General features: G+C 36.7%; 3 protein-coding genes, 3 long non-coding RNA genes and 2 pseudogenes across 18 annotated transcripts; 4 read left to right on the forward strand and 4 right to left on the reverse strand.

The window, feature by feature from the left end:
• Positions 1-53,448: 53,448 nt before the first annotated feature.
• LOC309661455 (heterogeneous nuclear ribonucleoprotein A3 pseudogene) lies at positions 53,449-54,270 on the forward strand (annotated as a pseudogene). The gene has a single exon. The product of its transcript is annotated as a heterogeneous nuclear ribonucleoprotein A3 pseudogene (transcript).
• A 23,964-nt stretch (positions 54,271-78,234) lies between these two features.
• Positions 78,235-229,850, forward strand: DCLK2 (doublecortin like kinase 2; the record flags this gene model as incomplete). Of its 8 annotated transcripts, XR_014264079.1 has the most annotated exons (18): positions 78,246-79,353; positions 97,267-97,601; positions 169,206-169,308; positions 172,620-172,721; positions 173,616-173,666; positions 177,845-177,939; positions 194,107-194,182; positions 195,283-195,391; positions 197,022-197,079; positions 207,511-207,630; positions 208,104-208,250; positions 214,620-214,753; positions 215,164-215,241; positions 221,709-221,805; positions 222,441-222,521; positions 223,661-223,777; positions 226,505-226,586; positions 228,673-228,810. XR_014264079.1 is itself a non-coding variant. In XM_082463360.1 (17 exons), the coding sequence occupies 17 exons, from the start codon at positions 78,933-78,935 to the stop codon at positions 228,862-228,864; spliced, it is 2,316 nt and encodes a 771-aa protein (XP_082319486.1). In that variant the 3' UTR covers positions 228,865-229,850. The 8 variants fall into 8 exon arrangements, 6 of the variants coding, with proteins under 6 accessions (XP_082319491.1, XP_082319486.1, XP_082319487.1 ...); XR_014264078.1 differs by having other exon boundaries at positions 78,235-79,353; positions 223,661-226,586; positions 228,673-228,740; XM_082463360.1 differs by lacking the exon at positions 226,505-226,586 and having other exon boundaries at positions 78,244-79,353; positions 228,673-229,850.
• A 6,298-nt stretch (positions 229,851-236,148) lies between these two features.
• Positions 236,149-973,026, reverse strand: LRBA (LPS responsive beige-like anchor protein). Of its 4 annotated transcripts, none has more exons than XM_082463287.1 (57): positions 972,762-973,026; positions 971,721-972,155; positions 894,130-894,361; positions 893,812-893,912; positions 888,738-888,833; positions 877,101-877,222; positions 876,887-877,013; positions 876,075-876,194; positions 874,115-874,261; positions 854,181-854,378; positions 853,407-853,540; positions 851,308-851,416; positions 850,848-851,000; positions 846,748-846,916; positions 844,278-844,357; positions 842,921-842,983; positions 840,969-841,066; positions 832,398-832,490; positions 831,064-831,172; positions 830,185-830,266; positions 827,489-827,612; positions 826,995-827,187; positions 805,928-806,989; positions 804,782-804,957; positions 803,776-803,929; positions 803,188-803,368; positions 799,960-800,087; positions 799,375-799,482; positions 795,245-795,404; positions 791,755-792,202; positions 783,378-783,508; positions 770,456-770,534; positions 768,348-768,481; positions 761,294-761,355; positions 735,469-735,533; positions 696,259-696,367; positions 625,962-626,128; positions 546,327-546,451; positions 538,272-538,418; positions 535,633-535,769; positions 462,433-462,550; positions 460,207-460,309; positions 448,972-449,087; positions 438,449-438,561; positions 409,536-409,676; positions 408,371-408,490; positions 387,904-388,056; positions 311,111-311,278; positions 285,506-285,595; positions 280,539-280,731; positions 276,026-276,088; positions 270,862-271,017; positions 264,988-265,155; positions 249,442-249,543; positions 246,244-246,440; positions 241,671-241,822; positions 236,149-237,320 (listed from the first exon to the last, which is right to left on the reverse strand). In XM_082463287.1, exons 2-57 carry the CDS (start codon positions 971,934-971,936, stop codon positions 237,230-237,232), a joined length of 8,583 nt encoding a protein of 2,860 aa, XP_082319413.1. In that variant the 5' UTR covers positions 971,937-972,155; positions 972,762-973,026; the 3' UTR covers positions 236,149-237,229. The 4 variants fall into 4 exon arrangements, with proteins under 4 accessions (XP_082319413.1, XP_082319414.1, XP_082319412.1 ...); XM_082463288.1 differs by having other exon boundaries at positions 246,244-246,437; positions 972,504-973,026; XM_082463286.1 differs by having other exon boundaries at positions 972,504-973,026.
• On the reverse strand, positions 417,130-429,938 carry LOC309661638. Its single transcript, XR_014264126.1, has 2 exons — positions 424,990-429,938; positions 417,130-424,954 (listed from the first exon to the last, which is right to left on the reverse strand). It is a non-coding gene; the product is annotated as an uncharacterized lncRNA (long non-coding RNA).
• On the forward strand, positions 530,322-535,625 carry MAB21L2 (mab-21 like 2). Its single transcript, XM_082463436.1, has one exon. It carries the CDS (start codon positions 530,528-530,530, stop codon positions 531,605-531,607), a length of 1,080 nt encoding a protein of 359 aa, XP_082319562.1. The 5' UTR covers positions 530,322-530,527; the 3' UTR covers positions 531,608-535,625.
• LOC309661647 lies at positions 948,295-961,189 on the reverse strand. The gene is made up of 2 exons (XR_014264135.1): positions 949,575-961,189; positions 948,295-949,271 (listed from the first exon to the last, which is right to left on the reverse strand). It is a non-coding gene; the product is annotated as an uncharacterized lncRNA (long non-coding RNA).
• Positions 972,639-974,327, forward strand: LOC309661643. Its single transcript, XR_014264131.1, has 2 exons — positions 972,639-972,751; positions 973,375-974,327. It is a non-coding gene; the product is annotated as an uncharacterized lncRNA (long non-coding RNA).
• A 24,429-nt stretch (positions 974,328-998,756) lies between these two features.
• On the reverse strand, positions 998,757-1,001,529 carry LOC309661456 (zinc finger protein 706 pseudogene; annotated as a pseudogene). Its single transcript has 2 exons — positions 1,001,505-1,001,529; positions 998,757-1,000,804 (listed from the first exon to the last, which is right to left on the reverse strand). The product of its transcript is annotated as a zinc finger protein 706 pseudogene (transcript).
• Positions 1,001,530-1,002,965: the final 1,436 nt, after the last annotated feature.

The raw sequence follows: 1,002,965 nt of genomic DNA on the forward strand, positions 1-1,002,965 counted from the left end.
CAATCCGTGGAACCAGTATACAGCCCAGGCCATCTGCTTCACAAGCCGGTGCTCCCCACCACTGCATGAGTTTCCTACTGTCCCAGCAGATGAGGTGAAGCATCAGAAGGACTCCAGCCTGCCTGACTTCAGACTCCGTGCTCTCCCTGCCAGACTCACTTCCTCTAGCTCTTGTCCATGTCTGGTGACCACGGAGGAGCTGCTCTCCAGGGCTTTTTGAACCCTTAATGAAATGAGATCCAAAAGGAACTACATGGATGGAACAGAATGGAACAGTTTGAGGCAGGCCAATGCTCCTGCCAAGAACAACCAGAAAAGTCAGATAAAATACACAACTCATCTTTTCAAAAAGGATCCAAGAGCTTCAGAAGGAAGAGGACCTCAAGGACTGAAATTCTGGAGAAGGGAGAGCCTCTCAGAGGTGAGCTGAGGGTCTGAGCCTTTTTTTCTTCCTGAGGGCATTTACTAATTCTTGGTGGACTAGAGACTGAGATTTGGGGTTTGGCCCATGTGAAGGTGATGCCGTGGGCAGAGAAAATGGCAAACTGTAGGCGGTTGCTTGAGGGTTGGAATGACAAAATTTGGGAACTTCGGGAGCCTCAAATACACAGAGTTCAATGATCCAAGACTTTACTAATTCTGAAGTTACATGTGGCAAGAAATTAAAAATCTCTATCTAAAATCTGCTATAAGCAGAGCTGACTTTCCCATTGTCTCTCTTGGTGCTGAGGAAACAAAAACTTGCCCAACTCTGAATTAAAGCCCTGGAGGGCCATTCCCCAGGAAAAGGGACAATCAGAGGGAGACTGAATCTTACTGTCTTAATCAGCTAGGGCTGCCATAACAAAATACCATAGACTGGGTGAGTTAAACAACAGAAATTTTTGTCTCACAGTTCAGGAGGCTGGGAAGTCCAAGATCAAAGGTGCTGGCTGAATCATTTTTAGGTGAGGGCTCTCTCTTCCTTGTTTATAGACAGCCACCTTCTAACATGTTCTCACATGAAGGACAGAGAGAAAAATCTCTTTCTCTTCTTATAAGGCCACAGTCCTATGGGATTAGGGCCCTACCCTTAAGACCTTATTTAACCTTAATTACCTGTTGAAGACCCTATCCATATATAGTCACACTAGGGGTTAAGGCTTCAACATATGAATTTTGTGGTGACAATTCAGTTCATAGCACTTATCAAAATGCATCCCAGCCTCAACATACCTAAATGTGGTAAAGTAAAATAAACAAGGTTTCCTAACAATGTTAAGCTAAAGGTCGTAGCCTTTAGTTATATAAATTTAGACTCTATGTGTGAAGTATCTACAAAAAATAGTTGAATGCATTTTCTCCTCTTTGCTGAACCTACTACCTCAAGCTATAGATCTCTGAAAATAAAACATAAGCAATGAGAAATGAGTGATAAACTTTCATGACAACTGATTCTATTTTATTGCATTCTTTTCAATGCCCACACATTATGCAGGGTGGTTAGTTCTTCCTGCAGAACTAGGTGTTTGCTCAATTTGAGATTTCTGGAATTGTCATTTGTGATATCATTTAATGACTTACTGAAAATACTTATTCAGAGTATGAGACCCTTTCATCAGACACCTCTTTGGGGTCTTATTCCCTCCTTTGTTCTTAGAAAATGTGTCAGTGCCTTAATATTGTGAGCAAAAGCATAAACATTATAGCTAACAAGGACTCTTAGCTGATTCTCAAGTTGTGTTAGAGTCAAGGGTGTTTCTTCCTAATTTGGAGTCAGCCAAGTTCAGACTCCAGACGCAGGGAAAATGCAGAACAGGACTATCAGTCTTCTTTGTTCAAAACAGATGACTCTAAGTATTCGCCTAGTTAAAAATAACAGCATTCTTTCCCCAAGTCATCAGCTGGACAGTCTAGCCTGCTCATATTTTTTTAACCCAGTCAGGGGAATTAAGGTCAAAAGGCTACGTACTCAGAATTAAATTTTTTTTCACCATAGATTACACTAAAAAATTTGTCTACCTTTGGTATTTTTCTTTAATGATTTTCCTACTTCTCATTGTGAAAAATGTAACGAATTTACCTTCAATTGCCATTGAATTGATTCTTTTTCACCAATTTTTCACATTGTTAACAGAAAAGCCAATTAGTTTTTACCAAATTGCTATTTAATTTTCTTTATGAAAATTTCTAGTAATTCCAATAACAACAGTCTTGCTTGAATAATTCCATCTCTTGATGGCTATTTGCAACACTGTGTATCAATTGAACAGTGCTGATATTTTCATTGTATTGTTTCATTTGTATAATTTCCATCCCCAAATGGATATATCCTTTTATTTGATTCAGATAGAAACTTGTCACATTCTCCCTCACTTTTCTTTTTTTACTTTCTCATACCTACTTTTTATTTCATCTCAAGAATTTTATGCAAGAGTAAATAAATATATTTGGCATTTTAGGATAAGATTTCAGTGGAATGTCCCAGACTCTTCTATCTCCTCCCCATTAATCTATGCTCTGCCCTATCCCCAGCACAGAGAAAAGAAAGAAACCATCCAGAGCAAAATAAAGTTATATGAACTTGTAAAATAAATGTCAAAGCTCTTTCTTTTAAAATTCAAGTATAATTTATTGCTATTATAAAAGAGTGACAGTGAAAGAGTAGTTGATAGCATGATTTTGGCGATTAAAGCATTGTGAGCATTGAGGAATATTTATATTCCAGCTGAGAAGATTTCAGAGCCTCAGGGAGCCTGCACATGGTATTTTTTATTTTAATAATTCGTTAGATATTCTGAGTTAATCAAATGTTGAGCTATCCAACACTGCTTTTCAGATTTGGAAAGGAAATACTATGTTGTTGTAAAATCCACGCCCCTTATGGGGTTCCTATCACTTCCCATCTTAATGCCCAGGAGATGTGGTGCAAAACACAGCATGGGATGATATATGTCAATGTGGTTCCTGATCCCACAGATAAAGATCATGCAGTTGGTACTGCATATATATAATCAGCACTGTTGATTGTGATCTCAGCAATCCTGCACAGTATGGGTCCTGGCTACCTGAGATCATCTTTCTCCCCTGGGGGCTTCACAGTAACCGCAAAAGGCAATGGAAGGCTGTAAACGTGGTCAAAGACACATGGAGCCACAGGGTGCTTTGAGGGTCACTGAAGGGCAAGTATGCTTTGTGCTCCATTTGTAACCCCTCCTCTGTGATCACTGGTGGTGAACTGGGGCATGCTTCCTCTAATGATTCCCCAAAGGAGGGTTTTTTTCATCAAGTTCATACCCTTGACCTTCAGATCAGGCAATGAAATTAGAATGTTCAAGAGCAGCAAGGCTAGGGAAGTTTATGCTTCTCTAAATAGCCACAACGTAGCATCCAGTGTATGATTTCTAAGCTAATATTGCTAATATAGAATTTTTAAATTCACGTATTCACTCCATGAATTTTTAATTAGGACCTAGAGGTGCGATGACCATCCAGGCAAGAACACAGTCAGCCTTTTCAACTTCCAGTAGACTGTGAAGCTTGCCTTGGGCATTCTGATATCTAAGTCACGTGCATCTTCCTTCAAACAATAATGCCTGATATTTGCACTCTGGGATTTTTGCCAGAATTTAACATGAACAGGCTGTTCCACAGCTTCTGTCAAAAGGCAACAGAGAGAAGCAATATTTGAGCAAGATAGTTTACCCAGCCATCTCTTTAGGTACTCTAAACTGTCTTCTTTATCCAAATAATCCCTAGAAACCTATTTGCTTCATAGACTTAGACCCTTGAAGAATTATCTTCACTGAATTTTCAACATATTGTTATGCACTTGGTATTTGTTAAAGGTTGGCTTAAGAAATACCTACCTGAAAAACATTTTCAGTGACCTCAAATGGAAAAAAGAAGAATTAGAAGGTATTAGAAGTTATAAGTTAGGGGACCCTGCTTTGGGGCTTGCTGATGCCCCCATACTAGCTGGGTGACATCGCAAAAGCTCGGTTTTCTCAGGTTAATAAGGGACCAAATACTTACATTAAGTAATGATTAAAGTAAATGAGGTACCATAGAGGTCTCTGACACAAGAGTAGATGCTTAAATATGAATTGAATCTCTATCTTGTATGAAATGTGTTGCTATTGTGTTGTTCATAGTCCTTCAAATAATGCACCACTACCACTAAGAAAATGTTCATCCTTTTAGGGAATCATTATAAGTCACTTTAAAAGATAAAGTATCCAATCTGTGTCTAAAGATGTAGCTAACAGGAAGGGTACAACTAAATTTAATGCTTAAAAATGATATTTACCTAAGTGTTTTTCATTGTTTCACATGGTCATCTTTATTTTCTAATTCTTAATCGCACTATCATAGCTTTGAAGGCTCAGGAAATATTCAGCTAGCTTTTCGCTAGATTTTATCAGCTCCCTTTGTCTTTCCTCACAGTGACTCTTCTATACCTGCCTCACTGTCCTGAAGCCAACACTAACTCCACCACCATTCTCAAGAAATGATCATAAGTCTGTACTGGATTCCTGGGGCCAGAACAAGGTACCATACACCAGGTGGCCTAAAACAACGGAAATGAATTCTCTCACAGTTCTGGAAGCTAGACATCCGAGATCAAGGGGCCAGCAGGGCCGTGCTCCTCCCTCTGGGACTTTGGGTAGAGTCCCTCCCCGCCCTCTCCCAGTTTCTGGTGGTGGCCAGCAATCCTTGGCATCCCACGGCTGGCAGCTGCATCACTCCATCCTCTGCCTCTGTTGTCACATGGCACTTTTACTCTTCTTATAAGGCCATTAGTCATATCGGATTAGGGCCCACTTTACTGACCTCATCTTAACCTGAATACATCTATAAAGACCCTATTTCCAAATTAGGTCACATTAACAGGTATCAAGGGTTCAGATTTCAATAAATCTTTTGGTGGGGACACAATTCAACCCAGAGCAACTTCCTGCTTCTCAGAAAAAAAGCTGATATATTGTTTCTAAAATATATGCACAATTATCCATTGTGACTCCAACCCTTCTGTACTTCCCTGCAGTATCAGAAGTTCTCTCCTCCTTTCTGTAGCTAGAGCTTTCACCTGATCTCTGAATCCCTTCTCCTCCCCTGCTTCACCAATTACCCCCTCTCTCAATCTCTGTCTCAGAAATTTACTTCTCCTCCTCCAGAATTCCTTTGCTTTATTCTGAAAATATACTCAAGCCTTCCCCATCGATTAAAAAAAAATATTTATTTTGAATCTATTTGCTATCTTGAATCTGCTTTCACCATGACTGTTATTCTCCTTCTCTTTGGGATCCAGGTTTATGGAAAACTTATCAAACCTAAAACTTATAAAACCCACCATCTCTGCATTCCTACCCCCTGTGTTCGTTTCACAAGGAATCACTGAGTGAAAAGGCACTGTCTATCCCTGGCACTGGGGTTGCAGCAGTGAGCCAGATAGATGGGGCCCCTGATTTCAAGAAGAGAAAACAGACACCAGATAATACCTACTATTCTCCATAGAGAAGATCCAGAGCTGTGAGAGAATGATAAGGAGGCTAGTCTAGACTGAGGAAGTGAGGTTTTCCCTGAAGAAGTAGCATAACCTAATAACGAAAGAATTCAGAGGAATTCACTACATGAAGTGGGGAAGGGGCTGGCTTGGGGGTGGGGGCAGTGGAGATTCCAGGCTAAGGGATGAGTGGGTGTGAAGACTGTAAGGTAGAAAGAAATGTGGTGTTTTCAAGAAACTAGAAGAGGGCCAGTGTGACTTTACTGTGGGGTCTCAGGGGGAAATTGTACAAAATTATGTTGATGGGACACACAATGGACGAATCATGAGGGTCTTTGGGCCATGCTGAGGATTTGAACTTTACTTTCAAGGAAACAGTGGGGAAACTTTAAATAAGGATGTGATCTGATCAGATTTGCTTTTCAAAGGATCACTCTGGCTGTAGGAGCAGCATAAATTGGAGAAAAGAGGACAGATAGGAAAGAACAGTTCAAATGCTATTATAGGAGTTCAGCAGAGAGACTATAACTGCATTATAGTGATGACAGTGGGAAATAGAGCCCTAGAAATATTGAAGAAATTTAAGGAGATAGACTCAACAGGACTTGGCAATTGATTGGCTGTCTGAGATGGAGAACCAAGACACATCCTGCCTGACCCCTAGGTTTCTGGCTAGACAGCTAGAGAGATGGTGGTGTCATCACTGAAAGAGAGAACACTGATTTCCTCAGGAAAAAGATGAGTTCCAATTAGAATATGTTGACTTTGAGGTACCCACAAGACTTCCAAGTGGAAATATTGATAATAAGTAGGCAATCCTCAACTTTAGTAAAACTGCCAATAACAAGCCAATTGCTGAGTGTAATAAGTCCATGTCAATATTCAGCTCATTGGAACTATCTGAAGCATTTGAAGCTGTAGGTCATTCCTTCCTTGAAGCAAGAAAACTTCATCCTTGATTTCTACTTAGAACACTGTCCTCTGATTCTTTTCCTTCTCTGGCTCATCTCCCTCTGTCTAACCTTAAAATGTTTGAAATTTTCGGAGTGATTGCCTCTGCCCTTATCTCTTCTGACTTGCATTTTCTCTATGCCAACTCACTATCTTTCAGTTCTGCCCTTGCAAGTGTTTCAAAGAGGATCTTAAATTAATAAATCCCAAATCTGTATCTCCAGCCCCAGCTTCTCTCAAGACATATATCTGAGATTCCTCTACCTGTATTTTCCACAGGTAGCTCAGATTCAATAAGCCTAACTCAAATTATTGTCTACCTTTCTGTCTCACCAGATCATTTCTTCTCCCGAATACTCTTCCTCATTTAATAGCATCGAAAGGTGAGTGAGAAGGATGAGGAGTCATCAGCAAAATTCAATCCATTTCTAAGTCCTTATAATTCCACCCAGGGAGCATCTCTCCCACTCCTGCACCACCACACCTGTTATCTCTTACATGGACTATGGCAACCATGGTCGAACTTGAGGGCCAGCAAACGTTTTCTTTTTCTTTTTTTTTTAATTGAAGTATAGTTGATTTACAATGTTTCAGATGTACAGCAAAGTGATTCAGTTATATATATATATTCTTTTTCAGATTTTTTCCATTATAGGTTATTACAAGATATTAAATATAGTTCCCTGTGCTATACAGTGGGTCCTTGTTATTTATCTATTTCATATATAGTAGTGTGTATCTGTTAATCCCAAATTCCTAATTTATCCCTCTCCCCACCTTTCCCCTTTGGTAACCATAAGCTTGTTTTCTCTGTCTGTGAGTATATTTCTGTTTTGTAAATAAGTTCATTTGTATCTTTTTTTTTAGATTCTACATATAAATGATATCATATATTTGTCTTTATCTTAGTATGATAATCTCTAGGTCCATCCATGTCACTGCAAATGGCATTATTTCATTCTTTTTTATGGCTGAATAATATTTCATTGTGTGTATATATATATATATATACCGCATCTTTATCCATTCATCTGTCGATGGACACTTAGGTTGCTTCCATGTCTTGGCTACTGTAAATAGTGTTGCTATGAACATTGGGGTTCATGTATCTTTTCAAATTAGAGTTTTCATCTTTTCTGGATATATGGCCAAGAGTGGGATCACTGGCTCATAACGGTAACTCTATTTTAGTTTTTTAAGGAACCCAGCAAACATTTTCTGTAAAGGGCCAGAGAGCAAACGTTTTAGGCTTTGCAAGCTATGTGGCTCCTGTGACTACCACTCAACTCCAATGTTACAGTCCAGAAGCAGCAATGGACAATATGTAAATGAATGGACATGGCCATGAGCCAGTAAGACTTTAGTTATGGACTCTAGAATTTGAATTCCTTTTTTTTTTCTGAGAAAAAAGATATCTTCAGAATCATTTTGACTGATAATAATATCACAAATGGCCCCTGTCATTGTCCCTAAAAAATTACTTAAAAGATAGAATGTGTATCACTAATCATCAGGGAAATTCAAATAGAAACCACAATGAGATATCACCTCATTCCTGTCAGAGTGGCTATCACCAAAAAGACAAGAAATAATAAGTGTTGGAGAAGACATGGTGAAAAAGGAACCATCTCATCATGCGCTATTGGTGGGAATGTAAATTGGTGCAGCCACTATGGAAAACAGTATGAAGGTTCCTCAAAACTTAAAAATGGAACTACCACACAATCCAGCAATTCCACTCTTGGGTATTTGTCCAAAGAAAATGCAAACACTAATTAGAAAAGATATGTTCACTTCTATATTCATTGCTGAATTATTTACAATATCCAAGATATGGAAGCAACCTAAGTCTGTCAACAAATGAATGGATAAAGAGGATGTGGCATACGTACATAGACGTGTGTGTGGGGGTGTGTGTGTGTGGGTGTGTGTGTGTGACTGAATATTACTCAGCCATAAAAATGAATGAAATCTTACCCTTTACAACAATATGGATGGACCTAGAGGGTATTATGCTAAGTCAGACAGAGAAAGACAAATGGTGTATGATTTCACTTATATGTGGAATCTAAAAAACAAAACACATGAATAAACATAGAGTCAAAGATACAGAGAATAAACAGGTGGTTGCCAGAGGGGAGGGGGCTGGGAGAGAGGAGAGAAACAGGTGAGAGAGGTTAAAAGATACAAACTCCAGTTGCAAAATAAATGAGTCACAGGTGTGAAAGGTACAGTGTGGGGAATACAGTCAGTAATTCTGTAATATCTTTGTATGGTGACAGATGGTAACTAGACTTATCATGATGATCTTTTTGAAATATATGGAAATATCGGATCACTATGCTGTGTAACAGGAACCAACATAGTGTTGTAGGTCAATTATACTTTGAAAACAAACAGACAGACTCATAGAAAAAGAGACCAGATTTGTGGTCACCAGAGGTGGGGGGATGGGAGGCTTGGAAGAAGGCAGTCAACAGGTACAAACTTCCTGTTATAAGATAAATAAGTACTAGGGATGTAATATACAACATGATAAATATAATTAACCCTGCTGTACGTTTTACATATATATATATGTATATATATGTAAAATCCTAAGAGTTCTCATCACAAGAAAAAATTTTTATTCTATATCTTTAATTTTGTATCAATATGAGATAATGGATATTCCCTAAACTTATTGTGAAAATAATTTCATGATGTGTGTGAAGTCGAATCATTATGCTGTACATTTTAACCTTATACAGTGCTGTATGTCAATTATATCTCAATAAAACTGGACGAAAAATAGACTGTATAGAAAGGGAAAAGGCCCAGGGCTATTATTTTCAATTTTCTATTATTTGTAGTAAAAGCTTTATTCTTTTTTTTTTCATAAGAAGAGCCTTCCCTTGATGTGCATATGCAGTTCCTACTGGCCTTTGGTAGGAGACATGTGCCTGTACTGAAGGTGATTTTTTTCCCATCTAATTTTATGCATCACGGAGTGCTCTTCTTTTCTTCCCCCACATAATAAGGTATAAGCCAATGTTAGTTCTCAGGCTGTGCCAAAACAGGTGGCAGGCAAGGTTTGGCCCGTGGGTCCTGGTTTGCAAACCCCTAGTCTAAATAGCCTCTCTGCCCTCACAAGGCAGCCAGAGATGACTCAAAACACAAGTCTTGAACATATGTACGTCCCCTTCTTCAAAACCTCGGATGGCGCCTTTGCGCTTGCTGGACTGAAATACAAGGCTTTTCCACCAGGTGGCCCCAAACTTATTTTCTAAACTCATGTCTTACTACCATTCTCCCCTCACAGAATGTCCCCATGCTCCAGACAGACTAAGCCTCTGGCTGTTCCCAAGCCTCTGATGCTCTCACGCCTCTGTTCCCTTATGTCAGCTCCAAGTTAACCTAAGCCAGTTTGGTCGTGCTCAAGACTTAGGTGCTTCTTGGTAGACAATGATAGCCCCAGAAATCATTAGAAGTAAGTGCACTACTCTCCCACAACTCGGCTAGTTAGCTATAATGAAAGCAAGTCTCAGATCAAATTCTTCCATAACAGACACTTATCAGGCATAAAACCGTGAAATCACGTGCTTAACGTGAACGTCACTGAAGTTTGAAATCTTTGTCTACATTATCTCACTTGAAAGTTTCCCCGAGGCAAACGACATAACCCTGGTAGCCAGATTCAGCTAACTATCCACTCAGATTCTGGCCACCAAGAATCAGGGAATAAGCCATTAGACCCAGGACCGATTGGGAATCAAACCTGGGGTGCAATTCTTAAAAGTAAAAAGGATCTTGCTAAATTTCTATATATCAGTCATGCAAAGTAGGAATGTCTTCAAAACATCAATCCACATACACTGAATCCATCATCAATCCACATACACTGAATACCACTAATTTGACCACTGAAGGACAATTTCTAATATCATTTATGCTAAATAAGTAGCCACTAATTTTAATATATATATATCTCCTGTAGTAATGATCAGGGATAAAAAATATCTGAAGCCCTTGCAGTAGCCCCCTCAGAGTACAGCCTCATGATTAAATGGCAATGTACACACCCTGGGGGTGTGCCTAATCCAAACTACATCAACTGAGGAGCCCTTGAAGTGTAGTTGTAACTAATAAATATTATACTTATGCACATAAAAACAAGTGACATTTCCTCTACCTGAAATATTCTTTTTTCTTTGCCTAGAGAACGCTTATTCATCCTTTACAACTCAGTTAAAAGATTGCCTATCATTGTAAAGAATTCCCACCAACGTACAGGCATTCCCGGTGGTGCTATTAGTTTAACCATTTGGCAGATGAGGAAACTGAGACTTAAGGAGTTAAGTGGTTAGCCCAGGTTAGGAAACAAAGCTAGAATTCAAGCCCAGGACAATGGTGCAGAATCCTGTGAGTAAACTTGTGGGAACGTGCTGGAAAAAAAGACCTAGTAAGTTCAATTCAACCCTACCTTAAGAATCTGTGCTGTCTTGTGTGTGACCATGTGCTTGAAGATGACTGAACTGGGATAAAATATAGAGAATTATGAGGAAGAAAAAAAGCATCTGACATACCTAGCTCAGAGATGTGATTTTATTGCACAGGTTTGAGATGAACTAGCAGTGTTTTATGTCTTTTTAATCATGTGTATACCAAAGCCCAATAAAGTCCTTTCCCTGCAATAATCAAGATGCCTAGGTCTCTCACCACCTAAAATAAATACATTGATGAGGTATACTGGCCCAAGTAGCCTGGCATATAATGGGTGCCCAATAAATACGGAATAAATGAGCTACATGGCTTACCATTCATTTTACTGTCTGACTCAATTCCAGGCTACCAGACATAGGTTCTACCTAATACTCTCATGAAAACAATTTCTTTGATATACATCTTATCACACAGCTAAGGTAATGTGAAAGTGCCCTTTTAGAATTCACTTTGTCTATTACTGAACCCTCAAAGGCACTGAGAAACAATGTAATTTTCCCACACAAGGCATCTTTTAGGAGCAGATAACTCATGCTCATGGTTATTTAAATTCCTCAGGCACACCCACTGTAAGACAGAGACAGTGTGAAAAACTCACAATCATCTATTTAGTCATCTGGGAAAGATGAGTCAGGGCAGTTATAAAATGTTAGACTTTCCAGCCAGTATAGTAAAGCACAATCCGTCTTCCTCTATGGCAGAAGAATCAGGGCACTGGTATCTAAAGTCAGTCTCCCCAGCTCACAGACAAGTCTGAGAACATATGAACTCAACAAAAGACTCCAGAGCTCCTTACACAGTGGCCTAATTAAGGGTATGGGATTATCCTTGTAAAAGGGTCACCATAGAGGCATTTGATCAATACTACCTAAAAGGCATGACTGTAGAGGTGGTTGTAGAACTTCTTGACCCTGCTGGTAACAGCAGTGATTTCCTTGTTGGCCTTATGGTCTACAGATGACTCAGGTTTTAATCTGTAAGCAATTGAGAACTCAGTGTCCTCTCACACTTTGTGTCTTAGCATTGATCTAACTCATCATGAGAGCAGAGTAATAAAAAACAGGTTTATGTTCATCATAATGTACCATCTTTGACTCAGAAACCAATAATAACTTGAGATGATGGATGAAGCCCTTCTACCAGAAGCCCAACACCACAGAGGGTCTTTGCAGAGTATGTGACAAAATGCCACCTTTTGGAGGGGAAGGAAAAAATGTTAGAAACTAAATAATCCTAGGTGTTTGGACGCTTTTATTTTTTGAGAAAGAGTCTTACGGGTTTTACACGTCCTTTCTTGTGTAGGGAGAAGTCATTTTTACAATTGCCTGAGAAGCGTATTTCCTTTCATCACTTTACTGAAATGAAAGCTTTCTGTCAGTTCTTCTTCAGCTGATACCCATCCTTGTTTATATCACAAACAAACTTAGAATTAATTATTAGAATTCTGGAATCCATAATCTGATTTTAAAACACACACGGAATATCCCAGGTACAACAGAAATTTCTGGTATTTGACTCCAAAAACACCTTGTTTAATAATTTGTTTAGCTTTGGTGGCCTTGTTGATAAGCTATAAAGGTTAGGTTTTGCAAAGGCCTCCACCTCAGGGGGCAAAAATGTCAAAATTTATTGAGAACAGCCTCTACGTAGGGGTACTTCTTAAATGCCTTATTCAAACACAGTTCTTAGCACATGTGACTTTGGTACTAGCATAATTGATATAGCTCCCCAGGCTTGTGAAACTGGATGGGAAACATATGCCCATATGCTGAGGATCTTATCTTCACATGATACTGAAATTTCTGTACTTCAGTTTCTTCCTCCATAAAAGTGGAGGTAATAATAACACTACCATCCCTGCAAAATGCTTAGAACAATTCCTGGTGCATAGAAATGCTCAATTAATGATGACTATTAAATTTTTTCTGACCTTCAAGTAAAGTGAGGGAATAGTTCACCAAAAGTGATCTTACTGGGTTGCTCTACTTCCTTTTTAAGCTTCTCATTCTTGTGAAATATGCTGACATCTTCATGTCATTTAAGAAATTCTCAAAACTAGGATACACTAGAAGATAATGCAGTTTTACAAAATGAAACAGTGATACCCTAACCAATTTGATGATTTTTTTTTAATATTTATTTATTTATTTAGGCTGTGCCAAGTCTTAGTTGTGGCATGCAGGATCTTAGTTGTGGCATCTGGGAGCTAGTTCCCTGACCAGGGATCAAACCCGGGCCCCCTGCATTGGGAGCACGGGGTCGTACCCACTGGACCACCAAGGAAGTTCCCCAGTTTGATGATTTTATTTGTGAAATTTGAATCTTTCAAGACTGACTAATGGTGTTGAAAGAGCCATACTCCAATTATCTCAGGAGGCTATTTTTTAAATTTATTTTATTATTTATTATTTTTGGCTGCGTTGGGTCTTCATTGCGGCACGCTGGCTTTCTCTAGTTGTGGCGAGAGGGGGCTACTCTTTGTTGCGGTGCAAGGGCTTCTCATTGCGGTGGCTTCTCTTGTTGTGGAGCACAGGCTCTAGGAGCATGGGCTTCAGTAGTTGCGGCACACAGACTCAGTAGTTGTGGCTCGCGAGCTCTAGAGCGCAGGCTCAGTAGTTGTGGTGCACAGGCTTAGTTGCTTCGCGGCATGTGGGATCTTCCCAGACCAGGGATCGAACCCGTGCCCCCTGCATTGGCAGGCAGATGCTTAACCACTGCGCCACCAGGGAAGTCCCTGTTCTACATATTGTAAGTGAAGCAGGAGTGTAGTGTACCTTGCTTCACTTAAAGCAAGGACTTAAAGGGGATGGACTGTAGTGTACCTTGAAATTTGCAAAGGCAGGTTGCCAAGGGCACAGAATATTTCTGTTCTTGGTTCTCTATTTGGTTTACTTCTGGAAAAAAAAATGGAAATTTCTAGGCTATCAAACACAGAAAATAAGCCAATAAACATCAAAATCTTCAATATGCTCCCAAGACAGTCCTTCACATTTTTCACAAAAGTAATGCATATTTAGTATGGAATTTAAAACATTTTTTCTATATCAAAAGGAAAGTAAATTATCTTGATTCAACCACCCAGAGATAATCACTGTTAATATATTGATATGTTTAATTCCAGGCTTCATACCCGGGCATGTGTACACACACACGCATGTATATACACACATAAGTAAAATTTGGATTTTACATGACATCCCGTTTGATAATATACTCTTTTCAGTTAATATGTCATGAATCTTTTCCCATTCAAAGTGAGTGTCACAAACAGAAAACTCTTCAGGGAAAGAAATAGGTGGAGATCCTGGCAAACAAGCCACAGGTTATGGGGATCTTCTCACAGGACTAGAAGGAATGGTCAGTGGAAGGCAGGACACTGTCCAGGATGAGCAGAGATATGAACTAGGATTGCAAGATAGAGTCAGACATCAGGAAACAAGACAGGAACCCAATAGCTGAAACTGGAATACAAGGTAGAGACTTGGCAAATTGGAGCAAAGACAAAACACACAGAGTACAGATATTAGACTTAGGACTGGTGACTTGATTGCCCTGATGCTTAGAGACTACTGTGGTGGGCAAGCAGGTCAGACTGACAGAGTCCACACTGCAGCTCCAGGTCAGCTTTGGGGTGTAGGCAGTTATGGCCGTGGCAGCAGCATCCTCCCGACCTCTAGGCTACAGTTACAGTGGTGAGAACCTGAAACCAAAAGCTCAAAGGCAGTTCCCAACTTCCACTCACTCAGCCTTTCCTGAGATCCTATGTGCATCTAATCCCTTGTATTAAATCACTTTCTGGGAGACTTCTGGTCTCCAGTTTGGCATGTAAAGAGCTTGAAAGCTGTCACTCTGTCCTCACAAGAAAAAGGCCTGAACAAACTGAAAATCAACAGTTCTTCTTAGATCCATCAGAGAATAAAATTACAGGGCAAATTGCTGCCCCCAAAACTAGAGAAACAGGCAATACAGAGAATTAGAGCTTATTAGGACCAGAAGCCCACAGCAGGGGTCAATATGAAGCCCACACCTGGAGCTCATATTATTAGTAGGAAAGCTTCAAACTGTAATTGAGGAATTGCTGGAGGCTCAAGATAGACTAGCTTGAGAGTTAAAAAGCTGAAGGAAGTCCAGTCTTGGGGGGGAGTGGCTCCCACACTTTCGTAAGTTTTACCTCCAGGAGCCCCACAAGATTTCTCATCGTGAAAATCAGAGAAATATCTGCTAGTTCTTCCCACGGAAGGAAAAGTAACCATTTTGAAATATGCCTAGAGATCTCTGTTATCCTTCACAAAGCCTGCCGTCAAAGGAAACTGTTTTAGGGACTTCCCTGGTTGTCCAGTGGTTAAGACTCTGCACTTCTACTGCAGGGGGCATGGGTTCGAGCCCTGGTTGGGGAACTAAGACCCCATATGCCACATGCCAGAAAAAAAAGGAAACTGTTTTACAAGAGCATAATGGACTGGGGTTTTCCCAAACCCTAACCTGCTACCCTTCCTGTCTCACTTAAGGCAGGGGAGGAGGAACTGAGAAGCACATGTGAAGGTCATAGCCCAAGGACACAGGCTCACTCAAAGGCAGAACTAATCACAGGACTAGAATGCTTCCCTCCCCCAACACCTCACCAACACCAGTGGGGCTCCTGTGAAAATTACAGGAAATGACAGCTGAAAGGACTGCAAGCCTCAGACCCTATTTAAGGAGTCTGTAGGAAAACCTAAAGACAGCAGGGCAGAAAAAAGCAAGGACTAGAGGAAATTTTAGCCTCTGACACTATAAAACTACAGCAAGCAGTAAACCCAGCTTAACTTCTAGACAAATTAACAAAAATTCACACTAAAGGCCTATTTATGTGTATGTATATCAAATCACCATGATATGCACTTTAAATGTCTTACAATTTTACTTGTCAATTATACCTCAATAAAGCTGAAAAATATTTCGAGGTCCTATTTAACTCAGTTCCTTTTACCCAATGCATCATGATGTTCAGCTTTCACACACACACACAAAAATTACAAGCCGTGACAGAATGCAAAAAACACAGCCTAAAGAGACAAAACAAACATTAGAACCAGACTCAGATATGGCAGAGATTTTGGAATTATCAGGCCAGAAATTTTAAATAGCCATAGACTAAGGATTTTAATGAAAAAAGTAGACAACATGCAAAAACAAGTGGGTAATATAAACAGAGAGATGGAAACTCTAGGAAAGAAACTAAAGGAAATGCTAGAAATAAAAAGTACCATAACAGAAATGAAGAATGCCTTAATGGGCTCATCAATAGACTGGTCACAGCCAGGAAAGAATCAGCAAGCTTTAAGAAATGTCAATAGAAACTTCTAAAACTGAATGAAAAGAGAAAAAAGAGTGAAAAAAGACAAAATAGACTAAGAACTGTGGAACAATTACAAAAGATATACATAATGGGAATACCAAAAGGAGAAGAAAGAAAGGAACAGAAGAAATCGTTGAAGTTAATGGCTGAGACTTTTCCAAAATTAATGACAGACGCAACACCACAGATCCAGGAACCTCATTAAAAATGAGCAGGATAAATAATAAAAAATCTTCACCTAGGTATCTCATAGTTAAAATGCAGAAAAATCAAATCACTTTCTATTTGAAACCACCAAAGTCATTTGTTTCCTTTACTGAACACCAGCTATGTGACATTCTAACTTAACCTCCTAAGCCTCAGTCTCTTATATAAAATGAGGTAGTAATATCTAAGAGATGTTGTGAGAATTAAATTAGATATTGCAGCTAAAGTACTCAGCATATTGATAGATAGACCTATCTATCTATCTATCTATACCTATCTATCTAGCCTCAGTATGTGCTAGTTATAATCAATTATTACAGATGATGAGGCACTGGCCCAGGAATTCTTCATTTTTTTGTTGGCAAAAACCTGGTCCTGGCCTGAGCCAAGCCTCATGAGGAGCTACATGACTCCAGGTGTGAGGGTGAACAGTTGCCTGGGCAGAAAGCCAGACAGAGCATTTTCTTAACCTCCTTAATTCTCAGGAACATGCTCTTCTGCTTACCTCTCCAGGGTACTTGCTACTTCTTTGCCAACTTCCTGCACCACGTGGCCCAATCCTAAGCCACATGGCTTCCATTCTTCCTAATTTGTAATATCACAAGTTCCTTTAACTCTATTCAAGGGCCTTTCTGAAATGGTCCTTACACTCTTGGACTCTTTACTATTTTCTAACTCCAGATTTTCAACATGTTTGCTATTCTTATATTTTCAATACATAGGAGCTGATACAATTATAATGTCAACATTTTCCCACATATAGAGCATAGTATTTAGAACATAGGAAATTTTATCCACCACAGAGACATTCTCATGCCTGTGATTAGATACTTAGAGCTGATGTTGTACACTGTAAGGGCACAGTGATACCCTGAATCATTCCTGGCACCCGACATATGCTGGAAGTTACATACAAAGATACAGTTTAATTGCCAAGAGAAATGAAAGAGGATTCCATTCTTCATTTGTGCTCGTGTAAAGCGTCTGGAAAGGTTGGGACTCAGAATGCACACTGACATTCCCACATCTTCTCTGCTCCCCAGTTTTCTCACGTGCCACAGTTATTCCCAAGCTTCTCAGTCAAAAACACCCTCCAGAGAACTTCTCCCAGATTATCAAGTTTCAATTATCCCTCCCTTTTTTTTCTATTTCCTATCGTAAGTCTCTTCATTATGTGGATTGAATTAACCTCTCACCTCAGCATGGTTCCCTGCCCCCAACCCATTTCTCCTGATCCTACGTTACAAAACATTCTAAGACCCAGTTGAAAATCTGAATTGCTCTTGGATTGCAAAAAAGAAAGAACCTAAACAGGCTGAGACAAAAGCACACTCACCTGTAACTCAATCTCAGCCCCGCCACAGACAAGTTATTGGCGTCCCTTCCTGCAGCTGCAGATTGAGTGCCCTGTCCTCCATCTCCTACCTTTGCTGCTGAGGGGCTTCTGCCCTGGCTCTCTGCCAGCTTGTAAGGCAGCGCAGCAGGGCCCAGCAGGAGAAGGTCACCACTGCCTCCACACCCCCGCAGCCCAGGGCCCATCCAGCTCTATCCCCGCTTGCTTTCCTCTGGGGCCTGCCCTGACCCTCTGTGGCTTCAGAAAAATAAAAGTACCTTCAAAACAGGAAAAATGAGGCCACTAAAAGTACCTCTTCAGAGTCCCTAAAAATGGAGAGAGTATTAATTACTTCTTCCTTCCTCCCCCCCACCCCGAAAGTGTTAAGTAACTCTCCCGGGGAAGGGAAGAGGAAGAAGTTAGATGGCTTTGATATCATTCTCCTCCAACCCTTCTTATCTCTCCTTCTAGAGTCTGCCTTGATGAATCAGCCAAGCCCCTCTTCCCTGAAGAGACTGGGTGATCTTCTATCTCCCCAATGGATAGATTATTTTGTACAAAGCTCATTTGCTAATACAGTGTTTGTCCTGTGAGTCCATGGAAGGTGGCAGTAGGGAAATAGAAGAAAGGAACTTTTAATTTCAATAATTACCTCAAGCATTTAGAAGATCTAGAGTATAATGTAAAGAGCAACCTTATACCAACTACTCAGGATTCACAAATCTTAATATTTTGCTCTCTTTGCTTCAAAGCTCTTTTTCTGTTCACCCTTATAGGTACAGTTGAAGCCTCCCCATGATTCCATTTCCCTTGTTACTTCCCAAAGGTAAGCATGATCCTCTCATTTATTTCCTGACTTTGCCCAGAGGGCAGGCTGAATTGGGGAACAACTTAGTGGGTGCGGATGGCAAAAACTCCAAGAAATGCTCAACTTTCTGGCCAGAAGACCAAAGAAAAGGGTCCCCAAGAGCCAGAGAAACACACACAGCTTCCCTGGCATTGGTCACTTCCTGCAAAATTGGCCACATCTTCCAGCTGACACCTGCCAGTTGGGAACATCAAGTCAAGTTCCTCTAAGTATCACACTCTTTGCCGATGCTACTGTTGCCACAATCATGCTTACCTTTGGGGTTCCATCCTCCTTACCTCTCAGCGACTAATAACAGGGGGTGTGAGGACAGATGGCAGTCCCCTGGGGACCCATCCGTAGTGCTCTCCCTACCAGTTTCTCTCTTCCGCAGTTCCAGTACCACAGGAACAGGTCAAGAAGTCTGCCTCTAAGAAGTTGATCAATGGTGGGACAAGGTACTAGTCTTCCCTCCTTTCACACATCCCCACATCTTTGTAAGTGGTTCTCTGGAGACTTTCCTTGGTTTCGGATAAGGGGAAGCATCTCTACCTCTCCTCCATGAGGGTTGGGGTGGCATCCATTGCACATTGCACTCTGCCTTATAAGAACTACTTCCTCTCTTCTATTGATTAAGGGTGTGGGAGCTAGAGTGGTAGATAAGCCAGTCTTGGAGCATCTCGGAAAACTTGTGGAGAGGAGGCTAATAATAGCAACATTCATGATATGCTATTTGTGAATGTAGAATATGGCATCCTAGATACCTTTTGTCCTCAATTTTTGATCTTTGTCACAATTTGGGGACAACACGAAAATCATACCAGACATATTCATGCAAAACCAATTATTAGATTGGAAAAGAACTAATCCCAGTGTACAATAAAAAAATAAGAGCAAATTTTTCAAATTGTTCTACATCCATCTCATGTTGACTTTCTCTAATCCAGTGTTAGATTCTAATCAAGTGTTTTTGAAACGGGCTTGGGACCCATAGGTGAGGCATAAAATCAGCTTAGTCAAACAAGTGTACGTTGATCAGCATCAATTAAATAGAATAGAATAGATCAGCATATCTATATTTTTTTGCGAAATTTTGGTTTGGAAAGCCACTGTACTAACTGGCAGAGAAGAAAAAGGAGATGGTAAACTATACACATGTGGCAGGAAATCTGTCATGCTGAGAGTTCCACAGAAGAGTCCTACAGGAAAAAGGCAGGTTTTCTCTCACCTAATGAATGATGGGTCCAGAGAACCACAGAGATTATGTAAAATACAAAATGTCAGGTTTTGGCATTTGAAATTTTCTTAAAGATGGAATATACAATTTCCTCAAATCCACCTATATCCCACCCAAATCTGTACACTTCCTGGATTTTTATTAGAAATCACAAATATAACAGCAATAGTTTTCATGTATCCCTACTTCCACTAATACGTACTTCCAGTTCGCAACAAACTCTCAGTTGTTTAAACTGCTCAACTCGATTCTGAAACAGAAAGCTGTTTAGCTTTTCAAAGTTAAAAACCAAAATCAAGAAAGGCCATTTTGGAGACTGTTTCCATGTGTAGAACTGTGCCCAGTTTAACAAATATTTATTGAGAGCCAACTCTGCAAGTCACTGTGGAGGACAAAGATAAAGTGAATATGAGAAATGTTCCATTGAAAAGAATGTACCTAAATTTCCCTGGGGAAAAAAAAGGATTATGCATGATTTCAATTCAAGCCAATTAAGAAAGACTTAGTTTGACTTAAAATTTTTTTATGTTTACATATAGATGAAGCTCAATGCGAAATTCAAGTGGGGAGAACCCCTCAAACTAAGTAGAATAATCCCATTCAATAAACATGTATACAAAAACCGAAACACTCACTCAGTGCTACATCTAGAATTTTATTAATCAAAACATGCAGTGTTTTGTACCTGGTGATGTACCCAGTAGATTCATTTTTTCTCACTTCAGATAGCCCAGGGCTTCAAGTAGGAAAGCACCTAGAGACTGAGCTACCTCTGGCATCTCACTTTTCCATGAAGTGTAGGAGCTCACGGAGGTCACGCTGGCTTGTATCTTCAGAGGAGCCACGTGAGAGACCTGAACCGCCACCTTTTGGCTTGAAAAATGGAACAATTACCATAAGTGACCAAAACGATATAAGACAAAATCATATCATTAAATATCCCTGAGTAGTGACTAAGCTAAAAGTGAAAAGAAGAAAAGCCCAACTCACTGCTTTAAGAGCAATAGGCTTTAGTTAAATGCTTGTTGAATTATAGGAATTTGATGATATTTCTACCTCAGGCTGTTTGAATTTAATTCCAGCCCCTCTGGTTACTAGTTTTATTACTCTTTGGTACCACTTTCTTAACTCCTTTGTGTCTTAATTCCACATTCATGAGATCTTGTTATGAAGAGTAACTAAGATAACTCACGTAAAGCCCTTAGCACAGGGCTTAACATACTTTAAGTGTTTATGAAGGTTATCCTTCGGTATAATTAGTGGTAATACTATTCCATTTCCTGAAAGTTCTTGCTAGCTAGATCTGATTTCCTGAGGTAATACCACACTGTCAAAATATCTACCTATATAGTGTGGGCGAGGGGGAAACAGCCTACATTTTAAACTTTTTTTTTTTAATGTTGGTTTTGGCATTTCTTTTGCTTAAAGCCAGTGTTCAGGGTGACCTAATTTTAGAAGCAAATGAACTTAACAATTTTTTTCATCACAATTAGAATGAATTGTTCTGCCCTTCCTGTAGGCAGAAACTTAAATCCAAATGAGATTCTGAAGTGGAAAATAACATTCACAAGTAAGTACTGTCAAGGCTTGTGCCAGATGCTACTCTGTTAGTTTTTAGTGCATTAATTTCAGCATCATTGTATCCTAATATTAGCTGACACCACAAAGACTCAAGCGGATCAAGACTCTTGTTACTTCTCACTCCTGGTCCCTTTGTTCAGGTCCAGGACCCATTCCCTGTTACCACCAGGTTTATAAATTTATCGGCCTGCCTGTCTGCACCCAAGAGTAAATTCTCTTCTTAGACAGAAAGTGGTTGGGTAGCCTTCTGTTCAGTATCAGACCTCAATTTCCTCACCAGAAAAGTGGACATAGTAATAATGTCTTCTTAGCACGGAGCCTAGCACATAAGAAAAAGTTTAATAGTAATTATTATTAGCTATCATGACATTTGTTATTATTATTTTTAACCAGCTCCATCTTGATATGTATGCTTTTTCTAAAAGACCATATTTAGACTCTGGCTTCTTATTTTCCCTTCTGGGGTTTCCAAAATCACCAACTAGGCAGCTGTCCACTAAGCCAATGCCTACAGCTTGGCCCAAATTAGTCCTTAAAGGACTGGGACAAAGTCTTCTTTTCTTTTTTATCCACTACAGAAGCTAGCACAAATGTTAACAAAGATTTTAAAATAATTTTCTTTTATTTAACTGCATCCAAAGTCACAGAGTAATTTTTCAGAAGTTGCTTTTCCCTTTTCTTGTGTATATTTTTTAAAATCTTGATAGAATAATGTAGATTCTCCACTGGGAAAAAAAGAGAGAGAGTGAGAGAATGAAAATCAGAGTCAGTTAAGGAAGAAATGTAGACGTTTTTGGCCCTAGATTAAGGACATACGCAAGGAGAAAAAACCCTCAAACCAGGAAGCTTCCCAAGGTAATAATTTTCTTTGGGCTAGTGATTCTGAAAGCACTGTAATTGTTATTTGGAAATGATTCAGGACTTTAAAGTTTGTTTTGAAAGTGTATAAAAAACACAAATCAACAATTGATGTTTCTAAGTTCAAATGAAATAAATTTGAATCCATGACAATATTTACTCAAAATCTATGACACCGAGAAAATATTTGCTTTAATAATACAGCTGTCAATTTACAGTGTGTAAGGAGGCCAAAACGTTTTTAAGATAAGGGGGTCCTTCTGTCAAAACCACTTAGAATTACGAACCTAGACTAATAGAGTTTGAGGCCAGATCCTACTATTATATGGCCCCAAACGCTTGGAACCCATGTCACCACAAGGGAAAAACAGAAGACCCACCACAGTAAAGTTCAGCTCTTCTTGTTTCCTACCATAGCTTCCTGCTGGCAGCCCCTGTGTTATTCGGCCTCCACAGGGAGCTCCAGCAGGTCCGCAAAGTCAAACAAACCAGTCGTTTCCTTGCCAAGCATAGTGGTTAAGACATCAGGCCTCAGTGTATATCCTGGCTCAGGTATTTACTAGACCCGCGGCTTTAGGTAAATCACCTGTCAGCCCATTTCACATATTCATTCATTCATTCATTCGTTCATTCAGTAACTGCTTTTGAGCACCTACGATGTGCTGTCATGGAGGATGTAATCAACAGTGTGTACAAATGAGCATAGTCCTTGAGGAAGACCCCATAGGTGGGCTAACCAATAGCCACTGTCTGCCCTCTCCACTGCTTCTGTGCCACAGTGGGCTGCATGGCCCGACTTAACCTCCTTGAGCCATTTTTTCTCATCTGTAAAATGGCTGAGTTGATCTATATTTCCACTATGATCTGATCCAGCTCCGTGATTATATCTGCCTGAATTCTGGGTGTTATTAGTCAAGTTTCTACCTTGTGCAAGCACTAAATAAAGCTGGGCTAGAGAGGGAAGATAAAACATGATAGCAGGCAAGGGCCACCAAAGCTGTGGAAGGAGTCAGCCATCGTCTTCATAGCATGTCCATGGCAGAACCACAAGTTGTCTCCGCCCCCAAATGTCTCCCCTACCAAAGCATCCATCAGCGGTGGGGCACAGAACCTGGGAAATCACAGCATGTTCTTCTCAGCATCCAACAGTCATGTAACAGTAAAACTAGGTTAAAACAAATATCAAGGGCAGAAAGAGATCACAAAAGAGTGAGGATGTCATCTGTCCTGAGGAAGGAAGAAAGGCAGGTCCATATGATTTGCCTGGTGATGAACTACATATAATACTAACAGCATGTTTGTGATAAAGAAAATTTGTTACTAAAGGAGTAGATTTTGTTATTTGACTGTGGTCATTTTGTATAGCTTTGGTTATCCTCTTGTATTCTCTAAACTTGGGTCGCAACTGGGTGGTGGACCAGTTCCCTCTTGAAGGGTGCTGGAACTCCTGATGTCTTGCAGGGTAGAAGGTAGACCCCGAAGAGGACTTAGGGACAGGGGAGCAGGCCTTAAGAGGCAGGAAGGAGGATTCAAGCTTGCTCTCTTGTCTTCCTTCTCTTGACCTATACTTTGATGAGTAAATGTAGCTAATAACAGTCCTCCCGGTAGAAGGGAATAAAGAAAGTCTTTGAAGTGGGATTTAGGAAGGAGGTTGGGCAGGGAGAATTGGAGCTAGGGGGAAAGGATCCATAATTTACTCACATTATCCAGATTCTGATTTTAGTTTCCTTTGTATTATTCCCCAGCTTTGGGGTAAAATTTTGTTTAACTGTTTAGCCTCTTCTCTACTATAGGATATGAAGAGAAGGCTATAGGGTGTGAAAAGAAGGCTCATTTGTCAGTTAAGGTTTGATCAGAGGAAAAAAACAACTAGAAGTTATATAATCATAAGGGATTTGTTGTAGAGATTCGACCATAGGTAATTACAGGATCTGGTTAAACTGTCTGTGTGAAGCTGTTGGCTTTGCATCTGGTGATGGATCCTAAAGGAAACAGGGAAGGAAGGATGTGTAGGGAAGATGGATGTGAAGTCAAAGAGAACAAAGACAAACCAGAATCCACAGAGACGAACCAGAACCCGTATTTCTCTCCCTGCCTCCAAACCTGCCATGTTGATGATGCAGTGTCCTACAGGAGAAGCTGGTGCCCTGAATCATAACACTAAATATGCACATGGTCCAAGAGTCAGAGAAACTGCAGGAGGACCCAGAGGGGACTGAAGAGGCTGCAGGCTAGGCTGCACACCCAGCCAACAAAATGAGCCAGAAGATAAAAGGTCACGTGCACGAGTGACAACAACACCTGGTGCCTCTAGATTGACTTTCCAGACATAAAGAGAATATGGCTGCTTCTTCACCTTCCAAATCTCATGCAAATTGTCTTTTGTAGCCTCTTAACTCAAAAATATGCAAGGAAAAAGAGGGACTTCCCTGGTGGCCTAGTGGTTAAGAATCTGCCTGCCAATGCAGGGGACCACGGGTTTGAGCTCTGGTCTGGGAAGATCCCACATGCCACAGAGCAACTAAGCCCATGCGCCACAACTACTGAGCCTGTGGGCCACAACTACTGAAGCCCGCACGCCTAGAGCCTGTGCTCCACAACAAGAGAAGCCACCACAATGAGAAGCCCGCACACCGCAACGAAGAGTAGCCCCCGCTCGCCGCAACAAGAAAGCCCATGCGCAGCAACAAAGACCCAACACAGCCAAAAATAAATAAATAAAATTAAATTTTAAAAAAATGCAAGGAAGGGATTTCTGGGAAAAGTAATTCCAGTATAGCTAGCCTGACAAATACAAATCCACCACAATTCATTTTTCCACACTTGTACCAGGTTATTAAATGAGGGAGCGGTGCTCTAAGGCTCCCATGGTGGAAAAAGTAATCAGCTAGTGTTTCAAAGAGGACAGTCTGAAAGCTAGGGCAGCATGATCTAGCTGTCCCTCCTGTCCTAGAAATTACACTTACAGTGCCAACTCATTAACTTGTAATATGGAAAGAAGTCTTTTCTTATACAAGTGCATGAACCATGGGTATTCTTCAGTATGAGCTAGTAGAACCATCTCTTTAACTTTTCTTCTTCTCCCTCTCCCACATCCCTTCTTCATTGCCCATATGCCTGTGAACTCCTGGGTCTGGGACTTTCTTCCCAATTCACTACACCCAAAGGATGGCTCTTACACCACCAGTCTAACCATGTACACATTTAACATTCCTACCAATTGAGGTAAACTGCCTTTGAAAATATTTCCACTGCCCTTTATGATAAAAGATATGTTTTCAATAAATAAGAATGCTAAAATTAAGGATTAAGGGACTTTTCCTTCTAGTTAAAATGTAGAAAATCTCAACTCACTATCCCCCACCAAACAAGAGCAAGCTAAAAAAATGAAAGTAAACTATAGTAAAAACTATGAAAAGATAGTATATGACTTGATATTATATCAAAGTATCAAATCATACTTGAAACTATCAAAAAGCTGAGGAATGAACCTAAAAGAACTAAAAGAAACTTAAATGAATTAAATTCCAAAAAGGAACAACTCATTTTTTTTTCTTTTTTTTTAAAAATTTTTCTTGTGATTCTTTTTTTTTTTTTTTAATTTATTTATGGCTGTGTTGGGTCTTCGTTTCTGTGTGAGGGCTTTCTCTAGTTGCGGCAAGTGGGGGCCACTCTTCATCCCAGTGCGCGGGCCTCTCACTATCGCGGCCTCTCTTGTTGCGGAGCACAGGCTCCAGACGCGCAGGCTCAGTAATTGTGGCTCACGGGTGCAGTTGCTCCGCGGCATGTGGAATCTTCCCAGACCAGGGCTTGAACCCGTGTCCCCTGCATTGGCAGGCAGACTCTCAACCACTGCGCCACCAATGAAGCCCCAGAACAACTCTTTTTAAGAGAGGAAATACACATGCCTGCTTTTATCCCTGGCAGAAAAATGACAGGAGTAAACCTGCCATTGACAAGGGTGCAGAAAAAACAGCCTGACCTTGAACAAATGTGGGATGGTTGTCTGTGGCTGGGCCATATAGCAGAGAAAGATCACAAGATTCTCACTGATTCACATATCCCAAGACATACTAACAAGAAAATACTGATTCTTTGCTCTAAACATTTGAAACCAAAGGCTAATTGAATATAATGAAAGCTCCTACAAGTCTAGAAATGTATCAATTACAGATTAGATTGACTTTCTATTTCTACACACCCCCTTCCCCAACCTAGCAGCTCAAGAGAAGAAAGAACATACCCTTTGCTAGGGATAAAATATTACTTACTTCCACCTGTACTATTTTTTACACATGTTGGTCATGAGTAAAAAAATTACAAGCTATGTGAAGGAGTAAAGTGTGACCTAAATTCAAGATAAAAAACAAACACTAGAAGTCACTCAGAGATGACATGATTTTGGAATTAACACAAAATACTTTAAAATAACTATGACAAATGTGTTAAGGAATATATGGAAAAGGTTAAAATAAGATAAACGTGGAATTTCAGTAAAGAAATGAAAACTACAAAAGAGAACAAAATGATAAGTCTAGAAATGAAAATTACAATATCAGAAATGAAGAACTCATTCCATGGAGTTCATAGTAGACTAGAAAGTACACAAGAAAGAAAAACTGAAGATAAATCAATAGAAATTACTAAAACTGAAGCAAAAAGAGGGGAAAAAGAGCAAAAAAGAACAGAGCATCTAAACCCTGTAGGACAACATTAAATGGTCTAACACAGATGAAATTTGAGTTTTAGAAGGAGAGGAGATGAGAAGATGAGGTAAAGGAAATACTTGAAGAGAAAATATTTACTAATTTTCCAAAGTTGATGAGAGGTATTAAACCATGGATACAAGAAGTTCAGCAAACTCCAAGCAGAATACAAAGAAAATGAAATCTAGACATATCAGAGTCAAAATGCTGAATACTGAAGATGTAGAATCATATAAGCAAACAGATCAAAGAGATGTAACACATTCAGGGGAACAATATTAAAAATGAATCTGACATCTGATCAGAAACAGTAAAGGCTACAAGACAATAAAATATGTCAACCTTGAATTCTATACCCAGTAAAAAGATCCTTCACATTAAAGATAAAGATGTTTTTGGACAGACAAAGCTGAGATAATTCATCTCCAGCACACGTGACATATAACTATGTCCACAAAAAGAAAAAAAAAAACTTTTACTAGAGAGTACATAGAAGCCTTATTCTTAGTCATCAAAAACTTGAAATAATTTAAATGTGCATCAACAGGGACTGGAATACTATTCAGCAATAGAAAGGAACAAACTACTGATAAATCATCAATATGGATGCATCTCACAAACATAATATTCAGTGAAGGAAGCCAGACACAAAAGAATATATATTCTATGCTTCAGTTACAAGAAGTCCAAGATCCACGGTAACTACCCCATCTATGGTGATAGAAATCAGACCATGGTTGCCTGGAGCAAAAAGGATTGACTGGAAAGGACAAGAGATAATATCTGGGGTGATAGAAACATATTTTAGATCTCAATTTGGGTAGTGTTATATGGGTGTATACAGTTTTCAAAACTCATCAAACTGCACACTTAGTATCTGTGCATTTTATTGCATGTAAGTTATCTCAACAAAAAATGTAAAATTAAAAAATATATATTGAAACTATATGGGGTAGTTGCAATAATTTTACCACTTACTATTCTAACCCACTTGTACAATAGTAAGCAAGCATTCAGTTCTGAGCTTCCTGGAAACTAAGGTCAAGGGAGTGTCTGTATTTTACCTGAGAGAAGAGGTCTTTGACATATAAAGGCTTGTTAATGCATGAATAAACTTAAATATATCAGATTTGCTAGCTGTCACCTTGAAGCTAGCTCAGGGCCATCATCTTTACCACCAATCTTTAGCTTCATTGATTGCAATGTTCTCCCAAACGTGCACTCTGCCTCTACTCTTTTCTCCCTCCAGTCTATTCCTCAATTTACAGAGATATGGCAATATTGCCAATTTGGCAACCAAATATGGCAATGACTTCCTATCGACTACAAATAAACTACAAACTTTGTTGTAGTGTGACATATAAGATATTATATAACCTCACCCCTATTTTGTACCTTAAAGTCTTGTAAAACGCAATTGTTAAAATGTCCTTGCACATTCTGTGTTGTTTACAATCCCCATGCCTTGTTCATACTCTTCCCTGTGCCCAGAGTTGCCTTTTCAGCCTATCTTATCCTCAGTAACTTATTCACCCTTTTCAGGCTTAGCTCAGGTGTCATCGTTTTTTCAAGATATATTCCTTGAACCATCACGTTCCCACAGTACCTGGTGTAGATCTCTAGCTTAGCACTTAGGCTATTTAAGCTTGTTAACAAATACGGGAGGACCTTCAAGATGTCGGAGAAGTGAGATGTGGTGATCACCTTCCTCCCCATAAATACATCAGAAATACATCTACATGTGGAACAATGCCTACAGAACACCTACTGAATGCTGGCAGAAGACCTCAGACCTCCCAAAAGGCAAGAAACTCCCCACATACCTGGGTAGGGCAAAAGAAAAAAGAAAAAAGAGAGACAAAAGAATAGGGATGGAACCTGCACCAGTGGGAGGGAGCTGTGAAGGAGAAAAGTTTCCACACACTAGGAAGACCCTTCACTGGCGGAGACGGGGGTGGGGGGGTGGGCGGGGGGGAACTTGGGAGCCACAGAGGAGAGCGCAGCAACAGGGGTGCAGAGGACAAAGCGGAGAGATTCCTGCACAGAGGCTCGGTGCCGACCAGCACTCACCAGCCTGAGAGGCTTGTCTGCTCACCAGCCGGGATGGGTGGGGGCTGGGAGCTGAGGCTCGGGCTTCGGTCGGATCGCAGGGAGAGGACTGGGGTTGGCGGCGTGAACGCAGCCTGAAGGGGGCTAGTGTGCCACAGCTAGCCGGGAGGGAGTCTGGGAAAAGGTCTGGAGCTGCCAAAGAGGCAAGAGACCATTGTTTCCTGGTGCGCGAGGAGAGGGGATTCAGAGCACGGCCTAAATGAGCTCCAGAGACGGGCGCGAGCCGCGGCTATCAGCTCTGACACCAGAGATGGGCATGAAACGCTAAGGCTGCTGCTGCAGCTACCAAGAAGCCTGTGTGCGAGCACAGGTCACTCTCCACACCTCCCCTCCCGGGAGCCTGTGCAGCTCGCCACTGCCAGGGTCCCGTGATCCAGGAACAACTTCCTGGGGAGAACGCACGGCGCGCCTCAGGCTGGTGCAACGTCAGGGCAGCCTCTGCCACAGCAGGCTCGTCCCACATAACGTACCCCTCCCTCCCCACCACCCCCCCAGGCCTGAGTGAGCCAGAGCCCCCTAGTCAGTCGCTCCTTTAACCCCCTCCTGTCTGGGCAAAGAACAGGTGCCAGAGAGGGATGTACATGCAGAGGCAGGGCCAAATCCAAAGCTGAACCCCAGGAGCTGTGCAAACAAAGAAGAGAAAGGGAAATCTCTCCCAGCAGCCTCAGGAGCAGCGGATGAAATCTGTACAGTCAACTTGATGTACCCTGCATCTGTGGAATAGCTGAATAGACAACAAATAATCCCAAAATTGAGGCAGTGAACTTTGGAAGCAACTGTAGACTTGGGGTTTGCTGTATGCAACTGAGTAGTTTCTGATTTACATGGTTATCTTAGTTTAGTTTTCAGCACTTGTTATCATTTGTGGACTTGTTTATTGGTTTTGTTGTTCTCTCTTTTTTTAATATGATTTAAATTTTTTTTATTTTAATAAGTTTATTTTATTTCTTTCTTTTTTTTCTCCCTTTTTTTCTGAGCCATGTGGCTGACAGGGTCTTGGTGTTCTGGCTGGGTGTCACGCCTGAGCCTCTGAGGTGGGAGAGACGAGTTGAGGACATTGGACCACCAGAGAACTCCCAGCCCCATGTAATATCACTCGGCAACAGCTCTCCCAGAGATCTCCATCTCAACACTAAGACCCAGCTTCACTCAATGACCAGCAAGCTCCAGTGCTGGACACCCCATGCCAAACAACTAGCAAGACAGGAACACAACCCCACGCAATAGCAGACACGCTGCCTAAAATCATACTAAGTCCACAGACACCCAAAAACATACCACCGGACGCAGTCCTGCCCAGCAGAAAGACAAGATCCAGCGTCATCCACCAGAACACAGGCACATGTCCCCCTTAATAACCAAGAGATCACTGAAGAAATCAAAGAGGAAATCAAAAAATACGTAGAAACAAATGACAATGACAACACAATGACCCAAAACCTATGGGATGCAGCAAAAGCAGTTCTAAGAGGGAAGTTTATAGCAATACAACCCTACCTTAAGAAACAAGAAACATCTCAAATAAACAACCTAACCTTACACTAAAGCAATTAGAGAAAGAAGAACAAAAAACCCCCAAAGTTAGCAGAAGGAAAGAAATCAAAATCTTTTTTTCAGACTCATCAAGAAAAAAAAGGAGAAGACTCAAATCAACAGAATTAGAAATGAAAAAGGAGAAGTAACAACTGACCCTGCAGAAATACAAAAGATCATGAGAGATTACTACAAGCAACTATATGCCAATAAAATGGACAACCTGGAAGAAATGGACAAATTCTTAGAAAAGCACAACCTTCTGAGACTGAACCAGGAAGAAATAGAAAATATAAACAGACCAATCACAAGCACTGAAATTGAAACTGATTAAAAATCTTCCAACAAACAAAAGCCCAGGACCAGATAGCTTCACAGGTGAATTCTAGCAAACATTTAGAGAAGAGCTAACACCTATCCTTCTCAAACTCTTTCAAAGTCTAGCAGAGGGAGGAACATTCACAAACTCATTCTATGAGGCCACCATCACCCTGATACCAAAACCAGACAAATATGTCACAAAGAAAGACAACTACAGGCCAATATCACTGATGAACATAGATGCAAAGCTCCTCAACAGAATACTAGCAAACCGAATCCAGCAGCACATTAAAAGGATCATACACCATGATCAAGTGGGGTTTATCCCAAGAATATAAGGATTCTTCAATATACACAAATCATTCAATGTGATACACCATATTAACAAATTGAAGGATAAAAACCATATGATAATCTCAATAGATGCAGAAAAAGTTTTCGACAAAATTCAACACCCATTTATGATAAAAAACTCTCCAGAAAGTAGGCATAGAGGGAACTTACCCCTACATAATAAAGGCCATATATGACAAACCCCCAGCCAACATCCTTCTCAATGGTGAAAAATTGAAACCATTTCCACGAAGATCAGGAACTAGACAAGGTTGCCCACTCTCACCACTATTCTTCAACATAGTTTTGGAAGTTTTAGCCACAGCAATCGGAGAAGAAAAAGAAATAAAAGGAATCTAAATCGGAAAAGAAGAAGTAAGACTGTCACTGTTTGCAGATGACATGATACTATACATAGAGAATCCTAAAGATGCTACCAGGAAACTACTAGAGCTAATCAATGAATTTGGTAAAGTGGCAGGATACAAAATTAATGCACAGGAATCTCTTGCGTTCCTATACACTAATGATGAAACATGTGAAAGAGAAATTAAGGAAACATTCCCATTTACCATTGCAACAAAAAGAATAAAATGCCTAGGAATAAACCTACCTAAGGAGACAAATGACCTGTATGCAGAAAACTATAACACACTGATGAAAGAAATTAAAGATGATGCAAACAGATGGAGAGATATACCATGTTCTTGGACTGGAAGAATCAACATTGTGAAAATGACTCTACTACCCAAAGCAATCTACAGATTCAATGCAATCCCTATCAAACTACCAATGGCATTTTTCACATAACTAGAACAAAAAATTTCACAATTTGTTTGGAGACACAAAAGACCCCGAATAGCCAAAGCAATCTTGAGAAAGAAAAACGGAGCTGGAGGAATCAGCCTTCCTGACTTCAGACTATACTTCAAAGGTTCAGTAATCAAGACATTATGGTACGGGCACAAAAACAGAAATATAGATCAATGGAACAGGACAGAAAGCCCAGAGATAAACCCACACACATATGGTCACCTTTTTTTTTTTGATAAAGGAGGCAAGAATATACAATGGAGAAAAGACAGCCTCTTCAATAAGTGGTGCTGGGGAAACTGGACAGCTATATGTAAAAGAATGAAATTAGAACACTCCCTAACACCATACAGAAAAATAAACTCAAAATAGATTAAAGACCTAAATGTAAAGCCAGATACTATGAAACTCTTAGAGGAAAACATAGGCAGAACACTCTGACCTAAATCACTGCAAGATCCTTTTTGACCCACATCCTAAGGAAATGGAAATAAAAACAAAAATAAACAAATGGGGCCTAATGAAAGCTTTTGCACAGCAAAGGAAACCATAAACAAGACAAAAAGCCAACCCTCCAAATGGGAGAAAATATTTGCAAATGAAGCAACTGACAAAGGTTTAATCTCCAAAATACACAAGCAGCTCGTGCAGCTCAATATCAAGAAAACAAAAAACCCAACCCTAAAATGGGCAGAAGACATAAATAGACATTTCTCCAAAGAAGATATACAGATGGCCAACAAACACATGAAAGGATGCACAACATCACTAATCATTAGAGAAATGCAAATCAAAACTCCAATGAGATACCACCTCATTCTGGTCAGAGTGGCCTCCATCAAAAAATCTACAGACAATAAATGCTGCAGAGGGTGTGGAGAAAAGGGAACCCTCTTGCACTGTTGATGGGAATGTAAATTGGTACAGCTACTATGGAGAACTGTATGGAGGTTCCTTAAAAAACTAAAAGTAGAACTACCGTACGACCCAGCAATCCCACTGCTGGGCATATACCCCGAGAAAACCATAATTCAAAAAGAGTCATGTACCACAATGTTAATTGCAGCTCTATTGACAATAGCCAAGACATGGAAGCAACCTAAGTGTCCATCAACAGAGGAGTGGATAAAGAAGATGTGGCACATATATACAATGGAATATTAGCCTTAAAAAGAAATGAAATTGAGTTATTTGTAGTGAGGTGGATGGACCTAGAGTCTGTCATACAGAGTGAAGTAAGTCAGAAAGAGAAAAATACTGTATGCTATTACATATATATGGAATCTAAAAAAAAAAAAAAAGGTTCTGAAGAACCTAGGGGCAGTACAGGAATAAAGACGCAGACTTTGAGAATGGACTTGAGGGCACAGGGAGGGGGAAGGGTAAGCTGGGACGAAGTGAGAGAGTGGCATGGACATATATACACTACCAAATGTAAAATAGATAGCTAGTGGGAAGCAGTCGCATAGCACAGGGAGATCAGCTCGGTGCTTTGTGACCACCTAGAGAGGTGGGATAGGGAGGGTGGGAGGGAGACGCAAGAGGGAGGGGATATGGGGATATATATATACTTATAGTTGATGCACTTTGTTATACAGCAGCAACTAACACAACTAGCAGCAACTAACACTCCAATAAGGATGTTTTCAAAAATACGTATTGAGCATCTACTATGCACCAAGCACCATCTCAACCCTGAGAATACATCAGTTAACTTAACAAACCATCTTAACATCAGGTAATTAAATTTGTTAATTTACATTGTCCACCTAAATCACCAATTCCATGAAGCCAAGCCATGGTTTTCAAAGTTTGTACCTGCAGCACCAAGCACTGTGCCTGGCACGTAATAGCTGCTCACCACAAATTCCTGTGAATTTAAATGAACCAAATAATGAAACAGGACATAAGATGGCTACATGTTGATTAGCAGGAATGATAAAGATTGATTCAGAGCTGCCTGTGAAACACAAGCCACAGGAGAGGACTCTCAGCTGCAGGGAACAGCAGTACAGCTCTGGGGGCCACAGGGGAAGAAGTGCTGAAACCAGACTTCACGGACTACACAATTTTGCCTAGATCTGCCCCTACATGAAGCAGCCAGTTATAATTTCAAGACCACATAAGTGCTGAGTTTTGAGTTGTGGCAGATTCCTGCTGACATCCCACTGAGGACGTTTGATTGCCCCCCTATATTCCAAACCAGATGTCTTTGGATGGCAATCTCCTTTCTCTCACCCTGGGGTGGCCAGAGGGGAATTTCGATTAGAGGTATGTGGGCAATAGGGTAAAGGTTTAAAAAATTATATTCCATGACTGATTACCTAAGATTATGTATGAGGAGTGATCATAAAGTAGTGAGAGCTATTTTCATGTGTGACTTGTCTTATGTTTTAATCACACCTCATATATGGAATGTGTGTCATTTTATACAACGTTTGAAAATTACCACAACCTAGAGTATTTGGCAGGAACAGTTAAACTGTTACTGAGTGCTGTTTTGCCAGGTAGGTGCACCCTGGTTTCTCCTCAGAGCATGTGTGTAATTATGACTATGAAGAGTCTTTTCTTTTGAGAATATGTAATTCCAGGCATGTTACCCAAGAGAAGAAGAAAGAAACATTATATTTATAAAGTTGTGATCATCTAAACACTTCACAGCCTTTTGACAATTGTTATAAACTACTTGACAATAATGATAAAAATGAAACTTTGTGAATATATAATGGACATACATGTGGAATTAAAGAGAAAAGTCAATTAAAATTATGAAAATGATAATAATAAAGGATTTCTATACTAAACAATTATCATACTTCTTGCAAGCATTTACCATTATTATCCAAAGATTTTCTAAGGGAATCTAGGTGGGGATTTGACAGACATGAAAACAGTAACGTTGAAACATAGACTTTTATTTATTTATTTATTTGAAATATAGTTTATTTACAATGTTGTGTTAGTTTCAAGTGCACAGCAAAGTGATTCAGATATATATATATATGTATGTATGTATATATATTCTTTTTCAGATTCTTTTCCATTATAGGTTATTAACAAGATATTGAATATAGACTTTTTAAAAAACCAGTTCTTGCTGTAGCTAAAAGAATACAACTGACTAAACAAGAGAATAACCATATTTTTTTAAATTTATTTATTTATTTATTTATTTTTGGCTGCGTTGGATATTCGTTGCTGCACACAGGCTTTCCCTAGTTGCGGCGAGCAGGGGTTACTCTTTGTTGTGGTGCACAGGCTTATTGCAGTGGCTTCTCTTTGTTGTGGAGCACAGACTCTAGGCACGTGGGCTTCAGTAGCTGTGGCATGTGGGCTCAGTAGTTGTGGCTCACAGGCTCTAGAGTGCAGGTTCAGTAGTTGTGGCGCATGGGCTTAGTTGCTCTGCGGCATGTGGGATCTTCCTGGACCAGGGCTTGAACCCTTGTCCCCTGCATTGGCAGGCAGATTCTTAACCACTGCACCACCAGGGAAGTCCAAGAATAACCATATTTTAAGAACCTAAGATTTGAAGTTAAAGATGTCAAATGCCAAAAAAAAAAAGAAAGAATGAAAGAAAAAGAAAAAGAACCAATTATGAGGTTGATAATAATGGGATTCTGTCTTTGGTCACATGGAGCTAAATCCCTGACTGTCAATATTAGATCTTGAGGGACAAATGTGGCCAACTCAGCATGAGAAGTAGAAATGTCATCAGAAGCTAAAGTTGCACCCAGCAGAGTATGAAAAGGGAAATTTAAAGAGCCGTTTTATCTAGAGTGTGTAATTTTCAAAATGATTTAGAGCTGTAGTTCTCAAACTTTATGGTTCATAGAAATCACCGGGGGTGCAAATTCCTCATTAACAGTGGGACAGGAATCTGCATTTTACTCTGATGTAGGGGTCTCCTGATCATGTTTTTAAAGTAGCATATAGAAAGAACGAATTCTTATATAATTGAGATTTTTCATTATGACTTTACTACATAATTTAACAGTGATAAGACTAGATTTTAAAAATTCAGCAAAACTTTTACTTGGGAAATAAATTCATTTAAAAATATTTCCCCGGAGGAGACCTTCAAGATGGCAGAGGAGTAAGACGTGGAGGTCACCTTCCTCCCCACAAATACATCAGAAATACATCTACATGTGGAACAACTCCTACAGAACACCTACTGAACGCTGGCAGAAGACCTCACACTTCCCAAAAGGCAAGAAACTCCCCACGTACCTGGGTAGGGCAAAAGAAAAAAAAAAAACAGAGACAAGAGAATAGGGACAGGACCTGCACCAGCAGGAGGGAGCTGTAAAGGAGGAAAGGTTTCCACACACTAGGAGCCCCTTCGCGGGCGGAGACTGCGGGTGGCAGAGGGGGGAAGCTTCGGAGCCACGGAGGAAAGCACAGCCACAGGGGTGCGGAGGGCAAAGCGGAGAGACTCCCGCACAGAGGATCAGTGCCGACCAGCACTCACCAGCCCGAGAGGCTTGTCTGCTCACCCGCCGGGGCGGGTGGGGGCTGGGAGCTGAGGGTCGGGCTTCGGAGGTCAGACCCCAGGAAGAGGACTGGGGTTGGCTGTCTGAACACAGCCTGAAGGGGCTGGTGCGCCACAGCTAGCCGGGAGGGAGTCCGGGGAAAAGTCTGGAACTGCCTAAGAGGCAAGAGACCATTGTTTCCTGGTGCACGAGGAGAGGGGATTCAGAGCACCGCCCAAATGAGCTCCAGAGACGGGCGCGAGCCGCGGTTACAGCGCGGACCCCAGAGACGGGCATGAGACGCTAAGGCTGCTACTGCCGCCACCAAGAAGCCTGTGAGCAAGCACAGGTCACTATCCACACCGCCCCTCCCGGGAGCCTGTGCAGCCCGCCACTGCCAGGGTCCCGTGATCCAGGGACAACTTCCCCGGGGGAGCACACGGCATGCCTTAGGCTGTTGTAACATCACGGCAGCCTCTGCCACAGCAGGCTCGTCCCACATATTGTACCCCTCCCTCCACCCCCGGCCTGAGTGAGCCAGTGCCCCCTAATAAGTCGCTCCTTTAACCCCCTCCTGTCTGGGCAAAGAACAGGTGCCAGAGGGCGGCGTACATGCAGAGGCAGGGCCAAATCCAAAGCTGAACCCCGGGAGCTGTGCAAACAAAGAACAGAAAGGGAAATCTCTCCCAGCAGCCTCAGGAGCAGCGGATGAAATCTCCACAATCAACTTGATGTACCCTGCATCTGTGGAATACCTGAATAGACAACGAATCATCCCAAAATTGAGGCAGTGGACTTTGGGAGCAACAATATATATTTTTTTCCTTTTTCTCTTTTTGTGAGTGTGTATGTGTATGCTTCTGTGTGTGATTTTGTCTGTATAGCTTTTCTTTTACCATTTGTCCTATGGTTCTGTCTGTCCGGTTTTTTTTTTAGTATAGTTTTAAGCACTTGTTATCATTGGTGGATTTGTTTTAGGTTTGGTTGCTCTCTTCTATCTTTCTTTCTTTTTTTATTACTTTTTAATTTTTTAAATTTTTAATAATTATTAATTTTTAATTTTAATAACTTTATTTTATTTTATTTTTCTTTCTTTCTGTCTTTTTTTCTCCCTTTTGTTCTGAGCCGTGTGGCTGACAGGCTGTTCGTGCTCCAGCCAGGTGTCAGGCCTGAGCCTCTGAGGTGGGAGAGCCGAGTTCAGGACATTGGTCCACCAGAGCACTCCCGGCTCCATGTAATATCAAACGGCAAAAGCTCTCCGAGAGATCTCCAACTCGACGCAAAGACCCAGCTCCACTCAATGACCAACAAGCTCCAGTGCTGGACACCCTATACCAAACAACTAGCAAGACAGGAACACAACCCCACGCAATAGCAGACACGCTGCCTAAAATCATACTAAGTCCGCAGACACCCCAAAACACACCACCGGACGCAGTCCTGCCCAACAGAAAGACAAGATCCAGCGTCAACCACCAGAACACAGGCACTAGTCCCCTCCACAAGGAACCCTACACAACCCACTGAACCAACCTTAGCCACTGGGAGCAGACACCAAAAACAACAGGAACTACGAACCCACCAGCTGCGAAAAGGAGACCACAAATACAGTAAGTTAAGCCAAATGAGAAGACAGAGAAATATGCAGCAGATGAAGAAGCAAGGTAAAAACCCACCAGACCAAACAAATGAAGAGGAAATAGGCAGTCTACCTGAAAAAGAATTCACAGTAATGGTACTAAAGATGATCCAAAATCCTGGAAACAGAATGGAGAAAATACAGGAAACATTTAACAAGGACCTAGAAGAACTAAAGAGCAAACAAACAATGATGAACAAACAAACAACACAATAAATGAAATTAAAAATTCTCTAGAAGGAACCAATAACAGAATAACTGAGGCATAAGAATGGATAAGTGACCTAGAAGATCAAATAGTGCAAATAACTACTGCAGAGCAGAAGAAAGAATGAAAAGAATTGAAGACAGTCTCAGAGACCTCGGGGACAACATTAAATGCACCAACATTCAAATTATAGGGGTCCCAGAAGAAGAAGAGAAAAAGCAGGGGACTGATAAAATATTTGAAGAGATTATAGTTGAAAACTTCCCTAATATGGGAAAGGAAATAGTTAATCAAGTCCAGGAAACACAGAGAGTCCCATACAGGATAAATCCAAGGAGAAACATGCCAAGACACATATTAATCAAACTATCAAAAATTAAATACAAGGAAAAAATATTAAAAGCAGCAAAGGAAAAACAAGTACCATACAAGGGAATCCTCATAAGGTTAACAGCTGATCTTTCAGCAGAAAATCTGCAAGTCAGAAGGGAGTGGCCAGACATATTTACAGTGATGAAAGGGAAAAACCTACAACCAAGATTACTCTATCCAGCAAGGATCTCATTCAGATTTGATGGAGAAATCAAAACCTTTACAGACAAGTAAAAGCTAAGAGAATTCAGCACCACCAAACCAGCTTTACAACAAATGCTAAAGGAACTTCTCTAGGCAGGAAGCACAAGAGAAGGAAATGACCTACAATAACAAACCCAAATCAATTAAGAAAATGGTAATAGGAACATACATATCGATAATTACCTTAAATCTAAATGGATTAAGTGCTCCAACCAAAAGACATGGACTGGTTGAATGGATACAAAAACAAGACCCATATATATGCTGTCTACAAGAGACCCACTTCAGACCTAGGGACACATACAGACTGAAAGTGAGGGGATGGAAAAGACATTCCATGCAAATGGAAATCAAAAGAAAGCTGGAGTAGCAATTCTCACATCAGACAAAATAGACTTTAAAATGAAGACTATTACAAGAGACAAAGAAGGACACTACATAATGATCAAGGGATCTATCCAAGAAGAAGATATAACAATTGTAAATATTTATGCAGCCAACATAGGAGCACCTCAATACATAAGGTAAATGCTAACAGCCATAAAGGGGGAAATCAAAAGTAACACAATCATAGTAGGGGACTTTAATACCACACTTTCACCAATGGACAGATCAATCAAAATGAAAATAAATAAGGAAACACAAGCTTTAAATGACACAATAGACCAGATAGATTTAATTGATATTTATAGGACATTCCATCCAAAAACAGCAGAATACACTTTCTTCTCAAATGCTCATAGAAGATTCTCCAGGATAGATCATATCTTGGGTCACAAATCAAGCCTTGGTAAATTTAAGAAAATTGAAATCATATCAAGGATCTATTCTGACCAAAATGCTATGAGACTAGATATCAATTACAGGAAAAAATCTGTAAAAATTACAAACACATGGAAGCTAAACAATACACTACTTAATAACCAAGAGATCACTGAAGAAATCAAAGAGGAAATCAAAAAATACCTAGAAACAAATGATAATGAAAACACGATGACCCAAAACCTTTGGGATGCAGCAAAAGCAGTTCTAAGAGGGAAGTTTATAGCAATACAATCCTACCTTAAGAAACAAGAAACATCTCAAATAAACAACCTAACCTTACACCTAAAGCAATTAGAGAAAGAAGAACAAAAAAAACCCCAAAGTTAGCAGAAGGAAAGAAATCAAAATCTTTTTTTCAGACTCATCAAGAAAAAAAGGGAGAAGACTCAAATCAACAGAATTAGAAATGAAAAAGAAGTAACAACTGACCCTGCAGAAATACAAAAGATCATGAGAGATTACTACAAGCAACTATATGCCAATAAAATGGACAACCTGGAAGAAATGGACAAATTCTTAGAAAAGCACAACCTTCTGAGACTGAACCAGGAAGAAATAGAAAATATAAACAGACCAATCACAAGCACTGAAATTGAAACTGTGATTAAAAATCTTCCAACAAACAAAAGCCCAGGACCAGATGGCTTCACAGGCGAATTCTATCACACATTTAGAGAAGAGCTAACACCTATCCTTCTCAAACTCTTCCAAAATATAGCAGAGGGAAGAGCACTCCCAAACTCATTCTACGAGGCCACCATCACCCTGATACCAAAACCAGACAAAGATGTCACAAAGAAAGAAAACTACAGACCAATATCTCTGATGAACATAGATGCAAAAATCCTCAACAAAATACTAGCAAACAGAATCCAACAGCACATTAAATGATCATACACCATGATCAAGTGGGGTTTATCCCAGGAATGCAAGGATTCTTCAATATACACAAATCATTCAACGTGATACACCACATTAACAAACTGAAGGAAAAAACCATATGATAATCTCAATAGATGCAGAAAAAGCTTTCGACAAAATTCAACACTCATTGCTGATAAAAACCCTCCAGAAAGTAGGCATAGAGGGAACTTACCTCAACATAATAAAGGCCATATATGACAAACCAACAGCCAACATCGTACTCAATGGTGAAAAACTGAAACCATTTCCACTAAGATCAGGAACAAGACAAGGTTGCCCACTCTCACCACTATTATTCAACATAGTTTTGGAAGTTTTAGCCAGAGCAATCAGAGAAGAAAAAGAAATAAAAGGAATCCAAATCAGAAAAGAAGAAGTAAAGCTGTCACTGTTTGCAGATGACATGATACTATACAAAGAGAATCCTAAAGATGCTACCAGAAAACTACTAGAACTAATCAATGAATTTGGTAAAGTAGCAGGATACAAAATTAATGCACAGAAATCTCTTGCATTCCTATACACTAATGATGAAACATCTGAAAGAGAAATTAAGGAAACACTCCCATTTATCATTGCAACAAAAGAATAAAATGCCTAGGAATAAACCTACGTAAAGAGACAAAAGACCAGTATGCAGAAAACTATAAGACACTGATGAAAGAAATTAAAGATGATACAAACAGATGGAGAGATATACCATGTTCTTGGATTGGAAGAATCAACATTGTGAAAATGACTCTACTACCCAAAGCAATCTACAGATTCAATGCAATCCCTTTCAAACTACCAATGGCATTTTTCACAGAACTAAAACAAAAAATTTCACAATTTGTATGGAAACACAAAAGACCCTGAATAGCCAAAGCAATCTTGAGAAAGAAAAACGAAGCTGGAGGAATCAGGTTTCCTGACTTCAGACTATACTTCAAAGGTACAGTAATCAAGACATTATGGTATGGGCACAAAAACAAATACAGATCAATGGAACAGGATAGAAAGCCCAGAGATAAACCCACACACATATGGTCACCTTATCTTTGACAAAGGAGGCAAGGATATACAGTGGAGAAAAGACAGCCTCTTCAATAAGTGGTGCTGGGAAAACTGGACAGCTACATGTAAAAGAATGAAATTAGAACACTCCCTAACACCGTACACAAAAATAAACTCAAAATGGATTAAAGACCTAAATGTAAGGCCAGACACTATAAAACTCTTAGAGGAAAACATAGGCAGACCACTCTATGACATATATCACAGCAAGATCCTTTTTGACCCACATCCTACAGAAATGGAAATTAAAACAAAAATGGACACACCATTGTAAAGCAATTATACTCCAATAAAGATATTTTAAAAAATAAAATAAAAAATAAACAAATGGGACCTAATGAAACTTAAAAGCTTTTGCACAGCAAAGGAAACCATAAACAAGATGAAAAGACAACCCTCGGAATGGGAGTAAATATTTGCAAATGAAGCAACTAACAGAGGATTAATCTCCAAAATTTATAAGCATCTCATGCAGCTCAATATCAAAAAAACAAACAACCCAATCCAAAAATGGGCAGAAGACCTAAATAGACATTTCTCCAGAGAAAATATACAGATTGCCAACAAACACATGAAAGAATGCTCAACATCACTAATCATTAGAGAAATGCAAATCAAAAGTACAATGAGGTATTACCTCACACCAGTCAGAATGGCCATCCTCAAAAATTCTACAAACAATAAATGCTGGAGAGGGTGTGGAGAAAAGGGAACCTTCTTGTACTGTTGGTGGGAATGTAAATTGATACAGCCACTATGGAGAACAGTATGGAGGTTCCTTAAAAAACTAAAAATAGAACTACCATATGACCCAGCAATCCCACTACTGGGCATATACCCTGAGAAAACCATAATTCAAAAAGAATCATGTACCACAATGTTCATTGCAGCACTATTTACATTAACCAGGACATGGAAACAACCTAAGTGTCCATCATCGGATGAATGGATAAAGAAGATGTGGCACATATATATAATGGAATATTACTCAGCCATAAAAAAATGAAATTGAGTTATTTGTAGTGAGGTGGATGGACGTAGAGTCTGTTATACAAAGTGAAGTAAGTCAGAAAGAGAAAAACAAATACCCTATGCTAACACATATATATGGAATCTAAAAAAAAAAAAAGGATTCTGAAGGACCTAGGGGCAGGACAGGAATAAAAACGCAGACATAGAGAATGGACTTGAGGACACAGCGATGGGGAAGGGTAAGCTGGGACGAAGTGAGAGAGTCGCATGGACTTATATATACTACCAAATGTAAAATAGATAGCTAGTGGGAAGCAGCCGCATAGCATAGGGAGATCACCTCGGTGCTTTGTGAGGGGTGGGATAGGGAGGGTGGGAGGCAGATGCAAGAGGGAGGGGACATGGGGATATATGTATACGTATAGTTGACTCACTTTGTTATACAGCAGAAACTAACACATCATTGTAAAGCAATTTTACTCCAATAAAGATGTTAAAAAAAATAAAAGGAATAAAAATAAAAATAGTTCCCCTAAGTTTAATTATTTGAGGGGTCTGTATCCTTAAGGGTATGTAAGAGAATACAGTGAGAACTTGATTTTCTCCAGACTGTGATTAATGACTTGCAAATCACGGAGAAATAGGAGAAATAACATAAAATTTAAGGTTCAATTTTCAAGTTAGAGGTTATTATTCAAGATAGATCAGTGTTGCCAGAGGGTGTTGATTTGACATGGAAACCGGTTTGGAGGCATTCATGTTTGTATGGATCTAATTTGAGTATGCAAATATAGACTTCTTCCTGAGAAGCCATTTTGCATATTTTGCCCAGAATTGCAAATGCAAGCTCAGAATGTACTACTCCCACAGCCTCCATAGGGTCCAAAGCTGGGCCAGTCCCGTCTGCCAGGGGATTCTACCACTTGTAAAAGCAGCAGCTGCCGCTTTTCTGATTTATGTTGATGCGAAACTCCCAAGGAAAATAAAAGATTTGGCATCTGGGCTTAATTTTACTTTGATAGAAACTTTATCATGCCATGTTTGTAATGATTCCAAGGGGGATTTTAAAATAATGAGAGGGATACATTTCTCAAAATTCCCAATTGAGTTCTCATGCATGTTTTATTATATATATGTCTGTCACAGAAAAACAGGATCTTATTACTTACACTAATACAAAAGGGGGTTGATAAATAAGGTACTATCGAAGCAAATATAGAAAAAAGCTAAATTTTATTCCAGCTTAAGTGTGATATCTCTATATAGTAGTAGCTGTGCAAGCAAGGTTTTAAAATCATTGGAAATATGTTTGTGAAAATGACACGAGGGAGATGGCTTCCTTTCCAATGCCGTTGGTAGTGAGGGGAAGAGAGGAACACATGCAAAATTATATCGTTGCTATGATACAAGGACATACAGATCAGAGAAGGGGCAAAAAGGAGAGAGTGGACCATTTTACCTGGAGAAGACTGAAAATTCTCCCTAGGAAAGGTGAGCTGAGACTTTTAAAAAATGTCTAGACCAGGAGGAAAAGTGTATCGCAAGTAGGACATCATGGGAATTTGAGGAACACCAGCAGTTTGATAGGGTATAAGGTGGAGCAGATAAATGTCAAAACTAGAGAGGTAAACAGAAACAGGGATGGCAGTTCAGGAGCTCTGTTTGCTTGGGAGTTACATCAGAACCGTGGGAGGGAGGCTCCTGCATTAGGACCTTTTAATAGCTCTGTAGGTGATTATTATATGTGTTGACAAGATTGATAACTACTGCTCCAGTGCGTCCTCTTCAGTTTTAACATACATGTTGTATATGAATAATTCCCATTTTAATGTGGGGCTTACGTCGTATATATAATACTAAAACTTGAACATTTCTTTAACATCTGCTGCAAACAAATAATCTATTATTGTCATTGCAGTTAGGATAACCTGTGTGGAAGGGATTTGAGAAAGAAGATGGAGGTCCAGGTAGTAGGCTATTCCAGTAGTTCTGGTAATAAGCCTGAAGCCAGGCAATAACCCAGGGGATAAATAGGAGGAATGGGTGTAAGAGATAGGATGGAGACCTAAGTGACAAGACTTGATCACAGATGCAGGGATGAGGAGAAAGAGAAATCAAGGGTGGCTCTGAGGTCTGTGGTCTGGATGGCCTATGGATGAACTTAGCATGAATATTCCCACTTGTAATATTCAGATTTTACCCATCCCACCCACTAGCAGGAGTACCAATTCTTCCATGTGTTCCCTGCTATTTCTGATAATGACTTTTCTTCTGACCATCCTTAGAACTTTACCTGTATTTCTCTGTGGTACTTATCATTTCTAACCATCTGCTGAAGTAATGCATACATGAGTCTGTACAGTAAGTGTTCCATTCTAAGTCCTTTCCAGCCATATCCAAGATCTTACAATTCTGTGCAGTGAATAAATGAAACTACGCCTATTATGCCTCCTGGAAGTTTCTACCTTGAGATGAAGCTCCAAAGCCAGTGTTCTGTGTGTTTTTTGTTTTGTTTTGTTTTAAATTAAGCTATTTATTAGAATCCTGTGGACTCTGCTTAGGAAAAAGGCCAGGGAATCTTGATGGTCCGTGATTGTGGGCCTCGACAAGGAATCCCATTTTTTCACTCAGAAATTGTCAAGCCATAGACAACAGGAACTGACGCTGTTTTTTTTTTTTTTTTTTTTGGCTTGCTGGATCTTAATTCCCCGACCAGGGATCGAACCCGTACCCTCGGCAGTGAAAGCGCCACGTCCTAACCAGTGAACCGTCAGGGAATTCCCCAAAGCCAAAGTTCTTAACCTTTTATGTGTGTCATGGACCCTGTTGGCAATATAGAGACAATTTGGTCAAGCCAGGGATCCCTTTCAGAAAAATGTTTTTTAACGCAAAAAATAAAATACACAGAATTACAAGAGAAACCAATTACACTGAAACATGGCTGTCAAAATAGCTTTGAAAGACAAATGTGTAATACAATACTATGTGTTTTTTATTATTGTATTAAATTTAAAAATACATTAAAATATAAACAAATAAAAAATAAATTTACCTTCAAAGACTTATCAGTGGGAAGTCTGCTGTTGCTAGATTGAACAAGAACATTAAACTCTGGAGAGCTCTTTGAAAAAGCTATAGGCGTGTCATGTTGGATAAACAACTGATGTCAATTTTTTTGGTTATTATTTGTTACAGGTGTTGAAAATGCTGATTTGTAAATGTAAATCCTTGTAAATGGATTAAAGCTTTTTAAGCTACTTTACAAGATAAGAATAGTTTCTGTCAAGGAACCCCTGAATTCTCCAAGGTTTTTTGAATTAAACTCGAACTGGAGTTTGTTTTTTTGTTTGTTTTGTTTTGTGTTTTTGTTTTTGTTTGTTTGTTTAATAAATTTTTTTATTTTTTTATTTATGGCTGTGCTGGGTCTTTGTTTCTGTGCGAGGGCTTTCTCCAGTTGCAGCAAGTGGGGGCCACTCTTCATCGCGGTGCGCAGGCCTCTCACTATCGCGGCCTCTCTTGTTGTGGAGCACAGGCTCCAGACGCGCAGGCTCAGTAATTGTGGCTCACGGGCCTAGTTGCTCTGCGGCATGTGGGATCTTCCCAGACCAGGGCTCAAACCCGTGTCCCCTGCATTGGCAGGCAGATTCTCAACCACTGCGCCACCAGGGAAGCCCTGTTTTGTGTTTTTTTAACCTAAAACTAATGAATTCCCCTTTGGCTAGCTCATCCTCTCAATATACTTTATATCAAAAAGAAAAAAGAATAATAGTCCATGGTTCAACTTTGATGCCATCAAGATAAAATAACTGGTAAAACTTTCTGAAATGTTTCCAGATGTTTGCAAATTTCTCTTTTCAAAGAAATTGACAGAGAATTTTGTATCTCAGCTTCATGGGGTAAAGCATCCACTCCAGCACTGACTGACAGTTAGCAAGGAGATTTCCAAGAGTATCCATTAAGGTGACAATAGAACTTATGTGCTCTATTCAAAAGGCTTTGCTGCCTTGCAGAGAGTTAAGAATTCTTATTTAAACTGTCTAGTTTTGCAAAAATTTAAGAACTAATTCCTCATATTGATCAACAAACAATCGTAGATGAGTAATCCTATAAAGCAGCATAAATGTCTGGGATATCACTGTGGAACTACATGATTTGATGTTTGGTGAAAGTATAGAGTTGACCAGTAGCTGGCCAGCAACATTGCACAATATGTGTAAACATGAAGATTATGATCTCATGTGATCTTTCTAATTCAGAAGTAACAATGAATATGAGTGATATTTTGTAAATTTGTAATAGCTATAATGTGATATGAAAATAGCTGTGGTTTTTCTTGGTAACAAAGTCACAGGAGTACCTAGCACTGCTGTAGTTTGTCACCTGCATTCATAATTGAAGGGCAATTAGAGTTAGATGTAATAGAAGCATATTTTTTTCTATCCAAGTTCACAGACCCCTCAAATTCTGATTTCTATCCATAGAACTCCTGTTCTAAAGGTAAAACTGAAATTTCAAGTTTACTTCTGAAATTCCAAAGGAAAAATATCAAATGTAATTCTCCAAGGTTAGCGTACTCATAAAATCACATTGTTCAAACCACCTTTGGTGTGTGTTGGGGGGAGAGGGGAGTATATTAATAATTAAACCACAACAAAAGTCTCCAGACAAGATTGTCCTGGGCAAACCGAGATGTTTGGCCATGCTACCCAAGGTAGAAAGGAGATTAACTTGGAAAATATATATTGCAGAACTCAAAAGTCAATTCTCCCCTTTTATAAAGAATTATGGCATCTGAGGGAATTAGTGACTCCATTCCATTAAGAGGTTAAACTTTTTGCTTATATCTTAGCAGGTATAATAAGCCATAGCCATCAATAATATAATTTACTTGTGTGTGAAAATGATCTAAATGAAGTTTTTTGGCATGATGTAAAATTTGCCTTGCTCTAATACCCATTTTCTATTAAAAATTTATCCCAGTTTGGGAAAATTATCTTAACATGCAAGTCTAAATTATTATTAAATATTTAAAAGATGACCTTTTCACTCAATCATCACCTGTTGTAATCCATGATCCTATGCTACTTTATCAGCTCCTTATACAAGAAAAGTAGAATAGGCATCAACGTGGCTGACGATTTGCCTGTAACTTGGTACTCAAGGGCTTGAGTGAGCAAGGTCATTGGAGAGTTCTGAACATGATGTTTTCCCTGCAAGCTCACCAGGCTGTAGAGTCCCAGTGCCCCAGAGACACAGATGCAGGGGAGAGGTGAGCCTTTGCAGTCTCTGCAAGTCTTCCCAAGAGTCAAAGGAAGGTATCTTTTCAGAGAAAAACCTCAAAAGGCTTAGTGAAAGTCACAGGCTTTTCTTCATGGAGGCACAAAATTGACTGAAGGAGAGTTATTGGGGAGGAAAAGGAGAAAGCACTCCTTTTTGGAGGTCTACATGTACCAGGTATTTAACGTATCACCTCATTTAGTAATAAACCTGTAAAGGTATCGTTACTCCTGTTTTACAGCTGAGGAAATTTATTATCAGAAAAAGTAATTTACTTGCTGGAGATCACAAAGCTAGGAAGTGCCAGAGGTAAGTTTTGAACCTGATCTTTCAGTCCAGACCACTCTCTGCTCCATACTGACAACTCAACCCTGTCTGAGAGATCAAGAAGGACACCATGCTTACCTTCATGCCCCTGGAATATTATGTCTACCTCCTTCTGAATCCAAGATCTAAAGAATGGTAGGGAGAGAGGCAGGAAGTCCTGAGTTCCTGGGAGAAGAAATTCAGTTCCTTTGGGGGTATGGGTCAGAAAGGTATTTCTTAGATGAATAAAGTAGATATTAAGGTTAAGTTGCTTCTGCTACAAATGTTTTTAGGCTATAAGAGCAAGAAGTCAAGGATTTTTCAAATCTCAAGGAAGATTTTTCACAGCCCAATGCAATTGTCACTATGACACAACACACTTATTGGGCTTTCAACCAAGTCTATTATGATTTGTATTCATCATAATGCCAATACAGATTCATTGCAACATGTGTAGAAAACATAGCTTGAAATATTGTTTCATCAATCTTTTTCCCTGTCTATTGTCCATCCCATAATTTTGGGCCTGAGCTATGTAACTATAGCTGTTTCTGATTAGCAAAATTAGCTTCCACTCCCCTTCGTGTTAACATGTAACCAGAAGTCTTAACTTGAAGATAAGACTGACTGCCCTCTTTGAGTAAAGAGCTTTCAACAGAAATCACAGTTAATTAGAAAAGTTTCCCTTGAGATATAAACCACAAGGGGGAAAAAAAGAGAAACAATAATGAAGAATTATCAGAAATTTAACATTTTATCCTGAAAGGCAGCTTTAATAGCAATTGTATTTATACAGTTCATATTCATCTACTACATTTTTCTGTCAAGATACTCCACAAATGTAAATAAGATTACAATTAAAAAAAAATAATAAAGATGGAGGCTTCATTCATTCTTTCATTCATTTAATAATTTTTTGAGCACCAACAATTTTTCACACATCAACAATGTGTTAGGCATTGAAAATACAGAAGTGAACAAGACAGACACAATACCTACCCTCATGGAGTTCACAGACTAACAAGAAATCCAAAACTGTTTTAAAAGTACTCAGGGGATTAAGGAATCCTCAATTTTCTGGCAGTAGAAGACTATGCAGACAGACCCATGGTGTGCAAAAAGAACAAGAAATTTTGAATCAAAAGACCCAAGTTCTCGCCTCAATTCTGCCACTATCTCCATGAATATATTACTTAGAACTCTTCGTTAGAAATAATAGAAACCAGCTCATATCAGTTTAGGCAAAAACCAGAAGTTTATTATAAACATATGTAGCATAAGCGATATCTCTTAACATGTAAATATTACCAGTTTCTCTCAAAACTTCTATTTCCTCCCTACACCTCCCAAGTTTCCAAGTTTTTGTGATGGGTAATAAAGATAAGGAGAGGAAAGAACAAGAGGGGGTGGGGGGAGTGAAAACAATGAGACATAAATCCACACATGTTGAAGTGTAAGTGGGAGTTTTTAATTTGTCATGTGAGTAGTTTCAAAATAGGCCTGAGGTGCTAGGAATCAGGTTGAAAGTGGCTTTTTAAAAGATGTTCTTATGGGTTGTAAATTGTCCCCAAGAGACCCAAGATTGTGATTCCTTTCAAATTATTTTTTGCTTGCTATATCATGATTCTTGCAAACACATGATTCTTGCAAAGCCCGACTTCTACCAGAGTTATGTTCAATGAGTTCTTTACTTCATTTTCAAGCATTATTTTCCAATAAAAATGACAAGTGTCTTCTCTAGTCTATCCAGCTTCTGCTCCAGACTCTATCACAGATGCAAGTCTGTCTCAGGGATCTGGGGCAGATAAAGAGCCTGAATCTGGACTCTAAAACATTTCTCCCATCTCCCCTGCCCCTTCTCCCTTCACCCCTAGCCCTCCTCCTCCTGCTTAGCTATTTATGATAGGCAGAAGACCAACACCCCAGAGCCCTGCTGGGCAAACAATTTGATTTTTGGTCACCCTTCCAACCTCTCTTAGAAGGACTTCTGACTGACCCAGTTTGAGTCAGATACCCACTTCTGATCCAAACACTGTGGGAAGGGCGCTCACCTCTGTGAGTCTTCCAATCTCTAGAACAAGTCATTGGTTTTGTTCCCTCTGTATTTTTATTTGCTCGGCTGTGAAATGAAGATAATTTTAATTATCTAGCCTTAGCACAGGATTACTGTGGTTTTTAATTGAGTAAATATAGATAAAAGTGATCTAATAACTGTAGAGTTCTCTTTAAATGCATTATTTGTATTAAAATGCTTGAAAACAATGTGTTTATTATTTATGATCACAAGTAATACCATACTGATGCCATTTCTGCACCTACTCTCAAACGACCCTTTTGACTTAGAGCAAAAGTGTCTGCTTTGGTGTTCAGGCAACAGGATCCCCACTCAACAGCAGTGTTGGTTACCCTTTTGGGGCCACACCCCTCTCTGAGTCAGTGGTGGAAATTGAGGGAGGTTCCTCAGAGGGAGGAACCTCTTCCCACAAAAACACTCACACATTCCTAAATTCAACATTTTGTATACGATTTCAGCGGCTCCATAAACCCACTAAAGCCCTGTCTCCAGCTCAAGATGCAGGGAGCATCCTCAGAGGCTTAGAAACCTGCACCTCCTCTCCACTGACAAGAAAGGGAAAAGTCACTTTCAATAGATTTCACTGTCACAATTGAATAAGAGCATTAAATCAGAGGCAGAGAGGGAAAAAAAAAAAACTACATCCTCTTAAAAGGTTACAAATTCCATTTTTATCTCTCCAAAGACCATTTCCTTTTCAATTTCTCCAACAGTAAGCCTTCCTTCTTGTGTCATTATGGAACAGGAATTAATGTGTTTCTGTCCTCTTTATTTCCTTTAGTAGAATTTTTTTTTAATTTAATTCATGAAGGTAACGCTATCCAGTACGATGATTCATATTATCAGGTTCTACTATGACAATAAAATTCTGAAAATAAATCTTATATAATATTTATAATCAGAGATATATATGCAAAATGAGAGGTCAACATGTCCACTCAATATGCATTTAAATATGATGAATTTCTGGTCAATTTCTCCCTCAATATGTTTGGACAGTATTCTAATTAAACTAGAAACTTGATTATTTATTCTACTAATTGTTCGACCCACTAACAAGGTAAGTGGGTAAATCTAATGAGCATAAACATGCATCTAGATAATTTGGGCCAAATCCACTTTTTATAAATCTCCAGCTTGAGGTACATGGAAATTGTCACATCTACCAACATAGAGCTGAAGATATTTCAATAGATAAGGACAAACTGTCAAGTCTTATTTGCTGCTGATCATCATATGCCATCTAACACACTAAATCATATGGACGTTTACCTAAATCACGTGGAACTCTAGCTAGCATCCAGAGACTCCTAATTAATGTATAAACTGGGATGATTCTTGAAGTGAATTAACCTGGATAAGGCTTTGGAGCTCCTTAAGTGCCCTACTGCACTCCTTCGTTAAATTGTACCCACGTTTCATTCATTAAACCTGAATTAAAATCCTATTTATGTCATTCACCAGCTGCATGACCTTTAGCAAGTGACTTGGCTTCTCTGCACCTAAATTTTTGTAGCCATAGAGGGGGGATGACTTGAAGGGTTGTCGTGAGAATAAGAAAATGTGTGTACCTCACACAATGCCAAACACAGAGTAAGTACTAAATAAATGGTAAATGGCTAATACTAGAAAATTTACAAAAATAATGGATGAATTTGCCAATTGTCCTACCATGCTGTAGACATTACCCTGTACTCAAAAGACATGCACAGGTATACTCTACTTTTACAAAATATTTTTATTTGACATTTACATTTACATTTTCCTACCTTATCTTAACAATAAGCCTATGACACAGAAGCTGATTTTACCATTCAAATGTACCTTTGATTTTTTTTCTGTATATTTTAGTAATTTATTGCAGTTTTAAATACTTATCTTTCTGGATACCCCCTTCTGCCCACACCACTATATAATCCAAATAGACCTAAAAATCCATATTGAAATTACCATGGTATGTGTCGCTTACCTGTCAACTCTTTAAATGAATACTAAATATTATTTATTATAACACTTAAGAAACTAAATGTAGTAGATATTTGCTGGTATTTTTAATTATTACTTTGTTCACCTGGCATCTGAACCCCTATATGATTTTTTGTGGGAGGCACCTCTCACTCTAGAAGTCTAAAAAAGCCAGAATGTTTCTTTCCCAGCCTCCCTGGCAGCTAGAAGGGTACATAAGTTAGGTCAATCAGTTACTCCATCACAGATTTTGAATAAGGCACTTATGACACAAAGAAGGAGGGGATGGTGGCAGAGAATCTATTTGGCAATAGCATTCAGCCTCCAGGAGTGGTGTGGGCAGAAGGGGCATCCGGAGTTCATCAGCAATGGCTATGGTGTCCCTGAAAGACCAATTCCATGACATGACTGTATCTGTGGTCCTGTGTCCTGCCTGCCTCTTTCTACCTATTGTCCAAGCCTGACTTCCCAGCCGTCCACAATTCAGTTAGGCACTGATTGCCTTCGGGCATTTCCTTTTCTGCTTAAACCAGCCAGAGTCAGTTTCTATAGCTTGGACACAAGAACCCTGACTAATACACTAAATCTAAATCCAGAAACAAAAACTTTTATAACAGGTATCTTGAATAACTGTGGAATTTTCCCAAAGAATAGATCAGAGTATCTGATTCCTACTCAGTGAATCATTTGACTTAAAAACAAGCAAACAAACCATCTATTGACCTCATGCCTATCTCTAACCCACAACCCATTTCTTTGCTTTGATTCTGTATTAATTAGGAATAGATTTGGTTAACATAAGAGGGGAAGACATGCAAGTGTTTCTCCTCTCACACTAAAGATGTGCAAAAACAGGCAATCCATTGAGTCATCAGAGATCAGACTCCTTCTACCACTTTTTCCACTGCATTGGATTTGGATGTTGTGCTCTAAATTACCTCATGGCTCAGGATGGCTGCTCTTGAGGTAAAGTCATCACACCCCACATTCCAGGCAGCAGGAGAAGGGTGAAAATGGTGTTCCTCCCAGCTGAATTGCTTCCTTTTAAGAAGCTTGCCTAGGCGAGTCCAGTCTCAAAATGGAGGTAAAACCACCGCCCGGTCGCCCCCAGCCCGACTCTGGCCGCCGCCGCCGGGGGAGGAGGGCCATGATCCAGAAGAACCAGAACAGTTGAGAAAACTGTTCATTGGTGGTCTGAGCTTTGAAACTACAGATGATAGCTTAAGAGAACATTTTGAGAAATGGGGCACACTTACAGATTGTGTGGTGATGAGAGACCCCCAAACAAAACGTTCCAGAGGCTTTGGTTTTGTGACTTACTATTGTGTTGAAAAGGGGGATGCAGCAATGTGTGCTCGACCACACAAGGTTGATGGGTATGTAGTGGAACCAAAGAGAGCTGTTTCTAGAGAGGATTCTGTAAAGCCTGGTGCCCATCTAACAGTGAAGAAAATTTTTGTTGGTGGTATTAAAGAAGATACAGAAGAATATAATTTGAGAGACTATTTTGAAAAGTATGGCAAGGTTGAAACCATAGAAGTTATGGAATACAGGCAGAGTGGAAAAAAGAGAGGATTTGCTTTTGTAACTTTTGATGATCATGATACAGTTGATAATATTGTTCAGAAATACCACACTCTTAATGGGCATTATTGTGAAGTGAAAAAGGCCCTTTCTAAACAAGAAATGCAATATGCTGGATCACAAGGAGGTCATGGAGGTGGATCTGGCAGCTTTGTGGGTCATGGAGGAAACTTTGGAGGCGGTGGAGGTAACTGGCCATGGTGGAAACTTTGGTGGAAGAGGAGGCTATGGTGGTGGAGGTGGTGGCAGCAGAGGTAGTCGTGGAGGAGGTGATGGTGGATATGATGGATTTGGAAGCGACGGTGGTAACTATGGCGGTGGTCCTGGTTACAGTAGTAGAGGAGGCTATGGTGGTGGTGGGCCAGGATACGGAAACCAAGGTGGAGGATATGGTGGCAGTCGGGGGGGGATATGATGGTTACAGTGAAGGAGGAAATTTTGGAGGTAACTATGGTGGCGGTGGGAGCTATAATGATTTTGGAAATTATAGTGGACAACAGCAGTCAAATTATGGACCCATGAAGGGGGGGCAGTTTTGGTGGAAGAAGCTCGGGAAGTCCCTACGGTGGTGGCTATGGATCTGGTGGTGGAAGTGGTGGATAGGGTAGCAGAAGGTTCTAAAAACTCAGAAGAAAAGGGCTACAGTTCTTAGCAGGAGACAGAGCGAGGAGTTGTCAGGAAAACTGCAGGTTACTTTGAGACAGTCGTCCCAAATGCATTAGAGGAACTGCAAAAATCTGCCACAGAAGGAACGATGATCCTTAGTCAGAAAAGTTACTGCAGCTTAAACAGGAAACCCTTCTTGTTCAGGACTGTCATAGCCACAGTTTGCAAAAAGTGCAGTTATTGATTAATGCAGTGTAGTGTCGATTAGATGTACATTCCTGAGGTCTTTTATCTGTTGTAGCTTTGCCTTTTTCTTTTTCTTTTCATTATATCAGGTGTATTGCCCTGTAAATTGTGGTAGCAGTACCAGGAATAAAACATTAAGGAATTTTTAACTTTTCAAAAAAAAAAAAGAAGCTTGCCTAGAAATACTATGTCAAGAACCTAGTCCTAGGACCACATTTCAGTCTTCAACTACAAGGGAGGCTGGAGAATGAAGCCTTTGTTCCAGGCAGCAAAGACAAGGTAAAGAGGCTTTGCTTCTAAAGTAAAAGGGGAAGATAGGTGTGAAGAAGGCAAATAGTGTCTCTGCCACACCTCCACAGCAGAATTTGTCCCCCCAGATAAAAGTAGTTTATATTCATGCTCCTCTCACTGTCCTCCCATCAGCATTCTCCCACCTCCACCCCCCTGAAACTCTTCTTGTCAAAGTCCCCAACTTCCAAATTGCCACAGCTCATGAAACGTTCCCAACTTGACATTCTTTTACTTCTAAACAGCACGTGACACTATTTACCACTTTCTCCTCTTGCTGTCCACCACCCACTAACTCCTCCTGGTGTCCCCACTCCCTCAATGGCTAGTTCTTCTCAATCTTCTTTGCTGGTTCCTTCTCCCCTGCCCTCTTCTTTGATGACACACTCCCTCCAAGGCAGTGTATACAATCCCCGGCTTTAAATATCATCTCTATTCTGATGGCTCCTAAAATTATATCCTCAGCCCTGCCCTCTCCTCTGAGTTCCATACTTACGCTGATCTGTGTCTACTCCACATCAACACTTTGCATCTCATATTCGGCATCTCCAGCATGACACTCCTGATTTCTAAATCAACAAACAAACAAACAACAAACAAAACGACTGCTACTCAGATTTCCCCCACTGTGTAAATGAATAACCATCTACACAGAGTTGCTCAAACCCAAATACTGCTATTCCTTGATTCCGTGCCTTCTTTTGCACCCACACATTCAGTTGGTAAGTAGAGGGTTGTTAGCGCCACTTCTAAACATATTCCAAGCCTGTCCACTTCCCTCCAGCTCCACAGCTGCTCCCACAGTGCAAAGTTCAGAACCAGCATCATTTCTCACCTGGACTGCAGAACTAGCCACAGAACTGACTTACCTGCTTCCAAACTCCCTCATCCCACTTTAAAATATAAGCCAACCCAAAACCCTTAAATAGCTTCCACTTCTTTTACTAAGAATCAAATCAAATGGCCTATAAGGCTCTCTGTGGTGTGGACTCTGCCTACGTCTATGACCCCAGTTCATACTACCCTCTCCCTCTCTAGCTACACTTTAGCCGCTCTGGGCCTCTTTCTCCTCCTTCAACACATCAGGTTCCTTTTTGTTTTAGATCTTTTGCATTTGCTGTTCCCTCCATCTGTAGTATTATTCCGTCCAAGCGTCATCTGGTTGGCCCCCTTAGCCATTCAGGCATTCAAGTGCCACCGCCTCAGAGACCCCTTACCAACTCATCTGATACTGTGCTCCACCCACCCACCTGGTCCTCTTTTGCTCTACATGCTTTTTCTTTTTTCTAATAGTCATGACCCTATCTGAAAGTTTTGGGTATTTATGCATTTGCTTGTTAGTTGTTTTTCTCCACATTGGAATGTTACCTCCATTACAGCATCAAGCTTGTCTATCTTATTTTCACACTATCCCAGCTGCACCTGAGATAAATATTTGTTAGCTGAACACATGCATGTTTGCACCGTAAGAAAGAGCAGGAGGAGGAAGAGAGACTCTGCAATGGAGAGTCCTAACACTCCATCAGTCAGAAGTGGTTTTTATGCAAGTTCCTCCAGTGTGGTGTAAGTACAAGAGAAACCAAACTGGGTCTGGTATGCCCTATGATCTGAACCAGCAAGACATTTCCAGGCATCAGGAAAGGCTGAAAGTGAGGAAAAGTTCGATTCAGCCAGAAGGCAAGCAGGGGGACGAGGACAGAGTGTATTCTGAGGGTAGGGTGGTGGCAAGTGGTTCAAAGCCAAGCCAACAACAGCCTGAGTATATTGAAGTTGCCCTATTATGTGAAGTCTGCAGTGTGGGGCAGGATTGGGGCTAGTTTCTTATAGGAACTAGAGAAGAGTTATAACCCAGAAGAATCAATCCCAGGGAAGAGAAGACATTTATACTTTGGATAGGTGGTGCCATTTAGCCAATGTAGGTCATGTGACAATGACTGCAGTGAAACTGGTCATGATCCCCATTGCTGCAAGTGTGTGAAAGGCCTTCTCCACACCCCCCAAAAATATTAATGCACTGTCTCTTTCCCTAAAACAAATAAAAACATTAGCACTTGTTTACCAGTATAACCATTATTACTTAGGCTAAGTTTGATGTCAATGATCAATGTGGCCCTACAATGCTACTGGATTATAAATTTCCCTCTAAACCCTGGGGCCATGGGAACATTTCTGTAAGTGGAAATACAAACTAAATAAAATGTGGATCTTTCTAGATAATTACAAGAGCAAAAGTCATAAAAATATTTTTATCCATACTCCCATTCCTCAAAGTGTTTTCAGGTAAATATTTCTACAGAAGAAAAAATTACAATGTACCCATATATTTAATATAGATTATAATTTAAAACCACAGATCAACTAAGTTCCTAACAAAAGAGGTATGTTTAAATATATTTCTGGTATACCAATGAGTGGACTACTAAATTTAATAATGGAAAAGTGAAATAAAGCTAAATGGAAAAAGTAGAACACAAATTGTATCTACAGTAAAATTATATGCACACACCGTGTATGTACATGTGTGGATGGATACACAGTGATGTGCTGGAGCTGACTTGTATTGCAGGTTTTTGAGAACCAATTGCTACATTTTCAGGGATTTTGCAAGCCAGTTGTTAAACACGGTCATTATGAAAAATTAAACAGATATCTGTATAGTGGAAATACTATGTGCTGGCCACTACTGCACATGTCTTATTTGGTACCTCATGGATGGTTTGAAATTGGCCATGATGGCAGCATTTACACCATGGAGACTGGCAAATGCTACAAATCAGGGTTGATTATTTTTGTTATGTTGATTGTCTAGACTTAAGAAAGTGGTAGAGAATATGTTAATAATGCTATTAAACTTGAAATGTGTCCAATCTGTTGTCCTTACATTGTAAGTGGAATTAAAAACTGAGGCAATATTTTGCCAGTATTTGAAAACTTAGCAAAAAATGTGCTCTTCTCACTGACAAATGAGGGAAGATCTTACATTATCAGTCTTTTGTATTAAGCATTAATGTAAATGAAAATATTAATCAATGTTCATGTTAGACCCACACCTAAAGTGCCAGTTGCTAAACATTTACCAGCACAATACTTTGTGTGCCTGTAAAACTAGAGTTCATGATTGTAAAGAAAGCAACAGATAAACTAAAATTATGGGTGAAATACTAATTTTATTTTATTTATTTTTAAATTTTATTGGAGTATAGTTGATTTACAATGTTGTGTTAGTTTCAGGTGTACAGCAAAGTGATTCAGTTATACATATACATATATTTATTCTTTTTCAGATTCTTTTCCCATATAAGTTATTACAGAATATTGAGTAGAGTTCCCTTTGCTACACAGTACGTCCCTGTTGGTTATCTATTTCATATATAGTAGTATGTGTATGTTTATACCAAGCTCCTAATTTATCCCTCCCCACCACATTTCCTCTTTGGTAATCCTAAATTCGAAATCTGTGAGTCTGTTTCTGTTTCGTAAATAAGTTCATTTATATCATTTAAAAAAATTAAATTTCACATATGAATGATATCATATCATATTTGTCTTTCCCTTTCTGACTTACTTCACTTAGTATGATAATCTCTAGGTCCATTCATATTGCTGCAAATGGCATTATTTCATTCTTTTTTATGGCCAAGTGATATTCCATTGTACATATGTACCACGTACTAATTTTAAATATTTCCATTTGTAATGATTTTAATATAGAGTAATAATTATTTTAAAGTGAAATAATATAACAAACAAACCTTCCTAGAAATTTTAACATTTTCCAGAAGAAGTAACATTATGGCACAAACACAATGAATTATTTATCTCTTGACTTTCTTTCCTTCCACAAGTATCGAGCCCCTACCATTAGCAAGGCACTGTTTTATCCCTGATCTTATAAAGCTTATAAATCTTGTGTGGAGTCAGAAATAAAACAAATAATTGTAAAAACAAATATTTAAATGTCAATTTTGTTAAATATGTAAAAGGAGAAGACTAGGAAACCTAGACTAGGAGGATAGGGAGGGCATCTTTTAGGAAACGAACTTTAAGCTGATATTACAAGTAAGAATAGGAGTTAGCTCAACAAAGAGGGTAGAGAAGAGCATCCCAAGCAGAGGGAACAGCATAAGCAAAGGCCCTGAGGGAGGACAAAGCTTAACCTAAGGACACGTCAGTGTAGTGTGGAGTGGCCAAGGCATATAGGGCTGGGTCTGAGTGCCAAGGCTGGAACCACATTGTACAGGGCTTTACAGACTATGGTAAGGGCTCTGACTGTTCTTCTATGAGTAATGAGAAGCCATCACTGAATCTTAAAATTGTTTGGTGAGTAGATGCAATGAAAATTAAGATTCAAGGTAGCTCCACTGGGTTCCAAGTGAGAATTATCTGCAACATAGAAAGTGGTATAATCAAATCCTTTTTTCTTTTGCTTTACATCATACTTCATGATAATTGGGATAACATAGAGGAAGATCCAAAGGTCTTGGTCCCATCAGATCTGGGAAATCTAAGGGAAATAATATCATTAGAATGTTTTAATTTGGCCTCCCTATATTTAGTTCAGACTGGAACCTGGTCTTCTGAGATTCAGATATAAGTATTTCAAGCCACCCAACCCACACGGTCCAATCCCTTTCCAAGATTATTGCAGATTCTCAGGGACTTCAGTTTGCCTGGTTCCTGGGGCACAGAAGTTATTCCAGACACATTTGAAATCTTGTTCTTTTCCTACTCAATCCTAGAATCAGCCTTACCTAGCTTCCTTCCTTCCTTCGTTCCTCCTACCTCCCTCCCTTCTCCCCCTTTCCTCTCCTCCTCTGCCTCCTCCTCCTCCTTTTCTTTTTCTAACTGTTTTCCTCTCTCTCTCTCTTTTGCTCTCTCGTTCTCACTCTTGCTCTCCTAAAATGAATTCATCCTGATACCTCCAATACTAACCCAACATTTCAGGGTTCCTTCTTGTTTCTCCCTTTTCCTGTTTGTAACCCCCTTTTCTTACAATGAAAAACTTGACTCCCCTTATCCTCAACATACTGACCTACTTGCTCATGCCAAGAATACACAACTTTTTTTCAGAATTGCTAAACCATACCACTGAGAAAACACATCATCTGTATTTTGTTAAATAAAGACACTGCAGTTCAGAATGCTTAAGTGATTTGCTTGAGAGACTAGGAAATGGCAGAGCCAAGATTTTCCTTCTATTCTGACTCCTTCTTCCGCGTCCTTCCCACTATTTCTGTTTTTTCAAGACATGAAACAAAATAATGACTCTAAATATTTTATCTCTACTTATAATTCATTAGCCCCACATGTTCAAATAGTACTCAAGGTGTCAGAAACATTAGGGAGTGAGGATGTTGACAGTTTCGACTGGAGTTTTTTTAGTAAGTTCTATACTTTTCATGAGGCAAACATTAAATTCAGAAGCCACTTTAAAATTGACATGATTTTTGCCATGTATTTTTTGGAAAATTAGCCAATGAGATCAGTGAATTAATTCTAATTAGATGGAAATAGATTATCGTGAGCTAATTTTGACTCCTGTGAGTTTTTTCTCCACCCTCACACCCTAGAGAAGTGAGCTAAGCAGAAAGGTAAAAATTAGCCCACATCCTTAGATGGGTGGGGTATTTGTTTGCTAGAGAATCACAGGGTTAAGATTCTAACATTTGATGAAATACTGCCATTTACAGCAACATGGATGGACTTAGAGATTATCATACTAAGTGAAGTAAGTCAGACAGAGAAAGATAAATATCATATGTTATCACTTATTTGTGGAATCTAAAATATGATACAAATGAACTTATTTACAAAACAGAAACAGACTCACAGACACAGAGAACAGACTTGTGGTTACCAAAGGGGAAAAGGGGGATAAATGAGGAGGTTGGGATTAGCAGATACAGTCCACTATATATAAAACAGATAAACAACAAAGACTTACTATATTGCACAGGGAACTATATTCAATATGCTGTATAAGCTATACATAATACCTTTCATAAGCTATAATGAAAAAGAATATATATATGTATAACTGAATCACTTTGCTGTACACCAGAATCTAACACAATTGTTGTAAATTAAATATACTTCAGTTTAAAAAAAAGATTCTAACATTTGAGATCATGCATAAAATTTTTTATATAATTTAAGGCAATCACATTGTGTTGCCAGTTTGCACACTCAAGTCACCTTTGTAGGGCTACTAGAAAGGACATCGATGCCAGAGTCCATGTTTCACTAGGCAGGTTTAGGCCTCAGAGTATAAATAGGTTAACTGAAAATAGAAGCAGTTTTTTTTTTCCCTTGAGCAAGAATACCTAGGTAAGAAGCATTGTAATTAGAATGTATACAGTAATTACAGATGTACTCCTGTACATCAAATGTGTTATATGCCTCAAAATCTATTATTTCATGGTCTTTGAAGCAACCATTATGATATCATGATGGTGAAGCTGTAATTAGAAGCTAAGTCGTACCAACACATTTTTGCAAAACAAAGTGAAAAATATTACCCTTTTCTTCTTCAGGGGAAACAATAAGAAGATTTTACCCATAGCGCTATAAAATTAAGAATTGTTAGGAGTAAATAGGAAAGGCAACTCTATCTCACTCTGTGGGCCCCTGGAGGGCAGTTCTGCAGACTTTCTCTTCCTGGGACGGCCTGAAGCCACCAGGGAAAAGATGCAACAGAGTATGAGATAAACTGGAGGAGTTAATGAGCCACCACTGATTACTACTTTGAAAGAAGGCCACTATCCTTGAGGCCTTATTTGTAAAAAGGATTTTTAAGTGGATTCTCAAGGAATACAGCTTTTGCCCAAAAAACCTGTAGAAAAAACCAAAATACTATGGTCTGCTGTGGGTGGTGGGATGTGATGAGGCTGGTGGAATATTATCTCCTCCAAGGACATTGGGGCATGGGCTGGGGCTCCAAGTGTCAACCCCTCGCTGGCTCCACCCGCCTTTGGGTACCACTTAGCCTCCACTGCAACATCTTGCCATAGTAGGTGCTCAGTGAATCATGCACAAATATCTCACATGAATGACACACTGCACAAAGCAATGAGATGAGGGTTAGGGAGTGACTCAAGAGTCTGGTGGGGCGGAGAGAGCACAGATTACTGGGTTCATTCTTAAGTTGGAGAAGTCAGGGTAGGACCTGTGTTTTGTATACAAAAACGTAATCTTCACAACTACCTGGTGACCATCCTTTTCCCCATTCGGCACATAGGGAATTGAAGCTTAGAGAAGTCTGATATTGCCCAAGCCATGTGGCTAGGATGGGATCCATTTACTCATTATACTCCAAATGCTTACTCTACATCATGCTGGGAAGCTATGTTAGTTGAAGAAAAAATATTTTGTGTCTTTGGAATAATATTTGTGTCTGGCCAGGGGCAATCAGGTGATCATCAGCAGGTACAGAAACACTCCTCTCACCAAAGAATGAAAACGTTGTATTTTTCCTGGACTGGGCTAGCAGAAGAACTGTATAGCTGATGATTCATGCCCTGTATGTGAATGCAAATGGGCGTGTTAGGCCCAGGATATGCACACCCCCAGGTTTGCTCGGCTCTGCCTGCTTGCTCCATGAAGAGCCCCAGCCACTGTCACTCATTTCCAAACTCCCAGAGCTCTTCCAGAACCCCCTTGAGGGCGGGCCGGGCGTGGACACAATCTCCATTACACCCATGATGGCAGGACCTATGGCAGCCCTGGTACCCAGGCCTAATCTGCCTGGCTCCACAGAAGTTCTGCCCCTGGCAAAGTACGGTACCCCCAGCTGTGTAATCTGCCTTCCCAGTGGGGCCGTGTAATTCGGCTAGTATGGGTTACAGAAGTCAAACTAACCTATGCAAAGGAAATGTATTATAAGGGTCTGCTTTTTGCCAGGCACTGTTTTAGAACCTGGGGAATCCATGGTGAACCAGTTCTCAAGAAGCTCATATTCTCTTGGGGAACCTCAGGTTATCTGGCTTGGAGCCGGTGCTTTTAACCTCAACGGCACATTGCCAATTCCAGTGACCCACCTGATACATGTATGTTCTTTTTTTAAAATTATTTTTATTTTATATTGAGTCGAGTTGATTTACAATGTTGTGTTAGTTTCAGGTGTACAGCAAAGTGATTCAGTTATACATACACATATAGCTATTCTCTTCCAAATTCTCTTCCCTCTTAGGTTATTACAGAATACTGAGCAGAGTTCCCTGTGTTATACAGTAGGTCCTTGTTGGTTATCTATTTCATTTTATTTTTTATTTTTATTTTTTTGGCCACACCATGCGGCACGGGGGATCTTAGTTCCCCAACCAGGGATCGAACCTGCATCCCCTGCGTTGGAAGTGCGGAGTCTTAACCACTGGACCGCCAGGGAAGTCCCAATTACCTATTTTAAATATAGCAATGTATATATATATATATATATATATATATATATATATATATATGTCAGTCCCAGACTCCCAATTTATCCCTTCCCCCACCTTCTCCCTTTGGTAACCATAAGTTTGTTTTCTAAGTCTGTGAGTCTGTTTCTGTTTTGAAAATAAGTTCATTTGTTTCATTTTTTTTTTTTAGATTCCACATGTAAGCGATATCATATGATATTTGTCTCTGTCTGACTTACTTCTGTATGTTCTAATTCTCACTGCAATATTTGGTAAGAAATGAGAAACTAAATATATAGGGATCCGTTATAACAAAAACATCCCCAAATGCTGAATGTCCAAGAGTCCTACTATTATCCCTAAATAACATTGGAGGATGTGTTGGGCGTGACTCAACACAGGAAACAGAAACCACTCTTCACATTTTAAACAGAAAAGGATTTAACACATGGAATTAGGTGCTAATAAAATGCTTGGCAGAGCTTGGTCTCTAGAAATGAAATGTAGAACCACTCCTTAGAACCAACTCACTGGGAAGCTATTCCTCTGAGGCTACTATTTGAACAATTGGGCTCAAGAACATATGGTCATAACTGTAGTGGAGAAATGAGGAAGTGGGAATGAAGACGCTGAACGTGGCATTCAGCTTCCTCTCCGCAGCAACACCTGTGAATACATAGAGACCTGGATAATGGACACGGTAACACCACTAGCAGAAAACTTCACATTTCATGACCTTGTTTGCCCATGGAATAAGGCAAAAGTCGAGAAAATGGCCTCTACTTCACTTCTGCCTCCCAAATCTCATGCAAGTGCACCAAATTGGAAGAAACTACCACGGGAAATGAAATTTTCAGCATGCCAAACTCTGCAGTATAGAAAAACATACTAGAAGAATGATCAAATAAAAGTTGAATTAGCAAGTCCACAATGCCCAACACACAAAAGGAAAGACTGAGTTTACCATGTTGAATGATCACTATGGAATTACCAGTTAAGTCACATCTCCAACCTACTGCCTAGTATAACATCCTATACATATTAGATGCTCAATGAAAAATTTAATAAATAAAAGAATGAATCAATGAATAAATGCATTGTGGATGTCACAAAAATAAACTGTAATGGCCTTTTTCTTTTACTCTTTTTTAAAAAATTATTCCTAAATGATGTAGTGATGGTTGTTTTGTTCAAATACAAACTGAAATATTCTTAACTGTCTCATTTCCCTTTTGTGTCTATCTAAGCAGCTTTTAGAAAGCTCAGGAAGTAAAATAAATTTTTAAAAATAGAAGAAATCTAGATTTTTTTTCTCCTTCCTTTTGTTGGACAATGAATATCCCTTTCAAACTTTTGTGGTTATTATTGCTAAATGTTTCCTCCAAGGAGAAGTCTTCCTATTTTGTTTATTTTTAGAAACTTAAGGTTGCATACAGAGAAGTCTTTTGAAAACTGGAATCTCAAAAGGGAACTTCTAGGCAATGGCTCTTTATCTAGACCAGGATAGCAGCAACTTTGAGTAGATTATAAGAATATAGCCCTGCAGTGCGTCAACCTCTGATCCTCTTTGTTCCACATTAAACAGCATTTTTCAAGACTACTTTTCATTCTCTTTCCCTGTAGCATATAGACAACCAAATCCACTTAACCTTAACAAAAAGTCATCCAGATGTTTCCTTGCTTAAATTGGAACTAATTAGGATTGGCACTAAGTTGTACAAAGTATTATCATAGAATGTTGGAACCAAAAGGAATTTTAAGTCATACAGTGCTACTCTCTTGTTTGTAGGTGAACCTCTTGTTTGTAGGTGAGCAAACTGACATACAGTGAGGTTGAATATTATTCTGTATATTCAGCCGCTACTCCTTACTTTGGAAACATTCTCTCACATATATTTGTTCATCCAGTAAATATTTAGTGTATATGGCACACAGAGCACTGTGCGAGGACTTGTATGGAGATGCTGGGATGATTCCAGGCACGTACCCCAAGACTACATCCAATAAGCCACACACAGATCCAGCCACACAGGACTGAATGCATGAAAAGAATATGCATTTTCATGACTGTTCATTCCTTACCTGGGTTTCCCCCACAAGACCCAATCTCTCCCTCTCTTCATGTCAAAATCCTGTGCATTCTTCAAAGCCCAATTCAGTTGTTAGTTACTGCTATGGTCTGAATGTTTGTGTTCTCTCCAAATTCATATGTTGAAATCCTAATGCCCAATGTGATAGTATTAGGAGGTGGGACCTTTAGGCGGTGCTTAGGTCATGAGGGTGGAGCCCTCATGAATAGGATTAATGCCCTTAAAAAGAGACCCTACAGAGCTCCCTAGCCCTTTCTGACATGTGAGGATACAACGAGAAGTCTGCATCCTGGAAGAGAGGCCTCCCCTGACCATGCTGGCACCCTGATCTCAGACTTCCAGTCTCCAGAACTGTGAGCAATACCTTTCTGTTGTTTATAAGCTACCCAGTCTGTGGTTTTCTGTTAAAGCAGCCAAAACAGACTAAGACAGTTACCAAATGAAGACTTTCTCAAACCGTGCAATCACAATTGATTACTACCTTTTAAGAATTTCCAAAAGATTTCTTTTGTTTTTCTGTTATGGCATGTATCAGGTTGTCGTCTGGTGGGGTAGATATTTTGTAGATGGATACATATCTGTTTTTGATGTGGTTCCAGCACCGTGGTAGACTAAAATAACAAGGAATTCCAGTAGCTATAAACCCTTAGGAACACTGGATAAAAAATAACAACAACAACAAAAAGTTTTTACAGTAAATTTTTATCTGAAAGAAATGGAGTCCTCAAGTATATACATAGGGAATTGAAAGCCAGAGTGATAAATATAAGAATTGAGACTGTGGCAACTTGGGGAAGCTGATGGAAACAGTGGCATTGATTTGGTAAGACCAGGGTTTTAATGCCCATCAGGAACAAAAGCCGTCTTTGGCCCACCTGAAGGGGAGCAGGAACAGAGATGCCTACATAAGGCCAGGACTCTCCAAAGCTACAATCCCAGCCAAAGAGGACCAAAAATCTCAGCCAACAATATCAAGAAATGACAGTTAACTCTGTGTAGGAAAAAACACGACTTCTGTGAAAAATAAAAATTCCAAACCTATTGCTTTCATTGGTGTGTAATCTGAATTTACTTTACCTGATCCTGCAGGAAACCTCAAGCCTAGAAATTATCATGGTCCTCGGCCAGTGTTGCCTCCAGTACACCAGGAGGATGTTAATATTAAACTCTGCTACCCATGCAGCATGGAATGAGCACAGACAAAAATGAGCCTCACTGTAGGGGAGCTCATAATAAAAATTCACATAGAATGCAAAAGAAAGAATCACGGATATAAACAGAAGAGTTTTTTAATCTCAAAATTTGGTATATAGAAAAACAATCTGAAAGAGACCATAACCTAAGTATGTGTTTTAAATTTTGAACATCTAAAAGGCATCAAAAAAACAAACAAATGGCAATTCACTATAAAAGAAAAGCCAAAAATTTTGAACAAATTCGAACATCTGAAGCCAAGTCCCTTTAAAACCGAGTTCCCTTACAGAGTTAATGATTTATCTCTCTATCCAAATCTTTATTGCCTTTTTGTCCCCTCTGACCTCAATCCTGTGCTAACTGAACACTAATCCACCAGAATCAGATGACTGAGATTGTTGTTGTCGATAATATTGTTAATGTACTAAAATTGTTGATGTCACCATTAAACATACAAGCTCGGGTTGTTTCTCCAGGGCAAGATGAGCTAACAGATGTCCGAGCCACAGACCACCTGGCCAAAAAAAATCGTAAACCAGAGACATCCTGACTCCCAAAACTATGATTAAGATATGTCACAAGATGATGATTAACCCCAGCTTCTTTGTTCTTCCCCTTTAAAAATACCCCCCAACTCAAGGACCAAGTTGGAGTGGATCTGAGGCTTGTCTCCCACTCCCTTGCCTGGCGCCCCGCAATAAATCCTTTCTTTGTTGCAAACTCCCACTGTCAGAGTCTGGCTTTCTGAGCTGCAGGCACATGAATCTTTGCTTGTTACACATCTAGAAATGAATGGTCGTTTAAATTTACCACTGGACAAATGGGTTAAGCAGCAGATTAGAGCCAGCTGAAGAAGGAATTAGTAAACTTGAAGATACATTTGAACAAATTTTCCTCACTGTAGGACAGTTAAAGAAATAGAAAATATGAAAAGGCATGGAGAAAAAATTTGAAGGTCCAACTTACATCTAACAGGAATTCTAGAATGAGAGAATAGACAGGATATGGGAGATAAAATATTTGGAGAGATAATGGCTGGTTGATCAAAATCAGTTGATAAAATATATATTTTCCTCTTTTGCTAGATAACTGACTGCTTTGGGGCATAAACTAATTATTCATATTTATATTCTTAGAGCATTGTAAGAATTCATTAAATATAGATTGAATTAGTATAATGGAAGTGTACAAATATCAATAAAGGACAAATATTAAAAATAAGACGTGAGGGACTTCCCTGGTGGTGCAGTGGTTAAGAATCCGCCTGCCAATGCAGGGGACATGGGTTCGAGCCCTGGTCTGGGAAGATCTCACATGCCACGGAGCAACTAAGCCCGTGCGCCACAACTACTGAAGCCTGCACACTTAGAGCCCGTGCTCTGCAACAGGAGAAGCCCCCACTCACCGCAACTAGAGAAAAGCCCGTGCGCAGCGATGAAGACCCAATGCAGCCAAAAGTAAATAAATAAATAAATTTATTTAAAAAAGAAAAAGATGTGAGAAGTATTACTAGAGAAATACAAAGAACGTGCTACTGATGAAGACTTTATAGCAAGAAATTGCTTACAGCTGGGATTATTGGAGAAGAATTCATGGAAGAGGGAAAGGAGTACAATTTGGCAGGCAGGAGGGAGGGGTTGGACATTCCAAACAAACAGGACGATCTAACAAAGGCAGAGAGTGGGAAAAGGCAAAAAGCATTCAAGAAAAAGCAAGTGGTCCATTTTGGTTAAATTATATATCTAAGGACTAGTTGTGGGAGATCAAAGAAACAGAGCCAGATGATGTAGGCCTTGAATGTCAGACTAAATATTTTGCACTAGTCGAGAAAGAAAAAGCACCTCAAGTAAGTCATTGCTGGAGGTGTTTCAACAGTGGGGTGACAAGATCAGGACTGTTGTTTAAGAAGATTGATCCAACCAACGATTACACCCAATATGAACTAAAGGGAAGACATAGGAGTCAGGAAAACCAATTGATTTGCGTGTCACAAAGGACTCTTGATAGTGACAGAAAATGCAACTCAACCTGGCTTGAGCAAATAAGAGTTTTATTAGATCATGTAACCAAAATGTCCAGGGTAGATCTGGTCAGGTATGTCTCTACCCAGTGTTCTATAATAAAGAATTTGACTAGGCTTTGTCCTTGGCTCCTGGGAAGTAACCTCTAAATCCTTGGAACTTCCTGAGTAATAGGAGTATTTTTATCATTCATGGTTAACCCTGATAGTTTACACTAATGAGGTGACTCATGTTGGGCCCCTTAGTTTATGCTAAGAAGATGACTCATAGGGGGACTGGCCACACCAAAAATCAAGGGTTGGGGAACTGAGCCATGTGATATCAGCCCGCTCTCCACAGAGGGGAGGGGGACTGGAGACTGAGTTTAATCATATGGCTAATGATTCAATCAATCATACCTACATCGTGAAATCTCAGTAAACATGCAAGATAACGAAGCTTGAGTAAGCATCCCTGGTTAACAATATTCTGTGCATATTGTTACACGTTGATGCATCCTGACTCTGCGGGGAGAGGATACAGGAGATTTGCATTTGAGACACTCCCAGACCTCGCCCTCTCTTCTTTTGGCTGGACCCAATTTGTATCCTTTCTGCTGTAATAAAACTGTCACCATATGTATAGTGTTTTCCTGAGTTCTATGACTCGTTCTAGTGAATTATGAAAACTGAGGAGGTAGTGTGTCCCCAGTAGCCAGTTAATCAGAAGAGTAGGTGGCCTGGGAACCCCTGACCTTGCTGCTGCTGATGGAATTGAGGGCAGCTTTATGGAGGACTATGCTCTTAACCTGTGAAGTTTGACTGAATTCTGGGCAGTTAGCGTCAGAAGTCGTGGTCTCCAGCAATGCAAAGACCTTGAGGTGGGATCATGCTTGCTATGCTCCAGGAACAGCAGGGGGGCCCAGGGGGCTAAAGCAAGTGGTGGTTAGAGGGATACATACGAGCCTGACTGACAGCCAGGGCCAGATGGTTCTCAGCTCTTAGAATCACTGGGGACCTTTTAAAAGAAACCAATGTCCAGGGTATACCCCAAGTCGATTAAATCAGCTTCACTTGGGGGTGGGCACAGGCATCTGTAGTTTTATAACTTCTTCAGGTGATGTAGGTCCTGATGATGGCCATAATGTAAGGACATTAGATATTGTTCTGAGTGTAAGGGGAAGCTATGATGTCTACTGAGCAGAGTGACATAATCTCTCTTAAAGTCTTAAAAGACTCACTCTGGCTGCTGTGTGAAGAATACTCTATAGTGGGACAGACAGGTCAGGTGAGAGATGAAGATGGCTTAGAATAGGATACTTCTGTATGTGGCAGAGAGAAATGATTCTATCTGGGATATATTTTGAAGGAAAGTAATTTGCTTCCGAATTAGATGTGGGGTATGAGAGAAAGAAAGAAGTCATGGATGAGTGCATGATTTGTTTTTTGTTTTTGTCTTGTTTTTGGTCTAAGCAACAGAGTAAAAGGTAATGCTAATCACTAAGGCCAAGAGAATGTGGTCAACTGGCCAGGACTGAATCACATGCCCATCCCTGGAGCAAGGGTGAAGTCAGTCTTGCCTAAAACACATATACTGAGAGTATTAAGAGAATATTTCACCAGAGTAAAAAACAGGGCATGACACTGGAGGCAGGCGGAAGAGACGATGGGTGAGCCAAGAACAATAGCTCATTAGAGGTCTGTTGATTGTATTCTAGAGGACACACGGAGAGTAAAATAAACTTCAAGAAAAAAAAAATTAGCTCTTCCTCTTTCCCTTCCCAAACAATTCAGTCCTAAAGCCATTAGCTGGGGCCAAGGGGGTAGTCATGGTGGACCAGAGCAGGATGTTTGACCCCAAGCAGGGCCAGGAAGGCATTTAGGTAAGGAGGGAGCAGTGGCAGCCAGGCATCGTATGTTGGAATCTAGGTGGGGTGAGAAAGTCAACACATAGGAGGACTGGCCTGTGGGGAGTATCAGAGCCTAAGCAGGGTGAGGAGGGTCTGCACAGGAGGACCACCCAGCGTGTAGCATCCAAGTCCAAGTAGGATAAGGAAAGCACCCATGCAGGAGGTGGTCCAGCCCAGGGCACCGGGGTCTCAGTGGGGTGAGGAGGACTTCCGCGTGGGGAAGTGGGCTGTGGTGTGACTGATGGTTTTCAAGATACACCTATGTGTATACATACATTTCCTAGCTCTGTCCACTGAGAAGCCCAGAAGGAGCTGAAACTCAGTGGCAATGAGCACACCTATTACCCAGTCTTGGCTCCTAAATATCATTATTTATCAAAAGGAAGGAAAATGACTGATTCCAGGGCTAGGGCAGAGAAAGCACCACATGAGTCCAGAACATATAACCAAAGGTAAGGAAGTGCTAGAAAATTATGGGGACAGCAAAAGGGCATAGAAGTCAGCTTGAATGCATTGGCCAAACTGGGGATAATTGAAGCATTAAAATAAATAATGATAGTAATTGACTAAAATAGGACACCGTGAGTCGAAAATGATAAAATAAATGAATAGGTTGAAAGTTTGAGGAATAATAAGATAGTTACATAAGTTACAAGGTGCCTTTTGACAAAACACTTATTAATTACAAAGGAAAAAAGAGTAAACTTAAGCCTGGCAGGTACCACTTAAAGCAGGTAATCAAAGGGAACATCATCAGTGATGAGACAAATTGAAATTGACCCCCCCGTATGATACAATAAGAGCACAGCATCACTTCTCTGATATTCATGCCAAAGATGCATAACTTAAATCTAATCCTGAGGAAGAATCAGACAAACCCAACTGAAGGACTCTTCAAAATAACTGGCTGGGGGACTTCCCTGGCGGTCCACTGGTTAAGACTGTGCGCTCCGAATGCAGGGGGCACGGGTTCGATCTCTGGTAGGGGAACTAAGATCCCGCATGCCACATGGCACGGCCAAAAAAACTGGCTGGTAATCTTCAAAAGTGTCAAGGTCATGGAGGCCTAGGAAAGACTAAGGAACTGTTCTAGGCGAAGGAGACTAAAGAGACAACATAGAGAAGCACATGGTGTGGTTCTGAACTGGATCCTTTTGCTTAAAAGGACATTATTAGGGCATGCGAAAAATTTGAATGGGTTCCTAAGATTAGGTGGTAGCAATTTACCAGTGTTAACTTCCTGACTTTGATACCTGCATCGTGCTGTGTAGGAGAATGTTTTTATTTGTAAAAAATATGCAGTAAATTATCTAGGGATGATGAGACATCATGTTGGCAACTTGTTCTCAAATAATTCAGAAAAAAATTGCTTTGTACTGAACTTGCATTTTTTTCTGTCAGTTTGAGGTTGTTAAAAAATTTTTTTTAAAAACAGAAAATTTGGGGTAAAGATTGTTTAGATCTATCAGATAGAATTATAACTAAGAGAGGAAAAAATAATTTCAGAGCTGGCTAAGACCATTTAGTCTGTGATCCAATACAGACCTTTTAAAATCATTCATTTGCTCCAAATAATTATTAGTAACTCTTTAAGGCTTTCTCCAATTATTATAACAGATTTGTCTGATATTGAATGTGGATAAATTTCTTTAAAAGTATTTTTTAGTTAATATATGTACATTTTTTAGACATAATGTTATTGCACACTTAACAGACTACAATATAGTGTAAACATAAATTTTATATGCACTGGGAAACCAAAAAATTTGTGTGACTCACTTTATTGTGATATTCGCTTTATTGCAGTGGTCTGGAATTGAACTGGAAATACCTCTGAGGTATGCCTGTATTATTGTAGTAATAGTAATAAATAGTAATTAATTGTAATACTGAAAGAAATGTAATTTTATATTGTTACCAAGCTATTAAAAATGAACATATCAGTTACATTAAGATATACTCTATCAGGTAATCACATGCATATACCTCTTCACCTTAAATGTTTTATATGTACATTATATATATGCATATATAAAACATACATATATACACACACAAACAAGTGCACAAACACAGACACACATGCATATATAACAAATCTTTTGTATGAACAGTAAATTATGATCAATAGCAGTTATTTCAGATAGGACTCTGGGAAGTATCAAGGAAAAGCTAATTTTTTTTTAATTAAATGCATAGCCAAATGAGTACAGATTTACTAAAAGGGACTGACCAAGTCTGCATAGTATCATTATTCCTGTATATAAGATAAATAAATTGTTTCAACATTTGAATATTTCAAATATGTGTATGAGGTATAAAACATTTGTCCTAAAATAACCAGCTACTTTGCATTATAAACCTACTGTAGGTATAAAGATCATTAATTTTTAACTATAAATTCCTAAAGAGACCTCCCTGTGATTAATGAATTTTGAAAGCTTGATAAGAACATCTTCTAGAGTTAGCATACCCTGGAGTCAATTTCTATCTCTGCTGCTTAATCTTTCCTATTTCCTCGTCTATAATCTGTTTCTTTAACTAGGTCATAACTACTTATCAATCATTATAAAAGCTTTATTATCCTTTAAGTACTCATGACCATCATTATTTTAAGCTAATATATAGAATGACAGGAACACAGTTTGCCATATTCAGTATTTATATAAACATGAAAGATGCTACGGAGAGGAGGAAACCACTAAAATCATGATTGATTTTAAGATAAATATAATAATTCTTTTTGAATTTTAAATGAATCAAAAAAGTCTACATTCAAAGAGTAAGTTTTATATTGGGTTTGAGAAATCTGATTTTACACAAACAAAATGAGAGTACTATAGTAATTTTCCATGGTTTTCCACTTTTGATATTATTAAATATCAAATAATTAAATAACTGTTGAAAATCACTGGCTCTGTCTCCATTCCCTTATCTGGAAAGTAGGGATACTACTACCTGCCTAGATTTTCTTCTCAAGGAGATTTAAAGGGAAAAAAGTGCAAATTTCTAAAAAGAAATTTACTTCATAAATTTAATGCTTCTATTATTTTCATTTTAACAGTTATTGCAGCTGAACTAGTAAATGACAAAATAACTGAATATCATTTTGAATACATAGAATTAACATGAAAAGTGGAAATCTTTGACTACAGACTTTGTGGAAGTGAAATGGACCAACAGAACTATTAAACCATAGTTTTCTCATAGAAAAAAAGCATTTGTGTGCTATATACATTTAAAGCATGAATATCTGAATTTTTCTTCCATTCATCTGATATTTTCATTAAAAAATTAAACTTGAAATTTTTGAAAGACTTAATCAATTTTCTGAACCTGAAAATGTAGTTTTAATCATTCCCTCATATACATTTGCAAAGTCATTATATTTGTAAAGTGCTTCAAGAATCATGGCTGTAAAGGACAGCAAAGCTCCCAAGGTGAAACAAAAAATGAGAGAACAGTTCGTCTGAATCTTTTTCCAGTCTGGGTGCAGATTAGGGGTAGGTAGGGGTAGAGAGTCTCTTTCTGAACCTCCTGGCTTTATACTCTTTCCCGTTAAAGTGCGACAGAAAACACTAGAATTTATAACCATTAAAGATTATGAAATAAAAAATAATGCTAAGTTTCAAAAATTCAAGTTCATAGTCACTGGGCCCTTTCACTGAAAATAGTTGTTTCATCACTTTTGCTTCTGGGAGAAACGCTTGGCACGCAGTGAACAGAAATGAAAACATGAGACAGCAGAAAGTCTCAGCACGGTGCAGTCTAAAATGTTTGTAAGCACCCTTTATGTAATAAGTAATGGAGTAGCTGGAAAACTGCCTCTAAAGGCAGAAGGTTCTGGCCAAAAGTGAAGACTAGCCAATGCATTTGAGAAGTGAAGTAGCGTGAAGCAAAACCAGGAGATGTTCAAGGCAAGTTTCTTAAGTAAAACTCCATAAGGAAGTATGGAATAAATAAATCTCATTTAAACAAATTATGCCAAATAAAAATTGTTATTGTATTTCTTAATCAAGGTGGAGATGGGGGAGTGAGAGGGCTAGGGGAGGGAGTTACCACTTGGCTAAAGGCAGCCGTAAAATTCTAAAATTGTATTGCTAATCTGTGAAATCTGAAGAGAAGCCTAGAGAACAAAGAACAATTAATTACCTTTCCTTCAAGCCTGGTTGAATTTTTCTGCCCCAGGTGGTTTTTAGAAGATCCCTCTTGGATAGCATCAAGAAAGTTTTCACCTGCACTAGATACTTTGTGATTTAAAATTATTATATATCAAGAGCAGAAAGGAGTCCTTTCTAATCCTGAAAAAAAAAAATGGAGAAGAGATTTTGGATTGAAATTCTTGGATTCTCTGTAGCATAGAGATGAAGCCATTTTTAAAGTTCTCTGCACAACAGGTTTTATTCAGATAATTGTTAGACTAAGAGGGGTTAGGAAAGGGTATAGAGAATTCACAACCAACAGGAGCAACGGTCAAGGCAGGCTTCCAGATGGTAAAGCGGTAGAGCCAGCCCCTCCTAATAAAGCCCCTAAAATCATGACCTGGCAGACAGAGTAGGCAACCACCAAGGAGAAATAGATCATCTCTGGAAGGATGAATGATTAGCAAATCAGATAGTGTTTTTTCTTTTTTTGGCCGCCCCGTGCAATGCGGCACGTGGGATCTTAGTACCCCGGCCAGGAATCGAACCCGTGCCCCTTGCAGTGGAAATACAGAGTCTTAACCACTGGAGCACCAGGGAAGTCCCAGGTAGTGTTTCTTGGTTAGAAAAGAAAGGGGGCATCTCAGCAAAGCACATGCCAGTTGAAATATCTTACTCTGCACATTCTGCAACCCTGTGAAAGGGGAGCATTTGTTTTGGCTCTATAAACTTTAAATCATGAAGTAACAACCCAAATTAATAGCTGCCTACCTAGAACCCTCAAATTTTGTTGGCATTAGAATTGTAATGCTGAAACTAATTTTTTTCTGCCCCAATAAATCTTCAAATTTTGGCGAGCTGGGTCTTGATATATACCATATTCACTAAGCAACCATCTTATGAAAGGTGATTGCATCTTAATTCTTCTATGAAGGTCAGAGATAAAGTTCTTCAAACAAATTAATGCAAAAAGCAGGAACAAAACGGTTTTTAAAATTAGGTAACAGCTTTGGAAATACTTTCTCTTCTCCCCCAGCCCCTCTTGAAAAACAGTAATCTTTGTTAACTTTAGGATATAATGTTTGGGAAGCATGTTAAAATACTGGCATATTATATCATTGTATTCACTATTTAAGAAGGGTGAAATCTTTTATCAGGAATCTTTGAGTGAGAAAATGTGTTTATGTCCTAAAGCTTGTTTGATTGAACCTGTGCTACCAGCCTACAAGGTGACCTCAATGAGCTCCTGGTAGTCATCCTTGTATAGTCTTCTCCCACATTAAACAGGGCCCACCTGTGTAAGGTTACACAGGCTATTGCAGGAATGACAGTGTATGACTTCCAAGCCTACATCATAAAAGACATTTGGTTTCCACCCTGTTCTCTCTGGGAGCTTGCTCTGGAGGAAGCCAGCTGACATGTTGTGATAACACTCAAGAGACCCTACAGAGAGGTGCTCATGGCCAGGAACCTAGGCCTCCCACCAACCATCTTAGATCTTCCAGCACCAGTCAAACGTTCAGATGACTGCAGCCCTAATCAATGTCTTGATTACAGTCTCATGAGACATCAAGGGAAGCTGTTCCTAGCTTCCTGACCCACAGAAACTGCTGAGATAATACATGTTTATTGTCCTGAATCACTAGGTGTGGGATAATTTGTTACTACAGCAATAGATTACAAAGTGGGCTTTTTTTCAAGAAAGAGTAAGAGCAAAACAAATGAACACACCCATTTTAAGCCATTTGCAAAGTTGAAAGGCTCTGCAGTCACTAGTACTTAATGAGGCCTTATCTCAAGAAATTTGCCATTTAGTTCCTTGTTTCTCAAAGTGTTGTACCAAGACCAGCTGTATTGGCATTACCTGGGAGCTTATTAGAAATACAGAATCTCAAATTCCACCCCAGACCTACTGAATCAGAATCTACATTTTATGAGATTTCCCCTACTACACGTAAGTATACATCAGAGTTTGAGAAGCAGCACTGATCTGTTTGAATACTAATGTTACAGCCTATAGTTGGAAACGCTGGCTGTGCTTGGAAGCAGTTCCAAAAACTACTGTTGGAGAAGTCCATCCCCAGGAGTTCTGATTTAATTGATCTGTGTTAAGGTCTATTATGGCCATGGACCTAATTATATTTCACAGTTTTTCCCCTGGAAAACTATGTTGAAGCCTCAGATCAGCCCTGAATTCCCAGCATGTTCCAGTCCTGGTTCTAGAAGTCAGGTATGCCCAGGTGTCCCTGAGACTGCCCTGGGGGAACTATGGTGCACTAAGCAGGAATCTTCTGGGGCACTGCATGCCAGGGCAGCTTCACAGCTGCTGAAGAACTACTGCATATATCTCTGCCTTCTCTTATTCATACTCTTCCAGAACTTCGTTCATTCCAAGAAAAGCATCCATGTTCTTACCTTACAGGTCAGTTTGGATTTGCTGTCTAGGGCCACTCAGAGAACAGGTGGTGAATAACCTAAGGTTTCAGGGTAACTTACCCACCTGTCAGATTAGGACCAAACTTTTTAGTTTCATCTTTCCGTAAAGGTAAAATGGAAGTAACTAATATTTCTCACAAGCCTTTGGGAAATATGCTTTTACTGTTGACCAGGCACTACTAAATTAAGACTTCGAGTATGATGGGTGCTTACCAATGTTAGACCTATTACTTAATGAGAAGCTCAAACTGACAACAATAAACATCACTTGAATGTAAGGGGGGTGGGGTGCAGGGATTTTCTGTTTACCAATGCATCCCCAGCGACGGAGACAATGCCTGGCACATTGCATGCTTTAATAAATATTTGTTAATTAAGTAAATTCCTCAAAAAACAATAACTTCTGATCATTCACGCATTCAAAGTTACTGAACGTACCATGTTAGCGAATCTGCAACGGAAATTGTTTTATCAAAGGATTTTTAAATAAAGCTCCAGATTTCCTTTTAAAAAATAAATAGTGTGCCCCAATTCAATGCCATGTTTCAGGTTCCTGCCCTAGTTTAGCCTCGGCTCCTCATTTGGAGGCTGGCTAAGGGATGTGATCCCTGCCCTTGAATCTCCTTCCTTTGTAGTTTTTTTGACCTGCGCGGTTCCGTTTCCCAGGCGGAGGAGCGCGCGCCGCGGCTGCGCCCATCAGCGCGCGGAGCGGGGCTGGGGCTGTCAGGCGGGCGGGGCCGCCTAGGACCCTGGAGGGGCTGATCGTCTCGCCCTGCAGAGCCTCCTCTCCCACCTCTCTCCCTCCGGGGTTTGGCATCCCTCGGGGAGCAAGAAGCCCCCTCCAGCCCTGACAGCGCGCCGGGCAGGCGGTGCGGTCGGGCCCGGGGGCGGATGCTCGCGGGTGGGCCGGGCCGGCCGGCTGCGGGGGAGGCGGGCTGCGTTATTTCCCGCTAGGGCCAGACTCCGGGAGGGACTGGCCTGCACGGTGCTGTCGGCCCCAGCCAGCGCGCGCCGCCCCTCGGGCAGGGCCTGGGGGCGAGCGAGGCGGCGGCGCGGCATTCCGGGCCTCGGGCCGGGCGCGTGAGCGGGCCGGGGCCGGAGCCGGGCCGACGCCCCGGCGGCGCCTCTCCCACGCTCGCGGCCCCTCCCCCTCCCTTCCTTCCTTCCCCTCGGATCTCCCGGGAGCGGCGGGTGGACGCGAGCCGCGGCAGGCGCCCGAGCTTTGTGTGCGCCCGCGGGCCCGGGGCGAGCTTCGGGCGGCCCAACTTGGCGGCGGCCGGCGGGCTCCCGGGAGGGAGTTGTGAGGCGTGGCCGGGTGGAGGAGGCGCCTGGGGGGGCGTGGGGCTCCCCGGCGAGCTGGAGGGACAGAGCGAGGCGCGCCGGACAATGAGCTGGGCAGCTCGGCGCTGCGGCCACTTTTAGGGGGGCGCGGGCCGGCCGGCGCCTCCGCGGCTCCACCTGCGAGGAGAGGGCGGGATGCCAGAGCTGGTTGTCCCGGCGCTCTGAGGCTCCTCGCAGCTAGACGTCCCTGAGCCGGTGCTCGCCTTGACCCTGGGCTACCTGGAGGCTTTGGCTGGGGCGTGTTTCGTGGGGGCGCCCCTGGAGCAGCCGCGATGGCCAGCACCAGGAGTATCGAGCTGGAGCACTTTGAGGAACGGGACAAAAGGCCGCGGCCAGGGTCGCGGAGAGGGGCGCCCAGCTCCTCCGGGGGCAGCAGCAGCTCCGGCCCCAAGGGGAACGGGCTCATCCCCAGCCCGGCGCACAGTGCCCACTGCAGCTTCTACCGTACGCGGACCCTGCAGGCCCTGAGCTCGGAGAAGAAGGCCAAGAAGGCGCGCTTCTACCGGAATGGGGACCGCTACTTCAAGGGCCTGGTGTTTGCCATCTCCGGCGACCGCTTCCGGTCCTTCGATGCGCTGCTTATGGAGCTCACCCGCTCCCTGTCGGACAACGTGAACCTGCCCCAGGGTGTCCGCACCATCTACACCATCGACGGCAGCCGGAAGGTCACCAGCCTGGACGAGCTGCTGGAAGGTAGGAGGGAAGGGCCCGGCGCGGCAGGTGCGGCCCCGCGTGCCGACAGGTGCACGCGCTCGCCCGGCGCTGGGGGAGCCTGCGGGGGGTTTTCTAGGCGGCCGCAGGAATTGTGCGGTTCTGTCTTCTTTTCCGCAGGCTTTATGGGTGGGGCGCGCTTCCACATATACTCTGACTGTCCCTCCCAGAAGATTTGCCTTAAAAAAGAAAGAAAGAAATCCTAACGGGATTTGGTGACATCTCTTAAGATTGGCGGACTTGTTTTTTGCTTTTTTGAAGTGCAAAGTCTCACGTGAGGATCTGGGTAACCCTCTAGCTCATAAGCTGTCTGTTCAGCCCTCTGTGTGGAGCTCAGTGCCGGCACCTGTATTTCAGCGTTCAGGACCCTGTTGCACCTGCTCTACTCAGAAGCCATGGTTGTGAAACACTCTAGGTTGGCTTTCCTGGTTTGCCTTGCAGCAGAAGTTCCATGAGGTCAGGAGGGGCGTCCAAGACAGTGGTTCTCAACCCTGGTTGCCTCTTGGATCACTGGGGACTTTAAGAAATATGGGTGTCTGGGTCCCATCCCCGGATACTTGGATGTAATTGGTTTGGCGTGTGGTCTGGGCATCTGGAGTTTTCAAAGCTCCTCAGGTGATCTGAATGTGCTGCAGAGATTGAGAACCGTTGTGCTAAAGGGTTTTCCACGTTTGGTTGGTAATGAGGTGAATCAGGGTCAATCTCTCTTGCATCCTCCCCTACTGAAAGTAGCTAGTTAGGGTGATAAAGGCCACTGGAATCAGCAGTTGGGGCCCATTATAAATTAGGCCTAGGGTGTCAACCATGCTTGCCTCAAAGGGACTGCTTGGCTGTATGTTGTCATCCTTGAATTCCTGCAGTATTTACTCTTCTTTCACTTCAGGGAGAGAAAGCATTACTAGTAGTTAAGAACCTATATCCAGAACTAAACACCACCCATAAAGATCAGACAGAACTCAAGTATGTGCCGACTGTGTGTTTATATACAGTCTGCTCTCATGCATCTTTCTTAACGCAAATGGCACATATTGCTATGGTAGTCATAGCAATGTTGGCTTGTCAGGGGAAGGAAACTGAACTTGAAGCCAACTATTTTTCTTATATTAGCGCATCATGTTCTTATGTTCTGAAGACATTGTCCATTTTACACATGAGGAAACTTAAGCAACATGCCTTGTCATACAGGACAAGGGCAGTCTACGTTCACTTTTAATAAATTGGTGTAGCCACACTGCGGAGTCCTGAAAGTGGTTGAGATTCTGTTTAGTCACTGTTACCGAAAGTTTTCCCTGCCCTGGCTAGATGAGGACCCAGCCAAAACAAAGTTGTCTTTTCAGTGTGTGTGTGTGTGTGTGTGTGTGTGTGTGTGTGTGTGTGTGTGTAGTGTGTGTGTGTGTGTGTGTGTGTGTGACTTCACAAATTCTCCTGCTCACTTGAGTGTTTTGGTTTTAAAGGCTTCCTGAGGAGGTGGTGACAACCAGAGGAGTATAAATAAAATGAAGATACATTGTTAAAAGGGCCTTATTGCTTTATCGTGTTACATACTTAAAAGCCACATTTGCCTAGATATTTCAAAACTGAGTAACGAATTTTCTGATTGACCCAAAGCTAGATTAGTAGCCCTGTGGAAGGATCAAGGCAATGCCTTTTTTACTTAAACACTCACTACTCACATGCCCTTGGGATACTGTGCCTGGTGTGGTCTGAGGAGGGACAGTAGTTTTAATATCCTTCTCAGAAGTAATTTTCCTTCTCAGAAGTAATTTTAACAGTGTATTTGCTACATGAAATGAATGTACTCCAGAGGTGAACATGATCCTAGGGAAGATGGTCAAGGTGTCCATTATGCATATTAATTGAGAGCACATATTGTACATTGAGTTTGTTATTGCCCAAGTGGTACATGGTCCACTGAGTCTAATTCTCAAACTGTAGGTTCAACTATAAATTGAAGGTTGATAAATATCCTTTGAATCACTCATTCACTGATTTGTGGAGGAGGGGGAACCATAAGCATATGTAGAGTCCAAATTACACCACAGTATGAAAAATAATGATAGAACACAAATATTTGCACCATGGAAATGTTTCCCTAGTATAGCCAATTGCCCACTTGTTTCAAATATAATAAAATTACATTTTATTAAATATAATACAATTACTGCAAAAGAAGAAAATTTGAGCACTTCTTTTGTCATAGTGGCATTCTCTCTGACAATAGATCTTTGTCTAAGTCTTGAATTTCCCACAAAATGAGTGGAATACCCTGTTTCTAGGCAGTTTTTAAGAAAAGAACCATCAATGTTTAATATCAACTATTCAAGAATTTAAATAGTTTCAACTTTTAGTTAAAATTGTGTACTCGAATGTTCAGATTTATCATGCAGAAGAACTAACCAGCTACCTGTGAAGTTATTATTTGCATCAGTAAAAATAGGTCTGTGATATTTCCCACGTTGTCAAAATTGACTATTTCATCTTAGTTCATCATTTTTAATAAAGATTCTCTGATAGTATTTTTTACACCATTATGTTCAGCTGATCTCTCATTTGCCTCTTTCATTCCATGAAATTTGTAGTTTAGGAGATACTGTTTTTCCCAAAACGAATTTTTCTAAAATGTTTTCAGTGAAGAATAGAAAGTGATGACTCAAGATAACTAGGCATGAACACTCACTCAGAGTCTCAGTCCCACTGAACTCAGATGACAAAAGAAATTTGCATGGCCCAGATTTTTTTCTTCTGCCCTTGAGAGTCTCTGGAGACCAAAAACTGTTCAGGTGTAGGCTGGTACTCCTGCACTACACTAAACCAGCAGGCATTTGGAGCCTATTGTTTTAGCTCCCCTTGCTGCATTAATTTCAATGTGTTAGTGCTGTGCATCCCTGTAATCCTGTTTAGTCTTTACAACTGGATGGGGACCTTCTCTCAAAGGAAGACTGTGAGTCATAACAGTCAGTACTGGGAAAATCAGGTTGAGCTGTCTGAAGCCATGAGCCAGCCAACCGTGTCACATCTCTGATAGACAACTGAAGATGTCTGGATGGCACGTTCCTAAGTTCTCAGTCAGAACTCTTGGTCTTAGTTTTTTTTTTTTTCCATGAGTGTTCTCTTCTTCAGAACATTTAAGCTATAATTATTTTGATGTCCCAAAGAGAGATGCCCAAGGACAGTAGAAACAATGCGTGACCAAGTTGGGGTCCCTAGGTTCTGTGGATTTGAGAAAAATTCACCTCTGTTCTCAGCCTTAGTGACCTTTTCTGTTGAAAGAGAGGTTGGCAGATCACCTAAGTTAGATCCTTTCTGGTCTAAAAGTATATACCCTTCCCCTGCCTAAGTGGTTATTTATTGAGTGTCTGATGGCCTGGGCTGCCTTTCCCTACTCAGAACCTATCTTCTGGAAAATTGACAAAGCTGCAAATGTCCTACACAGCAGGGAGTGGGTATATGGCTCTGATGAAGTGTTTGACAGGAGCCAAAAAATTACGAGCTACCGGTCTCTGCCTCTTTCATTCCAAAGTAATATGTCATTTTATGTTGTTTATACCTTTTACTCCTCAGTCAACAATAAATAAACTGATTGGATTTTTTGGCATGTGAGAGAATTTTGATTATTTTGACAGGTGATACTTCCATTCTTCCATTAAGTTAACTTGAAAATTAGCTTGAATTAACTTGAATTTAAGAAAAATAAAGTTCTAAGAAAATCAAGCATTTGAAGTTTTTGAGGTTCTCCTACTAAGCCTAGTTTATTGAATCTCTTTGGTTATTCAGTCTCTTTGAAGGTGTTAAACCAAAATATGGTGACAGTTATATTTAAGTAAAAATGAGTTTACATTTAAGTAAAAATTAAGTTACATTTTTAAGTTACATTTAAGTAAAAATGCATAAGAACTCAGATTATAGGTTTTATCCCCTTGAATGATAGATTTTTAGAGTAATAATAGAAACTGAGCTCTTGGAACTTGTTATAGTGAGGAAGGCAACATAAACCCATGAGATGTAAGGTATTTGCACATAGTAGTCAAAAGCAGTACACATTTATATAAGGCAAGCATGATGATTGGACATAGCAGTTTAACATTGAATCTTCAGTCTGCAAAACCTTCTCTACCTGGCAGACTCCTAGATCCTCCTAGATCCAAGACCCTCTTCAAATATCATCTTTCTATGAAATCTCTTCCCAGACCTCGGGGGCATTGGTCTCAAACTGTTGTTGATTGAGAGCATAGTTGTTGTTGTTTCAGGTGCTGGGGGTACGGTTCTAGAATGCTCACATTCTAGAGGGAGAGAGAGAGTGAACACACACACACACACACACACACACACACACACACACACACGCACGATGGTTCCAGCTGCAGGGCTATAAGTGAAGTGGTAATGAGGTGGGGCAGGAGGCCCACACTGGCCAGGACAATGGAAAAGGATTCCCAGAGGAACAGATGTTGGAGCCAAGGCCTGAGGTCAAGCTTAGAACTCTGCCATTTGCTTACTCACAGCATTTTTCCTTTCCTCTATTGTAACCCTTACCTTTACAATTAGAGGTATATTGGGTCTGTTTTTTGCACTAGACTAAGCATGTCGTGAGGTTAGGGATCTTGGACACAATAAGTTCATTAAATAAATAGCCCAGGAAATGACTTTACCTCTAAGTCTCTTGATTGTCAAGGGAAGTTTTGTATGAATTAAGTTTGAATAGGGTTGTTCCTATGTATTTGTGAAAATATGTATTTTGAAAAATTGGATTATGTTCCAGATAAATCAGAAATGCTCTGCTGACTCATCTCTGTGGAGAGAATGACTCTTCCTCAGTACTTGCTTCTATAAATCTGATTGTTTTCTTCTTCTCATTTCCTCAAAACAGGGGAACTCAGGTCTGCTATAACGCAGCTGCATAATAAGCTCTTTCCGGAGGTAATGGGAAGAGAAATTTTCATTTGCAGAATAAAGAATTCTAAAGGGTTGGGGGAAGAAAGGAAATACTTGGGAGAGCATTTATGAGATGAGGGTCAGACAGAATGATACACTGGTAGTTATAAGAAAAGATCACTATTTCATGAGGTTTTAAACTATGGAAATGGACATTTTATGGCCCTGTCATATGAAATAAGGGAAACTAGATATTCCCTTGACCAGTGATTGTCGAACTGCTTTCTTCATTGTAGAGAGGGCCAGGGGAGTTTCTCTGGGTCTGTACTGCCTGGCTAGGTCTCTTCTCATCCCTACCCGCCCGCCCATGCTCCTACCACTTCTGTTTTTGTCTCTTCTATTGATAAAGTAAACTATTACCCTATGGATTAGGGATCCTATTCTTCTCAACATTGCTACCATTTTTTAGATGTTTTATATGCAATCATTGTGTGAGATACTTTGTGTTTTATCTCACCCTTGTTATCCCTTGTGGAATATGGCTGCATTGTCTTCCCCATTTTGCAGCTGGGGAGACTGAGACTCAGAGGATTAAGAAATTGTCCCCTTGTACCAGTCAGAAGAGGTGGGGCTGGAACCTGAGGCCTTTCTCCTTGGCCTTTCAACTTCTGTTTTCTTAACTGCTATGTTCTGCCGCCTGTGAGATGGGGTCCATCCTGACCCCTGAAGGTTGCATAGGTCATGTATCAGCAATCTAGAGCTGCATCACCGCTGCAGCCAAACCTGTTGTTATTTATATTTGGAAAATGAAGATGGTGGTAGTTCATCAGTCACTGCAGATGTAAAGACAGTTTTAGGATGTTTTGTATATAGTTCCTGAAATGAACCATACATTATCCTATGCACCGGCATAGTAGGGTCTGCGCATTCAAATTCTGCAGAGTTGTCTTGCTTGACTTTGGTTTCCTTATCTTCAAAATGAGGAAGGTTAGGTAATTGCTAAGGCTGCTTCCCCTTTAAAGTTCAGTGATCTTGGGAAATGCTTCTGGAAGTGGGAAAGAGAAATGATCTGTCTGGCTCCATGTCTCTCTTTAAAAATTGGCCAGGTTTTGTGATTGAATGTGGTTACCTGGGTTTAGATGGAGTTCTTAAACCCTCAATAACCTATAGGAGGCTCTTCCCCATAGAATCTTCTCAGGAAAGGGAAAATTATGTACAGGCCCATTGAGGGCTGGGACCATGGTCATTTTGTTAATTCATTTATCCTATCAATAAATACTTCTGGCACTTGATGTTTGATGATTAATTTTACTTTTGTGCCATATATAAGATATTTTGATAGGTGGGAATAGGTGGATATTGGTTTTTAAAAAAATCTTTCTTAGTTAAGACAGCCAGCTGGACAGTTGGCTAGATTTGCAGAGGTCAAATAAGGTCATGCAAAAGGCAAACATTCCTTGCCCCTTCATATTTCAGTTTTGAAATAAGTTTTTATTCAAGAAAAAAGGGATGCAGTATATTTGTATGTTAACAATTTATCAGTTTCACTAGTGTCTGAGATGCCTGACTTGATTTTTCTCTTTGGACATCTTTCATAATCAAATTCTTGTACCTTTATTTTGAATGTATGTTTAAATCCCAGGACTATTCTAAGCCCCCTAATATTTTCAGCGTCTGCTTTGAGTTTGTTCTCTGCCGTAGCTAAGACTTAGTTTCGTTCATCTTTTAGCATTCTTATTTTAAGCATTGTCTTTAGAAAATTTATTTCACATATAGTTTAAATACAATCTGCATTGTACAATACTTTTTTTTTTTTTTGGCTGCATTGGGTCTTCGTTGCTGCACGCAGGCTTTCTCTAGTTGCGGCGAGTGGTGGCTACTCTTCGTTGCAGTGTACGGGCTTCTCATTGCGATGGCTTCTCTTGTTGGAAAGCACAGGCTCTAAGCACGTGGGCTTCAGTAGTTGTGGTGTGTGGGCTCAGTAGTTGTGGCTCGTGGGCTCCAGAGCACAGGCTCAGTAGTTGTGGCGCACGGGCTTAGTTGCTCTGCAGCACGTGGGATCTTCCCGGACCAGGGCTTGAACCCGTGTCCCCTGCATTGGCAGGTGGATTCTTAACCACTGTGCAACCAGGGAAGTCCCTCTGCAGTACTTTTTAAATTCTATGAGTTGGAAATATAATTTAAGGCTAGAATTTAGATACTCTTTCATTCATTGACATGCTATAATTTTTGCTCTAATCCAGGCTATTTTACCCTGTTTGCCATATCTCCTGCAGCCTGAAGCAGTAGACTAGCCATATTGTAATTTGTTAGAAGCTACTACCTTCAAGTCAAGGAATGGGAAAATACTGATTTGTGAGATCAACTTTAGTACTTTTGATTACACTATAACATTTACTAACATCTCAACATAACTAAAATAATCTATAATTATGACCTACTATGTTACCATTTGTTTATATGTTGGTTAAATTATAATCACTTGCAACCAAAATGTATCACAATAGAAGTTTTTAAATTGTCATTGATTTATTTCTTCCTTCACTGTGTATGTTTTACAAACTTCAGATTACTTTGTTAATTTTTATATAATAACAATGTCATTATTTCTGAAAGGCAGTGATTGATGCTGTCTTCCACAATATCCTTGTCCATTATCTTGGTCTTTTAACAGTATTCTATCTCATCTGTTAAGGAAGCAGGAAAAGAAAAAGGAGTTATGGAAACTTACTACTGGTTATACTCTTCATCAAGCCTCTGCAAAAGAACGAACTTGAGAAATAGCCTGATATAAACTCATCTCTACTTAGTTTAGTGATCAAGGCCAATAGCTGGAAGGTTCCACATGAACCTTGTAACACTTAGCAGAGTCCTAGCGTGCAGTGTCTCTTTGATAAATGGGAGTGGTCCTCAGCATCTCAAACCAAAATGTGTGTCCTTGTAACTTCCCTCCCTGTAATTCTAGAGCCACCGTTTGGAGCTACGTAAGACTCCAGATGGAGCTACATGGCAGCCCTTCAGACATTTTATGACAGTGGTCATGCTTTACTATTTCCCCCTTCTGCCCATCTCCTAAACATCACTACTCTTTTTTGACAAACATCTGGTTTCTGAATCCTTCATCACTTGCACTGAATCTTTTTGAGCTATTCTCACTATCATCACTTGCTTCAAACTGGAGCCAAGTCTTCCTCTTAGACTCAAAATGAGATTTAAGGGGTTGGGGTGGGGAGCGGTGAGGGAGGAAGGTCTTAAGCAAAGATCTCCAGAAACTGGGGAAACTCTGTTGAGGGAGGTTTTTACCTCAGATGATGAGCCAACTGAAGGACTGACCCTATATCCATTATGCCTCAGTTTACTTACAAATAAGTGTAAGATGGGCACATTTTGGTTTGAAGATCTCTTTCTCAATATCCTTAAAATTGCAGTGTTTCTCAAACTTTTGCAATGTTTGGGATAATTAAAATTGAAAAACAATGTAAAAATCTAACAACCAAGTTGCAGAAGCCCAGCATTGCCTTAATTGCTTTAAATACATTGTCACTTAAATATTTATAAAGGTAGATGTACTTATGCATATAGCTCTTACACACCAGTACAACCCAAAGGAGACAACCTAAAAACCAACAAAACTGTATAACCAATAAAAATGCAAAATAGCAACATAAAGCTCCAGATACTATTTGCTCAAACGAAACTGTTCCCAGTGTGACCATGGTGCTGAACGCTGAGTTTGGTGTGCTGAATGCTGTGTGATGAGTCAATTTTGCACTGCTAACAAGCCTTCATTCCCGCAGAGTAAAATTATGTCCTCTGGCCTTAACTCTCTGTGCATGTCTTGTACATATAGTAAGTCCACTTCTTCCTCATTAACTCCCAGCAAAGTTACACCACTTGATGCCAAAGGAGTTGAGGCTGTGGGCACAGAGTGTCCTGGCTGCACTTGATTTAGAAATAGACATTCAGATGTTCCAGAATAAGACGATATAAACATTTTAAGTCTTATCATCAAATTAAGTACAGAATTGGGAGTTCCCTGGTGGCCTAGTGGTTAGGATTGTGGGCTTTCACTGCCATGGCCCTGGGTTCTATCTCTGACTGGGAAACAGATCCTGCAAGCCACGCAGCACAGCCAAAAAAAAAAAAAAGTACAGAATTAAAATTGCCAAGGTGAATGCTTGTAGATTGTGGGATACAGTTGTCTCAGGTTTGAGCAGCAAGAAGACAAATAACGGATCTGATCTGTAGGTTCCATCCTACCAGGAGATTAGATAGAATTTTTTTTTTCCAGTGGGTAAGCTTTAAGGCTTTTTGGTTAGTGAGTAGCATTTTTGTTTTTACTTTTACATAATTTCTTTGGTCTTAAGTTAACTCCTCCCAAATTTCAATGCGGAAGCATGGATTTGTGGACATACTTCTTCCTACATATTCAGATGTTCAGTGTAACGTCTCCACACCTTTCTCCGTGGAAGGTATCACAGACTGTACCACTGGATGTGACTTTAGGAGGTGAGTCGTTTTCAGCCCCTTGCCTTCAGATGTGTTGAAGGGGCACTGGTCTTAGGAGTGAAAGATCTCAGCTTGTGTCCGCAGCCCCGCCCTGTAGGAAAGGCTGTTATATTCATTTTGTGAATGCGGCAGCAGTGGTCCAGAGATAAGCCAAATGAGTGCAGAAGGGAACAGCATCCAGGTGAGAGCAGTGTACTTTATGTTACTCTGCTGGTTCCCATAAGGTTAAGTTCTGCGCACTGTACAGTTCGGGTAGAAAACCCAATAAGCTGTTTGCCACAACAGAATAGTAATCAATCTGTCTTTTCTTTACCCTGTATTCTTCTGAACCAGCTGGGTGTGGGAACGTGTCCTTGATGTGCTTTAGATGGAGATACGCACATTATTGTCTACCCGATAGGACAGTCTCACAGATGCTGTACTTGATTAAGGACATCAAACCATCTTGTAGATGCAACATACCCAAATTTATTTTCCTTGGTTACATTCCTTTGGAAGTAATTTCTTTCTCAATTTTGGAAGTTGGGAAGGAATTTAGGTTTCTAAGATTTTTGCAGATATTAGACCTTAAGTGCCATACTTTCTTTTCTTTCCTCTTTGTCTTTTCTCTGTTACCATATTTAAATGTGTGTGTGTGTGTGTGTGTGTGTGTGTGTGTGTGTGTGTGTGTAGGGAGGCTTTCCTTAAGCTTGATGAGTCCTTACACTTTATTATTATTTTTTTATTGGAGTATAGTTGCTTTACAGTATTGTTACTTTATACTATACAGCAAAGTGAATCAGCTATATGTATACATATATCCCCTCTGTTTTGGATTTCCTTCTTATTTAGGTCACCACAGAGCATTGAGTAGAGTTCCCTGTGCTATATGGTAGGTTCTCATTAGTTATCCATTTTATATATAGTGTCAATATCATATATATGTCAATCCCAGTCTCCCAATTCATCCCACCCCCCCCTTTCCCCCTTGGTATCCATACGTTTGTTCTCTATGTCTGTGTCTCTATTTCTGCTTTGGAAAAAGACAGTCTATACCAATTTTTTCAGATTCCACATATATGTGTTAATATACATATTTGTTTTTCTCTTTCTGACTTACTTCACTCTATATGACAGTCTTTAGGTCCATCCATGTCTCTACAAATAGTCCTTGCACTTTAGACTTGTAAACAAGTTTTCTTTTTCACCATAAAGTTCAGTGCTTGCTTCTGCTCCAAGAGTTAGGTATAGTCTCAATGTCCAAATTTTGTATAACTGATTTTCTGCCGTAAATGTCAAAAATAGTTTGTAATTACAAGCTAATTAGTGGTTTTAGGCAGTTAATGTAAGTATTTTAACAGAGGTGGATAAGAGACTTTCATAGTAACTGATAGAAAAGTAGGCTAAAACATTCTGTTGTGGAACTTCCAACTGTGTAAATATGCATTTAGCTATTTGTGATTTCTAACAGTAAATTGACATTTTAAATGTTAAGGGATTATTTTGATTTAGCTATTAAAATATATTTTGTATATAATACTCACACAAACCCATACACACCCACACACATGTTCCATTGATTGAAAGACACAATGCATTTATTGGACTAAAATGTGCCATGGACTCTTGGTGCTTTGATGGTATGAAGTGAAAAAAAAAAACTTGGTAGGTCCTAGGCAGCCCTCACAGCCTGCTTGTTTTCCTCTGTGCCTTAGTTTGCCCTTTGATGGGGTAGAATGACCTAAGAGTGTCTCAGACCACACATGATGTCCTTCAGGAGCCTGACCTGAGCCTCTCACGGTCATTCGGTGTCAACACCTACACTGTGCAAATGTTTTACCTAGAAGTAATGCAAATCCAAACCGTGAGACGTAGAAGTTTGTTTTAGAAATATGCATTTTTGTCATGACTTTGACAAACATGTTTTGGGTGCCTGCTGTATACCAGGTGCTGGGCTCAGTGTGGGTAACATGAAGAAGGGACAGTCAGTGTTTTCAAGGAGCTTGCAGTCCAGGCAGTAGTTTGTAACCAGAGATTGTGTTAAGAGTCACCTGTGAAGTTAGGAAGCCTTACTCACAGGTTCTGGTGCCGCCTTCCAGTGATTCTGGTTCAGTTGAACTGTGGTGAGGCTTGGGCATCTGTGCTTCTACAACAAAATCACCTGACGAAAAAAAAATTCTTCTCTAAGAACCACCAGAAGAGACAGATAAAGAATAAAGAATTATGAGAAGTTAACATATTATAGGCTCAGGATACAATAAGTGAACCGAAGAGTGACATAATTTTTTAAATTATGAAACACATATCTATAGAAAATTCATAAAACATACATGTACAGCCCAGTAAGTTATTATGAAGTGAACACCTTTGTGACTATTATCAAGAAATAGAGTATTGGGAATTCCCTGGCTGTCTCGTGGTTAGGACTTGGCGCTTTCACTGCCAGGGCCTGGGCTCAATCCCTGGTCAGGGAACTAAGATCCCACAAGCCACATGGCATGCCCCCCACCCCAAAAAAAAAGAAAGAAAGAGAGTATTGCCAGCATCCGAGAAGGTCTCCCTGTGTCCCTTCCTAGTTACAACCCTTCCCAAGTTACGGTAGCCTGACTCTTGCTTTTCTTTATATTTTTACCACTGATGAAGGCATCCCTAATCAGTATAGTTTTACTTTTGTCAGTTTTGAACTTAAAGATATTAAATCCTACTGCATTCTATTCTTTTATTATCTTTTGATCACCGTTATTTGTAAAATTCATCCAAGTTGTTGTTTATAGCTGGCTTGTTCATTTCCATTACTGCACAGTAGTAGTACATTATATGAATATACCACAATCTGTGTGTCTGTTCTATTGCTGATGGATATGTGGATTGATTATCATCTTTGGCTACTGAGCCTATTCTATGAGTGTGAGTGTGTATGTGTGTGTGTGTGTGTGTGAGTGAGTGTGTGTGTGTGTGTGTGTACGTACTCTGGTGCCCATATACAGCAGTTTCTCCAGGGTATTTTTCTGGGGTGGAAACATATGATGTATATGTTGTCAACTTATCTATCACTAGATAATGCCCACCTGTTTTTCCTAAGTGATTGAACCAATTTAAAGTACATGGAAGTTCCAGCAATATATCAAAGTTCCTGTTGCTTTACCTCCTTAGCTGGGGTGATTAATCTTGACTGGTCAGTAAAAAAAAAAAAAGAGGTAAGGAGAGAGGAGGAGGAAGGGTATTTCAAGCATATAAGAAGGAATGAGAATAAGAGGGTGTCTGTATAGGATCCCCTGAGGAAAGGCTGCTTAAGGTGGAATAGTTTAGCCAGAAGTGGGGTGTGGGTGGGACATGTTCAAAGCATGGAAGAACATGGCCAGAAGCTGTTTTAGCGTAAGGCACTTTGCAAGAGAAGCCGGTCTGTCTAGGCAGTTTTAGCTGCGGTTATGATATCTGGTAGTTATACCAAGATTGTGATAAACTACTTTCTTCCAGACATTTCTTTCTTAAGGAAAAAAAAATTCAAAAAAATTTTTGGTATATATATCAGAATGTGGTGGAAAATGTATGCAGGATGAATTTATTCCAATTTTATATTAAACATATAAGTTTTTAGTACTTGAGTATATGTAAATATATATTTTATATGCATATATATTTTTAAAGTTTTATAAGTAATGGAATACTTTGAAAATGTTTCATGTATTATATATTAGCCGTGCACCATATGTAGCCTAAATCTTAATCCTCTATCTTAAAAATAAAATTATTGTTCAAATAATGTCTTTTGATTCTGTACTGTCTTCCTAATGAATTCTTTGTGCTATCTGAAGCGTGTCTATAAGTTTAGGAAGAAACTTACATCTTCTAAATTAAAAAACAAAATGTTTTCCTAATTTTTTATATCTTATGTGGCTTGGACCTAAATCTAGTTGACAAGTACTTAAGATGTGGATTTGCTTCTTTTAATAAAGTGCTTATTTAGAAAAAAAAAAAAAGAATAAGAGGGTGTGACGAGTTTGGAAGGAAAGTGCAAGTATATTGGTGCGACACTAACTTAGGAGCCTGTGGGAAAGTGGCGAGAGGTGAGATGGAAGTATGTGATACGTTGGGGAGTTTGGTCTTTATTCTAAAGGCAGCGACGCAGGCAAAAGACATCAGATTTACATTTTTAAAAACTTGCCATGACAGCTCTGTGGAGGATGAGGGGACCTCGTTAACTACTCTAATCTGGGGAGAAAAGAGAGGGAGCAGGGTTGAAGGGGATGGGTTCCAGAGATGCTTAGACCAAGTCAACAGTTTTGCTAAATCTGCTGAATATGGGGCAAAAAGAAGAGAGACAGGAGTTTTGGGTTTTGCCTGGGTGACTGTGTAGGTGGTGATTTCATTAAGTTGGGGAATTCCAGAAGAGAAGTGTTTGAGGTCGGGTGGCAATCATGGGGAGTGAAGTTAGTTTTAGACTTGTGGCACGCGAGACAGCTGTAGATGATCTTGCAGAGATGCTCTTTAAGTGGTTTGAACTCAAGAAAGGACTGGGCTGGAGATGTCCCAGAGGCCGGGTGGTGATTGAAGCCGTGGGATGCGGCTGCCCACAGAGAGTCTAAGGAGGATGAGGTGGATGCAGGGGAGAAGGGGGTCCTGAAAAGCAGACCGAGAAGGGGCTACCAAAGGAGTAAGAGGTAAGCCAAAAGAAATTAGATCCTGGAAGCTGGGGAGGAAAAGGATCTGCAGGACGAGAATCGTGACTGGTGTCCAATGCCCTCAGAAGACGCCAAGTGAAATGACAAGAAGTGCTTGGCATTTGGCAGTTAGGAGAGAAGTGCTTGGGATCAGGGTGTTTCAGCCCGGGGAGCATAGGGAGCAAAGGTGATGCTGCAGTCGCTTAAGAGCAGATTGTGGGTGAGGAAGTGGGAGAAACCAGTTGAGGAGCTGGGCCGTGAACGGAAGCCAAAGCACATTCGGTGGAGTGGGGCGAGGAATGAAGGGTAAGATGTGTGTGTGCTACAGTGGGAGATACTATATAAAGTCCTGTGTAGTTAAAGGGAGGAGAGAAGGAGAATGTGCCTGAAACCTCAGCACGAGGAGCAGGAAGGACCCAAATGTTGCGAGAGACTTAACATTGAACAGGAGGAGGGTACCCTTGTCACTGAAAAGGGAGAAGAGGTGGGAAAATTGGCACAGACTGAAATACATCTGTAGGGATGACGGTTTTCAGAGAACAAGAAATTGGAGAGTTCCTAGCTTTTAATAGCGTCTTGCCTCTTAAATAGGAGGCAGTTCATTTGGTTGAGTAAGGATGAAAGTTAATGGTTAACAGGTACCCAGGTTGTATTACACAACTGTTGACAATTGGTTTGTCAACCTGCTAAATATGAAGTAATGCAGAGTGTCTCTGAACAGATGTCAGTGGTAGGAAGCCATAGGCATGCCACTGGAGAGAGTCAAAGGAGGTGGAACGACTTTCTGTTCCGCACTGTGCTTGAAAACAGTAAAGGTGTATAACCACTTCCTGCTTCTATCCATCCTCTTTCTATACAGAAAACAGATCCTCTTTTTTTAAAAAAAAAAAGTTCATTGAAGTATAGTTGACTAACAATATTAGTTTCAGGCATATAACATAGTGATTTGATATTTTTATAGATTGCACACCATACAAAGTTATTATAAAATATTGGCTATATTCCCTTTGTTGTACCTTACATTCCTGTGACTTATTTATTTTCTAACTAGTAGTTTGTAACTCAATCCTCTTCACCTATTTTGCCCCTCTTCCGACTCCTCTCCCCTCTGGTAACCACTGGTTTGTTCTCTGTAACACAAATCCTCTTCTACGTAGTATTCATGTGATCATAATTTACAAAATGATTTCCCACCAATGCCTTATGGTCAAAGAACTGCTTTTAGAGAAACAGAGAGGGAGAATATGAATATGTCTGAGTGTGTGTGTATGTATCTCAGTTCTCTTCAGCTAAAGACCACCAAGAGCGTACCTGGAGGTGAACAAGTTGAGTTTGCTACTCATTGTAGTAAGGAAGAATGGACATTATGGGATACCTCAGGGCAGCTCAGTAAGAGCTGCAAGAGCTGTCATAGAAATTGGGCTTTGGTTCCAAGGAAGCAGGGACTCATTCTGTATTGGGTGTTGTCAGAGGAAGGACAATTCTGTGATTGAATATCTCATTAAATCCTATTTATAGTGAGAGCAGACTAGATTGAGGAAAAAGCTATAGTTGGTAACGAAGTGGCAATCACTCATTGAGTGACCTTTTTTGTGTGTCACTTTATCATAGTCCCAGAATGGCTTCATTTGATATAGATATTCTGTGAGACGATATCCCACAGAAGATCACAGATCAGATCAGGTTATAGTAATATTGAGGTCTAGCTGTGAATGTTAGATCAATTCTGGACCTCAGGGACTGCTTTATTTTTCATATATCCATGTATGATATTTATGTATATATATAGACATAACACATTTATATCTTTAAGTCTAATTTTAAAATGAGATGTTTATCCTTTCCTTGTTTTGGTGAGTGCAGTTTTAATATGTACTGGTAAGAGTTTAAAAAATTCTCTCACAATGTGGTATTTTATCCATGAATCAAGGTTCATTACTTTAGGATATACTTTTCCAGCTGTATCAGTAACATAAAATGCACTATCATTTGGAAAACTTGTTCTCTCTCTGGGGAATGAGTAGAAAGCAGAAGATTCTTGCATGGATCCAGGTGGGAAGTGGGTGGTGATGAGGGCAGAGGGGAGGGGCATTTTTAGAAATATTTAGAAGGTAGAGTGGACAGAACTTGATGTCAAAATGCAGTGTGTAGGGAAGCCAGAAGGGTGAGGGATGATGCCTAGGTTTCTAGCTGAGGAGTCTGAGTAGGAAGTGATGTTCCTCAACAGGATGGATGGAATGGAGAAGTGACAGGTTGGCGGGGGGGTGGGTAACAAATCTTAAACAAGAATCCCTACAGTAGGGCTTCCCTGGTGGCGCAGTGGTTGAGAATCTGCCTGCCAATGCAGGGGACACGGGTTCGAGCCCTGGTCTGGGAAGATCCCACATGCCGCAGAGCAACTAGGCCCGTGAGCCACAACTACTGAGCCTGCGCGTCTGGAGCCTGTGCTCCACAACAAGAGAGGCCGCGATGAGAGGCCCGCGCACCGCGATGAAGAGTGGCCCCCGCTTGCCGCAACTAGAGAAAGCCCTCGCACAGAAACGAAGACCCAACACAGCCAAAAATAAATAAATAAATTAATTAATTAATTAAATTTAAAAAAAAATCCCTATAGTAGCATGACTCTGGTTGGGGGAAGACTGATTGCTTCTAATCAATCTTGTAGGTGCCTAGTGTCTAACAAAGAATAAGAATTTATTGTTTGATTAACAGCAAGAGGTATAACTGCCTAAGGAACCAAAATCTTAAATGCTTTTGTCTGCATATTCTCTCCCTGTAGACAAATCTATATATTAAAAATGGGGCCATTAAACTGCATGTGTGAAAAAATAATGAATTCTTTTTGAGTTAGAAGATAACTTGGAGAAAATCTTAGAGTGTAATCCTTTTATCTTGCATGCCACAAAGTTGAGACTAAAAAAAAGTGGGTGACTTCTGAGTTTCCTGAGAGAAAACTTGTGATTTTTCAACATAAAGTTTTGGAACTTAATGAACATTGAATCAATTGACCAATTGACAAATACTATAGTTTTTATGTTTTACTTAGTGAAAATTAAGCAGAAGTCTACATGAATAAAGAACACATCATTTTAACTACTAAATATCCTTCCTCATTTAAGTAGACGATGAAAAGGTTGTCTATTTAAACTATTTTAAATTCATATTCTTCCATTAAGGAAAAAATGCTTGCGGTATGTTTCTTTGAGCTGTCAAAACTCTTCCTTCATTTTTGCAGTGCTTCATTAACTGAGTAAATGATCATATAACTAAATATGTGAATTTAGTCAGCTATGTGAATTTTGTAGTAACTTTTCTTTGATTAGGGCTGAAATATATAATTGGAAAGAGGAGGAAGACAGTTTTATTTCTTTATGAGAATGTATTATTTTGTGATACAGTTATTTCTTCCAGAATGAGACATTAAAAATTAAATTAGTTAATGGACTTTTGGACGTAGAGAGTACCTTAGAATTCACCTGGTTCAACAACTTCCCTTTACAGATACTGATGTTGGGAAGCAAAGTGCAGGGACTTCCCTGGTGGTCCAGTGGTGAGGACACTGTGCTTTCACTGTTGAGGGCGCGGGTTCTATCCCTGGTTGGGAAACTAAGATCCCGTAAGCTGCGCTATCCAGGGTGACATTTGACCAGAATAAAACCCAGATCTCTAGTTTCTTCGTCCAGTGCATTTCACTCTAATATATGCTATTCTCTCAAAACCAACCTAGATGCTATTGAAAAGAAAGAGGTGTGGGTAGAATGCCAAACCTGTTAAGTTGAGGATTCACTTAATGGGATTCTAGCATTTTTGCTTCATACAAAATGCTCCTGTGGTGGGGATAACCACGTTGATAAAACTGATTTTTGCTTTTTAGGTGAGAGTTACGTGTGTGCGTCGAATGAACCGTTTCGTAAAGTTGATTACACCAAAAACATTAATCCAAACTGGTCTGTGAACATCAAGGGTGGGACCACCCGCGCCTTGGCTGCTCCCTCTTCAGTGAAGAGTGAAGTGAAGGAAAGTAAAGATTTCATCAAACCCAAATTAGTGACTGTGATTCGAAGTGGAGTGAAGCCTAGAAAAGCTGTGCGGATCCTTCTGAATAAGAAGACTGCTCATTCCTTCGAACAGGTCTTAACAGATATCACTGAAGCCATTAAACTGGACTCAGGAGTGGTGAAGAGGCTCTGCACGCTGGACGGGAAGCAGGTAGGATGTTTCCAGCCCCACGCTCTCTGTCTTACTTTTAAACTCTCCCAGTACCACGGTGGTTACATAGTTAATATGAATTTCATAGTTCCCTAGAAGTTATTCTAGCAGTCCTACTTGTGAGGGGCCTGTGTGTGTTGGCGTTTATCATGAAAAATGTAAGTGGCTTACCTGTCTCTTTACCCAAATTATCTCAAAAGTAAATGTAGAGAAATCTATCATATACTTCTTATGGCTATTGGAAGGGAAATGTAAACTTCTTCTTTTTTTTTTTTAATTGAAGTATAGTTGATTTGCAATGTTGTGTTAATTACTGCTGTGCAACAGAGTGATTCAGTTATACATATATATACTTTTTAAAATATTCTTTTCCATTATGGTTTATCATAGGATTTTTTTTAAATTATTATTTATTTTATTTATTTATGGCTGTGTTGGGTCTCTGTTTCTGTGCGAGGGCTTTCTCTAGTTGCGGCAAGCAGGGACCACTCTTCATCACAGTGCGCGGGCCTCCCACTACCGCGGCCTCTCTTGTTGCGGAGCACAGGCTCAGTAATTGTGGCTCACGGGCCTAGTTGCTCCGCGGCATGTGGGATCTTCCCAGACCAGGGCTCGAACCCGTGTCCCCTGCACTGGCAGGCAGACTCTCAACCACTGCGCCACCAGGGAAGCCCGATAGGATATTGAATATAGTTCTCTGTGCTATACAGTAGGACCTTGTTGTTTATCCATTCTATATATAAAAGCTTACATCTGCTAACCCCATATTCACACTCCATCCCTCCCCCAACCTTCTCCCCCTTGGCAGCCACAGTCTGTTCTCTACGTCCATGATTCTGTTTCTGTTTCAGAGATAGGTTCATTGTGTCATATTTTAGGTTTTACATATAAGTGATATCATATGGTATTTGTCTTTCTCTTTCTGACTTCACTTAGTATGATAATCTCTAGTTGCATCCATGTTGCTGCAAATGGCATTATTTTGTTCTTTTTTTATGGCTGAGTAGTATTCCATTGTATATATATACCACATCTTCTTTATCCATTCATCTGTCAGTGGACATTTAGGTTGTTTCCATGTCTTGGCTATTATGAATAGTGCTGCTATGAACACAGGGGTGCATGTATCTTTTTTTTTAATTTTTTTTTTTATTTTATTTTGTTTATTTATTTTTGGCTGCGTTGGGTCTTCGTTGCTGCGTGTGGGCTTTCTCCAGTTGCGGCGAGCGGGGGCCTCTCTCCGTTGCGGTGCGCAGGCCTCTCACTGTGGCGGCCTCTCCCGTTGCGGAGCACGGGCTCTAGGGTGGATGGGCTTCAGCGATTGTGGCTCACGGGCTTAGCCGCTCCATGGCATGTGGGATCCTCCCAGACCAGGGCTCGAACCCGCGTCTCCTGCACCGGCAGGCAGACTCTCAACCACTGCGCCACCAGGGAAGCCCCGCATGTATCTTTTTGAATTACAGTTTTGTCCGGGTATATACCCAGGAGTGCGATTGCTGGATCATATGGTAATTCTATTTTTAGTTTTCTGAGGAACCTCCATATTGTTTTCCACAGTGGTTGCACCAGAAGGGAAATGTAAACTTCTGAGGAAAGAGTGTATGTTGAAGAGGCTTCCTACATTAAATGGGATATTCTCTAGTTAAGAATAAGAACATCTGTTGACCAGTAGAGTCAATATGGGTTTCGGTAAATCACAGAAGTAAAAATAAAAGATATTTAATGCTTTCAGAAAAGCCTTTCCTCCCTACTTATGTATAATATAGAAAATGCATTTCAAAGAATGTTCTTTTATAGGAATGTCCATTTGAGTTTCATAGGAAACAATAGAGGTAATTAAGCAGCATTTCTGAAAAATGTACACAAATTACACAGGAAGATGCAAGCCAAATTATGGTAACAGTATACCAGGGAATCTAATAGACTAAAAAAAATTGAACAAATTGCAGGAATGCATGAATAGCAGTTATACAAATATTGAGTTTCATAACAATCAGATTATCATTCCTAAAAAGAAACATGAGGCTTCTAAAATGTATTTTTTCAACTTAATTTCAATAAAGTTAAGTTGTTTAGATTTACATTGTATTAAACATTATACTTTGTATTAAACATTATAGTTTCCAGCATTCAATTTGTTTCTTCATTCCATTTTGTTTCTTCCCTCTAACATAATTTATTTTGAAGTGTTTGGCTTGTGTAGTGCTGAGAATGAACAATATAAAACACTGGAGTGGTGTCTTCTGGAAAAGCATAATTAGTTTCTAATTTTCTAAGACCAAATCTAGTTACTGGGTTGTTTTCATAAACATAAACAAAATTTTAAAAAATACGTTCTGAGAATTCCAGTAGATTATAGTGAGTTTACAATGACTTTTCTAATTAATTAAATTAATAGTTAGAAGGCATAACGTTTCATAGCGGCCTGCCTCAAGATAGGTTCATAGTATGAATGGAAATAGACACTTTACAAATTGAGTTAACAGCACATCACAACACAAAGCACCTTAAGATTCATCCTGCAAATAAGTGAAAAAAAAATTAGACCACAAGACAGAAAGGAGATTTGGTAAATCAAATAGCTGATTCTTGGTGGACACAGTGAAGACAGGAAATGGGGAAGACAAATATTTAAGATACCTGATGAAAGGAAAAATGAAAATCAAAGCTGAAGCAAATTAGAAAACATAAATGGCATATGAACAGGAAATTCAATAAAGATTTTAAAAACTGAAACAGATTTGGAAATCTACAAATAAATGTTGTTCAGGAAAAATGTAAGTAAAATATAGACGTTGAACAGCTAATTGAAATAGAAATCACTGAACTTTTAATAGGTATTCAAAAAAATTATCTTTGAAAAGGCTCCAGACTAGAAATATTTATATGTAAAATTGTTAACTAAAGCACAAGCAACCCAAATCACCAACATATTAAAGAATAATACTGTTATGCGTAGACTTATGACAGAAATTAAAGGATGACTTACTATTAAGAAACCTGTTTATACATGAGATCTAGAGGAAAAAGCATGATAGTATACACAGTCCCCCAAAAATGTCACAGAGGCATTTGACAAAATACAAAATCTATATTCAGTTAAAGATTTAGTAATAAAAATGGGAGGTGAATTCTGTAATACAATAAAAAAAGAAAAATTCCTATCTGAAACAAAAAGTCCATGTATTGGTAAACAAATGAGTTACAGGAAGCATTTCTATGACAGTCAGGTACAAGATAAGGACGCCTGATAGCACCTAGTACTCAACATTCTTCTATACATTCTTCCTGATTTTTATTTATAGTTTAATTGCAATTTCCATAAGAATGTAAATGAGATTGTTTTGGAGTGAGGGGAGCGATACCTGACAAAGTGATTTTAAAAGTTAATCTGGAAAAATAAGCAGGAAAATGTTGGAAATAATGATTAATGGGCTCTCATGCTACCACATATTAAATCAGCATCCTCATAACCATACCAAAAAGAAATTCCAGGTGTTTTAAAAATATAGGTGTCAAAATGAGACACAAGAACAAAAGGAAAATATGTCAATAGTTATGTTGAAATGGGAAAGGATTTTCTAAGTAGTAAAGAAGTGGAAAAATCAGAGGGAAAAGTTGATTGGTTGGACATAAAAATTAAACATTTCTAAATGTCCATGCACCCCAGTGTTCATTACAGCACTATTTACAATAGCCAGGTCATGGAAGCAACCTAAATGTCCATCAACAGACAAATGGATAAAGAAGATGTGGTACATATATACAATGGAATATTACTCAGCCATAAAAAGGAACAAAATTGGGTCATTTGTAGAGATGTGGATGGACTTAGAGACTGTCATACAGAGTGAAGTAAGTCAGAAAGAGAGAAACAGATATCATGTATTAACGCATATATGTGGAATCTAGAAAAATAGTACAGATGAGCTGGTTTGCAAGGCAGAAATAGAGACACAGATGTAGAGAACAAACGTATGGACACCAAGGGGGGAAAGCGGGGGCAGGGGTGGTGGTGGGATGAATTGGGAGATTGGGATTGACATATATACACTAATAGGTATAAAATAGATAACTAATAAGAACCTGCTATATAAAAATAAAATAAAATTCAAAAAATAACAAAAGAGAAAAAAAATTTTAAAAAAGACTTAAAGAAAATTTCTAGATGTCAAGCAAGGGTTATATGCGTTTATATTGAGTCATACTAGTTTAATATGAAAAAAACCCACTACAATGGAAAAGTGGATAAAGGGCCAAACAGACAATTTGAGAAGATAGGATTATAAATCGTAAGCATAAAAAAAGTTCAGTCTCACTAATAAAAATGTGAATGAAGGCAATAAGATATTCATATTTAAAATTGACAGGTTATTTTAAAACAGAAAATGTCTGTTATTTTTTAATGTGCAGTGAATTGGCATTCTCAGTGATGGAAGTGCAAATTTCATAATCTCTATGGAAAGCAATTTATTATGTACAACTCAAAAATATTTTTACTATTTGAACTAGTAAATTAACTTCTAGGAATTTATCCTAAATAATCAAAGATGCAAACATAATTATGCATAAAAATGTTCATCCCATCAATAAGAGCAAAAGATTGGAAACAATTTAAAATCTCTAAAGTAAAAAACAGTTAAATGATTTCACCATAGAATTTATATGTAGTGGGCACTGAAAATTGTGTTGGGGGAATAATTAAAGACACGGGAAAATGTTAAGTGGAAGAAGCAAGAAAAAAACTCTGTAGTATGTTTTCAATCTATGTTAAGAAAGAAGAGTGAGGAATAATTTTTTTAATGAATTCAGAAGGAAAAAAGATTATAGTTGCCGTCAGAAATCCAGTATTTGCTGTTCTGATTTCCACTGCTTCTTTCTCACGTCTGCTTAGAAGCAGAAACTCAAGCACTGAGAAAGAAAACAAGACTGATTTCAATCAGATGGAAGAAATTAAAACATTGAGTTAATCGTTGAAATTTTGGCACGTGGTGATAAAACGTTAGTATCACTTTTGTCACTTTTTATGTCTTATAAAAATTAAAATATTATTTCCCACATGCAAAGAAAAGAGATATTTTTAAACTTCGAAATAAAATGTTTATTTGGAAAAATTAGAGATTTCATTTTGATAGACATAGCTTTGGATATTATATTTTCAGATTGCCAGGTATCCTTAAAAGCTGTAATTTTCTAGGCACTGATTCAACATTTGTACTATAAGTGGACTTATATTTAAACTTCAAGTCTGTCTTTTGGTTGGTTTATGTTATAAGTATAAAGAGAGATGAAATCTTGCTTTGAAATAGCCTAAGAGATTTTTCTTGTTCTTAAGATTAATGCAAACCTTTAAATGGACAATGTTCATTTTGAATTTTTTCCATAAAATGATTTTTTAAAAATTATCTGCTCTCTGAAAATTCTCAAGGACAGCTTTGCTTAGCTGAAGAGAAAGGAACTAAGATGTGTTAATGAGTTGTCCCTGTACAAAATTGTAGACTGTCTGCCTTGACTTTAATGTTCTTTTTCCTGGTTACTTCCTACTCAGATTTGTTGTTTTCATTTTAATTAGTCTGATCTTTGACACAGGATAGCGATTAAACAATTTATAGGCAATTCATCGTGAACAGTCAATGAGCCCATTCTGATACTTGTGCTAGAGTTTCAAGGGGCCCTGCTTATCTTTTATGGGCTTGAAAACTTTCTTGATTGAAGAAGCAATGGGGTGTCATGTGCCAGTTAGCATTCATGTTGTGAAAACGATGTCCCTGAAATCTTTTCTTCCCTCACAATGGATGATCACATCTTCCTAGTAGTATTGTCTCCATTTACAAGGTCTGACTTAGTTAGTACAACTAATTAATGTATTTTCTGTCTTTTTATGAAATCACTTCAAATAAAATCACATTTTAGGATTTTATCCATGTTAACTCTTGGGTTTTCTTTAGTGTCAAGACATGGTTCTCAGCTGGGCACACTTTTACCCCTAGGGAACATTTGGTAATGTCTGGAGTCATTCTTTGATTGTCTTGACTGGAGGTGGGGATTCTACTGGCATCTAGTGGGTAGAGGCCAGGGAAACTGCCCAACCATCCTGCAGTGCACAGGACAGCCACAGCATAATTCCCTGGGTCCAAAATGTCAGTAATGCTGAGACTCAGAAATCTTGGTGTAAAGTAAGTGAAATGATTCAAAGGGAAATGATACTTATTAAAATAGTAACTTTGTTATCAGCTAGGCCACATGATATAAGTTCTGTTTATCTCAGACCTTAGAGACGTTCTCATAACCTTTCTGTCCACTTTTTTTTTTTTTTTTTTTAAATTTAATTATTTATTTATTTATGGCTGTGTTGGGTCTTCGTTTCTGTGCGAGGGCTCTCTCTAGTTGCGGCAAGCGGGGGCCACTCTTCATCGCGGTGCGCGGGCCTCTCACTATCGCGGCCTCTCTTGTTGTGGAGCACAGGCTCCAGACGCGCAGGCTCAGTAGTTGTGGCTCACGGGCCTAGTTGCTCCACGGCATGTGGGATCTTCCCAGACCGGGGCTCGAACCCGTGTCCTCTGCATTGGCAGGCAGATTCTCAACCACTGCGCCACCAGGGAAGCCCCTCTGTCCACTTTTTATGTAATTGAGGCAGGTGTGTTAGAATGTCATGGTTTGTACTCTTTCTTGTCCAGGATTTCAAACTATTTGTCTTCGTTGTGTGAGGCTGACATACAGTTGGGTAGTATAGCTTCACAGGGGATTAAATAAAGATGTCCCAAATCATTTCACCTGTATTTAAAGAGAAGCCTAAGAAATCAGGATTTAGTCTCGTGAAGTTTTAGGTATTTAATACTTAAAAGTGATAGCATGATTATCAATTTTTAAAAAATATACAACCTAGGTATTTATAGATGGGATGACTAGAAAAAAACATTCGTAAATAGAAGTCATCACTATGCCCCTAAGTAGTTTTCTTTGAACTAGCAATTAATTTAGATTAAATGCTTGACTTTTGTTTTTCTTCTTAAAAACAAAATCTTCTTGAACTTTTAAGTTAAATTGTATAGAAAAACAAGGTTTACTTTTTAAAATTTTTGAAAAACAGAGTGACTTTCTCAGAATAAACTGCAGCAGGGTGGTAGTTATTTAAAAAAAAAAAATCTTTATTCTGTTAAGGAACTGAAAGGTCCAAATATAGCTTTAGTCCACATGTGTAAAAAATTCTAGCTTTTAGCTTTCCCAGAAACAGCAGAGTTTTAACATAAAAGAAACATACTTCGTGGAATTTTGGAACAAGTTGATTCTTGTCATGGGCAGAGACAAAACAGACTCAAAAATTGCTAGCAGTTGATGCTTTGGGGGTAAAATACTTCCAGACTTTGGGACCGCTGCCAGCCTCAGGATGCCCACATGCCGTGGGTCCTTCTTGGGGAACATCGTAACCCCTTGGAGTGCATTCATCTTATCAGCCGCATTAGAGCTTATGAAGGTTTCCATCCTCACATTTTTAAAAGTTTATTTCACGGATACTATACTATTAATAATATTTTATATCTTTTATTTTTCCAGCATCACATTTTCTAGTGAAGATTCATTTCTTTGTAATGACCCAACCGTACTTACTTAAAACAATCTCTTCTCAAATTGCTGCAGAAAAATCACATGGTTGAATTTTTCCTTGATGTAGATGAGAACAGTTCGGTTTTAATTCTCACACTGCTGCCAATGCATGCATATCCTTTTGTAGAAAGTAGAAATCCAGACAACAGTGTTTTGTCCTCTTAGATAAATTCACACCTCTGAAGTGTGGGTAGCTGATCTATCTCAAGTAATGGAAGATTTATCCCAATCAGGAATTAACAGACTGTGAGTAACTAGTGGGACTTTTCAGTACAGCTGGAGTCCAGGTATAGAAAGGTATTTTCATTTGTTCTTCGATTCCTCATCTAAGCAGATATATCTCTGCCTTTAAAAAGGGGGGAGAAGCTTAATCTTTGTTTTTTATTTAATGAACCCTTTTTTTCAAAGAGTGATCTGAAAAGCGGGAAGAAAGAAGAAAGCATTTAGATATCCCTCTTCAAGTAAAGTTTGTGTTTTGCCATTTTGATATCCATGGTGTAGGCAGTTTCCCCTGACCTTAAATAATACCTTTTCCTTTTTAATGGGAAACTGAAGGAAAACACTAAAATCCTGTTAGTAATGACTGCAGTTGAAAATTAGGAGAAGAGATGCTTAAGAAAGACAATTTTAGCTCTCAGTGAATTATGCAAGGTAAAGTGTAGGTGAGATAAAAATGACATTACCGCGAACTCTTTTGTTTCCTTATTCTTTTGATGTCTAAGTTGGAGTAATGCATAGAACATAAAGATTGTATTGAATTAGTTTCATTTTGTTATAAATGAATTTTCCACTGATTATAATAATTATTAAAATATATATTTTGTCACATATGTATTGTGCAGTGCTTAGAATAATAGCTTAATTAGCTAATAGATAATAGCTAATCGCTTACTGTGTCAGACATTACGTTGTGCTTTACATTAGTCTTCTTCACTAATCCTTATAGCAGCCTTGAGAGTTAGGTAGTGTATTTTCCACTTAGCAGTGGGCAAGTTGAAGTAAAGAGAAATCAAGAATCATGCAGCTGGTGGCGGAGCTGGGGTACATATCCAGAGAGTGTGATCCTAGATCCCGCACTTTCCACAGCTACGGTATAAGCCACCTGTGGTCAGGCTTTGGGAAAGGCTTCAGTGATAATGAAGGACAGGACAAATAACTAATAAGAGAAACAGGTTATGTCAAAAAAAAATCTTTCTTAAGTTTTAGAGTGATGCAATTTTACCTGGGTTTTCTCTAAAATCTGTGTAATAATAGGTCGTGTGGTAAAATTATACTTGGAGTAGGATCTGAAAAATGAAGTAATAGGTTAAGGAGTGATTATATGCTTGACAAAAAGATGACTCAGTGTTGTTTTATAGATTTTTTAAAAAATTATATGACATTGCAGAAAGTTTAGAAAATATAGGAAAAACTAAATGCACAGTCCTTCCATTTTAGCCCTTTGTTTTCGTTATTGAGTATTCCTATCAGTATTTTCATATACACATGTTTTGTCTCTCTTTTAAGAGAAAACTACCCAGGTAAAATCAGTATAATTTCTATTGGAAAAATGCAAAAAGTTCAGGGAAATGCAAAGAATGAAAGTTTTTTTCACATCTGCCCTGCTTCCCCAACCTCACTCTACTTCTTAAAAGGAACCACCTAATAAGTTTTGTTAATGCAATTTAAATACATATATACACATAGTTTTTACATAACATGGTTTTTATGTGTAATAGTGTATCCTGCTTTTTTCATTTGTTAATCATACTCTTCCGTGTTATATAATCTGCACATTTCATACTTAAATGACTGAATAATGGTCAATTGGCTAGATAGACTGTAATTTCTCTAACGTATTGCTGGACACTTGGCTTGTTTCCAGCTTTTCATTCTTTTATCCTCTGATGATCTTGCTACATGTAGACTTTAACATCATTGGATCAGTTCCTTTCTTTAGGATGGATTCCTAGAGGCAGATTACTAGAAGAGACTCTTACGGATTTTGGGGTTTCAGAGATACAATCAAAGCTGTAGACACAAAGTTGTCCTAGTTGGCAACGCTCTTGGAATGTGCCCCAGTATTTCTGAAGCTAGGAGAGGCTTAGGAGTGGATTAGACGTGACAGCCGGGTATAAAATGGTCATAATTTGATTTTTTGCATGGAAAAATGTACATTCTGCGCAATTCCTGTTGTGTAAATTGAAGCCTACACGCATTCCTCTTACCACCTTTGCTACTTTCTGTTCTAGAGAGTAGTTTAAGGAGAAAAGCCAGTTGACCTGTGTATCAGTTTTATATTCAAGGCAAGTGACGACCAACTAGTCTTGAAAATGTTAAGCTTAGTAGGGAGAAACCTTTTTTTTTTTTTTTTAAGCAAATAGCCCATATTATGGTACTATGTCACCTTAATCTTGAACTGAAGGACCCATCATTTCATTCAGTTTTTTTTTTGTTGTTTTCTTTGTTTTTTTTTTTAATAACCTTTGCCTAGATGCCAAAAATCCCCCGAGTATATTTCTGGTATTTAGTGAAGTCAGGTAACTTTTTGCTTTGTGGTATTTTGACTCAGAATTGAGTCAAGGATATTACTTGCGGTAGTCACTTTGTAAACTTCGTTGCTTTTGGTCATAGCTAACTTTTGGATTTGTTTTGTTGTTTTTGTATGTATCATGAGTATCTGCTGATCACAATTTCTACCAATACGTGTAATATATAGTATTACTTTACAAATTTTACTAGATTTTATGAAAGGGTCATTTATTCATCATGCCTTATGGTAAAAACAAGGACAGGTGCAAAGTCAGCATGGTGTTTTAGAATGTATAATTGAGATAGGAAATTATTTAGTCCAGCTTGCTAATTTTATAGGTGAGAAATCTTTCGGGGCTTATAATAGCTTTTGAGAACCTGATGAAATCTGTGGCTCTTCTCTTCCAAGTAAAGCCTGACTCAAATTTTGTGTATGATCAGCTTGTTTGCAGTTTAAGAAACTCTTCTTTGGCCTGTTTTACTCTCTTCCCTTTAGTAGGGGGAAGTGTTTTATTTTCAGCCTTAAAGTCACTGATTTTTCTAGAGAGCAAAAGTTAAGCTTGACCGTGGTCATCCACGTTCTTAGGGTGCTGCCTCAGAGAAGAGGAATTAATTGAATCTAAACTAAAAATTGCTTCATGGAGAAAAATAGTGCTAGAGTCTGTATTTGCGTTTTCAGTAACCCTGTGCAATTTTCTGGATTTAAAAATTAACCTCTTGCATTTTTCTTAAGTAAGGAAGAGCACCGCATTTCAAAGCTAGTAAGACTAGCTTTCATGAATATTCTGTGTGTGTGTATTTTTAGAACGTTTTAACTGTACTCCGATGAGCTGCCAGACTCCCAGCAGTGTTGGAAAGCTTGTAGTCATTAGAGGCTCGCCTCCACAAAAGTTTAATTCTCTGGGCCTGAGGAGTGTTAGAAATGAAGCAACACTTACCCAGAAGGAGCAGTCTGGTTTTCCTTATGCATTTCAGGCTCGTTTAAGACTTGAAACAGTAAAGTTTTATTTTAAATTTTCTTTTTTTGTTTTATAATGGTTTATGGTAAACTTCTCTAAATGTGAGCGTAAAGACATTTGATTATATTTTTAAATATTGCTCTTTGTTTGCCCACATGATAAGTCATTAAATGCCATTTTAAGTATGAGTTGTGGAAGATATTTAAATATCTGTGTATTGGTACTTATTAAAACTGACATTAGTTAACATGGTTGTGTTTCTGAAGGATTAAGTCTGTTAAACACCTAGTCTTTGGTATCATTTATGCTATGTGTTTTTAGTGGTAAAATATTATGGCTACACATGCCATTGTGAAAATGCAAATTAAAAAGACAGTCTTTCTTTTTATAAAATGCAAAAGTTGTGTAAGTGGAAACTTGTAAAAGCCCAGTTAGGTAACTTAATGCACATTTTAAATGTCTTTTCACTTAATACAGTAGTCCAGACTTTTACATGTAGATAAAAGGTTTAACTTTTCTAGAAGTTTTAAAAGTGATTTTTGCTTCCAGAGCATTCCTGCCTAGGCAGCACTAGTCAATCAATGTCTTAATCACTTCTTGAATTTCTAGGAGTTAGGGGAGTTGAGGTCAGTGTGATTTGTGCTCTAAGGAGCTGATTATATGCATTGGAGTCAAAAAATACAAACTGAAGTTTGATTTAAATATATTTATTTCCTATGACGCACAATTGCATTTTAATGTTGAATAAGGCAAGGCTCATACTTTTTTTTTTTTTTTAAAGGTTTTTTTTTTTTTTTTTAACTTTCGGTTTATTTATTTATTTACTTATTTATTTATGGCTGTGTTGGGTCTTCGTTTCTGTGCGAGGGCTTCCTCTAGTTGTGGCAAGCGGGGGCCACTCTTCATCGCGGTGCGCGGGCCTCTCACTCTCGCGGCCCCTCTTGTCGCGGAGCACAGGCTCCAGACGCGCAGGCTCAGTAGTTGTGGCTCACGGGCCCAGCTGCTCCGCGGCATGTGGGATCTTCCCAGACCAGGGCTCGAACCCGTGTCCCCTGCATTGGCAGGCAGACTCTCAACCACTGCGCCACCAGGGAAGCCCAAGGCTCATACTTTTGCGATGAGGGAGGTCATTAACGATTTTTAGTAATGGGAAAGAAAAGACAGCAACATTTAACGCCAGCTCTTGTGGCAGACTGTTTACACGCGTTGTCGTTTAAGTCTCAGGAGCACCCTGAGATGGTATATGGTGATATCTCTATGCAAGGAATGTTACAGATCATGTTTACAGAACTTTGGCCCTTTGGTTTCAGTTAGACATGTTGACGTGACAGTGCACTTACCCTACAAGGTTGCCTTTGCTCCAGACATCTTTTATTTACTTTCAGAGCTAGTTTTCAAGATCCAAAGGAATATTTATCTCACTACATTCTAATTATTCCTGATTGTTTTCCAAAATCTATTATGTAACATGATTATTTTCTTTAGTCTTTAGACTTGACTCAGAATGTCTTGCTAGACTTTTCCCAAAACTTACATTCACCTTCAAATGGTGAACAGTTTATTAATTTTGTTCTATGGATCATAATTCCTTACTATCATTTATTTTGTGGCTCAAGTTGTCCTAGGTTTTTCCAAGTTGGATCCTATGCCTGTTTGAGATATTTAAGCATACATGGAGAGTAAGGACCATAGAGAACCTTGTCAGGTTCATAATTAGACCTTGCGGAGAAGAAAAGTGTAACAGCAATTCTGTATCCCAGAGACAGCTCTAGACCCACTGTTCTTGGGTGTCTTCTCTCCATGTGTGTCTAAGACATGTGATTTCTGTTCATTGCACATGACTCCTAGTTTCTCTGCAACTCTGTCTTTGTCTGTCTTAGTATGTTTGCCATTAAACCCCTAGAAACTGGGGGCCTAGAGTAAGTCTGATTGAGTTGATTGGTATTGTCCAGTGTAAGAACATCGTCGTAGACCATTAGCCTCCCTGTTCTTGACCTAGAAATGGCTGCTTTTAAGGAAATGCTCACGGTTTGTTGTGAACAGAACTGCTATGGTTTGAGTCGTATGACCCTGCAGCCTATGTGCAATGAACTTGGCTCTTAAGGGACTTGTGAGTATTCAGGGCATCTAGGGGATTCAGTGACTTTCTGATTCAGTGGTTCTTGGCTAGGAGTGATTTTGCCCCAGAGGGGACATTTGGAAATTTCTGCAGACATTTTTGGATGTTTTAACTGGAGAGGGGTGGGGGAGAGTGTGCTCCTGGCGTGTAACGGGTACAGGCCAGGGATGCTGCTGTATGTCTCACAGTGCACAGGACAGGCCTTCACAACAAAGAATTATCTGGTCCAGAACATCAGTAGTGCTGAGATTGAGAAACCATGGCCTAATTTAATGGATGTAAAGAGGAAAGGGATGGCGTATTGAGGCAAATGCAAGTGGTTTTGGAATGGCCAGTGTAGAGGATATAAGTAGATATGTACGGTTGAGTGTAGGTGTTGAAATTAAAAAGTTAGGCAAGGGACTTCCCTGGTGGTGCAGTGCTTAAGGATCCGCCTGCCAATGCAGGGGACACGGGTTCGATCCCTGGTCTGGGAAGATGCCACATGCCACGGAGCAACTAAGCCTGCACGCCACAGCTACTGAGCCCACGCGCTGCAAGTACAGAAGCCCGCGCACCGCAACAAAGAGTAGCCCCCGCTCGCCGCAACTAGAGAAAGCCCGCGGACAGCAACGAAGACCCAACGCAGCCAAAACTTAATTAATTAATGAATTTTAAAAGTTAGGCAAGGGAAGGTTATGCACAGGATACACTGCATTTCCAGGGATGTGAACCTCATCCATTAGGCTGTGGGTTGCCATTGAAGAATTGTAAGAGGATCAGGCTTGCATTTTAGAATGTTTACTCTAGAGAGTGTAAAATGAGTTCACAAAGATGATCAGTCCTAAAGGATTGAATGTCCCAGAAGCTGTCTCAGATAGTATTATTTCAAAGTTGTGATATGTTTTACAGTTTCCTAAATGCTTATGGGAGTTGGGTCTTAAACTCTATTCCATATAGGAAGCAGACATTCCTAAAGAAATTTACATAGTTTCGGAGGATAAAGATTTGATTTTAGCAGGAAATGAGAAAGAGGATGGGTCAGAGTTATGGAGTCTCTTAAGTCAACGGACAGAAAGTGTCATTTGGTTGGAGATTATACAAAATCCTCATAGTGACTGGAAAGAAGTATTTTATTTTCAATATTAGTGTTTTAAAAAGAGCATTAATTTTCCTTGTGCTTTTTTTTAAAAAAAGATAAATTTATTTATTTATTTATTTTTGGCTGCATTGGGTCTTTGTTGCTGCACACGGACTTTCTCTAGTTGTGGTGAGCGGGGGCTACTCTTCGTTGTGGTGCGCGGGCTTCTCATTGCAGTGGCTTCTCTTGTTGTGGAGCACGGACTCTAGGCGCATGGGCTTCAGTAGTTGTGGCACGTGGGCTCAGTAGTTGTGGCTCACGGACTCTGGAGCGCAGGCTCAGTAGCTGTGGCACACGGGCTTAGTTGCTCCGCGGCATGTGGGATCTTCCCGGACCAGGGCTCGAACCCGTGTCCCCTGCATTGGCAGACGGATTCTCAACCACTGCGCCACCAGGGAAGCCCTTTCTTGTGCTTTTTATATTGTCACTTTGAAATGTTTGTGGCAGGATGGATATTGGGATTGTTACTTGGAAGTTATGCTGGAGTGTAGGTAGACACTGCCTTTCCTTATGTGCTGCTGGCCTTGTGGATGCTTTCTCTCCTTCTTTCACATCATGTACCTAACAAGATCAGGTGACCTGTGACTGTGAGGCAAATTTATATTTGGGAGAACCTGTGACTGCAGTATGGAAAGTACTGCAATATTCTGTCCCCAGTAACACGTTTATGAATGACTTAAAAGATAGTCACTATGACAGCTAGGAAAGTTGAATACAAAAGTGCTTCTTGGTAGCAAAAGAAAAGGTACTTTTCCTTAAAATTATTAGCATGGCATAAAAGTACATGGTTCATTCTTCATGAGCAAGGTCACGATATATCTATTGGAATACTTCAGAACGTTTGATAGCTTTAAAAAGTGTAAACACTCTTATGCTTTGACTAATAAGTTGTGTCCTCAGAAGTATATTGATAAAAGTCAGTTACTGAAGAACTATCACTGCTTTGTTTTAAACATCAACAGTGTTTCTTCCTAAAATCAGAATTTTCTTCTTTACTCATGGAAGTAGAAATTGCTTTGAGGAAGAGCCGAATCTCCATTAAATGATTTGGATTTTTCATGCAGTTGTACTTTCAGTTTTCATGCTGATCTATTTAGGCTAATTTGATGACATGCAATTTTGAACCGTTTATACTGTACGGTGATTCCTGGTTAATGGCCTACTCAAAGGATGTTTAGAACAATTTAGGCAACGATGTGGAGGAATGAGAGAGCAGGATTAAGTCAACGGACTTTTTGCCTGGAAGGTTTTTTTTTTTTTACAAATATATAGACAGATATATAGATATCTGTAAATTTTATATACATTTTAAAATCTGTGTAAAGTTTCCTCGTTTAGCAAACATCCAGTCTACCAGTCGACTTAATGCATCTGCAATACTGAGGCTCAGAAGGACTGAATATGTGTTCAGGGCGAGCTTCTGAATGCTCAGCTCATTCAGATGAGGTGAGGTCTGTGTGCTTGAGGTGCTTCTACACTATTTGGTGAGGAAATATAAAACACATGACATAATTAGGGACTTCCCTGGCGGTCCAGTGGTTAGGACTCCGCGCTTCCACCACAGGGAGCATGGGTTCAATCCCTGGTCGGGGACCTAGGATCCCACATGCTGCGTGGTGGGGCCAAAAAACAAAAAGAAAAAAGGCCTAATAGATATTGCTGTGCAGCTAAAGAACAGAAATGTGAACCTGAGGAGCTGGGAAGAGCTCCTGGAGAAACAGGACGTGAATTGGATTACAGTTGGGGAGGGTGATTTAGAAAGACTGTTCCCACCTACCACACCCCCCGATAAACACACACACACACACACACACACACACACAGCAGCAGCAGTAAGGGAAAAGAAAGTGTGAAAAACAATGGCAGTACTGAGGGGATAATAATGTCTGGTCATAGTAGGAAATGAGTTTGGAGAAATTGGAGGGAGGCGTGGACTTTTGTTCAAAGAAAGGGCAGTGAGTGCAGAGAGGGACTGTCAGCTTGTGATGAAACAGTGATGTAATAAAACTCTGCTCTAGGTCAGTCTGCCACTGGACTGATTTTGGAATAGAAGGAGGAGGACCACACAGCCCATCAGGAGACCCTCTCAGCAATCAGGGTTTGGTCCAAAGTAGCATGGCAGAAGTGGGACGGCAGCAAACGATGTGAAGCAGAGAATCCAGACTGAGTGGATTTGCAAAGAGCTGGCCCAGTGTCCTTTATGCAATTGCCAAGCCGCAGAGCTGGCTACAGGCTCTACCACAGAAACCCTTCAAAGTCCTGGTTTCCTAAGGGGCCACTAAAGGTTGAACAAGCAGAAATATCACGGACCCAAAGTATGGCTTCTGCAGTAAGTTGATCATTTTATTTTGGGGGCATGGCAGCTCGTTATTATGTTTGAGGTAGAAAAAAGCCAAGTACATTTTCATCCGGGAATAAATTAAACTATTTTATTTTTAAAAATACCCACTTCATTTTATGTTAGCCTAATGAGGTGGAGATAACGTTTTTGTTGAATTCCATATCACAAATTGCTTCTATGGGAGTTTTTTTTTGAAGTAGATGTTCTTTGTGTGAAGAAAACAAACTATTGTTTTTACCCAAGTAAAATTTAAACCTAGTTTATGTAGCAAATATCCTTATTTTGCTCTTAGCCTGAAAACATGAAAAAGAGCTACTTTGTGACTGGAGCAAACTTTGCAGAATATGTGTAAGAACCCATGAGATTGGCCTGTGAGAAAACAGCTGAGGTCCCCTTTTAATGTTTATCTGAGCCTACGACCATCTTAGGTTACCAGAGGGACTGGGTCCTGTAGTCACTATTCCTTGTTAAAAACCTTTTTACTAGAAGTAGAAATGCTATAAGAATCCTAGGGAGACATCCCCAGGCACTGGTCACCAGCTTGTTGCATCTTTTTTTTTTCCCAAATATAATTTTTTTGGAATTTATTTTTTTAACCCTTTTAAAAAAAATTGAAGTATAGCTCATTTACCATGTAGTGTTAGTTTCAGGTGCACAGCAAAGTTATTCAGATATATATATATATATATTCTTTTTCAGATTCTTTTCCATTATAGGTTATTACAAAATATTGAATATAGTTCCCTGCACTATATATACACAGTAGGACCTTGTTGTTTATTTTATATGTAGTATTATATGTCTGTTCATCCCAAATTCCTAATTTATCTCCCTCTACCCCCACTTTCCCCTTTGGTAACCATAAATTTCTTTTCTATGTCTGTGAATCTATTTCTGTTTTGTAAATAAGCTCACTTGTATCATGTTTTTAAATTCCACATATAAGTAATATCTTATGATGTTTGTTTTTCTCTGTCTGACTTACTTAATATGATCTCTAGATCCATCCATGTTGCTGCAAATTTCATTATTTTTTATGGCTGAGTAGTATTCCATTGCATATATATACCACATCTTCTTTTTCCATTCATCTGTCAGTGGATATTTAGGTTGCTTCTATGTCTTGGCTATTGTAAATAGTGCTGCAATAAACGTTGGGGTGCATATATCTTTTCGAATTAGAGTTTTCATCTTTTCCAGCTCTATGCCCAGGAGTGGGATTGGTAGATCATATGGTAACTCTATTTTTAGTTTTTTAAGGACTCTCCATACTGTTTTCCATAGTGGCTACACCAATTTACATTCCCACCAACAGTGTAGCAGGGTTCCTTTTTCTCCATACGCTCTCCAGCATTTATTATTTGTAGACTTTTTAATGACGGCCGTTCTGAATTACCTCATTGTAGTTTTGATTTGCATTTCTCTAATAATAGTGATATTGAAAATCTTTTCATGTGCCTGTTGGCTCTCTGCATGTCTTCTTTTGAGAAATGTCTGTTTAGGTCTTCTGCCCATTTTTTGATTGGCTTGGTTTTTTTTTTTTTTTTCATATTAAGCTGTATGAGCTATTTGTATATTTTGGAAATTAAGCCTTTGTCATTTGCATTGTTTGCAAACATTTTTTCCCATTCTGTAGGTTGTCTTTTAATTTTGTTTATGGTTTCCTTTGCTGTGCAAAAGCTTAATTAGGTCTCATTTGTTTATTTTTATTTTTATTTCCATTACTCTAGGAGGTGGATCAAAAAAAATATTGTGGCGATTTATGTCAAAGAGTGTTCTGCCTATGTTTTCCTTGAGGAATTGTATAGTATTTGGTCTTAAATTTAGGTCTTTAATCCATTTTGAGTTTATTTTTGTATATGGTATTAGAAAATGTTGTAATTTCATTTTTATACATGTACTGTGTAGTTTTCCCAGCACCACTTATTGAAGAGATTGTCTTTTCTCAATTGTATATTCTTGCCTCCTTTGTTGTTGATTAATTGACCATGAGTGCATGGGTTTATTTCTGGGCTTTCTATGCTGTCCAATTGATCTAGGTGTCTGTTTTTGTACCAGTATCATACTGTTTTGATTACTGTAGCTTTGTAGTATAGTCTGAAGTCAAGGCTTCCTGGTTGGAGGGACTGGTGCCTGCCCACTGGTGAGTGGAGCTGGGTCTTGGCCCCCTGGTGGGCAGGGCCATGTCTAGGGGTGTGTTTAGAGGCACGTTTGGGCTCAGGAAATCTTTAGGTGGCCTATCTGCTGCTGGGTGGGGCTGTGTCCCCACTCAGTTTGTTGTTTGGCCTGAGGTGTCCCTGCACAGGAGCCTACAGGCTGTTGGGTGGGACCAGGTCTTGGTACCAAGATGGCAGCCTCCAGGACAGCTCATGCAGATGAATGCTTCCTGATATGTCCGCCACCAGTGTCCCTGTCCCCAAGGTGAGCCACAGCCAACTCCCCTCATCCCCTGCCTCCCCAGTAGACCCTCCAATTCTAGCAGGTAGGTCTGGCCCAAGCTCCTATCAGATTACTGCTTTTGCCCTTGGTCCCGGTGTGCGTGTGATTTTGTGTGCACCCTTTAAGAGTGAAGTCTCTATTTCCCCCAGTCCTTTGGAGCTCCTGTAATCAAGCCCTGCTGGCCTTCAAAGCCAAATGCTTTGGGGGCTTCTCTTCCCAGTGCCAGACCACTGGGCTGGGGGGCCTGATGTGGTGCTTAGAACTCATTCCTGTGGGAGAACCTCTATAATATAATTATTCTCCAGTTTGTGGGTTGCCCACCCAGGGGTTATGGGATTTGATTATACTGCAAGCCCACTCCTCCTACCCATCTTGTTTTGGTTCCTTCTTTATGTTACTTGTAGAAGATCTTTTCTGGTAGGCTCCAGTCTTTTTCATCAGTGGTTGTTCTGCGGTTAGCTGTGATTTTGGTGTGCTCATGAGAGGAGGTGAGCTTAGGGTCTTTCTACTCTGCCATCTTGGTCCCTCTCCCCATCCTTGTTGCTTCTTGACAGGACCTTTCGTTCCTTCTCTGGGTGACGTGTGCTGCCCCTCCCTCCTGTGCAGAGGCGAGCTTCCCTTTTGTGGGACTAACCTGCTGAGTAGCAGTGTAGGAATCCTGTGGGCAAAACCAGCTACATAATTTGTGGTGCCTAGTGCAAGATGAAAATGCAGGACTCCTTGTTCAAAAATTATTAAGAATTTTAAGCCAGCAACATCAGAATATTAAACCCAGAAGGGGCCCTGTGTGTCTGTGCAGATCACACGCCCACAGAGCCAACCCTGAGTGTGGGGATAAACTGTGGCATCCTTGCCCTCTCTCAGGGTCTTGTGAGGCTTAGAAGGACTGCCTTGCCTTCCACCAAATGGGAGAGGGAGAACTCAAGACTGGCTGCTGCTTCACCCCCTCACACGGCCCGCCCGTGCTCCAGTGTCAGGGAGAGCAGGAGCTCCCTCCATCCCCTCCACACTCAGGTCGATTTTGTTAACAGGGGCATTGTTCTGAGAGTATTGGTTGACTTCTCCAGACATTCAGGTGCTAGATGGTAGGTTACAAAATGCAAGACAGTCTCACTGTTTGTGGTAGTTATGTTCTGCACAGTTGCAGTAGACACTGAATTAGCAAATACTGATCTGTTGCTCTTGGGGAACAAAGTTAGGTTCCCGTGAGCCCATGGTCACAACTTGGTATCAACCAGTCAATACATAATCTTGTTTTAAGTGTTTTTCTGTTGAAAGACACTTTATTTAATATATATTATTCATTATAATATAATATATTATTCATTCATTTACATTGCACTCAGAACCAACAGTGCTGTAACTCATGCCCACACGAACTGTATCTAACACGTGTATTTTCTCCGTGAGGCACGTCACAACCTTCTTGAGCCTAGGAACACTAGGTAGCACTCCAGCTGTACATTTGGGGACCATTTTAAGAGAGAAACAACAGAAAGCCCCCAAATACAAAAACAGTGGCACTAAATAGACCATGAGAAGTACGTGAGCAGGAACCAGACAGCAGTGTCACTTTGTTCGACCTCAGCTGGGAATTGTTGGGTGACTCAAATTTTTTGGCACTGTGCTCATGTCAGCGAATGACCGCAAAAGTGCCATGAGTATTGATTTGGGGACTAAAAATATATTTTAGAAAGTAGGCAAATTTGCAAATGTAGAATCTGCAGTTAATGAGGATCAAATGCGCTTTGAATTTCAGCTGTTCTGTCATAGCGAGCTGGTCTGTAATACACAACCATATATCAACATGGCGGAAGGAGGTTACTGTTTATTTTTTTTGAAGGCTGATATAATAGGATGTAAACCAAGGAGGCAGTGTTTTCTAAAATTTGGAAGAGCTGATTCAGAGGATAGAAAAAGTTGTTCTGTGTCAGACATTTTCAAATTAAACCTGAAATGCATATACTTCTCTCTGTTAAGAGAATATGAAGGTGTTGTGGGTTTGATAACGACTGTGCTAATAACAATCATTGAGCGTCGGCTAATTACAATGTGTAGAAATAAAATGTCCAACTAATAGTAGGTTAATTAGTTTCAGTTCAGGAGTCATCTTGTGTAAACAAAGGTTGTAACAAAATGGAGAGATGAAAAGAGTTCAGATAGGAAAAGAGTTTAAGGGCTTTACCCCCTTAAAGAAACTGGCAGGCTCCAAAATATTGTCCAGTCTCTAATTATTTCACGATTAAAGGAATTCCTTCGGAAAACAGACTTCAGTGAGTGTTTGTGATACAATGTTAAAATTCAGGAAATGAGATTACACATTTTGAAAACATTCTCTTCTGAATGACACGTTCGTGTGCAAAATATTTTGAGACATTCCTATGGTAGGGACTATTGTGTGAAATAAACAGATTAGATAAGGCAGTGCTTCATGTGTTGACAAGATAACTGAAAATGTCTTAAATTGCAGTCACTCATAAGATGCAGTTTATGTCTATTTGTGTTTATGTGTAGGTAGCAAGGGCTCATGGCATGTGTCAATGTTTTCTGTTGTTTGATCTCCTTAAGTCGTCTTATCACGGGCTCATGGCATGTGTCAATGTTTTTTGTTTTTTGATCTCCTTAAGTCGTCTTATCACCTCGACGACAATTCTATACAGTGATGGCATAGTACCTAAGTGCCTGGGTAGCATCAATAATTGCTTTCTTGTTGCAAATGTTTTGAAATATCAGAACATTTTCATTTTTCTGTCTTTTCAAAATCCATCTGTTTTTTTGAAGCCTGGTGTGCTGTGGGATTACGGTTTGGGTTTGTGGCTGTTCTTCACAGTAGTTCCCTAAATCATGTGTTCTTTCTCCTTGCAGCCTTCCATTTCACTCAAGAGACTCAGCTAGCGACTGCCCCAGTGTCCCTTTTAATACCGTTTTGCTCTTTAAATGAGTTCATCTTCTAAATAACTGTTTACCGACTTGCCTGAGCCAGATGATAATGTTAGACTGTTGACTATGAGGAAATCCCAATTCTTTTCATTTTATAATGAAATGGTTACCTAGAATGCTTTTAAACAATTTATGAACTAAATTTTAGAAGACTCGTTTTCTAAATTATTATTTTTCCCTATTTTCTGGAGCAGTGGTTCCAAAAAAATCAAAATCCATTGCACCTCATCCCCTCCCACCCCGTCGCAAACATACACACATACTATATCTGCATATCTATATCTGTACCTATCTATCTATCTAGCCATGTATCAGAGTTTCAGGTTATATTTGAGAAAAGCTTCATTCTTGGAGACTCAAAGTGCATATTAGCATGTTGAAAGCTTTGAAAAATCCTGCAGTGAAGAAACCTGTTAGAACATTTCCCAGATTATTCTGTCATGGAACCCTTTCATCGCAGAATACCCTCTTCATATCCCCTTGGACTGGTGTTCTGTAAAATGCTGCCCTGAAGACAAACAAGCATTTAAATGTTATTACTTACTCAGATACAGTGAGTATTTACTACCGGCCGGGCACTGAACTAAGGAAAAGGCATACAGTTGGTGACTAGGAGTCTTCACTGCCCCTAAGGGGAGAGCAGTGAGGGATAACAGAACACACTGTGATAGGTGCCTGATAGAATAAGTACAGGGTGCTGCTATGAAAGAATGTGTAGGCTGGGGAACCTAACCCATACTCAGCAGGGAAAACCACCTAAAGTAAGTGTTCTTTCATTCATTTTGCAAAAATGAGTGTCTTCTATAATGGGGGAATACAACCGTGAACAAGACAGAGCCTCTGCCCGCATGAAGGTTAAATTCCATTGGGGAAGGCAGAAAATAAGCAAGTAAATCATTTAGCATTTTTGATAGTAAAAAGTTCTATGAAGAAAATGAGGAAGGTTTGAAACAGCTGCTGTATAAATGGAGGAGAGCTCGAAGGGAGGAAGCAGCTAAGAGGGTTCTGGTGAAGTAGAAACCGTGGATTTAATAATGGCATCATGAATGTACAGAGCCTTGTGGATTTTCTCCAGCTGCATCCATTGCCCAGGTGAGGTACAAAGAATGTGAAGAGTCGGGTTGACAGGAATTTGGGTTTCCTCAGTCGTGGGCACTGAGAGGAAGATCAGGTCATGGAGTTTTGACTCCATCAGATAGTCAAAGATCATGGAGGCTGAGCTGGCTGGGGAAGGAAACCCGAAGAGGGAAGAAGGAGGGTGGTGAAGGGGCCAAGATTCCAGAGATTGATGTCTAGGTGTAGTAGGGGTGAGAGAGCAAGAAGATCAGGAAGTTTGTGGTCAGGCGGAGGTATTTTATTTTAAGGATTCAGAAGTGGGGGTTCCCTCTGAATGATGAAGTCCAGAATGCGGCAATGGGCTACGATGGCTGAGGACCTGTGGTGGTACTGGCCCCACTGGAGCTGAGGAGGTTGTCCTGACCATCAGCATGGGCTGTGATACCACTCAAGAAAATGGAAGGGATAATTGAAGGGATACTTGGGATGGAGAGGCTGTGAACCAAGTTCTAAAGCCTTAAGGAAAAAGGGGGAATGTCAGAACTGGAAAGTACAAAGTGGTATAATTAGATGGTGTGAGACTCCAAGGAATAGGGAATTTCTTTTAAATAAGCGTGGAGAAGTGATTAGAAAAGTCACTGTGAGCATGTAGCGGGTTCTCCTTATCCTAGGATGTGGGGGAAGGAGCAGCCTCCAGGTGCCTGGAATGCGGTTTCACCGATCAACCTGGGTTCTGAAGAGGCTGTGACTTTTCCAGTGTAGGTGGTAACTGGCAGACAGTAAAGTTCAAACCATGTCTTCTGGCTCTTTGTCCAGAGCACTTCACCCTTATTGCAGAGATGTAGAGGCTTCAAGATGAAAAATAATCATAAATTCATAAGCAGCCAAACACATACTTCTTTGCTGAATGCTGTCGGTACTATATTTACTGTGTGAAGTTGTGTACATAATGGACCAAGCTTCTAGATTTTCATGAGATGGTTTTTGAGTTGTGGACATCCAATACTTGAAAAATTACCTTATTCACGAAATGATGGCTCCCAGATCTCCATCAGTGACTGAGTTTCTCTCCCCACCCCAGGTCCCTTACCCCTGCCATGTTCCTCCTTTCCCTTCCATCCTGCCTTGGCCCTGACTGGCTAAAATTTTTGTTGGAAACCCAATCAAGCCTGCATCTCATCCCTAGAGACCTTTGAGAGGTCATTGCTTCAAATGCATTTTCCTTGGAGCCTTAGTGAGAGCTACTGGTGCTAAAATGGTTTGTTTTAGAGATTAAGAAGGAGAGTTTTGGGGAATTCCCTGGCAGTCCAGTGGTTAGGACTCGGTGCTTTCACTGCCAAGGGTGCAGGTTCAATCCCTGGTCAGGGGACTAAGATCCCACAAGCCGAGCAGAGGGGCCAAAAACAAAAGAAAAAAAAAGATTGAGAGTTTTTCATTTGCACAGACCTGAAATTGATTTCTGGGTCCACCATTTATTAATGGTATAAGCTTCATCAAAGTACTTATTAACCTCATTGCTCTCTTTTTTAATGTGAATGAAGTAAGATTTATGCTAAAGCGCTTAGCACAGTGCCTAACCCATGGTACTTGACTGATGAATTATAGTGGCTCTCAGCATCTCCAGAGGGCCCTGGGAGCCATCCTTGCAAAACCTGGAGTCGATGGCAGGGGGTGGGAGGTAGCAAGGAGGAGACTTTGGAATCTGTTGTCCCAACAGGGACATCCTTACTCTTGACGTGCTTCACTGTGAACATGACATAAATCCCAGTCTCCCATGGACTTTGAAGCCCTGCCTAAAAGTGAAAGGCCAAATCTGGACCGTGAATAGGCTGGCCCTTCATCTTTTGGGACTGTCAATTAGGGTCCTTAATCATGACTACACATCAGAATCACCTGTAGAACTTAAAAAAAATAGGTATGTAGACCCCATGCCCCAGGAGATTCTCATTTATAGACCTGGAGTAGGGCCTGCACAAATGATTTTTAAATGTGTATCAACAGGTACATGAACTGATAGAGTTAGAAGGTAGGACTAATAATAAAAACTTCCCAAAGTCATCAGGATTAAGTAAAATTGCCTAGTCCATAACTGCAATTCAAGAAGTTGTATCAGTTATCTCTTGTTGCATGACAAATCACCCTAAATACAGTGGCATTCAGAAATAGGCAAAATAAGCATTTATTTCTCACCCTTTAAATGTTGGCTGCAGCAGCTCTGCTGATGCCAGCTGAGCTGCAGCACAGAGTGGGGTGGGGCTGGCTGACGCAGCTTTCCTCCCCAAGTTTCCCATGCTCCTGCACCAGTGGGTCAGCCCAGGGTCTGTCAGAAGCACAAGGGAGCAAGTGGAAATACGTGTGGCCTCTTGAAGCCTAGACTCAAAACATTACTTCTTCCTCATTCTGTTGGCCAAAGTGGATCACATGCGGCAAGCCCTCGTGTCAAGGGGTGGTGAAATATACGCAAAGGACGTGGGTACAGGGAGGGGTGAGGAATGAGGTTCAGTAGTGCAGTCTGTCACAGAAGCCTGAAACATAGGTCTTTACTAGCGAAAGTTAAATGACTGCAGATGAAAAAAAAATGTTGGTGAAGCATCTACTCTACGTCAGGCTCAATGGTAAAATGCCAAGAAAAAGTGACCAGGAACTGCCCATAATAAAGGATTAGTAACATATATCAGTTACTCTCAGAGTTAAACAGGCTTGTGGGGGGGGGTGTGTGCAGGATTTTGGAAATTTATCTCCCTTTGTAACTTTTTCCTTGCCACAGGAAAATTCATACAGGATTTAAATGAGTTTTGGAAAATTATTCATAAAATGTGACCACCTGTATTTTCTGTATTTCCATTCTATAACAAAATGTGTTGTAAAATGTAATTGAACTCCCAAACCACATCCTTTTCAGCTACCATCTAATTACAAGGTTGCATATCGAGGAGAACTTGTGGGAAGCATTACACATTGGATTTTAAGACAGAGGAAATCGGTACTCTATCTGATGCTTTCATTATGGTTAGGTGCGTGAAATTTTTTGTCCCTGTCTGTTCTACATTTGTAATGATATCTACCCTTCACAAGTTACTTATTGAGATTAGATGTAACAAAGTATGTGAAAGTAGCTTCAAAGTTTAATATCATAAACCAGTAATAAATGGTAGTCGTTTCTCCAAGAACAGAGAGGGTAAGCTCTTGTGTTCCACAACCAAATTGCCTGGGTGTGATTTCTGCCTTTGTCACACTGGCTGTGAAATGTTGGGCAAGGTGGGTTAACTCCCTGGCCTCAGTTCCTCCTTGTTTAAAAGAGAGTAAGAGGCCTATCTACCCTCTGAGGTGGTGTGAGGTGTAATCTTGTAAACCTTGTGGTGGGCACAGTGCCTGGCCTGCTGTAACTATCAATAAGGGTTACATTTTATTTATTTACTTTTGCCACAATAAATGAAATACAGACAAAGTTGCTATTTGGCGAATTATGCTCAATGATAGCTAGAACAAGTCTAAGATATGTGGTAAGTTTTGTGAATTTAGGAATCTGAGTGGAATAGTTTGAAGGGTTGTATCTGCTTTTGGATGTTTCAGATCTCAGTTATTTAAAGGTGAGAATTATTTTGCAAAAAGAAACATTGTGGACCTGCCACGTGTACAATAATGTTATACCTAGCAAAAAAACTTCAGATATGGTCTCCACCTTCAAGAAACTAGCAGGCCATTGGGAAAAGCACAATTATCACATCTGAAGTGATGCCAGTGCAAAGTGATACAGTGCAGACTAGGTGCGTAAAAGGAGTGTGTATCCAAGCTGCTGGAAGGGTGCCAGTGAAATTCTGTCCGTGGGTTCAGGTGGCAGTTCAGTGGTTAGCCGCAGCATAGGGTGGTTATGTACTTACTTATGCAGAGACGCAGAATTAAATTGTGGTCTTACCAGGTGTCTGCAATTGAAATGAGAATACACAGAGGGAGAAGGGGAGTTTCGTAGTTGATGTTACGGTGCTGCTGAGCACAGAAAAAAGCTAAGTCAGCACATGTTGTGCCTCTGCCTTACAGAGCAATGGGTTATGTATCATTAACAACGAAGCGGTGTTGGCCATTGCCAGGAGAGACAGAAACTGGCCTATTCAGGGTACAGTGGCTATGCAGTGCCAAAGCTAATGCCGTTTTGAGCCAAGAGTATAGTTCGGTATATTTGAGCATTACTGTCTTTGCAATCTGTCTTTTTAAAAGTATAATTTCAAAGTTTATATGAAATTCTTCTTGTTGATCTATTTCTTATCCAACTGATGTGGTTTGTTGTACATTTTGGCAAATGTAACAAGCAAAATATACCTCTGGAATGCCAATGCTTAGTTCCCGCTTAGCCTTATATAGTCTGTAAAGGTGGGTGTTGGTCTTTATCTTAATGTGGCATAAAAGTAAAGCTTTAATGAACCACTGTATGTAACAGAATCAAAGACTCTGGTAGTAAGTCAAGGAGGGGAATGTAGAATATAATTTTACCTTTGTAAAAACCATAAACAACAGATTTATTTCATAAAGTACATTAAAGTAACTCAGAACAAATTCTAAAATGGAATAGAAAGGTGATGATTTGTTAGTTTACCTTCTCTATTTGTTATTTTGCAGTGCTTTCTTTCTTAGAATTTAAGCTCTGGTAGAAGAAATTAGCTATCTTTGTTCTCTCCAGGTGAGTGGGGCCGTAGAGGAAATAGATATATAATAGGTTTCCCCCAGCAAGAATGTAGGTCCTCCTAGACTCCATGGGTCTCCAGGACTCGGGGGAGCTGTGACAGTGCCAGCAAAAGGGTCTGTATGTTGAAGTCCTCAGTGGTGATGCTGTGTGGCAGGCAGGAGAAAGTGCCAGAGTCATGAAGACAGTTCTTAGGAGAAACGGACTTTTTCACAAAAGGCTTTGCAGTATCCATGAAGTAAGTACTGTCCTATGCTCAAAGATTGCAGATAAGTCAGTGTGCTAATGAGAAATTTAATATATTCTGCTTATTCTTCCTATTCTTTCCTGGTGTGCTTTTCACAGGAATCCATGAAGGTGCTACTGTTTTATTTTTATTTTTTAAAAACGTTTTTTGTGATAGTCCATGTATACTTTTAGATCTTAAGACGACGAGTACTGTAAAGTGGTTAAAATAATTTGTTGATAACAACAGTGAAGTGTTTGGAACTAGTAAATAAAATAAGTGTACTAGATTATAACTAGCATTATCATATTTGTGTATCTAATAGTTTTCAAAGCTTTTGCAGAATGTGTAGAGAAGTTGGATGGGAAACTTCTTTATTGTTCAGATTTCTTAAAAAGTTTACCAACAAAGCTGTCTACCTAGTCAGGGGAATGAATAATGCCACTTCATTCTAACTCATTCTCTTCCTTCAAACATGCAGATTCAGCTAGTCAGGTGTTTAATTTATGATTTTGAAACCATACTACCAACTGTGTGTGGCTTTGAATGTTCTGTTTTTTGGGTGGCAGAAGTCCTCATGGCATTTCCTTAGCCTGTGAGTTTTAATTCCATAATATTTCTTAGTTCTTAAGACTAGACCAGATTTCATTACATTCTCTGAAATTTAATCTTATAAAAGTTCTAGGATGATTCACGCTAGCCTTCACTCCCCAGATCATGACTCATTTTCAAAGTTGTATTTGAAAAGCTATGTAAGTTAAGGTGAAATATTTAGAGTTTGGCACTTGGTTATTTCCCCGATTACTCACTTGGTCTCTGCCAGCAGTGAGTGTGATGACAGGGTTAGGTTTTATTTCTCAGGTGTTCGTGTTGGTGTTTCATTTTGCAGATCTAAACAAGGGGTTAGAAGGGAGTGCTGAAACAGAAGAATAAGCCCTTAAGGTTTTGGTTCCTACGAGATGGAAACCATTCAAGGACATCTGGTGCATAGAGCATTGTTAGTTTCTCAGTATTTGGCTCTTACCATTTTATCAGCGTCTTTACAAGACTAGTCTTCCAGGAATATTCATTGTCTCTTTTCATCACAGAGTTCTCATTGGAAATATACAAACAAGTCATGGCACAAAAGAGAATTTTAAAGATATTAGGGATTAGAGAGTGATAAACTTGAGGTACACATCTATTTCTTGGCAGAAAGATGTGAAGGAAAATGTGACTTTACAAAGACTTTACAAAGTTTTGAAAGATGACTTTGAAACATTTTTTGTGTGTGTGGTTTGTTAACTCTGTTTTCCAAGACAGGGACTCTTTCCTCATGAGAGTAGCATGATTTCATGCTCTGGAGTAGGGTCATTGTGGTGAACCGTACAGCTGTAATTAGAACACACTAAATTGGCCCAAACTCTAGTTTGAGGTGTAATGCTTGACATGTTAAATGCATCAGTTCTCTATTAGGAAAAATTTCTGTAACAATGAAATCATACTGTGTTAAGTTAAATTATGTTAGTATCTTTCTTTTAGACAGAGGAGCATGAAATGTCTGAATTCTTTTTCCCCCATTAGTCATGAAAAAGGTTTATGAACCTGTTACGAATAAAATAATTATTTAGTGTAGTGTCCGCTTAATTCCCTGCATTGCCAAATATTCTTCTATGAATCTTTCCTTCATCACTCCCTTCTGACTCCCTCTTTAGATCTGCAGTTTTCAGTAGCACATCAGTCATCATCTTGTATATAATTAGCACAGTGTCTTAGGTGGTGTCATCTGAATTACTCAACAGGGGGTAACGATTGGGTAATTTGAAATGTCATCATTGACCCCAGATCTTCCTTCTCTGAATGGTAGTAGTAGATAATGGTTTCTAAGCCATTGCACCCTTTCAGTTTAATAGACTGTAGGGTTAAAAAAAAGAAAGAAAGAAGAGAGAGAGGGAAAGGAAGGAAGGAAAGAAAGGAAGACAGGGAAAAAGAATGAAATGGAAGAAAATAAAGGAAAGGAAGAGAAGAAAGGAAAGAGAAAGGAAAGGAAGAAAGGAAAGAAAGAAAAGAAAGAAAGGAAAGGAAGAAAGGAAAGAAAGAAAGAAAAAAAAGAAAAGAAAGTGTCTTCCTGGATGTTTTTATTAGTTTCTTTTGTTTCCTTTATTATTTAGCATGCTAACCTTTTACAGCATTTGTTTCCCTCACTTATGTTTCAAATTAGAGTCAGTTTCCTCTGGTATTTGTTGACCTCAGAATTGACTTCAGGCATTTTATTTATGAAATCTGTGCTGGAGTTAACAATGAGCCATGCTCCAGGGGAAATCGTGTATTAAATCAAATATTTGAGCGCCCTGAATTCAAGAATCTATTCTTAACAGACACAAAGGTCCCTAAGATATGGCTCATAACTTTAGTGAACTTATGGATGAATTGTCAAAATAAGTATAAAGAAGCAGATTCAATAAGAAAAGCAAAACCCCTCAATTCTGTGTAAGGTTTCTCTTAAGAGCCTTGGGAGGAATGTTCCAGACAGTGAGATAAGATGTCTCAAGGGATGCTGACTCTGATTCTCCTTCTTTCCTTGGGGTTGCCTTTGATTTTCTCTGCACCACCAAGTACCACCCCCACCCCCAGGGAGGCAGGTGGTTAGAGGTTATGGGAGCAAACCATGGAGTCTCAGTGCTGGGTTGGGATCTTGGGCCGGTTACTTGATCTTTTGGAACCTGTGTCTTTACTTGTAAAAGGGGATGATAATACAGACGTCCCTGGAGAGTGACTGGTACCTTAATAGATGTTGAGTAAATGTTAGCTCTTATTACTTTTACACTGTTTTCCCTTTAAAAGCCCAAGCGTTGGCAAAAATATCTTCTTGTTGTCATTCACTTTTGCCAATTGAAACAGACTGGCATTGTAGGAAATAAATTTTCTTGATAAAACAAATACTTATCGAATACCTACCATGTGGCAGAAACTGTCCTAGTAGGTTTAGGTATATTATTTCACCTAATTGTCATGAAAGATGTAAGGAGGTGTAGGTAGCCTTAGCTCAGTTTTATTGATAGCAAAGTAATAGCCTCTTTGGACATCAGTTTCCCTAAGGACACTCAACTAATACGAAGTTGGAGCTGGAATGCCAACTCCTGATCTTTTTGACTCCAAAAGCTCATGTTTCTTCTACAGTACCTCACAGAAACAGTTATGAAAGGACTCAAAAATGAGGAGTACCAAAACGTACTATCGAAAGGGGATTTTCTATTGAATATTCATAGAGTATCAAATTTTCTCAGGCTCTGAAACTAAAGAGTTTGTACAACATCACAAACAAAATGAATTTATTCAAATAATAACTGGAGATAAAATTTTGAGCAAAACAGATTCCTACTTCTTAGCCTCTGGTTCTTCTTCAAATGGTGGCCGTCAGTGACATCAAGGACCTGAGACCCATTCTAAGATTAAAAACAGTAAAATACCTAGCCCAATAAAGTCATTTGCTTATGACAAGATTTACAGTAGAAAAGTAGCTTGTGTTTTTTGAGTCTTATCACTCCAGGTGTGGTCCAAGGACTAACATCAACATCACTTGGAAGTTTTCACAAATACAGAACCTCAGGTTCGACCTCAGCTCTCTTGCATCAGACTCTGCATTTTCAGTCTCCAACTGATTTGTATGCACAAGTTTCAGACTCACTGTTTTAGAAAGCAATACAAGAGAAAACTACACATCACCTGGACAATTGTACTAACTTTTAATGTTCAGAAGAGAAGAATACAAAAACATAGTGTATTTCCTGGGTGAATTTACAAACTAGTTAGCCAGCATTATAGTGTAGTAGTTGAAAGCTAGTTCATTCAGTTGAGAGCTGGGTTATTGGAGTCAGACTGCCTGGGTCACGTCCCAGCTCTCTCACTGAGTCGATGTGTGAGCTTGGGTAAGTCCGTAGCAGAGGGCTGTAATGTGTTCAGATGCCATCCTGCATGGTCAGTGCTTAGCATAGTGCCTGCCACACAGTGAGCTGGTTATTTACTATTAAAGAAGCCTTAGATATATGCAAGAGTTCTATAAGTTGATTAAAGTTCAGGTGGTTGGAATATGGCATGATTTGATGAAGGAAGGCTAGTTGTACAGTGAAAATAGGGTTTTAAGGCTTGGGTTCTAGGTCTGGCTGTACCACCAACCAGCTGCTTGGCTTTGGGCAAGTTACTTAAGGCTCAGCTACCCCATCTGTAAAATGGCTTGCCTACCTGATAGAGTTTTCTGAGGGTCAATTGAAATAATAAAAGTGCATTGTATGGGCACTTGTAAGGCAGCAAGTAAGAATTGATATTCCAAAGGCCCTTTTTGAATAGAGAGCTTGAGCTAAATTACCTACTTAAGCTGGGTATGTCAGAGACCAGACCCAAAGCAATTACTTTTATACTGCTGCAATGATAAACAAATTGGAATAAAATGGTAAGAAAGCTTAAGCGTCAACAATAAATTGTACAACAGCTTTGTCCCATGTCCTTGGTGTTCACTGGTTCCTGACCCTCACCTGGTCATAATGCAAATTTTATACCCTGTTGTTCAACCCCATTATGTACAGTTGTGTTGTAAAAACTGGCTGCAGAGGAAACACCTGTACTTCACGTAGAAAGCTGCCTTCCTCTGGAGCCAGTGCTGGCAGTACACAGGGTCAGATGCACAATCCACTGTGTATGCAGTGGCATGTCCAGTTTGGGGAGAGCATTGCCAGTGCATTATCCTTCTTTCTGCCATGATATTTTTAATTTTGTGGTGAGTTATAATATATAGATTAAGTGACATACCAGTCTGGGCAATGTTTACTGGTAAAGTGTGGAAGAAATATTTTGTTATGATGAATAGAGTAGATGTTGAAATAAGGGTTGCTTTGGAAAGTGAACAGTGAGAGTGTTAAAAAGTTGTTCACAATACAAACTGCAATAGAAATCTTATTTTAATGTAATTGATCTAGTAGTATTTGGTGGATCAAAAGTCTTACCTGAAAGGATCATAAGAACTACATGTACTTTTTATAGTAGATTTTAACTTGAAACAATAAGTACACTCTGATTCACCAAACATTTGATGTCAAGGCCTTTGCTTGGAGTGTGACCACCTGAAGAAAGGTCTACCTTATCTCTCTTGTATAAACCATATCTACACTGTAGAGTCTATAATTGTTAGTTTCAGTTCTTAAAAATGGAGTGAGACATTAGATACCTGTGAATCAATCTGAGGGCAGAATCCATTTAAATTTTTGTCAGATCTCATCCCGCAAATCTAAGATGTCTTGAGAACATTTAATTCAGTAGCAATTTATTTGAGTAACCTATCTTTATGGAGCATTTTCAAATCATTCAAATTAATTTCCATTGAAAACCTTTGTTTTCATACTTGTATTTCTACTGTTTGTAGAAATACACGTTATAGTTTTAACAAGCACAACTGGCATAAACAGGTTGGGGAGGAAATAGAACTGATTTCTAGTATATATTAAAATGCACCTGGTAGAAGCTGATGTGTTTGGGGTGTCAGAAAGTAGCCTGTGAGTACTGAGGTTCAGTGTGTCATTCAGCAGAATGCTTCACAGAAGAAATGGAGAACATGGTGGAGAGAGAGCAAATTTTTATTGTAGTATACATTTTGACCACTGGCTATAAGATGCCTGGCATGAAGTGAAGTGTTTTATTTTTTGGTTTTTGGAAGGTTTTTTTTTTTTTTTTTTGCTTAACATTTTGTGAAGACTATTTTAAGGTCATTTGGCAAACATGTGCTGTTTCACAATATAATAGCTTCTTTTCTCATGGGGCAAGAAGCAAGAAAACATTTTTCTTTTTTCTTTGCTACTGTGAATGTCCCTTACTCCAGGCTTTGGAATTGTGTTTAATACATAAAATCTGTACTGATCCTGGACTTGAGTGGAAGAAATCTTGGCAGGTTGGTTGGGGATAGAAATGAGGTAGTCCAGTGACTTTTAAAATGCTACTGAATTGTGCATCCAGTTCTTGCTAAAACCAAAAGGACCCAATCTTAGTCCAAGCAAAACTTTACATGTTTAAATTGCTTGTGTTTTTAAATGAATGTTTTTGCTGTTTTTACAAAAGGTATTTTGACAGAGAGCATAGTTGAAGTACACGTGAATGTTTACATAATATGCTGACTTCTCGAAAACGGAAAGAGGTTTTTTTGTTTTCTGAGAGATCCAGTTTTTTTTTTAACCTATACATTTAAAAACAGTATTTACTTAACTTATGTATTTGGTTGCACTGGGTCTTAGTTGTGGCATGCATGTAGGATCTAGTTCCTTGACCAGGGATCAAACCCAGGTCCCCTGCATTGGGAGTGCGGAGTCTTAACCACTGCACCACCAGGGAAGTCCTTAGTTCCACTGTTTAATGGGAAGTTTAAATTTAGTGTTTGAGATAAATTTTTTTTTTAAAGTGAGAACAATGTATATCTTTGTATACAATGTAACAATGTATATCATGTAAGTCACGCATAGTCTCACTGTTTCCCATTTCAGAAAGATTGGTACTCTTTCATTCTCTTTATAATGAAAACAGTGTGCTGTGCCTTGACAGAAAGCACAATGGAACTGGAGACAGAAGCCTAGATTTCAAGCCCTAACCTGGGTGATGTCTAGAGTGGCATCTAATCACTCTGAACCTTAGTTTCTTCATCTGTAAAATGATGCAATAAGACCTTTTTCATCCATAAAATAGGAATGACTGTACCAACTCACAGGGCTGTTGTCAGGATTAAGTGAGACTATAACATATGAAAAATGTTTAGCAGTTTGTTTGGCACAGAGTAAGTGCTTGATAAAATGGCATTTATCATTTTAAAAATACCAAGGCGATTGCTCCAGGCTTTTACCCTTGATGCTTCTGTTATGTAGACTTAATGCCCTCTTGCTGAGAAAGAGCACTTCTGCACACATTGTTCAGGCCTGTTCCCTCCCATCTCCTGCCTTTTACCCTCAAATAGGGTGAAATTAGCTAACGGACTAATAGCCAATTGCCTGCATCTAGGCCTGTGTTGTCTGGTGAGCTGCCAGCTAACCATTAATGAGCTGCGAGTTTCTCTCAGCCTGTCTTACAAGCCCCCTGTGGAAACTTTCCCGGCTGAAATAAAGGAGGGCAAAGCTGAAAGGGTTGGCCAGGGCTTCCCCCTCCCTTTTCTCTCTTCTGTCCTCGGCAGGGAGTCGGTGGCTTTAGTAGCTGCACCTGCCCTGCCAGGGAAGGCTCTCCAGGTAGGCAGTGTCTCAGCATCCCCTGCCCTGCTGGTTTCCAGCACTCTTGCTGCTCCCCAGGTGGTTTTTATTTTGTTTCTGTTCTGGTTTTAGTGCGGCTAACTGTATCATGAAGAAACTGTTCCCAGGGGAGTTGTTGAGGGATGCTTTCTTATCCCTCCCACATCCCACCCCAGCCAGCTATGTAAGAAGGAGGGAAAACGTTGACAACATTTATGCCCTCGTGGAAGACTTGAGATCTTCAAGTTGGATATTGGGACAGTCACATGTAACTGCAGGCCCCGGAAAGGAATAAACTAGAGTGAAGACAGGCTAGTTCCTTGCCTGAGGCCACTTCCTTTCCTCTGCCCCTGGCATGTTTCTGCAGATAAGGACCACTGAATTAATTACTTTGGAAGTCTAGGAAAATAGCAATTTGAATGTTTTATTCCTCAACAAGCTCTAAATGGAAAATATGTCTCTAGATAAGACCTAAGAAGCTCCAGTGATGTTTTCCCCATAATTATTGATAAGATTTTTTTAAATGTGGCTCTGGTTAAAATTTTAGATAATCAAATGAGGTGCTAATGCATAATATTAATGTTGTTATTATAATACCAGTTCACTCAACTGACATATTTTAGGTCAATTTGAATCATGTACCAAATTGTTCACTGAAGTGTAAGAAAGCATTTTTAAGATATATAAATAATATATAAATATTTAATGTATACATAGATTACATATATATTTATGAAACTTTTACATATATATATATGTAAAAGAATAGGAGAAAAAAACCTGAGAAAACAGCCACCGTAGCAACAAGATTTGGATCCCATGAGTCTTTCAGGATCTCAGACTTTGGTAAATAACAACCGAGTGGGAAATGCATATGTAATTTGAAAGCAGTTGTGTGACATAAATGGTTTTTGGTTTTGCTTTATTTTACTCTATATGCACATCAGCGAAAGTGAAAGCCCAATAACTGGTCCAAAACAATGAATTCCCCATACACCGCCTTCAGAGTAGCCGCACGGTGACTTAGATTTAACTTTTGAAAACAACCATAATTAATGATGAAGGTAAAACCAAAAATGTGCATCATCACTGCTTAAAGATTAATTTTTTAAAAAACCCAACTCTTTTATTTAAAAAGAAGGAAAAAGACTCCTGTCTTGCTGGTGTTTGTATATTTTAAACAGTGCTTTCAATGGAACAGTCTTACAGAGCAACTTCAAGGCCAGTATTATCATTTTGGCAGTGAGAAGAGCCCTGTAAAGCTCGGTAAATGCTTTAAGTAAGATATTAAACAACATGCTGTGAGAACAAAGGAATGACTCATTCTAACTGAGAGGATCTTCCCTCCTCTCAAAGGCTGGAATAGTTCAAAAGGGCTTTGATGAATGAGTAAGACTTCAGCTGGTGAAGGAATAAAGGAGAATTGTAGGTGGTCTGAGCAAAGGCATCAAGGTATTAAAGTCCACGGACCACTTGGCAACTGTGGAAGAGCCCAGCATCACTGTGTGTGCTGCTTTCCTCCAGGTGGCCCCTAGCAGCTTCGGGGCTCTTCTGACAGTCCAGGTTCCCCTCCATCCTTCCAGCAAGCATCTCTGAAGGAACTCTGACACCACAGCATAATTTCAGAATCAAACTGTAATTGGAGACTCAGTGCTCTGATTGCGCTGGCAAAGGCTGTCCTGGATTGAGTGGAGAGAGAGAGTTCCCCAAGGAAAAAGTGTGTTCTGTTATAAGCAGAGCAAGGGGATGGGTGCTGGGCAACAAAACCCAATTTGCTGCAGAAGCTCGGTTCAAAGGTCTCCTTGTCTTCAGTGTGCTCAGTCATCCACTGTTACTCTTTCTCTCCATTCACTAATGGACACTGATCAGAGTCTTTTTTTTTTTAATTTTTATTTATTTATTTATTTATTTATTTTTGGCCGTGTGTTGGGTCTTCGTTTCTGTGCGAGGGCTTTCTCTAGTTGCGGCAAGCGGGGGCCACTCTTCATAGCGGTGCACGGGCCTCTCACTATCACAGCCTCTCTTGTTGCGGAGCACAGGCTCCAGAGGTGCAGGCTCAGTAGTTGTGGCTCACGGGCCCAGTTGCTCCGCAGCATGTGGGATCTTCCCAGACCAGGGCTCGAACCCGTGTGCCCTGCATTGGCAGGCAGATTCTCAACCACTGCGCCACCAGGGAAGCCCCTGATCAGAGTCTTTTAATTACATTTTCTCCCCACTAGAGTAGAAGCTCCTTGAACTCAAGGATTCATTTATTCATTTCATAGTGTTAACACCCACTTGGTACCAAGAATCTTGCTATGTGTTAGGGATGCAAAGAGAAGCAAGTTTGGACCCTATTCTTCTCTTAGGGTACTTACTGTGGAGGAGGGACTCAGGTCAGAAAGGCAATTTAAATACTCAGGCTTCACATCAGGACACTTCATTTCTGCAAAAAGATTTAAATTTCAGATTCAACTTAAATTTTTATGTGGAAAGATGATGTGTACTTTATTTCCTTGCTTTGACTTTTTTAGAAACAAGCTTTCATGTTATTACCAAGTGCATTGTAAACATATAGCGGTAGCTAATCAACTGACTATGAAAGCCTCTGCTAGAGAAGGGTGCAGAAACAGGAGTGGGTGATGGGTTTTTATTTTTGATTTTTGTCTTTGTCATATTAGAAAGCTTATTTTTATAAGCAATTAAAAATGTATGTGAATGCACATTCTCATTTAAGTAACAGTAGCTCTGTTACTGAAACAAACTTGGGTCTGCTTGCCTGTGAGCAGTAAAGCCAATCAACTGACACCAGGTTGTGGTGAAGGAAAGTACAGCATTTATTGCAGGGTATCAAGCAAGGAGTCCAGAGCAGCTAGTGCTTAAAAGACCCAAACTCCCTCAAGGCTTGCAGGGAAAGGTTTTTAAAGACAGGGTGAGGGAGGGGGGTTGTGGGGTATGTGATCAGCTCGGGGACGTTCTGATTGGTTGGTGGGGAGGTAAGTGGGAGTCAGCATCCTCAGCCTTCTGGTTCCAACTGGTCTGGGGTCCATGTGCTTTTAGGCAGCACACAGTTAACTGCTCCCACCTGGTGGGGGTTTCAGTACCTGTGAAACAGCTCCAAGGACATGGCTCAGACTATTATCTACAGCCCTTGAAGAGAAACTGAAGGTCCTTGACTTTGTTTAATGGCTGAACTATAATTATTTTGTCTTGCTTGACTGTTTTCCTTTCTTTCTGCATTTTCTCACTTCTCTGATTAAATTTACTCTTTGGAACTCAAGGAAGGCCTAGGAGGCTGACGTTTTTCTACAGATAAGAGGCAGGTGGAGGACATGGGGCAGGGGGAGGGGTATCTGTTCTGGGAAGGCCCCATAAGGTCCTACTTGGTTACATTGCATGAAAATGACTCAAGAGAAAGTTAATTCAGAAGGTTGAACCACCAGCATTGTGAATATACAGATAAGTATAGGCTGCATAACTTTCCTATGGATCAAGACCTTTATTTTCCTTCTCTATACCAACTAAAGCATATAATTCGTATCAATTGTAGGGTTAGAATGTATTTTTCAAGAGACAGTCTTTGTATACAGCAGAGCACTACTTTATGAGAGATAGGCAATGGCTGTACTGACATTTGAGAAATGAATAAACTACAGCGTGTCTGAAAATACGTTGGATGGTGACCATTGTGACGTGGGCCATGGGGATGTCCCTCTGGAGGGTCAGGAATGGTGGTGGGGGGGGTGGAGTAGAGAGGCTGAATGGTTACTGATAGTAGGTACAGAGAAAGGCTTCCAGGCATCAGGGGAAGAATCTTGAGAGATCCATGGGAGTAGGTTATGCTGGGCATTGAACATCGGTTTTTGCCCTAGGGATAATGGGAAGAGAGCAGAGTTAAGACTGTGCAGATGGGTAGGTAGAGGTGCATTCAGGAAAACAGACAGTACTGAGGGAAAGTTAGACATGGTCATTGAAGTCATGAACAAAGTCATTTGCATGGAGTATAGAACAGGAAGGAAGAAGGGGGCCTAGGACTGAGCCTTGAAGAATTCCAGCTGTAAGGGACAGAGGGAGGAGGGTAGATGGAGGAGTGGCCTGGGAGGTTGAGGACAACAGGTGAGTGTGGAGTAAAAAGCCAAGGTGTAAAAGGGTCTTTCAGGAAGGAGGTGAATGGACAGATGCCGGCAAGAGGTCTTTGTGAGGTGAGAGCTGAAACCTGCCCTTTGGATCTGGCTGCGTGGAGGTTGCTGGTGATCTAGAGCCGTCTGTGAGATGCAAGGGAGAAGCCACGTTAGAGTGCCTTCAGATAGCGAGGATGTGAAGACGGTCTTCCAAGAATGTTGGCAGGGAAGGGGAGGGAAAATGGGGAAGATTAAGTGGGGCTTGTAGAGACTTTTTGTTTTTGAGGTGGGAGAGACTTGAAATTTTGCTTACTGGACTGAGTGATGGGGACGTAAAGCTACATTCCTCTGTTGAGCACCTAATATATGTCGGCACCATGCCAATCTCTAGGAATTCTCAGACGCACAAACTAAAATACTATAATGTGATATATTCCTAGGTGTTGAATGAATATTTGTTGAATGAATAATTGAAGTGTTAGAGTGACTACTTCTGCTGAAAGAAGAAGGTTAGGAAAAACTTGATAAGACAGGTGACATAAGGAGGGGTATCTTGAATGATGAATTGGAGTTTTGAAAATAGAAAAAGGCATCCCAAGCAAAAAAAAATAGCTGAATCAATGGCATGAAGGAGTGAAAGTTCATGGCTTATTGAAAGACTCATGAATATTGTGGTGTATGGAAACCTTAGGGAATACGAGAGAAAAGAAATGGTAGCCAGATTCTGAAGGATATTGAACAAGAATTTTGCTAAGGGATTTGAATTTTGTTCTTTGAGCAGTGAGGAGTTAACAAAGCAAGCAGGAGAGAGGCCATGTATCATGCTCAGATTGTGCCCTCCAGAAGGTACCACACCAAAGGAGAAACCATTCATATCTGAAACCGAGCAGGACCCTGTGGGGCCCTCCCAGGTACAGAAGCGTTTCTGTGTCTCCTGTTTTTTTTGGTTTGTAGGCCTTCCCTGAGTTCCAAAGGTGGAGGATGGTAACTTCGGGAGAAGCACACAGTTCCTGGAACTCCACCCTGTTATCTCACCACTAACCAATCAGAAGAAAGTCATACACCCTGCAGCCCTCCCCTCCAAATTTGCCTTTAAAAACTCTTCCCTGAAAACCATCTGTGGGATTCGGGTCTTTGAGCATGAACTGCCTGTTCTCCTTGCTTGGCCCCTGCAATAAACCTTTCTCTGCTCCAAACTCTGATGTTTTAGTTTGGCCCCGCTGTGCATTGGACACGTGAACTTGGGTTCAGCAGTACATCCTAGATATGGACTAACATGAGAGGGGCTGGTGTGGCGATTCCAGGCTGCTCAGGTGAGTTCTGGGGCTGTGGAGGAGAGGCCCTCTGGCGTAAATCCCACCAGCTCACCTGTCTATGCACATGCATGATCTCCGAGTTAATTTACTGGTGCTTCATCTGCCTCTGAATGTCCTCTAAGGTGGCTTCTCTTGCCCACCTGCCACTCTTAGGGACCTAGTACTCACCTTTCGTCAACTTGGAACCTCACAAATTCACCTGGAAGGCGTGGGCCAGTGGATTGAGCGCACTTCTGGCATGCGTGCTCTGCTTGGCATTTGAGGGAGGGGGTGTTGTGGACAGGTGAGAATGTTGGGCTTCTGTCTGTGCAGACAAAGCCATGACCCCGATAGCTCCCCTTAACAGGGCTTTCATGGTATGCAGTTTTAAGGGAGCAAGATTTGTCATCCCCAAATACGTCTCTTTGGCCTATTGATTGTTCTAAACTGGCTGTTTTCTAAGAAATAGCAGACTTTGGAAAAACTCGGAGGACCAAGTAGGAGTTACCCTTTTAAAGAAACATTTGCATTTGTAAGAGAAATCTCCATTTGTAAGGGTGTCTCCCTCACTTCAGTGTACCAGGAAGAGGAGGATGACCAAATCTCAAGAAACTCCTATAAGCAGAGAAGGTGATGACTTAAATCTACATACCAGATTTGTTTACTGGTGCTTTCCCTGGTAACCTTCCGTAACCGACTCTGCCCATCCTCAACATCCTCTTTTCGTCTTTAGCTGAGGATGGTATTTAAGGTGAAGGCTTCAGCCATTTTGGTGAGTTGCTCAGTTTTTCTGGGTCCCTCCCATATATACAAATGTTATTAAACATTTGTTTGATTTTCTCCTCTTCATCTGTCTCATGTCAATTTTTTTTAAAATTATTTATTTATTTATTTATGGCTGTGTTGGGTCTTCATTTCTGTGCGCAGGCTTTCTCTAGTTGTGGCAAGCGGGGGCCACTCTTCATCGCGGTGCGCGGGCCTCTCACTATTGCGGCCTCTCTTGTTGTGGAGCACAGGCTCCAGACGCGTAGGCTCAGCAATTGTGGCTCACGGGCCTAGTTGCTCTGCGGCATGTGGGATCTTCCCAGACCAGGGCTCGAACCCGTGTTCCCTGCGTTGGCAGGCAGATTCTCAACCGCTGCGCCACCGGGGAAGCCCCAATGTCTCATGTTAATTTAATTCTTATACTAGCCCAAAGAACCTAGAAGGGTAAAGGAAAAAGTTTTTCCTCTCTGACACTTTAGTATACTAACTTGAAATATTTATTGAAGAAAGGGAACCTTTTTATCATTTGCACACAGGTAAATTGAGTAATGACAGTGAAAGTGGTATAATTAGGAAGGTGTTTTAGAAGGATAATCTTGGAGGCAAAAAGAAATTTGGATTAAATAGGGATTGGGACATAAGGAAGGGAGGTGGCTAAGAGATAGGAACATCTTTCTTTGTTTCCTCACGAGAAAGCTCAGGAATCCCTGCGCATGGGACTTAAGAAAAGAGAGACGCATGTAAAAGATTTCCTTTTTCTTGTTTGCAGACCCTCCCTGATGACTTTCATTGTAGGGGAAGGGGTGCTTTAAGAGTAGTATTTTTTTCCCTGATAATCATATGTTTGTTGTTTTGCAGCTTTTGAGATTTTATTTACATTCAGTATTCTAGCACCTTGTTGATGTGGAGGTCCTGAGGATGACTGAACTTTATCCAGGATTATCTTAGGATTCTTGATGACCCTGGGCACTTAAAAACCCAAACCTCAAGGAGGTTAAATAGCTTACTCCTGCTTCTACAGGGGTATTGTTAAGGCTGAGGAAATGGCAGTATTAAAGAGCTAATGGACCAGTTTTGTTTCACAGTGGATTGGGATAGAGCCAAGACTGGTGTTCCTTAGTGTGTTCAAAGACTCCAAAGTTAGACAAGGCGCTGATTAGGCAGACTGTCCCATCCAACCAGAAAGTTTGCTCCCCCTGGACTCTGTTCTGAGAGTAGGAAACGGAAGGGAAACTTTTGTGTTATTTGGTTATAGGTAGGAGGAAACCTATAAATCCTCTACTGCAGGCTCTTTGTTTTATTGGTGAGATAATTAAGCTCCAGAGAGGCTGTGACTTGACTGAAATAACAGAGCTATTTGGTGGCAAGACTCCTGACTCCAAATCCATTGTTTTTTTCAATCATACACACTCCTTTAAGTTTAAAAAACAAACATACAAAAACTCACTGAGCTAGTTAAAACCATTTGCATTAAAAGGAAATGAGAAAAAAAGAGGGAAGCAATATTTAGGTAAAACATCTGATTGCTTTGTAGGAACTTTAAATTATATAGATTGTGAACAGGGGCTGTAAAAATCAGTCACTGAGGATGTAGAGAACTTAGTTTAAGAGCAGTTGGGGAAGCTTTCCTTTTGTGATGTAAATCAGTATAGAATTGCGTAGGTGTAGGCTATCTTTTAACTCATATGGGTCTTGTAAAACAGTAATAAATGTGCTTTCTATTTGCAGTTTCAGCTAACCTCTATAAATTAGAAAAATTAATGGATACTGGTGAATCTGAAGCCTAGAGAGCCACTTGATAGGTCTTCCCTCAAGAAATAGATATCAGTCTGTTTGTGTGTTCACAGGGTAATATATCTAGGATGTGCATTACAAAGAAACAAAATACAAATTTTTCAGTTCCCAACGGTCTAAGATCTTTTCCACTTCTTTAGATTATATCAGATAATTTATAAGATGTGGAACTGATAAAAGACAACGTAACGCCCCATAATTCAGTACAGTAACTCACTAAAGATCTCTGGAATCAGTTTGGTTTTCTAATATATTAACAGTTTGTGAGGAAAGGAAGGAATCCAGATCACATCCATTTAAAAGGATGCACAGATGCACCTGGAATCCACAGAGAGGGGCTGCCATTTGTAAGTATTTTATTCCATTGGCAAATTACAAAGTGCCGGGAAAATGGGAGATGAGTGATCACAATTTGTGAAATTGTTATTTTAGGGCTGAATTGTCCAGGGGACTTAAATGAAAAAGAAAATAATAAGATATTATGTCTGCTTCCTTACCACTGTAGTGGGGTAATCCCTCAAGTTTTGAGTCCTGTGTATTATAGGGGCTGATGGTTGGTGATTCTTCCCAGGCAGAGTCGTAAACATTTTTCCTACTGTGACTTCCTTCATGTCACCACCTTCTGTTTATGGATTTTGATATATTTTTAATACATTAAAAGTAGAATTATTAGGAACAGAGGAGCAAATCTAGACTCCGCATTTTTTTTAAGAGAGGGTTTTAGGGCTAACCTGAATCTATTAAATAGTATTATCCTCCATATACATTTGTATGGCCTTCCTCATAAAATCTCAGATCCGTATTATGAAAGATCAGAATGTTATTTTCAGTTAACATGATAAATATTTAGCTATTTTAAGGTATTTTAGTGAATATAATTTCAAATCAAATGTACAGATAATTTTAATAATGTTTTCTGAGCTTTTTTCCCCCTGAGGTTGTTATTTCACAGGCTTTCCTTGCTTGATTCCTACTGGAAGTCGTTGCAATGTAGAAGGCAATAACTCAGACTCAGGTTTGGAAAAATCTTTTCAGTCCTTTATTCTGTCTCCTGGTCCCATCATTCAGCTTAATATTTATTATGACCACAGAATTGTCTAGTGGGTAGTGGTACTGAGAATGAACTATGGCGTGACACATCTTCCTTTCTTCCAAAATTGGTAAAATAACCATTTTTTAATCATTCTGCAGGACAGTCACCTCATCAGATCGAGGTGATGAAACCAGCCATTTAAATCATTATTCATTCCCTCTTTTATTCAACAACAGATAGATCATATACTAGTTCAGAGCACAGGGTCCTAGGCCACCTCCTACCCCCTTGCTCCATAACTTAATCTCTGAGCCCCTTTCCTTACCTATACAATGAGGATATGGTGCCCACCTTGCAAGGTGGTTGTGAGGATTAAATAAGAGAACATTCAGGAAGTGTTCTCTCTGGCTTCAGTACATAATAAGAGTTCAGTAAATGTTAGTTATTACTGAGTACTTACTGTGCGGAGAAAAAATGGTGTAGGCAAGCTCAAGAAGATTATATGTGTGAGGCACACACTTAAATAACTTATTTAATTTGTATGAGATTTTTCCATTTCTAAAATACCCTGGCTTGCATTCCCATTCAAACCTCATAATAATAAAGAAAATGCCCGTGATTAAGATGAATGCCCCTAATTAAGTGCTCATCAATCTCAGGAAGTTGGTTATTTTATTTTTAATTTTTTTCAACTTTCCATGGTTAAGGACAGCACCACACCATTAAGGCACTTTTCCAACCCTTTGTCGTACAAGTTTTATTCCTGATATTACTGTACGGTTTTTATGCCAGCAATGGAAAGGTAAACCTCAGTTTTGCTTTGGAAATTAGGGTATAATGTCTATCCTCTAAGATAATAGATCTTAACCCCTGGATGCATATTAGGATCACCTGGTGGAGATTTTGAATTCTACTGATGAAATGCTGACCCCTTGCCCTAGAGAGCCTGATTAAATGGTCCAGAGCTGGAGCCCGGGACATCAACATTTAAAAAATAGGCAGCTCCAGTGGAAACCTCTGCTCTAAGGAATATGTTCTCTCTTTAGTGCACATACCTTCCCCACCTCCTACTCCTCCCCTAAATTTAAAGGCTATAATTCGTCAGCAAATTGCAGTAATTCTAGATACTCTGTAGATTTACAGCTATTAAAGACACATTAATAAGTGTGTATACTATTTTAAAGTGTTTGAAATCGGATTGTATCAAGTGTAGATTAATCATATGTGTCTCTCTGGGTAACTTTGAGTTGTAATAACATTATACAGAGGAGACAGTCCCCTTGGTTCTTGTCACTCTTTAAGACCCTCCTGTTCTTTTGATCACACTGATTTATGAAAACACTTGTTCTGGTTTACAGGAGTAATTTCTGATTTTGTAGACATGAAATGTGTTCAGTCATCCAAGACAAGTTTATTCATAACCTTTAGGGAAGGTTCCTTGAGGGCATGAATATTCCTTCTGTCTTTAATGGTGGAACATACCTTTAGGGAAGGAACTTCCTTGTTTAAAGACCCTTAACAACTGTGGACTATTAGGGTTTTGTAGTTAAAGGACAGTGGTCATCAAACTGGGAGCGTTTAATTCTGTGGTTTCTTCTGATCTTTGTCTACCTTTGGGTGCATTAGCACTATTTCTATTCTGTAGGTCTAGCAGCTGTTAGAAATACCAGGGATGTTTGCTGAAATTAGGTGGTAATTTTATATACAGTGCCGCTGATTAGATTGCTCAGGGTTGAGGTTTGTTTTTGTTTTTTTTAATTTGTCTTCCCACATAAAGTTGGTTAGGTTGGGGAATTTACTCCAATTGCTAACAATTGCTTTTTAAATGTGGAGCATGTTACCACAGTTGTTGCCATAAGCAGCTGCACGCAGTGTATTAGCTTGAACACATGGTAAACATTTTATGGTTGGAATAGTGAGTGTTGCTTGGAGGAGAGAATTTATTTCAGAGAGAACATAAATTGACCTGGAAAAAAACGAGTGGAAACCTTGAACCTTGACATGCTATATTCCTGTTTAGAATCAACAGAGGGCTACCCTGAATCCTTCAGTTATATTTACAGTGTTATCTACATTCATTTTAATTGAGCCACTCAGTGTCTGGGTCTGGATTCTAATCATTGCAGAGAGTTTAGGTGCTAATGACAACACAGTCTTTGTTTAAAAATCTCACCAAAGTTCCACTTGTTCCTAGTGTTGACTGTTGATGAAAAATGAATCAGGGCTTCCCTGGTGGCGCAGTGGTTGAGAATCTGCCTGCCAGTGCAGGGCACATGGGTTCGAGCCCTGGTATGGGAGGATCCCACATGCCGCGGAGCAACTGGGCCCGTGAGCCACAACTGCTGAGCCTGCGCGTCTGGAGCCTGTGCTCCGCAACAAGAGAGGCCGCGATAGTGAGAGGCCCGCGCACCGCAATGAAGAGTGGCCCCCACTTGCCACAACTGGAGAAAGCCCTCGCACAGAAACGAAGACCCAACACAGCCATAAATAAATAAATAAATAAATAAAAATGAATCAGTCCATCTAGGAAAGAAATGGAAAAATTTTATTCGAGCCAAATTTTGAGGATGATAATCCAGGAAGAGCATCTCAGAAAGCTCTGAGAACTGTTCTGCCTATTAGAGGTCAAGGCACAGTTATAAAAAGTTTTTGAGACAGAGGGCTGTACATTAAATGACGTATTATTATCGACAGTTTACATAATCCAGACCTAAGCATCATCGTGGTGGGTCATGTGACCCTTACAAGATCAAGATGGAGTGTTATCTTTTAAGGAGTCCTCTTGTCGATGCGCGTCCTCTTGTTGCTCTTTATAGTTGAGCAGGTATTTCCACTGATGAGGCAAGTTTGGTCGATGCATAATGCAGATATCCAATCCACAGTAGGGGAAGAGGGGACGCCAAAGGGCAGAAAAGAATTTTTTACATTTAAATTTTTCTTGTCTTACCATGAAGTACGAATTTTATTTCACACGACTGAAAGAAAAACGCACGTTGTAAGAGCTGTGCATTTCGGTTATATCTGAGGACCTTCTGGAGTACTACAGCCCAGGAAACAATCTCTCAGTAGCTCTGAGAGGCCTGCTCCAAAGAGGTAGAGGGAGAAGCCAGTATATGAATGATTTGGGCTAAGGAATACGTGTAGTCAGGTATATATATCAGGAAAACGTTACTGCTATTCACAAGGATCAGATATCTCAGTTAATGATGTTATGCTTTTCTATGTATGGGAAGATGCAAGAATCTGGGTTCACTAAATTTTTGTTTTCCTGAGATATCTCTATCTAAGAGAGCTGTTTTTCCAAAGCACAGAGTGCCTTATCTCGTTTTTCATCCTCAGTTCCTTACATGGTGTACTGTCAGTCAGCGACTGCAGTGGCTAATAGCTTGATCCTTGTAGAACTGGATGGTGGGCAACATTCTTTGTTTTACACGAGCATTTTCGGTTGCTTGTGAAATGGAGGAGGGTATTCCCCTGTGTTTTATCTCTGAAGGGGTGAAGTTCTGGGCGCTGACTTCTGTGAAGAGTAAACATTTTCCTGTTTTCTTTGTGTGACAAATGACTACCTAAAATGCAAATATTAATGCATATTTTATCTGAGTTTGTAATTAGAGCACAGCTCCAAGCAGTGATTAAAAGTCCCCTCTGCTCATGCAATCTTTGTGCACCGTTAGGAAGAGGTGGGCTCTCGCCGGGCTGATCGCTGGTCCTTTTCTGGTTAGGAGACAACCCTTAAAAAGCAGCGCTTTTGGCTTTTTTCAGATCCCTCTGAATGGCAGGGAGCCTTGCCTCCTTTTCAGAGTTCTTCCTCGCCACAGGGATAAATGGTGGGCGTGACACTGCCTAATGATGACTGTGATCATGTAAAATAGCCTCTGATTAAAGCCTCTCATCCGGCCTGCCTGGGTGCATTATTCTCTTGGGAGACACAGAACTAGGGTGGGGTTGAGGGAATTCTCTTTCATATTCAGGAGATAAATTGCTCTCATCAGAGGACCATCAGTTAGTTAAAGGCAATTTAAAATGCGCTTTTCTCATTTCAGGGAAAAATGCCCCCCAAAATTACCTATTTCAACTGGAAGGGGGGAAGGGAAAGGAACATCTCAGGAGCCTGGCCTCAGGCCTGCAGATGGCAGCTCTTCGGGCCTTTGCAGTAGTTACATCCTTGGCTTAGGAAGGGCAGACTCTCTTTGTGGCTACACAAGTGACTCTTAAAGAGACTCTTTTCATGTATTGAATATTCATGGACAGTTTCCCATAAAGTTACAGAAGAAAATAGTTTGTATCTGCCTTCTGACCTTGCACCAATCTGCTAGTTATCTGTCAGCCAAATGATACTACAGACCTCAGTTAAGACCCAACAGAATTTAACTTTTGAGACCTAAATCTAATAATTGTGTGGAAAAGCTAGAAAGACATTGCATCTTGTGGTTTTCCCACCCCTCCCCTAAAATGGAGGGGACTGTACTTCTGTGTAGAGCTACCATTAGATTATTAGTCGACCAGGACAGGAACCAAGATCTCTACTTCTGTGTGTGTGGCAGCTATTGCAGTCCTAACACTGTAACAGCCTTCCATTAATGCTCATAGGTGAATAACTTTGCAATGGCTTGGCAGTGAAACTTAGCATAGTATATGCCCTTCACGTAATCAGTCAATGCTCTTGAAATGGCTAATCCACATTTCTCACTGATCAACTCTAGATTTTAGCTTGAGCTGACTATTGAGCTGCTTACCAAGCTGAGCTATCTCCGTTTCCTCAAGGTGATGTTGCTTTGGAAGGTCAAAGATAGATGATCTGGTGTGATCTGGAGATGTGTTGTTTAATCGATGTTGTGAGAAGTAAGGTCCCATGAGCATTCCAGGGCTCCGTAAGAGCCTGTTCTGCCATCACTCCACATAGGAAGCAAGAGGGTCCACCTCAGAGAGTCACTGTGTTTGTGCTTGTCAGATTTCACACTTGATCTTTGCTCTTCTTGGCTTAGGCAGGCAAAGACTCCTGGCCCCTCCCAGGCTGCCCTCTTACCCAGGCCCCTCCCCCAGCTGTTCTAAGTGAAGAGAGTGTCATTCACATCCAGGAGTGCTATCTGATTAGAGAAACTTCTCATCTGACACAAGTAGGACCTTTCCTCTGGAAAATTATTAGAATATTTCCAACATAAAAATTAATTTCTAACAATCCTTACAAGGACTGTACTGGTAGAGTTGTCAGATTCAGAAAGAGAAAAATGTATGGGATGTACTTATACTAAAAAATGATTCGTTGCTTATCTGAAATTTAAATTTAACTAGGTGTCCTGAACTTTATCAGGCAATCATAGATGCAGGTAATGTTAAAAGAAAGAGAAAAAGAAGATTAAAGGAAAAGGAATATCCCTGCTGATATTTGGAGTGGGGAAGAGGAGAAATCAGTAAAAGTGTTTCCTCACTACTGCGACTGTGAGAAACGTCGACCTCAGTCCAGCTTACAAGAAACTAGAATTTTTCAAAATTAGGCTAGAAACAATGAGAAGAGGGAAGTGGATGCAAAATACATAGACAGTAGGAGTAGCATGGATCATAGAAGATGGAGGTGTCCCCTGTAATATGGGAAATGAACCATAGTATATTATAGTGGAAAGGTTCTTTATAGATTACTTGGTCTGATTTCTTCATTTCCCCTAGAAGGAAATTGGAAGTGAAATATTTAGAGGCTAAGTTACCTGACCACATTTTCATCGTCATTTAGAGGCAGAACCAAGAACAGAACCTAGGTCTCTGAACCTTCCTTCCTGAAAACCTGTACCTGAAGACTTTGACATACCGTTAAGTTTAGTCAATCCACATAAAATCAAGTACTTTTGATGGTGGAGACCTCTGAAGAGAGCTTTCATGTGTAAAAGTGATTAGTACAGAAATTGAAGCAGCAATTACCAAAAAAACCTCAGTTTCAGTAACTGCACTCTCTCCTACAGTGGTCAGATTCACAATGTCCTCAACATATACTCCTGACTTATCTGGACTCCTGAAGGGAGTATCCCAGTTTACTGACCTATAAACTAAGGGAGTTTGGGTTAAATGATCTCATTGGTAACTTCTAACTCTGTGACTCAAAAATCTGTATTATCTGAATCTCTCTTAAGGAATTTACAGTCTTGTTGATAGAAGACATACCCTTATAAAAGAGATCATTATAAAATTGGTCAAAAATTCATTTTAGTTAATTAAATTAACTAAAATTCAGTGTGTTTGATGTAGAAAGTAAATGTTGCTAGGCATAAGGAAAGAGATAGCAGTATGAACTGGAATGAATCTTCCAGAAGAATAGGAGTTGAACTTAACCTTGAAAGGGCAGAAGAGCTTGCAGACTAGGGTTGGGAGCGGGGCACAGAGGTAGGAAAAGCATGAACAAGATATAGAAATAAAAATGATCATGGAATATTCTAGAAATTCAAACGTTGGCTATAGCCTAAAATGTGTGCTTGGACATCATGTCAGATAGTACTGCCACAACCTCCACTGTCCTGTACCTTCTCTCTCTCCTAGTTCTTTACAATCATAACTGAGCCACTCTGGCCAGTCTGGCCTATTCATTCCACCTCCTCTCTAAGGAGGCTTTTCCAGAGTCCTCCAGGCCACTCCCTCATTTGACTGGATAGAAGATAAATCAGCACATGAGTCCCTCTTGTGACATGTCCAGAATGTGGCTCAGTAATGTTGTTAAATTATTTTGCTTCTCACATGCACGTATCTTATCTCCTGCTTACGGAGATTGTCATTCATTTCTTGCTCTTAGTTGCTGCTCCTCCAACACCAGGCATTGTGCCTTGTATGCAGTAAGCGTTCAGTAACGAAATTTGTTCCGAGTTGTTTGTTGTTCTGCATGTTTGACTTAACAGGTAATAGGAAAGAAGTGTAAATGCTCTTTGATGAAAGGGACCTTCCTTCCCTTTGTGCCTAATGCAGTGCCAGGACCACATAGCTAATCTCAGTGGAAGGAATGTGTGGAAATATGCATGTGTGTGACAGGAAGGAATCTACAGATCATATACCCCAAACCCCTAGCTTTATGGATGAGAGAACAGAGAGCTGGAACAGTTAGTAACTTTCTCAAGGTTACCAAACAAATTTTGGGCATTAGAATCCAGGTCTCCTCACTCTAGCGAGTGCTTTTTAAAAAAAATTTTTTTATTTAAGGGATGCCTTGCTTTTCTTATCTTTGCCTGGCAGTACAAGAACAATTAGCTGGATTCAAAGTATTCAATTGTCCGTCTCTCTGTGGCGTGCCTCTCTCCTTTTCCTGTATTAGGAGTAAAGTAGAAAGAGCCCCTAGGAGTCAGGGGACCTGACTTCTTTCTAACCCCGCCACTGCATTTGTGCCTTCGGGGATTCACTTATCTTCTCTAAGCTTCCGTTTCCACATCTGTAAAATGGGGTGGGCGTGGATTTGGCATCACATACACGCTCGGTCCCTTCCAGTTACATTCAGTAATTCAGCAATAGTTCTGAATTTTATTCTTTTGGGGGGTTCAAGAATGTTCCGTTCACTCCAATAAAGATGTTAAAAAAGAATGTTCCATTCTTCTTGGACTTCCCTGGTGGCGCAGTGGTTAAGAATCCGATTGGCAGGGGACACGGGTTCGAGCCCTCGTCCGGGAAGATCCCACATGCCGCGGAGCAACTAAGCCCATGCACCACAACTACTGAGCCTGCGCTCTAGAGCCCGTGAGCCACAACTACTGAAGCCCGCATGCTGCAACTACTGAAGCCCACACACTCTAGGGCCTGCGCACTGCCACTACTGAACCCGTGCGCCACAACTACTGAAGCCCGCATACCACAACTACTGAAGCCCGCGCACCTAGAGGCCAAACTCCGCAACGAGAGAAACCATGAGAAGCCCGTGCAGCGCAACGAAGAGTAGCCCCCGCTCACCACAACTAGAGAAAGCCCACGCACAGCAACGAAGACCCAACACAGCCAAAAATAAATAAATTAATTAAAAAAAAAAAAAGAATGTTCCGTTCCGTTCTTCTCTTCCTTCCCTCTCATAAAGTGTTTCCACAGCATTTGCCAAAAGTAGAAAAGTGTAAGCATGTGCGGGGTGAGGGGGCAGGGAAAGGTGGGTCAGGGAGACGCATCTGAGCTTCAGTGTGAGACAGGCCTGGTGGTTCCCGCTCTTCTGCCCTTCATTCTCCAGGTGGCTCAGGATGAAAAAACCAACTCAGCAGAATGACTGTGGAGTTCAGGACGTGACGAATCTTTTCAGTGTGGGATGCCCTATCTTTAGTTCTCATGTGGTCAGTTTGTTTGGTATCTATGTCTGTGAAACAGAACAACACAGAGAGCAAAAAGACAGGCTCTTCCAGGGTGTCACCAGTGATGGAACAAAGGTTCCTGAGGCATTGTGTGAGGAAACCACAGCAGGGCCCCTTGCGGAGGGAAAGAAGCATGCCCCCTTCACCTCTTTTTAAGTGCTGAGCCTACCCAGACGGATGTGTGTTTTCTAGAAGGAAAAACCTGCCCTTTTGGCAGCAGAACTAAAACAGAGAAATTGAGCTTGACCTATTTCCTTAGCAGTGCAAGCCTCGCATTGTCCTCTCAGGCGGTAAGAAAATCCTTGAACTGGGAAACTGACAGCTGCAATCAGACACTTGCATTGAGGGAAACATCATGCATTTTAATAGGAGTGCTGCTGCTGGATGAGGTTGGGAGAGGAGAGAGAGCCAAGCCAATTCAAACAAAGGGAGCAGAAGGGGGTTTATTACACCTGCAGCTCATGGCAGTGATGAGAGTAAAATTCAAATGATTTATCCCACAGCGGATGTTGATTTAAGAGGGGAGGATTGCAGAACTCTTGTCAAGTGGAAAGGGTTATGAATCTCCCATGATTATTAACCCCCCAGTACTGAAGACAAAGAAGGCGGGGACAACAAAACGTGACTTGTTTAGCAGGAGTGGTCCTTCGACACCGCGCATCAGCAGTGCCCAGGAAATGAGCCTGGGAATCCCATCACCACCCCGCAGATGAGAGAGCTTCCTGTTCGGACATACCACGGGCGGGCACAGGCACATGCGCACGTCCACCGAGTGGGTTTCAGGACGTCCTTCCGGCAGCCCTCTCTGCTGAGCATAGCACTTCCCCTCCTGAGTCGCCACGGGCATCCTGTTTGTCCTGGGGTGGAAGTGTTGGAATCTGTTCCCATCATCAGGTCGCTTCACGATGTGGTTGCTTCTTGCTGTTCATATTCCCAAGGTGGTCTCCTAAGGCGTGTCCACTGCAGAGAATATGTAAAAAGAATGCTTCTCTTTTTAGAACATGGTCCTGTCCACCTCTTTACCACTGCGCCTGCCGAGCCACACCCAGACCAGTTGCGTTTGTCAGAAGCTCGGACTGCTTCTGGGAGTGAATGCATCCGTGAGCCACTTTATTCTTATTTGTTACATGGTTGTGCTTCATTTTAGAAGGAGGACCTGAGTCTTTATTAAAATAGGAACGTGATCATTTCAGAACCCCATTTTTCTGAGTAGATCTTGAAATAGTTTTTTAAAATGAAGATGGCACTTAAAAAAAATACAATACAAGCTTTGTTCATCAGGTTCCTCTGTTGGTGAGATTATTTAACCTGGGAATATTTCAGCCAAAGACGGTTCCCTGAGAGCGTGCTGGCTGCCATTCTGAGTACTGTATTCAGGAAAGAATGAAGAAAACCACCACATACTGTGCAGAAGCAGCAACTGCTATTTCAAAATGGGATATTAAAGATGGAACTAATGTCTTGGTCTGTGAGCAGGTTCTTCTGCTGTAGTAGGAGGGGAATGAGAAGAGTAAGGTCATCCCTCAGTACCCGAGGGGAGACTGGCTCCAGGACCCGCTGTGGATATCAAAGTCCACCGATGCTCAAGTCCCACAGTCAGCCCTGCGCATCCACAGCTCCACATCCGAGGTTCAACCAACCACGGATCATGTAGTAGTTCTGTAGTATTTATTGAAAAAAATCCACGTATAAGTGGACCTGCGCCATTCATGCCCCTGTTCTTCAGACGTCAACTGTATCACTATGATGAGGAATTGGGACTCAAGCCAGACCAAGGCAGAACACATGAGAAATGGAGATGAGGAACAGGGCTGCCCTTTACCAACCAGACTGCGAAGAAGGAATCGTCCTCGGTCCCCTGCCAGGACTTGTCACCAACCAGTAGAGGTGCTGGTGCAGACTTTGTGGGCTATTTGGCCCAGACCTCACATCTGTGAAGGTTTCATATTTAGTCTTTAAAAATATCGCCGAATGAATTTAATATATAGTTTGTCTATATTTAAATCATTTGCTGCCCTACGTGTAGAATGATTACCTTAACCCGTTCTCACATTTCTTCTTGTTTTAGTAAGTGGAAGTATTCCTGCCTCTTCCCTCCTCACCTCTTTCCCTGTTCTCTGAGCATATGCTTCCTGTCTGTAGGGCTCCTGATACTGGTGTCTACATGGGGTCCCAGTTATCTTTGTCCTGACTGTAAGCTGGGAATGTTCCATTCAAGTCTTTTACGTTGCTAGAGCCAAACAGCTATGGTGGTAGGGGATAGGTGGGTGGGGTTTATTGTGGTGATAACATTTACTAACATTTGGGATCCTGCTGGTGTTCAAATCATTACTACTGTGCAGTCATGCCACCCTGTCGCCTTCTGGTCATGTCTGTTTTCTAAGCCCCCTGGTGGTCCATGGCCATCACCATGATGTAGTAGTAAAAGCTGCCCCCCGTGAGTCTAATGCTATGAGCTGCTGAACCTGGAGCCCCTGCCTCTGTGCTGCTCATCCTCTCATTCACTGGATAAATATTCCCTGTGTGTCTACACTCAGGCATGGCGCTGGTGCTCTGGCTATACGATATGGAGAAAGATAGACACAGTCTCCAGGTGCCAGATGTTTTCCCCTTCCTCCTCGCTGCTCCAAGCTCATGCCGACCTACCGAAGCCCCCATCTTGATATTCCATCTGGCCTCAGCCACCTGCTTAGGTTTCCAAGGTACCTTGCCACACCACAAGAATTTAAGGGTAACTTCTGTTGATACTGATGGAGAAATAACGTACCAAAACGTCTTCCTGGAGAGAGGCTGAGCGGCCTTAAAGCCGTGGTGAGGCAGGGTATTCTTTAAGTCATTCAGGTGCCACGATGGATTGGAAAATGGCCCAGAAGGAAGGAGGCTCTTCTTTTCAGGCTAAAGAACAGCCTCCTTGTTGGGAAGGGAATAATCAATCCCAGATGGAGAAAAGAGACCACGTTCCCTTTGCTTTTCCATTCAAATCTAATCTCATGACATGAGTTTCTGACATGAGTAGCATTCTTGCCCAGACTTGTGGCCCCAGGGAGGGGATGGTTATTTAAGACAGCTGGCTCCCCATGCAAGCCATATAATTTGATGATAAATGCTTACAGACAACTTCCCTTACTCGCTGGTCCCGGTCCCAGTTTAATTGACACCCCCGGAGATTTGCAAAAAAATACAAAGATGTTTCTTTGAAAGAGTATCATCTCTCTGGATGCAAGAAAAAGATAAGAAATTCTACATGCATACAGTTCATCAGTATTTCCCAGCTTATGGAACTCTTCAGGGAGGGATTCCTTTTATGCATTCCCTGTGAAACAGAAGTTTCCTGTGCCTTTAAAACCTGTCTTGTGTTATAGTGTACAATAAATCTGACATATGATTTTGTTTTTTTCTTCCTTTGCTTTGTCTTTTGGAAGGATCTATTCCTATGAATTAGTAGTTTTAAGTCATCTTGCAGACTTTTCTTTTCTGAAAGCTTAGATATAGCCCTGTCATGAATAATTTTAAGTTTTAGTAATTTAAAAATTCTTTTTTCCAGAGTTTATACTCCTTTGGTGTCAAGAAACCCTGTTCTTGGAATAACAGTTACGCCTAAGTCTCTAGACCTAAATGTCAAGCATTTGCTGCACATTCCTTTCTCATAGTTGGAGATGAAGTCTGTGGGCAAAGAAGGAATTGACTCACACATCTGTTATTCTATCTGGGAACTTACTTGGTCACCCTAATGGTTATAATATATAAACTGAAATGAATAGTCTGAGAAAATAGGCATTTATCTGAAAGATTCTGAAAGTTTTGAGGGTATGTACAATTTATCTTTGCAATCAAAAATAGTAATGTTAAATGGTACAATGATAATCTTTTAAAAACAAAAACTTTAGGAAAGGATTAATGAGCTAAAAAAAAAAAAAGAGTAAGAAAAACTAAGGCCTGGCTAGATTTTAAAATCAATACCGAGTGAAAAAAGCAAATTGCAGGGTGATGTATTTAGTATGCTATAACTTATATAAAGTTTTTACAGCATACTGAACAATATTGCTGGTTGTCTCTAACACAAAGTCTAAAAACATGGCTTGGAAGGACCCAGGCTAAATACGTCATAATATTTTCCTGGAGTGGTGGAGAAGAAAGGCACGCAAGAGGGAGGGGGATGAGGCTTGGGACCAGGAACAAAAGAGATTTTAACTTATTGTTTATTTCTATATATTAAAGGGATCTGAGGCCAACATGACCAAATAACATTTGTTAACTCTAGGGGCTGGACATTACTCTTTGGTCCTAAATATATTCAATTACCTTAAAATGAAAAAGCAACAAAAAGATTTTTCTACCTTCATTCTAAAGTTTCACACAAATGGGAGTAGTGGTGCACAGTCAATGGATACAACTCTTCTGTGTGTGTTTGTATCTTTGATAAACTGATGACTCTGACTGCTGCGTATCTTGCCGTAAGTCCTCCTAAACTAAGGACTTGTTCTAACAACTTGCAAATCAGTTATGTATACGTTAGTGTAACAAGTCTTGGCTGTGTTTCAGGAACAGGTGCCTTTTAAACAGGAAAATCTAATTGTGGTATTTGCCTCTGCCAATAGCGCTTTTCGTTTTAAAAGTGTTGCCCTAAATGATTCAAACGGATGGCATGCTTTCCATTTCTAAATAGCCCCAGGCATATAACTTACTCAGAGGATTTCTCGGCTGTAAAAGTGAGACTTCCCCCTGCTAAGAAGACTGTGTTGGAAAAAATTTTCTCATTGCTTTTCATGTAGGATTGATGTTGGTTCGAAAATGAAAATTTTGATTCCTTGTCATGGTGAAAATAGACGTAGCTATAGAAAGCAACATCTTAAGGTTTCTGCAGCACAGAACTGCCCACTTATTTTGGACTCAAATCTAGCCTACTCACCAGGCTGGACCATAGCTTAAAACTAGGAAATATACAAAGGGAACTTTGTCATTAGATGGTGTAAAATTTGGGCACTAAAGTTTCTTTCCTTCCAATCAAAGCCTCTAATTCTCGCCCAGTTTACTCTTCCTTTACACTGGTTCACAAAACCTAAGATAGCTCTCCCGAACGTTAAATACAGCGAATTAGAAGTGGGCAGAGGGGCTGCTAAAAGAGTAGTTGGGGGGTGGTCCTTTTGATACAAGAAGTGAAGGTTCAGAGCATGATGGCAAGGGAGGAGGAAAATAACTTTGTTAAGATGAAAGAAACAGGACTTCCCTGGTGGCGCAGTGGTTAAGAATCCGCCTGCCAATGCAGGGGACACAGGTTCGAGCCCTGGTCCTGGAAGATCCCACATGCCGCGGAGCAATTAAGCCCGTGCGCCACAACTATTGAGCCTGCGCTCTAGAGCCCACGAACCACAACTACTGAAGCCTACACTCTTAGAGTCCGTGCTCTGCAACAAGAGAAGCCACCGCAATGAGAAGCTCGCGCTCGGCAATGAAGAGTAGCCCCCACTTGCCTCAACTAGAGGAAGCCCATGCACAGCAACGAAGACCCAACACAGCCAAAAATAAAAACAAATAAATTAATTTAAAAAAAAAGATGAAAGAAGCATAAAAAACAGATATGTTTCTTTTTTTAAAGATAAGGGGAATTCCTCGGCAGTCCAGTGATTAGGACTCTGTGCTTTCACTGCCAACGGTCTGGATTCTATCCCTTGTTGGGGAACTAAGATCCCACAAGCCGCAGGGCACAGCCAAAAAAAAAAAAACTATTAAAAAAATAAAGATAGGGATGATTTTCCTACAAACCTAAATAGCCCTACTACATTAGAGCATGTAATGGTGTTCTGATAGTGCTGAGTGGTTGGTTGGTGCTTTCCAGAATAAGTATGGAATTAACTGACAAGTTTTTCCATACCCCTTTCACTAATGGTTCTCTTAGTCTTGATTCCAAGGGTCTTTATTACCTGAATGTGCTTACCATATGCTAAACTGTATGCAGAGGATGAATTTCTGGAAAGTGTTGCAGGTTTTGCCTTTATGTTAAAATCTTAAAGGTCACAATATTTCTTACTGCATATTATACTCTAAGAATCTCCAGTCTGGCAGCAAATGGAGTCCTATTCTAAAAACCATATGATTCCAACCTGTGCTTGTAATTTGTTTTTAGTAAGAGTTAGCCAGTTTGTTTGAAGATATCAATTTCAGAATATATTCAGTATTCCCTAAAGTATAGGAGGTTGGCCCGAACTTGTACTGACCTTATGGCATTACTTAGAAGTTGATCCTTAAAAAAAAAAAAAAAAAAAAAACCTAGATATACACTTACATACTTGCCATTCATTTACTTCATAAAAGTATGACATAGAAAAATGGTCTGGTTATTTGGGTTTTAGACAAGTATAAAAACTTCTCTGACTTATCTCAATAAACTCTCTTATGCCATTTTCATAGATTGTAAATCACACTGTTTTCTTCTTTAGGGAGACAGTGTGTGGTCAAGTACAAAGGATACATTCCACGTCAGACAGGCAGAGTTCAAATCTCAGCTCCCCTCTCACTGGCTGTGTGACCTCGATCAAGTTACTCAACCTCTTTGAGCCTTTGTTTCTTTTTTTGTAAAATTGGAAAAATCACGCCCACTTCATAGGGTTGTTCTGGGGGTTCAATGAAATTGATGTGTAAATGAGAGATTCGTGGTGTACAGTGTGTAGGTAAGTGTGCTGTGCGTGCTTGTTCCCTTTCACTTTCTGTTGGAAACAGAAAAATTTGGATTAGAAAATTGCCACCTTCAGTTTGGTTCTCAGTTGCCTCTTCTGTAACACTTATGATTTCATTGTTTGTTTATTGTTGGAAGATGCCCGAGTCCTAGGGAACATTGACTCAAAGTTCTAGTCACATCTGCTTGAAAACATTTGGCTCCCACTTCAAAATTAGAGGAAAACTCATGATGGTTGGTTTAATAAATTTCTTCTGACTTCTTCACCTGAATTCTTCTAAAATTTTGCTCCAGCCTCTTTCCCTTGGTGGAAAGCTCTGGAGTAGATTTGAAACTTTTTTTTTCCTGTAGGAATTAAGACTGGGGCCCTCAGTGGGGGGCAGTCAGAGGGTCAGTTTAGAAATCATTTCCTTTATGGGAAGAGTGATCATTGTCTCTCCTCCCAGAATAACGTTTGGTAGCTAACTATCTCTGAATTTTTCAAGGTCTTTTCAAGGTTTCTTCCTGAAACAAATCTTTGGCCTCAAGATTCTATGATTAGTCTTGATTGGAGAATCATCATTATTATGGTGAGGCCACAGTGGGAAAAGGAAGGTTAGGTCCAGTATTTTTAAATGAAAGCAAACTAAATGTAGAGAGTTGTCTGCAGATGCCACTGAGAAGCCCTTTACTGTAAGTACCGTCATCTTTTAGCTTCAGTTCTGTTTCCATGGCAGCCACATGGTTGGTGGGTGCCTGGCTGAATGGTTTTACGGGAAGCTGAAAAACATTGCTATTCTAAGTAGCTTTCTTTTTTGTTGTAGAAAGGAGTCCTTCCCTGACTGCAGGCTAGCCAGCATTTACTGGGAACAAAGCAGGCTATTTATGCTGATTGTATTCTCGGTAGAGGGTAAAGAAATGCGGAGAATCCCAGCCCCTGCTGACTGACCTGTGCATTTATTTTTCTGGTTGTTGTTTCTAGCATTTTGGAAGAACCAAGTGACTTATTTTATTTCTTTATTTCAGGTATGATTTCCCTGTTCATTTTAAACAGAACTTATATTCCAGAGATAGAACTGGTTAAAAAAATAAATAAAAAAATAAGAGTGGTGGTAGCAGTGGTAGTGGTGTGTGTCTGGGATAATGCTAGTTATGGTGAAGTCAATCTGCTGAATTTATAGCTTTCAAGTATCTATAAGGGCAGTGTATGAAAAAAAAAAGTGTCCCCTGCTAACAATAGAAACAGGAAGGTAATGGCTCAGGCAGTTATAATATTAGGCTTATCCTTTATTGTATATTAAAATTGTTCTTTGGATTTTTAAAATATTAAAAAAAGTTATGTTTCTGTTTGTTTATATGATAGAAAAATTATGGTACAATAGTCTATGGGGGGTTCAAAATGCAGTTCTCTTTTGGCAGTTTATGACTTGTAATGTGACCATTTCTTAGGAAAAAACAAAAGCAAGGGTATCGATGCAATTCCATTAAAAGCCTATATAATAATTTTAGTTTCAAATATAAGCCACTTACTGAACTTTCTTTCTGGAACTCCTTCAAATCCTCTTTAGAAGTAAGCTAGAAAAAAATGTTGCTGCCTAACTACTCTTCTGTAGAGGCCACCTTTCAAAGCTGAACTCTGATAGTGAAAGCATTTGATTTCAAAAGGAACTGTGGACGTTTGTTCTCTCTCTCTCTCTCTCTCTCCCTCTTTCTTTCCTATACACACACAGTTAAAATGAAAGAAAACCCATAAATTCCAACATGTAATTTTTTACTTCTGATATCCATCATGCCATTATTCCTTTGATAAAGTGCGATCCTTGCTCCAAAAGGTAGACATTACAAAGGTGCTAAGATTTTGACCCTGACTCTATTTAGGTAAGTTCTTGTTAGTTTAAACTAGTCTCTCACTGAGATCCAATGATGTTTGTTTTGCATTTTTATCAGGTCTTGGAGATTTTCAATAAAATAGGCTTCGAAAGTATCTCAAGAGATCCTTATTTGATAGAACCCCAAGTATTTGAATGGCACCAAATGGCAAGTTTAATTGCAAATGCTTTCCTCTACCAAGTGGTTGTAGTAGTAGAGTTCATAAGCAGTTTTTCTCAGATCACTCTAAAATCATGATGAGATTTAATTCCTGAAAGGGCTTACGTGATCTAAGATGAGTATTTTAAAGTATCCGGAGCCAAAATTTGATTACCAAGTATTTGCTGAATACCTCCTATAAGGAGCTAAGGGTTTGACTGGTGTGGTCAAAGAGTTTATAGATTATGTTGGCATAGAAAACTAACATCATAAATCTGGGAACAAAGACTACCTTGTATGATAACGGGTTGATAAGAATTCATAGAAAGAGTGTGAGATGGAGCCTCTAGGGAGGGCTACCTGGAAGAAAAGGGACTCAGGGCATTTCATTAATTCCACAGAAATTTACTGAACAGCTCCTACGTGCTAGGTGCTATGTATTGATACTATGCTAGAATTCTAGTGATGCCCAAGACAACGATCCTACATGTGTGGAACTCGCACTCTGGTAAGAGGTCCAGGCGCAAAAACCAGGCAATTGCCTCAATGATAGTATCTATGTTGGGCAAATTACAGAGTAAGTGTTAAGGCAACACCTGGATTTGGAGCGCATGAAGATTGCGTTGATGACGATTTCTTTGAGGAAATGTGAAGCTGAAACGAACAGAAAGAAATCCCAAATGGACATTGCTGTTTACCCACTTATAATAGTGTTCCTTTTTTTCTCTCGCAGAAAAATGCACTCAACTTTTCTGAAAGCATTGTCCTAAAATATAAATAAGCTTTTCTTAGAAACTAAAATATTTAGACTATACAACTTTGTAGTAGGAAGTGATCTTAGAGAAATCCATCCTGCTTTACCAACAACTAACTCCTTTGTAACTCTGGAAAGGGTAAGAAACACAAGATTTCCAGAGTGCTAGGGGGTCAGGAAATGGAGACCTTCTGTAGTTCAGAAAGCAAGTGTCCAAGGAGGATGACATCTCTGTGTTCTCCACCTTTTTTCTTTGGAGGAAAAGGTTTATTATGCTCCTAATACATGCATAGTGTTTTTATCAGACCTCAAGCCCTTTGTTTCTGTATCCTTTGGCAGAGACCAAACAGAGAAAGAAAAAAAAAAGTGGTTGGGGCAATCTCTTAAGAACTAGCACTGGAATTATGGCTGCCACCTTTTTACCCTGATCTAATTAATCTGTCGACTGAAGGATAGAAAAATTACTGTTTTTAAATGGCCCACATTCATTTGGAAAACTCAGATATGCTCCTGTAGATACATTATTTCTCAGTCTGACGTTTCCCCCTTAGAGCCTGCTGATGGCTTTAATTTTGTACCTTAGCAGAATTATTACTTTCTCCTCGTGTGTGTAGCTTGCTTTCATAAGCCACAGAACATCCATTATTCGTGAGGAGCTTCTTGCATGGAAAAAAGAATTTAGAAGCAAACCGTAAGAGGTCTTCTAAACTGATAACGCTTTTCCTCACCCTGACTTTGAGACATTATTCAAGGTATTGATACGTTTTTTTCTGAGTCAGGTTTAGTGACATGGCCCATAACTCAATGTTAAATGCCAGTTTTAAAAATGTATGATAAAAGGAGCAAACAGACCACCAGAGTTGAAGAGCAAGAAATATGTTTTAAAAAACTATAAAAGAGGGCTTCCCTGCTGGCGCAGTGGTTGAGAATCTGCCTGCCAATGCAGGGGACACGGGTTCGAGCCCTGATCTGGGAAGATCCCACATGCCGCGGTGCAACTAGGCCCGTGAGCCACAGTTGCTGAGCCTGCGCGTCTGGAGCCTGTGCTCCGCAACAAGAGAGGCCGCGGTAGTGAGAGGCCCGCGCACCGCGATGAAGAGTGGCCCCCGCTTGCCACAACTAGAGAGAGCCCTCGCGCAGAAACGAAGACCCAACACAGCCATAAATAAATAAATAAATAAATAAATAATTTAAAAAAAAAACTATAAAGGGTAGATTTATCTAAGTGTCCAAACATATGAAATATTCTAAAGGTATTAAATATTTTACGGGATCCTGTTTTTCATCAAGTTATTTCTTTTGGGTGTTCTTCTATTCCAGCATTCTCTTATTGGAACGTTTTGATGGTACTTACTACTATTCTTGTTCATCTCCACCACTAGCCTGTGCTTCTTGTCTTTTGTTTATGCCTGGCATATAGTAGGGACATGATTCATGTTAGATTGAATGTACAGTAGTAAACTAATGTGGCTTCCATTGGTGAGAGAGAGTTATTTTAGCTTACATCAGACGCTGAGCATTTTATCAGATTTTTTAAAAATTATTTATTTATTTATTTAGGCTGCACCGGGTCTTAGCTGCAGCTTGTGGGATCTTTAGTTGCGGCATGGGAGCGTGGAGTCTTACCCACTGGACCACCAGGGAGGTCCCTCAGATGTTTTACTTTGAAAAGTATCAACTGAGTTAGGGGCACTATGAAGAACAATTAAATATGTGGTCCCATATGCTCGTGAAATTTAAGCATGGGCAAGTAATGACTGCATTACATGTAGGCCTAGTATTACACAAATATAATTTTGCCATAAAATTAGACGTATATGCTTACAGCTCTGTCTTTATATTATCTAAAAATGTTGACATTTATAGGTATAGCTTACATACATAGATAATAAGCCAATGCTTTGCTTTGATATATTACATTTAAGTTAATTCTTTTTCTCGTTTGTAATTATTCTAGGGAGCTGTTGGTAGAAACATTTTTTAATATATGCATATAAACATATATATTTTACATGTCATATGTATACCTATATGTGTTTATCGTATATTACATGAATCACATTTTTGTGTAGAATATCTGGGAGCTTAAGATATCTTAATTTGGGAGGCAGTGATTTTTCCACAAGTGAAGACTATCAGTGGCAGCTTTCCAAGTTGTCAGTGATTTTTTTTCTCGGAAAATATCTAATTTATTGAACCTGTAGGAAAGCACGTATTATTTTTTTGTGTATACTTAAAGAAAAGATTATCCATTAAGTTAAATTTTTAAAAAAACATTTGAGGCTGTGAATTAATGAAAATGAAGAAATAACGTGTACCAGCTCCTTTCACGTACTATCACATTTTTCCCTTAAAGACGAAATGAAACTGGTCTGCTGCCCGTTTTGTGGACAGAGAAATGAGCCTCCAAGAGGTTAAGTATCTCCCCAAGGTCCCACCTGTATGAAAGGGAGGAGGTGCAGCACAGTGGTCCTCTGCTCCCAGCAAAGCTTGTGCTGAGCCTGTGCTTCCTGCACGGACATCTGTAGTTTAAACAATACCATAAATGAGTTATCCTGTACAATGAAGGTAGGAACAGAACTGAAATCTGCTCGTTCTTCTGTGCCTGTTAGTTTTTTAGCTCACCTTTAATCATGCTCATCAACTTGCACCTCTGCCTGCTGGCGTTCTGTTTCTAGCGTGTTTTAGGTTTACGGTTTAGTTAAACATGGTAATGACAGTGCATAGCAGTCCATGTTTACATTGTGAAAATATGAACAGAGACTTGTATTTTAAATCAGCAGCAGCAGCGGGAGAGAAGTTCCCATTCATTCCTTATTTACTCATTATCGGTGGAATCTAGGTTTTTGCATCATGTGTGTTCCTATCGATTTTCTTCTATTGACCGGTCAGGTGCAACCCCATGAAACGGTAACAATTCCAGCTTAAAAGGGTTTGATTTTTCTAAAACACTGTCTCGGCTGGGTAGCTGCTTTCTAGTTTTAGAACCAAGAATGTCTATTATGCCGGTTGTGGGACCCTGAATGCGCCCCTATTGCTGCCTGCAGGCATGTCATATTTCCCTCCCCATTCATTCTCCCCACAATCACAGGCTGCAATTCCACACCTTTTTTTTCTCCACGAGTCTGCTGTACTTCCTCCTTCCCCCACCCCTGGCCCCTGCCTCACTTTGAGCTGATGACTTTGCTTCAAGCTTTCTCAGTGAAGCAGGAAGCAATCCACCAGCTCTCCCACCCCCACCACATGTCCCCACCTAGCAGCTTCCACCTGGTCCTCTTTATTGCCGAAGACTGACCGTAGTCTCATGCAAGTCGAGCCCTTCCACCTGCACACTGATCCCACGCCCTCTCACAAAGGGATGCAGCTCTAGCAGTTCCCTGTCTTGCCTCACCATTTTTGTCTTACTAGATCATTGCAACAGCATAGTAACTTGTGTTATCTCTCTCATCTTGAAAACAAGCTCTCTTGACCATGGATGGACTCCCTGCTTCCTTCTGCCACCTCCCCACTCCTCTGCTCCACTCTTCAGTCGCAACTCCCTGAAAAAGTTGTCTGCATTCACTGTCTTTAGTTCTTCTCCTGTCCTCTGTTAAAGGTGCTGCAAGTAGACTTTCTTTTCAACCACTGCACCAAAACTACTTCTGATCTTCAAGACCAGCGATCTCCTTGTTGCTCAATTCAGTGGTCACTTCTCAGTCTTCATCTTACATGGCCTGTCAGTAACATTGACTCAGCTGATTGCTCCTCCTCCTTGAAACACTTTCTTAGCTTGGTTTCCAGCAAACTACAAGTGCTCGCTTTTCTTCCTCCCTCATTGACTGTTCCCTTTCAGTCTTCTTCGCTGTTTTTGCTTCTTCGCCCTGACCTTGTAAAGTTGCTGGGTTTCGGAGCTCGGGGCTTAGACCGCTTCCCTATGTGCATTAATTGCTGTAATTGAGCTCAAGATTTTAAATACCGTTGATATGCTGGTGAGTCCCAAATTTATATCTCCAGGCTAGATCTCTCTCATGAAATTCAGATTTGTTTATATCCAACTTTCCACCCAACACCTCCACCTGGATGTTTAATAGGCATTTCGCAGTTCACATGCCAAATCTAAATTCGTGGGCATCCTCTCCACCACCAGCCTTGCCCCGTCACCTTGTACTGTTCCATGAGAGTTAATGGCAAGCCCATCCTTTTAGTGGCTCAAGCCAAAAACCCTGAGCCATCACATTCTTCTCTCTTCTCTCAGGTCCCCATAGCCTTCTCATTCCATCCACTCCTGGCACAGGGCGCTCTCGTTGCCTGAGTAGCAATAGCCTCCAACTACGCTGCCATCTGTCCTTGCCCTTTTAGAGTTTAGTCTGAGCACCGTGTATCCTGTTCAAAGTAAGTCATGTTGTGCGGTCCTCTGCTCCACAGCCTCTAGTGGTTTCCCATCTCACCCAGAGGAAAGCCAAAGAAAGTCCTGACCAGCAGCTGACAAAGCCCTACCCCCTCTGCTTGCCTCCGTCCCCTTGCTGACCTGCTCTCCTGCAATGACTGTTCCCCCTCTAACTGTGCTCCAGGACTGTTTCCCGTGACCATGCCAAGGCTTTTGAATATTCTCTTCTGTTTCCTGGAACACTGCCCTCCCACCTCCCTCCCTAGACATTCATGCAGCTTCTCCCTTACCTCTCTTAATATTTTGTTCAGATGTCACCTTTGCAGTGAAGCTGTTTAGTATTGCAGCACCCATGCCCTGCATTCACTATTCCCCATCCTTGTTTTCTTTCTCTGTAGCACTTATCACCTTTTGACATTGCATACATTTACTTATGCATTTTTATCCTGTGTCAACTCACACTGGCTTCATGAGGGCAAGGATTTCTTTCTCACTCTGTTTTTTGTTGTTGTTGTTGTTTGTTTTGTTTTGTTTTACTGATGTTTCTGTAGCACCTAGCGTGGTGACTGGCACATAAGTCCTCAATACAAATTTGTTGAATGAATGAAAACGGGAGTTGTTTAACATCTTATGAGGTATGTTGGTATCCTGAGTACACGTTAATAAAATAAAATTAGCCAAAATACATGTTTGCTTATCTCAGTTTATCATTTATTTATATGACACCTATCATTGCTTGAGAGTAGTGATGACTTATTTGAGGTAAATCTGAACCAATTGCTAATTATATAATTTGGTTAACTGTTTAACCAGATATGTACTTAATGGCTAGAATCTGAATTAAAGGGATGCAGACATCTTATGCAAACCATGTTTGGAAAGCCAAACTTATACTGACAGGTGAAATCATTAAACAGTTGGTTAGGAGGAACTATCAATAAACAGAACTGCTGGGGGAGAGGGAATAAACCACCTTTTGATCTGTTATATTCCTTAGACTTGATAAGTACCTTTATTCCACATAATAGGCAACTTAATTATTTACTTTGGCATTTATTCTACTCAAATACCGACTAATTTAGTACCAGATGAAATGTTTTCTTGTAATAAAATCAATTAAAAATTGACTTTTCAAACAGACATTCATACAGGTATATTTTAGAAAATTCAGTTGTAATTTTTTCATGCTAAATTGATTACGAAAACAAATGAAATGTTGATTTTTTAAAAAATGGATTAAACTTTGGTAGATGTCTGTTTTATTTGGCCAAGAAAGTAAAACTGGATTCAGTTCCATTTAAGAACCATTTATTAAATGTATGTGTGTAAAAAACAAAATAGTGGGAGATATGAGAGACATAAATGACTATAAAACAAGGTGGAATGCGGTAAGAACTATAAAAGTAGAAAGGGACTTCCCTGGTGGTCCAGTGGTTAAGACTCTGCACTCCCACTGCAGGGGGCATGGGGTTCGATCCCTGGTTGGGGTTAGATCCTGCATGCTGTGCAGCTCGGCAAAAAAAAAAAAAAAAAAAAAGATAAAAGTAGAACGATGAACTCTGGGATTCCACATAAGGGGAGGCACCATGGTGTTAAGTTTATTTATTTATTTATTTTAACTTTTTATCTTATATTGGACTATAGTTGATTAACAATGTTGTGATAGTTTCAGGTGTACAGCAAAGTGGTTGTTATACATGTATCTATTCTTTTTCAAATTATTTTCTCATTTAGTTGCATAATATTGAGCAGAGTTCCCTGTGCTATACAGTAGGTCCTTTTTGGTTATCCATTTTAAATATAGCAGTGTGTACATGTCACCATGGTGTTAAGTTTAAAGCAGAGATATAGATGTGGAGGACCTGTGTCTAAATTCCTGTGCTCATGTTCATTACCTGTGTGGGGGGCAAGTTGCTCACTCTAGATCCGTTTTCTGGTTTGTAAATGAGGAGTGATAATAGTATCAACCTCAGGGATATTGTAGGGATTAATGAGGTAACACATATACAACACAGAGAGACAATTCTGAGAGGTTAAGTGATGCCTAAATTCTGTAAGTCTTACATGTAAGTGATGGTGGTGGAGATGGCAGTGGAGATTGCATCTGTGACACCACTCACCCCAGAGAAGTTACTGGTATGGAGCTGCTCCTATTGGAATTGAGTGTCTGAGAACTCAATTCCAATAGGAGCAGCTCCATACCAAGCCACAGTTCATTCAACAGATATGCATTAAGCATCCACCAAAGCCAGAATTCTCCTAGACGCTAGGGAATGATGAATCAGAAATATCATTGCCTACCTGGAGGTCATGGCACCAAAGAGTGGTCAGAAAGACCACTTCAGGCTGAGAAACAGCATGGGGAAACATATAGTAGTAAGAACCAGCACTGAAGCGGAAATTACTCAAATGTCCATTAACTGATGAATGAATAAACAAAATGTGGTATATCCATACAACCGAATATTACTCAGCCGCAGAAAGGAATGAAGTACTAATATGTGCTACAACACGTATGAACCTTAAAAACATGCTAAGGGAAAGAAGCCAGTTGCAGAATGCTACATACTGTATGATTTGATTTATATAAAATGTCCAGAATAGGCAAATCCATAGAATCAGAAAGTAGATTACGGGTGCTTAGGAATGAGGAGATGGGGGCATGAGGAGTGAATGGTAATGGGCCCGGGGGTTTCTTTTTAGATGATGAAAATGTTGTCAAATAGATTGTAGTGATGGTTGCAGAACTCTGAATATACTTAAAAACCATTGAATTCTGTGCTTTAAATGAGTAAATTGTATGGTTTGTGAATTATGTTTCAATAACGCTGTTTAACAAAAAAGAAGCACCAGCACCATACAGGTAGGGAACCCAGAGAAGTCATGATGTGGCTGAGGAGCAGGTGTGCAGAAGAAATGGCAAAGACAAGGTTGGAGGCTCAGGCAGGGTCAGTCTTGTGTGCCCTGTGAAGGAGCATTATCTTGTCAAGGAAGGAGGTCGGTGAGCGCTGTGCATGGTGCGGGCACCCTGGCACCTTAAGAGACTGCATGTGCCCACATGGTCTTCATTTATTTCCACACCTGTGAGAACAGTGATGACTGGAACGAGGGGAGCAGTAAAGACTGGAGTTAGAAAGCCTGTTATTAGGCAGCGGCAGGCGCCCAGGCAAGAGAAAGTGAGAGCTGAACCAAAGAGTAGGGATAGAAATATTTGGGAGCCGTGTAGGAAGGAAAAATGATGTGAGGGATTGGTGAAGAAGGGAGGAAAGGGTGACTCCCAGGATCCTAGCAAGGATGAAGGGATGTGTGTGATCGCCACCTGAGATGGAGAGAAACAGTTTTCACAGGAATGGTGAAAAATGTTATTCTTCTATTATGAACTGCATGTTTGTGTCTCCCCAAAATTCATATCTTGGAACCCTAATCCCCAGTGTTGATGCCGAAAGCTCGGCCTCTGTACACCGGCACCGAATCAAATCTCAGAGACAGAGTTTTGGGTGAAGTAGAAAAGAATAGCTTTATTGCTTTGCCAGGCAAAGGGGGACACAGTAGGCTCCTGCCCCGAAAAACTGTGTGTCCCCACCTGGGAGGATTTGATGCGGAGTTTTATAGCAGTAGTTCAAGGGTGGGGTTGCTGATAAGATCAGGGTGAGTGCAGGGCCTGCTCTCCTTTACTCTGACCTCGGGTAATTTCTTGATGCGCTTCTCTGGTCCCTTTAATCTGGCCTCTGGTGGTTTTTTGGCTGCTCCTCCCTTGATTAGCATCTGTTCAGATCTGCCCTTTGGAACTCAGGGAAGGTCATGGAGGCTGGAGTCTGTTCCCTACAAACAAGAAAATGGGGGACAGAAAGGCTTCTGTGCCCAGGAGCCCCACAGGGTCCTGCTTGGTTTCAATGTGATGCTATTAAGAGGTGGGGCCTTTGGGAGGTAAGTAGGGTTGCATGAGGTTGTGAGGATGGAGCCCCCATGACGGGATTAGTGCCCTTATAAGAAGAGACAGGAGAGAGCTGGCTTCCTCCTGTGTTGTCCCCCAACTTCCATGTGACTAAATCAGGAAGAGGGTTCTCACCAGAACCCAACCATGCCGGCACCCTGATCTCAGACTTCCAGCCTCCAGAACTGTGAGAAATAAGTTTCTGTCATTTAAGCCACCCCGTCTATGGTAATTTGTTATAGCAGCCCAACCTGACGAAAACACACCTTAAAAACATTGTGACCTGAGCTGAGTTTCAGTGAAGTACAGAAGCCACATCTTGCTTGATGAGGGACTGGAGCAGTTTCCATGCCTGTTCCACTTTTGTGTACAGTTCACTATCTTCTCTCTAGAGCATTTTTTTCTAACTCTAGAGTGAGATTTTTTTTTTTCAATAAAAAGCTAAATAGTGATCAGGAAGACTTAAGGAATTATTGAGGTTCTCAATCCTTTCAAGTACTAGAGCACTGATTTTTTTTTTTAACTGCATTATTATTGGGAGAGGAGTACTTTTTTAAAAAGAAATCTTATCATACATCCCATTAAAAAACCAGGTAAAATTGGAGCCTGTTTATATCCAAAGTCCTGGAAGATGGTTCTTCTTGTCACCACCGGGATGAAGGGATGAATGTGCTCCCTGGGGTGGGTCCAGGTTCTGTGGGATCTGACAGTGATACAGTATTGGGGAGGGCGGGGTGAAAAAAGAATATGAAATTAAGACTACGTTTAGGTACAGGGGCTTGGAAGGGCCATCATTAGCTTCATGGCACGTCTTCCTCTGATCTTAATGATGGTGGTGGTGGTGAAGGTGAGTATTAGCACGTTGAGTATCTATATGCCTGGCACCCATTCCAAGCGGTTTTCATATATTAATCCTCAGGACAACCTAAGGCGCAATGTACCAAAGGTACAGAGAGGTCATGCCCAAGGTGACACGGCTGGGACATGGAGTTGCTAGGAGAGAAGAAGGTAGACCAGTAAACTGGAAGCAGAGACCTCCATCAGCCCCAGCTTTGCCACCTGTTAATGGGAAACCTGGAATACATCACTGAGCCTCCTGTGGATGCCCTTGACTTCACTTGTAAACAGGAACATGATGCCAGCTAGGAGCCCCTCGTTTTGTTGTTCTGAGGTCGGTCAGGAGACATTGTGTGGAAGTGCTCTGTGGAGGGTGAAATGCTTGGAAATGTATGCTATTAAATAGTTTTTCATTCTGACTCAGTGTTATAGGTGAGGCTAGAAAATATATTTAATTTTGCTGACTTTTGTTTCACTTCTAATGTTTCTAATTTATTTCTTGGACATAATTTTTTTTTTTTAGGTTACTTGTCTGCAAGACTTTTTTGGTGACGATGATGTTTTTATTGCATGTGGACCTGAAAAATTCCGTTATGCCCAAGATGACTTTGTCCTGGATCACAGTGGTAAGGCAATTCATTGACCATCTTTGTAACCCTGAATTGGAGGCTTGGGATTCTCACTTGGTGCGTGTGTTGAAGAAAGATGGCATTAGCAGTACTCTTTTTGAATTAATGAAAGTAGAAAATAAAATGAAGGTATTTACCTAGTTGCAAAAAACAAAAAACCCTAATTCAAGTGAAATAGTTTTCATTTTTTAGCAAGTTGGTTCCATCTCTTTTTATTGCATTGTTTAGCCTCTGAAATGGATTTCCTACCTTCTTCCAGAATGGTTCCTGGCTATGCCACCTTAAATGTATGGATAGTGTTGAACCTGAAACAGTTCATTATACATTTTCCATGTCCATAAAGAGATACATAAAAGGATAGTAAGTTGTTAATAGTGATTATCTCAGGTTTCTTTTTATCTCATTGCTCTGTTCGCAACTTAAAAAAATAAAAAAGCATGCATTGTTTATATATGCAGGAAAAATAAAGCTATTTTCATTGATGGGATAAGAAAATCCCTTTCTCTTAATTTTAGCTAAAAAATGGAGTTTTCCATAGCATGAGTGTGTTTCGTGTTTGGTAATTGCAATCATTGTTGCTTTTGTTGTGGTCATTCATTTACAATGCTTGGTGTCAGTCTGTTTATCTCTTGTAAAAATAAAATACAGTGTGTGTGTGTGAAAAAAAAAATGGAGTTTTCAACTATTTAGCAATAACCTCAGTGATTTCAGATGATTTTGATCCTGGGAATATTGTTCTAATCTGTTGTCTGGAATTAATTTAAACCTATTGCAGTATTAGTGATTATCTTAGCTGATAGTAAAGTCAACTTCATCTTTAAATGAGATAAAATCATAACATGAGATAAGACATAACATTTCACAGATAAGAGGGATGTTGGAGATTCAGTCCCACTCTTTAATTTCATGAATGAGGAAAGTTGGCTTTTCAAAAATTAAACTGGTGGTAAACCCTTTCCAGTTGTAGTGATTCTGACAGTCCAAAATTACAGAAACATATTACCAAATAAATATGGTGACCCATAGACTTTTTAAAATTCAAGATGATACATTCTGTGGTATCAAACTTCCTTGTGTAATTCTTCCCTGTTACACTATGTCACTTATCTTGGGGCGATTTATCTACTTTGTGCTTGGGGCTCATTTATCTACTCTTACTGTTTTTTTCCACTGCTGCCAAATTTCTTGGGGGTTTCTGTACTGTCTTATACTCTGTTGTACTGGCCCTGCTTTAGATTAGTAATGCCACCAGAAAGTCCATAAAGAATTGCCAATACTATCTATGCTAATGCTCTCCCCTATTCTCATGGGTTGACTGAAAAACGTGCATTTACATATCATCTGTATTTTACATCTTTTTTGACTGTAGCTTAATTTCATTTCATAATATTTCTTCAATGTCAATATAAGTCATTTTGAAAGCTGAGACACTGAAACTCAATAATATTATACTCCAGGTTGTAAAGTTAATTTGGGTGGCAACAACAGCAATAAAACATTTATTGAGCACTTAACTATATATGTACTGGGCATTGTACTCAGGGCTTTACATGTATGTTGTAAATTTACCTAAGGGATATTGTTACGTGTATCCCTTGAGGGGGAACCAGAACCCTGCCCCAAGGCTGCACTATTGCTTCTTGACTGCTCCTCCCTTGTCTCTGCGTCCCCTCCCATCCCTGATTAGCAACGGTTTGAACCTGCCCTGTTGGAACTCAGGGGAAGTCATGGAAGCTGGAATCTATTCCCTACAAGAAACGGAGAAACATATCTCTGGATATATGTATATGTATGGTTGATTCGCTTTGTTATAAAGCAGAAGCTAACACACCATTGTGGGGCAATTATACTCCAATAAAGATGTTAAAAAGAAAGAAAGAAGGAAGGAAGGAAGGAAGGCGAGAGAGAGAGAGGGAGGGAGGGAGGGAGGGAAAGAAAAGAAAGAAAAGAAAGAAACGGGGAACACAGAAAGGCTTCTGTGCCCAGGAGCCCCACAGGGTCCTGGTAGTGTTCAGGAGGCAAAGACTTTTTTAAAAACTCAGTTATTTAACTTGTGTTGTAATCTTGATGAGTCCCAACTCTGTCCTTTTACACTGCTGACAACATCTTACATTAAAAATCCGTTCAAAATCCATAGAATTCAGCTAACCTAGTCTTAGTCAAGGAACAAAACCCTCCGTTAATGAGCTGGGTGCAGGACTGGCTCAGATTCCTAAACCTAGGGGCAGTTCTGAAGTTCTGGTTATGGGCTTTCTAGATTTACCCATCCTGCTCATAAAGGAGTGGCAGTGCCTTTAGGAAGTTTCTAACTAACCCACACACCACTCCTTCCAGCAGTGGAGTACTTTCTAACATCCATACTGCTAATTAACTAAGCTGCTATTGCTGCAGCCCCCTCTGAGTAAGGTTCTGATTAGAGTCTTTCAAATGCTAACTCACCTGCCTGGTGTGTATTTTCCTGATTAGTGTACTTCACTTGTTAATTTATTACCCCTGGGGTATAGATTAAAACCAACCCACATTTTAATCTGTCTGCGAAAATTGAAGTATTTTAATGTGAATTACAGACAATATGTTATCTAATTGAATCCTTATAAGAAGCCTATGAAGCAGATTTATTTTCATCCCAGTTTCATAGGGGAAAAAACTGAGACTTAGACCTAACCAAGGTCCACCAGTTAGCAAAGTCAAATCCATGATTCATCCCAAATCTGCATGACTCCAAAAACCAGGTTCTTAATTGTTCAAATTAGAAGTGATTATTTAAGCTGTTTAATTAGTTCTGGTCCTCTACATGCTAATTTATTTGGCAATTTATGGAAAGACCGAAGTTATTGTTTAAAGCTAGTTTCCTCATTTTTGATGCTTTGGGCAGATGGAAAATAAGACAGTAAGGGGTTCATAAATTAGAGTCCTATACCCTTTCAAACTAAGGTTATCAGAAACTTGGAGAGAACTCTTTGTTTTAGCCTTTGCCTATCAATGCTACTGACCAAAATAATAATAATAAGTTGCACATGTGTAGATTAGGCTGTGGGTATGTGTGAATCAAGTTAGGACATCAGGATTTCTGTATTAAGAACTCCATCTGGAACAATGAGGTGAGTCACAAGGTTTGAAGGCTAATTTAAGGTAACCTCAGGTGTGCTTTTGGGACAGTTGCTCTGTATATTAAAGTTGTTTAACATTAATAGGAAAGATGATCAGGTAATGGTTCTAGTCAGTAAACTACTGTAACATGTGATCTGTGATCTTCCCTTGGTTAGAATTAAAACCAGATCTACATAAGCACTTTCTTTCCTTTCTAGAATGCCGTGTCTTGAAGTCATCTTATTCTCGCACCTCAGCTGTTAGGTATTCTGGATCCAAGAGCCCTGGGCCTTCTCGACGCAGCAAATCACCAGCTTCAGGTAGTTAAAGGGAAAGGAAATGGATAGTCACAAAAGGAGCAGATCATTCTTCAGTTTTCTTTAACATGAATTAGTAGTCTTTCCCATCCTTGTATGCAGCCAGGTTCCAGAATGACATATACATGACATGATTTTTAAATCCAGAAGTTTAAGTCTGTTTCTCAAAGTTATAATAAGTGTCCTAACACTTGGTTTTGTTCTGACACATTTTCTCAAGAACAGTCTTATCTAGATTCTTCTGGTATTTATGTAGAAGTGTTTCACATTTTGACCACTGTGTGCTGCATTTTTAATTTTGTGTTATAAGATTGTGGATATTTTCTTATCTTATTGGTTTAAAACATAAACATACACGCCTAACAGCAATGTATTTACTTGACAAGTTTCCACAGGCTTTTCCACCATTGAGCAATTTAATAGGGGCAACGATTATTGTTAGAAAGTAGCACTGCTTATTTCGGAGTCAGACTTACCTCTAAGTTTCTTTCAGATCTTAAGCCTATAGATTTGTCATAATTTTGACAGCTTTTGACATTTTAAAGAATTAAAATATCCCCCAAATCTTGATATATTGATTCTGTAAGGCTCGCTTATAGTAGTTATAATTTTGCTGATATCATTTCCTATTAAGGAAAAGATTGTGAAAAAACTGTGATTTTACATGTGGTAAATCTAGAACATGTGAAAGTAGTATCAATAAAAACTGTCTGAAGCATCAACCTTTCTATAAAATACTGAGTTTGGGGGGTGTTCTACTTTCTACTGCTGCTTCTTCAGCACCTACCCCACTTTCTCTAGGTCGGGTTGTTTTGCCCTTCTTTTTGTGTACACGTTTAGACCTGCTGAATAACCACTCTCCTTACTGTCTCCTTTGTTTATACTGAATGTGTCCAGTAAAGAGGGGTGGCCACTACTCCAGGGCCTACTCTACAGCCAAATCCCCAGGTGAGCCATGATTATTATGGCTTTGTCGCTCTGCTGGGTTTTTGTTTTCGTCTTTCGCCATATTTCTGTTTCCTTTTGCTCCATTTCCATGAATGCATCCGGCTTTTACCAGTGGACATCTGTGCAGTTATCAAGCGCTTCACAATGCTTCAGCCTCCCTTACTTGTTAGAGAGCCAGTCATCCCCAGAAGGTTGCCAGGTGCCTGTCCGTGTGTAGTCACGGTACACAGTGATGGAGGAGACACAGCGCTTCAAGGGGTGTGTCTTCTAGTTAATTTGGGAGAATAGCCTGTTACTGAAAAAGGCTAAGGGTTGTTGGTAATATGAAAATGGCCATAGAAGCAATTATACTCTCCTCTCCTTCCTCCCCACCCTGGGGTTAATAGGCCCAACATCCTCTCTCTAAAATATCAGCGCTATGAATATTTTTAACTGAATGCATCTCTCTGATGTTAAGCTTATTTCAAATCATATTGTGCTTTCTGTAAAGTATCTCACATGCAGGGAAAGCTAATATAACATGAAATTTGTGTAAATACACTTCACTGAGTTTACCACGTGGTAAATTAGACTTTTGTCAGGTTCTTAGCTTTTGTTTTGGTGATAGGTTTACAGATGCTTATCACATAAGTAATATAAATAAAAGTGGGGAGAGTGGTTCAAGGATCAGGTATTAAAATTAATCTAATTTTGTCTGCCTGAGGTCTAAAGAGGGAAATTAACATATTGAACTAAAAACATGTTTCATAGCCATACTTGTCTTGCAGACCAACTGCTTCATAATATAGTCTAATAAGTGTATAAATCTTTTAAACTAGAATTTGGAATGCTTAGAAATTGATTTGAGAAAATCTTAGGATTCCAGTACTCCAGATTTTCAACTGAGTCCATATTTGGGTTTGGGTTAATAAAGTTTATCTTAACTTATAAGTAAAAGTTGTGAGATGTAAATCGCATTTCAGAGAGCACATGGCTTCTTTATAAGAGATTAACTCAAAAGCATGTTCAGCACACACTGTAGATACAGAAAATGGAGAGAGAGTTTTGTATTATTAAATGTCACAGTACACAGAAGTATAACTCGCTTTTACAGACTGCTTTAGCTGTAGTATGCCTGTTACCATTTAGAACATTCCATGGGACTCACTGGAATTTCAAACAGAGCAAGTAATTTTGTAAATGTCATATTGTACTTTTTCACTCTTGGGACAGAAGTGCTCCCATCAATGAAGTCTTCTGACTGACAAAATTCCTCAACAAAACTCTACATTTATCTAAATAGCTAAATGATATGTAATAAACACATAGAAATTAATCTGGGTGATACAAGTGGGTAAATAGTTACCACCATTTGCATCTTAAAAATTCTCACTTCGGATTTCTAGCTTGTGAATCTGTCATCATCCACCAGGATAAACAATGTTCAGAGCAAGCAAACAAGAAAGCCCCCAAGTTTATTTCTTACCTTACCGTTGAGGGGAAGGGTGGATAAGAGCCTTATTTGGGGAGAGAAAATCCAGGGTGTAGTGAAGGAGGGGGAGCACCGCAGAGACGCTGGGCGTTTTCGACCTGCCTGTTGGTAGCAGCAGCGTCGGGGGAGACAGCACAGTGTGGCTCTGCCCCAGGCCCCACTTACCCTCCCAGAGCCTGGAGAAATGTGCAGATAAATGGAATTAAGAACTTCTCTCAGCCATAAAAAGAAATGAAATGGAGGTATTTGTAATGAGGTGGATGGAGTTAGAGTCTGTCATACAGAGTGAAGTAAGTCAGAAAGAGAAAAACAAATACAGTATGCTAACACATATATACGGAATCTAAGGGAAAAAAAAAAAAAAAAAAAAAAAAGGCCATGAAGAACCTAGTGGCAAGACGGGAATAAAGACACAGACCTACTAGAGAATGGACTTGAGGATATGTGGAGGGGGTGGGGTGAGATGTGACAGGGTAAGAGAGTGTCATGGACATATATACACTACCAAATGTAAAATAGATAACTAGTGGGAAGCAGCCGCATAGCACAGGGAGATCAGCTCGGTGCTTTGTGACCATCTAGAGGGGTGGGATAGGGAGGGTGGGAGGGAGGGAGATGCAAGAGGGAAGAGAAATGGGAACATATTGTATATGTATAACTGATTCACTTTGTTATAAAGCAGAAGCTAACACACCATTGTAAGGCAATTATACTTCAATAAAGATGTTAAAAAAAAAAAAAAAAACTTCTCGCTAGACAACATTTTTTTTAGAACCTTTCAAATGCTATCAGAAACTTAGAGGGCTGTATATGGCTTAGCATCTCTTTAGGATGGGAGTTATTTGAGGGTAACTATGGACATGTAGTTACTGATACCAGTTCAATTCCTGGCGGTGAGTTTTGTTAAGAAATTTATGTTTAGGCAGGAGGTGTGTTTTTAGGGAAATTGGTCTGCCACAGGGCTGACCATTTGCAGGAACCAATTTTTCTTCTTTAGTCCCTTTTCTGTCACTGTTCCAAGGAAATCTTTGATATCAAAGTGGTTTCTGAATATCAGTGAAAGGTAACAGCCCTTGGCGAGTAGGAACTGGTGACCTGAACCGGTTGCTGTGTGGAATGAAGGAGAAAAGGAGCCAAACTCAGTATCAGCTCACAGCAAGCTTACTAAGTTCACTGCTCATAGTAATCTCTATTTTACGTGAATTCCTACCGCCAGTTCCCTTTAAAGAGAATTTTTAAAAGAAAGAGCATTAATTGAAGTGTAACTTTATGGAAAAATAATCAGGGCTGTTGAATACTCTTAAAAGTTTCTAATTGTACAGTTACTTGTGTTGTACTTGTGCTCTAAATACCCACATACATTTGTTAAGGAAATCTAGATAACTGATAATGATTTATGAATGAGTGGTTTTAAACTAGAAAAATTCAAGTTTGGTAATTTAAAAATAACTGGAAAACTTTTTCATCGTTGCTGAATTTTTACAAGGAGCAATAAAATAAACATACATGACTGATTCATCTCATCACACACACTTACAGATCCAGAATTCTGCCTCCGTTCAAGGACTGGTGCTTACTTTTTTGAGTCACCTATGCAGGACCTTTATCTCTGCATTTTGATTTTTGTATTTATTAGCATCGTTTAAAATAACAGTTGTCTCCTCCCTTGTATTAAAAAGATTATTTAAAAAGGAAATGGACTTTGCTTTTCTTTCCATAGAGATGAGTGTCAGTTTTCATCTGCTTGGGGCAAAAGCATCGAAGATTAATGATAAAAGGGGTTAAAGCACTCCTTAGAAGAGAAAAAAAAAAAAATATATATATATATACCAATACCAGATGTTAACTAATAGTTTTGTGAAATTACAGCCGAAGTGGATCCCATTGGTATAATTAGGAATAAGCCTGAGTTATACTGAGATGTGTGACTAGCATTGTATAGTATAAAATCTGCAAACTAACCCTCCCCTTGAAACAGCCGTGCTCATACTCTGCCCTACCGGGTCTCTAAATTGAGCTTTCAACGTAAGAAGTGTATGGAAGTTTGGAGGAGGGTGTACAAAAAACCACCAAGACTTGCTGAATAATGGGGAAATTAAGTTGAGAAGACAAGAAAATGGAAGGAATTAGAAATAACTAGTCTAGATAATAAGAAATTGGCTTTCAAACAAATAAGTAGGTATTACAAGGAAAATGACCAGTAATTTTCTTTTTCTATTAAGAATATACTTAGAAAATGTGTTATAATCATGGTGGAATTGATTTGGGAGAGCCACAAGAACATCTTGGTTATTCAGCTTGGTGTGTACTAAGACGCTGGATATTGGAGTAGTTATAGGACAACCTTCAGAGTAGACCATTACAAATATAACAGCCATACATTTCTCTACCCGTGATGGCAGGCAGGATATATGGACAAGTTGTTGCTCACATCTCTAACTCCATAACGTTTTATATATTTGTTTATGTCACTGTTGGAAAACTATTATTGAAAATAATTCTAGTTTCACTGCTTATTTGTCTGATACTTTGTCTGTAATGCAGTAAGACACATTATTTTTGCTTTTTGCTGATTTACCGTCTGCTTTGAGCTTTGAATGAATTGAAGCTCCATTGGAGCTATACTGGGCATATGCTTAGTGTTTTTACACAATCTGGTGGTTCTGAGTTTTAATGATCTCTGTCTCCTTTGTTGTCTCATGATCAGTTAATGGAACTCCCAGCAGCCAACTTTCCACTCCTAAATCTACGAAATCCTCCAGTTCCTCTCCAACTAGCCCAGGAAGTTTCAGAGGATTAAAGGTATGAAATAGGAAATGTGGCTTATTTGTGTGATTTTGTTATTTTGAGTTGCATAGTTTAGTTAACTTGTTCAGGGGCTTGGGTGCAGTAACAAATCATAAAGGAAAGAGTTTAGGATTTGGAGCCTGGAAGACCTGGCTTTGAATCTTGTGTCCTTTTTCATCTTGTAATTTGGGCCAGTTCACTTAACTCTTCTGAGCTAAAGTGTTCCCATCTCTTAAATGGGAATATAAAGTTGTGGTTAGGGTTGAACATAATGTGGTTTTATATAAATAAATAGCAGTTTTCCTATTATTATCAAAATGATTTACAATGGCAAAACCTTGGAGAACACCATGATTCTTTTTTAAAATGTCATTTAAAATCATGATTTTAATATTGTTAACGTAATTTGACTGTGTGAAAGTCTAAAACAGAGTGAAATTCTGGCATAATACTTATATCCACAAGTTAGTAACACAAGAAGAATATGTTCATTTTGGTGAAGAACTTAGGAATAAATCTTAGGTTTTGACTGTGATGTCCTAAAAATATAAACAGTAACTTAACATGATTAAGCAGTTGTTTTAATAGGCATTTTATCTAATAGAGAAGGAGAAGAATGAATGATGAGCAAAATCAAATTTTGCAGGATTTCCACAAGTTTAATTTGATTTAGTAGCCCTCAATAATTTAAGTTTATACGAGGAAATTTGCCCGGTAAAATAGCAGTACATGATTTTTCTTAAAGATTGAAAGTGTTCTTTTGTAGAAACAATCAAATTGTCTGTATGGTAATGTACTTTAGGAAGATGGAAGTGTACACAGTGCCATGATGTACACGCGTATTAACTTTCATTCTCTTGGAGTGTTTAACATCGGAAGCACCTTCGTTAGGAATACATTCTTGAAAGTTGGTTGCCCCAACACTTCAGATATCGTCCGAGTGGTTTTCTTTACTTTAAGGATGCTGAAAAACATTTTTCACTGATAAAGTGAAAGGTAAAAGCCCCAGCACGCCTGGTGAACGTGGGATGGGAACCTGCTGGGCCGGCAGGGCGGTGGGCCTGCGGGTCCTCACTGCCTGCAGGGCTCTGTTCTCCACCTGACACTCAGGTGTGCTTGTCCTGTCCTGAGAATGTTGTATCTACCTCAGAGTGAACTGCATGGTCCTTGTCTGAGTGCCTGACTTCAAAAAGAGAAGTTTCTTCTGGAAAAGGACAGATCGGATTGTCTGTTTTTGTGCCTGCTTGCTTATGTATGTTGGCAGAATTTGGACTGAGACCAATAGTCAGTTTGGGATTGGGAGCACATAGCTCTCAGTAACCTCTACGTACTGGAAGTTCCTTATATTTATCAAAAGAACCGGCCATTTTCTGAAGTGCTAAATTGGCTTAGGTCAGTGTATAATATGATTTCAGTGGAATTTTTTTTTTAAGATTTATTTATTATTTACTTATTTTTATTTATTTTTGGCTGTGTTGGGTCTTAGTTGTGGCACACGGGGTGCACGGGCTCTCTTTTCTAGTTGTGGCGCACAGGCTCCAGGGCGCATGGGCTGTGTAGTTGTGACACGTGGGCTTAGTTGCCCCGTGGCATGTGGGATCTTAGTTCCCTGACCAGGGATCGAACCCACGTCCCCTGCATTGTAAGGCAGATTCTTTACCGCTGGGACCACCAGGGAAGTCCCTCAATGGAATTCTTAAATGTTAATCCCAAAAGAAAAGTTATATCCATTAAAAATCACTCATGTAATTATTTTCAGCTTTTCTTTCCCAACTTATTTTCCCCAGAATAGATTGGAGATGCTCTCTTTTTAATCCGGGTAACTTTCAAGAGAACTAGAGTAAAGATCAAGTTGATTCACCTCTTTTCCAGTTTCAATTGTTTCATCCTTTGTTAAAACTAAAGCAAGTTGTTCCTAGTGCTGGTAATTGTCAACCTAGGGCAAACCTAACCTAAGCTTTGCAGTGATCCACCTGCAAAAGGTCACTTGTATTTCTCCCTCAGGCTGTTGCCGTAGGCAGGGCTGCTCTGATCCTTGACCTAGGACTGCGTGTGGCCATCCCAGAAGGTACCTTACCCAGGGTCTTGGTCATTTCCCCTTTTTTTTGTTATCCATTGGTAACCTGGTCTCCCATCTTTCTTCCCAGTCCATCTTCAGCTCTCGGCCCAAGATTGTCCTTTTTTGTTGTTGCCACTGGGTCAATTGGTGCTGCTTAAATGCTCTTGAGTACAGACCCATTCCTTCACGTATGCGCACAGACTTGCAGGAGATCGCTCACAGATGCGGAAGTCTGGAGTGAAGAGGCATGGGATTTTTAAAACATGCTAATAAGTTGTATTATTGCAGAGACATTAGATAAAATTGTTCTCACTACACTAGGTGTATCTTAATTATTAGAGTAACCCCAGCATTTAGCACACACAGTTCCATGGCACATGGTAAGTGCTCAAGGATCACTTATTGATGCAGAAATAAATGAAGAAGTTTAGGGAAATGCTGATTCCTGGTCAAGAGTGAAGATGAGATTACCAGTAAGATAAAGAGTAGTGGTTCTTCCATGACCTCCCACCCCTTCCTTTCTCCTCTACCATACCTGGGGCTTGGCTAACAGCTGTGAGACCTCCTCTTGAGTTTTATTTTGATCATCTGTAAAATAAGGATGTTTGACCTTTGATAACTTCTAGAGTGCTAAGATTAGAGTTCTTTTAAGTTGCCCAAAAATCTGTCTAGGAAGCTGGGAAGTCTATTGCTCTTCCTCTCACTTTAAAGCTGATGCAGAATCACTGAATCTTACATTAAATATTCTCAGCTAAACAAGTCTCTGCCACACCCATCAGCTGTTTGGACACAAAGCTAAACACCTCTAACCCCTGCCTGTTCCCAGGGGTCGTACTTTGTGGACATTTCATCTCATCACAGTTCCCCACAGTCCATGGTGTGTATTGTCCTTGGAGTGGAAACCTGCCTTTGAAATACTGCAGCTTAGTTGTTCTCTTTACTGTACAAAATACCGTAATTTCGATGTCATTATAGAGCTCTAGTCAGCATCTGTCCACGTTTGCATTATTTTCTCTATTCAGTGACATTACAAATGGAGAATTACAGATAATTACCATGTGTTAGTGCTATGCTTTTTCTTTCCCCTTCATTTAAAATAGCTTATTAAGATCAATTAAGAGGAGATGTCTGACAATGGAGAGCTGTTTTTCATGGGCAGGAACTCTTTACCACTATTTATCCTACTTAGATGCTTTCATGGCTTTGGGGATAGTCTTTTTCCAGAGAATCAGGGAATTGACAAAAGCAAGCAAACCAAGCCAGGACAGCGTATGCAGGGGTTGGCACTCACATCACTCTGTATCCCAGGACACAGTTTTTGGCAGATGGCTTTTTTTCCCTCTACTCTCTGGGTTTTACTTACTAGGGAATAAAGCAAAATCAAGTCAAAGGTCAGCAGAATTTGATATCCTGTCACAGTTTTTCCCCCCTTTGTGCCAGTTTCTGGGAACCATTTTGTGTTTGGGTGGAGACACTGAAAGAACTGAAAATGGAAATAGTGACATTGTGATGTTTAATCTCTGACCCAGAGCATCGTTTCTGTTTGGTCCTTGAAGAAGACGGGAATTCAGAAGCAGCTCCCCCTCCTCCACAAAAAGCCCTCATTGTTTTCTCGATAGTGCTCTTGTGAGGAAGACAGCTCTGCTCCATTCATACGTGTTCATAGAAGGTCGAGCTCTCTAAGGGGCTGGACCAAAGGCAGGAGAAGAAGCAAAGTTTTCCTCAAATTGGGAATGTTTTTTTGCAAGGTGGGGTGTTAAGAAATAGCGTGGCAGGGCAGAAATAGAGACACAGATGTAGAGAACAAACGTATGGACACCGAGGGGGGAAAGCAGAGGCGGGTGGAGGTGGTGGTGTGATGAATTGGGAGATTGGGATTGACATGTATACACTGATGGGTATAAAATGGGTGACTAATAAGAACCTGCTGTATAAAAAAAGAAATAAAAGAAAATTCAAAAAAAAAAAAAAAAAGAAATAGTGTGACGACCAAGTAATTAAGGTTCTTTAAACCTACAACCAAAAGATGTTAGGACAACTGAGAGTTAGTTGTCCCTCAATTATAACTCGTTGGTTTTGCTAGACAGTTACCTAAAACCATAGAATGTGGAAACTGGAAGTGGCCTCAGATCTTTCAGTTTGTTTTCATTGTATAGATGGAGAATCTGAGGTGCACTCAAATCTGTCTCTCTGTTACAGTTTCTCATCTTGGACTTTTTTTTATTATTATTATTATAATTTTTTTTTTTTTTTTGCTTTAAAACGAGTGTGATGCCATATCAAGCCAATGTTATTCTCTCACCATGTACTCTGTAAGAGGTGGGTGTGGGTGTTTATTTGGCCAGCATTTGAGTATGTACTAAATAAAGTAGCATGATCAGTATTCACAGCAGCTTTTTAGGAAGTATGAAAAAAACATTGTACTGGTCATGACGGTGACATGGTATAGTCAGCTGCCTTTTAAGAGGTCCTATCTGTTCAGTGTTAAGTGATTTTTAAAAATAATAACCTGTTTTTCTGACTAGCTTAAAGATGAATTTGAAATGGTTTTGGATGCAATTACGTTATGCTATTTGGACGATAAACTCACCTTGACCTAAAAGAAAAAAAGATTCTGAGGTGCAGAGATGTGAAGTGAGTTGCTCTAGGTCCCAGTGGCCAGTTGGGATCTCTGACCCTTTCACGGTCTCCGTCTCTAACTTTTGACCTTCCCCCATCCCTGGTGGGCCTGCTTCAGTGACCCCAACACAGGCACCCCTTGGAAAAGCTGTGCTGTGTAGGTCTTTTAGGAGGGTGAGTGCCTGGGTTTAGATACACACAAATGCTCTGAATAAAAACGGGTTGTGAGACGGGAAAAGGAACAAGGAGAGGGGAGGGTTGGGAAAAGGGGGAGGTGATCCTGGGGTGGGGGAGGGGGGAGAGGCCAGAGGGAGGGCGAGGAAGACAGAGAAGAACTCCTGTTGACAGCTCTTCCTGGGAGGCTTGGTGTAAGAGATTGTTCATCGTATCTAATGGGGATTCTTTTCAAGAGAAATGGTTACACTGTGTGACCAGCAGTTTTACTTTAGGGGGTCCGCTTTAGTAAAATGACAAAGTTCACAGTGGGTTAGGGTTATTGGGTTTCTTTGTTTGTTTCTTTGGGTTTTTTTGGAAGCCAGCAATGGAGCTGAGTGTGGTCAAGACTGGCACAGGTTGGAAACACACTGTGTAGTCCTGCCCCAGCAGGTGCATGGGTACCTCGACCTGGGATAAAGCTCCACAGCGGGCCTGCGATGGAGGCCACATCGTGAGCACACTGGCATGACGGGAATTTGCATGCAGAGTGCACGCTCATAACCACTACTAGCCCCCAAAGACACAGTGCGAAAGCAGGGCAAGTCTGTTATACAGCTGACTGGAACTACGTAGTCAGACCACAAATTAGTAAAATGAGTTGCTAGGGCTACCCACTGGGCTTCTTCCCGAGAACCTAGTGCCTAGGTATGAGAAGTTGGCTTTGCTTTTGTACAAGTTTTGGGAATCCGGCTTTTCTAAAAGGCAGGACCACTCATGGTGATAGTCACGTGGGGAGGGGGTGTCTTGGCAGCTGTTTCCACCACTGTGGCACCAGGCCACCCACCAAGCCAGGCAGACGGGGAGCCAAAGGCCGTGAGGTAAGGCCAGCTCATGCCAGGTTGTACTAGGCCTGTGTCAGGAAGAACTTTTATTCTCCTTACTTATTAAAATTTTCTGTGAATGTTCCAATCTGTCCCAGTTAAGATAAGGGACCCATTTAGGCCAGAGGACGAAGGCAGAGATGGCACCCGCTAGTGTGCAGTTACATAGAAGGAGAGGCTCAGAGAAGGAAGCAGCCCAGAGGCCCCTGCTCTGAGATGGACGCAAGATGGTGCAGCGGTTCAGGGTGTGAGCTCGGGAACCGGAGTGTCTGGGTTTCATCTTGGCTTGGCTACTCACTAGCTGTGTGGCCTTGGGCAACTCACATCACCCTTATCTGTAAAATAAGGGGATTCCTAGGACCTACTGCACAGGGTTGAGATTAACTGATTAAATATAAAGAAAGGACTTAGAATAGCCTTGTTACTCTATTATTCTATTGTTATTCTTTTATATTCTATTTGTATTACAGTAAGCATTGGGGTTTCTAGGTTCAGTTTTCACATGAGGGAAGTTTCACTTAGAAAAAAAAATGATATGCAGTAGTATAGGAGAAGGAAAGAGAAAGTGAGAGAAGTCAGACTCCAGATATTATTACCTTCTCTGCTTTTCTGTTATGACTTTCCCTCCCAGCTCTACCCTTCGTCTTTGTTTTCCTGCCCTCTCTACATGTTCCAACCCTATTAGCAATCTATAGGTAATTCTGTTAGTAACAAGCTATCCCCAAATTTAGCAGCTTAAAACAACCATAAAAAATTATTTTCTCCCACAGTTCTTGTGGGTCAGGAATTCAGGAGCAGCTAAAGATCTTTGAAGAGGTTGTAGTGAATATGTATACCAGGGCTTCAGTCGCCTGAAGCTTGACTGGGAATGGACGATCCCCTCCCAAGGTGACTCACTCACTTGGTGGCAAGTTGTGCCGGCTCTAGGCAGGAGGCCTCAGTTCCTCACCGTGTGGACCCCTCCATAAATTGGCTTCAGGATCCTCAGAATGTGGTGACTGCATTTCCCCAGAGTGAGTGGTCTGAAAGAGAGTGCCGTGCAGAAGTTCCCCTTTCTATGACCTAGCCTCGCAAGTCAGACACCATCATTTCCATCATAGCTCAGTAGTCACAGATGTCAGCCCAGTTAAGCGTGGGAAGAGACTACACAAGGGCATGAACATCAGGAGACGAGGCTCACGGGGACCATCTTGGAGGCTGGCTCCCACTCCCCTTCTCTCTGCTTTCATCTCACCCAGAGTTTCTTTCCCAGGCTGCCTCTGCTCCCTCAGTAGCTTTCTGTCCATTCTCCCTTCTGAGCACCACAGAAGTCTCTCTCCCCATCAATTTCATTGCTTTTTTCTCCTTCCAGTCCTTTTGTTCTCCAGACCGATCACTCCCTGTGCATTCTTTTCTCTCCTCTGCAAACCCTAGAATCCTACCACCACTGTTGTTTTCTTCTCTTAATCCCCATCTTCCTGATCCTCCATTTTCTCCTTGACCTCAGCCCGTGATCTCCTGTTTCCTCTGCCCAAGCTCCTCTGAGTCCCTTCGATCTAGCTGATAACCTCCCCTTCAGGAATATTTACTGTGAGTAAATCACAGCATTTTCTTTGGGACAGATAGGCAATAAAGAGTACTAAATGTGTCATCAGCTGCCAGATGGATGAAGAAAGCATTTCCCTGAAATTTAATTCATCATCCATGTCCCAGTTTAAGACTTTCAAGGCTGTAGTAACTCAAGCCTTCAGAGTCAGGGGCACATCTGTGGACACTGGGGGATGAAATGTCTCATGTTTTGATGCTGAAGTGTATGCCCAGGGGCTGTCTACTGTGAGCATTCTTGTTGGTTGAAAGAAGAAAGAAAAAAGTACATTTGGAACATTATCCAACATCTTGAGATTATAAACTGTCTGATGTGCTGATATTTTGTCTGATGAATGTCTCCTGGGTCTGCTGTGGTGAAAGATTTTCCAGATTTGTGAAGTGTGATGAAAGGGCTGGTAGTATCTCATACTGATTGGCAGAGCTAAAATGTAACTCTTTGACCTTCTGAACTCAAAACTTCTTTTCGAAGCTGTGAAATGTAAATCCACAGTAGCTTCTGACCTTCAACATTTTCGCTTTTCCCTGGAGCTTTGGCTTTTCTTTGGTATTTAAAACTAGTTAATGGTCTTCAGTACGAACAGACAGACGACTTACATATCTCCTTTATTACCTCAGAAATGTTGGGTGGTGACTTCATCTCTGAACATAATTGATTTTGTTGACAGAAACAAAAGCAAAAGAGGGACTAAGCAGTTTTGAAGACTTCAGTGCCCTAACAAAATAAATCATCACAATGACTCTCAGATTCTGTTTGAGGACAGTGATTTGTACATTGTAGTTGTTAAGTAAAAAAAAAAAAAAAGCATTTGGTGGGTAAATGGCTCACCTGGGTGGAAGCCCTTTTTTATGGGGGTGGAGGGAGAGTTTGCCAAGCAAATCAGTGTATAAATTGGATCAATTGTAAAAACTTTATTTGAATATAAGCAGCATATGTGTTTATCTTAAACACCCCCTTATTCGTGAAAGTGGGTAATTAGACCTTCTTCTCGGTCACGCATTAGAAAACTGGATGGCGATAATACTTAGAGGTTGTGGTAGTGAGCTGGCCTGTGCCAGTGACAGACAGTGATAGCCTCCATTGTTGGCACTGAAGAGACAGGCACCTCTCCCACCATGCAGGCATCCTAGAAATTGGTGGTACCTCACACTGAAAGCATGTAGACATGTTTAGCAGGTAGGTGTGGCCATACCACCTTTTGCTGAAAAATCCAGTAATCCAATAAGCAAAATCCAATGCTTGAAAGGCTCACTTATAGGGATGTGATGAGATTCTGTGCTGGTTTTGGCAGGCCGTGTAGTCAACTGAGGTGGCAGGGATACTCAGAGGAACAGAAAGCCAAAGTCAGCAGGTTCCATGCAGCTCCTTTTGTTACTGGGTCCAACCTCGTACTGCTCACCACATGACAGGCTAATAAATTGAGAGAGGAGTTGTTGAGGCAAGGAATAGAGACTTTATTCGGAAAGCCAGCAGACCGAGAAGATGGAGGACTGGTGTCCCAAAGAACCATCTTACCTGAGTTAGAATTCAGGCTTCTTTTATACTACTAGGGGAGGGGCTGTGGTTGGTTGGTAAAAACTTCTTGGTGCCAGAATCCTTTGTTCTTGCAGCTGACCATGTAGTTCAGGTCACAGTGTTCCTCTCAACCTCCAACAAGACAAATGTTATTCTCTGTTCTGCAACTTTTTATCTCTATATGAATGGGAAAATGTTATATCTTTAAAGGTCAGAGCCTTGAGAATGGGCTGTCCTGTATATTTCAGGCTATAAGCAACATTCTTTTAGTTATTAACTTGTAGCAAAAGCAATAAAATATAAAGGTTAAAGTAAAAGAAACATCCATTATGGAGTCAGGTTTGTTCTTCCCTATTAAACTTTCATGGACTTGAGCTGGCTACTGTCTCGAACCATGTACATGCACAGACAGTGGGTTCTGTTTACTGCTCTTCACCACTATGAACCAGTCACAAGTCTCAAGCACCACTGATTTTACCAAATGAAACCAAGTGTAAGGTATGGCTACAGATAAGAATACTTTGTATGTTACTAACCCTTAGGTGCTGATTCAGATTAATTGTTCTCATGTCTCATTACTAATACTGAAGTATTTCAAAGTAAATTATCACAAATCCAATATTAAAGCGTTAAAGCTTCTCTTTTTAAATGGATGCCTAATTTATACTGGTTTTCCTACTAATTAATGGAACTGATATTTCTGATATTTTTTTTAAAAAACACCACAAAAATGATCATGAGGCAAATCTATTTACAAGTAATATCTAGAATACTGATTTTTTAAAAAATCTTCAATACGTTTCAGAGGTCATCTTGTTAAAGAAAAATTTTTCTTAAGATTGCTTTATGTGAAGAGAGGCTGTGTATTTATTTATTGACTTGTATATTATTTGACTAAATTATAAGAATGTGATTATAGTTATGTACTCTGAAAGCATGTTCTAAATATACCCCAGTGAATATTTTGATCAGTGAGTCTGTTATAGGGTACAAGACTTCTTGAGGAGGTCATAGTGTGAGACTAGCCAAATAGCCTGGGCTCTGCAGTCAGACCCGGGCTTAAATTCTGAATCCACATTTGCTGTGGCATTTGGGCAAGTTATATAACCTCTCTGAGCTTTGGTTTCTTCACAGATCGATAGAGATGATGATAATACCTAATTCATAAGATATAAAAGTACTCATTTTAGGACTTGGCACAAAGTAGGCATTCAGTAAACTGTAATGAGTTGCTTCTTTCCTTTTCTTACAAAGAGAACATTGTTCTTGGGCTATTGATGACTCACAATGGCTAGATTACTGGATGAGTGACAGAGAGAACTTAAATTAAGATAGCTGGACAATTAATTATGATTACTGCCAGAAACTTCCTCCACAGAGGTTCTCAACCTTAGCTACACGTTAGACCTTCTGTGGAGCTTAAAAAAATATTGATGCCTGGGCCCTACATGCAAGAATTCTTTAATCTGTGGTGCAGCCTGGCAATAGAATTTTTCAGATCTTCCCTGGTAATTCTAATGTACAGCCAAGGACAGAGAACCACCGCTTTATAACAACCATACCCTGGGGTTTATTCTGTTCTAAGCATTTAAAAGTGTAAGAATTATATTGGAGGAAAAGCTTTCCTAAGAAAGTTCTTGTAGACCAGGGATTTATTTGCCTGTGGCCGCATTTGGCCCAACGCCTGTTTTTCTCAATAAAGTTTTATTGGAACACAGCCATGCTCATTTGTTTCCATTTGGTCTATGGCTGTTTTCATGCTGCACCAGCAGAGTTGAGTAGTTGTGACAAAGACCATATGACCCACAAAGGCTAAAATTACTCTCTGGCCCTTTACAGAAAATGTTTCTGACCCCTGCAGTAGGCCACTTAAAAATTGAATCGTAGTGCTGTTTTCCAAGATGCATTCGAGAAAGTCAACTCACTATACAAGTGTATCTGCTAGATTCTGTTCAAATGCTTCCTTTTATGAAAAACCAAAATGAAGTTGGGACTATTAAGTAGTTCTATTAAGTAGCATTAATAGAACTATTTTTGCTACTTTTTTTTGAGAATTGCCTATTTCTGAACAAAACTTCACAATTTTAGTATAGCACTTAACATTCTCTTTAAATTCTAAGTTTTGTAGAAATAGTAATAATCCACTTATCAAAGAAATTTAATGTAGGACACTTTGACTTAACTTCCTTACTAAAAATTTGGAAAGCTGGCATGTTAATGATTATCAAATGTACTTTACTCAGCCCTGAATGCCCTTTTAAATGAAGCTAGTTGAGAATACTGTATAGCTTTTTCTGCTTGTTTTCAAGTCTTTTTTAAAAAGTTCTGAGCAGAAGTGGATTCTTGTGCATTTTCCTTCCTTGCATACTCATAAAAATGGAGCTGCTGCTGCCAGAGAGTAGGTAGGTGGTGGCGCAGTGGAGCAGGTCCCTGAGAATATGCTCGGCAATGTCTTCGGTCTTTTCAATCACTTTCCTTTCTTCACTCACCAGGAAATATGTCCCCTCCGCTCCCCACCCCTAAACATCATGACATCTTTTTGAATCAGTTAGTAATTATGGAAGATATCTTGAAAGAACCCAGTTGCTGCCACCCGTTTATGCTTTATGGAGGAGCAGCTCACCCAAATGCAGCATCTAGGCACAGTCTCCGTGCTGTCTCAGCATCCTGGTTACTGATGGAAGCATGAAAGCTCATTAGCATTTTAAGAGATTAAAAAAAAAAAATGTGTAGTTGGACAGTAGAAATGGGACCAGTTTAATCAGGAATGCCATAGTTTAGTCTCTCCTTGCTTCAGTAAGAGAATAGTTCTCTTACAAGGGACAGGGAAATCCATAAATTCTGCCTGGTAAATGGTGGGAATTTTGTAGTCATAGCTTTCGCTTTTCCTTCCTCTTTTGTCTGCATGTCTCTCAGGGCACCGGGAATGCTTTTCTTTATATGTAACAATAGACACTTCACGTTTGCCAGGGATCTGTCCAGAGATCTTGGTGAATACCCAGCTTTTCTTGGATTCTCAGAGCACCAGGCTTCGTTGCCAGGAGGTCACGTGAGCTTAATTGCTAGCGGTGTGATTCCAGCACGCCAAGCGCAGATTCGTGCTGTAGCGAAGTGCTTCCCGCGCACGGATCCTCACGGGCGTTTGAAACCATCAGGAGGAACCTTCAGATGGTTAGGTGAGGTTTCTGGGAAGGGTTTTAAGGGTGCACACATGCCTCTTCCTGAGACTGCAAGCTTCCGGCAGTAATGACCTTGGCCCTACATCTTTGCATCCTTTGCAGCCAGCACAGGTTGTAGCTGAGGGAGGAAAGGAAAACTGTCCGTGGGTCTAATCATGTCCTGTCTGTTGAGCTGTGTTATAATAAGATGATTCCCACATTTCTTTATGTTTTCATTTTCTTCATGAAAGCTTTATTTTCAAGTAAAGGAACATATTGGGACAGGTAATCAGTTATGTCACTTCTGTTAACTCTCTAGTTTTTAAATGCTTGAGGTTTAGCACTTTGAAAAAAAATCATTCTGTTTGAGAGTTTTGAAAAATAATCTTCTTGCCATCATTCCTTACTAAGAAAGCTGCATTTCCTGGTGATTTAGTGAAACTTTTGTCAGGTACACATGAAAGTAGCCTCTCACGTGGGCCTGTGCCCTCACTCTGCCCATGAGGCCACCTCCGAGGCCGGGCTTCAGCCCAGTTGCTGGAGGACCAGCTTCCACCACCTGCTCTGGCTCCTTGCCACCTCTGAATCCCAACACAAACCAGGTTTGTAATTGCTGGACTGTACAGGGAATCAGGATAGGTGGGAATGGGGGTTTAATCAAAAGAAGCATTGAGAAAGTTACAGAGGTTGACAGAAGCTCAGTAAACACTCCAGGGAGTCACACATCCATATGAAAATGTACAAAGAGGTAAAAATGCCTGCATTTTAGCCCCTTCCAAGACTTCCTTCTTAGCCCTTGAGTCAGAACGTATCAGCTTGCGATGAACTAACTTACTCAAATTAGCTCAAGAAAGAGACCTGTGAGAAGAACGTTACCTGCTTCCAGGAGAGCCGAGCAAGCAGGCCTGGGGGAAGGCAGGTCTTCGGACCTCTGCAGTGGGCGTGGGGTCTGCACGCGCTGCACACTCCCTCCGGCTCTGAGTGTTGGGAAGGGAGATGGTTCCTTCAGTGCCCAGGCTGGACCCAGCCAGCTGTGCCCCGAGGGTGTGAGGCTGCCCCGTTCTGGGCTGTGAGGTAAGCTGGCCACTGTCCACTGCTGCTCCCGGACATTGACGGTCCACCTCCCCCATCCCTGTAACCTAAAGGCAAGCCCGTGATCAAAGGGGATCTTTCCATTTATCTTTTGAGATCTAAAACTTTCCCCAAAATGACATTGTTCTTATCTTTATTCCATTGAGAATGTGGCTGGTATGAGTTTAATTTGGATCTCTTATTCCCATGACTGACAGTTTTCAATCTAGTAAGGGTTGGATTAGAAGTGGAACAGACTTCGAATGAATTATTTAGCAAAAGATCTCTTATAGCCATTGTACATTCAATAATTCAAAAGCATTTCTCAGACACTCAGTTCAAGGCCCTATGCTGGATGTTTTGAGGAAAAATACTAATAACTAATATTGAGTTATTGTTACATGTCAGTGACTGTGCTAAATGATTTTACATGCATGAGCTAATTTTAATTCTTTAACACATCTTTGCGCTAGCTGCTGCTACTATCCCTATATTCAGAGCAGAAAATTAAGACTTAGAAAGTTTTAGCAACGTTTCAAAAAAAAAAAAAAAAAAAAGATTATTGGAGACTTCCCTGGTGGCGCAGTGGTTAAGAATCCGCTTGCCAATGCAGGGGACACGTGTTCAAGCCCTGGTCCGGAGAGTTCTCACATGCCGCAGAGCAACTAAGCCTGTGTGCCACAACTACTGAGCCTGTGTGCCACAACAACTACTAGCCCGTGGTCTAGAGCCCACGTGCCACAACTGCTGAGCCCGCGTGTCACAACTACTGAAGCCCACACACCTAGAGCCTGTGCTCCACAACAAGAGAAGCCACCGCAGTGAGAAGCCTGCGCACCGCAATGAAGCGTAGCCCCCGCTCACCGCAACTAGAGAAAGCCCGCGCACAGCAATGAAGACCCAACACAGCCAAAAATAAATAAATAAATAAATAAAGCTACTCAAAAAAATTAAAAAAAAAAAAGATTATTGGAGTTAATGTAAGTACGAAATACATGAAAAAAAGTGATGGGAAACAAGTTGGACAGGTAAGGGGATAAATCATGGCCTGAATGCCATGCTGAAGACGTGTGGGTTAGTCTTTTGGTAACGAAGACCCAATGAGTTTCTGGGATCCTAGGGGCGATGTCAGAACTATCCTTCGGAAAAGCTTCTCTGGCTATAATCGTGGAGTGGGAGAGACTGATGGTAACTGAGGAGGCCTTTGGTAGAGGTGCCGAGAGAAGCCGAGCACGACCAGGACTGGGGTAGTTGCTGTGGCCATGAATGGACCAGAGAATGCTGTGGTTTTCTTTTCAGCTTCCTTTTATGTTCCCTCTCTGGGGCTTGATTTTAAAAGTCTAGCTTTTAAACATTCTAGCATAGACTCCTGCTGAATTTGGAGTTGCCTTCAATTTCAGCAGAAAAAAAAAAGAATAAAACAAACGAAAAAACTCAATTTTGAAAAACTTTGTACACCAAATTACCTGTACTGTGAGGAAACAGTGATTGAACTCTGAGGAGCCAGGTGTTCATCCGGCTGCAGCGTTTTCATCAGGTTAAGGGTGGCCAGAAAGCGACCCACACGCACACCCACATTCCTGCACGACTACTCCCCTGTCAGAGTGTAGGGCACAGACACTTATGAGAGGTGTGTTTGTGCCTCAGGAGGGGGCTCATTTGGTGGCTGTCACCACTGCTTTTCCGTGGCTCTGGGTTTCCTAGCAGGACACGCCGCTCCTGCTTTTACTGTCCACACAGGTGTGGTTACGTGGGACCTGAGAAAACAGCCTAATTTTTACGTGCCTCTCATCCTTGAGGCTCATATTTTATCCCCAAAGAACTTCTGGATGATCCTGTTTGAAGGAATGTTGTAAGTATTGGGTTTTCCTGGATTGAACCAAACTCAGCTTCTGTGAGGTTCTCCACTTCACCCAGAGGAAGAGAGTGGACTCAGTGTCTCCAGCTTGTGGGCACTGTGGGAAGGGTAGGTCCCTGCCCTAGACCTGTGCTATCTGTGCTTTCATTTAGCAAGTGTGAATTAAGTAGTGTGTGCACCAGGCCCCGTGCTGCACATGGAGGACGCAGGGATGGAGAAGGCACAGCTGCCATGGGGCAGAAGCTGCCAGGATAGTTTGGGCGTAGAGGCAAGCATGTAAACACACCAGCACAAAAAATGCCAAAGATGCTTCTCGGTATTTGGTAAGTCCTTTGATGTTTAAACTCCTGAAAGGAATACTTTTTTTTTTTTTTTTTGAAAGAGAAGAAAGAAAATTAAAGATGAAAGAGAAAAGATTGAGTTTGAAAGTGTAATAGCCCTTGGAAATTAAGAAAAAATTCCATAAGCCTACAGAATAATAAAGAAAATAAATAATAAAACAAAATAGTAATAAATAAATATATGAATAATAGTCATAATATGAGTTTTTCAGTTTACCTAAGAAGTAGAGATATTTCTGTGTTAGACAGGGAACTTCAGCTTTTTGTGAAGTTGGAACCTACCTAAAAGCTTTATCTTTTATTCCCCTCTGGTTCCTAGTTAAAAAAACTCCTTATGATGCTTCAGAGGAATTCCTGCTGTCTTAGGGTGGCAAAGGAGTTGATTGGGCCAGGGCTGTTCTCTGGGTCCTGAAGCTACAGGAGGGTGCGGAAGGTGATGCACTCCCGGACATGGGGCTGGACTTCTGAGAAGAGCTCGACCCCAGCAGGGACTCTGGTGGTCAGCCAGGGTGTGGGGAAGGGTGGGGAATGTGGGATCTGGGGACTCTGTGCTGGCGTTCTTGTAATTATCTATAGTTCTAAGCCTTCTTGTGCCGCTAGTAACTACCTTGTTCGTGGGTGATGCCATGAAAGTCTCCTTACTTTACTTCGTTGAGATCCAAAGTAACACAGTATCAAAGAAGAGTAACATACGTCAATTTTCCTGATACTAATATGAATTGAAAATACTGTATCTAAGGAAGAACTGTATTAATGGGATTGTATATAGGGAGAAAGGTGAGATGAGAAGCAAGGGGATGCTTCCTCTGTTTCTGTACCATTTTATTTTATTTTTTTTTTTGCATTCTATTATATAAGCATTTTCTCTTCTCTTAAGGATGAGCTAGCTAAAGATTCGGAAACTTATCCTGATAAATAATGGGCACTCTCTTCTTTCAGCAGAATTCTGCACATGGCCGATCTTCTTCCAATGTAAATGGCGGGCCTGAACTTGATCGTTGCATGAGTCCTGAAGGTAGTTCTCAGTCTATGATTACTTTTTTTTTTTAAATTATTTATTTATTTATTTTTGGCTGTGTTGGGTCTTCGTTTCTGTGCGAGGGCTTTCTCTAGTTGTGGCAAGCGGGGGCCACTCTTCATCGCGGTGCGCGGGCCTTTCACTATCGTGGCCTCTCTTGTTACGGAGCACAGGCTCCAGACGCGCAGACTCAGTAGTTGTGGCTCACGGGCCTAGTTGCTCCGCGGCATGTGGGATCTTCCCAGACCAGGGCTCAAACCCGTGTCCCCTGCATCGGCAGGCAGATTCTCAACCACTGCGCCACCAGGGAAGCCCCTATGATTACTTTTATAAGGGAAGCCATCCGTGTGAACTTGGTCACCCCCCAAACCCACTTGTGCTAAATTATCTCCCTAAACAGCAGGGGTCACATCAATATGTATAGAATCTCGTTGTTAATTAAGCTACCCAATTTCAAATTTTAGTCTTGGGTTTCCTTTATTTTTCCTTAGTGGCAATCTGCTCATAATTCCTAAATGTAGGCTTTCCTTTTTCTTAGATAACATTAAGTGGGTTTCTTTGTTTGATGTCAGCTATGTACAGGGCACTGAGGATACATTGTGAAAAGTGGTCGATCTTAACCACTTCCTTCTCCTGCCCCTCCCCCCTCTCCTTTTTGAGGACACTTTGAGCCAGATATTAGCCTTAACAAGGTATCCTAAGTGGCCAGAATTTTCTTTACCAGAAAATCTTGAAGAGAAAATTTCTAAGATTAAGTCCCCATCATCAATCCCCTCCCCCTTTCTCCAGAGTTGACAAAAAGTTTCCAAAGTTTTGGTTAGACTTCCCTTTTACCCAAAGCTAATCACTTATTTTCAGCTGATATTTCAGGGATTTGTTAGGTTTATTGATTTTGTTGGTTTCTGATTCCAACCAACAAGGCCAAAAGGAAATTGGTGATTCAGGTGTTCTATTCAGAGAATATGCTCAGAGGATTTTCTTTAGTTTTACCACAGATTTAGAAATAACTCCATTGTGATTTATTATTTTACCAATCTGTAGGAATCAAGGTGAAATGTGATGTGTTCATTAGACTTCGTGTTTATCCTTTTTTGCAGGTGTGAATGGAAACAGGTGCTCTGAATCGTCAACTCTTCTTGAGAAGTACAAAATTGGGAAGGTTATTGGTGATGGCAATTTTGCAGTAGTCAAAGAGTGCATGGACAGGTGAGTGGATAGTGAGAATAATCGTTTGTTCAACGACACATACATTTTTCCTTTGGAGTTTATTCTTATCTGAATGAACGAAAGGCCTTCTTAAAGAGTTTACTCTTAGGACTAGTGTTTTGCATGCCCACAGGCAAAACAGGGGAAAATATATGTATACATGTAGAATATAAACCTGCTTTTTACTTTGGGAGATATATCAAGTCTCATCCATGAGCCAGAGAAAAATGGGAAAGAGTACGATTCATTAAAAAAAAGAAAAAAAATCTCCTATAGCACTTATCTGTGCCAGGCTCTATTATCAGTGCTGTACTTATATTAAGTCATTAACCCTCTCAGCTAATAATTAATTGCATATTATCAGTAGTTCAGGATACATGAGCTCTGACTTTATTCAGGATCAGAATCAGCCAACTTTTGCCCATATTAAAATTATATTTTTGCTTGTCCAGCTTTATTTTGTTTAAGGTCCTAATTTCTCAGATGGTAACAAATCCATTCTTTTACATTCCAGGCCTTTTGTAAACAATATTAAAACTGGAAAAGACTCAGATTAGAATCTTTGTGTTTATAGCCTGTTATTCTAGCTGTTCTAAGTGGTAATTTTTGTTGTGGTGGTGGGAGATGGGTGAGGGGGAGTTTTCCAGAAAGTTCTGGTGACTACAGTTTTCCTGTTCTGCTACATCTCCAGTGAAGCATTACTGCTCCTTATATGGTACACAAAGTAGCTCCCTGTCTTCTAAGCCCCTCTGCTTAGCTCTGGTACACAGATTGCTGCTCAAGCAACAAGCATCTAAAATATGACTTCTAAAGACTCATTAGAAATCTGAGGCAGTGTTTGGTTTCTATTATGGAGAAGCAATTTAAATAAAAGTTATTTTTCCAAGGTAGGTCTCATCAGTGTGTACTGTGACCACCTGGCAAAAGCAGCTTGTGCTTGAGAGAACTAACCTATTCCAAGAATACCACAGTGTTCTTTCTTGAACTGCTTTCCTATTCTAAAAGATGTATTTTTGACATGTTCAGATTAAATTATACTAAAGGTGATTAAAAGTTAAATAACAACATCAGGATTCTTGTGTCAAATGAATGATGTCTCTAGTACCAGATATGGAGGTTTAAAGGTGTGGATAAGGTGGCACCAGATCCTAAGTGGAGTTTTGGCTGAGAAATAGAGACTGAAAGTCTAGGGACTTTTCAGTTTTGATTTATGGGCTAATTAGTGACTAATGGACTCATGTAAAGACATTGATAAAAGAAAATTTTCTGTTACTTTGATTCATTTTTCTTAATTTTATTCTGTCTCCTAAGAGAACTATTTTTGAGATTTAAGTATGGAAGAACAGCTTCTTATCCAAGTCTGATACAACAGAATTTAGATACTTTAAATATGTGAGTTACTTAATATTGTAATGATTAATAGTTATAAAAGGAGATTGACAGTGTGGCTTTGTGGGTTTTAAAAAAATCTTTTGTGGGTATTTTTCTCCCTGACCCCACTCAGCATCCTCTCTGGTGTATAGAGAAGGAAGCCACTCTTTTTTCCCTGGATCTGTGCTGTAGAGGAAATCAGGATGGATGGTGTCTTTGATTTATGTCTTTAAATGTCCTTCCTCTGATTATTCCATAGGTCCACAGGAAAGGAGTTTGCCCTAAAGATTATAGACAAAGCCAAATGTTGTGGAAAGGTACAGTATGCATAACTGTTTTGTAAAAGAAACTGAAAAAACTTAGAGATGTCTTCTGCGGTGAAGGAATTTAAGTGGTGATTTGACAAAATCATAATAGGAATAGTCTGCTGATAGTAGCAGGGGAAACCTTGTCAAGTTTTTTTTTTCCCTGCCATTTTTCAGAAACCTTAATCCTAAAACAGTAAATTGATTTGATCTTTGTCCTAACCATTGAAAAATACAAGTTCTCCTCTCTTGGAGATGTCTATATCAAAACCCAGCAACACACAAAAGGTGCCTCAAGAACTGTGAGGGTTCTGAGACTTTTCAAACTAAGAAATTAGCCTTCCAGCTTTGTAGATGTGGCAGAAGACACAAGATTCCTAGGTCAGAGACAAAAACTATTACTGGTGCCATAGCAGAAAGCAGGAGCTCCATGCTTGCACTGGTTCCCCTTAACTCCCAAAGCCCACAGAAGTGATGCAGAGGGGCCCAGCTGGATGCTGTCCACACAGTGGGTTTGTGTCACAGTGGAGGACCCCCAAGCTTAGGAACCCCCCAATCTTATGAGGGGGCCACTAGCATCCTACCCAGCCTCTGCCCCAGTGGAGAGCATTATTTTTATTATCATGGTAAGGAAACAAATTGGCCCTCCACCCCTGGGGGAGACCCTGTCTCTGTGTTCCAAGGGTGTTTGCTATACAGACATACTTGGAAAGATAGTTTGTAACTAAAGCTGATGTGGGATGTGCAGAAACACCATGGATTGTCTCCCCAAATGGATGAACTGTTTTCTCTGTCCTACTCTGAAGATGGGACTGGGAAAAAAATCAAATGATGGAATGTTGCTAGATTACTGCCATTTCAACTATGTTTGAAAGGATAAATATTCTACAATAGTGATGACAGAGACCTTTTTAGATTCCTTTCTGGTAAGTAGCATAGCAGTTAAGAGAGCAGGCTCTAGGGCCTTCCCTAGAAGGTGGCGCAGTGGTTAAGAGTCCACCTGCCAATGCAGGGGACACGTGTTCGAGCCCTGGTCTGGGAAAATCTCACATGCCGTGGAGCAGCTAAGCCCGTGCGCCACAACTACTGAGCCAGCGCTCTAGAGCCCGCAAGCCACAACTAATGAAGCCTGCGTGCCTAGATCTCATGCTCGGCAACAAGAGAAGCCACTGCAATGAGAAGCCCGCGCACCGCAATGAAGAGTAGCCCCCGCTCGCCGCAACTAAAGAAAGCCCACGCACAGCAACGAAGCCCCAACACAGCCAAAAATAAATAAATAAATAAATAAATACATTGAAAAAAAGAGAGAGAAGGCTCTAGAACTCATGGTCCAACTCTGAGCCCCTCACACTTGTGGTGCTGAGCAGCTGAAGTATGGCCAGTCTGAACTGAAATGTACTCTTAGTGTAAAACACAACAGAATTTGAAGACTTAATGCTAAAAGAAGAATGTAAGATACTTCATTAATATCTTTTGTATTTGATTACATGTTGAAATGATAATATCTTAGATATATTGGGTTAAATAAGTTATACATTTTACCTGCTTTTTATATTTTTTAACATGGCTACTAGAAAACTTAAATTTACATATGTGGATCACATTTCTGTTGAACAGTACTACTCTAGAGCCAGATTGTATAAAGTTTAATCCTGGGTCTGCCTCTTTTTGCTGTATGACCTTGGAGAAATTAGTTAACCCCTCTGTGCCTCTGTTTCTTCCTATAAAATGCAGTTGTTAATAATATCGAAGGCATAGGTTATTGTGAATTTATTGAATTAAGGCATAGGAAACATGTAGAAAAGTATCAGTATATAACAAGAATTTAACACATGTTAACTGTTAATATTATTAATATGCCAGAGGAATTCAGAAGCTATAGCTAGGCGGATTTGATGTGATAGTGGTGGTTTTATATTTATGGAACTCCTAAAACTATTCTTCATCAGACATTTACAAAATTGTGTATTTTTAACAGGAAACTTAAAATATTATGATACAGGGCTTCCCTGGTGGCGCAGTGGTTGAGAATCTGCCTGCCAATGCAGGGGACACGGGTTCGAGCCCTGGTCTGGGAAGATCCCACATGCCACGGAGCAACTAGGCCCGTGAGCCACAACTACTGAGCCTGCGCGTCTGGAGCCTGTGCTCTGCAATAAGAGAGGCTGTGACAGTGAGAGGCCCGTGCACCGCAATGAAGAGTGGCCCCCGCTCGCCGCAACTAGAGAAAGCCCTCGCACAGAAACGAAGACCCAACACAGCCAAAAATAAATAAATAAATTAATTAATTAATTAAAAAAATACATATATATTATGATACAGTGTTAGAAGAGTCTTCTCAGAGACCCAGAATGGAAAATCCAATAGACAAATTTGTCATACACTTTTTTTTTTTTTTTAACACTACATTGTGACAGCCAATGAAGCAGAGTCTGTGCAAAATGCCCCCCTTTTCTTTGAATAAGATTTTTCTAAATGTAATTTTCTTTAAATAATTCTATGTGTTTTCAGTTATTGTGTTAACAATTTTATTACATTTTCAGCTGCAAAGCCTGTCTCCATATGTAAGTAGGTGTTGCTCTTTGTATCTGATATTGTGTGATTTAAGCAGAATGTGTCATAATTTGGGGAGCCAAGTTCTAAACAACTGTATTAAAGTATGTTTTCAAAAAAGTTTAAAACGTTTCAAAAAAGTTAAAAATTAAAAAATAATTGCTCTGGTAAGGATATTGTTTACATGATTAAAATTTAAGCAGCTGTCTCAGTAGTTGAAAAAAAATATGCAAAAAAATTCAGTCTGGTACACTAAGTGTTGAGGCAAATGAAGAGGTCACTTCAAACATTTGGATCTTATTTTTCCTTGTTATTGAATGTCATTTTATTTTTATAATTCATGATCGTATACTTATTTCCATCCTTATATTTTGCTTATTTGAACAATTATTTCCACATTGACTATATAAAATTATAAGGTTAAAACTTAAAAAAAAAAATTGAAGCATAGTTGACTTACAATATTGTGTTAGTTTCAGGTGTACAGCAAAGTGGTTCACTAATTTTTTCAGATTATATTTCATTATAGGTTATTATAGGATATTGAATATAATTCCCTGTGCTATACAGTAAATCCTTGTTACTTATCTATTTTATGTAAAGTAGTTTGTATCTGTTAATCCCATACTTGTTTTGTTCTAAATAGGTAGATTTTTTCCACTAAATTTTATATTTAGGAAAAAAATGGGTATAGAGAATTTGCTTTTTTAAAACAAAATCTAAGGGGAGGTATTCAGCCACTCTTCAGGGGCATCGTTCGTTACCTCTGCCTTGTGGGTCATATACAGAAAAGTAATAATGCTGAAAATAATATCTGCCATTTATCAAAATGTATTAACTATCCAAAATGTATTATCTATCCATTTATCAAAATGTATTATCTATCCAGGCTTGGACATGTAGGAATTTTGCACATTATCTTTAATGACTTGCAAAACAGATGTACTGGTTTTAGAGATAAAGAAATAGAAATTCAAATTAAATAGCTTCCCAAAAGTCACACAGGATCAGAGCAGTGATTGGACCTTTGGGCTAGTTGGTTGCACAGACAGTCTACACTGGCCAATCTACCATGATCCCTCTCCAAGTTCAATTTATGCATTTGTTCCTATAATAAGAACCTGGGAAAAATTCTTAACCTCTGGTTTTCTGTTTGCTTTTCTGTAATGTACAAGATTGATTCACTTGTTTACCTAACATTTGATGTTTGTGCAAGATACTGTGCTAGGAATAAGGTAATTTAACATTAATACCAGTTCCGTAAAAGTGTTATGGGAGTTCAGGGTAGCACATGAGAGAGAAGTAGGTGCTCAGTGGAGATGCCTTAGAGCAAGAAGCATTCGAGCTGGATTTGAGCAGTAGGTACGGCTTGAGTAGGCAGTAATGACAGAAAAGCTTTTGAGGCGGCCAGCGCAGCCTGAGTAGAGGCCCAGAAGATGGAAAGCATGTTGGGTTCTTCCAAGTAGGAGGTTTTCTTTTTCTTTTTAAAAAATATTTATTTATTTATTGTTTATTTATTTTGGCTGTGCTGGGTCTTCGTTGCGGCACGTGGGATCTTCATTGCAGCATGCGGACTCTTAGTTGCAGCATACAAACTCTTAGTTGCGGCATGCATGCAGGATCTAGTTCCCTGACCAGGGATCGAACCCGGGCCCCCTGCGCTGGGAGTGCGGGCCAGTGGACCACCAGGAAAGTCCCTCAATAGGAGATTTTCTTAAATTGATTTATAATGTTGTGTTAGTTTCTGGTTTACAGCAAAGAGATTCAGTTATACATATATATTTTTTTTCATATTCTTTTTCATTATAGGTTATTACAAGATATTGAATATACAGTAGTTCCCTGTGCTATATAGTAGGACCTGGTTGTTTATCTACTGGGTTGGCCAAAAAGTTCATTCAGTTACTGAATATGTTGTTCAATAAAGTTCTTCGTGAAAATGAAAAATGTGTCTTTTATTTTTACTTTAAACCAAGCAAACTTTCTGGCCAACCCAGTATTTTATATGTAGTAGCTTGTATCTGTTAATCCCAAACTCCTAATTTATCCCTCCGCCACCCCCTTTCCCCTTTGGTAACCATAAGTTTGTTTTCTATATCTGCGAGTCTGTTTCTGTTTTGTAGATAAGTTCATTTGTGTCATAGTTTAGATTCCACATATAAGTGATATCATATGATATTTGTCTTTTTCTGTCTGACTTACTTCACTTAGTATGATAATCTCTAGGTCCATCCATGTTGCTGCAAATGGCATTATTTCATTCTTTTTATGGCTGAGTAATATTCCATTGTATATATGTACCACATTTTCTTTATCCATTCATTTTTTGATGGACATTTAGGTTCCTTCCATGTCTTGGCTATTGTATATAGTGCTGCTATGAACACTGGGCTGCATTATCTTTTCAAATTAGAGTTTTCTCTGGATATATGCCCAGGAGTAGGATTGCTGGATCATATGGTAACTCTATTTTTAGTTTTTTAAGGAACCTCCATACTGTTCTCCGTAGTAGCTGCACCAATTTAAATTCCCACCAACAGTGTATGACGGTTCCCTTTTCTTGACACTCTCTCTAGCATTTATTATTTGTAGACTTTTTAATGATGGCCATTCTGACTGGTGTGAAGTGATACCTGAATGTAGTTTTGATTTGCATTTCTCTGATAATTAGTGATGTTGAGCATCTCCTCATGTACCTATTGGCCATCTGTGTGTCTTCTTTGGAGAAATGTCTGTTAAGGTCTTCTGCCCATGTTTTGATTGGGTTGTTTGTTATTTTGTTATTGAGTTGTATGAGCTGTTTATATATTTTGGAAATTAAACCCTCATTGGTTGCATCGTTTTTGCAGATATTTTCTCCCAGTCCGTAGGTTGTCTTTTTGTTTAGTTTATGGTTTCCTTTGCTGTGCAAAAGCTTATAAGTTTAATCAGGCCCAATTTGTTTATTTTTGCTTTTATCTCTATTGCCTTGGGAGACTGACCTAAGAAAACATCACTATTATTAATGTCAGAGAATGTTTTGCCTGTGTTCTCTTCTGGGAGTTTTATGGTGTCCTGTCTTATATTTAAGTCTTTAAGCCATTTTGAGTTTATTTTTGTGTATGGTGTGAAGGAGTGTTGTAACTGTATTGATTTACATGCCACGTAGGAGATTTTTGCAAGATCTACCTTGGGGCCAAATTTAAGGAGGCTTTTGAGAAGGCTATGGTGTTTGTAAATTTAAGAATTCTTCCAAGTTTGATATTCTAAATAATATTCATTCTAAATATTTATTGAATTCCCATAGTGTATGAAGCCCTGAGCTTTCTGTTGTGGTGCTTAGAAGTGGTCCTTCCTTCTCTTCCCAGAGTTCTGCATTCATTATCTACATGCTATGGGTCCAGGCAGGACATAAATCCAAATGTATATTGTATTAGTTTCCTGAGACTGTTGGAATAAATTACCACAAACTTAGTGGCTTACAACGGAAATTTATTTTCTCACAGTTCTGGCAGCTAAAAGTCTGAAATGCACACTCCCTCTGGAAGCTTTAGGGGAGAATCTGTACCTTGATTCTAAGTAGCTTCTGGTGGCTGACAGTATTCCTTGGCTTGTGGCCACATCACTCCAAACCCTGCCTCCGTCTTCACCTCCCTCTTTTCTGTGTGTCTGTTTTTCCTCTTTTGTCTGTGAAGTCTCCCTCTGCCTCTGTCTCATAAAGACACTTGTGATGGCACCCAGATAATCCACTGTTATCTCTTCGTTGCCGTATCTTTAATCACATCTCCAAAGACATTTTTTCAAATACAGTAATATTAACAAGTTCCAGGCATTAAGACTTGGTAACTTTGTGTGGCCGTTATTCAACCAACCACACTCATCTACCGCAGAAATTACATGTAGCGATCTGAGCATCTCGTCTCTCTCACTGCATGATCCTCAGCAGTACTCACCCCACAATATAGATACCAGCTGTAAAGCCACTGTTGACCCGAGAGCAGCGCATGATGTGTTTATGTCTTCCGCTTTCTTGAGCACTTCAGAATGAACTGTGCTAGTTGCTGGAGGCCGAGGTAAACAGAAAGCTCTGGGACAGCAGGGTGAGGGCTGTGGTTGGAGCAGAGCACAGGGGCACTGAGAACAAATTCGAGGGGCTCCTAACCCAGTCACAGTTGAGCAGGGGAGGCCACCTGGAGGAGGTGAGGTCTCATGTGGTGCTGAGGGGTAAATAGGAGTTCACCAAGAAGTGGGGAAAGAGAGCTCCAGACAAAACCGCCTGTGCAAGTGCCTGGAGGTCTAGATAAGAGATTGGCAAAAGGGATGAAATGGGAATGGATTTATCCCGAGGCTATTGAGAAGGCAGACCTGGCAGGGATCGGTGATTGATTAGCTGTTCAGGAGGATGCAGGAAGGAGGGTCCTGGTGGAATTCCTGTCTGCTCTGGGCAGCCAGGTTCATTCAGTGAGACAAAGGACACAGGAGGGAAGGATCGGAGACAAGATGATTCGTTTGGTTTGAGAGAGCTGTTTATTCCGCGTATCTGTTTCTCCCTGGCTGTCTCTCTCTCTCTCTTTTGTCAGTTAAAAACCACCCTGGCCAAGGATAGGGCGGTATCCTTTGCCAAGTGAGCAGTTTTCTTTGTCATTTACTCTCACATACAAAACCGTGGAACACCGCCATGAAATGATTCATGTGTAAATTATTTGGAGTTAGAATCATGAATCACTTAACATAAATAATGGTAGATGACTGAATAATGCAAGTTCAGTGCAGTTCAAGACAAAAGTGATGTTCACGTTGTATTTAGAAATATTTCCCTGGAAAATGTAACCTAGAGAGCATTTTTATATATTAGAAACAAAGATTACATATGGGTTGCATAAGAAATAGGAAGATAACGTTTGTAAAGATTTTTGTGCACTGTTTTGTTTTGCTTCTGAGGATGGTTTACGTTAAAAAGTGGATTGTTCCTTCAAAGACATATTTACATGCATCGTCAGAGGTTGGGAAACAAAGGCTAACGGCTCCCACATCCCAACAAAAACCTTCACTATGTGCATAGAATACTAGCCATTGTTGAGTAGCATACAGTAAGCCGAGATAATAAATAATGGTGGAGAAAATGTTGCAATATTCACTTAATGTTTGAAATGTAACACTGCCCAGAGGCCCTGGGAGAAGTTCCACAATGCGTCTCAGAAGACTCTCTGTTGTGCCTTTTAATGAAAAAGATAACTTTGGGGAGGTGTAGTCTCCGTATGTGGTAGACTCCTTATTTTAGCTCCAATTTGAGAGAATTCTTGGGGTACTGGTGATGGGGATTATTTTACAGATGTCACTCAAAATTAGCATCACAGACAGAGTCCCTGAAGAGAGGTAAATTTATAGACTCTCCCAACCTGGGGGAAATGGGGAGGAGGGAGGAGAACTGACATGATAGTTCCACTTAGCTTAAAAATCAAACACCTATTTTACTACCACGTCGTCCCGGCTTCACACAGAGTGAAATAAACTCGTTTGGTTGCCTTTACATGTTCACAAAGGTACATCCACCTCTGCTTGTTACTGTGATTAAGGACATGGTTGGCACAGATGAGCCAAAGGCTTCTAAACAAGTGTACAAATGTGGAGGGTTTGCTGCATCTTTCCTTTGTCTCTGTGGCCGCGAGGAGTTGGCTGCACAGCTGCTTCCCTTGGGAGGGACCAGGGCTCTGTGGCCGCCTAGTGCTGCTGCCCTGTGGGACGGGAACCAGGTGGGGGGCCCTGTGGCCGGCTAGGTGCTGAGAACCACTGTTCTTCCCTGTCTGCTGACTCCAAAGCCAGTCTCAGTCTTCCCAGCCCTGCTCATTAATGGGCATAGATTCTCTTCCTGTACAAAACCTGGTGTGGTTCTGCCTTGACTCCCAACTTGGTGTGAAATGACCTCTAGATCCTATCTTTTCAAGGAATTAAATAGTTTCAGCTTTGCAGCTATCATTTTGAAAAATTCCAACTTTGACTAAAGCCTCCCCCTTTGAAAGGTGATATTGTGCAGTACAAAAAATGTGGGCTGGGATGTCAGGGCCCTAGGTGTGCATCCCCCCTCCAAGGACTGTTCTAAGGATAAGCGTTAAGACATTACACAAGTACCTTGCACAGCGACTGACAGATAGTGACTAGATTCCTAGATCATGTTGATTCTTTTCTTTCCCCCCACTTCCATTCAGCATTTGCACTGTCATTTTCCAGCATTTACCGAGTGACTACTTGGACAAACACAGTGCATTCAATGCTCGAGAAACACCGCCCACCACGAGCAGGAGCCAGCAACAGATTTTCTCTGAATGTTAGTTATTCATCTGTTATAATTCATGCTTCCACCTATTGTCAAAAAGTATTTGAGATGGCTTTGAGTAAAAATACATGTATACATGGATGCATGAAGATGAGAGGAACCATAAATTGTATCCTGAACTAGAGATAAGATAATTATCTTACTACTGCAGCAGAACACTAAATTTAGTTGAAATTCATGAGACCAAAGGAGGCAAAAGGGGCGGTAAGAGGGAAGCACGCACACACACACACGAACATATAATATGAATATATGCATATATGTGTATTGAATATTTAGGTAGCAAATGATAGCTCTCATAAGGTACATTTTATAAAAGCTATATTTGAAAACCTAGAGTGTGTAATAGGGCAATTAGCAATTTTTACAGAGCATTTCCTAAATTCTAAACAATTCATTATTACAGTTAATGAGGATTAACAAATATGACATTGTTGAGAGATTTTAATGTCTCATAATAAAATAGACCAATTGTTGTTCATGATTCACGGGTTGGTGTATTGAAAATAATAATGCCGTGAGTAAACGTTTTGCTACAGTGCTGATCCCAACTGCATTACTCACCAAGACTGATAATCAGGTGGTATTTTCAGAGAAGTGATTAGAGTTAAAAGGAGAATAGTGGTCCCCATGGTACTATATGTTTCCTGATTTCTGAAATACAAGATGATAAGGAACATCCATCTGGTGAATGATTTCACACCCAATCATAGAAGAAGAAAGTTTCTTTTTCATGAATTTCAACATGAAATTCAAATTCATATTGGTAATAGTTTAAAAACTAAAAATGTTTGTAATGCTATAAGTTGTATCCCATAAGCATGCCAAATTTCCTTATATGCCTAGTCTTTATTTCTGAGTGTATACTGAAAGGGAAAAGTGATTCCAGCTGAACTGCAAAGCACAGTGTGGTATACACAAGCTTTCGTAGCATCACAACCTCTTAAGGTGTTAGAAATAAAGAAGAGACAGGAAAGAGTGTGTTTTATGTGCCAGGTAGCATGCCGAGCCTTTTGAGGGATGTATTTTTTTTTTAATAAATTTATTTATTTTATTTTTGGCTGTGTTGGGTCTTTGTTGCTGCGTGCGGGCTTTCTCTAGTTGCGGTGAGCGGGAGCTACTCTTCTTTGCAGTGTGCGGGCTTCTCATTGCGGTGGCTTCTCTTGTTGCAGAGCACGGGCTCTAGGTGCGCGAGCTTCAGTAGTTGTGGCACGCAGTCTCAGTAGTTGTGGCACGTGGGCTCAGTAGTTGTGGTGCATGGGCTTAGTTGCTCCGTGGCATGTGGGATCTTCCCGGACCAGGGCTCAAACCCGTGTCCCCTGCGTTGGCAGGCGGATTCCTAACCCCTGCGCCACCAGGGAAGTCCTCAAGGGATGTATTGAAGGATGTCTTTCTGTTAGTTACAATGAGGTGTCACGCTGACTTGTCCTGTCCCTAGGGACACCAGCTGGGCCAGGGTGTGGTTTGTCTCTGTTCCTTCAGTGTCAAATCTACAGCGTGTGTTGTCCTCCAGAACACAGGGATAGAGCAGAGGGTTCTGTAATTTCTGATCTACCTCTCTAAACCCTTTTTGACAGGAGCATCTGATTGAGAACGAAGTGTCGATACTGCGCAGAGTGAAACATCCAAATATCATCATGCTGGTTGAGGAGATGGAAACAGCTACTGAGCTTTTTCTGGTGATGGAATTGGTCAAAGTAAGAGGATGGAGAGATTTCAAGAGAATTCATTGATGACAAATCCCAAGACTTACAATATTCTTGAAGGACCTAATTGGAGAAGTGTTTTGCTACCTTGAAACTTTCATTATTTATAATCATCAGTTTTAGTGGCACTTGTGTCATTTTTTTCATCTACTCCAGGCTGATGAGCTTTCTTTGTTACCTTCATAGGACTGCCACTGTTGATGTTTTGTTTTGTTTTTTAAAAATATTTATTTATTTGGTTGCATTGGGTCTTAGTTATGGCAGATGGGCTCCTTAGTTGCGACATGCAGGCGCCTTAGTTGTGGCATGCAAACTGTTAGTTGCGGCATGCATGTGGGATCTAGTTCCCGGACCAGGGATCGAACCTGGGCCTCCTGCATTGAGAGCGCAGAGTCTTAACCACTGTGCCACCAGGGAAGTCCCCACTGTCGATGTTTTGATATGTTCTTTTATGTGTCCTTTAGGGTGGAGATCTCTTTGATGCAATTACTTCTTCAACCAAGTACACTGAGAGAGATGGCAGTGCCATGGTGTACAACCTGGCCAATGCCCTCAGGTACCTCCACGCCCTCAGCATTGTGCACAGAGACATCAAGCCAGAGAACCTCTTGGTACGTCATCTCTGCCTTTTCTGTTCCAACTCAGGCCTCTCTCCCTTTAAAGTGACAGTAACTGCATGCAAACAATCATATGCAGACTATGACATTTTAAAGTCTATACCAACCCTGCAAGTACGGGGCTGAGAGAATTTAAATCTAGAAAATCAGCCTGACTCAAGTCAATGACCATAAAATGTTAATGGATTTCTTGAATTGATCTGCACTTCTGCATTTACTGTTTGCCAGACATTAGAAAACATATTTTCATTTACGATTTGATGGATGGTGCTAACTGAAGGAAGATGAGCAGGAAAATTATTTTATGAGGCAAAAGTTCTGAAGAATAAATTGGAGACAGAAACAGAATTAGAGCCTTGTAGGAACCAACAGTAGAACACGAGGGTTCGTTTCTATGCAGGACGGAACTTTGGAAATAATCTAGTCCATTCATTTCAGCTCTACAGATAGGGAAATTGAGACCCAGAGATGCTAACTTTTCTTGTTTAAAAGTCTCATTTGTCCCGTTGTTCTACAGATGAAAGTCTTATTCTAATATGCACTCAGCTTCATAATCTGGTTCCAGTTTACCTTTCCAGCCTCTTCTCCTGTTACTCTCTTCCCTACCCATCTGACCAGCATGGCACTCACCTTCAAGCCATATTTAACTCACCACATGGTGGCCTTCAAACCAAACACTGCTAATGGGGACAGTCCTCGTGTCTACCTTGTAGAGAAATTTTAGAGAAGGCGATCTGGGGGTTCTGCACACACACATCCCCCAAACACACACACACAGGGCTCTTGGCTTCTCTGTTTCCACCTTTCAGGGCTGAGCATCACCATCATCATCGTTACTGCTTGGCAGGTGAGCCTGTCTGAGTCTCCCATATCGTGTGCATCCAGACACAGGCTTCCCCGGGTGCAGGAGTTGGTGAAGACTTGACTTCCTCAGCAGCATTACACCTCATTGTTGGTGTCCACACTGGTCTCTGTTTGCAGCATCCTCTCCCCCAGCAACGTGGCAAACACGTTCATCTTGTAAGATACTGAGCAAGGCATGTCTGCTTGATATCACCCTAGGCTCCCTGGGCAGAGTCAGTCATGGCCACCTCTGGTTTTTGCTGCACTTGCCGTGGTGCAGTGATTGTATTGTTTACTTGTCTGTTGTCTTCTCTAGGTGGTAAGCACTAATGGGGCAAGGTCTGTCTTTCGGTTACTTTATATCCCCAGGGCCGAGGAAGCACACGGTGGACGTGGGGTAGACGGCTGGTGACTGACCGCCGTGGTCACCTAGGTCGCTAGCAGCTGGCCCTCAAACACACGTCTCCACAGCCTGCCTCATACGCCCAACACGCAAATAACAACTGAATGGGCTAGGCTTTGGGGCCGTCCTGGGGCTTTCTGCTAATCCGGGGTATCCGGTTCCCCTTTTGGTTAATACCATTTGATAATTTCCGAGCGTCCACTTAAAAGTATGTGAGGTTTTTTTTCTTACTGTCCCCTGCCTTGAGGGAATATGTTTCATTTCTGTTTGTTCCTATTAGGAAAGTAAACACCCGTGCTCTGTAAAACAAGGTGTGCTATGTGAACTCTAAGGAGGAATGGAGGCCGTGGTAAGCCAGGCCCCCGGGTGGGCGTGGGGTTCCCTCCTCTCGACGGGCTGCTCCTCCCCCGCGAGGCTGCGGTCTGGGCTGGCCCCGCCCCCACTGACGGAGCTTGGCCGGGGGCTCCACATGCAGAGGGGACGAGGCTTCCCCCAGCCGAGTCAGACACAGTGCCGAGGTGTTCACGAGGACGCCCCTGCTCTCCGCAGCCCACGTCACCGCAGTGGCCGCTGTGACTGACGTTCTCTGAGAGCACGGGGCCACAGGGCCCGAGGACCAGTGGTTACCGCAGTGCCCGCGCCGCCTGGCTCTGACTGCGGGGGCCCAGCCAGCGAGGAGGGTGGCGGAGGGTGCCCGTTTCCCAGCTCACTGATTCCGTTCTCACCCCGTTTCCCCTCTTTTCCACTCACAGTTCCCTTACTGTGTGCAAAATCTCAGAATCCCACCCCTCACCCTCTTCTGCTGTTACGCATCAAGGGAAGATAGCAGCTGGAGACATCAGTCCCCGTTAGGATCAGTCTCAGACGGTAGGCAGGAGATTGGAATCGAGTGCCTCGTCTGCCTCACCTGCCCCACCTGGATGAGTGTCCGCCCCGCTCCGAGACCTGCTCCAACCCCTCTGTGCTGCCCAAAGGGGAGAGAAGGGAGATGATAAAACTGATGTCGGGATGAGGCTGATGTGTGACATGAAAGGGCCGTGGGGTCAGGCTTTGGAGACCCTGAGCTGCGCATATCTAAGTAGAATATGTGCCTGCCGTTGGAAACCTAACTGGACCCCTCAGCTGATCCTAGATAGAGTCAGCAGGTTGGTGTGAAAAAGTGCCATCGAGGCACTAAAAGGAAATACGCAGAGGGACTGCCAACCTCTTGCTACTCTAAAAGAGAATTGGGTCTTTAAACTCCAGAGCATTCAGACATCTGATTTGCATCCCCTCCTCTGGCAGCAGTGTCATAATTTAAACCCCTGCCAGCAGAGATGTATGGGTCACCGTGTCAGGGAGCACAGGGGTGGCCATTAATGCCGTGAGTTACAGCCTGGCGGTGCCCTGTCAGAGTTAACTATGAGAGACCAGTGATAAATGCCGCGTTTCCAGGAGTTCTGGGGGCAGGGGAGAGAAGAGGGTTGGTTTCTCATATTTGAAGTCCTTCTAAATCATGATGCTGACATTTTATTTAGAGAGCTTGTGGCATTCACTTTGTGGGATCTGCATTTCTCACATGTTTCAGTTTTGCATTCTGAGAGCAACTTGTGACAGCGTCTCTCAGCTTGTGGTGGGCCCTTTGAGTAGCGCAGGGCTGGAGTTCTCACAGTGGTGGTGGTTCAGATCTCACCGAGAGTCCGCAGGCCGTGCAGGCTTTTAGACACAGGAGGGTGCGGTGGACGGCACTGGTCTTGTTTGGAGCCCCGCTTGGCTGCCTGCTCGTAACTTGAGTTTTCTGAGCCTCAGTTTCCTCATCTGTAAATTGGAGCAAAAGTCCTCTTCCTAATTGTCCAGCGGGGTTACTATAGAAGTGCAGTGAGACAGCGTTTAGGAAAATATTGGAATCACCCAAGTCCTGCGAGGATGCGTGTTACTGGGGAGAACTGAACTCTCTGCCAGAACAGAAGGCCTTTGGAGTCCCTGTGCATTTAGCCACCTCTTTCTTAAAACCAGTCTCTTAAAGCCATGTGTGTGTGTCCGTGTCAGTTTCTTAAAGCAATGTCATAAATTAAAAAAAAAAAATTTTTGGCTGCATTGGGTCTTCGTTGCTGCACGTGGGCTTTCTCTAGTTGCGGCGAGCGGGGCTACTCTTCGTTGCGGTGCACAGGCTTCTCATTGCAGTGGCTTCTCTTGCTGCGGAGCACGGGCTCCAGGCACGCGGGCTTCAGTAGTTGTGCTCGTGGGCTCTAGAGCACAGGGTCAGTAGTTGTGGCGCATGGGCTTAGTTGCTCTGCAGCATGTGGGATCTTCCCGGACCAGGGATTGAACCCGTGTCCCCTCCGCTGGCAGGCGGATTCTTAACCACTGCACCACCAGGGAAGTCCCAGCAATGTCATAAATGTGTGTGTGTATGTGTAGATTTATAGATGTATATATATATATATATATATTTTTCCTGCTTTGAAGAGAATCTCCAGCTAAGATTTGAAATTTACTTACATTCTCTTCCACATATTTGCCTTTGTGTCTAGCATTGGGGAGAGATGAATCATATAAAATATTATTATTTCAGGCTTGTCTGCCCCTTATGACACTTCCCTTTTGATGTTTAGCCAAGGAGTACCACTTGCCCAAACATAATTCAACGATTATAGACTGTTCAGTCCCTTTCTATTTATACTCCTGCATCTGACTCTGAATTCCTTATAGGGGATGTGAAAAACGGGACTTCTGGGACTTCTGAGTATCTGACAACACTTAAATACCCCTAGGCATCCCTAAATTGAATGTCTAAAGTAAACACTATTTTAAAAAAATGTACCTAATGAGTGTATTTTAAAGTTGTAAAAACAAAATGACATTAACAAAACTTTTTTTTTTACTCTCATGATAGAGACATTTAGAATTATAATGTTGGTTATAATGTTCTTATCACTGCAATTACTCAGGGAATTTCTAAAGTCTGGGTTTCAGTAAATGCATCATAAATTCTAACTGTAATTCAGATTGTTCTTGTTAATGTTTATATTAAACATAATGGATGGAAAGTCGTCCTAAGACTAAGCATAACTAAGAACCTGGTTTCTGTTGCTTTAGGCTGAATCATTAGTAGCTTTGAATATGTTTCTGCTGAGTTGTGGGCTGACTCAGAATGATAAATATCTGTGAGGGACTCCAAATCCTCACCATTAGTGCTGTGAAACTTGTAAGTCATAAAGATGCATGCTGGGCATGGGTATTTAGTACATCAACATGGAAGCAGTTATTAAAATACTAAGGTGAAAAATACTCCTCTTAAACTGCTGAGAACATCACAGGCGAGGAAGGTATTTCAGTGTCATCCTTAAAAAATGCCTATTAAGATGGTGGGGTCATTGGCATGAGGAAGGCCGGAGGTTCTTGATGTCTTTTTATTGAGGAGTTTATAAATCACCCCCCTCATTAAGTATCAGACTAATGGATGATGTTGTAAACATGCTTATCTTGAAAAAACATAATTTGCTAAATTTTTCACTTCCTTTAGTAAGTAGTGGTTTAGGTGAAAATCTGATTCAGTTCATGGTAGAATACAAGGAAACACAAACAAAATATGTTTAAAATGTAAAAGTAGAGGAAAGATACGACATGAGTACAGGTTAGGTTTTTGTAGTTATCCTCTGAAATTTGAGTGTTTTCAGAATGGACGTCCAAGAGGCAAATGGACAGCTTGTTAAAGATCCCACAGTCAAATCTCAGTTATGTTCTCACACACACTCATTTGCTTCTAAAACCATCCATTTAAAATGTAACTTCTGGACTTTTATCCCATAAGGAAAGTTTGCTTATATATAAAATTAATTTTTTCTGAATTATGGAACCAGCACATGTTCATTGTAAACATTTTGGAAACTACTGAAAAGTATAAAGAAGAAAATTAAAGTAACCTGTAATGCTACCACCTAGAGATAAACTTAACATTTTGGGGTGTTACAGTATATATATAATTTTGAATATTTTAAAAATTTTATGTAATATAGTAAATATTTCCCATGATTAATATTTACTTGAAATGTGCTTATCAGTGACTGTATAATATTTCATTGTAGGGATTTACCATGATTTATTAAGTCATTACCCTGTTGGCCATTTATGTTGCTTCCAGTTTTTAAAAACAGATGAATTCTGAGATTGGCATTCTTGTGCGTAACCTTTCGGTCCATCTCTGTTGCCTTAGAGCAGGTTCTTAGAAGTAGATTTACAGGATCAAAGGTTATAAAGGATATTAAGAAATTTACGTGTGGTTGCAGTGCTTTCTAGAAAAGTTGTTACATGTTCACCAGCTTTGTTAAACCTTTTCCAAGATGATGATTTACCTGATCTAATCAGCCAGTCCTTCTAGGAAAGGAAGGAACATTCATTAAGTCCTGATCTGTACTTCGTCTCATTTCATCCTCACACCAACCCCGTAAGCCAAGGACCCGTGTCCTCCCATTTCACAGATGAAGGATCCTGCCCAGGGCGAGTGAGAGACCTTCAAAGGTCACATCACCAGAAAATGGGTAGAGTGGTTGGTTATGTAAGCTCAGGCTGTCTGATCCCCAAAGTCATTTTCTTTCTAAATTTCCAGGGTTCTCCCCTATGTAATATTTATATTCATCATTGTCTAGAGAACAAGTCCTAATTTTATGTTCTAAACTAAACATGCAAGTTGGAGAGCACCTAGCGCTTCAGTGGACACTTCATAAACATTTCTGAGGCTCTCACATCCCCCCTCCCCCCCCAGCGCTCGGGAAACACACAACAGAAGTCTTAGAGGGCTCTTGAGCCAACCAGGTAAGCAACCACCTACACCCCTCAGCAGGCAAGCGTGTTCATTATACTCCTAGGTAAGGAACTTTTGCAAAGGTAGAAATACTGTCTTTTTCCTATTTCGCACAATCAAAATCACATGCAAAATCTCTAAAAAGAAAAATTAAAGCTTTAAAAAGCAACAAAGATAAACCATGGCGTTAATATCACAAGGAGAGATTTCTTTTGATTTGTTAGTAAATGTATCTGTGTCCTTTCTGCCTAATTCCAAAGGCCCCCCCCTTGCAATCACTGAGAAAAAAAAACAAAATAAAAACCTTCTGATTATTGGCTGGTTTCTGTTCCAGGTGTGTGAATATCCTGATGGGACCAAGTCTTTGAAACTAGGAGACTTCGGGCTGGCCACTGTGGTAGAAGGCCCTTTATACACAGTCTGTGGCACCCCAACTTACGTGGCCCCAGAAATCATTGCTGAAACCGGGTATGCCTCCTGGGGGTTTGGGTTAGTGTTTTAACTTTGGGAAAGGGTATATTTTGCTGCTACTCTGCTGTGTATTCACATGCCTCTTGGGAATGTGGAGGGCAGGAGAGACTGTTACCTGCACCATGATTTTGATCCCAGGAGCTTGAGTTTGTGCTTCTAGTTCCAAGAGCCCTAGGCCTGGACTTCTGTCCCAAGGCCAGTCTTGGAGTCCCCAAGATGGTGGTGAGGTTGGGAGAAGAGCAGACACCTTTTGTCCAAAGGGTAATTCATTCCCCTACATGAAATGAGCAGTTTGGTACCGAAAGGCCTTTTTTCCCTAACAAACAAAGGCAAGTACTCCAGTAATGTGCAGGGTTCCTGGGAGTAGTATCACTGTTTCTGTCCTCCCACCCACTTTGTTTCCCCAGCTATGGCCTGAAGGTGGACATTTGGGCGGCTGGCGTGATCACGTACATACTGCTCTGTGGATTCCCACCCTTCCGAAGGTCAGTGGCTCTTTGAATGACAATATTTGAATTGTAAACCCTCTCCCTTTGATCAGGAAGCAGACATTCTACTCCTGGCAATCAGGACCAGAAACTGCTCAATAAAAATGTCAGCTAAAAATTATACAAACATACCTTTCACTTTTTTATCTTAATTTACAACCTATTAATGTATATTCCTTGTCCACACTTTTGATGTGAGGCCAAGGCCTTTGCTTTGTGTTTGGTCCCCTGAGTTTCCTGCGGTCATTCTTCCATAAAACACACCCATAGTCCAATGTCTATGATTTCCATTCTCAGTCTTTTTCAAGAGGAATAGATTTAATAAAGATCCTTGCAAAGCAATCTGATCCTTCCAGGTAAGCCTTTTTCTAGTTCTTAAGAGTTTTCTCTTCTACTTAATTCGACAGCAATTTTTGGTTTTTTTAAAAATAAATTTATTTATTTATTTATTTTTGGCTGCGTTGGGTCTTTGTTGCTGTGCACATGCTTTCTCTAGTTGTTGAGAGCGGGGGCTACTCTTTGTTGCCGTGAGCGGGTTTCTCATTGCGGTGGCTTCTCTTGTTGCAGAGCACGGGCTCTAGGAGCACTGGCTCAGTAGTTGTGGCTCATGGCCTCTAGAGCGCAGGCTCAGTAGTTGTGGCGCAAGGACTTAGTTGCTCCGCGGCATGTGTGATCTTCCCGGACCAGGGCTCGAACCCGTGTCCCCTGCATTGGCAGGTGGATTCTTAACCACTGTGCCACCAGGGAAGCCCCCTCAACAGCAGTTTTTTTGTTTGTTTGTTTTATTTTTTATTTTTTTTTTATTTTAAAGAACTGCATTTATCGTGTGTTTGCATTAGTTTCAGATATAATATTTCTGCAAATAACAAAGCCTTTTCTCCTTAACATAGTACATTATTATAAATCACACTAGAGCATGGTTTACCTTTTATCCAGACAAGCAAAATTAAAGGCCATGATATACTCCTATGAGAAATAGTGGTTCATAACAGTGTTATAGCGCAATCTGAGGAATAGACACCACCCCCATCACACTGAGAATCATTTTCATAGGGCATGTTAGTGATGACAGTCATTTATTCTCCTCCATACAGGCTTCTTGGAGATTTGACCCTCCATAACATGGGAAGGGACAGACCTTTATATCACATATTCCCCCAGCAAGTGTGCATTCGATGCTTGGACAAGGAAATTGACCCAGAGACTGTTAATGGCCACAGGAGCTAGATGTATAAGGTCATATAGCCACTGATGCCACCACTTAGGGGCATTCATTGTAGGCTATGTGTGTTTGATAAACAGGCAGGGAGCACTGAGAGAGAGATCATGTGGTTTTGGAAAGAGGGAGAGCTGGAGAAAGCGGCCACGGGCTCTGAGAGCTTCCGAGTTCTTAGTCCATTCCAGCTATGAAACTCAGTGATTTCTCCTGTCCTTGGATTCTGCAGTTTCCTTGGATTCGGTCTTCACTTAAACTTCCTCCATTGTGCCTTCAACAGCAGTTTTTAAACAACTCACTTTGCAAAGCATTTGACCTAGTTCTTGTAGAAACAGGGAATTCTTTCTTTTTAAATTTATTTTGTCCATTCACATAATATTTAATTAAGTAGAATTACAAATACTTTTGGCATAAACAGAGCTGGGAACAGCAGATTGACCCTTGGTGACCCTGCACGTCACCTGGTGGCCACACATGGTGTTGGGGTGACCCAGCAGTCCATGACCAGGGGGCGTGTGGGGCTTCGACACAGCATCTCTTTTGATCAGTTCTGTCTCCCTCTTTGGAGCAAATGAACACTTTGAAGCAGAAGTTCATTTAATGGTGCATGTTTGATTTTCCTCTGAGTTTTCTTGAATGCTCTTTTCCTTTTAATCCCTTCTTTGTTCATTTTACAATTATTTGTAGAGTAGCTCCTGTGGGCCAGGTTCTATTCTAAGTGCTGGGAATCGAGTGGTGAACAAAACATATTCTCTGAGGCCATAGTGTTTACAGTGTAGTATTCGGTCAGGAAGTGAAAAATAAGTTTATTCCATCCCCCCCCACCCCGTATTTTATTGTGAAAGCTTTCAAACATACAGAAAAGTTGAAAGGTTTATCTTTTTAAAATGATCAATTTTTAATTGAGTTGAACAGGTTTTTTTTTTTTGCTGACATTAAACACAAGAATGACAGAGATGTCAGTCTCTACTTTTGAGAGCCTTATGGTGTAGATACATCACAAGAATATTGATCAAGCAGAATAACTGAGCATGAGGTCATGCTAAGTTGGGGGCATGCTTAGTTGAGGGCTAGAAATCACAAAAGGTTTCGTGAAAGATATGACATTTGAGTGGGACCTTGTCCTTGTGGCATGGGTTAGGTTTCTGTAGGTGGAAAGTTCTTTCCATCTGGCCATCAGCATCATGGTTTTCCATCAAGATCATTGCTCAGGTGGGTTATACAGACTGTAGGATTACTGGACGTATCAGTTTTTGCTGAATAACAAACTTCCCCTAAAGGCAGGGGTATAAATCATTCTGTGGGTCCATTGAGCAGTTCTGCTCTGGGCTGGCTCAGTGGGGGCATGAGGTCCAGTGTAGCCTCACTCATATGCCTGGTAGTTGGCTCAGTGTCAGCTGGGAAACAGATATGACTTGGCCATGTGCCTTTCAGCATCCTGTGGGCTAGCATGGGCTTCACATGATGGTGGATACAGGATATCCCAAAGCAGCCAGAGCACTTTCCAGGTCTCTGCTTGCCTCACATTTCTTGATTGATGTCCCGGTGACCAAACGAAATCAAATAGCTAAGCCTGGGGTAAATGTGGGAGAAGGTTAAGTGTATACATAGAGGGAGGGGGATCATTTGTGGCTATTTTTACAGTCACACTGTGCCCTGGCTGGTTTCAGTGATGACTTGTTTTGGGAACTAGTCAAGTGCAGAGGGTAGTGGGTTTTGATAGCAAGTAATTCTAGGACCATTTACAGTAGAGTTTCCCTCCTTGGTTAACCCAAGTTGAGAGCCGTTGGAAAAGGGTATCAGGGATCAGTTGTAGAGGAATGTGTGCTCACAACACCCTCTAGTGTTGCCACTTGCCAGCGCAGCCTGGGAGTTTTTTCTTCGACTTTGCTTTTTACTTTTTAACAAAAGTGAGACTCAGATTGCACAATGTGTATCTATTGTGACTTGTTACCCAATGGACAGCAGCTTCTTTGCGGGATCTTGAGATAAGTCTGGCTAATCAAAAGCAGTAAAACTACATTCTGAAAGCTGCTGCCTCAGATGTTGTATTCAGAAGCTGGTCCTACAACTCTAGATAGCTTACTTCTGAAAATGTTTTCCCTCTTTCATACCATGTTGTGATGAAAGAGAATCTATTATGTTAAATACTAGTTACAGAAACATCTTCACAGCATACAGAGACATTCTGGATAGATTTTATAACCTTCTATAATATAAAATATATTTACTTTTATATATTGTATATATCATATACATATATAGCAAATTATGGAAATGGTCCTTTAAAGAATGATAAATGACTATGGTATAAGACAGATTATCTACTTAAATTTGTACCTAAAATAAAGTCCTTCAAACAGATATCTCAAAATATTTGTTTTCTACAAAAGATGATTTTCACCCAAAGCTTTTTAATTAAAATTGTTCCTTGGAATTGACAGTTTCAGCTTCTTTCACTGTAGCATCTCTCATTCTTCTTTTAGGGTTTTTGGACTTTAGTCTTGGGCTGACATATATTTTCCCTCCAGTCTTTTCAACACCAGATTCATTGTTACTGAGAAGGATGTTGGTTTTTCAGAGGCAACTAGAAGTTTAGTTATTGCCTAAGCAAGTCTGTTCTTAGGACCACTGACAACAATACTTGCCTGACTGTGCTGAGGTATTTGATGTTTCTTTTAAAGACACACACATACCCCCCTTGAAGTGAAATGTTTGCATATCATTTGTGAAATAGCTTACAACATTTTTTCAGGTTACCTCGTCCAACCTTTAATGACTTGGCATTGGAAAGAGTGTACACAGACTCTTTTGCTGTTTTCAAAGTTTTTCTTAATGGGCATTTTCATACTTACAGCACTGTACTATTTGAGAATTTAAAAGTGCCCGAACCATCTCAGCCAGATTGTAGAGTATAAATGTGGTAATAAATCCAGGGAAGATTTAATCATAGAGGCTTTTATTATGTGACAACTAAGGATAAATTCTCTTCAGCTCTGCTCTGGTGAGGGCAGCCCGAAACTCCCAAAGCTCTAGCAGTTCACAGCACGGGTCCTGAGGGTGCCATTCTAATTGCCAGGATCCTGGGGTTTTGTTGTTGACTTAGGCTGTTTTGCCAAGGACCTAAATCCTGCAGACACACCCCCAATGTTTTAGCTGTTTGTTAACAAAATAAAAGCCATAGATATTAACAGAACATAAGCTAGTCGAGATTCCAGAAAAATACCAAAAAGGAGATGAGTGCGGCCATAGAGAGGAATGGCTAAAAAGAACAAATTCTGGAAATGGGTGATTTTTTGATTTTTTTCTATCTTCTTCTAACATTGTCTCCTGGGGTCCTCCAGTTTTCTAAAGGTTTCTGTAAAATCCCATTGTGTTCTTAGATGCATCCTTTACTCATTTTGAAGGAGAGTTGAGCTGAATTAAATCAGTAGAGAAGTAACAGTGAAAAGAAAAGAAAATATTTAGACACCTAGAAGGAGTCTGTGCTCACCCAAAGAATATCACTTTTTAGGAGAGCGAGGTGGGTGGGGGCATCTTTTGCCTTGTCTGGTGATCTGGCCCGACTTGTGCTGCTCCGTGACTTTTGCTGCGTGACCCAGACGTCATGGACCCGTGGTGTCGATGCCGCTGGGCTTGGTTAGAGGTCATGAATGTTCACCGGCTCACAAACTCTGCTCTTTTTTCCTAGAACAGGAACGAGGCAGCCACCTCATCACACAGCCCCCAAATTTGTCGCTGGACACTGCCCGGAACGATCTATTTCTAGGGACACCGCACTTGCCCTTGCAGACCCTGGAGGGCTGGTAGCATGAGCAGCCTGCTGTCCAGAAGGCTGGGCAGGGTCCCACATGAGCACCCTGAGCAGTAAGGAGGCTGCAGGGAGCCTGTCGGGAGCTCCAGGAGGTCGGTCGCACCCTTGCCAAGTGAGACTGAACTTCGCTCCTGGATTTTGATCTTGACTCCAGCAGTGCATCCTGAGTTTTCTCCTAGGGCTTTGTGATGGCCTAGAAAGCCAATGACTGTGTTCTCACTCTGGCCATTGACGTGCCCACCGGGGGAAGGGGCTCTGTGGCTGTGGAGATGCAGTTTTCTGGGAGGTAGGGGACGCCCAGCTTCCTGAATTTTTCCCAGCAGTGTTTCCATGGCGCCATCCATAAAAAGTCAAGTCATCATTTATCCTGTAGGCACCAGCTGTGTGTGCAGGTGCACCTTTGGGGGGGGGCAGGTAGGCACAGGGTGGGGAGGTACGTTCACCCAGGGGTGGCGAGGTGGGTTTGCCTCAACCGTGCAGTTCTAGTTGATGTTCTTGGATGGGCTCTTTGTCTCAGACTGAGCTTCAATGAAAGGCAAGTTCCAAAGGGGAGCACATTGTGTCATGAATGTTTATCCAGATTCTGAACTCCTTATGATGTTTTCATATGTTGGCTGCTTCACTGATCTTTGGCTGTTTTCTTGGAAGAGTAGAAAGAGGAAGGACAAGGAGATCTGACTCAAATGTGCTGCTTCTCCCCTCTTACTACCACGAGAGATTGAGGGCAGGTGCTGAGCTTGGTTTTTGCTGAAATGAGGATTTACATCATTTGTGGATGCCATTTTTTTCTTGAGTCTTTTTTATCGTGGAAAAATATATGTAACATAAAATTTATCATTTAAACCATTTTTAAGTGTATAGTTTTAAGGGTTAGGTGGTATTAAGTACATTTACAATGTTGTGCAACCATCACTACCATCCATCTCCGGAACATCTTCATCTTTCCACGTTGAAACCCTGTACCCACTAAACAAAGTTCTTGCATCTTTGTCTCTTCTCTCTTCCCGCCCCTGCTCCTCCCTCTCTCTCTCCCCCCTCCCCCCTCCCTTTCTCCCCTTCTCTCTCCCCCTCCCTCTCTTCCCCCTTTCCCTCCCCCCTCTCCCCCTCTCCCTCTCTCCCTCACCCTCTCTCTCCCTCCCCATCTCTCCCCCTCCCTCTCTCCTCCTCTCTTTCCCTCCCCCCTCCCTCCGTCCCCCATCTCTCCCCCACACACACACCTCCCTCTTTCTCTGTGATTCCCAGGCCCATGGAAATGTTCTTCGGTTCTTTGTCTAAAAGGGAGCGTGTCATCCCAAATGCAGTTGAGATCCACAGCTGAGCTATGAAATGCCCAAGCCAGAGAGACTGGACTCCTCCCCCCTCTTCCCATGAGCATTTTGTTAAAAACTGTATGGTGACTCTGACTCTTTCTCTGTTTCTCCATCACTGACTTAGTGAGAACAATCTCCAGGAAGATCTCTTCGACCAGATCTTGGCTGGGAAGCTAGAGTTTCCGGCCCCCTACTGGGACAACATCACGGACTCAGCCAAGGTACCCATCCAGGCCCGTTTCTAGGGGTTGCGTCGTGTTGAGGGTCCCCTCACTCACTGTGTGGGGCTGTAGCAGCTCTTGGTGTTGAGCTCCGCGTCTGTCTTGACTTTTAATGTGTGGTTCTTCATTAAGTTCCTTGCTCAGTGTGGTCTCTGAAATGCTTAACCGAATTCTGGAAGCTGGACTGGCTGTCTTCCCAGTTTGCCGCTACCGCCCTCCTGTGCTCCTCTAAGCCCTAAGCGTTTGTTCTTTCATTTATTCAAGAAATGTGTTACGGGCACCCGTCAGGCTATGGGGTGGATCTGTGAGACCTGCTGGATTGCCGGAAGGGGCAGCACTGCGGTTTCGTGCTGTGGTGTGATAATGACCGGAACTCTTAGGAGAGAACATCTTGGGTTTCATGTAGATTCGGGAGAGACCTCTTCCTCTCTCAGTGCCGCTGACACGAGGCAGCTGTGTCTGCGTAATTGCCTCCTAGGCACGGGCAGTGGAGGTGATAATAGCTTTTGCATTCAAACGGCTGAGCAGCTGTGTTGGCTGCTCTTTGAAGTACGTGGTGCAAACTCAAGATTTCTGTGTTGATGCTGGAATTACCCCCTTTCGCCTGCTCTATCACCTTCTTTATTTCTTTCCAGGAATTAATCAGTCAAATGCTTCAGGTAAACGTTGAAGCGCGGTGCACTGCGGGACAGATCCTGAGTCACCCCTGGGTATCAGTAAGTACCCACGTCCCCGGGGAACCAACACCTCTGTGTCCTGTGGCCAACAGCGTGCTTTCCTCGCCAGGGCTTTTGCACAGGCAAAGTTCTGCATCCAAATTCCATGGCGGATTAAATGTCTGTTTTCTCTAATGAGCAAGTAGCATGAAGGCAGTTCTCTGGGAGAAAGCGGTTGGCACCAGGATCCCACTCTGTGAGTGACCTGGCACGCCACTGTCCCTTCCTGGGCCTCAGTTTCCTCGTCTGTGAGATGAAGGGTTTGGCCAGGATGCTCTCTAAGGAGCTTTCTCTGTCATCCTGGGGTTTGAGAGTTTTTAGGATTTGCCCAGAGATGAGCCTGTGTCAGACCCTGGTCTCTGTCTTCATGGCATGTGGTCCCAGGAGCGCTGCTGCTGCAGGCGGCGTGGCCGGGATGCGGTCCTGCCAGAGTCAGGCACAGGATGTGTGACGTTGCCTGGAATTTCTCTGAGCTTGGGCGGTGCCTCTGGGCCTCATGGTAAACACGATCCACGAAATGGCAACAGCAGGAGAGGCTGCGTCCCCCTCAGTCCCGGAGGCTCTGGGACAGTGACGTTAATTCAGGGGCTTTTGCTGACTTTGGCTCCCCAGGTGCCTCTGCCACCCCCCGTCCCACACGTCCCGACCTTTGCGTTCAAACTCTCTGGGTCCTGCTAAGTGACCTGGCTCTTGGGCCAAGTAGCTGAGATGCCACGTTTGTTTAATGAGCGATCAGGACCAACAGCTACCTGCATTCTGGATTAAAATGATAAACTGTTCATTAGTTTTGATGTTTCTGTGGGAGGGTTCGATACTAAATTAGGTGGCATTTGTGCTGCGGGGGGAGGGTCTCAGAACCCTGTAGAATGTCCTTGTGCCACTGGGACCTCTGCCCTCTCCTCGGCCCCCTTCAGACCTAAGGAGGGAGGTGAATGGCAGAGGGTCTTTCCGAGGGCAGGGGACTGGTGAATAATGGTAATCATTTCTAATTACTTCACTTAGATTGTTCCCCCGACCTTGTGGCTCAGATGGGCCCATTTAGGAGGAGATGGTGGTGGTGACGGCTGGTGTGTGACTGCTGAGGAAGAGACAACATAGACGTGAGAATCAAAGGCAGTGTATTTGATTCTTTCCTGTAGGACGATGCCTCCCAGGAGAATAATATGCAGGCTGAAGTAACAGGTAAACTCAAACAGCACTTTAATAACGCGCTCCCCAAACAGAACAGCACCACCACCGGAGTCTCCGTTATCATGGTAAGTAGAACGCACGGTTCTGCCCTTGGGCAGCTGCAGCGTCTGGCTGACTGCTCAGCCGATGTCGAATCTTATCAAGTCAGCCGCCAAGTGCTTCCCCTCACGCGGCTGTGGGCGCCGTCGCGTTCCTCTACACTTCAGGAATGGCTTGGCACGTGAAGGGCACCCTTTGGGCCGGCTCCCAGGCCTTGGGTCCTGGGATCAGAGGTTGCGCAGGTCCCAGCAAGGCCAGGCTGATGGGCCCCTGGCCGGGGCGCCCCGGCCTCTTCTCCTGGGCCTGGTGGCCTCCAGGCAGCTGCTTCTGTCTCATCTCTACTTTCCCGTCTAGAGAGCAGTTCCCAAGCCCAGGTGGGACTTACAGCAAAAGGAAGTGACTCCCTGACTACTCAAGGCCTCAGACATAGATTATTTGAGCTATGAATGATTCTTTGGGACTTGGGATAAGAAACAGCCAGAGTTAAGCAAATTCCATTTTAAAAAGTCAGTGTTTTGTGGTTTTTAAAAGTTCAGAAGAATGAAAAAAAAATATTAGTTTTTTCAGGGTTGGTAAAATTTTATGACAAGTCAGTAACAGTGATCCCCATATTTTTTCAAATCTTCCTTCTTCCAAAATGTTTTTAAAAAGGCAGCTTACCTAAATCCACACACACGGCAAATGGAAAGTGGCATTAAAGTAAGTGAAGTAGCATGAAAGTAAGTTCAGCAAACGGGAGAAGAAGGTAGAAAAAATAAAACTGAGCCAGAAGTGTGGCGTGCACCGTCCCACCAGCTGTCCAGACCCAAGTCCTCGCCCAGGTGGGGCCGTGAAACTGGCCCCCGGTGTGTCCGCACCTGCTCCGGTGCCGTGTGTAGAGCACGGGTCCCCGGTGTGATCTCCGTCCCGCCTACAGGATCAGGGAGCCGCGGCCGGGAGCCAGGCTTTCTCAGGAGGCGGGGGCCTGAGCTGGGTCTCGGCCACCCCAGGACTGCGGGGATCTGCGGAGCCGGACAGCTCCGTCACCCTGACCTCAGGACAGGCCCTCACCCTCTGGAAAGGCTCGGTGTCCTACCCGACTGGGAGGAAAACAGTTGCTTATTCTCAGGGCGCACCATAGCCTCGGAAGCTTCCCTGCGAGGACGCGGGTCCAGACAGAGGCAGAGAGAAGCCCGCCCCCTCGTGAGTGCGGGAGGCGGGCTGCTCCTGGAGCCTCCACCACCGTCCTGGCACCGCCGCGCCGTCCTCCTCCCCCGGGGTGGGCGGCTGCGCTCCCCCCTCCAGCCCTCAGGCCAGGCTTGCAGGCTGATGTGCTGCCGGACTCGCGAGTGGGGGTGATGATGGACTCTGGGCCGAAAGAGCGGGAAGGCCTCTTGAGCTGTGGTTTTCCTGGCATCTCAGCAGTGTTCTGCCGAGAGCCTGAGAAAGTCAGAGTTGTCACAGAGCGGCAGCTTAAACCCTTTGCAAAGAACCATCTTGACTGAGCCCACAGCATGAGAAAGTTCTCAAGCGGTTCACCCTTGAGAGCAGGGCTGCCGGCTGGGGTAAGGGGTCACGGCCCTGCCTCCGGCTGCGTTGTTAGGCAGCTTCTGGGGAAATTTACAAAAATTTAAAAACATTGAAAACTGGCACACGCAACATGGAACAAAAAACTTGAGTCAGCAGCACAATTTAACAACCACACGTTAATTCAGCTTCATAGTGTGCTAGAGGAAGAACCTTTATAGGAGGCGCCCAGGGCTTATGGCAGCTCCCCCCTCATTCCCTGGGTCACCCGTTAACTCAGATGGGAATGGATGGCCCAAGGCGTGTGGCCCGCCAAGGTTCTGGAATGATCAGCCCTTCTGCCTTTTGGCCCAGTATAGGATAAGGACGTTTAGGTTGCCCTAGAACCTACATCTCACGGTTTACAAATGGCATTTTTCCATTTGCTGATGGATTTCAACTGTTAAATTTCAAACTCCTGAGCTTTAACGGGATGTTTGTGTGAATGAACAACGCTTTATTGTGATTCCAGCGGTGATTGTGAAAGTTGTGTGTTCCCATGTGTGTTCAGTGTCATCTTGGGCATGTTGGCAGGGCTCCGTCTAACCCCGCATTCCGTACACAACTCCACAGCTCGTTAGCTCTGGGGAGGTGCTGACGACGTCATCACGCTCACTGCCTACAGGGGAATCAGTAGAGCCTGCCTCGGGGGGTACCAGTTCTCCATGGCCACAAAGCTGGCCTGTGAGTTCTGGCTTGTCCCCCAGAGCAGCGGTGAGCAGGCCTCCGCAGGGATGTCGTACTCATCCTCGCCCGACCGAGGACCTGGCGTGGTTGTGTCCGGGCAGCTTGCAAGGCTTCCATGTCGTCTGCCTCGCTCTCTTCACCAGTACTGTGCGTCTTTGTGTCCTGCCCTTGGGAACAGTTTCAGATGTTTTCTTAAAAATCATTATTCACAAATGACTCTCCCTGGTATTTATATGTTCTCATAACTGGGGTATGTGAGGCTCATGTGGTTTCCTACAGATACAAATAGCAGTGGAAACAGGGTATAAATGTTCCGAGGCGGAACCCTCAGGAACGGCTGTGTCGCTCCCAGACAGAACCTTGATCTCCGCTGCCACCCCTAGTGTTCTCTCTGCCTTGGCCCGCCACGCCCCCCAAAGGATTGGAGCCTGAGGCTCCGGTGAGAAAATGATAGGGTAGGAATGATAAATAACGGTGCAAGAAAGTCAAGTTGATGCTGTTGTCTGCATTTTGTTTGACAGTTTGATTTGACAGTTTGAGAGACACTTCAGAGTTTCACTCTGTACCCCGTTGAGACTCTGGGGACCCCGGAGCAGAATTCTGGTATTCAACGTGCTATGCTTCATCCGAGCCGCCTCTAATTGTCACCCCTCTTAAATCTGCATGCTTCTCTTGGACTTTGACACCAGCATCCAGCTCTCAGCTCCTCATGGGTGCAGGTCTCCTGTACCTAGTGACACCCGTTTCAGCCAAACGCACCCTTGGAGACTTTACTTAAAACTTCTCGCCTTGCCACGTTGCCTTCCTTCCCAGACCAAAAGCTGGCGAGTGCACAGGAGGAGAACTCCAGTCATTCTCCTGCTAAAGGCTATCTTTCACTTAGGTGAAAAAGCATCTTTTTGTGAATGAGAGCATAAGATGGGAACCTTTGTGAAGGCTTTTGTTCTCTTTCTCCAAATACATTTCCAAAGATGCATTTTGATCAGTAAGACAGTGTAGAGTCAGCAAGGCTTTGGGATAGGAGAACACGATTGGATAGGATTTTGGTTTAAGATGGGGCCTGTGGTTTCAGAATGCACTCGCATTTGCTCTGGCTTATCCTTAGACGCTTAAGAAAGGACCGTGCACCTGCAGAGAGGGCTCACCACCTCGCCCAGAAGAGGCCATCTCGTGGTGGGAAAGGGAATTATAAGAAACCCCTTCTCGCTGCATTTTTGTAGCCTTGTAGCTGACTGGAGAAAGGATGGATTCAAAAAGAGTGCTTCCCCACTCGGGGATTATGCTTCTTTCAGGGGGGAAGTTGGGAAGGATTTGGGCTTAAGATAGACAAAACTGTTTCGACTGTGTTGCTTCTGTTGAAAGTAAGTCTAGTTTCTGTCCCTGCTTCTCTCCTCGCTCCTCTTGCCTCTCACGCCGCCTGCATTGCTTTCCTCTGACTAGGTCCCAGGCGATGGTATGTACTAACTGCACGGCAGTGCTTCCTTCCGCTGCACACATGCGTCTTCTTGACGGGAAGGGAAGAGGAGAAATAACTGCAGCACTGTTGCTTTCTTCTACCCAGGGGAAGTTTTATGGTAGAAAAAAGTGAATGCCGCCTCTCCCCGCTTTCAGTGTTTTCACTGAGGGGTGGCCTGGCCTCTGCTCATACTGGGAGCTTGGAAGCTTGTTAAAGAGCGATGCCGAGTTTCTGATTTGGCTTGTCCACAGTTACCTCTTCTCCAGGTAACGGAAATTGTCCTTGGCAATCCCTGAGCGTTCAGCCTGAGCTGGGAAGGGCCTGTGGAGAGCACCTGTTTTCCAGTTGACACCAAGTGCCCCGAAGGCAGCCGCCCAAGTCTGTCCTAGGAAGCCCCATTGTTCATATTTTCTCCAGACTTTTTTTTCCTTCCAGTCAGAGTACTGGAAGAATCAGTGGTGCATTTCCCCCTCAAGGTGGTTAGACCACAGAAGGACTTCTGGTCCATGTGCCTCGTAACTAAAGGTGCCTGAGAACCGAAAGCTCCCCACGTTTGGAAAACCCAGTGAGAGGCCCGCTGGCCGGGCCTGCCTGGCCGAGCAGAAGTCCTCAAGTCCACTCAGGAGGAGGAAGGCAGGTCAGGGCCAGCCTCCCAGGCTAGGGTCAGGAGGTAAGACGTCTTCTGTGCCCCTGGAGCAGATTAAAACCCTTGGGGGTGTGACAGGATAAGACACCCGCACAAAGAAGAGAAGAGCAGGGAGGAGATGGTGGAGGATGGAAGGATGGGTAATGCAGCACCATCGATTCCCAGGGCTTTCATAGGTTTCGGGGCACCGGTGTGATGGTGGGGTGGGAGGTACTTACTATAGACGACCCGTGAGTACTGTTCGAATCCCCGACGGGGAACCTTCTTTAGAAGAGTTAGCTGTCAGGGACCTCGCATTCTTGTGGGGTTTGCTTCTTGTCCAGGACTCTTCTGGGCTCAGGGGCGCGGGGAGAAGCGCCCCGAACCCAGGCATCTGGGAGCCGGAGCCGGGGAGGATCTGCCCAGGCCGCGTCCAGGGCAGTAGGAGCAGAGGCCGCGGCGCCGGAGACGGGCTGGCCCGTGGGCCGCCGTCGGGGGCAGCCGGGCGTTACTTCTCCTCTCCTGTTCCCGCCGTGCATGCTCTGCGCGCCCTGCTCGCGGTGCCGGGACGGAGGCGGCGGGCTAACTGTCTCCTGCTCTCTCCTCAGAACACGGCTCTAGATAAGGAGGGCCAGATCTTCGGCAGTAAGCTCGGCGCGGACGGCAGCCGGCCCGGCCTGGAGCCCGCTGCCCCGGATCCCCCTGCGTCCCCGGAGTCGCCCCCGCGCTCTCCTGCCGCCGCCGCCGCCGCCGCCGCGGAGTGCGAGCGGGCGGGGACCTGGCGCCGCCACCGCGACTGACCGGCCGCCCCCGCCGCCCGCATCGCTGCCCGCACCGCGCATCGCATCGCCGGGGTGGAGAGCGCGCTTCCAGGGCCACCGCTTCCCGCGCGTTCCGCCCGGGTCCTGGAGGGGCCTGTGTGCGTCGGCTTCCGGGACAGGTCCTCGGAGCGGCTTCGTTTAAATTCTCTGTCTTCTCAGTTCAGTAGACATTTGACGGCGTCACCAGGAGAATGTGCAACTTTTATCTGACACTGAGCGCATTTTTATAGAAACACTTTGGATGCACCGAGATCTCTCTCTTATTTAAGTAAACTCAGGAGGGCTCCCTTTTTCTTACAAGCAACTCAGAACTGCGTCTGTCCCTTTGTGGGCGCCCTTCCTCTGCAGACGGGAGTCGGGGGCTGGCTTCCCGCGCAAGGCTTGGAGCCCGAGCGGACCCCCTGGTCCCGGCACTCCGCCCAGCCTCGGGGGCTCGTCTAGGACGACACTGGCTCTGGACTTGTGCGCAGGCCGCAGGGAATTCTTCCCTCGCAGTTGTGTTTCCCTGACTCTTCCCACGACCGTATTAGAAAATGCTGACGACCTTGTCCTTGGGGCTTTTTAACGAGAGGCGTGGTGCATGCCGCGTTGCCGGGCGCTTCCTTCTCCAGGTCCGGCTGCGGGCAGAGCAGGAGCAACCAGCGGCCCCAGGAGCCGCGGGAGCCTCCCTTCTCCATCTGCTTTTCATCTGCAGCGGCGGCAACAACCCCCAGGAAGCGCGGGGCACAGTCGGGACTGGGCGGGAAGGTGCCTGCAGACATCCTCTGTTACTAACCTTCTGGAAGGCTGCTGGCAGTTTTTCCTTTTTTCCACCACCCTGCTCTTTTTAATGATTGTATATAATCAGTGTATTTGTTTTACCTGCTCATCTTCTAAACGGGTGGGCCTGTAGTTCATTCTCATTGTTAATTAAGACTTTTGCCGCCTACAAGTGTATCCAATAAACTTTTCCTTCTTGAGAAATAGCGGTCAGGGTGGGTAGAGGTTCCTGCGTGGTGGTTTTGCAAAGAGTGTGTAGTCAAAGCAACACCTCCCCGGCCCAGGTTCTGGCTGGTGCCAGTGTTGATTTTTGTCTCGGGGTCACAACGGGGAAGAGAGGTGCTTGGGAAGAACGCATGGAGCTGCACCTGGATGGAACTGTGTTTGATTACAGGTGCAGAAACTCACACAACAAAAGCTCAAAAAGGAATAGAGATTATTAGTGTACAACAGAGAACTCTGATGGAACCAGAGACAGGAAGGTCAGGCTTTATAGGAAATGGGGAGCTGGGGCAGCTGTTCTCGTCTGTCCGTGTCTGTCTCAGAGGTTGTGCCGTCTCCTGTCTGCTTCTTTCATTGCGTTTCGGCTCTTGGTTTCTGTTCCCTCATAACGTCTTCTTGCCTGGTCTCTGGCTTAGCCTGTAACTGCTTCTGTCCCCAGCTTTGCAAGGCTGTACAACTCCATGGCTTGAAACCATATTTTTCAGCTCTGGTTCTCTTCGTTCACACTGCTGTGTGACGATTTCTCTCTGGGCTGGTGCTGACCTGTGATCCAGTCCAGAGGCAGGTGACAGAATGCAGATGGACTTCCTGGGCGCACAGCTCCAGTGGGTGCAGGCTTCAAGAGAGGGTAGTGATGGGCAGGTCCAGAACATTCTGCCTGTCGCTCCTCTCACTGGTTAAAGAGCGAGCTTTTTCATAGCTTCCAATAGAAAAATGTTTGTTAATGGAAGCGAAGAGCTAATGTAAAAGAGGAGAAAAATGAGGATAAAGAAAATGAAAATGGAAGAATGATGGAGCGAGGCCTTTAGTGTACTGATCAGAGCCTGAAACTCGACCCCATCTCTCAAACTGCGAGGTTCAAAGACATTTGCTAAAGACTTAAGAAAATAAATGGCCAGGGCAGTGCCAGTCACTGGTGGCAGAAGGAGGAGCGCCTTCTGTCCCGCACGTGCTCCCACGTTCTATGGCACCCTGGATGGCCTGGAGACAGGAGTAGCCTGAGCTGGGTGTGGCAACGTGGCCTGGCAGTGGCCAAGCAGTTCTTTAGTAATTAAATCCCACAAACACCTAGAGCGTTAAGTGGTGGTAAAGGAATAAGCCCAGAAGTTAGGTGACATAACCCAGGTCATAGAACTGGCAGCAGACAGAGCCATGATGTGGTTTCAGATTCCACAGACATCAAACCTGTGCTCTTTTGAAGGCAGCCTGTTGTCCAGGGTCAATCGAGGCCTGGACGTGAGTGGCCATCTAGATGATGATCCTAAATAAAGGCTCCGACACCACAAGCAAATTGTTCATTCACCCACACATGTAGCAAACGTTATTGAGCTCTTATTCTGGTCTCAGGATCCAAATTAAATAGAGGTCCTTTATTGCTGGGTTCCTCCGCTCCCGCACTGAGAGAGAGGCCTGCGCTTGGTTTATGTTCATCCCCTTATTCCAGCAGGGGAGCCATGTCTACAGAAGTTGACCTTTGAAGAGAGCAAGGGAAGCAGTGACCTGCCGAAGCCATCGTGGGCCGCCTGCTGGGCCCAGCCAGGAGTCAGCGGGAGTCTGTCTCTCTTTCTTCAGAAAGGTTGCCGTGACGTGAAAGTACATGGAATATACAGGTGGAAGCATTTGGCGTAACTCCCCCAGAATATCTGCGTGAATAAGATTGTGAAACGTGAATCAGGAGATGGGGGACAGTTCAGAACAGATAAACCATATTGAAAGAGCGCTGGGTAGTGATGCTGTCTTGGAGGAGGACTTTCAGGGCAGTTTGCCGTCCCATGGAAATACAGTGTAAGCCACATAATTTAACATTTCCTGGTACCATATTAAAAAAAATGTAAAAAGGAACAGGTGAAATTATAGTATAGTTTATTTAACCCAGTATATCTAAATACATCCCTTTAAAGTATTATTTCAACATGTGATCAATGTAAAAAAACAATCATTGGGATACTTTACCTTACTTCTTTGTCCTAAGTCTTTGAAACCTGGTGTGTATTGACATGTATGGCACATCTCAGGCTGGACCAGGCACATTTCAAGCATTTAATAGCCCCGTGTTGCTCCACCTGCCAAGCTGGACAGTGCAGCTCTAAAGAAAGGCCGCAGCACTCAGTGTCCTTGTTTTGTTTAGTTTTGCATATGATGTGTATGACAACGCAGAAAGAATCCTTATCCACTGTTTTAAATGGGATGGACTGATTTAAGACGATCTCAGCAGGTTAGAGCACTGATCCAAACCTGAGATGTGACATCAAAGCGTGAAGTCCTGTGATTCAGTGGCCAAGGCCCTGGAGTTCACTGCTTCACAGGAAAGATCTGGGAGGGGAGAAGTGCAACGAGCACCATGTCATTAGGCGCCAACAGAACTGCTTAAACGTTAGCATAACCTTAAGCTGCATCCTGAAAAGTCTGTGCAGGTCGTGGGCAGCGTGAGTCGAGCCTCCCAGGTACGGCTCTGCGCTGGGGCCTCGGGGTGTGTGGTGCAGATGAAGCAACCATTGCCCGAAAGAAGGCAGCCAGGGTGGCGAGGGGTTTAAAGCCCTGGGAGCCAAGGACTGGTGGAGAAGCGGTCCGGTGTTGCTTAGGAAAACCCAGAGGCACCTCCGCCTGATGTGTGGCTTCACAGGGAACTGCTCTGTGGCAGGGGGTGCAGACTTCTTTTGGGTGCTCTGGGTGGTGGCCCGAGGTCAGTGGGTAGGAGACTTGAGGGTCAGGCGTGAACGCAGCGTCGCAGGAGCAGGCCGGTGACAGAATTCGCTGCTTTCTAAAGGAGCGATTGTCTAGTTCTGGGAAATGCCTAGGTGCTAAATAATAACAAAAGTTCATAGTTTACAGAGTTATCTCACACTGTCTTGTTTGAGCCACACCACAGCCCTGAGAGAACAGCTAACATTCCTGTTCAACAAACGAGGAAACTCAGATGGGTCTCGAGCTGACGGAGCCTGGACATGCCTCTCCCGGCCCCGGGGCAGGTGTCCTGGGAGCTGCTGTGCCCCTCCAGGCGGTCAGGGATGCTTTAGGGGTAGCATCTGTGTCCTAAGGTGGAGGTGGGATGGGCTGGGGAAGACACCTGACAAAGTGGTAGAAAATCGAGGCGGCTAAGAAGTTCCCAGGGCAGGGGCGTGTGAGTTCCGTGAGATGAAGGAAGACAGTAGTCTCTCTGAGGGAGGCGGATGTGTGCAACTTTGGTTAGTCTTGGCCAATGGATTTTAAGGGGCTATTTTATGATAAACCGTGCAGCCTTGAACTCAGTGGGGGTGTGTTACCAGCATCGAGCAGCTGAGCGGAAGAAAAAGGTATTTGGTACAGAGACTGACCTGCTCCTGCCATGCTCCTTCTCAAACAGAAGCCTCCTTCATTTGGGGCAGAGCTGGCAGCACGGCCTTTGGCGGTCAGGAGGGTTTCAGCCCGAGTTTGATGGTGTGAGGCTGGGCACCTGCCCGTGCTGGCACTAAGGTCAAGCCTGGGGAGTGTCTCTCAGCTGATCCAAGTCTGAAGCTGCAGCACAGCCAGCTGCTTCTGCCGGGCTCCCCCAGAATCTTGGTTTTGGCAAGGAAAAATATTCCTGAACTTGAGACAGGAAAATAATTCACTGCATGTTTCTGGCACGTGACTGCCGTGGAATTCAGAGGAACGTTTGTAGGTCACCTGCTTCCCTTGCCTGCAGGTCAGACCACCCTGTTCTCTAGAAAGAAGGATGTGAGGCCCTCTGGTTTGAGCAATCTGCATTTCTGGCTCAGGCAGGGCAGGGAGTGATGTGTCAGGGTCATTCATCGTAGCCTTGGGCTTTTATATGGTGATCATGTGATTTGGGGGACCCAGGAAATGCGTCATGGACTCTTTGAGATCTATTGAAAAGAAAGATCCAAAAGACGTTTCTCCCACTCATCTGAGAGAAAATAGAAGAGGTAGAATTAAAATTTTTTTAATTTTAATTTTTGATTTGCTACTTTATGGTCTTTGCCTTCCCAGCTTCCTTGCTTTTTCCCTGCAGTGATAACTTGCGATGCCTATAGAATTAACATCATTACACTTTATGCTACAAAAAAGGGAGGTAGCAAGGCTGGTTGCTCTCCTAGTTGAAGTAGAAAACACTTTCCTCCGTCTGTGGTGGGGCAGAAATAGCCAAGTGGAGGCTCGGGCGTATTTGTGGATACGCATGGTTTATGCAGATTTTCAGTTTCACGTCCTCCTCCTCTCTGTGTTTGTGAACATGCTCTGGCCTAATGTGATGTCGCGTGATGACGTGAGGCTGTGGGGCTGGCTGGTCCTCCGTCATCCAACGCACGCCGGAGAGTGGCAAAGCCGCTCCATCAAGCTCAGTGGGATCCTTCCAACTGTTTAAAGACGTTTCTGCTTCCCGATGTGGAAGGAATCTGTCCCGGGGCTGCTGGGCTCTTCAGCAGTTATGGAGAGGGGGTGGGGCTGCTGCAGGAAGGAGAACCAAACCAGGCCAGAGCTCTTGAAATCGTGTCTGGTAAAAACGTATCAAAGATCCCTAGTGAAAATCTCTCCCGTGGAAGTCCTATCTTGCTGGATCTAAACTGTCATGTACCATTTAAATTCAGTTACATTTGCAGAAAAAGGTGCAACGCGGATGTGCGGTCTGGCTGCGTCCAGATTCCCTGGCTGTCTGCCAACTTGACCCACGTGACCTCTGCCATCTCTCTGCCCCTCCGACAGCGAGGTGGGAGGACACGCGGCCCCAGATGTGCGGCCAGGCCCCTGGCTGGGCTCTGCTCTCGGAGCTGAATGGGAACGGGCAGCCTGGTGGTAAGCTACCGACCTCATGTGCTACCCCCCGGCTTCCGTGGGTCCCAGGCAGGGGACCGTCCCGCATGCTGACAAGCAGAAGTGAAGTGTGGGGTTATCATCTCAAGGCAGAATTGTTCCTTTTCATTGGATTAATTTATTGGAACATTTATTTGTGGATGTTTGGTCCACTTTGGGAACAAGCTTCTCCTGAGTGGATTGTCCACCAGTTTCCATCTGTGTGCCTGTCAGGTTTTCGTGTTCTCTCTGCTCTAAGCCCTCATACGCTTTCTCCTAGAGATCCAGTGGTATTTCTTAAATTAGAGCCTCACGGACTTGACTGATGATGTTTCCGTCAGAATCCACACTACCGGTGAGGAAAACCTTCCTTTCCCGAGGCAGCGCATGTTAACACACCGCCTCTCAGCCGCGTCACCTACTGAATGTGCCGCCGTGGTTCCTGGCTGTTGTAGGTTATCCCGTTTCATCCCAAGCCACGTCAGTTTTGACTTTTTTCCCTAATTAATTGGTTTATATTTAATTCGAAGTAATTTTTTTTTAAGGAGTGAAAATTGGATAAAATAAGTGAATGTTGAGTAAACCCTAACATATACAGTACTAAACAGAGCCTACCCCTAAGAAGCCCTGTGTTGATGCCAGCGGGATTCGTTTTATGAGTAGATAAGTCAGCCCTCAGTAGCCGCAGGTTCTACGTCCGTGGTTGGTGGAAGCCACAGATGTGGGCGGCTGGCTGTAGTTGTGTGTTGATGCCAGTTGTAAGGTATTAAGTTTCAGTGGATTTTCCACAGTTGTAAGTAAGTTTTAAACAATAAAGGCGGTAGAGGCACCGATTTTCTTCTTAGGCTCCAAGAGGAAGCTGCTTCATGAACTTTGCTTCAGGCTTGTTAAAATAGGTAGTTGAAGAAGAAGTATCATATGGTGGCGTATGACTTAGATATTCCTAATTTTCTTCTACCACTTTCCCCAAAGTTACCAAAGTGTGATATCACAGGTTAGTACCAGTGAGGATATTCATTTACCAGTAACTTGGGTATGTCTTTGACTCTAAGATGTACTTCCCTTCTCCCACATTTTACCATCTATTGTTTTGTTAATGGTTTATAAAACAACGGTGGATTTTAGACGGACCAGTGTATAAAGTTCCTTTGGTCGTTTGTTAGATAAAGGTCTTGTGTTCTCGTTTCCGTAATGCCCACTTTCCTGTTTTCATTCAAGAGAATTGCTCACCTATTGGTTATTGTTCAAAAACTATGACTGAACCAGGGTTTGACATTTTCCTTGCAAATAACTGTATTATCATCATTGTTTCAAAAGTAGGAGTGAAAAAGATTATTACCAACAAAACAAACAAATACCATTTTATTTAATTTTTCTGGCAAACAACTGAGTTGTTCCACTCCTAAAATCTTTGCTTTTAGAGAAGAACTGAATGTGTAGGAAAAAGGAGGCGACCCCTTTTAGGTAAGTAAGTTGCAAGAGAAATAGAGATGGAATGTCAGTTTCAACGCAGAGTTCACAACTTACAAAGAATTTATTTATGCAATACAGACCTTTTCTCAAATATTTTTCACAGAATTCCACACAGCAATCTGCTAGAAAAGTAGAATTCTACAACACCAAAATGACATTTTCGTAGTACAAATTGCTAATCAAAAGGAAGATGAAGATTGTTTGTTTAACAACAACAAACAGAAGGTAAAACGAGGGTTGCTTCACACAGCACCCAGTAGCCTCTGTTCCTCGGCCTGGGGTGGGGACGGGGGTGGGGGGAGCGCCGACAACGGCTCTGCCTCAGCGCGTGAGCACAGTCAGCCCTCGGGGAGTGAGCTCTGGTACTTGCATTTACTTTAAAAGAAAAACAGAGGTTGTGAGCCCAAGAGCATTTCCATCATTTCATTTTGGTGTGCTAAGAAGAGGACAGATCAGGAAAACATTGTAAATATTTCACACTTGTGATAACATTAGATCCTTTATGATAACCACACAATAAAATAAAATACCCTCCCCCAAACCATAATTTTCTAGGCCTAAAACATGCTCGAAGAATAATATTGATAGAAATAATTCATTGAGATGTTTTAAATTACATTTACCGTAATTTAAACATTGCTATTTAAATCCCCAAAATTTCAGTGCTGAAGAAGCACAGTTGTTTGGAAAAATACAGGACCCAAAGTACAGCGTAAAATTCCCTCATCCCAGTATTATAACCCATTCCTTATTGTTAAAATCAGACATTTCTCAAGATTACAGATAAACGGGAAGTGTTTTTCCATAATATAACTAGCGTAAGTGGGTTTACTTGCTCCACTGTATATTTAGTTCCATAATTGGTGAAAATAGACTTCTCATTATGACTAAAAATATAGATTTTTTTAAAACTACAGAACCCAGCAGCCAGTTTTCTGCTTTGCTATTCCCCCCAAAAAAGTCAAGCAAAGTCTACAAAAATAGCAATTTAAAAAATATTTTGCTTCTTAGAGCAAATTTAAGTTACATTCAGATGTGATTGATTGCTATTTCTAAGAGAAAGATGCTGAGGGCGCTTCCTGTGCCCAGGCTGGGGGGCAAGGCTGAAGCCCAGCTGTCACTATCAGTAGCGGGTTTGGTATTCATGATGCCACCGGTTAAAGTCATTGTAGAACAGAACAATGCTTCCTGAGGCCATGCCAGAAATGATGCACCTGGGAGAAGCAGAGAGAGAAGGAGGGGTTTACAAACCTATTTATTTATGTCCTCAGGCTTTGTTACTAAAGAAAGAACTGCCCTCCCCAAATCCACAAGGTAAATACAGAAGATGGCAGCCAGACCTACAATTTGTGAGGTTTACGGTATGTTTTTTGGTGACTAAAATGCAGTCCTGAGTAAGCTCAGAGTTCCACCTCTGACGCTCCACAAGGATCCAATTCACAGCTTGCCTTTATATTGAAAGTACAGCTAGTTTGTGCAAGGTGGGTCACAAAAACCTGAACAGACTAGATAATTTCTAGGGCGGAGAGGCTGGGCAGGTGAATTTTTTATATTAGGTATTGGAAGCAAAATAAAGAATCATAATCTCAAAGTAATTGCTGGTGGAGGAAGCAGCACACAATCAAGTGACTGACAGAGGTATCTGGCACATACAGAATGAATGAAGAGTAAGAAATCAGAGTGTTGACCACCCTGCGGAAGAATATTCTGTGTCCCATCGTGTTGTTGAGGGTAGAGGGGCCTTGTCCTCCCAACACAGCGACTCACTGACATGATCACTATAGACAGGAGTTGCTGTTTGCTTCCCCTGTCCCTGAGCTGGTGGTGCAGGGAAAGAGATGAAGCAGTAAGACAGGCGGTTCAGAGGAGCCTCTCCAGGAGGCAGAAACCTATTTACTACCTTAGACCTCTCTCTGTATGGTTTGGTTAGGAGAGTCCTTAGATGTCATACTTAGTATCCTTAGTAGTACCTCATATCAAAATTAGGAACTAAAATGTGTCACAACAAGAAAATCAGCTAAACACAAAAGAAGGCAGTAATGAGGATATGAGGGACAAAAAAGCACTGAGACGTGTAGAAAGCAAACAGTAAAATGGCAAAAGCAAGTCTTTCCCTATCAATAATTACTTTACGTGTAAGGTGATTAAACTCTCCAATCAAAAGGCAGAGAGACTGGCAAAATGAATTAAAAACATGATCAAACTATGTGCTGTCTACCAGAGACTCACTGTGATCTAAACAGGTTGAAAGTGAAAGGATGGAAAAATATATTCCATGCAAATAATAATGAAAAGAAAGCTGGGGTGGCTATACTAATATCATCAGATAAAATAGGTTTTAAGTCAAAATGTTACAAGAGACAAAGAAGAACACTATATAGCAATGATAAAAGGGTCAATTCATCAAGAGTATATAGCAGTTACAAACATATATGAACCAATCAGCACCCCCAAGATATATGGAACCAATGCTGACAGAATTGAAGGGAAGAAAAAACAGTTCTACAATAATGGTTGGAGACTTCAATACCCCACTTTCAATAATGGGTAGAACAACCAGAAAGAAGATATGGAAATGGAGGATCTGAACAATACTACAAACCAATTGGACCTAACACATACATAAACATTCACCCAACAACAGCGGAATGCACATTTTTCTCAAATGCACATGGAACATTCTCCAAGATAAACCATACATTAGGCCACAAGTCCTAATACACTTTAAAAAGATTGAAATCATACAAAGTATTTTTTCTAATCACAACGGAATTAAACTAGACATCAATAACAGAAGGAAAACTGGAAAATTCATCAGTTTGTGGAAACTGACCAATGGGTCAAAGAAAAAAATCTCAGGGAAATTAGAAAATACCAAGACAAATGAAAACAAAACAACAAGCCAAAACTTACAGGATGCAGCAAAACCAGTGCTAAAAGGAAAATTCAGAGCTGTAAACACACATACTTAAAATCTCAATCAGTAACCTAATTCTACACATTAAAGAAAGAACAAGAAAAAGCTGCAAACTAAACCCAAAGGTAACAGAAGGAATGAAACAATAAAGATTAGAATGGAAATAGGGGATAGAAAAACAGAAAAATCAACAAAGTCAAAAGTTGCTTCTTTGAAAAGGGCAACAAAATTGACAAACTTTTACTTAGAAAAAAAGACTCAAATTACTAAAATCATAAAGTGGAGACATTGCTACCAATTGTATAGAAATAAAAAGAGGATTATCAGAGAATACTAGGAACATCTGTATGCCAACAAATGGGATAACCTAGATGAAATGGAAAAATTCTTAGAAACACACATTATTCCAAAATTTCATCATGGAGAAATAGAAAATCTGAATAGACTTATAACTAGTAATGAGACTGAATCAGTAATCAAAAACCTCTCTATAAGAAAAGCCCTGGACCAGAGAGCTTCACTGGTGAATTCTATCAAACATTTAAAGAAGGATTAACACCACCTCAAATGCGTCTAAAAAACTAAAGAGAACATTTCTTAAGTCGTTCCATGAGGCCAACACACCCTGACACCAAAGTGAAACAGACATTACAAGAAAAGAAATCAAAGGCCATATCCCTTATGATTACTGATACAAAAATCTTTAACAAATACTAGCAAACCAAATTCAGTAGCATATTAAGAAGATTATACACCATGACCAAGTGGGATTTATTCTTGGAATATAAGGATGGTTTAACATTCAAAAATCAATTGTAATATATCACATCAATAGAATTAACAATAACAAAAAAAAACCCACATGAGAGAAGACATTTGACTAAATTCATCATCCTTTCATGATAAAAACACTGAAACTATGAATAGACGGAAAGTACCTCAACACGATATAAAGGGCATTTATGAAAAATTCCCAGCTAACATCACATTCAATGGTGAATACTGAAAGCTTTCCCCCTCTTACTGGGAACAAGATGAGGATACCTGCTTTCACCACTTCTAGTCAATATAGTATGAAAAGTCCTAGCCAGAGCAGTTAGGCAAGGAAAAGAAATAAAAGGCATCTAAATTGGAAAGGAAGAAGTAAAATTACCTCTATTACAAGTGACATGATCTTTATGTAGCAAATCCTAAAGATTCCACACACAAAAAAACTGTTAGAACTGATGAACTTATTAGCAAAGTTGCAGGATACAAAATCAATACAAAAAATAAGTTGTGTTTCTACATACAAGCAGTGAACAATTCCATCATAGCAACAACAATGACAACAAAAAAATAAAATGCTCAGGTATAAATTTAACCAAGGGGGCAAAAGGCTTGTATATTGAAAACCAGAAAATACTGCTGAAAGAAATTAAAGACAACATAAATAAATGGAAAGATATCCTGTGTTCATGGATTGGAACACTTAATATTTTTAAGATGACAATATTAGCCAAAGCCATCTACAGAGTCAACCTAATTCTTATCAGAATCTCAATGCTTTTTGCAAAAATAGGAAAAAAAAAATCTTAAAATTCACGTGGAAGCTCAAGGGAGCCTGAGTAGCCAAAACAATCTCAAAAAAGAACAACAAAATTGGATGTCTCATACTTCCTGATTTCTAAACTTACTGTAAAGCTACAGTAATCAAAACAGTGTGGTACTGGCTTAGAGACATATAGACCAATAGAATAAAATAGACAGTCCAGAAATAATCTCTCATATATAGGAACAGTCTTTTCAACAAATAGTGCTGAGAAAACTGATACCCACATGCAAAAGAATGAAGTTGGACCCTTACGACCATCATATATAAACAAACATTAATTCAAAATGGATAAAAAACTAAATATGAGTTAAAACTATAAAATTCTTAGGAGAAAATATAGAGGAAGCACTTCATGACACTGAATTTTGCAATGATTTCTTGGATATACACTGAAAGCACAGGCAACAACAGAAAAAAATAGATAAATGAGACTTCGTCAAAATTAAAGTCTTCTGCACATCAAAGGACACTATGAGATGGAATGATGAAAAAGTTCTGGAAATGAATAGCGGTGATAGTTGTATAACAATGTGAATATACTTAATGCCCCTGAATTATGCACCCCCCCAAAAAGGTTTAAATGGTAAATTTTATGTATATGTTATCACAGTAAAAGAAGTTAAGAGCTAAAATGAGAGACTGTATATTAAAAAGAAATAAGATGCCAGATAAAGATTATCTCCCCAAAATGAAGGTTTTAGGAAATAAGCCAGATTTCTCAATGAAATCATTATGGACAGACATACAGGCATTTCACATGAAATTTTGTTTAAGAAAAAAGGTACTTTAATATAAAAAGCTTTACAGCAATATAATTGGAGCCTTTGTTACTTAAATCCTGTCTATTCCTAGAGAATTCAGCCTTTGTCCAAGATTGGCAATGCCATCAAACAAAATCATGCTTTTTAAAAAGTATCTTGGAAAACCCAATATTCATCAGCTTTTTTGATTGCACAGGTGACCCTCACAACCCAGCCCATCCATCAGCCCATTTACATACATTCCCTCGCCAGGTTTTCATGCCACCAGTATAGACCACGATTCCAGTGTTACCTCTGGTCGTAAGACAGTGCCATGGCCCGGATCCCGGCGTCGCAGCCTGGATAGGCGAAGAGCTGCTTGAGGTCAGACACCTGCCAGACCATGACCACACCGTTGTCTCCTCCGGTGAGCAGGTACTGCCCGTCCCGGCTCAGCTGGATAGCCTGTGAGACACAGCAACATTCAGTAGAGACACGGCTCTCGGAAAACTTGGGCCCTCCCTGCATCTCTGATTAATTCGACATGATGCCAGCCGGCTACTGGAGCGCGCAAAGGGACAGAGTGTGTATGTGTTCCTGAAGAGTTTTCAGGAAATCATGAGTCATAGAAGACTTTTGCTATTTTTCAAAAGTCAAATGGGCAAACTTAGGCAATGCTTGAGGTTTTTTTTTGTTTTTAATTTTTGCTTTTTAAGGATGAGGTGGCAAACTCTTCCAATTCTATGACTACTAATTAAATGGTCCGTGTTGTGGACGGGGACCAGCACTCTAAAATGAAGCGCTTCCTGGCATCTCTCCATCGCACTGTGGTCATGCTAAGCCTGTTTTGTACCGAGGCTGGGCAGACACTGCTAGCTGACCTCATATCACTGATAAAACACTGCTGCCTGTGGGGCTCAGCCCCACAGGAGACCACCTACAGCTTGAGCACCTTCACTAGGCCTGCTGGAAGTTTACAGCAGGTGGGAAGACAACTTGGTAGGGAACCGCGACTCCCAGGGTGATTAAACCCAGTTTAAGCATTTTCTTCTTGCCCCAGAACTGCTTCCTGCCAGGGCTGAACTCAACGTACAGACACGTAATTTGCTCTTCAGTCCTGTCAAACCTACCAAATGCAGGCCACTGCCTGTTTTTGTATGACTTTTTACATTTTTTTCATGGTTGAAAAAAAAAATCAAAAGAATATTTCATGACATGTGAAAATTATATGAATTCCAAATTTCAGTGCCCATAAATAAGCGTTATTAGAACAAAGGCACATCCATTCATTTCTGGCTACTTTTTTTTTTTTTTTAACAGAGAAAGTGTGCCAGCTCCTGATATAAAAGGTCCCTCCCTACCTGAGGAGCAGATCCTACTGCCCCTTCCTCTCCTCCTGCCCCCTTCCCTCCAAACCTTCTTTTCCCGGTTTATTAACATACACATTTCCTTTCTTTAGCTGGGTGACATTGGGAGTTCTAAAAGTTACTGCAAATACCTGTAATCTTATGTCCGCCTGGACACAGTGAATGTGGGAATCCAGATGGTACTAGTAGGCCAGAAAGAAACTATCTACCTTCTGAAAAATATATTTATACTGTTCTGTACTCAGAGTTTTAGTATAGTTGCCTTAAGTCTTTACACTTTGACAAAATTTTTTTTTTAATTATAGAAATGTTTCATAGCCATTCAATTCACATTCAAGTAAATGCCAACTTTCAGAGGTCTCTTAAGTACAGCTTATTCTCCAGAACACAAAAATACATCTAAGAAATCAAAACCTGTGGGTGGAAGACACTTTCATGTAAGAAGCATTCTCTAAATTTTAACCAAATACCCATAGTAAGATTTTTCAATATAAGTAAAAACCAATATCCTTTTCCCCCATTCATTTCACAAACGTCAATCTCTAGGGGCTTATCTGGGAAATGCAATGAAGACTACAACAAATAATTATTTGCTACACTTATAAAATTCAGCTGATGAAAATCCATTAACCTTACGGTTGTGGTTCACTTGAGTTTTATACTTGAGGCTTTTTACTGGATAAGTGCTATATTAAAACATAAATTAAAACCATTAATCTTTAACTCCTTGTCCTAAAGAATCCCTACTCCTAGTCCTGTGTTGAAATAAATAAAACCTGGACTTTTAGGACTACACATGTATCAGCACCTAAAACATTTTATTAAACCAGGTGCCTGCCAAGGTTAAAAAATATTTTGTTGGCCTTTCTCATGAGGGACTTGTCAAATTTCCCTGATAATAACAGCCAGGGTAGCATTTCCTGAATAGCACCCTATCTCCCACCCAAACCAGCATTCACGTAGTTCTCAATTCTCATACGCCTCCTCCAGTCTCAATCCAGGTTGGGTTGAGACTAGAGATTTTAGGAGGGCCCTGGGGACGTGTGAATCTCAGCCCCTGGACTCCTGAGTGCTCGGACAACAGCGTAGTTGCACCAGTTTCCAGGAGGTACCAGCAGGCCACAGCAGTCTGCTGGCGACAATCATATCCTAAGACACAGCTTCCCCAGGAAAACAAAATAAATGAGTTCCTATGGGTGAAATGGGGGTGATCCTTTGTTTAGGATAACATAACTTTGCTGCTCTGTACAGGCTGCCCACTTAAATTTAAGTTATTCATTAAGACATCTAAACATTGCCTAGTTGGTGTGCTCTGATATGTTAACCAAATGCCACTGCACAATCTGGCATCTAAATAAAAACAGGTGGGAGGCCTTGATTAGTGCAGAGGTTCCCCAGGCCACCTGCCTGCAGGGTTCTTGCTGTTTCAAAGAAACTTCATTTCTGGTCTGAGCTAATGACTAATTTGTTTCCATGGTCTCCTTTCCTTATACAGGCTCAGACTGCAGGACGGAGGTGGAGATTTTTGTTCTGTGATGTCTCTTAGTCCAAGCCTGTGATTTCCTTCCACCCTTCCCAAGGCAGTTAGCTGTGAAAGTGTGGGTCTCTGGAGCCGGGCACGGGCAGTGCTCATTTTAGGCAAGCTCACTTTAATCACACAGTTGCCACTTACAAGTTAGTATGATAAAGTGCAGGCGTGCTGGGGAAAAGGCGATGGATTGTTTAAGCCTAAAATCCAGTGGGAAATATTACAGAGGGAAAAAAACAACGGCCATAGGGCAGAGAGGAAAAGCATGTGTGTACGAACAGTCTGCAGAAAGCCTCCGACTGCTGCCTGGAGGAACTTCCCAGAGCCTTTGGTACTAACTGAAATGCCACAGAAATTGTTTTAGCCAGCAAGGGATTTCAAATTACTTTACAGATTTATTAGTGTAGCTGACAATATAATCGCAACTCAAAGTTATCAACATTATTATCGTAAAGAAAAGAGGAAAGGAAAATCCTCTAATGTGTACTTGGTTTAAATGAAGGGAGGGAAAAATAAAAGCAGAGTGTGAGCATCTCTGTATGCAGCCTTCGTGGCAGAGGCGGTCAAAATGCACAGGAGAAAACTCACAGAGAGAATGGGAGAGAGAAGAAAGCCATTTACTGAATTAAGAAATCATCCTAGGATCCAGAAGCAGCAAGTGCCCTTAGTCTGATCAGTGTAATCTATATTCAGGGCCTCTGTTCCTTAATACTTCTTGACCCCAATATTTATTTGAGAGAAGGGGGTGATCAGACTAGATCCGGGAAACTGGGAGAATTTATGTCACCTAAGTCGCCCCAGGTCAGGGGTAACAATAAGCATAGTGGCCAGAACTAGCTTAAACCACACTCAGAGGCTGAGGCCTCTGCAACCTTCTTTCCACCCCCAATACATCCTGGGTCCCTTCACTGTACTCAGTTCACATGCCCCTCCAACCCCATCACAGGAAATGACAGGAACACCAGTTTCATTTTACTTTAAACTGCACCAAGGAGTTCGGAGGTGAGAAAAGAAGGACCTTGAAAAAATAGCCTTAGGGACTTCCCTGCTGGTCCAGTGGTAAAGAATCCATCTTCCAATGCAGGGGACGCGGGTTCAACCCCTGGTCGGGGAACTAGGATCCCACATACCGCGAGGCAACTAAGCCCGCACGCCTCAACGAGAGAGAAAAAAAACCTTCACACCACAACTAGAGAAAGTAAGCCCGTGCGCCGCAATGAAGATCCTGTGTGCTGCAACTAAGACCCGATGCAGCCCCAAAAATAAAGGAAATAAGTGAATAAAATAAATATTAAAAAAAAAAGAAAAAAATAACCTCTCTGAGAGCAGTCCTTACTCTTTTCTTCAACCTCTAATACTTATGGAGCCCTGTCCTGAAAATGAAAGAAGACCCTGGAAGGTCCACCAGCACTACCACCTCTTGTACACCAAAAATGAAAAACGTTTGCCTGATTCACATCATAATTTGAAGCACAACTTCCTTAACTTGGTGAGTTTGGGTCTTGTTATCCACAAAGAAGTAAAATCTGCAATTAGATGCTAATCCTAAATCATCATCATCCCTACCCCTCCCGCCATCAGCCTGTTCGAGTGTAAAGAGAGCCGGTTTTAGGGGTACTCTATTGCACTATTTTAGCTTAGATACCCAGAAAACAACACTATGCAGTTAACTTTCTTAGATAAACAAACCAAAAACAACAAAAAAACGAGCAGTGCCACTGAAAGCCACCCAGGATGGCTGGAGGAACATCCCCGGCTCCACTTAGTGACCTCGGGCTGAGCGGTACAGTTGGCAGGGCTGGGACGGGCTGTGCTCTGGGGAGGAGATGAGCCCTGTCCAAGTGCTACCTGATGATCTTCTTTTGGGGTGGAAAAGAGGCCCTTGGTGACGAAACACAGAGGTTTCTTTGGCGAACCCTCTCCCTCCTCACTCGCCTTTACACTTTGAGGTAAAAACATAGAATGTTGAAAAGTCTGTAAGGTACACTTACCCTTATGTTATCATCTGTTTCCATGGTGGCCTGGAGTTTTCCATTCACACTGAATGTACAGAAGAAGCCATTTTCATAGAATATGACACAGTGACCCTCTCTGGACGCCTGAATGAGTTTTGGTTTCAGGCAGTTTTCAGGACCCTCCAAAGTCCTTAACAAGTCTCCATTCATGGAATGTATGAGACATGGTCCTTCTGAGAAAACAGGAGAAACAGAAGGCAAAATGAAGTTTTTGAATAAGAACAGACAAATGTGACCTGAATCTTGAGCACCATTGAAACAGGATACCAGTACCATGTCACAGTTGTAGAAAGCCTTAAAAAATTATATCTTAGATATCAGTTATTTCGTAAAATCTGCATGCTGGCTAAATCTCACCTTCCACTTGGGAAAGAAGAAAGCCGAGTCATACATGTTCAAGTTCACTTCTCAAGAGACGGGAAGTTACTTTATGAAATTCATTATGCCAAGGGATGATAAAAACCGGAGGAATTCAGAAAGGAACAGGACAAATGACAAATCCTAGAAGAGCTTCCAGGAAGGCTGGGCCTCAGTTAAACACCGGCTGCTGTAAGGCACACAGGGTCCCGATGGTAGCAGCATTGGGGTCTGTGTGGCGAGAACTCATTAAGGCAACTTCGGAAGGCCTAAAACAGCTTCCCTCCCACTGCTTGCTACTTTGCGATGAAAGAAGGTCCCTGGTAGTCCACCGCCTCACCCCCCAGCCCCCAGGGAAATTCATACAGAGATCCTTCTGCCACTTCTCCTTGGCAAACAAGTCTGCTCCCCTGCTGTCCCCTAAACCAAGCAGCTTGCATCCACCACTCCCCACTCTCCGGGCTGACCTCCAGGCTGAGATGCTTGAGGAGGATGGAGAAACTGCATCTTGACTGAGTGCCTGCTACATGAAAAGCAAAAGAGGAGCAGGTAACCAAAACTGATTGTGTGGTGAGTAGGACAAAAGGGGTAATTAGACTATATGCCCTGCTCCTCTCCGGGCTAAAGTTCTCGTGGCTACATGGAATCATCATGTGTTCCCCACATGACCATTAAAACGTGTCTCTTGGCTTCTTCTTGACCACTCAGGGAGTTGATAGGTTTTTAGTGTTCTCGACATAAATACATAAGGCGGTCTTTGCTCTGCACAGTTCCAGCATGCATGAATTTCAGTTGTCACTCTAAATGACCCCAGTCCCTCAATGCCACAGTTCAGATTTCAGTTATCACAGGAACCGCGTAAGGTACACACTTCATGGTCAGCTTGTCAGTCCACAAATCACTATAAATAACAGGTGTGCATCATGATGGGTGACCAACCCCATTACTTCTTTCAAAGTCTGTTAGTGAATGGTCACTGCATGTCTGTGACTCAGCTCATGCACAGACAGCAAACTCTGTAGTTGTGTTGCCTCCTTGTCTCCCAGGGATGGAACTGTATGACATTCTACAAAAATAGATAATCAAAAGAGGGTAGTGGCCAACAAAGATGGATCTGAAGTAAGGAAATGAGAAGTGACAAAGCTGAAAGTAAAATTGGAAGCCAACATAAATGGAGTTATAGAAGGTAGACCTGACCGTGGGAGTGTTGACATCGCTACAGATGCAGCCAGAGGAAGTGAGTGAAGGTGATCTTACTGACATAAGTTCTGTAAAACTTATGGAAAGTGCTGTAACAAACATGAGGATGTCCCAGAAGTGATGTCAGCAAAAATCTCCACATTAAAGGAAACCTAGGAGATATTTCATGACACTGAAAGCACAGAAGATAAAATGTTGGAAGCTGATCCAAACTTAGGAAGGAGTTTGACAACTGGTCAAGGCACAGAGACGATTCTCACTCCTTACCTTAAGTTACACGGAGAGAAGGGGGCAAGCACTTTCCAAGTACTCTTGATGTATTTTTTCCGCAAAGAAATAAAATACTTTCGTTCTTAATGTTTCTAATGTTTTAAATTAGTGTACTACATGTGAGTTTTACTATTTTTTTCATGTCCATACATATGTGTATGTATGCATATGTGTATAAGAGTGAACAAGAGAATTTTTAATGTTTTGATAAAAATTTTTAAAGGCCATGGAGCAATCATAAATTTTCCCATTATTTTTCATAATATTTCCCATTGAAATTATTGATTTTTAATATCTTTGCATGGTTTCATCTTGCATGGTCATTTTTATGGTGCTGTACCACCGTGCAAAGTGAGGACAGCCTGTAATACGATAGGTTCATTTTACATGTCCAGTTTGGGTCACATACAGTCCCGGAACTCACGTTAGCTCAGGATAAATGAAATCATTGGGTATAAGGGGAAAAAAATCCAGTAGTTATAGAATTCTTGCCATCATTGTTACTATGTCATTGTTTTGACCAACTAAATTTTTAAACACCAACATTTGACTCTTTAATAAGTCTCGTTAGCTAGACAAAGTATTATAGTTCAAGACACAGATAAGGGGACTCAAAAACTCTACGCTTCTCCCTCAGATAAGCCTAAGAGATATGTGATTACAGTACTTTTTTTTGTGTTCAGAGCTCAGTTCAGGGCAGAGAGACAGAGAGATGAATAGACTATTACAGCTGAATAAGCAGTGAATTGGAAACAGCTCTGCTCCTGGTCAGATCCTGATTTGTTGTGTGCGCTCTTAGAAAGCTTGCTGAATATCTTTGGCCTAAATATGTGACGATGCTATGGGACAGACCTCCAGGCCAAGCAGCTGAAGAATCTTGCCACCCCATTCTCAGTGCCATCCTGGCCCCTGCCTAGTTCAGAGATTTGGAAAGTAAAGCAGACCCAGTCAGGAGTTTCCATTCAGGTATGAGGTGGAACCCAGCCCAGAGTCCAGAAGGATAAACAAATACACTGAGACTGTCCTTGTTCTCGCCTCACTCTTCAGAGCAATGCTGTGAAACAGGACTTCCCGCAGTGATGGAAATGTTCCCTTTCTGGGCTGTCCAATACGGTAGCCACTAGTCGTAGGTGCATACTGAGCCCCTGCAATGTGGCTAGTGCCACCAGGGAACTGAATTTTAAATTTTATTTCGTTTCAGTTCATGTGAACAGTCCCATGGAGCTAACAGTCACTGTCACAGCACAGCTTTAGAGAAAAAGGCACCAAATTCACCTTTGGTAATTTGCTATTAGAAGACACCAAAAAAAAAAATGCATCCATTTTTTGAAGGCCCCACAGATTTACCTTTAGAACCACTTAACACGAGGCCGAGCTCAGCGCAGACGGCAGCACAGGTGATCTCAGAGTCATGGCCTGTCAAGATGGCCCGAGGAGTGGTGGTCTCACCTTAAGGAAAGAAAGATTAAACGAACAAATCAATTCAAGTTCACGCAGGGGATGACCTCCCTCTACTCAGATTAAATCATCAATCATTTGTTCCTGATTCCCATAATGCTTAAATCTTTAATTTATAGTTTGGGAATTTGTCCCCAAATCCTATTTTAGGAATAGATGCAAACTATCTGCTATAGTTTGAGGAACACATGGTGCTGAATTTCTAAGCCTTCCGTGATTATCAAGCAACAATAGTTTAAAACAGAACAAAAATAAGACAAAATCTGTATTATAAACTGCCTCAGATACTTTGCAAATACAAATATGAGTCCTTTGATTAAATGATTTTTGGATGGATGATTATAAGGGTAGGGACTGTGGCTTAATTCACATTTCAAAGAAAGGTGGCCTCCTCCTCTCCCCCCTCACCCAGCCCTCCTCTGGGCCAGTGAGACCCCTGTCAGGATGAAGATGGTCTGAACTAGGATTCATGATACTCAAGGCAGCCCCTCTCTTAAATACCTATTGTCTTTCCCAAGCTTATGTGTTATCCTGATGTAAAATCTTACAGAGTGTATTTCTCCATGGTTCATTCAAAGAACAGAGGGGGAGTAAAACTATTAATATTAAATGTAATTCTACTGACAGTGACTGAACATTAGGGGAGGAGGGTGAAGGTGGGACAGAAAAGGACTGTGCAAATCATGGAAGATGTTTCAAAACGTCTTCACAGGTAGAAGAAGTCATCCTGTGCCTCAGTCCCAAACTAAAAGGAAAACTGTGGTTGGCTGTGGGGGCACCCCACCAGGGGCCGGCGCCACGGGCTCCATCTGCACCGTGCTTCGTGCCAAGCCACAGGGGAAACTGAATTCCATATTTAGCCTGCAGAATACTATTTCCAGACAAACTAGTGCTCTACTTTTATAGTCTCTGGGGACAAGGATACAAAACGCCTTCATGAAGTGGACCAGTGAGCAGGACCCTGTCAGCACCCTGAGATTCCCTTGATGAGGACTGCTTTTATAGTAAGACTGACAAATGACACTGTGTGATCCACAGGGGCAACTGTGCCCAGAAAACAGGTCACTACTACCAGCTGTGGAACTCTGTGGGAAAGAAGAACTTGTCATCCTAACCCCATACCCTTGGCTATCCTTGGAACAGTCACCTACCCTGAGGAGAGAGATCTGGCAGATCAGGGAAAATGCAGCAGAAACCTACTGTCCTTGGAAAGGCAAATGCTGCTGGTCACAAAAATTAACCAGTGGTTTTTATGATGGTCAATGTGTTCTTTGAAATGTCATGCAAATTTCTGTACATGCCTATGTTTTCCTGGGGGGTGGGGAGGGGAAGAAGGAAAGTAGGGTTTATTGAATGCGCAGACCAGGAGGGGGCCTCTACTGTGAAGACAGGGCCTGGTTTCTGTGCTTCTGGCCCCGCTGCCTCCAGAGCCTGCAGTTACTTCGTGTCTGGTCGTCTCACGTAATTATTACGATGCGTTTATTGGACTGCGTGATGCACAGCGGTGTCCCCACAGCGTCCTTCCTCACTCTTGGTGACTCTAGGTACTTCTGAGTGAGACGTGGGTGAAAAGGCATCACATCAAACTCTGTTCCACGTTGGCCGTGCTATGTGCAGTCAGACTCGGAAACTGGCTTGCATGCTTGGTGACCAAGGGAGACCTCAAATGGCACAGTAAAAGGCCAGGGGATGAGTAGAACAAGGGGCTTGGTTTCATTTGATTCACTTTTAAAACTTCTTTGGGGAGAGAAACCCACCTTAAATACAAAGTTTACTTGATATTTTCCAAACCAGAAAGCATTTGTTACAATAGCAGCTATTTTTTTCCCTTAAAAAGCATACAAATTTGGTAAATTTGTTAAGAAAAGAAGCAAATATTACAAACCTATCTGAACTACTTAACTTTCTGCTGGAGATAAGTCTTGCCACAAAAAATAGAAATATTTTTAAAAGTTACCAATACTTCAGTCCCGATTCATGGTCCTCTCCATCCCCCATCCCAAGATGCTCTATATTCCACGAAAATACCATACAATGTTATTTTTGAAATGTCTAGTTATACCTGCTGGCAACTTTTTTAAAATCAAGAATTAAAATCATTAAGATCTAAGGAATATATTTTCAGTGTGATTGTTCCTTTTTTGTTTTCATAAGGTACCATTTTATGGGGGACAAGATTTGTGTTTTAACTTGAATTGTCTTGGAATTCCTCAGTGGAAAATGAGGGTCTGAAGGAAAACTGATGACAACTGAAAGCAATCTAAGTGTAAGCCAAAGTAAACGAAGGACAGATGGTAGTGGGGACACAGAGCACGTTGTCACTTAAGCATGCCAATGCTAATTTTTTGTTTTCTAGATCTAAGAATATTTTCTCAGGGACATGGGGAGGAAGTGAGAAGATTGCTGTCAACTGGATTTCTTTCTTTAATGTAAAACAGTGAAATACTGAGAATTTTCTATGACAATAAAGTTAGAGTTTAGGAAGCCTCACAATTTACCCCATAAAGTGAATTAAGATATAAGCATTCTTTTTTGTAAACTCATAATTAAGATTTTTATAAGTATGCTTTACTTACAAAATAATATTTTCCAATAATCTACACTGTGCCAATCATTTGCCCCTCCACCAATCAGAAGACACATGTGCATGCTGTTTAATTTCAAAACTGAAAAGAGATTTTCCTTTTCCTAGGACCTGATCTCTAAATAAAGCCCTGTTCAATGCTAGGACTCTGGCTTCAAAGTTTGGCAAAATGTTTTCTAAACCAGGAAGCAGGTTAGACAATTCAGGAAATATGGGGGGAAAAAAGGAGAAAGCAGAAAGGAAAGGGAAGGAAAGGAAAGAGAAGAAAACAAATTGAAAGCATAAGGGTAAACTTATGATCATTGGGTTCTACTCAGGTAACTGGTTCCACAAACACTCACTAGATGTCTAGTAAAAGAAAGACCCTGCTACTGAACTTTCCTCCCCTTTAGGAAATGCACATTAATGGCCTCTAAAAATCCACATACAACAATATGAGAAGAGATATCATTTCCTCTAAGAAAAGCCATTTCCAGTCTTGTTTAAAGACTAAAGTTTGTATTCCCTTTATTATATGCAGTGCAGGTTGGGTGTTCTTTACATTTTCTCATTAAAAAATCTGTTCAAAATAAATACTTGGATTTTTATAAGTTTCAATAAACGAAATGTTTTATGTATTAAAAGTTCACTACAGAAAATAGAATTCTATGATATGGGATTTAAATCCAACAGGTCCAAACTAATAAGTTCAACAGATATTTTGGGAACCCCTTTGGAATGAAATTATGAAGGGTAGAAGGGTTGATGGGAGGCGGAACACAGGCTTCATATGTGGCTCACAGAATCTATTTATTTCTCCATAGTTACATCCTTATACATCATCCTGCAACACAGCAATAACATCCCACATACCAATAACGATATACATATGTGTCTGTGTATATTTGTTTGCAAAGCCTAGAAACAAAATCTGGGGACCATATAACATTCTGACTGAAGCACCCATCTAAATCTGCCCCTCCCAACTACCTGTCAACCCACAGAGTTAATACCTAGAGGGGAAATCAGCTCAAATAAGACAATAGTGTCCATGTATTACTTTTTCAAAGACCCCAAAAGCTATGGGCATCTCTCATTGAAGTCTCTAAACTGAATAAGGAGCAGGGGAAAAAGTCTTCTGAAAAATATCAGGTTAATTCTTTGATAAAAATGTGCAGTAGTTAATGGATACAAAAAGTCTTTACTTTTGCTTTCTGAGATAGTAGGATCTACCAAAAGCTAGATCATAAAGCAGAACACATTCCCTTAAGAACCTTTTAAAGTCTTACTGCTTGAAAAATCGTCATGGCTTTCAATAAAGCTGAGGAGAAAAATTTATCTTGCTGCTAGTTTAAGGGGCTACACTTCAAACTCTTCTTAAAGAAAAATAAAAAGAGAAAGAGGATAGACTTCTTGGACTGCTTTGAAAAGCTTGAGCAATTACTTCAAAGGAAAGGGTGTCTTTGTCCGGAGAGCAGGTTTATGACTACTGATGCAAATCCTAACCAAAGGCTGAAAAGGATACTCAGTGCATCTTTATGGATGGCCTTAAAGGAAGATGAACAAGTCAAAGGAGATTAAAGACAGTCCAAATCCTGCCACGAATACCAGGACACACTAGTTTTTACAGATGTGCTTTTCTCAGTACGTAATACCAAATATCAGTTACTAACTTACAGACACCATTATAACAACCCAACTTGCATTTAAGCAGCACAAGATCTCCCTAATACCCACTTAGCATTTATATTGGACTTATGTTTTAAAATATTATGTGAAATGTTTTACACCATTAGGCAGAAAAACAAACGCTGCTATTAAACGTGTTTCTTTGGTGGCCTCGTAACACTAAGTGTATTTCTCCATCAAATGGACCTGAAAGAAGAGAAGGAGGAAACAGTAATTTCTCTAGTATCTGTTCATAAATATCCAATGAGAAAAATATTTCAAAAGATCTGTCTCCGTTAAGGCAAAGGGGATTAAAAGCTAGGTAAAAATAGACCTGACACGTATTTCTGGCAAACTCTGAGTTACATTTTTAAAAATGAATAAAGTTCTTGGTATTTTTGGCACCGTCTCCTCAGTCTTAATGAAAATTAAATTGCTTTAAAAAGGCACTGCAAAGTTCTCATTAGCAGTTTAAATATGTTGTTATTAGCAGAGAGAGAATCCCCTTCATTCCTTTACCTTTTTCATATCATCTATAATGAAATGAAGGGCAGTTCAACACTTCCCTAGTCTTAGTTTTCTAGAAATAAAATTAGCTCTTCCAATTAATAGTTTAGATGACTCTTGGGACAGAAGTTAACATTTCCCATTTGTCTACTCATTCATTCCTTCACTCCTTCACTTAATAACATTTACTGGGTATGTATTATGTGCAATGCACTGTGGAAACAAGGAGGGGAATAAAATATGACCTTGTATTTGTAAATGGTTTGATTTTTTTTTAAAATTAATTAATTAATTTATTTATTTTTGGCTGTGTTGGGTCTTCATTTCTGTGCGAGGGCTTTCTCTAGTTGTGGCAAGCGGGGGCCACTCTTCATCGCGGTGCGCGGGCCCCTCACTATCGTGGCCTCTCTTGTTGCGGAGCACAGGCTCCAGACGCGCAGGCTCAGTAGTTGTGGCTCACGGGCTTAGTTGCCCCGCGGCATGTGGGATCTTCCCAGACCAGGGCTCGAACCCTTGTCCCCTGCATTGGCAGGCAGATTCTCAACCACTGCGCCATCAGGGAAGCCCAAATGGTTTGATTTTAAATTGTCATTGGATCAGGTTTTGTTGACCTTACTATAAGCCTGCTAATTATAAATACCTATTATTGGAAAGGTCAAAAAGCTGTACTGAAGTCCAAACTATTTATTACAACTTAATTTTTATATAAAATGAATATTTACCATCAATTAATGAAGTCCTAAAATAAAAACAACCAATATAATTTTCCAGGTTAGTAAAATCTAATACCATCTGACCTCTTAGAGACATAAAACAAAAAAGAAAATCATTTCAATAGAGTACTCATTTTGAAAGAAAATGTAAGTTTAAGGACCTAAATATATAATTAAGTTAGTAAGTATATATAGATTTAAGAAAATCTAGGTGTTATACATGCCAGCCATTTCCTAAAGCTGGATACTTTTGTTTTGCACATGCCTTCTGTTCCACTTTAATTACATTTGATTACTGTAAACATTCATCAACAAAAAAATTCATATGAAAATTGAATACTAAAGTTTCTCACGTGGCTCACACCATAATGGTAAATCGAGAGAGGAAATGGCTTTTCTGAAGCGGAAATGAGGTTAGTTGTTAAATGTTTCTTAAATCTTTCCACTAACTTCCTAATTTTTCAATGAGAATTATAACACTACATTTTAATTATACAAAGAGAAATTATTTGAGTTTGTTCTATTTATTCCATCTCTACCAACTCTTCCCTCTCCTCTCCTTTCATTATGGCCTTTTTGGTGAAAAAATGTTGATCTGGTTAAACATATACACTGCAGAAAATAAGACATAGCTGCATTTAGGATGTGACAACCAACAGTAAAATTTGGTAGCTTCCTTTTGTAAATACTGTTAGAATTATTAATGCAAGACAATACAATATTGGTACAAAAAACAATAATACTAAGTTCTTGATTTATAACCTTTCTCCTCTTCTATGATATATATATCAATATATCTCATATAAACTTATATATATAAACTTAAAAACATATATACATAAGTTTATGACAATGGAATCATCTTCTAAGACTACATTGGAAAATGGGTTTGTGTGAGTATATACCAACAATTGTATACTTAAAGTATAACCCTAACTTGTGTAATAATATTTAAAAAGTACAAAATCCTATCATGACATATACTGTCTTAAGAACTCAGTACTTACAAAATTATCTCTATATTGTCCTTTGCAAATCCTAAGATGGCTTTAGTGACAAGGTTGTATCAAATTCTCTACAGATGACGATCCAATGAAATCAAATTAAAAATGCTGTACAGTTTAGTGGTTAAGAATGGTGTCTCTGGCCTAGAGTGCCTGGGTTTGAATCCGGGCTACAGCACTGCTAGCTATGCCACCTCCCTTGGGCAAGTTCTCATAGTTCTAGTAAGATCTAGGAACTTCAAGACCCAGGGCAGAAAGTAGAGGCATACTAATACTCTGTCTGTGCCTCATCTATAAAGCAAGGATAATACCAGGACTACAATGAGGATTAATGAGTTACTACGTGAAGTGTTTAGGATGGTGCCTGGTGTGTAGTGAGCGCTCAGTAAGTATCATCTAGTAGCACAAGCAGTAGCAGTATTTTCACCCTCTATTGCAGACCCTCTCTCCAGCAAAAGTATAATATCTGATCCTGTGCCACATAAATGCCAATTAGAGATTGTTCTCATTACTATTGTTTCCAGTCAGGGAGAAAATATACCTTCATTTCTAGAAATTATACTTTGATTTCTCCCATTCCTCCTTTTTTTAGACTTTCCAACCTTCCCTGACAATCCATTTAATTCTGATACAACTAGGGCATGAAGCCTAGAGCAGAAAGGGAAGGTACTTTACAATAATTAGGTATTTTCCTCCCAAATAAAATATCTTTATTGTCTCTTATTATCAAAATAATACATGCTCATTATAAAACATTCATATAATTCAGTAAATTATGAAGAAGAAAATGAAAAACTGCCTCTAAATTCCACTACCTAAAAACAACCATTGCTAACATTTACTGGTTACCGTTCCAGATTTTTTTCTATACGTAAATATACATAGTAATATTAAATAAACATATGTATATAGTAAATATACATACATACATACAAGGTATACACACACAGGCACAGACACTTAAAATATATCATATTATACATGTAGTTTGGTGATCTTTTACACTTAACGATACAGAGAGCATATCCTTCCACGTCAATATCACAATGCATAATATGTTAATGGCTGTACAGTCTTTCATCGTGTGGGCATATCAAACTTTACTTAACTAATGTACTTCTTTTATCCTACTTTCTTGAGACTTTTTCACTTGCTAATTCCCCACAGACGGGCTTATTTTTGGCTCTAATTCACTGATAGCTCCTGTAGCTGCATATGAGTGTCTAGTAAACATAAACATTATAAAACTCTGCCTCCAAAAAAGAATGCAGATACTTAGAAAAGTTGTTGAAAGGAAATCTTGTTCATATTTTTTGAAAAGTAACATTACCATTCTTATGAATATGAAAACATAACTATTTTTATCTATCCTAAATACTCAAGTCACATAAAATTCTTTGTAATTTGTCCTCCTTAACATTTTTAAGGTTCCTTTGTTAAAGATACATAAGTAAGCCACTTTTGTGAAAAGTGAAAAGTATAGAGGGTTTTCACATCTTTAGCTATTAGAAACATCCTGGATTTGACACCAAAAGCAAAGGCAACAAAACTAAAAAATAAACAAGTGGGATTACATCAAGCTAAAAAGCTTCTGCACAGCAAAGGAAACCATCAACTAAATGAAAAGGCAACCTATGGAATGGGAGAAAATATTTACAGATCATATCCCTGATAAGGGATTAATATCCAAAACACATAAAAATTCATGTAACTCAATATCAAAAGAACAGTCTAATTTAAAAATGGGCAGAGGCTCTGAACAGACATTTTTTACAATGAAGACATATGGACGGCTAACAAGTACAGGAAAAGGTACTCAACATCACTTATCACCAGGGAAATGCTTACCACAATGAGATACATCTCATACCTGTTAGAATGGCTTTTATCAAAAGGACAAGAAATACCAAGTGTTGATAAAAAAGTGGAGAAAAGGGAACCCCTGTGAACTGTTGGTGGGAATGTAAATTGGTGCAAACACTACGGAAAACAGTATGGAGGTTCCTCAAAAAATTAAAAATATAACTACCACATGATCCAGTAACTCCACTTCTAGGTATTTATCTGAGGGAAATGAAGACACTAATTCAAGAAGATATTTGCACCCCCATGTTCACTGCAACATTATTCACAATTGTGAATGAACATTATTCACAATGGACAATGGACATGGAAACAACCTAAGTGTCCACTGATAGATGAATGGATAAACAAAATGCTACACACACACACACACACACACACACGATGGAATATTATTCATCCACAAGAAAGAAGGAAATCCTGCCATTTGTGACAACATGGATACACCTTAAGGGCATTATGCTACGTGAAATAAGTCAGACAGAGAAAGACAAATACTCTATGATCTCACTTACATGTAGAATTAAAAAAAAAAAAACAAACCCACCAAACTCATAGATACAGAGAACAGACTGCCAGAGGTGTTTGCCAGAGGTAGGGAGTGGGCGAAATGGGCAAAGATGGTCAAAAGGTACAAACTCCCACTTATAAAGTGAATAAGTCCTGGGGATGTAATGTACAGCATGGTGATTATAGTTAATAATACTGTATTGTATATTTGAAAGTTGCTGAGAGAGTAGATCCTAAAAGTTCTCAGCATTGGAAAAAAGTGTGTAACTGTGTGGTGATCGTTTTGTAATACATACAAATATCAAATCATGATGTTGTACCCCTGAAACTCAAATAATGTTATGTGTCAATTATATCTCAATTAAAAAAAAAAAAAAAGAAACATCCTGACCCTGCTCACCCTAAGGAAATAAAGCAATCTCTCAGTTGTAGAAAGTTACAAGCTATGAGAAGAAAAGCTAAAAAGCTCAACGGTCATGAAGACCTCAGCTAGGAGAGGCAGAAAGAATTCTAAGGATTTTTTTTCCTACCTAAAAACACTTCAAATCCAAAATATGAAGTCTGACCAAACCTCTTTGAATGTGAAAAAAATTACTTTTAAAAACAGGGCAACTGTAAAAGAAATCATCAGAGGCATTTAATACTTAGTTTCATATAAAAATGGGTCTCTTTTCATGAATTCTCAGGACTATCTGAAGTACAACACGAGGTACACATGCACAAAGTTGTCATATAATTTCTCCAAAGAAGCAAACTCTTTGGAAGGTGGTAAAGTCAGTCTAACATGCTGTTCCAGGAGGTCTTCAGTAAACGAATCCTTAGTAGTTCTACAGTAATCTCCCTCTCACTCTTTCTCTCTCTCACATGCAACATTCCAAAAGCAGAAGGCTCCCGATTTTAGGCTTAAAAAAGGAAGGGAGGTGAGGAAGCAGCTTGCAATTTCAGAGTATATTCAGTCTCAATTAAATGAAAGAAGACACATTTACCATTTTCTTCGAGAGACTATACTTAGTTGACTAGAGAGAATCTGTACCTTCTAACTAATGGTTAATTCCGGCCATTGTTTGAAATTAAATTTCCTATCTGAGCATAAAGTATTAGACAATTTTCTTTGATGTTGCACTATTAAAGCCTACATATGAAGATACTCAGTTCCAATTTGAGGGCATAAATCATCAGTTCTTCTGTTCCCATATTTATATGGTCAGAGCCTATGGGCTGAATGGTATAGTCATTTTTTTCTGCAACTAAACAAGGTAAATAAATGTGATATATTGGCACATCACCCCACCACTCTGCATATGGTGCACATTAAGGTTGTATTCATTTGCCATATGAATATAATTCCTTTTACCACATCTACTATTAGTTACAAGCAGTAAATACAGAGTTGTTTTGCTGAAACGGGAGGGCCTGCATTACATCATGGAGCACTAAACATCCTGGACCTTCTGGAGAATTTCATAGACATAGTTTTAATGTCACCTGAACTTGAACACTGCCAACATATTGCTTCAAACACTGCTTGATGAATTCTTCAAGGAAAAAAGAAAAATACAGGGCAATCTTAGTGTTAGTGCAATAGTGCAAACCAAAAGTAGGGCCACGAGGAAAGTTCTTGATGAGTTACATATAAGAACTCATGTTCTTGACAAAGAATCGGATGGAGTCATATCCCAGATATAAAAAAGCTATTTGTTTCAAATGTTGCTTTCATATTCAGAATCTAGTGAACATAAGGAAACTAAAGTTAAAATATCATCTAAACAAGTTTCTCCAACTGTAGCTTACTGAAGACCTGCAATTAATGAGTTTATTTCATGACAAACTGTGATGCTTTGTTTCATTAGGTATATATTGTGTCTACTTTTTCCTTAAACAAAATATTTATTATAACATTCCAAATCCAGATTAGTGCAGGGCAAAAGAAGAAAGTTATTTCTTTTACAAACTCATATGGTTCAACACAGATGTACATATCTTGACATTTGTGAACCATAAATAATACATCACAGGCAATTAAAAACAAAGTACACCTGTTTTAACAAGTACTGATTTTCAATTTTACCAACATTAAGTCCCCAAATGCATCCAGCAGATGGTGCTCTAGGACACCTACTTACGGGGAGTCATACTGCTTGTGTTACATCCACCTATATTTTTGGCAAGACAAAGAATAAGGATTTATCGGTAGCTTAGTAAAGCGTATTAGGCTTTACGATAAAAAGAACATAATTCCTAAATATGTGCACAAAAATATACATATGCATAAGCACATGTGCACAGAGGCAACCAGTAAATAAGTCACACCTGGACATATTGTGATACCACTTTTCTTATAGACTTGATGAGTAGGTTATGTATATCAGTGGTATTTATGGTCATATGGCAAGATCATTCTAAATTCATTAAAAAAAATTTAGAATGCCTTAAAGTTAGAATTCATTTTTAATTATAGCAGGAATGTCTCATTAGGGTGATACTAGTAAAATTAACAACAGTAGGATTTACGGTAATGACTTAAGTGATTGATGAGAGTATAACAAAATGAAGTTTTAGACAGAGAAAAAGCAGGGCAGCTATGGCATACAGTACTTTAAAAAACAGCTCTGTGGTCTGTTTGTGCTAGCCTTATGGTTAATAAAACCTTCCTTCTAATTGACGGTGCTGAAATATTCTTAAAGAACAGAATCTGGTTATGAAAAAAACTTTTTTTTTTTTTTTTTCAGTAGACGCCATTCCCATAAAGGAGAAAGCTGACATAGATTAGCATGTCTGATTGCAAAGAGGAAAAAAAAATGCCACCTTTCAATCAAATCAAAAACAGAATGCGAGGATGGAAAACTACTTTGCTGAAATACTACACAGCATCTATGCAACACCTCATAGTCAGCGACCATTTTCTTCTAAAGCTAATCAACTGTGGCTTTTAAAAAATTACTCAGATACCTAAAAATGCTTAATAAGCATTTACTTTTAGATGCTTAATAAGTATTTGATTTTATGTTTATGATCTATTAATACAATATAAAAATAGTGGATAAATAACTCTTGTAAATTTTCACCTTGATTATAAGATCATTTTAAAGTTTAAAGTATTTAAATGTCAACTGAATGCATCAGGGAACATTTTCTTCAAAATCTGGAAATGTACAGTCTGGATAGAAAAATGAGTATTCCAGGAAAAGCATTTTGGTGGACAAGATTCAGTTCTAAAACACACAGAGTACTAGGGCAAAGAGAGAGATGCTTCCATGTAGAAAACGTCTTTCTTTGAAATGTTCTTGGTTAATTTTATTTAAAAAATCTACAACTAAATGGAATCCTATCTTAATTTTTCTCCTCATTAAGAAAACTGCATCCCACAGGAGATAACTATCACAAGACAATAGAGTCAAAAATGAAACACTATCTGTCATATAGGAAAATAAGGCTTTTGCTACATAATCTAGGCAGATTTCATAAAACATGTGCATCCTTTTAAAAGCCTCAAATTATACTATATATAGGTTTCATCCAGTTTGAATTAGCCTGAATTTACCTGAACAATGTGCTTATTAACAGTGGATAACATGATTTTTTAAAAAATAGTACTAAAGCTAACAACTTTACATACAGCATTAATATTAGATTTGGAGAAAATGGCATAGGCTTATGACACTAGCAAGTAAAATTACTAGCTTATTCTCATGATTTTTAAAATAAAAAAGCTAAATACTTGAATGAGACCTATAAAATGCAGGAAAAGCAATAGCCTAGTTTTTAAAAAATTTACCCATTTTCCTTCCAAGCAAGAAAAAAGTCTAAATTCAAAAATTTAAGTTGAGGCATTGTATGCATTTAGAGACCACACTGCCGTTATGTATATAAAAGCCTGATTATTTCTTAAAGGTCAATTATATTTCATCCAAGAGATACAACACAGAAATAAGCATAACCTAAAATTCCTCATCTGAAAAGCTGTGACTTCAGCGGCTGCGTCATGGAGCCATCAATGAGCCACAGGCTTATAAAATCCGAACCAGCTCTCATGAATGTTTAAAACAGTTCACATGCGGTAAAAATGTCTTTGTTTTTGTTTGTTTGTCATTTTCGTTTGAAAAGCTTAGACTGGCTTGTTCATTTTTCTATTCTAATGTGTGGAAATTCTCATTATATGAAAAAGTGCCTATTTGTCTTTTTCCCAGATTCATCCTTCAAAGCTAAAGCAAAATTAAATTGGGACATCAGACGTTACAAAAGGGCCAAAAAGGCCGAGGTTCACTTTGAGAAAGGTAATTTAATTTAGTCAAGATGCATTCTAATTTTCTAAAATTCTTATTAGATGTGCTGTTACGTTATTCTTTTTTTTTTTTTTCCCTTTTCATTACCAGCATTACTAAGACTTATTGTCCACCATACTGCAGACAATGAGGGTATAGATGAAGTGCTTTATGAAAAAAAGAACATTATAATATATACTCTAATGCCAGCAAGATGGTGTTTGTGTGGTGATTTATTTGTTCTAAGCATTCTGTGTTTCTGATAACACCTTAAGTCAGTTACTATTGTTGCTTTCATTTCATAGACAAGACAGCACAGCAAAGCTTAGAACTTAGCTTTGTTTTACTCTAAACTCCACGATTTGGTCAGTCCTACTTGATTCATTTCTTAAAATGTCATACATGTAAAAACCATCTCTAGGGTGATTTACAAGGTATTTAAACATATATATATATATTTCTCCCTTCTGGAAAAGCTGAATATTTCTAGTTTTAAAATATACTTAAATTTTTGAAATGTAACAACAATTACATACAAGTGTAGCTAGGTTTACAGAAGTAGCCTTTAGCTACTTCTCAACATACCCATTGGTAATGACATATAGAACGTGGTTAGGTCAAAGAAGTAAAAAAAACAAAACAAAAAAAAATCTTTTTTTCATTTAGATTGCTATATGTGCATGAAACATCTCACACGATTTTAAAGCAAAAGAAAGCTCTTCCTAAATACTTTCACGTAAATAACAAAATGGTATACTTATTACCTATGTCAAATCTAGGTTTGTCTGAGATAATTTAGTGAATCTCAATAACTGAATTTATAGAAACAGAAAAAAAAGAAATTGAAAGTAGTCACTCATCCTAAAAGGCCAGAAAGAAGGAGAATGTAAGACTCCATAATGAAAAGAACACGAAGTATTTCTCAAAAGAATGTGAAAAAAAAAAATCCCTGAAATTTACATATTTAAAATTATTGTAATTACATATAAAATGGGATGTTGTGTAAATATGAGAGATACACACTACTTCCCCATATAGACACACATACTAAAGTTTGATCTGACTATAAAGACTGTATTACCCATAGCATCACAGCCTTGAAGTTACTTTTCATATTCTATTAGTATAGGGAATTACCCCTGTTCTGATTAAGATAAGAAATACATATTAGAGGTTCATAAAGTAAAAACTTTGATTCACCACCACACCAAACAAAATACATACAAAGCAGACACAATGTTGATAAAAATACTTTGCATACACTTCTTTTAAAACTGTACTGGCTCTTGAGTAAATTTTTTTAGAAGGTTTCACTTTCATACAAATAATATACATTTAATAAGCATAACTTTAAGAAGTCAATTCAAAATATGATGGACTTAAACATATTCAGACTGTTTTATAATTTGGGACTGAGGGACAGAAGTAAGTACCACAGTATTCAGGTAAAGTAATCAGGAACAACATGATCCTTTCTTAACAAAATACATTGCAACTTGCTTTAAATTAAGAAACTGTAAATATTTAAGAGCAGTTAAAATGCTCTACCTTATGAAGTAAAAATCTAAAGCTATTCTTGCAGGAACTCTTCAGTGTTGTCATAATCATTTTAATTAAATTCTCATTTTTCAGGTGGTCCCTTTAATTGTTTTTTCCTACTTCTTAATGTGTTTTTCTAAAGCCATTTCTTTTCTGCAGCTGTGTGCGACTGGTTTTAATGGTAGCTGCTTCCTTTTTTGCCTTCTGTGAATTACAATTTTAAATGGTTACACATTTTTTGTTTTACTGCCTTCAGCATAGTTTCATAAAGATGTTTAAGGCTGTTGGTGAACATTTTCATTTCCCATCTGAAAAACCAAGAGCCAATTTGAATATTCCATATTGGCCTTTTATGCCCTGTTTTATCTTTTAATACGTAAATGAAAGCATATTTTTTCTAAAGACTGGTTTGTTTCCATGAAATTATAATGTTTTTGCTCTTTTAAAACATGAATTCAATAAACAAGATAATATGTGATTGCTCTTTTATGTTATATCTTATTGTTTGTGAATGAAACACCTCTATTTTATTTGGTGACACCCATTATCAATGCAGAACTAGCATTTTCAGATCATAAGAATAACCGATAACATGAAAAATGAGATTTCATGCTTGAATTTGAATTATCAATGGTCACAAAATGTTAATAACAAGGCTATCCAGACCTTTCTTAAATTATAACTAAGAAATTAAAACTACTTGATACTTCAGTTTCACTTTCACCATGATGAAATAGGTAACTTCACTGCAAAATGTTATTATACTTCACTTGTAAAAGTTTACTTATAAAATAAATTGTACTTACTGCCTGGGTTATCGCCAACCCCACTGCTTTTTCCATTCCAGTACCAGAGCAGAAGGGTTGCATCACGTGACCCTGAGAGAATGTAGCAATTTCCCCCAATATATGACTCCGAACGAGTGAGGCAAGTGACGACGTCCCAATGGCCAAACACCACTTGGATCAATTTTCCTGAAATACAAAACAATTTTCTTTAAAACTGCTATTTAAAAAATTGAAAAAATTTCCAGGGATCATTTCACTTAAGAAGATAATGAAGTTGTATTCATCAGATTCTGATAATTCAGATTTTATAATAAAATTTGACCTGGTCCAACCTAAAAGTTTTCTTCGAATAGTTAACAACAACCACAAAATCAATTGAAGAGTGATAGTCACATTTAAGACATATGTTAAAACTATTTCAACTAATAATGTTATTATACATAGCTCCTATAAATTACAAATGAATCATGTCTACTGATTAAAGCAGGCCCAGGAGAACCCTTATTTGGAACCGTTTCAACAATTTAAGTTACTCTGTATGATTCAAAACAAAGCAAAACTTAGTTGCCTTTCTGTAAATACTCTATCATTCAGACTTCACTAATACAAACCCATCTCTGAATTAGTAAAGACAATTTATTTCTTCTTCTATTCTTCAAAGTGATCTATATACAAGGACAGTATTAGCCACTTTGGACAGCTTCTGTTTTTTTTGTTTTTTTTTAACATCTTTATTGGAGTATAATTGCTTTACAATGGTGTCTTAGTTTCTGCTGTATAACAAAGTGAGTCAGCTATACATATAATATATATCCCCATAACCCCTCCCTCTTGCGCCTCCCTCCCACCCTCCCTATCCCACCCCTCTAGGTGGTCACAAATCACTGAGCTGATCTCCCCGTGCTATGCGGCTGCTTCCCACTAGCTATCTATTTTGTACATTTGGTAGTGTATATATGTCCATGCCACTCTCTCACTTCGTCCCAGCCTACCCTTCCCCAGCTTCTGCTTTTCAAATCAGGCTTACATGAACTAAATTTTGATAAAAGAACTAACATATTGTCACCACAATTTGAGCCAGGTCATTCTTCCTTTGTTTTAATTGCCTGAAGGATGAAAGTTCCTGGGGAGGCGGAAGGATGATGAAGTTAAGATTATGACGGTTTAACAGTAATGATTAGGGGCAGGGTGAGGACGGGGGTATCCAGTAAACTTACTGTGTATCTAGGACATTAAACACAGGATGAACTGTCCACATAACAGTGTGAGAAAATAACCTTTTAGATTTTTTTTGCTTAATCAGATATGGGTTTATAATTCACACAAACTTGTCTAAAGAATTAAATATCTATAGCAGCCCTTCCACTCTCTCCCTATAGTTTCTAGCTAACGTTTCTCTTTGAAATTTCTAGAGAATCTACAAATGAATGTCATAGAATGTCTACCCTTAATATTCAGCATGAGTGTTTCTTCTTTTTTCAAATAAGCGTTCAGTGGGGTCATAAAAAATACAATTCAGATGTGCAAGATAAAAACCATTAAGCTGGAAAAAAATCAGTATGCCTAAAAAGTTTATATGTTTAACTTGGAACACATCATAACCTATTCTAAAGCTTAAGGTCTCAATTAAGTATTGGTATCTACACGTATCTACATGTATAAACTTTTCAAGATAACAATACATAGAACTAAAAGAGTATTTCCACTAAATTTTTTAAATTATTGGTTTTAATAAACCCAAAGCTTATTATAAAGTCTGCAAATTTATAAGTAAAATACTGAGATGTACTTTATCCAAATCAGATGGAAAGTCAAATACAGTGTTTTCTCTTGTACACAGTCTACTAAGAGTAACTTAAGATCAGATTCTTATCAATCTCAAATTGCAAAATTAATAAAGGACTTTTTTTTCTCCTATGGATAAAGACTTTAGTCAAAGCAGGTATTTTAACTGCTAAATGTTAAAAATGTTCACTTCTGAATTTCTTCAACCTTTTAAATTAACACCAAAACATTCGTTTTAAAAATTAGCTTTTATCAATAAAGAATATGGTAAGAAGAAGTCAAGACTTTCTAGAATAAAAAAATGGAAAAGAAGAAAGCAAATTAAATATTAAAAATCTAATAATTTTTGCATCATTTCCAATTTATATGAAGGACAAAGTGGAGAGGTTTAGGGGTAAAATGGGTGGGGTTATATTAGAGGCAGGCCTCACTAAGGATGAGACAAAAGTTAGGGAGCTGAATGCACTCTCATTCGAAAACTGAAGGTTAAATCAGTGAGTTTTAACTACTGAAAAACTGAACACCCCGTAATGTGATTATGTTTTTGACTTCTGTATGTACAGTGACTTCTGCCTCAGCCTATACTAAATGCTGAGAGCATGTCAACTACAGGAGTGATTTAAATGGGTTATTTTAGAGTAGGCCTATTTAAGATGTGATACCCATCATTTGAGTGGGTTGTAGAAGTGAGGATGAGTAAAGCAACTACAATTAGGTACTTGAGGTCACGGCATACAGGAAACCCAAATGTTCCACATACACCAGGAGGCTTGCAAAAGAGCAGCTATTTGCTTGGAAGATGGAGATGAGGGAGTGACATTTAAGTATTTACACCTAAGGAGTTTCATATTTTAATACAAATTAACTTCATTCTCTACAATTTATCCTTTGGGCTCAACTTTGGAAAACATTATTTTTTTCAGTTTGCTTTTTCCTCTTCTGGCAGCCTTCCTTAGCAATATTTGTTATTGCTATGAGGTTGAGGTTCACTCCTCCTAAATAAATCACAGCATATAAATACCTGCTGCTCTTTTTGGTAAATTATTTTCTGATAATCTCATAAGTGTTCCTCAACCTTTATTTTTTGTTTCCTTTAATACCGGTCCACCTCTGCACACACAAATATCAAATATTACCACAAGCACTAGAATATCTTCTTTTTGACAGAACAGATTTTCTAGTTAATGTTTTATTTGACAGCTGTGCTACAAATAAAAAAAATTCAAGTTCAGGACTCTGCACCATTGAATCTAAAATGTGGCCTGAAAATAATTCCCACTGCCGAGGGAAGGTTTTATTGTTGCCTCTGCTATTCTGGTTGTGTCCCGAAAACATGATTTATGTTTAAAGAATTTCCTGTTACAACCGTGTTTCTCTCTACCCCCGCTTCCCTGCCCCGCCAAATCTAATAAGAGAAGGATTTTTTTTTTTGGCTTATGTGCCAAAATATAATTGAATTCAACACTTGTGATAGCTATGCCATTATATATTATTGATCATACAATTTTTCCCTGTGTCTCTGCCAAACTTAGGAGAAAATATTTAATATTCCTATTATCATAAAAACACACATTTAAAATTTAAATAATTTAAAATAAAACTAGCATCAGAGTTTGTATACAAGATACTAAGAAAGATATTAGAACTATCACTTGAGATTTTTTTCACAACTTTCCTAGCAAGTATAAATATTTTTAGTGTACATGGTAAGTCAGTCCCACTGAAATGAAGTTTAAAATGAGGCTACTTCTTAGAAAATGTTTTATACATACACACGCATATGCATGTTTTAAAAAGTAATAAAGTAGAAGGCTTTTGGAAAGAGGGGAAGGAACATCATCTAGTTTATTAAGTAAAGTAACATGGCAGACGCTCTAGGAACCTAGTTTTTGAACAGGTAACACTTATATGAGATTACATGGCATAGTCACAAAGATGCCACACCTGAAGTCCGAGGAGTTGTCTCCAATGCCCAGTTCTAGCACCATTATCTACGCAGATATCAACAAGTTACTTATCCTTTCTAAACCTCGGTTTCATAACCTGAAGAATGGAGCGAAGGACACCTGTTCTATCTCATAGGATTATTGTGAGGCTGACACAATATCATGTATGAGAAAGAAGGAATTCTGTAAATTCTAGAGAACTGTGTGACTATAAGAATTATTTTAATTATTAGTATTATATAAAAGGGAGGTTAGCTTTACTTTACAAATATTAATATTCAACGTCTTTTTAAAATGATATGGAATGTCAACAAACTCAAAAAGCCTCAAATGTCAAAACCAAAGGTTGACATATATATGATCCCATTTTCTGACATTCTGGTAAAGGCAAAATTATAGGGATGAAGGCTACATCAGCGGTTCTGAGGGGGCTGAGCTGAGGGAAGGGACTGACAGCAAAGGGGCAGCACAGGGGGTCCTGGGGGACCTCAGCTGCTCTGCATCTTAACTGTGGTGGTGGTGGCAGCTGCATAACTGTATACAATGCCCAGACGAACAGAACTATAACCAAAAAAATCAATTTTACTGTATGTGAGTTAAAAAATAATTTTTAATGTATAAAAAACAACATGCAATCTAAAAGAATGTTTAAGGAAAACTTGTGAGAGGATGTAACAATTTTAATCTGAAAGTTTGTGTGAGAAGGGACCACAGTTTGAGGTCAATTAATGCCAAGGTTGTCATTACCATAATAGTGAAAGTAAAGGTTAAAATTTAAATTTGATAATAAAATCAGAGAAAATTCATTATAATAATAAATATATTTTAGGAAAGCTTATCAATCCCTATTGCATTTTTAAAGAATTCTAGAGGAGTTTTAGATTCACTAGTAATCAACCTCACAGACCTAAACATCTAGTAAAAACCCAAGTAATCAGAAAGACCTGAATGACGACATTTTCTTTCTTTCTTTATTCTACAGAATAAAGATGGAAATTACAAGAAAATTAGATCATCAATTCCATAAAACAAAAATTAAACAGGACCATGCCTGAAAACAACTACTAGGGTTTATTCTATGCACAGTACATATTTAACTATTTTCCCCTACTCTCTCATTGCTATGTTACAATGCTATCATCAAAATATACCTAGGACAAACTCCCTGGATAACCAAGAATTAATTTTTTAATATGCTATACTTACTAAGGCAGGAGCATGGACTCATAAATTTTATAGAGATTATTAACATAACTGAAAGATGATTTGCTGTAAAACATTTAATTAACTAGAAATTTCCGTTTTTAAAAATTTCTTATCCCACATTTAATCAAGATATTTATTTGTAGATCCTTGTTTTAGTTGAACTATCTACTTCCACAGTATCTATCAAGTTCTAATGCTTAATATCTAATTTTAATTATTTTAAATATACAACTACATATTTACTATAAGTTTACTTCATCCTCTAACAGTTTCTAAAATACTTTAAAGAGACTCCATTAAATTTGTCAATGTTCTCAATTTCCTATATGCAAAAATATATAACCATTTACTGGACTGGATATCGTGTAATAATACTGATTTGAGTTTGATTTGTCCCTTGGGAAGATGCATGCAGATGAATATATAGACTTAAACTTTTATATTTTTAACAAGACCTCCTGTTACACATAAAATCAGTAGTCAGCTACTTTCCTTCACGATGGTGTAGTTTTCAGCAAGATTCTGTGCGGAATTGGGTGGAGGCAAGATATCTGCTCCCAAGAAATACCCTTAATGAGAATTCCCAGTAGGGAAAAAATAACCTTTATATAACACTAAAGTGGGGAAATACACCTATAAGTATGTGCACTTGCCATAAGATTATGCACATACATGTGCATACAGTATTTACATACCAGGATATGCTTTCGAAATGAATCGTTCATTCTGCAAGTTTGAAGCTTGGGAGACAAGCCTACCAAAAACTGCCTCTTAAAAGCATTCTGAAGTTAACTTAATAATGGACTATAGAGTAGATTATTACTTGAAAGGAGAAAACTGCCTTTATTTCACAAATTTTAGAATTCTGTAATTTTTAGAGGGAAGAAGATGAGAAAGCCTCTGAACATCACTTGTCATAAACTTTAGTTCACTGATGAAGAAATGATGAAGTTACCTGTGTCTGCAGAGTAGACTCGAAAACTCTTATCCCAGAAGCCACAGAGGAGAACGTAGCGGTTGTCCGAAGTGATGACAAAGCACTGGGAATGCACTTGAATACTTTGGTCTAAAAGGTCAGTGATTTGCCTCCTGTGCATTCCTGTATTGCTGGCTATGAGAACAGAGGAAGAAAAAAAAGCCTCCTAAACCCACACGCGCAAAGAAATCCCATAGTTTGTCATACTGGGGGTTGGGGCTGAGGGAGGAGAGACAATACATTCCAGGATAAGAATATCTGATCTTTAATATTCAATATAGTAATATTTGAAAAACCAAGTAGGAAAACACAATCTGATTGCTGGAAGAATACGGGTAACCAAATTCAACAGCTCAGTATGAAATTCTGCCTAGAGGAAAGAAACAATAATACACTACAATTTTAAAATACGTAGTATACAATTGTCAGAACATGCTATCTAGCTCTTGGGCAGGACCAAACTAGATTAGAATCTCCAGATCGCATCACAGTTAGGTTTGTGTTTCTGACAATCTCATTACATCTACTGTCATGAGAATGGATTTATGTTGTGACAATCTATTACCTTTAACTTTTTGTCGCAAGGAAGAGATACTAGAATATAAATGGCATATATTTGAAATATTGTAGCATCTTGTACTACTTTGGCTTTAACAGGTCTTTAATTTGACTACATGTGAACTCCCATTTCCCCTGTTTACAGCTGCACTTGCATGTAAGGAAAGGGTAAAATGACTATTTATTAAAGATACTTGTAATTGAAGAAGTCAAAGCATAGCACACTGCCACTTTGTTACTCCTGTAAGCAATAAAACAAGCCAGTCTGGCAGTGTGTTTTCAAAGCGCTATAGAGCACCTGAGATGGGCTTTGTCACAAGGCACAAGGTCAGACACAGAGCAACATCATGCACATGTGAAGAGTAATAATCCTCCAGAAATACACTATCAAGTGTGTCATTATCAGCAAAGGAATTCTCACTGAGATGCCTTTTTTGGCATTATGAAGCCAACCAGATAGAAAGCTTTGTTGCTAGTGATCTAAGAGTTATTTAATCACCAACTTTCCAATACAAATTATGGTTCTTACACTGCTAAAGAAACTTGATCATACCAGACATGAGAACAAACAAAATAAATTTCTGCCTCTGATTATTATGTTCTTTGTACCATAGTTTGCAGTTTTTTGGGGGAAAAAATACCATAGATGCACTATTGATAAAAATTTAAAAAAGAAATATATCTATGTTATATTCATTGTATGTAGTAACTAAGTTAATATGGCCAATTCAATAGAAGGCTCAGAAAGTAATATGGAAGAAAAAAGTGTTCAAAATGTTCTCCAGTCCTGTGCTGGAATACAGAGGAATAAAATATCCCTTGCCCTCATGGCATAAGCAACACAGCAAACATATTCATATACATGTGAAATACTGCAAAATTCTGCTAGTGTCTGACTATACAACTTAACCATGTAGGATTATTAGATAACTATTTGATAATAGGCTTCATATACTTTGGGGAGATTAATGGGCTAGAAAGTGATGTGGTAGTAAAAAGGGCCAATTCTAGCCGAGAATCATTCCCCACCTCCTTCCACACAAAGGGAAGTTGCTGGCAGATGAAAAAAGCTTTTATGTATCATAGTGTATCATGGAGAGACATTAGCATCTCATTGCAGTGAAGCTGTGTGATACAATTTAGTTTTTTAATTCCAAGAAACCTAGCAATTAAAGACAAGATATGTAGTATTTTCTATACTGGTTACTTCAGTTCTTCATTCCACATGAAAATTATAACAATGTTTATTTTTGCCAATGTTTATATGACTTTCGCTCCTATGATACAAGCTTTCACTGGTCTTTTTGGCATGATTTCCTGGGAGGACCTAATTTGACAGATCTGGGCATGTGCATAATTTTGAATTGAATGACCACAAAGTACCCATGGGTAAAGGCTGATGCCCCTTCAGCATTCAGATGATCTATTTTCCAAATAAGTGCTTACTTATAATTTAACATTGCAACCCATCCATCCATCCATCCATCCATCCATCCATCCATCCATCCATCCATCCAATCGATATAATCTCCCAACTGCCTTTCCTTTATCTCTCTTTATTTTCTCTAGTAAACTTCCTGAGATTCCATACTGAAAGTATTTTTATTTGATGAAAATTAGGTATATTTGTCTAGATAAGCAGTCTTCAAACTGGGACATGCATATCCCTTGGGGGGTATAAGATTTCCCAAGGGACACACAGGCACAGATGGTTTTAAGGGAATCAATTTCTAGTTCCTCAACTTTCATATGTTCTCTTGCCTGAAACAGATTTGCCTGAGAACTCTCCTGTGAGTTTTCCTTTCTTACCTCCCTTTTTGCATGCTCTTGTTCCACTAGATAGAATTTTACTATGGTGCTTTACCCCAGGGTAAAAAAATCTCTTGAGAGACAAAAAGAGGGACAATTCAAAATACTGATGTCATGCTGGAAGGTGAACGCCTAGGTATCAAATCATTCTGCAAGGCAGGTGGTTTCCAATTCATTGTTTTCTATAAAATGGAAGGAGGATCTAATCATGCTGTCAATTGATAGATCATTAAAAATAAGTTTCAGTGATAGATTGTTAAAATGGTTATTTAATGATAGACTGTAAAAGTAATCCTTAATAATACATCACTCTGTGAATTTTGTCACATAACTCAGAAAGAGTTCAAAGATTTGAATGACCTTGTTAAAATAAGACTCTTTGCTTTCCCATCTATTTTCTTATGTGAGTAACATTCCTCAAAGCTTCCATCTACAAAAAAACCCCAAAAGATTAGAACTGTTGACAAATTCTGTCTCATTCAGCAACAAATAATGTTTATCCATGAATACATGAACAGAAAAGCCCTATTCATTTCATTAAAGCTGTATTTCCTATTTCCAATAAATATGTGTTTTATGTTCAATAATATTTATTAAAATTTAAAATTGTAATAAGTGTGTATTAATAATATTTGTAACAACTCAATGCAGATTAACTTTTTGAGCTGAGCCTTATGGTCACAGGAAATTTCAATGTTTAAATTTACATACATATTTTTATTGCTGAAAACAGTATAATAGGGTAATCAATTTTCTAAAGTTAAAATAAAATTGTGCAAGGAAAGTACAATGAAAATATAAATTCAAGATGAGAAAGGAATACGTAAGATTTTCAAATGTTAAAAGCTTTTTCATGCACTTTTTAAAACAGAAAATGCTGACTCTCAAGTGACTTTGATATTTAGATTCTACTGGATGTATTTAAAATTTTATACACTATGTCAAAAACTATAACCATTGTAACTATTTAAATTTGTGATGATGTCACATTTAAACTTTCAGATGTCAACTTAAAAATGTGTGAGAAGGTACGTGGTTTTAAACAATTATTTTAGGGGATACAGGAGCAAACAGTCTGAGGACCAAGGATCTAGATCAGGGAAGAAAACTATGGCCTGCAGGCTGAATCTGGCTTGTGCCTGGTTTTGTATATAAAATTTTATTGGAGCACAGCAATGCTCAGTTGTTTATATATTGTCTGTGGCTGCTTTTGTGCTATGACAGCAGACTTAAGTAGTTGTGTCTGAGACCTCATGGCCCACAAAGCCTAAAATATTGACTATCTGGCCCTTTACCAAAGAAGTTCACCATGCCTTGTCTAAAGGGTCACAATTTCTTAATTAATTTAGACTTTATGCTATATGATATTCATTGTCAAGGTTTAAGACAAACAATGATTCTATACTTGAGAAATCAGGCTTTGAGTAGCATAGCAAATGGGTTTTATTATTTTCCTGACTCTTAAAACTTTACCCAAGTGAGCATTTAAGTTTTTAAAAAATATATGGCAAATCATATCTACTCAAAGCAAAATAAGATTTAGGAACCAGGGTAGTAATTATCCTTCATATAGATAGTTACTTCTTAGATTTCTGCTTATATTTGGGGAAATGATGAAAGACTTAGTTTTGAGCTTAAGGTTACATTAGTTCATCTTGATAATTAATCTGCAAATGGTGGTCATTTAGCTCTCCACTGAAACAATGGTGTTAAAGACAAAAGAAGGTGACATACACATAGGGAACACCTTGAATTTTAAAATAATCAATGAGCTTATTCATATGCTTTATCTAAAAACTTAAAAATACTATCAAATTTACTTGTGCCAGGGCAATTTGACAAAATTGCAGGCCAAACATCCATGCTAGTAGCATACCCCTGCAGCTAGGTAATTAAGTTTTTTATTCTAAAAGTTATTGACTAAAATCTTCAATATCAAGGCTTAACACTCTTAGTGGGGCCACATTTGAAATCCCCACTATAGGCTGAAAAATGCTAAGCTGGAGATTTCAACTAACCTACTCAAAAAGCACAACAGCAATTAAATATTCTAAATCATCTGCTGCAGACAGTCATTTCATCCCAATGGCTCTTTCTGGTCTCCTCCTTTTTTCTTTTTTTTTTCACCCTGAACAAATTTAACCTCCAATGGCAATTTATTGGGCTGTAGGACCCCAGGAAAATGAATACAAATACCTTAACACTGCCATTGGCTGGGCCATATATTTCAACTTTGAAACTGCTCTGCAATTGCACATTAATCCCCTCAGATTGAATGGAGGGTCCAAGAAGAAAGGACTGATCTCCTTTAATGATGAAACCCTGGCACTACAGTTTTATTTTTCTCAACACAGTGCTGCTAAGAACCCCACTGTTATTATGAAAATTTCCCTAGCAAAGAAGCTCCGTCACATTACTGGTCCACCAATTCATCATAACGTGCCTCGCTCCTGCTCATCAACAAGTCTGAGTGATGAAAAGATCCAATATTATCCTGACAGAACTTCATGCGCATTCTCAATCACACATTATTACAGCATCCATATTAATTTTCAGTGACACGCGTCCTAGGCCTGTTCAAATTAGGCAAACCAACGAGGGGGAGTTGATGAAATACCAGCATAGCCACAGCTCATTGCATTCCAATTTGCATGCAAATGGTTTATCAGGAAAATTCCATTCCCAGCAACCAGCAAGTGAAAAACAACTGTAATCTACACTTCAGGGCCACCATACAGAGCTTAATGAATCGCAAAGAGAGAAGGAAGTGACAGACCTATGAGGGGATCGATTTCCACTGGCAGCTGGCATGGCTGGTCTTGTACAGCACCTTGATGAGCTGGAATTCACAAACGATAAAAAAAAGCATTATTTTTCATATACTAAACTACATTAAAATGCGTAAGTCAAATCTCATGTAGAATTGTTTCTAACCTCCAAATCTCTCATACGGTTTTATAAAATTTAAACAAAAAAAATTCCAGGTGCTTCTATGGCTAGCTTATTAAACATTTATTTTAGATTAGTGCTGTTCTGAACATGTGCCATCAGCAGTGGCTCCAGTCCTAGGCCATAAGCTATAGCAGATGCTTGACTGGCAACCTCTGATTCTGCAACAAAACAAAATTAAGTGGTAAGGCGCACTGAAAACAAAATGTGACAACCATCTGCTGACTGTAGCAAATACTATTTTTTTGTTACTTCTTAAAAAGGCAGTTTTGAATGCTGCAGCACAAAGGAGTCACAAAAATGTCAATTTATGATGGTGAAAGGGAAAGCTCTAAGTCAAGGACATTTAATGTTTCATCCATCACGTAAAATCAATCAATTGAAAGTTTGAATAAAAATAAAGCTATCTGCAGATAAATGTTTTAGTTAAATGCATTTGGCTGAAATGTTTTCCTAAAGATCTGATTGCAGTTTTAAAAAAACTTTTATTACTATTTAATATTTCCATAGTTTCAATTGAAAAATACTCTGAGAAGCAAGTGAGTAACAAAAATCAATCCATACTAAGAACAGTTTGTTTAATTCTCAAAATAGTTCTAAAGGTTCAGATGTACTTATTTTGTGATTGAAAAGAGATTCTGTAGGCTGTTTCCCTGTGAAAGGTAGAAGGACCTGAGGTGGAGAGGAAGTGCTGTGAGAAGCAGGAGTGACCACTGGCCAGCTGTGCAACCTTAAGCAAATCAGAAGCCCCAGAATGAAGGGTTTAGAATAGATGATCTTTTTCAGCTTTGTAAATCTGAGAGTTAAATTCTCGGTCCTTTTCCAAATGATTTTCCTCCAATAACTCAGCCATTCAATCTGGTCCGCATCTGCCTTTTATAGACTCATAAGCATTTAAACTACTGCTTGGTTGGTATCAGAGCTCTGCTTAATATCATCAGATACTAAGATTAAGATGATATTACTATCATCAGATTTTAAGAAGTCTTTCTGACTGTCCTTGAGGGGCTGAAAATAAAAATGGATACATTCCAATGTGTTCATTAGATTAATTCTACATTTCTGATGTTAGCACTTCCCCTGTTAGTAAATGCCAACTTTTCAAGGATTTTTCAATGATCTTTTGGAAGATCATTAATACTGATAAAATAACCTGAGTAAGTACAATATTAGCACTAAAAATTAGAGTTGAGTATATATAAGACATTAAAGTAGATGAAAAAAGGAAGGCATATGACTCCCTCTTTTACTGAAGGTATTGTCTTTGCTGATTACTAGCTCTGCCAGTAAAGAAATCACAGGGCACATATAGGGAATCATCAGGGAAAATGCACCACAGCCTCTGATTTACCCAACAGGGCCATTTACTTCCAGTAATACCAGTGCCAATCAACACTAATACCTTGAGAAGTTTCCTCTACAACTTTGAGAATCTGGGATCATAGAAACATTAAAACCAAACTGTCAGTGAAAGAGATTTAGGAGGTTAACTATCTTTGGTCATGCCTCAAATCCCAGTTCTGCCACTAACTGCCTGTGTGACCTTGGGCAAGTTATGTCGTCTCGGTGATTCAGATTCCTGCTCTGTAAAATAGGTTAGATGGGTTAGGTTGAACCACATGAAATCACCAATACCTGGCTTTCTGACCTACAGAAATGGCAATTTCAACCTAAATACAGAACCTACATCCTAAGGTTGTTGAGGGGATTCAGTGAGTTAATACGTGTGAAGTGATTAAAACAGTATTCAGAACCTACAAAATGCTCTATAAACATTAGGTGCCATTATTTTATTGTTTCAGACGCTCTGCAAGGTCCTTTGAGTGAGATGGAAGGATAAAGATGATTTTTCCCCTAAATCAGGACTCAGACACTGCATTGACAGGAGCTAACTGTCTAATGAACAAGCTATGGAAATCATAGAATCTCAGAAAAGAACCAGAATCTAAACTAAAAAAAACTGCAACATGAATTTGATATTCATTGAAAAAAAAGCTGTTAGGAAGTTTTGACATTTGTTTTAAATCAAGGCATACTGACAGGTGAAGGCAGCACAACATAGGATGAAAGACCAGATTTATGTAAATAAACATACCTGAAATGAGGCACAGATTTAATAAAATGGATGCTTAATATTTTTAGGTGTAGGTGTACTGAGAATTGGAGATCACAGTGTAGAAAGAGAATCACCTGTGTATTTCCATATGTTACCATTCTTTGTAATTTATCTGGTGAAGAGTTGTCGTACTATAAAGCCAGAGGATGGGGACAAAAACCACCAGTGACACGAGGTACAGACCCTAAGAAAGCCCACTAGGGAGAATTCTAGGCAAAGAACTGGCAAAACATATGCAGTCTCCCAAGCTCTTATCTTACAGAAAAGTGAGCTTGGGCTCAGAGCAGGTGGACGTACCATATGTGGTACTCCAGCAGAGGGACGCTGCCCCTAAATCACTTTACAGATCTATAGAAAAGTGGGCAGTAGGGAAGAGAACAGCTGACAATCAAGTACTGATACTACGGGGAGCCCAGGGAAATGGGCTTGCTCCAAAGGGGAGTGTCAGGAGCTCAGTCATCAGTGCTAACGACTAAGTATCAGCTGGAGACCTAGCAGCCCTCTGGTTGAGCCAGTTCAGGTCCTGCCGAGCTAGCTCATTGCTAGGCTAAGACTCAAGATAGGGGTGGAGAGTGCTCAGGGCTTTCTGGCAGTTGAAAAGTTTTGTCTCTCCTCACATGCACTGTCACTCTGTTTAAATTGAAGAGGTTCTCAGAGCCACCACAGCCAGCCACCCGGGATAAGCATGGTTTGCGGGGGCCCTTAGGCCACACACACTGGTGCTTTTGCCAAGCTCTAAGGGTAACTGCACACAGCAGAGGTAGATCCTCTGGTGTGCATGACAGAACACACCGTCAGCATGTTCTTCTTCTAATGAGTGGTATTTAGAGAAAGAAAGAAACAAAAAAGAAATCACAGTTGTTAATCAAATTATAATCTTTGGTCCCAAAATATAAGTATGTTATTTGCATACACATTTACCTCTGTAAGATATGTTCGTTTGAAGAAAAGGGACTAAAAGGGCCTAATAATAGAGATACTATACCTGCCTCGATTTTTACCTTCTCTACTGTTATGAAATCTATTCTCTAATCAAATATCACCATTCATTTCATTTCTAATGGCCAGGAAAATGGCTATATTTAAGAAATTCTGATACGAACCACAGATTCGTCATGATGCGTATCTTATTACATTATTAAACATAGTTATTAGTGCACCTACTTTTTGTTTGAACATCAATTCAATCCTGTTCCATTCTAAAATCTCTTGCATTTAACTTGGCATGAAGCCCTTCTTCAAGAATTTATATTTGTGCAACCATTTCAGGTATTATAATGGGTAATGCTTTATGCACATTTTACAGATTTAATAACAAGTTAACAGACTATTAAAATCTATCTTTTAAAATTTCCTACCTAAAACAATGGCTTGGGAAAAAAAGCCTATAATCTCCAGGACTTTAAAAGATTTTCCTTCTGTAAAAAAAGAATTTCTAACTAGTGGCCAAAAGGAACAGTGCTAAATCCAGATCCCAACATTCCTGTTCTAATGAGAGACAATAAATCACAGAGGGGTGATCATAAAATTTGAGTCAGAAAACTTGGGTTCAAACCTGGCTCTGCCACTGACTTGCCATATGTGATACTGAACAAGGCAAGCTCCCTGGGGCTCAGTATCTTCACTGATAAAATGTGGGCCTAGACTGGACGAACTCTCATGTCTCTTCAAATTTTGACTGTTTGTGATTCTGATGGTTATTTCAGTATCTTGCCATTAGTTACCCTAATTATTCAGCACTTAATGAAAGAACAGAATGTACTTATGGGGTTGTAATATTTTAGCTGGGTAATTTAAGTGCTCTTTTTTCTATCATCCACAACAAATACTTCCATGCCATGAACAAAAAGGCACATAGTAGACAATCAGAAGTGTTTATTGAGCAAATGAATAAGTGGAAAAAAGAGGAACACCTGATAAATAAATACATACTATTTATGGACACAATATAGAATATCATTATGTGAGAAATAATATTTATCTCCAAGTAATAAAGACAAACCACCAGATGCCAAAGAAGAGTTTATGTTTTAACTTTTGTATTATACGCCTCAGAGGGAACTTCTTTAAATCTTTCAAAGTATGTTTAATTTTGATTCAGACTAATGCTCAAAAACTAAAAAGCTTAAATGTTGAGATATAATATATTTAGGTGGATATTAAAATATCTTTATACAGTGTTCAGCAGTTACACTAGGCCTTATAAGGGTACTTCTTTACTTACCCGGAAGGTTGTGCCACTTGTTCACGGCAAACAGCCTGTTAGCAGTGACTGTGATCACAGCGGGAGTGGCCAACCCAGGCTGGGTGTTGGCCGCCACGTGAGTGACAGGGGAGTTGGAGGGGAACTTGAGAACCATGATAACATCCTGCTGAGCTTGGTCTGTGAACATCAATGGACTCTGCAGGAGGAGATACTGTTGAGTGGGCAAGACAAGATCCAAATATAGGAAGGAAAAGACAAGGAGAGACAAGAAAGAAAGGGTGCAGGAAAAGAACAGGGAAGACCATGTTAACACAAGTTGCAAGTGAGAGCACAGCGAAGCAGAAAGGCTTATAGAAACAGCAATTAGTATTTGTTTGGTTTTCATGTATGTCATTAGTTGAATTTCTAGGTGACTGAAGTAAACTACATTAACAGAAACACTTTAAAAATCCATAAACTTTATTAACTCCCTTCCCCACCCAATTCCCATGAAGAACTAAAAGAATGATTTGATTTCAATTCTAAATAGGCAAAGTATTGGGGATTGTGTTAAACCATTCCAATTGCTATTATGTGTCAAGTATTGATACAAAAGAGAAAAAAAAAAGGAATGAGAATAGGCAATAGGCACAAAAGCAAGCCACGGTAATTTCCAAAGATCATCAAAAGTTGTGTTGAGTTAGCATGAAGATTTTGACAACTAAATAATGAGATAATTAATTAACAAATATATTTAAAAATAATAGTTGTACAGCATGCATGTATTATTATAGTAGAGAAATAATTTATGAACGTAATACACAAACTTAATTATAAAGGTGTTTCAAAGCAATGCATAATTAAATGTACTTGTAAAAACAATATATTTATATAGTGTACCAAGTCATAAACACTACCCTATTATAATGCAAATGCCACTGCTTTCTGCTGCAGCTAAGGATAAAGAGAAATAGCTAGATGCCCCCCTCCCTCTTGGTAAAGAAACTAAAGCTCAAGACTTTTGATTTCTCCTTTGAAAAGCAAAAAGTAACTGAAAATGTTAAACAAAACATTGTTCTAATAACTAGCAAGAAAATAAATCTGGAAGACTACTAAGATTTAGAACATTCTTACAAACCATATGTCATAATCTGAGACATACATAACACCACTCTGATTTATTGGCTTTATTTATACTTTGTGGTAGTATGCTATCACGCAGTAATTGCACTGTGCATTTTCAGCAAATCTCCTCTACCATGTCTATTTTCTAATAGCTGATTAGTATCATTCAGAATCGAAACACTTTGATGAAGTGCTTCTGGCTGCTTTCCTCTTGCCATATTTCAAAACACCAGGTATATGTAAATGTGTAGGCACATATATTTAACACGTATTTATTCAGAGTTGCTAATAAAAAATTAAATACATTTGCATTTTTATTATCAGTGCTTTTTAAAAAAAGTTATTAAGAGTACTTAGAAAAACATATTGCACTAAGAATTCCTATTTGCACTCTTTGCATAAAGGTGTAAATAAAGGCAGCTAATAAGCTACCCAGACACCCTTCTAAGCAAGTGGCTAAAAGCCAATCAATATTATGAGTTAATCCTCCCTGGATGCTCATTCAATTAAAGGTGTCAGTAATGCCTCATCTGATGTGGCCTCAATTAAATCCAACTATCTGATGGTGTGAAAACACAGGGGGATACAGCAACAGCAGCAAAACCAGACAAATAGGCAGCCTTCGTGTGCCTGCTAATTACTACACCTGGTGTGTATTATGGCGCATGCACTTAACGCAGCACGAGGTGGCTTTAATTTCTGCCACATTCGTGTGTGCGTGTGTGTGTGTGCTGCAGTGATGGTTGATGGGGGAACACATCTGAATGGTAGTAAAAAACAATTAATAACATTTGGGTCTTTGATTTTTCAAACCTCTGATATCAATAAGTAACCTTTCCTATACAGAGAACCTCTTACACAGTTTTAAGGAATTCTGTGAAATTGGGTAAAAATGAGAAACAATCAGCCAACCACAAAATATCCTATAAGCTAGCTTTGATGGAGTTCTGGGAAAAGGAAACGAATGTCATTTCAGAACACCAAGCCTTACTTTTCAACTGCGTAGGTTTTTTAAAAAAATAATATTTACTAAAGTCAATTTATAAACTCTGAGAAAGTCAGACTAAAACATACATCATGAAGTCTCACTGAAAGGAAGTTGATACATATTTCTGAGCTTAACAGCTCATGTTGTAAATACAATTAGGCTCAAATTGAATAATTCCAATGTTTATGCCCTTAAAAAAACACAGGAAAATCTCTAACGTATAGGAAGAATGTCTTGTTTACACAGTGCCTCTAGTGGCCATCTCTTAGCCACATGGCAAGGACAAGCCCTTTTCCATAGAAAGCCGCAGACACCATATCCAGAACCGTCCCCTGCATCCTTCCAACAAGCTGTCTCTCCGGCTGTTCCTGTGCATTTCATCCTGACTAGAGCTCCCAGTGCAGGCAAGTAGCAGGAAACTCTCGGGGGCACCATCACATCCTTGGCTAGTGAGTATGGAATAAGGAACACTAGAAATAAGAAAAAGCCCAGCCCAGCATACTGGGCTAGTCTAGAGCCACAGTAACAGCTATGGATGAGCGGGACAACTGGTCAAATAGGGGCAAGAGAAAAAACCCTCATCCAATCCTGGGTGCCTCTGCGAGCCCAGTATGAGGTAGAAGTAGGAAATTGCTAGCCAGATTTCATTCGGTTTTCCCAGATTAAGTATGCACTCGTTGACAACTCTGGTTTCTTTCTAACACACCTTTCTTTCCCACCCACATATGTATAAGAGGAAAAGCACAATTTGCACAGGTCTGAAAAGGAGTTCAGGTATTCGATTCAGAGGATGAGGATAATGGGAGAGATGGCCTCCCATCCTCAAATAAGCATGTGCCTTCCCAGCCTTGCCACCCTCGGGACAGTAAAGCTGATCTGCCTCAGTGAACCAGTCATCCTTTTGCCATGGAGAGAGGCTTGGCAGTAGGAACTCCCTCTTGGTCCCAGTGACCAAGGCTGTGCCGTGACCCAGGTAGAAAGTCAATGGAGCAGTGGAGGTGTTTCCATTAGCCAGCACCACAGCAGTCTGCATCTCATTGACAAGCTATTACTAAAACTAATTCCAAACCCCACACATAAATCATTCTTACTATTTTTATGGCATTATCTTCCATTGTTCTTGCCAAATGTTCGTTTTTTGAGTAGCCTTTTCACTAAAGCTACCCTTTATGTTCTTTTAAATATGATTTCACCTGCTTAAAAACACTGAGGGGAAAAGGTGATGCAAACAATTTTTTAAATGCTTGTAGTTTATAATAATGGTCAATTCATATAGAGAAAGAAGGGGGAAAAAAGACTTGGAAGAAGAAAGAAGATGACAAAGAGGGCAAAAGGGGAAAAGACACAAAGAAGAAGGAAATATGGAAAGAGAAAGGAAGAAAGAGAAAGAGGGTCAGAGGCAGAGAGGACCACATCTGTATCCCTGGCCCTCTTGGCATCCAACAAAATTCTACCATTCTAAGCCACAACATGGAATCAGAATCCATTTTAAATTATTCAGGGACTTCCCTGGTGGCACAGTGGTTAAGAATCTGCCTGTCAATGCAGGCGACATGGGTTCGAGCCCTGGTCCGGGAAGATCCCACATGCCGCGGAGCAAGTAAGCCCGCGAGCCACAACTACTGAGCCTGTGTGCCACAACTACTGAAGCCCGCATGCCTAGAGCTGATGCTCCACAACAAGAGAAGCCACCGCAATGAGAAGCCCACGCGCCGCAATGAAGAGTAGACCCCGCTCGCCACAACTAGAGAAAGCCTGTGCCCAGCAACAAAGACCCAACGCAGCCAAAAATAAATAAATAAATAAATAAGTAAATAAATTTAAAAAAAATTATTCATTACATTTATGGAAATAGACGTTATATCCCCTACTCTGAATTTAAAACGGTAATGAGCAACCTGTTTTATTGAGGGACAATTCAAGAAAAAATATAATACCTATCGCCTGTAGTTTTAAAATATGATTTTTGTCATGCCATTCAGTATTTGTTCCTATGCTGAATTTTCTTTATCATTAAAGTATTTCCCCCTGAAATTTCAGGAACCATAAAAGAGGAACAGCCACATATTTTACAGCTCTAGTCTATTTCCCTACTCCTGATTCTGGGCTGGCCTCTGACTGACTTGCTTTTGACCAATAGAATGCGGCATAAACAGTGTTACGCACGTTCAAAAGCAAGCTTCAAGAAGTCATGCCGAAGTGTTCTCCTGGAACACGGCTCCCACCATGGGAGTGGCCTGGGCGAACTTCCTTGATGATGAAAGACCACGTGGAAAGAGCGGACTGGCGTCTCAGCACCTGCCCCAGCAGTCCGTGAGGGAGCCAAGGTGAAAGACAAGAAATGCCCATCTGTCCCTCAGAATCACAGGAAATATAAATCACTGTTTTATGCACTAAGCTTTGGATGTATAGTATATCATCATCGTCATCATCATTTTTTCCTCCAAGGTCCCTGACTCTCAGTAACATTTCCTACATATTAGGATTACTTCCCAAACTGAAATTCCCAAACTGAAAAACATATTGGGATGTAAAGAATAAACACAATAGGAAAACTAATCTAGACACTCATAGGGTCAAATCAGAAAAGTTATCCATCCCATGTCTGGAGATTCTGTCCTAGAGTGAGGGTATGAGACAATTATGGACCCTTTAATTCTGCAACACAGAGCACAACCTGATGAAATACTAGAGCACTGGAGCAACGTCTGCTTCCCGAAGACTGCAGGAGAACAGGCCATATTTGCTGGCTGTTAGCAAGTTCACAAAGAGTGCATAAGAAGAACAGGCCCAGATGTGGTGGAGAATCTCAAGCACAATGAAAAACAGTTATGAATGTCAAGCAGGGTCTCAAATAGAGGCAAGAAATGAGGAGAGTGCAGGCAGCACTTACCGCTTGCATGGCAGAACCTCTAGGAGGATGGGGCTCTATGAGGAGCTGAGAAGGCGTCTGCCCAAAACTTCGGATTTGTGCTTCGACAGCCTGGAAAAGGCATGGGCAAGTTTGAGGGTTAAGAGGTGCTAATTACAGGCAAAAGAACCACAACTGTCACCTGAAAATGTCATTCCATACTTCTGGCTTATTTCATGTTGGAAATCAACCTTGTATTTTCACAGTGGGGCTAAGCACCTGGTAGGGCATTGAGGGTGAGGTCATTCTTCACTACCGTGGAAGCTGTTCCTACAAAACCCTGCAAAACTTTCTCATCTTGCTCAGTGATAGGAAACAGAAACCAGCTATTACAATCAGAAATTGTCCTTTTTGGCTTCATCTCTGTTTTCTTGCATTTTTTCCCCTGCTTGCATCATCCCTGATGACTAAAGCTAATCTTTTACAGGTATAGAGAAAACCTACTGCTGCTTTGATTCTAGGCCCCATCTCACCCTGGGAAGTAGAAAAAAGAAACCCAGCACCTGTGAAAATCGCTTGATGCTATTACTTTTGAAGAGCATTATTGTTGACAGTCTCTTTGAACCTAAGTGGCTAAACAACAAAGTAAAAGCCATATGTTGTATCCAAGCATGAGAGGGTTAACCCGGGGACTGACCAAACACAAGAAACATGTGTGTGCGCCGTTTTCGAAAGATGTGTGCCTGTGCCCTTTGTCGCGCGCTTCCGACCACAGCTCTTCCTGTACACCCAGCAGAGATGCTCACTTCCCAACCTCATCAAGGAAAACTGTTAAATGCCAGATGCGGTCACTATCTGTAATGATTTTATTTGTTTACTTGTTTATGCCTGTCTCCTCCCACTAAAATACAAGATCCATGAGAGCGAGGACCTTACCTCTCTCTTCTTCACTCTTAGATCCCTAAATTGGGTGAATGAATAAATGCTATAGTATGTGTGAGGGGACAGAAGGAAGCAAAGATACATAAAGATGACCTCAACACCCCACACAGTCAGTATTCTTAACTTCTGGGCTAAAAGGATGAAGAAAACCTCTTTGTAAGGGAATATATGTTCATCATGCTATTTTTTAATCCTTAAGAAAATGAGTATTCAATTATTATATGTGCTACAAGACTGTAGGCAATTAATAAATCATAAACAGGGAAATACAGTCATTATCCAGTATTAGTTTCCTTTTTTTATTTGGTAAGGATACCATTAGTAGTCCTTTACGATGACCTTTGAAGAAACAATGATAGCAATTCATTCATTTATGCATTCAATCATAATCGTCAACTATGTATACAGCAGTATTAGGTGTCAATGTTTCTGCCCTTGAAGAAAGTATTCCTAATATAGAAAGCAGGGCATGTATTTGGATGGTTGAGTAACAGTTTGATGCAGTCAGTCCAATAAATTCAAGGAATGCACTATGACTTGCTTAGGCAGAAAAGACTGGAAAGCACCTCTGTGAAAGCTGAGTGTTATGGTGGAAGCAGCACAGGCTTTGAAGTCGCACGGACCATGTGCAAATCCTGACTGCACACCACTTAAAAGCTATGTGACCTAGGGCAAGTCATTCAACCTAAGTTTCAATTTTTTTCCTGTAAAATGTGGATAATAGTACCAACCTCATAGTGTTATATTAATGAATAAATGATATATATGTAAAAAACACAGTGAAGTGCTTATTAGTAGAGATTAGACCCTCAAAATGCAGCCAACAAATACTCATTGAGGGGCTTCCCTGGTGGCGCAGTGGTTAAGAATCCACCTGCCAATGCTGGGGACAGGGGTTTGAGCCATGGCCCGGGAAGATCCCACATGCCGCGGAGCAACTAAGCCCGTGCGTCACAACTACTGAAGCCCACCTGCCACAACTACTGAAGGCCACACACCTGGAGCCTGTGCTCCACAATGAAGAGCAGCCCCCGCTCCACGCAACTAGAGAAAGCCCGCGCGCAGCAATGAAGACCCAAAGGAGCAAGATAGATAAATAAATAAATAAATAAATAAATTTATATTAAAAAAAATACTCATTGAGGGCTGCTAACAACACCAATAACAAATATTTATTTAGTACTTATTATTGCCAGGAACTTATCTAAGTGATTTTACTATCTTATATCACTTAATCTTTAAATTGTATGATGTGAGTACTTTACTATATCCATTTTATAGATAAGGAAAATAATGCACAAAGAACTTAAGTATCTTGTCCAAGGTCACACGGTATTTAAATGGCAGACTCAAAATGTGCACCCCAGCAGCTTGATTCTAGAGCTCATATGCTCAACCATTAAGCTACTCTTTCTCCTTATCTGTTGCCAGGGACTATGCCAGGGCCTAGCGATAAGACTGAGCACACAAAAAACATGAGCTTACAATATAATGACTGAATTAATAAAGTACCTCTAATATCAACATCATCATCATCATTACAGTCAACAAAGTATGTGCACACACAATTAGAGCAGCACGCTAGGCAAGGGTTGGTTTTATATAGTAGGAGATAAGGCTGGTCTCAGACTTCAGAAACCAGAAAAGGAGCCAATAGGAAGTAAGGAGTAGAGACTAGGATCATTTCAGAACAGCACCTAAAACATCTTTTGATGGGGTAAAATCAATTTATGATCAACATCAAGGACAGTACTGAGGAAAAAAATATCACAAAAGGGCAACTTGAAGCTTAAGGTAGTCACAAAGAAGGACGTGGGAGCACTGCTCTTTTATGATATATGGATTTATGACTTGCTTTATGAATGTGAACCTTAAGTCTCTTTTAAAAACAGTTAGCAAGGCCAGTGCCCTTTCCTTTGACTGCTGCTGCCTTCGGTAGTCCCCGCCCAATAGCCCACATGCATTTCCCCTCATTAAAAAGAAGAGGATCTATATTTCTGTTTTTGTGCCAGTACCATACTGTCTTGATTACTGTAGCTTTGTAGTATAGTCTGAAGTCAGGGAGCCTGATTCCTCCAGCTCCATTTTTCGTTCTCAAGATTGCTTTGGCTATTCGGGGTCTTTTGTGTTTCCATACAAATTGTGAAATTTTTTGTTCTAGTTCTGTGAAAAATGCCAGTGGTAGTTTGATAGGGATTGCATTGAATCTGTAGATTGCTTTGGGTAGTAGAGTCATTTTCACAATGTTGATTCTTCCAATCCAAGAACATGGTATATCTCTCCATCTATTTGTATCATCTTTAATTTCTTTCATCAGTGTCTTATAATTTTCTGCATACAGGTCTTTTGTCTCCTTAGGTAGGTTTATTCCTAGATATTTTATTCTTTTTGTTGCAATGGTAAATGGGAGTGTTTTCTTAATTTCACTTTCAGATTTTTCATCATTAGTGTATAGGAATGCAAGAGATTTCTGTGCATTAATTTTGTATCCTGCTACTTTACCAGATTCATTGATTAGCTCTAGTAGTTTTCTGGTAGCATCTTTAGGATTCTCTATGTATAGTATCATATCATCTGCAAATAGTGACAGCTTTACTTCTTCTTTTCCGATTTGGATTCCTTTTATTTCTTTATCTTCTCTGATTGCTGTGGCTAAAACGTCCAAAACTATGTTGAATAATAGTGGTGAGAGTGGGCAACCTTGTCTTGTTCCTGATCTTAATGGAAATGGTTTCAGTTTTTCACCATTGAGGACAATGTTGGCTGTGGGTTTGTCATATATGGCCTTTATTATGTTGAGGAAAGTTCCCTCTATGCCTACTTTCTGCAGGGCTTTTATCATAAATTGGTGTTGAATTTTGTCAAAAGCTTTCTCTGCATCTACTGAGATGATCATATGGTTTTTCTCCTTCAATTTGTTAATATGGTGTATCGCATTGATTGATTTGCGTATATTGAAGAATCCTTGCATTCCTGGAATAAACCCCACTTGATCATGGTGTATGATCCTTTTAATGTGCTGTTGGATTCTGTTTGCTAGTATTTTGTTGAGGATTTTTGCATCTATGTTCATCACTGATATTGGTCTGTAGTAGAAAGCCCAGAGGTAAACCCATGCACATATGGTCACCTTATCTTTGATAAAGGAGGCAAGAATACACAGTGGAGAGAAGACAGCCTCTTCAATAAGTGTTCAATAATTCTTTTCAATAAGTGGTGCTGGGAAAACTGGACAGCTACATGTAAAAGTATGAAATTAGAACACTCCCTAACACCATACACATAAATAAACTCAAAATGGATTAAAGAGCTAAATGTAAGGCCAGACACTATCAAACTCTTAGAGGAAAACATAGGCAGAACACTCTATGACATAAATCACAGCAAGATCCTTTTTGACCCACCTCCTAGAGAAATGGAAATAAAAAGAAAAATAAACAAATGGGACCTAATGAAACTTAAAAGCTTTTGCACAGCAAAGGAAACCATAAACAAGAAGAAAAGACAACCCTCAGAATGGGAGAAAATATTTGCAAATGAAGCAACTGACAAAGGATTAATCTCCAAAATTTACAAGCAGTTCATGCAGCTCAATAACAAAAAAACAAACAACCCAATCCAAAAATGGGCAGAAGACCTAAATAGACATTTCTCCAAAGAAGATATACAGATGGCCAACAAACACATGAAAGAATGCTCAACATCATTAATCATTAGAGAAATGCAAATCAAAACTACAATGAGATATCATCTCACACCGGTCAGAATGGCCATCATCAAAAAATCTAGAAACAATAAATGCTGGAGAGGGTGTGGAGAAAAGGGAACCCTCTTGCACTGTTGGTGGGAATGTAAATTGATACAGCCACTATGGAGAACAGTATGGAGGTTCCTTAAAAAACTAAAAATAGAACTACCATAAGACCCAGCAATCCCACTACTGGGCATATACCCTGAGAAAACCATAATTCAAAAAGAGTCATGTACCAAAATGTTCATTGCAGCTCTATTTACAATAGCCAGGACATGGAAGCAACCTAAGTGTCCATCAACAGATGAATGGATAAAGAAGATGTGGCACATATATACAATGGAATATTACTCAGCCATAAAAAGAAACGAAATTGAGTTATTTGTAGTGAGGTGGATGGACTTAGTCTGTCATACAGAGTGAAGTCAGAAAGAGAAAACCAAATACCATATGCTAACACATATATATGGAATCTAAGAAAAAAAAAAAAAGTCATGAAGAACCTGGGGCAAGACGGGAATAAAGACACAGACCTACTAGAGAATGGACTTGAGGATATGGGGAAGGGGAAGGGTAAGCTGTGACAAAGTGAGAGAGTGGCATGGACATATATACACTACCAAACGTAAAATAGATAGCTAGTGGGAAGCAGCCGCATAGCACAGGGAGATTAGCTCGGTGGTTTGTGACCACCTAGAGGGGTGGGATAGGGAGGGTGGGAGGGAGGGAGACGCAAGAGGGAAGAGATATGGGAACATATGTATATGTACAACTGATTCACTTTGTTATAAAGCAGAAACTAACATACCATTGTAAAGCAACTATACTCCAATAAAGATGTTAAAAATAATAATAATAAAAAGAAGGGGAGCAGGGAACAGATTGCTTCCACACTGGGCCTATGGAGTCAGATGGTTCAGAGTGCTAATCTTGACTTCACCATTTATCTGCTGCATGACTTTGAACAAGTAGCTTAATCTGTTTCCCCATTGATAAAATAAAGATAATAATAATAATGCCTAGCTCATAGAATTGTTTGGAAAATTAAATAATACATATAAAGTGCTTAGCATAATACCAAGCACATAAAAGGCACTAAATAAAATGTTGCATTATTGTTGGGTTTGGGGCTCAGCATGATCCCCGTTTAACACAGCTAAAATAGAGAAGGAAGAAAAGCTTCAGGAGTTTACAATGAGCATGATGATGATGAATACATTATTGAAAAAAACTGAAATCTGGCTCAGGATTTCCAAGTATACTGCAGGGCTAAGTGCCCAGAGACAGGGAGATCTCCTTGGAGGTTCAGAGAGCAGTCTAAAACATAAGGAACTGTATACCTCAGTCCTTATGGAAGCTGTGCTATTTGCAAGAAAGGGATAAATATGCAAACTATGATCTAAGGCAAAATCAACAGGTCTTAGTGACTGATGACTTTGAGCAATGAAGAAAAGAGAAAAGACAACACGAATTCTTTTCTTTTGAACTTGCATATTTTAGAGTAGTAAGGCAATAAATAGAAATACAAGTTTCTGTGAGGGAGAACTAGTGATAGCCGTCGAGCCAGGTTGAGATGTCCAGTGCTCAAAAGAAAGCCCGGGACTCGCTCTGGGATGAAACATCAGAGGTATTGATTTGGGTGTCATTCATGCAAGAGAAATTCAAGTCAATGGTTTTTGATCTTGCCCTCTCACTGTGTTTATGTGTGTATCCTGCAGAATAGAGCTCAAACTCTCCTTTATATAATACTGCCCTGATCAAATGTCTTCAATTAACTGCCAGTACTTAAAAGACAAAGGCCTACTCCTTGATATGAGGCACTGAGAAGAATGCTATATAATTTCTATGGTATCCTTGACAAAAAATAAATAACTTCATTCGAATCACATGAAAATATCAGAAAGACAAATTAAGGGACATTCAACAAAATATCTGACCACTTTTCACAAATATCAAGACCATTAAAGAGAAGCAAAGACTGAGTCACTGTTACATATAGAAGGAAACCAAGAAAGTATCAACTAAATACAACGTGGAATTCTGCATAAGATCATTGGACAGAAAAAGAATCGTTAAAGAATGTGATGACATTTCACAAGGTCTGTAGTTTAGTTAATTATATTGAACCAACGTTATTTTTATGGTCTTGATCGTTTTACTAAGATTATGTAAGGTGCTGATCTTAGGGGAGCCTGGGAAGAAATGTACACAGGAAATTTTTCTACTATGTTTGCAACTTGTCTGTGTCTAAAATTATTCAAAATAAAAAATTTAAAAAGAAAAAAAAAGATAAAGACCTACCGCTAGGCAATGTAAGTCTTCCTACCTCTCTAACTTTTATTCCCTCATCCTATGCCCTGTACTGTCAAGCTGATTTTCTTCCACAAATGTAACCAGCCATTTCTGCCTTACGTTTTCTCTCATGCCGCTGACTCTCCTAGATTAGTTCTCCTCATCTTTAGTTTTCTAAGTTATACCCCTCTCTAGAAAACCCTGCTTGAGTTCTACCTTGTTGGTGTAACATTTCCCAAATCTTATAGCCTATTCATGCTGCTGATTACATACTTGACTCAGGCTTCCTTGTAATGTTATTTAGCTTTTATGAGATTACTGGTCTGTCTCAGCAACTATACTATAGGGTCAGAGTATCATATTTTAGTAGTGTGCAGCAGGAAGAACAGTACCTTGTACATAGTATTCACACAACAAAAAAGTTTACTGAGTACCTTTTATACAGCAAGGCCGCCCAGACCCTTGTGCCTCATCTAGGGTTATACTGGGACAAAAAACAAGCACGGTTCTTGATGAGGCAAAATGGGGGTGAGGAGGAGAATGGGGGAGTGATATGTGAAGGCTGATAGCTGCTGTTACAAAGCAGTCAAAAGAGTCTTTCTTAGAAAAGTTCTGAAGGATGTCACTAAAGGCAGTAATTCTCACTTTCAGCCCCCTACACACCTGAGGGATATGACAACACTCCAGTGTCTCCCTGTAGCAGTGATTCTTAAGGGCTAAGTGAGAAATCCTGGGGGAATATGTGTGATTTGAAAAAGCCCCTCAAGTAATTTTGTTTATTACTCTCTTCACTTTTCCCTTCAGCCCTTTGTATACAGCAATAGAAAATTCAGAGGCATAAAGGAGGTTTGAAATCACAGGAAACATACAGGTATAACATTCAGGAAGGTGAATAGGTAAGAGCGTAGCTTAATGAACTCTACCAAATGCCTAAACTGTTTTTAATGAACTCTCCTTCACCAAGAGAGTTTTGGTCCCAGGTGATATATTTTTAGAATTTGTTTATTATGTTAAATTTTTATTATGGAATAGGATAATGGATCCCTATGTACCCATTAGTCAATTTCAATAATTATTAACACGTTTGGCCGTAGGTTATTTTAAGGTGGTGGTTCAGCCTAGGCAATGTGCTAGAAAGATTTATTGGAAAATAGGAGACTGTGCCTACCTTTAAGCAGTTTATTTTTTCAAGTCTACTGCAAAACTACACTGAGAACAAAAATATCAAAAAATGACCCCAAATTGTAAACATTAGCCAGCAGCCTTCATCTTTGTTCAGAAGGGTTAAACACACCTGGACTTGAAAGGAGATGTTCAACCCTAAAGCTGCAAATGTGATTATGTGACTTCTCTAGTTAAAATCCTTCCACCCAAATTCCTTATCACGGCGTGGCCCCGTAGCATGGGGTTAAGTATGCAGACACTGCAATCAGACCGCCTCAGTTCAAATATTAGCTTTATCACATATTAGCTGAGTGACTCCGGCAAGTTATGCCTTAGTTTCCTCGTCTACAAATGGTAATAATGACAGTGGGTCTTTATTGGGTTGCTGTGAAGATTAAATGAGATAATATAAAACACTTGGGACAGTTCTTGACAGGTCAGTGTTTGATGTTATTATTACAGCATATACATAAAAGACAACATGGTGTCTGGCTGAGGTTAAGAAAGCATTTAATAAATGTTACTAACCACTTATAGTTAAGGTTAATAATAGTAATCTAGCTCCTGCCTATGTTTCCAGTCTCATGCCCTGACACTGTCCCTCTCACGCTCTATAACGTGTGATGTAATGTGTCAAACTGCTTCCGTATTTGTTTTCCGATTTTTTCTATTCCCTTTCTCTGTGCGGTTGCCTCCTCTTCATTCTTTAAGACTCAGCTCAGCATCTCTGTACTCTGAGAAATCTCTTTCTAGATCTCAGCCAGACTGTTGCTGCCCCGCCCTGTTGCTTTGGAGCAACGTGCACAGACCCCTACTACTACTTAACTAAAATTCTAATTACTGGTCTAATTTCTATCTTATCAATTAGACTATAAGTCTTCCTGAGACCAGGGACTTCTAAGTATTTCTGTGCTTCTGGGGGCCTGACACACAGTAGGTGCTCAATCAGTATTTACTTAATGAATGAATGGTTATCCAAGTCAGCGTAATTCAGCAGGTATGCAGCTAAGAGATACACTCCTAACGCTATTATAGAGCAGCCCAGCACTGAAAAAACATTCTATTAAACATTTCTACTACTTTGCTGTACAGCAAGAAACTAACACAACATTGTAAAGCAACTATATTCCAATAAAAATTTTAAAAATTTTCTACTGAAAAGCTTACTTCATTCTTATTCATCAATTCCCAATTATTTCTGTAAATAGCTTGTTACTACTTTCTATAATAAACCTGAATTCAGCAGGCAGCATTCCAGATGTTGAAATACATAGTAATAAAAAAAGACTATGCAAATACTTCAAGACATTCCAGTAAAACCACATATTTATGTTTTATAAACAGCATCTCAAATATTACCTAGAGAATTTATTAATGGATTTCTAAATGGAAATATTATGAAAAGATTTTCAGCAAGTTGTGCATTCTATTGTTTTCTGTGCCAACCATTGCATACTTGCATGATTTTATGGCTATATAGAGAGAAAGGGATATTACATATAGAGAGAATATAGATACACACACTAGATAAAACAAAAGAATGAAAGAAAAGAGAGAAAAGTAAAGGAAAGTAGACTGGCTTAGTGACAATGTAGGGCTTCAACTTAACCGTGACTATTTTAGTCTCTCTGAAGTGGTCTTTTTAATCTAACAGAGGAAACAAGTTAACTCAGTACAACACTTAGTAACCAACAATAAAGCTGTAAAACTTTATTTTAAGATGAGTTTGGGGGAGGAATAACTTAAACATATGGATGCAATTAAGGTAAACACATATGTACTCTGCTTTTTTTTAAGCACACAACTCTGAAATTGCATTTTATCCCCTATATATTTACATCTAAAAGCACTATAAAATTGGGATAGGGAAACTGAAAAAATCATTTATTAAGAAATAACATGCCATTTATTAGTATATTAAAAATTTCTGACATTACCAAAATTAAGTACTAGAAGGCTATCTTAAGATTCTAGAGTAACTCCTTACCGAAAGATATTTACAAATCCAAATAAGACTTCATATTTTGGATTTCAGAATTAATTCACTTTTCAATGTTTAAAAAGAGTCACAATAAGGCCATTTAGTGATTTCTCCTGTGTTACGTATCATATTATCACTTGTGCCTATTTCTCCCCCTTGCCCTTCACACATTTGAATTAAGCTGGAGAAAAACTTGCTGGATATTTGACCAGTTTCCACTGTTTACTGACCAACTTTCTAGTTAACCAGCCTCAGTGCCCTCTGAAGCCACTGTTAAAATCCAGATTTGGTATTAACAAATTAAAAAAGCATATTAATTATTATATATGTTAGTATTTAATTCCTAAAGGACAAAAATCCTGATAATATTAACTACTAAGGCCAAAAGAAAACCTATAACAACTAGATGCACTTGATTAAAAATGGATGAAGAATCTAAAAGAGAAAATTATCTTTATAATATAAATGGTCTTGTTTGCATAATACCTCTAGCTGCTTTAAAAAAAAAAAAAAAGGCAAAGCATCATTTAGAAACGTTGTGAAACCAGGCTCCCTCTTAACATAAGAAATTAAATACAGAGTTACTTTTTAGTAGTCAGAACAATAAATGAACAAAATTTTTAAAAATAGCATAATGAACCTAAAAGAAATCTTTTAAGATTGAAATATAAATATTCATAGTGCCCTGGAAATAAAAAATATATAGGAATCAAGCTTTGTAAAGCATAATGTAAAAGATAAGTAGCCTATCAAGAAACAAGTGTCATGGATATACTACCAGCATATGGAATTTTAAAAAGTCAATCAGATTTTACATTCAAAATAAACACCAGATGATATTTAACCAACAAATTATACAAAGTAATCCACACAAAAGATGTATATAGTGAGGAAATAAGTTAATTGAACAGAAGTAATTCTATGTAAATTTGGACTTGAAAGACTTAAACTTTTTTTTTAATTTTGAGAAATTAGACATAGAGAAAAACAAAAATTTAGTTAAAAGTCAAATTTTTATGTTTTCTGATAAAGACTGAGCTATTGATTCCACTTCTACAAATTTTCATAAAAGTGGAGTCAGATGAATGCGAAAAGATTAAGATACAACGATGGTTATTATAGCACTTTATAATAGTAAAAATTAGGGGAAAAAACTAATTAAATTATGCTAATGGAATACTATGCAGTCATTAAAATGAGTGAGTTGAACTGAATATATGTGACATGGAAACTAGTCTATAGTATACTGATTAAAAAAAATTCCAAATCATCAAAGAATATAGTTTATTATCTCATTTAAATAAAAAAATTAAAAATAAAATAAAATTAAACTATATAAACACACACTAACATGTGTTATGTGAGTACATGTATACACATACATAAATACACACGTGTAAAATCTGGAAAGGTACATAAACTTATCAGCTATTATCTCTGGTGGGGGGTAGGTGAAAAGACTGGCAGAATAAAAATTAATACCTTCTTCACTTTTATACTATTTGATATCTTAGACAAAGCATGTATTACTTTTAAAATAGAGTAATAAAATATTTCCATTTTGAAACAAATCTAAAACTAAAAAACATAAAAATCTAAAGAAAAATCTGACAATATGCAATATAGCTTTATGAAATTTAATTTTTCCATTAACATAGTAACCAGAAGTATTTCTTAACCATCTAGGGACAATTCCAACTGATAAACTGGTCAAACACTATGAAATCAATAGACCTTGCTACAAAGTTAATTTTGTTATTTTGAGCTTATTTTCTAAATTATTTCTATCTGATTTCAAGGAGCCATTAGTTTTAGCAATATTTTACCATCATTTATCGCTAACTAAATATTTAGAAACGTATATACACTTTGCAAGTAAACAATGTTTTACTTACATTAGGTATTTGGAAGCATATACATATCATGATGGCATACAGTACATAAAGAGCAAAGAGAAAGAGCAGCTAGCTAAATAAAGTAAACCTCTAAAAAAAAAAAAAACGAATACAGTGATAAGAAACCAGGGGAGAGGGGAAATTAGGAAAAGGACTATTTTTACTTATATTTTTTACTCAATAATATTATGGAAGTTACCACAGTGAAATATAACGTAATTATAAATTGTGAAAATATGCATAGATTTCCTATTAGTGCTTTTAACCGAGCCCATATATTCCAGGCACATTACCCTGAGGCCCAGCCCAGCCCAGCCCAGCTCAGCCTCACTGCAATCTCCACTTCTTGTAGCTGTCCATCCACTGCAGCATAATCCCAGCTGCCAATCTGAAAGAAACCAGCTAGTCAGAGCAGACACAACCAACAGAAACAAACGTCACTCAATAATGTTCAGCGGCACTGTGTTCATGGATAATTTCAAACAGTATCTCTGTCTAGAACACTGATGTGCTCATTCAAAACACCTCCATCTCTAGCTACTGGAAACGAGTAGATAAAGCAGCCTGCCTAGAAAAATAAGTGGAATGTTGCTTCAGAAAGGCTGCCAATACTAAGAGGAAAACATAGTGAAAACATAGTAAAAAGTTCTTAAGGAAAAAAAAAATTCAGGATAGTTGCATTCAGGAGGTTAAATTATTTCTCAAAACCAGACAAATATGTTTGAACTATGTTACGGAAAGAAACAGTCATTTGGTAAGGATCATTTCATCTATTTTATCAATAATATTTGTATCTACCATGTACAAACACTGGAATGAGGTGCAGTTAGGAATCCTTGACCTCAAGGCACTTAAGCCTGAAAGACAATACACACACACACACACACACACACACACACACACACACACACACACCCCAATTACACAGTACTGGCAGGGACAGAGAGAGGGAAGGCAATACACTTACTGTTATGACATAGTTAAATAATATTTAACATTTAAAAAATTTGCACTTAAGCATTTCCTAAATACTGTATTAGTAGAATCTCAGTTCCTTCTTTGCACCAATAATGGAAACTAAAAGTAGTGATTCTAAGTAAACTTCCTCGTCTCTGTTAGAAATAAAACAACATTGCTATTCTGAAATTAGAAATTTGACTATGCTATTCTAACAGTTAGCAATCTGTTATACTTGCAAATAATCTTACATAGATTTTTCAAATCTAAGTAATTTTTTAATCTTAATCTTTCTAGAAACTTGAATTTAGTGTAAAATTTTGAGAACAAAATTTAGTCACTTGATTTGAGAGTACTTTTCATACTTTCAATTTAAAATGAAGATGGTGCCTGAAGGGATCAGGGGTTTATGACAGAAGTCATCAGCACATGGAATTGCTCAGGATTCCTTGGGTAGCTGATAGAGAAAAAAAATCATAAAAATATTAATACTTTGCTTTATGTCCTTGCATGTATAATTCAGCTATACCTATTTAACTAATAAGTTTGTAATAGGCATAATCACTAGCAAAATACCAAGATTAGCTTTCCTGACAACTTTAATGTTTAATTGACTAAGGGAAACTTTGTGCTTTTAATATACAAGAAAGTCTGGCATAATTTCAAGGTATTTTTAAATGTAGGTTTTCAATTAAAACTTGACCAATCCTTACTGTTTGTCTTTTCATTGTGCAGTTCCTGCCCTGCACTGTGTCAAATATGCCATCTGTGTAACACACTTCTGGCTAGAGATGCTTCAGGATTATTTTTGTAACACCCTGAATTGTGGCTGCGTGAAGCCTTAACTTACTGTATTCAATACTTATACTTTATTCTCTTGCTACAACCATCATGATCATGTGGTCCTAATGTCCTACTCTTAAATCTCACTGCAGTCACTACAAAAATTCCTGCCCCACCTGCTTAAAACGGGCTTACAGACCATTCCCCGAACTATTTAACAAATGTTAACAATGCTATAAATACCAATTGTGTTTATGCTTTCTGAAAGATTCACTGCAGCCAGTGTTCTGCAGTAGTGTTAGAGCTGAAATAAGCTGTTGACTCCCACCATGAAAGTGATTGAATTCTAAGCCAAAAATGCTTTTCCTTGGATAAGACATCTGATTTGCTACTGCTGTCATGAAACTGGGGTCATGTGAACTTAAACACTGCTGCTGCTTCTTTTGGAAAACAGACCTTCTCAGAGTGATTATGTGTTACTAAAACAGCATTTGGAAGGATAAATTTGGAAGAGGGAAAATCAACCACTGACACGAAACACAACTTAGGGAGAAATTTTCAGGTTTTACTTTCATATTATGAGACCCATTGTATATAATTGTTTAAATTGAGCAATATCATGGCTCTCCTTTTCCTCTTCCCTACCCATCTATGTAAATAGAGCTGAGTTCCATTTTCAGAAGGAAATAAATAACTTTAATTTCCGAACTCACATAAACATAAAATCACATTGTATTTGCTTGAAAAGTAAAGGAGAAAATGATGCTTCCAGAGGAAATGTAGTGAGTACTTACAATAAGGTGCAAGATGGAAAAGCACGGATGATGTTGTTCATATTAATGCTATCCTATGCAACATCTACCTGCAGTGTATCTTTTGCTCTTTGAACTTCCACCTCTGCTTCCCAGCTCCAGCGCACCCCAGGATCTGCCCCTGCCCTCCCTTCATAATGGCTGGCTCAGACCCTGTGCTGTGTCTGTACTTTTCCTTTTGTCAAAACCTCCTATCAAGTTCTACGCACAGAGAGCTGAATGACTGGAAAAAATCGTTTAAAAAAAAAATCTGTAACCAAATAAATGATCTCTAATGGTAAAGTTTCAAGCACTGAGTGAAAGGCAATGAAGTCTATGGCAGAGGCTTTTTTTCTGTGTATATCAAAGCATATCATATAGAAATTGCTATAGCTGACTTTAGCATGAGACTCTGGCATTAGCTAACAGAGTCTAAACTTAGGGACCGACGCCTTCTACTCTTTTACTTTATACTTTCAGAGTATTTGAATTTTCAGAGTTAACGCACATTTTTTGGATAAATAAGTTGTTAAATCCCTTTATATACAATTTAATTATATACAAACACACACACACAATTTAGTAGTGAATCCAGAGATTGAGAATTCATGAATCTTAGGTCAAAAGCCTTTCTGCTTTTAGAAAATGATGATAAGGACTACAATCAACAGTGATGTATCTAAGATATTTTCCCTAAGAGTATAAGTAATCTTTTTTGGTCCTCCTCAAATATGCTGGGAACAATGAGGAAATAAATTCAAACTGCTAAAAAGTATGAAAAAGAATCCTAGTTCAGTGAGTTAAATAACAATCTAAGAGATCAGAGGTACTCTAATTTCTGAGAGAGATAAAAGTTAAGAAATTGTAAATTCCTTCTTCTTTATCAAAGTTACATGAAGATCATTATACAAAGTCACTATCCTAGCAATGTTAAACATGGCCAGTGCCACAAAGTAATTACAAGAGACCTCCAAACAGCCAAAAGCAAAGTCAGTATCCTTATCCTCATGTTAACGTGCATCACTTGTTTGGATTTTCAAGCAGAGACTTTTCCCCCTCAAAAGAGAGAAAGAGTTGTGGGTTGGCTTTTTCCTCTTGATTTTAAAGAGAAACAATTTTCAGAATACAGAAAGTAGCAAATAAAAGAATTCCATGATCTCACTAACCAAAGATAATGACTATCTTTGGTGAGATGACCATATAAACATCTTGGGGTCTATAATTACAAAAATTTCCTAATGCATATATACACATTATAAAATTTGTATTTTCTATGTTTCATAACATGATCTGTTTTGCCATGTAATATGGCAAAGTATTTTTCCATAGCAATACATATAGACCTAGATAGCAATATTTTTTAATGATGTATACAGCATTCCACTGTATGGATTTACCAATATTTATTTAACCAGTTTCTCTATTGTTAGACATTTATGTGGTTTTGGTTTTTGTGGGTTTTTTTTGCTATTATGAATAACTATACACTTGAACATCTTTTTTTACATATGTGTTCAATTATTCCTTTTGGTTAAAGTTCTAAGTAAATAGTGGGTGAGTATTTTAAAAACTGATAGATTGCTATAAAAATTCAATCTATTCTATCCTCACCAAATATAGGACAATGTGTGTTTCTAACTGACATGAGGAATTTTCATTATTTTTCATTTTAGATGATCTAATAGGTAAAAAATGCTGTTGGATTTTAAATTGAATTTCACTGATTTCTAGTGAGGTTTCATACATTTGTGGCTTGTATTTCATCTTTTGTGAATTATCTGTTCCTGAACTTTGTCATTTGTTGTTTTTTTTGGATGTACAATAACTTCAATTTTTATGTAGACAAATATATCAATTTCCTTAATGACTTTTGGTTTTTATATTGACTTACAAAATGGGCCTTCTCCAGTCCAAAAATTATTAAAATACTCACCTACAGTATTTTCTAAGTCCTGTAGTTGCACTTTTTATATTTACAATATAATCTTTATTCCAAACAAAAACATGTAATTCATTTGTAATTTCTTTTACCTTAAGATGTGAAATAGGGATCTAAATTTTTCCTGTAACAGTTAGCTAGCTGTCTTAACACCACATGTTGAATAAGACAGCCTTTTCCCAGTGATTTAAAATACCACCTTTATCATATATTTTCATATATCATATGTCTATTTCTGGAAGCTCTATTCTGTTCCATTGAAGCTTAGAACTAGAGCATAGAGTTTTGATTACTATCATTTATACTTTTGTAGCTGAGGAAGTAATCAAAACCTATTTATTTACTTTAAATTTAGTTCTATCATATCTGGTTATTTGGTTTCTCAGGCTATCACATCTAAAAAATAGCTAATTGTTGACTAAGAGGACAGGTACCCAAAAGGCAGACATACTGACCTGGTAACAAGAAGTAAGAACTGATAGTTTTAGAGTAGAAATAGGAAAAATATAAAAAGAGAGCATAACAACTTGAGAAAGAATAGCAGTACAGGATTCTTTAGTTTAAGTTCAAATATACCACAGAACAATAACTAATGTTAATAACAAAAATCACATTCATTAATTACACTCCTCACTTGTCATTACTCATATCATATGGTAAAACTGCCTCTACTCCTAAAAACTGTAGAGCGCCCATTGTTTTTCAAGTACACATAGAACATTTAAGAAAACTGACTATGCCCAAGGTGGATCAAGTCTCAATCTGTATCATATGTATCAGTCTTCAGCTTTAAATTAAGTTAAAATTAGTAACAAAAAGATACTAGATTGGATGTATGAAGGCAAGCCCTTGCTGAAGAGATGACCTTCAAGCCGAGGCACGAATGACAAGGAGCCAGCATGTGAAAATCTGGGATAGTCAGAGAAAATGGCTATCATAAAAAGGTGCTAATCCAGTGACAGCCTTCACAGGCTCAGGAACAGAAAGAAGGTCAGTGAAACGGCACACACGAATGAGGATGAGAACAGCATGGCATGAGATCAGAGAGGCAGGCAGGGGCCAGATCATATGGACCAAGCAGAATTTTATTCTTTGTTTAATGTGAAATAGGAAAGCTTAAGTAGAGGAGGGATGTGATCTGATTTACAGTTTTAAAATGTCACGTTGGCAGCTCTCTGGAAAGTGGATTGTAGGTAGTTAAGGGTAGAAAAGGGTGACCAGGACTACTAATGCTAGTCAGGGGAGAGATGATGACGGTGGCTTAGACTAATGACAGACATAAATAAATGGTTTCCAAATGTGCTTTGGAGACACCATCAACCTAACTGCTCTTCATCACCAACTTCTTATGCCCCACCCCCCCGGCACTCCCCACACGTTATTCTCCAGCCATGGGGCTGTACAGTGCTCCTTCCCATACACTGTGTTCTCTGCTTTCCACTGCTTCACCTACTTAACTCCTCATTCTTTAAGGATTATACTCAGGTGGGTTATTCTTGCCTAAATCTGGGTTGGCTGTTTCTCCCTTGTGCTCAGATATGTAGTGTACACATCTCACTCAGAGCACATCACTGTACTTACAATTTTTAAACACTTATTTCTGACCTAATAAAACTCCATCAGTGAACTGTTTTACACTAAGGAAGCTAACTGAGCTCTGAACTTTTGGATATAGCAAATATCATTTACATGATAATTGACAGGAGAACTCTGGATATAAGAAAGGATATAGAATTGTTCTAGAAACCATGCCTATAAATACAATTATATTCTAAATATATTGAAGAAAGTCTTTAAGGAAAATACTTATTTTACATTTTTTAGGAAAAGAAACATTATTTTATAAAGTTAATATTCAACTCATCATTAATTTATTTTGTGAATTTGGATTTTGGAACAAGGTTTTTTCCTTAATAAAAATATTTATTCTTACTCAGATCTGACTCTGAATTCAATTAACCTAAGTTTTCTCTCTTTTTAATTTCTTCTTTCCATGGTTTTTAGTTTTTCTTTCTTTCTTTTTTTTTGAAATGCCGGTAGAAGGAAGAAAGGTGAATGAGTCAAACCAAATTCAGCAGAATTAATCATCAGAAAATAACCAATTTTTATTTATTTGTACCTTGTCTATAAAAACATATATGTAATACTAGGAAAGTAGAGTAGATTAAAAGTGGTAAAGGTAGAGAAAAAGGTACCCCAAGGAAATAGAGAAATAATGAAGAGTCAAGAGGCCTGTTAGAATAAAGAGCTCAAGGTAAGAATATATCCTCTAGTCAGAGGTCGCAGATATTTGTGGGGTGGGGGGGAGGAAAAGCAAATTTGCCTGAAAAATAATTCTTTCTGGTGTGTGACATATGCGAATACAGACATGGTTGTATACTGATAACCCAGCTGTTTCCTAAAAATTAAAAACAACATAAAAGTTTAATGTGCTGCAGGCTGTTTCTCTGATTACTCTTCCTCCTCTCATGGTTATCATTTCTATTGTTTAGCGCTTTTTTTATAGAGAGATTATTTTTATGATCACTTACTGCACCATATGTATTAATCATTCACTCTAGAATAAAACTTTCTCAAGAGGAATGGAGCTTTTCCCAAGTAGTAAGTGAATACATGACTTGTATGTGGAGAGCCTGCCTCTGTGTATGACTGTGTGGACATCTAAGTGTCCCAGATTGAACCAAGTATATCATAGTGACCAGAAATAAGTCTAGTCTAGTCTGCTTTTAATACTAGAGAGGCACAAATCCATCCTGGTACCATTATTGTGAATTCACAGGGATAATGTTTCAATATAAGCCAAGTGTATGCACAGATTTCCTAGTTTTAGGGATGTTAAAGCCTCTTAGAAGAACAAGATTCTGAAGGAAAAATGGTACGGCCTAGAGATGGGGTGGAGAGTAAATTAGAAGATGGTGATAGCGGAAGCTTTACAACTAGCAAGACTTGACAAGGCTTGGGAGGCTGTCCTGGCCTGGGGTTACGGGCACATGGTTGGCCAGAGTAGAGCAATGGGAGCTGCCTCCCGGAGTTTCCTTATATGAATTTACGTTGTTCTCAAAGTGTGGAAGGAAACATTTTATGAAGACAGAGGCAGTCTGTGAGCGACCTCTCTGAAAGACTGTTCTACTCCCAAGTCACTGTGTATTCTGTAACCCAGCCTTTTTTCTTTATAGCACTCATCACTAACCGAAATTAGTTTTTATTGTTTATTTTCTGTGCACCTCATTAGAATGTGAGCTCCATGAAGGAAGGGGTTTGGACTGACTTTCTCGCTCATCTCTGTATTTTCAGCACCTTGAACAAAACGAATATTTGTTGAATAAGTGAATGAATAATTAATGAAAGAATAAACCTTCCCAATTTATAAGGCCCTGTCTTATTTACCCAAACCAGCCTAGATCCACCATTTCAACAATATCCCTTTAACAATTTCATTAACCACCCTTCCACTCTCAATTCTTTTTTTTAAAGAAAAATCTTCTTTTATATCCCTTTACAGTTGCTCCTAGTTGTCTTTTTTAAAAAATATTTATTTATTTATTTATTTGGCTGTGCCAGGTCTTGGTTGCGGCACGTGGGCTCTTGTGTTGCGGCACACGGCCTTCTCTCTAGTTGTGACGCCTGGACTCCAGAGCATGTGGGCTCAGTAGTTGCAGCACGCGGGTTTAGTTGCCCCACGGCATGTGGGATCTTAGTTCCCTGACGAGGGATCTAACCTGCATCCCCTGCATTGAAAGGTGGATTCCTAACCACTGGACCACCAGGGAAGTCCCTCAATCCTTTTTTATATATTCCACCATACTCTCATGGCCAAACCCCATCTCTCTCTCCACATGTATAATTACACACACGCACACACACACACACACACACACACACACAACCCTTCTCTATTCAACTTTTTTCTACATCTACTCTCCCACTATTGAGAACAGAGAAAAACATGTAAAGGAAATAATAATTTACATATTATTGAGCATCAATTAAGCACCTATCACTATGTCAGGTATTTCCACAAATATTACCTCACTTTTGGCACAAACCCTCATAATCTTGTTGCCTTTCCACCTCATTCAGGCACATTTACGTACACCAGTCCCCAGGCTAACCTTCCACTCTCTAACCGCAGACAAGGCAGTATTGTTTCCCGCTGTCCAGTGCTTTATCTATCCGTGTTCTGGATTTTGTTCCTTTCCTTTTCCTCATAGAGCTTGGCAGTCTATTTCATGCTTTCTTTCTTCTATGTTTCATGTGCTTCTCTCTTTTTGGATATTTCCAATTAACACAGAAGCATGGTCAATTACCTATCCGTTTAAAAAAAAAATCTCCCTCAGAGTAACTGGTAATGGGTACAGGGTTTCTTTCTGTGGTGACAAAATGTTGTAAAATTAGACTGTGGTGATGCTTGTAGAACTCCATGAATAAACCAAAACTACTGTATTGTATACTTCAAGTGGGTGAATTGTATCATATGTGAACTATATCTTAAGCAGTGACAAGTTCTCCCTTCCGTCATCTCCTTTCCTCACTGTGTTTACTTGTTCGCCTCCCATTCACAGCACAGTCCTCTACCATCTAAGCTTCCTCCTCTAATGACTCTTAGAATAATCCAATGAGGACTTTTCAGTTCTTATTTGTTCAGCCTTCTTTCAGACAGATTCTAAAACACACATGTGGTTATGTCACCAACCTCCAACCTTCAATCCACTGTCTTATAATGCAGTTAAAATTACTTTTCATGGCATTAAAATTACTTTTTCTGGCTCCTGTCTATCTCTTTCCCCTTATCACTTTTGGCTCATTCCACAAACATAATCTCCAGCCATGACCTCTTTCACACATTGTGCAGGAGGCTCATACAGTTTCTTCTGTGTCGCTATCCTTTGCTCACAACTCTATCCAGTGTTCTTATTCACCTTTCAATCTACAGCTCCGGCCTCTCATTTCCCAAAAAACATGGCTGGATTCTGGCAGTCTAGGTTTAGTGCCTATTCTCCACGCTTGTGCATGCATGCAGTGTACTTATCTCTACACTGAATTTATCACAGTATTATAACTGTTTACTTATCCATATTTCCCCACTAGACAATGAACTCTAGCTGATGAGGGCAGGGACTTGCCTTTCAACTCTTTAACCTTATTACATAATTTAGGTTTAGTAAAAGGTTGTCGAAAAAAATTAATGACCTAGTCTTGTTTTCTGTTTTCTCCTTGCCTCACTTTACAATGAATTCTGTATGAATCTTCTAAGAAACAATCTCTAATAACTTCTCTAGTGTTAACACTTTATGATTCTTTCTATGATGCAATCGGTAATTCATATTCTTTTCCATAGCTGTGTTTTCTAACCCACAGGTTTAACAGGGAACAACATAAGGGAAGGAACTAACACTTGCTGAGTACTTATGATGGGATAGGTACCATGGCAGGCCTTTTCATGTATTACACAACAGTTAATTCTCCATGAGGTGGGCGTTATCATACCAATTCCATATACAGAGTCTCAGGAAGAGCTAAGTCACACCACTAGTTGGCAATGGAGCCAGGAATCAAATCCACATTTGTTTGTTTGTGTATTCTACTGTATCACACTGCATTGTGTCAAAAAATTCAGCACTATAATAAGGAATGGCTACGATAAAAGATCATATTTGTTTCAATAACATTCAGAAAGCAAATATGTATACTTATATGAATAATGCTAAGTAATGAATGATAGTCTTTCAAGAACATTGAGTACCCACCATACATCATAGGCCATGTTTTTTGAGTGAATGCTGAATCTAATATATAATACATGTTTATATAACATATAATATAAAAATAAATTAGGGGGTGGGACTTCCCTGGTGGCACAGTGGTTAAGAATCTGCCTGTCAATGCAGGGGACACGGGTTTGATCCCTGGCCCGGGAAGATCCCACATGCCGCGGGACAACTAAGCCCATGTGCCACAACTGAGCCTGTGCTCTAGAGCTTGCAAGCCACAACTACTGAGCCCACGCACCGCAACTACTGAAGCCCACATGCCTAGAGCCTGTGCTCTGCAACAAGAGAAGCCACTGCAATGAGAAGCCCGTGCAACCGCAGTGAAGAGTAGCCCCCGCTCACCACAACTAGAGAAAGCCCGCGTGCAGCAAGGAAGACCCAGTGCAGTCAAGAAAAAAAAAAAAAAATTAGGGTGCAATGAGTTGGAAAGCTCTCCAGTTAAAGTTTAATTTGCTACTAATTAACCACTTGGAGATGTGGGGAAGAAAAGAAACTTACAGCAAAAGTTTTAAATAGTCTTTAGCAAATGCTGATCATGAAAAATAAATACTGAAAACTTACTTGGCATGGCAGTTCCTCAAAAAGTTAAACATAGAATTACCATATAATCCATCAATTCTACTTCTGAGTATATATACCCCAAAGACTTGAAAGCAGGGCCTTAAACAGGTATTAATATACCCATGTTCATAGCAGTATTGTTCACAATAGCTAAAAAGTGGAAACAACCCAAAATAACCATTGACAGATGAATGGATAAACAAAATGTGGTATATACATACGATGAAATACTAATCAGCCTTAAAAAGGAAGGAAATTCTGACCCATGCTACGACATGGATGAACCTTAATAAAATAAGCCAGATACAAAAGGACAAATATTGTATAATTCCACTTATCTGAGGTACCTAGAATAGTCAGATTCCTAGAGACAGTAGAATGGTGGTTGTCAAGGCCTGAGGGCAGGGAGGAATGAGGAGTTACTGTATAATGCATACAGAGTGTCAGTTTGGAAAAGACGAAAATTCTGGAGATGGACGGTAGTGATGGTTGCATAACAATGTGGATGTACTTAATGCCACTGAATTATACCTCAAAAGAGGTTAACATCGTAAATTGTATATTTATTTACCACAATAAAACCCAATATTTGAAGTCATAACATGTTACTTTAAGTGAAAGAAAAAATATAATTTGGTTTACACATGTATGTCAACTACATATCTAATGCCTAAATGGACTATGCCCAATTCCAAATATTCTACCAAGTTAATTTAACAAACATTTATTGTCCCATTGTCTGACCACCTGCCCAGAATCTGGATTTCGAAAATTTGGTAACCAAAGATACACAACAGTCTTCTAGTTTCCCCTGTCCAATGCGGTATCCACTAGCCATATGTGGCTGTTTAAATTAACTAAAATTAAACATTCAGTTCCTCAGTCATGCCAGCCACATTTCAAATGCACAATGGCCACCTGTGACTAGTGGCTGCTGTATTGGGCAGTGCAGATACAATGAACATTTCCATTACTACAGAAAGTTCTATTGGACAGTGCTCTTTTAGATTGTACTGTAAACAGTATATGGTAAACTCCTTTGGTAAATCGTTGATGTGTGTGAGAAGCAGCGTGGGTCAATCCAGAGTAAAAACAAGGAGCCAATTATACTGACTGATCTATAGAGGAAACATCCAGCTGATGGAATGTTTCACTTTTTAACTAGCAGCATCACACAGATACAGAGAGCCATCCTTTATCAACCACATGTTGCACAAACTTTAATGATGGGAAAAGTATCACTATATCGACTTGGACACACCAATAGACAAGTCTTAAAAAAAAATAGGATCCCACATTGGGAGAAATGGTATTAAGTACATTTTCATAGCAACTCTACAGAATATTATGGAATTTCAAAATTAAAACTACACAGATTTTATAGCAACATAAAATAATATATGCTGGTATGTTAAGTAAAACAGCACATGACAAAATCAAATCTATATTGATTCCATGCATATAAAAGCTAAGTAGAGATAGGGATAATTACTACAAGGGAACCCAAAAAAACAGAACCAGGTGGTATATTTGAAGAGTAATTATGGACATTAATAGAACCACTGTTCAAATATTGTTAAAACAGTAAAAAAGAAAGTAAATGGGCCTATTCAATTCTATTCTAACGATGAAATTATGTTAACACCATTTGCATGTTTGCTCCAACCTCAATTTCATACACGGAACTTATGCATATTTTGTGTCATGCAGTCAGTTGTTGCTCTAATAAAATAAAATGCCCCCTGAAAGGAACATTTTCAAAGAACTGAAAAACTGGAAGAGTATTTTAGAGTTCACCTGATCCAGTTCTAAAGTAAACTGAAACACAGCAATTCAAAACCTGTGCAATTTAAGATAAATGTGCATCGAGTGCACAGTGCTTTTGTTTGTGTATTAACCTTCTTTATCTAGCACATAAACCAGGTGATAATATATGTTAGCAAATATATTTAAATATGTACTTTTATATACTGTCAACGTGATCAGGTCATAAGTAGAATTATAAAGAAATACATCAAGTGACGGTGAAAAACGACAAATCTTACTTACTGCAAACGATGTTCCCTTTACAGTGATATACAACTTTCCCTATGAATCAAAACTCCCTGGTTTCTTTAATAAAGTTCTCTTCTAAAATAGTACAGATGTGTAAGGTGTTATCTGTTCAATTACATGAACATACATACATCTTTGTATATGATGTATGTTAGCTGGAGGATGTATAATTAAATTAAAATACTTAAAAAAAAAAGCAAGGCTATATGCAGAGTTTTTGGTGAATATTGTATTTGTCAAAACCATGTTTTGAGTGTTTTACTTAAGAAAATCAATGACAAAGATAAAACAAGTCTCAGTAACATCCAACACCAAGTTTGATGATGTAGGAAAGTTATAGACTTCATTCTTATTATTAACTTCTATATGGTTATACACGTACTTATGTATCATATATAAATATGTGTTTTATCACATTTAAATAGATTTATGCTTATTAACCTATTTCTTTAATGAATTATTATTTTCCTAGTTCTTTAAATTAGTGAGTAGCCTTCAAAGTTATAAAAATTAGAAATATGATTATTGATCCCTTAATGGGTTCAAATTGAAAAAGCTCTCATCTTATATTGAGTCAAACATTTTGTTGGAGGGAAGTTCTGGGTTCAAGTCCCAGCTAGGTCACTAACTTAAAGGTTATCCTGCTTAAGGGTACTTTACTCATCTGGTTTCAGTTTCATTATCAGTAAAATGAAAGCATGTGGAAGATGAGATCTAATAGCTTCTGGTCTAGAGATACCTGTTAGACCCAGTCAGATAACTTACCTCTCTCAATACAGGATCAGTTATTGAATTCAGATTGACAGCTCCTTCATAGGTCAGGTAATAGAACACATTGAGGGCTCGAACAGCCTCCGGCCCTTGCTGTTTATAGCCAAAGATGAGATCAATCCATTGGTGAAGCTGGCAGGAAACAAATTCACTCTCCAGAGCCTGAAAAAAAAGGTGTAGATCTTATTATTATGCTGAATTCTGTTTTTAAAATATATAGAGGAATTTAGAACAAGCAGTAAAGTTTACCTCTAAATTGACTGTGAACAGACTTATTCTGATGTTCTATTTTCCACCAGAATTTGTCCTCCATTTTTACAGAGACTTTGCAGCACGTGTCACACTGAACTACAATCGACTGCTTAGATTTCAGTATTAGTCTACTTGTACTGTGAGCACTGGAGGACCAGGGCTGGGTCTATCTCGGTTACGTTCGTAACTCAGGGCCTGACAGGTACTCAACTTACGTTTCAAAGAAAGGAGGTCATACAATGTAAAGGTTACTTTGGGACAGCAAATGTGAAAATATTAAACATTGACTATTCACTTGAAATATTTATAATTTTTCTAGAATTAAAACATTTTGTCTACTGTAACAACTGTAACCAAATTATTTAGTTACTTCAACTGAGTTTTTATGACAACAAATTAGATCTTGGGAGGGATACTTATAATTACTGAATTATTATTCTAGGTACTAGTATCAAATCAGACCAAATATTTGCTTCTATTAACATAAGTGTCCAATAAATAATGAATGAACATAATCAAGTTTTCAATAGAAATGCTGGGTTCAAGATCCACTTCCAATTCATCATGACATTCCCAGTTCCAAGCACTGTACCTAAAACACAATAGGTACCAATAAATGTTTGCTGAACTTAATAACGTTAAAAATCCTAAAGAGTTTTAATGAGCAGAGACTTCTTATTTTTAGAAAAGTATTCATACTTATTTAATGTTGTTAAAAATTATTCCAACATAAAAGCTTAGCATTATGGACTAGTCTATCAATAAATAATGTTACTCAAATCACAAACTCAAACTGTGAAGCTTAATTTGAAGCATACCAAGTTGTATCAGGTAATGTATCTCACTGAAATTCTTATTTTTAGAGTCATAAGTGTATGACTGTGATGTATTTTTGGTGTGGCTTGCTGCTACGTTTTCAATATTATAAAAAGAAATCTGTTGGTTTTAAAACAAAATTGACTAACTTCTATAGCAAGCAACCAATGAGATATAAATCATCTCGTGACAAAAGACGTTCCTATTAGTTCACAGGTGTACGCTTGTGTAGATACGTGCTTTATTAAAACAACTGCCTATGAAGAAGAAAATTGTTTATGGATAAATTCAAATCATATATTTCCTTTAACTAATAATATTTAACATGGCTTCATAATATATCACATATCATAACGTATAAAAAATAATTCTATAAATAAAACTCTAGGCAATTCTCATATTCCAAAGTATACCTGAATTGAAATATGCCTTAAAAATATTTATTTAGTTTCAATTGTAAAAGTCACTGTTTAAAACATCTCTTATAAAACTCATTATATTTATAAATTTAGTAAACAGCTAAGAGAGCACAAAACTGCTTCATATTTTATTTGAAACAAGAAGAGAAGGGCTTATAATAACTTTCAGGAAAGTCCTATTTTAAGCACATGGATTTAAAATTAATCTGAAAATCCAGGAACTATTAATGCAAGTTGCACACAAAAAATGATATGTTTGTTTCATTAACTTAGGTCTTGGGTAGTGATGGGGGTGAGGGGGTGGGGCTGGAGGACATGTTTAAAGAGACACATAAAAACAGCAATTGTCTTAATTTGTGAGCAGCGCACTCTACACAAAAGCCCTAAATATGTTCAAATTAGAGCAAGCTGCTTGATTGTCACTGCAGTCTCATGTCACATTAATGCATGACAAACATTAAACCATACACTTAAATGGCAATTTATATCATTTAAATGTTTACTGCCAGACTAGCTCATCACTCATTTAAATGTGACTTTCTGACAGCTAATTTCAGTTAATTTTCTCCAATTCACTTAATTAGAACTTTCAATCAGGGAAGGACCTATACATATCTTTGAGCTTACGTTCTTTTTAGTTGTTCAAAATCTGAGTTAATAAACAGCTGAAAAGCTCTACTATAATAGATTAGCATGTAATATCTCCGGGTCTACAAAAATGTGTGACTATATGAAGCAGACTCACAGTATATACTCTTAAGAAAGGACCTACACTTATTTATGTAAATAATACTCTCGCCAGTAGTTTAAATAAAAAACGTTTAGTTCATATACACACACACTATTGAAATGATAAAAAGAAACCCTGCATCTAAGCTAATTAAAAATTAATGATTTCAAAATTGTTTAATAAGATAAAACAGTCAGGAGTCTCCTGAGTGTCTGTGGTATTGTGATTTGAGACTATAAAATTCCAGAAGGCTCAGCAAATGACAAAGTACAAATGAATTTTCTCAATATTAAAGCTCTAAAAACTAGGGCAATTTTATTTTTTGTGTCATCAAACAAAGAATTGTGAGTCTTCCTAATGTTGATTACTTCTTTATGCACATTCAAAATGGTGAAGTTGGTTAGATTTAGATGCTTAAACCTTTACATCTTGACACCACATCAAAGTGTTAAGCAAAAATGCTGAAATGACAGACACGATGCTCACATTATGCCACAAGCACGCATGCAGAAGTCACCATAGTGCCATGGTTCATCCCTCCCCTTACCCTGTTACACTTGGTCAGTCCTTAAGGGGTTGACCAGTAATTCACCGAATTATTGGCAAAATCTCTTCCAGAGGTTGATAAACATGTTACTTTAAGGAATAAACTTTAAATACATTCTAAAAAACTAAACTAAAAATCTCAGCAGTCTTCAATCATTTCTTGCAATATATCAGAGCTTTAAAAAGGGACCCACAAGAACAACTGCCATGGATATACAGGAATTGCCAAAAGTTTAAAAATCATTTAATACAAAGTCAGTTCAGGACTTTAACATCGTTTTGATACCAGTGAATGGCAATTGCCTAACCAAAAGTATATATATGATAATAAACAAATGCACTTACTAAAGACTTGACGGAAGAGGTAAGAACAAGCTGCAGGAAATTATTGATGGTAAAAAAAATACAAATAATTCAAAATGGAAAACCCTGGGAATACATTTTATAACTTCTGTTTTTGAGATTCAAAAACATAAATTCAAAATTCTTTAATTCCCCTTTCATACGTTAAGATTTTAAAAAATACTCTTTATATAAATACTTATTTATATGCACATTTTCAGTCACAAAAAAATAAAAACATGCCAGTGGAATGCTAAGCATCTGAGATTTTTCAAAGCCTTTAGGACAGACAGTCCTCATTAGGACTGGAGTTAAATACGGTTTGCAGCTAGGGGATAGAAACATTCTTCCCGTGCTGCTATCAAACCTAACCAATCAATTGTTAGTACTCCCCTAGCAGGCTAGATACATCATTTACATCCAATGTGTGCTCTGAGTGAAATTTGTAAAAAGGAAAATCCACTAAAATGTCCAACACAATACAATAATATTCAACTCATCTGAGTTATTATAAAATAAATCAGTGACTAACATTCAATTGTTAAGGTTCAAATAAGACTACGAAAAGACAATCATATGAAGCCTCACACGAATTGTCAATCCAATCCAGGGGGACCCATATTAGTCTTGACAAACTGTCTTGGGGCTGATATCTGTTTTTTTAATGAGATCTATTAAGCAGAGACTAAAACACTTGAGATATGCTAAAAAGTACAGTATACAGATGTCAAATACAAACACTTATTAGTAACTTTCATTTGTTTGGCCCACATGCAGAACATCAACAAATTAAAGGTTTAATATTATAAAGAAAATAGTAAATTATTCATAAATAACTCATTTGTGTAGCCCTGTGTCAGAAATAATTATAACATATATGAATATGTGTCTAACAATAAATCTCATTGAAAGATCGCAATCTACGTCTTCCTGAAACTAACCCATTAAGGAAATGAATTATTTATTAATAAAAAATGTTATATAAAATTATTGTTGCCTCTTATAGTGGAGTCAAATAATATGATAACATGTAGAAATTGTTTGCTTTTTCCAAGAAATTCTAAGCTATTTGAGAATAAAAATTGTAAAATAAAAAGCATTAATCATGTGTTCAGTAATCTATGCATGCTTTAGAAATACTCTAGCAATTTCCTTGTATCTTCAAAAAATCATATTTCCTCTAATGTAAAAATTATATAAAATCAAGAAAACTAATTTCAATTAACAAAAGAAATTATTAGATAATTGTTTACCTCAAGACCAGGAAACCTTAATTGTGTATTATTTGTGTTTCTCATACTTGTAATTCCCAGATTGATGCTAATATTTAGTTACACTTTTGCTAAATCTTCTCATACCATGCCATTTTAAAAAAAGCAACTAAATAAAAGCTATTGAAATCTATAGGATAAATAATTTTTACAAAAAATCAAATAAATAAATCAAATATTATTGACAAACTTTTAAGTACAGAAATAATTATATAACCAGAAAGAAATAGGCTTCTGCACCCCATACTACTACTTCCATTCCCAGGCTTTGAGAAGGTCCAGTTCAATTCCAAGATACAAAATGCCATCGCTATAAGCTTCAAATAAGAAAAATCACTGACTAATCCTCTTGACTTGATATGCATTTAATTATAAGATGTATTTAATCATATTTTAATGGAAGAAACTATAAAAATTAGTTTTGTAACTTTTTGTACATATAATTAAGAGTCTTAATTCATTTGAGTGTAGATAGTAATAAGTTTCAAAGGAATTAATGTTTGGATTGGCAAAAATGTTATATATAATATTATAAACTTGGAATTTTAAGTATTTTTCATTTTAAAAACATGTAATAAGGCCTTCTTATAACACACACACACACACACACACACACACACACACACACAGATTTAAAATGAACTGGTCTGTTATGTTTGCATATGCTGGATTTCAAACACTAGTGGTAATGTTTCCTTAACATTGATATATGACCTTTGTAATTTACATTGAAGAAAGCTGTTTTTTTCAGCCTAATTAGAACTGTTTCAAATTTTCCTGCTAAATATATGATATAAAGTCCTTTCAACTTTTTTATTCTAGAGTTTCTTTCCATGTCAACTTTGTTCCAATCAAAATATGCTTTGAATTAAATGATTTTGATTGAATATGTGGATCACATTTCACTTCTAAGATTTAAAGTCCAAAAAGGAAAAGTTTAGCCTGTTCAAACAAAGCAAAAGCAGCCACTTTGCGGAAAGCTATTCACATTTAAGAAGACTGACAAATTGTTTGTGTGCACCATTAGGTCTAGTTTCTGCAATAGTTGCCAGATTTCCTGTCCCCCTAATAAGATACATTAACTCCTTAAATGCTGGCTCTGAATTTGTGATGAATCCAAGTAACCTCAGCAAATGTTTAATTTACCTATAATTTCCTTTTTTGAAATAGATTGAAAAAATAGAAAAGAAAAATTGCTGTTATATCAAATTCTTCGAGAAACAAAGGTCAGAGAAAAATCGTTTTTTTCATATTGGACAGATACAAATTCAAAATGTAAATATGCTTTCCAAATGGGATTTTTCCAGACATGACAAATCCACATTAATCCCCGTTTTTTAAAAAAAATGCATTAATTAACCTATTTAAGGATTACTTGTTCAGGTGAAACACAACAGTGAAAATACTGAAGTAGTTCATGAACTATAATCTACTAACATGAGCTTAACATTCTCCCATACTGATTACAAATGCATCACAAAAATGCTTCTGAATTCAGATATTTACCTTAATATAAACATAGAACAAAAATGTTAAACAAATTTTATATTATTTACAAAGAAAAGTTTAACTTTGGGGGCTTAAAAAAAAGTTTAACTATGTGTGAAGCTGTGACATTAAGAACAATAATTCATGAATGTCAAGGGGGAAAAAAAGGAGGATCAAGGATTTAGGAAAAAATTGTGGGATGCTAAGAATAAAAATTTTATCTGACAGTTTAAAAAAATGAAATTTAGTCAACAACACACTGAAGTACGGGCTGAAAGGCAGATACAGAAATCACTAAAGGAGTTCTGTACTTCTAAACTGCCCTTGAACTGTTGGGCAGAAGAGAGATTTTGGAGCCAGCAGCACACTGTTCATTTCTACATTTATACTATTACTAAAGAAAAGTGTGAGTTAGTATCATATCTTGATAATAACCATCAAGCACTCGTGCATCTTTTGGCAGGAGACTCATTCTGTCTACGATTGTTATTGTGTCGGTTTAAATGGAGTAGTCAACCAGCTGTTATATATTTTACACACTGAAGGCCATGTTTCCTTTGAAATTCATAGTTTTAATCTCAACTGAAGTCTGTATTGCTGTGTGCCAAGATCAAAAGGATTAGGCAAACTTGCACAATTACCCTCCTTTTCAGAGAGATGATTTTTTTCTAATGTTTAAAATAGTCCTACATGCTGACATTTTATCCAACTATTTTCTTTAGAGCTACAGAACATTAAAACATTTAATTAACATTTCAACCTTAGGTCACTCTTAATCTAAAATCTAGGAATTCACAATATACAGATATGTTAAACTAGTTATAGTGTAACACACATAGGGAGATGGAGCTTTTAAAAAAAATCTAATAAGGAACGATAGAGAACAACTATAATTAAAGGATAGATATGATGCATATGCATCAAGATAAAATAAATCTAACATAAGAGAAGTAAGACAATGCAAAAATGGGTAAGAAGTACATAAAAATTATGCCATGAAATTCTATAGACTTGTTAGAGGTGTGCCATGTATTTGACATTAAGCTTTCTAGCAGGCAACATAAAGAAAGAAACACGAACACTTACAAGAGTCAAAAGTGACTATAATGTAAAAACAAACCAGATGGCCTAGAAAAACACATTATTTCTATTCCTAAGATAAGAAATTCCTCCCTTGGCAATATGATGGAATCCAGGTATGTGACTCTCGGAGGGACTGACTTAATCCTGGGATAGATTTAGAGTATGGACAAATGAAGAGACTACATATTCTTCAGGCAATCCTGCATAAACATTTTCTCTTAGGTGAGGCTTGGAATGGTAAATTCTAGATTACGTTCCATGACAAGTACCTGGAATGCAGCCATTTTATTTTGTCAGTAAATGTAGAGCCACATGCTTCAACAACAGCTAAACTGAGTCACAGGACTAATAATCTCTTAAAAATGTTAAAGGAAAGACAGAAACAAGTCTCTATGGAAGGCAACCTCACCTTCACTTGAAAGGGGGAGTGGTCTTCCCTAAGACAGATTCAAGATTTTCCTCAGAAAGAAATTCTGGATAAACTTTCCCACACAGATAAATGGTAAGAGAAGCCTCCAAATGCCAATCATGATGTCCAAATACACACAGATGTTAAAATGTTTTAAACCACGGTACTAAATGCTCAACCCTTTAAAAAGAATTAGTAAAGTATCCGTAGAAAATTAATTTTGAGCATTGTATACTGCTGTTATGCTCTCTGAGATAAAGTAGTTATAAAAAATATATGCTTAAGTAAATAAAATACTAATCTAAAATTCTTAGTTATCTGCCTAGGTATAGAAAAAAAGAACAGGTTTCCTCTTCAACAACCGTAGAAAAATGTATTAATTTGCTGTATGAACTTCTGGAAGTTTTAATTTTATAGTCAGTTATTAAAAGAAGGAAAACAAAACCAAAAAAATTTAATCCCTTCCCATTTGCTTATCCACATAGATCTGATAAATACTAGCAGTCTCTTGCCTTTGAAGATGCCCAGACCAGCATCCCTACTTATTGCCAGATGTAGTTTAATCCCACAGGGACTCCAGATAAAAACAAGGAGCTGTCTTCATGGCACCAATGATTCTCTGGACTGACTGCCACAAATTTACGTTGGCAAATCAAAATCCTTGGCAAAATAGAACGCTTATTATATAACCACTTCCAAGAATAACCAATAAAGAAAAACTTGAACTAAAGAATATGAATGCAAATGTTGAATATGCATTCATATTGTTGAACAATATGACAACAAATGTCAGTTTTAAAGCACTGACAAGTTCAGCCAGAGAATTACATCTGCACTTACTTTGTGTGCCCAGTTGTATATATGTATATTACGTAGGGCTAAAAGTCTTTTTTCATTCTGCAACTTTTGATTAATATCAGCAGCTCTGTCATCCATTCAATCAACAAACCTTTATTGAGTGCTTACTATAAGTTCTGTTCTATGCTAGATTCTAGGGCTAAGGAGATCAGATATTCCTTTGGAGAGAGGGTAGGGAGGCAAAGTCATCTCTAAGATGATTACAATAGCTTATGTGAGAGGCGCTGAGAACCCCAATCAAGAAAGAAGCAGTGGGAATGAAGAAGAGGGGACAGATTTCAGAAAGATTTAAGATATGTTATTACTTATACCACCAACTGATGACCAATGTGAGAGGGGAAGGATGACACCCAGATTTCAAGTTTGGACCTTGATTATACTGGATAAGGAAGAGTTTACATGGTAAAAGATTAATTCAGTTTTGAACTTAGCATTAATATTTTGAACTTCAGGGACTTGCCTGGTGGTGCAGTGGATAAGAATCCGCCTGCCAATGCAGGGGACACAGGTTCGATCCCTGGTCCGGGAAGACCCCACATGCCACGAAGCAACTAAGCCCGTGCACCACAACTACTGAGCCTGTGCTCTAGAGCCCGCGTGCCACAACTACCGAGCCTGTGTCTCTAGAGCCCGTGCTCCACAACAAGAGAAGCCACCGCAAGGAGCAGAAGCCAGCGCACCGCAACAAAGAGTAGCCCCCGCTTGCCGCAACTAGAGAAAGCCCGCACGCAGCAACTAAGACCCAACGCAGGCAAAAATAAATAAAATTAAATCTTTAAAAAAATATATTTTGAACTTTCTTTTATAGATTTGAATTAACCCTAAGCCCTTCTTGGATCTAAGTCTGATAACTATAACAGAAGTTTGTATACTGTTTCAATATTAAAATATGTTCATGTTCAATATTGAGATTTCTAAGCCAAAAAATTCTGGGTAAAAAATAATCACCAGACTTTATACCAGTGATGCCCAGTAGGAATATAATGCAAGCCAAATATGGAGTTTAAAATGTTCTAGTAGCCACATTTTTAAAAATAGGAAAAATTAATTTTAATGTAGTATAATCAAAAATATCATTTAAACATATAATCAATATTAAGTTATTTTGTATTAAATCTTAGAAATCTGGTATATATTTTACACTTACAACATACAGCACATCTCAACTCAGACTAGCCACATTTCAAGTGATCAATAGTCACACATGACTAGTGGTTAAAACATTGGGCAGTAAAGCTTTATTCAGTTCCAAATACTGAATCTGCATTCAGATTTTTACAGTATTTTTATAAAAGATAGAATTCAGGGATTAGCAATATTTAACACTTTAAAATATACAGCTTCTCCTGCTGAAAATAAAGATAAACCTTACAAAGCACGAAACACCTGCAGCAGACTATAAAGTGACCTTTGATGCAATTTTGAAGTGGTCATTACAATTCTCAGTGCCATGAAGAAAGGCTATATCTTAGGACATGAGAGCAGAAATATAACATCTTCACTTGCTAAACAGACACAATATTCTGCAATGTATATTCTTCAGCCATTTACAAATATCTGAAGAAATGTGGCAGCATTCAAAACATGGCACTATGACTCCTCTAACAACAAAGGTAAAGGGCTAATTTTACCAATTATGATATCATCTGTAAACTCTCAATCCTTAAAAGTCCTTGGTTAGAATTCTTACATATTATCTACTCAGCTGTATCAGCTATGTACTTTAAGAACTAACATATAGCCACAGACTACGGTTTAGTATAGGAAACACAACGTTTGATGAAAGTCAGATACGTGAAACCTGTAGACAACACGGATGCATTCATAAACCTCATAAAAATCACCTCATTTTGGCAGCACATGAAACTAGCCTGTTTGCCCACTCTTAGAAATCCCATAACATCTATAATAACAGTCTATGATTCTCTAAATTGTAGGTCTGATTCTTTCGAAATTATCAATGTTAATGACTAGTAAATAGGGTCAGTCTTGTTTAATTATTTTTATGTAGTTATGAATACACAGGCAATATGAGATCAACAATCTAAACCTTTTGAGAGATTCAAGTAAATTCGTTATTTATGCTTCCTTACCTCACTTTCACTTCTTAACTAATCTCTCATCTTTCTATCATAGTTACACCACCGAAAATGTTTTTGCTAAGATGACCACCTCCATCTGTCTGAAACCTAAGGATGCTTATCACTTCCCCTCTCTGCATTACAGCATTTATGGTTCTAACTCTATCTTCTCTAAGCTTCCTTGCTAACGTCCCTCCAGATTTTCTTTCTGCATTTCTGATTCTCCTTCTCACTTTTTAATGGAAGGTCTTTTTCCTCTGTCGACATCTTCGGTGTTCGTTCTCCTCGCAACTCAGTCCCAGGCCCTTGTTTCTAATATAACTCAGACCAGATGAGCCAGACTTCAGCTACCTCAACCGACTATTATGACCATCTCCAGAGTTTCAAGTCCAAAATGTCAAATTAGACTACTTCTTTTGCTCTGCCTCAGGTAACTCAAACCTAATATATCAAAAAAATAATGAAGAATTTTTCCTCTTAAACTTGCTTTCTTGCTTGCTTTTCTGATTATGGAAGGAGACCTTCATCCACTCAGCCAATTCAGAAATGGGGCAGTCATCTTGGCTGCTCCTTTTTCCTCTCCCTCCAAAATATTATCTACTAAGAAAATAAGCCTCCAAAGTATCTTTCAAATTCATTCTTTCTTTTCCTTCCACTATGACTATGTTTGGTTCCATGCTTTATTATTTTTTGGCTCAGTTATTCTAACACTATCCAAACTGTTCTCTTTCTCTCTAAAATCCCCTCCCTCCATTCAATTCCTATCTAAAACCTGACCAATTCATGACTCTCCTTAAAACTTTTCAATGGTTCTCCTTTCTCTAAAGCAGTGGATATCCAACTTGAACAGCCACTAAGATCACCTGGAGGACTTGTTAAAACACAGATTGCTGGGCTCCCACCCAGAGAGTTTCTGTTTCTGTAGGTCTGGAGCTGAGCCCAAGATTTGCCTTTTTAACAAGTCCTCAGGTAAGACTGAAGCTCCTGGTCTGGCAACCACGTTTTGGGCACCACTACCCCAAAGAAAAAGCCCATCTGACTTACAAGACACTAAGGAATGTTCATATAATATGCCTCCAGTCTTCTCCCTCCACAGGTGTCACTCACAGCTCTCTTTACACACATACTGCACGCCACCTCCTGAGTTAAGTTGAGAGTGTGTACTGTACTGTAATAACATCAAGATCTTTGTTCACACTGCTTTGTATCTCTGTAATGCCCTTTCCATCATCTTGCTCCCTCCCTGGCAAACTACTACTCATTCTTAAAGACTAAGATCAAGTGTAGCTTCCTCGGTTAAGCCTTGCCCAACCTTCCCAAGGAAGCAACATAAGGCATTTCCTTTCCGTTTCGGAGTTAAAAAAAACCAATTATAACTATGCATGGTGACAACTGTTAACTAGACTTGTGATCATTTCACAAATATGCAAATATTGAATCATTTTGTTGTACAACTGAAAGTAATATAATGTTATATGTCAATTATATCTCAATAAAAATTAATATTAAAAAAAGTATATACACACAAACGAATAAAATATTGAATGCTTTAATGGTAGCCTGAGATTTTCCTTAATGGTACATGCCACAAGTATTATATTTTTTTGTTATATATTATCACAAGTTACATATTTATTTGTTTAGTTTCTTATTTATTATCCATCTCCCTCACTAAACAAAATGGTGCAAAAGGGTAGACACTATGCTGTCTTTCTCATTGCTGTATTCCCAAAGACTAATAAGTAGTAGGCATTCACAAAATATTTGTTGAATGAATAAATAAACACATCACTTAATCTATTTCCCTAATTAGTTACTGCCATGTCTGTTTGATCTTCGTAATGACAGCCCCAAAGGGCAGGTGTCATATTCTTCCAATTTTGTGATCACAGACCCAATTACCCAGCAGGCCCCTAAATAAACGTCTGTTGAATGAATGAATGGCATTTAAGAAATTCTTGTGATTTAGCACAATTCAGCATCTATGCTGAGGGACTAAGATCTTAAAGCATTGTATAAGAAGCATGAAATTGACCATAGAAACTTTATCCAGTTGATACTGTGCTAATTTGGCAGAGTTTTAGAAAATGTGCAGAATTTCTGTGATTACAAGCCATTACAAATGATTTGTCTACAGTTTGCTAACCATACAATCAAATTTAAGGTAGGCTGATTACATGGAAAGAAGAAAAAGTGAAGTGGATATTACAGTATCATCTTTCATATTTTATTTTCTCTTGAACAAATATCAGGAAGATGGATGCAAATAAAGTCATTCATAACCTTGACAAAGCCTCTAGAAAGACAACATATTATGCAAGGAAAATGCATCTGAAGGTCAACCTGGAAGAAATTCACTGACCAACTAAACAACACTATAATAACAATAACATCGGCACTTAACATTTAGTGACTGCGTATAATGTGCCCGGTTTTACGCTAAATGTCTTACATGGATTATTTTCTTTAATCTTCACAGTAATCTTATGAGATAAGCACTACATTTAAAAAAATTGTTTTACAAATGAGGCTAAGAATGTTAAGTAAATAGACTAATATCACACAGCTAGTAAATGTCAGAACCCAAATCTGACTCCTGAAGCCATGTCAGTACACATCTTTTTGAAAAATTCTGAAATAGAATGGTATATGCCAAAGCTGCATTAGGAAACTTCTAAAAATATGAAACCATTTCATACCAAGAATTATTTTTAATGGGTTTCACATATACCATTTGGTGACACTAGTATTAAGTATTGCTGAGTATACACTAAATCTGATGTGCCATGTCAACCCGAAGGCTTTATTTACAGATTTTATTGTTCTTTCAACTGGTTTTCACCTTTACACCTGCCTTTCAAAACTAACACTTTCACCTTGTATTATAGTTTATTTTTCTACCTTGCTCACTAGTAGCTGAATTCCTAGAAGGCAGAGATTATATCTCATTCTTGGAACTGAGCACACAGTAAACACTCAATAACTATTTATAGAGGTAAATAAGAAATTATATTCTAGGCCTCTTTTTCACTAATTTAACTGTATATTCATTAGGAGATTTTAAAAATCGAATTTTAAAAATCAGCCTTTAGAGCAAGACAGAGAATACCAACATATTTGTTAATTGCTAAGTCCAAAGACCCTCAATAAAGAAGCAATCCATTAAACTACTTTGCTCTGAGAATTAACAATAAGAGTTCATTCCGCTAAACATTAGCAACTTAAAAAATGTGATTTCATATATTTTAATGTGTATCATATTTTGTTTTGACACATAAATTATTTGATTTCCTTAAATCAAACTACCATGCAAAAAGAAAGGAGAAAATTTCTCTTATTTCCTATTTAAATAAACACTTTCAATTAACTACCAAATTCGATACATGTTTTTGTTAATTTTTAGAAAATGTTTTAAATACTTTCATGCAATAACACTGTCTCAAACTATCTACTCAGGGCACTGACTACACATTTTTCTTTTATTTTTCAAGAAGTATAGCATAAATATTATTTGTCTATGTGATTTTAGTATCTCTTAAATGTGCCACTTGGCAAACACTTTTAAATTAAACTACTATAATAATAAAAATGTCAAACATCAAACTGTTTTGAGACTTTTTTTAAGCTTTTCAGGGGACCTTTTCTATAAGCTGGTAAGACACACTAGAGTACTATAAAACCAGAGTTGGAACCACTACCTTTATTAGGTTAGGAGAATTGGATCGAGACATAGATGCATTCATTCTGAAAGACCACCATTTTCCTCCCTTGTTGTTCAAAATTATAACTCTTCTTTATAGAATATCTACAGTTTCAGTTAAATTCAACTCAAAGGATGCAGTTATAAGGTCAGAATCTATCAAATATATTATTAGCAATGTAAGCATTTAAATTTTTCTTAAATATGTAGGTGAAAAGACAAACAGCAAGGCAAGAGTTAATTGAAACATTCCTCTTTAGAGCAACTGCATTGACGAGTGGGGGCTGGTGGATGGCGGGAGGAGGGAGCAAGGCAGAGAGATCCAGAGTTAATCAGGGAGCAAATCCAAAGCCAGGCATGGATAGGCCTCACTAATGAGTCTCAAGTACCCTGCAGTGGTTTTCAAACTTAACTGGCTTCAAACGATGCCACCCCATGACAGAATGCAGCTAGCCATAAGAGGAGGGTGATTAGAATAAATGACTGGAGTAATTAACTCTGATGTGAAACCACCTGATTGGAAAAGAGAAGCCAAGAGCTATTTAGCTGATGGTCCTCCAGTAGAAAAAGGAAGCTTTCCCTTTCTCTTGTGTGGGTGTTCAGTTAGAACTCAACTCTTTCAAGTAGGCATTTGGTAGCACTAATGAAAAGCAGCTTTCATTCAAGGGCCTTCCCATTCATTTTGAAAGGGGAAGAAAATAAAAGCTTCAAAGTAGAACTAATTTACTTTACTCCCCAACCTCTCAGTGAATTTGGCATTAGTGAAGTCTGCATTAGTATTAATGCTAACAATCTACCTCCAAATAATGTCATCAAATACCAAAAATTGTTATTTATGAAATAACTAGATAAGAATAATTTTAAAAAATTAAAAATTTTTCTTTCTCTAAAAATATTTTGGGCTTCCCTGGTGGCGCAGTGGTTGAGAGTCTGCCTGCCAATGCAGGGAACAAGGGTTCGAGCCCTGGTCTGGGAAGATCCCACGTGCCGCGGAGCAACTGGGCCCGTGAGCCACAACTACTGAGCCTGTGCATCTGGAGCCTGTGCTCCGCAACAAGAGAGGCCGCAACAGTGAGAGGCCCATGCACCGCGATGAAGAGTGGCCCCTGCTCGCCGCAACTAGAGAAAGCCCTCGCAGGAAACGAAGGCCCAACACAGCCAAAAATAAATAAATAAATAAATTTATAAAAATATTTTCCATCACATGTACATCTTAAATATATACATTTTTTATTTGTCAATCATACTCAATAAAGCTGGAAAAAATGTTTTACACAGAAAACCTTAAATTTATAATAATCGTTGATCAGTGTCAATACTTCCTTTATAAAATCCATTGGGATCATTATTCCTATAAAAGAGACCCCTGAGTAGGGGAGAAGGATATAAAGTACAAATGGTGTACATTTGCTTTTGAAGAGAAAACAAAAAAAGAATAATGTTAAGTCAAGGAAAGAAAGAATACATATTTTTGCAAAAAGACAGCTTTCTTACAGTGCAAATTGAGCCAAAGAATCCACCACACTCTCTAGTCTGCTTTATTTTACAAAGAGGGGAATTACAAAGACTGGGGGAATTACTACCTGCTGTTTTACAAGTAATCATCAATTCATTGGGCCAATGTTGTTCTGTACCTGCTGAGTTAATGTTCCTAGACACACCCCTCCCCCTTAAACAGGTTCACAAGCTGCCCAGGAGCAACTATGGTGTAGTAGCACATGTAACTTAGCAAATGTTTATGCCTAAACTCGGATTTATTTGACAGCTTTACACCTTTGGGTATGATATAATTAAATGTTTTGACAGCTAAACAAAAACTGTATAAATTTAAAAGCTATTAGGAGCTCAGCATCTAGAATCAAAATTTGCTTATACCCTAAACCATTTTTAGCCATGCATTCCAATAAAAAGCACAAAGAGAGGGGCAAATGTCTATCCAAATGTTTTAGCTAATTCTTTCACATTTCTCTTATGAAGAATATTCCACTTACAAATACTGCCAATGATTTTAATATCAACAAAGGGAACATAAGCAGATTTAAGATAAAGCCTAAACTTTATCTTTGGCTATTTTCTATAATTTTAGAAGCAGCAATACTAAAAAGGCACAGACTAAGATATATGTAGTGTATTATTTAAAAGGCCACTATGTGCTATTTAAAAGGATTTAAAGCAACACAAGGAAAGTGAGTGGTCCGTCAAACTCAGCCACCAGTGACTCAGGAGTTAACTTTCATTCTCCAAAGGTGCCAGGTTCCAGATTTTCACAGTACCCTGTGCTGCTGCTTGTTCCTCTGAGATCCCAATTCTCGCTTCTTGTGGAAGAGAGGAATCACAATGCCTACCTTCAGAAAAACTCACTGTTCATTATCTGAGCTCCAGAAAACATTCCCATCAGTAGTACTATTCAAACACATAGATTAAAAACCTCAGATACTTCTCTAAAAAACAAAACAAAACAAAACAAAGAAAAACCTATAAAGCAAAATTGTCAAACTATCTTTTATTTTAAAATGCAAGGCCAATTTATATCTACTATATTGCATCATAGTATCATTCTGGAAAGCACCCTCAGAGTACTGGCTTATAGTCTAACAAAAAAGCTCAAGTTTAAACAATATCTATAGTCAGAACCACTACTGAAGCATTTGGACTCTATCAAATATATAAAAACATTTAAAATCTACTTTTCATTATGTAATGACCTGAGGGGATATTCTATCCTCACTAAAGGTTAACAATGATCTGCTGTTTATTTTGAAAAAAATCAGTGAAATGTTTAGAAACCAGTTCACTTCTCCTGTGATGTTTATATTTCACTTTATCATCCCTGTTGGAAAGACAGTTCTGAAGGAAGAAAATACTATGAACCAAACCCTGTTTAACTTACACATGCTGATGTCAAGTAATTTAAAAAAACATATTCTAAAAAGAGCTTCTTATGTACACATTTAAAAACATAACTGCATTATCTAATTCTCTTCCTCTCACTCTTGTGAACAGGATGGATGCCTTTTTGTGTACCCTATTTGGATCTACTGGAACACAGCCTGAAAGCGGATTTAACTTTTCTGAGTTTTTAAATATCTGACAGTGTATGGAGTGTGGGGATAAGGCGGCGGGGACTCAGAAGCCGACAGCTGCAATCTGGCTTTTTTTTTTTTTTTTTTTAAATGAATGAACTTTGAGTCATCTTATAAATGCTAGTTATAAGGCTCAGTATTCCTAGCAGATGGGCAGCTGTTTGAAGACTTACTGAATTTAGACCCAAAGGGAAGTATTACCTGGTATAAAATAAGAAATTGATGTTATTTAAATACTACATATTGAAGATGTCCTCTTCTTAGGAAATATTATCTCAGTGTCTTTATTTTATTATTTCATTGTTTCTCTTTTCCATGGACAACATGTTTTGAAAAGAGTTATCAAATAGTCAAATGTTATCAAGTACATTTGACAAGATGTGTATATGTCTGCCAGAGCTTCTGATTAGAATGAGATAACCAGTGGCACTGATCTAATTCAGCCAAAGCACAGGAACTAGAATTTAACCCGTGTTGCCTTTTTATAGGTAAAAGATCTACGTTCAAAGCATTGAGAAATTGCCGTGGCAGCTCTAGGGGTACAATGACCTTTGGTTGAGATCCATTAAACATTAATAAACATATCATGCCTAGTAAAATATACTAATTTCATAAACCTAAGACTCCATTTGACTGTAAGATGAACCTTTATTTCATGGATTGCTAAGAAATAAAAAGAGCTGCAAAATAATGATAACAGAATGCTATATGATACAGGATTCTAAAATTATACTGACTGAAAGAGCTATCAGCTAGTGGGAAGCAGCTGCATGGCACAGGGAGATCAGCTCGGTGCTCTGTGTCCACCTAGAGGGGTGGGATAAGGAGGGTGGGAGGGAGATGCAAGAGGAAGGAGATATGGGGATATATGTATATGTATAGCTGATTCACTTTGTTATAAAGCAGAAACTAACACACCATTGTAAAGCAATTATACTCCAATAAAGATGTTAAAAAAAAAGAGCTATCAGACTTTTTAGACTTAGATTTTATTAAGTATTGTACATATGTAAAAAAGAAAATATAAATGAAATTAACTGGTTATTTATAAAACGTTTCAGAGTCCAACTCTTCTGAATTGCTTCCTGATTTGAAGTTGTTGAAATCTGTGTTTTTCTTCACAATACTGTTCTCACTGCCTTTAAAAGCATTAGTGATGCAGCATCTTTTAAAAAGAATTCTCCACTATTACCTTTGGAATTTTCTTCCAAGCCTCAGACATGCATTTTACAAATTTTGATGCTGACATTTTCTTGATCTCCCTGCTTTTTTTTTTTTCAGAGCTGTCAGTGCACTTCTCATGACTACTCTACCTCGATGCTCTTCTAACTGTGTTTACATGTCTATTAACCATGATACCTCTATCTGAACACCTCTACTATGATAACTCTATCTTAAAACTTACCAAAATACATTTTAAGATGTTTTCTGGAGCAACACTGTTTAGTGGAAGACAGCTTGGCAGTTTCTTATGAGCTAAATATCCTCTTACCGTATGACCCAGCAATTGCACTCCTTGGTATGTACCCAAATGAGTTGAAAATTTATGTCCACATGAAGACCTGTACATGAATGTTTACAGCAATTTTACTCATAATTGCTAAAACTTGGAAGCAACCAAGATGTCCTTCAATAACTGAACAGATAAATAAACTGTGGTATATCCATACAATGGAATATTATTCCTCAATAAAAAGAAATGAGCTATCAAGCCATGAAAAGGCATGGAGGAACCTTAAATGTATATTGCTAAGTGAAGGAAGCCACTCTGAAAAGGCTACATACTGTATAATTCCAAATGTATGATATTCTGGGAAAGGAAAAACTATGGAGACAATAATAAGATAAATGACTGCCTGAATGTGGAGTTGGGGGAAGGGGGAAGAATGAACAGGTGGTGCTCAGGAGATTTTTAGGGCATTGAAACTTCTGTATGCCACTGTAATGGTGAACACATGTCATAATACATTTGTTAAAGCCCACAGAATGTATAACACAAAAAGTTAACCCCAATGTAAGCTATGGACTTTAGTTAATAAAAATGTATCAGTATTGGCTCATTAATTGTAATAAATGTACCACACTACTACAAGATGTTAAGAACAGGAAGAACTGGGGGCAAGAGGAGTGAGGGGTGTTCACTGAACTTTATGATCTGCCCAATTTTTAAATAAACTTGAAACTGCTCTAAAATGAAGTGTATTATATTTTTAAAAATGATGTTTATATGTCTGCCTTTTCCTCCACTGAGCTATAAGTTACTTAAAGACATGCGTCACAGCTCATTTATCTTTGGATCTCATGCCTAAGACAGTTATTAGGACATGTTAAGGGGTTCCACTGCTACTTTTTGAACCACTAGGAGTGTGGCTGCCCTAATCAAAGGATTCTCAGTGCCTTCATTCCTAGCACATGTGCCATGGCCTACAGAATGGCATGCATTAATAAATATTAAATCCATACTTTTCATATTATTTATATGAACACATCCCAGTAGGAATATAATCAGTCTCTTTTTCAGAGTGAGTCGAAAAGTATGAGCGGACAAGCCACTAATTTATCTAATACTTACTACATATTATTGTGCAAATATTGTGCTAGGCACTGTGGGACAAAGATAAATGAGACATTTTGTACCTGCCCTGAAGGACCTCCCAGTCCAATGAAGACACAGGTATGAAAACTAGTATGTACAAAAGGGTGTAGAGGGCAGAGAACTAAGAACATAAAACCAGCTTAAGTAGTAGTATAACCTTTCATATAAATATAGAAATAATTTTAAAGAAACATCCTGTTTTATATATTTGTGGGGTAAAAATATAGTTTGCACTTATCAACACTCAAGATTCCATAAAGCTTAGAACTTAAAATACTGTCTATATTCTCAACATTTTAACATTTCATCAAATTATTCTTGAGCAAACTGCCTTTATGAAGCATATACCATTTCCTTCAGCTTTTGCTTCTTAGTTCTATTCCTGTCATCATTCTTGATGGCTTCAGAATTTTTACTAAGGGCTCTTCCCTCGAAGTCTTCCTTTTCTGCTCACGTTAGTCACCTTTAAGCATATAAACTTTGACTTAACAATCCAAGCAATTCAAATCCAAATGTCCTTGAATAACCATAACCTACTTTTCTGCTAGTTAATTTTTCTTTCAAACATGGCCTTTATCCTCACTTCTTGTAATTTCTTTCAATTATTAAATTACAAAGACACATGACAATAAAAACAGCTGATAAGTAATGGCTTACTATTTATTTGATTACTGTGATAATTTACATAAATTATACCAATTAATTCTCAGACAAACTTATGTCTCCAAAGTAGATGTACCAAACCACTACACCATATTTTTTCTCTATATGATGAAATATTATGGAAACAGGCTAACAGATCTGGATTCCAAGCCTGGCTGAAATGGTTATAAAATCTTGGGCAATAGTTAAATTCTTAAAGCTTCAAGTTACTCATCTCTAAAATGCAAAAATACTACATTCCTCATAAAATTATTGCAAGAATTAAATTATACACTTGGTACAGAGTAAGTTCTTATTAGATGCCAATTCCCTTTCCAGTTCTCCTTCTGTGGTGGTTAGCCTCCAAGATGGCCCCCACCTGGTATTCAAGCTCTTGCTGGTTCCCTCTTATGCTAAATACAGCTGACCTGTGTAACCAACTGGACACTGTAGAAATGATATAGTGGGACTTTCAAGACTAAGTCATAAAAGATACTGTGCCTTCTACCCTTCTCCATTTTGGATGGCTTGGCCTGGGGAAAGTCAGCTGCCATATGGTGAGGAAACTCAAGAAGCTCTATGGAGAGGGCCATGTGGTGAGGTACTGAGGTCTCCTGCCAACTCACCAACAATGTGAGTGAGTGATCTTAGAAGCCCCAGTCATACCTTTGATGACAGTAGCTCCAGAAAACATCTTGACTACAATCTCATGAGAGCTAGAGAGCCAGAACCACCTAGCTAAAGCCATTCTTAAATTCCTGACCCAAAAAAGCTATGTGAGATAGAAATGCCTACTGCTGTTTTAGCTGTTAAATTTTGGAGTAATTTATAGTAGAGCAATACAAAACAAACACATCTTCCAGCCCACACTTTCCTTAGACCTGCCTGACCTGTTTTAACCCACACCAGACCCCATGGTGGTTATTTCACCTAGATTTTTTACAAGCAATCTAGACTCTCACCAATTTGGCCATTCCTATTCCTATTTTGTTAATCCTTAATCTTGGTAAATCCCATGATCTATTTTTCTAGCTTCTATACATGGGCTGCCATGCTTCATTATAGAAAATCAAAACATATAACAATGATTTTACTATAAATCCAAGCTCTCTATCTTCAGATGGGGCTCAAATTCTACTCTGGTAATTTTTGTGTTTCTTAATGTCATACTCCCTTCAGTGGCTGCCCTAAATTACATACCTGCCTCACTTTCTTTCTCAGTAGATTCTCTGGCCTTTGATGTCAAAAAGAGGACATCATAAATTATTTCTTGACTTTCTTCTCCATTGTAAAATGTTTATATTTCAACCCTACCTCTCCTCTTTATCCTGCACTTTGGGGTAAGAAGTGTCCTCATGCCTGGTTTTCAGTTTCTCCCCTTCTAAATTATTCTTTCTCTGAGACTATTCAGATTCTCCTACCTAGAATCTTTTCCTTAATTCCCTTACCATCACAGAATCATCTCTTCTTTCATTGGATATCTTACTTCTCAAAAGAGGCCATATTCATTCTCTCATTCCACAATCTCTCCCCCCCATTACTCCTCAATTCCTTAAAATCTAGATTTCACCATACTCTATTGAAATTTTCTATTGAAAGTTGACAATATCCTCCCTTTTAAGTCTAAAATTTTTCTCCCTCTGTGAGAGTGAACTATTGTGGCAAAGACTGTTTGTCATTCAATATCCACTCTTACTTTCTTTAATAATAAAAATATTAGCCAGAGACACATTTACCACTTTTCCTTCTAACTCGATGAGGCCATGTGACCAAGTTATGGTTAATGAGATATGAACAGAAGTAAGTATGTTCCACTTCCAGGTTGCTCATCTCAAAAAGAATGGCCATGTTTCCATTCCCCTTCCTACCGGCTAGGAAATGAAGCAAACTAGACCCATCTCGGGCCTAGAGATGGAAGTCACGTGCTACAACTGGCAGATTCGCTCTCCAGCTTTAGGTTCCTCTTCTCTGTGTATGAGAGAAAAATGAGGAGACCCTAAATAATATTACCAGTGACAAATTAAAAGTATATAAGTCTTGGGTACGTGAAAGAGAAATAATAAGACTCCAAGATACAGTGGCTTAAACATGACAGAGAATAACTTAGCCTGTACCATAACTAATACACCCAATGTACTGGTCAGGATCCTAGCGGGAATCAGAAGGTATAATTAAGACTGGACTCTGATGAGGGTTCTATTCACATACAGGGTCAACGAAACCAACAAGCCATTCTGAGGAACCTGCAGACTCATAACAGTGAGATGGCATTACAGCCCATAGGCCTGAAAGAGTAAGGGGAGGAATTAATATTACTAGAGCTTGTCAAGTGCTTAAGTTATGAAAGGGAAACTGCCTGGATGTATCAATAGCTGTAGCTGTTGAAGGTCTAAGTCCTGAAGCAGGCACGGAGTGAGGGCAACAAACAAAGTGACCTCCTTTGCCTGCTATCCTGTCTCCCACCTGCCTTTTGCAATCCATAGCGACCAGGCTTCCAAGGCGTAAAAGAGAGCAGAGAAGGGAGTGGAGGTAACGACTGACTTGGAAGGGGTGGGGAGGGGGAAGGAAGGATAACAAGCATAGCTATTAACAAACAAAAAAATATATCACATTAGCATTTGGTGAGACCACTGTGAAGCATATTTTAAACCATCCAATTGCTCTTGAAATACCCTCTCTTATATACTTTTAACATTACATATACATTCTTACGTTTTTAACTGTTACTGATTTTTTTATGGGTTCGTTCCTCTTTGTCTTTCTGTTCTCAGAAGAAAATTGTTTCCCAGGGCTCTGTCCCTGGATTTCTTGCCTCTATGCCTTACATTCTAAGGTAAAGTCATGAACTCCCTCTACCTTCAACTATCATTCAATATAGATGACCGCCAAATCTCTGTCTCCAACATTGATCTCTCTCCTAAGTGCTGGATCAAAGGTTGCATATTTAAGTATCTATGGAATCCAGGTAGGTAAGAGGAACTTAATATCGCAAACTGGATATAAAACAGCAGAAAAGGATAGAGGCTGCAGAAAACTAGAGAGTTATGCCTAAGGTGTGGGCATCACCTAGCTCCACTTGATTTTGCCATGCACTAATGTAGTTCCAGTACAATCAGATAATCTAACTTCTAAAGAAAAGGCCAGAAATCTAAATTTGGGAGAGGGAGGGATCTCTATTTTATTTTTTTAATGATGGCAACCAGCTCCATTTACTTAAAATCTTAAAATATCAAGTTTATTTCAGAAATAAATTTTAAAATCCTCTCACTATAAGGCATGCAGAAGTGCTGAATAAAATAAAACAAATATGCTTTCTTAAAGCTTTGTTTTGAAATAATTTAAGTCTAATAATTTTAGACTTAAAGAAAAACTGCAAAAATAGTACAGTTTACATACACTCTTCACACAATTTTCCAAATGTTAACCTATATAATCACACAAATATCAAAACCAGAAAATCTATACTGGTATATGCAGAGACTGTCACTTTCACCATTTCCCCCCAAAGCCCTTACTTCTGTTCCAGGATCAAATCTAGTATCCCACATTGCACTTAGTTGTTGCATGTACCAATTACAAAGGGAAAAATAACAACAAATAAGTTTTTAAACAAAAACTGTGCTATAAAGAAAGCAGCAAAAGAAATCCCCAGGAGTCACAAACAAACAATAACTAATAAAATGAGAAAACAGTACTACAGAGTTGTAAACAGATAAAGATAACACCTGGGTGGTTTTTGTTAGTTTGTTTGTTTTCGGTCTCAGTCACTGAGAAGTTTGGTTTTAATGCCCATGAAGAAAAAGTACAGGAGACCTTGGCACCTCTCATAGGCTGGTGAGGGAGGAGGGAGTTGGAAGTGAGATTTCTCCCTATCCAGTGCTGGAACCCGTGAAGAGCCATGACCTCAGGGAAAAGAAGGCCAGGAAAAAACATCTATTTACAAACAGCAGGATAAAGAGAAAAGCTTATCTGTCTTGATCTGGGCTTAGGTAGGAAAGCCTCCCTTAAGAGTTCATATCTAAAGGTCTGCCCCTCATATGGACACAGGATTTAAAAGTATAACCAAGAGGTCTGAAATTTATGTACAAACTGGTCCCTGACTGAGACACTTAGAAGAGCAAACGCAAAGCACTCTGGAGAGGCATACTATCAATCAAGGATTCTAACAGGTAAAGCCTCGCCTAAAGATGAACACACAATCCCAATTACCAAATATACGAGGGAACAGACTATCGTAAGCAAGAGTCATCCAATAGCACAAACGGAACTACAGATACTGGTAATATTGAACAAGGTTCCTTGTTCAATAAATGTTTTAAGTTACTAGGGACATACAAAGAATGAGAATATAAGAAAAGGAGACACAGTTGTTGTTTTTTAAAGTTGGTTTGAAAAAGAACCAAACAAATTCTAGAATGAAAAATACAGCCACTAAGTTTATAGTGGACTGCTTAAACAGCAGATTTGAAATAGGTGAAGGGACAATTAGTGATATAAAAAATATGAGGAAATTACAAGAATGGAGCACAGAGAAATAATAAAACGGAAAATACAAGAGATGCTTTGTAGGCCTGGAGGATGGAATGAGAAAGAATCTTACATCTGAAAGGAATTCTACCAAGAATAAATTGAGAGAATGGGGAGGAGACAATATCAAAGTGATAATTCCTGAGAACTTTCCAGAATGTATTTAAGACACAAATCCTTAGGTTCAAGATGCAAAATAAGTCCCAATCAGAATAAATAAAAACAAATACACACTTAAACACATTATAATAAGACTGCAAAGTATTAGACAGTTGGAAAAATGTTAAAAGCATCCTAAAAAGGAACAGCTGATAGATTTCTCAGCAGCAACAACAAAAGTGAAAAGCTAATGCAATAATAATATCTTCTAAATGCTAGGAGAGAAAGTTATGGTCAACGTATTAGCTAAAGAGTAAGATGAAAAAAAATCTTCTTAGGTTGAAACAAACAAACAAAAAAACCCTCTGTGTCAAACAAAAAACATTTCCGTAGCTCTACACTGCCCATGGGCTACCAGTTGGCAACTTTTGCTGTACATCCAGAACTTAAATTGTCTGGCTTCCTCCACCTGGGTGTTGCATCAACATCTGAAACTCAACCTGTCCAAGGATGAATGCAATTGTATATTTCCACAACCGTCTCCTCTTCATGACTTCCCTATTTCTGTTAAATTCAGCACCATCACCCAGTTATTCTAAGTCAAAACTTTAGAATACCACTGAACTACTATTCGTACAAAATCCTACAAATTCTACCTATATATTTGTCTTCTGTGCTATACATTCCCACTGTTATTATTCTACTTCAGGCTCACATCATCTAAACATTTGAAAAAGCCCCCTAAATTGATTTCTCTAGTGTCAACTGCCCCTACTCCATTCAATCCTATATGATGCTATTAATACTACAGTAAATTTCCTAAATTGGAACTTCAGTCATACCACTCTTCTCCATAAAATTCTTAACTGCTCCTCTTTGCGCACAGGATACAGCCAATTCCTAATCATGGCAGTCAAGTCCCTCTGAAGATCTGACCTCAAACTTGCTTTTTGGTCTAAAGTATCAACTACGCTTTTCTTTACATTAGTCAAACTGGATCACTGTTAACCAAAATAACTTGTTAACTCTCTTCTGTATTTCCGTATATATTCTTTCCTCTAATGGAATTCAATTAAAATAAAATTTAAACATATCTACAGAGGTCTCTTCTGTGTTAGACGCCTGTGTTCAGAAGCAGGGAGGTGGGGATGGAGTAGAAACAAATTATTCACTTATTCACACCCAGTTTTTTGTCTGAGTCTCATGAGGGAATGCCCTCAACTTCCTCTCCTTTCATGCTTTCCCTTATTCAACACACTCACACACATTTCCACCTGTCAACTAAAGTGGGCGCATAGAAGCCAGATAATCATCCCTAACGGAAATATAGAGGAGCTTATGGCATTTCATGGATAGCAGAGCAAAATAACATACTCCAGGTTCTCTTAGATTGAGGATCCTATTAATATTATAATGTGACCCTGAGCTATCAAAGAGCCTGCCAACGAAAGATAACATCATTATGTCGTTTTTGCCAAAGAAGTAAATATATGATTTCTGATTTACTTTCAGTTGATCATAAAATTAAACAAAATATTCCACTTCCCTTGCATATTTATAAATTATGTCCTTATTCTAGCTAAATATATTTGTATATGAAACCAGAAATGCTATTCTTACATGATGGTTCTAAATTACTCAGGAAAGTCTACTTTGAAAAGATAATTTTGAGATGGGTTTTGAAATGCAAAGCATATATGATTCAATGAAATCAGTGGTAAATTCTCTGTTTGATAGCACAGTATAAAAGATACATTAAAATGAAAGAATCATTTTGTTCACTTCCTAAGAGAACAATGATCTGATCTGGATGAACAGTTACACAATTAAAAACGCAGGGATTTAGAGCAGGAAAGGAAATTAAGGGTTGTCCAATCTTTGGCTAGATATTCAAGATCAGTTAGAAATTTAACCACTGTAATCTTGTGATTTTTGTGGATTCTTGGTTGTTCACTTTTTGTAAGAATAGGTTTTATTTTGGTTTATGTTACTGCTAACTATGCTTTAGATTGGGGTTGGCAAACTTTTTCTATAAAAGACCAGATAGTAAATATGATCACTATCACAATTACTCAACTTTGCTATTGTAGCCCAAAGGCACACATTGACAATATAAACAAATAAACATTCTGGCTGTTTTCCAAAAAAAAGTTTATTTACTAAAACAGGCAGCAAGCTGGGTTTGGCCCATGGGCCATAGTTTGCTGATCTCTGTTTTAGACTCATAAAAACAACTTTTAAATAAATAAGTTCAATTTTGATCTTTCTCCAATTAAAGAAGATTATTAGGTGTAAAACCCAAACCAATAAAAACCCAAAGCCCAGCAGATGGCCCGAATGATTCTGGAAACATGGCTTCTATCTAGTCTCTGGTAGTATTTTCCTTCTCCCTACTTTACTGACATCTGAGACTGTCTCAGAAGACTTTCGATCTGAAAGAGAACAGATTCTTCCTCAGTGGAACCAAAAACCCAGTCTACCATAATCCCTGAGTCAGGATCTATTTAAGACTCAAAAGGCTCCTACCAGGCCAACTGTAAAAAATGGGTAAGTTATTTTTTACTTATTTTTACTAAGCCTCAATTTCCTTAAAATAGGGATAATATCTACAGTGGGAGAATAATATCTGAAAGAATGCCTAAAACAGTGAATGTCTGGCACATAGTAGGTGTTCAACAAATGACAGTCCTCTTCTGGTTACCGCTTCTCCTTACCCACAAAACCCCTTGACCCCAAGTTCATTCATTTATTCTTCCAATATACATTCATTTAGGACTTACCATATATGTCAGGGATTGTGCTAAAAACTGGGAACACAGCAGTGAATAACACTGACAAAATCCTCATTCTTGTGGGAAGACTGACATTAACACACAAATTATTCAACAAGATAATGTCAGATACCAACTAGTGCTACAAAGTGATGGATATAGAGTAATTGAGAATTCTGAATAGAATGAGCAGGGAAGGTTCCTCTGGAAAGGTGGCATGTGACTTGAGACTTAAGGATAAAAATCAGTTAGCCAGAGAAGTACTAAGGAAAGAGCATTCTAGATAAGCTGAACAAATGCAAAATTCTAGAGGTTAGAAAGTTTCTGGTACATTCAATATCAGAAACGAGGTAGGACTCATCTCCTGAGACAGTTTATCTCCAATGTTAACCACTCTTCAATTCTATTCACACCAGACAACAAAACCCCTTTCTGCTCTGCTACTGTCGCAGCCACTTTACATTCCTACCAACAGTGTAGAAGGGTTCCAATTTCTCCACATCCTCACCAACACTTGCTATCTTTTTTTTTTTTTATAATAGTCATGCCAACAGGTGTGAGATGATACCTCATTGTAGTTTGATTTGCATTTCCCTGATGAGTAGTGATTTTGAGCATCTTTCCATACACCTATTGGCCATTTGTTAGTGGGAAGTATTCCTTGGAGAACGTGTATTCTAGCCTTTAGCCCATTTTAAAATCAGGTTACTAGATTTTTTTGCTATTGAGTTGTAGGAGTTCCTGACATATTTTAGATTAACTCCTTATCTGACATATAGTTGGAAAGTATCTTCTCTCATTCCATAGGTTACCTTTTCATTTTGTTGACTATTTCTTTTGCTGTGCAGAAGCTTTGTAGTATGATATAGTCTCCCTTGTCTATTTATTTTTGTTGCCTGTGCTTTTGGTGTCATATCCATGAAACCACTGCCAAGAGCAGTGTCATGAAGCTTTCCTCTATGTTACTATCTAGGAGTTTTACAGCTTCAGGTCTTACATTTAAGTCTTTAGTCCATCTTTTATTGGAGTATAGTTCTTAATCCATTTTGAATTGATTTTTGTATATGATTTAAGATGAGAGTTCAATTTCATTCTTTTTCATGTGGATATTGTTTTTCCAACACCACTTATTTAAGAGACTACTCTTCCCCTATTGAAAATCTTGGTAACTTTGTTGAAGATCAGCTGACCGTATATACATGGATTTATTTCTGAGCTCTCTACTCTGTTCCACTGGTCTAAATGTCTGTTTTTATTCCAGTACCACACTGTTTTAATTACTGTAGTTTTATAATATATTTTAAAATCATGAAGTGTGATGCTTCCAGCTTTGTCCTTTCTCAAGATTGTTTGGCTAGTCAAGGTCTTTTGTTGTTCATATGAATTTAGAATTGTTTTTCTATTTCTGTATGATGTTGGGATTTTTGACAGAGATTGCAATGAATCTGTAGATCATTTTGGGTAGTGTGGACATTTTAATAACATTAAGTCTTCCAACCTACGTACATGCCATTTTTTTGTGTCTAATTTCTTTCATCAGTGTTTTGCAGTTTTCAGTGTGTTTTTCATCTCCTTAATTAAATTTATTCCTAAGTATTTTATTCTTTTTAGCACTATTATAAATGGGATTGTTTTCCTAATTTCCTATTCCTTTCAAATAGTTCATTGTCAGTGTATAGAAAAACAACGTATTTTGGTATGTTAATTTTGTTTTCTGCAACTTTACTGAATTCATTTGTTAGTTCTAACAATTTTTTTTGTGTGGAGTCTTCAGGGTGTCTATAAATAAGATAATATCATCTGCAAAAAGAACAATTTTACTTCTTATTAGTTGTGTAACCATGCCTATCAACCTTCTTGAATTTCTAGAAAATTTGGAATATCTTCACTATCAGCCTCCCAAGCACATTATGAGGCTCCAATGACTAATAAGTGAAAGCTATTTATAAAATGTTAAATATTACACAAATTTAGGTTATTTTTATTATGTATTCTTTGGTGATGATTTGTAAATTTCATACCTTAAATACTACTATGATAAATATTTTAGTAGGAATAAAATCTGCTTAGGAACTGCAGCTTTTTATTGGTAAAAGTTGCTGTTAAATGTCATTAGCAGAAACATTGTTACCTTTAGTAAAAGTGCTTTAAACACTTTAGTGTGAAGTATTTTAATAGAGTCCACCAATATGCAAACAATAGAGCAACTATATTAGTTCATGCAAATGTTCTACACATGGATTCCCGGGTCCATAATTAACCATTTAGGGTAATACTCATAAACTATACAATATGCAGTAAACATGTCTACCAAGTAAATTAAGAATCCCTATACTATGTATCAGCTGATGCAAACTGGGACCTGATTTAAAATCTTTAGAAACAGAGGATTGTTTTAATTCTAGAAGTGGGAGAAGAGAAAGTCATATTCCTTAAAGAAAAAAACAGTACTTCAAGTCTCTGTAAGACCTCCAATTTTCCATATGACACATGCCCATTTAGGAGATCATATGTCAGGTTTTATAATATAATACATTGTAAATAATGGAAGTAATTAATCATGATTGTAAACCAACGACTCTCTTAACAGGAGCTGGGAGTCTCTGGTATATGTTTAAAATTTTTGCTCTATATGAATTTATAAGTGCCTGATCCCTGTTGGTCCCAATTGAGTATACCAGGTAGACTCTGTATTGGTACTTGACAATCACCCAAATTCAAAAATCTTAAGTCCGTATTTCCTAAATTTCCCATATCTTGCCATCATTCTGAATAGCAGTCAAAAATCATGTCAATCATTAGAAATAACAAAACATGTTATTATTAGCACAATTCCACACTTCTCATGTATAAATGATTGACAATAGGCAACCTGCCCAGTTTGGTTTCTGAACTCCAATGAACACTGATCCTCCCATCAAGATAGGGAATATTATGAATTTTTTTTCTCATTAACTGTCCTCTGCTTGACTGGACAGCAATCCGTAAAAGGTACACAATAAAAACTGCTGCATTTGTAAATCGGTCATAGCCCTTCACAGCCTCTATTTCTTCTGTGCCTGAGCAAAATCATCACATTTCCAGACAAAAATAAAACACACTTTTATTAATGGCTTTTATTATTTTTTAAAGTGCTATAATTTCAAAAATCTTAATTGTCTAAAGAATGTAAACTCCCCAGATCAATTTTCTAAAAAGGAAGTCCAGATACTAAAAATAACTTCAAGATGTGGAACGCTGGGAAATATCAAGAGCAGACCAGGCAACTTGCATGCGACCATCAGAGACGGGGAAACTGGTTTTGAGCAAAGCCATTAGGCTGCCTTATAGACATGGAAGAAAGAGTCACAGGAGCTCTGGTGAAGAGAACTAACAGTCACAATCTAAAGGTAATTTTAACATACATGTAGGGTAGGAAAAACCTGCCATATACATTACATGTGTAATGTAGGAAAAACACTGCCATCTGATGAAAGCAAGAGCACAAATGTCTTCAAATAGACTGACAATAATGTTAAAATATATAACTAGTATCTTAGTGATCACTTGAATAAAATAATATGCTAGATTCAGAATAAAAAATACACTAAAATAATTTCTCAGCTATTCTTATTAATTATATACTACTAACAATTTTATATATTAATTTACCAATTAACAAAATATAAAGACAGCCTCTTCAATAAGTGGTGCTGGGAAAACTGGACAGCTACATGTAAAAGTATGAAATTAGAACACTCCCTAACACCATACACAAAAATAAACTCAAAATGGATTAAAGACCTAAATGTAAGGCCAGACACTATCAAACTCTTAGAGGAAAACATAGGCAGAACACTCTATGACATAAATCACAGCAAGATCCTTTTTGACCCAACTCCTAGAGAAATGGAAATAAAAACACAAATAAACAAATGGGACCTAATGAAACTTAAAAGCTTTTGCACTGCAAAGGAAACCATAAACAAGACCAAAAGACAACCCTCAGAATGGGAGAAGATATTTGCAAATGAAGCAACTGACAAAGGATTAATCTCCAAGATTTACAAGCAGCTCATGCAGCTCAATAACAAAAAAACAAACAACCCAATCCAAAAATGGGCAGAAGACCTAAATAGACATTTCTGCAAAGAAGATATACAGATTGCCAACAGACACATGAAAGAATGCTCAACATCATTAATCATTAGAGAAATGCAAATCAAAACTACAATGAGATATCATCTCACACCAGTCAGAATGGCCATCATCAAAAAATCTAGAAACAATAAATGCTGGAGAGGGTGTGGAGAAAAGGGAACACTCTTGCACTGTTGGTGGGAATGTAAATTGATACAGTCACTATGGAGAACAGTATGGAGGTTCCTTAAAAAACTAAAAATAGAACTACCATAAGACCCAGCAATCCCAATACTGGGCATATACTCTGAGAAAACCATAATTCAAAAAGAGTCATGTACCACAATGTTCATTGCAGCTCTATTTACAATAGCCAGGACATGGAAGCAACCTAAGTGTCCATCAACAGATGAATGGGTAAAGAAGATGTGGCACATATATACAATGGAATATTAATCAGCCATAAAAAGAAACGAAATGGAGGTATTTGTAATGAGGTGGATGGAGTTAGAGTCTGTCATACAGAGTGAAGTAAGTCAGAAAGAGAAAAACAAATACAGTATGCTAACACATATATATGGAATCTAAGGAAAAAAAAAAAAAAGGTCATGAAGAACCTAGTGGCAAGACAGGAATAAAGACACAGACCTACTAGAGAATGGACTTGAGGATATGGGGAGGGGGAGGGGTAAGATGTGACAGGGTGAGAGAGTGGCATGGACATATATACACTACCAAAGGTAAAATAGATAGCTAGTGGGAAGCAGCCGCATAGCACAGGGAGATCAGCTCGGTGCTTTGTGACCACCTAGAGGGGTGGGATAGGGAGGGTGGGAGGGAGGGAGACGCAAGAGGGAAGACATATGGGAACATATGTATATGTATAACTGATTCACTTTGTTATAAAGCAGAAACTAACACACCATTGTAAAGCAATTATACTCCAATAAAGATGTTAAAAAAAAAAAAAAAGAAAGAGCAACATTGGCATAGAAAAAAATATATATATACTAATAGCAAATCACTACATAAAAAAGTAAATATTGGATCAAAAATCATTGTAAATGTCTATATACAAAAATTCCACAATTAGAAATATCATCAGAAGCTAAAAATTTAAATACCAAGTTTGTATTAGAAAAACAATGGTTGTTGGTTGATTAAAATGGATAGAAGATGGCAATAATGAGTGTCACGTTATTGGTCCAATCCTAAGGTTTCACACTTAGAAAACAACATTTCATAGTCAAAGACATGTCTCTGATCTCAGTAAAGAGAGTCACATACCCATGCTTTAGTTGAAAAGGGAATTATGTTGAAAATGGTTCAAACAAAAGACAAAACAAAAATCCTCCAAAACTATCACCATTACTAGAAACATAACTCATAGCATATGCTCTGATGATAAATGAGAAGTGCCACTTTCTTTGTGAATAACATTTTCAGCTGCACTGTTATTAACTCCAGGAAGATATGCTGGACTTCTTGGCTTTGTCTTCTAACACTGTTCACATATCACTGGTTATTATGTTGCCAAGGGAGCATTCATGAAGGCAAATAAAAGATAAACCATGAAATCCATACACAAGAAAAAAAATAACAACAATAGATAATTCAGGATCACAACAATGTCACTCCTCACTGGCAAAGGGTCAAGCCAGTGTTAGAACTGCAAGGATCTCCCAACTCTATTCATAATAAGGTTTCCAAAGTACCTGTGAACTAACCCTCAGCAAAGTTAGTTTTTCTGTCCTCTTAATCATTACTTTCCTTTTGAAATAAATACAAAACTAAAATAATCCAAATATGGCAAGAGATATGAAACCCATCTACCTCAGGATCACCTAGGAAGTTTGTTAGAAAATTATCCTCGGGCCTAATCCCTAGACACCCAGAATCAATGTTAACAAGTATGGTGTGGGATCCTGGTATCTGCATTTCTAACAAACTCTTAAACACTAAAAGTGTGAGAACTTCTAACTAAAAAGAAAATGTGTATTTTATAAAAATGCACACATCAGCAATATAAAAAAAGACAGCTTTTCATTATTTTCTATTTGTTCATTTATCTTAATTAAGTACATTTTGTTTTTTAACATTACTCTAGGAAAATAGCTTGAAAAGCTAAATTTAAGTGTCTTAATCTAATAGACTCTTGTAAAGGTACCAATATAATTCATGCCTAGCTCTAAAACTCTTAAATTTTCCAGAGACACTTCAAATCCCTTCACACAATTTATGAATTAAAATGACAACTGGTGTGCTTTTTTTTTTAATTGAAATATAATTCATACACCACAGACTTCATCCTTTTAAAGGGTACAACTGGGACTTCCTTGGTGGCACAGTGGTTGAGAATCTGCCTGCCAATGCAGGGGACAGGGGTTCGATCCCTGGTCCAGGAAGATTCCACATGCTGCGGAGCAACTAAGCCCGCGAGCCACAACTACTGAGCCCGCGTGCCTAGAGCCTGTGCTCTGCAACAAGACTAGCCACCGCAATTAGAAGCCCACACACACTGCAACGAAGAATAGCTCCCGCTCACTGCTACTAGGGAAAGCCCATGCGAAGCAACGAATACCCAACTTAGCCCAAAATAAATAAATAAATTTTTAAAAAATAAAGTGTACAATTCAGTAACATATTCACAAAGATGTGCAACCATCATCACTAATTTTCATTTCATTACACCAAGAAGAAACCCCATACATATTAGCACTCACTCCCCATTTCCCCACCTCCACCCCCTGGTAACCACTAATCTACTTTGTCTTTCTATGGATTTTCCTATTCTGGATATTTCATATACAAATGGGATCATATAATATGTGGTCTTTAATGTCTGGATTCTTTCACTTAGCATAAAGTTTTCATGGTTCACCCATGCTGTAGAATGTACCAGTACTTCACTCCTTTACATGGCTAAACAATAGTAAATGTATGGATATACCACATTTTATTAATCCATTCATCAACTGATGGACATATGGGTTGTTCTCATTGTTTGGCTATTATTAATAAAGTTGCTATGAACATTATGTACATATTTTTGTGTAGACCTATGTTCTCAATCTCTTGGGTATACAGTTGGCCCTCTGTATCTGCAGGTTCTGCAACCACAGATTCAATGAACCATGGATCCAAGTTGAATCTGCAGGTGCAGAACCTGCCTATACAGAGGCCAACTGCAAGGGACTTGAGCATTAGTGGATTAAGGTAATCAGGGGGTCCTGCAACCAATCCCCTTTGATGGCTTCTTGGCACCTTCCCACAGTACAGAATCTTAGCCTAATCCAATTTGCAAAATAGGAGCACAGAGCTCCTAAGGGCTCTCAAGCTCTTGGGGAGTGCACAGGCCACCCCAGGGGACCAAAGGTGTCCAGCTCATTGGTACAGAGGGCAGCGGAGCCTGTGGAATGATGTCATGAGCCCAGCAGTCCTGAGCCAAAACGTCACATTGACCACCTTGGCTGTTGGGTAAACCCAGGCATCTCTGTTAACTGGTGTCACTGCATATTCCAGGGCCAGAAGGGATTTTGGAGGTCAGCAGTTCCATCCTGGCATGAATCTTCTCTCTACAATCCCTGCCAGATGGTCATCGGGTCTTTGTTCACTTGCTGTGATGGGGCAATCCCTCCCACCAAGGGAATCCCTATGAAAGTTCAAAAAAAAAGAAAGAGGAACTGCTGGGTCATATGGTAACTCTGTATTTAACTTTTCGAGGACTTGCCAAACTTTCCCAAAGAGAGTACATCATTTTACCTCACTAGCAGTGTATGAAGGTTCCAATTTTTGCATATGCTAACCAACACTTTTTATTGTCTGTCTTTTTGATGCTATGCTAGTGGCTGTGAAGTGGTTTTGTTTGCATTTCTTTATGACTCATGATGTTAACATCTTTTCATATGCTTTTTGACCATTTGTATATCTTCTTTGGAGGAATACCTACTCAGATACTTTGCTCAGTTTTTAACTGGGTTGTCTTTTTATTCCTGAATTGTAAGTGTCCTTTGCACAATCTGAATAGTAGACTCTTATCAGATATATTATTTGTAAATATTTTCTCCCATTCTGTGGATTGCCTTTTCACTTTCCTCATCGTGTCCGTTGAACCACAAAAGTTTTAAATTTTTATAAAGTCCAATTTACTTTTTCTTTGATGTTTTTGGTATCATTTTAAAAAAACAAACAAACATTGTCTAACTGGTGTGATTTACCATTTTTATTCCTATTTATTCCTGGGTCAAGCAGAGAAAATAAAAGAGAGTAAAGATAGAGAGAAAATATGTAGATACCACATGTCTATCAGCTATAAAATCCACAGTTCCTCAAGCACTTAAAAACATCACTGATGATACACTGGGTGCAAAAAAGGGAAAGTTCTCAAATGATGGCAGATTGATAACTGCAAAATGTTACTGAAGAGGCGGTAGTTTCTTTGTACTTCTGATAGACATCAATATACATACTCTTCTCTGCTTAATCGTTTAAAATTAGTCAAAGACTTGATGGCATCACTTGGACATCTATGATCTATTTTGCAGACAATTCAGGTTGTTTCATGTTCTGTCTCTAGGGAGGTTCCAAAAATAACAATTCTCAATGAGAAAAAAAAAACATAATACACAAATATATAATTTACAGGTAAAGAATTGAAGGCAACTAATTTTAACAAAGTTTAAGAGTGCTAAAGCAAGAAAGTAGCCTTGAAGTCTTGTTTCATGCCAGCAGAGATTTGCTAGAAAACTGCTTAAGAAAGAGGATACATACAGAAGACTGGAATGCCAGGAGAAAGCCCCTCTCTGAGGCCAAAGGATTGTGGCTCTGAAAAGTTAAGTTGTAAATATGAACAAGGTTTTGTGATTTTTTTCAAGGCAAATTAATCCAATAGTTTCTAAGATAGTTGATTAACTAAATTTAAATTAACATAGACCCTCAAAAGTCAAGAGTAGACATTAAATTGGGTCTTAAAAAAGAATATAGTAGAAAGTAATAAAAATGGAAAATATGGCCTAAACTACTGACACAATAAAAATTTCTAATGTTCAGAGAAGCCAACCTACTGATAACAACAACAAATATAGAAATGAATAGCAAAAATGTTATGGGCAGCCAAAATGATGGTAAACAAGTACTGAAATATGCCAAGATGATTTGTATTTGTAATATCTATACAAACTTACTTCAACTTTCACCAGGTCTATGGATATCTATTTCTGTTTTTAGATGCATCCAGAAAAAGAATACTTAGTAACTCATTTCAAATTAGTATGTCTTATGGAAGATTATATGAACATAAGCAAGGAGTACTGCATGCAGAAATCGGACAGTATTCCTCAAAGTGGTACTAAAAAAGTACATTGATCTTTAAAAATTCACTTACTGATGCCACCACAGGAAAAATTACTTAAAATAAGAATTATTTCTTGGTCAATTTTCTATAGGTAACTTAAAAACTTTGAGGACATGAAGTACTTATATAATTTATAGAAGTTTGCCATCCAGGTATCCTATAACTCTTGTATGACAGAAGTATCTCAGGGCAATGTATATGAATAAAATGTATATGAAAGACCAAGAGCATCATTATTGTATTCTATATATTTGCAGCACACAAGTTTAACAAAATGGAGGTAGCAACTGTTACCTTCCTGATGGCAGAATTTTTTTTAAGTGCATTTAAATGAGAGCAAGACACTATCAAGGGGCTTCCCTGGTGGTGCAGTGGTTAAGAATCCACCTGCCAATGCAGGGGACATGGGTTCAAGCCCTGGTCTGGGAAGATCCCACATGCCATGGAGCAACTAAGCCCATGCGCCACAACTACTGAGCCAACTGCCACAACTACTGAAGCCTGTGTGCCTAGAGCCCATGCTCCGCAACAAGAAAAACCACCACAATGAGAAACCTGTGCACCGCAACTACTGAAGCCCACACACATACAGCCTGTGCTCCGCAACAAAGAGCAGCCCCTGCTCACCGCAAGTAGAGAAAGCCCGTACACAGCAACAAAGACCCAACGCAGCCAGAAATAAGTAAATAAATAAATAATTTTAAAAATTAAAAAAAAAGACTATCAAAAAGAATTTCTAAATGCTAAAATTGTCAATAGCTACCCATCTGCCTTATGGGTGGTGGAAAGGGTGTGTGTGTGGCATTACAGTCTGGCAGGGATCATATGTGTAGCTTAAAAAGTATATTCAATTTATTATAATAAGATATCCATTGTTTACTGTTTCCTTAATGCAAACAATAAAACAGTGGTGCAGTTTTTATACCTATTTGAAAGGCTGTGAGCTCTTTGTGCAGTGAACTTGTGGATGGTGAAGATGGTGGCTTTGGGGTCCGCCTGGAGGCCGCTGTGAAACCTTCCAACAAAGGGAAGGCAACCACTGCACCATCTTTGCACAGCTGCCGGTGTACAGGTACCTCAGGTACCTCAGGGCCGTGTTGGACAATAGGGGACTGAAGTCTCGGGCTGAGCAGGATGAACTATCACTACAGACTAGAGTTTCTGATGTCTCTGTGACTCCACTGCTTGGAATTGACCCAGCCCAGGGCAACGGGGACTCCTCTGGTAGTCGCCCTGGCTTCTGCTAACTCATTGGTTTCTTCCCAGGCCCCTGATTCTCGAAGGAGAGTCCGCAGTGCCTCGAGGGGGTTTAAGATGTTCACCGGTGTGTTATTTTTGAATAAAGCTTGAGAGCTTTGGAAGCCCAGCCAGGGCAGTGCCCCTTCACAGAGATTCAGGGCTAGCCTGGTAGCTGAAGGCCTAAAGTTTGGAATTCTTCTCTTGGAGAAGTGCTGTTGGGATAGCTGGGATGCCCAGGTAATGGTTCCTGCCACTTCATCAACAAGCTGTGACAAGAAGTGGAGAGTAGCATGCCTTCTATCTGGGTACTGTGGTTTTTCTGCCAGAGACTAGAGTCTCTGAGAACTTCTCTGAGGATCACTGAAACCACCTGATCCACTCTTATGCTTCTTTCCACCCTGTGTGGCAATTCCCCAGCCCACCCAGACTTTTTTTTTTAAAGAAAAATTGGTGGAGATTGGTTCAAGATGGCAGAGTAGAAGAACATAATCTCACTCCCTCTTGCGAGAGCACTGGAATCATAACTAAGTGCTGAACAATCATCGACAGGAAGACACCAGAACTGACGAAAAAAGATACCCCACATCCAAAGAAAAAGGAGAAGCCACAGTGAGACAGTAGGATGGGTGCAATCAAAACAAAATCAAATCCCATAACTGCTGGGTGGGTGACTCACAAACTGGAGAACACTTATACCACAGAAGTCCACCTACTGGAGTGAAGGTTCTGAGCCCCACGTCAGGCTTCCCAACCTGGGGGTCCGGCAACGGGAGGAGGAATTCCTAGAGAATCAGACTTTGAAGGCTAGTGGGATTTGATTGCAGGACTTTGACAGGACTGGGGGAAACAGAGACTCCACTCTTGGAGGGCACACACAAAGTAGTGTGCACATCGAGACCCAAGGGAAGGAGCAGTGACCCTGGGGGAGACTGAACCAGACCTACCTGCTAGTGTTGGAGGGTCTCCTGAAGAGGCGGGGGGCAGCTGTGGCTCACCAAGGGACAAGGACACTGGCAGCAGACATTCTGGGAAGGACTTCTTGGCGTGAGCCCTTCCAAGTCTGCCATTAGGCCCACTAAAGAGCCTGGGCTCCAGTATTGGGTCGCCTCAGGGCAAACAACCAACAGGGAGGGAACCCAGCCCTACCAGTCAGCAGACAAGCAGATTAAAGTTTTACTGGGCTCTGCCCACCAGAGCAACACCCAGCTCTACCCACCACCAGTCCCTCCCATCAGGAAACTTGCACAAGCCTCTTAGATAGCCTCTTCCACCAGAGGGCAGACAGCAGAAGCAAGAAGAACTACAATCCTGCAGCCTGTGGAACAAAAACCACATTCAGAGAAAGATAGACAAGATGAAAAGGCAGAGGGCTATGTACCAGATGAAGGAACAAGATAAAACCCCAGAAAAACAACTAAATGAAGTAGAGATAGGCAACCTTTCAGAAAAAGAATTCAGAATAATTATAGTGAAGATGATCCAGGACCTCGGAAAAAGAATGGAGGCAAAGATCGAGAAGATGCAAGAAATATTTAACAAAGACACAGAAGAATTAAAGAACAAACATACAGAGATGAACAATACAATAACTGAAATGAAAAATATACTAGAAGGATTCAATAGCAGAATAACTGAGGCAGAAGAACAGATAAGTGACCTGGAAGACAGAATGGTGGAATTCACTACTGCGGAACAGAATAAAGAAAAAAGAATGAAAAGAAATAAAGACAGCCTAAGAAACCTCTGGGAAAACATTAAACGCAACAACATTCGCATTATAGCGGTCCCAGAAGGAGAAGAGAGAGAGGAAGGACCAGAGAAAATATTTCAAGAGATCATAGTCGAAAACTTATGTAACATGGGAGAGGAAATTGCCACCCAAGTCCAGGAAGTGCAGAGAGTCCCACGCAGGATAAACCCAAGGAGAAAGACACCGAGACACATAGTAATCAAACTGGCAAAAATTAAAGACAAAGAAAAATTATTGAAGTAGCAAGGGAAAAACGACAAATAACATACAAGGGAACTTCCATAAAGTTAACAGCTGATTTCTCAGCAGAAACTATACAAGCCAGAAGGGAGAGGCATGACATATTTAAAGTGATGAAAGGGAAGAACCTACAACCAAGATTACTCTACCTGGCAAGGATCTCATTCAGATTTGATGGAGAAATCAAAAGCTTCACAGACAAGCAAAAGCTAAGAGAATTCAGCACCACCAAACCAGCTCTACAACAAATGCTAAAGGAACTTCTCTAAGTGGGAAACACAAGAGAAGAAAAGGACCTACAAAAACAAACCCAAAACAATTAAGAAAATGGTCATAGGAACATACGTACCAATAATTACCTTAAACGTGAATGGATTAAATGCTCCAACCAAAAGACACAGGCTTGCTGAATGGATACAAGAACAAGACCCATATATATGCTGTCTACAAGAGACACACTTCAGACCTAGGGACACATACAGACTGAAAGTGAGGGGATGGAAAAAGATATTCCATGCAAATGGAAATCAAAAGAAAGCTGGAGTAGCAATTCTCATATCAGACAAAATAGACTTTAAAACAAAGACTATTACAAGAGACAAAGAAGGACACTACATAATGATCAAGGGATCAATCCAAGAAGAAGATAAAACAACTATAAATATATATGCACCAAACACAGGAGCATTTCAATACATAAGGCAACTGCTAACAGCTATGAAAGAGGAAATCAACAGTAACACAATAATAGTGGGGGACTTTAACACCTCACTTACACCAATGAGTGTACAACAGATCATCCAAACGGAAAATTAATAAGGAAACACAAGCTTTAAATGACACAATAGACCAGATAGATTTAATTGATATTTATAGGACATTCCATCCAAAAACAGATTACACTTTCTTCTCAAGTGCGCATGGAACATTCTCCAGGATAGATCACATCTTGGGTCACAAATCAAGCCTCAGTAAATTTAAGAAAATTCAAATCATATCAAGCATTTTTTCTGACCACAACTCTATGAGATTAGAAATGAATTACAGGGAAAAAAATGTAAAAAACACAAGCACACGGAGGCTAAACAATAACCAAGAGATCACTGAAGAAATCAAAGAGGAAATCAAAAATACCTAGAGACAAATGACAACGAAAACACAAGGATCCAAAACCTATGGGATGCAGCAAAAGCAGTTCTAAGAGGGAAGTTTATAGCAATACAAGCGTACCTCAAGAAACAAGAAAAATCTCAAGTAAACAATCTAACCTTACACCTAAAGGAACTAGAGAAAGAAGAAAAAACAAAACCCAAGGTTAGTAGAAGGAAAGAAATCATAAAGATCAGAGCAGAAATAAATGAAAGAGAAATAAAGAAAACAATAGCAAAGATCAATAAAACTAAAACCTGGTTCTTTGAGAAGATAAACAAAATTGACAAACCATTAGCCAGACTCAACAAGAAAAAGAGGGAGAGGATTCAAATCAATAAAATTAGAAATGAAAAAGGAGAAGTTACAACAAACACCATAGAAATACAAAGCATCCTAAGAGACTACTACAAGCAACTCTATGCCAAAAAAATGGACAACCTGGAAGAAATGGACAAATTCTTAGAAAGGTATAACCTTCCAAGACTGAACCAGGAAGGAATAGAAAATATGAATAGACCAATCACAAGTAATGAAATTGAAACTGTGATTAAAAACCTTCCAACAAATAAAAGTCCAGGACCAGATGGCTTCACAGGTGAATTCTATCAAACATTTAGAGAAGAGCTAACACCCATCCTTCTCAAACTCTTCCAAAAAATTGCAGAGGAAGGAACACTCCCAAACTCATTCTATGAGGCCACCATCACCCTGATACCAAAACCTGACAAAGATACTACCAAAAAAGAAAATTACAGACCAATATCACTGATGAATATAGATGCAAAAATCCGCAACAAAATACTAGCAAACAGAATCCAACAACACATTAAAAGGATCATACACCATGATCAAGTGGGATTTATCCCAGGGATGCAAGGATTCTTCAATATACACAAATCAATCAATGTGATACACCATATTAACAAATTGAAGAATAAAAACCATATGATCATCTCAATAGATGCAGAAAAAGCTTTTGACAAAATTCAACACCCATTTATGATAAAAACTCTCCAGAAAGTGGGCATAGAGGGAACCTACCTCAACGCAATAAAGGCCATATATGACAAACCCATAGCAAACATCATTCTCAATGGTGAAAACCTGAAAGCACTTCCTCTAAGATCAGGAACAAGACAAGGATGTCCACTCTCACCACTATTATTCAACATAGTTCTGGAAGTCCTAGCCATGGCAATCAGAGAAGAAAAAGAAATAAAAGGAATCCAAATCGGAAAAGAAGAAGTAAAACTATCACTGTTTGCAGATGACATGATACTATACATAGAGAATCCTAAATATGCCACCAGAAAACTACTAGAGCTAATCAATGAATTTGGTAATGTTGCAGGATACAAAATTAGTGCACCGAAATCTCTTGCATTCCTATACACTAATGATGAAAAATCTGAAAGAGAAATTAAGGATACACTCCCATTTACCATTGCAACAAAAAGAATAAAATACCTAGGAATAAACCTACCTAGGGAGACCAAAGACCTGTATGCAGAAAACTATAAGACACTGATGAAAGAAATTAAAGATGATACAAACATAAGGAGAGATATACCATGTTCTTGGTTTGGAAGAATCAATATTGTGAAAATGACTATACTATGCAAAGCAATCTACAGATTCAATGCAATCCCTATCAAATTGCCAATGGCATTTTTTACAGAAGTAGAACAAAAAATCTTAAAATTTGTATGGAGACACAAAAGGCCTCGAATAGCCAAAGCCGTATTGAGGGAAAAAAACGGAGCTGGAGGAATCAGACTCCCAGACTTCAGACTATACCACAAAGCTACAGTAATCAAGGCAATATGGTACTGGCACAAAAACAGAAATATAGATCAATGGAACAGGACAGAAAGCCCAGAGATAAACCCACGCACCTATGGTCAACTAATCTATGACAAAGGAGGCAGGGATATAAGATGGAGAAAAGACAGTCCCTTCAATAAGTGGTACTTGGAAAACTGGACAGCTACATATAAAAGTATGAAATTAGAACACTCCCTAACACCATATACAAAAATAAACTCAAAATGGATTAAAGACCTAAATGTAAGACCAGACATTATAAAACTCTTAGAGGAAGACATAGGAAGAACACTGTTTGACATAAATTACAGCAAGATCTTTTTTGATCTACCTCCTAGAGTAATGGAAATAAAAACAAAAATAAACAAATGGGACCTAATGAAACTTACAAGCTTTTGCACAGCAAAGCAAGCTACAAACAAGACGAAAAGACAACCCTCAGAATGGGAGAAAATATTTGCAAATGAATCAATGGACAAAGGATTAATTTCCAAAATATATAAACAGCTCATGCAGCTCAATATTAAAAAAACAAACAACCCAATCCAAAAATGGGCAGAAGACCTAAATAGACATTTCTCCAAAGAAGACACACAGATGGCCAAGAAGTACATGAAAAGCTGCTCAACATCACTAATTACTAGAGAAATGCAAATCAAAACTACAGTGAGGTATCACCTCACACCAGTTAGAATGGTCATCATCAGAAAATCTACAAACAACAAATGCTGGAGAGGGTGTGGAGAAAAGGGAACCCTCTTGCACTGTTGGTGGGAATGTAAATTGATACAGTCACTATGGAGAACAGTATGGAGGTTCTTTAAAAAACTGAAAATAGAATTACCATATGAGCCAGCAATCCCACTACTGGGCATATATCCAGAGGAAACCATAATTCAAAAAGACACATGCACCCCAATGTTCACTGCAGCACTATTTACAATAGCCAGGTCATGGAAGCAACCTAAATGCCCATCGACAGATGAATGGATAAAGAAGATGTGGTACATATATACAATGGAATATTACTCAGCCATAAAAAGGAACGAAATTGTGTCATTTGTGGAGACGTGGATGGATCTAGAGACTGTCATACAGAGTGAAGTAAGTCAGAAAAAGAAAAACAAATATCGTATATTAACGCATATATGTGGAACCTAGAAAAATGGTACACATGAATCGGTTTGCAGGGCAGAAATAGAGACACAGATGTAGAGAACAAACGTATGGACACCGAGGGGGGAGAGCAGAGGCGGGTGGAGGTGGTGGTGTGATGAATTGGGAGACTGGGTTTGACATGTATACACTGATGTGTATAAAATGGATGACTAATAAGAACCTGCAGTATAAAAAAATAAATAAAATAAAATTCAAAAAATAAATAAATAAAAGTTTAAAATAAATAAATAAAAGCCTATGAAACACTGATATATAAAACACCTTTTCTAAAGATCTTTAAACTGGGAATACTTACTTAGGAGTGTGATAAAGCAGATCCTCCTCTCCTTTCTGCCCCTCCCTACTCCCTTTTCCCTGCATAGAAACAGAGTGGCCAAAACTCTTAAGGTTCAGAAAAGGCAACTAACTTCTTATGGGCTGATGCTTCCCTTAAACATAAAGCCAACATTAAACCTTACAAACTAAACAAAAACAAGAACACTTGTTTAGGGGATTATAATGAGAAAAACACTTTGTACCTTTAAGATGCAGACTTAATTGTGGAGGAAGAGTAAAACAATATTTATTTTGGTTAAAAAGGGTTATAGAAAAAGAATATACAATTGGTTAGATTTATAAAAGATAAAGTTCACCTGAAGTTTTTTTTCCACAGGAAAGCATTAAAATAAAAGCAAGTGAGGATAGAAGGGGATAAAGGCCTTAAATGGCTCATCCAGGTCTATTACTATCAATATGAAGTTTTCATGTTTTTATTTTGCAGACATTTGGAACTGTCCAATAGCCTTTGCAGAAGTTAATAAATGAGGCCTGCAGAGCGCTGTTATTATTCTTAATTCCCAAATTAACAGGTATTATCTTTATTTTCTAATCTTTGGGTCACAAGTCTTAGATTATAAATTTCTAAAAGATGTTTACAAACCATTACATACAAAATGAAAAGCTAACATTCATAGAATATTCAGAAGGGAGTTAGTTTAAAAAAAAACTCAAATTGCATATTCAAATCATTTTGGGTAAAAACAAACAAAAATCTAAATGGCTTTTCTTTTCCTTGTGAAACACTTGGTAGAAATAATAATTACCTTTTCCCATATTATATTATATATTATATACTTGTCTTGAACAAGTAGACCTGTATAAATATAAAATCTACAACTCTGCATATAAAAGCAAAAAAAAATACCCACAACCCCAATAAACCTATAATATAGAATCTGTATTACAGCCATACATGGGCAAGTAGACTAAGGTATAAAAAAAACTAAACACTTAATTCTGAGTTGATCCAGTTAAAATATTGTGCAAACTTATTTTTAAAAATTTACTGTTTTATTTACTACTTCAAATACTTGCCTAACTCTGTGCCATCTGTAGTACTAAAAGCAAACGGAAAAAAATCATCAGAAAGATTATACAGAGAGTAAAACAAAAACAAAAGCGCAATCAAGGAAATGGATAAAGAGGAAAAAGAGAAAAGGAAGACCAACATACATAGGAAGGAGGGAAGAGGAGGCAAATTGGCTTACTTAAGCTCTCTTGGGACAGTGTGCTGAGTTACCAGATCAGAAATGAGGGGTTGAAAGCTACTACTGATAACTGGTGGAGGCTGAAAGTGCTACTTAAGTGCTTGGTGTCTGTTGAAAAAGAGGGAGGAGAGGTTTGAGACCGAGGATGCCATTCCCAGCCAATGTGCATTCCCAGCCAATAGAGTAAAAAGGAAGCATTAACAGTAGCCTCAGGGGAAGCTGAGCATTCAATCCCATGAGCCAGAGGGCAAATGTGGCAATAGCAGTGAGTAGCAGCTGGATAAAGGAATAAAGAAGCCACAGGAAAACTGGCAGCTTTAGACACATAGGGCCAACTAGGCCTTGTCTTGATATTGAGAAGAACAAACTGCCTGGAAATAACACTGCCATCTTTCTGCTGCCAGGGGGTTACTAATCCTCAACCAGGATGCAAAGACTGAAATTTAGTTTGCCAAACTATCCTAAATATTGATTTAACTCTGGAATAGTAGCTCTGCTGAAAAGGCATATAACTAAGACACTCTCAGTGTTTACCTTTCCAATAATCAAAATCAGCATTCTTCACAACTATCTAACTACTACTCAAAAATATTTGAAATGAAGAAAAGAATACTTAAAATACCTTTCTCTAACACTGTATTTCCTTAATGTTTTCTAAACATTATCTCATAGAGTATGATTTAACAAACTAAAAAGGATACATATCAATAAGGTATTAATGACAATCAGTATGCTATATTAGACACTAAAGAGAAGTGAAAAACTGGAAACATGAAAATCTTTAAAGAAACTTCTGAAATAATATTCTCTCATGTTATTTTCATTCATCTTCTGCCATTAAAAAGTTCAAAATATTTTCAGAAGGCAATCTATATTACCTTTCTATAGTTTCAGATCACAAGGTAATATGTTAGACTTCTTCTTTTAAATAAGCATCTGCTCAATATTTCAGTACAATATCCAAAGATAAGATTACCAAACACAACAGTTTTTCAAATTACTAGGTTTGATATATTGGATAAACTGCAATTTGTAATTGATTCAATACATTCCCTTGGCCTGAGAGTAAGTCAATTCTCTCTTTTCTTCATCAGAATTAAGCTAACTTAAGATTGATGTTATGAAAAAAGTAAGATTCTAGCCCTAGAAGAATTTTACACATTTAAGGAAATCAAACTGAAAAGTAAGAAATATCGATTAAGTTGTTAAGTTCTAGATTCTATAGGAATTCAAAGGGTGGGAAGGGATGGAGTAGGAGAAAATTTCCTCAAGGAAGTAAAATTTAAGATAGTCCTTAAGCCATAAATGACATTTGGATAAAAATTACTTGGAAGGCAAAGATAGGAAAATAATGTAAATATAAGAAGAAGTGATCATGCAACTATATTCTGTAGAGTTACCACAGGAAAATTAGATTTGACAGCTATTGCAACTAGATGATAGAAAATACTGAAGCTAGAGTCATGATACTAAAGTATCAATAGAAAAGGAAGATTGGGGGTGTCTTAGTGTGCTCAGGCTGCCATAACAAAATATCGGACTGAGAGGCTCAAACAACAGAAATTTAAGTTCTCAAAGTTCTGGAGGCTGGAAAGTCTAAGATATGGTTTTGGCAGGGTTTAGTTTCTGGTGAGAACTCTCTTCCTCATTAATAGGACTTGCAGACTTCTTACCATATCCTCCCCTGGCAGAGACAGGGTGATCTCTTGGTGTCTCTCCTTCTTGTATAAGGACACTAGTTTTATTAGATCAAGGTTCCACCCTTATGACCTCATTTAACCTTAATCACGTCCTTAAAGGTCCTATATCCTATAGAGTCACATGGGGGAGGGGGAGACGGAGGGCTACCATATATGAATTTTGGAGGGAAACAATATGGTTCATAGCAAGGAGTGTCATTAAAGCTTTCCAAACAGGACTTCCCTGGTGGTCCAGTGGTAAAGAATCCACCTTCCAATGCAGGAGATGTGGGTTCAATCCTTGGTCAGGGAACTAAGATCCCACATGCCCTGGGGCAACTAAGACCTGATGCGGCCCCCCCCCCCAAAAAAAAACCACTAAGAAAAGTTTCCAAACAAATGGTATCATTTTTTAAAAAGCTGTTGGAAGGATTAAGTGAGGTGATATACCATAAATTGCTTAAGCTAGTTTATGGATATCATAGAAGTGTAAACTCCAAGAAGGTAGGGACTTTATTTTTAACCATTACATCACAAGAGCTGCACTGTCAATACAGTAGCCACTAGCCAAATGTAGCTATTTAAATTTAAGTTAGTTAAAATTTAAAAATTCAGTTCCTCAGTAAATATTCATGACATTTCAAGTGCTCAAAAGCCACATGTGGCTAGTGACTGTCACAATGGTTGGTGCAGATTTCCATCATAGAAAATTTTAGTAGACAACACTGTTCTAGAGCCTAGAAAGGTATATGACACTGTAATTGTTGGATGAATAAAGAAATGTAAGGAACTATTAGCGTGCATGGTTCAAGAAGATTATTGTTACATGCAGAAGAAGGAATGATATCTTTAGTTTATACTTTTTGTGAAAGATTCAAAAGAATCACTTGCAACCTAAGAAGAGTCTCTTATTCACCTTTAGAGAAGCAGTAAGTTTAATGCTAGGAAGATTTAAATTAAGAAGTATTTCTGCAGCAGATTAAGATAATACTGTTCAGAATTTTGCTTTCTTATGACCTGAATCAAAAGAGGAATCAAAACTCTAGAGACAAGCCATGAATGTGGCTAGTAGTCTCACTCCCAGGTACCAGCAGTCTTACTTGAGCCATTGTAAGCAGCAGGATCAATAATGAATGGATTCACCAACAAGTGCCTATGGCACATATTGTCAGGGTTGTTGGCAATAAACGTGGGACAGGGAATCTGTTGTGAAAATACAAGGATCTGGATTTCTATTTTTGTTTAGATAATTTATTTTTGTCAATGGATGAGGATGTATAGAATATCTGCAATTAATGTTTATTTATTCAGATGAGAACTTCTAATCTTCCAAGCACTTGGAAATGCACACAGTTCAGTGCCATTACAAGGCATTCTGACTGGTAATTCCATCTTGTACTTTGATAGTTTGATTATCACACAAATAAAGGAGGGTTCCTTCTGTAAGGGGTTAAGCTTTTTCTGCAACTCTCATTTTAAAAAGTTAGCCTATTTTTTTTTATAAGTACAAAACCAGAGAATATACTTTCCCTGAGCTTGCCTAACCCATCTATTTTCTTCATAAAATTAAACCACAGAACATGCTTTCCCTGGACTTACATTTTGCCTATCTTTTCTGAGAACTGAAAAAGGTTAACTAATCTCTTGAACAGGCTTCCTGCACATTAGATCATCTTTACTGAGAACTGAAAATGGTAAACTAATCTTACGGGAACACCTGCCTTACTCCCCACACCATATTCTCTGCCACGTGGACACAACACACTCCCCTCCTTTGTGATCTAACTTTGTTACTCTCTGAGGACTGCCAGAAGTCCAAAGCAAACTCATTTTAGGAGTGGCCTTACTGCTATCTGTGAATAAAGCTTTCTGACCTGTTTTTGCTGGTCTTACTCTAGAACCCTTGACCTCTCCTTTCTTCCACAAATAGTTCTTGTTCCACAGGCAATGGGATAGAAGACACATACAAATTCTCTCCTCAAGGAGTACAAGTTTATTCTCTTAGTTTCTTCTTTTTTCCTACCACTGGGTGCCCATTTCTTTTACCTATTAATGCCTTCATTCTTCTCGGGTGAAATTGGGAAAGGAACACGAAGCATGACAAAGACAGTTTTAATAAACTAATGCGATAGTATCAAGTCTAAAAAAATTGTTACATTAGAACCTCCCAAGTCAAAACCAGAATCTTCTTCTGGTATATTCTATAATATCAATTTCCTGATTTGTTATTGTAGCATTAACTACTAATTATCCCCCATCATGTATTTTATCCTTATTACATTTAGCAGTAGACCCATCCTCCCTTGCAGTTTTAGGGAACTCAGCTTGGTATTACACTTCCCAAACTCCCTTGCAGCTAAGAGTGACCGTGTGGCTACATTAGAAATTATGACGTGAGCAGAAGTGATGTACCCAACTTCCTAGTCACATCCTTTAAAAAAGAAGCTGCTTGTCCTCAGCTTACTCTTGCCTCTTTCCAAAGGGCAAGAATGTGAATATAAAACATGGCTGCAAAAGAAGAACAAAGCTGAGGCAATAGCGGAACAAGGCAGGAGGAGCCTAGTGACATAATACATTAGATTTTCCCTAATTCCTTGGATTGCCTACCGGCTTAGACTTTACCCAAGAAAGAAACCTTCCATTTCCACTTAAACAACTACACTTTGGTCTGTATGAAAGCTGTAAATCATAAAACCAGCAGTAAAAAAATAGTTATATTTAGAAAAACAGGATATGTATACAAAGTCTAAAAAGGCAATATGGTCAGATGGAAGCCCTGAAAGATCAATTACACTCAAACATAATATGTATTTCTTAGAATGATACAGAGAACTCTTCAATACCCAGCTCAAATGTCTCTAAAATATCTACATCCTCTGAATGAAGTTAGTTGCTCTGTCATCTATGCTCCAATTTACCACATTCTCTAATGATTATTTTCATTATTAAATAGTGAGTTCCTGCAGGGTAGGAATTTTACCATACTCATCTTTTTATGTTCCCAGAATTAAGCATAGTGTTTGGAACTTGGTAAGGACCAATAAATATTTGCTGAATGAAACACTGGACTTTAGAAGTGATGAAAGAAATGTGTGAAAATATTTTAAAATGCTTTTCCCTACATGCAAGTCATGCATTATAATAAAATATTTCTCCTTCACCTCTACAACTCCAGACCCTGATCTCATAGTTTATATCTCTTATGGCATCATCGATCTCAAGTTGTCTATAACCACTAATTTCTTTGGAGTTGAAATGCAGATTCTATCAACCAGTGCTAGATTACAAACACTTAATTCATGAATTGCAGACACTTTTACGTAAAGAGTAGGCCAAACACATTTTCACAGGAGTAATAAATAGCTTCAGATGTCCTTGTAAGAAACTCACCGATAGGGCTCACCTATTAGTCTTCTCTACTGCGTGCTTTTCCACATCAAAAAAGCATTACCTGTCATTATTTTACGTTACCACAGTAGAGAAGATTTAATCTTCTTTTACATCACAATTCCCTTGCTTCAGTGGCCATGTGATCATTCAGTATTACACGTATTCTAAATCTGTCATAATGCTTAAAACCTACTTCCCAGATTCAATACCCACTATTTATTTACTGTGAAGAGAAATTAAGTAACTTAACCATGGTCACAAGTTAGCTAACACTGAAGACCTGGGACTACTCTCCTAATATTCTGAGTATGAGTAAATATACATTATGCATGTTGATGCATTTATCATACAATTTTACAAAATTATTGAGGTAGTTGATCTGGAATCCATTACATATGATTATTATGTTACTTAAATTTATTTGAATTAGAATTGTAGGTCGATCAATGAATATTCTGTGAATCATATATAGTTAAAGCCACCATTTATAAGTAATTAGAGGGAGGGAAAATATCGTTAATAACAGTAGGTTCAATAAATGGTAAAGAGAGTCATAAAATAAATAAAAAGTACACCTAGATTTCACAGAAACAAAAAAGACCTGGCAGTCATGGTTATTTTATTACATATCAGAAGGACTAAAGTGAGGTTTAAATTTGCTTTTTTTTTCGGGGGGGAGGTCTTGGAGATAGAAGGAGTATCTATGGGAAGAAATTATAGGGAACAGATCTCACTCAGTATAAGAGATATCTGAAAAAGAATGTCTGAGACACAGAATTCCTGTGACAATATATTGCAGCCATAATTTCTATGTGTAGTGGAGGTCTTAATAGTGAGATTGGTGGGAGTTATTCTCTAAGAAGGAATTCCACCTGACACCAGGGGTTGCCTGAATAAACACTACTATACACTCAGAATCATGATTTAAATGCATGAGAACAATATGACTGCACTGTCCATTTGGAAGATAAATTTATCAGGGGCATATTAAATGTATAAAGAGTAGGGAAACCAGAAGGAAGCTATTAGATAGTCCAAATAAGAGATAAGAAAGGGTAGTGTGGTGAAAATGAACCAGAGGAGTCAGAAAAAGATGTTCTAATTAATCAATTATGTTAATATTATCTTTTACTGTACTTAGATAAAACAGGATTTCAAAAGTAACTTAATAAAACTATCTTTTAGCTTATTTATTAAAATTTCTTACCTTAATATATTTTGAAATATATATAAAAATATAATCTCAACTATAATGTGTTTGAAGCAAACTGAATTTATCTTTCTCAAGAAGCCTATTTCTTCCTCCTCCTGTAATACCTATTTTAGTAAGATAATTTACCCCATAACCTTAGTTAAAAATCTCAAGATCATCTTCAACTTCTTCCTCTTATGTCTATTATTATTAAGATATTCAGAATCTCTTCTCTATCCCCTCTGTCACTGTTTTAACTAAGGTCATCATCATCTCTTCCTTAGTTCCCTTTAACTAAGCCTCCTAACTGATTTTCCGGTATCTACTTTTTCCCAAGTCTAGTACGAAATCCACATTGTTATCTTTCTAATGAATAAATTAAACATAATTATCTCCCTTCCATGAGTGGTTCCTCACTGTCTATAAGATGAAATACTAACTCCTTAGCAAGGTATAAAGAACTCTTCATAAATGTGGCCTCAACCTACTTCTCAAGCCTCATCCTTGGCTATTCTTTCCCAAGAAACCTATGCTACAGCCATATAGAAAATCCCATAATTTCCTAATCATTTCATACATTTTCCAGACTATAAGTTTATTCATTTCACATGGCACTTGTCAAATGTCAGTGCCTAGGCAAGGGACATTTTAAATCAATCTCTGTTTAGTAAATAAACCAATAATCTTTGTATTCTATTAGTAGGTGATTCTTTAGAGTGATTGAAAAAAATTTTTCCCTCAACACATTTTCCTGTAGATTACTAAACTTTTATCTAATGTACAATACACCACACATTACCATATTCCAAACACAATATATGTTTTTGTTATTAAAAACAAGAACTACTCACTATAGAAATTTGAGAAGGAAAGAGTAAGACAAAAACACCCAAACATCAACTATTAAGATGTTCATATATTCCTTTATAATTTTTTAAATGCTTAGATATCATACACATAAACAATTTTATTTTCAAAAATTTTTAGCATTATTGAAGTACAACTGATAAATAAAACTGTATATATTTAAAGTATACACTGTGATGACATCACATATGTATACTTTGTGAAATGATTACCTCAATGAGGTTAACCAACACATCTATCAACTTACATAGTTCTACCATTTTTTTGTGTGTGTATATGCTTAAGGTCTATTCTTCTGGCAATTTTCAACTATACAACACAGCATTATTAACTATAGTATTAACTGTAGGTTTTCATTTTATGGTGTCCATTAGATCTTCAGAGCTTTTCATCTTACAACTAAAGGCTTCTACCCTTTGACCAGCATCTCTGCATCTCTTCTAACCCCCAGACACTGGTAACCACAATTCTACTGTTTCTGTGAGTTTGACTTTTTTTTAGATTCCACATATAAGTAATATCACACAACATTTGTCAGTCTCTGCCTAGCTAATTTAATGACGTGTAATATTCTCTAGGTTCATCGTTGCAAATGGCAAGATTTCCTTCTCACTCATGGCTGAATACTATTCCACGGTACATATACCATATCATCCATTCAACCACTGCTGGACACTTAGGTTGTTCCCAAGTCTTGGCTATTGTGAATAATGTTGCAATGAACATGGGGATGCACATATCTCTTTGAGATGCTGATTTTGTATCATTTGGATATATACTCAGAAGTGGGATTGTTGGATCATATGGTAGTTCTATTTTTAATATTTTGAGGAAACTTCATATTACATTTCATAATGGCCATACCAATTTATAGTCCCATCAACAATGTACAGGGTTCTCTTTTCTCCACACTCTGGCCAACACTCGTTTTATATTGTCTTTTTGATAAAAGCCACCTTGACAGGTGTAAGGTGATTATCACTTTATGGTTTTGATTTGCATTTCCCTGATGATTAGCGATGCTGAACAACTTTTCATGTACCTGTTGACCATTTGTGTGTTTTCTTTGAAAAAATGTCTATTCAGGTCCTTTGCGTATATTTTAATCAGGTTTTAAAAAAAATTAAGTTGTATAAGTTCCTTACGTATTATGGATATTAATCCCTTTTCAAATATATGATTTGAAAATATTTTCTCCCATTCCATAGGTTACCTTTTCATTTTGTTTATTTCTTTGGCTGTGCAGAAGCTTTTTAGTTTTATGTAGTCCCATTTGTTTATTTTTGCTTTTGGTGTCACATCCAAAAAATCGTTGACAATACCAGTGTCAAGGAGCTTTTCCCCTATGTTATCTTCTAGAAGTTTTATAGTTTCATTTCTCACATTTAAGCCTTAAATTCATTTCTAGTTAATTTCTGTGACTAGTGTAAGACAGGAGTTTCATTCTTTTGCATGTGGATAACCAGTTTTCCCAATACCACTTTGAAGAGACTACCCTTCCCTCGCCATGCTATATTCTTGGCACCCTTGCCAAAGATTAATAGACTGTATATGAGTGGGTTTATATCTGGGCTCTCTATTCTGCTCCATTGGTCAATGTGTGTGGGTTTTTTTTTTTTTTTTAATGCCAGTACCATACTGTTTTGATTACTGCAGCTTTGTAACAGAGTTTGAAATCATAAAGTGTGATGCTGCCAGCTTTGCTCTTCTCAAGATTACTTTGGTTATTTGCGGTCTTCTATGGTTCCATATGAACTTTAGGATTGTTTTTTTTTTTCCATTTCTGTGAAAAACGCCAATAGAATTTTAATAGAGATTGCACTAAATCTATAGAACACTTTGGGTAGTATGGATATTTTAACAATATTAATTCTTCTAATCCATGAACACAGAATATATCTCCATTTATTTCAGACTTCCTGTTTCTTTCATCAATGTCTTACAGTTTTCAGTGTACAGTTCTTTCACCACCTTGGTTAAATTTATTCCTAAGTATTTTATCTTTTTGATGCTACTATAAATGGGACTGTTTCCTTAATTTCTCTTTCTGATATTTCATTGTTAGTGTATAGAAATACAACTGATTTCTGTATATTGATTTTGTACCCTGCAACTACTGAATTTATTAGTTCTAACTGTGTGTGTATGTGGTTTTTAGGGTTTTCTAAATGTGATAGTGAAATCTGCAAACAGAGATGTCACTTTACTTCTTCCTTTCTGATATAGATATTTTCATTTCTTTTTCTCACCTAATTGCTCTAGCTAGGCCTTCAAGTACTATGTTAAATAGCAGTGGTGAGAGTAAGCACACTTGTCTTGTTCCTGATCTTAGATGAAACACTTTGTTTTTCACCACTGATTATGATGTTGGCTGTAGGCTTCTCCTATCTGGCCTTTATTATGGTGGGGAACATTCCTTCTATACATAATTTGTTGACAGTTTTTATCATAAAAGAATGTTGGATTTTGTCAAATAAGGATACTGACCTGTAGTTTTCTTTTTTTGTTGTATCCATGTCTGGCTTGGGTATCAGGATAATGCTGGCCTTGCAAAATGAGTTTGGAAGTGTTCCCTCCTCTTCAATTTTTTGGAAGAATTTGCAAAGAATTAATTTTAATTCTTCTTTAAGTATTAGTATTAGTAGAATTCACCAGTAAAGCCATCAGGTCTTGGGATTTTCTTTGTTGAAAGGTTTCTGACTATTGATTTAAACTCCTTAATCATTACTGGTCTGTTAAGATCTTCTATTTATTCATGATTTAGTTGACAAGTTGTACGTTTGTAAAAATATTTTATCTATTTCTTCTAGACTATAAATTTGTTGGTGTATAATAATTTACAATAGTTTCTTATGATTTTTTCCATTTCAGTGGTATTGGTTGTAAGGTCTCCAATTTAATTTCTGATCTTATTTGTATCTTCTTTTTTTCTTATTAAGTCTAGCTACAGGTTTGTCAATTTTGTTGTTATTTTTAAAAAAACAGCTCCTAATTTTGTTGATCTTTTCTTTTGTCTTTCTGATCTCTAATTTATTTATTTCTTCTCTGATCTTTGTTATTTCCTTACTTCTGCTAACTTGGGGCTTAGTTTGTTCATTTTCTAGTTCTTTGAGGTGTAAAGTTAAGTTGTTTACTTGAGGTCATTCTTTTTTCTTAATAAGACGTTTATCACTATAAACATCCCTCTCAAAACTGCTTTTGCTGCATCCCATGGTTTTGATATACTGTGTTTCATTTTCAGTTGTTTCAAGATGTTTTTGATTTCTGTTTTGATGTCTTCTTTGACCCATTAGTTCAAGAGTGTGTTGTTTAAATTCCATATATTTGTGAATTTTCCAGGTTTCCTCCTATTAATAATTTTTAGTTTTATGCCACTGTCATCTGGAAAAAAAAAAAACACTTGGTATGGTTTCAGTCTTCTTAAATTTAAGACTTGTTTTGTAACCTGTGATTTATCTTGGAGAATGTTCAGAATGCATGTGAGAAGAATGTGTGCACTGCTGATGTTGGATGTAATGTTCTGCATATGTCTGTTAGGTCCATTTGTTCTAATGTTAGTTCAAGTCCAGTGTTTTCTTAAAGGTTTTCTACCAGGATGATCCATCCATTGTTGAAAGTGGAGTAATGAAATCCCACACTATTAATGTATTGTTATCTATTTCTTCACTCTTTTTCATTCCTTTTGCTTTGTTCTACTCTGGATAATTTCAGACGACCTATGTTCAACTTCACAGATTCTTTCTTCTGCTTTATCAAGTCAGCTGTTGATGCTCTCTCTTGCAGTTTTCATTTCATTCTTTGTAATCTTCAGCTCCAGAATTTGTTTTATTTTTTTAAAGATTACTACCTCTCTGTTAAACTTCTCATTTTGTTCATGTGTTGTTTTCCTGACTTCACTGAATTGTCTTTCTCTGTTTTCTTACTTCTCAGCATGATTCTTGCAGCAACTATTTTGAATTCTTTATCAGGCAAATTGCAGCTCTCCGTTTCTTTGGGATTGCTTACTGGAATATTACTGAGTTCCTTTGGTGGTGTCACATTTCCTTGATCATTAATGTTCCTTGAACTCTTGCATTGCTGTCTTCACATTCAAAGAAGTAGTCACCTCCTCCAGTTTTTACTGACTGGCTTTGGGAGAGAAATACCTCTAGTTGGCCTCTAGTTGGCCTGCTAGCCATTCTGAGGCTTTCTCATACCTTTTCTATGGACACTCATGCTCCACACTTCTTGTTCCCTCTTGGGGGATAATTCTTAATACTGAATGCCTTCTCTTGATCATACAAAGCCAGGCCATGTGCTGACAGCCTCCTGTTTGCTTTCCTTAAAGTGATGCTTAACGTTCAAGTTTATGCACTTTCTCCCAATCCCACAGAGTTGAGCCAGCTTTCTGCACATGCTCACACGTGACCTGTAAAGGTTTGCATTTGCTGCTTTCAGGGGCATACACAGGGAGGTAGCTACAGGATGGGAGGATATGTGGGCCAGCTGGAGGTATCTGCAGGAGAAACATTTCTAGGAGTTCACAGGAGGGCTTCCTAATGAAACCCATAAAGCAGTTAGTAGGATTCTTGTCCTTTTGATACCCTCTGAGAACCCTGCTGCTAGTCATTCTCTCATTCATTCCCCATCTCCCATAGTACAGCACACCTCAGAATTCTGGATTGGATTAGACAGAAGTGGGCCTCTTTGGCAGTGTCCCACACAGGTGGGGAAGCTGGGTGCTCACTCACATGCTCTCACTTTTTCCTGAGAGCTATGCTGCTTTAGGGGATGGAGGACATGGCTAAAGGGAAACTCTTCCTCTTACTCTCTTCAATGTGTCCAATCTGGGATTTTTTTTCTCCAACAGTGTGTTAGAACTCTGCTGGACTCGTAGACTTCCACAAAGGCAGTCCTGTCCCTGGCAATTGTAAAAATCAGTGTTCTCTGAGGGCAAAATGGTAGTAAACTCCTATTCCACCATTTTTCTTTTTTGTTTTTGGTGTCACTCTCCATAAACATGCAATTTTATATCCTGCATTTTTATAACCTGAATTTTCCTTTTCACTAATTTTTAAATCAATAAATGAATTTTTAGATTTTAATTTTCTTCTGATGAAAACTGATAAAAGTATTTTTTTTATTGAACACTAAATGCATATTTTCACTCAATGTATAGGATATAAAAATGTATTCTGAAAATAGGTATGAGCTCATTTGTGCAAGTAAAATTTAATTAATAGATATGCAGCAGTATAATTTCATTGCAGGCAGTATAGTATATAACTTAATAACACAGAGTTCTTGCTTTGGGATTCCAGCTCGACATTGATCAATTCTGTGACCTTGGCAAGTTACATAACCTCTCTATTCCTCAATTTTCTAAGCTATAGAGTGAAGGAATAATAGCACTCACATCATAGGACTACTGTGATGATTAAATGAGTTAATCCAAAACTGCTTACAACAACCTCTGATGCATACTAAGTGCTCAATGAATATTAGTTATTATTATCTTTCTAAAAATCTAAACTTTAATGAAAAGAAACTTACTAAACAAAGCAAAACATGAATAAATTTTGTTTGTGGAAAATATATAACAAGCATAACACAAAATTATAAAGGATATTGAAATACATTTTAGCCTCTTCTCTACTGCAGGAAAGATTAAAAAGGTAGAAAGAGGGAAATAAGGGAACATAAGATGTTCGCCAGAGAATTTTTCTCCATAGACATTCATTTGGTTGAAGAGAAATAAGTGAGATGGTGAAAGGTACAGTCCTAGATAAATATGGGACTAAGAAAGTAAAAAGGATAAAGATATCATTGAAAAAGAAAAAAAAATCACATATTTACTATTCGATCCCTGGTCCAGGAAGATCCCACATGCCGCAGAACAACTAAGGAACGACTACTGAGCCAGTGCTCTAGAGCCTGCGAGCCACAACTACTGAGCCCACACACCACTACTGAAACCCGCATGCTCTAGGGCCCGCGTGATGCAACTACCAAGCCCGTGTGCCTCAACTACTGAAGCCCGTGCATCTAGAGCCCGTGCTCTGCAACAAGAGAAACCACCACGATGAGAAGCCCGCGCACAGCAACAAAGACCCAATGCAGCCTAAATAAATAAATAAATTAATTAATTAAATAAAAATAAAAACACTTTATAAGAAAAAAAATGTTTCTACTATGCTGAACAAAAAAATAATTTGGCTTTTATTGGAAAATAACTATTGTGATTGATACAAAACATGGTTTGTAGAAAGATTCTTTTGTGTTTTTGAATAAAAATATTATATTTTGTAAGTAATAGAGGAAAATATTAATTCAGAGACATTCGTGATGGTAGAAATTTTACATGTATTCATTTGGAGTAGTTTTTCAATAGCACTTTGAAAACTGCAACCTATACTGTGAAATATAAATATACCGCAAGAAATTAAAATGTAAAACCTTAAAATTCAAAGAAAGCATGGTTGCAGAATTTTTGCTACCTAACTTTAATTCTTTATCTTTTCTTTACAATATGCTGTATAGTTGCTATTCATATGTTTTCTGCATTAATCATGTACTTAACCAGAAATTATCTTTACTAAACTACCTGTATTTTATTGAAATACTATGCTTATCCTGCTTGTAGTCTTTTATGCAACTTATTTCATGACTCTCAGCATTGGATATGATCTCTCAAACCAATGGACTAGGACTCAGGTTTGAGACATAGAGAAGCTAAAGGCTAAATTCCCCTCCCCTGTGATCATGGCAGAAACTATTAATCATTGACGGCATGTTCCAGGCAGACACTGCAAAATGAGCAGAGCTGGCCCTCAAAGAAAACACTAAGTTCTACTGTTGTCCTGAAGCATTTTGGTTCTCCCTGATACCTTTGGACGACTCATCCATTTTTTATTCATTCTTACAGCAAACATGCCTTTAGTACCCATTATGGGCCATATATTGTGATAGGCCTGGGGATGCAAAGAAAAATAAGAGCAGTCCTCAAGTGGCTCAACATTTTGTGGAGGAAACAGGTAAATAGAAAGACCATCAAAATGCTAGAAGTTTGCATGTGTAGCTAAAAGAACACACAGGAGGAGCATCTAAGGCAGACTCTGTTGGTGTATTTTGGTGGTGGTGGAGCGTTGGAGTGTGGATGGAGGTATAATTAAAGCTTCCCCAAGGGAATTCTGAAAAATGTGCAGAAATCAGCTAAGTGAAGGTTGGGAGTTAGGGGAAGGGAAAAGAGAAGGGGGAAAGGAGAAGTATTGGTTGGAGGAGCCATGCGGAATTTTTCCAAGCAAAAGAAGTAGCTTATAAAACGTGAGAGAACACAGCACTTTTAGAGCAGTGTAAGTTGATCAGTATGACTAAACTATCTTCTGCAAGAGATGAATTTGGGGAAGTACACAGACAGATTGTAAAGAACCACGTATGCCATGCTACGAGTCAAAAAGCCTATATGTAACCACTAAGGTAAAAGCAATATTTGTAAGAGTCTCCAATTTAGGGGGTATCCAATTTAGAAGCATCTTGAAATAGCATAAAGAAAAATAGTTGTTTTATATGATTTCCTATGATCCCGAATGAAATGTTCTCAGGATGATCCAGAAATCTATACAAGTGATCTGCTTCTGAGATGCAGATTAAATTTCTTCAAGGAATCTGGGTCACAGCTTATGCCATTTTACTTCTAAGAGGCATATGAATCAGAATCCATTATATACAATTTTCTGGTATATAGAATAACTGTAATATAGACTAATGAAAATAAAATTGAGAGGATATCATTAAAAAGGCAATTTCAAAGAATGTTCTGGAAAAGACAGGTTAAGTGGTTGATAATGGTTAAGTTGTATTCCCCCCTAAAACATAGGAGTTCTAACCCCCAGTACTGTAGAATGTCACTTTATTTGGAGAGAAGGCCTTTACAAAGGTAATGAGGTTAAAATGAAATCATTAGGGCGAGCCTTAATTCAATATGTCTACTGTCCTTATAAAAGGAGGAAAATCTGGACACAGAAATGGACATGCACACAGGGAGAAAGCCATATAAAGATTGGTGTTTGTTGCTACAAGCCAAGGAACCACCAAACACTGAGAGCTGAGAGAGAGGCCTGGAACAGATCCTTCTCCACTGCCTTCGAGGGGGCATGATCCTGCTGACACCATGATCTCATACTTCTAGCTTCCAGAACTGTGAGATAATAAATTTCTATTGCTTAAGGCACCCAGTCTATAGTACTTTGTCAGAGCAGCCCCAGGAAACTAATAAAACAGGATTATAGGAGAAGTGACTTCTTCTAAGAACTTAAATGACAACTAAAAGCAATAATTTACCCTAGACTGGACCTTGTATAGTAAGGTAAAAATTCTATAAAGAACATTATCACGTTAGCTAACAAAACTGATACATGGAAAGTAGATTACACATGTTACATTAATTTAAATTTATGAAATGGTAACTGTTACTATGGTTACGTAAGAAAAGAACACTATTCTACGGGGATACATACTTAAGTATTTGGGGGTAAAGGGCCATGAAGCACGTAATTTACCCTCAAATGATACAGTAAAAATATTACATATATGTGTGTATATTCTATATATATGCATATATATATATATATATACACATAAATGTGTATTAATTTGTAATCACACACACGGCGGGGAGTGGGGTGGGGAAAGGAAGGGAGAGGAAGGAGGGGAGGGAGAAAGCTCACGTAAAAAAAGGCAGGGTGTATAAAATGTTACCAATAGTGAATTCTGTGAGCTATTTTTATTTTTGCAACTTTTTCTAAGTTTGAAATTATTCCCAAATGTTTTAAAAAGTTTTTTTAATGCTGAGTATGAAATTATATTATAAAACGTGCATGAGAAATAAATGCCCCACATAGAACGGTGATTACTTTCAAGACATTACCTTTAGAATGGGAGGAAAGAGAACTGGTTTCTGCAAGGTTTCAATTCTTTTTGTAATAATCACTTAGAAAAAAAACCTGAAGCAAATGTGACCATTGTAAAGATCTGATAAAGCTAGGTACTGATCATTATTGCTTTATTCTCTACATTTTATCAAAAAAACTTTATTTAATGTACAAGGTTGGAAATAAAATATTTTTAGTAGGACATAATTCAGAGAAGAAAAGAAACATCCAAAACTGATTTAAGCCAAAGAAATTCTAAAATGCCTCAGGAAAATCTGAGACATACATTTCCATGTAAAATAAAAATCAAGTATCACAGTCATGGCATTTAATTGAATATATTCTTTAATATTATAATAGTAATGCTAACTAAATTTGCCTTTGCTTAAAAATAAAAAACATCAGAATATCTACTTTGTAGAAAGTAACCTAACACTTATTTGGAATATATGTTAATAGAGAGAAAAATGGCCTTCTTTTTCGTATTTACACAGTACTCATACAGCTATTCGTTAATTCCTATCATTGCAAGTTCTTTGATATCCATCCTAAAGTTTATTTTCTAAACAATTCTAAAATAGAGTAAAAATAAGTAATGCTAGGAAAGTATGAAGCAATCCTTCTCTTCTTTTTCTTTCTTTTGGGGGAGAGGTCATTTTCTAGTTACCATAACTAAGGATAGTTGCTGGTTTACACAAAATTTTTAGTTGGAAAAAAAATTTTTTGGACATACATCAGTTATTGGCAAATCACACAGACATAAATACCACAGTAAGCAGTCATTTATCGGGTATCACTGTGCAGAGTTGCATGAAAGTGTCCATAGGCAGAACAACCTCCACCCACATCCCAGCAGAGATGCTGAGTTTCAGATCAACTGCCGCTGCAGGTGACATGGTCCAGTGCCAGGAACAAAGGCAGTGAGGGACTGGAGGCACCTCTTCCCAACACCACGGAACATCACCAGCAGCAACGGTGCTCGTGAGGGGAACCAGGAGAACACGGTTCCTCTGTGAATTCCACTTCCAGTCCCATATTGTGAGCGCATTAGTCTCACTTTTCTTCTGCAACCATCACCATTAGTCCCTGGCAGAAATAACTTCCAGCTGTACCAGACAGCACACTACTGTGATAATTTACACAAACATTAAAAACGAAAAGGTAAATAGTATACTTTCTAAACCGCCTTCTATTTTCTATTATAAAAAGTCTCTCTCCTTCCACCCTTTCCCTTGTTGTTACATCTAACCTCTAGAGAACATAAACTGCTCTGGGCAAGCAGTACGTTATCATAAGGTTTCCTTTTTTTTTTCCCCCCTAAAGTCAGTGCATCAAGGCACTTTAAGAACTTAAAGAAATTAAATTATGAAAAATTGCTCTGAAATAAATCAGATCAGCCATCTGCAAAATAATATCCCAGGTAATAACTTGGGAAGAATATCCAAATTCCAATCATGGTGATTGGGGTGAATTTTTATAAAAGTATGACATTATTAACATATTTAATCAGCGGTGCTCTGTTTAAAGAAGGGGGATGGTCAACAGAGATTATAGAAGGGAAGCACAGAAAGTAAGAATTTGGCAGTGTGTCCTAAATAAACCTAGAAGAGAGGCTGTTCAACCACATAAATATGAATATTATGATTTTTGTGGCAGGCACTCTATCTCTGTGTTGGAGACAGAGGCATCAAGCTAACATGGCCATTGAGATTTCCTTTGGAATTTACATGTCATTCCATGAGGCCAGGGGGCCTTGTCTGTTTTGGTTGCCTCTGTATCCCCAGAACCTAGAAGAATGTAAGCACTGAACAAGTATTGTTCAGTTAATTATGATCATCCAACTGTCTTTTATGCTAAATCAATATTACCATACAGTGATTTTTGCTTATATTTGGATTCCCATACAGTTTTGGCTGAGAGAGAAACTGCTGGCCAGAAAAAAGAAATATGCTGGTTTCTTTGACAGTTAAATTCCTCATGACAAATAATTTTGCTTTATATGTTAGCACTTGCACATCTGTTTAGTGCAAGTTAGTAACTGAAATATTTATCAACAGTTGGCACATGAAAAAAATTAAGTCTGGCTACCATTGTCAGGCTGCTCCTAAAATTTTCTGATTTTTACTGATTTTACATTTGAATCTCTTCCTCTTAAATTAAAAATCTTGATCTTGATGACATGAACACAATTACTCATTTGCTTGATTTACAATATACCCATAATAGTTTCAAAAGAAATACACCAATATTACCTAAATATAAGGCTAATAAAAAAGGTTTAAGATATTTCCTGGTTCTTTTGTCCATAATACATATCCTAGTAGGGGTACACTTATCCTATTAGGGTCACTTATTCCAAAGTCTTTTCAATTTCTAGAGATTGGATTTTTCCTCTTTTTGATCTTATTTTTTAAGTTATATAAAACATTTAATAATTTCAAAGTCAAAACTATTAAAGAAAATAGATTCCACTTGTGAATATGACATTTCTTACTTTGGCCAGTGTAACTTCGGAAAAGACACTTGTAAGCTGGGTCAAAGGATAAATAGGTAACTTTGCTAGAGATTGGCAAACTTCCCTTCATTGGGAGTGTGTCATTTTGCATTCCCATCAGCAATGTAGGAGAATGCCTCTTTTCCCACAGCCTCGTCAACAGAGCCCCTTGGTGAATTTTTGGAATACCGCCAATCTGAAAGATGAAGATGGAATTTCAGTACAATTTATATTTCTCCTATTATGAGTGAGGTTGAATATTTTTTTTCATGTGTTTAAGGGGCACTGACATTTGTTTTCCTGTGAATTGTTGCTCATTTTTCCATTATATTGTTGGGTTTATTTTTCTATAATTTTTAGGAGTTCTCAATAAGTGAGGTTCCCTAGCATTTGTCTAAGTTTTAATTCTCAAATATTTTTATTCAGTTTGTCATTTGTCTTTTGACCTTGCTTCTGACGTATTTTGCTATGTGAAAATTATCTGTGTTTATGTAATCAAAGTGATCAGTTCTTCTGTTACTTTGGGTTTTCAGTCAAAGTTGGGAAAGTTTTTCCCACCCTCAGGTTATACAGAAATTCACTAAAGTTTTCCTCTAGCATTTGTTTCACCTTTTCACATTTAGATATCTAGTCCTTGGTTTTTGGTAGGACAAATAAAACTAAGGTTATCTTTCTTCATACAGCTAACCCATACCATTTATTATAAAGTCCATCTTTTCCCCACTGTTTTGAGGTTAGGATGGGGGTTTACATCTTCTCTTCCCTTAACCAACACTAAGCCACTAGGATAGTATCAATACAAAGTAGGTACTCAAGAAGCATGTGATGAATGAATAAATAATTGTGCCTTATTTATTAACTGTAACTTAGGAGATACTGATGCAGATTATGTTCTCCATACACACTTTTAAGATACACCTCTGTAAAAGATACAGTTGACACCTGAAACCAGGATTCTATATGCAAAAAGGCATAGAAGGGGTTTCCCTGGTGGTGCAGTGGTTAAGAATCTGCCTGCCAATGCAGGGGACATGGGTTCGAGCCCTGGTCTGGGAAGATCCCACATGCCGCGGAGCAACTAGGCCCGTGAGCCACAACTACTGAGCCTGCGCGTCTGGAGCCTGTGCTCCTCAACAAGAGAGGACGCGACAGTGAGAGGCCCGCGCACCGCGATGAAGAGTGGCCCCCGCTTGCCGCAACTAGAGAAAGCCCTCGCACAGAAACGAAGACCCAACACAGACAAAAATAAATAAATAAATTAATTAAAAAAAAAAAAAAGGCATAGAAGGTCCACTGGGTAAGGAGAATAATGACCAGTGAGTCACACGTGTACAAAACCAGATTGAGAATGGGTTGTAGAAAGGCCATAGGGTGGTATGTAGGGGGTTTTTATGAAAAGTTTAAAGGAAGATGAGAGTTTTGAGAAGAGCTGTTTGCAGGGTTTTGTTTTATTTTGTTTTCTGAGGTGGTAGTGGTAAGGATAAGGTTATGAGCTTTACAATATAGTTTTGTTTAACTTTAATAGTGGGGGTCACCAGGGCATCCCTCAAGCTTTTACCTTGCCACATATGCATAAAATAACATAATAGGTCAAAAGAAGATTGGAAACCCTGACAGAGAAAAATGACAGCTGGCACAGGTAAGAACTCTAAAATGCTAACAGGAAAGCTAAAAGAAGGCAGAAAAATGTGGGTCATTTTAGCTAAAGAACAAAAAGCTCTAAGTATCTCAACTTTTTAGGATATCAAGAAAAATACCTGAATATTTAACAATGAGTATACCAGAAAAGGCTATTCTCTGTTTAAGAGGCAGGGAAATGTGTAATCCATTTCACAAAAAGATTTATTTTCAAGGAAAATGGTGAAAAACATTGGAATTTGAAAGTAAAAACTTCAATTGTATGGAAGTTTTTCTTTATGAGAATTATCTCATTCCTGCATGATGCTGAGTATCTCAGGCACTATTCTATTCATTTCAGAACGTTTCTATCAAGGTAGAGTAGTAAATAAAATTAATAGGCATTTTTCTCCTTTCTTAAGATTGCATAAAACAATAGTTATAACACTGTACAGTGGGTTTATAACATATAGAGATGTACTATACATGAAAGGAGCACAAAATATGGGTAAGGGGATGAAGCTGAGTTGGAACAGTCACTATATTTTACTGGAATTAATCTAATATTAATCTGAAGTAGATTGTGATAAATTAAGATGCATTTTGTCCCTAGAGTAATGACTAAGAAAATAACTAAAAGAAATAAATAGTAAAAAAAAAAAAAAATTAATGAAATAAAATGGTAGACTAGAAATATCTATTTAATATAAAAGAAAATTTTAAAGTAAGAAAAGAGAAACAATAAGACCAAAGACTAAAGAACATAATCAGCAAAATGGCAGACATGAATCCAATCATATCAACAATAGCATTAAATAGCAGAGACTATCAGACTGGATAAATAACATGATCCAACTATATGCTATCTACAAAAGATAGACTTTAGATTCAAAGACAAAATAGGTTGAAAGTAAAAGAATGGAAATCTATGTACCATGCAAATAGTAACCACAAGAGAGCTGGATTGGCTATACTAATATTAGGCAAATCAGACTAAAAAAGTACTAGAAACAAAGAGGGACAATTTATGATGAAAAAGAAGTTCAGGAAAATAGTGCTGAAAAATGCCCCCACCTTGAAAAAAAGATATCAATTCCTATCTCTAGAATCTGGAAATGTTATATATGGAAAAAGGGTCTTTGCAATGTGATTAAATTCAGGATTTTGAGATGGAAGCATCATCCTGGATTATGAGGGAGGGCCCTGAATGTAATCACATGTATCCTTATAAGTAGAAGGTGGAAAGACATTTCACTACAGACAGAAGAGGAGAAGGCAATGTGAGGACAGAGGCAGAGATCATCTAAAGGGAGTATAACACTGATTTTGGACCTCCGGCCTCTAGAACCATGAGAGAATAAACTGCGATTGTTTTAAGCCTCCAAGTTTTTGGTAATTCGTTATAGCAGCCATTGGATATTAATATATGCACCTAACAGCAGGATTCAAAAACACAGGAAGCCAAAACAGAACAGAAAATAATATTTGGGAACTTCAACATCTAACTAGCAAAAGTTTATAGACATAGGCAAAATCAGCAAAGATATAGAAGACTTAAACATAAAAACTTGATCAACTGACACCTACAGAACACTCAACAACATAAGAATACCCATTCTTCTCAAAAGCAAATGAAGAATTCTCTAACACAGACCACATACTAGGTCATAAAGCAAGTCTCAGTACACTTAAAACAACAGAAATCATACAAAGTATATTCTCCAATCACAATGAGATTAAATTAGAAATAAAAAACAGAAGGAAATTTGGAAAATTCACAAATATTTAGAAACTAAGCAGTATACTTCTGAAAAACCCATGAGTCAAAAATCACAAGGGAAATTAGAAAATGTTGTGAGAAATGAAATTAAGCAAACAAAATATCAAAACTTATGGGATGTAGCAAAAATAGTACATAAAGGGAAATTTATAGGTGTAAAAGCCAATATTAGAAAAGAAGGAAGAGGGACTTCCCTGGTGGTCCAGCGGTTAAGGCTCCACACTCCCAATGCAGGGGGGAAGGGTTCAATCTCTGGTCAGCGAACTAGATCCCGCATGCTACAAGTAAAAGAGCCTGCATACCGCATGCCACATGCCACAACTAAAACGGCCTGCATGCTGCAAATAAAAAGATCCCGCGTGCTGCAACTAAGACCTGGTGCAGTCAAATAAATAAATATTAAAAAAAAAAGAAAGAAATAAAAGAAGGAAGAACTCAAAAAAAACTTGTTTCCTTACTGTATAGCACAGAGAACTATATTCAGTATCCTATGATGAACCATAATGGAAAAGAATATTAAAAAAAGAATGCATATATATGTATAACTGAAACACTTTGCTGTACAGCAGAAATTAACACAACATTATAAATCAACCATATTTCAATTAAAAAAAATATAACAAACTAGTTTTCCAAATGAAGGATCCAGTAAAAGAGCAAACCAAATCCAAAGCAAGCAGAAGGAAAGAAACAATAAATATTAGAGTGAAAATCCAATGAAAGGAAAAAAATAGAAACACAACAGAGAAAAAACAATGAAGTGAAAAGTCAGTTCTTTGAAAAGATCAACAAAACTGACAAACCGTTAGCAAGACTGACGAAGGGAAAAAAATGATATAAACTACCAAAAATCAGGGATGAATGAGGTAATACCACTACCCACCTTAGAGACATTAAAATGATTATAAAGCATACAATGAACAACTTTATACAAATAAATTAGACAACTTAGATCAAATGGCCAAATGCCTAGAAAGACACAAACTACTGAAACTGATTCAAGAAAAAAATCGAGAATCTGAATAAACCTATAACAAGTAAAAAATTGTTTTAGTAATTTAATATCTTCCCCCCCCACACACACACATAAAGTGTCCTGACAGCTTCAGTGGTGAATCCAATTAAACATTTAAAGAAGGAATAATAGCAATCTCTCACAAGGTCTTTCAGAAAATAGAGGAAGAGGTAACACTTTGCTCTATCTCATTCTATGAGACCAATATAAATCCTGATATTAAAATCATACAAAGATATCATGAGAAAACTACAACCCAATATTCCTCATGAATATAGATGAAAAAGTCCTAAAAAATAATAATTTCTCAACAAAATATACAGTACAGATCAAAAGAATTTATATCATCCAAGGGTGATACACTCATGGAATGCAAGGTTGGTTTAACATCCAAAAGTCAATTAATGTAATATATCATATTTCACTTTTTGTTTCTTGTTTGGAAAACTTTTCCCTATTCCAAGATCACAAAGAATTCCTCCTGTATTATCTTCTAAAAGTTTATAATTTTGCCTTTTGTTTGTTCTTTTATTCATTCATTCACTTTTTACTTTATTTTTAAAGCTTTAATATATTTTAATTTTTGTTTATGGTATAAGGTTACAACTTAATTTGTTTCCATATTAATATCTGTTATGGGTTGAATGGTATTCCCCCAAATTCATATGTTGAAATCCTTAACTTCCCAGTAACTCAGAATGTGACCTTATTTGGAAATAGGGCCATTACATATGTAATTACTTATGTTAAGATGAGGTCATACTGGAGTAGAGTGGGTCCCTAATCCAATATAACTGATGTCCTTAGAAAAAGGGAAAATTTGGACACAGAGATAGACACACATAGAGGGAGGATGATGTGAACAGACGTAAGGAGAGCACCGCTAAATACAAGCCAGCAAGAGGCCTGGAACCAATTCTTCCCTCACAACCCTCAAAAGAAACCAACCCTGCTGAACTTTGATTCCAGACTTCTAGCCTCCCAGGACTGTGAGACAATATATTCCTGTTGTTTAAGCCACCCAGTTTGTGGTACTTTGTTATGGCAGCCCTAGGAAACCAACACAATTACTATTTATCTTGGCATCTAAATTGAGAAGTCCTTCCTTTCCCCACAGATCTGTAATACCAACTTTATGATAGATGAAGTTTCTTTATATGTCCTGGTCTGTTTCTGGGTTCTCTGTTCACTTTGATTAGTCTCTTTCTCCTAATTTCCCTAATTACTACAGCTTTAAAATAATTCATGATATATAGTAAAGCAAGTCCCTCTGAAATCTGTTCTTGTTCTCAGAAAGGGTTGTGGTTATAATTGGCCCTTTACCCTTTGCAATCAGTTTTTTATATTCCAACAAAACGAAACAAACCTACTGGGACCTGGATTGGTTTTCATATTGCATTTATAAACAAATTTGGGGAGAATTAATAATCTATCAATACAGTACATCTTTTTATTCCCACTTATTTAGGTGGCCATTCAGAACAAGAATTTTCACAGTAAATGATATACAGAACTAAAAGCAAACCAAACAATAATAATTTTAGCTTTTTAAAATTATTCATACATATCTGCCCCCATTCCCCAGGGCTTTAGATCCAGCCACTGCAGGGAGTGGGGAGGTGGAGGGAAGGATACGCCCATAGTTGAGAATAATTATCACCAACTATACCACCATGACTATTTACATTCTTGGCCATATCATTATCAATGTGTAAAATGAAAAGGCAATTGGAAAAGGAACAGTATGAAAAAAGCATGTTAGCTTCTGGCATTTGTATTCCAAAAAAAAAACCAAAAAAGTTGCTTAGTCAGCTCTCTTAAGAAACAGGGTTTTGAATCCCATTTCTTCAGAAAATGGAAACAAGAATATGAATACAGGTCAAAAAAATGCAACCCCTTTCAAACCTCAAGCAAACCTTTCAACCTTACAGTGTTTCTAAACACTGTAATTTAGAACATAATATGCTATTACAATAATCTAATTGCTATATCACTACAAATTCAGCCATCTCAAGCTGCAGGTCTTGCTATATGTACATCTATAGCACTTTTTCATCAGGGAAAAGAGAGTCTTAGTCTCATCACTTAAGAATTGTAAATTTTCCATTCAAAGGAAAAAGAAAAGACTGACCTAGTTCATGCACATATATAAGATCTATGAAGATTTACGCTGAAGAGATTTAAATTTTAGCAATAGATAGGAAAAGACGAGGTTGGTGGTGAAATAAAATTTGAAATTTTTATTTTTCTCGTAGACCACAATATAAAAAAATCACTTTTAATCTGTCCATATATTATCTGGAAAGAAGATAACACACTCATTTAATTTTTCTTTATCTTCTCAAGCAAGTGACAACCCATGTCACCTTTATGAAACAGTAGGAAAGAGAGAAGCTACAGAAGATACACAAAAGCAAAGGTGACTCTAACTGGTAACCTCAGGACAGTTCATTAATAGGAGCCTTCCTTTACTAAATTCATGCCACCTCTCAGCCCTGAGCAGCTTTCTATTTCAACAGCCTAAGTTATCAAAAACAAAGGAACCTCCAAAGAGTAGAGGTATTGTCTGCCTGGTTCACTGAGTCTAACAGTGCTGGTACATAGATAGGCAACTTAGTAAGTACCTGTTAGATGAACAAATTACTTTCATTATTATTATAACTTGAATAAATTACACATCCTGCAGCAAAAACAAAATGCTCCACTTCACCAACTTTTATAAACTTTTACAAATAATATTACTGCTGAGAGTATGATTTTCTTTGTCTCTTATTCAACTTAAAACTCAAAGGTTGTAAGAGGCAGTATAATATAGGTCCATAACATCGACCTTATATCATGAGATAATGATGAGCAGTCTGAATTCACACATTTTCATACTATTTGGAAGTATGAGAGCCTGTTTCTCATTTATATTTCTGAAGCAGTATTTGGAATAACTTTTTTTCTGGTCTAGGAAGTATTAAATAAAACAGGCCAATCTCTTGGATGTAGTTAAGACTGCTTTGGTTTTACCCTGATTCCAACTCTTCAGAACAAAGAAAATTTAATTTATATACCTGAAAGAATAATCAGACCTATGAAAGTTTTTCTTTCTAAAATACACAGGATATTATCTTCTGTATATAAATTCAACACTTAAGGCCAACTCACAAATCCTTATTTACATCTTCACTACCTGCAGAAAGCTTAGGGAGTAAAATAGTTATAGATAAGGTAGCACTTACAGTCCTCTAACACAAAGAAAATGTAGCGTTACTGTCCACCATCAAAATCATGCTCCTAAAAATATTCTATTCCCTTGAAATAATACTTGGGCAACCAAATACTTAAAAAAGACATGCTGAGTATCTTAAAATGAGTATGTCAGTTCATTAAATCTATGATCCCCTGCTACCAATGGAGTACTGTACAATCTGTTATTATTCACTGTCCTATAGATCATCTGTTCTTGGTGCTGGTTTGTTCCAGGAAGAGAGACAGCTGCAACACTATATCCCTGTTCAACCTGAGGACCATCTGACTTTAATTGTAACACACAGCTTGATGTGGCTCTGGCTATGAGAAGCCAAAGTATCGTCTGTAATAATCTGGAAAAGCAGAAACCTGCCAACAGAGGGCTGAAAACAGGGACTTGTGCTGTCTGGCTGCCTGACGGGCTGCAGGAAATATGATTAATGAGCAAGGTATAATGATATCAGGAACCCGATTAGCACCACAAAAAGGTCACAGATCAAAGTAGTATGCATTTCATGAGCCACAATCATTGCATAAAATCTGTGGACTTGAAGAGGTAAACCAAAAAGAGGAGGGCGATAAAACCCTTATGTGATAACAGGCTAACCTGCATAAAATACCATACTAGTAATTTAGTCACTTACAGAAAGTTAACAGGAAAATTTAAACCGAATCAATATGAACTGCACCACAGGAAAGCTTTGTTCATCATAGGTGTATAATAAATATTTTTCAATGAATGAATGAGTTATTAAATTCTTTCCAAAAGGCACATGTAAGTAAAATCAAGTATTTTCCTAATTATGAGTTCAAATTATCAGAGATGTAAATATTTGACTGTAAAATGTTTGCATTTAACTTGCAGTAAATTTTTATGAGTTCTGTTAAGAATATAAGCTTATTCAGAAGCTAAACTATGAAGACATCTGTAAAACTCAGAGAAAGAGGAATCACTGGGACAAATGTTTAATAACTCAATAATAAGTTACATTAAATGTGCAGTTAGTATTATAAAATACTACTGTTTAACATTTCATAGTCATACATAAGTTTAGAGCATGAGCAGGCAAAACCAAAATCTTATTGGAAAACAATTTGGTAAGTTGCCACCTTCTTTTCCTTGGTGCCCTTGTGAGACTTGTTCCAAATAGACCTGGCTCTTCTGGAGAGGGTACTGAAAGTAGGGATGGGGGTACTATCAGGAGAGTGGCTTATGTTACTTTATATAGTTACATTTTCTTAATTGTCAAAATATTGTTGAAGAGCTTTAAATATAACTTACTCAAATGTTTCTGCCTCTTAGACATCTTTTAAAGCAAACACATTAACAAATGTCTTTGTATTTTTAACAATACTTAAATATGGTAATGATTAATAGAGAGTTGGTTCCCTTGAGACTTAAAAGTATAAATTGAGAAAAAATGCTTCAATAATAAAATGATCAGAACATGGTTTTAATTTTTTAAAAAATATATTCCTCAAGAATGGGGATGATTATTTATACCTTTCAAATATTATATAAATATTATTTTACATCTACCTAATAGCAAAAACATTTATTCACAATGGTGATTCAGCCTGCCATACACTGTCGCCCCACAGTAAAGCCCTCAGGCACTGCAGCCACCCCCAACGGTGCACCCCCGGGGACTCAGGAGGGAAAGAACAGGATACTGGCCCCAGACAGCTAAGGTGTATATCAAAGGAATGACTTCAAAGAGCCCAGATTCTTGCATCTTCCCATACACAGAGAAGCACTAAATTCATTAATTTCAGATACCTGGTTTTCCTTAATTAACAGTAACCTTTTGATGTTCCAACTACCTGGGCTTGAAGTACTTAGAAAGTCCACTGAATAAAACATAATTCTCAAAAAAAAAAAAATGGTGATTCAGAAGGAACCATTAAAAAGGAAAAGACAAGCCACAAACTAGGAGGAAAATATCTGCAAAACATATGTTGGACAAAGGATTTTTATGGAGGATATATAAAGATGTCTTACAACTAAATAATAAAAAGACATACAACCCAATTAAAAAACAGGCAAAAGATTTGAATAGATAGCTCACCAAAGAACATATTAAGAGTAGGAAATAAGCCTGTGAAAAGATGGTCAACATCATTAGTCATTAGGGAAATACAAATTAAAATCACAATGAATCATTGGAAGAGCTAAAATAAAGAAGATTGACAATACCAAGTCTTTGCAAGGATATGGCAAATTGAAACTTCACATACTGTTGGTGGGAATGCAAAATGGTAAATGTATTCTTATCGAATGACTCAGCAATTAAACTCCTAGGAGTCTATCCAAGAGAAATGAAAACAGATATCCACCCTAAGACATATGCAAACATTCTTAAGAGCCTTGTTTACTGGTAAATAAACAAAAGGTGTTATATCTATACAATGGAATACTATGCAGCAACACAAAGAAATTACTCATATGTGCACAATATGGAGATCTCAAGAACATCATGCTAAGTGAAAGAGTCAGGTACAAAAAGACTACATACGGCAGGATTCCATCTATATAAAATTTCTAGAAAAAGCAAAACTAAAGAGGCAGAATCAGCGGTTGCCTGGAACCACGACTGGGAGCAAACAGATACAAGGAAACTTTTTGGAGTGAGGTGAGCCGATTGTGCTGATGGTTACATAACTGTATACATTTATTAAAACTCATTGAATCGAGCACTTTTAAAAAGGTGGATTTTATGGTATGTAAATTATACCTCAATAAATGTGTTTTAAAAGCACAGAAAATTACTGAAAGCAAATAACAAAAAAAACCCCAAAAAACTGCAGAATGACTAGACCTTCTATTGACATCTACATACCCCTGGAGATAAAAAAAAAAAAAAAATGCACGACCATAGATAACTGTCACATTTAAAAGTTTGACATCTCCTTTAACATCTTTCAGAGCTAAGCTTTGTCCTGGGCTCTCATTTTAATTACAGTTAACTTAAAAAACTTGAAAAATACATGCAGTAAACCAAAATGCAACATGTACCTTAAGACTGTGATAGAATAATGTTAGGTGCTATTGCCTGAAGGCCTCCTGTAAGCCAGAGAAAATTCTAGGCATTTTACATACATAATTACAGTTTTACACAAATAATTTTCAAATTACAATGAGGAAATCAAGGCTCAGAAAGGTTAAATTGCCTAAGGTCCCATAACCAGCAATCTGAGTTATCCACAATTAGGAAAACTGGTCTAACTTCAAAGCCTATGCTCTTTCCACTCCCACTGCACTGCTTCCAGTATACGTAAAATATGAATTTTCAGTAATAATGGGATTACAATTAGGATCTAGAATACTGTACAGGATTAAAATATAATTGTTGGTAGAAAAGGTAAGCATACCAAGAAAACTAAAATGAAATAATTTTCCTTGTTTTAGTGCAAATTAAAAATACAATGCAATTTAGGTTTCATTTTTATTTTATTTATTTACTTATTTATTAAATAAATTTATTTATTTGTTTGTTTTATTTTTTAATTTTTTGGCTGTTGGGTCTTAGTTGCTGTGCACGGGCTTCTCTCTAGTTGCGGCGAGTGGGGGCTACTCTTCGTTGTGGTGCGAGGGCTTCTCATTGTCATGGCTTCTCTTGTTGCGGACCACGGGCTCTAGGTGTGCAGGCTTCAGCAGTTGTGGTACTTGGGCTCAGTAGTTGTGGCTTGTGGACCCTAGAGCGCAGGCTAAGTAGTCATGGCGCATGGCTTAGTTGCTCTGCAGCATGTGGGATCTTCCCAGGCCAGGGATCGAACCCGTGTTCCCTGCATTGTCAGGTGGATTCTTAACCACTGTGCCACCAGGGAAGCCCCAGGTTTCATTTTTAATATGAAATATGAAGTATGATAAAGAAACTACTTTAAAAAACTGAGAATAAAGCTCCCTGATTCCAAGCATTTATGAAAGTTAAAGGTAAAAAGGTAAAGTCAAATTATTTTTTCATAAAGTAATCCAGAACCCATACAACAGAGGACATTAAAGAGTCCACGGGAGAGGATTCTGAGGAGTTGTTTGTAAGCACAATGATTATTGCACTTTTCAGTTTTTAAGTTTTCATATTCTAAATATTAGATGAAAATTTCCTTCAAAAGACAGATACAGCACATAATTTGAAAATCTTGTTTCTATTATCAAAATGTACAATGGCCTTCCAACCTGAACACAGAATTATGTTCTTCTCCTAGTACAAGAAACTCATATTTGAAAAAGCATAGAATTCTACAAGAAATTCACTTATAATCTTGAATCATCATGTTCATATAAAAGTAACCTAAATTCTGCATAAAAGAATAAAAGACACCATTATACCTTTCATGTCAATAAGATTTTATAAAGTATATATGGAGATTCATGAACTATTACATCACTTTCAGTTATCCCTATCAACTACAGTTTTGCCCAGAAGAGCAAGAGTTAATGATTATACCAACACATGAAAGATACTTTGAGAAAAGGCTCATGACAGACAGAGTAGATGATTACTATCTTACCAATCTGTTTATGCGAACAAATTCTTCTGAGGTTTTGGCCCAAGGAGGAAGTTCAACATCAGACACTACTGTCCCATCATCCATCACTCCAAGATTATAATTATTGAAGTTGACAAACATCTCAGGGAGATAATAAAATTCAGGGATCAACTCCTATACAAAAATAAAAGACAATGTCATATTATAAATTGTAGAATACTGACTAGGTATTCATAAAAGGGCTGATCATTTCCTATTGTGCAGAACAACAAAATAAACATAGGAAAATTTTTTTCTCTTTTCATATCATAGCCTTATCACAAAGTTCTATTAAGGTAGACAGATCCCATCCAACCAGATTTAAATAACACCTTACTGGGTGGTCACATGCTTTCCTTTAGGACAAGTCTTACAAACTCAAGACTCTTATATACCAACATTTGAGTAATATTTGAGGTTTGACAACATATAAACAGAGTTTAACATGCTGTAATAACAACAACAGCTTAAACTAGATTTTTTTGAGGTATATGGAATTTTTGCCAGAAAAAACCCAAAATCTTTATAAGCATTAAAATGCTTTGGTCCATCACCAACCAGGAAGATATTCATTGCATTTGGCCATGGTGTAACAGTATGTTTCGCTCACATTTCAAAACATTCAAGTTTAGTTTTAAGGTACTAACTCTTATAAAAGATCAAAATTTATAATCAGTCTAGAAAATGACCTGCATGAGAAACTAAGTAATATAAACATGACTTTAATAAGGACATTTAAAATACGCTTTAACAGGATACTTAATAAGCAGAAAAATGCAGCCAGTTAGGTTTTTGTGTACAATAAGCCCCATGTATAACTATTTCAGAGGTCCCATAGATCAGACTTGAAATCCAGTCTTGACATGGGTCAGTGACTCAGTGGTCTTTCAGATACCCCCTCAGGGCCAGCTATGGCAGGCCCGGCTTTCCAAATGGTTGAGTGAAATAGGGAGGTCATCAGATTTTGGACAAGGTCAGTATGAACTCACTAGAGCAAAGAAAAAAAATTCAGCAGGAATTAAGCTATTATCACCTCCATCATCCATGTGAAATGTTCCTTGACTTTGAATCGTACATCCTTTGTTTACAATCACAATAATTAACTAAGCAGAGTAGAAATGAGCTTGTCCTCCAAATGCCTGACAACCACCTGATCATTGACTTGCAAAACATTTAAACTGAACAAAATTAATTTTTTTAAAAGGAAGATCCTGTTAAGTTTAACATAAGTTTAATTTAATAAGTTTAATTAAGTTTAACCATAAATGAAATGATGCAATGTTCATACAACAATTTTAAGAATCTTTTCTCCAAAATGATGCATATAAGTCTAATTGACAAAAGACATATTTTATGCAACAAAAAGCTATATTCAATTTGTTTTAGTTAAATAACTTACTGCATGAGATGAGTCAAGTACTAAAATAAACTCTTAATAAACATCACATTTAATCTTCACAACAACTTATCACACTTAATCTTCACAACAACTTTACAAGGTAAGGTATCATCTCTATTTAAAAAATTAACTAAGGCTCAAAGAAGTTAAGTAATATGCCCAAGGTTATGTAGCTGATTTATGATAAATTTGGAACTTAGATCAAGATTTCTTTAACTCTAAAGCCTGTGTCCATAATCATCAAAAAAGCATGGGTTCTATTACATAATATATACAGTGTTAAACATTTAAAATATGTTTTTAACATATATTCTAAGCAATTTTTTTAAAAAAGTAAACAAAACCTTTTCATTCTTCCATCATAAGAAAACAACTGGTTCTCCTGAAAAAAATATTTTATTTATATATGTATATATGTATATATACTACACATATAGGAAGAATTTTTTAAATATGCTATAATTATTATTTACCCGTATATAAATATGTCACTTTATAACTATCAATTTGCTGAAGTATGCATTCAATAAATTCCAACTTTGAGAAAATTTCCCAAAATGTCTTACTTTCACTCCATATTACTTGTGCTAGTAAAGAGGAATGTTACTATTGCCAAGTCTTGTTCTACAATAGTAATGGAGGACCATGCCTTCCTTGTGTATTCAAAATCAAAAGCAGCATTTTGGTTTAATTAATTACTTATTCTTTAAATTTCAATAATACCTGCCCACCCGTACCCTCACCCTAATGCTCTCACAATTAGAGGATGTTGTCCTTCTTCTGCCTGTTATACTCATTATGCTTCTATATAATTCTCCTAGGAATCAAAACAATTATAATGGCTGAATTTTAGATGCTAGGTTTCTCCCAAGTTTTGGGAGATCAGTCATCTGCATTATAAATCAGAGATATATATTGCATAGTAAAAATATGCAAAAAATATACTCTTTCTTGAGGCCATGCCTAGACAGCAGATGAAGACCCAACACAGCCATAAATAAATAAATAAATAAATATATTAATTAATAAATAAATAAATTCAATTAACAGAAATATATTTTGTTCGTGGCCTACTTTATTTAAACACATAAATTTATTATGAATTTATTTTATTTTAATATTGACAGCTTACTCTAAATATAAATTCAGTTAATTTAACTCAAAATTAAATGGAGCAAAATTACACATAAAATAAACAAGAAATTTGTAATAAAAGATACGAAGAAAGCAATTTTTAAATCTTACTGGACCATGTTAAACATTCAGTTGCATAATTTCTGTAATGCTGGGAGGGAGGTAATAATTCATCAATTTCCATAATTACCACAGATTTTATTTGTAATTTCCTATTAAAGATAGATACCCTATAATTTTGTAGAGTGGACACTATAAAAATATTTCAAAATTAAGATTTTAAACTTTATTAATTAAAAATTAAGCTTAATATTTCACTTGAAATTTATCGAGATAGGAATTTTATGTTTTGCTTCTTTATTTTTTACCTCCCAACCTCCCACCCCATACACTTCTCCAATTTCAAGAGAGTTGTCAGGCATTTCCAGAACATTTGCAAGGTCCAGAGCAGAGACCTCCTGAAGACATCCTCTTTTTCTGTCCTTTGTGAAAGTCTAAGCAAATGGGAGATTATGTAAAACGTCTAGGAGAAGCAGTGTCAAAGGTTAATATTTTTAAAAAGACAGAAACCAAAGAAGAGTTTTTCCTCTAGGGAACCAAGTTTCTCAAAATCTGTAGTCAGTTTTCTTTAGCCTGAGGGCAAGGGGAGGGGATGAAGAGGTTAGGCTGGAACCTAGGGGATGGTAAGTGGTCATCAAGGTCCCTACTTGTCCACATAGTGCCTCTGTATGAATTAGAAAAAAGCAATCCTTCTGGGCTAATTCAGCCCCAAGAGAACTCAGTTTGGTAAGTGCAGTACAGGTTGGATTTTTGCTTCTCCTTTCCTTCAGTCAAGCACCCTTACATAGAGAACAATTTGCCCACCTCTACACAATGGCTTCATGATGGTGCACTTACAGAAGACAGTCCCTTGGCACCAGGGTTTTTGGCATCAGCAAATATTTCTTAACTCAAGCTTAGATAATCAGCAGAGCTGCCAGCTTCTAAAAGACCATGTGTCCTAGACAATGAAGATATTACTAGTGAACAAGATGAACTGAAGATGTGAGAGCCAATTTTCTAGGTACCACATAAGCCTGGATCTCATTCAAGCCCTGGGAAAAGGAGGTCTCTGCCCTACCCATCTAATGACTGTGAAAGAACTTCCTACTAGCATAATATAAAGAAGATTTGAATTCAAATTAGGACATTTCTTATATACTTGAGTTGGTGGTTATGAATTTATACATACAGTTGACATGTGAACAACACTGGGGTTAGGGTGCCTACTCTCAGTCAAAAATCTGAGTGTTATTTATAGTTGGCACTCCTTATCTGCAGTTCCTCTGTATCCCACATGGGTGGTTCCAAATCCATGTATTCAACCAACCTTGGACAGGGTACTACTACAGTATTTACTATTTAAAAAAATCCACACATAAGTGGACCTGTGCAGTTCAAAACCATGTTGTTCAAGAGTCAACTGTATTTCAGTGATAAAAAGTTACCAATATACTCACTGACAGTTATTTCTAGGAGACAAAATGGTAGAGAGAATTCAGTATGAGCAGTACAAAACTTTTTTAAGTTCCCATTATTTAATTGATTATTTGATATAAGCTTTAGGTAGGTATGAAGAGTGATATAACATATCATAATCACAAAAAGCATTTATTTCATTTTTACTCTGCAAAGAACTGTGTTAGGATCTGGGATATGGAGACGTGAGTGCCACTTCCCCTCTACAGATCATATCACAGATCTAACAGTGAAAGGATACATTTTTTAGGAGGAAATTGGTTGTAGGCACAAATAGTACTCTAGAAATTCAAAAGAGAAAAGGATGTCTAAAAGTTCGGGTGGTCAGAGAAAGCTTTAGGGAGAAGAACATAATACATTGTACTTCCCTAATATAACACTCATCAAACTGTATTGCTCCCTCTAAATTGACGGCTCCAGGAGATAAAGGACTTTAAGTATCTTGTTCACTGCTACACCTCCAAAGCCTAGACATAGTGAGTGACACATGTTAGATATTCAGTAAAAATCTGTTGAATGAATGATTGAAGAATGGTACTTAAAGTCAAAGATAAATATTAGCAGAGGGGAAAGACAAGAACAGTCCTGTCAAGGGGAATATCTTAAGAAGAGGTACAGAGATGGAAACTTGCATATATCATGTGTTTCCAGTGATCAATGAAGAACTATTTAGTTGGTTTAGAGAGGACTATATACATGGAGTAGGAGATAATTTAAAGTAGGACAAATGTTCCCAATAAATTAACACTGAAGAGAAAGATTACAAAGAATCTAATATAGTATAAAGGACATCATCAAATAAGGACAATTAAGTAAAGGAGTGAGTACATATACTTAAACCATATTACAATCTCATTGGAAGGAAATCTACATAAGTAAATCAGTTGATGGGAGTTGAATACCCTCTTAACATAAAATAAACATACTGAACTCAACTGAGGTACACCAACATGTAACCAAAAAGATAAATAAGTATATATACTGCCTGAATTTTACTATGGATGATAGTGACATTCAAGTTATAAGCAGAATTCCGTCTTAATCCTAAAAGCATCTTTCTAAGAACTATGCCTTGATATAACACCAAATATTATAGTTCAGAATTATCTCCTTTGACAGATGAAATTTAGTGATAGAGTCAAAGATGATGTCTTTCTAATACTTCTAATGTACATTTACAAAGTGAAGTATGTTTTATATTCATCAGAACAGAACATTCAGCTCTGGATAAAAAACACATGTTCAGCAATTCTTTAAAACATCAGTGGAAAATGGTAAGTAAACAACACTGACAGAGGACAGAGATATTTATAATTCACATTTTCTTCTGACTTGCTGACAATAATTTTAATCACTATCACTTAATTAGGCCATCAGGTCTTAGAGGTAAGTAACATGGTCAAAATGTAGTGTATCATCTCCTAAAATAAAAATTTGAAAGGTTCAACCAGAGGTTATACCACAGTTCAGGATAAGCCCATTGCTTTGATCACAAATCCCAAGGCTTTCATGGCATAATGACAAGGACTGGTTGTGACCACACATATGCTTTAGTTTTCTTTTCTAAGGTATGATCCCCATTGATATGAATGGCCTCTGCAGCAAGGCTGTATGATTCACCTTCTAATAGTCACCAATTCTATCCATTGAATTAAAACCATCACTTCAACAATACCTGGATAATCATGCCAAATACTAGTCTATTAATCCAAAGAAACAAGATAATAAAACCTGAAATAAAAACCAAGATGCTACTTCAGAACTAAAGTTAAATTTTTATTTTATTTTTACTAAAATATGAAATCCTGACAAGTCAAACATAAGCACAATAGCAAGGTAACTAATTTAATGTATACTGTTTTGGGGATACTGATGGTAAAAAAAGATGTGAAAGCAAAATTTTAGCTTTTTACATTGGAAAAACTATATTTTATGAAGGAAAAAATCCAAAGTAAACTTTCTTAATGAACAAAAAAAAGAGTTGATGAACAATATATATTTTTAAAAAGTACATGTTCTGATACATATTAACTTGCAAGTATTTATTTTGTTAGCCCATAAATGAGAAAATCTTTTAGAAAGTTATTAGAGTTGAACTGAACCTATAAGCCATTTTAAATGGACTGCATATCTGAAAGTATTCAAATTGATATTTAGTTTCTCCTTATCGAGTAGGTAAAATGCTATTTTCTTCCTTTAGTAAAAGAAATGTTAACAGCAATTTTTAAATTGGAGAAGAAAAAATAATCTATAATGCTTCCAGACAGATCAAATAAATACTGTATGGTTTTAGATATTAAACTTGCATTTTAAATTCAAAATAAAGAAAAATCATGGATTACAAATGAACAAATAGATAATCTATCTCAATCTAATACAGTAAAGAGAATAACTGGGTTTGCGTCTTGTCTATTCAACTTACTGGTCACGTGCTTTTAATTTAATTTTTCTGGCCCTTACTTACCTCAGTCGCCTCTTCTAAAACACAGGGTTGTTGTGTGGCTAATGAGATAATACAGAATTCTACATGCACAAAAGATGTTACTACTACCACTACTACTACTACTACTACTATTATTATTATCATTAATGTGGCCCCTGATAACAAACCCAAATTAGAGACTCAACTTGTCTGATTCTTAAAGTCAACAGGTAATTCACTGATTGTGGCCATTCTTAAAAGCTTTTAACATAATCCTAAGGGAATTTAATAAAATTTACTTGTAAAAGTAAATATGACCACAAAAATATTTGAGACTTAATAGTTCCTACCAAATATCTATCACATTTAAAACAAATTTATTTATTTTTTTATTAGCAATGACAGTACAGTTCAACATGCCTCACTTTATGATGAATACTCTCAATACTCTATAGTTCTCTCCTGCTTTCAACACATATTTTTCACTTCTAAATTTGGACTGGACATCTTCGCTGAACCTTTTGCTGTTCCAGACTCCTATCTTAAAGGAAATTGTAATTTGGGGAGAGATAATGGACATTAATAATACAAATAATGGGTAAGCTGTGACTGCCAGAAGAGAAGACATAAATAAAATGCCCACCTTAAATCTTTTCTGGAACAATTTGTATAATACATGAGTATGGAGGAGAACAGTTAATATCAGTATTTATAAATATATTAATGAACAGTCTACATTTTTACAATGAACAAAAATATCATAAGATCACCAGGTCAAAAAACGAATTACAGCTGACCTGTGTACATTTTTATAATTTGGGAAGATAGGAACATTTTCTAAGTGCTTTAAAAATTGTTTTTTCCTGCCCACTATGTAAGTAGCATAAGAAGAAAAATATTCAGTTTTTCAAGTAATTTTTCTCAAAGAACACACGAAAAAGAAATGGTTCACTGTAGACATAAAGAGCACAAAGTTCAAAGCTAAAAAAAATAGTACATGGGTACATCATTTAACCTATTGATGCATGAAGAAGAAAAGTGTTAAAAAGGGTTAAGTTAACAAATCTGTAAGTTATGTATAAAAACAAGGATGAACACATATATAGTTCAGTTACAGTATGAGTGTTCTACATTGTTAAGAGAGCGGTAAGACAGCTTGAGCTGACTCTAATGTGGTTGTGAGTGTGTGTGTGGCGGGGGGTGGAAGAGGGACTGACCAAAAAAATAAAAGAAAGAGAGAGAGAGAGAGAGAGGGAGAGGAAGAGAGAGAAGGAAGAAAAAAGAGGGGGAGAGAGAAAGACAGAGGGAGAATGAAGAGAGATAAAGAGGAGGGAGGGAGGTAAAGAGGAAGGAAAGAAGGGAGGGAGGGAAGTACATATGCCAGAAATGTGCAAAGTATGGATAGAAAAGGGTAAGATTTTAATTTTACTTTCTTTTAGCATTTTAAAAATTCTGAATTATTTAAGTTTGTTTGAAAATAGGAAGCATAAATGAAGAAAATAAAACTATCAAATCATCCTAATTTAAGCTTTTTCTCTTAACAAATACATCAAGAAATAAATGTCCAGCAATTATGTTCTACTAACTGTAGCTAAACATTTTCTTATAAATGGCTCTAAAGCTGATGCTATCAGCATCTGTGGAATGTATTATGGTAGAAGACATGCTGAAAGAGGAAAAAAGAAACCTAACTTATCTTCAGATCACAGCCCCTGGGATTTCTGAGGTAGTGGAGGGCAAGTCAAAGGTCTCATGTTTAACAAATCTCACAAGACACAAATAGAACTATTCTCTGATCATCTCCATTTTGTATTATTACTTCTAACAAACAGGTATACACTTAATACCTTTAAGGGTTAATTTTTAAGCTAAAACTAATTCTTGTAATATTACTGATAGTCATTTATTTTAAAAATATTATTTAGTAAATTCTTAGGATTTAATTGTACTCTATTTACTTAATTTTAAGTATGGAATATGCTGTACTGACCCTACTGATTTCATAATAAAATTTTATATTCATCACTAATGATACACAATAAATTATAAGATAGATTTTTAAATTGAATATCCAAGATACAATCAGTGACAGGATGTCCATATGGACTTCTTTTGTAAAGCTATAACAGTAAAAACTCAATGTGCTTAATTGTAAAAATGTAGAAAATTAGAGCATTAACAACTCTTAGTCAGCAGATGACATTCAGCCACCAGTTCTCTTGTGGAGAGATAAGCCCCCTTCCTAAAATACGAGATGTTAGTAGCCCCATTGGAGCACCTACCCATTGGATTTTGCTGTGCCCTTCTGGCTGAAATGGCCTTACACTCTCCTCTTTCTCCTCAGACTACCTCTCTGTTTTTCCCAGGCTTTTTCACTGATGCCTCTTTTCTCGATATCTTTATATCTACTCATTCTTTCAACCAATATTTATTGATTTCTAACTAAATGTTCTAAATGCTGAGGTTACCAAATGAACGACACACAAAGCCCCCACCTTCACAGAACTGTAGCTATGGAGACATAACATAAACAAACTAATATATGTACTGTGTCAAATGGTGGCAAGTATTATGCTAAAAAAAAAGGATAAATGGATAGAGAATGATGGGGGTTGGGCAGTGTTATTTTAGAGAGTGTGTCCGGGGAAGTCCACTCTGAGGAGGTGACATGTGAGCAGAGACCTGAATGAAAAAAATGGAATGAACAAAGCATTATCTGGGGGAAAGTGGTTCAGGCAGAGGCAACGTAATACACAAAGCCACCAAAACAGGAGTGGGCTTGGCATTTATTTTTTGGCCATGCCGCCCGACTTGCGGGATCTTAGTTCCCCAACCAGGGATCAACCAGGGATCGAACCCGGGCCAATGGCAATGAAAGCGCCATTGTAATGCCAAGTGGGCTTGGCATTTTTGAAAAGGAACCACAACAAAGGCAAGCAAGGCTGCAGGAGAGTAAAAGAGATGTGTCGTCAAAGAGGCAACCAGGTAACACAGGGCCTCAGTGGCTACGTTAAGAACCTGAATTTTGCTCTAAGCTAGATGAGTAGGCACTGGATATATGTGAGCACATGGATATGATCTGATTTATAATATAAAAGATTATTCTTGCTGTCGTATGGAGAAAACACCACATGGGGAGCACGGGAAGTGAGAACTTACAGTTACTTGGGCCAGGGCCCTCGTGATGCACATGGTGATAACTGGTCAGATTCTAGACATATTCTGAAGGTTGATAAGATGGGCAGTGAGGTGTATGTGATAGGGAGGAATCAAAGATTCCAAGTTTTCTAAAGGTCTGAGCAAACTGGATAAACAGTGCTGTCTTTCACTGAGATGGCAAATGCAGGTATTGAGCAGGACTTTCTCCTTAGGGTAGAGAGCAGGGTAAGAGGGAAAGACAGAGTTTGATATTGGACATGTTCAGTTTAAAATGTCTGTAAACGTACATCTAGCTCAAAGGGAGCTAGATATATAGCTCTAGAATTCAGGGGAGAGCCACGAGGTAAGGTGTGATCACCTAGGGAGCAAGTGTTGACATTAGAAGAAATCTAAAGAGTAAGCCGAAAGGTACTCCAGTAATTGAGGGTATGAAAACAAGATAATCCAGTAAAGGAGATGGAAAAAAAGGTAAGAAGATAGCCAGGAGAAGATGGCTCCTTCACCAAGTGAAGAAAATGTTACAAGGAAAATGGATAAATTAATTGTGTCAATAATGCTGACAGATCAAGTACCATGAGAACTGAAAATTTGCATTTGACAACATGGAAGTTGTTCATCAATGACTCTGACAAGACTGATTTCGATAACATGGTGGAGAAGAAAGCTTGATTCGAGTGGGCTCGGGGGAGATGATGGGAGCTGAAAAAGTGGAGATCAAGAGACTAGACAATTGTTTTGAGGAGTTCAAGATAAGTATCGCCTAATATTCCTTCTTACCCTACATGCCTATGACACTATTCTGAAGCTTAGGTTTGAATTTTCAACTAGTAGGTGATAATATCCTGGTTATTCTGAAAATATATCAATGTGTCAAAAACTGAATTCACACATTTGGTCTACATACCAGCTTCATTATAATTCACAGCATCATCATTTATCTAGGCACCCAATCTAAAGAATCATCTTTATGCCTTCCTATCCCTTTACAGTCAACCAAGTGCCAAATCCTGGAGAATTACTTTTAACCCATCTCTTGAGTCATTCCCTTAGCTCTTTGACTAGTTGAGGCTCCTACAGTCTTTATTTTTAACTGTCATAGCCTCCTAAAATTTCTCCCTACCTCCAGCTCTCATCTCTTTTCCCCATTCCCAGTACTTTCCATACCGCTGCCAAAGTGCCTTTTTTTTTTTTAAATAATAGAGCCAATTAGTACAAAATCTTAAATGGATCCTCATTGCCTATAGCAGGGGATGGTAAAATACAGCCCAGGAGCCAAAACGGTGCCACCTGTTTTTGTAAATGAAATTTTATGGGAACACAGTCACACTTATCTGTTTACATATGGTCTACGGCTACTCTTGGGCTATGGTGGTAGAGCTGAGTAGCTGTGACAGAGATTGCATGGACTGCAAATCGAAAAATATCTTTTGAATATTACTGAGGGTCTTCATATTAGACCACAATTGCCTTTCAGTATTTCTCCTTCTCTATGTTTCCTACATACCAGGCACATAAGACCAATTAACAGACCAATAAGCATTCCCCAATGTGCTAAGCCTTTTCTCTGAATTTTGTTCATGTCATTTTCTTTGCTCAGAATACTCTTCTATATTTCATCAAAGCATTAATTTAATAAATGTTTTAGTGCCTACTGTGTTCCAGGTACTGTTTTAAGCTCTAGAAATAAACCAATGAGCAAAACAGTCCAAATTCATGCTCTCATGGAGCTGATGTTCCAGTGGGATAAGACATAAATGATAAATAAATAGAGACATGTGTGTCGGATGGTGAGTGATATGAAGAAAACTGAAATTGAGAAGTGAGTTAAAGTGCATGGGATGAGGCATGTACTTTTAAAGAAAGAGGACAGAGAAGGCCTTACTAAGAAGGTGACATTTTTTTTTTGAATTTTTGAATTTTATTTTATTTATCTTTTTATACAGCAGGTTCTTATTAGTCATCAATTTTATACACATCAGTGTATACATGTCAATATCAATCTCCCAATTCATCCCACCCCCCTTCCCCCTTGGTATCCATAAGTTTGCTCTCTACATCTGTGTCTCTATTTCTGCTTTGCAAGAAAGTTCATCTGTACCATTTTTTTTAGATTCCACATATAAGCGATATTATACGATATTTGTTTTTCTCTTTCTGACTTACTTCACTCTGTATGACAGTCTCTAGGTCTATCCATGACTCTGCAAATGGCACTATTTCGTTCCTCCTTATGGCTGAGCAATATTCCATTGTATATATGTACCACATCTTCTTTATCCATTCATCTGTCGATGGGCATTTAGGTTGTTTCCATGACCTGGCTATTGTAGATAGTGCTGCAATGAACATTGGGGTGCATGTGTCTTTTTGAATTATGGTTTTCTCTGGGTATATGCCCAGTAGTGGGATTGCTGGATCATATGGTAATTCTATTTTTAGTTTTTTAAGGAACCTCCATACTGTTCTCCATACTGACTGTATCAATTTACATTCCCACCAACAGTGCAAGAGGGTTCCCTAAGAAGGTGACATTTGAGCAAAGACTTGAAATGGCTGAAGGAATAAATCCATAGGATATCTGGAGGAATTTTTCAGGTGAAAAGAAAAGTAAAAGCAAAGGCCCTGAGGTGGGAAGATACCTGGAGTTTGTGAGGAATACCAAGGAGGTCCTGTTCGGCTAGAACAGAGTGGACAAGAGGGCAAATGGTACAAAGAGTTCAAGACATAACAGGATCGTGGAGGGGAGGGGTAGTTGCTGTAGGGTCTTGCATTGTAAGGACTTCAGCTTTTACTCACAACAGCTTTTACTCGGAAACCATTAACTAAGAAAGGGAAGACTGTGAGAAGAGCAGGTTTAAAGGAATGAAGATCAGGAATTTGGTTCTGAATGTGTTAAATTTGAGATACATTTTACATGCTAAAATGGAGACACTAAGGAGCGAGTCAGATATCAGGATAAATGTACATGCTAGAGATGTAAATCCGGGAGTGGAAGACTCCCTTGCACCCTTTAATATACAACTCAAATACCACTTACTCTGTGAAGTCATTCACAACCCCACTTCCTCCAGGAAGAATTAATTTCATTTTGTTTATATCTTATTAGAGCACTTAGCACTGTCTAACTTGTATTAAAAATAAATAGTTTTATGTATACCTGTCGTTCTCACCTGGAGATATGTGAAGTAAAGAACTGTGTTTATCTTACCCTTTTAACCCCAAACACTCCCTACTATGTATTGCATATGATAAAATAATCAATAAATGCTGGCTTAACTAAATGTGTTTGGGGGGACTTGAATTCACCTGTCATAGGAAGTTTTCTGCCTGAAGGTAGGGAGCTAGATCCCCATGCCCTAACTAAACTTGTTCTTCTTCTGTGTTCTCTAAGTACATGTCCAAGTCAAATTTAATTTCTCTCTCATCTTAGGAGACAAATCAATCAGCAAATCCTAACAGTTCTTACTTTTTAAATATGTCTTAAATTCATCACATTTCTCTAGTACCATTGCAACTACTGAGTTTAAGCCTCCACTACCTCTCACCCCATTACTTTAACAGCTTACTTACTGTTTCCACTCCTGCTCAGTGTAATACATATTCACACAGCGGTCACTTAAAACCACAAAATCTCCTCTGCTTTGACCTTTCCAGTATCTCCCCACTGCCCCCAGGGTAAAGTCCAACCTCCTTACTAAAGCTTATAAGGCACCCCATGATAGGCCCTGGATTTCCTCTTTCCTCTCCCTTCTCATTTCAGATCTTGTATCTATGAGCCACAGATCCTTTATTACACTGAATTGCTGGAATGCTTTTATCATCAGTACCCCCTTTACTGCAAATGTTCACTGAAGGCAATGCTCTGTCTCATTTGATGCTGTATCACAACCAGGGCCTGATTGCGCATAAACTCAATTAAAATAAAACCTTTAAAAATTAAATGCTATCTCAGGATTCCACCAAACTTGTTACCCTAAGTTTATTTTTAGCACAGGTTATTTTAAAATATATTTTTGTATTAAATTCCAAGCTTCTAGAGAAGTATAGTTCTCCAACAATCTCCATGTAAAAGATGTAAAGAATGTAAAAGATCCATTTACTACTGCCCCCTTTCTAAAATAATGAACCTAGGTGACATTTATGACTCTTTCCACGCTCGGATCCTGATTTGTTAATCATTTCTATAGGAGAGAAGGAAAAACGTTTAAACTGCAGCAAATCAGATTCTATTTAATCATTAGATTAAATTTATTGGCACTAAAGGTACCTGAAAACGTGTATGCTGCCTGCTGCCTCAGTGGGGAGCTGGTGGGGTGGGGAATCAGTAACAATGAACTGCCTAGAAAAGCTTAGATATTTGCCTAATATTTACATTGACTGCCTTATGAAATTCCTTCAAGCTTTATGAGTCTGATTTGTTCCATAAGATTTGGTTATGATGGTTCAGGCTGAAGACAGTAATCTATTTTGCACCTCAGTTTCTAAACTTAAATGATTTTTTTAGAACTTGAAACAGAGTTTTCTGAGGGATTTATTTTTCTTTGAGAAAGAATTGGGTATCTGTATTTTTTAAATGGATAGGGCTGCATCAAGGGATGTAGGACTTCTTTGAAGCACAGCATCAGCGTGGCCTACGATAACCACCCTTTTCTTTTTTTTTTTAACATCTTTACTGAAGTATAATTGCTTTACAATGTTGTGTTAGTTTCTGCTGTACAACAAAGTGAATCAGCTATATGTATACATATAGCTCCCTATCCCAACCCTCTAAGTGGTCACAAAGCACCGAGCTGATCTCCCTGTGCGATGCAGCTGCTTCCCACTAGCTATCTATTTTACATATGGTAGTGTATATATGTCAATGCTACTCTCTCACTTCATCCCAGCTTACCCTTCCCCCTCCCCGTGTCCTCAAGTCCATTCCCCTCATCTGCATCTTTATTCCTGCCCTGCACCTAGGTTTGTCAGAACCATTTTTTTTTTAAGATTCCATATATATGTGTTAGCGTACTGTATTTGTTTTTCTCTTTCTGACTTACTTCACTCTGTATGACAGACTCTAACTCCATCCACCTCATTACAAATACCTCCATTTCATTTCTTTTTATGGCTGAGTAATATTCCATTGTATATATGTGCCACATCTTCTTTATCCATTCATCCGATGATGGACATTTAGGTTGCTTCCATGTCCTGGCTATTGTAAATAGTGCTGCAATGAACATTGTGGTACATGACTCTTTTTGAATTATGGTTTTCTCAGGGTATATGACCAGTAGTAGGATTGCTGGGTCATATGGTAGTTCTATTTTTAGTTTTTTAAGGAACCTCCATACTGTTCTCCATAGTGGCTGTATCAATTTACATTCCTACCAACAGTGTAAGAGGGTTCCCTTTTCTCCACACCCTCTCCAGCATTTACTGTTTGTAGATTTTTGGATGATGGCCATTCTGACTGGTATGAGGTGATACCTCATTGTAGTTTTGATTTGCATTTCTCTAATGATTAGTGATGTTGAGCATCCTTTCATGTGTCTGTTGGCAATTGGTATATCTTTGGAGAAATGTCTGTTTAGGTCTTCTGCCCATTTTTGGATTGCGTTGCTTGTTTTTTTGATATTGAGCTGCATGAGCACTTGTATATTTTGGAGATTAATCCTTTGTCAGTTGCTTTGTTTGCAAATATTATCTCCCATTCCGAAGGCTGTCTTTTCGTCTTGTTTATGGTTTCCTTTGCTGTGCAAAAGTTTTTAAAATAAATAAATTTATTTATTTATTTATTTATTTATTTGTTCATTTATGGCTGTGTTGGGTCTTCGTTGTTGCACGTGGGCTTTCTCTAGTTGTGGTGAGCAGGGGCTACTCATCGTTGCGGTGCGCGGGCTTCTCATTGCGGTGGCTTCTCTTGCTGAGGAGCACAGGCTCTAGGTGTGCAGGCTTCAATAGTTGTGGCACATGGGCTCAGTAGTTGTGGCTCATGGGTTCTGGAGCACAGGCTCAGTTCTTGTGGCGCACGGGCTTAGTTGCTCCGTGGCATGTGGGATCTTCCCGGACCAGGGATCGAACCCATGCCCCATGCATTGGCAGGTGGATTCTTAATCACTGCACCACCAGGGAAGTTCCTGTGCAAAAGCTTTTAAGTTTCATTGGGTCCCATTTGTTTATTTTTGTTTTTATTTCCATTTCTCTAGGAGGTGGGTCAATAAGGATCTTGCTGTGATTTATGTCATGGAGTGTTCTGCCTATGTTTTCCTCTAAGAGTTTTATAGTGTTTGGCCTTACATTTAGGTCTTTAAGCCATTTTGAGTTTATTTTTGTATACGGTGTTAGGGAGTGTTCTAATTTCATTCTTTTACATGTAGCTGTCCAGTTTTCTGCTGGGGGATTTTAAAATATTATTTATCACAGTGATGATTCTCCAACCCAATTTTAGCACTTTCTATTCCAGTCCTCAAGACTAGCTATTATTGCTACTACCTGTCAGTTCATATTTAGATGGAGTACAACATCAGGAACATTGTTGCTCAAAGAGGATGCAGGCATTCTTCCTTCCATAAGCAGAAAGCTATCCCTTGGTGTGATGCCAAAACAATGCCCTAAGTCTGCACTGCCAAATGGAGTAGCCACTAGCCATAAGTGGCTATTAAACAATTGAAATGTGGCTAGTCTGAGAAGAGACCTGTTGTAAATATAAAATACACACCAAATCTCTAAGCCTTAATATTAAGGAAAAAAAAGAATGTAAAATATCCAATTAATAATTTTATATTGATTACATGCTGAAATAAAAATATTTTGGATATATCAGGTTAAATATATTCTTAAAATCAGTTTCACATGGCCCTTTTGACTTTTTAAAATGTGACTACAAGAAAATCTAAAATTACATATGTGATCGTAATTATGGTTGACATTACATTTCTATTGGACAGTGTGGTAAGCCTAGTTAGAGAGCTGATCAACACTTCTGAACTCTTTATCCAGACAGAATAAAAAGCATCATTGAGGGTCAGGCCTGAAATGGAACCACCAATGATGAACTGAAACACAAACGAACCCCCCAATTTTAAAATGGTAAATCATGCTAAAAATGAAAGACTGCTTTAGTGAAATCTAATAATGTCTCTTTCTTCTCTGAAATAAAAATAATTAATATTTTAACCTTTATTTCTTAGGAATAACTTATATTTTTTCAGTAAAATTATTCTCTGAGTATTAGCAGAATGCAAGAAATAGGGATCCTAAGATATTATAGTGACAGTTCCCCTTTAGCAAAAAAAGTTAAGTACTAGAAATGTTATCATTTATTCTTATTTTTCCCAAAAAATTAGTTAATTAATTAATTATTATTATTATTTTTTGCCTGCGCTGCGCAACTTGCGGGATCTTATTTCCCCCACCAGGTATTGAACTTGTACCCTTGCCAGTGAAAGTGCAGAGTCTTAACCACTGGACCGCCAGAGAATTCCTCTGAAAAATTAATTTAAATAAATCTTCTACCTACCTAACAATATTTCATTTTTGTAAAATGTCATGAAAACATTAGAGAATGCATATTAATCAAGCAAGGTATACTTTAGAATCCACTCAGTAAAGTGATTCCTACCACCCACTCACATACTTCACTATCCCCTCTCTACTGTTTAACATTTTCCTTAGTATTTCTAGAAACTCTAACAAGACAACACAAATAAAGATCAGACTATAATTAATATGATTCCATCTGAAATATAATGTTATATCTCAATGTTTATTATAGTGATTTAAATGTGCTTTCTTAATATATTCATTCTTATACATTATATTATTATAATAATTTAAACATGCTTTATAAAGTGTTAGAATGTAACATGAAGAGGCAAGATCAGAAAACAAAAAATAAAAAAGGCATGATTAAATCCCTCCTCAGTCGTAGAAGGACCAACTATAAGGAGCGCTTTAAATAGCCTATAGCCTGTGTAACCATGTATTATATACTTTTCAAAGTGTTCACTAAGTTGTAGGGTCCAAATTACCGGGTTATTAATATAGAAAATGGAGTAATTTATCAATGTCCTATTCACCTTACAGATATTTTGTGGTTTAAAAAAAAAAAAAAGAAAATTAGGAAAATATACATATTGGTTAGAAGAGCAAGTGGGTTTCATCCAAGTTAGTCCTGAAGAAAATTTCTGTGCCTCTGAACATAATGAAATGGTATTTAAGAATAAAGCTGTATCTCTAAGCAGGCTCCAATCAACTTGACACTTGGAATTTTTAATTCTTTTATTTTTCTTTTAACTTTTGCCTTAACTTTTTACTCTACTTCTTCATTTAGATGCCCTATATAACTAGGCTAGGAAGCTAGAAATTAAGTAGCACAATAACAAGAACTAAAATTCTAGTATTTGTTTAGTAATTGGGGCTGTTTTTATCGAAGTCTGCTGAGGCATTCAAAGGGAAGCGAGATGGATTTGAGTCATTATTTGTGAAGAAACAAGAGTAATGAGAAAAATAAGGAAGGGGAAAGGTAAAGTTCATATGGGTTTTGGGGGTTTTATTTTTTAATGCTGTAGCTGTTTTGGGTGGGTTTATTTTTTATTTTTTTTACAAGTGGGGTATTTTAAAGGAAATGTTTGGGAAAATGGAACCAGACATGTGCTGATTAAAGAATCTTGCCAGAAAAAGGCCGAGATTTAGGAAAAAGAGACCACAAAACTACAAGGATCTATCACATGTATCTCCCGTCCAACAAAGCATTAAGCGGGAATGTCTAGTACAGAGAGGTAGAAATTTGAAGATATCCACTACGTCTCTATTACAGAGCAGAAAAAAATTCAAATTCATAATTTTGTTCGTGTTTACACTTCTATTACCAACTTATGTATGAGGTTATAACTTGGTCGTGAGATACTTAAAAAATAAAGGAATTTAGGAATTAAAAAATTTTTTTCATGTCTTCAATTTGATAACAAAAAGTCAGTCTTATCAATGTTTTCATATGTCCATATCTCTTATGATTTCTCAAAAGGTTAAAGTAAGTAAAGAAATAGCTTTGAGATTAGAAGTAGAAACCATTATTAAATCTGTTAACTATTCTGATTTACTGCTATCTAATTATCCATTTCAAAATTATCTGATGATTTTTTTTTTAAATTATGATCAATTGATTTTTTAAAAAAAATTTTTTATTTATTGTTTATTTATTTATGGCTGTGTTGGGTCTTCGTTTCTGTGTGAGGGCTTTCTCTAGTTGCGCCAAGTGGGGGCCACTCTTCATCGCGGTGCGCGGGTCTCTCACTATCGCGGCCTCTCTTGTTGCGGAGCACAGGCTCCAGACGCGCAGGCTCAGTAATTGTGGCTCATGGGCCTAGTTGCTCCGCAGCACGTGGGATCTTCCCAGACCAGGGCTCGAACCCGTGTCCCCTGCATTGGCAGGCAGATTCTCAACCACTGCGCCACCAGGGAAGCCCTCTACTGATGATTCTTAAGGAATATGATAATTTCAAGAGTATTTCAGAGTACATTATTTGTGCTATCAAAAATTCCTATAGATGTTCCAATATAAAAGATTATTTCTGGGGACTTCCCTGGTGGTCCAGTGATTGAGAGTCCATCTTGTAATGCAGGGGATGCCGGTTCGATCCCTGGTTGGGGACTAAGATCCCACATGCCATGGAACAACTAAGACCGCGTGCTGCAGCTCCTGAGCCTGCTCTGGAGCCCGCATGCCACAACTAGAGAGAAGCCTATACAACGCAATGAAGAACCTGCACATTGCAATGAAAGATCCTGCATGCCGCAACTAAGACCCGACGTGGCCCCTGCTCCCCCCACAAAAAAAAATTACAAAAAGAGATTATTTCTGCATATGATGGAATCTTCAATAAAATATCTTGGATATAAGCAATGTTATACTCTACAGTAAGATAAAGTATGTGAACACTTTTTATAGACTGTAATGTATCATGACTAAAAGTAAGATACAATTATAATTTTAATTAATTTTTTAAAGTACTCTATAGTAACATAAACATTAGTAATGTAACTTTTCCTCTTTCAAGCCCAAATATTTCTCATATGTTACTTATCATTTTCTCCCATATAGTATAATTATTTATGTATAAGACATAGCTCTTTACGACACCTAAGGACACAACCACAGGCATATCTCGTTTTACTCAACAACATCTAAACAGTAAAGAAAGAGACACTATGTCACAAAACTAAAATACAGTACTTTTGAGGGCAGAAGCAAAAGTATTACATCAGCTACTGTGCAAAGATTTTGATCTCCTGAACATACATATAGATAGAAGAACTCATTTCCCCTCAACAATAAAGCAATTCTATAACAAGCAGAGTCAGGTAGGCATTTAGAACCAGCAGTAGGTAAAAGATGATTACCTTAAGAATAGAGACAGGGGATTGCTAAAGTATCAATAAAATGAAATAAATTGAATTAAACTAAACATCTGAGATCTTTCTCACAGTATTTTTGTGACTATATTAATTTTATTGAGTTTGGAATTCCATTAAGCATGCTGCCTTACATCCATACTACTGTATTTTTCCTTTAAAAAGGATTCCAAGGAGGAAGGAAAACAACTGTTCCACAATTAAAGAGAGACGAGACAGACAGACAGAAAGAGACAGACACAGGAGGTAGAGAGAGAAAAAGAGAGAAATCTTATATAATGGTTATTGGCCACTTAATTAAGGCCTCATCCTTTGAGGCTCATCTTTAGTAAATAGGGCTGTACTGCAAAAGAGAAATTATCAACATTCATTCAATAAGAAACACATTGGCAATAATAATTGTAAAATGAAGTCTGTACCTTAATATCAGATGTATCACGCTGACTGTTTCTCCAAGCTCTGGAAATTGATGAAAAAGTTCGATCTGCATGATCAAATTTCCCTCCTTGTAAATTTAGGAACAAAGTTGTGAAGGGTTCCTAAAAAATAAGCCATTTTAAAAAGCCATATATTCCCTCAGGCATAAAAATGTGGTTTTTATAAATCTTTATATCTAAATACTTAGTGACCAATGGACATTAGCCAGTAATACGTACTAGGCATAGACTGGGAATTATACCTAAATTATTACATTAATATTCTTACATTATTTTTGTTTCAGAAGAAATATTTCCAAAATTTAGTATTTTTCAGACTCTCTTCAATATTTTTCAGACTCTCTTCCTTTCCAAGAACAATTTATTAGTAACATTCAGACATAAATTAGACTGCATTTGCTTCACAGTCCAGGGAAACAGTCCAATATGTAATTTTCCTATTGTTATGGCTCAGTATTTAATTTATGATTAAGAAAAGAAAAATGTTTGGAAGATTTAAAAGCCTCCTTTTAGTTAAAGAACACTTAAACACATATTAGTGGATAATTGCTTGAAATTAGCTAAGCACTATAAATTACCTCTAGGATTTATATCTGCCTGTACCCTCTAACAAGCTTTAATTAATGATGTGCTGCTAATGCTTTCCCAAAGAAATTACTTTCTAGTAGATGAATCACCTTTCAATTTTACGGAAACATTTCTTGTTTAACCAATATGTTATCAATACACAGCAGTCTTGGTGTAAATTACAAACACACCTTATTCCATTTGGGGCAACTGAAGTTTCCAAAATATATGAATATATGCCTGTGTTAAGGGAATCTTATTTAGTTCTTATTTTAATAGACTACGTTTGAAAATAACATATGTTACAATTTAGAGTCTGGTAAGATATCAACGATTTGAAGAGGCAAATTTAAGGAAAAAAATTCACGCAATTCAAGGTGAAACATTTTTATGGCCATTCTACAGTAACATGTTATAAAATACAGACCAAATGGGATAAAGAGATACTTATATAGTTAGAGCCTCAATCACTGAAAAAAATTTCACCATTCAAAAAAGATGCTGATGATTTTTAATCAATGCATATTCTCCACAACATTGAATTTACTTATTCATGGTTTATTATTCAAATTGAACTTACTATTCTTAGAAGCCATGCAAGAACAAAACTTGCAGTTGAGTAATGAGTGCCATAGTGGAACTTTGGAACTTGATCGTCTTCCCAGGATTCATAACGCTCTGCAAAGAATGCTGCTCTTTTTGGATTCAAAGCTCCTATTGGCTGCCAACGGGGAGGAGAAAAAACAAGAACACATAAATACAATCGTCCTTTATTTCTTTCTCTCTTCAAATGTTATCTAATCAGCAAGTGTGAAAGTGAATTAAAAATACATACTATTCAAATTAAAGCAGTGTTACAGTCAGAGAGTGGATGGAAATATAAATGTATTTTTCAATGCACATTAAATATACACATATAAGTGAATGGAGAAACCTGTCATTTCTCAATAAGTCTAGTTTCTGTTGAATAAAGGTCTTTAATCAGCCCATAACAAGCATTTTTATGAAGATAATTACATGAAGTGAATATTAGTTATACGATACTTTGGAAAGCATCTCTGAAATCCTCTTTAGTTCATTAGAAGCAACAACCAGAAACAGAATCCTGAAGCTAAAGTTTTAACATATCATAGATTCTGAGAAGACAATGCAACAAAATTGGGCGGGGCGGGGGGGAGAAGGAGTGCAAGGGGGAGATTGTGTGAAAAAGGGATTAAATGTAAATCTAGAAATTTCTAACAGTATAAGTACAACCAAAACTTAGAAGACAAAAACATGCCGGCATGAAATTTTTTTTAAATGTGTAACATGAATAGAATATTAGACAGATTACGAGCTTGTACAACAATACTTTACAACAGAGGTCCCTAAAGCAGTATAGCAAAGTGATGAAGAGCCTGGGTTTACTGGAGTGGTAATAATACCCAGTCAGAAAGTTGTTTTGGAAAATAAAATGAGTAAGTACATGGAGGGACAAACCATACCTGACAATATTCAATGAATGCTATTATTTTTAAGGTTATCTTTTAGCAATGGGGTAAAGTTTGAATAAAACAATAGCCTATAAGCCCCCAGAATATTGGTTGGTATAAGATAAGAGCATAATAAATGTTAGCTGGTACCATTATTGTTACTGCTGCTGTTGTTATTCAGGGAATTCATGAACTCCATTAAACAGTAAGCAAAATTTCATGTGATTATGCACATGTACATTTTCTTCAGGAAGACATACAGAGTATTCTAAGATTCTCAAAGGGGTCTAAGGGCTTAAAAAACAAGTTAACAATTCATTCTCATAAAACATTCTAATCTCTAGAAAATCTCTACTCTTTATTTAAAATATAAGTACCAATTCACTGAAAAAAAAAATGTAAGATTACTTTCTTTAATGAAAACCTATCAGTTAATCACTCATTTATATGAGAAAGAAAATATCTGATCATTTATGCAAAAAATGTTAAACTGAAATTTAAAATACTGGTTTTAAAATAGATGCATTCAGAAATATTCTATGGAAAATGAAGCAATGTTAAACTAGTTTTTAAATTGCTTTTCATGTTAAAAAGTAATTTTACGCAGTATTTTAAATGATCACTTTGGCTATATTTCTTAAAATTGTTAATTATTTTTTCAAAACTGCCATTTATCTCTAGTACCTTTCATTCTCTTTCAATAGGATGGTTCTCATCAACATTTTATTTTAAGCCCTTTTTTTTTAAACTTTACAAATTTTTAAAAACCTTTAGTTGATTATTATTTTAAACCAGTATCACAGTATACCAATTTAAAATGCCATCTTTTAAAGCATTAGTTTCTGTACAAAAGAGTTAAATCTGATTTACTAAACTCATGCCAGTTAAGAATGGAACCGACTCCAAGAAATCTTTGTTACAGAACCAATTTGGAATGCCTTTAAATGTATTTTAGCTGTTGTCCCTGAAGACTGAGCCATGCAAAAGGAAAGAAAGAAGAAATAAAATCACTGGAAGACAAATTACATGAAAACAAAATCAATGCTCCTTTTGTATGGTTCTGCAGCATATTAAGTATTCACTTTATGTGCTCCTATTTTTATTACTCTCCAAATGAGTACACCCCCAAAATCAATGGTTATAGAATCACATTTCTTGAATATAATGCTAAAACCAATTAGGATTGATTTCACTAGCATCCGAAAAAAAATGGCATCGTGCAGAGATCCATACACGTAGAACCCACAGTATTGATTCCGGCTGTGATTGTTACAGTTGATTTCTGAAGCCTGCTACAGGACAGCTATCAAGACATAGCACATTTATTTGCAAGCATATAAAAAAGAAATCCCCAAATAAAAGAAGGTTAAAAAAAAAAAAAGACCAGTGGAGCTGTGCAATGACAATGATACACTATCAGCTTACTCAGAGAAGTTACAGTGGGAATACACACATTGAATTATACATTACGTGAAAGCACTGATTTATTGTGGTAATAACATCCACCTCATTAAAAGATTCTGCTTTGCTGCAGTTGGAAGGCTACATATTGTTTACTGCTATAAATTAATGGCAGTGCAAAGAAGACTGTAGAAACATCCTAACAATAGATCTGTAATGACAGCGCTGTATATCACAGCTTCCTCAGCAGCTTCATAATAAAATGGAGACAATGTATTGAGCTAATACATTCTACCATGCTGGCCCATATTTTTCTGACAATTGCTTTAAAAGATGAGCTGAATCCAACTATGTTATAATGCTGCAAAACATTTAACTAAGCAAGAGTCAGTCATACACCAAAGTGCATCATAGCATTTTTGAAACATTATCTAAATCAGCATTTCAAGATGTTTATTCATCTCTGCAAAAGAACTAAAAGTAAATGCTGATGGTTCCTCTTACTTATACAGTATATTAAGAGCAACAAATGGAGGGCAATTCAGGAAGATGCCTAGTACTATCATCCTACAGAAAGCTCTTTGTACAATTTAACTGTAAAAGCTTGACAGATTATTTTTCAAAATCAGCAAATTGATTAAAGGAAGAAGAGCAAAAATACTGGTCATTTAAAGTGGTCATGACTTCCTGGAAAAAAATCAATAAAAAATAAGTATTGATTAGAGAGGTATAATTCAAGTTCATAACCAGATAAATATGAATAGGCTGAGGATATAGAAAAATAACTTTAAACACTACAAAAAGCTAACAAATAGAATTATATAAGATTTTTTAAATCTGCAAAATAATAAAAGAACCTTAATCACAGCAAGATGAAAAAGTAATTCAAATAAAATGGAATTATTTAAAAATTAGAGTATCAGGACTACCACCACAAGCATTTACGTTAAAAAAGAAATGGAAATAAGAACTTGGATTAAAATAGGAAAAGACAAATTAAAGAAAAAAGAACACCAGAACTCTTGAAAATGTATAAATAGCAAAAAAAAAAAAAAAAAAAAAAAAAAATCACTACACATAGGATATATTAATCTCATGAATAGCAAAATTGACAACTGTGGTAGATTGGTAAGTATTCTGTTTGAAATTCTCATCTGATACCTTTCAGAACAAGATATGCAAAGCAAAACTTTCTAAATCAGGTTTTTAAGAATATTACAATAAAAAAATCTTTTGTTACCTTTTTTGAGAAGTAATTTTGCTAATTATTAGAGATATAAAAATACTGCATGTAAAGTGCCCAGTTCAGTGCCTGGAATGCAGTAGGTTATTAGTAATAATAATTATTGTTATTTTTCAGCTTATTTGATCAAGAATGTTTAAGAAAAAAAGCCATTAAACAAGCCTGATGAAATTAATGTTGTCTATTAAGAAAGTAATTAAGCATCACAATCATCTAATGGTACATGCAGTACTGTGCATTATCTGTCAGAAGCCTAACAGTACACAGTAGACATCAAAACTGCATTACCCTATCTCAAAAACATAATCAAAAACAAAATTATCTTTCAAAAGTCCAAAAGGCCTCCAAATTTTACTGTGAAAAGCATATGAAATGTCAAGCAAGTTACAATCATCTAGTACTACATTAATTAAAAACAAATGGTATTGGATTCAAAGACCCCTACAACCACCCAACACAGACTCCTTCATCTGATTACTAGTAAAAGTTAAGCTGTAAAAAGACTGTAGTGTCCATACATTCTAAGTTTTTGCTTTCTTTTTAAAAATTTTCTTACCTGAAGTTATCTAATTAATAACCTCCAGCTTCCATTTTGTATTTTATAAAACATTATTATGCATTCTCACAATAAATGTGAGCTAGATATCCCTATTTTAATAATGAAGAAAATAAGTATCTTGAATAACCTAGCTCAAAATCAACATAAATCTAGGAAACAAAAATCCAGTACTCAAATCCAGTCTTTGGGCCATTTTATCCATAAACTGTTGTATTACAAAATGTTTTTCCTGATTTCAACAATTTCCCACTTTCTTACACTTCCATTTTTCAAATATGATATTTATTTAATAGGTTTATTTAAAAGACTAATAATATATGTAAAGTGCTTAGAAGAGCTCCTGGCACAAAGTACTCAATAATAAGTATAGCTGCTATTAATGTTGGTGTAATTGTTATTATCACCATCACCAGAATTCCTTCTTCCTTTTGAGATTTATATGTGAACTGTTGCAATTTATATCAACTTTTCAGAAGTGAAGTTCCAAACTGCTGGACCATGGTTACAATTACTAAGAGTAAGAAAGTTGTAGGGAATTGGCAATAAATCTCAGAAATTCTACACAGTATAGATTTGCTTGAGTTAACAACCCTCTCTTTTAAAATCAAAGTCTAAAAAGATATTTTTTCCATCTTTCTGTGAAAGCTTTCTTTGGTAATCATTAAACCTTAACATCTGGGGATGAGAAGCAGGAGAGAAGATTAGAGGAAAAGAAAAAGGTCATTATGGAGCAACAGACTCAGAAATCGGGCCGTTGGACATGCTAAAGGATAGTGTATCATAAACATACATGTTGTGAGTGAAGAGCGGAGTGGGGAAGAGCTGTCAAAAGTGAAAATGGGCTCATGCAAAAGAGCATGACTACTTTTAGGATCATGCTTAGGATCTCGATGACTGGCCTAAACCCATCTGTCAATGTTATCTTCCTTTGGTATGATTAGAACACTGGAAATATCCTTTAATTCCAGGACTACAGATAAACCCTGTCCTACAACATATAAGAGGGCATACAGGCAAGAGAGGTTATACATTATTTTATTCTGGAAGTAGGGCAGTCCTATAGATATCAAAAAAAGAGCGATCACAAAGTGAGCACAAGGAAAAGGTAACGTGGTTGAACCCAATGTTACATGAATCCGATGTTATAAAAATGTCACATTAAAGGAAAGAATCATGTTAATTAAGGGTAAGGTACTTGATATTCAGGAACAAATTAAGCAAAAATCTTCAAATTCAGACAATGAAAGAGGATGGACTATCAGGAAATGTGACATCATAAAAGATGGTCATTCCTGTTTAGAGAATAATGATTTGTTTTGGGAAGATTACAGGAAATAACTATGATAAACATATTAAAGAGGCTATTCTATCTGATGACAATGCAACTATTTATTGGCTATACGTGAAGGGTCTAAGAGTCTTAAGTAAATTATCTCACTATATTTACAACAACACCTTAATGTACAAAACTATTAGCTTTCCCAATTTACAGGTGAAAGAATTGAGTCTGGGAGAAGTTAAATGAGTATCAAAGGTTGGTTCCCCAGTCAATAGCAGAGCCAAGATTCAGAGTCACTAACTAAATTGACTAGTAAATCCTAGAATAACTTCAGTTGTATGGATTGATGAAAGTGTTGGTGCTGAATCTGCAAGGGCACTGGAATCCTTTCATGGGTGGTTTAGATTAAATGCTCTTCTGAAAAAATGTTATTTATGTTTTTATTCCCACCTATATAATGTATGTGGATCTCAATTTAGCAGAAGGCTTCACAAAAGGGGGAGAGAGATGAATATTTTGTCTTGGGGATGCTGAAAAATGGTTGGCAAAAACAGCTTTTAAAAAAGTGAACAAAGGGGCGCCTTCAAGATGGCGGAGTAGTATGATGTGGCGATCACCTTCCTCCACACAAACACATCAAAATTACATCCACATGTGGAACAACAACTACAGAACACCTACTGAAAGCTGGCAGAAGACCTCAGACTTCCCAAAAGGCAAGAAACTCCCCACGTACCTGGGTAGGACAAAAGAAAAAAGGAAAAACAGAGACAAAAGAATAGGGACGGGACCTGCACTTCGGGGAGGAAGCTGTGAAGGAAGAAAGGTTTCCACACACTAGGAAGCCCCTTCACTGGTGGAGATGGGGGGTGGGCAGGGGGGAAGCTCTGGAGCCGCAGAGGAGAGCGCAGCCACAGGGGTGCAGAGGGCAAAGCGGAGAGACTCCCGCACAGAGGATTGGTGCCAACCAGCACTCACCAGCCCGAGAGGCTTGTCTGCTCACTGGGTGGGGCAGGTGGGGGCTGGGAGCTGAGGCTCGGGCTTCGGAGGTCGGATCCCAGGGAGAGGACTGGGGTTGGCTGCGTGAACACAGCTTAAAAGGGGCTAGTGTGCCACAGTTAGCCGGGAGGGAGTCTGGGAAAAAGTCTGGACCTGCCTAAGAGGCAAGAGACCATTGTTTCGGGGTGCGCAAGGAGAGTGGATTCAGAGCACAGCCTAAACGAGCTCCAGAGACAGGCGCGAGCCGCGGCTACCAGTGCGGAACCCAGAGACAGGCATGAAATGCTAAGGCTGCTGCTGCAGCCACCAAGAAGCCTGTGTGCAAGCACAGGTCACTATCCACACCTCTCCTCCCAGGAGCCTGTGCAGCCTGCCACTGCCAGGGTCCCATGATCCAGGGCCAACTTCCCGAGGAGAACACACGGCGCGCCTCAGGCTGCTGCAACGTCACACCAGCCTCTGCCGCTGCAGGCTCACTCCGCATTCTGTACCCCTCCCTCTCCCGAGCCTGAGTGAGCCAGAGCTCCCTAATCAGCTGCTCCTTTAACCCTGTTTTGTCTGGGTGGGAACAGAGGTCCTCAGGTGACCTACACGCAGAGGGGGGACCAAATCCAAAGCTGAACCCCAGGAGCTGTGCAAACAAAGAAGAGAAAGGGAAATTTCTCCCAGCACCCTCAGGAGCAGCAGATTAAATCACAATCAACCTGATGTACCCTGCATCTGTGGAATACCTGAGTAGACAACGAATCATCCCAAAATTGAGGTGGTGGACTTTGGGAGCAACTACAGACTTGGGGTTTGCTTTCTGCATTAAATTTGTTTCTGGTCTTATGTTTATCTTAGTTGAGTATTTAGAGCTTATTATCATTGGTAGATTGTTTATTGATTTGGTTGCTCTCTTCCTTTTTTTATTTTTCATATATATATATTTTTTTCTTTTTTTTCCTTTTTCTCTTTTTATGAGTGTTATGTGTTTGCTTCTTTGTGTGATTTTGTCTGTATAGCTTTGCTTCTGCCATCTGTCCTAGGGTTCTGACTGTACGCTTTTGTTTTTTTTAATATACTTTTTAGCACTTGTTATCATTGGAGGATTTGTTTTTTGGTTTGGTTGGTCTCTTCGTTCTTTCCCTCTTTCTTTTATTTTTAATTATTTATTTATTTTTAATAATTTTTTCTATTTTAATCATTTTATTTAATTAATTAATTTATTTTCGTACTTTCTTTTTGTTTCTCCCTTTTCTTCTGAGCCGTGTGGCTGACAGGGTCTTGGTGCTCTGGCCAGGTTTCAGGCCTGAACCTCTGAGGTGGGAGAGCCAAGTTCAGGACATTGGTCCACCAGAGACCTCCCGGCTCCACGTAATATCAAATGGCAAAAGCTCTCCCAGCGATCTCCATCTCAACACTAAGACCCAGCTCCACTCAACAACCAGCAAGCTAGAGTTCTAGACACCCTATGCCATACAACTAGCAAGACAGGAACACAGCCCCACCTATTAGCAGAGAGGTTGCCTAAAATCATAATAAGGTCACAGACACCCCAAAACACACCACCAGATGTGGTCCTGCCCACCACAAAGACAAGATCTAGCCTCATCCACCAGAACACAGGCACTAATCCTCTCCACCAGGAAGCCTACACAACCGACTGAACCAATCTTAGCCACTGGGGGTAGACACCAAAAACAATGGGAACTATGAACCTGCAGCCTGCGATAAGGAGACTCCAAACACAGTAAGTTAGGCAAAATGAGAAAACAGAGAAACAAACAGCAGATGAACAAGCAAGGTAAAACCCACCAGACCAAGCAAATGAAGAGGAAATAGGCAGTCTACCTGAAAAAGAATTCAGAGTAATGATAGTAAAGGTGATCCAAAATCTTGGAAATAGAATGGAGAAAAAACAAGAAACATTGAACAAGGACCTAGAAACACTAAACAGCAAACAAACAATAATGAACAACACAATAAATGAAATTAAAAATGCCCTAGAAGGAATCAATAGCAGAGTAACTGAGGCAGAAGAACAGATAAGTGACCTGGAAGAAAAAATAGTGGAAATAACTACTGCAGAGCAGGATAAAGAAAAACGAATGAAAAGAACTGAGGACAATCCCAGAGCCTTCTGGAACAATATTAAACGCACCAACATTCGAATTACAGGGGTCAGAAAAGAAGAAGAGAAAAAAAAAAACGGGCTGAGAAAATACTTGAAGAGATGATAGTTGAAAACTTCCCTAATATGGGAAAGGAAATAGTCAATCAAGTCCAGGAAGTGCAGAGAGTCCCATACAGGATAAATCCAAGGAGAAACACGCCAAGACACATATTAATCAAACTATCAAAAATTAAATACAAAGAAAAAATATTATAATTGGCAAGGGACAGACAACAAATAACATACAAGGGAATCCCCATAAGGTTAAGAGCTGATCTTTCAGCAGAAACTCTGCAGCCAGAAGGGAGTGGCAAGACATATTTAAAGTGATGAAAGGGAAAAACCTACAACCAAGATTACTCTACCCAGCAAGGATCTCATTCAGATTCGACGGAGATTTTAAAATCTTTACAAACAAGCAAAAGTTAAGAGAATTCAGCACCACCAAACCAGCTTTACAACAAATGCTAAAGGAACTTCTCTAGGCAAGAAACAAAAGAGAAGGAAAAGACTTACAATAACAAACCCAGAACAATTAAGAAAATGGTAATAGGAACATACATATTGATAACTACCTTAAATGTAAATGGATTAAATACTCCCGCCAAAAGACACAGGCTGGCTGAATGGATACAAAAACAAGACCCATACATAGGTTGTCTACAAGAGACCCATTACAGACCTAGGGACACATACAGACTGAAAGTGAGGGGATGGAAAAAGATATTCCATGCAAATGGAAATCAAAAGAAAGCTGGAGTACCAATTCTCATATCAGACAAAATAGACTTTAAAATAAAGACTGTTACAAGAGACAAAGAAGGACACTACATAATGATCAAGGGATCAATCCAAGAAGAAAATATAACAATTGTAAATATTTATGCACCCAACATAAAGCACCTCAATACATAAGACAAATGCTAACAGCCATAAAAGGGGAAATCGACAGTAACACAGTCATAGTAGGGGACTTGAACACCCCACTTTCACCAATGGACAGATTATCCAAAATGAAAATAAATAAGGAAACACAAGCGTTAAATGATATATGAAACAAGATGGACTTAATTGATATTTATAGGACATTCCATCCAAAAACAACAGAAAACACTTTCTTCTCAAGTGCTCATGGAACGTTCTCCAGGATAGATCATATTTGGGTCACAAATCAAGCCTTGGTAAATTTAAGAAAATTGAAATCGTATCAAGTATCTTTTCCAACTATGAGACTAGATATAAATTATAGGAAAAAATCTGTAAAAAATACAAATAAATGGAGGCTAAACAATATACCACTCAATAAACAAGAGATCACTGAAGAAATCAAAGATGAAATCAAAAAATACCTAGAAACAAATGACAATGAAAACATGATGACCCAAAACCTATGGGATGCAGCAAAGGCAGTTCTAAGTGCGAAGTTTATAGCAATACAATCCTACCTCAAGAAACAAGAAACATCTCAAATAAGCAACCTAACCTTACACCTAAAGCAATTAGAGAAAGAACAACAAAAAAACCCCGAAGTTAGCAGAAGGAAAGAAATCATAAAGATCAGATCAGAAATAAATGAAAAAGAAATGAAGGAAACGATAACAAAGATCAGTAAAACTAAAAGCTGGTTCTTTGAGAGATAAACAAAATTGATAAATCATTAGCCGGACTCATCAAGAAAAAAAGGGAGAAGATACAAATCAATAGAATTAGAAATGAAAAAGGAGAAGTAACAACTGCCACTGCAGAAATACAAAGGATCATGAGAGATTCCTACAAGCACCTATATGCCAATAAAATGGACAACCTGGAAGAAATGGACAAATTCATAGAAAAGCACAATCTTCCGAGACTGAACCAGGAAGAAATAGAAAATATAAACAGACCAGTCACAAGCACTGAAATTGAAACTGATTAAAAACCTTGCAAGAAACAAAAGCCCAGGACCAGATGGCTTCACAGGCGAATTCTATCAAACATTTAGAGAAGACCTTACACCTATCCCTCTCAAACTCTTCCAAAATATAGCAGAGGGAGGAACACTCCCAAACTCATCTACAAGGCCACCAGCACCCTGATACCAAAACCAGACAAAGCTGCCACAAAAAAAGAACACTACAGGCCTATAACACTGATGAATATAGATGCAAAAATCCTCAACAAAATACTAGCAAACAGAATCCAACAGCACATAAAAGGATCATACACCATGATCAAGTGGGGTTTATCCCAGGAATTCAAGGATTCTTGAATATACGCAAATCAATCAATGTGATAAACCATATTAACAAACTGAAGGAGAAAAACTAATACTGAAGGATCATCACAATAGATGCAGAAAAAGCTTTTGACAAAAAATCAACACCCATTCAACATCCACCCATGATAAAAACCCTCCACAAAGTAGGCATAGAGGGAACTTACCTCAACATAATAAAGGCCATATATGGCAAACCCACAGCCAACATCATTCTCAATGGTGAAAAACTGAAACCATTTCCACTAAGATCAGGAACACAACAAGGTTGCCCACTCTCACTACTATTATTCAACATAGTTTTGGAAGTGTTAGCCACAGCAATCAGAGAAGAAAAAGAAATAAAAGGAATCCAAATCGGAAAAGAAGGAGTAAAGCTGTCACTGATTGCAGATGACATGATACTATACATGGGGAATCCTAAAGATGCTACCAGAAAACCACTAGAGCTAATCAATGAATTTGGTAAAGCAGCAGGATACAAAATTAATGCACATAAATCTCTTGCATTCCTATACACAAATGATGAAAAATCTGAAAGAGAAATTAAGGAAACACTCCCATTTACCACTGCAACAAAAAGAATAAAATACCTAGGAACAAACCTACCTAAGGAGACAAAAGACCTGTATGCAGAAAACTGTAAGACACTGATGAAAGAAATTAAAGATGATACAAACAGATGGAGAGATATACCACATTCTTGGATTGGAAGAATCAAGATTTTAAAAATGACTATATTACCCAATCTACAGATTCAATGCACTCCCTATCAAACTACCAATGTCATTTTACACAGAACTAGAACAAAAAATTTCACAATTTGTATGGAAACACAAAAGACCCGGAGTAGCCAAAGCAATCTTGAGAAAGAAAAATGGAGCTGGAGGAATCAGGCTCCCTGACTTCAGACTATACTACAAAGCTACAGTAATCAAGACAGTATGGTACTGGCACAAAAACAGAAATACAGATCAATGGAACAGGATAGAAAGGCCAGAGATAAATCCACGCACATATGGTCACCTTATCTTTGATAAAGGAGGCAAGCATATACAGTGGAGAAATGACAGCCTCTTCAATAAGTGGTGCTGGGAAAACTGGACAGCTACATGTAAAAGAATGAAACTAGAACACTCCCTGACACCATACACAAAAATAAACTCAAAATGGATTAAAGACCTAAATGTAAGGCCAGACACTGTAAAACTCTTAGAGGAAAACCTAGGCAGAACACTCCATGACATAAATCACAGCAAGATCCTTTTTGACTCACCTCCTAGAGAAATGGAAATAAACAGAAAAATAAACAAATGGGACCTAATAAAACTTAAATGCTTTTGCACAGCAAAGGAAGCCATAAACAAGATGAAAAGACAACCCTCTAATGGGAGAAAACATTTGTAAATGAAGCAACTGACAAAAGATTAATCTCCAAAATATACAAGCAGCTCAATACCAAAAAAACAAACAACCCAATCCAAAAATGGGCAGAAGACCTAAACAGACATTTCTCCAGAGAAAATATACAGATTGCCAACAAACACATGAAAGAATGCTCAACATCACTAATCATTAGAGAAATGCAAATCAAAAATACAATGAGGTAACACCTCACACCAGTCAGAATGGCCATCATCAAAAAATCTACAAACAATAAATGCTGCAGAGGGTGTGGACAAAAGGGAACCCTCTTGCACTGTTGGTGGGAATGTCAATTGATACAGCCACTATGGAGAACAGTATGGAGGTTTCTCAAAAAACTAAAAGTAGAACTACCATACGACCCAGCAATCCTACTACTGGGCATATACCCTGAGAAAACCATAATTCAAAAAGAGTCATGTACCACAATGTTCATTGCAGCTCTATTTACAATAGCCAGGACATGGAAGCAACCTAAGTGTCCATCGACAGATGAATGGATAAAGAAGATGTGGCACATATATACAATGGAATATTACTCAACCATAAAAAGAAATGAAATTGAGTTATTTGTAGCGTGGTGGATGGACCTAGAGACACTTATACAGAATGAAGTAAGTCAGAAAGAGAAAAACAAATACCATATGCTAAGATATATATGGAATCTTTAAAAAAAAAATGGCTCTGAAGAACCTAGGGTTAGGCAGGAATAAAGACACAGACATATAGAATGGACTTGAGGACACAGGGAGGGGGAAGAGTAAGCTGGGACGAAGTGAGAGAGTAGCATTGACATAGATACACTACCAATGGTAAAACAGACAGCTAGTGGGAAGCAGCCACATAGCACAGGGAGATCAGCTGGGTGCTTTGTGTCCACCTAGAGGGGTGGGATAGGGAGGGTGGGAGGGAGACTCAAGAGGGAGGAGATATGGGGATGTATGTATATGTATAGCTGATTCACTTTGTTACACAGCAGAAATGAACACACCATTGTAAAGCAATTATACTGCAGTAAAGATGCTAAAAAAAAAAAAGTGAACACAAAACATAAACACTGTCACCAAAGTTTATTGCTTTACTTGCCTCTTAACTTTTATATTTGTATATCCAAATCTACGAATCCAAATGAAAGCCTTTAATTCTGTCTGTTGTTGAAACTTTTTAAAGAAGCCAATGAATTTTATTTTGTGCCTCTCTACCCCTCCCTTCCTCCCCCACCCCCAAAGAGAAGAAAATAAAAGAATAGCCTCTGTCATTTAAGTAATGTTGCCACTGTTAGGGGGTGCAGGAACTATTTTGTGTCAGTTGTAGCAGCTCTTTTATCTAAATGACAAATAAACAAAGAGACTCATCAACACGTACTCAACCTTGGCTTCTAGGATATTTCATCATGTGCTATATGCAGCTGAGATGCTTTGGCACTTATCTTCACACACTCTACGTTTTATCTAGTAATGTCGAGAAAATACTTTCATAGGCACACTACTATGGCTTTTAGAGTTAACAAATAAGCACTTTTGTTTTCAAGTACCAGAGCAGATTTTAATCATTTGAAAACACACGTTTTTCCAAGTGGCAGTAAACATATAACCCCTATACTATTTCAATTTAACAAACACATCTTGGGAAAAAAGATAGTATTCCATTTTACTTATTGTACCTACGTAGAATCTAAATCATTTCAGAGGCTCACATTGGTAGATTTAGTAGCAACGCCTTCACAGTTCTATGTTATTTAGCTATGGTTCATATTAAGTGATTTTCATTCTAGGTATTTATCTGTTTGAGAAAGGCACATAAATCAATTAAAATAATCTGATAATCCAATGTCATTGTTGAGCTAAATGTCTGGAAGAACCCAAAAAATAATCTTAACAATCCAAGGTCAACTAAAAAAAAGATGTTTTAAGTAATTATGAAAATGACAAACACCCAAGAGGTTCAATGCTATTATAACAAAACCTATTCATTTGCTGAGCGATTCACCTATCCAATTAAAGAAACACTTAGGACCATTAAAATCAGGAGTTCTGGTCCAAAGAAGTGACAAAGGAGGCTCCTGAACTCACTTCTTCCCACAGAAAAACTGAAAATTCAGCTACACATGGAACAATTCCCTCTGAAAGAAACCTAAAACCTAGCGGAGCAACTGTTACACCTTGGGCAAATAAGAAAAACCCACATCATAACAGGTAAGAAAGGGTATGACACAATCTCATAAACCTCACCCCTGACAGTGACACACCAGCTGACGCACCACTGGGAGGGAATTCACAACTCATGGATTCTCCCTGAGGAGTAAGTTTGGGACCAAACACCTAGCACCTCAACATTTAAGACTTCCACTTGTGAGACAGGCCCCCAAAACACCTAGCTCTGAAAGCCAACGAGGCTTGCATTCTCGAGACCCACAAGACTATACAGGCATACCTCGGAGATACTGCAGGTTTGGTTCCAGACCACTGCAATAAAGTAAATACAGCAATACAGCGAGTCACATGAATTTTTTGCTTTCCCAGTGCACATAAAAGTTATGTTTACCCTATACTGTAGTCTATTAAGTGTGCAATAGCATTATGTCTAAAAAAACAATGTACATGTCCTAATTTTAAAATACATTATTGCTAAAAATGCTAACCATCTTCTGAGTCTTCAGTAGTCATAATCTTTTTAATGGTGGAGGTTTGAAATATTGCAAAAATTACCAAAATATGACACAGACACAAAATGAGCAAACGCTGTTGAAAAAATGGCACTTATAGACTTGTTCAAGGCAGGGTTGCCACAAACCTTCAATTTGTAAAAAACTCAATATCTGCAAAGCACAATAAAGTAAAGCACAACAAAACAAGATATGCCTGTACAGCAGAAAAAGAAAGAACAAAACAAAACAAAATACAGTTCCTAATAGGCTCTCACTCCAAAACGATGGAATAGGGAAAACAGGAGTATACTGTTTTAAGGTTTGAAGACTATACATGAAATGGTATATTATTATTTGAAGAAAGGCTGTCATAAGTTGAAGACATATATTTCAAACCATAAAGAAACCACTAAACTTTTAAAAAAGAGGTATAGGGCTTCCCTGGTGGCGCAGTGGTTAGGAATCCGCCTGCCAATGCAGGGGACACGGGTTCGAGCCCTGGTTCAGGAAGATCCCACATGCTGCAGAGCAGCTAGGCCCGTGCGCCACAACTACTGAGCCTGCGCTCTAGAGCCGGTGCTCTGCGACGAGAGAGGCCACCGCAATGAGAGGCCCGCGCACAGCAATGAAGAGTAGCCCCCGCTCACCGCAACTAAAAAAAGAAAGCCCACGCGCAGCCATGAAGACCCAACATAGCCAAAAATACATAAATAAATTAATTAATAAAAAAGAGGTATAAATAACAAGACACAGTGAAGATAAAATAGAATAATAAAAATACATAATCTAAAAGAAAACAGATAAAGGGAGACAAGGTACAAAGAACTGATATAAGGGATAAAAAACAGATGGCAAGAAAGTACATTTAAACTGACTACATCAAAAATTACATTAAATGTAAATGGTCTCAACAACCCAATTAAAATGCAGAGCTTATCAGAATGGGTATAAAAGCAAGACTCCATTATATACTGTCCACAGAAATTTAAAAAATAAAGCCATAGACAGGTTTAAAAAAATGATAGAAAAAGATACTACAAGTAATAATCAAAATAACACTGTCATATCTACATCAACATCAGAAAAGGTAGACTTCAGAACATGGACTATTACCAGGTATGAAAGGAGACCTTACATAAAGATAATGGGATTCATTTATAAGGAAAACATAATCTGAAATGTGTATGCACTGTATTAGTTTCCTAGAGCTCCTATGACAAACTACCACAAACTGTGTGGCCTAAAACAATAGAAATTTATTTTCTCACAGTTCTGGAAGTTAGAAGTCCAAAATAAGGTGTTGGCAGAGCCATGCTCTCTTACAAGCCTCTAGGGGAGGATCCTTCCTTGCCTCTTCCAGCTTCTTGTAGCCCCAGGTATTCCTTGACTTCTGGCAACATAACTCCAACTTCTGTTTCCATCACTACATGGTGTTCTTTCTTTTGGTGTCTGTTTTAACACGGTGTTTTCATCTTCTTCTTATGAAAACACCAGTCATGTTGGAATTAGGCCCATCCTAATGACCTCATCTTTAACTTCATTACATTTGCCAAGACCCTATTTACAAATAAGGTCATGTCCACAGGTGCCAGGAGTTAGGATTTCAACATATCTTTTGGGGAGACATAATTCAACTCATAACAGGTACCCAGAAACAAATGCTAAAAATAAAAAATAAAACAAAAACTTGAGAGATATGAAAAAAGATACACACAAATCTAAATTACAGTTGGAGAAGTCAACACTCCTCTCTCAGTAATCAACAGAACAAGTAGATATAAAATTAGTAAGGATATAGAAGATATTAACAACACTCGCAACCAATTTAACCTAGTTGACGTGTATAGACCACTTTATGTAATAACAGATGAGTATGTATTGTTTTCAGGTACACATGGAGCATTAACCAACGGACACCATGTTTGCAGCCATAAACCAAATTTCAACTAATTTAAAAGAACCGAAGTCATACAAAGTATGTTCTCCAATCATGATGGAATTAAACTAGAAATCAACAAGAGAAAGACATCTGACAAATCCTCAAATCTGTGGAAAGGAAACAATACTCTTCTAAATAATTTATGGGTCAATGAGAAAGTCACAGGGAAAATTAGAAAATATTTTGAAAAGAATAAAAATGAAAACACAATATAGAAAACTTTGTTGGACCATACAAAATCAGTGCTTTGAGAAAAACCTGTATCATTAAATGCTTATATTAGAAAGAAAAAGAGATCTGAAATCAATAGTTTAAAGCTTCCACCTTAAGACACTAAAAAAGAGGAGAAATTAAATCCGAAGCAAGTAGAAAGAAAAATAATAAGGGAAGCAAAGGTCAGTGAAACTGAAAACAGAAAAAACAATAGAAACATATGAAACCTATAGCAACTATCGTACTTAATGATGAAAGTAAAGGCTTTTCCCCTAAGATCAAAGACAAGGCACTCTCAGCATTTCTAGTTAACATTATATAATGCAGTAAGTATTCACTGGGAGATGTAGGAAGTCCTAAAGTCTACAAAAGGCTGCTAGCATGAATAATTGAGTCTAGGAAGGTTGTAAAATACAAGGTCAATATAAAAAATTCAATTGTGTTCCCATATACTAGCAATGAACAACTGGAATTGAAAATTTTGTAACAATAAAAAACATGAAAATTTTAAGGATAAATTAACAGAATATGTACAAGAATTGTTTACTAAAAGCCACAAAACATTAGAGAGAAATTAAAGAAAACCTAAACGAATGGAAGATAAACCATATTTATGGAATGGAAGATTCAATATTGCTAATATATCATTTTTAGTAAAGATGGCCTACTGATTAAGTACAATACCAATCAAAATCTCAGCAGAATTGACAAGCTGATTCCTATATTTATATGGGAAAAACAGAAAACCTAGCATAGCCAAAACCTTTTTGAAAAAGAAGACATAGTTGGATTCACATGACCTGATTTTATGACTAACTACAAAGCTATAGTAAACAAGACAGTGTGGTATCGATATAAGGATAGATATGCTAATTGACTGAACAGAATAGAGTCTAGAAATAGACCCACACAATATATAGTCAATTTAATTCCAACAAAGGTTCCCAGACAATTCATGAGAAAAAAAAGTCTTTTCAACAAATGGTGTTGGAAGAACTGGACTTGCATTTGTAAAACAAATGAACTTCAACTGTTATTTTGCAACTATGACAGATTATAGATAAAAATAAGTAGCATCAGCAGCAACAGTAGAAGAGGGTAATAATAATTATGTTTGACACAATTTGGTTTTAGAAAAGTCAAATCACTGTTAGGTAATAATAAGCATGTGGTCAACTAAATAATCTACATCAGCAGCTTTAAATTTTTCCAGTAAGACAGGTTCCAAACATATACACGTAGAGGTGAATTCAGAGGCCTCTTGCAGTAAACCCATAGTCCCCCCTTCAAGTGACCTAAGGCTACAGGTTGAAAACAACTGCTACATCTTTATCTTCCTTCCTACCAATAAGACTACTGCCATTTATATTTCGAACTCTGACTTATCTTCATCCTCTCTTCTTCCTGTTTTTTTTTTTAATACTGTATATTTCTAAGCCTAAATGTAAGACATCACATTTTTTCTTTGTATTTCACTAAATATTTTACATGAGTATTTCATTCTGAAAAATGATTTAAAACTTTGTATTTTAATTACTGTAATGCAAGCTGTATGATCAATTTGTAATATTGGTGAAACTGTCAAACAAATCAGGTCCTAGAACAGAATCCTGGAAAGATGGCCTAAAGAGGATGATACCTCAAGTTTATAAAGGGCATTAAACAGCAGAGTTGTAAATGATACAACAATTCTGAATGCTATGAATGTCTTCTAATCATCTTGTCTGTATTTCAGAAAGGTACCACTCAGATTTTCAAATCATTTGCTGGTTGACATTATAAATCGTGAACTCACAGTTTTTTTAAAAACTCCTTTTCTGAAAGTGGGACAGTCTAAAGTTAAGTCACGCAGAAATAAAATGTTTCACAGTCACATAGAAATGTGTCACAGTCACACAGAAATAAAACTATTCTTGTATAAATGGTTCCTACATAACATTCATTTGGTCATAAAACTCTTTAAAAGTAGGGACTATTTCATTCACCTTTGTTTCTCACAGTTCTCAGAACAATGTCTACAAAAGGTACCCAGAAAATGTTTAATAATCAATTATTTGAATTAAAACATTTATTCAATATAAACAGGGTACTGTAAACCTTTGTTTATGTTGAATAAATGTGCTTATTCTAATAAATGGACTTGGAGAAAAAAGACTTGGACAGGAATGTGGACATGTGACTAAAAGATATGTTACTACTTACCCACTATAAAAAGCAGACTATCACATACTCACATAAAATAAGTTTTGACTATCACAGGGAACTATAAGAATGAGAAGTTGACAACAAAGATATAAAGAAAGCTCCAAATGTATACAGGTTTTTTAAATGTCTTCCTACTATATTTACTCTCTTAGAAAAAAATACTCCAGCCTGAAATCAGAAGTATAATACCAGAGCTTATTCAACTTAAAAAAATACTTTTCTAGGTGTTTTGAAAACAATTTTTATGTGAATTTATGGTTAAGTACATGTTCCTTACTCAGGATCTACCCAAGTTAGTACACCCAGCACTAAACTAAGAAAACAGGAAGTATTATGTGATAAAACTGGTAATGCTATGTAAATAAAACAATTCATTTATAAATGATAATAAATGATCACTCCACACCACAGTAACTTAGGATGATTTGAGAATAAATACTTAACTTTGAGAAGGATTACTTGACTGGCAGTGTGTTGCTGGTACATGTCAAGATTATTCATCTCCCTGACAGTAATATTAACCACAATCCATCTCAGTTACTTCACTTTATCATTTTCTGACTAATGTTAAAAAAACAATGTCATTGAAGGCTGCTTAAACTAAGTGTAGGCTTAACCTCTGTTAGAGTCATATAAAAACTTCCACTAGAAGGTAACTTCTAGTAAAAAAACAAATCTGCTATACAGAGTGCTAATACTTTAAAAATACAAATTTTAAAAAATAGTCATACAAAACCAATAGATTGTTTTCCTAATTTAAAAACAAAACTTCAGCAAATCCTCTAAACACACGACAATATATTGCCCCGTGTGTGTGTGTATGTTCACATTTTGCTAAACTTAATTTTAAATTGTGGGGAAAAAGTTGCATAGCCATATTTTAAACAAAATATATCACATTGAACACGTAATAATTTAAAGTTTTAAAAGGTCAGTGTACCCATGAAAAATTTTCTTCAGTATTATACAAATACTACATAAAAAGCAGTTTGCTATATAGGACCCCCCAAATTAAGTACTTTGCTAAAGGTCCCTTCTAATAAATGGAGGCAGGCTGACACAAGTCTATCTAAATCCAAAAATTTCCTACTCTGGTTCTTGAATTTTATCTTTCCAGGCTATTTCAATTTGGATGTTCCTTTTAGAAAACATCTGCACTTACACTCTACTTTCTATAAAATCATTTTCTTTTTCTATTTCTTTTTCTATTTCTTTTTCTATTTCTTTTTCTATTAATGCAATAGTTTTTCTCTGTGAGGGTATTTATTCTTGTTTCGTTTCCAAGGCTTCTTCTGCTTCTTAAATTGTCTTTGTTTCTTCTGGTTTCTTTTATTTTTCTATTCCATTTAGTCTCTGTTGTCCTTCACACTGAAGACTGTCTTTCAGTGTGAATGTCTGCTACCTTCATTTTTAAGAACGAGGCACGAAAGAGCTGACTGAAGTACACTGAACATAAGCAGCATGTGAACGGGTCGACTTCACTGAAGAGAAATCAGGTGGGCTCCAAGCAGGATCCCTAAATGTCAGTACTCCTCAGGTCTTTTCTCTTGAGCCAGTCAGTATATCCAAAGAGTAGCACAATTTTCTGTCTTACAGGGTGGGGCTGGTACAAGCCTGGCTGTCGGAGTTCCGATAGCATGACAGCAAAAGGGGTCTGGGGGCCTTCACCATTCAGTTCTTAAAGCTTTCTGTTAATCCTCCTGCTTTCCATTCCTTACCCTTCAACTCTCCCGCTGCTGTTCTTGTTGTTCTCAAATCAGAAACTTCTCCAGTACAATTTCTCCAAAAAGTAAACCTCTAGTCTTTTGCCAAGATAAAGGTAAAAGTAGTTGCATATTGGAAAGAAGTATAAATGCAAGTATTCAATGTAAACTATTCTTTCTGGTTATATCTAAAGTCTACCAGTTCAGTGATAGCGACAGATCTGAGATCAAATCCTAGCCTTAACACTTGGAAAATGTATGACCTTAGAGAGCTGCTTAACTTCACTACATCTTAGTTTCATTATGTGTAAAATAAAGATAACACATTCCTTACAGTGTTGTTGAAGGGATTAAAGAAGGGCGCTTATACAAAATGTTTGTTAAAAGCACCTACTAGGGCTTCCCTCACAATCCTACAAAAAGATTCTAACCTTTCCCAGTATCATTCTTTTGCTGACTGGACTATAAACTCCCCAAGGCCAGGGAATGTAATTTATATCAAAATCCCTAAGATCCATGTGGCATATAACAGTATATTTGATGCCAAGATTAAAATATTTTTAATATATTTTGTCAGCCAATAAAAAATAGCCAAATGTGGGGTAATTTTAAATTTCTTTCTCTGCAATTATGTTTTATTTAAATACTTTAAGATCCATTATTTACTCTTATAATACAATAACTTTTTTTATTTTTTTAAGTTTGAATTCCTTTGGTTTTGACTGAAGCCCAATAAATAGAAAAACAAAGTAAAAGTTATAACGCCTATCATTTTAAAACAATATTGCTCCCCCCCCCAAAAAGAGTGTTCTTTTCCCTCTGTGACATCTAGATGGTATATTGATTCCCAGTATATCTGTTACAGAGCCTACTAAAAGGACTGGCATTCGTCAGAAACAGCACTTAAAACTTAAAGAGATAAAGAAGTGCTGTCTGATCAACAACAGTTAAATGTCGGTAGTCAATTCCAGGTCAAGATGAATGCTGTATATTAAATGTGTGTGTTAGGAGAAATATCTCACATATAAAAACACACAACCAAATGGTAGGAGATAAAAAGGAGACAGGAGACGGGGCGGGGGTGGTGGTGGAAATCATCTACTTTTGCTTTAAACAAAGAGAGAGAGAGAGAAAAAACACAATAAATACAAGGACAAACAATAGCAACTCATCAACCAGTAAATAAATTCAGAACAGCCTTGTCATTCAGTACTCTTCAGTTATCTCAGAATGTACGCTTTAGAAACATTTTGACCCAGACTAGAGCAATGAAAGCTGCTAGTTTAACAGAGTGTGGATGGTACAGCATTGTAAGATAGGTTTAAAACAAACAAACAAACAAATAAACAAAAACCTATGATTAACTGGGACCTGGACCAAAATTTAAAATACAGTTTGAAGATCTGATGATAGTAAACTTTGCTCAAATTCCTACACTACAAGGTAGGGTCATTTCCCCTAACGTTTACTTTTCTTGACTCTTAAAATAACAGATCACATTGTGCTTGCCCTCTACAGTTGAAAAATGCATGATTTTCCTTTTCCCTCTACCTTGAACTCTTTCTTTCAGTATTTTCCTTCACTTTAAGAATGAGCTCTAATAAATATTAAATACTTGATTATACCTTGGCCAGTCCTGCTTTTTCCCCCCAATCTTCAGTTATTTTTTAGTAAAATAGTAACTTAGAAGATTTTATTTTATCTAATCTCCAGAAACTAAGAGTCCCTCGCACACCCTATTACTCAATGAACAATCAATAAATGAAAAACCCAAATGAATGCTCGAGTAGTAACATCAGGTATTCTCTAGATTTAAGCAAACATGCAGCTTTTTCATAAAACAGGCTTAGTCAAAAAAGCTTGGGGCATAACCTGGGACAAACACACCAGGAGTAGGCAATTGGGAAAAGCTTTCCTTTTTCAAGCAATGGAATGCTGGTTGTCTCTTACCATGCATTTCAGCATGAGAGGTGAAAAGCAACTTGATAAAATAACATCAAAACAGACTTAGCAATTGATACCAAACGTAGAAAGCAGTATAGCATATTGCAGCATTTCTCAAGGTTTCTGGGCCAAAACTCATAGTAAGAAGTCTGTCACTTCAAATCATAACCCAGCACACACACACACACACACACACACACACATCTTAAGCAGAAGATTCATACATGATGCACATTACTTTCTTTTTTTAATGTAATGCTATACTATTCTATTCTTTTTTTAAAATGCTAGTTGTGAACTGCATAGTGTTAAAATTCTGGTTCTATCCACTAGCTATGTGACTTTGTACAACTTGCTTAACCTCATGGTGCCTCAATTTCTGTCCCTGTAAAAGACAATAATAACGTTACCAATCTTAGAAGGCCTTTGTGAGGGTTAAAAGAATTAACACATGTGATATTCTTAAATAAGAGCCTGGCATATACTAAGTCCTTAATAAACATTAGTTAACAGTAATAAAGTGAGAGGTTCCTACCTTCTGAAATTTACAGCTGAGTTTTCATTTGCAAGATTTCACTTGGAAATGGATAGTTCCATTTCAATCTAACAACATACTTGTTTTTTGGAATAGGTATCCAGGTATATACATTAAATATTCCAAAATAACTATGTTGATCAATTAGAACAGAAATGATTGTACCTGATTATCTTGATTTTCCTCACTTAGAAAATTGGCTTACACAATCAATCTCCTACTAAGGAAATAAATAAATAAATAAATCACAATAGCACAAAAAAAATCTTACTAATCCACCAAGGAAGCCCTGGTACTGAAACACTCAGCCATCATAATTTGTTTTTATGGTATGACATTTTGTAAATATATTCCTGTCCTAATTATAACTTCTTATAAAGAAAAGACAAAAAAAAATGTTCTTATCTCTTCCAAGGAGACTGTCAAAATATAAAAATCAGTATGTATTTGTAAAATATGGATTAATGTCACTTCAAAGTTTATGCATGGTTAGATCTGTCTTCTCATCAGTCAGAATTTCAGACTAGTGATGAAACAACAGGGAAAGTGGAGAAAAAAAATCAACTTCAAAACTGATCTCTACTTTTTTTCAGCTTTAAAAGAATAAATTAAACCATTATGTTAAATGAGGAGTTTCTCAATACAAGGAAATATTAAATTTGCATTGTGATTTTCAGACTAGACATTTTTTTTGCACTGCCCCATTTAGACTTTCTTTTTGAACAGAATGATCAGAAACATAATACAGAAGGGTGCTGATTACATTAATTCAGCTTCAGAAAGAGAATTCCCTGTGCAACATGGAAGAGATTACCAAATAAAATTGTAGCTTTGTATCAATGCTACTAAAACTCCTCTGAAAACCAGCTTAGGGGAAATTAAATGGACATAAACACGCATAAATAATTCAATGCATTTTAAAGCTAGTCAGGCTATATTATCTACTTAAGAAGGAGGGTAAGATCTGTTTATATTTTAAATTAAGCTTTGCACACAATGTTTCCTTTGATTTCACAAGTTTATTTAAACAAATAGTAATGTTTGCTAAATGTATACTATGGGACAAACTTCAATATAATTCTATTATAATCGTTTTTCATACAGATATAGCTCATTTTATGTACGTGATGCATTCCTGAAAATATGTATATAAACAGATATTTCAAAATGGAATCATACTGTAAACATTAGGCAGACTTTAATACCAATAGGAATGAGATACATTTTATAAAGTAAACAATGTTATACATAGAAAGTACAATTTTAAAATACCTGATATGCTTATTTCACTTAAAATAATTCAGTTAATTCCAAACTCACTTATTTCCATGAATATTTAATGAAAACAATTAGTAGTAGCAGAATTCCATTTTCATGAACTTGAATGACTTTTGTAGCATTTGAACTACTGCTGCTTTATAGGAAAGGAGATGCTGTAGGTTATGTGGCTGAGTATTAGAGCTCCCTACTTCTTCTCAGCTCTGCTAATCGCACTACTGTTGGCTAGCCAATTAAGTGCTGTTCAGCTAGTGTTGAAAACACTCTTCATAAATTTTCCTTCCTCAGCACAAAATGCAATTCTTTCACAAAATCTCTTATAATATTATAAATTTTTTTTATGTATAAAATTTTTATATAAAAATGGATACTACTACAATTAAACACACTAAATCACCAAAGTGATATTTTTATGTCTTTGTACAGCAGATATGGACATTTATAGATAGAGAATAATGAAAATAACTCTTTTGCTTTGGCTTCTGAACCCCTTTTTACTTTTAATCTAATAAAATAAAAAAAGCAAAATTTCTATTGCTTGTCTAGTGGGGCATAAAAATAACCTCATTTATCACATACAGAAGATAAGTTATAAAGACATGAGTTAAAACAGTGTTTTACACACCTAGCAAAAGTATTTGGCAAGTTCCTTAGAAACAGCTGCAACATACAAATAAGATTCAATTTGAATAAAAGATTCTATTTACCTGGCAAATAATAACAGCATTTTGCTGATACTATTTCATTGGACTCTCATAATGAAAAAATTCATAGGACCTACTTTTAAAAAATTGTTTTGAAGGCTTTCTTCTGGTCATGTAAGATTTTTAGTGGAATAGAGAACAAAGATGAGGGTCAGAGAACGGAGGCTTTTGGCAAGGAAGTAGTAAGACGAGGTGATAGGGTTATGGGAGCTCTTGTTCAGGTACAGTGATGGCAGAAGAGAGAAATACAGCCTCAGCAGAAAAATCCAAATAGCCTCCCACTTAGCACCACTGCTAACTGTTCCATCAAGACATAAACATGCACCTTGTCCACAATCCATCTAACTACTCACTGCATCTTAAAGAGCCTACAAAAAGTCCTCTAAAGCACAAAACATCTTAAGTTATGTGCTTAAATAGAAGTCCAAACTGAAGGACTCAGCTTAAACAAAAAAAAGGCAATTCTTCTAGATGTCTAGAAAGGTTATATATTTATTTTGTGAGGCAAATTTTACATTTTAACAATTTAATGAAAAATGAGACCTTTACTCTCACTTACACAAAATTCAAATAAAGGATAGTAGGATATAATAGTCTGAGAATTAAAGAGCTGTCCAGTGTTTACTATTGACCTACTGCATGGCTCACTACACAAGTCAAACTAATACAGTCCTCATTTATTAGACAAGAGAGTTCTACAGATTCCAGTGAAATACTACAGGGTCTTAGAACAAATACAATACCTAAATGTAAGTAAGGCCTTCCTTTTAAAAAAAAAAAACCCAAGAAACATTTATCCACTTCTTATTCCTCGTAGTCAACGGGTCACCCGGGAAATTCTGCTGATCTGGCCACAGCTGGCTGCTCTTGGTTGTGCTTGCTCATATGTTTGTGGTCAGCTGAGGGCTGGCTCGTGTAGGATGGCCTCAGCTCACACAGCTCAGCCATCCTCCAGGTGTCAGTCCTGGCCCTCCAGCTAGTTAACCTGGGCATGTTGTTCTCAAGGTGATCAAAGAAAAGTAAAAGCAGAAACATGCAGGCGCTTTTTCAAACCTCTATTTTGTGTCTAGTTTACTAATTACCTCTTTTTCTCCCCTTACTGGCCTTTTTATTGTTTTTGTTTTTTAATTGTTATAAAATATACACACATGAACCTTACCATTTTAACCACTTTTAAGTGTAAGTTCAGTGGCATTACATTCAGGTTGTTGGCCAACCATCACCACCTTCCATCTCCAGAACTTGTTTCATCTTGCAAAACTGAGACTCTATATCCATTAAGTGAGTCTCCATTCCTCCCTCCCCCCGCCAGGCCTTGGCAACCACCATTCTACTTTCTGTCTCTGTGAATTCGACTACTCTAAATACCTCACATGAGTGATATCACACAGTGTTTGTCCTTTTGTGAATGGCTTATTTCACTTAGCATAATGTCTTCAAGGTTCATCCATATTGCAGCATGTGTCAGAGGTTCCTTCCTCTTTAAGGCTGAACAATATTCCACTGTATATATGTACCACATTCTGTTTATCCATTTATCCAACAGTGGATACTTGGATTGCTTCCATCTTTTGGTTATTGTAAATAATACTATTAAAAATATGAAAATTGGTATACAAATACCTCTTCGAGTCTCTGCTTTTATTTCTCTTGGGTATATATTCAAAAGTAGAATAGCTGGATCTTAGGGTAATTCTATTTTTTTTTTTTTTTTTTTTTTTTTTTTTTTTTTTTTTTTTAGCTGTGTTGGGTCTTCGTTTCTGTGCGAGGGCTTTCTCTAGTTGCGGCAAGCGGGGGCCACTCTTCATCGCGATGCGCGGGCCTCTCACTATTGCGGTCTCTCTTGTTGCGGAGCACAGGCTCCAGACGCGCAGACTCAGTAGTTGTGGCTCACGGGCCTAGTTGCTCCGCGGCATGTGGGATCTTCCCAGACCAGGGCTCGAACCCGTGTCCCCTGCATTGGCAGGCAGATTCTCGACCACTGCGCCACCAGGGAAGCCCTCTATTTTTTATTTTGAAGGAACTGCCATACTTTTTTCCATGTCAGCTTCACCATTGTACAGTCCCACCAGCAGTCCACAAGGGCTCTAATTTCTCCACATCTTCACCAATATTTGTTATTTTATGATTATTTATTTATTTTTTAATTAAAGCCATCCTACTGGCTGTGAAGTGGTTATCTCATTTGGTTTTGATATACATTTTCCTAACAATTAGTAATGTTGAACACCTTTTCATCTGCTCATTGGCCATTTGTATAACTTCTTTGGAGAATTGTCTATTCACTTCACCTGTTTTTGAATCAGGTTGTTCGGTTTTTGTTGTTGAGTTTTAGGAGTTCTCTATATATTCTACATATTAATCCCATATCCGATAGGTAATGTGCAAACAAGGCTTTCTTTTGAAAATGAAAACTCTCCTTTAAAAGTGAAAAAGGATTCAGGATATTCTGTTTGTTGATAATTCAGGACAGAAAAGGAAAATTCTTAAAGAATGCCTGATGATATGCGAAAATACTTATAGAAAACCCAGTGTGTGTGTGTGTATGTGTGTGTGTGTATAAAATGTAGTTATTCCTTACTGATATGTGGTAAATTAGAGGTAGTTTTTGTTATTTACATGTTTCACATTTTAAAATTAAAAACAGACTGATTAATTTTAACACAGTTAAAATTAATTTTTTAGAACTTGCGGGAAATGTCATGTATATTTTATTATTTAATTCATTTAACACATTTATTGAATGGCAGGTCCTATACTAGGCAAGGGAGAAATAATGGTAAACGAGAACTCTATCTTTATGAACTTTAGTGGAGCACACAAGAAGAACCAAAACAAGTAGGTAGAAAGATATGTAAAAATGCAGGATATTTTAGGTGCTCTGAAAGAGAGGAAGGAAGGAATCAGTAATGGTCTCTATGAGGAGGTGTTGTTCCTAAAGGACTGAGACAGTCAGCCACTCACAGAGCAGGGAGATGAACATTCAAGGCAGAGAAAGCAAACTGTGGAGTTGGGAAGGATTCATTCTGCATGCAATGATAAGTCAAGAAAGGTTTAAGTGCTGAATTTATGGAATTCAAAATTACATTTAAAGAGGATACACTCTTGTTGTAGTGAGGAATGGCTCAGAGAAGGGCAAGAGGTAGAGGAAAATCACTTAGGAGACACAGAGCAGTGTGGGGTTACTTGTCTTTTTACAAGAGTGCTGGTAAGAAGTTTCCATGATGTTCTTCGTATCTTTTATCAAGTACTGACACCCTTAGAAGAAGCTGATATTTGGGAATAATATCTTCTTAAATGTATATGGAGAAAAAAATATAACTGTTAATATTTTTAGTTGTTATCAAGGTTACCAGGCATATTAAATTTTTCTATTTTAAATTGGAGAATAATGAAAATACATTTAAAAAACAAACAAATATATTAGTTATAATAATATTAAAAATATTTTCTAAATGTGATGTGAAAAATAAAGATAATCACTTGAATATTTTTATATTCAAGATAGTGATATTTCAGATGATTACTAAGAAATTACCTTGGACAAATCTCTGAAGTTACTTGGCAAAGTAAGATCCAGTTCTTCTGATTCATAATTAGTAATGACCCAGGGAAACACTGGGTACTGATTTAAGTCATTGTAACTCCGTCCTGGAAGAGGAAAAAAAAGTCATTCTTAATTTAGAAGAACGAAATGATAAACATTCAGGAATATACTAAAAGTAACAAGAACAACAATTTCTGAGTGCCAGACATTGTTCCCAGTGCTATCCATTCACGATTTAATTTAATTCTCACAATAACCCTATGAAATTGGTATCACCCCCGTTTTACAGATAAAAAAACCGAGGCACAAAAGTTTATGTAACTTGCCCCAAATCATGCAACTAGTAATGGTCAAACTACATTCAAATCCAGATACTCTGTACCCACATCTTATAAATTACACAAATATTTTTTATTAGTTGAAAGCCTGCACCAAATAAAATAATCTTCATTAGGAATTTAAAAAACAAGTTGCAATCTCACAGAGTTCTTCAACACCAGAATCTTTTCTTTGCCATTAATTAACCAACCAACCAATCAACTAAGTTCAAGTGACTTCACCCCTATGGGCATTCACAGTCAACTGTAAAATGACCAGGATGTTCTTAATAACTCTGAAATTTCTGTGACAGCTTTCAAATTCTATGCTCCTTTGAACATAATGCACAGTATCATAGATGTTGCTTACTCCATTCCCAAATGCTGCCACATACTCTTCTATGATTCTGCTAAACTAATGACATTCAACGACACATTCAGGTCTACTAAAAATATGAATAAAACAAAGGATGACGTAGCCCATCCATGTAGAAACAGCAGTTTTCTGGATATCACCACTTTAGGGAGGCAGCACGGTAGATGACATCACTGTTTCTGGAGTAAAAATGTTGGCGTTTGACTCCACCATTTTACCAGTCTATAACCTATTTTTACTTAGATTTAATGTGAACAGACTTTTATGGCTAAAATACAAGGCAAACAAGGATATTAATATTGGTTGAATTCCTTTCTTATAGTGTATTCTATCATCGCCATTCTTTTCCCGTTCTCAAATATATACGGATATCATATCAATATAGGGCTGAGTATTACAGTAGCTCTCCACACAAATTCTTGGTATCTAAGCCTCCCTTATCATTTGATGTTTTGTTTTTTTTTTTTTAAACATCTTTATTGGAGTATAACTGCTTTACAATGGTGTGTTAGTTTCCACTTTATAACAAAGTGAATCAGCTATACATATACATATATCTCCACATCTCCTCCCTCTTGCATCTCCCTCCCACCCTCCCTATCCCACCCCTCTAGGTGGTCACAAAGCACCGAGCTGATCTCCCTGTGCTATGTGGCTGCTTCCCACTAGCTATCTATTTCACATTTGGTAGTGTATATATGTCCATGCCACTCTCTCACTTCGTCCCAGCTTACCCTTCCCTCTCCCCGTGTCCTCAAGTCCATTCCCCTCGTCTGCATCTTTATTCCTGTCCTGCCCCTAGGTTCTTCAGAACCTTTTTTTTTTTTTTTAGATTCCATATATATGTGTTAGGATATGGTATTTGTATTTCTCTTTCTGACTTAACTTCACTCTGTATGACAGACTCTAGGTCCAGCCACCTCACTACAAATAACTCAAGTTCGTTTCTTTTTATGGCTGAGTAATAGCCCATTGTATATATGTGCCACAACTTCTTTATCCATTCATCTGTCAATGGACACTTAGGTTGCTTCCATGTCCTGGCTATTGTAAATAGAGCTGCAATGAACATTGTGGTACATGACTCTTTCTGAATTATGGTTTTCTCAGGGTATATGCCCAGTAGTGGGATTGCTGCATCATATGGTAGCTCGATTTTTAGTTTTTTAAGGAACTTCCATACTGTTCTCCGTAGTGGCTGTATCAATTTACATTCCCACCAAGAGTGCAAGAGGGTTTCCTTTTCTCCACACCCTCTCCAGCATTTATTGTTTGTAGGTTTTTGGATGATGGCCATTCTGAATGGTGTGAGGTGATACCTCACTCTAGTTTTGATTTGCATTTCTCTAATGGTTAGTGATATTGAGCATCCTTTCACGTGTTTGTTGGCAATTGGTATATCTTCTTTGGAGAAATGTCTATTTAGGTTTTCTGCACGGTTTTGGATTGGGCTGTTTGTTTTTTTGATATTGAGCTGCAAGAGCTGCTTGTAAATTTTGGAGATTAATCCCTTGTCAGTTGCTTCATTTGCAAATATTTTCTCCCATTCTGAGGGTTGTCTTTTCATCTTGTTTATGGTTTCCTTTGCTGTGCAAAAGCTTTTAAGTTTCATTAGGTTCCATTTGTTTATTTTTCTTTTTATTTCCATTTCTCTAGGAGGTGAGTCCAAAAGGATCTTGCTGTGATTTATGTCATAGAGTGTTCAGCCTATGTTTTCCGCTAAGAGTTTTATAGTGTCTGGCCTTACATTTTGGTTTTTAAACCATTTTGAGTTTACTTTTGTGTATGGTGTTAGGGAGTGTTCTAATTTCATTCTTTTACATGTAGCTGTCCAGTTTTCCCAGAACCACTTATTGAAGAGGCTGTCTTTTCTCCACTGTATATGCTTGCCTCCTTTATCAAAGATAAGGTGACCATATGTGCATGGGTTTATCTCTGGGCTTTCAATCCTGTTCCATTAATCTATATTTCTGTGTTTGTGCCAGTACCATACTGTCTTTATTACTGTAGCTTTGTAGTATAGTCTGAAGTCAGGGAGCCTGATTCCTTCAGCTCCATTTTTCTTTCTCAAGATTGGCTTTGGCTATTCACGGTATTTTGTGTTTCCATACAAGTTGTGAAATTTTTTGTTCTAGTTCTGTGAAAAATGCCATTGGTAGTTTGATAGGGATTGCACTGAATCTGTAGATTGCTTTGGGTACTACAGTCATTTTCACAATGTTGACTTTTCCAATCCAAGAACATGGTATATCTCTCCATCTGTTTGTATCATCTTTAATTTCTTTCATCAGTGTCTTATAATTTTCTGCATACAGGTCTTTTGTCTCCTTAGGTAGGTTTGTTCCTAGGTATCTTATTCTTTTTGTTGCAGTGGTAAATGGGAGTGTTTCCTTAATTTCTCTTTCAGATTTTTCATCATTAGTGTTTAGGAATGCAAGAGATTTATGTGCATTAATTTTGTATCCTGCTACTTTACCAAATTCATTGATTAGCTCTAGTAGTTTTCTGGCAGCATCTTTAGGATTCTCTATGTGTAGTATCATGTCATCTGGAAACAGTGACAGCTTTACTTCTTCTTTTCCGATTTATATTTCTTTTTCTTCTCTGATTGCCGTGGATAGGACTTCCAAAACTATGTTGAATAATAGTGGTGAGAGTGAACAACCTTGTCTTGTTCCTGATCTTAGAGGAAATGCTTTCAGTTTTTCACCATTGAGAACGATATTGGCTGTGGGTTTGTCATATATGCCCTTTATTATGTTGAGGTAAGTTCCCTCCATGCCTACCTTCTGGAGGGTTTTTATCATAAATGGGTGTTGAATTTTGTCAAAAGCTTTTTCTGCATCTATTGTGATGATCATATGGTTTTTCTTCTTCAATTTATTATTATGGTTTATCACACTGATTGACTTGCGCATATAGAAGAATCCTTGCATTCCTGGGATAAATCCCACTTGATCATGGTGTATGATCCTTTTAACGTGCTGTTGGATTCTGTTTGCTAGTATTTTGTTGGAAATTTTTGCATCTATGATCATCAGTGATACTGGCCTGTAGTTTTCTTTCTTTGTGACATCTTTGTCTGGTTTTGGTATCAGAGTGATGGTGGCCTCGTAGAATGAATTTGGGAATATTCCTCCCTCTGCTATATTTTGGAAGAGTTTGAGAAGGATAGGTGTTAGCTCTTCTCTAAATGTTTGACAGAATTCGCCTGTGAAGCCATCTGGTCCTGGGCTTTTCTTTGTTGGAAGATTGTTAATCACAGTCTCAATTTTGCTGCTTGTGATCGGTCTGTTTATGTTTTCTATTTCTTCCTCATTCATTCTCGGAAGGTTGTGCTTTTCTATGAATTTGTCCATTTCTTCCAGGTTGTCCATTTTATTGGCATGTAGGTGCTTGTAGGAATCGCTCATGATCCTTTGTATTTCTGCAGTACCAGTTGTTACTTCTCCTTTTTCATTTCTAATTCTATTGATTTGAGTCTTCTCCATTTTTTTCTTGATGAGTCTGGCTAAAGGTTTATCAATTTTGTTTACCTTCTCAAAGAACCAGCTTTTAGTTTTATTGATCTTTGTTACTCTTTCGTTCGTTGCTTTTTCATGTATTTCTGATCTGATCTTTATGATTTCTTTCCTTCTGCTAACTTTGGGGTTTTTTTGTTCTTCTTTTCCTAATTGCTTTAGGTGTAAGGTTAGGTTGTTTATTTAAGATGTTTCTTTTTTTTTTTTTTAATATATATGTTAGGTATTATTTTTTTTAATTTTATTTATTTATGGCTGTGTTGGGTCTTCGCTTCTGTGCCAGGGCTTTCTCCAGTTGCAGCAAGCGGGGGCCACTCTTCATCGCAGCGCATGGGCCTCCCACCATCGCAGCCTCTCCTGTTGCAGAGCACAGGCTCGAGACGCGCATGCTCAGTAATTGTGGCTCATGGGCCCATTTGTTCCACGGCACGTGGGATCCTCCCAGACCAGGGCTCGAACCCGTGTCCCCTGCATCAGCAGGCATATTCTCAACCACTGCGCCACCAGGGAAGCCCCAAGATGTTTGTTTCTTGAGGTAGGATTTTATTGCTATAAACTTCCCTCTTAGAACTGCTTTTGCTGCATCCCATAGGTTTTGGGTCATCGTGTTTTCATTGTCATTTGTTTCTAGGTATTTTTTGATTTCCTCTTTGATTTCTTCAGTGATCTCTTGGTTATTAAGTACTGTATTGTTTAGCCTCCATGTGTTTGTAATTTTTACAGACTTTTTTCCTGTAATTGATATCTAGTCTCATAGTATTGTGGTTGGAAAAGATATGTGATATGATTTCAATTTTCTTAAATTTACCAAGGCTTGATCTGTGACCCAAGATATGATCTATCCTGGAGAATCTTCTATGAGCATTTGAGAAGAAAGTGTATGCTGTTGTTTTTGGATGGAATGTCCTATAAATATCAATTAAGTCCATCTTGTTTCATGTATCATTTAACTCTTGTGTTTCCTTATTTATTTTCACTTTGGATGATCTGTCCATCGGTGAAAGTGGGATGTTCAATTCCCCTACTATGATTGTGTTGTCGATTTCCCTTGTATGGCCGTTAGCATTTGCTTTATGTATTGAGGTGCTCCTATGTTGGGTGCATAAGTATTTACAATTGTTTTATCTTCTTCTTGGATTGATCCCTTGATCATTATGTAGTGTCCTTCTCTGTCTCTTGTAATAGTCTTTATTTTAAAGTCTATTTTGTCTGATATGAGAATTGCTACTCCAGCTTTCTTTTGATTTCCATTTGCATGGAATATCTTTTTCCACCCCCTCACTTTCAGTCTTTATGTGTCCCTTGGTCTGAAGTGGGTCTCTTGTAGGCAGCATATATACAGGTCTTATTTTTGTATCCATTCAGCCAGTCTATGTCTTTTGGTGGGAGCATTTAATCCATTTACATTTAAGGTAGTTATCGATATGTATGTTCCTATTACCATTTTCTTAATTGTTTTGGGTTTGTTATTTTAGGTCTTTTCCTTCTCTTGTGTTTCCTGCCTAGAGAAGTTCCTTTAGCATTTGTTGTAAAGCTGGTTTGGTGGTGCTGAATTCTCTTAGCTTTTGCTTGTCTGTAAAGATTTTAAAATCTCCGTCGAATCTGAATGAGATCCTTGCTGGGTAGAGTAATCTTGGTTGTAGGTTTTTCCCTTTCATCACTTTAAATATGTCTTGCCACTCCCTTCTGGCTGCAGAGTTTCTGCTGAAAGATCAGCTGTTAACTTCATGGGGATTCCCTTGTATGTTATTTGTTGTTTGTCCCTTGCCAATTATAATATTTTTTCTTTGTATTTAATTTTTGATAGTTTGATTAATATGTGTCTTGGTGTGTTTCTCCTTGGATTTATCCTGTATGGGACTCTCTGCGCTTCCTGGACTTGATTGACTATTTCCTTTCCCATATTAGGAAGTTTTCAACTTCAAATATCTCTTCAAATATTTTCTCAGTCCCTTTCTTTTTCTCTTTTTCTTCCAGGACCCCTATAGTTCGAATGTTGGTATGTTTAATGTTGTCCCAGAGGTCTCTAAGACTGTCTCAATTCTTTGCATTCTTTTTTCATTCTGCTCTGCAGTAGTTATTTCCACTATTTTATCTTCCAGGTCACTTATCCGTTCTTCTTCCTCAGTTATTCTGCTAATGATTCCTTCTAGAGAATTTTTTATGTCATTTATTGTGTTGTTCCTCATTGTCTGTTTGCTCTTTAGTTCTTCTAGGTCCTTGTTAAACGTTTCTTGTATTGTCTCCATTCTATTTTCAAGATTTTGGGTCATCTTTACTATCATTACTCTGAATTCTTTTTCAGGTAGACTGCCTATTTCCTCTTCATTTGTTTGGTCTGGTGGGTTTTTACCTTGCTCCTTCATCTGCTGTGTGTTTTTCTGTCTTCTCATTTTGCTTAACTTACTGTGTTTGGGGTCTCCTTTTTGCAGGCTGCAGGTTCATAGTTCCCGTTGTTTTTGGTGTCTGCCCCCAGTGACTAAGGTTGGTTCAGTGGGCTGTGTAGGCTTCCTGGTGGAAGGGACTAGTGCCTGTGTTCTGGTGGATGAGGCTGAATCCTGTCTTCCTGGTGGGCAGAACCCCGACCGGTGGTGTGTTTTGGGGTGTCTGTGACCTTATGATTTTAGACAGCTTCTCTGCTAATGGATGGGGTTGTGTTCCTGTCTTGCTAGTTGTTTGGCATAGGGTGTCCAGCACTGTAGCTTGCTGGTTGTTGGGTGGAGCTGGGTCTTAGCTTTGAGATGGAGATCTCTGGGAGAGCTTTCGCCGTTTGGTATCACATGGAGCCGGGAGGTCTTTGGTGGACCAATGTCCTGAACTTGGCTCTCCCACCTCAGAGGCACAGGCTTGACACCAAGTTGGAGCACCAAGACCCTCTCTGAATACTGTTACCTCCTCAGAGCGCTCAATAGCAGGGTGCATGGGGCTTTTACAGAGGGTCTCAGCAAGCAGGCAGTCCTGAGGTACCAGATTAGCAAACATTCAAAAGCTTGACAATATACTCTGTTGGCAAGAGTGTGGAGAAACAGTCCCTCTTTTGCATTGCTAGTGAGAATGCAAAAGAGTATAACCAACAACAACTTTGTCAATATGTCTTCATCAACCAAATGAGCAATGACAATGTGGGACCCAGAACCACTCACTCTGTGGAAGAATCCCAGGTTCAGGCAGGGGACAGGCAGAGTGCAGGTAATATCTGGATATTGCTTGACACTTTACAGACTGTTCTCAATGAATTTGCCTTCTCTGCTGAGCTTCAAAGCTTCCAAGATCTTGGCAGCTGGGAAGTGAAAGGCAGAGGGAGGGAGCGTTGGGCAGGAGCAGCTCCTGGGCATGTGCCCATGAAAGTGGCTGCCTGAGAGACCCGGGAGCAGAGGGTAAATAGTCCCCCGATTGGATGGAGCGGAGCAAGGACTATAACCTGATTTGATGCTTTTAACATTTTATTTCACTGTATTCATCAAGGGCGTGAGGTCTATTAGAGTAAAAGAGTTCTTCCTTGATTGACCTGGAAATAGTCTTAGAAAACATGAATAACTAGGACAATTTTAATTCAGAAGTATTTATGTTATTACATATTTCTGTCAATTTTAACTTCTCCCAGAAGAAAATAACCAAACTTAACAGCAAAAAGCAGTCTATTTTGATGTCTCCATTCTCTCACATTTTCCTGATTGAGATGTTAGTAAATAGTAAAATCCTCTTCTTAGCCTATCTGCTTAAATAATCAAGTTTATTGTACCTATGAAAAAAAGAGTACACACCTGCTCACTGTAAACAGACTTCTATTAATTAAGTTAAATTCAATATTTAGTTACTGAATGCCTAGTGACTGTCTTTTGGGAAATGTGTCATGATATCATGAGAACCTATTTGTATCACAGATAACACTGTAAAAGAAATATTAAATAACATGAGACTCTACCCCAGCCTCTAGTGTATGTAAAAACCATCCAAAGCAAATTATTGATTCTATTCTTTAAAGAGAATATCCAGGGGATATATTTAAAAGACACTATAGACACACTAGAAGTTGAGAGTAGACCATTTCATAAATGCTGTCCATAATTATTACACTGCATTCAATCTAGGTGTTAATTGACTTATCATGTACAAAACATGTCCATTTAAACTTGTTACATAAGTTTCCTGTCTCTCATTATTACTTAAAAATCCTTTCAGTCTCTAGTTATACAATCCCTACTAAATTCCACGTAACTGTTCAAACTTTCTTTATTCCATTCCCTCAATGGACCCTCAGATGAGTATCTTCCTAACTGATGAATTTTAGACTTTTTCAGTGTAAGCCCTGAACTTCCAATTCTTTGTACTACGCCCTCTCTTCTCCACTTCTCCAATAGTGTCTTTATTCTCTGGGAGGTGTGATTCTTCCACCTGAGCTCTTGAACAGGTCTCCCTCATAATGTGAATTGTTACTTTTCCTCTCTCTTCCTCTTTCATAGTTACTCTCCGCTGCCTTAACTCACCCTCTCTTTACTATTACACAAGAAAACTGTAATCTACATCTAATGTTCTCGTTTAATCTTGAACCATTCAGTCCTTATAATCAAACTTTTTTGCTTGTTTTGCAAATAAACCCCTAGGGACTTCACTGGTGGCGTAGTGGATAAGACTCAGAGCTCCCAATGCAGGGAGCCTGGGTTTGATCCCTGGTCAGGGAACTAGATCCCATATTCATGCTGCAACTAAGAGTTCTCATGCAACAACTAAGGAGCCAGCCTGCCGCAACTAAGACCTGGCACAACCAAATAAATAAATATTAAAAAAGAAAGAAAACAAACCCCTGTAAAGTAACCCATAAGTCCTGAGATGTTAAAGCCAAAGGTGTGGCCTGTACTCACTCTTAATTCTCCCTTACCTCTCCATCACATCTAATACAGCGGCCAAGGCCTTTCTCCCTTTCCCCTTGTATCTCAAGACATTTGCTTCACCTTAGTTCTCCTCCTACTAAGTCTATAAACTCTGGGGTCAGTCATTCTCTTCTCTTCTTTAATAACTTTCCCTCTTTCTTTTTGTTATGCTCAAGAGCATTCCCCAGACCTTACCTCACTGCTTTCTATATCACCTGGCTTGGTAATCTTAACTCTCTCTCTTGGTGATTTCCTCTCTATGCAGATGAAATCCAGTGTCCTATCTCTAAGCTCCAAATACCCTCAACTTAACCTATACTCCAACAATTCTTTTTGATATCTTATCTTGGATGTCTTGCTAGCACAGTAAAATCATCTTTCTCTAGATCAATTTTTTGACTTCTTTTTCCTTCAATGGCACCACCATTTTCTTCATGATTTAGAGCAGAAGCCTGGAAGTCTTTTCTGACACTTTTTTCTCATTTACTCCCAACATTCAGTTAGCTGCATGGCAAATGGTTTGCACCTTGTAAATTCTTGTGTTATCTTTCTTTGTTTGTTTGTTTAATTAATTAATTTTATTTATTTATTTTTGGCTGCATTGGGTCTTTGTTGCTGTGTGTGGGCTTTCTCTAGTTGTGGTGAACGGGGGCTACTCTTCGTTGCGGTGTGTGGGCTTCTCATTACGGTGGCTTCTCTTGTTGTGGAGCACGGGCTCTAGGCAGGTGGGCTTCAGTAGTTGCGGTACACAGCCTCAGTAGTTGTGGCTCATGGGCTCTAGAGCACAGGCTCAGTAGTTGTGGCACATGGGCTTAGTTGCTCCGCAGCATGTGGGATCTTCCCGGACCAGGGATCGAATCCGTGTCCCTTGCATTGGCAGGCAGATTCTCAACCACTGCGCCACCAGGGAAGCCCAATTCTTGTGTTATCTAATCCTTTGTTTTAATTCCTACTGTCACCTCTCTAATGTAGGCCCTCATTACTTTTTATATGTAATTGCTTCCTAACTTCTGCTCTCTACCTAGACTCTCTGCACCATAATTTATCCTTCATACTGCTTCCAACTTTTTATACAGTTCTGATATTACTCATTTGTTCAAAAACTTTCAAAAGTTTCCCTGTGAATTGACTGCCAATTCCTCAAACTGACAAAAAATATCTTCCACAATGTCTCCACACTACCTTTCTAGTTTTCTTTTTCATTATACCTTTATGAATATATATTTTATGTACACGCAAACACAAACACACATACTATACCATTAATTGTTCTCTAGCTATACTTCATTTCTTCCCATCTTTGTATGCTTGCTTACACCTTTAGCTTTACATGGAATGACTCTATTTATACAAATACTCAAAATAATCTAATCATATCACTATTAATAATTTATCATTTGAAATACATCAACATGTGAGCTTAAATTACCTGCTATTGTGTTGAGAAACATCAAGTACTCAAAATTTGAAATCTCCCTGTGTTGCCATCGCTGGGTCATATTAGAAGCTTTAAAAAGTTGACGAGGACTAGCTAATGAGATACGCCTGCAAGAAAAAGAATTTGATATAGAATCAAATTAAACTTAAGATTAATTAGATCAGTAATAAATCATGACTTCTGTGCTCATTCAAAATGGCATCTGTATTATTCTGAGACGTTCTATTCATGTTATACTAACGAATGCTAGAGATGTTTCAATCTATAATTAATGGTTAAACGAATGATTTGGATGAGTCACAGGTCTATTACCCATATTCTATTCATCAAGGTAAGCTGTCATTACAAAGCCATTATAATATCTAGGCTCCATAAATTTTGATTAATAACAGTATGATTAATAATTCACTGCCTTACTGATACAAAAGTAATTATAGTAACTGAAAAATACACATAAAATTGTATTCACATCTTTATCAGTTTATCATCTCTTAAACACAGCATATTTGTACATTATAAATTTAAACATTATGTTTGTATACCCATTGTAATAGGGGAAAGAGGATCCCAACCCCTCAGGTGTCTATTCGTGGGTTCGGATAAAGGTAAGGGAAACTATTATTCTTTTATACAGCCTAATAGTAGACCAAGTTTTCTGTTTTCTTAATGTAATGTAAATAACAAAGGATATAACTGACCAATACTAAGTAGCAGTGGGAAATAGGTGGCAGGATTAATTACTACATTCAGAGCCCAGAATCTCAGAGAAGTATGCTGTCACAGTTCTTCCTACTACTAAGGACAAGATACGTATTTTTTTCAAGCTTTATTTCCAAAGGTATAATTTACGTAACACAAAATTTACCCTTGTAAGTGTACTATTCAATGATTTTTTAAAGTAAATTTCTAGAGTTGTGCAATTATCACCACATTGTATTTTGGAACATTTTAATCAACATTAAAACTTCCCTTGTGCCTATTTAGAGTTAATTCCTATTCCTATCCCCAGCCCTAGGCAACTATCAATCTGCCTTCTGTCTCTATAACTAGCCGTTTCTGAACATTTCAGATAAATGGAATCCTACATCATATAATCTTCTGCATCAGGCTTCTTCTACTAACCATAATGTTTTGAGGTTCATCAATGTGGCAGCATGTATAAGCAGTTCATTTCTTTTGATTGTAAATAGTATTCCATTGTATGAATACAGAATATACCACATTTTTTAAATCCGTTCACCAGTTGATAGACATTTAAATTATTCCAGTTTTTAGCTATTATGAAAAATGCTACTCAGAACATTCACGTACACATCGTTGATGAACATATGGTTGCATTTCTTTTGGGTAGATGCCTAGGAGTGAAATTGCCAGGTTGTCTGTTGACTTAATATTTATCTTTTTGAGAAACTGCCAAATTGTCTTCCATTATACATTCCAACAAACAATGTATGATGTTCCAAATTTTCCACATCTCTGCCAATACTTGCTATTGTATGAAATTTTTATTATAGCCATTCTAGTGAGTGTAAAATGGTATCTTATTATAATTTTAATGTACATTGTTGAACATCTTTTCATGTGTTAATTAGCCATTTGTTTATTTTCTTTGAGGAAATTACTATTCAGATCTTTTTTACCTTAATTGGGTTGCTTCTGTCCTATTATTGAGTTGTCAAAGGTCATCATACATTTTGGATACAAGTCTATCAAATACATGATGTGCAAATATTTTCTCAGTCTGTGGCTTATCTTTTCACATACTTAGTGATATATTTAAAGCACAAACATTTTAAATTTTGATTAAATCCATCTTCTCAATTTTTGTCTTTTATGAATTATGCTTTTGGGTGTCACATGTGAACTCTTTGCCTAATGCAAGATGATAAAGTTTTTATCCTATATTTTATTTGACAAATTTTTTAGTTTTAGATCTTAAATATAGGTTTATGACCCACCTTAATTCTTATGAACATTGTGTGGTAAGTGTTGAAGTTCATTTTCTTGCATGTGACTATCCAGTCATTACAGTACCATTTGTTTAAAGATTACCCTTTCTTCATAGAATTGTGTAGGCACGTTTCTTAAAAAGCAACTGACCATAAATGCAAGGGTTTATTTCTGTATTCTCAATGTAGTTTCATTAATTTATGTGCCTATCCTTGTATAAATAGCACACATTTTGATTATTATGGTTTTATGGTAAGTTTTGAAATCAGATAGTGTAAGTTCTGTAATTTTGTTGTTCTTTTTCAAAATTGTTTTGGCAATTCTAGATCCATTGTGTTTCTGCTTCTCTATTTCTCCCAAAAAGTGTACTAAATTTTGATAGGGATTGTATTAAGCTTATAGATTGAGGAAGAATTGACATCTTAATCATATTGAACCTTCTGATCCATGAATATGGAATGTCTCCATTTATTGATGTCTGTCTTTAATTTCTAACAGCCATGTTTTACACTTTTCATTGCAAAAATTGTACACGTCTTTTGTCATCTAGGAATAAAGACATTTCCCTTTCCAATCTGGATGCCTTTGATTTTTCCCTTCCCTTCCTGTCTTATCACACAGGCTTATCACACATTATATATCAATATAATATTGAAAGAATTGGTGAGAATGGAAGACATTCTAGCCTTCCTGACCTTAGGGGAAAAGCATTTAGCCTTTCAACATTAAGTACAGTGTATGTTATGTGGGTTTTTGATGGTTGCTATTTACCTGTTTGAGATTTTCTAGTCATGAATGTGTGTTTCATTTTGTCAAATGCTTTTTCTGTGTCTACTAAGATGATCATGTGGGGTTTTTTTTTTGTCCTGTATTCTATTAACTTCATGCATAACATTAATTGATTTTCACATTTAAACCAATCTGCATTCTTGTGATAAAACCCACATGGCTACTTTATAATCCTTTTTGTATACTGCTGGATTTGGTTTGATAATATTTTGTAAAGGATTTTTGAATACATGTTCATTAGGGATATTAGTCTACAGTTTTCTCTTGTTAGCTTGTTTTTTCTTGTGATGTCTTTGCCTAGCATTGGTATTAGGGTAAAGATGGCCTCACAGACTGAGCTAGAAAGTGTTTCTTCTTCCTGTGTCTTCCAGATGAGCTTATGAAAGATTGATATCTTTTCTAATTTATCTATTTGATAAGATTCACCAGTAAAGCCATCTGGGCTTTGACTTTTCTTTGTGGGAAGATTTTTAAATTACTAATTCAATGGACCTGTTATAGGCTTATTCAGAATTTTAATTTCTTCTTGAGTCAGTTTTGACGATTCTGTCTTTCTAGGAATTTACCCATCTCATCTCAATTGTCTTAATTTGTAGGCTGAATTTGTTCAGGATATTTCCTTCTAATCCTTTTAATTTCTACATCGTGAGCAGTGCAGTCCCTTCTTTCATTTCTGACTTTGGTAATTCATACCATCTCTTTTGTTCATAGTTAGGCAGTTAAAAGAATGTCAATTTTATTGAGCTTTTCAAGGAATCAGCTTTTGCTTAATTGATCTTCTTTATTGTTTTTGTCTGTTTTTCATTGATTTCTGCTCTAATTTTCTTTAGTCACTTTTTCCTACTTGTTTTCCATTTAGCTTGTTCTTCTTTTTCTAGTTTCTAAAGATGGAAGCTTAGGTTACTGATGTTAGGCATTTCTGTATTTCAGATACAGGTATTTAAAGCTATAAAATTTCCCCCTGAATACTATTTTAGCTGCATCCCATAAATTTTGATATGTTATATAGCTCTGTTGGATACAGAAACCCAAATCACTGTCCTTCTCAGTACCATTGTAGGAGGAGTTGCTGAGTGCAGAAGTTACCAAAAGCACCAAGGGCTACTCTGAAGAGCTGCAGCAGCATGTCTGGAAACAAAAAAAAAGGAGCTCCCAAGCCCAGGCACTCTAAATGCAGGGAGGTATGTAGGGGAGAAACTGGCACAGACCATGGAGCAAGAAATAAAAGGAGAAAAAAGCCCTCCTACCACTCCAGTCACCCCCTATGGCCTAACCTCTGCTCATCCTAACCTCATCCATGTACTTCACACCAAGCTTCAAACTGCAAGATAATATGATCTCCTGGTAGCTGTTATAACCTCTGATTATTTATGTGTTAAACTCCTTGATTAGTGTTCCCTTACAGAAAAAAAAAAAAAAAAAAGCCTGAATCAAGTGATAGGGTTGGGCAAAACTAGTGAAGAGAAAACTAAAATGATATTGTAGGTAGAAACTTTGGGTTGGTTCAGTATGTTGTTATGGCTTATAACTGGTATTGATGTGTATATGCTTATACTGTCAAGTACTCATAAAGTGTCAGAGAGAATATTCCAGATCAAGAGCTACAGGTAAAAGAGTGATAGTAGGATTAATTCTCCTGCCATTTGCCATCAGTAGTAGGTCAGGATTTAATCCAAATATCTCTACCTACTCATGTCCTATTGACTGAGAAGTCAGAAGTCTCACACCTAAACCAGAAAACCAAGAGAGATAGCCCAAAGGCTGCAACAAAATTCAAGGGCCTGCTTGCCAACTAGAAGTTGTTGATACTGAATAGACAAACTCACAACAATCAACCTCTGGCAGCCAAAAACTGCTGTTGCTACATGCAATAGCCTTTTTTCAGTCTATGTCTTACTGATTTTTCATCAAATCTTACCTTCTTGAAATAGTCTCATTCTTTGGCATCACATCTTCCTGGATTTCCCATTTTTCAAGGCCCTTCTGTTTTTGTTTTGTTTTGTTTTTCTCTTTCATTTACTTAACATTTAAATGTTGCATTTCCTCAGAATGCAGCCCTCGTTTCTCCTGCTCGTTCTACGGTCTGTCCCCAGGTGAGTTCATTTCCTCTCAAGGCTTCAAATTTCATCTAAATGGTAATGACTCCCAATTACTACACTTTTCATTTGTGCTCTAGCCATACCTTCTTATATCTAACTTCCTATTCAACATTTCAGTCTAGACATCTCTCAGGGGTTTCAATTTCAACAGATCTAAAACTAACCTTCTCCTTTTCAGTTCATTCACTTTTGCCCCCCACCCTCAACCCCAACCCCAACTATGGGGGGTATGGGAGGGTAGATGCATACAGGTACTCCTTCTACAGTGTTCCCCATCTCAGTCTGTGCTACTGAGCAGTTCAAGCTGAAACATGGGGAGACACACTGGATGCCTCCCCTTTTTATCATCCTCCAAATTTAGCTAATCTCCAAGTCACACAAATTGTATCTCCTTAAAGTCTCTAAACAAGATGTCTCTCTTCCTATGATGACCTAGAGGGGAGGGATGGGGGGGCGGGTAGGAGGGAGGCTCAAGAGGGAGGAGACATATGTTTACAAATAGCTGATTCACTTTGTTGTAAAGCAGAAACTAACACAACATTGTAAAGCAATTATACTCCCAAAAAAAAACAACAAAAAAAAGATGTCTATCATCAATGATACTACAGTTTACTTCGATTTCTACAATAAGTTCCCGCCTCCAAACTGACACTGTCTTCCTGAAATCACTAAGTGCCGGTGATACTTGCCTTCCAACATTCCTTAAAACACTGGAAGTTTCAGGGCCTTTACACATGCTATTCACTCTTACAAAGGTTAGCTGATTCCAGTCCTTCAAATCAAACTATAAAGTCACATAGGAAGATATTTCTGACCATCTTATCCAAAGCACTCCATCTCCACTCCACTAACCACTATCAAAATACCCAAAACATCCTTCTTTCACTTACACGGTTTTTCCTTTCATTTACATATTTGTTTAAATGTTTGTGGGCAAGACGATATTTATATTGTACATTACTGGGTGATTGATACACTGTAAGTGCTGAAGATCTATTTAACTGACTTAATAAATTAAGACTTTCAGCTTTCATTAACTGTGGGAAAACATTACAAAGAGTTCCTAAGTATGACAACACATAAAACTCTTTTTAAAATAAAGAGATAATCAGTAAGGACTTGCCTGGTGGCTCAGTGCTTAAGAATCCCGCCTGCCAATGCAGGGGACACAGGTTCAAGCCCTGCTCCCGGAAGATCCCACATGCCGCGGCGCAACTAAGCCTGTGTGCCACAGCTACTGAGCCTGCGCTCTAGAGCCCACACGCCACAACTACTGAAGCCCACGCACCTAGAGCCTGTGCTCTGCAAGAAGAGAAGCCACCATAACGAGAAGCCTGCACATCACAACAAGAGTAGTCCCTGCTCACCACAACTAGAGAAAACCCGTGCATAGCAACAAAGACCCAACGTAGCCAATAAATAAATAAATCTTTAAAAACAAAAGAGAGATAATCAGTAGAATTGTTTATTAAGATAAGGAAATCTACTATGCCATTCTGAGCTGCTTCCTCCTGAACCCTGAAATTCCTCATGAAATTATAAAATTATCGAATCAAAAGTTTTACTGGGATTGTAAAGCAACTATGGCTAATAAACCAGAAGGGCCTCTTTATGTATCCTGTTTACATAAAAGTTGTAACCTGTTACATGTCCATGAATTTTTTGATATTTTCTCTTCAAGAGATGGAACTTGATTCTCCTGCCATGGAGCCTGGGCTATATTTAATAACTCACTTGTAACAAATAAGATGTAGCAGAAATGATGGCGTGTGACTATCAAGGCTAGGTCATTAAGAAGACATTGGGGCTTCTGTCCTTCTCTCTAGAATCACTTGCTCTGGGGAAAGTCATACAGTCACTCAAAAGCAGCCTATGGAGAGGAAGACTTGGCGCAGAACTGAGTCCTACTGCCAAGGGGCATGGGAGTGCATCCTCTTAGAAAGTCCTCCAGCCTAGGATAACTGCAGCTCCTGCTAATATCCTATTATTTGTTGATTCTATCTCAATTGCATTTGTAGTAAGATACTAACTAAAAAAATTGAAATAAACACTAATCAACATCAATACAAAATTAGGTATGCTAAAAGTAAACTCTAAGTTTCTACTGCTAATACATTTCAATCAATAGAAAAATCCCAGTGTTAACTCTCTTCCTAGTTTTTAAATTAGTTAACTAAATTGTATTGATGAAGCATTAACACCTACTAAGAAAGAAAACAGTTAATGATGGTGCTATTTAAACGTAGACAACTGGCCAGCACATAGGAAAGAGAGGTATAACCCCACACTCTCCCAATTCCCTGTACTGTAAGAGATGCTTTTTGGCATTTTAACATTCCTTTCAAGTAGTTATTAAGTTACTTTGAACAATATAAATACTAGTTATTAAGTCCATATGTATACACAAAGTTAATATTTGAACTCTGATTTACCAGAGGTTAAAGATAAAAGTTTTAATTAACTATGTTGTATTCAAAATCCTTAATATATGGATTCGATATTTACATCAACAGAGAAAAAAATTACAATATGACATAATAAAGCAAAGTCTAATCATTTTTATCAAAATGATTAAAAATTTTAATCTGATTTATCATACATGTTAAATAATGGTACATTTGAAAATGGGTATGTAATAAGCACTTTTGTAACTTAGATATTTTAAATATAGAGAGCCTACTTTTCTATGATCTTTGTTGAGATAAAATTTACTATAATAACATTTACTAAACTTAAGTGTATAGTTTAGTAAGTTTTGAACATACCTATTTCTGTAACCAACCATCACAGAAAGACTCCAAAAAGCTAATTCCTTTGTCCCAGTGTCTGGCTCCTGGCAACCAATGATCTGCTTTCTGTCACTATATGCTTCTGTTTTTTCAATAATTTCATATAAATAGAATCATATAATTTCACATAATTTTTCAGTCATTTCATGTAAGTAGAATCATAGCCCATGGCTATGATGTACGTAGCCCACGGTGCTTAACTTCTTTTACTCAGCACAATGTTTCTGAGAGTCATCCATGTTGTTGCATGTATCAGTACTCAATTCCTTTTTATTTCTGAGTAGTATTTCATTGCATGGATGCAGCGCAATCTATTGATCCATTTACAGTTGATGGAACTAGAAATGTTTTCAGTTTGGGACTACATGAATAACATTTGCTTACAAGTGAATGTGCGCACATATATTTTCATTACTCTTGGTAAACACCTAGGAGTGGAACTGACAGGACATAAATTAAGTGTATATTTAACTTAATAAGAAATCTGGCAAATTTTCCAAAGTGACTATACGAATTTGCATTCCTACTAGCATAGTTCTAGTGTTCCTGATACTGTATATTGATTTCACATTCTTTATCTTTTTCTGTTTTTGAAAATCAGGTTTACTGATTTCTTTACATAGCATAAAATTCATCCTTTTTTAGGTATACAATGCAATGAGTTTTGCCAAACAAAGAGAGTTGTGTAACACCACAACAATCAAGACAGGAAATATTTCCATGTTATCAAAAGGTTCCCTCACACCCTCCTTTGTAACTAATCCTCCCTCTTCACCTCCAATCTCTTGAAACCACTGATCTGATTTCTGTCCAAGTAGTTCTATTTTTTCCAAAAGGTCATATAAATGGAATCACACAAAATGTAATCTTTTGTGTTGCCTTCTTTCATGGAACATAATACTTTTAAAATTCATCTGCCTTGTTCTGTATTTTAGTAGCTTATTCCTTTTTATTGTTGAGCAGTATATCCTGTTGTATGGTTGAAGGTACCATAATTCGTCCATTTACTAGTTGAGGACCATGTTGGCTATATCCATTTTTTTGTGACTGTGAATATAGCTGCTATAAACATTTGTGAATAGGTCACTACATGAATATACAGATTTTTCATTTCTCTAGGGTAAATGCCTTTGAGTGAGACTACTGGGATGTATGGTAAGTGTATGGTTAATTTTATATGAAACTGCAAAACTGCTGACTTTCCCATCAACAACATGTGAAGTTCCAGGTACTCTGCATTCTTATTAGCTCTTGTTGTTATCAGTTTTTAAAAAGTCATTCTAATAGGTGTGCCATGAGATCACACTGTGGTTTTAACTGGCATTTCCTTGATTACTACTGATGTTTGGCATCATTTCATGTGTTTGATATTTGTATCTATTCTTTGCTGAAGTATCTGTTCAAATCTTCTACCTATTTTTTAAAAACAGATTGCTTGTCTTGTAATTAAATGTAAGAGTTTCTTATATATCCTGTATATAAATCCTTTGTCACATATAATTTGAACTAATATTTTAACCCAGCCTAGAGCACATCGTTTCATTTTCTTAAGAGTGTCTTTCAAAAGCAAATGTTTTTAATTTGAAAGGCCAATTGATGATTCTTTAAAAAATCTTATCTAAGAAATCTTTGCCTAACTCAAGGTCACAAAGATTTTTCTCCTATGTTTTCTTTAGGAAGTTTCACTTTGGCACTTACATTTAGGTTATATTACATTTTGAGTTAATCTGAGTTAATTTATGTTACATTTTGAGTTCATATATTACATTTTGAGATAAAGGATGAGGTGGGGTTTTTTTGTTTTGGGTTTGTTTTTTGTTTTTTGGGGTTTTTTTGCATATGGATATGCAATTGTTGACCACCATTTGTTGAAGAAACTATCTTTTCCCATGGACATATCTTGATACCTTTGTTGAAAATCAAATTGACCATTTATGGATGGGCCTATTTCTGGACACAATTATATTCTATTGCTCTATAAGTCAATTTTACAAAACTACCAAACTACACTAGTTAATGTAATTTTATATTAAGTCAAAATCAGATAAAGTCCTCCAACTTTTTCTTTTTCAAAATTGTCTTAGCAATTCTAGATATTTGCATTTCCATTTAAATTTTACAATCAGCTTGTCAATTTCTTCAAAAGAGCCTTTTAGGATTTTGGATAGGATTGCTTTGAACCTATAGATCTGTTTGGAGAGAACTAACATCTTACTTATATCGAGTCTTCCAGTTCATGAACATGGTATAGTACAACTTTCCATTTTTAGGTTTCTTTCATTTTTCTAAACAGTGTTTATAGTTTTCAGTGAACAAGTCTTAAGAATATATTTTCAAATATATCCACAGTTATTTAAATTTTTGATACTATTTAAGCAGTACTTTAGTTCCAATTTCCAATTGTTCATTGCTAGTATACAGGAATAAAATTATGTATGCTATGAAATAGCTAAACTCTTTTATGAGGGTTTTTCCCCTATTTATTTATTTATTTATATATGTATATATTTAACATCTTTATTGGAGTATAATTGCTTTACAATGTTGTGTTAGTTTCTGCTGTATAACTAAGTGCATCAGCTATATGTATACATATATCCCCATATCCGCTCACTCTTGCATCTCCCTCCCACCCTTCCTATCCCACCCTTCTAAGTGGTCACAAAGCACTGAGCTGATCTCCCTGTGCTATGCAGCTGCTTCCCACTACCTATCTATTTTACATTTGTTGTTTATGAGTTCTAATAGCTTTTTTTCTTTTTAAAAATTTTGCAGTTTCCCTGGTAATTTCACATTAAGTCATGTATATATACTGATAAAGACAGTTTTATTTCTTCCTTTTCAATCAAGATGGTCTTTAGTTTCCTTTTCTGGTAATGCCTTTTTGTGCATTTGGAATTCAGGTAATGCTGGCCTCACAGAATTACTTGGGAAACTTATCCTTCTTTTCTATTATCTGTAAGAGTTTTCCCAGAAATTATATTACTTCTTCATTAAACATTTGATAGAATTTGCCAGTGAAACCATTTGAGCTAGGAATTTTCTGTTAGAAGATTTTAAGCTACGAATTCAATTTCCTCTGTAGTTATTAAAGTTATCCATTTTTGTTAGTGAGATTTGACAGTTTGTCTCTTTCATGGAATCTGCCCATTTCATCTAAGTTGCCTAAGTGGCATAAATTTATTCATAATATTTCCTTATTTTTTTAAAATATCTATAGGATCTGTAGTGATACCCCTTCTTTCATTCTGATATTGGCAATTTGTGTCTTTTTTTCATAAGTCTGGTATAGATATTTATTACACTTATTAATCTTTTCAGAGAAACAATTTTTCATTGCATTGATTTTTCTTTATTGTTTTTGTTTTCCTTTTCATTGATGTTCTGCCTTTGTTTATTTTTTTTTTTCAGATTAGTTTAATTTACATTTGTTCCTCTTTTTCTAGTTTCTTCAGACAGAAGTTCAGTTGACTCAAAACAGTACACTAATAATCATCATTTACAATGAAGCATAAAACAGAAGGTCATGCATTTCAAAACAAATTAGAACAAATATTAATACAGATTATTTTCCATATTTTTCACATATAAAACAGCACCTGGTTTGAAGCAATCCAAAACTGGTTCCAATACCAACACGAGGTAGATAGTTAACCACTTTCTTTACTGTTGCAGGGTCTGGGAAGTTGAACATTATAGCAACTAGGAAAAATAATTTTTAAAAGTTAGAATGAAATATGATTTTCTTTCTGGAAAACTGACTTCTTGGTCCAATAAAATGTTTACTCTTAGTTCAGTTATCTTTTAAATAGAATTCTTACCGTATTACTTTTATTATGGTATATATCAAGTTTTAGCATTAATATGCCGGTGATGATACTCATTTTACTCATGAACTACCACAAACAGTTCCTTCTCTAAATACTGTCAGAACTAATAACAACTACTGTTGCATTAATGTGACATGAAGTTGAGATTTTATCTTGTTACAACTTCAAATTTGCAAAATTGAATTTTAGCAAGTTAAAAATATATCTGTGAATTTCTATAAAGACCTTTAAATTTTTAAGATTATATATTTAACAATCTAATACCCAAAAGTCTACATATACAGCTAATAAACTGTCAGCTGTACTTACTGCTAATCATCAACAGCTTAAAAAAATATTCTCTTTACAATCCTTATATGCTTATGCTTTGTATGTTCCTATAATCCAGAACAATGTGTGACCTGAAGAAAAATTTTTCCTCTCTGGTCAATAATCAATTTAAATGTTTTTTAATCATTTCTATCTCAATAATTACACATTTTGAGAATATCAATAAATGTACATCATATATATAAATATATTCAGCATACAAATGTTAATTTATGACAGTCATCTATAAATTTTTATCCTTCTTAAAAAATATGAAAATAACAAAGTCATAAAATCATGACAGAGAGTTTAGAAGATATTAATTTGGTTAGTCTTGAAATTTTAATTATATTAACTTCTGTATCAGAACCATAAATAATCTACAAGTACTCATCTAGAAGATGATCCTTCTTCTCCACCTAGCCTAAAAAAATACTACGAGCCAAAAAATTTTATCAGTGTTAGTGCAATTTTTAAACACAGGCTTTATAACATGTTTTAGGTAAATAATTATATGATCATTCACTAAACACCTAAAATATATTTAGAACTGTCATATACATATCCAACATAACTTTTTAATAAACCTTTCTTACATATCCACTATTACATTGAATACAGGGGGAAAAAAAAGGAAAAACTCAGGTTATGGCAGGTGACCAAGGCCATGAGGGAAAGGCAATAGAAAAACACACAAAGATACAAAGCAAGGATGCGTGAGAAATTTCAAAGAAGGAAAATAAATGAAGATGAGCAAGTAATAAATATTGTAAGGTTGAAACCCCTTTGGGACAGCAAGAATGCAGACTGAACTAAAGTGTGAAACATTCACTTGATTATTTGCCTGGACGAATAATGTTTACATTAGAAAAAAAGGTATGTGTGTGGGAGAAGACCAAATATGGAAGGGAAAAACATCTTTTCCTAAAGAAATCTGCATTCCCTAAAATACATGATTTCATTAAAAAAGATAGTATGTATGGAATATACATTATGTGTAGATTTTTTAAATGATAACTTGTAGATTATAGAAAGAGAAAATAAGAAAACTTAAATCTATTTAAATGAAATGAGTATGTACAATAAATCACAAGGTTTTACATATTCTCCCTTGTACACCTCCACTCATACCCAACGATGCTTTTCCTTCAAGTTCACCTTGTCTCTCTTTTTTGTCTTAATGAATTTCACCAAGTTCAATTCTAAGCCCACAAATTGAATTTTAGTTCTTTCAAGAATGATGTAATACAAAGCAACCAGGACAGTTCAGTACCATTTTCTGATGGTCCCTTTATAAATGGCAATAGATTAGACAAAAAATTAAATAAATGTATGAATCATTTGATTACCCTCTCCCCTCTCGAAATGCAACCACCTTCCAGAAGGAGTTTAAGCATCAGAGCAATATGAAAACTCTACGACTGATTAAATGGGTAGTTATCCCCCATATTTATAAAGCATTGCACTAATTTGTGATTTGGCCAGAAAAATAAATTACTACAGATATTTCTAAGAGTGACCAAAGGGGGAAAAACCATGAAGATGCACGTGGTTCAAAAAGAGGTCAGTAGGACAGAGAGTGGGCTACAAAATTCTGTCTAAATGGAAACAATATGGTATGTTCAAAATGAAATCTTAAGGAGATGGAGGTTAGCTTTGTAACAATATACGTCTGCAACATATTACCTCTGTTTGCCATAAAGATCTCCAGGGCTGTATTTTGCAAAAGATAACGACGAGAAAAGATCGATCGTATCTCTGTGAACAGCCATTTTCCATGCAGCCCTTCTGTATATGCCAGGATCTAGTGAGGAAAAAAAGAATCCAGAGTTAGTAACAATAGAATTTTTTTGTTCTTCCCCCCAATTAAAACAGAGAAGTCCCTATTAAGAAAAATAATTTCTAAGAACTGAATAGTTATTGAAATAATTTGGAGGGTGACTAAGAAAATAGATTGCAATTCATGAAAAATGATGTTTAAATGAAAAAGCAGAACAAAATTGTAACACATCTATTTATAAATATATTTGGGGGCCTTTTAAAGCAATGATGTAGTCTACTGCTTTTCAGGAAATACATATTGCATTACTGATTGATTGATTTTTGAGTCATATTATAGAAAGCAAAGTTTTAGACAACCCTTAAAAAGAAGACCTGAAAAGAATGTCCTACATGCTTACAGATGACATATAAAATTCAGTTTCATATAATATGATAATAACATATCCAGAAATACTTTTTACATACTTTAAAATCACAAATTTAAGATCATAACTTCAAAAAATCACACTTATAAGGTCACTGTTAAGGCAACAGTCACTCATTCAGAAAGCACAAAGACTGACTGTATGAGAGGTTAAGTATCATCTTGTCAGCTAGGCTAAACACAAACCTGCGAATGAACTCAGCATAATCTCTCTATGGAGTAGGAGGTTGTCAGAGTGACTTGTTACAATTCTTGTCATCCCATGTGACAGACGCAATGGCTTAGAATCTTTGCCAACTCAAAGTAATCCTGTCTTTAGTCCTAAGCCACTTTGTTGCTTTGTTATTCAAGTTTTGTTTTTTAAAAAGTTCATTTCAAAAGCTTAATTATGAAGGTGTTAAATGAAAACCAGAACTGGAATTTCTCCACACTAGTACTTCACAGAATATTAATGAAGAAAATGAGATGTATTTGCTATCAAACACTGCTGAAAATCCGTGACAGCAAATTAAGTTAAACAACTAAATTTCTCAAAAGTAACCACCATTAAAAAATACAAATAAAATGACATTTGATTATGATATTGCATTGTAAGGACAAAGACAGGATAAGCAAAGAGAGGAAAAATAATGAATAGTAAGAATGTATCCTACGTAAATGTTCATTTTTGATTTCCATTTTCTAGATCTTAATTGTAAAACAACTACATTCCTCAATGCAAAATACAGGGGGTTTTTTTGGGGAAAAAAAAGAGAGCAACATTATTTAACTCACCAAATATGTATTTAGATTTTTCTACAGAAATTATTCTATTTCTGGTACCACAAAATCTAGAAATGAAAGACTGGGTACAATTCTTAGGCTCGGTGTTTTTTGAAAAAACAAGACAACAATTCAAAGTCCCAAATAACTAATCACACTTTCAGCTTTAAAACAGGTGATAGAGAAAATCCTACTATCTCTTTCATACAATCAATACCTATGTAAGTAAGATCAAGAGAAATTAGGAGAAAAAGAGAGGAAAACATATCGGTTCTACTCTCAAATAGTTTTTTAAACCAAAGGTCACATGCACCCCTTTCTCCGACCACAACCAGTAGCTCCAAGGCTCCAGAGTCTGCAGTGGCCTCCTGACTGGTCTCTCTCCTTCTAATCTTACCTGGAGAATCTACTATGACCAGAGGAGCCAAAAAAAAAAAAAAACTTTTTAAGTATAAATCAGATCATATACTCGTATATTTAATACCATCCAGTGGCTCTGCATTACATGCATAATAAACTCTGAAGCTCTTTATAACTGTTTATAAAGACTTATATCTGGGACTGTCTGATGAGCCCAACTCATTCTTCCTCAGGGCCGTTATACTTGCTTTCTCCTCTGCTTGGAATGTTCTTCTCCCAGATCTTCATATGGCTGGCTCATCCTCACAGTCACGTTTCTGCCCAAATGTCACCTCCTTAGAGAAGCCACAGGATCTAAACCCCACTTCTGCCACTACTGCCTCATCCCACCCCAAACTCATCAGATTTCCTTCATAACACTTACCACCAGAAATTACAATATTTCCTTGCTTGTCTATTGCCTCTCTTCAGCACTAGAATACTAGAATCTAAGTTCTATTAGACCAAAGGCTTTGAATGCACTCTATTTCCATCTTCTAGAACAAGGTCTGACACAAAGTAGATGTTTTGGAATGATTAAATGAATCAATGAATGGCAACCAGAATTCCATATATGACCCACATTAATTTTTGGGGGGGCCGTATGGTATTTTCCCAAAATTTCAAGTAGTTTAAAATACTTGAGAAAATGGTTATTTACATAAATATTCAGATTTCTGGTTTCTCAGGAAAAACTGGAGCATCTGTCAAACCTAGATCTATATATGCCACATAGTACAACTGGCATGCAGTCTCCATTTTGAAACAGTCTCCACTCACTCACTCATTTACTATCTGTCTAGTTTCCATTGGTATTAGAGTTTGCCATACTTAACTTATCAAGTAGTAGAGAATCCAATACATGTTCTGTAACACTTGTAGCCCAATCTATCCAACTATTAATAAGGAAAATGAGACTTAAACAAGATAAATACTTAATACAAAGTCCCTTGGGAAGTTAGTGGCAAAGTCTGGCCTCCTCCCAGGTTTTCTAATCCAAATGTCCAGAGCTTACTTATATACTACATTGTCACATTTCTAAAAAAGGGTTTAAATGTTTGTTAAACTAGAACTCAACTCATCAGAAATTTTAATCAACTACATTTGTTTTCCTGTACTTGTGTTAAAAGTGAAAGAGGAAAATCAAACAAAAATAAACAACAAAGCATTAGGCTTTAAGCTCTGTCATATGCTAAAAATATCACACACTGGTCTGAAAATTCTACCTCTTATATACTAAAAAGCTATATAACAAGTATTGTTGCTCATAATGGTGATGCCAATCATTGCAAGATCATGGTCATGCAACTAAAGATTTAATTATTTTCTAGACTATTTCAATTACTAGCAGAAGTATACTAAAACACTGTTACAAGATTTTTCATGTAATAGTTTTTCAATCAATCAAAAAGTTCAAGTTATATCCCATTCCTTTAAGCAGTATAGTTATTTTAAAAATATACTTGAAATATAGCAAGTGGTATGGTCCTTTAAAATTTGTTTTATTACCAAATGTCAAACATACACAAAACTACAGAAAATGACATAAGCCCCATGTACCCATTACTGAACCTTAGAAAATCCTAACATTTTGCCATACTGTCCTATATATTTTAAAAACTCATAAAGCATTACAGATAATGTTGAAATTCCCATATATAACCCTTCCTGATACCATTTTCCTCCTTCATCAGAGCCAATCACTATCCGTGTTTTGAGGTTTATCATTCCCATGTAAGTTTTTATACTATTAGTACATATACATCCACAAATGATATCCAGAATTGTTCTACATGTTTTCAAACCTGATATCAATGGTATCATACTGAATGTATGACCGTGTGCAATCAGAGTTAAATATAAGCAGGTAAAGTAGTGTTTTAAAACATAGAGGAAAAGAAACAGGAGGAGAGACAGAAAATTATTTAAAATTGCCAAAGCTATCAAAATTTAAAATCTTACACAAAAAAAATTAGATTGACTTAAAAAAAAAGTAACAAATGAAATTCTACACCTATGGTCAAGATAGCGGGATTTAAAATAGAAACAAAGAATCTCTTAACTAACAGAACTACTAGCTGAAATTGATATAATAACATTTCTTTTAAGTATTCATTAGGAAAAGGTGTCAGTACTGAAAAGCAGCTGAGGCCTAGCTCAGCAAGAGGTTTATTTCTTATTGGACTGGTATATTCCTGGTCTGAGGCTTCACTTCAAAGTCTCTAGAGTTCAATTAAAACTGGATTAGGTAGAAGCAGACCCTTCTTTGGGACTTTCTGTTCACTGAAACTCTACATACACTGACAGCACCCTAGACAGAGGTCTAGCCCTCCAATGAATCAGTTGCTATGGAAACCGTATCATTACCATTGCTCTGCAGTTATGACCACAAGTCTTGAATAGCCTGAAAGCTTAAGCCCTCAGCACTCTCTTTGAATGTTTACCACCTTGTTTTCATATCGTTAGTATTATTATTAGTGAATTCAACTGTCATATTTTAATAATTTGTTTGAACAAAGATAGTTTATTGGTTAAATGTTGACATAAGGTTGTAGAGAGGGAAAAAAGAAATCAGTATTTAATATATACATGTATATATACTCACATACATATAAAAGCATATATACTATTTCTTTACATTAAAAATATCAAACATATTTTCTTTAAAATTTTTATCTGAAAATTGTGACTCTGAAAAAGGATTTATTATTTTGCCTGAATAGTACACAGTTTTTATTCTACACTTCAAATAGTATACTATGAATACATGGGAAAATTTCTTCACCCTGTTGCATTAATTGGCTTGAAAGCAAAGTATTTTTCACCTTTAACCATTCATTTTGAAAAGCTAACAAATTTATCCAAATAACACTTTCTTCTGCTTTCTCATCCTCATGAAAGAATAAAAAAGAAACCTGCATGTATTGCCCAACTGCAAGATACTCTTATTTACTGAATATCAGGTATGTTCAAAAAATAGATTTAAAATAGTCTCTGAAAATACAGCCATATTTGTTCCACTTAAGTAAAAAAAGGTTTTGTTTTCAAAATCCACCCTCAATAAATATATAATGCTTTCAAATTCTTTTTAAAGGGAAAGATATTAAAAAGTGATCGAATGTTTTAACCTCAAAAATAAGAAATATTTACATGGGAGTCTGCACATATAGAATCAATAAAAAGTGTTTTTAAAAACACTATTCTTAATGTTTACAGCTAGCACTGCATATCTTAGTCCCAAATATTCACCAATTTTTGGAAACGTTTTACTCTTTCAGAGAATTCCACACTGATTTCTGAAGAATTCAATAATAAAAGTAAAATTAGAAAAAATATACAAACAATAGTACTTAAAATTTCATAACAAAACCATTTCCAAAGCATATGGATATATATTTAACATCAAGAAAAACATTTTAAACTTAGCATACAAAATATAAACTAATCATGCTATCAGTTAAATAATGATACCACAGGTAGAAAATATTCATATCCCATTTTCATGGAACATAATTATAAATTAGTCATAAGGATTATACCTTAATATGGGAAAACAGTAAATATTTGAAATATATTTAAAATGAAAACACATGTTAAAACATAGACACTAGTCTAAAAATAGTCTATCAACTCACCACTAAATACATGTGCAAATATGTTTTATTTACGATAATTGCAATTTTACCAAAATAGTTTAAAGTAATTTTAATCGAGTATTTTAAATTTGTACCACTCTAGTATTAACATAGTTTTTGGATTTTGCTGCATGTAATTTTCTCTGAAACTTGATACCAAAGCATAGCATTAAATTTATTCTAATACTGAATTCCAGTTGGTTTAAGGATGTACTTCATCATCAACTATATAAATGTTAGTAAAGTTTTTAAAGATATATTCTTAAAACAAAACTTAGAGGTCTTTTCGAATTGAAAAATGGCATATACTTGACTCTGATAGAAATTTTAAGATGGTAATTTTGTTATTTAATATATATCCATGAACACATAGAATGTCCCCAAACTTGGAAAAGAACAGAACAATGACAAAAAAAGTATAAAAGTTATGAATACAAAGAAAATTACCTTTAAAATTAATTATGAGTCATTTGATATTTTTCATCTATATAGTAAATTTCCTCCTTCTGCTTACTAGTTCTATGATGCAGTACAGTATTCTCCTTAGCATTTTCATGGGTGACAACTTCAATTAAACATATTCATTACTCTAATGTTCTATTTGGCAGCTTAGTCAGTATGAAAAATTTTAAATATATAAATAAAATGCTATGTGACCTCTGTATTGATTGGGCTAAAGTGGTTTTAGCCTGGGAGTGGATGATGGGGCAGCTGGGAGGAGCAAGAGGGGAGCATACAAACACATACACTCTTAGGTTTTCTCTTCCAATTACTGAGGGAGATGATAAAACCACAGCAAATGATGTATCAGCTCATTTTATCTTATCGCTTTGGGGCTAGGTGACAATGAAGTTCATATTTCACTGGCTCCCATTGAAGATTGTGAAAATTACTTGCCCTCATGACCTGAAATTTCACTAGAAGACAGAAATTTCTCTTCTGCAAAGTAATGCAATTTTTCAGATGTCAACCTTTAGCCCAGCTTTAAAAATTAATTTCATTTATATTAACCAATGATATTGATATTTTCACAGAACGCTCTTTGATACATAAAGCAATGACTGGCAAATTGATGTTGCTTTAGATGGGTAAAACTATTTTATTTTAAGCTGCTATGGCAGACAGATTTATGGCAAACTGAAATTCCCATTTCATAATTTAATATTTGTGCTGGAGTAGTGCACCTTTAAGCCCTTGGCCTGTAAATAATTCAGACTCAGTTGGTTCTGTTTTATTTTCAATATTCTTCAGCTTAAAAATAATTTGCATTCTAAATGATGTATCATAAAGCCACCTCTTATTGAACTAACATTTAGTATATATCCTAACGAGTCAAAAGCCAAATATAGTAATGAATAAGCAGAACAAAGAAGGTATTTATCCATCAGCCAACTAATTTTTAGATTTTTAAAAATTTAAACTATATCTCTAATCTGATTTTTTTTTTGAAGGAAGAACCCAGATACACCACCAAAGGTTAATAAGGAAGAATAATAAGCAACATAAATGCATCTTACTTTATTTTTCGTAACAGTATATAAAGAGCTAAGTATTAAATTTTCAGAAAAAGAGTAGAATAAACTTAGATAAGTACCTGAATTAAAATAGAGACATTTGGATTTGGAGGTACCTTTTAAGATAAAAATATAATAAAAATAAAGTCACAATGTCAGTTTTATCATGAACAAGATGTGGAAGTGTTCCATATGATTTTAGTATAGAGATACAGAAATTACCTTGAAATTTGTACAAAGAAAATTTTAAATACTTTGGAGTAGTAAAAATGTTACTAAAAAATATACAGTCTGGTACCTTATCAAGTTTTTATTACCTTTATCCAGTAAAGAGTTTTGTCTCATTCAAATGCCTTGAGAAAACAATCATTAGACCAATACCCTTCATTTTATTAATGAGGTAAATTAAACATAAACATGCATTAATTTATGCATTAATCTAAATTCAAGATTAGAAAAAGGTCAAAAAAGACATTTCTCTAGTTTAGCTATTTTCTCCCCAAAATGGTTTAATACCAGTCTGCCTAACTTTCTATTCCCAAAATCAATTTGCATTTTTTATGCTAACAATATCCATATTATTTTTTCTTTAAAAATATTTATAGTTAATTTTCCTCACATGTATGATATGAGGAAATAGTAATATAAATAATACCTTATAATTTTTCCATTTAGATTGGAAAGATTCCTAGTTACTTCTCAAAAACTTGTGAGAATGACATGCTATTGTCACTGAATTCAAGTTACAAAGTGTTTTTAGCTATTATTCTGCACACTGACTCTCTAAAGTCATGAGCTTTCTATTCCTGAACAAAGAGTTAAATTTAAATCAGCACTAATAAAAAACCACCTAATTTTAAATGTGCTGGAATATTCTATAATATATACTTTTAAAACAAGCAATGGACACAAACTATCTTCTCAATGCCAATTCTTACTTTAGGAACTCAATCTCAATCTCAGATTGGTATCAAACGCCCTCCCTACATACAGGAACCAAATTATCAAATTAGAGTAATATCAACCTGTACCTAGACTACTTATCTCTTTGTAGCAGATACAACATGGTTTAGTCATTGGAAGATTCTCTGGTGACTAACCTATTTAAACTAATTAAAGGGAAAACCTTTATCTTCAAGAAATTTACTTTTGTTCTTCAAACACAACAGAGGACAGAAATAAAAAGCAAAAGGAAAAGGAAAAAGTTACATTAGAACTTGATGCTAAAATCAGGACATTTTCTTCCTAATTAGAGGGAAATACTTTTCCACTTTATTTTTTTTAGCTTTCTTCCTCCTATTAAGTACTCATCTTGTTTAGCTAGTCAATTATAAATGACTAGTATAGGTTCTTATTTGCTTCCACATTAGAGTATGAAACTAAATACTGTGCTCATATTCAGCTTCAGATACAATCTTCCAAAAAGCTATTTTTTTAAAGGACCTATATTACAGAAAACATTATGAGTGCTATTTAAATAAGCTTTGAGGGTTAACATGATTTCACTGCATAACTCAATAACACTGCACACCCTCACTAGATTGGAGTTCCTACTTCCTGGAGCTTTTTGAGATTAGGCCACTGGGGTTAGTCATCTTTCTATTCACATACCAAACATGGTGCCAGGAACATGGAAGACACTGACTGATGGATGGAGAGTCCGCCCAACCTCACAAACTACATACAGTCTAAGATTCTGGAAACACATGAACACAAACATAGCACAAAGCAAAAAGGGACAGAAAAATGAAAAGGAAAACTACAACACAGCATTTAAAAAAAAAATTAAATTCAAGGGTCAGCATATTTCAACTTCTGACCAACATGGAGTAACAGGGACTGGATTTACCCTTGTACACAAAAAATATTTAAAACAGATAGAACATGTGGAAAAAATTGTTTTTAAGAGATGAAACATCAAGCAGTGAAAGACAGTGATCTCTGAGAGACAGGAAAATAAAGTGGTGACACCACCTACTGCCCCAGCTCTCTGCCAGAGAAGACTCTGCAAGCCCCAGAGCAGGCAGGAACATAGTGGTCTCTCGGAATAGAGAAAACAGCTTGAAGTACTATGAGATCAAGAGGGCTAAAACTGCAAGACAGAGTAGCAGATTGGAGAAAGCTGAAAAGTAGCAGAGCTCCTGAGATCTGCAGTCTTCAGGTGAGATCTGATCAGCTTAAGAAAACAACCTGAGACCAGTAAAAGAATCATTCCCCTAAATTACAGGGAACAATATGCAGAGCCCACACAACCAGAGCAAAAAACAATCTCATAATTCATCGAGCACTGGTTACAGTACTCAGAAGGGTTTTGCCTCAGTAGAGGGGGAAATATTAGCCCTAGGCTAAATGCTGCTCTGGTCCTGCCTAACAAACCTTAACAGCAAGATCCACATAGATCAAACCATTTCCAAGGTACGTAACTGTATCTCAGAAAAACGGATTAAAATATTTATAGCATACAAAAATATCCACCACACAACAGGGTAAAATTCACCACAGCTGGTACTCAATTCATAAATTACCAGGCCTGAAAAAAAATCAGGAAAATATAACCCATAATGAGGAGAGAAATTAATTAATCAAATGACACAAATGATAGAATTATTGGTAAAAGACATCAAATTGGACAAAGTAGATTTTAGAGCAAAAAAACATTAATAGGAATAAAGAGGGTCATTTTCATAATAATAACAGATCATTTCATCAAGAGGTCATAATTATCCTAATGGTTTCTGAACTGAATAATAGAGCTTAAAAAATATATGAAGCAGAAACTGAAAGAACCGAAACAAGAAATACACAAATCCACACTTATAAACAGATTTCAACATTTCCCTTTCAATAACTGATAAAGCAAGTAGATGGCACATCAGTAAGGATACAGAATACTTGAACAAGAACACTGAACATGAACTGACATCTATAGAACACTCCATCCAACAACAGTAGAATATACATTTACAAAGATAGAGCACATTATGAGCCAAAAACCAAGCTGCAATAAATTTAGTTAATTCCAATCATATAAAGGTATATTTTCTGACAACAATGGAATTAAATTAGAAATCAGTAACAGAAAGATTTTTTTTTAATTCCCGAAATATGAAAACGAAATAGTATACTTCTAAGTAAACCCATGGGTCTGAGAAAAAAAATTAGGAAGTATTTTGAATTGAATACAAATGAAACCACGACATATAAAAATTTGTGGAATGGCAGTTAATGTAGTACTTAGAAGGAAATTTCTGGCACTAAACACCTATATTAGTGGGAAAGAAAAAAGGTCTCATATCAATGATTCAGCTTCCACCTTAAAAAAACTAGAAAAAATAAGAGCAAATTAAACCCAAAGTAAGCAAAAGAAAAGAAATAAAACTCAAAGTGAAAATCAATGAAACAGAAAATCAGAAAATAGAGAAAAAATAATCAGTGAAACCAAACACTGGCTCTTTGAAAAGATCAATAAAATACATAAGCTTCTAACCAGACTGGTCAGGCAAAAAGGAGAGAAGACACAAATTACCAAAATCAAGAATGATATCAGGAATTCTCAATATCAGAAGAGAAAAAGCATCACTATGGATTACACAGAGACTAAAAGAATAATAAGGGAATATTACATACAACTTTATACCACTAAATTGGACAATTTTTATCAATGGACAGATTTCTTGAAAGACACAAATTACTAAAGCCCCCTCAAGAAGAAACATAACATGAATAGCATTATATTAATTAAAGAGATCAAATTGGTAGTTTAAATCTCCCCATAAAGTAAACTCCAGGGCCAGATGGCTCCACTGGTGAATTCTACAAATATTTAAAGAAGAAATAGTACCAATGCTATACAAACTCTTCTAGAATATTAAAGAGGAGGGAATACTTGCCAACTCATTCTATGAGGCCAGCCTCACCAATATATTAAAACTAGACAAAAGCCTTATAAAACAAGAAAATCCAAGGTGCAGTCTCACTTATGTATGTAATTTCTTTGTCTTAAGACATTATGGATACTCTATAAAATAAACTCAAACTACCAAGAGAAGTTTTCCCACTCCTGCACTTTCACAAATTATCCCTGAATGTACCCAACTGTCCCCTACATTTCTCAAGAATGTCTACAACAGTTTCCTTTTTTTGTGTATTCCAATTTGACATTCTTTGGATTTTAGTAGGGTGGCTGAATTCTCAGCCCTCTCATTTTACAGTGAGGGATTTCATCCATAACCACGGCTTCTAATACCAAACCACACAGGAGTGCTAGACTCTAGTGATAAGACATTAGAGGTGACTACCTCTATATGGGACAGTTTTGGACTCATATCCAACCACTTACTAGAAATCACAAAAACCACACAGAAATCTGAGTCATCCTAATGCCTACATATCATTCCTTTTGACCTCACTCATCTCTCAGTCAACAAGTTCAATAGATTCTATCTCCCTATCAGCACTTACATCCGTCTGCTCTTGGTAATGTACACTAGAATCTACTTTAGAGCAAGTCCTCATCATATTTGAATATTTTCAGACATATTTCATGTTCCAACCATGTCACACAACATACACTCATTCAACCGTGCTATGCTGTTTCATGCTTACATGCCTTCCATGTGTTGGTGGTCTTATCTGGAAAGCAAACTTTTAATGAGCTTGGTAGAGGAGGTGGCGAGGGTGCTTGTATTAGAGTAGTAGTAGACAGTAATAGCAACAGCAGCAACAAATACAATTTAATTAGAGCTCGCTATATGCCAAGATCTATGTTAAGTGCTTCATTTCAATTAATTATCAAAATGGCATTATGAAATAGATATTTTCACCATTTTATAAATGCGGAAATGATCTTTGAGAGGTTAGATGACTTAGTCAATATCACATAACTAGTAAGTGGTATAGCCAAGTCTATCAGGCTTCTAACACTGTGCTCTAAGCCACTACCTAGTACTTCCTCCACGGTGAAACTCTCATCCTTAAAGGCCAAGCCAAGGTTTTGTAAAACCTCTGACTTCCCAAGCAGATGCAACAATTCTCTGTTTTCTGCTATCACAGGCCTAGTACAAATTCCATTTATTTGTAATGTATCCCTTACCAGACAATAAATTTCCTTAGGTAGACATATGTATTACTTATTCCTATAAACCTGGAGTACCTAGTACATTATATAACTGAATGAATGTATACTCAATGAATAAATGATGAAATTAACTATTTCTGCTGAAAATTATTCCTTATCTCCCACTCCTTGCTTCCATAATTAGTTTCAAAACTAAATAGAAAAGAGATCTCTAGACTTTGTAAAATAGTGAACTCTGCGTCTCAGCTCCTAGTAAGGGCAGTCAGTGGGGCCATAATCAAGGTTAGCAAAATTTACTGTTCCCAGAGAGGGTGGTTAAAATGACCTCTCATAAGTATTAAAAATTTATTATTTGGTTCACTTTAAAAGGAATGTATTATAAGAACAAAAAAGTGGACACTCTTCCAGAAATTGGGAAAAAAATCCTATAAAAGTATCATTGCCCTATGATGAATTATCAGCACCTAACAGAAGTATAAATTTTCTAATACCTCACCCCCCTCCAAAAATTCTGAACATATATGTAATATGAATTTTCTATATTATCTAAAAATATTCAATTCTGCTATAGAAGATAAGGGAAAAAACAGGATAGATGAAAACCAAAAGAAACATTAAACACTGAGAGCAAGGTATGAGATACAGGCAAAATTCACAGGCCAGGTTAAGTAGAGATAATGAGCAAGGACGTAGCTTGTGAGAGAGACATCTCAAAAGGTGTTAAACATGTACAATAAGTTTAAAGTTAGATACCTGTTAAAGACAGTATATTGAATGTATGACAGAATAAAGAAGAGTGTAACAGACAGAAAGAGATTGAAGGACCAAGTCATAAGATATAATCATGACAACTTTATTTTGGGTGTTGATATTTCTGCAGGAGTTCAGAGCGAGGCAAAATTGCCCTTTTGTTCCAGACATTCTTTTCAAGGATGTTTGTATAGAGAACAGCCTTGGAAGAGACAGACAGTGTCTTGCTTCAGAGCAAAGGGCAAGTTTGTTTACTGTCCAGTATAATAAAGATAATGATGACCTTTGGAGCAAGGGCCAGACTTCACTGCCCATTGTAAACATTTTGGGTTCCTAAAGATTGAGGTTGCTCAACTGGGATGTAAACGCAGTGGGTGCACAGTATCTGCCTGGGCTTTCTGGCTTAGTCTGCTCATACTGCCATAATACAATATCACAGACTGGGTGGCTTAAGCCTAAGAAATACATTTCTCACACTTTTGGAAGCTGGGAAGTCCAAGGTCAAGGTGCCAGAAGATTTAGTTCCTGGTGAGAGCGCTCTTCCTGGCTTGTAGATGACTACCTTCTCACAGTATCCTCACATGATAGAGAGCGAAAGAGATTGCTCTTCTTCTTCTTTTAAGTCCTATCACATTAGGGCACCAAACTCATGACCTCATTAAAACTTAATTACCTCCTAAAGACCCTATCTCCAGATACAGTCACAATGCAGGGGCAGGGGGTGGTGGTGGTGGTGGTGGTGGTTAGGGTTTCAATACACGAATGAAGGACACAATTAAGTCCATAGCACCCCTCCATATCACCTCGAGAAACTTGGGGGCAAGGGGAACAGACATTAACATGATGCTTATTCTCTTCATTGTGTTGTAATAAAGCTCTTTGCCTCTGACCCAGGCGTCTCATGTCTTCTGCTAGCATTCAGGAAATTTTGGCAAGATAAACTGTTACCTTGCAAGTAACATGAAATTTCAGGTCCATGATAGGTCTTGACACTCTGGAAGACAACTATCAGGCTTAAATGTGATAAGGAGCTATAACACATTTGGCTGACAGGAATGCAAAGAAAAGTGTATATTGCTGGTGAAAACATGAAATGTAAAACCCCTTTGGAAAGTAGTCTTACATTATTTATTAAAAATAAAGATAGCCACATTTTTCATAGTGACATAAACAAAAATGGTAAACAAGACTATGAAATCCAATGTATGTCATTAGGAAAATGGTTGAAAAATCATGATACATCGTCTTCTTCAGTTATTGAAAAGAATGAATGAAGCCCACATCAGCTTGACTTGGCTGAATATCCAGCATCAAAATATAGTAGAGCGAGAAAAACAATATACCAAAAAGCATTTATAATAGGATTTCATTTCTGTAAATCAATAAAAAAATTCACGAACAACACAAAAATTTATATGAAAACAGAGAAAAATATGAAAGGATACATATTAGATTGTTAATATATGTTAGGTATGGAGAGAGGTGATCTGTGGTGAAGGAGATGGGGCTGAGGAGAGCCAAGAAAAGAGGGGGAAAAGCATGCCTGAAAATAAAACACACATGCAACAAAAACAACCACTGAGTTGATTACATTTATTGATACAATAAAACTATGTATGTATGCATAAAAACATTTATTAAAATCTGAATAAGAAAAGGTAAGTCACCATTTTCTAAATTCGTTGACTATGTTATCAGTTTTTGTATATTGTCATGGAGGACAAAAATGACTTTTTCTTTCCTTTCTTTCAGTAGTTTTCAGAGTTCAACTTATTTACATTTTTTCTCCTTTAAAGTTTCCAAAATTCTTTCTATAGATTCTTAGAGTTCTTCATCACCTAGGACCAGCCTGCCTTCCTGCTCACTGTCTTTAAAGATAAGAATACAACTCCTTTCAATTTTAAATGCTTTACTCCTGATTTCCGTCAATTACCTCAGGTTCAGGTCACGGTCCTTCACAGTCAATGGAGTGAAGACTTGATTTAGAAAAGGTAACTGAAAACCAACCTGGACCTCAGTAATCATCTCAGAGCTCACCAAACCCTTTTTCTTACCCGCCTATTTCTCACCTCTGTATACCTGTTATAACAATAAGAGCAGAATAGGAATTTACTGGGGTTCAATGAGTATATTTTATTTCTGAGGATCAATAGGCTAAAATACTTATCTATTTGACCTCTGCCTCTAGCATTAATAGTAAGATTTGTTCATATTTGTCCATGTGTTTTTATGTTGATACAAATATAGACCTTTCCTAGGCCACGTTTTTTTCTTTGGTTTATTTTACTTCATTCATAATTTATATCAAAAATAGCAACCTTTAAATGAAAGCAAACTAATTCCGTATAAGATCACCTTCAACATTCAAAGCCCCCACATGTAAAAAGTAAAAGAAGAGAAAATACTTAGGTGCTGAAATCAATCACTATTTTTGTACTTAAAAATTTATTAAGGTATTACTTACATACAGTAAAATACACAGATAATAGGTGTATACAGCTTCATGAGTTTTAATAAATTTATACATCTATGTTATCATCACCATCTCCAGAAAGTGGGCATAGAGGGGACATACCTCAACATAATAAAGGCCATATATGACAAACCCACAGCTAACATCATACTCAATGGTGAAAAGCTGAAAGAGTTTCCTGTAGGATCAGGAACAAGACAAGGATGTCCACTCTTGCCACTCTTATTCATCATAGTTTTAAGTCCTAGCCATAGCAATCAGACAAGAAAAAGAAATAAAAGGGATCCAAACTGAAAAGGAAGAGTAAAACTGTCACTATTTGTAGATGACATGATGTTATACATAGAAAATCTTAAAATCAAGTTGGTTGATAGCGTTTTTCCAGTCTTCTACATAGTTACTGACTTTATGCCTATTGCTCTATCAATCACTGAGAGAGAAATTTTAAAATCTCCAGCTATAAATTGTGAATTTATTTCTCCCTTTGGTTCCTTCAGTTTTTGCTTCCTATTTTACAATCTCTATTATTTGATGCTATGTCAGTTTCCTATTGCTGCTATAACAAATTACTACAAACAGTGTCTTAAAACATGTAAAATTATCTTACAGTCTTGTAGGTTACAATTCTGAAATAGATCTTAGAGGGCTAAAACAAATAACACCAATCTGAGTTCCTTCTGAAGGCTTGTGAGGAAAATCCACTTCCCTGTCTTTGCCAGCTTCTAGAGACTACGTGCATCCTTTGGCCAGCAGCCCCTTCTTCCTCCATCTTCAAAGGCAGCAGTGTAGAATCTTTAAATCTCTCTCTCTGATTCTGACTTCTGCTTCTGACATTACATTTCATTCTCTGATCTCTCCTATCTCTACTCTCTCTTATAAGAACCCTGTATTTACTTTGGGTACCCAGATAACCCAGGATAATCTCCCCACCTCCAGATTCTTAACTTAATCAGTTCTGCAAAGTTCCTTTCTCATGTAAGGTACATATTCACAAATTCTGGGGACTGGGATATGGACATCTTCAGGGAACACTTAGCCTGTCTACCACAGACATATATACATTCAGCATATGTACATTCAGGATTGTTATATCTTCTTGATAAATTGGACCCCTTACTACAAAACATTCTTGATCTCTGCCAATATTCCTGAAATCTATTTCATCCATTTTTAATATTGGAGTTTCATGTTTCTTATGATTAGTGTTTGCATAGTATATGTATTTTTGTATCATGTCATATATATTTGACATTGTCCCATAGCTGACTAATGTCCTATTCATTTTGTATGATTTTTTTTTCCTTTCTGTGCTTCCATTGGCAGAGTTTCTATTGCCCTGACTTTAGTTTAACTGATCTTTTTCTTACAGTATCAAATAAAATGTTAAGCACATCTAGTTAAGTTTTCAGTTCAAATATTACAATTTTCAGTTCTAAAACTTTCATTTGGTTCTGTTTTATAGTTCCCATTTTTGTACTGAGATTCCCCATGGGCTTCCTTATTTTGTTCATGTTTTCCATTAAATATTTGAATATATTTGTAATTGCTTTTTTTTTACACAGAAGTTTTTTTATTTTCTTCATTTATTTATTTTTACCATTAACTGAATTCTAGATTTTATTACGATTTCACCAGTTTTTTCATTAATGTCCCCCTTCTATTCTAGGATCCAATAAAAAAATACCACACTGTATTTAGTTTTCATGTCCCCTCAGTCTCCTCTGGTCTGTGACAGTTTCTCAGTCTTGCCTTGTTTTTCATAGCCTTAACAATCTTGAAGAGTACTGGCCAGAAATTCTGTAAACTGTTCACAATCTGGGTTTGTCTGTTGTTTTTCTCATGATTATAATGGGGTTATGGGTTTTGTTACTAATATCATAGAGGCGAAGGGTGCTTTAAGTCACATTATATGAGGGAGTTACATGACATTCACCTGACATCACTGATAACAGTAACCTTCACCACTTAGTTAAAGTATCATTTGGCAGATTTTTCCATTGTAAAGTCACTATTATTCCCTTCCCTTACTCTGTTCTTTGGAAGCTGTTACTAAGACTAGCCCACCCTTGGAAAGAGGTGGGTAGAGTGAAACTAATGGGGAGTATTTATCTATTTATCTTTCCACACATATATATATTAGACTTCTTAATTCCATAATCTCTATCATTTCTGGGACCTTTGCTATTAAAGAATTTTTCTCTTAGAACACATTTCTTGGTATGTCTTGTAATTTTTTTTATATTGGATATTGTGGACTCACAATTATTTTGCTTAGATTTTGTTGTCTTTCTTTAGAGAGGGGTGAAATTTTGTTCTGGAAGACAGTTAATTTACTTGTGGATCAGACAGTTCCTTTTCAGGTTTGTTTTAGGCTTTGTTAAGACAAGTACAGACTAGTATTTATTATATTTATTATTCAAGGACAGGGCAGATCAGTCCCCTATAAGCTTTTTACACTTAGTCAATAAAATGGAATAACTGGAGCAGGACAGGAGTAGCAGAAATTGATTTCACCTAACAATCCATACTCTCTTCCTTTGCTGACATTACTTTTCACCAAGGCAGAAGATTACACTCCACATTTCCCTCCACAGAAATTAATCCATGGGTATCTTCCAATGTTTATTTCAATACAATTTTACCTTGATAAACATGAAAGTTGGAGTGGACATGGGTGGTACATCCAGGCTAATTTGAACCCTGGAGTTTCTTAGGGATAACCCAAGATCAATGCACATAAACACCGATTTCACTACGCTTTACTCAATGGAAAATAAACCAACTCAATTGGTATTTTGTACATTTATCAATAATATGGGCTTTGCTTCTGAAACTTGATATTATATTTATCGAGGGCTTCTATAGTTGTACTTACACATTTCACTGATAAAGAAATATAGTAGGTAGCATTCTGAGTAAAAAAGTATTAAGTTTTGTACTTAGGCTAAAGGCAATAGTCCCTTCAACCTATAAATGTGGTGTGTTTCAAAACACAGGCCATAAACTAGCAATTAGCCCATCAAAACAATGTTATAAATTTTAGTTCAATTCATAGGTTAGCTCACAAAGTGCTATTTTGACCAAAAAGTGACTGAACCATATAAAAACTCTGAATTCTAATCATCCAAGGCCAAAAGTCCTCTTAGCTTCTTCCCATCTCAACCCCAAAACTTGACAGAAGCAATAATTTTATAGAGAATAATAACAATTAAAATTTTCTAAGTAAAGAATAGCCTATGTATATCTTGATATTTGTTCAGAAAGTTCAGGATCTCCTTAATACATTGTCCAACTACATAGGACCAATTCTACTAAGGCTAAATTTCTTTAAAAATATACACTACCAAAAATAGACTTATATACTTTTTTTTCTATTAATATTTTTATGTAAGATATCAGCTATAAAGTGAGCATCAAAAGGCATCGTTCATATTCTACATACTTGGCAAACAACAAAATATTACTGCATGCTGTTTCTAGGCAGCAGATGAAATAGTCTGGTGGTTTTCTTTTTTCCTTCTAAGAAAACACATTTTGGTTTAATAGTGTTCAGTTATGTTCTTTTTTTCATAGTCCCAAAGATTCATTACTTTGATGACCATTTATCAGAGACTCAAGTTCAATCCATACTATCCATTGAGATAGCAAATAATTCAGCCTCAGTGACTGTGTTTGTGAAAATGGGCTGTGTCCTAGATAAATGGCCTACCTGCCTCTGACATAGATTAGGTCATCATTCAAACTAACCACAGATCTCTACAACAAATACAAGGAAATACAAGTTCACTTTAGCTGATGTTTCAGTTTTAGTGTAGATTCTTCCCTTTTAGATAGTTACAATATTATCAAAAAATGATGGCATAGGCTTAAAAAAACCTAGATTCAGTAATACAATGATAAAGACATTTCGTAAGTTTTGCAAACCACCAATTATTCAATATATACTTACATCTGACTTCTCTTTTACATTAGAGCATCTTCTAAATTTCTGCTATTTCAGTCTAATTTAAAAGTGTAAAAAAAAAAGTATATACACTATACTATGCTAAGGTGGCAGACAAGAAAAGCCATTATAGGCATATATCTCTTCCCGTATTCAAATAAGCTTTTCTGTATTCCTCTAAAATTTCTGTTCTCTCCCCATCTGTCTTGCTATTAGAAGAAAGAGTAAACATTATTTAGAGAGGGAGGCTGGCTGGCTACCTGACACTCCTCACAGGGTGGAATTACCTTGGTCCAGAGTTTACTCACTAATCTTAAAGGTTCAGAAATAGAAACAAAACAAGATTCATCTGTCAGGAATAGATTCCTATTAACCAAGTACACAAAGATCAAAATATAGAAAAATGATTTTTTATTGCTGATGAGAAAACTAGACATAGACTACATTCTTTACCTATAGGGGAAAAAATAAAAAAGAAGGCTGATTAAATTCAGAATGACACTTTACTAATTTAAAATAAGGAATATACTAGCTCTCCTCTGGTTAATCCTAGCAAAGTGACTATAATTAATCTCTTCTCTTGCCCTATGACTAACTTTAAAGGTTAGGTCACTTAACCTCCTTTTCCAACACTCTTCTTCCTTGCCTTCCTCTATAAGAGAGGTTTCTCTTCCTCCATAATGCCCTCTCTTACAGACAGAGACTGTCTTTTAGTCTTAGTCAATGAGACTCATAAAGAAACTTGCAAACAGAGACAAACTGTAGGAAAAGTATAATTTTCTCAATAAAGATGTGCTGTTGTATCCTCATTCCCTTCCCTTTTTTCTCTTCTTTTAAAACTTTTTATTATGAAAATGTTCAGACATACATAAAAATAGACTTAGTCTATGTACCCATCATACAATTTCAAGAAGTTTGACAATTTTGTATCTTCTCTCTCCTATGTGAATATCTTCTTTGGGGAGTATTTTTCCTTTAGGGTGATTTTAAAGTAAATAATCATAACATTCATCCATAAATGTGTCATATGGATCTCTAACAGATGAAGAGATCCCTTTTTAATTAACACAAATATGATATCATTATTACATGTAAAACAATTCCTTAACATTATCCACATGTAAAAATTCCCTGTCTCAAAAATACCCTTTTTTCCTTTTAACTGGTTCCAAACAGTAACGAAATGAAGTCCACATATTACTTGATATGCTTTTCATGTTTTTATTCAAGGAGAATCTCCCCTTCCTTATACCATTTTAAAAAAGAAACTGGGTTATTTATCCTATAAAATTTCCCATATGCTGTATTTGGTTAATTGTTTCTTCATGGTATCATTTAATTTGTTTCTCTATCCCCTTCTCCTAGAATCAATCATTTCCCCCAAATGAGATGCAAGCATCTCATGGAATCTGCTCAGTGATTTATAGGAAAAGTTTCACATTCTCAATATAGAGAATTTTCCTTTTAGTAGAAAATGGTATTTAGAGACCATAACCTAGGCATTGGGGGCATTCAATGCTTCCAGACCAATTTCAGTAGAAACAACTAAGAAACATGTGCTCTGAGGCACCCCACGTCACTGCAGCAAACTCACAAGGACACTGCAGGATACTTTTTGAGGAACACAGCAATAATCAAATCTGTCAAATGTCATATGAGCTACTAGCTTGAGATCAAGTTTTAATATTAGATCACAAGACATTTCTTTCAGTCATGTCACATTTTTGCAAAACTGAGTTTTCAGCAGCAGCAGCAGCAAGTGTCATGTTAAAATCAATGTGGATCAGGAAATAAGAATGGAGATACGATTTCAAGATTAGAAGAAGCTGTTCAATACCAAAGAGAAGCACATCCCATTAATAAGTAATTATGGTTATTTAAGAATAAAAAAATATATATATTTTCTTTTAATTTATGTGCATTATTTTTTCAAACAACCACTGCATAAATACTTTGTAAATCATTTGCATCTAACTGTTTAATAAACAGAGCTGTTAAGCATTTCTTTTAGCCTAGAGTAGGGTTTCCAGCCTCAGCACTATTGACATTTTAGACTACATAATTCTTTGTTGTGAGGAACTGTATCTTGTGCATTACACAGTGTTTAGCAGTATCCCTGGCTAGATACTAATAGCACTCCTCCAGCTATGACAATCAAAAATGGCTCTAGGCATTACCAAATGTTTTGTCAGAGGGGGTGAGAAAGTGGGGGAGATGGTTAAAATCACTGCTGGCTGAGAACCAATGGCCTAGAGCCACTGAAAAAAAAAAAAACTGAAACATTAAGGGTACCATGAATCAAGAAGGTTTTGGAAACTGATGTATTTTTTAGGAAAAAACAAAAAACATGAGTTAGTACCAATCTTTCTAATTCAAAGTTAAGATTACAGTGCTTTTAATTCTTGGATTTTAGATCTGAATCTTTTTTCTTATGCTGAAAAGGTTGGTTCCTAATAATAATTAACATAAGTACTTAGTTGCTTTATCTTGGAAAATACATATAATAGTTTCAAAAAGGCAAATCAATATTACATGAAACAGTAAGTTTAAGAATTTCTTTGTAAATTTTACTCTTACTACATATCCAACTATAAATGAATAATCAGGATACTTTGTTTTAGTGTTACTGAAATAATTCTTATTTGTGTAGTTTGCCAGAAAGTTAATGGATAGTTAAATTCATTTATTTTTCATTGTTTTGATTTTTATTCTCTGTTTCCTACACATCACATATCATCTTGAAATCATGGGGAGACACACATGAAAACATATGACAGTGTGTAATAACTAGAGGGGTAGAAAAAGCCTGGATAACTAATTACATGATTGAACAGATGAACCATATCAATAACTGCCTGGTAGGTGAGAAATACACTTCCTATTTACGTAAAATACTTTTAGTTGGGGTTTTAGTTACCTGCAGCCAAATGCCTTCATATCTGTTAAACAACCTAAACCTCAATAAAACTATGTAGAAAGGAATAAAAAGGCATCGACCCAAAGAACAAAAGTAGTATAAAAAGGAAGACTGTAGCACAGATTTCAGTAACATTTCAGAAGACAGAAAGATACATACAGTGGTCATTAATTTAACGAAAGGAATGGAGTCACAACCTAAGTAGTCACCAAGATGACTGTGATAAGAAGTCACCTATTCACTCTGCAAACCTCCCGAAATTCTCAGCCCTTAAACATACTAGGGAACACAGAAAATAAGTTCATAAAAAGAGGAAGACAGGTTATAAGTCTACAGAGACTAGCTGGACCCCAAATCTCTCCCTCAAGCTGAAGATTTTTCTTCTCCTATTTTTCTCTCTTGTCTCCTCTCCCATGGGAAACCTGAGATTCATTTGCTGAGAAATTAGGAAATTACTTACACAGTGGAAACTAGGAATAAGGTGCAGGATGCCACAAAGCAGAAAAGAGAAAGTCAACATACTTCCACCTATTTGTTCTCAGACTGAAAGCAGGCTCATTATGCATCCTCTACTCCTTCCATCCCCAATACATAAACCCTCAGACAGGTTTAAAAAAAAGAATTCTTATTTGGATACATTGAATGGTCCCAAAGAGAAAGCATTCAGATACTGATATTTGACTGGGTTTGCCAATGGGCAGGATGGCTCACAACTGCTAATGCTATAGAAAAAGACCAAGAAACATACCTGCATATAAATACAGAGTGTCCAATTAGGTTTCAAAGGCCTGCAGTCAACAGCCCTGTAATTTGAGAAAACACTCCAACATGACAAAGATCAAAACAAATAGAAAAAAAAATAAACTCAGAAGGAAGAAAGAGAATTCAGTGAACAGAATGAAACTTTAAAAAAACAGTAGCTAATAGAAGACCTTACAACCATATAACAAAGGTAAGATGCTATCCCTCCCTCTAAAAGAGGAAGGAAAACAAAACAATTCTTTACAATTAAAATTTTAAGGAAAAAACAAACAAACAAAACCCTTCAGTGAAAAGACTTAAAGTTGAGAAAAATGTCACAGAAGGGGTTTAAAAAAGAGAGAAAAAAAGGAAAGAATATACACAAAATTAAAGGGTGAATCCAGGATATACATTTCAGAAAATAGAAGGAAATAATTAAAGGAAAAAAATTTCAGGACTGAAGGTCACAAGTCTCAAGATATAAAGGGTCTACCCAGTGCCCAGATCAATGAATGCAATAAGACCCACATTAAGGCAAAAAATAAAAAAACTGAGATAAAGGTCCCAAGATTTTCCAAAAAGAAAACAAAATGTTATTCAAAAGAACAATAATAAGAATTATCTAACACTTTCAACAGCAGCAGTGGAAGAGTTAGGCAGATTTCAAATTCTAAAGGAAAGTGATATTCAACCTGCAATTCTATACCCAGTCAAACTATCAAGCAAGCATGAACAAAGACCAAAGATTATCTCAGATATTGAAAAACTCCAGAAGAAAATCACATCCTATGTACTTCTTGAGAAGTTACCAGAAGATAAGCATTTGCAAAATAAGAGAGTAAAAAGCCAAGGAAAAGGAAGAATGAGATCTAGTAACAAAATCCAATGCAGCATAAATCCTACAATGAGAGCTATGAGCCAGGCCTAAAAGGCAAACAACATAGGAGGCTGGAGCAGAAAAGTGGAAGACAACTAAAATGTGCTGGAAATTGCTTGTTTACTTCCAGCACCATCCCTGTTTTTCTAAGCTCTATCCTGTATAGTAGTGTTAGGGAACTGCTGACCAAAACCTCCCGCCTTGGCCAGGCACAATGATAACCAGTTGCCTGAGTTGTCTCACAAGAGGAGGTCCCGATAAAGGAAACAGTACTGCAGCTGAAAAGTAACCAGGAGAATTCAGGAGGGACTGAAAGGAGGGACATGCCAGCCCATAGTATGTCTTTTAAAACTAACTCAGAAGAATTCAGGAAGGGCCAAAAGGAGGAGGGAGGAGATGATATGTCCTGCCAACCTTCCAGAAACCCTCATGCTGGACTCCATCTTGGGTGAGAGATGCAAGCACCATGATGGAGGAACCTGAGTCAGACCATTTATGGGGCAAACAAGATGACTGGCCAAAGATAACCCAGAAACTAACTCCATTACCATAAAATCTGAGATTGCGAGCTACATGGCAGAGCAGTTCTCTTGGGTTCCCTTACCCCGCTGCTCTCTGCCCGGATGCCCCTTCCCAATGAAGTCTTTTGCCCTGTCAGTAAATGTGTCTCCTCAGACAATTCATTTCCAAGTGTTAGACAAGAGTCAACTCTCAGGCACTGGAAGGGGTTCCCCTTCCTACAACAACAGGAACTGAAAATTTATAAACTTTATTTCCCACATCCCTTGCCAGCAGATTTTAGTTTAGAGTCCACAATGAAAGCATTTGTACAAAATTTAGACAGCAGAAGAAAATGAGAAACTATTATTCTCCAGGGTCCCCAGAAGGCAGAAGCAGTGACTTTTAGGTGCCAAAGACAACTGATATTAGTAGATGTGGTTTATCTGCAATTCCTGTACTGCCCTGCCACATTCTTAAAAACTAGCAGTGGTTTTTCCACTGGTTGTGTTAGCCTCCAATTCCATTTATTAAATTCCATTCATTTTGAATTATGGAAAATACTTTGTTTTCCTAACCTAACCCTGACTAATCAGGATCCATTAGGCAAAAATATAGAAGTTATTTACCATTTGATAACCATTATTACACGGTTTTCATCAATGACCATTATTTACATAGCCACCGCACTGTACGCTCAACTTCTGACTTAATAAGATTGTGATATACCTATACTTGGAGGATATGAGATAGAGGAAATCGTTCGAGAGGAATATGATGATAGAGGGACACATTCTCAATTTCCACGAAAAGGAAGTCTATATATAAACGTTTAAAGTTGATGAGTTTTTAAAAATAGCAGCATTCGTCCATTCTTTTGTTTTTTTAAGGCCATAAAGTTAACTTAGAGGAGTGGGTCAAGGCACAGAGCAAAGGATTGCTTTTAGGTAATAAAGAACGTGTAAGCAACATTAGGTTTTTTAGGTAGGTAATATCGTATTTTCTTTAAAATAACAAGGAATTTTTGTTAAAAGGTTAGTAAAGAAAAACAATGGAAATAAGAAACAGAGCAAAGTTATAAAATAAACACAAAATACAGTTGTAAAATAACTGGGATCTTCAGTCCTTTGAATAAGACATTACTCCTTTTATATCTATTTACAGGAGAGATCAAACTACAATCAGATTGTTTTTCTGGTATGCATCAAATGAAGGAAGTTGAGCAAAATAATTAACATTTTAATTTCCTTAGCTTATCACAGCCTGACACGTCCGTGTCTACAGTGGGACCAAACATATCACCTAGACTTAAGAGTGTGGAGGTTGCCTTTCCTATAGAAAGAACATATTGTCATGTATCACGTATCTAAATACCATATATTATGCCTACAATATATGATAGGTAGTTCCAATGATTCCTTCTGTAATTACTCTGTTTATGCTTCTAGAATTGGCCAGTTCCCCCAGATGATTGGCTTATTTGCACAGGTAGGTTTGTGTGTCTGTAAAAATGGGGTTTAGATTAAGACTAACTGTTCTGGAAGCCACTATACCTTTACAGTGATACACACGTTTCTTTTCTAATCTATTTTGTACTGATCTAAAAGTTAAATTTCCATTGTTTCCAAGTTTGTATTGTCTAGGAAGTTAGTTAGTTAGTTAACTTGGTGGGAGTGGTGATGTCATTGAGCCCCATGTAAAACAAACACTAATTATTAGCTCCTATTTAAAGCAAGAGTTCAGCTTAAGACAAGTGGACTCTAGCAATCAGTACATTTTTTTCTACTTTTTATTATGAACAATTTCAAGCGTACATCAAAAGCCGAGAAAAGAATATAGTGAATTTGTATGTACCCATCACCTAGATTCAATAATTATCAATTTTTGGCATTCTTGTTTTCTCGATACTTTTCTTTCTAGAGTATTTTAAAAACTAATGCTAGACACCATGTCATTTTACAAACCCTGCATTCCAAAATGCAGAACGAACTATCTTTGCTGACTTTGGCAGTAATTAAATCTGAGTAGATATCTGAATCTTTTGATACTTAATATTTGAGTAGACTGTCCTGGCATAAGGAGAAATACATCTTAGGTAATGTGATTTATTCCCTTCATGGCTCATATAAATTCATAAGATGATCTAAGAGAACTGCCCATCCTAAGGCATGAAACATAAAGGATGTTAGCCCTTCAGGACATCTATTCTCTATGAAGGTACAAAAGTGTTAAGAAATCAGAAAAGTTTAGGGAAAACAAGGGGAGAAATAAAGTGATCTAGGAAAAGAAGCATCAAGGGAATAGGCAAAATATGAATTTAGAGACAAATACTAAATTACCCAGGAACACCTGTTGCCTGAAAAAGATTTAATGACTATAACAGACATTGTCAGGGCCCTGTTCATAAAACCTTGGAACTTAAAGTGTCCTCCTGCAGACTTCCAACTACCAGTATCTATATCTCTGTGCCTGAGGGCTCTGTACCTGAGGGGAGTCTGCCTGTACTTGGAAACTTTAATTAGAATAATTCCCAGAGGTTGATGTATAAATTTCAAAGCTCCCTCAACTCTCAGAAGGGACAATTTTGTGACATATTTTGCACTCTTTCCAAAAATTTCCATAGAAACCCCTTCAGCAGCAGGTTTAATAGGTGCCCATCACTGTCTCCCTTTTCCCTCTCTCATTTTGCAACTCCCCTACTGGTGTCACCTGAATTTCCCAAACAAACTACTTGTACTTGAACCACTGTCTCAGCATCTCAATCTGAGGAGACCTAAACTAAGACAATTAGTAAACAAGATACTTTTCTTGCTCTTTTAGATTTTAGATGAGCAAGAAAAGAAGACCCTATGGTAGATGCTTTACATGCATTATATCTCATTAAATCCTGATAACAGTAATGTAAGGTAAGCTTTATACAGATACAGAAACTCAAAAAGTTGTGTCCATGGTCTCACTGTTGGGATTTGAATGCAGGAATAAGATTAGGAAAAGTACCAGCAATGTGAGTGAGTTAAACCTGAATCTCCATATCATCTTTCCCCAAGCCAACTTCACCCAGTTTTATTTCCTCAAAGTACTGTATTATATGAAATTACCTTGTTCATCTATTTTTTTTTTGTTCATCTATTTATTTACTTATTAATTCTCTCTCACTCCCTTTAGAATGGAAGCTACATAAGAGCAAGAACTTTTATCCTCATTAGTATATCCTCAGAGCTGGGAGTAAATTTAGGTACTCAATATCTGTTGAATGAACAATCTATCCTTATAATCAAACAAAATACTTTGGCTTGTATTTTATAACTCCTTTATCTTCTCTAGATTTTCTGCAACTCAATCCCCGTTTGCTAACTTCCCAGGAACACCATGCTTGCTTGCTGTTCCAATCATCCTTTTGCTCCTAACGCCTCTGCATTTCCTGTTCTCTCTACCTGGAATGTTCTTTCCTTAGACAGCCCTAGTGGCCTATTCCCTCACTTTATTCAGGTCTCTTCTGCAACAGCATGTTATTAGAGAGGCATTAGTGTTTTATTTTTCTGTTTGGTAATTATCACCAAATGACATACATATTTATTTGTATGTCTATCCCCACTAGACTCTAAGCTCAATAAGAGAGGTATATTGTCCATACTTCCTTACTGTCGTATTCTCAACACTTAGCGTCCCTGGCACTTTGTAGGCATTCAATAAATGTTGTTGAATGAATGGATGGGCACAATCTAAATAAATACTGTTATGAAAGCAACAACCTCCATAAAATTACTTTGGCTTTCTGAAATCTTTTCCAAGAAGTATCAATAAAAAATATGAAACTGTAGGAAGAGGTGGGTAAGTGGAACTCCATGCTTAACTATAAACACAGTCCAACAGAAGGGCTTATGTTTACATTCTATTGATTAAAGGAAGATACAGAATAAAAAACAACAACAAAAACAGGAAGATAACAGCACATGGACTCAAAAGATACACTTTCTAGTTCTCAGAATTCAGCTGCTATGCTAGATCTCTACCATGTATACCATTTAAACCTAAATACAAAACTTCATGCATGTTTGATTTAACATTATCTTGTTAGTTTTAGTTCTGTTTTCCAGCCACAACTGTTAGTTTTCAACAGTTTGGTGAAAACTAAAAAAGATAAAGTAGACTATTTTATATGGCGTGCTCTTACAGATCTTATAGGGTACTGTCATTCTCACTTCCTTCTTGGAGCTTGATTGATTACTCCTTTTTCTTATGTTCATTAATCTCATCACCTTATCTTTTATACCACTTCATTTTAGTAGAAAGGTAATAATAAAACCCTCATCCATTATCCTTTTACTCATCTAGTCAAGCGGAAATGGTTAATAACATGCTACAAATTGAACTTCAATCACCTCATTTTCTCCTTTGTCGAATACACATTAAAATATATTCCAAAAGTGCAATTTGTTTGACAGGAGAATTTGTGTTATATTGCTACAGACAACTAAAATTAAGTGTTTCTCAGTTCGGTTATTAAATATATCCAAGTGCTCTTTTATCGATAATATTAAAACATTAACTCATTTTATTAGGGTATAATAATACAAGAGCCTTATCTCCCAGAACACAAAGACATCTATACTACCTAATAGTATGTGTTAGATGATGGGTCATTTATCTTTAAGAAAAAAATACCAGTGATAATTTATGAACTGGTACATTATTACAGATGAAATTGCTCTCTATTTTTAAAAGTTAATTTGTTTACATGCAGCCTTATCTTGAAATGCAAGCCCTATTAGTGAAGAAGTCTATAACTGTCATATAAAACAGAAAAAGAAGAATAGATATATACACAAAATAGAAAGACATAATGATTTAAGATTTTAAAACTATGCCCTTTTGAATGGAACCAATATATAATTATACTGTGCTTTTCAAGAAGGAAAAGGAAAAATGACTGTTAAAATTACACATTTTTATATACATTACAACAAATCCTTGTTTAAATGAGTTCTAATAGTCCTGAAACTGTTAGGGGGAAAATAGCTATCTTTTTGTGGAGAAAAGATTTTCCACTAATTTGGGTGGGAATCTTCTATCTATTTGTAAATGGTGCATGCTCACCAACTGACTAAAAACTAGACTTATAGTAAATGCTGGAAAATTTAACCAGATAATCAAGGCTCATTGAATATTATCTTCCAATCATCCTGAAAAAATTTACCAACTGACTTAATATCAATATTTGAGCCGTCAAACCGTACCACTTGTTAAGAATAAAACTCATCTTTATTATGAAAGAAAAACTTGTAATATACTTATAAATCTATTTTCTTACTCTGTTGCTTAAAAAAAAAGTTCCTTTTTATCCATTAAATTGTTTCACTGTAAAATCTACGCAAAAATGACATATGACAATTACAAAGTTATTAAATTTTATAGCATTGTTTACTCAATGTTTTGGTATTCCAGAATTAAGATCAGGTATCAATTTTTGTTTACATTTGTTTTAAGACTTTTTAGAACATAATCCAGTGTTCTCAATAAATAAATCCATTCTTTTTTTTGCATGATTTCACACTGCTTATGTTAGTGGAAGACTTTTAAGATACCAGTCATGTTAGGCATGAGTTACATGTCATAGTTACATTATATTCTCCAGGAATAATCCATGTTTTCTGTAAACTACACAAAATAAAAGAATATTACAATAGCAATAGGCTACAATTATTAAATACTTATTTCCTACAAAGAACTGATAACATATTACTAAGTTCATATTATATATATTGAATATATATTTTCTCTATAAGGAGAGGGGGAATTAACATTTTAACACTATTTAGCATATGAAAATTGGAAAGAATCAATAAAGAAGACTATGTATTCAACAGTTTTGATTTCAATCTCTAAACATCCTTGAACAGTATCAGATGCCAATGCCTATAAGCAAATGAGTTCATCAATTTAATGAGAATTCAGGCAAATCAGCTGCTTAATGAGAACTCCAGCTAATGTGGCAGAGGTTTTGCTCCAGTGCTGACAAAATCAGTGTGATAAAACTGTGACAAACTGACGAAAGCTTGTTTCTTTTTAAAATCAACATTTCATGTAATTAATGGCAAATAGCAAAATGTAATCATTTTAAAACAATTTTATTTATATTTTAATGTTTTAATATTTAGACATAATGGTTTCAGTTTTTTTATATTCCTGACCCTTCTCTTATCTATCCTTACTGTTCAACTCAACTCTCTAAATTTTCTCTCTCCTTGTTTGTTCTGTCTCTCTTTTTTTTTTTTTTTTGGCCGTGCTGTGTGGCTTTCAGGATCTTAGTTCCCTGACCAGGGATGAACCTGGGCCCTTGGCAGTGAAAGTGCAGAGTCCTAATGACTGGATCACCAGGGAATTCCTTTGTTTGTTCTCTTTCTACATTGAAATACACATGTAATGTCACCAATTTGAACAAGGACAAATCTTAATTTCTGCTTTTGCAAATAGTAATTCCCAATTTAATAGTTTAAAAAAAACATTATTTAAGCTTTCCTATTAGCTGAGTAATGCTTTGGTCCATAATTTTATCTACTTTAAATACAAAATGAAGAATATTCTAAATTGAAGATGGAAAATATCTTTTAACATTCTTTAAAGTATAAAATACTTTCATTCTTAGGACAAATATTACTCCTTAGCTTCACAGAGGTGGTACAGTTAGAAGCAGAAGCTTTACATGACTGATGGTGGGTCTGGAGATACTGTGTGCTTCCTCATGTGTTCCAACATGAGGCCCCATCACCTATGCTATAGTTTATCTAAAAATATTTACTTTAATCTAACCAAGGCTTTACACTTAACTTCCAGTTTGCAGGAATTGCAAAGAAGAGAAGAACATCCTAAATAATTATTACAAGAAAGCAAATAGATAAATGCAGAAAGTGGGACATTCTACAGAACAAATGGCCTAGTCTCTTCAACAAGTAAGTGCCATGAATAAAGAATTGTTCTAGAATAAAAAAGACTTAAGGGACAAGCCAACCAGATACAAATTACAGTCCTGGTTTGGGCCAACAAGTTACAAAAAATACTTTGGGGACAAAATGGTACATTCAAATTTACATTAGGTATGAGATAATATTAAGGAATATTATTAATTTTGTTAGGTAATAATGTTATTTTGGTCTATGTAGGAATCTACATTCTTTTAGTGAATATAAAGTAGTATTTGGGATAGACAGTTGGGTATCCAATTTACTTTAAAAACCTTTCAGCATTTCAATTCTGGTAGTGACAGAAAGGGGGCACAAAAAGGGCCTCTGCTGGTGGTAATGCTCATTTCCTGTTCTGGTTGTTGGTTTCATGGATCTGTGTGCAAAAAGTCAGCAAGTTATACAGTTATGTACACTTTTCTGTATACATTATACTTCAACAAAAACTCTAAACTTCATCAACATTAAAAAATAATTAAGTGAATTAATTTTCAAATGCACGGGCTCTGGGACCAACTGACTAGGTTTAAATTTTGGCTCTACCATGTACTAGCTCTGACCATGAGTAAGTTACTAACCATCTCTGTACCTCTTCACCTGCAAAATGTTAGCCAAAATTATTCTTTTACATCAATAACCCCAATTTATAAGGTAACTTCTGGTTTTTATTTGCCATTTTTTTGTGTTAGACTACCTTCCTTATTCAGTCCAAAACAGAGTTCTAATTCCCTACCTCTGAAAACTGGAAACATTCTGAAATAAATCTACAATGTGAGTTTTGAACTGAACTAAATGCCTGTAGTTTTAAAAAGTTGAAAGAAAATTCGCAACATCAACTTAGTTTTAAGTGCATGTTAAGAGATATGTCTGCTCTAGATAATTACTCGGAAGTGGCAGTGATTCTGTGGTACAATTCTAGCCCAAAGTAACATATACCAGAATATTGCACATTAATTTGACATGAATACCATTCAAGATGCTAAGTGATCTGGAAAAAAAAAAAACTGAGATACATATATACCTTAGAGTTCATAGAGGGAAAATGAAGATGGTACTGCTGAGAAGACTATTCAAGATTATTTTATCACTACTGGAAGTATGTATATTTTATCAGAAATGGAAATATTTAAAATATCTTTTAGAATAACAGGTTATTAAACAATATCAATAAGGGAACAAAAACACTTCTGTACTTTAGAAACATTGCTTTAATATTTTAAATAATTGTTCTGTTTGGTGTTTTTTTTTTAACTATTAAGATGTTGATGTCATTTGAAGCACACTAAATAGATTTTAAATTAAATTGTTGCTAACTTCTTACTAAGTATTTTCCATATCTCCTGTCTCTTGACAATGAATATCAAATATTCTAGGTTTAACAGATATTTTAATAAACAGAATTATTTCTGTATTCTCAAAATCATACTATAATGTTATTAGATAGTATGCTGAACAACATTTTGAAAAGCAATGAAACTGAAGATTCTAAGGCATGCTGCCATGTTTTACAAAATAGCCTAGGTTAATCTTGTAGTTGCAAAGTAGTGCAACAATAAGCAATTACAAGAATGTTCATAACATTCCTTAGTAAAATAGCAGTTTATGCTTTCCTAAAAATGTTTTTCTTTTTACAGTGTTGTTATTATCCAACTCAGTGATATATAAGGGCTGTATAAATTAGTGCAATTATCTAACAGAAGATACAGCCACACAACCTAGGAAGAGGGGCTCTATATCGGCAAAATCAACTTTACAGAGCATCCTGCTTAGAAGAAACGAGACAGCACTAACCCAAATTTAAAGCTATTTTGTTGCCTTGAAAGTTTTAACCATACAGATGTACTATAAAATAAAGTAACTTTTCTGATTTTCAATATGAATCTTACAATTGCTAATAGAGAACACAGGAAATCATAACGATGGTTTCAAAAAATGGTGGCTCAGTCAACTACGGTTACATCTGGCTATAGGTAAAACCTAACTAAAAACATTTTAAGCAAATTAGGGACTTTTACTTTCTTATCAAGTAAAAAGGTAATCCAAAGGTAGCCAGTTATTGGATCAGTAGTTCAAAAACACAAAGACTGAGGTCTCTGATTTTCTTGGCTTGTTCCAACTCTTATGTTTAAGTTTTAGGAAGAGATAAGAGGAAGAAGGACAAAGAGCAAAAGGCAAAGCTGAGCTAAGTCAGCTCCACCTGCAGAACACTTTCCCAGAACTCCAACCCAGCAACTTCCACTTGTATCTTATTGGCCAAACTTTATCTAATTGCCAGTCCTACCTTCAACGAAAGCGTGTTTGTGTGTGTGTGTGTGTGTGTGTGTGTGTGTGTGTGTGTGTGTGTGTGTGTGTGTGTGTGTGTGTTAGGCTGGGAACATTGGTGCCTTTCAAAATTCAGAGTCTTGTCTTTTTTCTTAAATGTTTTCTTAAAATATGTCTGAAACTATTTTCATCCAAACCATTTCTTATTTTATAATATAGACCTTGCCCCTCTTTGAAAAACACCTAAGGAGAAAAAAAAATACATAAGAGATAGGATAAATTATTTTGCAAAAGGTATCAATTTAAGACATTTAAATTTTTTGTCATTTCTACTCCCATTTTTAAAAATCTGACAATAAAGCATACATTATTTTATGTCTGAATCATGCACTGCATTTTAGAATGGTACTCTACAATTTGTAGTACTTTTAAACCAACTTTTTACTTTGGAAATAAATCTCAACAAATGTACTACTGTCTCCCTCCCAAAGGTACTTCTAGACATTTTCTCCTCTCCCACTGCCCCACCCCATCCCCCAGAGGCCCTATAACCAATGGGGAAGAGAATAAATTCTGGAATCAGACTGCCTGGGTTCAAAATGGCTCTAGCAATTTTGGGCAAATTACTTAATTTCTCTAGACCTTACTTTCTTCAACTGTAAAATAGCAATAATAATTGTAACTATAAGAATTAAATGTGTTAACACATATAAAACTCCTAGAACATCATGTGTTATAAGTATTCTTTCCTGTCATTGTTATTACATTTTCCTTCATTTGAGATATACTCATTAAGTACTTACCAGACATTGTAATAACACTAGAAATGCATGTTATGACCAAATCATACATGAGCCCACCCTTATAAAGCAAGGAAAAAATCTGTAAGGAATTGAACATTCTAGATAGTTCCCATTTCCTATAACAACCAGGTAAGAATGTCCTTAAAAGACAAATCTAGAATCAAACAAAAATAATTTAATAATTATTAAATTATTATTATTAATAATTTAAACAGTTACGCAATCTTTCCAGATTTTCTCTTCCATTTAACTATAAATTTGATAATGACATAGCCATAGTAATATAAAAAAATTTTTTTAAGTTCTTAAAGCAAACTTTAAGAATATTCAAGATACCTTGTGGTATTAAAAAGTCAGACCAAAATAATTTTATATTGAGTCTTGCCACTAAAACACAAAAATGAAAATAAATTGCCATTGGTATTACAAAAAACATAAACGGAAGTACTAATCTGCCAGCCCTCCGAGAAAAGAAAATGGACATACATTTATTAACTCAAAGGACTTTGCTAATTATGTAAATGTCTATCTTTTCTACATGTAATTTCATTCAAACTTCCTCTCTTTTCCCCAATTAACAAGGCTGCCAAATGTTTGGACTCGAAAAGGCCACAGCTTTATACACAATTAACAGTCAAATTCTAACACAAATTATATGTCATTCTTATCTCTGTATACACATTGAACTCCTATATCTTGTTGCCAGCAGGCAGCTTGCACTAGGGAATACATCCTGAATTTGTTTAATGTCTAGGAATAACATTTCACACCTAGAAAGGAGATACTATCCACTGCCAGCTATGTGAACGAAATTGGCCATGCTCCCTCCTTTTCATTTCGTTCAAATAGGTAGTTTCACTTATCCATTCATTTGTTTTAACAAATATTTTCTTGAAGCACCAGCTATAAAAATAATCTTCATTTTTCTTTTAAAAAATTCAGGGTGAATACAGAAACTTTTATGTATGGTAAACATATTTTCTGAACTAGAAATTGGGGAAAAATCAGTTGACAAATCATCTGACTACAAGAAAAAATATTTCAAATTGGATCGATCCTAGAAAATTAGATATATATGGTCACTGTATCTATGACTGTTTCTCTAAAAAAGGTTTTCAACAATAGAAACACTAGAAATAATCAATTTCTTATTTAGCAAGTATACCAGTCATCACTTCAAAAAGCTCAAACATGCCCTGTTCTTTTGAAGATTTATTATTACCAGAATACCTCAATAAATACCAGTCATTTATAAAAGGGCAACTAAAATATATCTCATATATTAATATGTACACATATTGTTTTAAAGGTAATATAAAAGGAACTCTGTAAAGCAAAGAAACTTCTTAAAATACAAATATTATTCCCAATTAAGCTTTTAAATAAATAAATCTGATTGGGTTAGTTAGCAGCCTAAAACTTTTCAGTGGTTGCTCACTGCGCTTAGAATAATGCCTTTAACTGGCATCTGTCTACCTGTCCAGCTTCCTCTCCTACAACCTTCTCCCTGTACCCTAAGCTCCAACCACACTACAATTCTTTCTCAACCATGCTCTCTCTCAAACTGGTCTATTTCCCTGAGTCTGGAATACACTTTCCCTATTGATCTAATATCAATAGATTCCTGGTCATCCTCCAGTTCACAGTTTACATGTCATTTCCTCAATGAAGCCTTCCATGAACTCCCTCCTCCTATCTCCCCCAAAATATATCAGATGTCGGGATATACATTTCCATACCACCCCTATCATAACATTTACTATAATGTACTGGAATTGCTTATTGATCCCTCTGCTGGAATACAAGCTCTTTGAGTATCACTAAGAGGAACCATGTTGGTCTTGCTCACTGTTGGATCCCCAAGGTCTACACATAAGGGCCTGACCCTCAATAATTATTTGATTTCTAAAACTGGCATATATATATATGTATATATATCAAGTCAAAGCAGAGCTCGTGTGGATTATAATATCCATTTAAAATATTATATTATCTTCCCATCGTTATAAATCCCTTTCTGTGAGCATAAAATGTTCTGATAACTGGAAGGGAAAGGGAGTTGGGGGTGGGGGGAGAGGGAGGAGAAGGAAAAGGAGAAGGAGAAGAGGCAGAAGGAGGAGGGGAAGAAGGACTGAAAGGAGGAGGAGAAAAGAGAGGAGGAAGGAGGAGGAAGAAGAAACTGTGACGTGCTTGGACATGGCATTCAATTTGGTGCAATGGGGGTGTGTGTGTGTAGTGAATTTCAATTCACTATCCTAGATTTGAGTTCTAATTGCACAAACTGTTATCTATGTGATGCCGTGAAAGTTGCTTAAGGTCACAAAGCCTCAATCTCCTTGTCTGTAAAATAAGGAATATTAATGCCTGTCCCACAGATCTCAGAGAGCTGCGAGGTATTAATGAAATTAAGCTTGTGAAAGCCCTTAAAAACTGTGAAGCACTTCATAATAAAAGGAACTGTTAATATCTTTATTAATACCTCAATTAAGATAATAGCTAAAAAGAATGCTTACTAATCATTTCAGAAAATTTTTGGCTTCTATATGAACTGAAATGTACTATTTAAAAATATTCACAAAAGTTTATAGTCAAAAGAATGTTACAAACCAATCATAAAATAAGTTCAAATATACTAAGATCCCTCTGCTATAATCTCAGAATACCTCCTGAAATTTTTTGTCCTTTGTAATATCTGATAATATTAAGTTCACTTGAATTATTTTATTTCACTTATTGCACTTTAAAATTCTACACATGGATGCTGTTATTATTCTGAGACAATAATCACAATCTCTTTTTTAAAATAAAAACTTCAACGTTTTACCTTTTTTTTAAAGAATTTGCAATCTAACACTATATTAGATGGTGAACAAGAACTGTCTGCTATATAATCTCTAAAACTATTTTAAGCTTTTTAATAGGTATATAGGTTCTAAATAATGGCTAAGATAGTAAACATTTTATTTCAAATTTGAGGTTAAGGGTTTAAAGAAAATAATAAGTTAGATTGGAACTCGTTTTAAAACCTCACTAAGGTAGTCATTTAAAATGTGATTCAATAATGAAACCAAATTCTTTAAACTCACTTTGGGACAGTTATTCATGATTCTGTTACCTACCTAGAGTAAAAATAACCCTGATCCTTAATTTTTGAGTGGTATAAAATTTAAGCTTTCCAATATTCAGAGATAATCCTTTTGAGGAAATGGTTAATTTGAGAAGGAAAAAGATTTTTTTTCTTTCTTCCCACCCATTATAAAATACAGATATAATCATAAGCAGCATATGCTTCCCAAAAGCTCTGAAGGCATATAACAAATTATTATAGTTAAAGCTTGAACAAGTCTTTTTAATCCCCATTTTTCATATATAAGAAGTATTTGTATATTTTGCAAAAGGAATACTGTTGTGATATTATGACTTTGAACTAAAGCTCCAAAATCATACTATTCAACTAAAGGTTTCTTTAGCAATATTAACATGACCACGCTGCACATGTTACTTTTAGCTTCTTTATGTACAACAAACTGCATTCAATTGGTGAACAAATACAATGTTTAGTATCATATTTAAAACCACCATTCAAACCTTTTCTTAATGCTATTATCAGTTTTTCTTTTGCAACAATTTTGTGTATAAAAATAAAAGCACTGGATTTTTATTAGTGCTGCCCCTTCTTTGTTTTGCTCCACTCTGCAAAGGCCTTTTGGGACACTAAGCCTGCATTTACCATAATACGGATTAAACTTTCTTTGTCCCATTGCACAGGGTTTGTTAGCAGGTTAGTCTTTTTACATTTTTCACAGGCAGCCTGCAGCTTACCCTTTAGGCCTCACTCAAAATACTTCAGTGGATTTACAAAAATGCCAGAGTGGTCTTGGGGTTAATTGGAAGATAAGTGCAGCCTTTAACATAGAGACTCATTAAACATTTAGCCTTACCACAATCCACTATCCTTGGAAAAGAAAAGTTCTAGAGCCAATTCAGAAATAGTTCTTTTTTTTGTTTTTTTGGGGTTTTTTAAATGACTATTGGTTGTTTTATAGACTTGGAAATACCTGATTTAACTGTTATAAAGGTGATATTTCCCTGGTCAACTCTTTATTTTGGCTAATATGTGTTGATCATAGATAAAAAAGACCAGATTTTCCAAAGCAACTACAAGACAAAATCTTCTAAGTTTATGTTGAGAGATTTGAAGTAAAAACTCAACTGATCTGCAATGAAAGGTAATATTTATTTCTAAACAACAACAAAAACAATTAATTCTGGACTTTATATTTTGTTGATTTTGTCCAAGTAAATCACCATACTCAAATATATTTGTCTATTAGAGCCAATGGAAACAAAATGTACTAAAAAATACTTGTAAAATAATTTTTAAAACAAATTATTTCTTTAATTTTTGAAACACAAATCTATACAACACTTAAAAATGAAATCTGAAGTATACTCATTGCTATTACATTATTTTTTTATAATTATGCAAGTGGATTGTTATCCAGATTAACTTTTCCATCCCCTTGCCTCCTTCCAACACTATCACTCACACTTAGAAAGAAAGAAAAAAAAAAGAAAATGCGACAAAACACACAGACACTTGAAGTAAAGGATTAGACATATTTGCCCAAGATGCAGATAACAAAAGCAAAAGTGAAGAAAATTGAAGAGACAGCCAAACTTCAGCAACAAAATGGTTAAAGAATCTGAAGCATTGTTCCCCTTATTTTAAAAGTCCGCTATATTGTGAACAGCGCAAACATCAGACAAGTTAAGATTACTGACCATTATCTCCTTAATTTTCTCCGCTTTCCCTCACATTCCCTCTTGCTATCTGGGCACCATTTTTCTAAAGCTTTATTTCTGCTAAGAAGTAAACTTTCCCTAATCCATCTATTATGGGACCTTTAATTGGATTGGGAGCAGGGTGGTGTATAAAATAGCCCCTATTCACTCAAAAGGACTGTAGTTTTAGGGACTTAAAGGAGAAAGGTATTGTGAAAGAAAATCCTCAGGGAATCAAGGATTAAAATGTGGCTCTCTTAAATTCATCAACTCCAGAACACAAATGAATTGCTTCCTTAAACAGGTAACTTTCCAAATAAATGGCATAGCAAAACTGAAATTAAAATTTTACTCTAAGGAGAATAATACATTTACACTAATAGTTTTTGGCTTTATAAACGACTTATACTTCCTTTTTCTTCAGCTCACAACTACTATGCCAGGGAACAACTGGAATGCCTCAAACATACTTATTTATATTCTCCCTACTCTACATGTATATATTTCCCCATTAAATGTCTAAGGAGAAAAGTAAAAAAAAATATATTTTTTTAAATCTTAATTCATTTCTGCACGTGGTCAGGAAACACTGCTATAAAACAAGTTTGTTTCTAAGCAAAAATACATTTTGTTCTTACAGGGGGTCAGATACAAATAATCAGTAGTCACTCTTCTTCCATTAGCCAGCCATCTTCTTGGTTTCTTTCATACACACCCCACTTCCAAATATCCTATGTTTAGGCTATAGTGCTTCTGCCCTCTGTCCCTTCTACAGTGTACTTCCAACCATCTGGGGTGTCTTCAACAAGAAATGGGGCTACAGTTCATACTTAGTTATTCTCCTACTGAACCAAAGATACTGAATGTACCAAACCTGACATCTAAAGTAAAATGAAATCCAGAATGTACCTACCAACTTTAAATTAATCTCTCAAAAATACACATACTCTTTATCAAAACAATGGGGAATTGTGAAAAGAGAAATGTTAGGAGAGATCAAGATTCCAATTAAATTTGACACTTATTTTGTGTAGGGTACTAGTCTTCATTAAAAGGAAATAAAAATAAAAGTAAATCAGTGTTGGTGATTTAATTAATAATACTTTTGAAAAGTTTCTTTAAGAAATTCAGTTAATTTCAAGAAAACCCTCATGAAGTATCACCTCTGTTTTGGAACCCTTATCACAACTTAATAACAACTGCGTACTTTCTAAGTGTCTGGCATTGTGCTAACACTATTACATAAATTATCTCATTTTATTCACTCAATAACTCTACAAGGTAAATATTATTATCTATTTTACACATATGAGGAAACTAAGTCTTAAAAAGTTCAATTAAATTGTCCAGGGTTACACAGCTCCAAAGAAAGTAAGCTCTATGAAAGCTTTTGTGTTACTGTATTGCAAATGTTTTGCACAGGAAAGGAGACCAATTTTCCAAAAGTCAATCTGAGTTCCCCGCTGGCCTAGCGGTTAGGACTCCAGGATTTCACTGCCACGGCCCGGGTTCAGTCCCTGGTTGGGGAACTGAGATCCTGTGAGCCACGTGGCCAAAAAGAAAAAAAAAAAAATGTGGTCTTGCAAAAGTCAATCTGAACTTGCTTGAATTATCAAAATTACCTATTTACCAATTATAAATATTTAAAGAATATTGTTCTTGAATATATTAAACATATGACTATATTCTTCTGGTGAATATATTATTCTAAGACATAATTAATAATTATATTCTTCTTAGCAACATCTCAAGAACTGTTCAGTTTTTCAAAACTAAGATCATAGGGCTGTCTTGTCCTATTACACATACAACTTAAATTTCTGAGTTTCATACGTGAATTTTTCAATTTATACTGATTTCTACTTCTTTTCACAGTCTTGTCTATTTTTCCAACATTTTATCGTATTTAGTATAAGTCTGTCACCTTTACATATTTAAAAAGTATTGTAATTAGTTGAAAACTGGTTTTATAGCTTTAAAATTTTTGTGAAAATTTAATTGACCAGTTTTCATAACCACTTTTTAAGGAACATCCATTTGTCTGTGCCAGATCTCTACTGTTGAAGCCAAAGGAAGCCTTTTTTGGAGGAACGATAAAAAAGAAAGCACACATTTCAGGGAGAGGTTCTGATTCTTGAGAGCATTAAGAATGAGGGGTCAGAGGTAGCTAATAAAAGGCAAGGTCAGAGGATAAAGATGAATCCTGGCCATCACAGCCCTTGCAGGCCCTGTCGACCCATGTAACATACAGTGTGTGAACAAAGAATAAACAAATTAGTTTGGGGTAATTTAGTACAGTAGAGACTTAGTTTTCAGCAAGTTGAGTTAAGTTCCTACCAAAATGTCGTGCATTATTAGTAGAGGCTTAGTAAATACATGTTGAACGACTATGTTAAAATTTCATATAAGGCAAAACTTTACCATACTATGCATTTCAAAAACAATCTTTAATTGGAGAGCTAAAAGTATTTTACATAAATTATATTTAAGAAAAATAACATGAGTACACAAGTTCCATTGTAAGGGTAGCTGAATTGTTCCATTTATGACACCCCAAAATATCTTCTTCTGAATGATTGTTGACTTACTTTTTTAAAAAAGCAACTATGGGGAAAGAACAAGACAAGGATTCAGAAATATTAAGTTACGGTAAGTGTCTCCAATAAAGTGACTTACTTGTTGAAACATATTTAGAATCTAAAAGTAATACATATTCACTATTTTGGAAGCCCATTAAAATTAAGAAATCAACTATGATTTTCCTCTGTGCGATTTAACTAACAGGTAAGTTAGTATGTAACTCTCAGTGGTTAATATGTAAATATCACAGTAAAGTGTAATTATTTAATCATATTCCATGTGCCTTTATGCTTCTTTACAACTTCAGCTAAGTTTCTACACATTAGTGGTTCAGTTTTAAACGGCTGGCCAAAAACTACGATGAGTTAAAAGTTATCTTCCATTTGGGTGTTCATTCACAATAAATTACTGTTTCTAGAGCATCAAATAAGAACTTCAAGCCTTCATTTGCTGCTCAGTAAGAGGCAATTAACCTTATGTGGAAAATAGTTCTTTCACTAAAAGACTCTATCATTATCTTGGCTTCCCACAATGAGATTACCCAGACTCTGTATAAGATTGGATATTCTGTTGTATTATAAAATATTTAAAACAAAATAAATATCTAAATAAATATCTAAATATATTATATATATACACATATATATATGTATGTATGTATGCATATGTATAAACATATTCAACCAGAACAACTGATAAAACTTTGAGGCAAAGCTGGATTCAAACATTAAGAATCTCATATGTTATACATCAAAGTGGCATTTTAAATCACTAACAAAAAAAATTTTAAGTACCAGAGAAAAGCTTATATTAAACTTTTTTTTTTTAACATCATGTTTACCCCTTAGAAAACAGAATACAAAAGTAGTTTGTGCCAAGATCCAAAGAAATGAAGTCAGAAAGGTAAGAACATCATTCCAGTCTCCACACTAATAACTGTGTACCCTACAATTACGTATACACAGACACACTTGCCAAAACCCCTAGAAAGGTTCCTTAATTTTAAAAGAAGAAATTTCTATTTCTTTGACAATTAACTTTGTATTTATATAATTTTACAGAAAGTTATCAAAAGTTCACCATTAGCTGACTTGTTGGGGGCTATATGTCTAGCATATTTGCGGAATGAATAACAGGTTATATATAATAGAAAGCCAGGACCTTCTGATTGACACCCAGCTGGTACCTAAGGAGAGAGATGTGTAGGAGACAGGATGAGGAAGGGATGCGTTTTGGTAAGAAGATGTTATGGGTAGAACCAAGGCTCTAAAACTGTGGGTTTGATAGGGCAAAGGAAGGGGAACAAAAAGGAAGAAGGAAAATAGGGGCAGGTAGCTTCATTAAAGGGACGTCTTTCAAAAAAAAAAAATCTCGAAGAGTCAAATTACTTGGCATTTCTGGTACTGAGCTGGAGCAAGGAAGCAAAATTCAGGAAATAAGAGTTACTAAATAAGAGTTACTAAAACCAGGACAGAAATCAGAATTTAATAGTCTGCTAAAGGATTAGACCAGAAAGAATACTTCTAATTTTGTTTATTTTCTACAAAAAAAAAAATAAAATTAGAAGCATTATAAGCATCTAATTGAAACCACAGAGATGAGAAATCCTAAAATGCTTTCAGCAAATGAAGAATGATATATGGACATTAACAATACAGAATCAATCATAACCAAAGAAGTATGAAATGATAGTGATAGTTCCTTTATTTAACAAACCTCATCAACATATTTTATAAACATAATAATAATCAAAAGGGCTTTTATAGGTTCACTTCTGACCTCAGTCCTTCTAACCTTAATTTTCCCATAATATCTTAAATTCTTCAAAAAATTCTACCATCAATGAGGTTTTTAAAGAATGTAACCCTTTGTATAAGGAAATATCAACTCTTCTAAATAATGTTCATTGCTACTTTAAAAACAAAATCTATTAGGGCAGCAAGCAAAATGAGCTTTCTTTACATTATAGTCAATGTTTAAGGGAAATATTTACACATTCATTCATTAAAAAAAATTTTTTTGAATGCCCAGTATGTGCCAGACACCATTCTTGAGACTGGAGATCCAGAAATCAACAACAACAAAGAGGTAGAGGGTTGGGTGAAGAAATATTTTACTTAAGATTAGAGAAAAGTCACTCTAAATAGCCTATTCAACCTATATTTTGAGAAGTAAATATTTATTATTTATAGAAAAAAAAGACCCTAAGAACCTTAAAATGTCTGGGGTTACTGTTTAAATAAACAAGGCAGAAAAAAATCTGAAAATCAGTTGACTGTTATAAAATCTTACACCAACTCCTTCCATCAACTCGAGGTTTTGTGATGAACTATTCAGTTGTTTTACTATATTTTAGAAGGAAATACCATCACACACACATACACACACACACACACACACACACATTACCACATTGCCACCATCCACCCCCAAATTGTAGATTCTGCTACTTACTTAAAACACTTTAGATCTTAAGACTAATATTCTAACCAACACATAATAATTCAAATCTATACACAGGATTTGTAAAGATAATACACTTTTAGCTAATCCATATACCTAAACTAAACTAATACCTAACTAAATCATAAAATATGAATAATTACAATTGTATCATAATATGGGATCTAAAAATATTATAGAAAAATAAAATAAATACAAAATAAATAAAATTTTTATAGAACCTCAAAAATAAGTATGTACTCTAATATGTTCAACATAGTTAAGAGTTATTTTTACAAATTTGTTCTAAATGGCCAATAAACAAAATTTAAAAACTCATTATCTCTAAATGATGGTAAGCAAAAAAAAATTTGTTTGAGAATAAATCATAAGGTATTTTAAACGGCTATACAATGATGTTTAAATATATTCAAAAATGTTATAATATGATTAATATCTAAAGCTCCACAAGGAAGCAAATCATACCTATTTTTACTTACCTTTATAGTCTCAGCATCTGACATAGCTTGTACATTAGTAGATATTCAAAAACTTTTGTGGAATGAATGATTATATATATATATACTTATAAAGGATCTGAATAGTTTATTAACTTCTATATTTACTTAAAAGTTCATTGCTGACTTCTGTATTAAATTTGAACTTTCTAACACCACAATTTTCCCTATAAAATAAATGTTGATTACTTATAAATTATGGAAACACTGTGAAGATGCAGAAAGACACATGATGCAGTTTGGACATTTTAAAAGACATCTTTGTCACCATACAAATGTAAGCTGTCATCACATTTACTAATGTTGTGGTGTATAAATTGGATACTACTTCCAAAGTGGTCTTGCAATGTTTTGTCAACGTTTTACCAATGTGGCATTCAAAAACCACAAACAAAATGAGACCTAAAAGTAATACGTAACCTTTTAAAAAAATATGAAGCTGATTAAGAAGATGTCACAAAAATAGGGGTCCCACCATTATCAAAGAACTGAAAGAACATGTGTCATGTGTTATGTTTCCCCCAGTGCTCACATCTTGGTTTCTAATAGTAATTAATCCTCACTGAAAGGAATCAAGGTTCTTCAGAGTAATAGCTGATTCCAGGGCTGCAAGAAGGAAGGTACAAGAGGAGCCTAGAAACTCTTGCTATCCCATAAAGTCAGAAAGTGCTCAAGAGAATGAAGGGGCATGTCAAAAGTACATAAGAAGAAGCTTGAAGGGGCTTCTACTGGCCAAATATGGAATAACTTGACCACTAAAATGATTATGAACATTAATGAATTACTAACCATCAAAAAGCAAAAATTCATGAGTCCACAGCAATATAGATAAATAAAATTGGGTGAGGAAGAAGGATATTATGTTAACTATAATGTCAACTGATCAATATGTAAGAAGAGCTGATGTTGGAAAATGATCATTTTATAACAATTGTTATAAAGACTGACACAGGCAAGAAATGTTAAGTAGACTCTGTAGTTTATTCAGATTTCACTAGTTTTCCCCCTAATGTCATTTTTCTGTTCCAAGATCTCATCCAAGACATCACATTACATTTAGTCTTCATGTCTCCTTAGGTTGCTCTGGGCTGTAACAGTTTCTAAGACCCTCACGTTTTTGATGACCTTATTAAGAGCTTTGAGGAGTACTGATTAGGCCATTTGTAGAATGTCCTTCAATTTGGGCTTGTCTGATATTTTCACGGGTTATGAGCTTTGAACAGGAAAACCACAAAGGTAGAGTGCCATTCTCATCATGTATGAGATACATGCTATCAACATGGCTTATCACTGATGATATTAACCTTGATTACCTGGCTAAGGTATGTGTTTGACAGTTCTCCACAGTACAGTAACTTCCTCCTCTCCATTCCATACTGCACTCTTTGGAGCAAGTCACTAAATACAGCCCATACTTCATGGGTGCAGAGTTATACTCTACCTTCTTTAGAAGCAAGTACCTACTAAATTAGTTGGAATTCTTCTGAAAGGCAGATTTGTCTATTCTTTCCTATATTTATTCAAGTATTTATTTATATCAGCATGGACTCATGGATATTTTTGTTATCCATGTATTGGATTATAATTCAATACTAATTTGTTTATTTTGTTGTTCAAATTGTTCCAGCTTTGGCCATGGAGAGTTCTTTCATTTGGCTCTGTGTCCCTCTGACATAACGCCATTCTGTTTTGTGAGCACTCCCTCATTTTCTGGCACTACAATATGCTCAAGGCTCATATATAGTCTTTGCCCCAGACCAAGAATGAGCCATTTCTCTAAGGAGCCCTGGTTCCTTTCATTGGAGATTGGTATTAGAAACTAAGATCTGGGCATTGGGTATGCTCATTGCTACTGGGATGTCACTGCTTCTAGACCCTCTCAGCAGACAAAGCCAAAACATATGTGTATATATACTAACTCATGTATAGATACATATCTATAAATTATTTCTGTATATATCCATTAGTATCTATAAAGCAGATGAACATGGAGTTCACAATGAAGTCTCAGACTCTCTCATCTAGTACTACATGATTCTTCTAGCCTGCAGAGGGGAAATTTTTATGAGAAGTAGGATTCCTTCCTTCTTTCCTTCTTTCTTTCTTTCCTTCCTTCCTTCCTCCCTCCCTCCCTCCCTTCCTTCCTTCTTTATGGCTGTGTTGGGTCTTCCTTGCTGCATGCGGGCTTTCTCTAGTTGCAGCCAGCAGGGCTACTCTTCATTATGGTGCACGGGATTCTCATTGCGGTGGCTTCTCTTGTGGAGCACGGGCTCTAGGCACGCAGGCTTCAGCAGTTGTGGCACGTGGGCTCAGCAGTTGTGTCTCACGGAGTCCAGAGCACAGGCTCAGTAGTTGTGGTGCATGGGCTTAGTTGCTCCACGGCATGTGGGATCTTCACGGACCAGGGCTCGAATCCGTGTCCCCTGCATTGGCAGGCGGATTCTTAACCACTGCGCCACCAGGGAAGTCCCAAGAAGTAGGATATTTTCATGGTCTCACTACAGATTGTTTGTGAATTGCAAAGGAAAAAATAATAAATATACTGGAGATATTGGACAATACCCTGACAGGCTGATTACAATTAATATAAGCATTGAAGAGCAGATGGGCATTGTATGCCTCTACATGTGAAACTCTGAGAAAGACACATCACTTATGTAATATTCCAACTAGGTACATAACCTGAACCTAATCATAAAAAAGTACATAAATTCAAATGAGGATTACTTTTTTTAAAAAGGGAGGGTGGAAATGTACTTCAAAACTGTCAACGTGGGACTTGTCAATAGAGCAACTAAGCCTGTGTGCCACAACTACTGAGCCTGCACTCTAGAGCCCGCAAGCCACTACTACTGAAACCCGCGTGCCTAGAGCCCATGCTCCGCAACAAGAGAAGCCACCACGATGAGAAGCCGGCGCACTGCAACGAAGAATAGCCCCCGCTTGCCGCAACTAGAGAAAGCCCGCGAGCAGCAACAACGACCCAGGGCAGCCAAAAATAAAAAAATAAAATAAAAAATTTATTTAAAAAAAAAACTGTCAATGTCAGAAAAGACAAAGAAAGGCTGAGGAAATGTGCCAGATTAAAGGAGACTAAAAATATTAAATGTAATGCCTAATCCTACCTAGACCTAGATCCTATACTGAAGGAAAAAAAATGTTATAAAGAACATTATTTGGTAAATTGATGAAAGTGCAATATGGATGGTATATTAAAGTATTATAACAATGTCAAATTTTATAAATTTGGTAATTATTAAGGTTATATAAATAAGATAATATTTCTATTCCTAGGAAATAAACACTGAATATTTAGGGATAAAGGAGCATGTTGTATACAATTGGTTCAAGAAAAAAAATGTGTATTTACATACATATACATATTTATAAACATACATGCACACACATACATATATAGAGAGAGAGAATATGAATGAGCAAATGCTAAAACAAAAGGGGCAAAATGTTAAAGGTAGGTATATTCAAATAAGTTTTTAAAAGAACATGTCCTACATTTCACATATTATAAATATATGATTATATCTGATAAGCTTGAACCAACATTAGTGAAGCATGGGCTTTGAAATGTTTTCCAGAAATAGTTACTTTCTCCTGTGAAATAAAGGCTATTTGGGGAACAGGGTAGAGCTAACTGGCCAATATGGAAACTGACCTCCAACTATGACTTCATTAGTACTACTGGCTGATATATATTTATAGCGTATACACAAACACAAGTTTGGCCTCTTCTTTAAGGAGTTTCCCTAGTTCAACCACTAAGAACTCTAAATTGATGCTCAGTAGAGTAGCATATCAGTCTTTATTCATAATTCAAATCATTAGTAATTAAAAGAATTACCATTAGTAAGTGCTACCTGAAACTACAATAACAATTTATAAACAGTGATCCTCTACTTCAAATTACAATAATAAAATTCTTCCTGAAAATTTTGTCTCAAGTTTCATATTTTTAATCTACTCTTAATGTGATAAAACTATGTTATTCTGAAACCAGTTAAGAACTATGCTAGATGAGAACTTTTTCTAAATAATGGAAAATTTCGTAACACTGTATCCATTTAGGTGGAAATATTTCTAAATCATAATGGTACTCTGGTAGGCAGAATTATTCTCCCTCCTAAAGATGTCCACATTCTAATCCCTGAAACCCATGAATATGATACCTTACATGGCAAAGAGGAATTAAGGTTGCAGATGGAATTAGGTTACTAATGAACTAACCCTAAAATAAGATTAACCTGGATTATCCAGTGCACCCAATGCAATTCCAAGGGTCCTTTAAAGTGGAAGAGGGTGGCAGAAGGGTAGTAGGTCAGAGTAATGTGATGTAAGAAGGACTCAACCTGTGGTTTCTGACTTTGAAGATGGAGGAAGGGGGCCATGAGCCAAGGGATATGGGAGGCCTCTAGAAGCTGAAAAGGCAAGGACACAAATCTTCCCGCAGAGCCTCTGGAGGGGTAATGCAGTCCTGCCAACACCTTGATTTCAGCCCAGGGAGACATGCATTGTTCAAGCCATTAAGTTTTTGGTAATTTTTAAAGCAGCAATACAAAACCAATACATACTTTTTTCTTTTATAGAATGTGTAACATATATAATTTAAACTCTAAAATCAAAGAGAATCATTATGGGAATCAGTTACTGTTCTGACCAACAAACTGTCTATCCCAACCTCCAGCGATACACATAGAAAATGCCAACATCCATGCTTAGAATATGATATAGTTTTGTGGTCGGGAAAAATCATTACTGCCGTATCAGTAAACAAAGGATGCTGTGGCCATCAAGCCATCGACCACTGCAGCCACCCCTGACTGCACACCCCGAGGAGATTCAGGGAGAAGAGAAGCTACTGGCCCTGGATAGTGAAGGTGCATCTCAAAGGAATGATTTGAATAAGCCCAGACTCCTGCATCTTCCCATGTATAGAAAAGCACTAAATTCACTAACTTGAGATATTTGTTTTTTCTTTAATTAACAGTAATCTTTTGATGTTCCAACTACCTGGTTTTTGTTGCAAAAACTCCTGTACATCCTGGCTCCTCACTTACCTCTTTGGAGCTGTCCCTCAGAGCTCTCTTGAGAGGCTGCCTCAGCAGCCTTAAGTCCTCAGCAAGTCCGCTGAATAAAACATAATTCCCTCAGGTTGTGCTTTTTTTTTTTTCTGTCAACAGTTTCCATGTGATCTTTTGACAACAGAGATGTTCTATTATTATCTATCGCTGATTGCACTTCATCTACTGTGAATGACTCTGCTCTCATTACTCTCCACATCACTAACTATGCCTCAGTCTCTACTATTCTCTTTCCCACTTAGTCCCCCTTTTAATTCTTTCCTGTTAGTTTTGGTCATATTTCTCCAAATAATCTTGGCTCTTGCATAAAGACTGGCCTTAAATGCACAAAGCTAGTCAATGCCTTGTCTGCAAATCTACCAATCAGCATATAATAGTCTGCTCACCTCAGCTCTTTTCACTGTTGCTGAGTATTCACTGGCTGTTTTCCAAGAGTATTTCTCCCCCTATTTGCAATCTGAACCTTGAATTTTTCCACAGAAGACTGCGTATATTTACTCTATCTGCAAACTTGAATGGGAAAGAAGCAAAGTTAATGATACTATAGTTACACACATACTCTCACTGCTATAGGCAGCTGTGATAAATGGCAATGGAAGTGCATATTCATTTTCTCTACAAGTAGGCACCCTTGCCCTGTATGTTCTGAGTAAATGTTTAACAGACAGGGAAGAAAATAAGCTCTTAACTTCACAGTGTGAAAGTTATAGGAAGCAGAGAGAACAAAACAAAGTCAAGTTGCAGAAAGTACCGGAACAGAAATTAATACACATTTAATCTACAATATATTTTCTTAAAACTTATCTGCATTCAATACATGAAAGGCCTCCAAATATTTAAATAGTGCAAATATTATTAACTGAGAGCTACTAGATATTCAAAATTCTGTCTTATTCGTTTCTGTTTCCCTGCTTCCCAGAATTAGGTTTGTTTGGAAGTAATCTTTTTCAACCTTATGACAAATTTGTATATAAGCCTAGAATTTGTATATAAGCCTAGATCTTGGCAATCTAACAATAATAAAACTTACCAATTAGCATCACATAATCACAAGGCTGAAATACTAGCCTTATACTCTTCTTAAAAGCTATGTTTATTTTTTTAATTATTTTTTTATTTTTTTGGCTGCACTGTGCAGCATGCGGGATCTTAGTTCCCTGACCAAGGATGGAACCCAGTGCCCACTGCAGTAGAAGCACAGAGAGTCTTAACCACTGGACCGCCAGGGCTATGTTTTAGATTGATCACATACAGCAGTGTAGAGTAGTAGCATATGAATTATGGTTTTATATATACTTTTTATATGACAACTCTCAAGGTAATTCCAGCTGCCAATTTCCATGGCAAAGTATAAGCTGCACATAATGGAATCCTGGCTTATTTATTTAATATATAAAAGATGATAAAATACGGTAAACCTATATAACCTAAGAGTTATTTAAAAACAAATTAGACTTTGAAAATTATTTATTTATGTGTACAAATATTTAAATTTATTGAAAAAATATTAATACAATGAAGGAAATTAAACCCCCCAAAAGTAATTATAAAAGTAAAATTACTATACTTTAACTGTTTTCATTTTTTTGCTCATTCTCTTCAAGTCTTCATAAATATAACATAAGCTTAACATATGTAAAATCACAGCAGAAATGATTCTGTGTTTTTTTAATTTAAAATTTACTTTTCGAAATACTTTAAATATGACAAATGTTTTAATTATATAAATCTATCATTTCAATTCCCCTGTAAAAAACTTGTAAAGAATCATATGGCATTTTATGAGATCTGAATATAATTTACTATATCTGAATTATATCTGAAAAAGTCAAAGTTACAAGAAAATTCATGAATTAAATAAAATGTGACTTAATAAAGCATAATCTGAAACAGACTCATTTCAAAAAAAAGTTATCATCTTAGGATCTTACTGGACTTCCTTCTAATTAAAGATTTCCAATTAAACTATTTACGAAAAGCTTTAAAGTAATTTTAACCTTAAAAGTTAAAGGAAGATCAATAACTGATACTGACTTCAGACTAAAATGTTCTAGGTAATACAAATAGTAATTACCATGACAAAATTTTTAGCTAAATATGAATTGACCTTTATTGAATGAGCAAGAACTTGAATAAGTAAATTCCTGCAAGCAAAATATACGGACACGACTTTTAAAAATACACAGGGAGTACTGCAACGCTTATGAAATAGAATGCCATCAACTTCCACATAAAAGCTGAAATCCAAAAAGAAATTGAAATTGATGTCAGTTTACTTCTGAGAGCTTACTATATTTGGTAGACTGCTTCCTCTTTGATAACACAGTGGTTTCAATTTTATATAAAGACTCATTATAAGCCACAATGTTTCCTAAGTATAAAATATGCATTTTATTAACTCCATTTCCCTTTTATAAACAGCCATGGATGTAACTACCAATCACTTTAAAACCAAATGTAAATTTCAAGTATTTTTCCTATGATTTAGTACATATTACTTTGGAAATTTCCTAACCAGACTACCTAACAGTTCACACTGTAACCATCTCTTAAAACATGCATAAGATGATAATGACAACTGCTATTTGGTCCTCCATGAATTTAAAAAGTAAAGCAAAACAAACAAACAAAAAAACATGAGTCTGGGATCTCTCTACCTCTCTCTGCATTATCTGATTATGTCACAACATTTTAAAGTACTGTATACCAAGTTATTCTCATCTTCTGATTGGGAAAGAAAAGGGCTTTGGAGTATCTTGAGAAGGCAAGGATAAGTAGGTCTGCAATGGATATCATTTAAGTTGTAGGAAAGCAGAAGTTGAGAAACCATCGTAGACAACTGCAGAAAGGGCATTAAAGAAACAAAAAGAGCATGGCATTGACAGGATAACAAAAAAAAAGTTGATTGCTTTAAAATAAACTGTCACCATCTTTGCAAGTCATGTTTTGCTACTTCCTAGCTTTAGAATGAATCCAGTTATTTAATCTCTCTGTGCCTTGCTTTCTATACAGATAGGGATAATAATAGGATATAATTCATTACAGATTTACTGAGAGGATCAAGATCATTAAAGTGCTTAGTATAGTGCATGGCACAGAATAAGAGCTCAATATTGTTCTTGTTTAAATCTCATTTCAATTGAGTTTTTTAAAGACTTTCAAAACATCACCTCTAGAAATCTCACATTGAAAATTTGACTTTGGTGTTGGGAAGAAACCTGTTAGAAAGAGGAGGGCACCAAAATTATCAATCAATCTACAGGTATTTACTGAGCATGTACTATGTATCTAGTCATGTAATGCTAGCAAATAAATAAGATGATACCTGCGTTTCAATAACTTTTCACATTGGTAGGGTAATAAAGGAAGAGGAACACATAAATAACGACATACAGGAGACAACAAAAATGAAAACATACTAAACTGAGATTGATGGTAACTAGAATATCAGTTCAAAGAATGCTCTCTGTAGGGCGTTACATGATAAATGCAAGGAAGTCAGCCTGAAAAGACAAAGATTTCAGACTGAGGGTCAGTGGGAAACAAAGTTGATTAGGTAGCGTTTTAAAGATTTTAAAGAATAATGACATAATGACAGTCTGTTTTATTCTATTCCTATAAGTAAAAACCTGTCAAGGAAACTAGAATTAAAGCAGGTACTTGACAAAATCACTGAATTACTGAATCACTGTAAAGTTCCCCTTCCTTCCTTTTTTCCCTCCTTTCCGCAAATAGTTATTGAATACGTATTAGCTAGCCCGGAGTGTGTAAGGTGCCAGGAATAAGAAATCATTAAGATGAGGACTATGTCTGGTTTGATGAGAAAAACTTCTGGGTAGATATCTCAGAAGAAAACCAACCAAACTTATTTTCCCAGCATTACTTATTTTCTTTTAAGTGAGTATACTGTATTCTCACTACAACTTAAAGATTTTACAATTTCAAGAGTGTACCAATTGATACATTTATTACATTTTAGATATACATTCATATCAAAAGCAACCATTCCTAAACTCCATCCTGAAAGCGCTAGTCACTTAAAACATACCAAGTGAGGGAGTTTAGGGACCTGAATATAACTTGAGTTTAGGGACCTGAAAAACTTATGCTAGAACTGCACATGAGCCCTCGGATTTAAAATACCCTAGCAGTTCTGTCAGTTGCCAGAAAACCAGTAACAACCAAAAATTAATCCAGGGTGGAAAAAGGGAAAGTGAGAATAATTTAGAAATGCATTAGGGCCAGAAGAATATAACTAACTTCCTCAAGGTAATCCAACATTAATAAGAGCATGTAACCTTGGGCAAATTTCAACCTTCCCGCATCTCAGTTTCTTCATCTGTAAAATGGTGATAATATATATATAGCAACTACCTCAAAGGGTTGTAAGAAAGGATTTTTGAGTTAACATAGGTTAAGATAACCTGTTATGTTAACATAACATAAGCACTTAGAAAAGTGCTTACACACAGTAACTGCCTCATACGTCTTACTATTATTGTAAAAGTATCTCTCCAATATCCAGTTAGTGAACAATAATTCCTGACAAAAGTAAAAAAGAGCTCTAAAAAAGAGGGAGTGTTCAAGAGTAGCACAATAGAAAAACAAGTAGGAAGTCACAGAATTGTGTTAGTGACTTAAGTGTGTTTAGGAAAGGAGAGGTAAACCAGAGGTCACAATAAATGTGTTTAATTTTAAATAAGTATATGAAAGAGAAAAAGAATTATAATCTATATTTAACAAAATTTAGATAACTTCCAATCACTTTACATTACCCTAACAAAAGTTATACTAATAATGAAGAGTATACTTCTTATGATATAGAATATGGAACCCCATCACAATGGTTTCTTCAGCTTGCATAAGTCACAACTGATTGGACACAGTCCCTGTGGGCATGCCATTTCATCCAGACTGGACGGTTCATTAGTCATAATTACTATAACTGTACAGCAGAGACTGCAGTTTTATCTCATCATACATCTTTGATCAAGCTGCTTCAATTTCTGCTTCATCAGCATATGAAGTTACATTACTGGAGTTTTTTATTTTCAATCACAGATTATGCTTTTTTTATCAAAACATATATTTGGTCTTCACATTTAGTAGTGAGGGCCCAGATCTGACCACCGTTTGACCTCTGATACTTTGAAACCACCTAAACACCATGAATCATCAACTGAAATCCAGAACGTTACAGAGAAAATTAAACAAAGAAAAGAACTGACCTGTGTTAAAAGCATAAGATGATTGGACTTATCGACATTGAGACTAACCATATTTGCTGCAGCTTCTCATTAAACATGAAATTGCACACCAGAAGAACACATCATACATATTTATTGTTTTGCACTGTCACTTTGGAAAGACTCATATCACAATTAGTGCTTCTCTCAAACTATGAGCTGCATAAAGAAATTTCCTACGAAGCTTGAAGACAAAATAATGTAGAAGACTGTACAAGAAGGTTAAGGAACAGATGGATAATAGATTTCACTGAACACTAAAGCATAACACTCTTACTTTAGAAAGGAAAATGTTGCCAAAACATGGTTCAAATGCAAAATACTGAATGAAATTGATGTGTCAGGAATTTTTTTCTTCCAAGTTCTACTGGAGAACAATAGGGGACTAAAAGACCTGTCGTACAATTTTCGTGTCTCACTATTTTCATGTGCAAAATGTCCCCACTGTAGGCTGCATGAACAATCATAGTCGACAGTTACATGCAGGCACTGAGGCTGCAAAAATCCCAGAGTAATTAGTGTTGTCTGAATGCAATGACATCTGTGTTCTCATGGTTCTCAAGACACGTCAGGCCAATAAGATGTATATGAAAAAATATGACAAGCATTGCAAATGCCCTTCTGAAAGGTCTTACACTTTGGGGGAAAACTGAAGAAATAACACATGTCATCTTTCTGTGAGCAGTATATTTAAGATTAAAAGATCTAAAAAGATCTTCTGAGTCATTCATTCTCTTTTTGTAACTATAAAGCATTTATTCAGGATACAGCAATTCAGTATGAAAAAATATCTGCTGCATGTTTGTCTCTTTTTAAAACTTTTCTTAAACACAAGTGATTTTGTGCAATGGCAATATATGTGCTCATTCCTGTAAGTAACAAAGTAGGGAGCACATCTTATTAATATTGTTCGATTTTAATTTTAAAATAATATCTCTTAGTACTGGACATAAAACAGCTTAAAGTGTGTTGATAAATGCCTTAGAATTATGTTTGCATTTTTCTAATAATAGAGACTGTCAAACTGATTGCATTAAAAAGCCTTTGTTTTAGGACACCTAATGCTTTTGCTGAGTGGTGTCTATTGCTGAGCCCTCTCTCTGGCTGTAGCAGTATGTTGGAGCATGCACTTGCTCCGAGAAAGACATTAGTCATCATTAACAGAAGCACTGACACCAAATCTAAGTGCCTCTCCACAATGACCAAGTGGCAATCATCTTTCTCTTACACTGTCACTGCTGATTAGGATTTTCTTTCATGAAAATTTAATTTGTCCCCCTTTCTTCAGCTTTTTTTTTTTTTATTCCTGAAAAAACACTGTATTCAGGAAAGACATCAAATACAGCAGAAGAAGCTGCACCAATAATATAGCTAACAATATAAAGATTACAAGATTCCCAGCTAAATATTTTATCTATTCCACCAGAAAAACACAGATTAAGTGAATGATTAATAAACAAGAGGGGGAAAACACTGACTCTAAAAGGAATCTTGCTTTAAGAATCTATAAGCCTCAAAAGGTGACTAAAGCAAGAGATTTGAATAAAATTTCTCTAAATATTAATTACATAAGCCCAAAGCTTCTTTAAAACTAAGACTATCATATTTCCATAGCAGTCATCTTTCACTACACTTCAAATGTGCATTCTCTCATTTCTTAAGAAGGAAGATGGGTATTCACACAGACATGTCACTGCAAACTTAAGAAAATATTTAAGCATCCATACCCTCAGTGTGCATTAACCTGCTGTTGTTAGTTAAAGAAAAAAGGGGGAGGTGATATTTTCAGTTGTATTGGACAAATGAAAATGATTCATGTGGTCAGGCAGGCTACCCCACGGTTAGATGATACTACAGACTTAAACTCTGGTTCTGTACAATATCACAGTGTTAAACAAGATATCATAGCGATAAGTTATTTAAGGAAGTTTTAAAAAACATTTACTTTTCTGTTTTATTTCAATTTGTTTAAAGTTTTCAAAAAATGTAAGCATGTGATAGTTTGCAAGGATCCTGGTACAACCCAAACTCCCACTTCTAGTTATAAATACTATCTTCTCTTTATATTACTTACATTTTGTAACAAAATAGAGACTGGTTTAAATTTAAAATATTTCTCAATTATTTTATATCCCTTTTAGAACATGTGTACTTCTAATCAAAACCTGTTACACTTTTGTGTTTATGTGAATACGACCTACATCTACCTTTAAATGTAAATATCCATATGAAATGCTTTTAAAACAAGTCAGCCTCATTGCTTTTTAAAATTCAGAAGCAACCATAATTCATCAAACTTCAATCATTAAATGTTCAATTCCTGACTATTTTATTGTGAAAAGTAATATAAAACGAATTTGAAGGTCAAATAGTAACTGCTTAGTGGCTAATACCTAACATTTACGAATGGTTCAAGTTTTTTTCTACTTAAAATTAGTCTGCAGTTAAAACATTTAAGAAGAGGTTAGGAATTATAAAGGATTTTAAGAGAATTTCTAACTGCTAAACTTTTATAAGTTCAGAGATATCGTGATTAAATAAGGATCTAGTCTAAATTAAAAGCGAAACCATACAATAATAACCCAACTTAATTATGCTGGCAGAGTATCTTTACAAATGATTAGCTCATTTCTTTATTTCTTAACTAAGTAAACACACTTCTTAAATTCTCAAAAGCTTAAAAGTAAACTCTGATTTTCATAGTTGCACTGACTTTTCCAAATCAAAACTTCAAAAACTTACAACAATATAGTTACTGACTCTATTGCTAGATCCAGTATGTGTTCAAGTAGAGAAGTTTAGCTCTGTAACTTCCACCCCTCAACCTAAACCTCCAAGTCACTTGTCAGTTAAGGGTTGGGCGATTTATTGACCGGCCCTGGATGCATACTGTCAGTGCTGAAGGAAATATGAGAGAGGGTTGTCGCTACTGTTCTGGAGCTCATTGATAATGACATACCTGCCTCTGTCACCCATTACCCATACTACAAACTACTTAGACCTAACTGAAAAATCAATAGCCTACTTGCACTGGTTCCTGTGGCTGCCTCCTTTGATTGTCAGCTCCTGTCTAGGGTCAGCACTTACATGAAAGGGGCTGTGACTGCCTGATGCTTTCAGGACAACCTAACGATATGAAACTAGCCAACAGAACAGTAAATTCTGTCTCTCTGCCCTCCTCATCAATTAGGCTTTGACTAGGCTTGCCTGTAGAAACCTGACCTTTTAAGTTTAGGTGAATATGGACTAGCTGAACACACCATTGCCCTCAGCACTGAGCCAGGAAATCTACTGACAAGTTAAACAAAACAGAAGGTTGTAACTGTCATAATTTGCATTGCACTTTCACGCCAACAAGGGTGTTATCAGTAGGGGCAAGCCCTGGAACACACAACTCCAGCACCCTTAAGCCACGCTACTCATAAATTTTCAAGTGAAGTGAGATAAAACATAAATTCACAAATAGCAATGCCTTTCTCATCTCTTAGTCTTTTAGGTTTGCACTCTGCAAACCCACAGAGTGTCCATCAACAACTCTCTCGGTGGTCACCTGGCACGCCTACTGCATTAACGACAGACTTCCAAAGAACACAAAACAGAAGTAAAAATAACTCAACTATACCCACTGAAAAGGTATTTTAGAGAGAATTTATAATACAGCAGACAGACTGATTGATCTATATCTCAAAATGAGAACAATTAGATCTCAATATGTTGTCTTTTCCTGTCTCACTTCCCTCCCTCCAAAAATACCCACAAGCTCAGACAAATAATAAGTTATCGCATAAGTGAAAGGAGGTGTTGAAATTATTTCCTACCATGCTACTCTGATACAGCATCTTTTACAGTTTGAGGGAAAACTAAGAACATCTGTAAAATAAAAGATGTTAACACTTTTATGCTTGTCAGGTCTTCTGATGAAAACAAGCTAAAAGCATGAGAAAGTAGTATAAAACTTACTTTAGTGACTCATGTTTTGAAAACCATTTCCCTGCTTGGGTCTATCTTTTAACACAACATGAATACGGTAATGTTATAGTTGCTTAAAGCAGTGTCATTTCTCTAAAGAGAAGACTGACCTTTCCTTTTTTTTTAAAATTTTTTTAAGTTAATTATGAACTTGAACTTTATTTGGCTCCACGAACTAATATTTACAGAATAGCTAATCTTAGTGAAAATATCAGAAACACTGAAAGACAATTCAACAATTTGAGAAAAAAAAAACAACAACACACCTGCCAACCTTGTGCACACCTTTAAACACATACGGTTTTGCTGAATATACAAGAATACACAGCCTGTTTCATTTTCATATTTTTATGATCCAACTCCTATCAAAGAATAATTAGTATACTCTTAGAATCTATTCCAACTTGCTAATGGGTTGTCCCTCACAACTGTCTCCAATCTATAATTTGCATTTTTTCCCTTAAGTCTAAAATATGGAATATAACGATTTGTAAGCTTATTCTTTCTGTGATATTTTTCATGTTGAAAACTTTCATATACAATATTAGAACAGCACTGAAATTCTAAATGTGTGCAGAAAGATTTCTGATTTAAAATCAATGAATAAAGACATAAACAACAACTTTAAACATGTTAGGGTAGGAAATTACAGATTTCTGTCTATCTAGAAGAGGTAGAAAAAACTCTTCATCTATCCCCCCATTTAACAATTGAGAAAATAGTGAGTGGAGATAGTGACTTGATCAAGGTCACTCACACGGTTTGTAGCCAAGCTAGGATAAAAATTTAGGGCTTTTTATCCCCTAGACTAATGCTCTTTAATACTATCATACTGTCTCCCTTTCTTTATCTTATCTATGCAGGTAAGCTATGTGACAGCGACAAACTTATATTAAAAAAAATACATAGCTTTGTATCATTTGTTTTAAATTGATGCTACAATTTATAGAAAGTTTTAACTAATTTGAAGAAAAGATTAGATTTGTAGAGCATTTAACCAACAAGGTACTATAGAACAAATAACTATTAGAAATAGAAGATCTAATTAAGTACGGTTGGAACGTTTTACTTATCTAATATGATGATTAACTGTGCATCTGGTAGCCTTTCAGGTCCTTTGTGTGCACCTATCTGATAGCAAAGTGAAAGGGCATGGATAGTGTCTGGTCCCAGCAAGCAAATCATTTGGAAACAGTCATAGCCATAGATCAAAGATTTTTCACTCTATCTTGGCTGATTTAAACCTACTAACCCAGGTTTCGTCTACAGACAAAACCAGTCAGAAAATAAGAGAGTGACTCTTTAGGATCCAAAGATAACAAGGGAAGAGAGAAAGGGAAAACTCAGAAAAGAAACAGACTGGCAGAACCTTGATATACATAGGCCAAGACAGCTGTTTTATATCCTAGCTTTATTTCACATGGTTAAAGGAAAAGTTTCCATTCCTTAGATCATCAAATATTATTTCATTTATACTACACAGATGTCTTCTATACATAGATTAGAGCCAATGAAGGATTTTTGTTGTTGTTATTCAACCACTACCAGGAATCAGAGAAACCTCTCAGCACATCACTTTTACTCTAATTCACAATGTTTAAAGGAAGGAACAGGGTAGATTTTTTTTTTAACATTTTCATTAAAAATAACACAAGCTTATTAAAAATTTCCTGTAATCTTAGCAGAAGATTGATGCAAAATTACTACTACTAATAATATTATAGATGGAGTGCTGCAGAACCTGTATATTTCAAGAGAAACTAAGATGTTTAAAAGGGCTAGTTTTCCTGAAGTGTAACAAAAACTTACCTACGATATGCTTAACTGATCATTTTAAACACAGGCCCACAAAATGTCTCGTATGGCCTGAAAGAAATATGGAATGTAACACCAAGTCTTATATTTTGAACTAAGTACAGCTCAGTACAGGCATAATCTACATCCCTAATCTCAATCATCTGTTTTGTAAATGTCTGGCACTGATGGCAAAGGAAAGTGGAAATGGGAGTGGGAATGGCTCTGAAATTCCAAGAAACATATTCTACATGTGAGTCAGTAGTATTATCTTATTAAACTAAGGATACCACATCTTCTTTAAAGCATAAAATTCAATGTTCCGAATGGAAATGAATGAAATTGAAATCAAGAGCCTTGATTTATTTAGCATCAAGTTTAATACCAATAATCCTGATTTTCTGTCTATTCTGTGGAAGTGATATTAAAGACCAGTAAAATTTGTTTCTCAAAGGTGGAGGAGACACAAATAATAATCCACTAATTACATAATCATCCCGTAAATAGTTAAGAGTTGGCTTCTACTAAAAGCACCCTTTCATTTGTTGAAAATTATAGTGAGTCATGAAAGCCAAAGTTATTAAACAGAAAAAATATAATATATACCTCATAGTATGTTAATAAGTTAAAATTGTTAAAAAGGAAGGAAAGAAGACAGAAAGGTAGACTCTTATTTAACTTCTCAGAACAACTCTTCAACTGTCGTACAGCAATAAAGGAATGTGACTACTACAACTCAAAACTGTGTTTCTCTAAAATGAGAAAAAGCTAAATGTTTCTTGGTAAAGTCAAAAGACATAAATGAAAATATAGTAAATTCAATCAATGAAAAATACTTGCTGAATTAACTCAGATTGTCTTAACACTGTATATCCTAGCTCAATAATACAAGAGTATTTACATTTCAGTCAGGCTAAAAGCTGCTCACTTCCATTCTCCTGAGTACAAGTTCTTTGCTCTATCACTGTCCATTTTGATGATATTAGCTTATGTATAGCTTAATAAAGTACTCATATACACAGCTGGTACTAAACTTGGGGAAAACACAAACATCTATTGTACTTTCAATTCTCTCATCCTACTAAATTATACAAGAATTAGACTTGTAAAAGTTTAATAGGTGTAAATATCACTAATCAAATACATTATCCAAGGTAACCCAAACAAACTTAATCCCACAAAACAATATTCAAAAGTACATAAAAGCATTTATTTTTCAGTACAGTTTGAGGCTTAGTAATGCAAAGTTAAAGCCATTGCTTTGACCTTACAGAACATCAAGTTCAAACTGTTCAAATGACAATACCCTTGGGTTACCAATCAAAGTGATTACAAGGTTTGGGGGTTTTTCAGTTTTTTTTTAAAGCTATTTTGTGAAAGAAATTAAAAAAACAACTTGTTTTAGCAGCATGATTGACCATTTAAAATTAACAGGCACTATGGTGAACTGCTCAAAGAAAACATTCTATTACTGATTATTCTCTGATTGGTTCCAGAATAATAATTATCAATAGCTTATAAGCAATTTCTATGATACTTAGGAGATTTGGAAAATTAGATCATTTGACAGAGAATGGAAGAGAATGCGGCTTTACTCTGACTTTTAATACAATGTGCATAGTATAATCCTGACAGTTGGTGCTGTTAAAGCTTCTTACAGATAGTTTAATATAATTACTTCAATAAAATTTCATCAACTAATACACTAACAAATTGTGTTTGGGTTATTTACTTTTCTTCTTGTTTTTACTGGAATAGTTCTTAAATTCAGAGAATTTAATCGTTATTTATTGCCCTTTACATCTTGACCCCCTAAAACAGAATTTTTTTCTTAAAAAATATTTTTATAAATATATTGAATGATTAAGCATATAAGAACCAAACATTTAGCAACTGTACAGATATTTTAAAGTTAGATTTTAGAGGATAAGAATATATACAGGTAAACACGTGGTCTTTTGTTTTCCAAAAAGTATAAATCCTTCAGAGAGTTGATTTTTTTAAGTCAATAACCTGATTATTTTTTGAATAATTCTAAAATGTTTTCCTGGAAAACAAAATCATATAATCTAAAAATCTGTATACTCTTTAGGAAAGATGACTGAAATACTGTATGCCATTTCTAGAGATAATTAATGGATATCTTTTAAGTCTCAGTGATATGATAAAGTAAAAACTGCACTGAAGTTTAACTCAGTAAGCACATTGCTAAGTAAAGATCAGCAAAAAATAAAACAGTTTAAGCATTTTGTATTCTCTGGAAATGTAAACAGGATTATAACTGTCAGATGTACAGAAGCACTGACTGCAGCCATTAGTTTGGTTTTGCTTCTGAGAAACACAACATGAACTACTGAATCATTTCTGTTCAAATCCATACGTTCCCTGCAGCAGCTCAAGCTTCATCAGCAGTGCAAGAATGTATAAAAATGACAGGCAAAGAGCATGAGTTTTCTTTTTTCTCTCATACTGTTTGCCTGTAAATGGAAGACAGGGTTCTTTCTCAAAGCACTTAAGCTGAGGATGTTTAAGTCAATTGCTGAAAGAAAATATGACTGAATTCTCTATGCAAGAAAGTATCATAATTGGAGAAACTGAAAAAAATCAAGTACTGTGTTATTATCCTAGAATAACATATTACAAGATTAGCATTCTAACTTAGTTGCCCATTATTCTTCAACTAGAAATATTTTCAGTTTTTTAAGTATTTTGTCAACTCATCACCTTATTTTAGCGCCATTCATAAAGTACCTGGTTCTGCTTCTAATTTTAAATATAAAAAGGTGTTCAAATTAAAATACACACATTTTCTTTCAAAAACATCGTACTTGTATAAATAGTTAACATTTTGATTTCCAAGTTCCTGTACCCAGAAGTGTTTCACTGAAAAAGGAAATTCAATTAATAATTAAAAGTTTATTTAACAACGATCAAGTAAAGATAGGATCTAATGTATGATCTGGCTGCTCTTCTGGAGCTTAAACATTCACATTTTTCAAAAACTAGCACAGTAATTTCTGTAACTTGACTCAATTTTTTTAAGGAAATGGGAACTTTTCAGACTGAAGTTTAAACATACATAGTTTATAGTAACTAAAAACATGCCCACCTCACTATCATCATCTAAATGCTCATAAATGTTCCTAAGTGTAAGGACGGTGAAGGTAAATCCTAGAGAAGGCTGAAGGTTATGGGCTTCATGAAATCCAACAAAATATTCAAATCACACCCTGAATGTCCTCTTTCTCTTTTTAGTAATGTCTGTAGTCAGACCAACATGATAGGTCTGGGCAGAAGCATGCTGATGTTGGCACTGCCTAAACCAAACAAACAAGATGTTTAACAGTCACATAAAATGTCCTGCAGCCTCCCTAATGAATTTGTCAAGGACCATCAGATTTCGCTCCCCCTCTTTTGCCTCATTAACTCAAGTATGATGAGACGGATTATAACAAGAGAATACAGATCAATCGGTCTGAAGACTTGAAGTGGCTTTTAGCCTCTAGAGTTTCTTTCTCTCACTTGGTCTCCTTTAATAGAATACGGTATCTCCTGCAGAAGGGGCTGCCACTTCGTTTTAATACACCATCAAGGAGCTGCTGATGGACTTCTATACTAACATACATAAAAGCAGAGGTGACAGGGGCTCTTCAATTACAGCCTCCTCGGATACCGTTTCCCCCTTCAATTATTCAACCAGAGGAAGAGCGGATCCGCAAACACACAGCTGAAGCAGCTCTTAGAGCAGAGGCAGCCAGAGTGAGTTGGGGTGGGGGAGGGGAAGGAAGGGAACCAGCAAGAGGGAGCATTATTTGCTGGAAGTGTTTAAGTTTATTGCTCAAATGATGTTTCTAATTAGTACCACGGCAATAAATTAAAGTCGCCTTTGTTTAACTGATTTATTATTTACTAGAGCATCTACCTTGGACAGGGTAAATTGGTAATGAATTGTTTTTAAATCAAAACATTTGTAACATTTTATCATTCCCTCGGCCTCAGTACGTAAAAGTGGAGAAGCGAGGGGACAAGGGTGGGACGAAGCTTGGTCGTGCTGACAAAGCAGGGAGGAGAGGAGGAGCGGGGTGCCGGGCAAGTGGTGGCGCCAAGACCCGCGTGGCCAGGGCCGCCCCACCCGAGAAGGGCGTGCGGACGGAGGGCGCTGGGCGCCTGCCCGCGGGCGCGGGAGCGCGGAGGAGGGATGACGCCGTCACCCCGGGGCCTTCTGCAAACACTCACTCCCTGGGGCGTCGCGGGCCCGGCCGGTCCACGCGCGAGGCCTCAGCGGCTCCGACCGGGGGCGAGGATCGAGGGTCGGGGCGGGGGAAGGGAAGCTCCTCACCCTCTCACCCCGCCACCAGTCTCCGCCCAGTAACTGCCCTCGGGAGAAGCCGCGCGGGACCCTCTTCTGGCGTTCCCACCACTCCCCGCCGCAAAGTGCCCCTCCTGCCAGGAACAGTTCCCAGGGCGCCGCTGTGGCCTCGTGGCCAATCGCCGGGGTGCCGGCAGAGCCTGGGCGTCCCACACGCGCGGACCCTGAAGGCGCCGGCTCGCGTCCGTCCGCCTGCAGCCCGGGGTCCGACGCCAGCCAGCCGCACGCACGCCGCAGCCCGCGGCCGCCCGCGCCGCTGCGACTCCCGAGAAGTCACTACAGCTCTGCGTGCCGGAGTCCCGCGGACGCGACCGTTCGTCTCAACTCCTGGCCACTGAAGACATACCTGGCAACAAATGCGACTCGATGAAAAGAAGGAAAAAAGGACAAAGTTCTTTAGGAAGAGACATGTAGCTACGAGAGTGAAGGGGTGACAAGATACCAGTGGTCTGCACCAGATGTGTAAGAACGAACCAAGGAGGTCCAAGCGTCTGACATCAAGTACCTGAGGAAACAAACTTTCCCTATGCTACTGAATTCAGGTTCATCTGGTTCAGCCTTAAGACAGCAAGTCAAGCCTTCCCACGGGGTTTTGCAAAAGCCGCACACCAGGTTTCGCAAAATGAAGTCTTCGCACAACCGGCTCATAGATTTTCTTTGTTACAGCATTATCGGAGTACATAACGTCCAAACTCTAACTAAAAACATTCCCATCCACTTGATTTGTCTTAAAAAGACTCAGAATCCACACACCTGAGGTTCAAACATAAATTCTAAGCAAATCAGAAACACTGTTAGAGCTCTTTCAACCAAAAGTACCTAAAGGCTACCATGGTACAGCTCTAAAGTATAATACATATACTAAAAGCACATGCATGAGTTTCACTGAAATGCCAAGGGAGGAGTGAAGCCATCTGTGTAATCAATAACAGGATAGTTATAGATTTTTGCAGCAGTGAAGTCTTTTAAAAGCAAGAGTCAATTATGAAAATAAAATGAGTTTACAAGTGAAATTCTGTACTGCCTGAAAATATACTCAAAATTAGACTTACAACATTAACATTTGAAGAAAACTTTAAATCAGGTTCATATTTACTTCCCTTCATTTTTAGTAAGTTTAAAATAATTTTAGTGGCTTATTTTAAAAGTATATCCAACAAAATTTTACCATATATAAATCTGCACCATTTCTCACAACTTAAACATATTTTCTCTCTGATAACAAGTTACTCCTTGTAACAATAAAGTAATAACATTAAATATATCTGAATCTTAATTATGAAGTAATTATCAAACAAGGTGCTTGTACCATTTTTGCCCTGCCTCATTTTTCAACAGCATACGGAAATTACTGAAAAGAGATTTATGATTATAAACTCTCACCCCATGTCCACTCCCCCCACCCCCCAACTGGCGCACATATACAGCAATTGCTCTGGCTCTTGGCAACAATGGGAGGGGAGGGGAAGAAAAGGGAGGAAGACTTTACCTAAGGAAAAAATCTAGAAAAATTCAGGTCCTTTCCCAGATTTCCCTTCCTCCTCCCATTTGCCTTCAAGCGAAAGTAATTTTGTTAGCGTTTGCACCTTCTTCACAATGTTGATAGAAAAAAAAAAAAAAGTGAACCTTTCTGAACCACTGCTACTCTCCCTTGAGTCATTCCAGCCATCTCCAAGAAGTCCCTTCTCTATACACTCTCTTTTTCTTCCTTGCAATTGATAAGAGAGGAGGATAAAGAAGAGGGGGCTGCAAAATGTGTGTGAGCATTTGACTTCTACTATCTCCTCCTATTTTCTTACTTCTCTCTTTACCCCCTTTCTTTATCAAGTGCAGCGGTGGCTGCTACCGTTTGCCAAGCATGCCTGTCTTCTCTCTCGGATTGGCTAAAGCACTGACAGCTCCGACAGCGATTGTAGGAACTGAAGCTCCACCCCCCTCATGATGGCCCAGGACCATTCATAAACTAAATAACTCCAGGAAACAGCAACGAGAGAGAGAGAGAGAGAGAGAGAGAGAGAAAGAGAGAGAGGTGCTGGGGGGTGGGGTAAGAGAGAGAGAGAGAGAGAAAGAGGGAGAGAGGGAGAGAGGGAAAGAGAAAGGGAGGGAGAGAAAGGAAGGGAGGGGGAGATAGAGGAAGAGAGATTAGGAGGGAGAGGGAAAGAGAGAGAGAGACATCGGAGGGGAGGAGGGAGAGGCGACTCAGAAAGTGGAATCTGCACAAGCAACCTAAAGGGGGAGGAGAAGAAAAACCCTTGAATCGTTATAACTAAACCCCAGATGCAACGCAAGCAACGACTTCGTCACACTAAAATAGATTTTGTGACCGCCAAAATTATAAATTACGAAGCAGAAATGAGTATCAAACAACTTCCAGCGGTTTGCACCTAGAGAAAGACAAGACGAACGCACTGCAAACAAACCAACCCAGTCCAAACAACGCCTCCAGTAGGAAAAGAGGAAAACCGCTACAAGAGGACCCCCTGAGAAGAGACCAGACCTACACGCTGGGAGTGCGGGGCATCTGCGAACCTCTGAGTGTGCTGCGGACTGAGTTGCACTTCGCCGCTCTCTGGACATTAATTACACCCTTCACCTTCCATTTGGGGGAGGGTGAGGAGAAAAGCACTCACCCAATCTGAATAAAGAAGTGCTACCACCGTGGGAGAGAAGTTTAAGAATGAAACACTGAATGTTTCGCTTTTATTTTTAAATTTACTTTGGCATTTAAAAGACCTCATTTCCAGATTTCTGGGCCATCTCCGCTGCAGACGTCTAAGCCTAACCTCTTGGTAACCTGAATTTTTCTCTCTCACCCTGTCTCCCCACCCCCCTCCCTTCATCTCGCCCGCAGGCACATCTTTATTTCACTTATCAAGAGAAAGCAAAAAACTCGCAGCAGGTACTTTTCTTTTTCAAAGATCATCTTTTTTTTTTTTTTTTTTTTCCTTATTTTCTGGAGAAGAAAAAAGCTTTCAAAAGAGGGGAAGGAAAGAGCTAGACGGCTGAAGCATCAGCTGGGCAGCCCAGGTGGAGACAAGAGTGAAAGTGGGGCTTAGGGGAGCGCAGCGCCTCTTTCGCAAGCCGCAGGGCCACCACCAGCGCGTGAGCCTTGGATCCCTCAACGTACTGCGAGACGCCGGTGTACAGCCCGGACCTGTGCCCCAACATGATCGCCGCTCAGGCCAAGCTGGTTTACCAGCTCAATAAATACTACACTGAGCGCTGCCAAGCGCGCAAGGCGGCCATCGCCAAGACCATCCGAGAGGTCTGTAAGGTGGTCTCGGACGTGCTAAAGGAAGTGGAGGTGCAGGAGCCTCGCTTCATCAGCTCCCTGAGCGAGATCGATGCCCGCTACGAGGGGCTGGAGGTCATCTCGCCCACAGAATTCGAGGTGGTGCTCTACCTAAACCAGATGGGCGTCTTCAACTTCGTGGACGACGGCTCGCTGCCCGGCTGCGCGGTGCTCAAACTGAGCGATGGGCGGAAGCGGAGCATGTCTCTCTGGGTCGAGTTCATCACAGCGTCCGGCTACCTCTCGGCGCGCAAGATCCGCTCACGTTTCCAGACGCTGGTGGCTCAGGCGGTGGACAAGTGCAGCTACAGGGATGTGGTCAAGATGATCGCGGATACCAGCGAGGTCAAGCTGCGCATCAGGGAGCGCTACGTGGTGCAAATCACTCCGGCGTTCAAGTGCACCGGTATCTGGCCTCGCAGTGCTGCACAGTGGCCTATGCCCCACATCCCCTGGCCCGGCCCCAATCGGGTGGCGGAGGTCAAGGCCGAAGGGTTCAACTTGCTCTCTAAGGAGTGCTACTCGCTGACCGGCAAGCAGAGCTCTGCGGAGAGCGACGCCTGGGTGCTGCAGTTCGGAGAGGCTGAGAACCGCCTGCTGATGGGCGGCTGCCGAAACAAGTGTCTCTCGGTGCTGAAGACGCTGCGGGACCGCCACCTGGAGCTGCCTGGCCAGCCGCTCAATAACTACCACATGAAGACGCTGCTGCTGTACGAGTGCGAGAAGCACCCGCGGGAAACGGACTGGGACGAGGCGTGCCTCGGAGATCGGCTCAACGGCATCCTGCTGCAGCTCATCTCCTGCCTGCAGTGCCGCCGCTGCCCTCACTACTTTCTGCCCAACCTCGACCTTTTCCAGGGCAAGCCCCACTCGGCCCTGGAGAGCGCTGCCAAGCAGACCTGGAGGTTGGCCAGGGAAATTCTCACCAATCCCAAAAGCCTGGACAAACTATAGGGTGCTGGGGACTGCTTGAAAAGCGACACAAACGGGAATGCTCTCAAACACACAACACACAACTCGGCGACAAACCGCGGAAACTCCAGACACAGACTTTTATGTAAGCCACCTACGAGAAACGGGAACCAGGCAGAAGACTTCCTTAATTAACAAGCAAACAAAAGGAGAGCAAACCAACCAAACACACAAAATCACATTCTTGCACAAAAGTGATCCTTTCCTTCCAAACAATGTGAATTTAAAAGGTCACACAACAGAAGCAATCGGGCTTTGCCACAACAAAATGAAACCCAAGGTACATTTTCAATCAAAATATAGTAGTTTCTCCCTTTTCCTTCTCTCCCCCTCTTCTTTCTCTGTCTCTGTCTCTGTCTCTGTCTCTCTCTCCAATTTGTTTTGGGTTGCCTGAATGTTGTCACCAAGTGAAAAAAAGTATTTAATTATATGTAAAATTTCTCTTTTAAACAAAGTTTTGCTGATGTTAAATGTATCTCAGTGCCAATGTCAGATGTGCCCCTCCCTCTCCCGCACCTCTTCCCTCACCCTAAGCAGTCTTGTTGAAAACAGTAATAAAAATATTACTTTACATTGTAAATGACTGTTTGTGGATTGTTCTTAAATGAAGGAAGGTGAGATCACAATTTATTATTTACAATATAAAGATGTGAACTTGAGGAATGCAAGAAGCTTCCATTTTAACTCTAGTTCGCAAAATTTACAAAAGCAGCACATTCTGTAGATTTAACGATTCAAGTTCCCACCAAAATCTTTAGAAAAGAGAAAATATTAATTTTACACAACTATAATATATGTTTGTTCTGTAGATTTTAAGACTAAAAGTAATATCTTATTTCACACTTGAAAGAACAGATTTTGTATGGAAGAACTGATTTTGATCCTAATTTTTAAAAGAAAAGTTTTTTCACATTATAAATTAAGATATCTGCTCTCTCATGCCATCATCTAAAAAAAATGCACTCTGAGTCTGAATTATAAAAGAAACATTTATGGATCTTTTCTGAATAGTTAACACAATGAGTTATACTCATCCTTCAATCATTTGTCCTCTTCAAGTTTTAAATAAGAAAACTTAACAATTAAATCAGTAACATTAAAAGAGGATAAAATGGATATAGCGATATTCCTTTTCCCCAGCAAATGGCGATATGAACAATCCAGATTTATAAATTACTTCACGTTTCTAAATGGCTAGGTATAAATGCTGTAACTATGATCATTTTTTAATCAAAGTCCCAGAATTATTCAGAAGTAGCTTATAGGCAGTTTAAATAAAAAAGGTTTTAATACTATTTTATGACCAAAGAAAAATTAAATATAAGAAAAGTATGTTCCTCCTCTTTCTGCTTTTCTAAGGTAACAATCCAGTGTATTCATTTCAATGTTTCAACTTTAACAAATGTTTCTTTTTAATATAAGGAAATATCTGATTACAAAAATAAAATAATTAGTAAAACTGAAAGCATCCCAAAGGAACTGGTTCCTCTTCTTTAGGCTGGAGGTAACTATACTCCATTAGATATGTTAATGAGAGGCACAGGTACCGAATACATGTCAGATGTTACCCTTTAATATTTAAAATTTATTCTTTGAATTAGCCCATTTTTTTTTTAACTTACTGAGAAAATCCAGGAATGAGAGATACAAAGAAAAATGTGCTAAAAAGCAATTTTAAAGATCAGAGGAAGAAGTCTGAGTGGGGGAGGCAGTGTATGGAGGGATGAGCAGCAGGATAGCAGAGGTGGATGAAAAACAAGGAAGCTGCTCAGAGCTCTGGTGCCTAGTTCACTTGATAAAACAGGCTGAAGTTTTAAGATTCCTAGGTAAAAATTCCATAGTAAAAATAGTTCTGAGTTAGAAATATAAACTGTGATCTTATCAGTTCTGAAATCATCTCTACTCTTTCAACCTATACTATATCTTTTTCAGGTCTCTCTTCCTGCAGATGTAGAATAAACGCACTGTAATACTAACTGGTTCAGACAAATATACTAATTTTTTGAATAATACAAATGAACTTATTCTCTAGGGAAAATGTTCTGATTTTTAACAACAATTTCAAAGCAAGTAGTAGGTGCTTACATTTACAAAGAAATTACTTAAGGGTACAGTGTTCCGTTTAAAAGATATAAATGACATTTTAAAATGACCATTTTTTCACTCACAGAAGTATTTAAAGCATTGGACACGTCTCTTCCTCCAACTATCCCAGAGAAAAAGTTTTAAGTCTTGACAAGGAGAAATAAAAATTCCCCAATTCAATATCTTTTTTTCCATCCTTATTTAATTTAATGCAGGCATCACCAACAAAAAAAGAAAAACACTCCAGTATCCTCATTTACAAAATACCTTAAAAGCACCAACGTCTATACAAAATCAAAAATTCTTCCAATAATGGGCTGAAAAAATTTTGAGAATATAAATTAGCAAAAGTTTTGATTTCTGTAACATTAGGCAGGTTGCAGCGGTACAGACCATTTCTGTGTCTAGGCTCAAAGGTCCTGTATTGCACAAGCAGCAGGGAAAAAAATTAATTTAATGATGCTGCACAGAATAAGATCAGACAGAAATAGAAGTTGTAACTTTCCCCAAAAGGAGTCAATAACTTCACAAAGATTGGCAGGGATTTTAATAACGAGGACAGTTCATTAGATATGTTTAAAATAAATCACATTTTAGATTTTAAGCCATGTATGTCTAAAAGCATAATAGAATAGTATTCTGAATTAAATTTCGGCCTAACTCACAAATAACCATAAATTAGAGAGTTTGAGTAATTCTGGTTACCTACCTTTCCTAAAGAAACTAAAATACATTTTCAGACATTTCAGCCATACAACAAAGTAGAAAATTTTTCTAGCTGATATAATTTCAGAATTAAAGTTTTCTCTACATTGGATTAGCTACATTCTCAAACTCAAAACAATCAGTTCCAGCACAGACTTCCTTTCATATAGTCTACCAAGTCCAGTCTTAATAAAAGCAGCAGTGCTGAACCCAAGTGCTAAAAACATGCATAAGACAAGATGTGATTTGTTTGTAAAGTTTTTCATAAAATTATAACATTTTCATTATGAATGACTTTGAAATACTTCTAAGTCACTAAAATTTAATAATTCACATGATTCCAAAATCAAAGAATTTCCTACCAACAAACTCAGAAAAAAAATTACGTGTGTGTGTGGACATACACACACACACACACACACACACACACACACACACACACACACACACACTAGCTAACAGCCTGTAAAAGAAATTACTCCATTTTTTAAAACCTCTTCTCTTTCTACAGGTTGCTTATTTTGCTAATTTTAAAAGAGACTCAGAACAAATTCTACCATTCACTTTCATGAAATAAACCTAATTTTGGCTTTATGGCTATGCCACAAATGTCTCTTAGTAAAATAAAGTTGCCAAGGTCTGAAAAGTAATCAGAAATACATTTTAAAAGGGAAATTACATTTTCATTTAAGAATAGGAATTTATGCGGTACCTTGTAAAATCGACTACAGGTAATGGGAAAAAGAGGTATCTCACACATACAAGTCATGCTTGCATGCATGTCAGAGTACTAAGTCAGGAGGACAAAGCAAGGAGAGTGATATATTGGTATTATATCCAGAAAAATATAAAGGCTAAACAAAATAATTCCACTCTCAATCTCACTGAATTTTGTAGCTTAATTCACCCTGGACCCTTTGAGGCAAAATATATTTTATAGACGATATTCCCTGAGGTTCTCCCCCCACCCCTGAATGAGCTAATGATAAATGCAATTAAATGGAAACTGTTTTTGAATCTAAATGAACTTCAATAATCTAACTAGCTGGTAAGGGATTCATAAGCTAAAGGAGATAGTTGCCTTGCATATAGGCAGAAGCAATTCATCAAGAAATTCCAACTATTTCTATCAGTTTATTAATGTCAGTCCTACCCAACAGCAGCCCACTTTCCCATCATAAAAAAAAAAAATCATAAAAATGAAACCCATTCCTCACCTTGGGGTCACTTTTCTTGAAGTTAGGGTCTTCTTCATCCACCTCAAAATAGAGTTCGGAGGAGGTGACAGAAAGAGTGCCCTTTACTACAACAGAGGGGGCCACAAGCTGAGCTGGTGTGCTCAGGCTAACAGGACCTGCCAAAAGGAAAAGACAAGCCAAACAAGTTGGAATGATATTTTTCAAAAAATTAAGTGGATTCAGGCAGAAATTTCATTTAATTTTAAATTCTCACCTCTAGCACCAAATTGCCTGCTTACCCCTTTTACACTTACAAATTCTGTCCACCCCAAATCTCCCTCTGAAAATGCAAAGTTAGGGTTCTCATACTAAGAGATCTATAATAGGCGGTTAATGATAACAGTAAACTAGGATTCAATTATTTTATAGGGAGTCGGCCTAGCTTTGGTCTAATCTCCTGGTTAGAAGGTGACTCTGCCTAAATAAGTCCATCCACATTCCATTTAGAAAACAAGCCTCAGGCTACCAAACAACATAGAAAAACAACCAGGAGCAAGGAAGACTCAATAGGCTTCCAAGGCCAGAGGTTAGCTTAGAGTTTGGCTGAGGCATGATTACAAAAAGATTACTAGCTTATTAATGAAGTGAGAAACGTTAAACCATATTCTCTGATAAAGATTTTGTGCCAGGTTGGCACAAAACCTCTTCCATAACAACTTTACCCCATGAAAGATTGGTAAAAATACTTCTTTTCCAAGCCTGCCTTTCCATTGTTCAATATTGTTCAATGCGTCCAAATCTAGTATTAGTGTAGTTCAGGGACTCTGGGAGTAAACAGCTGGAGGGTGGGTTTCCAAGTGAATGAATTTTTATTGGAATAATCAAATCTCCACAGGGCTTATCAAAAAGACAAATCAGCCTGCTACTGAAAACAATAGAGTCACTATAGATAGACGAGCATAAAGTATATTAGAGCCAAACCTAAAATAAGGACTAAAAATAATAATTATACATACACATATTTATGTAGAGAGAGATGTAGAAAGTTTTTGAAATCCCATGTAAATTCCTCATTGTAAAAATCCGATAGGTGACGAAAACAGCAAGACAAGATTGGCATTTATAGTTCTGAATTAATATAGTGCCTATAAACACGGTACACCTATTCAGGTAATCAATGGGTGAATAAGTGTTTCAAAATTCAGATGAATTGACATTTCCATCGATTGTTAGAAGGGTGTTGGTCCTTAATCTCACATCAATCTTAATGTGTGCCAGCGGGACAATAGGACGGATGCTCTGCAGAGATCAGAGCAGGTTCTGCCCTCTATTCCCAGTGTACAAATACATTGTGTTTGCAGATGGGCAGCAGATAACTGCAGAACAGCCATGATTTCCCAAAGCTCATCCCTATAAATGGATGAAATAAGCAGCTATGTGTTCTTTTGCTGTCTCCTTTGCCCTCCGTACATTAGCATGTAATCCTGAGAAGAAATAACATTTTTTCAATCATTCTCAGACATTCAATTACAGGGTAAGCAGACAGCTGCAGGAGCTAGGGCAGCCTAGGTCCTACAGAAGACCCCTGACAATTTCCACTTCATTTCTAACCCACACCACTTTATTAGTGTGGATTACTTCTTAATCCTATTTCCATTGTCAAGATTATATAATTAAACTCCCCTTTCACCTCTATTACTGTATGAATGTATTACTAGTAGCAAGAATAGAAGCAAAATAAAGGAGGAGGAAATGAGTAAATGGATGTGAAGGAAAAGACCAGAGAATAGCAGTGTCCACCTTACTCTCTACTCCTGCCCCAAATCCCTTAACAGTAAGCTCCTATTAATTTTATTTTACTTTACAGAGAGATTTACAGCCATCAGAGAAGATGCCATCATCTGTTTTTGCTTTTCATTATCATTCATTTCATGGTTGTGGATATGTCACTAAATAAAAGATTTTTCATGCCTTTAAAATTATCAAAATAGTAGATTATGTAACTTTCATCTACAGAAGCTGTAGAATCTTTCAGACTTTCCTCCTTGAGGGACAGAGCCACAGGCATTAAAGAAAAAAAAGGCATTTAATGAATGACTAAAATTTCCAGTTAAACAAGAGAATTTTTCCCATAAGGGAAGTAAAACCGAAAATCTGCAGAGCGCAAATCAAAAATTGCTACATCAGATAAAATATGTGAATCCTGTGAAAAGCCATAGCATTCTTGGAATGGATTTTTTGAGAGAGTTAAATGTATATGCAGCATGTTCCCTAAGACCTGTATATCAAAGCAAATAGCTCATCTACCTCCAAGCTTTATTTACAAAGCAATTGGCATAATTTTACTTACAGCTCTCATGTTGTAGAGATTAGGTAATTCCCATCAGATGGGTGAAGCAAGTTTGTTTTGTTGTTGCTGTTTTTGTACTTTTTTTCTTTTTCAGTAAAGATTATTCATAAAAGAAAAAGATGAGTAGGGTAAACAGAATAGAAAAATGACAGGGAAACTATTGAAGATTGGGGGGAAATCTTTGGAAGAACAAAAACAGTCTTCATTTAATGTAATTGTGGGTGTAAAGCTGGTAGTCCTGCTTTTTCAGGCAGAGCTGAAAAACTAAGTAATTAGATGCGCGTTGGCTCAGAGCTAGCTGAAGTACGTGCACGACCCCTGAATTTACCAGTGAGATTCTCTAAATCTTTCTCGTCCACGGATGACAGAGTATCGTCGTCGCCTTCCAGGAGGATCTCGTTTTCCGAGTTCTGATTTCCTAAAGCCTGACTCTTGATGGACTGTTTTCCTTTAGCAAGAATATCTTCATCTGCAGCTGAAATGAAAAGGAAACAAAGCTGTCCATCAGGTCTGGGAAGAGCACCCTGGCCGAGGGGCAGGGAACTGAGGTAAGGATAGGTGTCCCGAGATGGTCAATTGTTTTTACCCAGAGTCATCCAGGGTGGGGAAAGTGATCAGGAATGCCCACACGCTCCTTCTGACAACCATGATTCCCCAAACCTAGTCTAATGTTACCTTGAACAAGAACCCTAATCCCATTAAATCTGACCCTTGCACTGCTCACTAAGCCTTTTATTTACTTATATTTAGGGCAGAAGAGGGTTCAAAAGCAGCACATTTTTTTGAAATTTGTTAGTAGAAAAAAAAATCAGAACTTAGTTTTGGAAACAATACCTGCTTAACACTGAAAAAACAAGGAATACTGATTTATTCCTGTGAATAATATTATAATGACAAACATTCTGAAATGGTTGGGGTGTGGCTGTGAAGGAGAATCCATAAATACAGACCTAAGAGAGACCCACAGCCAATGAGGACTTAGGCGAGATTCTGAAGCCATATCTGACACTAAAAAAGCTATAGCAGCTCTTAGAAGCAGCATGCTCTTCCTCTTACTCCATCCTCCCTCTTTCCTTCACACTAACCTTGCCCACATTTCACCCCACCCACACCCCTACTCCAGCCCTTATATAAATCTCCAAGAGCAAGGCAATGTGGAAACTAAGTGGAGGCTCAAACACTACCTCCTCCATGTGTTTAAACTAAAGGGCTAAGACACCCCGGGGGCAAACATAACAGAAAGCCTGGGATGAGAGGCATCTGGGCAAAGAGCCTCACACCGCCTGAACTGGAGCGGCCTGTGGAGAGCAGCAGCGCCAGACTCAAAGGCACTGGGACCAGGCAGCCGAAGGGAAGGAAGGAGGGAAAGGGTACAGCAGATATAGAGAGGAAAGAAGCAGCTCTGCGGAGCACCTGCAGCCACCAACGGAACCAGAAAGAGGAGCAGGGGGGCAGCTGAAAGGAGTCAACACTGAAACTCAAAATTCTCACTTCAAAACCCCATATCCCTCCAAGGTGACTCCCATTGCTTTGAGCAGCTTTCTCCTTAAGAAATACATAAAAGCAGATACTAACTTCTGGACTGGGATTTTTAAAAGCGCATAGTGTCACATAAGGGAAATTCAGAATCCTCATTACACGACTGACATGCCCAGTCTCCAGCTAGGGAAATTCCAGAGGTAAAGCACCTGATCCACCAGGCAACAGCTACTGATATAGAAATAAGATGGCTAGGCTTTTTTCTCCACTGCAGTATCAGCCTAGGCATAAGGCCCCAAACCCAGAAAGGATAAAGCACTCAGTTTGCAGTAACATGACTAATATTTATCTATATAATTTATTCTAAATAGTTAAACTACATGTATCTTACCTAGTTAACTAGACAAATCAAAGCTTCTCCGAGTTTAATAGGTATGGTTATTTGATAATGTTAAAGGTAAAAGTTTATTTTTATCATATTTATTGTAAGTTCACCATGTATATCATTTATATGTAATACTTATGGCACTACTTAAAAGAACATAGAAGCTTTCTATTAAATAAGAAAGTCACAGGAAGAGGCTTTCTATATTTAGCTTTGAATACCCTCTATGGATGAATAAAATCTTATTTTCCTTCATACCCACATACAGCATAGTATGCTGCACACATATGAAGGTCTCAATAAATATTTGAAAAGAACTAAAAGTACCTAATTGAAATGACTCTATTTTCTTAAATGCTATAAAGAAATATACCCAAAAAACACTAATTTTTAGGAAAATAGGAGTATGAGTTTTTATATCATTGTTTATATTTCAAGCATTTATACTTCCTTACCTTGAAATCACAAACATTGCTCTTAGCCCAAACAAGATCTTTTTCAATTTACTATCAATTTTACTAAAAATAAATTGGTCACTGAGAAACACAAGAGAAATCACCATCTTCTATAGTTTGTTACAACGTAAATTGTAATAAATTAACAGTTGCCAGTCAGATTTTAGTACAAAATCAGTATGCTACATTCTCATTTCCTGGGTTTATAATTCCTTCATCAAAGCAGAAATAATAATAATAATAATGCTAATATTAAATACACTTATCATGTGCCAAAGTATTCAAAGCACTTTACACATTTAATTCATTTAATTCTCATATACCCTCTGCTAAATTCTCATTTTCACATGAGCAAACAGGCTCAGAGAGGTTATATAACTTGCTCAAGGCAACACAGCTGGTGATAAGTAAGAGTCAGGATTCAAATCCAGTCAGTGTGGCACCAGCATCTGGGCTTCTAACCACTATGCCATAGAAAATGAAAATAACCAATATACAAATATGACATTCATATATGTAATTTACTGGTTAGTTTACTAATTCTTATGTTTCTCATAATGCATTTTAAAAGCTTAAGTCAGGATTATAATAAATAAGTACAGAATAAAAACATATTCATTTCCAAACCTAAATTTGATGAGCACAGGCCAAACACATCAGAAAAAACTAAATTCAACAGCTCGATCATTACTTTCTCTGATTATTGCCATACATGTCCTGAAGTACACCAAGCTTATTTGAAAGGAAAAAAGAAGGAAAAAACCTCTTTAATCTGAAAACATTTACAAAAAATGACAGTAAGAGTAGTCAGTGGCGATACACAATGGTTTAAAATAGCTCAGTAAATAAATTACATTCATTTCAATGACCACTAAAAATAAATTTTTATCCCTTCCAACTGAAATTTTAAATTTTTAAATATGTTCTCATCATGCTGACACAAATTAAAACACAATAGCTTTTGAATTAAAACTTTATGAAAAAAAATTTTAAGTACTATAGGTCTACTGTATGCATACAAACACCACTTTTATTTATTTATTTACTTATTTTTACAAGCTCAGATTCTGGAATTGTTCAACCTCAACTGAAAAAGCTCTTGTCATGGAAAATATGCAGCTTACTGATATTTAGAATGGTTTTCCTGTAATTAACTCCCCCTTGAGGATTTTAAGTTAGCAGCAGTAAAATTACCAACAGTACTCTAATACACACCACATGCGCTGGTGTTCAATTCTCAGTGGTCTAATAGCTTTCTGCTAAAGAACTTTTTTTTTTTCAAAATTAGAACAAAACTGTCCCAAGCATAAAATAAAAGATAATTATCATATTTATATGTGCTGGGAAAAGCGTATTTTTAAATTTTGTTTGTCTTATACTCAATCAACCATTAAAACAAGAATCAATTATTTTTAATATTTTCTGTGAATATATCCTACACTTGTATAAAAGTTAACTGAAGTCAAAATATACTTCTGGTTCAATTTTAAAGCTTGATTCAGATCTTTTCTGGTTAATGAAATTATTACCAAACATGATAACTGTTTAAATTTTTCATATCACTATCAACAAACTGCCTTCATTAATCTCATATATTATTCGGATTTAACATTTATCCTAACTTAATAACTAAACTGCAATTGTTACATAAAATTGGAGAAATCTGTAAAAAATGTTCTCTTTGAAATGTAACTTGTGATTCACTGAGGCTAAGAGCAATGAGAGGGCTCAGAGAAAAGCTGGTCCTCAAAATGTAAAGTTCAAGTTCTTTAGAGCTAGCTCTGGGCATGAGTTGATTTATCTATGCAACACAGACTAGGTAAGTAAAATTAAAACAGAAAAAAGAACACAGAAAACTGTACTACCTATGATATATAAATCCCTTTTTAGAAGTCCACTGTGCAAGTGAACTGGAATTATCAATAGCCCGTATTATAGTAAAAAAACTGATACATTAAGAATTAGCCACTTTGTTAATTGAAAAAAAAAAAGATAACTACTGGGATAACAAAGTGACCTCAATTGTACATAAAATAAATATGAGTGTCCACTTAGTGTGACGTGCAATACATACCATAACTGTTTATTCTGAACACGACACATAAAGAATACCTTATATACAACTATTGCCCTCAACTAATTCCCCTTTATAGTTTATGCAATTTCCAAAGTCAAGAAAATTTACTCTAGAAAAATTAGTGAAACTACAAAGGATAATTAGGAGAACAAGCCAAGTTCATCTCCTAATGATCATGGGTTTCTCAAAAGTTTTACATAAAGAAACTAGTGTATTTGATCCTAAGAAGGAAGCAGTAGTATCTAGCATTACTGAAGATATGAGAGAAGGACATGATTTAGGATCTTTACATGGTCTGTCATTCCTAGAAAATCAAATGATTTACTTGTATCATTCCATGTGATTGCAAGATACTTTTAAAACTATGTTAAATACTCCTCATATACTTCTATTAGCATGCACATTCTCTACAAAATAAAAATGTCTTAAATTCAATAGGATTCTAGTGCTAAACTGCTTTAGCATTTGAATTAAAATCAATCTTTCCACCATTTAAAACATTTCTTACATGGCTTTAATTTGAATATAAAATGCCCATTATATTTAACAATGAATTTTAGAAGACAGCATAGCACAATGATAAGAAAATCTGACTAGTCATCAGTTAACTTGGGATTTAGCTCTATATCTACCAAGAATTATGTTGGACTTTTGTTTCCTCAGTTTCCTTACCTGTAAAGAATAAAGTTAGACTAGACTTTAGCCTTAGGTTCTTTTCAGATCTAAGATGCTCTGATAATAAATAACTGACAAACTGGTCTCTGTGCGTTAGGAGAACGTTACAAATCATTAAAACTGATTTCTAATAAATTTTAAAACTATAAAATTGGAGGAAATGCCCTCAAGAATCACATATGCACCTCTGCTTCCTGCTGTTAATTTCCATAAAGGATATTTAATCATAAGAGGAAGTATTAATTTTAATTTAAAAATATGACTCAGTTTCTACAAAGTTAAAGAATTCTCCCATTACAAAATGACTTTTATAAATAACCACTTTGGAGGGTCTCTCTTTGAAAAATTACCTGAAGCTCTTTTCCCCAAGCAAGTTAATGTGAACTTGGGAAGGGCAATTAAATTGTCAGAATTAAAAAATTTGTTTTTAACTAGAAGGTAGCCAGAAGTAGAGTCATGGGGCTGGTATTGATCGCCTGAACAGAGAACATCACTCTTCAGGTATTTACTCTGCCACCCTTACACCAGAGGCTTTCCTTCAAATCAAATCAATCTATAAAATAGATGGCTTGTACTACTAAAATACATAGCTAATCTCCAACAGTATTTCTATTTAGATGTCCTCCTTTGATAATAATAATACAGTTCGTGATGTTTTAAGATTCTGCGTTTTCAAAATGTCCTGTCTCCTGTCCTGATTTGTAAATCAACTACAAATAAAAGTGAGAAGTCATAAAATAGTATGAAACTGACATACTATCCTCAGTAATATCTATTTTAATTATTCAAATTCAACATTGAAGCATAGTATTCACCCACAATAAATTCTATGATTTCACCTGCTTTTTGATCACATTAACTGTTTTGTTTTGCATTCTTGATTCTTAATATATTTATTTTTATTAGCTTCCTTATTGTAGTTAAGTTAGGATAAAAAAAGAGTTTCACAATTAACACAAAATTAAAATTGAATGTCAACTACAAGATACTCTAATTAATAAAGCATTAAAAAATTAAGCTCTTCACCTACCTAATGTATTAGCATAAATTATGCCAACATCAAACAATACCACACTACAAACTGTGTGCTGAGTTCCAAAACTAATAGTTCTTTATTATTTAAAATTAAAAGTATATAAAATATGATTAGTTAGAGCTTTTACCGTTTTTCAAAAAAATGTTATATTAAATATAACATATCCCCTTAATTGGAAGCATCTACTACACATTTAGTTAGTTTTTAAAAATATATTTCAGATTTAAATTTATATTCTTAATCTTTCAGAGTGCTTTAAATATTAATCATTATGAAACTAGTATAAAATATTACCAAATAGAATGGAATTACATAAAATGATAAACTTTACTTCTCTCTCTTAATTTAAAAGTGCATAATAAAACATAGATATCATTAATATTACGTTAAACTTTCAATTACTATTTAGAGTAATTACAGTGAAATCTGCTCCTATACAGGATTTTAAGTATTCAATGACAGTAAGCATTGCTAATGTCTTTTTTAAAAATCAGATTCTTAGCATTAAAACAGTTGACATGATAATGTTATTTTAAAAGGTAAAGTTCAACAACAAAATTAAAATTTATTCATATGAAAAATCCTATAATTCCCCAAAGTTAAATGTACTATTTTTGATTGAAATGATTTTAATAAGCTCTGTATTAAATCTATACAACAAATTTTAAATTCAGTTACTGCTGTTTCTTTCAGGATAAAGGACTAACAATATGCCTATATGCAGTTTTAGAAACCCGGTCCCCCTGTCCAGCTATAAAAGGAAAATTTTTCATAAAAATATTTTTATTGTCATTCATAGACTTCAGAACTCACAACTCAATGTTAAATGACAGTTAATAAGACAGAAAGATACTTATTAAATTTTAAGTGCATATGGTAACATCTTTTTGACTGAAAAAGAATAAAACTACAAAAAGGCTAATTTTTTTCAATGTAAGGGTCATTAACCAAAGCCAAAAAGACAAAAACAAAATGAAAGAAAAATAAAAATAGATATATAACTCTGAAATGTATAGCATCACGTAAAAAGTACTTGAACCTTAAAAGCAAAAGTGGCCTAATTAATTCTACATCTTATTTCTCCTTCTCCACCTCCTGTAGTTGAAGATGCAGGGCCCTGCAACTATTATTGCTTTTAGATCACTTTGTTATTGACTATTCTCTGTATGATCATTTATTTTAAAGGACTGATGTCACATTTGGTGTTATATCTGATGACATATTGTAGACATTTTCTTCCAGAAATGGCTCTTTAAGGCTGAGTGCAAGAGGTTAAGCTGCCTGACTGAGGCCAAACCTAAGATCACAGACTTGTAATCTAAATTCTTAATATCCTTCTTGAAAGTAATTTAACATCTACTTTGTATACTACATACTATCATTTAACCATAAGCTGCTGCATGTTAAACTAATACCCTGAAAAAGGGAAATTAAAACTATTTCTCATCTTACTAAAACTAACCAATATTTATTTTATAAAATCAAAAACAATTTAATATGGAGAGGTACATTTTCCCCCATAATCAATAAATCTTAACTGGCTTTCAAAAATTATAAAACATTATGTGAAACCCTATGATCAAAGAGAGTATATTATCAAATCCAAAGGACTTTTTCAGTTTTTCCAATTTGCTCATCAGGCTTCTACCTAAACTGAATCATAGTGCTATGCATTATATCAAAAAAGGGAAAATGTTTTGTTAAGCTCTGATAACAAAATGATGCAGAACAGGAACATATGAAAATAATGTCTATTCTCTTTTTCCAGGAGGCGTCTATCACAACCATCTACAAATCAAGGCTCAGAAAGTATCTAGGCACTTGGACATTTATTACCAGCTCTCTTGCTTCATCATCTCATGCTAAAATACCATAGTTGAGGGAAAACCATATACACACAACAGAACCTAGAAACGTATTTGGTTTGTAAATGCTGTCTTTCTGATATTCATGGATTTAAGACAGGCATCCTGGATTAATTTACTCAAAGCTGAATGTGTCACTTAAAAGGAGAAATATTTTATCTTCCTACTCTGAAACAAAGGGTCTATGTTAAGTAAGTTTTGCATGTGTAACACAGTAAATAAATACACTTGACACCATAATTTAATAGGACCCTACACTAACTATAAAAAATTTAACTTCTGTTTCTGGGGTGAATAACTGTGAAATGTGGCACTGGACCATTTTACAGTACCTTGTAGTAATGAAGTTATGCTCTTCATTACCAAGTACTGTACCTGCTGCTATAGGCAAGGAGTGGTTTATACACTGACCATGTTCCACGGCTGTTTTTAGTGTCGCTTCAGGATGTGTCGATCCTAGAGGGTTACGCACAAATCGTCGCCGGCGCCGCAAGTCATCTTCCCAGTAGTCGAGGCGCCAGAACTCACGAGGACGACTACAATGAAACAGAGAAGCCACATATGTTAGCAATTATCAAACAGCGTGGTAGCACTGAATTTCTGCATAAAGCTCTCCTTGTTTGCTCTGCCTTTTTTTCCTCCCATTCCTCTTAATTCTCCCTCCACCTCACACTCCCCTTTCTGCAATCTTTAACTTAGGTATGTCCTTGAAAATAACAATATCACCTTCCAGTCTAAGGAACTCCTTTTCCTTTTTCTTGGAAGGTGAAATGAGCACTAAATACATCATTTTGAAATGAATTGCTGACAGTGTGATCAGTTTCCCCACACTCTAGTGGCATGTGCTCTGATTTCAGCCTCATTTCAGCCTCAGCAGGGCACCTTTCTCTGTGGCTGCATTTATAAACCAGAATAGGGAAAAGGCTATTATAAATATGGTATAGCATTACCTATATTAATCAAAGTCTGTCCCCCTTCATTTTTCTTCCTAATTTGTGCCTTTTTGCACAAGGTCAGTAAATCATACCGTGAATTCTTGGTCCAGAAAGTGTTAACTTTAATGAATATCTCAGTTACATGGTTATGCATGTGATAATAAAATATTACTCTGTTTAGATGTGCAGGAATTTAATTAAAATAATCTCTTAAAATATTCATTACATTTAGCCCCTGAGGCTTAGAACAACACAAGAAAATGCATTTCTTTTCCATTTACTGTTTTTAAATAAACCATTCCTATAGAGTGAAACAGCAATCTATATTCAAGCAAGTCAGATTGGATTTCTGTTTTATGTAGTCTGTTTTTATATTTAATTAAAAACTACATGCTATATGATGTGCAATAATTGCTGTATCAAAAGCATACTTTTAGAAATGTATTTTTTAAAGGGTTCACACAATTCAAGTTCTACTATATTTTCCCCAATTATGTAGATCTTTTACATGGCAATATATAAATGTCAACTTTCTCTCCTCTAAACTAATCGTGATGTAGCATGTTGAAAAATATTTTCTAAGGAAAATACTAATATGAAGTTTTTCCAGTTACAGTTTAAAAAAAATCTCCGCAGAATGTATTTATTCACTAAAGGTACACAACATGAAAACCTCTAAGTTTCAATAATGAAATTAAAAATTTCATAATCAAAACTTCTGCAAAAAATGACTAATGCAAAGTAAAATCTCACTTGTATTTCATGAGCTAATAAAATTGTACCTGTCAGCTTTGACAAATTAGTAGCCTTGACCAACTGATAGTCCCAAAATACCTACATAAAAGTTACCCATATTTTGATGTTTTAAAGATGCTACCTTTAAAAATTCAAAATAGATGTGTAAATAAGTACTTCAGTGATTAAAAATGATCTGATTAATAAAAGCACAGATAACAAATAGTGCATTATTTAAAGAAGATATTTTTAAAAAACAGTAGGAATCCTATGCTCTTTTCTGAGAATGCTGGGGAGACAAGGGAACAGCAAAGATTTCCTTTGTTGATTTTGATCATGCATAAAGAGGAAGAAATATAAAGTAATCTAAATGGCATACAAAAAAGTGTAAGAATTGCAGTCCTCGAAAAGAAAAATTTAAAAACTCTTTTATTCTTCTTTGTTATTTTGCTGTCCACATTTTAAATGAAAACTAGTATTATGATTTCATTTAAATTAAATAAGAAATACATACAGAAGACACATATAAGTAAAAGAAAACAGTTGTTTGAACTCAGTTAATAATATAAAATTCTCCTTAGGTGAGTGGGGGAAAGGCGGTACACAGATGGCTATGTGTATGGCTTTGATAGTCATGAAGCTTGGATAGGCACTTCATCATTCTGCCTACCTACATTTATCTGTTAAAATTATTATCAAATATCAGCCAGGATGCAGTCGTGAATCACAGGCTGCTCCTCGTCTTCAGGGGAATGATACAATGAGGGTCTATTCATCAGTGTGGCAATCGGCACAAGTAATTAGTTCCCTAGACTGAGATCTCCTACAAAGCCTATTTCAGTCAGCATCACAAACATATGAAGGTGTAAAGCTAATGAAAGCTGCTAAAATTTGTTAACCTTTTCTGCCATCAATCCTTCTAATATTCTATGCTTCAGTATTATGCAAAGGTGGTAAATTATTAATTTTTCATTCATCCATCCTTCTGAATTCTGAGTCAAATTAAGTGATGTCATTCTTCTTGATAACAACTAAAATTGTAAGAGATGTTAAGCTGCTATTATAAAATTATTACTAAATTAGGTAACAATAGATTCTAGTATAATGCTCGAGAGTGAAGTCAAATCTGATGGTTATTAAAGAATGTGTGTAATAATTTTTGTCATACAGTAGAAAAACCAGAGGAATTATAAAATCAGTCACAAATTTGCCAGAAACTCAAAGATAATATCTATGAGAATAATAATCAAAATTAGGAGGAAACAGAACTATAATATTTATTTTTGTGCTCTTTGACACTAACAAATAATGGCCACAATGGTGACATTTGGCTGAAACAAAAAGCACTGATACATTAGAAACTGAGAAATTGTTCACATAGTAGAAAAAATTTTGAGGTAAGTTTTACTTACCCTAATTATGTACTTCTGCCTTCAAATTTCAATGTTCTACCCAAAATATTAAAAAGATACCATCCAAATAAAATAAATCTATACCTAACCATGATAATCTTTACACCCCCCCGAAACTACATCTCAGACTATCTTCTCATGACAAGTAGTCTACCTCCTGTTACAACAACTTAAAATAGTCTCAAGACAAAGCAAAATCACTCATTTCAGATCACAGATCTAGAACGGATTACAAAAATCAACTAGAGAAAACAATTTCAATACACTTTTGAAAGTCTCTCCAGGTGATGTAGAATACAAACCTTCAAGGAATTTACTCAAAATGGAAGAGTTATTAACCTCATTTGAAAAAAATAGCATTTATCATCCAATTTCTTATGGTTAGAGTAATACATGTTCCTTGAAAAAAAAAGGCATACTCATTATTTTCAGATGAAGATAATTACTATCATGTTTAAAGTCATTTACATAGAAAGAGACGAGGACCTAAAAATTCACTGTTTTCTCCCAACTCTGCTCCTTCCAACAACATACAGTCTCAGTATAAAGCTCTATCACCAAGAAAATGAGTCACAATTTGTGAACAGTATTGGAAAGGGGAATGTGTAGGTTTCAATCATCAACTTACTATAAGTTTTGATTATTCACATAAAGATTTCACTCTTATTTAGGAAATACTGCCACCCCCTCTCCAAAAGCCCCTTCTAGGGGAAAAAGGATACGAAATTGGAAAATTTGTGAAATCAATCCAACACTCTTCTCTTAAGTTTATGAATTAACTAAATAAGTTATTATATATTTTTGGAGTTATCACCATGGTATGGCTAGAAAAATTTAAAAGACTCCATGTATTCAGAAACAGATTCTTGACTGAATACATGCATGGATAAGATGAGAAATCACTTATTCTGAGACCTTAGAAATATATATCTAGATCACTATATACCTATACCTCTATATATCTGTATCTATCAAAAAAATTACATTAGTACTACATTATGCCACATTCACAAACTTCATCTATATCCATTTCTACTAATAATTAAGACTAAGATCCCCAAAACTTTTCAAATTCAGGATGTAAGCCTAGGCTCTGTTAGGTCTGGAAATAAAGCCTTCTCTATAAAAGGTCTAGTAGTTAGGTCCCCTGTTAGTATACAAGCTCCAAGTACTAAAACCTTTGACTAACAGGAATATATTTGTCTTTGAAAAGTTGAGGATGACACTGAAATTAAATGCTCTAACTTTTCTTTCTAATTATTTCTCTCCCTTTCTTTGGCCTAATTTCAAAGTCTAAGATTAAAATGACAATATAGATCTAATTGTCTATTTCAAAGTCTAAGCATAAATCATCTAATTATCTATCCACTTTTTAAAAAACCTTCACATTTATGTGTTTGTACACATAAAACTTTAACACATTGCTATAATCTACATAAAATAATATAAAACAATGCCATTTTTATTTACAGAATATGTCTTTCTGTTCCACAAGAACAAAATCAGATAGATTGTTGAAATAAATCTTAGAAGGAAATACAACTCAAGCATCAATAGATAGGCTATTTGTTCTCCTCCTGGGCCCACTCTGGTCAGTGATTTGATCTAGTAAAACAAATGAATAAGAATGAGCCAGAAGACAATCAGTTGGAAAAGGAAGAAATATTAAAACAGAGAATCAGTAAGTAAGGGATGACCCACAGTTTCCTCTAACAGTTGAACGGTTCAAATAATATATTATTTTCCACATGTAAATTATAAGACTTTTTAAAGTTCAGTTTTCCTCAGAGAAAGTATGGCAATCTTATCAGCCTATTAACAGTGTTGAATGGATGGATATTGAATTCGACTCCTAAAATACTTTCTAATCATAATGATTGACTCTACCTTGAGTCAGCGGCTAGGGATACAAGGATTATTAAGATATTGTCTCCGACCTCGGGAGAAGACAGATGTGAAAATAAATAAGAATTCAAAAAAATATGTAACACAGCGGAGCTCTACTACATGGCCATTAAACTGCACAACTAGAAGGAGCATTGTCCACATCAAAATTTGTGTAAATGGCACTCCTGGAGTCGTGCAATGCTCATTTTGCACTGCTGCATAAGCACCCTAGGAGAATGATTCGGTGCTCTGAGAACACCTTATCTTCTCCCCTCTCCTTTCTTTGCTCAGGCTCCTTTTTTCTCTCCTCGAGCTAAATCTAATCTTCAGAATAGGGAACAGAACAAGGCTCTTCAGATGTTATCAGTAGCAGTCACACAGTTCGTATTTCCCTGATGTAGGAAAAGGTGTTCAGACCACAAATTGGTATGGTTGTCAAAAAACAAGCAAAATTTAATATGCAGAATAAAATAATTGAGAACAAAAGAGAAATATTAACATTTATTTCACTGAAGTCGTTAAATTCATATTACTTTATCAAGGTATATTATGTTTTACTATCATTCTTAAAGTAGAACAATGTTAATTACTGAAATGAATGGTAGCTATATAAATATTCTAATTATTACATAATCTAAATGTATTGACACATTATTCAAATTAGTCAGATATATGCATGCTTGTCATCCCTTTGGATTTAGTGTTATTTTAATGTAACTTGGATCTACATCAATAAAAGAACTGTTAGTTTTAAAAACTAGCAATTCTTTTAAAATAAAAGAATTGCTAGTCACAATTCAAGTATATTAGAAAAATTTCCTATTTTCCAGCTTTCCTATTTTCTTGTGACAATACCTGATAAATCTTGATGACCTTAAGAGAAGTCAGTAATAAATTCTTCTGGCCAGAAAAAAGTTCTAAATCCTAGAAAATTTTAGTATTCACATTTTGTTCTTAAATTTGTATACTACCTGTTTTTCTAACTCCTATATCTGGCTACCTTCTTTTTCTTTAGTTTTAGATTAAAAATTAATGCTAGACATTAGCTACAACTTAAATAAATGGTAACCTCTAAAAGAAGTACAGTAAACATTTTCAGTGCACTGTCAGCTAGAAGATAAAAGTGCTTAAGTTCTAGAAGGGTTTCATTTTCTGCATAAATCTTGGTGAAATAATGTGCAGGTACTATTGGATATCGTACAATATAAAAGAATGTTTTATCTCACAAACTGAAATCTATTGTGCCTTCATGCAGATAGATAGAAAGAATATTAACTAAAACCTCTGTTTGCCAAGTACCAACTATAAATCAAATGCAGGTGATCTATGCACTGTGCTGTCTTAATGAAAAAAAAGAAGCAAAAAGGAAAAAGATCCTTCAGTTGTATGGAATCCAGCAGATGGGACATCTTCCAAAGCAGAATCCTTTCTTTATTGAGGCCTGACATAGAGAGTTTATATTACACTGAGTCAGTAAGAGCATCGTATATATTATTTAATTATGTAAAATTACATTTTATGTAGTTATGAACTTCTGCAATGGTACTATTCAGTGTATTTCTCTATTTGCTTTAAGAGATAACTAGCGACCCATCTTCATTCAATTAGTTATTACTTTGGATATTTTTTTAAAATATAATTTTGCTACAAAGTCAATTATTCAAGAAATAATCCCAAGGTTTTCCTGGCTGTTGTTAGCCTGTTAACCATTTATTTATTCACTTAGCATTTTTACCAGGAGTAAGTTACGAGAAAATAAAAATCTAGTGTTAATTGTACTACCAGTTAAAACTCTAACAATAGAAAACTGAAAGAAAAATTAAAATAAATGATATTGTTGGATTCAAGAAGCCCTAAAACTCACCTCAGTAGCCACTCCATTTGCACAAAACTGTTCTACCTTCCCCAAAAATCTAATTAAAAAAATAATTCACCAAACATCAGTTGAATGCCAACTATGTACCAGATCTTGGTACATACAAATAAACTATGCTAGGTTCAGCCTAAAATTTGTTTTATATTATAATCAGGATAAGAAAATTATCAAATATCCATAATAATACAACTTTAAAGTAGACAGCATTTACTGCATTAGGCTATTGTGTGCTAGACATCATGCTCTTTTATACACATTATCACCAAGCTTCACAACAACCCTGCCATGATTTAATACTGATATTTTCATTTTAAAGATGAAGAAACTAAGTGTTATCCATCAGTAGTAAATAATAAGAGTCTATGGACTTCAAAGCCAGTGAGCTTTTCACATGCCATTTCCTCTAGAAACTCTTTTGGATACTCTTATAGCTATGATGAAAGTCCTAATTAACCCTGCCTGGGAGGACTGAAGATTTCATTAAGCTTTCAATGAGCGCCTATTTTGTAAGTTCCTTGAGGACAAGAGTTTGTGTCTGTGTAATTCACTGACCAAGAAGCACAGTAACTGAAACAAAGCAGGAACTTAATAAATAATCAATTAAAGAATGAACAAGATGACTTTTTAAAAGAAACTTAAATGATAAACAGCAGTCTGCTGGGCAAAATGGAAAAGGCATTACAAGCAGAAGAAATAGCAAAGGCATGGAGACCTAAAAAGGCACTTCTATCTAAGGGAGTTTGGGTAAGAAAGATCATTTCAAGGCAGCCTCAAAGTGGCAAAAGCTAAGGTATGAAACACAGGTTTAGAATCAAGATTTCAAAAGTCACTGTATAGTTAACTAAAGTAGTTACCTTTGGATCTTATAGTCAACAGAGAGACAACCAAACTTTCTTAATACAGGATTATTTATGATCAGCCTTGTATGTTACATGGCAGCAATATAAAATAAGGCAGTGGGGATGGAGTGTAGAGGCTAAGATTTCAGAGACATATCTGAAGTGGAATAGATAAGATTTGATGAGACATTCAACATGGGAGGTGAGGAAAAGAGGAGATAATGAGAATAAAATTGAGGTTTGTGACAAAACAGGGCAATGAGGGGAAAAAGATGCTATTTAACGAAAATGATGCAGGTTAAGTAGACATGATTGGAGAGAATAACCATGTCATGGATACCTAATAATGTCTAGGTAGGTATGTCTAATAAATAAGCAATATAACTTGGGAACTCAGAAAAGCAGCCTGGGCTAGAGATATAAAATTGGGAGACTGATTAGCCTTGGAAGTCAATGGATTCAGGTATTTGTCGAACAAAAATTTATTGAGTGTTTACTATTAGCTAGGTATTGTGCTAGATCCAGAGAAAACTATATTGAAAGGACAGGAAAAAGTAAAAATGAAATCTGGGAAATTCCAGTATTCAAAAAATTGCAAAAGAGGAAAGAAATAAATAGGGAAGGAAGTAATTGCCTCTCACAATCAGTAAGACAGTAGAAGAACCAAAATAGAATGGTGCCAAAAAAGACAAAGAAGCAAAGACTCTTCAAAGCAGTGAGTGGCCAGCAACATTTAATTCTGCATAAAAATGTCCAGAAGGATAAGAATGGAGAGAAGCTTTTGATTGTTTTTGTGTTTTAAACAGTTTTATGATATATAATTTTTATACCATAAAGTTCACCTGTTTAAGTGTACAGTTCAATGGTTTTTAACATATGTACAGAGTTGTGCAACCATCACCATAATCTAATTTTAAAATATGTTTTTTTCCCCCCAAAGAAATCCCATACCCACTCCCAGTCAGCCCATATTCCCCCTTCCTTGGGAATGGATATGTACAGGATTTCACAGTATACAGGTTAGAAGGTAGGTGAATGTGTTTGCTTTGGCCTGGAGCTTCTGAAGTTTGGACCAGTCTTAAAACAAGTCAAATTGTAAGTGACTGATTAAAGGCATTTTTTATTAGTCTTGGAACTTTCTGGAGAGCCTAAGGACTATGAGAATGCATTTTTTTCTTTAACATTTCCAATATCTCTATCTCCAATACCAAAGAACTGAGTCTAATTTATCTTTTAAGGGAGATTCTTTAAAATCAAATTTATAACTAATTCATAGTATAAAATATACAGCAGCTAAAGTTTCAAAGTAATTTATATTAAAAACCACTAGTCTTTAAAATTTCTGGATATGATATAAAAATATTTTGGCTTCATTTCTTTTAAAGTAAAGATAATCACCTTAGCTGTACCATGTACTAGATCTATGACCTGCATAAATCATTTATCATCTTTGGGCCTCCATTGCTTTAATAAAATAACTGTAATTTGTTCAGTTACAACAGGGCTGTTGTGAGGAATCAAATGAAATGAAGTCTATGAAATTGCTTTAACAACAGAAAAATGCTATGTAAATATAAGGCATTATTTTCAGTTAATAATGAAATTAAGTGTTTGGATACTTCTAGATGCCATTTACTTTGATAAAACATGTGCTTAAAGCGATATCACCAGTGACTTCAAACGTGATTCAAAAAAAAAAAAAAAAGATTAAAAGCCCTTTAACAGCCCCTGGCAATGATTAGCTTCTATAGATTTACCTATTCTGGATATTTTACATAAATGGAATCATACAGTATGTAGAGTTTTCTGACTGGCTTCTTTCACTTCACGTAATGTTTTTGAGGTCTATCCATGTTGTAGCATGTAACAGTACCTCATTCCTTTTTATTGCTGAAAAATATTTCACTGTATTGATATACAAATGACCCTTGACAACACGGGTTGGGACTACGTGAGTCACTTGTATGCTGACTTTTTTCAATAAATACATCGCTAAACAATTTCGCGGTTGGTTGAATCTGTGGATGCTGACCCAGTGATGTGGAAGTGGACTATGGGACTTGAGCATCTTTGGATTCTGGTATCCAGCACAGGTCCTGGAACCGAGCCCTATGAATAGCAAGGGATGACTGTACACGGGTTTTCAACTTAAGGGAGGGTGGTGTCAGAGCTCCTAACCCCCTCAAGCTCAAGGGTCGCATTTTGTTTATCCATTCATCAGTTCATGGACATTTGAAGTGTTTCCATTTAGGGGGATCTCTGGGTTTTATGATTACAAAATTTAAGTACTCAGTTACTCATCTAACAGTCAATCCTCTCCCTTTTCCTTAGAATTGCAATTTTCCTAATTACTCTTTCCTAAGAATTACAATTTTGCAATATTGTAATATCTATCACTTCTTACATGGATGGTTCAATGACTTATAGAAAGCTGACTCTAAGCCAATTACGATAATTCCGTCATTCTTCCAGTGATTGGTTCCAGAATCTAGCTTTAAGCCAAATATTGCTTAAATTTCCTGGCAATCATTTTTTCACCAATCTGAAATGCAAAACTTCTATTCAGTAGTTGGGACAGTAATTCTGCCTTTCTCCTGATTGACTGGAACAAGGAAATATTAGACTCAGCTGCTGGCAGCTATAATACAACCATAAAGAAGCCAGACTGGGGAAAAGTTTACACATCCAGGGACACAAAACTGAAAGAACTACAGAAAAATGGAGCTGAGGACCTGCCCCAACACCTTTACATACCCACACTGCTTATTCTGAATGATAATACACTTCTTCACAGTTTAAGTGAGGAAGTTCACTTCGGTTAGAGTCAGGTTTTCTTGCCTTTGAAACCATTTAACAGATATAAAGATTACTGGTGATGCCATTAGCCATTTGATTACCATTGTGAAAGAAAACTAGACAGTAATGAACTCATGCTTTGGTGGAGACAGTTAATACTGACTTTGTTTTAAAAATTTTGGGCAATGAAAGGAATGAGGGAGATATGATGGTAATTTAAAGAGGGTAAAGAACAGACTCCAGTATATGTGCAGGTGGAAAAGACAAAGTCTAAAGGGGGGGAGGAGGGAAGGAACAGATTTTAGAAAGAGATAAGAGGTACTATCCTGTGAAAAGAGCATGATTACCTTGGAAGTAAACAAAGTCACTTCCTTGTCTGTGGCAAGATGGAAAGCTGTAAGGTTCTGCATTTTAATAAATAAGTTTAGGGTTAAAGAGAAGAAAAACTGAAGGCCTGATTTTGGTCTGAGTATTTCTATTTCCGTTATTAAATAGTACGGTTTCGATTAAATAATAGAATAGAGGGGTAAAATTCAGAAAAGTTGTCTTGGGGAATATGAAAGAAAGCTGACTATAGGAAAGGTTAAGGATGACTTAAGTAGTTAGGAAGGTCTAGCAGAGATTGGAAACCATTCGTCTATAGTGGCACTAATCTGTACAACTGTGATCCTCCCCACCCCCAGCTATACTCAGCAACCTAACAGCAGGAGTAAAAAGAGCACTTGGCTAAATTCACTCAAGATTTAGGACTAATTTGGCTGCCAGGCCAAAATAAGGAAGGTAAAGGAAAATGAGTAAGAAAATGGTGAGAATGTCTGGGATGGGTAAGGATGATAAATGCATGATCTTTCTGGACCTCAATAAAATAAAAAATTAAATGTGAGCTTTATTATACATTGATTCATTGGGAAACCAAATTTAACTTGTTTTCCAAGTCACTGATATTGATGATAATTTGGTTTCCCAATTAATTAATCAATATTATGTTTAATCAATGTATCTTGTCCTTCTATTTGATGCTGTTATGAATTTTCAATTTGTATTAAAACATGCCTAGAATGAAAGAATGGAGGCTTAAGCTGTATTTGGAGACTGTCTTCAGTCTTCAAGCTTCAGGATCATGGTAGTAAATAGTCACAGGGCTGGACAATGTGCACACAGAGAACAATCTGAAGCCTCAGGAAGATAGGACCTCACTCTCTTGAGAAATATATTACATTATGCTCCTGGAAAGGGGATGGGAACTAAAATTTACTGATTGCCAATAACGTATCAGGCACTCTACTAAGTATTTTACATGTGATCTCATTTAATTCTCAAAACAACCCTATAAATTAGAAATATAATCCCAAATTAACAGGTACAGAATTGAGACTCAGAAGTCAAGTAATTTAGCTACCAAGAAACATAGATAGACCTCACATCTGTGACTCTCCATTACCGAAGGATTTTGGTAATGCTACTTCCGTGCTATTTTAGGTAAGATATTCATACTAGTCCCATAAATATATTCACTATGACAGTTTATTGTACTGGTATGAGTTTTAACATCCCTTTTATAAAATGACAGATTAGAATGGGACCTAATTTTTTTATAAATTATATGACAAACTATTAGCACACATTCCAATAAAGAACAATTACAAAATATGTAATTTTTCCAGCATTAGCATCACCCAAAATTGAAATAGCAAGGCTACTAGATTGGTAGGTAGGGGAAGGGGTTATAAAGCTCTTTTGCTCTTTATTAGATAAGTAAAATTAAAGTAAATACTAAGTATTGTGTAGTGCAGGTCAGCATTCGTAACTGAAAAGTCTGGAAGCTATTAATATTCATTGACTGTTTCTAGTAACTCCTATCCCTTGCCCCAAATGTAGAAAAAGTACACGGTTTATAAGCATATACAGTATATGAGCCCAATCTCATAGCAAAGAACACTGCTTTGGCACTGAGGACATCCATTTCTCTCAAACTCGGGCCCTATATCACATTTTTGTTGTTGTTCTTAAGATAGTTTACAAGTTATAGGGAGAGAAGGAAAATGCAAAGAAATATCAGCCTCCATTGTATGGCATTGATATCTTTAAATAAATAATTTAAAGGCTGAAATGCATCAGCAACCCAGCATAATCCAACACTTCCTGCCTTTAATCCAAAACTCTCAGGGAAATACTGGTAAAAGCAAACAACTGATTTTAACTAGCATAAAAGAAAAAATATATATACTGTGCTTTGCAAGCTAGATAAATTAGCAAAAAGTATGTGCTCCTTATCCACAGGGGAGAATGGGCTTATTATGTTACACTTCCAGGTTTTTAAGACAGTTGGAAGCCAGTTCTTTCAATAGTTGCTGTCATCTCCTAGAAACTTTCTAGTACTTTCAATTTTGAAGCAATAATTCACATTCGGAAGTGATTTATTTTCCCCTCTTTCTTTACTGCATCTCATTTTTTTCTGGCTCTTAATAACCGGTTCTGCTTTGGCTTAATTATATTCATTTACAAATATTTTTTTGAATGTCTACTACTATTTGGAAAGCACTGGTTGAGGTGCTATAAGGTATACTCATATGAGGAAAACAGAGTCTCTAATCTCAAGGCACTTACAATCTAATAAATGGGATAAAATAAGCAAACAAAGAATTATATGGCATAAGATCCACACCATAAGAAAAGTAAAAATCCAGAGCTTTGGAAATTCAGAAAAAGGAGTAAGTGATCACATATGTTTTAAAGGGATCAGGAAATGCTTTAAGGAGCAAGAGATTTTTGAGAAAGATCCTTAAGAAGGGGTCAACTTTCAATTGATATACAAGGAAGAAGATGGCACTGTAGGCTTTTTAGAGAGCATAAGCAAAAGTACAGAGGTCAGAAAATTAAGCAACCTTATTTGGTTGGTCCCAGTAGGAAATGAGGTATAAAAGAAAGGTTGGGGCCTGGCCATACTGTAAAGGACTAGGGATGAAAAACTAATGAGTTTATATTTCACTCATTCACTCACCTACTTAGTCAACAAACAGTTACTGAGCACCAATGATGCACGAGGATCTGTGTCAGCTACTGGAGATTTAAAGAGTCATTTGGTGATAGAGTCATTATCCTCAAGGACCTCACTGTCCAAAGGAAGAAACAGATATATGAAGAGAAATTTTTAATATATTCAAAACATTCCTTGAAAACACAATGGAGGGGCGGTATCCAAAGTAACAGAAGGCTACTTGGAAGGCCATAACATGCAAATTGAGTCTAAGAGTTAACAGATGCTAACCAGGAGAATAAGAAAAGGAAAAGCATTCTTCCTGAAGGAATAGCATTAGCAAAGCCAAATAAGTAAGAAATAATTAGATATACGCCAAAGTTAAGTGTTTCCAGAACTTCTGGAGGGTATAAGGCAAGAAGTGGCCAAAGAAGAGGCTACAGAAATAGGCTGAAGCCAGATCACGGAGAATCCTCTGAGGAGTCCAACTCCTGGACTATGTGTGAATTTTTTTTTTTTTTTTCAGGTCTAACCACAGACAATTACAAAGACTTTAACCTGCCAGGCATCTTTGGGGAAAGCTGCCCTTCCCCTCAGACCAGACTTGGTGTATAGCCAGTGCATTGCAGTCTCTGAACAAAGTTACAGACAGGGACTCAGACTCCACTGGCCAGTCATGCTCTTTACTTGCTTGCATTCCTAGACTCTGCACCTTCATCCCTAGGTTTCTTTATCTGAAGCTTTGGCACTGGTCCTCTTCAGGTGCCTTTGGTGAGGTCTTCTTACTAGAGGAGAAAGGGAAAATCCTGAAGACACTTTTCCCCACTCTCACTCAGTCCACCTGAGCCCTTCCCCTTTGCCTCCTTCCAAACTCAAGAGTCCATAAAACTGCTGGAGTCTTTTGTTCAGGACTCCCTCAACCGTGAGATCACCCCCATTTCTACACTAATCTAAACCAATCCACGCTGATTCATCTGACTGTCCCCTGGTTCAATATTCCAGGAGGAAAATGGAACAAGGGGAGTCCTGCAGCTTTAAACTCTTGCTCATTTCACTGCAGTTAAGTAATTAAAGGCTCAACTCTTTCATTTTGGTTTGTCACTTTAATCAGCTACCCTGACACCTTTTAGCTCAACAATCTTTCCCAGCTAGGTTAGCTCCTGACACCAGCCACGTCATGTCATACTAAGGAGTTTGGGTTTTATCCTGCAGCAATGGGGAAATACTGAATGAGTTTTAAGTGGCTATTGTGACTGCAGAACAATAACTCTGGAAATAATATAAAAATTAGATTAGAGGGAAAAAAATATCTGAAATAAGGACACAAGTAAGTATATTATTGAAATAATGTAAACAAGATGAGGGTCTTCATCATTAATTTTTAAATTTCCTATTTTTCTGATTTAGCCTATTAATGTGTTATTGAAATTTGCCTAAAGTTCTCTGAGATACAGTGTAGGCAATAAATGAATAACACATAAAAGAAAATTTCAAGGATACAAGGCAGTTTGTTCAAAATAAAATGGGTTCCAAAACATATGATGTAAAAAGCTAATTAATGTTACATGGAGTAACAGAGGCCTAGAACTAAAGTACACATCAAAGTCCTGAAGCTAAGAGAAGAAATGGGTAAAGAGCATAGGAATGGCCCAGTAGATGCTACATCAACTCAGCCCAGAAATGACATACACATCCTCTACTCACATTCCACGGGTCTTACCAAATCATATGATTCCACATGGGAAATGGGGTCACTGGCCAGGTAGCCATTTCCCAGCAAAAACCTACACGTGAAAGACAGCATGAAACCATGATGATCAGCTAGCCACATCTGCCACAGAGGACAAGAAGTGCCATAGGAAAAATGAAACACGAAAGAGGAACAGAAAATACCAAGAAGGGAGCAGGGGACATGTTTATATCTTAAATAGGATGATTAGGGAAGGATTTCAAGAGAAAGTAACATTTGAGCAAAGACCTGAAGGAGGTGAAAGCACCAGTTATGCATATGGAAGAAAATTTCAGGCAAGGACAACACTAAATCCAAAGGCCCTGAGGTAAACACAATTAAGATAATGAATTGCAAGGAGGCCATTTTGAATGGATGAAGGGTCTCAGTATAAGTAGAGATCAAACAGTTACTTTGAGGATGAGGAGAACATTAGAATATTTTAGGCAGAGAAGAAACATGATCTGCCACGTTATAAGGTGATCACTCTGGCTGCTGCAAGAGCATTGGTATACATGGGAGGGTGATCGTAGAAACAGGAAGTCCAGTTTATAGACTTCTGTAACAATCCAGAAGCTGGTTATGTCTGGGAACAAGAGGAAGCAATGGAAACGGTAAAAAGTCACTGAATTCTGAACATATTTTGAAGGTTTAGTCATCAAAAGAACATGCTAACAAATCATATATGGGGTATGAGAGGAGAGGAGGCCATAGTTTTTTACCTGAGAAGCTGGAGGAATAGAATTAACAAAAATGGAAGAGAATGTGAGAATAGGTTTTGGTGATTTTTTTTTTTTTTTTTTTTTTTTTTTTGTGGCTGCACAGCTTGCGGGATCTCAGTTCCCTGACCAGGGATCAAACCCGTGCCCCCTGCAGTGGAAACATGGAGTCCTAACCACTGGACTGGCAGGGAATTCCCGAGAATAGGTTTTGATAAGGAAGGTCAGGAATTTGGATTTAACATGTTATGTGTGAGGTACCTATTAGAAATCTGTGGCAGAAAAGGATTAACTCTTCACCAAACCCATTCCCCTCTTCTATCTAGGCACACAACTAGACCACTTTTCCCAATCTCGTTTGCAATTAAGTGTGGCCATATGACTGAGCTCTAGACAGTGAAGTGTGAGCAGAAGTGATACGAGCCACTTCCAAGCCTGGTCTATAAAACGCTTCTATACACAATCGTCCATGCTTCTTCCACTGGTTTCAGGCAGATAAATTTGGCAATCTTAGAAACCAAGAACTAAAGATAATAGAGCTATAAGATGGAATAAATCACCTAACAGAAACATCTAATTTGTATGTACTTTATATGAAAAAGAAATAAAGTTCTATTATGGTTAGCCACTGAATGAGATTCTGGGATTTATTTTTTTAAAGCAGCTTGTATTGCACAAGCAATACAGATATCTAAACAGAGATGTTGAGTAGACAATATATGAGTGTGGAATTCAAAGGAAAGCACCTGTCAGGATATATACTGTGGGAGTCACTAATTTATCATGTTTATATAATACAGGTGTGGACTGACTGAAACCTTAAAGTGAGTAGAGCCAAAGAAGGAAAAAGTAGTATGCCGAAGACTAAGGCCTGAGTATCCCCAACAATAAAGAAGTTGAAAAGATGAGAAACAAGCAAGGAACTCTGAGTAGCGGCCATTTGCAGGAGGAAAATCAGAAGAATATGGTGTTGCAGACACCAAACAGAAAAAGTATTTCAAGGAGGAGGCAGTTACCAGCCATATCAAAGGGTATCCATAAGTCAAGGAAGATGAAGGTTGAGAATTTACTATTTAATTTAGCAATACGGATCTCACTGGTGACCTTGAAAAGTGCAGCTTCCATAGAATGGGAAAACAAAAGCCTGAGTGAAGTGAGTTCCAGAGAGAAATGAGAGAAGAGAAACTCAGCAAGTAGAAACAAATCTTGCAGAGTTCTTTAACTGTAGCAAAGAAGCCATTTACATTCTATACTGTACACAGTACATTATACTGTACACAGTACATTTGTGGGAAAAACACCATGAATACAAACAGTCCTATCAAATAACACTATATAAATGTCATGGAATTTTGCAACATGAGGAGATTCTACTAGACCTGGACATTTCAGTAGAATACCCTAGGTATGGATAAGTATAATTTGAAAAGACAAAAGGTCCAAATCACAAAGGCTGCATAGACATCTAAGGGTTCATTCACGCTCAGTTCATTAATCTTCAGAGGCAAGGATTTTAGGGCACTGTGTTGGCAAGTTTGTTAACTAGGGCTTGATACGAAAGTAACAATATTGATATGAAAGTAACAATATTCAACTTTGAATAGGAAGAGAAAGATTAAGAGAAAATGGTTCTTAAAAATTCATTAATTAGAGCTGAAATAGCTCCAATAGGCGACATTACTATCTCTATTAATTTCAATAACTAAAATATGGACTATCTCAAAAAACCCCACAAAGAATCAAATAAGTTTTAATAATAAGACATCGAATCCTATATAATTACATTATTAATACAGATTGAGAAGAAAGGCTATAAATTGAAGAAAAGTAGAATTTTGTACATTTAAAATGAATAACAAACAGCACTACCAACCTGGACAACTTAATGTCTGTGTCAGAGCTTTTATACATTCTAATTGGCGGTATGTATATATAGAGAGAGATGCTACACATCCATTTTGTTCTAAAAGTTCTTTAGTATAGCGACTAAACCTCTTAATCGTATTAGGACACTACCACATTAAAATGCACTGGCACAGGAATAGAAAAATCAATGACACAAAAGACATTTCTGAAACTCAAGGATATAAAATAATTTAGTATAGCATATCATTAGAGTAAAATATTTCAGATCAGTGAGAAAAGAAAAGATTGTTAAATGATTTTGAATATTAATGTTATGAGTTATCATATTAATACATTTTGAATAAATACTGCTTGGACACCAAAAATAAATAAATAAATAAAATAAAACAAAATAAAATAAAATGCACTGGCACTGTTAGAAGGTTCTCCACTGAGAGTTTATATTCTTGCCTTTAAACCCATATAATCAGCTTTCGCAAATTACTGTAGTTAAACCTTTACTTTTTATTATACTGCATTCATTTGGTTATTCGTGCTGGACTAGAGATACAGCATGGGAAAAAAAGAAGAAAAAGCAAACAAAGACCCTATTCTCATATCATTTATGCACTTGTCAATCTGAATGACTGTATCCCAAAAAAGATCTTGCCACATTTTTTAGTAAATGAGGATGCATGCTAACAAAAATATAATGAAAGGTAGAAATGTTCCAAATGGTTCAAGAGATTCCATTAACCTTGTTTTCACTAGGAAATAGGAAAATTAAATTATTTGAGTTGTGGCTCTTCCCTTTCAACTTCCAATATTTGGGAAAGTGACTAATTAAAAAAGAAAAAAAGATAAGAGTTAAAAGCTATAAGCCCCTAAGTTTAAAATAAATTTATATAAAAGAAATTAGTTGCATCTTCTCAATAACAAACCAATTTTTTCAGTCCTACTCTCCTCAAATAGCAACAAGCTATGCTGATTAAACTTCTTTTGTTATGTCCTATTCAGCTTATTAGTTTTTACTGCAAATATGGAGAAAAGCCTCCTAGTCAGCTATAGCATTTTCTTTGGTCACAGAAGTATTAAAAATACTGTTTATTTCAATCATGTCGTAAATTCACAACAAACATGACATATATCCCAAGCCAGCAGTCTAAATCAAAAGCCAATTAAGTATCTACCTAAAATCCACTAAAATCAATAAAATAATCATATTAGAGACTAACACCAAGAATAACCTATATGTTTTCATCTCCTGGAAAAATAAATGCAATGGTACCTGTAAAAAAATGCATTTCATTTTAAAAGAGAAAGCATTATTTCTAAATTTTATAAAATTATTATCAATCCAAGTTGAAAAAGAAAAAAAAAATCACAGAGAGGTAGATGTCTAAATACCTCATGGTTTCATTTTACACTTCTCATATCAGGGTGAAGCCTTAAAAGTAATTCAAACGGAAAATGAAAGTATTTTACTCAGAAGATAGAGTCCATATGTTTTTCAACCTGGAAACCCATTGGGAAAAAGACCTGAGTTTTTTAAAACTGAATTTTGACAATTGGAAGCTGATGTGACTTTTTTTTCTCTCCAGGAAGATTTGAATCATTCTCAAGGGGAATGAAATAGATCTTTATCAAGTATAGCAAAGCTTAACACCTGTTTAACTCCAATTACTTAGAAAAAATTTAGTGAGTCTTCAGCATCTCATTATGAGGGCTTACAATAAACACTTATTCCTAAGTGTAAGATATTTTTTACAAGCTTAGCACAATAAGTCATACCTATATATTTCAGTGTGTTTATACTGCAATTTCTATACTTTTTAACTTTTTCAATGAGTCTATTTCTTATTGATATACATATTCAAACATAATTGTGTCTTTTTGTTAGGATTGTAACAGTAGGTTGTAATCGACTACATGTACATCTGCAATACCATTAGGCTATAAGGGGGCAGGGTCTATTTTTTTTTTCATTATGTATGAATACTCAGCTTCTACCACAATGCATCTAGTACACACTTCAAAAAGTCCACCAAGAAGATAAACATGTAATTTCTTTATCCTAATCATTCTTTCCTAAACCTAAAATGAAGTTTATATATTCAAAGTTAAATGATTCTACTCTCAAAATCAAGGTAAAAATGAGCTACAATTTTTAAAGGAACCTCAATTTTATACAATACAGCACAAATTGGATAACTTGTGCTCTACTACTAATGCATACAATTCCTAATTTAATGTAATTTAACTTTAAAAAAATTACTGTATATCTATTAGTGAAAGGCGATTTGCTAAGACATACTGACATATGTTTGAATGTCTACACTAAAAACAGTCAAGTTTTCATTAATGTAAAAAAAATTATATCAGACTTAAAGAAAGAAACTGAGACAGTATATTTCTAAAAAAACACATATTTGTTTTGCTTTTTCTTTGAAGGAATTTAACTTTACTCTGTTTGTTAAAGCCACCCAAAAGCAACCTCTTATGTATTGTCTCCTTCCCCTCCAACTTCTTTCTCGACTTTGGATAAAAATACAATCTAACAAAAGGAAGAAAAAGGCAAAGGATTTTAAAGAACAACAACTCTCAGGAAAAGCGACTGAAAAAACATTGCATGAAAATGGAAATTACTGCCATAAGTGGTCTCCAAATATATGCTTTGAAAGATGTTACTTTATGGTGATTCAAATGCTCTTCTTACACTTGACCTCTTCGATTATTAAAACTGTTATTTTAAAAAGTTTTTCCAAGTTCACTTGTGAAAAACTGTGGGCTTTCTAACTACCTTTTTCTTCATTCCTTAGCAAATTTTACATATTCTAGGTTGTTTCCATACATATGTTAAAAAAACACAGTTTAATTATGTCACTCTGTAATACTACTGTAAAAGCAAGATGGTGTGTGAAGAACAGTACCAGATGGAGAGAAAAAATATCTAGGTTCTAGTTCTAACCTCATAATTAATTAGCTGTTGGATCCTGAGCAAACCTGTTTAATCTATTTGGGCCTCAGTCTCCTCTTCTATAAAATAAGAGGGTTGAATTTAATAATCTGTTAAGTCTCTACCATCCTCAAAATGCTGTTATTTTGTTATTATACTTTAAAAAATATATTCTACTCTTAGAGTACTCCACACACCTCTCTCTGTGAATGCTCAAAATCTTACTATTCCAGTTCCTCAGAAATCTCAAAGAATATTGTTTAAGGGCAAGGAAATTCCTGGAATTAATTATTTTACTTCCTTATAATCACATATTTCTCTTGGGAGTAGGGAGGGCAGAAAGCAATAAAATATGTCTATTTGTGCAGTTGTAATAAGTCTTAGCTTTTACTGAGGGAAATGCTGCACCTTCTTCATCCATGAAAAGGAGGTCTAGCATACATGAACACTCCTAGATGGAAACCAAGAACACTGGGATGAACTTTTTCTTTCCCCTTGCCACCCAAGACTGTAGGACATACAGTAAATGAAGAAGTAAGGGTAAATTAAACTTTGGTAAGCATATTGGGAAGGAAGTGGTAGCATTTTATTTTTCTTCACCCTGTTGAATGCCACAGGCTAGAAGGACACTGAAGTTGAGGGATGAGGTAACAAGTTTACCTTGTTTTATAATGCAATGCCCATTGTATTGAATAGTTAGATAGGCGCTTGAGACGTATACTTAGTACATGAAAATAAGTATATAACCAATAAAGGAGAAATTAGGAATTCCTAAAACAGAGAAAGCTGATAGGATCAAACCCAGACAACGCAGAAGAGGAGTCCTCTGAAGGAGAAACAGGGAGAGCTCCGGTCTAAGGCAACAGATACAAGCAGTGGGTAGAGATGGTCACCTAAGACGATCTTTAGGCTGATTTCACCTCTCTCCTCCCACTACTTCTTTGGGGCAGCAGGCAATACAATTGCCTGCTCTCGGTTAAAAAGGTATGGACTCTTGAGTTACAAGACAGGCAGAGCCCTAGCTAGCCAATGATGACAAGAAAGAGTAGAAAGCTCCTGCTGGCAGGTCAATTACCAACGAACCCTGCCTGGCAGCCTTTCCCCAGCACCACAAGGAGGTAGCATTCTGACAATTTTAACGAAATTTGTATTGCATATAATACTTTTTGACATGGAAATTTCACTTCTAGATATGTATCCTATGGAAATGCTCACACATATTCACAAAGATGAATCTGCCAGGATTGTAGCACTTCCATAATAAGTAAATATTAGAAGCAAGCTAAATGTTCACCAGGAGAAAAAGCTGAAATAAATTACAGAATGTTCATACTGTGAAATATTTTTTACCTATTAAAAAGAATGATATATGTGAAACAGCATGGAATACAAGTGAAAAGCGTAAGTAGTTAAATAAAACATTTAGAATTATATTTTTAAAAATTACATGTGTTTATGAATGTAGAAGAAGTGAGAAGAATATAGATCAAACTATTTACCTCCTCCACACTGGGAGGAAAGTAGGATTCATGGGTAGGCTGAGGTAGTGAAGGGGAATTACATAGAATGATTGACTATTTTATGAGAATGTACTTCAATACATGCTATATAATTTTAAAAGAAAATAAAGTTTGCCAATTTGAATCTTGACCTGAGAAAAATCTTCCCCACCTATATAAGATTTTATTAAATTTAATAATATCAATAGTTTTTGAAACAATGTCCATAGCACTCTATTAAATTCAGCATGTTATAAACAACAGGACTGCCCTCCACAGCACGCATATACCAAAAAGCTATAGGAATTAGAGAACATTATTGTTTTCACTTTGTGAATGTATTCAAGTAAAATGTTTTAAAACTCTGAATCTTCTTTGAGTTTAAATGTCATTAATGCAAATATTTATTTTATGGCAGCTATGTGCTCATTCTGCATTCTTACTGCAGAATGAAAAACCCAAGAAACATACATGTTTGGAAACCTTCAGGGTTGCTCAAGCAGTTTGAATTCAGAATATTAAAACGCAGTCATTCACATGCCTTTCCTGTATCATAACGCTGATTCTGTCTCCCAAGCCAGAAAAATCTGAAACAAGAATTTACAACTATCCTAAAAAATATTTTTGTCTTTAATTCACAAAAAGTCACTGACACTAGTAGGCATTCATACCTCATACTTGACAGACTTTTTCACCCATTTTCAAGAAAGCTATCAAAAAGGTGCTTCAAAATCAACAACGGACAAGGATATTTTGTAAGTTCATCATCAGTGGGAATCCTTTTTACATTTCTATTACAAACACTAATCATTATTTAAATTACCTATGTATTCAAACATTATGATAATTCTAAATAGGATTTAAATAAGTAGAAAAAAAAACTTATAGATTTTCTCACAGGAAAATTCTGCTAAACACTGTCAAGTTTTGGTAAAGTTCTCTAAGTTTGTTGCATAAGCAATTCTACAGTAAATTTTTGTAAATAACACAGAATCCTAACATTTTTCTTATTCAGGCCCAACAACTTACTAGTTAAACAATCTTAAGAAAGAGACTTAGCTTCTCTAACTGTTGGCTTCTCAAAGTTAAAGTAGGGACAAAAGTTGCACTTACATCACAGAATTGTAATAAAAATTAGATGGTGTAGTTAAGTACTTGGCAGATTACAGACACAAAGTAAAACATATTAGCTATCATTATATATATATTTGGATATTACCATGCCTCAATGAACAATATCACTAATGCAAACAAAAGGATGGTGAATGATTAACTATATCATGTATATTAAGTTTTTGTTTTCGTTAGAGTTCTTTGCTAATTCTTACCTAAATCCTACAGGATTTGTGAATACAAAAAAATCGTTCAATATTCAACTTCCAACACATTTTTAGAAACTTGAGAATACTATTCCAATAAAATGATATACCAATAACAATGAAGTTACAAGATCTTAGGGTAGGGTAGAGATGCTATACTTTATATATGTAAATAGGTTAAATCACTTAGTTCATTTTGTAGATTTCCTGACTTGCAATTAAATTATTAATTCCTTTAGGTAATTTATACTATTTAAAATTACTGTTGCTTCTCTTTTCTCTTTATAAAGAGGAGGGAAGAAAAGATAGATATTAGTAAAAACAACTCCAATCAATGAAAATCCCCCCATACAACTGACTTGTACTCCTACTCTCCTAGATTTCCTTATTATCAAATTAAGACCCGCAAACACTATATCCTTTTCTTACTACTCCTAAAAAGGGCTCAGTAATCTTTGCTTTCCCCAACAAGAATCTTATTCTCTCCCTTGCTGCCAAGTGGACAGGAACAACATATCAAACCTAGAGTTACTCACACATACAAAGAGAAGGAAAAAAATCCTATCATATAATTTTGACCAACAAATCTGTTTAAATGTTTGTTAGCAGCAGACTTTGAGTCATGTTTATACTACTAATGCATACATAAAAACATGTTAATTAAACAAAACTAGATAAAGATAAGGAACTAAAAACATGTCAAACATATTGTTTAAAATTAAATTCTTTTAGATAATGAAAGAATAAAAAACCTCAAACAAATGATCCTGAATTGATTTTCAATAAGAAACACTACTTTTTTATTAGATTGACTTTTTATTACTTATTTGTAAGAGCTCCTTACAATCAAGGAATATAACCAGAATATAGAGTTTTGGAAGTTATAAACTGAAATATGTATAAATTTAATGCTTTAGAACAGTTATGGGGAGTGGGAAACAGTGGGTAGAGAGTGTCATGTCAAACAGGGAAAAGATTAAAATATTCAGAAGAGCTTTTCAAACTGTATGGGCTACTTGTTCTCCCCACTCTTACCTTTTGAGATTTCCTACGAGCAAAGTTACCAATAGATATAAGCCACACAACTGATCAGTGTGGAGACATTAACTAGATGTAAACTATTGCTTTCGACAAGAGACTAATAAACTTAAAAAGCCAAGTCTTTAAAGTTTTTAAAGGGGGTGGCCAGAATTATATTTTATGTAAAATACCAACAACAACAAAAAAACCCCACTTATAGATACTAACATAAAATCAGCAGTTTTTATATTATATTACTTGCAAAATACTGTATGTAGCTCTGCTCAGAATCTTAATCTAACTTAAAAACCCACCTTAATGATCACAAACTATTCTGGGCTCCACAGAAAGAGATAAACTTATTCAGTGGTTCCCAATCTTGCTTGAACATTAGATTTATCTGGGAAATTTTTTTAAATATCCATGCCCAGTCAGTATCTCTTGGGTTGGGAGCCTGATACAAAAATACAAATGTATTTTTTTCATTTTTCATATTTTTTTCACCACTGAGAGAACCCTAAAACACAGGTCTGAGGCTGAAGCACCTCCCGCCCAACAGAGAAGACAGGTTTCACTGGAAGGTGAGAGAAGCAGCTGCATGTTGACTGCACGGCCCTCCCCCAGGCCACTGAGCACCGTTCAGAGATCTCCTAGTTCCTCCAATGGAAAAAGAGAACCCGGGGGAGGGGTGGGGGACAATCAGCCCCCACTCAGCACTGTGGGTCGCTTTACAGAAGCCCCTCCTCTGATCTCACCCCAACAAGACTGCAGGGGAATCTGAGCGTCTCAACCACTAGGAATCTGACTGTGACAGAGAGGTGAGGAGGGGCTTGCAACTACCAGCACAAGGGCCATGGCAGACAGAGTTCATTCCTACAGTTCCCAAGCAGTAACACCAAACAGTAGCTTTGCTCATTTGCAGAATCAAGTCAAGGACGAACTCTGACCAGGAGACTCAGAAGGGTGCAGATCTGCCTGATCTGACCTCAAATGAGGAGCTTTGTCAGCCCTCAAGCCCGGTGTGCCCACACCCAGGCAAGGAGGTAAATCACAGCCCTGCCCCTGGGGAGACTGTCTTCCAGGCACATCTGATCAGAAGGGCTGGTGAGAGCACCTGGAAGCTGTGTAGCCTGTCCTGCTGCCCTACCAGGGCAGGGAAGCTAACTGACAGCCCTATCTACTACTGAATATTGTACCAAGTCCTGACCGTCCAGAAGCCTGACCAGAGAATCCAGGTAACTGCAGAGCCCATTCTTCAGCCTCACTTGGGTAAGGAACCAAGCAAGCAGTCCTATCCAACTGTTCTCAGCCAGTGGCATGCACCTCCATCCATGTCCACAGAGGTCAAACAGTTGCCTCACCCAAAAAAGGACAATAATAGCAGGCCCCACTTGACTAAGGATATTACATGCAGATATGCCCAGAAACCCAAACTGAGCTGACAGGTGAAGATCTGTCTCTGCGAAAGCAAACCTTTAAAGTCTGGAAGAGGAGCCCAATTACTCAAATGTGCAGTTACTAATATAAGGAATCAAGAATGACAAAAAAAATCAGGTAATATAACACCACCAAAGAAAACTAATAGAGCTCCAATAACTGACCCTAAATAAATGGAGATCTATGAACTATCAAAAATTCAGAATAATCCTCTTAAGGAAGTTTAGTGTACTACAAGAAAATATAGACAACTAAACAAAACAATAACCTTGACAAGGAAATAACAAAAATTTTTTTTTAATGGAAATCCTAGAGTTGAAAACCACAATAACTGCACTTAAGAACTCAACAGAGAGTTTCAAAACTAGTCTCACCCATGCAAAGTAAAGAATCAACAACATGGAGGATACCACATTGGAAATTACCCAGAGAAGCAAAAACAAAAAAGAATGAAAAAAGAGTGTAGAAAGCCTACAGAAGTTATGGAACACAATGAAGAATTAAAAAAAAATACTGGAATTATAAGAATTCCAGAAGGAAAAGAGATAGAGAAAGTGACAGAAGGTATATTTAAAGCAATAATGGTTAAAAACTTCCAGAATCTGGGGAGAGAAATGAACATCCAGAAACATGATGTCCAAAGCACCCAAAACAGAATGAACCCAAATAAAGCTACACAGGGAAACAGTATATTGTCAGAAGTCAAAGATGAAGAAAAAAGGTTAAGAACAGAAAGAGAAGAGAGAAGTTACATACAAGGGAACCCCCATAAGACTACTGGTGGATTTCTCAATAGAAACTTGTCAGGGCAGTAAAGAATTAAATGACATATTCAAAATACTGAAGGAAAATAACTGGCAATCGAGAATTCTATAATCAACAAAGCTGTCCTTCACAAAGAAAGGAAGGATAATGAGTTTCCTGCACAAACAAAAGCTGAGTGGGTTCATTATCATCAGACCTGCCTTACAAGAAATGTAGAGCCCTTACCTATCAATAATTACTTTAGATATAGAGATTAAATTCTCCAATTAAAACACAGAGAATGGCTGAATGGATTAAAAAACAGGATCCAACAATATGATACCTACAAGAGGTAGACTCACATTAGCCTAAAATACATAGACTGAGATGAGTAAAAGGAAGAAGACATTTCAAGCAAATGGTGACCAAAATAAAGCAGAGATAGCTATACTGCTATCATACAGAATAGACTTTAAACTAAAAATGGTAAAAGAGATAAAAAGGTCACTGTATAATGATAAAGGGGGCAATGCACCAAGAAGATATAACAACCATAAATATTTATGTGCCCAACACTGTAGCACCTAAACATATAAAGCAAAAACTGACAAACAGTAATACAATAGTTGGGGACTTTAATACCCCACTGAACAATGGGTAGATCATTCAGGAAAATAATCAATAAGAAAAGAGTGGATTTGAAAAGACCAAATGGACTTAACAGATACATTTAGAACATTCTACCTGAAAACAGCAGAATACAAATTCTCAAGAATACATGGGACATTTTCTAGGGTAGACCATACGTTATGTCACAAAACAAGTCAAAACAAATTCAAGAAGACTGAAATCATACTACATATCTTCTTTCACCAAATGGCATGAAACTAGAAATCAATAACAACAGGAAAACTGGAAAATTCACAAACACATGGAAATTAAACCACACCCTCCTGAACAACCCAAAAACCAAAGAAGAAATTAAAGGGGAAATAAAAAAGTTTCTTGAGACAAATGACAATGGAAACCACATACCAGGAACTTGCAGGATGCAGCAAAAGCATATCTATTAATAAGAGGGAAGTTCATAGCAATAAATACCTAAGTTGAGAAGCAAGAAAGAACCCAAATAAACAACCTAACTTATACACCTTAAGGAACTAGAAAAAGAACTGAGCCCACAGTTATTAGAAGAATGGAAATAATAAATATTAGAGCAAAATAAATGAAATGGAGAACAGAAGAACAACAGACAAGATTAACCAAACTAAGAGTTGGTTTTTTGAAAAGATAAATGAAATTGACAAAACTTTACCAATACTAACAAAGGGAAAAAGAAAAAAAAATCAACAAAATTATAAAGGAAAAAGGAGACATTATAACAGACACCATAGAAATTCAAAGAATCATAAGAGGCTACTATGAACAACTATACAACAACAAAATGGACAACCTAGAAGAAATATTCTTAGCAACATACAACTTACCAAGACTGAATCAGGAAGAAATAGAAAACATGAATAGACCAATTACTAGTTGGGTAACTGAATCAGTAGTCAAAAGTCTCCCAACAGTGAAAAGCCCAGGACCAGATAGCTTCACTGGTGAATTTTTAAAAAACCATTTAAAGAATTAACATCAATCCTTAAACTCTTCCAAAAACATGAAAGAGGAAGGAACACTTGTAAACTCATTAGGAGGCCAGCATTGGTATCCTGATACCAATACCAAAAAAGGATGCTAGCAGAAAAGAAAGCTACAGGCCAATATCCTTGATGAATATAGATGCAAAAATTCTAAATAAAATACCAGCAAACCGAATTCAGCAGCACATTAAAAGAATCATTCATAATAATAATCAAGTGGGACTTATCCCTGGGATGCAAGGATGGTATCAATATACGCAAATCAATCCATATGATACATTATATTAATAGACTGAAAGTAAGGAAAAAAACTATTATCTCAATAGAGGGAAAAAAAAGCATTTGACAGAACTGAAAATCCATTCATGATAAAAATTCTTAAAAATTTAAGCACAGAAGGAACAGATCTCAACAAAATAAACAAGCCATATATAACAAGCCCACAGCTAACATCACACTCAGTGGTCAAATGTTGAAAGCTTTTCCTCTAAGATCAGGAAGAAGACAGGGATGCCCACTTTCACCACTGCTATTCAACACAGTACTAGAAGTCTTAGCTAGAGCAATCAGACAAGAACAAAAAGTAAAAGGTATCAGAATTGGAAAGGAAGAAGTACATCTGTCTCCATTTATGTATGACACAATATAATATATAGAAAACCCTAAAGACTTAACCAAAAAACAATTAGATCTAATCAATAAATTCAGTAAAGTTGTCAGCAGCATTTCTATAAACAAATAATTTTCTAAAAAATAAATAAATCGATTCCATTTACAATAGCATCAAAAATAATAAAATATTTAAGACAAATTTCAACTAAGGAGGTGAAAGACCTCTACTCTGAAAACTACAAGACATTGATGAAAGAAATTGAAGAAGAGACAAATAAATGGAACGGTATCCCGTGTTCATGGTTTGGAAGAATTAATAATGTTAAAATGTCAATACCAGGACTTCCCTGGTGGCACAGTAGTTAAGAATCCACCTGCCAATGCGGGGGACACGGGTTCGATCCCGGGTCCGGGAAGATCCCACATGCCATGGAGCAACTAAGCCCGTGTGCCACAACTACTGAGCCTGCATGCCACAACTACTGAAGCCCACACATCTAGAGCCTGTGCTCGGCAACAAGAGAAGCCACTGCAATTAGAAGCCCGTGCAACGCAGCGAAGAGTAGCCCCCACTTGCTGCAACTAGAGAAAAGCCCGCTTGCAGCAACAAAGACCCAACGCAGCCAAAAAAATAATAACAGCAACAATAATAATAATAAATAAATTTTTTTAAAGTTTTTTAAAAAAAGTAAATAGTACCAAAAGCCATCTATAGATTTAATGCAATCCCTATCAAGATTCCAGTGGCATTTTTTACAAAAGTAGAATCACTCCTAAAATTTATATGGAACCTCCAAAGACCCTGAACAGCTGAAAATCTTGGGAAAGAAGAATAAAGCAGGAAGCATGACACTTCCTGATTTCAAGCTATAGTCATCAAAATAGTATGGTACTTGCATAAAAACAAATAGATCAACAGAACAGAATTTAGAACCCAGAAATAAATCCAAGCATATATGGACAAATAATATTTGACAAGGGAGTCAAGAATACTCAATTAAAAAAAGACAGTCTTTTCAACAAATGGTGCCGGGATAATTGCATATTCACATGTAAAAGAATGAAACTGAACCTGTACCTCATCTCACTCACAAAAATTACCTCAATATAGGTTAATGACTTAAATGTAAGACCTGAAACCATGAAACTCCTAGAAGAAAACATAAGAAGAAAACTCCTTGACATGGATCTTGGTAATAATTTTTTGGATATGACACCTAAAGCACAAGCAACAAAATAAAAAATAAACAAGTAAAACTACATCAGACCAAAAAGCTTCTGCACAGCAAAAGAAACCATCAACAAAGTGAAAAGACAACTTACAAAGTGGGTAAAAATATTTGCACACCATATACCTGATAAAGGGTTAATATCCAAAATGTATAAAGATCTTATACAACTCAACAGCAAAAAAAACAAATAAGGCAATTAAAATATGGGCAAATGACCTGAACAGTCATTTCTCCAAAGAAGATATACAAAAGGCCAACATGTACATGAAAGTATGCTCAAAAAAATCGTTATTCATTAGTGAAATATAAATTAAAACAATGAGATATCACCTCACACCTGTTAGAATGGCCATCATCAAAAAGGTAAGAGAGAAGAAATGATTACTGTGGATGTGGAAAAAAGGGAACCCTTGTGCACTGTCGGTGGGATTATAAACTGATACAGCCACTATGGAAAACAGTATGGAGGATCCTCAAAAAATTAAAAATAGAACTACCCTATGATCCAGGAATTCCACTTCTGGGAGTATATCCAAAGGAAACAAAAACACTAACTCAAAAAGATATCTGCACCTCCATGTTCACAGCAGCATTATTTACAATAGCCAAGAATGGAAACAACCCAAGTGTTCATCAATGGATGAATGAGTAAAGAAGCTGTGGTGTATATGTGTGTGTATATATATATACATATATATATATATATATATATATATATATATATACACACACACAGAATGAAATTTTATTCAGCCATTAAAAAAATGAGGAAATTCTACCATTTGCAACAACACGGTTGAACCCTGAAGGCATTGTGCTAAGTGAAATAAGTCTGTCAGAGAAAAACAAATACTGTACGATCTCACTTATATGCGGAATCAAAAAAAAAATCCAAATTCACTGAAAAAGAGATCAATCAGACTTGTGGTTACCAGTAGAGGAGTGTGGGGGGAAGAGGAACTGGAGGAAGGTGGTCAAAAGTTACAAGTATTCAGTTATAAGATAAATACGTACTAGGGACATAATGTACAACAGGATGACTATAATTAACACTGCTGTATGATGTAAAGTTGTTGAGATAGTAAATCCTAAGAGTTCTCAACACAAGAAAAATTGTTTTTTCTTTTCTTTCTTTTTATTGTATCTACATGAAAAGCTGAACCTACTGGAATCATTTCACAATGATGTAAATCAAACCATCATGCTGTATGCTTTAAACCTATACAGTGATGTATGTCAATTATTTCTCAATAAAACTGGAAAAAATAACAGAAAAAAAAGAAAAAAGTAAATTACTATGAAATCCTATCATTCACTAAAAATTCTGAAATCATCGTTACACTCTGGGAGCACACTTTCAGTATCACACATCATTAACATTTATTCTTTGTTGCAAAAGACACCAAAAAACATAAATAAGAGACTATAGTTTTCACGTAATTGTTTTCATCTAAATCAACAATAATTTACAGATAATAACGGCATTAGACTTAAGCAATTAAATGCACATGTCAAAAACTATTCACAAGAAACAACCAACAAAGCCATTTTTAACAAATCAACATTTCATTGCCCCATATTACACAAGCACTAAATTGTTTCCACTTGAATATTTAGAATGGGATTAACATTAGAAAGGAATGAAAACCCAAATGAAGAGTTTCAAAAAATTTAATTGAAGTGCATATAATTTGAGATTTACATACTCAAATTTAATTTGAACAGAAAGACAATAAAAGAAAGTACTATTTTAAAATGTTATAGCTATAATAATTTTTCTGCTTTTAAAGATGGCAAAATCTATATTGTTAATTTAAAATATAAAATCACCTTTCATTTATTAGAACAAAATTATCAACTTCAAATGTTTCAACCATATAGTTTTGTGAAAACATAAACTTATCTTCATCTCCCATTAGATTTTTAAAAAAATCTTTCTCAAAAAAAAAACATTAAAGCACACTTCAAAGCTAGATATAAATAATTTGGGGCTGTTCAGCATTACCAGTTCCAATACGGAACCACAGAAAATGAGAGCCTGACTGTACACTGAAAATTAATCAATAGATATACAAATAATAAAACAGTGCAATATTCCAAAGTACTTTGACAAAGAAAATTCTATAATAAATAACATATAACAAGCCTTATTTCATTTTATATAAATTTCAAATTATTATGAATATAAACACAAAGCTATTTTATTTTAAAATTATTTTCTTCAGAATATAATTTGCATTTTTAATTATTTTCAGCATAAGTTTAAAATTAAGGCCAAATTAACAATCTAAAATACTGTAGTTAAAAGAAAGCAAATATTCAAAATTAAACACAAGGTATATTCAGCCCTCATAACATAAAGTATTTATGTAATAATATATAAGATATATTTATCACTGTAAGAAATTATGAAAAGTCAGAATTGGTCTTGATGCAAAATGCTATTTACCTAATTGTGTCTTTTATTATATTACAGCTCTAACATTCTCTTTCCATTTCTAGATCATAACAAGATCATTTTTTAGATTTAAAAATGATAAATAATTTTATCTGGAATATCTTCTTGCTCTAATATTTGCGAAGAAAGAAGAATTCCAAAGAAAAGGCAGTCAGTTAAAAATATGTTTTCCATTCTACTCTAACCATCTTTGAAGTCAGTCTTTCAAGGTCCACTACCAACTGGAATGCAGCAGTAAGGATCTTATGATACTATGCTAAGTTTTTATTATTTCATCGAGAAAAATAATAATAATAATAAAAAGGATTAAGATCTATTTCCTTTTTCATCGTTTTAAGCTTTTTTTTTTTGCTTTCATCAATTCTAGTCTGCCATAAATCAAAAGTATTCTTTTAATCCCAACAGTAGACAAAACAATGTATTTTATACTTAAATATGCTCAAGGAAAAAAATTAACATTCTTTATCACTACCCAACAGAGACAGTTAATACTCTAAGGCCACATTAATAGAATCTTTCTGCCACTGTAGAAAGTTTGATAGCACTCCTATTTCAATGTCTGAATTTTTCTCCTTTTTTTGACAAAGACAAATGATTGCCATCAATCAAGATCCAATCGGGTATACAGAGCGTCAGGCAAATGCATCATTCTTTACTGGTTTTCCTGTTATTTGAGCAGGCTTTGCTCCATATTATTTTATAGAATGATCAAAAAACCAGCCATAAGATAGATCATTCACACCCACTGTAAAATTAACTTTCATGAATAATGAGAGTTTTAAACCTCAGATAATGTATATGTTATACCAAGGATATTACTGAGTTCATTTCTGGCTAGAGATTATGTAAATGATACTATATGACCTTTATCATTACAACAGGACATGCAAAACACATATTATTTCATACATCATTTTAAAGCAAGTCAGTTTCTAAAGGAAAAACAATCATTTATAATGTTCGTGGTAAAGTGTTAAAGTTTTGAAAGATAGACATTAAGTACTTGTGATCATTTTGCGTCTTTCTTTCTTTAACCTGTTACTTCTGTTGGATATATCATAGGGTAATAAAACCTCTTTCAAAAGTATGTACTTGGTTTCTCTGTTCCTTTTTTAAGCTACTATTAATGTCATTTTTTAAACTCAAGTCATGTTGGATAATTAACCCTAAATTTTTAATGGATAACAAGTATTAATACATGTATATGTCATTGCATTCAAAATCTTCAAGAAAATGTCAGTGTCATGGGGAAGGAAATGAAGGAAAACATTCCAATACTGTTTCTTTATAACTATATTCTGTCAACTTTAAAACACAGAGCGCGAACATAAATGAAAATGGTTCACCAATGATAAAATAGGGCTTTTTTAAAAAGGTATATAAAGAAATACAAACTGCAGAATCGGCTGTTTCCTAACTCTAACGTTGAGCATCATCCATGCAGTTACTCAGGCAAGGAGCCTGGCTCTCAACCTTGATCCCTCCCTCTCCTTAACCTTCACACAAATCAAACCTCAAACACTTTTCCTCCTAAAAAACTCAAATCCACGCCCACTACTACAGAAAAAACATCCCTCTTGCCTAGGCTACTGCTACTGTGATACTTTTCTATCGTTTCATTATTGGCAATATTTTTCTTCTTCAAATCCATAACCAAAAAGCGCTGCCAGAATGATCTATCAAAAAGAAAATCTGTTGACCTCAACAGCTTTTTCTGAACACTTCAATAGCACCCCATCCCTTAGAACAGTGATCTCCAAAGTTGTGAGGTTATGTGTACCCACGACATACATAAGATAATTCATTTGTATGCTGAAAGATAAAGGTACAACCTCTATTTATATTTACTTGCAGGGGAAAAAAAGCAAGAAATTAAGCTTTACTAAGGTTTAATATATATAGTTGAATTCTACCATTTTTACTCAATCTGAGTATCAGGAATCATGTCTTATGTGGTATGCAATCTTACCATATTGAGACATACTGTAGTTTATTTCTGCTTAGCTGAACACGTTTACAGATTTCACTATCTTAAATAGTAGAATACTTTAAATACTTTGTAATAAAATGAAAAGGACTAAAATATAACTGATAATGGTTGAATGGGATGATGGCGCTCATTTTTGTTGAAAAAAGACAATCATTGCAAAGCTGCTGAACTTTTCTGTGGCAATAATATGCTACATAGCAGCTATTTAAAAATAAACACATCTAACATATCCCTTTGACACAAAGTTGACATTTTAACTGAAAAAAGTAACTACTTTTGAAAAACACATATTATAGAAACAGATTTAGAAATATTCCCATCATTATGTGATTTTTGTTGCTAAAAACTATTTGTATCACCTATGAAAACTCACAAATTTCTACCCTGAATTAAAACAACTTATAACCAGCAGAGCTTCCTAACCTAGGGTTTCAATGAGTTTTGGACACATTTGATAAAAATATTAAAATAGTAATATCCATCTTTGAAAAGAACCAAAAGTTTTTGTACAATTAAATAATAAAATTGCCTTTAAAATATTCTCTTCAGCTTTAGTTCATCTTTTAATTTCTCAGACTGACAATCTTTCAGTATTAGAGAATTCACAGTATTTAGACTATTCCTGCTCTGTGTTTACTAGTTTTTTTTTAAACTAGTAAACGCGGGGGCTAATACTATTTACCTCACAAAATAACTAATAAGGCTTATGAACTTAGTAAAGGAAACTCTAACTAGTAATAGAAGTTGCTGCTGCTACTACTACCACCCATAACATTGTTAGCAGTAGTAGACAAAAAGGGACTTGTTTCTTGGAAGAGAGATGGTACAATCTTTGGTGTAACTTCTAAGAAAACTGAGGCTGAAAGTATCCAATCTGAGAACAAGGTGGGCTTTAAAGAACAAATGGATTTCTCATTTTGCAGCAAAGCAACAGGACCCTCTGGATGAGTAGCATATATGCAGAGGTTTTAAGATGAGAATAAATTGTTTTTAACTTCCATAGATATTACTTAATCACCCTCCAAAAAGATACTACCAATTTACTCTTCTACCAAAATTGTATAAGAATGTCTGTTTCCTGACAGTAATCAGCACTGAGCAATATTGGCCTTATTAATTTTTGCCAAACTTACAGGTGAGGGATATGACAGAGAGGACATGCTGAATGTGAATCCAAAGCTTTAAGCTTAGATTTCAAAAATGATTCCACTAACAAAAACATGAAATACAGGAAAGCTTACAAGAGAAGGTGAATTTAGTTTTGGGTGCTGAGTTTGAGGGGCCAGAAGTATACCCACATGGAAACATTTAGAAGGTCCTTGAAAATGGAGATGTGGGGCTTACAAGAGAGGTAAGAACCACAGACAGTGGTGTAAGATATCTGCATAGAAGCGATAGTTGAAGTGCTAGGAGAGATGAAGATCACAGAAGAACTAATTTAAAAATATATATATCAGCAACAGAACTTTCCAGGGATGACTCTAAGAAGTGGAATTAGGAAAAGGTAAGATTCAGGGACAAGAAAGTGGTCTTGCAAAAAGCCTTGCTCAGAGTAGGTTTTCAAAAAAATTTTCTTGAATGACTAATTAATATGAGAATGAGACAGAGCCGTCAAAATGGAGGAGCACCAGAAGCAGAGAAGTTGAGCCAAGTAAGATAAAGGGTGAGAACAGTCAATTAGTCCTGGGACCTCCCTGCAGCATTCTTCAGCCACAGGGAAGTACTTTCTGTCCCATGCTCTCTGTCTCCTATTCTTCAGGAGCTCCCTAGCTACCTGCTAACAAGTATCATCCATCAACTAACTCTCAGCTTAGACGTCAGCTCCCATAGGTAATTCTGATCTCAGCAACCTGTACTTCCTGTATCATAGCAGTTATACAACTATTTTATAATTATATATATATGGTTTTACCCTTCCTGAAACTACAAGCTCTGTGTTGTAGTTTCATCTAGTATGAATTTTTGGTCTCCTAGTTTATTCAGTGGGTTATAATCTGTTTCTATCATTATTTATTTTGATGTTTAAATCTCGCGATTTAGCCAGTGAGAGTCTTTCAAGCTAATTCTTTTTCCTTCTAACATGTCCCGACATTCTTTCAGCACTTCTTCACTTTCTACCACAAGGTATTTCAGGCTCATCTTCAGAGTTTCCCTTGCCAAGGCCCTGAAAGTTCCCATTGATCCACAGAGCCCTGGTTTCAATGCGGAATCTTATTTCAAAATCAAGATCAGGGCTCAAGGTATATTCACTGCTATTGGGATGTCACTGCTCCCAGGCCCTCTCAATGGAGTTAGGGAATATAGCTAAGTTTATACACACATACACTTCTATATTTATTTCTTCGCCTATCTATCTGCATTTATTTCAGTATCTGTAAAACTATATCCATATACCTATCTATCTATCATTCGAGATAGATAGATAGATAGATAGATAGATAGATAGATAGATAGATAGATAGATAGGTAGATAGATAAATGAAAAACCAAACCAAGAATGAACCACAGGGTTCATTCCAGTTTTCTCCCTTTCCTTATTTGCAATTCCCTTATTTAACAGAGAGCAACCTGGCTACTATTTTTCTTAACATATTATTTGATCAATTCCTGTGAAAGTGACCAAACTCCTCTCACCACCACAGCAGCCTCCTGGCACACACAGATGATCTACTCTGCTCACCTGGGCTCATCGTCCTGTGCAGGGCAAGTGCATGGCACTCTGCAGAGATGCTCTCCACACATTTCTCAGGTCCCAGCATCACACACTGGCTTCCTCACTACGTGGACATCTCCTCACCCCACCTCGCTCCAACATCCTGTGTTGGATCGCTCAGACACAGACGTCCTCCTCATTCTACTCAGACTTTGATATCCTTCATCTTCCTGACCATCCCCCACTGTGGACATCCTCCTTAACCCACCTGGGCTCCAACGCTCTGTGCTGAGGTACTGCTCTGCACGGACGGCCTCCTCATCCTGCCCAGGTACTGCCACCCTGCTGGCCTTACCTTCTGTTGTAGACACCTACCTTTTTTAGCCCACCCAGTGTTTTTTGGACTGAACTGCTAAGAAATGAAATGGAAAAAAAAGAGGAAGAAGATATTATGCTTTTTGTTTGTTTAACTTACTTTAAACTCACGGTTTGATGATTTTAGGTAAATTTATACACTTGTGCAATCATCACCATCATCCATTTTTGGAATGCTTCCACACCCAAAAAGATCCCTTGTGCCCATGTGAGATCGTCTCTGCTGCTACCCCCCACCAACTCAGGTAAATAATGATCTGCTTTTTATCTTTATTTAATTTCCTAGAAATTTCATAGAAAGTGAATCATACAATATATAGTTTTTTTGTCTGGCTTCTTTCACTCAGCATGTTTTTAAGGCTTATCCGTGTTGTGATATCTATCAGTCATTTTTCCTTTGTATTTTTAGGTAATATTCCATTTAATAGTTATATCACACTTTATTTATCCATTCCCTAATTGGTAAACATTTGAATTGTTTCCAGTTTGTGTCGATTATGAACAATGTGGCTATGAATACATGCACACGAGACTTTATGTGGACATATGTTTTCATTTCTCTTGGGGAGATACCTAGCAGTGAATTGCTGGTACATGCATGTTTAACTTTTTAAGAAATTGCCAAAATATTTCCCAAAGTGGATTACCAATTCACTTTCATACCAGCAGTGTGTGTTTCTAGCTTCTCTACATCTTTGCTGGCACATGATAACGTCAGACCTTTGGTTTGTACCCATTCTACTGAGTGTGTAGTAGTTCTCACTTGGTATTCACTTGCATTTCCCTGACCACTAATGATGCTGAGCATTTTCTCATGAGCTTATTAGCTATATATATATATATATATATATATATATATATATGGTAAAAACTTTTTCTTCATATCTTTTATCATTTTTATTGTGTTGTCTTATTGCTGAATTTTGAGAGTTTTTATACAGTCTAGAAATAGGTCCTTTATTAGATATATAATTTGCAAATGTTTTTTCCCAGTCTGTGGCTGGCCTTTTATTTTTCATTTTCTTAATGATGTTCTATGGAGAGTAAACATTTTTCATTTTACTGACATCCAATTTATCTTTTTTCTTCTATATTTGTGGCTGTTTCTTCTGTGTGTGACTTAATAGGTCACAAATATTTTTCCTGTCTTTTTTTCTTTGAGAAGTATTAGAACTTTAGCATTCACATTTAGGCTTATGATCAATTTTGAATTAATTTTTTCATATAATATGCAGTAATGTTTAAAATCTTTTTTATATGAATATATAATTGTTGCAGCACCCTTTATTAAGTCTAAGCTTCCATAACACTATTGAATTGTATATTTAAAAATGATTAAGATGATAAATTTTGTTACTTTACTACAATTAAAAAAAAAAAAAAGAAGCTCAGGGAATTCCCTGGCGATCCAGTGGTTAGGGCTCCACGCTTCCACTGCAGGGGGCACGGGTTAGATCCCTGGATGGGGAGCTAAAATCCAGCATGCCTCACAGCGCAGCTGGAAAAAAAAAAAAAAAAAAAAAGCCCAGTATGAGTCTGGAACCAACTAGACTAAAATATCAATGGTGGCTCAGAGAGAATGGCTTAATTAGAGGTAATTTTTTGTTGGTCTGTCTTAAACATATTTATATTTTCTTTAGTTAAAATGTATTACTTTTATAATTTATATATTTAATAAATGTATTAGGTAACATATGGATCTCTGACATTAGAAATAAAGTTAAATTCTTCCCACACTGTATCAAACTAGCACCTTTATTGAAAATCAGTTCACCATAAAATGAAGGTTTACTCTCTAGTCTTTTCCACTGGTCTATATATCTATCCTACGCCAATACCATGCTGTCTTAATTACTGTATCTTTATATTAAGTTTTGAAATTAGGTAGTGGAAGTCCTCCAATTTTGTTGTTCTTTTTCAAAACTGTATTAGTTATTGAGGCGGACCCTCTAAGATGGTCCCCTATGATTCTCACCTCCGCATATCTATGGCCTTGTATAATCCCCCTTGAGTAACTTGTTCTAACAAATGGAATATGGCAACATTGAGGGGATGCCACTTTCGTGATGATACAAAAGACTGTGACTTCCACCTTGCTAGGTAACTCTCTTGCTGGCTTTGATGAAGCTAGTAAGCTGCCATATTGGAGAGGTCCCATCTCAAAGAACTGAGGTCTTCAGTCCAAGAGCCCTTAAAGGACTGAATTCTGATAACTTCATAAGTAAGCTTGGAAGTGGACCAATGATAAGTTGAGCCTTCAAATGAGATCCCCATTTGGTGACATGTTTACTATGGTTTCATAAGAGACGGTGAACCAGAGGACCCAGATAAACAGTGCCTAGATTCTTGATACACTGAACTATGAGATAATAAATGTGTGTTGTTTTAAACTCTGGGATAATTTGCTTCTCAGCAATAGATACCTAAACACAAATATTCTAGGCCCTTTGTATTTCCATATATCTTTTAAGATTAGCTTATCAATTTTTATAAAAAATTGTCAGACTTTTGATGGGATTACATTCAATCTATAGATCATTTTGGGGAGTATTAGTGTACTGACACTATATTCAATAATAATCTTCCATTTATTTAGAAATTCTTAAATTGCTATCAATTTCTCTCACTAATGTTTTACAGTTTTCAATGTATAGGCATTATACCTCCCAGTATTGTATTCCAAAATATTTTATTCTTTTTGTCGCTACAGCAAATGAAATTGTATTCACAATTTCATTTTGGATTGCTCATTGCTAGTATATGAAAATACAACTGACTTCTGTATATCGTTCTTGCATTCCCATGCCTTGTTAAATTTGCTTTTTAGTTCTAGTAATATTTCTGTAGAATCCTTGGATTTTCTACATGCAATATCATATTGTCTGCAAACAAGGACATTTCTTTCCTTCCTTTCTAATCCCTATGTCTTTTATTTCTTTGTCTTGTTTTTCTGCAAGGCATAGAACCTTCAAAACAATGTTGAGTAAAAGTGATGAGACAGGATACCCTTGCCTTTTTCCCAGTTTTAGGGGGAAAGCATTCAGTTTCACCAGAATTCTGTTAGCTCTAAGTTTTTTATAGGTGTCATTTATCAGCTTGAGGAAGGTTCCTTCTGTTCCTAATTCCTGGATAGTTTTTCTTTATTATGAATAGGTTTTAACAAATCCTTTTATTGTATCTGTTGAAGTGATCATGAAGTTTTGCCCATTCTTTGATTAATATGGTATATTACCTGATTTTGAATGGCAAACTAACCTTGCACTCCTCAGGTAAACTCTACTTGGTAACAGTATACTATCACTTTTTTAAGTTATTCAATTTTTTCTAATATTTTATTAGAAATATTTGCATCTATGTTTATGAGGGACTTCATTTACTTTTAACAATAAAATTTAATTTTAAGATGATAAAACTGAGGTCCACATACTACGTTACTTAAGGTCACATAAGCAAAAAATGGGAAGAATGAAATCTGAACTCAGGTATCTCTGAAACTAAAAATAGTGCTGTTTGCACCACACCACTGGTTCTCAATAAGCGCAGTACTGTTTCCTAGAGAGAATTATGAAAATTCGTTAGGAAAGTTTTGATTGTCACAATGATGAAGGATGTGACTATGATTTATTGGGCAGAAGAATGGTCAGGAAAAGATCCTACAAGAAGTAGAACAGTATTATGTTAATAATGGTCTTAGACCCTGTATGACTTTAGCATGTTCTACTGGATCTCAGTAGACATGAAAGTAGATAACTAGATGATTATCTGAACCCGTGCCCCAAATATTTTTGCTTTTTATTCAAGTAATTGCTGTGTAAATTAAGGTAAAAATTGAACTCTGTCTTGTCCAGTACTATACCAACAGTTTTTCACCATTTAAGAAAGTCACATCATAGCCAGTCATATGCTCATGGTATCACGATAGACTGACTATACGCCCTACCTCCATTAGTCTGATTTGTAGCTGTCACAGTCACAGTAAATCTATGTATGAATGCAAGCATCCAAGTACTTCATTATGTCTTTTAGCATCATCATGCCGGAGTACTTATTGAACACTGAAATATTACTTATTTTAAATTATTTTCACTTTATTTCTGTTTAACTGGAGTTTTGGGCATTCTCTTGATTTGTTTAATATTTATCTAGGAAAGGTCTATTTACTATTTGAAACTAAAATTCATAAGTAATGGAAAATTACAAAATATTTGATAAATAAAGAGTTATATTTAAGAACAGTAACTACTTCCTAAATCTGTCCCTTTCTCACCATACCCACTGGCACTGCCACAGTTGCCACAGTTAATACTCCTACTGTCTCTGGTCCTCTAATTTCTTTTGATAGCCTCCTACCTAGTCTCCATCACTTGAACCTTCCCTCCAATTCCTTGGCAATTTTCAAATTGCCAAAAATGTTACTGCTTTTCCTTTAAAGACACTGCTATCCAAGATGCGCATAGTATCAAAATATTTTTCTGGATTCCTATCTCCTTCAGAAAAAGTCCAAATTCTCCACCATGGAATTTAGGACCTCTTTATGATCTGCTTTCATTGGTTTTAGATTTATCTACAACCACTCCCTACCACATATCCTGAGTTCAAAATCATGCTTTCTCTCTGGACTTTCTCAAAATTTCAACATGTTTCACGGCAGCTCCCTGAATAACCTCTTCCCTATTCTGACATGACTTCTCATCATCACCTCCACCCCATCTTTTGTCTCTCTGGACTTCACATACTGTGTGAAATCCTAACACTCCTGTCCCTCCCCAAATCCACACCGTGCTTCACAGAAGTCTGAAAGCAAACCTTCAGATCTTTTGCCATACATATTCCATTGTAATGTAATTAATTCTATGTATGACTTTATCATTAAACCACAATATTTTCAAACCCAATAATATGTCTCTATGTTCCAAAATAAATAATTGTTATCAATGGTCCTTAATCAAGATTTGTTGATTTAATGAATATTGAACTAATTTTCCATTCTTCTCAAATTCTATCTTTTCTGAAATTCTAGACATGAGCCACAAATAACTAAATATTCATAATGACACAATTCAAATTTTTTCCACAGAAGTTATTACTTTCTTCTTCTAAATATGTTATGACAGAAATATGTAGCTAGACTTGACAGTCATTTACTTTTTAAATAACATCTCAGCACCTTTTATACACTTAAAAGAGGAAAATAAATTTACAAGCAATCCTTCATTTGCCTATTTTTTTCCTTTGCAACAAAAAGATTTAGAAAAAAAAATCTAGCCCTTGATTGTTTACATTCAACAGGAACTATCTAAATATCACAGAACATCAATAAATATCTTTATATACTCTTTTTTATATGCACAATGGAAAAAAATCAAGTTTAGGAGTACTGGAATTAGTTACAGTCATTATGCTATAATATGGCGAATACAGAGTCAATTTAAGTAAATTCTAAAGGGTCATGAGGTCAAAATGCAAGACTGCATAATTTATCATATCAAGCAAATGATTTTGAAAGTACTGAGTTAAGTGAGGCATTAGGCTATTATTGCTTTTCATGAATAAAGGTTAATATCAATGTTTATCCACTTACACATTAGGTGGTATTTGCTATATAAACTTGATTCATAAAAAAATTTTCTGACACTATCATATTTTAAATCATATTGGATCAAAGTTAATTCACAGCACTACACTATATTAATGCAAATAACATTTATTACTCTAAGTTTTATTTAAAAAATTAAAATTGCCCAGGACATTTTGATTAATATGCTGTGGAAATAAAACCTCACTTTGGCACCAAGAGTCACCAACAAACAATTCAAAAGCACAAAGAATACATTAATATGTAAATTCTGCAGGCAACTTAAAGTTTGATTTTGTTGTTTGTTGTTAGTTGGTTTTGTTGTTTTCTATTTCTGCATAGTATTTCTCTTGCAGATAAAAGCTAGAGAATTGGGGAAGGTTTGGGAAAGCGAGGTAGGTATAAAATATTAGACCATCAAATAAAGAAAAAAGGTAAGTTTTTAACTGGTTGTTTTTCTTTTATGAACATGACGGGGTTCAGGTCATATTACCCCCAAAATATGGCACCTTGGCATACTGACTATTTTAAGCTGAAGGAGTCTTAGTAAACAGAAGAAGCAGAAAGGTCACTCTGATCTTCCCCTGCCACCCCCTCCCACTCCCACCCTTCTTCCTCGAAAAAGGCTACAAAACCTTCCAGCAAGAGATGTCCTCCCTATACCCTGAGCAAAGGAGCATCCTTACCTCTGAAGACAAAGGAAAGCCAAAAAGAATCCTAACAGGCCTTGCTAAGTTTCCCCCAGTTTATTACTATTATCTCATTCTCCTTAACCTATCATATTCATCCACCACTGTTCACTCTTCATCAAACCTAACATAAAAGTGTACAAGTCTGTTTCTTCGGGTCTTCATTTCTTTATGAAGGCTCCCACGTCACATAATACTTATATTAAATAAATTTGTATGCTTTTCTCCTGTTAATCTGTCTTTGGCAGTTTACATTTCAAATCCAGCCCAGGACCCTAAAAGGGTGGAGGAAAACTTTTTCTGCCCCTACCAAAGAAAAGATAATAGCAGACTGCTTCTCCATAAATTAACATATTTGGAGTTTTATATATTTTCATTTTCTAAGTTATACAGTAACATGTGAAACTGATGAAACAGACAAAATAACTTGGGGAGTATACAGAAACATATTGATGGTAAAACTAATATTACTGTTTCAAAATGAATCCCAAAATAAAGAATGTAAGTAGATGAAGGGTTATTTGAAACATGGAAGTATACACAAGGCAAAATCACAACAAAGATCAATTCTCTGTTATATCCTCATGTTGCTCTATATATAACAACCTTCATAAAAGAAATAGTATTTCAGTTGAATTCAATGATATGACATATCAAAGTTTCATCAAAATTAATCTTTTGTGGTCAAATCACTTCAAAGAAATGTTCACATAAGAGTTACACTGGGGCTTCCCTGGTGGCGCAGTGGTTGAGAGTCTGCCTGCCAATGCAGGGGACACGGGTTCGAGCCCTGGTCTGGGAAGATCCCACATGCCACGGAGCAACTGGGCCCGTGAGCCACAATTGCTGAGCCTGTGCGTCTGGAGCCTGTGCTCCGCAACAAGAGAGGCCGTGATGGTAAGAGGCCCGCGCACCGCGATGAGGAGTGGTCCCCACTTGCCGCAACTGGAGAAAGCCCTCGCACAGAAACGAAGACTCAACACAGTCATAAATAAATAAATAAAAGAACGTGAATTTCTAAAAAAAATTTTAAAAAATTAAAAATAAATAAATAAATAAATAAATAAATAAATAAATAACCCTTAAAAAAAAAAAAAAGAGTTACACTGGATTGAAGGTGTTTTACAAAGTAAAAGTTAATTGTGTATTAAAATTACAAATCATAACACAGAAGGGGGTAGTAGAAGAGGTAGCCTACAAAGAAAGGATTTTCACATTCTGAAGCAATGGAACAAAAAACTGTAATTATATCAAAATGAAACTGAGATATTCATAACATGGTATTTTTTCAAATTAATGTACTGGTGATTTGGCAGAGACTGTACCTATCGTTTGGCCCACAGAATAATTTTTTCCATGAATCACTTGAAGGGAAATTTGAAGGTCATATAATCCAACCATTATCCCTTTCATCGAACATAAAGTTTTCAAATAACAACCTCCATCCACCACTAATCCATTCTAGGCTGAGAAACCTACATGAAGAAAAAAATTAACCTGTCCTAAATACCTACTGCATTTTAGGAAAGCACAGACCATTAGAGATCATTTATTCATTCCACAAATACGTACTGAGTGCCTACTATGTGCCAAGCACTGGGGAAACACAAGTAAATAAAACAAAGTTTCTGTTCTCATGGAAGGGGGGGGCAAATAATCATAGAAAACATTAATTTATAATAGAATGCCATAAAAGATACAATGAAGGAAAATAACTTTACCCTATTGATGCAGGTAAAGAGATAGTGATGAAGGTACATGGGGTGATCAGAAAAGGCTGATTAAGAAGGCCGGTCAAAGAAGGATGGGCAAAGATGACATGTGATTGAGACCATGAATGAAGAGAGTGTAAGCTATATTAATGAGTAAGAATGTTCCAGCATGAAGAGCAGGTGCTAGAGCTCTAAGGTTGGAGCATGGTAAGTACACTCAAGTAAAAGCAAGCAGCTCGGTGTGGCCCGAGCAAAGTGATCCAGTATTAGTCTGAGGTCAGATCATACAGAGCTTTGTCCATTTCAAAAAAAGATCATTTAGCTGTAATATTACAGGTACATAACAGGGACAAAGGGATAAAAGTTGCATTGGAGAGATTAGTTAGGAGACTAAGACAGGGATCAGCAAACTGTTTTTGTATAGCCTGTTGAGATAAGAATGGTTTTAAATTTGTTAAGAAATTGAAAAGAAGAAGAAGATGATGATGGTGATAATGATGATGATTATTTCAGGACATGTAAAAATTACATGAAATTCAAATCGAAGTTTCCATAAATAAAGCTACTGGAACACAGACATGCTGATGCATTTATGTGCTAAGTCTGCTTTTGCACTACACCAGCAGAGTATGTGGTGGCCTCATCACTTCACACTGCTGCTCAGCACACTACAGGTCACAGTGAAACAGTTTTAACTTGACAGTGTTTTGAGTGTCATGCATATTGCCATACTAACTTTTATTTTTATTTTTTATTACCATGTGTATCTATCACATCAAAACAAGACAAAAAAAAAGGAAGGTGGACTTTGAATGTCATGCTTTTAAAACTTCAGTGGAGTGTGGATTATTTGTTTTAGAATTAAATGACAAAGCATTTTGTTTATTACATAATGATACTATAGCTATGATAAAAGAATACAATATACATCAACATTACCGGATAAAGAATTGAATATAATACTGTCAAAGCACAGGCATGCAACAGTCAGAAAAAAATAGAAAATTTAAAACAGATTATCTCATTACAAAAGAATTTCTTCATAAAAAAAATAAAAATAAGGCTGGAACCAAAGTAAGTTTCTGAGTGCCTGTTTGTTAAGCAAGCAAGGAAGACCATTTATACATGGCCATACATCTGGCCTTACCATACATATCTGCAGCATATATATTTTCCAGCTCAAATTCCAGTCCAAGAAGTACTTTTCAGACCTCAATGCTAATACAATGTGTATTTCATAATTCAGAATTCATTTTAACTATACAATTAAGGAACTTCCACTTGACCTTCAATTGGAAGTGATTAATCTGCAATGTAATGACATGCTAAAAGGCAAATAAAGAGAAAAAGCTAATAGACTTAAATAAATGCCCTCTTACAGATAAATATGCTCTATCAACATATGTCTGTGAATTGATATCAGTATACGGTAATAATTACCTATGTGAAAAGATACTTTCAAAGATGAAATACAGAAAATCTCATTATAGATCACATTAACAGATGAAAATATGCAATTGATTTTGATGTAGGGAACACTAACTTTAAACCCCAATTAAGTGAAATATTCCACTCCCCCACCCCCACCAAAAGGTCATTCTTATCATTAGGTAATCATATTACAGAAAATTACACTAAATAATTATTAAAAATATGAAGAAACTTGTTTTTCTCTTATGTGACTATATATACTCCTCAATTTGGCATTTGACTTGTAAGCACGGTTATAACTGGTCTTTTACAGAAAAAGTGTGCCAACTCCCAATATAAGAAAACAATGATATTGTTCTGAACCAGGCAAAGTAGGTGACGGGAGATGTTCAGATTCTGGGTATATTTTGATGGAAGAGCCAATAAAATTACCTGAGTGATACTGTGGGGTGTGAGAGAAAGAACTGAGATAAAGATAACTTCAGGGTTTAAGCCTGAGCAACTGGGATGATGGAAGGATTAACAGATAATGACATTAAATGAGATGGGAAAGAATGAATAAAACAGATTAGGGGAGGTTCAGTTTTGCCATGTTAAGTTTGAAATATTTACCAATCAGACAAATGGAATAGGCAATTGGAATAGGCAATTGGATATAGAAGTGTGGAGTTCACAGGAGATGGAGATGTAAAATTGGCAAATAGATGGCTTTTAAAACTTGGAACTGAATGAGATCACCAGCAATTATTGGTAAATAAAGGAGTATTTTGGGCCCTGGAGCATTATAACATTCAGACTTTAAGAAAGTGAAGATAATCCAGCAAAGGTAACTATTATGGAGTAAAGCGTAATGAGGTAGGAGATTATGCTGTCTTGAAGTCAGATGAAGAAAGTGTTAGAAGGAGAAAATGATCAATCGTGTCGTATGCCAATTAAAAAAAATACTAACTATATATTTATTCAAGGTACAGGCAAGAAATAATTAACAAAACATAATGGAGGACAGAGTCCTACAGCACCAGAAATGTTTATCCTTTAATACGTTAATCAGTAAACTCAATGGATTTTAGTAGCAGTGATCCAGCTCATGTTTTTCCATAACGTGCATAAGGACAATTCTCAAAACCTTGGCAAATGCCTTGCTGAATGTGTCTATATGCATGCATCAACAGTTGTTAGAAATATTCATGTTCTTTGACTTAGTAATTATATTTCTGGAACGCAATCCTGAAAAATTAATCTAAAATAGGAACATGTTTTATGACCAAAGATAAAAGCCCTTTTGCAGATTATCATTCACATTGTCTTCCTTTACACTGAACTACTCAAAGTTCCTTAAAGATGTGATGCTGAATCATATCCCTGGCATCACACTCTCAACATAATTAAGAAAGTTAATTAGTCATTACTTTCAAAGACATCATTATATCCTGGATATTTCAATTTATCTATTATTGTGATTTATCATATTGTATTATACATATCATTAACATGTCTTTCTCTTCCATTGGCAAATATCCTTCTTGAGAGCAGGGTCCTGTACTAGGTTCAATAAATGTTTATTGATTTCAATTGCCAAATGAGTAATAGAGAGTGTAAATAGTACCTTGAATACAGAGAGAAAGTGGGACAGAAGATTCAGGGAAAGAGCTACCTAGACGTAATACTTAAGAGAGTCTTTAAGCAATAAAAAGTGGAAGACCTAAAAAAAGGCAGAAGACCAGAGGAGTAAAATACATACAAGTGTGCAATTTTAAAACTAATACTTGTACATTATATGACATAAATTACAGATGACCAAGGAAGAGGCATGAATTAGGTAAGAAAATTGAATATCCTCCTTCATTTCTGCTCCATGCCAATCAACCTCAGATGCACTGGAATAGTTTTTAAGGAAAATAAACAAACAAAGCAAGAGGAAAAAAGCCAAAGTACTAGATGCTAGAATACAAGTATGAGACATGGTATCTGGTCTCCAGGGTATCTGTCTTCTTATTGGAAAGACAGACAAATAATTGTAATTCAATCTTCTGAAAATAGTAGCTGTTTTCGTTTCTTCTGGAACATCGGAAAACATACAGGAGTAACAGAAAAGGAGATACCAGAGGAGTATCAATATTTACAGGCTAGGAGAAAGTGAATGGTGATGATAATTGAGGAGAAAACATCATAGAAGTAGGTGAAAAACTAGGAAAGAGTATGTGGCAGAAGCCAAGAGAAGAAAACAACTTAAGAAGGGAGTGATCTACCTCAACAAATGTCATAATCAAACAAAAACTGTACTCCCATGCTTTGACAATGAAGTCACAAGACTTCTGCCACAGCAGTTTTTTAACAGATTGCCAGACGCTGAGAAATGAATAGGATGAGAATGAGAAAGTTCAAAACTCTTTGAGAAGCCTGACTATGAAGGAAAGAAAGAAAGAATCTAGCCAGGATTCCTAGCCAAGAATCTTTCTCAAACTGTCACTACCGGTGTTCGGTGGGGAGGATAATTCCTTGTCCTGAAAACTGCCCTAAGGATATTCAGACCCTTGGATTCCAACAATAAATGTCTGTAAGCTCTCCAGTCATTGTGACAACCAAAAACACCCACCACAATTTCTAAATGACCCCAGATGCCAACTCATGCTAAAACAAGAGCCTCTTTCCCATGAGACCATTACTATAGATTGAAAAGAAGAAGCTTCTTAGCATTTTGGAAAATGTTGGAAATATACTTGAGAGAGACAGTATGTTGGGGGAATAGGTGAATGAGTTTGTACCAAAGGGCCTCTGATTTTTCAGAGATAAGTTTATCTGCTAAGAGAACCTAACACATTATAGTTTCAAGTAAGGCTTTCTGCTTTCTTCACATCATCAAATTTCATGAGAGAGACCTTTTTTCATTACCCTAATTTACTAACCACTCACTCATTCCCTAAATTTTATAATCTGGCCTCCACTATCTCTACACTACCAAAATAGTTCTAAGACAACTAATACCTTCTTGGTTGCCAAGTCTAAAGTCTTTTTCTTAGATAATTTTGTTTTTTTATCACCCTGTATCATTGAACATGCTCCTTCTTAAAACCACTTATTCTTCTAGCACTGTCCTTCTTCAGGCACTTGTTCACTGTTTGGTTTGGTTTGGTTTGGTTTGTTTGGCTGCGTTGGGTCTTCGATGCTGCGCACAGGCTTTCTCTAGTTGCGGCGAGCAGGGGCTACTCTTCATTGCGGTGTGCAGGCTTCTCATTGCGGTGGCTTCTCTTGTTGCTGAGCACGGGCTCTAGGCTCACGGGCTTCAGTAGTTGCGCCACCTGGGCTCTGTAGTTGCAGCACACGGGCCCTAGAGTGCACAGGCTTCAGTAGCTGCAGCACGTGAGCTCAGTAGTTGTGCCTCGTGGGCTCGAGAGTGCAGGTTCAGTAGTTGTAGCGCATGGGCTTAGTTGCTCTGTGGCATGTGGGATCTTCCCGGACCAGGGATTGAACCCGTGTCCCCTGCATTGGCAGGTGGATTCTTAACCACTACACCACCAGGGAAGCCCCACTTGTTCACTCTTGTAATACTAAAATACCTCTTGTCTCTGCCTTCCATTCAATCTCTTCCAACACTTAATCCATTTTACAAAAGACAACAAGATCACCTTACTGAAACACAGTTCTTAAGTCATTTCCTGGCTCAAAAACTTTAAAATAGCTGACAGAGTAAGGCCAAATTTCTTGTCTCCAATATTTAAGAGCCTTAACAATCAGGTCCTAGCCCATCTTTCTAGTCTTAGTTCTTACTGGTCTGCTTTACATATCACTCACTGTAAACAAACAAATAGAACTGCTGAATATTCTCTCGACATGCCCTTCTAGCTCCTGTCCCTGTGGGCTCATTTACCTTTCTTCTAAAAGTAATGCCTTACTGTTGCATGATCATATATCCAGATCTTCCTCAAAAATTGGATTATAACTCCAATATGAAGTCATCCCTTATCTCCCAGCTGTAAGCAATAGCCCTATCCTTCCTGAACTTCAAAGCACCTTATTTGTACCTTTTTTTGTTCTTAAGTATATGCTTTTTACATGACTTTCAAATCTGTATTATATATTTTCATACAAATGTCCTGCCTCCCCTATAAATTGCATTAACAGCTACTATTTACTAAGCACTAATATTAGACACTTACATACATTACATTATATCTTCTCAACAACTCTACTGGTTATCTAAATCTAATACATGTAAAAGCAGGTAGGGGCTTAAAAATTAAGAAAACTACATAGATTAGCAAATATTCAATAAATATTTTAACATAAAATATTATTATTATTATTATTAATAATAAAATATGATTATTCCAAGATGAAGTATCAATCTAAACGTTTACAAATATATATGTTTCACTTTAAGTGAACCAAAGGAAGAGCTCCAAAAATATGTAAGAAAAGAGCATAGCATAGGTAAGAGGTTGTTTCAAATATAATGTAATATTAACCACTACAATTTACTCTGAGCACTTTTCTAGTTGCCAGGCAATGCGCACAGCATGTTCCACATGTTACTTACATTCTCAACAAATCCTTTAGAATATATACTTTCACTGAATAGATGTTTTCACTGACCAAGGCTTAGAGAGGTTATGTCACAAGGCCAAAGTTCCAAAGCCAAAATACATAGAAATCCAAACTTTCTGACTTAAAAAGCCTTTACTCTATAGTAGTTAGTGAGAAGGCCCAAGGAGCCTCAGCCTGAAAGAAAAACAAATTTGGGCTTATATTTCCCTTTTTTTTGTTTTATTAAGTAAGTGGAAGTCTAACAAATGTTAACATGCCATATAATAACCAAGAAAATATTCTGCTTTTCCTAATATCCTCAAGTAGATTTGGGGGTTGGGGCCCTAAAAGTTGTCATCTGAGGTGAAATTTGTTTCCAGAAAAAAACTGAAAAAATTATATATTAAGTAACAAAATGCCAAATACAGTAAGGAATCTCAAACTAGAAGTTGAATAGTATTGTAAATATCTTACTTTAAAATACAGCAAAAGGATACAATAAAATGCATCAGTTGTACAAACTCACTCATGCTAGGACTTTTCTGTAACGGTTTCTGTTCAAATAGTAATCTGTTAATATTTGAAATGAAATTTATATTAAAATGCCATAGTAAAATTTACATTAGCAAAACTAAAATTAACTGCCGTGAATGTCAGTGCCACTTACCGTGATGTTTTACTTCATTAGAGTAAAAGACTGAGAAAAATACTCTACTTCTACTTACAATAAATAAAACTAATCAATGCTATAATCTTTCCAAAGAATCATTAGAACTCTGGGAGAGAGCTAAAGAGGAGAAAACATCATGTCTACTACTACTGTGACTAAACGGGATTAACTAATCCTCATGAGATAAAGTTATGAATTAAGTGAAGCTCAGAACACTAAGAAAATTTGTGGGGAGAGAATGCAAATAGCTTCCTAATTATCTACAGCCTATTAACAAGCAATCCTTATTACTTGCAATTAAAATCCTCTTAAACTTTATGGCAAAAGTTCATTGAAACAGTGAAAATTATATGCTAATTATTATACTGTAAAGCACATGTTTAGTATGTACTTTACTATGGGCTCAATAAATAATAAAATATCAAATTCTAGGTGATACAGTGACTAATTATTTTACTAAACGAAAAACACCATGTGGTGTGAAGCCAGCATGGGCTCCTGCTGCAAATTCACAGAGCTACAGTACTAGAATATCCCACTAACTGTAGGTTCCACAAGGATGGAAGCATGACGATTCTGCGAACCCCGAATCCCCAACACCATCTCAGTATTTGGCATAGGTACATACTTATGTATTTACTGAAGAAATTATTTGGGAGAAAATGGAAATATTTTTGTGATTTATTTATATTATTCACTTTCTGGTTCTGGATCTTCAAATGTTACCACACAGTTCATTTACTGATTGGTTTTTAAAGCACTTCCTATATTATAGATTTTTAAAACTGTTTATATAATTGTTTATTTTATATACAATATCTCCATGATAGCCTAAACCAAATTTGTCTTGTTTCTAACTGTATCATAGTACCCAGCACCTATCAAACAGTCAATAAATGTAACGATGTATGGAGACAAATGTTAACTGGACTTACTGAAGTGGTCATCTTGCAATATACACAAACATCTAAATATTATGTTGTACCCCTGGAACTAATACAATGTTATGTCAATTATACATCAATTTTTTAAAAAGGAAGTCAATAAATATTTCTGAAAGGAGTGAGGAAGTGAGTGAATACATAAACAAAAACGATATTACTACAGACCAAAATTTCCTGGGACATCATATTCTTCAGTAGGCAAAATACTATAGTCTAAAGAACAATAAGCCCACATGTACAATTGATATAAGTCATGGAGTAGCTCCCATGGATGGCTCTTTTCTTTTAACTGAGGACTCCCCAGTACCACATTATCATTTTCACATCCATGCAAGTTAGAGGAAAATCTCTTCAGATATTAAATATCCAGTTAATATTCAATTTCCCTAATTATCTTTATTTATTTACTGTTGGTTTTTAAAAATCAGGATCCAAATCAGCTCCATTTATTGTGCCTGTTGAGATATTTCTTAATTCTCTTTTTATTTGTATTGTTTTGGTCATTTATTTGTTGAAGAAACTGAGTTGTTTATACTACAGATTTTTCCACATTCTCAATCTTCCTAGCTGTAGTCGTGTATCACTTAACATGTTCCCATTCCCCTTGGTTTCTCATAAACTGGTTTTTAGATCTACAGCAGCAATGTCCCATAGGAATATAATGCAAGCCTCACATGGAATTTAAAATCTTCTAGTAGCTACATTAGAAAAGGGAAAGAAACAGGTGAAATTGTTTTTAACCCAGTACATACAAAATATTATTTCAACAAGTAACCAATATTTTTTAAAATGACATATTTTACATATTTTCACCCTTTTCTCACTTTGATTTCATTCCAAATCCAGTACGTATTTTACACTTGGCACACGTCAGTTCAGATTAACCACATTTCAAATTCTCAAAAGCCACATGTGATAAGTGGCTGCCATACTACACTGCACAGATATCAAGACTTAACGAAATGGAGGTTTGTCATATAATGTCTAATTGTCTCTTTTTTATGATTTAACATTGGTCTGTGAATTCTGATGTTCATTCATTAAAAAATTCCACATAACTTTTTACATAGTGGTTTTAGTAGCCATTGATGATCATGCCCAGATCTCAGTTCTGCTACTCTATTATTCCTTCTGCATTTATTATGTGCAATTCTTCAAGTAAAAAAAAACTTTCCCTCAATAATGTAGTTACCATGAGGTACAAGTTATATTTAAAAATGGGATGAATGTGTGATTTTTTTCCCCTATAACAATCAGTTTTGAGAATTATAGGCTGGTTCCCTAGAATCCTCTGAAGGTAAGCTATAAAGATTTTTTTGACTATTATTATAAACTCATGGATTTAAACATAATTTGCTGCATTTCAATCTAATAGTTATTTTTCTTTTAGATATTCAGACAGTCCCATCTTTGGCCAATGGAAGTCTCTTCACTTTAGCTCCTGAAACCTTTTTACTTGACACCAGGAACCTCCAGACTGATCTTGCCAGTCCTGGAATCAGGCGTTTCTCCAAGGAGCCTTGATTCTTTTTATTGGAAAATGGTATTTAGAGACCACAATCTAGGTTAAAGGGTGCTTACTGTTATCTTATTGTTTGTTGCTTCTAGGCTTTTCCAGTGGGCAGAACTGGAAAAGATACTTTTTAATAAAGAAAATATGAATTCATACAGATATTTCAATTCAAGTTAAGGATAACAGGATTTTTACTTAACTCCCTCAATTTTTATGTTTCTGTTTCTTCTTGCTCTGAAAAATCTTAGTTCCTAATGGCATTAACATAATTAGTTATTGGCTTTGAATTGTGTGGTCATAATACTATCTCAGCATATATTAGAAAATCACTCAATAAGTATTTGAGAATTAAATAAGAGAATGAATTAATAAAAAGGCTACCACTTTTGAGAAAATTATAAGAATTAAGTTCAGAATAACAATTCCAATTATACTACTATCAATAAGATAACCAAAAACAGCTTAAGATTTCTTTATAGCTTTTTCTTTGTCCTTAGCATGTGTATGTTGGTGGGGCATGACGTGGGTAGAGAGACAGGAAGAAGGAAATGTCCCCAGCAGAAATCTTCAAATTACTATGTTAAAAAATCACTTGAAATAATCACTCTATATATGTAGTATAAAATACCCGGTTGATTTATTTCATTTGGCTTCCAAATTAGCCATTGATTCTTTAAACTTTTTTATAATTATGGATAAAAATTTCCATATATGATACAAGGTATATTCAGAAGTCTACTTTCAATTTCTGCTTTTCTTCTTTGTTCCTCTATCCCCTTTTAAAGTTTTTTTTATTAGTTTTTTGTTAAACCTTCCATTTTTAAAAATATAAGCAAATATATTTATATATATGTATAGACATTTTTATATATATTTGCTGCCCACTTCCTTAGATAGACGGTAGCATACTATACATATTTTTCTCTACCTTGTTTTCTTCATTTATCTCAATGACCACTTCTAAAGCAGTTTATACAGATGTTCCTCACTGTGTAGATTCACAATGGTTTATTCAGTGTTTCCTATAATGAATGGGCATTTTGACCATTTATTATCTTTTGCTATTACAAATAGTGCTGTGATGACTAGCCCTGGTAAAAACATCTTTTCAATTATTTTCGTCATTGATTATTTAAGATAGATTACTAAAATTGGATTCAGGGAATAAATGCATATATTATTTGGTAGATACTGCAAAATTGCCCTCCATAGGAATTATATAATTTTGCATTTTCTAATGTATGCCTTTTTAACACTCCATGAGCATTGCCACAAAAACTGTCATATGTCAAACTAAAAGTTTGCTGTTGAGATACACAAATATACTAGAAATAGTAAATATGCTGGTTCCATTTTTCACACCACTGCCAAAAGCAACACTTATCTATTTATTCCACTCAGTAAAAAATAGCTAGCAATGTTAATAAAAATTAGTTATCCTTCAGGATTCATTTTTTGTCTAATAATTAGATTCTCACATGATTTCAAAATATCAAATTCTATTCAATAAAAATCTTGGTGACATGGAACCTCAAGGGTTTCCAAATAGCTATTCTCCAAAAGATCTATACTGGTATGTTGTTCAGGGAGTGATGCCAACTGTCACTCCTCAAACTATTTTTGTATTCTCTTCTCATCCCAAACTGAGACTATCTTGTAGGATCTTTTCATAATGGGGAGGGGAGGTTGTGAGGATAAGATTCTGTCATTTTTTGTTTATGTTTGTCAAATTTCTCACTTCTCTGCCTACAAGATATCTTTTTGCAATCCACACCACCAATCCTAATTGCAGCTGCCATTGCTGCTAAGATCCAGTGCCCCTCCAACTTGTGGGTTTTTGTTTCTGTTTTTAATTTTTGGTGCTGCTTTTATCTTCTATCATGCTTCTCACCTTCCCATGTGAAAGGTCTAGACTTTTAATTACAAGCAGCCCTCAATAATTACTATAAATATTTACTGAATGAATAAATAAATAAATGACGTTATATATATGGTACCATAAAAGTATTATGAACAGAAACAGTCTCTGCCCTTAAGAACTGCTAATCTGGTTGGGATAGGTTACATATATATTAAAAGTTCAAGGGACTTCCCTGGTGGCGCAGTGGTTAAGAATCCGCCTGTCAATGCAGGGGACATGGGTTCGAGCCCTAATCCGGGACGATCTCACTTGCCGCGGAGCAAATAAGCCTGTGCGTCACAACTACTGAGCCTGCGCTCTAGAGCCCACAAGCCACAACTACTGAGCCCGCGTGACACAACTACTGAGCCCGCACGCCACAACTACTGAAGCCTGCATGCCTGGAGCCCGTGCTCTGCAACAAGAAAAGCCACCGCAATGAGAAACCTGTGCACTACAATGAAGAGCAACCCCTGCTCGCCGCAACTGGAGAAAGCCCGAGCGCAGCAACAAAGATCCAATGTAGCAATCAATCAACCAATCAATCAACTTTTAAAAAAATAATAATAAAAGCTCAAATGTGTAACGTATAAGCCAAAGGAATGGTACTGACTACCAATATTATAACAGCTCACAGAACTCAAATACCATGACCCAGTGGAAGAATCCACTCACACCTGGCTTTTAAGAAAACGTAGGACTCAGAAAAGTACAGAGGAGAGCTGTACAGGTAGATGGAATGTACATGAGAAGACAGACTTCACTTATGAAGGAGATGTGTTTTGTTCTCCTTTCTTAAAGACAAATCACATTTTAAGTTTAAACTGTACTTTAAAAGAAAACATAATTTCTTCTTTATATTTAATAATTATGCTAAAATGCTTCAAGGTCATATGAGCACACATAGGTATTTTTCTAGTAATAACAATCGCTATGGGTTATAATTTTATTATTAACATGACTTGTTTCTGATATATAGAAACATTTAACATTGTGTTTATATGTAAAGTTAAAGAAGAATATTTATTCTGAAGATTAATACCTCATATTATAGAAAAATTAAGTTCCCAAGGAACACGGCTTAAAATTTTTAAAGATACATTAATAGTATACTTTCTCAGAACACTAAAATTAATATTTTAAAGGATGATTTTAAGCATTTTTTAAGTATAACAGAGTAAAATGAAGTATTTCTATGTTTTATTATCCAAAAATACTAAATATTTATATTTTAACTTATTAACAATGATCATAATAATAATTAACAATGTATGTTTACTATGTGCCAAACCCTATTCTAAGTGCTTTACATACACTTATCACAGAATTAATAATACAAAATGTAACAGTTTGCTCTTTTAAAGTTATTCTCTTAATAATTTTATGGTGCTTAGTTCTTATGTGTAATGTTTTATGTGCCATTATTTTGCTTTTACTGCAAAAGAAAGATCTGGCTCCCAAAGATAAAGGAGATTTTTGGTAAATGGTGAAGGTAAAGAAATAAATGACCCACTTGGCTAGTGTGTAATTACACTGCCTGAGATTGTAACAATCTATCACATGAAGGAGGATGACACCACACGAAGGGGTGAGTCAAAGGAGATAGCCTTTGACTAACTATGGAACCCCAACAATCGATACTCCACAGATAGTGTGCTCTCAAAAACAATTGAATTCTAAAAAAGTTTGAAAATAGATTCCCCCCTTCTTCTGATATGGATCAGAGACTTATCTTGACCTTATTCTGGAAGAGCAATACTTTCTGAAAAAGGTATATGAAACACATAAATCCTTTCTCTCTCTGGATTGTTCTTTCAAATGGATATTTAACACATTTCTATTATAATGACAGTCCTATGAGGAAAAAACCTACTGAAATCCTTATTTCGTTATTACATAAACAATTAGCTATTACTAAGTTATCATAATACTTAACACATGACAGGTACATATCCCAAAGACAGAAAAAATAAAATCTATTGCAAAATTAAAATTTCCAAAAGAGATTTCAGTATACATACTGAACTAGATATTTAATAAATAGCAAGTGATTTGACTATATAATAAGCAAGCAGAAAGAAACTTTTAAAATAAATGGAAATTTTAAGTCCACAAAATATTTTACAAAATGATTTTATAGGATAATCACATTAGAATTATCTTAATATAATGTGTCATACTTTATTTTAAATCCTTAGACTGTATCTCAGAATAACTCCTATTACCTTAAAAAGTTTTAAAATTCATTAAAATGCATCAAAAAGTAGAGTTATTTCCCTTCATTTTCAAATTACATAATACAGAATGTCTGGTGTTTTTGGACACTGCATATAAAGTATCTGTAACTAAAAAGGCAAGTATCTAAAACATAAAACATATTTCAAAGCCTGTAAGAGATAATTAAGAGAAAAGCAAAATCTATTCTAAATTCTAATAAATTTTTCTTTTCACAGAGGCTTATGTTATTGCAAATATAATCTATAAAATATCATAAATTACTATAATGTAAAAGATTATAAAATTAAACTTTATAGAAGTTTAGACTTTGTATTGATACTATAATATCATTATTGCAGACAGTAAGAGAGTGAATACATGACAGTTAGTACAAAATGCCATTTTACAAAATGTCAGTATGAGAAGGGATACTACATGAAAACACAGTATATCACCTTTGTTCTACAGGGCTGTAGCAATCTGATCCCTCCCAAAGTACAAAGTTGTTAGGATAAAAGAATCACCTATGGAGCTTAAAATTTTCATATAAATAGCCAAGCCTCAGACCAATTAAATCTCTCCCAAATTCTGAAATGTATACATGGTTGAGAACTATTGCTATATCTGTTTGAAAACGTGAAAAAGTTTGAAAGAAACAGACAAAAAGAAGCAATGCAAGATATGGAAATGGGAATACTGTTTGATAACAAAGGTGATTATATTTACTCCAAAATCTCCAAAGGACGAAGGGAGATGGATTAGAGGAAAGCTCCAACAATCTTTATAAATTAGCAATTTAATTAGATTAACAAATACTGTTAAGAATGCAAATACAACTTGAATCAATTCATTGAATTGCTCGTATGTGTACCTTGACATAATGTATTTGTTCTTTCCTTCGTTTAGTGTCAAATACTGAATACTTAGTACATGCCACTTCAAGGACACAGCCATGTCCTTTAATAAGTCACACTCAGATAATGGAAATTTTGACTATCTAGAGGGAATTGGTCATTTTAGAAAATAAAGCGATCTAGGATGTAGATTTTGAATTTCTAGAGAAAACTTTGAAGGCGCTGTATACTTATGAAGGCAAACGAGTCTAGATAAGACCAGGGTACAATACGATAGCAAAAGCATGTCATATTGATGAGAGAAGGTATGCCAATGAGTATCATCTCCATTATTACCTAAAAAAATTTGTTAGGATAGCAAATATGATGTAAAAGTACAAGAACTATTTTGAGTATAATAAATGTCATCCCTGAATATGGAGTTTATTCCTGTGTTTCCCATTCAACTTAGGATAGTTCCAACCAACGCTCTCCTGTTAAAAAAATAAGAATGTAAGAAGAAACATCCATACATTCTAATGTCAATGTTCTTTCCTTCATTTAGTGTCAAATACTGAATATCTAGTATATGCCAAGTACTGGTCCAAGGATTGAGAATACAAAAATGAAGACATTATGGTCTTCCATTCTCTAAATACCTTTTAGTATAGTGGGAAAAACAGAAAATGTGTACGATAATATATAAATATATAAATATGAAATGTGTACTAGTGCTTTTGGAGAAGGTCATCAAGAGGATGTGACTGCTGGTTGATGCACAAACTGGACCATGGCAACTGGAGGCTCTTTACTCCCTCCATGTCCATGGATTGTAAGTTCTGCCCACTGTTCCCACACAGGAGCCACTTCAAGGACACAGCCTTGAGAGTGTAACATGTTATTGCAACTATCTGGCCTGTATAAATAACATTAAGGCCTCTGCATAAACTCTTAAGATTCTCGGGGTGGGTGCAGAGATATACTCATCTAGCAGCTGCCCAAGCCAAGCCTCATGTGTAAGTTCCCTTGCTTATTTAAACTGCCACCTACCAATCTGGAGCGGTCTGCCTCTTCCTTGGTCTCTCCTTGCCCTCCGTGTACAGGGCCAGTTTTGAATGTCACCTGGGAATTCTGGAAGTTGCAAACCAACAAGTGCTTTGAAAAATACATTTATCAAGTGCTATGATAACATACATGAGCAAGGAAATAATCTATCAGGTAATGCTTCTGAGAAAAAGAAGAGACAAAGGCTGGTAAAGTACATAGAGGCAGACACATTTCAGATGGATTTTGAAAGATAAATAGGAACTCACTAAGCAAATAAGATGGGAAGAGCACTGAAGACACAAAGAACATGAGGAAAAAAAAGAAAAATGTGCTTGAAATGCAAGTTGCCTGGTGTGGCTAAAGACACATGGAAAAGATGGCGGATTTAAGGACTGGCACTAAGGGGCCTTGAATGTCCTATCTTAAGTTTTTCCACAGAGAATGAGTTTACTAATAATATGTTGAAGCTGCAATACTATTAAGAGAGACTGCAGGCAAGGAAATCACTTGGTAGGTTACCTGCAGACTTTTATAACCAAGAGTTTTTCAACAAGTCTAGGTTATAATCATGACCAATTATTAAAATGGGATACAGGTAGAGCTGATATGAACAACAGAAAGCTGTTCTGATTTTAGAACAGACCCTGGAGTTTTCTCTTTTCAACAAATGCCTAATTGTGACTTGACATTTTATCTAAAATGGATTATGATATAAATGAATGCATCAGTTAATACAAGTATAGCCTAAAACATAATAGTTTGTCACTAACTTTTCACTTTTTTTCCACTTTAACACCATCTAATCACATGCAATCTAGAGTTCATGTTACAGGTCCACAGGATTTGCTCTCTTGACATATATCTAATTTAAAAGACCCCTTCTTAAACTTTATCCCCATCAAGCTTTTCTATAACATTTCATATGCAAGACAGGAATTAACATTGCCATTTAAGAATTGAGAAAACTGAAGCTTAGCAAAAAAAAAAAATCTTCTAAATAAAAGAGCTGATTTTCAAATCCAGAGCTATATGAGGCCAAATCCCATGATCATTCTTTTTATTTATTTATTTATTTATTTATTTATGGCTGCATCAGGTCTTCGTTGCTGCGCGCGGGCTTTCTCTAGTGGCGGCGAGTGGGGGCTACTCTTTATCGCGGTGCGCGGGCTTCTCATTGCAGTGGCTTCTCTTGTTGCGGGACATGGGCTCTATGTGCATGGGCTTCAGTAGTTGTGGCATGCAGGCTCAGTAGTTGTGGCGCATGGGCTTAGTTGCTCCGCGGCATATGGGATCTTCACGGACCAGGGCTTGAACCCGTGTCCCCTGCATTGGCAGGCAGATTCTTAATCACTGCACCACCAGGGAAGCCCCCATGTTCATTCTTCTAGGCCAAAATTACTTCATGAGATAATTTCTTGTAGTCATGAATAGATTACAACTTTAAGAAGCCTAACAACTTCTGGACCTTTGTCTTTTTAAACACAATTAAAACATGATATAAGGGCTTTTTGAAGGCATAACTCATACACAATTTTATGAGTTTTGATAAATGCATAGTTGTGTCAGGATCTCTAAGACCACCTTCAGATTCAGTGACTCACTAGGAGGACTCACAGGACTCAGCATACAGTCATACTCACGGCTATAATTTCTCATAGCAAAAGGATGCAAGTCAAAATCAGCAGAGGGAAAAGGCACATGGAGTGAAGTCTGGAGGAAACCAGGCACAAGTTTACAACAGTCCTCTCCCTGTGGAGTCACACAGGATGTATTTAATCCCTGCAGCAATGAGTTGTGAGACCATGTGTGAAATGTTTATTTAGGGAAGCTCACTAGAGCCTCAGCTCCCAAGGTTTTTATTTGGTGCTGGTTGTTAAGGTATCCTCTACCTAGCATGTACCATAATTCCAGACTCCCAGAATAAAACTGATGTTTAGCATAAACTACATTGTTTGTACAAACAGTCTAGGCAAACTGAGCTACTTCTATCATTTACAGAAAGTTTTTATTTGTATAAGGAACTATTTACCATTGAAGTTCCCATACGTCTTATAATCAGCTCTTTCTAAGGATATGAGTCTGCTATATTAACTCTTTTCTACACAGTTGTGTAACCACAAACACAATCAACAACAGTTCCATCACACACAAAAATATTCTGTACCCCTTTGTAGTCAACCTCTACAAACCCACAGATCTGACTTTTACTCCTAAGTTTGCCTATTCCAAAATGTCACACAAATGGAATCAGAATACAGAGCCTTTTGAGTCTCGCTTCTTCCAGTGCAATGCACTTAAGAGTCATCCACACTGCTGCATGTCTCCGTAATTTGTTCTTTTTTATTGCTAAATAATATCCTCTGTACAGATATAGCACAGATATATATATATTTTTTTTAATATTTATTTGGCTGCATCAGGTCTTAGTTGCCGCACGTGGGATCTTCCCGGCATGCGGGATCTTTCGTTGTGGCCAGCAGGCTCTAGTTGTGGCGCATGAGCTGCAGGGTGCGCAGGCTCAGTAGTTGCAGCACGTGGGCTTAGTTGCCCCGCGGCATGTGGGATCTTCCCCGACCAGGGATCGAACTCGCCTCTCCTGCATTGGAAGGCTGATTCTTAACCACTGGACCACCAGGGAAGTCCCTAGCACAGATATTTTTATCTGCTACAAACATTCAGAATAGTGGGGGGGGGTTTTCTGTGAACTATATTTTCATTTCACTTGAGTAAATATCTAAGAGTAGGACTTTAGGGTTACATGATAACTTTATAAGAAGCTGCTAAATAGTTTTCCAAAGTGGCAATGCCATTTGCATTCTATTCTAGTTTGCATTCCCATCAGCAATGTGTAAAAGTTCCATAATAGTTTGAAATAGAGATATTCAGTGGTTTTCTCATAACTTCAGGCAGGCACTAAAGAAGAAATCTGACTGGTTGAGTGAGTAATCACATAACAAAAAGCATATGCCAAAATGCTTTTCCACACAGCAAAATTCACTCATCTAACAAAATTCAGTTTCAATGTCATTGTTTCCCCTATAAATTTAGAAATGATTACTCCTTACTGTTGTCATATCACTTAGTTCATAATACTAGAGTTTGAATAGTATTTACCATCTGATGTCATGGTTATTTATATGTATCTGTTTCCCTGTTTGTTCTGAATTCCTTGATAACATTATGACTTATTCAGCTCTGAATTTTTATCATGTCAGACGGTGCCACATACCAAGCAATAAACAATTTTTGCTAAAATAAAGTAAATAAGGGGAGAACTTCCACTCTGGCTAAGACAGAGTAACTACAATTTACCCTACAAAATAAAACAATGGAAAACACCAAATAAAATAAAAGAAACAACAGTTTTTAAGACACTAGACCTCAGAAAACTAAAGAGTTGGAAAAAAACAAGGAGTCCTACAGTTTCCCAGGCTCACTGTTTTAAGATTTCTAGCCCAAAACACAGGGAGGGGGAAGCTAAGCAAAGTCCAGTCCAGTTCAGTTCTCTGAGTTGAAGAGACAGACCTAAGTGTCTGAGAGAAGGTGGCGAGAGTTCTTAGGACCAAGTACTGAAGAGGAGAGGGCTGAAAAGAGAAAGAACACCAGAGATGTGAAGGAGGTTGCCCTCAAGTATTCTGTAGAGCACCACTCAATGCAAGCATGTAAGGAAACTACCCAAGGCCAGAGAAAGAACGACAATGGGAGAGTTCAATATCCCTCTCTCAATAATTGATAGGACAAGTCGACAGAAAATCATTAAGGTTATATAAGATGTGAACAACACTATCAACCAACTTGACCTAATTGACATTTACAGAACACTATACCCAGTGACAGCACAATACACATTCTTTTCAAGTGTAATTGAAACATTCACCACAACAGACCATATTTTGGGGCATAAAACAAATTTCAAAAAATTAACATCAGTTACTTGCAAACTAAGTAACATCTTTCTAAATATCCCTGGTTCAAAGGAAAAGTCAAAAGAAAATTGGGGGCTTCCCTGGTGGCGCAGTGGTTGGGAGTCTGCCTGCCAATGCAGGGCACACGGGTTTGAGCCCTGGTCTGGGAAGATCCCACATGCCGCGGAGCAACTAGGCCCGTGAGCCACAATTACTGAGCCTGCGCGTCTGGAGCCTGTGCTCCGCAATGGGAGAGGCCGCAACAGTGAGAGGCCCGCGCACCGTGATGAAGAGTGGCCCCCACTCACCGCAACTGGAGAAAGCCCTCGCACAGAAACGAAGACCCAACACAGCCAAAAATAAATAAATTAATTAATTAATTTAAAAAAAAAAAAAAAAACCTCCCAATGAAGAAAATTTAAAAAAAAAAAAAAAAAAAAAAAAAGAAAATTGGATTTTGAACAGAAACAAAATGAACATACAACCCATCAAAACATGTGAGATGCTGCCAAAGCTGTACCTTAGAGCTAAATTTATTGTACTAAAAGCCTATATTAGGAAAAAGTCTAAAGCATTGACCTTAAGTAAAGCAATAGTAAATAAAACGCAAAGCAGAAGAAAGGAAATAATAAAAATCACAATGAAAATCAAAGAAATAGAAAAAAGAGAAAGAAAAATTCGTGAAGCAAAAAAAGAGAGAAGACACAAATTACCAAGATCAGAAATAAGACAGGCAACATCACCACATATTTTACAAACATTAAAAGAATAATAAAGGAATATTATGAATAAGTTGATGCCACTAAATTGGACAACTTTGATAATAAATGAAAAGAGCTCTAAAGCATTAAAAAAACTGACTTTGGGGGCTTCCCTGGTGGCGCGGTGGTTGAGGGTCTGCCTGCCAGTGCAGGGGACGCGGGTTCGAGCCCTGGTCTGGGGGGATCCCGCGTGCCGCGGAGCGACTGGGCCCGTGAGCCACAACTGCTGAGCCTGCGTGACTGGAGCCTGTGCTCCGCAGCAAGGGGGGCCGCGATGGTGAGAGGCCCGCGCACTGCGATGAGGGGTGGCCCCCACTTGCCGCGACTGGGGGGAGCCCTCGCACAGAAGCGAGGACCCAACACAGCCAAAAATAAATTAAAAAAAAAAACAAACTGACTTTGTAGCTTAAAAATTCACCGAACAAAATTCCAGGCCTACTTGGCTTGGCTAACAAATTCTATACAACATTTAAGAAATAAATATTCATTTTACATAAACTATTCAGATTATGATGTGGAGGAATGACTTCCCACTCATTTTGAGGCTGGCATTATCCTGATACCAAAACTTATCAAAGGTGTTAAAAGAAAACCATAGACCAATGTTAGTCATGAATGTAGATGTAAAAATTCTACACAAAATCACAAAATTTTACCAAACAAATTCAATGATATATGAAAAGGATAATACTTCATGACCAAAATGAGTACATCATCAGAATGCAAGATTGGTTTAACATCCAAAAATTATTGTTTTAACATTAAACACCAAATTAAACTAATAAGAGAAAACCATTCCTGATAAATACTCTCAGCAAACTAGGAACAGAAGCTAGCTTCTTCAATCTGATAAAAGGTATTCATGAAAAACCTACAGGAACATCATATTTAATGATAAAGGACTGAATGTCTCCCTCACCCCTCAGATCAGGATAAGGACAAAGATTTATGCTCTCATCACTTCTATTCAACATTATGCTAGATAATCTGGCAAGGGAAAAGAATAACATCCTCCTCAAAAAAATCCAAACTATAAAGAAATAAGTAGGGAATTCCCTGGTGGTCCAGTGGTTAGGACTCCAAGCTTTCACTGCTGAGGGCAAGGGTTCAGTCCCTGGTAGGGAAACTAAGAGCCCACAAGCCCTGCAGTGCGGCAAAAAAAAAAAGGAAGAAGTAAACTGTCTTTTTTTTTGCTGATGATATAATTGCCTACATATAAAATCAGACAGAAACTACAAAAATCTACTAGAATAACTGAGTTAAATAAGGCTGCAGGATACAAGATCAATATCCAAAAAATCCTGTATTTCTATCTGCCAACAATAAACACTCAGAAGCTGAAGTAAAAATGTTTCCAACAGAAAATATGAAATACATAGGTATATATCTGAAAAGATGGGCAATATGTATATACTGATAGCTACATAACATTGCTGGAAGAAATTAAAGACTATATAAATGTAGAGACATTCCTTTTTCGTGGGTTAGTAGACTCAATATAATTACGATGTAAATTCCCCCAAAATTCATAAACAAAATCAAATCAAATCCCAGCAGGATAGAAACTGACAAGCTGATTCTAAACTACATTTGGAAATTCCAAAGACCTATACTATCCAAAATAACTCAGAAAAAGAATAAAGCTGGAAGACTAATACAACCCGACTCCAAGACTTGTAAAGTTACAGTAATCAAAGACCATGTGGTCCTGGCAGAAGGATAGTCAGAGATGAAGAGAACAGAAGACAAAGTCCAGAAATAAACCGATATATGGATGGATAACAGATTTTAGACAAAGGTGCAAAGGTTATTCAGTGGATAAAGAACTGTCTTTTTACTAAATAGTGCTGGAACAAATGGATATTCACATGCAAAATATGACCTATGAATATATTCAACAGCATGGATGAATCTCAAAATAATTATGCTGAGTGAAAGGAACCAGGAAAAAAAAGGAGCACAAACTGGGTAAACCTATTGACAAGTTATTCTAGAAAATATAAACTAGTCTATATTGATCAGTGGAAGCCTGGGGGTAGGGAAGGTAGAAGAGAAGGAATCACAAAAGGGCAGGAGGAAATCTTTTGATTGCAGTGATGATTTGAAGGAGAGACTATATATATATATATATATATATATATATATATATATATATATATATATACACATAAAAACTGTACACTTTAGGGAATTCCCTGGCAGACCAGTGATTAGGCACCCACGCCTTCACTGACAAGGGCGCGGATTCAATCCCTGGTCGGGGAACTAGGATCCAGTAAGCCATGTGGTGTGGCCAAAAAAAGAAAAGAAGAAAAATAACTAATAACCAAGTGCTCTGCCAATATTATATATCTAGTAAGAAAAGAGATTCAAACTAAATCACTAGCTATACAATATTAGTATATCATCTCAAAGAAAGAATTAAAAGAATAGGTGCTGCAATTGGCTAAATAAGGGCCCCCAAAGATGTCGACATACTAATCCCCAGAATTGTGAATACATGGCCTTACATGGCAAAGGGATTTTATAGGTGTGATTAAATTAAAGGTGTAGAGATGAGGAAATTATCCTGGATTATCTGGGTAAGCTAATGCAATCACAAGGTCCTTATAAGAGACAGGCAGGAGGGTTAAAGTGAGAGAAGGCAAATGATGATAAAAACAAAGAAAAAGGAGGAGACAACAGAAGCAGAGTTGAAAATTTAAAGATGCTGTGCTGGGGAATTTGAAGCTGGAAGAAGGAGCCATGAATCAAGGAATGCAGGCATCCTTTAGAAGTTCAAAAAACTCAAGAAAATGTATTCTCCAGAGCCTCCAGCAGAAACACAGTGCTGCTAACCAAGTTTAGGCTTCTGAACCTAAAAAACAACTGTTATTCAAGCCACTATATTTGTGGTAATTTTTACAGTAGCAATGAGAGACTAATACAGGCTCTACAGTCAATGTGGTTCTTTGTTCCCAACAGTAAGTGCTCAGTCTAATTAGGCATATAGTAAAAGTTCCTGATATTGATGGAAACAATGGATTCTTTGGGAATGGGAGAATATATGAAAGACAACTCACTGGATATTTATTCCTGTGGACCCTAGATATCTATGGGTAAAGTCCAAAATTCAGTCTGTGCCCAATCTTTAGAGCCTCCTTTGAAAACCCTGAAAGAAAACTCACATAAGCTATTCCCTAGGCTGACTTTAAAACAATATAAATTCTTTGGTGGGTTTGGAGGGAGAGAGAGGTATCAAAAGACCTCAAGTGAATCTTGGGTTTGGGAATGATTTATTAGTGTTACCAAATCATACTAAACACAGGCTGGGACCAGACAAGCTACAGACAATGTGCACAGAGCAATCCACTGTTGTTTTTTGTTTTATTTGGTTTTTAATTAGGCATGTGGCCTAGGTCTCATGAAAAAGAGAGAATGATAAAACAAATTCCAAACCACAAACTTGATTTTCCAGTTCCTTTCTATTTTTATCATATGTTTAAACTTTGAAACCTATACTTCCTTTTTTCAATCACTAAAAAGACACTTATTAACTGCCTAAAATATTCCAGGTAATATTCCCAGCACATTTTAATGAACAAAAATAAATACAATAATTTCTCTAATGGCATTTATATGTTAAGAGTCTGGGGTGATTCAAAAGCAATTACTATTCATTGACACAAGGGCTGTAACATGGGAAGTAGAGGTTGTTATAGGAGACATGGCAGGACACCTAAACTAGAGAAGGAAACAGAATATATACGTAGAGGCTTAGAGACAAGATGGACAAACACTGAGAAGAGCATGAAGCACAAAGTGAAAGCATTCTAAACAGAAAATGCTATAAGACTGCTTTAGCATGATACCAGCAGAGCCAGAAAATCCCAGGACATACTCACAAAGAAGTAACAATCTCTTAAATTCTATGTTCTATGAGGACAGTACCCATATCTGTCTTTTCTATTGTTATAGCCTCAGCAATTAACACAATGCCTGACACATAATAGGTGTTTAACAAATATTACTTCCAAAATTAACCAATTCTGAAAACTTAATCAGAAAAACATCAATAAAAGGAAGGACGGAAGGAAGAAATAAGGAGGAAGAAAGAAAAAGACACTTGGAATGACTGACGAATGAGTAACTAAATACTTCATGAAAGTCACTCAGTCAAGCTCAAAATGGTGAAGATTTTGAGTCTTGTTTTGTCAGAGATCACTTGTACAATCTCCAACAAATTATTTAACCTCTCAACAACTGTTTCCTCACCTATAAAATGCGGTAAGGCATAGATTAGGCGCATCCTACCACACCTTACAGTGTTAAATATGACTATACCAGGTGTTTTCAAGGAAAGTGCATAATACGTTAACCTACGTGTTGTTTCTAAGACACAGAAAGCATTTGGTAAGAATTTACTGAACTCTGAAAGTAAAGTAAAAAATTTTCTAATTCTGAATATGCAACCAAAAAATTTTATTTTTAACATCAAGCTTTAATTCTCAATTATCCACAGCTATAGGGAAACAATGTAAGGGAAACCCAAGAGACAATCGCTCAGTACTTCCTCAGAAGTATATTCTTCCCAGCAAAAGTTACAAACCTATGGAATAGCAGCAAGAAGAATATCGAAAAGAATTACATACCTTTGCCTAAACCACCTTGTTTACTTATCTTGCTATATTTCCTTTATCATGCTTCCACTCAATCTCTCTCCCCCATGTTTATTTATTTATTTATTTTTTGCTGGACCACTTGAGAGTTAGTTATAGACAGCACGACGCTTCAACCCTTAAGCAAACGTACCTCCTAAGAACAACAATGATATTTTCATATAAAACAATACAATTATTATTCAGAAATAGTATTAATTATTCAGAAATTAACTATTAATACAATATTACATATAATATTGAATCTATATTTAAATTATTCCAATAATATTTATAGCTGCTTATGTGGTGTTGTTTTGATCCAGGTCCAATCAAACATCACTTTCATATGTAAGTAATATTTGAACACTGATACGTATCATTTACTAAAAATTCAATACACTTAAAAAAAATAACCTAATATAAGATGATGAGAGATATAGGGGGGCAGGGAAGAAAGCTAGAAACAGTCCTAGATTATAAATTAGGAGGTTAGGTTCCACTTTGATTTTACTCTAACAAGCTTCCATTGGACCAATATTCCCTTTGAAGGCTGCGGAGTGATTTTCACATCATGAGATGATTGTAGAGCAATGAGTAACAAACCCATGATCTCTTGATGTCAACTAGGATGGGACCCTTCTTATCTATATTGTATATTTATAAGGCTTTTTATTGGTGGTTTGATTTTTGCATGAAAAAAAGTTTGGACACAAACAAGCTAAATAAGTAAAACTAAAAAAATAAGTAAGTAAAAGGTAGGTAGAAAGTATAGAAAAAGAAAAATCAAATTCCCAAAAAATAAGAGTGACACTCACACCTGTACTTCTTGAAACAAAACATCAAACATGGATAAACCTTTCAATGTTGACTGAAGTAGCAAACTGTAAGGTGTAAAAACCCAAGCTTTATTATTTGAAAAATCATGAACGTCTCTAAGCCTTCATTTACTCCAAGGCAAACTAGAAATAATAGTATCCACTTTACAGGGTTATTGTGAAGATCCAATGAAAGTTTTGTAAAGGAATTAGCCAGTGACTGGCAGATTGTAAGCACTCAAAAACCTAGTACCAATTACTAACATTAAGAAGTTACATAATGGTTATAAGTATAGACTCTGAGTCAGACTACCTGGGTTCAAATGTTAACTCAAAAGAGAAGGCCCAAATCAATAATCAGAAATGAAAACAGAGAAGTTACAATTGACACCACAGAAACACAAAGGATCATAAGAGACTACTAAGAGAAACTATATGACAATAAAATGGACAACCTAGAAGAAACAAATTCTTAGAAAGGTACCATCTCCCAAGATTGAACCAGGAAAAAATAGAATATATGAACAGACCAATTACCAGTACTGAAATTGAATCAGTAATTTAAAAACTCCCACCAAGCAAAAGTCCAGGACCAGACGGCTTCACAGGTGAAGTCTACCAAACATTTAGAGAAGAGTTAACACCTATCCTTCTGAAACTATTCCCAAAAATTGCAGAGGAAGGAACACCTCCAAACTCATTCTATGAGGCCACCATCACCTTAATATAAAAACCAGACAGAGATACCACACACACACAAAAATTACAGGCCAATATCACTGATGAACATGATGCAAAAATCCTCAACAAAATACTAGCAAACTGACTCCAACAATATATTAAAAGGATCATATACCATGATCAAGTGGGATTTATTCCAGGGATGCAAGAATCTTTCAATATCCACAAATGAATCAGTGTGATACACCATATTAAAACACTGAAAAATAAAAACCATATGGTCATCTCAATAGATGCATAAAAAGCTTTTGATACAATTCAACATCCATTTATGATAAAAACTCTTCAGAGAGTGGTCATACATGGAACACACCTCAACATAATAAAGGCTATATATGACAAAACCAACAGCAAACATCACACTCAATGGTGAAAAGCTGAAAGCATTCCCTCTAAGATCAAGAACAAGACAAGGATACCCACTCTCACCACTTTTATTCAACATAGTTTAGGATGTCCTAGCCACAGCAATCAGACAACAAAAAGAAATAAAAGGAATCTAGATTAGAAAGGAAGAAGTAAACGTGTCACTGTTTGCAGATAACATGATGCTATACATAGAAAATCCCAAAGACACTACCAGAAAACTACTAGAGCTCATCAATGAATTCGGCAAAGTTGCTGTATACAGAAGTAATAACCAGAAATCTGTTGCATTTCTATACACTAGCAATTAAATATCAGAAAGAGAAAAAAATTTTTAACATTTTTATGGAGTGTAATTGCTTTACAATGGTGTGTTAGTTTCTGCTATATAACAAAGTGAGTCAGCTACAGGTATACATATATCCCCATATCCCCTCCCTCTTCCGTCTCCCTCCCACCCTCCCTATCCCACACCTCTAGCTGGTCACAAAGCACTGAGCTGATCTCCCTGTGCTATGTGGCTGCTTCTCACTAGCTATCTATTTTATATTTAACCAACTTATTTTAATAGTAACATTTGCCATCTTTGCAATAATTTGTGTTAACATCTCCCTCCTCCTTTAAGCCTCAGGCTCTAATGCAAACCAACTATTGTTACTTTCTTCTCACAGGTAATCTGTCTGAAATAAATAAAATGCATATGAAATAAGATTTTGTTAGTTTAATTTGTTCATTGTCACATAACCAGTTAGTGAAAGAGTCAGGAATAGAAATACAGATGTCACACTAGAGTTCTTTCCATGAAATCACACTGATCTTTTACCAAAGAAAGACTAAAGATGGATTAAAAAAAAAAAAAAGGCTTTTATTTCCTTATTTATGGCTATATACAGTGAGAAATTATCATCACTGCTTTTAAGCTATTTATAATTTTCTGTTCACTTTCCCATTGCCTCTCTTAGACAGAAAGTTCTATGAGGGCAAGAGACATACCTATTTTACTCATATTGGTTTTTGGAGTGCCTTACTGTGCACAGTAAATGATGCACAGCTGGTGTTAAATAAATACGAATAGAAAAAGTGCTCCAATAGGCAGGAGAAACAAAACTTGAAACAGCCAAGTATCAGCTACAAGAATAGCCTACAGTAGTCTTAAGTGGAAGGCAGCCCTGACAACAAATTGCAAGTTTGGCTAAACTACTGCTGTGGTTTTCAAGTGATTTTTGTACTGGGGTACTTGTTAAAAACAAAGATTGCATGGTTCCCTCTCCAGATCTATATGAAACCACTAAATTTTCTCAAATTCCTTAAATAATTTCATCTGCTTCCAACCCTTTAAGATACTTCTGAAAATTTTTGATTATACCAAAAATTATACCAGGGACTATTAAAGTTCAAGGACTCCCCACCCAAGTTACAACTTAAAATTACCTATTGAGCTTCAAATTTTTCTAACTGCAATATTCAAAGTAAATTGTTACAGAAAAGTGTTCTTTACAGATAGAAACCAAAATATCCAAGTCTGTAACTATTATCTACAGTACATCTCTTTTCAGATATATTCTATTTCTACTACGTTTTTCTTAATTTCTGAATTAATATCATCCTTCATAAAATACCACCAGTTATGATAAAAAAGTTTTGAACTTTACTGTTTAAATTTCTTGCTGCTTTGGTTGAAAGAAATTTATCTGATTTAATACCTAGCATAATGATAAGTTTAAGATAAGTTATGAATGAAGACAAGTAGTCTACCTGATTAAAAAAAAAATTTATTTAGGATATACTACAGGCTCATCACTAAGCTAGGAACTATGGCAATAACATAAGGTGAACATCTTATAATCTACACACAAAACAAACAACACAGTATACTGTCAGGTACCAAATTCTGCAGCATATATTGTGCATAACTGTCAGAGAACTTAGGAGGAAAGACTATCAAGAAAAACAGGAAGAGACTTCACTGAATAATGAAACTGAAAGGGGATTGCAAAAATGTACACAAACTTTTTGGTGTCTTTAGTGAACATACGTGCAATAATTTGTATTTCTTTTTCAATGTGTTTTTTTTTTATGGTTGCAACTTATTAACTTTGAATTGTCGGTACTTAATACCATAACTTATTTTATTGTTTATTTCTTTAAAATTACTTTGTATCAAAAATATTTTACCCAAAATTATTATAACATATTCATTTTGAATATTGTAAAACATGTTAATTGCCTATAAAATTATGTAGTTTTTGCCTTATATTATTAGAAAATACAGCTATTCAATTCTCATATACTCAGCATCACTGATTTACAAAACATAAGTCATATATTTCTAATAAGTCATTCAGTGTACTGTTAGATTTGACTAATAATAAAAGTTGTATCATAAGCATGTATAACTATATAACACAACTACACCATGGCCATAAAATATGAGGGAAAAAGAACTGCTCCTCAGTACTGACACATCAACATGTCTTCATGATAGGTTGATACCAGAAATTTCTTTGCAGCAACATGGATGCAACTAAAGATTATCACACTAAGTGAAGTAAGTCAGACAGAGAAAGGCAAATACCACATAATATCACTTATATGTGGAATCTAAAATATGGCACAAATGAACTTATATACGAAACAGAAACAGACTCACAGACATAGCAAACAGACTTGTGGTTGCCAAGGGGGAGAGGGAGTTGGGGTGGGGGGGGATGGACCGGGAGTTTGGGGTTAGCAGATGCAAACTATTATATATAGGATGGATAAACAACAAGGTCCTACTGTATAGCACAAGGAACTATATTCAATATCCTGTAATAAACCACAATGGAAAAGAATATAAAAAAGAATGTATATATATGGATAACTGAGTCACTTTTCTGTACAGCAGAAATTAACACAACATTGTAATCAATTATACTTCAATAAGAAAATAAATTTAAAAAATATCAACTTATCACAAAACTAAGAACATGAACAAGTCTCATTATGTTCTGGTCATAGGTATTTAATGTGCTTAGTGTTTGAAACTATTCTTTTCATGTAAACACTTTCAAATACACCTGTTTTCTTTAACTGACATCTCCATAGATTCTTCCATTTGTTTTGTAAGCTATTGATTTTTTTCTTTCCTTTTAAGAAAGGGAACAAGGAGGGGGTAAATGGGAAAAATGTTCGGTTTATTAAGCCATCTTACAATGTTATTGGCGGGATTGGTTATAAAGAATTTCTAGCATCATCAAAGCTCCAGAGAGAGCAATGAGTGGTGCTTGTACTGATGTCAAGTACTAGCTCCCAGGGGTGGGTAGGAATAAAAACAAAAGCATTTGAAAGAATAAGATTGGGTATATTATACCTATGACTAGACATCTGCTTGATTACCCACGTACAATAATGAAATCAAATGCCTAAAATGAACTCTTGATAAGGAAAGTGTGTTAGCACTTTAATTTCTCTAGAAATTCACTGGTATTACCTACTTAATAAAAAACTGGAGATGAAGAATGTTTTCAAAAGACATAATGCACTTCCGTTGAAATGGGAAACACATCCAAAAAGATGAGTTCAATATTAAATTTCACCAGCGAAAGTTTTTTTTTTAAATCAGAAATTATTTTCAAAAAAATCAAGGTTTTTTTTTTTGTTGTGTTTTAAAAAGAGTAACTGATATAAACCCAACACTGCCCTAATCTTAGTTTTTTATAGGTCAAGTCCATTAGCTACTGCTTTCTTCAAACAATGGCATATAAAAAGAAAATGGGATATTTCCTACAAAGATTAAAAATTCTTTAGGCCTTTCCTTTCCTTGGACTCTGGATTTTAAAATGACATAGTACAAGATAAAATAGTAATGTTAATATTGATAGTTTGCCCATTACAGGTCAGCTAACTGTCCACTGGAACAGTTACAAAGCTGTTAGTTTCGATTTCACAAGGCCAATCAATACAGAGGCATACTGTTTCAATTTTGCCTGCATTGATTTTTTTTTTTTATAACACTCCAACCTTACAGCATTCATCTTTCTGAAAGAAGGAAGATTTGATTTACTGAAGAAAAATTGGAGAGAGCATCACAAAGATTTTACCGGCAAGCTTGTGACACAGAAAAAAGATGAATGTCTTTCAGGAAGAGACGCCTCTAGCTTGAGGGCATCCATTAGAACACATTCAAGCAATCTGAAACGGAGTTTCTTAAAGCAGCAGAAATCTAAACCTAAATACAGTCTCCTAAACTAATCAAAAGCATTCAAGAATCTTGATAAGAGATTCTCTTAAAAACTCCTAAACCTTATTACTTCGAAGATAATTTATGTTTCTAGCTCTATCCATGCATTTTTCAGAGGAGAAGAGAACCACCTTCTTTCCCGGACTAATACCAAGAGCGAATTTCCATGGTACATTAGTCAGCCTATTAGAATGCAATGAAGGACGATATGAGAAAAGGGTAGTATGTCCTCTGAGACTTCCATCCAGTGTTCTCCATCATCTCTCCTCATCCTTCTTATATTCAGCCACTTTACCAGGTGTCATCTACATGAAAGATGATTTGTCTTCTGACCCAAATAAACACAATGCCTGCTCCATGCACCGGAAAAAAATTACTTCTGCCACTCTGTTCATTTGTGGCCTCTTTCTTGCTTATTCCACTATTCTTATCAAGCTCTCTCTGTTTTCACCTGAGCCTCACTCCAGGTGACAGTAATGTATGGATGAACAGGTACTTGTCTGTCCCATTATTTCCTGAAATCTCTAAGCATTTGAAAAAATGCAATGACAGTAAAGGGCACACAGTTATAAGAGCTCTAAGGGAGGAATACTTTCTTTACCTGCCAATGCAATAGTCTAGGCATCAAAGAAAGGAGAGAGAGAGAAAGAGAGAGAGCTCCTCTCTCTTTCTCTTGTGGCAAAAGCTGGTATAAGCGGGATATTAAGACACAAATTGCATTCAGGCAGGTCACTAGGTGTCAAAAGATATTAGATGCCTGCTGTGAGGAAACAACAATTCCCATCTGCTTCTGAGAAAATAATATTTTCATTTTCAGTTTTTATTGAATGGAAACTTTTGGGAATATGTCTTTATAAAGGGTATTAAGTCTAGCAAGTATAACATGTTCAAAATGGCTATAATCATCATTGTGTTATCCATAAAGCAGCAGATTTCATTTGGTCTCTTTAGATGGGATAAATTGGATTCTTTTTTTTCCGGCTTGCAGTTTTGTTGCAGGACCAGATGTTTCTCAAATGCCACATGCTGAGGCTCCTATACTGAATGTAGCACCTGACCTTCTCTATAATTGACTAAAAATATTGATGTAATGGCATGGGTCTGATTGTGATTTATTAAAACCACTGCCGATCCCAGGCCAGCTGCCAGGATTGCAGCCCGCTGATCGTGTGGCATTAGGAAAGCCATCAATAGTGAAACAAAACAAATGACATTAATGGGAAAGTATTAGGCCTACATAGCCATGGCTACAAGGAAATTATGTGGATTCCAAAGGAGGGTCAAAATAAAAAATGCCACAAATGAAATTTCTATATATTCTAATATGATTGAATTTATAAGACAAAATGCTACTATAATTCTTAAGATAAAACACAAAGGAATTATACTTAAAATAATTTAATCCTCTTTACTAGAATTTTGCTCAATGTGCATATTTCTTTTAACAGGCTTAGGATAGTTAAATGCATTATAGCTACAGTATGACTCTGATTTCTCTCTAATGCCATTTATGTTTTCTAGAATTATGCTAAGTGAAGAACAAAGTACACTGTGTTAGTCTCATTTATTATAACCATGTCCATGATTTACAAGCTGATTATGCAAGCCTCATACAAGGGAAATCAGAATAGTTAACCACTCTCAAAGAATGGTAAGCCAGCATACGTTTTATCAACTACATTTTCTTACATAGCTTCCTAAAAAAGGGCACCAAGGTCTAGAAATCCACTCTAATTGGAATTAATACTGAAAAGGTCTACTTTAAGATAACTGTATTAAAGGCATTAGGGAACAATCAGGTATTCCAAATAAGTAACAGCTGAATGTGACACTGAACTAAATACGACAAAAATATCAGCATGGAGGCAATGTGCTTTGCTAAGCATTGTTTTTAATAAAATCTAAGTAAGTTATGAGATTTATAAAGAGGAAAATATCAATTCACTAACATCAATTTTCCTTTCAATGACGCATCCTTGGTTGTTGCTCTTAATTAAAAATGTACACATTTAAAAGCAAACAGTTTGACAGCTATTTTTACTTGGGAGCAAAAAAGTAAAAAATGTTCTGTAAATTTGGGGAAATATTAAAATTTCAGAATTCAATTTTTTCTGGCTTTATAGAATAATAGAGTCAAACCCTTGAACAACTCTATTACAGAAACACTAATTATTTCCAGACAAATACATTTCACAGTCCATTTAGTTCTCCAAGATACTTTATTACACCAAAATCACTTCAGAAAAACGCTTTCGTGTTGACAGCACAGGTATACTGGGCTATACAATGGTATAGCTATCACAAGAAAGAATTTTGATCTTATAAAAATGACCCCTTTGGCATAAGTTGCCTAAAGGTTTTCATTTTAAAATTGTAAAACTCCTTTTAGGTCAAAAAAAAAAAATTTTAAGCCTAAAAAAAAAAATGTAACAAACACATATTTAGTTCCCAGTATGTGCCAAGCACTGTACATCAAAGTAATCTTCTAATTTATTCAGTACCAGGTGTCAAAATGACTATAAGAAATCTGTTACATTAAAGTATATGGAAACTCTAAAATCCTCAATACAACTCCCCTTCCCCAGTCCCCTCCAAACACACACCCATGGGCTTTTAGATGTTGCAATATAAAGCACTAGAGAGTCCTAACCCAGTAATTCATGTCATTCCCATGACCATTCTTGCAGCTGAGATCAGCTGGAATAGTAATTAAAACAAACAAACAAACATGGTTTCTGCTTTTACTCAGTCCTTTTGCCTTCAAGACCCTGACCTGCATTCCTTCCTCTGAACACCAAAAATGATATGCCCAGAAACATAATTCATTTTAAGTATTCTCTACAATAAGCATGATGAGATATATCTACTCTATATTAGTGAATACTTGTACTCAAAACAAAAACATCCCATATCAGATAGGTTTCAACTCAACTAGTTTAAAGTTCAGCTTAAAAAAAAACTAAAATCTTTTTCTGTTTACTGGAAAATCTCTAAAACTAGACTTTGATGTCTGCTAGACACATGAATTGCTTAAAACACAAGCAGAAACCAGTTACGCCTATATATAATATACAAGTAATTTTCTATTTTCTTTTGTGGTTGTTGTCTTCCAGAAAAAGTTATGCAGAAAAGAGGAATTAAAAAATATCTTTCTAATGGGAAAATAACATTAACATTAACATTAATGTTTTTCATTAACATTACTTAAATGAGTCAAAACATGTTCCTAAGACTTGTAGAATAAAATATTCCAAAAAGACTAAATTTTATGATTTATCTAAGTTCCTTAGTCCTAGAATGTAAATATTTTGTTTCTAAAATTAGAATAAAAAATTGCACCTTCAGTTTGGTAATCTTAAAAGGAGGTAGATGTAGTAAATAAAATTTTAAAGATGGTATTTTTTCATCACAGCCCTGTAATTTGCAACAAATTTCAAGAAAACAACACATATTATGTTTTCAAATTTATGTGTTGAAAACTCAAAAGTGTAAAATAGGGAATAGTTTCTTAAAATAAAGTATTGTACTTGTATAAATTCAGATGTAAGTGCAACTAGTAAAAGCAGTTTACACTAACTACTTCCCTTAACAGTTCACTTCAAAATGAATAAATATATGAGCAACTATTCTTTTAGAAGTAGTTGAAGGGAACTGAAATATCCACAAAGATCCATAACTATACTCATATTGATTTTCTCCTTCCCCTTTGCTTTAAATTCATCGTAGAAGATAAAATACAAAATTAAATTACTTTGTTCTTCATCTGGCCTTGATCATATCCAAAGCCATTTATCTAAACCAAGGACTTCTATAGAAAATCAGTGGCCAAATCCTAAAGGTATAACTTTACCTCACTGCAGAATTTCCCCAGGCTCCATGCTTGTCTGTGAGAATGTTGATAATTTTCTGGATTAGCTGAGTTGCTGTCACATGGTCTCGATATTTGGCTGCTCTAATCAAATGATCACACATCTTCTCATCTTCTCGTCTGTCTGCTGAATACTGGGCACACAGTGACTTGGATAGGAAAAAGAAATATCTATTAATACTATAAAAATATGGAAACAAACCCTTTAAATGCATTATGAAATAATCTCTAATATGAACTGAACCAACCAAAAATTTAAAGTGACTTTTACATCACTCATTAACTGAATTGACAGAGTTGGTGATCTACTCTCAGTACAACAATCCCCCAAGAATTTATTTCTCTGAAGTCCCTCATAAGATACACTCAGAAGTGGTTAATATTTAAGCAGAGACCTGAATAAAGAGAAGAAGCCAGTCATGTGAAGATGCAGGGTCCACATTACAAGCAGCATGAAGGGCGGTTGCAAAGCACTCAAGCAAAGTGAATAAAGGGAAGAGTGGTATGAGATGAGTTTGGAGAGGCAGGCAGGGGCTGCATCATTTAGTACAGTGTAGTTATGGTAAAGAGTTTAGATTTTATTCTAATGCAATGGAATACCAGTAGAAGGTTAATTATGGGAGTGATGTGATTGATTTACATATTAAAATGATCACTAGAAGCCCCATTTAGAGAATGGATTGTAGTGGAACAAGGGGGTTAAGGAGGGAGGCTACTACAAGGCTACTGCACAAGTCCAGAAAAGAGACGCTGGTGGCCTGCAATAGCAAACTGAGCCGGTTCTCAACACCTTTAGAAAATGACAAAAACAGTTTGGTCTTTTAAACCCTAGCTATGTAAAATGGACCACCAGCACTAGAATCACCTAGGAACTTATTAAAAATGCAGAATTATAGGTCCCACCCCACACCTACTAAATCAAAATCTGGATTTTAATGAGATCCCCAGGTGATTTATACATTAAAGCTTGAAAAGTACTTTCTTAGATATCAATTTTGCCAAAAAATTTTAGGATTCTTTAGCAATAATCAGATACAATACAATCATTAGTTTCCAAGTTGCTTATTTCTTTTCTTTTGGAATTCAGACACTTGTGGTGTCATGTTTATGGTGCTATACTACCTAGTTAATTAATTGTTTAAAATTAAAAAAACAATTAATGTAAACTTAATACTTAATTCTGGTCACAGAGTCTATTGGGCTCCTTTCCCTTAACCTCCAAATGAAAGCTCACGTATACATCCACATGTATATACAACCTATGATGAGTAATAAAAATTTGATGTTGGAACCCTTTCCTACTGTATACCACTTTAGATAGATTGTTGCCATACACTATCCCCAGCACTGTCCCAGCAATAAGAGAGGGCCTTAACTGTCCTAAACCAGTGAGGGTAATAATCACACCCACACTGACAAACTGTCTGAGGGAACAGCACTTGATCTAATTGGTGCAATTAAGAGGAAAGGTCAGAAGTTTTGCTGGGTAATTCCTTCCTTCCTCTTAGGGTGTAAAAGAGGAAGTACATAATTCCAGGAGTATTGAAAGCTCTTTCTGTAGGAGAGAAGCAAGCCTGAGGATGAAGCCAAAACCCAAAGGGAGCTGAGCTATGAGAATTACAGAAATAAAGAGTAAGAGTAAGAGTTTATTCCAAATGGAATCATGAATTTCTGGATCAAAGACCAGCCTACCTTTACACTTTCTGTGAGACCTTTTTTTTTTTCCTAAGACTTTTTACTAGAACCTGTAAGCTCCTGTTCAGTCACTGAAGGCCAGTGTGAAGTGGGTTTTCTGCTCCTAACACCATAAGCAACCCAACTGATATGGTGTTTATGTACATGCATAAGGAATCAAATATCTCTTAGTCTGTGCAAAACACTAGGCTATAGGGATAAAAAGTTGACTTAGTTTGATAGCCTTTGCCATGGAGAATCCTCACTCCTTACAGATTGTGAGGAGGCAAGTGGGAATAAAAGTACAGTAGCCCCTTGCTATGGGGTGGGGGGAATAGGATCCAGGACCCCTACGGATACCAAACTTTGCAGATGCTTAAGTCCCTTTCACACATATCATATAATATATATTATATTCAATATATATGAATATATATTATATATGCATATGAATAAACATAAGATTGGGAAGCAAATCAAAAACCAGACTAAAGCATCATCCTTGGTAGTATCTCTTGTCAGTCTTGGGCAACTAACTCACTTTACCTCACTAGGTCTAACTGCTTTCATCTGCACAATGAGAGGATTATAATAGCTCTAGGAATTGTACAATTGGAAGATTTTGGCCAACCTCTAAGAGGTTAGTTTTTGTACACTGGTAAAGGCAAAGTACTTCTTTTACCTAAACACTGATATGAAGAAAATAAATCATGTTAGAAATTAAATTTATAAGAAATTAAAGGCAAATGCTGGATAGTATATTAAAAGACTGAGCCAAGCCATAGGACAATTCAGTTTGTCAAAAATATGATTTGAGCAAATAAAAGAAAATATGATTAAGAAATACTTGAAGGGGAGTAGTTTAAGTGAAGATAACTAGGGAGTGATTCCATTGTAACAAAAATGTCAACTGCTATGTGATATTTTCAGAGATTCATCCCAGAACTAGGCAGCAACCTACAGGTTATTTCACATCTAACCCAACCATACACTGAAACCAATAGGACAACAGGACAAAATGGTAGACATTTGAAGAATTTTTATACCTTCACCATTCCCTACTATATACACAGTCTACCTTTGTCTAACCTTACCTGACAAGAGGAAATTAAAATTACTGATGGAAATTAGAAAATAACTGGCTTCTATACTCCCCTGAAACACCAGATACCTTCATATTAAATGTACTATTTAAAAGGCTATTATTTCTGTATTTTATTAATATTAGAATAATTTAACTTTATCAAATCATATTTTGCAAACATTTGATAAGCAACTAAAGTTTGCTTTAAAAGGCATAATTCTAAAAAGAAGAGTTCAAGGTATGTTAAATAGTAAAATGGTTTAAAGTGTTCTTTAATGGATCCTCCGTTACAATTTAAACAGCAACTTTTCATATCTGACATAAAATCTATAGATATAAATCACATTAAAGGGCTATTCTTTCCTGATTATCAATCTCTGTCTCATTGTGGAACATTATAGTCACATGTAACCTTAAAACATGATAAAAGGAAACCAAAGAAGAATGTTTTGTAAAGCTATAATGAACTTGTATCTATTCTTAAAAACAACTTTAAAATGGAATTTGAATATATTCTTACTAAAAACCAATAACAAATTCAACATATGACATATCACTCAAAGTCAAGTACAGATGAGGAATATCTGCTTCAAGATCAAACACACGTTACTTATTGAAGGAGTATATATATTTGTGTGTGTGTGCTGTGTTTAAAGTTTGAGTGGAGGTACCCCAAGAGACCTTGCCAAAATGTACCATCAATAAAATCAAGGGCCAAGTCTAGTACTTGCATTCAATTTTACTTTACATCAACTTTTCTATATTCCTATTTTAAGCAACACATAAACTAAGTAATATGACGTCACAACAATAACCACCAAAAATCTGAATCTTAAAAACAAAAGAAATAAGCATCTTGGAAACTACTAATTCAAATATATTTGATTATTGCTAAAGAAATCTAAGATTTATTAGCATAGAATTAATAAAATATAAGATAAATACACCTAGTTTTGAAAAAACATTCACTTACTTGCAGGGCGAAAATAAAGAGAGAAACAATTTAGACAACATTTATAATTCAAGTAACTATTCTGGATCTTTAAATGTAAATAAAGAAATGAAGACAATACCACATTCAGTCTTTCCTTCCAGATGCTATGTCTCTACCTAAGTTTACTATGTGTCCTTTTTATGAAAGCTCAGAGAGGAGTGAACTTAAAATTAAGCAGATTTTTCTATTATCCTCCTGCTATCACTCTGATCACCTTTCTTGGTGGTCAGACGTTTTCTGCATCACTTCCCAGTATGCTGGCATTTTCTCAAGGCTTTGTCATATGTCCCTTGGCAATATCATCCACTCCCATATCATCTATTATTATCAACTTAGATCTAGCTGTCAAATTTTTCATATCTAACCCAGCTGTTTTCCTAAGTTCAGACCCATATTTCTATTTGTAGGATAGTCTCCAATCATTCAATAAGTACCTAAAATTAAAAATGTACAAAACTGAACCTAACCACCTTTATCCGAAACATGCTATTACACTGAAAAGGGAAAGCTTTTCTATTTCTGTCATCTGTGACTTCTCAATTTCCCTCACTTCATATCCCACCACTACATTTTAGCAAAACCTCTTAACCACTCTTATCACTGTCCTAACGTAGATCTTTATTTGCTCACAACTCAGCTCTCGAAATAATCTTCTGTCATTTTATGAGCAGTCCCAGAATTGTTCCTAGAAGAATTTACTTTGGTAAAACACAGATATATTTATATACCCCATCCACAAAAAAATACATGATTGTCTAAAATATCGAACAATTAGAACCAAATTTTACTAGCCAGATCTGTGTGTGTGTGGCCTTCTTATAATTCACTAACATGGCATATAATCTTTTACATACCTGTCTATCCATCCTATATGCCAGATACACTCAGATTATATGCTATTCCCAAAATATCCTCAAGACATTTTCAAGACCCAGAAAGTATATTTCTCCTATAGCTTTTACAGGTGAAACAAGTATAAAGATGTCTATTGAGAAGGTAAGATAGGAATTTGAAAGACAAACTACTAGAGAAGAGGAACTCATGCAGAGAAAGAGATATAGAAATAGATACTTTTGAGTCTTTGGCTGAATATAAAAATGGAACAAAATATGAAAAATTCCAAAATAATTGGAAATTAAGCAATTCATCTCCAAGTAAAAAATATGGAAAAAAGATGAAATCAGAAGGACAATTAGAAAAATTTGTGGGAATTGGCCACATCAGCATTTAAAATAAAATTTATAGCTTTAAATTTTATATTAGAAAATATTAAATATTGAAGGAAGAAATAATACAAATATTAAAATCAGATAACAGAAGCTAAGGAATACATTGCATCCAATTTTGCATTAAAGGAATAGAAAACTAAACACTAGTATAATTTGCCCAAATAAACACAAAAACTTTCAACAAAATACTACCTATAAAATGAATTATACATCAGGGTGAAGTAGAGTTTATCCATGAAATACAAAGCTCGTTTAATATTTAAATATCAATCAGTATAATTCACTATAAAACAGAAAAGAAGGAGAAAAACATATCACCTTAATCGATTTTTTTAAAAAAGTAATTAACATTCAAAACCATTTCATGAAAATAAATAAATTAATTAATTAAATAAAAAAACACTCTACAAACTAGGAATACAAACAGACTTCCTAAACCTTAGGAAGGGCATCTATAAAACTCATTCAACTAAAACTGTGAATAAAATAGGTAGGTCCTCTCTCATGACTTCTATTCAATATTATAAAAGAGATCCTAACCAGTACAATGAGGACAATAAATAAATAAATAAATAAAAAGATGATTTGAAAAGGAAAGAGTAACAGAGTCTTCATTTGTAGTTATGTTCCTGTATGTTATAATCCTGAGGGTTCTAGGGAAAAACTACCAGAACTTATAAGTAACTTTGACAAGTCTCTTAGATACAAGGTTTATATACTAAAAATTAATTATATTTCTCCATGCTGGCAATATCAACTGGAAAATAAACTTTTTTAACTAATATTAAAAATAGCATTAAAAACATGAAATATTTAGCAATATATTGAAACATATTCCAATCTACACAATGAAAACCATAAAACATTGCTAAGTGAAATTAAATAAGTTAGGATATAGACAATGTTTATAGATTTAAAAAGTCAGTTTTTCGGGGGGAGTCAAGATGGCGGACTAGGAGGACGCAGCATTCGTGTCTCCACACAACTAGGGCGCCTACCAGGCACTGGTGGGGGGCCACAGACACCTAAGGGGATGGGAGGAATCCCCAGCGACCTGGTAGGATGTGGGGCATGGGGGGAGTGAAGGGGGAGGAGAAGTGGAGGCGGACAGGACTGGTGCCCCTGAGAGGTGGCTGGGGGAGGGGAAGGGATCCCACACCCGAAGAGGGAAACTGGGGGATCACTGGGAGGGCAGAGGATCAAAAGGGAGCGTTTCCAGAGTTCCCCTGCCCACTTGGGTCCCCGGGAGCCTGCTGAGATCCCGGGCCTGATCCTCTACCCACCGAGGCCCCCTCAGCCAGGCAGATCCTGAGGGAGTGGGAGGGAGGGAAGGGGGAGCAACAGTAAAGACTGGACCTACAGGACCAGCATCCCTGAGGGGTGGCAGGGGGAGGGGAGGAGTTAATACACCCAGTGAGACCCACCCATGGTTAGGGGTCCAGTGGGGACAGGGGACACCCTGGGAGACACACTGTGGGTGGGCGGCAGAGGAACGGAAAGAAGCGGTCAGCGCTTTCCCTGTCCACTTAGGCACCAGGGAGCCTGTTGGGCTCCCGGCCGAATCCTCTGCCCTCAGAGCCTCCCTCCTGCCATGCAGAACCCCAGCCCCGCCCCTATACCCCCACCAGGGGCCTACCTCTACACTCGGAGACCCCCTCTGAAACCCCCTCCAATGTGCTGGGCCTAAACCCCAGCCACACCCCCTCACTCAGGGCCCTACCTCCAAAACCCAGAACTGCACACTCCAGAGGCCCTCCTTTAGACGTGCTGCCTTTCCCTTTCCGTGCAGGTCCTAAGCAGAGGCCCCGCCCCACGCTTGAACGTTGCCCTGCCTAGGCCCCAGCCCCAGGGCCTTTTCCAACTATGTGGGTCTTGAGCTTAGGCCCCGGCCACGATCAAACATCACCCACCCACCAGCCTAGGTACCACCCCACCCCTGCCTAAGTTCCACCCCTGCCTAAACTCCACCCCCCATAGCAAAGGCTCTTTTTTTTTTTTCTTTTAGATTGGGGGTCTGTTTTAACTTGTTGATTCACAGTTCTTGATTCATTTAAATCTTTATTTTTTCAATTAAATGTTTCATTTTTCTAATTTTAATTTATCCTTTATACTTTGTTATTGTTCTGCCCCTTTTGGCTTGTTCCCCCTTTATTTATTTTTTCTTCTTTTTCTTTCTTTTTTCTGTAGTGGTTTTGTTTTACCATGTTGCAGTTGTTCCAATTATATTATTTTTCCTAATATATTTTTTATCTTTCTCATTTTATTTCGTTTTCCATTCTTTGTTATTGTACTGCTTTTTTTCTTTTTCTTTTTCTTTTTTTTTTTTTTTGCCACACCACCTGGCTTTCAGGATCTTGGTTCCCAGGCCAGAGGTCAGGCTGGAGCTCCTGTGGTGGGAGCTCCAAGTCCAAACCGCTGGACTAACAGGGAAACTCAGACGCTAGGGACTATTAATCAGAGTGAGGTCTCCCAGAGGTCCTCATCTAGGCAGCAAGACCTGGCTCTATCCAACTGCCTGCAGATTCCAGTGCTGGACACCTCAGGTCAAACAACCAGTAACACAAAAATAAAGCCCCAGCCATCAAAAAATAAAAATAAATAAGTGAAAAGACAACAAAATATGTTACAGATGAAGGAGCAAGGTAATAACCTACAAGACCAAATAAACAAAGGCAAAATAGGCAACCTACCTGAAAAAGAATTCAGAGTAATGATAGTAAAGATTATCCAAAATCTCAGAAACAGAATGGAGAAAATACAAGAAACATTTAATAAGGATCTAGAAGAAGAAAAGAGCAAACAAACAGCAATGGACAACACAATAACTGAAATTAAAAATACTCTAGAAGGAATCAATAGCAGAATAACTGAGGCAAAAGAACGGATAAGTGAGCTCGAAGATAAAATGGTTGAAATAACTGCCAAGGAGCAAAATAAAGAAAAAAGAATGAAAAGAATTGAGGACAGTCTCAGAGACCTCTGAGACAACATTAAACGCACCAACATTCAACTAAGGGGGGGGTCCCAGAATTAGAAGAGAAAAAGAAAGGTCTGAGAAAATATTTGAAGATATTATAGTCGAAAACTTCCCTAAGAGGGGAAAGGAAATAGTCAATTAAGTCCAGGAAGCAAAGAGAGTCCCATACAGGATAAACCCAAGGAGAAACACACTGAGACATATTAATCAAACTATCAAAAATTAAATACAAAGAAAAAACATTAAAATCAGCAAGGGAAAAGCAACAAATAACATACAAGGGAATCCCCGTAAGGTTAACCCCTGATCTTTCAGCAGAAACTCTGCAAGCCAGAAGTGGCAGGATATATTTCAAGTGATGAAAGGGAAGAAACTACAACCAAGATTACTCTATCCAGCAAGAATCGCATTCATATTTGACAGAGAAATCAAGAGCTTTACAGACAAGCAAAAGCTAAGAGAGGGCAGCACCACCAAACCAGCTTTACAACAAATGCAAAAGGAACTTCTCAAAGTGGGAAACACAAGAGAAGAAAAGGACCTACAAAAACAAACCCAAAACAATTAAGAAAATGGTAATAGGAACATACATATTGATGATGACCTTGAATGTAAATGGATTAAATGCTCTAACCAAAAGACACAGACTGGCTGAATGGATACAAAAACAAGAACCTTATATATGCTGTCTACAAGAAAGCCACATCAGACCTAGGGACACATACAGACTGAAAGTGAGGGGATGGAAAAAGATATTCCATGCAAATGGAAATCAAAAGAAAGTTGGAGTAGCAATACTCATATCAGATAAAATAGATTTTAAAATAAAGACTGTTGCAAGAAATAAGGAAGGACACTACATAATGATCAAGGGATCAATACAAGAAGAAAACATTACAATTATAAATATTTATGCACCCAACATAGGAGCAGCTCAATACATAAGGCAAATGCTAACAGCCATAAAAGAAGAAATAGTAACACAATAATAGTGGGGGACTTTAACACCCCACTTACGCCAATAGACAGATCATCCAAACAGAAAATAAATAAGGAAACACAAGCTTTAAATAACACAATAGACCAGATAGACTTAAATGATATTTTTAGGACATTCCACCCGAAACTGGAAGAATACACTTTACTCAAGTGCACACGGAATGTTCTCCAGAAGAGATCACATCATGTGTCACAAATCAAGCCTTGGAAAATTTAAGAAAATTGAAATCGTATCAAGCATCTTTTCCGACCACAACGCTATGAGATTAAAAATCAATTATAGGAAAAAAACAGTAAAAAGCACAAATACATGGAGGATAAACAGTGCACTGCTAAATGGCCAATAACTGAAGAAATCAATGAGCAAAACAAAAAATACCTAGAAACAAATGACAACGAAAACATAACGATCCAAAACGTAACACAGTTTTGAGAAGGAAGTTCACAGCAATTCAAGCTCACCTCAAGAAACAAAAAAATCTCAAATAAACAATCTAACCTTACACCTAAAGCAACTAGAAAAAGAAGAAAAAAGAAAACCCAAAGTTAGTAGAGGAAAGAAATCATAAAGATCAGATCAGAAATAAATGAAATAGAAGCAAAGAAAACAATAGCAAAGATCAATAAAACTAAAGGCTGGTTCTTTGAGAAGATAAACAAAATGCTAAAGCTTTAGCTAGACTCATCAAGAAAAAAAGGGAGAGGACTCAAATCAATAAAATTAGAAATGAAAAAGAAGAGATTACAACCGACACCACAGAAATACAAAAGATCATAAGAGACTACTACAAGCCACTATATGCCAATAAAATGGACAACCTGGAAGGAAGGGACAAATTCTTGGAAAAGTACAACCTTCCAAGATTGAACCAGGAAGAATTAGAAAATATAAACAGACCAATCACAGGGAATGAAATTGAAACTGTAATTAAAAATCTTCCAACAAACAAAAGTCCAGAACCAGATGGCTTCACAGGCGAATTCTATCAAACATTTAGAGAAGAGTTAACACCTATCCTTCTCAAACTCTTCCAAAAAATTGCAGAGGAAGGAACACTCCCAAACTTGTTCTATGAGGCCACCATCACACTGATACCAAAACCAGACAAAGATATCACAAAAAATGAAAATTATACACCAATATCACTGATGAACATAAGATGCAAAAATCCTCAACAAAATACTAGCAAAAAGAATCCAACAACACATTAAAAGGATCATACACCATGATCAAGTGGGATTTATCCCAGGGATGCAAGGCTTCTTCAGTATCCATAAAACAATTAATGTGATACACCATATTAACAAATTAAAGAATAAAAATCATATGATCATCTCAATAGATACAGAAAAAGCTTTAGACAAAATTCAACACCCATTTATGATAAAAACTCCAGAAAGTGGGCACAGAGGGAACCTATCTCAAAATAATAAAAGCCATGTACAACAAACCCACAGCAAACATCTTCTCAATGATGAAAAACTGAAAGCATTTCCTCTAAGATCAGGAATGAGACAAGGATGTCCACTCTCACCACTATTATTTAACATAGTACTGGAAGTCCTAGCCGCAGCCATCAGAGAAGAAGAAATAAAAGGAATCCAAATTGGAAAAGAAGAAGTAAAACTGTCACTGTTTGCCAATAACATGACACTATACATAGAAAATCCTAAAGATGCCACCAGAAAACTACTAGAACTAATCAATGAATTTGATAAGGTTGCAGGATACAAAGTTAATGCACAGAAATCTCTTGCATTCCTATACACTAACAACGAAAGATCAGGAAGAGAAATTAAGGAAACACTCCCATTTACCATCGCAACAAAAAGATTAAAATACCTAGGAATAAATCTACCTAAGGAGGCAAAAGACCTGTACTCAGAAAACTATAACACACTGATGAAAGAAATCAAAGATAACATAAATAGATGGAGAGATATACCATGCTCCTGGATTGGAAGAATCAATATGGTGAAAATGACTATACTACCCAAAGCAATCTACAGGTTCAATGCAATCCCTATCAAACTGCCAATGGCATTTTTCACAGAACTAGAAAAACAATTTTACAAATTATATGGAAACACAAAGATCTTGAATAGCCAAAGCAATCTTGAGAAAGAAAAACAGAGCTGGAGGAATCAGGCTGCCTGACATCAGACTATACTACAAAGCTACAGTAGTCAAGACAGTATGGTACTGGCACAAAAACAGAAATATAGATAAATGGAACAGGATAGAAAGGCCAGAGATAAACCAACACACATATGGTCACCTAATCTTTGACAAAGGAGGCAAGAATATACAATGGAGAAAAGACAGCCTCTTCAATAAGTGGTGCTGGGAAAACTGGACAGCTACATGTAAAAGAATGAAATTAGAACACACCCTAACTCCATACACAAAAATAACCTCAAAATGGATTAAAAACCTAAATGTAAGGCCAGACACTATAAAACTTAGACGAAAACATAGGCAGAACACTCTATGACATAAATCACAGCAAGATCCTTTTTGACCCACCTCCTAGAGTAAGGGAAATCAAAATAAAAATAAACAAACGGGTACTAATGAAACTTAAAATCTTTTGCACAGCAAAGGATACCATAAACAAGATGAAAAGACAACCCTCAGAACGGGAGAAAATATTTGCAAACGAAGCAACTGACAAAGTATTAATCTCCAAAATATATAACCAGCTCATGCAGCTCAACACCACAAAAACAAACAACCCAGTCCAAAAATGGGCAGAAGACCTAAATAGACATTTCTCCAGAGAAGACATACAGATGGCCAACAAATACATGAAAGGATACTCAGCTTCACTAATCATTAGAGAAATGCAAATCAAAACTACAATGAGGTATCACCTGACAACTGTCAGAATGGCCATTATCAAAAAATCCACAAAGAAGAAATGCTGGAGAGGGTGTGGAGAAAAGGAAACACTCTTGCACTGTTGGTGGGAATGTAAATTGATACAGCCACTATGGAGAACAGTATGGAGGTTCCTTAGAAAACGATAAATAGAACTCCCATACGACCCAGCAATCCCACTACTGGGCATATACCCGGAGAAAACCATAATTCAAAAAGACACATGTACCCCAATGTTCACTGAAGCTCTATTTACAATACCCAGGACATGGAAGTAACCTAAGTGTCCATCAACAGATGAATGGATAAAGAAGATGTGGCACATATATACAATGGAATATTACTCAGCCATGAAAAGAAACAAAATTGAGTTATCTGTAGTGAGGTGGATAGATCTAGAGTGAAATAAGTCAGAAAGAGAAAAACAAATACTGTATGCTAACACATATGTATGGAATCTAAAAAAAAAATGGTTCTGAAAAACCTAGGGGCAGGACAGGAATAAAGATGCAGACATAGAGAATGGACTTGAGGACGCAGGGAGGGGGAAGGGTAAGCTGGGACGAAGAGAGAGAGTGTCATGGACATATATACACTACCAAATGTAAAAAAGATAGCTAGGGGGAAGCAGCCACATAGCACAGGGAGATCAGCTCGGTTCTTGTGACTACCCTGAGTGGTGGGAGAGGGAGGGTGTGAGGGAGATGCAAGAGGGAGGAGATATGGGGATATATATATATAAATATATATATATATATATATATATATATATATATATATATGTATAGCTGATTCACTTTGTTATCAAGCTGAAACTAACACACCATTGTAAAGCAATTACACTCCAATAAAGATGTTAAAAAAATAAATAAAAAACAATAAATGCTGGAGAGAGTGTAGAGAAAAAGGAACCCTCCTGCACTGTTGGTGGGAATGTAAATTGACACAACCACTAGGGAGAACAGTATGGAGGTTCCTTCAAAACCTAAAAATAGAACTACCATATGACCCACCTATCCCACTACTGGGTATATACCCTGAGAAAACCGTTATTTAAAAAGATACATGTACCACAGTGTTCATTGCAGCTCTATTTACAATAGCCAGGACATGGAAGCAACCTAAATGTCCATCAACAGATGAATGGATAAAGAAGGTGTGGCACATATATACAATGGTGTATTACACAGCCATAAAAAGGAACGAAACTGTGTTATTTGTAGTGAGATGGATGGACCTAGAGTCTGTCATACAGAGGGAAGTAAGTCAGAAAGAGAAAAACAAATACCATATGCTAATGCATATATATGGGATTTTAAAAAGCGGTACTGATGAACCTAGTGGCAGGGCAGGAATAAAGATGCAGATGTACAGAACAGACTTGAGGGCACAGGGAAAGAGGAAGCTGGGATGAAGCGAGAGAGTAGCATTGACATATATACACACTACCAAATGTAAAATGGATGGCTAGTGGGAAGCTGCTGCATAGCACAGGGAGATCAGCTCAGTGCTTTGTGATGACCTAGAGGGATGGGATAGGGAAGGTGGGAGGGAGGCTCAAGAGGGAGGGGATATGGGGATATATGTATACATATAGCTGATTCACTTTGTTTTACAGCAGAAACTAACACAACATTGTAAAGCATTTATACTCTAATAAAGATGTGAATAAATAAATAAATACATAAAACTCAGTTTTTAAAAATATCTACTCTCTTCAAATTGATTTTATAGATTCAACCCAATCTTAAAAGTTTAGCAGGCTTTCTTATGGAAATTAGCAAGGTGAGTCCAAAATATACCTGAACAAAAAACAAAACAATAATAGCAAAACAATTTTACAAAAGAGAAATGAAATGGTAGAATTTTATACTCTTTGAATCACACTAAAAATTAGAAATCAATAGAGCATAGGTTATTAAATGAAAAAGGAATATCTTTTCAACAACTAGTGCTAAAACATCTGGCCACTCACAGGGGAAAAAAAAAGAAAGTAATTTGTCTTCACCTCATACCATACAAAAAATGTTTAATTCAAAATGAATCAAAGATCTACATATAAAAGTTAACATTACAGCACTTCTAGAAAAAAAAGTAGCAGAAAATCTGATGAACTTGGTGTAGGCAGAGAATACCTAGACTGAAATTCTTAGACTGGAAACCATAAAAGAAAATCATAACCACAGAAAAACTGCCAAATTAGACTTCACCAAAATTTATAAAATCTGCTCTTTAAAAGGCACCATTTAGAAAATGAAAATGCAAGAGAAAAGGCAATGAGAAAAAATATTCACCATACATATAATTAACAAAAGATTTCCTTACAGGATAAAGAACTCCTACAATGCAATAAGACAAACAAATTTAAAATCATAAACAAAGGATTTGAACAGACATTTTACAAAAGATATACAAATGACTAATATGTATGTGAAAAAATGCTTAGTCAGTAGGGAAATTTAAATAAAAACCGCAATACAGTATCACTATATACATACTAGCAGGGCTGAAATTACAGGTACTGACAATATCAAACACTGGCAAGGATGCAGATGAAATGGAACTCTCATAACTACCAACTAGCCAGATGAAGTATAAAATCTACAACTACTTTAGAAAATAGTTTGGCAGTTTCTTCTAAGCCTAAATATAAACTTGCAACAGCACCTAGCAATTCCAATCCTAGCTTTTTCTTCAAAATGAATGATAACATATTTCCCCAAAAATGTATTGTATGAATATGCCCATAGTGCTTTTAATCATAAGAGCCAAACACTGGAAATACCCAATATCCACCTATAGATGAATGGATAAACAAAGTAATACTGCTCAGCAATAAAATGAAACAAAGGGGTGACACACACACAACAATGTGGATTGATATCAAAAACTTTATGCTGACAAAAACAATCCAGAAATTTGAGTAACTACTATGTAATTCCATTTATATGAAATTGTATACCATGCCGAAGTATCTATAATAACAGAAACCAGATGAGCAGTTGCCTAGGGTTGGGTATGTATATGTGGAGAGGAACTGGCCACAGTGAATCACAAGGGAATTCTCTGAGATGACAGAAATTTTCCATATCTTGATTATGACAGTTACAAAGGTATATACACTTGTCAAAACTCATCAAACTGTATATTTAAAATAGGTGTATTTTATTACATATGAACTATACTTCATTCAATAAATTATATTTAAGAAGTTTTTTTAAAATGAATAGACAAGGCACTGAGAAGAAAGTAGTTAAAAAATTCTTATTGAAAAAATTAGCTCATATACCAAGTAGGTAAATATCCCCTATAAATCTATAAGGCAGATAACCAGTAAGACAGATAACTAATAAACTGGGTAAAAGATAAACAGGTACTTCACAAAAGTACAATAAAAAATAGATAATACATAACAATCAGGAGAAAAGATGTACAGTTGAATTTGTAAATAAAATCCAAAATAAAACACAATGAATTACCATTACACAACTACCAGAATGCTAAAATTAAAAGTGGTAACCAATTGTTGCTGAAAATTTGGAATAATGAGAACAGCTATACACTGATGTTGGGAGTGTTACATGCTTTTGCAAGAGAGTTTGGCAGTATCTATTAAAACTAAAAACATGAATACTTTATAGTCAAGTAAGTCCACCCTACAGATATACGTGAGCGTATACACCAAAAGACTACAAAATGTTCAAAGCAGCATTGTTCATAACAGTTAAAAACTGGAAACAACTGAATTGCCAATCAATAGCAGAAGAGATTGTGAAAAACTACTGCCCTACTAATATAACAGAATACCATACAGCACTGAAAATGAAATAGGAAAACAAATCAAATGAATCTCACAAACATAATGTTGAACTAAAAATGCCAGACAAAACCAACTTTGATTCCATTTATATAAAGTTCAAAAACTGAAAAAGAAATTACAATGATAAAAAAAATATTTAAGTGTTGAAAGAAAAAACAGAAGCAAATAAGTCATTTCATAAAATAACATTATTTAGCTTAATGGAGCATGCAGACAAGGCTTCTCACAATCACTTTCTTTCAGCATCAGGGAAAGGAGGTAATGTTAAATGTACATTTTTCTAGAGTTAAATTGCAGTATATTTTATGAGAAACAGGTTATAAAGCAAATTTTTATAATATTGTGAAATAAAAATAAATTCCAGTTAAAATGTTCAAGGCTAAAGGGACTTCCCTGGTGGCACAGTGATTAAGAATCTGCCTCCCAATTCAGGGGACACATGTTCGAGTCCTGGTCCAGGAAGATCCCACATGCTGCAGAGCAACTAAGCCCGTGCACCACAACTACTAAGGCTGCGCTCTACAGCTTGCAAGCCACAACTCCTGAGCCCACATGCCACAACTACTGAAGCCCACGCACTTAAAGCCTGTGCTCTGCAACAAGAGAAGCCACCACAATTAGAAGCCCATGCACCACAATGAAGAGTAGCCCCCGCTCGCTGCAACTAGAGAAAAGCCCGTGCACAGCAATGAAGACCCAATGCAGCCAAAAATAAATAAAATTAAAAAAAAAAAAAGTTCAAGGCTAAAATCTTTTAAATATTATATAACCCTTTTGCCTAATTTAGTAACATTTAATTTTAATTAAGCAATTGAAATGTATTGGTTTTACAAGTTTTGTGTTTCCGTCTTTAAAACAAACTTATATTCAAATAAAAAGGTAATGACTTATATGAAATAAAAAGAAAGTTCTCTCTTCCACCTCCTCCCTGTTTGGCTAATTGTTTTCTACAGAGGTAGTCACTGTTAACAGTAAGATGTAGTGCCTATATAAATAGAATCAAACTATACATCATTCCATGTCAGGACACATAGTTCTATCTTCATTCTTTTTCACGGCTACACACAGAGTACTGTATTTTTATTTAACTATACCTTCTGGTAAACACTTTTAACAGTACTATTTTATGTCCCAATTTATCTCAAAATCACTTACACTATAAATTACTTGTCTCATTGTAAACGATTTACAAGGGAAATCACCTAAGGGACAACAAATTAAGAAGCTTTTCAATACTGCAATTTTGGAGGTCTTTGTACTTGATTCTCAACTCAGATGTAAAGACTAATCATTAAAAAAAAAAGTTGTCCTCGGGAATCTTACAAAGACTCCTGAAAAAGACTTAGAAAAATGAAAGCTTAAAAACCTCAATAGCCAACGAAAGTCAGCCAATGACAATGTGTGACAGCCACCTTTAATTCTAAAGTGATTCCTCTGTCATCCAACGCCTCAAAGTATTGATTTCTCTCAGCGTGAAAAAGGCTATGCCAATGAAACAGATATAGCATCATCCCCACGATAACAGCATTCAAGGTTAAAAAAGGCAGAGCACTTATCAAAGTATCACTTCCATTTCTTATTGTTTTAATGGACTGGATACAATGTGTTGGGTTCTTATCTCTATAACTGCAGACTTCAAAACAGTATTTTTAAATAATTTGAGGATTAATATAACTTCTAATATTTTACTTTAGATAATAAAAAATTTGTTTTAAAAGCTTTTACATATTTGTAAAGTCAACACTTAGAAGAGGGCTACAGCTTCCACTTGTATGTCAACTGCACACACAACATTGTTTATATTATTTCATTACTTCATTAGAGTTACTTATTAACAATGAAAATCACAAAATTCTTAAGTAGATAACAAAACACTTTCCATAAAGACAAGCTGATTTCTTTAACAATGCCTGCATACATCATACATCAGCTTGGTAAATAAAGTAAAATGTGGTTAGAATCTGTGGTCAACAAAATTAACATGAAATTTAAATAGGGTTAAGCTCAAATAATTTTGTTTTTAAAAATCATAGTATGAGACAAATATATCTTTGCATAAGATTATATGATTATACACAAACACATATACAAAGAGAGAGAGAAGGAGAGAGAGAAATCAAGAAGTTTTAATTTTTTAAACTTTACTTTTTGCTAATCTGCACAAGAGCTGGATATCTTAAGTAAATCCTATAATCTTTTAACTCAACATATCTAGCTAACCATTAGATTCTTTGAAAAGCATACAAAACTAGGGTGTCTTACTTGTATTAGACTAAAAGGAGATATATGTATACACACACACACACACACACACACACTACTACGACTACAAATAGGTAAGTCTTATGCTTAAATTTCAAATAAAAGTAGTTCAAGAACAAGCATGAAAACCAACAACTCAAAAAGTGATTAATTCATTCTTTAAAAAACCATAGTTAACAGTGTGGTTAAGAGCAGACTCTAGAGCCATACAACCTGACTTTAAATCTTTGGCTCTGACACATTCATGCTCAGGCAAGGTATTTAATCTCCCTATGCCTCAGTTTCCTCATATAAAAAGGACATAATGTGATGTGCTTCTCATAAGGATCCAATAAGAAGAGACATGAAATAATCAGAAGGCTGACAGGCATATATACTAACACCCAACACTTACTGTAGACTCAGTCATGAAGTTAACCAACTATACAGCAAACAGTCCCTCTCTTCCAACATCTCAATGTAGTTGAGAGATACAGGAGAAAATATAATTAGAATATAAGATACCTGCTAAGAAAGATATTCATGGTGTGTTTGGAAAGAACAAGAAAGAACTATTCAGAACCAGGGAGGGTTTCACAAAGGAATTACAGGCTATGTAACTGTTCACCAAGAAGAAAGGGCTCATTTAAGATAGAAAAAATAAAATATAGCAAAATAAGAAGGCAAAAAAAAAAAAAAAAAAAGAGAACAGCTCAAATAAAAATCTTTCTTAAAAGTAAAGATACGAGGGGACTTCCCTGGTGGCGCAGTGGTTAAGAATCGCCTTCCAATGCAGGGGACACAGGTTCAAGCCCTGGTCCGGGAAGATCCCACATGCCATGGAGGAACTAAGCCCGTGCACCACAACTATGGAGCCTGCGCTCTAGAGCCCACGAGCCACAACTACTGAGCCTGCGAACCACCACTACTGAGCCCGTGTGCCACAACTCCTGAAGCCCGCACACCTAGAGCCCATGCTCCACAACAAGGGAAGCCACCGCGATAAGAAGCATGAGCACTGCAACGAAAAGTAGCCCCCTCTGGCCACAACTAGAGAAAAAGCCTGCTTGCAGCAACGAAGACCCAATGCAGCCCCCCCAAAAAAAGTAAAGGTAAGAGGGACCTCCCTGCTGGTTCTGGGGTAAAGAATCCGCCTTCCAAGGCAGGGGATGTGGGTTCAATCCTTGGTCATGGAACTAAGTGCCCACATGCTGCGGGGCAACTAAGCCTGCGTGCCACAACTACTGAGCTCACCCGCCTCAACTAGAGAGAGAAGAACCCGCATGCCACAACTAGAGAGAAGCCCACTGGCCACAACGAAGGGCCCGCGCCACAACGAAAACATCCCACACGCCTCAAGGAAGACCCCGCGTGCCTCAACTAAAACCCGACGCTCCCAAAAAAATAAAGAAAAGAAATAAAATAAATAAGTATTTAAAAAAGACTGTTGTAAATAAATAAATAAGAATAACAGAATAAGACGTAATTACCAGAGCTTTCTCTTTAAGTACACCAATACACGCTTGTTTATATCTTCGTTGGGTGCCTAATGTATTTTTACCCATTTCCTTCATTAAAAAAATCATTCCGCAAAGGTTTTTATAAATCATTTAACATACAAATAGTTGATCTGGTCAACTGTTAAGATAACTAGCATATATCATAAATTGAAACCTTAAATACAGGCTTGATCTATCTATAAGGAGTATATTAGACCTTTTCTTAGAAGAGAGTTTTCAATAGCAGTAAGAGATCTAGTTCTCTATCAAGAATATATTTTATATTACCAGAATACACTGAGAAAATAATGAAGAAAAATATATTTTTCAGTTTGGATTTAATTTGATCAGCACTGCTCATAGGTATGAATTCAATTTTAACTGTGCTATATAGTTCCTTTGCTTTTTTCTAGCTTCCTACCTTTAACAGAGTGCCCAGTAATATAGCTCTGTTTTTTGAAGCTAGAGAAGCATTACTTATAATTTTCAAACAAGGGCAGAAACATCAGCTTACTTTAGAATGGTCTTCCTTTGCCCCAACAATGATAGCTTCTTTAGCTTCACATATAATTCTAAAAAGTATGAGTTTTAAAAATAAGTGCATGTATACATGGGCCCTGTGTAGGTATGCATATTTTCTGTTCAAAAGTTACCCACAGAAGACTGACAGCAGAAAATGTCATGAGCCTAGCTCTTAATCTGGCCAGTATCAAGAAGCTAAAATAGAAAGTGAGACAAGTTAAAACACATCCTAGAAGAATCTCTAAAAATAGTGCATTCCAGAATGAATACAGCACACTTTGGAAATATACTGAGAAATATTATGATTGCAGAGTCCAGGTGTGGAAGATATACCAGAACATGTATGATAAACTGGGGTGAGACTTTCTCTTAAGGAATTTGGTGGTCCCATTGTCAATCAACCAGAGGAAGGAAAAAGGCAAACCTTGGACTTACTAAGAACCAACATTATTTTCATTCTAAGACTGGAGGCAAATGGGCCTGGACTAAAAAAGAGGAGGAATGTGGTCAAAGGAGATGTCTATGTGGGGAAACTGAACAAGCCCCTGCAACCGGGCGAAGGGATAGAGAGACAGAGGTCAAGAAAAAATCAAGAGAAAACCTCCTATGCAAGAGCATGGCCTATGAATTAGGAGATGCAACATTCAATAATGAGTTTTATTTTACCTTTCTGCACTGTGATGTCCTTCTACCATTGCTAGGCCTACAAATGAGAAAAAGAAAAGCCTACGTCCATGCTTTGAGCAACAGGATAAAGAAAAAACAGCTACTTCCTGGAAAGCCACTTGCATGAGAGTAAGAGAAAGCCTCCAGACTTCTGACATAGCAGTAGACTGGATCTAGGCCCTAAGGCAGAGGTAAGCATTCCAGAAGAGAAGTGTGGGACATGTAAACATTCCTTGGATAATCCTTGAGATTACTTAGAATACAAAAAATACTCCCCTTTTTAAAGTAACAGTAATAGCTGCATCATTAAACACTTAATATGGACTCACAGTAACAGGCACTTTACACATATCAAATCCCATTTACTCTTCACAAAATTACTACAGGTAGGCACCGTTATTATCCTGATTTTAACATGAGGTAATAATAATGTCTTAGCTCACACAGCTAGTAAATGACAGAGCCAAGATTAATGCACATGGTTATCTGACTGGAAAGTCAGAGGTATGTGAAACTGCAACATAGTAATCCTGTGGTCTCACTGGCTGGGTGCTCAAAGTAAAGTGATCTTAACATTTAAAAGGACTTATAATACACCTTTACTTAACTAAGATAGTATTCCATCACTCTCATGATTATTTATCAACATCATTTTTACCTAACGTAAAGAAAATAACGACAAAAGCTACAGTTAAAAAATTTATATATTGTCGGGGATTCCCTGGTGGCGCAGTGGTTGAGAATCTGCCTGCCAATGCAGGGGACAGGGGTTCGATCCCTGGTCTGGGAGGATCCCACATGCTGCGGAGCAACTGGGCCCGTAAGCCACAATTACTGAGCCGGCGTGTCTGGAGCCTGTGCTCCGCAACGGGAGAGGCCGCAATAGTGAGAGGCCCGCGCACCGCAATGAAGAGTGGCCCCCGCTTGCCACAACTGGAGAAAGCCCTCGCACAGAAACGAAGACCCAACACAGCCATAAATAAATAAATTAATTTTTAAAAAAAATTTATATATTGTCAAACATACCATTTCCCTGAAGGAAAGACAAATAGGAAAGCAAAACTGGGAGGTTCGCTTGAAAATGCTTTGCACTGTGTCATAATTACAAGTTTACTTTTAAAGTTAGTAAGAAGAAACACAGTATCATTATATTTCATTTGCCTGGTATTTCAACCACTAACTGAAAGAAAATGGGGAATTCAATTCAGTACTGGGAATATAAAATGAAGTGGACAAAGATGAAAAAAGTCTGTCCTTCAACTAATCTTTAAATAGTTCAGACTTATTTTGCACTCTACCAATTTTACACGCAGATAAGAACAAATATATAAAGTCACTAGAAAGAGCAAAATAGACAGAAAAAACATGTTTATGGTTTTAGTTTCAAAAATTTTCTACAAAAGTGAATGAAAGGAAATTTAGAGATTATTACAGAGGTGATACTCTAAGACAACACAAGCAATATCAAGTGTTGGAGAGGATGTAGAAGAAAGGAAACCCTTGTGCACTGTTAGTGGGATTGTAAATTGGTGCAGCCACTATATAAAACAGTATGGAGGTTTCTCAAAAAGTTAAAAATAGAGCTACCATGTGATCCAGCAATGCACTTCTTTATATCCAAAGGAAATAACTCACTACCTCGAATAGATACCTGCACTCCCAAGTTCCTTGCAGCATTATTAAAACTAGCCAAAATATGGAAACAACCTAAGTATGCACTGACAGATAAATGGATAAAGAAAATGTGGTATATATACAGTGGAATATTATTCAACCTCAGAAAAAGGGAAATCTTGCCATTTGTGACGACACAGATGAAACTGGAAGACAGTATGCTAAATGAGATAAGCCATAAACAAAAACACAAATACTGCATGATTTCCCTTATATGTGGAATCGAAAAATGAAAAAGTTGAATTCATAGTAAGAGAGTAGAATGGTAATACAGTTAGAGGCTAAGGGGTAGGGAGAAAGGGAAGATATTGATCAAAGGGTACAGAATTTTTCTGAGATTAGTAAATTCTGGATATTTAATGTATAGCATGGTGGCAAGTTAATAAGAATATGTTGTATACTTGAAATTTGCTGAGAGTAGATCTCAAGTGGTCGACCACACACACAAAACAATGGTGTGAGGTGATGGAATACGTTAATTTGCTCAACTGTGGTAACCATTTCAGAATATACACATATATGAAAATATCATGCTGTGTACCTTAAATATATATAATATTTACTTGTCAATCATTCTTCAATAAAGCTGGGGGAAAAAGAAAAACAGTGGCAATCTAATAAAAAATACAAGGGAGCATAATGATTACTATTTTTCTTTATGCTTCTACCAGGATATGAACAGAACATTTTCTTAAGCTAAAAGAATCTAGGATCTCACATGAAAAGATTGAATCCCCAAATTTTTGTTAGCTGGGTATGAAAACCTTCATTAATCCTATATTCTACCTTGTTATTAGCTGATAGTTTCGTTAATTTAACAATATTTTATTGAGAACTTCCTATGTTCCAAGCCTATACTAGGAACTGAAATTAAAGTGAACATATCCTATTATAAAGGGGTCAATACCTAAGGTCTGTTTCCCTCAGTAGACAAATAATTTTGAAACATTCTTAACAGATACAAGTAACTCTCACAGAGTCTCCAATAAGAATAACCTAATCCAGGGCTTCCCTGGTGGCGCAGTGGTTGAGAATCTGCCCGCCAATGCAGGGGACACGGGTTCGAGCCCTGATCTGGGAAGATCCCATGTGCCACGGAGCGGCTGGGCCCGTGAGCCACAATTACTGAGCCTGCGCGTCTGGAGCCTGTGCTCCCAACAAGAGAGGATGCGATAGTGAGAGGCCCGCGCACCGCGATGAAGAGTGGCCCCCACTTGCCACAACTAGAGAAAGCCCTCGCACAGAAACGAAGACCCAACACAGCCATAAATAAATAAATAAATAAATACTTAAAAAAAAAAAAATCTGCCTGCCAATGCAGGAGACACGGGTTCGAGCCCTGGTCCGGGAAGATCCGACATGACGTGGAGCAACTAAGTCCGTGTGCCACAACTACTGAGCCTGAGCTCTAGAGCCCGTGAGCCACAACTACTGAAGCCCGCATGCCTAGAGCCCGAGCTCTGCAACAAGAGAAGCCACCGCAATGAGAAGCCTGCGCACTGCAACAAAGAGTAGCCCCAGCTCACCACAACTAGAGAAAGCCCACATGCAGCAACGAAGACCCAACGCAGTCAAAAATAAATAAATAAATAAATTTTTTTTAAAAAAAAATTTTTAAAAGAACCATTTAGTATTTGATAACAATGGAATCTCAAATCAGGGGAGAAAATTTGGACTGTGTAGCAGATGGTACAGAGAAATTTAGGTTGTCATATAAAATAAAGTTAGATTCATACCACAGTTTAAGCTAAGATAAATTACAAACAAAATTCTAAAGAAAATTTTTTCTTAAGTCAGGGTTTCCCAGATCAGTCTTCTAGGATATATCCGAATTCTACTTTTAAACGACACTTTTTTTGTTGTTGTTTTTATTTCCATAATAATCTAAACAAATCAATAAAAATAGATTTGGGATTATCTGGATTATAGATATGTAGAAGCATTTCACACACTCATAGTTATTATACAATTATAATCAAATTAATCACAAATTAATTTCAAGCATCACCACAAAAATCAATGAATTTATATTATTTATGACTGCTTAAAGTGAAAGAGTATAACTTATAATGACTTGATAAGCATTAATTTGGACTATCATTATGTTAAAATGGAATCAGTCAATCCATGAATATCTAATGTCAATCCATGAATATCTAACATTTAAAACGCATATTATCAACTCTACAACTCCACTTAAGGATGACAAAATTGGATAAATTTTTCATTAAAAAAATAAATTCGATGAAACAGAACTAAATGAATATTTTCACTTTTATGTGGAATCTAAAAACAAAAAAAGTTGAACTCACAAAGAGCAGAATGGTAAAATAACAAAACATTAGTAAACAGAATATGGCAGCCAATAATTACTATTAATACTCAATAATAATTGAATAAGCCAATTCAATTAGATAAGAAAAGGCAATTAGAAGAATATAAATCAGAAATAAGATGTAAAACCTATCAATATCTGCACATGAAATGATTATATACCCGAAAAGCTCAAGAGAATCAAATGAAAATAGTTTTTTGAAACAGACAAGTTAAATTTAACACTATTAGCTAAACAAGACTAGCTATAACAATTCTCAAAATTTTATATTTGTAAAAGTCAATGAGGGGAAGGGACTGCATAGCTCTACTAGTATTAAAATGCATTATAAAGCTTCAATAATTTAAATAAAAATTAACACCAATACATGAAATCACAGAGACTAAAAGGGGAATATAGATTATAAAAAAAAAATGCCTAAAACATAGGCACTTATTATTTGATAACAATGGCATCTCAAATCAAGGGAGAAAATTTGGACTATGTAGCAGATGGTACAGAGAAAATTAGACTGCCACATAAAATAAAGTTAGATTCATATCCCAGTTATCTTCATATACTAAGATAAATTATAAATAAATGAAATATTTAAACATAAGACAATAAAACTACAGAAATACTAGAAGAAACATGGAGAAATGCCTTTATAATCTATGCATGTAGAAAACATTTCCAACTACCAACCAAAAAAATCAGGTCATAAAACAAAACATTCATAAGTTCAACAACAAAAACATTTTGTAAAAAACTTCTGCAGGACACAAAAAATTCCACCATATGTAAGTCAACAGACTGCAAAAATACTTATAACATATATCAGAGTTAATTCCTTAATATATGCAGAACTTCTACAAATCAGGAAGAAAAATAAGAACATCCAGAAAAACAAGCAAAGGATATTTTTTAGAAAGGGAAATACAAAAGGCATAAAAATCAGAAATATAAGTTAAAACTATACTGAGAAAAACAAATGAAAACTACATACGATCATGCATAATCTATGAGAATGACAAAAATCTAAAAGTTTGATAACACACTCTATTAGGAAACAGATACTCATATGCTGCTGATGGGAATGTAAAAAAATCTCCAAAAAATAATATTAAGTTTACGAAGCAAAGTTTGGAACATTACAGATATGTTAACATTTGTATAAAGAAAGGGGGATGAGAATATATATTCCTATTTGTATATATGTGCATAAAGAAACCTTGACAAGCTTCACAAGAAACTAACAATGGCTTCCTACAAAGGTGAGGAGGTGGAAGGCATCCAGGAGGAGATTAGAAAGGTATGTCTCACCCTGTCCCTTCTCATAATTGTTAAAATTTAAATTAGCTATAGAAGACAATAAATATAAAAATTTTAAGTTTAAAAACATTTAATGTCTTCTATATAGAGGTTTTATATAATGATGACATTATATGAAATTATTAAAAAACACAAAAGTTAAAAGTACCAATGAGGGACTTCTCTGGTGGCGCAGTGGTTAAGACTCTGCGCTCCTAATGCAGGGGGCCTGGGTTCAATCCCTGGTCTGGGAACTAGATCCCACATGCATGCTACAACTAAGAGTTTGCATGCCACAACTAAGGAGCCAGCAAGCCTCAACTAAGGAGCCTGCCTGCCACAACTAAGGAGCCCACATGCCACAGCTAAGAAGCTGGCAAGCCTCAACCAAGGAGCCCGCCTGCCACAACTAAGACCCTACGCAACCAAATAAATAAATATATTTTTTTTAAATTACCAATGAGATATTCTTGTGAAAGACCTATACTTTTGGTAAAGAAATAAGAAATGGAGATAGAAATGAAACTAGAAGGAGAACTATGAGAAGTAAAAAGCTAACCAGGAAAGCACCTGGTAAGAAAGTCAAACAAAACGAGAATTTCAAAATGGAAGGGTTGATCATCAATGTCAAATGATGCGGAGATCAAGGAACATGAAGAATAAAAAGGAGTCAACAGGTAATATAATTAAATCATATCAAGAGAACATTTGTAATATTTTTGTTCTAGGATTGTAGATGAAAAGGAAAGGAGAGAAGCCAGGCTGCAAGACACTGAACAGTAAAAGGGAGTAAGAAAGTAAAGACACCATTAGCAAAAAGCCTGGCAGAATGGCAAAGCAAAGTGGAAATGGAGGCTTGAGAATTCTAACAGCATTTACACAAGGTTGCCAAGCCTCAGTATATGATAATTAGACAGAGAGATATTAATTATATCAACACCGAGAAGCTATAGGATACTTCCAGAAAGGGTCATTTGAAAGGAAGGGGGGAAAAAAACCCTCCTAACATATTAAATAATAAACTCAGACAAAATAATATATATTTTGTTAAAGAAAACCACAGAGGGCAGTCAATGATTGTAATGATCACCAATGACATCAAGTAAAAATTAGACCTTTCGATCAAAACTACTCTTAACAGTAAGCTGCCTATTTCATGCTTAATGACAACTTGGAACTGAACATTCATGGTATTCTGGAAACAGGTATCAAGGAAGATCTCACACATAACAAGGGCACATCATCTAAGGATCTTTTTCACATTAAGAATCCTATTAGAAAGAAAACACTAAAAGGTAATTGAATTTCCCTCAGTTATCTTCATCTCTGTCAGCTCCTGCTACAATAACTTACTCTCCAGAGCAGAGATAACTCAATTCTGTCCAGCAAGCATATGTTATGAATCTCCAAAGCAAACTTGTCTAAATCATTCTGGTCTTCTATCAAGGTTGGCTGTGGATATGAACTCTGACAGAAAGCAAACAAATTTATTTTTATCTTTTCAATAATTCACTTCTTCATGCTTTGATGGAAGAAATCATGAGACAAATATATGGTCTGCAGTTATAAAGTCAGCTGAAATGGCTTCCATGACTTAAAAAAATAGACTTAATTAATCATTCTTAAAAACACACACAAAATACTATTGATGTACAGAATTGGTATATTACCTTAAGTTTCAATTTGTATTTATAGTTATCTGTAATAGTTGGAGTTCAGGTAAAAAAATACTATTAATCAGAGGATACTTATGATTGCACAAATACTGTTTCAACTATTTCATCCTTGAATAGCTTTTAGTAAAGCATATTTTTAAAAAGACAATATTAGAAAATTCATTCTCCAATAAAAGCATTAACAAAATAGCTTAAATAATATTACTTACAAGGAAATGTATTTCTTATCTGTATTCTAAACCAGCATTTTATAACAGAAATGAAAAAAAAAAACTAACTTAAAATAAAGGGCAATGTCTCAGAAATCCTATAAGTTTATGTTTCTTAATTTAATTTGGAATATTCATAACAAAGGTTATTCAGAAGATAAACTAATCCAAATTCAAATAGTTAATAAACATAACTATTTAACCCACATTATAAATTTATGTAAAATTATTTTATATAAAATAAAAATATTTAATATAAAAACACAAAATATAAAATTTACTCTCCATAATAACACCTTTGATTAAGGTTTTATTATATCCATTTTAATAGGAGGAAAACTAAGACTCAGAGAGGTTCAGGGAATTCTTCCCAATACTTTCCAACTCATAAGCTGTAGAGCTGAGAATCAGAACATGTTTTCTAACACCCCGTGTTCCTGTTATAAAACTGGTTTTTGTTTTTGTTTTTTTGGCGGCTTTTGTTTTTTGGTGCCAAGCGGCTTGTGAGATCTCAGTTCCACAACCAGGGACTGAACCTGGGTCACCATAGTGAAAGCACCAAATCCTAACCACTAGACCACCAGGGAACTCCCCAACATTGTTAACAGTTTCAAATTTACATTACTTTTGGACACCAGAGAGAAGTTCAAAGAATATGGCCAACAATACTCCTTGCAATTTGTCAATATAAAGTGTGCTAACCTGTACTTTATAGTTCAACCTGCCCATTCCTTCATTTCAATCACAATTAGTACTTTTTGGATGAAGGAACTTAAAACTGTAATTTGAAAGCCAACAATCATGGTAATTTGAGACACTATTACAAAATATCACCCTTGCTGATAATAGGTAGAATATAGTTCTGCCATGGCCTTTCTCGCTGAATTGAATCTTTTCTGTTTCCATAAAGAAACACATTCCCACTTTTAATCAGAAAAAAAGAAAAAGAAACCGAATGTGTAGGCTGTAATTAACATTCATTTATTGACCAATTATTTACTGAGCACTATGTGTAAGGCATTATGAATATGTGATGAATAAGACACAGAGTTCTTGCCTTCATGAAGCACACAGAAGAGCAGGGAACAACCACACAAGTAAATATATAATTACAAACCATTAGTAAATGCTATGGGAGGTTAAGAAAGATGTGATTTAATATTTACATCGGATGATTGATGAAGGTAGAGGAGAAGAGCAGAGAAGGTTTCTGTATAAAAGTGACATCTGAAGGTAGATCTGCAAGATGTGTAGAAGTCAAGATAAATGAAAGGGTATTGTGACTAGAGCATAAGTTAAAAGGAGTATAGTACTTGATATGAGGTGGGAATGGTAAGTAGGGGCCACATTATAATGGGTCTTGTGGATTGTATTGACGATTGTAGGTTTACTCTTAACACAGGAAGGCACTGGATGGTTTTATGCATGATCAGCATAAACATTTTGAAACAATTGTTTCAGAATGACTACTCTGGCTCTTCTGCGGAAAATGAAGGAGACATCGGTGGGGGGAAATAGACCAAATTAGAGATTATTTCAGGCTTCTGGATAGAGATATGATGGTTAAGAACTAACAATATTGATAGCAGATACATTTAAGAGATAAACAGAACTTGATGACAGACACCTAATGTGGTGTAAGGGGGAAAAAAATGGGTGATGACTGACTTGTGTGAGCAGTAAGTAAATGGGTGATATTTCTTCAGATTGGTAAAAATGGAGGAACAGAGTACAGGAGAGAATTTCAGTTTTGGAAATTCTTCCCCCAAAAGTGGGGCTGCTTACAAGAAATTTCAAGCGGAGGTGAAGAGTAGATAGTTCTACACTATATAGGTCTAAGGCTCAGAAGAGAAATCAGAGTTTAAAAATCAGGAAGCTGGAGATAATAAATATGTGCTAAGAAAATGGGGGAAGAAGGTCTTCAGAAATATTGGATAAGAAAAAGTAAAATAATTACTGTTTTAGAGTTATGAAACATAAAATTATACACTAAGACCATTCCCTATTCACAGAAAGGCATATATTCTAGCCCAGCTCTTGATAACAGGCAGTAAACACAAGAAAAAAGATCTACCTCATTTCCTAATTTTCTCTTTTTCAGACAATTAGATAGTCTTTATATATCACTTACATGTGAATTACTTTCACCCTAATAAGGCATTGAAGAATGAGTGTTTTACTTTCTATGGCAATCTATCTTCATGTACCAATAATGTGATGGCAGATGCAGACTCATTAATTAGGAGAAAAAGAGGCCCTTGTTTATTTAGAGCTAAACTTTTTAAGTCTCTGCCTAATTCAGTGTGTTAGCTCAGTTGGCTAACACATACTATTACCGAGGCTAAGTTTACAGTTCTAGCTCTAAGACTGAGAGTGAAACACCTCCCAAAAACGTGACGTCATGAACGCAGATCGTACCACTAATTCCAAGTAGCTTTCTCATATATAAGTTCTAGCTTAAAAGAAAAGCTATACCAAAAAAATTTTAGTGTTTTAGTATAAATCCCAATGAGAAGAAAACTGACTTACTGAACAGCCTACTAACTAGAAGTCAGTAATGATACATTTACATCCACAAAGAGGTCTGTTGGTGGTTAAATCATATCTTTCATTTATAACATAGTAAACACACCAAAATAGAAAGTCAAATCCCAGAAGTTAAATTTTTCAATCACATTGTAACTTCAAGAGTAGCACAAAAAACTGCATTCTTGGGTATGTAAAAGCAAAATGTCATGTTTAGTAACACTGACTATCTTTAAGAGAATACGTAAAAAAAGTAACTAAAAATGTACTTCATTTTCATCCAGCACTTGTAAAAACTACTCTTAAACACATTTCTACATAATTTACACTATTAAACACTACTAGAGTAATGGTATTTTGGATATCAATGTGTCAAACTAAAACTTATTTGTGCAACATAAAAATATAGGAAAAGATGTAATAATAGCAAAAGAGGATCAGTGTTATCAACAGGTCTCTTCTGAACAAATGTGAAAGTTCACCCATTTACATTTACAAGGTTTAGAAATGTTAACAAAGTACATCATGCTACAATGACACCTTACCTAATCTATTTCTTATAATTTAGGAAGTGAAATAATCTTTTCATTCATCTTATTTTGTGCAATTCAAGGAATGGTAATACACTAGTAGTTAGAAGAGCAGAACTTGGAGGTTAGAGTTGTAATCTACTGTGCAACTTATTAACAACTCTTTGTCTTTCTCATGTGTAAAATGGGGATAATAAAAAATGACCATCTAGCTCATAGGTTATTGTGAGAAGTAAATGAATTATGGTAGAAAAAGTGCTTAGAATAGTCCCTGATACATAATAAACATGCAATAAATCATAGCTATTATTAATGTTGTTGTTATTATCCCCATCCTTAATGCTTGAGTACACTGTAAGTGGCTGGCATTGTACGTAATTCTTTAAGAACAAATGGCTATGATTCCAAAGTACTTAAGACAGTCCAGATACACTAACATGCTGATGATTATACTATAGGAAAAAAATAAAATATGATCTCAATTGTTAGAGTTTAAAAAACCTAAAAGTCTACAGTACCACCAAAGATTTTTCTAATCAAAATCTAATTTAAGGTAAAAGTTTATAATTTCCTCTTAAGAAGTAATGTTTATATTTTATTTTCCTTCTTTAGAAAATTTCTTAACTGCCATCTGAGAACTAAATTTCACATCAATGGGCAAGAATGAGGCACCAAAAAAGTTCTTGCATATAGCAAAATATTTACTGCCAAAAAATATGCTCATGATGACAATTCTTCTGGGCAAGACATACATAGTAGAGAAAACAGCAACATACATAAAAAGCCTCAAAGTATATTACCAAGCTATAACACAGCAAAGTGAAAAAAACTTTCCTAACAATAAGTAGAAGTAAGACTGGTTCTTTACCAAATACTACTTCATATAGACAATCATAGGAAAACACGCAAAAAAATTACATTTTAGAAAAATCCTTGGGACTTCCCTGGTGACACAGTGGTTAAGAATCTGCCTGCCAATGCAGGGGACACAGGTCGAGCCCTGGTCTGGGAAGATGCCATATGCTACAGAGCAACTAAGCCCGTGCGCCACAACTACTGAGCCTGCGTTCTAAAGCCCATGAGCCACAACTACTGAGCCTGCATGCCACAACTACTGAAGCCCGTGTGCCTAGAGCCCGTGCTCCGCAACAAGAGAAGCCACTGCAGTGAGAAGCCCACACACCACAATGAAGAGCAGCCCCTGCTTGCCGCAACTAGAGAAAGCCCACACGCAGCAACAAAGACCCAATGCAGTCAAAAATAAATAAAGTTATTAAAAAAAAAACCTCAAAGACAACTCACACAGTATAATAACAGTTCTATACAATAAAATAATAACATTTTATTGATGTAATGATAATCAATTCTATAAAGAACTATAATCAATGACTTTTCAGTTCATCAGTCATTGTCTGTAAAGAGCACTATTTGCTATATAAATGGAGAAAAAAATTAGCACATTACTTTTTGCTGTCCTACTTTCAAGACGGAACATTACTCACAATTTTTCCTATGAAGAGCAACATAGGAGCTCAGAAAAGCAGCCCCAAAAATGAAATAACAAGTTTAAAAGTCCAATAAATTGTTTTTCAAGCTGTCTTTTTCAACAGTATGCTTTTTACCATGAAAATGTTACTTGGAAAACCAAGCATGTATTATGGAAAAATTCACGTGGCCTACCCTGATCCTAGAAATCCCTGAGATACCACAGATGAACTCCTAACACTATAAAACTCAGGTTTTGAATATATCTTTTCCCAGATAATGAAATTTTAGAAAAGTTAAAGGGGTTTACAATGCTAAAGGTGAAACAGAAAAAATTCAATCAATAAATACAATTATTAAACATTTCCCCCTGTAACACCAAAGATACAAGAGGAACAGAAAGGTCTACGGGCGCATGTGAAATGAACTTTGATCATTTGTTGCTACTGATGAAGATGAGATGAGCATGCTCTTGACAAAGACGTTCAAGTTATTTGTGAGCCAGTATGATAGTTCACATCAGTGCCTTTCAAGTATGACTGATCCATGTTTTGGATGCTAGTTTGAGAACTGTTTACAGTCTACAATGAGATAACTATAGATACTGAGAGTAAATATTTAGAAATTTGTATACCAAGTAGACATGGTCAAAACATACAAACACAAGATCAGCAGACTCATCTGAACAGTTTATGTGTTACTAAATTCCCATGATATGCACAGTATTCATGTACGGAAGGATGACGTACTGTTCATGATATTTTAAGGTCAATTTATAATTTGTAATCCAAAATGTAAGCACTTACTTATTTCTATAACTTATTTTACAATTATTTTTAACTTTCAATAAAACCTATTCTTTTATTTATTTTTTAAAACCTATTCTTTTAAATGCATGGTGTAACAATATTAGCTCCATAAGCAAAGCAATTTTTCTTATTTAGTTTTAACAATAATTTACAATTAGAGTAACAAACTTCACTGGACTTTTCAAGAAAAAGACATGCCTTTTAATAAAGTGGCAATAGCAGTAAATTAAATGATGACAACTGAAGTAATTTCCAAATAATTATTCTACGTTTCACATATTAAATTCAGTTTTGAGAACAGGACCATTTGCATCCATATATAGTTGGTCCCCCTCAGCCATGGGGTTTATTTACATTCTAAGACCCGACCCCCGACCCCCAGCAGATGCCTGACACTGTGGATGGTACCAAAGTCTATATATACTATGTTTTTCCTATACATACATACCTATGATAAAGTTTAATTTATAAATTAGGCATAGTAAGAGATTAACAATAATAACTAATAATAAAATAGAACAATTATAACAATGTACTGTAATAAAACTTATGTGAAGGTGCATGCTCTCTCTCTCTCTCCTGCTCTCTCAAAATCTTACTGTACAAATGTAAGGCCTTCTCCATCTTAACTAAGCACTTATCATGCACTGTGACTGTACCTTTCGCAGTGTGAGGTGCAACGGCAAAACTAGCACAAATCTCTTTTTCCTTCTTCACAGTTTCACAGATAGAAGATTCATTCTTAATATAGATCTTAGCAACCTCAGCATACGATTTTCTTCTTTCATTAAGTAGAGAACTTTAAACTTTCACTTAAAGTAAGTACTTTACAGCTTTTCTTTAGCATGTCCAAATTGCCAGATCACTACTCTTGGCCTTCGGGGCCACTGTTAAGTAACATGAAGTTTACTTGAGCACAAGCACTGAGATAACTCTGCATTCGAATCTGATAACCTAGAGGACTACTTAGTGACTAACAGGTGGGATACACTGAACAAAAGGATGCTTCAAGTCCAGGATGGAGCAGGCCAGACCAAGATTCATCATGTTACTCAGAAGAGTGTGCAATTTAAAATTCATGAATTAATTATGCAATTTTCCATTTAATATTCTCGGACATCAGTTGACAGCTAGTAACTGAAACCGCAGAAAGCAAAACCTCGGATAAGGGGGGACTGCTGTAACATAATAACCACGACTAAAAACTGAGGGCACACAAGTCAACATTATTTCACTATATGTTCAACATTATTTTGTCCCAGGAAATTCTAGTCCAGGAAGGTAAGACTGCAAACCAATAAATAACTTCACAATTTTCATTAGTAGATACAGAAACCAATTTATTTGAACAATAAATTGCTCATCTAGGCAAAATGTCCCCTTTTCAGAACAAGTTGCTCACCTGGGCAAAATGCTCACTTATCAACCAAATATTTACTAATATACTTGCTTCAAGTCTGTTGCCTCCCTTTCTGTCAATCCTAAACTATTATATGACAAATTTTACCCCACCTAATCAGATCCCCACATGGAAAAACCCACTGTAAACCAACTGAGCTCATACCTCAAACTATAAATACCCACCCCAACCTTCTCCTCCCGAGACACTTATGAGATTCTGTCAAGATGGCACTCCCATTCACTGTGGTACATATTAAACCTAGCATTGCTACACCAAAGGTGATTCTGATGGTGTTTTGGACAGTTCGTAGGTGGCAGCAGTTGTGTAGCCATAAATGATGAAGGATTAAAACCACAATGTGGTTATTAAAAAATATGTAATAACTGAAAAATAATAAAAGCACCAAAATTAAGCAGTTTAAATTTAAAATGCAAAGAATATTATTCAAAGCCAAATGAGATAGTAGAAAGAATGAATATTGAATTAAAAAGCCAACAGAACAGATGTGCAATATTTCACATAAAAACTACATTATTAAAAACAAATATTATATATTAACGCATATATGTGGAATCTCAAAAAATTGGTATAGACGATCTTATTTACAAAGCAGAAACATAGACACAGACATAGAGAACAAACGTATGAATACCAAGGGGGAAACGGGGGGTGGGATGAATTGGGACATTGGGATTGACATATATACACTAATGATACTATGTATAAGTAGATAACTAAAAAGAACCTACTGTATAGCACAGGGAACTATACTCAATGCTCTGTGGTGACCGAAATGAGAAGAAAATCCAAAAAAAGGGGAGTAATTATACTCCAATAAAGATGTTAAATTAAAAAAAAAGAGGGGGTATATGTATGTGTATAGCTGATACACTTTGCTGTACAGTACAAACTAACACAATATTGTAAAGCAACTATACTCCAATAAAAAAATCAAAAAATTAAAAATTAAAAAATAAACTACATTATTTAGCAGACTTATTATGAAGTAGCACATGTTACCAAAACTTAAATATATATATTTTATTTGTAAATACTGTAGACCCTTGAACAACGCAAGAATTAGGGGCACCAGCCCCTGCACAGTCAAAAACACATGTGCAGTTCTCCCTCAACATCTGCAGGGAATTGGTTCCAGGACCTGCCCTGGATACCAAAATCCATTGATGCTCAAGTCCCATAGTCGGACCTCCTTGTCCATGGTTCTCCATAGACAGATTCAAGCAAACTTAGATTATGTAATACCATATTTATTGAAAAGGATCCCCATATAAGTGGACCTAGGCAGTGCAAACCCATGTTGCTCAAGGGTCAACTGTATGTACATGAATACACACATAATTGCCAAGATATTAGTGAAAGACTACATCATAGACATTTGCTACAAATACTGCCAAATTGCAGCTAAGAAGGTAGTTCACCTTCCAAAGAGACCAGAGCTTAATGTATTCAAGAACTAGTTAATGAAGATCTACTAACAGAACCAAAAAAAGTAGCTAAGTATTTTTCAATACAACTTGAAATTATATAGATTTTGCTAACATGACAATCTTTTTAGAATAAGTGAAATTTTAACATGATGAACAAAAAAAAAATTTTTTTTTTAGCTTCACTAATGATAAACACCACTAGCTCTGAAAACTATAAAACTGAAGAATTATATCATCATCAAATATGCTATGGAGTTTACCTTTTGTTTAGGAAATTTTCTGACAGCCTAACTCCAACACTTAAGAAAACATTCTGGGATAATTAAGAAGATTTAAAATCTTGGGCCAGTTTGCTTCATCTAGAAACTCTTGCTACCATAGAAAAAAAGTCACCTAAACTATAGTGTATTTAGTGATGAAATAAAAACTGAGAATTACCTTAAGCTCAACATTAATTTTGAGATTTTTCTCTTTATTATGTGGTAACATGGAAGGTGATATCAACTGTTATTGCATGCATGTATATGTATGACGGTTTATGAAGGGAAACATGTCTCGACAGAATGATTGAATCACAACTTTTAAAGATGTCAATTGGCCACGTGACTGATATCGGTAGTATTTTTAAGTACATTAATACTACGTACTACATGTTTTTAAGTGTCAGATAAGACTGGAAAGAAAAAATTATAAGCTTAGAAAAGTAGAGTTTATACAGATTTTTATGACACATTCCATAATTTAACAATATAGTCGGCCTTCCATATCCATGGGTTCTGCATCCACAGATTCAACCAACTGCAGATCAAAAATATTAAAAAAAAAAAAATTCCAGAAAGTTCCAAAACGCACAACTTGAATTTGCCATGTGCCAGCAATTATTTGCATATAATTTACATTGTATATGCAACTATTTACACAGCATTTACATTTTATTAGGCATAAGTAACCTAGAGATGATTTAATGTATGTGGGAGATGTGATGTACACACATACACACACATACACACACACAGGGAAATATTAGCCATAAAAAAGAATGAAATTTTGCCATTGGCAACAACATGGATAAACTTGGAGAGTATTACACTAAGTGAAATAAGTCAAATAGAGAAAGACAAATACTGTATGATATCACTTATATGTGGAATCTAAAAAATACAATTACTGAATATAACAAAAAAGAAACAGACTCAAGGACAGGGAACAAACTAGTGGTTACCAGTGGAGAAAGGCAAGGGGAAAGGGGCGTGATAGGGGTAGGGGATTAAGAGATACAAACTATTATGTATAAAATAAGCTACAAGGATATATAGTAGAACACAGGGAATATAGCCAATATTTTATAATAACAATAAATGGAATACACAATTTAAAACTGTGAATCACTATGTTGTACACCGGAAACTTATATAATATTGTACATCAACTACACCTCAATAAAAAGGAAGGAAAGAAGGGAGGGAGGATGGGGAAGGAAGGAAGGAAGGAAAGAAAGGAGGGAGGGAGGGAGGAAGGATGGAGGGGAGGGGAAGGGGGAGGGAGGGGAGGGGGATGGAAGGGAGGGGGGAGAGGGAGGGAGGGAGGGAGGGAGGAAGGAAGGAAGGAAGGAAGGAAGGAAGGAAGGAAGGAAGGAAGGAAGGAAGGAAGGAAGGAAGGAAATGGGAGGATATGCTTAGGTTATATGCAAATACTACACCATTTTACATAAGAAACTTGAGCATCCTCAGATTTTGGAATCCAAGGGATGGTCCTGAAACCAATCCCCCAAGGATATCAAAGGATGACTGTGATCAATAAAGTAGATGATGATCTTGATAGTGCACATGTGTGAAAAGTTATTATAAAACACCTGAAATACACAACAATGTTTTGAAATTTTTTCCAACAGAAGAATATCTATACATAGGAAATTCATGGCTGTAAAATCCATTTATTTCATCAAAAGATCATTTAAATTTAACTATGAATTTATAGAGCAAACTGGTGTAACTGGTTATGATAAAGAAATGAAAATGAATTTTGAAAATAGAGCACCTCTTGCTTCACTCTGGATAAAAGGTGAAAATGAGTATCGTGAGTTGTTGAGACTGCTTTAAAAAAAACTCTTCTTCCATTCTCATTAACATAACTCTGAGTTATTAGCATTATTATTAATACCATTAATACTACTAAAATTAAAAAATGAGACAATTTCATTATTCCCTGAGGGTAATATTATATTCAATCCAAAGCAGACTTTAAGTAAGTTTTGAAAAAGCAAACTCATTTGCCACATTAAAAACTTTTATTAAAAAAAATCAAAATGTTAAAAACTTTGAATACTGTAATAAATGGTGTTTGTTCAAAGTGTACATGTGTCAGACATTTAATACAAAGAACTGCTATTTCTTTCACAACTTTTCATTTAGTTACAATTATGGAACAACCAGAAGTCACGGGCAGAATTTCAATTTTTTGTATCAACTGCACTCTTTCAGTGCTTCTGTAATTCTTTTCTTTTTTCCTATGTTATGTTTGTTCAATTTGTTGAATAGAGCCCTCTTATACCCTTTGACTTTAACAGCAAAAAAATCAGTTATGTTATATTTTTCTTTTTATTTTATCTAGTAATATATTTTTATTTTATTTTAGAAAAGTTACATACCTATGATGAATTTGAGCTTTAAAAAATATCTGGTTTTTTACCACATTTTGAAAAGTACTAGTTTAGGTTACTATATAATTTTAAACTCTTTTTCTCCTAATCATGTAATTTGTATTTTTATCAATTATGAACTCATAGTTAAAGAAGCAAAACAAGCCAGTAACTTAGAGATAAAACATATTAACAACCCTCCTATTCCTAATTATGATAGGATATAGCTTTTACTATACAGATGCCTAAAGTAATGAAAATGCCCCAGTATTCTCTCAAGAAATCCCTTCATTTACATGAAGGAATGTACATTTTAGGGGCTCCTCAGGAAATAGTTCTTTTGAAAAATTAATGTAAATTAATTTTGCAGTTTTATATGTTTTGAGTTTATATGGCTGTTCTGTAAGTAGACAGAGCTCCTTCTCCTCATCTAAATTATGAATCATAATCAATTCTTTACTTATACACAATTACTTGGATAACTAACATTTCTGGCAAATATTGTTCAAAATAAACCACTATAAAACATCCAGAAATGCTAACTAAAACACAGAAAAAAATTGTCTTAAATGCAGAGTTGGACTTGAAAGAAAGTAAAGAAAACCCTCTGTGACAAAAATCAAATGAAGATTTCAAAACCAAAGAAGTAAGAATAATCAGGTACTATCACTGCCTTAGCTAAGAGTTTGAGCAAGTGTATCTATGTGGATGCATGTTGTGAGAGGGTTCTCATTAAAGACCAACGGGCTTTGGTTTAATGACCGCATGGAGATAGAAGACATGCCTTGGGCCAGTGTAAGGTAGGGAGGTTAAACTTAGACATCATCACAAACCCATTACCTTTAAAAGTATACTCTCACTGAAAGGAAATATGTCAACCAGCTGAGGGAGATAACAACCTTGTATCTCTCTGCCTGTTCTGAGTGGAGGAAACACGTAACCTGAGAGTTCATTATCATGGGCCTGCACATACACTGGCTTGTGGTTCAATTTAAGAAATTAATGTTAAAGCAGTACTGGCTGTTAATATGCCCAGGAAATAAGGCAGAAGCAAATATGAAAGAGACACACCTCTGAAGAGAAACACCTTCAGACAAAGTATGAATCCTCACTGATAAGGTTATTTTGAAGATAAACCACATTCACAATTCACAATGCACTATGCAATTATGCAATGAACTATAGTCAGAAGACATAACAAACAGCAAGGTTACACGCCCCCTCTACCAATATTATATTATTAATTAAGCTATAAAGTCAATATGCTTCAGGACTTCCCTGGTGGTCCAGTGGTTAAGAATCTGCCTTCCAATGCAGGAGTGCAGGTTCGATCCCTGGTCAGGAAACTAAGATCCCACATGCCTTGGGGCAACTAATCCTGCGTGACAATTACTGAGCCTGCATGCCACAACTAGATAGCTCACTGGCCACAACTACTGAGCCCATGTGCTCTGGAGCCCGCGTGCCACAACTAGAGAGCCCACGCGCCACAACGAAATATCTGCAACAAAGATTCTGCATGCCACAACTAAGACCTGACACAGCCAAACAAATAAATAAATAAATTTAAAAATAATAAATTTTTTAAAAAGCCTTTAAAAAAATGAGTATGCTTCAAATTATTAAAGATGTAAAAAGAGTTAGATTAAGGTATTATTTATAAAAATGAAAAAATGGAAAAGAATTTTTAAAAAGTTCTACAGATGAAAAGGATGTTCACTGAAATTTAAAAATCAGAAATGAATTAAACAGAAGAATTTGTAAAATGGAAGACAGGTCTGAGAAAATGAATATAAAAATTATTCATAAGAATTTAAAATTTTTTTACTAAGTCTTTGAAAATGATGTGTATTTTACTCTTGCAGCACATCTCAGTACAGATTAGCCACATTTCAAGAGATTAATAGCCATACAGGGCAAGTGCCTACCATGTTGGACAGTACAGATGTACAAAACTGATATAACATCAAAACTGCCAAGCAACTGACTCCATTGGTTTCAGGGTTATTATGGTTACTGCCCTGTGATTTGGGAGTGCCTCCAAGTCCCAGTTTTCTCTTCCTAAGGAAGCCATCACTCTGTTAACTTACTATACTACAGTAAGATAAACAATAAGTAATTGACTATCATGTCCATTTCCTGTTGAGGAAAACCTTTACCTTAAATAATACATTTCTTCCACCATAACAGTGACTCAATTATCTTAAAGATTTTTATAAAGGAAAAGAATGTAAGTTTGTAAAAAGGGAAAAGAAAGGTATTTAAGCTGAATTTAACAAAATATCTTCAGTCTTAATAAAAATATTATACCTAAATAAAAGTGCAGGCATTTACTGATTCCTTGATACAATGGGTAATATATGTAGCCAAATACCTGAATTTCTCATAGTTCAGTCATTATTTGTATATGAAGTTAATTCCTTCTAACCTCTATGATTTTTTTTAATATACAAATATTTTATTTCAATTTGACTCTAACATGAATAATAATTAAAATAAGACAATAATTGACATAACTGAATTATAAGTACAAAGTAAAAAAAAAAAGGGATTCAAATCCAGATTCTAACGCCCATGTTAACTGTATAACTCTGAGGAAATTATTAAGCCTCTCTAGCCTCAGCTTCCTTATTCTGTATAGTGGGCCTAATAGTAATGCCTTCCTCTTTAAAAACAACTTTAGGGTTCTAAAGATAAAACAGATAAGCCATGCAAAGCACTCTGAGACACTGGCACATGTTAAGCACCACGTAAATGTTAGGCACTATTATTGAAATAAGAATATCACTGTCTATATTAAACATAATTGCATACAATTTAAACTTTATAGTCCATAATACATAATAAAAGCATGGGTTTAAATATAAGAAAATATTATATAAAATGCTGTATTAAAAAATAAGATTTGGAAAATAGTTAAAATGTAGAAGTCAAGAATCACATCAAGCTAAAATAAAAGACCAATTATTTAGAAGCTTGTACGTTCTCTACAAGATTTCCTTATTATCTATTTTCATTGCTCCTATTCATTTTAATTTTTTTAGTTAACAAGAGGATAAACCTTATCAGCTAACAGGAAGATAAACAATGAAAAATGAATCATGCCTGCTGCACTGGTCAAGAGGATAAAAAAAGGAAATGGAACATAGAATTAGATGGAGTAAATTATTGGTTAATATAGTATGATGCAATTTAGGAAATACACATGGGTTCCCTGCTTTTGTATCTCACTTCCAAGTAAAAATTTCTCTCTTTTACAGAAAGCGAAAGAAAAACCATGTCACATTACAATTTAAAGCAGTCGTCTTTAATTCTGTAAACAACCAATCTATTATCTGCCAAGTACTGTGTTAAGTGAGAGGAATCAGGAGGAAAAAAACTCTTTCCATAGCAAATAATCTAGAACAAGCTACTTGCTACTGAGAGTATTTGTTTGAATTTAAAATGTTTACCTTCATTCTAACAATAGGCTAAAAAACTATTATAATACTTTTCACAGCTCCTGTTAGGACAAGTTTACTAGTTTTTAAACAAAGTAAAAAATGTTACATTGTTGTTCACTGACATTCAAAACAAGGTATATATAAACGTACCATAAAAAGCATATCCATTCTATGAGGCCACCATCACCCTGATACCAAAACCAAAGATACTACAAAAAAAGAAAATACAGACCAGTAACACTGATGAATATGGATGCAAAAATCCTCAACAAAATACTAGCAAACAGAATCCAACAACACATTAAAAGGGTCATACACCATGATCAAGTGGGATTTATCCCAGGGATGCAAGGATTCTTCAATATAGGCAAATCAATGTGATACACCATTATTAACAAATTGAAGAATAAAAACCATATTATCATCTCAATAGAAGCAGAAAAAGCTTTTGACAAAATTCAACAACCATTTATGATAAAAACTCCAGAAAGTGGGTATAGAGGGAACCGACCTCAAAATAATAAAGGCCATATATGACAAACACACAGAAAACATCATTCTAAATGGTGAAAAACTGAAAGCATTTCCTCTAAGATCAGGAGCAAGGCAAGGATGTCCAATCTCACCACCATTATTCAATAGTTTTGGAAGTCCTAGCCATGGCAATCAGAGAAGAAAAAGAAATAAAAGAAATGTAAATTGGAAAAGAAGAAGTAAAACTGTCACTGTTTGCAGATGACATGATACTACACATAGAGAATCCTAAAGATGCCACCAGAAAACTACTAGAGCTAGTCAATAAATTTGTTAAAGTAGCAGGATACAAAAGTAATGCACAAAAATCTCTTGCATTCCTATACTCTAACAATGAAAGATCAGAAAGAGAAATTAGGAAACAATCCCATTACCATTGCAACAAAAAGAATAAAATACCTAGGAATAAACCTACCTAAGGAAGTGAAAGACATGTACACAGAAAACTATAAGACACTGATGAAAGAGATCAAAGATGACACAAACAGATGGAGAAATATACCATGTTCTTGGATTGGAAGAATCAACACTGTGAAAATGACTATACTACCCAAAGCAATCAACAGATTCAATGCAATCCCTATCAAATTACCAGAGGCATTTTTTATAGAACTAGAACAAAAAATCTTAAAATTTGTATGGAGACACAAAAGACCCCAAATAGCCAAAGCAATCTTGAGAAAGAAAAACAGAGCTGGAGGAATCAGACTCCCTGACTTCAGACTATACTACAAAGCTACAGTAATCAAGACAATATGGTACTGGCACAAAAACAGACACATAGATCAATGGAACAAGATAGAAAGCCCAGAGATAAACCCACGCACCTATGGTCAACTAATCTATGACAAAGGAAGTAAGGATATACGATGGAGAAAAGACAGTCTCTTCAATAAGTGGTGCCGGGAAAACTGGAGAGCTACATGTAAAAGAAGGAAATTAGAACACTCCCTAACACCATATACAAAAATAAACTCAAAATGGATTAAAGACCTAAATGTAGGACCAGACATTATAAAACTCTTAGAGGAAAACATAGGAAGAACACTCTTTGACACAAATCACAGCAAGATATTTTTTGATCCACCTCCTAGAGTAATGGAAATAAAAACAAAAATAAACAAATGCAACCTAAAGAAACTTAAAAGCTTTTGCACAGCAAAGGAAACTATAAACAAGATGAAAAGACAACCTTCAGAATGGGAGAAAATATTTGCAAATGAAGCAACAGACAAAGGATTAACCTCCAAAATGTACAAACAGCTCATGCAGGTCAATATCAAAAAAACAAACAACCCAATCAAAAAATGGGCAGAAGACCTAAATAGACATTCCTCTAAAGAAGACATACAGATGACCAAGTAGCACATGAAAAGCTGCTCAACATCACTAATTATTAGAGAAATGCAAATCAAAACTACAATGAGGTATCACCTCATACCAGTTAGAATGGGCATCATCAGAAAGTGTACAAACAACAAATGCTGGAGAGGGTGTGGAGAAAAGGAAACCTTCTTGCACTGTTGGTGGGAATGTAAATTGATACAGCCACTATGGAGAACAGTATGGAGGTTCCTTAAAAACCTAAAAATAGAACTACCATACGACCCAGCAATCCCACTACTGGGCATATACCCTGAGGAAACCATAATTCAAAAAGAGTCATGTACCAAAATATTCATTGCAGCTCTATTTACAATAGCCAGATCATGGAAGCAACTTAAATGCCCATTGATAGATGAATAGATAAAGAAGATGTGGTACATATATACAATGGAATATTACACAGCCATAAAAAGGAACGAAATTGGGTCATTTGTAGAGGTGTGGATGGACGTAGAGAGTATCATACAGAGTGAAGTAAGTCAGAAAGAGAAAAGCAAATATCATATATTAACACATATATGTGGAATCTAGAAAAATGGTACAGATGAAGTGGCTTGCAAGGCAGAAATAGAGACACAGATGTAGAGAACAAATGTATGGACACCAAGGGGGGAAAGCGGGGTGGGGGGGGGCGGTGGTGGTGGTGGAATGAATTGGGAGATTGGGATTGACATATATACACCAATATGTATAATATAGATAACTAATCAGAACCTGCTGTATAAAAAATATATAAATAACAAAAAACTAAAAACAAAGCTTGTCTAAATGATACAAAACATAAAAATTTAATTTTTAAAATAATAACTTACTTGGGTTCTTTTAAAAGGAAAATGTGTATGTTAAATTCGTATGTTTACAAATTTTACATGTGTATGTTAAATTCCCACAAAGGAAAAATATTCTGCTTTTCTATAGAAGACAGTGCCTTCACATAATACTGACTTATTAGAAAAATGCTTTTCTATGATTTGACAGAGTGAGTCATCTAAAAATTATTACCCAGACATCATGCCATTATAACTCTCTTCAAAGAGATCTTCTCAGTAATATAGAGATAAAATAATATGCATGTGCTGTATTCTTATGCATGAATAAATGCCATATATTATTTACAAAGCAATTTTTTTTCTTGCTGTAACTGAACAAAAAAGCATTTAAAAGGTAAAAAATGAGATCTAAATTTCCTCATTTTTAGTGGCTTGCACTTACTAAGAAGTGACAGGATGGTTCCTCATCTTCTTTCTTCAACCTCCACTGAATGAAATTCCACACACCAAAAAAATAGAGATATTGAAAATGGAATCATATATTTGCCTTCTCCTTAAATAAACCTTTGTAGGTGCACATGCAAAGTATAATTCTGGATGAGTATTCTACACTATAGTTTCAGATATTTAATAAAGTTCTGAGCCAAAACATTTGCATCTCCATTGATCAAATTCTCCTATCTCACCTGCAAGACATGGTCACAAATTGTCCGACAGGGTGAAGAGAGGTACACATTCCTAAAAGCAAAGATGCTACATACATCAACTCTTTCAACTTAGCTGACTGAGCAAAGGCTATGTGAAAAGCACGATGCTGGGAGCTTTAGGGGGATGGAAGTCCAGCCCTGCATTTAGAAATCATGAGGAGATTAAAACATGAAGCAAATAACTATAACATAAAGCATACACCTGCACTGTCTGTCAATGAGAATTCAGAAAGAGACTAAGACTGCCTGGAATGGGGGGAAAAAGAAGAGTTCATGTTAAAGGAAAGAAGTGATTATTTAAGTGATATTGCCTGTAGTAACCAAGAATGAACTTTCTTTCCTGCTGACCTTAACTTGTTATTTAAACCGGCATACAACCCTTGCAGGCATGAACAGTTGAGGAATCTCTGAATGGTATAAACATTTTCTGTATTCTGAAAATCATTCTCCCTACTTATTAAAATAACTTCCAACTCCATATATAACCCAACTATAATCTACAGAGACTTCCAATCTTATAAAATATTAACTAGGGGAAGAAATATTCATGTTTATACTAGACTCAAATGTCAAATTAAGGTATTATAGAGAATCAACCAGCATACTCTAATGCTTACTGACATACAATGAACACTCAACAAATATTAGTTATTAATGTATGAACACCAATAAGGCAAAGAAGCAAATGCCAAGTTAAAAATTTATTTTCACACTCTTAAATCTAATAGACTTTCCAAGGGTTCTATCCTTTTATCCATTAAACAAATATTAACTGGACATCAATTATGTATCTGTAACTAAGAACTGAAAATTACACTATTATGAGACATAATGATGTGTAAATAAAGGAGTAACCTTATAAAGTTGTTCATTATGAAGTCAATAAAAAAAAGGGGGGTGGCCTAAGATATAACCTGCAGAAAGGAAGAGTTACCAACTTCAGTAGGATGGTCCCTGGAGGCCTCTGAGGAGATGACTTAGAAAGGGGAAGATAAAGGCTGGAAGTCAAACAAGTAAAAAGCAGAAAAAAAAGCACTTTGCGAAGACAAAAGGTCAATGAGCAGTCCTACTCTTAACATATCAGCATCCTTTGACAGTTTATTGTTCTTTCCAAAACTTTTAAAACTATACTTTCAGAACCACCGATTTCTGGCCTTCTATCTACCCACAGCAAGAACAACTTTCTGTTGCTACTGACTCACGTGGTGATCTCATCCTGATTATGGCATTAAATACTACCAGTTACAGTGGGGACTCCCAAATTTGTATCCTGAGCCTACACTCCTCCCAGGAATTTCAAGTTTGTATACCCAACTGCCTGATGAACATCTCCACTTGGATGGCCCGTAGGCATTTCAAACCTAACATGTTCAAAACTGGGCTCCTGACCTTCCCTCACTGCCCTAACCTGCTCCTTCTAAAGTCTTATCACCTGAGCAGCTCCATTCTTCTAGCTGCTCAAACCAAAACCCTCCAGTCAGCCTTAATACCCTTCATTCTCTCAACATTAACACATTAAATCCATCAGCATATCCTGTTAGCTCTACAATAAAATAGATTAAGATCCAACCACTTCTTTCTACCTTCACTGCCATTAGCCTAGTCCAAGTAATCATTTCCTACATCAATTAGTGCAGTAACTGATCTTCCTATTTAGGCCCTTGCCTCCCTTCAGTCTCTTCCTAAAACAGCAGCCAGAGTGAAGCACTTAAAATTTTACTCAGATTGTCACTTCTCTGCTCATTACCCTCCAAAAGTTTCCCAAATGTTAAGAATCAAATTCACTGTAATAGCTTATAATGTCTTATATGATCTAGCCCAACATTAACTCTTTATCCTCATTTCCTTCTATTTGCCCATTAACTCATCCAATCCAAAAATACTGGCTTTCTTATTATCCTTCAAATGTTCCAGGCATCAATCTGCCTGAAAGATTTTGTACCATGTGTTCGCTCTGTCTGGAACACGCTTGCCCCTGCCATCTGCATCCCTTACTCCTTTACCTCCTTTAAGTTGTCTTTTCAGGGCCTTCCTATCACCCTATTTAAAATGGCCACACAGCATTTGTTTTCTTCTCCACAACACTTTCTACAGTCTATCTTTAGAATCAACACCTCAATTTTACTGTTTATAATCTGTTTTCCCTCAAAAGTAAGTTCTCAGAGACCAGGTATTTATGTCAGTTTTGGAAATTCTTTTATTCTCAGGCCCAGGACAGTGCCTTGTATGCAGTCAACGCTCAATAAATCTCTCTTAAGCAAATGAATGTATAGAGACTCTGACAGAAGAAAGAGATCAACATGTTAGAAGAGTTGAAAGATTAGTGTGATTAATGCAAAATAACATGGGGAGAGTAGCAGAAGATGAAATGGGAAAAAAGTAGAAGTCAGATCATGCAGGGCCTCAAAAGTTACGATAAGTGCTTTGGATTTTTTTTAAAAAACATGTGATAGAAAACCACTGAAATGTTATGTAAGGAAGGAGATGATATGACCCCATTCATGTTTTGGGATCATTTGGACTGATATGTAGAAAACATATGAGAATGGAGTAACATTAAAAATAGGAGGCTGTTGCTGTCCTGCAGATGAAAGATGGTAGTCTAAGCTAAGGAAAGAGAAATGATACAAGTACATAATTTCAAGACAAATTATAAAGACTGAACTTCAGGATGTTTGAATGTACAGCAGAGAGGAGGGAAAGAATTCAAGGATGACTCTCAGCTTTCTGATTTGGTAGGTTGGTAGGAAAGGAAAATCAAGAGACCTTTTAAAACATATTAAGTATGACGTAATAAGATAATAGCAGCTCACATATAATTGAGTGTTTACTATATGCTAGACATTGTTCTTAATGTTCTACATGGATCTCATTTAATTCTCACAACTCTGTTATAATCCTCACTTCACAAATGAGGGACTCAAGAACTGAGAAGTTATGAAGGTTAAAATACTGAGTATTAGAGTCCATATCAAAACCTTGGCTATTTGAATCTAGAGATGAAGCTCGTAAAACTCAGGCTATATAGTACCGTGATGTTTGTGAAAAATCCAAGTGGATATGTAAAATAAGGTTAAATAAATAAGTCTGGCACTCAGAAAAGGAACTTGGACCAAAGACATAAATACCAAAATTACCAGACTAAAGATAGTATTTAAGAACTATGAAAACAGGTTACATTACTTAGCAATGAAACACAGACACGTAAGAGAAGGCTTAGGATAAAGTCCCAAGGGACTTCCCCATTTAAAGGCTACGCAGAGAAAAGAAGCTAGAAAAACTATTGAGAACAAGTCAAGACAGCAGAGAGCAGTCAATAGCATTACATATTGAGATGAGGTTTACTAAAATAAAAACAAAAAGAGGTAAATACTGGTTTTGATTACACTGAGGTCATTGGTAATCCCAGGAAGTTTCAAGGGAATAGTGGTGGTGGTAGAAGCCTGATTGCCAAGAAGCCAAAATGCCATGAGGAAGCTCAGAGGAAAGAGAGAGAATATATGTCGAAAAACAATGTAAAGCTTGACAACTAGACTGAAAGAAAAACAGGAGGAAAGAAAGTAAAGTCAAGAGAAGGTTCTGAGTTTGTTTTTAGTTTATTTAAAGATGGAATATATTATAACATGTTCCTGTTCTTTCCTAGGGGAAAAGGAAGCTTGATTAAGGAAAGAGAAGAGGTAAGTGAAATAAAGTCTTGAGACGTGGGAGTGAGGAAGGGCCCCAAAAAACAGCCAAACAGATTTGCCACTTAAAAAGGTGCCGCTCTCTGATGCGAGAGAATTAACACACAAATATATATATTGATTAGCTTGGTGATGGACAGATTCAGTGTTCATTCCACTCTGATGAAATCTACTTTTGTAATAAATATGAGTTAAGGGCTTTGGCTGACAATATGGGTAGAGTGGGGCACTTGTTTTTGAGGAGGGGGAAAAAGTATGAATGAAATAACTTACTTTGGGTATGGGAATTAAAGCCTCCCAGAGAAACCTAATAGGATGACTGGAAATTACTAAATGCCTAAAGTTTGAAAGCATGAATGTAGTGGTAAATGAATTAGTTCAACTGAGTACTTGCCAAAGGATGCAATAATACTCAATTGTTAAGATGCCTTGGTACTCTTCTTATCCACTATATCGGTGGCTCAATAACAGTGACACATCAATTACTATGAATCAGCTAAAAACATCCAAATATAACTCAAATATCCAAATATATCTTATCTAGGCACTAAATCTGTATTTCCAAATTGCTATCAGATATGTCCATCTGCAGCATCCCAAAAACCAAACCCTCAATATGTTCTAAACTACTCTTCTCAATTTTCCCTCCAACATGTTCTTTCTCCTAATTTCCTAATCAGGAGGATTATAGTACCTAGCAACTCAGGCAAAATAAACTCTTTTAAGCCTTTCGCAATACTCAATAGGTCCAAATGCTAAAAAATATTTTAAAAAATAATTAGGGTGAAATTCACATAAACTAGCCACTTTAAACTGCACAATTCAGTGGCATTAAGTACCTTAACAATTTTGTACAACCACCACATATATCTAGTTTCAAAACATTTCCATCACTCCAAACTCAACAGTTTCTCCATTTAACAGTTTCTCCCCATTCTCCACTCCCCAACCAATGGCAACCACCAATCTGCATTCTGTCTTTATGGAGTTATCTATTCTGAATATTTCATATAAATGATATATACAATATATTTTTCTGTGTTTGGCTTCTTGCATTTAGCATTAAGATTTGAGGATCATGTTTACTGTAGAATTATCAACTCTTTACTCCTTTTTTTATTACTGCATAATATTCCATTTTATGTACATACCACAATTTGTATATCTACTCATCCACTGATGGACATTTTGGCTGTTTCCACCTTTTGGCTATTGTGAATAGTGCTGCTGTGAACATGCGTTGTGTTAGTCACGGTTCTCCAGAGGAACAGAACTAATAAGATACAGAGACATATATATAAGAGGAGATTTTTTAAAGCAATTGTTTCATGGGATCAAGAAGTACCACAATCCACCATTTGAAAGCTGGAGAACCAGGAAAACTGGTGGTGTAATTCAGCCCAAGAACTGGGGGGCTAATGGTGTAAGTCCTTGTCTTAGTCCGAAAGCCTGAGAACCAGGAGTACCAATGTCCAAGGTCAGGAGAAGATAAATGTCTCAGCTAAAGTACAGAGAATGAATTCACCCGTCCTCCACCTTTCTGCACTATTCAGGCCCTCAATGGATTGGATGATACCCATTGGCACTGATCTTCTTTATTCACGCTACTTATTCAAATGCTAATCTCTTCTGGAAACACCCTCACAGACACACCCAGAGATCATATTTTAAACAGCTATCTGGGCATCCTACTCAAGATGACACACATGATAAACTACACATGCATGCACATGTACTTGTTTGAGTAACTATTTTCAGTTCTTTCGGATATGGCACTAGGAGTGGAATTGCTAGGTTGCATGGTAATTCTTTTACATTTCTGAGGAACTACTAAACTGTTTCCACAGCATCTATACCATTTTACATTCCACCAACAGTGTATAAAGGTTCTAATATCTCCATATCCTTGCCAACATTTGTTATTCCCTATCTGTTTTATTTTAGCTTGTCCCTAATGACTCATGCTGAACACCTTTTCATGGGTTTGTGGGCCATTTGTATATCTTTGGAGAAAAGTCCACTTAAGTTCTTTGCTCATTTTTCATTTGGGTTGTTTGGTTTTTTGGTGGTGAGTTGAGAGAAATTTTAACATCTGGATAATAGACCCTTTTATGAGATATAGATTTGCAAGTATTTTCTCCCATTCTATAGGTTATCTTTTTACATTCTTGATAATGTCCTTTGATACACAGAGTTTTAAAATTTCATGACATCCACTTATCCATTTTTTCTTTTCTTCTTTTGCTTTTGGTGTCATATCTAAGAATCCATTTCCACATACACAGTCATGAAGAGTTACCACTATATTATCTTCTAAGTTTATGATTTCGCTCTTATGTTTAGGTCATTGATCTATTTTGAGTCAATTTGTATATATGGTACGAGGTAAGGATCAACTTTATTCTTTTGCATGTGGATATCCAGTTATGTCTGCACAATTTGCTTTAGAGACTATTCTTTTCTCATTGAATTACCTTGTCACCCTTGTCAAAAGTCAACTGGCCTTATAGGAACAAATTTATTGTTGGATTCTAAATTCTATTCTTCTGTTATACGTGTTTATAATAGTGCCAGTACCATGATTATTATAGTTTTGTAGTAAATATTAAAATCAGGAAGTTTGAGTGCTCCTGATTTTGTTCTTTTTTTTCTTTGAAGACTGTTTTGGCTACTCAGGGCCACTTGCAATTCCTAATGAATTTCAGTAATAAACAATTTTTAAAATAATTTTTTAAATCACCATTTACTTTTAGATGCAATTTTTCATTCTCAAATTAAAACTTTCATCTAGTGAATTATATTCTATGGTCTAATACTCCGCTGAAAACAAGGAACAATCAAAGAAAATTACCAGTTAAAACAAAAACATCTGTATTGTTCCCACTCCTCTATCTGATGCCTTATCAATTTATTATGTCAGCAAATTGTATTTAAGAATGTAATATAAGATGAAGAATAAACTTGCACAACAGATTTGGGGAATTAGGCTGGTAAATATTTTAACTTGCCTAATCAACCATACACCATACATCCATTTGTAAAATCAGATTCTCAATAAAGGACATGAAATATTAACAGTTTGAATACTATAATTCTAAGTAAGTCCACAAGTTAAGATTATACCAGGACTTTTATTGGCTGTTCACATATGAACTCATTAATATTTTAAAGAATGACCATTTGAGACATCTAAAAATAGTAAGCTGTAGGTAGATGCTCATAATTTATTACAAGGAACTACTTTACCTATGAAAAGTGCTTTCTCCAGTAATGGAGAATAATGGGCCTTGAATTATAAGCATGATACACTCTGAAGACAGATATGTGGCTCAGTAGTATCAGTAAACAGCTTCTCAAACTACCTATATCAAAAAATATCCCTCACACAAATATAATTGTAAAGTACTGTTAAAAAAAGAGACACAAGATTTCTTATGTTTAAAATTATTCTGCTGTATTATAACCAAAAGATTCATTAAATCCTACGGCAATTAGCCCAACTTATAGTTCTGTGTAACTGCTTATACCTGTACTTGAAGAATACAGGTGGCTGAAATTATACATCATTACAAATAACCTAGTCTGACATTCTAAGAAAAAATATATAAATATGTATAAATTACTAGAAGCAAGTCACTTAGGGCAATCACATATGATATACATCACATTGATATTTAGATTAACATTTAAAATTAAAATTTTAGATTCATATTTAGAATAAGAAAGTAAACCATTCACAGTATATAACTGCCAAACCCAGACTATAAAATGGCACTTTAAAAGAAGTAAAACTATGTGGATGTCCCATGTTTTACACATGAAGAAACACAAATGAACAGGAAAGGCCAACAAATTTTTAAGCAGCTGGAAATGCTAAATTTAATTACTGAAGAGAAATCATGCAGAGAAGCTAGCTGCCAAACAGGATTTACAATGAATGCAGGAAGTCATGTAAAAGTACCAAGAAATTTTCAATATCCACTGATAATCATGAACCTAGATTTAAAGAATGTATGGATAATGTATATGATCCCCAAAACTCTATGGCGTGAGAATACAGTATTAAAACTGAGCAGGACCTGTGGGGCTCCTGGGCACGGAAGCCTTTACCTGTCCCAGATTCCTTGTCTGTAAGGAACAGATTCCAGCCTCCATGACCTTCCCTGAGTTCCAAAGGGCAGATTCAAATAGTTGATAATCAGGGAAGGGAGGGGATGCAGAGACAAGGGAGGAGCAGTCAAGAAACAACAGTGCAGCCTTGGGGCAGGGTCCTGGTTCCCCCTCAAGGGATACACATAACACTATCTTTGAGCTCTTTACAGAACTAAAACCCCCAACAAATGGAAGATGTCAGCATTCTTCATTCCAAAGAAGACCACCTGAAGCCAGATGAAAGGAACCAGAGAAGCTCATCAAGACATTACCTGAGCCCGGATCAAAGGAGTGCAGGCCCTACCAGGCCCTGCCAGGCCCTGCACACACCCTGATCTCATCAGCAACCCTGCCCTTGAACAACTGCTATAAAACTCCTCACCAAATCCTCCTGGGTTGGGACACACTGTTTTTGAGGGCATGAGCCCGCTGTGTCCCCCTTTGCCTGGCTAAGCAATAAAGCTATTCTTTTCAACTTCACCCAAAACTCTGTCTCCGAGTTTCAATTTGGCACCAATGCACAGAAGCCAAGCTTCTGGCATCAGTATAGTGTTAGCCCAACAAAAAAGTAGTAAAATTAAAAACAATTTTAACACAGAAGATATACTATTATTTTGATAAAGGTTACTTTATATGGAATATGAAACATAAAAGCAATACCATTTTTCATTAATTAGACAAACCAATTAAAGCACAACTGATGCTAAATGAATACACTATAGATAATTCTTATTAAAAAGAATACTCGTTGGAGAATTTTATTTGTCTCTGTAACAACTATATTTATTCTTCAACTTGTGATTTCAACTCTGGGAATTTATACATATATGTAAATATATAGATATACAATATATAAATATTCATTTATATGGATGAAATATTATATTCATCCATATAAATATGTACATATACATTATACATGTACATATTTATATGGATGAATAATATTGCACTGTATGTATATACCAGATATTGTTTATCCATTCATCAGTTGATGGACATTTGGGTTAATTCCAATTTTTGGTTATTATGAACAACACTGCTATGAACATTCGTGTATATGGTTTTGTGTGGACGTATGTTCTCAGTTCTTTTGGGTATGTAACTAATAGTAGAATTACTGAGTCATATGGTAACTCTATAATTAACCATTTAAGAAACTGAAAACCTGTTTTCCAACATGGCTGCACCATCTTACATTCCCACCATTGGCATACAAGTGTTCTAATTTTATTACATCCCCACTAACTCCTGTTATTAGCTGACTTTTTTAATGAAAACCATTCTAGTAAGTATGAAATGGTATCTTATTATGTTTTTGATTTGCCATTTCCTTATTGATAACAATGTTAAGTATCTTTTCATGTGCATATTGGCCATTTGTACATCATCCTCAAAGAAATATCTATTCAAATTCTCTGCCTATTTTTAAATTGTGTTATATGTCTCCTTATTGGGTTTTTTTTTGCAGTTTTATGACTACTTGACAATCAAGAGTTAATTCTCATCCACATTGTCTGTAGATTTTTGAAAGTGGTGACAGGTACCTAGGTAACCAATGGATAGGACTTGTTTGATGATTCTTCATCCTCTTTCCATCTTCTGGGCTACAGCACCCAGATAAGGTAAGGGATACTCCTCATTCCATTGGCCCAGACAGCTTTATTGAGCCCAGTGTCAATGCACTCATCAGGAGTTCCCATATTCTTCATGGCAAATTTCTGGATCTCTTTGAGTGCCGGACGGCCATGCCTCTTGCAGCCCTCAGTATGAATGCACTTATGAATGTGAATGGTGTATTCTCTGGTCACTACCTTGTTGATGGCAGAATAGCCCTTCTTCTTGCCACCCTTTTTGTAGGAGCCATTCTGTTGGGCCCAGGATGGAAAGAAAGAGCACAAAGTGCCCTGAGAAAAGGACAGCAGCATGGCAAGCACAACTTCCGGGTTGCCTGAAGGCAAGAGGAAGGGGATCTCTCTTTAATGTTGAGTGGTAAAAGTTCTTTGTATGTTCTAGATACTATACCCTTATCAAATATAAGATTTACAATCTGCTATTCCATTCTGTGGATTGTCTTTTTTCTTTCATCATAGTGCCTTTTGAACCCCAAATAATCTTAATTTTGATAAAGTTCAATTTATCTATTTGTTTTTTTTGGTTGTGACTATCACTTTTAAATTCTGGAAGACTGGAAGAATTACTGTTCCTATGATGAAAAGAGAGCTGAGCATGGGGCAGGTAAGATGTGATTCAGGTTGGAAATATCCAAAACATTTGAATTTTTTATCTTTCTGAATGAACTGTGGTATGTAATCTCTCCTTCTTTTCTCCCTAAATTTTAGTTATCATTTTTTAAATCACAGCTTTATAAGAAAAAAAAATTAGTAAAAGAAAAAAATACTAAATGAACAATTGTGTTATTTCTCCAGTTTCACTCTAAACTTTGACAATATTGATGCATTAGCTATAACCACAAGGCCTAATTTCAAGTCCTATATTTCAAAAATTAAAGCAATAATACAGGTATTTTTATTAATTCTCAAGGCTCCACAAAGTAAACCTGCCACTACTTATTCATTAACTCTTATTAATAAATTAACTGTTGTTAACTATTGTTAATATGACATTAAGACATTTTCCAATATTCTTCTGCTATAATTATAATAACTGACATTTTCAAGGACCTGATTTTTTTTTCTTCTAAATTATTTACATTAAAAAAATCTAAATAAAAATTAAGTCAACGAAAGGACTCATCTCAAAAAGATTTCCAAACGAATTGTGCTCGTTATAATGTTATGAGTAGCATTACTAGCATACCAGGTACAAAGAATTTTAATGGTTTTGCCATTTGAATTTGCACTTTTCCATTACTGACAAGTGGTACTCTCTTTCCAGTCTCCATCCTTCACCCACATATCCATTACAGTTTCATATTTTCAAAATTTACATTTTTATATATTTAAATACTAATACCTCATAATTCATCTAAATTTTTTCCAATTTTCAATTTTAATATTTGTTATTTTGGTCATACAATGTCTATAGTGAGAATTTATAAATATATTCCTTTGCGATTGCCTGGTGTTTTGAAACTCCAGAAAATTATCCTCTTCAGAAATTTCAAAAATTTGTTATGTTGTATTCTGCTCTTGATCCCTAAAACAATTTCCACATATAATTTTCATACAGCTAATCATGTCTTACTGAACATCAAGCAAAACAGCCTAGTATATATATTTATCTTTTCAAATGGGACTGATAATCATTTATCTGAGTCTTTAAAAATTCCTACTGGAAATTTTCTTATGATTATAGATCAGAGTGTTGTGTGCTTTAGGTTATTTGTTTGTTTATCACAGAAAAAAGATTGTAAATATAAGCTCAATATCAAATTAGGCCAATTAGAAATCCTCAATAAATTTCAAAGGTAGTAATTCCACAGACCATACTATCTGCTCATAATGCAATAAAAAAACAAAATTTGAACAAACAATAAAGGACAAATCCCTTGACTATTAAATAACTAACAGATCAAAAAGTATACTAAAAGTATACAAACTAAGAAAAATGAGTATGTCATGTAATAAGCAATAGGATGACACCACTGCTGTCCTCAGAATAATATTAATACTATTGTTTTTGTTCTCATTACTTAGAAAGGAATAAAAGTATGCTTCCAAATAAACAAGAGAAAAAAAGAATGCAAGGGGAGGTAAAAAATATATTTGCCAAAACATGCAAGAGAATTAGAAAACAATTAACTCAACCAATCAATAAATAAGTCCAACATTTGACTCTCTGAAAGATAAAAAAAAAAAAGCTAATACATATATTTTACTTTCTGACAATAGTAATTTTAAAAAAAGGAAATCAACATCACTTGTAAATAATTATAAAACTCCTTTAAAAAGTTAGAATTGGTTATGTTTTTTAAAATATTCAACCTGGTAGGATTTATTGCTATTAGAGAATCTAAAAAAAATTATTAACATACAGCATAATTTCTACAGATTCTATAATAAAAATATATAATAATCTTAAAGACAATGATGAAAGTGAAACAGAAAATTCAGTAGCCACCTACAGAAATAAATAACAAAAATTGCAGAGTACAAAATTATAAAGTGCAGCACTTTTCATAATACGACAAGAATGGAAAAAACATAAATGTCTAATAATGGAAGTCTGGCACTACAATAATAATTATATATACAGAAACATACAAAAATACACTGGAATACTATATACAGCAACCAAAAAAATGAGGAAGCTCAGTATATACTAACACACAGATACACACACACAAAACAAGGTGCAAAAATGTGTATACTATGCATTCATCTATGAAAAATGACACATGACATATTTGTTTTCCCTGCTTTTTAAAAGCATCCTTATGATTCTAATTTGGTAAGTGGGTACTTACAGTGAATGAGTAAATGAGTATATGTGTATTTTTAAAAGACAGTAGGATACATGGGACCTTTGTACTACTTTTGCGACTTCTTATATTCTATAATTATTTCAAGTTAAAGTTAAAATAAAAACAATAGAGATAGAACCATTGTTAAAGCTAAACAATGAATGCTTTTTATTTATATTTTTCTTTATTTTCTAAACTTCCTATAATAAATATGTCTCATATATGTATGTATTCCTAATTGTATTAAATATGTATTAAATATGTATATCCTAATTATAATTCTATAATTAGGAAAATAAACACTTATTTTAACTAAAGAAAAGCAAATGACCATCAATCACAAAAAATGCCAATATTAAAGAGGTAAACTGGATAATCCATCATAACCCTAAAATTGATCAAGTCTCTAATATTACATTTCTTAATCTGCTTCACACTCCTTCAGAACTGTCAAACATATGTTGAATAATATATTTTCTCAACAGCAAAATACTTCATGTAATACCCTGGGGTCAACAGAGGATATGGAGACAGAAACTACATTGGGTTATTGATAGGAGACCTGAGTTCTGGCTCAAAATTATCAATTTTCTAGCTATGTGACCAAGGCTAAATCATATTCTCTCAATCTATCTTTCATACTTTCACAGATCTGTTGTGATGTTGAAAAGAGAAAATGTGTGTTACACCACTTAGTATACAAATGGCCTAACAAAACAAGGTTAGGTGGCACAGGAGCACCTCAATACATAAGGCAAATGCTAACAGCCATAAAAGGGGAAATCGACAGTAATACAATGGTAGGAGGGGACTTAAACACCACATTTATACCAATGGACATATCATCCAAACAGAAAATAAATAAAGAAACACAAGATTTAACTGACACATTAGACCAGATAGACTTAATTGATATTTATAGGACATTCCATCCAAAAACAACAGTATACACTTTCTTCTCAAGTGCACACAGAACATGCTGCAGGATAGATCACATTTGGGTCACAAATCAAGCCTCAGTAAATTTAAGAAAGTTGAAATCATCTCAAGCATCTTTTCTGACCACAAGCTAGGAGGCTAGATATCCATTACAGGAAAAAAACTATAAAAAATACAAACACATGGAGGCTAAACAATACTCTACTAAACAACCAAGAGATCACTGAAGAAATCAAAGAGGAAATAAAAAAATACCTAGAACCAAATGACAATGAAAACATGATAACCCAAAACCTATGGTATGCAGCAAAAGCAGTTCTAAGAGGGAAGTTTATAGCTATACAATTCCACCTCAAGAAACAAGAAAAACCTCAAATAAACAACCTAACCTTACACTTAAAGCAATTAGAGAAAGAAGAACAAAAAAACCCACGAAGTTAGCAGAAGGAAACAACTCATAAAGATCAGATCAAAAATAAATGAAAAAGAAATGAAGGAAACTATAGCAAAGATCAATAAAACTAAAACCTGGTTCTTTGAGAAGACAAACAAAATTGATACACCATGAGCCAGACCCATCAGAAAAAAAAGGGAGAAGATTCAAATCAACAGAATTAGAAATGAAAAAGGAGAAGTAACAACTGACACCGCAGAAATACAAAGGATCATGAGAGACTACTACAAGCAACTATATGCCAATAAAATGGACAACCTGGAAAGGACAAATTCTTAGAAAAGTATAACCATCCAAGACTGAACCAGGAAGAAATACAAAATATGAACAGACCAAAACAAGCACTGAAATTGAAACTGTGATTAAAAATCTTCCAACAAACAAAAGCCCAGGACCAGATGGATTCAGAGATGAATTCTCTCAAACACTTACAGAAGAGCTAACACCTATCCTTCTCAAACTCTTCCAAAATATAACAGATGGAGGAACACTCCCAAACTCATTCTACAACACCACCATCACCCTGATACCAAAACCAGATAAAGATGTCACAAAAAAGGAAAACTACAGGCCAATATCACAGATGAACATAGATGCAAAAATACACAACAAAATACTAGCAAACAGAATCCAACAGCACATTAAAAGGATCATACAACATGATCAAGTGGGGTTTATTGCAGGACTGCAAGGATTCATCAATATATGCAAATCAATCAATGTAATACACCATATTAACAAATTGAAGAATAAAAACCATGTTATCATCTCAATAGATGCAGAAAAAAGTTTTGACAAAATTCAACACCCATTTATGATAAAAACTCTCCAGAAAGTGGGCATACAGGGAACCTACCTCAACATAATAAAAGCCATATATGACAAACCCACAGCCAACATCAGTCTCAATGGTGAAAAAAATGAAACCATTTCCTCTAAGATCAGGAACAAGACAAGGGTGCCCACTCTCACCACTAATATTCAACACAGTTTTGGAAGTTTCAGCCACAGCAATCAGAGAAGAAAAAGAAATAAAAGGAATACAAATTGGAAAAGAAGAAGTAAAATAGTCACTGTTTGCAGATGACATGATACTACACAAAGAAAATCCTAAAGATGCTACCCAAAAACTACTAGAGCTAATCAATGAATTTGGTAAAGCAGCAGGATACAAAAGTAATGCACAGAAATCTCTTGCATTCCTATACACTAACAACGAAAGATGAGAAAGAGAAATTAAGGAAACACTCCCATTCACCATTGCAACCAAAAGAATAAAATACCTAGGAATAAACCTACCTAAGGAGGCAAGAGACCTGCATGCAGAAAACCATAAAACACTGATGAAAGAAATCAAAAATGATACAAACAGATGGAGAGATACACCATGTTCTTGGATTGGAAGAATCAACATTGTGAAAATGACTATACTACCCAAAGCAATCTACAGATTCAATGCAATCCCTATCAAATTACCAAAGGCATTTTTCACAGAACTAGAACAAGAAATTTTACAGTTTGTATGGAAACACAAAAGACCCCGAATAGCCAAAGCAATCTTGATAAAGAAAAACAGAGCTGGAAGAATCAGGCTCCCTGACTTCAGACTATACTACAAAACTACAATAATCAAGAGAGTATGGTACTGGCACAAAAACAGAAATAGTGATCAATGGAACAGGATAGAAAGCCCAGAGATAAACCCACGCACATACGGTCACCTTATCTTTGACAAAGGAGGCAAGAATATACAATGGAGAAAAGACAGCCTCTTCAGTAAGTGGTGCTGGGAAAACTGGACAGCTACAGGTAAAAGAATGAAAGTAGAAAACTTCCTAACACCATACAGAAAAATAAACTCAAAATGGATTAAAGACCTAAATGTAAGGCCAGACACTATAAAATTCTTAGAGGAAAACATAGGCAGAACACTCTATGACATAAATCACAGCAAGATCCTTTTTGACCCACCTCCTAGAGAAATGGAAATAAAAACAAACAAATGGGACCGAATGAAACTTAAAAGCTTTTGCACAGCAAAGGAAACCATAAACAAGACAAAAAGACAACCTTCAGAATGGGAGAAAATGTTTGCAAATGAAGCAACTGACAAAGGATTAACCTCCAAAATATACAAGCAGCTCAATATCAAAAAAACAAACAACCAAAACCAGAATTGGGCAGAAGACCTAAATAGACATTTCTCCAAAGAAGACGTACAGATTGCTAACAAACACATGAAAAGATGCTCAACATCACTAATCATTAGAGAGATGCAAATCAAAACCACAATGAGGTTGTCCCCTGACACCGGTCTGAATGGCCATCATCAAAAAATCTAGAAACAATAAATGCTAGAGAGGGTGTGGAGAAAAGGGAACACTCCTGTACTGTCGGTGGGAATGTAAATTGATACAGCCACTATGGAGAACAGTATGGAGGTTCCTTAAAAACCTAAAAATAGAGCTACCATACGACCCAGCAATCCCACTTCTGGGCATATACCCTGAGAAAACCATAATTCAAAAAGGTACATGTACCACAGTGTTCATTTCAGCACTATTTATAATAGCCAGGAGATGGAAGCAACCTAAACGTCCATCGACACATGAATGGATAAAGAAGATGTGGCACATATACACAATGGAATATTACTCAGCCATAAAAAGGAACGAAATTGAGTTATTTGTAATGAGGTGGATGGACTTAGATTCTGTCATACAGAGTGAAGTAAGTCAGAAAGAGAAAAACAAATACCGTATGCTAACGCATATATAGGGAATCTATAAAAACGGTACTCATGAACCTAGCGGCAGGGCAGGAATAAAGACACAGACATAGAGAAGGTACTTGAGGACACAGAGCAGGGAGGGAACGCTGGGACGAAGTGAGGGAGTAGCACTGACATATATACACTTCCAAATGTAAAATGAATAGCTAGTGGGAAGCTGCTGCGTAACACAGGGAGATCAGCTCGATGCTTTGTGATGACCCAGAGGGGTGGGATAGGGAGGGTGGGAGGGAGGCTCTAGAGGGAGGGGATATGGGGATATATGTATACATATAGCTGATTCACTTTGTTGTACAGCAGAAACTAACACAACATTGTAAAGCAATTATACTCCAATAAAGATGTAAAAAAAAAAAAAGTTAGTTGGTTCTAACTTTGTATCAGACTACTTGACTTGGGTTTGAATCCTAGCTTCACCATATATTAGCTATAAGACCTAGAACACATCATTTAACCTCTCTGTGCTTCACGTTTCCTTACCTATAAAACCAAGATAGTGATAATAACAATATTTACATCAAAGAATTGATATAAAGAATTTTTTTTGCTTGTTAACAGCCTACATAAATAAGTGCTGTCATAGAAGTGTTCACTAATATTAAAAAATGCAAAAGTGGGACTTCCCTGGTGCACAGTGGTTAAGAATCCGCCTGCCAATGCAGGGGATACGGGTTCAATCCCTGGTCCGGGAAGATCCCACATGCCGCGGAGCAATTAATCCCATGCGCCACAACTACTGAGCCTGCGCTCTAGAGCCCGTGAGCCACAACTACTGAAGCCTGCGTGCCTAGATCCCAATTCTGCAACAAGAGAAGCCACTGCAATGAGAAGCCCGCACACCACAACAAAGAGTAGCCACCGCTCGCCGCAACTAGAGAAAGCCCATGTGCAGCAACGAAGACCCAATGCAGCCAAAAATAAATAAAATATATTAAAAAAATGCAAAAGTACTTAAATGGCAAAAAAAATTCCCTACTTTACTGAAAAATATTTTGTTTGCTAATATGAAAAAATATTTGAAATCCTTCAACTAAAAGAAAAACATATAGATTGCTATATTAATAATTAATCAAGTGCTTTCATGCCCTTTTATTTCATAAAAAAGACTGTTTTTATTACTTCAACTAAGCTGACTGGCCACCTACTTTACCATTCCATTGAAGCTAATAAGAATTGAGTTCTACTGTATAATAGATGAAATTCAAAGCAACGTCAGACAAAAGGGCATTGAGACATTCTTAATGAAATGGACTTTAACTTACACAGATTCCTAAAAATAAAGCTATTAAATGATAATCTTGATCACATGTTTTACAGATATAACACATCAGTTTAAATAAACTAAACTTTGATAGACAACTTTTTAACAAAAGATTGTCATGAATTGTGTACACCCACACATACACTACACTTACAAGACAGGGTACAATGTTTTGCACAACATAGTTTTTTAATAAACATTCTGTTTACAGCTGTAAGATTAAATAATAAAGTTAAGATGTGCACCCAATCAATGATGTCATGACATTCAAGGAACATCTACATAAATCAAAAGCAGAAGATGTCAAGGATATCCCACTCCAGTGATAATCATGTAATGAACTAAAGAGATGTGCATTTCAGATCTACACTGTCATCAATCCCTTGATAATAAATGAAACAAGTCATCTACTTTACAACCACAAATGGTATATTAAATACATGACAACATCTCTTTTTTGTAGGAGGAAGTAACTAGCAGTAGCTAAAGTTCAAATGTATTATTTAAGAATGCACAACATGAATTCAAGGCTGAATATAGATAACCTTTAGAATATAAGCTGTCTAGGAAAAAATATGTTTCATCTTGTAGAGTATTATTTAAGATTTAAGACCAATGTAGTTAGAAATATACTAAACATGAACATGCCTCAATCAATTGGGGTTCTGTGGTATAAATAAAGGGAATTCTATTTCTATGAAAATAAAAGACTAGAAAATATTAAAAATATGTTTGCTCTCTTAAAATTGACTCTCATGTGAAACAGTCAAACACATTTCCTCCACTAAAAATTCAAGTAACAATAAAATTGGTTCGTAAATATTTGTTTTTATTTAGATATTTTATAATCATGCTTTAGAATACTAGTATAAATACTATAAATCTCATGGCAAGATTATAAACATTAAAATGAAAAACTGTAGTCAAAAGCATAAAATTAAATTAGCTTAGAATACAGCTGTTGTATGTGCCAGGATTAAATCCTATTCACACATTCTATGGAAATCTAATAAAATGTGAAACAAATACACAGATTAGTGATTAAGAGATAAACTGCCTAGATCTGGATTCCAGTTCTAATTCTGGGTCATTTCCTCTTTATGCTGTTTTCTCATTTATAAAATGAGAGATAATAACAGTACTACTTCAGAGGTTTATTGTAAGAATTAAATTAGTTAAAACTTACAAAGCACCCATGACAGTTCCTGACCCAACATAAGGACTCATGAAATATAAGCTACAATTGTCACTATTATCCCTCATCTAAATTGCAAATGTATGTACCATTTGGGTCAGATCAATTTAATTTCTTGTATTGCACAGTGTCTTAGAAGTATTTTTCCTCTTTTCAATTCCACATGTTTTCTCCTTCCTCAATCTCTCACATTCATTCACATAAGAACACATATATCACCAGCACCATGATCACTAAAACTTAAAAGAATGAACTGCAATCTCAACCCAGAGTTACAAAGGAACTTCTCCATAACCAATTAGAAAGGACACTAAGGAATAGGTTCCAGGTTAGGATATTAGGCTGAAATGGCAATTTTAAAAGTTTTTTCTTCCTTCAAATCCTAAAAAAATTAGCAAAAACAAAAATATTGAACAACCAAAAAAACCGAACAAAAATAACCAAAATAAAAGAAACATAACATAAACTACCAAACATTAAAAAATTTGTTACCTTGGGGAAATTAAAACATACTGGAATTAGAACTAAGGTTGCAGTAAGCTCAGTTCCTAACCATGTCCCCGAAGCAATGTTGGTAAACTAACAACATTCTAATAATTTTTCTTAATGCCTTCATATATGGAGAGACACAAACCGAGTAGCTATTGTTATCTCTTGTTTCCTCTTATTGAAGATGCTAGAAAAACCTACAGTGCAAAAACTGGTGAAACAAGGAAGTGAAAAATAGGGCTGACTTCCCAGGGCAGAAGTAGACTCCAGAGTACTCTCTGAAATGACGGATAATGATTCACAGCCTAAGCACATTTTTCCCTGATGAGAATTGTCCATAGTTTCTAATAAGATGGAATGAACTTGGTAGAAAATATTTAACGAAATCTTGTAAGAGAAAGCAAGACTTAGGTGTGCTACGAAGGCCTCCTCACCTATGTCGAAGATCTCTCTCCCTCTCTTCATGATAGGCAAACAAAACTGGGCAAAAATCAAATTTCAAACATCAAAGTGTAGCTCAGTAACAGAAAAAATTAGCTTTATAGACAGTGAGAAGGGAAGGAGTCACTAAGATATTCTGTCTGTCTAAGCCAAACCATAGTTATGTAAACATAAATTGCCAATCAATTAATAAATAAAAAACAAATAAAATATTTAAATAAACCTGGAAGATTCTATACAAAAGACAAAGAATATATAACAAAAAATGAAAGGAAATTCCTCATGATTATTTTCTTCTAAAAAACAGCATAAAAATATAACTCAAAAAAAAAAAAACAAAAAAAATAAAAGTCAAAATAAGAGAAAAAGGTAGAGAGGCTGAAGATCTAAATAAACAAAATGAAGAACAAAACAATCATTATAGGCAAACCACTAACAGAGAAAATAAAACATTAAAAACTTACTCATGGCTGGAGATCAAAGAAAGTAAAGCAATTAAGAAATAACTAATAGATATGAAAGACAGACATATCTAACATAGATTTATGCATCACTAAGTAAAGAAAAAGAAAATAAAATGCAAAAGACAGTTCACATTTTAATTTATAGAAATTACTAAGAACTGAAGGAAAAATCTGAATTTGCAGATTATAACAAAAAAACTATGCTCCAGGAACTTTTGATAAATAATGCTCAATACTAAGTCATATTCCTGTTAAGAAATCAACTCCATGGACAAACAGATCTCAGACAGAAAACAAGCAAATCATCAACTAAGGGAAAATATCAGGCTGGCCTCAAACATCTCTGAAAGCAACATTCAAAGCCAAAATACAATGAAGCAATGTCTATAAAGTTCTAAAGGAATGCAAGGGTTAGCCAAGAATATTCAGTCCATCAGGATGTCATTCAGATATAATGACAGCTGGCAAATATTCTTAAACATGAAAGAATTTTAAATTTACAGCACACATGAACCCTTTGTTAGGGGGAGGGGAGGAGATGAAACCTAGCCAATTAAGAATTGAGTCAATATTCACACAGTGGAATACTATAGGAATAAGAGGGAACAATCTAATAGCAAAACATAATAACATAAAACTCAATGCTGAGTGAAAAAATGATGGCACAAAAGAATATATATTGTATTATTACATTTATATAAAATACAAATTCATTTATAGTGTTGGAAGACAGGATAGTAGTGGTCCTTAAAAGGTTATAGACTAGAAGGGGGCTCTAAATTGCTGGTAATATTTTATTTCTTAATCTGAGGACTGATTACCCAGGTGTGGTCAGTTTGTGAAAATTCATTGAACTGCACACTACTGATATGTGCACATTTCTATATGTATATTTTTTTCAGTCAAATTTAAACAGAGCATAATAAATGGTAAAATAAATGTTTCTCCTACTTTTCTTTCTGGGGGAAAAAAAAAGAATTGAGTCCAAAGAAAGAACCTGGGGGAAATTAAGAAATTATTATGACTAATAAAAGAGGGGGTGGGGTAATGAATTCACTTAAATATATTACAAACACTCAAGTAACTATCAGAATTGTGGTTAAAATAAATGAGTGTTACATATTTAGACAATATGAAAAATAAAATATAACTTTAAAAATTAGAAGTTGAAGAGAAAAAAATGAAAAAGAATTATGAGAGGACTAATATCTTCAACTTTCATAGCAGGTTGTGGATTAAAGTATACAATTTAAAAAACAAAGATATGAATAAAGCTCTTATTAAAAAAAAATCAAGCCATCAACCTCTGCATTTTTTGATAATTTACTAACATCCTGTTCATTGAGAAAATGATGGTTCTTTTGTTAAAGAAACATTTCCTTGTTTTTCAATTGTTGTTTTTATTTTCTTAAATTTACATACAACACTGCAATAAGCAGGTTTACATATCTATGCTTATATACTATTACTTTTTTCTTAAAGATATATTCACAGAATAGGGTTATTGAGTAAATGGGTGTGTGTATATATGCCTATATAATTATTATTAAAATACATATGAACATATTGCCTTCCCATACACAAAAATGTACATTTCCACTAAAAATATGAGAATACCATTGGCCATCTCATCTCCCCTATCTCCTTCAACAGTACTAGCTATCACTCTTTCTTTCTCTCAACCTGAGAACAGAGAAGTTATATCATGATTTCTCTAATTTACATTTCCCTAAATATTTGTGTAAATATTCAATCATTTGAGTACCATTCAAATGTTACTGGTAACTTATATTCTTCTGTGAAATCCCTATTCCTGTCCTCTGAATATTTGCCTGTTGGGTCAACTTTTCACTTATTTCATGAGAATTATTAATATAGTAAACATACTAATTTATCAGTCTTTCCATGTTCCATTATGTCTTTCCATGTTGTTGATGGTATGTTTCCTCAGCTTAATATTATATGTAGTAACAGACGTTTACTTTTTATACTTTCTAAGTGGCCTGTCTTAGTTTAAAAATTCTCCCATATGCCTCAGTGCCACTTTTATAGTTTTCCAAATCTGTTTCTAAAATACTTACTATGTCATCTTTCATCCTATATCCTTACTCCAACTGGAAGATTTTTTAATATATATTGTCTTCATAGTATTGTTTAAATTAGTATTATTTATCTGGGAAATCAAGTACATCCTCAATATTCTTCTTTCATAAATCTTAGGGCTACACTAATGCACTTCTTTTCCCACATTAACTGGATATTTGCATATCCAAATATATTTTGTGGAAGATTTTGATATTTAGATATTTTTAAAGGTATATTTAAATTTCAAATACTCCACTGTTATTCTAATGGAACGATATGCTTATGTTACTGTATTGAATTTACATATTAATTTGAGAAAAACTGACATCTTTTGGGGCAGTAATATTTTCTCTTTTTGACTATAAAGAACTTTATGAAGACATTTGGAAAAATATGAATAAAGTCTATATTTAAATAATAGCATTGTACCAGTGTTAATTTTCTGATTTGATAACTGTACAAGGTTAAAACAGAGAATGGGCACAGGAAATTCTCACTGAAGTAATTAGGGGTAAAAGGGTATCATGGCTTCAACTTACTCTCAAATTCAGAAAAACAAAGAAAAAGAGGAGAGAAGCAAATGTGTTAAACTTTTAACAATTACAGAATCTAGGAGAATGTTGAAGAGTAGTTCTTGTACTACTCATAACTCTCCTATAAGTCTCAAATTATTTCAAAATAAAAGAAGGATTCTATGTCTCTGTTGCTGTCTCTCTCTCTTACATACACAGAGCAAGATACACTACCCAGCATGGAATGATTCTCCCGCAGGTTATATTTTGCATTGTATTAATGAGATTTCATACTTTTGTTACAAATAGTGTCTGTACATTTCTTAGAGAATTCAACCCAAAATAGTACTTTTGTCCTAAATGTATACATTTCTGATTTCCATTCTTAGCTGGCTACTGCTTGCTACTCAAAAGATAATCTATTAATTTGTCTGCATACTTATCTTATATCCAATAATCTTACTAAAGTCCCTATTAATTCTGGTAGAACAATGTTCAAGAATCTCTTAGATTTTCCTAGATCATAGCATGAGCAATCTGAAAGTAATATTACATCTCCTTTATCTACCAATTATATTAACAATATCTTGCACTTGCAAAAACATTAAAAAATTTTGTTAATGTTAATAGAAGATATCAATCACTCTTTTCTCCTGATTTTAATAGAAACGGCTTTAAACATTTTAAATAATATTTAGTAAATAGTCATTATCATATTTAGATTGTTTTCTGATATACATTTTCTTTCTCAGTTTCATTAGGGCTGGATACTAAAATTTGTAATATGCTTTTTTCTACATTTATTGATATCTTCACATGATTTTCCTATTTTTAATTTGGTGATATAATTTATTTTATAGGTAGATATCTTAATATCAAATCTTTAGCATCCATAAATAAATTATAAGCAGTCACACTATACAGCTAACCCTTGAAAAACACGGAGGTTAATACACATATAATTTACAGTCGGCCTTCCATGTCCAAGGTTCCTCCACATCTGTAATTTCGACCAACCGCAGACTCTGTGGTACTATAGTATTTACTATCAAAAAATATTGGCTGATAAGTGGACCCCCACAGTTTAAACCTCTGTTGTTCAAGAGCCAATTGTATAGTTCTTTCATTACATTGTTGGATTATGTTGGTTAAAGTTTTAGTTAGAATTTTGTGCCTATATTGTTAACTGAAATTTGTCTTCTACAGTTTTATTTTTCCAGTATCTTTTTTCATACTATGAAGGGTGTATAAAATGAACTGGGAGAGGTTTTCATCATTTTTAATGTACCAGAGAAATATCAGCAACATTTGAATTATCCACTGTTAATATGTTAGAAAGAACCCACATGGTGCTTTTTAATTTTTTTTCCAAATTTTTAACAAATGGTCCTGTCAAATGCTTCTAGTTCACCTTCAGTGTGAATTTTTATAATTTATACAGCTATAACACCATTAATTTCCTCTATGAATTCACGTTTGTTACACATGTTCAGAAGCAACTGCTGAGACAAGCACTGGCCCAGGATGGGTCTTTCACTTGGTCCCCCCGTGAGGATCCAAGAAGAAAGCTGTATTCTCCCTCAGTTCCTCAGCTACCACCTCAAGGTTAAAGAAACTTTATGCCGCTTGTTCAGCTTCTCTCTAGAAACCTAAAGGATCTTATCTACCATAGGGGTTTCATTTCCAGTTAACTAGCTCTGTCTTGCCTAGAGAGGGCAAAAATCCTTCACTATTTTACTTTATTGGAAAACTATCAAAGTCAAGGCTACAGAGTCTTGCACTATCTGCCTAGAATGCCCATGATTCTCTCACAAATTTATTTTTAATTTTTTGATAATACATGTTTGCTACGACCATGCTGCCATTTTACCTACACAGTTTCCCATGACTAACATTTTAAAATGGCACCTTCCTCACACCACTCCTAGGTTTAACCTACCTCAAATTCCGCATGTCTGTGAATATCCTCTGCTCGCTGCCTGCTCAGGATAAATTCAGCTTCATTTGCTACTCTTACTAGGTGATCCTTCATGGTTTGGCTAAGCAACCTATAAAGAGATAAACATTGTCAAATAAATATATGTATATACACGACATATATGATTATTCATTGCTCAAAAGTGGTGTATTTTATTACTTGGGAGAGGGAAGAACATTTACTCTCCTTTTCTGACATCATACCAAATGAAGGACCGTTATTTTACACTAAATAATTGAAGAACATAACAGCAAAAAGTTATCCTTCTGGCAACAGCAGATTCGCTTTTATCAAACTAACTATCCAAGAAAAGCAACTGAAAATGCTAGATTAAATTTATCTTTTAATCTTTTTTAAGGTATTGGAGAGTTTCCAAGGTAGCCAAGATTTAAACAGCCAGGATCCTAGAGAAGATGTTCAGCATGACCTTTCCCATTGACACATTTGCTATTCACAGGTGGGAACAGAGAAGCTAAACAGAGCTGTTATAAGTCTTATAGAGCTGGGACAAAAATTGAATTTTATAACCTGTCAAGGTAGAGGAATCCTAGTAATTTACCGAGGCTTACAAAAGGAGTCCAAGTATACCCCAGGAAACAAACAACAGTTCTCAAAAACATGAAAACAGACCCTCAAACAACATTATGGGATTTGCACGTAGATTAACTAGCAGCCAAATAACTAAACAAAATTTTCACAATCTCATATGGTGAGAAGAAAAAAAAAAAACATAAAGAACAGTGCTGTAGACTCATTGTAAAACCCTGGGCTTTAAGAAAACCTAGAAGGGCTACGAGATAGGAGTAGGCAAACTTTAAATAAGGCAAACTCTCACAAAGATTTTAAAAATTCCACCTTTGAATCAGCTCAGACTTAAATTAACATAATTGGCACCTAATTTAACTGTTAATCAAAAATCAAAAGGAAATCCTCTCTACAGGAAGATATCATCATCTAGAGACTGCTAAATACAATTTCCTGCATTATTAAATACAATGTCCATTCAATCACAAATGAACGTGACATATACATGCTACTATATAATAAAATAAATAACTAATAAGTACCTACTGTATAGCACAGGGAACTCTACTCAATACTCTGTAATGACCTATATGGGAAAAGAATCTAAAAAAGATTGGATATATGTATATGTATAACTGATTCACTTTGCTGTAGAGCAGGAACTAACACAACACTGTAAATCAACTATATTCCAATAAAATATTTTTTTAAAAATCACCAGTGAACAGGTAAAATAAGAGAACACCAAGTGAATGAAAACCAAACAGAAGCCAACGCATGGAAAATCAAGATAGTAAAGTTTTGATAGCCTCATCCATCAAAGGGCAGACAGCAGAGGCAAGAAGAACTACAATCCTACAGCCTGTGGAACGAAAACCACAATCACAGAAAGACGGACAAAATGAAAAGGGAGAGGACCATGTCCAGATGAAGGAACAAGATAAAACCCCAGAAAAACAACTAAATGAAGTGGAGATAGGCAACCTTCCAGAAAAAGAATTCAGAATGATAGTGAAGATGATCCAGGACCTCGGAAAAAGAATGGAGGCAAAGATCGAGAAGATGCAAGTAATGTTTAACAAAGACCTAGAAGAATTAAAGAACAAACAAACAGAGATGAACAATACAATAAACGAAATGAAAAATATACTAGAAGGAATCAATAGCAGAATCACTGAGGCAGAAGAATGGATAAGTGACCTGGAAGACAGAATGCTGGAAATCACTGCTGTGGAACAGAATAAAGAAAAAAGAATGAAAAGAAATGAAGACAGCCTAAGAGACCTCTGGGACAACATTAAATGCACCAACATTCATATTTTAGGGTCCCGGAATGAGAAGAGAGAGAGAAAGGACCCGAGAAAATATATGAAGAGATTATAGTCGAAAACTTCCCTAACATGGGAAAGGAAATAGCCACCCAAGTCCAGGAAGTGCAGAGAGTCCCAGGCAGGATAAACCCAAGGAGAAACATGCCGAGACACACAGTAATCAAATTGGCAAAAATTAAAGACAAAGAAAAATTATTGAAAGCAACAAGGGAAAAACGACAAATAACATACAAGGGAACTCCCATAAGGTTAACAGCTGATTTCTCAGCAGAAACTCTACAAGCCAGAAGGGAGTGGCACGATATATTTAAAGTGATGAAAGGGAAGAACCTACAAGCAAGAATACTCTACTCAGCAAGGATCTCATTCAGATTTGATGGAGAAATCAAAAGCTTTACAGACAAGCAAAAGCTAAGAGAATTCAGCACCACCAAACCATCTCTACAACAAATGTTAAAGGAACTTCTCTAAGTGGGAAACACAAGAGAAAAAAAGGACCTACAAAAACAAACCCAAAACAATTAAGAAAATGGTAACAGGAACATACATATAATTACCTTAAATGTGAATGAATTAAATGCTCCAACCAAAAGGCACAGGCTCACTGAATGGATACAAAAACAAGACTCACCTGTATGCTGTCTACAAGAGACACACTTCAGACCTAGAGACACATACAGACTGATAGTGAGGGGATAGAGAAAGATATTCCATGCTAATGGAAATCAAAAGAAAGCTGGACTACCAATATTCATATCAGATAAAATAGACTTTAAGATAAAGAATGTTACAAGAGACAAGGAAGGACACCAAATAATGATCAAGGGATCAATCCAAGAAGAAGATATAACAATTATAAATATATATGCACCGAACAGAGGAGCACCTCAATACATAAGGCAACTGCTAACAGCTATAAAAGAGGAAATCAACAGTAACATAATAATACTGGGGGACTTTAACACCTCACTAACACCAATGGACAGATGATCCAAACAGAAAATAAGGAAACACAAGCTTTAAATGACACAATAGACCAGATAGTTTTAATTGATATTTATAGGACATTCCACCCAAAAACAGCAGATTATATTTTCTTCTCAAGTGCACACGGAACATTCTGCAGGATAGATCACATCTTGGGTCACAAATCAAGCTTTGGTAAATTTAAGAAAATTAAAATCGTATCAAGCATCTTTTCTGACCACAACGCTAGGAGACTAGAAATAAATTACAGGGAAAAAACCATAAAAAAACACAAACACATGGAGGCTAAACAAAACGCTACTAAATAACCAAGAGATCACTGAAGAAATCAAACAGGAAATCAAAAAATACCTAGAACCGAATGACAATGAGAATACAATGACCCAAAACCTATGTGATGCAACAAAAGCAGTTCTAAGAGGGAAGTTTATAGCAATACAATCTTACCTCAAGAAACAACACAAATCTCAGATAAACAATCTAACCTTACAGCTAAAGGAACTAGAGAAAGAAAAACAAACCAAACCCAAAGTTAGTAGAATGAAAGAAATCATGAAGATCAGAGCAGAGATAAATGAAATAGAAACAAACAAAAAAAAAAAACAACAGCAAAGATCAATAAAACTAAAAGCCAGTTCTTTGAGAAGATAAACAAAATTGATAAACCTTTAGCCAGATTCATCAAGAAAAAGAGTGGAGGACTCAAGTCAATAAAATTAGAAATGAAAAAAGAGAAGTTACAACAGACACCGTAGAAATACAAAGCATCATAAGAGACTATTACAAGCAACTATATACCAATAAAATGGACAACCTGGAAGAAATGGACAAATTCTTAGAAAGGTATAACACTGAACCAAGAAGAAATAGAAAATATGAACAGACCAATCACAAGTAATGAAATTGAAACTGTGATTAAAAATCTTCCAACAAAGATAGTAAAGTTTCATAGTGAAACCAAGCAGGACCCTGTGGTGCTCCTGGGTACGGAAGCCTTCCTGTGTCCCCTGTTCCTTGTTTGTAGGGAACAGACTCCAGCCTCCATGGCCTTCCCTGAGTTCCAAAGGGGAGATTCAAGCAGTTGCTAATCAGGTAAGAGAGAGGATGCAGAGATACAAGAGAGGAGCTGCCGAAAAACAATAATGCAGCTTTGAGGCAGGGTCCTGGTTCTGCCTCAAGGGATATACAGAACAATATCTTTTGTGCTCGTTATAGAACTAAAACCCCCAACAAATGGAAGATGTGGGCATTCTTCATTCCAGAGAAGAGCACCAGTGGACAGATTAAAGGAACCAGAGAAGCTCATCAAGAAATTACTAGAGACCAGATTAAAGGGGCTTGTGCACACCCTGATCTTATCAGTGACCCTGCCGTTGAACAACTGCTATAAAAACTCCTCACCAAATCCTCCCAGGTTGGGACACACAGTTTTTGAGGGCAGGAGCCCACTGTGTGCCCCTTTGCCTGGCAAAGTAATAAAGCTATTCTTTTCTACTTCACCCAAAACTCTGTCTCTGAGATTTGATTTGGTTCCAGTGCACAGAGGCCAAGTTTTCAGCATCATAATGAATCCCAATCCCAATCTTAGCAGGTCTTTCTGTGTAATTTGGCAACTTTATTCTAAAAGTTATAGGAAAATGTAAAGAACAAAGAATATCTGAGACACTCTTGAAGAAGGGAAAAGAGGAGGAGTAATAATCATAATCCTAATAGAGGACTTACACTATCAAATATTAGAATTTATTATAAAGATACAGCAATTAAGACAATGTGGTACTGGGGCAAAGACAGATGAACAGACCAATGAAACAGAAAAGAATGTGCAGAAACAAATATATATATATTTAATATATAAATAATTATATAAATGTTATATATAAATATTTAATATGGAAATATATTTTTATATAAATATTTAATATACAAATATATATATTATATTTTACACCAGATTCCATATTTACTGCAATAAGAGGAAGATGGAGTATTTCAAGAACTGGTCCTGCATCAATCAACTGATGTTCATATGGACAAAATTAACCTTGACTACTATCTCAAACCGTACAAACAGATCAATTCTAAATGGATCACAGACACGACCTAAACACTTCTAGAAGAAGATTACATAAGAGAGTATCTTCATGACTTAGGTTAAAATAAAGATTTCTTCAACAAAATATAAAGTACACATACCATAAAGAAGAAAATTGATTAAATTAACGATTTATGCTTATGAAAGCCAACATTAAGAGAATTAAAAGGCAAACTTTAGTACGGGAGATTTGGAATACTTATAGTCAACAAGGAAATTATATCTGAAATACATAAGAAAATCTTAGAAATAAAGAAAAGGCAATAATCACAATAAATAAAAACGACCAAATACACAAATAAGCACTTCACAAAAGATTTCCAAATGGCAAATAAGTTCATGAAAAGGTGTTGAGGTGTTCAGGATTACTAATCATCAGATACAAATTAAAACCATAAAAAGAATTATGGTGGCGCCTTGGTGGCGCAGTGGTTGAGAATCTGCCTGCCAATGCAGGGGACATGGGTTCGAGCCCCGGTCTGGGAAGATCCCACATGCCGCGGAGCAACTAGACCCGTGAGCCACAACTACTGAGCCTGCGCATCTGGAGCCTGTGCTCTGCAACAAGAGAGGCCGCGATAGTGAGAGGCCCACGCACCGCAATGAAGAGTGGCCCCCACTCGCCGCAACTAGAGAAAGCCCTCGCACAGAAAGGAAGACCCAACACAGCAAAAAATAAATAATAAATAAATAATAAATTAAAAAAAAAAAAAAAGCTGGAACAGAAAAAGTTAAAAAAAAAAAACCATAAAAAATATACGACACCCCACCAGAAACACTATATTTAAAAAAAAAAAAGACTCTAGTATCAAAATTTGGCAAGGATATGAAACTACAGGGACTCTCACAATCACAAAATATACTTAACAGAATGTTTACAGCAACTTTATTTATAACAGCCAAACACTAGCAACTACCCAAATGCCCATTAAGAATAAAATGAATTTTCTAAATGGTGGAATATTCATACAATAAAACACTAAAAAGAAACAAGTACTGTTATGCACAACAAAGTTAATTTCACTAACAGGGTTAAGCAAAGGCACACCAAAAAATATATACCATATGAATCATCTTGTATAAAAAAATATTTTTTGGGGCCTCCCTGGTGGCGCAGTGGTGGAATCCGCCTGCCAATGCAGGGGACACGGGTTTGAGCCCTGGTCCAGGGGGATCCCACATGCCGCGGAGCAGCTAAGCCCATGCACCACAACTACAGAGCCTGCGCGCCACAACTACTGAAGGCCGCACACCTAGAGCCCATGCTCCACAACAAGAGAAGCCACTGCAATGAGAAGCTGGCGCACCCCAACGAAGAGTATCCCCTACTTGCCGCAACTAGAGAAAGCCCGTGCGCCTATAGCCCATGCTCTTTAACAAGAGAAGCCACCACAGTGAGAAGCCCGCACACCGCAACAAAGAGTAGCCCCAGCTCGCTGCAACTAGAGAAAGCCTGTGCGTAGCAACGAAGACCCAATGCAGCCAAAAATAAATGCTAATAAAATAAATATTTTTAAATATCTTCTCTATAAAAAAATGTTTTTTAAACTAATTTATGGTAATAGAAGTCAAGAGTTTAACAGACGATTAACTTTGGTGATACTACAGACCTCTCCATATGATGATTCATACTGAATGCTAGTAATGATCATACACTTTTAAACATTGCAAAAAAATACCCTGAATATATAAATGATTGACCCATTCTTGGTAAATGCTTCCATAATACCATTCACCTACCATAAATACCAACAGAATGATCATTTTATCAAAATGGCAGTCTTCTGGAATATGTTATATAAAAGTCTTCTTAACTCCCTTCTTTAAAGGAACTGGAGAGATAGAATGGGCAGGGCTACGATTATGTTCTTTATGTCAATAGCAAGAGCAGCTAAACTGCAATTAGATAATGCCCACCTATAAAAGTTAGACCCAACAGTCATCAACAATGGCATGTCTACAGACATTCCATGGGGTTCTTGCATCTCTCTGTAGCAACTTTTTAAAAATAAATAAATAAATAAATTTATTTCTTTATTCATTTATGGCTGCACTGGGTCTTCGTTGCTGCACACAGGCTTTCTCTAGTTGCAGCGAGCTGGGGCTACTCTTTGTTGCGGTGTGCGGGCTTCTCATTGCAGTGCTTTCTCTTGCTGTGGAGCACAGGTCTAGGTGCGCAGGCTTCAGTAGTTGTGGTGCGTGGGCTCAGCAGTTGTGGCTCGCGGGCTCTAGAGCGCAGGCTCAGTAGTTGTGGTGCACGGCCTTAGTTGCTCCGCGGCATGTGGGATCTTCCCGGACCAGGGCTCAAACCCATGTCCCCTGCATTGGCAGGTGTATTCTTAACCACTGTGCCACCAGGGAAGTCCCTGTAGCAACATTTTTCTCAAAAATATAAATTAACACAGATGTAGAAAACAAACTTATGGTTACCAAGGGGAGGGGGGAGGGATTAATGGGGAGATTGGGATTGATATATACACACTACTATATATAAAATAGATACCTAAAAAGAACTTACTGTGTAGCAGAGTATTGAGCAGTATCTCTACTCAATACCCTGTAATGACCTACATGGGTAAAGAATCTAAAAAAGAGTGGATATATGTATATGTATAACTGATTCACTTTGCTGTACACTTGAAACTAACACAACATTGTAAATCAACTACTGTATATTTCAATAAATATTAATTTTAAAAATATGTATATATTAAGTATGCATAGACTTTGATACAAAGCAATCCTAGTAACTTGCCATATGAATATGTTCTCACAAGTGCAGAAAGATGTGTGTGTGTACAAGGAAGTTCCCTATAACACTTAATAAGAGTGAAAAAGAGAAAGAACCAAAATATACAATCATATAATGAGATAGATTCTTCTGAATTAACAACAGAAGTTTGTCCACAATATATTATTAAGTGGAAAAAATTTTTGAAGAATATTATGTACAATATGAGTTTGGGAAAAATATGAAAGGAAATATACCAAATTTCCAGTCATTGAGAATAAGGTCAGAATTACTAGAATTATGGCATGTGAGCCGAATCTGGCCTGCCAACTATTTTTGTTAATAATGTTTTATTGGAACAAAGCCATGCCATGCCATGCCCATCTGTTTAACTATTATCTATGGCTGTTATCACATTATAATACTACATAAAGTTGAGTAGTAGTGACAGAGACCATACGGCCTGCAAAGTCTAAAATACTTACTATCTGGTCCTTTACAAAAAAAAGTGTTCCACCCCCTTCTCTAGAAAGTTAGGCTATATGTCCTCCTCATCATATTTCCCTATTGTTCTAAGTTTTACAACAAGCAATAATTAAAAGAAAGGAAAAGAGAAAATCCCTAAGGAAAATAAAAAGGCTTCCTGCTCTCCTACCACTTTTTCCATATCTCTATTAAGTTCATATACACTACTTATAATTTGATTCCAGGTCTGTCAGACCCTTTCCATTAACCCCAAACTGTCTCCCAGTCACTTTAGAAGTTAATGCAATGTCCTATCTATGATTTTTGGGTAACATCATTAGGGTAAACAGTACACATTCAGGCATTACAGATAAAAACAATCCCTAGTGCAATTTTAAAACCCGCTAATGAATAACTTCCTATGACTCTACAGATAGAGAAAGCAACTGCTTTCATAGTGTAGATGTGAAATATTGGTTTGTGCTTTAGTTACTCTCTAGAGACCAAAAACCACATTGTGAATTTAACATCAATATACTGCCTCACAGCACTCAAATATTAATTGAATTGATTAGTCACTGGCACACCAGCCTCTCAGTCCCCAAACAAGCAACCTCAAAGTTATTCTAGTCCCTCCCTCTTCGCTACCACCTTCCTCCAGGTCCCTAATCAATCAGCAAATACTGCCAATATCTCCTCCGTAATATTTCCAGATTTAATTTATGCTCTCAATTTCACCATGCCCTAAAATATCAACCCTTAACCATTTCATACACAATATAACTGAATAAGTCTTCTGAGTATTTACTCTGATCTATTAACATTTTTGTGCACGATTCCCTCTGCCTTTTGAATCACTGTCAAATATCTATTCAATACCTACTATGCTATAAAGATGCTAAGCACTGGAGATGAACTTTCCTTATATTTTAGTTGGAGAGGAAGAGAATACTCTGAGGTCCTTTCCAGCTTTAAATACGAATAGATGTGCTACGGTGGACACACTCTAAGGTGACCTCCAATGAGTCAAGGTCTTGTATGATCCCATTCCACTGAGTTTAACCTAGGCAGAATCTTGGACTTGGTTCTAGGAAATAGAATATGGCAAAGATGATGGGATAGAAATTCCTTAATTAGGTTACTTTCTATAGCAGAGATGATGGGATAGACACTCCTGTGATATGTTACATTATATAGGCTCTGCCTTGGCTGACAAGAGATTCTCCCACCAGCCTTGAAAAAGTAAGCTGCCATGGCGTGAGAGGGCCATGTGACAAGGGGCTAGGATAGCCTCTAGGAGCTGAGATCAGATCCTAGTGACAGCCAGCAAGAAAATGGAGACGTCTGTCCTAAAGGTGAAAGGAACTGAATTCTGCCAACAACCATGTGAGCTTGTAAGAGGACTCCAACCTCCAGAGAAGAGCACAGCTTGTCTAATACCGTTATTGCAGGCCTGTAAAATCCTCAGCTGAGGGTCCAGCTGAGCTGTGCCCAGATGCCTGACCCAAAGAAATTACAAGATAGAAAATGTATGTTGTTTCAAGCTGCAACGTCTGTGAGAATTTGTTATGTACCTATATATAAGAAATACAAATACAATTAGGACATAACAATACATGTGCTATCATAATTCAGTAGAAGCCAAGATCCCTATGAGCTCCTCAAGATAAAAAAAAAAAAAGCACCAACAGAGAGCTAGAGCATAAAGATGAGCCTTAAATCAAGGGCAAAAGCACAAAGAAGAGGAAATGTCATTGTGGACAACAGCGTGAACAAAGTTATGAAGAGGGGAAAAAATGTGTTATATTTTGAAGAGAACCAAAACACCCCTTCCTGACATTTTTTTTCAAGATGGACACAATGTACAGATATCTAGATAGATAGACAGATCATACTGTCTTGTTTTGTTTTGTTTTGGTGCTTTGCATAAAGGTAACATATGATGTAAAAAAAAAAAAAAAAAAAAACATGCAAAACTTAAACAATGAAGCAACAATGGAAAGGCCCCAACTCCCTTTCCTATCCATTTTTCAGAATAATCCACACAACCATTAACAGTTTATGTTCCTGTCCTTACATTTTTCTAAATTTATAAAAACATACATGGTATCTGTGGTATACATGTGTATATATAGTAAGTATGTATATGTGTATATAAATATTTATGTACACATGTGTAAAGGAGTCATACTATACAAAGCTATTTATTTTACTTACTGGTGCACCATTATCACACAGAGAACTTTTGAGGGTGGAATGTAACATAATTTATGAAACTAGTCCCTTATTCAGAGATCATGCATTCCTTCCTCCTCTACCCTGACTGCTAACATCATTGCTATTTACCTAGTTACTGAAGCTAGAAATATCAGTCATATTTAACTCTTCCTTCCTCATCATCCTTCACTTTCAATAGACCAAGTACTGTCCATTCTACCTATGCAATAACTCTAAAAGCTGTTTCTCTCTGTAACATTTTCCAGTGCTTCAGGCACTCAACATCATGGCTTCAATTTTTACAATAGCCTCCAATCAAATGTCCTTCCATTCATCTCATTATTCTAGTCAATGCCTCATCAGGGTCATTTTTCTGAAATGAAAACCTGATCATCACTGTACACTTTTTTAAAGTTTTAACTACCTTCCCACGATCTCCAGAAATTTTGCTACTCCTTTATACCGTAAGACTGCTTTCTCAAACATTATACCTGTACTTTTATACCGCTTTACATCTGTCCCTACTATTCTCTCAGCCAGGAAACACATCACTTCTTATTCCATCTTGCTTATCTTATTAATCCTTCAAAGCAAAACTCAAGATTTAACTACATAAAACCTTTTCTGATCCTACATATGTTTTCCCTCCACAGAACTAAAAAACAAAAGGTACATATGCCTCTTTTTTGGTACTTATTACACTGTATCATTCTGTTTGACACCATCTCAATTATATATTTAGAAGTCTGTTTTCCATTCCAGATGCACCAACCTTGAGTAAATTATCCTTATTATCTCCAGATACAGAACAGTGCCTGATCACTGCTCAGGGACTAGCAGTGCTTGCGTGGAAAATAAACTCTTTGAAAATAAACTCTTTGAACGTTTGCTTATGCCAGGCAATTCTAGGCTACTATATGCGAGGCATACAAAGATACATAGAACTGTCCACAGGGAGTTTACAATCTAACATAGGCAGTTAGGACTACATGCAAATAGCAAGGTAACTGTTATAAGTACCTTAAGGTTCTTAAAACGTTTTCTTCTCTTATCTTCTTCAATGCGATATAGCACATTCCTGGTTCTTCTCCTTAGTAGCTGCTTCTTCACTGTCTCCTTTCCTACTGTCTCCTTCTTGTACTACCTCTAAATTTTGTAGTTTCCCAGAGCTCAGTTCTGTTCCCTTTCCTCTATCTAAATTATTTCATCCATCCTACAGCCTTCAAATCTCACCTGCATGCTGCTGATTCCTATATCTCTAACCCTACTCTTGGTTCCCTGTACTTTCAACCCACATAGTCAACTGTCGAACTGAAATCTTACTTGTATACCCAATGGGCATTTCAAATTTAACATTTTCAAAACAGAACTCTTGATTTTACCTACCCACTGTCAATAAAAACTCTTCCCCTATCTCTACTTCATTTTTTCCTACTTCAATAAATAGCTCCTAAGTCCCCTTAAGTATAACCCTAGGATTAATTCTTGATTTATCTTTCCCTCACCTCCAAATCCAAATCATGAAGGCAAGTTCTACTGCTTTAACTCTTAAATATATCACATATCACCATTGCTATCACATCAGTCTAAGCCACCTTCACCTCTTGCCTGAAATATTTCAGTAGTATCTTCATTGATATATCTGCTTCCATTCTTGCCCCATACCCTGACCCTATCACAATTCATTCTTTTTTTATTTTTTTATTTTTTTCCCCCTTTTTGGCCACACTGTGTGGCTTGCAGGATTTTAGTTTCCTGACCAGAGATTGAACTTGGGCCCTCGGCAGTGAAAGCATGGAGTCCTAACCACTGAACCGCCAGGGAATTCACCACAATTCATTCATTCTTTTAAAAATATAGCTCATGGTGTACAGAAAAGTGCATAACCACATGCAAAAGAATGATGTTGGACCTTTATCTTAGACCATGTATAAAAATTGACTCAAATGGATTAAAGATCTAAATATAATACCTACAAATATAAAACTCTTAGAAGAAAACATAGGCGAAAAGCTTCATAACCTCTGATTTGGCAATGATTTCTTGGATATGACATCAAGAGCACAGGCAACAAAAGAAAAAAATTAATTAAACTACATCACAATTTAAAACTTCTATGCATCAAAGGACATAATCAACAAAGTAAAAAGGCAATCCACAGCATGGGAGAAAATATTTGTAAATCATATACCTGGTAAGGGGTTAATATCCAAAATATATAAAAAACTCCCACAACTCAACAACAATAAAAAATAAATAACTCAATTCAAAACTAGGCAAACTACTGAATAGTTATTTCTCTAGAGAAGATATAAAATAGTTAATAACACAAGAAAAGAGGCTAAACATCACTAATCATTACAGAAATGCCAAATGAAAACTACAATGAAATACTACCTCACACTCACTAGGATGGTTACTATCCAAAAAAACCCAGAAAATTAATGTTGGCAAGGATATGGAGAAATTGAAACCCTTGTGCACTGTGGGTGGGAATGTAAAATTGTGCAGCCACTAAGGAAAGCAGTATGGCAGTTCTTCATATTTAATTTAAAAAATTAAAATATGATCCGTATCTCATATGAATCATACATGTGTCATATGACCAGCAATTCCACATCCAGGTATACAGCCAAAGAATCCAAAGCAGGGACTAGCAGCATTACTCACAAAAACCAAAAGGTGGAAGCAACTCAGTGTCCATCAATGGGTGAAACGATAAGTAAAATGCGGTATATACATATGATGGAATATTACTCAGCCTTTAAAAGGAATGAAATTCTAATATGTGCTACAACATGCATGAACCCTAAAGATACTATGCTAAGTGAATAAAAGCCAGACACTGAAGGACAAATACTGTATGATTCTACTAATATGAGACGCCTAGAGTAGTCAAATTCATCAAGACAGAAAGTACGACAGTGGTTGCCAGTGGTAGGAAGGAATGGGTATAGAGTTTCAGTATAGTAAGATGAAAAGAGTTCTGGAGATGGATGCTGACAATGGCTGTGCATGTAAAAGTGAAGGTACTTAATGCCACGGAAGTGTACACTTTAAAATGGTTAAAGTGGTTAAGTTTTATATCATGTGTATTTTACCACAGTTAAAAATAAGTAAATTAAAACCTAAAAAATAAACACTTAAATGTCACCATCAAAAAAATGAAACATAAAACCCTAAGTCACATCATGCCACTCCTCTGCTTAAAACTCTGCAACGTATTCTTACCAAAGAAAATTAAAACCGGATTTCTGACCACAGCCTACAAGGACCTATGTGATCAGAAACATGGATACTTTTGACATTTCCAAACCTCACTCTCTCCTTTTTTGCTCCAGCCACTCAGGCCTTTTATTTGTTTCAATAATTCACAAACATCATTCCCTCCTCAAGGCCTTTGTTCTTGATATTTCCTCACCTTAAAAGGTTGTGACCTAGATCTCAAACTGTTTGGCTACTTCTCTTCATTCAAATCAAGTGTCAGTTCTTCACAAATCTCCTCTAGACATGCTACATTGGCTTCCCTGTAAACTCTCCCCTCTTCACTCTCATAACCTTTTCCTGTATTGTTTTCTTGTAAGCATTTATTACTATCTGAATTATCTTATTTGTTCATTCATTTCTTTATTATTTGTCCTCTCCTCTATGTCAGGAGAGTCACAGCTACATCTTCTGTCTCTAGAACAGTGCCTGACACGTAGACTACAATCAATAAATAAGTACTAAATGAATGATGGAAAATGAGTGCCAAAACCACCCGCAATTTATTTTTTGTCCTTTCTTTACATCCAAAGTCTTAATTTCCATAAGATCCAACTGAATCTTCTTTCCCTCTAAGGAATATTCCACAATTCTATAAAGGCCTTTATTTTATGCCAACTTATACCTAATGCTTATTATATACATAGCAGATATTTTACTTGTTTACACAGTATCATAAAAATTCCATTCAATTGCTACCTATATTACTCTATCCTCCGTATCATACCACAAGTGATTAAGGAAGCACATCTTTTACCTATTCTTCTTTTTTAATCAACCATAGTACCTAAGAGGTACTGTTCAGGTAGACTGTACTCCAGCAGTCTGCAACCTTTTTAGCACCAGAGACCGGTTTCGTGGAAGACAATTTTTCCATGGGGAGTGGGGATGGGGGGTGTGATAGTTCAGGCGGTACTACAAGCGATGGATCAGGCAGTAATGCAAGCGATGGAGGGGATGCGAGCGATGGTTCAGGCAGTAATGCTACCAATGGTTCAGGCGGTAACGCAAGCAATGGGGAGCGATGGGAGGCGATGGGCAGTGGCAGATGTAGCTTCGCTCGCCCTTCCGCCACTCACCTCCTGCTGTGTGGCCCAGTTCTTAACAGGCTGCGGGCCAGTTTGGGACCCCTGCTGTATTCAATCATTATTTGATAAATGGATAGTTTGTGACAATGCTTTAAAGATTCTCAAGTATCTAAATGTATCTAGGTAATTTAAAGTAAAACTCTAGAGATTTTAGATTAAACAACTATGTCAGAAATATAAGTTTGAAAAATTTTCACTACATAATACAAAATATTACTGTCTAACCTTATTTATTCAAAAGAATATTTTAAAATTTGATTAGAATGTATATAAAGTATTTAATATTACTTCCAAAGAAAAAAGGAAGCATAAATATTTCTCCTTCATAATTTAAAAAATGATTTTAAAATACAATATTTCAGAAGGCCCTCACTACATGCCTCCCATTTATTTTAAATTGGACACATAAATATGACTTTTCCTTTTATTATGGAAAATATAGAAATGACTTCACGAAATAAGTAATAAGATATCTAAATGAATAAAGAATTGTTGCTTTTCTAAGGGGCCAATATTTTCCATCTATGTGCATATTTTCTCAAATATACAAATTATACAGTATTTAGCAACTGTAATGTTATCTAACAGTTGTGAAAACTATTCTAGCCAACAAAGAATTACAGGTGAGTTAAATTTTTAATTATAATAAGCAGTCTCAAAATAGTAGGCTTACTATTTAGTAGATTAAATCTCTAAATGCAGAGCACAAAATGATTCACATATTTTACTATTAAAAAGAAAAATTATGTATAATTTATACCTACAGCACAAGGAGAAATAAAAAGTGCTTGTGTCAGCCCTAGGAAACAAACAGCCCTATCAAGTGACCAACTAGGAAAGATTCATGCTAGCAGCTCAATAAATAACAGTAATGATGACAACCAGCTCCCATAACTACATTACAGCCCATCGTCCACATCTGATTATACTAGTCTAGACCTTGGGTAAGCACATACACACATTTTCACCAAGAGTTTTCCAATATTATGCTCTGTTTCCTGGGCTTTCTGTGACCCCCGTTAGCAGCAACTGTCAGATTTTCTCTACTAAACGTCTTTACCATTGATGGGAAAGGAAAGTTACCACTTTTCTGCACCCTAACAACTGATAATATGGAAGCAATGTGTCTGAACTGGCAATCTCTCTAACATTGTAATTACTTTCGAATTAACTACAGAGAACTGACAAACCAAATCTGAGAGGAAAAAGTTGTTTCCAAAGTCTTCCTCCAGTATTATCACAACTAATAAAACCTCACTTCTCAGACTATATTTCATTTATCGACATATTCTTTATTCTAACATTGTAGATGTATTACATAACTCTCCGTGTAACTACCTCTTTGCTCACATCACACACACACACACACACACACACACACACACACGATAGCCAATAAATCAGTATCACAAAAATCCTTAAATTGATACCTCTCTGCTCCTTTCTGAGGTAAAGCCCTCAGTAACAACTTTGAGTAAGAGACACAAAGGGTCTAACATCATAGAATACACAAGCCTGAAGTCTGAGAAAGAGCAGACTGATCACTAACTAAAGAGTATTTTTAAATAAACTTTTCAGTATTCTTTAACAGGCTTCATACGTATTTAAAGCCAATCTAGACCTTTCTCAGGTGGTAGTCCAGGTGGTACCTACTTCTGGAAGCTAATAACCTTTATCAGGAGGACTATAATATATCAATACACTTTACTACAACTGGGATGGAAAGAACAAATTATTTCTCCTGAAAATGTAAGAACTCAGTAACTTAATATAAGTTTCAAATTTAACATAAATGTCATAGCCTAATATGAATCTACTTTTCCAAACATATTTTGTACAGAAATCCCTAGTTGAGCATTTCAAAACAATAATTCATGGTAGTAGAGAGGTTAGAAAGGAAGCAGATGGGCTGTTGGCAAGGTGGCATGTTCTAGACGAAACAAGTTCCTAGGACTATGAAATATTTATTCTCAATGTATATAAACTGGGAGAGAAGACAGTCTTACATAAAACAGCAAAAACAAGGGAAACCACTCTGCTTACTCCCCAGTTGGAATCCACTTTAGGATTTCTCTGTCACAAAATACCTACCATCTTCTATTTTCCTGTAACTGCCTTTGTCGCCACTGCTAGTTGCATTTGCATATCATTTCACAGGAAAACACTCTTTTAGATTCCACCTTGACCACCTTATTTAAAACTGCAACATACACAACTGGGAAAGCAGCGGAGGAGGAAAGAAGCTCACACACCACGGCCAGAATCCTGGGCCCAAGGAGGGCCGGAGCAGCACCAGGTAATCCCCTTTACATCTGAAAGAGCCTCAATTCAGTGATCTAAACCACTGTTATTGCAGGGTTAAAACAAAGCCATGTGGCTGACAAAGTCATGGTGTTCTGGCTGGGTGTCACGCCTGAGCCTCTGAGGTGGGAGAGCTGAGTTCAGGACACTGGACCACCAGAGACCTCCTGGCCCCACGTAATATCAACTGGCGAGAGCTCTCCCAGAGATCTTTGTCTCCACGCTAAGACACAGCTCCACTCAACAACCAGTAAGCTCCAGTGCTGGACACCCCAAGCCAAACAACTACCAAGACAGTAACACAACCCCACCCATTAGCAGAGAGGCTGCCTAAAACCATACTAAGTTCACAGACACCCCAAAACACACCACCGGACGTGGTCCTACCCACCAGACAGACAAGATCCAGCATCATCCACCAGAACACAGGCACCAGTCCCCTCTACCAGGAAGCCTACACAACCAACTGAACCAACCTTACCCACTAGGGGCAGACACCAAAAACAACGGGAACTACAAACCTGCAGCCTGTGAAAAGGAGACTCCAAACACAGTAAGTTAAGCAAAATAAGAAGACAGAGAAACACACAGCAGATGAAGGAGCAAAGTAAAAACCCACCAGAACAAGCAAATGAAAAGGAAATAGGCAGTCTACCGGAAAAACAATTCAGAGGAATGATAGTAAAGATGATCCAAAATCTTGGAAATAGAATGGAGAAAATATAAGAAACATTTAAAAAGGACCTAGAAGAACTAAATACCAAACAAACAATGATGAAAAACACAATAAATGAAATTTAAAATTCTCTAGAAGGAATCAATAGCAGAATAACTGAGGCAGAAGAGCGGATAAGTGACCTGGAAGATAAAATAGTGGAAATAACTACCCCACAGCAGAATAAAGAAAAAAGAATGAAAAGAATTGAGAACAGTCTCAGAGACCTCTGGGACAACATTAAACGCACCAACAGTCGAATTACAGTGGTCCCAGAAGAAGAAGAGAAAAAGAACAGGACTGAGAAAATATGTAAAGAGATTACAGCTGAAAACTACCCTAATATGGGAAAGGAAATAGTCAACCAAGTCCAGGAAGTGCAGAAAGTCCCATACAGGATAAATCCAAGGAGAAACACATAAAGACACATATTAATCAAACATTCAAAAATTAAATACAAAGAAAAATTATTAACCTGCCATATAAAAAAATAAATAAAAGAAAATTCAAAAAAAAGAAGAAAAAATATGAAAAGCAGCAAGGGAAAAGCAACAAATAACATACAAGGGAATCCCCATAGGGTTAAGAGCTGACCTTTCAGCAAAAACTCTGCAAGTCAGAAGGGTGTGGCGGGACATATTTAAAGTGATGACAGGGGAAAACCTACAACCAAGATTACTCGACCCAGCAGGGATCTCATACGGATTCGACAGAGAAATTAAAACCTTTAAGACAAGCAAAAGCTAAGAGAATTCAGCACCACCAAACCAGCTATACAACAAATGCTAAAGGAACTTCTCTAGGCAGGAAACACAAGAGAAGGAAAAGACCTACAATAACAAACCCAAATCAATTAAGAAAATGGTAATAGGAGCATACATATCGATAATTACCTTAAATGTAAATGGTTTAAATGCTCCAACCAAAAGATATAGACTGGCTGAATGAATACAAAAACAAGACCCGTATATACGCTGTCTACAAGACACCCACTTCAGACCTAGGGACACATACAGACTGAAAGTGAGGAGGTGGAAAAAGATATTCCATGCAAATGGAAATCAAAAGAAAGCTGGAGTAGCAATTCACATATCAGACAAAATAGACTTTAAAATAAAGACTATCACAAGAGACAAAGAAGGACACTACATAATGATCAAGGGACCAATCCAGGAAGAAGATATAACAATTGTAAATATTTTGCACCCAACATAGGAGCACCTCAATATATAAGGCAAATACTAACAGCTATAAAAAGGGAAATCGACAGTAACACAATCATAGGAGGAGACTTTAACACCCCACTTTCACCAATGGACTGATCATCCAAAATGAAAATAAGGAAACACAAGCTTTAAATGACACATTAAAAAAGATGGACTTAATTGATATTTATAAGACAGTCTATCCAAAAGCAACAGAATACACTTTCTTCTCAAGTGCTCTTGGAACATTCTCCAGGATAGACCATATCCTGGGTCACAAATCAAGCCTTGGTAAATTTAAGAAAATTGATATCATATCAAGTATATTTTCCAACCACAACGCTATGAGACTAGATATCAATTATAGGAAAACATCTGTAAAAAATACAAACACATGGAGGCTAAACAATACACTACTAAATAACCAAGAGATCACTAAAGAAATCAGAGGAAATCAAAAAATACCTAGAAACAAATGACAATGAAAACACGACGACCCAAAACCTATGGGATGCAGCAAAAGCAGTTCTAAGATGGAAGTTTATAGCAATACAAGCCAACTTCAAGAAACAAGAAACATCTCAAATAAACAACCTAACCTTACACCTAAAGCAATTAGAGAAAGAACAAAAAATCCAAAGATAGCAAAAGGAAAGAAATCAGAAATATCAGATCAGAAATAAATGAAAAAGAAATGAAGGAAATGACAGCAAAGATCAATAAAACTAAAAGCTGTTTCTTTGAGAACATAAACAAAATTGACAAACCATCAGCCATCACTGCAGCACTACTTACAATCGCCAGGACATGGAAGCAACCTAAGTGTCCATCAACAGATGAATGGATGAAGAAGATGTGGCACATATATACAATGGGATATTACTGAGCCATAAAAAGAAACGATACTGAGTTATTTGTAGTGAGGTGGATGGACCTAGAGTCTGTCACACAGAGTGAAGTAAGTCAGAAAGAGAAAAACAAATTCCGTATGCTAACACATGTATATGTAATCAAAAAAAATGGATCTGAAGAACTTAGGGGCAGGACAGGAATAAAGATGCAGACATAGAGAATGGATTTGAGGACACGGGGAGGGGTACGCGTAAGCTGGGATGAATTAAGAGAGTGGCATGGACATATATACACTACCAAAGATAAAATAAATAGCTAGTGGGAAGCAGCCACATAGCACAGGAATGTCACCTCGGTGTTTTGTGACCACCTAGAGGGGTGGGATTGGGAGGGTAGGAGGGAGAAGCAAGAGGGAGGAGATATGGGGATATACATATATGTATAGCTGATTCACTTTGTTATACAGCAGAAACTAACAAACCATTGTAAAAAAAATATACTCCAATAAAGATATTAAAAAAAAAGAAAACCATCAGCGACACTTATCAAGAAACAAAGTGAGAAGACTCAAATCAATAGAATTAAAAATGAAAAAGGAGAAGTAGCAACTGACACTGCAGAAATACAAAGGATCATGAGAGATTACTACAAGCGACTATATGCCAATAAAATGGACAATCTGGAAGAAATGGACAAACTCTTAGAAAAGCACAACCTTCTGAGACTAAACCAGGGAGAAATAGAAAATATAAACAGACCAATCCCAAGCACGGAAATTGAAACTGTGATTAAAAATATTCCAACAAACAGAAGCCCAGGACCAGATGGATTCACAGGCAAACTCTATTAAACATTAAGAGAAGAGCTAACACCTATGCTACTCAAACTTCAAAATATGAAGTTTTTAATTCCTTTATCGTCTATCTATGCCAACTAAAATACACTATAAGAGGGTGGGAATGTCTACTGTATCCACTGCTGAACCCCCAGAACAGCATATAGCAGGCATTCATAAATATTTTCTAAATGAATGAAGTGAACTGACTGTCTTCATCTTATTTTCATTTAATTCTTCTCAAAGTTTAGCTGTCTTTTCTTTTTCTCCCATCCCTAATTTGCCTCTTTTTCTATACTCATTTTCATTTAATATAGTAAATGATTCCATTTATATATAAACCATTGTAGTTTTTAATAATGCATAAGGTTATGAAACTTCTATACAAACACAAGCATATTCTACAGGCATTCTGAATCCACACCACATTTTCTGAAAATTATATACTTATCCTTGCTGAGAATGGTCAACTGCAATGCCAAACACATAAAGCCCTTAAACCTAGTGCAATTTAGCATTTTTAGGAAGTGAAAAACATAATTTAAATGCAGCACCATTATTTTACATTGATCACAACAAAACAAGCCTAAAAAGTAACCACAGAAAACTGAGATCAAGCTGGAAAATTAAAAGTGAAAAATAATTTGACCATATGACTGTTTTAAACCAAAACACATGAAGAAATGAAATAAGAAAAATGTGTGTATCCTAATTAAGGGGAGAAAATTCTAGTCCTCTTTAATAAGCCATTAAACTTTCAAAAGTAATAAACAGTAATTTAAATAACCTAATCTTCAAGAGGAAAGAACAGCACATACCTCTTTCTAAACACTCCACACAAATTTCTACATCAATTTAATCTAGAGTAAATGGAGATGAAAGCCTCCTCTCAACAAATCTTTGAAACAATCACCTCTTACTCTACCCCAAAAATAAGATCATATCCAAACAACTGTTCATAATATTTAATTGGAATCTTACTACACATATAATTTTAAAATTTAACTGGAAAGCATATGGCTCTTTAAGAAACACTACCGAGTTTCCAAGAGATTACTTTGATTCAGACTATATCTCTGGTTGGCTCAGATAAGAATGTATCTTAGCTACACTGTTTATGTAAGTGCAACAAATACCTTGGTCTTTTACCAAAATATAACCCAAATAATAGCCAAGTGGGTCAGAATAAAATGAAATGTGTTTTTGCCCTCTCTCCCGTCCTCCCTTCTCCCTCTTTGCCTTCCCTTCCATTCAGTCTTCTCCTAACTTATTCAATACATATTTATTAGGAATCTATGACTCCTGGAGTGAAAGAAAATGCTGGAGCTACTCAATAAATGTTCAGAAAGCACAACTGCAATCTAAGCAGTTGAATTCTGAAGAGACAGACAAGTGTATTAGTACTAGAAACATTATGTCTTTTATGAGGTTATTTACATATTTGGATACAAGTCTGAATTATTGCTGTAATAAGCAGATACTGACCATCCCCAGGGGATAATTAAGCAATGTGTCCAACAGTATATGGGATAATCTGCCCTTTCTGTGCTTTTCAAGTCCAGTGAAAAGGAAAGAGTCCTAGGAGGAAATTTAAGAATAAAATCCTAGGAGGCTACAGAAGTTCTCAAAATGTATTTTTAATAAACAAAACCCAATACTTTAAATATAGGTCATTTTATAATCACTTATCTATTTAAAATATTATAATTCAAAATGCGAATTTATATCTTAAAAATTTTAACAGATATTATTCCTTTAAACTAGGTTCCACAGTCTACTACTTTCCTGATTTTTACCATCAAAAATTTTAAAACTTTGATTGGCCAATGGAATCATGTCTCTTTTCAACTTTATAAATGAGGAGACAAATTAAAAATTTGCTTAACAAAGACAGGATCCCTTGACATTTTAAGCTATAAAAATTTTACTTATAGGGAATCTGCACTGATTTTTCAGAATCTCAGAGTATAAAAACAAAAACAGTACCACCTAACTACATAGAATGTGCAAGATAATCAATATTTATCCATTACATTGTTCCTTCTAACACAAGTCAAACAAGTGAAGTTATAAGACTTAGTAATGCTCACAGAGCAGCTACCTTGATCAAAACTGCCGAGAACAACATCAGGGGCTTAAAATACTCGAAAAAATATTTGTTGGATGGATGGCAGGCAGGCTGGCCAGAAGAAAGAAGGCTACCTAGCAGTTGGATCTATTTCTGCTGGCAAAACTAACACCCATATTGAGATACTAAAATTTTTAGAAGAGAGATCAATAAAACCATTAAGAGATAATAGGAATAAGAAGAAAGGCAAAATATGAAATCTAAACCCCTTTATCCAAATGAGAAAAGACTTTTAAGGTTCACTGATAAAGAATTTAATTTAAATATACAAGCAACAGTTCTACTGGAATTAGTTTAATTAAATTCATTTTTCAATTAAATATACCTTAAGGTGAAAGAAAAAGCAACTAACATAAAATGAAATCGAGTACACAAATAAATCAACTGAAGCCCTATATACATAATAATGTTACCTACCATGCCTGAATTTAGAACAGATTTTCCTATTCCCTATTAATGTGGTGCCACAGCATCACAGAACATTCTAAAAGAATGCTTTAATATTCTTTAAAGAATTTAAAACTGTTTAAAGAAACCTGTGTCTTTCAGAACAAATAAAACACTTTTAGATCAATTATTTGCATATTTGAAAAGTCAATTGATGATGATGATTCAATATACCACAAAATATCCATAAACAAAAATTATGATCCAGAAATAACAAAGTGATACACCAATGATGAAAGAATGTTACTACTCACAAAATGTGGATATTTAATTTTTTTTAATTTATATCTTTTATTAATGTTTATATATTTTACTTTGTCTTGGTAAAAATTGTCAAAGAAACATAACTTGATTATGTCAGTGATTACTGATTATTCTATTTCTATAAAAAATCTGTTTAAAATGGAATGTTGTGTTGTTTACAAGAAAAATACAAATAATTCATCTCAAAGCTATCAAAACAATGTATTTACAGAGAAAGTATCTAATCAATTAAACAGGTAAGTTAAGAGAAACATTTCTACCACACAATTACTTATGTCTGACCTAAGTTAACTGATTTGCTAATGATACCCATCAAATCTGATAAACCCTATGCTGTAGTCTCTCTCAGTCTATAAAGGTCTACATGTTATTTACACTAATAAAACATTAATCAAGGACCAAATTTATGGCAGCTACTCTATAAATGGGGTCAAGGCAGGTCAGACTTACATAAAAAGAAAAAAAAAGGTTGGTCTCTGCAGTGAAAAGAAACCCCTTATTACTTATTCTTCCTGCCCCTCGGATTAAGTCCAGTAGTTGAACACTGCTACACAAATACATCCATTGCTATGTAAACTCATTTAACCTCAATGTATTAAATATTTATAAAAGAAAAGTCAAACCTACTGATTTTAGAAAAATAAATCTCTAAATTGTCCCTTTAAAATATATTCTACTCTCTAAAGAACGAGAGAATAAAAATTTCAAATATTACCTCCACTATTTCACTAAAGAATGTTAGTTCTCTTTATACCACTGTTTCTTTGTAACATTTGCTTAAAAGACAAAGGCTAAAGTACTTCCTATAGGCTAAGCACTAAGGTAAAGAAGACAGTTTCTAATGACAGGAGGCAAACAAATCCAAACAGAGTAAGATAAACGTAGATAAGAAATCAGGAAAAAGTTATTATAAAACCTACAATTACATGTGATATAAAAACAAATAAGTTATTCAAATAATTCTTTCTCCAATAATAAATAATAAGAATCAGCTGTTCTGGATAAAATGTTTGAGAATAACATGAAATTTATTTCTTCACAAGACAGAGAAAAGTTTTAATGTAAAATATTTATTATATGTATATGTATTTTCTTTTCTCTTGGTAATAATCTTCAAAGAAATATCACTTGACTATTGTCAAGATTATCTGTATAAAGCAAACTTCTGTTTGAGAAAGGATGTTATTTACATGAAAAATATAAATAATTGAAATAAAAACTATAAAAACAATGTACTTACAGAGAAAGTATCGTATCAATTAAACACAAATATCTACTGGTTTTGCAAGGCACTTCTCTAGGAGCCAGGGATATAACAATAAGCAAGAGACAGAGGGACTGCCCTCACTAAACATATACTGTACAGGAGGAGACAGACAATAAAGACAAACATGGGGAAATAATAAAAGATATGGGGAAAAAATTTTAAGAAATGAGGTAAAAATAACCTGGGCAACAGGTTTCAGGGAAGACTTCTCTGACAAGGTGACATCTGAACTGGGACTTAAACCATAATGAAACAGACATGGAAAGATCTAGGGGTAGATCTTCCAGCTATGATGAAATAAAGAGTCCAACAAATCCTTTCCCAGAAAAACAAGTATAGAACTGAAGAATAACAATCATTTCAGTGTTCTGAAAACTGACCAAAAGCAAACAACAAAATCCATAATAATTTTATTCACAAAACTGTGCTAAACACTAAGTAAGAACAAACAAAGTCTGTGGCAATCTTTTCTGAGAATTCCCCGCCCAGACACCATAGGTGTGGTAGTTCCATCGGTCTCTGGCTGCTTATGGAAACCAGCAACTTCACTGCCAGAGGTGGTCGACTTGATTTGAAAGAGGACAGAAAATGAAGAAAATGCATGCCAAGCCGAAAACTGGAAAAACCTATAGCTCTCCTAGAGTGAGATTACATTTGAAGTTAGGGTGAGCAGGAGACCAGAGAACAAACCAGAAATTAGAGAGGGAGATCCTGGAAATAAACTAGCTTAATAAGAATTTCACACATGGCTATCTGGGTCCCTGAGCAGATACAGGGCAGACTCGAAAAAAGATCAACGAGGAGTAAAAGCTAGAAGATGAAAACTACTTCAAATTTAAATGTGTCCATCAAAACCAAACGCAGATCTACCAGCCATACACGGTCAAAGGTTTCAGAAAGACTTCTGATCAATCATTCACTGACCTCAAAGCTATGGAGAAAAAGGGGTGACCCCTTAAAAGCCAGACCAAAAAAAAAAATATGAAGAAGAAGAATTCTAAAACAGCTAAGCAACAATATTAAGAACACCTTACCACGAAAGAGACAAATTCTGCAAATTAAGCCCAAGCAAGTAACTTCTAAAAATCAACAAATAAAACCAAATCCAACAACTATAAAAATAACTATATACCACGACCAAGCAGGAATTAACCCAGGTATGCAGAGTCGGTTCAACATTCCAAAGTCAATTAATGTACTCCATCATACATAAACAAGCTAAAAAGAAAAATCACATGATCATATCAACAGATACCAAAAAAGCACTTGACAAAATCCAATGCCCATTCATGATAAAATCTCTCAGTAAACTAAGAATAGAAGAAAATTTCCTCAACTTGACAAAGAATATCTACAAAAAAATCCAAAAGCTAACATCATACCTAATGGTGAGAAACTAGAAACTTTCCCATTAAGATCAGTACAAGGCAAGGATGACCCTCTCACCACTCCTTTTCAACATCGTACCAGAAATCCTAGCTAAAGCAAGAAGACAAGAAAAGGAAATAAAAGGTATACAGATTGGTAAGGAACACCTAAGAATATCTCTGTTCAGAGATGACATGACTATCTATGTAGAAGATCCAAAACAGCTAAACTTTTATCTCACACCATACAAAAACATTAACTCAAAATGAATCACAGACCTAAATGTAGAGGCTAAAACTACAAAATTTCTAGGGATGAAAAAATACTTCTAGGAAAAAAAAAAAAAAAAAAAAAGAAAACCCTAGTACTTGTTTTGACCTAAGATTTCTTGAATTTGCCAACAAGTCATAATTCATAAAAGAAAAAAATAGGTAAATTGTACTTTATCAAAATTAAAAACATTTGCTCTTCAATGAAAATGAAAGGACAAGTCACAGACTGAGAGAAAATGTTTGCAAATCATGTATATGACAAAAGACTTATATCCAGAAATACTGATATATAAACTACTGTTTAAAAGTCAGAACTCATACAGTGAATGAAATTTTTAAATGGGCAAAAAATGTACACAGACATTTTCCCAAAGAAGGCACCTGAGAAAACACTCAACAGGATTAGCCATTAGGGAAATGCAAACAAAAACCAGAGTAAGATACCTACTAGGCTAACTAGGAAAATAGCTTGGCAGTTTCTTAAAAAATTAAACACAGACTTCCCATTCCACCGAGCAATTGTACTAGGTATCTACCCAAGAGAAATGAAAACATATGTCCACACAAAGCCTTGTACACAAACACACATAGAAGCATTGTTTATAATAGCCAAAAACGGAAAGCAATCCAAACGTTCATTGACTGCTGAAGGGATAAACAAAATGTGGTATATCTGTACAATGGAACACTATTAATCAGTAAAAAGGAACAAAATACTGATACATGCCAAAATATGGGTAAAAGCACAAGGAATTATTATAAGAACAGTGTTGGAGAAAGTGACAGTGATCCAAAAACTAAAAGCAATAAATAAATGGAACTTACTTGGGGGTATGTAGAGACACCACTGATGAGGGATGGTAAGCGATACAGTCCACAAAAATGAGATTCCAAGCTGACTGAGATCCTGGTCTGACAGTTCCCTGAACTCCTCTCCTTCTCCGAGCTTGTCTTCCACCCTACCTCAGCCATTTATTGCATGGTCATATGCCAGACCTCATCATTTCCAATAACTGAATGGCCTTGGTTCTACTCGCCCCACTCTCTAAACTACTACCTCTCATGTTTATAGCTCACTCATTCTATTACTATCACAACTCTAACAGTCCTTAGAGCGCCAATCCATCCATCCTATCGTTTTCTTTACATTCACTCTCCTCTTTACCTAGCTTAATAATCATAATCCTGTGGTCAATGATTACAATCAGTCTCTAGCACAAAGAGACTCCCTTGTCCTTCTCTCCCCCATACTCACTTGGCAAAACCTAAACCCATTGAAACCCAACTCTAACTCTACTTCCATATTTACCTCCCAGACTCTGCAACTACATAAAATGCCTTCGATCGATTTTAACTAAGATGGCGGAGTAGAAGGACGTGCTCTCACTCCCTCTTGCGAGAGCACCAGAATCACAACTGGCTGCTGGACAATCACTGACAGGAAGACCCTGGACTTCACCAAGGAGGATACCCCACGTCCAAGGACAGAGGAGAAGCCACAGTGAGATGGTAGGAGGGGCGCAATCAGAGTAAAATCAAATCCCATAACTGCTGGGTGGGTGGCTCACAGACTGGCGAACACTTATTTCACAGAAGTCCACCCACTGGAGTGAAGGTTCTGAGCCCCACGTCAGGCTTCCCAACCTGGGGGTCCGGCAACGGGAGGAGGAATTCCTAGAGAATCAGACTTTGAAGCCTAGTGGGAATTGATTGCAGGACTTTGACAGGACTGGGGGAAACACAGACCCCACTCTTGGAGGGCACACACAAAGTAATGTGTGCATCGGGACCCAGGGGAAGGAGCAGTGACCCTGGGGGAGACTGAACCAGACCTACCTGCTGGTGTTGGGGGGTCTCCTGCAGAGGCGAGTGGTGGCTCTGTTTCACCGTGGGGATAAGGACACTGGCAGCAGAGGTTCTGGGAAGTTCTCCTTGGCGTGAGCCCTCCCAGAGTCTGCCATTAACCCCACCAAAGAGCACGGGTAGGCTCCAGTGTTGGGTTGCCTCAGGCAAAACAACCAACAGGGAGGGAACCCAGCCCCACCCATCAACAATCAAGTGGATTAAGGTTTTACTGAGCTCTGACCGCCACAGCAACAGGGAGGGAACCCAGCCCCACCCATCAACAGTCAAGTGGATTAAGGTTTTACTGAGCTCTGACCCCCACAGCAACAGTCAGCTCTACCGACCACCAGAGCCTCCCATCAAACCTCTTAGATAGCCTCAACCACCAGAGGGCAGACAACAGAAGCAAGAAAAACTACAATCCTGCAGCCTGTGGACCAAAAACCACAGTTACAGAAAGATAGAGAAGATGAAAAGGCAGAGGGCTATGTACCAGATGAAGGAACAAGAAAAAACCCCAGAAAAACAACTAAATGAAGTGGAGATAGGCAACCTTCCAGAAAAAGAATTCAGAATAATGATAGTGAAGATGATCCAGGACCTCAGAATAAGAATGGAGGCAAAGATTGAGAAGATGCAAGAAATGTTTAACAAAGACCTAGAAGAATTAAAGAACAAACAAACAGAGATGACCAATACAATAACTGAAATGAAAACTACACTAGAAGGAATCAATAGCAGAATAACTGAGGCAGAAGAACGGATAAATGACCTGGAAGACAGAATGGTGGAATTCACTGCTGCGGAACAGACTAAAGAAAAACGAATGAAAAGAAATGAAGACAGCCTAAGAGACCTCTGGGACAACATTAAACGCAACAACATTCGCATTATAGGGGTCCCAGAAGGAGAAGAGAGAGAGAAAGGACCAGAGAAAATATTTGAAGAGATTATAGTCGAAAACTTCCCTAACATGGGAAAGGAAATAGCCACCCAAGTCCAGGAAGCGCAGAGAGTCCCATACAGAATAAACCCAAGGAGAAACATGCCGAGACACATAGTAATCAAAGTGGCAAAAATTAAAGACAAAGAAAAATTATTGAAAGCAGCAAGGGAAAAACGACAAATAACATACAAGGGAACTCCCATAAGGTTAACAGCTGATTTCTCAGCAGAAACTCTGCAAGCCAGAAGGGAGTGGCATGATATACTTAAAGTGATGAAAGGGAAGAACCTACAACCAAGATTACTCTACCCGGCAAGGATCTCATTTAGATTTGATGGAGAAATCAAAAGCTTTACAGACAAGCAAAAGCTAATAGAATTCAGCACCACCAAACCAGCTCTACAACAAAAGCTAAAGGAACTTCTCTAAGTGGGAAACACAAGAGAAGAAAAGGACCTACAAAAACAAACCCAAAACAATTAAGAAAATGGTCATAGGAACATACATATCGATAATTACCTTAAACGTGAATGGATTAAATGCCCCAACCAAAAGACATAGACTGGCTGAATGGATACAAAAACAAGACCCATATATATGCTGTCTACAAGAGACCCACTTTAGACCTAGGGACACATACAGACTGAAAGTGAGGGGATGGAAAAAGATATCCCATGCAAATGGAAATCAAAAGAAAGCTGGAGTAGCTATACTCATATCAGATAAAATAGACTTTAAAATAAAGAATGTTACAAGAGACAAGGAAGGACACTACATAATGATCCAGGGATCAGTCCAAGAAGAAGATATAACAATTATAAATATATATGCACCCAACATAGGAGCACCTCAATACATAAGGCAACTGCTAACAGCTATAAAAGAGGAAATCGACAGTAACACAATAATAGTGGGGGACTTTAACACTTCACTTACACCAATGGACAGATCATCCAAAATGAAAATAAATAAGGAAACAGAAGCTTTAAATGACACAATAGACCAGATAGATTTAATTGATATTTATAGGACATTCCATCCAAAAACAGCAGATTACACGTTCTTCTCAAGTGCGCACGGAACATTCTCCAGGATAGATCACATCTTGGGTCACAAATCAAGCCTCAGTAAATTTAAGAAAATTCAAATCATATCAAGCGTCTTTTCTGACCACAACGCGATGAGATTAGAAATGAATTACAGGGAAAAAAACGTAAAAAAGACAAACACATGGAGGCTAAACAATACGTTACTAAATAACCAAGAGATCACGGAAGAAATCAAAGAGGAAATCAAAAAATACCTACAGACAAATGACAATGAAAACACGACGACCCAAAACCTATGGGATGCAGCAAAAGTGGTTCTAAGAGGGAAGTTTATAGCTATACAAGCCTACCTAAAGAAACAAGAAAAATCTCAAGTAAACAATCTAACCTTACACCTAAAGAAACTAGAGAAAGAAGAACAAACAAAACCCAAAGTTAGCAGAAGGAAAGAAATCATAAAGACCAGAGCAGAAATAAATGAAATAGATACAAAGAAAACAACAGCAAAGATCAATAAAACTAAAAGTTGGTTCTTTGAGAAGATAAACAAAATTGATAAGCCATTAGCCACACTCATCAAGAAAAAGAGGGAGAGGACTCGAATCAATAAAATCAGAAATGAAAAAGGAGAAGTTACAACAGACACTGCAGAAATACAAAGCATCCTAAGAGACTACTACAAGCAACTTTATGCCAATAAAATGGACAACCTGGAAGAAATGGACAAATTCTTAGAAAGGTATAACCTTCCAAGACTGAACCAGGAAGAAACAGAAAATATGAACAGACCAATCACAAGTAATGAAATTGAAACTGTGATTAAAAATCTTCCAACAAACAAAAGTCCAGGACCAGATGGCTTCACAGGTGAATTCTATCAAACATTTAGAGAACAGCTAACACCCATCCTTCTCAAACTCTTCCAAAAAATTGCAGAGGAAGGAACACTCCCAAACTCATTCTATGAGGCCACCATCACCCTGATACCAAAACCAGACAAAGACACTACAAAAAAAGAAAATTACAGACCAATATCACTGATGAATATAGATGCAAAAATCCTCAACAAAATACTAGCAAACAGAATCCAACAACACATTAAAAGGATCATACACCACGATCAAGTGGGATTTATCCCAGGGATGCAAGGATTCTTCAATATACACAAATCAATCAATGTGATACACCATATTAACAAATTGAAGAATAAAAACCATATGATCATCTCAATAGATGCAGAATAAGCTTTTGACAAAATTCAACACCCATTTCTGATAAAAACTCTCCAGAAAGTGGGCATAGAGGGAACCTACCTCAACATAATAAAGGCCATATATGACAAACCCACAGCAAACATCATTCTCAATGGTGAAAAACTGAAAGCATTTCCTCTAAGATCAGGAACGAGACAAGGATGTCCACTCTCACCACTATTATTCAACATAGTTCTGGAAGTCCTGGCCACGGCAATCAGAGAAGGAAAAGAAATAAAAGGAATACAAATTGGAAAAGAAGAAGTAAAACTATCACTGTTTGCGGATGACATGATACTATACATAGAGAATCCTAAAACTGCCACCAGAAAACTGCTAGAGCTAATTAATGAATATGGTAAAGTTGCAGGATACAAAATTAATGCACAGAAATCTCTTGCATTCCTATACACTAATGATGAAAAATCTGAAAGAGAAATTATGGAAACACTCCCATTTACCATTGCAACAAAAAGAATAAAATACCTAGGAATAAACCTACCTAGGGAAACAAAAGACCTGTATGCAGAAAACTATAAGACACTGATGAAAGAAATTAAAGATGATACCAACAGATGGAGAGATATACCATGTTCTTGGATTGGAAGAATCAACATTGTGAAAATGAGTATACTACCCAAAGCAATCTACAGATTCAATGCAATCCCTATCAAATTACCAATGGCATTTTTTACGGAGCTAGAACAAATCATCTTAAAATTTGTATGGAGACACAAAAGACCCCGAATAGCCAAAGCAGTCTTGAGGCAACAAAATGGAGCTGGAGGAATCAGACTCCCTGACTTCAGACTATACTACAAAGCTACAGTAATCAAGACAATATGGTACTGGCACCAAAACAGACACATAGATCAATGGAACAAGATAGAAAGCCCAGAGATTAACCCACACACCTATGGTCAACTAATCTATGACAAAGGAGGCAAAGATATACAATGGAGAAAAGACAGTCTCTTCAATAAGTGGTGCTGGGAAAACTGGACAGCTACATGTAAAAGAATGAAATTAGAATACTCCCTAACACCATACACAAAAATAAACTCAAAATGGATTAGAGACCTAAATATAAGACTGGACACTATAAAACTCTTAGAGGAAAACATAGGAAGAACACTCTTTGACATAAATCACAGCAAGATCTTTTTTGATCCACCTCCTAGAGTAATGCAAATAAAAACAAAAATAAACAAGTGGGACCTAATGAAACTTCAAAGCTTTTGCACAGCAAAGGAAACCATAAACAAGACGAAAAGACAACCCTCAGAATGGGAGAAAATATTTGCAAATGAATCAACGGACAAAGGATTAATCTCCAAAATATATAAACAGCTCATTCAGCTCAATATCAAAGAAACAAACACCCCAATCCAAAAATGGGCAGAAGACCTAAATAGACATTTCTCCAAAGAAGACATACAGACGGCCACGAAGCACATGAAAAGATGCTCAACATCACTAATTATTAGAGAAATGCAAATCAAAAGTACAATGAGGTATCACCTCACTCCTGTTAGAATGGGCATCATCAGAAAATCTACAAACAACAAATGCTGGAGAGGGTGTGGAGAAAAGGGAACCCTCTTGCACTGTTGGTGGGAATGTAAATTGATACAGCCACTATGGAGAACAATATGGAGGTTCCTTAAAAAACTAAAAATAGAATTACCATATGACCCAGCAATCCCACTACTGGGCATATACCCAGAGAAAACCATAATTCAAAAAGACACATGCACCCGAATGTTCATTGCAGCACTATTTACAGTAGCCAGGTCATGGAAGCAACCTAAATGCCCATCGACAGACGAATGGATAAAGAAGTTGTGGTACATATATACAATGGAATATTACTCAGCCATAAAAAGGAACGAAATTGAGTCATTTGTTGAGACGTGGATGGATCTAGAGACTGTCATACAGAGTGAAGTAAGTCAGAAAGAGAAAAACAAATATCGTATATTAATGCATGTATGTGGAACCTAGAAAAATGGTACAGATGAGCCAGTTTGCAGGGCAGAAATTGAGACACAGATGTAGAGAATGGACATATGGACACCAAGGGGGGAAAACTGCGGTGAGGTGGGGATGGTGGTGTGCTGAATTGGGCGATTGGGATTGACATGTATACACTGATGTGTATAAAATTGATGCCTAATAAGAACCTGCAGTATAAAAAAAAACAAACAAAACAACTAATACTAAACTTTCATTGGGTTATTTGTATGGAAATATGTTAATATAAATGTTTCAGACATTACATGAAACTTCTAAAAATCTTATATTTGTATTTGTATGGAAATATGTATGGAAATATGTTAATATAAATGTTTCAGACATTACATGAAATTTCTAAAAATCTTATATTTGTATTTGTATGGAAATATGTATGGAAATATGTTAATATAAATGTTTCAGACATTACATGAAATTTCTAAAAATCTTATATGTTCTGGTATAATGTTATAAGTAATAATGCTAGTTATTACTTTAAAATGTATATGTCAGAAATAACTAATTTTCTTGTCAACTGCATTATTATGAACTTTCATCAAATCTTTAACCGTGGTCATTTTTAAGTCTTTTGTCATTTACAGACAGTTCTGGGTGTACTCTGTTGATTTTGCAAATATGTTCCTATAAAAGGGTTTCATCTTCAAGAAATTCATGGGAAAGACTGACAAGTACAGGTTTCTGGTAACTGACTGTACTGCTGAACTGAATGAATAAGCATTTTCAGAACTCTAATGAAAAACTGATGAACTCATAAAAGTGCTAACAAAAGATCACGATGAAAAAAAAAAATTAATTACATGGGACTGAGTGAAAAAAAAAAAAAAAAATGCCTTCCCAGGTTACTGTAAATGACCCATCCATGCTCTACTTTAAAGCCAAACCCCCATTTGCATACAAATTCACCCACTGGCAAAACAACTTAAAAACATCACTCCAGAAATTCTCACCTATCTCTTCTACATTAATTTCCCCACTCCTTACCATGAAACTGTTCTCTTGTTCTCATTTTTTAAAAACCCTACTTCCCTTGACTCTGTTCCCCCCACTGCATTTTATTTTTGCTCCCCTTTGTAGCAAAATTCCTCTAAAGAACTGTTTATACATATTCTATAATTCCTCTTCTCTTATTCTCTTCTTCTTTTCTAAATTCACTGCAAATAGGCTTTTTTCCACACCACTCTCCCAAAACTACTCCTGACCAAGTCAGAAACAACTTCTGAGCCCGTGGTTCAAATCTCAGTCATCACCCTACCACCTTAATGATTTCATCTAATCTCAAGGCATTAAATATCATCTATATTCTTATAACACTCAAGTTTAGATCTCTAGTCTGGAGAAATAATTAACAACTGCCTCTACCTGGATGTCTACTAGAGATATAAAAATCAGTATTTCCAAAACTGAACTCCTGATCTTCCCCAATAACTGTTTTATCCACAGCCTTTTCCATCTGGTTGATAGAAACACCATCTTCTCAGCTGCAGAGGCCAAAATTCTTAAGAGTAATACTTGACTCCTAGCTTTGTCTCACAATCCACATCCAATTCATTAGTAAATCCTATCAGCTCTACCTTCAAAATACATTCATAATCCTACTACTTCTTACCTCCTCTACTGCTGCTGTCCTAGTCCACAACACCATCATGTTTAACTAGAATTATTACAGTAGTTCCCTAGTTGATCTCTTTGCTTCTATCCTTAAATTCCTATATAAATCAGCCTTTTTTAAAACATAAGGCAGATTGTCTCCCTCCTCTACTCAAAATCCTGCAATGATTGTTATCTCCTGCAGAATGAATTGCAAAGGCTCTACACAAATCTTGCCCTATGTCTCTGACCTCATTTCTTACTTCTCTCCACTTTGATCACTTGTTCTTGCTATACTGGCCTCATTCCTCAGATATGCCAGGGAAGCTTTCATCTGTTTACTGGCTGTTCCCTAGGACTGGAATGCTTTTCCCCTACATGCCCCTATGTTTAACTCCTTCACATCATTCAAGTGCTTGCTTACATGTCACTTGCTCAGTGATCTGTAATATAACCACTCTATTTAAACTACAAACCGTATCAAACCTTTATATTTCCTTTAAAAATCACCATTTCCCTCAACCTGCTTCACATTATCTTTTTCCAAAGAACTTACCACCTTTCATATATAATCCATTACTTATTTTGTTTATTGTTCATAGTCTGCCAATGACTGTTCAAATGTAAGATCTACAAAAAAAAGAATCTTTATCTGTTTTGTTTATTGCTGTATCCCCAGAATCAAGGACAAGTCAAGGTACACAGTCAGTGCATAATAAATATTGGCTGAATGAATAGATGAGGAAACGGATGCTCACAGAAGTAAAAGTACTTCCCATATAGCAAAGCTGAAACTTGAACCCAAGGCTAACTTCAAAGCTAAAACTAATAATCACAAGAGCATGTTGCCTTATCTACTAAATGTAACACTAACTTGCATAATTGAAGGCATTTAGACTTAGTAGAACCTAAACAAAATAGACTTTTTTTTTCAGCTTATAAATTCATTTATTTTATTTTATTTTTAACATTTTTATTGGAGTATAATTGCTTTACAATGGTGTGTTAGTTTCTGCTTTATAACAAAGTGAATCAGCTATACATATACATATATCCCTATATCTCTTCCCTCTTGCATCTCCCTCCCTCCCACCCTCTGTATCCCACCCTTCTAGCTGGTCACAAAGCACTGAGCTGATCTCCCTGTGCTATGTGACTGCTCCCCACTAGCTATCTATTTTACATTTGGTAGTGTATATATGTCCATATTTACACTACCACTCTCTCACTTTGTCCCAGCTTACCCTTCCCCCTCCCCGTGTTCTCAAGTCCATTCTCTAGTAAGTCTGCGTCTTTATTCCCATCTTGCCCCTAGGTTCTTCATGACCTTTTTTTTTTTTAGATTCCATATATATGTGTTACCATACGGTATTTGTTTTTCTCTTTCTGACTTACTTCACTCTGTATGACAGACTCTAGGTCCATCCACCTCACTACAAATAACTCAATTTCGTTTCTTTTTATGGCTGAGTAATATTCCATTGTATATATGTGCCACATCTTCTTCATCCATTCATCTGTTGATAGACACTTAGGTTGCTTCCATGTCCTGGCTATTGTAAATAGAGCTGCAATGAACATTGTGGTACATGACTCTTTTTGAATTATGGTTTTCTCAGGGTATATGCCCAGTAGTGGGATTGCTGGGTCATATGGTAGTTCTATGTTTAGTTTTTTAAGGAACCTCCATACTGTTCTTCATAGTGGCTGTATCAATTTACATTCCCACCAACAGTGGATGAGGGTTCCCTTTTCTCCACACACACTCCAGCATTTATTGTTTGTAGATTTTTTGATAATGGCCATTCTGACCGGTCTGAGGTGATACCTCATTATAGCTTTGATTTGCATTTCTCTAATGATTAGTGATGTTGAGCATCCTTTCATGTGTTCGTTGGCAATCTGTACATCTTTGGAGAAATGTCTATTTAGGTCTTCTGCCCATTTTTGGATTGGGTTGTTTGTTTTTTTGATATTGAGCTGCATGAGCTGCTTGTAAATTTTGGAGATTAATCCTTTGTCAGTTGCTTCATTTGCAAAATAGACTTTTATAACCACTTCTCTTAAAAAACAGAACTAGTGTTAATCAGTGTTTTGCATTAAGTAGAACAAATACATATTCGATCAACAGCACTGACTTAACTCTTTTTCTAAATATAAACTTTAAAAGCATCTAATACCTCAGTGTTGAAATTCAGCCAAAGAGCTATTTATTTTTTTGATGAACAGGCACTTTAAAATTTTTGCTAAAAGTAAGACTAAATTATTAGTCATTCACTCATTGAGAAATATTTATTGATTTCCCAACACTTTCCAGACTCCAGACTACAATTTAGCTCTGTTTCTCATATAGATCACTGCAATAGCCTTATTATTGTTCTTGATTTCAATTAGGTCTCCTCTCCTTCAACCCATCCCAAACATCACTGCTAGTTATCCTTCCAAAACCCAAGTATCACAATGATAATACTTTCTTAAGACATTTCAAGGTTTCCCATTGCCTTTAGATGAAAATCCAAATACACCACATTAGACCTTTTATGGTCCAGATAACCAATTCTATTCCAACAATTCACACACATACACATGCACACACACTCACACACGTACATACACACCTTCCCACATCACAGTATCTTCAGATATTCTATTCCCTCTACTCAGAATGCTTTTCACACATATGTCCTCCAATTTATCCATAATCCCCACTTTTCCAAAGTCTACATTACTAACCTTACTCATCCTTGAAAATACATCTCAGGAATCACGTTTCCCTGGGGAGGTTCTACCTAATTCTTCTGAACTAAATTGTGGAGTCTTTCTCTTTTTTCACATTCCTACCTTAATGACCTATATGTAAATATTTCTAGCACAGAATTTAGCATATGGCATTAGTTGCAGGTTTATTTATTTGTATTCAACACTAGTCTGTGAGCACCTATAATTATTTACTGAGTGAAATAATTTTAGTAGCATTTAATATAAAATAAAGTTAACAGTACCCTCTTCTACAACATTAACGAGACAGAGGCTAAATTCCTAGTTACTAGTTCAAATTATTCCTATAGTGATGGTGTCAGTCTCTCAACTCTAGACAGAACAGTATATAAAACATTCTTAAACAATAATTTTGTTCAGAATGCTATTTCCAATGGCAGCCAATCACACCTTTTAATCTATACCCTGGGTCTTCAGTCCAAGTAATCCAAAATCAACTGCCACGGGCTTCCCTCTTAGCACAGTGGTTAAGAATCCGCCTGCCAATGCAGGAGACACGGGTTCGAGCCCTGGGCCGGGAAGATCCCACATGCCGCGGAGCATCTAAGCCCTTGTGCCACAACTACTGAGCCTGTGCTCTAGAGCCCGCGAGCCACAACTACTGAAGCCCATGCACCTAGAGCCCGTGCTCCACAACAAGAGAAGCCACCGCAATGAGAAGCCTGCACACTGCAACAAAGAGTAGCCCCCACTCACCACAACTAGAGAAAGCCCGCGGGCAGCAACGAAGACCCAACACAGCCAAAATAAATAAATAAATAAATTTATTTTTGAAAAAAAGAAAAAATCAACTGCCACAAAACAGACCCAAAGTAGTCTGCTCATCATTTCCTCAATTTATTCTTATCCTTTAATTCTCTCACTTTCTTAAATCTATTTTTCCCTTGTATCTTTCTATCTCTGTACTTCACTTTTCTTTCCTACTACTGACTATTCTTTCCTTGAATTCTTCTTCCCTTTTGCCCAGGCCATGACATAAGAGAGATAATATAGACCATATTAGTCTATTTATTGGCTCTACAAATATAATAGAATTTTCTAGGAAGTCCAAATAAGTATCAGTTTTCCTTATATTTGCTAACAGAATCATCAGTATACTTTTGCCAAAGGTTTACTTACTGAAAAACAAAGAACTGACTTTATCATTAAGCACATAACCATGAAGAGAACAAAATGATTAAATATTGAAATATTTATAATAATTAATATCTAAGCTCACTATATCACTGACTGCAAAAACAATATAGTGCCAAAAATATCAGTTCCGATGGCAAAAATACAATAACATCTTAAAGTAAAATATACATGGATATAAAATAGATTACCTTCCTTCGTTGACAAGTTCAATAAAAGCAAGGCCTGCATTCTTCTGAATAGAATTCTGCCACTCCTAAAAAATAGCAGAAAATAGCTGAACAAATTTCACTCAGTAGGTTATTTCTTTAAAACAATAATTATGAAAAACGTCACCCATATCAATTTCATACTTAATTGAAATTGATTTAATGGAAATTAATTAATTTCCAAAAGATCTTAATGGAAAAGTTTTGTTAAACATGCTGTCTACCCAATGCAGCCCCATGAACACATAAATAGTTGACATTAAAAAGTAAACTAAACAAGTTAGCAACAATTTGATTCTAGATAAACTAAATGAGCCTATCTATATTTATCTTGCCCTTTTAGTTCTGTACCATTATATCCTACTAATTTAACTGAAACAGTTTGAAAGGAAGGCAGCAAAGAAGACCAAGGACAGAGGTTTTGTTTTTGTTTCTTTAAGAGATGCATTACCCCAAATGAGGGGAAGACGGAATTAAGTAGCTCCCTAAACTTAATAAATAGCGCACATTTTACAAAAATTGATGATTAATGATTGAGAAAGAGACGAGAGATCAGTGAATTTGGCTAGACTACTTGTAATCTGAAAAACTATAATTTACTAGCATATGAATTAGCAAAAGATGGTATAAAATTATTAATATATTCTTTATGAATAAGTTATCCATTAAAAAGCCCCCTGGCGGTCCAGTGGTTAAGAATCCATCTTCCGATGCAGGGGACGTGGGTTCAATCCCTGGCCGGGGAACTAAGGTCCCACATGCCGCACGGCAAGTAAGCCTGCGCCCCACAATTAGAGAGCCCATGTGCGGCAACTACAGACCCCATGTGCTCTGGAGCCTGCGCACCACAACTAGAGAGCCCCCGCACTGCAACTACTGAGCCTGCATGCTCTGGAGCCTGTGCGCCACAGCTACAGACAAGCCCGCGCAACACGACTAGAGAGAAGCCCATGTGCTGCAACAAAGAGCTCGCGTGCCCCAATGAAGAGCCCGGACGCCTTAATGAAGAGCCCGGGTGCCGCAACGAAAGATCCCCGATGCCCCACCTAAGACCTGACTCAGCCAAAAATAAAAAGTAAATAAATAAATATTTTCTTAAAAAAGCCTCAGAAGAAAATTAACCAGTAATATATACAGAAATGAATTTTTTTAATCCTCATCTCAAAACAGATATAAAATACGCATTAATCCAATAAAGCTGGGCCCACATGAACTGAAATGTAGCTAGATTTGAGAAATGCCAATGCATGCGTGTGTGTATTTTTTAAAGAACTAGACATATATACATAATCTTTATGTTCCTTAAAACTAAAGAGCCCTTATATTCCACCTACATAATATCCCTCAACTAATCTTTTTTTGTCCTTTTATAATGGTCAAAACAAAAGACAGTGCTGGGGACCTTACCACTGTTATCATAAGCAGTATTCATATATTCTGAATCTAACACCTTTAAGAGTTTTTAATTCCATGTAATTTCACCCCTGAAGACTGTTCTGTGTCATGCCAAATTCTGATTTAGTTTTAAGCCTCATCCTTTCACAGCTACCTTCTCCTTTTTATCCCCTGTATTTATTACTTTCATGTTTTGAAAAACCCAAGGTGGCCCTCAGGACTGAAATGGCTGTTTGCCATAATTTTGTTATAGAGTTCTATTTCATGAATAGTGTCAGCAAGAACATACTAACAGAACATATACAGTAGAATGAAAAGTAGATATAAAGTCAGTCAGACATTTGAGGCTACAGTAATTGGCTAGGACTAGGTGAGAAGATAAAGCAATGTGTTGCTGAAAAACAAGAAGTCATGGGATCTATGTTCTCAAACTGACTATGACACTAACAGGATATGTCCATAAACAGATCACTCTACATCTCTAGGTCCTCAATACCCCCTTAAAAAAATTCTTAAAAGATGTGTGATTTTATGATTCAACAACTTACAAACATTTAGAAATTAGTGGCTCATAAGTCCAAAATATATACTCTCAAAATTCACAACAGCCAGCAAACTGAAACAACAAAATAGAGATCTTATATTTCTTTCAATAAGGTAAACCAAGTCAAGGATAAATAGAAATACCCATCTAATTTAAAATCCTATTCTTTCCAGCAAAATGAAGTAAACAGACAGACAATACAAAGGAAAGCAATCAAACTCCATGAAGAAGTAAATCTCTGAGAGAAGAGGATGTGTCATACCCTCCACTCTTCTCAGAAATAGGAGGAAGAAAAGACAAAAAAGCAGAAACCGCAGGTAAGTTTTTTGACCCTGGTCCAGAAGGTTCCACACCTCACTTCCGAGGCAGAGCACACAGAGATGCCAAGTCTCAAAGAGTTGCCCTAAACCTAGTAATGCACAGGAAGAGTAGATAGAGACAGATTTAATGGTAGATGGACCTAAAACAGCCTCACAGTAACTCATGCCCTTGGAGGAGTCAGAAAATTATCACAGAAAGATGTACACATAGTTGAGGCTTTGAGGGGATGAGGAAAACACAGCTGTGACCTTTGTTGATAGACAGCAGGGAATCAGAAAGGATGGTAACAGAGGGATGCCCTAGTCAAGGAACAGAAGCAAAATCTCACTCCTCAGCTCTTATGCCCAACAGAGCACTCTCAGCAAGCCACCTGGAAATCTGATACAGCACCAGAGTGTGAGGAGGCAAGACCTTAAACTGAGTTTTCCTTTAGATCACTTACTTGAGGGAAAAATCTCAAAAGGGAAATTAAATTTAGTAAAAAGAAAATAAAGTTACTTTTCTCGCTAGAAAAAAAGAAATTAGGAAGAAAGGCAAGAGGTTACCCCATATATAATTCTTTAGATCAGACATTTTATTTTAAAAAGTATCTACTAGTATTATTTTTCTCAAATCCATTTTGTCTGATTTAAAACTGCAACAGGTGGGGATTTTTATGTCATATAAAACTCAAACCCCACATGAAAAACATAAGTAACAGTAGAGACACTCAAATTTTAAGTATACAGGTAAACATCATTTTGATTTTATTTTCATTTATGTATACAAACTGACTTTTACTGATAATGTGAATTTAAACTTCACAAAGATTTTAAATTTCACAAAGATTTTAAACAGCATGATTTAGGTCAAATAGAAAACTAGTTAAAGTTAGTATAACTATAAAAACATTACCATCTCAAAATTTTATGACCTCAACTTAAATTGGTATGCCACACAATTTTTTTCTTTTAAGTTATAAACAAATTAGACATGAAGATACACATAGAACTTGAAGAGTCCAATTTTTCTTACGAAAGCTCAGAAACATATTTATTATGACTGCTAATACATTTGGATTCTTGTTTTCTCAAACATCATCTATAAACTCATATTATTTAACTTGTAGTAACAGCTATCTAAACACCTGGAATAAAACTTTTTCACCAGTTAAAAAAATTAGACAAAATGAGAAATGAAGTGAAAATACAAATCTTACCTACACTTTGGGTAGTTAAAAAAATCTTACAATTCTTAAAGATATCAGAGTTTTAATTTGCCTATAATCCATTCCTAATTATAAACTATTTAACATTTAATAAAATATCACATACCAGGTACATAAAGATATACTGATAGGAATTAATAACCCAGGTGAAAAGAAGCTGCAACCCATGAGAATAGGAAATTAATTTGTTTTAATAAACCCAGGTGTTAGTCAAAGCCAACAAATTTTCTCCGTACTAAAACACTGACTACAATCCTTAAGGAAGTCACCAAAACTACAAAGAAGATTCATGCTATCCTAAAGCATTTTCTGCACTTCTGAGACAATTATTAAAGAAGGTGTTAGTCTAAACAATTTCACAAACCACAGCTCAAAATAACCTTTAGTGAGTTTTAACAGTTGAAAGAAAAGCTTAATGGTTATCCTCTCTCATGATCATTTCAATATTTCATCATAGTATTTACAATTATATAGCAATGCAAAATGCACCGTACATTTAAAGGTCTTTGTTATTCTTTTCCCAGAGGTATTGATGAAAAACATGTTAAAAGCCTCAAATCCAACCACTAATGCAGCTAAGTAATTTTAAAACACATTTCAGCACTTTGGAGAGGAAGGACTCAAAACACAACTGAGTCAATAATTTCATACTGTTCTAAGCTGTATTTAATTGACTATCACTTCCTAAGGCCAAAACTGTTGACTAGTCAATTTTTACTAAAATATACTCTTAGCTTACTAATGCTCTTAAGTCATACAACAACAACAACAGAGATAGTATATATTAGTGAAATCTAGTAAATAAACAGAGTTACACCAATTTTCAAACATGTGCTTTTGGTGGTAAAAGTCCACCAAACTTGGGTTGGGGGAAAAAAAAGACTTCATCAACTAAATTAATTCTATGCCTCCCCACCATCAACAAATATAGAGAAAAAGGGCACCAATAAATGTGCTATATATTAATTTCTAATATTTTAATACAACTTTAACTTCCCTAAAGTGAACTTGACAGCTTTCTATAAATTTGATAATCTCCTACAACATATTTTAGTGTCTTGAGTACAGCACATGAATTTATCTAAATTTTAAAAGTAATTCCCAAATATTACCATGCTCTAAAGCAAATAAAATCAAGTTACAGATTGACAAGATAGACTACATATACTCCATGCTGCCACCTTTTTTCTTTTTTAGCCAAGCCATCGATACTGACATTAAATGTATATCAATTTTTTTTATTCTAGTGGGCTAGAAAATCACTAAACTATGTTCTACTCTTAAAATAAAAAAGGTATAAAATAAGTGACTTTGGTTAAACAGCAAAAAACAAGAACAAAAATAATAAAGAGAGGACAAGAGTAATGAGAGAGGGTTAAAAAATTTCTCTACAACCTGAAGGGAAATAACTTGAAGAAGCAGACAAATGCTTGTTACAAAACCCTTAGAAAGGCCAAGAATTGAAGGCACTGATTACATATATGGATGGCTGAGGGACAGGGATGAAAAGAGTTTAAATGAATAAAAGCTGGTATAAAAAACACAGAATTTGAGCTCCTCTCCCCATGTCGATGGCCATCTCCACCATGGTAAGAGACTGGAAGTTTACTTTCCAGAGGAGTAAACCTCTGAACCCTTTAAAAACCCTTACTGTAAAAAACAAAATAACTTGAAAGTATGCTTACTCAACCATGAGACATCAAACAATATTAGAGAAGTGTTCTCTGAGAAAAATGAGAAGCCATGATAACATTTAAAATAAAGCTCATTCATCACCAGCAGACAGCTCATACATAGGCACACAGACTTTTGTGCAATACACTTAAACATGAGTACAAAGGGTCACTAGTCATTAGAGGAAAGACTCATATGAATGACAGACACCAAAGAAACAAGCAGGAAAAAAAATAATTATTAAAAATGGACAAAATATTAACAAATTAAAATATTAAAAAATATTGTTAATGGGGTAGGGAGAGGAAGACTAAAGAAAAGTATAATTAATACCATCAGAAAGGTAAAAAATTTCATGTAAAAATTCAGGGCAGCTTCCAAAATATTGCAGAGGGAGGAACACTCCCCAACTCATTCTATGAGGCCACCATCACCCTGATACCAAAACCAGACAAAGATGTCACAAAGAAAGAAAACTACAGGCCAATATCACTGATGAACATAGATGCAAAAATCCTCAACAAAATACTAGCAAACAGAATCCAACAGCACATTAAAAGGATTATACACCATGATCAAGTGGGGTTTATTCCAGGAATGCAAGGATTCTTCAATATACTCACATCAATCAACGTGATACACCATATTAACAAATTGAAGGAGAAAAACCATATGATCATCTCAATAGATGCAGAGAAAGCTTTTGACAAAATTCAACACCCATTTATGATAAAAGCCCTGCAGAAAGTAGGCATAGAGGGAACTTTCCTCAACATAATAAAGGCCATATATGACAAACCCACAGCCAACATTGTCCTCAATGGTGAAAACCTGAAACCATTTCCACTAAGATCAGGAACAAGACAAGGTTGCCCACTCTCACCACTATTATTCAACATAGTTTTGGAAGTGTTAGCCACAGCAATCAGAGAAGAAAAAGAAATAAAAGGAATCCAAATCAGAAAAGAAGAAGTAAAGCTGTCACTGTTTGCAGATGACATGATACTATACATAGAGAATCCTAAAGATGCTACCAGAAAACTACTAGAACTAATCAATGAATTTGGTAAAGTAGCAGGATACAAAATTAATGCACAGAAATCTCTTGCATTCCTATATACTAATGATGAAAAATCTGAAAGTGAAATTAAGAAAACACTCCCGTTTACCACTGCAACAAAAAGAATAAAATATCTAGGAATAAACCTACCTAAGGAGACAAAAGACCTGCATGCAGAAAATTATAGGACACTGATGAAAGAAATTAAAGATGATACAAATAGATGGAGAGATATACCATGTTCTTGGATTGGAAGAATCAACATTGTGAAAATGACTCTACTACCCAAAGCAATCTACAGATTCAATGCAATCCCTATCAAACTACCAATGGCATTTTTCACAGATCTAGAACAAAAAATTTCACAATGTGTATGGAAACACAAAAGACCCCGAATAGCCAAAGCAATCTTGAGAACAAAAAATGGAGCTGAAGGAATCAGGCTCCCTGACTTCAGACTATATTACAAAGCTACAGTAATCAAGACAGTTTGGTACTGGCACAAAAACAGAAATATAGATCAATGGAACAGGATAGAAAGCCCAGAGATAAACCCATGCACATATGGTCACCTTATCTTCGATAAAGGAGGCAAGCATATACAGTGGAGAAAAGACAGCCTCTTCAATAAGTGGTGCTGGGAAAATTGGGCAGCTACATGTAAAAGTATGAAACTAGAACACTCCCTGACACCATACACAAAAATAAACTCAAAATGGATTAAAGACCTAAGTGTAAGGCCAGACACTATCAAACTCTTAGAGGAAAACATAGGCAGAACACTCTATGACATAAATCACAGCAAGATTCTTTTTGACCCAGCTCCTAGAGAAATGGAAATAAAAACACAAATAAACAAATGGGACCTAATGAAACTTAAAAGCTTTTGCACAGCAAAGGAAACCATAAACAAGACCAAAAGACAACCCTCAGAATGGGAGAAAATATTTGCAAATGAAGCAACTGACAAAGGATTAATCTCCAAGATTTACAAGCAGCTCATGCAGCTCAATAACAAAAAAACAAACAACCCAATCCAAAAATGGGCAGAAGACCTAAATAGACATTTCTCCAAAGAAGATATACAGATGGCCAACAGACACATGAAAGAATGCTCAACATCATTAATCATTAGAGAAATGCAAATCAAAACTACAATGAGGTATCATCTCACACCGGTCAGAATGGCCATCATCAAAAAATCTACAAACAATAAATGCTGGAGAGGGTGTGGAGAAAAGGGAACACTCTTGCACTGTTGGTGGGAATGTAAATTGATACAGCCACTATGAAGAACAGTATGGAGGTTCCTTAAAAAACTAAAAATACAACTACCATATGACCCAGCAATCCCACTATTGGGCACATACCCTGAGAAAACCATAATTCAAAAAAAGTCATGTACCACAATGTTCATTGTAGCGCTATTTACGATAGCCAGGACATGGAAGCAACCTAAGTGTCCACTGACAGATGAATGGATAAAGAAAATGTGGCACATATATACAATGGAATACTACTCAGCCATAAAAAGAAATGAAATTGAATTATTTGTAGTGAGGTGGATGCACCTAGAGTCTGTCATACAGGGTGAAGTAAGTCACAAAGACAAAAACAAGTACTGTATGCTAACACATATATATGGAATCTAAAAAAAAGGTTCTGAAGAACCTAGGGGCAGGACAGGAATAAAGATGCAGACGTAGAGAACAGACTTGAGGATATGGGGAGGGGGAAGGGTAAGCTGGGACGAAGTGAGAGAGTAGCACTGACATATACACTACCAAATGTAAAATAGATAGCTAGTGGGCAGCAGCCGCATAGCACAGGGAGATCAGCTCACTGCTTTGTGACCACCTAAAGGGGTGGGATAGGGAGGGTGGGAGGGAGACTCAAGAGGGAGGAGATATGGAGATATATGTATATGTATAGCTGATTCACTTTGTTATAAAGCAGAAACTAACACACCATTGTAAAGCTATTATACTCCAATAAAGATGTTAAAAAAAAAAACCTAGGAAAATGTAAATGTATCATAAACTATTAAGAATTTTTATTTTTTTAAAAGTTAGTATTTTACATCCTACCAAATAAAATTAACTTCATTGCTATCGGCAATAAAATATTCTCCTTTTTTTTAAGTATTGACCCTAAGGATCCAAACATAATTTAACTTAAAAAAAGGAATGAAGAATAATTTGTTAACAAAAACTTAAACTCATATCAAATTATTTCACTTTTCTTATAAAAAATTAAAAATTTAAAGGCTTCTGCTCTTCAATGAAATATCAATATTAATATTTTGAGATGTTACAGTTATCTATGCCTTTGTAAAATAAATCAAATTGGTTGGATATAGATCCCAGTACCTAAATACATGTCAGAAACACTATTAGGAGTCAAGGGAGTAGGCCACAAAGGAGAGCTCAAATGAGGAAGGGAATGTATTAACACAAAACTGAGAACCACATTATGCACAGGACTAAAGGTCAAAACCAGAGAAAACTGGTTCATAGTCATGATATAGTAATCTTAAGTGCTCAAAGTAAACTATCAAGAACTTTTCAACAGTGTTTGCACTTTGTGTCAGCACTCTCTCAACAGCATATCTAACAGAAACTTGAGGAACCACATACCAGGAAAGACTATAGCATAATAGTAAAGAACAGGTTTTATTCCATTGTCTCTGTAGAGAGTAAAACAAATCATTACATGAAATATCAAAATAAAATTTTACCTTTTGGCTAGTTTTGGTTTTGATGATTTTTGTGAACATGTACATCTAAATTGTACACCTAGTTTGTACAAGTATTATGGCTCAGTTTATAAATAAAATATATACACAGATAACTACAAAATAAAGAGAGAAAAGAAAGAAAAATTCTATTAAAGTTGGATTAGCAAATGGTTCAGTTTCATAACTGCTTATTTAACAAATGCTTTTGAATATTTACTATGTACAAGGAATTGAATATTGAGAAAACTATTTATAGGATTGACAAAATAAATAATGCAAGGATTTAAAAATCCAAAAAGTTGAGATAACCATGCAATCAAATATGTGATTACTATATAGTTTTAAATTGTTTGTAAATAATCAAAAAAAACAATAATCCCCTGGTGTTGTGTTTAAGCATCCATTAAAATTAATATATTTGCAAGTTTCTTTAAAAATCTGTTTTTAAACTTTTTCAGAAAAACATATTCTCCAGTCAACAATGATCTTTCAAATAACTTCCAAACTGGCATCAATATAGTCAAGATCTTCCACTAATCAATAAAGAAAGCTTGATTTCAATAAAGGTGACAAAAGTTGCTCTAACCCTTTCCAGCAACAAGCTCTCAACAGACCATCATCATTAAGCTTATATCAGGGCTTCACATTCAGGAGCTATATAAATGTGTCCTATTAGTACATGGTCAGTCTGTTTGGCAACTCCAGTTCTCCAGACATGTGGCAAATGCTGCCCTTTGAGGTCTGAAGTCAAGTCTTTAGGGAATCTCAAAGCCTGCACTGAAATTACAAGGAGCGTTCATTAGAGACTGCTGGAGAGGAAACATGAAAGACTTCCATTAAAACTATATAAAACAGCTACTTATTTTAAAAAGATTTTTAAACCATCTCATGTACTCAGCTACAATAAAAAGTATTTACCAACTGAATTATTTTTAAAAGCACTACTTTCAGGACATGGGTACATTTTTCATGCCTCCCATCCCCCACCTCAATACACCTAACATTCCTTTTATAGGGATCATCAAGTCAAGCTTTTGGTGTCCTGGGAGAGAATAAAACTACCTTATACCTCTAAACTCTTTCTACAGATCACTGTAAACATATATAAAATGAAGGTAATTTTAGAGACAAAGTTTTGTTTTCTAATATTAATTTTGAATAATACATACTGTTACTTAAACTCAGCCAGACATACATATGTGTTTCTTTTTAGATGCCTCTTTTTTTTTTACTCAAAAAGGCTCCATTTCATTTTCACTCAATTTTAAACTAATAATCATAAAAAAGTTGTAAACACAAAATAATATAAATTACATACTAGTTAATCTATGAAATGGCATTTACCAGATAATATTATGGAAAATATATGAAGATTCAAATGTTTAAAATTAAAAGAAGAATGTCAATAAATTGACAGACAAGTGTTCAAAGAAATTTCATGTCTTTGCTATCTCAGGATTTTGAAAAACATAGTAAATATATTTTCTAATTAATAATTGTTGCCATTTTAAATTTCTAAATCTATAGACACTTTTTAACTTGAGAGTATAGTTATTTATTAAATTTGCAACAAAACAAATACTACTAGAGAATACTTCAGTAACAAATCTCTATAAAATGTTATATAAAATTCATTAGCTTGCCTCAGTCATTTCTTGAATTCACACATATGTTGGTTTCTGACAGCCTAATTCCAAAAAGCAATTACAACCTCCATCCATATGTAAAAAGATAACAGAAAGCAAGTACATTAAACCAGTTTAAAAGAATAAAAATCTAAAGAAAACAGATTACGAATGATTTATATGAATGCCTAGTGCTGAAGTTAATTACAAGTAACCCAATAAAATAGTGCCTTTATTATTGTACAGCAAGTAATAGCTCTAGATGAAAAAACCAGAACTCTTTCTGCTGACTTTTGCATGCCCAATCCCACAGCACACAACATTAAGAATTTAAAATGTAGTAAATAAGGCATATAGAAAACAGCAGTTTTTAACTAAAAGCAGAAAACTCCCCTGCTGTTTAACCATTTGGAGTCTCCCACTCTGAACAGTGACCACTGTAAACTGATACTATGTGCTCACTGAATAAATTCTTAATGTTAATACAAAGTGAGATTTAATTTCAGTATTCAAAATTTTACATCAAATGAAAAGTAAATAACTGTGAAATGTATTCATTAGGAGAGAATAAAGTATCATTTATGTTTATGCTATGAAATTATATTTTCAGAATCAAATTTTTCCAAACCTCATACTACATCTACCAATAAAGCTTTGGTCCTAATTTTACAGTATACTATCTAAGACACATACATTACGTGCTGCAGTAGCATGTTATAGTTGTCAACAGCCACAAGCTATAGCCAATCACAGTATGCTTAATGACTTTCCCAATGAAGAGGAATAAGACCTTTCAGTCCAGAATGATTCCATAATTCTTCCAAATATTTATCAATGTATCTAATGAGATATTAGTTGGTATAAACTTTAAGTTTAATGCAAAAGTCCTAAAACATGTTATGGATAAACATTACCATGTAGGTCATTTTGAACTACAACGTAACTAAAACCGTGACATGAAATACCTGATACCCTGGTTTTGCTGCACAAATAATCAGTGGTGCGTCTCTCTGGCAGTATTTTATTCATATCAATTTCATCTCCATTAGAAATATATGCGATATTAGCTTATTTTGCCCTTTTTTTTCTGGGTCAATAACTTTACAAATTGGAATTTGTCTCAACTACAGTAAAATTCTTTAAAGGTAGCGATGCCTGTCTCTTGGGGTTCTCAACAGTACCTGACTCAATTTCCCTTATAAAAAACATTCAAATGTTTGTTAAAGACACCATAATTTAACACTGTTAGGTGAAGGAGGGAGGAACATGGCACTAAGAACACTCACTAGACAGATTACTCACTTGTTGTGGCCACTATAACAAGTCATCACAAACTTGGTGGCTTAAATTACTAGAAGTGTGTTCTCTCACAGTTCTGGAGGCCAGGAGTCCAAAATGAGTTTCACTGAGCCAAAATCAAAAGCTGCTCTTCTCCTGGAGGCTCTAGGGGAAAATCTGCTCCTTGCCTCTCCCAAGCTTCTAGTGGCTGTCAGCAGTCCTTGGCCTGTGACCACACTGCTCTCTGCTCCGTCATCATACTGCCTCCTCCTCTGGGTACCTATCTCTAATCTCCCTCTGACTCTCTGTCATAAGGATACATATAACAGCATGTAGGGCCCATCCAAATAATGCAGGAGTATCCCTCATGTCAAAATCCTTAACATAATCACACAAAGACCCTCTTTCCAAATAAGGTAACATTCATAGGTTCCAGAGATTTGACATGGATATCTTTTGGGGAGCCATTTTTCAGCCTATCATATTAGAGAAACCAAATTAAAAGAACAGAAAGAGCTAGTTGAACAAAAGTGAATTTTACTACAAAGTTCAACAAAATTCAAAAGATTCAAAAGAAATAAAAGCATTTTTTAAAAATTAGTATATTGTGGCAAGAGTTGGAAAAGTTTTTAAGTTAACTTGTGCTACAAGTGTTGGTTCTAACAGTGATTGAGTTGTGATTGGTTTTGTTTTCAGTTCCAGAAATTCAGCTACCAGGCTACAAGAAACTCAAATCTGGGCAGCTGAGATAGAAGATACAGGTAACAGGCAGATATCATTAAGAACAACTCCTAACAATTAGCAGAAAAGCAATGACAGCACTGCCAAATGTCCAAATAAGTAAGGCAGCAATTCAGACTTGGTTAAGATACTAACAAGAATTAGAAAGCTTCTTTGTAAAAAACTTTCCCATTGTTTTACTTTCTCACTGCCAATGATCAAACTCCTTTTTTCTTCCTTAACTTACAGTACCAGAAAAATAGAAACCTATGCTCACAAACTAAGCTACAAATTAGTGCTATAAAACAATAGTGAATCTTTTCAATACATATAAATAGGACACAACTCTGAAAGATTAAGCAAAGCTGTAAGCTTTCTTAGGTAAAGGAATAGACTATCTCCCCTCTGAAAAAAAGAACAATAAGAAACCAGACTTAAGTTTGCTCTCAATTATGTAGTATCTAATAATAAGAATAACATTACAAATCAACAGACCGAACAAGACAATTCCGCTGTTTTAACTGAATGTCTAATGAAAACTTGAGATTCCAACAAAAATTTTTCAAAAATACATAATAATTATCAAAAAGAATGCCCTATGCATCCACTATTTAGGATATTGGCATGCATTTTCATACTCGCTATATGTAAAAGCACCTTGTGGAAAGGAAGATGTCAGAAGAATGTCAGAACAGATTCGGGTTTAGGCTGTTTGATTTTTCTGGTAAAATACCCAGAAAATGACATGATACATATAACACATATGTCAAATACCTGAATGCTATTTACAAAGCAGCAGAGAAATAAATGTAAACTAAACTAAAATAAAATAGATATTAGAGAGCTTTAAAATAAGGCAGTGGGGTGTGAATTTGATAAGACAGTAAACTACAGCTTCTCTTGGAAAGGAACTACAGAGACTCTTGTAGGAAAGTAAACTTGTTAGTACGTACTGAAAGAGGTAAAAATCAACACAAAGGAAAAGGCCATTTCCCTAATTCAGGAATAAGCTGGATCAGAATTTCTGATTCTTTACGGAGACCTTTTTCAAATGATACCTCCTTTTGTCCCTGCCTGTCTCCCCGATTCTGACAGCACTCAGGGTGAGATTCATCATAATGAGCAACTGTTAATGATGATGTATCTGGCCAGAAAAAAAAAAAAAGGTTGATAATCAGTGACCTAGGTTAACTGTTACAAAAGCATTTCTCAAATATGGTAACACAGGAGGTGTGTTGAAAGTAATGCAGTATAAATAAAAAGCACTGAAATATACAGAAGACATCTTTAAGAAAATCATTGGAGTACTAATCCTGTACTGTCCCAAAATGACATCCATCTCACTTGTATTCAGGTATACTTTATTGACTTCCAAAGGAGTGATCACTATAGCTAGCACAGGAAACAGTGGGATCACCTTTGGAACCCTATGGAAAATATGAATGTTAACCATTAACCTTGCCTACATGAAAATGGCCCAAAACTGCAAATTTATGGGATATCTCCTAGATCTAATAATGTATGGTTTGAGATGAAAACGGACTAGACTGGGCATATAATCACAGAAAGAAGAGAAAATAATGAAAGAGACACTGCAGAAAACAGTGGTGGACTAAAGCAAAGATATGAAAAATCTAATTTCATGAAAAGAAAATAAGAGGCACTAAAAATACTGAATAAAGAGAGGATTTTGTGTGCTGTTAAAAACACTTAGATTCAGAAACTAATAACTTTAATTTACAACCTACTTTGCTCTATGAACGGTTCTACATCCTTTTACATATATTATCTAATATAATCTTTATTACACCCATTTCACTCAATAAGAAACTGAGTCTCAAGCAAGTGAAGTGATTTGCCCATGGTCACAGAGTTAACAAGTGGTAGAGGGAAAAACATTTATTAAAATTCAAAAATCTATCCTCACAGCATTTTCCTGACCTCAGTCTCTTCCTAAGATCCTTTCCAAAGTGACTTTTCCCTTTCTCCTTTTGTTACCCATGATGGAGACAACAGCCACCTCTACAAAGTCCATCTCCAGCAACTGAGGAAGTAACTACTAGAAAAACAAATAGCCTTCAGGCTTCTCATTCTTGCTTTATTCAGGCCTAAATCAAAGTGCAAACTTCAGGTTTTGTTAAAATTGCATGCATGCTTCTGGAAGCTCATATTATAAAATGGCAGCTTGACTAAAAACAGCTGCCTGACTAAAAGATGCATAACATATGGAATATATGGGCAACTACTTATATATAATAATTGTCCCTCCCTAAACTATACTGTGTTTTATATATATATATGTATACATGATGCTATTATATTCTAACTGTACTAAAGTACTAAACTCAGTCAACTGAGGCAAATAGTGTAAACACTTTAAAATTGACAGCAAAACTTAAATCTAGATCCTAAGAACTCTGATTACTCTGCTTAAAAACTATTAAATTATATACTATTTATGAAAAAAAGTTATCAGAGTTTGGTATAAAAACAAAGACAATCTCAAGCTTTACACTTTTAATCTAGCTTTTTTGTAATACTTTAACTTCAGTGGATTAATTTGAAGTAATAGAAAAAAAAGAAAGGACTAAGCAAAACCAAACAATAAGCAGTAAAAGCTGAGAAACACAGAAACAGAGCTGTAATCATAATTATGTTAAAACCAAAGGAAAACACTATGCTTAGAATATTTCCATTCACGCATTCCCCTTTTCTTCTAACTCACAGCCTAATCCCAATTTAAAAGACCAGCTGTAAAACGGCGGGGTGCCAAATTAAAGCACACTTTATTTTCAGATGTCTCCATACTCATAGGCTGACTTCCTGTCAGGAAGAGTCCCATTTCTCTGAATACCCCAATCAGCAGGGAACTTTCAGAATTAAGTGCCAGTTGATATTACTTTGTTTTGCATCTACCACCCTTGAGAATAACGTTCAAAGATCTAGTTATATAGTCAGCATGGTACCATCCTTCTGACTAGACTGCCAAGCCACAGGGTGTACTGCCAGTTCCACAAAATTTACCTTAAAAGGTTGTGTTTTCTAAATCCTAGTGCGCTAGTGAATCAACAGGATGCCTGTATTTCAGAATAAATCCTACGCTAAAGTTAAATTATGCTTCTCTTTGGTTACAAAGCACTTTAAATTAATACTGGAAAGGTCTGCATCCAGGTTCAAATAAAAATCAATTCATGTTCACTAATCCATCAAGTTAAATATTTTATTTTTTAAAAGTGAAATGCAATAATTCAGTCTGATTTATTTTGTTAATGTTTTTGCTATTGTTTAAAGACAAATGATTCCACCTTATAAAAGTTATAAAAATCTGAATCAAGTAAAACTATAAATTTTTTTCCCATATTAGCATAAAGTGCAGTTATTAAGCTGGTTTCAAATGCTTCACAACTGTTAGTGCATTTAAGATGTTCATGATCGGTTAATATAGTTTGAATCTTAAACTACCCTCTCCAACTCCCACAGACTTCCCATCATGCTTCTTCAAAGGTCTCTAGTTCCTTCTCATAAGGTCAAATATTTTGATTGCACACAAAATTAAGTTAATTCTGAACACTTCAATACAGAGCACCTATGCTCACAGCCTTTGTACATTATAAGGACAAAGCATTCACAGCAGCTCTAAGATAAAAATAGGTGATTGTACTGCAAGCCTACTTTTTTGAACCCAATGTTAATCATTACCATATTGATTCTCATCCATTCGCAATCAAAAGGCCATAAGCACTGACAATAACGAATCAGAGACAATCAATTTACATTCACTAATTTTCGATAAATATATTCTAAGGATGAGGAGTAAAGGCATCCAAAATAAAATAAAAGGAGAGGTAATACTGAGAAAAGGTTGAAATATTAAATTATACTGATCCTAGTTGGACCATGCTACATATAACCTGGTCTTAAAGACTCCAATTGCCCTTAAAGTCCCATTTACACTGGAAAAAGGAAGGCTGGTTACAAAGAAAGTTGAATGATTTATTGACAGCATATCAAAGTATAAATTTAAACATTTAATACACTTTGCAAATTTGTTGCCATGCAAGCACTTTTAGCAATCTTTCTACTCAGATATAGATTTGTCTCTTTTAAGAAACCTCCACGTACAAGGTGCTAAAATATTTGGGTAAACATCATTTTTAAGAGCCAGAGATTCAACATTTGTCATATTCCCTTTGTTAGAAGAAGCTGTGGTGCCTGAAATGAATGCTGAGTTATTTGAAGCTAGTGACTTAAACGTGATAGAAATAATTCTACAGAAAGAGGAAAATCTACATGCACAAAGTGATTTCTTCATAAGAGGTCATCAGTTGAGACTGTTTTAACAGGTCCTTTTGTGACTCTTTTAACGGATCTTTTTGAGACCCAAAGCTGATCAGGTGAAAGGGATTTAATATGTATCATTTTCTTACTTTAAAACATTTAAGTAAGCATAGGGTAAGAGTTCAGAATTAGGGTTTGAAGCCTCTATATAAGGGCTAAATTGCCTTTCAGATTAAGATAAAATTGAATAGAAGAAATAAAAGTATTAAATAGAATGGTGTCTTTTCCTTAACTAAAATAAATACTTTTTAATGAATCAAAAACTCAAGAATTAATTTTAAAGGGAACTTTACTTAAATAAGGTAAATATATTGATTTATTCAACAAATATCTATTAAATGATTATTTTATTATAATCTGACACTAATAAACAATGTAGACAAAATGGACAATAAGAAATGGCTTCCTGACTTCAAGGAGTTTTCAATCTAACAAAAGAAACAAAACTTATCATATAGCATAAGTACGAAAATAGCTCTTATGTGTATAAATTTAACTCTTCTTTAGCACTTATCTCTGTAAATTTAACTCTAAGATGGAGTTCTCTAAATTGGTGTATTCACAACTTATAATCCAATGTTCGGGGCATCTAAGCAAAGAAATGAAGATTAATAAGAGTTAATAGGATTTAGAACTATTTTTATTCTAATTTATAGTAAAAGCAAAAAACCCACATATTAAATGAGTTTTGTTATTACACAATATATGCACAGAACGATTTTTATATGTTCTTATGCCAAAAATATCTGTACATGTCAAAGATAGAGTTCTTCAGACCGTATCAGAAGAAGAGTAAATTCCTCTCCCATCTATTAATTTAATGAATCTTCCTAAATATACCTGGGTGAATTTGCTACCAGCATTCCATTCTCCCTCACTTCTCAGGGTTAAGGATCATCAACATAGATTTTTGTTGTCTATTAACTTTAGGAAATGCCTTATATACAAATTATATTTTTTTAAAAATTAAAAAATAAAAACACTACAGATTTTAGTGAAAACCCCTGGACTTAGGCATGAGAGTCATTTCATGACTATTAATTCTTTAACCCAATTAACCTCTTTAATAATGACTTCATATTTTTATTATGTCTAGGTCTTGATTGCAAGCTATCGCAAATCCTAATTGTTTGAATGGATAAAGGGATGACCTAAGAAGAGCAACAGCCACTGTATAATTTAGCTGTGTAACTATAAACTATCACTAAATCTTTTTTTTTTTTTTTATAAATTTTATTTTTATTTATTTTTGGCTGTGTTGGGTCTTCATTTCTGTGCGAGGGCTTTCTCTAGTTGTGGCAAGAGGGGGCCACTCTTCATCGCGGTGCGCAGGCCTCTCACTGTCGCGGCCTCCCTTGTTGCAGGGCACAGGCTCCAGACGCGCAGGCTCAGTGGCTCACGGGCCCAGGTGCTCCGCGGCATGTGGGATCTTCCCAGACCAGGGCTCGAACCTGTGTCCCCTGCATTGGCAGGCAGATTCTCAACCACTGCGCCACCAGGGAAGCCCTCACTAAATCTTTATTCTATTAAAAATTGTTAAAATTTTATTGCTAAAATTTTACTCATTTATTTGACAAATACTGAAAATTTCTTTCACCAGACACTGTATCATATGACAGTCACATACAGATTAATTTCATTTTATTTGGACCTTTTGCACCTCTTTAAGTGCATAACGAAGTTCGATTTTACAAATGGGTCTCTAACGATGTAGGTAATATCCCATTAATATAAAATATACTCTGACCCTGGTTTCTAGACTTTATGCCAGACACTTAAACATGATTACAGAGCATAAACTGCCACAATATTGACTAAAAATGTAATGGGATTCACTCAACCAATGTAGGAAATAGCTATATAATCAATTGATGTCAAAATATTTGAATTTATTCTTAAGCTTGGATTAGTTCTACATAAATATTATAAAAATACATATATGTGTGTGTAAAAATACACACACACACACACACACACACACACACACACACACTCCTGGTTAAACTTAAGTTGTTCTAGAAAGAATACCAAATCTTACTATAATCAGTTCTGAACATCTATCCCTTCAGAAACAACATGTAAATTGAGTCCAAATTACCTACAAAGGAGAGAGAACAGGTAATTGAGATAACTCTTGAAAGAAGTAAAAATAATCACAGTGTTTCATGAAAAAAACAGCTGTACTTTTGCAAATCTACTGATTTTCTGTAATCACTGTGATTGGAGAAGCAGAGAAAACCAGAAGCAGAATACAAGAAGAGGCATTTCCTGCATTATTCACTGTCTCAACACTGATGCTTTTCCTAAAGTATATTTTACAAAAATTATCCATACACACTATGGCCATAAAAAGCATTTTGTGATCAAATATACTAATATTATTCTCATAACAGATTCAACAGTACACTTTATTATATATATATATATATATATATATATATTTTATACACATACACACACATACACACATGTATTGACTAAAGGCCTTGAGGAGCCCTCCAGTAAAGATCCTAATTAAATTTAAATGAACATTTTCCAAGCTTATTTACCACTGTGTGCTTTTCTCACAGAACATCCATTTTCATCACACAGTACACACTAGGATTTGCTGTACTGGAAATTTTGGACAGTGAGAACTGATCAAACAAGTAGCCGGCTACCACAAAGCTAACCAAGGAAAATTATAGGTACAGCAAAGAGTAGAGTAAATGCTTTAAGAACTTTAATATCTATTGATCTCGATGAAATTATAAAAAAACATAGATGGAACCCAGAAAAAAATTTTTGACTGAAAGGCAAAGGAGCCTGAAGTGATCTATTCATGAACAGAAATAAAATTAGAGTTAAATTAAACAGGGATTAATAAATACATTTTTATGCTCCATTCTTAATTCTACTCCCTGCCCCTATTATTTGCTTCTATTTCTCTTAAAGTCCTCATAAAAATTCTATGTTGTATTACAATTATTTGTCTCTCTTACTAGATTAAAAGGAGAGAATTGTCTTAAAATCATTCAGTACATGTCTGCTATATAAAAAAAGAAATACCACAAGCAGGCATACTAAGGAGGACTCAGGGCAAATAAACTGACACAAAGCTCTGTATAAGAGATAGCATTTGAACTGAGCCTGACAGACAGTGAAAACAAAAACTTAGAAGTGTTTTTTTAGAAGTATAGTTTATGGCCTCACAATACTGCTGCATAAAAGCTCCATACCATAAGATTTCCTTATAGGTAAAAAAAAAATGCATAAGGAAGTTAAGAAGACATTTATATTTCCAATGAGCAATTTAAACTCAAAATTCTTATTTTGTGATTAGCAAAAGATAACCCTATGTTTTACTGACTCAATTATTTCTTTTTAAAAACCACACAATTTTCTTAATATTAGAGAGTGAGTTTTAGTTTAAAAGGTTGACGTGTACCCTATATACAGCACACTCTGAGGAGCTAAGCACCACAGTTAAATGAAGTAAATCTCCATTTATATTAAGTTCTACAATAAGTAAAACGCATGCACAGTAACAGAAATCAAATCAGTAGCAACTTGAGGTGATACGGGTAGGGACTGATTACAGAAGCACAGGGAACTTTCCGGATTGAAATGGGTGCTACATGGTTGTGTATATATCTAAATGCATTGAACTGTACCCTTAAGATATTGTATATAGGGCTTCCCTGGTGGTGCAGTGGTTGAGAATCTGCCTGCTGATGAAGGGGACACAGGTTCGAGCCGTGGTCTGGGAAGATCCCACATGCCGCGGAGCAACTAGGCCCGTGAGCCACAATTACTGAGCCTGCGCATCTGGAGCCTGTGCTCCGCAACACGAGAGGCCGCGGTAGTGAGAGGCCCGCGCACTGCGATGAAGAGTGGCCTCCACTTGCCGCAACTAGAGAAAGCCCTCGCACAGAAACGAAGACACAACACAGCCATAAATAAATAAATAAATAATTTTTTTTTAAAAAAGATATTGTATATATACTGTTGTATATAATATTGTAAAATATTACATATATAGTATACTAATTATGCTTCAATAACTTTGATTTTTTAAAAAGAAGTAAATCTGATTAAGCCAAAAGAAAATGAAAAAAGTAAGACTCTTATTTATAAATGAACATGTCTACAATATTTGGCAATGACAAAATAGCTGACAATAAAAATGAACAATTAATACACGCTTAATAACACACAAAAGAATGAGGATGTTTCATAATAAAAAGGACCAAAAGGTAAAAGCCCAAAATACAGTGTTTATGATCAATGTTACCATTCATTTATTAATTGTACAATTATATAAATATTTGGTTGAATAGTAATTATGCTGAATGTTGGAGATACAATAGAAAACAAAACACTGTGCTTACCTTTAAGAAACTTAAAGTCTAACGGGAAAGAAAAAAAAATAATAGACAATTTAAATGAAGAATGAAATTACTATAAGGTGGATCAGTGAGTGCTTAGGATGTATACCTCACCTAGGCTTAGAGTTGTGGGGAAGAGAGGAGTCAAAGAAAGCTTTCCACAGGAGATTGCAATTTAGCTGGGAGTTGAATTATTTATTTATTCCATAAATATTCACTGAGCAGCCATCAGATGCCAGGGACTGTGCTGGGTACTAGGCACACTTCACAGTTTACCTAGTATACTAGGTATATGAAACAGAAATAGTTGTAACCTTCATAGCACCTAGAGTAGAGAGAGGGAGACTGGCAATACAAAAGTAGCAAACTAGCACAGGCATAGTTAAAATTTGTGATATGATGAGTGCTAAGATGAAGACACGCAAAAAAGATACCAACTATAGATATGATCTGAGAAGAGGATAATTAAGCTGGGTTCGGAGTGATGAGAAGAAGCCAACAATTAGACTCACCAAATTTGAAGGAGGGAAATTATAGGGAAAGAAAAAGCCTACGCCAAGACACAAAATTATGATGGCACATTTGGGTAACTTTAAATAGTTCACATAGCTTGAGAACAGTTACAAAAACAAAGGGATAAGAAATGAGGTCAAAACAGTAAGAGAGGCCTAATAATGAAAGATGCCTTTGTGCCATGGTATAGAGTTGGTTTGCTTTCCCCCACCCGTCTCCGGTTTTTGGGTTTTTTTTAATTATCTACTTTACCCAAAATACTCATCACAACTATAAAAGGAAAAGCTCATGAAATAAAAAGCCAAGAGCAATAACATTAATGTCACATATTTAGAAGGAATAAACTCAAAAGGGAGAAGAAAACAGGAATTAGAAAAAAGAAATTAGAGGAGAGTGATGGAAAAGAGGAACACTTTACTATGAAGATTCAGGAAAAAATTCAAATGGCAATAATTCAAACACGAAACAGACATTAAAGAATCATATGAATGGTGATAACTGGTTCTTATTATGAACATTATAGTTTTAAAACTAATAATTCAGAGATATAGAAAGAAATGACCAAACCTTTTGTTATTACCTTCATGCAAAGGAAATATTTCCCAAAATAGCAACAATCTACATATTTTGATAAAAAAATGTATTAAAGAAAAATCAGACTAACACTATTTTTAAATTAACTTTTACTGCTAATTAATTACTCACACAGGATGCCAGGTCAGACTACATGGTGCTTCTAGTTTTTCTATATACTCTATGCATTTCTGATAAATGGGAAAAGAATAGATGACCTGGCAGAAGGCTCAGACAATAATATGTGATTTACAGGACATGAATGCAGCTACCATAAGATTTATCTGACAGCCCTCTCTGATAGTGGACTGTTGAGTATCCGATGGAATGATTTCTAGTCTAGAAAGTCTACTACTGAGTAGCCATACACATTATTTATTTATTAGATGTTTTGGGTTGAAACCATTTTTAAATGACGCACTTCACAATGCACAGTCATAAATTTAGCTTTAAACCCAAGAAGGGAGGTAGTGTTATTGGAATGTATGTCAGACTGAATTAGGATGAGCAACACAACACTTTTATAAAGTGGCCTTGAATACAATGTCAATTCCTTCAAAAATGATATTAATGTCAAATGAGCAGGATACAAACACTTTACACAATGCTGGAGTAATATTACTTGAAATATTTATTTAACATTTTCTTTAAATTCATATGGATTTCTACAAGGTTTATACACATACACAACAAATATTGGGCAAAAATAAGTTACATGCTTCTGAAAAACTGAATCTGAAATATAATTAAGAAGTTGTTCGATTATTTTCTGTGCATCAGAGAATATACAGTTTCCTGAAGAGTGTATACAGCCTTATTTTAAAGAAGTAAAGAAGACTTAAATCAGGTTTTGGAGCTTAAATAGCTCTTGAATTATTTTCAGTATAGGAATAAATATAACTTAATAAACCATAAGTATATATATATAACTTTACTCAAAAATAATACACTAAATATTTTAAGAAAGATTTTCAACTCTAAATAATAACATTTTGTCTTAAAATTTAAATGGGATAAAATATGAAATGGTATCTAATCAACCTATTAATGAATGAGTGGATATTGAAAAATATAATCCTAGCTGAAGCTTTAACAAAATATATAGTGATCTACTTGGTCTTAATGACAGCAAACCAAATGTGATCATTTCCTCATTTCTTAAATTCAGGCTCTAAACTCTCTTCTGTAATAAAATACGGCAGATTTAAACACTTTGTTAAGAAGAATACAAAAAAAAATAAGTTTTGAATGGATTCAAGAAAAATAATCAGAACATGGCTGATTGTCATGAAATTAACATCAACTAATTTGTAAAGTTTTAAATCAAATTTGCAGATGTTAAGTTCATAAGCATATCCCATTATTTATGTGATTAAAAAGGAGTTTTTGACCTGATCTTTCGATCTTTGGCACTCAATCCACTACATCTCTTCTTTAAAAAATTGATTAAAATTTTAGCAAGATGCTAGCCTTTTACTTCCCACCCTATCTCAGACTAAAACAAATTATCAAACTCAAGCCATAGCCACCCAATATCTGCAAAATGTCGACTTCAAATTCAATTTCATCTCTCTTAAGCTTTCACGTAGAAAAAGACAGTTCACTTTTTAACAAAATAAATCACTTTTGTGATTGCCAATCTGACCTCTTTGAATTAGGAAAATTCAAAGTGAAAAATGTAATTATCACCCCAGAACAATCTGTATACATCTGGAGCTAATTCTGGCTTCATTTTTCACGTCATTTTTTGCACTGTGCTACATCTTATAGAGATGCCGTGGAACTTTTGGAGAACCCATAAAAAATGTTAAGAACTTCAAATAAACCGATAATGTGTTTTATTTAAACAAAACTTTGAGATGATCTGACTTTTGCAACTTACTCTAAGTGATCTTCATATTCCCATTTGATTGGAATAGTATTAAACAGCACTGTGACATACATGACAAACAGGTGTCTTAAAACATGTCATTCTTTATCTTTTCAGCTTCTAACATTCCACTGTGTAATATACTATATTTAAAACAGCTTTCATGTATCAAGAATACATTAAATTCTTCTAACCTAGAAAGTGAAACTTCATTATCAAACTTCACCTATTAAACAATTATATCACTATAGACAATAAGTTCATACTGCTGTGAGTATACATATAAAACTGTAAGCAAATGCTTCTTAAAGTAAGGGTAATTTCACGTGAGTATAAGAATGGTATATGGCAATTTCCATTCAAGAAATAAACAACCAATTATTTCAAATCAGATTACTAAATGGGAAATTTTATCCAGTCAGTTTTTAAAGGAATGGGAGTTTTCTAAAGTAGATAATTAACTTAAAAACATGACTCTCACTAAATCTAAGAATAATAAGCCCACTACAAACATAACTACTCTTCACAAGTTCATTATAAAAATCCATTAGATGTAATCTCTAGAAGTAATTGTTCTTATTGCATTTTATTGACAATGCATAGTATTGATTTTTCACACCTTCTATGATTCTTTAATTTGTATTCATGAAATGTCCATCAGCACAGTCTAAATAAATTTGGCAATATAGGCACTAAAATGAATAAATCGATGAAAAGAAACATTAATTTTGCATTATCCTTATTCGTCAGGCAAGTAAACCAGGAGAGTTTTAAATGAAGGTCAAAGGTTTTGAAATGGGTCAAAACCCTTGACCTCTAGACCAATACTCTTCCTATTAAAAAAGGCTATTTTAAAGTTTTAAGTAGGGGAATTTACTACCAGCAAGATATCATTTTTAAAAGACTACAAAAAAAAACTCTCAATAAAAACATTCATCTGTTTAACTGCTAAAGAGAAAAGAAAATATCACAGGATACATGATTTTTACATAAGTTTAAAAAAAAAATCATTAAAGTTTACCACATGGGGTATAAGGTTTCTGAACAATGAAAGTAATCTCGCTTTTAGGAATTTATTCACTACATCTTATTATGATGGCTGCCATATTTTTGTTGATGTTTTCCCAAATCTACTAGGTATGTCAAAAATAATTAGCAATGACAAGAATTCAAAATTATTTATCACTCATTTTATAACCTCTGCACAAAAGGGAAGTAAACCCATTATTCCCATGGGAGTCAGAGTGGCACTCCACGAGGTATAGAAATAAATCTGTTTCTGTAACCTTAATATGCAAGGCAAAGAAATTTAGCCATCTCAAGACCATTTGATCTGGACATTTTTAAATGTGGCTCGAAAAACCTCTATTTCTCATTCATCTATCCTATTTCTCTCAGCACTCACTTCGAAATAAACTATTAGCAACAAACACAAGAAGTAACCCTTTTGCAATACAAATAAATTATTTTAAAACTGCAAACACAAAACTACTGTAGCAAAAATTTCTAATCAATTTTAACTTTCTTGCAAAATGAATTCACTTGAGAATTTACTTTTAATTCAACATTTATTCTTGTCACTCACCTGAGAACACAGTAGCATAACCAATTCCACAACTGAACTACTAGACTTCATGCAAACCAGACCTATATCAAAGAGAATTTTTTTTTAAATTACAAAGTAAAAAACAAGGGATTTATTTCTTATACAACTTTGTCCAAATTGGTTTTAAAATAAAATTTAACTTCTTGCTAAGAACCAAACCTATACATATTTGATCATATGTGTAAACAAAACATTCTGTAATTACTTTAAACTTGGCATCAAAACCACCACAATTTTTTGTAGCCAATTTCATTTCAGCTTTCAAATTACTAAAACATTTATTACAACTTCATATATAATGACATTTCACAATACTCATAGAAATGTGCACAACATATGCCATATTGACCAATATCACCTAAATTTTGTTTTGGAGAGAGTTGATTGTTATACATGCAGAGAAGGGAAATGGCTCCCTGACCTTTGCTTTCTCCACCACACTCTCTCCCTTCAACCCTCTAGCTATCAATCAAGTTTCCATTTTGTTTCATGGCAGCAGACATCCCAAACACTCTTATTAGTACCTTGACCTGTGACCTCACTCTAAACCTTAACAGAAGTGCAAGCCGTTGTCTGTTATATATTCTTGATTTTTTTATAAATAAATGCATTTATATTTTCTCTTTTATGTTTCATTTGGGTTCACCAAAGATATCTCAGGAAGGAAGTTTTATATAGTTAATAACTATCTGAAGAATTCTTTAGTTTTGATTAACAGTAAGATATAAAGTAACTACTTTAAAGAACATTCAAAGAACATTTTATAACCAGTATCTTAAAAAAGCAATGCCAATAACTAAAAGCACTAAATTACTAAATTACACTAGTAATAATTAGAAAAATTAAAATTTTTTATTCTATATTTTTCTAAGCAAACGTAAGCTTAAGTTCAAAGTAAACTAAGTATAACAACTAAAATAATTCCTCATGGCCCTCACACACCCCACAGAATTACCTAATTTCTTTCTCCACATTAAAGTTCTTGTGGGCATCCTATCCCATCCTATTCCCTTTCTTTAATCTTCTTGCTCTGTAGTTCTTTCTCTTTCCCTCTTTTAGTCATGATGCCTCATACCTGCTGACAGCACATGTTGGCATTCTGTAGCCTTACAAATAGTATTCAAGTTAAACAGGTTGTTCACCCCCTTCACTTTTTAGAAAAGTCAGAACCATTTTTCTCCATGTCTGAAAAAATGTGTAACATAGAAATGATGGTAACAGTGTCAGCACTGGCACAAAAATTAGCTACAGAACATCTACATGTTGCATTAAGCAAACAGGCCATTAACTAGACTAAATTGTTGTTTCTATAGAGCTAAGATGACCATACCTCCTCAGGCTAATGCCAAGGCTGAAAGGAAGGGCACAGCAATACTCCATCTCTTATTGCTGGTGTAGCCTTTGTTGGTCTGAAAACCTGTCACTTTTCATAAAATGTTACCTAACTACAGGAAGTTCCATATATTTCAACTTCAAAAGCCACTACTTGCAGCAAGTAAATTCGGGTCTTTCTACAACTAGGACATTACTCCTTACTGCTTGATTCTAGAGGAACCAGAATTCCTACCACCTTTCCTTTTCTGGCAAAGCATTTGGGCCCTGATCTGGCTCAGCCTTTTATATCCACTCAGATAATGAACAATAATGATTAAAAGGGCCTTGGGCCGTCCAAAGTTAGAAAGATTTCTAGATGTTCCTTTGTCTCTCTACAGCATATTGTAGGATAGTTCAATACTCGTACTTTCAAAAAATTACTTATTTCAGTCTTATTTCTCAATAATAAAGATTAGAAAACCAGAGGAAGGTTGATACAACCACTGATCAGTGGGTTGAGTGTTCAAGGACAGTAAGATGTCAAATAACATTTTATAGTTTGATTAGAACAATTCATGTGTTTTTTGGAGTGAGGTTTTATAGATCTGTAAAGCATGGGTAGGGGGCGAAGGTGGATTTTAAATGAGAAAGGGCTTCAGAAGACAAAAAAAGAGCTTATGTTAGACCTCTAATACTAAGCTTCCTGCCTAAAGGGCATCAATACTGCAAACAAAAATATATAACCTTGGGAATAAATAAACAGGAAATAATCCCAATAAGGGACTTGATATCAGATTACACAACTTAATCACATCTCTCTATGACCTAAATTGTTTTGTGACACTGGTTGCATGGATGAAAAAGCAAGAAATGACTTAAAAATCAGTAAATCTGTCTTCAGATCTACATTCAGACTCTAAGGATTACCCAAAGGAAGGCCTTAAAACAACACTTGGAGTGAAGTTGTAAGTTGTTACAGAAGCATCAATTTTCATTTTACACACACAAATCCTATTATTGTCCCACTTAGCAGAAAGTGAACAAGGTACTGTAGGCTCAGAGATCTGACTAGCCTCATAATCTGACCCTTGGGTTCAGTTTTCTTGGTTTTACCTTTGATTGATTTTTCAACAATATGGAATTTTAGTCTCCTCAAAAAAGACAAACTGAAAATGCCAAAGCCAAGAGGTTTATACTCTTCTGATGTTTCACAACCAAAGACCACTTCAATTTCTCCACCAGAGACTATTTATCCCACCTCTATTACCACTGTTTTTCCATACTATTAAACTCAGAAGTATTAAATGGCTTACCAGATATTAAGCTATCAACATCTGAACGCACTGAGATACCTAAACTCTCAAGTGTACCATGAAAAATGGTCATGACCATTTACTGTCTGGAACACAAGAACCCTGTTTTTTGTTTTATTGATTTATCTTAAGTCACCTTAAATAATTTACAAAAAGATAAAGCGATGGTGTAAACATTATTATAAGTTTCAGTAAGAATTTAAGCATAATAAACTCAAAATTATTTTCCCTGTTTTCCAGGTTTTGAAAGTATTTGTCTATAATTTGGATATAATTAACTGCTCCTCATGAATCTATAAACATGATATTCATCTTAAAAATACTGATTCTAAATTTCAAATAAAATTCTAATAGGTGCAACTTTATCATTAATTCTGGTCCTTCTTCTTGAACTAGCATCATCAAATGCAATACTTTGAAAAGCTGGATTATTCAAAATTTTGTTGTGGAGAGAACAGCCATTTTCTTTCCTCTCGAATTCCAAAATATTTTCTTCTTTAGATTATAAACACCATTTAGAATGATTAATCAACTGAATTTTTTCATTTCTATATTAACTTTTCCTTCCAATTGTCTTCATGCATATACCTGCTTTAGTATCTATTCACTTAGAACTGCACCAAGTAAATTGTGGTGCACAGTCATCATGAACGATGGATGAACACTGTCACTAGCCTTCTTAGCAAAATGAGATGTTCCAAGTTCTTGTCACAAAACATTGTATAAATTTTGTAGAATGAAGTCCTTCCTCCTATTGAATGACATGATGCTGAGAAAACCAATTTCCTTTTTGTCCACAGAAATATGCTGTGCATTAATGAAGTCCTGATTTGATAAAAATTATGAGTACTACTCCCTGTCTCTTCAAATTCACCCACAGTTGGTCTAGTAATTATAAAATGTCTTCTCCTGTCAATTTTTTTCACCTCACCATTATGGGCAGAAAATAAAAAATTCTGAATTCTTAACTATATTCAGTGAAAGCTAAAAATAAGACCACAAAGATGGTATCCACAGACTTCTTTTATACCAATATTTCTCAACCTTTTTTGAGGAGCCTAAGGAACATTTCAGACCATTTTTTCTTAACTGTGCCCCCATGAAATTTTAATGCTAAAGATAAACTGTACAGATGTACTGTTGTCCATCAGAAGGTCAAAAACCACTGTAATGTCTAAGATACTTTTGCCCTCCCCAAATACCAGTTTTTGATCCCCCTGAGAAAACAAATTTGTATCTTCTTAAAATACAATGCAATACTTTGGCCAACACAGTAAGAAAACTGAGGGTGATCCAAGAGTGATGATTTGTTTTCCTAGTGCACCATGATTCTAGGGGCAATTCCAGTATTCTTGTTTTCTTATTATTTTAGTCCTTAGTAAAGCTAGAAATAACTGATGAGTAATGATAATTAGCAAAATGTTTTAAGATATAGGAAAATTAAGATCACAAAGACCTCAAAATGAACCTTAGATTTATAAAAAGTGTCCAATGAAATCACTTAAGGTAATTGTCAGATAAAACAAACTTTTTAAAAAAGTAATCGTCTCTTTGTTTTTGGAAGACTTCTTTTAAAAAATAAAAGTAATAAAACATCAATTCTTACAACGGGTTATAACTACTTGAAAAAGGGGGTTAATATCACTAAAATTGAGCCAATCAGAAAATACGTGACTTTAGGCATGATGTAACATGAAGTATTACATCTAATTAAACTTTTAAATTAAACTTCAAGCCATCAGAAAATACACAGAATAGAGAAACTGTTAAATAACATCACCAAGAATAGCCACAGAGTGCCAAAATGTATAACATTCTACAGAACCACCAACCATATTTCTTCAATGAGTCAATAACATGAAAACAGAGGAAGAATAGGGGGAAACTATTTGACATTAACATGGACTTAAGAGACATATCAAATGCAATAAAATTGACTTTGGATCTTAATTGGAAGAAAATCAATATAAAAAAACCTTTTAAATAAAGATGAATATGGGCTGAGTATTACAGAATTATTAATATTATTAGGTATAATAGCAATTATGATTATGTAAGAAAACATCTTTTTTATATGAATTATGAATTATTTAGGGGTGAAACAACGTGATGTCTGGGATTAATTGAAACACTAAAGCAAAACAAAGGGAGGTGGATATAACAATTATGGCAAAACAAAGATGGTCTGGGTAGTTGCCAAAAATAAGTTCATGGATATTACAATTCCTACTTTGTAAATATTTTAAATGTTCTTTAAAAATTATTAATAAAAATCACTTTTAAAATTTAAAAGTAATAAATTTTCAAGTACCTGGTCACACAGCTAGTGACTGACAAGGGCTGAGGTATCCTGCCTTTTAGTACAATGCTTTTTGAACAGAACTATGCTGCGATCACCTCCCCTCAAAACTTTCCTGTTTTACAATGCATAAAACCACCACCCAAAGGATTCCTCACAACTTAAAATATATAAGCTATATAAAACTCTTAGATTTGTTTGCTATTTTTATGAACACAGACCAATGAGGAGTCACTGCTCGAGTTTATAGATGAGCAATAGTGCATCACCCTCTTTTTTATCATTTTATCAGAATTTACCAATAAGAAATTGATTCTAAATTAAATTTTGTTCCAGGATCTAGAATTGGCAAGTTTAATACTTCTGAGTATCTAAGGTGATCCTATTTTGCTGGGTCTATTATAAAATTAAAAGATCAACTACGTAGCAAAAATGTCTTGCTACACTGAAAGGCTATAATTAATACATTCACTTTACTGTTACAAAATGAAATATTGTTAATAAGTTGTCACACCACTTTAAAAGAATAAATGTTTGATATGTGAAACATAAATTAGGGTGAAGTCCTTCAATGTATCAATTCACTTCCTTTCAAATTTTATTACTTCATTAGGTCAAATAGTCCTTGGCTAAACAATTATATCCTTCAGCAGATGAAATAAATTTCCACTGCAAACTTAGTTCAGTATTTCTAAAACCTGAACTTTTTTTCAAATAAATTCAATGCTATTCTTTGACTATACGGAAATGATATCAATCATCACCAACTCCATATAAATTTACAGCAAGGATGATAATGAAATTATTATTTTAGCTAATGATTATTACTCTTACAGATACATATTTTAAGAGTCAAATAAAGTGCTGATATCCCATAGTTAACACTCAGATACAGATATCTTGAACATTAACCTATTTATAACTTTGATTACCATTATATCCTTATTCCTATAAAAAGAGGGGTATTTTTCACGAGTTTTAAGAAATTCCCTAGGAGATCATCTAGCGACTGATAACCAACAAAAAGTCATGATAACTAAAGCTGTAAGTTGATATTTAAAGATACTTGCATACAGATAATTATGCTTTCCCATGATTTTTCAGCTTTAGGAGAATATGTGTCTTATCCTTAAACCATCAAATATGGATACACACAAGCCAGACTTAGCAAACATCTAGTCCAAACACTTTTGAATGAAAAAAATCAATTTGACATTATCATTGATGAAAATCCTCTAGCTTCTCCTTAAAAAAAATTCTAGCTATGGGAAAGAAGATTTGTATTTTGAAGTCAGTCTGTTAAGCTCTAAATAGAACTAATCGTTTGAAAAGTTGATCTCTATTGAACTGATTCCTGCTGTCTGAGGAAATTCAGGGTAAGTCTACTTTCACTTGATTGAGTTAATGTCTTTAATATTAGAAGACACTTACTATTTGACAAGTGCTTCATGTAAAAAAAAAAGTCCCAATACCCCTCCATGCATTCCATAAATAGCATGGTTTCCAATCCATGCAGCAACTTACTTATTATGCATGTTATCTAGTTTGACACAATCTCAAAGTACCCTACCTAGAAAAGATCCAGTAATCTATGTATGATATAAGCAAGATAGAGTAAAATACTACTGGTTTTTCTACTTATTTGTAAAAGAGAATTCCACTAACAGAGACAACTAATGCATTCCTCATTTTCCTAATATGTAGCAATACACTATTGTTTATATAGATCTTAAATTCAAGTAAAATCTCAGGTAAATACCCCACTTATTACTATAACACCAGTCTCTCCAATTCTCAATTCTCATAGTTAATTTTAATGTATTAAAACATTTCTTAGTTCTTTCATTCAATACTTTTTTTAATTGTTCCCCAAAACACACAGTAATAAATCTAATGCACATGAATCTCATGCAAATCACTGATAAAAAACCTTGAACAGATTAGAATAGCAGCCATGCCATATTCTTTAAAAGATATGTACAGACTCTTTGAGAAGCCTTGTCAAAGGTTGAAAACAAACAATAAAACTCCATGCATCTCTTATTATTCATTTCAGTTTTCAACCCTGTAACTTAAATATATATATGAAGAAAGAAAAATCACTTACTTGTCCCTTCTATAAGCAGTTCTTGTCCATGGCTACCCAAAAGGGTCCGAGAAAGAAAAGGTGCAAAATCTACAAATATCTCTCGTAGAAGAGGAGCTGCCTTTTCCAAAGCATGTTCGAGCCTCTCTGTAATACTAATAGAAAGATGTTAAGTTACCTGTACTATTCATTAGTATTTATCAGTTTTCTAGTTTTTAAAATGAGTTTTCATAGAACTGTAAAGTTATGTGAAAATTTTAAAATTACTTAAAGATTCACTATTGCTATGCACACCATTCCTTCTGCCTGGAATATCCTTTTTTATTCTGTTGTATATTGCCAGCCCTAGCCCTCACAAACAACCTGGTTAACAACCACTCCAAACATCAGCTCTTACTGGAAGGCTTAACTGGCCAGTAGAGAGCACTTGATTTTAGCCCCATTACAACCTAAACAAACGATCAATCTTTTAACAAATTTTCTACTGACCATTAAACCATGAGCACCTTCAGATCAAGAACTATGCCTTCACTTCTAAGTTCTCAGCTGCAGCATATATTACAAACTCAATAATGTTTATAAACTGAAAGAATCAGTCTATATTCTTTTTCACTAACATCTATCTCTATAAACAGTTTCTTTCTAATGCAATCTGAACAACTTCTCACTTGCAAATAGTATAATGGCACATTTATAATGATCTCAATTTATTAAATATATCTCTTTGTGACTATATGTACATATATTCTTATATATATGTATACACACATAAACCCATACGTATATACACACACAGTTGTTCCTCGGTTTTCACAGTGGAATGGTTCCAAGACTCCCTACAGATACCAAAATCTGTGGATGCTCAGGTCCCTTATGTAAAAGGGCATAGTATTTGCATATAACCTATATTTTAAATCATATCTAAATTACCTATAATATCTAATACAATGTAAATACAATGTAAATGCTATATAAATAGTTGCCAATGTCAAACTATCGTGTGTGGAATGGATGGACGACAAGGTCCTACAAACTGTAATGGAAAAGAATATATATATATATGTATGGCTGGGTCAATTTGCTGTACAGCAGAAATTAACACAACATTGTAAGTCAACTATACTTCAATAAAATTTTTTTAAAAATTAAAAAAAAAGAAAACTACAAAAAAAAGAAACATCAAAAGAATAGTTGCCAGCGTGAGACAAATTTTTGCTTTGTGGAACTTTTTGGAAATTTTGTTTTAATACTTTCGATCTGTGGTTGGTTGGATCCATATCCAGCTGTATACATATATATATATTTAATGAGTTAAAAAAAAAAACAAGCCCTCTGCATTTCAGGAAATTCAGTTTCTAACTTATGAACCAAACATATATATAAACAGCCACTACTTACTTACTACTCCTACAAAGAGTACTTTCTATTCATACAACCAACAAGAGATGCTACTGAAACTATCAACTGGTAAGCTGCTGGAAATCTCTGTGCTCAATGACCATCTCTTCCCAGGTGCTATCCATAAAACTATTTCTCTCTACTTATCTCATGGATCCTCTTATCCCTGGATGATATCACAACTACAAGCCTACACTTGTAGCACCCAAGTACGTTTATTTTTAAAGTTTTATGCATTTTCCAATTGTAAGAAGGCAGATCAAGAACTCTAGCCACAAAGGCCCTAGTAGTGGAATATATTCACAGCCTTCCAAATTAGAATTTGAAACTCATACACCCAATTAAACAAGATAACTGACAGTAAAAATCTATCTATAATTCGGTATCAATATAAACTTCTTATTTCAGCATTTCTAGGGAAGATGAACAATGAATTCCAAATGTTCAATCTACAATCATATGAAACATAAGCCATAAGCTACTAACTACCTGTGAAATTAAATATTTGTTATGCATTCCACATTTATTAATCACAAAAAGCTACTTCTCGGGAATCTTTTACATCTCATAATCTTTAAGAAGGAACTTCTAAAATACTCCCAGGCCTCTAAACATCATGCATGTTTTTTAAAAAAGAAACAAAGTAAATTTTTCTAAAAATTGTAGCTAGACATTTTTAAGAGTCATCAAAAGGAATAAATCACAAATATCCAAGTTAGTAGCTTGAATACCTCATATTCGAAACTTGGCCTTGTAGAACTGAACCAACTGTTGGAACTGCAGGTAATTTTGCATTAGATGATCTACCACCTATAAAGGAAAATAACCATTTAGGGGATATTCTGTTTTTAGATATAAGAATTCAAACAAAAAAGATATCTTGATAGCAAGTCACCAAAAAACATACTATACTGCATTTTTAAATGCCTATTAATTTGGATAACATTAAAATCTACCAATTAACAAGGTTTTTCTTGAATCATTTAATATATAAATCTCAGTTACCAGTTCAATTATCACACCAAGCAGTCCTTCCACCCATCAGCTGAAAACGTAATAGAAAAGTAAATTCTGACTCACTAAATTGGGGTCATGATTCCTTCCATTGAACATCAAGTGGCAACAGAGATTTACAATTAGAAACTTTTTTAATTGAAGCAAAAAACAGAAACGGCCAACTCCAAATTTAGCTTAAATAGGTATGCCTCATTAACCACGAAAACTGTCTTTATTCAGCCACCAAATAACTTCTGCTATACCCTGAATGCTTCTGAGTCTAGTCCAGCAAACATTATGCAATGACCACCTGAGAAACCTTTCTTAAACGATGCAAGCAGAACATACACTCCCTCATGTGTGTCCTCACTGTAATTAGTAAATAACCTGTTGTTTGCATTTGTCACATTGTATTTCAATTGGTTTTTTAAATGTCCTTTTTCCTAGTATACTAATCTTTTTGAAAGCAGAGATCTCATCTTTTTCATCCATCAATCTCTAGCACCTAGACAAACTGACACAAGGTTCTCAATTTATGTTAATTGCAGAAATGATTCCCTTAATCATTCCATCTCCCGTATTTTAGTAGGTCAATCTTCCCACCTGGTATTTACTTCCCTCTCTAGTTCCTACAATTTTATGTCCCTATCTTTGTTCAAACTACTTTGTAAAATTAATTTCCACCATGTGATCTTATTTTACTCTCCAATGAACACTCCCAGATGTCCTTACTCTTGTATATCTGTATTGTTAAATGCGAACCTACTGTCTTATAGCACAAAATGTTCAAACTACCTTGCCCTATACAAGAGCTACCTCCTTTATGTTTTCAACAAATAACTGTGCTTATAAATTTTACTTGGCAAGAGAAAAATAATTACCAGGAAATTAACTCTGACAGAGTCAAAGAATGGATAGGTACAGAAACAACACACATTAAGAGAAGTATTGAAAAAGTCTAGAAGACTAATTTGGAGGATAATTTACTGAGGCTTGAAGAGTTCTAAAAAGCTCAAGAAAGCAGGGGAAAAATAAAGTTCCCATTTAAGAATCAGGATATATGGGATAGAAAAGCATTCAATTTAAGCTAGGAGTAGGACCTGAAGAAACAGAAGAGCCATTTTCTTTCTAAGGACAATAATAGGGAGAAGGAAGAAAAGAATGGGCACACACACAGTGTCAAATGCCCCTCTCTGATACAGGGACCATAAGAGTCACTGGAATCCAACTGGGATGATATCCTAACAACCAGGACAGTATAGGCAAAGGAGGTGTGCACAACTTGCTTGCAGCTGCAATCCAAGAAGTAAAGTTTCTATTTCTAAAAGTAGTATCCTAAAAGGGCACCAAGTTAGTATTAGAGCAGACTGAAATCCCATCACAATTCTATAGAAAGGTAGACCAAGAAAGGCAGCAAACATATTGAAGCAAATGAAACAAAGATGCAAAGCTTATAGACAAGGAGGGAAGAGGGCCTCAAAGGATTCTGGAACCTATCAGGATGCACTATCAGAGGTCAGATGCTTTTGATCTATTCTTAAAACTTTAGGCATGGGTAGCCTGGAAACACCTCAAGTAGACAAAGTGGTGTGGACAGAAAGATAGATAAAAGAAAGATAGAAGAAGAAATGTTCATCTAGGATGTAGAAAGAAAGATGGTAGAAACAGATGAGAAGGTAGAAAAGCAGCCTCTTTGACATCTGGGAGCTGGCCCTGTAATGTCAACTAGGCCCTGGTGTTGTTAAGAGCTGGCTTAGAACCCACAGCTAGGTCTTGTTATTCTCTCCCTGAATATAAACAATTTCATAATACAGCAACATCAGACAAAGCCATGCCATGACCATGATGAATCAACATAAAACAATACCACTCTGTAATCATGTCCCAACAGACAAAAACATGAACTCCAGCCAAATAACAAAGATGGTCAAACATCCCAAATCTTAATATGAAAGACTGCTGTTTCTTTACAAATTAGAGCTTTAGCCTCATTCAAGTCTTCCATGATTCTAGGTAAGATTTATTAGGATATTTAATCATAGAATTACCCATGCTTTCTGACAGTATCCAATTCAGAAGACAGCCCCACTTCCTTAACCCCTCCCCAAAATCATCATTTTTTTCTAGTTATTTTTTAATTACCCAGAGCACGAATACATCCGTATTTTTAAATTCAGCGGTGTTTTGCACAAACCCTCCTAGTCCCAGTTCCTCCCCAAAGGCAGCCACCATCAGCAATTTGGAATATATCCTTTCAGACTCTGTTCTTTGCACTTACACGCAAGCTCAAATCCTATAATAAATCTTTTCTAACACTATTCCTGAGATGCCCCAAGTTTCACTGTGTGCACTCTCCCTCACTGACTTACTCAACCAAAGGTTTACTACTGGGATCTTTGGTTGGAGAATATTGACACAGACTTTAGATGAAGTTGGGCAGAGAAAGATAGCAATCATGGGCTTATTTTAAAAGAACCAGAATTTAATAAATCTCTAAGTAAGAATTCTTTTCCAGACAACCTATTTCATCGTGGTAAGATGCACATTTTTCTACATGGTAACATCTCTCAAATTAATGCATTTTACAAAGGCATCTTAGCAACTGTAGTCAGCCAGAAGTTGAAATCTAATTGTGAGAAAACACAGTGGATAAAATCAAGAACGCAGCAGCAGAATCAAATCTGAAACTTGGTAAATGACTAAAGAAGGAGGAATTGTGTAACTCTTTGAATTCATTATTTTGCCAATGTAAAACCTCAAGATTACATAAACTAAAGGAAAAACGGTTGAATAATTAATATAAATATAGTACTGTCTGAATACAGGTATACCTCGGAGATATGTTGGGTTTGGTTCCAGACCACAACAAAGTGAATATCACAATAAAGCAAGTCACACAAATTTTTTGGTTTCCCAGTGCATACAAAATCATCTGACGACATAGGGTTGCCACAAACGTTCAATTTCTTAAAACAAACAAACAAAAAACACCACACTATATCTGCAAAGCCCAATAAAGTGAAGCACAATAGCTGCATTTTTTTAACAAATTGTGTTTTTTACAAATTGAAGGTTTGTGGCAACCCTGCATCAAGCAAGTCTATCAGTGCTATTTTTCCAATAGCATTTGCTCACTTCATGTCTCTGCATCACATTTTGGTGATTCTCACAATATTTCAAACTTTTTCATTATTATTATATTTATTATGGCCATCTGTGATCAGTGATCTTTGATGTTACTACTGCAAAAATATTATGACTCACTGAAGGCTCAGATGATGGTTAGCATTTTTTAGTAATAAAGTATTTTTAAATTAAGGTATGCACATGGTATTTTTAGACATAATGCTTTACACACTTAATAGTCTACAGCATAGTGCAAACAACTTATACATGCACTGAGAAACAAAAAAAATTCAAGTGACTCACTTGGTGATAGTCGCTTTATTGCGGTGGTCTGGAACTAAAATTCACAATTATCTCCAAGGTATGCCTGTATATAAAATATATACTCTCATTCACATACATACCTATATATATAGTCGTTAGCTCTGTCCACTGAGAAAACCTGGGAGCAGCAATACCCTAACACCTAATGTCCAGATATTGGCTTCTAAATACTATTCTCCACTAAATAAATAAATCAGAAATAGCTAATTCAATAACCATGGAAGAAAAGTACAAAATGAGTTTGAAACATCTAGTTTTCTTTTGTAGAAAGCAAGGAAATGTCCAAGGAATGACAGGATATGTCACGATGGCACAGAAGCCAACTTCAAGGGACTCCCACCAACCAAAATAGAGACAATCTGAGCATCAAAATAAATAATGATAGTAACTGACTGTAACACATCTAATAAAATAGGAAGCCATGAGGCCACACCAATATAATAAATTAACAGTCTGGGGAACAGGATATTTAAATAATTTCAAAATACCTCTCCACAAAATACTTATTAATTACAAAAGGGAAAGAATAACTTTACAATATAGAAACCTGGCAGTTATATTTTAATCAAGTGACGAAAATGGTCACCATCAGCATTTTGACAAATCAAAATTGTGTGCCATGTGACTAGATTCTCTGTCTGTTCCATAATATTCCTACCAAAGAAATATCTGTTTCTAATCATGAGGAAACATCAGACCAACGCAAATTCAGGGATGCTCATTTGAATTGTTCCCAATTATTTACAATAAACAATGTTTTGTATATACTTATATAAATCTATATACACTCCTTTATATTCTTGAAGTAACTTCCTACAAGTCAATAAACACACACTTTAATAAATGTTGATACATATTGCTAAATTACCCTGAAGAAAGAAAAAACAAATTTACACTTCTTTGATTACTAATAAAATTGAACATATTTTCCCAATTTACTGGAAACAAAACAGGAAACATAAATGACTGTTCTGACCTTTTGAGTATTTTCATTAGAATCTTTTTCTTTATGATTTGTAACTATTCATTCTATATAATTATGATAGTTAGCTTTTATCATTCATTATAAATTCTTCCTAAGTTTGTAGTGATTTTTTGCCACAGAGAATTCTATAATCTTCCCTTTAAACCATCTATACCAGCATGATACAGAAAATAGGAATATCACCAAATTTTTAACAGGGTTGTTAGGGTATTTAAATTTTAAAATGTAAAGCACCTAAGATAAAGAAGATTCTCCAATGTTACTTTCCCACATTTCTGCAAGGTACTACAGAAAAAAAAAAGTCTAGAGCTCTTCTGAGTGATCCTACTATGTATCCGTGATCCATGCTATCCATTTTTAGTAGAGCCTTCTATTTATATATTACTAATTTATTAAATTCCCATAATAAGTATAAAAAGTTCCTCCACTTGTCTCAGCCTGAAACCTATTTCTCTTCCTGCTTTCGAAAAGAAATGCCAGGTCATCCAAGACCAGAGCCTTTCTCTTCCACATCTAAAGGAAATCCTGCTAACCTCTCAAGCTACCTCAACCATCAAATTCTCACATAATTTCCGTTACCATTTTTTTTAGAAAAGGTGCTCTACACTAGCAGAAAACACTTCCTCATCAGCCACTCACAACTAAACCATTTTCAAATTGAATCCTAGCTCTATCAATATCAGACCAGTTTCTTTGAAAATAACTACCCTTAAGAGGTTATAGGGTTGAAATGTTTCGGGAAACAGTAAGGGTTCTGCCATTTACTAGCTATGTGACCTTGGGCAAAGTTACTTAAGCTCTCTGTGCCTTATTTTCTTCATCTGTAAAATTAACAGCGATACTTCACCGAATTAATTCAAGGATTAACGTACTTAGAGCCTGTACCACAGTAAACACACAGTGAGTGACAGTTTCCCTTCCTACCCTGCTACTCTAGGATTGCCTTTAAAATATTGAAAGGAAGTTATCATGTTTCCCTTTAGCCTGTACTTCAGGCTGAAAAGATACCCAAATTTTCAACAATTATTCATATGACGTTAAACATAGGTAACTTAAATGAGATGAAGCTTATAAAGTGCCTTTTAAAAAATTCACCATAAAAACTTAAGAAAGAAACCAAAGGTAAATTCTTTTGAGAAGTCTAGAAACCAATCCCGGATTTAACTTCTATAAAAAGTGGATTTCTAACAGCTTCGTTTATCAGATTGGTATAAAATAACCCACAGCCATAAACATTTGGTAAACCTAGCCACTGTCCTCTACAGCCTGTCACTGCCTCACACCACTCCCACAATTTTCTAAGGCTCACTTCAATTTTATCTGGGCACTTTGATTCAACTGCCTCTTTTAACTAAGGCAAAGTTAATTCTGGATATAGATAAACAAAGCCAGGCTCTAATCAGGGGTTTTGTAGATTTAACTGATTAAGAAACAGCAAAGATCTGGGATAATTTGACCTTCCCTGAAACATGCTTGGTCTTTAGGCAGAATTTGATCAATAATCAGCAGTTCTGATTACAGTTCTCAGCCAAACAGAAGGATCTGGAAATCTGGACTATTTTATCCCCCACAGGCTTGGTTCCTTTGGAGAGAGGGCATTGCAGCAATCTTCCACAATTAACCTCTTCGTAATTACTGAGCCTACCTCTTAGAGTGAGCATATTCCCACAACAAGATGAATTTATCCACAGTGACTCTCTCTTTTCCTCAACACATTTTCTTCCCCTTCCATTGATAATTAGAGTGGACTCTTCTTTTTACTGGGATTATAGCTTCTTGCTGACCTTCCACCCATCCTTACCATCCTGCTCAAGCCAAGAGCTAATTATACATAAAAACTCTAACAAACTGAATGGAATCTATCCTAATGCATAGGATTAATTTTAAAATGAAGTTAAAGTATGTACACATTTTTTCGTATGGACAATTTTTTAAAGTACATGTATCAATTCCCATTTCACCATTAAAAGATTTCCATTTTTGCATTTCTCACAATAAAATTTCAAACTAGAGGGCAAGACAAGGTGAAATTGAAAATTTTTTTCACTCTTCAGTATGTGGTATTTCTGACAGTCAGGACCAATCCTTCTATTCCTACACAACACTCAATGAAGTACTTCAGAGACCAAATAGTGTTATTACACTCAGTTAATGACACCTGCAATTTTCTAAATTCTTGACAGCAATAAGATCATTGAACCACAGTTGGCTACTGACTTTTATTACCAGTAATTAATGAAGTATTTCTGAGCTTTATTTTTCTAGTGGTAGTTTTTTAAAGACCATATTTATTTACAGTATATCAGATATTTTCTCTAAAAGGCCTAATTGGTATTTTTTCTTGAGCTTTTCTGAAGTTGACGAAAAGGAACACATATGGCCCCATCTACTTAAAAAGAGATAGAAGTAATAAATTGCAAGAAAATGTTTGTATGAGGCTTCAGACAGTAGTTTAAGACAACATTAGCTTTTACTGCACAAATTGAGACTAATTTTAATGAGCTGAAATATATATATCAAAATTTGAAAAAGTCAAGGAGCATTGGTGGCTCTAAATAAAACAGTAACAAAAATGCTTTCTTGACACTACCCTAGAAATAATGCCAATTTTCAAACCTTAAAGAGACTATAGCAGAAAGGGATTTTTTAAAACTGATCTTTTCAAATCATAAGAAGATACATTACCAACGAAGATAAGTGAATCAACTAGCAATTGTTTTAAGGAAAAAAAAAATCACATAAAAAATAAACTAAATATATCAGTAATTTCACACCAGGTTGACCTTCATTCCTACCAGACAGAAAAATGTAACTTCCAGATACATTCAGCATTTTTTCAACTCAGATTAAAAATCATAAATTTATGACAAATTTGTTTTTAATTAATTTAACAATAAAAATATTTTCAACAAGTGATCAAGCATGTAAATTCAGAAGCTACTTCCAACATATGGAATGGTACTGACTTATCTTTTCCTTATCCTTGCACTGATAAACTGGCTCCTTCAAACTGACAGTCTTCCAGACACTCAAAAGAACAAAAGGGAAAATGTAAATAGATCATCTGTCTAGCATCTATCCAGGGAATAGCCGATTGTTAATTCAAGGTCCCTAAAGGTCTACATAAATGATGCCCTTTGCAAAAAAGTACCATTAATACAAATGCCAATATTTAATCCCTACACACGGTATTTTTTTAATTGCCCTCTCTCTCCTTTTCTCCCTCTCTCCCTCCCCACCCATTCCAGACCAATTAAGGGAGGGATAGTCTATATGCCCAGTTAAAATCTTCATTAAATAAAAGAAACTTTTATTGGATAAGTAAAGATAAGCCTCTTGGGTCAAAGATTATATAAAGCAAAGAATCAAAATTTTCCTTCAACATTAAAAATAAACATACTAATTTATAAAATGCATGGCTCTGATAAACACAGTAGAACCGAACACTCTGGTAAGTAGTGTAACTGTTAAATTTTGCAAATTAGCAAGCACTCAGCACATAAATTACTTAAGAACAGTCTATTTAGTTCCTTCATTGGGTTAGCTTCAATTTTGTTTTAATCGTTTATGCTTTGCAAATCAAACATATTTGAAAACACCACAGGATATTTGAGAAAAGAGTAACTGCATCTTAACACATATTGTAGTCTGGACAATTAAACCTTTACTAATGAGTAACTAAAATTTACAGATTTTGATATATTTACTAAAACTCTATTTTCTCTTTTAGTGTTCTTTATAAATAAATATGCGTACACAAAGGGCAAACCTTGTTTTTTCTGATGAATCTTTTACCACTTCTTATGAAATGTTTTCCATTATTATTATATTACACTTCTTTGCTAATAAAATGCTACAAAAGCTAAGAAACATTATTCAAACTAAAATCTGAAATTTGTATGAGAGTCAAACTTGAATACCGATCATAGTTTTAATAATGTACACTGTTTTAAAATGTATTTACAGGGCTTCCCTGGTGGCACAGTGGTTAAGAATCCGCCTGCCAATGCAGCGGGCAAGAGTTTGAGCCCGGGCCCAGGAAGATCTCACATGTCCTAGAGCAACTAAGCCCGTGCGCCACAACTACTGAGCCTGCGCTCTAGAGCTCACGTGCCACAACTACTGAGCCCACATGCCACAACTACTGAAGGCAGCGCACCTAGAGCCCGTGCTCCGCAACAAGAGAAGCCACTGCAATGAGAAGCCCACGCACCGCAACAAAGAGTAGCCCCCACTCGCCGCAACTAGAGAAAGCCCATGCACAGCAACAAAGGCCCAGCGCAGCCAAAAATAAGAATAAAAAATAAAATTTTTTAAATAAATAAATAAATAAAAATAAAATGTATTTACAAATCCTTAATTTTTTCACAAAATTATAAAATTATTTGGGTGGTAATGTTTTGACAGAAAAATCTTTGACCTCACATAAGTTGACAAGTTCTCATTCTTTTTCTGGGATCCAGTCCTAGTTTGTCTTTAATTGTGCCACACATAAAACACAGAAATCCCATTTGGTATCAAAATTTCCAAAATTTAAACTTTTCTGTTACAAAACTCATATTTTATGTTTTCTATTCACATGGTTTCTTCCAAGGAAGTTCCCATTTTTGTGAATTACTATGTACTCGCAAGTATATTTTTATATTAACCAATAATCTATTACTAAATATGAGCAGTTCACTTTTTGTTGCTGACTCACTATAAAATTCAGAACTGAAGTCATCCCAAGACACAAAGGTTTATGGTCCACAGAGACAGATATTAACTGTACTTTCATATAAAGAAAATAATCCAAGATCAAACCAAGAATACCTAACTTACCCAGATCTGCAAGAATAAACTGCCCAGCTCAGCATGTAATCACAATAACAATCAATTCATCCACAAATCATTTTTTCCAAATCCTGCTTGAACCAGAAGCAGCATAATAAGCTTTGATATACTGTATAGCCTATTTTTTTTAATGGCAAATAACTTAAATCAAGAGATCTACCAAAAAGAAAACAAAAATCTATCAGCTAAAAATATTGATGTCAGAGAGATAACTATTTGTTTGGATTCCAAGTGAAAAGAGAACAGACTACAAGGGCAAGTATGGTAGGCAAAAGCACGAAAAATGGTGCTGTAGGAGAGTAAGAAATAGGATGACTGAAAACACTCAATTGGGTTAGATTTCTTATCAAGGCAGTAATGTTCATGGCAGCAATCAATGGAATGGAAGTAATAAACTAAAATCGAGACACCATATAAGTAACAACAAGAGCCTAGTGACAGAGGAAGAGGAAAGGAAAAGTCAGGTATGGAAGTCAAAACAAGTGACAAAAATAAAGACCATCATCACAAGAACAACTTAGAATGACTTAAGTCATTTTTAAAAAGGAATGAATTTTTTTTAAAATAAAGCGAGCTAGATAAAGGAAATGAACTACAAATTCTACTCCAAAATGGAAAAAGCTAGGAACTATCTGAGAAACACTACCACCACAAATTATACAAAATTTAAATAAGAGGGGGAAAAGGGTACATTACGGGCTGGATACAGGGTTTTGTGGGGTTTTACCAATAAATACGATAGTCTTCAAGATAGCAAATTATTTTGTAATTCTGCATATGGTTCTTCAGGGTATTTTACATTATAATGAATTTACTGGAAAATATACAATGGCTTCAGAAAGAAATTTGTTATACTGTTTTATATCAAATATTACTCATATATCAGCTTTCTGTTTCTTATCTCTTCTGAATACCGCATGATTTTTTTTTTCTTTCCCTTGTACCAATGTTATTTACTTGTTTAACATTTTTTCTGGCTTTATTGAAATAAGTCAGACAAAGACTGCATGAATTTTGAAAAATATATTTAAAAGCAATCAGAGGATCCTCTTTACCTTGTCCCATAAACTGAAATTAAAGGGTAATATATTCAAAATAAAATGATAATATTTTACTCAGTGTACTGTGAACCTCTGAATTTACTACATATGTTCTGGGAAGTTATTAGGAATTCACTATTACTGAATTTAAAAGACAGCAGAAAGTTTCATAGATATTAGTAACATCTGCCTTTTTCCCAACAGGGGCGCCTCTAGAAAAATCACAGTTGATTTTTTTTAAGGCCTTTGGATGGAGGTGGAAGAACAGAAATTTACATAACCAGCCCAAAATAGATCCCCAAATTGCTTCTTCTCCAAAGTAAAAAAATAAAAAAACAAAAAAGTATCAGAGTATAATAATGAAGGAAATAAAGAAGGAGAAAATAAAGAAGAGGAAATTTTGCTGGAGTTCTACACTTACTTTCCTTTATTGTTTCTCACTAAGACAATGAATGATGAAAAACAAAATGTAACAAATATACCACACTATCGCAAGATGTTAACAACAGAGAAATGCAGAGAGGGTGAGGTTGAGAGCATATATGGGAATCTCTACTTTCCTTTCTATTTTTCTATAACCTAAAACTGACCTAAAATATAAGGTCTATTAATTTTTTTAAATGTTTTAATAAAATAAAAAACAAGGCAGCACAAAACTGTCTACTACCACTGCAGCTTTTGGTTTCCTTGTGGATATTTTTCTTCAACAACTATTTTTTCCTAATTATAAAAATAATACAGGATTACTGATAAATTTTTGGAAAATATACTAAAATTAAAAATTTTGAAAATCAAAATTTCCATTAATTCATGGAGATAATCAAGTAACTTCAGAGTACATTTCCTTGCTTTTTCCATGTATGAAAAGTATATACATACTTCACATAGTTATGATTACATAGCATGTAAAGTACTGCATGTAATTTTTTTTTACTTAACCTACTGTGAGCATTTTCTATTATCACTTAACACTAAGAAATTTGTAAAGAATTAATCACATTTAAAACTTTGAAAAAAAAGTTTTTGTTAGCACAAATAAAATAACTACAATGAAAGGAAAAAGAAAAACAGGGAAGACAAAAGAAATAAACAATCCCGGGACTTCCCTGGTGGCGCACTGGTTAAGACTCCACGCTCCCAATGCAGGGGGCCCAAGTTCGATCCCTGGTCAGGGAACTAGATCCCACATGCATGCCGCAACTAAGAGTTCGCATGCCACAACTAAGGAGCCCACATGCCACAACTAAGGAGCCTGCATGCCACAATTAAAACCCGCAACCAAATAAATTTAAATAAATAAATTAAAAAAAAAAATCCTAGTCTTTGTTTCTGGAACACATGATATATAGTACACAGAAAGGAAAAATTAAATGTCCCTGACAACTGGGTAGTAGAAACATCAAGTTAGCAGCAAAACTCTCTGAGATATACTAGTTTACCAAATAAAGGTAGAACACTGGATAGGAGGCCTGAGATGTCTCAAAAGATGAAGGAAAAACATTATTTCTGATTTTAACATAATCCACCTAGTTATTCCTTCAAAATTCCTTTTATTTTTCATTAATCTCATCCTAGAGTAACAAGAAAGAATGAATCCTTTGGGGGATTTTTTTTTTTTTAAATGAAATAGCACAACACTTAGAAAAATACTACTTATATAAAATAATATTCCCTTTGTCCTAATTTGGTCTTTTTAATATCACATAGTCTTCAAGTTCCCCTGCTATTATCACTGAGCTTCCAATCAACACCTAGGGATTTAGGATCTTGCACCCATACATGTGCACCAAAAGGCTTTTACATTTGGAAGGAATAGAGAGAGAGAGACAGGGCAAAAATCAAATTGTAGTAAGAGTTATTGAACTACTATGACTAATGCTAGAATGATGATAGACTTGAGGGCAGCATTCCAAGTGTCTAATTCAAAAACTATGCAAGAGAAAGCAAAGTACTGGATACCACATAAATATTTGGCAACTGATAACCAGATTAAAAGACCAAATGTCAGCAAAACTTTCTCATATTAACCACTATCTATACACATCTTCTCAAGTGAAAGGAAAGGAAAAAAGTATTTTAATAAATCTATCATTCATTCATCCACCCAACCAGCAGCATCCAATTCGTCATACACTACTATGTTTAAGTGGAGAAAGTATTAAAATCCTTGATTTAATTTATTTCATATTACTCAAATTTATTCAGAAAATCATCAAATAATCAACAACATAATACAAAAGCATAATCATTTAAAATATGCCTAACAAAACTTCTTAACTGAATCAAAAATCCTAAGCTTTGCAATGGGATTAAGAACTTTTTTGTTGAAATCGCTGATTACAAACTCACCAGGTGATTCTCCCACCACATCTGAGGCTTGGGCTGAATCTACTGAAGAAACCACACTGACAGCATTGGTAGGTATACTTGTAAGTGTGGAAGGTAAGACTGCTGATTTTTTTGTTGCCACGATGACACTTCTGTAATAAAGTAAATAAATTTTAAAATACAGAAGATCACTCAAGTTAATTACATGAATTTCAAAACAGAAAATAGGAAACCAACTTCTTTTTCCTAATTTTTTCTTATCTCTATTTTGATGTACAACTTAGAATATACTCTCAGTAAGAAATCTCTTCAGTGGTGTTCACAGTTATTTATACTTCATTTTTTTAGAATCAAGACAATGTTCTACAGAAATATAATAATCAATTTTAACATTTCAATTTATATTTACAATATTCTTTAAATTTAGGATCATCGTTAATTATCCACCTTAAAATATAACCAAAGGTATATAGGAAAAAAGGAATTTGGCATTCAAGTGGAAAATTAATTAACTTTTTCTTAACCTCAGAAGTGAAGCAGAAAACTCAACATGTTTCTGTAAGGATTTTAAAGCACCACTAAGTTGAAATGATAAAACCTTAGAAATCTTATAAGGTAAGAAAATGCAGGTATGAACAATTTTTTAACATGTATACAACCAAAGTTTTACTTTTTAACTCTCGAAGACTGTCTAATGATAATATTACATAGAAAAAACAATGCATAGGCATAAAACCTAGATGTAAAAATATCAAATAATCAAATTTGTTCATCTTACTCAAACACAGGTATTTACGATATACCAAGTTCAATTAAAGTGTAATACTTTATACCAAAATAGTAACTAAAAGACCTTAATAGGCATAACTTAAAAGGCATTTTTAATTGAAGTTAGCTCCATAAACATGCAAAAACCCAGTTAATGAGGTAAAGAGGACAGCTGATATATAATGCACTCCCACAGCAGTGCTTACTTTTAATTACCTGGTATTAACCATAAGCCTAAAGTCTTCAACATTCAATTTATTTAATCACATCTTTTGTTGACAATATTGTAACTGCAAGCTTCAAGTACTCCCTTAACAGCTTTAAAGTATTCAGTTCCTAAATAAAGTTACTTAGATACTTGATCCCAATATATGTATTCAACAGTGAAAATTATATAATTCCAGTACTTTAAAAATACATTGTTTTTATTGTTACATCAAAAAGAGATAATACAAAGTGAAATAGGTTTCGTTTTACTTCAGTGCCTATCATGTGACAGCAAACACTGTTGCCAATTAAATCAAGTTCTCTTGTGCTAGGCATGGCTTATTCAATGTACTTGGGGGTAGCTGGTGTCACATCATTATAAGGGTGACTGCCAATGTTAACTATACACTAAAAAATAGAAGCAACAGCCACCTGAGCCCTCAATCCAAAATGGTGTGCTTAAATCATGGTAGCTTATATCGGATGAAGATTATTGACTTTAGGGGGAGTAGATGACCCCCGCTGTGCGTGCGTGCGTGCGTGCGTGCGTGTGTGTGTGTGTGTGTGTGTGTATACGTGTGCTGGTAGCACATTCAGAAAACAATAAAAAATGTAATTTGTATATTACCTACCATGGGGCAAATATTTACAAGCTTATTGTTTAAGAAAATCTCTAGCTACCTATTTCCTAGCAACCTGTTTTGGGGGGACGGGGGCGGGGGGGGGCGGAATATGGAGAATTTACTTTGACATTTGTTCACAAAAGAAAGAACTAGCAAGATTTAGTTTACTCATACAATAGGCAAGTACTGATAGGAGCAATAGAAATTAACATTTAGAAAAGTGAAATTGCTTTTTCTATATTTGAAACTTAAGCCATAAACCTACCCTATGTACCAGCAATTCCACTCTTAGAAATTTCCTCCAGATAACTGAAGTCCACAAAAAATAGGTACAATAACATTCAGATAGCTTTACTGATAAGAGCCAAGAACTGGAAATAGCCCAGAATCCTTTAAGCAGAAAAATGAATAAAAATATGGTGGTGTGTTTTTACAATGGAATAATATCCAGCAATAAAAAGATACAAGCTACTGATTAACATAACACGTATGAATCTCAAAAGCATTATGTTGAGTAAAGGAAGCCGTATACAGAGGAACATAAATTTTGTATTTCCTTTTACATGAAGTTCTAGAAAAGACAAAACTAATCTATTGTTTAAAAAAAAATAGAATAATTGCCTGTGGGGGGTGGAGACAGGCATTGGCTGAGAAGGAGCATGAAGGAACTTTCAAGACTGATGATATCTTGATTGGAAATTTAGGTTACACAGGTGTTTAATTTGTCAAAGCTCATCAAATGGCACACTTAAAAATGTGTGCCTGTTGTTGTACGTACATTTTACCTTAAAAACAGTATTGATGTCTGGTTAGAGATCTGCGCCTGAAATGTTTGAGTGCAGTGATCTGATGTATGCGACTTACTCTGAAATGCATCAAGAACATAAGAATGACTGATGAATAGAGAGATGGCTATATGGAGAACTGCATGATGAAGCAAACAGTTAAAGGCTAATTGCAGAATCTCAGTGGTGGGTCTCTGGGTGTTCAGTGTACAATTCTTGCAACTTCTCTGTATGTTTGAACATTTTCATAATAAAATGTTGGAAAGCTGGTAACAAAAAAAAAAATGTTTGCCACAGATAGTCCCATAATATGCACAATCTCTATTTGTCCAAGATGGCACAGTTAATAAAAGATAACAAAAGAACTTGACCTCATTTCTATTCCTTTAAACAACTGCCATTAATAATGTTTTCAACCATGAATAATAGCTATACTTTATTTCAGTTCAGTAAATATTTATTGTCCAATATCTTTCACATATTCTCATTCCTGACACATCTGAAGTGTGGCTTCCTATATGAATTTACATTTAACTAGCACTCCTTACACACTACTGCAATATGCTGTTATGGTTCTTGAACTGAGCATGTACATGCTTTCACAACTCCAGTCCTCTGTATGTGCTATTTCTCTACCAAGACGCCTTCCTCTTAGTCCTGCTTGCCAGCAAACCTCCTTCTCACCTTTCAAATCCTTGATCAAAGGTAAGCCTCCCCAGATTGCCAAGTCAGAGTTCACTATTCTTTGTGCTTCTACATGATCCTATTATATAAACTTAATAAATTATTAATGAATGCTACAATTAAGCACTGACAATATGCCAAGAATTATTACTCAATTCACAAAACAATCCTAACATACAAATTACCTCCATTTAAGAAAATTTAAAAAGTAAACCTCAGAAAGGTAAAGTAACTTGCCAAGGTAAATGGCAGAACTGTCCCACAATTCTGGGTTTATCTAAACAAGAGCCTCTAATTTGAACTGTTTCCTCATACTGACCTTTACGTTTTATTGAGATATAATTCACATTCCATACAATTTATTCATGTACAGTATACAATTAAATGGTTTTTAGAATGTTCATAGAATTGAGCAACCAGCACCACAATCATATTAACATTTAAAGGTAATTCTATATTATAATCATCTATAAGCAATGGCAATAAAGATTTCCAAGATATAAAATTATATATGTACTACTACTACTAAAATACAAAAATATATCCGCTCAGAAATGGAAAAATTGCATTCTTTAGCCCAGCTATGTACTTAGTACATAATAGAAAAATAAAATTAATCAATGTCCAAATTCAATGACTGATTCGAATCATCATTGAGGAAGTAACATAATAATACTTTAGCTTTGGGCCACATAAACACAAAGAAAATTCAGTAACAAAAATTCACTTAAAAGGACATTAAGCAGTAGGCAGATTTCAGGATATTTTCATTCCAACTGTTTTTACTATTGTTAAATTATAAAATTTCTGTGTACAAGACTAAAATCTTCAACACAGGGGGATCTTTAAGCTATCATATTTATCATGTATGAAAGTGTAAATCTAAACTAGTAAAGCATGTCTTAAAGTTTTAATAAAATGGCATTGTTCTCAGGCTACAGCTTAAGTTTCTATTTAAAAGACAAATTGAAATCCTTGTTAATTTTCAAGAAACAAATAACTGAATTTTTAATATCAGCCATCAATTTTAACAAAAAGCGCTTCAAACTTTTTTGGCATAAAAAATTTGGAAGACAGGTAAGTCTTTTAGTTATATAAGCTATTTTTCCAAACTTTCAATTAAAAACCAAATATTAAAGTATAAAATTTCACATATTATTGCTTTTTTTCTTTATACTCACCAACTTTAATGAATAATTAGTATTTGTGAGCACTATGCTAAGGGCATATATGAATTATGTTATTTATATTTATAACAACCCATGAGGTAAGTACTACGTATTATTATCCCCATTTTACAGATGAGAAAGAAGTAATTTTCCTAAGCCTCCAGAGATAGAAAGTGTAAACACTGTTGACTTTTTTTTTCTTACCTGAACTAGGGATACTCTTTTAAAAGATTTCTTTTTATTGAGTAATGACAGAAAGCAACAATGTCTTCCAGATCACTAAGGTTCAGAAGTTCCATTTCAGAATTATATCAGTTTGAATTATCACAAACTTTCACATAAATGCTATTTTCTTTAACATGCAAATAGTTCACTAAAGGAGAAAAGAGCATTTTAAGCCTAGTACTTTAGTCCCTAAGGATCTAGCTGAAAAGCCAGACAAGCCCTTGAACTTTATCAAGATAAATCCCTGGCATCCGCTAATCACCAGAGAGGATCTTCAAATTAGATAAGAGCAAGAATTTTGGCATGGGAATGAACACAAACACCTTGCCATCCACAAAGGCCCACAACCTGGCAGCCTTTCAGCAAGGTTCCACTCATGTAGCTGTTACTCTAAACGTTCCAGCTACTGCTTGGAAGTTGATAATTCTTAAGATATGAGGAGAGTTGTGATTTCTGACACAGCATTCCAGAGATAAATACATGATCAGAAGGATGCTTTGAAATTCTCAAAGATATTCCTCTGGTCTAAAGCTGCATGAAAATAGTTTTTCAAAAGGTGTCTCTTGCTAAGAAAAAGAGGGGGGAAAAACAGAGCAGTTTGCTTGCCATCAGATAGTATGTTAAATGCATACCAGACATGTAAGTTCCAAATAACCTCCTGAAAAATGCTATCACCAAAATTCCCCTTTGTTTCCTATTTCAATAAACCCCTTTAAAATGTATTCCCTGTGCACAGTTTCCTAAATAAGTTTGTAACCTACTCACTGAAGGTATCACTAAGGCATAGACAATTTCTATGCTATTTAAAAAGAAATAAATCCCAAAATACATGAAATTCGGGGAATTTATAAGGAAACAACTTTGAGTATATTAGTAAGATTTATTCAATGTAAAAATCTACCCTTAAGTTATTCTCACTATTCAATCTAAGATTAATACAAATTTAAACAAATTTATAAAAACTGTGACTATTAGAAAAAACCTAATCATTTACACCTCTTCTCACCCTCAAAATATAGCCATTGCAGTATGTTATAAATTTTTTGAAGCATATGGGAACATATATATCTATTTTTTCAAAAGATCATAAATTCCAAACTAAACTGTCCTCTGCTTTTTCCATTTAATAATATATCTTCAACATCATTTTACATCAATACATCAATTGTGCTTTTCTCTCATTAGTGGCTGCACAGTATTTACTATATTCATAGGAAACAACACATGTAACCAATTCTTAATAAATTGGCAACTACGTTTGCATAGCACAGCCAAATGACAGGATTTAGAGTCCACTGGCCATGGTTTAAATTGTAGCTCCACCATTTATTAGCGCAAAAGCTTAAGGCATTTATTTACTTTCCCTGTGCCTCAGGTTTCATCATCTGTAAAGTAAGAATAAAAACAGTATCTATCTATCCACCTACCTACCTATCTATCTAAAAAATGCACTTTAATACACCTTCAAAGGGTAAAAGCTCAATAGGTATTAGCTTAATTATGAAATTCCTCTTGCAGAAAGAAAACATTTTATACTTGCATATATCTTCTGTATAAACTTACATAATTAGGTTTACATATTTTACATTTTAATTAACTGCCAATTTTCCCTCAGATAAATTGTACCAATATGCCCTCTCAACAATATAAAAGTGTTTCTTCATACCCTCATTAAGACTAGGTATCATCTTTTAAATTTCTGGATTTCTTCATGCTAAGTGTTATAGATTAATATATCTTCAATATCATTTCACACCAGTACTTGTTGTTCTGCTTTTTTTCTCTTTAATAGCTGTATAGTATTGTGCAGTGTAAGGATAAGGAAATTGAGGCTCAGGAGGATGAGGTAATTTGTCCAAATTCACTAATAAGTAATAGAGCCAGAACTCAAACACAGTTTCATCTGATTTCTAGAGTCAATATTCTAACTCCTATATTATAAAGCCTAACAAAAAAGAAAAAAGAAAAAGACATCTGAATCTAGCAGCCACTATATCTATAATGTCACATTAGACATATACCAATGCGCTATTTACCTGGAATTTAGACTCTGTCAATCTCATCATTCCAGGACATTGACCTAATCTTTAAACAGAGGTAGAGGGAGTAAGATGATACAGGATGATGGCAAAAAGATTTTCCATTAAAATTATATATTCCCTGTGTTCTTTCACAGCATCTTAATTATATAAATACTTTTAACCAGTTTGGATATCTAATGTGCCAGCAAGTCTGAAATAGAAAACTAGGAGATGAGATGAAATACAGAGAACAGGAGACACAAAGAAATAAATAACCAGACAGAGGGAAATTATGATGAGGATATATCAAAAGAAAACAGAAGCCAACTGGAAGGAAATCCCACTGGCCAAATCAGAGACAATTTGAGCATCAATATAAACAACAACAATATTATAATTCATTCTATAAAGTATGAAACCGTAAGGCCATATGATGAATGTACTGAATTCATTTGATGAGGAGGATAACAGTTTCTAAACCCCTCTTCCCAGGGAGTACCTTAACAGTGGAGAAACCCAGAAAATACCGTTTTTATAAATGATCAGAATGAGTATCACCAGTAATGAGATAAAACCATGTGCCACTTGTTAGAATACAACAGGAAGAAACAGCATCACTTCTGTGATATTACTTCCAAAGACGCTTTAACTTGAATCTAATCCCCAGGACACTAATTAGACAAATCTAAACTGAGGGACATTATACAAAACAGCTGGGCGCTCATCTTCTGAAGTGTCGAGGTCATTACATTTAAGCAAAGACTAAAGAACTGTTCTTCCAAATTGAAGGAGGATAAAGAGACACAACAAAATACAACACATAAGTCTGAATTCAATCCTTCTACTATAAAGAGCATTACCGAGAAAATGAGTAAAACTTGAAAGGTGTTTCAAGATTTGAAGGTAGTATTAATATTATGTCAATGTTAATTTCCTTATTTTGATGAATGTATTGTGGTTATGCAGAAAATATACAATAAAATATTCAAAAGGGGTGGAGTACTGTATCAATTTTCCCTCAACAGATTCAGGAAAAATAAAATTTCTTTTAACTGGGAACTTTTCTATAAGGTAGAGATTGTTTTCAGATAAAAATACTGATTTTTGAAAAAGAACATGCTTAACAACTCTGATACATACATGTCTTACAGGCAGAATTTCAGAAAATTTAATATAAAGAAAATTTTCAAGCAAATTGGCCAAAGGTTTCTTAGGAGAGCAGAACCAACAAAGTCAGGAATCTATAGTCAGCTTTCTCAAGCTGTCAAGACTCTGAACACTTTGTTGAATTCCTGAATCTGTCGGAATCCACAGACTCCCACTTTTTTTCACAAAGGCTGTCACAGTACCCACAGCAGAGGAATGAAAGGTAACCATTTGTAAATACAGGTGATTTCTAAGTTGCAACAAACGAAGAAAAAAATTATTTAATATACAACTTGCCAATGTAATATTAAAATTATTCTTAAACAATCAATAATTATGTTGATAAATAAAAATTTGAAATGATATACAAACCATACAACAAAATATCCTTATAATTTTTAAAACTATATCAAAACATCCCTTTTTAATGTTGAAGCTACAAAATTTAACAAAGTTAAATTCTTGTTTAATCTTTAAATCCTTACGATTTACATATTTATAAACTAATGAGAACCTACTGTATAGCACAGGGAACTCTACTCAGTGCTCCGTGGTGACCTAAATGAGAAGGAAATCCAAAAAGGAGGGGATATATGTATACCTATAGCTGATTCACTTTGCTGTACAGTATACACTAACACAACATTGTAAAGCAACTATACTCCAATAAATTTATATATTTATAACTTTATATATTTATAACCTTTAAATCCTTATAATTTATATATTTAAATCCTTACATTTATATATTTAAAGACTATTTACAGTACCTGTCAAAAGATCTGAACTGCACAGGTTGCTCAACAGATAGATCACCAAGAGCTCCAAGGCAGGCTGGTGGCAGAAGGGCAGGATCCACTGGGACTCCATCTCCGGGTATGTTAACCAAGCTTCGGAGAATGTCCTTCACGTTGATATTTTTTGAAACTGGAACTGATGGTGCAGCCTTGTTATCCAATTCATTTTCTCCATCGCTTTTGGTTTCCTGAGATTTACTGACTTCTGAAGAAAGAGTGCACAGCACCTCACTGATGGCATCTGGGCCTGCACTGACACTTGGAGGTGCAACAGGAGGAGCTACGTCCACGCTGCTTCCTAAACCAGTAGCCATTTCTTCCCCAATGCCTGAGTCCCTCCTTCGAGCAGATGATGCACTTTCAGATTCTTCCATGGATGCTGGAGTTAATGGACTGAACGCTGCTGGTGAGTTTTCTATATCTGACCCAGAAAAAGAAGAAAACTATGAATAAAAAAATTTACAACTCATTTTAAAAAGGTACACTCAGTCCTAATTATTTTAAATTATGAAATATACAGCATGTTCTAAAAGGTAAAAAACAAATTAAATAATCTATAAAATGTACTCAGTAAATAATTAGATGGTTTAATAAAATAATAATAATAAATAATAACAAAATATTTTAGAAAATCCCAAAGTGAATATGACATACCAATGGGTAGCAACACAAGGTTGAAAGCCATTGGCCTATAAGAAAAAGTCCAAAATCCTTAGGATAAAGTACAAGGTTCTTCAATAATATGAGTCGGCTAAGTTGTAAACTTTATCAGGGCAGGGAATTTACGTTCTTTAACACTTCATCTCCAGCACCTATGACAATGCCTGGGCCTACAACAATGCCTGGCAAGTAGTAGGTAGTCAGTAAGTATTTTTCAGATGACTATTCATCTCCAACTTTATCTCCTGCTACTCATGGCATAACACATAATACTTTACAACACCAATAATCACCTCTATCTCAATCATGGTTTCTACTGCTAGAACACTTGTTACCACTCCTAAATGCTTGAATAATTCAATGGTCCTTAAAATCTAGTTCAACAGGGAGCATCACCTTTTCTACTTGATTTTCATTCCCTCCAATCAGGTGTTCACTCCATTCCAACAAAAATGCTCCATCTTGCTAAATCCAAGGGTCAGTTCTCCGTCCTAACAGCACTTGACATAGCAGCAGCAACTGATTATTCTCTCCAACGTGACAACACTTTTTTCACTTGGCTTACAGGACACCATGCTCTTCTGGTTTTTCATCTACTACCTTACTGTTGTTCCTTCCTTACCTCCTTCACTTCTTTTTCTCCTGGATTTCTTAACTTGAAGGGACTTAGCACTCAGTTCTTAATCCTTTTATCTTCTCTATCAACATTTATTTCCTTAGTGGTCTCATTAACTCTCAAAGTTTTAAATGCCACTATTTCAATAAATAAATACACAAATAAATAAAATTCAGACTGTTATATGTAACTGCCTACTCTGCATCTTCTTTTATATGTCTAAAAGACATCGCAAACTCAACATGTCGGAAACTTTATTTCTTATCTTCTTCCCTTAGTATGTTTCACCTTCAGTCTATCCAAGTGCACCTTATAATCATTCTTGACTACCTTCCATCTTTTGCATATCCACAGCTAATATTTTAAAATCCTGTTTTCTCACGATCAAAATATATCCAGAATCTGACTGCTTCTCACTAGCCCTACAGCTACCACCCTAGTCCATCCCCAAAATTACCTCTTGCCTAGGTTATTGCAATATCCTCCTAACTGGCTATGTTAAGACTGTTACATTAATGGTTCTATTGGCCATGCTTCCTGGTATTCACCCCCTTGAGAAGTCATTGAGTCTGGGCTGGGCCTGACTCACTGTAACCAACCGAATGTGGTAGAAGTGGGCTACTTCTGCGCCCAAGCTTAAGATCTGGCAATTTGTGCATTCTCAGAATCTCTGAACACCTCTGTAAACAATCTGGCTACCTGGCTGGAGAGAACATGTAGAGAGACCATATAAAGAGACAGAGGACCTCCAAACTAATGGAGTAAAACCAAGGAATTCAGCTGAGAACAAGTAGCAAGGCCCCACACATACAACCCCAGCTTAGCCATTTCAGTCATTCAGCCCTAGCTCTTGGAGCCATTCTAGCTGAGGCACTAGATTAATGAGGAGAAAAGCCATTTCGGACTTTCCAACCCCAGCAAACAACATCTGGAGCAGGGATGAATCATTACCACTGTGACTTATCTGAATCAAATTCATGGAATCATGATAACAAGACTAAAACAGTTGTTTTAGCTTTGAGGTAACGTGTAACACAGCAGTACATAACTAAAACATTGGTTTTTCTTGCCCTGTAGGGGGTATTCTTAATACAGAATCCCAAGTGTTACTTTTAAAAACATACATCAATTCTAACTCCTGTACTCAAAACCCTCCAATAATTTCTCATTCTCCTTAGAGTGAAAATCCATACCCCCTTTCTCCTGGTCATTCCTGATAATTTTCCCCATTCAATTTTTCTTTTCTTAGGACTTAACACCTTCTAAAATAATCAATATTGTACAATTTATTTATTACTTGTACTTATTTTCTACTTCCTCTCACTAGAATTCAAGCTCCAGGAGGGTAGACTTCTTTTTCTTTTGTTCATTAATAATGAACAAGTACCTAGGAGGTACTGAATGAATATTGATTGGATAAATAAATCACCTCTGTTGGGTAGCAGCTACTTCTATAACTACAATACCTGCTTCTCTATAACTGGCAGCTAATGTTATAACTCCAATTATTACAGTTATTTGTTAACAAATCTGTCTCATAAGAGGATATGTTATTTATTCTTCACAACAAATGCTGAGTTAAACAAAAATGTTTAATATTTTATTTGTAAAGAATAACATTTTCTCGGGCTTCCGTGGTGGCTCAGTGGTTAAGAATCCGCCTGCCAATGCAGGGAACATGGGTTCGAGCCCTGGTCAGGGAAGATCCCACATGCCGCAGAGCAACTAAGCCTGTGCGCCACAACTACTGAGCCTGCGCTCTAGAGCCCACGAGCCACAACTACTGAAGCCCGCAGGCCTAGAGCCCGTGCTCCGCAACAAGAGAAGTCACTGCAACGAGAAGCCCGCGCGCTGCAACAAAGAGTAGCCCCCACTCGCCGCAACTAGAGAAAGCCCGCATGCAGCAAAGAAGACCCAACACAGCCAAAAATAAATAAATAAATAAATAAATTTATTTAAAAAAAGAATAACATTTTCTCATCTTTCAAATAGATGGCTCACTTAAAGAACAGAAACCATCTCCCAATTGCAATTAACTACATGGTACTTAAAATATTTGGTTATTAGTAAAATTAAATACATACTCTCACTTTATACATAAATTCCAGAATCAATATTTTAACTGTCATAAGTAGGTAATGTTTTACTTGAACTTTGGATGCCAGATAATAAAATACAGAAACTTACCAGGGAGTGATAAATTCCCGCTTTCACTACCAGTTTCCTTAAAAGACTGGCTATGCCTTTCATTTTGGGGTTCCAAAATGTCTCTGTACTTCGAGACCATAAGAACAGAGATAAAGTATACAACTGCCAAGGCTAAAAACTGTGCTTGTTTGCTATCCTCCTGGGGAAAAATAAAAGGAGTTGATCATGCCACTATTAAATAACATGTTTGAATCTTACTCTACATGACAACATTCAAATAGAAAACACGTTCACAAATCTTTCAATATACGCAGAAAACAGTAATGAATTCACCTGAGCAAAGATTAGGCAAATACTCTCAGAAAAATGCCTGTAAATATTAGGTTTTATGCTTGTGAAACATGAAAAGAGAGAAGCCGGCTTGTTTTTTTAAATTAACTATATCTGAAGAGATATGTCCTAATGTACTTTGTAAGATTAATCAAATAGCAATTATCACTATATATGAACAACTATTTTTACTTCCAACCATAAGAATTAAAATGTTTTAAAAAATCAGAATAACAATTTTCCTAAAAGACATTCAAGATTTTTTAAAGTGACGTTATCAGATACAGAACTGGATGCCAAAGAAATTCTCAAGAGTATTTTAACACACTCAAGTGTCCACAATTGAAAATATAGTGTCTGCCAGAAAGAAAAGGACAAACTAGACTGACCTCTAAAGAGGCCCAGGCTTCATCTCAGCACTACAGATCACTTACATATCTGTACATCAATGACCAGTTCACCTAGTCAAATTCCCCATTTTCAAAGGAACACTGTACGCATCACTAATTTTGATAACTTTTCAAAATAGGTTTGAACTTAATTAATTTAAAGGAAAAACTCAAATTCTTCCAGCAAATCGTGAAAACTAAAGGTACCTCAAGTAGCAGCTAAATTTAGGATAAGTGAAACAAAGAACACGGTTGCCTAGCAGATAAATAAATGGAAACAACTGGCACAAATGAAACTAAAGGTTAACAATTAACAAATATCAAGTTTTGGACACAATTTCACAGAAAAAATGAGATCTCAGAGTCTACTGAACATATCTACTTGATAGGATTATTAGACGTATTGTATGTATAATCTAACAAGAATCTATGGTACTTTTTAGGTTCATGTGTAAGACCTTATCAGTCTTGATGGAAAAGATATATGTACATTTTTCCTTTTTTTATTAACCATCTATTATAATAACTGCTATGAATGGTATCAACATTAAAAATGCAGGCAAATAACTTGCTTGGTCTGCTTAATCTTTTATAAGTTATTTACACCTATCTAATCTTTATTTAGCCCATTAATATGTTCAGTGTTTACTAACTACAGTATGAAGTTTACAGTGTATGCCTGATCGGTGCCCAAATAAAAAATATCCCATAGATCCTTATGTTTAAGTCCTAATTCTTGAAACAAATTTACTTTCAATTGCAGCTGTCATTTATTGAATACTTACTGTGAGTCAGGCACTGTGCTATATTCATTAACCCATTTAAATAAGATGAGGCCTAGAGAAGTTAAGTAATTTACCTAAGGGCATATAGTAAATGAAAAAGCAAATCTGAACTCAGATTAGACTGATTAAAAACCTTAGCTTTTAACCTCAAGGTAATAATTTATTTATAGCCCCAGTCTTAGGTCATTTCCTTTTTCTTCAAAGTTGCTTATGCTAGAGAGGCTCTGGGATGTAGTTTGGGAAACATGGTCTTTTCTCTTTTCTAAAATTCTTGTAAGATGATTATATAACTTTTAAAATTACCCAAAAAATTAAAGTTATTTGTTACTTTCAGAAATGAACATGGTAGACACAGGAGACACTCTATTTCTCTGTCCAAATATCGTGATATAATAACCAATCAGAAAGTGCCAAAGAGCCAAATCATACAGAGCCAGGGTGAGGAGTTGTGATTTCATTTTAAGTGCTATGGGAAGCCATTAGGGAATTTTTTTTTTTTAAACATCTTTATTGGAGTATAGTTGCTTTACAATGTTGTGTTAGTTTCTACTGTATGACAAAGTGAATCTACTGTATAACATATACAGCTATATGTATACATATTTCCCCATATCCCCTCCCTCTTACGTCTCCCTCCTACCCTCCCTTTCCCACCCCTCTAAATGGTCACAAAGCACCGAGCTGATCTCCCTGTGCTATGCAGCTGCTTCCCACTAGCTATCTATTTTACATTTGGTAGTGTATATATATATATCAATGCTACCCTCTCACTTCATCCCAGCTTACCCTTCCCCCTCCCCGTGTCCTCAAGTCCATGCTCTATGTCTGCGTTTTTATTCCTGTCCTACCCCTAGGTTCATTAGAACCTTTTTTTTTTTTTCAGATTCCTTATATATGTGTTAGCATACGGTGTTTGCTTTTCTCTTTCTGACTTACTTCACTCTGTATGACAGACTCTAGGTCCATCCACCTCACTACAAATAACTCAATTTCATTTCTTTTTATGGCTGAGTAATCTTCCATTGTATAATATGTGCAACATCTGCTTTATCCATTCATCTGTCGATGGGCACTTAGGTTGCTTCCATGTCCTTCCTATTGTAAACAGAGCTGCAATGAACATTGCATGACTCTTTTTGAATTATGGTTTTCTCAGGGTATATGCCCAGTAGTGGGATTGCTGGGTTGTATGGTAGTTCTATTTTTAGTTTTTTGAGGAACCTCCATACTGTTCTCTATAGTGGCTGTATCAATTTACATTCCCACCAACAGTGCAGGAGGTTACCCTTTTCTCTACACCCTCTCCAGCATTTATTGTTTGTAGATTTTTTGATGATGGCCATTCTGACCTCTGTGAGGTGCTACCTCACTGTAGTTTTGATTTGCATTTCCATTAGAGAATTTTTTAAGCCAAAGAGTTACATCATCTATTCTAGATTTTGAAACTTCATTCTAGGAAATACAAAGTTATGGGGCAATAGACTCAACAACTGCTCAAGGAAAGAGAATGGGGAGAGAAGGAAGCAGCAATATTTGGTTCCAAAGTGGACCACAGTCAGTGGGTTCTAAAAAAACAAAAGTGATGGTTTCTTCATTAAAGGAATAATAACAGCTACCAAAAAGCAAAAAATTGAGATCCAGGGAGGCATTATAGTACAATGGTTAAGGTCAAAATTTCAAGAATCAGACTCCCTAGGTCCTTAATCCACTTCTAACTCTCACTACTTGTAGGATTTTAAGCAGACTATTTAAGCTAATACTGTTATCTTTCTCATAGGATTATTCTGTGAATTAAATGAGATAATACATATAAATCATCCAGTTATATGCTTAATACAAAATAAATTATTAGTTATGGCTAATAATTATTACCTATAACTACTATTAACAAATTGTATACTTGTATAAAGCTTAGTGAAGAATCAAAAGAGGACTAAAACACTGGAGAAAGAGAAGGGAAAGTTAAAAATTGAAGTTATAAAGTTTATTTTTAAAAAACGTATATGTAATATAGAGCAGCCAGTACTAAACACGCAGTAAGTGTTCAATAAATATTAATGATAATACTCCAAATCCTGGTGATTTTTATTTTCATGTTTATACTTTTTTTGTATGACTTTACAATTCCTTCATGAAATTCTGCCATATTATATATCAAAATTAGCTAAAACAAAACTATTTTTAATCTTTAAAAAATTTAAGACACCACACACAACATTTCATCGTGTATTTTTATATCATATATAACTTTCAGAGCACAGATTCTGGAGTTAGAATCCTATCATTTACTAGCTCCATTAGCTTGAACAAGTTACCCAAGCTCTCTGTGCTTCAAATTCCTCATTCATAAAATGGGAATTACAAAGTACACAACTCAAGAAGTTGTTGTAATGAATAAGAACATATGAAGCACTTACAATGCTTACTATGTAATAATGTGTTATTCTTTTTGGTAGCAATACTCTGATATATTAGCTCCATTTATATAAACAATATTTTTAATATTCTAAGATTCTAAAATCATTGTCAAGAGAACTGGTATCTAGGCCTTCTTATTTCTACCTGACTATTTTATGTCACAAAGAGTGTTCACTCTCAATACTTTGGGCCTCAGAGGAAATATGTATCAGCTAAGAGAATATGTAAAAGAAATACTGTAACTTACTATGTCTCTGAAGACAACTGCCCTAAGTCGATTAATATCCATGTCTTGTAGGAGCCTGTCAAAATCTCTTACTGGAGATATACCACCAGTTACAATATCCACCGGACTCTATTTAAGACAAAAAAATATAAATATATACATTACACAGACATTTTAAAAAATAAACACAGTATTCCATAGGCTATAATGTTGTTTTTCCCAGTTTATTTTCCTACTTCTTTCTGTCTTCTTTTTTTGGGTGCCAGGACGGGGGTGGGGGGTGTAGAAGGGAGTCATGAAGGAAAAAAGAAACTGCATGCTAACTCACCAAGTACGTGAAACACAAATTGACATACTTAAGGAAAAGGTATCATGGACACAAGGAAAGTAAACATTTGGAAAAGCAGACAAGATTAAGTATAAGCAAATCTTTACTGTATACTTAAACACAAATATTTGAAGGTTATGTCCACAGACTAAAATAACTATTTTAGGACCTCTGTCAGATTTATTTAACTTTATGTTGAAATGAACAAATAAATTTAAGATCTTAATCGTAAAATAAGAGAATGCTTTTTTATTTAATTAATTATTCTGTACGCTTACCTTTGCTGCAGATTTCCCCATGGGAATCAGGCTGTGTGTTGTTTTCTGGACTTTTCCTGCTTTGCCTTTAGTTTTCAGCTGTGAATGCTGTTGACACTCTAAGCAATTCCTTACTGCCACTGCACACACTGTAATTTATTTTAAGGAAAAAATTGGGCAAGAAAAAATTATATTTAAGATTATGAGACTGACAAAACTCACCTATACGAGTTACGTAAGATTTTATTTGAAACATTACCTTCAGCAAATTTCTAAAATGTCCCTGGGCTTTATCACCCACTGTTTGTTTTCTGACTTTGTTAGCTACTCTGTTAGGGCCCACTGTTAAAAGAGAATCAGTTCAGGAACCTTAATAAACACTGTACTGTTTCTTAGGTCTCACGTAAGCTACTTGAAATAATTTTCTATGGAGTAAGTTACAGTATTTTTAAAGGTGTAAGAAAGTAGAAAGTAAATCACATTGCCATCAACTAGTCCAGGGTAAAATAACCTTCTATTACCTTCATTAAAGTACAATAGTTAAACTAGAAACTTGCATGTTTTTCTTAAAATTTTTATCATTACAGCATGATATTAATAGAGACTGAGAGAGGGTATAGCATTAAAAGGAATATTTATAGGATCTACCTTTTACTGGCTTTCATTAAAACTGTTTAAAAGGCGGGGGACAAAAAAGAGATTGTGATTAATATACAGTCTAAAATTACCTCTCTAAACATCTCACTTAGGCAGTTAACTCAAGTTATTTAGAAATTAATTTTGAATTTTAAGTTAACAAATTAGGTAATACACAATTGACTATGAATTGATTGATATCATGTAATCATCTCAATTCCCAACCAATTTGGTAGCACTGAAGGTATTTGTCTCAACAAGAGTGAGAGCAAATTAGGAACAAAATAGCAAACTTAAGTGATAACGACCTTAACTGCCACCAGACTATCATATGGCTAGCACACACAGAATTGAAAAGGGAAAATATCGAGAAAGGTGCTGAAAGGGAGCAACAACAGTTGGGAAAAAGGAAGGAACACAGTGAAGAAGGGAGGGAGAGAGAATATGGAACACAACTCTGTCAAATTTGGAGTCAGGCCCAGGAAAATAACTCTTCCACTACTTTTGTCACAGGTTGCATAAAATCAAGTTTGGGTCTGCATTACAAAGTTAAAAACCACATTCGAATGCCTAGTATCAATCAATCTCAGTAGCACAGTTTATTCTTACTGTTGCCATCCTACCTTCTCAACCCCAACTTCAGGAAAACAGGAGTGAGGAGACCAGGGATCAAAACATTTGGACTGGGACTTCCCTGGTGGCACAGTGGTTAAGAATCCTCCTGCCAATGCAGGGGACGCGGGTTCAAGCCCTGGTGTGGGAAGATCTCACATGCCGTGGAGCAACTAAGCCCATGCACCACAACTACTGAGCCTGCACTCTAGAACCTGCGTGCCACAACAACTGAAGCCTAGAGCCTGCAACAAGAGAAGCCATCACCATGAGAAGCCCACGCACAGCATCGAAGAGTAGCCCCCACTCGCCACAACTAGAGAAAAGCCCACACGCAGCAACGAACACCCAACGCAGCCATAAATTAATTAATTAATTAATTATTTTAAAAAAACAAAAACAGTTGGACTGTTTACCAAGCTTACCATATTCTATTAAGTGATCCTGAACAAGGAGAACATGTGGTGCTGAAGTACACTGAATTATTTCTTTATTTTCTTCTACAGTTATGAAAATGCGGGAGATACAGTATTCCCCTAGCTTCTGAATCTAATATTTCTTGAGTATAGTGAAGCACTGTTAGTGTAGTCTTGTACTTTCAATTCCAAAAGTGCACTCTTTTTAGGAAAGTGGAAAAGTTTTAAAAATGGCATATACAAAAGCAATGGGTTCTAAATATTTTAATTATATTACTGATATAAAGTTTAAGGGTGTATCCTATAACAGAAAGAGTAGGAACATTAGTTAAACTATATTCAAATTCCAGCTCTACCAATTTATAGCTTTTAAATTTTTGGCAAATTTCCTAATTTCTTTGATCTCAATTTTCCTCATGAATAAAAGGAAGAAAATACAAATGAATGAATGTCTGGAAGAAAATGATTGGTGACTCGTGAAAATCAGCAATGACATATGACAGTAGTCAATAAATGATAGCTTTTGTTTTGTTGTGCTTACCATTTCAATCTCTTTCAATTAAAATTTTTTTAAAACTCCCTAAAAATAGTATACCAAGTTCTTTAGAGCATCCTAAGTTTAAAAGTACTTTGAATAGCATTTTGAGTAAAAATAATTATTGTACCAAAAAAAATCTAAGTGCATCTGTTTATGTAACGGATATTCTCGCTAAATATGGGGAAATACTTCATTAACTAATTAGATTTTCCACTGTTGGTATTATATTTTCATAGGTGCCTTATTTCTAATTTGTCTTCATATGGCCATGGTTCCTAAAGATTTTGCTTCCATTTTTTGGTCCCCGTTTCTCCACCTACTTCTCTCCATTTAATAAGCAAATCATTAACAAAGTCTCAGTATTTACGACTAGATACAGGACACCTTCTGCATAGAGAAAAAATTTTCTTCTTCACCTAAGGAAGTTCAGATATCACTAAAACTTCTTTTGATTTACTTTAACTTTCACCTAAGGAAGAACTGCTTCCAGGAGAAGAACAGAGATTTAATAATCTTACTAACTGCTTTAACAAATTATCACAGCTTATTTGGATAAAGGCTATACTTGAATGATGCTAGTTTAGAACCTTGCTACTCAAGTGTGTTTGTAAGAGAAGCAGCATCAACATTACCTGGGACTTGCTAGAAAGGCAATTTTAGGTCTCATCCCAGACCTATACAATCTAATCAGCATTTCAACAAGATCCTTTGGTGATCCATGTGCATGAATCATCTTAAAATTTGAGAAGCACTACTTTAAAGCAAAAAGAGATTGGGGCAGGGGGGGCAGAGAAGAAGTAATGCTGACCAGAATCAATGCAGAATTTTCAAAACACGTCCTCCTCCTCTATCTATTACCTTCACAAGTACTACTATAGCCAGTACATACACAGTCCTTCACTCTTTGGAGGTTGAAAAGTAGCATAAGACAAATTGCCTAGCACACTTTTTCCCACCAACGGGAAAAAGAAAATGTTCAATTTAATATGTCTGGATCACTGAAAATTTTTTAAGTAAGTTCCTAAGTAATGGGTTTTAACAGCTCACCCAGTCGGAGACACTGCCGCAGAATTCCTCCAGATGACATATTTTTTTCAGCTTCAATTTCAGTAAAGCCAAGAGAACTTGCAAATATAAGAACATCCACAAGGCTGATTAGTCTCTGCAAAAATGTCACAGAGGCTTCTATTGAAAGGCCTTGAGTGGGTTCAATATTCTCCAGCTCATGCTGTAAGGAATAAAGTTTGACATTTACATTTATATTCTGATAAAAATCCAGTTTTATGAGATACATTCCCCAGATTTCTAAATTTTACAAAAAGCCAGGCTTTCACAAATCTACTTCAACAGAGGGATTTCCTTATCATTTCATCTAAAAAAAAAGCATACATACAGGTGAAACACTGTCAGTCATATTCTTTACTAACTCATTCGTCCCTAATAATTAAACATTCTTTTTAGTCCCTTCATTCCTGGAACAGATTCTAAGGTCCTTTCAAGTAATTATAAAAGGATTCTGTTGCTTTTGAATTACAGAACCTATGAGGTACAGTAACAACCACATTCAAGTTTTAATCAATAAGAATGCATAAGTCATGTTTTCACACCAACTTTACATAGTAGTTAAGTCCTTACTGTAGCCGATGTAGCAGCTGAAAGCAATGGCAGTATACCCCCGCAAGCCATGACCATATTGTCCATCACTTGAGAGATGAGATGAATTGTGTTGTGTACAAAGATGACATTATCACTGCTATTCACGAAGTCCATAACTGTCTTTGTTGAATGGCTGTCCAAAGATAAATGATGTTTACTGATAAAGCTAAAGAAAGGAAATCACAGTTTGCCTACTTGAGGGGAGGGAGGATAAGAAGGTGCTTTTGCTTCATCTTGAAAGCTGAGGAAAGATAATGATGCAGCAGGCATTTTGGAGGGTGTATACTTCCTTAGAAGATGTAGACCATTCCATGTCAGTAGTTACTATACATGCCCTTTTTCAGTGCTGAAATATAAACACTATTCATCTTACACTTAATATAAAAGTTGAACTAAATTATCCTTAACTAGGAACAAAATTAAGAAGTGGCAGAAACTAAGAGGTAAATGGTGCTAAATGTGCTATTAAAAATGAATTTTCTAATAACGTTTTCTTAGACAATGCCATGAAATGTTTTTAAACAGAATAAGAGTAGTATGCAAATAACAATAAACACATTAGGCACTTTTAAAATCATAAATCATACAATGGAGGATAATCTGAAATACACAGACTCTTTATACTAAAAATACATTGGAAAATTAGATGTTTTACATAAACCCCAATTTTCTTTTTTTTACTACTTCTAGAAGTAAACCCACTCGGTAGACCTACATTCAGGCAAATTATATGCTATATTATATGCTGTAAAGTATGCAGCAAATTTTTTAAAAGAAAAATTTTCAAGTTTTTATACTCTAAATATGGTACCTCATTTATATGAGAATAAACATTAATTCAAGAAAACCCTACCACAGAAATAATTTATATCCTACTTTTTAAGCAAATGACTGAAATTAATTGCAAAATGTCAACTATATAAATTTCTTTGAAAACAAACCCTAAAATTTATATACATATTCTATAATAAACATATGGACAAACCTTCTCCACATCTGTATGTCTGTTTCTATTGAAAATAATAGATCAGTGAGCAAACGCTGATGCACTTGAGACCATTTGAACTCTGGAATACGGAACATAGACCTGGAATCCCTCCTTTGTCCGTTAACTGCATCTGGTGCTGTTCCTTGCCCTGGCTGCTCCTGTTGCCTTGATATCTAATAGAGAAAGTTAAAAAGCATAATAAAATAAGTTCAACTTCAAAGGTAAACATTAATAACTTAATAGCTTCTATGTAATTCATCTAACAAATACTCACATTTTAAGATACTAAGGGACTAAATCAGAGAAAAATTATCAATGAGTAATAACATTAATACATTTAAAGCAAAGATATAAAAAATGTGAAATCAGCACAATGCAGCAGGAATTGGTCAGGAACCATGTTAGTATTATCACCAGCTAATGCAACATTTTATAAAGGAATCAAGAAGCTTTTGGTTTTGAATACTGACATAAAAGAAAAGCCATAGCTGGTTTATAAATTGGCTAGAATTAAGAAAAAACAAAAATAAAGACAACAGAATGAAGACCAAACCAACAAAAAAAGGAGGAGGAGGAGGAGCAATAAGAGTTGAATAAAGTGGGAAATGACAACATGCAACCACAGTGGTGTCAGGAATCTCTCTGAGACACTGGTAAGGAAGAAAGCTGTGTCTCTGGATCGCACAAAGGCTCCTGTCTCTTACAAAAGTAAACAGACCTCATGAAACAATTTTAAACCACATACTTTGTACATAAAATTATACACTGGCAGGTGGTTTTGCAGGAAGGTAGTCCTAGATTCTGCTGAAAAACTAAGGTCCTAACTATGACTGGGTCATCAAATAAAGGGTAAAAGTATTTCCAATGTTTGCTTTATAAGCTAAAAATACACTAACACTGAAACTTGAAAGTAGTAACTTTTGATAATACTGTGTTAAAAATAATAATAAAAGCTGCCATTTAGCAAACTCATACTGAAAGCCATACCCTGTGCTAAAGATAATAATCTTCACATTCACTGCATTTATGTAATTGCAAATAGGTTATGAACCAATTCCAAAATAAAATAAAATCTAAGTCTATACACTTGTTCTATTTCAACTCAATGCAAATACGCTTCAAGAAGATAATAAATATAATCACCTCAAGCACAGGCTGATGACGCTGAGATGCTTCCATGTTTGTAGTGGCCTTCAATTCCAATCTCTCAGTATCTGTAGCAACACTGGAAACATCCAACTTAGCAATCCTCTGCTCAGAAGTAGTAGGAGACTCGAAGATACTACTATGAGAATCACTATGTAGTTTGGTTTCTCCAGAGAGGTTAGTTTTCTCCCCTACCTCCAGCATCTGACCAACGTCTGATTGAACAGTTGCTTGGGAAGCAGTAGTTCCTGGTGAGGCAGCTGAAGACCCTGATGCTGTCATAGTCAAGACTGCAGAATCTTTAGGATCTCGAGTTTCAGTGTCAGTTTGTTTCTTACTTACAGGTTCTTCCTCTTGAAATATTAACTTGTGGTCATTACTAAACATGTCCATTCTTTCACTGGCTTCAGAAGCAGCTGGAGACAAACTGTTATCTTGGAGCTCTGTAGGTAGACTGGCTTCCTCAGTAGGAATACTTTCTACCTTCAGTTCTACATAATCATCATCTTCTTCTTCCTCTACTACAGACTTATCCAATAATTCTGGCACCTCTGAAGCATCCTCTTCTGAAGGAGAACTTATGGAAGCAGTTACTTCATTGACAGTCATTATATCTTTGCCAGTTGTTTTAAAAGAATCAGAGGAAACAGTCACAGCTTCTATTATGTCAGAAGATCCTTCTAAACTCTCTGCATTAATTGTTTCATTTATCAGTGTTTCTTCTAAAGGGACGTCATCCAGTAACTCCTGATTTTCTTGCACAGTTGTCCTTTCTTCATTAGATGTATTGTGAGTTTGCAGTTCAACAATGGATGCAGATTCTACTGAACTTGTCTTCCCAATGCTTGACTTTTCATCACTAGTTCTGGTGATATGAGAAGAAGGAGGAGAATCCTTTGTATCCGATTGCTGGGATCCTACTGAAACATTAACATCCCTGCTAATGCCAGAGACTGCTTGAATTGGACTTGAAGAACACTGCCCTATTTCTTCATCAACTTTTCCCTGGTGTTCCCTAAATATACTGGCAAGGTTTTCTTTATGTATTTCAAAAGTGACCTACATGAAAAACATACAAGCAGTCAAAACATGCAAAAAAAAAACAGAAAGAAAGAAAGAACAGAGCATACAGAACATAAAATAAAAATATTTAATTTTTCAAATATATGGTTTATATAATGCAGTAAGACAGTTTTCCTATAATATCTTTATTTATAAAATGATAAATAAAAGGTAAGTCAATCACAAAAATCTAAACAGTCAAAAAATTATAGCTAATCTTAATGCTAACAGGTAGCACGGCATCAAACAATAACAAGAATATAGTTATTTAGCCTATTCTTAAAGATACATAATATAGGAAAAGAGTACATTATTCTACTGACCTCTATAACTTGTACCAGGATCTAAGTATGTACCATTGGGAAGTGCTTTGGGCACTACGTAATACATTGTTTCAAATACAACGAAAACCCATTTCCCCATGATTTATCCTCAGCAGAGATCAAAAATATCAATTATGTTCACTTAATATATGATGCAAATCACACACTTAGATATTATATATATTATAGCAGCTCCCTACGTATTTATTAAGCTACTAAAACTTTCTCCTACTAAGCCAAAGAATACAAATTCTTTTAGCAATGAAATAAAAAGATCCAACCCTTCCCCAAAGGTCAACCATAATTTTCAAAGTTGAACTGATCACAAATGGTCTGAAAGTTCCAGTTCATCCATCCACACAACTATTCATTCCACTTGTATGCTGTATGTAAGAGATCACTATGTATTCAGCACTGTGAACATCCCCATATCATGCTTATTGGACTTTTACCCAAATAAATGGAAAACTTTTATGGTTAAAGTATAAAAGACAGTGCTGTGATTTTCAGTGTCAAAAGGTTTATGAATTTCTTATCTCATCAAGCATTATTATATTATAGCCACCATTATGTGACTGCTGCTAGTGAATTTCAATGGGAACACCTCTCAAAAAAATAAAAGTATAATACATGAAGAAGGCATAAGCATAATTACAGTTTATCAATGCTAGAATTGTTTGTTTATGTAACCTATATTATTATAACATACATAGAATACATAGTAAATTGAACCTTTTAGTCAACAAACCTTTATTGAGCCCTAGTATAGGAGGATGGTAGTAGATGATAACAAAAGAAGAAAAGATGATTTTTCATGCCCAAAGATTCACAGGCCTTTCTGAATCACAGATATGTATCCACGTGGGTACAAGGCAAACAAAATTATAAATAATGCACAATGCACAGTTCCTTCCATAGCTATTAACTAGCCTTTACTCATTACATATACAGTACATTCTTGCCATAATGTGGTATAGCTAAAAATAAAAATGTTTAGGAAATAAACATTTTCCTAATTTTAAATATGTGGGGAACTTTTTTGAATATTTCAAAATGAAATGCATGTATTCAACACTAAAGAGTAAAATGGCACAATAACATTAACAAAATAATTTCTTTTACACCCAGAAGGCTGATATCTTCTTTGAACTATGTTCTTTATTTTAATTGACCAATTCCTCATTTATTCATTCAAGAAAACTTTACTAAACATCTACAGTATGCCAGACACTGTGTGATGAAAAACAAAATGTTCCTACCTTCATGGTGCTTATATTCTAATGGAGTAGATGAAAAATAAACATGCAAATATATAAGATAATGTCAAGTAATAGTAAGAGATTTGAAGAAAAAAAGGAGATAGACAACAACTGAAGATGACAGTCTAGATGGGAGGGTATATTTTACTAGGGTAACTGGGAAAGGTCTCTGGAGATGTTATGTTTGAACAGAGACAAGAATAAAGTGAGAGAGCAAGTTACATGAATATCATGTAACGAAAAGACTTTCAGGCGGAAGGAAGAACAAATGCAAAGGCCCTGGAGCCAAAATAAGCTCAGTATGTTTGAGAAACAATAAGAACCCAGCACACAGAGAACTGTAGGTGATAAAGTCAAAGATGCAGCCATTGGCTAGATCATGATTATAGAGCAGTATAGACTATGTTAAAGACTGAATTTTATTCTGATACACATATGATGTATAATACAACAGTCTTATAGAATGAGTTTAGTTTTGAATAATCATTGGGTTTGATTTTATTCAAATTAAGGATTTTTTAAATTTTTATTATAAAACGTATCAATAAACATGAATATATACAATATATAGGTACAGGTTAAAGAGTAATTTTTTAATCCCATGTACCTATACCCACATCAAGAAACAGAACACTATTACTACCTCACAATTCCCCTATGTGCCCATCCCCAACTGTGCTCCCAATCTCCCCACCCCTATCAAGAGGAAATCAGTATCCTGGCATTTCTATTAACTGTTTCCTACTTGTTTTTTAATAGTTTACTACCTAAAAACTAAGAAACTAAGTATACCATAAACCTAGCTAGTTTTGTAAAAGAAAGGCCTATATCGCCACAACAAAGAATGGCTCCAAGTAGAAGACAAGCTACACAGAATCTGTGTATTGGAGCCGGCTCCAGCTTCTCTAAGAGGATATATAAGGCTATTTCTGGGAAGTCTATAGACAAGGTCATTAGGAAACACTGGGAAATATACAGGATAAGAGAATCTGTGAGGCCTAATGGGGGCCAGGTAGTGTGTATTTGGCATAAATAAGGTCCAAGAAGAAAACTATTTTATATTGTATTTTCCAATTGTAAGCTCACTATTCTACTCTCAGAAGCAGAACAAAGCAAACCACATTTTTGAGGGGTGAAGTGAGAATCTTCAGGTGATCCAGGCAGCAGGACTAGAGAGAACAGGAACTGATCACCACATGGTGAAGACAAGTAGTCATGAGAACGTGAGCCCATCTCATGTGGGTAATTTGTCCTCAGGCTTTAAAAAGATGTTACAAAGGCATCTGGCATTTCAATAATAATAGCTCTCCCTGTATCTGTATCTTAAGTCAAACTATTCCAGTTTAGATGGACTATCATATGTCTGCTACATAGCTGCCATTCTGGGACCTCCCTTCACTACAGTCTTGGAGATCCCCTTCATCTCTCTCCTGTTTCCTATATCCCATATCTTCCTCTTTGTTTTATTCTCTCCTTTTGATGCAATATATCCTTCAGTGTCTGCTTGAAACTTTTTAGACCTAAAAGTAAATTTATTCTACCTTTATACTTAAAAGTCAGATAAAATTGTAGGTCAGAAAACATTTACCTTCAGAATATGAAAGGTATTTCTTCACTGCCTTCTTATTTCTGTGCTTACTGTTGGGAAGTCAGAGATCTTTCTGATTCCTGATCCTTCATACGACTTATTTTGTTCTTTTTCGTGAAATTTTATAAAGTCTTCTCTTTGTTCCTAGTGCTTTGAAATTCCACAATGATTCTTGCCACCGGTCTAGTTTGATCCACTGTGCTAAATATACCCACTGGGCCCTTCCAGTCTAGTAACAAATATCCGTTGGTTCTGGGAAATTTTCTTGAATACTTTATACCTTCTTCCCCTCTTTTTCCCCTGTTCTCCCTTTCCGGGATTTCTATTTTTTGAGATTGCACTGATTGGTCCTCTAATTTTCTTACCATTTCTCTATTTTTCATCCCTTTGTCTTTTGGTTCTACTATCTGGGAGAGCTCCTCATCTAACTCTTAAACACGTTTTTCATTTCTCTTATGTGATTCTACACTAGTCACTTGAATTCTCTGTTGCTCATATTTTTCCTCTCTAAAAGGGGTAGTACAAGGGTAAATACAAACCTAGAAAATTTCATATTTTAAATTATCCCTGGTGCAAAAAGGGAAAGAAAACTCCCTCTCTCCTCTTTAGCATTTCCTTTAGAAAACCTGAAGTTGGAAATACTTTCTCTGGTAACTGGAGATGTATGTAAATCTTTTTAAAAGATAATAAGTCTCTTTCTAGTTTAGCATCCCTAGGATATCTTTCCTGGGGGCACTGGAGCCATTTCTCTCAAACATGAACATCAAGAATGATGGTGCCCTGTCTCCTGTCTCAGTGAGAGTTTAAGCCTATGTGCTTGGCTCCAAGACGTAACCTCTGAACATCCAAAAAACTACTCAGGACAATTCTGGATGATCACAGACATGTGGAAATAAGACTGAATCAATTACATTTAAATAATGAGGGCTTCCCTGGTGGCGCAGTGGTTGAGAATCTGCCTGCCAATGCAGGGTACACGGGTTCGAGCCCTGGTCTGGGAAGATCCCACATGCCGCGGTGCAACCGGGCCCGTGAGCCACAATTACTGAGCCTGCGCGTCTGGAGCCTGTGCTCCGCAACAAGAGAGGTCGCGATAGTGAGAGGCCCGTGCACCGCGATGAAGAGTGGCCCACGCTTGCCACAACTAGAGAAAGCCCTTGCACAGAAACGAAAACCCAACATAGCCATAAATAAATAAATTTTAAAAATAATGAAAGATGAGGACTTCCCTGGTGGCGCAGTGGTTAAGAATCCGCCTGCCAATGCGGGGAACATGGGTTTGAGCCCTGGTCCGGGTAGATCCCACATGCCGCAGAGCAACTAAGCCCACGCACCACAACTACTGAGCCCACGTGCCACAGCTACTGAAGCCCACGTGCCCTAGAGCCTGGGCTCCACGACAAGAGAAGCCACCGCAATGAGAAGCCCAAGCAGCACAACAAAGAGTAGCCCCCGCTCGCTGCAACTAGAGAAAGCCCGTGCGCAGCAATGAAGACCCAACACAGCCAAAAATAAAATAAATAAATAAATTTATAAATAATAATAATAATGAAAGATGAAACAGGGGCATTAAGTGTAAAGAATCACAAATGTTTTAACAATGTAAGTGTATTCTGAGCCAACATCACAAAGTACCAAGTTATAGAAACAGAACCATTGCAAATGTCTGGAAAAACACATAAGTAAAAATCAACAGTTTGACGTGGCAGAACGCAAATAAAAAAATAAAACTTTTAGTGACTGAAATTAAAAATAAATCTAAATAAACTGAGACATAGGATAATTAGTAGAGTAAGGATAATTTTCATCCTATGACAAGACCAAGTGATACTCCTAATGTGAGGGGGGACTGCCACCTCCCTAGTTCAACTAATATCAGCAAAAACATTGCAATCCATTTCAAAACCAAGTATGCTCCAATACTAAAGCACTGTTTTGAAGAATGAATAAAACAGACTTGAAACTGAAGAGTTAGAACCTACATTACTGCCACTATAAAACTCATTCAGGATGTTAAAACAGTACAGTAAAATTTCAAAATCCTATGACTATACCTGCCCAATGTATTTTTATGATGAATGTCAATCATCATCCTAAAATGATATAAAACAGGGATTTAATGGACATTTCCAAAACTTATGTCTAAATACTACTATTTTTTTTTTATTATTAGGTAATAGGATACAAACTTAACAGAAAAAAATGTGTAAAATGATAAGGGTCCTAAAAAAATTCATTCACACTTTTATGTTAATGCTTTTATTAAGGTTACTAACGTAGTGGTATCATAGAAACAAAAGTTTCATAATACCTTTCTGTAGCAATAGCATATAGTCAATTATAAAGAACTGATCTTTCCTGCTGGTTTATAAACAATCTGAGGAATTCCTCTTGGATTTTCATTTCCCCTTCAGGGCCAAAAGAAGATACATATTTTTGCTATCACAAACTCTCTCTTAAAGATTTGTTTCCATGATGCTCTTACTAGTATTCACTTAAGTTACAACTTCCATGACCGTCATCATAGCTAGTCTTTCAACCATTTGATAAGAGACCATTCATTCTAAAGGTGAAATATAAGTCTGTGTAATATATTTCTTTCTCAATTCTAACTACATTCATAACCAGCAGACAAACTTTCAACTGGCCATTTGAAAAGATAGGTTAAAAGATAGTATTTAACATTAATTTTTCAAGCACAAGAAGATGGTTTCTATAATACATATTTCAATTCAAAGCAATGTACAGTTTCATAAAGTACATTCTTCATGTGCCACAAGGAATATATTTCCTTTTGTGATAAACAGATTTGCAGTCAAATCTGTTCCAAAATAGTGCTTTGTCTTTCCTAAGCAGACCAACTCTTTCTTTTGTAAATATGAATATTAGAAATGCTTTTACATTTTTGAAGTTGATTTTTAAATCTCCTTTTAACTTATTCCAATAGTCGAAAAGCTAAATGGCAACTGAGTAATTATCACTGTTGTTATTTTTTTTGATACCGTTCTCCTAAAGGTATTTGTGACTGATAATTCCTAATTAATTACCAGATACTGTTCTAAATTACTCAGCTAAAAGACTAGTTATTAATGATCACAATCATTAGATAGCTAATCTATAGCTGTTTGTAACGTTTGGAAAGTACTTCTATAAACTACTAAAGATACTCATGAGCTAATAACTATAACATTTCTTCAGCCATTACTTTCAACTTAACTGACATTCAAATTTACTGATTAGGAGATAAAAGATGAATGCAATATATCAAGAGATTAACATTATTAATCCATGTATTAAAAAATTTAACCTGTAAAATTTAGACTGTTTTAAATGTTAGCAATGTTTAGGAACTGGCTTTCTTTTTTGGAAGCAAATACATCTGTTTCATTGTATGTTATTTTCCTTTGGAAATACCAGCTGAATATGATATGCTAACTTCTAATTCTTAGGTTACCAAGTTTTCCACAGTTGATAAATAAGATATATTTTTCTTTGAAAATAGCTGAGGGACTTCCCTGGTGGCGCAGTGGATGGGACTCCGCGCTCCCAACGCAGGGGACCCGGGTTCAATCCCTGGTCAGAGAACTAGATCCCGCATGCGTGCTGCAACTAAGAGTTCGCATGCCACAACTAAGAAGCCCACCTGCTACACACAACTAAGACCCGGTGCAACCAAATAAATAAATATTAAAAAAATAATAAAAATAAAAATAGCTGAATCTTCCCATATGGAATATCAATAAGCATAGCTCAAAATGATCACCACCACACAACAGGAGATCTTTTATAGAGACTCTGTTGCAACAGCTTACAACAATAATGGTATAAAAGATGTAACAGTTAAAATCAAATTATAAATATTTATAAGCTTATACATATTTACTGATCTATTTTATGCAAAGTACCCTGGTTACAAATCTAAATGTTCTGGTCAAACCTAAGCACTTAAGTGCTACCCTAATACGACCTGACTGGAGGGATATCAAGCATGTCGCCTAGGTTATCCTGAGAAAACTGCCTAAAAGAATTAGTTATGAAAACAACATTATACATTTGATAACAAAGGACAAAAAGAAACAATCCCGTGAGGAAAACAAGTCACATATGTAATAAGCACTATACACTCATCATGTAATAAGCTCAAAAAACATTTTTTGAATAGGTAGTATACTTTGCATTCAGAACACACTACCCCAAAATATGGCACATTGGCACACTATTTTAAGATGAAGGAATTTGAGAAACAGTTAGGTATAGAAAAGACTCTCTGACCTTTTCATCCTCCCTGAAGCAAATCACAGAAACACCAGGTTCTAGAAGGACTCATCTCCCCCTTCTCCCTGAAGCTTCTTAGTGAGAGGTGCCTATAGCCCAGAGGAAAAAAGCACCCTTACCTCAAAGACTGAAGTACACCGAGAGGAATCCGAATAAACAGGCCTTGATGATTTTCCCCCAGTTTACTGCTCTTAGTTCATACCCTTTGTCCTCCCACGCTTTGCCACGACTTTCCACCCTTCATCAAACCTAGTATAAGAACGCTCAGGCTTAACCGTTTCTTTGGGTCTTCACTTCCTTATGAAGACTCCCATTTCATGTGAAACATATTAAATAAATTCACATGCTTTTCTCCTAATAATCTCTCTTTGTTAGTTTAATTTTCATGTCCTGCCAGGGACCTTAAGACAGTCAAGGAAAAGTTTTTCTCCTCTACAATTCACATGATTTTTTTTTTTCATTTATTTATTTTTATTTTTGGCTGCACTGGGTCTTCGTTGCTGTGCGCGGGCTTTCTCTAGTTGCAGTGAGCGGGGACTACTCTTCGTCAACGCAGTGTGCGGACTTCTCCTTGTGGTGGCTTCTCCTGTTGCAGAGAACAGGCTCTAGGCGCACAGGCCCACTAGTTGTGGCATGCAGGCTCAGTAGTTGTGGCTCGTAGGCTCTAGAGTGCAGGCTCAGTAGTTGTGGCACACGGGCTTAGTTGCTCCGTGGCATGTGGCATCTTCCCAGACCAGGGCTCGAACCTGTGTCTCCTGCATTGGCAGGCGGATTCTTAACCACTGCGCCACCAGGAAAGTCCTACAATTCACATGATTTAAATATAAAACAGTATATAGTATAAAAGTCTCCCTCCCACCATTGGTCCTCACCTGTACAATTCCCCAACAATCAGGTAATCAGTTATTAATTTCTTATGTATCTTTCCAGAGTATTTTTGTGCATATACATACAAATACAAATTCTCACTTTCCCACTTGTTTAACTCACTAATATCCACTATACGCACTGTTCCACACTTTCTTTTGTCACTTAATATATCTTGGTGAACTATCTCAGATAGTTTTAATTTACAGTCCCTTACGAAGTGTCTTTTCATAAATCTAAAGTACTTTTTACTCAGTTTTCTATGGGTTGTTTGATCATGTCTTTCATTCATTTTTCTATTAGTCTGTCTTTTTGTATCTATTTCTAGGAGCACTTTATATATTAGGAATGTTATCTTTGCTCTGGTCCTAAACAGTTTTCCCAAATTTGTCATTTACCTTTTGACTTTTGCTTATGGTATTGTTTGGGTTTTGGTCACAAAGGATTTTGTATGTTTTAATGTAGTAAAAAAATTAGTCTTTTTTTTCTCTTTAGTGGTTCTAGATTCTAAATTATACTTCGAAATTTCTTACACACTCCAAGGTTACAGAGGAATTATCTGTGTTTTCTTCAAGTACTTTTGTTTCTCCCTCCACCCCCATCACAGCCCATTTAATTGATCCATATGTTGAATTTCTTCGTACTCCACCTATTTTTTCTCCCTAGATGAATCCTCTATTATCCCAACAATATTTATGGAATACTTCAAGTTTTCCCTTTATAATATACTAAAGTCTTATATGGAACTTTGTATATTTCTGGACTTTCTCTTCTACTCCCCTGGTCAGCCTATCTCTTCATGTGTCAATACTACATTTTTCTAATTATTGACATTTGGTAATGCATTTTAGTATTCAGTAGAGTTAGTCCCCCTCACTGTTCTTTACAGAGTCTTCCTGGATATTTTTACTTGTTTATTTTGTCTTACATTTCCTTAATAATTAGCTTACTCTGTTTTTTCTCCACCAAAAGAAAAATGATTAATTAGTATTTTCTTGGGATTTCATTAACTTTATAAAATAACCTAAAGAAATGTTAAGGTATTATAACTTTATGATGTTCAGTCTTCCTATTCTAGGAAATATGTTTTTCCATTTGTTCATGCCTTTTGTGTGCCCTTTGGGAATGTTTTAAAGACTTTTTCAAGTAATTCAAAGTGTAATTTAGAGATATATACAAGATACTACTGGCAGTATACAGAAATTACTTAATTGTACCTAGAAATAAATGGAAGTACCAAGAAGATGCTGACATTTAAGTTTGGTCTTCATTAATGATTACTCATGGAGGAAACAAAAGGATTAAGAGCAAGGGGAGATGCCATGCAGAAGGAATTTAAGAAGGTATGTGTAAGAATGGAGGGTGAAAGAACATGGTTCACTTAAGACACTGAAGTTATTTGGTAAAGCAGTAACATTAAAGCATTTCTAGGAGTGATGAGCAATAAAAATAGCGTAAGCAGTGTCAACGGCAAGGAGGTCACAGACTACTAAAGGCTTTGTGAACCATAAGAAGGGATCAAAATTTTATCATACAGGTTAAGGGCAAGCTTTATTTATTCACTGCTTAAAAGGCAACTATGTGGGACTTCCCTGGTGGCGCAGTGGTTAAGAATCCACCTGCCAATGTAGGGGACATGGGTTCTGTCCCTGGTCCGGGAAGATCCCACATGCCGAGAAGCAACTAAGCCCGTGCGCCACAACTACTGAGCCTGCGCTCTAGAGCCCGCGAGCCACAACTACTGAAACCCATGCGCCTAGAGCCCGTGCTCCGTAACAAGAGAAGCCACTGCAATAAGCCCGCGCACCACAACGAAGATCCAACACAGCCAAATAAATAAATAAAAATTCTTTTTAAAAGGCAACTATGTGATTTAACACAGACAAATTAAAAAATTATTTAATGAATTTGACTTGTAAATCCTACTATTCCACTTATATGTAGCTTAAAATAAACCTACTACAAAAAAAAAGAAAAACAAAAAATGGGACATACCTACATACAAACTGCCAAGGAAGGGGAAAAAACAAATTTAAAAGTAATACAATTGTATTTTTGTTTATATTGACCAACACTCTCTCCGGAACCAAATTTTAGTAAGGCTGCTCTGAATCCTCGTCTCACCTGGGCCCTCTGTCCTCGTCAGACCTACAGCTCTGAGTTTCAGCAAGAATCCTAGGTCACTTTAGAGAGAATCCCCCATCCTCAATATCTGTTCACACTGACATCTGATCAGTTCCTCACTGCCCACCATCTCCCAGGTGATATCTAATCAGCCTGGCCTGTCTTCAGCAAGAGTCCTGTTAAAGTCCGGTTAACCAGAATCTCCCCCACCCCACATGTTTCCTCTTGTTAAATTTCCATCTACTGAAGCCCTTCCCCCCATTCCTACCTTGCTCCGTGGCTATAAAATCCCCATTTCTCCTTGTATTCAGAATTAAGCCAATCTCTACACTTAGGTCTTTTTTCCCCCTATTACAAGAGTTCCTGAATAAAATCTAATTTTACTGCTTTAACTATTGTCTGAGTCTGGTTCTCTTCAACTACATTTTAAATTAATTTCAATATATTTTTTTAAAAATTACCTCCACTAATTTTTCTGAACAGAGTTTTAGAGAAATCCAGAATATGATAAGCAAATTAATTCACTCAATTATTTCTTCCCAGAATTTTAAGTGGTCTGATATTCAGATGTTACATCAAAGTTGCAACTTTTGGTCTGAAGCTCACCTCTTTTAGTAAGTAATGCTAGTAAATATAAAAACAAACTTTACTCTTTCATAAAATGATTTTTGAACGACACTTCCTTATTAACACCAAGTGAGGATGCAATTTAAAGAAAAGCCTTCCAACCAACTTAGTATTCGCTTAATCTCTATAAATAATACTAACACATGGAAACATTCTATAATTAATTTAAAAGAAATTTACTTAAAGAAATATTCTTCCCTCCAACTTCTTTAAAGTATGAAAACGTCCATCTAATCAATAATTGTTCCCTATTCCACAACATGCCTAAAAATATACATGTAATAAATACTACGTTAAGCTCATTTTGATGGGCAATACGAGATATGTTTTTAAATACTTGCACAACAGCTGAGATAGACAGAATGCTTACTGTATACTATTTTAAGCATCTGGCATATATTGAGACTATCTTCAGAGCAACCCTAAAAAGACAGGTAGTATAACCCTCATTTTATATGCATGAAGAGAGGAAGCATAGCGACATAAAGTAATATCACACAGCTACTAACTTACTAATCTTTTCTTTTTTACAAAGATTAATCTTGACCAATTTTATTTTCTTAAGAACAATCCAGACAGGTACTCTCCTGCAAAGCTAGAATATAAATTCACACACAAGTTTTTAGATAGCAACTTAGCAATACCTACTAAAACTTTTAAAAACATGTGCAGGCTCCTTCTCGAATTTTAGGAATTTATCCTACAAAATAAGAGACAGTTATATAGGAGCAGGTTCATCACTGCTCAAAAACAAGGGAAAATTAAACTATAGTGCATATGCAATACACTATAATACAACTCAGTAGATTTTTAAAATATCACCTCCACCAATTTTTCCAAATAAAGTTTTGGAGAACGCCAGAATATGAAAAGTAAACTTGAATCATTTACTCAATCATTCCTTCCTCGAATTACATGTGGTCTGATAGCATTCAGACGTTACATCAAAGCTGCAGCTTTTGCTCTTAACTTTACTTCTCCATAATATTACGCAATATACATATACCTAATAATATGCAGCCATTAAATTCATGTAAGAAGTATATCATTAATTGAAAGAGTACTGTAAAATATCATAAGTATGATAGTTTTATAAGAAAATAATTATATGTATGTGTATATTTATATACAGAACAGAAGACTGGAAAGTCTTGCACCAAAATATTAAGTCATGCACAGGTGACTGGATAAGAGGTGATTTCTGGATTTTGTGTGTATACATTTGTAGTAGGTTCCACATTTCCTACAATGAGCACATATTATTGTAAAAATTAAAAAACAATAAATACTATTTGTTTAAAAAATTTGAAGCCAATGAATACTGTAGCAATTAAGTATAAAATACTGACAATCCATGAAATATGAAAATTTTATAACTCTTGAAATTTCTTAAAAGAATACGTAGCTTTTAATTTTATTACATAGACACCATAAACTCACACATACAAACACATGCATGTTTATATTTGCCAGTTTATAGCTTGTGATTTTTAAAAATACTTTTAAGAAACCACTTACAGAATTCTAACAAAACTGATTTCCACATGCTTTTTACCCAACCTAAACTGTACTTTCTTCTTATATAAAATGACTGACATTTATGTTTAAGCCATTTCATCAGACTGTTAACAGCAAATAAAATCTAAAGATAATTTAAATAATCCAAGATAGCTAAATACTTTACCCCAAATTTATCATCTGGGGAAAAAAATCTAAGTCATATTATATCTTTAAGTCAAGTGAAAACAACTTTTACTTGTTGATTATTTTAAGTCATAGATCGATTCTACCTTGGCAATATAGGCCGCCTAGACAAAACACAGTTTTAGTTTTATCTGTTTAGAAAAAAAAGTTTTTGGACAGTTCTTACAATTCAGAATATATTAAATGCCTTAATCTAAATTTCATTTAAAGAGTAGAAGCATTTTAGCGTACCAAGTGAAAACAGTGTTATTTAATTACTCAAGATAATGTTCAATTTGAAGCATTAAAAAAAGGTAAAGAAAAAGAGGAATAATAAAAACCTAGAAAACACACAAAGTACAGTTACACTAGAAGAGCCCATTACTGCTTATAAAACCTAGTACAGCTGTTGGAGGAGAGGGATACAGTGACAAACAGCTTCCCTGCTACAAAGGTGGCAGGATATCTATCAAACTGGACAATAAAATTGCAATTGAGTTTCTTTGGCTTTTTATAGCAGCTACATGTATCCTGATGTAACTGCAAAAGCTATCCAATTCTGCAATGTTAGTTTTTTACACACCAGTTCTTTATGAAGAACCATGTTATAAATTTGTGATGCTAAGATTTTAAATGACTGCAAAAAGGAAAAAATATACATTACTTCAGTATTATATGCATTAAAATATTTGTAAACCTTTAGAATTAATATCTTCAGAGAAAAAAATTTGGTTCCAAAAATTTCAGCAGAACTTTTAACAGCATGCTACAAATTGTTCACCTACTTACTGAATCACTTCAGCTTCATCCGAAACTTTATTAAATATTGATTTGAAGAGCTTTAGACTGTAAGTTTTCCATTTTACTTTAAAAACAGGTATCAAGATATTAAAATTCAAAAAAAATTAACATAGCTACATTCAAATTACTTTATATAAACTTCATTAAAGAGAAAAAAAAGCTTTTTAATCAATGAAGAAAATTCATACAAGAGAAATAAAACTGAAAGACATTTATGAAACATTAAAATTAAAGGTGAAAATCACAAGAAGCAACTTGTAACTTTAAGTTTTTCTTTTCCCCCTCATAGAGTAAAGTAAAGCTTTAGCACTTATTCTTTAAAGTATACTTTAACAGCAAAAAGGGACAGGTGCAGTTTTACTCAGACAAAATACTCTACAATGAACTTAATCAGTATTTACTCCATTTTATAACTGTAATCCTAAAACTTGAGTCAAAGACTGGTTCTTGGCTCAAAGTAGGCAAAAGAAGCCTCTCCGTAAAGTAACTATTTTCCTTGCAAAGGTTTTAAGATCTGTTTAAAGCCCTAAGTCACTGGAGTAAAGAAAAATATGAACTAGTTTTGTATATATATAAATTCACACAGAAAACTTAAAGCCTGTTTTGGGTTTGTTGTGTATAAATTTGAGTCTAAAAAATACTGATTTCAGATACTTCATAAGAAAAGTAGTTTATATTTCTTCCTTTAACGTCTTCTGTGCCTTAAAATATGCTCCCAGAAAGAAAAAATACATTTTCCTTTATCATGAAAAATGTATTAAGGGGTCATAACTGGGGTCCATATTTAATTTACATAGAATTCTTCTATCTTCATTATGCTTTCTAAACAGTATATTATTATTAGCATCTTAGTGTGAAAGTGGGAAGGGGATAATTTTATAAAAGTCAAAATAATTTTCCCTGTACAATCTGAGGGGCCCTCAAAATTTAGAGTGCATAAGAAGGACTTATTTTAAAATGCAGATTTCTGGGAACATACCACGAGATTCAGCTTAAGATTCTGAGGTGGGGTCCAAGAAACTATAAGATGTCCATCCCAAGTTCCTCTGATGAGATGATCCATAAAACATACTGTGTGTGATTCTGACATAGACTCAGAGAGACATAGACATAGATTCTGACATAAGTAATTTAAAGACAGCTGCTACGGCTATTTCCTGGATCGTGGATAAGAGAAGACTGAGGCGCTAAGGCACACACAGGGTGGCATGGCGCCACATGACAGTGGAACCAAATAGCCCTAAACAATGATGGTGTGGTTCTTCCTCCTCCTTCCTGAAACAAATATTTAACATGCAACTGCCAAGCACTCAGCACCATGCACAGCTACGGGAGATATGACGAAGTATAAAACCCTTCATCCCTGCTGAGAGCTTACAATTCACAGCCACTTTTGACCAACAATATAATATGAGAGCTATTACAGGATCATACTTGCTTAAATAAATACTAGTCTACATTTCCTATATGACACATTACTGCTCTTCTTCATGTACTTTACACTCCCCCAAGCAAACCAAACAATTCCACATGCCTTTCCCTCAGTGACATCATCTACGCACCTCTGCTTATGCCAATTCCTCCCCCAGTGATTCTCATCACCCCAGTCTCTACGTACCCAAATCTTATTTATTACCCTTCAAGGTTGTAGTCAAATGACATCCATTCTACAAACCTCTCAAAGGCCCTCTCCTTTCACTGTGAATCTCTCTTCTAGGACACTTATTCCTTCCTGCCCTGTCTTCCAGTACATGTATTATCTCCCATATTAGAAAGTAACTTCTTTCAGGATAAGATCTGTTCCTGATTCATCTTTCTATCTTTCGTAGTAAACCTGAAGGTACTCAACTAGAAGAAGACAGGAAAAACAAAAGGTAGGAGTGTAAGAACAAAAAGAGGAAACATAAGGGTAGAAAGGGGAAGAAAAGAGGTGGGCAACTGGAGTAAGACCTAGAAACAGAGTGACTGAAAATGAGTAAGAGAGCCCATGGAGGGTCTGACCAACAGACAGTGGGGGTGGCGGGGGGGGGGGAACAGAGAAAAAACAAATATAAACAGAGAAAAAGAAGAGGTTGGGGAGGGGTGGGGAGAGAGAAGATAGGGGGTACAGAAAGGGTGGAGGAACACTGGAGGGAAAAACAAAGAAAGAGAAGGAGAGGGATGGAAAAGAAGGAGATGGTGGCTAAAAGAAGAAAAAGAGAAATAAGCAAAGAGGGAGCAAGCCAGCTAGGCAGTGATAGAGGGTAGCACAGACTGCACCAGATACCCACAGTCAATGCCAATGCAGGGGGTTGGGTGGTGATTAGCTGGAGATTGGGAAGAGGGAGAAGGTAGGGGGAAGAGAGGGAGTGAGGAAGTGGGAGGAGAGAGGGTAGGGGAGAAGGAGAGAGAGGAGAGAGAAGGGGGGTATTAAAATCTTTGCCTTTGAGCACCTGAATTATTCATAGCAGTGAAAATGAATGAAGCAAAGCTATATGTAACAATAAAAAAAAATCTTAGAGACAAAAGGTTTGATGAGAAAAAATAAGTAACACAAGAGTTCACACAGTATGACGTCCCTTTCATAAAATACAGAAACAGGTAAAATGAGAAATTATATTATTTAGGAATACATTTTTTTAACTTTTTCAAGAAGGGAATAATAAACACTAATTCAAAATGGTGATTAGATTTGGGGTGAGGAGGGTGGGTGTTAGAAAGGGAGAACCTTTTTTAAGTTGGGTAGTCACATAGTTTCCTTTATAACACTTCATAGCATATATGCCATGCAAATTATTTTGGATGTAATTAATTCTTCATTTTAAAAGCTGTATTTATAACAAACATGAAGTGACTAGGGCCTTAACTAGTATGCTGGCAGTAAGAATGAGAACAAAAGAATTAACAGGAGGAATGATAGAACTGTAACAAAGGAAAATAGTCATTTAATTCTATTTTCTGTGATTTCACTCATTAACTCCTAACTTCAGATATACACATATATTACCACATTTACCATTTTTAGATTAGACATCGATGGTTAAGAAATGTTTAGAAACTTCTCTGAGTTAACACAACTAAAAATTACTATAAATCAGAATTCAAACCCAGGACTATCCTGTCTCCAAAGCCCATGTTCTCTTCATTACTTACACAAATAGACTGGTGACTGGATATAATATTTAGCCATAAATGCTCAATAGCTCAAAGGTGCCTGAGATTTCTCCAAGTCCGACTCTTTTGTTTTGTGGATGAGACTAGGCTATTGGACCTAAATAGCCTATGATTTCAGCAGTTCTCAAGCATTTTAGTCTCAGGATCCAAAGTACTGGTACCTCCCAAAAATCTTTATTTATATGGGGTATGTCTATTACTAGTTACCATATCAGAAATTAAAACTACGAAATTTTACAAATATTAATTCATTTCAAAAAAGCAATAAACCCAGTATATGTTAATATAAACAACATAGTTTTTGAAAAATGACTTTTTCAAAACAAAAATAATAATAATAATGAGAAGAATGCTATTGTTTCATATTTTTACAAATCTCTTTCAATTCTGGTTTAATAGAAGATGGCTACACTCTAATATCTGTTTTTGTATTCAATCTGTTGTATTATACTGTTTTGGTTGCAGTACATGAAAAAAATCCATCCTCTAACTAGATATGTAGCTGGAAAAGGAGGACCTCACCACTCCCTGAAATGGTCTCCTGGGCTCCCAAGGTCTTCAGGCTTTACTTCAAGAATTACTGATCTAAAGGTTACATTCCTTTAGCCATTCTTCCTAAGGACGGGACAAACTGGAGTGCATATAAAAGTGTTGAATTAACATAGAATATGTAGAAAATTTTTTAAATCTAATTTATATGGGCACTTCCTTAACTGAGAATTCTCCCAGATATACCTGAAGCCCAATCCAAATTACGTGAAACCAAAACTCAACCGTTTTTCTCATTAGCTCTTGTAAAGGGAAAAATAATACTAGCAGAAAATCAGTCCAGACTGCAATAGCCCACTACAACCGAAACCAGAATAACTGGGCATCAGCACAAAGTAAAATAAGTTAGACAAGAGGTGGCAAAGTATTTCTGTAAAGTGCCAAATAGTAAATATTTTAGGCTTGGGAGCCAAAGAGTCTCTGTCACAAATACTCAATGCTTTTAACATGAAAGCAGTCTTAGGGCTTCCCTGGTGGCGCAGTGGTTGAGAGTCTGCCTGCCAGTGCAGGGGACGCGGGTTCGAGCCCTGGTCTGGGAGGATCCCACGTGCCGCGGAGCGGCGGGTCCCGTGAGCCACAGCTACTGAGCCTGCGCGTTTGGAGCCTGTGCTCTGCAGCGGGAGAGGCCGCGACGGTGAGAGGCCTGCGCACCGCGATGAGGAGTGGCCCCGCTTGCCGCGGCTGGAGAAAGCCCTCGCACAGAAACGAGGACCCAACACAGCCAATAAATAAATAATAAATAAATAATAAATAAATTTAAAAAAAAAAAAAGCAGTCTTAGAAAATACATAAATAAATACAGGTGGCTGTATTTCAATAAAAATTTATTTACAGAAACAGGCCAGGCCAGATTTGGCCCTCAGGCCATGCTTGGCTGAACCCTGCCTTAGAATAAACTAGTCAGCTTAAAAATGTAGTGACTAAAACAAAGCCATTTTATAAAATCACATCTTTGCCTCATTTAGCACTGGACTATTCTCAAACATAAATCTGTAGAGTAATATCTTCCAATCTAAGATATCTTTGTAAATCCTTATGATAGTAACACACCTTCCTCTCACTGAAGGAGGAAGAAGAATGAATAACTCTTAAGTACTTACAAATAGCTAAAAGTTATTCAAACACCCAAAAACATATATTTAGGAAATGACAATATATTCCAATAGAATGGCAAAATATTCCAGAGTAATAACTATGATAGTCAATAAAGCATTTAAAGATATACCAAATTTATCAATTCTGTTCTTTATCCTTCTAGTCAATTTATAATTAATATTAATATTTATTTGTTAACTATATTCCTTCTGTGTATATATAGAAAGAGTTCTTAAACAAGATGTAAAAACCATAAACCATAATAGAAACTAATAAATTTTACTACATTAATTACTTGAAATGTAAAATTTCCTCAGAAGACACAAACATAAAACTCCAAACATAAACAGACAAGCAACAAATTGACAGAAGACATTCATAAACAATATAGGTAGCAAAGGATTAAGACCAAGAATACATGAAGAACTCCCACAAAACAACAAAAAATGAAAATTAATATTATGGAAACACAGCATTTAAAATTCATCAAATTTGCAAATTTTTTTAAACTCTAGCCATAACAAGTGATAAGGCGATACGAAGCCATGAGAATTTATACATTGCTGGCAAGAATGTAAACTGATATACCACTTTGGAAAAGGAATTGTATTACCTTGTAATGTTTAACATCTGCACCCTACAAATCATCGATTCCACTTCTAGGAACATATAGAGAGAGAAACTTCCCAATATATACAAAACGCATCAAAAATGCTCATCAACTGGTAAGCAGATAAAGTCATACCATGGAATACATACAATTGAGAAAATTGACCAACTACATTGGTCAGTATGGATGAATCTCAAACAATGATAAGTAAAAACAGAAAGTTACAGGAAAATGCATTTAATACAATACCATTCATATTAAATATACACATGAAAAATAAAATTCTTTAGTGTGCTGTCTGTGTGTCTGTGTGTTTGTATAGTTAAAACATAAATAAGACATAGAAATAATGAAAACACCAAATTCAGGTGAGTGGAAGAAGAGAGAGGGGTTGAAAATGGTAGACAAAGCAGTTGGGATAGGGAACCCAATTCCATAAACACTGGTAGGTACATTATTCCTTATACCTTTTTGTATGTCTAGGACATTTCATTAATATTTTTAAACAAAAGCTATACATAAATAACTAACTAACACCGGCTTAAGTTTAAAAAAAGAGAGAGATTAGTGATTCTTCCAAACCAGTTCTTTAACTGACTGCAACATGAGCAAAGGCAAAATTAGCCAGAGCTTTTTCTGTTTAGTCAACCACCTTATACTACTAAAATAACTTCTCATCTTTGAATATTGTGCGCCACCTTGTGTTCAAAAAGCTTCAAAATACTACAAATTTCAGAGAACCATATATTGAAAATGGCTACTTGAAAATATAAATTCCTTCATGCTGTGTTATAAGGTTTCACTTTATCAACTTAAGCACGCATGAAAATGACATTTGGAAAAAAACTATTTTGATAGAGAAGAAGTTGGAAATACTTTATATTTCTTTTTAGTTATTCCCTTTTTTAGTTGTTCACTTCACTTCATTTCCAGAGAATAATCTGCCTTTTTTCCTTGATTTTAAGTGTATAAAATTTTGTTGAAGAATAAAACTCAAAATTACAGACATTTAAAATGCTAAAATACACTTTCATTTTAAAAAACTTACCTTTGAATGTGTGATTGATAAGGTGTCTACCCACACACGCCAGCCACCCCACTCATATTTGATTGCATGGTAAAGTAGGATTCGGAATATGGCATATACCATTTCTGTTATCTTTTGCTCATCTGAATTCTTAGGATTAAAATAGCAGAGAGAAAGCATCCACTCTTGCCACACAGAACACTGTAGCAAGCTCCTGAAAATTGTAAGAGGACTTGGAATTACTTAAAAAAATAAATCACCTGAAAGAATTCTAAAAAAGTAAAAGTTTAAAACAAAATAAACAAAACAACCAGCTTTATTATGCATCGAAAACAATTAAACAATGTGGTATTGAAAGCTCAATTAACTGTATGGTACATTACTTGTATACCTTAATGAAAAAAGCATATAGAAAATTTATTTCATGGGATTTAAAGCAATTTTTCTTAGAAAAAATGGGCTTATTCAAATCTAGACTTGAATATTGCAAATAAATGCTTTCTGATCCTGCTTACCTTCTATTTTCTCTGCTGTTATTAAAAAGTTTAATCATGTCAGAAAGAAAGGCTCTGCGAACCTCCATGCTCTCTGGGCACTGGGGAGAATTTCGAAGCAGGGTTGCAATTACTTTCAGTATCTCTGTAAGACAATTCATAAACTAGTAAAAAACAAAACATTACAAAAAATTCATAATGTAATATCATCAGTATATTTCAATTTCTTTCATTTCCCTGACATAAATGTCTACTGAAAACATCCTCTTCTGTGTTATAAAAAAAATCATCTGCAGCCAAGACTGACAATACATAGAAAACATCCATAAACAAGAAAGGGATTTTTTGATTTCGTCATTAGAATGTGTAAAGCTAAATTTTAAAAGGTTATAATAAATCAAATTAAATTATAAACGATTAAATGATGGTAAAATTGCAGACACCTCTCCCTTATCTCTGCCAGTTAGTAAAACTGACCTTAAAAATATATGTATATAATCAAAATCTCAGAAAAAAGAGAATAAATTCTCAGCTTCTTCAACAAAATATATACTATGCACATACTCTTTCCTTTATCATTGTGAATTTTAAAAGCTATCAAGATTTGCTTCCATAATTCTAAATCTAAAATTAGATACAAAAAAACAAAAGGAAATTAAAACCTATTTAACACCCCGAACAAATAAAACTGCTACCGTAATGGTCTTAAATATAATGCTGTATAAATTTCTAGTACTAACTTAAAGAAAAGAAATTCTTTTAATACTGAGATACGGAACTTTAAGGAAACAAAAACAGCTATAACCCTGAATTTAAAATTAAATAATATGTCAAAGTTTTACCCAATTAAAAATTGAGGAATTCTAAACCAGCATTTTGCCAAGGTTTTTGGTGATTCTGAAGCACCAAGTTCAAAATATCAGATATGAAGTTACTTTATCATAAATTTAATGATATTTTAAGAGCAATTTCTGAATTCTTCTAATGACAAATTCAAATTTTCTCTACCTGCACAATGATTACAAAGATGATAATCATAATAATGATAATGATGATAATAATAGCCACTAATTTTGAGGATATACTATTGTGAGACACAATATTTAAGAAAATACAGGTATTGATACATTTAATCCTTATACAATGATAGGTTGATACTATTATTATCCCCATTTTAGAGACAAGAAAACTAAGGAACACCTAAATTAATTAATTTACCCAAAAATCACAGAACTATTAAGACACGTAGACAAGATTGAAAAGCTAGACGTCCTATGTTTTTAAACACATTACACTGCCTACCTTTTCTGCCAGTATATTACATAGATAATATATTTTAAAATTCTTACTTTAATAAGTCATTTTTCCATAGCTACATAAAATATATTTTATATTATATATATAAAATCAAGGTATTTTCGGGACTTCCCTGGTGGTCCAGCAGTTAAGACTCTGCACTGCCAAGGCAGGGGGCCTGGGTTCGATCCCTGATCAGGCAACTAGATCCTGTATGCCACAACTAAAAGATGCCACAGGCCGCAACTAAAGATGCCACATGCCAACTAAAAGATTCCACATGCCGCAATGAAGATCCCGTGTGTCCCAACTAAGACTCGGTTGCCGCCAAATAAATAAATAAATATTTTTAAAATAATAAAATAAAATAAAGGTATTTTCCTTTTTTACTCTCTAAAATAATGACATCACATCTCCCTAAAGGCTGAGAAAAATTAACCATGTGACATGTGTTTTTAAAATTAGTACTGAAATAGAGTACCGCAAACATGACCGTAACTCACCACACAAAAAGTAATCAATTTCTGAAACTCTACAAATCAGTTATTTTAATATCAATAATCTTAAAAAGCAAGATGAGAAATGTACACGTTTTATAAGTGCTTAAGAACTCTAAATATCAAAAGAAAAGACTGTTAACCAAGACTAAGTGCATAAACAATAAAGAAGATGGACATTTTTCAATTCCAAACTTGGTATTCTTAACTTGACAGTAATTTAAGATGAAAGCTACCTCATGGTCCATGTAACTTAGCCTGACATCACTAAATAGTGCAATCAAAACTTTACCAAAAATCTGAACATATATTAAAAAACCAAGATCTTATGCATATAATTCTTCAAAACCTCTATATAAACATTTCCATATAACCTAAAGTCAATGTGACATTATATTCAACATCAAACACAAATAAAACTAGTATTATATTAATGGCTATAATGAAATATTATTTGAACAATGTGTTTTCAACAATACCAACTTCAGGTTCTTCAGTGACTTTCCTTTTTAGTAGCAAAATCTACTTATAAAAGTATAAAAAGGAAGGGAGTGGGAGAAATGGGAGAAGGTGCTCAAAGAGTACAAACTTCCAGTTATAAGGTGAATAAGCTCTGTGTATGTAACGTATAACCACCTGGAGACCACGGTCAACTATACCATATTATATATCTGAAAGGTGCTAAGGGAGTCGATCTTAAAAGTTTTCACTACACGTAACACACAAAAAATTATAACTGTGTGAAGTGATGGATGTGTTAACTAACCTTACTGTGACAATCACTTCACAACATATACATATATCAAGTTATTAGATTGTACACCTTAAAAGTACACAATGTTCTATGTCAATTATATTACAATAAAGGGGGAAAAACAAAAAGCAAATATCAAAAAAATAAATAAAAGTATGTTAAATACATACGAGGATTTTGTATCTTAACTGAAGAATCAGGATCTGGATGCTGTTTATGTATCACCTGAGTACAAATCTGTTCTATAAGAATCTACAGAAGTGAAACAATAGATTGTATTAGCATAATCACTGTATTACCATCACTATTTATGAACTTTAAGTACAACAGTAAACAACATTAAGTATATAGTCCAGTAATGTCATGCTAAATATCTCTTGCATTATATGGAATAAATAATTTCAACACTATAACTCTACTTTTACTGGATTATAAAATGAGACATCGGGACATCCCTGGTGGCATAGTGCTTAAAAATCTGCCTGCCAACGCAGGGGACACAGGTTCGAGCCCTGGGCCGGGAAGATCCCACATGCTGAGGTGCAACTAAGCCCGTGCACCACAACTACTGAGCCTGCACTCTAGAGCCCATTAGCCACAACTACTGAGCCCGCGCGCCACAACTACTGAAGCCCACACACCTAGACCCCATGCTCCGCAACAAGAGAAGCCACTGCAGTGAGAAGGCTGTGCACCGCAACAAAGAGTAGCCCCCGCTCGCTGCAACTAGAGAAAAGCCTGTGCGCAGCAACGAAGACCCAATGCAGCCAAAAATAAATAAATAAATAAATAAATAAATATTTTTTTAAAAAAGAGAGACATCAAACAGTCAATACAATGGAGAAAATACTTAAACAGAGATGTCCACACTGCTTAGAAATTCACCGAATAATAGATTTATTACGATGCAGCCACATTTCCTTTATATAACTACTTTCAAAATTGTACATCAAACCTAAATGATCTTATTTCATCTAGACACTACCAACTCAGTTATACAGGTATTTTCATAAGAAATTAGGAAGGTTAAATTCTAACTACATTCCTACCTCAAATAGGACATTATATGTGGTCATTGTGATTAAATTTGTCTGAAGCATGAGTCTTTCAGCTAGCAATGAAAACAATCCATGTCCAAGCATGACTTCAGCTTTTCTTCTGCAATTACATAGAAAAAAGAAAATCAAATGCAGAGTTTTATTATTCACTATTTAGTATGCATGCTGATGAAGGAGACACATAAATGTTTTTCACATTATTAACAAATTCCAACTCAATAATGCCCCCAATTTTCTCAGACCTAGAACTTATAAGGCCACAAAATCTTTAATAGAGAAATACAAACAACAAATATATAGGCACAATTAAAGTTTTAAAAAAATATGACTGGCTATGCCACAGCACAGCAAAAACTGTCACCAAAATCTTCAAAACAATTATTTATTAACTAGCTGCTTCTCTCCATTAGCCATGAGCTAAGCTCTACCATAAATAATAATCTAAAGACGACGAAGTAAAGTAGAAAAACAATGTGGAAGAAAAGGTAGAAGACATGCAAGAGAATTTTTAAATGAATACTGTGAAGATAAATATATCAATACTAAAATTAAACTTCCAAGCAAAACTTTAGAAACTGAAGGATCACAAACTTAATTCTACCCCTGGGTTTATCAAATGTTTTCTGCAAATGGCTGGATACTATATATTTTAGGTTTTGTGGACCATATGTTCTCTGTAGCAACAAATCAACACTGCTGTTATAATGTATCAACAGCCATAGATAACAAGCAAATAAATGATTGTGGCTGTGTTCCAATGAAACTTTATGTACAGTCAGCCAGCTGGATTCAAAATAAAGATAACAAGTTTACCAATACTTTTCTACCACCAAAATTGTTCATTTTGGACAAACTTGGTGGTGTTCATTTCTGGTATAAGGAACAATAGGTAGGACATGAATATCTGCATTCAGCTAAAACAAAAGGAAACATGGGAGTTTCAGTTTTTAGTTATACATATAGCAGAATACAGTATGTGACAAATAACCAGGTTACTATGTTAGCTTTATAGTATAAAGCAAATAATGATCAAGCCACCTGAAATGAAGTCCCTACCTAGATTTACCTAGAATTCAACTTATACAAATGTATTCTTACAATAAACAAAAAAAAGGGAAAATTTAAATCAAAACATAAACAATATACTACTGTTCCCTACTTTACTTTTAACATGTAGAAATGGGATTAAATTTATATAGCATTTTATGAATAAAAATAAATAAAAGATAGACTAGAGGAACCACAGTACATAAATACTATTCCCAAGATTTATAAAATAAATATGTAATATACAACAGTCCATTTTAGATTTCATGCATACTCACTTTGGGGCCAGGTGTTTTAAAAAATAGCCCATTGCCTTGAGAGCTTGTACTCTGATTCCTTCACTTGTTGATGCCATAAGTTTATAGATAACTCTGAATAAATAAAAATTAAAAACAAATTACTATGAGTATATATTTCAAAAGTAAATACCTAAGATATACTCGTGTATATTTTTTCATATAGTCACATAATTTTAAACCTAACTTCAAGTAAGATATGGGTGAATTTAATATACATTTCTGACATTTAAAAACTTGTTTATCAACTACATGTTGTCTTCAAGAAACCCACTTTAAATATAGACACATATAGATAAAAAGTAAATGAATGGAGAAAAATATACCATGTTAATTTAACACTAATCAAAAAGCAAGAGCAGCTATATTAATTTCAGACAGAGAAGACTTCAAAGTAAGGAAAGTTATCAGGGATAAAGATGGGCATTACATCATGATAAAGGGGTCAATTCGCCAATATGACATAACAATCCTTAACATGTATGCACCTAACTATAGAGCCTAAAACTGTGTGGCAAAAACTGACAGAACTGCAAGGAGAAACAGATGAATCTATTATCATAGTTGGAGCTTGCAAAACTCCTTTCTCAAAAATGGACAGATCCAGCAGGCAGAAAATCAGTAAGGACATAGTTAACCTCAAAAATACCATCAATTGGGCTTCCCTGGTGGCGCAGTGGTTGAGAATCTGCCTGCTAATGCAGGGGACATGGGTTCTAGCCCTGGTCTGGGAAGATCTCATATGCCGCGGAGCAACTAAGCCCGTGAGCCACAGCTGCTGAGCCTGCGCGTCTGGAGCCTGTGCCCCGCAACGGGAGGGGCTGCAATAGTGAAAGGCCCGTGCACCGCAATGAAGAGTGGCCCCTGCTTGCCGCAACTAGAGAAAGCCCTCGCATGAAACAAAGACCCAACACAGCCAAAAATAAATTAAATAAATAAATAAATAAAGTAGCTATAAAAATAAAATACCATCAATCAACAGGATATAACTGACATCTATAGACTACTTCATTCTACAATAGTAGGATACACATTTTTCTCCAGCTCACATGGAACATTCACCAAGTGGACCACATGCAGGGCCATAAAACACACATAATCAACAAATATAAAGATTGGAAATTATATAAAGTTTGCTCTCAGACCACAATGGAACTAAATTAGAAATCAGTAACAGAAAGATAACTGAAAAACCCCAAAATACTTGGAGATTAAACAACATACTTCTAAATAGCACGTGGGTCAAAGAAGAAATCTCAAAAAATTAAAAGTATTTTCAACGAAATGAAAATGAAAGTACTACTTATAAAAATCTCTGGGATGGGGCTTCCCTGGTGGCGCAGTGGTTGAGAATCTGCCTGCCAATGCAGGGGACACGTGTTCGACCCCTGGTCTGGGAAGATCCCACATGCCACGGAGCAACTGGGCCCGTGAGCCACAACTACTGAGCCTGCGCGTCTGGAGCCTGTGCTCCGCAACAAGAGAGGCCACGATAGTGAGAGGCCCGCACACGGGGATGAAGAGTGGCCCCCGTTCACCGCAACTAAAGAAAGCCCTCGCACATAAACGAAGACCCAACACAGCCAAAAATAAATAAATAAATAAATAAATAAATAAATAAATAAATAAATAAATTTATAATTTAAAAAAAGATTGCAAATTAAAAAAAAAAAAATCTCTGGGATGTTGCAAAAGCAGTGCTTACAGGAAAATTTATAGCACTGAATGCATATATTAGAAAAGAAGAAAGATCTGAAATCAATAACATAAGTTTTCACTCTAGAACACCTGGAAGAGAAAATTCAATTCAAAGTAAGCAGGAGAAAAATAATAAGTATTAGAGTAGAAATCAATAAAATAGAAAATAAAAAATCAATAGAGGGCTTCCCTGGTGGTGCAGTGGTTAAGAATCTGCCTGCCAATGCAGGGGACACGGGTTCGAGCCCTAGTCTGGGAAAATCCCACATGCTGCAGAGCAGCTGGGCCCGTGAGCCACAATTACTGAGCCTGCGCGTCTGGAACCTGTGCTCCGCAACAAGAGAGGCCGCGATAGTGAGAGGCCCGCGCACCGCGATGAAGAGTGGCCCCCGCTTGCCACAACTAGAGAAAGCCCTCGCACAGAAACGAAGACCCAACACAGCCATAAATAAATAAATTTTTTTAAAAAAATCAATAGAGAAAATCAACAAAACCAAAAGCTGCTTCTTCAAAAAGATCAATAAAATCAGTAAGCTTCTATCCAAGCTAAGAAAAAAGAGAAAGGATGTAATTTACTAATATCAGAAATGAAAGCAGGGCTATCCCTACAGAATATTAGTGCTACTGATGCTACCTGACTTCAAGACTTACTGTAAAGCTACAGTAATCAAGATAGTGTGGTACTGGTAAAAGAGTACACAAATAGATCAACAGAGAGCCTAGAAATAGACCCACATAAATCTAGTCAACCAATCTTTGACAAAAGAGGAACACAAGCAAGACAATGAACAGATATTCTTTTCAACAAATGATGCTGAAACAACAGGACGTCCACATCCAACAAATGAACCTAGACACAGACTTTACACCATTCATAAAAATTAACTCAAACGTGGATGGATCTAGAGACCGTCATACAGAGTGAAGTAAGTCAGAAAGAGAAAAACAAATATCGTATATTAACACATATATGTGGAACCTAGAAAAATGGTACAGATGAACCGGTTTGCAGGGCAGAAACTGAGACACAGATGTAGAGAACAAACATATGGACACCAAGGGGGGAAAGCTGCAGGGGGTGGGAGGGGGGGTGTGCTGAATTGGGAGATTGGGATTGACATGTATATGCTGATGGGTATAAAATGGATGACTAATAACCTGCTGTATTAAAAAATAAATAAAGTTAAATTAAAAAAAAAATTAACTCAAAATGGACCTCAATGTAAAATGCAAAACCATAAAACTCCTAGAACACAACAGAGGAGAAAACCTAGATGACTTTGGGTATGGTGATGCCTTTTTACTTACAACACCAAAGACATGATCCACAATAAAAATAACTGATTAGCTGGATTTCATTAAAATTAAAAACTGCTCTGCAAAAGACTGTATCAAGAGAATTAGAAGACAAGGCATAGACTAAGAGAAAATACTTGCAAAGGAAACATCTGATAAAGCACTGTTATCCAAAATATGCAAAGAACTCTAAAACTCAACAGTAAGAAAACAAACAACTGGATTTTTTAAAAAATAGGCCAAAGAACTTAATAGATACCTTGACTAACCAAGATGGAGTAAGGATAATACGGCCTTTCTATCTTGTGTATTAGAACCACAACTATAGAAAAAACACGAAAAGCAACCTCCTAAATACTCCAAAGACTAAACAAAAGTATGTGCATTGGTGTAGGGGAGTTAATACTTGCAGATTACCCATTTCAGAGGTAAGAGTCTCAATTTTCAATTTTCTTTTGTAAATCTCACCCATAAGTGGGTCCCTGTCTCAGAGTTCGTTTCTGTCAGAAGTTCAGGTAGCTAATATTCTGAGAAAAACTGTCCTTCTGGTTAGAGGAACTAAGAAAATGTGTCCTTATAGGCCAGAGAGAGTCATGAATAGGAGCAAACAGGAGAGAAGGATCATCAAAATCTGTGTAAAAACCTGCAAAAGCCCTAAACTGACCCAAGAGATGCAATGTATGGGGCAGACTCAGACCAGAATAATAATTTAATATTCTAAATTGAAAGAAGACCTGAATTATCACCAATTCTCAGCCTAATCCCTGAGTAGTGCAGGTACAAGAAAAACCCAAAGCAAGACAAGAGAGGTTTTAAAAATGAAGTGCCATCAGAACCACCATCCACAAAGGACAGGTAGAACTTGCAGTCTGACCCTTCTTGCTAAAATAAAACAAAACAAAAAAAATCAACATTTGTTAACAGATCATAACAAAGTCCCAGAGTTGATTTAAAAAAAAGATAACACAACATCCATGATAGATTAAAAAACACTTAATGTACAAAGAATAAAGAAAATGTGACAATTTCTCATGGGAAAACACAATGAACAGATGCTGATGGGATAGGCAATTCTTGCGATTATCACACAAAGATTTTAAAGCTATTATAACTATGCTCCAGAAGGTAAAGGTAAACACAGTCTAAGTGGATCAGAAAATAAAGTTCTCATCAAAAGAAAGAAAGTATAAAAATTAACTATATTGAAATTATACAACTGAAATGTACAAGAGCTGAAATATTCATGATGGGCTCAACATCAAAATAGAAAAAACAAAGAAAAAGTTTATAAACTTGAAGATCAAGTTTATCATACATGTCAAATTTCTTTATCAATAGAAAGTATCAAATCTGAAGAACAGAGACAAAAATGATTGAAATAAACTAAAAGGAAGCTGAAGGAGATGTGCATTAAAACCTCTAATATTCAAGTCACTAGAAATCCAAAATGAAAGAGAAAGATACACCTGAAACAAAAAAATATTTTAAAATAAGAGCATAAAACTTCTCAGACTTGGTGATAAAAACAAAGAAAATGAAATTTCGGGGAGTATGGTTGGGGGAGAATGAAAGAACATGTCCTGAAAGCAAATATAAAAATCTAATATATTATATTTAGCAAAGAAAGATTTGATTTATCATAGGTTTCTTCTTAGAAATCATGGAGGCCCGCAGACAGCGGGAAAATAGTTTAAAGTATTGAAAGAACAAAACTAGAAACACAGAATTCTACATGCAGCAAAAATATCCTTGGGCAAACGCCAAATAAAAGCATTTTCAGAAGAAAAACTAAGAAATCATGTTTCCAGCAAAACTACTAAACAAGAAATGCTTCCTTCACGAATTAAAAGAATTGTAGATGTCTGAATAAACATAAGTTTTTTCTCCTCTTAAATTCTTTAAACTACATATTACAAGTGAAATTAAAAATTATAACATTGTCTAGAGAGGCTTATGATGCATTAGATACAAAAAGGAACAATGGTGGAGCTTAAAGGTATCAATATACTTGCAGTGGTTCTATATTTTATTTGAAGACGCAGAATATTAACTCTAGGTATACTGTGAAATCTCTAAAGCAGCCAATAAAAATTTACACAAAGAGATAGATCCAAAACCTAATAGAAATTAATTTTCAAAGAATTCTAAAAGAATTCAAATACAAAGCAAAGGAAAAACAAAGGAAAAATTATACTGAGACAAATAAATAATAAAACACTAGATGAAAATAAAGCTATATCAATAATTACATTAAAAGTAAATAGTCAAAACACAATGAAAAGACTAAGTGTCTCAGAGTACATTTTAAAAAATAAAACATCCAACTACACTGTGTGTATCAGTCATTGTTTTCTATAGAAGGAGAACCAACAGGTTGTGTATATACACAGAGGGAGACAGATATTTATTTTAAAGAACTGGCTCACACAACTATGGAGGCTAAGTCCAAAATCTGCAGGACAGACAAGTACTCTGGAGATTGAGGAAAACTCGACCCAAGTCCAAAGGCATTGTGTTGGCAGAATTCCTTTTTATTTTATTAATGCCTTCAACTGATTTGATAGGCCCACCCACATTATGGATGGTAACCTGCTTTACTCAAGGTCTGCCAACTTAAATGTTGACCACATTCAAAACATGATTTCACAAAAATATCCAGGATAATGTCTGACCAAATATCAAGGAACTACGGCCAAGCCAGTTGACACAAAATTAGCTATCATACTGTGTACATAAGAAATTCAATTAACTATAAAGATATAGATAAATTAAAACGGAAAACAAGATATACCATGCAAACACAAAGCAAAAGAAAGCTGGATTAGCCATATAAATATCAAACTAAGTAGATTTCAGATCAAGAAACATTTCCAGGTGGAAAAAAAGGAAAAAACATAATTATAAAAGCATTAATTCCCCAGCAAGACATAAAAATCCTCAATATAGATATACTTAATATCTGAGTTAAAATACCTGAAGCAAAAAATGATAAAAATACAAAGAAAAAAAAGAGAAAAAAGCATATTTATAGTCAGAGATTTCAATAATCATATCTCAATAAATGACAGAGCAAGTAGACAAAGAAGCAGTAATGGCACAGAAGATCTGAAAAACGGTATCAACCAACTTAGCCTACTTGACATTTATAGAACACTCCATCCAAAAACATCAAAACAACATCAAAATACATGTACTTTTCTGGTGCGCATGGAACATTTACCCGGATATACTATATGCTGAACCATAAAGCAAGTCTCAATAAATTTTAAAGGATTCAAGTCATACAAAGATCCTCATAGACCAAAATGAATTAAATTAAAATTCAAACAGGGACTTCCCTGGTGGTCCAGTGGCTAAGACTGCACACTCCCAATGCACAGGGCTAGGGTTCGATCCTCTGTCAAGGAATTAGATCCCACATGCCACAACTAAGAGTTTGCATGCCGCAACTAAGACCATATGCAGCCAAATAAATAAATAAATATTAAAAAAAAAAAAAGACTCCCAAGGCCAAGTTAGCATAGGAAGCCCAGGGATTAACGATTAAAAAAAAAAATTCAAATTCAAACATAAAAAGATCTCTGGAACACACTTCTAAATAACACATGGATAAAACAAGAAATGAAAAGGAAAACGTATTTCGAACTGAATAAAAATGACATTAAACTGAAAGTGCTTAGGAAGAAATTTAAAGCACTAAATACCTATATTCAAAAAGAAGAAAGATCTCAAAACAGTGACAATGAATAAATTTGATTAACCTCTAGCCAGATTGATTTGGAAAAAAGAAGAAAAATTATTAGTGTCAGAAATGAGAGAGGTAAAATCACTACAGGCTTTTCAGATATTTAAATGAAAATAAAGGAACAACTTTACATCAATAAATTTGACAGTTTAAATGAAACAGACAATTCCTTGATAGATAGAAACTTACCAATACTTATCAAAGAATAAACAGATAACCTAAACAGCCCTGTATCTATTAAGAAAATTGAATTTGTAGCTAAAAACATCCCTACAAAGAAAATTCCACTCCTAGCTAACTTCACTGGTAAATTTTAGCAAACACTTCAAGAATAAATAATAATAATTCTATACAAACTCTTCAAGAAAATTAAAGAGTAGGGAATATTCCCCAAATCATTCTATGAGGTCAGCACTTACTCTGGCATTTAAATCAGCCAACTTTGAATATAACAAATTACCCTTCATAGTGTGGGTGCCTCATCCTAACAGTTGAAGGCTTTAATAGAAAAAAAGAAAGGACCTCCCTAGAGGAAGAGGGAATACTGCCAGCAGACTGCCTTTGGACTCAAACTGCAACATCAACTCTTATCTGGGTCTCCACCTGCCAGCCTGCAAATTTTGGAGGCTTCCACAATCACATGAGCCAATTCCTTAACATAAATCTCAATATCCCTCCCTCCGTCCCTCCCTCTCTCTCTCTGTCTCCCTCCCTCTCTCTCACACATATGCACACACACCCACACCCTTTTGGTTCTGTTTCTCTGCGAATCTCTGAAAATACACTCCTTAAGTATAATGTATAAAGTCATCTTCTATCTTACAGAGAATGAGTACTGAAAGGTAACAAATAAAAACTTTGTAATAGAGGATTGATATGGGAAATTTATTATAACTAAATCAGTAAATTAGTTACTGTAGCTGATCATCCAACAAAGTAGCTGTTAAACTTTTGTAGCCCAAAAACCTTCTCATTAAATGAAAGATTTAAAACAAAAGTATTCTCTTTTGTTATGATGATTGTTGCAGACTGAATGTGTGCTCCTCAATTCACATGTTCAAGCCCTAAGCTCCACAGTGGCTATATTTGGAGATGGGGCCTATAAGAAATCAATTAAGATTGAATGAGGTCATAAGGGCGGGTCCCTGATTCGATAGGATCAGCGTCCCTATTAAAAAAAAAAGACTAAAGAGCTTGCTCTCTTCTCTCTCTCTCTCTCTTTCTGTTCGTGCACACACACAAAAAATCATGTGAACACACAACAAGAAGGTGGCTGTGTACAACCCAAAGGGAAAGCCCTCACCAGACACCAGCCCTGCTGGCACCTTGATCTTGGGCTTACAGTCTCCAGGACTATGGGAAAACAAATTTCTGGTGTTTAAGCCACCTGGTCTAGGGTATTTTGTTAAGGCAGCCCGAGAGGACTAATACAATGATGATTTGGGATTGGGGTTGGAAGAGGTTATGTTTTAAAGGGAAGATAGAGATCTTCTCTTGGATCACAATTGAATATTTTTGTCTTAGGACCTAAAGATAAGTCTGCTGAAGAATTCGACCTTACAATAGCAGTATAGTAGCACTAACCATACAAAATACTGGAATGATTTGCCTGATCTGTCCTCACATACTAAATAGTAACACAGCCTCTATATTTAAAGATCTTTTCAAAAAACGTAAGACATGAAATAAAAACCTCTTATATCTTAAATCATTTTATAAGATCCAGTAATAATTTTCATATCTAAGAATCTGTCATTTCCAAACTGATCTCTTCTATTAAATATATTAAAATTCTTGAAATGTTAAACTCTTACCGTAACCCATTCCTTTGGTCAAAAGCAGGTATCATAGAATTAGGATGTTCTGACATTAATGCAACAAGCAGCTGTAGGACATCCATTAGATTGTCATCCTAAAATTATTTTAGAATTTTTTTAAATAAAGAAAAACAACTTATTTGAACAATGACTATTTCTCAAACAATGAATTTTAACTTAAAAAAAAATAAGTAGACATCTATATGAATCCACTTTTTTTAAGCAAACATTCTTTATATACACATATTCACCTGCATAACTCAAAATACACAACACCAAATAGTCAAATAATTTCTTAATCAAAGATATAAAATGTCTCTTATACTGTATCAAGATTTCCTAAAACATATTCCATTGATATAATAGATACTGATTTACAGATTTTTTTTTTTTAAAGGAAGGATTATACAGCAAGAAATTGGGCAGGGGGGAGGAAGAACAGGTTGTTCTTTTTATTACAGCAAGACATATTGAAGCTTTAATATGCTAATAGATGTTGTGATATGGTAGTAGTGCTGGGGACAACATACTGTGTATCACTTTCTAAACTTATTTAACTAGGACCACTTTGTGCACTAAGCCTCTCAAGAAACTAGTTCTGAAAGAAGACCTTTTGGGAAATGATAACTGGATAGTTCTCTTATATTATCTGTTGTCAGTATTAAAGATATAGATGATCAATAAATGCTTATTGTGTCAACATGCTACTGTATATGGTATAATTTGATAACATTTGCATAATAGCACAGGAGCAAACACATATGAGTACTGAAATCTAAAAATTTCAGGAAAATCCTTTACAACCTCTGTTGCATATCATTAGGGCCTATTTGGGCATTAGAAATCCAAAGACTAAAGGGAAGCAGCAGTTAGTCATCTCTATGGTGCCCTGCCTCCAAGGTTTTCATTCACTGCTTTTGAACTTTTGCTGTGGAAGCTACTTGAATATTTAATTTTCAATATGCTAAGTAAATGATCTAGAAGTAGGGCACTGAGCCTTTGGAAAACCGTTATTTGAAGGACCTGAAAAATCCCTGATTTAATAGTTTCAGAGAAAACAGAAGATCACTGTGACTTCCAGTTTCTCTCTTATGAAATATTTTGGTCCCTAAGGGTCAAGAAAATCTAAAAATAAAATAGAATATCCTACTCAAGAAGAAAAAGAAATCACAATCATTAATGTTTGAGTCAAATATGATCCAATCAAGAAATTTAACCCATTCTTTTCTGCCCCACTTAACAAAGATAGGTCCAAACCATATCTCTCATTTATTAATGATTTTAAAAGGCACTATTTCATGCTGTAACAAATATGTGAACTCAGAAAAAATGAATTATAACACAGGAATGTAAATTATCATATAAATGTTGTGCTTTATATGAAATTAATTTCAGATTCTACTTATTTAAAACATGTTTAATCAGATTATTTATTTAGACTACATCTGGCATATATTACATTTTTGCAATGCTAAAAAATAAAGGAAAAAACTCCAGACATTTCAACCTATTTATTTTCAACCATATAATTTTAAATCAACCATAAATGAGTTGTTTAACTTAACGGTATTTGATTATACAAAATCAGTGGGAAGACTGTTATGAATTTAAAAATCCAATCATTTTTAGTCATTTTCATTATCTATTTTTCCATTTCTTACACTGGTTCCTGGAAATAAACTGAAAGTATTCTTTGGTACAGTTTATTACTAGGTCAATGAGATCTAATTTTAACACTTTTTAAAAGCCTTTCATGATTATTCGCAAAGGCATCTTGTGGTAATAACGAATATTTAAATGAAGATTGCTAACATTTAGTTCCTAGATACATTTACTCTCCATTATAGTTACATCATTAATGAAAGATTTCTTTAACTATTTTACTTTTAAAAACGCGCATAATGCAACTTCAAAAAATAAAATCCCAACATATAAAATTCAAATGTTACCTCATGCATAGTGAGTAGATAATTAAGAATGGCCTGCAGCTCATCTTCCTTTACTCCAGAATCCTTTAAAAACATAAGACAAGTATCTTATGCTTACATATATAAAACATTTTTGAAAAGGGAAATTATACACACAGATTTCTCAACTTGGTGAGTTGCTATAAATATAAAAAGATAATGTAATATAAAAATCTAAATTTAAAATAAAAATTCGGGGAAGCACTAAAGACATGCAGTATGCAACACAGTGTAGAAGTCAAAAGAGATCAGACATCAGTATCCTGTTTTTGGCACCTTATATGATAACCTATCTGGTAAAGCTTCAGAATCCTGACATAAGCAAAAATAATAATTAAGAACAAGTAAAAGGGTATTACTCAACACCTATCACTCCTCTAAATACAGAAGACAATTTTTCTGTTTATTTTCTTCTATTAAATTTGGACAGTAAAATGAACAGTTTCTAAAATTACCAAGTTAAAATGTCAGGTACTAAAAATTGAGTAGTAATTTCACTGGGAAAAACACTGTACTTTTAAATATGAATGCATTATAAAAATTTTCAAACTACTGTATTATTAATCATAAAACAAAGCTGAAATCTCAAAAAAGAACAATAGGAATTAGGAAACAAAACACACTAGGAAAGAATAGAAACAGGCAATTTAAAGGTTAAATTTTTTAATAAATGGAAATAAGATATCTGATTCTGAAAGATATACTAACAGGTCCATTTACCATAATATTATGTGACAGCTAATAAAGCATTAAACTGTAAAGAATAAGAAATAAAATGATATAGGAAAATACTGAATAAATCACTGGCAACAAATATATTTATATATTGGCATCTTATAAAACCAAAACACTGTCCTTAAAAATAATATTAAATTTTACTTTACCGATAGTAGAATGAAATGGGACAAAATGTAATCATTTCTATCTGGTACATTTTATACAGGAAAACTATTTTTCAAAATCTGAATGTCAGGTACAAGGAATCTCTAAAATTGAAACCTCCTTGAGGAGCTCTGTTGACTACTGCATCACCAGTTCTAAGAATAGTAGAAGTAATAGAAACTCAGTAAATATTTGCTGAATGAAAGAATGAATACACTTGAACTCCAACAGAAATTCATATAACACATATTACGATTATCAATTTCTAATTCTGCATTAATGTTTATCAATTATATGCCTAAGGAGAAAAAACAAACAAGGAAATAAATATCTTTCAAAGTTTTTTCCACTGTGTAAACGTATTAACAGAGCAAAGAGTAAACAAACCAAGATTGTATTTTATGTGAAATTTTAAGTTCAATACACACATGCTATAGGGTAAGAAATATGAACTCACCTTCATCACTAATTGCTTAATGAACATCAACAAGAACGCTCGTAGAGAAAGCATTTCTTTTTGATTAGGTCGTGGTCCATCTTTTAAAAAGACAAACACATACACACACACTGAGTATTTCAAAAACCTCAAAGTTAAGTATAACATTCTCATTCCCAATAGTTTTTCCACCTATTTATAAGAAACATAAAGGTCAGTTTCCTGAAGAGTTTAATGCCTCCAGAAGGATGAGTATTCAATCTCACATGCAATTGTATATACAATGCTCCAAATGTACAAAATGGGTTATGTAGAAACCACAATGAAAATGTTTGTTTTGGGGTAAGGTCAAAGGAATTTTAAAACATAAAAATGAGGTAACAAATTTATATTTAGTTTTAAAAGACTCTCTTGGAATGTTACTATGGTAACATAAGTTTACAAAGAAAAAAGCAAAAGAAAATCTAAACTTTATATGTGTATTTAGTATGAAAACACTTTTTTCTATTGTTACCATTGTATAAGCTAATACAAAAAGCTCAAAGTACACCTCAACACAGTATCGTTCATGAAGAAGGGAAACATTGTGTTGACCTCCTCTGACATCTCCTCCTCTTCTTGAAAAAGTGCTTGGTCACACATGGCTCACATTAAAGTCAATTTTCATGTCTCAAACATACAATTCCCAAGTAGAAAGCTTTTGAAACCAAACACCCATTGTCCTAAGATCCTAATTTAGGTACTTGTCTGCCTCATATTTTCTACAATTTTCCCCCCACTAATCACTATTTACAGCTAGTTCCTGGACCACCAAAGCATAGGACCACCATGGCCTTGAACAGATCAATTAAAATAGGAAGAAAATTGTTTAAAATTTGTTCCACATGACAATTCTTAGACAAAGAATAGGTTACAGAGTTACAATACAATCGCAAAGTTTGTGCAGCTCTCTCACTTGAAGTATAAGACTTTCCCAAGGTCACTAATCAGTTATAAAATCAAGGCCAGAATATAATACTAACACCTAGGACAGTACATGACACACCTACAGCACCATGAAATAATCAGAAGGAAATTATAGCCTAGTTCTAGATCTGCCACAACCTCTCCAGCTTAAACAGATCATGTAACTTCTGTATGTCCTCATAGCTTTCTAAATTATAGCTAGCATATTGTCTGAGAATAAATCGAGTTTATTTTGAAAGGGATAGAAAAAGTATTATACAAATATGAAACCTCGTCTTTGTAAATCATTGAACAACCAAAGCCTTTGAGTAAAATCAGAATGTAGTTAGACTCTCCAGCATCTATTTCCTGATTTCAAGCAACAGCTCTCAATTTTTATAAAGGGACTGAATCCATCTTCACATTCCGATCATGTGTTTTGGAGGTAAGAAGGGCCTCCGTGCCTGGGCAATCTGAAGAATACCTGCCACACAGATGGACAAACAAGGCAACGAGCAACAAAGAGACTAAAAGGAACTTTTGCTGGAAATGCTCAATACAGGCAGATGCTCTTTTGCTGGATTTAAATTTGTGAGGATGTGAAGGTAGAGTGGTTGTCTGCCACTCTACAAAGAGAGAGATTATATGAAAAGAGCCAACACAGAAGAACTGGGAAATTGAGGGAGACAAACTGGGTCCAAAGGCTGTATTTTGAACCCTTGCACCAAGTCCTACTGAAACTGCCAGTTTATATGAGCTGGTTAACCCTCTTTTATGATATAAGCCAATTTGAAGCAGGTTTTGCAATACTTAAAACCAAAAGAGCCACCATTTGCGAAACTTTTTATTTTGACTCCTTCCAAGAACTACTGACATGATCAATGAACACTATCCTTCCAATAATTTAGTCCTGATTATATAGGAAAATAATTACTGAAATTCTGTAGTTTCATTATATTATTTATTAGAAGCAGATACTCCCTACCCCTGGAAAAAATCTCCATCTCCCAAACAACACTGTTGTCAATGATTCTCATTGGGATAACTGGACTCAACATCAATACCAGTGGCTAATATAGAATTTCTTCTCATTCTCAATGCCTTAAAAATCATCCTAGTCATATTTGCCCTCAAACAACTTATACTAGCAAAAGTACCATTCTTCTATAAAAGTAGCGAGTTATTAACCTCTGGCAACCACGATTTAGGACAAACTATTAAAATTATCAACGAGATTTAAAACTTTACCATGATGAGATTTAGGAAAACTTCCAGAAGAGTGTAATAGTATTGGGAAAGACAGAAAGAGAGAGAGAGAGAAAGAATGAAAGAAAGAGAGAAAGAGGGAAAGAAAGAGAAAGAAAGAAAGAAAGGGGGGGGAGGGAGGGAGGGAGGAAGGAAGGAAGGAAGAAGAAAGAAAGGAAGAGAGAAAGAAAGAAAGAGAAAAAGAGAGAGAGGGAGGGAGGGAGGGAGGGGGAGAGAGAGAGAGAGAGAGAAAATCCTGATTTGCCATATCTATATAATGTAATATACAGAGATGATATACCTAATCCTTTTGGGGTGATACCACTCCGATCCTGAGGATTCACTGCCCAATAGTAGTACTTCAGTGTATGCATGACGAGAAGCACTGTTCCAACTCTCCGAATGGCATTATATATGTTGACTGTACCAATGAATTCCGTGGACAGATAAGTATAGAGTGTCAACTGAACCTAGAGAATCAAAATGAAGAGCTCAAATCAAAGAAGCTGACCAGCATTTTACCCCTGTTTCCAGGAATACCCTCAGGTTGCTCTACTTGGACCATACTTGTTCCAAAAAGCAAGCTGCTTAGCTTGATAATAACATTCATGTTAACAGATAACACATATCCACTGACACATACAAGCACACACACTCCTTATAAAATGAAAGCAGGCAAATGCTTCTTTTACAGTAGCACGATAAAGTAAACACCCCCAAATATATCAAATTTTTGCAGCACTATTCCATGGAAAAAACTGTTTGGTTTCTATTTGGCAATCAGCAATTATTCATGAACTTATGTAACTTCTTTATAATAAACCTACTACTTATGCTATGTATAGTTGTTTTCAAAAGCTAGAAATTATCTTTGTTTTAGAGAAAATTAGCAGTTGGAATAACTCAAAAGAAAAAAAAAGTAGAAGTAGCAAAAAAAAGTAAGAAAAAGTCAAAAGAAAGAAAATCATATAAAAACATGTAAAGCCTACCTTAAGAAATATTTATTAGAAAAATAGAATTCTGTTATAACAACTCATTACTATAAAGACTGTAATTATAAAATTATAGTCTCTAAAATTCACAAACAGTTATACTCTAGTACTCGTAACAGCACAAAGTAAGGACCACTTTTGGTCTACTTTCATATCGAAATCAAGAATACTTTATAAACTAAACAATACTAAGTACGGCATTAAATTTGGCCAAACCCACACCACTCCTGATCATTTACAACTGAACATTTATGTTACCTTCCCAGACACTGAGGGCATTTTCATTTTTAACCCTGAAAGATAAAAATTAGTTGTGTATCTTCCACATGCCCTATAAACAATCAAGGTTAAATGAATTAGGGAGTCAATCAGTAATCATACACGGTAAAGAGTGGCAGATTCTGAACCACTTAAAATTGAGGCTTGGAAAATGACTGTAGTTTAGAAAACCATAAATATGCTATAATCTACAGACTTGCTGAAAGATAACATTACTTTGATGTAGCTACTGCTGTTCAAATAGATAGGCCTAGCTTACTTGTCACTGAGGATACATAGCACTTTCTACGACATGGTTCAAATTCTTAACCATGCTATTTCAGTCATGCAGAAAATATTTACCTCCACCTATATGTGCAGCACTGTATTACTGAAAATACAGTGGCATAGACACTGTCCCTCAGTAATGGAGAAGATAAAAAATACATAAATTTAAGTGAAAAAATAAAAGGTAATAACGACACCTCACCTACTGAAACATAAGAAAGGTTATGTGGCAATAAACAAGTGCCATACAGCTATTAAATACTATTAATTCAGAGGCCAGAGAAATGATTTTAGGGTAAGCTAACGTAGTCAAGAAAAGTTTCACTAATAGAGGCGGTATTAAGGTAGCCTTTGAAGATGAGTAGAACAATAGGTAGACAGAACAAAAGAGGAAATTTCAAACAGGGAAAATGGTAGATGATACAAAAAGTTTCGCCAAATCTAGAACAACCATCCTCATCCTTGACTGTGCATTAAAATACCTGAAAAACATTTTAAAAATTCCGATGTCTGGGTCCTGTCCCAGACCAATTAAATTAGAATCTAGGATGGAGGGAGTGGGATTCTGTTTTTGTCTTGTTTTGTTTGAAAAAAAACAAAAAACAAAAAACCTCTCCCAACTAATTCTATAGACAGCCAAGATTAAGAACCACTGCTCTAGGATAACCTTTTGTACCCACCTAGCCATTGAGGACAAGTGAGTTTTTCACATAGAAAGCCTAGAAAGAATTGGCGTGAAGACCTAATGCTTTATTCTGAAAACAACGAGAAACCATGACAAGTTTGGAGGCTAAGAAATGATCTGATGAGAGTGATATGTTAAAAGCATAAAGGAATTCTGACGAAAAGTGATAAATTAAGATATGGAAAAGTGGAGAAAGTCAGTCTACCGAGAATGATATTATAGTTAAAGAAAAATGAACAGGCTTTAACAGCAACATATTGGAGACCTCAAGATTATTCATATTCTAATTATGAATAAACCTTTCCTCTTTCACTCTTTATATAATCTTATAACCACACAAATTATACATTAACATCTGTCTTTCCCATTACACCTAAATTCTATGAGGGCAGGAATCAGATCTGTCTTGCTCACCACTGTATCCACAGTGCCCAGCATAAAGTAGCCACTCAGCAAATGAAAGACTGCTACCTACAAGAAAATTCATCTCTCTTGTTAGGTCATTTCAAAGCCTGTCTCTGAGCAGATCAAACTTAAATGGATATTATAAATGACTGTGAGCACCCTTTTCCAAAAGCAAAGATTGATTCATACATCCATACCCTCAACTTTGGTAACCAGAGGTGAATTTACCATGAAGCTAATGAAGCTTACACTTCATGCCCACTCATCTAGACATGTTCCTTCCAAGACCCTAAACCTTATTTTGCATGCAGTATGTTGTATTCTTTTTCTTAAAAAGCTCCTTCCTCCCCCAAATTGTATGACCTTCGGGTCAAAACAAACTTTGCATCTGCCTTTTGTTATAACTACCTTTATAATAAAATTAGATATAACCCCTCATGGATACACAAAGCAGAAGGCTGAAACAAAAGTTAACTTTAATATTACCAAATCAACTGCAAATTCTGAAGAAGAAATTAAAGAAAATTATTAACAAGGAAAAGGTAAGAAATAGAGTGTAATAATATGATGGACTTAAGGAAACGATACATAGAAAATTTTTAAATATTCCCCTACAAGTAAGTATCTCATAAGAAGAGGCTTTTTGACCACTTCAAAAGAGGCCCAAAGCCTTACAAATACGCTGCTTAGTAAGACAAAGAAGTGTTTAGTAAAGGTTTAAAAAGTAACTTGAAACAATCCTTGAAAAGAAATAAGACTGAGGGTCATAGAAGAGAAAGAGGTCAAATTTGAACCCAGAGATAAAAAGCTACAACCTCCAGCTGCCTCCTTTGATTATTTCCAAATGGCAATCAGAGTCAGCAGCTGTTTTTCTCCTTAACATTTGAAAAGAGCAGCTGAAAGTAAGATACTATGACTCCAGAAAAGTAAAAAAGTCTGCAGACATTTTTTTCTGACAACTAGAGTAAGTATGTGTTATTCCAACCTGAACAATGGTAAACACTTGCAAGTGAACTAAAAGAGAGAGGGGGAGAGAGGAAATCAAATTTTTAGGATAACTTAATAGAACATTAGGATTTATCAAAGGTTTTACTTATATATTTTATCACGAATTCACTTATGTTCACGTCATGTAATTGATTTCCTGTTACAGTAGTAAATAAATTACTGTGTAAAATATAACTGTATTTAATAATTTGAATTAATGTGAAATTAAAATGATTAAATGTGACCTGTATAGCATGGAAGCCTTCAAGAAAGGGTGACATTTCAGCTGTTCCTGTAAAAATTAAACTCAAGAGCTCATCACGTTGGTGGAAGGAATATGTGTGTATAAAAGACAGAGAGAGAGCACAGTGAGTATGTATTTATATATATGTATGCATACATACATATGGATACATAGATATATATGTATGTATATTTGCAATAGAACAGAGCTACAGTTGATAGGAAACATTATACTTACACTGGAACTATCCAACTTTGGTTTAGTAAATATAAATCAAAGTCTCTCTCAAATAAAATTTTATTTAACAACAGAAAATAAAGACTATAGCTTTTTTAAAAAAGAAATAGTGATATTGCTTTAGGAAGGGAGGAAGGGAGGGAAGAAATACTGACTTGCAAAAGTATATTTAGTCAAAAAATGCATTCCACTGAAATCTTACATAATAGCATGTAAAAGGATAAAAGAAAATCCTCATAATTATCACTCTTCTCAAGTACAAAAACTTACTGAACATATTAGCACAAAGTCAATATATGTATTACCTTGGCTGGGGTATGAATCCATATAGCTGGGTTAAGAAGAATGTGATCACACAATTGCTTGAGTAGGGGCATCCCATTCTGCAGATTACTCAGATATTTTGAAAATGCAAGGCAAAGTTCAAGTACTGCTCTGCTGACATGGGATTTGGAAGACTGCAGAGGAAGATATTTCAAAGGTCACTACCAACACAAGGCAAGGTAAGTAAATTAAAGGCTGTCAATACCAGAAAAAGTAGGTCCACAAATTATGCTCAAAGTTAAAGATACCATGAGACTCAATACCACATTCCTCTAATAAAGCAGTGGGGGCAAGTTAAAACAACAAAAGGTTATTTTAATTTAGGTAATTTTATATAACCAAGGAGACACAATTGCAGACAGAATTTCTCAACCACTTAGGAGACTAAGTTTCATGGCCTGCAAATTAAGAATCAAAAATGTAAAGCATTTGATACTTTACCTTTTCAAGACTATATCCTATTACCAAAAAGCCCTTGCAGGCTAGCATCTGCTCTTGCATAGCAATTGAGTTCTTCAACAACTCCATGATAAAAGCCAGCAAAGTTGAACTGGAATAAGAAAAAAGACAATGGTTTGAAAAAACATATTCTATTTTTTAAAAAGGGGGGGGGGGTTAAACAGATGCAGTCTTTCATCTACCTTAATAAAAAGTTTCTATTCCAAGGAAATTGACACTCTACTAAAACTGCCTCCAACATTATTTCAGGACTAAAATTTTAATGTAAGATTAGGATTTATTACTCAAATATTTAGTTCATATCCTTTATCACAAATATATTAACAAATGAATCACTTAGAAACAATATAAAAAACATGCATGAAATAGAGCAAAATTAGGAATGTCCAAAAACAAGTAATAAAATGGCTAACATAAGTATATTAAAGCCCTAAAGAATGGATGTAACTTAGATGAGCAAGTATATTCAATTTTGGAGGGTTAGAGGCCAAATAGAAGGAAAAGATGTGGAGCAAACAGACTAGGATAGATAGCCTCCAAATGTGTTAGGGCTCCAAACTGGCCTAATTTGAACGGAGCATAGGGTTCATAAAGGGGAAAATAAGAAAGTAAAGCTGTAGACAAACTGAAGTACTTGAATAATAATTTAAGAATTTTGTTCATTATCCCAACAGAAAAATTGTAAAGTAGTAAGACTACAGCCATGCTCTTAACCTCACAACTTGTAGATACTCAAAATGGAATGGAATAAGGTTGGCTGTTACGTCCTTCTCAAAAGTTTTGAGAGATTCCCACAAAGAAAGGGAGAACAGCCAACCTCCTCCACAAAAGTACTTTTAACTGTCAGCAATTCCAATAATGTTGAAAAGTTAATAAAAAAAAAACAACTAAGCCCTGTTATAAAGGTTTTAGACCAGAATGCAAAAAATTTTATGAAGTAGCAATATGTCAAGGATAATATTATTTTAATTTTTTTAAATGTAGTCAATACTAGCTTTGATACATAATTCCTTTAAAAAAAAAGTCATTCCATTGCCTAAAAATAATCTGGAAAAATTATTACATCATTAAATATATACATTGGTAGTAAACCTCAAGTTGCACATAAAAGTAGAAATTAAAAAGAGAATTTCAAAAAAGGAGAATGAAAAACATTAAAATTACTCAAATAATTAAACATAATTACTTTATTATAAATAGATTCACTAAATTATACAGCCATGAAAAATTCATTTAGACATCCTTTCCAACATTGTAATAACTTGTCCTAGAATTCATGTCTCTTCCTTTTCTACACTCAACACTACAACAAAGGAGACAAAGGTGCCAAACATATGATCTAATTTTTAAAAACCATATCACTTATTATGTAACATAATCAAAAATTTTAGATTTCAATTACTTACTAGCAATCAATAATAATTAAATATGGAAAGCTGAATTACCATAAGAAATCACTGCCACATAACCATTTAAAATATTTTAAAACTATATTTTAGACAAAAATACATACATTTCTGATAAATCTATTATCACTATGTCTAACTTTATTCGAAAATAACATTATTGGGACTTCCCTGGTGGTGCAGTGGTTAAGAATCCGCCTGCCAATGCAGGGGACACGGGTTCGAGCCCTGGTCTGGGAAGATTCCACATGCCGCGGAGCAACTAAGCCCACGTGCCACAACTACTGAAGCCAATGAATTCAGAGCCCATGCTCCATAACAAAAAGAAGCCACCGCAGTCAGAAGCCAGCGCACCGCAACGAAGAGTAGCCTCCGCTCACCGCAACTAGAGAAAGCCCGCACCCAGCAACGAAGACCCAACGCAGCCATAAATTAATTAATTAATTATTTTAAGAAACATTATGTTTTTTAGAGCTTCCATATTTCCTACTGATAAACAACTTAAATTAATATTATTATTATTGAATTGAATTTATAATAATTATAGTTCAAAAATTTCTTTATATTCTCTTTTAACCCTACAACAAATTTTAAAGTTTGAAAAAAATATTGTGCGGCTCAACAGTGATGAAAATAACTCTCACATCAAATGAAAGAAAAAACAAAAGCACTCACCATATAGTCAAGTCAACTTCATCAGATAAATATTGCCTATAATCCAACTGTGCAAAAAGTGGAAACAGCACTTGTACTCCTCCAATTGAATGCATGGCACTTTGGATGGAATGTGTTAAAACCGCCTTCACATCCTTGTAAAACAGAAGACACAGTAAAGATTCCAATGATTCTTTTCCAAAACAATTCAAAATGAAACATAACAAGAACAATAAAATGTTACATTACATGTCAGAAGCTACCAAATACACCTCAATAATACATCAAAATTTACCATTAAAAATATTCTTAAAAGATTACCGCTAGTGGGCTTCCCTGGTGGCGCAGTGGTTGAGAATCTGCCTGCTAGTGCAGGGGACACGGGTTCGAGCCCTGGTCTGGGAAGATCCCACATGCCACGGAGCAGCTGGGCCCGTGAGCCACAACTACTGAGCCTGCGTGTCTGGAGCCTGTGCCCCGCAACGGGAGGGGCCGCGATAGTGAAAGGCCCGCACACCGCGATGAAGAGCGGTCCCCGCACCGCGATGAGGAGTGGCCCCCACTTGCCGCAACTAGAGAAAGCCCTCGCACGAACCGAAGACCCAACACAGCCAAAAATAAATAAATAAATAAATAAAATAGCTATAAAATTAAAAAAAAAAAAAAAAAGAGCCTAAAGCCTCCAACATTAGGAATTTGAGGCTATCAATATAAGGGCAGGAAATCTCTGGTTCATGACCCTTAGGCTAATTTCATCAAAAAAAAAAAAAAAAAAAAAAAGATTACCGCTAGTACCTGGAGCATGAGTGCATGCGGTGAATGAACAAAAATTGAAGGGTTGTCCTTAGGGGATGATTCGAGGCAGAGCTGGGCATCTGTGGCGCGTGGATTGTATGTGAATGCAATGGCACTAGAGAGTTTGCCATCATACAATAAAAGTTTGTGATGCTCAGCAAGGAACAGGTCACTTTCTGCTTTAAATTTAAATGTACCCTGAGAATTAATAAAAAGTAGAACAGTTAAGATAGACCACAAAAAGAAAAATTAACTACAAATCACCAGAAATATAAAAATTTAAGTAGAACACTGATCATTTTCCTAACAATGTCAATTAAGGGAAGCCTTGCATGCTTATTAGTTACTTCTAAAGTAGACTGAATTCATTTTAAAGATATACTGGAAATCAAGTCAACTTGACATTAAAACCTTACATTTAAAAAAATGTAAAATTAATATCCTACACAGCATGTTTTGTTTTTTTTATTGTATTGTCTTTTTTTAAATTTTGGTAAAAAGAACATAACATAAAATTTACCAACTTAAACATTTTTAAGTGTACGGTGCAGTGTTGTTAACTACAGCACACTATTGTACAACAAATCTCTAGAACTTTTATATCTTGTGAAATTGAAATTCCCGTTGAATAACAACTCATTTCCACTTCCCCCCGTACCCTTGCAAACATAATTCTACTTTATGATTCCATGAGTTTGACTACTTTATATAACTCAAACGAGGGGAGTCACAGAGTATTTGTCATTTTGTGACTGGTATATAACATCCTTAAGATTCACCCATGCTGTAGGATGTGTCAGGGTTTTTTTTCTTTTTTAAAGCTGAATAATATTCCATTGTAAATACATACCACATTTTCTTTATTCATCCATCCATAGACAATTAGGTTGCTTCAACCTCTTATCTATTGTGAATAATGCTGCAATGAACATGGGTGTGCAAATAGCTCTTTCATATCCTGCTTTCAGTTCTTTTGGATATATACATAGAAGTAAGATTGCTCAATCATGTGGTAATTCTATTTTTTATTTCTTGAAGAATCACCATATTGTTTTCCATAGAGGCTGCACCATTTTACATTCCCACCAACAGTGCATAAGGGTACCAATTTCTCCACACACCCTAAACCACACTTATTCTTATTTAACAACGGTCACACTAATGGGTGTAAGGTGATTATCTATTGTGGTTCTGATTTACATTTCTCTGATGATTAGTGACTTTGAGCATTTTTTCATATGCCTGTTACACATTTATATATTATCTTTGGAAAAAATTCTATTCAAGTCCTTTGACCACTTTTTAAATTAGTTGGGTTTGTTGTTCTTGTTGTTGAGTTGTACGAGTTCATCATATACTCTGGATATTATTAACACTTTATCAGATATTTGGTTTGAAATATTGTCTCTCATTTCATGGGTTGCCTTTTTACACTGTTCCTTGATGCACAAAAATTTCAATGCACAAAAGATTTTAAGCTTGATGAAGTCTCATTTCATTGTCTATTTTTGTCTTTGTTTCCTATTTTTTTTGGTGTCATATCCAAGAAATCATTGCCAAACTCAATGTCATGAAGCTCTTCATGTGTTTTCATGCAGAAATCTTATGTGTAGGTCTTATGTTTAAGTCTTTAATCTATTTTGAGTTAATTTTAATGTATGGAAGGTAAGGATCCAACTTCACTCTTTTCCACATGGGTATCCATTTTTTAAAACACCATGTGCTTAAGAGATTAAATTTATTTATTTATTTATTTATTTACGACTGTGTTGGGTCTTCGTTGCTGCGCACGGGCTTTCTCTAGTTGCAGTGAGCAGGACTACTCTTTGTTATGGTGCGCTGGCTTCTCATTGCAGTGGCTTCTCTTGTTGCAGAGCACGGGCTCTAGGCATCTGGGCTTCAGTAGTTGTGGCATGCAGGCTCAGTAGTTGTGGCTTGCGGGCTTAGTTGCTCCGCGGCACGTGGAATCTTCCCAGACCAGGGCTCGAACCCGTGTGCCCTGAATTCGCAGGCAGATTCTTAAACACTGCGCCACCAGGGAAGTCCTGCTTAAGAGATTAATCTTTCCCCATTGCATGGTTTTGTATCCTTATAGAAGATCATTTCACCATAAATACAAGGATTTATTTCTGGACTCTATTCTGTTCCGTTAGTCTATGTATCTCTCTTTATGCAAGTACCATAATGTTTTGATTACTGTAGCTTTGTAATATGTTTTGAAATCCTGAAGTGTGAGACCTCTAAATTTGCTATTCTTTTTCAGATTGTTTTGGCTATTCGGGGACCCTTGAGATTCCATGTAAATTTTAGGGTGGTTTCTTCATTATTGCAAAAAAATGCCATTGGGACATTCATAGGAATTACACTGAATCTGTAGATCACTTTGAGTAGCATGCATCTTTAACAATTTTAAGTCCTTCAGTCCATGAACACAAGATATCTTGCCATTTATTTGTGTCTTATTTAATTCTTTCAGCTATGTTTTACACTTTTTACTCACTGTACAAGTCTTCTGCTCCCTTGGTTAAGTTTATTACTAAGTATTGCTTTTTATGCTATTATAAATGGGATTAGTCTTATTTTCCTTTTCGGATTGTTCACTGATAGTATGTAGAACTACAACCGATTCTTGTTGCATATGATGTTGGCTGTGGGCTTTTCATATATGGTCTTATTATTTTGAGGAAGTTTCCTTTTATTTGTAACTTGTTGAGTGTTTTTATTATTAAAGGGTGTTGAATTTTGTCAAATACTTTATTTGCATCTATTGAGATGACAGTGTAGTTTTTGTCCTTCACTCTGTTAATGTGTCGTATTACACTGATTTTTTTTCATATGTTGAACCAGCTTTACATTTCAGGAATAAATCCCAGTTGGTCACAGGGTATGACCTTTGATGATCTTTGTCTGGTTGTGGTTTCAGGGCAATGCTAAACTCAGAAAATGAGTTTGGAAGTGTTCCCTCCTCTTTATTTTTTGGAAGAGTTGAGGAGAACTGGTGTTAATTCTTCTTTAATGTTTGATAGAATTCTCCAGTAAAGCCATTTAGTCCTGGGCTTTTCCTTATTCAGAGGTTTTTGATTATTGATTCAATTTCCTTATTAGCGATAGTCTGTTCAGGTTTTTATTTCTTCAGTCTTGGTAGGTTGTATGTTTCTAGGAACATCTATTTCTTCTAGGTTATACAATTTGTTGACATGTAATTGTTCATAGTAGTCTCATAATTCTTTTTATATTCATAGCATTAGCTGTAATGCCTACTCTTTCATTTCTGCTTTTAGTTAAAGTCCTCTCTTTTTTCCTTAATTATTCTAGCTAAGAATTTCTCAGGTTTTTTGGTCTTTTTAAAAAAAACTGACTCAGTTTTGTTGAGTTTTTCTATTTCTTTTTTAGTCTCTATTTCATTTATTTCTGCTCTAATCTTTACCACTTCCATTCCTCTGCTAGCTTTGGGTTTAGTTTGCTCTTCTTTTTCTAGTTCCTTGAAGCATAGATTAGGTTATTGACTTGAGATCATTCTTTTTTTTAAAGTCGGCATTTATCACTATGAACTTGCCTCTTAGTATTGCTTTCTCTGCATCCCATAAGTTTTGGTATGTCATTTTAGATTTCACTTGTATCAAGCTATTTTCTAATTACCCTTGTAGTTTCTCCTTTGACCCATTAGTTTTTTAAGATTGTGTTGCTTAATTTCCACATATCTGTGTATTTTCCAGTTTCTTTCTACTACTGATTTCATTCCATTGTGGTCAGAAAAGATAGTTGGTATGAGTTCAATATTATTAAATTTGTTAAGACTTGTTACGTGGTAATACGTGGTAATATGTGGTCTATCCTAAAGAATGTTCCATATGACCTTGAGAAGAATGTGTACTCACTCTACTATTGTTGGGCAGGATGTTCTATATATGTCTGTTCGGTGCAATGGATCAATATTGTTCAAGAACTCTGTTTCATTACTGATCTGCAGTCTGGTTGTTCTGTCCATTATTGAAAGCACTATATTGAAGTATCCTACTATTATTGTGTTTCTGCATAATTCTTCCTTCAGTTCTGTCAATGTTTGCTTCATATATTTGGGAGTTCTGATGTTAGGTGCATATATTTTTAATTGTTATATCTTCCTGGTGAACTGACACTTTTATCATTATATAATTTCCTTCTTTGTCTCTTGTAACAGTTTTTGACTTAAAGTCTATCTTTTCTGATTATAAGTATGGCTACCTCTGCTCTCTTTTGGTTATCATTTGCATGTACTATCTTTATCCATCCTTTCACATTCAGCCTATGTATGTCCTTAGTGTGTCTTTCCTGGACAAAACACAGTTGACACCTTGTTTCTTGAATCCATTCAGCCAATTTACTTCTTTTCAGTTGGAGGTTTAATCTCGTCACATGTACTGTAATTACTGAATGGGAAAGACTTAGTATTGCCATTTTCTTCACTGTAATTTGTTAATTGTTAATTGTTTTCCTTTGTATTTCATTGACTTTTTTCGTATTTATATGCTTTGATCCCTTCCTCCTTTTATTCTGTGTAATTTCTATGGGTATTTTATTTGTGGTTACCATGGAAATTATATAAAATAACTTAAAGTTACAATACTCTAAACTGATAACAACTTCAATCACAAACAGAAACTACTCATTTATATCTCCACTTCCTCCCACTTTATATTATTGATGTCAAAAATGACATCTTTTTGGGACCTCCCTGGTGGCGCAGTGGTTAAGAATCTGCCTGCCAATGCAGGGCACATGGGTTCGATCCCTGGTCCAGGGAGATCCCACATGCAGCAGAGCAACTAAGCCCGTGCACCACAGCTACTGAGCCTGCGCTCTAGAGCCTGCGAGCCACAACTACTGAAGCCCGTGTACCTAGAGCCCATGCTCCACTACAAGAGAAGCCACCACAATGAGAAGCCCACGCAAAGCAATGAAGAGTAGCCCCTGCTTGCCACAACTAGAGAAAGCCCACAAGCAGCAACAAACACCCAATACAGCCAAAAATAAATAAATAAATTTATTTTTTTATTACATTTTTTTATATTGTGCATCTATTAACAAAGATTCAGAAAATTTTCTTGCTTTTGTCTTTTAAATGGATGAGAAAATAAACTATAACCAAGTGGGATTATCCCAGACATGCAAGGTTGGTTTAAATTTGAATAATCAATGTAATATACTACATTAATAAAAATGAAGGACAAAAATCACATGATCATCTCAGTAGAAGCACAAAGAGCATTTGACAAAATCCAACAACTCTTCATGATAAAACACTCAACAAGATAGGAATAAAAAGTAAACTCCCTTCAATAAACAAAGACCATCTACACAAAATTGACAGCTAATGTCCTAAGCTGATGGTAAAAGACTGAATGCTTTCTCCCCTAAGGTCAGGAAAAAGACAAGATGTCTGCTTTCACCACTTTTTTAATAATTTTATTGTGGTAAGAACACTTAACAGGAGATCTACCTCATTAACAGATATTAAGTGATATTAACAGATAATTATTAACAGATAATAAGATAATTATTAACAGATAATAAGGTATTATTATCTATAAACACAATGTTGTACAGCAGACCTCCAGAACTTATTCATCTTGCATAACTAAGAATTTAGTACCAGTGACTAGTAATTCCTATTTTCCCTTCCCCCAGCCCTTGGCAACCACCATTCTACTCTTTGTTTCTATGACTTTGCTTTTATCTCATATCACTGGAATCATCTAGTATTTGTCCTTCTGTGGCTGGTTTATCTCACATAGCATAATGTCCTCAAGATGCTGTACTAGAGGTCCTAGCCAGGGCCACTAAGCAAGGAAAAGAAATAAAAAGTGTCCAGAAAGAACTAAAACGAGGGCAGTTTACAAATACATCATCTTATATATAGAATCTTAAATATAGAAAATGCCAAGAAATCCACACATAAAAAAACAAACTATCAGAGCTAATAAACTAAAACAGCAAGGTTGTACTGTAGAAGATAAAAATATAAAAATCAATTTAGTTACCATCCATAAGCAACAAATAATCCGAAAATGAAATTAAGAAACAATTCCATTTGATATTGCACGTAAAAGAAGAAAATATTTAGGAATGAATTTAACAAAATACATGCAAGACTTGTTCACTGAAAGCTACAAAAAGAAATTGAAGAAGACCTAAATAAATGGCATAATATCCCATATTCATGGATTGGAAGATTTAATACTCATAAGACGACAAATCTTTCCAAATTGATCTAGAGATTTGAGGCAATATCTATCAAAATCCTAGTACTTTTTTTTGTAAAAATTAACAAGTGCATCTTAAATTCATACAGAAATGTAAGATACCAACAACAGCCAAAACAATCTTGAACAAGAACAAAGTTGGAGAACTCATACTTCCTAATTCAAAAAATGCATTACAAAACCACAGTATTCAAGACTGTACTACTAGCCTAAGAACTGACATACAGTTCAACGAAACACAATCGAGAGTCCACAGATATTTACATTTATGATCAACTGATTTTTGGTGAAGCTGTCAAGAAATACAATAAGGAGAGAATATTCTTTTCGGCAAATGATGCTGAGACAACTAAAAATCCAAATGTAAAGGAATAAAGTTGCACCAAATACAAAAATTAACTCAAAATGAATCAAACGCTTAAATGTGAGAGCTAAAAGTATAAAACTTTTATAAGAAAACACAGGAATAAATCTTCATGAACTTGAATTAGGAAATAATTTTTTAGATATGACACCAAAGCACAAATAATAAGAGAAAATATAGACAAATTGGACTTCATCAAACTGAAATGTGTGCTTCAAAGGAAAACATCAGGCAAGTGGGAAGACAAGCCACAGAATGGGAGAAAATATTTGCAAATCATATATCTGATAATGGATTTGTTTCTAGAATATATTTTTTAAACTCTTAAAACTGAGGCTGAGGAGAGGAGGAGTGGGGAGTTGTTGTTGAATAAGTACAGAGTTTCAGTTTTGCAGAATGAAGAGAGTTCTGCAGCTAGGTTGCACAACGTAAAAATACTTAACACTACTGCACTGTACACTTAAAAATAGTTAAAGTGGTAAGTTTTATGTGTATGTTACCACAATTAAGTAATTTTTTTTGAAAACCTCTTAAAATTTAGCAAATAAAAAGGGAGCTCAGTTTTTAAACAGGCAAAAGTTCTGAATAAACATTTCTCAAAAAAAGACATACAAATAGCCTTATCATAAGCACACAAAAACACATTCAACATCATTAGTCATGAGGGAAATGCAAATCAAAACCCAACCACAATGAGATACCATTTCACACCCACGAAAATGGCTATAATCAAAAAGTCAGATAATAACAGGTGTTCAAGAGAATATGAAGACATCGAAATCCTCAAATACAGCTGCGGTAATGTAAAATGATGTGGCCACTTTGGAAAGCAATCTTGAAATTTCTTAAAAAGTTAAGTGGAGAGTTACCATATTACCAGCAATTCCACTCTAGGTACATACCCAAGAGAAATAAAAACATGTGTGCACATAAAACCTTGTACAGAAGGGTTCATAGCAGCATTGTTCATAACAGCCAAAAGGTGGAAACAGCCCAATGACCATCAACTGACAAATAGATAAAATGTGATATACCCACACAATATTATTTAGTAATAAAAAGGAATGAAGTATTAATGCATACTACAACATAGGTGGACCCTGAAAACATTATACTAACTGAAAAAACGTCAACCACAAAAGATCTCATACTGTATACTTTCCTTTACATGAATTGTCCAGAAGAGACAAATCTATACAAATAGAATTAGATTAGAGTACTGGGAAGCAGGAAAAATCAGGAGGGAATGCTGATAAGTATACTACTTCTTTGGGGGATGAACATACTTTAACATTAGAGAGTGGTAATGTTTGCACAACTTTGTGATACAATAAAAATCACTGAATTATACATAATAAATGGGTGAATGGTAAGATATGTGAATTATATCTCAATAAAACTTCCATTTTAAAAAACTCATTCAGAGTAAAGGCTGTTCTGGGACCAATTATCAAAGCTTAAAAGTAAAACAAACTTCAGAGACCTTCAAGATGGCAGAGAAGTAAGACGTGGAGATCACCTTCCTCCCCACAAATACATCAGAAATACATCTACACGTGGAACAACGCCTACAGAACACCTAATGAACACTGGCAGAAGACCTCAGACTTCTCAAAAGGCAAGAAACTCCCCATGTACCTGGGTAGGGCAAAAGAAAAAAGAAAAAACAGAGACAAAAGAATAGGGATGGAACCTGCACCAGTGGGAGGGAGCTGTGAAGGAGGAAAGGTTTCCACACACTAGGAAGCCCCTTCACTGGTGGAGACACGGTGTGGGTGGGGGAAAGCTTCAGAGCCACGGAGGAGAGCGCAGCCACAGAGGTGCAGAGGGCAAAGCGGAGAGACTCCCGCACAGAGGATCGGTGCCGACCAGCACTCACCAGCCCGAGAGGCTTGTCAGCTCACCTGCCAGGGTGGGTGGGGGCTGGGAGCTGAGGCTCAGGCTTCGGAGGTCAGATCCCAGGGAGAGGACTAGGGTTGGCTGCATGAACACAGCCTGAAGGGGGCTAGTGCACCACAGCTAGCCAGGAGGGAGTCCGGGAAAACTCTGGACCTGCCTAAGAGGCAAGAGACCATTGTTTCGGGGTGCACGAGGAGAGGGGATTCAGAGCACCACCTAAACGAGCTCCAGAGACAGGCACAAGCCGCGTCTATCAGCGCAGACACCAGAGACAGGCATGAAACGCTAAGGATGCTGCTGCAGCCACAAAGAAGCCTCTGTGCAAGGCTATCCACATCTATCCACATCTCCCATCCCAGGAGCCTGTGCAGCCCGCCACTGCCAGGGTCCCGTGATCGAGGGACAACTTGCCGGGGGAGAACATACGGCAGGCCTCAGGCTGTTGCAACATCACACTGGCCTCTGCCCAACATCACAATGACCTCTGCCGCCGCAAGCTTGTCCCACGTTCCATACCCCTCACTCCCCCCGGCCTGAGTGAGCCAGAGCCCCCTAATCAGCTGTTCCTTTAACCCTGTCCTGTCTAAGCGAAGAACAGATGCCCTCAGGCGACCTATGCGCAGAGGCGGGGCCAAATCGAAAGCTGAACCCCAGGAGCTGTGCAAACAAAGAAGAGAAAGGGAAATCTCTCCATACAACCTCAGGAGCAGCGGATTAAATCTGAACAATCAACTTGATGTACCCTACATCTGTGGAATACCTGAATAGACAACGAATCATCCCAAAATTAAGGCGGTGGACTTTGGAAGCAACTGTAGACTTGAGGTTTGCTTTCTGCATCTAATTTATTTCTGGTTTTATGTTTATCTCAGTTTAGTGTTTAGAGCTTATTATCATTGGTAGATTTGTTTATTGATTTCCTTGCTCTCTTCCTTTTTTTTTTAATATATATATATTTTTTCCTTTTTCTCTTTTTGTGAGTGTGTGTGTGTATGCTTCTTTGTCTAATTAGGTCTGTAGAGCTTTGCTTTTACCATTTGTCCTAGGGTTCTATCTCTCCATTTTTTGTTTGTTTGTTTTGTTGGTTTTTTTTTTTTGTGTAGGTTTTAGCACTTGTTATCATTGGTGGATTTATTTATTGGTTTGGTTGCTCTCTGCTTTCTTTCTTTTACTACTTTTTTATTTTTAATAATATTTTTTAACTTTTTATTTTAATAATTTTATTTAATGTATTGATTTATTTACTTCTTTATTCTTTCTTCCTTTCTTTTCTCTTCTACCCTTTTCTTCTGAGCCGTGTGGCTGACAGAGTCTTGGTGCATTGGCCAGGGGTCAGACCTGAGCCTCTGAGATGGGAAAGCCGAGTTCAGGACATTGGAACAAAAGAGACCTCCCGGCTACACATAATATCAAACAGCAAAAGCTCTCCCAAATATCTCCATCTCAACACTAAGACCCAGCTCCACTCAACGACCAGCAAGCTACAAGGCTGGACACCCCATGCCAAACAACTAGCAAGACAGGAACACAACCACAACCATTAGCAGAGAGGCTGCCTAAAATCATAATAAGGTCACAGACAACCCAAAACACATGACTGGACACAGTCCTGCCCACCAGAAAGACAATATCCAGCTTCATCCACCAAAACACAGGCACCAGTCCCCTCCACCAGGAAGCCTACACAGCCCACTGAACCAACCTTACCCACTGGCAGCAGACACCAAAAACAACGGGAACTAAGAACATGCAGCCTGCAAAAAGGAGACCCCAAACACACTAAGTTAAGCAAAACAGAAGACAGAGAAATACACAGCAGATGAAAGAGGAAAGTAAAAGCCCAACAGACCAAGCAAATGAAGAGAAAATAGGCAGTCTACCTGAAAAAGAATTCAGAATAATGATATTAAAGATGATCTAAAATCTTGGAAATAGAATGGAGAAAATACAAGAAACATTTAACAAGGACCAAGAAGAACTAAAGAGCAAACAAACAATGATGAACAACATAATAAATGAAATTAAAAATTCTCTAGAAGGAATCAATAGCAGAATAACTGAGGCAGAAGAACGGATAAGTGACCTGGAAGATAAAATAGTGGAAATAACTACCACACAGCAGAATAAAGAAAAAAGAATGAAAAGAATTGAGGACAGTCTCAGAGACCTCTGGAACAACATTAAACGCACCAACAATCGAATTACAGTGGTCCCAGAAGAAGAAGAGAAAAAGAAGGGGACTGAGAAAATATTTGAAGAGATTATAGTTGAAAACTTCCCTAATATGAAAAAGGAAATAGTTAATCAAGTCCAGGAAGCACAGAGAGTCCCATACAGGATAAATCCAAGAAAAAACACACTAATACAACTATTAATCAAACTATCAAAATTTAAATACAAAGAACAAATATTAAAAGCAGCAAGGGAAAGCAACAAGTAACATACAAGGGAATCCCCATAAGGTTACCACTTGATTTCTCAGCAGAAACTCTGCAAGCCAGAAGGGTGTGGCAGGACATATTTAAAGTGATGAAAGGGAAAAACCTACAACCAAGATTACTCTACCTAGCAAGGATCTCACTCAGATTTGACAGAGAAATTAAAACCTTTACAAACAAGCAAAAGCTAAGAGAATTTAGCACCACCAAACCAGCTTTACAACAAATGCTAAAGGAACTTCTCTAGGGAGGAAAACAAGAGGAGGAAAAGACCTACAATAACAAACCCAAAACAATTAAGAAAATGGTAATAGGAACATACATATCAATAATTACCTTAAATGCAAATGGATTAAATGCTCCAACCAAAAGACACAGACTGGCTGAATAGATACAAAAACAAGACCCATATAGATGCTGTCTACAAGAGACCCACTTCAGACCTACGGACACATACAGACTGAAAGTGAGGGGATGGAAAAAGATATTCCATGCAAGTGGAAAACAAAAGAAAGCTGGAGTAGCAATTCTCATATCAGGCAAAATAGATGTTTAAATAAAGACTATTAGAAGAGACAGAGAAGGACACTACATAATGATCAAGGGATCAATGCAAGAAGAATATATAACACTTGTAAATATTTATGCACCCAACATAGGAGCACCTCAATACATAAGGCAAATACTAACAGCCATAAAAGGGGAAATCAACAGTAACACAATAATAGTAATGGACGTTAACACCCCACTTTCACCAATGCACAGATCATCCAAAATGAAAATAAATAAGGAAACACAAGCTTTAAATGATACATTAAACAAGATGGACTTAATTGATACTTATAGGACAGTCCATCCAAAAACAACAGAATACACTTTCTTCTCAAGTGCTCATGGAACATTCTACAGGATAGACCATATCTTGGGTTACAAATCAAGGATTGGTAAATTTAAGAAAATTTAAATCATATCAAGTATCTTTTCTGACCACAACGCTATGAGACTAGATATCACTTACAGGAAAAAATCTGTAAAAAATACAAACACATGGAGGCTAAACAATACACTACTAAATAACCAAGAAATCACTGCAGAAATCAAAGAGGAAATCAAAAAATACCTAGAAACAAAGGACAATGAAAACACGACAATCCAAAACCTATGGGATGCAGCAAAAGCAGTTCTAAGATTGAAGTTTATAGCAATAAAATCCTACCTCAAGAAACAAGAAACATCTCAAATAAACAACCTAACCTTACACCTAAAGCAATTAGAGAAAGAAGAACAAAAAAAAAACCCCAAAGTTAGCAGAAGGAAAGAAATCATAAAGGGCAGATCAGAAATAAATGAAAAAGAAATGAAGGAAACAATTTCAAAGATCAATAAAACTAAAAGCTGCTTCTTTGAGAAGATAAACAAAATTGATAAACCATTAGCCAGACTCATCAAGGAAAAAAGGAAGACTCATATCAATAAAATGAGAAATGAAAAAGGAGAAGTAACAACTGACACTGCAGAAATACAAAGGATCATGAGAAATTACTACAAGCAATTCTATGCCAATAAAATGGACAACCTGGAAGAAATGGACAAATTCTTAGAAAAGCACAACCTTCCGAGACTCAACCAGGAAGGAATAGAAAATATACACAGACCAATCACAAGCACTGAAATTGAGACTGTGATTTAAAATCTTTCAACAAACAAAAGCCCAGGACCAGATGGCTTCACAGGTGAATTATATCAAACATTAAGAGAAGAGCTAACACCTATCCTTCTCAAACTCTTCCAAAATATAGCAGAGGGAGGAACACTCTCCAACTCATTCTACGAGGCCACCATAACCCTGATACCAGAACCACACAAAGATGTCACAATAAAAGAAAACTACAGACCAATATCACTGATGAACATAGATGAGAAATCCTCAACATACTAGCAAACAGAATCCAACAGCATATTAAAAGGATCATACACCATTATCAAGTGGGGTTTATCCCAGGAATGCAAGGATTCTTCAATATACGCAAATAAATCAATGTGATAAACCATATTAACAATTTGAAGAAGAAAAACCATATGATCGTCTCAATAGATGCAGAAAAAGCTTCTGAAAAAATTCAACACCCATTTCTGATAAAAACCCTCCAGAAAGTAGGCATAGAGGGAACTTACCTCAATATAATAAAGGCCATATACGACAAACCCACAGCCAACATCATTCTCAATGGTGAAAAACTGAAACCATTTCCTCTAACATCAGGAACAAGACAAGGTTGTCCACTCTCACCACTATCATTCAACATAGTTTTGGAAGTTCTAGCCACAGCAATCAGAGAAGAAAAAGAAATAAAAGGAATCCAAATCAGAAAAGAAGAAGTAAAGCTGTCACTGTTTGCAGATGACATGATACTATACATAGAGAAACCTAAAGATGCTACCAGGAAACTATTAGAGCTAATCAATGAATTTGGTAAAGTAGCAGGATACAAAATTAATGCACAGAAATCTCTTGCACTCCTATACACTAATGATGAAAAATCTGAAAGAGAAATTAAGGAAACACTCCCATTTACCACTGCAACCAAAATAATAAACTACGTAGGAATAAACCTACCTAAGGAGACAAAAGACATGTATGCAGAAAACTGTAAGACACTGATTAGAGAAATTAAAGATGATACAAACAGATGGAGACATATACCATGTTCTTGGATTGGAAGAATCAACATTGTGAAAATAACTAACACACCCAAAGCAATCTACAGATTCAATGCACTCCCTTTCAAACTATCAATGGCATTTTTCACAGAACTAGAACAAAAAATTTCACAATTTGTATGGAAGCACAAAAGACCCCAAATAGCCAAAGCATTCTTGAGAAAGAAAAACGGAGTTGGAGGAAACAGGCTCCAAATACAGTAGTACAGTAGTCTGGAGGCTCCAACTACAGTAGTACAGTAGTCTGGAGACTACAGACTATACGACAAAGCTACAGTAATCAAGACAGTATGGTACGGGCACAAAAACAGAAATATAGATCAACAGAACAGGATAATAAGCCCAGAGATAAACCCACGCACATATGGTCACCTTATTTTTGATAAAGGAGGCAAGACTATACAATGGAGAAAAGACAGCCTCTTCCATAAGTGGTGCTGGGAAAACTGGACAGCTATAGGTAAAAGAATGAAAGTAGAACACTCCCTAACACCATACACAAAAATAAACTCAAAATGGATTAAAGACCTAAATGTAAGGCCAGAGACTATAAATCTCTTAGAGGAAAACATAAGCAAAACACTCTATGACATACATCACAGCAAGATCCTTTTTGATCCACCTCCTAGAGAAATGGAAATAAAAACAAAAATAAACAAATGGGACCTAATGAAACTTAAAAGCTTTTGCACAGCAAAGGAAACCATAAACAAGATGAAAAGACAACCCGCAGAATGGGAGAAAGTATTTGCAAATGAAGCAACTGACAAAGGATTAATCTCCAAAATTTACAAGCAGCTCATGCAGCTCAACATCAAAAAAATAAACAACCCAATCCAAAAATGGGCAGAAGACATAAATAGACATTTCTACAAAGAAGATACACAGATTGCCAACAAACACATGAAAGAATGCTCAACATCATTAATCATTAGAGAAATGTAAATCAAAACTATAATGAGATATCATCTCACACTGGTCAGAATGGCCATCATCAAAAAATCTACAAACAATAAATCCTGGAGAGGGTGTGGAGAAAAGGGAACCCTCTTGCACTGTTGGTGGGAATGTAAATTGATACAACCACTATGGAGAACAGTATGGAGCTTCCCTAAGAAACTAAAAATAGAACTACCATATGACCCAGCAATCCCACTACTGGGCATATACCCTGAGAAAACCATAATTCAAAAAGAGTCATGTACCAAAATGTTCATTGCAGCTCTATTGACAATAGCCAGGACATGGAAGCAACCTAAGTGTCCATCAACAGATGAATGGATAAAGAAGTTGTGACACATATATACAATGGAATATTACTCAGCGATAAAAAGAAATGAAATTGAGTTATTTGTAGTGAGGTGGATGGACCTAGAGTCTGTCATACAGAGTGAAGTAAGTCAGAAAGAGAAAAACAAATACCGTATGCTAACACATATATATAGAATCTAAAAAAAAAAAAAAAATGGTTCTGAAGAACCTAAGGGCAGGACAGGAATAAAGACACAGACATAGAGAATGGACTTGAGGACACAGGGAGGGGGAAGGGTAAGCTGGGACGAAGTGAGAGTGGCATGGACATATATACACTACCAAATGTAAAACAGATAGCTAATGGGAAGCAGCCACATAGCACAGGGAGATCAGCTCAGTGCTTTGTGACCACTTATAGGGGTGGGATAGGGAGGGTGGGAGGGAGACACAAGAGGGAGGAGATATGGAGATATATGTATAGCTGATTCACTTTGTTATAAAGCAGAAACTAACACACCATTGTAAAGCAATTATACTCCAATAAAGATGTTTAAAAAAAATAAAATAAAAAATGGCAAAATAAAACAAACTTCAAGTAAACATAACTGAAAGTAATCTACTGACTAGAAGAATAAAGCCCAACGATCTTTCAAAAAAAAAAAGCAGCGAAATCCAGACATTTATGTGGTAAAAATCATAATGTCCAATATCTAATCCAAAATTACTAAACAAACAACAAAGTCTGAAATAACCAGCAGACTATCAGTAAATAAAAATAAACCCAGAAATACAGATGATGAAATTAGAAGAAAAAGACATTAGAATAGTTACAACTATGGTCAGGTATTTTTTTTAAGACAACACTGAAAGGAGAAAAATAGATAATGAAAATTATCAAAACTTATCAATACAAAAAATATTTGAAATGAATAATTCGCTTGACAGAGTTAACGGCAATAAGGCATTTGATAAAGAAGGATTAGTGAACATAAAGATAATACCATGAAAATAATGCAAAACAAAACATTTCTTACAAATTAGGCAAAAAATAGCATCTCAATGCTCTGTTTGCTTATATCTAAGGTCTAAAATAAATGTAATATGAATTCTAGAAGAAGAAAAAAATCAGAAAATATATTAAAGAAATAATAGCAAAAAGTTTCATATTTCACCAAAACCATAAACCCACAGAACTGAGAAGTTCAAATAATCTAAAGTAGGCTAAACATGCACACACATACACACACACACACATAAACCCATACCAACATATATTATATTCATTTTCTAAAAATCAGTGACAAGAGTAAATCTTAAAACCAGCAAGAGAAAAAAAAGACATATTACATATAGAGGAAGGCCACACACTTCTTGTTAGAAACTATGCAAGTCAGTTAAACAAAAGAGTATCTTTAAAAAGCTCAAAAAAGAAGACTGTCACCTTAAAATTTTATAATCAGTAAAACTATTTTTCAAAGCTGAAAGAAGAACAAAGGCTTTTTCAGACAAATTAAAGCTCACAAAAGCCACTGACAGTAAATCTCCATTATAAGAAATAATAAAACAATTCAAATGGAAGGAAAATGATATGAGACGGAAACATGAATCTACACAAAGAAGTATCCTAGAAATGGTGAATACATAGATAAATACAGAGGTAAATACAAAGTATATGATCTTCTTCATTTTTCATTTTTTAAAAATATAAATGAATGAATCAAAAATAATAAAAATGTATCAAAAGGACCATAATATATGAAGAAGTAAAATCTACGAAAATAACAAAACTGAGGACAGGACAGGGAATTGCAGGATTATGTTGGAAAGGTCTTACACTGTACAATGTCATTTATTGGTAGACTATGATAAGTTAAAGTTTAAAAAAAAAACTAATAAACCAATAGTAGAAATAAGTGAAATACTAAATAATAGGCAATCTAAATCAAAGCAGAGAAAGAGGAAAGAATCAAAGAACAGATGAAAGGAATAGAAAACAAATAGCAAGACAGTAGATTTAAGTCACACAATATCTATACTTATTGATACATCGGATGTAAATTATGTGAACATTCCAATGAAAGGCAGAGATTGACTGACTCAATAAAAAAGCAAGATTCATTTTACAAAATTCAGTATCCTTCTAATAAAAACTCTCAGAAAACAAGAAATAGAAAAGAAATTTCTCAACTTGAAAAAGCGTCTATAAAGTATGTATGAATGCTTTCCCTCTAAAATCAGGAACAAGGCAAAAATGTCTACTCTTGTCATTTCTATTTTAACTATTTATCCTGGAGGTCCTATTTAGTACAATAAGGGAAAAAAGAGAAAAGGCGTACAGATTGGATATGAAGAAGTAAAGCTTACAGTCTACATGAACAAGTATGTAGAAAATACTAAAACAGCAACAACAAAAAACTAGTAAAACTAATTAGCAAGTTCAGCAAGGTCCTGTTAAGAAGTCAATAAAACTCAACTATATTTCTATACACTAGGAACAAATGAATGGAAATTAACTTTTTAAAAAATGCAACTTAAGATATTACCTAAAAAACATGAAATACTTAAAAATACATTTAACAAAATGTATGCATGACCTGTACAATGAAAACCAAAAAACACTGCTGGGAGAAATTAATAAAGACCTAAGTAAATAAAGAGATATCATGGTCACAGATTGGATAATCCAGTATTAGTGAGATGTCAATTATCCTCTAACTGATCTATATGTTAATACAGTACCAAATAAAACCCCAGTAGACTTTTTTGTAGAAAGTGATAAGCTGGTTCTAAAATACATCTAGAAATGCAAAGGACTTAGAAAATCGCAAAGGATTTGAAAAAGAATAGTTGATGGTTTAGACTTCCGGTTTTCAAGACTTACTACAAAGCTACAATAATCAAGACAGTAAAGTATTAGCATAAAAAAAGACAGCTAAGTAACTGAAATCAAATAGAGCCTCAAAGATGCCACAGTAAGGCAATGAATGGAGAAAGAATAGTATTTAAAAAACAAATAGTGCTGGAACACCAGGGTATCCTTATGAAAAACAAAAGATAAAATAAACCTTGATAGTTAGCTCATACCATACATAAAAATTAACTGAAAATGGATCACAGGCCTAAATATAAATGCTAAAAATATAATACTTAGAAGAAAACATGAGTAAATCTTTCTAACCTTGGAATCAGCAAAGATTTCTTAGATAAGACACAAAAATCATGAGAATAATACGAAAAACTGTTAAATTGGAATCCATAATAATTAAATTCCTATGTTCTTCAAAAGCCAGATTAAGAAAACAAAAAGGCAAGACAGAGACTGGGGGGAAAATATTTGTAACTCATACATCTGATATCCATAATATATAAAGAAACTTATAAAGGACTTATAAGTTATAAGGACTTATTATATAGGACTTATATCCATAATATATAAAGAAACTTCAAAACTCAACAATAAGAAAACAAACCAAACAAAAAATGGGCAAAAGATTTGAATACACACTTAACAAAAGAAGATACACAAGCGGCCAATAAGCAATGCAAAGATGCTCAGCATCTCTAGGAATTACAAAAATGCAAATTAAAACCAGAACGAGAAACTGCTAGGGACCCACTCAAATGTCTAATATTAAAAAGACCAGCAATACCAGGTGTTAACAGGATGTGGAGTAAGTAGAAAGCTCATACATTGCTTGTAGAAATGTAAAATTGTGCAACTACCTTGGAAAAGAGCTTGGCAGTTTCAGTTGCCATACCAGTTAACAATTCCACTCTTACATATTTATGAAATACACAAAGAATTGTACACCAATATTCATAGCAGCTTGTTCAGAATAGCCAAAATCTGGAAACAACCCAAATATTCATCAAGAGATGAATGGGTTAAAAAGTTGTGATATACTCATACAAAGGAACACTACTTAGCAATAAATAAGAGGGAACTACTAATACAAAACAACATAGATGAATCTTAAAACATGCTAAGAAGAAACCCAACTCCAAGGAGCACACATTGCATGATTCTATTTACATAAAACCTTAATAAAAACAAATCTATTTGACAGTGACAGAAACAGATCAGTAGTTGCCCGTCAACAGAAACGGGGTGGGGTTAGAGAAGCACAAGGAACTGACTAGGAAAGAGCAGAGAGGTACCTTTTGCTGTGATAGAAATGTTCTATGTCTTGATTGCTGCATTATGCTTTTGTCAAAACTAATTAAAATATGTATACTTTATTGACTCCAACAGTATGTAAATTAACGCAAGTTGATTTTGTTTTCAAAGGAACATAACAGACATTAAATCACTCCCTGAAACCAAACTAGATTAACAATGGCTTAACCTAAAGGTTCCCAAACTTCCTTGATTCATGACACTCTTAGCTTCACAGAATTTTTTATGGTGTTCCAGACCAAAATATATATTGAACATTTCTGTTTATTAGTTTGACCCAACTACTTTATATTTTATATTTTAACAATTATATTTTATATTTTAACCTTATAACTTAACAATTTATTAGCCATTTGAAAAACAATGCACAAATTGAAAAAAAAATGTTTCCTTCATTATTATATTAGTAAAATTATTTATTAATGGGATATATATGCATCTTGGGTTCTGCACAAATTCTCAAATTTTGGAATCAGATTTCATAGCTCATCCTCATTTCCTGTTCCACACTGATTTTCACATGGTACTTGCTCTTTACCACAGTAAGCATTAAAAACTTGGCTGTGCAAGGATATGATATCACCAAAAGAAATGCAGAATAAATTAAAGTTGAAACTCGAGCTAGTACTTTGCACAGTGCCCCACATATGACAAGTATACTATGCTTCCCACAAAACTTTAAAATACCCTTTAGACGGACTCCTGTGACTTCCCTATGGTGCCTCTGGTTACTTTCACATACAGTTTAGTAAAGCAAGCTGTAAGCTGCCCCATGCACCACCCACCTATAAATCAAGCTCAGCTAACACTGGTTAAGCAGGGAACAGCAAGTAAAGTACCTTGTATCCCAGGCCCAATTGATAAATAGCAAAAATCTGAGCTGCATTAAGAGCTTCACTAAAAAGGTAAACTGCAGTCATCTGACCACAGAATACCCTATTAGCATCTGCTGTTTCTGATGAGCCCAGGAAACACTTGTCAAAGGTCTGTGAAAGAAAACAGAAAAGTTTATTAGAGAAAAAACAAAAAATTATCTCCTCCAGAAATAATAACAAACTATACTGGTATAAATATTTTGCCCACTCTAAAATATAATCTGAATAGATTAAAATAATTCATTTAGCATTTCACTTCATTCATTCCCATTTGGTGTAGAGATCAGGAAAGACATCATAGAAAGGAGGTAAGACAAGTTTTCCAAAGCACAATAAACAAAACCTGATGACAAAGTGGATATAGGAAACAGAGCCAGAGGAATCATTATGGACTCTGAAGGATCATACTTGGTCAACCAAAGAACCAGACAGAAGAGCAGGCTTTGGAGCAATGAGGAAAATCATGAGTTAAATGTGGGACATATAATGAATGCATCTTTTCTGTAACTAATATGGATGAAGAAGCAATTGCCAACAGGGTTCTGTATGGTGAGAAGTTAAGACTGTAACTTTTTGTAGACATCAAGATACAAACAATGGGTAAAGTCATGGAGTAGATGCAATCTCTCAAAAGGAATGTGTAAATCAAGAAAAACAGGTGTATGTTTTTCTTCTTCAGACAAAAAATTCCTCTTAATAACATCCAGGTTGCAAAGACCACATTTTAAAAACTCATGTATACAACAAGGAGGAAAAAAAGTATCCATATCTCTTTAAAAGTATCATTTTATACCATGAAACTATTAGGAAGGATGTTGAAAAATAAGTATGTGTTGACATTAAGGAATATAAAAAAATTTTTAACATTTGGGTTCTGAAGACAAACCACCTAGATCAAATCACTGCTTCCCACGCTGCTGATTTTGGCAAATTACTTAACCTCTCTGTGCTCAGTTTCACTGGTAAAATGAAGATTACAACAGTACTTATCTTGCAAGGTTGGGGCTTACAGAAAATAAACGTATTAATTACAATGCCTGGAATACAATAAGTACTCAATAAAGATTAATGTAAGGGGAAAAAAAGGTTGAAAAGCAGTATACATATCTGATCCCTTTTTTATATTTAAAAAAATTAGAGTTAACATTTATTGAGCAATTATTCTGTACAAGACACTCTGCTAATGAATCTGTGAACAGTATCTCATTTAATCAACCTTCTGAGATACATACTATTTTACACCCATTTTTAGGTGGAGCAAACTTTGGCCTAATAGACTAAGTAAGGTCATACAGTCAGTAAGGGATTCAAACCTAAGTCTATCTTTTATAACAACCTGGGCTCTTAAGGTCAGCATTTCAAAATAGGTAAATATGTATAGAATAAAGTATGAAAGGAGGAGTTAATGGTAAATGAGTGTTACAAGCTTGTATTCATTTTCCTGATCTGTATTTTTCAAGATTTCTATTAAAAATGTAATTGGGGTGGGAGGGGGAGAACATTTGAATTTAACTCTAACCTATGGATCTCTTTTTGAATCTTGAAAATATTATAACATAATAGTTATCTATAGCAGCTATGAATTTTATGGAAAATTTATAAGCATGCATCATCTAACTCATTCATAAAAAATATCAGAAGCCTGTAGCAGAGCTCTCAGGTTTAATTTGATCAATGGACCAATGACACAAATACTTTCAAGATATACCCACTGTTACCTATGAATCTTCTCTACCCTTTCCAGAATAATTTTATAACAAGGACTAAGTAATATGTGCCATATTAGCACAGTTCTACTCTCTTAATATATTAACATGCTAGCCAAACTATGATTATAAAAATCCACCACTGTGGTATTCTAAAATTTATATTAAATATAAAATATATTTTTCTTATTTCACCGTAGCTTTCTCAAACTACTTACATCACTGGTGTTGACAAACCATGTTATCTCTCCATAGGAAGCAAGCTCACCATTCACATAACATCGAAGCTCACTGTTCTTCCACCGGTTATAAATGTGCACTATAGTTACCATATACCACTGAATAAGCAAAACAGTTAAAAAAAAAAAAGATAAAGATAATGATCTTTCCAATAACTCAACCACACTGATAATAACAAGTAAAAATTAAATGCTAAATTATAATTAAACCTAAAAATAAAATAAGACTACATTTATTAAATTCAATATTCTACCTCTGGAACCATATTGATTCAAGGGAACTCTCAACAAATAACAGCTTCCCATGAAATTATTTTTCAAACTTTTTATTATGACAGTTTTCAAATATACCCCCAAAAGTAAAAAGTTTAGTACAAACTCTCTCACCATCTCACTTCCACAACTGTCAACATTTTGTCATATATGTTCTATCTCTCTATTTACCTATCTACATATATATAGATGTACATTTTGTTAATAAACAGTTTATTAATCTCTAAATTTTAACGTACAAAAGAAAATACATATTACTACTACCACTACTAAAATAACTGCCACTTATATTTTCCCCTTCTATTTCCTTTAAACTCTACAAATAACTAAATATTCACTCTTTTTATTATCCAAATCAGAGAGGTTAACAATTGTCCAGTGATTTACACTTCATTTTCTAAAACAGTATAAACACAGAGCTATGATTTACCACACATTATGTCAATAACACTAAAGCAAAGCATTCTGAAGGTTAGAATAGCTTGGTAACATAACTATGACTCAGTAAGATCACATACCTTTTGTGGCTTGAAATCAAATTTCACACAGTGTTGAAAGCCTTTTCCTTTTGACTTTACTGATGTTATAATTAGACATCCCCCAACAAAGTGTGCAGAATAACCAAGACCTTTGCTGGTTCTGAAACTATAAAATATAAGTTTTCATTTCATCTCCAAATATTCTTCTCATTTTCAAAGTAAAGTAACAACACTAAATTACAGAAATACATACCAATACAAATATGGTTTATCTTTATCCACATTGATGTTATTTACAGGATCCATTCTAAGCCAGGTATGAAATGTAAAACCATTCTGGTATGGCCATTTGGCTATAGGAGGTAATGCAATAGCCTAAACGAAAAAGCTTTGAGTTACTGACACAAAATGAAAAATTTTGTTACTGAAATCATGAAAATGAGACCTTACAATGCTATATATATTTCTACTAGATATTATTCTATATCATGATTAAAATATGCAGTAGTCTCTTTATCTGAAAGAAGACTTTAATAACTTCTAAATATTCCAAAATATACAGTAATGATGTTAATTTAATTAAACAATGGAAACATTCCAAATAACCTGTTTCATGCACTAATCATAAGTGCTTCATTTCTTACAATAAACATGTCCAAAGAAATTCCTATTAAAAGAGATAGATACTGGGCTTCTCTGCTGGCGCAGTGGTTAAGAATCCACCTGCCAATGCAGGGGACACGGGTTTGATCCGTAGTCTGAGAATATCCCAAATGCCACGGAGCGGCTAAGCCCGTGCGCCACAACTACTGAGACTGTGCTCTAGAGCCCGTGAGCCACAACTATTGAGCCCACATGCCTAGAGCCCGTGCTCCACAACAAGAGAAGCCACTGCAATGAGAGGCCCGCGCACCACAAAGAAGAGTAGCCCCCACTCCACACAACTAGAGAAAGCTTGCCCGTAGAAATGAAGATCCAATGCAGCCAAAATTAAAATAAATTTTAAAAATTTAAAAGTAAAATTTAAAAAAAGAGGTAGGCAGTGATATCAAATTGGAAATTTGTTGCTGAAATGTTACATAAGGTAACAGAAGAGAGAAAGAGGGACAAGAAAGGAAAGAAAAAGATAAGGAAAAAGCCTGGAATATAATTTTTTTAACAGCAAATATAAAGCGGAAGAGGATTCGTTCATAACTTTTTTCATAACATTTTAAAATTATATTCATAAGTCACTATATAAATGATTTTACCACTTGGCTTAAATTTTTATTTAAAACATCATAGTACATACTGTAAGGGCCCCCAAATCTCCAAAACAAACTTGAGAAAGAAGAACAAAGTTGGAAAACCCATACTCCCAAATTTAAAACATACAACACAAAGATACAGTAATGAACATTTTACCATATTGGCATAAACATAGAGATAAAGATCAATGGACTAGAACTGAGGGCCCAGAAATAAACCCTTATATTTGTGGTCTTGATTTTCAACAAGAGTGTCAAGGCAGTTCAATGAGGAAAGAATAGTGTTTTCAACAAATTTGCTAAGAAAACTAATATTTACAAGCAAAGGTATGAAGCTGACCACTTCCTTACATGTCACACAAAAAATTAACCCCAAATCGATGATAGACCTAAATGTGAGAGCTAAAAATATAAAACTCTAATAAGAAAAAATAGGGTTAAATCTTCGTGACACTGAGTTAGATAAATCCTTCTTAATTAGGCAATGAAAGAAAAAATATATGAATTGGACTTCATTAAAATTAAAAATTTTGTGCTTTAAAGGATACCAGCAAGAAAGTGAAAAGACAAGCCAAAAGAATAGGAGAAAATATTTAAAAGTTATTTATCTGATAAGAAACTTATATCCAGAAGAATACATACAGAATTCTTGAGAGGGCAGACAGCAGAAGCAAGAAGAACTACAATCCTGCAGCCTGCAGAACAAAAACCACATTCACAGAAAGATAGACAAGATGAAAAGGCAGAGGGCTATATACCAGATGAAGGAACAAGAAAAAAACCCCAGAAAAACAACTAAATGAAGTGGAGATAGGCAACTTTCCAGAAAAAGAATTCAGAATAATGATAGGGAAGATGATCCAGGACCTCGGAAAAAGAATGGAGGCAAAGATCGAGAAGATGCAAGAAATGTTTAACAAAGACCTAGAAGAATTAAAGAACAAACAAACAGAGATGAACAATGCAATAACTGAAATGAAAACTACACTAGGAGGGATCAATAGAAGAATGACTGAGGCAGAAGAACGGATAAGTGACCTGGAAGACAGAATGGTGGAATTCACTGCTGCAGAACAGAATAAAGAAAAAAGAATGAAAAGAAATGAAGACAGCCTAAGAGACCTCTGGAACAACATTAAATACAACAACATTCGCATTATAGGGGTCCCAGAAGGAGAAGTGAGAGAGAAAGGACCAGAGAAAATATTTGAAGAGATTATAGTTGAAAACTTCCCTAACATGGGAAATGAAATAGCCACCCAAGTCATGGAAGCGCAGCGAGTCCCATACAGGATAAACCCAAGGAGAAACACACCGAGACACACAGTAATCAAATTGGCAAAAATTGAAGACAAAGAAAAATTATTGACAGCAGCAAGGGAAAAACGACAAATAACATACAAGGGAACTCCCATAAGGTTAACAGCTGATTTCTCAGCAGAAACTCTGCAAGCCAGAAGGGAGTGGCATGATATACTTAAAGTGATGAAAGGGAAGAACCTACAACCAAGATTACTCTACCCGGCAAGGATCTCATTCAGATTCGATGGAAAATCAAAAGCTTTACAGACAAGCAAAAGCTAAGAGAATTCAGCACCACCAAACCAGCTCTACAACAAATGCTAAAGGAACTTCTCTAAGTGGGAAACACAAGAGAAGACTAGGACCTACAAAAACAAACCCAAAACAATTAAGAAAATGGTCATAGGAACATACATATCGATAATTACCTTAAATGTGAATGGATTAAATGCTCCAAGCAAAAGACACAGGCTTGCTGAATGGATACAAAAACAAGACCCATATATATGCTGTCTACAAGAGACCCACTTCAGACCTAGGGACACATACAGACTGAAAGTGAGGGGATGGAAAAAGATACTACATGCAAATGGAAATCAAAAGAAAGCTGGAGTAGCAGTACTCATATCAGATAAAATAGACTTTAAGATAAAGAATGTTACAAGAGACAAGGAAGGACACTACATAATGATCAAGGGATCAATCCAAGAAGAAGATATAACAGTTAAAAATATATATGCACCCAACATAGGAGCACCTCAATATACAAGGCAACTGCTAACAGCTATAAAAGAGAAATCGACACTAACACAAGAACAGTGGGGGAGTTTAACACCTCACTTACACCAATGGACAGATCATCCAAAATGAAAATAAATAAGGAAACAGAAGCTTTAAATGACACAGTAGACCAGATAGACTTAAATGATATTTATAGGACATTCCATCCAAAAACAGTAGATTACACTTTCTTCTCAAGTGTGCACTGAACATTCTCCAGGATAGATCACACATCTTGGGTCTCAAATCAAGGCTCAGTAAATCTAAGAAAACTGAAATCATATCAAGCATCTTTTCTGACCACAACGCTATGAGCTTAGAAATGAATTACAGGGGAAAAAACGTAAAAAACACAAACGCATGGAGGCTAAACAATACATTTCTGAATAACCAAGAGATCACTGAAGAAATCAAAGAGGAAGTCAAAAAATACCTACAGGGCTTCCCTGGTGGTGCAGTGGTTGAGAATCTACCTGCCAATGCAGGGGACACGGGTTCGAGCCCTGGTCTGGGAGGATCCTACATGCCGCGGAGCAACTAGGCCCGTGAGCCACAACTACTGAGCCTGCACGTCTGGAGCCTGTGCTCCACAATAAGAGAGGCCGCAATAGTGAGAGGCCGGCGCACCGCGATGAAGAGTGGCCCCCGCTTGCTGCAACTAGAGAAAGCCCTCACACAGAAATGAAGACCCAACACAGCAAAAAATAAATAAATAAATAAATATTTATAAAATAAAAAAATAAATAAAAAATAAAAAACCTACAGACAAATGACAATGAAAACATGACGATCCAATACCTATGGGATGCAGCAAAAGCACTTCTAAGAGGGAAGTTTATAGCAATAAAATCCTACCTCAAGAAACAAGAAACATCTCAAATAAACAACCTAACCTTACACCTAAAGCAATTAGAGAAAGAAGAACAAAAAAAACCCCCAAAGTCAGCAGAAGGAAAGAAATCATAAAGGGCAGATCAGAAATAAATGAAAAAGAACTGAAGGAAACAATTGCAAACATCAATAAAACTAAAAGCTGGTTCTTTGAGAAGACAAACAAAATTGATAAAACATTAGCCAGACTCATCAAGAAAAAAAGGAAGACTCAAATCAATAAAATGAGAAATGAAAAAGGAGAAGCAACAACTGACACTGCAGAAATACAAAGGATCATGAGAGATTACTACAAGCAATTCTATGCCAATAAAATGGACAACCTGGAAGAAATGGACAAATTCTTAGAAAAGCACAACCTTCCAAGACTCAACCAGGAAGGAATAGAAAATATACACAGACCAATCACAAGCACTGAAATTGAGACTGTGATTTAAAATCTTTCAACAAACAAAAGCCCAGGACCAGATGGCTTCACAGGTGAATTCTATCCAACATTAAGAGAAGAGCTAACACCTATCCTTCTCAAACTCTTCCAAAATATAGCAGAGGGAGGAACACTCTCCAACTCATTCTACGAGGCCACCATCACCCTGATACCAAAACCAGACAAAGATGTCACAAAGAAGGAAAACTACAGTCCAATATCACTCATGAACATAGATGCAAAAATCCTCAACAAAATACTAGCAAACAGAATCCAACAGCACATTAAAAGGATCATACACCATGATCAAGTTGGGTTTATCCCAAGAATGCAAGGATTCTTCAGTATAATCAAATGAATCAATGTGATACACCATATTAACAAATTGAAGAATAAAAACCATATGATGACCTCAATAGATGCAGAAAAAGCTTTTGACAAAATTCAACACCCATTTATGATAAAAACCTTCCAGAAAGTGGGCACAGAGGGAACCTACTTCCACATAATAAAGGCCTTATAAGACAAACCCACAGCCAACATCATTCTCAATGGTGAAAAACTGAAACCATTTCCTCTAACATCAGGAAGAAGACAAGGATGTCCACTCTCACCACTATTATTCAACATACTTTTGGAAGTCCTAGCCATGGCAATCAGAGAAGAAAAAGAAATAAAAGGAATACAAATGGGAAAAGAAGAGGTAAAACTGTCACTGTTTGCAGATGACATGATACTATACATAGAGAATCCTAAAAATGCCACCAGAAAACTACTAGAGCTAATCAATGAATTTAGTAAAGTTGCAGGACACAAAATTAATGCACAGAAATCTCTTGCATTCCTATACACTCATGATGAAAAATCTGAAAGAGAAATTAAGGAAACACTCCCATTTACCACTGCAACAAAAAGAATAAAATACCTAGGAATAAACCTACCTAGGGAGACAAAAGACCTGTATGCAGAAAACTATAAGACACTGATGAAAGAAATTAAAGATGATACCAACAGATAGAGAGATATACCATGTTCTTGGATTGGAAGAATCAATATTTTCAAAACGACTATACTACCCAAAGCAATCTACAGATTCAATGCAATCCCTATCAAATAACCAATGGTATTTTTTACGGAACTAGAACAAAAAATCTTAAAATTTGTTTGGAGACACAAAAGACCCAGAATAGCCAAAGCAGTCTTGAGGGAAAAAAACGGAGTGGGAGGAATCAGACTCCCTGACTTCAGACTATACTACCAAGCTACAGTAATCAAGACAATATGGTACTGGCACAAAAACAGAAACATAGATCAATGGAACAAGATAGAAAGCCCAGAGATAAACCCACGCACCTATGGTCTACTAATCTATGACAAAGGAGGCAAGGATATACAATGGAGAAAAGACAGTCTCTTCAATAAGTGGTGCTGGGAAAACTGGACAGCTACATGTAAAATAATGAAATTAGAACACTCCCTAACACCATACACAAAAATAAACTCAAAATGGATTAGAGACCCAAATGTAAGACCGGACATATTAAAACTCTTAGAGAAAAACATAGGAAGAACACTCTTTGACATAAATCACAGCAAGATCTTTTTTGATCCACCTCCTAGAGTAATGGAAATAAAAACAAAACTAAACTAACGGGACCTAATGAAACTTCAAAGCTTTTGCACAGCAAAGGAAACCATAAAGAAGACAAAAAGATAACCCTCAGAATGGGAGAAAATATTTGCAAACGAATCAACGGATAAAGGATTAATCTCCAAAGTATATAAACAGCTCATGCAGCTCAATATTAAAGAAACAAACAACCCAATCCAAAAATGGGCAGAAGACCTAAATAGACATTTCTCCAAAGAAGACATACAGATGGCCAAGAAGCACATGAAAAGATGCTCAACATCACTAATTATTAGAGAAATGCAAATCAAAACTACAATGAGAGGGCTTCCCTGGTGGTGCAGTGGTTGAGAATCTGCCTGCCAATGCAGGGGACGCGGGTTCGAGCCCTGGTCTGGGAAGATCCCACATGCCGCGGAGCAACTCGGCCCGTGAGCCACAATTACTGAGCCTGTGCGTCTGGAGCCTGTGCTCGGCAACGAGAGGCCGCGATAGTGAGAGGCCCGCGCACCGCGATGAAGAGTGGCCCCCGCACTGCGATGAAGAGTGGCCCCCTCTTGCCACAACTAGAGAAAGCCCTCGCACAGAAACGAAGACCCAACACAGCCATACATACATACATCCATACGTACATACATAAAAAGAATGTAAGCAGACAAGAATAGCATTAAAAAAAAAATTAAAAATTAAAAAAAAAAACAAAAAAAAACTACAATGAGGTATCACCTCACACCAGTTAGAATGGGCATCATCAGAAAATCTGCAAACAACAAATGCTGTAGAGGGTGTGGAGAAAAGGGAACCCCCTTGCACTGTTCATGGGAATGTAAATTGATACAGCCACTATGGAGAACAGTATGGAGGTTCCTTAAAAAACTAAAAATAGAATTACCATATGATCCAGCAATCCCACTACTGGGCATATACCCAGAGAAAACCATAATTCAAAAAGAGTCATGTACCACAATGTTCATTGCAACACTATTTACAATATCCAGGTCATGGAAGCAACCTAAATGCCCATTGACAGATGAATGGATGAAGAAGATATGGTACATATATGCAATGGAATATCACTCAGCCATAAAAAGGAACAAAATTGGGTCATTTGTTGAAACGTGGATGGATGTAGAGACTGTCATACAGAGTGAAGTAAGTCAGAGAGAGAAAAACAAATATCGTATATTAACGCATTTATGTGGAACCTAGAAAAATGGTACAGATGAACCGGTTTGCAGGCCAGAAGCTGAGACACAGATGTAGAGAACAAACGTATGGACACCAAGGGGGGAAAGCCACGGAGGGGTGGGGATGGTGGTGTGATGAATTGGGCGATTGGGATTGACATGTATACACTGATGTGTATAAAATTGATGACTAATAAGAACCTGCTGTATAAAAAATAAATAAAATTAAATTGAAATTTTTTTTTAAAAAGAATTCTTACAATTCAATAATAAATAGAAAAATGCAATTTTTAAATGGGCAAAAGATCTGAATGAACATGTCTCCAAAGAAGATATGCAAATGGCCATAAGGACATGGAATGATGCTCAGCATCATCAGTCACGAAGGAAATGCATATCAAAACCACAATGAGATTTTACTTAACACCCACTAGGATGGCTATAATCAAACAGACAGACATTAACAAGTGTTTGCAAGCAAGTGGAGAAACTTGAATCCTCCCAAATTGCTGATGGGATTATAAAATAAATATAGCCACTTTGGAAAACAAACTGGGAGTCCCTCAAATGGCTGAACATAGACAATATGACTCAGCAATTCCACTCCTTCATTTCCAAGAGAAATGAAAACATAAGTCCACATAAAAACTTGCACATAAAAGCCCATAAAGCATTCCCAAAAAGTGGAATCAACTCAAATATCCACTAATTAAAGAATAATTAAACAAAATGTGTTATATTCTTTCAATATTAGTCAGCCATTAAAAGTAATGAAGCAGTGATACATACTACAACATGAATCGATCTTGAAAACAGTAGTGGTAAGTAGAAAAAGCCAATCACAAAAGTCCAGACATCAGATGATTCCACGTGCATGAATTGTCCAGAATAGACAAATCCATATAGACAGAAAGTAGAACAGCAGTTGCCTAGGCCTGGGAGTTTGCAGTGAAATGTGCAATGACTGCTAAGGAGTGCAGGGTTTCTTCTGGGCGTGATGAAAAGTTCTAAAATTGATTGTGATAATGGTTGCACAGCTTGGTGAACACACTTAACCATTCACTGCACACTTTAAATGAATGAATCGTGTGATATGGGGATTGTAACTCAATAAAGCTGTTAAAAAAAGATCATACTACAAAGTTTTCGTTTTCTTGTTATTTATAATTTACAATAATTATTGTTACTTATAATTTACAATTTCTTGTTATTATAATTTATGTAGGCATTTATGTCGTCATCATACATACACATATATTCTTTTATATGTATAAGATATTCCATAAAAAATGAAAAAATCATTGAGCCAAATTTATGTAATAACACAATTGAGACTTCAAGAGGCTGATTTAAAATGAATGTTGGGGACTTCCCTGATGGCGCAGTGGTTAAGACTGCGAGCTCCCAATGCAGGGGGCCCGGTTCAATCCCTGGCCAGGGAATTAGATCCCACATGCATGATGCAACTACGAGTTCGCATGCCACAACTAAGGAACCAGCAAGCCGCAACTAAGGAGCCTGACTGCCGCAACTAAGGATCCCACGTGCCGCAACTAAGAAGCCCACCTGCCACAACTAAGAGCCAGTGCAACCAAATAAACAAATAAAATAAAATAAAGTAAAATAAAATAAATGTTGCACTAAGAAAAAAAAATAAAAGAATACATATTCACTGTATACATACGCTCTCTCTCACTGAAACATGAGAGTAGAGGATGTGAAAGCTTTGTAAAAATAATTTACCCCTAAATACTTTAACTTCCCTTTAAAAGCTATGTTAGAGGGAAAAAATGAGTCACTGAATATATTTAAAACACCTTTTCTCTGAAAGTTCCAAAAGCTGTGTAGTTGAACTGCCCCACTTTCAAGATACATATAAGTAAATGGAATGGACACATTACAATCTCAAAGAATTATAAATAATAAAGTTATAACATGCGTGAAAAAGAAATTAATCTCATGAGAATACTTTACTTTTTAAAGGGAACCCTCTTGCACTGTTGGTGGGAATGTAAATAGATACAGCCACTATGGAGAACAGTATGGAGGTTCCTTACAAAACTAAAAATAGAACTACCATAAGACCCAGCAATCCCACTACTGGGCATATATCCTGAGAAAACCATATTTAAAAAAGAGACATGTCCCACAATGTTCACTGCAGCACTATTTACAATAGTCAGGACATGGAAGCAACCTAAGTGTCCATCGAAAGATGAATGGATAAAGAAGATGTCGCACATATATACAATGGAATATTACTCAGCGATAAAAAGAAATGAAATTGAGTTATTTGTAGTGAGGTGGATGGACCTAGAGTCTGTCATACAGAGTGAAGTAAGTCAGAAAGAGAAAAACAAATACCGTATGCTAACACATATATATGGAATCTAAAAAAAAACAAAGGTTCTGAAGAACCTAGGGGCAGGACAGAAATAAAGACACAGATGTAGAGAATGGACTTGAGGACACAGGGAGGGGGAAGGGTAAGCTGGGACAAAGTGAGAGAGTAGCACTGACATATATACATAGCTAGTGGGAAGCAGCCACATAGCACAGGGAGATCAGTTTGGTGCTTAGTGACCACCTAGAGGGGTGGGATAGGGAGGGTGGGAGGGAGACACAAGAGGGAGGGGATATGGGGATATATGTATACGTATAGCTGATTCACTTTGTTATACAGCAGAAACTAACACACCATTGTAAAGCAATTATACTCCAATAAAGGTGTTAAAAAAAACCTATATATTTAAATATATATATATTTAAAAAAGGGTGGATCTGGATAAGTTTTTTCTTATTTATTTATTTATTATTATTTATTTATTTATGACTGCACTGGGTCTTCGTTGCTGCGCATGGGCTTTCTCTAGTTGCAGCGAGCGGGGGCTACTCTTCATTGTGGTGCGCGGGCTTCTCATTGCAGTGTCTTCTCTTGTTGCAGAGCACAGGCTACAGGCGTGCGGGTTTGGTAGTTGTGGCACATGGGCTCAGCAGCTGTGGCTTGCGGGCTCTAGAGCACAGGCTCAGTAGTTGTGGCGCATGGGCTTAGTGGCTCTGCGGCATGTGGGATCTTCCCACACCAGGGCTCGAACCTGCGTCACCTGGCAGGCAGATTCTTAACCACTGCACCACCAGGGAAGTCCCAAGAATACTTCTTTATGTTGGAGACAAACGATAAGCTCAATGCCAACAGAGTACAATTATTCTAGAAAGCTTCAAATCTAAAATGGTTATTAAGGAAAAATTATATAGAAAAAAATAATATGAGCAATAAAACTTTCCAAAGAAAACTGTGTATTTTGTGTGAAGCATTCAAATATCACAAATATTCTTTCAAAACACTCTCTTCTTTCTGCAGGTATTGTCTGGCTATATAGGGGCCACAAGCAAGTAGGATATTATGAGAACAAAAGTAAAAAATGAATAAAAGGTAACCTCAGAAGAAGAATAGGCTGAAATATCTTCAAAAATTGTATGCTTGTAACAGGCAAACCAATGTAATAATGAGGAGGTAAAAAAGCTTCCATAAATAACACATATACATTATATAATGTAATCCTATAATATTTTGGAACATTACAGATATTACTGCCATACATAACTGTCTTATTTATAAACTGATCAACAGATTACAAGAATGCTGAGATTGATATTATATGGAAACACACAGGTTAGAAAAACTTGCCTAGAAAGTTTCCAAGAGTAACTCTCAGGTGCAAAAGAAACAGGAATCAGGAAATGTAAGGCTAAAGAAAGATTTTCAGAAAGATAAAACTGAAAGTGTTACACATAAATTTCTTTTTTTTTTTTTTTAATCTTTATTGGAGTATAATCGCTTTACAATGGTGTGTTAGTTTCTGCTGTATAACAAAGTGAATCAGCTATACGTATACATATATCCCCATATCCCCTCCCTCTTGTGTCTCCCTCCCACCCTCCCTATCCCACCCCTCTAGGTGGTCACTAAGCACCAAGCTGATCTCCCTGTGCTATGTGGCTGCTTCCCACTAGCTATCTATTTTACACTTGGTAGTGTATATATGTCCATGCCACTCTCTCACTTCGTCCCAGCTTACCCTTCCCCCTCCCCATGTCCTCAAGTCCATAAATTTCTATTTGAGAATGCAGAGATAAAATTCATAAGACAAAATGGCTTATGTTGAAAAGAATTGGGTTCTTATTCCACTGAGGCCCCAAGGGGTGAGTGGACAGCTTTCTTAACTTCTTAGAGCCTCTATTTTTTCACCTCTAAAGCAGTCAGGAAAAAGTAACATGCACAATTGCTGTAAAGATTAAGTTAGGCTGTGCAAAGAAGTTGCTACCTAACACAGAACCTGTCAGGAGTGTTTACAGGGCCATACTTTCAGGAAGCAAAAGAAAGAAAAAAGAACTTCAAGTGATTTCCTCGTTAAGATTTACTTACTGCAGCACTCTTTCCTGGAAAGTTGAAAAAGGCATCGGGACCATACTTCTGTGGCATGTGCTTTAACACAGACAGCAACTTTCCAGCATGTGGAGGCTATGAAAATAATCAACAATTCATTAACCACATTATTCATCATAAAACAAAAAAACCTACTTTTAGTACAGACATACTTTAATATACCCCCAAATAACTAAATAATTCTGTAAGCTAAAAAGCATATAAAATAACCAAAGGAAGGTTATTTTCAACTACCTTAAAGAAATAAACAATGCACTCTATGCCACTTTTTAATGAGGCGTTGGATAAATATGAGCCAACAGCATTTGACACATAACTCTTCTCCACACTACAGCAAAAATGACCTTTTAAAATTACAAACTACATCAACCCACTACCCATCCCTTTTTAAAGCACTTTTTAATTTCACCAAAAAATAATGCTTACCAAGTCCCACTGTTAAAGGCACTTTAAAAACAATAAAATATTTTAGCCTCATAACCACACTAGGAGTTATTATCACTCCATTTTACAAAGGAGGAATCTGAGGCAGAGGAACACGTCCAAGGTCAGACAGGTAGTAAGTGACAAGGATAGGATCAGAACTCGGTCTGACTCCAGAGTCCATGCTTTTAATTACTACACTTTCACTGTTACATTATTCTATCTCTCCTATAGCTTCCCACTGTCTTTAAAATAAAGACCAAAATCCCTAACATGGCCCACAAGATACTTTACATATCTCCTTAACCTCTTTTGCCTCTCTCTGCACTCTATCTACAATGCCTTCTCTGTCTTCTTCCCATAATAGGGCCTGAGCACAAGCTATTCCTTCTGCTTAAAATGTTCTCACTAGGCCTATTCCCCCCTCCCCACCCTCCTCCGCCTCAACTAAATAAATCTTACCCATCCATTGAAGTTCATCTTAATGGTCACTTCTCAGGGCAGTCTTCCCTGACCTCTAAGAATGGATCAAATCTCCCTATCACATTTCATTCTACAATATATCTCTACTATACAGCATGTATAGAAGTTGTAACATTACATTTATTTGATTAATGCCTCTGACCCACAAGTCTCCTCTAATACATTAAACAACCAACAGCTAAAATGAAAAGGCACATTTACATTTAGGAAAAGCAAAGGACAATCAGATATACCTTATCATTTCAATCAGTTTACAAGCAAATAAGATAAAGTGTAGTACATTCCTCTTAAAAGTTAAAAGTTCAAAACAGTGTCAAACTACAAGTGAAATCACTGGCTTGCCTTCATCTTATCTGGTAGCTGCTCTAAATTATCATTAATAACTATCTAAAAGAGTCTGGCAATCTTTTACCTAAATGTTAAGTGGAAAGCTTCATTCGTAAGTGATCAAGAAATTTTCAATTAACCACACTGTTCAATTACAAAAGTGTAATAACAAGTTACTACAATCACAATGATTTTTTAAAATAAATTCTAAAATGAAATCACCAAAAATAATATGCAGTCAAAAATAAAAATATAACTTTGTAGCATTTCTAGAGAAATCAATCCTCAAAATTTCCTTTTCTATAAACCAATCAAAAAGAATACATTAAGACAAGCACTTAATCCACAGATACTGCTAGGGGATTGTATACTAAGAAAGTCTTTCAGAAAATAATTCAAGAGTCTTTAAAAATGTTCACCCATTGATACACTATTTCCACATATAAAAATCTGTGCTAAAGTAATAATCAAAAAAGCAGACACAGATTTAGATACAGGGATTTTTCACTGCACTGATATGCTAGCAAAAGCTACATAAGCTCTGAGCAAGGCCCTGCTCTTGTTTTATTAATAGTTCATTATTTTTTTCCCTCCCATAAGCAGCTACATTAACATGCTTAATCTTTTTGTATGTGTTCCTTTAAAAATGTGTTTCTGTGTGACTATACTTAAAATTTAAATGATGTTGGGTTAGATATATCATTCTATTTCTTACTTTCTTCCTGCTTTTTGGTATCTATTCTTATTACTCTGTTCATTGATTCTAACTGCTATATAATAATCTCTTCTATGCATCCAATACATTTTACCTATCTATTCTCCTAACGATAAACACATGTTGACAATTCACTGCCATCAAAAATAATGCTTCAGTGAACATTCTCATACATATTTCCTTACAGAACTATGTGAGAATTTCTTGGAACATGCACTCAGGAGCAAACTACTAATTCATTGGATATGGGTATAATTTAAGTGACTAACTAGTACTAGATTACTCTTGAGGTTGGCTCCGTTGGTGTTCATTCCAAGCAGTAGCACACAGCTTTAAAATAACTCTATCCCTCCAATTATACTTGCTATTATCCAACTCTATAATTCTTGATACTAATGATGTAAGGTGACATATAAATACTGCTTTCATTTGAACATCTCTAATTATTAGTGATTTAATGTTTATTTGATTGTGGGGTTTCTATCTCTGTAAACAGATATCTGTTCATATCCTTTCCTATTTTCTTACAGTTTTCTATATTCACCAATATAACAAAAAATGTTCTAATTACATATTCAGAATAAATAAATTATTTGAATATAAATAAAAACCAAAATCAAACCAGTATACTTCTTCCTCTGGACATGACACAGCAACAGGACCTACACTTTCCAACTCACCATAATCAACTTGAAAACTGGACAAAATGTATGAAACTAAAACTGTTTTCAGACTAGCTCAAGACTGTGATCCTTGAGAAAGGGAAACAAAATGAGTCATGAGATTACCCAGACTTTCTACCTGCAGTCAATTTCCTTATCACATATCATTGCACAGGGAGAAGGAAACCAAATAGAACTTGAAATTCTCATTGAGTTGATGAGGCAGAAATTAGAGGATGGGTAGTCTGAGGTGGACAGAACCTTCAGGGCAGAGTACTACAGAGGAAGGACCTATGCAGAGAAGAAACTCCAGAAATCTGCACTGACCTTTGGCATAATACCAAACTGTTCATTTCTACCTTAAAACTCAACAAGGTGGGGTGGCCAAGATTTTGACAGCCATAAGTCAAAGAATTCCCAGAGCAAATATAGAGCCAGGAATTGCTGAGACCCTACTAGGCACTATGGAGAGACCACAGTCTTGCTTGCCTCATGTCTGAGACTTAGGGTCACTCACAGAGACGCTAGAGAAGTCAGGCCAGAATAAGGCTGCCCTAACAATAATAAGCCCTAGAGTAACAGCCTAGATTGGCTGACCAAAAAAGCTTTTAAACTAGCCTGAAAGAATAAAGTTAATCCACAAGTAACTTACCTGCCTGCAAAAGCAGTCTAACAATCTTAAAAGAACTATGACAGAATCCAGCACTCAACAGGGAATAACTCACTATGACTAACATCACTGTGTCTAAAATCACTAGTATAAAACAGGAAAATATGACCTACAAGTAAAAGCAGAATGAGTGAGCAAAAAACTGATCTAGAAAATGACAGAGATGACAGAATTAGTGGATGAGAACATTAAAGCAACTATTAATATGCTACATATTCTCAATGATTTAAAGGAAAACAAGAATGAGGGAACAAATGAAAGATATTAAAAAGAACCAAATAGAATTGACAGATTAAAAGTATCGGAAATCTGAAAATTTTAATGGCTGTTAACACATTACAGAAGAAAAGATCAACTGCCTTAAAAATATAGCAATAAAAGCAATCTAAAATGAAGCACAGGGACTTCCCTGGTGGCACAGTGGTTAAGAATCCTCCTGCCAATGCAGGGGACATGGGTTCGAGCCCTGGTCCGGGAAGATCCCACATGCTATGGAGCAACTAAGCCCATGAGCCACAACTACTGAAGCCCGCGTGCCTAGAGCCCGTGCTCCACAACAAGAGAAGCCACTGCATTGAGAAGCCTGTGCACCGCAACAAAGAGTAGCTCCCAGTCACCGCAACTAGAGAAAGCCCGGGCGCAGCAACCAAGACCCAACGCAGACAATAAATAAATAAATAAATTTATTTATTTAAAAAATAAGTAAAATAAAATGAAGCACAAAGAGAAAAGACTAAAAAAAAAAAAAAAAAAATGTGAACAGATCTCAGTGACCTAAGGGGCACTACCAAGAAGATCAAAAAACATGTAATTGGAGTCCCAGAAAGAGGGGGAGAGGGACAAGAAAATGATATTTGAAGAAATAATGATCAAAATGTTTCCAAATTTGATGAAAATTATAAGCCCACAGATGCAAGAACCCCTAATAAAGATAAATACAAGGTAAACCACACCAAGAAACATAATAAAATCACTGCAAATCAGTGATAAAAATCTTAAAAGCAGGCAGAGAACTAGAGTTCAATACAAAGAAGCTAAAGAGTCCAGTCATTTTAATACAATAAATTAGAGTGTATAATTGCAGAGCACAAATTTAGATATACTTAAACAGAGGCAGATTAAGGATCAGCCGGCTGAGTAGTTGCTGCAGGCAACGATTTCTAAAGAGCTCTAAAACAAGCCTAGAAGTGCAACAAAAATGGAGAAAATATTTACTAATATTCCTCTAAGGCATAAGTAACTAAAGAGTAGGAAGAAACAGTTTGATAAGGCACCTGGAGTTCAAAATCAGTTGACCGCTACCACCCATTGCAAAGGACCATGAAATTGCATCTAAAGAGGGTGGATCCAATTAACCACAGGGCTTTTGTTCACTGAGTGGGTTATTCAAGTTTAAACTACTCAGATTGATAGAAAGAGAAGCTAGATGCTGCTACCCAACATTTTTATTTCTCTGTCCTTACCCTTTTCCTCTAATTAATGTTGAATTTTTATGTTGAATCTTAAAATGTTGAAATTTAAAAAAAATAAAAATTATTTAAAACATTTGAAGAAGGACCAAATTACCAACCTGCCTGGAACACCCAGTTCTCTTAGTCCACACCTGTGTCAGGTGATGGCAAAAGTAGCTGTAGAGGGCTAAATGCTATTCTAACTGATCTCTCCCCCTCAATTTGACATTTACCCCCTGTGCAACAATATCAATTGCTTAAAAGCTACTAATATGTTTGGGGAGTGGAATAGTTTCAAATATCAAAGAGTATTTAAGTTTACCCATTGTCCTTTATCTCCTTGAAGTTTACTGAAGAACAGCTTTAGTTCTCGAACTGTCAAATTGTAGCTAGCCAGCACTCCCAACATGTCAACTAAAAGATCTGGAAACAAAGAAAGCAAAAAATAAAATAATTAAGCTACTTACATTTCTTGAAAGATTAAAATATATGGTGCTTACTTAACACTTTGGACACTAAAGTTCCAGGTACATGTTAGATGCTCAATATTTATTTAACAAATATTATTAAATAAGAAAAATAGAGTACTTAAGAATCAAACTTCATTTCTTCACAACCATTGTATTATGGAAAGTCATACCTGCTATCATATTGTCAACTTTTTCAATTTTCCCAAGCACTTTCTCAACAAGGCCTACTTCAGTGCAGACCTGAAGATTTCGTATGCTTTTCTTCAGAATGGCTGTAAACATGCTCCAGACTTCTGCTTGGCAAGTAACATCACATTTCTCTAATAGGTCCACCATGCAGATGATACTCTCACCTTCTTGAATAATGAAATTCATTTCTAAATCAAATTGCCCTCCTACCAACTTCCAGGGGCAGGGGGAAGGAGGGAAAGAAAAAAAAAACATTAAAAGCATTAGTACTTCTTCAATATAACTAGAGTACACTCCTAAGCTTTAGATTCACAGTAACTATTCATATACATTCTTCTCTTCCCTGGTAGTCTAGTGATTAGGATTCAGTGCTCCCATACACATTCTTCTCTACCCCCTACAACAATAAAAAGATCTTTAATACACACACACACAAACACACACAGCTCTAAAAAAATAAAGCTTCTAAAGAAATCTTCAAGTTAAGATAGCACAAAGTCAAGCGAGACTTAGAGTACAAAAATGGAAGTATTTTCAACAAATGGAGGATGTTTAGGTAAATCACTACCACTGCCCTGATACTAATAAAGATCTAACTTAGCTCTATAATTGCTTCTAATTCAATGTTTCATTTATGAATTAGGTAATCTGTGAGCTACTCACAGCAACCTAAATGTCCTTTGCTACTTATACATGTATGAGCTCATAGCAAAAATGAAAAGCTGAAAAAGGCTTAGAGTGGACACAAAACATGTAATTTTTATTTGTCAAATTCTTGGTTTATTACACCTATCCACTTTGATCCCCCCCGTCAATAATCAGGATAACTTAAACATAACTTAAACTTAGTCACACACTCAAAGTCAGTAATCAAGAAAATTTATTTCATTGATATTGCTATCAGAAAATCCACCCAGAGAAAGCTGTACTGACCTATTCCTACCCTGCCATCTCACCAATAGCATCCTCACAGAGGGAAAGTTTTTTAATTTTAACAAACCCCAATTGTTTAAAGGAATTAAAATACTTTTAGAATTACCTTTGCAAAGCTATCTTTTGTAACTAGATCTTTTTAAAGATCTCTGTCAGAACAGTTACATACATGATCCACCTACACTCCCGTCCTTCTGAATACACCTTCATTTTTCATTATGCTTTCCTAAACCTAAAAGGTAGGCAAGAATTAGGAGAAAGTGAATTGTACAAAACAAAATCCAACAGCTCATAAAACAGGGACTACCTTGGTGACGCAGCAGTTAGGACTCCATGCTCGCAATGCAGGGGACCCAGGTTCGATCCCTGGTCAGGGAACTAGATCCCACATGCATGCCGCAACTAAGAGTTCACATGCCACAACTAAGGAGGCCGCCTGCCACAACTAACGAGCCCATGTGCCACAACTAAGGAGCCGGCAAGCCGCAACTAAGGAGCCCATGAGCCGCAACTAAGGGGCCTGCCAGCCGCAACTAAAGGAGCCCATGAGCCGCAACTAAGGAGCCCGTGTGCCACAACTAAGACCAGGCACAACCAAATAAATTAATTAAAAAAAGAATAACAGACATGACCAAGTAGAGTTTACTTCAGAAAAGCAAAGATGGTACAGAACTAGGAAATCAATTAAAACTCCTTGCAGCCATGGACTGATATGCGTCCCAGGTTCTGTCAAAGATACACACTGGCATGAGAAAGAAAAAATGGAAAAATGAAAAACAGGAGGCAGTATCTGCATGCAAGGAGATAAGAATTCCTAGCAAGCACAGTCATAAGGCTTTTGGTTTTTCTAGGAAAGCTCTGGCAGAGATTTTAGTGTACAATTCTTTGCATAATCAGTAACATGCGGCATAAAGAGATGACAGATGGGTTTCTGCTAAAAGAGTCCCTTGGTGTAATTGGGCCAATTCTCCTAGCTACATGGTCTTGGCTATGAAGTATACGTGCTTGGTTCCCTAAGTGCTCCCCAAAATTCTGTAAGCTACATAAGAAGTCTAATAGAGATTTTTTTTTGATTTTGTGATTATTTGTGACTATTTTTTGCTTGTTTTGTCTTTAACTTTTTATTCTGAAATAATTCAGACATTCAAAAATTGCGAAATAGTATACAGTTCCTGTGTACCCTTTAACCAGCTTCCCCTAATGTGAATATATTACATCATCATAATACAGTCATTAAAACCAGGTACAATACTACAGATCTTACTCAAATATTGACACCTGTCACACTAATGTCCTTTTCCTGATCCAGGATCAGCATCCTCTTAGTCTTCTCCAAACCGAGACAGCTGCACAGGCATTCTTTGACTTTCATGAATTTGACACTTTTGAAGTGTATTTGCCAGTTATTTTATAGACTGTCTTCCAATCTGAACATTTCTTCAGGTTTAAATTCAGCCTATGCATTTTTGGTAAAAACACCCCAGAAGTGATGTGTGTCCTTCTCGGTGTATCATTTCGCATAGTACCTGAAGTCAGTATGTCTCGCTATTGGTGAAGTTAGCTTTGATCACCTGCTTAAAGAGGTGTCTGTCAAACTTTTTCCATTTTAAAGTGACTATCTTTCATTTTTAAATTATTAAGCATTCTTGTAAAGAATACTTTGAGACTATACAAATATCTTGTTTCTCACCATACTTTTTAGCGTCCATCGATGGATCTTACCTGCAACTGTAAATACTGTGGCACAACTAAATGGTGGTTTTATAGTTCCACCAAACTTTCTACATTAATTAATTTTAAAAGACTTCCTTTAATAATAAAATACACCCAAAAAGCCAGCATTATGTCCATATAGGAAAATTGGAATGATTCTCATGAAAGTCAGAAATAAGACTCGGATGCACTATCATTACTATCATTTGATATTATTCTGGAGATACAGAAGTCACATTTGGTCAAAAGGCAGCAACATGTATAAATATCAGAACAGAGGATTTAAATTCCAATTATTTTCAGATGATATGATATATATCTGGAAAACTGAAAAATTACTATAAATGACAAAATTATTTGGTAATGAAAATACTGATTACAGTTAACAATATGTATCAGTCTCAAAAGAATTATGCTAAATAGAAGCAAGCACAAATGGCTACCTTAACAACTAGAAATTTATTCCACAGATATATTTAGGTAATGATGTTCCACACAAGAACTTCATTTTAGCATTTTAATAGAAAATAGAAGAAACAATACCTCCCCCAAAAAAACATATTATAAAGTAAAGTTGTGTTTAACCATATAATGGAACATGATGCAGCCATTGAAAATAATGAGGGAGTTCCATTTGACAGAAAAAGATCTCTAAAATACGTTGTTTAGGTGAGAAAGTTGAAGTGGAAAAAAGCATGACAGTGGGCTACAATTTGAGTGTAAAACATATACATACAGACATATGCCTAAGAACAATACACAAGAAACTAAATAGTGACTGCCTCTGAAGAGGTAACTGAGCATCTGGGGAACGAGGGCCAGGGGAGAGTTTGTGGTATACATACACTTTTGGACATCCTCCACACAGATCTGAATAGGTCAAAAACCTAGTTGCAGGACTTCCCTGGTGGCGCAGTGGTTAAGAATCCGCCTGCCAATGCAGGGGACATGGGTTCAAGCCCTGGTCCAGGAAGATCCCACATGCCGCAGAGCACCTAAGCCCGTGCACCACAACTACTGAGCCTGCGCTCTACAGCCCGCGAGCCACAACTACTGAGTCCACATGCTGCAACTACTGAAGCCGGTTGCAGCTTTGAGCCCATGCCCCGCAACAAGGGAAGCCACCTCATTGAGAAGCCCGCGCACCACAACAAAAAGTAGCCCCCGCTCACCAGAACTAGAGAAAGCCGGTGTGCAGCAACAAAGACCCAATGCAGCCATAAATAAATAAATAAATAAAATAAATAAATAAATAAATAAATAAATTTATTATTTTTAAAAATCCTAGTTGCAACTAACTTAAGTTACCTTACCTTCCCCTTAATATTACTTACATCAATCTTTCATTTTGATCTGTGTTTATTACCATCAGTAACCACCCTTCCAAGAAGCTATAGAATTAATTTTTGAAAGTAATTTCCAAAAAACCTCTAAATATTTCACCAGATTTTAAATTGAGTTTATACTGTGAGAGCAGTATCCAGACAGGTGTTTTAAATATTTCTCCATTGCTTTAAATATTATAAAATATGCCTTTCAAGGAGAAAATTGAGGACAGAAATTGGTACATACAAATATGTGGCATATTTGATAAACTATATGTATGCATATCTATTATACCTAAAAAGCATGCACAGGGTCTACAGCATGTCACATTAACCCTTTCTAATAGTTATTTGAAACTGATCAACCTTCAAAACACAAATTTGTTTCCAATGACAGGGATCATAATCCAAGCCTAGGCACTGGCTAGTTATTATGTGAGCTGTAGTAATGGCTGTGCACTACAAAATGTAATCTTCCCAAATGTCACAGTAAGTTATGAATATCTGAGCAGCCTAATGCACTCTACTAGCCATGAAATGTGAAAATGTAATCTTATTACCTTTTTTATGGTTGTATTTTTTTGAATAATGTAGCCTGGAAACTGATGTATAGTCTTTTTCTGCATTTTAGCATGATTTGGTCTCCTTTGCTATACAGAACGTTTTTCAAAACTCTCCATTTCAACATATTTTAGTCTTGGTCTGAACCTCATAAACAATTTATATAGCCACCTTCAGGGTGGCATAACATGCTTTCTATAGGTTATAGTTTAATGTACAAGATTACAGAAATTTTAAAGTGTATTATTCAAAGAATCTAAATAAACCTTCACAAGTTTTGTATTAGGACTTTAATTGGGCACAAAGATTATTTTCTTCACAACGGTTACATTAATAAAAGGCTTTAAGCTGAAATTAGTCATTAAACCTAAGTCACTTGTATTTTCAAAAAACCAAGAAATATAGACCAAAAATAATTATTTTCTCTTCAAAAGATTTATAAAACTGGAAAGACTATCATACATAGAAAATTCTAATACTTCAAAGTAAAGCTATGTTTTCCCTGGAAACTTGCTAAATTTTTCCTCAAAGATGTAGCAGGAGTACAGTATAGCAGAAACTGGACAGAGGACAATCGCAGCTTATGCCCCTAACTAGATATTTCCTATATTTTGTCTAAGCCATCCAATTTTTGGTACTGTGCTACAGCAGCCCTAGCAAACTGATACACCTCTGTATTCCCTAGGGTTCATTTTTGATGATGCCTACTAAATATCCCAGTAAGGGTTCATATAACTCTTTAAAAAGCCAGACCATGACCTAGAAACTCTGTTCAGCTTACCTCCTCCCAGCACCTTCATTTAATAGAGACAGCACTTCACTTTCCTTTCAGAAATAGTTCTGTAATTTGTTCTCAGTTTTTCAAAAATAAAAAATATATTGTTGAGGGACTTCCCTGGCGGTCCAGTGGTTAAGACTCAGCACTTCCACTGCAGGGGGCACAGGTTCGATCCCTGGTTGGGCAACTGACATCCCACGTGCCACACCGTGCAGCCAAAAAAAAAAAAAAAAAAATCTGGGAACTAAAAGAGCTAAGCAAAGTCCCAGAAGGCAAGAGAGCGAGGCAATATGAAAGACAGGTTGAGAGACATAGAGGATAATACGAGGACAAACATCTGTTTAATAGAAAGGTCCAAAAGTAAAGGAGGGAAAGATGGTATATTCATCTATAATAACTGAGCCCTTTCTAGTAGTCATCAATACTGTGAATCCTCAGAATTTGAACACAAAAAGCCCCAATTCTTACACAAAATTTAACACTACAGATACTACAGTAATATAATCAGACTTATTTTGGTAATGTCAGGTCTACTTTCAGATTGGAAATTTCCTGGATAGTAATATTTCTCTCTGCTGGAATTTTAATTTATGTAAGTAAAGACAGCAACGTGTTTCTCTCACTGCTACAGATATAAGTAGAAATAATTATGAACTAGATGTAATACATGTAAGAAAAGGCAATAAGTTCATTATGAATTACAGTAATTATGACCCTTAGTAAAATGACATATCCCATCCAAAGAATTTCACACAAATATAAGAGTCTATAAGAGTCTAAAATATATCCTAATTTTTAGGTACGGGCAATCAAATCTGCTATTTTAGGATCCAATATGAATTATAAAATACTTTCAACAGTAAGGGTTGGATTAAACAAATTTTCTTTTTAAGCACTTCACTCTGATTCTCCCTTGTCCCTTCTAAAACTATGATTTTTAAAAACTATATCCAGGTCCTAGGAATTACAGAATATTTAGTCTAATACAAGAAATTTCTCATTTCAGAAAATTAGGTTAAATTTGCTATTCTCTACGATTGGCTTCTCACTTTCCTGTATCGTTTGAAGAACTGTATCTTAACATTTTCTTAAGACCTGTCTCTTCTGAGAACCATTCTGACCTTTCCAGCTTACAATAAACCTGGATGACCCATTATATTACCAATATTCAAATGTTTCTGACTGTAACAATTTCATATGATTTAACCTAATATTTCAACAGTATCATACATTATTTTTTCGTATCACAAATTTTAATCACCTTTTTTTAAAGATTTTTTTGATGTGGACCATTTTTAAAGTCTTTATTGAATTTGTTACAATATTGCTTCTGTTTCTTATGTTTTAGTTTTTTGGCCACAAGGCATGTGGGATCTTAGCTCCCGGACCAGGGATCAAACCCGCATCCCCTGCACTGGAAGGTGAAGTCTTAACCACTGGACCACCAGGGAAGTCCCCCACTTCTTCTTCAATTATTTCCCATAAATCTTTTCCACTCAAAGAGCATAAATGATGATCCCGGAAAATAGGAACCATTTCAAAAAATACTTTTTATCCTTTTTAATCTTAGCACTATGTTTGACATGTAATGGATCCTTAGTATATATACCATTAGGTTTAAATATTATTCATTATTTTCATAACTTAAAAATTAAAGAAACAAATTTGAGTTCTTACTATATCCCAGTGCAATAAGCAAGAAACCTGAAGTCCTACTTCTAGTATCTTAATCTCTCTCCAAAAGATAAAGTAGGCACTAAAGTTTCAACAATAAAATAATGAAGTATTAAGATCCCTGAAAAAGCTCAACGCATTTCATGAAAGCATTTGTCCACATAAAGATCTGTACGTGAATGTTTATAGCAGTTTTATTCATAATCACCAAAAACTGGAAACAATTCAAATGTCCATCAACTAGTAAATGGATAAACACATTGTGGTACAACCATACAAAAGAATACTAATCAGCAATAATAAGGAACAAATTACCAATACCATTAACAATATAAATCAATCTCAAAAACATAATACTAAGTCAAAGATGCTAGACATAAAAGCTACATATTGTATGATACCATTTATATGATGCTCTGGAAAAGAAAAAAGTATAGGGAAAGAAGTTAGATCAGTGGTTGCCAGGGGCTGAGGAAGGAGGGACAGAATTAACGACACAAAAACACGAAGGGACTTCTTTGGGATGATAAAATTTTCAATATCTTGATTACGGTACTAGATACCCAAGCAAATCCATCTGTCAAACTTCATAAAACCGTACATCTAAAAAGGGTGAATTCTACTGTATGTCTTAGTAAACCTATGGTTTAAAATACATCTAAAAAAACAAGCTCAAGTCATTTATATCAAAGGTAAGAGAAAAGTAAAATCCACTGACTGGAGAAGACATGGAATACAAGGAAATTAGAAGAGGTGAACAGAAATTTTTAATCCTTAGCATTCTGTAATGTATACTACAATCACAAATACCCCGGGAAGAGTAAAAAGAATAGAATTATACCATAATCTCACAGTGAGACTGGTCTGGGCTTGGAGGCCTTACACTAATATATTAACAAAGATTATCAAGATTTTCTACAATCATAAAATTCCAAATATGCAAATTAAGAAAATTAAAGTCAACTCCATAAGGAACAATTATAACTTCCTGTCAGCCATTTAAAATTACTCCCTTTGAGTTTTTTGTCCTCCTTCTTCCACTTACTGTCTTTCGGGTCTTTCATTAATTTGTTAGAATGCCCAAAAGCATCAGTAGTTTCAGTAATATTACCAACACACTTATACTGATATAAAATTTCCATTTCTACTATTGTAACTAATCCTTACAAGAACGAGGTAAGTCATATATATCAATTATTTCACATCTATTTATACAGGAACAAAAAGACTGTATATTAATTCACAGCCAAAACTTCTAATCAGACTATTTTGATTCCTAGCCTTATGCTTTCCTTACATCTTCATTAATAATCTAACATTTAAGTTGGGTTTTCTAAAGTTTCTTTATATAGTGAGCTACAGTAAGTATTTGAAAAATTTGTGAACTTCACTATCTATAGGAAATTAGTCAAAACGCATGTCTGATAATAAATTATCATCTTCATAGTTTTTTAATTATTTTTATTTTATTTTATTTTTGGCTGTGTTGGGTCTCCGTTTTCTGTGCGAGGGCTTTCTCTAGTCGCGGTGAGCGGGGGGCCACTCTTCATCGCCGTGCGCGGGCCTCTCACTGTCGCGGCCTCTCTTGTTGCGGAGCACAGGCTCCAGACACGCAGGCTCAGTAGTTGTGGCTCACGGGCCCAGTTGCTCCGGGGCATGTGGAATCTTCCCAGACCAGGACTTGAACCCGTGTCCCCTGCATTGGCAGGCAGACTCTCAACCACTGCGCCACCAGGGAAGCCCCTTTATAGTTTTTTAAATCCCCAAATGTACCAGAAAGTAGTAAATAACCTCTCCTCTCTCATTGTTCATTGTACCTTTCATAAGAATTAGAAATTTTCACTGCACTATGGCATGTGTACAAAACCAGTATTAAGCAAAAAGTTTCTATGATTAAAATAAGCCTGAGAAACACTGGATTAAACAAGGTGAGACATGTTTACACGATAAAATTTTCAGAGCTTTAATATGCCACTGTGCATTATAAATGTCAAAAATGTGTAACCAATGTATGGACTTCCCAAAACTTATCTGACAATGAAACAAATCTCTTTTTTCTTTTAACTTTTTTTTTTTTTTGACAAGAGCTTTTCACAGTAATAGCATTCTACAAAAGCTTTTCTGAAAAACACAGGATAATGCATTGTGTTCTTGAAGTTTATTGCTATGAATAATATGACAGAATTAACTATGTTTACACAAACATTTAGAAGGCCTTTCACATTTTTAGGTAAATGTTTTAAACAACCTACTTATTTTTCATAGGTTTCTTTTTACGATTTATAGAATTTAATAATTAGACAAAGAAAGAGACATCTTAAATTAAGATTACTTCAAGGGAAAAGAAGATATGAGCAATCAAAATCCATCAAAATGAACCCCTATCGAGACTTCCCTGGTGGGTCGGTGGTTAGGAATCCACCTTCCAATGCTGGGGACACGGGTTTGATCCCTGGTTGGGGAACTAAGATCCCATATGCCATGGGGCAACTAAACCTGTGCACCACAACTACTGACCCCGTGCACCACAACTAGAGAGCCCGCATGCCACAACTAGAGAGCCCGCATGCCACAACTAGAGAACCTGCGCACTCTGGATCCTGCACGCCACAACTAGAGAGCCCGTGCGCCACAACTACTGACCACGCATGCTCTGGAGCCTGTGCACCACAACTAGAGAGAAGCCCGTGTGCCGCAACTAGAGAGGACTGTGCACCACAACGAAGAGCCCACGCGCCACAACAGAAGATCCTGCATGCTGCAACAAAGACCTAAAGCAGCCAAATAAATAAATAAATATACATATTTTTTTTTTTAATGAACCCCTATCCCTTCATGAACAATTCAGTCTAAAAGCCAAGCAAGACAGACGATCTCCCACATTAAATTAGAGCTGCTCAGTGTGCCAACAGAGTTCAGCAGAAGTAACGTGTGATTTCCAAGTCTAGGTCATTAAGGACTTTATGGCTTCCCTTGTATCACTCATTCTGAGGAAAATCAGCCACCATGTCATGAGGATAATCAAGCAGCTCTGTGACAGACCCTCTTGGAGAGGAACAGAGGCCTCCCACCAATATTCAGCACCAACTTGCCAGTCACATAAGAAGCCTTGGAAGCAGGTCCTCCAGCCTCAGTTAAGCCTTCAGACGACTGTAACCCCAGCCAAAATCTTAAATGCAACCTCCTGAGAGACCCTGACCTAGAACTATCCAGTCAATCTGCCCCTAAATTCCTGACCCACAGAAACTGTGAGCTGATAAATGTTTATTACTGGGCTTCCCTGGTGGTGCAGTGGTTAAGAATCTGCCTGCCAATGCAGAGGAAATGGGTTCGAGCCCTGGTCTGGGAAGATCCCACATGCCACAGAGCAACTAAGCCCGTGCGCCACAACTACTGAGCCTATGCTCTAGAGCTCACGAGCCACAACTACTGAGCCTGTGTGCCACAACTACTGAATCCTGGGCACCTAGAGCCTGTGCTCTGCAACAAGAGAAGCCACCGCAATAAGAAGCCTGTGCACCACAATGAAGAGTAGCCCCCACTCGCTGCAACTAGAGAAAGCCCACGCGCAGCAACAAAGACCCAACACAGCCAAAAATAAATAAATAAAATAAAATAAATTTTTTTAAAAAAATGTTTATTACTGTTTTAAGTTGCAAGGTTTGGGGATAATTTGTTACACAGCAATAAATAATATAATTGCAAATCAAACAGTTAATAGTAGTTGGGGAAAACTTTTTTACCCTATATATTTCTGTGCTTTTTTTTTTGAATCCTAATACAAAATAAAATAAATAATGATTAAAAATACAAAACAATAATAGTATAAATGTATTGAGTGACTACTGTGAGCTAATCACATAAAAATACAAGTAATAAAAATACAAGCTATTACTAATAACATAATATAAAACAATAATAACACACATGGAGCGATTACTGTGAACTACATACTGTGCCAAGCACTTTACATGAATTATCATTTTTAATTACCTCTCACAAAAAAAACAACAACTACAATACCACCACCACAATATCTCCACTTAACAGATGAGGAACTAAAACATAAGTAACACACAAACTCACAAGGCACTAAGGTGGATGAACCAGGGTTTCACGTGATAAAAAGAAAACAGATATAGCTGGAGTAGCTTTTTGCCCTCTTCCTTCTTCCCTCCCTAGAACACAGACATGATTCCCAGAGGTACAGTAGTCATCTTGCTATCATGTGGCTTACAAGCACAAGGACAGACAAAACGCCAATACATTAAGAATAGTAAAAAGGGGACTTCCCTGCACAGTGGTTAAGAATCCACCTGCCAATGCAGGGGACACAGGTTTGAGCCCTGGTCCAGGAAGATCCCACATGCCACGAAGCAACTAAGCCCGTGCGCCACAACTACTGAGCCTGCACTCTAGAGCCCGCGAGCCACAACTACTGAGCCCACGTGCCACAACTACTGAAGCCTGCGTGCCCTAGAGCCCACGCACCAAACTACTGATCCCACATGCTGCAACTACTGAGGCCCGCACACCTAGAGCCCATGCTCCGCAACAAGAGAAGCCACCGCAATGAGAAGCCTGCACACTGCAATGAAGAGTAGCCCCCGCTTGCCGCAACTAGAGAAAGCCCACGTGCAGCAACAAAGACCCAATGCAGTTTAAAAAAAAAAAAAAGAGAATGGTAAAAGGAAAGGCAGAAAGTATGTACCTCTTGAAGCATTATTAAGTAGAACCACGTGCCAGCAACTGCCTGCTTCCAAACTCCTTGTTATGTGAGAAAAATAAAACCTATATTTCATGAAATTGCTATTAGATGTGTATTCTGCTACTTTCAGCAGAACACAAACCTAACTAATATAAAGAGGTTCAACAAATGGTGCATAAATGAATGAGTGGGTTTTCAGAAAAAGCTATCTTGTTTAGCTACACAACAAAAACTCTTTGTTTTTAATATGATTCAAAAGCGTGCATTTTAATTTAAGGGACTACAGTTCATTTTGTACCTTAGAAAAATTCTATCACAAAGTGATAACCAAACACAATTAAACTGACTACACACAACAGAAGTAAAAACGATGAACAGCAATTCCTGTTTTATGAAATATAATATCTCTGGATAAACAATAGTAGCTATTTTATTGCATTTGTCTAAATAATAAAATAGTTCAAGAAAGTTAATTTTAATGAGACAAATGATATAATAATACCAAGTTTTCACATACAAAGGTATCAATGGATATTCTAGAATCAAAAGGTAAAGACTTCGGGTATTAAATTTATTCAAGCAAAACAATGCAAGCTCTGTAAGTAAGAGGGTATGGGGGGGAAGGAGTTATCATGGGATTATATAAAATCACATGTGAGAAATCTTTGAAAATTGTAAACCACTAATCTTTCACTGAATTAAAAAAAAATTCTAGTAGTACATATTTTATAAGCAAAAGAATAATATTCAGCACAATATACCAAATCTCTGTAGTACTAAATTTCACTGTTATTTTACTTTTGTGCTTTTTAAGACAACATAGACTAAAAAATACTACATTTAACTAACCTCAAAACAGTCCAATCCTCAAATTTTACACAAGTGAATTTTTTAGACTCCACATGTTTTATTGTGGTAGAGTCTCACTGTATATAAGTAATAAATATTAAAACAAAGAATAGTAAAAGATTAGATTCCATTATAATTTAATTAGTGTATAAGCCTTTGGTTTAAGATCATTCTTAACATTGAACAAAATGTAATAAAACTTTATCTTAAGACAGTTACTAGTGGAGAGAAAGAAAGTCCAACACGTAGGTGGGAACATAACCATCATCTTTTACTTTTCATCAATGCTTTACTGAGAGAGTTAGCCAAAAGAGTATCTTATTCCCCAATCAACATCCGCTAAAAAAGAGGCTATTTAGGCTTACAAATGTGTTATTCAGTGACCACAAGAGCAATGTACTAATTCACGGCGCCAAGAAAGTATTCTCTGAATTAGGATATGAAAGGTACAAAACTTTACTAAAATGTTTAATAATAAATTTTCAATAAATTAAAATTTTTAATAAAATTTTACAAGTATTCTTATATCTCAAAAGCTCCTTCTAAGATGGTGATATTTGGTTTCAGGCTCATATGCATTTTCTCATTCAGCCAAAGGTCTATTTTGTACATCTCTAACATACACATATTGTATTTATGCATGTATGATAGTATTTTTACAGAAAACGCCTGACGAATATGCACCAGGCTGTTAGTGATAGTTTGGAGAATGGGGTTATAAAAGGACTTCACTTTCAAGATCCTACATTCATGACACATTTCAATTTTTCAAAATATGTATATATTTTCTTTGAACCCAAAGGGAAAAACATAGCATCTTAATCTTTTCAAAATGCACTGAACATTTATGTGTAAAACTAGACAGGAAAAATTATGCTTCTTAGTTTGTACACTATCTGTAACAAATCAAACTGTATGCATTTCCATCAAAACTGAGGGAAAGAGAGCTCCTGGCAACAATGATGTGAAATGAAAATCAGGAGTACAGTCTCAATTATTACCAATGAAAGATGAGTAAAATACCATTATTTACCTTTCAGTGTGATGTCTTAATTTTAATGTTAATAAAGTGCTTTAATGGGACACTCCCAAACTATATTTTGCCCAAAATCCTTAACCATAAACAATTATACATTGAGAGTTTTCAGAAATACAGTTCGTCTAACAAGAAACAGTAGTTAAGAGCATCAGCTCTGGAGCCAGACTATCTGGACTTGACTTCTGGGTCTACCAGACACCAAGGGCATGGGCATGGGCAGGACAGTTCACCTCTCTATGGCTCACTTCCTCATCTGTAAAACTGGGGTAATAATGGTACCCATCTCTTAAAGTTGTTGTGAAGATTAAATGAACTAATACATATCTTCGTTAATGCATGTAAGAGATGAGGATACTGGAACTAACACTTCCTTCCACCTGCTATTAAAATTCTCACTTCAAGAATAATATTTTTGGGTATATGCCTAGGAGTGGGGTTGCTGGATCATATGGTAGTTCTATTTTTAGTTTTTTTAGGAACCTCCATACTGTTCTCCATACTGGCTGTACTAATTTACATTCCCACCAACAGTGTAGGAGGGTTCCCTTTTCTCCACACCCTCTCCAGCATTCATTGTATGTAGATTTTTTGATGATGGCCATTCTGACCATAATTTGAAAAGATACATGTACCCCAATGTTCACTGCAGCACTATTTATAATAGCCAGGACATGGAAGCAACCTAAATGTCCATCAAAAGAGGAATGGATAAAGAAGATGTAGGACATATACACAATGGAATATTACTCAGCCATAAAAAAGAACAAAATAATGCCATTTGCAGCAACATAGATGGACCTAGAGATTGTCATACTGAGTGAAGTAAGTCAGACACAGAAAGACAAATATTGTATGATATTACTTATATGTGGAATCTAAAAAAAGGGTACAAATGAACTTATTTACAAAACAGAAGTAGAGTCACAGATGTAGAAAACAAACTTATGCTTACCAAGGGGATTGGGGGGGGGCACGGAGGGATAAATTGGAAGATTGGGATTGACATATACACACTACTATTTATAAAATAGATAACTAATAAGAACCTACTGTAGAGCACAGGGACTCAATACTCTGTAATGGCCTATATAGGAAAAGAATCTAAAAAAAAGTGGATTATGTCTATGTATAACTGATTCACTTTGCTGTACACCTGAAACTAACACAACATTGTAAATCAACTATATTCCAATAAAATTTTTTTTTAATTTAAAGAAAAAAAAGAATAATAACTTCATCTGACAGTCATGGTAAAGCTGTGGTCTGTCAGTCTTTCTTCTGAGTGAACTGAAAACAAACTGGAAATAAACAAATCAAAAGAAAAAGCATATTCCACTTAAAACAAAATATCACCCTAATGTAATGCACTAACATAACTACTTTAACATCAAGGTAAGCTAAAGGTGACAGCCCTTCCTGTTGTGCTATTATCATTCTGATTTCTAAGTCACTTCTTCATTATATGACAATATGATCCATACTTAAGTTTTCTTTGTTCCTGTCTTCCCCCAACCCTTGGCCACGCTGCGTGGCTTGTGGGATATTAGCTCCCCAACCAGGGATTGAACCCGGGCCCTCGGCAGGGAAAGCACAGAGTCCTAACCACTGGACTGCCAGGGAATTCCCATTCCTGTCATTTTTAACCGTATGACTGTATTCCTTAAAACCTTTCAACACCAAACAAAAAAGATACATACCATTCCTCAATGCCTTTATCATAACTCTCTCATACCATCATCCCTTTACTACTATTAATTTAACTAACACACTACCTCTACTATCATCACCACCACATTACACTCCACATCGCTGTCCCAGTACCTTAGATATACTTCATTCCAAGGTATACAAATGTCCTACCATCTTCACATTTCAGAATAGTGTTGTAAAGTGTGTCTATGCTATATTCTCATCATTTTTTGTGCATTATTCTCCATTTTGGCACTACTGCTCTTCTCTCCCCAGATGGAAGTAATCTTATCTTCTCCACTGGATGCTCAATCATTTTCCTCCAAGAGGAAAATCCCACCCAGATCTATATTCTATTAAAGTGCCCAAAACTCCATCTCTCCCATGGGTTTCTCCTTCATTCTTAGGGGAAAAAGTACCACTGTGTCATAAAAGTAACTCTTCCTCCCTAAATAATTGATAGAACTACTATACAGAAAATCAGCAAGGATAAGAAGAAACAGAGAACACCATCAACCAATAGGAATTAATTCACATTTATAGAAAACTCAACCCAACAAAAGCAGAATACATATTATTTTCAAGTAACCATGGAACGTATACCAAATTAGACTGTATCCTGGACATGATGCAAACTTCAACAAATTTAAAGGAATTGAAATCATACCAAGTGGATTCTCTGACCATAGTGGAATCCAAACTAGAACTCAGTAACAGAAAAACAAAGATACCAGAAAAATCTCCATACACTTGAAAAGTAAAAATTAAACGTCTAAATAATAATGGGTCAAAGAGGAAGTCTCAAAGGAACTTAAAAAAATGCCATGAACTGAATCAAAATTAAAATACAACATACCAAAATTTGTGGGCCATAGCTAAAGCAGTGCTCTGAGGGAAATTTATAGCACTAAATGCATATATTAGGAAAAAGAGAAGTCTTAAATCAGTAATATATAAGCTTCAATTTTAAGAACCTAGTAGAAGAGCAAAATAAATCAAAAGCAAGCAGAAGGAAGGAAATAACAAAGAGAAAAGCAGTGGTCAATGATATTGAAAGCAGGAAAACAACAGAGTAAATCAATGAAATAAAGAGCTAGTTCTTTGAAAAGAATCAATAAAATTGAGAAAACTTTAGCAAGATTGACAGAGAAACAAGAGAGAAGACACAAATTACCACAATCAAGAATGAAACAGGGAATATCACTACAGACTTTGCAGAACACAAATAATACCACAAACCACTTAAATACATAATATGACAAAATGTAGATTAAATGGACCAATTCCTCAAAAAGCACAAGCTACCACAACTTAACCAATATGAAATACATAATTTGTATAACCCTATAACTGTTAAGGAAATTAAATTCATAATTTTAAAATTCTCAAAGAAATCTCTAGGTTCACATGGTTTCACTAGAGAATTCTACCAAGTGTTTAAAAAAGAATTAACAACAATTTTACACTCTCAACTCATTTTATGAAGTTACTATTACTCTGATACCAAAACCAGAGAAAGACATTTAAAAAAAGAACACTATACACCAATATCCCTTATGAATATAGACCCAAAATATCTTAACAAAATATTGGCAAGTAGAATTCAGCAATATATAAGAATTATACACCATGGATTTTATCCCAGGGAGTCAACATTGTTCCAATATTCAAAAATCAATGTACCTCATCATTTTAATAGGCTAAAAAGAGAAAAAGCACATGATTATATCAGTTAATGCAAAAAAAAAAATCATTTAACAAAAATTCAACACCCACTCATGATAAAAACCTCTCAGAAAAAAACAGGAATAAAGGGGAACTTCCTCAACTTGATAAGAAGCATGTATATGAAATTATGGTAAAAGACTGAATGCTTTCACACTAGGATCAGGAACAAGGCAACGATCTGTGCTCTCACTACTTTTATTCAATACAATGCTGGAAGTTCCAGTCAGGGCAATTACTGGCAAAGGAAGGAAATAAAAGGCATACAAATCAGAAAGGAAGAAATAAAACTGTCTCTATTTGTAGATAACATGATTATCTATGAGAAAATCCAAAGGCATTTCACACACACAAAAAAAAAACCACTTAGACCTAATAAGTGAGTTCAGCAAGGTCAGAGGTAATAACATACACAAACCATTGTATTTCTTAAATTGTATTTTTACATACTAGCAATAAACATGTAGACAATGAAATGAAAAATGTAATACTATTTACAATCATTCAAAAAACTCTGAAATACTTTCAGATGTAAAGCTAACCAAACATGTACAGGACTTGGATGCTGAAAACAATAAAATGATGATGAAAGAAACAAAAAAGCTCTAAATAAATGTAGAAACATACTGTGTTCACAGTATAGGCATCAATTCTCCCCACACTGATATATAGCTTTAATACAATTCCTATCAGAATCTCAGCAAGATTTTTTGCAGATATAGAAAGATTATTCTAAAATCTATATTGAAAACCAAAGGAACTAGAATAGCAAAAAAAAAAAAAAAAAATCTTGAAAAAGAAAGATAAAGTGGGAGGAATTCATCTACTCAACTTCAAGACTTATACTGCTACACTGCGAGGTACTGCCAGAGTGACAAGCACGTAAATAAATAGAACAGAAAAGAGAATCCAGAATTAGACCCACACAAATATCCCAATTGAGTTTCAACAATTCAGTGGAGAAATTTCAACAAATAGTGCTGGAGCAATTAGATATCCATAAAAAAAAAATCAATCTTTACCTAAGTATCATACCTTACATAAAAACTAACTCACTACAGATAACAGATTTAAATGTAAAACATAAAGCTTTTATGAAAACATACAGGAGAAAATCTTCAGGATTTAGGACTAGGCAGAGTTCTTAGACTTGACGTGAAAAGCAAGACACATAAAAGGAAAACTGATAAACTGGGCTTTATCTAAATTAAAAACTTTTGCACTCCAAAAGATCCTGTTAAGAGGATGAAATGATAAGCTACAGACTTATCATTTGTAAACCACGTCTGTAAAAATATTTGTAAACCACGTCTGACGAAGGAATAATATCTAAAAAACATTCAAAATTCAACAGCAAAGAAAACAAACAATCCAATTAGAATACTAGAACCAAAAATCCAATTGTCAAAAAACAAGAACACACATTTCACAGAAGAAGATATGTAGATGACAAATAAGCACATGAAAAGATATTCAACATCATCAGCCATTAGGGAAATGCAAATTAAAACCACAATGAGATATCATTACACATCTATCACAATGGCTAAAATAAAAAATAGTGAGAAACATCAAATGCTGACAGCGACGTGGAGAAACTGAATCACTCATATGTTGCTAATTCATATGTAAGATTACTTAGTCACTGTAAAAGAGTTTGGCACTTTCTTAAAAAGATAAAACTAAATATGCAACTACTACATGATCTGGCAAATAAATGCACTCCTGGCATATTTCCCAGAGAAATGAAAACTTATATTCATACAAAAAGCTGTACACAAGGGACTTCCTCCCTGGTGGCACAGTGGTTAAGAATCCGCCTGCCAGGGCTTCCCTGGTGGCGCAGTGGTTGAGAATCTGCCTGCCAATGCAGGGGACACGGGTTCGAGCCCTGGTCTGGGAAGATCCCACATGCCGTGGAGCAACTGGGCCCGTGAGCCACAACTACTGAGCCTGCGCGTCTGGAGCCTGTGCTCCACAACAAGAGAGGCCGTGATGATGAGAGGCCCGCGCACCGCGATGAAGAGTGGCCCCCACTTGCCACAAATAGAGAAAGCCCTCGCACAGAAACGAAGACCCAACACAGCCATAAATAATTAAATAAATAAAAATTAAACTTTAAAAAAAAAAGAATCCGCCTACCAATGCAGGGGACACGGGTTCAAGCACTGGTCCAGGAAGATCCCACATGCTGCAGAGCAACTAAGCCCATGTGCCACAACTACTGAGCCTGCGCTCTAGAGCCCGTGAGCCACAACTACTGAAGCCCACACGCCTAGAGCCCATGCTCCGCAACAAAAGAAGTCACCGCAATGAGAAGCCTGCGCACGGCAACGAAGAGTAGCCCCCTGCTCGCCACAACTAGAGAAAGCCCGCGGGCAGCAACGAAGACCCAATGCAACCAAAAAATAATAATAAACTAATTAATTTTTTTTTAAATGCTGTACACAAATGTTTATAGTAGCTTTATTCAACATAGCCAAAAAATGGAAACAACTTAGATGTCCTTCAACAGGTACAATGGTTAAACAAACTGGTATATTCATACCATGGAACACTACTCAACAATTAAAAAACAAAAAAACTACTGATACATGCAACAATCTCAATGAATCTCCAGAGAACTGTGCTGACTAATACAAAACACAACAAAAGGTCATATAGTATATGATTCCCTTTATATAAAATTCTTGAACTGACAAAATTATAGAACTGAAGAACAGATTGGTGGTTGCCAGGGGTTAAAGAGGGGTGCAGCAAGGATGAATGTAAATGCGAATATAAAAGAGCAACAGCAGGGAGCCTTATGTGATGGAAATTTTCTGTATCTTGATTATATCAATGTCAATATTGTACTTACAGTTTTGTAAGACTTTCCGACTGGATGAAACTGAGTAAAGGGTATAAGGAATATCTCTGTATCATTTCTTACAACTACATGTGAATCTACAATTATCTCAAAATAAAGTTTAATTTAAAAAAATAATCAAATGTATCTGAAGTGTAACTTTGTCATGGGATTAGCTGTTTCACTGATTATTTCCCATTGAAAAGAAAACTGTACTAACCTAGAGGAATCTCTCATAGGCAGGAAATGAGAGCCAAATTAAAGGGCATTCAAGAAACTCCTGTGAGTACAAATTCTGAGGCCACCTAAAGACATATAGTGCCAGTTTCTTTAACTCTCCCTACTTCCCCACCCCAGTAAAAAAAAAAAAAAAGAATGTTGGTATAATACTTAATCACTTACCCTACACCTAAAAAAAGTTGCCATATAATACACAAAAAAAGGATTAAGCATATATTGATATCACATAGTTTAACTATATATCCTATTTACTTAGATCAAATACTTGCATTATAGAATAAACATGCAGATTCAAACCTTCAAACAGGAAATGAAACTTTCTTAATCTATTACATAACTTAAGATTCGTATGTGCACTGAAGGCTAATAAATCATTTAAACCTTCATACACAGAACCTTTTAAAATTTGCATTTATCTACAGTAAATACTGCCATGTTCTTTAATAGCTTGCTAGTTTAATCTAGCAAACTAGTGATTTACAGCAATGACATATTTTAAAATTCAGAAATCTGTCACTGTGTGACAACCAGTCACAAGTCCACTGAACTTACATTATTTGGAATCAAAATATCATAGGATATAAAATGATAGCAAAACATCATGTAGTCTATAATCAAATCAATTACTTCAGTATTTGAGTTTGATTTTATGTTTATAACTGTTTAAAACTACAGCATCACATGCACTTTAAGATCCCTTGTAGCTTTAACAAGACTAGTTGTATTATGTTATCACTGTCTCAGTGCCTTCAAGCTATTTTAAAATACATTGTTAAATTCCATAGTTTATAATTTGAAGACTCTACAAATCCCATTTTGAGGAATAGCAAAATTTAGAATACATAAAAGAGAGCTCTACATTACTAACTTTTCTCCACAAAAGATGGACTTTTAGAAACTTTTAATAATTTCACACCAATATTCTTAAGTAGGAAGATTTATCAGATGTGAAAAAAGCAGAGGAATAAACTGGAAACAACCTAAATGTCCACTGTAATAGACATCTGTTGTTTCTGTCTATATTGCACTCACTCTTCCTTTAATTCCCCATTCAATTCGTAGCATTCTCCAGGCAATAAAGTCACAATACCTCACACCCAGGCCATAGAGACTGGCACAAGCCAGTCTCAGGTCTGGCACATATAGTTCCCCATTCTCCTGGTCACAGTGATTAAACCACAGGCGAATATGTGGTGTAAGTCAGGCCAATCAAAATCATTATCAAGAATTTTTTTTTTTTAATTAGGAGTTGAAAAGAGGCTTTTTGGCCTTTGGGGCCAAAAAATGGAAAGATAGGTAAATTGGTGGCTTCTAGCAGACATCTTCCCTGCCATGTGTACGGAGAAACTCACTGGCTCCATAAATGGAGAAAGAATGTTCTAGTGGCATCAACTTCCTAGTTCCAGCACCTGGTTCCAGAGCTCCCCTGGTTCTCACAACCTCACTCAATGATCTATCCTGGTCCTACAGTCCAATCAACCCCCATTATACTTAAGCTAGTTTGTTACAAGTTTCTATCTCTACAACCAAAAGAAGTCCAGACTAATTTCAAAGAGAAGAAACTACCTGAACTACGTATGAACTAATAGCATAAACTAGCACATGAATACACTGTATATAATGTAGCCATGTTTTTAAATGAAGTATTTCATTTTCATCCGTATTTCCCTACTAACAGTCTAACTACATTAGACCCAATACCTTCTTTTAATTTAAAAAAAAACTTTGTTAACACTCCTATACTACCTGAAATAAATTTCATATACAGGATTTCATCATTTCTTTAAAAAAACTCAAAAATCAGAATGTGTCTTACAGTCAGTGGCATCATAAATTATAACTAACAGGTTTTTTCCTTAACGTTCAATAAAATAATGGGAAATGTTTCAACTGATGGCATCTTAGATTTGATAAAATGCAACAGATAATAAAACTGACCAAGAAACAACAAAAAAATTATACAGTACCCTAACCAAAATAAAAGAGAAACAAAAATAATTTAAAATATTTCTTCAATATACAAATCCTTGTTAATGACCACCTAAATAAAGACTCTATATGAATGTATGTGACAATAGCTAAGCACACGGATTAAGAAGTGCATTGGATACTCATACTCTATTGTATTCCAACTAGACATGATTTTTAACTCTTGGTAAAGTTCCTAATAAAACAAAGCATGAACAGAAAATCAATAAGGAATGGGCTTCCCTGGTGGCGCAGTGGTTGAGAATCTGCCTGCCGATGCAGGGGACACGGGTTCGAGCCCTGGTCTGGGAAGATCCCACATGCCACGGAGCGACTAGGCCTGTGTGCCACAGTTACTGAGCCTGCGCGTCTGGAGCCTGTGCTCCACAACAAGAGAGGCCACGATAGTAAGAGGCCCACGCACCGCGATGAAGAGTGGCCCCCACTTGCTGCAACTGGAGAAAGCCCTCGCACAGAAATGAAGACCCAACACAGCCATAAATAAATAAATAAATAAATAAAATCAATAAGGAAAACAATGGACCTGAATTACACTTCAGACAAAATAGACCTAACAAACAGATATAGAACATTCCTTCCAACAGCAGCAGAATAAGCATTCTTCTCAAGTGCACATGGAATATTCTCCAGGACAGATCATGTGCTGGGCCACAAAACAAGTCTTAACAAATTTAAGAAGTCTTAAATCATATCAAGTATCTTTTCCAACCACAATGGTATGAAACTACAAATCAGTAATGGGTGGAAAACTGGAAAATTCAAAAATATGTGGAGATTGAGCAAAACACTCCAGAATAACCAATGGGTCAAAGAAGAAATCAAAAGAGAAATCAAAAAATATCTTGAGACAAACAAAAAATGGAAACATAACATACCAAAATTTATGTGATAGAGCAAAAGCAGTTTGTAGAGGGAAATTTATAGCAATAAACACCTATTTAAGAAAACAGATCTCAAATAAAAAACCTAACTTTATACCACAAAGAACTAGAAAAAAAAAAAAAGCCCCAAGTTAGAAGAAAAATGGAAATAATAAAGATCAGATCAGAAAAGAAATGAGACATACACTAGAAAGATAATAGAAAGATCAATGAAACTAAGAGCTGATATTTTGAAAAGATAAAATTGAAAAACCTTTAGCTTGACTAAGAAAAAAAGAGTTAAAACTCAAATAAATCAAATCAGAACTGAAAGAAGAGAGACATTACAACTGATACCAGAGACATACAAAGGATCTTGAGAACTACTATGAACACACAAATTGGAAAACCTAGAAGAAAGGGCTAAATTCTTAGAAACATACAACCTACCAAGATTGAATCATGAAGACATAGAAAACCTGAACATATCCATAACGAGTAAGGAGATCGAATCAGTAATCAAAAATCTCCCTACCAACAAAAATCCAGGACCAGATGGCTTCACTGATGAATTCAACCAAATACTAAAGAATAATTAATACCAATACTTCTCAAACTCTTCCCAAAAACTGAAGATGAGTGAACACTTCCAAACTCATTTTACAAGACCACCATTACCCTGACACCAAACTCAGACAAAGACACCACAAAAAATGAAAATTTCAGGCCAATATTCCTAATGAACATAAATACAAAAATCCCTAACAAAAGATTAGCAATCTGAATTCAACAGTACTTTTACAGGATTATACATCATGATTAGGTCAGATTTATACTGGGAAAATCATATGATCATCTCAATAGATGCAGAAAAAGTATCTGACAAAATTCTACATCCCTTCATGACAAAAACTCTCCAAAAATTAGGTATAGAAGGAAGGTACCTCAACATAATAAAAGCCAAACATGATAAGGCCACAGCTAAGATCATACTCAATGTTGAAAAGCTGAAAGTTTTTCCTCTAAGATCAGGAAGAAGACAAGGGTGTTTACTCTCACCACCATGATTCAAGACAATTACTGGAGGCTTAGCTAGGACAATTAGACAAGAAAAAGAAATAAAAGCATCCAAATTGGAAAGGAAGAACTAAAATTATCTCTGTTTGCAGATAACATGATCCTATAGAAAATTCAAGACTCCACCGAAGAACTGCTAAAACTAATAAATGAACTCATTACAGTTGCAGTATAAAAAAATCAGCATTAAAAAATTCAATTGCATTTCTATATGCTAACAAGGAAGTATCTTAAAAAGACATTAAGAAAACAATCCCATTTACAGTAACAAAACAAAGAATAAAGTACTTAGGAATAAATTTAACCCAAAAGATGGAAGATCTGTATACTGAAAACCATAAGACCAATGTCATACTGATGAAAGAAATTGCAGAAGATGCAAATAAATGGAAAGATATGCCATGTTCATGGGCTGGAAGATTGTTAAAATGTTCATTCTACCCAAGGTGAAGTATAGAGTCAATGCAATTCCTATCAATGGCATTTTTCATAGAAATAAGCAATCCTAAAACTCAAATGCAACCACAAAAATAGCCAAAGCAATCTTGAGAAAGAAGAACAAAGTTGGAGACATCACACTTACTGACTTCAAACTACATCACAAAGCTAAAGTAATCAAAACTGTATGGTACTAGCATCAAAAAAAGACACACAAACCAATGGAATAGAATTAGCCCACAAATAAATCCATGCATATATGATCAACTGATCTTCAACAAAGACACCAAAAATACACAACAGATACAGGACAGTCTCTTTGACAAACAGTGTTGGGAAAATTGGATATCCATATGCTGAAATCAGACCCTAAGCTTACACCAAACACAAAAATCAACTCAAAATGGATTTAATGGATTTAAGACTTAAATGTTAAGATGTGAAACTATAAAAGTCTTAGAAGAAAACCTACGGGAAAAGCTCCGTGGTCTCAGCTCTGTGGTCTCAGCAGTTGTATTTTGGATTTGACACCAAAAGCACAGGCAACAAAAGCAAAAATAAACAAGCGGGACTACATCAACTAAAACATTTCCACCCAGAAAAGGTAACAATCAGCAAAATAAAAGGGCAACCTATGGAATGGGAGAAAATATTTGCAAACCATATATCAGATAAGAGGTTAATTTCCAAAATATATAAGGAACACCTACAACTCAATAGCAAAAACTAATAATCCAATTAAGAAATGTGCTAAAGGCTTGAATAGACATTTCTGCAAAGAAGACATACAAATGACCAACAGTTATATGAAAAGATGGTCAACATCACTAACCATCTGGGAAATTCTAATCAAAACTACAAAGAGATATCATCTCACATGTAAAAAGATAGCTATTATACAAAAAACAAACAAACAAAAAGCAAAAGACAACAAGTATAGGCAAGGATGTGGAGAAATTGGAACCCTTGTACAGTGTGGGTGGAAATACAAAATGGTGCAGACACTATAAAAAACAATAAGGAAATTCCTCAAAAAATTAAAGACAGAACTATCATTATGATCTAGCAATCTCACTTCTAAGTATTTATTCAAAAGAATTGAAATCAGGGGTTTCCCTGGTGGCGCAGTGGTTAAGAATCCGCCTGCCAATGCAGGGGACATGGGTTCAAGCCCTGGTCTGGGAAGATTCCACATGCCGCAGAGTAACTAAGCCCGTGAGCCACACCTACTGAGCCTGCAGTCTAGAGCCCACGAGTCACTACTGAAGCCCATGAGCCTAGAGCCCATGCTCCACAACAGGAGAAGCCACCGCAATGAGAAGCCCACACACCGCAAGGAAGAGTAGCCCCCACTGGCCTCAACTAGAGAAAGCCCGCACACAGCAACGAAGACCCAACGCAGCCAAAAAAAAAAAAAAAGAATAAATAAAATAAATTAATTAAAAAATTTAAAAAATGAATTGAAATCAGGAGATAGAAGAGATATTAGCACTCCAACGTTCATTAAAGCACTATTCAAATACCCACAATGTGGAAACATCTAAATGTCCATTGATAGATGAATGGATAAAGAAGATATAGTATATAAATACAATGGTAAGGAAATCCTGCAACATGGATGAACCTTGAGGACACTGTGCTAAGTGAAATAAGCTAGTCACAGAAGGACAAATATTGCATGATTTCACGTATATGAAGTATCTAGAACAGTCCTAGAATCAGAGAGTAGAATGGTAGTTGCCAGGGGCTAGGGAAAGGGGGAAATGGGCAATTGCTAATGAACGGACATAAAGTCTCAATAACGCAACATGAGGGACTTCCTTGGTGGCGCAGTGGCTAAGAATCCACCTGCCAATGCAGGGGACCCAGGTTCAAGCCCTGGTCCACGAAGATCCCACATGCTGTGGAGCAACTAAGCCCATGCACCACAACTACGGAGGCTGCACTCTAGAGCCTGCGAGCCACAACTACTGAGTCCTCGTGCCCCAACTACTGAAGCCCGCATGCCTAGAGCCCGTGCTCCGCAACAAGAGAGGGCACCGCAATGAGCAGCCCACGCACCGCAACAAAGAGTAGCCCCCGCTCACCGCAACTGGAGAAAGCACGCACACAGCAAGGAAGACCCAACGCAGCCAAAAATAAATAAATTAAATAAATAAATAAATTTTTTTTAAAAAAGGTTAAACATACATTTTATATTTGTTTATAAAAACCTATAGAAAATTTGGAAGGATATATAATATGATAATAATAGTTATCTTTTAGGTTTTCCTTAGCAGTGACTGACTTAATTTGGTATGAGAGAGGATTTGATTTCAAGGTATATTGAAAACATGGGGCACAGAGGCAAGGGAGATAAGCCATTCTACTGACTTTTATTTTAATTAATTTTTATTGGAGTATAGTTGCTTTACAATGTTGTGTTAGCTTCTACTGCACAGCAAAATGAATCAGCCACACATATACAGATATCCCCTCCCTTTTGGATTTCCCTTCCACTTAGGACACCACAGTGCATTAAGTAGAGTTCCCTGTGCTATACAGTATGTTCCCCTCAGTTGTCTATTTTATACATACTATCAGTAGTATATATGTGTCAATCCCAATCTCCCAATTCCTCCCACTCCACCCCTTCCCCCCACCCCCAGTATCCATACATTTGTTCTCTATGCCTGTATCTCTATTTCTGCTTTGCAAATAAGGTCATCTGTACCATTTTTCTAGATTCCACATATATGCATTAATATACAATATTTGTTTTTCTCTTTCTGACTTACTTCACTCTGTATGACACTCTCTAGGCCCACCCACGTCTCTACAAATGACCCAATTTCATTCCTTTTTTGTGGCTAAGATTATTGTATATATTACCACATTTTCTTTTCCTTTTTTTTTGAACTATTATTGTATTACCTACATAAAGTATTAAACAAACAAAAAAAAAGTTATGTATTTGATAGCCAATAAAATCCTGGAAAAATAAGATCCCACAGATCACTAATGCTAGATTAGATTCTACAGCCAACTAACATATTAGTATCAATAAAGATGGCCTTTAGGGACTTCTGTAGTAGCACAGTGGTTAAGAATCCACCTGCCAATGCAGGGGACACGGGTTCGAGCCCTGGTCTGGGAAGATTCCACATGCCGCAGAGCAACTAAGCCTGTGCACCACAACTACTGAGCCTGCGCTCTAGAGCCCACGCACCACAACTACTGAGCCCACGCACCACAACTACTGAAGCCCACGCACCTCGAGCCCATGCTCCACAACAAGAGAACCACTGCAATGAGAAGCCCGCAAACCGCAATGAAGAGTAGCCCCCACTCTCTGCAACTAGAGAAAGCCCACGCACAGCAACGAAGACCCAATGCAGCCATAAATAAATAAATAAATTTATTAAAAAAAAAAAAAAAAGATGGGCTTTAATACATGATCCACCTTCATTTTCTTTTTCATCTCGGTATTACGTGGCGTATTTTACCGCCAAAGAAAGGGAAACGCACAATGGAGGTTGTGGGGGAAGATGGGTAGGGAAGGAGAATTTAATGAATCAGCTACTTACAAAATAAATGCATTACAAGCAAAATATCCAAGTGGTATTTCTGAATCTTATTCTCAAAAGTGCTAAGCTTTTGTTTCTTGCTCTCATGTTGATATTTCACTCTTAGTTGTACAAATTGGCTAACGCTAAATCAGGATTCTTCTAGATAGCTTAACACATTATAAAACCAGGAAGGTAAACAGTGCTAGAAGTTGAAGTATTTAACAGAACTAACAGATATTCCCAAACAAGAGCACCTTAAAGTCAATGGACCTGTTATTTCCCAAAACATGTTACTGTACATTTTCTATCAGTATAAACAAACAAGTACAAAGAATAGGGTTAAAATTAGACAGCTTTGGCAAGAATTAATATTTAAATGACTTCCTCAGTATCTTGCCATCAGAAATCCCCAGCTGAGGCCAGAGACAAGCTTGTGGCCTTGAAATCTAAACAACACAGAAAAATACGCCTTCGCCTAGCTCCTATTAGCTATTTGAGATCTACTATTCACTGAGCAAACTAAAATATCAACTAACACTGATATTTAATGAAAGCCTAATTTAATTTGAATAAATAAGAATTAAAATCAGGGCTTCCCTGGTGGCGCAGTGGTTGAGAATCTGCCTGCCAATGCAGGGGACACGGGTTCGAGCCCTGGTCTGGGAAGATCCCACATGCCGCGGAGCAACTAGGCCCGTGAGCCACAACTACTGAGCCTGCGCGTCTGGAGCCTGTGCTCCGCAACAAGAGAGGCCGCGATAGTGAGAGGCCCGCGCACCGCGATGAAGAGTGGCCCCCGCTTGCCGCGACTAGAGAAAGCCCTCACACAGAAACGAAGACCCAACACAGCCAGAAATAAAAATAAATTAATTAATTAATTAATTTTTAAAAAAAAAGAATTAAAATCAGTAAAATATTAACTACATGAAAAAAATTCTCACTGAAAAATAATCCAATTTAACTCAGAATTCAATATCATGTCATGACCACTATATCAAGCATTTTAGCCATGTAATAACCCCTGTACAGAAGTCATCATGGCTCATTACCTACAGAATAAACTTCCAATCACTTGGTCTACCCCGCAAAATCTAAAAAAGCCTCAGTTCCCATTTTGTCCCCATATAATCTTAGTGATCAAGCCAGTCCAGACTACTTATTATACCAAAAACAAGCTTTAACATTTTACTTCCTTACCTTTGTTCATCCTTCAAAGCTCAATTCTCACCTCTACAAAGATATATCCAGATGAAACCAAAAAGGAAGTAATGATTCCCCAGTCTGACTTGTCAAAGCCCGTCTATTGCAAAGCACGCGCAGTTCACGCTTACTGCTTTGGATTATTAGTTATCTTAACATGAGTCTTATCTCCATCAAGACTGTAACCTCCTGAGAAGGAAAACTGTAGAAAGAACTACATGTCAGGCATTGTTCCCAAAGATTCTAACAACAACCCTATACAGATGGTACTATTATTCCCATTTTACAGATACAGAAACTAGATCAAAAAGATAATATAGCTTGCCCAAGATCACAAGCCTAAGAAGTGACAGAGTTAGGAAATCACACTGAAGTCTGTTTGATTCTGTCCAAGACACTGTCTCTAAAAAAAAAAAAAAAAATTCAAAACTGTTATAAAACTCTACAGTATATAGCATATTTTCAAAGTGTACTCACTTATCCACTTATTTCATCTTTGTAGCAACCCTTAAAGGTGATGTTTTATAGTTACTAACACCTTTCTCTGGCAAACATGCTTTAATACTCCCCTTCCTCTGGTTCTTCTGGGGGACTCTTTCCTGACTTCATATAGTCCTGGTAGGGATGTCAATCATTGTTCCTCACATCTTACTAAAATATATATTCAAAAAATAAAGGTCAAAGAACTAGTAGAATGCTTTCATTTTAGAGGACCTAGATCACAAAATACCATTCTCTTCCTAATCATAAGACATACTGAAGTTTATTTAGCAAATAGCCGCAGCAAGTGAAAAAAAAATAAGAGCTCTAAATTTCATCTACTGTTTCTGGTTTAGCCCAAAGAGGAAAGGGAAAAGAATTTACACGTTATAAAATACAGAGATACAATCTGAAGTTTACGTAAAGAAGGTCAAAATTGAGATGCAAAATGATGCAAATGAACTTATTTACAAAACATAAACAGACTCACAGACTTAGAGAACAAACTTACAGGTTACCGAGGGGAAGGGTAGCAGCGAGGGATAGAGTGGGAGTTTGGGATTGACATGTACACACTACTATATTTAAAATAGATAACCAACAAGGACCTACTGTACAGCACAGGGAACTCTGCTCAATTTTCTGTAATAACCTAAATGGGAAAAGAATTTGAAAAAGAATAGATACATGTATATGTATAAGCAAATCACTTTGCTGTACACCTGAAACTAACACAACATTTTTAATCAACTATGTTCCAATATAAAATAAAATAATTTTTATTAAACTGAGATGCATCTAAGGTATCATTCATTTGAAGACTTACAGCAAATCAATGTATAATGTTAGCCAACAAACAGGTTAAGGAAGAAATATATAAACATGATTAGACTAAGATGAGTAACAGATTTATATCATACTGGCATAATGTACCTCCATACAATAATAATTACTAAGAAAGTAGAAGTTTACAGCAAAATATATTTACAGATTCTCTTATGAGCATCTTACAAAACATCTTACAAAGCACCATCTCATGGGCATTTGAAGTAATATAAAATTCTCTTATGAGCATCTTACAAAGCACCATCTCATGGGCATTTGAAGTAATATAAAATCAGCCTTTGCAATGGCTTTAAAAAGCCAGGCTATTAGTAAAGGCTTGATTATAAAATCTTCTTTCAAAATTTCAAATTTTGTACATATATCCCGAAAAGTTAGCAAATGGCTTAAATAAACAGGAAAAATAGTTAAGTCAGTATTCAAATAGCTTCAACAAATATCAGGGTAAGAGCTAAAAACTGATTCTCAATGACAAATATAAAATAAACACTGTAGAAGAGTTAAATAGAAGCAAAATCTCAAACTGGGAGAAAAAAGAAAACAATACAACAGGATTAAACAAGGTGAACCTTTAGATGGCTTTAGCAACTCTGTAAAGTAACATAAACTGATCCTTTCTTGTAGCCACTAAAAAGATTTTCTATTAAAATAAAAAAACAAAGTCAGAAGAAATGCTTTTAAAAAAAAAAGTTTCACATTTCTAACGTTGTGCATTTAAAATACAGGAATTTCCCATTCAAAGAGAAACAAGCACTTTAAAGCAATTTTTACTAACGCTTCTCTGACCCCCTCATGTACAATAAAAGTTCATTTTCCAAAAGCAATCAAGTGGAATATACTAACTTGACTACCTGATACCAAATAATGCAATTATTTCCTACCTGAAATTTCATCCAATAGCAATATACACTCACTGAAGCCCTTCAGTATCAAATTCTCTCTTAGTTCAGATTACATGGACTCACTTTCTGTAAGTTAATAGCTTGACCAAGTATCTTCTTATATTGTTAAAAGGACTGGCAAACTTACAGGACAAAAACTGTAATTTTTAAAAAGCTATCAATAATTGGTCTTATCAAGTTTAATCTTTTTCTACATTACTATTTCAAAAGAAGCAAAATGTATAAATCAATACTTCTTATAACATAAGATTAAAAACTTCTAATAATTCTGTTCTCACAACTATGTGATGAGACTTAAGATAAAAAGATGTCTGAATGAAAATTTGTGTGAATTTTTGCCAAGTAAGCTATTAGTCAATTGCCTTTAAAGAAACCAACTCATTATTCTGAAATACATAAAACAAAGGGAAAGAACCAAGCATTTATCCTGTTTTTTTCCTGTTGATTTCATAAAGTTCTTCATTATAGAAAATTCCAGCTAATGAATGTGGAAAATGATAAATTTAGACCACCACCATTTGGAACCCCTGATGAAATAATGGATTTAAGCAATAATTATTAATGACTGCTAAAGCCACTAGGTAAAAAAAGTAAAAGGTTCAAAGGAACTTGAAAATAGAGCTATCAATACCTAAACCCACTGGATTAGTCATCTCACACCCACCGATCTTAACATCACAGAAAGAGACACACTAGACTTTATGTACTTCCTGACAAGATGCAATAGTAAGTACACATGCTGCCTATAAAGAATCCTCATTACAAAAAAAATTGAATCTGAATCTAATCAAGCCTTGACCAGTTTACAGAAAATAACGCAGACTGTGGAAAATTCTATAGAAAAAAATGATGCAATTCTATGGAAAAAGAAAAAAAATAGATGGCAAGAAAAAAGGGAGGTAAGGGGAACCTGTAAGTTGAAAAAGATTTAAGAGACACACACCAAATGAAATGTGTACATACTATTTGGTTCATGATTCAAATAAACCAACTATATTTAAAACAAAACAAAAAAACTAATAAAACATGAGGAAATTTTGAATTCTGAGTATTTGATGAATTGTTTATAAGAATGATGATGGTACTGTGGTGTGACTCACTTTTTAAAAGTCTTTATCTTTTAAAGATACTGAAGTATTTACAAATTTAAAGGGGAAGCAGGGGAAACTCTCGCATTACTCAGATGTGGTTGCACATTATGTTAATTACGATGTTTGAATACTAAAAGTTTATAATAAAGTCAACAAAATCCTTTATACTTTCTAACATTTTTAAGTTAACATAAAATAAAAAAGATTGTGTTTAAAAATATTAACATTAATGAAAGTTATCTTTACATCTACCTCATATAACCCTCCAAAACAGAATTTTTTTTTTAACATCTTTATTGGAGTATAATTGCTTTACAGTGGTGTGTTACTTTCTGCTGTATAACAAAGTGAATCAGCTATACATATACATATATCCCCATATCTCCTCCCTATCCCACCCCTCTAGGGGGTCACAAAGCACCGAGCTGATCTCCCTGTGCTATGGGAATTTAAAATTTCATTATCCAAAATGAAAGCACTAACCGCATTTACCCTGCCCACACTGAAACATGGCAGCTTCAATCAATCTTCAGTAACGCTAAATTAAAAATTAACCAGAAATGCTTTTAAGTATCAGCAATGAAGAAAAGTTTAGAAGAGCAGACACAAGTATGGGTCACTGCAAATGAATCTATCAACAAGCATTAATCAAGCAGCAACCATGCACAAGATCAAGTACAAGATGTATACATTGATTTGGGATAATATTCATGTTCAGTGGGCAAAATTAACAATGAGATATATACAAAGTACTAAAAAAAAAAAACTCATAGAATCAAAAACATATATTACTCACAGTAAAGCAATGGCATAAAAATGTCTTAAATACCAAATTGAAAAAACTGACAGACCATTCCTTAATCAATTCTGTTCTTTGCGTCTATCTGAATGCAATGGATGACACAAAAAGGATATTTGAATAGATGTATAAATGCATATATGTATACAACAGGACAGTAAACCCGATATACCACCATGAGATTATACATTAATACAAGCATTCTGGAATGAAATACAGTATAAAAGCCTCAAAAGCCTTAAGGAAAAATTCATACTGTTTGATCCAGCAACTGGACTTACAGAAATCTATCCCAATAAACCAAAATATTTAAAGTACTTTACACACACTAGTTGTTGCAGTGCATATAACAAACAAACAACTTAGACATCTAACAGTGGTGGCATTATAATGTTCCAATTTATCTAGGCTGAACTACATTTCCCAGAACTCCCTTCCCTGTTCATACAGTTAGGGTAACCCACAGGAGAGATTCTGGTGGGAAATATGGAGGCTGGAGTCAAGGTATCAGTCATTTTGTAGCTCGCACAAACTTGCACTTATCTGATGGCTCATCTCCATGGTGTGACACAGTGCCTGGGCCTACCAGTGCCCCACCTTCCCCTTCATTTCCTTTCGGCTTCTTATACTTCTGGGCCAGATGTGCGTGTTAAGCTTCATGACAAAGGAACACGACTTCTGCAAGACACTCACACCAACAAGGTCAGAGGCAACAAGCAAGACCTGACACTGGTTTTAGTCTGTCCTTGTGGGCTCCAACTTGTACTTGTGGGCTCCAGCTTACTCTTGCTCTCCTCTACTTTACATCCATCTTCTCTTCCTGACCCCTTGCCTCATGAACTTCAAACTCCAGAATCAGACACAAAGACAAGAGCCTTACTTAAACTATAGGGTTTAACTGGCTCCTACAATCAGGTACAGTCAAATCTCCTTAACAAATCCACATCTAGAAGATATTTATGGGTGAGGCTTTGTCCAATGGAGTCAAAGCCGAGAAGACTCACAGGAAACCCACAAAGTTCTTTAAAAAGGTATATATGCCGAAACACTGCCCGCTTGAACTAAGGAAGCTAGAGACAGGACAGACTGAGGAGAGGCCTTCGGACTCCCAGAATCTTACTGGTAGGAAGCAAGCTGAGGCTTCTGCTCAGCTGTAAAGATAGGCTAGCTTTCTGAAAAAGGGAACATGATTCAGATGGCAGAGCAAAGAACCTAGAGGGTAAACCAAGAGCCCTGGAAAACGATTTCCAGCTTGAGACTTAACCAAGGAACTTTCAACATTTGGCTGAATTTCAATACTATAGACTAGTGGCTCCCTTATGTATTCCCCCCTGCTTTTTAAACAGGAATGTGTGAAGCAGTTATTCAACACTAGTCCACCATTTTATGTTGGAGTGGGGGCAGATAAATTGTCTCTAGTTTTACAAATCTACAGAGCTAGAGGAACTGTCCAAAAAAAGCTTTACTTAAGAAACTACACCTTGGGCTTCCCTGGTGGTGCAGTGGTTAAGAATCTGCCTGCCAATGCAGGGGACACGGGTTCGAGCCCTGGTCTGGGAAGATCCCACATGCCACGGAGCAACTAAGCCCGTGAGCCACAACTACTGAGCCTGCGTGTCTGGAGCCTGTGCTCCGCAACAAGAGAGGCCGTGACAGTGAGAGGCCCGCGCACCACGATGAAGAGTGGCCCCCGCTCACCACAAGTGGAGAAAGCCCTCGTACAGAAACTAAGACCCAACGCAGCCAAAAATAAATAAATAAATAAATTTATAAAATAAAAAAACAAAGAAACTACACCTAAGGAGTCTTATCCATTCTTGGACTAGATGCTGAGATTCTGGAATTTGTTGAGATACTGTAATGGTATGAGATTTTGGGTGTTTGTGTTAAGTCTCTAAATTTGGGGTTAATTTGTTATGCAGCACAAATTTATTTAGTAAGTTGTAATAGTAAAAACAAAACAAACAAGAACAACAGGACAACACATCTCCCACTGGCTACAACAGAGTAACTGATACTGGATTTAACCTCTCACCATAAACACCTGGAAAACTAAACAAAGTATATAAAGCAACGATTTTCAGACATTGGACTACAGGCAGAACTGGTCTGTGATCCCTGAGAAAAGGGAAATGAACAAGGTAAGACTTCTGCCAATCTTGTGCCTAGAGGCACTTTTTAAACTACTAAACAGGGAAGGAGAACCCAAGCAGAGCACAGAAGTTTCAAAGAGTTGAAAAGGTGGCACTTTTTTCTAACTGAGCTAAGGAGACGATCTCAAGAGTTGAAGAGACATAGATCAGAATTCAGGTAGCCTAAGGCAGCCAGAAGTCTAAGGAGTAGGGCACCAGAGGAAAAGATTTCCTGAGCAACTGCTCCAGAAATCTAAATAGTGGTCCCTTTGAATATGTGGATGAATACTAAGCTGCACAGGCATAGGGTGTAACTCAGAACACCACGAAGAGAATAACTCCTGGGGATTGTAAGCTTAAAAAATTCTAACAGATTGCACAGGGCTGGGAGAAGTCTGAATTCTAATTAAAGCAGAACAATCTTGAACAGCCAAGACTTTGAGAGGAGATTTCAAAAGGATCAAGCCTTAGTAGTACGGCTGAACTATTCTTAGAGTAAAGGCTACTCTATATCCACCATAGCAATATTTAAAAAACAAGCCTTGACTCTGCCTTGAGGGAGTTGCACAGCACAGCAATGGAAGGGGTAGCTAAAATGCTGATAGAAACCCTGTCCCAGACAAACTGGGATAGGCTGCAGAGGGTATAGGAGGCATAGAGAGGAGAAAGCTTGCTATGAACCCACACAAGTCTCAGACACATCCCTGAGCTATGCACATGACACATTCAAGCCAGCATGATCAAGTCTCAGACTAATCCTTTAGTGGCACATGCACAGGACACACAGACACAAAGAAGCAAAGGCAAAGGTCTTGAACACTGAACTGATATTGAAATCACCATACACAGAAAGCAAGACAAAACCCATGGTCTGACCCTAATCAAGTTGATCACCTGCTAAAACAAAAAATCAACTTTCTCCAAGGAATATAGCAGAATTCAAGGTCTACGAACACAACATTCACAAAACCTAAGATACAATTCAAAATTACTTGACAAACAAGAACCAGGAAAATGTGATGAATTTCAATAAAAATGACAATAAAAGACACCCACAAAATGTTGGAATTATCAGACAAAGATTTTAAAGCAGCTATTATAACTAAGCTTCAGGAGATAAAGAAATGCGAAATGAATGGAAAAATAGAGGTTCTCAGCAGAGAAATTTTTGAAGTGAAAGATCTATTGAAAAATATATTGAACTTGCACAGGTTCACTTGTATAATGGAGATGACAGAGGAAGTACTCAGTAAATATGTAGGTAAATCAAAATAAATTATCCAATCTGAAGAACAGAGAGGATAAAGACTGAATAAAATGAATAGTCTCCAGGACACATGGGACAGTATCAAAAAGTCTAATGTACATGTCATTGGAGACTCAGGAGAGCAGAAAGAGACTGAGGCAGAAAAATATTTAACTAAACTTGACAGACTCGGTGAAACACAAATTATTTTGAATACGGCATCATCGTGAGCTCAGACTTTACACAGGCTAACAGAATAGTGGCCATCCAAGCAAAAGCACTTCATTAGTGATGCAGAGTTCAAATTTCTCCCCTGTAATAGCAGAAAGTAATCTGGATTAACGATCTCCAAACCTCAGATTACACATTCCTCTCAGTAAAAAATTAAGTAGTCAGATCATAGACATATTAATGCATAAATTATATATGGACTACTGAATAGTAGTCTATGTTATAAAAATAAAAAGAAATTGAGGTAAAGAGATAATTTTTAAAATTTTTATACTGATACAAAAAACCTTTTGTATTCTCTTCTTTATTGCTTTTTTTAATTGAAAGGAATGTGAATGAATATGCTTTTTTTTTAAATCTTGGTTTAAATAGTTTGTGAAATAGCAATCAGAAGGTCTAAGTTTGGTTTTAATGTCATAATAAATTAGAAACAGGAAGACACAAATACATGTAAATCCAATTGTAAGATGGGATACATTGGCTTTGCTGAAATTCAGGTATAATTTTCCAGTTTTTCTTACAAACTTAATTATAAAGTGTTGTTTTTGGGGCTTCCCTGGTGGTGAAGTGGTTAAGAATCCTCCTGCCAATACAGGGAACACGGGTTTGAGCCCTGGTCCAGGAAGATCCCACATGCCGCGGAGCAAACTAAACCCGTGCACCACAACTACTGAGCCTGCACTCTAGAGCCCGCAAGCCACAACTACTGAGCCCATGTGCCACAACTACTGAAGCCCACATGCCTAGAGCCCGTGCTCCGCAACAAGAGAAGTCACCACAATAAGAAGACAGCCCACCGCAGCGAGGAGTAGCCCCCACTTGCCGCAACTAGAGAAAGCCCGCGTGCATCAACGAAACACCCAACGCAGCCCAAAATAAATAAATAAATAAATAAATTTATTTTTTTAAAAAGATTTTAAAAAATAAAATAAAGTGTTGTTTTGTTTTTAAAATATAAATTCAAAATTCATTACAACTCTGAAAAAAATAATGGATTAGAAAATTTTTTCCCTCTGTTTTAGTTAAGTAAAACACTTTTTTTTTTTAATTTATTTATTTTTTGGCTGCGTTGGGTCTTCATTGCTGTACACGAGCTTTCTCTAGTTGCGACGAGTGGGGACTACTCTTTGTTGCGGAGCACAGGCTCCAGGCACATGGGCTTCAGTAGTTGTGGCACGCGGGCTCAGTAGTTGCGGCTCGCGGGCTCTAAAGCACAGGCTCAGTAGTTGTGGCACACGGGCTTAGTTGCTCCACGGCATATGGGATCTTCCCAGACCAGGACTCGAACCCGTGTCCCCTGCACTGGTAGGCAGATTCTCAACCACTGCGCCACCAGGGAAGTCCCAATATAACCACTTTTTTAAGTGACACATCCTTTTCAGAAACAAAGTTAGAAAATAATGTAAATATTTCCAAATATCCATTTTCACAGGACAAATTTCATTCAAAAAGAAGTTACTTTCTCACTCATAGCTAAAAGCTGAAGGACACATTATGTTTATATTTATAAAAAATAACACTGACAATTACTTAGAAAAGATAAATTTAGAAGACCTTTCTTTCTGTAATAGGAAAATGCGTAACTCACTTTTTAAATTTTAAGTTTAGATACTCTATCATGCTATAACTGTGAAACTTTTGAGTATTAGAAGACTTTTATAATCACTCCTCATCACAAAATACTGTTAAAAGTCTATTATTAAAATAATATTATCTTTAATTTCACTCACCCAGGCACAAGTAAACGTATTACAATAAACTGAAAGGAAACACTTAGGTGACGTTTCTATTATCACCCCCACTAGGCTTCCTCAGGATGCCACCCAAGCTATAAATCTCACTTGACCATCAGACAGAATGAGGGTAACCACTGTAGAGCTAAAATTTTCTTATCATTTTATTACTCGTTAAGAAAATGAATATAAATTCTAATACTTTCTTAATGACTTTTGTGAGTCATCTAAACATCCCACTTTGGAGACTACAGTGGCTCCCATGTTTTATTAGAAAATGATTGTTTCTAAGTTTGAAGTTATAATCCAAGTTTTACCAAGTGTTAACCTTCCAGAGGGAAAATATATGGATGGCTTGGATATCTTTCTCAAAGATCAAAAAAGCTAAATATATGTATGTGTATTTGAAAGTAGGATAAAATTTATATGAACCTTTTAAGAATAACTAATAGCATATACCTCTTTCTGACAAGATTTCTTTTAATGTTAACAGCCCTGAAAGACAGAGAGTAGATTAAAATCTACTTTTTTCATTTAAGAGATTAGAGATGGAATAAAGTACTCTTCCTAATTTTATTTGCCCTTTTTATTTGCGGTATTTTCCCCATATACTTTTTAATAAGAAATGCAGAATTCCCTGGCTTCTTAAAAAGAGAACTAAATATAACTTTTTCTTGACATGACACAGATTCATTCACTAGTCATATCATTACTATTCTTCGAATAATAAAGCACTGTAGTTTGTTTTTTAATTCTGGTTCCTCCATACTGTTACATTCTCAGCTGTCACTTCTGCTATAATTAAACCAGTCTAAAGCACTCTCAAGATCCCTCTAGTGTATTATTTAAAATGTGCTAAGGAAAAAAAATTAGACAAGCAAGTTTAAAAATTAAATGTTAAATATGAGTGATAATAGGGACAAAGTAGATTAGTGGTTGCCAGGAGCTGGAGGGAAAGAGGAATGGGGTATGACTGTTAATGGGTACAAGATCTCTTTCTGGGGTAAGAAAAACATTCTGGAATTATGTGGATATGGTATGGGTCTCAAAACCTTATGAATACACTAGAAGTCAGTGAACTGTGGGCTTTCAAATGGTTGGTTGGTTAAGATATGTGAACTACATCTCAATAAAAATAATAAAAATTTAAAATATTGAGTCAATAACGCCATTTATTTCTTAACGCAGTTTGACTACAACTCTATACTAAATATTCAAGTGCTCTCACTTTCCAGTTTGGAGCAGGTGCAGTCACACAGTGGCTAGACCTGGAACAGTTGAGGGAGAGAGACTGCTGGAGAATATGGTGGCTGGACATCTCTTTCTTCTATAGTTTCAGAGCCTCTCCATATGATATCCCTGCATGGGCTAATTTGAGCTTCCTCACAACTTGATGGTCTCAAACAGTTGAAATTGCATTGCAGCTCAGGGCCCCAAGTACAAACATTTCAATTAGCCTCAAAAGTCACATCATGTCACTTCTATCATACTCTATAGGTTGCAAACCACAAAAACCCTTCCAGTTTCAAAGAGAGGGGACAGAGACCTCACATGTGAGATGGGAGATACTGTTGCTGTCATCTTTGGAAAACACCATCTGCCTCAGGGCTGTTTTTCAGTAAGCCAAGGTTCCCCAAAGTCTGACCTCTACATCTGTGGTATATCACTAATACAGTATATAATACTTTACTAACTAATGTAGTAAATACATTTAAATACATGCACCAAAACTGAAATTTAAAAGGACATGATTTTTAAAATCTAGAAGCTGTTATTTCCTTCCTTCACCCCACTTTCGCAATCACACCTATCAATAATGAAATTTCAATTCTTAGTAAGGAAAATTTCAATCAAATAAACCATGGTTTTGAAGAAAGAGCTGTTAACTGAAAATATAAATAGACAAGGAAACATAGGAGTAGATACCATAGTTCATCAATTCTAAGGCTCTTTTAATTTTCATATTTTAGTGTCTCTGAAATAAAGTTCATTATATTCAGTGGTATCTTTTTTAGTCAGGCATCAGTCCTGTAGAAATTTGGTGATTATTTCTAGTGGTATGACTGGATGATGCAACCATTCATGTCAAGAAACCACTCAAGTATCATTTGAGAAAGAAACGTGAGTTCTAGTTGTTTGTCTTTAAAACCTTCCGATAACACCTTCTGATAAAATCAAGAAAACACCAGCATCAAAATTTGCAAAATTGGAACTTCCCTCGTGGCACAGTGGTTAAGAATCCGCCTGTCAATGCAGGGGACATGGGTTCGATCCCTGGTCCGGGAAGATCCCACATGCCATAGAGCAACTAAGCCCATGAGCCACAACTACTGAGCCTGCGCTCTAGAGCCCACGAGCCACAACTACTGAGCCTACATACCACAAATACTGAAGCCCACGCACCCTAGAGTCCATGCACCGCAACAAGAGAAGCCACCACAATGAGAAGCCCATGCACCGCAACAAAGAGTAGCCCCCACTTGCCACAACTAGAGAAAGCCCGCAGGCAGAAACAAAGACCCAACACAGCCAAAAATAAATTTTTTTTTTAATTTGCAAAATGGGTGACAGTGGCTTGGAAGAAAATCCAAGATGATAATGAAGCACTCTTAAAAATGCTGCATCATCAATATTTTTAATGGCCAAGAGAACAATATTGGGTAGTTAAGACAGATACCAAGAACTCTTACTCAAAAAGTGATTCAGAAGATTTGGACTCTGAATATCAAACAGTTTTAGATATACCTTATACAATTTATTTTGCTTATATTTTCCTTTACATATACACATAGGAGTGACATATGGTAAAAATTTTCACGTGCAAATAAGTCTAAAAGAGTACTTTCAATAAGTATAGAATAAAATATCTCACTGGTAACAAATAATAACCAGTTAGAAGATATAATTGGTGAGAAAACCCCATTTACAATGGAAACATAAAAGAGAAAAATAATTAAGAATAAACTTAACAAGAAATCTATATAAAGCAAATAACAAACTTTCCTGAAAGAAATAAAAGTAGACTTGAACAAATGGAAAGAAGTCCCACATTCTAGGTGAAAATGCCTCAACGTAATTAAGATATCAGCCCTACCTAAGATATTTAATAAATGTAATGTGTTCCCAATGAAAATACCAATGAACTTTATAATGGAATTAGACAAGTGGATACTAAAATTAATATAGAAAAATAAATTTACAAGAATTAGCTAGGAAAACACTAAAAAGTAAGAGCTATGAAGACAAACGCTACCAGATATTAAAAAGTACTATAGGAGGGACTTCCCTGGTGGTCCAGTGGCTAAGAATCCGCCTTGCAATGCAGGGAATGCAGGTTCGATCCCTGGTCAGGGAACTAAGATCCCACATGCCGAGGGGCAACCAAGCCCAGTCACAACAACTACTGAGCCCACGCATTCTGGAGCCCGCGTGCCACAACTAGAGAGAAGCCCGTGTGCCGCAACTGGAGAAGCCTGCCCGCAGCAACGAACAGCCCACATGCCACAATGAAAGATTCCGCATGCCACAACTAAGACTTGATGCAGCTAAATAAATAAATAAATAGCATACATAAACTTCATTTAAAAAAAAAATAGTACTATAAAGAATTCCCTGGTGGTCCAGGGGTTAAGACTCAGCACTTTCACTGCCATGGCCCAGGTTCAATCCCTGGTCAGGGAACTAAGATCCAACAAGCCATGCGGCATGGCCAAAAAATAAAAAATAAAAAAATACAAAGTACTATAAAGCTTCTAAAATTAAAAGTGTGGTATGGAAGCATGAATAGACAGATAAATAGAATAGAAAAGTCCAGATATAGACCAATGATATAAAACATCAAGTATATGAAAAAGGTGGTATCCCAAATCATTGGGGTGAGGTTGGTCTTTAGTATTAGGAGAAGTGAATAGACATTTGGAAAAAGACAAAATTGGATCCATTCTCCATACCACATAGAATGGACCAGAGATCTACATGTAAAAAATGAAATTATACAAGTAATAGAAAAAAACATGGGTGAATTTCTATGTAAGCTGAATTTAGGAAAAGCCTTTCCAATTATGATTAAAAATCCAGTTGCAAAAAAGGAAAAGATTAAATCTAACTATATTAAAATAAAAATTTTGCATGGAAAAATGCCATAAACAAAGCTAATAGACAAATAACTGAGAGAAAGTATTTGCAACATACAATATAGATATAAGGCTAATATCCCTCACATGCAAAAACATTTTTTAAATGAGGGAAAAAAGATTTTTAAAAATCTATAGAAAAATGAACATACAATTTAAAAAAAGAAATTTAAAAGGTCCTTAAACATGTGAAAAGACATAAAAATTCACTCATAATAAAAGGAATGCAAATTTTTTAAATATTTATTTATTTAGCTGCGTCAGGTCTTAACTGCGGCATGCGGGATCTTCCTTGCAGCACCTGGCCTCTTTGTTGTGGCACACGGGCTCCACAGCACACGGGCTCAGTAGTTGCGGCGTGCAGGCTCTCTAGTTGTGGCACACGGGCTCTAGAGCTTGCAGGCTCAATAGTTGCGACACATGGGCTTAGGTGCCCCACAGCATGTGGGATCTTAGCTCCCCGACAGGATCGAACCCGTGTCCTCTGCATTGGAAGGTGGATCCTTAACCACTGGGCCACCAGGGAAGTCCCAGGAATGCAAATTAGAATTATTCTGAAATACTATTTCTCACACACCAGACTAGCAAAAAACAGCAAAAGCTTGACAGTACACACTGTGAGTAAACAGGCACTTTCATATATTGCTAGTGGGAATGCAAAATGGTTCAACCCACATGAAGGTGAATATTTTCTAATAATTAACAAAACCACAAATGCATTTGTGCTCCTACCCAGCTATTCTACTTCTAGGAATATATCCTGGAGATACACCTCCAACCATACCAAACAGATTTGAATGAGGTTATTTATTATAGCATTATTTAAAAATACTGCAAACTAAATGTCCACGTATAGGAGACTGGTTAAATAAATGATGAAACATACACACAAAAGAAAACTATGCAGCTGTAAAAAATAATGAGGAATATCTGTAAGGAATGATACGGAGTGGTTTCCATAAGAAAGTGTTAGGTGAAAACAGTAAAGTTCAAAAGAGTATATGCTGGGTGTCAAGACCATTCAAAGGGGAAAGGACAGTCTTTTCAATAAATGGTGCTGGGAAAACTGGATATCCACATGCAAAAGAATGAACTTATACCCTTACATCTTACACTATAAACAAAAAATTAATTCACAATGAATCAAAGATCAAAATGTCAGACTTAAAATTGTAAAACTCTTAGAAGAAAATACAGGGCAGAAGCTTCACGACACTGAATCTGGCAATGATTTCCAGGATATGACACCAGAGGTATAAGCAACAAAAGAAAAAAACAGACAAACTGGACTTCATGAAAATTTTTAAAATTTTGTGCACCAAAAGACACTATTAACAGAGTAAAATGGCAACCCACAGAATGGGAGAAAATATTTACAAATCATAATATCTGATAAGAGATTAACAGCTAGAATCTACGGAGAACTCCTAAAATTCAACAACAAACAACCTTATTCAAAAATGGGCAAAGGACTTAAACACTTCTCCGAAAAAGAAAATACAAATGGCCAATAAGCACATGAAAACATGCCCAACATCACTAATCATTAGGGAAGTACAAACAGAACACCCATTAAGATAACAGAAAGTAAGAAATGTTAGTGAGGATGGGGAGAAACTGAAACACTTGTACACTGATGGGCAAAATTAAAAATAGAATTACCATATGATCCAGAAACTCCACTTCTAGGTATATACCAAAAAAAAAAAAAAAGAAAGGTCTCAAAGAGATATTTGTACCCCATGTTCACAGCAGCATTATTCACAAGAGCTAAAATGTGGAAACAATCCAAGTATCCATCAGTGGATGAAAGGATAAGCAAAATATGGTATATACATACAATGAATATTATTCAGCTTTAAAAAGAAAGGAAACTCTGCAATATATGACAACATGGATGAATCTTGAGGACATTTTGTTAAGTGAAATAAGCCAGTCACAAAAAGGCAAATACTGTATGATCCCACTTACATGAGGTAGTCAAAATCATGGACACAGAATGTAGAATGGAGGTTGCCAGGGACTTGGGGGAGGAGATGTGAAATTATTGTTGAATGGGTAAAGAGGTTCAGTTTTGCAAGATGAACAGAGTTCTGGAAATGGATGGTGGTGATAGTCGCACAGTATAAAAGTATTTAATACCACTGAACTGTACACTTAAAAATGGTTAAGACAGTAAATTTTATGTTACATACATGTTACCACAATAAAAAAAATTAGGGGAAAAAAAGCATATGCTACCTTTTGTGCAAGAAAGAGAAAATTAGAAAACATACACATACCTGCTTTGCTTAACAAAAATAAGCAAATGAAAGGCAAATCAGAAAACAATGAAGCTGACTGCCTACAAGAAAGAGAAAAGATGTTTTCAACATCTTCACAACACATATTCAACAAAAATTTTAATTAAATCAAGAAAGATAAAAAGGGGGTAAGGGGCTTCCCTGGTGGTGCAGTGGTTGGGAATCTGCCTGCCAATGCAGGGGACACGGGTTCGGGCCCTGGTCTGGGAGGATCCCACATGCCGCGGAGCGGCTAGGCCCGTGGGCCACAACTACTGAGCCTGCGCGTCTGGAGCCTGTGCTCCGCAACAAGAGAGGCCGTGACGGTGAGAGGCCCGCGCACCGCGATGAGGAGTGGACCCCACTCGCCGCAACTGGAGAAAGCCCTCGCGCAGAAACGAAGACCCAACGCAGCCAAAAATAAATAAATAAATAAATAAATTTAAAAAAAAAAAAAAAAAAAAAAAAAGGGGGTAAAAATAAAATCAAAACCAACAATTCAACTGCAGTTTAAATTAACACTATAATCATACAAAAGGGAGAGAAAGAGCTAACTCAAGTAATTTGTGAACACATTATTTGACTGTGTGTGTGTGTGTGTGTGCGTGTGTGTGACATATATATATATATATATAAACTCTCAGTCTTCGATGGAGTAGGAGGCTGAACTGCAAACAAATTCTGATTCTTTTTAGTAGGTGAGCTTTTGGTGTGTGGTACTGGCAGAGGCACAGCAATTATAAAACTATTTAAGAAGTATTTTACTCTAAGCAAATGGGATATGTAGATACTTTTGGAAGCCAGGGTTCTCACTGTGAAGGAGACATACACATATAGCCTGAGGGGAGATGAGCAAGAATCTAATAGGGATGGACTTGATTTGGGGAGGTCAGTGTGAACTCATAAATTCTACAATATGTATATGTGTATGTACACATACATGTAAGCACATATAAAATTAAATATGAATGTGTATGCATACAAGTACATATACTCATATTCACATATATAAATATATGCATATGTTTCCTCCTCTGTCAACTGAAAGAACCCAGAAGCAAAGATGTTTCAGGGATAATGAGAATACCTAACAACCAAATCTTGGTCTCTAAGACCATTCTCCACAAAGGAACCTAAGTTTCTCAGAAAAGTGGCTCATTCCAGAATAGGTATAATCTTAGCCTGGAATGGGAACAGATCAAGATGGTGGAAAGAAGGACACGGAGCTCACCTCCTCCCACAAATACATCAAAAATACATCTACATGTGGTACAGCTGTCACAGAACACCTGCTGAACACTGGCAGAAGATCTCATAAAACCAAAATTGCAAGAAAGATAACCACATAACCAGGTAGGATGAAAGAAAAAAAAAAGGAATCGGGATGGTACCTGCACCCCTGGGAGGGAGCTGTGAAAGAAGAAAGGTTCCCTCACCCTGGCAAGCCCCTTCACTGGTGGGGAGATCAGCCAGGACAGAAAGGGAGCTTCAGAGTCTCGGAGAAGAGCGCAGCAGCTGGTTTGTGGCAGACAGAACAGAGAGAGACCTGCATAGAAGGTCCTGGTCATCTCACTGCAGTTCGCGGCCCAAGATGCATGTCTGCTGGTGCAGGGAGTGGGGGTTGGGGGGGGATGCTGGGTGCTGAAACTCAGGCTTCAGAGGACAGACTCAGGGAGAGGACTGGGGTTGGCTGTGTGCAGACAGGCCAAAGGGGCTGGAGTATGGTCCAAGCTGCAACCAGGGGTATGGTCCAAGCCCAGGGGTGTACGCGGGAAGGAGCCCGTGTCTGCCATTAAAACCCCACTGTCAACACGCATGCACAAAGGGAGGGGCAGAGTCCACCAGAGAAGCCTCATTCTTGGTGTGTTCACAGTGCGCGCGGCCTCTACGAGTTCTGGGAGTGCACAAGTGCCCGCAGGTTGCCCACATGCAGAGGCAAGGTTGAAATCCAAGCCGATCCCCAGGGGCTGCAACTTTGGAAACAGGGCTGAAATCTGAGTGTCCCAACAACTGTGTGATCCACGAATTTAAGCGCCGCAGGCGGTTTTGTAAAACTCAGTGCCTACGGGACATGCGAGATTACTGGTGCTCCCGTGGCTGGGGCAGGTGGAGCAATGACGGCTGCAGGTTTCTGTGGGTGTGCACACTCGGAGGCGGGGCCAGGGTCTGGGCTGACTCAGTATCTCCCATGGAGGGTCCAGGTATGCAACTACCACAGTCCTGGTACCTGACTTCAGTGGATCTGTGCCTACGGATCTGCACTGGTGGCTTTGTAAGCACAGCGCCTGAAGAACACCTGGGCCGACTCCCTGAATTTCCATGGTTGAGACAGGGCCGAGGGCAGTGCCAAAAACAGTGTACTTTGTGAGCCCACACAACAGGTGACAGGTGACATCAGAGTGCACTTCCTGGTGGACAGCTCCTGCAGAGGAAAACTCAGTGGCTCCTCTCCCAGCGGGAATGCTCCGGTTCTACCTACCTCACACTGCAGCTCAGAAACATATCTGGGAGTATCTACGCCAACAACTGGTGAGCGGGCTCTGCCCCCAACAGAGCTGTGACAACCACAGAGCAAAGAGGAGGTCCCGCTCAACATCCAGTGTAGGCTCTGATTCACCACAACACCAGTATACCCCCTATCAAGGGGATAATGGCCAGCACACACTGAGGAAAGACGCAGTAGGCATCCATACTAAAAACAGTCCTCTCACCAAAACTATTAGACTCACGCAGGCTACACAAAGGACACTCCCACATAAAAATAGCCCTTTGAGACCACAGTAGATAACTGTTTCTCCTAAACTCATAGAGTCAGAGAAATATCAATAAAATGAAGAAGCAGAGGAACCACTCCCAATTAAAAGATGAAGAGAATTCCCCTGAAAGAACAAACAATGAAACAGACATCTACAGTCTGCCAGACCCAAGTTCAAACAGGAGGTAATAAAAATACTGAAGGAATTAAGAAAGGCTATCAGTAGAAATGCAGATTACTGTAAAAAGGAACTAGAAACTATAAAGAGGAGCCAATTAAAATGAGAAAACTCATTTGCTGAGACAAAAGCTGAGGTAAAGGCAATAAATAGCAAACTGGATAATGCAGAAGAACGAACAAGTGATCTGGAAGATAGAATAATGAAAATCACCCAATCAGAACAGCAGACAGAAACACAAATGAAAAAAAAATGAAAGCAATATACGAGACCTATGAGATAATATAAAACATCCCAATCTACACATAATACAGATCCCAGAAGGACAAGAAAGAGAAAAAGGGGATTGAAATGTATTTGAAGAAATTATGGGGAATTCCCTGGCAGTCCAGTGGTTGGTTCTCCATGCTTTCACTGCCAACAGCCCAGGTTCAGCCCCTGGTCGGGGAACTAACATCCCGCAAGCCGCACAGCACGGCCAAAAAAAAAAAAGAAATTATGGATGAAAACTTCCCAAACCTAAAAAAGGAAACAGATATCCAGGCACAGGAAGGACAGAGAGTCCCAAACAAGATGAATCCAAACAGACCTACACCAAGATATATAATTAAAATGGCAAAAGTTAAAGAGAGGATTCTATCTTAAAAAAAAAAAAAATGGTTCTGACGAACCTAGGGGCAGGACAGGAATAAAGACACAGACGTAGAGAATGGATTTGAGGACATGGGGAAGGGGAAGGGTAAACTGGGACAAGTAAGAGAGTAGCACTGACATATATACACTACCAAATATAAAATAGATAGCTACTGGGAAACAGCTGCATCGCACAGGGAGATCAGTTCGGTGCTTTGTGACCACCTAGATAGAGGGGTGCGATAGGGAGGGTGGGAGGGAGACGCAAGAGGGAGGGGATATGGTATATACGTATACATATAGCTGATTCACTTTGTTATACAGCAGAAACTAACACACCATTGTAAAGCAATTATACTCCAGTAAAGATGTTAAAAAAAGAAAGAGAGAGGATTCTAAAGGCAGCGAGAGAAAAACAAAGACTTATTCATAAGGGAACCCCCATAAGGCTATCAGCTGATTTCTCCACAGAAACACTGCAGGCCAAAAGGGAGTGGCAAGATATATTCAAAGCCCTGAAAGGGAAAAACCTGCAACCCAGGATACTCTACCCAGCAAGATTATCATTTATAATAGAAGGAGAGAGAAAGAATTTCTCAAATAAGCAAAAACTAAAAGAATACAGCAATACTAAACCTATCCTAAAAGAAATAAGCAAGAATCTATAGGAAAGAGAAAACCACAACTGGAAAGTAAATCACTTAAATAAGTCAGTACACAGATTTTTTTTTAAAAAAAAGAATAGCCTGGAACATATTATTATGTCAGAATGTATGGCAGTACATCAAAATCTGAGCATTAAAATAATTAAGGACAGTCATGAATTATAAACAACTAGGAAAAAATAGGAATCCAAGAGCTTATATCAATAATATCAATAGATAAATATATAAATGTGGGAGAACAGAGGATTCTTGCTTAAGGTAGAATGCCAAAGGTTGACTGGTAAACATGAAGGGAATGTTAGAGCTGAAAAATTATCATTTTGCAACTATCATTATAAAGATTTGTTGAGGCAAGAATCATCCATGGATGCTAAATCTAGGGAAAATTTTTGATGAGGAGCAAGATAATTGCATAGTTTTAAACTGTCTCCTCACAGATTGCTTATTAATTGCAAGGGCAAAAATAATAGCTGTGCAGTGGAGAAAGCACACAACATCTCAAGCAATAAAATTTACCATCACCAATGAAGACGAAATGAACATTGTTGGACTCCAGATTTGATGCCCTAAGAAAAAAACAACATCACTTATGTAGAATTCTTATCAGGAATGCATAACCTGAATCTAATCATAAGCAAATATCAGAAAAACTCAAAATGAGGAACACTATAATTTTTTAAAAAAAGGTTATTCAACTTACCAACATCATAAAAGACAAAGGAAGAATATGGGAAAATTCCAGATTAAAAAAGACTAAAGAAACACGACAAGTAAATTCAATACCTGACCCTAGACTGGAACCTGGTAGAAAGGGAGGAAAAAAGTGTAAGATATTATTGAGTCAACTGACAAAAATGAAGTATGGATAGTGTATTAAAAACATTTTATCAGGGACTTCCCCAGTGGCACAGTGGATAAGACTCCGTGCTCCCAATGCAGGGGGCCAGAGTTTGATCCCTGGTCAGGGAACTAGATCCCACATGCATGCCGCAACTAAGGAGCCCACCTGCCATAACTAAGGAGCTGGCAAGCTGCAACTAAGGAGCTGGCAAGCCGCAACTAAGGAGCCCTCGAGCCACAACTAAGGAGCCTGCCTGCCACAACTAAGACCCGGCACAACCAAATAAATAAATACATATTTAAAAGACTGTGTTAAAATATATATAACATAGAGTTTACCATCTTAACCATTTTTAAAGCATACAGTTCAGGGATATTAAGTACATTCATATTGTTGTACACAACCATCATCACCATCCATCTGCAGAACTCTTTTTGTCCTGCAAAACTGAATCTTTTTTTTTTCTTTTTTTTTTGGCCGCACCACACGGCATGTGGAACTTCCCTGACCAGGGATCGATCCTGTGCCCCCTGCAGTGGAAGCGCATAGTCTTAACCACTGGACCTCCAGGGAAGTCCCCAAACTGAATCTCTTTACCCATTAAATAACAACTCCACATTTTCCGCTTACACCTAGCCCCAGGCAACCACCATTCTAATTTGTCTCTATGAATCATTTTCTTTTAATCAAGTAATTATTTTTTAATAACAATGAAAACACAAAGTGGAGAAATACAGTTTCATGATACTGTAGATTTCAGTTTTTGACATTTTAGAGAAGAATTTAGAGGAAATGTAATAATGCTGGACCAACTTATGGTGAATGATTTGTGACTTACTTGGAGGTACCATTTGTGACAGTGTTATTTCAGTTCAGTTTCTACATTTGACAGTTCAACATAAAAGCATTAAAAAAATAAAAAGGATGTTTATTGAATTCACAATTGATAGCTGTAAGTTAGAATGGAAAAATTTTAAGTGGAAAAATCATCAGACTGGATAATTCCTAGGAAATTATTTAGTACACAGTTTTTTCCTCCCACTTCTCAGTTCTGCACCTGTCATTTGTATAAATACACAGGTCACAGTGTGGGTTTTCAGATTGTTTTCCCAGCTCAGTGAATTGCCTACATTTCTAACATTACATTCATAGTCTCCTGATTCACTTGGTTATACTGATAAGCACCGCCCTATATTCTGTGGCTTTTTTGTTCGCTATCTGTCCTCTGTAGCCATTTATTTGACCCATCTTAGTGATCTTTCTTTAGCTTCTTCCAGAAGTAGAAATGCAGTGGTAAAAATCATGTGAATTACAAAAGTAACCTGTATTTTTAACTCTGTGGGCTTTTCTTTTTGGCAAATACACTGCAGCATGCAGATGAAAGAAAAAACTCTGGTAATCCTAGCATTTATCTCTTTATTATGGGTTTTTTTTCCTGACAGTTGAATTATGTTTTTACCACTTACTATATTTGAATCCTAGATATACTGTAATCTTATATTTTTTCCCTTGTTTTTAGTTTGTCCTTTATTAACATTTAATTTTGGGTGGTCACCTATTAATTAACCAATCTCACAGTTTTCAGTAACCTTTAAGCCTAGTTTTCAAGGGGCATTTTATTTTTTGATCATTTAGAACCTATTTAAAACATATTACATATTTAAAACAGCTATACATTGATTTCCTCACAATATATGTAGGTACTTTTATGATTGTAAGTAAGCACACATATTAGAGAATGAAACTTAAGAAATAATGAAATTGCTTGAAGACCAGATTGACAACACTAAGTCTCTTGTACCTCAAGTAGTCTTAATTTAGTGTATGTGGTGGGTCTTCTGTCTTTTTTCCCTAAGAGCTTGTTAGTTGGATAAAGAAAACTTACTGAGGTTTTGTTTTTTTCTTTGCCTATCCACTTACTATTTTTTATTGACTCTAAGATGCTATTAATTGTAAGATGCATCATTATTTCATGTATCATCAAGAAAGAAAAAACGTTATTTATTAAACTATGAAACAATGCTTTATCACTGACTTTTAAAACAATTTTTATTTGTTAATAATTGCAAACTTAAAAGTTGCAAGAACATCTTCATATCCTTTTTCTGGATTCATTTATTATCAATAATCCATCTCATTTGCTTTCTCATTGCTTGCTTCTCTCTATATATGCGTATACACAGTTTCTTTCGGATATTTGAAAGTAAATTGAGTATATTGGCAGTTTAGCTCTTAACGCCATAACCAAAATACAATTATCAACTTCAATTATTCAACAAATTTAACTTTGATAAAATTTTTTTTAATATTTATTTATTTATTGGGTTGGTTGCACTGGGTCTTAGTTGTCGCAGGTGGGCTCCTTAGTTGCAGCACACAGGCTCCTTAGTTGTGGCTCTCCAGCTCACTTGAGGCACATGGGCTCCTTAGCTGTGGCATTTGAACTCTTAATTGCAGCATGCATGTGGGATCTAGTTCCCTGACCAGGGCTCGAACCCGAGCCCCCCCGCATTGGGAGCACAGAGTCTTAACCACTTCGCCCCCAGGGAAGTCCCAACACAATTTTTAAAATTAGGGAAAAAAAGAAAATAATAGTTGATAACCCAACATTAATAAGTAAAAAAAAAAAATCCTATAAAAATCAGACTAACGATCTCAAAATCTAATAATCTCCAGATATTCAGCAAAAGGGTAAATTATACTGCTTAACTCAACAGCTCTCAAGAGCATCATTATGTTATCAAAACTGTATAACAATTATTCAAGCTAATAAGTTAATTCTTTCCAATAAGGTTAAATTATTTGTAAATGAGGAGGTTAAGAGTGATTAAGTGATTAGGATGAGGTCATATCTAGCTTGGAAGTGGAAGAATTAGGTTTAAAACCAGTTCTCTCTCCATGGCATAAAATTTGTTTAAAATAAAGTATATTAGTATATCAACCATACTTCAATTAAAAATATAATAAATACAATGTATTAAAGTCAAGTATTTGAAATTCTCTTATCTGGGTGATACATAAATATTCCATAAAGCAAAAGTTCCTGATTATTTTGCGCTGAAATACTGCCATAAGCAAACTGCAGGCATGTAGGAATTTTTTCCCCAGGACCCTCACCCAGATGATGGTTCTTTGTATTCTTAAATCTGTAGCTAGGATTCTCAAAAGGCTACACAATGGCTGATGGGTAAGAATTACAGACTAGTCATCTGAATACTCAAGATATTCACTAGAAAAAGAAACAATGTATGGCCATGTCCATCTCTCTACTCCTGAAAAGTTTTCATTTATGCATGCATTATTTATTCATTTATTTAACAAATATTTATTTAGTCCTATTATGCCATGCTCTTTCCAGCCTCTGGAGAAGACATCTTAATGCAAGTCATAAGCCTCACTCCCTATACTGCTCCCTTACATAGCTCAAAGGCAGCTCAAACTTTCCTGAATCATAAGATGATGAAAGTGAACCACAACGAAACTGCCAATAAAACTAGCTAATTACATACAACCTGTTAACATTCAGTAAGAGAGAAATATATGCCATATATAAGAAAATTTTTGCAATCTAAATAACTTAATAGTTAGGATTTGCTATTTTATCTAATATTCCAAAATAAATACACAATTTCTTAACTGGCATGCCATCTTCCACTAAAAACTTAAAATGATAATCTGCTATAGATCTTCACCCTTAACACTAACCTTCCTTCATGTTCTAACATACACATTTTCTTCTTTATTGTGCTTTGATTTCCCAAAGAAATTTCAAATTGTGTGTGTCTGTGCATGTGTGTCTGTGTCTGTAACAGGGAGACAGGCAAACAAAAAGAGAGGTTTTGGCTTTTATTTTAATATACTCACACTTTAACATGGAAGAAAGAAGCAGAGAAGAAAAGAAGTAAATGAAATCAAACAAGTGGTAGCATAACTACAATGTACAAATTACAAAACCTTTCTTGCTAGCAGCATCAAACACTCTAACATTCATTTGTGTACCTAGCTATCTTACTCATCAGAGAGTAATCTTACGTTTAATAAGTCTAAAAAAGCTTAAGTTTTAAACTAAAGGATTTTTTTAAACAAACTTAATTTACTTCCAAAATAAATCCTGTGAGATAAGCTCCACAATGGAACTAATAAAATCAAAGTAACTACTTTATGTTAGTTGGGTCAATGTAAATCATACTTTAAAGTGTTTTTATTTAGCATTTTAGCCAAGACAAAAATTTAATCTATACATGTTGAAATCCAGAATTCACATAATTTTAATGGACATATTTTTACATCCTCCTGTTGGGGAAGAAAATGATACTCAAGAATGACATCTAGGGCTTCCCTGGTGGTGCAGTGGTTGAGAATCCGCCTGCCAATGCAGGGGACACGGGTTCGAGCCCTGGTCTGGGAAGATCCCACATGCCGTGGAGCAACTGGGCCCGTGAGCCACAACTACTGAGCCTGAGCGTCTGGAGCCTGTGCTCCGCAACAAGAGAGGCCGCGATAGTGAGAGGCCCGCGCACCGCGATGAAGAGTGGCCCCCGCTTGCCACAACTAGAGAAAGCCCTCGCACAGAAACGAAGACCCAACACAGCCATAAATAAATAAATAAATAAATAAATTTAAAAAAGAAAAGATGACTACCATCTTAAAAAAAAAAAAAAAGACATCTAAAAGTCCAAATGACTCTTCACTAATCCAATTACTAAACCAACACCAAATTTTCTCCAGTACACTGTATACTGAATATATAAATTTTATAACTGAGTACATTTTAAATGTATAAAAGCATACTCTTTACAGTCACACAGGCATATTTACCTACATGCAATGTGGAACTGAGCAGTCTATTAATAGTGCTTTCAGGTAGCCAGAATCTAAAAGTTGTATTTTAAAAAGAACTAAACTGGGTTAAATTTAATATAAGACAAAAGATACCAAAGGAATTGTTCCACTATTTCAAATTTACTTCAAAAGTAATTATAGGGCTTCCCCGGTGGCGCAGTGGTTGGGAGTCTGCCTGCCAATGCAGGGGACACGGGTTCGAGCCCTGGTCTGGGAAGATCCCACATGCCGCGGAGCAGCTGGGCCCGTGAGCCACGATTACTGAGCCTGCGCATCTGGAGCCTGTGCTCCGCAACTGGAGAGGCCGCGATGGTGAGAGGCCCGCGCACCGCGATGAAGAGTGGCCCCCGCTTGCTGCAACTAGAGAAAGCCCTTGCACAGAAACGAAGACCCAACACAGCCAAAGTAAATAAATTAATTAATTTAAAAAAAAAGTAATTATAAACGCAATGAGGAGAAACACAAGTCGTTTTGCGTTTTGGGTTTGTTTTTTGTCGGCTTTTTTTTTCTAACTAGAAAACAAGATGGAGCCCTAAAAGAAATTCCAAAATCATGTATGAGGAGGTTAATGGTAAAAAACACCAAATAACACTTCATACTTAGGAAATACCACCTCCATCTAGGTTTGACTCAAACTCTAAGGAATACAAGTTTCCAATTTGAAAAGAACAGAATACAGGTTTCAAGGAGAAGAAGAGGCAGCCCAAGGAGAGAAAGGGGAATGACGGTTCTACTTGCCATAGGTAGAGGAAAAGAAAAGGATCTCTGTGGAAATTTCCACCTTCCTCTAAAGGAAGAAAAAATAATAGGATGTACCAATCAACTAACAATATACCCTGTGGGGCCAGAGAGCAGAGAAGCTAGCTGAAAACATTCTTATTAAGAGTCAAAATTTGACTTGCCTTAGGCAAAAATATTCTTAAAATTTTGTTCCACAGCAAGTTTTCATGTCTTCAGATTTATACAGGAAGGGTTTGCCTCATCCATATCAGCAAATTGGCATTTCCAGACAGAAAGAACTTAAATTACACAACAGTCCCAATGATTAGAGGCTCCTGGGACTACAGTGGACAATAATCTGCAATAAGAATATTGTACCCCCACTCCAGTAATGACAGGAGCTAAAACAAAAATACACCAATACAGATATTAGAGAAACTGTGCTAATACATTCAAGCTTACTAATCATAAGGTACTTAGGAGAGTATGCATATAAATCTCTACCAGATAGGACAAACGCCAATTCAACAAGTTCACTCACCTTACTGAAAACTGTGCCTATAATACCAAACCCAAAGCAGTATCTGTTATCTTAAATTAGATTATTAGACTTCTATCTCAAATAGAGAAGAAAAAATAAAGTCAAGCCCCATGTATAGATACGTGGTGACCCTATACAATTTTAAACATATAATCATTTGAAGAGACAAAGAAGCAAAATACCACTGCTCTCCAAACACAAGAGTACAGCACACACTGGATCCTGTTATTGAACACAGTACTACCACATTCAACATACCATGGACACTATCTCAGCAATTTTTTATAAATTTTGGCAGCAGACTTTAAGTTCCTAGAAAATTGCTCCCCAAAGGTTAGAAATCCTGGACTTCCCTGGTGGCACAGTGGTTAAGAATCCTCCTGCCAATGCAGGAGACACGGGTTCAATCCCTGGTCTGGGAAGATACCACATGCCGGGGAGCAACTAAGCCTGTGAGCCACAACTACAGAAGCCCGCACACTCTAGGGCCCGTGTGCCGCAACTACTGAGCCGCATGCTGCAACTGCTGAAGCCTGCACACCTAAAGCCCACGCTCTGCAACAAGAGAAGCCACCGCAATGAGAAGCCCGCTCACCGTAACAAAGAGTAGCCCTTGCTCTCGGCAACTAGAGAAAGCCCGAGTGCAGCAACAAAGACCCAACACAGCCATAGATAGATAGATAGATAGATAGATAAAATTTTTAAAAAGGTTAGTAATCGTTAATTAAAGCCAAGGAACAAATTATAGAGAGCTAAAGAAAACAAAAATATAGAAGCCATATATCATTAGTTAAAATAACATATGAATAAATGAAACACTGTTGATAATAACTGAAGCTGCCTGGTGGGTGCATAGCAGTTCTCTCATGCTTTTATATATGTTTGAAATTTTCCATGATAAATTTGTTTTATTTTTATTGATTGCCAATAGGTCAAATTTTAAACCCCAAAAAGTGAGTTTTTGTTAAATGTTTTTAAACTGTAGGCAGGAAAAAAATGGGTAACTAGCATTAAGTGCCTAGTAAGGATTTTAATACATAACAACCCTTATGAGATAGACAGAATCAGCCCTATTTTACATAAGAGAAAATTAAGAATTAGAGGAGTAAATTTTCTTGCCCAGGATCATAAATAAGCTTAACTGAGATTCACAACCAAAAAGGGGGAGGGAAAAAGAGAGAAGAGGGGAGGAAAAAAAGAAAGCAGACAATAGGATGGTTAAAGGGAAAAGAAAAACACCATTGCAGTAATGCGCAAAAGACAAAATCAGAGAACAGAATTTAGAGAAAACTCCACAAGTTAAGATTCTTATATTATTCAATGACAAGTGTTCAAGGAAAAAAAGACAAAAATACAACTGAATTTTAAAACCTTGGGGCTTCCCTGGTGGTGCAGTGGTTGAGAATCCTCCAGCCAATGCAGGGGACATGGCTCGATCCCTGGTCTGGGAAGATCCCACCTGCCGTGGAGCAACTAAGCCCGTGCGCCACAACTACTGAGCCTGAGCTCTAGAGCCCGCGTGCCACAACTACTGAAGCCCACGTGCCTAGAGCCCATGCTCCGCAACAACAGAAGCCACCACAATAAGAAGCCCTCGCACCGCAATGAAGAGTAGCCCCCGCTCACTGCAACTAAAGAAAGCCCACGTGCAGCAAAGAAGACCCAAAGCAGACAAAAATTAAATGAATTTTTTAAAATAAAAAAATAAAAATAAAATACCTATAATTATGCTGTTTACGTAAATATTTGTGTTATTTTACTCTAGCTCCAATATACTAGATCCTGAAGAAATTCCATTTCTGCCATGCTAGTAACCATAAAAAAAAATACACACACGTATATATCAAAATTACCCTAAACCTTGTTTAATTACCTAACCACAAGTCAGAATAAATTAAGAAAAGACTCTGAAAAAGTGTCATAACATATTTAAAGTGGTACTGTGTAATCCAGAAAACTTTGGTATATACTCATAAATATATTTTAAGATCACTGTGCAGATACATTACTCCAATCCTCCAGGGTTAAGGCAAGTATCTAAAAGTAATAACTCTAAGTATAAAAAACCATTCTAAAGTACATGGACCTCAAAAAATTTTAGTTTCCTTTCTCACATCTTAATTGACCAAATCCTAGTTCCTCAATTTGTCTCTAAGGTCACAGTAGAAAAATGCTAATTCTATTAGGGACCACTGGTCTCCAGAAACATAATCAATTAGAAACTACATATAAACAACTATAATCAGATTGAGCTTTTTATTTGAGTGTCAGTAAATTTGAAGAAAGAGAAAGGCAAGAGAAAAATTCAAAACTTTTGCCTCAGGACTTCCTTGGCGGCCCAGTGGTTAAGACTCTGTGCCTCCACTGCAGGGTTCAATTCCTGGTTGAAGAAAATCCCACATGACACGCGGCCAAAAAAAAAAAAAATTGCCTCAAATGAAAAAAGGAATTATAACACTTGATTCACTAAATTGAAAGCCATTAATATCTAAGTAAAAAGAGAAATGTATGAGAATTTAGGAAACTTGGGTTCCAGAACCAGTTCTGGCCCTAACCAGCTGGCCTACCTTGGACATGTCTCTGATCCTCACCTAAAAATTGAGAGGATTAGAGTGTTATTTCTAAGGTTCCTTCCATGCTCTGACAGGCTATAACAGGTTCTGTAACAAGCTAAGATATGCAAATACAGGCATATCTCATTTTATCGTATGCACTTTATTGCGCTTTGCAGATACTGTATTTTTTACAAATTGAAGGTCTGTGGCAGTCCTGCACCAAGCAAGTCTATCAGCGCCATTTTTCCAACAGCATCTGCTCAGTTCATGTCTCTGTGTCACATTTTGGTAATTCTCACAATACTGCAAACTTTCTCATTATTATTTTATATATATATATATATATGTGTGTGTGTGTATATATATATATTTTTTTTTTTTTTGCAATGGCCTAATGAATAAAAAAGTTTATTTCTCTTGCCTCTAATAGTGTAAAAGGTGAGGTCAGCGGTGCAACTCCGCTCCTCATGGTCACTCAGGGACTTAGATTCCTTCTAAATCATTGCTCCTCCATCGTTGCTCCTGGGTGTCATTTTCAAAAATGGAGCTGCCCCATTTGAGGCTTCTGCCATCACTGATGCCTGGCAGGGATCATCCTCAGAGCAGCAAAGCCTCAGGCCATTCACCCCAGTCAAGGTTCAGAAAACTCTTCTAGGGCCAGAAACTCTACTAGGTATCTCATTATTATCACATTTATTACGGTGATCTCTGATCAGTGATCTTCGATGTTACTATTGTAATTGTTTTGGCATGTTTTATCAATAAAGTATTTTTAAATTAAGGTATGTACATTTTATTTTTAGATATAATAGTACTGCACACCTAATAGACTACAGTGTAAATATAACTTTTATATGTACTGGGAAACAAAAAAATTTGTGTGACTCACTTTACTGTGATAGTCACTTTATTGTGATAGTCTGGAATTGAATGTGCAATGTCTCCTAAGTATGCCTCTAGCTCAAAACAAAACAATACATTAAGGCTAATTAAGAAGGGGAGAAATTGTCAAGAACCAGAAATGAAAAGTCAAAGGACAGTCATCTCAAGGATAGAACCTAGAAGGGAAAAATTAGACTATTTTAACTGACTGACTGACTAAATTCACATCCCACAAGAGGATTAAACAATGTTACCAACAAATTTTGGTGGTTTTTAATTCTTTCTGAATACATATGTTAGAGCTTGCAGAGAACATCACTTCAACCACAGAAAGAACTGAGTATGATTCTTATTCTTATGTCTTAATTCAAGCCATTGTAGCTTAAAAATGATTTCGCTTAAAGTGATGCAGCTTAAGATGAACAGCAGCATAAAACACTATAAGACACTTGCCTGGTCAAAGATAAGTAAATATTTTGTTATTCCACCTTGAATATGCCAGAAACTATGTTAAATACTACAGGTTTAAAAAAAATGAAGAACCACAGCAAAACACCTCTACAAACTTACTAGAATGTCTAAAATTAAAAACAATGACAATACCAAGTGTTGTCAAGAATGGAGAACTAGAACTCAACATTACTGGTGGGAAGGCAAAACAGCACAGCTACTTTGGAAAACAGTTTGGCAATTTCTTATAAATTTAAAATGAATTTACTATATGAGCCAGCAAGCGTACTCTTAGCTATTTATCCAGGAAAAATGAAAACATGTCCCCACAAAGACTAGTACACAAATGTTTGGAGGCAGCTTTAGCCATAATAGCCAGGCAGAAACCACACGGTCACTGGATAAACAAATTGTGGCACATCCATAAAATAGAATACAGCTCAGCAATAAAACGAAACAAACTATTAATATATGCAAAAACATGAAAGACTCTCAAACGCAATATGCTAGGTATGAGAAGCTAGTCACAAAAGGCTACCCATTGCATGATTTCATTTTTATTTGACATTCTAGAAAAGACAAAATGATAGGGACAGAAATCAGATGAGTGTTTGTCAGGGTTTGGGAACGGGGCAGAGAGGCCTGATGTAGTCAGGGGCAGAAGAGACCCTTCTGGGGTGATAAAAATATCCTACATCTCAACTATGATGATGGCTACAGGACAATGTACATCAAACTCTACACCTAAAAGCAATGAACTTATTCTATGTATATCATACCTTAATAAACCTGACTTTAAAAAAGAAGATAATAAAGGTATAATCTCTGGCTTCAAGCTCATGGTCTAGTGGGAGAAATATATAAACATATAATTATAATGGAGCTAAGTAAATGCTATAAGTTATGAAAAAAGTTCTGTCGTGGAATGGAAGGAGAACAACATCTGTCTCAGAGTTGGGCAAAGAGTTGGGATTCTTAGAGAAGATGATATCTAAGCTGTCTTAAAATATGAGCATGACTATGATAGGCAGAAAAGGAAAAAAAGCATCCAAGTAGAGAGAAGAGTTGAAAGAAAGCACAGAGGTTGTAAAGGCAAGACCTATTAAAAGAATAAGAAAAAGTTCAGTATGGCTTGAATATGGTATATAGTGCGAACATGATGAGAGGAAAGAAAGTGCAGGAGGAGCTGGGGCTTCATAGACCATGCTGTGGAATGGCATGGCAGAGGAAAAGAACAGTTTGAAAGGCCTTAAAATAATACTAGCAAGAGATACCTGGGGTTGAAATTAAGAGGTAGACTATTTGGTGTCACAGTGATTGTGGGAATGAGGAAGGAAGGCAAGTCAAGGTTAAGTCAAGTTTCTGGTAAAAGGAAAGTAGTAGCATTGAAATGAGGACTTCAAAAGGAAATACAGGTTTGTTTGATAATCTTTAGGAGGGAATCATCAGCTTCTGTTTTCCTATCTACTAATTAGGTTACTTGCCTGTAACTAAAATTGATTATTATAAATTATATATTTGAACTACTTTATAAAATAACTGTAGGAAATAGAGGCAACACAGCATAACCTCACCAGAATCTTTACAATGTCTTCAGAGACAGCAGCCTAATAGTTATTTTAAAAATAAAATTTTTTTTAAAAATTGAAAGAATGAAAGAAATGAAATTAGAAGAGGAAAAACTTATCAGATTTAAATACAGTAGTTCCCCCTTTATCCATGGTTTCACTTTCCACAGTTTCAGTTACCCTAGGTCAACCATGGTCCAAAAATATTAAATGGAAAATTCTAGAAATAAACAATTCATAAGTTTTAAGTTACATGCCATTCTAAGTAGAGTGATGAAATCTCGAGCCATCCCGCTCCATTCTACCCAGGACACGAATCATTCCTTTGTCCAGCATATCCCACTATTTTAGTCACTTAATAGCCATCTAGGTTATCAGATCGACTGTTGAGGTATCAGTGCTTGTGTTCAAGTAACCCTTATTGTACTTAATAATGGCCCCAAAGTGCAAGAGTAGTGATGCTGGCAATTTGGATATTCCAAAAAAAAGCTGTAAAATGCTTACTTTCAGCAAAAAGGTGAAAGTCCTCGACTTAATAAGGAAAGAAAAAAATCATATGCCGAAGGTTGCTAAGATCTATGGTAAGAACAAATCTTCTATCCACGAAACTGCAAAGAAGGAAAAAAAGAGCCATGCTTGTTTTGCAGTCACACCTCAAACTGCAAAAGTTATGACCACAGTACATGGTAAGTGCTTAGTTAAGATGGAAAAAGCATTAAATTTGTACAGCCGTAACTAGGAGATGGTGTAGATTCGGTTCCAGACCACCACAATAAAGTAAATACTGCAATAAAGTGAGTCGCAAGAATTTTTTGCTTTTCCAGTGCATATAAAAGTTATGTTTACACCATACTACAGCTTCTTAAGCGTGCAATAATAGCATTATGTCTAAAAAAAAGTACATACCTTAATTTAAAAATACTTTATTGCTAAAACATGCCAAAACAACTACAGAAGTAACATCAAAGATCACTGATCACCATAATAAATATAATAATGAAAACGTTTGCAATACTGTGCGAATTACCAAAATGTGACACAGAAACATGAACTGAGCAAATGCTTTTGGAAGAATGGCACCGATAGACTTGCTCAGTGCAAGGTTGCCACAAACCTTCAATTTCTAAAAAAATGCAGTATCTGTGAAGTGTAATAAAACAAGGTCTGCCTGTACAAGATATTTTGAGAGTGAGAGAGACTACGTTCACAAAACTTTTATTACAGTATATTGTTATAATTGTTCTATTTTATAAGTTATTGTTGTTAATCTCTTACTGTGCCTAATTTATAAATTAAAGTATATCACAGGTATGTATGTATAGGAAAAAACATAGTGTAAATAGGATTTGGTAAATAGGGTTTGGTACTATCCACAGTTTCAGGTATCCATTGGGGTCTTGGAACGTAACCCTGAAAATAAGGGGGGACCGCTGTACTGTGTAAGCTTTCCAAGTTACATATTAGGGTCCAAATTTTTATTTGAAAATCAATTATGTGAAATCTAGAAAATATTTTCCCAAAGAAAGAATGGAATACAAAGTATAGCTGAATTCTAGAATTATACCAGTGTTATACAAACCTGCTAAAGAACCAACTTCACTACCACCACTGAAGCACAGTGGTTAGAACAGGTTGCTCTGAAGCTGAACTTCCTGGGGTTCAACTTCTATCTCCTCTGCCATTTACTGTGTGACCTTGGGCAACTTAATTAACTCTGCAAGCCTAAGACTCCTCACACCTTTAAAATGGAGATGATAATATCACCTACCTCACAGAGTTACCACGAGGATTGAAAGAAGTAATCATTTAAAGCATTAAGCACATTCATTCATCCAACAAATATTTACTGAGCACCAACTATGTGTCAGGCATTATTCTAAGCACTGGCAATAAAGTGGTAAACAAGACAAAAAATGGAACTTATATTCTAATATAAGGAAAACCAAAATAAACAAAATATCTGATGGAGATAAATACTATAAAAATAAAGCAGGATATAGGAGATAAAGAGTGACAATGAGGGTACCCGTTTGGTAGTAGGTAAAGGTTCTCTAATAAGGTAACATCTGAACAGAGAGCTTAAGGGAATGAAGGAGAGAGTCATATAGATAACTAGAGGAAGAAATCAGATCCATTTCTGGCAATACAGAAGACTTAGGTGTCCAGAAAAACACTTGTTCAGAATTCCTTAAAATGCTGATTGTTAAGCAAACAAAAAATAACTTTCATGAATGGCTGAACTAGACAGGAACCAAGGAAAATCTTTGGAGGTAAAAAACAACCGAGTTTCAGCGAGCACTGAGGCCAGTATCTGCCCTGGGAGCATCCACCAATCTCTTCTGGTTTAGAAATTGAGTCTTAAGGGACTGCTAAGGGGGAGAAGGACAAAAGCTTGGGGCCTAAAGAATGTGGGGAATCTGAAGGGCAACACTGTCGGTGGGTGAACAGGTGTGGTAACAGGGACAGGACATGCTCATCATAAGCAAGTGGACATATCTGCCGGTCTCAACCTGAGTAGAAGAGAAAAAAAGAAGTCTCCCTCCTCTCACTCCAATTTGGGACCAGAACTCATACTACCTGTGAGGTCTAACAAAACTCAAACTAAAAATTTAGTTTCAAGAGGTTCAGAATATGAAGACACTGGAGCATGACAGAAGCAAACACCAAACCACCAGGAGGAGTACACTTTAAACGAGACCTCAAACTATACTCAAAAATAATAATCCATAGAACAGGGACTTCCCTGGTGGCGCAGTGGATAAGACTCCGCGCTCGCAATGCAGGAGGCCCGGGTTTGAGCCCTGGTCAGGGAACTAGATCCCACATGCATGTTGCAACTAAGAGTTTGCATGCCACAACTAAGGAGCCTTGGAGCCACAACTAAGGAGCCCGCCTGTTGCAACTAAGACCCAGCATAAATAAATAAATAAATAAATAAATATTTTTTTAAAAGGCCTCATCTCCAAATACAGCCACATTTAAAAATAATTATAATAATAATCCATAGAACAAAAGCTCATTTTTTTAAAATATCACAAAATAATGAAGAAACAAACCCCCAAGAACCAGCAGAACAAGCTTTATAGAAACAGACTCCGAACACTGAAAAAAATAAAATGATCATATACACAATATTAAAATGTTAATGTTTAAGGAAATAAAAGAGCTATCAGAAGTATGACTAAGGAAAAGAAACTATAAAAATATGAATATGAAAAAATCAAACAGAAGTTCAAGATATAAAAAATTATAATTTATATTTATATTATAGTATATTGTTTATTGATATATATTATTAGATAACTGAGAGGCGATCATTCTAGGCAGAGAGAAAAACAAGAGTAAAGGGGCCCCTGCATCCAGAATGGACTAAACCAGAGTAGAATAAGGACAAAGAAGTACTACTTAGTAGGTCACAAAAACACTCAATAAATACTAGCTATTATCTCATAGATTCTATGGGGAAAATTTAGATAATGGAAGTAGTCATTTTTTCTTTCCCATTTCAGCATCACATACAGCAGCCAGAGCAGAGCTCTAGAAGACCCCAATTAGGTTCAGAAGAGAGTAAGAAAACACTGGTTTTCTATGAAGTGGGAAGAGTCTTAAGCAGTAGTCTCAATGTCAAAAAGGAAATCTGGGTCTTGTGTGAGCAAGGTAGAGAAGAAGGAAAATGGAAAAGTATCCCCATGTGATTCAGAAGATAAATATCCAGAGGCAACAATGATCAACAGAAAAAAAGGATCCATTAAAACTGTCATTTCAAACTTAAGTATCAATTATTATTAATTAGGACATCCTCTCAGTATTCAAAAATTTCACAAGTGAAGTCAACATTCCATTCCATTCCTTAAAAAACTAAAAACAGAACTACTATATTACCCAGCAATCCCACTAAAGGGCATATAACCAGAGAAAACCATAATTCAAAAAACACATGCACCCTAATGTTCATTGCAGCACTATTTACAATATCCAGGACATAGAAGCAACCTAAATGTCCATCGACAGACGAATGGATAAAGAAGATGTGGTAATATATACAATGGAATATTACTCAGCCATAAAAAGGAACAAAATTGGGTCATTTGTAGAGACACGGATGGACCTAGAGACTGTCGTACAGAGCGAAATAAGTCAGAAAGAGAAAAACAAATATCTTATATTAACGCATACATGTGGAATCTAGAAAAATGGTATAGATGATCTTATTTGCAAGCAGAAATAGAGACACAGACATAGAGAACAAATGTATTGACACCATGAGGGAGAAGAGGGCTGGGTGGGATGAACTGGGAGACTGGGATTGACATATACACACTACTGATACCATGTATAAAGTAGGTAACTAATGAGAACTTCTGTATAGCTCAGGGAACTCTACTCAATGCTCTGTGGTGACCTAAATAGGAAGGAAATCCAAAAAAGAGGGGATATATGTATATCTATAGCTGATTTGCTTTGCTGTACAGTGGAAACTAACACAACATTGTAAAGCAACTGTACTCCAATAAAAATTAATTAACAAAAAAAGTACCAGTAAAAAAAAAAAATTCCATTCCATAGCAATGAGAATTTAGAATAAATGAAACTCCCAAACACATGCCAAAATTTTTCATTTTAACTATTTGATTTAATGTTAAACTTTTTCCAAGTCTTTTCAAGAGATACTATAATGACAAGAAGAAATACAATCTTCCTTGTTCTCCAATATTCAGTGCCCCTCTATGCAAGAGGATTATATATACCTACCCTGTGAAACTCACACATGGTATGATAAACACAAGCAAGGACATTTGATTTCCCTCAGTCAATGAAACGTGAATGGAAGTGACATGTCACTGTGAGCGGAAGCTACGAGAGCCATTACACATGGTTCATCATGTTCTCTTTTCCTTTCAAGGGCAATCCAAGTTCAATATTGTACAAATGAAGTTTAAGGCAGAGAATGGCAAGAGATAAGCCAAGATCCAAATTACTTGTATATCATAATAAAGAACTTGCCTTTATCCAGAAGAGAATGAAAAACTATTTCTGCCCCATAAATATTTGCTGAATGAATGAATGGATCAGTCCCACTGGAAATATTTACTTGTTTCATAAAAGAGAAGTAGTGTCATATTACTAAGTCATAAGTCTAGTCAAAACAGCAATATGTAAAAATGCTTCACTTTAAAATTTTATTCAAGTTGATTCTTTGACTTTGACGTCTTACTTAAAAATTTAAATGCTAAACTCTAGTTAAATTCACACTCTAATCCATAGGAAAAAAGAATAATCTTGCCCCCTAAATTTATTCAGTAAATCTATCATGGAAGCAAATCAACTTCAAGGAAAGGTCATTTGAATACAGAACTTCTTTCCTTTAATGCAAATAGTGCTTGGTTTAATGATTGCAAGAACTACAGCTGGCCCTTGAACAATGTGGAGATTAGGGGGGCCAACCCTCCCTGCAATCCAAAAACCACATATAACTTAGAGTCAGCCCTCCATATATGAGATTCCTCTGCATCCTTGGATTCAACCAACATGAATCGTGGAGTACCGTAGTACTTATTATTGAAAAAAATCCACATATAAGTGGATCCACCCAGTTCAAACGCATGTTGTTGAAGTGTCAACTGTATTACGCTTTTCCCACAACATTAAGTATCTGACAATCTACAAGTAAAGATGAAGAAATGCAAAGACATTTCCCCCTGATTTAAAACAATGAATTAATGAAGAAAGCATCAGAAGCTAAAAAAAAAAACCGGATCTACATCTCAAAGAAGGAAGCACAGGTTCCAGGTTTAATACCACAAAAGTGACTGTGATGCTAAGGTGAAAATATCAGTAGAGACTTAACCTTGCTAGTATTTTCATTAAGGTTACTGCTTTTGTTAACATTCTCGTTACAAAATTCCAGAGGTTTTGAATGGGGCACCTCATTCCTATTTTTACCCCCGTAAACCCTGTTATTTTTAGTCCACTGTTGTAGAACACAAGACATTTTGGCAGAAAGACCTACACCTGATTGTGAGAACTGTAAAAAGTAAATGCAGTTAATACACATTTAAAACGGAACCTGGCACATTCAATAAATCTTAGCTATTGCTATTACCTACTGTAACCCAAAATAATGAATTAACTTCACCTCAAAAGCACACCAATTATCAATATATTTTCCCCCAACCTCAAGAGCCATAGACCATCTCACCATCACTGAAAATTAAAACTTACCCCCCAAAAAGTTTGAAAACAGATTAAGAACCATAAGCCCACCAAATGCTTTAGTAAACTAACAAAATAACCCACTCACACTTCTGGCCACAGGCACTGTCTCACCCATGCACTGACAAGAAAGTCACCTACAGTAAGGAAAATTATTCTGAAATGCTTTGGATTTTGTGTCTGCTTGATACTTATTAATTTCACAGTAGTATTATCTAAGAAAACAAGTTGGTGATACTGTTAATAATAATTTTATAATATCTTTATATAATGTTCTTTAATAATTAATATTTCCTCCATTTTAGATACCAATGAGCCTCATTGGTACTTACTCTGTTTCTAGAAAAGATTTGTTGATATCCCATTTAAACTGATTAATTACCATATTACTATCAGGATTGACTTTTTAAGTTTCATGTATTAACATCAAATCCACACTTTCAAAAAAATACTCTGTGGGGCTTGCCTGGTGGCGCAGTGGTTGAGAATCTGCCTGCCAATGCAGGGGACACGGGTTCAAGCCCTGGTCTGGGAGGATCCCGCATGCCGCGGAGCAACTGGGCCCGTGAGCCACAACTGCTGAGCCTGCGCGTCTGGAGCCTGTGCTCCGCAACAAGAGAGGCCGCGATAGTGAGAGGCCCACGAACCGCGATGAAGAGTGGCCCCCACTTGCCGCAACTGAGAAAGCCCTCGCACAGAAACAAAGACCCAACACAGCCATAAATAAATAAATAAATAAATAAATAAATAAATAAATAAATAAACAAACCCAAAGTTAAAAAAAAAAAAGAAAATGTATTATAAAAAATAAAAATACTCTGTGTAAAAAGTTTTATATGTGTGTGTGTGTTCATAAGCTCTGAGATATAATGATTATTTTTATTCAAGATATGGAAGCCCAGGGGCTTCCCTGGTGGCGCAGTGGTTAAGAATCCGCCTGCCAATGCAGGGGACATGGGTTTGAGCCCTGGCCCGGGAGGATCCCACATGCTGCAGAGCAACTAAGCCCACACGCCACAACTACTGAGCCTGCACTCTAGAGCCTGCGAGCCACAACTACTGAGCCCGTGTGCCACAACTACTGAAGCCCGCATGCCTAGAGCCCTGCTCTGCAACAAGAGAAGCCACCACAATGAGAAGCCCCCACTCACCCCATAACTAGAGAAAGCCCGTGCGCAGCAACGAGGACCCAACACAGCCAAAAATAAATAAATGAATAAATAAATAAATTTACATTAAAAAAAAGATACTGAAGTCCATAGATGATGAAGACTGGATTCAATTAGGTACTATATATAGAATTTAAGATAATATATTTATATTACTTTATGAGAAAAGTATTTTCCCTAGAAACAACAAAATCTACATAACTCATCAGAGGCCATAGCTTTAAGAGATTTACTATAGTTTATAAATAAAAATACCACACCACTTAAGTCATTATTCATGAACAAAGATCCTATTAGGCAAGGTGAAATTTTTTTTCAGTTCTCAAGCAATAGATTTACCTCTAACAAAACGTAGTTAATGGGCTTCTCTGGTGGCGCAGTGGCTGAGAATCTGCCTGTCAATGCAGGGGACACGGGTTCGAGCCCTGGTCTGGGAAGGTCCCACATGTCGCGGAGCAACTAGGCCCGTGAGCCACAACTACTGAGCCTGCGCGTCCGGAGCCTGTGCTCCGCGACAAGAGAGGCAGCGATAGTGAGAGGCCCGCGCATCGCGATGAAGAGTGGCCCCCGCTCACCGCAACTAGAGAAAGCTCTCGCACAGAAATGAAGACCCAACACAGCCGAAAATAAATAATAAATAAATAATAAATAAAAATTTAAAAAAAAAACACGTAGTTAATTGAAACCTCATCAGTTTTTCATCTTTCTGTAAGAATCTATAGAGAAAATCCAGCCCCTCACCTCTCTCTAAAACTGTAATTTTTATAGAACATAAATTACTAAATTAGTCTGGTCAAGAGAAGTCTAAGTAAATGCAAAAACCCAGGTGTAACAGACAGTAGAACACAGAGCATGAACATCAGATAGTTACATAACTTTAGAAGTCATGTGGTGTCTAATTTCCTACCCAAAGCAAGAATCCACTCTGTAATATCCCCAATATGCAAACTTCTACAATCTCCAGCAACAAGAAATTCTCTACTCTACAAAGCACATTTCAATCACATGTATTATTCTGGGACAAATCCAATTAAATCTTTGAGGAATCAAAATGGATACACACACATCAAAAAAGTTTTAAAATCTAAAACTCAGAGTGTTTTATGAAATTAGTTTAATCAATTAAAAAGAGTTTGTGTACTCTCAACAGTGTTTTCCTTTGTACCATTTCCTTTTATTTTGTTTTTTACTTCTTATGTTGTCCCAACGGCTTTTAAGCCAAAGACTCACTGGAAATATATTCAGAGGTAGGTTTCTGAGTATATACTCCATTAGATGAGAGCATATGAAATACTAGAGTAAAAGGAAAAAACTACTTTAAGAGCACATTATAAGAGACTATTTTGAAAATAATGAAATTGCTCTTCTTAGGGGTAAAACAGATATTGAAGTAACTCAAAATTATATGATGAAAAATGCAAGCTGCCTGAGAAGTATCTTCATAAGAAATAGTCAGAAAATAATAAAAGAAATACGTATTAAGGTTTTAACAACATACCTTTTGCAGAAAAGAATAATAGATACTAGACTTCCTAATGAATGTAATTTATTTAATGAGGAGATTAAGGCATTTCCATTTAATTTAACGAACACTTTTAAAGTACCAAGAAACACTGTGAAAAGTTCTGGAGGTACAAAGGTAAACAAAACAATTTATTGTTATCTAAGTAAGTACTATAAAACCAAATGTATTCTGGACATTTTTCTTGCAAACATACAAAACTATTACAAATATTTTAAAGAATCTACATATGAAAAGAGATAATTTATAATATAAAAATTAAATATATTTCATTAGTTCAGCTAGGTCAGTATGAGAAACAAAAGGTATGAGAAACAAAAAGCTTACTCAGTTTCCCTTTCTATGAAAGGGAACAACAACAAAAAAAAATTCTGAATTTTCAGTTCCCAAATGATTTCCCAGTTCAAAATGGACATATTCAAAATAGAAACAAGACTGCATACCTGCAGGGGCCTAAGTTAGCAATTCTATCACTTCTAAGAAACTATAAGTTATTAAAATATACCAAATCACCCAAATATCTTTTAATTTTCAACATTAATAAATAAGCTAACAATATCTACCCATGAGCTATATAAATGTTCATATACTTTAAACCATTTATTCCTCTTCTGGAAATTTCAATGCACAAAGATGCCTACAGAAAGTTATTCATCTTCTCATACACTGAAAAGTACAAAACATTGATGAAAGAAAGGAAAGAAGATCTAAATAAATGGAAATACATTCCATTTTTTTAACAGAAATTGACGAGTTCATCCTACAATTCGTATGGAAATACAAAGGACCTAGAATAGCCAACAATCTCGAAAAAGAAAAACAAAGAGGATATACATCCCTATTTCAAAACTTACTACAAAGCTACAGTAATCAAGACAGTTTGGTACTAATGTAAGAACTGACATATGGATCAAAATTAAGAGTTCAGATAAATCATTACAGTTATGGTCAACTGATTTTTGACAAAGATGCCAAGGCAATTTAATGGGAAAGAACAGCCTTTCAACAAATGGCAGTGAGACAAAAAGATGAATTTAGACCCTTATCTTACCCTTCTTTCACATCATACAAAAATTAACTCAAAATAGATCATAGGCCTAAATGTAAGAGCTAAAACTATAAAATGTCTTGAACACAGGATGTAAATGTTCTAAAATTAGATTGTGGTAATGCTTGCACAACTCTGGAAACTTACTAAAAATCACTGAATTACATACTTAAAACAAGTGACTTTTATGGTATGTAAATTACACCTCAATAAAGATGTTTAAAATCAAGTCACCTCTAAGAGTGACAATGGCTATTAAATAAACCCCAAAATAAGAATGAAGTAGTATATTGCAGAGCCAATAGGCTAATAATGACTATATAGAAACAAAAAAATTATAAGGTTGGAATATGATGATTGTAACTATCTAAAATTGCAAATACTACAATAATAGCAAATAGTTATAATTGCACTTAATGTGCCACACATTATTTTAAGTGCTTTACAAGTATTTACTCATTTAATCCTTTCTACAATATAGTTTCCCCATTGTAGAACTGGGGAAACCAAGGCACAAAGAAGTTAAAAAAACTTGTTCAAGGACTTCCCTGGTGGTCCAGTGGTTAAGAATCCGCCTTCCAACGCAGGGGACGCGGGTTTGATCCCTGGTTGGGGAACTAAGATCCCACATGCCGCAGGGCAACTAAGCCTGCGTGCTCTAGAGTCCATGTGCCACAACTAGAGAGCCCCACGCACTGCAACTACTGCCCACGCGCCACAACTAGAGACAAACCTGCGTGTCGCAACGAAGAGCCCACACACCACAACAAAAGATCCCACATGCTGCAATGAACATACTGCAACTAAGACCCAATGCAGCCAAATAAATAATAAAATAAATATTTTTTAAAATAAATAAATAAAAGAATTTTTTTAAAAACTTGCTCAAGATTGCGACAGGGGGTTAAGAGAGTGATTTTTTTTTTTCTCTTTACACAAATATCTTTAACATTACTATTAATATTATTATGCATTTGAAAAGGAGAGTAGTGGACATCACTGGTTGCCTATCCAGCATCCATTCACTCTGTGAATTTCTTACCCAGATCTTTGTGTATCCATCCCTCCCCATGCAGCCCAAGTACTTTAGAGGAAATGGACCCCATTCTTAGGTGCAGCAGTTGGCCCTGGTTTGCTTAAGCCAATCAGCACATTTCAATGGCCACAATCATTGCTTCAGCAGTCCAATCAGGACTCTTGTTTAGACTGTTAGGACAGAGAGGCTCTCTCCCAAGAGATCTGAACAAGAATACATATGGCCCCAAGTACCTCTGGCAGCCATCCTATTACCATGAGGGGAACAGCAATGGACTAAAGCTGACATTACAGAAAGGCAAACAGCAACAGAAAGAAACTGGTCTTTAATATTATTCCTGTAAATCTTTCCCTACCTTTGGGCTTCCTGATAAATGAGCCTATAAATCCTTTTTATTGTGTTTAAACCAGTTTGAGTTTTCTATTATAACATGAAGTATCAATACAAACTGATATGGAGGAGAAGCCCATGAACAAGCATGTTTCTAGAATAGATTACTCTTAACCTTTAAATTATGATGCCAGGTATTAAGGAGGAAATAATTCTAGATACACACATCAAAATAGAAACATGATGAATGATTACCTTTCTAATAAATGTTCATATAAAAGCTTGAAAAGAAACTGCCTGCAATTTTGTCCCACACAGTATTTTTTAATATTTTAATTTGACATTTTAAATGTTATTTTTTTTAAATCTAGATTTCCAATTCTTCCCAAAAAATCAAAAGGTTCACACATCACAGGGCCCATGTTACTGCAGGACAACAATCAGCTAAAATGGAACAGTAGATGCCCCACAAGCATACTCTCTGCACAGTCAATACAAACGGAACCTCTGTATGATCTGCTCAGCTTCTATAGGTGTTAAGAGTTTGCACCATTAATATCTCGCAGAACCTGTATCAATGCCACATAATGAGTAATGAAAAATTATATTCCATCTTCTAATCTTTAACTCTTTTTTTTTTTGGCCACACTGTGTGGCTTGTGGGATCTTAATTCCCTGACCAGGGTTTGAACCCCGATCATGGCAGTGAAAGCGCTGAGTCCTAACCACCGGACTGCCAGGGAACTCCCTAAGCTTTAACAGTTTAATTAAAATGGTACAGTTACTTTTTGAAGAAAAAAATTTCATGAAAACACGTATCTGTCACCAGCCCACGGGAAACACTATTCTTGAATTAAATAGCATTGAACACCTATAAATACCTGGTGGAAGCCTTAAACTCAGCAGTGAGTTCCTGAAAACATGCCAATATAATTATTTGGGTCCAAAAGTTGACAAATTACTTTAGCATACAGATGGAGACAAAATAAAAATGGTTTTAAATTGCAACAAGAAAAATGTAAAAGTTGACCAGAAGTTTGAAACACTTGAATACACAGGTGTACTATTAATCAAAACTTACCTATAAAACAGATTTGCAAAAGAAATTACAAGAAGGGTGGTAAATTCCAAAGAAATTTAAAACAGGGACTTCCCTGGTAGTCCAATGGTAAAGAATCGCCTTACAATGCAGGGGACGGGGGTTCGATCCCTGGTCAGGGAACTAAGATCCCACATGCCGCGGGGCAACTAAGCCTGCCCGCCACAACTACTGAGCTCGTGCCCCTCAACTAGAGCCCATGTGCTGCAAGCTACAGAGCCCACGTGCTCTGGAACCCGTGCGCCACGACTGCAGAGCCCATGCACCCTGGACTCTGCGCGTCACAACTAGAGAACAGAAAACCCACACAACACATCTAGAGAGAAGCCTGCGCACCACAACGAAGAGCCCGCGTGCCAGAGCAAAAGATCCCACATGCCTCAGGGAAGATCCCGCGTGCCATAACTAAGCCCTAACGCAGGCAAAAATAAAATAATAAAATAATAAATCTTAAAAAAAAAAAAGAAATTTATAACAGCGTAAGGTCAAGCTACATTAGCAAAGTTGGAGGCAGCACTTTGTAAAGAAAGACTTCTGAAGTTTTATGGCTCTACTACCTCTTACTATTTGGGCAGCTCTCAGGGAGGGGAGGTTGTTTAATTTTAACAGTACAAATTTTATGGTTTAAAGTAACTAATATATAATCAATAAGAGAGAATCGGTAGCATACAATCTATTTTAATAAAATGCCTGAAAAGTAGGAAAAAGTTATGATAGCTGCATATATATATATAATAAATACATATATAGTATAATATATAATATAATAAACTTACTAATGAAAAATCCAATGAAGAAAGGATAAAGGAGGAGCATGCATGAGGATTCAGTGATACTGGTAATATGCTGGTTCTTTAAGTTAAATTAAGTTTCACAGGGCTCATATTATAATACTTCATTACTTATACATGTCACACATTCTTTTGTCTATATCCTATTTTTCACAATTTTAGACATTTTAATCCAATATACTGACTGTAAAAAAACTTAATAATCAACTTTCTGCATCTACATTCTGAGTGAAAAAACTGACTGAATAACCTGAAAAAAATTTTTTTTTTACTTCTAAAGTCTTTTTTTTGAAAGCTATTTGAATGGTCAATAAGAAGATATGAAAACTGAACAAGGTTTCAGCATTCATATTTAGCAGGACCAATGATTTTTCTGCCCTTACATTGGGGAAAGCTATGCCTAAGCTATAAATATCTGCTTAGGGAAGCAAACAACTCTACACCAACTCAAGAGACAGATGTATTCCTAGAAGGGTTGTCATTCTAAGAATCACCAATCTGCTTCACCTTTCAGGCTCTCAGTTTCCTTAACTATATAATGAGCTCTATGTATTAAACACTTAATGAGGGAAAAATTTAAAAACATATGCAAAGCGCCTGGCCCTTTGCCTAGCACATAGTAAATTGTAACTTTTTTTTAAATCACACTTATTATTAGTTAATGTAACTTGTTTCTTTGAGTAGAACTGAGACTAAGGCTGATAACTATCGATTAGAAAATATTTAAGTGCAGCAGTACTAACACTGAAATGGTCTAGTTTACCAGATTCCCAAGATTTTCAGTTCCCAAGATTTTCAAAAGACTGGCCGAGACCCTTGATATCTGTAGGAGCATGAAAAGTTTTGTAAGGGAGAAGGGAAGGAAAAGAACTAATCTAATCCTCTCAGCAACTTTCTCTGCCCTACATGAGAGAACAATGGTGAAGACGAAGTGTAATTGAACAGATTTTCCCTCTCCTTCTACCCAGACACCTACTGACCTGCAAACATGTAGCTATGAAAGACTTAACCAGTCACCTTAAAATCTCTACCAGGTGTACAATTCTAGGCAGCATATGAACGAACTATTACTACAGAATTTGGATCTTCCTTAATGATAAAATGCAAGTGACTCATGTTCGGTCATCCACCTCCACAGAAGACATTCTAAAGAACAGAGGAGTTGGAATCCTCCTTCTGTCAGAGGAATGTTGTGTTTCACACACAAACAACTATTGATGGACTATATCCCTACCACAGATTTCTCTTTAACATCCAAGATACATGAGGTTTAAAAAAAGAAAAAGAAAAAAATTGAGAAGGAAAGTTTTCAAGTCTATTTGGAGACAAAGGGATACATAGATTTGCCATTTACCTCCTTCAGATTCACAAACTTTGAAAGTCCACATACACACAAGATCCCCAAAATGTTTATAACTGTTGAAACTGAATGATAGACACCAGAGTTCATTAAACTGTTCTATTTTTGTGTACACCTGAACATTTCCATAATATACATAATTTTTTTTAAATGTATACGTGTGTGTATTTGTATATAAACTCCCAACACAACAAACTGGTAGAGAAATACCAATTGTTCAAAATTTTCTTATTCCATAGGTAAGTGAATTTCATCAAGCTACTTTCTCATTCTAGAAGTTGTACCACAGGTGACCAGTCCATTAATAAAGGTCTAGTTAAGGAAATAATTAACTGCCCTGAATAAAACAAGCCTAACCTTGAAAAAATAGAGGCAAAGGGGAAAGGTAATAAACAGTTATTCAACTATTGCACATTCATAGTTGTTCCCATCTATTATCTTCTAACACAGGTGAATAGGTGGAAGAAGGGGAAATATCTAAAGGTCAAATTTACTTTTTATATTTTACGTTGATGGGCAACGGAGATCGGAATAAAGAAATCTAAAAAGTCCCCATTAGAAATGATAACCATTTCTAAGACTGGAGAAAAAGGGAAGTATCGCATATCCACCTTTTAAAAATAACATTCATAGCTCATAGTAGTATAACCAGCAACTTCCAATGACCAAATATGCTTTGCTGATAGACATGAATTCACAAATGAAATAAAGATTATACTATATCTGCTGCAATTCTCTTTTTAAATTGCCGTTCAATATTCACAAGATGTAACCCTAAATTCACTCCAAAATTTGACTTTTGTTAATTATGTCTAAAAATAAAACTAGTCAAAATTAAATATAAATGCTAACTTTGCAACAAATTAATCTTTCATCAGCCCTGTGAACAAGAATTTTCTGTTCAAAATTTATGGCAAAACATAACTTAGGCAGACTCGAAAGAGAAGGTAGGACATTATTTCTCAAGTCCAAAAAAAGGTCAAAAGAACTTACTTAAAATGTCCGAAATGCACACTTAGATATACATCCCAAGGGGGAAAAAAATTTAGAGAATAAAACTCCTCCACTGGAATCCTCCATAATACTTACATAGCAACAATTATTTCCTTAGGACCAAAGTGATCTGTTCACTTTCTCAAAACCTGGAGCATCTAAGTTTACCTAATTCCCCTTACAAGAAATTGTTTCATTTAGGTCAGCAGAATTTTGTTTCTATCATCAGCCTGAGTGAAGCACATGGCTCCAGCGCTAACGTCTTGTTCCCCAACCCACTGAGAAGATATGCTCGTAAAATAGAGATCTACTTACCAGGTTAAAGACAGTTTCTACAATATCCCTATTGGATACTTCTCCAACTTCAACCAGCCCCGTCAACACGGCAAATTTCATTCTGATGCCCCTGATAGGGAGCCCTGGTTTCAGAGACAAGGCACCCCCTTCGGCAGGGGTTTCTTCTCCTTTCCCTCCACCTCCCCCGTCATCACCTGTTGGCGGGGAAGGGGCAATACTGTCTTCACTGGCCATTGCGAGTTCACGATAAAGGACCACTCGGAGTCACTCTGGGACAGCAGTCGCTGCGCTAGTAATAAGCACACAGACGCAACGCAAAACGGAAAGGGTCACTCTTCAAGTTGTGGAGAAACCCCAAAAGCAGTTGATGTGGAAAGTCCTCGGCGTCGCCTTCCTCCTCTTGGAGAATATTTGTCCAATCTCTCTCCCCGAGGCTGACAACAACGCCAAAGCCTATTGGAAGATTAAATCAATGTTAAATAAGCTAGGTTTTGGTTTAGGGTTTTTCGGGGAGAGAAGGGAGTAGTTAGTGTCCGTCAAATAAGTTCCTCAAAGGACCCCGCTACCAGCCACCCGCTTCCTCGCGCCTTGAGAAGCGGGGTTCTGAGCGAAGGCGGGTTCCAGAGGCCCGAGAACAGGTTCACTCCTCCCCCACACTCTCGCAGGTTCCAGGCGCAGGGCAACCTCTCCTCACAGGTGCACGGAAAAGGAAGCTGTCGCTGGGAAAGGGGGTGGGGGGTGGGGGGTCGGAGGAAAGCAGGGGTCCCCAAGCTATCCTAGAGGGAGAAAGTTCCTCCTCACCCAGACACTCCGGACTCGTCCTTGCCCCCCGCCAGGCAGCCGCGAGACGGAGGTGGCAGCTGAGATCCAGGGCAGGAAAGGGCGGGGGAAGGGGGCGGTGATGATTCTCAACGCTCGGCCCAGGGGGAGGAGTGGAGCACCTCTCGGGCACCTGAGGTTCGACGGGCAGAGGAGGGGTGGTGTGTGTAGTGGCCAGAAGGGAGGGGAGTCCCGGCGGCTACGACGAAGAGAGGAGGGAGGAGAGAGAGGTCAGTGCACCTGATCGCAGCCTCCAAGTTTCCCTAGTCCGCTCCCCGGGAGTCCGCGGCTGCACAGAACTCCATGGCTTCCTGGTCCGCCCCACCGCACCCCACCCCACCCCTGCGCTCAGCCTTTGCAAAATCAGCCGCTGCCGGCGCTGCGGACGCCGCGGCTGAGGCTGCTGCGGGCGGTGAGGATGCTACTGCCACAGCTTGCCCCTCCCCGGCTCGCGCGGCTGTCCGCGTGCCCACTGAAGCTGCTCCCCGCCGCCATGACAGCGCCGAGGGCGGCCGGGCGCGGCGTGCGCGTGCGCGTGCGCGAGCGCGAGCAAGCGGGAGCGAGCGGCCGGGCGGGCGCGAAGGCGGAGGCGACCGCGCGGCGGCGTGGGGAAGCGCGGGCGGCCCCGGGGGCCGGAGAGGGCGGGGGCGCCGGGCGCGGGCTTGCTGGTGGAGCAGTGTATGAGGGCTGGCGCGCTACGCAGGTAGCACCAGGTGTCTCCCCGGCCCGGCCAGAAAAGACCTTTCTTTTCAGAAGCCGACTCTTCCCCCACCTCCCACTCCCCGACCTGAGAAGGTGCTTTGGCAAGTGCCGAGGCGGTGATTCTGACGCTCCTTCTGTTAAGTTACCGTAGGGCCTCCTGGCGCGGAAGGAACCCGCCCCACGTTGCCAAGGTGTCTTCTTGGACTCGGAGAAGGACACCTGAGGGACAGCTACGAGCTAGGGAGGTGGCAGCTCCGGAGCCAGCGGGGCTGCTGTCCTTGCCTAAGGGAGCAAAGAGTCCCCACCCCTGACAGCTTTCAGCTGCCGCCCGCCCGCCGCGCTCGGCGAAGACTCGGAAAGAGATTTCCACTGGGATTCCCTGACAGCTGCGACCTTCTTTTCGGAGCGGGGTGTGGGGCGGGGAGATCGTGTGGACGAGGAACGGGGAAGATTCCTTGCAGCTGCCGCCCCACCAAACCTCTCCCACGTTCTAAGGAAGGGAGGACTCCTGAGACAGCTGCTCCAAGCAGCGTGGAGGCGGGGTGCATTTTGCCTGTAGATCTCGGAGGCGTGTTTTTCCTCTCGGGATTTTCCAGTGTGAAAGTTAGGCTCACCTCATTCTCGGATTAGTTTAAGAGATCAATTATATTAGGATTGAAACCAGCACAGATCATCATAATCTGTGTCCCGTCCCGCCCCCCCACCCCCGGTTAACAGTATTCTTCCTGACGCATTAGTGAAAAACAAATAGAGAAAAGTGGCTTGTCACCCTTATGGTACTATTTGAAGCCGTAAGGCCTTAAAACATATATAATGGTTAAAATACTCGCACTTAAAAGTCAAGCAAAAGTGGGGTCAGAGTTAGGAAGTACTGTGGGAGAGTCAGAAGAAAAATTATATTGGTTTTAGGGAGGAAATAGTTTTCTAGAGAAAGGGTTATTTGAGATGGGCTTGGAAAATGAACTGGATTTTAACTAGCAAATGGAAATTTGGGAGGAGGGGGGTGGCATAAGAAAAGACAAGAAGCACAGGAGCGTCTTCTTCAGAAAAGTTTTAAAAGCTTACACCTTTTTAAAATACTAAAATGAATTCAGCTGTACCACATCTCATGGTTGCAAACGTTTAAGATTTGTTTTCTGTAAGTGGGTTTAATATTACAAAGATGAGGCAGACATTTTTCTCAAGATCTGAAATGGTGACTTGTGCATTGCCAGGGTAAGAGGCAGTATCAACGTCTTGCCATTCCTGAAAATTTAAACACGTCAGGTTTATATTTTAAATCATTAAACGAAGAAGTCGGGAATAAGGAGAAGTGGGTGTGCCAGGAGGAGAGAGACAACTTTCACTTCACTGTGAACACATCTGGAGGGAGGAAGGGAGGCATTAAACAATGAAAGGCTCCTCATAGCATTTTGCTGCTTCAGATTTGGGCAAATAGTCTAACCTTGAGTATGTTAATATATCTGGCATATAAGTGCTAGTAGAGTATTTGTTAATCAATAAATGTCCTCCATTGAGAAGAAGCAGATGATAGTGAAATGCCCTAAACACAGTGTGGTCACAGTTATTCAGTCTAAATGACCTAGGGCTAAGGTTTATGTCTGTTATGGATTTGCCATCTCACCGTTAATGCTGTTCTACTGATGAAACAAAAGGAGATGGAAGACAATAATCCAACTGTTTTTTACAATTTTTCAGAATTATCCAACCTCCTGCTTTACTTTGCCCCTGGTTACAGTAAAATAGTTGCCAAAAATCAGAGGTTCACTGCAGAAGGAAGCATAAGGAAACTTCACTTCTAGCCAAGTCACAGTTAAAATATAATAGCTGTGGATTATTGTTTAGGTGTAAAGAATACAGCCATGGAGTGCTTCAGGTAAACTGTTCATCAGCTATTAAGCTCCTTCACGGCACAATACTTTGAACATTGTAGGTACTGAGTACATATTATTTGGATTGAGTTAAAACTCTAAAGTTACTTGCTTTAATTTTTCTGGCCTGAAAACCCTTGCTTGAGTCTATACAACTATTGCCAGTTAGAGAGAGGAAGATCCTGGTATAAAAGGCTACTTTAATATGGAAAGCTGGGAATTCCCTGACGGTCCAGTGGTTAGGACTCAGTGCTTTCACTGCCAGGGGCCCGGGTTCAATTCCTGGTTGGGGAACTAAGGTCCCACAAGCCATGCGGCGTGGGCAAAAATAAAAAATAAAGTAATAATAATATGGAAAGCAGTTTTACCATTTGTTAAAATTTGTTTACATTTTAGTACTATTAGGGAAGTTTTCTAGTCAAAAGACTTCATATGAACTATCAGCATATGATTTTATAGGACTGCCGTACTTGTATCCCTGTAACGTACACTCAACTGCTACACAAAAGAGAAGAAGAAAAGGAAAAGGGCAGTAGAGTGTTCCCGAATATGGCTGCCACCAGTGTCTGTGTCCCCAAGGTGAGCCGCAGCTGTCCACCCCCCCCATCCAGGGTCTCCAAAACCAGCAGGGCACTAACCGACCTATGAGTGCTGAAGAGTTTATAGATGGATTCAAGCTTTCTGGATACCCTGACATCAACTGTGTCACTTGGACCTTCCTCATGTCTAAGATCAACAGAAACACCAACTAAAACAATTACATGAATTGTATACATCACATAAAGAAACATAAAAGCAAAATGTTCTAAGATGAAAGGGAAAACAGATCATCACAAGTCTTCATTAACAAAGAAAAAAATGTATTGGAATTCTGAGGGGGAAGTACACCTAAATTTGGAGAATAAAGATGAAAAAAATTTTGTTTTAAAATGGAAAAAGAAGGAATGGGGGGGAAAATTACCTTTTATAAATCCAGACTTAAAATTTTTCATCACCATCTAATTTATATCTCTCTCTGACATCACCACCCTGACAGAATTAAGGACTAAAGGTTTTCATAATTTACTTGCCTTCAGCATACATTGTCATCATAATAGAGAGGAAAAGAAAAGAGTGGATTCAGAACAGGAAGCCTTGTGCATAACTCAAAGGAACTCAAGCAAAGAGAATGTAATTTCATGGTGAAATCAAAACGATTATTGATCTGCAAGCCTTTACCTATATGCAAAGAAAAGAAAATTTTGATAACAAAGATAGGATGGAATTTTTCTTTGTTTCTACCAGAAAGTACACCCAATCCACCCAATTTTAATTTATTGGTATTTTGCTAGGGTGTAGATTAAATGATAATTTAGGAAAAAGGTGCCATCTACATGATTTGCTCTGCACCTAGAGAATTTGGAGAAGTCTTCAAATTCTTATTCAGCGTAGTTTATATCATAGGCTGGAAATTCATGGCCTTGGCTTGCAGCACCCTCCTCACAAGAAAGGGAAACATTGCTTTTACTATTCAGTAAATCTTAACTAATGTTAAGTAAAACTTCGAATGTTAGTAATCTTTATTAATGACACTTTTATTGGGCATTAGACTCTGGGAACAATTGCAATTTAAGAAGAAAAGACATTGCCCACCCTTATAGTTGGAAACTCAAATGTTTAAGATTGAAAGTTCACACAATTGTTCAGTATCTAGAAGTTCAAAATGATCCACATGAAGTTAATTACGTTTGGGGCATTTTTAAATATTTATTTATTTATTTATTTATTTATTTATTTATTTATTTATTTATTTATTTATTTTGGCTTCACTGGGTCTTAGTTGCGGCACACGGGATCTTTAGTTGCATCATGCAAACTCTTAGTTGTGATATGCATGCGGGATCTAGTTTCCCTACGAGGGATCAAACCCAGGCCCCCTGCATTGCATGGAGTCTTACTCACTGGACCACCAGGAAAGTCCTGTTTGGGGCATTTTAAAATTCTTGTTTCCCTTGTGTATGTCACACAAGGGATAAAGACTTTGAAAAGGGCAGCTCTACTTTCAGTAGGTATGCTAGCCAAGACATATGTTTTAAGACATAAAATACTAATGAAGTATTTAGCGTAGTTGACATGGACATATACTAGATTGGTTGATTTGTTGTTTTTTTTTTTCCCCACATCTATTTCGTTCTTAAGTAGTGTGTAAATACGTAGCCCATTTGCAGTGTTCTCTTACAATAGTAAGGTAGTAATTGTCATGAGACTGCAATGAAATGTACCACCATCCCACCCCACTCCACCCCTTTGCAAACTATATAAGTGCATATCCCTAGAATGACTGTTGGCATCGTCAGCTCAACTCTGAATTGCTTGTCTAGGTGAGGTCTCTGAGAGGCCAGTGTCTCCCCTGAAAGTGGTAGTTTGCCATTTCAGTCACCAAGATTACAAGTGGTGGTTCAAATAGGAAATGAGACCACCAGGAGATTGACTTCAAGCAGACGGGAGAGGAAATTACTTTTTCCAGCCCTTATTCTCTGAGGTTTGAACTTTGAATTGCTTGCTAGTACTCCAAAAGGAGAAAGGTGACTTCTGTCATGTAGAAGCATGCTTAGAGTATTCCTTCTTGGAACCCAAGCCACGTGGAGAAGCTGTGTGGAGAACAATCAAGGCCTTCAATCAACAGCCCCAGCTGAGTTCCCAGCCAACAAGCAGCACCAACTCCCTGCTACAAGAGCGAGCGATCATGGATATTCCAGCCGGGTTGAGCCCTCAGAAGACTGCAGCCCTGCCACATGGTATAGAATTGCACTGTTGGGTCCAGTTAACCCACATAGAAATTGTAAGAGGTTATAAATACTTGTTGACTTAAGCCACTGGATTTTGGGATTGTTTGCTGTACAGCAATAGGTAGAAAACTAAAATATCAGGTATGGCACTTCCCTGGTGGTCCAGTGGTTAAGAATCTGCCTTCCAATGCAGAGGACACGGGTTCGATCCCTGGTCGGGGAACTGAGATTCCCATGTGCTGCGGGGCAACTAGGCCCATGTGCCGCAACTGCAGAGCCCATGTGCTCTGGATCCACAACTAGAGAGAAGCCCGCTCGCCACAATGAAAGATCCTGCATGCAGCAATGAAGATCTCATGTGCCTAAATAAATAAATATTTAAAAAATAAAATAAACTATCAGGTAAAACAGATTATTTAGCTTTGGATTACTCTCCCTAACCATATTACTTTTGTTGATCCAGAGTATAAACTTTAAAAAATATTCCAGCCTGGTCACAGCTATGCTATAATTTAGAGTCCCCATATTTGGGCCTGTATGTTAAAGAAGGTGGTAGCAGTGGTACATGCCAGAGATGCACAAGGGAAAGGGGAATTTTGTGTGATCACATTTTGGGTTATAAAGTTCACAAGAAATTTTCCAGGGAGATTAACTGAGAAGACTTGTGTTTAATTTGATTAAAGAAATCACCCATTTCCTTACAGACACTCTGAGAAATGTTATAGCCACCATGGGTAATCTACCTATACTAAAAATACAGGAATAAAATGTTCAATTCTACTAATAATCAAAGAAATGTAAATTAAAATAGTATTGAGATAACATGGTTTACCTCTCTCATTGCAAATATTTATAGTATTCAGTGTTGGCAAAGGAGAAATGTGCACTCATTAATATTTACTGCAAACATATAACATCACTAAGAAGCAGTTTAACACTATACTGCTGTTCCGCTCTTAAGAATGTATCCTAGGGGACTTCCCTGGTGGCGCAGTGGTTAAGAATCTGCCTGCCAATGTAGGGGACACGGGTTCAAGCCCTGGTCTGGGAAGATCCCACATGCCGCGGAGCAAGCAAGCACGTGTGCCACAATTCCTGAGCCCACGTGCCACAGCTACTGAGCCTGCACTCTAGAGCCCACAAGCCATAACTGCTGAGCCCACATGCCACAACTACTGAAGCCCATGCACCTAGAGCCCATGCTTCACAACAAGAGAAGCCACCGCAATGAGTAGCCCCAGTCACCGCAACTAGAGAAAGCCCACGTGCAGCAAGGAAGACCCAACGCAGCCAAAAATAAGTAAATTATGAGAAAAAAAAGATGATATGGTATATATATACAATAGAATATTACCCAGCCATAAAAAAGAATGAAATATTGCAATTTGCAGCAACATGGATAACCAAGAGATTACCATACTGAGTAAAGTAAGTCAGACAGAGAAAGACAAATATTATATGATATCACTTATATGTGGAATCTAAAAAACAATACAAATGAACTTATTACGAAACAGAAAAAGACTCACAGACATAGAAAACAAACTTACGGTTACCGAAGGGGAAAAGTGGGGAAGGGAGGGATAAATTAGGGGTATGCAATTAACAGATACACACTACTCTATATAAAATAAACAACAAGGTCCTATAAAACACAGGGAAATATATTCAATATCTTGCAATAACCTATAGTGGGAAAAAAGTATACATATATATATATAACTGAATCACATTGCTGTACACCTGAAACTAACACAATATTGTAAATCAACCATACTTCAGTTTAAAAAAAAAAAAGAAAAAGAATAGTCTCCAGTCTGGTTGGACATTTTAACCTTAGAGGACAATTTAATCCAACTGTCACTCTTAAATAATTAGATTTTTCTTCTGGATAGAGCTATAGAGCAGTAAAAAAGTTTGTTCTGTTAATACATATATTGAAAAGCACATCCTACCACCCCCATTTGGATCACACCCTCTTTACAGATACTCTTTAAATATGAGGAACTAAGTGTGGGAAACTCTCATCCCATGAAGTTAAATAGTATTGTGATTGTTTTAAAAAATCATTATAGTTTTTATTATCCTGCACAAAGGGGAAATGGAGTTGAACCTGTGCTTACACAATAGGCTGCAGAAGGGAAAATGAATAGATTATGCTCCATTCCTGGCTTTATTATGAATGAAAATTATGTCAGCATAACCAAGACCCCATGCCTAAGTTATAGTTGTTACATGAAAATGATGAGTGTGGGACAGCAGGCAGATTGTTAATGGGAAGTTGACTAAAAATGAAGCTATGGAGGCAGAGGGGACCACAATAAACCAGGCTAAGGATTGGATTCTACCCTGAAGGCAACTTGCTGCATTCAGGGGATTTCAAACTATAAAGTGATAGGATTTCATTAGCTTCTTAAGAAAATCACTAGCAGCTACCCAACCCCAATACATATTTGGGTGGAATCATCCATTTTATAGTATTGGTGGAATGCAGTGTTTATATTACTTTACAATAATTTGCATTTATAAAGGTGCACAATTGTGTGGAATAATGAGATGATTAACATATTCATTGTAGGAGGGTGCTTAGTTTTAGGCCTTTTCCTCAAAATGTTGAGAAACTGAAAATAAAGAAAAATGTCTTATCTCCCCATAGGTAGATATTGCACTATCTTTAGTGAGGGGCTCAGAAGTTTATAAATATTATTTAGCTGTCAATCTTCAGGAAAATGCAAATGGAAACCACATTGAGCTATCACCTCCCACTTTTTAAAATGGTTATTGTCAAGAAGACAATAGATAACAAGTGTTGCAATGGTGTGGAGAAAAGGGAACCCTTGTACACTGTTGGTGGGAATGTAAATTCATTCAACCACTTGGAAAACAGTATGGAGAGGTTCCTCAAAAAATTAAAAATAGACCTACCATATGATCCAGCAATTCTACTTCTGAGTATGTATCCAAAGGAAATGAAAGCAGGATATCGAAAATATATCTGTACTCCCATATGGCAACATTACTCACAATGGCCAAGATATGGAAACAACCTATGCGTTGATCAATGGATGAATGGATAAAGAAGATGTGGTGTATATATACAATGGAATACTACTCAGACAAGAGAAAGAAGGAAATCCTGCCATGTGTGATAATATGGATGGATCATAAGGGGATTATGCTAAGTGAAATAAATCAGTAAGAGAAAGACAAATAATAAGATATCACTTATATGTGGAATATAAAAAAAAGCAAAACTCATAAAAACAGAGTAGAATGGTGATTACCAGAGGCTGGGGGGTGGGAAAATTGGGGAGATGTTGTCTGAGGGTACAGACAACTAGTAGAAGAATAAGTCCTAGAGATCTAGTGCACAGCATAGTGATTATAGTCAACAATGCTGTATTATGAACTTCAAAATTGCTAAGAGACTAGATCTTAATTGTTCCCACCACAAAAGAGAAATAATTATGTGATGTGATAGAGGTGTTAGCTAACACTACGGTGGGAATCACATTGCAATATATAAATTATCAAATCAACATGTACGCCTTAAACTTACATGATGTTATATATCAATTATATCTCAATTTTTAAAAAAACTTCCTAGAGAAGGGAACGCCTTGAGTCTAGAAGGACACAGAATATAGTGTGACTTGAGAAAAGGAGAAAAAGGTGTTCAAACCAAGACAGCGAAGTGTGTCAAGACCTAAAGGTGAGAAACAGCATTGGTTCCAGGCCCTGTGGGACCACACAGGGCTGAGGTCCAGTGAATAGTTGCACCTGGAGTTGGAGATAGAAATGTGACATCTTCCACCAAGATGAGAAAGATCATCAGGAAGAGTGTGTAAAATGAAGAGGAAAACAATTACAGACTATGGGGCTTGTGGTAGACAACAGAATCTCCCATAAAAATGTTCACATCCTAATCCCTGGAACCATGTGAATATATTAATTCAAATGGAAAAAGAACTTTACAGATGATTAAAGATCTTGAGATGGGAGATTATCCTGCATTAAATAGGTCAGCCCAATGTAATAACAAGGGTCCCTATAAGTGAAAGAGAGGGGCAGAAGCATAGAGTCAGTGAGAGATTTGCAGATGCTACACTGATGGTTTTGAAGATAGAGGAGGAGGCCACAGGCCAAGGAATTCAAGCAACCACTAGAAGCTGGAACAGGTAACAAAACAGATTTTCATGTGCAGTCCCCAGAAGGAATGCAACACTGCCAATGCCTTGATTTTAGCCCAGTTGAAACCCATTTTGGAATTCTGACCTTAAAAAAGGAAAATATATTGCCACCTTTTTCACACACGCAGTTAGCCTCAAATATAGAAAGTGACATTTTGAAACCATAATTGCCTAATTCTGTGGGTCCTAACATTGGCCATTCTCTAGAATCACCTGGAACCTTCTATAAATCCCAATTCCCAGAACAATTAAATCAGAATCTTGAGTAGGACCCAGGCATCAATATTTTTTACAGCTTCCCAAGTAATTACAATGTAGGGCCTAGGTTTACAACCACTGAACTAATATTTATTTGATTTCAATACTCCTTTGATGACATATATATATGTTTAATGTTAATTAAAAATAACGTATAATGGGCTTCCCTGGTGGCGCAGTGGTTGAGAATCTGCCTGCCAATGCAGAGGACACGGGTTCGAACCCTGGTCTGGGAAGATCCCACATGCCGCGGAGCAACTGGGCCCGTGAGCCACAACTACTGAGCCTGCGTGTCTGGAGCCTGTGCTCCGCAACAAGAGAGGCCGCGATAGTGAGAGGCCCGCGCACCGCGATGAAGAGTGGCCCCCGCTTGCCACAACTAGATAAAGCCCTCGCACAGAAACGAAGACCCAACACAGCCAAAAATAAATAAATAAATAAATAAATAAAAATTTAAAAAAATAATAATGTATAAAAATTTTAGTGTCACTCAGATTATTGGAAGCAACCTAGAATGTCCCTAAATCTGGACAATCTGCACTATGTATTTCTATTCCAAAAGCAACAGTCTTCTAAATCAGAAGGGAAAACAATCCAGAGTTCTGTGTAAAAAGAAAATAACAGACAGTTGCTAGATTTCATGTTAAAGGCAAGACAGAAGTAGGGTCAACTTCAAAATAGTTTATTTCTATAGCAAAATGTAGTAAAAATTAGCATTTAGGAAAATGTATTCAATACTTTAATTTCCAGGATCTAAATGAGATTACTGAAAGTTCTGTGGTCAACAGCTATGGAAGAAAGAACTAAGGAAAATTATTTTATGTTGTAAAGTAAAATTAGAAAGTCTTTATTTCTCTGCTAAATCCAATTTCTTTTAACGGAAAGTTGTTAGTTTAACGTTTATGTCTTTAAGCTTTAGAAAAACAAAATGTATTTTACTTATGTCATTTTAACCAGTTGAGAAAAATCTCATACAGAAAGTAACACAAAGCAATACTGAGCTAGTTCTAGTTCCATGAGTCATAGTCGTAGAAGCTTAAATGGCAAAACAAAAAAAAACGAAAAAAAAATACTAGTGAATTGAAGTCCTGGAAAAATGAGGTAAGATGAACTTAAGCAGAAACAAGTATGGTAAGCCACCCCCAGATTATAATACACATTTATGTCAGCCTTCTGTTTTGTTCTTTACAGATGGATGAGAATTAAGAATAGAATATAATTTTCCTTTTTTTTAATTCTCCCTCTACCATTGTTAACCAAGGTGGTGGAGTATAAAGTGAACAGAACAACTGAGCAAATAAATTTTGTTGTTATTTTCCTTAGGTTCCAAAATATTTGACTGCTAAGAAACCAAAGTAAATTCGCTTTTTTTGGGGGGGGGGTACTATTAAATTAATTCTGAATTATGATAATTCAGTCAAACTAGGTAAATTTTACCTTTACACTAAGAAGAATGAAAGAAGACCAGAGCCACATCTTCTGAGTTTTCAGTTCCAAATCCAGAGATTATTAGTACGACTGGCTGTGTGTGAAGAATGTATGGTGGCCAAGAGTAAAAGCAAAGAGACCACTTAGGATGACACTTAAATAGCCCATGCAAGATGGAGGCAGAAAGGGGAAAGGAAAGGATTCAAGATATATTTTGAAAATAGAACCAACAGGATTTGCTGATGTATTGGGTGTATGTGGGCAAAGATGAGGAAAAGGGAGCAATGAAAGATGGCTTCTACTTTTTGACTTGAGCAGTTGGTGGATATGCTATTGACTGAGGTGCGGGGTGACTGGAATTGGACTGAGGGAAGAGATGGCAGCGAAATCAAGGACTTGCTTCACTCGCTTGTTACTGGCATGGGTCCTGAAGGCACTTTAATTTTTTTTTTTTTTTTCCTCTGAGTAGATGGTGAAGAGGAAACCCAGGGTCAAGCCTGGGACTCTGAAATGTAAAGGGAGGTGAGGAGAAGAGAAGAAACTAGCAAAGGAGATTGAGAAAGGGAAGGCCAATAGGAGTGGGGTCATGGAAGCCAAGAGAGGAAAGCGATTCAAGAAGGAGGAAGATGATCAGGGTATGATTGTGCTTACTCATGACCCTGGTTAATATGATATCGGCTAATGGAAAATTATGAGACATATCTGCACTGGTGGCTGCACCTGTGAAAGAACGTGCATTTGTGTCACAGCTACATTCATATGTTCAGTTCTCCCCACCCTTGCTCCCCACCAAGTTTCATTACCTGTCACAAAACTGATGATTGATTGATTATTCCTCCTCCTATATTTCTCTCTTCTACTTTAAATAACATTGAAGGGTCTTACATACTTAAAAAAATAATGCATGTGCAGAAAAGAGAAAAAAAGAAAGAAAAAACAAAGAAAACAAAAAAGTAATGCATGTTAATTGAAAACAGTTTGGAAAATGTAGAAAATTTCAAAAATGAAGAAAAAAAACTACACCCATAATTACAACACCCACACATCTCTGACACTTGGTGTATATATGTAGTCCCATAAATAAATGGTTATTAAAAACTTGAGATCAGGTGAAACATACTGCTTGTAGCCTGCTTTCTTTCACTTAGAAATATATCATTAACATTTTCTTTGTCCCTAGTCTTTTAAATGTGACCTTAAAAATAACTGTATATTATTACATTATTAACTAGACCATAATTTAAACAACCTTCTATTGTTTAAATTCAAGTTTTTTTCCAGTGTTTTGCTCTTACAAAGGTAGTAAAACTGTGCACTAGTTAAGAGCATAGGCTTTGACACTGAACACATATGGCTTAAAGTCTACTTCCATGGCTTTATTGGCTGTGTGCTCTTGAGAAATTATTGAACAAATTATTGAAGTTTCAGTTTCCTGATCTATAAAAGGACTATAATAATAGTACCTATTGTAAGGATTACAGATAAAGTACTTAACATGGTACCCTAAAAGTAATTACTGCTCAATAAATGTAAGCCATTATAACAATAATTAAAGCAGATGTTGTTAAACGACTGTATTTTTAATTTTTTGAAAAAAAAATTTTAAACACTTTTCTAATCAATATAGCTATTTACTGTTCTGTTTACCAGCTAGTCTGATTGCCATTTGGGCCCTGCGTATAACCTTTGATTCAGTCTTAAATTTCATTAGTTTCCTGGACCCAAAGAGGTAACTCTTATTTTTCTTTCTTTCTTTTTTTATTGAGTGTGGTCTGAAGGTGACTGACAGCAGTGGCTAAATTAGGCATGCTGCGAATTTACCTCCAAAATTTAGTTAGCACATCAGCAGAGAGGTAGCTCTTGACAATGGGTTTTTCTTTGCTCACTCAGACCATTAGGAATCCGTATATCCAAACTATTTAATTGATTTTTTTCTGAAAATTCCAAATCACAAATCACATAAACAGTGTTAATTTGTTAAAATATGTCAAAAAGAATTTAGGACTAAACACGACAAATGGGTACAAACTCCTGCTCTGCCCACCGCATAGTTCCTCTCCACCACTTTTTTGTAGGGAGTGAAAGAAGAGAAGGCTGAGCAAAGTTCACCAGCACTGAGGAGGAATGGAGTTCCTGAATTCCGTTCTGCCTAAAACAAGAGCCCCTTCATCCTACACTCGCCTCTGGCGCACCCCCAGCCGCTCACAGACTACAAACTGCACCAGGTTTCTAACCTTAACAGATCCTTTTGCTCCTTTGTCAAGAAAGAATTATTCTGACTTCCTTTGTAGTAAGCTGAGTTCTCATTCACCTCTTGGTCACTTTTTTTCTTATCACTGAAAATTCTTCAGGGTTCCTACATGTGAACTATTTGAATCAGAACTTTTGGATAGTTTTTTTTGGACAAAAACAGGAGCAACCAGACACCCTTCCTACTCCACCTCCATCCCCTTGGGAAAAAACTCTTTTTTGGATTGTGGGTTATCTACTGTGATCTCTTCCTGCTGGGTTCCTAGCGTGCCAACTAGAAAAACTACAGGTACTATGTTTACACAGCCTTCATTTCTATTTACAAAATCTCTCTGTGGAGTTGCGAAGTTGGGGTTTTTTTTCTTTCTTTTCCTTTTTTTCATGGCTGAACCTGTCGATCCAACTGTAACCATCAGCCAGTGAACACTAAGGTCTGAAGCCAGTTTCTGATGGGGGAAGTGGGAGGGGTACCCATCAAACTGGTTTGACTGCCTGAAGATAGCTGGTTACCCCAGTTTTAGCAAAAAATGGAACATACAAAATAACCTCAGCCTTTGGATTTCCCAATGTGGAAATTGAATTTGAGGGATGTGAACAACTACTAATACACTTTTTTTTGACTATTTTAGGACTACCATGTAGACAGAGCTCTAGAGAGCTGCATTGTTCTTACCAACAGCACAGACTCTATTATACCCTCTCCCCTGAATCCATTCAGTTTAAGTGCTGGCATTTAGCTTCCTGATTTAGTAGAAATCAAAAGAAGGAGTATCCTTAAATAAATATTCTCACTCTAGTTCCCTAAAGAATTCATTTCAAATAATGAGGAAAAGAGAGTTTAATTCTATTTGGGGCCCATTTTGTATATTCTTATTTAATTCCTCTGAGTCTCATTTTCTTTATCTGTTAAACAGGACTAATAATACCTATAAATAGGATTATTCCAAAGATCAAGTGAGGAAAGGATTACCACTAGATATAGTAATCACTTTTAAAAGAAAGTTTTAACATTTATAACATAATAAACAAATAATTGGAAAACCAATTTTTCTTTGAGAATCACACAAACTTTATAACTTAGTTTCTTTCTTAACCAATGGAGCATGGGCAATAAACACCTTAGTCCTTGGGAAGATATAAACAATTCTTATCTTCAAGGTCACTTTTAATTGCCCCTTCTTTTCACCTCCACAGAATGCTGCTTATGCTTCTTATCAACCCTCACCTTTTTCTGTCTGAGTTTTTTTTTTTTTTTTTTTTTTTCACACACACACACTGTATTTTATTTTTACAAGAGATAAATAGACTGACACCAAGCATTGTACATGGATGACCACAACAAAAGCAACAATGATTGCAATTACCAAACATGAAACACACTCATACTATGTCATAATATTGACATTCAGTCCAGTAATCCTCCACTGTAACAGCTCCTTTACTTTGCAGTGAAAATTGATTTGTATATTCTTTGCCTCTGAGTCCTTGTGGGATTTTTTTTTTTTTTTAATTCAGACAGAAAGTCACAAAAATTATACTCATCCTCATCAGTTCACTCAGTCCCATGTAATTAATTTTTTTTCATCTTGATCTTTTGTTAGCACTTTTATGAGTTCATCAGTTTTTCATTAGAGTTCTGAAAATGCTTATTCATTCAGTTCAGCAGTACAGTCAGTTACCAGAAACCTGTACTTGTCAGAGTCTTTTCCATGAATTTCTTGAAGATGAAACCCTTTTATAGGAACATATTTGCAAAATCATCAGAGTACACCCAGAACTGTCTGTAAATGACAAAAGACTTAAAAATGACCACGGTTAAAGATTTGATGAAAGTTCATAATAATGCAGTTGACAAGAAAATTAGTTATTTCTGAGATATACATTTTAAAGTAATAACTAGGATTATTACTTATAACATTATACCAGAAATATAAGATTTTTAGAAATTTCATGTACTGTCTGAAACATTTATATTAACATCTTTCCATACATATTTCCATACAAATACAAATATAAGATTTTTAGAAATTTCATGTAATGTCTGAAACATTTATATTAACATATTTCCATACATATTTCCATACAAATACAAATATAGGATTTTTAGAAATTTCATGTAATGTCTGAAACATTAATATTAACATATTTCCATACAAATAACCCAATGAAAGTTTAGTATTAGTTGTTTTGTTTGTTTTTTTATACTGCAGGTTCTTATTAGGCATCAATTTTATACACATCAGTGTATACATGTCAATCCCAATCGCCCAATTCAGCACACCACCGTCCCCACCTCACTGTAGTTTTCCCCCCTTGGTGTCCATATGTCCATTCTCTACATCTGTGTCTCAACTTCTGCCCTGCAAACCGGCTCATCTGTACCATTTTTCTAGGTTCCACACACATGCATTAATATACGATATTTGTTTTTCTCTTTCTGACTTACTTCACTCTGTATGACAGTCTCTAGATCCATCCAGGTCTCAACAAATGACTCAATTTCGTTCCTTTTTATGGCTGAGTAATATTCCATTGTATATATGTACCACAACTTCTTTATCCATTCGTCTGTTGATGGGCATTTAGGTTGCTTCCATGACCTGGCTATTGTAAATTGTGCTGCAATGAACATTCGGGTGCATGTGTCTTTTTGAATTACGGTTTTCTCTGGGTATATGCCCAGTAGTGGGATTGCTGGGTCATATGGTAATTCTATTTTTAGTTTTTTAAGGAACCTCCATATTGTTCTCCATAGTGGCTGTATCAATTTACATTCCCACCAACAGTGCAAGAGGTTTCCCTTTTCTCCACACCCTCTCCAGCATTTGTTGTTTGTAGATTTTCTGATGATGCCCATTCTAACAGGAGTGAGGTGATACCTCATTGTAGTTTTGATTTGCATTTCTCTAATAATTAGTGATGTTGAGCATCTTTTCATGTGCTTCGTGGCCGTCTGTATGTCTCTTTTGGAGAAATGTCTATTTACGTCTTCTGCCCATTTTTGGATTGGGTTGTTTGTTTCTTTGATATTGAGCTGAATGAGCTGTTTATATACTTTGGAGATTAATCCTTTGTCCGTTGTTTCATTTGCAAATATTTTCTCCCATTCTGAGGGTTGTCTTTTCGTCTTGTTTATGGTTTCCTTTGCTGTACAAAAGCTTTGAAGTTTCATTAGGTCCCACTTGTTTATTTTTGTTTTTATTTCCATTACTCTAGGAGGTGGATCAAAAAAGATCTTGCTGTGATTTATGTCAAAGAGTGTTCTTCCTATGTTTTCCTCTAAGAGTTTTATAGTGTCCAGTCTTATATTTAGGTCTCTAATCCATTTTGAGTTTATTTTTGTGTATGGTGTTAGGGAGTATTCTAATTTCATTCTTTTACATGTAGCTGTCCAGTTTTCCCAGCACCACTTATTGAAGAGACTGTCTTTTCTCCATTGTATATCCTTGCCTCCTTTGTCATAGATTAGTTGACCATAGGTGCGTGGGTTAATCTCTGGGCTTTCTATCTTGTTCCATTGATCTATGTTTCTGTTTTTGTGCCAGTACCATATTGTCTTGATTACTGTAGCTTTGTAGTATAGTCTGAAGTCAGGGAGTCTGATTCCTCCAGCTCCATTTTTTTGCCTCAAGACTGCTTTGGCTATTCGGGGTCTTTTGTGTCTCCATACAAATTTTAAGATGATTTGTTCTAGCTCTGTAAAAAATGCCATTGGTAATTTGATAGGGATTGCATTGAATCTATAGATTGCTTTGGGTAGTATACTCATTTTCACAATGTTGATTCTTCCAATCCAAGAACATGGGATATATCTCCATCTGTTGGTGTCATCTTTAATTTCTTTCATCAGTGTCTTATAGTTTTCTGCATACAGGTCTTTTGTCTCCCTAGGTAGGTTTATTCCTAGGTATTTTATTCTTTTTGTTGCAATGGTAAATGGGAGTGTTTCCATAATTTCTCTTTCAGATTTTTCATCATTAGTGTATAGGAATGCAAGAGATTTCTGTGCATTAATTTTGTATCCTGCAACTTTACCATATTCATTAATTAGCTCTAGTAGTTTTCTGGTGGCAGTTTTAGGATTCTCTATGTATAGTATCATGTCATCTGCAACCAGTGACAGTTTTACTTCTTCTTTTCCAATTTGTATTCCTTTTATTTCTTTTTCTTCTCTGATTGCCGTGGCTAGGACTTCCAGAACTATGTTGAATAATAGTGGTGAGAGTGGACATCCTTGTCTCGTTCCTGATCTTAGAGGAAATGCTTTCAGTTTTTCACCATTGAGAATGATGTTTGCTGTGGGTTTGTCATATATGGCCTTTATTATGTTGAGGTAGGGTTCCCTCTATGCCCACTTTCTGGAGAGTTTTTATCAGAAATGGGTGTTGAATTTTGTCAAAAGCTTTTTCTGCATCTATTGAGATGATCATATGGTTTTTCTCCTTCAATTTGTTAATATGGTGTATCACATTGATTGATTTGCGTATATTGAAGAATCCTTGCATCCCTGGGATAAATCCCACTTGATCGTGGTGTATGATCCTTTTAATGTGTTGTTGGATTCTGTTTGCTAGTATTTTCTTGAGGATTTTTGCATCTATATTCATCAGTGATATTGGTCTGTAATTTTCTTTTTTTGTAGTGTCTTTGTCTGGTTTTGGTATCAGGGTGATGGTGGCCTCATAGAATGAGTTTGGGAGTGTTCCTTCCTCTGCAATTTTTTGGAAGAGTTTGAGAAGGATGGGTGTTAGCTCTTCTCTAAATGTTTGATAGACTTCACCTGTGAAGCCATCTGGTCCTGGACTTTTGTTTGTTGGAAGATTTTTAATCACAGTTTCAATTTCATTACTTGTGATTGGTCTGTTCATATTTTCTGTTTCTTCCTGATTCAGTCTTGGAAGGTTATACCTTTCTAAGAATTTGTCCATTTCTTCCAGGTTGTCCATTTTATTGGCATAAAGTTGCTTGTAGTAGTCTCTTAGGATGCTTTGTATTTCTGCAGTGTCTGTTGTAACTTCTCCTTTTTCATTTCTGATTTTATTGATTTGAGTCCTCTTCCTGTTTTTCTTGATGAGTCTGGCTAATGGTTTATCAATTTTGTTTATCTTCTCAAAGAACCAACTTTTAGTTTTATTGATCTTTGCTATTGTTTTCTTTGTTTCTATTTCATTTATTTCTGCTCTGATCTTTATGATTTCTTTCCTTCTGCTAACTTTGGGTTTTGTTTGTTCTTCTTTCTCTAGTTTCTTTAGGTGTAAGGTTAGATTGTTTACTTGAGATTTTTCTTGTTTCTTTAGGTAGGCTTGTATAGCTATAAACTTCCCTCTTAGAACCGCTTTTGCTGCATCCCATAGGTTTTGGGTCGTCGTGTTTTCATTGTCATTTGTCTCTAGGTATTTTTTTATTTCCTCTTTGATTTCTTCAGTGATCTCTTGGTTATTTAGTAACGTATTGTTTAGCCTCCATGTGTTTGTCTTTTTTACGTTTTTTTCCCTGTAATTCATTTCTAATCTCATAGCGTTGTGGTCAGAAAAGATGCTTGATATGATTTCAATTTTCTTAAATTTACTGAGGCTTGATTTGTGACCCAAGATGTGATCTATCCTGGAGAATGTTCCGTGCGCACTAGAGAAGAACGTGTAATCTGCTGTTTTTGGATGGAATGTCCTATAAATATCAATTAAATCTATCTGGTCTATTGTGTCATTTAAAGCTTCTGTTTCCTTATTTATTTTCATTTCGGATGATCTGTCCATTGGTGTAAGTGAGGTGTTAAAGTCCCCCACTATTATTGTGTTACTGTCGATTTCCTCTTTTATAGCTGTTAGCAGTTGCCTTATGTATTGAGGTGCTCCTATGTTGGGTGCATATATATTTATAATTGTTATATCTTCTTCTTGGATTGATCCCTGGATCATTATGTAGTGTCCTTCCTTGTCTCTTGTAACATTCTTTATTTTAAAGTCTATTTTATCTGATATGAGTATAGCTACTCCAGCTTTCTTTTGATTTCCATTTGCATGGAATATCTTTTTCCATCCCCTCACTCTCAGTCTGTATGTGTCCCTAGGTCTAAAGTGGGTCTCTTGTAGACAGCATATATATGGGTCTTGTTTTTGTATCCATTCAGCCAGTCTATGTCTTTTGGTTGGGGCATTTAATCCATTCACGTTTAAGGTAATTATCGATATGTATGTTCCTATGACCATTTTCTTAATTGTTTTGGGTTTGTTTTTGTAGGTCCTTTTCTTCTCTGTGTTTCCCACTTAGAGAAGTTCCTTTAGCATTTGTTGTAGAGCTGGTTTGGTGGTGCTGAATTCTCTTAGCTTTTGCTTGTCTGTAAAGCTTTTGATTTCTCCATCAAATCTAAATGAGATCCTTGCCGGGTAGAGTAATCTTGGTTGTAGGTTCTTCCCTTTCATCACTTTAAGTATATCATGCCACTCCCTTCTGGCTTGCAGAGTTTCTGCTGAGAAATCAGCTGTTAACCTTATGGGAGTTCCCTTGTATGTTATTTGTCGTTTTTCCCTTGCTGCTTTCAATAATTTTTCTCTGTCTTTAATTTTTGCCACTTTGATTACTATGTGTCTCGGCGTGTTTCTCCTTGGGTTTATTCTGTATGGGACTCTCTGCCCTTCCTGGACTTGGGTGGCTATTTCCTTTCCCATGTTAGGGAAGTTTTCGACTATAATCTCTTCAAATATTTTCTCTGGTCCTTTCTCTCTCTCTTCTCCTTCTGGGACCCCTATAATGTGAATGTTGTTGCGTTTAATGTTGTCCCAGAGGTCTCTTAGGCTGTCTTCATTTCTTTTCATTCTTTTTTCTTTAGTCTGTTCCGCAGCAGTGAATTCCACCATTCTGTCTTCCAGGTCACTTATCCGTTCTTCTGCCTCAGTTATTCTGCTATTGATTCCTTCTAGTGTAGTTTTCATTTCAGTTATTGTATTGTTCATCTCTGTTTGTTTGTTCTTTAATTCTTCTAGGTCTTTGTTAATCATTTCTTGCATCTTCTCGATCTTTGCCTCCATTCTTATTCCGAGGTCCTGGATCATCTTCACTATCATTATTCTGAATTCTTTTTCTGGAAGGTTGCCTATCTGCACTTCATTTAGTTGTTTTTCTGGGGTTTTTTCTTGTTCCTTCATCTGGTACATAGCCCTCTGCCTTTTCATCTTCTCTATCTTTCTGTAACTGTGGTTTTTGGTCCACAGGCTGCAGGATTGTAGTTTTTCTTGCTTCTGTTGTCTGCCCTTTGGTGGTTGAGGCTATCTAAGAGGCTTGATGGGATGCTCTGGTGGTGGGTAGAGCTGACTGTTGCTGTGGCGGTCAGAGCTCAGTAAAACCTTAATCCACTTGACTGTTGATGGGTGGGGCTGGGTTCCCTCCTTGTTGGTTGTTTTGCCTGAGGCAACCCAACACTGGAGACTACCCGTGCTCTTTGGTGGGGTTAATGGCAGACTCTGGGAGGGCTCACGCCAAGGAGAACTTCCCAGAACCTCTGCTGCCAGTGTCCTTATCCCCACGGTGAAACAGAGCCACCACTCGCCTCTGCAGGAGACCCCCCAATACCAGCAGGTAGGTCTGGTTCAGTCTCCCCCAGGGTCACTGCTCCTTCCCCTGGGTCCTGATGCACACATTACTTTGTGTGTGCCCTCCAAGAGTGGGGTCTCTGTTTCCCCCAGTCCTGTCAAAGTCCTGCAATCAATTCCCACTAGGCTTCAAAGTCTGATTCTCTAGGAATTCCTCCTCCCGTTGCCGGACCCCCAGGTTGGGAAGCCTGACGTGGGGCTCAGAACCTTCACTCCAGTGGGTGGACTTCTGTGGTATAAGTGTTCGCCAGTCTGTGAGTCACCCACCCAGCAGTTATGGGATTTGATTTTACTCTGATTGCGCCCCTCCTACCATCTCACTGTGGCTTCTCCTCTGTCCTTGTACGTGGGGTATCCTCCTTGGTGAAGTCCAGGGTCTTCCTGTCAATGATTGTCCAGCAGCCAGTTGTGATTCTGGTGCTCTCGCAAGAGGGAGTGAGAGCACGTCCTTCTACTCCGCCATCTTGGTTAATCCTCTCCTGCAGTATCTGTCTGAGTTTTAATTACTTGTTTACCAATCTCTTTCCTCCACAAGACTGAACATTCTTTGAGTCTTTTCCCCCTTACAACATCTGGCATGGTGTCTTGGATGTAGTACATTTTCCGTAAAAGTCTGTGTTGAAATGAAAGAAGTTGAACATAGAACCTGTTGTAGGACCTGTTTCCCATTGACAGTCATATCCTGATTGGAGCCCTTTTTTGTTCTCTGTCAATGGAAAATGGACCAGAGGAGGGAGTACAGCTACCATCAGAATGAGTTGGAGAGGGAAAGGGTTTCAAGAAAGAAGGAAGATTATGGGCTTCCCTGGTGGCGCAGTGGTTAAGAATCTGCCTGCCAATGCAGGGGAAACAGGTTCGAGCCCGGGTCCGGGAAGATCCCACATGCTGCAGAGCAACTAAGCCTGTGCACCACAACTACTGAGCCTCTACTCTAGAGCCTGTGAGCCACAACTACTGAGCCCACGTGCCACAACTACTGAAGCCCGCGTGTCTAGAGCCCATGCTCCGCAACAAGAAAAGCCACCGCAATGAGAAGCCCGCGCACCACAAAGAAGAGTAGCCCCTGCTCGCTGCAACTAGAGAAAGCCCACACACAGCAACGAAGACCCAACACAGCCGAAAATGAAAGAAAGGAAGGAAGAAAGAAGGAAAGAAAGGAGGTTAAATTGTTAAATGCAGATAGGTAGGGAAGGATGAGGGCTGATCAAAGTCCATTGGTTTTCCTGGTTGTTAGGGGTGACCTTCAATAGAACTAGAACTGCCTCAGTTAAATGATAAGGAAAAGTCAGATTACTGTAAGCTTGAAAGTGAGTGGGTGGTGACAAATGGCTGGAAGACAGTATAGACCCTATTTCTGCTTCAGGGTTGAGCTCCAGTCCAGCATGACACATCTTTGACCTCCACAAGTCTACTCTCCAGCAAAGCCAGCCATATCACAGCTTCCTCTTTACACATGGTGATTTCCTATCTGCAAGGATTTTGTTCTAGGTCTTCCCATATGACCTGAGCGTCCAGTGTCAAGTACTCTGAAACTCAGAGATCTTTCCTCAATTGCTCTAGCTTAATATGTTCTGTTTTACTCTGAAGTCGGTAACATGTAAGCTTTCTGATGGCATTTAACACATTCGGCCTAGTATTAGAGTTAGGTAAATGTATCCCTTATTAGTCTGTAAGGGATAAATAGACTTTAACTAAAACTTCTTTTCATATTAAGATACTACCTATCCATATTAGATACTACCTAATGGGTGTATATAATTGTGTAGATCCAGACAAGGAATTTTAAGTCAGAAAAATAAAATCAAGAGATTTTAGAGTTTCAATTTAATACAACAAGCATGTACTGAATATCTTTTGTGTGCAAAACACTGTGCCCTCAAGGAGTTTAAGATCTAATGCATTAGTCAGCAAACTTTTTTTTAATAAATAGTCAGTAAATATCTTAGACTTTGCAGACCATATGGCCTCTGTCTCAACTATTCAACTCTGCCCCTGTAGTGAGAAAGCAACTATAGATACTACCTAAACCAATGAGAGTGCCTATGTTCCAATAAAACTTTATTTATGAACCCTGAAATTTGGATTTCATAGAATTTTCACATGTCATGATACATTATACTTCTTTTGATTTTTTAAAAATGATCTAAAGATGTAAAAACCATTTTTTGCTTGTGGGCCATACAAAAACAGGTGGCAAACAAGATTTGGCCTGTGGGCCATGGTTTCCTGACCCCTGATCCAATGAATAAAGAGAGCCAAAACAAACAAACAAAAAAATCCCTGTTCCATGAAATTTATACCCTAACAAATAAGTAATATACAACCATTTACAGACTGTAAGTAAATTCAGTGAAGAAAATAGAGTGACATGACAAAGAGTAGTTGGGTAAATGGGAGGGCTATTTTTGGAGACTGCGTTCAGAAGAAAATTCTCTTCAGAGGTATCATTTCAGTTGAGACCCTCAAGATGAGCCAGCAGTGTTAAATGCCAGTAGAAAAAGGATTCCAGGATTCCAGGTTAAGGAAAAATCAATTGCAAAGGCAAATGTGTCAAGAAATAAATTGGAGAGGTGCAGGCAAGAGCCACATTACACAAAGCTATACGCCATTGTTAAGGGTTTGGATTTTATTTAAAAATCCAGTGAGAGATGTCTGCACAACTTTATGAGTTGTACACTTTAAAAAGTGAATTTTATGATATGTGAATTATCTCCCAATAAAAAATTATTTAATTAAAATAAAAATAAATTTTAAAAATAAATAAATAAAAATTAAAAAAAAAAAAGAAATTGCATGAGAATCCAGTGGAGGTTTTAAGTAGGAACATGACATGACCTAATTTAGCTTTAAAAAGTTCCCTCTGGCTGACTGCAGCTTTCTTAAGTCACGTATCCTTACTGCCTTGCATTAAGGTTCCAAATGGGTCTGATCTCCCTAGTAATCTGTAAATACTGGAGTCATGGGATCAGTGTCCAATTTATCTTTATATTCCTCAGATTGTCAAGCCCAGCGCCTGACTCATGTTTTATGTTTAGAAAATGTTTGCTAAATGCAATGATTAATAAAGGAAAAGCCACATCTCAATGATAAACACATTCTTTATGTTTTACATAATTTACACGTTCGGAATCAAGAAATCAGTGCCCAAATATATATTCAATATGGTTTATAATCAATTTCAAATATCATTGATATAAACACTCCAAGACAGTTCCATCCAGTCATGGGATTGTTTATAATATCTGATTTTATTTTTGTATATTTTGTACATTTTTCAAGTTTCCTACAAATGAACTTGTAATACTTTTATAATCAGAACAAGTGGCTCTTTTAAGCCCTTGAAATGTTCATCTCTTCTAAACTATACATAAAAGTGAATAAAAAAAAATTAAGATCATTAATTAAAAAAACAATTACACGTAATCTAAGAATGATTCTTGCCCCAATCTCTGCAGGACTCTTCCTCACTCAGCTGAGGCCACTCACTCATTTGTTTATTTATCAATAAAATAGTATAGTCACACTCTCCAGAGGGACCCATTCACATAGAGTGCAGTGAAATGAACATTGTGAATTGTTAACACTTAGGCACTAAGCAGGTACTGGGGCAAGCAGTTTGTAAGCTCTGGAGGTAAAAGAGTAAACAAGGCAGTTCTCACATTGTATTATAATTAGAAGTGTAGTTATCTGTCTCCCCCAGTGAGATGTAAACCCTGGAGGCCAGGAATCATGCAGACTTTGGTAAATCAGATTTCTGAAGGAGGTGATCACTAAGGAGTTTACCAAGCAGAGAAGGGATGGAGTCAAGGAAGAGGATTCCCATCAGAAAAAAAACACATAGTAAGTGGGAAGGCAAGAGAGGATTGTGTTTAAGTTCTGTTTGCCTGGGAAAGAGAGGAGGAGTTAGGGAGTGGAGAGAAACCAGTCCTGGTGGGATTTATGAGTCACAAGAAAGAATTTAGACTTAATCCTAAAGGCCAGGAGAACAAATGAAGAGTTTTAAGGAAAGGAATGGCTTTATCAGATTTGTGCATTCCCAAACCAGACACTGGATTAGAGGCAGGATCTGACGGAAGGCAGGGAAACTTGTTTAGAAGATATAGCCTAAAACCAGGGGTTCATTACCTGGGGTCTATAGTAAGTTGAAGTTGGATAGGAAAAAAAAAAACCATCTTTATTTTTACTGATCATTCATTGAAATTTAGGAATTCCTCCAGTTATAAATGTGGGCAATAAACCACAGTGCTATTAAATGTGTGACTTTGCAACCAACAGAAATCAGATATTTTCACAATACATTCCAGTTATTGCAGATATCACAGACGTTATTTATCCTCATTGCTACTGTGAAATTATAGTAGTTATTACATCCACTGGTAGAACTTATTATTAATGGATTAATAAAAAAATACAAATGTTGCACTTGTACTTTAGGTATTCTGATAACTTCACTGTAAGTTAATAGTTTCCTACTTTATACATTTTAAAATATAACTCTTGGGACTTCCCTGGTGGCGCAGTGGTTAAGAATCCGCCTGCCAATGCTAGGGGACACGGGTTCAAGCCCCGGTTCGGGAAGATCTCACATGCCGCGGAGCAACTAAGCCCGTGAGCCACAACTACTGAGCCTGCGTGCCACAACTACTGAAGCCCGCGTGCCAGAAGCCACTACAATGAGAAGCCCACACACCACAAAGAAGAGTGGCCCCTGCTCTCCGCAGCTAGAGAAAGCCTGCACACAGCAACGAAGACCCAATACAGCCAAAAATAAATAAATAAATATTTTTAAAAGTAAAAAATAAAAATATTAATCTTGAGAAGTGTTCATTGGCTTTACCAGATGGACAAAGTGAGCTGTGGCACAAAAAACGGTTTCAAATCCCTGCTCAGGCTCTAGTTCTACTGAAATACCTGTGACTAAAGCACCAGGCTCCTCTCCCTAACCTTGACCTACTTGCCCAATCTCTTCTGCTTTAAAAGCTTGTTCTTTTCTCCACCCTCAAACTAACTCCCTTCAGGCCTCACCTCAGGATTCCCTACACCTACCCTACCTCCCCACTCAGGTGTCCTTTCTATATAGTCTCATGACAGCCTGTTTTTACCCCAAACATATTCCTTACCACATGGACCCAGCATCCCACAATTTAACTTAAGTTTTTTGTTTTTTTTAAAATTAATTAATTAATGTATTTATTTATTTACTTTTGGCTGTGTTGGGTCTTCATTTCTGTGTGAGGGCTTTCTGTAGTTTCGGCGAGCGGGGGCCACCCTTCATCGGGGTGCGCGGGCCTCTCACTATCGTGGCCTCTCTTGTTGCGGAGCACAGGCTCCAGACGCGCAGGCTCAGTAGTTGTGGCTCACGGGCCCAGTTGCTCCGCGGCATGTGGGATCTTCCCAGACCAGGGCTCGAACCCATGTCCCCTGCATTAGCAGGCAAATTCTCAACCACTGTGCCACCAGGGAAGCCCAACACTTAAGTATTTTAAATATCACAAGTGGCCATGAATCTCCAGGACAGGTAGTAATTTGTCAGTCTGCTGAGGCATGAAATAGGATTGCTACAGCTGAGGAGTTGCTGAGCCAGTCAGGAGCCTGACCACCCAGGGTCCACATTGCTACATGATGCTATTTAATGTGCACAACAAAGCTCTAAGTGAAGTCATATTATTCTCATTTTATAGATAAAGAGTTTGATGAAATCACAAATTAGAGTAAAACTAGAGGATCTGGAGATTTTCAAAGGTCTTTAGTCCATTTTAGATTATTTTTTCTGACTCGACATAAGGAGGTGAGCTCCCTGAAGGCAAGAAATTTGTCTTTAATCTTGGCACCCCCAGGGCACATACTGGGCCTGACAATAGTAGGTGCTCAATAAATGGCTTCCTGATTAATGAAATTCCTAAGAATTCTGCCTTCCCTCACAAAAAGGGAATTTCCTGGAGGTCATGGCCTCCATCACCATCCCGCTGAATTCCCAGCTTCTAGAAAAAGTACCTGTCTCATAAAAATTAAAAGTATTTATTGGGGCTTCCCTGGTGGCGCAGTGGTTGAGAATCTGCCTGCCAATGCAGGGGACACGGGCTCGAGCCCTGGTCTGGGAAGATCCCACATGCCGCGGAGCAACTGGGCCCGTGAGCCACAACTACTGAGCCTGCGCGTCTGGAGCCTGTGGCCCGCAACAAGAGAAGCCGCGATAGTGAGAGGCCCACGCACCGCGAAGAACAGTGTCCCCCGCTTGCCACAACTAGAGAAAGCCCTCACACAGAAACGAAGACCCAACACAGCTAAAAATAATAAATAAATAAATAAATAAATTTATTTTTAAAAAAAAGTATTTATTAATTGACTGTCTAATTTGTGTATGACACCTGACATACATTTTATTTTATTGAGGATTTTCTATAAATGTCTTTGAACATCAAAATAAGGTACAAAAATATAAATAAGACCAATTTTATAGATAATTAGTAATGCTTTTAAGTTTTCAACTTATCTGTTCTTTGGAATAACTTGAACATCAGTCTCCTGGATTATTATACAGGAAGCTTTTACTTATACTAGGAGGGAAATTTTGTTTTGTTTTGGCTATTGATCATCAGTACACATGCGACTGGTACACACAAGTGTACTTTTGTGTTGTTACTGCTGTTATTGTGAAATCAAGGTACCACTTTATTAAATGAGTCAATTCACACAATATGAGCATCAATATAATTACAATTGCAAACAAATTTTTTACAACAAGGATGGACCGATTTTCAGATTTCCAAATCAGAGTAAACTGTACATTTACACAGAATTGTCTTTGCATGAAGCCCAAAAGGGAACAGCATAAAAATGAGTGTTTCTGTAGCCCCTTTATTTTTGCTGATCAGTGGTTTGTTAGAAAGGAGCTGCAGGTTTGTTACCTAAGGTCTGAGACAGTAGAAGAGTCAAAGGTGTCGCGAATTCACTGTAAACCACTTCATGCCTGAACATCAGCTAATTCTGGAGGAAGTGGAGTCTTAGGATACTTATTCTCAAAGTGCTGCTTGGAGGTCTTAGGGTCTGGCATTTGTGTCCTACAGACAGTGCAGGTATATACTAGTGCACCTTTGGCAGCAGCCTTTTGGTCATGTCCTTGCTTCTTTTGTCCAGCTTGCTTTTTGGCATTTTTCTGCTGAGACGGAATCTTCTGAGGCCAAGAGCCGTATCTTCCTGCCTTGGCCTTCTCCCCGCCCTCACCTGCTCACGTGCCTGTGCCTCTGCCGGTCGAGCCAAGTGTACTTTTATATAATCATATTTTTCCTTAGGTTCAAACAGAGTAAAAATATCAGTAATAATATTTAATTTCTTAGTTTTTTCAGACATACTTCATCTTACAGAAACGACAAAAATTCAGGCAGAAATAAATATAATCAGGGGAAACTCTTAATGAAATCCCTTTATCATATCAAACTGCAGCATTTACTGAGGCTTAAAATTTGTTCTTGAGAGGGATGAAATTTTATGGTAATATTAGGTCAAAGAAAAAAATGTACACGTTTTTCAATGTCTAGAATGTGTTAAGCATAAAAAGTGTCCTATCTCACAATGCTTCCTTCCTGAGGGATCCAGAAATAGACACATAAAAACCAAATGTGAAATGTACAAATTTCTATTCAGCTCCTTGCCCTTTCCCCTCATTAGCTTCAGTTGAGCTGAGCTTGCTCAGTCACTAATAACTATGTGCCCCATGTATATTTAGAAGCCACCTTGCAGAGGCATTTGTTTTTGCCTCTAAGTGTAGAGTTTCAGTAAGCATTTCAGTTAGCTGTTTCTTACATATCACAAAAAACCCCAGTTTGTTAAATTAATCACTTTCACTTTTAAAAAATAATGAATTTTCATGTGGTGAGGGATGACAAATGGGAACATTTTACTGAATCCTAATATATCCTGCACCTACGCATAAGTGGTGTGACCAAAATCATCTCCCGGTCAGTGCTCTACCACACCTAAAAAGTCAACAGTGGGATTAGTCATAAAAGGTTTTCTTAGCATGCAAACGTTTTAACTGTAAGTCCCTGTGTTAATTTGCTCTATGAATTCATTACTACTCATGTCATCTAGAGGAAATCATGGCCCTGAAAAAATGGCACACATACAGCTAATTTTCCTTTTTTTTTTTTGGCTGTGCCGCACAGCATGCAGGTTCTTAGTTCCCTGACCAGGGATTGAATCCGTGCCCCCCTGCAGTGAAAGCGTGGAGCCCTAACCACTGGACTGCCAGGAAATTCCCATAACAGCTAATTTTTTAATGGAGAGAAAGTCCTGCTAGAGAAAAAGACCCACCTCCTGATATACCAAAGTAGCCAGGAATGAATGCTTCACCATCTTTCTCTACAGCTAGTTTTGATCACAAGGAATAGCAACTCTGAGTTGGAAAATAGGTAAAGAAATTTAGCAAACAGTGTCAGTCAAACCTCATACGTATTTCTTGCTAAGCGATGATTCTAAAAGACAAATCCCAAAAATTCCCACCTACAGCACAAAAGAGGCAAAGATTTAGCTCAGATCCATAGTATAGTTATATAAATAAATTAAGAAAATATTTCCTAAATTTCTGAGTTAGGGTAGCAGATCAGAGGCAGTTATTTCACTCTCTTTCCCAAATACCAACACAAAAAAGAAGCACAGAAAAAACAGACCACAGCATCAAAATTTTGGAAGCTGAAAACAAATAGACCACAGGTAACTGACTTAGATCCAAGAACCCTGAATCCCAAAACATCAGTAGGAAAACTGAAAACCAACTCAATTTACTCTACAGGATCTTTAAAAAACATGGGAAGTGGCAGCAACAAGAACTTCTGGAACTTGCATTTAGGAAGACTAGGATAAAAGCAGTTTGACCTCCCCTTTTCTGTGGGGAGCAATTGTTCTTCCTCAAACCAGGTGATAGATCAGACATTTATTCTCTAAGAAAGTAAAACTTAAGGTGTCTAGACTATGAAAGTGCCTGGGCAGTGGAGGGGATAGATCTTGTACCCAAACAGGTGGACTTATCAATTTTATGCATATTGAATGCTTACTGCAGAGACCCCCACCCCTCCTCCCTCACTTAGTGCCCAGAATGCTAGCAACAAGGCACTCAGCCACCTGGCAGGAGATTAGACGTCTCTTTCCAGGTGAATCTAACCCAAGAGTTAAACTTGCCCAAGAAGTCACCCTAGAGTGAAGTGTAGTCGCTCAGCCCCATGTTCAGCACATCCAATGAGTTTTTAGTCCCTCATACTTAATCATGGGTAACATACAGACAAATACAAACAAACAAACAACAACAAAACCCACAATCTGGAGGAATTAAAGACTAGTCAGGGAAAAGGAAACTTTAAAAAGAAAAAAAATCATTAATATCTTTAGAGTT

Source organism: Balaenoptera physalus, assembly GCF_965194825.1.
Source record: "Balaenoptera physalus genome assembly, chromosome: 5".
NCBI lineage: Eukaryota > Metazoa > Chordata > Mammalia > Artiodactyla > Balaenopteridae > Balaenoptera > Balaenoptera physalus.

Coding starts and splice junctions, on each gene's coding strand:
- MAB21L2 (XM_082463436.1), top strand. CDS start 530,528: ATGATCGCCGCTCAGGCCAAGCTGGTTTACCAGCTCAATAAATACTAC.
- LRBA (XM_082463287.1), bottom strand. CDS start 971,936: ATGGCCAGTGAAGACAGTATTGCCCCTTCCCCGCCAACAGGTGATGAC. Junction 770,535..783,377: donor TGTGGTGGGAGAATCACCTG/GTGAGTTTGTAA, acceptor TTTCCTTTATAG/GTGGTAGATCATCTAATGCA. Junction 538,419..546,326: donor AAAAACAGCCGTGGAACATG/GTCAGTGTATAA, acceptor TTTTCATTTCAG/CTGCAGATGAAGATATTCTT.